General features: G+C 35.0%; 80 protein-coding genes, 9 long non-coding RNA genes and 3 other non-coding genes across 242 annotated transcripts; 45 read left to right on the plus strand and 47 right to left on the minus strand.

The window, feature by feature from the left end:
• Positions 1–493: 493 nt before the first annotated feature.
• LOC106163315 (uncharacterized) lies at positions 494–7,060 on the minus strand. Of its 11 annotated transcripts, none has more exons than XR_015333071.1 (7): positions 6,088–7,060; positions 4,064–4,150; positions 3,646–3,703; positions 2,940–2,970; positions 1,657–1,730; positions 1,225–1,304; positions 494–687 (listed from the first exon to the last, which is right to left on the minus strand). It is a non-coding gene; the product is annotated as an uncharacterized LOC106163315 (long non-coding RNA). The 11 variants fall into 11 exon arrangements; XR_015333073.1 differs by having other exon boundaries at positions 3,646–3,773; XR_001238428.2 differs by lacking the exon at positions 6,088–7,060 and adding an exon at positions 5,887–6,081.
• Positions 7,061–8,694: 1,634 nt separating this feature from the next.
• Positions 8,695–20,128, plus strand: LOC106163326 (photoreceptor outer segment membrane glycoprotein 2). 4 transcript variants are annotated; one of them, XM_087004463.1, is made up of 8 exons: positions 8,695–8,836; positions 9,767–9,986; positions 12,548–12,582; positions 13,773–14,523; positions 18,017–18,212; positions 18,495–18,720; positions 19,095–19,347; positions 19,817–20,128. In XM_087004463.1, the coding sequence occupies exons 4-8, from the start codon at positions 14,154–14,156 to the stop codon at positions 20,017–20,019; spliced, it is 1,248 nt and encodes a 415-aa protein (XP_086860589.1). In that variant the 5' UTR covers positions 8,695–8,836; positions 9,767–9,986; positions 12,548–12,582; positions 13,773–14,153; the 3' UTR covers positions 20,020–20,128. The 4 variants fall into 4 exon arrangements, with proteins under 4 accessions (XP_086860589.1, XP_086860588.1, XP_013396339.1 ...); XM_087004462.1 differs by having other exon boundaries at positions 12,548–14,523; XM_013540885.2 differs by lacking the exon at positions 13,773–14,523 and having other exon boundaries at positions 8,703–8,836; positions 12,548–12,616.
• A 4,641-nt stretch (positions 20,129–24,769) lies between these two features.
• On the minus strand, positions 24,770–27,384 carry LOC106163325 (uncharacterized). Its single transcript, XM_013540883.3, has 2 exons — positions 26,455–27,384; positions 24,770–25,906 (listed from the first exon to the last, which is right to left on the minus strand). The coding sequence occupies exons 1-2, from the start codon at positions 27,053–27,055 to the stop codon at positions 25,074–25,076; spliced, it is 1,434 nt and encodes a 477-aa protein (XP_013396337.2). The 5' UTR covers positions 27,056–27,384; the 3' UTR covers positions 24,770–25,073.
• A 1,584-nt stretch (positions 27,385–28,968) lies between these two features.
• Trnan-guu (transfer RNA asparagine (anticodon GUU)) lies at positions 28,969–29,042 on the minus strand. Its single transcript has one exon. It is a non-coding gene; the product is annotated as a tRNA-Asn (tRNA).
• Positions 29,043–29,248: 206 nt separating this feature from the next.
• On the plus strand, positions 29,249–38,203 carry LOC106157011 (U4/U6.U5 tri-snRNP-associated protein 1). The gene is made up of 20 exons (XM_087004460.1): positions 29,249–29,615; positions 30,250–30,304; positions 30,829–30,890; positions 31,061–31,190; positions 31,519–31,624; positions 31,898–31,984; positions 32,213–32,309; positions 32,549–32,694; positions 33,231–33,303; positions 33,523–33,596; positions 33,773–33,832; positions 33,971–34,083; positions 34,340–34,467; positions 34,817–34,953; positions 35,122–35,283; positions 35,705–35,897; positions 36,263–36,359; positions 36,591–36,822; positions 37,276–37,391; positions 37,673–38,203. The coding sequence occupies exons 1-20, from the start codon at positions 29,393–29,395 to the stop codon at positions 37,692–37,694; spliced, it is 2,313 nt and encodes a 770-aa protein (XP_086860586.1). The 5' UTR covers positions 29,249–29,392; the 3' UTR covers positions 37,695–38,203.
• On the minus strand, positions 37,511–43,489 carry LOC106157052 (protein amnionless). Of its 2 annotated transcripts, XM_013532542.3 has the most exons (11): positions 43,240–43,487; positions 42,821–42,987; positions 42,008–42,098; positions 40,899–41,128; positions 40,428–40,583; positions 40,130–40,226; positions 39,718–39,927; positions 39,419–39,526; positions 39,062–39,164; positions 38,660–38,813; positions 37,511–38,387 (listed from the first exon to the last, which is right to left on the minus strand). In XM_013532542.3, exons 1-11 carry the CDS (start codon positions 43,283–43,285, stop codon positions 38,289–38,291), a joined length of 1,461 nt encoding a protein of 486 aa, XP_013387996.2. In that variant the 5' UTR covers positions 43,286–43,487; the 3' UTR covers positions 37,511–38,288. The 2 variants fall into 2 exon arrangements, with proteins under 2 accessions (XP_013387996.2, XP_086860587.1); XM_087004461.1 differs by lacking the exon at positions 39,062–39,164 and having other exon boundaries at positions 43,240–43,489.
• LOC112041644 (U5 spliceosomal RNA) lies at positions 41,211–41,327 on the minus strand. The gene has a single exon (XR_002886308.1). It is a non-coding gene; the product is annotated as a U5 spliceosomal RNA (small nuclear RNA).
• Positions 43,490–44,307: 818 nt separating the features above from the next.
• Positions 44,308–57,110, plus strand: LOC106157009 (DNA polymerase epsilon subunit 2). The gene is made up of 14 exons (XM_087005579.1): positions 44,308–44,486; positions 44,734–44,834; positions 45,266–45,341; positions 45,594–45,671; positions 45,883–46,051; positions 46,318–46,401; positions 46,665–46,720; positions 46,889–47,011; positions 47,285–47,426; positions 47,845–47,962; positions 48,436–48,550; positions 48,884–49,067; positions 49,394–49,570; positions 56,178–57,110. Exons 1-14 carry the CDS (start codon positions 44,422–44,424, stop codon positions 56,262–56,264), a joined length of 1,575 nt encoding a protein of 524 aa, XP_086861705.1. The 5' UTR covers positions 44,308–44,421; the 3' UTR covers positions 56,265–57,110.
• A 1,963-nt stretch (positions 57,111–59,073) lies between these two features.
• On the minus strand, positions 59,074–63,389 carry LOC106157056 (uncharacterized protein F36G3.2). 6 transcript variants are annotated; one of them, XM_013532552.3, is made up of 6 exons: positions 63,207–63,389; positions 62,861–62,912; positions 60,988–61,122; positions 60,367–60,566; positions 60,040–60,126; positions 59,074–59,893 (listed from the first exon to the last, which is right to left on the minus strand). In XM_013532552.3, the coding sequence occupies exons 3-6, from the start codon at positions 61,110–61,112 to the stop codon at positions 59,262–59,264; spliced, it is 1,044 nt and encodes a 347-aa protein (XP_013388006.2). In that variant the 5' UTR covers positions 61,113–61,122; positions 62,861–62,912; positions 63,207–63,389; the 3' UTR covers positions 59,074–59,261. The 6 variants fall into 6 exon arrangements, with proteins under 6 accessions (XP_013388006.2, XP_013388004.2, XP_013388007.2 ...); XM_013532550.3 differs by having other exon boundaries at positions 62,751–62,912; XM_013532553.3 differs by lacking the exon at positions 62,861–62,912.
• A 1,529-nt stretch (positions 63,390–64,918) lies between these two features.
• Positions 64,919–74,965, plus strand: LOC106157049 (metastasis-associated protein MTA3). Of its 2 annotated transcripts, XM_013532538.2 has the most exons (20): positions 64,920–65,133; positions 65,598–65,665; positions 65,951–66,044; positions 66,259–66,449; positions 66,844–66,961; positions 67,352–67,454; positions 67,713–67,812; positions 68,071–68,259; positions 68,563–68,637; positions 68,816–68,874; positions 69,016–69,143; positions 69,470–69,586; positions 70,831–70,863; positions 71,766–71,827; positions 71,990–72,215; positions 72,505–72,702; positions 73,182–73,292; positions 73,598–73,656; positions 73,944–74,053; positions 74,412–74,965. In XM_013532538.2, exons 1-20 carry the CDS (start codon positions 65,106–65,108, stop codon positions 74,539–74,541), a joined length of 2,199 nt encoding a protein of 732 aa, XP_013387992.1. In that variant the 5' UTR covers positions 64,920–65,105; the 3' UTR covers positions 74,542–74,965. The 2 variants fall into 2 exon arrangements, with proteins under 2 accessions (XP_086861267.1, XP_013387992.1); XM_087005141.1 differs by lacking the exon at positions 73,944–74,053 and having other exon boundaries at positions 64,919–65,133.
• Positions 74,811–83,946, minus strand: LOC106157048 (integrator complex subunit 7). The gene is made up of 21 exons (XM_013532537.2): positions 83,770–83,946; positions 83,439–83,568; positions 83,031–83,177; positions 82,441–82,578; positions 82,008–82,137; positions 81,493–81,609; positions 80,864–80,986; positions 80,506–80,620; positions 80,046–80,153; positions 79,659–79,768; positions 79,334–79,430; positions 78,890–79,023; positions 78,332–78,517; positions 77,834–77,989; positions 77,297–77,491; positions 76,913–77,016; positions 76,648–76,710; positions 76,272–76,419; positions 76,022–76,120; positions 75,634–75,825; positions 74,811–75,488 (listed from the first exon to the last, which is right to left on the minus strand). Exons 1-21 carry the CDS (start codon positions 83,873–83,875, stop codon positions 75,189–75,191), a joined length of 2,898 nt encoding a protein of 965 aa, XP_013387991.2. The 5' UTR covers positions 83,876–83,946; the 3' UTR covers positions 74,811–75,188.
• A 192-nt stretch (positions 83,947–84,138) lies between these two features.
• Positions 84,139–85,886, plus strand: LOC106157041 (COMM domain-containing protein 1-like). Its single transcript, XM_013532522.2, has 3 exons — positions 84,139–84,324; positions 84,787–85,074; positions 85,376–85,886. Exons 1-3 carry the CDS (start codon positions 84,157–84,159, stop codon positions 85,484–85,486), a joined length of 567 nt encoding a protein of 188 aa, XP_013387976.2. The 5' UTR covers positions 84,139–84,156; the 3' UTR covers positions 85,487–85,886.
• Positions 85,887–86,240: 354 nt separating this feature from the next.
• Positions 86,241–94,959, plus strand: LOC106157038 (acetyl-coenzyme A synthetase 2-like, mitochondrial). The gene is made up of 14 exons (XM_013532517.2): positions 86,241–86,784; positions 88,007–88,103; positions 88,792–88,991; positions 89,557–89,732; positions 90,084–90,236; positions 90,489–90,636; positions 91,001–91,138; positions 91,452–91,544; positions 91,991–92,103; positions 92,385–92,511; positions 92,716–92,843; positions 93,031–93,094; positions 93,315–93,436; positions 93,998–94,959. The coding sequence occupies exons 1-14, from the start codon at positions 86,442–86,444 to the stop codon at positions 94,172–94,174; spliced, it is 2,079 nt and encodes a 692-aa protein (XP_013387971.2). The 5' UTR covers positions 86,241–86,441; the 3' UTR covers positions 94,175–94,959.
• Positions 94,955–106,928, minus strand: LOC106157040 (lysosomal cobalamin transporter ABCD4). Of its 2 annotated transcripts, none has more exons than XM_013532519.3 (18): positions 106,836–106,928; positions 106,319–106,373; positions 105,523–105,641; positions 104,977–105,104; positions 104,488–104,627; positions 103,937–104,053; positions 101,917–102,042; positions 101,144–101,289; positions 100,754–100,878; positions 100,411–100,502; positions 99,757–99,861; positions 99,231–99,347; positions 98,844–98,935; positions 98,394–98,596; positions 98,096–98,132; positions 97,731–97,827; positions 97,375–97,451; positions 94,955–97,104 (listed from the first exon to the last, which is right to left on the minus strand). In XM_013532519.3, the coding sequence occupies exons 2-18, from the start codon at positions 106,351–106,353 to the stop codon at positions 96,926–96,928; spliced, it is 1,935 nt and encodes a 644-aa protein (XP_013387973.2). In that variant the 5' UTR covers positions 106,354–106,373; positions 106,836–106,928; the 3' UTR covers positions 94,955–96,925. The 2 variants fall into 2 exon arrangements, with proteins under 2 accessions (XP_013387973.2, XP_013387975.2); XM_013532521.3 differs by having other exon boundaries at positions 106,898–106,915.
• A 1,165-nt stretch (positions 106,929–108,093) lies between these two features.
• On the plus strand, positions 108,094–121,067 carry LOC106157014 (bromodomain adjacent to zinc finger domain protein 1A-like). 2 transcript variants are annotated; one of them, XM_087003520.1, is made up of 26 exons: positions 108,094–108,434; positions 108,580–108,855; positions 109,648–109,716; positions 110,216–110,332; positions 110,600–110,687; positions 111,001–111,196; positions 111,379–111,554; positions 111,714–111,797; positions 111,974–112,112; positions 112,523–112,675; positions 112,991–113,098; positions 113,368–113,592; positions 113,840–114,005; positions 114,264–114,377; positions 114,674–114,878; positions 115,144–115,351; positions 115,575–116,332; positions 116,587–116,696; positions 116,819–116,931; positions 117,270–117,410; positions 117,725–117,978; positions 118,277–118,461; positions 118,610–118,686; positions 118,942–119,190; positions 119,568–119,710; positions 120,180–121,067. In XM_087003520.1, exons 1-26 carry the CDS (start codon positions 108,322–108,324, stop codon positions 120,456–120,458), a joined length of 4,746 nt encoding a protein of 1,581 aa, XP_086859646.1. In that variant the 5' UTR covers positions 108,094–108,321; the 3' UTR covers positions 120,459–121,067. The 2 variants fall into 2 exon arrangements, with proteins under 2 accessions (XP_086859646.1, XP_086859647.1); XM_087003521.1 differs by lacking the exon at positions 108,580–108,855.
• A 115-nt stretch (positions 121,068–121,182) lies between these two features.
• On the minus strand, positions 121,183–128,734 carry LOC106157036 (beclin 1-associated autophagy-related key regulator). 2 transcript variants are annotated; one of them, XM_013532513.2, is made up of 9 exons: positions 128,526–128,734; positions 128,273–128,335; positions 125,737–125,779; positions 125,128–125,209; positions 124,456–124,690; positions 124,046–124,215; positions 123,390–123,543; positions 122,893–123,063; positions 121,183–122,544 (listed from the first exon to the last, which is right to left on the minus strand). In XM_013532513.2, exons 1-9 carry the CDS (start codon positions 128,732–128,734, stop codon positions 122,184–122,186), a joined length of 1,488 nt encoding a protein of 495 aa, XP_013387967.2. In that variant the 3' UTR covers positions 121,183–122,183. The 2 variants fall into 2 exon arrangements, with proteins under 2 accessions (XP_013387967.2, XP_013387966.2); XM_013532512.2 differs by having other exon boundaries at positions 124,046–124,218.
• On the plus strand, positions 123,400–133,205 carry LOC106157037 (cell growth regulator with RING finger domain protein 1-like). Of its 3 annotated transcripts, none has more exons than XM_013532515.2 (6): positions 123,400–123,553; positions 129,941–130,077; positions 130,329–130,509; positions 130,709–130,883; positions 131,271–131,378; positions 132,590–133,205. In XM_013532515.2, exons 2-6 carry the CDS (start codon positions 130,014–130,016, stop codon positions 132,974–132,976), a joined length of 915 nt encoding a protein of 304 aa, XP_013387969.1. In that variant the 5' UTR covers positions 123,400–123,553; positions 129,941–130,013; the 3' UTR covers positions 132,977–133,205. The 3 variants fall into 3 exon arrangements, with proteins under 3 accessions (XP_013387969.1, XP_086859648.1, XP_013387968.1); XM_087003522.1 differs by lacking the exon at positions 123,400–123,553 and adding an exon at positions 128,747–128,879; XM_013532514.2 differs by lacking the exon at positions 123,400–123,553 and adding an exon at positions 128,959–129,195.
• Positions 133,206–133,208: 3 nt separating this feature from the next.
• LOC106157015 (TOG array regulator of axonemal microtubules protein 1-like) lies at positions 133,209–153,533 on the minus strand. Its single transcript, XM_087003519.1, has 22 exons — positions 151,298–153,533; positions 146,882–147,059; positions 146,274–146,360; positions 145,831–146,055; positions 145,028–145,123; positions 144,025–144,203; positions 143,567–143,799; positions 142,793–143,079; positions 141,611–141,712; positions 140,522–140,706; positions 139,881–140,223; positions 139,564–139,657; positions 139,130–139,318; positions 138,429–138,621; positions 137,717–137,865; positions 137,174–137,332; positions 136,862–136,988; positions 136,641–136,729; positions 136,200–136,422; positions 135,689–135,905; positions 135,347–135,433; positions 133,209–135,066 (listed from the first exon to the last, which is right to left on the minus strand). The coding sequence occupies exons 1-22, from the start codon at positions 153,305–153,307 to the stop codon at positions 134,807–134,809; spliced, it is 5,712 nt and encodes a 1,903-aa protein (XP_086859645.1). The 5' UTR covers positions 153,308–153,533; the 3' UTR covers positions 133,209–134,806.
• A 1,547-nt stretch (positions 153,534–155,080) lies between these two features.
• On the plus strand, positions 155,081–158,608 carry LOC106177750 (F-box only protein 28). Its single transcript, XM_013560614.2, has 4 exons — positions 155,081–155,248; positions 155,627–155,875; positions 156,103–156,325; positions 157,139–158,608. Exons 1-4 carry the CDS (start codon positions 155,138–155,140, stop codon positions 157,780–157,782), a joined length of 1,227 nt encoding a protein of 408 aa, XP_013416068.2. The 5' UTR covers positions 155,081–155,137; the 3' UTR covers positions 157,783–158,608.
• Positions 158,609–161,120: 2,512 nt separating this feature from the next.
• LOC106177757 (uncharacterized) lies at positions 161,121–163,310 on the minus strand. Its single transcript, XM_087003315.1, has 4 exons — positions 163,150–163,310; positions 162,682–162,883; positions 161,756–161,951; positions 161,121–161,367 (listed from the first exon to the last, which is right to left on the minus strand). The coding sequence occupies exons 1-4, from the start codon at positions 163,235–163,237 to the stop codon at positions 161,239–161,241; spliced, it is 615 nt and encodes a 204-aa protein (XP_086859441.1). The 5' UTR covers positions 163,238–163,310; the 3' UTR covers positions 161,121–161,238.
• Positions 163,311–168,528: 5,218 nt separating this feature from the next.
• Positions 168,529–171,690, plus strand: LOC106177755 (endothelin-converting enzyme homolog). Its single transcript, XM_013560620.2, has 9 exons — positions 168,529–168,632; positions 169,094–169,192; positions 169,446–169,526; positions 169,767–169,873; positions 170,212–170,270; positions 170,613–170,664; positions 170,807–170,874; positions 171,200–171,324; positions 171,601–171,690. The coding sequence occupies exons 1-9, from the start codon at positions 168,627–168,629 to the stop codon at positions 171,688–171,690; spliced, it is 687 nt and encodes a 228-aa protein (XP_013416074.2). The 5' UTR covers positions 168,529–168,626.
• A 100-nt stretch (positions 171,691–171,790) lies between these two features.
• LOC147763385 (uncharacterized) lies at positions 171,791–172,971 on the plus strand. Its single transcript, XR_015333287.1, has 3 exons — positions 171,791–171,919; positions 172,132–172,208; positions 172,457–172,971. It is a non-coding gene; the product is annotated as an uncharacterized LOC147763385 (long non-coding RNA).
• A 2,314-nt stretch (positions 172,972–175,285) lies between these two features.
• Positions 175,286–196,216, plus strand: LOC147763386 (uncharacterized). Of its 2 annotated transcripts, none has more exons than XR_015332732.1 (3): positions 175,286–178,125; positions 187,201–187,403; positions 191,113–196,216. It is a non-coding gene; the product is annotated as an uncharacterized LOC147763386 (long non-coding RNA). The 2 variants fall into 2 exon arrangements; XR_015332731.1 differs by lacking the exons at positions 175,286–178,125; positions 187,201–187,403 and adding an exon at positions 187,426–188,181 and having other exon boundaries at positions 191,113–191,251; positions 192,077–196,216.
• A 2,181-nt stretch (positions 196,217–198,397) lies between these two features.
• Positions 198,398–210,746, minus strand: LOC106157053 (obg-like ATPase 1). 2 transcript variants are annotated; one of them, XM_087003574.1, is made up of 12 exons: positions 210,578–210,746; positions 209,431–209,535; positions 208,487–208,569; positions 208,134–208,194; positions 207,884–208,011; positions 207,360–207,535; positions 207,101–207,181; positions 206,408–206,505; positions 205,859–205,999; positions 204,525–204,621; positions 200,987–201,109; positions 198,398–199,101 (listed from the first exon to the last, which is right to left on the minus strand). In XM_087003574.1, exons 2-12 carry the CDS (start codon positions 209,532–209,534, stop codon positions 198,994–198,996), a joined length of 1,200 nt encoding a protein of 399 aa, XP_086859700.1. In that variant the 5' UTR covers position 209,535; positions 210,578–210,746; the 3' UTR covers positions 198,398–198,993. The 2 variants fall into 2 exon arrangements, with proteins under 2 accessions (XP_086859700.1, XP_086859701.1); XM_087003575.1 differs by lacking the exon at positions 204,525–204,621 and adding an exon at positions 205,251–205,347.
• Positions 210,747–211,509: 763 nt separating this feature from the next.
• LOC106157050 (rab3 GTPase-activating protein non-catalytic subunit) lies at positions 211,510–226,867 on the minus strand. The gene is made up of 34 exons (XM_087003573.1): positions 226,714–226,867; positions 226,299–226,481; positions 225,609–225,687; positions 225,270–225,317; positions 224,941–225,016; positions 224,426–224,527; positions 224,081–224,180; positions 223,699–223,797; positions 223,235–223,383; positions 222,892–222,971; positions 222,345–222,431; positions 221,682–221,821; positions 221,248–221,360; positions 220,725–220,924; positions 220,285–220,367; positions 219,957–220,018; positions 219,601–219,691; positions 219,219–219,382; positions 218,598–218,853; positions 218,051–218,148; positions 217,717–217,813; positions 217,403–217,563; positions 216,954–217,164; positions 216,527–216,697; positions 216,015–216,121; positions 215,709–215,775; positions 215,437–215,507; positions 215,159–215,194; positions 214,907–214,981; positions 214,313–214,528; positions 214,026–214,115; positions 213,242–213,436; positions 212,749–212,907; positions 211,510–212,500 (listed from the first exon to the last, which is right to left on the minus strand). The coding sequence occupies exons 1-34, from the start codon at positions 226,820–226,822 to the stop codon at positions 212,357–212,359; spliced, it is 4,119 nt and encodes a 1,372-aa protein (XP_086859699.1). The 5' UTR covers positions 226,823–226,867; the 3' UTR covers positions 211,510–212,356.
• A 179-nt stretch (positions 226,868–227,046) lies between these two features.
• Positions 227,047–232,218, plus strand: LOC106157051 (DNA repair protein XRCC3). The gene is made up of 7 exons (XM_013532540.2): positions 227,047–227,221; positions 228,057–228,194; positions 228,520–228,609; positions 228,830–228,952; positions 230,976–231,118; positions 231,286–231,498; positions 231,797–232,218. The coding sequence occupies exons 1-7, from the start codon at positions 227,155–227,157 to the stop codon at positions 232,082–232,084; spliced, it is 1,062 nt and encodes a 353-aa protein (XP_013387994.2). The 5' UTR covers positions 227,047–227,154; the 3' UTR covers positions 232,085–232,218.
• A 287-nt stretch (positions 232,219–232,505) lies between these two features.
• Positions 232,506–236,552, plus strand: LOC106157017 (kelch-like protein 10). Its single transcript, XM_013532480.2, has 8 exons — positions 232,506–232,655; positions 232,923–233,894; positions 234,039–234,186; positions 234,789–234,958; positions 235,208–235,330; positions 235,584–235,732; positions 235,941–236,032; positions 236,360–236,552. The coding sequence occupies exons 1-8, from the start codon at positions 232,589–232,591 to the stop codon at positions 236,460–236,462; spliced, it is 1,824 nt and encodes a 607-aa protein (XP_013387934.2). The 5' UTR covers positions 232,506–232,588; the 3' UTR covers positions 236,463–236,552.
• A 604-nt stretch (positions 236,553–237,156) lies between these two features.
• On the plus strand, positions 237,157–242,283 carry LOC106157018 (kelch-like protein 10). Its single transcript, XM_013532481.2, has 8 exons — positions 237,157–237,314; positions 237,565–238,536; positions 238,691–238,838; positions 239,031–239,200; positions 239,765–239,887; positions 240,412–240,560; positions 240,910–241,001; positions 241,190–242,283. The coding sequence occupies exons 1-8, from the start codon at positions 237,251–237,253 to the stop codon at positions 241,290–241,292; spliced, it is 1,821 nt and encodes a 606-aa protein (XP_013387935.2). The 5' UTR covers positions 237,157–237,250; the 3' UTR covers positions 241,293–242,283.
• A 590-nt stretch (positions 242,284–242,873) lies between these two features.
• Positions 242,874–261,350, minus strand: LOC106157055 (protein PTHB1). The gene is made up of 23 exons (XM_087005083.1): positions 261,173–261,350; positions 258,593–258,705; positions 258,167–258,326; positions 257,689–257,753; positions 253,737–253,850; positions 253,344–253,518; positions 252,808–252,886; positions 252,484–252,571; positions 251,868–251,963; positions 251,472–251,601; positions 250,993–251,174; positions 249,962–250,038; positions 248,280–248,339; positions 247,912–248,014; positions 247,390–247,635; positions 246,951–247,046; positions 246,592–246,764; positions 245,989–246,141; positions 245,579–245,761; positions 244,872–245,067; positions 244,345–244,620; positions 243,952–244,102; positions 242,874–243,630 (listed from the first exon to the last, which is right to left on the minus strand). Exons 2-22 carry the CDS (start codon positions 258,702–258,704, stop codon positions 243,963–243,965), a joined length of 2,904 nt encoding a protein of 967 aa, XP_086861209.1. The 5' UTR covers position 258,705; positions 261,173–261,350; the 3' UTR covers positions 242,874–243,630; positions 243,952–243,962.
• Positions 261,351–261,508: 158 nt separating this feature from the next.
• LOC106157020 (endoplasmic reticulum resident protein 44-like) lies at positions 261,509–269,676 on the plus strand. Of its 2 annotated transcripts, none has more exons than XM_013532484.2 (13): positions 261,509–261,682; positions 262,802–262,874; positions 263,273–263,312; positions 263,677–263,746; positions 264,072–264,114; positions 264,466–264,650; positions 264,836–264,951; positions 265,345–265,402; positions 265,817–265,933; positions 266,295–266,406; positions 267,278–267,425; positions 267,785–267,893; positions 268,240–269,676. In XM_013532484.2, the coding sequence occupies exons 1-13, from the start codon at positions 261,626–261,628 to the stop codon at positions 268,417–268,419; spliced, it is 1,308 nt and encodes a 435-aa protein (XP_013387938.2). In that variant the 5' UTR covers positions 261,509–261,625; the 3' UTR covers positions 268,420–269,676. The 2 variants fall into 2 exon arrangements, with proteins under 2 accessions (XP_013387938.2, XP_086861775.1); XM_087005649.1 differs by lacking the exon at positions 266,295–266,406 and adding an exon at positions 266,548–266,659.
• On the minus strand, positions 269,542–276,611 carry LOC106157043 (syntaxin-17). 3 transcript variants are annotated; one of them, XR_015333031.1, is made up of 9 exons: positions 274,412–274,591; positions 273,527–273,713; positions 272,861–273,167; positions 272,515–272,627; positions 272,265–272,315; positions 272,032–272,118; positions 271,507–271,639; positions 270,948–271,168; positions 269,542–270,537 (listed from the first exon to the last, which is right to left on the minus strand). XR_015333031.1 is itself a non-coding variant. In XM_013532526.3 (8 exons), exons 2-8 carry the CDS (start codon positions 273,680–273,682, stop codon positions 271,050–271,052), a joined length of 966 nt encoding a protein of 321 aa, XP_013387980.1. In that variant the 5' UTR covers positions 273,683–273,713; positions 276,551–276,611; the 3' UTR covers positions 269,542–271,049. The 3 variants fall into 3 exon arrangements, 2 of the variants coding, with proteins under 2 accessions (XP_013387980.1, XP_013387978.1); XM_013532526.3 differs by lacking the exon at positions 274,412–274,591 and adding an exon at positions 276,551–276,611 and having other exon boundaries at positions 269,542–271,168; XM_013532524.3 differs by having other exon boundaries at positions 269,542–271,168.
• A 760-nt stretch (positions 276,612–277,371) lies between these two features.
• Positions 277,372–309,178, minus strand: LOC106157034 (band 3 anion transport protein). 7 transcript variants are annotated; one of them, XM_013532509.2, is made up of 26 exons: positions 308,995–309,178; positions 298,119–298,185; positions 296,356–296,548; positions 295,432–295,628; positions 294,216–294,395; positions 291,670–291,949; positions 291,286–291,328; positions 290,558–290,769; positions 289,920–290,044; positions 289,422–289,602; positions 288,976–289,111; positions 288,236–288,313; positions 287,538–287,661; positions 286,770–286,814; positions 285,545–285,853; positions 285,147–285,342; positions 284,737–284,946; positions 284,318–284,466; positions 283,281–283,475; positions 282,504–282,824; positions 282,179–282,268; positions 281,681–281,847; positions 281,276–281,529; positions 280,797–280,966; positions 280,257–280,430; positions 277,372–279,930 (listed from the first exon to the last, which is right to left on the minus strand). In XM_013532509.2, the coding sequence occupies exons 2-26, from the start codon at positions 298,164–298,166 to the stop codon at positions 279,826–279,828; spliced, it is 4,182 nt and encodes a 1,393-aa protein (XP_013387963.2). In that variant the 5' UTR covers positions 298,167–298,185; positions 308,995–309,178; the 3' UTR covers positions 277,372–279,825. The 7 variants fall into 7 exon arrangements, with proteins under 7 accessions (XP_013387963.2, XP_086861755.1, XP_086861753.1 ...); XM_087005629.1 differs by lacking the exon at positions 308,995–309,178 and adding an exon at positions 307,489–307,671; XM_087005627.1 differs by lacking the exon at positions 308,995–309,178 and adding an exon at positions 306,176–306,196.
• A 1,439-nt stretch (positions 309,179–310,617) lies between these two features.
• Positions 310,618–334,175, minus strand: LOC106163679 (uncharacterized). The gene is made up of 5 exons (XR_015333032.1): positions 333,719–334,175; positions 326,600–326,627; positions 312,884–312,998; positions 311,863–311,956; positions 310,618–311,499 (listed from the first exon to the last, which is right to left on the minus strand). It is a non-coding gene; the product is annotated as an uncharacterized LOC106163679 (long non-coding RNA).
• On the plus strand, positions 311,923–350,652 carry LOC106157021 (trafficking kinesin-binding protein 1). 13 transcript variants are annotated; one of them, XM_087005647.1, is made up of 18 exons: positions 314,179–314,398; positions 323,168–323,454; positions 328,447–328,650; positions 337,475–337,551; positions 338,453–338,569; positions 340,309–340,403; positions 341,225–341,324; positions 341,516–341,594; positions 341,940–342,070; positions 342,321–342,395; positions 342,942–343,162; positions 343,311–343,523; positions 344,286–344,426; positions 344,915–345,084; positions 345,480–345,626; positions 346,080–346,132; positions 347,685–347,805; positions 348,192–348,384. In XM_087005647.1, exons 1-18 carry the CDS (start codon positions 314,289–314,291, stop codon positions 348,206–348,208), a joined length of 2,358 nt encoding a protein of 785 aa, XP_086861773.1. In that variant the 5' UTR covers positions 314,179–314,288; the 3' UTR covers positions 348,209–348,384. The 13 variants fall into 13 exon arrangements, with proteins under 13 accessions (XP_086861764.1, XP_086861771.1, XP_086861773.1 ...); XM_087005638.1 differs by lacking the exons at positions 314,179–314,398; positions 346,080–346,132 and adding an exon at positions 311,923–312,066 and having other exon boundaries at positions 348,192–350,652; XM_087005634.1 differs by lacking the exon at positions 346,080–346,132 and having other exon boundaries at positions 314,187–314,398; positions 348,192–350,652.
• Positions 350,649–366,522, minus strand: LOC106157030 (uncharacterized). The gene is made up of 18 exons (XM_087005648.1): positions 366,266–366,522; positions 365,200–365,545; positions 364,957–364,990; positions 364,727–364,796; positions 364,315–364,369; positions 363,942–364,105; positions 363,644–363,720; positions 363,293–363,370; positions 357,334–357,418; positions 356,889–357,125; positions 356,466–356,567; positions 356,073–356,228; positions 355,426–355,572; positions 353,615–353,767; positions 353,114–353,224; positions 352,783–352,868; positions 352,479–352,593; positions 350,649–351,832 (listed from the first exon to the last, which is right to left on the minus strand). The coding sequence occupies exons 1-18, from the start codon at positions 366,449–366,451 to the stop codon at positions 351,662–351,664; spliced, it is 2,373 nt and encodes a 790-aa protein (XP_086861774.1). The 5' UTR covers positions 366,452–366,522; the 3' UTR covers positions 350,649–351,661.
• On the minus strand, positions 359,280–362,665 carry LOC147763387 (uncharacterized). Its single transcript, XR_015333033.1, has 3 exons — positions 362,148–362,665; positions 361,114–361,243; positions 359,280–360,410 (listed from the first exon to the last, which is right to left on the minus strand). It is a non-coding gene; the product is annotated as an uncharacterized LOC147763387 (long non-coding RNA).
• A 2,142-nt stretch (positions 366,523–368,664) lies between the features above and the next one.
• On the minus strand, positions 368,665–376,820 carry LOC106157025 (uncharacterized). The gene is made up of 6 exons (XM_013532488.2): positions 376,531–376,820; positions 375,135–375,449; positions 374,098–374,439; positions 373,510–373,594; positions 370,446–370,651; positions 368,665–370,220 (listed from the first exon to the last, which is right to left on the minus strand). The coding sequence occupies exons 1-6, from the start codon at positions 376,670–376,672 to the stop codon at positions 369,916–369,918; spliced, it is 1,395 nt and encodes a 464-aa protein (XP_013387942.2). The 5' UTR covers positions 376,673–376,820; the 3' UTR covers positions 368,665–369,915.
• A 339-nt stretch (positions 376,821–377,159) lies between these two features.
• Positions 377,160–382,324, minus strand: LOC106157026 (uncharacterized). Its single transcript, XM_013532490.2, has 12 exons — positions 382,162–382,324; positions 381,438–381,687; positions 380,992–381,122; positions 380,529–380,646; positions 379,805–379,984; positions 379,467–379,565; positions 378,995–379,105; positions 378,670–378,798; positions 378,426–378,508; positions 378,130–378,295; positions 377,725–377,825; positions 377,160–377,528 (listed from the first exon to the last, which is right to left on the minus strand). Exons 2-12 carry the CDS (start codon positions 381,657–381,659, stop codon positions 377,513–377,515), a joined length of 1,356 nt encoding a protein of 451 aa, XP_013387944.1. The 5' UTR covers positions 381,660–381,687; positions 382,162–382,324; the 3' UTR covers positions 377,160–377,512.
• Positions 382,325–382,390: 66 nt separating this feature from the next.
• Positions 382,391–385,269, plus strand: LOC106157028 (signal recognition particle 19 kDa protein). The gene is made up of 5 exons (XM_013532492.2): positions 382,391–382,542; positions 383,195–383,270; positions 383,924–383,995; positions 384,221–384,332; positions 384,602–385,269. The coding sequence occupies exons 1-5, from the start codon at positions 382,439–382,441 to the stop codon at positions 384,751–384,753; spliced, it is 516 nt and encodes a 171-aa protein (XP_013387946.2). The 5' UTR covers positions 382,391–382,438; the 3' UTR covers positions 384,754–385,269.
• On the minus strand, positions 385,085–440,295 carry LOC106157029 (adenomatous polyposis coli protein-like). 10 transcript variants are annotated; one of them, XM_087007091.1, is made up of 17 exons: positions 440,108–440,295; positions 436,211–436,306; positions 434,965–435,030; positions 426,166–426,467; positions 417,513–417,708; positions 410,428–410,536; positions 404,171–404,359; positions 402,101–402,202; positions 401,078–401,243; positions 400,217–400,347; positions 399,190–399,270; positions 398,062–398,179; positions 397,529–397,765; positions 397,121–397,222; positions 392,690–396,910; positions 387,731–391,933; positions 385,085–387,442 (listed from the first exon to the last, which is right to left on the minus strand). In XM_087007091.1, the coding sequence occupies exons 4-17, from the start codon at positions 426,452–426,454 to the stop codon at positions 386,406–386,408; spliced, it is 11,181 nt and encodes a 3,726-aa protein (XP_086863217.1). In that variant the 5' UTR covers positions 426,455–426,467; positions 434,965–435,030; positions 436,211–436,306; positions 440,108–440,295; the 3' UTR covers positions 385,085–386,405. The 10 variants fall into 10 exon arrangements, with proteins under 10 accessions (XP_086863217.1, XP_013387947.2, XP_086863213.1 ...); XM_013532493.2 differs by having other exon boundaries at positions 397,502–397,765; XM_087007087.1 differs by having other exon boundaries at positions 397,493–397,765.
• A 288-nt stretch (positions 440,296–440,583) lies between these two features.
• On the plus strand, positions 440,584–504,567 carry LOC106157046 (lysophosphatidic acid phosphatase type 6). The gene is made up of 13 exons (XM_087007097.1): positions 440,584–440,622; positions 442,911–443,131; positions 443,725–443,850; positions 444,282–444,412; positions 444,621–444,697; positions 444,855–445,013; positions 445,351–445,421; positions 488,223–488,323; positions 488,887–488,973; positions 490,910–491,078; positions 492,069–492,207; positions 492,507–492,582; positions 502,366–504,567. The coding sequence occupies exons 2-12, from the start codon at positions 442,916–442,918 to the stop codon at positions 492,566–492,568; spliced, it is 1,338 nt and encodes a 445-aa protein (XP_086863223.1). The 5' UTR covers positions 440,584–440,622; positions 442,911–442,915; the 3' UTR covers positions 492,569–492,582; positions 502,366–504,567.
• On the plus strand, positions 465,128–475,117 carry LOC106157047 (FMRFamide receptor). The gene is made up of 2 exons (XM_087007098.1): positions 465,128–466,666; positions 471,458–475,117. Exon 2 carries the CDS (start codon positions 471,721–471,723, stop codon positions 472,957–472,959), a length of 1,239 nt encoding a protein of 412 aa, XP_086863224.1. The 5' UTR covers positions 465,128–466,666; positions 471,458–471,720; the 3' UTR covers positions 472,960–475,117.
• Positions 504,568–507,447: 2,880 nt separating the features above from the next.
• Positions 507,448–549,153, plus strand: LOC106157033 (neogenin). 4 transcript variants are annotated; one of them, XM_013532498.2, is made up of 27 exons: positions 507,448–507,709; positions 530,014–530,188; positions 530,459–530,604; positions 531,329–531,637; positions 532,406–532,568; positions 534,072–534,217; positions 534,721–534,996; positions 537,669–537,888; positions 538,182–538,324; positions 538,554–538,847; positions 539,211–539,260; positions 539,527–539,674; positions 539,887–539,997; positions 540,160–540,354; positions 540,624–540,719; positions 540,979–541,296; positions 541,486–541,605; positions 541,814–542,008; positions 542,462–542,593; positions 542,882–543,038; positions 543,377–543,552; positions 543,697–543,804; positions 544,391–544,534; positions 545,040–545,144; positions 546,317–546,520; positions 547,456–547,589; positions 547,823–549,153. In XM_013532498.2, exons 1-27 carry the CDS (start codon positions 507,625–507,627, stop codon positions 547,919–547,921), a joined length of 4,449 nt encoding a protein of 1,482 aa, XP_013387952.2. In that variant the 5' UTR covers positions 507,448–507,624; the 3' UTR covers positions 547,922–549,153. The 4 variants fall into 4 exon arrangements, with proteins under 4 accessions (XP_013387952.2, XP_013387955.2, XP_013387956.2 ...); XM_087007099.1 differs by lacking the exon at positions 507,448–507,709 and adding an exon at positions 526,648–526,714; XM_013532501.2 differs by lacking the exon at positions 546,317–546,520 and having other exon boundaries at positions 507,449–507,709.
• Positions 549,154–550,821: 1,668 nt separating this feature from the next.
• Positions 550,822–554,442, plus strand: LOC106176951 (uncharacterized). Of its 3 annotated transcripts, none has more exons than XM_087007101.1 (5): positions 550,822–551,017; positions 551,716–551,829; positions 552,063–552,150; positions 552,433–552,546; positions 552,767–554,442. In XM_087007101.1, exons 1-4 carry the CDS (start codon positions 550,844–550,846, stop codon positions 552,519–552,521), a joined length of 465 nt encoding a protein of 154 aa, XP_086863227.1. In that variant the 5' UTR covers positions 550,822–550,843; the 3' UTR covers positions 552,522–552,546; positions 552,767–554,442. The 3 variants fall into 3 exon arrangements, with proteins under 3 accessions (XP_086863227.1, XP_013414996.2, XP_086863228.1); XM_013559542.2 differs by having other exon boundaries at positions 552,433–552,541; positions 552,776–554,442; XM_087007102.1 differs by having other exon boundaries at positions 552,433–552,537; positions 552,776–554,442.
• Positions 554,443–555,377: 935 nt separating this feature from the next.
• On the plus strand, positions 555,378–563,778 carry LOC147763388 (acyl carrier protein, mitochondrial-like). The gene is made up of 5 exons (XM_087007104.1): positions 555,378–555,574; positions 562,287–562,400; positions 562,593–562,680; positions 562,871–562,976; positions 563,387–563,778. The coding sequence occupies exons 1-4, from the start codon at positions 555,410–555,412 to the stop codon at positions 562,960–562,962; spliced, it is 459 nt and encodes a 152-aa protein (XP_086863230.1). The 5' UTR covers positions 555,378–555,409; the 3' UTR covers positions 562,963–562,976; positions 563,387–563,778.
• Positions 563,779–565,726: 1,948 nt separating this feature from the next.
• LOC106176956 (uncharacterized) lies at positions 565,727–569,308 on the minus strand. Its single transcript, XM_013559548.2, has 3 exons — positions 569,166–569,308; positions 568,706–568,865; positions 565,727–568,431 (listed from the first exon to the last, which is right to left on the minus strand). The coding sequence occupies exons 1-3, from the start codon at positions 569,194–569,196 to the stop codon at positions 568,104–568,106; spliced, it is 519 nt and encodes a 172-aa protein (XP_013415002.2). The 5' UTR covers positions 569,197–569,308; the 3' UTR covers positions 565,727–568,103.
• Positions 569,309–569,429: 121 nt separating this feature from the next.
• Positions 569,430–587,471, plus strand: LOC106176963 (thioredoxin-related transmembrane protein 1). Its single transcript, XM_013559564.2, has 8 exons — positions 569,430–569,622; positions 574,986–575,101; positions 575,776–575,821; positions 576,206–576,334; positions 576,754–576,799; positions 577,849–577,950; positions 578,993–579,112; positions 584,900–587,471. The coding sequence occupies exons 1-8, from the start codon at positions 569,471–569,473 to the stop codon at positions 584,984–584,986; spliced, it is 798 nt and encodes a 265-aa protein (XP_013415018.1). The 5' UTR covers positions 569,430–569,470; the 3' UTR covers positions 584,987–587,471.
• A 7,411-nt stretch (positions 587,472–594,882) lies between these two features.
• LOC147763389 (uncharacterized) lies at positions 594,883–596,782 on the minus strand. Its single transcript, XR_015333275.1, has 2 exons — positions 596,659–596,782; positions 594,883–595,614 (listed from the first exon to the last, which is right to left on the minus strand). It is a non-coding gene; the product is annotated as an uncharacterized LOC147763389 (long non-coding RNA).
• Positions 596,783–596,943: 161 nt separating this feature from the next.
• LOC106176953 (voltage-gated delayed rectifier potassium channel KCNH1) lies at positions 596,944–622,994 on the plus strand. The gene is made up of 10 exons (XM_013559545.2): positions 596,944–598,079; positions 608,930–609,160; positions 609,495–609,644; positions 610,234–610,373; positions 613,581–613,976; positions 614,203–614,614; positions 617,330–617,529; positions 618,611–618,863; positions 619,921–620,117; positions 620,437–622,994. Exons 1-10 carry the CDS (start codon positions 598,001–598,003, stop codon positions 621,646–621,648), a joined length of 3,270 nt encoding a protein of 1,089 aa, XP_013414999.2. The 5' UTR covers positions 596,944–598,000; the 3' UTR covers positions 621,649–622,994.
• A 2,990-nt stretch (positions 622,995–625,984) lies between these two features.
• On the minus strand, positions 625,985–677,144 carry LOC106176958 (signal-induced proliferation-associated 1-like protein 2). 10 transcript variants are annotated; one of them, XM_013559554.2, is made up of 27 exons: positions 676,981–677,138; positions 674,438–674,546; positions 663,276–665,175; positions 656,482–656,621; positions 655,355–655,543; positions 654,795–654,870; positions 654,377–654,475; positions 653,331–653,434; positions 651,370–651,527; positions 650,688–650,794; positions 649,667–649,801; positions 649,294–649,391; positions 648,892–649,037; positions 648,509–648,629; positions 646,637–646,890; positions 645,375–645,524; positions 644,772–644,908; positions 644,436–644,485; positions 642,182–642,324; positions 641,481–641,797; positions 638,770–638,881; positions 635,791–635,965; positions 635,211–635,422; positions 634,698–634,834; positions 630,238–630,397; positions 629,643–629,733; positions 625,985–628,083 (listed from the first exon to the last, which is right to left on the minus strand). In XM_013559554.2, the coding sequence occupies exons 3-27, from the start codon at positions 664,867–664,869 to the stop codon at positions 627,940–627,942; spliced, it is 5,049 nt and encodes a 1,682-aa protein (XP_013415008.2). In that variant the 5' UTR covers positions 664,870–665,175; positions 674,438–674,546; positions 676,981–677,138; the 3' UTR covers positions 625,985–627,939. The 10 variants fall into 10 exon arrangements, with proteins under 10 accessions (XP_013415008.2, XP_013415006.2, XP_013415004.2 ...); XM_013559552.2 differs by lacking the exon at positions 625,985–628,083 and adding an exon at positions 628,124–628,364 and having other exon boundaries at positions 674,446–674,546; XM_013559550.2 differs by lacking the exon at positions 625,985–628,083 and adding an exon at positions 628,124–628,364.
• Positions 677,145–677,181: 37 nt separating this feature from the next.
• On the plus strand, positions 677,182–705,967 carry LOC106176960 (uncharacterized). Of its 6 annotated transcripts, none has more exons than XM_087005002.1 (23): positions 683,791–683,904; positions 686,583–686,646; positions 687,680–689,927; positions 690,257–690,450; positions 690,804–690,937; positions 691,599–691,758; positions 691,971–692,103; positions 692,378–692,748; positions 692,993–693,160; positions 693,476–693,650; positions 695,174–695,339; positions 695,742–696,106; positions 696,461–696,610; positions 696,938–697,110; positions 697,320–697,475; positions 697,721–697,946; positions 698,144–698,328; positions 698,521–698,720; positions 699,042–699,307; positions 699,710–699,921; positions 700,055–700,161; positions 700,777–700,845; positions 702,124–705,967. In XM_087005002.1, exons 3-22 carry the CDS (start codon positions 687,680–687,682, stop codon positions 700,835–700,837), a joined length of 5,850 nt encoding a protein of 1,949 aa, XP_086861128.1. In that variant the 5' UTR covers positions 683,791–683,904; positions 686,583–686,646; the 3' UTR covers positions 700,838–700,845; positions 702,124–705,967. The 6 variants fall into 6 exon arrangements, with proteins under 6 accessions (XP_086861126.1, XP_086861128.1, XP_086861129.1 ...); XM_087005003.1 differs by having other exon boundaries at positions 699,710–699,916; positions 700,056–700,161; XM_087005000.1 differs by lacking the exons at positions 683,791–683,904; positions 700,777–700,845 and adding an exon at positions 677,182–677,279.
• On the minus strand, positions 677,809–683,763 carry LOC106176961 (kelch domain-containing protein 2). Of its 2 annotated transcripts, XM_013559560.2 has the most exons (10): positions 683,647–683,763; positions 683,144–683,211; positions 682,104–682,343; positions 681,575–681,656; positions 681,118–681,195; positions 680,320–680,459; positions 679,895–680,007; positions 679,267–679,427; positions 678,850–678,902; positions 677,809–678,682 (listed from the first exon to the last, which is right to left on the minus strand). In XM_013559560.2, exons 1-10 carry the CDS (start codon positions 683,743–683,745, stop codon positions 678,517–678,519), a joined length of 1,200 nt encoding a protein of 399 aa, XP_013415014.2. In that variant the 5' UTR covers positions 683,746–683,763; the 3' UTR covers positions 677,809–678,516. The 2 variants fall into 2 exon arrangements, with proteins under 2 accessions (XP_013415014.2, XP_086861136.1); XM_087005010.1 differs by lacking the exon at positions 678,850–678,902.
• Positions 705,968–708,122: 2,155 nt separating the features above from the next.
• Positions 708,123–724,680, plus strand: LOC106164222 (putative E3 ubiquitin-protein ligase HERC4). Of its 5 annotated transcripts, none has more exons than XM_087005008.1 (29): positions 708,124–708,321; positions 708,727–708,968; positions 709,127–709,456; positions 710,137–710,379; positions 710,717–710,909; positions 711,231–711,262; positions 711,431–711,522; positions 711,750–711,880; positions 712,162–712,554; positions 712,861–712,917; positions 713,164–713,275; positions 713,657–713,846; positions 714,033–714,082; positions 714,336–714,395; positions 714,629–714,688; positions 714,928–715,035; positions 715,413–715,511; positions 715,736–715,903; positions 716,808–716,855; positions 717,311–717,406; positions 721,143–721,261; positions 721,611–721,658; positions 721,864–721,927; positions 722,047–722,129; positions 722,284–722,392; positions 722,698–722,772; positions 722,974–723,076; positions 723,314–723,366; positions 723,543–724,680. In XM_087005008.1, the coding sequence occupies exons 3-29, from the start codon at positions 709,222–709,224 to the stop codon at positions 723,696–723,698; spliced, it is 3,177 nt and encodes a 1,058-aa protein (XP_086861134.1). In that variant the 5' UTR covers positions 708,124–708,321; positions 708,727–708,968; positions 709,127–709,221; the 3' UTR covers positions 723,699–724,680. The 5 variants fall into 5 exon arrangements, with proteins under 5 accessions (XP_013397515.2, XP_086861134.1, XP_086861135.1 ...); XM_087005009.1 differs by having other exon boundaries at positions 708,780–708,968; XM_013542061.3 differs by lacking the exons at positions 708,727–708,968; positions 716,808–716,855 and adding an exon at positions 716,926–716,973 and having other exon boundaries at positions 708,123–708,321.
• Positions 724,616–727,639, minus strand: LOC106164223 (uncharacterized). The gene is made up of 2 exons (XM_013542065.2): positions 727,093–727,639; positions 724,616–726,884 (listed from the first exon to the last, which is right to left on the minus strand). The coding sequence occupies exons 1-2, from the start codon at positions 727,565–727,567 to the stop codon at positions 725,305–725,307; spliced, it is 2,055 nt and encodes a 684-aa protein (XP_013397519.2). The 5' UTR covers positions 727,568–727,639; the 3' UTR covers positions 724,616–725,304.
• Positions 727,640–727,928: 289 nt separating this feature from the next.
• LOC106164235 (uncharacterized) lies at positions 727,929–733,770 on the plus strand. The gene is made up of 8 exons (XM_013542084.2): positions 727,929–728,167; positions 729,780–729,886; positions 730,109–730,220; positions 730,773–730,863; positions 731,064–731,255; positions 731,575–731,711; positions 732,109–732,226; positions 732,384–733,770. The coding sequence occupies exons 1-8, from the start codon at positions 728,042–728,044 to the stop codon at positions 732,620–732,622; spliced, it is 1,122 nt and encodes a 373-aa protein (XP_013397538.2). The 5' UTR covers positions 727,929–728,041; the 3' UTR covers positions 732,623–733,770.
• A 1,145-nt stretch (positions 733,771–734,915) lies between these two features.
• LOC147763390 (uncharacterized) lies at positions 734,916–740,261 on the plus strand. 2 transcript variants are annotated; one of them, XM_087005011.1, is made up of 8 exons: positions 734,917–735,271; positions 737,172–737,278; positions 737,502–737,622; positions 738,298–738,388; positions 738,588–738,779; positions 739,113–739,249; positions 739,628–739,701; positions 740,035–740,261. In XM_087005011.1, exons 1-8 carry the CDS (start codon positions 735,146–735,148, stop codon positions 740,105–740,107), a joined length of 921 nt encoding a protein of 306 aa, XP_086861137.1. In that variant the 5' UTR covers positions 734,917–735,145; the 3' UTR covers positions 740,108–740,261. The 2 variants fall into 2 exon arrangements, with proteins under 2 accessions (XP_086861138.1, XP_086861137.1); XM_087005012.1 differs by lacking the exon at positions 739,628–739,701 and having other exon boundaries at positions 734,916–735,271; positions 740,035–740,244.
• Positions 740,262–740,920: 659 nt separating this feature from the next.
• LOC106164190 (uncharacterized) lies at positions 740,921–745,431 on the plus strand. Of its 2 annotated transcripts, none has more exons than XM_013542002.2 (8): positions 740,921–741,195; positions 742,276–742,424; positions 742,716–742,854; positions 743,090–743,174; positions 743,446–743,622; positions 743,827–743,966; positions 744,216–744,330; positions 744,648–745,431. In XM_013542002.2, the coding sequence occupies exons 1-8, from the start codon at positions 741,022–741,024 to the stop codon at positions 744,974–744,976; spliced, it is 1,308 nt and encodes a 435-aa protein (XP_013397456.2). In that variant the 5' UTR covers positions 740,921–741,021; the 3' UTR covers positions 744,977–745,431. The 2 variants fall into 2 exon arrangements, with proteins under 2 accessions (XP_013397456.2, XP_013397457.2); XM_013542003.2 differs by lacking the exon at positions 740,921–741,195 and adding an exon at positions 742,089–742,124.
• Positions 745,432–747,769: 2,338 nt separating this feature from the next.
• Positions 747,770–754,322, plus strand: LOC106164227 (uncharacterized). Its single transcript, XM_013542069.2, has 3 exons — positions 747,770–747,959; positions 751,403–751,527; positions 753,124–754,322. The coding sequence occupies exons 1-3, from the start codon at positions 747,948–747,950 to the stop codon at positions 753,215–753,217; spliced, it is 231 nt and encodes a 76-aa protein (XP_013397523.1). The 5' UTR covers positions 747,770–747,947; the 3' UTR covers positions 753,218–754,322.
• A 452-nt stretch (positions 754,323–754,774) lies between these two features.
• Positions 754,775–759,416, minus strand: LOC106164225 (transmembrane emp24 domain-containing protein 10). The gene is made up of 5 exons (XM_013542067.2): positions 759,111–759,416; positions 757,587–757,707; positions 757,262–757,332; positions 756,492–756,618; positions 754,775–755,926 (listed from the first exon to the last, which is right to left on the minus strand). The coding sequence occupies exons 1-5, from the start codon at positions 759,288–759,290 to the stop codon at positions 755,805–755,807; spliced, it is 621 nt and encodes a 206-aa protein (XP_013397521.1). The 5' UTR covers positions 759,291–759,416; the 3' UTR covers positions 754,775–755,804.
• Positions 757,071–757,157, plus strand: Trnastop-uca (transfer RNA opal suppressor (anticodon UCA)). The gene has a single exon. It is a non-coding gene; the product is annotated as a tRNA-Sec (tRNA).
• Positions 759,417–759,522: 106 nt separating the features above from the next.
• On the plus strand, positions 759,523–761,487 carry LOC106164226 (uncharacterized). Its single transcript, XR_015333279.1, has 4 exons — positions 759,523–759,541; positions 760,362–760,423; positions 760,742–760,857; positions 761,176–761,487. It is a non-coding gene; the product is annotated as an uncharacterized LOC106164226 (long non-coding RNA).
• Positions 761,488–762,504: 1,017 nt separating this feature from the next.
• LOC106164214 (inactive ribosomal protein S6 kinase delta-1) lies at positions 762,505–773,069 on the plus strand. 3 transcript variants are annotated; one of them, XM_087007114.1, is made up of 13 exons: positions 762,505–762,826; positions 763,394–763,547; positions 763,744–763,859; positions 764,340–764,512; positions 764,703–765,496; positions 765,878–765,999; positions 767,745–767,771; positions 767,990–768,145; positions 768,336–769,855; positions 770,264–770,391; positions 770,724–770,806; positions 771,522–771,617; positions 771,907–773,069. In XM_087007114.1, the coding sequence occupies exons 1-13, from the start codon at positions 762,716–762,718 to the stop codon at positions 772,015–772,017; spliced, it is 3,591 nt and encodes a 1,196-aa protein (XP_086863240.1). In that variant the 5' UTR covers positions 762,505–762,715; the 3' UTR covers positions 772,018–773,069. The 3 variants fall into 3 exon arrangements, with proteins under 3 accessions (XP_086863240.1, XP_013397496.2, XP_086863241.1); XM_087007115.1 differs by lacking the exon at positions 762,505–762,826 and adding an exon at positions 762,886–763,026; XM_013542042.2 differs by lacking the exon at positions 767,745–767,771 and having other exon boundaries at positions 762,507–762,826.
• Positions 772,237–774,226, minus strand: LOC106164218 (uncharacterized). The gene is made up of 2 exons (XR_001238546.2): positions 773,861–774,226; positions 772,237–773,258 (listed from the first exon to the last, which is right to left on the minus strand). It is a non-coding gene; the product is annotated as an uncharacterized LOC106164218 (long non-coding RNA).
• Positions 774,227–774,315: 89 nt separating this feature from the next.
• Positions 774,316–777,658, plus strand: LOC106164216 (ribonuclease H2 subunit C). The gene is made up of 4 exons (XM_013542044.3): positions 774,316–774,515; positions 775,877–775,945; positions 776,498–776,661; positions 777,004–777,658. Exons 1-4 carry the CDS (start codon positions 774,368–774,370, stop codon positions 777,058–777,060), a joined length of 438 nt encoding a protein of 145 aa, XP_013397498.2. The 5' UTR covers positions 774,316–774,367; the 3' UTR covers positions 777,061–777,658.
• Positions 777,415–784,245, minus strand: LOC106164194 (UDP-galactose transporter senju). Its single transcript, XM_087007116.1, has 5 exons — positions 784,092–784,245; positions 783,538–783,655; positions 783,258–783,304; positions 782,871–783,010; positions 777,415–781,128 (listed from the first exon to the last, which is right to left on the minus strand). Exons 1-5 carry the CDS (start codon positions 784,243–784,245, stop codon positions 780,457–780,459), a joined length of 1,131 nt encoding a protein of 376 aa, XP_086863242.1. The 3' UTR covers positions 777,415–780,456.
• Positions 784,246–784,403: 158 nt separating this feature from the next.
• LOC106164217 (DNA-directed RNA polymerase II subunit RPB9) lies at positions 784,404–787,575 on the plus strand. Its single transcript, XM_013542047.2, has 5 exons — positions 784,404–784,572; positions 784,956–785,010; positions 785,295–785,368; positions 785,535–785,661; positions 786,957–787,575. The coding sequence occupies exons 1-5, from the start codon at positions 784,514–784,516 to the stop codon at positions 787,017–787,019; spliced, it is 378 nt and encodes a 125-aa protein (XP_013397501.1). The 5' UTR covers positions 784,404–784,513; the 3' UTR covers positions 787,020–787,575.
• An 87-nt stretch (positions 787,576–787,662) lies between these two features.
• LOC106164215 (uncharacterized) lies at positions 787,663–792,925 on the minus strand. The gene is made up of 6 exons (XM_087007117.1): positions 792,729–792,925; positions 791,391–791,505; positions 790,802–790,971; positions 790,330–790,368; positions 788,940–789,036; positions 787,663–788,098 (listed from the first exon to the last, which is right to left on the minus strand). Exons 1-6 carry the CDS (start codon positions 792,830–792,832, stop codon positions 788,033–788,035), a joined length of 591 nt encoding a protein of 196 aa, XP_086863243.1. The 5' UTR covers positions 792,833–792,925; the 3' UTR covers positions 787,663–788,032.
• Positions 792,926–796,184: 3,259 nt separating this feature from the next.
• LOC106164193 (sulfotransferase 1A2) lies at positions 796,185–800,816 on the minus strand. Of its 2 annotated transcripts, XM_087006178.1 has the most exons (7): positions 800,679–800,816; positions 799,816–799,863; positions 799,316–799,618; positions 798,661–798,978; positions 798,095–798,192; positions 797,585–797,750; positions 796,185–796,632 (listed from the first exon to the last, which is right to left on the minus strand). In XM_087006178.1, exons 3-7 carry the CDS (start codon positions 799,590–799,592, stop codon positions 796,520–796,522), a joined length of 972 nt encoding a protein of 323 aa, XP_086862304.1. In that variant the 5' UTR covers positions 799,593–799,618; positions 799,816–799,863; positions 800,679–800,816; the 3' UTR covers positions 796,185–796,519. The 2 variants fall into 2 exon arrangements, with proteins under 2 accessions (XP_086862304.1, XP_086862303.1); XM_087006177.1 differs by lacking the exon at positions 799,816–799,863.
• Positions 800,817–802,239: 1,423 nt separating this feature from the next.
• LOC106155897 (sulfotransferase 2A1) lies at positions 802,240–806,297 on the minus strand. Of its 2 annotated transcripts, none has more exons than XM_013530936.2 (6): positions 806,208–806,297; positions 804,762–805,064; positions 804,102–804,419; positions 803,621–803,718; positions 803,103–803,268; positions 802,240–802,755 (listed from the first exon to the last, which is right to left on the minus strand). In XM_013530936.2, exons 2-6 carry the CDS (start codon positions 805,036–805,038, stop codon positions 802,643–802,645), a joined length of 972 nt encoding a protein of 323 aa, XP_013386390.2. In that variant the 5' UTR covers positions 805,039–805,064; positions 806,208–806,297; the 3' UTR covers positions 802,240–802,642. The 2 variants fall into 2 exon arrangements, with proteins under 2 accessions (XP_013386390.2, XP_013386383.2); XM_013530929.2 differs by having other exon boundaries at positions 806,070–806,276.
• A 679-nt stretch (positions 806,298–806,976) lies between these two features.
• LOC106164208 (uncharacterized) lies at positions 806,977–830,106 on the minus strand. Of its 31 annotated transcripts, none has more exons than XM_087006129.1 (31): positions 829,918–830,106; positions 828,597–829,353; positions 826,117–826,244; positions 825,840–825,903; positions 825,349–825,593; positions 825,082–825,113; positions 824,626–824,800; positions 824,083–824,379; positions 823,555–823,710; positions 822,607–822,762; positions 822,266–822,421; positions 821,074–821,229; positions 820,534–820,683; positions 819,392–819,490; positions 818,206–818,352; positions 817,886–817,948; positions 817,044–817,193; positions 816,626–816,730; positions 815,501–815,593; positions 815,089–815,184; positions 814,694–814,786; positions 814,431–814,511; positions 814,130–814,207; positions 813,715–813,849; positions 813,317–813,397; positions 812,896–813,063; positions 812,548–812,577; positions 812,214–812,300; positions 811,524–811,562; positions 811,004–811,081; positions 806,977–808,597 (listed from the first exon to the last, which is right to left on the minus strand). In XM_087006129.1, the coding sequence occupies exons 2-31, from the start codon at positions 829,249–829,251 to the stop codon at positions 808,553–808,555; spliced, it is 4,038 nt and encodes a 1,345-aa protein (XP_086862255.1). In that variant the 5' UTR covers positions 829,252–829,353; positions 829,918–830,106; the 3' UTR covers positions 806,977–808,552. The 31 variants fall into 31 exon arrangements, with proteins under 31 accessions (XP_086862255.1, XP_086862254.1, XP_086862265.1 ...); XM_087006128.1 differs by having other exon boundaries at positions 812,548–812,580; XM_087006139.1 differs by lacking the exon at positions 823,555–823,710 and having other exon boundaries at positions 812,548–812,580.
• Positions 830,107–830,328: 222 nt separating this feature from the next.
• On the plus strand, positions 830,329–835,864 carry LOC106164209 (enolase-phosphatase E1). Its single transcript, XM_087006179.1, has 6 exons — positions 830,329–830,534; positions 831,544–831,645; positions 832,695–832,891; positions 833,132–833,264; positions 834,164–834,287; positions 834,608–835,864. The coding sequence occupies exons 1-6, from the start codon at positions 830,427–830,429 to the stop codon at positions 834,907–834,909; spliced, it is 966 nt and encodes a 321-aa protein (XP_086862305.1). The 5' UTR covers positions 830,329–830,426; the 3' UTR covers positions 834,910–835,864.
• On the minus strand, positions 835,855–863,163 carry LOC106164206 (kinesin light chain). Of its 17 annotated transcripts, none has more exons than XM_087006162.1 (19): positions 862,786–863,163; positions 861,221–861,292; positions 853,260–853,503; positions 851,420–851,650; positions 850,924–851,029; positions 850,410–850,638; positions 849,972–850,059; positions 847,538–847,639; positions 847,128–847,211; positions 846,788–846,877; positions 846,285–846,384; positions 845,948–845,997; positions 844,100–844,167; positions 843,719–843,827; positions 843,066–843,263; positions 840,141–840,265; positions 838,999–839,034; positions 838,530–838,590; positions 835,855–837,897 (listed from the first exon to the last, which is right to left on the minus strand). In XM_087006162.1, the coding sequence occupies exons 2-19, from the start codon at positions 861,259–861,261 to the stop codon at positions 837,817–837,819; spliced, it is 2,043 nt and encodes a 680-aa protein (XP_086862288.1). In that variant the 5' UTR covers positions 861,262–861,292; positions 862,786–863,163; the 3' UTR covers positions 835,855–837,816. The 17 variants fall into 17 exon arrangements, 15 of the variants coding, with proteins under 15 accessions (XP_086862288.1, XP_086862292.1, XP_086862287.1 ...); XM_087006166.1 differs by lacking the exon at positions 849,972–850,059 and adding an exon at positions 849,603–849,690 and having other exon boundaries at positions 843,099–843,263; positions 862,786–863,162; XM_087006161.1 differs by lacking the exon at positions 849,972–850,059 and adding an exon at positions 849,603–849,690 and having other exon boundaries at positions 862,786–863,162.
• A 1,566-nt stretch (positions 863,164–864,729) lies between these two features.
• On the plus strand, positions 864,730–873,114 carry LOC106164229 (eukaryotic translation initiation factor 5). The gene is made up of 12 exons (XM_013542074.2): positions 864,730–864,905; positions 865,027–865,167; positions 866,378–866,618; positions 867,355–867,436; positions 867,593–867,765; positions 868,060–868,176; positions 868,392–868,586; positions 868,723–868,884; positions 869,076–869,237; positions 869,543–869,710; positions 869,997–870,128; positions 872,718–873,114. The coding sequence occupies exons 3-12, from the start codon at positions 866,547–866,549 to the stop codon at positions 872,823–872,825; spliced, it is 1,371 nt and encodes a 456-aa protein (XP_013397528.2). The 5' UTR covers positions 864,730–864,905; positions 865,027–865,167; positions 866,378–866,546; the 3' UTR covers positions 872,826–873,114.
• A 787-nt stretch (positions 873,115–873,901) lies between these two features.
• Positions 873,902–902,990, minus strand: LOC106157787 (uncharacterized). 5 transcript variants are annotated; one of them, XM_087004158.1, is made up of 54 exons: positions 902,830–902,990; positions 902,019–902,083; positions 901,422–901,519; positions 900,976–901,065; positions 900,638–900,756; positions 900,204–900,314; positions 899,861–900,013; positions 899,517–899,588; positions 899,158–899,294; positions 895,296–895,422; positions 894,948–895,067; positions 894,491–894,649; positions 894,055–894,214; positions 893,831–893,904; positions 893,337–893,452; positions 892,936–893,086; positions 892,652–892,726; positions 891,795–891,917; positions 891,189–891,311; positions 890,538–890,660; positions 888,312–888,434; positions 887,928–888,050; positions 887,570–887,692; positions 887,191–887,313; positions 886,899–887,021; positions 886,097–886,219; positions 885,808–885,930; positions 885,419–885,688; positions 885,136–885,225; positions 884,728–884,911; positions 884,339–884,529; positions 884,070–884,162; positions 883,676–883,768; positions 883,098–883,307; positions 882,786–882,878; positions 882,360–882,569; positions 882,049–882,141; positions 881,607–881,816; positions 881,277–881,369; positions 880,848–881,057; positions 880,492–880,584; positions 880,066–880,275; positions 879,579–879,737; positions 879,183–879,275; positions 878,760–878,852; positions 878,486–878,569; positions 878,003–878,113; positions 877,651–877,767; positions 877,331–877,423; positions 876,525–876,785; positions 875,802–876,174; positions 875,301–875,481; positions 874,765–874,862; positions 873,902–874,483 (listed from the first exon to the last, which is right to left on the minus strand). In XM_087004158.1, exons 2-54 carry the CDS (start codon positions 902,066–902,068, stop codon positions 874,314–874,316), a joined length of 7,218 nt encoding a protein of 2,405 aa, XP_086860284.1. In that variant the 5' UTR covers positions 902,069–902,083; positions 902,830–902,990; the 3' UTR covers positions 873,902–874,313. The 5 variants fall into 5 exon arrangements, with proteins under 5 accessions (XP_086860284.1, XP_086860285.1, XP_086860286.1 ...); XM_087004159.1 differs by lacking the exon at positions 887,570–887,692; XM_087004160.1 differs by lacking the exons at positions 882,786–882,878; positions 883,098–883,307.
• A 1,803-nt stretch (positions 902,991–904,793) lies between these two features.
• LOC112042731 (uncharacterized) lies at positions 904,794–909,922 on the minus strand. 2 transcript variants are annotated; one of them, XM_087006585.1, is made up of 5 exons: positions 908,935–909,922; positions 908,432–908,578; positions 906,601–908,151; positions 906,036–906,182; positions 904,794–905,444 (listed from the first exon to the last, which is right to left on the minus strand). In XM_087006585.1, the coding sequence occupies exons 1-3, from the start codon at positions 909,173–909,175 to the stop codon at positions 908,006–908,008; spliced, it is 534 nt and encodes a 177-aa protein (XP_086862711.1). In that variant the 5' UTR covers positions 909,176–909,922; the 3' UTR covers positions 904,794–905,444; positions 906,036–906,182; positions 906,601–908,005. The 2 variants fall into 2 exon arrangements, with proteins under 2 accessions (XP_086862711.1, XP_013397472.2); XM_013542018.2 differs by lacking the exons at positions 908,432–908,578; positions 908,935–909,922 and having other exon boundaries at positions 906,601–906,980.
• Positions 909,923–910,252: 330 nt separating this feature from the next.
• LOC106157778 (uncharacterized) lies at positions 910,253–917,664 on the minus strand. Its single transcript, XM_013533524.2, has 4 exons — positions 917,242–917,664; positions 915,013–915,647; positions 914,035–914,440; positions 910,253–913,642 (listed from the first exon to the last, which is right to left on the minus strand). The coding sequence occupies exons 2-4, from the start codon at positions 915,480–915,482 to the stop codon at positions 910,580–910,582; spliced, it is 3,939 nt and encodes a 1,312-aa protein (XP_013388978.2). The 5' UTR covers positions 915,483–915,647; positions 917,242–917,664; the 3' UTR covers positions 910,253–910,579.
• A 1,580-nt stretch (positions 917,665–919,244) lies between these two features.
• LOC106164231 (coiled-coil domain-containing protein 97) lies at positions 919,245–922,109 on the minus strand. Of its 2 annotated transcripts, none has more exons than XM_013542078.2 (5): positions 921,948–922,109; positions 920,746–921,384; positions 920,419–920,488; positions 920,128–920,248; positions 919,245–919,703 (listed from the first exon to the last, which is right to left on the minus strand). In XM_013542078.2, the coding sequence occupies exons 2-5, from the start codon at positions 921,304–921,306 to the stop codon at positions 919,574–919,576; spliced, it is 882 nt and encodes a 293-aa protein (XP_013397532.1). In that variant the 5' UTR covers positions 921,307–921,384; positions 921,948–922,109; the 3' UTR covers positions 919,245–919,573. The 2 variants fall into 2 exon arrangements, with proteins under 2 accessions (XP_013397532.1, XP_013397533.1); XM_013542079.2 differs by having other exon boundaries at positions 921,893–922,029.
• On the plus strand, positions 922,055–924,705 carry LOC106164232 (uncharacterized). Its single transcript, XM_013542080.2, has 4 exons — positions 922,055–922,228; positions 922,745–922,826; positions 923,378–923,438; positions 923,597–924,705. The coding sequence occupies exons 1-4, from the start codon at positions 922,184–922,186 to the stop codon at positions 923,730–923,732; spliced, it is 324 nt and encodes a 107-aa protein (XP_013397534.1). The 5' UTR covers positions 922,055–922,183; the 3' UTR covers positions 923,733–924,705.
• LOC106157782 (G patch domain-containing protein 11) lies at positions 924,505–929,933 on the minus strand. The gene is made up of 8 exons (XM_087003781.1): positions 929,766–929,933; positions 929,146–929,220; positions 928,490–928,713; positions 927,949–928,081; positions 927,491–927,611; positions 926,759–926,911; positions 926,013–926,094; positions 924,505–925,813 (listed from the first exon to the last, which is right to left on the minus strand). Exons 2-8 carry the CDS (start codon positions 929,202–929,204, stop codon positions 925,749–925,751), a joined length of 837 nt encoding a protein of 278 aa, XP_086859907.1. The 5' UTR covers positions 929,205–929,220; positions 929,766–929,933; the 3' UTR covers positions 924,505–925,748.
• Positions 929,844–940,910, plus strand: LOC106177229 (protein YIF1B). Of its 2 annotated transcripts, none has more exons than XM_087003780.1 (9): positions 929,844–929,998; positions 931,518–931,643; positions 937,879–938,060; positions 938,263–938,367; positions 938,632–938,704; positions 938,895–938,952; positions 939,163–939,318; positions 939,653–939,746; positions 940,008–940,910. In XM_087003780.1, the coding sequence occupies exons 1-9, from the start codon at positions 929,971–929,973 to the stop codon at positions 940,191–940,193; spliced, it is 1,008 nt and encodes a 335-aa protein (XP_086859906.1). In that variant the 5' UTR covers positions 929,844–929,970; the 3' UTR covers positions 940,194–940,910. The 2 variants fall into 2 exon arrangements, with proteins under 2 accessions (XP_086859906.1, XP_086859905.1); XM_087003779.1 differs by having other exon boundaries at positions 929,862–930,004.
• Positions 935,507–937,231, minus strand: LOC147763392 (uncharacterized). Its single transcript, XR_015332757.1, has 3 exons — positions 936,957–937,231; positions 936,522–936,577; positions 935,507–936,016 (listed from the first exon to the last, which is right to left on the minus strand). It is a non-coding gene; the product is annotated as an uncharacterized LOC147763392 (long non-coding RNA).
• Positions 940,911–941,556: 646 nt separating the features above from the next.
• LOC147763393 (uncharacterized) lies at positions 941,557–945,150 on the minus strand. The gene is made up of 4 exons (XM_087007305.1): positions 945,128–945,150; positions 944,304–944,712; positions 943,810–944,111; positions 941,557–943,483 (listed from the first exon to the last, which is right to left on the minus strand). The coding sequence occupies exons 1-4, from the start codon at positions 945,148–945,150 to the stop codon at positions 941,557–941,559; spliced, it is 2,661 nt and encodes an 886-aa protein (XP_086863431.1).
• A 1,622-nt stretch (positions 945,151–946,772) lies between these two features.
• Positions 946,773–950,053, plus strand: LOC106177214 (uncharacterized). The gene is made up of 2 exons (XM_013559921.2): positions 946,773–947,238; positions 948,308–950,053. Exons 1-2 carry the CDS (start codon positions 946,788–946,790, stop codon positions 949,213–949,215), a joined length of 1,359 nt encoding a protein of 452 aa, XP_013415375.2. The 5' UTR covers positions 946,773–946,787; the 3' UTR covers positions 949,216–950,053.
• A 594-nt stretch (positions 950,054–950,647) lies between these two features.
• Positions 950,648–961,317, plus strand: LOC106156193 (uncharacterized). Its single transcript, XM_087004854.1, has 13 exons — positions 950,648–950,725; positions 952,202–952,335; positions 952,690–952,885; positions 953,079–953,302; positions 953,626–953,752; positions 953,949–954,126; positions 954,740–954,885; positions 955,384–955,525; positions 955,836–956,024; positions 956,713–956,845; positions 957,191–957,308; positions 957,518–958,119; positions 958,533–961,317. The coding sequence occupies exons 1-13, from the start codon at positions 950,656–950,658 to the stop codon at positions 959,610–959,612; spliced, it is 3,339 nt and encodes a 1,112-aa protein (XP_086860980.1). The 5' UTR covers positions 950,648–950,655; the 3' UTR covers positions 959,613–961,317.
• A 380-nt stretch (positions 961,318–961,697) lies between these two features.
• On the minus strand, positions 961,698–966,466 carry LOC106156249 (uncharacterized). The gene is made up of 4 exons (XM_013531432.2): positions 966,325–966,466; positions 964,712–965,330; positions 963,775–963,885; positions 961,698–963,239 (listed from the first exon to the last, which is right to left on the minus strand). Exons 2-4 carry the CDS (start codon positions 965,169–965,171, stop codon positions 963,052–963,054), a joined length of 759 nt encoding a protein of 252 aa, XP_013386886.1. The 5' UTR covers positions 965,172–965,330; positions 966,325–966,466; the 3' UTR covers positions 961,698–963,051.
• Positions 966,467–966,550: 84 nt separating this feature from the next.
• On the plus strand, positions 966,551–969,928 carry LOC106156247 (WW domain-binding protein 2). 2 transcript variants are annotated; one of them, XM_013531416.2, is made up of 7 exons: positions 966,551–966,714; positions 967,295–967,403; positions 967,681–967,819; positions 967,938–968,030; positions 968,358–968,501; positions 968,828–968,926; positions 969,096–969,928. In XM_013531416.2, exons 1-7 carry the CDS (start codon positions 966,611–966,613, stop codon positions 969,230–969,232), a joined length of 825 nt encoding a protein of 274 aa, XP_013386870.1. In that variant the 5' UTR covers positions 966,551–966,610; the 3' UTR covers positions 969,233–969,928. The 2 variants fall into 2 exon arrangements, with proteins under 2 accessions (XP_013386870.1, XP_086860981.1); XM_087004855.1 differs by lacking the exon at positions 967,295–967,403 and having other exon boundaries at positions 966,613–966,714.
• A 3,530-nt stretch (positions 969,929–973,458) lies between these two features.
• Positions 973,459–1,005,747, minus strand: LOC106156212 (protein sidekick-2). Of its 6 annotated transcripts, none has more exons than XM_013531357.3 (34): positions 1,005,130–1,005,747; positions 1,000,040–1,000,315; positions 998,767–999,063; positions 997,223–997,334; positions 996,582–996,805; positions 995,526–995,676; positions 995,096–995,223; positions 993,443–993,559; positions 990,033–990,200; positions 988,735–989,022; positions 988,361–988,501; positions 987,866–988,063; positions 987,003–987,647; positions 986,649–986,747; positions 986,324–986,515; positions 985,669–986,060; positions 985,137–985,368; positions 984,783–984,898; positions 984,174–984,363; positions 983,755–983,956; positions 983,515–983,600; positions 983,075–983,273; positions 982,765–982,868; positions 982,546–982,616; positions 981,953–982,181; positions 980,493–980,608; positions 980,041–980,227; positions 979,696–979,815; positions 979,327–979,518; positions 979,041–979,169; positions 978,559–978,858; positions 978,014–978,182; positions 976,824–976,950; positions 973,459–974,956 (listed from the first exon to the last, which is right to left on the minus strand). In XM_013531357.3, exons 1-34 carry the CDS (start codon positions 1,005,209–1,005,211, stop codon positions 974,684–974,686), a joined length of 6,552 nt encoding a protein of 2,183 aa, XP_013386811.2. In that variant the 5' UTR covers positions 1,005,212–1,005,747; the 3' UTR covers positions 973,459–974,683. The 6 variants fall into 6 exon arrangements, with proteins under 6 accessions (XP_013386811.2, XP_013386820.2, XP_013386795.2 ...); XM_013531366.3 differs by lacking the exon at positions 981,953–982,181 and adding an exon at positions 981,246–981,477 and having other exon boundaries at positions 979,357–979,518; positions 1,005,130–1,005,746; XM_013531341.3 differs by lacking the exon at positions 981,953–982,181 and adding an exon at positions 981,246–981,477 and having other exon boundaries at positions 1,005,130–1,005,746.
• A 296-nt stretch (positions 1,005,748–1,006,043) lies between these two features.
• Positions 1,006,044–1,009,458, minus strand: LOC106156201 (leucine-rich repeat-containing protein 14). The gene is made up of 4 exons (XM_087005719.1): positions 1,008,855–1,009,458; positions 1,008,226–1,008,390; positions 1,007,571–1,007,746; positions 1,006,044–1,007,324 (listed from the first exon to the last, which is right to left on the minus strand). Exons 1-4 carry the CDS (start codon positions 1,009,336–1,009,338, stop codon positions 1,006,557–1,006,559), a joined length of 1,593 nt encoding a protein of 530 aa, XP_086861845.1. The 5' UTR covers positions 1,009,339–1,009,458; the 3' UTR covers positions 1,006,044–1,006,556.
• Positions 1,009,459–1,009,515: 57 nt separating this feature from the next.
• Positions 1,009,516–1,015,581, plus strand: LOC106156236 (radical S-adenosyl methionine domain-containing protein 1, mitochondrial). Of its 2 annotated transcripts, none has more exons than XM_013531391.2 (15): positions 1,009,516–1,009,982; positions 1,010,244–1,010,296; positions 1,010,511–1,010,617; positions 1,011,067–1,011,199; positions 1,011,369–1,011,414; positions 1,011,705–1,011,766; positions 1,012,018–1,012,123; positions 1,012,285–1,012,377; positions 1,012,648–1,012,698; positions 1,012,879–1,012,932; positions 1,013,284–1,013,347; positions 1,013,614–1,013,761; positions 1,013,980–1,014,034; positions 1,014,423–1,014,526; positions 1,014,887–1,015,581. In XM_013531391.2, the coding sequence occupies exons 1-15, from the start codon at positions 1,009,728–1,009,730 to the stop codon at positions 1,014,990–1,014,992; spliced, it is 1,437 nt and encodes a 478-aa protein (XP_013386845.2). In that variant the 5' UTR covers positions 1,009,516–1,009,727; the 3' UTR covers positions 1,014,993–1,015,581. The 2 variants fall into 2 exon arrangements, with proteins under 2 accessions (XP_013386845.2, XP_086861846.1); XM_087005720.1 differs by having other exon boundaries at positions 1,009,518–1,009,982; positions 1,010,511–1,010,574.
• Positions 1,015,582–1,018,225: 2,644 nt separating this feature from the next.
• Positions 1,018,226–1,024,074, minus strand: LOC106156239 (leucine repeat adapter protein 25-like). Its single transcript, XM_013531404.3, has 2 exons — positions 1,023,508–1,024,074; positions 1,018,226–1,020,379 (listed from the first exon to the last, which is right to left on the minus strand). The coding sequence occupies exons 1-2, from the start codon at positions 1,023,808–1,023,810 to the stop codon at positions 1,020,062–1,020,064; spliced, it is 621 nt and encodes a 206-aa protein (XP_013386858.2). The 5' UTR covers positions 1,023,811–1,024,074; the 3' UTR covers positions 1,018,226–1,020,061.
• Positions 1,024,075–1,024,226: 152 nt separating this feature from the next.
• On the plus strand, positions 1,024,227–1,030,244 carry LOC106156274 (uncharacterized). 2 transcript variants are annotated; one of them, XM_013531470.3, is made up of 4 exons: positions 1,024,227–1,025,398; positions 1,028,828–1,029,025; positions 1,029,296–1,029,389; positions 1,029,687–1,030,244. In XM_013531470.3, the coding sequence occupies exons 1-4, from the start codon at positions 1,024,513–1,024,515 to the stop codon at positions 1,029,919–1,029,921; spliced, it is 1,413 nt and encodes a 470-aa protein (XP_013386924.2). In that variant the 5' UTR covers positions 1,024,227–1,024,512; the 3' UTR covers positions 1,029,922–1,030,244. The 2 variants fall into 2 exon arrangements, with proteins under 2 accessions (XP_013386924.2, XP_013386931.2); XM_013531477.3 differs by having other exon boundaries at positions 1,024,229–1,025,272.
• Positions 1,030,114–1,044,156, minus strand: LOC106156256 (uncharacterized). 3 transcript variants are annotated; one of them, XM_087005716.1, is made up of 17 exons: positions 1,043,325–1,044,156; positions 1,042,984–1,043,045; positions 1,042,436–1,042,586; positions 1,042,208–1,042,285; positions 1,041,858–1,041,986; positions 1,040,858–1,041,614; positions 1,040,170–1,040,369; positions 1,039,610–1,039,945; positions 1,038,184–1,038,198; positions 1,037,538–1,037,671; positions 1,037,000–1,037,157; positions 1,036,413–1,036,612; positions 1,035,927–1,036,177; positions 1,035,576–1,035,734; positions 1,035,196–1,035,328; positions 1,034,636–1,034,744; positions 1,030,114–1,034,401 (listed from the first exon to the last, which is right to left on the minus strand). In XM_087005716.1, the coding sequence occupies exons 3-17, from the start codon at positions 1,042,583–1,042,585 to the stop codon at positions 1,030,695–1,030,697; spliced, it is 6,516 nt and encodes a 2,171-aa protein (XP_086861842.1). In that variant the 5' UTR covers position 1,042,586; positions 1,042,984–1,043,045; positions 1,043,325–1,044,156; the 3' UTR covers positions 1,030,114–1,030,694. The 3 variants fall into 3 exon arrangements, with proteins under 3 accessions (XP_086861842.1, XP_086861841.1, XP_013386914.2); XM_087005715.1 differs by having other exon boundaries at positions 1,042,984–1,043,125; XM_013531460.3 differs by lacking the exon at positions 1,038,184–1,038,198 and having other exon boundaries at positions 1,042,984–1,043,125.
• Positions 1,044,157–1,050,725: the final 6,569 nt, after the last annotated feature.

Here is a 1,050,725-nt window from a genome sequence, read left to right on the forward strand (position 1 = left end):
TTTAATGTATGCTCTATCCAACCACGCCAATACATTTGGCTATGTATTTGCGCTAGAGTGGCATCAGTCAGTAGAATAACCATGTCTTCTTCTTTGGCCAAATCCAAGCAGAGATCTCCTTCGTTAGTGAGCAGTGTCACGTCGGCACCGAAAGCGATTAGCATGCTGCAAATGAGGTAGAAGCCACCGGCAGCAGCGGTGTGGAGCGGCGTAAAGCCGTTTTTATCTTGAGCATTGACATCAGCGCCGTTACAAAGTAATAGTTTCACGGCATCAGCATTGTTCTGTAGAACGCTATGGTGCAGCGGCGTAAGACCGATGTGGTTAGGCAAGTTTACGTCGACGTCAACCGCGTCGTGTTCGTCGTTGTGACATAGAAGCCTAACGAGCTCGGCCACATCGCCATCTTGCACTGCCGACTGAAGCATTGTGTTCACTGGGAAGGAAATACTGCGGCGACTCTCCCGACGAACCTCAGCGGGAAGATCTGTTGACATGATGATGATCACAGCCCGATATATAAGATATTGACAAGTTTCATCGTTTTAAATGCACTGGTATTTCCGTAAATCTTTTTTTGTGATCAAAAATCTCATATCACTCCATATCGAAATCCGTTGTTTCAAGTGATCATTCTCTCATAATGGCGTCTACGTACAGCTGCAATCTTCTCCAGGAAGCATCTGTCTGAAATGAGAAGACAAGAACCTGTACGTACTGCAGTTGACAGGACTTGGAATATTAAGATTTCTGCACGCAATGTAATTTACCTAGGTATCATTCTGCGTTTTAATTAACGTGATAAAACATTAAGGCTTGCCTGTCTACCTGAAAGATCACATTTCAAACAATCCAAATTCAGCTGAAAAGCTTGCCTTATTGAATGTGAGGACAGAATTGAATCGAACTGTAGTAAAATACGAAGCGTCGATTTTTGGCTGTATTAGATATATTTATTGGCAAAATAAATAAATAAAAATATCAAAGCCCTATGTACATGTAGCAATATATTAAAGGCACATGAAATGTGTTGATGAAATAAAAGTGCTAGTCTCTAATATACGGTTCAACCTTACCTGGTTAAGCGGAACAGACAGATAATTTTCGAACATCCTATTAAATTTACATATTATGAGATTAATGCAAATACTTGTACTGTATTTAGGTAGATGTATGGAATATACAATAACATAACATGGTGAAACCTGCGCAGTAACTACTCACTAAAAACCATACGTAGCTGTCTCCTCAAATGGGTCAGCTTTAAAGTTCTGCACTTAGCACGAATTCTTCTTGGTATAACACTGAAAAATGACCCAGACACTAAAATCACAACTTACAAGTGTCGACCCCCTTTAAATTCTTAACGGACCACTTATCGGATACCCATTAGGCGCTGAAAATATTCCCTGGTCTGAATAATTGACCAGTTTTGCGTGGTTTGTGAAAATAAAGATCGTTTTTAAAAGTGTCTTTCTATTGTGTATTGAAGTAGGTGCAAGGTCATTCACTCTATATTAATAACAAGCAATATAACTGGCGTCAGCTTTATTCTTATTTTAAGGTGTGCGTTTCACAAGAAAAAATGGTTTCATTAGTTTATATTCTGCCTTGAGAGAGAGAGAGAGAGAGAGAGAGAGAGAGAAGGGAGCCTACTTGTCTTTTAGTCAATTACTCCAAAGTTCGCTCTTCGTTTTCAATTTTCATCTAACATTCAGGTAAAGGGAACACTGAAAATAATCAAAACGGCAATTATTGAGATGGAATACCGTTTCCTGGAACTAGGAAATGGAAAGATTATTTGCCCTAAGATGCATGTTAAGCTAAGTGGTTGTTACCTCAGCACCCTGGGGATCAAAACTTGTAGTACTGATTACGATTGTTTTTCCCTCGCGCGTGATTTCAAACTAAAAAGAAACACTAAGAAAATTGCTCTTTCACAGCAAACAAATTGCAACAGTACCCAGGGGGACCCATGCACAACCCAGACAGAAAACATCATTAATGCACGCTATGGAAAATTGGATAATAAAAAAGCTGGTTCGCGTTGGCTCTTATACTGGTTTTTCTTTTTGAAATAAATTCATATTTCCCCAAAAGAGGAGAACATCTGCAGTCCAGTACACCTAACAACTGAGGCTATGTACTGTTTAATTATTTTACTATATATTTCATTGGTAGATTCATTTCGTTGGTAGATTTTTCGGTGCCACCTAACCACATAGACAGCTTAGTTTTATATTAGGGGTCACTGGAAACTCACCTATGTTCTGTTATTATGCCTCTGGAAACGACAGAGGCAGGCTGATGGTGAGGTGAGGTGAGCTTTCATTATCCTTTGAATTTCGGGGTTAACTAACCTCAACCAGACCAGATCTTTCTCTTTTTGCCAGACACAGAATTCCCCGAGATTGAAGGGCAGGGCAAAACAACATTCAAAAAAGGTTACCACACCCACTGCATGAAATATCCACTTGGGGCATTTAAACAAACGTTCCGAGGGCATATAATACACGTTATTCATTCCGCTACCCACAGGGAAATAAGATCACTTTTAAAAGGACTTTTTATATAAAAGATGGCAGGGAAACATAGCCCTTTAATGTCAAAAGGCAAAGCAGTTCTAAAGGGTACAGATATTTGATTAGGTTCTATAGACTTTCATTATTTCCCGAGACAAAATACTACGTTTTTATGGCATGCTATGGATTTTGCAATTTTGATTTGCCTGATTTGGTTATATCTATTTCCTGTATTTCAAAGAAGTAGGTTTTGTTATATAATATACTTTTTGCAAACCTTTTCAGTTCAGGGGCAAAAATGCGTTAAATGGGAAAAACATTCTTCGCGGACTGGGGGGGGGGGGGGGGGGGGGGCAGTTTGCAAATCCTCCAAAATGAACTCAAACTTTTAGCCTTAAACACTAACGTCATACCTACATTTAAGGCCCCATGTCGAGTCATCTTCTTGCTAAAATAAATATCACAAATGTAAGAGAGACACAGAAGTTGAAAGGGTATAAATAAACCTAAATATCAACGTGTGTGTGTGTGTGTGTGTGTGTGTGTGTGTGTGCGAGAGAGAGAGAGAGAGAGAGAGAGAGAGCGTGAGCGTGTTCAAAGGTTGTATCTTAGACTATTTCTTCCAATGTATGTCGATCATATATGTTTCTCGTGTAAAAATATCTCCTTTGATTGAAAACACGTTAACTTGCCTGCATCAACGATTTTATGTGGTATCATTTTTAACTCTTCCGAGGATTTATACCCGACAAGACCGATGCTTAGGTTAGGCCTAGCATGTGGCACTGGGCTTGAAAATGCATGTATTTGATCTTCTCTTCGTTTATATAGAGTGACATAGTAGATACATTCAAAATGGCCAAATGATCATTCAATGAACAAGAACTTTGAAAGCACACAAATTTCATACCGCTCCGCATGCTACTACATACATCCTACCCTCTACCAGGGCGACAGATTGATTTTCCACAGATATTCACAGATATGTCTCTAGATAAATAGACAGTCATTTTGGTCTGAGGTCATTTCAGCCAAAAATGTCCACAATAATAATGCGACCCTGGTAGAGGGTACATACATCCTATAAGAAATCCTGTCTGCGAGTAGATCGTCAATATCCTACCTAAACAGAGTCAACTGTGAACAGAACTCCCAGCCTCTGCCCAAGCCTTTTTCACTACCTGAAATATTCTGTGAGTCAAAACGCTTACTGTTGCTGGATTGTTGTCTCCGCCGTTTGCTGCTGCAGTGCTTGAACGGCAGACAAATCTCAATTTATAAGTAACTCAAACAGGTTTTTTGCCAGAAATAATAATTAAGATACCAGTTGCCACTTGCCAGAACAAGCTTGCTGCATCCCTGGTGAAGTTTAATACAAATAGTCTTTACTGTATCCAAAACCTTAGTTGATTAAATGTAACAAATATGTGAAACCATTACATAAAGTGCAGAGGTTTCTCATCAAAAGCAGCACCGTTGAATGCATTCACTAAATAATACAATTACTCGCTGGGATGAACCTCGGGGGAAGGAGCTCTCACCTGCACTGCATTGCCATTCCCCTATACCACATTCCCCCTCAACATTTATGATTTCAGTTCTTTGGGCGAATTTGCCATTTCTTGGATCTAGAAATAGAAGCAGTTTGGACATGAAATATTGTTGTTCTCGCACATTAGAGGAAGTGTAGGCCAACATGTAGCATCCTTGCTTCATTTAATTGTTCTCTTTTCACTTGAAACTGTGTTACATTTGATTGATTTATTATTCACCGGTTGCCCGCACAAGCCTATATATACATGCTTCTCTGATCCCGGTAATGTATTTACTCGGTTCAAAAGCTATTTTATGAGTCCGTTTAAATGTAGCATACCAAGAAACGGAGTTTATACTGTGCCCATGCTGATACAGATCTGTTTTTTCCTTTGTTCAAAAAAGAAAAAAAAAAGAGAAAGAAAAAAATCGGCCTTTTTTGTAGAAAAACGGCCCCTCCGTCTTATCTGTTGTAGATATCTCTTTGGTTCGGTAGACTGCCATATTTTCATTAAATATGAGTCGCGTTGATCAGTACTTGTTAACTAAATTTGATAATGATATTTACACGTGTCTAACGCTATGGCATTCACGTTAACCTTCGGAGACTTTCAGCGGCCTGGAACTGGTCATACACCTGGAGATAGCAAGCCAGGGGGGGTCAGCGGTTTCCAAAGACCACCCTTTTTTTTCGCCGGGAAAAGGTCCCCTCTGGATAAAATTTTATCTAGGCACATGAGTCATGGTAAAAAGTCCACTTCTTCAGAAAAAGAACCCGTTTAGAAATTGCTGGCTACAGGTCTGAATGTATTTGGATGTTCAAGAAGAGACTTCACAAGATCTTTGACATTGTTTTTTTTTTCACATATCACAGTTAAGTGTTCGCTTGCCGCTTAGCAGGCAGCATATTACTGATTTATATTTAATGATAAAAGACGTGCGCAAACAAGAATACCATCATGATTGAGGCCCGATAAGATCACTGGTCCGATATATCCAAGATTATCGCCTGTCAGTGGTCAGCTTAACAAGCACTTTTACGTCTAGCATTTCATAATTGCATGGTTTAACTTTTCAGTCACCTCTAGCCTAGCGGATGATTGATCTACATTTTATATTTAGGTTGAGACAGAGTGGTGTCAAGGGAATCATTGCATGACAAACGTTTTTAGGCTTCGTAAAGAATGTGCCTATAATGCATTTATGGGATATCTTTATTTTCCCGTGGCATTTAAAACATCATCTTTCAGTAATGATGACATGAATTTAATGTAAGAAGTGTACAACGTATTCAAGAACAATGCGTGCACCCTCAAAATACTCCAGTTCCTTTCTGTATATATATTTGATCGTCACTATAAAGTTAGAACGGTCTTTAAATTATTTTCAACATATCACCTTTCCAACAACAATTTTTCTGGGCGGCTTGACAATTACACGCAAATCACTTTCATTATGAATTAATTTGATCACGCGTTCATCATGTCATCCTGGTTGGGTGAATTAGAATCTCATTTGACGTTAAGTTGGCGTTTACAGTTAGTTTAACGAAGCAAGAAAACAAGACCCCCGGTGGGAAAATGTGAAAGCTACAGTAATCTAGCTTATAAAGCGCCGTTACATTGTGAAGATCAACATCCCTATCCACTTCACGGACGGACAGAGGCCATGGTAAGAACCCTTGCAACGAACAATGGTATTTCAAAGTAAATGTGTATTCTAATGCTTTTTAATAGATGTCACAAGCTCTATCCCAACGTTGTTATCACGCAAGATACATGTACCTGGGCAACGCGAAGAATGAACGTCAGATCGATCCAGCCAAACTCACCTTGTCTGCTACACCTGTGCTAGTACAACAATTACCTCCGGAGCAGCATCTTGTCGATCCAAGTACTCATTAGAAGTTCGTTAGAGCTCATTTCGATAAACAAGCTACCTGTGGAACTCTATTGAAACTACTGCTCCACAGACTGAATCTTACCTCTCGTTTCTCCTACTATTTAATTCATACACTGCACAAGAATCTTACCGCAGGCTTCGAGTACTCCACGCGCTAAATATAGCGTCTGTGCTATGAACTGCAAGCGTCGGAAACACTTGTGTTCATTTGGGAACACGGAATTAGCTCTGCTCGGCAAAATAACAATTTCAGGCGCACTTAAGTCTGCATTACATCAATTTGTGCTCCCACAGCTCGAACGAAGTACGTTGACTTTATTGCGCCTCGGCTAAATTTTGCATAGATTTAAAGAAAGCGCCGAGGCCATTGACGCTGTTGACGTGGGAGATGAGGAGGGCATGGGTAGCGAGGGAGTTCCCGCGTCATGATCTTTTATGATTCCTTTGTGTTAATTACAAGCTTGGGGTACTGTGTTGGAGGTTTATCGCTGTTTCCGCGCGTCATTCTCTCCAAAGACGTAAGATCAACATATACCAAATGTAAAGATATACACATGTACCAAGCGTCTCAATATCAGCGTCGTCTCTGTCGGAGTGTCCTGTATTGAATACTACATATTTATTTAGAACAGATTGGATTGGTTACACAAACGTTTATTTGCCGTTTTGAGGTTACTTGTCTTTTATTCAATAGTGGTTTGAAGCAGATAACATCACGCATTTGTGAAACTGATTTAGACAGCCTTATATAATCTGCGATCATTTTCGATCGATGCTGTGGTCCTGGCAGACAGCAAAACTCGTCGTTCCCATAGGATCTATACCCAGACTAGGCTCCCTAGAACATCCTCCCACGCACACCAGATATTATCTTTGTAGCGTGAAATGAACAGCATCCATTATTGACGATTATGGTTCTATATGTATATTGTTTGCTTATTATGCTGGAGAAATCAAATCTGAGATACAGGCGGTTTAATATATTATAATAATACACATTCCACAAAGACATGTAGTGGAGGGAGAAGCGATTGGTGCACAAGTAGTATAAATTATCCCCCCCCCCTCCTTATTGATCATACTAAGAATTCTTAGCACATAACACTGTAAATAGTTAGTTTTTCTTTTTTTTTTTTTTAAAGAACGCACTTGTATTTGGAATTTGGCACGGAAAAATCTAAATGAATAAATATAAATCATAACAGGGAATTATATGGGATATAATTCCCTGATCATAATGATACTCATAATGATAATTATAATAACAATAAAACTAAACAACTACACATAAACAATAAAAAAATAAATGAATAAATAAAAAAGTTTCGACAGTAAACACAAAGTGAGTCAAGTTATATACAAATCTGGTCTGTGCATGAATAATTCTTGAGCATGCTTGGTGCACCAAGTTATAGCTACGCTATCGGAAAGCACCACGTCACGCTCCTCTGATTATTGAAGATATAACATGGAATACCGGATATTTGATTCGTGAATAAAAAATCTCCACCGGCTACCAAAGACGAAGTCATGAAATGCATTCTATGTAAGATCTGAAGGTCCCACAGGCAATTTTAAAAAAACCATTCAGCTTGGAAAGTTCACGTGAAACTGTGTAGTCCTTTTTTATTCGTGTAACCTCATTTCTTCCAGAGGCATATCTGGTTTTTGTACATGTACTCCGTTTTAACGAGGACCGGACTAGCTTGATGAATCCTAGGTTTCAATCACTGAATCTTCTTGGCTGTAATTAGGAGCTGTTATCTCTAACGACACCACTGAGGACAGCCATTTCGTTTAATGTCCTATCATAAACCAGGTTCGCTGGGAATCGCTATATCAAGGTCATTAAGAGTGCATGTGTATTTGTATCTCCGGCGGATTTCTCTCTCTTTTTCTTTGTGTGTGTGTGTGTGTGTGTGTGTGTGTGTGTGTGTGTGTGAGAGAGAGAGAGACCATTAAGGGTACGTAAGATACCAATTTCCAGCATGTTCATTCAATGATAATGCCGTTCCCTCTTAATTAGAGTAGTACTTGTGCTTCACATATGTCATTCATACAGTAATACCCATAGATATGTCTCTGGCTATATTTCTGCACTTTTTTGTACTAGTTGTGGCTATTTCTTTGCACTTGTGTTAATAATAAATAATTAATTATGTCTAAAATCCATCTAAAAAGTTCAGTAGACAGTTTTCTGTAAAAAAAATTTGAATTAAAAAAAAAAAAACAAAAAAAAAAAACGTCGTCACCCAGCTGGACTCTGGTAGAGAGTAGGCATAATGGTGGACAGCTTTGTTGACTAAATAAGGCCGACCGATATTTGACCCTCGTACTAGTTAGTACACTGTTCTGAATGCGGCCTAATTAGACTCTAGTCCTCGGATCAACTTGTTCTGAATGCGACCTAAGAAAGCCCCCCCCCCTCCATATATCACACCAAGCCAGATGGCCATATTTTTCCGTGGATCTGTTAGCTCGCATTCAGAACAGTGGACTAACTAGTCCAAGGGTCAAATATGGCGACCCACTGAAAAGCTTGCCGTCTAATCCACTAATAGACACTGAATAGATTCCCTGCGGGGAAGTAGGCCTATTCAAATGGATCGGCCATATTTAACCCTCGAACTAGTTGGTACACTGTTCTGAATGCGGCCTAATTAAGAGAGACCCCCCCCCCATATATATCACAACAATCCATATAGACAGAGTAGGCCTAAATCCATGTAGGCATACAGATATCAACAGCTAAACCAGGAGTGATGAAAACATTGTTTCGATTACTCCACATATCCTAAGGACAAAGTAAAAACACAGCGCAAGTTGATTACACAGAGACACAATTGGATTTGATGAGACGACGTCAAAGTTACTCAAAGGTAATCACGTTCTGATACAGAATGCAAACCGTATTGTAACTAGTAGACTATAGGGTGGATTTTACTTAGAACACAATTGGTCCGTGAATTCGTCCGGTTTGCAATTTGTACTGGGGAGGAGGCTAAACTCGAGAGACAATTCTGGATTTGACATTACATGTACATCTCGGTTACCATAAATATTGTGATATTTCGCCTTCCCACGTGATGCACCCTGAGCTTGAGAGATAACTCCACATTTTAGCATACCCTCTGCCGTTTCATTTCGGTGACGTGGGATTGTAAAAGGTGAACAACTAAAACAAGTGCAGCGTGAAATATTTTGTTACTAGTCATTAATTTTCCCAGATTCTCAAGGGTTTGGAAAAATTTACTGCTCACACATGTTATAATGCAACAATAATGCAACTATGCTTAACAACTGAAGTTAATAATATAATGTCAGCAGATGTCAAATAACGACAACGCAACAATGTTATAATGCAGTTAAAATGATACTTAGGTAATGCGAAATCCAAGGGTACTGCAAGATAACTTTGAACAGAATGTTCTTAAAAGTTGGTTTGCCTATATATCTTTGCTCGGTCATCAAGTGTTGCTGCGCGAACAACTCAGGGTGACACCCGCTCTCGCCACGCTCGGTCATCAAGTGTTCTTGCTTGAGCAACTCAGGGTGACTCCTGGTCTCTCCACGCTCGGTCATCAAGTGTTCCTGCACGAGCAACTCAGGGTGACTCCCGGTCTCGCCACCAACATCACAGTTTAGTTATTGAACCGAGCAAGTAATTTCTTTCTGGCTTTGCAACTACAAATACAAACTTGTGGAATTTTATATTATAGTTTCATTTATAAAAATAATAATGATTATTATTATTTATTGGGCACGGAAATGTTTTTTACATTCAACCCCCCCCTCTCTCTCTCTCTCAGCACACAGGTGGTCACCAGACATACGGTCGCCACTCAGTGCGCCTAGCACACTTATTACGTTAGACAGGGTATTACTGGCCAATCACGGCTTAACTTCCTTAACACAACGTGACCACTGCACGCGACAAAGTCAGACCCTTTCAGGCAAGCGGATCGCAGGGACGCAGCTATTAGACTACAAGAATACTTTCGTATCAAAAGAATCGTAAGACCGCACAAGGTAAGAAACTTTATATTAACCTAAGATCTAATATCTGTTTATTAGATCTTAGTATTAACCTATCGCCTCCCTCCCCTCCGCGACAGCGTCGTTATTTACCACACCTTCAATAACTGCTTTCTTCGCTTGAGTATCCTATTTGGCGTCCCCATTGAAGCCTAGGTCCCAACCGAACGTACGGGCTGCTACGTGTGGTCTACGGCCAAAAGAAAATGGGGAAAACGTGGGAGTTCGTGTGTGAGGAGCACGTCCATCGTGCGACTTTAAGTAGGACGCAAACAGCACGTAAAAACTTTTCTACATGATCAACACCAATTACTTGATTCCTTCCCTGCGATCTAGTTACGTTCTAGCCGGAACCTATAACCCGTGCGTCCAAAACGTAGTTAGGACCTAAGCTTTAAGGGCGTCTTTTTCCTCCCCCCTCAATAATAGCTAACTTCGCTCAAGTATCTAACTTGGTATTTCTCAATCTATGGCGCCGCTCGGTCATTCGAGTGTACTTGCACTCAATGTGACTCCCGCTTTCGCCAAAGGACCGATTAGGCCTACAAGTAATCGAAAACAAAAAAGTGATTTGAGAGCTTATATTTAATTATTAATTAATCCATATGTTAATTTATTGTCATGGTATATAGGTCATGCACATCTATACAATTTAGGACAGAAGTTAGAGATATTTTGGGTCCTAAATAATAATAAAATGTAACGTATTCAATTATATCTATTAGTATTTATCGTTTTGCTTGGTAAAATCATGGAAGTATATCAAGATGTATTTCCATGGTAAAATGCATGGTAGATTTAGAACTGAAAAACAACAAATTCAAAACATACTGCACGAGAGTGACGGTAGGTACATGTACCTAATAACCTGTCCAATATTTCGAGACGCTTACAATTCCCCCCTTGTCTAATATAATTCTCAAGAGATGACTGTATCAAACCATGGAAATAAACCGTAGTCTACGATATATTTGTACCACCAGTGTAGGCGTTGGCGGTACACATGATTTTATTTCCGATTCTTCTCGTCCGCCGTATCGGCCGGCTCCGCCGCCATGTCACCGTTACCACTTCTCCTCCTAGACTACAAGAGCCTGTGCACCCATCTCTTGGATTTAGGTCACATGTAATCTCAACTCGTACCACGTAAATTATGGGCTTTGTTGGTGCACAGGTCTAGGTATGGCGCTCGTCGCAAAGCACCCTTGTCCAAAATTTGCCAAATTAAATGCTAAGTATCTCCCAAACCGAAGGAATTATGAGAAAAAATTCTATGGATGGCTGACCGAAAGTCATGTGGAGATTTCAAATGTACCATTGGATTTGGCCTTTGACCTTTAATTCAAAGTTAAACGGGCCAAAATATTTGTGAAAGTAGGGATTTTTTGCGAATAAAATTTTTATTTGAACCGATTTTCAGAAACTACACAGACCTTACTTATAACTATATAATTTATGGGCAAGTGTTACCCTTAGGGTCATCTTTCACCTCCTTGAGTTGGTAAATCGATGCATTTTCACAGCCATTAAAAGCCAAAACTGAATATTCTCTCTAATTCTGGAACCGTAAATGCTAGATACCTCTTGTTTTTTGCAATTTATAGAGCTTGTCAAGATCAACACAGAAGGTGGTGTCCATTTTTTTTTTTTTGTTTTCCATTGGATTTACGAGTTGCGCTATATAAAAAAATACGAGGTGGTGAAAATGAAATATGAAACACGGTAATGTACCATACATTTCGAACGTCAGAAAAAAACAACAAAAAACATAAGACTTACCGAGAGACAGACAACTTCCTGACAAAAATGACAGAAATTTATGAAAGTCGAACATTTAAAAATTCTGAGCACCTCCCATTTCGTGAATTTCGACCAAAACGATCTTTTTGCTATTTCAGTTTATTTTTTCTGTACGAAATTCATGGCACTTTACTGTAACTTCTAAACTAGCAAAGATACACGCATAGTTACTATTGTACTTGAATAGGAAGTCATATACTGGTTATTTAGCTGACCTTGAAATTGACCTTTGACCTACTTTTCACCATGAATTGAACTTGGCAACTTTCTATCCCTTGCATCTTCAAAACCGGCAGAGATAGGCCCATAGTTACTCTTGAACAGGAATGGGTAGTCATGTACTGGGAATCTAAGTATGATCTTGAAATTGATCTTTGGCTTTTTTTTCGCCATGAACTGCTCTTCACAAATTTGGATTTAAACTTATTTTTCGCCTAGATTTTTTTTTAAATGGTATTTTTCAACAAAAAATATTGAGAATTTTTGTTTACTGCATTTTATAGAGCTTTTCAAGCACAACAGGAGGTGCCCCCCTTTTTTGTTTTCCATACGAATAAGCTTACTCCAGCTGGTGGTACAATACCCGGAGGCGGTATATCCTCTCTGATCCTCCAGGTCCATGGTGCATCTGAGATATTTTTTCGGATTTTCGCCAAAGTGAGTGAGTACTCTTGCATGCAGTGAAATGGCACAACGATTGCATTTCAATCCCTGCACCACAGGCAACATATGTTATAGTCCTATATCCTTTTCAGATTTGGAATGCTGCTGTTCCTTTGAAAAAGTAGTGGTGAGTATGGATGAGCAAATATTTGAAGCAAACGGTATGTGGAACATCGACGTAACTGATGTGGACAATTCATTTACATAGGAAGTTAAACTGTGTCATACGTTTTTCATCTTTGTGTTGGTTTGTCTTGAATTTCTTTTGAGAAAATGCACAATCTTTTGTTAATTCACTTGACTTTCGTCTTTGTTTTCTCATTTTGTCCTGCACACCATTGCTCTGTTTTATGTCCAAATTCAGCAAAGTGTTGAATTGAAAAAAAAAGTTACGACCATTAAGAGGTAACAGCAACTTTCGAGTTTCAGTAGTCAACACTGGATGTTTTAAGTATTCTCCTACAAAGTTCTCTCGTTTAATTGCAAGTCTCTTTCATGTGTATTACAAACAATTAAGTTTTAACGCTTACCGAATTTAATGTTATTTATTAACTACAAATATTTTCTTTTAACATTGTACAACAAGCACCTTTGCGTTGCAATTTTGCTAAATAATTAAGTTCTTATTATTATTATTGACAGCGGATCAACTATCGGCAATATTACTTATCATCTAGGTCTTATATTTACTGTTATTTCAAATGTAGGCAAAGCATCGACGTTCCTTTTTGAGTAAAAACTACACATCTAAATCTTCAAGAATTTTTCACATGACGCTGAAAGTTCAAAATGGGGCCAACTGGCTCTGACCAGCGAATGCTCGATATGATTCCCAGCTCTGATCTCCCTATAATTGAAATTTGTCTAATAAACACTAATTCATTACTTGCTGTGTAAAGCGCTGTTGTAGTAGGCCTATGGTCTTTGTAATAGGCCTAATGACTTTACTGCAGTGTTTTAGTTTACATTTTGTCCCCTGCCACTGTCTGTTTGACAAAATGATGAGAATAAAAAATTACAAATAAAAATATTAAAAAAAAAGAAATATCCAAGTTTTTGGCATTTGCACATCCGTTCACTCTTGTAAATTTAATACTTTTTCTTTTTACTTGACTTGTTTACAAGAACGTTAGTGTTTACAGAATCAATGCTGTTACTTCCGGGAGGTAAAACTCCAATTTTCATTTTTGGTTTGTCGATATCTATCACCTTGTCACACGCTTTCCCTTTTTGAGATAATTCTTCGTTTTCAACGTCCAAGGTAGTTGATGATTGGATTGGCGAGTTTATAACTATTCGTGCTTTGTTCCTCTTCAGATTTGTTTTACTGTGCAATGCCCCCATTATGACACCTGTAGCATGTCGTTCCATAATATGTTGTCTGTGCTGGCGGTTTCTAAGATGATAATGCTATCTTATTCATAAAGACATACATGACGTCATAAAAATCGGACGTCTCAGCGTCAGCGCGAGGACGTCTGTGCGTAGTGACGAAACTGTCACCAAACGTTACCTAACAACAACAATACACAAACAGTTGTCATTGGAAGTGTATTTGGAGTCTTAATCTGATTCCTATACTTAACTGCTCTGCTGTTTAAACAGTATTTTTTCCGAAAAAGCGAAAGAATGGAGAATATCTCATCCATATGCATTAAGAAAATATTTCACTGGACTGTCTAATGGGAACTTCCTGACATGGCGGTCTTAGCTTTTCGCATATCGGAAGAAGGCCGTGTAAGACTAGGCACGATTCTTGCTGTTGTCAACGGGTTTATGGCATTTTTTGGAACTGTGATGATCGTTATGGGAATATACATCAAGGATCGCATTGAATCCCGCCTGGTTGTCCTTGAAGATTACAATCCAGGCACTTTGCCATACATGCTGATTTCAGTCGGGGCAATACTGATCGTCATAAACGGCATTGGTGCCAAAATTTGCTACGACTGCGGATCCTACGAGACTAGAGAGAGATTCCAGAGTGTTCTTCTTCTTTATATACTGTTAATATTCGTTATAAGTTGGGTTGTCATGTCAGCAGCGTGCCTCTGCTTTTCTCACAGGGGTAAGTATCTGATGTCACTATGATATGTCTCAGGATATGGCTATATTAGGAGTTATATACATGTAGACCGTGCTAGCAAGATCGTTATTGTTTTAAAAGTTTTCTTTGCATCTGGATTTATCTATATATATATTTTTTTTCATTTCTTTTCGATTGACATGCATTATTACTAGTCCGGTGGCTTAAGGAAAAAATCGTGACACGGCGGATAAAAGCACCAAATTTGGCATGTAGTAACCTTTTGACATTCTAAATCAAATTAGAGCCGTAGCCCTCTCAAACTATTTACCGTTTGGTCAAAAAATCCAAAATGGCCGCCAATTTATGGAATTCTTTAGAAATATGTACATACCCGTGTTTATTTTTATCAAATAAATTATTTCCTCAGAGTTTTCCACACCCTAATTACCCATTTTATTCATATGTCAGATAGCAAACTAGTTCCCTTGGACTTTTTGAAAAAATCCAAGATGGCTGTCATATGCCATAGAAACAGCCATAGGAATACTAGTGCACAACTAATACCAGCTATAAAGATACGTTGCCCACTATCAAATTAAGTCTGTTTCTCAGATTTTTGTTACCCATATAATATGTTTGTGGTGAGTAACTGCGAAGTGTTCTTGGGCATTTTGGAAAATCCAAGATGGCTGCCATGTGCCACAGGAATTCTAGTATACGGGGGATTCAACTAATGGCAACTGGAAAGATTAAGTTTCCACTATCAAATTAAGTTTGTTTCTGAGTGTTTTCCACATCCTTTCCACCCACACAATATGTATGTGGTGAGTTACTAACATGTATTCTTGGGCATTTTGAGAAAATCCAAGATGGCCGCCATATGTCATAGGAATTCTTCTAGTATTACAAAGGGTTAGAACTAATGCCCGCTATCAAATTAAGTTTATTTTTTCTGTGTTTTACACATTATTATTACACTGTGATACATATCTAGCAGGTAATAAATGTGCATATTTGATCATTTTGAGAAAATCCAAGATGGCCGTCATTGGTCATAGGAATACTACTGGAATTACAACTGCACACCCATGGCTTTTCATCTACTACCAGGGTGAAATTGTGTTTGCTTATCAAGTTTTGCCCATCCTTATTAGCCCTATGATATATATCTGGTGGGTAAATAGTGTGCATCCTTGGATATTCTGAGAAAATCCAAGATAGCTACAATTTGACATAGGATACTAATGGGTGGGTTTCATTATACAATTACATTCCCATGGGTTTGTTTTAAAAATAATTTACGTTTTTCTTTCCATTTATTATTACCCCTATGATGTATTCCTCGTCTGTAGCATGTGTGTATCTTTGGGTATTCTGAAAAAAAATCAAGATGTCTGCCTTTTGTCATTAGAATATTTGTACACATAATCAAATAATGCCAGAGATACACTGAGTACAATTTAAATGTAGTTAACTTTAGATTGTTTTTAAACTTTTTCCCTTTCATATCCTATTTATCCTTATGAAAGACTCTGTGTGTTTAGAAAGTGTATGTAACCTTGAGTACTATTCGGAGAAAACCCAAGATAGCTGCCAGTTGCGATAGGAATATATCATTCAAATGCATAGAGGTGTCAATTAATGGAACAGTTCAGACATTGATTCCAACATGAAATAAAGCCGTTTGATGTTCAAACACGTTGACATCCTTATTAACCTTACTCTATATAAATCTGGCGTGTAGCAAGTGTGCATCTAGCGTATTTGAGAAAATTCAAGATTGCTGCAATTCACAATAGGAATTAATAGTACAGTCAACTAGTGCCAGGGAGACATTGGGTTCAATATAAAATGAATTTTGTTTCTCGGTATTTCCAACATTCTTTTTGGACTTTGAGATATCTATCTGGTGGGTAACAAGTGTGTACCCTTAAGTATTTTAACAAAATATCATAATGACCCTGATTTGCCGTAGAAGTGCCTATAAAATCCAATGCACCAGTTTTCCTATGGGGAAAAGAAGGCCATCTTGGATTTCCCCAAAATGATCAAATATGGACATTAATTACCTAACAGATATGTATCATGAGATAATACTACTACTACTACTACTACTACTACTACTACTACTAATAATAATAATAATAAAAGAAAAACAACTGAATTTAGCTTCATTTTATATGGAAGCCTATCTCTCGCAGGTATTAACTTAACCCCACCTTCTGTGGCTAATGGCAGCCATTTTGTTTTGTTTCAAAAAGGATACACATAACATTCTCATTACATATTTATCATGTGGATTAAAAAAATGTGGAAAATACTCAGAAACAAACCTAATTTATATTATATCTCCATGGCAGAAGAAGCCCTATGTGTATACTATAGTGTTCCTTTGATATGGCGGCCATCTTGGATTTTTCTTGAAATGCCTGAGAATAAAGGTTAGTTACTCACTAAAAATATATTATTTCTGTAATAAGGCACTCAGAAACAAAATTAATTAGATAGTGGGCAATGCATCTTCCTAGTTGGCATTAGTTGAAAACCCTTGTACATGTTCTAGTATTCCTATGCTATATGGCGGCCATCTTGGATTTTCAAAAAGTCCAAGGACACTTGTTTGTCATCTGACATATATGCATAATATGGGTAATAAGGATGTGGAAAACATTGAGAAAATACTTTATTTGATAAAATCAACATAGGTATGTATATATTTCTACAGAATTTCACAAATTGGCGGCCATTTTGGGTTTTTTGGCCAAATGGTAATTTTTTTCCGTGGGCTACGGCTCTAATTTGATTTAGTATGTCAAAAGGTACCCACATGCAAAATTTGGTGCTTTTATCCGCCGTGTCACGATTTGGCTATTTTTTGCCCTAAGCAACCGGACTATACCTGCTATAGAGATGAGAGAAGGATTCTTCTAAAATTAATTAAGTTCCTAGTTTTACCTGGATCCTGAATTTATTGGTCTTTCAAACCAGTTGTTTATAATTTTTGAAGGGATCACAGTAGGTTTGAAGCATCATTATTAGAAATATAATCATGAAATTATATTTGATTTACAAGGATCGTAGATTTTTGTATCAAATAACTATTCTTGATACACACGAGGCCATTGACGATTTTGCTGATACAACACGAACCATGTCTTTAAACAAAAGAAAAATAAGAAATCTTAAATAGTCCTTTTCCATCATAAATGTGACTAAAACCTTAAACTAGAAAATTTCACTATAAATGCTTTGAAGTCTTTCTGGAAGAAGAGTTACAGAAAGATCAAATCAAGAAAACGTGAACTTAACATTCCATCCTATGAATCTGGAAACGGCGGCCTTGTGTTTTTTTTTGCCAAGAAATGCACCTTTCGTAAGTCATTACAAAGCCCATATCCCTATTTGTTAGGTAACACTAGAACCGATGCAGAGGTGATTGGTAATTGGTTATTTTTGCATTCTATTTTTATCTTATTTTTCCTTGGCTTTGAAATAAATAAATAATGATTTTCATAACGTTTGATTTACATAGGTTATCTAGAGGAAGCATTTAAAAAGGGTCTTTTGAAGTCTATGATGCGATATAAAGCAGTGCATTCTTTAAAAATGACCATCGATGAACTACAGATGGATTATCAATGTTGCGGAAGCAAAGGATATTGGGAATGGTTTACTGTCAGTTGGTTCGATAATAAATATGTGGATGTAAACCTCCCAAAAGTTGCCAGGTAGTACTTTTTTATTTGGTCTAATTTATTAAAGTAATTGTGTTAATTTCAAGTATCGTTTATGTTACACTGTTCAAAGTATTTATATTTAACCTCATTTGAACGAAAATTACTGTTGTATCACTGTTGCATCCGCCCATCTGTTTGCCTACAACAATGCGCTTGGAAAAAACATGAAAGTATTTATACATTGGCATTTTATAGATAATAATATGAAACATTCCTTGGTTTATTAGATTGAGCTTGTTCTGATACATTATAAATTTTTTTCGTGTCTTTTAGCAAACTTAAAGAAGGTCATTTTTATACAGACAGCGCGCCTTTCAGTTGTTGCAACCCAGCCTCATTTGGGCCATGCGTTCACCATAACGTGGCTCAACACCAGGAAACCACTGGAAGAAAAACAACATTGTACGAGAAAGGTTGCAGTCAAGCGCTTATAGAATATTTTGAAAATGTAGTGTTGACACCGTGCGGGATAACAGTATTCGTCGGATTTGCAATTGAGGTAACGGAACGCTGAAATGATAAGATATTTATGACGAGTATGCAGCGGTGCTTCTTTTTATTCACGCTCCACATTTTGTCATAGTGTTATCACAAATCTGATCGTCTTAGAAGGGGAGTATGCTTGTTTCAGGTTTATACTTACAGTAGACTCGAGCACTTTGAAAACAGTAACAAACGTTTTTGTATCCCCGAAATGCAATAGATAACGAGCTCAGCATCGTGAATATACTTTGATTGATCTTTGAAAAAATTCTCTCGATTATTGTACAGGAATTACCCTGTCAGTAGACCAGCGATTCGCTGTCATTACCCCAATTGTTGAAAACACTTTAATGCAAATTAATGACATTTTGGCTTCAACATTTTTTTCAGTGGGTCGTGCTGATTTTGACACGGTATCTTCAAACCTCCATAGACAACGCGTACAAGTGGGGGACCCCGATGGGCGAATCCCCCGGCTGGCTGATGGAGTACATGCCCTGTAGATGCTTCGACGAGAACCAGCCTGACATGATGCCAAGAAAACACGTGCAAGACCAAGATGTAGAAGCAGGCATGGGTGGTGACGGAGGCGGCGGTGGGTTTGAAGATTTCGCCGGTGGTTTTGGAGGAGGTGGGGGAGAAGGTAAATAACAACATTAAACTAGCGTCACAAACACTAAAACCTAGCAAGTTGATACTCTTCTCGTAAATATTTGAACAATAAAATGCACACTATAGGCCTAGTAGTTGATATATTTTAACGTACCGCGCATAAATGTTGCAACTCGTTATAAAGGCAAAGAAGGCGATTTCTATACAAAAAGATGGAAACCAGAATATGACTAATAGGTGTGCCATGTATACATCAATTTAACTACTACTATAACTTCTTAATTTATATGTTCAAAAAAATCTGACCAGAGACTCGTCATGTAGGGTTGGAAATGGATTTTTTTTGACCGAACGATAAGTAAAAAAAATCTTTCTATTGCTTTGAATGAGTCCAAAATAGAAAATTGACATTAGGCATCGACCAAGAAGTATCGCTATTAAGATCAAAATCGATATTAGTGTAGTATTGTTAAGTCTAATAGATATGTGTAATTTTACAGATGGAGATGGCAAGACAGACAAGCGTGATGAAAAGAAAGGAAAGGGTGATAACAAAAAAGACAAAAAGGGGAAAGAGAAAAAAGCAAAAGAGAAAAAGGAAAAAGGGAATAAATCAAAGAAAGCTGGCGGTGGAAAGCCGAAGATGAAGAAACCAAAGATGAAAAAACCTAAGATGAAAAAGCCCAAAATGAAGAAAAGATAGTGATAAACATATTTTAGCTGATACAACGATGTAGTATACAAACGTATTATGTGGATTTATTGATAGAAAAGAAGTATATTTTGTAAAATACATATTTATTTTACCTAAATACCTCAAATATTAAGTAGCAGTCTCTGTAAGGTTCAGAATAGGGTGGCACATGACCCTCTGAGATTTTGATGAAAATTGGTGTATTTGTTCATTATAGCCCCAAACCAACATAATGGATATTGGTTTGTTTGAATCACCCTCGGTTGCCATGGTAACAGCACTTAAAATTTTTCACCCAAGATGGCGGAATCCAGATTGCAAAATTTCAATTTCAGCTATATTTGAGCTAAAAAAAACATAAATGTGGATAAATAAACATTTTTCATTTTCAGACATTGTTAAATATCATATCCTATTTGAACTAAAAACATATAAATAAATGTTTTTGGTGGCCCTTAAAAATTAGAAAAATAACTTTGAAAATGGGGAATTTTCAAAAATTCCAATTTTTGCTAAAATGCCAAAATTTGCAAATTTCAAATACATTTTTCATAGACTGGCCAAAGCCATCTATTATCACCATACATTACATAAGAAAGTACATGTACTGTCCTTATATAATCAAAAATAAAATTTTTTTCAAACACATTTTTCAAAAAATTATTCAATTTTTAAAATTCTTAATCCAAGATGGCGGCAACCAAATTGCACATTTTACATATTTGTGTATATTAAAAATAACAAACATGGTTAAACACCTATTTTATATTTGTATGTTGCTAAATCCCAAATCTTGATTAAGTGAAAAACATTAAAAATATTATTTTTTGCTGGCCTTTTAAAATTAAAAAAATAACTTTGAAAATGGGGAATTTTCAAAAATTCAAAATTTTGCTAAAATGCCCAAATTTGCCATTTTCAAATACACTTTTAACAAACTGGCCAAAGCCACCTATTATCGACATACATAATATAAGGAAGTACATATACTGAACTGTTTTAATCAAAAATAAACTTTTTTTCAAACACATTTTTCAAAAAATTATTCAAATTTTAAAATTCTTAATCCAAGATGGCGGCAATCAAATGGCAAAATGTCCCTATTTCTGCTGTAAACTAAACAAGCATGGATAAAAACACACATTTCATTTTTGTATCCTGCTAAATATTATATCTTGATTTAGTCAAAAGCATATTACTCTATATTTTAAAAAGTCCTAAAAAATTAGAAAAACAACTCTAAAAATGGCAGATTTCCAAAATTTCAAATTTTAGCTAAAATGCCAAAATTTTGCCATTTTCAAATTTTTCATAGACTGGCCAAAGACACCTAATATTGTCATACATTAAAAGTGAATGTTTTGATTTAATATCTAAAAAAATCTTTTTTCAAACATTTAAAAAATATGCAAATTTTAAAATTCACAATCCAAGATGGCATCAACCAAATAGCAAATTTTCCATATTTCCCTATTTCTGCATTAAAAAATGGATTAAAATACGAATTTTGTACTTGTGTCCTGCTAAATAACTTGATTTAGTCAAAAGCACACAGGTAAATATTTTTGTGATCTTTAAAAAAACTGATGAATTTTCACAATGGGACAATGGGTGTTAATCATTCAGGGTCATACAATAACAGCAATATGGTGGTATTCTTTTGGTTGACATCCAATAGTTGAGAAATATCTCCTGCCAGTCTCAGCTTCAGTTTCAATCTCTTGTGGACTTTCTACCACTGTGCAGGAAAAAAAATTCCCTTAATCATAAACTACTATCTATAATGTGCGTGGATTTAGCAGTGCCCACCCCAGATTAATTAACATTTTTATTTGATTCTTTTAATTGTATATGAATATATTTTAAACAAGTCACAGTGAAATAAAACTTGTATTTAGTCTTTCTTATTTGAAAGAAAATGAGGCATCTTCTCTGCATAGTGGTAAATTATATGAATATTTATTATGGTGTTCAGCATTTTTGTCACAAACTTAAAATACCAATATATATTTTCTCTCATGCTCCTTGCCCTAAGATGTTCGTAATTTATTAATTTTGCTAATTTTCTTTTGGTATACAACTTATTTGTAAGAATATTTGGTGTAGGTAAAGTCCATTGGTAACCAGCTACACTGTTAGAAGTTGTGATATCAAAGCAAAGCAGTTATCAATGTTAAGGGTGCCTCAACATGATAGTATTTGATGCTTTTTGTCCCCAGAATCATGCATGATCATACATTTTGACGAGTCCAACATCTGCCTCAGCACTGAGGACTAATTTGGCATGTTACAATCAGGTAGAAAGTATCATTATGATAATTTCCCCTATTTAAGTTACTATTTACAATTTTTAATGTAAAGAGTAAAGTTAGGTCACCTGGTAGTTTTCAGTAAAGAAATATGAGAAAAAATTATGGATAACACAGACTTTATGATATCAAAACTGTGGGAGCATTATACTACGCAGGACTTGATTAGGTGAGTCTTTAATACAAATAGCATGATTATCAAGGCTTATAAAGCAAATCGTAAAGTAATGCTATCTTGTTTTCTCATTTAGTATTTTTTGTGACTGAAAATCTAATGTACTGCTATATTTTTCCGAGAAAAACTGAGCTACAAGACTGGTTTGTCAAATAAAGTGCAATAACTGCCAATAGTACACACCATATCACTCCCATTCTGAAAGGATAAAACTGGCTGCTTGAACTTTGTATTATTTTTAAGGCGATACATACACAAGGACCATTATATTTATGTGATCCTATCTGTTTTAACTCACCATGGCGGTCCACACATTTTAATACTGAGAATGACCTTATTTTAGAACACTCTATTTTAGAGAAGGGGTGCCTCAAATGTTATGGAGATCGGGCTTTTATAATCTATGCCCCCAAATTATGGAACGCCTTACCAAGTTTTATTAGAAAAGCAAACGACTTTGACAGTTTTAAATCCCTTCTTAAAACTCACATTTTAAAATCTGTCTATATCTCTTATATATATATATATATATATATATATATATATATATATAGGGCCTATATATATATATATATATATATATATATATATATTGTTTTTAGTAGTGTTAATTTTAAATGGTTTCCAAGTGTTTCAGATTTAAATATTTATATTATTGTAAGGCGCCTTGAGGTAGCACGTAAGGCACCATATAAGAATATTATTATAATTGACAGATATCTTTTACATGTCTATTTTATTTTACAAGGTTTTTTATTTAGAATCCTGGTTGTGAAGAACTAGAAATTTCTTCCACTTGTATGAGTACCAATTTCTACTATATATATTAAGTATTCAAGTAATCTGTTCTGTTATCGACTTCAAGTACCTGAGAGGGCACGACGGGCCTTACAGGGCGCTGTTTTAAATTGGAGGTAGACCATACTCAAGCAGTAAATAGCCGTAAAACACAAACGCACGTTGAACATCAAAACTTTATTAGAAAACCTGTATCATAGTTGACACTGACTGTAATTTAGAGTATAGTAACTGACAGTGCTTTACGTATTTGTCGATTATATCGGATATTAACGGCAACTGCACGTGAGGGAGAAGACGAGGTGGTACATGAATTCACAGTGGTACATGTACCTGGTAGTTTTCTTGATATCCATAGTTAGTAAGGCCGATTATTTACGACCATAAAGTTCTACCAGTCCTTTCTTGTGGGTAACTTATGAAAAATTGCATATCATGCCGTAAATAAATAACTGTGTGCATTCTCCTTCCACATACGAAACCGACGGCAACAGGGGTAATCCTAGAGAGGGGTGAGAAACGTCCATTGTTCTCGTCAGCGAGGCTGGCTTTTTTCAGGGTATGTACGCACAGACAGAAAACTAAGTATTGTGGGAACGTTACTAATGAAGCCACTGGTAGTACTAGTAGATATCAGCCTGTAGTCTTGAACAAGCGCCTCGATGACGAGTGAACAGTTGTCAAAAACAAAAGACCCAGGCGTGGTAGTTCAACTACTGTTCATGCGTGCTGCAACCACCGAGCCTAATTGCTCCTCAAGGTCACAAAACAATATCCGGTACTGACGGCCAGGCTCATCTTAATCATATAAGTAGCGCGTTTCCACCCCCTGACGGCAATCAGAGCTCCCGCCATCTTGGATAAAATTAGTTATGTTGTATATAAAAAAAACGATGTGCGGAAACAAATACTACACACCAGTCGGCATAAAAACAATCCAAGCAACAAATGATCCAGAAGACAAGTGCCATTTATCCAAAAAATATCCATTTCATGAGATAAATAACCTTAATTCAATTTATTTACATCTGAATGAGTTCGTAGTTTAGCAGTCACCGCTACTGCGCATGCGCAGATGGTCTTTTTCGCGTAGTTTTAGCGTTGATTGTTTTTAATGTAATTTAACCATTTTATGTTTTGAAAAAAATTTTATTTCATTTTTTGGTAGCTGAATATATGCTGTAAACATCTTGTATAGCCATCTTACATAACTACGTCGGCCATACGAGTTATTTGTCAGTGAATATGGGGTTACCTGAACATTTTATATAGAAAAGCATATGGGAGAAAAATTTCAGGCTTAAGTATAAAACGCTCTAAAAAATAAATTATTTTAAATATGCAACTTTTCGGGCTCAATTTATTAGTTTTTAACATAGTTCTTCACAATAAATTAAAAGAAAACAAAATCTGGGAGGGTCATGTTCCAATGCCCCTATGTTATTTTTCTGATTCTTACAGAGACTGGTACTTAATTATTTAACTTTTCTAATAAGGTAAATGTCAGTTGACAACGCGTTAATTAACATTTCCTCGGCACGTTGATCAAATTATATTTTCGTTGGAAAAATTTTCCTCATGGAAATTACAGCCAATATCCCTTTGCTAAATTAATCTTCTTGATTGAGTGTTCTAATATGTAAACAAAATTTCGGACATTTGATGAAAGTACATCGCTATTTTCGTGTGCCATTAGAAATAATCGAATGCAGCCAGCCACGGGTGATTTCGTTTACAAGTTCTGACAGCGGTTTTCGTGTCCTGAATGAAGCAGTCAATAATTAAGTACCACTGCTTCGTTTTAACCTGTATGCCACTTGTTTTGCCAGAGGCGCCCGGATGTGGTCTAGCATTGAATGAGCTTGGAACCCTTCAAAAGATGTCATGGAAAAATAACCACTTTTTAGGTGCTGAAAACTAACTTTCTCCGATAATGGAATGAAGTGGTTAGCAGAAAAGGCAAGAACCTTTCTCGGTCGCACGACAAAAGATTTTGATGTATGTTCTCTGCTTTCCATTTTAGTTGAATGAATTCTAAATCCAATGTTGTTATCCATATCTTCGTGGAAATCGGTTGATCTGACAACCTGTTTGATGTTAGCTATCCCATCACCCGGGATAAGCCAGTCTTCAACAGTCATCACAATAATGTTGTGAAAAAGCATCAGGTTTTTGTAGAGACAGTGGTTTATGCCGGCCTCTGAAGCAACCACATGGTCAAGGTTCCTGGTCACATTATTCCAGTCTGTAAATTCGATATCGCTTAACAGCTCATTTTTATACTGTTTCACCACTTTTTGATTTTTCTCACCAAGGTAAGCATGGTACATGAATATTTTATCGATTCCCATTAGTGTCAAGTATTCAACCCACATGATCAGAGCTTTAGGATCTTCGTACGCCGAGGGCAATAGGGACTGGTTGACGACATGCACACACACTGCTATGTCGCGTTGAGGTACTTGTACACCCAGAAGGTCTAGGTGGCTAAGTGACACCATGTTGTGACTGTATCCACAAGACCGTGTTACCATGGTAACAGCTTTGGGATTGTCCTCGTTGCGCAGGGGACAGGCAAACACGTTTACATTCATCATCGATTTTCGCTTCCATTCTGAAGTAAGATATACAAAATATAATGAAGATAATATATGTTACCGTTTGTAACTCTTGTTATATTTTCGTTAACACCAGCATTTTTTTGCTGGTACAGATCGGGAACTAATTAAACAGACAATCCACAGTCTATACGTTTTGAAGGAGGATGCTAAGGGTCTCAACAAATTAAAGGGATAACAACTCTTTGTATGAGATCTATATTTCACAATAAAAACAATGTAAACAACTCATAGAAATATAATGTATTTTATTTTACCACAAAAACGGCAGTTAAAGCAATTATTCTGAAATCTGTGCTTGCCTTCGGACCATGTGACCGTAGATGGCTATACTCTGTAATAATTTCTAAAGATATATATATATATATATATTTTTTTTTTTTTGGGGGGGGGGGGGTCTCCTAAATCCCCTCCCCCTTGCACCCTTAATCTGAAACTTTCGTCATCAACAACATGGCTATCGTTCTTATCTGTCTAGTCAAAATGCACATACTGAAGACAAGTCTAACTGATATTGGAAGGCAGAATACGGAACGATATTTACCGTATTTTGGATAGTCCGATTGATTTCCAGCTGCTAGCATGGCGTATTGAGCTTTCACACTGCAGCGTTCCACTGGCGGGGACGGACAATCATACATGCAGTACAACTCTTCACCAGGTCCTGGCATTAGTCCCACGGCAAGCAAACGGATGAATTTCACGTTTCGCAATCTGTCGTCAACAACCGCTTGAATAACATGAACATTTGTGTCTCCTAGGGTCTGAAAAATCTCGACGTGTCGAAGAGCAATTTTCGTTGAATCGTGCGTTTTGAAAGACTCTCCATCGCAAATAGCTACCCATTCAGAACGAGGTTCGTAAGCTAACCTGTACACCATAAGGCGAGAATACTGACCATATGAAAGTTTCGTGTCTAAAGCACCAAGAAAAATGCGTTCCCCGACATGAGCAAATTGTTGGCCGATTTCTATTTTTCCTGCTGAATCACTGTAGATAAGTAGAGCCTGAAGGAGAATTGACAAAATTACAAATGCTGCCAAGCGGTAACTGCAGAATCGCCGAACTCGAAGTATGGCTTCAAGTCTACAACGGTGTATATTTTTCTCTTGAGAGCGCATCACTTTTCTGAAATTTGGGATCATTTTAGAAGTATCACTGTTTTCTTGCTTGAATAAAAACTGTATGCTCTGTATCCCAAACGTGGAAATCGCTCTCGGCAAATGAAATGGAATATTAAAAGAGCTGCAGGCCTATCTGTCTCAGTGGTACCGTTTGCATTGTGAACAAGTACAAAAACATATAAAACATCAATTTACGACAGTAGGCATATAACGGCGCTGTTTGCTTTTCTCTCTTTCAAATTTTTAGGACAAAATTTTCGTTTAACATTCTAAATATGTGGATCCTATTAGATATATTTGTGAATATAGTAAAAGAAACCGGCTACTGACTATCAGGTGATTATATATATATATATATATATCTATCTGGTGCTATGGTCAATACGACTTATGATACCAGTTTCAGCGCCCGATTCCTCGCTGCGTCCCATATTTTTTTTGTGTGTGTTCATTCCTGTCTTTCTTTAGTTGACTTAGAGTGCATTCCCAGAGATTTAGATCGATCCAGAGATTAAGATTTAGATCGACCTAACTCCCTGTCGGTTCACGCTAAATTGCAGTCAGCCGAGCGCGCACGGTAGTTAATTACCCTCTTACAGCTTTTAGTAGGAGGGACAGATGCTTAAGCCGGCTAAGCTGACAGTAATCTAGTCAAACTCCCCACAGGGATAGATCGATCTAAAATCTGTGGGAGTGGGGTCTTTGTCTGCCTCTAGTTTTCTTCCCAGGAATCTTTCTAGCGAGGATGAAGTCTTCTAGTTGGCCTTTTCTGATATGAGAGGTGTAATATATCTGTCTTTCATTTATAACCGTAAGGAGTTGTTGGTCTTGCCCAACTCGCTTGTGAAGTTTAATGAGCATTATATGAGATGCGCATCAATCTACGGTAGAACCACATCTCTGCGGCCTATGTTTTTGGTTGTTGCATCTGATAGCCCACGCTTCACAACCGTATAAAAGAAAAGACCATACAAAACATCTGAAAAGTCTGATTTTTAGCATCATTGATATTCCCCAATCCTGTTTATATTTCAGATCATTTGATTGAAGGGAGAAGTTTGATGCTTAGCATCACAAATATTCCCCGATCCTTAAATATTGCAGACGTATGATTGAAGGTAGTTAAGCCATTCCTGAGCGTCTTCTGAATTTCTTCTTACACCTTCCTCCGCCGCCAATATTGACTAGAGGTTTTTGAAAGAATGGACTTAATCGGGATGCTAGGGCGCATATTGGAGGTTGACTTTCTTTGGAGATAACCATACCAAAGGTATTCTTGCACTTGATCTCCAGTCCTTTCAAAGAGGCATCCCAAACAAATTATCGGCGACGTTGGAGGCCTTTCTCGCTGCCTATCAGGTATTGTTGATGTGGGTTTCATCTTGGACATAATAACGTTATTAAGCCTATGTTCAAGGTTTCATTGATCAGAACACCGCCTTGTGTGTCCTCTGTGTATGTGCTCAGTATAAAGAATGAGAAAGTCGGGACTCATCACACACCCCCTGTCGCACACCACGATTGATTTCAGTCCATTTGGTAAGGCCATTTGGGAGTTTACGTCCTTTTTTTCAGATGACATATGACCCAGTAGTCCTTGTCATAGTCGATGCCTTTGAGCCTTTTGGAAGAGATGTTGTGTCTTACATGGTAAAACGCTTTCTTGTAATCGATGAGGCAGATGTATTCTGTTGTATACTTTATTCCCTGAGTATCTGCGATATGAAGGGGGCATTTCTTGTACCCCTGTAGGACTTAAATTCATATAGACACTGTTCTATCTCCTATCTCTGTGGTCCTAACCTGAAGGGACATCATTATATTGAACAACAATGGAGGTGATAATATATATAATCATTTTTAAAATGTGTGTGCTCAATAAGAGTTTATGTTAATTGATATGTTAAATAAATTGAGCAAATAGAAAAAGTAACCGTCCCTGGGTGGGCTCGAACCACCAACCTTTCGGTTAACAGCCGAACGCGCTAACCGATTGCGCCACAGAGACTTGATTGGATGTGAGGTCGTCTTTGTTAAGATTAATATTATGGAAAGGTACATGTTCTGGACAGAAATACCTTGTGTACACCTAGATTTTGTCTGTTTCTACAATCGAGGGATTAGGAATTACTGTCAATATTACTTTGATAATTAAAGGCAGAATATGAAGTATGATGAATTTATCGAATGGGAAAACGCACGTCCGAATCTGACGTATTAACTGCGGCACTACTATACGATATACGGTCACGCTGCACAGTAGGTACTCAAAATCATGTTTTTGTGGGCATTTGGATCACTATAACTTGAGATTTCATCGGTGCATGTTTGTGTTATAGCGTATAACCATTCATCAACATGGGATCTTCAAAGAAACACAAAGAAAGAGACCGTGAACGTGAACATAAGCGCAAACACAAGCACCGATCTCGCAGTAGGTCGCGCTCTCCAAGAGAAAAGAAACGGCGGCATCGGGACCGATCTCACTCCAGAGACAAGGAAATTGGGTATAGCAAGGATGTTGAGGGAAGATCTGAAATATATGAAGAAGAGTTAAAGATTAAAGAAGAGCCCTCTGATGGTAAGATACATAAGATGCTTCCTGAAGCACATCGATACGTACTTTAAGTGAATATTATGTCCGTTTAAGACCGGTTTAAGTCTACAGTGAGCACAGTATACAGCTCTCTTTTTCTTTCGTTTGTTCACTCTTTTGTCGATTTCGTAGAAAATAGTTGGATAAATAGAAATAAAACAAAAGTACATTGATGTTGGGATCAGGGAGTTTTGACGGGGGCGTCTCGATAGTGCAAAGGTTCATTGGTCCGAAGGTTCGTCAGTCCGAAAGATGGTTACATTTTCATTGTTTTTATTAATCAAGGGTTCAGTGGTCTGAAGGCTCTGAAGTAAACATCCAGGCCAATGAACATTGGGACTATACAGGCCCGTAGCCAGGGGGGTTTGAGGGGTTCGAAAGAACCACCATTTTTGCTGGGAAAAAGTCCACTCTGGGTAAAATTTGACCTATGTACTTGAGGATTTTATGGTAAAAAGTCCACTTTTTTTGAAAACGACCCACCCCCTCTGAAATTGCTGGCTATGGGCCTGCTATAGAACCTTTTGACTATTGCTACGGTTACAATTTGCCATTCCTCCCCAAGTATCTTAAATTTAGAGTTGTCTTTAATTTAATACATGACAATATACCTTTTTAGATATTAAGCCAAAATGCAGCGGAGGCGACATTTCTCTTAGTATAGAAGAAACAAAGTAAGTATTTTTTCAAAATCTTCACATCAATAAATTGATCATTGGAATATTTTTTTAAAATTTAAACTGTAGAAACAAATATGTGAAGTTTGTTAAAATGTTGTTTTGACTCTGAAAAATGTTTATGTATACTCAGTGAAACCATCTTTGTGAGAAGCAGCTTGTTTCTTCTTGAAGATCAGGGGCAGGTACAGAAATACTTTCTGACAGTCTTTCAAATGATCTTTGATGATCCATCCTCCATTTTTGACCATTTCCGACAGAAAAATTAAATGCCTGTCAATGTAAACTTGAAAAATTCTGACCCTCTTCCAAAAGACGGTCTCTGTGGGCCCTTAAAATGACAATTTGAAATAAGAGTTGAACATTTTTGAACAACTAAGATAATGGGATGAGATCTGTTTGTACATACTGGATTACTGTATTTGGTATTGAAGTTTGTATAGATGCAGGTTTGTAGTCTTGTACTGAATTAATTATAACAACTATTAAAGCCTAAGCAATCCATGTTGAAATATTTTCAGTAAATTAAGAGCTAAACTAGGCCTGAAGCCTTTGGAAATTCCAGATGAAAATGAACCCAAAGGTATGCGCTAGTATTCCTTTAAAATTTAGAAATACATGGAATTGGTGTTTCAAAGATATTTTAACTTAACTCAAGAGGTTCTGAAAATTCTTTACCCAAAGTCATTTTGTCCTAAAGTTGTTCGTGTCACTTGTTCATGTCAATGCTTGCTTGTTACTGTGCTATTTCAGAGGAAAAAGAATCCCTCAAGGATGATATACATAAACCTGCTGGAAATATTGCACAGGCCCAAATGACAGAAAAATTGAAGGAGAAATTGGCTGTCATTAAAGAAAAAAGGCGAATAAATATGCAGTTAGGGTAGGTTTTTGGTTGTTGTGTTAAAGATGCTAGATTTTTTAAGGAGCTATTTTAGATTGTCACATGATTGTATTTAAGAAATATATCTATGACGTGATTGTATTTAAGAAAAATGTAATGCTGTATGGGCATGAACAATTGTGTAAAATTGGTCTTTTTTATGTATATGCATTTAAAGGGAATATGTATCAAAGCAGGTATGGTGATTTGCATATCAATCAGAAGCTGTTAACTATGATTTCATTCCAGTGCTTTTCATTTTAATGTCTGTGTAATGCTATGTGTTAAATTATTATTAACATTATTGTTTGGCAAATCTTGATTGCAGAAAAGTCAAAACATTAGGGGAGAGTGACTCTGATGATGAATCTGCAGCCACTTGGGTTAAGAGAAACAGGAAAGATGCAGAGGAAAAAAAGATGGCTGAGAAAAGGGTAGCTACATAATAAGACAGGATTAATGATAAATTTTTGTCTTACATAACATTAAACATTTAACCAATTTGCACAATACAACATACAATGTGGGGTCATCCTTTGGCATTTTTCAAAACTGATTTTTTTCCCAACAAACGTATTGAGATTAAGTAAGAAAAATATCATTATTGTTAAAAAGTTACTTCTGATGATTATTATGTTGTATGTTATGGTTTGTGAAGAAAATTGTCCTCTTAAAAAATTAATGGACCATGCTATTTTGTTATTCAGGCTAAGATGCTAGAAGAAATGGATGCAGAGTTTGGTATTGGTAACCTTGTGGAAGAGGAGTTTGCACCTCTCATGAACAAGGGAAAGGTAATTTTCATGATTATGAAGTTTTCATAGATTAGTTTATTAAAAGTCAGAAAAAACCATAATTTGCAGAGCAATATTGCAGAATATTTTAGCACCTTCAGTAATGAATTCATTGCATGTTTCATCTTTACTGAAATGAAAATGCTCAAGTAAATAAAATGTCATATTAAATCACTGTTAACTTATATTTTGCATTATTGTCATTTAACATAATACCTTGTACCTCAGGAATACACATCCAGGGATCTCAAAGGTATCAAGGTTGAACATGGAATGGGTTCATTCAAAGAAGGAAAAGCTGTTATTTTAACATTAAAAGACAAAGGTAAGTCCATATTATTTGAGGTAGTGGACCAGGTTTCAAAAATATATTTATATTGCAGGTTTCATGATAAATTTTTAAATCTACACTGAAATCTGATCACAAGATGTTCACAGTACTTTTTTTGTATTTTTCTTAGCAGTTATAAATAGTTTAGAGGATTTTTTGTTCATGGACACTTAAACATAAGATCCATGTGTTTGGTAATTGTGAATAAAGTGATCTCTGTTCTTATTAAATAGGCATACTTGATGAAGATGACGAAGGTGATACTCTTGTGAACGTGAATATTGTTGATGATGAAAGGTCAAAAAAGAATGTAGAAAATAAGAAGAAGAAACCTGATTATAAGCCTTGGGATGAGCCAGAGTATGATGAATATGGCATGGTAAGAAAATATCACCAATAAGAAATTTATGCTTATAGAAAGAGTAAATAAGGAAAGGGAAAGGAAAAATAGAGACAAATAAACAGGAGAGACAAATAGATTGGTTCTTAACAGTTTCTGTACAGTAGGTGCATTTAAGTGTTGGAAGCTGATCATATAACTGTGTTAGAAGCTCATCATATAAGAAGATCATGTGCTCTCTCACACACCCTCACACAACGTACACTGATACTAAACGTGCTAAAAGTATTATTAAAATTTATCCAAAAGATATGAGCAAGAAAAAAGTTAACTTATCAACTATTATAGAGTACTTTCAGAATCATACATATATATAACATATAATACAGTACACAATATTACAAAAAAAATTGGGTGAAAGAGGAAAGAAAATTATCGAGTACTAATGTATTTGACAAAATGTCACAGTACAGTTATTGTTGCAGTAGGTGCATTTTGATTAACCCTTGTGTACACTATTATTTCAAAGTGGTCGTAGTTATTCTTTGACATTTCCTTTTTTTTTCAACTTCCAGTTGAAGACTACCAATATATTAGATAAATATGATGAAGAAATTGATGGAGAAAAGAGGGATGCTTTCACACTTGGTAAGTAAATAAAAATCAAGAAGAGACGCAAAGATTTATTTGAAAAGGGAAATATGCCCAAAATCTATTTAGGACCGTATGAAAATATATCATGTCAATAGTGATGAGTATTACCATTTCTTTTGATTTTGCCAAAATATTTCTCATCTATAAAGTTAAACAATAGTTTAAAATCCAAAATTTTAAAGTATGAATACTTATGATTACTTTTTCTTTGAGGCTCTGGTGGAAAATATGATGGAGAGCATGAGAAGAACATGGAAAAAATTAGAGCACAGCTTCGTCAGCAAGGGGTAGGTATAACTGCACAGGTGTAAATGTTTTCAAGTCAAGTTTATATTTCAAGCATAACAAGCATACAAAAAATTAAACAAACTCGTCAAATTTTGTTTGTGATATCAGTTTGACAATTGGATTGATTGTTTTGCTGCACAAAAGAGTAAATTGTTGTTATTGATGTTCTTTTCAGCAATCTCTTTCTCTAGCTGCTCCAAATATAGCAAGTGAATATTATACTCAGGAAGAAATGGTAAGTCTTCATTTGCATGTACATATACAATTTTGAGGATACATGGATGTCAGTTGTAAATTGATATTTATTTTTCAGTTTGTATTAGCTATTGTTCAAAAATAAGACTGGTTAATATCTTCCATTTTCCTTTTCAAGGATGCAAAGTTCAAAAAGGTAAAGAAAAAGGTCAGAAAGATTCGAAAGAAGATGGTTAAAGCTGATGACCTGTTGCCACTTGAAGACGAAATGCCACGATCGAGGAACAAAAGGTTTGGACAATTTTAACTTATAGTACTGATATTTTGTAAAGAGGCCTGCATGAAGAGAGAGAGAGAAATGAGAAAAGTTTACAGATAGATAGATAGATAGATAGATAGACTAGAAAATGATTGGATGCTATTAAGTATATTATAAGTATATTTACTCATATGGACACCGTTTGTTGCTTTTGTTAAAAAGGCTCTGTTACTCTATATACATTAAGTAACAATATGTTTAGTATATGTAATTGTTGCAATATTTCAGGGGTACAAATGAGGATAATCAAGAGATTATTCCCCAGGAGTCAGAGTGGGGTGCCGCATTCATGTCAGGGATGGGGCAGGTTCAAAGTACAGAAGACATGGAAGTGGACAAATCAGACTTTGAAGATGGTGAGAGTTTTGTTAATGTTCACTTGGAGCTGCCAGGTAGCACAAGACATTTGTAGTGAAATTATTTGAAAGATTGAAAAATTGAAAAGACCAAGGTAAATGTGTCACGTCAATCACAAAGTTAAGATGTGAGGTTGTTGGCTGTGGATGAATATAGATAGCAAGGGAGATAGAATTTTTAGACTACTAAAGCAAACTTGAAGTAAGGTTAAGTCCTACCAAGTCACCCCTTGTATCTTTTATCATATCCTAAAGACCTGTGTGTAAACTATGCTATTTTAATGATTTGTTAATATCAAGCAGGTATTTTGTTATCTACCTTATATGATAATAATGATTTACATTTTAGCTGCCATCCTTGGTCCTGATGATGACCTTAGCAGTGTGCCAGTAGAGGAGGATGCTGCAGATGTGGAACTTCAACTTGCTTTAGAGAGGACTAGAAAACTTAAGCAGAAGAAAAAGAAGATGGAAAATCCTGACAATGTATGGAATTTGAATACATAACAGTACATGTTTATATTTTCAGTATTGTTCATTTGTGTTTTTAGCTTTGCTAAATAATTCAAGTGAACTGGATGTAATTGTGCTTCTATTATCTATGTATAGAACAGCAAAGAGACATTTTTCTTGTTATTCTTCTCTGATTTTTAGATAGCAGAGAAGATTATTGCCCAGCGGGGAGCAGATACAAACAGTGCAGGAGTGGCAGGGTCAATCGTTCTCAACTCCACATCTGAATTCTGCCGCACCCTGGGAGACATCCCTACATATGGCCAGTCTGGCAATAGGGAAGAAGATAAGGATGAACTTGGGGTAAGTTGGGTTAGATTTTGTGCATATGAACTATTTTCCTAAATGAAATTTTAAAGTTGAGTCATTATTATGAATAATTGTGCTTGAATGTCTAGAACTCAAGACATTCAGATTAATATAGTAAATTGCTTCAGTCACTTGAACAGTTGAATTTATAAAGTTTATTTTGGTCAATTATAGTTATTCCTGCATATTGAGATGAACAATTGTGTATGGAATGTGTAATGTAGTTTCAAAAGAGATAATTGACAACAAACATAAAAAACAAAAATTTTCTCCATCTGTTTTTTTGAGATTGGAAGTCCATTCTATGTACAGGGACCATAGGTGTCTTTGTACATTGTATCTCATATTTAATGTCTGTACATATGGCAGCTTAGCTGTCCAGTTAGCCCATGACAATTTTGGATCTTCTTACCAGGAATTTGAGTCTGAATTGTTGGAGCAGAGAAAAAGGAGAGAAGAGGAAGAAGAGGAGAAGACCAACCGCTGGGAAGAAGTTGCCATTGACACACAGCCTGTTGAGATCAAGGAGGAAGAAAAAGTTGTTCTTGATGATGAGCCCACAGTAGACAAGGGTCTGGCTGCTGCCTTACAACTGTCTGTTAAAAAAGGTAAACACATGTGTAGGATGATTTGTTCTCTATTTGAACCTGATTATTTTTAAGACACATCAAAGTAAGATATAAAACAGATAAACACAAGTGTAGAATGTATATTTTTTGTAAATCTGATCATTTTGAAGATACAAGAATCTGAGTAATATTTATTTCATTCAAACATTAGCTTTCAAAGTTTTAGCTTTGAAAAAAGGTAACTTTTTTGTTTTAAAGGTGTTTGGTAAGAAAGTTAGTTGCTATAATGTCTGTTTTGTGATTGATTTTAATAATTGTATATAATTATGTTCAGAACATGCAGCAAAACTTACAAATATTTTATTTAATAATTGTTATATTTTGTATGTACGTATTATTTTTAGGCTTCCTTGTACATGAGGTAGCAAAGAAATTGCCCACAAGCAAACTTGTTACAGAAATGGAGGCCCAGAACTATTCCATTGAGGACAAGCGGTTTGAGTAAGTGCAACGCCACATAGGCAAGCTTTGTTTTCCCTTTGAGGCTGTTAAAAGCTTATCTTAGCCAGTGGTACAGATGCTTGATGTTTCTGTCTAAATGGAAAAATTCGCATAGATTTCTTATAGGATGTCCATTTTTGTATAATACCTTGAAACATTAGATAATTATGAGAAATGAATTTGCATCGCCATGTTGACTGACTGTGCTATTGAAGTAATGATCCCTTTTAGTGACATAGATGAGAAGTACAAAAAGCGTGACAGGTTCTACAACAGTGGGATAGTGACAGAGTTTAAAGAGAAGGAAAGTTACAAACCAGATGTTAAAATTGAATATGTTGACGACAAAGGTAGAAGTCTGGATTCCAAGGAGGCTTTTAGGCAACTTTCACACAGGTTCCATGGAAAGGGATCAGGAAAAAGAAAGCAAGAAAAAAGGTCGAAGAAGATGGAGGAGGATGAAGTAATTATGTGTATATTATATATATAGCTTTCTTGGTAGTGTAGTTAAATTGGAAAGTTATTTACCTCCCCCCCCCATCCCCCATTTCAGCAGTTTGTTACAAGGTTTTCTGAAATGATTATTTTTATATGCAAATGGATGTCATCCTTTTGTATCAAATCAAATTTATTGAGTTAGAAAAAGTGAATTTTATACATTTTTTACATGAAATAAGTAACTTTGTTAACCACATTATTAGCTACATTTCCATGAAAAATTAACAACTATAAGTCTTATTAACTAGCAAAATTATTTATGTATTTCTTCAATCAAGTTTAGAGTTGACCACTCATTTGACAATTTTTTTATAAATATATATTGTAGAATTCATGTGGGCTTCTGCAGGATCTCTGTCATGATTGTTTTTAATTCTCTGGTTTTGGAGATAACAATATAATGGTTTTTGTTTTTCAGTTAATGAAACAGATGAGTTCCACAGACACACCGCTGCACACATTGACAAGGCTGATTGAGAAACAGGAGAGGGAAAAGACACCTTACATATTGCTTAGTGGTAGCAAGCATGTGGCGTAAGTAACATTTACAGCTCGATGGCTTATCTTTTGTAAAATAATCATGTTTTTATATCAAATAATCACCAGATTCATGCCAGTATCCTTGCTCTTTCAAGAATGTCATACAAGGAATTGCAGATTTTTTCAAACTAATTTTATTAAATCTTTATCAGGTAAATTGTGTTGTATACATTATGATCTTTAACCCTATGAAACTTATTAGTAGGTTTGGATGTTGTCTCTTGTATCATGTTGTACACGTTTTGATGAGGTTAACTTTATTTTTTCTGTTTCAGATTAACTAAACCATCCCAGTGAGGTCAATGCTCATCTTCCTATGTTGCATATGCTCTTTCTTATTAATTCTGTTGAATTATCATAGAAAAGATACAATGCAGATAATTCAATCACGGTTTGAGTGTTTTATGACAATGGATCAAAATACAGTTTTTGTTGCTCACAGTGAGGAAAAATTGTGTCATAAGTTGAGAAAATGCTAATAGTCTACCAAGTCTGTAAATTGTGTTATAAAAATGTAAATAAGACATTTTACAAGCTGTAAAAATGTATTTGGTAAATCATGAGGTGTCAAAACGTAAACACAAGATGATTCCAACTTGAATAGTGTTGATTTTGTTCATTCCTTGTACAGTCGTGCCTCATTGTATATCAGCAACTTAAAACTTAAAGTCTTACTTGATAAATCAGTATATGTATTTGTGCAAATTCCTTGAAAATTATGCAGTGTATGTAAACTATTAATTATTATCACTCATTAATTTTGTAACACATTGCTGTATCTCTGTAAAGATAAATTAGAAGACATACATAGTGTATGTTATAAATCGAAAAGTATGTTTGATCAACTATCAATAGCAATTTTAACAATTGCTGTATGTGTGAGCTGCTCATTTAAATGGAGCTGTCTTCTTCAATTCCTTCTGGAGAGTATACTGGGTTAAACTTCACCTCTGGATCAATTTGGGCTGGGTTTGCAAAGAAATTGGCGTCCTGAAAATATACAAAAGAAAATGTGCAACATTTTTTTAAACTAGATATGATACACGTATCTTTCATACATGACTTCCTTCTGATAGGTATACTGTGGAAAATTTTATAGACTTACTTGTATCATTATCATGAAACTTTCACAGTGCTACAAGCACCAACATGGTGTATAGGATTTTTACACTTTTAACACTTAAATTATTACTTTCAAGGATTTGTGCTATTCTCTTGATAAAATAAGCTGGGAATAAGGGATCTCCTTATTGGAATAATACCTTAATGGGGCTGTCATACATGGGATTATCAAAGCCTCTTAATGTCCCATCCCCATTAATGTCAATGTCAGTGTAGCTGACTGAGGCTCCAAGCTCCATGTCACCATTTTTCTCCTTGTTGGAAAATATGCTAAAAGTTGCCCCTTGTCCATTCCTAAAAGAGAGAGAAAAGAAAGGTTGTTTTAGTGAAGTTTGCTTCAGACTTGATAATTTGCTTGATATGGAGAAGTATATTTGAGTGCTCAACTTCTATTGTGTTAGCCAGCTCATTTAAAGTAAAATAAATAGTTGATGTTTAAAATGTCCATTTTATTTGGCATAACATAGGAAAAATTACTTTGAATTGTTGAATGATGATCATAAAGAATATAGATAATATGGTAAACGTGAAATTTTCCTTACTTGCGTTTTCTCCAAAAGTATCCAACCACTAAGCACACACATACCACCAGAAGGATTAAAGCTAACACAATGCCGACCACACTACCTCCACTCAACCCATTCCCTGGAATAGTTTATTTTACAAGAAAATCTTGTTTTAACACAGATGATAAGTTGTTCTCAAAGGCCTGTGAAGATTTTGTTTACTTGAATTTTTCAGCAAATGTTCAGCAGTTGAAACAGTAGGACACACTTCTGAGCATAATACAAAGCCTTTTCAGCACTTGAAACCATTACAAATACAATACAAAACCTAGACTAGTTATTTGTGTTATCATCCAACGAGAAGAGATCACATGATATCAGAGTAGGTCTCACCTGACCCAGATTCTGACCCCTTTTGTGAAGCACTGGTGGGGGCTACTTCTCCACTCCTGGTCACATTGATATCAATAATACCATACTTCAGACTGCCAGTTTCTATATCTGGGATAAATGATAAATAGTTTTATTTGGCCTTGGTGTCCAAGATTGCATGGTGGATATGTTAATTTTTTTTCAATATGCAAATTATTCCCTGTCCATTTTGATAGTCATTAATTGAAAGTACATAAATATGCCATTTTACCCCTTCATTAATATGTAACTTATAGTTAATCATTTTAAAGAAGTCCTACCTTTGAGGATGTCCCTTTGGAATGTTGCTGCAATGTCTGCTGCTTTGGTCCCATCAACACTGTCCCTGAACACCACTTGGATTTTGTCGTCATAGCGCCTGGACACAGATACAGTCTGTGCAGTCTTTCCATTTAAGTATTTGTCTTGGATCATATTTTGAAGGATGGACATTTTAAACCGGGCCCCATAGTTCATAACTGCCATGGCACCTGTGAAATTGGAAAAACAAAATAAACTGTGGAAAATAACTGAATGACCTATAGAAATGCCAATACTAAAAATATAATATCAGAAGTTGAAAAATCTGTCACTTTATCATTACATATCTCCTTATATTTAACCTTCTTAGTATTTTCTCTATTGTTAATTGTTTAAAAATATGTTTTAAAGATATTGAGGAAAAGAACATACCACATATATGGCAACAACTTCCAACTGGTTTGAATGAATTTGTGCAATTCAGATATTGACACTGACGTCGTTTAATATCACAAATCTTCTCCAGTATCTAAAATGTAGATTAAAATTGAATTGAAATGTTTATGTGGGCTAAAGTGTCAAAAACAAGATCAAAATTAACCACACCAAAGATTTATCCTTATATCTCTAAAAAATTCAAGGAATTGCTGAAGGTAAGTCTATCATGTTTAGTTTAATTAAGTTGTTCTAGTAAGCCTCTCTTAGTATGCAGTGTAATAAGTTTTTTTACGTCTCCTTTGTCATTTCCACACATGCAGCCTGCAATATCGGAACATTGTTGGTTTTTTATAGTCAAATGGGACATGGTGCCTTCATCATCCGAAACAAACTGTTTTCTTCCAGAATCACTTGTCACAAAGGTGTTGAATTCTGCTGTGGAATAGGACTGTAAATATTTATTTATAATAATTATTATTAGTGTTTATTACAATAAAATATGTTTGTATTTGTCAAATGTTAATGAAAAGACAACTCTGGTGGTTGTAATGGTAAAAGTAAATAATTTTAAAGGGATAAAATTTGATGAAATTATTTTATTGTAAATTCATTTACTCATTAAAATGCCAACATGTGAAAGCTTCTTTTAATGGCTAAAATTTCTTTTATTTTGTTTTTACAACTTTTGTGGATTTTTAAGTATTCCTAGTGTTACTAGTAGTGTACGTTCCTAGTGTTGTTAAAAAATTCAAATTTTAATTACCTGACCGGCAATTGTCAAACTACCAACAAACAATTGTAATCCAGAATTCATATCCACTAAGAAGGTACTTTGTGTTGGGAAAATAGCATGGTCTGATTGACATGGAATTTTCTCTGAATCGAGAAGGGTCAATTGTGATTTTGCCTCTGTGCATTGACCAATTTCATCACTCACACACCAGTTGTCTCCATCTAACCATTGTTTGGCATCGGTGCGGGAAAAGGATATATCTGAAGAGTTAAAATTTCACCAACAATAAGAACAAGAAACAATATAGAGGGGATTTGGGATTCGTTCCTTATATTTCTTTGCTACCCTCTCTCGAGGGCTAGAAAAATTAGTCTATAGACTCATTGTATTGTTCCTCTCCACGGAAATCTTTAGTAAAAGGCGAAAGATTTATACGTGGATGAAGAGAAACCAGAGTACCGGTTAATGAGGAAACTTGGCAATATATACCACTGCCGGTTGGCTACCAACTAGCATACTCTCTTGCATAATCTACTACTAAATTATGCATTAAAATCAGTTCGAATTATATAAGTGTAATTTAAATGGTTATTCACGTCACATACATATTTTTTGTTATATTGATATTTTTTAAATTCATATTTCTTAAATAAATTTAAGTAAAATTCAATTTTAATTATTAATATTATGAGGCTACTGCAGTCAAATTGCGATAGATGTGACAACATCACCACTGACGCATTGTGTATGTTTTGCGTTTTTACTGTCTATCACCCCATTTCCATAGATTAGATCGACCTAATCTATGGGCATAGCGCGCATTCCCATAGATTTTAGATCGATCTATCCCCGTGGGGAGTCTCACTAGATTTCTGTCAGATAATCCGTCTTAGATGTCCGTCCCGCCCACTACAAGCTGTAAAGGGGTTATTAACTTTCGTGCCCACTCGGCTGACAGCTATTTAGCGTGAACCCCCAGGGAGTTAGGTCGATCTAGTTGGATCGATCTAATCTCTGGGAATGGGGTCTTAGAGCCTATGTTTAACTAACTGCACTCGCTTTCATGTGCCAGGGATACAAAAGGAATCATTTTCTTTTGTAAACCTGGAATATACTGAGTGTTTACATTAACTGTTTACCTTGGCCACAAGTAGCAGGTGCACCAGAGTCTTCTCCAAAAGCCAACACAATGCCATCAGCAAATACAATCTCTCCGTCAGTAGGTAAACGCTGTAATATAAGTGTAAAATGAAATGAAAACAGCCTTGAATCATGGTTAACATACTATCACTTTATTATTTATTACAATGGAAGTAAACGTGACATTCACAAAATAGACTGCCATTGTTACAAAATTTAATCATAACTGTTGTCTTTTTTTAAAAAAAATAAACTCGTTTTGTGTAAAACTAAATTGAAGATCATTATAACCTAGTGTACTCTAGCAGAAACAAACATCCACTATTTTGCTTTTTTTTATGAACTGCTTTATTTTGCCTGTTTTTTTTTTTTTAATTAATCCAAGGCTAAAAAAGCAATAGTCCGTTGGTAGTTGACCTACATGCAGTTAAGCGTGTTTGTACATTTTATAGGGCACATACATAAACTGAGCGTGTATTCTACAACAGGCATGATTGGATCATAAACTTTATTTCAAAACATAAACTGAGTCTTATTGCACTTAGAAGCAAATCACGACGATAACATAAAAAGATAGCTACACCGGTTGAAGTTGACATAAAAATAAGTTTATTAAACGCTCTACGTGTCGGGAAATCCAATCCACCAATTTGCTGTTGAGATACTGTCATGCTAAGTCATGTTCATCTACACCACGCTTCACTTACAGAATTGCAAATTCTATTTAATGACCCAGACTTATCCTAAACTGAAAGGGTATGTTGGCACACAATAGCCACTGTGAATTGAAATGGAAATGCGTCAATATTTACCAATTCCTTTATAGTTGTTGCGTTTGTTTGAACAAAGACCGAGGCAGAGTTTGCTGACTGTAGGCTTATGACATCGTTGGCGCATGGTAAACGCCCCAGGTTCCAGTTTTGGGGGTTTCCAAAATTCGTGTTGGGAAGCCATCTCTTGGTCAGTCCATCACATTGTTCTGAAAATTGGCTACGGGTGAACTATGTGGAACGTTTGTAAAACATGTCTTCTCATATTAATAAAATATTTAAATCTTCCGAGCGTAATATTTTACAAAATAATGAGCAAACATAAGCTATGTGGGCAAGGGTGTTTCAAACCTAAGTTACGCTTATACTATTAACTGCTCACATAACAAAAATCTTCATGCATAAATGTTGCAACAGTACGAGTAGAAAGCTCTTAAAAGTAATACCGCTGTATCACATACCAATGCCGACCAGAAACAGAAAGGCCAGCGAGTAAACTCTCGGCATCGTTTGGCACTTTCTCAGCTGTATTGCGCTCAATTTATTCCCTTCCTTTCAATTGTTTCGATCGCCGGTCCTGTTAACGCCAACTTTTTACAGCTATCGATAGTTAAATTACACTTAAAACAAGGAATAGTTGAAGTGTTCCTCCACCCCCAACTGGTGGTCCCAATGCATATGGATCTGTAGCTTTAAGTAGATCCGGGTTCTTGCCATCTGGTACCAAACAGTGCTTGCCCCATATGATGGATCAAATTACACTGCTTTGTTTTTGAAAGTTGGGTCATGACAAGTAAGCAACAAATGCGCTAGATAAGAAATAAAAAATAAACAAACACACATATTTGTATTATTTGCACTAAGCACATGTATTTGACTCGGTGAATGAAGCAGATTAAAGAAACACAATTAAGTGTCAGTAGTAGTAGTAGTAGTAAAAGAAAAAGACTGAAATTTGTCTTTAGTCTTTAGGGGGCGGGGGGGAGGGGGTCAGGACACTCTAAATCTGCCACTGAGGCCTCTATATGTTTATAATTAATAGTAAGATAAAAACAATTTAAAGGTTTAATTATTTAATGATTGTACGTATAAAAAAGGAGATTACAGCAATATCTGAAATTAAAAGAAGAAATTAAATACGACCGTGGCTTTAAAAACGTAAAAAGGAAGTTTGGTCATTTATTAATAATGTCGATCAATATCTGAAAAAAATCTTCTTGAAGATATTATCAATCTGACTTTGTGTTAAGCAGTCAAATGTCAAAAATGTGTGGAATGAAAGCGCTGTGCATCTGATCAGCAAAATAATCTTGAAAACATGTACATTGGATGATTGATTGATTTTTTACTTTTGTTTCTTGCCTTTTTTTCAGATTCTAGTTTCAATTTCTAGTTTAATGTTATAAAAAAGAGAAACAATTCATCTGACACTGCCTTTTCTTTAGCACGAAAAATGAAGTGCGTATATGTTATTTCCCCAGCAATCATTATGTTATGGACTGGGTCGGATAAAAAGGATCGCTCTTCACACTATTAGTGACTAAATCGAACCATAGAAGTAGAACTATGACGTGATCCTGGCGACCGGAAGCACATGCATTTGTTTACATCGTCAAAACGAGGCCAGCGCGGGAAGTTGCAACATGGCTGCTAAACTGAAGTCACAGATTTCTTCCGCGTTCAAGATGCATGGCTTGACGTTAAGAAGGTTTGCAGTTTTCACTTGTAGCATCAATTACATCGATTTTGTTTAGATGTTTATAATTTCTGAGTGCTATTGAGACATACATGTACACGTACACGTACTGGATGTTTACAGCAAGTTAGACTGAATTCTTAGATGAAATATGGAGATTGAAGGACGATTTACATCGGATCCCCCCCCCCTCTCGTTGTCAATATTTTTCTTCTTAAACTGTAATAATTATCTGTTGTCAACAACATTTTGTTTTCAGCGATGCTACAAAATATCTGATAGAAGTACTGACACCAATCAGTGAAGCAGAAAGGGAAAATGGACTAGACAAAATTTTAGAAATTTTGCAGAAGCAGCTGTGTAAGTGAAAATAGAAATTTAAGTAATATGTTGAACAATTGAAAACTCTTCAAACTGCTGGTTTAGTGAAATGAAGTGATCTCTTTATGTCTCCACATGGAAACTCCCCTGCTTTGTTGCTTGGCTCCCCTCAGCAAAATTATGATGTTACTGTTATCAGAGCCCTCCAGCATTGCTAATTACCCTTGAGAAAACCCCTAATCATAGTGACACATTGTAAGGTGCAGTATTTTAAGTAAGGAAAATTAATGCTTACTCCAGAAATTGGCAAGAACAAACAGAGAAAAAAGTCTTGATGAAATTTCCATTCATAATTAAATTCAGTTGATTAAAACAACACCTCTGAATAAAAAGTTTCCATGCCTTTGTTCAGAAAAGATTTTGTAAATGAAATATAAATATTAAGAGTCTACACACCATGGTGATTTCAGTGAGTTCCACAATGGTAAGCCGTGATGTTTGTGAGGCTGCTGTACAGGAATGTAACCAAGAACAGGAGGAGGATAGGTAGGACAGTGAAATTTAAAAATAAATGCAGAGACCTATAAAAACTAATTGAAAGCATATGGTTTATTGGTTTATACTACCATTTCCACAGTGACGACAATATTAAATGTATACATTGAATTCAGTCAAAATATATTTTGAAAACTATTTTTAGTCGTTGATAAAAAAAAATTTTATGACATTTTATGATAACATATATCATTTGTGCCAATAATATTGAAAGTATATAATTAGTGAATAATTTTGTTTCAGTGACAGGGTGTTTACTGTTATAGATGCTTTCTCAGTGCCTCAGTACTCATACAGCTATGAGAGGAAAAAGTTTCTGTTGTAAGTGTTTTCATGAAATTTCATTTCCAATATGTTACAGATATGATGTAATCCAAGTCATTCCATCTTTATGTGGAGTGCTAAAAATTACAATTAGATTATTGACATGTTTTAGATCCAGTAACATTCAATCAATTTTAAATTTGTGTTTTTGAATAATAATGAAAAACTTGGTAAAATCTATCTCAGAAACTGTTCATATTATTTCCAGAAACTCCAACCTAGGCCTGCCACCCCCGTGTCTTCACAGTGATGCTGAAGCCAAGTGCAGTCTGTACAGGGACAGGTATACCCTTCTTCATCAGAGAACATCCAGACATGATCTCTTTACTCCACCAGCACTGGGCGCACAACAAGAACAGCACTCCAAGAAGTTCAAGGTAATGTTTTCAGTTGTAGGCAGCATGTTTTACTGCATTTGAAAAATGTAAAGAAATTTCGACCTAGAGATGTGAAGCTCAGTTTTTTAGATTTGTTAGTGCGCTTGAGAGAAATAAAATTGGGAGGAAACAGCCTCAGTAGATGACAGGAGGTTCTGTCCTTATTACTTTCATGAAAATTTGCAGTAAATAATATGAACTTCTAGATGTTTGAGTTTAATGTGACAAAATGATCTGAACAGAGTTTTACGATTTTTTCATTATAGCTAAGACCGGTTGAGTTCTTGTTGGGGAGTACTGCCAAGTTAGGGGATATTATTGTGCTAGGAATGCTCACTCAGCTGAAAGAGGTAATTAGTTAATAGACGAACATTTGACTATGGAAGGACTTGACCAGTGAATTTAAATGTATATTTTAATAATATTATCTCTATTTGTAAATTTATGTTTGAATTATGTTACATTGAATATAACATATATATATATATATAAAATAATATATGTTGTGTTAAAAATATAATTTTCAATTATATATTTTTTAAAATGTACCAAAAGCAAGTAGTTGTAGCATGAAATATTGTCATTTATTTATGTGTTGATTTGTTTATTATAGGGAAAGTGGTTCTTAGAAGACACAACAGGGGCTGTACAGCTTGATTTGACAAAAGCCATATCCTTTAATTATGATAACTATCATTCAAACTCAAACTTAATTTTACAGAATGTATTAACCTTCGCTCTAAACTGCAGACATTTATAGCAATGGTCATAATAGCAATGGTCTTGAAATTAATGATTTTAAAGAAGTGCCATTGTTATTACTTTAACTTCTGAGAACAACTTTCATACTGGTCTATTCACAGAGAACTGCTTTGTATTAGCAGAGGGCTGGTACGATGACAGTATATTTCATGTTAATGCATTTGGTTTTCCACCACCAGAACCATCTAAAACTACAAGGTAAGGGCATGAATGCCTGTGTTTGAAAATTTACCCTGTTCATTTATATGATTTGTTGTGTGTTAGATATTTTATTGTATTGGTAACCAGGGATTAAAATGTAATGTGAAGTAATTTGCTTATAGCTTAACACCAAAAAAGGAAAAGAAAATTGGAAAAAGAGAGAGAGATAAGAAAATAATATGATGACATTTGATTATTTTCTTTTCATTTATGGTAGACAGTGCCATTTTAGTTAAATGGAGCTATCAGTCTTTCTTTCAATTATTTCAGAGCATATTTTGGTAACATAAATTTCTTTGGTGGTTCTTCTGCCACAAGCGTAAAGATGTCCCCCAAACTGCAGCAGATAGAGCAGGAAAACCAGGATGCCATGTTTGTAATAGTGTCAGATGTGTGGCTGGACAGTGTAAAGGTACTGTGATGGTTTCTTTTTTTTATAAATTGCAAAATGTCTGCTAAATCTGATCTGTCAGGCTTAGGGTGAGACAAGGAAATTCTGATTCCACTATTGTACATGGCTGATCAAATTTTAGTGACAAAATTCTGCAATTTTAAATTTTTAATTTTAATCAAGATTAAAAATACCCTTTAAATTGTGGGAGTAAAAAATGATAGTAACATTTATCCCCTGTATTTGATGTGTCAAATACGAAAATAAGCTCTGCAAAGCTGCCTTTCTCTGAAACAATATATAACATCAAGTACAATAAAAAAACGCCAAAAATGACAGGAGAAATATTTCCGGTCAGTGTATTATTTCTTCATGGATCAGTTCAATTTTATTTTCGATCATAATGTAATGAAAACATTTTCTTTCCTTTCCTTCTCAGGTGCTGGAAAGGTTGAGGCTTATGTTTGTTGGATATGCAGAGATGCCTCCAACTTGTTTTATATTTTGTGGCAATTTTACATCAACCACAGGAACTAAAAATATAAAAACATTACAAGGTTAGTTGTAAGAATGGCATTTGTACTGGCTTATGGTTTAATTTTCAGTTAAACCACAGGCAGGAATAGATAATAGGGAGATAAGAGAGTAAAAATGTCCATTTACATGTATCATCTGCAATTACCTAATAACTGGAGCATTTATTTTGAAGGCAATTTGTATGAGCGGTTTTTGAAAAATACTGCTCAATAACATAATTCCTGAAGAAGGAATAGCATATTACATTAATTCAAAAAAAAAAAAAAAAAAAAAAGGACGTGATTTATTTTGATGTTTGAAAATTTACCCTGTTAATTTCAGATGATTTATTGTATTTAGGATATTTTATTGTATTGGTAACCATGTACAATGTACTGTGATATAGCAAGACCTCTATAATATGTTTGTTTAAATTATTGCATTACTACAGCATGTAAAAATCTTGAATGTAACTGAATTTCAAATACTTTACTTGGATTGCTTTGTGTTTCAGAATCATTTAGGTCTTTAGCAGACATACTAAAAGAATTCCCGTCCCTGGTAGAAAACTCAAGGTTTTTGCTTGTCCCAGGACCTCAGGATCCAGGCCCAGCCAATATATTACCTAGGTAGAGCTTCCTATATCATTTTGATATAAATATATATCATATCTTGGGTCAGCATACATATTGAATTCAGCTGGAGTGGGAGAGTATATTTGCCTAAAGCAGAATTCACTAACTTTTAAGGAAGGCCATCACAGAATGCAATTTTTAACTTATAAATGACTAAAGTGATATTAATAAATATTAAACATATGTAATGTGTTACAGTAGTAGTCTGTTTCAATCTTTTTTTAATTCTAGCACCCTTTTAATGGATGTATTGGACCATCTAGCTCCATTATGGGTAGGGTGCACATACAGTACATACATGCAATTTTGAACAATTTATATTTCTAGGCCTGCTTTGCCAAATGTTGTGACAGAGGAGTTTAGACGGAGAGTTCCGTCTGCCATTTTTGCCAGTAACCCCTGCAGGCTACAGTACTGTACACAGGAGATAGTGGTCTTTAGGGAAGACGTTGTGACCAAGATGTGCAGAAATTGTGTCAAATTTCCAGCCGATGGTGACATTCCTACACATGTAAGTATCATCAAAGGGCTCTTTTACTCTGCATGAATTCAGATGTTGTGGATTCAGTTCAGCTGTAGCTTTGGCAAAACATCAACTGGCATAGTATGAAGTTTAACTACTTTGTAAGTCATGCTTATTTTTTCAAACAATTATGTGTTCTTTAAAGATGCAAGTGGTATAGTTTATTAAACCTGAGACCAGCTATCAAAAGGTTTGTTATACTAGAATATAATTATCATGTTTAAAATATTGTTGAACCATTGTTTTTTTTTCACTGAAGTAACATACTCTGACATCAGCTATGACTATAATGTTTTATATCATTTTTTCAATAGTTTGCAAAAACCATAATATCCCAGGGTCATCTGTGTCCATTACCCCTCCATGTGTGTCCAGTCTACTGGTCATATGACAGTGCCCTGAGGGTGTACCCCCTGCCCGATGTGGTCATCACAGCTGACAAATATGACCCTTTCATGGTCAGTCAAGTGGACTGTACAGTGATTAACCCAGTGAGTTAATGATTTCATTTATTTAATTACCAATTTTGGTACAAATAGTTTTAAAAATGGTTTTGGCATAAAAGTGTGATATATGTATAAAGATATTAATAATAAAAATATTTTAAATAATAGTAATTATATTGATAATAATAAATAGTGATGTTACATGTAAGTTGGTTATAGTGGCTGTGTAGTTACTGATTTACTGCAGAATATTGCTCTCATTATGTGGTATAGAAGATTATTAAGCCAGATGTAGTAATATTTTAGTAAAGAAGGTAGATCCTTGCATGGTTAACAAAATAGATATTATGGTCAGTTTAGAAATTTAAGATTGACAATATTTCTAAGGGATTAAACTCATCTGTAATATAAGGACATGCTGTTTAGATTATTTGCAACCTTTGTCAAGGAATGAAAGTCATTTTGCTATGATGGATATGAATATTTCTTCGGCATTGTGAAATTTTGATACTATGCCTTGATTTATAGTTATAATTGAATAACATAGTTTGAGAAGAATAAAAAAATCTGCCATAATAATGCAACACTTCCGCACTTGTAAGTTGTTTATGAATAATTCACTTCAATTTTATATGGAATTGAAAGCACCAGCATAAAATAAAATGAAGTAGATGAACTTTAAAATGTTAACATGCATTAAACAGAACTACATATAATCTTGTAAACAGGCAACATACATAAAAAAAAATGGTTTAGATAACTAGGGAAATTGATTGCATTAATTTTTGCAGATATTGTAGAGAATGTGTGTGTGTGTGTGTGTGTGTGTGTGTGTGTGTGTGTGTGGCCTTATTTAAAATCCATGTTGACAAAATAATACTAGGATAGTAAGGTCCATGTGTTTTGCTGCAGATACAAAATGGGTGAAGCATAGATTGACACTCTTTTGTTTCTCCCAAGTTATGTATGGTGTCTAGACTCCTTTATAAAAAAGAAATCCTGTAAGGTAGTTTCTGGTAAGATGGAATATATGGTCACTGAGGCTCACCTCATTTTATTGTATAAAATACCTTGAAGAGCACTGTTAAACAAAAAGGGAGGAGTTGGGCTGGATGCAGAAAGCACCTCTGATCAACCCTCATTGGCTGCAAGGCCAAGAAGAAAAAAAATCCAAAAAAGGTGGGAAAGTGGCTTTTTATATATATATACTAAGGTGATAGAGACTTTGCTAGGGGTTTCACTTGGTAGTGATATTTCATTGACAACAGAAGCGCCTTGCCTTTGTGATAGTTGAAGTTCTACAAAGGTGTCTTGCCTTTGTGAAAATCAACCTTTTTGGCATATGCAATAGTTAGACCTGTCAAGACCTGTCACTAGTATCTTTCTCATGATCTGAATGATTTTGTAATATAGTGTTGCTGACTGGGAAACTGTAGTGAAGGTTATGAGGACAGTTACCTAAGTGTACTGTAATGACATTTCTGAGAAAGAGAGCTTATGCAAGGAGTCTACAAAGGTCAAACCCTGGTGTTAATTATAGTTTTAATCTATAGTAGCATTGGGAATCCTTAATGTTTGTCATTTCTGTTCTTCTGATAACTTGCAGCCAAAAAAATAACAGATTTTTTTGTCCTTTTTCCTGATTGTCTCCAAACATCAGGATACCTGTAGGTCTTCTTTCTCTGGAACTCTTGAGGCTAAACCTCCATATTTTTACATTTCACGGCGTATTTGTTTCACAGTATTTATCATGTGCGCAGTGTGGCAAGAATAGAAACTGAGATGTTTTTGTTTTTCCTTCAAAGCTATGTCTGCTAAAATGAGTTGCAAATTGGTCGGTGCTCAAAGCAAAGAGTAGTATGTTAAAGCTTCATACGTAATTAAGGTATCTGATCACTATCCAGTTGGCATATTAACACACCTGTAGAACATTGAGGAGTACATGTAAGCACATAATGAAGTTAATTAAGTAGTAAAGACAGACGTGGGTGGTTTCATTTTGTTATGTGCACAAGGAAGCTTTCATGGTGATTTATTGTCTCCACTACACATTGGTATTCATTACCTTCCATTAGCAATATGAGCCTTAAACAGATTATAATTACACAATAACACTGAACATCTCTTGTCTAGCTGCATATGTTTTCAGATCATCCTGTTTATAACCACCTCTATGTTTCCATTTACATCTCAGATTTTAAAAGGGGTATTTTTTTCATTTTTAATGAAATTATTTCAATAATTAACCGTAGAATGTCGATCATGGGTTATTTTTGGCATAAATGTTTCAGGGATTTGTACTGAAGTCATGCAGGTCTATGGTGCTGCTAGAGAGCCTTGATCTTCAATCCAAAAGGTTAATGTATGCATATGCACTGATTCCCACATATAGTATAAATAAACATTTATTTGCATGTTGTTGGTAATACTGAATGTTATTTATTCCAAATGGTGCAATGAAGGGAATACTTCTAAAAACAGTCATTGGCTGCTATTAGTTATTGATTTTTTATCTTTTATTTGTGGTTCTGTTAAGGTCTTCTTTGTTTATTGATCATTTCGTAACATCTTGGAAAGGATGTACTCAGGTTTCAGCTGTAAATTGATCTGATTTTCCTTAAGAATATGAATTAAAATTGATACATGGGCAATGCATGACAAATTAAGAAAATTGTTTAAAACAATATCAATTAACTTTGTCCAAACTAATTACAGATAGTTCAATGATGGGATTAATTGTGTGGTACACATGGATTTTGTCCCAACCCATCTTGTCTGCCAGCTCTGCCTCTCCCCTTATACTACAAGGGCCTGTGTCCTCATCTCTTGGAATAACGTCACGTATAATCTCAACTTGAACCCCCTAGATTTTGGGCTTTGTGGGTGCATTGGCCTAAGTGATGAAACTGAAAATTCTCTCTTATTCTGAAACTTTAAAAGCTACAGACCTCTTGTTTGTTACTTTTTGTAGGGCTTGTCAAGTGCATCATTATCGGTGTTTGTATTCATGTTTTCCTTACAGTTTAGGGGTTGCGCTATTTCAAAAAGTACGACATCAGCATGCTCAAAGGTGAAATAAAATGTTAAATAATTCCAAAACTATCAGAGAAGCACCCATAGTTACTATTCAACGTGGATAGGAAGTCATATATTGGTAAGTTTACTGTGATCTTGAATTTCACCATGAGCTGTCCTTTGCAAATTTTGTGACTCTTATATCTCCATAACTGGCAGAGATACACCCATAGTTACTATTGAAGGTGAAAAGCAAATCCTATACTGGCAATCTCACTGTGGCCTTGAATTTCACATTTGATCTTCTTTTTACCATGAACTGTATTTTGTAAATTCCCAGCCCTAATATCTCCAAAACTGTCTGGTTTACATCCATATACTACCATTTCACTTAATTTAGGTTAATCTTGCTGGTGGTACAACACCTGGTAGCACTGTTGCCGCTCTGATCCTCTAGTTATAGAATAGTCATTGGCATTAGTTATATTTATTACGAGATTTTGTGACAAGAACTATTTCTTTCAAGGTCTTTGTAGTAAATTGATGATTTCATAAGGATGTATTCAGGTTTCAGCTGTAAATGCATTTGATGATTTCTTTTATAAAAAGATTAAATTTTGGAGGCAAGTCATGACAGATGGAGAAATAATTCATCACATAACATCCTTTCACTTTATTGAAAACAATGATTTTTGATTGGCATCACTTTATACTCTGGGGTTACATTTCACACAGGTGTGCATGCACAGACATGCACACAAACATGCGCACACCCACATCCGTGGGTGATAAAATATTAATAAATCTACTAAATCTATTTTCATAGATAGTAGATACAATACATATTTGTACACCGGCACACTGCATCAAGCTGAAATTTATTCATAAATTTTATGATAAAAAAAATTTTTGATCAAATGTCTTGTGATCTTCAATATTTCAAAAAAAAAAAAATAAATAAATAATAATAATAATAATAATAAACAACAGGGTGAATTATGCAATTATTTATCAGTAGTGGTGGACTTTGGTAATGTGATACAAAAAAGAGACATTTATATGGGGTTATGATTTTAAAATCATTACTTATGTTTTATATTTTCATTTATTATAGGCATCATAAAAACAACTGCAAGTGCACTCATATAATAGTAAACTGACTGACCTAGACACCTTGTTTATGTAAGCCACATAAGAAAAATACATTTGTCAGGGCATGTTTTGATCACGTTTCTTAAATAACAAAACACTCCTAGGTAAGTCAATACATTTCTCTGCTGTTTTCTCCAGTGCACATTTTACTTGTCAGTGCAAGTAAAGTGAAAGTCAAAGTCTAATTTATCTTAGCCTTTTCATTCACATTTGATTGGATTTCTGAAGGATAGCCTTCAAGTGGGAACGGATCATCTTTAATCACTCATTAAATGTGTTTTTTAGACTTAGAGATTATATCTGGTGAGGCACCAAGATATGAGTAATGGGTAGTAATAGTGCCTTTAGTCCAAGATGAATAACTTCACACATTTCATTTGAAGGATTTCTTTCAACTAACTGTTATCTAATAGATCCTCTGTCATTTGCTTGAATGCGGAGGTCACTTACACAAATGTCATTTCTCAGTATGAAGTCACTTTTGTTAAAAGACTTACTTTCATGCTATTGGTTGGCATTATTCCCTCTTTAATGTTGTGGGAATAGACACTGTTTTTGTATATACTTTTAGCTTTCAAAGTGAGTCATGCTGATGTGATAATTCATTATGAAACAGTTTTCAAAGCCTTGACCTCTAAATTAAGTATTCAGCATGAGGGTGAAGGCCAACATTACCTTTCGTAAATCACCCTGTTTTCTCACATAACTTCTTTATAAGCTGTTAGTCCCATAAATTGATCAGTGTCAGTGAGAGTGTAGGTAATAATAAGGACATACTGTGTGTGCACAGAGGGAAAAATACAGACTGTAAATATTTGGTCTAAGTGAAGATACTTACAAATGACCCATGTATGGAATTTTAAGGCAGGTCTATGAAAGAAGTTTTATATGACAGTTTTAATCCAGTGATAATTTGTGAAGGAGAAATGATTTTGACAGGGACTTCTGGTGAACATGTTGGACTCTCTTCTCAAACTTCGAATCTGTATGGCAGATTTCCAGTGGTCCAGCCAATTGGATGTCTAGTGTGTAGTTGCAATATTTCTAATAGAATCAAGGTTTTCTATGCAGTAGACTGTGCATGTGCAAAATATAGAAATATCAAGCCAGAAGACAGTCTTCTCTATCAGTTGCTCACTGCATCTCCTACAAAAGGTGAACTGAAAGTGGACAGCTCTTTGAAAGGAGGGTCCCAGGGGAAAGCTGATCTTCAAAGCCTCTAAGATTCTCCAGCCAGCAGTTCAACTAAATTGCTTCGTTGCCAAAAAGTGGTATTTTTTTAACTTACCAGGTAAAGCATTCGCTTGTGATGCAAATTGTGTAACAGTTTGGAGGCTGTTGTTAAATACCACCATTGTAGCAGCCATCTCATTATATATATATATATATACACACATACACACACACACACACACACACACACACATATATTGTGCCACTTTTTAAAAATGTATTTTTATTATTAGTCAACATAGGGTGGATTGTGTAACTTATTTACTTATATATGTTTACACCATGCTGAATTGCCAAAGGTAAAGTAAGGTTACATAAACAAGTACGAAAGTTGTTTTTCCTTATAGATCAAGTCACAAGATAATAACACGTATAAGCCTTTAGTTTAGTATTCTTGAACCCAACAGCAAGTCTTTGCAGGCCACCATCTAGGCTGCTTCTGTAGTATAATTATAACAGTACATGTCATTGGTTACAATATTGATGTTATCAGTTAATTGACTGGTGAAGTGAACTAATCTGGGTCTATATCAAAGAAATAAAACTGATCGGAACTGACTGAAGACTAAAACTTGTGAAAGCTTGCTGGGAGAGCTTCCAGCTATTACCCCTAGCCTTGATCACTCTGATGTATGATGTTAATGATGTCTTTGTGGTTTTTTTTAATTTGGTTTGCATTCATGGTGCTAGTTAATGATGTTTATCATGACTATTATTTGAGGGTATATTCTTGCCTCCTTTGACAGACTTAAAAGAGAGCTAGCTGTATTCCCTTTCAGTATCTAGTTCTGTTTATCAAAATTTCTGCTTGTTTTTGAAGTATAAAACAATTTATTTTGGACACAACCAAGTGCTTGCATGAGTTATCAAATTGTTCATCTTGACCTAGTTTTCTAGGTCTTTGAAGTTATTTTTATAAAAAAAAAAATGCCAATAACTTGGAAAGTAGTTGACTTACAGATTTCATATACTTAATCATTGTGAAATGCAAAATTGAAAAAAAAAAGTATGGGAAACAGTTGACCTAGGAATTTCATATACCCAATTATAGTGACATGCAGATTTGCAAAGAAAAAAAGTATGTTAAAATGTGTATGTGAACCTTGTCTCAACTTGGTTTTTTATTTTTCTCTCAGGAGTGAGCTTTTAGTTTTTCAACAGTGATATAAGAATAATATATACGTATAATTTCCACCTTTTTTTCTAAAGACATAAAGTATTTCTATTCTTAAATGCATGGTTTCTTTTTCAGGGTTCCTTTCCCCGAAGTGACTTCAGCTTCAAAGTCTACTTCCCAGCTTCAAGACAAGTGGAAGAGAGTAGGATAGATATAGACTAAACAAGTTTGAAAACAATAAAATTGCTCTCCTGTAGCTATGAGAAGTATGTAGATGTGAATTGAACTACATTACATAACAGGGACATTGTTTGCACATTTACTGCCAGGATGAACTGTACATTGAATCTGCAATGCATTGCATTGTTTTATTTATGTATCCCACATGTGAAAAAAAAATGATATGTGCTCAAACAGTGAATGGTAATTGGAGTAGAAGGGTCTTGATACTTCCTCACATAAGTCTAGATGAACTGTTTATCTTATGCATTAAGATTTGTGCATTTAAAGGTCCACTTAATGCCTTTGAAAAAAATTGTCTTAATATCCAGCAAAGCAACTTCACTTTCCAAATTCAGATAATCCCCTACAGATTAGAGTACGATATTTGCTTCTGACATGTCAGAAAAACTGACTGTCTGATTGGATTATGATTTGGTTATAGCAAAACTATTTCATTAGGAAAGGTACAAAACCTCAAATGCAAGTGCATGGAAGGGTTGAGCAATGATTTATGAGTAGGAGACCTATTTTTTAAGTGAGGAAAATTATATTTGGCCTGAAAATCCTGTTTTATGAACACGCCATGCATTAATGTCCACTGCATGTTATTTCATGTACCATACGTCAGTCTGTGGGGATCTAAGGAGTTGGACAGCACTGTTTGTTTTGTGTGAATTTATTGTATTTATATATTGTATAAATTTATATATTGTTTTTGTTTAGAGGACTCAATTTAACAATAAAACATGCCAGTTGATAATTTACTTGATGTAAAAATATTGTGTATTCCAGTTTGCATTAACTTTTATTGTAAACGACATGAATAAAACTTGTCTGAAAGTCAAAGGATTTTTCATTTTATGTTGAAGTAAAACGTTCTTTGCTTGCCTTGAATTTTTTTCTTTAAACAGGTTTATCTGTAGTGGTGCACAAGAACTTACCAAGAATGCACCCTCCCCCCCTCCATCATGCAAATTGCGCTCTAATCTAGGCAATATATTTTTGATAGCAGATGAATGACTAGGTACCAGTGCATTGCACGTTTGAGACCTTGACAGTTTATGTGTTATTGTATTGATTATCAAAAGTAACTCTAAACCTCCTGAAGTCAATTGTCACATATGTCTTTTAGTAATTCATAATATTCTGTGAATTATGCTTATGCTGGATGATTTGTTTTCAGTGTGATATGATACTGCCCATGTTACAGCCAGAGGTGACAAAATTTCGTCAATGTCAAGTGAGATTATTATTATTATTATTATTTTTTTTTTTTTGATATAAAAAAATTAAAGGAGACATTTTTCAGATAAAAGCGTACCAGTTTCATCAAGAAGCAGTGCACACCATGTAGCACATTTATCGGGGATTGCCAAGGGGTTGCACAGGCTGAAAAAAGTTCTTAATATGATGGGGTAACTGAAAATGTGTACATCTAAATAAAAAGAACAAAACTCAAAAGACTTGAAAATAAAAATTCAAGACATTGTCAGAAGGTGCCGTTCCACTAGACACAGTGAAGACCGTTTTCACGGGACTTTGAATATGCACCCACTCACCCGCTGTAAAGACGTAAATAAATTGGCAGATATCCTTGCTTGTGGATAGGAGATCGATTTTCTGCTGGTAAACAGCTTTTCAAGGTCATGTATATAAGTTCTACATGCCAAAAGGGGGTCTGCTGTTAACAAAATGCAATTATTAATTTCAAATTTTCAGTATTTGTGATTGAATAAGGGAAATGCATCGCACTAACTGTGAAATTACCTTGGCATTTATTATAAGTTTTGATAATATTGCGAAGCTTTAATAACGATTCGGAAGTCGCAAAAGATTTTGTGGTAATTAAGGGATTTGCTGCTTTTCTCGAGAAAAAAAGTGACGTGGGTGTCGTTTATCAACTCTCAGCCTAATGAAGTTATGATGTCGAAAGTACATTAACGTTATTTAAGAAAATGTTATTGGTAGATCGGTAATCATCACAATCACGTCATGACATTCAGGCAGTCTAGAGTGCGGCAATCTCTTCTTCTCTAGCACAATTCATTACCTTTTTCCGATTTTTTTTCAGTCTGTTTACATCGAAATATTGCGTCCTTTCAGGCACCATGTATTTTGTTATGTACTTTCGTCAACATAAAGTCTATGACGTAGCCTACATGTTATGAGGTACACGTAGTTTCTGTATAAAAAAGCAAGCTACCAATTTAAAGACACTGATTTATTATTTAAAATTATTTTCAAAATCTGTAATTTAAAATACTGTATTCATATTTGCAGTGCACAGTGCAACTGCGGTGTCAGGTACAGTGCCACAGTGAGCTGGTAGCTAAATTGTCGGCCCGTTTTGAGACATCATCTCGGCCCATAAATGGATATCTTACCGCAAGGCATATCTTAAGCATGTTTGATTTCGGTTTGCACTTTTTTGGATCTCTGGAGGTATAACTCCTTGGTATAACGGACCTCCCCCCTCCTCCGAAAAAGAGAAAAAAACACCGCCTACAGGCTAGAATTTACGCTTTAGAGCCGATTTATGATTAAAACGATGCCAAAGTACACTTCTTTGAAAAGATCAAACCTTCAGGAGTTAATAGGTACCAAAAATTAATGTTGAATTTAGGGCCCTTTTTTCGGGACCAATTTTTACCAGTTTGGTGGCAGATTAATACATTCTTGATAATGAAAAAAAAAATAGTTGCATATCATAGCAAAAACATCCTTAAAACCGAACAAAACGTTTCTAGGTATTATATAAATAAACTACTACTACTAATAATAATAATAACAAGATTTGCACACGCAAAAGAACTTTACACGAAATATATCTTTTTAATAGCTAAGTATTTACATACAAAGTAACATCCCCATTTTAAAGAATTCTTGACCAACGTATACAATACGTATCACGTTTTTGGCAGAACTGTTTAAGTAGTTCAGTATATTGTATTTATATTTATTTGCTTTTGTATTTATACCGAAAGTTTATCATACAAACTATACCAAGGCCAATTCGACTGAAGAATATGCAAGGATTTTGTGATGTTGAGGTAGATCGACGTCCCTCTTAGTAAACATCTTCCTCATCTCGAACGCTATCTTGAACGTGTCTTTGTTAGTAGCCATGATTTCTTTACCAACTTCATTTTCTGTATTCAAGTACATATCGACGTTTGCATCTTGTGGAACTGATTGAAGCAGACGCACCAGGAGAAGTCTTGAGACGAGAGAAGAGTCGGCGAACAGGGGGCAAATACGATAGGAGTGCGTCGCCGCTGAGCTCGCACCATAGCCTACAATGTTTCCACTTTTGTCCAGAGCTGTGAATGATTTAACCGAAGGTCTTGCCAGCCATTTCTCAACGAAAGTGCGCCGTGGAATGGTGTGGATTTCGGCATCATATTTGACCAGCGCTTCAAAGTCTACTTTAGATGTGGGGACGATGTCAACACTGCTATCACCCTGTACACTGATGGTCGATAGATCAATACGGCCACAAACTAGAGGACATTTGTAGGTGGATACGCTGTAGCCATGCTTTTTCAGGATTTCCTCTCTATGAAGGACAGATTTTACACCAAAATTTCTTTCTCCAATAAATTCAGACCGCTTTGCCCAAAGCTGTTTTGCTAAAAAAAGTAAAACAATAATATAAAATAATATAAAGATAGCGTTAAACTTTAAGGACTCATTCCCGCAAGCTATATATTTCGCACTTTATGATAGTCTTGACACCGCTGCCACTCTCTTGATTGTTTTTCAGTGAAACACTCACCTATACCCTTTCCTCTTAGTTCCGGAATAATGGCTGCAAGACCACCAAAGGCCTCCTGGTCATTAAGGAGATTAGCCATCATGGAACCTGTCCATAATATAAATCCATTTGAAAAAATTAAAAAACCTAAAATCAGTTCAGTTAAAACGTTCAAATTCTGAAAGGGTAGGTTTCACTTCAACTTAAAAAAAGAGATTGTGTGTAAAGCCCATTTCATCATCCGTTCTACATTTAAGTTTCGCATATTTCACTGAATACATACATTTTAATGCATTTATTCAATTTATTATGTCAAATGCAATGAAGTCATGAAAAGCTTGGACTCACCTACAACATTCCCGTCTAGTTCAGCAACAAGGAACGATTTTCCAGCAATATCTACGAAAGCCTCCACGGTCTCTTGGCTGTAATTCCAGTTCTCATGATCGTACATTTTGAACAGAATAGGGACATCTTTCTTCTCCACTTGTCGTATTTTGATTCTTGACAATATATCTCCCTCGGTACCTACTGAAAATGTCCGTGACCTTAGTTGAAAAAACGATAATCACCTTTTAGAAAATATACTTTGATTTCAGATAGCCACACATAAATATATATGAGACCAACTTACCTAACTACAAAGCTCAACTTTAATATTGAGTTTAAATTTAAATGAACAGAACCAAGATAGAAAGCAAGACGCCATCCGCTGAAAAGAGAACTGGGGATTCCCCGACTTCGGTTTGGGTCTCCTCCCTAGATCTCCATACACACATGTTGAAAATTTCTTCAAGTATATCTTAAATTTTGATAAGCCTGATTTTGACCTGAGATTTCAGAACGGATTATTCTATTTTCAAATGTTTATAATGTTTCGAAATTGGCTTTATCATATGTAAGGTTATGTGTGAGGTTAATTCATATCATTATGGTATGAATATATTTTTATCATGCTATCATACATACTGCTGGGATAATGTCCTCTTGTTTATTATGTCACTCGAGAACACGTATCTTGATCTACATCTTGTTGTTAGTGGAATGGACATACGAGCTGCCCTTACAAGAGGACTCCATATCATCGGTATCATCTTTATTGGCCTGTCAGGTAAGTAATAAAATAACATGAATTAAGATATATACGCAAAGACATTTCACTGAAAGTCAGAGAAAGTTGGTAAATGGAGATGGTTTTTAGAACAGAGATTGTGGTAGTCGTTCTTCATTTACCCTTCAACCCATCGCTCGTATTAAAACGTCCGTATGCATAATCATGAATAATGGCCAGCTAGTACGCTACTTGTCAAAGGTTCATAAATCATTTGTTTCTGTCTTTTCTTCTTTTACAATAGCAAGCGACATCCTGGAGATTAAACTGTCATGGAAAAGGGCTTATTTCCAACGAAACAATCATTCTACGTAGAGCGATCCAACTTGGCGGGGACTCTCGCTGAATGCAATCAGATTAAGAGGTAAACACGCCTCCTCTTGGCGTTGAGTAAAATACAGAAAAGCTGGGGATTCTACGAGTATGTTGGAAAAGAGGAGGCGTGTTAGTCTGTAAATCTACTTGCATTCAGGGAGAGTCCACGCCGATTTGGGTCAATCTATGTAGACCGATAGTTTCATTGGGAACAAAACCTTACGAAATAAATATAAATAAACCATTATATTGCTTTTATAGGTCTTGGCTTGATGTGCAAATTATCCGGCCTGTTAACGTGCACGCGCCTGGTTTAGGAAACTGCATATTTGTCAACCTTATTTTCTTTAATTTTCATAAAGCATTCTAAAACAAAGAATCTTCTACACTAAATCGAGATGGTATGCCCGAAACAATAAACAGACAGTGACTTATAATAGATGTAAGACAATATACTTATATTAGAACGATGTCCACGTAGGCCTACATCACCTGTACTTATTATAAACAGTTATCCATACTGAAACTGAATCTGGACAAGAAAAGTGTAACAGAGGCGTATGAGCTGGAGGGAAGAGGTCTTAATGCCCTCGCATTTTTTCAACCATTCATGAACGTAAAGAACGGTTGCCCCCTCCATCCCACTCTAAATTTTGCTCCAAAAATTATTTTATAAAACATTTTAAAGCAAACACTCCAGCCTAGCTGTCAAAACAAATGTATAAAATCTAACTGAATATTGTTAATAACATAAATGGAGACCATTGTTGTGCAATGTTGAATAAGGGAAAGCACTCCCCCTTCAAACATGGGTCCAATGTCATGTGCTTGAGCGGGATATCCCTTTCCTCTACCAAGAGCACAGATAGATTTGTCACTAGATATCCTCAGATCTCTCTGATTAAAATGACAGTACTCTCTGTACACGTGAGAGAAGATGTCCATACATAATAAAAACTGCGACCCTGGTATAGGGTAGGATATTCACAACACTGTTATCATATAACAAGCAAATATACATGCAGCACCACGATACTGGTATGAGGTAATAGTCTATAAGAAGTGGGGCGACAAGCTGTCTTCAATGACTCAAATGACGTATCCACACTTTACCTTCATCTCCCGGAAGGATTTCTCAACTTCCATATGTTACGCAAAACCCTCGGTAAAACCAGACTAAACTTAAAATTTATCCAACCTAAAAGGTAGTTAAAATCATCTCTAGGTAAAAATTAATCGATCATGGCGGTTTTAGGTGTAAATCATAGTGCAAGCACCCAGAACTTATTACTATAATTAGCCGTACATGGCCGTACAGTTGATTAGTCGCCAAACTCACGGATTTTTCAGCTGTCCTTTAGGCTGCTTATCTGGCTGTTGTTGGTATGTTGTTGCTTACAACAGTTGCACACTCACCGCTTACTGTCCACACATAGTTTGTTATGTCACTGCTCAAATGGCGGATGGCCTGGTCGAAATGAATGAAGCACACGTGGCACAGTCGTATATATATGTGAATCTGGATGTGGACCTGAGAAAAATGCTGGAAGGTGGAGGGGGTCTGTTGAAGGCCTATAATAATAATTAGGTAAATTGTACCCTGTAGTAATGAATCCTTTGACTGGTTAGGGGAAAGGAAACGTCTAACGATTTATGAAAAATATAGAAAAATATCAAAAATCCCTCTGCCCCATTCGTCACTGATCTCTTGATTGCATAGATTTGAACGTGACTTATACTCACCTGTCATTACAGCACTTACCTGGGAGTCTATGTCAAAGGTGTCGTGTAAATCACCCAGATAAGAAGAATTACGGGACAAGTGGGCCTATGATGCTAAAAGAAATTAGGTCTGATATGAATGCTAGACTGACTAAGCCTGTGGAACCTAAAGATACCTAAACCATGGACCTAACCATGCCTAAACCTAGGTAAAACGAACAGACCAACATACAGTACGTTAGTCAGGAAAACTACATAAACTAGAAGCGGAAGTAACCTAGATTAGGTATAAAGCATGCATACATTAAAGAATAACGCGATTAAAGATTTGATTATGAGTCTTTCAAATTTCATCTGGGGATCAATATAAAACATAGGTAACATACATAACATAGTAAGTAGCATAACGTGAGTAACCTAGATAAGGTATAAAGCATGCATACGTTAAAGAATAACGCGAAAAAAGATTTGAATTTGAGACTTTCAAATTTCATCTGGGGATCAATATAAAACATGCGTGTTGGGCTTACATTGTATTCACCAAAATATGCGAAAAATACTAGCAGCCGTACCATAGATATGCATAGACGATTTTCTTGTGTCTAGAATAATTTATATTGTCCAGCACTCACCGCGGATCTAAATTGCATTTTGTCAAGTTTCATATTCGTAAGTATTATACAGATGTAGATTTTTTTTTCAAAACCACTTTTTTTCTCTTGATTCTGAACAGTTACGTACGTTCCCTGCATTCTAACTTAGTGCGAATTCAAGGCAGGCATTTAAAGCATTGTCTGTAAAGGCGATGTAAAGTGACTCTGATATGTATGGACAAGCTAAAAATAAATTAAGACAACATAAAATCCTTGTAGCCTGCAAAGTTATGTCACGAGAAAAAAATGGTGAATTGTTGGCAAATTGATTCTGTTGACAATTACAAGAAAAAAAGAATAAAACTAGAAAGAAGCTAAATGATGCTAAATTTTGGCATTGCACATGCGTTTTTACGGAGGCAATGCCATGAATTAATTTCGTTATTTCTTTGAGCAGGAGGGGCAGAGAAAACCTTATGTCCTCCCTCTTTTTCCCCTGTTAATCACAACGTAATAACATAACCAATGCCATAAGAGCAATTGTCGAATGCGATGATAGGCCTATTGGTATTTCAGCCTGGATCAAGCCAGGAAATTATATCTGATATAATTTCCTGATCAAGCCTAGCAAGAGCATGACCCACGTCACAGTTGTCAACCATGTAGGCCTACGTGTCTGATAGTGATAGTTAATTTCACCGTGACATTTTTGTGTGGCATATAAACAAATTAAATTAACCGAAGAGAATAAAGATATCCTAGCTTTTGCAATTGTTGATTCACAAACTTGCATATCTATGTATAAACACTTCGTCTGCGACTGAAAATATTTCATTAAAAAGTGTTCATTCCAAGTGCAGAGAGTGTACAAGAATGGGGTGTCCTTATAATTAAAATACAAAATCTAAGTAAGATAGGCCTACATTTGCACGTACTAATAGTCAGTAGGCCTACTATACAGGCTCAGTAATTTTTTAAAAAAAATCTTATATTAGCAGTAACATTCTTCTCTAAGGGAATCAGTGAATAGACCTATATTTAAAACCTTTTTTAAAACACAAAAAGTTGCTCATGGTTGATGTAAAGCACACTCAGTACCGAGTGAAAGAGGGATCGTAGAAGGGAAGACACCGATTCTTCGCTGTAACAATCTGCAGGGATATTTAGTGACGTCACTGATTGAGTGAAAGAGCAAGGAAGACTGTCGCATTCGCAACCGGGGGTGCTCATCTCACCCATCGATCTCAAGGTTTGTCGAGCGTTCAGGAGAGTTCCATGTCTTAACAGGAAGAAGTGCGAGGCCTCTGGATCATCGTAGTTTAGAAAATATATTTTAATTCGTCAGAATGGCTGCGAATATGTACCGGGTTGGAGGTAAGTATCTCAACCCATGTGCATATGCTTGGCGGATGGATACGCGATTGTTCAGTTAAAATTCACTCCGAAAATGGTTGTGGTTTTTGTGAAAAACAGATTATTCTGTGTCTCAATTAAGGTATTGTGTACCAAATATCACACTGGGCACAACTTTTTGTTTTTTTGAATGGAAAAGGAGTTTAATTCTTTGTTTGTCGTTATCGCAATCGCGCGCGCTTGGTAGTGATACGGCTCGATTGTGCCGCATTAAAATCGCGATATTACTGGTTGAATACTATTTTTAGGGAAGCTCAGAAGCTTTAACTCGGATCCCGAGGTTAAGCAGATTTTTGTGTTCAAGGATTTATTCTGAAATTTAGTTTTCTTTGGCTGCAATTAGTACATTTGTCTCTCGGGGACTATTTTGTGCCAATGCATTTTGCCCACCCAAAGCAATCACCCTCCTTTGTTCTTTCCTTCAGACTATGTGTACTTTGAGACATCGTCTACGTCACCATATCAGATTAGACGAATAGAAGAACTAAACAAGGTATGATTGGATTGAGGCAGTATTTTAAGTATTTAGACACATAAGTGTATTTTATAATCATAGTCTAGATCTAATATTTTTAAAGCAAAGTCTCCCATGTTTTTTTTTTTTTACGAATAATTTTGCAAGGTAATTGTAATAAGTCAGTTTCCAATCAGTGTGTATGGTATTTAACTTTTTTCATTGAATATCTTTTTTTTTTTAAGAAAAATTGCTATGTTTAGCAGATTATTACTCATTTAGTTCAAAATACCTCTTGATGCAATGTGGTTTTTTCTCTTGCAGACACCAAATGGCAATGTGGAAGCCAAAGTCATGTGTTTCTACAGGCGCAGAGACATTTCAAACTCTCTTATCATGTTGGCAGATAAACACCAAAGTAAGAATCTTATAATTGTTGCTTCTTTTGTGCCTTGCTTGACAATGGTGCCTTGCATGCCCCATGTGTATTGAAATTAATTCAAGTTTCTGTAAAGAAAATTGTTACCTTTCTTTTGATTTCAAACGGAACTTAGTAGAAAAACGTTGTTTTTCTCTAAGATTATGCAACTGGAATATACAATATCCTAGGTTATACAATGCACCTACTTTAGGTACACTTGAAGATGACCAAGAAATGGAGGAAAATGATGATGTATCAGAGCAGCAAAGGCATCAGCTCAAGCACAGAGAACTTTTTTTATCAAGACAAGTGGAGACATTACCTGCCACGCATATACGAGGAAAGAGTACAGTAACTTTATTGAATGAAACAGAGCTGCTAGCATCTTACTTAAATAAAGAGGTAATTGTTAATATTAGGTTCGATGCAGAAGTGGTAGAATCTTATATGAACATTGCAGCGTGAAATGGCTTGCTTACCTGGAATTTTGGAAAACATTTTAAAAGTATTACCAGTTTTTATCATTTTTTGTGTTTACATTTTCATACAATATCCATAAGGCTGTGAACAGTATGCTTCAGTGAAGTGTGTGATGAGAAATACACAGACCTGTTCTGAGTAAATGTATGAAGTAATTTCCAATCCAGCTGTGACATTGAAATTTTAAGAGATTAAATAGGTGTGTATGGAATAATAAGAGGAAACAATACAGGGGTAAAGTTACAGACAAATTTATTTATGTCCCCATGTTAGCATTTTAACAATGGTAAAATGGCAAAATCTAATTATTTTACAGGACACATTTTTTTATTCACTGGTGTATGATCCCCAACAGAAAACCTTACTGGCAGACAAGGGGGAGATCCGTGTGGGTGGAAGATATCAAGCAGATGTACAACCACTACTTAAAGAAGGTAAGTTTATTGTGCAAGGAATTTAACAGACATGGGGGTTTTTGTAGACAAAGTCCAGACATAGATATTTAAATAGACACCCACATGTTTAAATTATAATGTTCTGTCATAGGTTCCCAAATTTTTTAAAAAAATTATTGTTTGCTTCAGCAGTTTTGAATGTGGACTGGCCTCTAAATCATGATCTAAGTGCTGTAATTATTGTTTGAAAATTTACCCATTACATTTGACATTTAGGTTGAAAGAAATTTTAAGTTTAATTTCACTGGATATATGCATTTGAAATACTAATATGCAGTTATGTGTATGCAGTTAAATCCAAGGAAAAAATACTTTTATGGTAAATTGAACAAGTATTTCCTTTCCTTGATTTTTATTTTCCCTTTGCAGGTGAAAGTGATGGAAGGAAGATGGAAGACCTTGAAGAACTAGTCTGGAATCCAGAAACACATTTATCTGACAGACAGATTGACCAGTTCATGGTTATAGCCAGGCAAGTATTAGCAGTTTCAAAACAGTGGGTCAGATTAGGATTTAAATGTATTTTACACCAGTATTTCTGAGAAACTAAAAATGTTTGAGATAATTGAGATTGTGATCAGTTAAAAGACTTCTGACAGAATTGATGAGAGAGATAAAATGAACAACATTGTCAAAAGAGAGAGGGAAAAAAGAATTCCTGTATATTTTCAAAAGGGTACCTACCATTATTTTGACCATTGATTCATTGTTTATGTAATATAACTTTCAGGGCTGTCGGGACCTTTGCTAGAGCACTTGATTGCACAAGTACAGTAAGACAACCAAGTTTACATATGAGTGCTGCTGCTGCTTCCAGGGATGTCACATTGGTATGTAACACCTCATGACATAAAAAGGGCTGGGTATTGGTTTCTTTATATCGGACAAAGAACCTGTTATATAAGGCAAGCCTTATGAGGACTGAAATTATAAAGAACTTTGCTCACAAAGGAAAATTTTCAATGTTTCATGCCATTTTATCCAGAAAAGTTACATGAAAGCTGATGCATTTTTTTGTGCTGCTACAATACAATGGCACTAAACCCATGTTTTTGCCCATACATCAGATTCGTACTTCTGTTTGTTAGTTCCATGCCATGGATACCCTCCACAAACACCAGTACAACACAGCCACTGCCATCTCCAGTCTGGTGCCTCCAGGGGGACCTGTGCTGTGTCGAGACGAGATGGAAGAATGGTCTGCCTCAGAGGCCAACTTGTTTGAGGAAGCCTTGGACAAATATGGGAAAGACTTCAATGACATTCGACAAGATTTTGTGAGTAAATCATTGTGCTGGAAACTGGACAGACTTAAATTTTTTTCTCTGGTTTGTTGTAGATATTGAAGTGAATGATGAGAACTTTCACAGACCTGTTCTGAAAGAACGAGGTGTAGATTTCTTCAATCCAACCCTGACACTTCAAATATTATTTGAAAGTTTTTCATTTTTCTCAATTATTGACAAAATAGATGTTTCATTTTTGAGTCAGTGTACTTAAATTGCATTATTGTCCGGATTTTAGGATTAATTATTTTTATAAAGCAAGTGCTTTAATGTTGATTTTATTTCATTATGCAGCTTCCCTGGAAGACTTTGAAGAGTATTGTGGAATATTATTACATGTGGAAGACCACAGATAGATATGTGCAACAGGTAAGATACAGTTCCCTTTGTTGACACCATTGCCTTGTATCAATGTTATCTGTGATTAAATATAGGTGACAAATGGTTTCAGTTTATTTTGTGTTTGGAGTTGACATTATTATTCTAAATTACTCTAAATTACTTGGCTCTAAAACTCCACATAAAATGAATTTAATTTTTATTGCAGAAAAGAATTAAGGCAGCAGAGGCTGAAAGCAAATTGAAGCAGGTCTACATTCCCAACTAGTAAGTTTTTATAATTGAAATTTATAAAATTGATAATGGGAAATGCTGTTTGTAACATAAAGATTACCCATATTGTTGATTGTACTCTCAAGTAGATAATGGTTTTGATACAACAGTAGTAACGTTGACTACTTTTCTCAGTAACAAGCCAAATCCGGCCCAGTTGCCCAACAATAAGAATGGTTCTGCTGCGTCTGCTGCTGCTGGTGCTGCTGCCCCTGGGGCAGGGGGAGAGGGTGTGCTCTCCAGAGCCTGTGAAAGCTGCTACAGTAAGTATGACTTTTTGTATAAGTAGGCATGGTTTAACTGTAATTTTGCAAGAACATGAAATGTCTGTTTCATTGATAATCTTCTGTTGAAGATAAGTGAGAATACATATTTAGGTTTCTTGGTTTTAGGCTGATAATGTATAACTCTTTTTGGAAGATTATGCAATCCAAGTTAAATACCACATTATCAAATAACGGTGACAATCTGTCTTGAGAAATTGGAATATCCTTTTCTCTTGTACATTATTAAGACATATAAAATTTTCAATATTTAACATGTGCATATTTATATGTTTGTTCATTTTGTAATTGCCACCTTTTCTCAGCTGCCCATTCTTCCCAGTGGTATGCCTGGGGTCCTGCCCACATGCAATGTCGGCTCTGCTCCAGTTGCTGGATATACTGGAAGAAGTATGGAGGGCTTAAAATGCCTACAAGACTTGGTAAGTAAACTGTTATAGGAGAACTTCTTTTAAAAATTTAAATAAAGACATTATGTGAAGATAGAACATAAAGGTGCTATGTTGAGTGATTGACTTTTAAACATGTTGGGTATGGATACAAGTATTTGGAATATCTCCCAGAAGGTAGAAATATCCATGATAAGCATTTTGAACAATTTTCATGAGTGTCTGTAGATATTGAGTGTACCAGGGGTTACATTTGATGTCATATGTAGCTGCTACCCTGATGTTTGTTTGGTATATTTTGTAATGCATGACTGTAGTCTCCCAAATTTTCTTCTATTTATTTTCCATCTTTCAGAAAGATGGGTCAGCTTTTTTTTTATTATAATAGTTGTTATACTGTACTCTACCCTGGTTCTGCCTTGTTTTAAGGATGTATTTCACTTAAATTTTGATTTTAAAAGAGTGACCATAGAGCAACCTTTATGTGCTTTGGATAATCTCATTTTGCATGTTCTAAATGAACTGTAGAGCAAATATCATGATATAATATTGAAAAAACTTTGCAAGTCTTGATGTTTTTTTAGAAAACTTTTAGTCTCAGGGTTTAGCTTTCAATTTAGTTTCCTTTATTTAAAAATGAGCATTTTTCAGTTGTGTAGTACATGGTTTGTGTTTATGTTATGTCATTGATCTACTTTGGGCCAAATATAGATGAATCTCTGCATTGCCAATACTGGTGTGTAGATGATTCAATGGCCAGTTTAATCCAGATTCTGAAGTTGATATTTTTTTATTTTGTTCAAATTGTGGATAAAATAGAAGGTTATTTGGATATAAAATTTTAACTAATCACAAAAAGGTCCAGTGGCTGATTGAAATGAAGTCAAAATTGAATGATAACATGATATGTCATTATGATCAATTTTTCTGTCATTAAGTGTAAGGGAAAAAAGAAGTATAGAAATACCTTACTTCAACCAAAAATGTGTCAACTTCACAATGTGGAACCTCATTGGGCTCAGTCTAGCATTTTAAAAGATTTTTACCATTAGCTTTGAGTGTTCAGGCAAGTTGATTATGTTTGGCCAAGTTAAAAACTGATTTACTAATAAGAGATATAAAAAAGATTATTTGGAACGAATAACAATTTCCTCCTGTTGCGAAAGGAAAAAAAAAAGAAAGAAAAAAAGATTGAAAAGAATGAAAGATTGAGCCCAGTTATTGCTTTGAGTAAAGATGTTTTCTTTTCACATATGTGTACTATTTGTCCTGTTTAGATGGAGAACGCCCAGCACCCAACCAGAGGCAAGGTTAGATGAACATGTTTATTGCATAAGACTAGAAGTATATATACCAGTACCAGTATCTATGACTTTCACAATTTCAGAGGAATACATAATATAATAATTCAATTATCAGATATTTAGAGCTTGTACTTTTTATTTGCATTTTAGTTCTTTAACTGTTTTCCATTCACTTGCTGTTATTTAGACCCCACCTCCAAGTACGTGCTGTAAATGTAAAGCTTTAGTTGTAGGCTTTTGAAGTGTTTGCAATGTTAACTGTTGTAAAATGGCTTATTTTGTTGATGCCTATAATGGATGTGATCTTTATAAGTATATTTAAATATATTTGGAATGAAATAATTATGCCTCATCTTCCTCTTGCCACAGCATTTTGCTTAGCCCTCCTTTTAATTTGCAAGTTGTGTGAACAGTGGATAACTGTAAAATACATTTGTGTCCAATTTTATAAGTTTTTAAAAGCTCACATTTAGGACTTTGGCGAATTTGGCTTTAAATAAAAAAAAAAACCAAAGACATTTTCCAAATTTTACTCAACATAAGTTGGATATACTTAGTCCTAGCCATTATTTGGATAATAGAACACCCATGCTTTAGTTTAGTTTTCAAAACATACATTTGTGCGCGGTGAAATTTAGTTTTTAATCAAGAGGCAGCATTTTTTATGTGATATGGCCCTTGAGAATGTGTCAGCCATAGTCTATTTTGCACAAAGAAGATACAACACAAGATGAGGCATAATGTTGCGTTTAAGAAATATAATATTTGTAAAGGAAACTTTAGGCAACTGTGGGACTAGTGTTTCTCTGGAACAATGGCTTTAGAATAGTGCTACAAAGTAAGCCAGATTGCAACCATATTGGAAGCAATGTTAGTGCAGTATGTAACATTTTGTTTTTTCCCCACAGAACGCCTGGCTCAGATGGCTGCTTTGAGGATGCACAAATGTACTATCAGTGGGTGTGGCAAGGTAAGAGTTGAATGGATGATGTTTATTGATGAATCTAAGGTGAATAATTTAGTATGGCTACAAAACACCATGGACAAGTAATTGTGTGTGATGTTTGAAGAGGCATCAACTGTTCTCTTCAAAGCAAATGATTATAATTTTCCCCTTTATTCTTTTATTTAGGAATTTAAACTTAAAGCCCATCTGGCCCGCCATCTTGCCACTGCACATGGCCTAGCAATAAGATCAGGAAGTCCACGACCAGTCATGAAAACACGTGCTGCATTTTGTCTGGTTACTACACCTCTTACTCGAATCTCACGCCGTGTGTGTAGGGACATACTGAAGCCTCGTAGGGCGGCACGCAGTCCATTCACCCCAATCAATATAGCAGCAATAAAGCAGGAGTGTAAGTTGTCACATATTTACTGACATGGCAGATGAAATTGTGGAATTTTATACAATAAGAGCTGAATCATTTAAAACGCGCCTTTTAGATCTGGTACAATATTTTGAGGGGATGAAAAATGTTCATAGTAGGCTTTAATATTTTTGATAAAACATTACCCACCCACCATCACCACCAATCACACACACAAAAGTTTCAAGAAGATGGGTTATATATAATTTTGAGCACCCTGTTACACATTAGAACAATTTGATGGAAAAAATGAAAGAAACCTCGTCTTTTTTTACAGGCCAAGTCAGATTGCCAGATGCAGCCAAGAACATCACCATCAAGCCCAAGCCACAGATCACCATGGAGAAGGTTGGCGCAGGCTTGAGTCTTGATGTTAGTGGAGAACATCCTCCGTGGCTGGCACACTCTGAGAAAAAGGCGGAACCAGCCAGGTATGCCTACCCACGCCCATCTGCTGAGGAGCTCAACCAATTCTGTAAGTAGCTTAATTTTGCTTTGTTTACAAAAGTTGCTAGCACGAACCCAGGGCTGAAAAATATGACACAGTCTACGCTTATTGTTTTTAGGGCTCTTCATTACATTTTATATGTAAAATTTTGACATCAGTACTGTGTGATACATTAAAAAGCTTTAGAAGTGTATGATGAGAAATTTCACAGACCTGTTCTGAATGAAATGTGTTGAATTTCACAATCCAACTCTGACACTTCACTGTTATTTATAAATTGCATTTTATTACTCCCTTTGATACAGATTTTGAACTGCTAACTGGGAAGTGATGGCATGCTGCATTTTAATAAATTGATTACTTTACACTACCTACATACATACTCAATATTTTTATCCCTGCAGCTAAATAAACAAAAATATGATAGAATTTGTTTCCTTGCTATCATGTAAGATGCCAAGTTTTGGATTTTTCTTAGCGATTTCTACCTTCCATTGCTTTCTCAGGGGAGCGCCAACATGTCCATGTGGAGGAAGAGGAAGACATGGAGGGGGAGTCGCCTTCTGCCAAACCATCTATCATGAAGAAAAGAGGTTATGATCAAGGTGGACTAGAAGGTACATGAAAATGCACAAATGATTAGCCAAAGGGGTACATAACACTATAAAATATCAAGGGACTTTGATTGGGATGATGAACATGATCTTTGATTCAATGAAATATTTTTTGTAGCCATTTTGACAGAAGTGCATGATGAGAACTTTCACAGACCTGTTCTGAAAGAATGAGGTGTAGATTCCTTCAATCCAACCCTGACACTTCAAATATTGTTTTAACAGTTCTCCAGAATGTTTTATTCTGCATTTATTCTCAGTGAAGTGGTATGATTTAATTTAAAAAAATGATTCTTCCCTTTGTTTAGGACCCCCAGCAAAACGTCCAACCATGGGAGTCATCAGACAGTCCAGCAGCATCAAACAGGTAATGTGTTTTTGTTGTAAATCATAAACGTGTGTGAAATGTGAGCATAAAATATGGCCAAGTGGTTTTCTGAAACATGCAGGTATTGATGCTGAAAATTTTTGATTGGAATTCCAGTCTGCAGTTTATGTGATGGGTTGGGAGGTGGAAGGTCAGGAGGGTTTTTCGTTTAAAATCTAGTAAGTCATCAACCATAGACAAAATTGACTTTCAATTTTGATACTTTCAATAATTTTTGACAGCAACACTCCTAGCTCATCAGTATCTTTTTGTGTTGCATGTTTCAGAGGGGCCCGTACATGAACGGACGTGGCAAACCAGGGACCAAGGCCACAAGGAAACTGAACTGGGTGGATGCACCTGATGATGTCTTCTTTTTAGCAACAGATAACACAAGGCATGTCTTGCAAATACTAACTCAGTTTATGTATATTTACTTACAATCATGAAGGGTGTGCACAGATGCTTACCCCCCCCCTTAATATTGAATTTACCAGGTTGTAGAAAGTTTTTTGAATAGGCATGATGAAAACTTGATGAGACACCTGAAGTTTGTGATGAGAATCTTCACAGACCTGTTCTTAGTGATCGGTGCTGAGTACACAATCCAACTCTGAAACTTCTGCAGTTTTTAAGTCATTACTGTTGAAAGCTCATCTCACTTGTGCATGAAATATGAACAATGCAGTTTTCTTAAATATAGAAAAAAATTATCCTTCAACAGCTTTGATTATTCTTCGTCTTATTAATTTCAGACGCCTTCGCAAGCAACTGAATGGGACCGAATTCCGCAAAGCAGCTCGCAAACCTTGGCGCGTTCTTGAAAATGTAAAATGGCCAAGCAGCACCAAAGAACAACAGGAACCTATAGTTATTCTTGACTAAAAGATTATTTGTGTAAAAAACTGATACGTTTCTCTGGTCTGCACTAAGTGTGGGCTATATAACTCATACAAGAACAAATGTAATTGTGCATTACTTTTTTTCACCAAAGTGCATGTAAACAGTACCTAGAATGCAGGATTTGTAGGAATACATCATTTTTTTGTGTGAAATAAGTAGTAGAAGCAGAGTAGACCTGAAAATGTACAAGTTTGTAGCTATTGAAAATTGCGCTCATATTTATTGGAAAGTATTGCAGGGAAGAAAAGTCATACAGTTTGTGGTCTTTATTAATCTGACATTCACTGTAAAAAATACAATCTTTGATAATGTCCATGTGGATTTTAAACAAGCTTGTAAATCTTAACATATTACATGATCAAAATAGCATGGATTTCTAGGAATAAAGGCTTCATTTTCAAAACTACTAGTTTGTAACTGAAAAAGTGAAATTTGCTGCTTGGTTGCCTTGATCACTTTCAACATAATTTATTTCAATTTGTTGGTCTTGTTAGGCTGATGTAACCCAAGTGCAATTTCTTGCAATGGATGTCCAAAACAGTCTGAAATTTATCCAAATGTCCTGTGCTCAGTATGACTACATACTCTCAAATTTAATCAAAAATTCTTAGTATCACATCGGATTCTTGTTAACTAGAAGTTTGGGAGAGCTGAGCCACAAAGCTACTGGTACTGCTACTATGGGCAATATTCCTCTGCTGTGCTCGCACATACTGCTGCTGTATCCTGTAAGCTTCATCATATGACTCGACAACCAAGTTGGACCTAGGTCCAGTTTTCCATGTGTTACCTTGCTCATCTATGACTGCTGCTTCTATACATATGGTATGTATACCAGGGACAGGGAAAGTGAGCAGGAAGTGGGCACTGAAGTAGTCGTTGTGTGGCTCTGTTACTTGGGTCATAGAATTGGAAGGATTTTCTGATAACTGGAAAGAGAACAAGAAATTCCTTATTACATTTCTTATTATACAGTAGTTTTAATATAGATAGGAGGATAGCCCAACCTCGGTAAGAATCCGAATCAACCCCCCCTTCCCCTGGAGTAGTTCAAACCCCAATGTTGACCAATACCTTCATGTCCCCCAGTGCTTGCCCCCTGGTCTGCATTACAGAGTGGACACCCAGCTGTATACTGTGAATCTTGCGGAACAAGCCAGGGTGCTTGCCATGCTGTATGACGCCCTCTATCTTCAGTGTGAGATGTGTGTCGTGGGTGATACTGACAGGCTCCGTGACACTCCTTGGCTGGGGTGAAATAGCCAGCTAAAATAATACAATATTTAAAAAAGTCTTACTGACAGTTTGGTTTTGATAAAGAACTTTTCTCTGAACTACTAAAAGTAAAACTAGTGAAATGCTGTTTGTTAAAAAAAAAAAACCTTAATCATAAAACGCATTAGTTCCAGTATTTGTCATTTTACTAACACCTGGATAAAGATTGTTACACTAAATTTCTTACCTTGATAGAAGTTGCCTGAAGACTTTGGTAAAAATATCTTGGAAAACACAATGGAACTTGAATCAAGGATAGCACTGTCCTCTCTAAGAAGTCCATATGCTGAAACATTGAGAACTAAATATGTCAACTAACACAAAATTGGCAGAAAAATGAAAATCAAGCTCTTCAATAATAATTTTGCCAATAACACATTTCTGAAATAATTATAGCCAAATCAGTTTGCTTAAATCTATATGACTCATGTACACACCTGATAGGCAATAGGCAGTTCAGATACTGTCCCTTCCAAAGTTTTCTGTAAGTCTTGTAAGATGTCCTGGCAGGCTTCATACAGTTGCCAACTATGTGTGGGAACTTTCTGGCTCAACCAGGACAGACTATCACTCAGATAGCCACGGCTTTAAAGACATTTTAAAGAGATTATTAAGAGAAAATATAATCCTAAAAAAATAAGCAATTTTAATTATAAGAAATGAATTATTTCCATTTGTTAGTATTTTAAAGTAGGAATTGACCCTAGGCATTCATTTCTATTTCAATTTCAATATCAAACCAAATACTTCTCTTTTTCAGTTAAATTTCAAAATTCTCAAATGCAGAAATAAATAAGCTGACGATTCACTTGCCTGTTTTTACTTTGAAGAATAACTCTCAATGCCTGTGAAACAATGAGACAGCAGTGCTGTAATCTAGACACATTATCAAGGAATTCCAATTGTACATTGCATTATCTGACTATATTTATGAGATATATCATGAAAATGCCAGCAGAAAATATGAAATATACATCCAAATATCAAGTGTCTGGTTTAAAAGATATGCTCTTATAATAAATAATGTGTTTTGGCTTCATTTCCTTTTATGCTATGATCATATGATGATAAAGGATACAGTTGCAAACTGCCAAGTGACACAGGATCTGCATCAAATGATGCCTGACTCAGGTGACCATAAGATGTATGGAGATTCTCAAATTCACTGGCACACTGCTGAAGCTGTATTACAAGAAGAAGTGAATCAATTAAAAATAAAGTGTCTCTAGTACATCATTAAATCATGATCGATAGGTCCTCACATGTCCTGTAAAGTGAATTTTAAAGTAAGCAGCAAAGCTTACAAATATACAGACTGCAACAGCGATGACCATGAAAGACAAAGTGACCTGCATACACTGTCTGTACATAGAAAGCCATCACTACTACAATACATACTATTATTGAGAGGAGACTTGATCATATAAATGTGAAACTAAAATACTGTCTCCAAGTCACAGACCTGTCCTACCACTCTGCCACATCTCTGTATCTCCTGTCCTGTTGTCATGGCAATGTTGACAGCAATGGCCGGGGGTGGGTTGGTGCGAAAGCTGCAGCAGGCTTTCAGCAAGTGAGCACAGGCCTCTAACTGCTGAACTCTCAGCTTTATGAAGTCACACTGGAAGTGTAAGGGATGGGTAGGGGTCCCTGCAGCCTGGAAATAATTTAAGCTGCACTTGGTATCATTGCAAAATAGTATATTTTACAAGCCAAAGAAATACTGCTTTATTTAGTTTTGTTTAGTAAATAAATGTCTTTAAGTTTCAAGAAAGGGATTTAGAAAATGCACCTTTATAATTTATATTTGAAATAATGGGGCAGGAACGAGGAGCAACAGAGCAAGCTTTTGGTGGAGACTTTTACAAGCAACAAGAGCAACATGAGCTTGTTTATAAAGAAATGTTCTAAATACTAAAATTCTCTGTAAGAAACTTGTCCAGCCACTAATGCAACAAATAAAAACCAGACCCAACACTACATGTTATCAAAAACTTACCCTGAGTGAGGAGAGACCCCTATGGTAGTATACTGCAGCCTGTGTTATACACTGCATCATTGTAGGGATGTCATCTTCTACTCTTCTCAGGCTGGTCTCTCCTATACAAAACTCATGGAGGCTGGTCAGCCAGAACAGGAACTGCTCAGAAGAGACCTTAAGAATAAATGATGACAACCAAATTCATTATATATATATATATATATATATATATATATATATATAACTGTTAGACAGAACACTAATCACAAGCCACTGGTGAATAAACACATTAAGACACTGTAGATAAACACATTTTTTTCTTTTTTTCTTTTACAAAAATTAATAAATAAATGGAAATAATTTTTTTTTCAAATTTTAAAATTGAAAAATAAAAGTAGACTTTAAAGTTGATGGGTTGTTTGGGTTAAAAAACCTTTACCTTTTATTAATTTAATGGTATGGATGAGGGTTTTATCATCTAAAGCAATGTATGGTGTGGGAATGTGTCAAAAATACCTTTACAAATAGACTTTTGAAGATTCCAGCTGCTACTTCATGGTGACCATATCTGGTGGCCTGCCTTGCCACTTTGTAAGCTTGCCAGTAATTGGTCACCTTTGTCAATGCCATGATTGTCTCTTGACAGTCACCAGGTAACTCATAGGCAGCAGTGGCTTGAAAGACTAAGGTGCAGAGTGTTACCTAATAATCAATACACAGATAAAAATTATACTGACAGGTAAGGTTTTGTACACTTACTGTGATTAAAATTCCTAATATTTTCTTTCCCACTTAAACTCACAAACATCAATATTGCCCTGTTACAACAACCTGATTTTCAATAAACCTTTAAGGTGAAATGTCTTTCAAAAATTTACGTTCTGAAATTTAACTATGAATCATTATTTATGTCGTTTTTGTTTTGGTACTGAACAAAGCAGCAAACAAACCAAGAAAACTTTTTAACCCAGTTGTGCAATCATTAAGTAATATTTTTTCAGTTAAAAGTGCCAAGAAAAATCATCCAAAATTTAACAAAAGAAATAAGTCTTTGGGACACATGTTCTGACTTACTGCAAAATCATGCTGCCCAGACTCTGTTGCCTGTTTCAGTGTGGTCTGTATTTCAGAAAAGATGCTCTGCAGGCTTTCATTGTTGTAACTGCTCACTGCTGCTAGACAGTCACACAACAGGAGGGCACTGGACACTAGAAAAGTGGTTATATAATACTTTAAAATATTGTACACTTTAATGTCATTAAGTTTGTACTAAAATTAATTGTTTGTCTGTAATACATCTGTTGCAAGAATAAATGGTATTATTAAAATATTAACACCTAATTAAACATTGACCCAAATAAATGCAAATAAGCCACTATTATTGATTAGATCTCAAACAGTATGTATATAATTTCTAACCAGAAAACAGATTTAAAATTATTTTACATTATCCTTTTCATAATCTTAACTTTTATAATACAAACATTTTTTCCTTGTTTTTATTACTAATTCAGTTACCTGGGGCAGAGTTCAGGAGTGACGAGAGAAGATTAAGAAACTTTTCAGCCACAGATGAAGATGCTTCACTCAACTTCACTACTGACAAGAGGCAGACCTAGAATAAGCATTGAGACTTCCTAATAACATACGATTCCCAATTACCTTTCTTAATAATTCAATTATGGTCTCTATGTGAAAATCTAACTTTTGGCAAAGCATTCCCACAAAACATCATTAAAAGTAAAACAGGAAGCATACAAAGAAATTGCATTTTTTATATAGCATTTATTTACTCTTTGGCATTTATTTTTTAATAACTAATTAAAAGAAAAAAATATGGTACCTTCAAAGCTTCCTTGTTTTTCTTGTCATCACTCATAGCTGAAACTAGCACCAAAGCTTCTAAGGCAGTGCACGCTTCTAGTATGATGGGGAGGGTGTCATCAGAAGTTTCTAAATTTAATATTTAATATTTTACATAAAGAGATAACAAATAAAAATGTTAAAGCAGCATATATGTCAATAAGAGAAACAAAACAACTAAGTCTGCAACAGCATTTTCCTAAATAGAAAGTGTTAAATATCTTCATCTGCATTGCTAAATGTGTGACTCTGTGTCTGAATACCAGGTATACATAAATTTACTGGGCATGTTATAAAGGTTACACAAAATTATCAGTCCAGTTTTTAACAAAAATATTGTGGAACATAAATTATTAGTGAACATTACCCTTCAATGTCCAAAGTGCCAAGTCAGTGAGGAGTTCTGTTGCTCTAGAGGCAATGCTTGGGTTGATATGGTAACAGAACTCGGAACAGATGTGATGAAGTGCTGAACCTATAGACAGACATAACATTTTACACTACATACATACATACATACATACAGGATATTAGGATAAGATGCTTTAAATCTTGTCCTGCATTGCAGTTTATTTCTAAATGATTCATTACGCTAGTTTAAGGACTGTGAAAATGTGATTTAATCCCTCCCTATAAATCAATATATGGGTTAACCATCTTTCCAAAGTTCACACAGTTTATCTTGACTGATATATTGGTGAAATATGATTTATGATCTGGACTTTTTTCAAATGAGTTTTTCTATGTTCTGATGCCTAAGATACAGATTTCAGAACTATATTTAAAGAGGACTTTTATATACTTTGTTATTTTTATCATATATATACCTTGAATTTGATTAAATGTGCTAAGAGCAATAGTTTTAGACAAAGACGTAAGCACTAGCAGAGCTCCCTTTCTGAGACCATCTAAGGGGGTGTTCATGGTAAAACTGCAAAGGCACTGCAAATAAATCATTACATATAGAATAATGCTGGATTACATCATAACCATAATTGCCTTGTAGATAATATACCAGATGATGCATTATCAACTTCCTGGAATATAAAATCAACAAAACACAAAAATTGCTTGTCAGGCGTAAGCTGATTAGTTGCTAACATATCAATTACAATTAATTTAAGTTTTTCTGAAAAATATTATAACAACAAAAAATATACTGTGTAGATAAAGAAAAAAAAACACCTGAATCTGTTGGACTGTCCACATGTGTGGGGCTCTCTTCACCAACAAGCGTAGATCTTGGAGTGCTGTGATCTTCACAAGGCGCCTGGGGTCCTTTTCCAGATAAACCAGCAACAGTTCCACCTGAAACAAATGTTTTCAATCTCATATTAAAAGCTTTGAAACACACTTTTTCTGTCTTGACTTAGCCTAGTCATTTTTCCTTTTTTTTAATGAATTATGGAAGCTGACTGTCCATAAAAAAAGTACTGGAAAATGTTCAATAGTTTGCTAGAACTGATGGATAATAATTCTACATTTATAACCCAAACTCAAGTTATCAACACATTTCAAGATCACTTGGATTCAGCATAGTGAACATTTTCAATTTTGGGGAAAATTCATTAGTTTATAACTAATTTAATCCAAGGATGTATAAACGTCCTTGTTTAACCTTAATATGCCTTTGAGACACAACTGAACACTACGAAAACAGAAAGATTTATGTCCATTTAAAAATTTTTGTCAATACATGCTCAGTTTAGCTTAGTCAAAATAAAAAAACACCTAAACAAATCATCTGCAGTGCCCCTTATGACTCTGTCATAAGTGAAGACATTAGGCATGCCTTGTATTACAGGAACATTTACCTGCTGTGGAATATCTATGAGTGACTTAGCTGCCAGCATTGAGAGAGTGTGCAGAGTGACAGTCACCATGTCTCTGGCTGGGTAGTTAGGTAGCATCTCTTTACACAACTCACGCACCTGATTAAATAAACACATTTAGTACACTGTTTAACAAGTGTGTATTTAAATTCTAGAATATCCTTTAATTCACTTCGTGAATCCTAGTTTTTAAAGTATGAAGATGAAAAACAGGAAATGATGTGAGAATCAAGCTGTTCATTTGCAAATAAAAAATAAAATAAATTGGGTTAAAAAATGAACTTCTCAATTAAGACATGATTTGTTAGTAAAAAAATTACCTGACATATGCTATATATATAAATACATTTAAACATTGGTGCATGACAACAATGCTCTGAGCATGTTTAAAGTCAAAATGTGCTTATCTATAATACTTAAAACCAAATTATATTCACTTTAAAATCTATACTTAAAAAGATAAGTGTGATGACACATCCCCCCTTCATACCACTCACCCTGGCAGAGGTAGTGGCATCATGGTGCATATGTTGGAATACAGGGATCAGCTTCAACTTCATATCAACAGGAGTGGCCAGCCCTTGGATCATCTCAGCCAGCTTCTGGCATACGCTGGTGGCAAATTGTCTAAAACAACATTTCTTTTAAGATAATTTCACATAAAAGACATTTTTTAATTCATAATTATCATAGAATGTCTGCCAAGTATTGAAGTATAGTTTTAGACAAAACACTAAAAAAGCAAGCATTTTATCATAAAGCAAGTTAAAATAAATAATCTTTCCAAAAGCTCCAATGCTGTTTGAAATTGGTAACGCCCCATTGCACATCTAAGGCAAACAACTCTGAGGTGAAAAAATTCAGAAAAGTACAAATTTTGTTGTAGTCTGGTGTCTTCATGACTGTTTTCAGCTTAGTCACAACACTCACTTTGAACGATCAGCAAAACATGATGCTACAAATATGGCTGCTTCAACTTCCACAGCATCATGGGAATCCAAGCTGTTGATGACACTGTGGTGAGCATTCTTCCTGTCTGAGATAATACTGGCAATGCTACCCATTGTTCTGAAACATAAAACAAATCATTATTATCAGACCTTTATGACCTGCTTGTTTCATAGTGACTCAGACTTAACAATCAAGCTGTTTAAATAATATTTCCATCAACATGATATTGTTTGATAAAACACTTCTCTGGTAATCTACCTCTATTAGTATCATCATGTTTAACTGGCTATATATTCATAACTCCAACAGATTATTATGGTGACAGGGATACCCTTTAAATGTACTGCACTCTTTTGATCTGGAAATCTAATTTTCTAGAAGCAATTCCAGGAATAGTAATTTCCAAATCTTTTCAATGTCAATATTATTCTGACAGAAGCATTGCGACTTCTTTTTCTTTCAATTTTTTTTTTTTTTTTTTTTTTTTTTTTTTTTTTTTTTTTTTGTGAAGGACTTTCTGCAGTATTGTGCTGTACACATTTCACCAATGCAAATCAATGGTAATTCACCTCAGCGTGATGGCTCTGGCCACTGGGTCATTGCTGTGAATGACAGAAAATATTCTCCTCACAAATTCGTCCACATTTAGGATCTTATCAAGATGCTTTTGGCTTTGCTGCATAACTTTTAAAATGGTCAGCCTTTGGAAATTTGTCCTGAAAAGAAAAATGTTCATGTATATGGTACTATAGAAATGAAAATACTAGTAATCAAATTTCAGATGATTTTATGCCTTCAGCCCTCCTCCCCTACAAAAAACAATTATAATAAATATATAAATAAGTTAATAAAAATAATAAAATGAACAAAATAACTACTAGATCTATAATAATGCAAAGCTAAACTTACTCAAACTATATGTGCAGAATATATAGCTTCTCTACTTGATTAAATACAACTCTGGAATATCTACTTACCCTGTTCTGAAAACGTCAGCAAGTTTTAGTGATGCAGAGTTGATCAAAATTGGAAATGGATACTTCTCAAATAGCTTGGGAAACCTTACTATAGCTTCACACTGCTCCCCCGGTTTCTGGGACCTTAATCCTGCCAGAAAAAGAATATATGAAAAAATTATTCATGCCCAATTTTCAACTTGGGCTCTTTTGTAAAACTGTATCACTGCGACAGATGGAAAGTACCATGTGTAAAAGAAAATTGTGCCAACCTTTTTAATGAACATTTCACCTCAGATAAATCGTACAATGTAATCCAGTAAGGTTGTGTTAATACTGGTTGGGGGGTCACCTTTATCAAGCTCCAAAAGAGCTGAATTTGCATCCTGCTCTTGTTCTCCATAGCTTGAATCACTAGTTATTCCTGAATTCTTATATGACAAACTCATGCCTGACATAATTGTTAATGTATTGGCACCGCATCAAACAAAGTTGGTGTCAGCGTCAACCAAAGCTGCACACATGCGCTGAAACCGGAAGTTATTATTTTAACTATGCAAAGAAATTTGTGGTGGAAATACAAGTGACGTTTTTGCTCCTAACGAACTCATTATGCAGAAAGATTTAAAAGAAAAAAATATTTCCCTATTTTTTCATATGACTTATATTAAGCATATCATATCATATCATTGTTAATTGTTATAAATATTTTTCTGCGGGATAGAAAAAGGCGGAAGTCATGGCAGACGAAGCAAAGAGTTTGTTGGCTCTTTTAAACGGCATTGCACGCAAAGATTACTACAATGACACAGATATTACACACGATTTGCTCAAGAGTGAACTATACGCGGATATGTCGGAGGAAGATTTTCAAAATCTGCTGAAGAAATCGACCAATTTAATCAAGGTAAATACTACCCAGATCAAACCTAAACTAATACAAGTTGATCATTCCATTTATGACATTATGTACAACATTAGTTATAGTACTTCTACTGGAATAATAAATAGAACATCGCCGAATATTAGGTGTTAATGCACTAAATATATTCTAGTTCATTTATGATATTTTGTAAAGAGATTTTTTTGTTCTAAACTTATGATTATAGTCAATATATATACCACAAAAGTTTTTAGAAATATTATTTACCAATTATATTCCCTGGCCATAAACCGACTCTTGCCTCAGTTTAAATTGAATCAACCCTCCCTCCTAGTTTTTTTTTTTTAATTTTGCTCAAAGTACCCATTATCAATAAACGTTTGACAAAATTTGCTTACTTTTTGCAATAATTACATTTATTTACACATACTGAGTAAAATGCTCAATTTCAATATACATGTTGTTATTAATTACATTACTTTGCAGAGCATGTCATCAGCTGACATGGATTTTAACCAACTGGAAGCCTTCTTGACATCACAGACAAGGAAGAAGGATGGTGGACTGACAGAGGAGCAGGCCAAAGTTTATGCCAAGTTCTGGAAAAACCATAAGACAAAAATCCACGATAGCCTAGTTGCCCAATCTACATGGGATAATACTCTTAAATCTGTTAACTGGAGGATAGATATTAAAACTCAGGCAAAACACATTGAACAAATCAACACCCCCACTGCTATTGTAGAGGTACAATTAGAAAGTGCTAAAGATGAGGTACTTTGTTTTTTTTTTAATGCACACTCTTCTTGAAAATGATGATATCTGCTTTTGTCATTCTAATTAACTTACTTATTTTTTTATGTATGAAAGGTTTTGTTTGTAAATAAGATGTTTTTTTTCAAAGGTGCCTTATTATTTCTTATGTTTAATTGTGGTCAAATACATATATTGATTATCATAGTACTGCAGTAGTTATATTTTTATACTCATAAAATTGCTTTTTTCTTTTATGAGGACCATGTGTAGAGTTTCATCATAAAGGGAATTCTAAAATCACTCTTGTATTCCTTTTTAGACCCAAGAGACTTTGACATTTGAGATGGATGAAGAAAAACTAAAAGATGTTTTAAGCAGTATACAGGACATTGAAAAACAGATTGTTCAGTATTGCCAAAATCAGGGATAACACAGGAAAGAAAATGACAGGAAATAAAATTTATATTACACATTGTTATAAGATGCAAGAGGGGCCTGCTGGCATAGAATGTTTAGGTGCATGTTAAGTTAAACATTTGATGAATGTCTGTGAGATTACCAAAAAAATAAAGACTGAAATTTCAAGAAGGGTGACTGATATAAGCATGATTAAGATGTGTTAGAGATGCCTTGTGAGGTGCATTTAAATTGCTCTTCTGAACATTTTATAAAATGGCAAAAGAAATGATGTACAATTCTTGTAATAGTAGTAGTTATTTATGTCAGTTGGGATTGGCTGTGTGAAAAGGCCTGATTTCATGAGCTGGTGATACAGGATTATGATTTAAATTCGCCTTATATTAAGACAATAAAACAGAAATTGCCAAGAAGTTGATTCTGGAAAAAATGATAAAAAGAAATAAATATGATTATTAATAGAGAGAACTTTAAAGAGATAAAGTTTTGCATATTAAAAAAAAAGAAAAGAAATACCATAAAAATAAGATGTATCATTTCAAGATCATATTTTGTTGCAATGACAATTTTTAAACTTGCAACACTGATATTATTGTGCAAAATAAAAATATAATGTACATTGCACATAATATTATGATTGAAAAATAAACTCAGTATTATTTCAATGATAAATTGTTCCCTTTAGCATTTTTAGCTGACAGATATATACTGTTAAACACCTGCAGTCATTTGTTTTTGTATAATCACAGCATTGGTAAATAATCAAGTCTACTAGCTGGTATTTGGACAGGAAAAGGACTAAGATTTTCATATTGCTCTATGTTTTAGAACAGCTATATATTGATAAACCAAACTTGTTTTACTTTTGTTGAAGTAAGCTCATTTTGGCACTTTTCCAACAGGTGCCTTCAGACACGCCCCCGTCAATGTGGCCGCCAGACGGCGACTCTCACACGTAAACAAGAAAGATGGCGCACAGGGGCGCAGGACTATGTCGGGGGTTCAGCCGATACATAAAAGAGAGCAAGCTCGCAGCTTGTTCTGTGAAAAAATGGCCTATAATATTAAGACGGACTATGGCATCAGCATCTTCACCAATATGCACAACGTATATTCCGGAGTTTGACGGGACAAGCGGGATAAAATCCTACCAAGACCTCCACGACCTGAGTCTTCGAGACCCAGATCTATTTTGGGGTCGACTGGCCAGAAGTCGCGTCAAGTGGATGACCGACTTCGACCAAGTTCAGAAATGCGATATGGAAAAGGGGGATTTTAAATGGTTTCTAGGAGGAAAGCTTAATGTTACAGGTTTGATAACTTGTGTCACTTTATTAACACAGAGCACAAAAGTTGGATTCGTCGAACGACCAAAGATAAAATGTTACCCTTCAATGGCCTCATTTTTACAGCACCCAAGCTGCTGCAGCTGCTTTCTTGCCGTTTTAACCCAACTAGTTTCAGTGTATCTTTACATTTATTTTAAATTCATGTGCATTTTAATTTAATTTTAACATGAAAATATTTTGCAAATTAAATCTCTTTCAATGTGGGTAGATAATAAATCAGAAGATTAACAGATATATAGATAAACAAGTGAATTAGTGAATCATAGTAAAACAAAATATATTGCAATTAGTATGTGGGAAATTAACAGATAAATTAATTGATAGATTAACAATCAAATGCAAATGAGTAGATAAATGAATGATAAAAAAGAATAACATGGGTCGACCCTTAAGCAGAATATGGAAAAAATATGAAAAAGTCTGAAACTTAAAAAATCTTTCTGATTTATATTTTTATAATCATGTGTGCTTGTCCACATCTATGTTTATGTAGAATTCCATTATTTTTTTAAATTTTATGGTTAAATACATGTTCATTAAAATAATTAACCAAACTTCTGACAAAGTTTTAAATGTGAACATTATCAGTGTTGAAACATTGATACTAGAGGTTTTGAGTTGACCAAGTTTATGGTTTAGTTGGAGCCTCTAGGGTGGCCTACAGGATACTGAGTTGGACCATAAATAACTTAAGTCATAAAATAATTTAATGTTCCCCGGCTCTTGAAAAGATAAACCCATGATTGCCTGGTAGAACAAACACTTAAAATTGAATTTAAACAAATATTATATGTATCAAAAGCTTATAGGGGTCAATTTGAAAAAAATAAAAGTGAATTTTGTTATATATTGTCATTATATGACTTGGATATGCCATGCTTGGAAATTTAAAATTTTATCATATGAGCTTCTGCTTACACTGCTTTTATTAACATGCATTTTTGTTTCTTATATTTATACTTATATTGATAGAAAACCTATATTTAGAAATTTGAGGTAAGCGCATTGTACATGGTGTAAAATGGAAGAATTTTCATTTTAAGTTGTATAGATAACTAAAGATGCATATCAAAAATATTTAAAGTTGTTTTGCAATGCACGTCTTTAGCATAATAAGTGCAAATATTTTTTCTGTAAATGATATGAAAATAAAATTGAGTGTGGATATATTTGGCATGTTTTAGAGAGCTGCATTGATAGACATGTCGAGAGCACTCCAAACAAAGTGGCATTAATTTGGGAAAAAGATGAACCTGGAACAGAAGAACATGTTACTTACAAGTAAGAATCTGTTGCACTGAAAGCTCTCTTATCTCCATTTCAACAGCTGATGTATTTCCCATGGAGCTTTCCCATCTAGTGTTAAACTAGCATCTCTGGTATAAAGGAAACATACTTCATATTTCTTGTTTCTTTATATTCTGAGCCTTATTACATATTATAAATATTAATATAATTAAAGCACAAAACTGGAAAAAGATAAATATATTTATTTCTAAGAAAGTGGAAATTTTCATTTGGATGAGCTTAGTACAGTCGACATATTTTGAAGAAATAGCAACAAAATGATATGATGCTGAAGTATAGTTTATAACACAAATCTCTGAATAAGATTTTGGCACAAAAGATGCTTTAATATTCTAATGGCCCTCAACATTAACTTTCAAATAAAAAACTATCACTTCAATGTATTTCTGAAATATTTGATATAAGTATAAATATAAATATAAATTTTGTAGACCAAATTTTTCTTTTTTCTTCTAAATAAGTATTGATTGTAAACAATAACATGCATCACTTGCATTTCCTTCACATAGACTTATGATTTTAGAGTATGGTGTTGTAATTTCAGTACTTAAAAAGAATGAAAGGTGCTACTGAACATTTATATTGAACTACCTGGGAAGATGACAGACAAAGACAGTTATGTCTAACATCTCTTAAAAAAACAAATTGATATATATTGCAGAGAACTCTACCATAAGATGAACCAGATTGCTAATATGTTGAAGGATCATGGTGTGAAGAGAGGAGATCCTGTCGCCATATACATGCCTGTGTCCCCACTTCTAGTGGCTAGCATGCTGGCATGTGCAAGAATAGGAGCTGTACACAGTGTGGTCTTTGCTGGGTTCAGTGCTGAGTCCCTGGCTGCGCGTATCAATGATGGTAAGTTTTTTCAAAAATACATAATTATAAAGTTATGTTGGATCTGCTGAATTCTGGTATTTCAATACTGATTTAACTAGTAAAAATAAGATTAAAAACTATATATTTGTATGATAGAAACTATGTATTTGTGAATCATACCTGTATGTAGGATCCTGAAATATAAAGGTAATAATACATTAGAGATTGGTCATACTCAGTTGAATAATGGATACTTTATTCTCTTTACAAGAGGCCAGCTGAGTGATGACATTAATTCCATGCAAAAATTCTTGCTTACAGTAGAAAAAGCTGTAAAGAATTAACCAGAGACGTGTCTGGGAATATCTAGTGATAAATCAATATGTGCCCCTGGCAGAGTGTGGGTATTATGATATTGTTTATTTACCTTGTTGTTTGCCAGTCACAATCATTAGATCATATGTATTCCACAGAATCCTGTTTGATTTTATCCTAAATTGCAAGACTTAGCACTATCTCAGAGATTCTCATTTCAGCAATATATTTCTTCAATTCTGTTTGTACATGGCACTTTTAGTATCTGATAATTTTGTTTAAAATTTAGCTGGAGCAGAAACTGTGATCACCAGTGATTTTGCAGTACGTGGAGGGAAGCTTGTAGAACTGAAGAACACTGTGGATGCTGCATTGGAGAAATGCCCTGGTGTCAAGAGAGTGTTCATGGCAACCAGAACTAATAAAGAAGTTTCAATGGGAGAGAAGGATTTTCTGCTAAAAGAGGTACTATTGAATGTGCAAGGGTTATAGTCATTGAAATATCAAAATTAGTGATTGTAACATATACGAGATATGTTTGATCTGCGGATTTACTTACTGTCATTAAGGGTATATATAAAACATACGGTGAAATAATGACTTGGACATTAGCTTTATTAAAATAGCTTTTGGCCTTGAAACCCCTGTTGAAATATAAAACTACATAAATTGCCATAAAAGAATTATCATATTGTTCTCTTACTCTTAAAAAACAAACACAATGCATAAATTTCTCATTGTTTAGTAATCAGTTATTTACTTTTTGCAAGCTATTTCATAACTGTTATTCACTACTAATTACATATTTTGGGCTAGGAAATGGCCCAGTATCCAGAAATGTGTATCCCAGAGAAGATGGACAGTGAAGACACACTATTTATGTTGTATACATCAGGGAGTACAGGCAAGCCCAAGGGATTGGTACACACACAGGCGGGATATATTGTGTATACCACTGTAACTCATCAGGTGAACTGTCATATGCCAAATACATGGTCTTTATGTAATAACATGAAAAACTATTTTTCTCAGTTAAAATTATTGCAGCAATTTTTTTTGTTTATCCCTTTTGAATAATTCATTCATTCTTCACTTTTACTTTTAGCAATGTGTGTTTGTGTGTGAATTCAAAAGTACATGTAGTAGGCAAAAAGATATTAGAACATTGTCTGTTTAATGTCAGTTTTAAATAATAAAAATACAAAATGTGTTCTTTTTTAGATGGTTTTTAATTACCAGCCAGAAGATATTTTTGCATGTGTAGCAGACATCGGATGGATCACTGGCCACAGTTATGGGGTGTATGGACCTCTCAGCAATGGTGCTACCTCAGTATTGTTTGAAAGCACACCCACATATCCTGACCCAGGTGAGAAAATGTTTTTTTTTTTCTGTCAGATAGCTGATTTATATAAATTTCCAAAGGTTTTAGGATACATATGTTGAGATCTGTTTATTAGACTTGTTTTGGTCAATAATCTAAATATATTAATCCAATTGAAAATTGTAGCCCAAGAATCCAAATGATATCTGAAATAAGTATTTTGAGTAACATTTTTTTCAAAAGTGAACAATTTGCCATTTGCAAAATGAAAAACAAAACAGAGAGAGAAAATGATTATTGAATCTTTTATTGAGAAAGACTGTTAGTAGATTGTAAAGTAAATGTTTCAGTTGGATCGAAAATATTCAACAAAATACATATTAGTTTCACAGAGAGTTCTGTGTTTCAGGACGTTACTGGGAAATGGTAGAAAGACTGAAGGTGAACATACTGTACCTTGCTCCCACTGCTCTGAGATTACTGCTGAAGTCTGGAGATTCCTTTGTCACCAAGTATGACAGGTCATCACTCAAAACACTGGGGTGTGGTAGGTTGACAGAGCTTTGATAGATACTCTTTTTTTTAAGCAGGCAGCAAAATGTTTATGTGCTTTCATAACATGTCAAACCATACAAAATATACTGGTATTTATGGTTTTAATATGCATGCCTCTTTATCCTCACTTATGTTAAAGTTTTGCTATTTTTACATGTCAGTGAAACTCCTGATTTGTATTGCTGATTACTTGTAATTCAGAAAAAAATATAAAAGTCATTGAAGGTTGCAGAGGACTTACTTTCCAAAGTAAATGTAATGTGTTACAACACATTCAGCGAGAATTAGTTTCCGGATATTTTCAGTTGGCGAACCTCTGAACCGTGAAGCCTTTGAGTGGTATCATGACATTGTTGGGGAGAAAAGATGTGATGTTGTAGACACCTGGTGGCAAACAGGTATACTACAGTCCTTATGTCTCACAAGTTACAATTTGAATGTTGAAGTATTTAAAGATCAAAAACCATCACTTGACACTGGCTGTGGATGTGTGTGTGTTGTTTTATAGTGAGATTATAGATAGGTAATGGCTGCATTCAGAACGGTGGACTAACTAGTCCGTGGGCCAATTATGGCAATCCACTTAAAAGCTTGCCATCTTATCTGATAATAGACACTGAATAGATTCCCTGTGGGGAAGTATTCAAGTGGGTCAGCCATGTTTGACTCTTGGACTAGTTAGTCCACTGCTCCGAATGCAGCCATAGATAGATACTAGCAGACAACCAAACTGAATGATGTTTCCATTATTTTACATGCGCAAGAAATCTTTCCAGCTGTAAAGATAGTGGTTTACTGATTATTCATAACATTTTATACAATTTAAGAATTTATGATATTTTAGAAACAGGAGGGATTTTGATAAGTCCCCGTCCATCAGCCCCAGGAGCAGAGATCAGGCCAGGCATGCCTATGAGGCCTTTCTTTGGTGTAGATCCAGTACTTCTGAATGAGAAGGTGAGGCAGAAGGGTGTGCTTCATTAAAAAAAATGAAAAAGTATTACTAGTTTTTTCAGCTGATCTATCTTGTTAGTAGACAAAACAGTAGAAATAAAGTATAAGTATACTTGTGGTTGGAAAATTTGTATTTGATATTTATGGCTTATAAAAATGGATAGTATTGCAAATACATATGGAATTTGAAAACTCCCACAGGGTTAGTGCCAGTAAAGTGGTAGCATGAATGGCAATAGTAGAAAGCATACATGTGACACTGTAGTAATATCACTTTCTTCTAGGGTGAAGAGTTGACTGATGAAAATGTCAGTGGTGCTTTGTGCCTCAGAAAACCTTGGCCAGGCATTGCCAGAACAATCCATGGCAGCCATGAAAGATTTTTAGATGTTTACTTCAAAATGTTTCCTGGTAAAGAAATATTTCTTTTATAAAAAATTTATTCTCGGAACTCTATTGTTAGCTCTGTTCTGAAATTTAATGTTATTTACAATATTTTCAAGGATTTGAAAAGAGAAAATGCCCATGTTGCTGGAAAGGTTTAAGGGAGTATGAGACCTGGGATTATTAACAATAAAAATCTTCAGGCTATTCACACTATTATATTCCCCAAAGGTGTATATTTTACTGGGGATGGCGCCCATCGTCACAAGGGTGGTCACTACCAGATCACTGGCAGAATGGATGATGTCATTAATGTTAGTGGACACAGACTTGGAACAGCTGAGATAGAAGATGCTATAGTATGTATTTATGTTAGTTTGTACTGCAGAGATTTCACTTGTGTCTTGCTCAGCTAGATGAACTTGTTAACATTTGGTTTTGTGTGCATGCGTATTTAATTGAATGCAAAAAACTAATATTTTACCTAAGGTGAAACTGTCATACTCTTGTTAAAATGTTTAAATATTAAATTGTTATACTGTCCAGGATGAACACCCATCAGTGGCAGAGTCAGCTGTGGTTGGATTCCCTCATGAGATTAAAGGAGAAGGTAAATTATGCTTTTCTTAGAAAACAGTTTATAAGGCCTTTGTTTATTTGTGCATTAGTTGTACAGGTAAATAGATTTTTGTAAAGCACAAAAGATTAATATAAGTTCATGGATTTCTTTTATTTTGCTAAGGGATATCATGAATCTCTTTATATCAATTTTTGATAAAAGATGATTGTATGCAGTACAGAATAGTATCACGTCGTATGCTGTTCTTCAGGTGTCTATGCCTATGTCACCCTTAAAGATGATGCAACACAAACGGCAGCAGATATCATCCCAGAATTAAGAAATCTGATCAAAACACAGATTGCCTCCTATGCTGTGCCAGACATCATACTGGTATGTTTTTATTTCAGAGGGTGTAAGGTAGTTATTGTATTTTGACCTAGCAAAATTTGTGCTCTGACTCCACATGGGGACTCTCATCATCACTGAATACCATCAGATTGACTAACATGCCTCTTCCTGGCATGGAGTAGAATACAGAGATGCTGGTGATTATACAAGAACATTCGAAACAAGAAGTTTGTTTGTATTCAGCGAGAATCCTGGTAGAGTTAGTGCACATTAGCTAGGTCACAATAACTCACTCTGAACAGTTCGTAAGATTCATTCAGACAGAGTATATTTTTCTTGTTGTTGACAGTTGGTAAATCTAGACTTGCAATTGACCCTAAAGACGTACTGAGAAATTTGGTTATACTTTGTATCAAGTGAAGTAATTAAGGAATTGGTATATTTGTTTAAATGATTGTAATTCACCTTTTGAACATTATATAGTGTACATTTGACGAGAAAATCTCACACCCTCAAATGCTCATTCCATCCTTTTCATCACAACAGCTTGAATGTTATTGAGGTGCAAGTGTTTGATGTGTTGTGTGTTTTCTCCATTCACAGATAGCCCCAGGTCTTCCAAAAACACGCTCAGGGAAAATAATGCGTCGGATCCTTCGAAAAATTGCTGCAAGTCAACATGATGACCTTGGAGATATCTCAACCTTGGCAGAACCAGGAGTGGTACAAGTAATTGTGGACCATCACAATGAAATTAGTAAAAAGAAGTCCTGGCTGTGATTGGCAGATATTTACACAATCTTGGTTTCCTTACACCATTATTTTGGTTTTGATTAATTAGATTTAATACTTGCCAAAACAGCAATAATTGACATGTAAAAATCAGGATCATTAAATAGATCAATAAGCTTTAGCTAAAATTGGCTAAAGTTGGCATGAACACAAGTGATTTAGCATTTCAGACTTCAACAAACTAATCGAAGGGATGGTTTGTAGTTCAATTTTTGCATGAAGGCAGTGTAGTTTAGTTTGGGATAGATTTGGTTACGTAATTTATGGTAATATGAGGAAAAAACATTTTATCTCTGTTGCTATTGCAGGGGCAATATTTATTATTATGGACACCATTAAGTAAAAGTTTCACCATTTTTGAGATTATATATTTAGATATTAACATACTATTTTAGCAGCATTATATTTGTAGTTTCTTCAGTCTACTTATTATACAATTTTACAACAGTTTTGCAGATTTTAGCTATGAATACCGGTGGACATATTTGTTGTAATGATGTTTACACTAGGAAAAATGTTTGTTCCTGGTTTTAAGTACAAATACTTGAGGATGATTTCCACTTGGCAGCTTGCTCTGAATTCTGTCAAAAATGTAACAAATAAAATTCTTTCAGATACACAGTTTTCCCCATTTTGCTCATTTTGTGTATGTTGCAATGGCTTCGTCATATATTTTGTGTAAGAAGGCTTAACATAGTTATCAAACAATTAACAACATCAATGCAGGTTTTTAATATAATGTAGGAAAAATTAACCTCAAATATGATATTCAAGTTTGCAAATTTTATTTGTAGCATTATATATACTGTTGATGATTTATGCATCAATAATTTATTTTTCTTTAAACATTACCATACTGGACATTATAAATAGTGCCTTGAAGTGATGCCTTATTTTATAATGTTACGGGTGGCATATCTGGCATTGCTGTGATTGCTTACAATTCATAAGGCAGAGCATTAGCTCAAGGGGCTTTAACTCTCAAGACAGAAGAACTTCAAGTTAATTGATAACCCAACATTTTGTCACTTTCACACTCAGTACACTGAAAATAATCTGTGAACTGAGTAACTACATATCTTGGCTTATTACGTCCCAAATTTGCCCCATGAAATATAGCACAGGTGCTTTGCTTACTTGTGGCCTGATATGGTGACCCTTTTGATGCACACTAAAATTGTCTGAATCTGGGCAAAAGTAAGCCCAGTACCTGTGCAATATGTCGTGGGCATGGGAGAGACAAAATATCAGGGCGATTAATGATTAAAAATACTTTTGTCTTGGGAGTTCAACCCCCTTGTAGCAGGTTTGAATAAGGTAGAATATATAGAATATATGCATCCATTTCAATATGCATTGTGAGAAACAATAAATGCAGTGTTTTCATAAAACACTGCTAAATACGCACATCATATAAGTAAGATATCTGGTGTGGAGCAGGATGATAACAATTATGGGCAGTTTTTGCATAATTATGGACAGTTTTAGTCTTGATTTTTTGCTCCATCGTTAATTATTAAGATTTTTATTTTAGCTCATAGATTAGATTTTCTATTAAAAATATAAATATGTATATGCAGAAAGATAATTGAAATAAATATATATACAACTCAAAAGAATTTCATATTTTTATTATTTAATATTTTGTTTTGCTTATATAAAGGAACCTATTGACAAAATAATAAAAATAAGTTTTTTTTAGTTGTGAATTAAATCTAAAAGGAACCATTTGGTTTAAACAAAAACACTCTACTTTGGCAAATGTAACTTAAAGTGTTTGCTGTGACACTGGCACATTGTAACAAATCAAATTCTTCTTTGAAGCAGGTAATGAGTAATGTAACATTAATACAATATCCATATGGCTGACACAGCCATCAGTTAACACATAATGTTTATGAACTTTGTAAAAAACAAAATTGTGCTGATTGTCAGCGCTGTTTAATAGTTTACAACATTACAAGCTATAGCAGTCAAATTTTGCTTAATGCAAAAGATGAATAAAATGTGATTACGTGCCTTAACTGATACAAATAACACAAAGTGGAAATTTCTTTTTCAAATTGACAATTATAAATACTGGAATGACATTCATAAATATAAAATACTTCCAACAATAAAAAGTTAAGAAAAGAAAGTTTTACATGTAATGAAAACTAAAAATTGAATATTTCTAAACAAGTATGTTTTGAGTCCTGTAGTATTAATACTCTAAGAAAAACCAATCAAATATCTATTCTTAAAATAAAACTTGGTAACAGTCCAGAACGGCTTTCAGCTTTTCAAGTAGTAAAATGTTTTACTTACAGCATGCACTGTTTTCGTTCTGGCTGAAGAATTTTTAATGTCTTAAAACCTTTCAAAGATTGATATAACAGTAGAATAAATAATTACAAATAAAACAATCATAGACTTCAGGGCACTGCTGGGCAGCTATTAAAATGTAGCATTGAATGAATATATTTATCTAAATCTTCAGTAAAGACTTAAAAGCAACATTCAGAAATAACTAGTTACGCACCACATTACTAATGCAATAGGCATTCAGCATTTTATTCACCATATCACCATCATTTTATCCATCATATACTGTATTACCATCATTCATCCACTGTTTTACCATCAGATTCAATATTACATCAAATATCACACCCATTAGTCAATCAGTTTCTGTCATATCAAAACAGTCATTATTCCAGGTAATAAATGTATAGTCTCATCTCAACTGCTATGTATTTGCTACCTCAGGTTAACTAGACTCCATCCACCTTTTCCATCAAGTCGGAGTTCTATATCATGAAACTCTCGAAGAGAATCCCTGTGGCCCACGCTGATCACTGTGATGTGCAACTCTTTGCACATTTTATATAGAAGCAGCTCTGCAGCATGGCTTACCTGACTTGTGGCCTCATCCAAGACTACAAAATTTTCAAAACTAATATAAAAACAAATCTCAATGAAAGTTGTCAGCAAATCGTTATTTTTGCAATACATAAAAGAAATACATTTGAAGAAAAATTAATAAGTCAAAATTTAATCATCATCCAGTCCAAAATATAAATATTATTAACTCACACTAAGTCCATGTGTAACTCTCACACCAAGTCCATGTGTGTAATATCAATACAAGTCAATTATTTTTTCTAAAAGTAACAGCATTAAAATCATACACTCAGACTGTGCCTTACTTGCAAAAGGTGGCTGGTGATAAAACAGACGGACAAAAGACAATCTCTGCATTTCTCCAGGAGACAGTACATCATACCTGTGTGGATGAATATGAACAAAAATAAGATACCCCAATTTAACTTACGACAGGTTTCATGGATGACATTCACAAAGTAAGATTTGCTTATTTGCCTCTGAATAGTTAACCACTTCCATAATAAAGCTTTTTCACCAATGAGAACTCAAATTTTTAAAGTCAATTGAAATGCATGACTTGGTTTTTTTGTGAGTCGTTTAAGGGTATCATTTCTATTTTCACTTATGAACTTTCCATATTGCCAGCAAAAAATAAACTTAAACCATTAATTCAATTTACCAATTCCATTCATTGTTTACATCCAACCCTCCAGCTCTATCAAGTATTTTTTGCAAGTCTACGGTGCAAATGAAATGCTGAATTATCTCATCACTTTCTGAAAGCAAAGGAATTATTATAATAGTACTATTAGTATTATACATGTAGTTTGTACATATATAGCCAGTTCCTGCCTCTGTCTGTATCACAGAAACTAAAGTGGTAGCTTGAGTCAAAGTTGTGCATTTTCCTTGTTTTGATTCAAACTGTCATTACATAGAATTTTACAAGAAACTCATTCAATTCAATCACATTACATATGTTTAAATACATTATTTTTAAAATTTGTTTTGAAAACAAAACTTAGCACTGATGATGATACTTACCAGTGCCTGATGAAAGTTTATGATGTGGAAAGATAATCTGAAATTAAGGATTTAGTTTCTTACATATCTAACATCAAAAAGATATGCATGTTTTAAAAATTTGAACTAAGCAGAATAATTAGAAGACATATTAACATCTAAATTATCCAAATATTTAGTAGTTTCATTTCTCTTGAAATAATTTCCCTTAACCTACTTGTATTCATGTTATTCATACTAACTGTATCTATAACATAACTGTGCCTGATTTAAGTAATCTTTGCAATAGAACTATCGATTCCACAAATGAGGAACCCACTTGTTCTCTTAATGTTCCATTTGTGAGATAAGGTTTCTGGGGCAAGTAAAGTATGCCTCTAGTTCCAAATGGCACCAATGTCTCAACAGATCCCTCCATCAGAGGCCACAACCCATTAAGCACCCTAAGAAGTGAACTCTTCCCACAGCCACTGTCACCTGTGATAAGTAGGTTCTTTCCTGCTACTATCTCCAGGGACAGATCTAAAAGGGAACAAGTGACAAATTATATCAACTACAATATTCTTCAAAAAGTGATAACTAGAAAAATTTGTAACCTCAGGAGGTTTGATCTGCAGAAAGAATTACATAAAGGATGCTAAACTCTGGAGAAATGAACATATTTCTAATAATGTGACAGCTATGGCATCTATAATCAGGTAAAAGAATCTTTAGCATACCCAGAAGACATGCACCTTGTTTAAAAATCAAACAACTTAAATTGTGGTACCTTTCATTAGCACCATGTCACTTTGTGGAAGATGGTAAGATAAAGCATTTAGCCTCATGGCTACCGTGCCATCTGGTATAGGGGTCGCTATGCTGCAAATATTATTGGAGTAATCAAATGCTTTTATTAAAAAAAATTCCAAATTATGGTAAAAAGTATTAACTAGTCATCTCAATTAATAATAAACAAGAAAAAAATATTTCTGAGATCAAAACTTTACTCTTGAAACTTTGGTTCATTATAGAGCCTATAGCTAAAGCAACCAGCCTCAAATTGCCTACGATACAGTTAAGGTTGTATCAACAGAAACAGTTCTAGCATGAGTAAACTGCTGACATTATTCCACCAAATTGATTGTAATTAACTTACCTAATCTACATCACTTACCTGGAGGAAACTATGGACTCTAATGCAGTGCTGTCTGACCTGCCACGGCCATCTTGTATTTCAACATTAACATTGTTTATATCTTCATCAGGCATACTTCCCAAAAGACCTGTTGCACTGGAATGACATATGCATGTCTGAATATCAATAAAGCTTGTCCTTTGTAGTTAGTTATATGTCCAGACTTTCTTTTTATTCTACTTTTTCTGAAAATATAGACAAGCATAGATTAACCTGGGTTAATTTGTGTTAAATAAACATATATTTGAGAGATGAAGTTTAAGTTTTAACTCTTGAGATTTTTTTTTTTGCATAGGATTTGCTGATAAAGTTGTCTATACTAGGTGTCTCCTACTGAAGTTGCTTCAAAACTACTTATATCTTACTGTGTTGTTAGCAATTTCTTAAAAGCATTACCAGATCCTTTAATTCTAAATTCTCCCTTAACAATTAACATCCCTTTTGACTAAAAAAAAACACACACACACACACACACACACACACACACACACACACACACACAAACCTAGATACTGTTCCTCTGCCTGGGGTATCATTATCATGGAATGGTGTTATTTTCTCACTCTCGTCTTTATCCAGACAATCTAGGTTTTCAAGTAACTCCCCAATACTACAAGATAAATAGCAAAATGCAGTCTGATTTTAATTACATATAACTCTTCATACCTCACCCATTCAAGTTATACAAATCAAATAAGACATTTACATCCATTAACAGTAATTTAATTTTCTAATTTATTTTCATTACGTAAGGACAAAATAAATGTCTCCACAAAATTTACCTCTTAAAAGCATTTATGTATAAAGTATTTTTTTTATAACCATAATATGACTAAAATAAACATAAAAGTTGAAATTAAAAAAATGAAAATCAAGATACACTTAAAGAGAGGGGTGCTAACATACACACAGGATCTGAAGGTAATGCCTTTGAAAGAGTAGTAAATAAGTACTAAATGAATGAATGAATGTGGTGAGGCTGACAATGAACACTAAGAGAAAATATCAAAATCACAATCAACTTCTTGGCAAGGAGAATCTGGTATCTTGCCCCTATCTTACAAGTGATCTTGGGTCCACAAAAAAATAAATAAATAAATAAAATAAACATGTATTCATTTATCACTGTTCCTACTAAACTCATAAATTAGCTTATTACCGTTGTGATGTTCCAGCCACATCTGTCATCTTCACAGAGAGATCAATCAGCTTTGTGAAGCAGTTGATTAAATAAATAATAAAAAATGCATTCTGAAAAAAAAATAACAAAGCTTGATTTAATAAGTGAAAAGTTATTTTAATTACTCAAACTATTAATATGAACATAATTTGAGTTGACCTTCATAACACAAAAGACGATATTTAATTGTTTTTCATCCATGAATGTCAATGGATAATGTTCACTGTCTTGCATTACCATTTATTTGTAATAAGGAGACACAGTTAATATCTATAAACAGTTATCTACATCATCTAATGCTTTATTTGGCTTACTAATATACCTTGCTTATAAGTGCACTGAGATCTGCAGGAGACAAGTTGTCATACATGTTCCACTCAAAGATGGGAATGGCTAATACCAGATAACTCAAGATACTGCCTAAATAGTCAAAAGTGTTAACAGAGCCTGCAGAAAAAATAATTTTAATTTGTGAAAATTTGAAGATTTACAATATAGTTAGAAATCAGAAGAATGAATACCATCAAAAAAAAAAGTTGCTGCTGTGTTCTCAATAATATATATGTAACATGCAAGAAAATAATTACAATATTGCATGCTTAAGATTTATGGAAATCAGTGGTATAAACTGTGTATTATTGATCTACAAAATTCACCCAATTTGATTGTCAATATTAAAGAATTTCTGAAAAGAACACAACAAAATACTTGCACTGCAGAGCATATTCTCGCATCATGAGTTGCTGCTGTGTTCTCAATAATCTGTCGAGCTTCTGTTCAGTTTTATGAAGTTCCAGAGTCCCACATCTATAGAATGCTGCAGCCTCTGCATTGACCCGCAGCTGCATGTGCTTGTATCTGGTGCAGTGATAACAGAATGGGTCAGACTATAAAGTAGTACTAAATTATCTATGCTTATAACTTCTTTTTTTTTTGTATTCTTTACTATCAGGGTAACACTAGAGACTTGGGTAAGACTGTCACCAAATCAAGCTGGTGAATGACTCTTAATGTGGGCAGAATTCTGAAACAGCTTACTGACCCATACCAGTTGACATTTCCCGGAAATTAATTTCTATATTTCTCCAAAATTGAAAAAAAAAATTATGTCTGCCACTTTAATAATAAATATGAGCAAATGGGCAGATGTGCATCAAAATGTATTCCTTTTTATTTGTATCTGGCCCCACCTCTTAGATGTAAGATAGCCAATGACATTATACAAGCATATCTATTTTTCAATACCCTGAATTTTTGCATTTTCCAAAAATGTTACAGAGTTATGGTGAGTGTCAGAAAAAGAAGATCAACAGTTGATATGTTGGGGGAAATGCCGTTTAGTTGGGAAAATTCACCTTTTGTAGGAAAATTCTGTATGGAAAACATTTAAGTTAATTCTAGAGAATAAAATATTTCAATTGAAAAATATGAAAAGTGTCAAATATATAAATTTTTCTAATATGTTCTGTGCATATGTCTTTATACCTGAAATCTCCTTCCTGTCTTTCTTGGAAGAAAACAAACTTAACTACTGGTGACATCAGCAAAATGTTGATAACTGTTGCCACAATGAAGAAACATACAACGCATACTGGACCCAAATATCCAGAACTGAAAAGAAAATGTTATAAATGTTTAATATAAATTCTTGCCTTTATTTGTGCAACAAGATAGGCTCCCTAAATAAAAAATCAATATATACACCAAGGCCCAATTTTACTTATCTAACCATATGATTTTGGCTAAAATTATACATAAAAAAATACTAATAAGATTATTTTTCATTACTTTTTTGCTACTTATTTGTAATTCACCTTTTAAACTAATCAATAACACAGTTATATCAAGGTGGATATTAGTTGGTGGATATATTGTTGGTGCCTTAGTGTAAAAGGAATTGAAGGAGAAGAATCCTTGTAAAGCCCAAATCTGTTTTTAATGGGTCTTCGCTGCATCTATTGCCATTGGGCTATACAGCTGTGGCACACTTGTAGTGATCCCTACAGATCTGAACTAAACAGAGAAAATATTGAATTCTCACACGCCATGCACAGCAGTATAGAAGCTTTTGATTTATTAATGAAATGCTTGATGATTGAGAAGCCTCTTTTAGCAGTTAAATTAATTATAACTCACTGCATTCAAGTCAGTAAAGTTCACTTCAGACTGGCTTTTAAATCAGTGAATATACTAGCAGTGAATATACTTGTACTAGAAAAAAGCAACAAGTTTACTGAGTACTAAATGTATTTATTACAATGACAATGACAGGCTCTCTAATTCACATATGCAATATACAGGCTTTCAACACATATCATATATCACATGATAATTTTGCATTTCTTTCAACAAAGGAAGGCATCCTAAAAGGTTTTCTAGAAGGGGGTGGGATGGGAGCAGAAATCCTACCTTTCTTCACTTCACTATAATATTGTGCAAAAAAAAAAAAAAGCTTCAGGTGGCAGGGAAGGGGGGGTTACAGCTGTGCACTTTTTAACCTACCTTTAAATCACTGGCAAATACACTTGGATTATAAAAGCAAAAATCCTCAATCCCAAATAAATCACTTCTCACTAAAATGCAATTACAGATTGTATTCTTTCACTTTAATGAAAATGAGAAATAAATTTAATCATTTCTAAGTGGTTTTGTCATTTGTCTAGCTTTCAAAGAGATCTACTAAGTGATTTTGCATTGCAGATACTGACATAAGCAAATGAGCTTTTAAAACATTGATTTTTGTCTTGACACCCTTTGATGTTAGGAACGCTTAATCCAATCCAAATGGCTTTGTGTGCGATGATCCAGGTTGGCCTAGTATGCTATCTAATTCTACGCTTTTCTTCTACACCATCACATAAAACTTCATGAGATTAAAAACAGCCACTGAATGACTATCTACACATAAAACTTCATGAGATTAAAAACAGCCACTGAATGACTATCTAAATAAAAAATCTGCCTAAAAGATTTAAAGTAGTTTTGATTAGTAGTTTTGATTAGTCTGACAAAGATGAAAAAAAGCAATTACCTTCAATGCAATATGAAAATCAACAGTGGAATAAGGTAGTGTATATGGTAAACCTTCCTTTAAAAAATTAATTTCTAACCCTAACATAAAATACAAAAATCAAACAACTGGTAACTGTTTAAGAAGTAATGTTATCCATTATTATGTGAAAGAATAATATGTCTATGAATAAAGATGGGTTTCTCATAAAGCCATATGCATCTTGGAGGTTCATCTTATGTTATAATAACAATTATCTATGCTGTGTACACGTATACCAAACAATACATAACAAGGACATAAGATTGGAATTACCAAATAAAAGAACTCAAATTGTTTTTAACAAAGTAAATCACATCATTGAAATCAATGACAATAAAGAGGCATAAACAATTCAACAATAATTTCAATTGCTTTGGAAAAAAAGGGGAAAAATACACTAGCAAAGATTTTACACTCCATACTGAATCAAACTATCATCACTGCAAATCATACCTGGTGTATGCCTGGTATAAGTAATAACCAATAGTAAATGGGGAAATAATGGCCGGAGCTACCACCTGGCTGAACTGGTCGCACATACGGTCAACATCCTGTGTGATTCGTTGGTCACTGAAAATGTAGTTATCAACATCATACATAAAATTGATCTGTTTTTCACAAAAAAATGTGGAATTAAAAACTGCTATCAAAATTGAAAATACTGCCAAACAAATAAAAAAAAGCTAGCATTCTGGGCCCAGTTTTATAAAAGGGCATTTAGCACTAACAGGCTTTTAGAGAATTTACTCACCAGTAAGGCTTATATACCATTTAGTGCTAAATGCCCTTTATAAAAATGGACCCTTTTAAGTACTGAAAACTACCTGCAGACCTAAGATTAGAATAAAATCTTAAATACCAATCTTAAATATCCCTATATGTGAGGTAAGTAAGGCCTAGTATAACTTGAACTTTATGATAAACTAAAACTTATCAATAGTCAAATTTACAAAAAAAGTAATAAATAAATAAAAAGGAAAATTAAATTATTAATCATAACTTACGGATTGTCCACTCTGTTTTGCAGTACATTTATCTTATAGTATAAAATATCCTTGAAGTACTTGGAGTGTATATGACGAGTGATTAGCCCCCTCCAGGTCACATAGAGCACTGATGCTACATAGGTGCTTGTGCTGATAACCTGAGAAAAAACTTCAAATTGTATTAATCAGAATCATTTTTCTATCCCAAAATGAATGCATGTGCTTGTTCTTGTCTGGACAACCCTATGTTATGTCTGAATGGATATTTGAGTTTATGGAGATATTTCACAAAATAAATATGTACAATAAGAAAATGTCAAACTGGTACATAAAGTTATACATTTGATAAAAATATGAACAACTCTCATTTTTTCTTATTATTTGTATACTTTAACTAAATTGAGGTCATTCAATGGCCTGAGAGACAGTTACATTAGTACAATTTGGATGTGTGAACATGTAGAATTACAGAAAATACTTGCTTGTACTTAAGAGAAACCTACTTACAAATGCATTGGCAACAATTAGGCCAAGGGCAGAAATAATCAGCACTCGGAAATTGTAGATGTCCTTGTCTCCAAACACCTTATAGAATCTGCTTGGAACTAGTCCCACAAAATAGATTACCACTTGACCTTAAAAAAATAACAAGTAACTAAATTAATTAATTAATAATTTAAACTTTAGTTTTCAAAGAATTTTCAACAAGTACTATGTTCAAGTTATAATACATTTCTGACTTTTAACCACTCGAGTCCATTCTTAAAAAGAAAGAGAGAAAAACATACCCTTTACCAGGGCCACAGATTGACTTTTCACTAGATATTCACATATGTGTCTCTGGCTAATTCATGGCACATTTCTACTTTGTTAGAGAAAAGTGCACATATAAATATTAATTTGTGGCTCTGGTAGAGGGTAAGAAAGACATAACTGTACTCTTCAACACTTTGCTGTCTAAAATATTGCAGATAGTTTTTTAAATGAATTATCAATTTTCTAACTTAGTTTTTTTTAATTTTTTCATATTTTTTAAAAGGGTTATGTATTTACCTAACAAACCTAACAGCAACAGGGTTATGGTCAATAATACTGTAACATTGGTCCATTTAGGATACATTATTCTCAACAGCTTCAACAATCGCTTGGCAAACAATGTGTTGAACTTGAGGCTGAAATTTTTTTAAACAAGCTCTGATCATATATGCTATGTAATATATATCAGACTTTTAAAAAATCACTAAAAATGAATTTTTCTTCAATTTGGTAAGTTTAACGAGACACTCCACAGGAATTTTCAACCAAAATAAATTTTCCTGGGGTAAGGAGCAATTTTCTCCTACTTGAGAACTATTGCTTGACCCATCCCTGCACTTGTTTTACTTCATTTTAATTCAATAATTTAGTTTTAAATGAATGTCCAATCAAATACACAACATCTGCCATCACTCACATTGCCTCCTTTTTACACAAGAAAAAGGCAGGGTGTTTTGCATCGTTGCCCTGCACCATAAATAAAACAGACGTTGTAAGCTGACAATGGGAAACCTAAGGAGGTTGAGAATATAATGACCACACAAGGTATGCTTCAGATAATCATTGGTATAAAGGGTTTTATTGTTTTCAGAGTCTGGATTGGAATATATAAGAACCTTTAAAAGGGCATGAATATGACTGTGGGAGATTTTGAAATGCATGGAGAGAACCTCTAAAGATTCATTTTGGCTGAAAAATCCCATGGATGGGTCCTTCATATTTTAAGGCAATGTATCTCACATGAAAACCAAACAATTGCAAGCAAAGCCTACACTGTATACATTATTTTTTTAAAAATACACAATATAGTTACCTCTGCTCATGCAAGCCCATTGATAATGGCTTCATTCTGATTTAGCCAACAGCAGCTTAAAGTAATTGCAAACTGAAATTGAAAATCCAGTCTGTCGGGTTTAATGTATTCTAGCAAACTGCCAATGCACTGGTAGTCTCACAATTGGTACTTCTGTATTACATGTACTAGTACTTCCACATGCATGGTGACATGCGTCTCCATTAGTTATGGCACTGACGGTACTAGTTGATGTTATCAACAGAATCACAGCAAATTTAGGCTATCATGTCGGTCTCCTGACTGGCAGTCCCCTGTTTGGCAGGTCTTCTTATCTATATCATTAATCGGTAATAATAATAAAATTTATATTAGTACTGGCAAGAATCACAGTCCACTCCCCCCCCCCCCCCCCCTCCGCCCCCAGCCCCAATCCACCAAACTCCTAGCTCACCATCCACCTCACTGCTACTAATGCATTTAATCATTATTTACGAACGTCTGGAAATACAGAGTGCAAACCATTAATGATACGCACCTTCTCTCCGCAGATGCGATCTTCTATCAAACCATTTGAGCAGTAGAGTACGAGAAACCTACATGTGTACAGGGGTGACCCCAAAGGTCATAGAGTCTAACGCACGTGTAAGCACACTCATTTAGATTGCATCAGTTGTGCAAAAAGTAGTGTGAACAAAGAAATGTGGTGCGGTTAAACATGGCACTGACTTTTTACACTCAGTTCACTTATAAAGTAGGACATTTCAGAGAAATTCAGCTGCATTTTTTGAAAATTTATGTAATTTTACCTGTCCAGTAAAAAAACACTTTAAAAAATGAATCTTTGACTTTGTAGATTTATTAATTTTGCATTTTGGCATCCCCCCCTTTGAGCAAAGAGCAATTTCACTTCCAAGCTATGGTCTTGAAAATATGGCCTTAAATTTTGGATTTACATATAATGTTTTGAAGGAATAAGTGAATTTAATTAACTTGACATTAGTCATTTGTCAATCAAAATCATCTTAGCAGGCTCATATGCAGTTTAAAAATTAGCATTGTCAGATTTATTTGAAGAAAGGTATTGAATTTATTCCAGGTTTTTATTTTAGTTCATGTCTAAAACTTATTGATCTTTCTATGCCATAAAAAGATATTTCATTTTCGTATTCACCAATACAAAATTACAAGTGTTGTTACCTAGTGGCTCTTTAACTAAGTAAATTTCTATCTTAAAAAAAAATGAATAAACGGATACATAAAATTTTAGAAGAGGACAGCATGCATGCATGCAATACAAAATAAAGTATGACCCAATTCCAGTCTTTTCATATTATCTATCCTGCCTATTGGTGCTACGGCTATACTTGAAACAATATTAAGTTTTCTTGGAAAATCATTTCCTTTTCGATTTGTCCTACTGAGCAACACAAAAGAAAAGGGAATGCATCAGTGGTGCCATCACAATCAACAATACTAATTTTTACTTGCGTTTGAGTATATATAAGTGTAGATTTGCATAAACATCTGTCAATCAATAAAAAGCAACCAATCACAAACGTACCCTCCATTGATTACCGCCTCTTTGAGTTAGATTTTCACCTGTTCAGAAATGACCGTGGGTTTTATTCCCAAACGCTTAGAAAAAAATCTTATGAAACTTATAACTCTCTGTATTAAGCAATCAATCATTGTTCTTTAGTTCTGTGCATTTTGAGTGTTATCTGAGCAATAAAACAAAAGTTAGCAGCATTTATTTTACCCCCTACTCCATACAGCAGCGTGTGCTCTATAACAAAACTTGTGTCTCGACCAAGTCTGACCTCTTTCTGAAGTGACGAGTCGCGACACAGAGAGCTCCCAGAACCGTGAGAATTCCCCATGGTTTCGGGTTTAGTGGCAGACGATTATATCGTAGAAGGACAGAGAAAGATATAAGGAATAATTTGACTACCATATTTAGGACATTTTGACACAATTTTGGCCATTCAGGAGGTAACTTTGTTTTCCCTCCAAAATTCAAGATGCCTTTACTGAAAAGGCAGCCATTCGAAAAGAACTCCGTTCCATCCGATATTAAGCCAGACGAAGAGGTTTTTTACTGCCCACTGACTAATGAAATATTCAGGGACTACGAGTAAGTAAAATATTTTATTTTGTATTGTTATGAAGCTGTCAATTATACTCGAATTAGGTCAAACCACACGTGGGTGAAAGACACTCGCAACCGGTGTTTGAGCAACTGCGCCATTTTGATCATAATTTCTTTGTTCGCTTCCCAGGGAATTTTTTGAACGAATCATCCTATGCAACAGCCTGGTATGGTCATGTTCGATTACGGGTCGATCAGGGTTGACGTACCAAGAGGCCTTAGAATCGGAAGAACGTGCCAGAAAGCACCTGTCATCCTTCCCCTTCTATCTTCATAAACCCATCTTGTTTTTGGCAACAAAGACACACAGGAGCAGGCTGAATGATATGAATGATGATGTATTCGTTTTCACCAAGGACAGATATTTTGTTGGGGAAGTGGTGGAAGTTATACATGAAGGCGAAAGGTAAATGCATTGTAAAAGGTTGTCACTATCAAGTCATCAGTTATGAAGAGTTGGTTTCAATCTCTGAAGTTTTGAACATTGTGGCATCATTTTGGGCATCTTGAATCATAACTGGTTGACCTACATAATGCATTGTTGACTTAACAGTTCTGTATGAGAATTTGAATTTTGTTCAGAGCCCATGGGCATTCAATCCTGCGCAATAGCGGTGCCATATATATTGCACTGTCAGCTCATTTTGGATTTGGCAACATTAAGGTAAATTAACAATGCCTTGTGGCCATTAGAATTGTTTTCCCCATAGCAAGTATTCAGCAGAAGTGTGAATTTTCAATATCAATAACATTTACTTTTTTTCAGTAGATTATCCTTTTAAGCACCTAGCTGTCAGGGTTCTAAACCCCACTGAAAATCGGAGAAAACCTAGAAAATAACTGCTTCTTTTTCTAGTCATGGAGAAGTCCATGTGGAAAGTTTCTCAAATTGGAAAAAAAACAGGGAAAATATCACAGAATTTTTCTTTGGTTAAACGTTTTAGACTTGTGCCCAAACCAAACAGTAATATTACAGAATTTTTCTTTGGTCAAACTATTTGATATTACATTGTGACCCATTTGATAGCACTGTTACATTTAAGTGTAGGAAAAAAGTGACAGAAGAAAGAAAAACTTTTTTTTCATCTAATTAAACCAATCATCATTTTCATGTAAACAAAAAATATTGCACTTTTGACAGGGTATTAGTATTCCAAAAGCATTTTGGTTAGTGGTGAATAGTGTATTTTATTTTTAGAAAATCCTGCAAGATACTTAAGGTCTTACCACCTACCCCTTTGCCTAATGGAGATGTCAATGGAACCAGGTAAATGAGTATTGTTCTTGATATTGCTTTCTTGACAGCTGCCTATAAAAAGAGCAGTAATTATCGAATGCAAAATGTATTATTTATTTTCATACGATTAAGCCATATGAAATTGTAACAGGGCAACATGATCTTCTTCTCCTTCTTCAGAGGTCTTTTAAAACAAAGTGTTCGTCAGTTATGGACAATATCTTTGAATAGCAATATATTGACATGGCCTGGACTGCTGTTACAGCATTTAGTATTCCCCTTTTGATTAACGATAAATTGAACTTATGAAAATCATTATTGTATGTATTCTCCAAATTATCAGGATTACTATACGGATTTAGGAAATTATCAGGATTCAGTTTACTGTTTATTATGTTTTCTTTGATTAAATTTAGCTATGAGAAGATATCAGCATAGGCTGAGCAGTCACACACAAGCATGCGTGCGCACACACACACACAGAAAGCCATATTTTAATATCCATGTAATTGTTCATTTCTCCATGTAGCCCATCAACAAGTGAAGCAGCTGACCAAGAGGATGTTGACAATTACAGATACGTTGTCCAGAAGATAGGCAAAGGAGAGAAGGGGGACCCATTTATAGCTGATGCACCAGATGTCAAGTAAGACAATGTCCTGTTTCACTTTCTTACGTTTTTAACTCTCAACATCATTGTTATATTTTCAGTTTTTTTTGTTAGACCGAATGAATTCTTGGTGAGTATGTCTCTAAATCACAATAATACAAGCACAGATATCATAGTGTGGGTATGGTTTGTCCTACAGGATTTTATGCATTTCCTTTGCTATTTTGGTGTAATTGTCAGTGTGTGAAAAGGGAGTGAGCTAAGTTATGTTTGAGTATTTTACATGTTTTTACCTTTTTCCAGTCGAAAGAAAGGCTTGTATACCAGAGACAAAAGCAAACTGTTTCTAAAAAGTCACTGTGAAGCAAGTGAAGGAATATGGAAAGTGAAGGTAGTTTGATTTTAAAAAGCAACAGTAAATCTAAATAAAATTTTTTGGCTTATATTTTTTAACATTTGAATGTCACTAGCTTAACTCATAGTAGTTTTTAGAACATTGTAATATAAAAGCATTATCCTCTCCTTGCCTTTACTGGGAAAGTGCTAATCTAAAGAAATCAGTGAATTAGTTTATATATAGTTGTTGCAAAACCAGTGTGAAAGCTTTTCAGTGCTAACTGTGCTAAAGTAAATGCTATATGCATCCATGTGGTAGGACACACTGCAGTGTGTGGTTAATTTTGCAATTTATCATGAACTTGTAGGAGAAATATATTAGGAAGCATCACTTGAATGAAGTGAACTTCAAAAGCATGTTTCCAAGTGCCATTCCCACATTTGAGACTTCTGAGGTGAAGAAAAAACCCAAACAGAATAAGTCTGATGTTGATCTGCTCCTGAAAAAAGCCAAGAAAGAACACAAAGAAAAGAAAGAGAAGAAGGAGAAAAAACAAAAAATAGGTACATTGCACCCCCTCCAATGCAGTTGTTTATAATTATATTCACATTATAAGTTTACTGGACATTTGATAATATAAGTATAAAGATGGAAATAATGATGAGCAAGCATACTTTTGTAACTTTTTAGAATATATGTATGGTAGAATTCATTTGACAGTTAATACACAATCTAAAACTTGTAGATGAAAAAGAACCGAAAAAATTAACAGAAGAAGAAAAAGAGGCCATGAAACAGAAGTTATTACTAGAAAAAGAGGCCATGAAGGCCCTCAAGTTGGCAGAGAAGCAGGAAAAGCAGGAAGAACTTCGAAAGAAACTAGAAGAGGAAAAGGAAAGGAGAAGGGAGGAAAGGGAAAAGGTTGAGTGTCTCCTTTTAGTTTGAACTATTTAAATTTACGATGTTTGATTCTTTTGCCATGAAAAGGATTTTTGAAAAATTTAAAACTTTGTTTTTAAAATTAGAATATAGAGCAACCTTCACATGCTTTTAAAAGTTTGATTGTGATTTCATCTCCAGTTAAAAGAAGAAAAGAAGCTGAAGGCTGAATATTTGAAGGAATGGAGCAAGCCCAGAGATGACATGGAGTGTGATGATCTCAAGGTGAAGGACATGACAGTGATTGACACAGAGATTTGATTTTTTCTATGAAAAAGCATATTTAATGATATTTCAATGGGTCAATTTTCTTAAAAATCTGGTTTCACTTTGTGTATATTGCCAGCACCCAACATAATATGCATTTCACTTGTATTTAATAAGTGCATATATGATATCAGGTCCTCCCTGACCCCACTCCTGTGAAAACTCGTATACCAGAGGAGCTGTTTGGTGATGTGATGATGGTGCTGGAAATGCTGCATGTCTTTGGACCTCTGCTGGAAATCAAGGATGAATTTCCTCATGGTGTCTCCATGGGTAAGTTGGCCATAATTTTTTCCTTCATAACTGGGAGGTGTATTTGCCAGCTGGTGAGTACTGATCCTATCCCAATAGCAAAATCTGCCATATGCTTGTTTACAGATTTTGTACTGTTTTCCCTGTTGTGAAAATTTATGACTCCTTTCACTCAGATTGTATATACGTTGTAGTATTTAAATAAAGATTATCCTATGTATTAACCAGTTATGAAAATTTAATGTATACCCCAAACTTAACTGTTACCCTCAAAGTTGCCTATACACTTGTATTTAATTAGCAGACACAAACAAAAGTCACGTGTAAGTTAAAATAGCCACAACGTCATGCATGTTGGATTTTAAACGTGTTTCACTTTACAGGACATGCTGTGTCCCTGTAAAGTAATGGTTACATATTTTCTTTCATAGATATGATGGAAAAAGCTCTATTGGAGAAGGATGTTGATGGCACACTAGCAGATCTACTTGGCTTTCTACTGGTCTCCATCTTTAACTTACAACAAGAAGAGGAAGAGGAGGAGGAAGAAATAGAGAAAGAGGAAAAGGATGGAAATTTAACTGGTATGGTTAAAATACCTGGTTTTTGGTTTACCAAGTTATCAATATTACATAGTTTGTACCTAAGGATATATTTTTTTAGGGTGAATGAAACAGATTGTTCACTCAGTGACCATTTTAAGTGTTGTTTCTGCTAAAAAGAAATATATTTACAAGTCCATTATTTGTTTAATGAAGTTACTTTTCAATCTGTAAATATTGTCAACTGACAATATAACTTACCCATCCTGTCATTTTGTTACCTTAAGACTGCTCAATTATATAAGCAAGCTGAATTGTAACATAATAGAAATCAGTAAGAATATGTTGTAATTTTAGCTGAAAGAGTGGAAACAATTGATGAGGATACAGATATTGCTGACTTGTCCACCAAAGACCTGATACAGGCTGCTACAGTGGCCTCTCAGTGGCCCCACCTATATCATGGTAATGTGACAGATAAATTTGTATCTTTGTGTGTTTGAAAGTAACACTTAAAGTAAAATGTAACATTCATGCACACATGTATGTGCTGTGCTCATTATTTCCTATTTATATACTACCTATATTTTATAGTAAAAATCTGACTTGTAATCTATATAATGGACTTTTTAAGGGTAATAATAATAATTTTGGAAACTTGAAACCAAATTAAAAATAATTTGTAGATTTTACATATGAAATTTGTAACACTGTATTTTAACTTGCTAATTTAGGGACTCCACTGAGGAATTTACAACTTGATTCTCTTACTCTCACGGAAATCTTGCGCCTCCATTTTCTATCATCTGGTGCCCATGCTAATGCCAGCAATGCCAAGTTCCGCTACCAGCAGAGAGGAGGATATACATCCCTGGATGATGCTGGCATGGAGTTCAAAATGCAGGAATCTGCCATTATAAAAGCACTCAGTACTTATAATGTATTTGATCTCTCACCTGGTAAGTGGTAATTGCTGTGAAATTGTTCTGTGCTGCCTTGTCTGTTAACAGAGTCAAGATTCTGAGGAATAACTTAGACAAATTAGAATTGTAATGACTTTTATCATAATAAATAAAGTAATAGTGTGATTTCAATTTCAAATCTTGATTTCCCAGTGGGATGAAAGAGATTTTAATTTATATGAACAATTTATGATATGAATATATACCAGCAATTTTATTCTCCATGGGTTTCATTTCTCTGTAGGGGAAAAGATGAAGATAATCATTGCTCTGGTGCACCAGTTGCTAACCTATGCTTCAAGCAGAGATTTCATAGAAGACAATTTTGAAAAACTACGACAGGCAAAAATGGACCTGAGGCATCATCAGTGGGCAGAGCAGAGAAGGGAAAAAGAGGAGGCAGCTGCTAGGTTAGAATTTTTTTTGACATGTTTATAGATGCATATTAGTTAAGTTGATTAGTAACACTTTATGAGGTTTTAGTTTCCATGTATCTCAGATTCTTTTATGTTTTAAAATCCATTGCATTTGATTTCCTTCTTGCTTTTGCCAAGGTTGGTAGTTAAGTATTGATTTAAGGTTGTGGAACCTACATTTGGATTTAATATTTGTAAATGGATGGCAAGACTTTAAATTGTAGTTTTTTAAGGCATCAAGATTTGTTATAGATATAAGAAAAGGGTCGAAGAAAGAGCCAAAGAGAGGGAATTGGAAGCACAGAAAAAAGAGCAGAGAAAGAAGGAAGCCGAGGAGAAATTAAAAGCTGATGAAACAAAAAATGGGTAATTGAATTTTTTCCATATTTCAAGAGATGTCATAGTGATGAATTTTCATGTTTATTGCTGCACACAAATTGAGAATCTTGTATTTCAAAGGTGTACCAACTGAGTGATTCTTTGTATTTAAAAGGTATTTATGAGGACTGTTCAGTAATGTCAAGTGGTCACATTCTAACTTTGGTTGATTAATATTTAAATTTCCGCATACTGTATATAGTACTTGTACAGTTGTATATATATTTCTAACTTATTTTTAAATTTATATCCTTACTTATTTCTAACTTTTTTTGTGAATTCAGTGAACAACCAGAGGCTGAAGATAATGCTTCAAAAAAGAATGAAGAAGAAAAAGAAGAGGAAGATAAGACCAAAAATGACAAGGACAAGAAGGAAGACGAGAGTCAAGAGAAAAAGGGCAAGAAAACCCCTGCCAAGGGCAAAAAAGGAAAATCATCCAAAGACAAAAATCAGACTGAAGAGGAAGAAGTCGAAGAGGATGAAGAGGTAATTTTTAAAATGGGGGATGGCACAAAGTTTGTTGATTCATACTATTGACTATTTTTCACATGCATGCACACTTACACACAGAGCTATATATATATTACAGAATAATCTACTTTAATGGATTACCATGAAATATTATGATCAAAGTTTATTATTTTTTATGTAAGGAATGTAAAATAAAAAGAAATACAATTTAATTTATTGCATGTTTCTGCAAAAGGTCTGCAATTCTTTTTGCTAAACATCCTTTATTTGTATAAACTAGGACATAGATGAGTCCAAACTTTCCCCAGAGGAGCGTGAAGCTTTGCGAAAAAAACGAGAAGAAAGAGAAGCAGAACTTAAAGAGTTGTTCATGAAGAGAGAGGCAGAATTGCACGAGTTAGTTCAGAAACTACAGCATGGCAATGCTGTGTATCCTCTGGGCAGGGACCGTGTTTACAGAAGGTTCTGGGTCTTCAGATCAGTGCCAGGTGAGAAGAAAGTACTGCTTTAATCATGGACTTGCCATTTGGAATGAAAAGGTGTATTTTAAAGCCTGAATTATTTTAAGTCACGAGAAATATGAATTTATCAAAGATGAGCATTTTATCCGCTTGTTCATTTATGCTTTACTCTACAACCATACTGGTTTCCACTTATTGTTGCTGTTTACTTTGAAAGTAAATTTATATGTTAAAAACACTGGTTTTCTAGGTCTGTTTGTAGAGGACGAAGAGCTTTACGTGCCAGATGATCTCCTGCTCCCAGTAACACAGACAGGTGACAAATCCAATCCTTTCTTTGGCCAAAACCTACCTCGTCAGGTGCCACTAGTGAAACCTGTTACTGAAGAAAAGAGCACTGCAAGTGACAAAGAGAATGATTCCTTCGATGCTAACAATATGGAGACTGGCGATGACTCAGTTGCAAAGATGGAAAACCCTCTGGGAACAAATACGGTCAATTCTGAAAACATTAAAAATGGCAGTGGCGATGGCACTGTTGAGGCAACTGGAGGTGCCCACTCATCTCAGGAAACACAAAATGCAGCAGAGAAAAACCTGGCATCAGTCGGGGTTGATTCTAAGCCTTATGAAGAAGGGTTCAACTCACAGATTATACCTCAGAGTAAATTTAGATGGGCATTCTACAGTTCTCCAGAAGACATTGAAAACTTGCTGGAATCCCTCAACCCCAGGGGCTACAGGGAAGGCTCTCTGAAGCAAACACTCATGGAACAAAAGTCACAAATTCTGAAATCTGTCCAGGAGACACCAGTGGATTTACTTATCAAGGATACAAACGAAGAATCTAGCAGTGATCAGAGGTATGTCAATATCAAGTCCAGGAATCGAACCACTCAGGGGGCTGTGAAGAATAATTCTGCTCAGGAATTCCTGGAGCTTCAACTCAGGGAGCTGCTGCTGGATACAGAGGAAAGGATTTATGCTGGAAGTCTAGGCACTTTGAAGGCAAGTCTTTAATGCAGAAAACAAAAGAAAAATAATAATAAAAAGTATTTTCATCTTTTGAAAATGTGAAATAAGAATATTTAAATTTCTAGGTCTGACTTTTTATATTTTCTGCAATATCCAGATCAAATTCAAAAGATGTGACACGCATGCATGCATGTGTGCGCGCGTGCAAACACATGATATTGGAGATTGTCTTAAAGGTGATCAAAAGTAAATGGTCAATATTTTAATACTGAAGTGTCTCCTCGCAGGTAAAAGATCGTCTAGCCTGGAGAGAAGCTCTAGAGCAGGGAACATTTGATGTCCAGTGTGACAATTTGACATGGGCAGGGAAGGTGGAAAACATTGGGGAGGCAGAGGAGTAAGTGTGACTTTGCTTATTACGAATTTTTTTCAATGTTTACATGACATCAACATTTTTAACTAAAACTCATAATTTAAAGCATATCATGCAAATAATTAGATAGTCAATCCTTTTTTTAGGTCAAAAATGGATACAGATGATGAAAGTCCAAGTCATGTGGTGAAAGACCTTGCCAAAGCTTTAATTCAAATAGAACAGTGTGTAGAACCCAAGTTTATTAATCCACCTCTTGGTAAGAATGTGTGAAATGACATGTTCATTTATTTTTGTATAGAGTTTTACTTGTGATATTAACATGTGGTTTAACCATGCTTTATGTTTGTTAAGGATTGAAGTGTCATTGCTTATCTTCTACAGTATTATTTCTGTAATTTTGGCCAATGTTATCCATGCATTACATCTGATTTTAATAGAATTATGTCTGAAGCTTTATTTGTGGAGCTTGATAATCAGAGTAATTTTTTAAAAAATCAAATTAAACAGAAGAAGCACTATTTGCATGCAGATTGCAAGATAGATATTAAATTTGTGTACTAAGTGCTATAATAATTTAGTAAATGCTACACACAGGGGAAGCTGAGGACTCTAAAAAAGCCAAACAGAAAGCTGCCCTGGAGGCTGTGGCTAAGAAATCTGCAGAGAGCAGACGCACTAGGAGCAGGGTGAAAGACGATCCAAAAGATAAAGAGGAGGAAAAAGAAGATGATAACGGTACAGTTAAAATGTTTTTCTTTCTGTTTTAGATATAAAATTAGATTAATGTTATTCTTTCTTGATAGTTATGTGTTATTTTTGATAAACATGATAAAATGGAATAAAAGATTTGGTTTCAATTTTGTTTTTAATAAACCACCCTTCAGAGTTTTATTGTAGCAGGTTAATGCACTGAGCTTCTGAGTTTTTTTTTTTTTTTTTTTTTTTTTTTTTAATGAACATGGGTATATAAACGTTCTTCCCAAAACATAAACAAGTACCTGAATAAATTTGAATGGCTGAAAAAAGATATTACACCTATTACTCTTCAGAGGAGGACAAGAGTGAAGTGGGCAAGCAGCAGAAGACCCCCCTGGAAAGGTGGGAAGAATCCCTGATGAGTTGCACCAGTCTACCCCAGGTCTGCCTATACCTGGCAACACTAGATCGCAGCATCACCTGGTCTAAATCTGCTCTCAATGCTCGCTGTCGCATATGCAGGCGTAAAGGAGACGGAGAGAAAATGTTGCTCTGTGATGGATGTGATAGGGGGCACCACATGTACTGCCTCAAGCCACCAATGAAGGTAAGTATTGTGCCAGCTTTTGTAGTAAAAGTATTTGAATGATTTCATTATTTTTTATGTTTTAATTTTGAAGAACAGTTCAGAAAAACTTCATTAGTTACAATAGCAATAAAAGTTTGTAAATATGTTAATTAATTGTGAAACGGAATAAAACCAGACGATACAGTTGGAAGTGTATAATTATTCAACAACCTTTTTCAAGGTAATATTTTTATTTGTTATATTAAAAGGGTGATAGATATGAATATGGATTTAAAATAGATTTGACCATACTTGCATTTTATCTCCTGTTTCGTAGGATGTTCCCAAAGGTGACTGGTATTGTCCAGACTGTAGGCCCAAGGTGAAGCTGCAGAGTCCTCGAAAGAGAAGGAAGACCTTCAGCCAGTCCAGTGATGAGGAGGAGGAAGAGGAATCTGAGGAAGAGGAGGATGAAGATGAGAGTGAAGATGAAGAAGATGAAGAGGAGGACCAAGAAGAAAGGTACAGAGATTACATTGATTTAGTTATAGTCTATATTCGTTATTGGATAAATATATTCATCCAATTTTGTTTTTGAATTGTGAAAATCTGCACATCAAATTAAGGAAATGCTAAATTATTTTCTATCAATATCTTGATTGGTGTTCAGTTCTGAAGAGGAAGAAGAGTCAGAGGAGGAAGAGCCAACGCCTGTTAAGCCAAAGAAATCGGCTATTAGAATAAAAGGTTGGTACTTAAATTGAATAGCATGTTAAACTAGTATTTTATCAATATTTTTAAATCTGTGGTGTGGAGTTTCTTCATTTTCTTTTGGCAATAGGTGTATGTTTGCATATATGAGTGCTTGATGTTGGTAGCTACAATTTCCACATTTGAACATAAATTGTCAAATGATCTTTTTTTTTTTTTTTTTTTTTTTTTTTTTTTTTTTTTTTTTTTTTTTTGCCAAATTGAAACATTTTAAATGAATACCCTCTCCAGGAACAGGTTCAGGTAGATCAACGCCCACCTCTGTGAAAAGTGAAAGTCGCAGAAACAGTTCCAGGAACAGCCCAGCTGACGCCAGACCTACAAGGTCCAAGAACAGAGAACAAGCCCAGGACCGACCAGCATCTAGGTCCAAACCGGGAAGGGACAGTCCTGCAACCACTGGTCATGATAGTCCCAGTACAAGCAGGACTAGGGGAGGTAGAACAACTACTAAGAGGGCATACTCAGATTCAGATGAGGGTAGGTTTTTAAATCTGTATTGGAATGGGTGTTTAACTAATATCAAATTCTGTGTGTGTGTGTGTGTGTGTGTGTGTGTGTGTGTGTGTGTGTGTGTGTGTGTGTGTGTGTGTGTGTGTGTGTGTGTGTGTGTTTTTGCCTGCCTCTCTCTGTCCCATGTCTATCTTTCAGTGTTCAGGTTTAGAACTGAAATGTACAATTCAGCCCTCATCTAAGTATATTTTATTATTTTATTCTTTGTCAGATACTGTTGTTAGAATCATTTGCCTTATCAATGTTTGTTGCAGCTGTACTTTAGACAACTTTTATCTTAGTTTGTTGTTGAAGTAATGCTTAAAAGTTATTTGGTTTAGATGGTGTGTTTTTATTTTTCACAGAAACCAGTGCCAATCGCATGTCCAACACAAAGAGTCGTGGCAGTGAAAAGGTCCAACAGATGAAGTTGTGTGAGGAGTTAGTATATGACCTGGTCAAACACTTGGATGCAACTGCATTTCTCAAACCTGTCAGCAAGAGAGAGGTTGGTCCTCTATTATCGTATCTGTTTTGAGTTATTACTGATCTCAGATAAATTAAAACCACTTAGTGTTTTATGTGCAAGTACATACAATGGAATAAATTGATTTTTCAACAGGGCAGTGAGAAAGACGTTTGACATATCCACAACCAGTTTTCATTGAAATAGAACCGAGCATTTACTGTCCATCTGATAATATTAGAAATATAGCTCTGTTGAAGAAAGATTGTAAACTGTGTTGCCATTGATTACAAATTAGAAATACGTTTGAGCTTTAAATAAACTTTTAAAAATGTCTAACCACCATAACCTTCATACATTTCCTTTATTCTGAACACTAGCTATGGCATTTGAGTAAACTAAATTAAGATCTTGGAAAAAGAAGTGGCAAGCACATGTATGTGGAAGGTGATTACAAGTGCTATTGCCAGATGCTACAGGTTTTTATAACATTCCCTTATATTTCTTTCAGGCACCAGATTATTATGACATAGTGAAGAAACCCATGGATCTGTCCACCATCAGAAGCAAAATCAATGGATTTAAATATACTGAACCTGCAGAGATGGTAGAGGACATGCGGTTGATGTTCAAAAACTGTGAGCAGTACAATTTACCAACTGCCCCAGAGTTTAAGGCGGGAGTTAGAATGGCAAAGTATTGTGAAAAAAGACTGAAAGAACTAAAACTGGATAAACTTAGTGTTAGTAAGAAATCTGCTTCGCCAGTGAAGAGACCAAGAAGAATGTAGAGATAGAAATTGTAGGTTTGTTATGCATCAGTAGTGGAGATTGATCGGTATGTTTGATGAAGATAGGGTAAGAGATCCTGTTAAGAGGTCAACTTGTGTTATTCAAGTATTGTGGAATAAGAGGTGGACTTCTTAGGCGGAATTGTGCCCCAAGGTTGAGAGAGAACTTGGCTATGTAAAATTGACAAAAAAGTGGTTTTTATGTGAGTAAAGGAAGTGATATAGTATTGTTCAGTAAGGACAAAGATTGAAATGACACATCTTTTCATATTTATTGGATATTTATTTTTTTCTTAGTATATCTGCTGATTTTTAAAAGTTTGGTTAGGAGGGATATTGTGACAAGGCCAAGTTGGTTGTTGCAGGTTCTCAACAGCTCAAGGTAAAAGTTTTTTTATACCTCTTGTTGTGTAAAGATTTATAACACCAGAGTTATGTAAATATACATTATTATATATAGAAAAATACTTAAATCCCTTTTGTTAAAATTTTGATTTGGTATTAAAGTGTGATTTGGTTACTCTGTGTATCCTTTGCACTCTTTGACTGTTAGTAGTCGGTACTTGTTAGTGAAAAGGTCTGATATTATGAATAAATAATTGCAGAATTTTTTGTTTGTTTTTATTGCAAAGAATACTTGCATGTGCTTTCATAGTCACCATGGAAGCCAATAAATAGTTGGTCCATATCTTATTTTAAAAATTAACAAAATCAAACTTCAAGATGTGATCAATTAGACAAGTTTTATTTTTTACTCTTTGAATAAAATGGGGGGGAGGTATTAGCGCCTGGAGACCAAATGACCTCCTTATGTCAGTCTTAAACCAAAGCTCATTGGAATATGCATATAACAAATTACTTATAAAAAGAATCAAGATACTTCACAATCATATGGGATAAACTGGGATAAAAAGACAATCACAATGAATAAAATATAAGTGTTAATTCAACTGGGATAAATGTGATCTTTTCAACTACTTTGTCATTACCATGTTTTAATGGGTACTAACATATGTATACATAATTCGATGTGATTTAAGTGAAAATACAATGCAAGGTCATTGTGTGGTGGTCATGTCATTTTCTTCTGCTTCAACTTAATCATTTTAACGAATGATAAAATGCAAATAATGTACAATATGTAACAAATAAATTAGTTTCATGATTTGATATCTGATGAATATGTTTAGATTGTATTTTTACTAAAATACAAACAAAATACTTAACCTCAGTCAATCTCTGACTTTTATGTTATTGACATATAATGTATGTTATTATTTTAAGACTACTTCAAATCGATCACTTGAACTGTCATTATTCATTAATTTGACACAATAAAAATTGGCAAATTACCGTTTTAAGATTTTAAAACCCACTGACTTGGAGCAGGCATTCTCTTTTATCACAAGTTTTAAACTGATAAAATAAACTGCCAGTATCTTAATGTTGCACATGTGTGAGTTAATTGCTTCAGTTTTCTAACTGAAATTTTTAAAAAACCTTACATAATGGAAATGGGTGCAACATTTTGCTTGCTGGCTTTAGTTTTGTCTCTCAGACATCAGTTGCTGAGACAGCGCATTTCTTGTACTGGAATTCAATGTATGAGCACTGTTTCTATTCCCATGTTTATTTTAATATTTATTCATACTTGCACTCTTCTATGACCAATAAAATGGCAAAAGCTACAGAAAAAAACTGCTAGCCTTTCTAGTAACAGGCTCTTCATTTTCCATCTTTACTTTCATATCTACTTGTATCTGCAGTCCTCCATGGCCAGAAAGATGAGAGAGAAGCAGCAGCAGACATTAGGCTGCCAGTCACTGCGCTGGTGGTCAATGTCGAGGCAGTCCCTGCTTCCCGAGTCCGACTCTGTGCCTGAGTCATCTTGGTGTCAGAATCTCGGAAAGGGACAGGAATTTCTGGAATACAAGTAGGTACGGCCTCCCAGTCTTCTGGGATGTCCTGGAGTGTAAATCCTGGGAGAATATTGGAGTTGTCTTCCTCTTCTTCTTCACTGTCCGACTGACTACATTCCTCTTCTATGGACTGCATGAGATCAGGGCTCACTTGAAACATGCCACTTCTGAAAGCAAATTATAATTAAGCTAATTTTAATATGTTTAAAGCTGAATTGTGTTCTTAGCATACAAGTTTGGCAAATGAATAAGGAATAAATAATTCAGTCCCCCAGCCTCCTCTTTCTAGCAAAATCAAATCAACAGAAAAAATACTTCTTACAACAGCAGTAACAGCATCCAGATTGCATACAAAGATAAAATTCATTCCTCTAAAAAAAATTTAAAATTTCACATCAAATTTTTGTATGTCAAGGGTACAAAGTCAATAACAATATTGCATGTGAAGAATCCACCGCTGAAAACGGAAAGAAAATTGATTCAGCAAGTGACTCATTTAACATCATGCAACTAACCTCCCTAAATGAGCAGATTTCAGTAGCAGCAGCATGTTGTGTATGGTTTGCCTAGGGTGCAGTTTCTCTGGAGAAACGTTCTGCGTGAAACAAAGATGGAGCACCTGGTGGTTCAGTCTGTTCACAGCACTATTGAACTGCTTCTCTGTTAAATCACAGCCAAAGAATTCACTGAAACATTAGAGCAGATATCTGTGAAACGTTGATCCTTCTATGATCCCTATATTTCATGCATTTAGGAAGGCTAGTTTGAATTGTTCACATGATTTTCTTCATTAAAATGGATCGACACAAAATCTGATTGCAAACAGATGTAATTTGCCTGTATAATGATCAGTGCAATGCTTTTTAAAACCAGTTTCTTCAAAAGGGTAGTATCCTTAGGCTACATTAAACAAAGAATTCAATAAAGTATATAATCTTCTATTCCTGTTGGCTTTAACTATATGAATTTTCAGCAAGGTGTTTAACAAATTTCATACTACATAATACTTTACCTATAACAGAGTCTTTTAGGCAGGTTCACATCCAGTATAAAGGCCAGCACCTGTGTAATCTGTGTGGTATAACCCAGGGCAGCGCACAGAGTATAGGCTGGGTTAAGATGACCTAGCTCTCCCTCAGCACTGTGCTTCTTATCAGCTTGAGAAACTGGAAAAAGGTAATTCTATATTATATCATTTTTATTTATTTTCATTATTTCTATCATTCCAATAGTTTTTGCTGAAAAGCAGTTTTGAAATTTTTGAAAGCAGTACTAATTTTCTTTACATCTGTATCAGACTCTATTTGGCAGAGTGTCAATACATCTTGAACTTAAATTTTCAATAATAATCTGAAAGCCCTCAAGGCTTGAGAAATTTTGTTTTAACACGTATAATAATATAAAGTGAGGAAAACCTCCCCCAAAAATAATAAAAATATTTTTGCGGCAAACAATTTATAACGCAAACTATGAATTTATCTTTGTGACACAATTTACAACATAAATCATGAAATAAAAATCACCAGTCAAAAGTACTAAGCTACGACTGTTATGCACATCTGACTTTTGGCTACTCATTTTCATAGTTGTAAATAGTTGTAAATATTTCATTTTAATAGGAATTAAAATTCCTAACCTATACCATATCACAGTAAAAGTAATACTCACTCCACGCACAGTATGCCGAGTAGTCTCCATGGCCAGGCAATTTAGGGTCCACCACCTGATACTGTAACTCCCCTCCATTGTCAGTGTATATCCACTTCCCTCGTACATAAGCCGTCCTCCTGGCCTCTGCTAGTGCACTCACTGTACTCAACTGCATACTGTCTACCTCACTGCTGGCATGAAATTGAGCATTACAAAGGAATTGCATTGATAATTTTATCTAAACTCTGGCACAACAAAAATGAGTGCCTGTGTAATCTATTTTTGTAATTCACAAGTTTAACTACTATTCAGTAACATTCTTGTAATCAATTATTTTACAAATTATTTTTACGTGTAATTCAAACCAGCTAAAATTGTACCGAAAAATAACATTGGCATGTAAAAATATTAGTAGTTTAGCTTCACACCTTTTTGGTTCTATCTCCTTGATGGAGAAGATGAAAGTTCCAAGTTCGTCAATCCTCTGTCTTCTTATTTTACTCAATTCATCTTCACTCTCTATTAAAAAACCCTCTCTTGTCTCCATTTTATTTTGGCCATCTTCCATGTATTTAAGTATTCTTTTGAGTTTTTCTTGTTGCTTCTTAACTTTAGAGTTTTTATAAGCATTGTTCTTTTTGATGGCTTTTAAGTTGTCTTGATCTGAAGAAAAAACATTTTAAAAAACTGCAAACTGTGATATTATGAAGACTTTTATGGTCTATTCTGACAATGGTAAGAAATACTGATGCTTCTAGGATATAAAATAAAAGGTGTCCTCTTGTGGTAGAAAAATCATTGTGGTATTGTGGTAAAATCATTTGTTATTAAAGGAAGAGCTTCTTTTATTTAATAACTTTGAATTTACCACTTTTTTTTCTTTTTATCCCCTTCTTTCTAAAGGCATCATATGGTAATGGCTCCATCATTTCAACCAGGAAAAATTATCAATTACATAATTTTGGAATCATCCAAAAAACATTTTTATGTAGATTTTAGTGCTTTTACAGTAAAGAATATAATTTTAAGGTAGTTTGCTTTTCAATTGTGTCGCTACCATTCAAGTTGAGGTAATGCAATGTGACAGAAAGCTTTTTCACCTCTTGCTTCTTTGCTTTTGACTTCTTCAATAGCTTTCTGCAGTAAATTCAGCTTTTTGGTGTAGAGTTGTATCTCAGTTTTCTTGGTGAATAAAAGATAAAAAGAAAGTAAAATGCATGGAGTAGGGATTATTTCAAAACAAACAAGTTTTTCTTTAGTAGTATTGATATTATATAACTTGAACATGCCATGTTTACAACATGGAAACTGTATTATTTGTTGTCCAAAAATAGTAATAATACATAAATAATAATAATAAATAATAAATTCAATGGGTTAAGATGGCAAAGACCTTAGATAGAAGAAACAAGATTCAACAACAAATCTTAGTTTTGCAGACAAGCTGGATAGCAAATGTGATCTTTACATAGGACACCCAGGAAAAACTATCAAAGACCAGGCAAAAATCTGTTTAACTGGAGTTAATTGCACTAATAATTCGCACTAAATGCCGCCGACAAATAAAAAAGTCAATATATATGTTGATAAATATGTTGTATATAATACAAACAAATTCTCATTAGAGAAATATTTAAGTAAGCAATAAGTACATAATTTTAAGTAAAACCCTTATGCAATACTAGAAAAATTACTTTTCTAGGACTCACCTTAGCATCGATGTCAAGATGCTTTTGCACAGCTGATTCTACCCTGAAAAAATTATTTAAATAAATCAATGCATATACAATTTTTGATTCCAAAAATTTTTGACAAGAAAATTATAAAATAGATTTGTACTACATATCAAATGCTTCTTAGGCAGAATGCCCTTCACACCTACTGTATCCCATTTACAAATCTAAAATTCTGTTTTTCTAAAATCAGTCATGTAGTGATGTTGATCAATGTTTTCATTTTCAAATATATCAATTTTGCAATTTACTTAATTCTAATTTTGTTTAATGTATTTACAAGAAACTTCAAGCCCGTTCAAATATAATGAGAGCTGAGCTCACTACAGTGCTTTACGGTAATGTGCCAAGCATTTCGACGGGCCCAGTCAATCCGACCACAAAAATTATTTTATAAAATTAATTTTTCTGGGCTCAAACAATTAGTCCATACGTCAAAATCATGGGACAGAATTTTTTTCTTGTTCCGATTGTTCGACCACATCGTCGACAAGACTCGGTAAATTTTCAAGCCAGTGAAATAGATGCTGCATGCCTCGGCCCTTTGTCAATTGTTGTCCTTTTAATAGCTCTCGTCAATGAGGGAGAAACAATTAACTGAAGATCTAATCTGGAAGCATGACGTACCTGTCTTTTCCTTTGTCCCCGATGACAATAATAGTGCTTATAGACATACAAATTTTGCTAATTAAGCAGACTTGCCCTCGCTGACTGATTCATCACGCCCGTAACTGGGGAGGGGGGGGGGGGGTAAAAAAAGGTCTATTCTGGATGAAACCAAATATCGACAGTGGGTAGAATACGTCGTAAACACCTTCATATAGACCATATATCCCGTTTGCTAGTAATAAAAAGTTTGGGAAGAATAAGCAATTTATTTTCAAGTTCGATTGAAATATATATGCAGATGGGGAAACGTTCTTGAAGTCAACACCGCAAGATCTTACATTTACTACAATCGACCGAAAGATCAGCGGGATCGACCGCCCAGACTTCTTGGCGCCAAATACCACGCGCTGTCAAAATCTGACGAACACGTGTCGCTGTTCACCTACATGGATAACTGATTTGTCAACAATAAAAATTACGTCTTCCTTAACTCCATGGGAGCTTCATAGAGAGTTCCACTGGGTATTTACGTTACCTGTGAGTCACTTTCTATTTCCCCAGATGCATGAAATGTTGATAATATTTAGCGTAATCCACGACGAACTCCATTCCTGTGACCCCCCTCCCCCAAAATGGGACCATCTTCATTAACATGTGGTTTGCGCTATGCTGGAGCAGGCCAGATAAAAGCAGTCTCTCATTTCTGCATGTGCTCAATTCTCACGTCAAATTATAAATGCACCTGTTTTGTGAAAATTATGGCAAGTAAATGCTTTTTTTACGTTCGGGTTGTATCAGTGGGGTTTTCAATATGCACCGTGGTTTGTGCACAGCGAGAGTATATAAGTAAGAAAATCGGAAGAGTGCAAGCAAGATACTGTATGTCTATCGGCACAGGTACGCTCCGTATTTTGCCTTTTCTCAATATGTTTTTATATGACATGCTTTTTAAATAAAATACTTAATAGTAATTTTAAGTTACACTGATTTCCGTTTGAGTACCAGTTGGTATTTTTTGATACGGGTGATTGAATTTTCTTCAGAAGTACGTACGTCTACGCCTCGACGCTGAGCAAGCCTTGCGGGTTGAAAACAACTGATCTCAGACTGGTAAAAAATTTCAATTCGGTTGATTTCAGTTGTCATATTAAAATTCAAATAGGGCGTACGTAAATCACATAACTGGTTTAAGTCCACTAAAGCTACTGGTTTCAAGTATAAGTGACCGGCCTTTGTTTACAACACCCATCTCCGGGCAAATACTCGTCCCACTTGTGAAGCGCATCATGAAAGTGATCGTAGGTGAGGGAAATATATAATTAAAAATTATAATTGTCGTCTTTTTTAATGTTAAGTAATGTTAGCACATATTGTACACAGCAAAATAAGATTTCAGGAGGTTAAAACATGCCTGAAACACGTGTTAGGCGAAAATTGCGGCTTATCTTGCGTAACACTTCCGGTAAAATGCAACACTTCCGGAAAGATGGACGTTTTGGCAGATGCCCCTAACAATCCGACGATATCAAAGGTTTCCATTTGCTGTATTTTAATCAATTCGACCAAACTGACATTTCCATGAAATTAATTAATTAATCTTGGTCGAATTGTTTGGCATATTACCGTAATTGCAAAACTAATCTAATTGAATACATAAATTGAATTATATGTATGTATAAGTTTGGGGCATTCTGCACAAGTAACCATCAAGTGACATCTATTGCAGCATATACTGTATATTAATTAAACATGTCTGTCAAAGGACATTTAGTTAAAATATTGGGGTAAAGTACAAAAACTGACATGCAGAAACACCACCGCATGTTCTGCAAAACGAAGCACGACAGAGGCTACATCGTAACTTATGACTCAGCAATAACATACAACATGTGTTAAGATGTACCTTGCAAGAACTTTTGATCGTTCCTTCTTCAGCGCATGCCATTTTCTTAACTTCACTGAAAACCTAAAACAGTTAAAATGAAACTTATTATTGCATTTTAGTATAAATAAAATGCCTCATGTGTTTGAAAAAATATATATGAAGGAGGTAATGGTAAAATCAAGTTTTTCATGGAGCATACTATATAATATATCATATATAATGGTAGCCAGCAGTAGCTTATCATATACTCATATACAAGTGTAATCCTTACTTATCACGATTATCTGGATTTTCGCATTTGGAATGTGCAAAGTTCCCGTCTCTCAGACAGCGTTGACAAGTAAATGGGCGTCTTGAATTTCTACATAGAGGACATCTTTCAACTGCAACACTGATCCCACCTTCTGTGTCTTCAAAAGAGGATGAAAGTTGAAAAATATTGGGTGCTATACTGCTTCCTGTGCTACTGCTGGCTGCCATTTGTTTGCGTGACGTCAGTTTTGTTTTGGGAAAATAGAACAGGTGCTTGGGGTTTTTCAGCAATTCATAGTGCTCATATGAATACGACACATTGAGTTTCATACTTGTAATGGACATACAGATATTTCATTATTTTTATTCAAAGGTAAATTGTATTTACTAAGTTATAAGAATAAATCCATCTTAATTATTCTCCGACTAATTTTGCTCCCTGTGCATTTGAGCTCTTTTATTAAGGAGTATGGAAAGTAAAGAAGTAAACATGAGTGATGGCGAAAAAAAAGAAACAGATGACAACTACTGCTAGTAGTTTTAGACATGGCCAGTTTGTATGATCCGAGCATTCTGCTTTTAAACATGGAAGAAGACACATTTTCGCAATCTATGAATGCCGATCTGACATATACCGCTGTGGTGACTGTGTTGGCCTGCACTGCTGTCATAGTCGTTTTGTTGTTTCGGTATGTCAATCTTTAGCACGGAAATTCATGCGTTAGCACACCTATAAACAATCTCTGATTTTTATAAGCTTTTACTTTCAACTTTTCTTAAAACGTGTCCAAAACAATGGTCAAGTGATTTCGACACAGGTGCAGTTCCCAAAGCAGTAGTTTGGCCAGTTCCGAAGCAGGATGCAATATGAAAATCTGATACGTACTGTGGGGACACAACTAGCTATTATCATCAGTACTCCCTTTTGTCAACATAACACGTCACGGGGGCGTCTCGATAGTCCGAAGGTTCATTGGTCCGAAGGTTCATTGGTCCGAAAAGTTGTAACATTTTCATCGATTTTTTAATCAAGGGTTCATTGCTCCGAAGGTTCTATAGTGAACATTCGGACCAGTGAACCTTCGGACTATCGCTACGGCCCCCACGTCACATGACTTTATGTACAATGTAGAATATAGTGCATTCACTTTTCAGTTTGACTTTATCAATATAGTAATATATCAAGTCTGCACAACGTTCCCGTGCGTTTGATACGTTTCTTTACTGTTTTATAAATTGTCAGTTGATCATTTATCACAAAGACATTTACAAACACATTCCATAAAACTTGGATGTTCAAATACGTAAATGTTATTTATTTATTTTTGAAATGACACATTCTATAAAAAACAAATTTTAGACATTCCTCTAATGAGGCAAAAGTTTGATTTATCTGAAAAAGAAAACATAAAACAAATGTAATGTTTCTTTCAGTCACCAGTTCCCAGACATTTTGGAAGCAGGATCATCTAGCATATCAGACATATTTGTTGCTCCTGAACAGTCAATGATTGGGAACCATAATCCATTTGTTGTAGAACTAGAACATGCAGGCCAGCAAAATCATGACTGTAAGTCTGTTAGCTCCACACCCTCACATTTCAGGCATTTGTATTTAAACTATGTAGTGAACATGACTGTATTACTATTGGAATATCTTGATTTATTAAATATTAGAATGTAATTAAGGGAAAAGTTTTCTTCAAAGTATTATTTTGTTAAAGAAAAATAGAATTTAACTTAAAAAGTAATAATGAGTAATTAAGATTTGATTATATTGGAAGATAAACAGAATATGATTTCTTTTTCTTTTTATTTCCAGATTTTGTGGAGTTGAAGTTTAACTGCACTCTGAATTGTTCAGTAAAGGGTTATTGGGGAATGAATATCAAACAATTATTTGATTTGCTGTACAAAATGGATGGGAGACAGTTTATTCAGAAGATGCATTCTCAGGATGCAGCTTTCACAAGCAGCTGTATAGAATCTTGTCATGTAAAGCAGTATCCTTTTAAATACTTCTGAAAATGTTAAATACCTGGTTGATTTTTAAATTATGCTTTTAAGCAAAAAGGCCTCAGAAGATAAAAATTAGATTTGAGCTTAAACAATGAGGGACCTAGTTCATGACACCTTCGTCATGGATCGAACAGTGTAGAGGAGTTTTTATAATGAAAATTATATTCCTTATTAACTGTGCAGTATCTCTCAAGATGAAAGGGGCAACAGGGACGAGACAATAACTTTTACATCTACATCAAGTGTGTTGGAAGAGAAGCTTGGAGAATCTCCAAGGTCACTTTATCCACTGGTCATCATCACTGTCATAGACCCAGACAACTTGCACATATTAGACAGTGAGGACCAGAATCAGATTGTAAGTGAGATTTTTTTCAATTTTTATGAATCCGTCATTATTCTGTTTTTACAGTTATGGCCTTACGGTATTGGTACTTGTGTTATTGAAGAAGGTATACATAGTCTAGTAATTCATAGGATTGAATAGTTACATGTGTAAGTGATTTTCTGGAGTTGCTCAAGTGTATTTTAAGCTGAACTTCCTTTGTTACGATTTATAAACGTAAAAAATGGAATAGTATCAGCGAAGATGGATATTGAATAGTTACATGTGTAAGTGATTTTCTGGAGTTGTTCAAGTGTATTTTAAGCTGAACTTCCTTTGTTTTACGATTTATAAACGTAAAAAATGGAATAGTATCAGCGAAGATGGATATATATAAATGTTAATTTGTTTATTTTCAAGATTGGATTGGTGACCATTGTTCACATCCAGGATAAATTTTGTGAAAATCCTTCACATATCATGGCACAGTACATCAAAGCTGCCTCTGGACATATTTTTCCCTTAAAGGTATGCTATGCTCCATGATAATCATTACTGAAACACAACCTAACCAAACATTTGTAGGTAGCCTATTCCAACCAAGGGCTTAAATGGTCAAAAATAGGAAATGCTTTTATTTTTCATTTTATTGATGACAAGCATGAGTTATTGACAGAATATTTTCATACGAGCATTTTTATATAATTAACTTTTAAAGATAATGGTTCTTTAAAAAGATGAACAAATATTAAAGTAAAACAATGAAAAATGATCAATTTTCTGAAAGGTAATAAATAACTGCTTTGCATCATATCTGTGCCAAGTTTACCAACTAATGGATGTTTAGTGTTTTTTTTTTAAATAAAGTTGATATTGTTTTTACACATTATGATGGCATATAGTATCTTGTGGATACCCATGCATCAAAGTTCACCTGTGTGGGAGGTTTGTACTGTAACAAAGAGGATGGCCTGGTTTGCCATAATTTTTTTTCTGACTAATACAGGTGAAGAATCACTGAATGATGGATAAGGCCTCTTGTGGCAGGATGTGGGTGGATGTTATGCCCAGTAAAATGCCAGCATATAGTTTCAAGTAGCATAACTAAGAGAATTACCAAAAGGCATTGTTTAATTTTACCCGAAAGTGATGTTTGAACAGATTTTTCTGCTAGCAATCTATGCTGTATGTCAATGGGGCAGAAAAGTAGGTCACGAAAGTAGGTTAAATTGACAACCAAAAATTTAAAGAAAGGAGCACTCTAAAGCTCTTTTATGGTTGATCGGGTGATCTATTCAGTTTATCCCTTGGCATGTCGAATTTATTAGAGTCGTAGAAGAAACTAAAAGAAGTGGTTTACATGTGTTACTGGGAATCCGCGCTCCACCGATGCTCGGTTCGTATGTACCTTTAATTTGAAAATCACATTTGGATATATGAACATGCTTACTTGCTAATGGACATTCTGTGTTGACATGTACATTAGCTGGTGACAATTAGTAAATATATAATTTGTCTGAAACTAAGGTGGTTGTCCTGAAATGAATTCAGTTATTTTGTTTTTCTAACTGAAAGGAGTTTTGCACATGTTATGAGTCAGCTAAGTATTAGCCAGTTTAAACAATATCTGCACATCATGACCTCAAATTGCCTTACATTGCCAGCCGTTTTGATCTGCCGAAGTATTAACTGTAGATAATTTATTGTATTGATTTTCTTTCCATTTGTCTTGTTTTCAGTCTCTCTTCATGGCAAAACAGAGTGAAAGGCAACATTCTCAATCAAACACAACAGATGCTCCACTCAGTGAGACTACATCTACTTCAGTGGAGGGTAGGGACTCAAATTATGACGATGAGGATGTGGATTCAAAAAATGACTGCACCGTGTGTCAGAATGCACCAATCAGTAGAGTTCTTTTGCCTTGTCGCCATGCTTGTTTGTGTGGCGAGTGCCTCAGACTAATAAGGAGATGTCCAATGTGTAGAGGCTACATAGACCGTTATTTTATAATTGACAGTGATGGTATTGGAAATGAACAAGATTTTCATGATGATTTCGAGGAGAACGGCACGTGGTGGGAAAGAATGAACAACAAATTGAACAGATGGCTAGGCTTTTCATAAACTGATTAAGGGACATTGATGCACAGAAGTTGTACAGCTTTTTTATCCTGGCTTATATGTGAATTTTTACTGTTGGAGATATTGTTTCATGAGGAAAGTTGTGGGAGTTGTTATATAGTCATTTACACAAGAGCTTCCTTGGGGTCAAAAAGCAAAATTGCCTGACATCTTTTGTCTTCACAGTTACTGAGTATTTTTATGTTAAAATAAAATCAAAACAAAAACAAATCAGTTGTTGTATATAATAGCATTTTAATGAACCTTTGTGAATAAAATTCATACAATACACACCATGAAATACAACTACTAAGAGGAGCATCAACATATCCTACATTACAAAGCTTCTCCAGGGGTAAATTTCTAATGAAAACATTATACCTGGCATTGTTTTTCTTTGCACTAATTTTAATATAGGATTGGATATATAAACTCCAAATGCAAATGAAGTTAATGGCATATGTATAATGGCTAGTGACTGTTGACTAAAGGTCAAATGTTGGGAACTAGGCAATTTGCTTTTGGCAATAAACTATAACACAAGGAATTGGGCATCATAACCTAAGTGTTATAACTTAAAGGTTTCCTGGTTCAAAGAACTCGATTGAAACAATAAAACATAATTATTAATGAACACTCCATTCCATTGTTCTTTAAAATAAAAAAGGCTTAGAATATTTTTGTAATTCAAATCAAAAGCATACACTAATACTTTTTTTTTTCAAAAATAAAATAGAAATGATAATTATATGTAGTTAATTAAACAAGGAATGCATGGGACAAGCTAAGACAAAGCTTGAGTAAGTAGTGCAAAAATAATAACTTGCAATGTATATCATATCCGTATATTCATTATTTGTACATACACATATACATATATTTATTTATATATAAACACAGTTCGCTCTACCACATTCACACATATAAAAATCTCCCATCAACAAATTGTTTTGTAATAACTGGACGGAATAACAAATAATTCTGACTTCAGTTCGTGCATGACATCTCTTTGGTTATCCCAAATAACAAAAGAGAAGCCAAATGTTCATTTCCAATACTGTGGCACGTAGTGTAGCAGACTTAAAAACTCAGTAAGGCATATCTAAGTAAAATGCAATAATAACGAATGTCCTTCTGAAAACTGGACATGCTACAACAGTGCAACAGGCAATGCATGCCACAATAATTATAGTAAAACTATAATAATGATAAAATTGAGCAATCAATATTTACTGTAAATAATTGTTCACACATTCACATGGACAAGCAGTTCTGTTATAAAGATATGTATGAATATCACAATGAAAGAATGTTGACATAACTATTAAAGCCCCCTTTACACTGGACGGCGTCCTTTCTGCATTCCTTAGTACGGCCCGATTTGAGAGTAAAAAAATAATACTTCACGTGTTGACAACTGGCCAATCACTGAGCTTTCATGCTGCAACCAAAGCAATGCTTGTGCCTCCTACGACCACAGCAATGCCAGTTTTATGGTCACACAAAGGACGCAGCAAGGTCGCTGTCCAGTGTAAAAGGGGTTTAAGACTTAGGCATGTTTGACAAAAGTCCTGAAAGCAAAGGTGTGGACGGCATCAGTTTTAAGTACAGTATTGCCCCTTCTTAAGGACAGGGAAAAGCCCTGAAACCAGTACATCCTTGTAGCCTTCTCCAGCAAACAGTATCAGAGACGAGACTAATTCAGTGAGATCTCTATGCATATTATGCAATCTTTTTCTCTGCAATTCAAGGTATTTGCTTCTGTTTCAAACAAAACGCCATATCACATCATGGAGCCAACACCACCTAAACAGGCTTCAGACTACAAATAAATCACTGTTGCTGATTCTGGATCATATCCTGTAGAGTCTGCATGTGCCTGGGTGCTAGATGACTGCTAGCCTGATCCAGTAAGCTTTGTCCCATCTGCTGGTACAGACTGGAGACCAGGCGTGCCGTGGCAGTTTGTGTATTGCCTGTCCCACCCTGTACAGAGCCACTGCTGGCCTGGGCACCAAGAAGGTGCCATAATAGTGGCAGAACATGGAGCATCACTGGTTTCTGCTTGCGTGGATATACTTTGGTGACCAAGTCTGCATATAAAAAAAATAGAAATTTAAACTTTTAAACATTTTTATACATTATTAATTATATGACTCACAAAAATTCCATAATAGAATGCAATAAGACACCAAATTGAAGATGATAGTCTAAGAAGCTTAACAGTACAACTTGGCATTAAAAATTCTTCATATGTCATTTCTTCTTTGTAAATACATTCTGTGGAAACACATTTGATTATACTGCTTGATTATGTTATATCAATATGTTAAAAAATATTTCACATAGACTTTCAAACTTTTCATCACTTACATGCCACTTTCTCTATCATGTCTGGCTTCACTCTCACATTGCCAGCTTGGGCTTGGTTTGCAAATGGCTGGAGAAGAATAGCTTCATCTAAAAGAAAAATGATGCCAATCAGCATTCGAGTCGTCTATTAATGATGTTCTACTACACAAAAAAATAATTAAATCAATAACAATACAGTCTTTTAATATGCAAATGAACTGCTTTTAAATATTAAGTGAAAATTGCAATATGATATGACAACATCATAAAATTCAATCATATGTGGTTTTATCTGCTCTGAATATTACCTTTTTTTAATTTCTACCAAGCACTTCTAAATTAGACCGAAAGAGACAAACATACCTAGATGTTCCATAAAGCAATCCAATATATCCATTGCAGTGCTATAGATATCTTTGTTCTTGGAAGATAGATTGTTGGACACTGTTTGGATTACCATATTGATACAGGAGCCCATATAATCCTTAAGGAGGGGTGTGATCTGAAGCAACACTTGTAATGCAAACAGGTTCACTTTACTGTTGGAGTCATTCAGTCTTGAAACAAATTTATCAAAAATCTGAAATGGAAATACGACAAAAAATTATGGTGGTTAAGTCTTTGGAAATAGAACAATGCATTATTTGGAGGCTTTCAGTCATCTGATCTAAATAAAAAATGTTTTGATTTCAAGTTATCTTTTGATTAAAGTTTTTTACTCATGAGAAAACTAGTAATGGATGCTGCTTTAACATTATAGTTGTATATCCTATTTTTTTAATAATATATAACACATCTCAATGTTACTATGATAGACACCAGAAGTTATTAATCCTACAGCATAATCTAAAACTTAACTAATATCCATGCTTACTTTTGTGATATTTGCCCCTACAACTTCTGGGTTTTGCTCACACATTTCTGTCAGCCTTGTCAGCCCTTCGTGCCTCTGCTTCCAGTCGCTAGCTCCCAGCATATTGTTCATCTCTTTAATCTCTTCCTGAGTCTGTTCATCCATGTGTACCCTGTGACCTCGCTTTTTGCTCGAGGAACTGGACGGTAGGGAGGGAGAACCTTGGGAGCCATCAACCATACTACTGTAACAAGAAAAGGCAAAATGAAGATTTAAAATTGGGAGTATCATATTAGAATGGACTGTACACTTTGTCAGTCTAACACCAATCAGATAGAGAGTAATGCTTACAAAGAGTGTGTTCACATGGAATTTGTTAACCCCTAAGAAGATGCACCCTTAAAATAACAATGACTTTAAACAGAATAAACTTTGTTTTTTTCCTCGACAAATCAACTTTACCTTCCAGCAGAATTTCCACGTGACCTTGACCCTTGACCTGACCTCCTGGATCGAGCTGTAGGGGTGTCACTTGGATCATCACCAGGGCCCTAAAATGTTGTTTAAAAAATATATATATATATAGCAACAGAGAAACATTGAGATATCAAATTAAAAACAATGATATAAATTTCATTAACCTACATTTTAAAACTCCCCGAAATTGATGTAATGACCTTTACCTTCTGTCTCACATTGTCAACAACCTCCTGTATATTTCTCAGCGTATTCTGTGGAAGATATTTGGTGAGACACTTGTCAAAGTCCTGGTGGGACATCAGCATGTAGAGGATCTTGCGGGCATTGTACCTAGAATTGTAAAGAAATAATTAGGCTTTGAACAGCTGGTAAACAATAGCAAGAGAAAAATGAAAAATATGTTAAAATGATGAAACTACTGTTCAGCCTGGATGATCATACCAATTCACTCTTAAGAAAAATGTTCTTAAAAGTCTCTGCATGTGCAAATTTGCAAGTCTTAAAATGATTTTTACCTCGTCTCTGGAGAGCCATCAGTGGCAAACTGGGCAAGCAATGGCAATACTCTGTCTGTGGTATCTTTAACCCCACTGAGAATTCTGCCAGGTCCCATACGCTCAACTAAACCCACTAAAAGCTGGGAGGTGATTCTTCTTACAGTTGCATTCTTGTGTCTGAAAGTTATTTTATTTCAATCATCACTATAATTAATAAACAAGTAGATATTCTTGCTCCATATTTACATGAACCATTAAATGATTCTAAGTTTAGTAACATTGCTTAACATTAACTGAGTGAAAAATTTATGAAACACAGCGCTTTACCCTACGCTGCAACCATTTCCAGATCAATGTTTATATTTCCCATCCCTTATTTCTAATTTTAAATTATTCAACATAACAACAGTGTTCATAAATACTAAATAAGGCAGAAGTTCATTTTGGGGCATTGGTATGATTAAATCGTCCATCATGAGTTATTTAGAACCAAAGCAGATCTTAAATAATCTAGATAACATGAAATTAAGATATGTAAACAATAAATATCTGTCTACTTACTGTCCACCTCCCTGAATGATAGCTACTAATGCCCTCTGTGGAGTCACCTCAGCAATCATGTTTGCCAGAGCTTTCTCACAATCCTCCCTGATAAAGCCATTGCTCTCACCATTCTTGTGAAGTAGAACTTTTGTTGTGTTTTCAAGATCCTGAAGAAGAAGGGAATATCATATCAACACCAATTTTATATTCTGCTAATGAAGGAATGTTTTACTTACACAATTAAATAATAAGAAAAAAAATTATCAAAAATTAAATCTAACCTTATACAAAGACATCTGGCAACCAAATGATGAAAATGCTTTTGCTTTGATAACATGAATTCTTTTAAAAATTGCATTTAATTTGGTTGCTTTAATCAAGTGTCGCAGGTTTATGTGTATTTCAAATAACCCAGTTCCCATTATGTCTCAGAACCCATAATCGGAAAATCTACATAATCCTATAGATTTTGCAACGGCAACGTTAAGCAGTTCAATAAACACAGAGCCAGCTGAATTAACTTCCTAATCCACTCTGTAAACACAAAAGTACAGGGTGCTTCAAATTGTGTATCATTTATCACATATTGTGTACCTGTTACCACATATATATATCATCAAAGCATTCACCTGAAAAAAACACTGAAATATACATTGAGCTCTTGAGATATGCATCCTTAAAACTGCTGAACATATTTATCAAGTAGAACTGAAGTGAAAAGACAACTTACAGCATCCATATTTTTCTTTAGATTGAGAAACATCTCCCCTAAAGTTGTGATGGCCAGGCGAGACACTTGTGATCGTAAATTTCGCACTTCAGCCATCACTGCCACATTGACGGGATGAAGGTTTGCAGCCAGGACAGCAGGATGGTGTTTGGCAAGTCGTCGAATCAGACTGAGACCATCACATTTCTCGTTCCTATAAAATAAAGTAGGGGGTAGGGGAGTTACAATTTGAAATCAATAAAATTACGCATTTTAATTTTGGATTTGTGCAGGATGCATTGTACTATTGTTCTTATCATTGTTACTGTAAATTTTGCAATTATTTGGGGCAAAACATGAAGAAAAAAAAAAAGAAACACACAAAAGCAAACATGATTTATACCATATGGAAAACTTTCATGGCTGAAGCAGATACTAAGCAGGTTACATGTTCATTCAAGTGCATTTCAATTACTATTGATTTCTCTCAATTCTCTTCTGGCATTTTTTCTATTTGGGTATGTTGTTCTGAAACATAAGCTCATTTCAGCTCACAGCAACCACATCATATACCAGAGCCCAGCTGGAGGGAATTTAATTTCCTGAGATATTAATCAAAAGGAAGCCAAAGCAAAACGAGTAGAATCATTGCACATCTTCATTTTAAAGAAAGAAGAACACATGATTAGTCCACACTGCAATCATTGTGTAGAGTGTCTTACCAGCCATCTTGAGCAAGTTTTGCTTGAGCATCTTTGACTGCTGCTTCTGGGTTACTACAGCGTTTGAGCTCTGCAGCTTCAGACATGGGGCGCATGGAGGAGGACAGGGTGCTGGGAGGACTGTGATCTGCAGCAGAACTGACCTTACGCTCCTTGCTCATAGGGAAAGTATTGGACAAAGTTGGAGGCCTTGAATATAAGAAAAAAATGATTATATTAAAATTATCTAAAATCAATGAATAAATATGAAATAGTCCTTTTTATCTGTGGATTTCAGATGGATGAAAAAGTGCCAATCACCTCTTCAGATTTGTAAAGAAAATAATTCCAACTGCAATTTTCTATAATGCCCATAAAGTACATAATTGAGGATATTAAGAGCAAACAGGTAGAAATTGCTGCCTTACATGTCAGACTAAGAAAGGTGTACTTACGATTTTGACTTCCTCCTAGGCGGAGTTGCTGCTGGGGGCTTAGTGGTTACTAATTTGTTTGGTGTGCCTGCATTATTACCCAAGATTGAGAGATCTAAAATGAAAGAAATGCATTAACTGAATTATCATCCCCTAGACAAACTAATCTAAATGTCTGAAATGTAGGAAACCCCACTGTGAAAATGATAATCCTCAATTTTTTTAACTGTTTCATTGAAGGCACAAAACTGTTCAACCCAGGGTCATTTCAATTCATATAATCTAACACCACCATAAATTAACACTAATACTCAAGAAATCAAACGCTTCATAAATACCTTCTAAATTGAGCTTTTCTTCTGTGGCCAATTTCTTTAACTTCTCCTGCTGTCGTTCCTTTTCCCTTTGTTTTTCTTCCTCCCTTCTTTTTTGTTTTTCTTCCATTATTCTTTGCTGCCTTTCTTCCTGTATTCTCTGCTGCTCTCTTTCCTGCTCTCGTTGCCTTTCTTCTCTCTCTTTCTGCTCTCGGAGTCTTTCTTCACGTTCCCTTCTTTCGTGTTCCTCCCGGACTCGCCTTTCATGTTCCTTTCTTGCCTTTTTCTCCTCTGCTTCTTTAATCCTCTCCTCTCGTTTTTGCTCCAGTCTTTCTTTGGTGGTTTTAGACATAGATATGACAGACTCCTGTAGAAGAGACAATAATGTTTTATTTAAAAATACAAAAAACATTTTTCAAAAAGTGTTTCTCAAAGAAAAAATATTTTAACAAACAAAACAAGTTACCAAACAGTTACTTACTATTTAAAAAAATTCAACAGATGATCAAAAAAGCCAAATCGATTAGATTTTAATCTATCAATACATCAAGACAAATGTCACCATTCCTAAAATACTTGTCAAGATTTCAACTGATTGACAAAAGTGTTATAAACTGTTCAAAATGTTAAACATAAACATTCTATTGAGAAAAAGCACCACTTACATCATCTGATTCCACAAGTCCTTCCTCATACTGCTTCTCATTGGAATTCTGTCGCATGCCCACACCATACACAGGGAGGTCCGGGCTGGCAGGTTCTTGCTTTGACTCCCTTCTCTTGTCTCTGTGTACAGAGGAGTTAAGTGACAAGTCACTGCCACTTTCTGCAGGGGAGTGATCAAACATACCTAAGAGGGTGGAGAAATTTTGACATGATAATGGCTGAACTGGGTATGAATAATTTGGGCCAAAATAGCAAATCATTGTCTCACTGCAACTACGATTCCAAGAATTAATTATCTAAAGCAACCATCATGGACACAGTTTGATAAACAGAAGCCTTAATAAAATTCTTACCAGTCCTTTATAATCAGCTACCTTGATGCTCTTTGCTTTCTTTTTCTTTAGATGGAATACCTTAATGCTTCACATAAAGCAGCATGACAACCAATGTCCATGCTTTATCAATAACAACTATCTGACCAATTTAATCATCTTCAGTTAATATTAACCCTGTCTCTGTGGTTATTACAGCTGCTATCAACAACAAATGTGTTTGCCAATTGATTTTTCAACTCAGTGGTAAACAGGTAGAAAGGGTCACTGGACCATAAGGTGACAGACTGGATAAAATCAAGATAGCAAGATAGATGCATCAGCCTAGACAAGTCTCTTCCAAATCACATTGGCTTTCATTAGTTCAGTGTTTGGGCTTCTTCACACTATCTAAAAATGACCAACACATTCTGACAAACTGATTCATAATGCCTTCGAAACTACTACCTTATTTTTGATAGTCAGCAGAAATGATCCCAAATTTCAAAACCAGATGAAACAAAATTCTGCCTTAGCAATCTTCAGATGTAAAGAGGTGATTCAGAGAACTCTAAATCATCCTCCAAATAAAATTTATTTTAATTGCTTAAGAAAATCATGTATATTGCCATCCTCTGTGATAATCAAGGGTTGTAACAAATCTCAAATTGCTTATGAATAATAATAATAATAATAATAATAATAATAATAATAATAAAACATATAAATAAAACATATACATAAAATCTTAAACTGCACAGTGTTATCTACACTTACCTTTTCCAACTACCCCTATTCCATTAGCAGCTTTTTCTTCCTCTGAATCAGCTGCACCATGGGAATACATGGATGCCATACCCAGGGGAGACAGCACAGGCCCTGGGGACACAGAAAAGGGGAAGGGGTTAACAGAGCTTTTTTCCCATTAACACAGAGCTTTGTAAAAACTCCCAAATGTCAGTGATGTACTTTTGTATATGATAGACTGAACTAATGGATATTTAAAATCAGCACTGTATAACATCAATATAAGATAAGAAAATGTAAGGATCCTTTTAGGTGGGGCAAACCTTCAAGTAATTAGGATGAAACTCTTTGCATTGTGAATGTTGTCTCAAAAAGCAATTTTCAGTAACATGAAAAGCATGGTGAATATGCACTGTTGTGCAAAAGACTGCAATTCTTCAGAACTTATGAGAAAACAACCAGAAAAATGTATCCAGGGATAAATTCTGTCATATTTTATTCCCTGCTGCATGACACTTGCTAGTCTGCCATTATTTCTAACTCCACTCTCCTCCAAATTTCACAAAAAATCTTGGTTGATTTTAATCTAGGTTGTAAGTCTTTGGGCTATCTCTGACGATTTTCATTACAAATCCATCCACCTCTGCTCTTATTACAGGTAAGTATTAAGAGAGATAATGAGAACAGCAGATTTAATTTCCTGCTTACTGAGGGACAAACCCATGCACCTTGCTGTGTTCTTGAGGTGCCTTGCAGGTATTAAGCAGCCTAATAATCAGCTACTTGCTAACCAAAGCTTAATTATACAAGGAAATGGCCACAGCAAAAAAGACTTCAACACATTAATAGACAACTCAGAAAAAATCGAACATCATATACAGACTGCTACGTAGATTAATTTGCCAGATTACAACATTACTGTAATAACTGCTCCTCGTGATTATTTCATTCTATTTAATAAAATGATATTTCTATGATGGTAGCACTCTCCATAAAACAACTACTCAACATTGGCGACAAAACCTGTCATACTGCAAAATATCAGTACAGCCTAAACAGTGCTGCATCTATTCTCAAGGTAGCAAGGTAGCATTTCCTTTGATAAATATGTCAGTAAGGTAAAAATCATGTTTGTCAGCTGAAATAATCCTCAGAGTTAAGACTTCTGACAAACAGCTTTTACAACTAAAACTGCATAAAAATACAGCTTACCTTTAGCCAATCTCCTTTTTTCCCTGGCCTTTGAGTGTATCTGACTTGCTCTAAGATCCCCAGGGGTGGCATCCTCAGCATATCCCCTTCCTATTACTTTTACATCAGAGTTGGGATTCTCTTTAAAGGTAACTCCACTGTTTGGGTTATAATCCAAATGGGGACTCTCTTTTTCCATCCTGTTGTTATTGTCCAAAAGGTTTTCTTGGCTCTTTTTCTTTTCTTTCATGGAGTTCATCCTGGCTATTCTGGGTTTTGTTTCAAAGGGTGAGTCAGACTTCTTATTGCTACAATTTGATAAAAATGGAGAAAAAATTATTATGGCCTTGATTCAAGATGTAATATCAGCTCACTATATATTTTAACTCTTGTGCATATCCATTTTCAAAGCTAAAATTCTGTAATTGTCAAGAAAATGTCTACATTTCTCCTCTAAAATTTTCTCCAAATTTATATATCAACATAGTTTTATATCACTGAAAAGGTAAAAATAAAAATAAAAAATCAACAATAGCATAAACAATCAATATTTACTCAAATATATACAGGCCTGTTGCCAGCGATTTTGAAGAGAGAGAGCAAGTGTCTTTTTCTGGAAAAGTGGAGCTTTTCAAAATAATGACAGAGCCTAGATTATATTTTGATTCACAGCTGACCTTTTTCCAGTCAAAAGGGAATTTTTTGGAATTCCTGACACCCCCCCCCTCCACCGCCTACAGGCCTGACATATACCATATGCACCATCAAAAGGCACATTGTAAAAATGTTCCTCACCTTGTTCTCCGACTTCCCTTGTCTGATACCTCACTTGCTTCATCTCGTGGACTTAAAGTGGACAAAGGACTAAACACTCCACTTTCCAACAAGTAATCGGGACTGGGAGAATTGGAGTTTTCTTGACCTGGGTCAGTCCCAAACTGGTTTTGTTCTTGTCTGTCAAGTTTCTCAAACAGCTTTTCCACCTTTCTTTTGGCACTTGTACGGATGCTGCGGAGTGACGTATTTAGCTGTGGATGATTTTTAAAAATAAATATAAATAATCATCATAACAGTGTCAAAAAATTCACTTTTAAAATAATCAATTTACTGATCATAATAATCTCTACTGGATGTGTTCAATGTCAATTAATGACATCATGCAACATATACAAAAAAATAAAATCAATTGCTGTACATGCATACAATGAAGGGAAGGAAAACATTATTTCAAATATAGTATGTCAAACATTTACTTCTTCAGAATTAGGTGCACCATCCAAGGTGTTTTCAAGGCTGTCCCTCCCACTGTCCTTCTCATCATCTTCTCTCCGCGCAGAGCCTCTATCTGAGAGTGGAGGGACTTTGTGTCGTTTTGACGCAGATCCGCGAGCTAAGGTGGGTTTCAATGGGATGGGAGATTCCAATGGATCAACTGAAGATGAATAATACGAATAATGTGACAATATTTCACCTTTCATAAATTCATAACCTTCGTGGGTGTGGTCTTTGTGATCATTTTATCCTTCAATTATTCTGCATGTGCTAATGGAGCACCACTTGATCTTTTTTTCAGCTCTTTGTGTCATTAATGGAATTGTCAAAAAAAATTATAAAAGACGGCCTGTTACACAATCCATTTCACGCATGCCAGTGTGCACACCTATTGATCAATTCGTTCAATTAGCTTATATCTAATGACTTCTACCTGAACTGTGTGTTTTGCTTCTTTCTGAGCTTCCACACCCATGGAAATCAATATCGTGTGACTCTTACACAATAGATTGGCCCAAAGAGTGATGAGTTTCCGGCCATGATTGCACACAACTTGTTTTTTCAATCCCATTTAGCTCACATGATAAATCGTCATGATGTCAAAGACATGACAAGATAATGAAACATGGGTAGGTTCTTGTCCTTTATTTAGTTTGCAAATATGTCACTGTCAGAATACAACAAATAATAATACCATTACTCATTATGAAGACTATCTTTTATCCCTTATTGCTGTATCTCTTACATGGAAAATATTAATGCACAAGGACTTATGCAGGGTTAAAGAAGAAAAATCAATTAACCAGGCATTGTTGAGGCCTAGGCTCCAGCAATAATAAACTGTTTACGGCATTAATAAGGCTTACTGCAAACGACAAGAGAGAATCAATGACAGATGATTCTTAGAATTTCCACGGTCAAAGTTTCCCAAAAGCCAATAACAATTTAGAAATGGGATTTAATCAACAAGTTCAAAGTACTCACCATCTCTCCTACTGTCTTGGGTGTAATGGTCTCTGGGGAGGCTTTCCAATGGATGGTTGTGTTCAGGCCAGTCTGGAAAGTTGGGTGTCTCTGGGGCTGAATAATAATAGCAATAATAACACAATGAGCAAGTTTGGAACAGTGAAATTAATGACAAAAATATATGGTTCTCATAATCTCATAATTCAAAGAAATGCGAAATTAATAGCTGCATTTGTAATGATAACACAGAAAGGAGTGCTCTGTTTACAATATCTGGTTGGATACAAATTTCCTCATTAGTTTGGGTACAGTCTCTAAGTGAATTCACATCTCGTTATCCAACTGATAGACATCCACGGACAAAATCATTACTAATACTTTATATATGGCAAATGGAGATGACCTTTCAATAATCAACTGGTAGACCCAAGCTTAATGAGACACATACCAAATAACAAGTCATTAGAATATGACAACTAACAATAAGCACTTCTACTTTCTCTATATATGTGCCATTGGTGTAGTAGATTTATGGAAAGTTATTTGTAAATGTAGGCTGAGAGGAGAGAGCACTCTTAACTAATGCTTAATATTTGCAGTATGACCTCAGCATACATCAAAATTAGAATTAAAATTAACAACATGCCATGCTGGGAAGGGTAAAGGCCAATATCACTAATATTTGCTGGTTGACGCAAACAAAATTTGTTTATGATACAGATTCATTGTACCCCTAAATAATTAAAGGCCATCAGAGACAGCCCACAGAGATAAATGATGATCTGGTTCATTAACTAAATAGCAAATGAATCACATTTTACCTGAAATTGGGTCCAATATCGGCTTGTTGGGTTTTGTTTCGAAGTCCAGTCTTTTCCCATCTGGCCAAGAGCTAGACAGATCCTTAACGTCTTTGCCTCCAAATGAATTGGACGGAAAGTAAGGTTTGTTGAACATGGCTGTGTCATCTGGATAGCTTTCTGCCACTGGCCCACTGCTCCCCCTACTACGTGCTGGTGATGATGTGGCCGAGGACATAGGACCACCTACATAATGGGAAACACCATCAAAATTTATTTTTCATAAAATTTTATATTTAAATTGGTGAAATATGCCACTCAACTTCTTAAAATATGCCACTGTACTTCTAAGTTCATTTGAAATATTAAGTTTCATGTCATTTCAAAATTTCCATCATATTAAGTGATAGTAATAGCCGACACAAAAGCCTCAATGCTGAAAAATTTCATGTGTACTTGTTTACCTTTTTCTGTGCCTGAATCATTGTCTCTGTTTGATTTTAACTTGTTTCTAAGATATATTTGTTTGTAACTACTGGCAGACTTTCCACCTAGAAGATAACAGCAAATAAGACCATAAGACTCATTACAGAATAAAATAACTTACAAATGCATCTCAAAATTTAACTGTCATCTTAATAATATTAATGAAAGTAAAATTATGAAACAAACCAAAATGGTCAGTATCTTTACATTGCTGTTTCTGGTTGTTCAGCAGATAAATAGAAGAGAAAACATCAACTCTTGTAGAAAAACAAATCCCTAGGTAAAAATAAATAAGAAATGTCACGGAAATGTGATCCAGCATGAATATACCAAAATATCAGTGACAATGTTTATAATCTGACAGGATTTTACCTATTTGACAAATCCTTTTAATATTTCGACAAAATAAAAATTTGGCAGCCTACTTGTAGGCCTGCAATCATTGAATCAGAAGCAAACAAAGAAACCTGTTAAAAAATGCACACCTGGTCACAATTTGTTTTTATCAAATACAAGCAGAAAATTATTACCACCATTAGTTCCATGCCTTATATCTATACTTGACAACAAACAATCAATGTGTTACCTGTGTCAGGAGACTGATCTCTGATGGGAACACCACTACCCCCAGAAGTCTGTCTTCTATATGGTTTACGTGGAGGAGGCTGGTTTTCTGTATGTGCTCCCAAGCTTTCTTCACCCCAAGTTGTCCTTGGTTTGAATGGAGGTGGGGTACTCTCTGTTAGAGGTTTTGGTGGACGGGCCTAGAAAATAAGTTAAATAACAATTTATGTATTACACTTGATCAAAAATCACACAGGTTCATGATGTGTTTGATGCCTTTGATTAGAAGTTATGCAGAACATAACACACTATAAAAGTGTATAAGTAAAATTATTATCATAATCATGTACAGTCTATACCCTCTATCCACCTTGTAATTTTTGGCCAGATAGAAGCAATTTTAAAAATCTGCATGCGCGCAGAGGGCATTGTACCCACTGTATAGGGAGCTACTACAGGAGATTCCTCAGTTAACTTCAATCTGTAGTAACAAGCTTTTCAGAAGGGGCTACTTTATCTGTCCAAGAAGTTATCATTATAACTTCTTGATCTGTCACAAAAGAGTAAGTGATTAAATTCAGAGCAATTAACTGTCTTGATTGCTGTCAAGGGAAAATGACTTGGGTCTCTTAAGTGGCAGTGCCTGAGCAGTTATGCAAACAATTACCAGCCATGTAATCAACCTAGATATCTCATCACAGGGTCACAGATAGTAAATTGACCATCTATTCATCTAAAGACATATCTGTGAATATCCTGTGAAAAGTCAATCTGTGGCCCTGGTAGAGGGTATACAGTCTGGATGGTTGGGGATTGTTATCTTACCAGCAAACAAACCACTACAGATAGGAAGAGGATATTATCTTAATCTGTTAGATGATTGCTTCTATTTTATACTAGTATATATATATATATATTTCAAACAGTTTATCTTCAATTCTGCTACAAAACAATGCACTTGTCAATAAAGAAAGAACATACTGGGGCAGTGGACCCCTTTTTGTTAATCTGAATTTTCACCTAAAGCCTATCCAGCAAACAAAATTCCATTAGTATTAGACATTCTCTCTTTACTACCAGTCTCAATCACTTATCTACAGCCCAGACTTGGTTTAGTTTGGTTGGTAAATCCATTTGGCAAATAGAGAAATAGCCACAAGTGATAAAATATCTCAATTCTACCCCTTGATAAGTGTGCCAAAATCTCAATACTTTTTTATGTGAAAAAGTGCAGACAAGTCCCACTTTCTACAAGTAGATGCATTACTAGTGTTTACGTGCATAATCAATCTGTTTAATCTGTCATTATGAAATTATACAAGTCCGTAACAAGTGACATGGCAATGTCTGGGTTGTATAACATGTCACACCACATGAGGAACAAATCAATGAAGAGTTCCACACTTCAAATTGAAGCACAGAAAATGGACAACTGTGTGCTAATGAATTCTTTATGATAGAAACAGGTTAATGTTTGACAGTGTTAACAGAGCTAGAAACAGTATTCCTATGCACACTTTCAATGTGTCTACAACAGCAAGTATACTTAGATTGATTCCATCCTCTTTAAATAATACTCTTAAATGATGTAAATTATTAGTTCAATATTCTAGCAAATTGATTGATTTTGGTGCTATTTAAGCTTAAGATATGTAATCATGCTGCAGTAAACTTTGAAAGTTAAAAAACAACAATCTTATTTAAGCAATAAGTTCAGTAACGGCTTTAATTTTTTTAACCTCTGTCATTGTCCCTAACACCCTTGACACACAATGCTCTTTCTTTTCACAGCAACATTTAAGTTTATGCAATTTTTTTTCTATATTTAGAAAAAGCAAATAAAAAAAAAACTTCCACAAAGACCTAATACCTTTGGCTTAACATGTTCTATGCATTGGGCTCCAAAACCCTTTAAAACGTAGCTTAACTATCAATGAAAACCTTTCACCCAACAACTGGCACTGAACAAACAATGAAGTGCTTACACAAATATCATAATAGAAACTAACACCATAACAGTGCTTTATACCATACATATCTTAATACTCGGCTCTCTTTATTTCTATATACTTATGCCTGGACTGTGATAGTCAAATCTGAATGCAAATGACATGGCAAAAAAAGAAAATATATATGTCTGAACCAACTGCCCCTTTTCATTATAGCCCTTCTTCAATGAAATTTAACCCTTATCTGTACTAGTAAGCAATGTAATATAATGAAAAATACTTGATCCACCCTTACTTTTCAAATCAGAACATAGACTGAGTACATATAGAAGCACTATTGCAAGGTCCAACAAGTGATCTTAACTCAAGTTTTACAGAAAGATTCTGTATTCAAAGTACATATAAAAATACATTCTATTTTATAGCATTTCTTTATTATGGCAACATACTTTTTATTCCACAAACTTTAAGTAATTCTATTTATAATTTTCTTCTATATTAATATTGTGCAAATGTTGATTTCAGATAGCTATTTTGACCCATAATTATGTGTATACAGTACACTTGCTCTGTGAATCTAGGCATGCCACTTAAGAGGAGTAATTAGCTGGAAAGGATGAGGGGCAAAGGGGATTTAGATATCAATTTTGAAATTTAAACTTTTTTACCTTTGGCAGTTTATGAACAAGAACCACTAGAGTCAAGTGTGTTCAGGCAACAAACTCAGCTACAAAACACAACCTTTGATGTTTGACCACATAGCACAAGCTATATAACAATTGCCAATTTCTTGGTTCATGAATTTATTATGGGAGTTCTAATGTGATTTAGGTATGCATTATGTTAAAGAAAAGAATAAAATCTGCTCATTGAAGCACAACTGGTGTTATTGATTAGCCATAAATTTGTGTGGGTGCCAGGATGTAACCGTGTTTCTTCAGTGAGGTCTTTATTGTGCCACTGCACTGGTGTGTGCCATTTCCCCAATGAATCGATTTTAGAATTGATTTTAACTCCCAACCAACCAATTACAATTCATATTCATAAATATCAGTATGTTACACCATGATTTACCTTTATTGTACCAGACAAAGTAAAATATCAACTTTCAAAACTCTCTGCAAAACCTATTTCATCTTTCTCGTATAACACATGCATGGCGAAGTTGGATAAAATAATCCTATTTCATATTCAAGTATAATTAATTTGCAAAATATATGCAAATGAGTTTGTAGGATGGAAAATAAAAAGAAATATATTTATGATAAAAAGGTGAAAATTTTATTGCTCTTGATAATAGATATAGCATAGAAGTTCTGTAAGCTTTCTAATGCAACTGCAGTGTTGTTCACAGCTGGAGTACTAGTGCTTTCAAAATTTTTATCCATATAGTATTTTAAGTTATAATTTTTTATTCATAAATCTACCTGGACTGATGAATTAACATTATTCTAACAATGTACTGACACATGAAAAAAACTGCAGCAATATACAGTACTTTACCAATTCCTGAACACCTCATAATCTACATTACTTGGCTTAATTCACCGAGTCACAATTTTAAAAATCATCAAAAGAAACCCTTATTTAATAGTGCCAATTGATAGCCCCTCAAAAATTACTCAACATCCTTCAGGTAGCAAGACCTAGTTCTGACAGTAACCAAACTGGGGACAAAGTGGACATCATTTAACCCTGCCCTGAGTGGACCATTACCCACCTGTGCTAGGGCTTACTGGTATGAATGGATGCAAGTAGATCAATGTTTTGGAAAATAACACTCTCTTGCAATAGGTCACAATGCTAAGAGAAACACTGCCCAGTGATTCGTGTTTACACATATAACTTCTAAAGGACTGTCAACATAAATCTGATATAATCTGGTTATGCAGTTTAATTATGGCCAACACGTCTGTATCGGACCAACAAGTGACCGACTCAATTTCTTTTCATCAGTTCATTATTCTGAACAATGAGAGACCATGATACCAATGATGTATCATTCCCATTTAACTTAACTAACATAGATTGCTCCAGACAAGGGTAAACATTGCCGAAGATAAAATATCGACCAATTTTCTGCCAAAGAATTATTATTTACAAGCTATCAGATTATTTTCTTTGAAATTTCAGGAGTTAATAAAGAAGTTATCTAAAACAAATGCTAAGTCCCAACTCAATTTGAAAACAGCTTTATATTCCAAATATAAAACTAATTTTGTAGCAAAACATAAACAATATGTCAAGTAAATTGTTTCACAAATTTAAACATTTCTCCAATCTGCATTTGTGCCTTTAGGATCAAATGTGCATTACACTTCGGGTTTTGTTTTCAATATATTCACTGCATAAAAGTTGTTGTTTGGGGTTTCAAGAAAGGGAAAATGCATATCAAATTATGAATTTTTAGTCATTACACGAGGAAAGATCAAAATGTGGATTGGTCAAAGAAAGATTTGATTAACAGAAAATATCATCTTGCTACTCACTTGTGAAGCAGGTGTATTTGATGAATGATAGCCTCCATTTTCTTCCCTACCAATGCTGTCATCGTCCTCAGCCCAAGGGAGTTTCTTCTTATCCCGACCAGCACTGAGAAATCTCCTTGGAGAGGGTCCGGTAGAGACAGGGCTCTCTAAAGCAGGGGCTGGTGTGGAGCGTGCAGATCCTGCAACTGATTCCAACTCCATGGTGTCTGATCGTGCTGATCTTGCAGAGCCTCCCCCACCCCCTGCAGCCTGCATAATCCAGTCTATATCAGCCCCTTGTGAGGCAGATATAGAGGCCGAACTTTTCTGTGAACTTGAAGAGAGAGTGGTGGCATATTCAACTAATCCCTCACTGTTGATTCTAGGAAGTTGTCGTCTGGCTAGCCGTGCCTGCACTGCAGCCATTACTCCATCCCCTTCATAGCTTAACTCTACACTATCTACAGCTTGGACTAGGGGCTGTAGCCTCCCAGCTCCCATAGCTTGGGCCAGCATGCCAAAACACTCCAAAGATGCTTGTCTTACATGCCTCTTGGAGTCAACTAGTGTAGGCCCTATAGTTTGACACAATGAGGGCAGATCAAAGTCATAACTGGGAAAAGTCAGAAGTGCTGCTATGATGATATTCAGTGCTTCTTGGCGGATCCTTGCACTTCGATTGCCTAGCTGCTCACAGATCACAGATAACACAAATTTGGGAGAAAGCGAGGTCATTAAGTGTCTGGCCACTTTGTGCACAGACTGACGTACAACTATTTTATTGTCATTTAAACATTTGCACACAGCATTCAGTATTGGTTTGGAAAAGGGCCTAACACTTGACCCAAGCTTGACCACAAGCATGTCTAATATGTCCATGGTAGTCACACTTATTCTGAAGTTCTTATCATCAAGCATATTGTTTAGAAGGCCAACTAAGGGCATCATATGTGGTATAATTAAATCCACATCCTGAAGCCCTCCAATGATAATTTTGAGCTCTTCAATGGCAGCCTGTCTTGCTCTGAAGTCCTCCTGATTGTTCAATCTCTCCATAAGGTGACTAGGTATAATGCCCATCTCCACAATGTGAGAACTCTGCTGCTGATATGTGGGAGTATGAACAATAGGGTTCTGTTCCTGGAGAGGAGTACTGGGCCCTGATGGTCTTGGAGATGCCACATTGCTTTGTGTACTGACTGTGAATCTCCTTGGGGTACCATTTAAACTGGAGTTCAAGTCTGTGCTAGATGTCCGACTATCAAAGCCATTTTCTTCTTTTCTGTTTGTTAACTTGCAGTAGTACCGTCGGACAGGAACTGGCAGTCGCTGAATATATGCATCAAACACATTGTCTCCTACAAGAGTTCTGATTTTTTCAAGTGACATTAATGACACTTGAGTGAGATTGTCTTCAACGCTTTGAGAAGTGGCTACTAGTTGTTTGGCCAAAGCCTGTGTAATTTCCAACAAATTCTCATTTTCAAACTCCTTTGTAAAGAGCATAGGTAGCGCAACAGTGGTCTCTCTCTTGACTTTGAAATCCTCATTTTCTAAACCAAACTGGACTAATGCATGAAAAACCTGCTGGATGTTACTGGTATATTTCATATAAACATGAACAGTTTGTATAACTGCTTTTCTTATTGTAATTTTGCTGTCTCCAAGATTAGGAATAAGCTTAGGAAGCACAACTGTCATGCACTTATCCAAGTTATCATCTAATTTTGGAATCAGTTCATTAATCAGGTTGATACATTGGTGGCGAACGTCCCAGTTGGTATCCGATACCGCCCTCGACAATCCTTGAAATATGGAGAGCTGGTCCTGGAATGGCAACCGGCCTCCATGTCTCCTGGCAGTCTGACGCAGCTGGTCTAGAATGTCTGCCCTTTTCTGGAAGCTCTGATCGTAGAGTTGATCGAGCACTACATCTTGTTCCATTATACTGATACCAGACGGATGTGTTATATAGTGATCATCGTTGACATTGTAAGCGGGACTTGGAAACTTTGCAACGGTACCTGCCATCAACAAATTTGTGCCGAAATTTAGTTGACGTAAACGGACAGGTTTCCCTGCAACGTTGTCTCAACTCACTGAGGTCCACAAAGTAAAAACATCCCGTTAATTTGACGACTGCTCCACAGAACCTACGGATGTCAGTCACCTTCCATCGCCAATAATCACTCACCGAGACCAAATATTGATCACATAAATTCCAAGATGGCTACTTCACTACAACAATCTAGTCACGTGACAAGTTCCCGGATGAATAATTTACATTGTGTCAGTTGCACTTCTGTCACATCTATAACAAGTAAGATGTAACGTAAACTTTGTAATACGGTAGACTACAAGTATATTTGATGAGAGGAAAGGTGGGATGACACTGCCATTGGAAAATTTTATTGTGATATTAATGTAGGACCTACCTTTTTTGGAATTTATCACTTTCTCATCAGCAACAAGATTTTGTTATTTCAAAATCTTTAGAACGTAAACATCTTTAAAAATTTATAGCCACGTTAATGTTAAACTGATGCTCAATAAATAGGTTTATTTAACATATTTTTATTTAGTTGAAAGAAAAGGAGTATTAGAATTGTCTGTCCAAGTAAAACTTAACTTACATGAGGCTAGCAACTGAAATCACTGAAAAAATAATTACTAGATTTCTGCCACAAAAATAACTGTTCGCTTTGGCCAAACGATTTTTCCACAATTACCAATAGTTAATGAATCCATACAGCATTTCAAGTTTGTCCAATTTTTTTTTCTAAAAAAGTTTTATATATAAAAATCTCTTAAGAGATTATAAGGGAGGTATCGTCGTCTGTGAAAGCCCATCTGTGATGGTCTGATCGCAAGCAGAGATTCCAGAATAATTGTGATAACCGCTGTTTTGGTGTTAAAATGAATTGTATTATATTTCTATGAGTTATTTACAGTGTATTTTTTGTGAAATACATCCATCTCAACAGTTGTTATCCCTTTGAATTACGCAATAAACAGCATGCGGCGACTTTCACGGTGTCGCCCGAAAAAATTGGGGCGTTTTTTGCCGCTGGTCATTATTTTTAGTAGGCTAATTTGGTGTTTTTCTGATACTTTTAAAATTATTTTTTTTAAATCAATTCAGTTATATCTAGACAATATGGTGATAGGTAACGGTCAAATGTTTTTCACAAAACATGAGAAAGCTGCATTTTCTTGGAAGGTAATTTGCAATACCTTTGTTACCAGGCATTGTGAAAAATATACTTGAAGTTGAGGGCAAAATGTGTCAGTCAAATAAACTTGCATCTTATAATACCCCTTTAGTGCAATCTAATTTTTGTTAGTATTTAAAAAAATGCAAGTATCATCCAAAAGAGTTGTTATTAAAAAAAAACTCGTCACTAAAACCCTCATTAGGCCTACTGAATACGAAAACTGCATATTAGCAAGGCATGAATCGAAAAATGTTAACATTATTGCACAAAAAAGGCAGATTGATCACTTTCTGTCATCAAAGGTTTAGAAAAAGTAGAATATGTGTTTAACTTTTTTCACTTTTCTGTTTTCTTCAACGTACGCCTACATGTAGGCCTATGTGGGGAGTCCTGCATGTAATATAACATCGATGTACATAGGCCTATATATTGAGAACCATTGTGAACTTAAACAATACTGTTTTGTTCTCGATCGTTAAAAAGTTTAACAGTAACCTAATATGTATTAAACAAGCTAATGGAAAACAATCCATTCTATTTTGAAACAGTAAGAACAATGTTTAAATAAAGCTGAAAATAAACCGTTCAAGTGCCACGTGGCGGAGCCACCTTTCCAGCTCTTCTTGAAATTAATGTGAAAACAAACATGGCGACGTCGGGCACGTCCGACACTATATCTCTTTTGGATATTCCACCAGAAATACTCGAAAGGATACTAAGTTGTCTCTCATACGAACAATTAAGCACATCAAGATTGGTAAGAATACTGTTTTGTTAATAAATAGAAAGTTTGATCTATTAAATTGGTGTTCTAGATTTTGACAATACTCGTTATGAAATGTTTGGGAAATTCCCAGTGACGCGTCGATTTAATGCGTTCTTTTATTGCAGAATATATTTCGAAAATCACAAATTCAAGGTTAAAAGTAACAACCGAATAACTTCAAAATGTTTTTCTTTACATATTTGGTATTATTTAAGGCCCAGTAGCTCTTAAATTTTCATTAATATTTCCGTCTGTGTCTCGGTATCAAATTAACTTGGTTGACATTTTACCATGAAAAATGTTTCACTTCACTGGCAAACATAATTAGACTTGGTTTTTTAATTATTTGAGTGTTTTACATTATTTCAGGTGTGTAGAACATTTGACCAACGTTGTCAGCAACTCCTAAACCAGGGATTTACCAAAGTGGACAAGTTCCATGCACAGTGCCAAAAAGAACTGAAAGTTCAACTCCCTCGAAGAGAGTCAGAGAGGCGCAATCATCCCCTTGCTCGCCATATTGACATCCTGGCTGCCATTGAAACTCGCCTGTCTCTCTTAGGAATGACGTATATGAAATATGTGGACCTGGGCCTGGCATGTTTTATTCCTGGCAAGGTGAGTTTTTTTTTTTTTCCAGACAAAAATAGAACAAAGGGGTTTACTGGATGATTTGTTTCAATTTAAGTTGTACCTGGGATCAAAATGTATTAAACTTTTAAAAGTTAAACTTTAAGGTGGGTAAAAAAAAATTGCATTGTGCCATGATTGTGGATATCCCCATGAATAATTAAAATTATTGCTTAATTTTGTAAGTAATTTCTTTACTTCCATTTCAAATGTAGGTCCTTGATGAACTCTTTAGAATTCTGCACTATGTAAAGAATGTGAACACTCCACCAAGGGCCCATGAACTTCTGCAAGAACTTAGAGACATATCCTCAATGGCTATGGAACACTTCGATGAAAAGATCCTCCCTCACGTTCGGCAAAAAATGACCCAGGCAGGAATTAGCCCAATTACTATGGCTTTTGCTAACAGAGCAGAAATAGCTGTCACACAACCAGGTGAATACTCATTTAATCTTTGGATTAGATTAATACCCCATTCACACTACAGTTGCCAAAATGCGCATTTCTATAATTCGGATTTTTCGTAAGGAATCCGATTCGGTATTGCGTTCACACTCGCTAAGTGAATCCGAATCCCATGTTGAAAATTTCAGGTTTAACTTCCTGTTTTGAACACTCGCGCATGCGCCGCACAGGAAATCTTCAAATACCAACAAAAATTTGTGACGACAAATGCAACTCAGCAGACATTCCAGCATTCTTGAGAAGTATAAGGTGGCAAAATAAGTTTGTTTCCTCGTGTTGTAGTGAGTGGTGACCTCCAAATACGTTTGGTGCAATCGCTAAAGTAATAAACAAGCGTTCATAGATATCCGCACTTATCAGCACACATGCGCAGTAAAATCTGTACAGGTGTCGATTCCGGTAAGTTATCCGGATCGCGCTTAGAAATCCACCTCGCTTGCAGGATTTTGAAAATGCGCATTACAAAAATCCTCTTGCGTTCACACTACTGCATTTATTCGAATTGTAACCTAATTCGCAATTTATCCGGATAACTGAGCATAGTGTGAACGGGGTATAAGTTTCTCATGGCTAAGTGAATCCTCATTTTATAATTGGAACCATATTTTAGTTTTTGAGCAGTGCTGGTTTATGCACCACATAATTTAGAACATGTAAATTCTGATTGTGCAATAAGATTTTCTATGGTATATTAATATAATTAATATACTAGTAAATAATAATTAGCTTGTATTAAAAAATGAAACTATAAGGAATACCTCAAAATAATATATTATATTTTAGGACCTGCATCAGCAAGGCCCATCTTCACCCAAGAATCAAAACCTGCACCTACCCTAAGGCATAAAGCTGCAACTCCCCCTGGGTCACAAAAGATATGCCAGTTTATCAGGACCATTGGAAACAACAACAAAAAAGACATATCTGAGTGTAAAAATACCGTGAAAGGGTTGAAACAAAGAGTAGCAGAGCAAGATCGAAGGATAAAGGAGCAAGAAGAAAAAGCAGAAATTCAAAACAGGAGGCTTGCCGAGCAAGAGCAGAAGATCATAGACATGAATCGCAAAATTCTGGAGTATGACCAAAAGTTTGTTGACCTTACTGCTGAGATCATGAAAGTGCGGGGTCAAGGCCTTGCAGCAAGCACGGGGAAATCGGCAGACAAGACAGGGACTGATATTTCAGTGTATCTTGCCCACGATGAGAAGCAGGATGAGAAGGAAAAAGATGGAATGGTATCCCAAGAGAGTGGGTACACATCAGATAATCAAAGCAGTGTGTTTGACAATGAAGAGGGATCTACAAGTTGTACTCAAGTGATGAACAGATGCAGCCCTATTCAGCGTGGCAAAGGGAAGAGCACTAAAAAGCGCAAGTGGGACCAAGAGAAGGGGGATACCGTGGGCGTTAAGATTTTAAAATATTGACTTACCAACGCTCTAGTTTTAGAACAACTATTGCATAAGGTTATAATCAACTTTCAATCACTTATCCTGCTGAATTCATTTTCTTTCACCTCATCATGTGCATATTCACCTCAACATATGTAGCAAGCCTAAACAAAATTGATGTGATTGATTTTTTGTGTTTGTATTGTATAAGTTTTTCTCCAAGATAGACCCCCCTTCAAAAAAAAAGAAAGAAAGAAAGAATCAATCATTGCTGCAATGATTTTGGAATTGGTTCTCATATTGCCATTTCTAATTAATGCAGGGTATCTAATAAGGAAGTAGACGGTTTGAACCCATGAGGAGTTGACGGAAAATGGCAACTCAAAATGGCTACTAGTACTATTGTATTAATCATGTAACATAATGGCGTGTCTGCATGTATTACCCAAGGGTGTTTCAGGCATGTTCTTTCAAGAATAAGGCCTTGGTTATTTAACCAGTAAGTATATATGCCCTTTCACCAAGGTGCATTTTCCATAAGAAATCAAATGTTAGAATGTATGAGGCTAATAATGAAAATTAAGCATTAAGCCAACATAAAGTGATAGATGGTGTTTCAAAGATGTTTGTTTTATATTATAAACATTTTACATGATTATACATTCATATGATAACAGCTTTTTGATGTATTGATGCTTAATTGTAATCTAAGACTGAAACACATAGAATTTTGAGTGTTCAAGCTAGGAAGATACCGCAAATTTTCTTTGCTACACGCCATTATACTAATAACTTAGTAACAGTCCATTGTTTTTTAAAAAGGTTGTTAATGTCTTAATAATAAACTGGTATGCACAACTTACAGTACACTATGATTTAGTTTTGGCGTCACTGCAATTTTGATTAAAGTGATTATCTTGAATTTCCTATTCAAACACTTTTCAACTTTGGATGATCTCACGGTTGGATATTTTTGACTCAAAAATACCTATAACTAAAAAACCAGTTTATAGGTTGGACTTACGTGAACGGTTTTGGATATGGTGCACTTCACTGATTAAAAGGAATGTGTTGAAATTTGCAGAAAATTTTTGCTATGAAAAAGGACCAATGTTCAGTGTGCTTAAAAAGGAAGAGAAATGGTCGCGGAAGGTTATGTAAACTGATTCATTTGTTGATTTTGTGCTGTGTTTGTATCCATGTAAGCAACTCGAGTGCATATACATGCTCTCTTGAAATATCTATTCCTTGACAACCGTGCGACTGTTTAAATTGTGGATATCTTATATATTGTCCCTTGGAGAGAATGGCATCTCGTTTTAGTTCAAAAACGAAAATTCTATAGATGTATATTTTCACTCAGATTCAGTATTAGATGTATACACTGATGCTCATAAGTTAAGCAACAATTTCTTATTTTTCGAATTTCTCAGCAACCAAGATTTTTATTGAGGCAAAATTTGTACAGTAGCTAGATATTTCTCTTGTTTTTACTTTGACTTACTGGACCGTGACATTTGAATACTATTTACTGTTGGACACGGTAGAATATGCAATGGGGGTGCCACTTGCGAAAAACACAGTTTGGCCATGCCATGAAGGGCTTCCAGTTTGGCTAGTTTCATGGGCACAATTTGTTATATTGCACCAACTAATGGTTAGAAGAGGACTCAACGAGGTAATCAGATGGCAAATAACAGGAAGCTGGGGTTCAAAAAAGACAGATTGCAAGGCAACAAAAAAGTAGCACCAAGTCAAGTGTCCAAGCTGGTAGCAAAATGGTGCCAAACTCGTCATGTATTGGACAAGGCTCTTTCTGGTAGACCGCACGCAAGAGATGAACATGTCTGGTTCGATTATGCCACCAGGACCAGTTCATGTCGGCCAAACAACTGAGGAACATCTGGCCTGGATTAGGAAGAGCTCTAATCAGAAGGCAATCAGTCAACAGGCCTTTTTTAGAAGATTAACTTCCATCTAAAAGACCTCGTCAAAAGCCACAGTCGACCAAAAGACACAAGCAAATAAGATTGGCATGAGCCAGATACCGAGAAAGATGGAATCTCAGGACTGGGCGAAAGGTCCTGTGGACTGAGGAGACCAGATTCACTTTGATGTATGCAGATGGTCGGCTAGGCGTCTGGAAAGGTCCAAACCAAGTGTTTCAGGATGATTGTGTTCTTCTGCGTGTTCAGGGTGGGGGAGTATTCGTCATAGTATGGTGCTGTTTCTCATATGATGAAAAATTGCCACTGTACGTCATTCAAGGGAGGTACCCTGGTCAACAATACAGAGACGAAATACATTTGGGGCGCATACAATCACACATTCCAGCAAATCCATGGAAGAAAAATCATTTTGGTGCAGGACAATGCGTCAAGCCAGAAAGCACGGTCCGTGCAAGACGCACTGCAACAGCACGGTATCCCAAATTTAGATTGGCCTGCAAAGTCGCCAATTCTCAATGGAATCGAACATGCTTAGGATATGATTGACAGGGCAGTAAATGAGACACAACCTCCAGTTAGAAACATTAGATAGGTCCAGCAGGCAGTACATGAAGAATGGGACCGGCTACAAAGCAAGATTGGCAGAATTTGGTGGCAAGTTGCAGGAGACAATGTGAAGCTGTTGTTCAAAACCAGGGAAGGCACACCCGATATTTATTGCATAATAGACGACTAATCATCTATTATCTACAGTCTTCTTTTATTAAAACTAATTCTTAGATGATTGAACTTTATTTTTTTATAATAAGCTGTTTTAGTCAGCCCGTACTTTTTGCTGTGTGAGCATACTTTTTTGACACATGGTTTGGCATATTTTAGTACCGTTTGGTTAATAAAGTTATTTTGATTATTACAGTAAGCTATGTCGTGTATTTCTTTAACCGAAATATTCAACTTGAATAAGTTATATATAAAACATGAAAAAAATATGCGTAATCCCACCAACAAATGAAATAATGATCATGATGGAAGAAACTGTTGAAAAAACCGGGGTGTTGCTTAACTTATGAGCATCAGTCAGTGAATCAGTGTATTTACCTCCGCCAAGGAGGTTATGTTTTCACCCCTGTTTGTTTGATTGTCCGTCTGTCTGTCTGGCATCAACATAATTCAAAAAGTTATGGACCGATTTTGATGAAGTTTTCAGGAACTCTCAGAAGTGGGCCAAGGAACATATTATTAGTTTTTGGTGGTGATCCAGATCAATAATCAATCAATAATCAATAATAAAAAATTAGGGGTGAAACGGTATTGGATGGAGACTTTGCTGCCTTGGCGGAGGTCTGAGTGCTTTTCTAGTTGTTAAATATTTAGACTAAGTCGTGATAGTGCCATTTACGCACAGCATTTTAGAACATTTTACAATGGGAAATAGAATATAATTATTTTTCCTCAAATTTCATTCTACTCCAGATATTTTGCTGTGTTCAATAATTATTACTGTCTAAACACTACATATTATTGAAATGAAAGTTGAAGTCCTCTATTCTGTGCCAAACCAATTTGAGGGGATCGGGTTCCCGGTTTTTATGGAAGCTTCCAGACGAAGGCAGCCGACTTCTTTATAACCATTTCCTTCATCTTTCAGGTTCAGCTCCGCAAAATAATCGCCCTAAATATAAAACGAAGAAAGACAATCACAGTTCTAGTCGTTATCATCTCAAAAAGTTTTCGGATAGTCATACATAGTAACCCCGATTTTCAGAGAAAAAAATCTTAACAGACGAAACGGTTAAGATTTGCCAGAAAGTTCTGATTATCTTAATAGATGATGTGTGAAACAAGCCAAACAAGTAGGGCATCTGCTCTATTCTACTTACTTATTTTTAATATCGTGATTTAATATTGATCATTATCATCATCATTATTGAACTAGATTAAAAAAGTAAACGTATTGTGAAAAATGAAAAACAAGTTTACAATACTACAATTAAAAACCCCCCGTTAACTCCACGCGAAGGTATGATTAACTTGAAAATAAGAAATATGTAAAAACTCACATCAGGGAAGTTGAGGAACACTCCTTGCCAAGGAACTGGAAGTGATTCTGAGGTTGGAGGCAATACATAACGGTCTACCTCAATGGGGCACATGCAGCTTAAGCCAGCATCCGTTAACACGGTGGGACATCCCCATCTCAGGTTGTGGAAAAGCAGATAAGTACATGGATACGTGTACCCGGTCTTGTAGGCCTCCCTGAATTGAGAAAAAATTGTACGTCAAATCTTGGAAGGACGGCGTGTGCGAGTGGAGTTGGAGGCGTGGGAAAGAATGTTACTGATTTTTAGCAGCATTTCTTATTTACGGGAATACACACACACTTATTTATTTATTTATTTATTTATTTACTTATTTATTTATTAAATGGTTATTCCTTAATAAAAATCAATAAAGAATTTTTATTGTAATATTGAAAATTTATTTAGGCCACCCGAGGAGAAAAAAAACGAAAATGGATTTGTACACGGCTTTGTAATTGGCTGTGAAATTGACTTCGAAACGCCACCAAACTTTGTTTTATTAGCGCCCTGGAGTATTTTTCGTCCACAGTTCACCTTTTTTGCCTCTGGCATTGTCACGCCTAACGTTTAGCACTAACGTGTGAGAAAAAAATTAGACGCAGGCAAACGTAGGTGTACGTTGTATATCCGGAGGGAGATAAAATGTTTTGAGCATGTTAAAAGCAATTTTATACGCTGCTTGTATCTTCATTTGGATGCACTGGAAATGGGCTGCTTCCCACGCTCAAAGTTGCCCGTATAATCGATGTCACAAATGATACTTCTATATATATATATATATATATATATATATATATATATATATATATATATATCTTTGCTAGGTGTGACCATAGAAGAGTTTTCTCTACTTCTATGGTGTGACAGAGCCTAAAAGTACACCAACGTATAAAATGAACTCTTACCACCACCGAACGAATTTCTTTGGTTCGAGGTCTTCCCATGGCCCGCGCACATTGGTTCTGAAGGTTATGTCGAGTTTTGTGCGAATGGGTACCTCATTTCTAACGGAGATATCGTAAGATAGCGTGCCCGGCTGAGTGATGTCCCATGGTACGGGGGAAAAACTATAGCGATTCACAAACAGAGAACGGTTTGGGTCTGTGCCTACAGAAACAAACAGAGAGGGCGTGAAGATTTGAACTTTTTTCCAAGACACTCAGTAATGTTAATGAAGGTTACTGTCCATTCCAAAGAAAAACGCTCTTTTTATTCGAATCTTTTATATGTAATGAACACCGTAAACACAAAAAAGAAAAGAAAGAAAATCGAACCCATATCAAATTTACTTGTGTCAATATGAAATGATAGTTTTTTCAAATCAAAAATACCATGTCATTAATTGAGAATTTTTGTCCCAATCTGTAACATACCGCAGTCCGTGACTCTCAATCTCTGTAGAACGTCTTTAGAGTAGACGAAAGACACACAAAGCGCCACGACTACTGTTAGGAGCTTCATCTTGACTGAGACTTAAGAGAAAATAACGGGCTGTCTTCGTAGTAGTACTTATCACTGAGAATACACGATAAGGAACCAAGACTGGCTCAGGTAAGGCACCCTGTGTATCAGAGATTACTAGTAACTAGCACCCATGCGATTCCCAGTTCAAACAATATAAGGCCTCGATCCCAATGAAACTATCGTTCTAACTATCTCCGCAAGTGCTCTAGCTGAGTGCAAGCAGCTTAACAGATAAACACGCGCACTCCTGGCGTTTTTAGTAAAAAAAAAAAAGAAAAGTTGGTAATTATACGAGAATGTTGAAAACAAGAGGAGGCGTGTCATTCAATAAAGCTGATTGCACTAAGCGAGAATCCCCGCAGAGTTGGGTCGATCCACGTAGACCAATAGTGTCTTTTGGGAATAGGCTTTCTTAAGGGCGTGTTCTACGTAGATCGATCCAACTCCGCCAGAACACTCGCTGAATGCAATCAGGTTAACAGATTAACACGCCCCTCTCTGGCGTTGAGTAAAATACAGAAAACCTGGTGATTATACAAGTAAGTTGGAAACAAGAGGAGACGTGTTAATCTGTTTATCTGTTTGCATTCAACGGGAGTCCCCACGGAGTTAGATCGATCTTCGTAGGATCATAGTTTCATTTGGAATGGACCCTAAGATTCTGAATTATATGACCCTCTTTATAATCAACAGATTAAATTTTGTACAATCAACTTGGACCCGTCTGGTATTAATAACCAAAGTTAATTTAACAAGTTGTAATATATCCTACTCACACCTGACGTTGCGAATATATCTTTTTATTTTAACTCTGTTTGTTGTGAGGTGGACATGTAACTGCATGCCTTTTGTTGGATCTTGGTTAATCCATCTGCAGTGGTTTAATGCACTAATTTGGCTACAGCCTAGTTTGAACATTGATAAATTAGGGTGAATAATGAGCTAAATAATATTCTGACAAAAATTTCAGGTGAGAAGAAATGACCTCAACAGTCACTCCCGACACGATGAAAACCTTATCAGTACAACAGGTGTTTTTGTTCTCACGTGACTCACAGGGAGAACGGTATTCTACAGTTATGGATCCAAAATATATGAAATTAAACCCCTTGATGAGCACATTTTACTAGGATGACACAAAATAAGACCAAATGTATTTCACAAGCAATGATTTTCAAAATATTAGTTTCAATTGTTTGACCGTAAAGCAATAACATATAGATTCACAGGCTACAGGACGCTATACCCATTTTCTTTTCAGAATTCAAGATTGTAAACATATACTGTTTATAGATATACATTTCAGATAGATATACAGTATATAAGGAGGAATTAGGTGATCTTTATAAGCTTTACTCACAAAATGAAACGAAATCTGAAAAATTAACTTTCTTTGCTTGTCTTAGCTTTTTATTTATTTATTTATTTATTTTATATGTGAAATTGTAAAACTTTACGAAATTCGTGTAGCAGTTCATATTTAAGACCAGCCTTGGTGTTTTTAGTTTTTTGACAGCTGAAAAAACACCGATCAAACGGGGTCAATTTAATAGTGGAGCAGAACCTGTAATGGTTAACTCTGGTCCCACACACATGCAGCAAAATACATGCATCGACACGATCTATAGTAGCGTCACTAATGCAACTCCATACTCCTTTCTAACCTTTAAGGTCAAGCATAATTTTAAAAGCATTTTGCTTCTGCAGAAAATTCATTTTCTGTCAAAGCAACTAACATAACAATAACAGAAAACTGCGATGGCGGTATCGCGTCCCTCTGGTAGCCAGGAAATAGAGCTAGATTTCACGAGTAGCAGCCACCTTACAACACCCGGTCGCAAGGACGAACGATGGACCCTGAGAGAAAAGCTTTGCTGTTTTTCTCTGGCGTTTTGTGTGTTTGTCATAGCTGTCTTGGTTGCTATAATCGTTCTTGGAACGCTTCGTGTAGTTGAACTTTTCCCGCCAACCCGACCGCGTTCTCAATCTACGGCACCGCCCATCGCACAGGTCCAATACTGCATGACATCTGATTGTATCAAAACCGCTGATACGGTTTTGTCAAACATAAACACCTCAGCTGATCCATGTCAAGATTTCTTCCGTTTTGCTTGTGATGGATGGATACAGAAAAACCCAATCCCTGCTGCACAGAGCAGGTAAGTGTTATTGTATGGCTAGTGCAGTGTGAAAGTTGACGAGGCCTTTCAAAGAGCCGGTCTGACTTGAAAGAAAAATCTTGTGATGGAGGAATTCACGTATTGCACGGTATTTGCGATATTGATACCCCCTTAAGGCAAATATATTGAGTGATTTTGGTAAAACTGATTTAAAGAAGATATGCCAGAAAAAAGTGAAAACTATAGTATGAAAATAATGTTTTTCTTCATCAGCTGGATCACTTTTGACGTATTGTACAAGAATATCAACACACGTATACAAGGAGTCCTGGAGGAGCAGCCGCAGAGGGGAGGGCCTTCCTCTTTTGAGAGAAAAGTGAAAGACTTCTATCAAAGCTGTATGGACACAGGTTCCATAGATAAACGAGGCGGCACACCAATTTTGGATGCTATAAACAAAACAGGGGGTTGGAAGACCATCGGTAAACACATGATTTTATTTTTGAATAAGTTGTCTGTCCCTAATATTTTCTAATTTGTCTACAGTGAACACCAAGGTAGGTGCTTTGTAAAAAGGGTGGTTTTTTAAAAAATTAAATTGGAAAAAGAGTTACAGATAGGTGTAGCACAATTCCACAAAAAAAAAAAGGTTGAGGTAGTTTGTCTTACATAAAACCCATAATACGTGCACTGGGTGTTGATAGTTTCTAGCACATCATTCATTCGCAGCGGCAATGCTTTGATTTTATGAATGATGATGAACTTGTCATGGGTGATACAAAATAACACGATCTAATGATATGCCAATTTTGGATTACATTAAAAAAAGCAATTTGTGATGCCAAACTGTTACAAACCAGTGAAAATTTGATGCCCAACAGCAAGGTGACATATTTCAGGTCAAAATATTTTAATAGATAACTATGTAAATTAAAGTTGGGATATTTACTCTAAGGAAGGGTTTGTACTTTTTGTTTGCGTTAGACCTTTTTTTTACAATTTCAGGCACCTGGGACAGAAACAGCTGGAATTTTCAAATGAATGTATTTTATCTTATCTATGATTACCAGACCAAACCGTTCTTTATGTTGTATTATTCCGCTGATGACAAAGCGCCAGACATAAATATCATAAACGTGAGTCAGTGTATAAAATAGATTATTAAAGTGGCGGGGAAAATATATACTTTGATTTTCAGTTATATACGGTTAACATAAAAAAAATTCCGATTTCAATGTACGTTTAATTTACCTACGCCAAACTTCGTCTGCATGCCAAAATTATTTCTGTTGTCCCCTTTATTTTGTAGTGTTTTCTTTCACGTTTTACAGATATATCAAAGTGGATTAGGAATGCCGAACAGGAAATATTATTTTGAAAATGAAACCGAAAGCAAGTTTATAAAAGGCTATAAGAACTACATGAAAAAAGTTTCTGAACTGCTTGGCGCCAGCAACGAAAACGCCACACAATTTTCAAACGAAGTTTTTGCGTTTGAAAAGGAAATTGCGAAAGTAAGCAAATTGTTTATCCATTTGCTCACAAATGTAAGTGTTTTATTATTTATGCAATATGAAGTGTGACAAAATTTTCTGTTGAAAACACCACTCCCTTACATTGTTAGATTCATTGCCTTATTAAAAAGGTGTGCACACAACTATCTTAATAAAAAGCTAATCTACACATATCCATTTACCTCATGAGAAAGAAAAACGAGCAAGAGAAAGATTCGTTTTGTCGCTTCTCCGTAATTTCTTTTTAAGTGATAATATTTTTACATTATAGATTACCTTTCCCTCCGATGCACCAGAGGTTCGAGACCCATATCTGTTTTATAACAAAATGACAGTTCAAGATCTCCTGAATCTATCACCACGGGTGAGTGTTGGTCAGAAAAGGTAGTGGCATAATTAGAATATGTACTGTATATACACTCAAGTTATATTTGTTGGTAATGAGATTAGGTGAAAAGAAGGCTACATCGCTTTATCAGTTTGTTTTGTTTAGAGGCAATACGGGACGAATCTACAGTTTCAGTGGTCTGTACTTTCACTGAATTTTCATGAATTTTATCACGTAAAATCTAACTTGAAAATTGCAATCCAGATAAATGAAATCAAGGCCGTTTCTATTCATTGAGATCAGGGTTTCCTGAAAATTCCATAGATGTCTTTTTATTATTTTATACGAAAGTAACAAGATAGTAGTAATAGGACAGATAACTTGTGACGTCATTCCTGCTCTCCAACATCATGAATAAAGCTACTGTTTTCGAACAACCGAAAGCCTACAACTAGGTGGTTAGGTGTTCTTAATAATGGGATTTGATATATTGAAGGTAAACTGGCCTCTGATGCTGACCAGTATTGACGAAGATATCAGTACCAGCTCTACCGTCATTGTCTTTAATATAGATTATGTGACTGGTGTGTCCGCGTTGATAGAGAGAACCGACCCAGGGTAAGAGGCTTGTTGGCATATCTATTATCTTTTATCTATTATCTTTAAAATATTCAATGAGTAACTGTGTATATTTAAGGTCAGTATCTTTCGATAAAATTTGACAAGAACCTCTTCAATCTTATTATCTATAAATTTGATATTGAGTTTGAATGCTGTTTCAACGTACCCTCAACACCGTTTTTTGGTTATTTTTCAAAGACATTTACCAGCTGTCCTGTAATTTCTACTCATATATATTATTTGTGCCGCAGCATTCTAAATAACTACCTTGCCTGGACTCTGATTCGCACTTACGCATCGTACTTGTCCATTGAATTTCGAAGGGCAATTGAGGAATATAGAAGAATTATTTCAGGTAACATATTACACTTGTTATAATTGGTGCAGTGTATGTTTTAAGGGCGATAAACAAAATCAAAGGGTATTAAATTTCAAAGGGCATTAATTTGCGTTGAATATCCTTAAAAAACATAAAAGGTGTGCGTATGTGTTTAGAGAGGGAAGATTTATGCTGAAATATTAATGAAAAAAATTACACATAGATTTCATACTTGGACAAAGTAAAAAGTTTTTTTATTCTTTATATACCTTTAACCGAGAAAAGAATGGCTGTAATAGAAAGTATTATTTAAAACTTATGGACTTCTCTGAAACGATGTTCGTCTGACAGTTTATTTTTTCGCTGTCACAAAGGAGCCTCACCGCTAGAACGCTGGGAGAAATGCGCCTCAAACACGGGAGCTTGGATCGGCGATGCTGTTTCTGCGCTGTACGTCAGAAAACATTTTTCCAAAGAATCCAAAATGGAGGTAATGTGAAAGTTGACAATAGATTGTTTTTAAATCTTAATGTCGAACGGTTAAATATTGAAATACAGGATTCGAGAAGTCAATAATCTAACATTTGTCCAGAAGAAAAAAAATCATTGATATGTAATATTACGCAAATACGTAGGCCATTTCATCGCAGATACAGCTGATAACTGTAACGATCAGCACAATTCTTAAGTCGGGTCGCTGTTTCCTGTCAAATATTTACTTCAGTAACCTGAGGCATTCAAAAGATCTAAATCAAAACTAAATGATCAAAGGAGGATTTTATAATAAATGAAACATTTCAAAACTGACTGGTAAACTTTTTTATGTATTTTAAGTTTTATGTTTTTTATCAGTATGTTGGTAATTCTACTATGATTATTCATATTCATTAATAATAATAATTATGTGCAATATATAAAAATGACGACTGCAAATAGTCCTTTCGCTTTAAGATTCAGAGTATGGTCAAGGATCTACTTGCAACATTTATAGAGCGAATTGACAACTTGAGTTACATGGACGAATTTACAAAGCAACATGCAATAGCAAAGGTAGGTAGTGTAAACCTATATTATGGCTGCTTAGACCTACATATACATGTATACTCCAACATATCCAAATTTTTTTTTCAAGTATCAAGTACAGAGGAGGCAAGTTTGGAACATTTGACTAATAAGAATGTTTTTTTTTCTTGTATAAAAGAGACTACATTGTTAGAATTCCTATGGTGTAGTGCCAACGTTTTTACGCTTTCTTAGATTTTGATGTAAATTTTTAACATGGATTATCGTAATTTTTCTTTAGGCTAGAAATCTGAAATACGAGAAAATTGGCTACCCGGACTATATGATGAATGATACACACATGGACCACAGATATCAACATGTTCGTTGGATCAACTGTTACGAATAATTCATCTGACTCGCTTTTCCTACCTCGATGACCCTTGATTTTTATTAAGTTATCCAAATTGTTCATATTCTACCTTTGTAATATTTAAAGTTGTTTTACATTTTTGGTAACTGTGAAATGGTGACAGGTCATTAATTTTTTTCACTTTAAGTCATTTTTTCTTTTCGTTTGATTTCTTTCCTTTTTAATATCAAACATTCTTTTGATTTTCAGTTAGAAATGAATTGCTCTGATTGCTACTTTGAAAACGTCCTGCAGGTGGTACGTCGTGATCGTATTTGGAGGCAAGAAGAATTCAAGAAACCCGTAGATAAAACCAAGTATATACACACGTTACAGATTTATAGGCCTGCCATGCTAATTATTGTTGATTCATTACTTCTCTTTTATAACCCTACTATTTATTTTTGATTCAGAAAATTAAAGTATTAATATTTGGATCCGTCATGTGAAATCGGTTAACTATTCATCACAATATAACGTGTGTCTAGTGTGTGTTTTCTTGAAATAAGGAACTGCAGGTTGATTCAGTGAACTTTTTGATATGCATTTTACACAAATGTGTATTTTGAAATCGTTAATTAAAAAATCAACTGGAAAAAGTTAACTGTAACGTTCGCATTGCGGTTGATTTTACTGGTCTTCTTTATAATTGCAGATGGGGAATGAACCCACACCAAGTGAATGCTTACTACAGCCATAGCCGAAATGAGATAGGTAGGCTATGATTGGGTGGAAACAGTGCAATTGCATTCATTTATAAACATGTCTGCGTCCCCTTTCAAAGTTTCCCTGTCTCAATTTGTGCAATTTTACATATTCATATCCAATTCTTTATATTTCATAACATTTGTAAATGCTGAATCCGTTGGCAGATCCTATCGTAAAATATATTCGACATTTGTCTTCTTCAGCTCAGTTGTTCCTCTTGCAAGATAGACAGGGTCGATATTTTCGTAATTTCTTTCAACTACATTTATATAAGTTCTTTTTTTTTGGATTTTAAAATGCAATTTTCCTTACCTTTAAGTCTTAGGTTACACTTTTAATTCCTTTCAGTTTTCTTGGCAGGACTTCTACAGCCTCCATTCTACGCTCCGCATTATACAAGGTAATAGTGGATAATCCTAATTCTTTTTAAATCTTAATTTTACTTTACCTGCTCTTTCCATGCGCTCAGTTTCATATTCAGTTTTGTTTTGGTTTTGAAATCTTCAAATTTATGCAAAACGTTTCATCATGTTGTTTTCCAGATCCATGAAGTTTGGAAGCATTGGAATGATAATTGGACACGAAATAACACATGGATTTGATGTCACAGGTAGATCTTTCAATGATACAGAACACTTTCATACATGGTGGATTTAAGATAATTAATGAGCGGAAAATAAAATACTGGACACTAACGCACAGCTGTTATGAGCTATGAGCATCTTGTCTGTCTCTTATAGACTTCTTTACCATGCTTTTTATAACTTCTAAAACTACAACTGGATGAATCCAAACATTCACCCTCATGGTGTATATGCTTGATAACAAATACAAATGCCGGTACTGAAACTAAGTAAAATAAGACCGTGCAAGAAAACAACATATCACACCAATCTCTAGTAAAACTTCACGTTGAAATATTTTCTCTAACGCAGGTTCTAAGTACGACAAAGATGGCATACTGGCAAATTGGTGGAGCAATCGCTCACGGGAAGCATTTGACAAATCGACAAGATGCATTTCTAAGTATTTTTCAAGCTATGAAGTCTCCGGGTTCAATGTGAGACATACTTTACAGACTGCACATGCATGATAAGTCAAAATGACCAATATCATTGGCTTAATTGGCAATTTTTTTCAAAAGGTGAAATAGGTTAAATAGCTTATGCTAAAAAAAAAAACTTTTATAATAATAATAATAATAATTTATCATATTTATACACATTGTCGACACTGCAACTTGTAGTGGATTAACATTTCATGAGTAAACTTAACTACATGGAACTAAGTCACCCCAAAATCTGGTAACTCAAAAGCATTTATTTGCACGATATAGGTGAATGGCAACTTGACCTTATCGGAAGATACATCGGACATCGGTGGACTGCGCATGGCGTTTTCGGTACGTTGTACCACTTTGGTGTAGTTGAGTGAGGAACAGTTTTAATTTACTTTTATAAGCTTTGGATACTTCTTAAGTACAGATACAAGGAACACCAAGATATCTTTATAATTGTTACCATTTCAACGTTATATAATTGCTTTGTCGTTTTAATAAGGCTTACAAGAAGTGGGTAGCAAGGAATGGTGTAGAGAAACGGCTTCCAGGAATAAACAGAAGTCCAGAGGAACTGTTATTCATTGCAAATGCAGCGGTAAGATACACTTAATACAATGTACAAAGAACTTTGAAAACAAAATTTCATAGCAAATTTTATTTTATTATTATGGTTTCTAATTGAATACCATACTGTACAGTATATGGCCATACTAGCCCGTTTTATCAATGTAAATACCTATTACAGCGCATGATCCTGAATCGTACCTGAATCTAAATATCGCACTATACGACCTGGAATCATTTCAGATTTGGTGTGGCCACTCCAGACCAGAGATGATAAAGCAAAGGATTCTCACAGACACCCATTCCCCTGTGTCCGTTAGGTATGACCTATTGTAACAGAAACCTAAAACGATCTTAATGGGTGAAGGGAGACGGAAAATCATATTTAAAAAACGTCTCAAGTAAAACTTTTGATGATCATAAAAAATCTTCTCAAGTTTGTGTCGTAGTTATATATGCTTTTTCGTAAAAGAATGATTCTCAGTTGTTTTTGCTTTAAAGCTAAAACTGTCTAGAAAATAAGCTACGGTGGACACGACAGTGGGTTGATATTGCTTTTTATTTTCAGAGTCAATGGTCCCGATTCTCAGTCACCTGAATTTGCAGCGACTTTTAAGTGCGTTCCTGGTTCACCCATGAATCCTGTCTCAAAGTGTGATGTTTTTTAAGTGAACAAATTTATCACATAGGCAAATTTTGTGAACAATTGAATTCGGACCGTAACTGCAAGTTTTTTTTTCTCAAGTTTCTCATTAATAATCTCAGTGACATATAACTAGGTAAGCCTACATTCTACTGTAATAGATGCCCTTATAGATGAAATATTCAAATGGTGTATTGATAATAATGTTTGTAGATACGGTAACGTCTTTCTCCTCGAGAGATCCGTTTTACCAGAAGGCATGAATTTAATTAAGAGAATATGCCTTTGTCAATTGGGATTTTTAAAAAATGTTCCCAAGACTTTAAATTAAACATTTTTATACCTGTATATTTAGAATAGGTGTTGTGACGGAGAGCCTGAAACGAATCAGATGTTGTAGAGAGAATTTGAAAGATTCACAATAAATAACTCGACGAACTAATGATTCTTTTAATGATAAATTAAAAATATTCCGTTGAAGCCCAATCTCCTGTTTTAGTGATTTTTGTGATTTTTTCAGCGTACAGTCTTGAAATCTTGAGGTTTATTTGAATTGCGCATGGGTGTTTTAAAACGGAGAAACTCCTAATAATATCGCGTTCACAAAGTTTTAAGTGAACACTTGGCTATAAAAAATGAACTTAAATCTTTGCGATATGAATAATGACTAATTATAAGGGTAGACGGTGAAAACAAAAGTCATTCAATTACTAGAGTCTAAGTATTCAAAAAATTCGAGCTGGCATCATTTAGCGGTCTTCTGAAACACTGTTCAGAGTTAAAACGACAGTCTCAAAATTCAATGCTAACACGTTGTGTCCGTGTACCACTAGCACACTGGTTGATGTACGCGTTGCAGTCCACAATAGAGAGGATTGGTTCAACACAGTACGTAACAATTTTAATATACTCAGTACAAGAAAAAAAAAGATACTTTTGCACCCACCCTCTATGTTATCTCTGATATGTGCTTTAGCTTTTAAAAGCCGTCGGCGTCGTGAGCTCTTGGGAGGCTAAGGTTGCTTTGCGATGTGACATAAGTTTCCCAAAAACGTTTCTTGAAATAAAAGTGTAAGTAATATTGTGACTTTTAACCTAAAAACAATATTAAAAAAATGGCGTCAGCTGCCGCTGGAAAGAGACAGAGAGAGCTTTATATTTAGAAGAAAGATGAAAAAGGTCGAATATAAACGCAAAAAAAAAACGCCAAAGGCAACCTTTGCAGGCATTTCCAAGAAATTGTGGTGGTGAACGAGCTGTTGATTTGTAGTGCACATCTAGTCTCGAATTAATGCATTAGAGACATAAATATTTGGAGGCTTTGTATTCTCACCTAACGCACCTCCTAAACAAATAATAGAATTCACAGTAATTAGCGACGAAATATCATCTGTGCGTTTCACTGCGTCTTCTTTGATTATGTCCGTTATTAAAGAACGCCCGCATTAATCACAAAACCACACGATTGTGAATGAAGACACAGATTTCGCTACCTCTTAATCTCAATACATACACAGTGAATCTAGATGTTTTAATTAATACATGACCGGTTCTCATTTCGAATGCCTGCCAGCATTTGCGCCGTTCAGTTAATCTCTATGACCATACAGAAATACATATAACCCCTATGCCTATATGCTCAGTGCGCGTGAATTAAACATGCACAGATGTGAACGAAGGAAATTGGTGGCAGAAAAGTCAGCGTTGTCTAGCTGCAGCCGTGAGAACGGACACGCTGATTACTAAATAAAGGAAATTCATTTCCTATGTACGAGCTGTATGTGATGTTCAAGCGCATTAAACATAAATGCTTCTGAACGGTATATTAGAATTATATTCGCACATGGAGAAAATGATCAGAATGTCTATGTTTCAGCAAGCAAATGGTCAAATTTGAATTTCATACATGAAAATTAGTTTTATCCCTAGAACAGTAATAAATGTGCCAGTATAAACTATAGCTGTAGCTGCTGATTTACCTGTGTATATGTATACTTGTAATAGATGTACGTATGGTTTAGTGGGAGGGGCATATCAATAAGTGACTACGGAAAAAAGGGGGAAATGGGGCTGAGACTCGACGAGATTTGTCGAGAATGCACCTCATGAAAGTAAACAATGTAAATAATATAGCATTTTCTCCTACGCGACATTTCATGCATTTGTCAAGATGCTGCATCAGATTATAGGGTCTTTTGTTTAGAAGGACATAAAAATCCAATGCGGAGACAAGCACGGAAGAGCAGGTTGAGTGGGGGTGCCATCGCCTACTAGACCTCATTGAAACTAAGCACTACTCAACATAACAGCTTCGTAATGTAATCTACAGATGCAGATATAACCTTTATTTACTGTCATTGATATGATAGCAGGGACAGTGAGCATGTGACCGAGTGAACAGCAGTTCTCCTGTGGCATGCGACACAGTATGATACAGAGAGGACACCAAGTGTGAGCTGCGCCTGGCCCAGCACACGGCGACACCTGCGTCTACCCCCCAGTTCATCTTCACTCCGCCTAACCCAAGACGCATAGGTAAGAATTCGTTGAGAATTGGCTTCTAGTAGGGTTGAATTTCTTAAATTGCTCTGATAGACCCTCCCCATTGCTTTGAACATGACCAAATTTTAGTTTATGAATAATGTAATGGTCTCAAAATCTGATAATTCAAGATGCTATTAGGTGGCAACGATCCGATATATTCTAATACATGCTATATATGTAAATGTGACAAAAAAAAAAAAAAAAAAAAAAAAAAAGCAAAATATATGATAATTATAGTAAAGAAATCTAAATAAAAAAAAGAAAGAGAAACTCAGTAGTATCCATGACCTAGTGTTCATTTGTGCAACCAGATCTAGTATTGACACTGCTTCAACATGTGATGGCTGAGTTAAAACAACGTCCCAAAGCGGAGTGTGGGCACAGTTGATAAGACTCGAGTGCCAGTATACTTTACTGTGGTCGACTCGAAAAAACAAATCGAAAAGGATGCCAGTTCCGTTAACTTTAGTTTATATTTTAAAGCAATAAATCAAAACACACATCCTGTCTTGGGATTCACGCTTTTGCATGATTTAACTAATAGTCCTGTGAAGCGGGTTCTCTGTTAGAAAGACCTATCCCTCAATTTCGACTGGAGACAAACATGCTTTCAAATATAATAGGGCTTAATTGATAGCAAGTAATGAAATATGGCGTTGGTTCGCGACACACACTTCTTCTCCGTCCTGTTTTATGGGGGTATCCCTTCAAAACTCTTACATGTATCCTATAGAAGATACCACTTTGCTTTACGTGTTTGAAACGTATAAAGTATGCTAAGTGTAGCTATTATTAGCTTTAATACCTTACCATCGGCATATTTCTGTCACCGAGAAATGTGTATGTCATATAAATATGTGTACGACACAGAATAACATGTATTTGCATGTAAAAAAAATATGTTGTTTATCCCGCCGTGGGAATGCTTTTTATTTCTTATCTCGGTTTTTGGTAACGTTGAACTAGACACTCCCCAGAGCCACACCCCCAAGATACGCATTCGCGCCACGCCTCTTGTAACAAACAATGTGCATCTCAGTTTAGACTCAGACTATCTGATCAAGAAAAATACGAGAAAACGTCAGTGGTTCTCCATTATTTGGATTTTTCAATCCACTTATCTCTTAAATGAGTCTGGCTAGTCAAAATGATGTGGTATTATTTCAGTTGAATAGCCAGTACAGAATTGGTAGTGCACTCTCTCTCTCTCTTTCTCTCTCTCTCATCCAATTACTCTTTTCAGCCACTACAGATATAGATCATACATAACGATGAAGAAAATCTAGATTGACTTGTAGATAGAATCCTCTAATTCAGCCACCCACTTCCTGCAGCAATTGTATAATATCCAGTGTAAATGATAGATGTTATAAATGACGTGAATATTATCAGCCTATTGTTCTACGGGATATCAATTTTAGGTATTTAATTTCATATGGAGAACAGTACAAGTGAGATAGTAGCCATACATATAAAAAATTAAAAGGGTTAAAATGCTAATTTACTATTGATATGATGAGCGGACTTTACAATGAAGAACGGGTGTCGCAATAGGTGACAGTTTACTAACCAATCCCCACCTTGACCTTATTTTGGATATCAGTTTGGTGACCTTTGGTGACCTTAAAACTTGGCTTGACTGGCTGTATCACGGGAAATGTTAAAAACAAATTTTAGTATTTTGGTAGTATTTTTGAAGCTCTGTTAGAAGTCTAGTTGCTACAGCCACTTGGGTGGTCCCGTGTTTCTTTTTCGTTCTGTTTGTGTACTTTAAATTTTAGCCTATTTTTTAGCTTAGTACATGCTTCATTTAAAATGAACAAAGTAAGTTTGCGTTATTATATCAATATCAATGTAAAAGATATCATTATAAATATAAAGTCCATGGAATAATATTTTGAGGTGTAATTATTTAAGTAATAAAGTAGCATCTTTTAAAATAGTTATCCAAATTTATCTTTATTTTTTTATTCAAACAGACAATTGAGTACGCCTCGATTAGTATCCCCTGAGCGCAGCGCGGACTTGCAGCGTGACCTATCGATCGCGCCAGCACGCAGATGCGATCTTGTAAATGGAAAACTCTAAATCAATGGATGCTCCTAGAAAAATTAGCTTTCAGAAGGAACAAAAATCAATACTCTAGCTTAGTATGTTCTTTTGCTCTTCGGCTAAGGCATATTTTCTTTTTGCCTTAAACATGCAATCGGCTTGTAGAAAAACGGATGTGCACCACTCTCATGACTACTTTACTTCATTCCGTTGACCCATTGTCCTTATCTAGATATCATATTACGATATCGAATATCAAGCAAATGCTTTCGATTCATTAACTTTATATGTGTGTTTGATAATAAGCCGGGGTCAGGTTCTGTACAAGATTATATGACAGTACCCTAGATTATCACTGCATCGCTATTGGTCAGGTGAATAAATAAACGGGATTGCGTAAAGGTACTGCATTTGAGGGGTCAGTTTTTTTAGGCCTTAGATACAACATAATACTATAGAAAATTGACCATCTTAAAAAAGTTTATAGGGCGAACATAGACAGGCATAAAAACTTAATAAATCTTGTGACCTCATGTACATTTCAGTATCAAGGGAATTCGATGTAGTTGCCATCAAATCATGTAGAGCACCGGTTGTGGTATAAAATTAGATGTTTGCTATGCACTAGTTTTGAGACAAAGAGAGAGAGAGAGAGAGAGAGAGAGAGATTCTAATATTTGGGCAAGTTATCATTTTCTTTTAGTCTCGACATTTTCATTATTTAATTTAAAAGAAAACACTAGTTCTACTTCTAACCTATTTTAACTCAATTGAATATTGTAAATTCAACAAATACTATTTTATCAAGGAGAAAGAAAGTATGATATCATAGTGTCAATCTTCGTTTTCCTCAAAGGGAAAAGAAAAAGGCTGATTCATGCTCACACTGGCGTGGTTTGAGTCGGAACTAGCGGCACGGATCTTTGAACAGGACGTGATCAATTACCATGGGACAGTCCGAGTCCTTGGACGGACGCTAGTTTTGGTCAGCAATTAAGGTGAGCTCAGAGTCATGACGTCTGTCCTTGGTTTGATCCATGCACGATATTAAACTATAAAACAATGGCATGGACTTCTGTCTCTTGTCAGGCCAGTGCATGTATTACAGCGGTCGTATATATAAGACACTAGCTTTTACTGTAAGCTGATTTGAAGAACAGGCAAATCACTGGTTTGAGTAATACATTCAGCATAATTATGTTTTATTTAATCTTCTTACCTGAAATAATCAATACCGAGACTTTTTGTTATATAACCTAAATGAATTGATCAATAAGGTTAAATAAATCTTTTAGTTATGTGAAATACTAGTACCAGTAGTTAAATGTATTATTACGTGTGAACTTCACTCATTTCTTTACCGCTTATCAAGGGAAGACGAAGTCCTCTTATATGAAAACACGCCCCGAAGAGGGCATCTCTTTGACGCGATATGTCCTCAATGTCCCCACTGACTTAAGCCGTATCGGTGATCCGTTTGATAATAAATTACTTTTTGAGAGATGTGAGTCTTAAAAATATCTAAGGACGTGACCTGCCCTTTAAACTGAAGACGAACTTCCCATTATACTTCTCTTGATCGGGTCAGTGCAAACTTTTTAAATCTAAACGCGGTGAACCAACCAGGTAAGGTAAACCGAGGAATTTAATACACTTCTTTGGACAAACCGTTTTTAAACGTATTTATATGTAGTATTGTCCAAGGTGTAGGATCATAACTCATCAAACTCTATCGCTGAGAGGATTCAATTGCCCTAGCCCGTCATTTAACCAACCCTAGTGTATTCCATAGTTTAGAGCATTTTTACTTTTAAATGTTTATTGATACTGTTGGGGTAACTTGTGTTTAAATGTTTATTGATGCTGTTAGGGTAACTTGTGTTTAAATGTTAATTGATACTGTTAGGGTAACTTGTGAATCTAAACCAACACAGGAACATCACCTTGTGCGTCAACAACATTTAGAAGTTACAGTGGAGGCCTCAAGCATATATGCGGAAATATCATAAATAGTTGAAAGAAAAAGCGGTAATCGGAGCCTATACATGACGCTGCACGTGGTTCCATTATCAGTATATGTTTTTTTAATCAATTGAAGTATAAAAACTAGCAGAAAAGAAATCGATGGTTTCTTATTCGTTTTACAGGTGTCTTTGGCGTAATTTTTAAAAACTTTTTTTCTGTGCAGATAAGTAAAATGTCTTGTTATTTATTATCCGCATTATTAATAGTTTGCTCTGATGCTAAGCATTTAATATTCTCACGATTTCTACTTCCCCTTTTTCTCACTTTTACATAAAACACAAAGATTCCAAAGAACAGAAAAAAAGAGGAACTAAATCTTAACAATGCCATCGCACAAACGCCGGATGTTCTGAGACAACTGATAAACCGTTTTCCGCGTGTAGTGTAACTGAACTACGTGTACTTTACTGTGACACTGCGGTACCTTTCTTTCTTTTTTTTTTTTTTTTATAGAACGAACCCATGCTCGCATTTTAATAGTGGGTGATTTAATCATTGTTCCTTAATCTCAGTTTACTTCTCTTTAAGTGTGTATGTCCGAGGCTTTTGTTATTCAATGCTAAGCAATATGAATATGTACACTGTAGTCTCTCTGCCTCTCTCTCTCTCTCTCTCTCTCTCTCTCTCTCTCTCTCTCTCTCTCATGAGCACGCGTAGGCACACACACACACACACACACACACACACATGACAAATGCGCTTGTACGTATACTATAAAACAACACAAACACAAAGCCCCTTTCTTATTCCGTGTCTATCCTTTATCTTATTGAATTGAATTGGAATGATCATTCTACTATAAATTTTTGTCTGAGTCATGGACCATGTGTTATTAGCTGACATGAATGTGACGGCAACTTTCTTTGTTTCTTAGCTTAAGACTACTGAGTTACGCGCTGGACCTGGGTTCTAAATAAATTATGATTATGCCTGCAGATTTATCACGCCAGCAGCGTTCTCTAACAATAAGTGGATCATATCACCCTCGCACACCATCTTGTAAAATGACAATAGCAGGGTAGCAGATGGCTCGGTAGCCAATGTTTTGATTCCATAGCAACCGTCTACCCAAATATAAACAATTGCTTGTCATTTTCGCGTCTGCTGCAGACAAAAGATAACCCGTCTGGATTCATGATTCGCTGATAAGTCGAGTGAAAAGGAGGGGCGCCTTTTTCTTTGTTGTGTGTAGACATCCATAACAAAGACATTTTCCTAGCGACAACCAACGTGGCAGGTATTGTCGTAATTTTTGTCGAATTGAAAGTTTTGGTGTTGCTTTTAATTGCGAACACTGGGAATGCATACAGTAGTTGTTGATAGGGATAGATGTCATCAAAAAAAGGTAGGTGTAACATTGTATCTATTTCAGGTGAAAATCACACAATGCCTCCTTTCTAGGTTTGTCACTTCTTGCGGATAGGTGATGGATCAGTTGCAATTTTTGTCCTGAAAAGAAGGAATTTTCGAACAAATAAGTGCGACACCTAACCATTTACCCCTAAGCCCTTGTGTATGTGATACAGTCATTGTTGATTCTATTTTGAGGACTAAGTGCACCTTTGGCAAGATGCTAAAATACCGGTCTCCAAGGTGGGTCTTGTAAACATATGTAACCCTTTACAGGATAAAATGAAGGACAAAGTAAAATATATCATAATGTCATCTGTCCCCATGCATCAGTAACGCCCAAATAGGATTTATTTTGAAAGCTCTCACTGAAGCTCGATAAAACTAGTAAAACGAAATACATATATTGATTTTAGTTGAAATGGACAACAGCAGACAATACAAAGGCACTCTCCCACCCACGCAAACCATGTATCTCAGAGCGACATTGAAATCAGATTGTAATTTCTGCTGATGTTTCTTTGTCTAATTTTTCCGACATTACAAATAAATATATTTAAATACAGTGGTACTCATCACATGATCCGCTGAAAACGTTTAATGCAAAATGTCCATGATCGTATACAATTTTATACTCATGTAGTGGTTGCTTCCTATCATTTTCCATTTAATTCTATTTAATAATAAAGGTCGTACGCTATACAGGATTATGGCAGTGAAAATGCAATTCATAATTATATAAATTTCCCTTCACTGGCGTAATCTGCAGTTTACTCATCAGCCACCATTCTGTAGAGTTCCAAGCCCAAACATAACTTATAAAAGTATGCCATTTTAAAGCAACCTTTCTCTTTATTTGGTTCAAGTTCAATGGATAGTTGCATGCACTCTGTGCATTTTCACTGCGTGTAAAAATGCAGTTTTCAGACGGGACATAAAGTCAATTATTCAAAAGTAACAGGCCTTTAGCGCTATTTAAAATGATAATAAATAATAAATTAACTATTTAAAATGATAATAAATAATAAATAAATAAATAAAATAAGAAGATGTAAAAGAATAGGAATCCCGTAAACGGCCCTTTAATTAATGTAGTGTATTTTTGATTTCTAAGGAAAGGCTAAGAGGAAAATAACTTGACCGGGCAAAAGAAAGGGCTGTTCTTGGGTTTTTACATACTGATATATAATTTTAGGCGGAGACGATTACTTATATGAATTATTTATATCACTTGTAAAAAAAAAATATTTGTCAAATAGTCAATACAATCGTAAAATTAGGGTTATGGGCATTACTTTTACTTCTACGTTCAGAGAAAATGCACATTTTGAGCAGAGATATGACTTTTAAAAAAAGTTGCGCTTTATTCATTAGCGCAGGCTATTCGATTGAACACAAGAAATGTTTCAGATAAAAAAAAATGGAAATGCGTCTTTTAGGGTGTTGTTTCAACCCATGCGTGAAAGGGTCCAATCCCTTAATCTTTATTTAATATTTCATAACATAATGAGTGTTTTACGAGTTAAAAGCACGGATATTGTGTTTAAAGCGACATTTGCATAATATCAATTGACTATTTTAAAACAATATGCATAAAACATACAACTAGTCGTTTATTGTGGACTCCATCAAGGGAATCAAATCAGAATATGCCCATCATGCAGTATATAATTGTTTTTCCGCATTTGATGGAGGAGGGGGGATAGGAAGTTAAAACATTATTCTCACATATTTGACACTGCCTCACGTACCAACGTCCATTTGTTAGGGAGAAAAAGCGGAATGGGAAGAAAAGAAAAGACAGGAAAACAGAGCTGGTTTTTGGTTTGTTACACATTAGGAATGAATCCTCATTGAAACCTGGCCATCTTTACACTTTACGTCCTTATCTAATAATCTTCTGATATGGTGAATTCTAGAAAGATTGCAATTTGACGAGCATAGAAAACTGTGGCGCTTTTTTAAAATCATTTTTCTCTATATTCATTGAATATGAACAACTGAGTGTAAAAGGCATCAAATATTGACAAGGTCATATGACATCACAGAAATTGTCGAAATCATGGAAGGTAGTAATTTGTCTGGGACTGATCAAGATCATGATCAAAACTACTAAATTGCAAACAAAAAGTAAAATCGGAAATTGAGGGAGACAGAAAATACGTTAATAACAACCTGTTAGGCTGGGGATCCTTCGCACATGTCACACAGGTGGGGATTTTCATTACGTCGTAGTGCGGCCTAAAGTGCATTGTTCATCAAAAACTGGCTGTAGGCCTACTCAACCCCCCCCCCCCCCCCACCGCTTTTAAATGTAGATATCATTTCTGCTTAATCAAGTTATTGCGAATTAATACCATGCCACCTGAATATGCCACATCATCCGTTTTATCTTTGGTCGGAACGTTGGCCACGGAAGACATAACATCTATAGGGGGCCTACTTCTAGAATACTTTGACATCCATTGACACGATTATGTTGTTGCCTAGGCAACGCTGGAAAAATGAAACATGTTGCAACAGGACATATAAGATTACAAATAACAGTCTGTGGAATCATTTGAAACAATGCCATAATATCTTGTTTCCTAGAAAATGTCATAGGGGGACTAGGTTCGCAGTATTGGCGCATGTACTGGGTATACATACTTCCAACTACAATAATGCCAAAAATTAAACGTGAAAGTAAGAAGAATATGCACAGCATCTTATCAAGCATTTTTGTCTTAAACCTCTGTAGATCTTTTCGTATAACATAGAGACCTGTGGTGTGGATCTCAAAGGTATTTTTCCTTTTCTTCAAATGAAAATATGCGTTTGGGTAGTTATTATTTTGATGCTGAATAGGACACCCGCGAAGAAAATAAGCCATCTCCAATGTCGGGTCTTTGATGGTGCTCAATCCTCTCTTGATTGAAGACGATGTTGGTAATCTGAAATCAGTATTAAGACTTTCCTTCAACCTTACACTGCAATCAAAGGGAGGGTTTAGCAACATAAAGCCTATAGAACTTTTGAATTACTCGAACTTCACCCAGAACCGCCTTTGGCAACATCAATTTGTAGTTAGGCGAAATCGCACAATGCAGTAATCTTGGGGGATTTCGAAATGTTCAATATATCCAGTCGCAGTGGCCAAACTAAGAAATCGAATAGCCGGCTGGCTGTCCGAAGGAAGATCGCCCAGAGAGAGAAAAAACTCAAGTTTGTTATCAGTTAATGAACCAGTCATGGGCGCTAGGTTTACTTTTATTGACTTTGATTTCAATAACAGATAAAGAAAACCCGATAAGAATTCATTTGAGAAGGAGATACGAATCGAACGGGCTCCCCTGGTATTGTCCGTATGATATTAATGGATGACTGTTTCGAAAGAAGCTATTCATGTTTAAGCACTTCACGAGTGCTCTTCTCTCTGCGCCAGCAGCGAAATGCTTGTATCCAACAGTTGCTTACAATCGGTCTTGATGTCTTCTAACATGAGCGATCGATTAACGAATCTTCCCAGCATCACCGTCATCATCAGACCAGCAACCCTTAATTTCTTTTGCAAAGATTCTTATGTGATGTCGCCCATCTTGATATGCCGCTGTTTGCCAATTTTTCCGATCATTTTGCCAGCTCAGGGGTGTATACATGCATAATAAGCTGTCGGTATTTTATTTTTAGTGCCATTGGGTGTCTTGGCGTTATTCTTTATAGATTTTACCTCAGGGTTTTAGGGATAAGGCCGACCGTTTCATCAACGTCTTTTTTAAGTATTCACACGTATCAAAGCAACTTCATCACGGTCACTGCCGGTTACTGCAGGTTAAAAAAATCCTATGTTGGATGCTTATGATAAAAAGAGGTACTAGTAGTAATGGATAATATATAAATGTACACCTTTTAAAGATATTATCCTAGTGTTTCTATCGTGTGCTTGAAGTTAATTATTATTTTTTTGTTTTTGTTTTTTGCTTTTTGAATTAATAATCAAAACGTTAGCTTCAAATTTACAGCATGGCTGTTGAATCATATAAAGTGGTCCTTTCCAACAAGCAGACATTATTCATTTAGCTTAGTCTATGACTTTTAGATTCTTGTTCAGTGTGTACATATTCAACTCAGATCAACAGGTTTTCTGCTGCAAAATACTATTTTCTAAATGCTTCTGTTCTAAAACATACTCGTCCCCGGTGTTTAAAAAAAGGTCAACCGATTGCTGTTCATACTGGAATTCACTGCCATTTATCTGTTCCCCACAGATATTAGCCAGATAAAGCTTAAAAGAATAACACAACCGATAATTCCATTAGTATAACAACTAAAAGCTTTTATAAATTTGTATGAATAAGCTTAGACTTGGCTATTTTTTTCGTAATTTCAGTTGGGCTGTATCGAACAGATGATACAATATAGAGCATATGGTCTGGCTTCTGTTCTTCCACTTATGTGCCTCGAATGTGTGACTAATCTTCTCGTCATTTGGAATTATGGCACTTATAATGGAAGCATCCCTGAACGTGCAAGATCTGCCCAAATTGGATCATAAGATGTGTTCTCTGGCCATATGCACGCCTTGCCCATTCGATAGATCATAAGGAAATTTCATTGACAGAAGTTCCTTTGGATCAATATCTCAATCAAATGTTCTCCGTACAAATGTAATAAAAACGACCCTTCAGTGCTTCGCCCCGTGCCGCAGACGTAGAATTTGGACAGCACAAGATTGGTTCTTATTGATAATAATTTCCTGGCATGACTGGGTCGGGTGGTAATTTATTACCGCTGTTCTATTGCAGTATCAAAGTAAACGGGTCGTTATTTTTTAGTTTGAGCACGCCCTCGCTGGAAATAAACGCTGCCGCCATTTTGACCTATATATATATATTACAGCAACGACTTGCAATTCCAGACATCCCAAAGCTCCAACTGTTTCATTTGTTCAAAATAGACAACACTGGCTGACTCTGTGAAACAATTATATAATGCAATGATTCTGTTTGATTAAATTATGGAAACCTATGGTACCTTCAAACTATTTACATTTGCCACTGTCGTCCATTATGTTTTTCAACCAATTTTCATACTAACGTTTCTAACGTTTTGTTTCAGCATATTTAATGTGAATAAGTTTATCAATATTTTTTCCGTGGCGCAATGTATATATATATATACATGTTTAACTCTGATAAATTGTTTTTACTGTAGTTTCAGACAATGAATCTCTTTTGTTCTTTATTTGAAATAATTTATTGTATTCTTAAAACGGTAGACCTGCATACATTGCAGTGTGTTGTCATTTCAATTCCAGGTTATTTCCCGTGCTCTATTCACGCACACACCCACATATACATATATCCAAAGATCAACAACCCTGACTCGATAGAACATAATGCAATATATCGTAAATTCATCTTTCGACTGTGTTTTATAAGCGTGGTTAGTGCAGTTGCTCTTGTTGATGTGAATCATCATTAATTTATTGAATACTTGGTCGGCTTTCTTGGAACAGAGGTTAGTCATTGGTCAGTGCATTTTACAATTTAGTTAATGTTAAAAACATTTTAGTGAATTCATACAACGTTGTCGATTACAATACTACTGATGGGTGACACGCAGATGACCCACGGCAAATAACTCGACTGGGAGATATTCTAATATCCGCTGGTTTAACGAACCAAAGATTAGCTCACTTTCACATGATAGTGGAGCTAGAAGCGATTGGACAGAGCATGGCCAGTGACGATGATGATGATGATGACTTGACGCTTACGTCAGAAAACACGAGGGATACGAATCAGATTGTTGGGAGTCTGGGCATCATCATGTTGCACGAAGTCAAAAATGCTAAAAGCCATATTTTGAGCATAAGAATTGAATTGATCAAAATCCAAGATGACAGGATGAATGTTTGAGCCAGGTTTGCAGTAATTAGACCCGTATTAAATTTATCAATTTCTTAAGAAAGGGGCATCTATATCTGGTTCGTCTTCTCCATCCGTCTAGGAAGACATAATCAGATTAGAGAAGCATACTAAAATGGTCTTTCAAATTACCCTGTAACCTCTAGGGTCTTATTTTAATGGTTCCTTAACACATGCAGGCGCATGCTAAGGCAAAAAATCTATAAAATCAACCTAGTATTCTTTGCTTCATGTTGAAAGCCCGGCTGTGGAGGAAAACGTCATTGTTTGCAAACGGTTTGCCAACGGAAATATGCAGAAGAGCTGTAAGTGTTGAAACGGAAATAGTTAAATGGGTGAAAAAACAGCCAGGAAGGGACTTAGGATTCGCTTGCCACCTTGACAAATACAGCATATTAGCCGAGTAATATTCCATTTCTCTCTTGGAAAATTGATGTCATTTACTTTAATTTGTGGGACAATGCATGATTAATCCGAACTCGGCCATGTTGTCTTTCCCAGGGGGAGATTAAGTGCTAATGATTTTTGGGCAAGGCTTACGCCGTAATCAAGATTAAGCCGATAAAACCAGAACCCCATTTCGTTTTGGGATCATTTCGCGTCGTGCAGTCCGGACAGTCGTATATACGCAGTTCATCTCTTACAACAGCCCTGCTCCATACAAAGTCAACCCTATGAAGATAAAGACGGACAGGCTGTCTTGCTTAATATAAAGTCTACTCAGTGGATGCGAACGACTCGTCGAATCACCGACAAACCAGCCTATATTGCATAATCATTTTATTCCAGTCAACGCTCAGTGAACACCACAATGACATGCGACCAAGCAGCTTGAAAAGAGCAGGATGGAGTGGAGATGGAGTAGTTGTAATTACACACGGGATACCGGCACTGTGGCTGCCAGCGACTAAATCTACTCTGACGCCAACCAAGCCCGACACTGTGGCCGCATTCGTGGGACAGTAATATGCGCTTTCATGATTTCAAACCAGGTAAGAATCTTCAATTCACGTACGTTAAAGAGAAAATGGTTTTGTATTTTGAAAAAAAAGCGCATCAATCGCATTTCAGACTTAAAGGTAGGGATTTTTTCATGTCAGGGAACAGCACCGTTTCTTCTTTCGATAAGTTGTGTGAAAATGTATAGCAAATCTCACAGAAGGGGAAAAAACCAGAAGTACATGTGGGCCAATATGGTAAAACGTTATTGCGTGCACTTCTTTTTCCGTGTGCATGTATTATTTAGTTGAATGTTGTATACAAGGTGGTACGTATACATATTGATTAAGTGTAGAAACTGATGACATTTCGGTCGGAGGGCGATTTATCTTTGCAACACGCCCATCGCGAAATGGTAAAGCAGACGACATGGAAGGTTATGAGGTTTGTGTCACCAGGGGGCGTAAAGTTGATGACGAAAGAGGTCAGTCGCGGTGATTGAGTGAATAAGGCGGACGAATACGGAGTTGAATCAGAAAAACCGGTTTGACGGGGAACCAGTAGGTGACAGAGACTAATTACTGAATGCAGCGCCTGGCCAGTTCTCCGTGCACCGCCAACCAGTGCGTGCCATGCGGTGCAAAACTATCCAGTCACACCAGTGAGCCTAAGCCTTGGCATGCGGTAATTTTGGCCTTAGATGTGTGAAACACTTCCGTAGGTGACAAGATAGGTTTATTCTTTCTCACCATTTCTTGTGAACTTGCCAGGCAGCAGTTCACGATTAAGACGAACGTACGCGTATTCCGTATAACATGGTTGGATGCATAGGTGAGTTTTCCGATTAGTTTTTCTTTTTTAATTGAGGATTTTCATTTACCCGTTTTATACTTATACAGAGATATATACTCTTGTTCCTGCTTGACATGTTGGCTAATCTTCGTTAGAAAAAAAGGCAAACATTATTCACGGCGCTTTTGCACATGGCCAATTTCTCTTGCGTTATGAATAGAATAATGAAATAGTCGGAAATGATCTTTGAGCATGTGAGAGTCAACGTGCCAGAGCTACATCCAAGTTTGAATTAAGATATATTGCCGTTTGGACCATTTTCAACAGATAATGATGGCGCTTATGACGTGGCACATTAGCTTGTGCATGTGGCAGGGTGAAAAGATTAAATCGATAATTTTATCACAACAATACAACATCACATCCCTGTAAAATGGGTAGACTTTGAGCCAATATTTATAATATGGTTATTATTTTCTTGAATGGGCCATTGTTATACCTTCGGCATTCGGTGTTGGACTGATAATGGGCACGACTGAGTGCTTTTTCATAAATTGGGTCATTGTCATCATGGTTTGATATTTGCTCTGTGGTTGGTCATATGAGACAGCTTGGGGTGTGCATGTAATTGTATTTCTATTCTTACAATGCGACGAGGTCGCTGTATTTGTGATACAGTTTGTCGGTCATGTAATCTTATTATCACCACGCTGGAAAAATTCGTACGCGTAATCAGTTCGAACAATGGTCATCGAAATAGGCGGCCACCCCAGCACGTGAAGAGGGCAAGCGAAATAGACGCGTCCACTGTGAATCGGTAGGTGGACTCGAATGTCTTTTGTTGATTACACAACGCAATGGAATTTATTTTTGTGAGATGGAACTTAATGTTAGTGTAAGAGTGTTGGAATAGGTCGTATAAGGGTCGGTTTGTTCTTAAATACGGAGTCGCCAGCATCCAGCCAAACGGGGACATCGTGAGGCATTTCAACAATAGCGGGTGTGTCCTCTTTGAATGGGACGGGCAGATAGGTGGCCGCATACCTGTGCATGGAAGCGTATCAACTCACACAGGAAATGGGCACAATGAATATTTTCACTTTAGATTGACAAAATGTGTATTATAAGTGCAGAGATATGGGGAGCATCTTTTGTGCTGATGGAATGCCGACGTGTTATTCATGCATGATAATAGTCGTATCTTTTATATGTATAAGAAAGTTGACATAGATCTGCGTGTAGCGAACCAGTTTTAATACTTATCAAAGTAAGACTAAGCTTCAACAAATCTAATGATATAAAAGGCTCAAATACTTGTGTTATTCGTTTTTCTTACAAACAGTATACACGGGGCTGGTTAGGGAGTATTTTTTCTATCACCGAGGACACGATTCTGAGAGGTAAGAAGGTACAGGTTATGTATGTCTTAATACCAGTGACAAAGGTAGCTCAATGTATAATAGCCACTTTATTTAGAGTCACCTGCAGCTAGATTGTCATTCACGTGGTGGTATTATTGCCAATCCCACTCGCTCTATATATGTAATAAACCCTCATATCTGTAAGTCGTGCCAATATATCCGCTTGAGAACATCCCATTTTCTTCATTTATATATAAACCTGCATATTAAATTGGTTTAATATATACGTGCTCAAAATCGTTGACATCGACAAATTGCACGCCTCCGGCCAACCATAAAGCAACTCAAAGACGCGTACGTTCTTATCAGCTCTTTCGGATTGATGAGTTTTATGACTGCTCACCATAACGATTGTACAAGGTAAGAAGACAAACTAGTTATTCGAGTTGGACAAGGTCATTCTTTCAATGTGTTCAGCTCTCGGTTGTAGAGGTAAGAATACCTATGCCAGGAGGTGGTCTCATTAATGTTCCTGTGTAATGACCGGGTAGGATGGGGAAACCTATAAATACGTCACGACCATTGTTTGTTTGAAGCCCAAAACGTGAAAGTGTCGTAGTCATGTGGTATTACAAGGTTTGAGATGAACGCGTTTTCCCCTTCAGCAAGGTAAGGTGTGTAGGTATTTTCTACAAAACGATTTACGTTTTGGGGTGTTCTCTTGTATAAATTCTTAACTTTTATCCATTTGAAAATACAAGTTATTTACTACACAAAGAATAAAAAGCACCGCTGCTGCTCATTGCGTTCCGTGGAGACACAAACCGTGTGAATTACCGCAGCGACTGATGCATATTCGCTTTCCCAAATATCCCAGAATTTGAACAGACTATTCCATTAGTACCCCCAGGTCCCGTTTAGTAGGTTGCACACTGCACTCTGTCGATATAAAAAGCTTCTGTTTCCATTCCCATAAGGCATTCCATACATATGATTAATGCGATTAAGGTACAGCCAGCAATTTACAAATGGCGAGGTATAACGATTTTCTACATTTTGGGTCGAAGCGAGGATGGGGCAGATGTTCCCGTTGCAAATTATCTGTACATGTTAAGGGCGAGTAGATTTTGTCGACACTCTTTTTACCGAGAGTGTTATTGATCGTTGTTGTGAATGTAATTCATGGACGAGACCCATGTTAAAATGATCAGATGACGTATGGTTAAGCCCAAGCAGATGCCCCCTTGACAGAGTATTATCTTGCACAGCTGCTAACCCGAGATAAATGCTTCCCTACAAATGGCGGCTTTATTGTTCATTAGTGTCCAGTCGGCGTAATTTATTCTATCTAATAACGTATGTAAATGCGGGTTACCGAATTTGGCATAATGCATTCACACAAATGACACTTCTGGATTTTGTAATCAGATATTACGTGGAGACGTGGTTTGAAAGAAAGGGAAGACGCTTTGGTCTGTTGAAGATGGGTCGGGATGAAACGGTAGCCTAATCGACGAAGCATATCCAGACACTGAGATATTGCGTTTGTGGTTTAATCAAAAGATTTCTTTCTACATGTCAACTACTCTTTATCGCTTTATCTTTTCAGGTTTTGGAACGCGGTGCGGTCGCAGCCCCTACCGATTCCTCAAGCGACACACTAGGACGACAGCGTCTTTCTTCGTGTTAGTGTTGCTTCACAAGGCACAGCAGTGGCTTATTGAGAGAGAAAGAAGCAAGGAATCCATGTTAAGCACAACTTATATACGTGTGGCTACCCATCTTTGTATGGAGTACCCTTATCATTCTTCGTCCACCATAATTTGCATGTCAAACTGCTGACGTGTGTCAGAACTGTGTGTGTGGAGCGCAAACGTGGCGGTGAATGTAATATGTACATAGTATGTGGGACGAGTTGAATGGTTAGGTATATATGCATGTGCTGTGTAGTGTGTGTGTGTGTGTGTGTGTGTGTGTGTGAGAGGGAGAGAGAGAGGGGTGCACGTGTGTGTGAGAGAGAGAGAGAGAGAGAGAGAGAGGACGCAATGGATAGAATTTATGTTTATGAAATTTGGGTAGATTGAGTGTCGTTTCTTTATTATTCGCAAGTTGCCAGTTACAAATGTATGTAGTACGACAAATAGTTTAAGTAGTTAGTACGGTAGACCATTAACAATGTCGCATTATTTGGCACCTTCGGTTTTTTTCTCACAGTGGAGATGAGGTACAAACGCGCGATTGATGCAGAAACGACGTTTGTATAAAGCGTCCGTTACGTTTATATATTTCAACAAACAAACTAGCTCTTTCAAGAGAAGACACGATAAGAGAAGCCATTTGACAAATTAGCTGCTGCCACGGCAACTCTCAGCTCTTCAGGTCTGTAGTAGTAGGCTTGTGGTATGACAAGATCACTTCAATAACGCTCCCGGTTCCCTGACTGAAACCCATCAAGTGAAGAGGAGTCATGCCAAGTTAACGTCTTTATGTGATTGTTTCCAGTGATATGAAATGACGTGACATCTCTTTTTCTCTTGTCACTAATGAGATGTTGATGGAACATTTTTTTTCAGACAGAAGTGAGGACCGGTGGTGAAGAGGCTGGACTGCGGGGTCATTACCTAGACGCTTCCGGCGCATTTCCCCTTTGTCAAGATGACAAGTTATAATTATTTGTCATGCTCATGTCGTCTTTATTTTTTTCTGATCTTTAGATTTCATAATATGAAGTGCAGGTCGCGTGTTAAGGACGTCGGGGGGGGGGGGGGGTAATTTATTCAACATTCAACATTGAAGATTGGTTTGCTACAGGTTGGTTTGCAGTCATTGGGTCTATTCGATGTTATTTTTTCTTACTTTGAGAACGTGATGACATGGCGTCGACCACCGCAAAATTTGATTTTTTTATGAGGACGAGGCAACGAAGGGTGTTGTGGAATAATATTAAGTTTCAAGGTGCAAAAATCTGTCACTCTTATATAGGTTGCCACCTTTTTGATGTTGGACTTCATTACTAATCGTGTTTTGGTTTTTAACAATCACGTTCGTTTGAAAGACAGTGCAATTGACAAAACGGTTTTGTAGTATATACAAATATGACTGGCCCTCAAGTATGATGAAGCAAAAACTTTTGGTCACTATTTGTTTGGAGGGGAGAACAACATTAAATTTCAACCCCGCACCAACAGTCTCGCTGTTTGTTTTTTGCTGTCTTCACGCGCGGTGCCTCTCGTCTCCAAGCAGTGTAAGGACCCAGTATACAGGGCGGCGTGTTTCTCGCCCGGCCTTGAGTCGTGTGCTTGGCACTATGTCAGTTAACTGACAGTTTAGATACCATCCGACTGCCTAACGAGCCGAGAAGAACATTCAATCAACCTTGCTCGGCAGTCACTGTCATAAGCGAGGCTTTCAAACATTGCATATATATCTTCTGAGTCACCGGCAAAAGTGTAGTTTGGCGGGAGAGTGGGGTGGTTCTGTATTATTAACTACTGGCTTGTTGGTAGCTGAAATGAGCAGTGATGCGTATGACATTGTCCTGTATATCTTGTTCTCTCTGTAGAAAGTGGGTGCACAGTGAATTTGTTGATTGATCATTGGGTCTTGATTTGGAAATGGACGAAAATGAACGTGAAATATCTTGGAAGCAATTGGCCAGTAATCTTTGTTGAGATTGGATGTTTTGTCCTAGCTTGTCCATTTGGAGGGACCGCGTCTGCACTGCCTTTGGATGGACTCCAATCATGTCACGTTTCAAGAAACTGATGGACCCTTAAGACTGTCCCTAACGGTAAGAAAAGCCTCCCCTTGCGACTTTGGGGCCTTTAATTTTTCTTCCATTCATCTATAAGTTTCAGACAGATTCTCAATAAGTTTACAGGGTAGCCCGTCCACAAGGACTTCAAAACCAACACATATCTTGATGAAGGCAAATGAATCACTTCCCTAGGAGAACATTAACAGCGGCAAAAATGGCCATAGATGATGGATCACTAAAGCTCGGAAAATGGCGTCCCAAGTGACCCTTTTTTTTCAACATTTTCCGTTGTGGCAGCTTTTGGTGAAATTGCCCCTTTTGTAAGGGAATAGCTGTGAAATATACTGGTGTTTTGGAAAGTGTTTTGCTAGTAGCTGGGTGGTAGTATGTGTGCGTGGGAGGGAGGGTCGGAAATGGTCATCATTGTCATTGCTATGCATGTGAATGCAGCAAGTCGTATTTTACTATCTTTATACATTTATCAGCAAAATGCATTAAGTGACGATAACAGAAAAAAAAACTGTCGTCGCTCAAATGTTTTGGTGCACGAATTTTGTTTTTCATTACGGTTAAGTGCTTTTCAGAAGAGACAACGGTTGCATATCAATCGCGTTCGACAATATAGTTAATGATATTTGAAAGTCATTACAAAAGAAAATAAAGCTGGCGTCGTGTATCAGTAATGACTATTGTTTGTGGATGGGAAAACACATTATGTGATAGAAAAAGAAAACTGTACCCTTCTTTACTAAATACCATTTGTTACATGATAAACCTATCTGTTGACTTGCCAGTAACAAGATATTCACGCAGGTCCTAATTTATGCAATCATGTTATCGGCGCTGCGTTGATAAAACAAATTGGTAACACGTTTAATGGCGCGTGGAAAATGAGTCGAAGCGATTGGTGTGGAGATTGTCAATGTTTGCGTGTGTTAGATGCAAAGTATTGGTAAATGTGAAAGTGTTCCAGTAATGATTTGCATAATAAGTGGCATCCATTGCGCCTGCCTTGCTCTGCACGCACGCGGCTCCATGTGAACGTTACGTCATGTCATAGTGTTAGAGAGTTGCCACGTTTCCTTATCACTTCTTCTCGCCCGGTCTGTACTTGAGGAACTGGACGGAGAACTGATAAGGGCTTGTGGCTAACAAATACGTCGTGCACTATGCGTAAGTTGGTTTCATGAAACAAAATTTATATTACTATTTCTACCCGCGCGAGTAACGATTCAAGAACAAGAGCTGTGTTGCGAAAATTAATAAGTATTTTATTGAAGATGACACAAATTGCAGCATAAGAAATTTGTGATGTGGGTTTCAGAAAACCAAACGTCGAAAAGGTTATAATGGCAAAAGTGAAATGATAAATGTTTTACAATAATTTTCATTGACAATTTTAACCATTGGAAATCAAAACAAGAAGATACATCTTCATAAATACTACGATGTGATCACGTTTTGTGGTGGTTGTTTGGACCAAAACGTCCTCCAGACAAATATTTGCAATGAATGGTTTTATTTGTAATATCCTGCATTGTTGAATCGAGCGGATGTTACCTGATTAACAGCCATGTCTAAAATACGCTCGAGTTTGCGATCAATTTAGTCTCTAAAACAATATGGGTTGAATATTGGTAAATTTTTTTACTTATTAAATAACAAGAAAACCCACTTCCAACAAACATTTGCATACTTCATAACATCGCCAAAGCGCCGGGTTAGTGTGGCCATATTTTTACATGGTTTATGACATTAAAAAAGTATTAAAGCCCCAGAATTTTGACATTTTATTCATATATTTTTAAAGTCTAGAACTGCAGACAGAAGTACAATTGCAGTTGTAGTTATTTGTTGGCATATTTTTCATTTCAAAACTATAGTCTTCAAATTGTTGAAGATAAAATTTTTCACTGACGCGCAAGCGAGCTTATTTGTAAAATATGTAAATGCATCTCCACCGTCTAATAGAAGATGCAATTAGTAAGAAATATATCAAGTTTTCAAGTGTTATAGTTTACAAGCATCGAGCGATATTGCACAAGAAGAAAACATTTTACTGGAAGTAACTTATTTCATTTTTATTCTTACTTTTTCAGATTGACTGTTTTGTGATTGGAATTTCTATGAAATTTTGGCTGTCACATGAGACAGCTTATTTTAAAATTTTTACTTGATAACCGCAAATTTTGTGTTGGAGCCCTACTTTTTCATTTGTCGCAACAACGGTCATTTCTGTTGTGGCCAGTGAGCTGCCCAAGCCCCATTTTCTAGTTTAACCAATGGTTCAATGAATTTTGTAAAAATTTGAATTTGAAACAAAACTATAAATCTCGATGTATCGGGCTTCATGTCAATAAAAAATAGACATTTTTTAATAATTGTCAACAGTTGTTCATGCTGTATATGCTAGTTAGGCCTACTTAATTAAAATCACGTGTAAAAATGTAATATATTTTGCAATATATTTCAAGAAATAAGAAAATAAATAATGTATATATATAAAATCAAAAATAATATAATAAGACAGTAAAAAGAAAAGAAAAAAAGAATAGAATAAATTATAGACTATAAAAGTCTCGTAAGCTTTGAATCTCACGTTAGCAACCGTTACTTTTATCGGAACGAATAAATAAATAGATATAAAAATTAGAGATTAAGTTATATGTAATTTGGATTCACAAACGAGGAGAGGTGACAAAGATTTACAATGTTATTTTAAATGAGTAAATTGACAGGCCCTTGAATAATAAAACAATGTTAAGTTGAACTTAAGAGGTTCGAAATCGACTAGAAAAATTAGTCTCATTGTTTACCGAGGCAATTTTTATGACTGGAATAACCCTTTTTTTAATCTAGGTTTGCCGTTTTATTTTGAACACAGAGCAAAGCTTAGATATAGAAATTCTTGCTTCGTCTGTGCCTCTTGCGGTAGTAATACTTTCACCCCCCCCCCCCCAAAAAAAAAAAAAAAAAAAAAAAAAAAAAAAAAAAAAAAAAAATCCCAAAACTTATTTGTATACTTTCATCGTTGATTGGCAGCCCTTTGTTTCTTTCGCAGTGATATCTTGGATGTCATAATGACGCCGCGGAAACAGCAATTTATTAATCAAAATTATTCTTGATCGGCAAGTGTCTGGATTTCAATCTTCTCAAAGTGTAAATTATTACCTGTAAATTAGTAGGTTAATGATGGAATGTTCTAGCATGACAGAAAATGCGCAAACAAATATCCATACACCTCTTCAACTGGCAGCGTGTGTATTTTGCAAATGGCAAATCCAATCTTTCTTAACTTAAAGCATGCTAGACCGTTAAAAAAGCATGCTCGCTTTCAAGTAGTTGCACATCAAATGCATTTTTACACTCTCCTTTTCTGTGTAGTGCATACATAAAGACGAAAAACGAAAACGGGTCAAAAGTCCACAAGAAAATAATGTCAAACTAGAGCTTGAAATAGTAGAGCTTTATTTCAGTGGGACTTCGTTCCTTTCACGGCTTTTTGTGACTAGACGTGTCAACTTGCTTTTAATGATGCTCATAGACGCGCGAAACTAGGTTAAAATAAAATGCAGAATACTCGCTATGCTCAAGTGCAAAAAAAAAAAAAAAAAAAAAAAAAAAAACATGGCCGGATCAAGTCGTTAATTTGCCTGTGTCACTGCATTGGTGCACGTTGTCTTTACGTTCTCAATTATTCCAACAGTAAGTGGTCTCATGACTCTTGGGATTCTAAAATTTGGATTTGTTTCCTTGCTCAAGATTTCTCTTCAATCAATATTCTAAATGAAATTACCCCTATAATGAGCAATATATGAATCAGTTTGTAAAATAGACGCAGTTACAAGCGTAAAATGCCCTTGTTTAAAACGATCTATATGTTGTATGTACCTCATCCTTTTTTTCCCATTTACGCCCTTTCGCAACTTTCACAACTTCAGGGTATGGTTTAAGTCAATCGAGTATCCTTTACCTTTATGGGAGACTAAGCGTGAACGCATATTTCTAAGTTTTTACAATTAAAATAATTTAGATGTTTTTTAACGTGGCATGTTAAGGTATGTAGTCAACGTAACGCTAACCAGGTCAAAACTCACTTAATTAAATAAATCGCCGACTTCCCGAATCGAATATGGAGAAAAATGACAATACCAAAGGCAATTTTTTAATTTGGTTTCGTGCCTGATCAAAAGTGCTTTAGCTTATTAAGCAAATTTCCGAAAAACCATAAACTGCTAAATGCCAGTAATCAATTTGACCAATGATGGAACTTTGGAAAGCGGACGATACCCAACGCCCTCATAAATTATTTTACTTCAAATCGTGGCATTTATTTAGATGGGGCCCTTGTAATAATACGTCGCAACGTAATGCATCCGTAGTTATGCCAGATCCAAGAAAAATAACCGCTTTTCAGACAGAAACAAAAGAAAAATAGTCGTTGTTAGCAGTGAAAATGCAGTTTTATATACTTCATCAAACGTGTTTCTGTAACCCTTACTCAACCGAGACAAATGAGAAGGCAACCAGACTGAGTTTGCAAATAACAAAACCCCGATTGTGTGTAGTGCCAAGCACAACTTGCCACCGCCTGAACTGAATTCATTTCTTATAAAATATTGCAGGCGAATATTATAATGCTCTGATTTTGGAAAGTTAGATACTTGCCATCTTGCACACGTTCAAATAAAATGAAAAATATTAAAAAAAGAACAAAGTGGTTTTTGAAGGTAGTATTAGTACTGGTTAGCAAGAAAGCACTCTAAACTGGTTCTGAACATTATTGATTGAAATTCAGTGTTCCTACAAATTAAGCCGAAAGAAAGTTACATGTACCGGGAAATTGGTCTTCATTACATTTTAAAATCTCGAATGATAATTTATAACACTTGATAATCTACTCCGTTCATTCTTCATATAACGCACTCAAATCACGTGTTCAAAGAAGTAGATTTACCAAGCAAAAATTTGAACAAATTATCTTCGGCTGGCTACTATCAAAAACATTCTCAAAGACAAATATCACCTTTTGACAACAATTAAATGACAATTCACCAATAACTATACAATAATGACGACAAGCTGGAGCTTACTTCGTGATTGATGAAATCCTTACCATTTAACAACACCTACAAACTTTTATTCTTTTCCGGAAACTTTATTCAAAATGTATCATCGCATAAAATTAACCAGGTGGGCTTTCAGCAAACTTTGTGTAACAATATAAATAAACTCCCTCATTTCAATGTTACAATATGCAACAAAATACGGAAACCCACAAAGATTTGGCATGACAATTATGTATTTAAACCGTCTTCTCATAAGTAGTATTTACAAATGGTACTGATCAAATCCACATTTAATGATTATTACAACTAGCAAAAGAAGTAAGACTAAGGCATTGGCATAACCTACCAAAGTAACTACTTCATTTTAAATGAAGTGTTCCATCGTATCATTTAACGGTTCCTTTCTTGGAATTATCCTTAATTTTGGTTATTATTCAAACATTCGTGCAGTCATGTCTTTCTTATAAAACACTAATTTTTCCAAATCAATTCTCATTGTTTCTCAAGTATGCTTCACCACATTTTAACATTCTTTAATTTCCTTGACATGATATTGCCAAATTTCACAAAACATACACGTTTCCAGATATGCACTTAATAGAACAGCTTTCTACGAAACCATGGTTTCAGCCACTCTAGTCCGATCCAAACCAAGGAGTAGCAGCTACTTCTTCTTGCCAGTAAGTCCAGCTCCGGCGTTGAATTTGAAGTGAATGATGTCCCCATCTAGCACAACGTAATCTCGGCCCTTCTGGAGGTACTTTCCTGCAGCCTGAAAATACACTTGTTTTTACGATTTCTTCATATGAAAAAAAAAAAAAAAAAAAAAAAAAAATCAGGCGGAAAATGATGCATTTTGATAACTTCCTAATCCACAAAACAGGTTGCTTAAAAATTAGACAGGCAGTACAGCAAAAGAGAAAAATGATAAAGTTCTCGTTGTGTGAGTTTTTTAAAATGTTTATTTTTTTATTGTTATCATTATTAATTTATTTACTTTTTTCATCTTTTCTTTTGCATCTCCTTTGTGAATTGATTCAGATAGCCTACCCATGAGAAAATTTAAATCGTAACAGCTTTAGCCCTTTAAGTCACTATAATACAGTGACAAGAAAAGCCAAGCTAATATCTCTGGTCTAGACAGAAACCCGTCCTAATTCTATTAATTTCCTATTTCAAATTATTTCTAGCTTTATTGTTGTAATGAAGCAGGGGCCTGTAACATGCCTTGCTGTATTTTTGAAAAAGACATAAAATGTGCCAATAATGCCAATAAATTGCCAATAGACAATTTTTTTCCAATTTTTCATTTCCTTAACCCAATTACTTACATTAAATAGTGTATCCAGACATTTTTTCTGTACACTAAATCCACTTCATCAGTACACTTTAAACCTTTTAATATCCTTTGTTTGACAAATATTTCACAATAATTTTTGTTGTCAATAATGAAAAAAGGGTTATATTATATTCCTCTCCTTAATACATGAATAATATGGTAAAATTGTCTAATAATTTCCTTTGCTGTATGTTCAAAGCACTATTTTTTACTTTTTTTGATAAATAGCATGCCATTTGTAGCTTGACAAGCAATTTGCAGTGGAGCAGTTAGTAAATGTGTTTGGTCTTGTAATACTTTCTCCTTTCAAACTATTTAGCCTCAGCACAATAGTTTTCAATTTTTAAAGAAATTTTTTTTTTTTTGAAACAACTGCAAAATATACAATACTTCACTCATTATTTGGGTAGATACAGTAAACATGTTTATTGGATGAAAGGAAATTATCTCACAACTGAAACCTCCAAAGCATCCATTCACATAAAAACTTAATTTTGATATTTATTTAATCATGCCATGCCTTCAGAGAAATATATGCATCCACAATTAGAAAATTCCACTTAAAGAGTTCAGAGGAGGCCAAATTTCAAAGAATTTTCTTTCCTGTTTTTATTTTTTGCCAAACCATGTCCTGACTACATGAGATTTTCCTTTGAGGTTGGCCCGTTTTAGAAGATGAGGTGTCAAGCAGGCACACCTGCTGTCGGAGTTACGTGATGTGACACCACTCGTTCATGCCAGGAAAAACAAACGACAGACATTGTGCCTTCCTTACTGTGCAAATTAAACAATTTCACATACATTGTAAAGCTAGCAAAAATGTTGAATTTTCAATTTAGTTACTCAAGGTGAAATACACCAGAACTTCAGTTACAGAAATGTATTATTTTTTTCTTTGATTATTCATCTAAAAACTGAAATAATTCATTATACTGTAACTAACAGAATAAATAGCAACAGACAGAACAAGACTAAAAGTACGGGGATATTTTGGGAACCTTTTGACATTAATCAAGTAACTTATTGTAACAGTATCACATAATTAAGCACACTAAACCTCAAATTCAAGTACCTCATCAGAGATAAATCCATCAGCATATTTAGTGAATCTCATACAAGTATATCATTACTGTTAAAATACATGAAGTTAACTTATCAAGAATATATAACAAGGATGTCCCTAAATAGTAAAAGAATAGTGCCCTGGCACGCAGCTTATTTTATATCTTGGGTTTACCCTTTCTTCAAGTCTGTGTTAAACAATATGCAATGTATTTCGTAAAATCATCAACTAGATTCAGAGCAAGCTGAACCCTACCTTGACTGCATTTTCACTGCCCAATTCCTTGAAATCATCAAATTTCATCACCTCAGCCATGATGAAGCCTTTTTCAAAGTCAGTGTGAATTTTTCCAGCCGCCTGAGGTGCCTTGGTGCCTTTCTGAAAGCATGAAAATTTCTTAAGATAAGTTTGTGTATTTAATACATCATCTCATCACAAATGGAATTTTCGAATATCAATTCATCAATTCAGCATTCTTGACATTTCAGTAACCAGTGATTTCATGTCAATCAAATTGGGAATACACAATAAACATTAAAAATTTTTAAGTAATAAGGATGTTAAAATTTAAATAATAATAATAATAATAAAGGTAAAATCAAACAATCATCAAAAAGAGTAACATTTTTACACAACTAATTCAACAAAAACAGTTTTAAATGAAAAAAAAAAAATTTGCATTACATAATGTGTGCATGCGTGTGTGTGTGTGTGTGTGAGCACACCTGCGTACACGTCTGCATTAAAAATTTTGCTAGAAAATGAGCTGAGGACTTTACTCAGTCTTCAACTTTTAGAGCTTATAATATTATTTTAATTTTTTTCCATTTTATTTTCACACTAAATACAAAAAGAAAATTAAAATAAGAAAAAACATGCCACTGGAATTTCCCAGCAGTTGGAACTGTGCATGTCCAGTAATCATTAACTTTAGATTTTTGAAGTGTTAGACAAATATCTGTCACCACAAGACAAGTGTTAACTATGCTATTGCATGCAAGGACCATAAAACTTCTCTTCATATTGACAGTGCCTGAAACGCATCTCTTACATAAATTTTAAGTTTTTATTACATGGTGTTTATCACTATTATATAATAACTTGCATGTAACTGACTAAATCTGTGCATTAATATTTGTCGTAAATCTGTGCATTAATTATGTTCGTATCCCTCGTTGATAAATGTAGTTTTCACCAAATGGTACCAATGCCCTTGCAAGAGAATTCTAGTATGGTAATGGCAAAATAAGGAGTTTCCCTGTAAATTCTGTGGGGGTCATAAATTTCCAATCTTCAAAGTGTTTTCATTTTCTAAAGTGTCTACACACAAACAATGCATGCACCCCCCCCAGCCCCCCCCCCCCCCAAAAAAAAAAAAAAAAAAAAAAAAAAAATCATCAATGAATAAATAAAATAAAATAAAATACACAGAACAATAACTGCTGTATTTTCCTTTCCAGAAAGTGTATTCACTGTATTTTCTAAAACCTAAACAGTATACAAATGCATCAAAGTATACTAACATAAACTTTTAAAGGCATGTTTAATAAGAAAAAAAAAAAACCACTGCACTGTACATAATCCACCTTTGCACAGCTACAGTACATTTGCTCGGATTGACTGCAGGCTTGTGGATGGCTGTGTGATTACAACAACTTCTCAACCCCATTTTAATTTTCAATATTTGTCTGTATGTGCACTTTTAGAGATGCCCAGCAACTGTAGAATAACTCCTCAGTGGAAAGGGAGAAATGAAACGTGACTGCTAGAAATTATGTTTTTTTAGGTTGACTGCATATTATCATCACAATGTCAGTTAGAATTTATCATGTCGTGGTTTAGCAGGGTTTTTTTTGTGTTTTCTTTTCTCTTTAGAAGAATTACAGAGCAACTGGTTGGAGGTTAGCGAACTGACATACAAGGTAGTACAACTGGCCGACCTTTGCTACCCACATAAGTATAATTTCAATAGCACTTGGGAAATGAAATGAGTTTTAAGAGATCAAATTTTTGTGACTTTTCTTTAAGGTTTTAGAATATTTTCTTCCTACTGTTCATGTTAACTATACCTACCAGTTGGTGAAATTAGGTACCATACACTAAACCTTTTATTTCCTAATAATTTTTACTGCCATGTTGAAATGATATGCATACATCTAAGACTCAACGATGATATCTAGCTGAAACATGTTAAACACTTATAATTTGTTTATTTTAATAATCAACATGCCTTTCCTGAATTTTTTACAGAAATGCATTCCTTATGGCTAAAGAATTAAAACTAGCTTGGTTGCTACTTTCAAGACGAAATTTTCAATATGGCTGCAAATTTGTGAGGGGAAAAAACAGCCAGAAGCAACATATATACTGTATTTTTTATTCTAGAGATGTATTCCTTGTTGAAAGAACACATTAGGATAACTGACTATACCCTATCAGGATCCAGTTATTAAAAAATCAAAATGGCTGCCAAAACATACAGCATAGGATAAAGAAGAGCTGCAAAATCAGTATATTTCCGGTATTGTCTAATTAAAATCATATATGAATTAAAATTTTTCTGTCCATTGTGGTATTTTGATCCTAAACTATCTCTATCAGCTTGTTTGACATTCAACTTATGTTTGGTGAAGTTGTAAGCCCCCTGAGTAGTCCAGTTGCCATTCCCAAGGGTCCCAGTGTTGAACTATGAAATGCTATTTTCTATGAGTAAAAGAATCATAATTTAGGGTTTAAAAAGTCAACTTAGCCTGGGTTTTCTTTTCAGATGCTACTTTCAGGACATTGAGCACTTTTCAAAATCACAGATGGCCACCAGGTCTTTTTTAGTTGAACAAACATAATTTACCAGCTTTTTGCCTGCCTTTTCCTTACCATTTTGGTGGCCATTTGTTTTGTTTTTTTTAAATACAATTTGTTGAGATGTAACAAACAACTGCAACATGCACCTCTTTACTCAAAAATGCACACGTAACAAACTGTTGGCCATCTTAGATTATGCAAAATGCTCAGTGTCCTGGAAGTAGCAACTATTTTCTTTTTTCCCATGGTGGCCATATTGAAAAATGCTCAATGCTTCAGAAGTAGCAACTAAGCTAATTTTACTTCTCTAGCTCCAAAGAAGGCATTTCTGTAAAAAAAGTTTACAGGACAAATCATTGCAGGGTGCAAAAATTAGGCCTATGAGATTGGCAACTAACTATAAGATTAGAAGATGCAAAAGATATTTAATTTTGATCATTAAGCAGAGAAAGGGGTTAGCATGCTTCCAAGGTCAAGATTACAAGTGCAAAATTTACATATCTAAACATAAATACTACTGTTTTGCGAATGTTTTTTCTGAAGGATCAACCTGACAGCTAAGCTCCTTTGAAGTTGAACTATTGGTCTCATCCTGTCACTTTTCAGCAGCATTTTACTCACCTCTGTTCAACTTGCCCTTGACCCTCTCTTCTTAATCATTCCAATCTTTCTTATCTCTTGACCCTTACCGTGGTCCCCATCACTCCAAGTCTTTGTCAACAACAAGAGTTGGGAATAACATGTTGTTGAACAATAAGTTACTTCAAAGTGAATGAAATGTTAGAAAAATTTTGAAATGCTCAAGCCTGGTTCAAAAGTTACCATTCTCAGGCCTCCTAGAAATCATCAGTGGACCCACTGCTCAGACGGTGAGTTCAGCAATTCAAATCCAGTACCAAGATAAATGTACATCTGGTGACATATTTCTGCACAGTTGTGTATACAACTAGCGTAACGTGACCCAAGTGATCGGCCAAAGAACAGAACTCACCTGAATGGTCCATGCTTTAACTTCATCCTCCCCAGCGGTGAAATAATACATCAACTGCAGTGCACTGTATCCAGTTAGAATTATCTTAGACAACATACTGCAAGCACACCATAATTTGAGAGTGAAAATAGTGAAAACGATTTCATAACAAAAGTTAAAAAGCTGAATGTTATAAATTGAAACACAAATTGCAATCAGCAGCTATTAGGAATCCAGGCAGAAATATCAGTTCCATTAATAATTATGTGACATTTTACACCTCAATGTAATTTTCAAATGTTTAAAAAAAAGTTAATGGACTACTTTGAGCAATTTTTTTTAAATACTGCCAAAGGTTTAATAGATACTGTTTTAAAATTTGTTGAAACATGGAAGAATTAAAAATGAAACTGACTTTTCAATGGAAACATCAGCTATGGACAAAAAAGGAAAAAGAAATGCAGAAAAGCATTGAAAGTAAATAATTAAAAGCAGGCACTGCAAAGGCAAGACAGAACAGTAGTGCTATGACTGCTGTTCTAAGATTTGCATGTTCTTTATTAAACGTACTTTCCAATTGCAAAAAAAAGCCAATAACATTTTCAGTACTGCCTTAAACAATGGTTTTTGTTTTATTATTCGAAATTAGAACATGTCAGCGATTGAGCCCAGCACTACCATTGTCAGCGTTAATCAAAGGGGCCAGTTGTAAAAAAAAACTGGACCCTCCTTGACCGCTGGTCTGACCTGTACTGTCCAGGCTTTCACTTCATCTTCACCAACTGTGAAAAAATAGTGCAGTTGTAGAGCCTTGTATCCAGTCACTATAATCTTGGACAGAGCACTGAAATGTTGCATAGCAAATGTAAACTGCGGTTCCCGGTTTCATTTGGATTTAAAATTGCTATAGAAAAACAAAAGTCAAGATTAGTATTGGTTCAATCAGTGATGGAAATAATCAAAATCTCAACAATAATCTTGACTGAGATAACCCATCCAGTTTCAGATACCTATGTGAAATTATATCAAATGCACACACATATTTTTAATGTTACAAAAGGCATACATACACAAAAAATATGTGCTTGTATCAGTTCAACAATACACATTTTCTTTTAACCATTAAGCTTAAATAATCCAATTCGTTATCCCAAATGTTTGTGGCACAATATAACATGCTATCAAAAAGCCAGACACATTAAAACAAGAACAATGTCCAGACTTGTAGAACCTGTCACAGGCTGCATTGGCCTAGGTATTCAAAATGTTAAAAGATTAAGTTTAAGAAGAAAAAGATTAATTACATTATCATAGAATTGCCTGACTGCAGGTAAAAATATATATTTATTATGCACCTGGTGATTTTGTTCTCCTTTTCATAAGTCTCTCTCTCTTCTGGTGACATGTCCATTAATTTCAGCTCCAGAGACCCACTGAATGGGATGACACTGGCACCAGGGTCATTGGCATCTACCCATTCCTTTATTTTCACCAGCCTAGAAAAAGAGGAGGTATTGTGGATGTCATGTGAACAAAAAAATTTCATAAATTCATGCTAAACTATGATAGTTATCTGTTAACAAGATGAAACATGATAAATCCTTGGTAAAATTGAAATAGATAGATTGTTTTAAAAATAAATAAATAAATAAATAAATAAGCAAACAAACAAACAAGCAAACAAACAAACAAAATAATTACATACTACAAAATATAACAAATATTACCTTTTAAAATATTCTATATAATGGATGCACTTCTCCAAAATAAATTTTGTCTCTGTATCAATGTTAAAAACTTTCTTACTTTATCATAATCAAAGGCATGAGCATTTTCCAAAACTAAGAATAAAAAGATATACTCACATAAAATTTCACTTACACCAGATTAGTGTGTTCACTTACCACTTGTTCTTTTTTCTGATAAAATCTTTTTCTGAGAGATTAATTAGATAAATCATTGGCTTCAGGGTTAAGAAGAAGTGCTGGTTTATATATTCAATCTGTAAAAAAAAAAATAAATGAAATAAAATAAAAATATTTTTAAAAAAGTTGACGTAGAATCTAGAAGTCACACAAAATAATGTAAATTGCTTAGTTTTATATTTTCCTTTACAAAATAGAAAAGTAATTTATACTAAATGCAAGTAAGATAGAAGTCAAAATTTTTGAAAATGTAATGCAATTTAATGTCAACTGCCAGTGGTGCCAGAAAAGTTTGTTTTGGGTTGAGTTGGAGGGGGTGGTTGGGAGTGGTTGGGTGGGTGGGTGGGGGTGTTGTGGGTTTGTGTTCCTGAATTCTTACACCCCATTTCCATAGATTTTTAGATCGATCTATCCCTGTGGGGAGTCTCACTAGATTACTGTCAGCTTGGCCAGCTTAAGCATCTGTCCCGCCTACTAAAAGCTGTAAGTGGGTAATTAACCATGGTGCCCGCTCGGCTGACTGCAATTTAGCGTGAACCCCCAGGGAGTTAGGTCGATCTAAAACTTAATCTTTAGATCGATCTAAATCTCTGGGAAAGCACCCTTAGAGGAGCCAAGTTGTTTTATCGAAATGCGCTTCTCCTAAACTAACTAAAAATCAATCACCCTTACCTCTTTTGCATCATACACAGCAGCTTTTCTCAAATGCTTCTTTTCTTCTACAAGAAGTCTTTTTAACTTGCAAAAGAAATCCTAGAATCATAATAATGAGTTGTTGTTCGATATGTGTAATCCAACGAATGTGATAACAAAAGTTTTCATTTATAATGGCTGCTAAATAATGATTTAATCGAGATATACCAAAGACTTTATATGTCATTGTTTATGTAAGTAGAATGGCACACCTATCCAAAGTTTTAGTACAACTTACATATTCAGGTTTCTTCTTCTTGTCATTTCCTCGAACTGCCAATTTTTCTAAAGATTCAAGCTGTTTCAAAATATAGTCTTCATCTTTGAGTCGCAATTCCTCCATGATGATGTCAAGGTCACGTACAGGGTCCACATCACCTTCCACATGGGTAACATCTTCATCTTCAAACACTCCTGAAAAAAAAGAGAAGTTTTTGACAAATCTCACAAACTATTTTTGACAATTTCATTTAGTAAGCATAGTAATGATGGAAATTACTTACCTTAAATAATAGTACAATTTGCACAGTATGTCCAATATATTTCCTCATAACACTCTAGCTCTGCTGTATATTCATTAATGATAATGTCTATTACAAAACACTCTGCACTAGGCACGTTTAAAATAAATAATGCATCAAAAAGGGACTTTTTGGACTCTGTTAATGAAACAATAATGGGATTACAAAAATGAATCATGCAAGGTGTGTCATTTGACAGCAAATTATGTAGGTACATAGTAGAACAGAACAGACAACTCACTGGCCATGTAGAACAGCGCATCGCAAGCACGGATGTGTGAAAGGAAGGCATTTCCAAGACCCTGACCTTCACTTGCACCCTTCACAAGACCAGCAATATCCACAACATTCAGAAATGCTGGGACCTTACTGAAAATAAATAATCAAACATCAGTGATATATCTGACAACCAGAAAAACCAATACTTTTTTAAAGTATTTTTTTGTCTCAAACAAAGAAGGAATTTGCTTTACTTGCTGTGATAAACTTACCTTGCTGGTTTAAAGAAATTGCACAAGAAATCATATCTTTCATCTGGTACAGGAACCCGACCTAAAATATTTTGCATGAATAAACATTTAACATTGCTTGGTGTCCAGAATCATCTCTTCATAAGACCAAATAAAGTTATTGTGAAAACTATAGTTGAAAAAAAAATTATCACCTTCCTCTACCCTTAAAATTATCACATACCAAAATGAATTTTCTCTCTATATATATGTACATTTACAAAATGCAAAATTAACAAAACAAATGACTGGATAATAGTTAATATCTTTATCCATAGACACCTAACTGACTGTTAGATGGAATTTCTGTAAATGGTCTGTTCATAATGACTTACTTTCATTTGGGTCAATGGTGCAGAATGGAAAATTTTCAGCTGATGCCTGGCTTTTTGTTAAGACATTGAAAAATGTTGATTTTCTAAAAGTAAAATAGGAGATTTATCTCATTTTCTGTGACTTAGGTAAACACCAATACATACTGACTCATTATTTCATGTCAGCATATTAACATATATACAAATACATTTACATCTAACAGCACTTGTAACATACAAATATATTAGAAAAGTTTTTCAGTCTTATCTAAATAAGATCAACGTGCTATATATAACCCCCAGTCTTTTATGTCAAACATCATTTGAATAATTATGCTACTCTGTGTGCAGCAGTAATGCATCATGAATTATGTCAAATTTACAGCTTTTACGAACTGAAGGCACAGTTAAGAAGGTCTAGTTTACTATCAGAAATATGAAGAAAGTGCACATTAATTTTTTTCTGACTGATTGCGTGATTAATTTATCCTTTGACATGTGAGTTTATTTGAGTTGTGTTAGAAACTGGTGGTAGTGATTTAAATGCCTTACAGGGAATCTATGTTTACTTCATATGTAACTTTAGGTGAATGGATAAATTAATGTCAATTTGAAGAATAGTATTGTCTAGACATATCAGGTTTTAACTGGTGGCAAATACCCTTCTAAAGACCCACATTTTTAAATCTGTCTATTGCTCTTAAAATTTTTATATATTTCTAATAAGATTGAGTTTTTAGTAGTGTTAATTTTAAATGGTTCGATGAGTGTTTTAGATCCAAATATTGTAGTAATTTTAATGATTGTAGTTATATTATCAAATGTAAGGCGCCTTGAGGTAGTATGTGAGGTACCATATAAGAAAGTTCAAACTTATTATTATTATATTAGTGTTACCCATTAGTCCTCAGCACATTGCAAAAAGTGAAAATGCTAGGTGAAGGAGAAATAAGATAATTTCTTACCCAACATTAGGCAATCCTACAATACCACATTTCAAGTTGGTTCCCACTCTGCCAATGAGGACTGGGGGCTTCTCCTCTGCCTCTCCCTTCTTCTTCGGAGGCATACTAAATACAAATGTTTATTACAAGATTTAATTATATCAATAATCGGAAAGTTGACTCTGATAGCATGAGTGTTCACAACGAGAGAGAGAGAGAGAGAGAGAGAGAGAGAGCATGAGTGTTCACAACGAGAGAGAGAGAGAGAGAGAGAGAGAGAGAGTAGGTAGATCACAATCCGCTAGGGGCGCTACAGTCGTAACTGTCCACGGGCAGTGAAGTGTTAAACTGAAGTCGGCCTGCTGATAGTTCGCCTATGGAACCCCTTTTTTAAATCTCTCTTTTAGCGCTGCGTAAAAAAACTAATACAAGCCATTAACTAAATAAGTTGTAAATCAAAGAGTAAAATCCGGTCACATGATTTTCCCATGTTGCAGTCTTTGACAAGTTTCGGTTCTGCTTGTTTTAAGTTTTGCCTCTACAAAATGCTAAAAAATTTCAGGTAAGTGCTGGTATCATCTTTTTGAAATTTATATCCAGCAAAGTTTATGAAATTTGCTATATTATGTAGAAAAATCATGAAATTTGAAGGTTGCGAAGTATAGTTAATTTAATCCGCAATATTACATGATGTGAAAATTACCACAGGGAAATAGCTCTGCCCTGATTAGTCACAGGCTATGTGAGCCAGACAATAGGCTGAGCACACAAAGACACACAGGGTGCTCTGCTGCGCCTGAGTGATCACTGCTGGTCAGTGGGCACAGGTTTTGAGCTGAGAAGTGTGGACACTTTTGGTGGATTTTTGCAGTTAAAAAACTTCAATATCTTTGTTGCTTGTAGGAATATTTAAAAAATTCCAAATGATTTCATCCGGTTTTTGCATTACCTTTCAGATGATATAAGTATTTTAATTTTCTGATCAGTTTGAAAATTTTTCTGATATACCTAGAGAGAGAGAGAGAGAGAGAGAGAGAGAGAGAGAGAGAGAGAGAGAGAGAGAGAGAGAGAGAGAGAGAGAGAGAGAGAGAGAGAGAGAGAGAGAGAGAGAGAGACAAAATTAGTCAATACTCATCTATCGTTTTTAACAACTGTCAAAAACTACTACCTGTCTAGGTTGATATAGGGGAACTATTTCAATCTTCTTTCATCACCCGGTGACGGCGTATGTTTCACAAAACGTGGAAATCGTGTGGCCTCGTTTTCAATATTTACAAGATAGTCTTTATACTTCCTGTCAACTGTACTGCATTTCTATGAAGAATCGATTCAAAATACATAGCAACTTTCATACCAATATTTTAATCAATTATATTTTATAAAACTGGATAAAAGGCAGGCACTGTCAACAGTAGTTGAATTTTCAGGCGTTATCCCACAGATGGCAGCACTATCACATTCAGAGGCTTATGTTTCTAATGGTGATCCTTATTTAGCCAAGACTAATCAATAGTTAACATGTACTGGAGATATGTAAACTACGATCTGAAAAAGGAATGGCAACTGGGGAGGGCCACACCCACTGTTATTGATAAGGCATCCTTACACTCCGAATGATTGTAGTATATTTTAATAAATAAAATTACTTTTATGAAAAGCAACATAGTAGTTTTTATGCCAAAATGTTTACTTTTTTATCTTATAATATCCAACAGTTTGAATATGTTTAAGGTGCATTCCACGAGATTTCACTCCAAAATGGATCTTCCAGGCAAATAAGCAATTTTCTCACTCTCAAATCATTTATCTATCCCTCTCTACTCTTGGATTCAACCTTAGATAAAATTTATATACGATTTTAGCTTAAAATGAGTAGCTAGTCATTATAACAAAAACAATTTTACTGTAAGCTCCAATGGAAATGTCAACATCAGGTACACTCCAGAAACAAAATATTTAAGGGGTAAAATAATTTTTAAGGGGTATGTAAGGTTTTATAAAATGGATGGAAAAAAATAAGCATTTGGAGGAAATGCAAACCCATGGAGTGTACTGTACCTTTAATATGGATCATAAAAGTAATAACACCAAATTCATTCATCTTACTGGAATTCAGCTCAGTTTTATCCTTAGATATAAACAGAACAACAATTCTGTAATTCTGCACAAATAAAATTATATTTAAAAAGGATTTTTACACACCTATAATTAGCATAACTCTTTGAAACTCTAGGTACAGACTGTACCCAACCAACATTTTACATCAAATGTGAGTAGATACAGTAGGCAGGTAACACAGTTTGTGTGTAAAACTGGGTTCTAGAATTGAACAGCAATATCCAAATTCCAGAGAAAAAATGTCATCTATTGTTGGGTATGTCATCATATATATAAAATGCAACAGATATGTAATGTATTATCCATTTTATGATCTTATTTACATTTTAATATTTTATTCATAATCCCAGAAAGTCAATGGCAGAAAACTGATAAATCAAATGCTTTCAATTAAATGTCATATTTAATAGTATTTTCTTGCAAGTTGAGAATTCATTTGTTTGAATTGAATAATAAGCATTCTACAATACAGTACTCCAAGAAGCATACGTTTCATGAAAACTGACTCAGTTATATATTTGTCTGCCAGTAATTTATAACAAAAAAGTCAACATTGTCAAGTGTTTGTTGGAAGAAGAAAAAAAACTTAATATCCAATTTTTTCACATTCCCATCACATTAACATAATCACACAATCAGCAGAGAAATCTTGAGCAGAATGTCCCAAAACTAACTGAGCCTACATACCCATAGTACAAAATGTACAAGAAGGCAAATGTGGCATATATCTTTACAAACAAAGCTGTTATTCATAGCACCATGACATTTTATGCACATACACATTATATGCAGATATGTAAAAAAAAAAAATAAATAAAAAATAAAAAAATCACTGAAGGGTTTGGATCAGTTCAACCAATTCTACAGCCAGTTCATATTCAGAGTGCCCTTCTGGAAGTTGATTTATAATGTGACCAATCAAAGAAGCTGTATCATGCAGAGGTATGTCAACCTGCCGTAGAGTACTCGAGTCCTGCAAGAAACAAAAATTCACACAGTGAAAGAATTAACCAACCAAAGTCATTTAGTCTAAATATCAGCTTCAATAGCAGAAAAAGTAGTATAAATGATACAAAACTCATATCACAGTTATGGCAAAAATGTTGACCAGTGTTGACAAAATACACTTTAATCTTATCTATACTAATAATACCAAGTAAACAAACAGTTTATTTACATATGTCTTGGATTCTATCAAGCTTAACATAACCTGTCTCTAACCTGTGTTTTTAACCAAGTGGATAATCTTGGTGAAAGTTTTGAAAGTCTCTCAGCACTTGTCTCAGGCTCTCCACCCAATACAAAGTGAGCCAAGCGCTGCCCTGCCACAAGTAACAGCTGACTACCCATGATCTCATGGTCTGTCACTGTCAATAAGGCCTAGTGAGGAGAATAAAAGAATTTTGCTATTGTTACCATTATCATTGCTAGGTGGTTATTTCAAAACACACACAGGGAATACAAGAATGATAAAAACTTAAGATGCCTACTATTTTAAAACTAGCAGCTGTTACCTCAGACTGAGAGTTTTGCTTCCTGTAATTGCATTCTATCAGTAAGTCTATTTCCAATAGATGCAATGGTCATCAAAAACAAGAAAGTGTTACACATTAAATTTTCATCTCTGCTTTACACAATACTAATGGATTTAAAAGATATCAAAGAGTGTGAAAGCAAAGTTCATTTGGACATCCAAATAGATTTCTAAAATCACCTCTTCTGCCAGCTTGTCATACCCACTGGAGTACAGTTCACAAGTGTACTGTCTCCTCAGGACATCAGCATCAATACAGAAGTCATCTGATATTGCACACAGCCGCAAGCACCATGTTTTGGCACAGGAACACCTCTCAGTGTCTGCAGGATCTGTGATCATCTGGATTGCCTGGCTGATCACACGCACGGCAAACTGACATAAAAAAATGGATGAAATCTATTAAACACACGACTAACACAACTTGATGAACAGAAAATTATTTGTACATCAATTTTGATGAACTATTAAAAACAATGCAAAAAGATGTGTGCACCTGAAGATAAAAGTATTTTGTCCATTTGAAACAATGCTCCCCTGACTCCTCTACTTCCTTGAAAACAGATTCAGACTCGGACTGATAATGATGATGACAAAGATGCAGTCCATTGAAGGGACAGAAACAGTTTATTTTGGCCAAAAAATGGATTTTCCTGGGGTAAATGATGATTTTCCCATACTTATCAGTGGTTAATGAATCCATTCCGACATTCAAAGTTAGTCAGTGTTCTTTTTCGAAAAAGTGTTTTGTAATAATCTTTTTAGGAGGTATAGCCATCTATGAAGGTCCACATGGTCTGATGGCAAGCACAGATTCCAAAATAATTGTGATAACCCCCGTTTTGCCAGTAAAATGGATTTTATTATATTTCATTGAGTTGTTAACTATGTTTTTATTGTGAATTATGAATCTCGTAAGGACAGTTGTTATCCCTTTAAGCACAATATTTAAAGCTATACTAACCTGTTCTCTGTTTCTCAATATTACCATGTCAACAGCATCCATTTTGATGTAGGGGTGAGAGGTCAAATCACAGAAGAATGCATTCTGTCCCTGTGGTATATAAAAAATACAGATTACACATGCAACCCAAGCTCTAAAAAGAAAGCACAAGCAAAGAAGCACAAGTGTTTAATAACATATTCTATTACTTGAATGTCGATCACAAAAATGCAACGGCAGTGGAAAAAAAAGTACAAAATCCAGATAATAAATCACTGGCAGCCAGTCAGATGTGTTATTTAAAATACCTTTGTATCAAACAAGGACAGAGGCTTCACAGACTTCATACTGAAGGTCATCACAGCCTGCATAACAATACAGAGATGTAGGTGGTGCTTTAGTAGCAGGTAGTTTGTGTTGCGCTGGTCAATAGCAAGCTCGGCCAGAGAGCTGCTACTTCTTCCCACTCCCTGCCACAAGTCCTCCAAATTTAATATTGGCATTTCGCCATAGTCACAGTTTGCCTGAATTGAAGAAAAAAAAAGTCTTAAAGATTTAGTATCAGTTAACCATTAACCTGGCACCACAATCAATGTAAGCAGTGATGGCCTGAAATAGAGACAGCAGGTCTCATATTTTAAATAATTAGTTATTTCACTATAATCACATTCTGAGACAAGGAAGCAACAGATCTATCAGGATTTTAGCAAGCACACAGATATGATAACAGACAAAATATATTTTAATTCCTATATAGGAAAAGCATAGACCCGCAAGTTGTGTGTTTTTGTCTTAACATATTTTATTAAGTTGACCATCAAATAATCATTAATTTGGGTCATTTTTCTCTTAATTTATTAATCAATAAATACATTCTTATAAATCCAAATCCAGTGTCTTACCTGCATCATAATTTCTATGAAGTCACGGATGTTTGCCAGAAATCCTGTAAGTGCCAAATCACTTATTCCAACCTCCTAAATAAAAGATAAAGAGAAAAAAAAACTGATGTATGCTTGGTAGACAATGAATCAAAAACCCAAAAAATGATTAATTACTTAAATCACATTATTGTGTTAATTTGAAATTTGAACAATTCACAAATTAATAAATTTGCTTGAATAGTATTTAAAATGTAGAAACTACAGACTTACTTTTCTACATAATCTCTCCTTTGGGACTTTTCCAACCTAATAAAAATAAATAAATAAATAAACACACACACACAAACACACATTACATATACCTATAGTGTTGTTATGAAAAGATTCTGCAGACAAAAATTTACCCTTTGTTAAGTTTTGTGATATAACATAATATTCTGCTGTTCAGCAAATGTCACAGATATAATCAACGTAAAAAAATTTATAAGAGAATCTCAGTTTTAAACTATAAATTGTTTCTTATAAATATTCAGCAACATTATTTTTACCTTTTCTATTAGTTTAGCAGCAGCTTGGAGCTTCTTCAAGAAAAACATCTGCCACATCAAACTGCAAATTCCTAGAAATGATTGCCAAGACAATACATGTCATTCCACATTTCTGTCTCTATGAAACAAAAGCCCAACCCTTAATACTACACATCAGAAAAAAATGCTTTTTATCTTGTTGCTTAAAGTATAATGGCCAAATGCACACAAACCCATGGTTTAAACATCAATTTTCTTTCCCAATTGACAAAACAACCTTTAAAATAACTTACCATGCTGCAACACTCCATTTTGAACAAGTTTTAAAAAGTCCAGGGAATGCCTTAATTTGGACACAACCTTCAAATAGAAGAGTAGCAATTCACAGTCTCTTAAAAGAGCTAATGTGATTTTTTTCAAGCAACAAAACTTATTTCTCTAGAGTGTAATGAAAATCAACAAAATTATCATACTCTGTGGCCAATGAAATGAAATGAATTACTCAGTTCCTGGTAATTATGTGCAAAAACATTTGTACAGTATCTATTACTGAGGGGTGTTATTTGCAATGAGATTTATCTGACTAGCAAAATTCCCACCTCCGGGTCTTTGTTCCACCTTACTCCATACTCCCAGGCACAGTTAGCATACAACACATCCTGCTCCAGGCTGTGGGGAAACCTGATATGTAATGAATGTAAGAGATCTGGAAATGAATGACAGAAGTGAAAATATTACTGACAAATATCGGCTACTCGCAAAGCACAGGCTAAAAGTATTACAGAAAACTGAGTGCCTGGTTCTTTCATTCTTACTATACTATCTGGTAATGTTCAAAGTTTTCCACTTCAATGTTCTTTATAAAAAAGATGGTTTAAGTTTTAGTTTTGAGCCAAGTATATGTAAATTGAATTAAATTGTAAATTGAATTTTATTTAAAGAAATCTGTGCCCACTTCAAAGCTGTATCATACATGCACTAAATCCATGCAAAAACTTTTTTTCACCTATATTTATAAATTTCTATTTCAGCTATTTAATTCATTGTAAAGATAATTGATACAAAATAGATAAGACAACTTTTTGTCCCCAATTCCAGACACCCATCTTACCCGTCATATCTTTAATATCAGTTTCTAGATGGCTGCTGGTTTCAGGAGACTTGGGGCATGTTATGGAAGAATCACTACCATCACTCGATGTTCTGATGACATATGGTAGGAAAGGTTTGGTTCCTATGTCCCTTGCAGAAGCCCATTTGGCAATGATTTCTGCTATAATTCCTTAAAATTTAGAAACTATGATAGTCAGTCAAAGAGATAAAAGAAAAGTCTTGCAAATTACTCCTCTGACTGTATGAAGATATTTTATACATGTAAATTATGGGATATCTGGTCTCCAATATAAGATTTGTTCTCGAAAATCCTGGCATAAATACACGATTTTACTTATTGGAAGAGGCTCTTTTCTTTTAAATAACAAATGGGTAGTTTCCTTTAAAACATCAACTAACTTTTCAACATAGCCATATTAACTCACCTCTGCCTCCCTCTAGCACCTTGTTCACAGACACCTCTATATCAGCTGACTTGGTCACATGACTTGTGTCGTCTGCTTCCTTCCACCTAAGCAAGCACTCCAGAAGAAGTAGATCTTCCAGCTGCTGGACAAGAATGTTCCATTTCTCATTTTCTAATGTAACTGCCTCCCATTCGGACATGTCAGTGTCTTCAGCTGCAGCTTTTTCATCCTGAGAAATGTTATTTTTGAATCTAACTTAAAGTTGCATATACAGCTTGATAAGTTTACCTAACAAGGGTAAACTTTCTCAAAGATTTTCTTTTCAAATTAATTGCTTGGAAAATTTTCTTACTGTTCTAGTAATATCTAATTTATTGACAAATGTTGTTGATTAAAAGTAAAGCTCTAAAATACACGTAAGATTTCAAATACATCTCAATATTCTAATATCTAAGAAGAACACAAACCTTGTTTTTTCTGTATAAATACATAACACTCAAACTGACACTTCTACAAGTTTGCGCCAACATAAGTGAAGGACCAATATGGCTGGATGAACTGCATGCCGCACGGATCTTCTCCCACCAGGGGGCAGTGCGATTAGTCTCTGCTACCACCTCTTCCAGGTCTGAAAAGAATTGAAATTTAAATAAACTGGCATCATATGCAAAAGGAAAGTCATATTTAATGCTTTTTTCTTTATACAATGAAGTTAAAAATCTTGAAAATTTTGAAAATCTAATATTTATTTATTTATTTTAATCTTTGCCTCTCTCTCTACCTTTTCTCTCTGTGAATGCTTTTACCAAGCCATAGAGCCTCTCCATACAAGCTGTGGGCTGGAAGGTTTCTGACAACCAGTGGTTCCATAATAGTGACTGATGAGAAAAAAGGGGTTACAAGGTAGTATGCTGGGATTTATTCAGACTCTTAAATGACATACTGTTATAAAAAGATAATTGTTGATCAATGAGTGGCAACTACAGATGTTTGCTCAGTTTGTCATTACACAAATTAGAAAATTCTAAGAAACATAACCTATTGGTATACTTGATACATAACAGAATATGGACATACTTTAGATTTGATTAAAAAAATCAAATTCTTTAGCTTACCATTACTTGTTCTGGTAAAATTTTGGACATCAATTTAATATCCATAACATCTTCAACTTCACAGTTTCCATTAAGACAGGTCTTAAACAAAAAGGAACCTAAAGAAAAAATACGGTACTATTCCTAATGTAATTTCCTGGAAATAGTTAATCTTGCTCACAGATCATATCCAAGTAAAATTTCAAAATCTCAAGCTAATGGATTTTCAATGAAATGTATCTATTACATATTTCATATCTTGAGAACATTGAAAAGTATAAAGAGAGTGTAGACCTCCACCAAGGCAGCTCAATTCTCATTACTATTAATTTATTAATGAATCAATACCAACATACAATAACTGATTTAAGACCTATCATGAAAAATTAATCAAAATCCGTCATTAACTTTTTGATCCAGGCTGTTAAATGACAAACTAGCAAAGGCAAAAACAACCCCCTTGACAGAGGTAATATGTGAAACGCATATTCAACGGGGAATGCAATTACATTATCGTTAATTCACTTTCTTTATCTAAAGTGTGATGAAATATATCATACATACATACCCAACTTTTGTAACATCTCTGAATTCAAATCATGCCTTATATTGAGAGAGTAGGTCATGTCAGCCAGTTGGTCTTCTTTAGTTCTGTGAATGTGGCAAGTGAAGCAATTTAGGAACTGTGTCACTGTCAATTCGGAATCAGCAGCAAATTTCACCTTATGCTCTCTGTTATCTGCCACAAGCTGCTTGTGTTTGTTAAGTAGGTCCAGCACTTCTTCTACCTCTGACTGAGTTAGGGAAAGCAAGGCCTGGAGCGACTAGAATGAAGGCAGGAAAATAAATAAGTGAATCAAAAGAGGATACAAGACAAAAAATGTTTATACTGAGAGAATAATGTAGGGAAGATCTCAGAGAAAAAATAAGACACTGTTCCTGATGTCCGAATTAGCAGACATACTTTTCGTTGCTTATACATCAGTTCCTTTCATAACACTATTGAATTAAAACTTTATATTACCTTTACTTCAATATTTATCTTCAAGTATCACATGTGTAAATTAAGCTATTTATTATTAACGTAGAATGTTGGGTCTATTCCTTTTAAGTATTTTCCCAAAAAAATTCAGCAACTGTTCAAACCATTTTACATACATTGTTAACAATTAGTAAGCAATTTTTTCACCTGTTGGGAATCCCTTTCTTTCTCAGTGCTTTCCTTTTCTGTCACTGTCTCCTCTTGTTTGCCAGCATTCAAACTATCCAGCATGCTATATGCATTCAGCAGTTCACTATATCCTTTACAAAACTGAAGCAGCATCTTACTGTCAACATCTATTGTAACTGCATCTGAAAAAACAAGGAAAATTCATATAGCAATTAATAATATTTACTTATACATCTTTCAATAACAACCACTGGACTAAGGCTATGACAAAATTAAATTTTAAAACTTGTATTCTAATAGTATTGCATAAAAACCCTGCATCTCAATGAACTTTTTGTGAGCATATACTTTCCACAGATTCATATTATCAGTAACTGATGGTCTGTAGTGTTCCACATGCCTTGTTGTTCTATCTGCTCTACAATGGCTGAGACCACACTGACCAAAACTTTCAATGGAATGTGTCTGGTGGTCAGAATCTTCTCCAAGCCCTGGGGACGGACATAATATGAGGTTTTGAGAATTAACAAATTTGTTCATCACTAAAGTTGTTTAGTATCCTTGTAATTCATCAACCACATTTTACTGTTTAAAATCAACACTGATCTGCACAAGGAAGATGTACTGAAAAAAGTTATTATATGTGCTTTATGTATGTATGACAGACATGCTATCTTATCACATATTTCAACAGAAAATGTGTAAGTTTTAAAGAAAAGAAAAGAGAAGAAAAGTAGTCAGTTAATCAATTATTACCTGTTGCCTTATGCTGGCTATCTTTATGTCATAAAGGAGACTTATAAGCTCTGTTTCTGTGGCTGAAATGTAATGATAATAATCAAGGTTAACTTCACCTACGCATAATAAAGGCAATGCCATAGGAACCATATTATATAACAGAATATGAAATATAGCAGTAACAGCAACACAAATGTCTTTTTTTAAATTATTTACATTGATAATTATGTGGCAAGGTTTTCTATATGTATCAGCTGGAAGATATTTAATAATGAAATGCATTCAATTATGAATGTTATGTCTTCAGTGCTGATGTGACTGTGAGTAATGTCTCTAACTTTCACACCTGTGCCATTCTGAACTTGTCTCAGTGCAGCCTTCAACTTTTTTAGCAAATGGACATCTCTTGCCCTTTTGCTATTTTTGTCACTAAAAGAAAAAAAACAAACATTAAAAATAGAACATATTTCAGTGAAGATCTCATCGTCAATGTCAAAGGCCATATGTTAAAAAATCTTCCATGACACTGTAGGCTTTAAATCTTACTACATGGAAAAAATGTTAACGTACAAAGCAAAGAAAGCACAAGGTATATATACATTATATACATATGCACGTTTGACACACTGATACAAAATTATTACTTCCATGAACCAAATCTCTGCATATTTGCCACCAGATAACTTGATGACTTAAATAGCACACTCACAGATCTTGAATAATGCATGCATGTCTACACACAGATGCATTATCAGCAGTGTAACCCTTACACACAACATAGCTTACCTCAATGCAAGGTGGAATGGGACATCAACTGTGCTTAAGTTTCCATGTGGATCAAGCAGGTAGCACATAAAATGGTTCTGTTTGACACCCCTGATAGTAACATTGTTCAACCCAAGCATGCCATGTGACTGGTATAAGAGCTGACACCATTTGCTGACACTAAAGGCAGCCACTCTAGGGCCTTGTTCTGCTGTCCATACCTAGAAACAATCATGCGTTTATTTAAAAACCATAAGGAAATCTTTCAAAAGGCGGGAAACTCCCATGGCATTCCTAACCTTGCTATAAAGTGTATTATTGTATCTGCAACTGTTAACTTTATGTACTAAAACAATTGTAGACAAACTGTAGACCAGATACTTTCATTTCATGATGTTTTTCTTTGATCAGGCAAACAACAAAAGAAGGCAACCCTTCCCCAACCCAAATAAGATTGTCTGTGTAAGTCACAAGAAGTTGCTTCACACTCTCCTGTATATATGCTGCATCTCCATCTGTTCCCCTTCATAAAAACACCATTTACCTCCAAGAGGCCCCTCCTGGGTGCATATATCACCAGGAATAACGCCAGTCTGGAGCTCTGCTCATGTGGATCCTCTTTCACCTGGACCCAGCCTACCTGAGCATCACGATAACCTGAAATATGACAGACATTCACAACCTTTAAAGAACATGTACCTATTATTTCTCTCCAAAGATCTAAATCTGACCAAATCTGACTCTATTCTGATTTCATTCAACATACCCCAGGCCAGTTAATAAAGTCGTAATGAGTTAATAATTTCTCATCACTTTTTGTTCACTTTATCCATTCTATATACCCAATTGCAGAAAGTGGCACACTATGACTGTCATTAGGTATTGCTATATTTGGGAAAACCGACCCTTCTGTTACCTAGAGCTGTTATTTCTTACATTCTAAATAAAAAAAAAATTAATAAATTTTAAAAAACTGACCTTTCCACATCCTGACAGCTCTTCCCTTCAAGATATCAACTAACAAAACTCTTCCATAACTGTCTGTGACAGCAGCCAGGTTGTTGTTTGGAGAGAGTACAATGCTCTCTCCCTGTCTGTGCTTGTCTGGCAGACCACTCCTACAAACATCAGGATATTGTTGTAAAGATGTTATAATAAGTCATCAATACAAAACTCTTTCAGTAATCTTACAAATACAAATTTCTGTGACAGCATAGAGGTATCACTGAAAATTTCCTAAAAATTAAACATAAAATATATAAATGTATAGTATATATTATCTTCTTTTATTTAAGAAAATGGAATATGTTAGGCTAAAATCCATGTCGCATTAATATTCAGTTTTTTCGTTGAGTCAAATGGAATTCCAACCATATAAATCCATATGTATATAAATATATATCAAAAATTAAACATTAAATACATAAATGTATAGTACATATTATTCTCTTTTATTTAAGAAAATGGAATATGTTAGGCTAAAATCCATGTCGCATTAATATTCAGTTTTTTCATTGAGTCAAATAGAATTCCAACCATATAGGTCCATATCTATCTATCTATCTATCTATCTATCTATCTATCTATCTATCAAATTTATAGATAACAGCTTTTGATAAATAAATTTCAATTCAACAGTGCCTTATAAACAAGGGCGTGGCTGGTTCTACTTTTGGCTTGTGTCTTTCTTTGTTTTCTTCAGTGTTATGCTTGATACCAAACCAACCACTGGAAAAAATAAAAATTGTTATTATTGTAACCCATAAAATGTTACTTTCAGGTAAATGAAAAGAAAGGAGTTTTACTCTGCTATGTCAAGGCAGTCTTTATGAGAAATACACAATATATGTAGCAGAATAATGGAACCAAATCCCATTGTCTTTTCAATACATATTATTTCTAAACACTTGTCATGTAATCGATTCAAACCAATGTCTATTAAGCAAACTATTTTGCCTGTTGATTTTCAAAAAAATTTCATGTTATCGATAAACAAGCACAATCACAGCTAACAAACTGTACTAAAAGAGACTTACTTTGGTACCTGAAATTAGCTTTACCAAAATCCCAAATGATTCCCTTACCATACATCATATAGTATAGCAAAAGCAATCTGGTGGTAATCCAAAATTATTTTCCCTTGTCTAATTTAGATCTGTTGCGATGAGGCCTGAAAGTTACACCTTACCTTGCAGCACTAAGGAAGGCAGACTTGAGTTTATGTGCTACTGCATATGCCACATCTGATAAAAGTGGCTGAGCTGAGCCCTAAAAAATTGACAAATCACTATTGGGTAACACAATTCCTGCAACAATTTGAGAACAGCAAATAAAACACATCCATTATAAGAAAAACAGCTGAACAAGAACTTCATATTGGACTTTGCTTTAGGTCTTATTTCCTCTCAGTGTGTAGTATTCTTCTGCCCAGGACTCTGCTTCATTAGTTTAATAAAGACAGAACTACCAATAAATGCAAGTCCAACATAGCAGACTTTACAGTTTACAAATTTACAGAAAGACATATTTACCTCCATAGCATGAAAGAAGCCCACAAAGGGCCCAGATCCTGTGGTGGTGTATATGGCAGCTGCAGGGGGAGTGGGTTTGATGGTGGCACTATACCCACCCCACAGAGAGGCTGTCTCCAACTGGTCAAAGGCACAGGGGGTCACAACACCTAAAACAAGGAGTCTTACTTGGACATACTGTTGAAATGCTGTATTCTAAAGTGTAACGTCAATGCAGATGTACCCACTTAATTTGAAATCTAAAGATTGATTATACAATCAAACAAGATAATGAATTCTTATGAAGGTAAGATTTTCTATTCATCTGAGAAAAATTGTCATTAAAGAAAATTGACATACCAAACTCCAAGCCCTTTTGCCTACACCCCCCCCCCCCCCCCCCACACACACACACAACAGCAAATATTGAGCATGAAATATATCTTTTCAAAATATAACATTTAACTTCATTTTAATGTACTAACCACAGCTCACATGTCCTGTGACAGCATCCTGCTCTTGCAGGCCCCACTTCTTGTAAGCCAGAGGAGGAGGAGTGATGGTGTCACTACCACTGGCTGCAGCTGATATTTAGAATGAGTTAAATTATGAGAAATATTTGGGAAAAAAAGAAAAATACTTATTAAAATTCACTTCAATAAATTGGAGCAACTCATTTGAGTTCCACTGGTTAAAATATGCCTAGCTGTAGAAATTTAACAATGTTCTTAATATGAGTAACCCATTAATACATAGGTGAATATGGAAAATCCTTATCTGTCATCTAAGGAAAGGGCCACCAAATAAAAATAATACCATAGAACTCTAAAATATCTCATATCTTAAAACACACCAAACATTTGATACCTCTAGCAACTTGGTTCCTGCATGCTCTCAAAGTCTGGAACAGACTGAAGCCATCTATTGTCACCAGAGACTTAGGATACAGAATGGTCAATTCTTCATGCTATAAAAGAGATCATTGTAGTTCTCCTTAATAGTGGTGTTCGAGAAGTATAAAGGTTAAAGAAAAAGCATTAGCAGTTTTAAAGTAAGTTGATACATAAAATCTAATCATACATAGAAATTAATTTGATAGAGTAGAAGGATAGGAAGGGTTTGCAAATCAATAGTTTTTTTTTTTTTTTTTTTGCTTAAGGTGCTAATATATTCTAAAACTGTTCTAAATATAAGTGTTTACATTATTTGTACCTGTTCTGATGCTGCAGCATGTCTTGGTGGTTCATATGTTTTACATTTAAATTCCTGCACCATCTTTTCATGAAGCAGTTGTGACAACAAAAGCACTCCAGTCTACAAAAAAGAGAACAATTGCATTACTCATTTAGGAACTTTTGTTATCACAGAATATTCTTCCACTCAAAGAAATCACAAAATGACTTCACATAAATAAATCAGTTAAAATATTCAAGAATTTAAGCAGCACCCATAAAATCTTTAATATTCACATTTAGTATATATATAGCTACTATATGAAACAATGTCTTGAAAATAAAACTTGCAAATAAACTCCCAAGCTATAACATATATATTTTATTAAATCACATCATCTTTAAAATGCATAGAGAAAGGTATAATTAGATAGCTTTTTTTTAAAAGATATTTTGTTTAGAAATTTCATCAATCTTTTAAACAAATCTTACTCAAAACAACATTGGTTGTTATTTGTGAGTGGTGTTGGGTTTGGTGTCCACTGTGTTTCATACCTCAGTATAAAACCTCACATAACCAGAGGTAAAGCCCACTATTACACATGTCCAGTCAGGTCCACCCTGGGTTGATCTGAATAAAGTATATAGCCAAATATCAGTGAAATTCTAACGTCATTCCTAGCAATTTTCAGACCATATCACACCACAGAAGAATCATAACTACCGACTATAGCAGTGAAATGAGTATGTTTTATCTCAGTAATGTATAACTGTTCAAAAGAACTGTAAGTGCTGGATAATCTTTTACCTGATAATTTTTGGTATAAAGACAAAGATAATACATGTATAGAATAACCATTATTCTAATATTTCTGAGCATTTACCTTTTTTGAGAAGCCAATGGCAGGCACAACAAGCTGGAAATCTTTTCTCTGTTAAAAACAAAATAAGGGTATTAAGGTTGCCATAAAATTGTCTCCATAAATTAGAATGTATTATCAAATATGATTTAGCAGAACACATGTTAATCATGTTACAAAAACATTTTAATTTCCTATCAGCGCATAATGCATTATGCTTCAAAAAAGTTTTAGACAAAAATGTCCAATTTAACAATCTACCCCATCTTCAGCTTTTCTCCTAAATGATTGTTGCATCCCTAGTAAAAAGAAACTAAAGAATAAATAGTATTAAGACACCAAGGAGAAAAAACAAATGTTTACCCTTCTTCTTGCTTCACCACTCCTTGCCATGATATACAAAATTTTGTCTCCATTTCCCCTTCATCTGGTGTATATTTCTCTGCAAATGGTAATAAAACAATATCAATTGAACATATCCCAATGTGTGTATGCCTGAGAACAATTAATTCATTAAAGGGATAATAACTCTTCGTATGCGACCAATATTTCACAATAAAAACCTTGTGAATAACTCATAGAAATATAATATATTCTGTTTTACCACAAAAACAGCAGTTATAGCTTTTATTCTGATATTTGAACTTGTCTTTAGACCACGTGACCTCCATTGATGTCTATACTCTGTTAAAATCTCTTAAGAGATTTTAACAAAAAACCAAACTTTTTAGAATTAAACCAGGGACTAACTTTGAATGTAAAAATGGATTCATTAACCATTGGTAAGTACGGGAAAATTGTTGTTTACTCCAGGAAAATTCATTTTTTGGCCGAAACGAAGAGTTATTATTGCTTTAATTAAATCAATAAATTACTGTAATAGATAAAGAAAATTGGGCTTAGAAAAAAATTGTTCATTTCTAAAGATGTAAAAATCTTTATTTGTACCAATAAAACTTGAAGTTAGGTTTAATGCAAAACTGCACATGTGGAATATTGTGCAGGTATAGCAAAAGATGGATAAACCACAAAATTGTGTTGCAAATTACTTACGACTCAGAATGACAAGTTTTTCATCATAGCCAATAGCTAGCAAGTCATTAGCTGGGGACAGTGATATCTTGCAGTCCTGCAGCCAAACATGTCCCTCCCCAGGTGAACCTGTGCTATCTTCTGAACCTTCCTCCTCTTCTTTCTCTTCGTCTTCAACCTTCCAGCCCCAGTCATTCCAGTCCCCTAAAATTTAGACAAGTTATATTATTGCAGGAACTTTCTATGGGGCTTTAATGCGTGTTTTTCAATAAGTCAGTGGAAAAAATTAAAATTGATAATTAACTGCATGATTTTCAGGGACTTGACTTGCCTCAGGTGTTGGGCTTTCTCCAGGGAGCACAAATCTTACAATAACCCGGTCTTATTTTGGCTATAATAACTGCCTTCTTCATTAAAATTTACTTTAAAAACTTACCTTCACTATCTTCTTGATTTTCATCCGTATCAACTGTCAGGGGGAACAAGAACTTTTTCACATTTCCGAGATCTTCAACACAGCAAGCAGTGCCAAGCTGGATGGACATTTTTGTTTTCTTTCTCTCAAGATACGCCCCGCATTTAGTTATAAAGTTTCCGGTTGATTTTAAATCAATAATTCATATAACGATTTCGATATTTTTATATTAATTTACGTGAGACATGTACATTTGTGTTTCTGAAAATGCTTCAAGAGCAAATACTGTCGATGTATCTTTAAAATATTATTATGTTAAAGCCTACCTTGAATGCACTTATGCTATCATCGGAGAACTTATTTATCCTTTTTCACTAGAGCGCATTTGTGAAAAGCCAGGCTAGTGAAAATCTATTTTTAAATGATGGTTATAACTGGAACCAGCTATGAACAGTAAATGAAATGCAGCAGACAGCGACATTAGATGATCTTGATATTAATCCGAGAATAATTAAAGCTCTGAAGAGAGGTATGACAGAACTGTATCTGCTTTATTAGTAAGCCCTACAATTTCTAAGCTTGGGGTCACCCATTTTATCATCTTTTTCTCAAGTCTACACTTTTTCAGACCCCTCCCCCTTTCAGAGGGCACAAAGTGAAAAGTTAAAAATGTTGACTTTTGACAGCAATTTGGATTTTCACTGAGCATTACCCCCCCCGCCCCCCCCTTGGCGCATGATTCGTAGACTTATTGAAATGATTATATTATAAATGGATGATCCCTTGCAGAGATTGTTCAATGTTTGATGAAAAAAAGCAGAGGTCACTTGTACTTTTATCTTACAAAGCGACAAACTTGAAATTTGGTGTACAGATAGCCATATCTGAGTGTGAATAAACCGTTTGAATTTTAAAGTTTTATCATTTACGTAGATAAAACAATACTCGTGTTTTTTTAGTGACACCATGTATGATGTCATATTCATAAGAGTTAAAAGTTGCCCAAACTGATTTTCATCCCCTACACATTTTTACAGACACTTCATTTTTGTCACACAATAATCACATATATATGTAGGACTGGTCATGAACACACAATTAAAATTTTGGTTCTAAGATTTTCCCAAACAGAAATATGCCTGTTAAATGGACAAAAAAAAAACCTAAAAACAACAAAAAGCGACTTTTGAATTTGCCAAAAAATATGAAAATCAGTTAAGCACCTTTTAACAAATTTGATAAAATTGCCATATAACACCATATAGATCATACAATAAGCTGCTCTGTGGTATATAGATGGGTGTGTAGATTATATGAAGAGTAGATAATGAACAAACATTCATGTTATTTACATTTTATTTAAGCAAAACTATTGGATTTTGGTCAAATTTTGAGTCTCTCTGCACCAGACTTGGAACGGAACACTACACTTTCAATGAGAGATGTCCATATGGTACACAGGGAAGTCGCCAAGGCTGTGAAAAAACCAGCTGTTATATCAGGTTTGTACAGATGTATCTAGTATACATGTATTTATCAAAACATTCTGAAAGCATATTTGTGTGTTTCTCATTATAAATTTAACTGAGCATTCAAAAATATGTCCGTAATCTGTCAAAATTTATACATGAGTCGATATATTTCTCCAAAAACCAAAGTTAAGGTAAAATGGACAGTATGTAAAAATGCAAATAGTGCTTTTTGTGTGAATGAATGGCTGTTAAGAATTACTGTGCATATAAAGGATTTAACAGTCCTAGATACTTATATGTTTTTGAAATTTAACCTTCATAGCTATACAAATTTTATTTCATTGTATAATTGCAGCTCTTGAATTGTCCTCTGAATCATGTCCAGACTGCCATAAAATATTTTACCTGAGCACAGGCGATGGTTTAATTGACAAACTTCTACGAGGTATATCTGTTTTGATCTTATTAATATTCATGTTCAAATTCATGATTAAATACCTATGCTGTAAAGAGTTTAAGCAAAAGTAGGAAAGACATTTGGTAAATTTTCATTAACAATTTTTAAAGCAATTCCTAGTGATCTACAAATATGATTGCCACCAAAGATTTACAACATTCTCTGTTTTTATAGAAATTAAGTTTCAGAATATTCTCTATTATATCAGGAGGCATTCTATCCAAAGGCATCACAGAGGTGGCTGGAGCTAGTGCAACTGGCAAAACACAGTTTTGTATTCAGTTGTGTTTAACAGTGCAGCTTCCTAGAGCACAGGGAGGATTGGGGGGAGGTGAGAAACCTAAACATAGTATTTTCATGTGATTTTCAAAGTTTTCCTTGGACATAAAAAAGAGTTTCATAATCATCGTCAGTTCATACACAAGTGGCAATAATATGATTGTACTTTTACGTTTTCTGAACTGCTATTCCAGTGAAATTTGACTTAAGCATAGGTGATTCTTATTGTAGTTTATGTGTATAGTGATTTGTTTGGTTAAATCCTTTAAAACATTTGCTTTCAGCCATATATATATATATATATATATATATATATATATATATATATATATATATATATATATATATATATATATATATATATAACAGTGTATGAAATGGCCGCCTGCCCGGCAGCCCGAGGCTGGTAACTTTCAGGCCGGGCGGGTAAGATTTGCAAATTACCCGCCCGACGGGCTGGCTACTTTTACAGCCTATTTTCACCTTTTATTTTATCTATGTTCACAAGCTATTTCGGCAAAATATCAAATAAACTCACTGTTTTCACCCACTTTCATAGAAGCAAAGAACTAACCATAGCTTGCAATCGAATGCTCGTATCGAAATGTAACCAACAGTCTCCCTCTCTGTGGCCTCGTTTTCGAAGTTCCGTCTTTGTGATATGAAGTTGAAAGACAATTTGAAACGAGGCACATTGTTCTTAACCAGCTTCAGTGCATAGCAGATAACGTTACGTCATTGTTTTGTGTAGAGGAGATACCACGAGTAGCAATTTGTAGGTTGAGAGTAATAAAAATGTGAAAGTATAAAAAGTTATGATACTGATTAAATAGACTTATAGGTACATGAAGTGCTTATAATCAACAGTAATAAGGGCAACGGAGGCAAATTAAAGGAGAATTTTACAAAATATTTGAATCCCAAAATTATGAGTGAACGTACGAGTTTACGCCGTGCGTCAGATGTAGTTCTTTTCCCACGTGCTTTCATCTTGGGCTGTCAAAAATGAAAAAATTCTATCAAGTCCGATAGAGAAGTTCACAAAAGAAAAAACAATTGTGGAAAGAAATAAAAATAACAAAGATTACGACAGAACCAAACGAAAGAGAACAAATTGGGACCCATGGAAAGGTGACTTCGATTTGCAATTAGTCGAGCAGCAACATTTTTTGTAAAACCGTAACTCGAAAGTATCACGCATTGCGACCGAGCGCAAGCATCTCGATCCAATAACTCGCCCATACTCGCCCCATATAATATATTGTAGCCTCTATGTGATATATATATATATAGCTATTCTCAATAAGCAATGCTTTCGAGATACGGGGCCCTGCAGGACTGTCTATGGGCCATTAGCGTGCAGGACCGTTCCCGACCGCTTTTTAAAGCTTGAAATCGATATTCAAAGGGACCCTACGTGCTAAATTCTTTCTTCTTTATTGTTAGCACAGAGATCGATTTATTTAACAACAATATATATATTTGGTCATACTTGTTGCTATAAAGAAAAGCAAAAATTATGATAAAATGATATCACGAAATCGGAATAAAAGTTATGAATAAATTATTGAAGAAGAAATGAAACAGCCGACAAGGTGAACATAAACTGAATTGACTACCCCCGCCCTCCCCCGCCCGCTAAAGGACCCTGAAAATTTTTGGTATTTGAAATGGTGAATGGTGCCATTTGGTATGGTTTAGAACTATGATTCAACTAGTGAAAGTATTATTTCAAGAGGTGAGGTTTTTTTTACAGAAATTAAAAGGGGGGCGTCAGGAGCCCCCTGACCCCCTCTAAATCCAACACTGACAAGGTATCATTCAGTAGAAACTCCAACCAATTTCTAAATTTCCATGCATAAGGCATGATATTGCCCTTTCATTTCCAAATTACTCTCCCAAGAATGCATTCTATACCCCCTCAGCATACCTCTCTTAACTCTAGGGGTTATCATAACTAGGGCAGGTAACTACATGGCCGGGCTGGTAACTTTTCAGAGTTACCTGCCCGGCGGTCTGGCTAGTAATTTCCTTGAATTTCATACACTGTATATAAACTACATTTTTTTTGTTAGGTGCAGTGTACATATGCACAGAAGATGTTTTCCCTACAAAAAGGTTGCAACAAATGATTGGTGCATTCTGTAAAACCATGGATAAAGAGTTCCAGAAAATACAATTTGGGGACCAAATATTCATTGAGCATATTGCAGAAAAGGTAATATCCCCCCTCACCATTTTATCAAGCAAGAACTTACAATCTAGTGACAACATATATGATGAGTGTTATTAACTTCACTCTAACACATAAATGATTAATTAATGTTTTAAAATATTTCAGATGATTATATATTTTCTTAGATAAATTATTTCTCTAAAATTTAGGAGGACCTCATTACCTGTTTGAAGTATCGTCTACCAAAGTTACTGCAGAAAAATATAGTCAAGTTAGTGGTTATTGATTCTGTAGCAGCCCTTTTTAGGAGTGAATACCATCTCAGCGAATCTACTAAAAGGAGCAAACAGCTTAGCTCCTTAGGTGCTATTTTACAGGAACTGAGCAGTAGCTCCAACTTCCCAGTTGTCTGTATAAATCAGGTAAGATTTTGATCAAAAGAAAATTATTTTATAGTTCTTCACCACACTTCTTATTAATGCACTTTAATTTTTTTCAGAGATAAGCTATGATTTATTTTAGACATTTAAACCGATGGCATTGGGATAAAATTGATTATGACATGTTGAAACAATACCTTCCAGTAGCCTTGGGCATATTTGACATGATGCTCAGAGCCTACCCACCACAACTATATATCAAATAATTTAATATTATTGTAAAATCTTTATCACAAATAAGTTTTAATAAATTTTTAAAATTAAACTTTAAATTTTGCAGGTCTCTGATGTGATTAACCCGAGTGCAAAAAACCATGGCAAGCAGGTGACACCTTCCCTTGGACTGTCCTGGGCAAATCTTGTCACCACTCGGCTCATGTTGACAAGGACAATATACAATGTTACAATTGAGCGGTCAGACACTGCTGGCAAAGTGTTGGATAAATATGAATCTGCTGTAAGAAAACTGGAAGTGGTGTTTGCACCACACTTGCCAAAGGACTGTTGCCACTTTGTTATTAGCTGTGATGGAGTTAAAGGCATTTTAATACAAGACACTCCTGATTGAAGAGACTGGGTCTCAGTTTTATCACTAAGAACTGGTTTTGATTAAATGTATTTGTTAAGTGTAATTGTGTCATATGAATTCTATAACTATGAACATTTTAAAATAAATGGAATATGTTTATATCCTACCAAATATCCCAAGAAGGTTCTATTCTCAGTTTCTTCGCTATTTAATATGCGATGAAAAAAAAACTACCAAACGTAATTTTTGCTTGAGATGCTTTGTTGAAAATGGTAACGTCATTTTTTGGCCTTGAGTGGTGGAAGATAGATATTTATTTATTTAGCACTACCAAAAAAAAAATATATATTGGAAAGAGAACGTAATGGCTCTTGCTGTAAGCGGTTAAGTAAGATTGAGTGTGCTCGACGTCGGAAACGAAGGCGTCCATGACGCTTACAACTTTGACGTCGTATGTTTATGACGTATTGGACACGGCACCGTGACATCGCTATGGGGCCTTTTTTGTAATAAAAACCAACAGATAAGAAAAAAACATCAAAAATGCAAGACGAAGAAAACTCCTTTGAGTTGCGCACGTATGAACGCATTTCCGAGTATGTGCCAGTTGGTAAGTCAATTTTCCTAAAACTTTAAAACTTTTCTGTTTGTGTTCCGTCAAAGGGACCGCCTTCCACGTTGTCAACGTTAGTGGGGTAATATAATGCAAACCCAAATATATATAACCAATGTTTAGTTCCTTGAATAACCCATTCAATCTATTTATTTTTTTTATTTGTTCATTTATCTATGAATCTAATGTAAAAATCATTGTATCAAAAATTTCTGCTGTTATCGATCGTATAGAAATCTCAAGATGACAATTTAAATGTTTCAGAGGATACTGTAATTCAGAGGAACTTTGAGGAAGATTGGAAGAACAGCTGTCAAATATACGATGCTTTGAGAAAAGACTCGAAACTATGCGATGCAGTACTCGTTGTTGATCAGCGAGAATTCCCAGTCCACAGAGTCATCATGGCTGCCTGCAGTCCATATTTCAAAAGATTATTCACTAACCAAATGAACCCATCTTTTGATGGTGATTTTCCGATAGAATACCACATCTGTGACAAAATAAGTGCTGGAGTTATGGAAATTATCATCAATAATGCCTACAACAGGAAGATTGATATTAACCCTGAAAATATTGAGTTATTACTATCAGTTGCCGACCAGTTCCACATATTTGGTTTATTAAAAGCATGTGTCAATTATTTGGAAGAAAATTTGTCCGTGGAAAATTGCATTGGAATATGGATGCTAGCAAAACACCATAACTGCCCCAACCTAGAAAGCACAGTCTTTCGATTTTTGTTAAGACATTTTACACCCGTGTCATTCTATAGCCAAGAATTCGTCCAGTGTTCCGTAGATGATTTGGTTGGTTTACTAAGTGCCGAGAACTTAAATGTGGCAAATGAAGAAATTGCGTTTGAGGCTGTCATCCGCTGGATTTCACAAGATCCAATTAATCGCAGAAAGTCCCTCCCCGTTCTGCTCCCAAATATCCGTCTTGGATTGCTCAGCAGTGACTTTTTCTGTACACAAGTCGTGAATGACGAGTACGTCAAAGCAGAGCCCCAGTGTGCCGCAATTTTAAATGAAGCACAAAAACTCATCGATGCACTGGACAGTGAGAAATATTCTGATGTAGATTTTACCCACCCCCTCACCTGCCCACGAGTCCCAGTTGACGTGTTGTTTGCTATCGGAGGGTGGAACACAAACAGCCCTACAAATCTGATTGAGACCTACGACACACGAGCAGATCGGTGGATCGAAGTCCTAGCACAGAGCCAAGGTCTTGGTACGTAGTTGGTATACCTAACAGTGAGAGCATTCCTGAGTAAGTCGGTTAGTACTAATCAATAACATCATAATCCACAGGTCCCTACACATAATTAATTTTCTCTTTTCGTTTGTCATTTAACTATTTAATTCATCTATTAAGGTCCGACAGCCTATCACGGCTGTGTAACTTTGGGAGGAAAAATCTTCATCATCGGCGGATTTGATGGAGTCGAATATTACAGTCAGGTGCGGTATTACGACCCAGCAAACAAAAAGTGGTCAAAGGCCGCTCCTATGCACCACAAAAGGTAGATTGCTATTTATTTTAGATGTGTAGTAAGAAAAACTACGATATTTTCACAATTACGTTTTTATTCCAACAGGAAACCAGTCATTTGCTTATCAAAGTGTATACGTAATCATTTGACCAAGTGACGTTATCTGTCGGATGACGTGCAAATATTTTAGTGTGACCCCAATGTTTTAGATCGTCTTGGTAATAATGATAAAAGACTAAATTTTACTCATTAACGTAAAAATTACCTTTCAACTTGACCCTATGTTTTTCTTTACGTGGACCTCTAAGAATCAATTGACCTATTTTAATCCCCTTAAATTCGTACAAGCGATAACTCTTTTTAAGAACACGTAGGACCTACGATGAATAACTTAACAAAGGAGTTTTTTATTTAATCACAAAAAGAGTAAATTTTCTGTATGAAATCTTCATCATTTTGATTTTAATTTTATACTTTTAAATTCAAGTATATGAAGAACGTATGCAATTTTAATTTATAATCATTTTAATTGATTCTCATGTCTTATTCTAATATTCTAATGATGTAAGACTGCAATCTTCAGGTTGCAATTTAAAATTTTTATATAAACCAATTATTATTATTATTATAAGGTGCTATGTCAATGTTACTATCCACGATGACAAAATCTACGCCATGGGAGGCTACAACGGGGACACACGTCTAAGTAGTGCCGAAAGATACACCCCCAGTACAAATCAGTGGACACCAATAGCGCACATGCACACCGCCAGAAGTGACGCAGGCGCTTGTGCATCAAAAGGTAAAAAAAAAATAAAATAAAATAATAATAATAATAATAATAATAATAATAAATCAGCAATTTTTTTAATTAAGAGTCTGTGACAAAATTAATTGCCAATTATATTTAGAAAACAAATGTGACATCTGATGTTTTAAACTAGTTTTAAGCCATTTTCTTGTTGAAAATGATACAGTTTAGATATACTAAGCATTTTGTCACAAGGATCATTACAACGTGATATACGCAAGGAGCCTCCATATTTTACAGATTTTGTCTTCTGCATCGGTGGTTTTAATGGCTTACACTGCTTGGACACAGGGGAGTATTATGATCCCCAAACTGAACAGTGGACCTACATAGCATTCATGTCATGCCCCAGAAGTGGAGTTGGTATGTACATGTATGCTGTATCTCTAAATATTTATGACTGACGCCTAACACTGGGTGCTGTTAAGAAAAAATGTGTATCAATGGAATCATCTGCAAAACTGGTGCCGAAAATTGATTCTTACCTTTGACAAGCGTTTCTAGTAGTTTAATTTTTTTATTTGAATTAAGCTTTACGTATTGCATTAAAGGAATTGATACATTTTTCTTAATTTAATAAGTTTAAAAGTAAGTTCATTTATTTAATTTTCCATAGGAATTATTATGTATCACGACTACATCTATGCTGTTGGTGGGTTCAATGGCTTGCAGCGACTTAGCACCGTGGAAAAATACGATCATATCAGAAACACATGGAAACCTGTTCCTGATTTACATGTCCAGAGAAGTAACTTCGCCATAGAGGTACGTTACCGTCAATCAGCTGCTTTGGTTATAATTTAGTGCCAATTATATTTACCAACTTCCCTGTTTGCTGTGATGGTTATAACATTTTAAATCTGCTATTGAAACCTGGCGTTTTTTAAAATTTGAGTGTTTTGTTTGTTGACTTTACTCAAATTATAAGTTTTATTTGAAACTAATATCACAAGATTGTTTCCTTGTAAATCAGGTTATAGACGACATGATTTACGTAATCGGCGGTTATAACGGAGGAGCAACAATAAAGAAGGTTGAGTGTTATGATGACAATTCTGAAGAATGGTACGTCTATAGCAAACGGTTTAATTGATATATATATATATTTCAATTATATATATATATATATATATATATATATATATATATATATATATATATATATATATATATAATTGAAATCTGTAAAAAAAAAAATTAGTTTTTAATCTTTAATCTCGTTTTATTTGTTAAAAAATACCGATTTCGCTAATAAGTTACCAGCTTCAAACACGGTTTACAAATGATCTTAAAAAAAAAGCGCCATATTGTTTCCCTTTCTTTTTGTATCTTATTTTCATCATCCTTATTGTAATATTAATGAGGCCAGTGACAGTTTTCGTATTATTGCAGGTACGAAGCTTATGACATGAAATACAACCGGAGCGCGCTCAGTGCGACCGTGGTGCAAGACTTGCCAAATATCAAGGATTATATCGTCAAAAGGAACAATTAGACCTAAACTTTCCTTGAAATAAATCAGGTTTTATATTAAAAATGATGTTTGACATTAAGTTTATGCAATAAATATCTAGCTAGACATTAACTAAGTGGATTTCTTTTTTATGTATCTTATATGCATTAATGATATCCCTTTGATTTTGAGTTGAAATCACATATCTTCCTGCGTTTTGAACTTTGTTTCCTGTCAATCAATTGGCCAATATTGTTAATTTGTTTTAGAGCCTATTTTACATACAAAGCTGTATGTTATATATAGCATTAATAGCAATTTAACCCTGTCCCCTATTTCACCCATATGTGACAATTATAAATAGAATAACAATGACAAAATAAGTCGGTTTTGACATGATTCGTTTCCCTAGTGATTAAAACCCTAAAAACAAAATTGAAAACATGCACGCGTTTAACGTCATTATGAAGGTAAATCAATGGAAACTTTTGGCACTGACTACATGAAACATGTTTCTGCAGGCATTCGTCTTTTGTTCCCTTGTATGGATTGATGAGGACGAGGCTCCTCAACCCCCCCCCCCCCCACTTTAAATCCGCGTAAGATCATTTAAATAAAAAATTTGTCTGTCAGTGTGTGATTCAAATATACAACAAAGATGACGTCGTGTTGCTGTCATGTACTTCAGTACTGTGACGTCAAATTTGATACACTATGACGTCACCTCTGCTCCGTGGAAACTAACTATCAAGGCTATTTCGTATAAAAAATGTTTCGTTAAAAAAAAGAAAATTGAAATTTGCCTGGCATAATTTACGGTTTACTGAGGCATGGGCGAAGATGACCATTTTGAACACCGCACCTATGCAAAATTATCTGAAAGTAGACCGGTTGGTAAGTAAAAGCATGGTGAATCAGTTTTCGTGTTACGCGATACAAATTTTAATACGTTTTCGTTGAGAGTTTAAAGATAATCTTATGTATAGTTTTCTATGCTCTCTTTACTAATGATAAAATAGAGGCATGTAATTTCAAGATGTTTAATGACAGAAAGGATAAGTTTGTATATATTACCCTGCATCATACATGAATTTCGAAAATTTCTACTAACTAACTAACTAATACGGCAATGCTTGGGTCTTAGGTGATATTTGGATCCAGCGTAATTATGCAGGCGACTGGAGCAATAGTTGCAAAATATATAACGAACTGAGAAAACATTCAAAATTATGTGACGCAATACTCATTGTGGATAAAAGAGAATTTCCAGTCCATCGGGTCATCATGGCTGCTTGCAGTACATATTTCAAAGCTTTGTTTACCAATCAGCTGAGTCCATATTTCAATAGCTCTGCTCAGATTGAGTATCACATAATCGAAGGAATAGAGCCGGATATCATGGAAATCATCATTAATTATGCCTACACTGAAGAAGCTGAAATTACCCCTGAAAACATTGAATTATTACTGCCAGTTGCCGACCAGTTCCATGTATTTGGTCTACTTCGTTTATGCGTCAACTTTTTGAGACAAAACTTATCAGTTGAGAATTGCATTGGTATTTGGATGCTAGCCAAACATCATTTCTGTACCAGTCTCGAACGCGCAGCATGTCGATTTCTGTTGAAGCATTTCACGGAGGTGGCCACTTACAGCCAAGAATTTGTTCAACTGTCCGTAGAGGAAGTACTCAGTGTACTCTGCTCAGAGCATCTTAATGCGACAAACGAAGAAACTACATTTGAGGCTGCTATCCGTTGGATTTCACACAACCCGGAAAGTCGCAAAAGGCACATACTTGACCTGCTTCGATGTGTCCGACTCGGATGGCTAAATTTCGAATATTTTGACACCCAAATAAAGGAAAATGAATTCGTCAAAGCAGAACCCAAATGTGCTCCTCTTTTGGCCGAAGCGCAAAAACTACTGGAGACTCTTGATATTGGGATGTATAGTAACGCCGACTTTACCCACCCCCTCACACGCCCCCGCATCCCAGTGGACGTATTGTTTGTTATCGGAGGATGGACCGAAGGGAATGCTTCCAGATTCATCGAAACTTACGACGCAAAAGCTGATCGCTGGATCCCATTATCCACTACATATGAAGACAAAGGTAAACTTGAAAACGCGTGAATACACATCCATTCATGTTTATAAATCGGTACATGAAGCATAGTAAAGAAAAACTTGTAGCTGGTGAGATATAGTAGCGTTGAAATTTGAAGAAATCCTCGGGTTTATTTTTTATTTTTACTTTTTTGTGTCAGTTGCGACAGCCTATCACGGTTGCGTATCACTGAGAGGTCAAATTTACGTCATTGGAGGATTTGATGGAGTTGAACATTACAATCAAGTGAGAAGTTTTGATCCAGCACGAAAGAAATGGTCCGTTATAGCTCCTATGCACCATAAAAGGTAATCTACTCCATACACCAGGCTACAGATACGATATGATAAATATGATAAGAAAGTGCATTACGTTTAAACTAACATCACTCTAGTTGTATTGGCATAGATGGCGATTGGCGTAGATCTTTAAAAAATTAAAATACATGTAGGCTTTTGGTCGCGTGTTGAATAACTGCCTTTTATGTCTATTTTATCTAGATGCTATGTCAACGTTACTGTGCATAATGACAAAATTTATGCCATGGGAGGCTATAATGGGCATGCTCGCCTACCAAGTGCCGAAAGATATAACCCCGACACTAACCAGTGGAGCCAGATTGCGGCAATGCATAATGCAAGAAGTGACGCAGCCGCCTGTGCGTTAAGAGGTAAAGTTTATCTTGCATTTCTTATCTCCGTCTTTCTCTCTCGCCTGGTACGCTTGAACATAAGAATCTTTCAAGAATAAAGATAGAAAGAGACTCTATAATGTCTAAACACAAGCAATCTAACTACATACTATGCAATAAGACCCACCATTACTTTTGACGTATTTGTTTCAGAGACTAATTTCCTCCTGAGATTGTATTCGTAAAATAGAATTGTGATTTCCCCCTACAGAACAATTTTGTTCACCATGTAGCTCAGAATGATGAATTCGCCAATACGACTGTGGATCGATCAATCACCTAGGGGATTCTTTCTAAATTGCAATCAACGAAAGCAGCTTAGATGTCTGTCACGCCTACTGAAACTGCTAGGGGGTAATTAACTATCGTTTAGCAGCTTCAGTAGGTGTGTCAGACATCTTAGCCGGTTAAGCTGAAAGCAATTTAGCGAGAAACCCCTCGGAGATAGGTCGATCCTGTTAGATCGATCTAGGTATGGGAACTCAACCCGGTCTTACTTCTTCTTCAACGGTTAGGATTTATCTGACTTTATTTACATTCCAGACTTTGTGTACTGTATTGGCGGCTTCAATGGCTATGATTGCCTGGACACTGGCGAGTATTACAACCCTCAAACTGACCAATGGACATATATAGCGCCAATGTCAAGTCCAAGAAGTGGCGTTGGTAAGCGGTTGTCTTACACCCCATTTCCATAGATTAGATCGACCTACTTTAGATCGACCTAACTCCCTGGGGGTTCACGCTAAATAGCTGTCAGCCGGGCGGACACGAAAGTTAATTACCCTCTTACAGTTTGTAGTAGGCGGGACGGACATTTAAGTCGGATTATCTGAAAGTAATCTAGTGAGACTCCCCGCGGGGATAGATCGATCTAAAATCTATGGGAATAGAGCCTAATTAAATGTTTGAGCTGTTTGCATGTTACTGGATGGGTCAATTGTCAAACTCTTCATTTGAATTAATTCAAGCATTCAATTTCTATACCACATAATATGTTTATGTATATTTCTGTTATTATTCTAAAATGTCAAAAAGGAAATGTGCTTAGGATTAAACTTAATTCAAAATGTATTTTGTAACTATTAAAGATTGAATCAGTTAATTTACTATTGTGAATTACATTTATCGGATATGATATTTATATACTCTTGAATATTTTTTCGATCTACACATTCGAATATTCTCAGGGGTTGTCATGTATCACGGCTACATCTATGCAGTTGGCGGGTACAATGGCACACAGCGATTGAACACCGTGGAAAAATACGACCAAGTCCGAAATATATGGAAACCTGTCCCCGAACTTCATAGCCAGAGAAGCAACTTTGCCATCGAGGTGGAGTATAACAGCCAAAACAACTTCTTTTTAGTATTTTCGTTAACAAGAGAGTTGTTGCATCTCATCCGGTGGTCAAACTCTTTTTAACATCCTTCTCTTAAATGGTTACAACTGTTTAAACTTACAATAAGAAATCTCACTCTATACTTTGTTGTGTAATCAACGCCAACAGTAGATTTTTCCATTTCTTTTTTTAGCTATATTAAGCTAAAACTGTTAAACACATAACATAGCCACGGTGTTATCAGTCTTTTTCACGATATTTTATTTCTATATAGAATTCCCACTTTAATGTATTTATCTTACCAAATTTGACTGTAATCAGCTTAATGATCTTCAACTATAGGTCACAGACGACAAGATTTTCGTCATTGGGGGTTTTAATGGCGTTACAACAATCAAGGATGTAGAATGTTTCGATGGAAAGAGGGAAGAATGGTAAGATTTTCTTATGAAACTGCTTGGAAATAACAGAACACATTTGTTTTTTTTTCACGAAGACCCGATCGGCTTTCCGTGCACGTTGAATTATTCTTAATTTCCATGTAACATAACATTTACAAACAATTTGGAACTTTGTCTCATGATGATTGATGTCTCATGATATCTGTCTAATTTTGTTTTAGGTACGATGTTTGCGACATGAACCTCAACCGAAGTGCGCTTGGCGCGGCCGTGGTTAAAGACTTGCCGAACGTCAAGGATTACATTATAAAAAGAACAAAATAATCTCATTTTGCCTGTCCGTTTGTATGAAACGGTTTTTTTTGTCTATCGACCGGTTGCACAAACAAGGGGAAATATAGTGCCACTATCAAACCTAAAACTTTGATTACAAAATTTTAACAGTTGGTTTGAGATACGTGCCAGAAATACAACTGGTGCCGATTGCCCTTAACAATTCTGTTTGCAAAACAAGGTATATTTATGGGAACATATTAAATCGTATAGTAGACACTGGGAGTTATAATTGTAAGATTACTTTCGACGCCCCTAAATTACAGACAGAGGACATTGATAGGATTTCGCAGAACACAATCCCACATTCGGGTGTGCTTTTTGACATCCTAATGGTGAAGTAGTCTAAAACTTTTTGAGGATATTTCGGCGTTTCAGTTGTGCAAAGGTTTGTTGGTTCAGAAGTACGAAGGTTCATTTATCTGAAAATTGTGAAGATCCCTCAGTTCAAAGGTTGTTATTTCATCATCCTATAGAAATTGCATCTTGACATTTTTTCACATACAAGTTACCATGAACTACGAATTATATTCAACTTAGCAAGTACCGAATACAATGGGCTTCAGTGAAATAATTGAAAGTACACGTAGACAACAACAGTGGAGTTAGGGGATTTTCGTAAGGGAAAAAATCCGTCTGCTCTTATAATTGTTTTATATCAGTTTACTAAAATTCAAATAGATTTGGACTAATTGAAACAACACTGGTTACATCATATTTAGTCTAAACTGATGTTATCTCCTACTTCAAATTGTATGTAACAGGTTTCGAGGATGATTAAAAAAATCTCCAAAACAGCATGTATTTAAACAAGATATCTTCTTTATTTTACACAAAATCTCAAACTTGCTGCGATATACCAATATTAAAATGTAAACTGTGATTGTATGGACGGCAACTAAACATGTATTTAGATTAATTTTCATGAGCAAGTACGTAGAAGAGAAGATTTACATAGATGAAGAAAAACACCTCCGGATAACTAGTATCGGGAAAATATAAGAAGCAACAAAAGTTGGAAACAAGCTGAAAATTTAAATAATGCACAACCAATATATATGTCATTGGCATCACTACACTAAAAACAGCAAAGCAATGAGAAATGTGATACAAGTACCATTTTACAAATTGGAATCGACTTACTGGTAATTGAAATAATGTTTTACCAGGCACTGAAAACGATAATTCATTAAAAAAAAAAAAACTATAAAGAACACATATCCAAATATTAAATGCCAAGTACTAGGATTTCATTAATTCTGCGATAAACACATCACGATCAACTAAAAAAAAAAAAAAAAAAAAAAAAAAAATATATATATATATATACTCACTTTTAATTATAAGTCGTCCGTTCATTACTTCTCAGGCATGAATTTTTTCTCTTCACACCAAACACTATCATTTAAGCTATTACACTTTCACTAAATTCATCAAGGGGTTAAGCATTATCTTAAAGTGAAAATAATTTCCACTTAGTTCACTAGCCATGGAAAAAACTACATTAAGTAGATTTTAGTTAAACCCTCACAGGTAAAATGAAAGCAATATTTAAGTGAAGTGACAATTCACTGCATCTTGACCACAAGGACGCGAGCACATTTATTTAATAATAAAACACAAAAGAAGCTTAGTATAGTTCTCAGCTTTCAACAAAAGAAATCCACACTCTTATCATGATTACAAATAGATTTAAAATGTGTGACATAGCTCCAGAAATGTACACTATATACAGGTAGATATAAATACTGTAATTACAATACTCCAGTTTCTTGATATGTCTATTAAACAGCCAGGAAATTACCTGTTCACAAACAAAACCAATGGGTTTTTTGTTTATTTGGGACCAAATCCATCAATATGTGACTTCTCACTCCCTATATTTCAATCATATAGTTTCAATCTCCTATTATTGCTTTCTTCCACATACATATTTGTATCACAGAGATATACGACCTACTTTGATTATCCCACATCAATATATGCTATATACAACTGCATGCAATAAATAAATGGGTCCTTATCTTGGATATCTTCACTTACAGATACACCAGGGTATCATACAGAACAAATGGTTTACCATTTAAGTCTTTACTTAGTCAAAGTGTTCTCTGACACACTTGACAGTTAGAGATAATGAGAGCACAATACAAAGACAGTGAATGTTGATGATAGAAAAAGCACTTCATATAAAATAAACATGAATACAAAAACAGTTACGGTACAGGCAATTGATGTCCTCTTAGATTTTATTAAAAAATTATGCACTACTGCTCCATCAGAAACTTGCAAATACCTGTCATGTGTCAGTGAGAAATACAGCATTAACCTGCAAAAAAAATGAACAGAGCACTTACAGACAAGTGAAAGAAAAAAAAATCCAAAAATGTACAAAAAATTTTTTCTAACATTTTCATTTGCCATTGACTAAAATTTAGAAACTGGATTGGTTGGTATATAAAAATAAATAAATTTATTTATAAATAAATAAATAAATAAATAAATAAATAAATAAATAAATAAATAAATAAATATTACATTTAAAAAGATTAATAAAATAACAGAGATTGTTCCAAAAGCTTTTTGCAATGCAAAGTTAAAAATATTCATTCTGGTATAATAAAAATTACAAATATCTACGGCATATTACCATGTGTTGGTCTATACTGCAACAACATCATTCTCATCATCAATTCCATTTCCATTCACTAGCAATGAACCATCACTGGGAGGGGAACCCATGTCATCTAAATCAGGGACCAGACTTTCAATGTTCTTCTTCTTAGAAAGATCATTCAATCCTGAAAAATAAAAAATTAAAAAAATTAAAAAATATGGCTCAATAATTACAAATCAAAAACCAGACTTTCAGTGTTTTTTAAAAGAAAGGTCATTTAATCCTGGAAAATCAAAAACAAATCTGGCACAATAGTTATGAACCTTAACAATAGTTATTGCACATTTAGCAAAAAGTTACAATGGTTAAATAAAATCAGCTTTAAAAAATCATCCACATTTTTTTGGCAGCACATAAAATTTTCACCTTTTCCAAGACCTGTCCCCTGACCTCCAAGTGGAGCCAGTTTGCCCTTTCTTAATGGAGGCAAACCATTCTCATTGGACAGAGCAGGGCCATTCAGGGGAGGAATATCAGACTCTTTCCTGGGACTCTTCTTCTCCCCAAACTTGCTCCCAACTGGGACCTCTGCCTCACCCAGGTCCCCAGGAGTCTCGTCTTTATTGGTGGTGTTGATCTCCTCTGCTGGCCTTGGTGACTTTTTCTTCTTGCTTTGGTCTTGTTTGTCTTCCACACCCAAAGCTGGCAAAAAAAATGGTTTGCAAGAGTTAAGTAGAGTGTCCAGGTCTAAAATCTAATTATGGTCTTTAGTTTCTCTCGAAGCAATAAGCACTTGTAAAATGGGTGTGGTAAATAGTAATACAACAAAAGCTCCTCCAATCTTTCTCAATCAATCAATTACAAAACCAACTGTATATTTTTGATACATATCTTTTTACATATATAAAATTTACATCGCCACCAAAATTACAACATCCTCAAACTTGACTTACCATCTTCAGGTATGTCGACTGCAAGTTTGGCACCCTTGCTGAGCCTATCACAGAGCATGCCGATGTGTTTCCTCAGTTTGCTGGTGTCCCTGGGCATAGTGAGGGGGGACGGGTTCACTGTCTGGTCCTTGGCATTCTTAGCCAGGCAGGTTCTTAGCAGGTGGGTTATTGCTGCATCTACACACTCCTCCCAGCCCTGGTACAGAAAATAATGCATAGATGAAATAATTACAAATCTAACATATACTGGTTGCAAAACAGTTCTCCTTTCAAACAGTATATTCAGTTACATTTATTCAAAATTCAAATCTCTCACTTATTATATTGAGCATATATTTTTCCCCTATATTTATTGATGTATCGCTTCAGTTGCTACATATTATCCTACTTTTGTACAATTATATAGCTTGCTTGACAAAATTTCTGTGCTCTTTTTCAATGTATTATCTGCAAAACTAATTTGGGAAATGTAACTGATCAATTTTGCTTGGTTTCAGTGAGCACCAATGATGTGATCTAAATTTCCAATTGACCAAGGCAAACATTCCAAAAATCCTCCAATGATAATGTTCCACCATTCTACATCAGAATTATTATTATTCAAAATAAACAGAAAACGGTGACATGGCCAGTTATCTAAAATCTTGCTTTTTTAATCCTCCCACATGCAGATCTGTCTAATTCTATTCTTCATATACATTACTCACCAGCTCCCCACTGTCCTCCACCTGGGGTGATATACTGGTCTCCAGCACTCTGAATTCCTTGTCCGTCATGTTCCCCATCAGACGGATCAGCAGATTGAGCAGACGTGTGGCACTGCTCAGGTGACTGGCTACTTTGGCTAACAGATGCTTGTTTTCCTCCACTGCCTCCCCTAATGCTAAGATCTAGAATATATATAAGACATGTCACAGAGAATGTTATGGAAACATCATGTGTGGTGTAGTTTGCATCATAACTGTCAATAAGGCTTTAGCGTGATTCTATTGTAAATTTAACTACTTGGTGGCAATTCTAGCAAAAAAAAAAAAAGACTTCTCTCAAAGTCCAAATGACCATATGTCATAGAAGATCAAACAGCTGCTGTATTGTAACAATCCCAAGGGTGGGTTACCTGTCTATATGTGCCATCCAACAGAGTGTCTAAGTTAGCAAGAGGGGATGGTGTCTTGTCCTTAAACTTGGTCAGAAGGCGTCTCTGAATTGCTCGAAACTGTGCTGCTCTCTGTCCCAATACTTCTTTCATTTGGAGATCTTTTAACCTTACCTGGAGTGGAATAATAATAATAATAATAATAATAATAATAATAATAATAATAATAATAATAAAGCAAGAGTAACATAATTTTGAAATAGAACTGAAATTCCATTCTTATGATCTCTCACTTTCTGTAATTCTTACATCTTAAAAGTGTCTCATTGTGTGCCACTAAAAATGACTTTTCTGACAAAAAAGATGTTCCATCAAGCATGAAAAATCTGTAATGGATTATGCCATAAAAGCAAATGAAGATACCGATATTATTCTAAGTTGATTGTTCTTCACATGATGTAGCTTAAATACATTATATCCTGTGAGTTAAAAAGACTTTAGGAATGACCACACCCAGTGGCCAGAGACACCATGACTAACTAGACAAAAATGTTCTAAGGTGCAGATTAGCAAAGTTTAAAGAAGACACCATAATTTACAGATGTACACTTTTTTTCTACTTACTTCAAAATGGTGATCAACCACATCAAAGTATTCTGCAAGAGGCATGGTTCCCGAGAAGGAGCACTGAAAGTCTGTAGCACGACGGGCCATGAAATACTTTTCTAGTCTCTTTACTAATTCATTTGTCATAATCCACATGGCTTGAAAGACATCACTTTGTAGTCGGTAGCGCTCTAAAACAAAAATTGAGGCAACTTGATACACAGATAGTGATGATAATTCATAAACAAAAAATCCCATAATAACAGTATTTCAATTTTTTCAGGTTATATACTATCATTTTTTAAATAAATTGTCAATACATTTTTGTGACTCCCAAATCAGTTATATATCACAAAAGATAGAATAAAATTCCTTACGTGATGTTTTGGATGCTAACATTGTGACCACTACACCACCATAAAACTGAAATCCCAGAGCATTGCCAGGGCCTCCTGCATTCTCTCCAAGGAGATCTATCAAAATGGTAAAAATCAAACATAATTACATGAAATATCATGAATCTAACATTTTACAAATTTCCCTAAGACATTAACTCTTTATTTTGTACAAAAAATCCCAGAAGTGATGTTCACAAAAACAACAAAACAGAGGTCTATAACGTTTTTTTTTGTATCATAAATAAATTGCTTTTTAAGTTTAACAGAATATTTTATTCTATACCTAGGGGAAAAAAAAGTAATAACTTTCAATTATATCTCATTTCATGAAAGGAATTTCACTTCAAGTTGAAACTCAATTGAATACAATTTCAAACTGAAAATAACCAAGTCTGTATGATTACACTTCACAACTTACCTGGGAAAATGTCATTGAGACTAACTGGTGGTTTATTTGTATCTATTGTGACTTTGTGTGTGGCCATCTTCACGGGAAGGCATGGGTGAATAACAAGTTTAATGGGTAGTGGGATCAGGGCTTGTGCTACTCTTGGAGCCCCTGCAGCATTCTGATAGGTGGCAGTAATTTCGGCACTAAGATCTGATGGCATAAAGTCATTCTTTAAAAAGAATGAAATTAGCACTTCCCCTGGTCTATTGGAATCTAAAAAAAAAATAAATAAATAAAAAATAAAAAAAAAATAATAAAAAATAAAGGACAAATTAATATCATTAGTTTACTTACTTAAGGGAGTAGCATGTATTAGTTATGCATTCTAAAGTCTTAAAGAAATTTTTGGTTTCAGATATCCCATCAACTATCAGATCAGTACTGTGCAATAACACAACTATGTTAAAGCTAATGTTCTCAGTATTAAATAAGAACTAATAATAACGCAATACATGGCAATGTGACAGGACAGAGTATCCTGTATCTTACCTAGTGTTGAGAACTGGTATTGTGTTTGACTTGCTGCCAGAGGAAGTGCAGTATGGACAGAAAACCGTACATTTTGAACTGCTGTCTTTGCCTTAATGCTGACCTGTGAATGCAGAAACATATTTAAATGCCTTGTTTTCTCTGCTCCTTTCTCCTTTTTATTTATTCATTTTTTTGGCAGGGTGTAGAGGGGATGAGAGTAGAGAGTGAAATAAAATGTTCCTACACATACTTATTTAAACTAATAAGTCTGTAAATATAATGTCTTTTTATTATCAATGCAACTATGTTGAGGAACAGAAAATTAGATAAATAAATACTTATTTTATGAAAACAAAGTCATAGGAAATTAAGCCAATCTAGCTTACCTTAACTGTAATAGATGGAATGGTTCCTTCACTATCTGAGATCTCTACACCTTGAGCTTGCTGAAAAATAAAATGAAAAGACAAATATAGGAATATCAAACTATCTACAAAAAGCAACCCAAACTGACTGTATTTATTACCTCCGCCAAGGAGGTTATGTTTTCACCCCTGTTTGTCTGTCTGTCTGTCATCAACATAACTCAAAAAGTTATGGACCGATTTTGATGAAATTTTCAGGAACTGTCAGAAGTGGGCCAAGGAAGAGATGATTAATTTTTGGTGGTGATCCAGATCAATAATCAATCAATAACCAAAAAACTAGGTTATGGACCGATTTTGATGAAATTTTCAAATACTGTCAGAAGTTGACCAAGAAACAGATGATTAGTTTTTGGTGGTGATCCGGATCAATAATCAATCAATCAATAATCAAAAATATCCTAAATTTAGGGGTGAAACGGCATTGGATGGAGACTTTGCTGCCTTGGCAGAGGTCTGCGCTCTCTGAGTGCTTTTTTTAGTTGTATTTACAATGTTCTGTAAATAGTTTCTTAGCCTATAACACTATTTCATGCAGACTCATTTCCAAAACAAATGGCAACAAACTCCAAGCACCTAATTAGACCATAACACACCTTTAAAACCAACATCACTTCAAATCACTATACACTTATGGACTATATTTTTATGCTGCTGAAGTGGGGACTTATTGGTTTAATCAGTAAGTGCACATTAAGCACATTAACAGTTGTCCAACGGTAATTATATTAATGAACAAATACTGAGAGAATTTTGCACAAAATCTTTGCTGTACAGCTGTAACATCTTTTCAACATAATAACCAAACTTGTATACATTTTAGTTTTATTTACACATTGTTGAAATGAGGTTAAATCGCAAATTAAGTGCTCCTATAATGATTTGTTGTGAAAGAAAAAGGTCACAAACATTTACACACACTTAGTATTTCCCCCTCAAAGTTTATGGGGGTAGATAAGAGAGACACATAAACTAGACAGATACACTTTGTGGTTTGACAAAATCTTGTCGATGTTACATCCCCAAACAACTACACATCCACGCCCAAGGAAAAGCAAACACCATGTGTAGCCGTGCCCATGACGTCAATTGGATAGATGACTATTCAACACGACAAAGAATGAGACCACACAACTTACATGTAACAACTTTACTGTTTCATTTTACTTCTTTAACAACCAACCAACAAACCAAACATCAAAATTCAGACCACTTGAGACACCATGCATCACTTACATAGTGGTCACTGAACCTTAGTATGGAATTAGTAGCAAAATCTACTTCCTCTCTAGATCTGACATGATATGTTTCATAGGTGGGAAATTCCAAACCCACTGCTTGCTATCAGGTGTACAATAACAAACAAGGGCTGTGTTACTGGTTACATGTTTTGCATGCATAAAATGATATTTTTACAGAAGTATTTGGTGTAATTTAAATTCAACATAAAATATTACATTTTTCTTCATGTAATTCTGATAGTCTGAGGAAAAATTCCGGTAAATTTTGATTCATTTTAAATCTTTTTTTTTTCTCAGCAAATTTAAGGGCAAGAACATTCGATTTTACATCCATGCATCTGCAGGTTAACATTGGTTATGAGGAGGCTTTCAGGGACCATTAATGTTTTTTCAAACACTTACAGAAATTGAATCCAACTGATCTGGAACGTGTACTTGTAGGGTAACATCATCATCTGAACTAAGGGCTGGCAACAAACCTAAAAACAGACAATACATGCAAGCTCAAATATCTGTGCATCAAAAGAAACATACCAGAAACCAATGACATAATTAAATTAATAATTTCTTTATTGTATTACATGTTAATTAATACGTGTGAGCATGTTGGTGTTATGTATATGCAAATTTGTACATTTTCTAATAAAAATTTGAATGGAATAAAAAATAGCACATGAATTTTTGGTCTACTAAGCATAAATAGACTGAAAAAACCATGACAAAATATGGTTATCCTATATTTTGAAGCAGTGTCTGTAAATCAATGCAAACTTAAAAACCAAATCAAGTCAACTGTCTGCACAAATAACTCTCACTGGTAACACAATTAAAATATTAAAAGAGAGAAAAATTCTTGAATAAAGAGAAGGCAGCAATACTGTCCAATGTACAGAACAATAATACCAGTAACAGAACTGCTTAAATGTTCCAAAGTATCAGATGAAATATTGACAAATATCCTGTGAATTTAAGAAAATTGTATGCATTGGACTGAATAGTGCATGGCAACAGTGTTGACAGAAGTAGGTGATGGCTAAATGTAAAGACACACTTTGCATGTACATAAGGAAATATCAATAACTCTCAGAAAAGGTATCAGAAAAAGATATACAAGAAATAGTTATACCAAATTTCTCCTCTGCAGAGCACAAGTAAAATTGAAGGACAAAAATGTCAAAATGGTACAGTATTGGAGCACATGTATAAATTGCAATGACTGTAAATATATGTAAACTGTCAAAATAATAATAGCATAAATAATTTCAGAAGTACCATTTTCATATACCACTGACAGTAAGCACAAAGTGCTGGATACACAAATTACATTTTTATAATTGCACAGTGGTATATACATTAATGGGAATTTATGTTCATCATTTTGCTTATCAATGAGTACATAAATTACTCTCAGAAAAAGGAATAAAACTAATTACTGGTTTTTGCAGACTGCTCCTTGATAATTTTCTGCAGCTGTTGCATTTCTTGGTCCTGGTCAGCATAATTGATTTCTCTGGCCTCTGACTGCTGGGTGACAAATAAAGCTGGGTCTGTACCTAGATAGCTACAGTCTATGTGGCCATACTCATCTAGGGTCACTATCACACCCTTCAAATCCCTAAAATGAAATTGTTATTTAATAAGTGACAAGAGAGAAAAATTAAGAAAAACAAAATTGCATTTTTAAAATTTTTAAAATGTTTTCAAATGAAAATTCACAATATCATAAGAGACTTGGGTTACTCACTTTATTAAAACACTTTTCCACATCTGATTCAATACTTACTGCAAACAGCAAAACCTGGCTTAATAATTTGAAATTCAAAATACCAAAATTAAAACAATAAAAATAGTAAAAAAGAAATAAATGCATAAGATATCAAATTATGGTTATTAAGTACAGAATAATACTCACTGAAAGTTTCCTCTTTTCAGCTGCACAGGTAAATGTTGAAGCTGTGCTGCCCACTTTAATGTCACGTCTTGGTACACAAGTAGCGTATTAGTGTGGGTAGCTACCATGTAGTTAATGGTGCCCTCTGACACTGGAAAGATTATACCATTTAATCTCTTAATATAATATTTAACTGGCATTTAATTTCTGCTGATATACATAAACAACTGAATAGTGAATCTTGTTGAATTGTCATAATTTTATATTTTTTAGTAATTGATATTATTTATGCATAAAATAACCAACAAATGTGGTTAATAATCTTAATTTTTTTCATATTTCTTATTAATGAACATTCACATGAAAATTAAAATCATTTTCAAAATATCTGGAAATAACAGTCCCAGATGGACTCACCAGAACTGTAAGGTAGAAAACAACTTGGACTGTAGTCAAATTTCTTCATAAACTTTAGTTTTCCACCTTCTGTCAGACAGAATAAGTTTCTTTCCCCTGCAATTGGAATAATCATAGCACTATAACATCCCATGTTAATAAGGCTACATATCTATAGTTACTACAACTTTTAACCTATGAAACGATGGCTGAACAGCCATATTCCCCTCATATGGTGCATCTTGTGATGCTAAGGCAACCAAATGTTTGAATATGGTTTGCAACAACCAATTGCATGCCCAAACAAATCACTTAAAATAAAGGTTAAGATAAAGGCAGAGACATAAATAGCTTTCCAATCAGAGTAATTTTTATCAGGAGCTATTATAAGAAGGTCTCAAGGCTCCATGGCAGAGGGTTACATTCAGAAGTATTTCCCTAGCATAAACAAGACATATAATGTCCATACAACTACTATATAACTCTCAAACTTGTCAGCTTAGAAAATCCTACATATTAATAGGATTTATTATATGATACAATACGTAAAACACAATATTTCGGCTTCTAATGGAAACACAACAAGAGCAAAACCATGGACATGTTTTTGTCTGAGAAAGATATGAGAAGCCCATACCTAAAATCATGATGGCTGTTGATATATTAGGAAATGCAGTCACATATATGTCAAGGGCTTGTTCTCCCATATTATATGTCCAGTCAACCTGAAGAGAAATGGACATTATAAAATACACTCATTACTTCTGAAGGTTTGAATTAGACCTTTAATCTATTAATGACACTACTAAGAGAAATAAAGGCAGGTAGTTTGATATTAAAAAGAGAAATGGAATATATATATATATATACAGAGCATGGGCAAAGAAAGCAAGCACATAATACTTGTACTTGTGTATTGAGATATAGCACTGTTAGAGAAAGAGAAAGAAAATAAGCTCACTGCAACTTTTTTCCCTGTTTTTATGCTTTGTGACTCTTCTTTTGTTGCGGAATCTGTGGCCACTGCTAGCACCTGGTATCTACAGAGATGAAAAATAAAATGAGAATATCTCATGCAGACTCATAACAATCATAAATGAAAACTATTATGACATATTAATGAAATTTTCACAAAATAAGTCTGCAACATTGAATACCAATTTCTATGGCCAAGCAAATTACGTAAAGAAAGGTAAAATTAAATGCAGACACAAATCAATAGCCTGACACACTCAACCCTTAACATGTTCCAGCAGCCTGACAGTTTACACATTGTCCTTATGCTCAAACAATCACACCTCCCTGGTGTGTAAACAAGTTATATTTGTGCATAGGAGACAATAATATTAACATCATTTAAATAGAATAGACAGCACTACCGTGACCTTGTTTTCAAATCTTGTTCTAACTGCCAAATGCTCAGTGCTTTGGCAAGGAGACATATGGTCCTTATTCATTAAGGTATACTACTGACACAAAAGTAATGAAAGCACTCACTTATAGCTTTCCACCTGCCTACTGGAGGACACAGTGACAAAGCTGTCTGTTACAGCAACATATTTCATTGGTCCTGGTAATAGAGCCCCAGGAAGAAAGCGACTGAATGCAAAACAATCCTGCTCAAATACAGAGAGTGTGCCATCCATAGACTGAACACACAGAAAGTCTCGGCCTGCAAGAGAAAAAGGAATGTCCTTTGAAAAAAATCTTTATAGTAATTTCATAATTATCTTTGATTGATGGTTGAAAAACATTATTATTTGAAAAAAAAAATCTTAACTGTATGATCGTAATCAATTTTCATTACATAATTCAATGACTTTTTATTTGAATAAGGGTACCATTTAATAACCATTATCATCTTGTCAGTAATTTATAGTCCTATCTTACCTTTGACTCCTCCAAATGGACCATAACACATGTTGTATGAGGTGCGCTGCAGACTGTGCTCATACATCAAGTTCAGCTGACAGTAATGGCCGTGTTCAACAGCCCCAGATACAGCTAATAATGACAAAAACCAGAATATCGATAATATTGCAAACTATCACAAACACTAATAGACAATTATGTTTAAATAACAGTATCCTTTACCTTATTCTGCACTTATGCACTGTGGCATACAACCATAAGTAAAATGAGAAGAGAAATAAGAAAAGATATACTATTTAGTACAACATGGATAAAGGGAGAGAAACAAGTTCAAGAAAAGAAAGAGTGGATTAGGAAAAAGGAAAGAAAATATAGATAAACAAGGCAGCAAAGCTGTCAAATGTACAGACAAAAAACAGAAAATAAAGATGCAAAAAAGGTCATTTTGTCAATTTTGATGCAATAATAAATAATGCTTATAATAGCACTGTCAGTCAACACTGAATTTTAATCATGCACAACAGGTAACATGGTCAATAACAGGAGCGGACCCTGAGATATTTTCTGACAGTATTCCAAAGTATCTATGTTGATCCACCCTCCATTTTGATGGTCTTCCAACAGAAAAAAAAGATACCAGTCAATATAAACTTAATAACCTGACTGTCTTCCAGAAGACCGAGAAAATGGTCTCAATCCACCCCTTCAATAAGATTACAATTTCAGGACCATGAAAGACCAAAGTCACATGATGAAAGTCTCAATATTTAAAAAATGATGACAGTGCATAAAATAATATCACATAATATTTAAAGACATAAAAAACAATACAACTGCTTATGTGGAAATACAAAAAATGTGCAGAGCCTCAGGCGGATGAGAGTTAAAAGTCACAAATGCAAGTGTTTGAGAAAAAATTATAAAGGAAAACATAACAAAACTAGAAAAGCACTCCGAGAGTGCAGACCTCTGCCAAGGCAGCAATTGTTAATTATTATTGATTATTGATTGATTGTTGAGCTAGACCACCACCAAAAACTAATCATTGTCCTCTTTGGCCCACTTCTGACAGTTCCTGAAAAGTTCAGCAAAATCGGCCCATAACTTTTGAGTTATGTTGATGACAGACAAACAGGGGTGAAAATATAACCTCCCTGGCAGAGCCCGAGATAAATATAATTCCAATGAAGCTGCTATTCAAACTTTTAATCTTCGAGTTTGATATATATATATATATATATATATATATATATATAATTACCTACATAATTTACCTGCATAATTATCACTGCTTCACTATTATTAATCTAGCAGAGAGCTTAACCTTTGGGAGTTTACAGGGAAATATCAACAAGTGTGCTTTATGTAATCTCATTTAATGGCCTATTAATTAGGCAAATGACTTAGCTAAGTGATACCCAAGCTAAGTGATACCCAAGGAAAATTTATAGACTGACCCTCTCAAAGGTCTTTCAGGCCCATAAGTCACATCTTAAGAAAAGCACAAAACAATAATGCACAAAATAGGAGACTACCAATTCTGATGCAATAATACATTATGTTAAACTGCACAGTCAAATCAAATTTTAATTATGCACAACAGGTAACACCGACAAAAGTAAAAACATAAGGCTTCAGGCCCATCAAAGTTCAAGTTTATACTTAGAAAGTGCCAGAATGAGAAAAACTGCATAAATTCAATAATAAATGATAACCCAATTGACCTGGCTTTCTAATTTGAACTGCATGCTAATCCTAAAAATCATACTTGTAAGTTAAAAATGATAATAAGTTACACAGTTTTCTTTTCATAATGTTTGCAGTAGCAGTGCAAAAAGATTGTTGTCAATTTTGATGTAACATTACATAATAAATTACAGAATAATTATCACCAATTTTTTATTATTGACTATAAATAGCATGGACATGTAGAAAATTTGATTACCATTCGGCTTCATGTCTATGGGAGCTACGAGTCCCACAATGAATATGCCAAAGAGATAATAAATATTTCACTCAAATGTATAACTTCCAGAAAAAGAAGCCAATAAGACTGCTTTTCCAACTCATGCTGCATTTTAGTCCAGTGTTTCTTTTTTAAAGGTTTGACAGTCATAAGTAACACAGTTTTCCCATAATGGTCATCATGGCAGCAGCACCAAAAATTGTGTTTTCTTCTATTTTGATGCAACATTACATAATGCTTAACAGCATAATGACGATCAATTTTTAATAATAGAATATTAGTAACATAGACATTCAGAAAACGTGACAAGCAAAGGTCTTCAGGATCATGGAACTTCAAAGTCACACCTTGAAAATGCCAATAAGTGAAAAATTAAATTTTCACAAAAAACATTTAATTGCCAGAAAAAATTACCAAACAGACTGCATTGCCTACTGAAGCTGTATTTTAGACCCATGTTTCTTTCCTGTAAGTTTGAGAACAGTAAGTGACATGATTTTCCTTGAATGGTCATCATGGGAGCAGTGCCCAAAATAGGGGTTTCTACAAATTTTGATGCACTATTACACAATGTTTAACAGCATAATGACCATCAATTTTTAATAATAGAATATTAGTTACATGGACATTTAGAAAACGTGACAAGCAAAGGTCTTCAGGATCATGGAACTTCAAAGTCACACCCTGAAATTGCCAATATGTGAAAAATTAAATTTTCACAAAAAACTGTTTACTGCCAGAAAAAATTACCAAACAGACTGCATTTCCTGCTGAAGCTGTATTTTAGCCCCATGTTTCTTTCCTGTAAGTTTGAGAACAGTAAGTGACATGATTTTCCTTAAATGGTCATCATGGGAGCAGTGCTCAAAATAGGGGTTTCTTGAAATTTTGATGCAATATTACATAATGTTTAACAGCATAATGACCATCAATTTTTAATTATGAAATATTAGTATCACGGATATTCAGAAAATGTGACTAGCAAAGGTCTTCAGGCCCATGGAACTTCAAAGTCACATCTTGAAAATGCCAAAATGTAAACAAAGCAGCACTGTTCTGAAATGGGTTTATTTCCATTTTTAACACTTTTTTAACATAAAACAAAATAAACAGTTTACTGCCATTTTTATATGATCAACTAAGAAAATTGATGAGATGGGAAAAATATCAATAGAACAGTGTTAAATGTCCAATTCCCTCCATTCTGAGATTCTGAACATAGTGGATGATTGAATCTAACAAACTGCAATGATATGAGTTTATTTCCATTTTTGACACTTTATTACACAATACATGATAACAAGTTTACCATCATTTTTACATAATCAACTAACAATGTTGTAAAGATGCAGGAAATATCAAGCAAACACTTTTACGTATCTTATTAATTAAATAATGAGACTGTTAACATGCCTAAGAATTGAATCAAGAGGAAATGTGAAAAAACAGCACAACTTCTAAAATAATGGCCCAATTATGCTGATTTTCGAACTCAACCTGCGTTTTAGTAAGATTGACCACTCCTGTGAGTATAATGACAATTGGCCAATCTGTTTTTCTTATATTGTGTTATCAGTGTTGCATATATGTTGAAAAAAGTGAAAAAACAGCATAACTCACCTAAAAATGGCCCGATCATGCTGATTTTCGAACTTGACCTGCGTATTATGAATATTCATCAGTTTTGTAAGTTTCAAGCCAAAAAGTAAAATGGTTTTTCACTTATCGTGTTATCGGTGCAGCATATATGCTGAAAAAAGTGAAAAAACAGCATAACTTCCCTATAAGTCACCCGATCATGCTGATTTTCGAACTCGACCTGCGTATTATGAATATTCATCAGTTCTGCAGGTTTCAAACCTAAAGATAAAACGGTCCTTCACTTATCGTGTTATCGGTGAAAGTGCACGACGGCGACGACGGCGACGACAGACGCAGATGATGGCTATATGTACAGACACATCTGTGTCTGTACATAAAAATGGGGTTCAAGATTTCACTGACCTGTAATACTGTAAACTACAATCTTCCTAGGATGGAGAACTGCTAAGTGCAATTTATCAGATGCTCTAAAAGATAAAATCAGTAATAAGTCTACCTTGAAATTAGACTGAAAAGCTTGCAAAATACAGGCATTTAACAGAAAAAAATTCCTATCGCTCCATTTTAACACAAAATAGGCACATTCCAGTGATCAATAACTTCTGTAAAAAAATACAACTGATCATGCCATTAGTATATAAGAAATATTTGATGATCATCTTAAGTCAATTCACAAGTTAAACCAGTTTTCAACACTTTAGAATAGTTTTATGAAAATTCTGACTGTCCTCTTGAAGACCCTAGAAACCACCAAGATCTACAAAACATGAATTTTATATATTTTTTCAATGTTTACATTAACAAGACTTCATTTATAACCATCCTAAATTGTAATGCTTGAAGGCTAAATAAAACAAACAATTTCTAATTAAATACTTACGAAACAAACTTCCCTGCTTCTACTTGTAATATGGGGTACTGCAAGTGGGTTTCCAGCATCACATCTTCTGACTTAAATCCACTCCAGCCTTTCTCTCCTTTCACCGGACGTGGATTAAATACCCGTAAAGATCCATGGTAACTTCCAACTATTATTTTTTCTAATGGGTAATAAAAGCAAATGAATATATTATTATATGTAATCAACTGGCTTTATCTATATATCCTTTGCTTGTTTATAAATGCTATTGTCAACTACTAAATATGATGAATTTTGGCACAGGAAAATGAAAATTATTTGTTAATTCTTTATCTACTGATTCGTGCTCTTTTAACTGTTCAAAAACTCCACACAGACAGCAAGTGACCTTTTGTTCTGCTAAACTGTGATCTAAATTTGTTTTCTTTAAATATCTGACTATCATACCTGTTCCTGTTGAGCTGTTATCTATATTAGCTACACACAGGCAGCCAAGATCATATTCCTCATCCTCTCCTGCTAGAGTGGCCCACCACTCCCGTGCCTTGAATAGGGACATGCTGGAGAAAAAATGAATGGTAAAGCAATACATATTTCACAAGTGTAAGTGGAAGTAAAATTTGAAAGAAAAATCTTGCTATAATCCCTTTTAGTTATATACTGACAAATTGTTTAAATTTTAGATTAATTATATTCACCCAGACAGATGAACTTTCCTAAGTTTTTATCAAAATGTTTTAATGCTAAATGGGGCACTAAGAATAAGATGTATTAATGCAGAACATTCTAATTTGTCTTATAGTCACAGTTAATGATCAGCTGGTATGTGTTTTAAAACTATACTGACATGTGTATTTAAGTTTATTGATATGTCAGCATTTTTAACTGTATGTTTAAAAGCTGACCAATAAATTGGCTTTCGAAAATAATGCAGGCAAGATTGAGGCCTTTAATCTAAACAAAAGTATTTGTAGTTTTTTCTCCGCTTGCCAAATTAGCAACAGCATGCTGAGCAAGTTGTATTTATCATTGTTAATGTGATGGCTGTGACTATGAAAATGGTAATGCAATCAACCACATGTCAGATGTAATATTATCAATATCACTTGTTTACTATTCTGAGAATTCATATCAGATCAGATCAGATCAGATCAGAAGTTTATTGACTATCGCCCTACATCCGGGCATGATCAAATACAAATACAAGAAGTAATCCGCAGAGTGATTACCATATACAGTTTGATATACATTATATAATGTCTAGACTAAAGCAGGGAAAGTACATGTACTACTCAATAAAGATCAATATAGGGATAATTAAAAAAAAAAAAAAAAAAAAAAAAAAAAAAAAAAAAACTGATTCAACTAGAATAGGCTACACTAAACCTTATATTAAACTAACTATTATTTGGGGGGATATGAAAACTGCATCATCAGTTAATCTAGGTTTTATTCAGCATGGATGCAATTTTCATATCCCTAGCTTTAAAACAATCATAAAGAAAATTAGTTGTGCATTTTGCAATATCAAAATCATTACATTGCAGTACAGTAATAAAAAGGTCACTGATGGACTCAGGGGCTGCACTGCCCAGTATATCTTTAACCTGGTTAAGGAATATGGCTCTTAGTGGAGCATAAGAGGGGCATATCATCATAAAATGGAACTCATCCTCAACTGACCCCATGTTGCACACCGTGCATAGCCTTTTCTCTATGGGTATTTTAGGATTCATGTGTCTCCCCTTTTCAATTGCCAAATTGTGGGCACTTATCCTGAATTTGCAAAGGAATGTAGATTTGGGTTTGTGGATTAACTGTGTGTATATTTCTCTTTTAAAATCTTTTTTGAAGGTACTGTAGGTACGTAATTTTTTACCCTCCGTGTTCAGGGATGCTAGGTGAGATTTAAAGGCCGAACTATAAGAGATTTGGATAAGCGGTTTTATTATGGAAGAGAGTGCGGTCATGGATATTTTAAAAGGGTCCTCCCAAATGTCAGGGCGTCCAATGAGCGCCAGTGTATTTTTAATGCCGGTTGACCAGGTTGAGGTGTTAAGTCTGTTTAAATTTTCATTTTCGTGGAGTGCATGAGTAACTAAGGAGGTGGTGTCATGGTGCTTTTTATATTGGAGGCTGTGCCAGTATTTGAGGGCCAGTGTGTAGGCAGTGGTCAGTATTGGGAAGCTGCCCAGTTCTCCGCGGACAGCATGTGAGGGAAATTTTCGGTTAACACCTAGGATAGTTTTGCAGGCCTTGAGATGTAAGGTTTCAATGGAAAGTTTGTCACAAATTAGGAAGTAGCTGTCTTTACTTGAGTTTTTGACAAAGTATGGTGCCCAAACTTCAGAGCCATAGGTAAGAATGGGAGCTATGAGTGAGTCAAAAAGTTTCATGGAAATGGGCACTGGGCTGGTGAATAATTTATTGCGGATTTTGAAAAATGCTTTCCCCCCTTTTGATTTGAGTATTTCAAGGAATTTGGTGAAACTTCCGGATGGAGTAAAGACAAGTCCTAAATAGCAGTATTCACTACAGATTTCTAGAGGTATATCGCCAAACTTGAAAATTTGTTTCTGGATTTTGTGGCCAGATTTATTGAATATCATGACTTTTGTTTTAGTGATGTTCACTAGTAGCTTCCATTTTTTGCAGTAGGCCTGAAGTTGATTTATTGCAGTTTGTAAACCTGCACTGCTTTCCGACATAATTACTAGATCGTCTGCATATAATAGGCAATTTAATTTTTGATTATTCAGAGACACTGGGTCACATGACATGACTACATAAATTTAAGCTTTGAGACTGGAACATGATTAGACCTACAAACTCATTATAATGATTGGAATCAAACAGGCAGATTTCGTGTTGAAAATTTAAGTACATTGAACAGGTATAAGCTGAAAAAACTATTTTACATTTTCAAATAATAGCTGTCTGTCAGAGTAGACCTGGAAGACAACACTGCGAAAAGTAAATTTGTTTGCATCTTTCTATGGCGACATATAAACAACATTATTTCCTTACCTTAAAAACAATGAAAAACTGGTGCAATAACTACATTGTGTGTTCTGGTATTACATACTGCCCTATCTCGACATTACGACAGCTTTTCACTGCAAACAAATGAAACACAAATGTATTATGATCTATTGAAATGTCATATTCTACACAAGTTTTATTCCCGCTGAACTATTTTGCAATACGCATGCGCAGCCGGAAATTGAAAACAAGAAAATTATTCTATGAAAATTAAATTTATCAACATTATCTAAATATAACTATCTCCAATACTTTTAAGTTGGCAAAAATGGTGTTAATTGTTGATTGTAATTTGAAAAACATGGTATTTATTTTAGTTGCATTTAGGATCCCTAATATACGAGATTACACGTATGTGCGGCCATATTTGTTGTGGAACATACATCTGCTTTTTTCCATCTTGTGCATTTTTGTGCACGAAAAATACTCCAGTTTAAAATGGAATTAGGCATTGTAAGGTTATCGGCAAAATGGACCTTTCTACTAATCGTAACTGTAAGTATACCATTTATTATGTCTTTACTTTTGAAAATTAAACACCGGTATGGTAATAGTCTGTATCGTTTGTAGTGAACCAGAGAGAGTAGAAACACTAGACTGATGTCGGATGAGCTGTGGCTGTCAGTGCAGCAGTTTACTTCCTTGTTGCAATCGGTCCAGAAAAGATATGGTTAAAGTGAATTTCGTGCAACATGATTGGAAAGAATTTTATTTTAGATCACCGGTTTAAAGTGGGCTTCCTTGTTGCAATGGAAAAAAAAACTGTTTAGTGAACTGAAATTGAAAAAAAAAAAAAAGATGAGATAATAGCGTGTAGCATACTGTACATGAGGGGCAGGGAGAAGGGTCAGAACTCAGCTCCTTTGAACATCACTTAGTGCCAATTCTAGATATATCTCATATTTGGACTTGGTGGAAAAATTCTAAAAACATCCCCCATTCACTTTTTAGTTTAATGTGAATTCAGCGGGAAATTCAGTCGAAGCATGTGCATAGAAACATCATCTGCTTCAAGCTTTGACAAGATGTCGTTATTTCACAACTAGGCAAATGAAGATTGGAAGTGACACTTATTGCTACACTTAGGGTCATTCAACTAAAAAAGTGAACATATGAGTCATGTCATTAACACACAATTTATTTTTGTTGTATTCATGAATGAGATTTTCCCAACTACCAGTGGATTTCTGACCCTTTGGGTGTCAAAATATCATTTTTGAGATCAATGCAAGGGCCCCGTAGACCCAAGGCCATATTTTCAGACTTCTTTACTAAATGGCGTTATCATCCCTAATTATTTGAAATATTAGAAATCAAAAGTAATTAATAACTGATATAAACAGATTTGCAAATATTGCACACAATGTGTTACCAACATGACTCAATTGTTACTTTCTTGTGGAACAATGCCTTGATGAAATATCATATTCTATGGTTTGTTCATTATCCTTATGTTATGTGGTCAACTTGTGATGTACATATTATTCAGATAAATGACCTTAGACTGTTCAGACTGTACTTCAGGTGTCTAACAAGCACTGCTAATTATAATGTGTAAGTGTTAAACCAAACCTCACATGGGGTCATGAATAAGCACTATTCTCTTTATTTCAGGTTTCTGTTTTCTACAGACCAACAGATAGTGGTGCTATTCAGATGCATGATGCCAATCTTGATGAAGTATTATGTAAGTGGTATAATTTGTATCTCATTTCATATGGAAACATTTTGTATGAAAGCAAAAAAGTCTAATATAAAATTCACATTGTATAATTGAGAAAAAAATACAGTTATTTAAAATATTATTGCTCTTGTGGTTTCTAGATGACCAGTAAACTACAGATCAAATGATATAATATAGATTTGACTTATGACAGAAAATTAGGCAATAGAAACAGTTTTAGTATCTTGTTGCCATAGATTGCAAAGCCATTGCCATACATAAGGTCACAGACTGTAAATGGCATGAATGCCTTTGTGTAATGGCACAGAGCTTGATCAAATGGAATTATTAATGCACTATAAAGATGTAGAACACATCAATAAAAAGAGCAAATGTATGAGAGTTTTTTCTTTTTGTTACAGCTAGCAATGAAGTAGTCTTTGTAAATTTTTATGCAGACTGGTAAGTTTTATTTTTGTGCCTCTCTTTTTTTGCAGTGTAGTACTTAACATTTTGAAAAGGGTTGTTTATATGTGAAAACCTGCATATGTATACATGGCAGGATGATAACATTCAGGGACTATCTGTCTGTAACGGTTAATGAATAATTCATTGTAATTAAGCATAAACTTGCTCAGTTTATGACAATTTAATATATTGAATCTTGATTTTTATAGTTGTTCGCCTTTGATCTTAATTTTAGTAGTAATGATTGTTTATTATTAATTAACAATTTCTGAATAAAAAAGTTTGTGACATCTGAAGAATTTAGTAAGATTTTGAATATGTTTTTTAATCAGAAGAAAACCTTGTGTTCCCTTTCTAGGTGTCGGTTCAGTCAGATGCTGCAGCCTATATTTGATGACACTGCCACAAAAGTTGCAAGTGAATTTTCTGTAAGTTGTTTTTTCCTTTCTTTCGGGGGGGAGGGTATGTATGAAACCTTTATTTCAAGGTCAGCTAAATAACAAGGGCTGAAAAATTATTTTAAATCTGCCTGGATTTAGATCTGGCCTGCGGCATATATATGATATTGTATGTATAAGGCTATTAATTCTTGATATGGCTAGTGATAGAATGTTAATGTTATGCAGTGCCAGTGTCTTAATTTTCAAAGATATTATGTGTGAATTTTTTTGTGTTAAACTGGAAATCATGGCCTTTAGATATTGGCAATTTCAATGTGCTTTGTTGACTAATTTTTGTTTTTTCAATTTTCAGCCTGGGAAGGTGGCCTTGGCAAAAGTAGACTGTGATAAAGAAAGTGAGTATAATTTATAGGAGTTAGATTTCAGTATGTACACATTTATTGTGTTTACAATCTTTGCATATTATATGAACCAACTTCCGTTTCAGTACATTATTAAAGTCACCTTAAACTAGATTGAAAAAACTAAATGGTCCCAATATCTTAATTTTTTTCTTCATTTTAAAGGAAAAGATGTGAAAAAAAAAAACAACTACAGTCTGTGAGATATATGTATGATTTATTTAGGCACTGGAGCATGTATGATTGATATATTACACACTAGAGCATTTAAGGTATTATTGGGTATTATTGTTAACATATATAAGAAGGTTGTCTGTACAAGTTAACTTTTCATCCATTACCCAGGTTCTTTAGCAGCCAGGTATCATGTCTCAAAGTATCCTACTCTCAAGCTCTTCCGTAACGGGCAACCAGTGAAGAGAGAATACAGGGGTCAGAGATCAATTGATGCCTTTACAAATTTCTTGAAAGAACAAACCAAGGATGTAATTATAGAGCATGCTAGTAGTGATGAATTTGACATTACAGAGGTGAGTGGTTTTTAAATTTTTTAAAACTTGCCAATTTAGAGTTGTTGAGAAAACAATATGTATATTTAATTATATAATCATGGTAGAATTTTTTCTTAGGTTGTCAGCATTCTCATAGAATTTTTCTTCATTACACTTACATTGTTCCTAATTTGGTAAAGTGCAAGGTTGATATCTATTTTCAGGGTAAAAAACGTAGAATCCTGGGAATGTTCGAGAGCAAGGATTCTGAAAACTATATGACATTTGCAAGAGTGGCAAATGGTTTGAGGGATGACTGTGAATTCCATATTTCAGTTGGGTAAGAAGACACAAGCAATTAATCTTTCACCTTTTAACCTCAACCTTGGCAAAATTTGATGATCAGTCTCTTGCAAGACTTGAAATGCTGAAAATTGTGAAGAATAATTTCAAGTATCTTCTCATACTCAGTTTCATTGGTTTTTAAATAGAAATGCTTAAATTTGTAAAGTGTAGTTTTAAGTGTCCTTCCATATGTTGCTTAGCAGTTATGTAAATATTAGAGGTCCTATTTATGGGGTTTTACTGTGGATGTCATTCTTTTTTTCATTTTATCACACACCATCATAAATGTACTTCCAGCTTAAAGACTATATTTTTTGTTGCATCTTGTTTTTGAATTACTCTTTCTTCTCTAATTATTTTATGTCATGCTGTTCTTTGTTCCTTTTAGGCCAGGGTCTGCTAAAGATAGGGTATCTGGGGATCTTGTCCTTTTCAGAGGACCACATGTAAGTGAAAGTAGACATTAAAATCCACCTATAAAATACACACTTGTACTTTTGACCTCTTTGTTAAGCTTAGATTTAGTTTATTTTATCATGGCCATTTTATAGCCAAAAGTTTAAAATGTTTTCTGGTTTGCCAAGTTTATGAATGACTTAGTTTAAATTTTCCAAACGAGAGCCCATGGTTGGGAATAAATAAATGGAGTAGAGCAAAAACACTTCGTTAGCTATAAATATATATTCAATATTCTGCCACTTTAACGAAAAGGGTGTCAAATACTTAAAGTAATATGAGATCATTTCTATTAAAAATGTAAATTATTTGGTTCAGTTTGTACATCAGTTGTGTGATGTAGATTAGGTACTGTCTTTATCTTGATTCACAGTGCATATTTTAATCACAAGCTCATGTTTCAGACTAAAAATGAAGATGTTGTGTACACAGGAATGTTGAATGATTATGAGATTTTGAAACAGTGGATAACTGATAAATGTATACCCTTGGTCAGAGAAATAACTTTTGAAAATGCTGAGGTAAGTGTTATTGTTATTAAAAATAATTTTAATATTAAAAAATATTATGTACACATAATGTTTGTATAAAAAATTTATAATGTTTTTTTCTTAATTTCAATTTTTTAAAAATAAGGCATTTTTAATGCATTTCTCACTTTTAGAAATATAGGTGCAACAGAGTTTTGTATTTAAGCTTTGTTTTGTTTTGTTTAAACTGCTATCTATTTCAGGTCTATTCATAATTATTATGATTTTAAAAAATAAAATTTCAATTCATTTATTATCAATAAATTTGAATATGTATGTGGCAAACTATTGATTTATATAAGTGTGCATGTTGGTGTATGGGTCTTTTGTATCACCCTGTTCCCTTTTATAGGAATTAACAGAAGAGGGGTTGCCATTCCTAATTTTATTTCATGATCTAGATGATAAAGAAACCCCTAGAATATACCAAGAGGAAGTAGCAAAACAAATAATAAATGAAAGAAGTAAGTATATTGGTAATCATATATTACTGGGGATTTTATTTTCAGGGCACCAATGTTCACCTAGCAGTTAGTTTTGACTGGCAGTTGATGCTACATTTTCATTTATTTATTGCCACCATCTTTCGTTGGTTGTATTTTCAGAGTATTGTAGAGGAGGGGCTTCCTCTTGTAGTTCTTTTTCATCATCAGGATGATACAGAAATTGCTAAAACATATGTGAATCAAATACATGCGCAGGTGTATGATCAGAGATGTAAGTTTTAAATGCATGTTAGACCAGGAGACATCTATAAACTGTGATGGTCATTCTTTTGAACCAAAAGTGAAAGGTACTACTAGTTTGAGGACAAAAAAAATTGTCATCTTTGCTTGCAGGAGAAGGGGTACTAACAAACGGTTGCTTTTACTCCAGGACTCTTAATTTTTGTGATGGGCCAAAATAAACATATGCTGGCTGGGTTTTTTTAAAAGAAACCCCCAGTTTGGTTTATATGCAAGTTTGTACATCGACGGTAGTGTTATGTAAAGGGCTCTTGTAGTGTTGGATATTACTGGACAAAAGACATATTTTCAATGAAGGTGTTGTTACTAAAGAAGCAGTTGACTTTTTGTTTGCATGATATTTGGTTTACAGGTTTTGAATGTGTTGAATCAACATTTATTAAATCCCAACTTAGTATTTTTAATAATCACTTGAAATTTAAATTGCTTCATGTGTGAAAATTGTAATAAAATATATCATTTTAAAAAAAGTAAACAGTTATTATTATTTGTTTAAATGGACAAAGTTCACTTAAAATCAATATCTTATTCATACTTGAACTGAGTGAATTTTTAATCATTTTGCTTTCATCTTTTTTGTTACTTCTAGATAATGTAAACTTTTTGACAGCTGATGGTAAAAAGTTTGCTCATCCACTGCATCATCTTGGAAAGAGTGACAAAGATTTGCCTGTACTTGCCATTGACAGTTTTAGGCATATGTATGTCTTTCCATATGATGTTAAAACAAGACTGACGTAAGTAGTGATACATGTGTTACAAATCATTTCCTCCTCATAGAAGCTACTGTTATTTTGTTATTTAGGTGTGGTTTTCAAATTAATTTTGCTGCAGACAAATCTTAAAAAATGGCTATGCAGTGTTTTTCAGTCAACACTAAGTTGGGATACACACACTTCAGATGGTAGCAACATCGGCAATGATGCTAACTTCAAGAAGATGACCACATGGCCATCAAAATTTGGAAATGCAAAGACTATTAGTTGTTGACCTAAAAAACTGCACAGGCCTTTTTCTGCAGTTGGTTAAATTCAAAATTGAAATTTAAGTAGAAATTTTAATTTCAATGCTAATACATACAACTTAATTCTTACAGTGAACCTGGTCTTTTAAAGACTTTCATAGCAGATTTACATTCTGGAAAACTCCACAGAGAATTTCACCATGGCCCAGATCCCACCCCACCGCCTCCAGTGCAAGAGCAGGTTGGTGCAACTTTGTGCACTTTGAACTTAAGATATTGTGAAAAATAGGCTAAATGTAAAGATAGCAATGCTTATGCTATTTAGGCTGTTTTATATTTAACTAATAGTTATGATGTTGAAGTTTTTTACTTTGATCTTGTAAGGATGTATCCATCTTTGTATGTTAAAATGTGATAGTCCTTTTTCTTTGTAAATTTTTGATGTCATGTTTGTTCCAAAACAATTGGTACCAAACTCTGCTTTCACCCCCCCCCCCCAATCTATCTTCACCTTTACAAAGAACACACCGCCTGTAAATTACCAAATTTTTCATGGGATTTGTTAATTTTTTTTAAATTTCCTTTAGCCATCCAGTGAAGACCAAGAAGAACAGCCAGCTAACCATGTGCCAAAAGAACCTCAACAACCAAACCAACCAGCACAGCATCAGTTTCAGCAAGAACAACCCACAGACCCACCAGAGTCCACATTCAGAAAACTTGCTCCATCTAGAAACAGATACACACTACTTAGGGATGAGCTGTAGATTTATTAAAGGAGTATCAAAAGATTAGTTGTATTTTTTTTAGTGTGCATGTTTGCAATGTTAATCTCCATCTTTGTCTTTGTCACAGTCAAGTCACTTGCTTCCGTGTAAAGTGAACTGTAAGATGTGTTAGATTGCCACCAACTGGGATAAAAACAAACAAAACAACTACCCTTCGTTGGTAGTTGGTCACTATAAGTAGCTTTGCTCAGCTATTCAGAACTGTTATTAGGGTCTATTTTATTGCATGTACTTTTTATGAGATTACAAATTTTCTTACCTTTTGTCCAGCAGTTGTATTGAAACCTGGTCTGTATTCAAAAAGGCAGGTTAAACCATGACATTGCCAGAAGTAATCTGGATGGCAACAAAAGGTAATAACGGCCTCTTATCAAAAGGTCCCACATAAATATTCTGTAGGTTCTTTTTTTTTTAATTTTCAAAAGTTCTATAAATGCTTGAAAATGATACAGTTGAGAAATGGCTCTAAGTGGTCTAAGTGTGACAATCCATACAACAGGCTCTTTTATGTATTGTTTATATGAAGGTTCCAATTGGTTTGTTTGTGCACAATTCCATTGGTGATGCATGAGTTATGTTTTCTGATAATTCTGCATTTGATATCAAAAGTTAACTGGTTACTAAGATAGTATGTTTTACTGACAAAAGGGAATGCTTTATATTTTATGAAATGCCATATTTATGTGGTGACAGAAATGGGGATATTTAATCAGACTGCTGAAATATTGAGATGCATTGGTTGAAGCTTGAGACCAGGTTTTTTAAGGGGGAAATATCCCAGGGTGGTTTATCAATACAAGTGTTCAACTTTTTGAAGTTGATATATATCTGTTGTATCCCTTTTCTGAATCTTGCAGGTATTCATTTTGTCATGTTATGATTTCATTGTTTTTACTTCCATTCATTTGTCATTACTGTAGCATTTGCATAAAGTGTCTAGTTTATTTACGTACAGTTATTTGATTCTTTTTCTTGGAGATGGGGCCTATTATGATGGATTTCATAGGTATTATGACATGAATAATATTTAAGCTTTGATGGGCACAATTGTGCTATTTAAAAACATCTTTTAAAAACATTTTGCTGTAAACAATGCAGATCTGCATTCAGATAGAAATATATTTCAGTATTGGGAGTTGGCAAAGACACACATCTTTGTATTTAGATACATATATTACAGAGCTGTTAAATGTAGATTTTTCATGCATTTATACAGATTAAATTACTTAAATTAAACAGCTGTTGACAGATTGTTTTTTATGTAGTTTTTCTGTACTAATAGCCATAGCCTACATCTGGTAGTGGCATTGTCATCGTTGTTGATAAAAGGAAACCTACATCATTTATTATTCTCAAACTTACTGATATGATTCATAGGCCTAAAGTGACTAAAAAAATTATATTAGCATCAAAATTTTCTGCTTTATGTCTGTATATTTAAAAGTCTTGCTGACTTTTCCTGCATTTTTAAGGCTGACTCTGACATTATAAATATGCAGACAAAACAGTTTTATGCAAGTCACCACATTTACTTCACAATGCACAAACATGCAAAATATTTCAAATACAGAACCACTTAATTTTCACCGTAATACATCCATGGATTCAAGGAAACACGAAACAGACCTAGCCATCAGTTTTTTGTTCAAACACAAAAAAAAATACCGTTGTGGCCCAGTGTAAACTATACAATTTTCAAAGCAGACAATACTCCACTAGAATTGGACTACATATGGTAAGCATGCATGTGACATAAACCTTAAAATGACTTGTAATGAATGCTAATTACAAATGAAAAAAAATGACAATTTAAAATAAATGAAGGAATATGGTACTGAATGTGTCCACACATAAATATTAACATAACATATGGCCAGTTGGTAACCCTTAATTGTAAACTAGAATAAAATTTGAGGATCCACCAAATCGTACCTGATTGTTCTCTTTACAGAAAGATAAAAGGGATTCCTTCTAAAAATTCTAGAACACTAGCTGTTTACCATTGTACTGTTTTTACGTTCACATCCTTTCTGTATGAGGCAAGTTTTTATACACATTTATATTGAATAAAACACCAGTTATAGTCTATTTTAAACCCATATTGTTCTGGGATCAACAAAATATAGTCAAAACTGTTCAGTGTAGGATGTAAAATGTGGTCACTCAGTCATGTGACACATGAAGACAAAAGACCACACCTACAGTACTGAGAGGACACACACACCACCGACTTTGATGGAGATAGACAGAAGTACATGACTCTCTAAAATATATACTCCACAATTTATGTAAGTGTACAATGTATTTGTTTTAATTCATAAGAATCATTATTTTATTATACTTTAGAACATATATATTATATTGTATTTTTATTTTTTATTTTTAGTGACCGGCTTTCGGCTTTCTGCTATCGGCTATCGGCTATTGACTATTTGCTATGAGCAATTTGAATAAAGCTAACCGTGTGCAATAAGGAGTTTTATGTTTTTTTTTTATAACCCAAAACACATATGTCTAAAAATCGAAGAGATTATAAGCACCAAAGACATTCCATGTTGTTTTATATATTCAATTCCATCAATATATATCTTTTCATTTAAACCATTATGCTATTTGCCAGACAAGTTTAAATTGGGCATTGAATTCGAGTCCTTTTTGCTGAGATTTTGCAGTTCAGCCTCATTTGCATGGTCCTGTTTCTTCTTGATGAACTTCCCACCTGCAAAACCTGTAAAACGGAATATATTATATTTCTGTGAGTTATTCACAGTGTTTTTATTGTGAAATATAGACCTCATACGAAGAGTTATTATCCCTTTAAACACTGGTTGTTATTTATCTCTGTGTCTATTTAGATAACATTAATTTTAAATATCTGTTCCCATTGAAAAGGTTTGATAATTTTTATCGGATAACAGTTGAGCTCAGAAATAATGAGATGTTACCGGAAGTAATTTTTAACAACAGGTTACTTTTACTCAGAATTCAGGATAAAATTATGAGCAAAAGTGACATAATTAAGATACCTCAGTACTGGGATTTTTTCCTGAGCATGTTATGACTCACCTACAATTCCACCAACACCAGCAGCTGCCAGCCCTCCTATTTTTGCTCCTACATACAGCCCCACTGGACCTGCCACAACTCCACCTATAACAGCACCTGCCACTGGGACAATAGCTGCCTTGTATTTGGCAGCCTACAAACAGGTGGGGGAGGTAAAAATAACGAAGATGATGAGACAAGTTTAAACCATGTTTAAGAAGATTAATAGTTAAAAACTGGATCCAGTTTTTTTTAAACATTATTTTGACATCCCTTAACGATGATAAAAAAATAATAAAAATAATATGATGATGATGACAAGACAAGTTTAAAACATGTTTAAGAAACTTAAATGCTTAAAACTGGATCCAATTTTCAAAACTTTATTTTGCCATGCTGTGGAAAGGTGTAGTATCTTGGCTATAATTTGTGTTGAAAGTTTTGTATCATATAAATCTGTTCACTGCGAGATTGAAAAGGTAATGAGATTTTAAAAGACAGATCTTGTATTTTTGAGTTTTAAAATGTTTTTTTAAAAGACTTCACCTTAGAGAGATTAATTGCTGCTCCTTGCACATTGCTATGAGCTTTTTCTACATTGTCTTCTATTCTGTCTACAACTTCTTGTTGACTCTATTTAAGAAAGAAAATCAGACATGGAAAAACTGTCATAAGTAAAGGAAATGTTATGGTGTACAATATTATATACAGCATTCTAAAAAGGATATTATCAGCAGACCAAAACAAATCCATTAAGATGATCAAATATTATAAAATACCTGAACTAGGTCAGCAAACTCATGGATCATAGTATTCAATTCTAATAGACTCTGAAAGAAAATAAACATCCAACATAAGTAAATTAAAGACAACTGAAATTTTTCACCATTAAAAATATTTTTATACATTCAAGTATGTATGATGTTGAGTCATAAAGGAAGTAACAAAAAGTGATCAACAGAAACATGTAAAAAAGGTACTGATAAGCTGTTAAAATTCAAAATAAATGCTTTAAATTATAGCAAGTACCTCTTTCAAGTTATCTAATGACTGAGCAGCATCTGTGTTATCTGGAACGGTTTGGGTTAACTGCTGTTGTAAGTAACTGTCTGTGGGAAGGCTGCAGGACACAGGATTCTGATCTAAATAAAAAGGGATTTTATTTTAAAAATTGTACGTAAGCAGAACATATGACATCCATCAATGTATGAATTGTATAGATCTGTCAAATTCTATATCAAAGACAAGGAGATAATATGAGAGGTAGAAATCATTTCAACTGTTGTGGGCTGAGTGAATATATACTAAACTGTGTGTGGATAGGAGGAGGCATGATAATGATGATGCAATTTTCCAAGCAGGCCAACATACTCACATGTTCCAGTATCATGATCGCAGGCCAGGGGATGAGGCAAAGCACCACTGTCTTTCGCAATACTTTCATCTTCAGCAGGGACTGGCACATGATATGAATGTCCATAAACCTCTAGGAATTCTTTTACCTGTGATAAAGCCTTTTCTTTAATTTCAGTTACTTTGGTGTTAAATTGAACAACTTCATCATCCTCTACTTGGTGTCGAGTTTTCTCAAGCTCTCGAATATTAGCTTTCAATTGCTGTATTGTCCTTGTAGCATTAATCTGTTCTTTGTTGAGGTTTTCCCATTCTCGTAGTCTTTGAAACTGGAAATAAACAATACCTTGTGTGTTCAATTAATTCCTTATTAACATTCAAAAATACTCAGCATATTTTACTATACTGCACATTCAGAAATAGCCTATATGTTTCACTAATTTACAAATGTAGTTTTGTCTTCACTCCACATGGAGTATGAGCGGAGGCACAGAACTCTCCACCTCTTGACTTAAACTGGTGTGAACTATTATCAAATTGTATAAATTTTGACTTAAGTAAAATGTAGTTTTAGGTTTTAGCTTAATCTTTAAGCTACAGGTGTGATGACAATAAAAACAGAAATATATGAAAACAATAATCCCACAAAATGAGTATAAGAACAGATTTTTTATACCAATAAAAATACCTTTAGAAGATTTCTCTGATGTCTGTCAAGTCTTTCTAGATCTATCTCTAAAACTTTGATAAACTTCTGGATGCTTGGCTCCAAGCGACGAATTGGATATTTCTGATAATTACATGGTTTACTGCCTTTATTCACTGCTTCTTCAAAACTTGCCATTCTTACTGTCACCTGGACTCAAACATGGTTCCTGCAATGTGAATGAAAATATGTATTATTAAAATGCTCAGGAGTTTCTCAGCATTTTCAATCCAAGATAAGAAGCATTCACTTTTGATGATTTTTGAGTTTGGGACTGTGCAGTATCCCCCCCCCCCCCTCCCCCATCACCACCTGTATTATCCGGTGGCAATGATCAATGTCTGCATGTACATCAGAAAATTTACTTAGTTTAATGAGTTTATACTAAGACATCAAATAATTAGTAAGTAAACTACAAAACTAATTTACCTCAATAGCAGGGGCGCTGATCAATGTGAACACATATTTCAATTTTGAAAATATTGTTTGCATGTGTGTGGGGGAGGGTGCAAAAGTACCAATATTTTATTACCCCCCCCCCCCCCCCCCGGATTCCTCACAACATATGATACATAGGTTGAAGAGCAGATAATGCAACATAAGAAGATTCCATCAACGCTGAGTTTAATTCACAGCTTGCTGGTTCATTTTTGCAGTATCAATTTAATTCCGACTCACAGATTAGATTTAAGTCTTACAAGAACTCAACTTCCTGTCGAGTCAGCGCCAATGAAAACAGAAGTACGCAGTCATTATAATAAAATAGGATTGCAACATTTAAAAAAGATAGCTTAATTCTACATGGGATATTGCCTACGATTTATAGATAATAATAAGCTAATGGCCGAGAATAATCCCTTTACTTACCAAGAGCGTCAACAAAACTACTCTTTTGAAAATGAAGAGCGGAAAAAAGAACCAGACCAACCACAATGCATATATATATATAATAATTAAAATTCTTTTAATAAACAATAATTTTTAAGTATTAACACGGTTACTTCTTTTTATTAAAAAAAAATGCCTTCATAAACAGGCGGACAAAGCTGCCGCGGTGCGCGCGTGCACTATGGTATATACCGGAAATACAGCAGAGGACACAACGTACTGTACAGTACATGTACAGGTGTGTCACCGTGTGTGACGGCAAATAATTAATACATTCGTTATACACATACAAACATTTATTGTATGTATAAATTTAAAATCAAATTTCATAAAATTCACGAAAAAGATGCTTTGAAATCGCCATTTGCCCTACTGTGGTACTGTGGCAAAACACATTCATTTTGTAAGATTTTACCGTGACATGATTTTAACGGTTTCCCAGTATCCGCTATATATAAGTAGTACGTGGTTCTAGGATAACCCCCCCCGGACAATTTCCCCCAAAACACCCCCCCCCCCCCCCGACAACGACCCCCTTCCCGGAGAATAAATGCCATATGGTTTATCTATTTGAGGCATTTATCGGTAATTTTTTTGAAAATTTTACTGAATACACAGCACATGTAGGCCTAGGTACAATGTACTAGGTATCAGTAAACAATATTTCATTTATTCTGAGCAGAAATGAAATATTTATCCTTTTCACAATACCAGTCAAGCAGTCAAAACAGAATCGGGGAGACACCGGTACTGGCAAGACGTTTAGATTTTCTGTATTGCTTGTAATTTGAACATAATTACCTCCACCCTTGGCGGAGGTCTGCGCTCTCGGAGTGCTTTTCTAGTTTTCAGCTCACGAACCGTGAACCACGAACACGCGTGCAAGAAGTGGCTCCGTTGTCCCATTTCATGTAGTAAAAACAATAAATCATAAAATGAACAAAAATTGGGTTAAGAAATAGGCCTACTCATCCTTGTCAATTGATAAATATTAGGCCTACTAGTTAATTTGTTTGCCATAAGTGCTGGACTTACCTGAAATAAATCCAAGTAAATAAAATTCTCTCTCAAGCCTGCTGTGAGCGGACAGCCGCACAGGACATGTTTTACAGTTTGTATTCTTCCTGTATACGTACAGATCACAAAATGAATCCCGAAGCTTGTAAATTGCATGTGCATTTACATTTACATTTATTTAAGGGGCCCATGACCTGCTATCTCTTTGCACCATAGGGGGTATGCCTACTTGGAGAAATTACTTCTTCATGTAAATAATCGTTCAAATCGGATGCCATGGCTATTTGCTTTTTATTGATTAAGAAAAAGGTATTTAAAAAAAGATTTAAGATCGTATTAACCCACAATGACAGGGCTATTTGCTTTTTGCGTAACTAATTACTGCAGATGCCAGGCCTGACAAATTTAAAAGGATCTTGCCCTCAAAGCCCAGGCAGTGTGTTAAAAGCCGGGTTACTTTCTTTGTAATTTAATTTTTTTAATTTAAAAGTCTTTTAAAATCCACTTTATCAAAACTCTGGGATTCGAGGTCAAGTACCTGAGAACAAATATGTCATGATGCCGTCTCTGACTGCAAGCACAAGATAGATAAATAAAGATCACTACCTAGGATTCTTGCCTGAATAAGATCCATCTACTGTAGTTAACTTTGTGACGAGGAATCCAGATGAAAAATGATTCTTGATAGGTAATGAATTCGATCCCAACTGAATCTTTTGGTACAGTACGTAGCTTCTCCCGAGTCGGTCATCCTTTTTTGTTTTGCTAACTGAGAAAAACACATGGGGCCTACTTGCCCATTGATAAGCCGTCGCTGCCATACCTGATATTATTCTGTGGGTGGTCCACATGAGGTGTTAAGTTAATGAAGCTGGGGTGCTTGCTTTGATCACCTTGATCATTACACCCCCGCTCTTAAGATGTCTACATGCACCAACAGGATTGCAGTCCCATTGTTTCCACTTTTTATTCACCAAACCGTGATTAACACAATGTTTTTCCTAATGTATTAATTTATCTCCGTATATGATAATGTAAATGAAAATGTATATTATTTTAACGAGTCTCCCTCAATCTTTATAGTAAGACCGTCTTACTTACCCACTTTACTATTGCAACTGTCAGATTTACACGTATATGTACTTTGCTCTTTGCAACAAATGGGTGATACAAAATCACTAAATAGGCCTACCTACATGGTGGTGATAAATATTTTAATTTTATCATCTATTACGCGATAAAGGATGCCTGGGCTCTTCACTGTTATATTTGAATCACATCACATATCTTTTCAGGCCAAAATAGATCTACTTGCTTTTTGATATAAACCCAAAGCAAACAATACGTACCTCTATGTACAGTGTGTTTGTATTTACTTTAGGATTATTCCATGAAAAAAAAATGTTTATTATTCTCAAGCTCACACGGCAGATTCTTTCCTGAAAGTCTACTTTATTAAAGATAAAATTCTCAAGTTACTGAACTGGTAGTTTACTTAAATCCAAAGGCGAAGTTTTACTAGATACAATTTTAAAAAATTGAAAATATTCTCCATTAAAGCCCCTCCAAGAAAAAGATTTTCTGTCAAAAGCCGAACTAAAAAAGCTGGACATCGGACATATATTTTTTAGAATTAGGGCTTTTGTGCTTTTTCAAAAGAGCATTTTCAGTAGTGCACAATTTCACATTTTAATTGAAAAATATATATTCTTATGTGAGCCATTTGGTTCTTCTTCCAACTTTTTACATTAAAACCTGAAATTAAGAAATGCAAGATTTTGGTGTATATCTGTTTGACACAAAAGCAAATATTTCACTGCAAGACATATGGGCCGTGCACATAAGTGTTTATCAATTGGGTTTAAGGTTGAGAAAAACCTGCTCTCCTTTGTAACAATTAAAAAAAAAAAAAAAAAAAAGCATTTATCAAGCAAATTTTGCAATTTATATTGAACACATGTCAATTGATCAACAATTCAACAATGTTTCTAAGTTGGTTAAAGTGATTGCTCACTTGAAGATGATAAGCATAGTGAAACTGAACCTATATATATAACGCTTTGGAATTACACATTTTACTTGTACACCTAAAGTTGAATAAACTATGAAACAGTCAACAATCTCTCATACAGCATAAGTGCACTTCCTTTTCATTATTTCTGCTGTCAATGAATGGAATAACAAACAGCCCACCCATCTTCCAGCTTTTAAATGCTTTTTCAAAGAGATACAGAACTGAACAGTAAAACTACATGGGACTCTTGATCAAAAATTGTTGGTCATCATACAGATTATAGCTGTAATCATATGCCTTATACAAAAATAACAATAGTGACCAACTTCATTGAAAGCAGGCAACTGTGACAGCAATTTAAGTGACATCAACTACTCCGCGACCAGATAGGGACATACCCCTTTTTGGAAAATAGTTATAAAACAGTAAACTTAGGTACAGAAAATATTTTATAACATAATATGAAAATAAACTATATATTTCAACCAAAGCTAAGCACTATTTAATTGTATATGGCCCCTTCTCATTTTTCTGAAACTGCATTTTACTGCCCTACTGTGTATATAATGGGCTTAACAAAAGGGAACTTCTACAAAATGACTCAAAATTAAGTAACTGATAATCTAAAATAACAGATCACCAGAACTTTAACTATTCACAAATACAGATGTGCGCTTTTTAAACAGCATGATAGAGTGTATTACATCTGGACCAAGAGTCCATAATTTCAAGACTAACAAAAGTTAACTAAGGAGTCCTGACTAAATAATTGTATTCATTTGGAACTATTTCATTCAGATATCAACACAGCTGAGTAGATATTTACTAATTCTTTTAATTTTCGGCTTTTATCTTTCTTTTGAAAAATTAGACCAGAAAATTAGGAGTTAACAAGTACATATACAAACATTACTTTTCAAAATAAAATGACAATTGTAGTGACACAATATTTGGTTGTACTGAAACTGTCATTTCTAAAAAAAATCTGATAATAAAAAATGCCACCCCTTGTAAAAATAAGGCAACTTTTAAATAGCTATAATTGACCAAAATTATATGAATATTTGGAATAAACATGACAGAAATAAACAGGTAAATGCAGGGATACAGAAGAAGTGTTCAACACTGAACAATCTGAATACAGTTTTCACTTAACTTTCAAATAAATGAAAATAATCTTCTTCAACAAGTTAAAGAGAAACGTTCTAACAGCCAATTTCTATCAAGGCACTTTACACAGGGAGAGTATACATATATATTTGCAATCCTACTTTCCACCCTTTCCCTTTGATATCTATCTACTGGTATATTTATTTTACATTTGGTTCTGCCAACACTGACTAGCAAATATAAAAAAAGCTATTTTTTGTCTAGTCAAAATCAATAATTTACACTTTGGCATTAACTTTTAGTCACATTCTGCAGCTTAAGTTAAAAACATGGCACTTTCCATTTTTCAGAATCTTTAAAACTATGAGACATAATCTAACAATAATCTAGTATGTTTCATTAAATGAATTAGGTTAATGAATGTATAAAGTAAGACAAAAATAATCAATTACAGGTAGTGAAAAACAAAATATAAACTTTAACCAAACAAAATGTTATGGTCATTTGTAAACTCTTCAAGAATGGCAAAATATGACTGCTGACTTTTAATTGCACTGCTTTGATTTGATTTTTAATTTATCAAAAAAGAATGAGATAATTGCATGTATGGCCTATAGCACCAAAAACCAGGGATAAGACTGCCATTAATGAAAAAGTAGGAAAATATGGTGTGGGGACCAGGGGGTGCCTAGGTCAATGACATTTTTGGCTCCCAAAAGTCCGAAATGTGGCAATGGTCATCCCTGAAAAACTTAAATTTTTGCATCAAGTGTGGTCTTTCACGGGAAAATTAATGCCCAGTAATATGACTGCCACACAAAACTTGATGGCCACAAAATTAATTTTCATAAAAAATTTATGCATTCAAAAAGACGTTTTTGATTGTTCTAAAGATACATATATATATCAGCATAACTTTAACAAACTAAATGAACTACTTCTAAGCAAATTGTATTAATTTTCACCAACTCAATTTGTGCACCTGTAACTTAAGTATTTAGATTATTTATTTGATATTATATCTTAAGTTTTATTCAAGGTGAACAGCCATTTCTCAGAAACAAGGCACAGCTGAAGCTTACAAAATTATGTTAAATATACACTTTGATCTAGCTGCAGGGCACACCTCTAAAAAGAGAGAAAAAAAGCTTTAAGTCAGGTTTGCCTATTAACTCAACCGCACTCTTGAATAATTCATTAATTTTTTTTTTGGTTATTCTTCGTACAAACATCGAACTTTTTTTTTCTCTTTTTACAATGGCATGTGAGCTTGAGTGTAAAAGTCTGGTTCTTCTTCTGGTTCTGTGTCGCTGTCTCCCTCCTCGACTGGAATGACACTTCCCTCGTCTCTGTCAAGCTAAAAGTAATAAAGTAAGAGTGAATTTTGGTGCAAAATGGTTTCAACTAACAAAGACAGTGAACCACAATATTTTGCCCTTAGCTCTGTAACACTATCATTTTTTCCTTCAACTGTGTTTGTATTACAAATCTACTGACATACAATTCAGAACTTTGATAATATTAGAAATTCTGAACCAAAGTGTAAATATTAAATATTATTAGATGACATACACGCATGCACACACAGACCCACACACCTTTCAATACATGTCCTTTTGCATTTTATAAGTACTTAGCTATTATATCAACTATTCTGAAAACTTTTATAATAGTTCTGCCTACCTCATGGAGCTCTTGCTCAGAGAAAATATACTTGAGCACAAAAATGCGCAGTGGCACCATAAGTATGAGCACAAAAGGCACTCCTAAAGCTGCGGGGGTGGACTTGACAACCCACAACACTGCCAGACAAAGGATTTGGATGACAGTGAAGATATGCATTTTCCATGTTCTTACCTTAAATACAAACATATATATTAGTCTATATTACTTAATCACCCATTTACTGGGAGTTAGATGCTATCACTTACTGGTTCGATTCACCATGTGCTAATTAAATCTTTTAAAAAATATTCCATTTATTTTATTTCATATAAATGAAATATGTTTAATGATTCAACATCAATTGCCATTTACTGAGGCAAAGATGAATTATGTATAACTTTTTATTAGTTTAGTTCTTTGATCATTGAAGCATAATAAGTAAAATAGTAGGAAGCTCTGAGCCTAAAGAAACCAGAAAAAATACTTCTTATTTGTTCCAATGTAAATGAGCATATATAGCATTATATTACTACTCCACTTTCAGTTTTCTCTATTTACTTTTCTGACAAAGCTGACGTCTGGGTGGTGTTTCACAGGCATAAATAGCAGCTGTATCCTCTCCACCATCTGTATACCACTGAGTGAGGCAACACCCATATACAAGAACACACCAAACAGCACAGAGAGGGGGATCAGACGCAAGATAGGGCCCATGGCTGCTGAAACACCTGGAAATTCAGAGCAGAGTCTCAGAACCAATATCATTCTATCTGTATTTAAGACTTGATTTGATGAATATATAATATCACTGCATAGAGTCCGCATTGCTGAAATGTTATTATTCAAGTCAAGATTGGAAGATTAGTTTTTCATAATAAATAGGCTTAACTCTCAAACTTCATGCATCTTACTGTTATTCACCAATTAAGTTTACATTACTTTAAGAAATCGAGTCTTAATGTTATTCACAATTGTCATATATTTATGTATTTCATCTTCTCTTTATAAGAGGACTGCTATTCACTCCTTACACTTACCAACCATAACATTGACAAAAAATCCCGTCATTCTTTGCTCTTTTACTTCCTCTATCTGTGGCCTCTCACCAGGGGCATGCGTGCGACTCATAACAGTTAACGATGACACATGTGCAACAGAGCGCACAGTGGCAGCACAGACAAATGGAAGGCCCAGGAAGGAGCATCCACAGTTCAACACTCCAATGATCAGCATGTCTAAATGGTAACCTGTCCCCTTCTTCAGCTTTCTTTCCTTTTTGTTCACAATCATTCTGAAAATGAATAAAGTTTTTTTTTAAATAAAATCATTTAAAACAGTGATAAGAAGTCCAAGATTAATGGAAACCCTTATACCAGGGCATAAGCTAAAAAGCCCTTACCACTGCCTGTAATAAGATTCCTCTAGTCCAGAGCAGGACTTACCCTGTGATCTGAGACTCCATGAAGACAAGAATGAAGACCAACAATGCTGGGATAAGTGCAGCAAAGATCTGCCACACCTGGATGAACTTGTGATGCCCCATAGGATTGACAAACCACCCCCTCTTTGTTGAGTTGGTTGGTGAAAGGCCATCAGGAACATTCAATTTCTGGAATTTTTATTTTTTCAATTTAAAAATGATATACTTAGATATGCGTGTAAACTATTGTCAGAATTTCGCTTTCTACTGAATAAATGTGGAATAAAAATTTCATTTCCATCTTTTGCTGTCAATCAGAATAGCATGACCAATTTTAACAATGATTTCAGCTCACTTCATGAGTTCAAGTGTACTATTTATTGTACAACAAAATGTTAAACATTTTGATTAATGGAAAATGCATACATATTATAAAATGTACCCCTTGTAAAATACAATAACTAGGTTTTAAAGCAATTCACGTTCTTAAAATTATATAATTATTAAAAAATGCTCTTACCGTTGTGTACACATCCTCAATGAGAAAATCTATCAGCACCATAGTAAAGATAGCAATTGGCACTCCAAAATCTCCTATTGCACGGCGTACCTGTTTAATGAGTAGATTATGGCATCAAACCTACTCAAAATTTATATTTCATTTTCCAACACTTCCCATACAAAACAAGTTTCTGGATAAAAAAAATTTCTTATCAAACAAAGGTAGAAAATAGGATGACCTTGTTCAATGTGAAATAATCATTAAGACCCAAATTATCTTTAATAATTTTATTTCTTGAATAATACACATGCATTTCAAGTGAACCAAAAAATCCAGTACTTACTCCCCTGCCTAAGAATTTGCTGTTCCTAAATCCCTTGAGAAAGAATGCGATACAGAAGGTCCCAAACATGAGTATGAAGGACATCAAGGCAGTGTTGGGCTGGTTGGCTGGCTCTTGCCCAGGTAGAGGAACTATCATCTCTTTTCCTCCACTGACCTCCACATAACTGGTATTTATCTCTCCATTGTTTTGCAGAAGAAATGGGATTGTTCCCTCAGCGGCAGTGCCATTGGCATTGTGTAAAAGATGTGCTGAGACATTTTTGTCTGGAAGATCATAGTGATCTGGGTACTTGGGCAGAAATGGATGACGCATGAATACCTGGAATTCAAAGAAATACATCATATGTGATCAACAGTCAATTACATAAAATGTAAACAATTTGGCCAGAAATATATGCCCTTGTTTTTTAAATGTATTTTCTTTCTTTCATAGAAATTATTAACAAATACTAAAATCTTGCTGCATTTTCTTTTACAAAAAATAAAGCGAAAACCACTGGTTAAAAGCTATTAAGGGTAACATGGTATCAAGATCTCAGTGTGAATGATACATTTTAAAATAGAGCAACAAACAAATACTTCACAATATTTAAGTGCTGGTGCTGGAGCAAACATTAGCAAGCAGTTCAAGAGGGGGAAATTAGCTGAACAACCTTGTCATATATATTATAAATATATAAAAAGACTGTTCAGGTTTATTAATGTACTATAATTTTTCGTTTTCAAGAGAGAGAAAATAAGTCTGGGGTATTATCCCAAGCCACAGCACACTTACTGAAACCAGCTTGTTGAAAACTTCATAGATGAAAATGAGGGAAATGAGTGATGCAAAGATTTCTTGGGTGAATCGTGTAACATAGCGAATCAAAAAGCTGCCATCAAGGGCCACCAGAATGATGGCTATCACAGCAAACCACATGCCAATCCAAACACGCATGGTCAGGTATTCCATACCATTGGCTTGGCAAAACTGAAAGACAACAGAAGTCACATGCCTCATAACAGCTTTCATAGTCTTGGCAAGTTTTTCAACCACTTTTTGTTGATAATGGTCCTGTCCTTCCATGCTGCCCACCCACCCACACATATCTAATAATTTTTCAATGACTTGTAGGTTCTATTGCCCAAAATTCTGCAATTGGGTCAACAAAATTTTTAACTTCCTTAAAGGTGATTTGAGAATCCTTTTTCAGCCACAGTGGCTGCAAACAACATAGCCTTAAGGGCCCATGATATAATTAAGCAAGAGTTTCTGGTTTCCACACCCATATATCAGAACGAGGTGTACAACTCTGAAGTGCAAGCTAAACAGAATAGTCTTCTGGAAAAAATCTCACTTCCAGGGCAAGGGTGAGGCCAGGAAGGTCCATAATACATTGGTTATAGTGCCAAGCTGATTTACAAAGCAAATACTTCAGATTGGGAAGTAGTGGTTCAAATAAACAATTCCATAATTTTCAGTTTTGGTATAGGAAGAGATGGAAGTTGGTGTCAAGTTTGATGCTGGGTGCTGATGCCACTCAAAACCTGCATTTGCGATTGATTTTTTTAAAAGCTAAACAAAAATACACCACATTTATTTTGATTGAACTAAGTCTATATAACATATTAATGTGGATTAATGTCTTCATACTATTTTCTAAAGATTAAATTATCTACCAAAGCTTTTACAGAAGAAAGTATTTTTAATTACAATCTAGAATCATTAATGAATCTCCTTGCAAGAAAGCCATTAATTAGATTCACACCAACTCTTCTTAATTTAGAAGAAAGAATGTTGTTGCGGTAAGAGTTAGCAATATTAGGGCTTACACTGAAGAAACTCTCCTCAAATACAGCAATAGGACCTGTAGCACCTATAATAAGTATGGGTTGCCCCGCAAACAGACAGAAGAGGGCACCACACATGGCTGAGCCTATCATGGTCTCACTGACACCTATGTACTGCTGTGTCTTCTCTCCTGAAAGAAGGCATCAGAATGAATGAATTATGGCATGAATGAAAGATTGCAAACCAATCTGGTGACAGAATTTTCAAATACCTTATTCAATGAGGTCTTTCAAATGCTAAACTTTCATCTTTTAAAAATCACTTTTATCCTGATAAATGCCAAAGTGGTGCAAAGCATTCCTTAGAAATATTTTTTTTCATACTCTATAACATTTTTCTACTGAACTTAAAAATACATTTAAAGAAAAGACAAGCTGTATTTACTTGCATGCACTCTTACCTAACAAACCTCCAAATGTAATGGCAGGAGAAAGAGCAGCGAAGTAGATGAAAAAGAAGGCTGCCAGGCACAGCGTGTTCAGGGCATCTTTCAAGTCAGACAAATAGAGAGGATAACGTTGCTTTATCTCAGAAATCATCCCTCCAAAACACCGCTTGGTCCTACGCAGGGGATCCATAGGAGGCTTCTGCTTCTCAATCTGTTCTTTATCTAAAAGTTATCAATTTAAAGGCAATGATACAGGAATGGTGATGGTGGTGGTAGGTGCATGAATAGTTCAATTCAGGTAGTTTTATACTGGTGGTGATATTATTACAAAGATCAACTTTCAATATTTCAATCACTTTTATAGTTATTTCACCTTTTTTGCATACAAATTATAATGGTAATTTGTTATACCAACTGTGTACCTTCTCTTTCTTTCCTCTCCCTTTCTTTTTGTTTCCGCCTGCGTCGGTTCCTCTTTCTGGCCATATTCATGATTGGCAGCAGTGTTTCTCTTTCCCAGTCCCCAGGGGGCAGCACAATAGATTCATCCAGAAACTCATTGATGGCACTGAGCAACTCCCTCTTGTCATCAGCTCTATAAGCCACTTCATGGAATCTCTGTAAATGACAAAATGTAAAGATCAATATCAACTTTGAAGTCTCACACCAAAACACGTTACAACTGTTGATCACTACTGAATTATCAGTTATTTTCTAGACAATTATAGCCAATACACATTTTTCCATCATACAATCAAGTTAACTTTTATTTTAACACAACTAAGCATACAAACCACTCACACCTAATTACTCAACTCACCACATTTGACATAAGTGTAGACATGGATCGTCCAATTTCATAGTAATCTGCACTGGTATCAGGAGTAATGTGTGGACCCAGCAAAATGAACAAGAACCTCACTGGCAACGGCACCTCAGTCAGACCACTCAGCATCTGCCCCTCGGCCAGCCGGACAAACGCTATGGCTGGTGAATCGAGGAAATCTACTTCTCCAACCAGGACAACTGTGGCCTCAGCATCTTTGGGTATCTTCTTCATGATGTCAAGTTCTGTTTTCATGTGTTCCTTAGCCTGGCTGCTGTTGCTTCTTTGGGATGCAACATCGTCCTGTTTATATATGTATAAAAAATAAAATAAATAAATAAATAAAAATATATACATAAGTAAATTTTTTCATTACTTTAAATCACATTCCGGTGAAAATTGACTGAAAATTTTTTGAAGCTTACAAATACATACTCAAAATACAGTTTGAGGAAATGAAATAGTTTTTGGGTGTATTCTTTCACACTAATCATGCAAACAAAATATAATGTGCTCAGCACATACAGCAGTGTATAGTAGTTTAAATTTGTTTATCAGTACGAGTGCCGTGATTTCAATGTACACACAATGTGCAACAAATGGTTCAGTCATGTTACATTTTTAATTCTAGATCTTCTAACAAGTCCCTTTCCAAATCAGCAAATCATCAAAAACCATCTACAACCATAAGAAACAACAGCCATGATAGATGATTCAAAATAAAGCTTCATGCCATGGCAAAATAAACCAAGCAAAAAGAAAAAAATCTATTAACAGAAAAATTCATACATTCTCTGTACAGAGACAAATATGAAATTTTTTAATCAATTGCATGACATTATGTGTAACACAGTGTAAGATAATGCCTACCACATAAAATTATTTCAACAGTTACATATTCAAAAGCGAAAAACTAAATATCTTTTTAACAAGATACCCAATTGATACCCAAATTTTTACCTAATAGATAAATAATAATAAAAAAAACAACTCATGCAAAATTGGTAATGAACCAAAGCACAAAAAATGTAAATACATGCAAATTTGCTTCAGCCTGGTGAATACAGTTATCATAAAAAAGAAAACAATTACGCATATGCAACCTGACATACCACATAGCAACAGAGTAACGAATTTATGGCAAATATAGCTTCAAATTAATATACATGTAATACTGATAAAAAACAGACAATGCAACAAGAGGCAGTGAACCACGTACCATGTTAATGAACCCTACCTCCTCCTCAATAGGGAGCTGTGTCATCTGATTGACAAAAATGATAATTTGAAAAAAATATTTATCTAAAATGACCTATGCAGCAATATTTCAAAGGCCCTGTAAAAATATCACTTGTGTATATATATAGATTTTATGTAATATAACTGACAGTTAAAGAGTTGTGGGTGTTAAGAGAAAGAACTGTAGATAGTTTTAATTCTACATATAATTTGGCAGTTTTATTTTCCTCATACCACTCTGAAGAAAGTCCAGAAGGTGAAATGAATTTCTCATGAATGACAAAGCATGTTACTTGAATCAGTTGAGAAAATTAATATCAAATGAGATTTTAGAGATCAACTTGGTAAAATAAGATGTGCATGTTTTCCCTGTCTTGATTACTTGCCATTTCTGAACTGCAAGTTATATTCATCCCGTGAACCCGGAGTGACTTAAAGTGTGGGGACAGTTGATAATTCTTTATTGTGAGCAAGAGAGGTTCAAAATGAGGACTCTATTTTTGTGGTATTTTTCTTTTTAATTTACCATTTGCCCAAAGGCCAATTTTGCTTAAGATCATATCCTCCATACATAATAACACATTTTGATATGCTTTATTTCTACACATTTTGGTAAGACCTGCTTTAAATAAATAAATAAATAAATAAATAGTTCCTCAACCATGAATACTATTTCAATTCAGCCTTTGATATTTAGGAAAGATTTCTAACCACAGCATAACATCTTCACATAATGGTGTATACAAACCTTATTTTTTGAGTCACCTTCTACATCCACTTTGACCTCCCCATCACAAGCTGTGTTATTTTCACCACTGTGGTGAGAGCCCATGCTTGCAAGTGAAAAGTTCTTTAGCAGGGAGGGTTTACTTCTGCAAAAGAAAAGAAAGAAAAATTTCTAACTTACTGAAATTGCGCTAGTACATTCTAATAAATCAAACTATTTCCGGTAAAATTCTACCTTCCAAATATTAAGGTAGACTTACATATGAAGAGTTTCAGTTCAAGGACAATTATTATTCATACAAAACTAACATGCTTTTTAACATTATCTCTTAAATATGAATTAAAAAAATCTGAGGTGAAATTAACACTAAACGCATTCAAAAAAGCTACAACGTAAAGTATAACATTCATGATCTATAGCAGGCTTTTTTCCCCTATACAATAAGTTATAATGTAGAATGTACCTTATCAAAAGAGGTACCAACAACCATTTCCCAAATACCAATCGAGCCCCATTTTCAGACATGTAGAACACAGTTTATCAACACGCACACAGATATATACAGGCATAACCACATGCACACGCACACATAACCACACGTTCACTGACAAGTTTACACATCCACACACAGAGAAAGAGAGACAGAGGGAGGGAGACAAGAAAAAGGTGCAAAATGATTGAAGTCGCGTCCCAAATAGAGCTGGAAACTGACCACGTACCCTCTTGAACTGTCCAAGCCTATCAAATTTTGGTAGGAAAAATTCCTGCGAATTAAAGCTTTTGTTTCGTTCACATGCCTGGAATCAAACAAGTCGACGTGAAGCAAGCACATCAAGAGCACAATAAAGATTCAACATTGCACACAGCAAACATGATATATAAAAGAATCAAATTTTGTTGAAACTTTTTTTTTGAAAAAATGTGTTTAGTGACACATCAAAGTGAAACATTTCAAATATGGTGCTTACCAATTGTAAGTCAAAACATGACCACGTGACAATCACTTTATTTCATCACCATAATAATACTCATATATACAAATGTAAAGATGACAACCACCTCTATGTGCAAGAACTAAAGCAATTATTGTGCTCACATGGTGCACCCTTAGAATAAATGTGTAAGACAATTTGTCATTTATTCTATCCTTAGAAGCACACACAGTTGTGCCGGTATCGGTAAAAAGCATGAATTTTCACTAGAGCTACTAACTAAAAATGCTTTAAATTAAAGGTTTAAAGGTAACTAAAATCAAATGAGTGCCAAATAAAACATTAGCATAAAAACATAAACAATTTCTATATGTTGTACATTTATATTATCACCATGCACAAAGAAGTCTAAAGTGCAATTAGTGGACGAAATGTTTCGGGGGAAGAATGGTCATAATTAGGCATAAATAACCATTCTGCCACTACATACATATATGTACTTGTGCTGTTAACGAGTATATACATACTTGTGCTTGTGCATCAGTGTTCTGAGGACATTGCCCCTGTCCTCCTCTTTGATCTGGTCTCCTATGATCATGATGTCCACTACTTTGTTTGCTATATCTGCCAGGGTAACTGCCTCCAAGTCCAGAATTATGGAGCCTGAATCACAAAGGTAACCACACTTTACATTTAAATGTTAAGCATGAACTCTTACACATCTGATCAAACAAATATCTAAAATCTCTTAAATATCTAAACCCAAAAGTCAGACGATTTAGTCTACATTAGTGCATTTAAAGCAAATATCAGTACTGACAAAACAACTTATGCAGAAAAACTTGTCTATTTGCTCTTTCAAGCTCTTGACTTGTGTGCTACTTCCTCAGGATATAAAATTGTACTAACTTGCCATATTTTTTTAAAATCCCATGTTATTTTGGGTGACTAAAAATTTGCGAGCAATTCTTACCAGATTCCAGTCCTTTCCTTAGCTCCAGCAAACTGTGAAAAGACAGAGATGCCACGTGAGGTTTCCCCCATCTTTCTGCTCCTTCCTCTACATCTTCCTCAAACTTAATCCACCTGGCTTTCTCTCTCCATTCAATCTCATTCTTACCACCAAGGTGAAGCTCATCCAACTCAACAAATATCTTATGAAAAAAAGGAAATGATTAAATTGATCAAATGGTAAAATGTCATCAGCTGAATTTCAATTATGGGTGGCCATTTTTTCAGATATTTTTCATCAATTTTATCATTGCAGGGTACAGAATTAGTCCCTTTCTTAACTTATTAAATCAGGAACTGAATGTAAAGGGCTTTGATTTGATTTAATCTGCCAGCATAAATTGTGTACCACTCAACAAATAAACCTAAACACATTAGTTATTTTCTTAAGGAAGATTTCAAAGAAATTGTAAAATTAAATTTAAATATTTAACCACATTTTGTAAACAGTGCCTCTTACCTCGTGTGGACTGTGATCGTATTTCTTGGAGATCTTGTTCTTTCCAATCTCTACAATGGAGGCCAGAGCCACTCTTGGTGTGATCTTGTGGCGCCGTATTCCACGGACATTTTCAAACCTGTGACCTGGAAATTGTTTAAGGGCAACACTTGTATGTGTGTAATCAACAATGACATCACTTGGATGTGTATAATCAACAATGGCATCACTTGGATGTGTATTATCCTCAAGGGTACCACTTGGGTGTGTATAATCAACAATGACATCACTTGGATGTGTATAATCAACAGTGGCATCACTTGGATGTGTATAGTTGACAATGGTACCACTTGGAGGTGTATAATCAACAATAGCAACACTTGCATGTGCATAATTAGTGAAAAACTAAATTCTTCTTTATTACATCCAGAATTAAAGTCGATGTCATTTCAAGAGAAGAATGCAGCAGCCCATTAAGAAAACAGGTGCAATTTTCCCTATTACTGAAATATCAGTTTTTATCAGGTCTAAGTAGACTATAACTTGAATCTTTCAGTTTAGACCAACTTCTGGTCTCAGGGTTCTTTTGTGGCACAGTTCTCATGCCTGCAACCAGACTGGCAATACCATCAAAAGTGTATCTTGAATGTGGCACTTACTAGACATATCATCCAGATCAGCATCCTGCAGATAAAGTGCCTCTTCTGGTTCAGTGGGAACTCTCTTCAGCATGGTGTCCATTTGGACCTCGCTGCCTTTCTGACGCCTCAGTTTCAAGTCCTCCTCTCCATGATGGTGATGTCTGCGGTGACGCTTATGGCCTTTGGAAGAGGTTGGCTTGCTGACTTCAGAGTGACTTGGAGGTGGTTGACTTTGAAATGAAACAGTATCATGAAACAAATGATAATGGATAAGTCATGTTTCAGATATTGGTTTGTCTGAAAATTATGTTCACTGTTTCAATGAAAATATTCAAGTCAAGAAGTTTTCACTTGTAATAAAGCAGTTTTTGGATTAAAGGACTGTCCATTTTCATAACATCTGGCAAGGTTTGTAAAACACCTCCAGTCTATAAATGGAAACAGAATGTTGACAAAATTGACAAAATAGGACACCATTCTTCTTCCCGAATTTTCACAGACCCAGTCTCCTCTCTAAAATTTTTTTTCATCAAAAATTCATTTTTTCAAATCTGCCCGTTGCCATTAAAAGAATTCTAGCATGAACTGGTTAAAACTCACTTTTTCATATCTTATAAAATAAATGTTAACTTCTTTAAATAAAAAGGAAAAAGGACAACTTCTAATTTATACTATTTTTCTCAGAAAGAAGGGTACAGAAACCAAAACAAATCAATAATTTTTTATATGAGTTCATGAAACCTCACCTATGTTTTTCTGCTTTATCTAAATCTTCATCACTATGGCCACCTAGAAAACAAAATTTGATGTCAGGCTGTTTTCAACAAGGTTTCCAACGACAAATAGTGGTTCAATACATTTAGCGTATTCTGTTAGATCTCACCGTTAAGATTGTACATAGATTTTCATTAGCCCATGCTGATGCTGAAGTTGCAAAATAAACCACATGATAGAAGAAACTATATATATTTAACATATCTAAAAAGTAAGATACCATCAGGAAAGATCAGTTAATGAAAATTAGATAACCCAAAATCTTCAATGCATTAAAACATTCAAAATGTCACACACAGAAAAGCAAATATAAATAAATAAATAAATAAATGATTTTACATGTATAAAAAACTTACCAATATTAAAAGTAACAGCTGGAGGTCCTGATTTGGTCTTTTCCGCACTGGGCACTGAGATCATGGGTCTGGCGGCATGCTGGGACACTTGGGGCTCATCAGCCACGTCTTCAAACATGGTCGAACGTTCAGGTACATCAGATGTTGCCAGACTAAACTGTTGGGCAGCCACAGAGTCTTTCGATTGTTTGGAAACCTTGGAATCTGATCTGGGTAACAAAGGCTGACGTGATGTATCAACAGTATCCTCTTGTTCTTCTTCACCGATGTAAAAGGCAGCCTGCAAAGAATAAGTTACAATCTTAGCTCCAGTTTAATTTTTTTCATAGATCCATACTGAGACTGGCTTGGAAGCTAAACTGACAAGCTTTGATAATCCCATACACCTGGGAGTAAATCCTTGTCTAATGGTTGACGTTTCTCACTCAGATGTTTTTGAAATCAATAATATCAGAATGAAAAAAATTTAAATGCTTCAGAAGTCTAATCAGAAGTACTGAAGATGTGGAAAGCTTTGCACTAAAATCTGGACTATGGCACAAAAATGAAACAAAAACTGTTTATTTTTACTGACACATTTCTTTCATTTCTTTTCTCATATAGTGTTAAAAAGGCGAGTGCAAACAACACTATAACAAAACTGACTGAACTGTTAATTTACTACTTTAGAACATAAAAGATCTTTTATTATCAAGGAATTATCTTCTTTAAAACTGACAAAACAGTATTTATATTTTATATGAAGCTATATATATGAATATATAACTGAATAGAAAGTTTATAATATGCACTTCAAACTACAGTAAGCTGGGTCTAAAACATGTTTAAAAGTTTATTTAGCAGGGTAAAAACTAGGATAAAAACCTTATAGAAGCATACAAAACACTAGTTTGGTAAAACAAAACAAAAGTAGAGTGAATCAGCTATTATTTGAGTGTCATATGATAATGGTGTGAAAACAAGGTCAGTGATGTTTGTCTTACATACATGCAAAATAAGGTCTGCCATAGAAATATGAATTTTATTACATTTTTTGTACAAAATAAAGATATTTTGAACAGTACTGAAGCAAAGAGGAACAAGAAGTGTTGTGGACCATTTTTTTTTTCATTTTTCCCAAAGTATTTGTATAATTTATAAATACATACAAAACAAACTCCACTTAAAACCTCAAAAGTCAGAAACCAGCCTTAACTGCTAAATATTTTTTCTCCCCCCCTTTCTTGCTGAAGGCACACTGGCAAAATTTCAATATATTCAATATATTCAAAATTACCTTTTACTTTTAGCCTTTCAAATCTTTCAACTTTTTGCCTGAAGCTTTACCTTGTCAGACTAAAATATATATATTTACTTGAATGAATTAATTAACTTCAATACAGGCCTCAACAGTTACTGCAGCCTCTCTATAGCAACATTCTAAATACATATCATGGGCACTAGGCTGATATTTAATACTATATTTAAAACAAAGCAGGCTATTTCTGATCTATCTATATAAAATGTGCAACATGTCATGCTAAAAGTGGGTAATGTATCATTGCTACTTGTTGGACAGTCCTTTCTTCCTCTGAAACTGTCATCTTTAAAAATATGTATATTTTAGTCTTTATATAATTACAGGATTCATATTCTATAGATGCATCCATCTTGGTTGCATCGAAATGATTTATGTGGTGTCTCTAAGAAGCTCCATAATAAAAAAAAACATCTTGATAACAGTCGGGCCAAATTCAGTGGAGGTAGAATTAAGATTCAGGAACAGTCTGAAATGCACCCCTGGGGCTAATTCTGACACATTTCAAGCCCCTCATCACCCCTATCTCTTATCTAACTTTGAAAACCAACAGCAGCATAAAAAAGATACAAGTTTGCAGCTAACAACCAATTCGCTACGAAAAACAGGTTTGTCAGTTACAACATAAACACATAACATAAATAATGTTTACAAGAAATGAGTGTTAACATAACATGCTCTAATGTAAAAAAGTGTAGTTATACAAAAGAGTGCCAATGCTGAAGAATAGTACACTACAGAAAATGATAGTTTCTAGTCAGAAAAGAAAAAGTAAATAAATGGACTGCTAGGAAGAGTTACCTTTTTTGCTTCCTTAAGGTGGTGTTAAGTGTCAAAATAAAAATAAAATGTATCAGATACAAAGCAATGTTTTGTCCCATTTATTGTTATAATAATGCAAGTTTTTAAAGAAGAAGCATAGCATTGAAAATGTATATTTTAAGAAATGATTGGCAAATATAAAACTACATTAATTTTCCCTCAATTTTATATTTTTTAATCTAAAAAAGCAATTAACTATGGATTAAGTGTCCTACCTGCACCAAGAACAATAGCTGACAGAAGACTGTAGATAGATAATTCTATAATGTGATTAAATGAGCAAGTTATTCTAATTACCCTTATAGTGTATGTACCATCCAGTTTTGAGTTGCAAAATAATAATAATAATAATAATATAATAATAATAATTATAATAAAAGCAACTCCCAGAATGAAATAATGAAATATGAATAACAAAATGGTTTACCGGCAGCAGATCTTTCTTTTTTGCTACGTTGTCACTTGTACTGGCACCATCTACTGTGTCATGTTTTATTTTTTTCTCTTCATCTTCGTTATCCTCATCTTTATCTTTCACATCAGCTAGATCGTCGCTATCCTCTTCAAAAACATGGTCACGTTTAGTTTCTTCCTCATAATCAGCTTCCTGAGAAAACAAAAAAGAAAATGATAAAACAGAGAGTGAATGAAAAAATGAATATATATCATCACAGGGCAGAAATCCATGCAATGCATATTTGTTTCCAATTTGCATCATTTAGCATACACTTTAACATCAAATGGTCATTATTTTTAATTATCCATCCCTTAAATTCAAAGCAGAAACACCTGCACCTATTTTCAGACACATTTATTCACAATCATAAAAACAATTAAAAACCCTAATTGAAAGAGCTTTCAAGGACATAAAGGGTGGCTTTCCTGTGGAGTTAATAATAACTTAAAGATGATTTAAATAAGTAAAAGTTCATTCAGTGGCAATTGTAAATGATAAAGAATTACATTTGCTGCAAGCAGAACTCTTTTGATAAAAAGAAAAATACTTTCACACAATCCCCAAAAATTAATTTACCATATCCCATTTTCATATTACAGTCCTTCCAGACAGCTCAATCCTGATTTTCTTTTTTTTTTTTAATCATCCATCAAGTTCCTTGGAATTTTATCAGAGACCAACAGATTTCTGATGAATAATATATAAAAAACAAGTTTCCAGGAAATCTGTTGTGGTAGTCAAGGAAACATACCATGACATCACAATGAAAATGAAAGAAAGGCTACCTGTTACACAACAATTAAATTTTACAACTTTCATTGTTATGGTCATGAGCTTAGAATATGTGCAACAATAGGTCCATTGTTGCAACAGAGATAACATTAAAGATGCCCAGTTTCCATTGTGTTGATAGTTTTTACCCTTATGTGTTCTAAAATGTGCACATGTACTTGTTTTTTTTTAATGGAAAAAAGAACGATCCTTAAATGCCATTTATTTGGCACTGGTAATAGTATGACAAAATTTTGCCTCTGGCTACAAATTTTTTTAACCGTGTCTTGATAAAATACAATGGAGTTGACTATAAAAATTAGTTCAGTTGAATGTTTTTTAAAACATACCTTAAAGACTTAATCAAGTTTTCCTGTTCAATCAAACAACAAACCTCCAAATTTATATCACTTACATTATTCAACTCCTCCACTCCCTTCAGACTGGGTGTAAATGTCAGGGACTTCCTGCCAGAGAAACTGCGACTACGTCCAGATGGATTTTTCTTCTTTCTCACTTTCTTCTTCGGCAATCGAAGAGAGTGAGCAGACTTGCTGCTGTACAGTCCTTTCAATGTCTGATGTATGTGTGGAAATGAAGAACTGCGGTGACCTAGGAACATACAATTCAGTTCATTAAGATAACTAATCACTTGCCACTGGAACAAAGCCGATTTGCACATATATGTTCTTCAACATTGATTGGGTGCAAACGTATTGCAAGGTGTCTGTAGGAAACAATATACAGTGTACGTGTAGCACTAACGGACAAGATGGCCGAGAGTAATTATCTGGATGTGATACATATTGATTGTATGAGTACTGTGATTCAATATCCATATTCAAGTCAATATATTCATTACAATTGCAACAGAATACAGGTTAATATGCTTAACTACATTTTTCATTAAGAACATTTTTTTCTGCATTTTCTTGCACTGTCCATCTGAAATTAAAAATGGACATATTTCCATGATCAACATATTACCACTTTAACCCCCCCCCCCTCCATACTGGCATTGGCGGCTTGACACCAGCTTTGAGTTAAGAATCTTTTTAGCGAAGATTAATAAGAGTTGTTGCAGAAAATAATTTCAATGCTAGGCACATGGATCTTGGAAAATAGTGCTCAAGGCAGTCATACTTTCAAAAATCACTTTCTTATTTGCACATGATCAGCGTATGTCTGATCAAACACCTAACCTCAATTTTGAAGCATATGAGATTACTTCAACAGCAATAAATTAAATATTGGGATAGACAGCCAATTCAAACCATATTACTTAATCGTATAAAATCAATAACATGACTTTTGCAGCAATGTCTTAAATAAGTCTTACTATTGTAGTCATTCTCATCAAAGTTCTGACTCTTCTCTCTGTAGTCATTGAATGGCTTTTGTTTCACCGGCTCCGAGTCGTTATAGTCTAAAACAAAAGGGAAACTCCTCTTGGGCTCAAACAGTTTCTCCATTGTGGCATCCAAGACATCTGATCTTGATGAACTGCCTACCAGATCCCCCACAGCATGCAGCTAAATGATAATAAAAATTATAAAACACATTATACTTTCATATTCACAACAAAAATAAAACTCTTTTACATGCCCTATGGCATTTAAAGAGAGATTGTGAAATTACTTGCATTAATTTTTTAGTTTTAGGTAAATAAATACAATAGTGTGGCAGTGAGCAGTGACAATAATTTTCAGGAAAATGAAAACTACATCATTGTTTTGTTTTTCAATTAATGGAACCAACTTAACTAAACAGTTAATATTTCATAAATACTGAGAAAACATTGAATAAGTAACAGTAACATTTTACAATGTGTCAAAAATACTCAATATAAATAAAAAAAACGAAGTGTCTGAGTAGGTAATTATTAAAAGGCATTTATGGACTTTCAAGAAAAATAAATTCCCCCAATTACTAGGAAAGTGAATCATACTAATTTATATAACATATAATTAGAAACACTTTTTGAGTTGGGATCCAAAATGATCCCAAAAATCCATATCTTCCGATTACTCTGAAAACAGCCTCATACTTGGTCTGTCACTTAAAAATGTTACCCATCTCAGACCTGAGTAAAGCTGGTAAATCAATGAACTGTTTTTAGAAAGAGGTTCATAGGTAAAAGAATGCACAGAATTTTTAGCTCTTCGCTGCAGCTTGGGCCACTGACATCTTCCAGGAAAAGGGTGCTATCTAAATCTAAAATTCTGAAGAGTGCAATGCAAAGAAATACTGGATTTTTCAAAAATTTATTTTACAGCCCCCTATGAATAATAATAATAATAATAATAATAATAATAATAATAATGTCTTACCTAATTCCCTATATTTTACAAAAATCAAAAATAGGTCCCTTAAGAACATCTCTTTTTAGATATCTTATTTTAAAATGCAGGACTTCATACCTGCCAGACAAGACCTCACGTCATCTGCTTTTTATCACAAGCATTTGCAGCTTTTATTTTGACTTTTGTGAAGTATTCATGCACTAAAAGAGGTTCCTTTCAAAATCAAAATTGTAATTCACCTTGAAATGGTGATGTTTGCATATAAACATAAATTTGTAACTGATGTATGAACACTATTTTAGGCAGAACATATGAAAACAGAAAGGCATAACACCAGTCCAAAATACAGCGTAACATTCTGTTTGGCTGATTTTAACCTTCACATTCTCTTATGCAAGGTCACAAATGGAAGCATTTGACGTAAGTACTTTGGAATTATGTATACTGTACACAGAAACTCCCCAAAATATTCCCTTGATTGCAATTTGTCAGAAGGTAAATATACTGTGATGCACAGATAGAAAAAGAGATTGGAAAATTAAATATGTGGAAAAAAGGTACTTCTCATTTACTAGTCCCGTTCACTAGTTGTTTTCATCAACTCGCATGTTTGGTATCATAATTCATTCAAATAAAGAATTAAAACCGTAATAAATGATTATTAGAGCACAGACAAACAAACAAACAAACAAACCGATAAACGGTATAACTATAAAAAAAAACATAACGTCCTTATTTGAGGTAATAAATAAATAAATAAATATGAAACAATAATAAAACACATACAATATACTCTCACCTCAATGTCTGCCTCAATACTACTCTTGCTTGGTTCTGATTCTGCCATCCTTAATGTCTAGGGTCACCTGAAAAGACAGATAAAGAAACAAGATCAGTCTTCTATCACTTTGCCCCAATAGACAATTTTTATAGGGATCAGTCTTGGACAAACTATTACCATTAAAAAATATTTCATCAAACTACAACAGATATTCTTTCAGCAAAGTTGCCAACATGACAGTACTCAAAACAAGAGGTTAATAATGTCAGTTCTCTATTTGCCCAGGCTTGAATCTTCAAGGATATATACAAAAAAGTTCTAATTCAATATCACACCTCTACTGCCACCTCTCAGAATGGCACCAACCTAATAAGCGATGACGACAAAAAATAGGTGAGGCACTTACAGTGAACCTCTAACAGGGCAAAAGAGGCTATTATAAGATGTACCTTAACTGGTCAAAGACAAGGATATAAGGTGTGTCAATACTGGGTACAGCATTTGGTAATGACCATCTAGTGGCAGTTACTTAATGACCATGCAAGAAGTTATAATGAGAAGGAGTAGAAACGGGACATCAATTATCTCTCTCGTCCAATCAAATCGCAGCATTCTTTTCAAAGCGGCGTCCTTTGAAATTCGATCCTCGTAACTGGTCTAATCCTCCGCTCGCCTCCGCGTGACTCAAGACGGAGAAGCTGAACCAGTGCGTATACGTCTTGATTTATTCATGTTTAATGCGAATATTTGGAAGTTATACTTAGAAAAACGCCAAGTCGAGCGATATAAAGGTGAGTGAGAGTTGATAATCTGCTTTGAGCATTGTTTTATGTTCATACGGTGGCTGTCAGTCAAATTTCTCTGTGCAGAAAGCAGCGTTAGCTCGAAGATCTGAGGCCGATTCAGCGGGGCCTCCATGTTTAGGACTTTTTTCTTCTTAAGTGCGTGATGTATGCACATAATTTATGTTTTTCTGGTTAGTTAAGCACGTGCATCATTACAATACATCACTTTGGTATTAAATGAATCAATCCTTTAGATGAAAAACATCGTTTCAAATAGACAACTTTTCATCCGACTTTTTCAAAATGGCGGGTCCCTAAATTGGTTAGAGACAGTTGGGTGACAGTTTGGGACAATTTTTGGTAATTTTAACGTAATATATGCACATAATTTATGTTTTTCTGGTTAGTTAAGCACGTGCACCATTACAATATAACATTGTGATATTAAATGAATCAATCCTTTAGATGAAAAACATCGTTTCAAATAAACAACTTTTCATGGGACTTTTTCAAAATGGTGGGTCCAAAATTTGATGACAGGGAACTCTCGGAATTTTTTTCAATTTTTTATTGCAATATGATGTTTGCAGAGTTTCGTTTAGGATATAGAGTTATATTTTGTAATGAATTCCACATTTACTCATTTCAGGTTGAAGAGAATGCAGGTGAAAGATCTTTAGTTTTGCTGGCAGATGTACAAGTAGCCATAATTGAACAGTCAAAATGATTGTTTCCAGCAGCAGCTTGATGAGGCACAAGGCTCTGTTTTCTTACCGCCACTAATATTAAACTATAGTGCACAAGAGGTGCAAGTTTTAAAAGGGAATTTAGTGGTCCAAGTTTTAAAAGGGAATTTAGTGTTCACTGGCTAATTGTCTAAAGTATAAAATAAAATAGTCACCACATCAAAATAAAAACTAACCATTTTTGTATTGCTTTAATCACTATTGGGTGTAACAATATTGACATATTTTCATTGCTGGTACTTTGTTTTAGATATTATACAAGTTGCTCGAATGTTCAAGTTGAAATAAAGCAATATCAACCAATAAAAATATTTCTTTGATTTTTTCTTTTAATGAATTTAAACTATCAGTCTACTATTAGTTGGCCTCCTGTAATAGACAATGATATAAACAAAAATATGTATTACTGAAATTTTATTTAGAATCGTACTAAGTGCAATAACTTATTTTCATTTCCCCAATTTTCCTGTTTAAGCTCTACCTGGTATATAAGCAATAATGTGCCAAAAAAGAAAGAAATGAGGCTGGCATACGGAAATTGCAAGTACTACTGTTTTGTGTACACGGCTGTGAATTGAATGTGTCATTCCTGGATGAAGATAAATTTCCTTTACACGACAAAAAGAATTTAAAATAAATATGAGACTTCTACAGGTGCAAATTTTAGCGTTGAAGGTGGGTTTGTGAAATTGTTCTCATACATTCTTGATGTGAAACTAATTTTAGTATAACTAATTGGCTCTAGATCAAATGAAGGTGTATCTCGCATGATTTGAGTTTTATTTCCCAAAATGGTTGCGTCCAGGCTTGAAATCTCTCTCTACACCTTTCTGTAATCCCACCATGTTTTCTCTGTGAGATTATTAGAGACTTCGCGAGGCTTTATCCCAATTGGCTGAAGCAACCCACGTGAACGGTTTTTGAATATGTATTAGGCACAAGCTCTCCCTAAGACCACCAGCTGGGTAATTATTAGGATTAAGCCCGTTACGAGGATAGGATGAAAGGAAACCCCTTGTTTCTACTCCTTCTCTTTATAACTTCTTGGACCATGCAACTTGCAGGAAGACCCAACTGAAACCACATTGGATCTTTGTCAATCTGCTGTCACTTTATATACAACAGTTTCATTATTCCCTTAAAAGATAGTGTTCACTGTAGAAGTTGTCTGCAGGTGTTATGTTTTTGTAAAGGATCTTGCTTTTATTCTCCAGGTAAATCTATGATTTCTTGACATTGGTTTTAAATTTCTAAAAAGGCAGCACAGGACCTATATGAACCATTGGTTCAATAACTAGAGGGTTCTGGAACAGTAAAAAAAATTGCACCCATGTTATAATATAGTGGGAATCCCTAGCAACCTAACAATACTCCCTCAGTCTTGGGGGACTGTGTATGATCTCACCTGACTCGTATTGAACTCCCAAATCTTCTACATGCTTGCAGATTAAAGCAAAACTCAGAACATCACTGCCAGCTTCTAAAACAAGTACTCATTCATTTCTCTTCTACATAAATTTTATAGGCAATTTTAATGAGGACATATGAAACTTATATGACTTGTGCACAACAATTTTTGCCTTTAAACATGAAACTACACTTTATGACTTCATCGTTTATCTTCTATCTACAATGATTGCATGCATTATTGCTTGTCTTTATGACTTGTCCATATACATATATTAAAGACCTACGTATCATTCATATTAATCTTATAGAATATTTACATGACCAACAAAGTCAGTTGTTAAATTATGCAGTTTATTTTATCACAATTTCATTTATCTCAATTGAACAATTTTATTGTAGGATCACCGATTCCAAAAATAACAATTTCACATACCTTAATCCCTCACAAAATCATTACATGTGGCAACCCATATCATAAACTACATATTTCATACAGGCCAAGTCTGGTAACAAGCAAAGGAAACTTCAGACCCATGTACACTGACAGCCCTTTAGATCAAATATTGCATAACATGGATTTGTTGAAAAAATTTGAACCTAGAATGGTGGTAACATCTTTCTTACATCTGTAGTACTCTAACAAGAAAGATGTCTAATTTTGGCATTAATGGTAAGTATACATACAATCAACACATGCCACAATACAAGTACTAGTACTAGGCTTACCCAACTACCAGACTCGGCAACGAATGATCCTAAATTCACGGGTAGATCGGACCACATTACCCGTTTTCAAGGTGTGCGTCAGTACATGCTTCGAGATATCAGACGCGACACCTCTCTTGCCTAGTACGCGATATGATTATGATGCTTCTCAGCAGGACTAGAAAGTAATGCATCTCATCTCTAAATTTGTTCTGGGGTATGATACTGTGAAATGCATACTGACGCACACCTATGGGTAGTGTGGTCCGATCTACTGGTGAATTCGTGATCATTCGGTGCCGTATCTGTTAGTTGGGTAGGCCTAAGTACACTGCAAGTACAATACCTGGTGTAAGAAAATTTTAACCTAGGGTAGGATAGAGAGGGGCACATGTACCACCCATTTTCTTTTTAAATATAACTGTTTTCATCATTTTAATTTTATCATACCACCCTCTATTCATACAAGCAGACACTTGGAAAGATGCAAGTCCATCTCCCGACCCCCCCCCCCCAACCCCCGCTCCGTCAATGTAAAACATATCTAACAATGACCATATATTTGAACACAAAATTTATAAACTTTTGAGAAAAAAATTGTTAAACAAAATAATAAAAATATAAAGACTATAATTATTGAAGTTTTCCTTCGATCTTTGTACAGGGCACTCACCATTGGTGAGAGTCTTCCATCCACATGATAAACTCCAGAAAGTCTGTTCACTATCTGCCTGGGATGGTCTGGACTGGGATGATTTTGACTAAATGTCCAGGTCGAGTGGGGACAAGTTATGAGGGAGAGATAGTGAATTTTGTTTACACTTCTCAGTTGTAGGCTGTCAAAAACTTGTATGAATACATAACACCTAATGAGTCAAAGGACACTATTGAGGTGCAAAAAATGTGTTGCTCTGATTAGAATTATGAAGCTAAACCAAAGCCTATGTATAAAATATAAATATCTCTATCAGATTTCTTATCAGGGATAAACAAAGTTGCAAATCAACACTTGTCTCCGCTTTGTTATCAAATTTCATGAGGTCATGCAAATAGTTACTTATGACAGCTTGTTGTGATCACTTCATATATATTTCTATAGAAATACATTTGAAATGATCCAGTCGTACTTACCTCTGAAGCTCATGAAAATTAATTTCATGGGGGCTACAAATTTAGACTGAGTATAAAAGTGCAGTGGTCTCCACATCTAATTATGACATGTAAAGTTTGAACTGAATTTAGTTGTCTTTTATCTCAAACTACTCTAAGCCATTTCCTTGGGGTAAAAAGTGATTATCATCAAAATCAGTCATGACACGTACAGTTTCTTATGAAATTAAATGGTCTCAACATCTTAAAACATACTATCTATCATGATTTACCAAACCTGGCCAAACGACAAATATACTTCGCGGGGACATTTGAAAATTGTACTTCAGTCAAGGCTTTTCCCAGTGAATCATCCAGCCATCATTTGGATGGCCGCTGGCACCACTGAACAGCCTATATTTTCAAAGACTGCAGGGCTCGGAATCTCGAAAGGTTCGCTATGTTGCGCACACGCTCTAGCATGGCTAGCGTGCGCTATCCCGTATCTCGAAAGAATCGCTATTTTGAGCGCCTGCGCTAGCATGGCTAGCGTGCGCTATCCCATATCTCGAAAGCTTCGCAAATCCCGGCCGTGCGCTAATGTCCAAATCGCCATTAGTTTCGAGGCTATTATTTGCGGCGATACAAACTAGTCGCAAAGGCCTCTGTGTATGCAAAATTCGTCATTTTAATGTGTCTTTCATGTAATTAAACATGGTGGCAAGTTTGGGTTGCTAGTCATAATAGCATATAATAAAACATATAACTAAAAAAACATGGAAGCTTTTAATTGATTGAATCACAGTTCACTGGTACCTCTGATAGAAAAACTTGCGGTAAATATTCACGTGAAGAATGCCAAAGTCATGTTTTATCATGCAGAAAAATTTCAAAATTAAACATTTCATACATCATTTTATATTTTCTGGTGAATTTCATTCATCTGTGTAGTCTATTGATAATAATAATAAATTTAAGTGTCATTTTCCACACAAAATGAAAAAGCAGAAACAAAGCATTCGGCCGCACCGTGACCTTCCTCAATGTCTATTATTGTGAGACTGAACACTACTCACCAATGTGTCAGTAATTGTGTCAGTCCAAGCTTCGCTTATTGAATTGTTTTTTGACATTTTATTGGTGTCAAATACTTCAAATATCAGTATTTGTAATTATGATATTCCTATAAAAAAAAACAACCTCTTGATTTGCATCATGGTGAAAAAAATTGCATTTTGTGTAATTGTGTTATGACGTCTTCACTTTACGCGGCAATCGAATATTAGTAGAGTTTGAGGTTATAATTGCGTTGCGTTTGCTAAGGCTTCGAGATAGCAGGTGGGTGCAATCGCACTAGCAAATAGCACACGCTAGCTATGCTATAGCGCGTGCGCAACATAGCGAACCTTTCGAGATTCCGAGCCCTGGACTGCTAATGGATTTTTTTGAAAAAGACAGCTTGGACTCACTGAAATTTTGTAGGAAATTACAGGTAGTAATTTTGGGCAGCCTGTTCCCCCCATCCTGGAAAAAGACTTGATTTCAGTCTTGATTTTTTTTTCTTTTTGAAAAAAAAACAAAAAAAAAAACGGAATCATTTTGAACTGCAATTCATCTGCAACTGTTTTTATTCCCTTTTTTTTCTAGAAGGTAGCTAGGAAAACAAATATCAAAGCAATTTGAAATTATATTGCATGGTAAATAAAATCAAAAATAAAGTTAAAGTGGAATGCGCTCAAGGTGAATAAATCTCACAAATATCCACATGAAACCATGCACACTTTGGAGTATGTATATCATATATAACAGTTAGTTTACCAGAAATTTAAAGATGTATGGGGAAATCGAAACAGAAATAAATATAAAACAAGCTGAAAATTGGTCTTGTTCCCAGTTTATTTTGTTCATTTTACTATAGCAGGCTTACTACATTTGCCAAGAGAATTACTTATTAATGCATCAACCCTCCTCTCTCTCTCTCTCCTTTTTTTTTCCACGACAAATGAAGTTAAAATGTTTAAAACTTGAATAACATTATGAATGTAAAGTTCAAGTAAATCCATGGAATCTATTTGCCAAAATGAATTTTCCTGAAGCAATGGGCAATTTTCTGTTACTGGCGAGTCATTGCTGACCAATCCCTGCACTTGGCCTCAATGTCTTATTCCATTTTAAATTTCATAATTAATTTGAAAGTGACTGGTCAGTCATTTAAAATGACACAGCCTTCCTGATCTTCACTTTTATGGCCTCGTTTTCACATAAGGAAATGGCCCGATGTTTTATATCGTATCCCCATACCAAGCACATAAAACAGGCATTGTAAGCCAGTATGGAGGCTGAGAAGACAACAACGAAATTTATGCTTTAGATATAAACTTTTATTTAAAGGGTTTAACATCTTGAAGGTCTGAATTGGGAAATATAAGAAGCTTTGCTTGATATAAATACAACTATGGGGGATTTTCAAACCTGTGAGGAGGCACTTTAATAAACACATGATTCATTATATTTCGTTTCTGTTATGCAATCAGTCAAAGATCACAGCAAGCTACTTACTTTTACTCAGTGGATGCAGCAAACAAAATCAATCGTATCATATGCCTGTATAAAACAGATTCTATAGATGGTCTGATTGGATGTGAAGAATCATTTTTTTCTAAAATGCTTATTTAATTGACTATTTAGCAAGAGGGTCAAAACTGAATCTAACTACTTAAGGATACAGGCGCAAAACGGACTCTCATACAACCAGTTTCCAGCTGAGACCTGGGCCCCGTAACTTGAAAGCATCCCGTATTGCAATTAGCGATATCACATATAGAGGCTACAGTGTATTATATGAGGCCAGTATGGGCGAATTATGGAATCGAGACCCTTGCGCTCAGTCACAATGCACGATGCTTTCGAGTTACGGGCCCTGGGTAACTTCTTTCGTTTCATTTTTGAAATAAGTATAATGCTAATGAATGTAACAGCCAAGACTTCTCAAGTCTTTTAAAGTTTGAATAATTTAGCATATAACTGGGTTAAAAACATACCTGAACATCTGGAATTTATTTGCTATTTACCTTAGTGTAATTTCAAGTATTCCTGCAGTACAAGTTATGTACCTTGAAAGCAGATAAGATAGCTACATGTTTGAAGCCAAATCTTACTTACCATCCACATAATTCTGCTAAAAATTCACCACTTATGAAAAAAAATTTTTTACCAGTGCACCTGACCCAGGCCAACTAAATTAAGGGAAACTTGGGAAATTCCATTCTGTCAATGTGTAATTACTGTAACCTTATATGTTCTACTATAATGTATACCAAGTAATATGACATTTACTTACTATGATGTCAGTGGTTTAAATATAACAACAATAGCACTAATCATAGGTTTTCCTTCTTTTCCTGAAACCAACAAAATAGACTTAACATGCAGGCATGAAACCATACTTGTCCATGTGATTTAGTTTTCATTCAAATAAAATAGCATTATTCCCCTAATAAATTATCTTAAAAAGGCGAAACATAACACATTTAATATATAACAAAACATATGAATAAGAAAAAATTTTAACTGCATATTTAGGTCTTAAAATGTATTAATTTTCATTCTAGAACTGACTGAAATCTACAGGGGAAGAACTGGACAAGACCATGTCCAAAGAGATGGACACACAACATGCATCAAATGTGTGAATAAAATATAACCTGGTCCATCTCCCTATCCAAAGTCAGAGGAAATGAAATACTTTTTATATGAAATACTCTTCCCATATCATTCTAGGTTTTTCTCTCTCTTTTTTTTTTTCGCTGATGTAATCAAATGTATCGAGATCAGCAAGTGGGTCATGTGACAAGCACGTTTTTAATGAATGCAACCCCTAAAGATAATACGAATATTTATAGTAAACAGAGTCTTCGCCATGCATCATCTTTGTCCATCAACTATCCAGTAAAATGCCTTGACCAGTATTCCATTCAAACAGCACTTCCTGAGAAGAATAAAATTAATTTCACTTCTTTAAATACACCTTTTATATTCAAGCTGCATGTTGCCTCTGAACCAAAATTCCAAAGGTAAGTGCCACAGGCACATCTGAGTTTACATAAACAATTAACCCATTTTGCTGGAAGAAATGATGCTCAGCACTAGGAACATATTTCTCTCTTTAAAGGTTACACTACTAGTAGTATCAACTTGGTACCCTCTGTATTTTTATTAGTCCAAATTTCCTCAGGCTGAAATCATGGCATACTATCTACTGTAATTAATAACGCATAAAAATTATTTTTAAACAAATGCCAGCATATACTGAAGAGCACTTATATTACCACAAGCTTTTAGATCTAGAAAATGACTCACCAAGTTATGTCAAAATAATATTATAAGCACTATCATTTTCATTTTGATAGCAACGGCTGAGTGTTTTCTTATGCAATTAGGACAACAAGTGTTTTTGTACTTGGAAACATTCACTTTGTCATGAGCACAAATGTTGAGAGAACTGCTTGTCTGGGAAAGCATTATACACATTAAACACCACTTAGTTAAATGCACTTCCACCTTTAACATTCAAAATATATGTAAGTTCACTAAACTCCATTTCATATATTGAAATTTGATCAAACATCTGAAAATACATCTGCTTCAACAAACCTGATACAACATTATACAATGAGTAGCTGCTGTTCACACACTTGAAGCACCACCTACATGTAACTTCAATTTGTTCTGGACATTATTCTCAATGGTCATTTGAACATTACATGGCTCTTGTTACCATTTCCTACAAGCTCTTACCCATGTCATTATGTCTGGGGACTGAAATCAATCTTTTCTCCAAACAGATTACATGTAACATGGGGGTTGGATCATTCTCAAATACTAAACACCTGATATTTTGTAATAATCCCAACACATTAGTCTACAGCTATGCGGGATCAATCAGAAGTTGGCAATAAGACGATAGACAAATTAATACATATACTGAAATCTATGTGGATTTACCAGACACGAACTATATGAACCTAGTATATATAGAATATTAAGTGTACATAATGTGCCAGTCACCTATAGAACATAAACATGTAGATCTATGCAATGTGTCATAATCTATTCTTGTAATATATAATACTTGAATTAGCAAAAATGTAGCACTCTGCCTGCCCAAATATCGGAAATATAGAATACTTAGTACTGGTTTCATTCATATCATAATTCTTCAAGGGCAAGTTAAGACCTGTCCAAAGATTTTGACTTGAAGGTGATGCCACTTTGTGTTGTGCTCTCCCTTTGCATTCACTGTTGCTTATTTAAACAGACCAACAAAAGCAACAATTCAATTTCAGAACTGAAAATACCCAAAAAAAGTCTAAAATTTACCTGGTTCTGCAAGAAAATAAAAGCATATAACAGCTTTGGTGGTGAATATTATTACAGACCCTTGGTTAAAAAAATACCTAAAGGAACAGAACAAAATTATTCTTTTTCACCATATTAAAAATAGATATTGCACTTTAACTCAAAGTGCATTATTTCCTGAAACCTGTGATGCCTAGATTTATCAATTATCCCAATCAAAGAAAAGGTGAAATGCCAGAACGATTGCAATTTCTAGCATGGATAACAATTAGAATATCTATTGTGCAATGGCATGTTTCAAAACATGAGTAGAGACAAAAGGGAGTCATGGAAAACCCTGGCGATAGTCAATGAACCAATATATAGGATCACTGATGCATGACTGCACATAAACGTGTCAGTAATATTCCCATCAGAATGAAAAAAATCATAATGGATCCATTATCATAAGGCCTGAACGAAGAAAACGCCATAATAAACCAAAACAAAGACAGCATATCACTCAGAAATCCATACAGTTGCATCAGCGTTTTTAACGCAACGTGGACAGAGAGGTCTGAATATCGTTATTAGTATTAGAGACGATACTTTTCCTATTGTATTTATATAGTTCAGACAACAGCCCTTCACCCAAATACTTATGTCAATATTGGTTTAAATTGTTTCTGTGCAAAAAAATGAGGGGTTGTATTCTACCCCGACATGTTTCCTCGAGTTTTCGACATCTAATGACTGTGTCAGTGTTCAATATTGATTTTACCAGGCGACCCCTAACTTAAGAAAGCACGCCTGTACACTTACCTTTTTCTGGAAATAAACATGAAATAATGCAGCCCGGGATAAGACTCAAGTCAAGGACATGCCATCCAGGCCATGTTGTGGATTATCAACTTGCACAGCGAATCACACAACCAATCACAATCACGGTAAAACCACAGAAAGCATGCGTAATCTTATGTGAGAAAAGTAGGCAACATCCGGTTGAGACAAAGGTACAACTACTGCAATTTCATTGTTTTACTGTCTGTAAATTAGGCTGCCCGCGGATCTTGTTCTCAAACGCATTTAAGCCACGTTGAAAGAAAGGGAAATAACAGTAGTAACATAGTAAAAGAAAAAGAATAAACTATACAATCCACACGTTGAGAATCTACCCTTCAATTAATTATGGTAAAATGTTTTTTGTAGTGATCTCTTAAAATATTATTTCGAAGGATAGCCATCTGTGAAGGTTCATCAGGCCCGTGACCAGCAATTTCAAAAGGTGGTTCTTTTTTTTTTTTTTTTGAAAAAGCGGACCTTTCACCATGAAACCTTCCTGTACCTAGACAAAATTTTAACCAGAGTGTACCCTTTTCCCGGCAAAAAGGTGGGTTCTTTTGAAACCCCCCTGGCTACGTGCCTGTTCACGGAGTTCGATGACAGGGACAGACTCCAGAGTAGTTGCGATATCCACCGTAAGATGGTTAAATGGAATTTCTTATATTTATATATTTGTTGTTAACAATGCATTTATTGTGGAATTTTATACCCTCTACCAGGGCCACAGATTGTCTTTTCACTAGATATCTTAACAGATATGTCTCTGGTTAAATAGATGGCTAATCTCTGCACTGTGACCCTGTTATGTTTGCATAACTACTCAGGCACAGTCACTTAGCAAGTCCCTGCCAAGTCCCCTTGACAGTAATCAAGATAGTTAATTGCTCACCTGTGACAATAAAACAGCCCTTTAGCAGACAGACAAGACAAGGCAGGTTGCGCAACAAGCGTTAATTACATTGGGACGAAGCACAGCTCTCACTGAGCTCCTGCAGAGCAGGTACAATGCCATCCGTGCGTGTGCAGATTTACTTGCTCCCATCTGGCCAAATGTCACAGGGTTGCCTCAGCAAATATGTCCACAATAATAACTGTGGCCCTGGTAGAATTTTTACATGTACTCTCATAGGGTAGAATTTTTACATTTCCTTTCAGAAGAGTTGTTTCCCTTTAACCAAGAGGCCAAAACAGACCAAAGAATGTCATTTTATTAAATACAGTTGAGCTCAGAAAGAACGCTCCAAATTTTTATGTTTGTTACCTCTTGTTGCCAAAAGAAACTACCTAGCTAACAGTGATAATTATAGGATATCAGAGCTGACACTTCTGTGGTCACAGTCTGTTTAGACAGGGGATAACACCCTGCAATAAATCACCAAACTATTGTCTGTTGATAATGCAGTGAGCAAACATGCACTGTGTTCAAGTAACACAATCCATTCATAAAAGAGGGGACAGCGTTATAAAAAGTAACCAATATTAATTAAGCTGTTAAAAAGTGTTACCAAAATTTCTGAGCTTAACTGTACATGTAACTCCAAAACATGATAGTTAATAAAAGAAGACAAAGTAAAAAGAAGAATAAATGTTATGAAGAGAAAAGACCTTGAATTCCATATTTCTGCCTGTTGCACTCCTGTATATATTTTTTATTTCATGTAATGTAGAAACAATGCAAACAGCTAGCACTATCGAGGAAAAATGTACATCTGTATGAGGAAAAAATTTCATCAAAGGAGAAATTCTGAATGGTTAAAACTATTCAACAAAAATTAAAATTAAGTAATTAAACATATAATTCATAATAATCAAAGTATCCAAGGTATGTAGGTGCTAAAAATGATAATTTGATCTAATTTCTCATTTCAAATTGAGAATCTCTTCAAGTTTAACTCTTCAAGTTAATGCACTTATGCTTATTGGTACATGAAGAAATATGTACTAGTAAATATATAACACTACCCTGTAATTCAAGGCTGATAAGGGAGGCAAGTTTCTAGTAATCTCTGCAACCCCAGGACCCCATTCCACAATAAAAAATAACATAATCACAGGTTTATTTTGCAATAAATGAAAATATTTACTAAGTACACAATTAAAATACTGGACAGAAATTATATATATATATATATATATATATATATATATATATGTTTCTTTCATAAGGTTACCCTTTTCATATTTTCTGCTGAACTGGTGGAATTTCACACGTAAAATGTACAAAAATATTACTCCATACTATTTTATTAAAACTAACATGACTTGAAGCGATTCTGCTATTCTCTTGTTCTCGTTTGTGTAAGCTGTAGGGGGTTGGGACCCTTTCCGATCTTACTTAACAAGTGTACAGAAAAAAAAATAATAATAAAACTTTTGTGTTCCACACTTTTCCCGTCTTATTTTGGAAAACTTGGATGAGAGATGAAGTTCAGAGCATTTCCTGTCCAAGACATGATGAAAGCACCAGCATCGAAAAAACATAATCTGAAACAGAAGTTCAAGCGTGAATAAACGTAAGAGGTTTATAAAAGAAAAAAGTTAATCATGGTAAAATAAAATATTTGAAAAAAATCAAACATTTGTGATTTAGTCATTATGTTCATATAAAAACTCATGTACACAGCCAAATAAACAGTACCCTTTTGTCCATATTATGCAACAAGAGACTCGTTTGTTGTCCACACATCTGTAATGCTGTTCTGAGCACGTGTATTTGTATACATGCTCCGCAGAGAATGGTACATAATATAATATCAGATAATCGTTATATAAATTGACAGTAGTTGTGCTCCTTAGTTTAACTGCATTCTTAAAAACTAAAAGGTTTCCTATGACATTATCAATTACCTTGTTCACAATTTAAATTTGTCATTGAATTCTTCTTGAGCTTCCTCACTGCGAGACTGCAGTGATTCCCGGCATGACCCAACGTTGACCTCACCTAGCAAGAATATTTTGAAGAGGTTACTCAATGATTCAAATGGGAAAATCCACTTTTTTGGATCACAAACAATACATAAAACTGTTAACATCGTTTTGAAAGATAAATAGGTGAGTTTATTTTCATTCTGAAGCTTCTGTGAGACAAAGTTAGCGGCATCAATTGTCGTCTGATCAGAGGAAGACAGTCAAACTGATTTTTTTATTTCGCAATCTTAAATCTTTGTGATAAACGTGGCGCAAATTTTTTAAATTGATTGTCTCAAAACAACATTAACGCGTAAGATTTATTGTCATATAAAGCAATTCTGTCATAACAATGTGGATCGTGCTTAAAATAAAATAAAATTAATAAGTGGGTCAAGCCCACTGTACAGGTAAGTCCTCAGCCTTAGCCTTGAGGACATTGTGTGTGTGTGTACTGGGGCAATAATACCTGTACTGTCCAATTGTTATCTGATTAATGGGTTTGCGTGTATGATGTCCAACTTGGATGTTCACGCGGTTACCCGTAGTCCACAGCTTTATAAATACTAACTTGAATTTATAAGCAGTGATTATCGCTATTTGACAGTGACACGTATAAAATAGGCACAGAAAAACGTACAGAAACAGGCATATTTTTAGCTAACAAGGTTTTGTGTAAAGATATTTTCAATCTCTAGACCTGATTAAAGAAATTGTAGAAACCAAGCATATAGAAGAAGACATGCATCACTCCCGTGATTTTAATGTTTTATTGATTGCAGACTAAAGTAATAACTGTATTGTAACTGACATCTATTCTGCCACTATGTAGAAGTGGTCTGCTGTCAGACTTTTTTCCCTAAAATTCATATTAACTTCAAAGAATGTATAAACATACTGGCTTATTAGTCTCAGCATGGGGATGGTAGTTCTGGTAATTCTATGTTATCTTGATACTTACCTATATGCCTCTGGGATTCACATTATGTCTTTTGCACTGTATATATTTTTTACCAGGACACTTGTGAACAACATCTGGGTTATATACAAATAATATATTGAACCATGGTGAATTCCTGGAAAGAGAGAATATAAATAAATTTACCCACATGTGTTGTAGAGTAAATTGTGTTTCAAATGTGCGAAAGTCATTCAATCTGAAAAGCAGTGAAGAAATAAAAGTCAAATTTTATTAAATGAACTGTGTCTACTCCATATATTTATACAGCACTGTAAAACATTCCAGGTGTTTACCTTGTCTATTTGATAAATGTTATGATAATAGTTTTAAGCCTTGGGAAACAAAACAATATTGAGAATATTCTCAAAAATGCAACACTAAATGCTCAGCTGATCATTCTGAAAGGATGAATCATTTAGAGATGTTCACTTTTGCTATGAATATAAAAATTACAATGTACAAAAAGCTCACTCTCAGCACACACCCATTTAAAACCAGTTTATTATGTAATTAGGAGGTTCTTGTGATTTATTCTTAAATTGCAGTATTTTAGATGTTGTTTTGAACTTTTCTTTCACTTTATGAACATTTGTAGCATTCTTAATATAACTTTATGTGATGAATCAAAACTGCTTGTGAAAATGCTGCACTTTCTGATTACTTATGACGAATGTACTGATAATCAGTATCAACTTCAGCAAATTTCCTGCTGTGTTTTTTTTTAAGATGCACACCAAACATTCATATTAAGTGGGAAGAAAAAGTTTGAGATTAAATCAAGTCCATATATCATTCTGTTGTTTGCACTTTATCAGGAGTATTCTTTTGGGACGATCAATATGTGGGAGAAAATGCCAGTTGATGCTCATACCAGACAAATATAGACAGAAGCCTGCCTAAAGTGCATCTACTGAATTCCTGCAGTCTGTTTATCATGTTTATCCACATTAGCTCATTATAATATCATTATGAATGTTGTGGAGGTTGCTGTAGAATACCATACATGCAGCAATAACATACCCGAATACATACTAATTCAAGTACATTTGGTTTCTGTCTTTATTGTTTTGATGAAAGTCTATGATATGAATTAAACGAGGATTTCTTTTTCTCAGGAGCATATTTCTTCTTAGGAAATGATCTATGCAGTAGAGTGTTAATAAATAAGGATACTGGGAATTGCTTTAGCTGTGTATGTTCCAAGGCTGTGGGCACAGTTGTGTTGAATGCAGGTACTGGGAGTCAAATTATCCAGCCGGCTGTTCCAGGAAAAGGGCACACATAAGATTCTATATATATCCTACATATTACACAGTCGGGATGTTCACCCCACTTTGCATACAGGCGTATTGGAAGATATTGACCAAAATGCATGTACTAGTATGTTAGATATTAACAGAGTATAATGTTTACTGTGTGGTCAGTATTGGTCATCTATCAGGCAGATTATTTTGTGGATGCTGAGGCAGATACAGCTGAGAGTGCCTGCACATCTGCTAAGGAGGAGAAGCTGAGGTAAGGGATTACTGGCAGTGGCAGTGGTAGCTGACTCTTTTTGGATGTTTTGTTTACAAATAGAAACCCATCTATATTACCAGGTAATGCAGTTTGCTGTATGTAAACTCTCAGGTTAACTCTATTAGTTTACCATAATGATTGTTATTATGTAAAAGTTGACAGGTAAGGCATTTATAGATTTATCTAAACAAATGGATGTCTGCTTCAGTGCTTTTTATTTAAGCAGATACATGGTTTTGCAAACTTAATTAGATAATTTCCTGTGTGTTTAATTTTCAGTAAAGCTATTGAACCTCTGTTTCATTCTTTGTGCTATGAAAATGTTTTTAATGACAGTGTTTTTATTCAAGTTGCTTGGTTATCAAATGGATGTGTGCTTTTGACTGGAAGAGGAAGCCATGTCATTTATTGATTTCATGTTAAAAGGATAACAACTCTTCGTATGAGATCCATCTTTCACAATAAATACCTTGTAAACAATTCATAGAAATATAATAAATTCTATTTTACAACCAAAATGGTGATAATTGCAATTATTCCGGAACTTGTGCTTGCCATCGGACCATGTGACCTCCATAGATGGTTGCCCTCTGTAATAATCTCTTAAAAATTAATGAATAATAAAAAAAACAACAAAAAAAAAAATTTAGAAAAAAAAAAACAAAAAAACAAAAAAAAAACAGACTTACTTCAAATGAAAGGGATTCATTAATCATTGGGAAGTATGGGAAAATTGTCGTTTAACCCCAGGAAAATCAGTTTTTTTTTTGCCAAAATGAACAGTTGTTATCCCTATGAAATATGTTAATGTTGTATTGTTCTGGTGGATCAGTGCAGATGCACCTACAGAACTATCTTTGAAAAAAGAAGACAATAAAATAGCAAGATGTTTCTGGCTGCAGCCAAAGCTACCAGTGTTTCCTATTAAGCAATAACATATTTTGCATATATGAGCCAGGATGATTGATATCTCTGCAGTCAGTCAATAGGTTGGTGTACCTGGATATGATTTTTTCCCAAAGGAATGTGTAAACAAGGAATCAGCGCATTGTAGTGTATTAGTTTATGCTAATTAGACTGTCTTCAAGGATTTTTTCCTTTTAAGGTCTGCTGACAACAACATGTCTGGAATGTTACTAGAATTCATTCTTAGGAGATAGAAGTTTATGGCATAGGTTTTCATTCTCTCTCAGAATTATTTCCAATACTCAGAACACTTTTTTTGATATAATGTTTTGCATCTATTGTAATTTGTAGCAGTGCCATTTCTTGGTCTCAATAAAATTAATAATAACAAAAAGTGACAGTGTTTCAATGTTTTCTGATCTGATCGTAGCTATTTGTTAAGAGAAATAGTTTTTATCAGTTTGATTAATATTGTTTAAAATTATAAATTTAGAGAAAGTACATTGAAAAAAAAACTGCTGAAATTAGTATTAAAGTAATATGATACATCAATTTCATTATATCATTCAAGTAAAAAACAAATTGGTGGGCAATGCAAAAAAAAAAAAAAAAAAAACCTGTTCGAAAAGATGGCCTTATCTGCATGTATGTATTTTATAACATGATTAAAGGGCATTGTAATACTTTTGTAATATTGTTGTTATTTAACTTAAAGGGATAATAACTCTTCGTTATGGCCAAAAAATGAATTTTCCTAGAGTAAACAACAATTTTCCCATACTTACCAATGGTTAATGAATCCATTTCTACATTCAAAGTTAGTCCCTGTTTTTTTTTCTAAAAAGTTTGGTTTTTTGTTAAAATCTCTTAAGAGATTATAACAGAGTATAGCCATCAATCGAGGTCATGGGTCTGAAGACAAGCTCAGATATCAGAATAATAGCTATAACTCCTGTTTTTGTCGTAAAACAGAATATGTTATATTTCTATGAGTTATTCACACTGTTTTTATTGTGAAATATAGACCTCATACGAAGAGTTATTATCCCTTTAACTAACATTTTCAATATTGCAAAATGCATTTACATCAACTAAAGCCTCTGGAAAACTTTTAATGGCCGTCAGCAAATGTTCTTGAAGTAAAAAGGATATCATTCCAGGCACTTGATTCCAAGTCTTAATAAACAAAATACTTATACTTGATAAATTGGCATACGTATAGCCCATGCAGTGAGTTAATTGGATGTAAAGAACCCTTTGTTATGAGATGAAAGGAAATTTTACGATGGCAACAAATTTATTGGAATGACGTCATTGTACTTTACTCATTTCAATGTATTGTTGTTTTTTTTTTTTTGAGATAAATATAAGGGTGGATCTATGGCAAAAAACAGTGAGTGGTCATACTTTAATGTCTACATTGATGAAATCTGAAAGACTGTAGGCTATATTCTATATCCACTGACACAGTGACACAATGGACCTTGGAAAAAATCATGATTGTTTTCTGTACCAAAGAAAATGGCTTCAGCTGTATAATGCATTCTTTTGTATGGTTAAGTGCTGGCATTTTGCAATCAATTCACATGCCAAATAAAGTGCTTTAGAGTAGACCTGAAAACTAGGATTATTGAGCTTCGATTATTCGCAGTGTCATGATAAGTAGGCATAGGCACTCTATATATAAACACCTATGTATTAAATGAAATTGAAAATGTATAATGACATCAGTGTCAGCTTTGGTATGTTTATATATATATATTCCATTTTTTTTTAAAATACATATTTTTATTTATTTTCACTAGATTTAAGACTCTTTTCACATTTATAAAGGTTGATCTTTCTCAGGCTTTGTAAACTTGAGTATTAGCCAACTCCATAGAAAGGCTTTCCTATCACTTATAAATAAAAACATTAACATTTAAAGCACCTTGAAACTTTTAGTGGTTTTGGTTTGACTTGGAGTTTGATTGATTAAGGTATGAAAACAATAGGTAGTGCATTATACATTTGAATATCTTTGGTGTGTTCGTTGTATCCTTGATGAGGACCTTTTAAATATAAGTACAAACTCAATACTGTTAAAAAGCATCCTGAAGTAATGGCTTTTTTATGCTTTTAAACTTTGGGTACAGGTAAAGGTGTGTGCCTGTCTTACCTGCCAGGTATTTCATCATGCAGTGTACATCACTGAAGACTCCAGTTCAGTCTACGTTCCCAGTCACACGTAGACCTGTGCACAGTTTACATAATATCACAACAATTCGTTTTAAGCTTACACAGTGAGGTTGTTTAACTGATAAGGTTTAGATCAGCCAATCAAAAGCCAATTTACTTTTCAGCATAGGTAACATTACTGATTAAAAATTGTGGAGAATTTTTTTGACACCCAATTTTTAGTGAATAGCATGTTGTACAAATACCCCACACGGTTAAGCTTATCTTTTGCTATAATTTACATATTTCATTACTAATTTTTTTCAATATTTTGTTATTCATACCAAAGCTTTTATAGTAATAAAATGGTGAAATGTTCATTTTTTGGAATAATGTATCTCCAAACAAATGCTCTTTTTATGTATTTTGTGCCACATGTAGAAAACAATTATGAATAAATATTTAAAGCTGTGGCACCTGGATATTATACAAGATTTGAATAACCTACAGAAATAAAGGTGACTTTGTCAACCCTGAACTCTTCCAATCTGTTATCGGGGACTGCTCCTGACCAGTTTGTGTCATACAGCTGTGTATAAAAGGGGATTGTACAATTTTAGAAAAATCATGATGATTTTAGCCACAAAATGTGCAGGCATTCAACTTGTACTGCTGGGGGAAAATGTACTTTACTGGGGTAAATATCTGTAAATTTTATAGATTATGTGTTTTGCTCTACATATAGATTTTTTCCAGTATATTATGATTTATTGCAGTCTGCAACATTAAGCAGTGGTCCTATGCCTGCGGCCAGTAAAATTTTGTGCAGACCAGCATATTTCTTAGCATGTGTGAATTGTACAAGTTTGCATTAAGTGTCTTTTTAAGTTTTCATAAGAGTTTTCAATTTGATTTTTTCTGAAATGTAATCATTACATGATGATTGTAAAAAAAATGAAAAAATCAGTCTTGTCAACACTAGTTTTAATGCTTGCATCTACATTTCGGACCAGGAGATTTTAGGAAACCGGTGGTCAAGTGGCCAGTAAGCTGAAACTTATATACACCATATTTTTTGGGGGGAAATTGATAAGAGATAGGTTACTCTTAAAATTTCCTTTTAAATTGAAATAGGTAAGGACGTAAGGAGCAGCTTGCTTGCTTGCAATTATTTATTAATAATCTTGTATTAGTTATCACAATCATGTATTTTATGACGTGATGATACCAGTAGAACATTTTTGTTATTCAACTTAAGTCAGAATGTATGTATGCATGGTGATTGAATTATTCATATTTATTACGGCATAATGTTGTCTTATCTATACATCAATCCTCAGCCTGTGACAGCATATGCGTAGGCCAAGGATGACCATCTGTCTGGGCCCAGTGATGTCATATTGTCTGTACATCAATATATGACATTCCATTCTAGGACTGTTTGATTTTCACACTAATCACAGCTATTGAGTTCCTATTGAATTTTTTTCAACTCGAAGGCATGCAAGGGATTGGTGGCTTATTGACTAACACAGACGGCTTAAATTCGCTGGAATGGTTGTGTTAAGTCAGAATTTCCTCGAGAAATGTCAGTTTTATAGCAGTATTGAGTTTTTCTCCTGTTTTACCTCGTTTCACCAGGTATTGATTTGCTGTACTAGAAGTGAACTGTCGGACCTTAGCTGGCATACCCAGCTAGGAGACTTATTACAGACATGATAGTAGAAACATCATTTATTATTTCTGGATGAATCAGCTGTTCGCCTAATTATAGGAATACATTATGCTCAGTGAGCCACCATAACAAATTGATTTTTAGTTTTATAACCAAGAACTTGGTTGTCAGAGCTGATATTGTACACATGTGGGACATAGGACTGCACATATTGGATATTTTGGAATCTTTGAATTTCTGAAATAGGTATTTCCTGGCATAATCAAAGTAAAGGTCGACTCATCAGAGCCAAAGGATGTTCTTTTCCTAAGGTAGGAATGTTTGGTCTGACTATTCTTTATAGGTCTACAAATCTAAGAACATAAAATAATATTTTCATAGTTAGCAGAAATATTATATGACCTTCAAAATTGTGCAATCATGTATAGGTTTGGTTTAAACAAATGTGCATCTTTTTATTCACATGCATATGCAGAATGCGTGCAAAATGAGTAAAAATAGTTATGATATTATATTGTTTAAAGAAAGTACTAAGCAAATTTAGCGTACTTGCGAATCATCTATCCCTCATCTATCCCTCTCTGCACTTGGATTCTACTTTTAATAGAGTTTATAAAGGATAATTTTGTCTAAAATGACAGGCCAGTCATTATATCCAGACGATCATCATCCTAGACTCTGATGGTAATATCAACATCCGGTATGCTTCAGAAAGAAAAACTTATTTAAGGGTTTTAACCATTTTGAGGTGTATGTTAGGTTTTATAAGAAGCTGCAGATGACAAACATCAGAATTTGGGGGATTTTCAACCTACCAAGTGCACCTTTGACAACAGAAATTAAATTGGCTGCCAGTATCACCACACATTATCTGTTATATTTGCCTAGACTGCTAGGCTGAACATAATGGTTAAATATCTGATATTATGGAATACAGAATTTATACATTATTTATCAGTGTGAAGAGTATTTGGAAATATTGACATAATGCTAATAAGACAAAAGGGATTATATCACTTGTAAGGTCCTGATAAGATTAAACCATTTGCACACTTAGTCATAATTACCACGTCTGCACTCAAATAATAAAATTACAGAAATTATTAATTTATTTTAGTACAAATGTTTCACAGCAAATGGAAATATTATATTTTACATCTATATATAAAAGATATTCTTATACACATAGCTTTATGGCTTATATATTAATTAGGGTTATGATTGTGATTCTTTGACCGCAGATCAAATATGACTGTCCCACCTGAAAGCATACTGCGTAATCCCCTAGGGTATCTATTCAGTGTCTAACAGGGTTATTATGTGGCAAGCTTTATAGTTGGCCAGCCATATTTGATCTGTGGTTCAGTTAGCCCTGGGATCAACTTGTTCTGAATGTGCCCATACAGTTTTTTAAAAAATCATTTGTTGACAGTTAAGATGCATCTATTGTAACTTTTCTCTTTCTAATTATCGTCCTAATCTTGATAATCTGCAGCTACATCTATCAGGCCTTTTCTCCTGTAACCTTTCCTTGTGACATTTTGACATTAGAATAGATAATAGCAGCAACTGGAAATATCATCAGCCCTTAATTACCCCATTAATTATAAAATATCTAAAAGTGCTGCATATAAAGCAATCTATTGGTCGTCAAGACTTGTGACATCAGTGAGATTTTATCTTTGACTCTTCTTTTGATGAGATGAAAGTCATCCTAACTGACTGAGATTTCATATAAAGTAGATTTATGTTGAAAAAGGTGAAAATTACATTCAAGGTGTTTGAAAAAGCAAAACTAAAACTTTTATCAAGTAGTAAATAGATAACTGTTCTATTTTAATTTCCTGATGCCCAAGCGCTGACACCAAATATATTGTTATCTGATTTTATCTTTGTGATGCTTTGCTTTTCATCACAACCTCATAGAGCACAGTAGATAAAATTTATGAAATGTAAAAAAACTGATAAAAATACAACAAACTAAATTTTTTCAGTGCCCGAGGTGATTATTAAAAGCTTAAAAGTGATGTACAAACAGGTCCATCCAATAGAATTACTGGTTTATATTTACCTTTTATTAATGATTGTGATGCAGCTTAATGCACTTAAAGTTTCCTAAAGTGTGTTTTGGTACATGAAGTAATGCACGTTCACAGACCAATTTATCTTTAACTGTTGAACACCTTTGATATGGTAATAAGATGTAAATTATAGTCTCGCCTGCCACCTGTAATCTTATAATACAAGTATGGTGGTGGATATCCACGATAAGTAAGAGTGCCATTATTATATTTGTAAATTTCTTTCTTTTTATTTTTTTAAAAATTTTTGTCCAATTTAGTGATAGTTTTGTCATTTGTTCTTCTAAGCTAGTATGTGTGCCATTGTTTGTCAGGTAGGTGTACAAAGACACTGTGTGCACAATAGAAGGTAGGAACTTTTAACAGCTGGCCAAATAATTGTCAACATCAGGGCAGCACAAAATTAAATCAAGTTCAGAGAGCAATGAAAAATTATTGGCATTTTAGAAAACAACGTATAATCACTTTTGTGCTTGGCAAATATAAAAATAGATGAACAATATTATATATTTATGTTGCTATCACTCTTAACACGATAAGATAAAGTTTCATTTAGTTAATTGTTATGGCAAGCATGTCATTGTGCAATTTTAGTTCCAAAAATGAAAAAATATTAATAGCCATTTTGAACTTGTTCCAAAATGCTCCAAGATATCTGTACAGATCAATAGGCATTATTTCCATGTTTGTATTACCTAGTGATAGCGGATCAAAATCTCAAAGTTTTTAACTGCAAATATACAATTAGCCCTCTTTAAAACAAATATTTATTCTCTTCACTTATTTTTGCGTATGTTTAGAGTAGACCTAGACACTCACAAGGCAGACAGTCAAATGTTTGTATGACATTTCTATGGTTTCTTAACTGATATTTCTGTTACTTATATGCCATTATCCAACATTTCTTTTTGATAATTTATACCTATACAACTGTTTGCATATTAGTATACAGGTACCCCTTTTTCCAACAACCTATAAATTATACAGAATAAATTCAATAATCAACAAAGAAACAACAAGGACACACAAAGGTGGGGGAAAGCCCATGCACTCTACAGTAATCCTATTTGTTGATTTTTCTTTTGTTGGGTTTTGGAATGAATGAACAAACTTAAATGTGAAATTTGAATGAAAATTCTAATGGTTGTTTTGACATGGACTTTGAGTCGACCTTACCCTCTGAGAATTCATAGACACGTTCATCTAGACAAAATGACATCACGTTTTGTTATGGGTACATGAAGGACTAAATAAGCTGGAGGTCCTGCACAGATACATAGATTATGTAGGTATTTAGTTCAGAGATCATGCTTTTCCAACTGGCCTTTGTTTAAGTCAGACGACATTGACACTTTTGTTTCAAGGTGATTGTAGCCATGCTCCAATATGATTGTGGAGTGCACGTGTATGGTGCCATTAACCACAAGCACGGTTTCACTTGATACCTCATTTTCTCTTTCTGCCACATATGAATTACCAGGACTTTCATTATGATTTGATCTGATTTTATCAGATACATGAAGTCAAAATATAATTTTTGTTGAGAAATTCATTGATTAATAGATGAAACGTAAGGTTGCTATGCGAAGGAGCTCATTATTTTCTTTTTTTTTTTTATTCCACAGAACCCAGGGCATTGTCAAATTAGGCAATTTTATTTCCTTTCCTAGCAAATTAACTGTTCTAGGCCAGTGCTTAATGTTTGAAGGACAAAAATAATTTGGTTTGACTCAAAAAAGGGCTGATTAGTCATATTCCTATATATATAAACAAGCACATTCAACCACTTATGACACTATTGTGTATTTATTTATTTATTTATTTAATTATGATTACAACAACACTGTTCTATCTGATCTATGCCCCACATCTTCAGTACCTGGTCTTCCATTGCAAGTTATGGGGTATGATTGAAAAGAAATTATAAGACAAAACATTTCATTTTAGGGGCACCAGCAGCACTGTACCATACCTTGCCACCCCTACAGATTCCAGCCTTGGTGCCAGTGCCAGTGCCACTACTACTCCTACAACTACTCCACCGACTACTACAAGTCATATTGACTGTGGCACCTGCCCTGCAGGTGTCAACTTGTGCTGCCCCGACACTGGCAAACTGGAGCTGAATGACAGTAACGACAAATCAGAAAAGTTCTGTGAAGATGATCATTGTCGAGAGACAGAAGCAGAAGATGGTTTAATGAATCATCATAAAGAGGCTGGCACGTTAACAGGTAAGGAATTTTTGTTTGTTTATGAATGACAGCATATGGCACAGGCAAGTATCCCTTTAAAAAAGGCGGTGGGGGCATGGACATAATGAGAGACTTTTTCTCATTATGTCCATGGTGGGGGTTAAATACCTTAGTGATGTCCTGGTATCATTTAAGATGGTGTACTGAGATGTCATCAAGGTAAATTGAAGTTTAGTAGTGTGTTTGGTACTCTGGATAATTAATTAAGAAATTCTTGTGTTTAGCCTATAATTGATTCTTCAACCTACAATACATGAAAAACATGCCTATGTAAATAAATTTTTGAAGACGAATAATCTTAAAAGTGATAGAGCACTCTACATATATTTGTAAAATGTGACACCCTAGATCGATGTAAAATGTGACTCCCTAGATCGATGTAAAATGTGACTCCCTAGATCACTCTATATAGAGAGAGAAGCTTTCATAATGAAACTGGTCTCGTTACCGTATTCTCTTTCTTATCAAAATATAACTGATAGCTATGAAAAAACAATTTTCCTAAAATGAAGTAATTTTTCTTCAGTCAACGGCTAATTATTGAAATAGTTTTTACCTCCAATATTTTGATTTATATTATATTTATATTATGATCTTCATCAGGGAATGAGGCTATCCAGGTGAATGTGTTCTGTTAGACATCAAAATATTGGAGGTAAAAGCTATTTCAGTATTATGCTGTTGACTGAAGGAAAATTACTTCATTCTTATACCATAGCGCAGCTGATGAAATTCTTTTCTGAGAGTTTATGGTCTTTTTGATACCTTTTTGATAAGGGACTGACGTAAAAATCTGTTGAAGTTCAGATTTTGTCTAGGCAGTCATTGTATTAGAGGTGACACAGCCATTGCAGTATCATCTCAACCAAGTGATGAAAATCACAAAGAGGGTGTGATGAGGCTTCTTACACAAATGATTTAAATTTAATCATTGATCCCCCAGATATGTGTGCATAATAATAGAATATAAATGAAACATAATTTTTGAAATTATTTCAGAACTATGAAATTGCAATTATCTCTCTTATGTTTTTCTCAGAAGTTGAAGACTTTTTACCATATGTATGTATACTTATATAATACTCCAGTACTACCAGTGTCGCCCTGTTGTTAATAAATGTACTGTCCAAACTTTCACACTGAGTAACCAAGCAGTCAAAAGACTAGCCCCTGGCCAGTGGGCTGCTTATTCCTAAAACTAACATGTTATTATATATCCTTTCTTTTATATACAGTACTGTACCATGGCACAGTGGAAATAAATCATGCTATATTGATATAAAGCACAGGCAGCTTAGCTCATTTCATATAATTAGAAAGGAGTGAGAGAAAAAAAGAGAGAGAGATAGCAGAGTATTCTTATATATCAAAGTTCAAAGCATTACAAATCTTATCACTGCTGCAGCATGGAATTCCATATGCAGACCAGAGTGTTATTGGTTTGAACATATTGACCTTTAAGTACTGATATGTATTATGTAAAGCAGCACGGTGTCTATGTGTAAGTGAGCTGGGGTTTTGATTTCCCTATCACCATGTGAACATTTTCTCCCAAGTTGCAGGAATATCTCATTACTTTTGGCACATAGATGTGATTTGTAAGTAAACTGCATTCCTTGATTACTTTTTATTGATTGGGTAGCTGGCTTCCAGCCAAACCTTATTAGGGGTTATTTCCATTCTTACTGTATAAATGTGAATATCTAATAGTATAACCATTCAAGTGGGAAAAAGGATTTCATTTATGATGCTATTATGCTGTAAAAATTTTATGAAATTCACATATAGAATCTGGTTCAAGAACAGTGCTGATACCTTATGCAAACATCAAGGAAAAACCCTCTCCGGTGTTTTTTGTAATATGTGATGAGTACGTGCTGCCATCTTTTGAGAAAGCTGAAACTAAACTGGTTGTATATACCAAGCTTGTGCAATAAATAATGCCTCGAAAAAGTGAATCAATCGAATGACACATAAAAGGAAGTGTTATTGAAATGAATCGTCAATAGCTTCTACAATCTTTTGAAGGTCACAAATGAAATTTATCACACTTAAAGAATTAGGGTAAATACAGGTGGGTTGGATGTGATAATGTGCTTTGAGAGTTGATGTTTGTTAGTGCTGATGCAGGGACGCTGCCACAGGTATGAACTGATTCATAGCACAGTCAGTAAAATTGATATATGTATATTGAACAGTGATTTTTTTGTGTGTCATGTTCTTTGAAAATTTGTTGGAAATAAAAACACATCTTGTATCTAACTTCAGTTGGAAACAGCTCCTCTCGCCTTGACCAACTAATGATTATAAAACAAATAGTTTGTATCCAGGTTCCTTTGTTCCAAAATCTGATTTTTGAGTCACAATAGTAATATATTGGCAAAAATTTTGAAACATTTTTTCCACAGCCACACTTAAGTAAATTATCTTAAGCGTATGTCATAATGTCATATGCTAACACAACCTTTAGTTTTTAAACTATTTATGATAAAAGAACGGCATCCAAACTGTGATGACATATATACAGGGCAGAAAAAACGAACCAAAGCTGAAACTTGCCCAGGCTACCAACTTTGGTATACTGTACAGCAGGGGTTTACTCTCATCCCTGAGATATTACTGGGGACTGTTAGTAGATTAGTTTATAGTTAACACAGAGGAATGATTCAGGTTATGCTTAGGTGAGACAATCCAACATTAACACACGTAATGTTGGAAAAGAATGTATAAAGAGGGGTTTAGAATCCTGGCAGTTCTGATGGTTCGCTAACTTCTGTATACTCAGTCACAGAAAACTGGGATTGATTTTCTGATGAAACCTCTCATTGGCCCTGGGGATTATGGTTTAGTTCTATGCTGTGGAGTGGGTTTTTGTGTTTGTAGAAGGTCTGGGTTGTGCAGGAAATTCACTGTTTTACGTTGGTTTATACAATAAGATAAAAATATAACACATTAATATTGCAGATGTAATTTTGTACTTAACTGATAGGAGAGTAAAAATGATACTTGAATCAAAGTAAATGGCATTTTTCATTGTTAACCTCTTGACTGCCAGTTCAGTTCGTTAATTTTTTTTAGGTAAGATGAAATAATATGAATAAATGTAGATAATTTCAAAACTCACCAGATCCATTGTCAGTGTTTACTGCAATCTGAAATGCCAAATAAATAAGTTATTTACTTAGGTTTGAAAGTTAGGTATTGAACATTGAACCACTGTAACACAAAAATTACATAAATAACCAGAAAATGAGAATGATTATTTATCTCAGTCAGGATATTTAAAGCAATTTGCTACCATCTGAAAAAAGCATCCATGCAAAGAAATTTTTATCTGTAAGAATACATTGAAAAAATGACTGTGTAGGACAGTAGTGATGTTGTGACACTTCATATTTTGTATCTAAAAAAACCCTAAGATTGCGTCTTGTCACGCATATTGATTTTCCTCTCTGTGTACATACATGATTATAAAACTTATTAATGTACAGGTGGTGTATCATAGACATGTTGTTGCATAATGAATAGTTTCTCAAAGATTGCCATTGATATGGATGTCTATCAGGTGAATAATAGGAATGAGTGCAATAATTGATGGATAACCCTAGTTATTGCAAAGGTTTTCTGATAAATTCTGCACAGAATTGCATTTTCATCGTTGAAGAGATAGCATGTTTTAAGTGAGTTGAATTTTATTGAATGGCCATGTCATATTTACAGTGGTGCTTAGACTAAGAGGGAATTAATAGATGTCACATTACATATTGAAATTAGACAATAAGAATTGATTGCTCTGCTCATGTAAGGGATCAAATGAAACAAAAAGTAAGGGGAAGTTTCAGACTAGACCATAAATCAATGCCATTCCCATTCAAGCTAAGTCATTGTTCTAAACATTGTTATACATAGGTGAAGGTAAGCCATGGCATCATTTCTTCTGTCCCTTGATCTTTAGCACAAATTGTCGTCACAAAGACAGCAATACTAAGTATTCTCATTATGTCTCTGCAAAGGCCAGTACGAATTGCTTTTCGTAGAAAATTGGGTCCAGGGAATGTTTTTAAATGAATAAGCCTAAGCTGCTAGAGATCAATATACATGTATTGCCGCAGTCTGCAGACAAGTGCTTGCAGGAGGCACGTGGTCACATTCCATGAAATTGGGCCAGCTGCTGTACTTGGACGCAAGTTCATAGATACATTTCATCAGATGGTTGGACGTACATGAAGCAAATTCAAGGAATTGTTAACATTGTGGACATCTGATTTCATTGAAATTGTGTATCTAGTCTACAGTGAAGTCCTTGGCTTATCTGGATGTTATTGGTACCGATAAGAATACAACAGATAGGTTCTATAGCTGCTAAATAGGTACACCATATGTAAGTTTGAATTAGTTAAGGTCACTGTTTGGAGTTTCTTGACTTTCAGAGGAGGTAACGCTGATGCAATTTATAAAATGGCTTCTTTAAGAGAAAAAAATCTGATAAGTATCAGATAAATTGGATAGATAACATAAAAACATTTGTGGTGCAATTCTTTTTTTTTGCTCTAGAATAAATGTTTCAGTTTTTTAAAATTGGGTATGTAGTATTTTTGTGCCAGAATAGATATTTTGACAGAACTGATTATGGGATATATATGGCACTCAGTGAGTCATTGTATTGATTTCTGAGAAACTTCCATTGTTGTTCATACAGCACATCCCGTCGGTCATTATCAGTTTCATGCATAAGAAATGAATAATAGAACTGTACTCAGCTGCCAGAGTATAGATTAAAACTTTTCACATTTGAAAATGAAGTGCAAACTAGGAGAGACAGATAAAAACTTATTTTCAGTCCTGTATTATTTAAATGTGAAGCATAATTTTATTAAATCTTTCAGATAGTGCTCATCTACATGACTATTTGCCCTTTTTATGCTGTTGTTATGGTAACACATTTGTTCTAAATGGTCGGTCTCATTTCAGACGTGTGTAATGTTGGAAACCTCCCAGAAGTAGAGATATTGAGTTTGATTGAGGAGAAAATACCCAAGTATAGGCTGCGAGCGGACACCATTACATCATTTGCTGGCTACGAGAACGAGGATTGGATCCAAACCCCCATTATACCTCATGACATAGAGCTAGATCTCACTGAGGAACAGATAGAGGAGACATTGAAGTATTTCGGTAAGAAGACTGATTTGGCAATTGATGTGTTTCACACTGGCATTAGTTTTTCTTAACAGCTGAAGTTTCAAGAACTCTGGCCAGACTGGGTACATTATCCCTATTTTAGACTCAGTGAAAATGTATGCTATTTTAATTTTTTGTATCAGTAAATTCTACAGCTTACTTAATTAATATTTATATATTTTGTTATGAATACATTTTGTTATATAATGATCCTTTATAGTTTGTAAAGGTGAGTCTGGTGTAACTTCTCACTGAGTGCAGTAGATGTTACGGGTGGCACCATCTTTGAGTAAGCTGTCACAAGCGTGCAGGAAGCCATAGCAGTAAACTGGTTTGATTAGAATCTCAGTCTTTTTGAAAGATGAGACAACTATTAAACTCAAATGCTTTTGCTGTAGGTAAATTGGCACACACTCGTTTAGACCCTTCACACATCATGCCTTATACATATAAGTATTGAAACACTTAGACTGGTCCTAATTTTATGTTACAGGGATTTTACTCCCTTTCACAAGTTCATTCCATGTAACATCTTACAGCTTGGAAGCCCCAGTGTAAGAATAAAAAATAACCTGGTTAACTGGCTGTGTTGAGCTCTGTTCAGAAAGCTCTGTGCAGGTGACACTCTTGCATAATACCAGGCTATTTAGTTACATTAATCTCCCTTAGTATTTCGATACCGATACTTGAAATGCACAACGTGAAAAGGGCCTTACCCTCCTGTGACATTGCTGGTCATTAGAACACATACACAGTATTGATCCAGGTCAGAATGTTGCACCCTGCTGGTTTTTATGGAGTCATGCATACACAAATGCCCTATGAGTCTATATATCAGCATATATGTTACATATCTCATTTCAAATGACCTGTATCCTAGCAAGAAAAAATTGACACATATTTGTCAGTGGATGATACCCAATATGTACTATGTGAAAAATAAGATATATATATAAAATCAGGTTTACGTAAGGACAAACTTAAACTAGCTTTGGTATAAATGCCATCATCAGAGGACCAGATCCCCAGGTAGGGGACATGGAGTTTGCATGTATAGGAATATAATATGGCAGGCCGCAGATAGTCTTGTGTGTATGGTGATGTCAGGTGTTCTGTTTGTGTCAAAATTAGTCCTGTCGAAACACATGGAAGAACTGACCTTTTTCCTGATTGTGACATGCATTTATTAAATGGACGGATGACCTCGCTGTCCCTTAAGGCATGCAGTGTTCATGACTTGACCAATAGAAATCCCACTTTAGATGCTATCTACATGTATATTTACCATGGAACGTGGTTATAAGTGTTGTAGTCTGTTAGATGATGTGTCTGTTGGAGTATTGTATTATGAGACACATCGTGTAAACCACTTCTGTGATAATGTGAAAACTGTGACAACGCATGTGAGGAATTAGGGATATATTGTAAGTAAACAATCAATGATGTTAGTCATTCCTGTACTATATGCACTTCTTGGTGATATGTTTTGAATGCCATATGACTAAGAAGTTGGCTTAATCTGAAGTTTCTTTTCTTTTTTGCTAAAACTTGGTGCCTTTATGTGTATGGCACTGGGCAGGAGTCTTTATTATTATTATTTTTTTTTTTTGTATTTCATGATTTGGTACATTGGTTATGTAAGCAGCTAAACTTTAAAATATCCATATAGCACGCAATTATTACCTTCTTACCTGAGAAGAATGTTAACTGTCTTACAGGTGTTAAGGTGGTCTTGCCCCAATGGAAAGGAGGTTCCTCTCAGACCAGGTTCCATAAAAATTATCCACCCGAATTTAACATCTTATTCTCCGTTTTCCTTGATGTAGTTTTCTTTAAAGAAGTAACTTCAGTTGGCGATTTAAGCTAGAGCAGATATAGCTCATTTGCCTCCTGCTAGCGTTTCTTTCTTTGCATGGATTGTCAGCAATCAATTGACAAAACATTTGCTTATGCAAGGCCAGCTTGACCACAATGCCTTCAACAAGGCACTAGGGCTGGGCACTGCCTGTGACGTAGCTGGGTAGTTTAAATAAGGGAATAGTGGTATTTATGTTTGGGGAGATATTGTACATTTTACGCACAAAATATGACTGCTCAGTATGGAGAAGAAAATAAAAAAAGGTGAGCAATGTGAGTTATTGGAAGTGTTAAAGGGCAGTCTTGAAGCCAGTGATTTAAAAGGGGAGATTCTTTTTCTGAAAAGGTGGGCCCTTTTTGTCCATAATTGCATAGCATCTAGATCAGATTTTGATTTAGAGGAGATATCTGGGCCAAAAGGGCGATTCTTTCAGTAAATCTCCCCCCTCCCCCCTTTCCAGACAGATGTATAAAGAGTAACTTAATATATAATACAGGCACTTTTTGTTGCTGTCTTTGAAGGATTTAGAGACCATTCCCAGATCCTATCGTACTAACTTTGGACAGAGCTATCTCCAAGGGGATTCTCACTTAATTGCAATTAACTTATGTGTCTTAGACATCTGTCATGTCTACTGAAGCTGATCATCATTCCTCTTCATCCCGTGTGGGACATAAGGCCACACTGCAGCTGATAGGGGGTAATTAACTATGGTTTAGCAGCTTTAGTAGGCATTCCAGACATCTCAGCCACTTAAGCTGAAAGCAATTTAGTGAAAAACCCTGTGGACATGGACCGATCCTGTTAGATCAATCTAAGGATGGGAACCAAGTCCTAGATACAACAGGATGCTCTTGCCATTCACATTGGGAAGTGGAGCGGATGAGCACATCTAACACAATGGAGGCATCTGGCAAAAGTTGGTTTGGAAAACAACATTGATTTATTCTTATAATAATGACTGAGAATGTCATTAGGCCTCTCACTGAAGTTTCCATGCATTGTACTCAAGAAGAGAATGAAATAATTTTTCTGCATACTTATGGAAGTGAACTTTGTGACAATTAGCAGTAGAAATGACTCTGCAGTAGGTGGTTATATATTTTAAATATAAGTGCAATTAAAGAAAAGCTTTTATATGCTTAGAGTTGGATTTTATGGCATTATTTGTATGAACGGCCCCTTTTCAGTGCAGGATTACACTTACATGAATGTATTCTTTGATTATTTTGTTTCTTTTGGCATAATGCCCAACTCAGAAAAATACAATTGATCTGCAAACCTGGAAGGTATTATTTGATTGTTACGAAGAGTCATACATTTGTAACCTAAGAAAATTGCATAATTTATCCATGCTGTTATTCTTAAAATCTTGCAAATACTTGGGCTTTTGAACTTGTGAAAGCAATTTTGTTTATTCTTGATAACTGCTGAAAAATTGCCACCAAAGCTATCTAGATATCAGCTATAGGGAGTTTTCTGCTGCACTGTCGAGGCATGCACAATACCTGTTATTGATTGGTACATTTCATTCAACAAACAATAGAGACGACAAAATCGCTTGCAAAACAAGGTAAAGCTGGAGGCCTTGTAGAGGTTTACCTCTACTGGCCAGTTCTGCAGTTAGCATTTATACCAGTAGATGATGCTGCGTTAGTTATTTTTAACTCCCATTTATCTGTAGCTGGGGAAGCTATATCTGATAATTTCAGCATACTTGCGCAGAAGAGCATCGGATGAGGTGTAGAAAAAATAAGTGCAACAGCAGTAGTAAAACTTGATAAATAAGATAACCCCATGGAAGATGATGTAGAGCTATGGCAAATGGAAATTACTATGAATTAGACGAGTACCTGTATGAGAGGTATGGATTGTATGACCCATACTGCAGTATAGGGAATCTGAATGACCATAGGGAAGCAAACCTTCTGTGTAGTTTATATAGTGAAGGTAGGTGAACATTTACATAATATGCTGCCTGAAATATCTCTGAATAACTGAGTAGCATGGCATGAGCATGGTATATCAAGTGTGAGTTTAACATGTTTTTTTTTCTTATGAATATAAATTGAACTGCATTCCATTTTTAAAAGCCTAGGGATGAAAATATGCCTTGTGTATTTTGCATTAAAAAATTCAATTTTTTTGTCAAGTCATTATTTTGGAATATTACATGTTATAATTGGATCTGTAGCATTTTAACACTACAGTTCTAGGTAGACGATTTTCTAGATGTTCCTAAAACATTGTACAGGGTTAACTAGAAGCTTTTTGTTGTTGCGAACTATATACTTTTGAAATCCAATCTTGTTAGATTAAGAAATGTAGTTAACAGTATTGAACATAGTTAACACTGAAAATGAATTGTTATGGCCTAGAAATCTTCTGGTTTTGTCACATATAACTAATATTAACATGTTTGATAGACTTGTTAGTGCTCTTCATATATGTATCTATAGTTCCATTAGCTGAAACAGTAATTTTGACCTTTTCTTATATTCTCGTGCTGCCTGTGATGGCTTGCAGCAGGAACTCCATTAAATATTGATTCCCAATGGCCACATCTCTTGTATCATGGTTATGAAAGCCTACCTATTAGCTTTGATTAGTACAGTGTGAAATGAGATCAATTAGGTATGTTTCTCCAATAAACAATACCTGTCTGTTGAATTGTGTAATCTCTGTCTCAATCATATTGACCACTGCATGGAATCCTTATGTAGTTGATTTTGAAAAATGAAATATTGGTTATGTACATGCCGTTTATCGCTAAGATTTTATCCATTTCATTCTTTTGTTTGCGTCAGTGTAATAGTTTAAGTATCTAAAGTTTTAATGATTATTTGATACATGTGAGCCGTCTGGTTAGTTTGAAAGTAAGAAATTATGGATCACTCTCCAGATATTTGGAAGGGTGAATACTAGTAGCTTCTATTTAAAATAGTTATCCCCCATCACGTTTCCTGGCATGATCTGCTTCAAGTAGTGCTAATAATAAGTAAAAACAGTCACGTTTTACTGCTGCAGCCATATTTCCCTAAAATTAAAAAGTTATGCTGTGGTTGGCAAAATAATAAATAAATAAATAAATAAATAAATAAATAAATAAATAAATAAATAAATAAATGAACAAATAAAAGAGTTAAAATTCAGTTTTAAAAAATTCTCCTCTTAAATCTATGAAAAATCATGAAATTCTCTTACCTGGTCCTCATATCTGTCTACAGTAGGTCTCCACAGTTTCTTCATTGAGGCAGCATGTCCTATTACAACATCTATGAAGACTGGGAAAGTTTAGTTTCCAGACTGTTTTTTTTTTGCACCTGTTACATATACTCAAGACGTCTTGCTTTTAGATATATAATGTGCCATTTGCTTAGTGCATTAAAGCAAATCCTGTCGTCCCAATACTTCTTGATGGCAATTCTATGTATGTCCTTGAATCTTACATCATTTAAAAGAAATAATGGATGTTGTTAACATTCTACACTGGAATAAGATGTGCCTGCCCTCATGTATGTTTAAAAAACCAGTCCATCTTTGGATGCTGACAGGTTAGTGCTATAAATTAAAATCAAATTCAACTCGGAGGTGGAAGTTCCCATTGATTGGCTGAAGAAGCTTACCTATAAGCGTGGTGCATACTGATATCTTGTTTTTGACAATTTAGGGCCATATCAACATAGTTAAGGTCATTGGTGTTTATAAAAAGACATTTTAAAGCAGTTTATTGCACAGCAGGTAGTTTCCCACCTTGGAGTATCAACGTGTTTTCAAAATGGAATGGGGACATTAGCATGATTATAGATAAGGCTGGGTATGAAAGGTGTTGCAGCGGTGTTATTGAGACAGTTGACATGTTTTTTTAAATTGGAAGAAGTCAGAAGGAGCAGCTCAATCAATGTTGTTGTGTAACCGGTTACTCCACATGGGTAACTGAATAAGCTCTGTGGGGGATTACTGCGGTTCCACAGAATGTTTATTGGTAAAAGGGGACACCTATTTAGTTTTCACAATGACAATTTAAGGGATATGTGAATTTCAGGACAATCCCTGTGGGTATGGTTGAACGCATGTTGTTTTTCCAAAATACGTGCAGTTTTGCATGTGCTGCAAAAAGAGCTCACATTTGAGCACAAATGTGTAAAGCAAGGCTATAGAATTTAAAGTGTGCACAATATGCATGACTGCAGTAACAGGGGATAGATTAATTTGTGGCTGTGACACCATCCTAAAACAAAAAATTAAATTGAGTGTATGGAAACTACTGTTTCTTGACTACTATTTTGCCATGGACATTTGTGTTTGGGAAATAAGATTTGAATAATGGAGGTGAACAACAACACACCACCTACTCTAGACATCATTTGCAGTGATGATATGGACAAACAAAAGTACCTTTCCAGTTTGTCAGAAAATGTCTGTCTTTTCATGGAAAATAACAATGTCATAGCAGAGAGTGAGAACAGTGTCAGCGGTAAGTCATTAAAGTTGAATTGATATAATGTTATATAAGAGAATTCAGAAAAATGTTTAAGCAGCCAGTGTAGTATGTAAACAGTGATACATACAATACCTGTTCGAATTTGACATGTTAATTTCCCAAAAAATTTCAATTATTATTTGGAGTAGGAAGTTATGATATTTACATGATTAGTCTAAGCTGTAAGTATGATCAGGATATATTTTCAATAAATAATTGGTTGCACAAAACTGTATCATAAGAGGTACAGAGGCGCGTGTGTAATTTGAGGTTTAATATCTACAGACATGAAACCTATAATATATCCTCTGTAGATGCACCATAGATGTGCTAGCATGTGTAAAGCTGTGGTTGTTCAGCTGAATACTCATCTATCAGATTAATAGACATAAAGGTATGTAGGCCAGAACATTCCATACACTAGCACATGGTGTTGACTGGTTTATCAGGATTGGTGAGTAAAATGTACAGTTTCATATATAAAGGATGACATAGTGATAACAATGCTGTTGGAGGTGTTCATGGTTTGTGACTGATATTTATTTGTTTGACCTTATTATCAGAGGTAATTGAAAATTAACAGTTATTAACTAAACCTGTATACAGATACTACTGTGTGGTATGTATGTACATGTATATACCACTATGTGTGCTATTCGTTTGTCTCAATAAGTAGCAGTGTAAATAGGTCTAAATAGGTTTTTGCACATGGTTATAAGTTTGAGTTAATGGTAGTAAGTTAGTAACTGTATTTAGGTATTGGTAGTATATGTTATGATATCTGTATCTGTAGGATGTCTACAGTATGTTTGTAGACATACTGTAGATGCTGTGCAGGGCTGGTTAATATTTAATATGTCCAAGATATCTTTTCTTTTATTTGTGGACTTGGTAAAAAAAACATTGTCCCATATTATCACCCTTATTCTTGGCAGTGTGTATTGAAGCATAGGAATGTAGTTTGTGCATCATAACATGTCCATGTAGTTTTGCCCATGAAAAACTGCATGTACAAGGTAACAGACATCCCGGGGTCACATTTCAGGTGACATGTCTCCCGTTCCCCCATTTTTCAGGTAGGCAGTGCTTTCTTGATGATAATGGTTTATTGAGCACTAAGTGAGGTTCAGTTATATTAACATTGCTATAACTTGAAAAGATGTAGATTTCTAGTAAGTGTTTTAATCAATCTGCTTTTTTTCCAGTCAGGAATCATGTGTTTGACTGGAAAAAATAAGACATGTTTGTTACCATGTACATAGCACATTAAAAAACATGGTGGAAAGTGGAAGTTTGCTGAGTCATATCAAGAAATAAATCAAAGCTATTATATATTAAATATTTCTAATTGTTATGCCAGAAGTAGTAATATATTGACCAAAAAGCATTCAGAGATGTCACGTGTATAACATGTTTTATGTTAATTTTCTTTTCACCAAGAAGAAGTTAAATATATAAATCTATCAATCAGTAAATAAATTAAGGTTCAGCTAAATAGTTATAAATAGCAAAATAGGATCAGGAACTAACTGAGGCTGTGTCTCCTGAAATGAAAACAGTTCAGGACAGTTCCATGTATACAGGTATTAGGAAGATAAGAAAAAGTTGTTGACAATATCAACAACTGGCTTACCTGGTGTAAGTGGTCCGTGTTGATATCTAGATCAATGATCTAGCTGTAATCTACAAAAGGGACATTGATTAAGAAGACTATTGATTTAAGTGGAAAAATAGAAAAATTGATATTAAAAAAAATTTGCACAAGGTTACTATGTTGCATTAGCCCCAGTAAGTCTAAAAAATGCAGTGTGAAAGTACTTAAGCTTAAAAAAGTTACTTAGTTGCACCAGAAGAATTGTTTAGGTCATTTTTGGAAATTGTAAATGGTTTAATACAAGTCATTTCCCCAAATAATTATTTTATAGCACTGCAGGTTCTTTGATGATAATATAAATGCCTTTTGACAAAAACACAGATACTTATTTTGACAAAAGTAAGAACAGTTGCATTTTGATTAAAAAAAATCAATGCACAGTAGTAAGTGTTAGTTGGAAGGAAAAAGCCCAGGGTCTGTTGATACTGGGGAAAGTTTGTATCCATGGAGATGTCTGGAGCAAGATGCAATATAAATCAGCATATTTTTTTTAATGTGAATGTTATTTTCTTACAGTTAGCACTGTGATATAGTACATAATTGGTGTGTGATACTGCTGTTGTTTTATGCAGATTGCACCTTTATATATGCAGAATAGAAGTAATAATTTTCATAGCTTTTTATTGGGATAATTGAAATAACACCAGAGGTGTTGCACATTGAATTTCAGGCAACAGATTTCCTACAATTTAATTGAAGGAGTATTTAGACGGAAACGAGATGAAGTTGTCTAAAGATGTCACTTACCAAACCTGTGTTATGTTTTGCAGATATTTATCTTAATACTTGAATAACACTTGAATTTGGCATCTTGTCTTTCCAGTCCTATGTTCGGAGCGTTTGACCCAGATGACAAGAACATACAATGATATTGAGGCTGTGACAAGACTACTTGAAGAGGTATACTTCTTACTGTGAACTTCGTTTTCCAAAAGTGACGTGATATCAAGTTGAAGCAATTCTAAGCATACAATGCATGGTGAATGTTTACCACCATCTGACAGTAAAAAGTTTTTTTCTTCCAAAACCTATGCATTTAATATACTTACAAAAGTTTACTGGATACCTGGAACCAAATTAGTAATAAGATATCTTACAGTGTTCTGAATGAACTGTATGCAATTCTTATTTTTCCGCTTTTCGATCCCCCTCACTTACAAAGAAGATGTGATATATGACACAAACTGAAGTTTAGATTTTTTCTGTAAATGCTATCTCTGTATCTGTACTAAGTCTGACTAAGTGAGACTGCTTTGATTTCATGAGTACAACCACCCTTAATTTTGGCAAATATCCAATGCCAAGAAGAAATAAAGCTTTTTTCCCCAATAAAATAGCTAAAAATCTTTGTAATTTTTCTTTGACATTTAGAATATACTCTTATTTGTCATGCTACACCTTTTTTTCTTTTCTTGACATTTGCTTGACAATTAATTTTAGAGAATCCCCATTAGTATGATTGAAGGCACTGCTGTTTTAATTAGATTTGTGACATAACAAATGGAGAAAATAAAGAACCTATTAAATTTATTTTCTTGTTTTTATAGATAATATGTAAATCTGTTTATTTATAGACAGTTTTACATATATTGCTTATGTTATCATAAAAGTCTGCATTTACTTCTAGTTATGAACATTCTTGATTTAAATTGTATCTTTAAAAATGATAGTGGAATTGTTTACAGTTTGTCAATAAAGTAAATTTTAATAATTTCACTTAAACCCCCAAATGCATTGATTTGAAAAAAATTAATTTTAAAGAATTTATCTTAAAGTTTCAATCATTTGTTTTATATTACAGAAAGAGAGAGATTTGGAGTTAGCAGCTCGTTTAGGTCAGATCCTATTAGATGAAAAGAAAGAACTTGCAGCAAAAAATGAGCACTTAGAAGAACAATTGGCTGCTACTATTGAAAAAGTAAGTATACTGTAGATTTGTTATGTTGGTTCTTGATACTTGCATATAAACAGATTGATAGCTGTTGCTTTAGTTCTCATTTTCCATGTTTTAGTTTTCATTTACCATGATTTGTATCCTAAAATGTATTTTTTTTTTAAATTGAATTTAATTTTGAAAGTTACACGATAATTGATGAAAAAGATCATTGTAGGTCCTGTATTGCAGATGTTTTTTTTTTTGTTAGCTTTTCATATTAGAAAAAAAAACGTGAAATCATTATCTAAAGGCAGTCAAATGTTTAAGTAGTTAGTAAAACAAGCAAAATGTACCTTAGCAAACAGATCTGTCTCGTTTCATGTCACGTGTATCACCAACGTGCTGTGCGTAGGCAATTCTAATCACGCGTAAGTCCTTGAACCCATTGATTTGTTGGGCGGTTTCTCCAGGCAAGAAAAACACTCTAAAGTAGATGATAAAAAGATGCAAACTCATGGAAGATTATGGGACTAGTGTTCCCATAGAAAACACTAAAAAAAAAACAAAAAACAAATTCAGACAGAAATTTGTCATAGCATTTGACCAACTTGTACATTGAAATAAAATAATGCAGCATGAGATGGCTCCATGTTGACAGTGGGAGGTTGCGAAGGAGGGGGGGGGGTTCATTGACGATGTTGTCATGAACACATACAAATATACCAAACAACTATGAGGGTATGGTTCTTTTCATCCCCTTGCCCCACCCCTCTTCCATGTCCTCCCTTTATTTAAGTGCTGATTATGCCAATGATATACATCGTCCAGGTCTAAATAATTGAGATGACACCAAATATGTGGCGTACCTGACAGCAGTCACGTAGTCCTACGGCTATTAACATATTGATAAGATATAAGATTTCAACTGCCAAACTGACCCAGAAAAAAAGAATTTGTCTCGTACTGAGGGCACTGAGTATTCAGGGCTTGTGCATTTGTGAAACCTGTTTCTAGATAATTGGACATGTGTCATAAGAAAGGAAATTATACGTCTTTTTGAAAGAGAACAAAAAAAATTTAAGACCAAAAAGTATAGGTATCATATATGTAATGAATTATAAATAATTCAGAAGTTATACAAAAGTTTTGATGAGAACCTTTTTGAGAATTTGTTGTTTTTTAAGGGAATTTTTTTTTTTAATTCATACTTCTAATGCATGTGCCCCTAATAGATAGATGAGAGCCGATATTGATTATGTCCAATGTTTGGTTCTGATTTGGAGTTTACAAAAAGCAAAAGGGATGAGGAAAAAATGCTAAATCATACAATTCCAAGATAATTGAATAGCTGGGTGGTTCTTTATACAATTAGTATATTTAACAAATATTGGCCAATAATTACCAAGATAGATGATAGGTTAACCTCATTAAACTTTTTAAAAGGGATGAGGAAAAAATGCTAAATCATACAATTCCAAGATAATTGAATAGCTGGGTGGTTCTTTATACAATTAGTATATTTAACAAATATTGGCCAATAATTACCAAGATAGATGATAGGTTAACCTCATTAAACTTTTTAGAGAAAGGATTACCCCACAAAAATGATAACAATAATGCAGTCCTGTTGGTATATCAGGACACTAATGTCAGATTGTGATTTTTTTAGCCACAATAGCATTAAATTAAGATGGAATTTCCTTTTAATTTAACTGTGCTAAAGGATGACAATAATTATTTTATCCCCCCTCCTCTTATTATTACTAATATTATTTTTTCAGAATAAACAGTTGAGTCATGACATTTCTATGAAAGATGACCTCCTGAAGATTTACACTCAAGATGGTGACACAGATTCTAATGGGTGTTCCCCTACGTAAGTTTACTTAAAAAGTGTTTGTCATCATCTTAATTTGCAAGAGATTGTTGTCTTTTTGTGATGTTTGTAAATGGAAATGTCCCACTTAGCATCAGCAGTATAAAAAACTACATTGAAGGATCTCTTTTGCACGATAATGCTACACATCCAGCAGTTAAAACAGGCTTTTCTTTTATTTGCAAATTTTATTCATGGCACCCCAGCTTTTGCATTCAGAGCAAACTTAAGTGTATGCAATTTATATTTTATTAGAAGTTACTTGTCATATTTGTCAAGATTCATTCCACCGGTGTATGTTTACTGAAACTATCTTTAGAAGACATAAATATTAGCACTGATAAGGTGTTGTGAACCTAGTAAAAGATATTCTAGACAAAGATGTATTTTTCTGGTCATCATCACATCCTACTGCTATCATTACATCAAACAAATCTTTGTTTGTTGAGTACTTAGTCAAGATGTCGGCATTTTTTTTCTTACATCATGATCTGACTGTCCCTAGATATAGGCTCAATGTTAGGTATTGTCTTAGGCAAGAGGTGTTTGAGTTTAAACCTGTTAAAAGGTTGAGATAAGAGGTTTAATGTCCTAAAGCTACATTTAAGGTTTATAGAATTACAGAAACCTACTTTTTGGACATTTCCAGGAATTTCGTGATAGAATTTTCACCTTAGTTTGAAAATCATCATCGTCATCTTGTAAAATTATGAAAACGTAGATAATCATTGACCATTTACAGCCTTCAGTTAACATATTATTTTTCATAAAAATTGCTGACTCACTATATTATGTACCCCTCCACTCTTTCTCCCCTCCAGCAAAGACAGGCAGGGGTTAAGTGCACACCTGCACAACTTTGACACCTTACAGAAGAAACTGAGGTCAGTGGAGGAGGAGAACTTTCGACTCAGAACAGAGGTAATTATTATTTATTTTTTGTTTGGTTGTTTCTTAAACAGAGATGAATCACTCAGAATATTCAATTGATTAATTTGTCTAGATGCACAACAATTTATATAGGCTTTTCATATGCATGTAGTTGTCAGAATACTTTACAAGCTCACTACTTTCTTTAAGTATTAATATAAACATTTTGTTCCACTTTTTAGGCTGTACATTTAGAGACAGAAACCATCAATTATGAAGAAAAAGAACAGCAACTGGTCAAAGACCTGCTCAGGGAAATGGGTGCGTTTTCATATTAAAACAATTTATAAAAAGAACTGAACTATTGATATTTTAACTGATATTGCAGTGGAATATAGCAGTTTCAATTAGACATAATTGCTATTACAGGAGACAGAATATATTAACAGTGTTGCAACCAATGCAAAACTTTATTACATGTCAAAAAAAGATTAGATTAAGAAAATGAAGACAAGAAATTAATTTTACAGACAGATCATTAAAATATGCTGATGAATCAGCAGATAAAACCGTTAATCAACAGGCAAAGTTATAAGGTATATATAGTATACAAAAACCACAAACTACATCAACTTCTTGAAGATATATTTATGTTTTGATGTCCAGGCACCAAGGAGAAGGAGTTTGGTGCCTTGGAGGAACTCCTTGCCAGGAAGACGGAGGAGGCCATGCGGCAACAAGAAGAGATCACCAACCTGCTGGCTCAGGTGGTGGACATGCAGAAGAAAAATAAAGAGGTATTCACCTGAACATTCCTAGGAAGATCATTATGTATATGTGTTAATTGTTCATAAGAAAGTTGATGTTATTGTACAAAGTTTTATTGCAGAGAAAGGCATTGACTTAATAATTTAGATGATATGTTGAAGTAACATTTTGACAAATCTTGTTTCATTCTTATGATCAACAAAAGAAGAAACACATAGGTTAGTTTTATTTTTGTGTAGAAAATATGCAATTATTTGGAAAAATGTTGATATATTTCAGCTTGTGATAGAGAATGCAGAGCTGCAGAAACACCTTTTGGCTGCACAGGATGCACAAAAGGACCTCACAGAAGAGGTGAGCTTTTTTTAATGAAAATTTATTTTTAATGAAAATTTATAGTTATATGGCATGGTGTGTTGATTTATTCATTGGCCTAATTTGAATAAATCATATAAATGAATCCTATAAAATATTTTATTGATATGTTTTTTAACAGTAAGATTACGTCATGTTATAAACATGGTTTATAAATTGATAACATAATTTTGGGTCCCCTTTTGACCTTTGTGATCAACTGTATCCTGTGTAAAGTAGGATATAACAGGGATGTTTAGACAAGATGTTGGAAACAAATTACACACTTTACCCATTTATTGCTCTCCAGTCTTCAGTAGTTGAAAGAAATCGGTCAAGTGTTGCTTGTGACATCATGATTTATTTTTAATGCTTGTTTTGATCAAACAGAAAAAAAGGTAATATTTTAATCAGATATGTAAACTATTCATTTCTTTGCCTCATAAAAAAGCACAATTTCAATCACATCATCATAACTTCATATTTAGGAATTAATAGCAAGAAAAGTTTCATATATAGCCTGTTAATTCTGGACATTATTTACAGATTCAAGAGCTTGATGATAAATATCAAGAAACACTAGACATGCTTCATGCTGCCCAGGAAGATATTCGGCTGCTGCGCAGTAAGTCTCGTCCACGGGCCATGCGGCAGCACTACAGTGCATTCTCACCATACTTCCCTCGAGATTCCTTAGCCTCAGAGCTGGAGAGCAGCCTGAAGAATGAGTACCAGTATCCAGATGGGAACTCCCCATCAGATAGAAAGTGAGTGGCTGGTCACAGTATATTTGTGGTTATAACAAGACTATTCTATGCCAATACCTCAACCAGTATGTCAGTTTTTAATAGAACCTTTCCCTTTATTATTTTTTTAAAGATGACTTTTTATGTCAATGTTCTGTAATAATTGCAGTGATCACAACTGGCGTGTAATGCAGACATACAGGTATGCCAGGAGGGCTACCAGTCGCGGCCTGAGCAGTAGAAGTATGAGTCGAACCCCAGGATCTGGCAGCGAGTCCTGCGACTCCCCTGTCCCCACTTCCAGTCGGAGCTCCATGTATCTCTCTGAGGGAGAGTCCATACCTAATGATGGCTATGCAGCTGATTCGGACAGTACTTACGGGTAAGTGGGGTGTGTTCTTAAATGGATATTGTAACAAATGTCTTCCTTTTGATAATTTTTCCACAGATGTCTTTGCATCAGCAGAAAAATGTGGGTGTCATATTTTTTGAAAATATTTTTCCTTTTGAAAGATATGGTTTTTGAGCACACGAATTTTAGACTGTGTGCAGTTAGTCTTGGGAACAATTCAACAGTATTTTTTCACACTATCTACATTAAGTTTATGAAATTTAGTAAATAGGAAAATATTTTCATATTGCTGCAGGCAAAAGTTAAATGTCTTGCACATGTCAATATATCTATCCTTTTTATGTATTTAAAGATAAGAATTAGCTATTAAACTTTGTCTTAATTTTTTGCACATGTGTCTTTTAGCTATCAATGGATGCTTTTTTATGAGTCACTTGTCATGATTTGACAATTAATTATTGAAGCCTTAATTGGTATTGTGTTCTGTTAATCTTCATTCCGAAATTAATTAACATAAAGCTTATACTGTGCATTTTTGTGTCACTTAAACCATAATGGTGTGTAAAACATTCAAATTAATAGGATTTTTGTTCTGTTCTTCATATCTGCTTTTACTTAGCCTCACTTATGATACCTACTGTGCTATCTTAAAGCCATGTGGTCTGCTATTATAAAGATATTTGCCCTATACATATACACAACATATACCTATATACATATGCACAAGCTTCTTCACTAAACCACATATTCAGTGCAGTGTGTTGTTCCATGTGTTAACCCCTTCCCTTGCAGTACATCAAGCAGTAGGACACAGTTAGGAAGGCCTGGGATTCCAGGTTCCAATGATCTGGAGACAGCTTTGAGAAGGCTGACACTACGCAGTCAGACGGAACAAGCTTATCTGGAGGGAGAGAAAGAGAGGAGGGAAAGGAGGTACATGCTGGATTCTCTCTATTGGTGTTCACATTATGTTTATTTGAAAATATTGGACTTGCGCTTGTTTTTTTTTTTTTGTTTTTTTTTTTGCCCTTAATATTACTTTTGATGTTGGTCTTGCTTCTGCTTCATCTCTGTTTGCAGACATTTATTGGTACTCTTCATCTTGCTATCTGATATCATATTCGAAGCATTGTGTATATTACATGTCAGGTGTATGGAAATATTAATTGGTTTGCATTGCCTGCTTTACATTGAATGCTGCAGGGAAGTAGGATTATGCGCTGCTATCAAATATATTAAACACTATTTTTAGTGCAAGTCAGGTTTTCCTAAGTCTTACATACAGACATTCTTTGTTTCTTATAAACCTTTTAAGACTTCACCTTTTCTTACAACTTCACTGCTAATCCCTGAAGGTCAGTTGTTAGTCTTTTCACTGCCACTTATCCATATAAATGAAAAATTCTTTGTTATTTCCCCAGGACCAGTGGCGGCTCCTCCACCCCAACACAGTCTCACACTCCAGACAGCCTGATGTCTGGGGGCAGTTTCTCTGGGATGTCTTCATGGTCTGGGTATGCACTACATGGCGGAGGCTATGCGCCTGGCTTCAGGATTCCAGAAAAACTACAGATAGTCAAACCCATAGAAGGTAAGCATAAGTCATCTTATTTTTTCCTGTACTCTAACTCTAAGCTTGAATAATGTAGTCATTATCAAGGTGGCATTTATGAAAGAGAGTTTTTTCTGCTGTTGACATTTTATATTTTTTACTGTGCTAATTAAGTTGCTATAACGGAAGCAAACAAACACAGAAATGCTTCACTCAGATCTTACTTTGTTGCTGTCAGCTTGTTTCACGAAGTATTGCATATCTTTCTGCGTGGTTTAAGATGTAATATTTATATTTAAGCTTGCTCCCCACCTCCCACATTCCAGAGGCAGCCACACCTGTGTGTGTGTGATTTTTGAAGTGTGTCCTGAAGTTCAAAACTTTGGTGGTTTCTAGAAATGAGGAAGTTTAAGTGTTTTGCCTGTATATTGTAGGTTCAGCCACCTTGCACCAGTGGCAAAGGTTAGCCACCCCCCACTTGGGTGGGATATTTGAGGAGCGCCCAGGAGTGCAGACAAAAGGGGAGAGGAAGCTGGATATGGAAGAAGAGGTCTACAGTCTCAGTGACTTTGAGGAAGATGGTATGTATCACAAAGAAGAAAGTGCATTCCAGTTGAAGGAACATAAGCTCTGCCCTAAAATTAAAAAGGCTGCAGAAATTTAATGATTTTGACTGATTGAAACCATGATTGTCACATCAAAAACAGTTTATCATTATCTGGTTATTGGTTTTGTATAAAGCATGTTCTTCAGCATGTTCATTTCCTCAATCTTTTTATTCTGAATTTGATAGTTTTGTTAACATCTTTGTGTTCTGTTTACTTTGAAAGATACTGCACCTTATTTTACTGTTATGCTTTTTAGTTTGGAGCACATCAGAGAGCTGAATTTCGATAGTTATCACTAAACTCAAGAAAAGCTTCCTAATATTATAACTGTGAATATTTTATATTTTCAATCTGACATCTTTTTGCACCTTTTCATATCATGCACATGTCACAAAGTGACACCTTTTTTTCGTCTTATTCATACAGATAGACATTTTATAACATCGAGTAGACTGTCAGACAGATCAGACAGGACTGTGGTAATTTTTCATGCTGTGTTGGTTTGGCTTTGCCTCGTAGAGTTCAATGCACATGAATATATACTGTTATCAACTTTGGCTGAGGTAGCTATGTTGTTTTACTGATCTTAGAAAATTGATATCGACTGAAGCACAGTGGAAGTTTATATCACTTTTCTGAGGTCTTCAAAATGACATATTGTCCAAAAGCAAAAGGCATTCATTGTTTTGTTATATAATTTAATACTTGAAAGATATTGCCAACAGTTGCAACATTGCTGTCATCTGTTTGCAAAAATGTTTTGTTTTCCCTGATTGTCAAAAAATGGTAACAACATAAGCATTCAATATAGTTTGGTGATGGCGTCATCAGTAAATATTGAATAATATCAGACCTCAAATTTGTGGATATAAGACAATAATTATGTATTACTACCTGTGAATGAGGTGAAGGAAACCAGCTTTTTTATAGCTGCAGTACACAGCCAACTTATTTTGCTTAACAGGGTTTTTGGTACAACTGTTGTCCACATCTACCTTGTAAAAAGTATTATTTTCATATACTCATAGCTAGTAGTTAACCCTTTAAAAAATGCAATACTGAAATTTAATGCATGCACTCATAAAAACTAGTTTGCTGCATTTTGGGTGATCATATGTAGATAAACATCCTGCTTCTGAGCCTTTTAACTGTGATATGGTATTTAGGATATTCCAAGAAAGACAAAATTAAGTATTGAGTAGCATTAAAAAAGTGAACAATATACAAAATATATTCCAAATATACCAAATAGAGCAATATTTATTTAAAATAATTTTTTTTATGTCTTAATATACCCGGTATATTATCTCAAGCTATGAAATAAAGTTTGTAAAATGTAAGGGTTCTTCTTTGAGATCTTGCAGCTTCTTGTTTGCTCTTGAAATAGAGTATGTATATAGACATTTCCTTGCAGTATCTAATCATCAATGCTCATATTTTACTATCTTTTAGCTAACTTTTTACTAATCTTGCATTCTATTCATACTAGTCATTTTGCCTTTTTTGTGATTATGTTGCATTTCAAGTTAACATTTTTAGTAGCAGAATTTCCACACATGAATAAAGGAATCTGCTCTTCTGGGGTGTTAAAAAACCTAAATAATTGTGTACCTCTAAGTTGACAATTATTTACAGATATTTACTTTCTTTCTTGTGTGAGAAAATGATAAGAGATTTGGAGGGGCCTGTGCAAAGGGTAGCAGTCCTACTTGCAAACCCAGTGTTGCTTATAAAATGGCTTTTGGGTGGCTATTCAAAATTTGCTTTAACACCAGTCATGGGGCATAAGAGTTGAAGCCAGTACACTTTACATGGAGAAACATTTTGGTTCACAAATAGTTACTGTTCAGATACATATAGAAGTTATTCTGACATAGTCAGATTTATAGATTTGTTTTGCGTGGATATTCAATTCATGTTTGACAGTTTTATCATTTCCCTTTACTTCATATATTTTTCATGCCAATCAAAAACTTAATATTACTATAATATTCACCTATGATATACTTGTTATGTTATTTGTTATTGCAGAGGTCTGCAACCCCGGAAAGTGCTGTGAGCTTGCCAGCTTCACCTTCACACTCACAGACTCGAAAATCATCCATCCTGACCAGAATTATGCCCCTGTGGCAGAAACTGTGGTCACCTCTAGGTAAAATATGTTAATAATCTTTGTATGCCACAATTAAGGAAACATGATAGGAAATATGATCAGAAAATATGGAAATTTTCTATTTAGAATCCCTTTTCTGGAAGAAAAGAGGCCAACTGTAGGTAAAATAGCCATACCTTTAGATAAAATAAAAATACCTTATATATATATATATATATATATATATATATATATATATATATATATATATAAAACTGGTATGTTTGACATTAGTCAGAGAAAAGTGGAATCAAAATTGAATAATTTAAAAAATGTCCTTAAATTTTGGTTTTTAATTTTTTCTTCTCATCATACTTTACACAGTGCATATTGAATCTTGATAAATATTTTTGTAAGATGTTTATGTTGATTTGTAATCTTTTCAGCGCCAAAGGCTCAATAAGCTCTGTGTCTTCAGTGCCAAACCTACTCAGTCCACAGGGGAACAAAGGTACTTCTACCTTCAGCATGTCACTGGGCCTTGCAGCCACACTGCAGGAGCGGGGCATAACAGCAGCAAAGACTTGGGAAGAAACACTTTTGAACCAACAAGGGAAACAGACACTTGGTGACAAGGATGGTTTGGACAAACCAACAGAAGGCAGCCCTATAAGATATAATTACTCTCTCAGCAACTTGCCAGGAAGATTCCCAAGTATTGTGACTGAGACAATTTATGATGCTACCAAGATGGCGTCTCGCTCCAGCGCCATCTATACTAGTGCAACAACGAATTGTACCTACAGCACCACAGCATCTGGACTGTCTTCCTTTCCTAGTCTTGGATCGATGATGTCTTCATCCGCCAGCACTGGCTCTTTAGCCAGCAGTTCTGTCACAAAACCAGCCTCAGCATTAGACCTTACTCATGTCAGTATCATGGATAAAATATTGAACATTGGTATCAGTAGAATAATGACATCAGACAGTAATGATGACATCAAAAAGGACTCCACAGGATCACACCATGATCCTCACAATTCCAAGCCCCCACTAGCACCTCTCAGTATTCAGATCGATTCCCCAACTGAGACCCAAGGGAGCAAAGAACCATCTACTCCGCCAAACTCCCCAACATTCATGATCTCCAATCCGTTATTACAGCTGAATAAGCTTCAGTTTGCCAGAGGCCCCGAGCTTGGGATTTACGGAAGCATGCCTGGAGTTAATCCCAGGAAAATATCCAAATCCAAAACCCATGAAGAATTGGGAGCAACCGGTGGGCACTAGTACATTACTGTTTATGAGTTAAAAAACAAAGAAATAAAATACACTAACTAATAGTTGATTGCACTATGTTAAGCAATAGGAAACCTTTGCCTATGGGGAAAAATATTGATATAGGATATTGTAAACATAGGAGACCCTGCAGTCTTACTTTCTTGCACATCAGTGTATTCTTTGCTATATATATATCCTGCACATGACTTTTTGTAAGCATATAATAAGGCAGTGAAAACTACTATTAAAGCAGATTTATCAAAAGACTGTAAAATAAGCAATTTTAATTCATGTGCACTGTTGTATTGTTTTACATGAGAGGTTAATGTGAGGTAATGATTGTGGATTTTAGACAACAAGAATGTCTCTAGTCATTTTATGTTTAACTTATCTATGCTTATGTTTTTGGTATCAGCAGGGTATGTCCTAATTTTTTTATGCATCTGCTTGAATTTTTATTATGCAAGATCATGCTACAATAGCTTTATACTTATTTGTATATTGCAAATTTTGTTGCAAGTGTAAATAGCTGTAAGTTTAAGCTTATCATTGTGGTGACATTTATCCCAGTTGTACAATTGTACATATTTCTGGAAGATTTTTATTTGTAAATGGTCTTACGTAGTTTTCTTATTGTTAAATTTTGTTATCAGGGATAGGACCTCGAAGGCATTCCTGTCTCAAACTGAATGTGATACTTGCTAAAATGGATATTTCAGGCTCAGTTAGAAACCTTGATTCAATTAAAAAAATATATTCCCTTTTCTTTTTTGGAAACGTAAATTCATTGGCACATTACTGTCAGAAAAATGACTAACAACTTATTTTCAAGGTCATGGAAATTTTCAAACTGCTCATCTGTGCTGTGCTTCTATCTTCAGTAGCAAAACGTGACTGCTGTATACTAGTAGAGTATAGCCTGAGATATCTTTCACTGGCCGTAAGTTGGTTAATGATTTTTAAAACATTAAGGGGCGTACTTGTAATCATGATATTCTTCATAATGAAGATTGATATATTTATATATTGTGATTGTTTTCATCTTTTTGTCCTTTAGCTTTTCATATAGATTTTAAAATCCGGTGAGTTTTTCTGTTAAATCTTTGAACAGGGCAAGTATTGCTAAATACTTCATATATCCTTCAAAAGTTTTTGTGCAGAAATTTAGTTGAAATTGTTGTATTTAAGGCCAGTCCCAAAAGACCGTGGCATTGAATTTATAACCTGAATATGTGCACTTTATTAATTGATTTGTGCAAAAAAGGTGGTTACTAATTTATTTTTTAATTTATTAAAATATGCACACAAAGATTTATTCTAGTTGAAACACCCTCAGCTTCCATCTATTTTAATACAGGATTTGTCAAGGTACCTTACTTAGTAAGTGCTTCTGTAGGTAGGGATATGTTTGGTGCTTCTTGGTGCTGTAAAAGTTACTGCTTCTCCTCTAACCAGCATGTTATGTTCAAAGTGTCTGTTGTTTGCAGAACTGGTAAGTTAATCATCATGTGTGACTGGCATATTGTTAATTGGTATATATAAATATAAATCTGTTGACCCAGTTCACAGAATCATTGCTGTAAACCTGCTAGAAATGAAGATTAAATAAACGATAGTAATAATTGCTGTTTTACTGTCCTGCTTTTATTTAGTCAGTAGATGAGCAGAAAGGCAATTAATTGTGAGAGGCCCATTGTGGCAGAGATGACTGCATAACACTTCATAATATAATGAGTACAAAGTTTTGTCTGAAAACCTTGGTGTATATGGTGAAAGTTTGTTTTAGGTCTGATAGATATGTAAATGGCTTCTGTAACTCAATTTCTACCTTGGCAAAACAGTGTCTTTCTTTTTTGTCAAATAATCCACTTTTTATATACAGATGCTATCTGTGTCTGTACCTGTACAGACATGCTGTCTGTATTAAGAACAAGGCCTATAATATATAATAATCAGATGAGATCAAAATTCATCTTTAACTAAATGAAAAAGCTCTTCCCTTCTTTTCAATGCAATGCAACTTTTGTGTTGACAGATAAAATGTTATTTCTGATGAAATCTAGCAAACCAAAGCTCTTTCCACAGAAACACGGAATTCCACATTTTTTAATTCAATTATGATGGTTCCTGAGATTTGTCAAGATCTGCAATAAAATCTGGGGGGTGGGTCCCATGATAAACATTCAGAGGGTTTTTTTTTTAACCTAGGCTAATGTCTGATCTAGGCATTAAAATACTTGTTAAGTCATGAATAACAAATACAAGAATAATTTCTTTTAGACACGACCAGTTTTGAATGAAAGCTAAAATGTACATATCAACCTGCACTTCAACCAATGTTTAAAACTTAACAGCACACAGTACTGTTTCTTTACTGACAGAGCATTTCCCAAGTTGTACCTTCGTGTAGTACATGTACACATATATAACCTAAAATTAACCTACGAGCCAGCTTACAAACCATTCCATTTTAAATACATATATAAAAATAAATTTGCAGCCAGCTTACAAACCAATCCATTTCAGATACACACAAAAATAGAAATTGTAAAAATAATATCACATTTAGGAAAATCACAATATGTTAATCTTATATCATTATTGCTGTAAACCCACAGACATGCTGGATGACGATTCATTCATAAATCTTCATAACATTGGTCAAATGTCTATTACACACTGGACACACCCTAGTAGTGGTCAGTATGTGGTCAGCACAAGCTGCACAGGCCTGGTAATGTCCACAAGGCTGGAATGCACAGTCCTTTTTCTTGATTTTACAAATGGAGCACACAAACCTCTGGACCTAAAAAAAGTATAAAGACAAAAGATAAATTACTTTATTGATGTTTATCATATAAAGGGATGAATCCCCTTAAAGCAATCTGCACATGTCTGAAAGTTACCAATAGTCACATTTTTATTCTGTAAAGCCTAATTTTTATATTTTCCACTTCAGACCTTAAAGACGATAAAACCTTTGTGATAAAAGTTGACCTGACACGTATCTAATGAGGTTATCACCTTCTCAGCCAAGGTGTAGCCATGCCATCTGGCAATTTCAAAAAATGTTTGTTGGATACATGATATAAGGTCAGGCTACAAAACATGTGATGTGAATTGAAAATAATGCCATGCCTGGTATTGTGAATGTCAGGAAGGCAGAAGCCATTAAACATTAAGAACTAAATCATTGAATTAAAAAATGGAATAAAACATCGAATCCAAGTGCAGAGACCAATCAAGCAATGAATAGTGACTAGAAGAAATCAATAAGAAAGGGGTTATAAGTGCTTAAATAATATATATTTCAATAAAGTAAGGGGCATTTATTTTTGATCGAGTTTAAAATAACATTTTTCTTAATCAATATGAATTATTCACTTAAATATGAAGTTTTTTCTTGCTATCCAGTGCCCCTATGTTAAAGCCTGCTACTGCACATGCTCTACCTGCAAGTCCTCCATAAGAGTATCACACAGCTGACATAATGTCTCAAACTTCACCTTCTCATGGCTGTTTGCACCTTCAAGGTTTTCTTTAAATATCTCTTGTAGTGACCTAGTTCTGAAAAGTATTCATTATTTAAATGCAAAAAGTTTATGTTATCACTTTAAAATTATCCCTTTACTACAAAAATTAGATATCTAGCTCCTTGTTCTTTTAAGAATATAATTAAAATAACACATTAATAAGTTGAGAAAACCAAAACCATGTTGCTACAGTTTCATTGAGTTTGACTGGATCTGATTATACCTGTTATTGTGTTCTTCTATCCAGTGTAACACTTCTTCAAACAGTGTTTGCTCCTTTATGTCCATAGCTTGGTGAAGTTCTTGTAACTGCAGCAAAATTATAATAATATTATAAATTCATTCCATGTTAACCTAAAACCATGAATATATACAAAAAAGAAAAAAAAACACTAGGTTTCTCAAACAGATATTTATGATGGATAATCTTTAAATTAAAGAGTGTAGTTTTGTTAACGAAAAGAAAGTATAGTTCCTATACTGCATATTTTTCACCCTTAAAAATACTGAAAGATCTGTAGAAAATAATTCAGATGGGACTTTAAATAAATTACCTTTTTATCAGATTTTTCTCTCTGTTGTTTTTCAAAATTCATGTTTCTTGCCATTTCCAGGTTATGATCTTCAGCTCTCTTTATCTGTTCCTCTAGCTGCTGGATCTTTCCCTGTTAGATAATTAATTTGGGTACAAGAAAATTAGAGCAAAATGATTAACTTAATGCATATGATTGGTCTCCTGTGTCATTCATGCTATCAATTAACACAACAATTTTTTGAACTTTTCAAAGGTAAGGGACAATGTCAAGGCAGCAGAGCAGTTAAATGTACAGATATAATTAAAAGCAGAAACTAGAAAAGCACTCAGAGAGCAAAGACCTCTGCCAAGGTAACTCAACAAACAAACAAACAATCAAACCAAAAACATAATTAATCTCCTTGGCAAAGGAAATAAATAATTTCTCTGTTCTACCCACAAAATCATAAAAATTTTCATTATGTTGGGAGAAATAATCTTACAGAATCTTGAAAAATAAACAGTAACAGTTTTACTTTACCTTGAGCTTCTTTTCGTAGTCTGCCTTAAGTTGCTGCTCAATATTGACTCTCTGTATCTCATCTGACATCTGGTGTTGCTGGAATGTTTGCAGTTCTTGCTGGAGCTTGGTATATTCTACACGATGCTGATCTGAGATCTCTGCAATTTGTTGCTAGAAAAAAAAAAAACTCTTACAAATCTCAATTTGTCAATAAGTTCATTCCAAGATGGACATAAAACTATCATAACAAAAAGAAAGGTATAAAATGTCAAAATAAAATAATTATTTGGAGAACCTGGGCATTGATCCCAGTACCTCTCACATGCTAAGCAAGCGCTCTACCATTTGAGCTAGATCCCCAGGTGAGATCCCCTACCAAGACTGGAGTGTTTTCCCATCTTTTTTTTTTTTCCCTATATTAATCTTTATTGAGTAGTACTTGCACTTTCCCTGCTTTAGTCTAGACATTATATAATGTATATCAAACTGTATATGGTAATCACTCTGCGGATTACTTCTTGTATTTGTATTTGATCATGCCCAGATGTAGGGCGATTGTCAATAAACTTCTGAATCTGTTGAGTTAATGTATTAGCTGATAATAATGTTTTTGTGTAACTCGATGATTTTGCCAAATAACAAATGCATGATATGTGAATCTTAAAATATATCACAAATAATATACAAATAAATGACAAAACATATTGGAGAACCTGGGCATTGATCCCAGTACCTCTCACATGCTAAGCGAGCGCTCTACCATTTGAGCTAGATCCCCTGATGTATTACCTGCTACTTCACAGGTGTTTCGTTCTCATATCTCGCCTGACTATTACTGATAACAACATAATGAGCTTGTTATCTTAACAAGATATGCCATTTGTTTTCCTGAGGGACTCTTATAGCTTCCATCATGCCATATACTCTTAAACAAGTAAACAACCCAAGACTTCATTGTTTTGGAATCTGTAATTTTTTTTCAACACACACATTCAAAGTGAATAAAGATAATGTATTTTGAGAATGCATTATGGGGTTTTAAGCATGAAAGAAGTGAACAAGCCCATGTCCTGTTAAAAATGTACATTGCCCAAACATGTGTATTCTAATGATAACAGCCAAATAGAGTGAAACTGCACTCAAAATTATTATTTGAAGTTCAAAACACAATTACAGTGTATGAGAAATATATGTACGGTGACTTACTTTAAACTTTTGTGGCAATTTTTTTTCAGTGCTATTTCCACAAACAATGAGTGTAATATCTAAATTATTCTCACATCACATGTGGTAATGACTCTATCTTTACAATGGGGTAAATTTTGAATTTTACAGATTCTGTATTTTTTAAGTCATAAATTCTTAAAATAAAAACATTCCTATTCAGTGGTGGCAGCAATATTGCAAAGGAGGCTACCATATACTATGGTATATGTTCTATTCTATACAGTAAAAGTACTAAAAACTGCTTCACGGAAATATATTTTTAATGATTCCATAACTATGTATCTAAAAGACTGATAATGTTTCCCCATTGGAAAGATTGAGTCATTGAAATACCCCTTTTTTTTACTACTCCAGTTACACATGTATGATAAATCAAGATTCCTTTACATGACCAAAAGATGTTTTGAAATAAATTACTCCAGAACAAACTTAAAATTTGTTGCTTTTCATTCTTGCTTATCACCAAGACATACAAGTACCTATTTTGGCATGACACACACCATTCATTCATTCATTCATTCATTCATTCATTCATTCATTCATAATTAGAATATGGTCCAAGTGTTGCAACAATACTTTTTTCTTTAAATCACATAAGTCACCTCTAATTTTGAAATCTCCTGTTGCAAAAAAGATTCCCTCTCTTCACAGATTTTATGGCTTTGTTGTGCAGTCTGATCAGAGGGCATTGCACTGGTATTATGTATCTCTTGGCAAAACTTGGAACTTGACTTTGCTTGTTCACAAACCTGAAAAAAAAAACAACTAGATGTGTACACACTTCTGTCAAATACAGAATATATAAAAAAGGCAGGCATACATACAGAAAAACCTACAAACAACAAGTCCCAATTAATGACAAGGAAGCAGTCAAAAGTACATACACATATAATAGACATAATTCTAAGCAGGAATCAACGTTGACAGTGCACAGAATAATATCAAATGATAATTTACAGCAAAATCTAGCTTTTAATTGTATGCTACTGTTAATGTGGTCATTAAGAAAATTTAATTGTTAAAGACCTTAAGGACCATGGGAATTTAAAGTCACAACTTGACAATAAGCAAAAAATTCACAAAAAAACTGCATAGCTTCAAGAAAACGGTATAAAAAGATGCTATTTGATCTCAGTCTGTATTTTGGTGGTATGAATTACCCAAGATTGAGAAAAATAAATCACATGGTTATCTAATGCTGTGGCTGGACATGATAATAGAAAAAGCATTGTCAAGAAGACCTTCCTACCTCCTGAGACACCTGTGTGAGGACAAACATCAGAGGGTGGTCCATTCTGTATGGCAGATAGCTCTGGAATGCCTGTATATTTTGCACTGGTTTAGAAATCATGTCTCTCCTGAGTTGAAGAAAATTGTGACAAAGATGGACTTCTCTACACATGCACTGAAAGGAAAAAAGATGGGGATGTAATCCTTTGGTTACCTGACTCATGCATATGTATCAATTTGATGGATATAATTAATATAAAATGTCGTCAGGAAAGAAATATAAATAAGACTAAATTCATTTCTGCATATATGTATTAATTTTTGGGATTATCTATATCTACTTCACAAAAGAAACTATTAATTCTTTTCTTTCAATATCAAGTCACATAATATATATTTCTACACATATTACCTTAGTGACCTGTGAAGAACATAGTCTACAGACATGGTGTGTTGTCTCAAGATCAAGAAACCATCTTGGCACATCTATAAAGCTCCCATGGCTTTTACATGGCTGAAAAAAATTAATAAAAAACAGAACCAACAACAACGGAATAAAAACTAAATCAGCTGTTCCAGAACATTTTCATGATATTGATATTTTTCACCTCATCAATTTTTATTGAATGATTTAATCAACTACTCTTCATTACAGCCAGTTTTACTTTCCTTAAATTTTCATATCATATATACATGTAGCTTTAAATTTGATATACCCTCCCAAAAATTAAATGAAACAACTATAATAATATCTTGTTCTCCACAATCTTTTGATAAAAATATCTTTATTTTAAAACGTAAATGTTAATACATGTACAAGGTATATATTTATCACCTCCAGTACATTCTCAGGATGGTCAACCACAGAGATGCAGGCCAGGCTTAGTGTTGGCTCTGCCATCTGGGCAAGGCAAACGGCATGTTGCAAGACCTGCCTGTGTTCAGTAGAAAGAGTAGAGAAAGGAATGATAGTTCTGGATGCAGCCCTGTGGACAGCCAAAGCATCAACCACACTCATGTGCTGTCCTGACTTGTATAAGATGTCCAACAAAGTCTGGTTGCACAGTACCACCTGTAGAGCAAAGATGTTTCATTTAGTTCTGGTCAGTCTCAAAATTGAACACGTTTAACGCGGATTACTGAGTTTTTTGAAAAAGAGTCAAAATGCTACAGAAATATACATGTATCTTCCATACTTATGTTAAAGTGATAGAAACCATGGCAACAGACTGCATATTATTGTATTATATGTACATATTCTAAAAATATCAAAGTCATACCTTTCTCTGCAATTCTTTTTTAATCATATCAAGCTCTTCCTCAGTTGCTTGATTACTGACTGGAAAAGCTTCTTCTCCATATTCTCTGGCAATATATTTTTATAGATTTATTATATAAAATGATTAATTTACATGCCTTAAAAGTTTAAATCTGAACTTTGTGGGCAAGAAATATTTTTGTTTTGCTAATCAATTCAGATTTAAAGGGACAAAAAATAGGATTAAAAACGCCTTTTTAGTGCATGGATTGCTTCTTTTTTAACTTATCTGAGAACAATTGCTATGGGGAAAGCATAAAATGGCAGGTAAATGGCCTTAATCAATATCGAAAAAAAGAATCATATTCACCGTCCACTTTCGAACCCCGGGCGTCAGCCATCTTGACACAGTTTGAAATAACGCGGCTTCTCGACTCAGATACGAGATGTAAACAATGCAGACAGCATGTCGTTTCGAAGGTGAGCGTGGACGTGAAGGAGAAGAGGAATTGCTCACCGAATCTTTGCAGGTAAGCGAGTTATATTTACCAAAAGTACTTTAAAATGGGAAGATGGCAGTGGAAATCAAAATGTCTGGCAGAGGAAGTTAAAAAGCGTAGATAACTGCTAATAATTAACGTTTCCTCGGGTAACGCACTCGCAGCCAAATCACTCGCACTGGATACGTACTACTAGTTATATGAAGCGAGATAGTGCACTTTACCCCTGAGGTGTATAGTTCTGTAAAGCAGGAGGAATACCCTTTTCTGCTCAATGTGGTCATCTACCAGTACTTACAGACTAACCTCACACCATATTCTCGCAGGGGAATCCCATGAGATATACAATGTAACTCGAGTACTAGTGGGGTTAGAGGGTGTTCTTTGTACGGCACGTAACTACGTTAGCTTATTTGTAAATTTAATAATATTGTCAATGAATATGATTATAAGGAATGATTTTTTAGCCTTTCAGAGGAGGAATTGGGTGATACACCCCTTCAAGCACGAGTGAAGAGATCAAGTATGTTTATAATTTTAGCAGTATAACATGGGCGGATCCAGGATTATTTGAAAGGGGGGGGGGGGTCCGCGGATGCAAAGCCGACCCCCCCTAGTTGGCGTGGGGTCCTGGGCCTGCTTAAAACTTTGGTATTTTAGAGGGTGAACAGTGCCATTTGGTATGGTTTAGCACTTTACTGTAGTAAATTAGCTAGTCAAAATTCTAATTCCAAGTGGGGAATATTAGTGTGATTTTTTTACATCAGTTCTTTGAAACCATGTGTGATTATGTTATTTCTTCTTGTGGCCTTTATGATTTAATGCAGCTGCAGATATTTAAATTTAATTTTTTTTTTGCCATAATCAGACTTGCTTCTTTATAATAAGCTGGTTATCATGTAGTGATCATGCCCTCTAATTTGTTGATTTTTGTTAAAGAATAGTGCTGTTATGATAATATCAATACATTTTTTTCTTTATAACCATTTTATGTAATTTTACTATTACAGTGCCTCAAGTTATGTCTGGAAAACTCATACCAGGAAGCACTCCAATCTTACAATACTGCATCACTTCAATGTCGGTGTGACAAGTTGTGTAAAAGACTGCTACAAAAAATTTGCAGCGATGACCACATGATCCACCACCTTTTACCAAAACCGAGTGAACAGTTTTATATTATAATGCCCATGTACATGTATTTAAAGTGACAAGACTGAGATCAGCGAGAGCCTCAAGGCCTTTATTTTCTGTGCATTGTCAACTCTTCAATAATTTTATAATTTTGTCAAATACATCTAAAGATTCAATTCTAATGCAATACTTGAAAACTTTTTTAGAATATATTTTAATGTCGAACATGTTTTTCTAAGAACTAGCCCTTTAGTAAATTAACATGTACTATCCAACTGTTATTATTAATTAACATATTGTTATGTAGAGATTATGAATGAAATAAAAGTTTAAATATTGAAACATCTTTTATTTATATTTGGCAAAAATACAAGAATAAACAAAGTTTGCTACATAAGTTTGGAATTTGGCCAAATCATCTTTATTATTACCTGTCACATGTAATGAATAAGACATACACAGATTCTGTAAGCTAGAATGCATAATTATTTTCATACTCATTAATGCCATCTTCATAAATAAGCCTTCTATTCAAGCATTCACAAACTTTCACATTGTGCAGTACACATTATAGTATGATAACATTTTTGAGAGAGACTTATTAATAGCCAGGCTATCATGTTAAGAGTCTGATGTACATGCAGACCCATGAGGACTGCAGATCAACAAATTATCCCCCTCTCTGTCAGTGTATTGACTCATGTGAGCTGTCTCCATGCAAAGGGATGTGTCATAAGAAAGGACCAACCCAACTTACACAAACAAATTGTTTCATCAGTAAGATATTCACACATACTTTTCCAAGATGTGCAGGGAATAAATAGAAAGGTATAAATATTTCTTTAAAAAATACAGGCATAGCTTCCCTGCATGAATTCTAAATAATGGCTGAGTGGAGAATTGAATACAGGCACAAGTGTTCACTCAAACCATTTTTGTAGGTCTTAAAAGAAATGACATGCAGTCATTTGCCAAATACAGAATTTTATGCTGTAACAAAGTCACAAAACTGCAACTGGTGATCTTACAAAATCTAACAACACACTGGTTTAAAATCAAGTTGAAATCACCAGTACCATATTCCATAATACATTTGATGTCATTTAGATTTAAGAAGTAAATGCTGGACCAAAATGGTTTATTCTCAATATCAGGCATGTGACTTAGGTTTGGGAGGAAAGACCACCTTGATTTCCAATCTGTCTGCATTATAGCATACATGTAAGTGCTAGATGGTTTGAAGTCAGCAGATTATGCTTTGTCACATTGGCAAGATGAGTTCACTGAATATATCCTGTAAGCAGCACTCGAAAGTCAGGAAAAGTCTCTCACTATCCAACTCGTCCCCGCTTTGGACCCTCAAGAAAAGTTCATCTTTTTTTGGTGGAGAGCCATGGAGTTCCTCTTCCATGTAAAAAACTCTTCTTCAGGACATCATACTGGCAGTTGCTCATAACCTTTAGGTCTAAAAAAGCAAATCAAAATAATAATAATAATAATTTATTAAGATTGCAACCCAGTGGGTTGAAGTTGTACATAGTGTTAAGAAAATTACAATGAAAATAAAGTGAATATTTGCTTGAATAAAACTGAGTTAAAAGACTGCTAATTGAACTTTAAAATTATTGTACTTAGGATAAAAGACAACATAATACTATTGGAAATTTAAAGTGCATACGGAATAAAAGAGCATCAGAATCTGTCGGTCTTAAATTGTGGCACTTTGTTACTATTGTTTGATCTTAAAAGACGATTGGATTGATCAATAAAGATGTGATTCAGTTTGTCAGAGGATTCAGTTATTTTGTAAAAGAAAGTTTTGCACAGATCTCTTCGTTTATCTAAAGTACACATATGCCAGGTTCAGGGTTTCATCATAGTATAGGTCAGGGAAAATAATCTTCAAAGCACGAGTTTGGTCAGTCTCTTAGAGTTTGCATTGCTCTATAGTTAGTCCAGGATGCCACACAGGGCAGGCATATTCTAGAATTGAGTGCACAATACTTTGGTAAATCTTAGCTCGTTTCAGTTGACGGAGGAAATAGAGTCTTGCATTATGTTTACATTATGTGTTGCCAATTTGGAAAAAAAATTGATAAAAGATAAATCATGCACCTATATGCCTAATATATGAGGAGTGAATATCAGTTTATTAAAATTCTGCTTACTCTAAAGACATGTTTAAGTCCCATGTTGGATCATCAGGATCCTTTAATTCCCTCTTCTTCAGCATCTTCCTCCTCTTCCATCTGCACTTCTTCCAGTTCAGGCATACCATAGGAAAAAGTTACCTTGATACTGCAACCAAAAAAAAAAAAAAAAAGCAACAGTACATAAAATAAGATAATCGAGTTTGAGAAAAATTATGTAAAAACATAACTGAAATAAGTATAAAACTCAACTGAAATAAGTATAAATGCCATTTTTCTCAATATGATCACCTTAAATTATCTAGACTGTCATCTTCAACTGCACTAGTATTAACTACAGTACAACTTAATTTTGAAGTTTCTTGATCACTTCATATTGGTTTAATCTCCGAAATACTGGTTGGAAGTTAAAATTGTATGATCTAAATTATTACTCTGGACTATTTAATACATGAGAGATATGTACCAAACATAAACATGCAATATCCCCTTTTTGATTTATTTATTTTTAATGTAAAAAGGAGACAAATTGTCTTTAAAATATAATATCAAAATACTACTATTTATTTTCACTTATAGTTGACATGCCATTTAACATTGGGTTAAACTTAGATACAATAACAGCTTCTGCACATTCATTTTGGGATTTAGATGCCTAAAGAAATAGCATCTTTGTCATATGTCTTAATTACTGTGGTATGCCTAGATGTTAGAGGCACAAGAAATGTGCCCTCGGTAAGTCAAAAATTCGCCCTGGTCATTGTAATGTATATGTAATGAGACTAGTATCTCCCACCATGTCCGTTTTTATTTAAACTTTCTTTGCTCTATAAACTAACCCAAACCCTGTCAGAGTCGACATATGAGCAACACTTGCAATTTCTGTCATCGATACCACTCATATTAGTTACAATTTCATGGCATATTTTGACAGACGAGCCTGACAATCGTTAAGATACACAACGAACACACGTAAATAAACATAAATCTCTGTGCTTAATAAATATTTTCACTGGTGTCTTATCTCAAAGATAATTGTAAATGGTACTCACAAATCCAGTAAATACTTCGCGGCCAGGCCATTCTTCGTATCCATGGCCACCCAAGCAGGTTTTCATCTGCCTTCTTCCTCGCCGGTGTTTATTGTTTGCCTGTCGTACATTTGCTGATACACTGTTTTACGCATGTTTTTTGTAAAGGCTGTTTCTTTTTTCTTTTTGTTATCTGTCTTCGCTTCTTCGAAGGACTCCCAGCATAACTGAGCCTCCTGTTTCACGTTGTCCTTTCCCGGCAGCTTGAACTGGTTTTAACTAGGTCGCAATACGAGAATCTCGCGAGATCCGGAAGTCTAGAGAGCTCAATTATGAAAATGGAGGTGGTTGTTGGTAAACCTCCGCTTAAGCGGAGGTTTTCTTTTTATTGTATTTTCCAAAAATGTTACAGAGCGATGGCGAGTGCCGGGAATGATAGATTAAAGGTTGGTAAATCGCGGAAAAGTAGTGTTAACCTCGGGATAAATCAGGATAAATCAATTTTGGCGCGAAAATCCTCTTTTGTGTCCTTTTAAGCGATACAAGAACAACAATATTTAGTTAAAACAACAACATGGTAATTTTGTGTCTTTGCTTGGGAAAAATTTTGGAGAACCTGGGCATTGATCCCAGTACCTCTCACATGCTAAGCGAGCGCTCTACCATTTGAGCTAGATCCCCTCATAGAGTAACCAGGAATATAACAGCTTTAGGTTCCTAGTTTGCATGACTTAAAATAATTACATAGTCAAAGGGCTAAGATGAACTATCCAGTAAATGTTATTACTTTTAACATGGCATTTTCCTTTTCATGTTTGGTTGAACACTAAATTCAATTTATCTTTATCATATCTTTCGGGACAAATGACTTTAAGACTACATGTAAGTCATTAAACAGTTTGATTCCACTCATCTGTTACATGTGTTAATGTGTCAATATTCAATCATGTATACAATGTACACATAAGTTCATATCTCAAGCAATGAGAGGGGAGGGCAGGTTAACTGAGGAACAATATGGTTATATGTACCTCAGCATGACCAATTCTAGTACATTTAAATGTACCAGTATACATAATAGATTTATAAATTGTCTTCTACAAATAGTTGGTCTAAAGCAATTTCAATTAAAACAGTGCTGGATGTGGCCTTTTACAGGTACTTACAGAGAAAATAGATTAGCCATCAACAGGGCCACATTGGAACTGGTATACTGACAAGCATGACGGACATCTCGATGTTTGCTACACACAATACAAATAACAGTGATAACCGAATATTATTATTATTATTATTATTATTATTATTATTATTATTATTATTATTATAGTGTACATGTATATAATTAGCATAGAATACAACCTTACATACCAAAATCTTAGATCTGATAAAACTTAATACTAACTGCTGATACCAACAATTTATCAATTTCAGGTCTGCAAAACAAAGACTGAAAGCAATGGTATTACATCAAAGGTAGATTGACTTATGTAATACTTCTACCAGGTTTAACTTACTCATCCTTCAACAGGTGATAGTATTGCTGTGCTTTAGATGGATCCTTTTCAAGTACTTTGATCCACATGCAGCTTACCTGAAAACAATGCAGAAAAAAGATCAACTAAGCAGGCACACTATAACAGTGGTTCCTACAGAGTTATAGTAAATACTGTTCAGGAATATTGGTCAAAAACTTTTTCACTCGTTTCTATTAAGTTGTGCTAATTCTCAGTTCTGTCTATATATTTAATTTGCCTCCATTGCTTCAATATCACGCAAAGTAATATATCATTATTATCATATAAAAAACTGTACCAGATGATCTATTTCACTGGGCTTTGGTACTGCATTCCTGTCTCTGTCTATCTGTAGAGATATGAAGTCCACCCCAGATGACAGGTCCTCTTCTGTGAGGTCAGACACCCACACTCCTTTCACATACAACTGGCCAGAATTCACAGGGTCTAGTAACAATGTGCCTGGAACAAATTGGTAAAAATAATGAATAAGCATGGAGAAAGTTAAATTGTATCTTAATGTCACTTTTCGGGCAGCTGACGTGATTTCCAGGAAGTAATTAAAAGTTATATTTTGTCAAATGACAAAGCAGTAACAGTTATTATTGTGAACATACAATCAGTTATTATGAAAAAAAATGTGAATGATAATTGAAGAGTTAAAAACTCACCTAATTCTGTTTTCACACAATTCACTGGGGGCTTCAGGAACAGAAATTTATCAACCTGAAGAATATAAGATAAATCTTTATGACAATTGTTCACTTGCAATCACTGTAGCCTAAGAGTTTCTAATCATTCGAACAGTCCAACTTCAGGGCCCCGTATCTCGAAAGCATCGCGCATTGCGACCATGCGCAAGCGTCTCGATTCCATAACTCGCCCATACTCATCCCATATAATACATTGTAGCCTATTTAATATAGCTATTTGCAATATGCGATGTTTTCGAGATACAGTAAAGTGAACTATTTGAAAAGACATGTCTGCCACTGATGGTTTGTTTATACATTTTTTAGTAATTAAAAGATCAATGCTATTTGGACATTATACAATAAAACTCTGAAAAAAATTAACACTTACACATTGTTTCCACTCCTCTTCCTTCAGATGAACAGTTGTGCATGTATCTGCTGCATCCAATTCAAAATTACTGCAGTAAATAATTTAGCGAAATAAGAATTTCAAACTTTTCAACTTTAAAATAAAAAATCTAGACAGATAGCATGGTGAATATTTAAGATTAAAACTAAAATAATGCCAACTTTTATCTTTCATTGTGTTATATTCTATTTCTACATTGTTAAAAATACCTCAAAGGATGGTTTTGGTTGGGTCCTGTCCTTCCTGGAAAAATAGGGAGAACAAAGAATTATAACTCTTTTGAAAGCACTCTGTTTAAGTACTGTACCTGGAGAACATTTCAGAAAATTAGGCAGTCTCAATTTCCTTTCTGGTTGTCTATTCTAACAGAATATATTCATTAGTAAAATCAGACATCAGATATACATGTACCTATGGGTAAATCACTTTTTCAAATACAGTACATACCGTACCTGTAACATATACTGCTAAAACCTTTTCTTGAAAGTTAGGATCTTCTTGAAGATCAAATCTCCATCTATCCTTATTTGTTTCCATAGTGACTAAGCGACCTTCACGAACTAAAGCTAGAGCACCAACTTTTAAACCCTCGCCAAACTGTCCTATAGTTTCTTTTTTATTGGCTTTATTGCTGTATCCCATCAAAAGAATCCTTTTATGCAGTGCAATGTGTCTGTTCACCATCTGCAGACGGCTGTTCACTCTGTCATAGCATAGCAATCCCAGCTGGTGCCTCTTGCCATCCTTAGGATGTTCTGCATAGGCTTCATAGATATCACAAAAATTTGCTTGTTTTGGCTGAAGGAAAAGAAGGAAAATTTTTAAGTGGAAACTGAGATAATACAGAACATCAAGGTCCATTGTCAAACAAAAACTCTGAATGTGAGTATGAGGTGTGAAGGTAAGGTGAATTACCTTTAATAACATTGAATCTTAATTGCCTGTAACTCAAGTACAGTGAAAGACATATCATACACAATCCCTCTTGGTGTTACATGTGCATATGTAGCATCAATGTGTAATTCTGGGGCCGTAGCGATAGTCCGAAGGTTCAATAGTCCGAAGGTTCATTGGTCCGAATGTTCACTATACTAGTAGAACCTTCGGACCAATGAACCCTTGATTAAAAAATCGATGAAAATGTTACCACTTTTCGGACCAATGAACCTTCGGACCAATGAACCCTTGATTAAAAAATCGATGAAAATGTTACCACTTTTCGGACCAATGAACCTTCGGACCAATGAACCTTCGGACTATCGAGACGCCCCCGTAATTCTAAGGGAAGGAGGTTGGAAATCTTACTTTATGAACGGAATAAGGTTTTATATTTCAGTGAGAAAGGTGGAAGATGGAGGGGAGGGGGGTACAGGTGGGGTCAGATTACAAAGCAGACCAGGGAGCGAGCGGGCTGAACTTTTGGGTGGGTTAATTGTTTGCTTTACAGCAAGTCCTACATGTAAGTACTAAAATCTTATAGATTTGATGTGACCTTTTTCAACATTATCAGGGCTCTACCTCTGAAAATTGTACGACTGGGTCCGATGAAACAGGGAAGTCCAGCTTGTCTGCAGTTTGGTAGACACCATCATGCCAGTTCTGGACAAGTTCTCGTACCCCTTCCCACATTTTCCACGTACTTGCATAGTTGGCTGTCAAAGTTAGAGAAATTGACTTAAAAGTCACGTCTATTGGATATGCCATAGCTTCAATATGTCACTTAAACTAATTTTGAATGGAAGACGAACAGGTTCCATTTGGCCTCATTGATTTGACGGAAGACATCAAATATTTGTCTGCTATCAAGAAAAGCTACACTTTAACATGATTTATGTGCCACTAAAACGAGTAACTCATTATTCCATTAACTGAAAACAATGAAAAAAATTATGACAAAACGGACATATTTACACAAATTTAGATTGTTTTCCAATATATTTAGTTAAATTTTGGGGACCTAGTGGGGCTTATCTTGAAACGTTGACAGCAGATTTGGTGCATATTTCTCCGCCTATCACATCCGAGGTTAGTATGGAGCTTGCGGAATAAGCCGAGGATTGCCGATTGCAGTAGGTGTAGGTATATCACAATCCGCTAGGGGCGCAACAGTCGTAACTGTCCAGTGGCAGTGAAGTGTAAAACTGAAGTCGGCCTGCTGACAGCTCGCCTATGGCACCCCTTTTTTAAATCTCTCTTTTAGCGCCGCGTAAAAAAACTAATACAAGCCATTAACTAAATAAGCTGTAAATCAAAGAGTAAAATCCGGTCACGTGATTTTCCCGTGTTGCAGTCTTTGAGAAGTTTCAGTTCAGGGTGTTTGAAGTTTTGCCTCGACAAAATGCTCAAAAATGTCAGGGAAGTACTGGTTTCAGTTTTTTAAAATTTATATCGAATAAAGTTTATGAAATTTGCAATATTATGTAAAAAAAATCATGAAAATTAAACCATGCGAAGTATAGTTTATTTGATGCGCAATATTTATAGTGCTTGATCTGCACGGAAGCCATCCCAGCCATGTGCTTGTGCGGTCGCCAATTTGGGTTTGTTTCCGGGTCATTAGATTAACATACAGCCATAATTGCCCTAATTGGTCACAAGCAATTTTAGCTGCAGCTACCGCTGAGTGATCACCGCTGGTCAGTAGTGACAGGTTTTAAGCTGAAAAGTGTGGACACTTTTGGTGCATTTTTGCAGTTAAAAAACTTCAATATCTTTGTTGCTTGTAGGAATATTAAAAAAATTCCAAGTGATTTCATCCGGTTTTTGCATTACCTTTCAGATGATATAAGTATTATAATTTTCTGATCAGTTTGAAAATTTTTCTGATATACCTAGTAGGTGGATAGTAGATGGATGTTAGCCAAAAAGTAGCAGAGAATTATCAACGTAGGTCCTGAAGTATAGTGCAATAAACAGGGCCGTAGCCTCCGGGGGGCAGGGGGGGCAGTTGAGGTGCAAAAAAAAAAAAAAATTATAATAATAATCGCAAAGGTAAAAGAAAAATAATTGCAAAGTTGGTATCTGTGAGAAAATGCACTCATTGCCACAAGACAATCATTCAACAATCTGTTTACAAAGGTGTACTGTTTTTAGCCAACTCAGTTCATGCCAAAAAGCTCACCCTCCCTTAGGGAGCTTTCCCCCAGGCTGTTATCAGGCTATTGTTTACCCTGACTGTTTGCCCAACAAAGCTGGGAGGGCTGTTTTGAAAAAAAATGACTGTACTTATGGCAAAATGAACCCACAATTTCTGACTTCTGATTGAGCAAAAAATAACAGTTAAAATGCACCAGATGCCACATTATACATACAGTTTTTAAAAATTTTCCACACCCCCTCGTGTCCACTTACTGCCCCTCCTGGCATTTTGCTCAGGCTGCGGCCCTGATAAATATAAGATGCTGTGTTTGCTAAATGATACGTTATTCTAGCAATTTTTCCTAGTGGTCATTTTTCTGTAATAGTGTTCTTGGATATTGTGTTGATGGCAACATTATCATTGCTGTATTGACATCAAGCTGCCTGTTTACATCACGTGCCTTCAACACTGACATGATCGGTTACTTGTTGATACATCCCCGCACCGATACTCCCCCACAATTACAGATATACTGAGGGGGATTATCGGTGTGGGGATCTATTGGTGTGGGGGAGTAACAGCGTGGGGGAGTATCGGTGCAGGGGAGTAACACTGCGGGGAAGAGTATCGGTGCGGGGAAGTATCGACATGACCCCACATCATCAGCATATGATGGGATGTAATGCCAACCCCTAAATACATGAAATATGTGGTTTCTTTTCTTGTACAAACTGCAATAAATATATCATTGCCCCCCCCCCCCCTCCTCAGAACATCAAGGATGCAAACTTCAAAACTAAAAACTGTATAAATATTTTGTATTGTGCAAAAGTCGACATTTTTCAAAATAAATTTATTTTCTGATAAAGTAACAATAAAATCCTTTTCTCCTTGGCACTTTCCCAATGTTGTAAACCATCGTTATTGCCAATATTTATATACAGTTTTACTCAACCAGAACAGATTGGATCCAGACATTACTTCACAAGTAAAATTGTTGCATTAAAATGAAATCTAAATAAAAGAAAAGATGTCTCTACCAGCTATGTTCCAGTTCATGTATCACAGTCAGCATGTTACCTATCACCACTTTGATACTGTCGAAATGTTTGGAAGTCCAACCCTAATAAAAATGCACTCTTCAACTAATATATGCTTTTGTTTTTACATAGAAAGTAAAACATATCTACTGGTAAGTTTGTCATTTCTATAACACATCACAATTGCACTAGGAACAAAATTAAAAATTCCATAGAATAAAAGTTGTGCTAGAGAATCAAAAATAATTTCAGAAAATACTAGGCGAAAAAAAAAAAAACTGTCAGAAAAAAAATAGACAAATAAAACGCTGTGTGTTTAACTTTAAACACTGATATCAATAATGATAAAATATTCATAAGTGGTTCTTTCTCCATTCTCTTGGGATAAATAGTATTAAGAAGTAAAAAATACACCAAATTCAGGAAACAAAAATAATTTTGTTGAACTCATTACTCTACAATTAAATATTATCACTGACTCTAAACTTCTTGGAAAAGTTAAATTCTTAAAAATTTCCTTATAAAAGCATAATTTTTGACTAATAAAGATATAATATAAAACTGACAAATCTTTTGATCTGAAAAATTTGTAATGGGAGATGGAGTGTCCCATCATATCCTAATTAAAATATGTCATACAGCTGATTGTAATTTACTGACATTTCTGTAGAACTGAGATCTAGAATATAGTGGATAAAAGTTATACAATGTGCAAAACATATACACATTTTGAAGTAAAAAGCAACTGTTTTTTTAATACATCATTCTACAAAACTGGGCTGATATTCAACTCTGCAGTCTCAATTGTCGAGTTAAACAAATTCAGTTTAACTTAATCCTCTGGTGTGAACTGGTTTATTCTTTGTATGTCTGTCAAACAAAACCAGAGAGGCAAACAATCTGACATACAAAAATAAGCATCGGTTGGTCTTCATTCTCGTGATCAAAGGTCTGTTATTTGAGTATTTTATGCAGGTAACAATCTATTCGGATTTCATTTGGAAACAAAAATTTCAAAAGGCAATCCCCCCTCCCAAAGGAAAAAAAAATTAGGCATATTCATCTTTCAATGAACCATAACGTAAAGTAAAAGAAGCATAATTTGCCTGGCCCAGTTTTTCTCCTGCTCTGTAACTACCAAATAAAAACTTTCCAAAATCTGTACTTTTGAACCTCTGAAAAAGAGATGGCTTGTCTTCCTCAACACTTTGAAACTCAAAGCTGGCCACCTCAGGATCAATGGGCACCATCAGTTTTCGCCTAGAATACACTGTGTATCCTATGGCTGCTGCGATGATGAAAATCACCATTAGTGCAAATAATATAGGAACAAACTGGTTGACGGGCTTATAGTCTGGAAGGAAAATATCACAAATATCAATTCAGGCTGTCATCTGGTGAGAATATCTCAAAATGAAATGATTATAAAAATAATTCTCATCCAAATGAACTGCGCAAGACTACCTAAATATGTGATTAAATACACTGTAATTTTATAGTCCTGTGAAAAATGGTGCATGAAAGGCACAAATAACATATTTCATCATTCTACATTTAATCAAGTAAAATGTATACATACCAGGGGCATCCACTTGAAGTGTATAATTACCACTCGTCACACTAACTTCATTTGATACAGTGAAATTCATCATATATTTGCCTCCTTGGTGAAAAACAATATTCAGCAGAGAAACATCAAGTGTACACGTCTCCAAATTAGATGCTTGGTAGCAAGTGTTATTATCATCTCCTTTGTGTGCACAGATAGTTATATTCAGTGGAACACTGAAAATATAGGGAAAAGACAAAATATTGTCACATTCATGTTTTACTATGGTGATATTAAGCATCAAAAATTGACAAGGAAGCACATATTTTTAAAAGTAATTAAAACTAGAGGATCAGAGAGGCGATACCGCCTCCGGATATTGTACCACCAGCTGGAGTAAGCGCATTTGTATGCCCCCCCCCCCTCCTAAAAGGGACACCATCACCAGTCTTGTGTTTGACAAGCTCTATAAGATGCAATCAACAAGAGTTCTCAAAATATGCAAAAAAATATAACTAAAAATGGTACAATCAAGCAGATTTTCGAATTGACTTGCATTTTCCTACCCTTGATCACTACTGTATTCTCTAGACAAAAGGCCTATTGGTTTTCCTTGAAATGTGTTGTCAATGGTGCATATATGCTGACAAAAGAGAAAACCTAGGGGAAACATGGGCACATCTCTGCTAGTTTTAAAGATATGAGAGGCAAGAAAATATGCAAAGCTAAGTTCATGGTGAAAAAGTAGGTCAAAGGTCAATTTCAATATCATAGTATATGAATTTCTATTCAAGTTCCATAGCAACCATGGGCATTTCTTTGCCAATTTTGCAGATTTAAAGGCCAGAAAACATGCAAAAGTAGGTCAAAGGTCAATTTCAAGGTCACAGATTGCTAGTGTATTACTTCCTATTCAAGTTCAATAGTAACTATGGACCTATCTCTGTCAGTTTTGAAGATAAAGGTGAGCAAAAATTTGCTAAGTTCAGTTCATAGTAAAAGGAAGGTCAAAGGTCAATTTCAAGGTCACATTTAGATTGCCAGTATATGACTTTCTATTCAAGTTCAATAGTAACTACGGACCTATCTCAGCCAGTTTTGGAGATAAAAGGAATGCAAAATTTGCAAAGTTCAATTCATGGTGAAAAGTAGGTCAAAGGTCAATTTCAAGGTCACATTTGGATTGCCAGTATATGACTTCCTATTCAAGTTCAATAGTGACTATGGACCTATCTCTGCCAGTTTTGGAGATAAAAGGGAAAGAAAATCTGCAAAGTTCAATTCATGATGAAAAGTAGGTCAAAGGTCAATTTCAAGGTCACACTTAGATTGCCAGTATATGACTTCCTATTCAAGTTCAATAGTAACTATGGACCTATCTCTGCCAGTTTTGGAGATATAAGGGAACAAAATTTTGTAAACTTCAATTCATGGTGAAAAGTAGGTCAAAGGTCAATTTTAAGGTCACAATAAATTGCCTCTAATGACTTTCTATTCAAATTCAATAGTAACTATGGGTGTATCTTTGCCAGTTTTGCAGATAAAAGGGAACAAAAATTTGCAAAGTTCAGTTCATGGTAAAAAGTAGGTCAAAGGTCAAATTTAAGGTCACAGTAAATTGTCAGTATATGACTTCCTATTCAAATTCAATAGTGACTATAGACCTATCTCTGCCAGTTTTGGAGATAAAAGGGAAAGAAAATTGTCAAAGTTCAATTCATGGTGAAAAGTAGGTCAAAGGTCAATTTTAAGGTCACTGTTAAATTGCCAGTATGCGACTTCCTATTCAACTTTAACAGAAACTATGGACCTATCTCTGCCAGTTTTGGAATTATAAGGGAACGAAAATTGGTAAACTTCAATTCATGATGAAAAGTAGGTCAAATGTCAATTTCAAGATCAGAGTAAATTGCCTCTAATGACTTCCTATTCAAGCTCAATTGTAACTATGGACCTATCTCTGCCAGTTTTGGAGATTAAACGGAACCAAAATTTGCAGTGTTAAGTTCATGGTAAAAAGTAGGTCAAAGGTCAATTTCAAGGTCACACTTAGATAGCCAGTATATGACTTCCTATTCAACTTTAATAGTAACTATTGACCTATCTCTGCCAGTTTTGGAGATAAAAGGGAACAAAAATTTGCAAAGTTCAGTTCATGGTGAAAAGTAGGTCAAAGGTCAATTTCAAGGTCACATCTAGATTGCAAGTAAATGACTTCCTATTCAACTTAAATAATAACTATTGACCTATCTCTGCCAGTTTTGGAGATATAAGGGACTAAATGTTACAATTCTGAGTTACATATTTTATGGCCGCTACTCCCGTGAAAATGCACTGATTGACCCCAAATTCATGGAGATGAAAGATGACCCAAAGGGTAACACTTTCCAATATAATTATTGGTTAAGTCTGTGTAGTGTCTGAATAACAGTGCAAATAATATTTTTTTTCGTAAAAAATTTCATTTTTTTTGAAAATTTTGGCCCATTTGACCTTGAAATAAAGGTCAAAGATCTAATCCAAGGGCATATTTGAAATCTACACATATGACTTTTGGAAAGCCGTCTGTAGAAAATTTTCCCATAATTCCTTCCGTAGGGTAGATAATTGGCATTGAATTTTTAAAAATTTTGACAAGGGTGCATTTCAACTAGCGTCACGCCCAGGTCAATGCACCGACTGAGACAAAAAAACCTGGGGGTTCAAGTTGAGGTTATATGTGACCTAAATCCAAGAGATGGGGACAGGGGTCATTGCGGTCTAGGAGGAGAAGCGGTAACGGTGACTTGTATCCGGCGCCAGTACGCGGAGCCGGCGGAGCTTACGGAGCCGGCGGAGCCAACGGAGCCGGCGGAGCCGGACGAGACGGGTCGGGACTAAAACCATGAGTATCGCCAGCGTACACGCTGGTGGTACTAACAACACAAATAAACAGCTAGTTACTACTAAATAAGTAGTAAGAATGTGTCTTTTAATAAGTCTTAAAACAGAGCTAATGAAGGTGTCTAGTGTTTTAAGTGTACCACATACTTGTTGAGGGTGAAAGGAACAGGTCTTTCTATAGAGGCAAATGTTAAAACAACACTAGTCTCACCTTCCAGTACACGTTATCTTTCCAGAAAGCTTCTGTTCTGTCAAGAGAATAGTGTCTAACTTCAAATCCAGGTTTCCAACAGCATCTGCAAATATAGGTGGTTATTTTATCAAATTCTTCTCATTTATTCTATATTTTGTCTGAAAATTGAATCAACAGGCAGGATACAGAATAATCTTCCTTTGCATTCTTCTTAAAAATGCTACACACTAAGAGCAAAGTATGTCAAAATTCAGCTTTATTCCAATAGTAATCTTTAAGCACATTTGGCCATTTTTTACTCAAACTGATATATATTAACATATTGTCAAAAAGAAATAACCCTAGAAAGATGATATTGCAGTTTTCTCATCAAACCGTCCAGCGGTCATTTGGACAACTGCCAGCACCACAGGATGGTCTATATTTTCAAAGACGGCTGGACGGCTTAAGGATTTTTTAAAAATATGATGGCTTTGGGCATATTTTTGTAGGAAATAACAGGTGGTAATTTTGGATGACCTGTACCCCCAATCCTGGGAAAAGCCCTGTACTGCATTAAAAATAAACTTCAGCTATCTAAAATTTGTAAGCAGCAGGAAAAATTACCTTTTAATACAAGGGACTTATTTGTCAACTTTGTCTTCACCATTTGTGTACTGTTTGTGTCATTCAACATCATCACAACAGTTGTATTCAGAGTCATGAGCTGCTTTCCTGAACTTGTAAATATGTATGTGAAATTATTGTTTTTTTCATTGTCTTCATCTTTGTATATGCTAACCTCAGGATTCCAGTGGTAGAAATAAGACATGTTCAGTATTTCCGGATTAGTAAAATTGTCCAATGCCTTGGCATAAAATGTTACGTTTGTCCCTGTGGCAAAAGTTGTTCCATTATTCAGTTTAGATTTAACCTTCTGAGAAATTAATACATTGACATTGAGGAATTCTGAAATTAAAAAAGAATTTACATATATGAATGTAAACATCAACAAAGGATTGTAATGGAATGCGATATCAATCAAAAATAAAATAAGTGAGTTGCATCTGTAAAATCATAATGACTAATAACCTAAATAACTAAGGGCAACATCTGGATTACTATATGTGTGGGTTAATTCCAATCAGGTTATCTAGAACTATGCACTGATAAAATCTAAAGTACAGGGCAACCTATTATTTTAATGTTATCTAGGCTACACACAATGCTGAACACAGTGTAAGAGTTTTGCATTGTTGTGGCTCTGTTTCTAATTTCAACAACCAGGGCTATGCAAGAAGTGGTAATAGTTCGAGATAAGCTCTTGGAATTTGTACAGCTTTGATGTCTTATATTAATTAAATGACAATGAACTTGTTTTCAGTGGCAGACATACTAAAATCAACCCTTTACATTATATATGAATGGAATCATATATAACACAAACATATAACGGTTCTTGATGATCTTGATGATTATAAAAATTCTTCTTAAATACTATTGTAATTTTGCAAAGGACCATTTATTAAATGACAACAGACAAATCAAACTAAAACGATGTCAATAGATTGCTTTACAAATAATAATAACTACTATCTGTTTGAAAAAAAAAAACAAAAACAGGCAAATTTATAAACTTACATTTCATCCTGTAAAGAACTTACCTGTAATAGTAAATGATGTATAGTTTTGAGCAATAAGGGTATCATTAGTACCAACTTTCCGAGGCTTGTAAACCTGTACAGTCATATTATATGTTCCCGGTATAACATCAGGATTCCCAAAATAATCTCTATAAAAAGAAAATCTTTTTCTTCTCTGTATTGGGTGGACAGTTTTGTCTGCTCCATCAGTCCATATATATTGAAAATAGGTTGGTTCTTTATCTGGGCTGTGATGAAGATTCACCAGATCAACATAAAATATTAGGGTTGAATCAAGAACTCCTATCTGGGTGCAACTGAGATGGAGTTCATAATCTGAAAAGAAAATAATATTCAGTGCTACTGGTTCTTCATTATGTATGTTTCTGATATTCATAATGCACACTTGATTAACTACATTTTAAAATATGTGTGTGAGGGGGAATGGTATATGTGTACTGTATATTCATTAATTTTTTAGTCTGAGAAAAAATGTTTTTCCTATTTCAAAAGAGACTGTCACTTGCAACTTAGACCCAAAATCCAATACAAATACATTTGAAGTCCTACTGTGTCTGTCTGATTAAGTATGGTGCTACATGTATCTATGCCATCTATGATAAAAAAAATTGTCCATTACAACCCCGGTGTGCAATCACTAGGGCTTTTAACTTTATATATATGGCAGTGGTTGTTACAACAGTGGTTTGCTTTTTAATCATAACTACTACATGGTCTTCTGTGAAATATTATAAGGTTAATGTGTCACAAATGGGCAGGGAATATAACTCCAGACATCACAGTAAGAGACGTGATATGTTATCTTCATGTTAACTGATGAAATATTGTCAATTGCACAGTCACAGTAGCACTCCTTCAACTGATTACCAAATACACTGGTCATGTTCTGATCACCTACCGGGTATTTATCATGCACTGCACCATTATCACGGATCACTCTTAACGCACACCATTTATTATTAAAAATTATCAGGCAAAGTTTCTCATTTATTAATACTATGCAAATAATTTTGAATATCCTGGCTTTTGCACTACTACCGGCCGGGGCACATGTATTTGTGATAAGTATCTATTTGTATTACAATCATCCTGATACCAATACTAGTAATTTTATAACCCCATGCAGCTAATATAAATGTAGATCTATGCTAATTTTAATTGGAGAACACTGAACAATGAAACATTTGTCTGCTTCAAAAAATGAAAGGACACATTAAAGACTACGTGTCTGAATTATTTATTAACATTAAAAAAAGGGTGACAAATGACAACGAGAGAAATTCGCTGTAGACTAGTATTATCACCTAAGTCAACCTATCATTCTTCTCAATGATGATTTAACAGCAGGTCAGATAGCATTTTTGATACTTCAATCATCGCTTTTATATGTACTCACCTACTGAACTGGTACGGCTATGGTTCTCTTGCATAAGTTGCGAAGAGGTCATGGTTCCCCCTAGGCTTAGTACTAGTACAGCCAGCATGTACGAGTGCATTTGAACAAGAGTAGAAAATGATAATAATCCCTCGATTTTCATCTTCAGTTTACATCCTTGTAAATTACTCTGTTAACATTTTCTCTTGCTATATCTCTATTCAAATTGTCAAGACACAGTTACCTTCCACAGCATTCTGCTTTCACGCATTCAAGCACCACTACTGCAGCCCGTTTTAAGACTTCAGAAGCTGAAGAGTTACATCAAAACAAAAGTGACTGTTTCACTCTTCAAACACGAAAGCGCCGAGGATTTGACGACAGGTGTTTGTTTTGCTACGTTACGCTACGTTTTGCTACGCGTTTCTCTGAAATTCTTTTAGAACCAAATGGCAGCTGTGCTCTTCTAATAAACTCCAAACGACAAGGAGTTCTTCATGCAGGCACTGCAATATGTTGTTTTTTTAATGGCTGAGACTTCAAGTGTTAGCATTATGAATTGAATACATGCCTCACAGTGGATGTCATTTGCTGCACACCCAAGTTTGAGTGAGGTAATACTGAGAAAAAATATAACAATAAACATAACAGACGTTGTCATTACATATTGGTATATTACACTAATCATCATACATGTAACATATTTGGCAAGAGTGATATCTTTCAAATTGCATTGAGGTAAACTGTTTTAGCACTATTGTAAGAAGTCTTTTTCTTAGCTTCTGTATTGCTTACTACACTGTATAAATGCCAGTCATTATGCAGTCTTTATGAAATATTTGACATATTGCACTAAATCGTTTTTTGTTGAGAGAAATGATGTACATGTAGGTCAATAAACTGATGATAGTTAAAGTAATAGAGATTTTGATATGTATTTTTGTTTATCAATTGAAGAATCTTGATTCCCATAGTCTGGTTCTACATTTGCTGCAAATTATTTTCAGAAGCCTTCACCCCTAGAAATAAAAATGAAAAATATTAATTATAATAATTATTGATATTAATGAATAAATAGATTCTGGAGCAAGAAAAGGAAAGTCAAAATAGTGTATATCAAGCTAACATTTTAACATTTAAAGACAACCAACCCTATTATTACAGTTGAATAATATATGTATTTATAACAATAAATAAAACAGAATGGAAACTTACAAAGTTACATTAGACCTCCTCCGTGCACTTAATCTCAATTTTCTCTTCTTGCGATCTTCATTTGAAGTTTCAAACACCATTTCTTGGTATATGGGTGTCACCTATATTGGTAAGACCAATAAAATGGTACAAAACTATTATCTTCTCTAATTCCAATGAAATGTGTGACTTATTCACATTAATATTCTAAAAAATGCTTTCTTTCAGGTAACATGAACACCAGTCATTCTGTTCAACCATGGAATATTACAATATGAAGCAGCTAAGTTGGTTAACTAAAAGATCTGATATCAATACATTAACTGTAACATGGGAATAACATGCAAAATTGTTTTACAGTACGTGAAACAATCCTTAAATTACTAAAGGTTGATGAGGTATTGCAATGGAGGTCTCTACTCTAACCTTGTATCCATGAAATTTGTCCACAACCAGCTGTATTTGTACATTGGCCATGGTCTCTTTGAGTATTTCCTTGGCCGGGTCTGGATGTTCTGCTTCCTCCTCAAGTTCTTGAATCCTTCGCTTACGCTCCTCAGCACATTCTTTGTCAACAAACTTGATGGCAGCTCTGAAATGAAATTAATCTTGTGATTTTCATTTTGATTAATTATTAATACAATAAAAGAAGAGAAAAAGATTCAATAGCTGTAACAATCATTAAATTTCCTGAACACACAATAAACATAAGTTCATGTTACCTTCTGCTAAGCTGTTCCAGAAACAGTCTCTTTCTGACCTCAGATAAATCCACAGAAATGTATTCAGCCTCTGTGACTTGTTGCTAAAAAAATTGAATACAAAATAAATAAACAAATAAGTACTGTAACATAATGTAGGTGGGCATATTTTATAATGAACATCAATTATTTTTTAATTATTTTTCTATTTTCTTCATGCAAATAATATTTCTCATGCTAAAGAGTGCTTAACTGGTAAACTTACCAATACCAATGCAAAATGTCTGTTCATTTCTGACTGCAGTTCATCCCAAGCCTTCATGCATTTCTGTGTAAGGGATTCCTTTGCCAGAACTTTAAATTCATTAGCCCGGCGAAACTGTTCTACTCTTGTCTGAAGTAATAGTAATTTTACATTAAAATTTTTTAACAAATTCTGTTTGTGTTTTCTTATCATTTCACATACAACAAATACTGTAGTTGCTGTTCCTGGTGCAATATAATAAAAATGAATAATTTCATAAATGCAATAGTTTTTAAATTTACATTATAATCAGGCAACTTACATTTTTCTTTATCATAAATCTTACCAGAACATCAAACTGAATCCTGTATAACCCGTTCTTCATTTCTCGCAAAGCCCTGTCCTTCATCTCCTCAGCATAGTGTATCAACTCTCCATCCAGGTCCTCCTCATCCTCCTATATAATAAAGAACTTCACTTGTAACAGATAGCTCATAACCACTGGTGTCATCCTCATCACAATATTTTACCAGCACAATATATTTTCTTTTATTCAATTGGCTCAAACATTCTTTTGTTTAAGAGAACCAAGGAGTTATATACAGTGCATATATATATAAATACTAGTATATATATATATAGAGAGAGAGGGCTGAAATAAAGTGGTTCTCCTTAATGCATTTTGCTATCCAGGTTGATATTAAGTTGGCAAAAAAGAAATGAAATCTAATGCATTGCCCCTTTCACATCCTGTAACACACCATTCTAATTTCAGTATTTATCAAATATGCGAGTGTGAAGGTAAAGTGTACATGTACCTCCATCAATTCCATGGCATCTAACAGGTCTTCTTGCATAATATGCTTCCTCTGGTTGGTGACAGATATGTACTTCAGTAGGTTCTCTGTGCTTGGGGACTAATAGATAAACATACTCATTTATCAAATAACTCCATAAAACAATAAGTAACAATATAATGAAGAGCAATTAGGAAAATTAAATGACCTCAAATCATCATGGTGATTTTATTTTAAAAATATGGTATGTTAAGGAATCTAAATAGAGATATTTTGTGGAAACATGAAAATAGAATAAAAATGCTTTTCATTCAATAGACATGAACTTAGATGGTTCACTGGCCAAAATTTCCCTTTACCTGCTCTAGATCATAACCCCCGCTTAAATTTTCCATTATTTTTATTTGCCGCTGTCTTTCCTCTTCCATCTCACGATCTAAATCTCTCTTGTGGATCTTTTGGATGAGAATACCCTGCATGTGGTCTTTCACCACCTGGGCATTCTTAAATGTTGTTCTTTTTCTCTTCAGGGTATTTGACTGGAATTAATATAAATCCATATAAAAACTGCTGATGCTCTTTCAACCCCACTAGGGTTATTCATATTATATCTTATTCCTGCAAAGCTCAGTTATATACTTAATTCTCAAAACAATAGTTGTGAGCTTTTTCTGAATTCATTTTTGTCATTTATATATTTAGCGGCTTCAACTGCTAATAGCAATCCTTGTTCTTCACTAATTACTCCAGTCACAGACAGAAGGACAATAAAAATTTAACAGCTTATGGAAAAGCTTCTCAGAAAGACCAATATGAAATATTTGCTTAAGTTGAAAAAATGAAAAAGCATTTACTACTGTACACACTACTTAAAAATAAAAGAGGTTTCCAAATTTAGCTACATACGTATTTTTATGTTTCATGGAGCATGTGTCTATTGCTTCAACACTGCACTTACAGTACTCCACTTTTTTTAGTTCCACAAAACATTCCAAGTGACCAATGAAAAATATCCAAAATCTCTCAGAGAATAAGATTTCACAAAATTTGAAGTGTAATTCAATACAATAATTAGAACCATACCTTGGCTGAGTCAATGGCATCAAAGAATTCTTGGTTAATGTAAAAGAAGGAATTCTGACATAATCTGTATGTTTGTTCTTCCTCATAAATTCTACGCTGCTGTTCCTTTTCTATTTCCCTAAAATGGTGCGATGGAACAATAATAGATGTTTTTTCACATTTAGAAAATAAGATAAAATTAAATGATTGGGGAAGAAACTCAGAGTTAGATCATTTTATGTAGACAAAAGGACCATAATTTTAAACAGGAAGAAAAATTAACTTTACCTTGCACTTCTTAAAGATGTGAATCAAAATATGCCTCTTGATATTTTAATGAGAAAATTATGACCACAAAAGCTTCTCATCGAATTTGACTTTCAGAATTGTAGTAGGTGTATCTACAAACTTATCAGTGGGTGTATATGGTATGTATTGAAAAAATACTAACAAAATCTTAACTGAATTATACCTTATAACTTACCTCTGGATAGCCATTGCAGTTGCCTTAATGTTTGTCTTGCTAAGGTCATTTCCTATTGGAACATCCCAATGTTTTCCTTTGTAGTAATGGGAAGGAACATCATCAATTTTGGCATGGCAGTGATCATCCAACTATATAAAACAAAACAATCGAATCCTGATACTTACTGGTACATTGTTAATGTCTAACATATCTTAGCATAATGAAGTACTAGTATTATAATAATTTGGCCTCTTTTGCTCTACAGATTATTCACTATGCAATTCTTAAGTGTTAAGTCAGTTACGCCCCTCTTCCTCTCCCATCACCTACAGTTTTGAAAAACCCAAACAGATAAACTTTAGCTCACAACTTGGGGGTAAAAAATAATACTAAATATTTACAAAGTTGAAAAAAATACTTCATTGCTTCTTCTTTCAAAAATTGGCAACAATATGATATAATACCTGATAATGTCCATAATGTCTTTTGATGCCCTTCTTAGATTTCTTCAAGGCAATGTACTGGATCAGGTCAAGCCTTATATCTCCAAACAAATACTGCTTTACTTGAACTTCCTCTAAATCTGAGTCGGTGTCAGAATTACTGGTGTAACCTGATGTGAAACTGTAGCTGGGGCTGGCACTGCCAAACAGGTAACCATTCGATGATGAGGATGATGTGGACATATTGAATATCTGCTGTGTTTATCTGGAACTACAGTAAATATTCACTAAATGGATATGGAGTTGTTATAAAACATGAATTGTTGATGTCGCAAATGAAGGTCCAAGTTATTTTCACATGTCAGAATTATACCAACAGCATTTTACTTTCTTTCTCATAAAATGGCAGAAATAAATCAATGTCAACGATAAAGCTCAACAATTTTCAAATAATATTTCTTTTCATTGCACATGTACATCTTGAATACTTTCCAGAAATCTGACTGTTTTTGTTTTTTTCCAAGTCAACCCAATGATGATTTTAATCTTATGATCATTTACATAGTTACAAACAAAAAGGCAGGCAGTAAAATATTCTCAAATAATTAGATGTACAGTGCATTGTATCAACCGCACAATACCTTATTTATTAGCTTATTTACAACCACACGCACGCACGCACGCACGCACACACACACACACATATATCAGATCATAAATAATTTAAGAAAATAACATGACTTACCTCACAAATGATTATTATCAGTCGTATTTTGAGCTTCAATCAACAATCCGCTGCCATCCTTGATGCTGCCAGCCACGTGTGTTTGTTTACAAGTGACGTCACAGTTGGCTACAAAAATGGAACACAAGATAATACATATTTGACTTTTCTTTTCTATATAGTTATACTACTTATGTAGCAAACTATTAATTAGCCTAATAATAAGAATAACAAAGATGAAATGAAAAATGAGCAACAATCGCAATCCTCTGAAAGTGTTCTCTAAAATAGTAATTGGATGGGGAACGTGTTGATTCTTAAAAGAGGCCACCTAGTGTTCAGAAATAAAAGCAAAATGGCCAGACCGTGGAATCCAGATTTTCAACACACAGATCGAGAACGGTATATACAACGTTACTGTTAAAAATTATTACAATATTTAAACTATGAAAGCTTTGTACATATTTCATGCATTATCTTTACTAGTTTTATTCAGACAATATTTTCAGGTATTGAAGTTATTTGGGTAAATATGGTGCCGACGTGTAACTGTAATTGCTTTCCCCCGGATATTATCGGGCATTTCGTTCTTTATACCCCAAAACTGCTCAGTCTTTGATCAATGTCTCTACAAAATATTAGTTTGGCAATTGTTTAGTAACGATTTTAAGATGATTTTACAAAAAATATCCAATACATTTAAATATAAGGAGAGAGACGTATAAGTAGATAGCCATATTAGTTAATTTGAATAGCAGAGAATGCCAGACCTTGATCTAATTTACCACATAAATGCGTTTAGATAAGCACTGAAAATCAAAGACTCTTTTTAAGATCTTCTGTGGTACTCATCTAAGATTGGTTGCCTTGGGAATCTGTCTTTGTTATATTTTTTGTCGTGGCATACCGGTACTTTGCAGAGTTTTATGGATTTTAAGTCATGTTGTTTCAAGTTCCTTTAAAACACATGCACATGTTACATCCTTCCTCACAGTCTCAAACCATAGTTCTATTGAATGATTTTAGACTTGATGAATCAATACTCTCATTTCAGTTGGATATGTGTGTACCCTGCCTATATCAACAGTCGTAAAAGTGTGTTAGAAGGAAGGAAAATTCCAAAGGATAAAGTAAGTCTTTTCCCCAATACTTAAAGAGAAACATTTAAGTATAAATATGTCAAAACCATTTTGCATTGCCCCTGGAAAAATTATGAAAAAAATAGGAATAGATCACACCAATAAAAACATCAGAGATAGCTTAAAACGAGGCTTTCAGCTCTGTATGACACCTTATGAGACTGAAAAATGTGTCAGAATCCATGTGAGTTATGGGTTAACTTTTCAGTGACAGGTTGAAACACTGGGCATGTTATCTTTGAAAGCAATACAGAAGAGACATTCAAAGTGAATTCAAAGTTCTTAGTGAATTTGATCCGTTGTACAAAAGACTGACTGTAATGCAACAGCTCTTAGGAAAAAATGAACAGAAAATATCTGTGGATAACTTCTGTCAGCTTTTATTTGTTATAGCACTGCGGTTGCTAGACAGTCTGCCTTTACTTCCAACCATCCTCCAAATCTTGACCATCCCCTTTAAGTTTCAAAAGTTTTAGGTGTCTTTGATGATTCCCACCAGACTGCCAATACGATATTCTAAAAGCTTTAAGAATTCTACATTTTTTCATTTTAATTGCAGACTTGATTTATAATATGTGTTTTTCAGTGCAACACTGTTTTCCTATTCACTCCTCTCATTAGTTCTGTTTCATTTCTTTTTTTAGGCTGTGGATAACCCAACATATTCTGAAATCCGTGATATATGTGCATCTGCAGGAATGACAGTAGGAGTAGAGGTAGGAGTGCTTCACGATCACAACTACATCTATCTTAGTTATACACAAAGTTAGCCAATAATTACATTTCATAAAACCTAGAATGCATCAGAAATGGCCTACTCTCAGCAAGTTTATTTTAACAGTATTGTGAAACACTTTTGCAAATTTATTAGTAGAAAAGAAAAGTCAATGAAAATTGAGTTTGTTTGTAATATTTATAATATGTTGTACTTATATTTCAAGAATAAAGTATATCCCCGAGAAAGGGATCCTAGGGATATGAGATTCAGAGGAAGAATCAGAATACAATTGAAAAAAGAAGATGGTACTCCAATGTTAGATAAATTTCCAACTAGTAAGTATTCAAAATTTGTCTGGTAGTCTGGTAGAAAAGTATCATTCAATGATGTTAGACAGCATATTTAAGGGTTGAGGAAATCATTTGAACATCATTTGCATTAAAATAATGACCATTGAAATTTATTTTCTGACAAATATTTGGATTTTCATTTAAGTCTAAAATAAAAATTTAGCATATTAATAATTTTTGCAGGTCAAGGGCAAAACCTTTTTTTTTTTTTAACAGATAACATATCATTAAAACAATAACTTTTATTCTTTTAGGAAAATCGGTTTTCTTGTATCTTGGAGAAATGATTCCAAAATTAAAAGGACGTGCACAAAGTCATGGTAATAAAGAACAGCAGACCAGTCAACAACAAGGAAACACTGGCGCACAGAAAGGAAAGAAGGGAAAAGGAAAAGGCAAGAGATAACATTCTGCTCAGTAATAGAGGAAGAACTTTTTCAGGAGAGATGCATGTCAGAAACAGACTTGACATAACCACTTTCTCTCGATTCACTTTGGGATCTTACGTTTTGTATTTAGAACACAGTGCCACCTCTAACGAAAAGATATCTGTGAATGAACCCAGTGTTAAGAGAGGACAATAAAACAAACTTTAACAAAAGAGTAGACCTTTCTTTAATGCTCCAAGCAACATGTGAATTATATCTGCAAATTATGTCTGCAAATAAGTGGCAGTCTTTCATGTGCAAATAATAACCAAAACAAATGGGCCGTTTGGTAAAAACAAGGACACCAGATTTAAGTTTGCCTTCTTGTTTTTTATTATTGAATACTAAACATGAACACAGAAAGGCGGACATCACAATTGCCACTGAAAACTGAAGTATGTCTTAGCACTTTTCAGTGCTCGTACTTATTTATATACACACACACACATGGTAATAGATCTTACAAAAATAATAAATAAATAATTGTTTTACAATATGTGCAGTTCCGTTTTTATCGATGTGTTTGCTATGCTCTGTCCTGCAGCTACACAAGTTTAATCAACTCGTTAACAAAAGAAATACAAATATAACAGTTGTGTGAATTCAAAGGGGGGAAAAAGCAGGAATTAAATATACATTGCATGGCATCATTCTTTTGTGTATTTTTAATATTTCCACAATATTACAGCTACCTATTGGTTTCTAATTAATTGGTCATAATTACACTCACAAATGAGGGTTGCTAAGCTGGTATTTTCTGGTGGTACTTTATTTTTGTAAAATTACTTTAAAATCATCTGAAAACATGATGGAAGCACTTCTTTCATTTTCATGTAAACAAGAACTTCTTTAAATATCTCTGGATACATTTACTAGAATAGGAAGAACAACAAAGATGCCATCACTGAATTTTTTACAAGAGAAAGGCAAAAAACTTATCAGATTATAAAATAATATCATTCAATCCTGAAGCCCTCTCAAAATTGATTTCTGGTAAATCACTAGTTGCTGGTTCACAAATAATCTAAATGGAACCATTTAAGTCCACTGTATGTTAGACCCAGAGCATTCACAGCATTGCACGTCCCTCACTTTGGTACATCTATAGGCTACAAATCAAGTTCACAGAGTATTGTTTTCAAAATTACATTACATTAATTGTCAACACAAAAATTGTGACCATGTAAATACGTATTTCTTTACTGCAATATCCATAGACATTACCTAAACATTTCTTTTAAAACTGTAGTTGACTTTCTGTAGAAATCAAGTTGTCAACAATTTTCATTATCCAATCATAATTTTCATGCAAATATCTCACAATTTGAATAACTGTACATGATCAGATGCTGAACACATTATCAAGGCACAATATTCTTTATCTGCACAGAATACATTTTGGAGCAGTAGAGAACATACCAAATATTTGACTACATCTTTCAACTGAATTACAGAAACATACCAAACATCATTTAACATGCACAACTGACCAGTCAGCTGTTATAAGATCAGAATTATACATAAGCTAAGTAGGCCACCAATAAAGACACTAAATTCATCAGTTTCAGGCAAAAGCAAGAACTTGATATCATTGTGACCTTTTTCTCACTTATTTAATGTCCCTTTTTTTTCACACAGTTGTGACCTTACACCCCCCTCTGTTGTCTTCCTCGCCGCTGGAAGACTTGACTGTACCATTTAAATTCCTTCTTCTGGCTAATAACATCTCAGTCTTTGTCATGTGTCGAGTAATGCTCGGTGAGTTTGAGCTACTTTGGGATTGGTTAATTCCATTTTTGACAACCACCTCTGAGGTCTTTACATCTGATGTAATTGTGTTGGAAGAACTGACATCAGTTTTTTGTCCTTTGGGCTTGTAATTAAAAGGCGGTACTATGGCAGATTGCACGCCTGGGTTGGCCTGCTTGCTTGGGCTAAGTGGAGTGACCATTCTTGATGGACTTTGTGGACAAGAAGACGTTTGGGTTGCCTCTCGCTGAGAGATTTCACTCTTAACTTTGTCCAGTTTTGGTCCAGTTTGTTGGTGGGTGTTACCAGTGGAAGAGGTGGTCTGGCTGAGACTGGTAGTGCTACTAGAACCAGACGATGCATTGGTCAAACTGTTACTAGAAGACTTCTGGCTGAGACTAGTGCTGCTGGATGAGTTTTTATTTAATCCCTCACTTGATGGGGAACTTTTTGAGGCCAGCTTCAAGGACTGTGTGCTCTTCAATGACTGCGTACTTCCTGTCAACTTGGAGCTTACAGCTGTGGTTTGCTTTTTATTTGTAGTAGTTGTTTCACTTGTCTTTTGTACATCTTGGCTGTCACTTTTGATAACATCGTCTCTCATAATCCAAATGTCATCTGCAGCAGCTTCAGTTGTGTTGTCATTGCTGGTTGCAGTTTGAACTGGTTTTGGTGCAGCTGCTGCAGAACTTTCCTCTGACCTTACTGGTTCCCTTCTCCAGCCTCCACCAGAAGGTTTGGGGTTCGCAGGAGCTTGTGGCTCCACCTTTTGTTCAGAAGAAGCAATGTCTGACAGTTTATCATAGGTTGAACTCTTGCTAAGACCCTCTCTGGGACTGCTGTTCTGACTTCCACTAGGAGAGTTCTTCCTGCCAGTTGGTGGTTTGCCTGATGGCTTCTGTCCACTACCACTTTTACCTATAATACAGAGGTTATCATATATTTCCGGTAACATGCTATGAAAAAATTAATATCATTTATTTACTATCCGGTGAGATAACATCCTACACTTAATTTCATTTTATCAACAACACTACTTTTTAAAAAAAAATTCAGAGCAAGGGCAGGCAATAATCACTGCAAATTCTTAACTACTGCAAAACCAAATAAAGAACAGTCATAGTTATGATGTAAGTGCACATTTATAAGTGCACCAAATAAGTGATACATATGGAATAAAATTGGAGTCAACAAAAGAATAGCTACCTGGCAAAGATGACTTTCTATCCTGACCAAGTTTTTGTGGAGTGTTAACATTGGCATCTCCTTGTGCATTGGACTTTACATCGTTGCTGCTGCTGCCATCTTTGTCCTTTTTCCAAAGACTGGAAATCTTACTTGTGGCTTGCTTTTTCCCAGGCGTGCCCTTACTGGTCTGTGTGGAACCCAAAGCCCCTTTACCAGATTGTGTGGAAGTGCCTTTTCCTGGGGTGCCTGGTGTGGTCTTCCCAGGGGTACCTTTATTTGGTGTGCTTGGCCCAGGGTTCTGTGGGGTACGGCGCCCAGTGGGGGTGACACGTCCTGTGGGTGTGGTCCTCCCAGTTGGGGTAGAAGACCTGGCAGCAGTGCCACCTTTCTTTAAACTTGCGCTGCTATCTGATTTCTTTAAATTGCTGTTTGCTTTTGTCAAATTACTAGAGCTGGGTCGACTTATTTGAGATCCACTGTTGGTACGGTGAATAGAGCCATTGCTTTTATTCAAAGATGCACCACTCCCTGTTTTAACCAGGCTACCACTGCTGCCTTTATTGAGGCTGGAGTTGCTGTTGTTTCTGTTAGACCCACTGCTTCCCCTCCTTGCAGCTGCTGCTGCTGTTGTTGTTGTTGTTGACTGGCTGCCAGTTTTCTGCACTGGGGTCTGTTTGTAAGGAGAGTCAACTTTAGGGTCAATGGAGTGGTCTACAACAAAATTAAATGATCCAAGTGCTTTCGACCAAGGTTCAGGTGGACTGTTTCTCTGTGGTGGGCTCCCATTGGTAGTCTTCTTATTATTTCCTTTGGGTGTGGCACCTGCTGTTTTCGCCTGCTTATCTACTGGTGGAGTTGCTCGTCCTCTTGCTTTACTATCACCAATATTGGGAGCATTGGGTATCTTTGTGTTTTCCTTGGTAAATGTGCCTTGTTTGATTAGTACAGGTTTTGGTTCTAAAAGGAGACTTCTGGATCTGGTTTCTAGTTTGTGTGGTGTTCCTGAAGCTTGGGAGGTGTTGTTCTGGGTAGAGGAAATAGAAGGACTGGGTATAGATCTTGGCATCCTCAAATTGCTCCTATTTTCAGAGACTGGTGCTGCTGCAACTTCAGCTGCACCCTGAGAAGGGGAAACATAGGATTTTGCTGTAGCTTTCTTGTTTTCAATAGCATCTGCTGCTTTACCTGTTGTTGCCGTTCTACCAGCAGTGATAACCCTTGGTGGTGGAGGTGGAGCAACCTTCTTTCCTGCTTGTCCAGTACCAGTAGTACTTGATACCCTCGAAGATGCAACTACACCCTTACTATACAAGGGCTTTCTTTTCCCTCTTATGCCTTTCATTTCTTCTTCCTTTTCTTTCTCTCTCTGTGCTAGAACAGATTCCTTACTACCAGGTTTAACTATTCTAGGTTTTCTTTGCATGGCTGCAGCACCCTGTTGAGAGGAAGATTGGGAGTTTGTGGTGGTGCGGTCACTCATGTGTTCAGAGCCCGAGAGGCTGGCTGAGACTTCTGAGGCTGTATCAGAGGCCACATCATTGGAGACCAAAGATATGGTTTCATTTTCAATAAACATATCTTCATCCACTGTGCTGCTGGTCATCATGCTACTGGTAGTGTCCCTGACAAAAGAGAGTTCTGATAAAATTATGTTGGCATTTTCTTCAAGAATTTTCTCCTCTTCTGGAGATATTTCGCTGGCAGGTAGAGTTTGTTCAGCTTCTTTAACAGTTTCTCCAGATAAGTTGCTGTCTGTAAAATCTCCACTGATTCTATTGTAGTTTTCATTTCCATTGATGACATTCTCAGCTTCTTCAATCAGATCATTACTGAAAGTATCCTCAGCCTGTCCCTCTCTGTGGTAACTAGTAGGGTACGTGCCTGGCTCATCATATTTGTCAATATCATAAGGACTGGCATCAATGTCAATAATTTCAATATCATCCATTGTTTCCAAGGTGGCTTCAAAGGCATCTTCTTCTGTGCAAATCTCTGATCTGCTCTCACTTGTGGTGTCCAAGTTGATTTCTTCGGAGTCTACTTCTGTGATCTCTATTTCATAAGTGTCTGGATCTATCTCCTCTGTGTCCAGTCCCATGTGTCCAGATTTTGTACTGTCCAGTTTCTCTTCACTTTCACACGATGCTTGGCTACTGGTGCTTTCAAGTCTCACATAACATGGCGGTTGCAACCTTGAGGCCTTGCTCATCCTTTCTTCCATCTCCCTATTATCCACAGGCCTGTTGTCCAGGCATACAGTCTCACCTGTTGCCTCGAAAACAGTCCCACATTCGTCCTCTACAAATTTATATTTGTTTTCCCTCTCTTCTAAATCAGTCTGACTTTTACTCATATTTTCCTCAAGGTCGCGATTGTCTAAAAAATCGTTCTGACGGTTTTCATTCAGGGCTACTGTTTCTCCAGACACGGTCGAGCTGCTAAGAGATGACTCATTGAGACTCAAATCCCTAGATTTCATCGTAAGTTCATCTACAGATGTCAGCGACTGCACCATATTGGAGTACTCCTTTTCTTTCTTTTGGCTACTAAATCCATCACTGTCCTGAGAGCGGGTTCTCCTCCAACCAAATCTTGATGGTGGTGGAGGTTGTATGTCATTTTGGGAGCTGGACTTTTTTGGCTTCATCTCATCGCTGGATTTGTGAGGTGCTTTGCGCCATGTGTTAGCTCTACTGGCATTATTGTTATTATTGTTGTTGCTGTTTTCTCCCAAGTCACTGGGTGCTCCACCAACAGCTCCAACCCCTTCCAGAACTGGGAAATGGGACGGTTCCTGTTCAACCCGATTGTCAGTATGTCTAATTGTATTCATTACCTCCTTTTTAGGGCCTTTATCACTTTCCTTTTTTTCTTCCTTTCTTTCAATTTTCTTTGCTTTCCCATCAGTAGGTGATGCTTTCTTACTACTAGGGGCACTGGACCCACTGGGACTGGCCCTTTGTGGCTTGGCAGCACTGGACTTATTATCACTGGACTTAGAGCTGGATTTCTTTGTGGGCATGGCTGAGCTGATACACTGGTCTAACAGAGCCTGGTCAGTGAGGGACTCCACACTGAGAGAGCTAAGGGAGCTGTTACGAGAAAAACACATTGGGGTATCCTCCACCTTGAATGAGGACTCCATATCTTTGGCATTTTCCTCTAAATCCTCAACTTTTTTTTCAGCACCATGTTCCTTATTAGACTTATCATTGAGGTCATCCACCTTACTTTCCTGGTCATCACTATACAGGGAACTGAGAGAAGAATTCCTGGAGAAACACATTGGAGTTCCCTCCACGGCGAAGGTCATGACCTGGTCGCCTTGAGAAGATCTTCTGCTGCTGTTTCTGCTCCAATCTTTGTTAATATTGGGACCAGCACTTTGACCTGGAATCTTTGACTGAATGGGAGGTTTGTTATAGTACGATCTAGGTGACTGGGTGTTCACAGAGGTTGGGGCATTTCCAATGGGTCCCCTCCTAGGACTGTGCGATGCAGACCTGGGTTGTGGTATCCCCCTGCCTCTTGGAGTAGGAATCCCCCTACTGGATCTGTAGTGATTCTGTAGATGGGAAACTCTTTCATTCCTCAACTGTGACTTATCATGTGCTAAATCCACATCTTCATCACAACTCAAAGAACTCAGGGAGTCATTCCTCGAAAACGAAAGTGGAGTGCCTTCCACTCCAAAAGGCCTGGGTGAGTCATACGAGGCACTCTGGGCAAACACTGCATCATCCTCGTGTCCTGTTGCCATCAAAGTGGGTATATTTCTGTTATTTACCATTGGGTCTGTCACATCCTCTCTCCTATATGAATCACTATTCAAGGGTTTCCTGGATTCATCCATCATATCATCATATGTCAGGTCACTCAGAGAAGTGGCCGTGGAGAAATTCAATGGCGTCCCTTCAGTCATGAACATCTTTGTTTGATCAGCACTAAAATGGTGAGCTGAGTTTTCTGAAGATGTCCTCATTGGTTGAAATGGAAGTATATTTCCTGTATTTAGGTTGGGTACACTTGTTGGGTACTGAGCTACATTACTGGATCTGTCATTTCTTGTTGGAAGTTTGGAAGTAGTGTGCTTTTGGTCATTACCACTTTTGCTGTCAGAACCATCTACACCCCTCTCCTCCTTACTATTTTTGCTTTTCTTTGATGGCTTATTGCTCTTTGGCATAGCAGCCTGGATCATGCTAGAAAGAAGCTCTTCACCTGGAAGAATAAAAGGTGAAAATATCATGAAATCATCCCGAAATGCAAAAACCATACTTTCATGTGCATCAATGTGAGTCCCTTTAAAAGCCCTTTTAGCATAACAGATCCCACATGGCTTATTATAAACAGAAAACAGACTACAAAATACTAGTACTGCAGAGGATTATACTTAGACAGCAGGGGCATGCAGCAAAGTGAATGTAAATCTCTGTGACCCAAGCACAAACAGCATTACTATATAAATGCTACTCTGCCTTTTTTCAGACGTTATTTCCCATTTCAATGAACCACAACCAGAGCCTATTAACCCAACTTGTGCCGCACAAGTCTGTCAAAAGTGTTATGTGCTGTTTAAGCTTATTTCAGGATGGGGTTTTCTAAAAGAGCACTTGTGCACCAGGTCTGATTTATGAGCATAGAAGTATAGGAAACAAAGTTAATGAACTGTGCAGCAGGGGGCAAGAATAAATCGGCATGGTTTGGTTTCAAGTAAGCAAGCAAACTAACATTGTATGGAAAAGGCTCATTATAAGCAGGAAAACCCTCTTTTTAAACTACCCCTTTATTTCGATGGTTAGTGTTACTTTTTTCCTCTAGTGTGACATCAGCCAATATTTTATAAAACCTGTTACAAACTGGGCAAGAAAAGTGAAACATTTGTAGTGTTTTAAAGTCATATTAAATAGTTCCCAGTCAATAAACATTTTACTACATAGAGAGAACCCAGCTTGGGCATATCTTTGTGATATTTACCATCTTCGCATAATGAGCTTGTGTCAGACTGGGCCTCTTGTTCTTGTCCATCTGGGTTTTGGGGAGGTGGAAGAGGTTCATCATTTGATACACGCTCTATATTCTTCTGTGTCTGAGCCCCTGGTTTCTGCTGTACTTTGATTTTCTTCTTTTCCTTCGTAATCATCTCAGACATCACACTGAGGTCGCTCAAGGAGCCTGCATTAGAGAAGTTGAGTGGAGTTCCTTCTGTGGCATAGCACTGGACCGTGTCCTGACTGTAGTCTGAGGACATGTGACCCATCATTGGCACGGTGCCAGAACGTGGAACATTCACTGCTGAAGCAGGTGGAATACCCTCTGCACTAACTGACATAGGGTTGTTAGACTTGGGAGGAGCAGTGGTGTTTTTGCTCTTCACTGGCAACTGAATATTGTTGCGTTTGGTGAGCACTGCCTTATTGTGCTTGATTGCATTATCAGAGCTGCTTTTCTTCATCTTTTTCTTGGAATTGTTAGGCATAGCAGACGTAATACATTGCAAAAGTAAATCTTCCTCTCCTTCTGATACAGAAGAGTTCCCATCATCCTCTTTCCCATCTGGCACATTGTCTGCCAAAAGTTTTGCAGGATTCTCTGGGACTTTGTCACTTTTTTCTTCCTCATTTTGAGACTGTTGTCTCTGCAAACTCTCTTGTTCTTTTGCAGTTTGCTGCTGCTGATACTGTTGCTGCTGAAGTTGTCTTTGGTGATTTTGCTGCGTTTGCAGTTGCTGTACCTGACGCTGCTGTGGCTGAACATTCATTGGTTGTCTTGGAGCTACTTCAATATCAAACCTTTTATTTCTTAAATCGGGATCTTTCCTGATCTTTGGCTCATCCTCAAATGTCAATGCACTCAAGCTACTAGTAGTGGAGAAGTTGTTTGGTGACCCCTCAGTAGCATAGGATATTGGAGCATCAGTGAAAACCTTTGGAGTACTAACAGTGGAGGAAGAATCGTCTTTCTCTTCTGGAAGATTAGGAAGAGTGGCCTTGGGGGGTCTGGCGTGACCATTTCTGCCCTTTAAATCCTTGGTGTCATTGTTATTGAATTTTGCAGGTGACTCGCTCCTTCTTGGTGTTGGTGGCATGGTTTCACTGGGAGAGTCTGGCAGATCACTGGGAGAGACCACTTCACTGGCACGCCTACTGTAATCACTCATTACTGAACTGTGTACTGAGTGGACATCAAAACTGTCTAAAGAACCAAGAGAACTGCACCTTGAAAACATCAGAGGAGTCTCCTGTACTTGGTTGTTATCATCAAAGGTAACACTTTTTGCTCTCTCCGAAGCCAAGGACGTGTTTGCACTCTCTGCACCACCTCCCACTTCTCTAGACTGATGATGTTGTTGCTGTTGTTGTTGAAGTTGTAAATGATGTTGTTGCTGATGGTGCTGTTGTTGAACTCTATAATTCTGCTGTGGGAATTTCCCTTGCTCATCAAGTGTGGGTGGCTGCACTTCGTGAATTGTGTTAAGTGGTGCCCCCTGCTGTTCATGCAGCTGGTGAACATCTCGGTGATCTTTTTCAGCGTCGTTGCTATTCAAACTGCTCAGAGAACTGACCCTGGAGAAGCAGGTAGGCGTGTCTTCCACACAAAATTGTCTCGTCTTCTCCAGAGGACTATGTGGATTATGTGCATCGTCATTATAGAAGGACTCATACTGGTGCTCTTTTACTTCATCCTCTGGACTTTTCTGCTTTGGAGCAGTATCCTGCATTGCACTTACTACTGTGGACCCAGTCCTGTGTTCACTGCTGGCTGTGCCAGAGCCGCTCAGATGCTCAGATTCTGAGTACTTAGCAGCAAAGTTTTTAGCTTCATCAGAGGCATGTTCTGACAGAGACTCTTGTGGGGCACTCTGGTTGTTTAGGTCCAAGTGGGCCACCCTCCCAGTCAAGTCATTCATAGAAGTGGCCGTCGAGAGGAAATTCAGTGGTGTGCCTTCAGTGTAAAAGGTAGTGACTTCGTCATCGTGCATTCCAGGTAAGTTATCCTCCATGTAAGCATTTCCCCCTGACCCCCCACGAATAGGCCTGTGACCTCCAGCAAGCTGGATTTCCCCTTCAGCATACTGTCCCTGTGCAGCATAGTTGGTGGGCTGCTCCTCCTGTGCCTCTGGGAAACGAAGACTGAAATTTGTTGGCTGGTCATTATCCAGATCTGTTTCAGCGTAACCTGTGTAATTACCAGGAGGATAGGGTGCGCCACTGTCTGGCTTGTTGTTATCATACCGCTGCCTGGCAGCTGTGGGTGGGCGTATGGCATTGTAAATAATGTTAGGTTTTCTTTGAGCATATGGTGAGGAAACTGCCACATAGTTCCCAACTTTTGGCACAGGGGGCCTCCCATACATTACTGGAGCCTGTGGATGATGATGAGGATGTTGATGATGGTGTGGCAATTGTGGCCTGGGATGACTGTTCATTAAACTAGCCTCAGAGTATTTCAAGCTATAGTTGATGGCCTGGTCATGACTAGGACCTCCATCATACAGGTTGACACTGTTGGCAAGCTGATTGTGTTTGTCAGGGTGCAGCTTCTTGCCATCAACAGGTCCATTAGTCACTACATGGGGATTGGTTGAAGAACCATCTGGTCTGTGGCGATGGGCACTGCCTTGTGTGTAAACAGGCAACCGACTGACATGACCCCCTGTAGAGGATGCTGCTGCAGAGTTTGGCCAGCTGTTTTGAGTGGGTTGAGATGGCTGCTGATGCTGCTGGTTCGGGGGGTCCTTCCCTCCAGGTAGTCCAGCAGCCTGGGCAACCTCTTGCATTACCTGCATGATGCGACTGTTGGGTGGGATCCCACCAGGTGCACCCCCATCCCTGCTGTCTGCATGGGGCTGTTGTTGCACTTGCTGTAAATTATGCATATTGTGAAGCAACCCAGGATCTCTCTTTGGTGACATTGCATTCAAAATCTGGTGTTGCTGATGCTGATGTTGTTGTCTCTCATTTACCAGTTTTGTGCTTTTAGTCAACATATTCTGAACACGAGACTGTTCATGGGGAGGCAGCGGATCATTTTGTCCACCACCTACACTGTCATTGCTCCCAGAATGAGTCACTTCTCTGTGTGATGTCACGTGATATTTGCCCTCCATGAGAGTAGAGGCGTCAGTGCTGCCCCTGGGTTGCACATAGTTCTTAAGCCTGCCGCGGCTGTCCGAGTCATTAGTTTGTTGCAAGCCACAGCCATCTCCTGTGTAGAGATATTTGGGCCCGTTCTGTTCTCGTTGTTTTCTAGTTTCCGTAGGGCTTCGTTGCGGGCTGTCAAGATTGTCACAAGTTTCAGCTAATGCCTGATCCAGTTCCGCCTCCAAGGCCCGTTGCTTTCGAATCTGCAAAGTAGGCATGTTGGTTTTTTGTTTACTGTCATCATCCATGTTAGACACAGAGGGTTTTGCAGAAAGCAAGTTTTTCAAGGCGGCAGCACTTCCCATTGAAATCATTTTGTGTTTGGAGTGCACCAAGTTCCTCAGCATGTTCACAGCACCCATGTCCCACAGACCTTGCTGGTCCTTGGTGTTCCGTGCAGAGATATTCCATAGCGTGCCACAGGCGTTACTGACGATTGTCAAACTAGGAGATCGTAAGTGTTTTAACAATATCTGAAGACAGTTGTGATCACGCAGCACCTGTCTGTAGTCCTCTCTCACAGCTATGTGACTTGAGACATTTCGTAAAATGCCACCTCCGTTTTCAATAATTGAAAGTGTCTTAGAGGGACTTTTGTAAGTTAGAGTACTGACTAAAAAAGCCAATGCATTTTCCACTTGGCAAATATCAGCCTTGTTTTCACTGCAGTGTGCTGATAAATTCCATAATGCACTCAGAATGCTTTTTAAAGTAGATTCTTTTTTCACCCTCAAGGCAGCTTTTGTGAGGACAGTCACACTCCCAACCTCACGGAGGTGTTTTTTACTTTGTAAGTCTGCTCTCCAGGACAGATTCCTCAGAACACTAGCAGCAACCTGTGCCAAGTCTTCATTTTGAGATTCCAGTTGATAGACCAAGGCTTGGAGACATGATTTCATGGAACACAACAATGCCTTGTTTGTTCCGTCACCAAAGGTGAGATTTGTGAGAGCCATGCATGCGTAACGGCGCATGGTAATACTGTACTGGTCTGTCGTGTTGCCATGCGTTTCATGATCCACTTGTAAGAGTTCTGCGATGGCTTGAAGGCCACCTGAAAACATAGTAAAAAGCACACATTACTGAACAGCAAAACTACTGTAACATAATCACTGGTAATCTATAAAGCCATTGTGTGTTTAGCTCCTTTACCAGCATTTATACTTCTGCAAATAAAATACACACAAAAAATCTCTATTACTGTACACATAAAATGAATTTGAAACTCATAAAAACATATTAGTTCTTCATTATCTGTACTTACCTAGTGTACATATGGCATGTCTGTGTTCTTCATCAAAAGAGAGCTTCATCAAAGCTGCTATGGCAGGGCCAGGATGGTGGTCGAAGTCTGAGGGACGAGCACCTGTGGACAATGTAAGATCTTGTAAGTTACAGTGACATTTACATATTGCAAAACTGTATATAACTTAATCTGTGTATGCACACAATACTGTGTAATGCTGACTTGGCCAATCATAATCAGAAATGCACATATCTAACTTGCTTTACTGTTGTCTATTAACAATGACACTTCAATACACTTACATGAAAAAATCTCAATAATCAGTATTAACTAATAACCAAATGTCGAATTCTTTTATTCATCAGGATATCAAACTGTCACCAGGGTCACCTTTCTCACCTCCACCATTCACTTTAGTCTTCTGACCTTTTTCTTCCTCTTCCGAATCTCCCCGCAGCTGATCACAGTGAGCTCGGATCTGTTCCAGCAACCGTAGCACCCTGGCCTCCCGGCGCCCTCTTTTATCATCTGGATGCGAGTGAACAATGTTGTGCAGGGCTGCAGCAGCTCTTGCCCTGGCCGCCTTGCTGCCCCTGGTGTTGCCTAGCAACCCGGCATCCTTATCACTGCCATGGAGTAGGGAGACTAACAGTGGAAGGCAACCTGGAAACACAGCCAAATAATGGGCATTAAGACAAAAACTATGTCATTAGACAATTAATTCAATTAAGTTATTTTCTTCTCCCTTTACAACATCTACACAAAGAAACGAAGACTTATTCAGGTGGTCTTTTGGGGTTTCATTTTTTGTTTGATTAGATCACTGTATTGATTTAAGAAGACTCGCAATGAATTGAAAACTGATAGAGGACTGTCAAGCAGAATCAGTCTGTATTATATACATATGTAAAAATAGATACCACTATACTCCTGAAGATATATTTTTACTTTGCCCTTACCTGACTGCCTCATGGCTATACAGCTGTCTGGAGAACTGGACATAGCCAGCAATGTCCTGCTCATGTCATCTTTGTCATGTGTCCCCAGCATAGACAGCAGAGAATAGACCATCTCCACCTGTAACGAAAACGGCACACAAATTAATCTGAATCCTTTCCCAAAAAGACATGATGGTCATTACAGACATTCTTCTGTTGATTTTCATGCAACTGTTTTGTAGGATGTGACTAGTATTCCACCTTTTTAAGGCAACCATCAGACTTAATTCACTCGGGTTAATTAGTAATGTGGGTGCTGTTAATTTTAAAATATTGGATTAAAGAAATAACAAACGGATTTGTTCAGATCACTTGTTTTCAGTGTAAATACTTCTTGACTATGTTACCCAGCTTTCATAAATGATAAAAGCATGTCAAATCTTAATATAATGAACAGCCACTTTTTAGATTCACAGACAAGACTATGCTAAGACTATGAAGTAATTCAATCAGAATCAGTGTGTAACCAACAACAGAGTGATTAATGATGCATACAAATCAAGGAGAGGAAGCCATTTGAGAAGAAAAAGCTTGTGCAAATTCAAACATGGAAAAAATATCACCAACTTCTGCCCACCAACTGAAACTGAACAGCAAAAATCAATATTTTTCATCAGACAACCAAGTCAACCGCACTGATCATATCACAAACTGTGCATGTCTGGGATGAAAGACAGCTCTTAGAAGTGAGATAACTGAAGCCGGTGCACAGCTTCTACTAAGTATGTTTTAGTGTTGAAGAATACTCCTTCATTTATACAAAGATGAAGCATAGTTTCACTGTATTGATCTTGCTTTCCAGAATTCTTTAATAGCATATACCTTTTTGTGTACCATATACATTTTCAAATGCCATCTTGAGTTTCTACGTGACAGAAATAGAGAACTTATTCAAGTCTAGGACAAATACTAAATTTTGAGTGATAAAAACCAATTTAAGACACAATCTTTGTTCATTTTAAACTAGATCTAAGGACTACAATTACACAAGAGTATTGGTTTAACTGCTACCCACACAGCACAGTTTGATGATACGGTCTGCTAATACAACATCAAGCTATTCCCACTTCAAACCTGTACAAGATATACCTGTAAGTTACTAGGTTTATCTACTTCACGGAAAAAAGTAGGCGAGGGTGGGATATTCAGATTTTGTAGCCACCGTTTCCTCTACAATAATGGGAAACATATCATTGAGAAATGTAGGCAGCTAAGAATTAACTCCTTCTAATGATAATGTCTAATTCCTTAAACATATTTTTTAAAGAAAAGTATTTTTGAGACAAACATATTAGAAACATTGTATCATTGTATTGTTTATCAGACTATACTTCTTATGCATGTTTGGTGAACAAATATTGAGTGTAAATATCTGCAGTGGCTTGGCTCCCTCTAACAAATAATTTGCTTTAGCAAAATTGTCGAATAGTTTTACTCAAAAAAAAAATTGTGGAGTCAAAACATTAATAATTAAGTTAAAGAAATATATAAACTATGTTTTCACATTTAAGTAAAAGGAACTTTACAATTTGGTGAAGTTTGATACCTTACTGGTAAACAACTTATAAACTTCATCAGTTGGAAGATGTATGCAGGTGTTGTAATTTCCTGCTAACTACATAAAGCAGGATAATGGTGCTTTCAAGTGTACTAAATCAGACTACAAGCCATTACTGCAAAGTTCATAACATTTCTCGTGAAAGTAAAAATATTTCACTCATCAATTCAGGATGAAAATACACAGACAGCCTATTTTTGATCCACTAAAAGTGGTCCCAGTTAATATGGTGATCTATTCCCTCGACTTTTTTTATGTACATATGAAAGAAAAAATTTCAATTTTTTAAAGTATTTCAAACAATTTTAACATCAGGGTCCACCACCACAAAAAAGCGCTTTTAAATGCCTATAAAAGTGTTTTCCACTATTCTTCAACCCAAAAATAAGATTCTTTTCCATTCCTCTATGTTGTAACATACTATTTCTTCCCTTATAAAAAAAATCCACCAGATAAGCACAGATCACCCCAACACAAAAAGCCCAGGTACTACTGACCATGTTACTACTGTGAGAAATGTGACCAACTTTTACACCTGTCCCACGTGTCGCAGCTTACCTTTGTCCCTAATTGTTGATTGGTCACAGCAACAGCAGGCCCCCTACGAGACCCAGAAGATGCATTGCTGGAGTTGAAACTCATCACGCTGGCAGTTTCCTGGTTCCCAAAAGGTCCCAAACCCGAAGCACCTGAAAAATTCATCAGTGGTTTAATTATAGGTACATTATAAATGGAATTTAATGGTTCACTAGTAAGGAATGGAATCAAAATAACAAGAAATACCCTGATATTAAAAATTGTTCCTTTAACCTTAACTAAATAATTATTCATACATTTAATGTTCTTATCAAAAGGGCAAAAACTGTTAAATTTTTTCACCTGATGGTAATCTTGCTTGAGTCAACAAAGAGAGAAAATACTGCTAAAAGCAATTTCTGCTTGTGAATCACAACTAATATTGTATAATTTCATTTAAGTGTCTAGCTGTAACTCTATAGCATCTATTTCCAAAAATCAATAAATTTCTCACTCCTAAAAATGATTAAGCTTTTCCATTAATCTTGCGCTACAATGCAGCTGACATATACTTAAAAGAAACTGAGAATTAGTGTCACTGAGTCAGAGGTTTACTGGTGTATTTCACTTTTTTCCATTACAACACATTATTTCAAACCATCATTCACCTCAAATGACACTCCACAATTTCTGTATGTTAAAGTAGACCAATAGAATCAAAAGCTGCAAGTGGTTTCAGTTAAATCACAACAGTCAATCACATCAAAAACCAAGTCATCTACAGAAAGTAACATATTACGAGTTGCACTTTAAATGACATATGTAACTTTTCTACTTTCTCTCAGCACATCAATACTTCACATACAAACACACAAATTTCCCCTATTCTCCTCCTCCTCCTACCTTGACTTATAGGCCAGGACCCATGGTACATCATAGACAAGTTATGGTTATTGGCCAGGTCATTCAAATGGGCATCAAATCCATTAGTGGCACCAAAACCAACAGCCAGAGAGGCATCAAAGTATGGCTGGGCTCTGCGATCTGGAACTGTCCGAGGTGCTAAACCCTGAAATTGCCAAACAGATGTCTTAGTAGTACTTGGGTGTGAAAGTGTGCTTTGCTTTCCATGCCAATGGTACAGCAAAGAAGGGAATGACTGTTGGGGAAAGGTGCATCACAAATACCAACTTCAAAATCATTTACGTTGATGTTAATATAAACAGTAACTTTTCTTAACAGTTGCATTATCATCTTGGTAAAATTTTAAACAAAAAGTGTAGAACAGTTTCATTAGCTATGTTATTATAATAGACTTGTGAAGATTCTTTTGTCTATAGCTATTTATATTAGTTTGATCTTACCATCCAATATTTCATCTGCTTGCAGTCAGATTTCATCAGGGAATGAGGTTGTGACAGGTATGACAACCTGTCACCCCCTCTGGTGTGCTATTTGGTCAGATCCCCCCCCCTTGCCTGCCCCTCCCTTAGGAGTGGTAGGTAGAGGTTGGGTAGCTCAGTCTCAGACTGAGCTACCCAACCTCTACCTACCACTCCTAAGGGAGGGGCAGGCAAGGGGGGGGGATCTGACCAAATAGCACACCAGAGGGGGTGACAGGTTGTCATACCTGTCACAACCTCATTCCCTGATGAAATCTGACTGCAAGCAGATGAAATATTGGATGGTAAGATCAAACTAATATAAATAGCTATAGACAAAAGAATCTTCACAAGTTTAAACAAAAAGGAATTTACCAAATGTAAGCACACCATTAATTTTTTCTATTTCAAGTCCAAGGCTGACATGATCAAAGATATCTACAGTTGCCCAAATGCACTGTGATACAGTGGTATTCATTACAGTCTTGCCCCACCCACACAAATGGCGTCTTTCATCTCTACACACACACGCACACCATCTTACCTGTGCATTAAAAGTGTTTGTGGCCGCGTCCATAACCACAATCCCATCCTGCTCACGTTCGTTGTGGTCACAGCTTCCAGAGTCGCGTTTCTCCTTCTCATGCTAAAACACACAGATACACAGCTGATATATAGAGATGTCTTCACAGAACTGATCTCAACAGGGAACAGATAAGATACAGATAACATGAATTAGGATGCACAGATGTTGTGTTTCAAATGAAATAATGGTTGTTTTCCTGAACACAAGACACTCAATCCATTGCAATAAAACCAACTTTTTTCTCTTTTCAATGTTCTCAATGGTCTGGGTGCAATTGAACACATAAATCTTCTCCACAATGGTCAACTGACTTTCCCATGGTTTGACACAATTACCTGTATATCCCAGTTATCCAATCCATAAAATGAGAAAAAGAATCTCTGAAAATTCAGAATTTCACCGTAAGTAAAGGCCGCCAATCCCTACAAATGCAGTAACTAATAGCTAAAAAGATCTGGATATTCCACATTTTGTATCAGCCTCCTATAACCAAAGCAAAGTCAGCAGCAGCATCTGTTCTGATCATCCATGGGAAAGTGTATGGTTCATTTATTGATGCCTACATGAAAGCAGGAGTCCCCCCAAATCAATTTCCTCCTCATGGGATTGGGCACTTCACAGAGTCGGTGGAAATTACATAGGTCACTATGTTCTTCCAGCAATCAACAGCCAATAAACTAGAACTTCCCACATTTGATTACTACAGGCAGCGCGCCTAAGAGAAAGCGCTTGTGTGTGATCTCAAAGCCCTCATTTCCTTCCAACAGACCCAAATCCATTTGCTCTGAGACATTATACAATTTGTGCTTATTTAATGCAGCCGCTGCAGACATATTTTTATGTATGGATCTCATTACGCATCATTAACAGTCAAACACAAAAGCATATTGCATTGGAAATCTTTTTGAAACATATCCCATTTCAAAAGTCAGCCAGGTGTATCTTGTAGAGAAAAGATTTTTTAACAAGACGGGTTTTTTTATGCATTTACTTTAGAAAATGACCACAGGGCTTCAATGGAGAAAAAGCTCAGAGAAGATCTTTCTTGTTTTTCTTAGAGTGCACAGATACCTGTTCTCAGCATGGTGGGGCAACTTCTTACACTTACAAGGATAAATGTACCCAAGCTGGGATATCTACTCAGTCTCTCTTTACTGAATGTCAAAGTTGATAAAGTATCAGATGCTGTGCAATGTCGGCACAACTCCTTACATATGACATACTGTTGGGCTCTCTCACCCTGTGGTCTGAACTTTTTTTTCTTTCTTCTAAATGTTATCCAGATTCTAAAATTTATAAATGTCTCAACTCCTGGGGCATGAAGCTGATAACAACATGCCCTGCACAGAGCAATTTTTTCTAGAGTATTTCTAAACAATTGCCAGAACAGTATACATCATCAGCAAGCAGTTGCCAGCGGTCCTATTCCATGCGACATCGCTTCTCCTCTCTTGGAGACTGTTCATTTTACTCAATTTTCTCAACAAAAAGGGAAGTTGTTTTCAAATGTGTCTTTTTTTACTTAATATGAAAATGGAATTACTCAAAAGCACTTAGGGTAATTCCCCAGCAAATGTTGCCCCTGTCACTGTCAAAGGTTCTGTTCCAAGTTGACAGAAGGTTAATTAGTTTTATAAGGACAACAACACTGCACTTGGGGGAAGGGGTCCTGTGAAGCAGCTGCCCTGCTATAACTTGCAGTATAAAGTGTCATCAGAATTTTGCATGCACTAGTGTGTGTGTTGTGAAAACATGTACAGAATATAAGGGATAAGATTTTTTAATTACATTAATCATCATATGATTATAACAAATTGGAAAAGTTCTGACTAAATTAAAATAGACAAATAATCTATGAATACAATAAAGATACATGGGAACAACAGCAAACTTTTATAACTAGCATAAAGGTGGGAAATTTACCAGATCAGACATTACCTGTCAGCAGTACCTGTCGGACTTGTTCAAATTAAAATCATTACACATAACAATACATGAAAGCATAATTTCCTAAAGCTCAGGACCCACCTGTATCTGTGCCCTGTGTTTCTTCTGAAGTCGTAGCATTTCTGCCTCAATCATACGGATTCTCTGAAGGCGAGCTTCATGGCGAGTGGAGGCCTGATCTGTGGGCCCAAGATGGCGTTCCATGGCCAGCTGAAGCCGCTTCAGCTCGTACTCCAGCTGTCTGCGGGTCATATCAGCCTGCAGATTATACTGGAATCATATCAAGAAAAACTCAATATATACTAGTACCACATGAGTAATCTCCAGACAAAAACAGACACACTTCAGGGAGATGACACCCAATACTGAATCAAACCAAATTCGATCAGATAAATTATGTGAAACAGCAAGCTCTCCTTGCTTATCTGCCATTCTAATCTATGGAAACACATACATACAAACACACTCTCAGATAGAACAGAACATGCAAACCTGCTTAAATTCAGGCGTGATCGATCTAGACTACATTTATAACAAGATGCCATTTTTCTAATTTTGTTCTCTCCGAGTGATCAATACTCCCAGCAAAGGACAGCATCCAGGATATAATTTGCATCTGCAGGGCAGAGAAAGCAATACTTCTGATTACATAGGATGATTACATATATCTTTTTATTTGAAAACAGAAATATGTGTGAGAATCTGGCACCTGTGATAATTACATTCTATATCGTTTGTATTGTATGGATCCAAAAACATATCCTTACTCCAACAAATATCAGGTAATATCCAAACATACACTTAATGAAAAAAGCACTTAATCCCTTTGCCACTGTCTATGGTACTTTCATTATACAAACAATTAAAAGACAGCACAAAAACTCTAATTATACTAATGGCAATTTAGTTACGATAGAAATACTGTATGCTTCATTATCATAAAAGAGGAAGTTTTACTGCATGATGGGTTGGCTACAGTGTTCTAACGATGAGACTCATCCACAATATCCATATTGCCAATGTGGTGCAAAATCATGTGAGATTAGTAACTGCAGCACAGGAACAAATAAAAACTAACAATTTATCTACAGATATTTTTCTGGTTGCTTTCTCGTAAGTTCTGTCAAATTCATAGCATGTTTTGATTGTCACTTTTGTATTGTTTTCTAAGATGACATTCCTAGCACATAAAGTTTTGCCCTTACCACTTAAAAGTTAACTATTATCATACATTTTGTAGGCTCTTATGACATCACAGTGTACTAGCAGCCTCGTTTTAAGCTATATCAGTTGATTTCCATTCTGAAAAAGCATGTCTTCATTTCCAGATAATAGTTCAGTTCAAGTTTACTGGTCATGTAGTAAAGTACCTTGTTTACTATGAGTAACCCTTATTTGAAATTCAAATTGCTTCCAAGGCGACAGTGAACAACCTTGCCTACCTAATACAGACACATTTGAAGAAACAGTAACCAATAAAAGCAATACCCCCTTTGCATTAGGTTTTGCTCTAGGCTTTTCTTACATCTAAAATTAAAATAATCAAAATAAATAAATAAATAAAATATAAGCATCTAGATTACAAAATGTGGCCTAACAATTATTTATCAACATAAAAACCTAAGCGTAAAGATACCCAAATAAATGAGCACATGATGATAAAATAAAAATTTAAACCAAATGCATAGAGTTGAACTACAATTATGATCAACATAACCCCTTTGTACCTGCATGTTTGTCCAGATGATCCCTGGTCAATAAAAAAAGAAGTCTAGTCCAAAAACTCCCTTCCCAGTGCACTACTTGGTGAAACCCCCATTACCAAACAGACAGTAGAATACTACGTTCATTTAAAAGATTTATGTCCATTTAGCTACTTCATGACTTGTGATTTCAAAGCAGACTTCAAATGGAACTAAATCTGGGTTAAATGGGATCCACTTGAAACAGCTCATCTTTTCCCAATAGTAACCAATCTAGATGAGGACGGATAGATGAAATGGCTTTGATACATGTGAGAAAAAGCTTAAGGAAAAATAGATGGGAGAGCAAAAAAATAATTGATCGGCTGATATTCCTATGACCCCTGGGGATTTTTAAAGTATTCTTTTTGTTTGATCTTTCAAATGTTCAAAGCAATCAGGTGAGAACTTCCCAGGTGGAAAGATAACTGACACAAATTTTCTTTTTAAAAATGTTATGCATTATCTTATACATGTTCAAATCACAAACATTAAAACCATACACCCCAAAACCCAGTCTAGGATATGCTGAATGCTGCTGTACCTTTTGAAATAGTGAAAATTTTTCTTCTGCACGAACAATTCCTCCTGTAGATTTTGTGTAATTCTCCTTTGCTTGTAATGTTATCATTTTTACATCTAAGTATTCTCTCCTCCAGATCCTTTACAATACTAATCACATAAAGTGGTTGTCATCAAAATCTATCACAAAGTTATGGGCAGAAGTCTCTCAAATCACACTTGCTTGCTTGGAAACCTTCAAAATTTTCATCACAAAACCACCTGCAAAGTGTATCTTGCACTCGAGCACCTCCTAGACTCTCTTTAACTAAAAGTACTAAAAGAACTGTTGCTTAATTTCTCTTTTCAGTTGCCTAATTTCTCTATTGGCTCATCCCTCTAGGAGGACCCCGAGCACTGCAATCATGTCACAGGCGTGACACTGACTGATGACGCTAGGAATCCATTTCAACAGCTTACATTGGTAAACGTCAGACTTAACAAATTAGCATGATGAGTGTAGGTTTCATCTTAATGGGTATTTCATACAGTTAGGTTTGAAATTTCTACATTACTTTTAATGGAGAGGGGGGGGGAGCCATTAAAATGTATAATTCTGCTACCCTACATGTGAATAAAAATCCATAATGCATAATTTAACATAATCCAACATTTGTGGATGGTGAACCCAACATCAAAATAAAAAGGTTTAATTTTTTTTCTCAGCAATATCGCCCAAAGCACTATCCCAACATTACGATGGGATTGGAAAGGCAAAAGGGAATTGGAAAAGAACATTACAGTTAGTTACCTAGATGGCATTTCACTGTGACTGTCTAGATATTGCATGTTGTTTTTTAATCAACTGAGCTGAGGAGGACAGACCGGAGCCTGGATGCTATTCAAGTGTCTTCTTCATAATGACAACATTATTCTGTAAATTTCTAATTAATCTCCTAAATCACCACAAGTTTGTTGTATTCAGCTTACCTTAACAGTAAATGTTTCACTAGAACATCAAATCGAGATGTAATCTTCTAGATGAACATCTATTTCTCTTATACACGAATGGCAAAGCCGGAAAATGCTTTTACATTGCATATTGTCAGCCAAATGGACCCCATTACACACACTGCACTGTAAAAATCCAATCAATATTTCGCCCAATCTTCCTGCTTATTTTTATTGATTATTTCTTCTTAAAGTTGTGATTCATGGAGATCTCCTACGTTGATGGTAAGTCTCTAAACTCCCAAGCTTATTACAAAACCTCGAACACTGGCTGAGTTGCTGACATAGTCATAAATTATGTTGGAAATACTTGCACAATATTAAGGAATAATAACAATCATTACAAAGTAAAAGAACAGTTTACATGACTTCTGTAGTCTGAAATCTATTTTAAAGTCATTAAATTGCTTTTCCTGCTTTTTGAAAATAAACAATGACAACATTTTGTGGTTAAAATTTTGAGATGGCAGGTGCTTTAAATTGTTGACATGGCATGAAAATTCATGGAATCATTAGTGTTCGTTAGCAGCCTTGAATCCCAAATGTGGTCTCTTTCTGCAACTGTGGACTTGAAAAAGTCTATTGAGATTCACTGAATTACATCACACCTCTTCCACATAGGAATTTAACCCACATCAATCAACTTCACATGTAACAGTCATGTAAGGCAGCTAGTCTTAGTGTTAAAATACCTGTCTTTTGACCGTTTATAAGGCAAGAACACACAGGCTTTAGGGAATCAATCAGCACTTATTAACAGATTATATAAGGATCGTGTCAAATGGTATGCCTGTTAACATACCTGTATTGGGAATTAATAATGATCTCCATTAATTCTAAACTTAGTACATAATTATCATCAGCAATGCTTCCTGCTATGGATTTTAATGGATAATATCCAATGTGTATGTAAACATAGCTCTGACATAATATAGCTAATTATTATAAAACAGCAGATAGCTAACTTCTGTGCTATTAATATAGTCACTAGGAGAAAACTGCATGCAAATCAACTCTTGAATAAAAATAATTTAAAAAAAAAACAATATACTCGCTGCTTGAATAGCTCTCAGTGCAGATCAGAGAACAAAGAAAAGCACTGGAGAGTAAATCACATTGATTTGATTACAATCTGTACAACATATTGAATTCTCTCACTGAAGACAAAGCTTTGAATATCTGCTCTGAAGGAATCAAGCCACTCATTTCACCTGATGTGTCACAGGAAAGTCATCATGCCGGCGTTCTGTCATCATAATTACAGTCATCAATTATACTTTGTTATCTCTACTCTTCAGAGGAGATAATTAAGCAGTGATAAAAATTATGAGGTTATTATTTTTTTTCTTCTGACAAAGATGCATTTGCCATGGCACCTTTCCAAAGAAATTTTCACTAAGATATTGATATTTGTTTTTCAGTAAGAATGGTTTATAAACAATATACAAGGACTGCTTGGCAGAGAGGGCAAAGAGTTGCAGATGCCATTTGAAAAACAATGAAATCAATAAAATAGAAGAATTTTTTTTGTACTAGGACATAACCTTCTTCAAAAAAAGTTGTCCATTGGAATTTCTTATAAGTGGCAATATAATAGTGCCAATTAAGTAACATGAGGGGGCAAAAATAATTATTTTCGATCTGTCCTCAATGTTTTGTTTTTTAGGCATCAAACTAACAATAGACGTAATGCACCTTAAAAATAAATGCAAAAGGACAAAACTGTATTTGAATACATATGACATGAAAAAAGCTCATATCTTATACAAGTAGCTTGTATTGTCCCAATTTATTTAAGTCAGACAAAGAATCTATCGTGGCATGAAAACTTGTATATTAACCTAATCTGAACCTTTCTCAATGCATGTGTCATCAAATCATACTTAACCTGAGGCAGGGGTCATCCTCCCTTTTTCATCTAGTTAACATTAATTTCAAATTATTTGTCTTGCTATTTATAATAATACAATCTCATATGATATCATGAAATTCCGCACTTTTTGTGTTTTCTCTAAAACTGGTAAAGTAGATATCGATATCCTTTTGCAGCATAAAGATAATGGCAGCGCAGTAAAAATTGGAGCCATGATCAAAGGAAATAAAATTAGAATCAAATAAGCAATAAACATGCAAGACTGGGTTGAAAGGCATACATACAATGAGATAGCTTTAAAACCATATGGAGTGAGAGATATAACTTCAACTTTTAGAATGATCACACTTTTTATTCAACAGATTTTATCTCTCTCTCTCTCTCTCTCTCTCTCTCTCTCTCTCTCTCTCTCTCTCTCTCTCTCTCTCTCATATCCACCACCTTTACTATGACAAAAATAGCACAAGACAAGAACACCATGCTGATTTACACATAAGTACAAGGCTTTTTTTGAGGAAATATCATTAGGAGGCACCCATGTAAAAACTAAACTGCCTTATGGCAAAACTTTAAAAACAGTATCAATCAAGCAGATACAAAGAATAAGTAAACATGTAAGGCAGAAACAAAATTATAAACACCTGCCTTCAGTATACAGCAAGGTAAAAAGGTGGTTGAAAGGGATTAATTTCTCATAAATCACACCACCAATAACCAAGAGACACTAATGACAGAGGCTTAGCCAAAAAGGTGAAATACTCCAGATAAAAGCAAAGAATAGTTACAGGTGTTCTCCACATTCCCCCCTCCCTTCATCACAAAACTGGTGAAATTTAGAACGTGATGCAACAGACATCAAGTCCATAATTCAATTTTGAAGACTCATGTTCAGGTACTGGATCACTGGGTCTATGGCTCAGGAAATAAAAGGTTGCATGTATCTGTCTAGACTGTTGTACTTTGTAGGAAAATACAAGAAAGCAGTATGGAGACAAGTCTAGAGTTTTAGTCTCTGGGATTGCATTAAACTTGTCCTCAACTCCACTGTCAGTTTTACTATCAGTTTTCTCGAATATTTTTTATATTTTTCTATTTTTGCACTATTTGCAATACCTAAAATAACTATATCCAAAAATATCACAATTCTGCATTATCCAAAAAAGAGAAAACTATAAAATAAAAAAGAAAAGAAAAAAGTAATTCAGTCTTACCTCTTCTGTAAAGGGGAGGTTTTTCAGTTTATTGTTGAGATCCTCAAGTTGTTCATAGTACCACTGCCTGTGTTTCTCCTCAGATTCAATATCCTTTAAAATGTTGTTTCTGTAAGTAAAAGAATATTTGTGGTTGATAAATTTTTAATCAAGCTAAGGGCTTAAATAAAGAATGTGGTTCAGTTCAGCTCCATCATCTAATATCAACTTTGAAGATCAAAGATACAAACAATCAAATATGCTGCTTTATAAACCACAGAAGTGAAATTGCTATTGCAGCAAATGAGCCCTACTACTAATAATATCCAAGGAAATCTGACTTTGTCCAACAAATTCTCTGCTCACTGAAGATGTTGCCATAGCATATAGCTGTCTATCTGTCAATATTTTGGCCACATGCCCCTGCAAACCTCCTCTCCCAGTAGAAGTTGGGAAGAGGGGGGGGGGGGGGGGGGCAGAAACAGAGACATTTGGACCGCCATTAAAATCAATAAAACTAGAACTTAATTTCCTAATCAAGATTTGTAACATAATTATAAGCATGGAACTGTTAGCACGCTGACATTTTAACACAAATAAATAAATAAGTGCTTCAAATATATACTTACCTATTTTAATGAATATAATTATTGGCAGTTTAAACTGTCATCCATGATATCAAGAAGTATATGCTTACCATAACGTAAGAAGCAATAATCTAATTATATATCAATTAAGGAATTCATCATCTCATCAGGAAGCATAACCACTCTGTCCAGAATCACACAAATGCCTCAAAAGCAAGCGCCTCAATGTAGCTATTCAATCACATTTCAAAACTGTTTTCAAACTCAAAAGAATACTTACTCTACTGCCTCTGGATACGAACCAAGTGTTCTTTTGTGGATCAAACCAAAGATTTGGCATTCTTTCTATGTAAGAGTGATATTGACTATTTCAATACCTCCAATCTGTGGTCAGGATATTCTGCATACCTGTTTGCAAAATGACCATTCAATTTGTCCATGCGCTTAGTTTGAGTCACATGGGTGCATTTGGAGCTTTTTATCTCCACTACTTTATCCTATCCAGCTGATCACATCATTTCTATGTTTCCATCAAAATTCTTTTCATCTTGCCATTCAGTCATATCAAAAGATGAAACAACACTGAATGACTGTACAAAGTAAACAAGCTAGCCAGAAAATTATATCTTAATGTGTCATCTATTGAAGACATACCTTTCCTCCGGAGGTTTTCTTTTCAGAAAAGGTTAAACCCAACTCTTCTACAATAATGACTAGAAAACATTCCGTCCAAGTCTGTACAAAGTAACCAGTCAGTTAGGATCCTACAAGATTAAGATCAGCTACGTTTACTTTTTGTCCAAAATTCCACAACAATGTTCTTTTTGTGGCCACTTGCGATCAATCTAAAGCACAGAGAGATAGCATCAATCTTCCTCCTTCTTCTACTATCCTATATAGTCACATGCAACATTATGTGATGATACCGATGACCTGTGTCAGTTTTACCTCAACCCAGTGTCTCCCACCACTTAACATTACTCCCCATTCCTTGTAACCAAAATTAGAAGTGCACTTAATCTGCCCCTGTTCCTGGGCTGTTCCACCAAGGCTCCTGTCACAGGGAAACAGTTCTTCTACTATGAAGGAATTCTGATACGAAAAAAAAAATTGGAAAAGCCTCATCAGGTATGGCCAGTGCCAGTCAGTGCACACGAGGACTTGTCACCAGAGTAAGAAACCAGACAACTCATCCATAAATTTCTATTTCCATCAAATGACAACTATGCCAGCCCAGAAGTTCATAATTCAGTCAACAACACGATATCGGGCTAGTTCACTGATGCATTTTCTATTGGATCGTATTGATTCTCCCTTCCCCCCTGACAATCCATTATCTTGTCTGCTGTTAAAGCCAAAAGCCAATCAATATGTTCCTGCTTTAATGGTGAAATACACTGGAGACAGATGAGTCATTCAATGCGGAGGATATATTTCTCCAGTCAGAGGAAGATCCTCTTGGTAATGGCTCTAAGACATCAACATAGGTAGATAGATGAGCCAACCTCTGGGTGACTAGGGTAGATTGCTCACACAGGTATTGCAACATAAGCATAAACACATTAGGTATTACTTATTACCCCATGTTATATACTTAATCATCCCACATTTCTCAACCCGCCTACCTTGTGTATATTGGTATGAAAAACTGTTGCACAAATTGAACATGCATAATTATCAAGTGTCTGGGTAATTGATTGCTTTTTTCTACAGTAAATGCCAACTGCTGCCAGAAAATAAATGCACAATGCCTTGGGAGCAAAACAGGCAGTTATCTCTCCCAAGAATTCAATAAATAGAGATAAGGTGAAAACTTCAATTTACCTTTCCTTCTCTTCTGTTACCTCATTAAAGGAAAATTTTTTACACTGATCTACTTGAATATATAAAATAAGTCTTAAAGCTGTGTAAAATTGCTGCATCTGTTTCATCAGGGTAATTTCAAATTCAACCATTGCTGTGTGATTAATAATAGGAGCAATAGCAGTCTCCTAACCTAATGAGATGCTGGCTGCAAATTCTCAAACCTTTTCTAATGCTTTGCTCTGATTGATTTACTTCCGTGATGTCTGATAAAAATCATTTGTACTTTGACTAGACAAATTGAAAAGCTTAAATGGGAAAATATAATAGGAGTGATCTGCTGAAAAAAATAATGACTGAGATTCATCTTATAAACTGAAATTTTGGTTTGAAGCCATTTCATATACGTCCATGATGCAACAATTTCACCAAAGCTGCAGTTCATCACCTTCAAGACACCAAAAAATAAAACAAAACTCATCTGAAATGACCACTCAGAAGTATTTTAAGACCCTAAAACAGATGAAAATCACTGGTACACTAATGTAAAATAAATTAACAATTATATTGATTTGGCATTGACCTGTGACCAAACCAAGTCATGGTGATTTAATATATATTTTTGTCACTAATATTTACCAGTGGGGTGTGCAATGCCAGCCATAAACCATATCTAAATAGTTTGTATGCAACTCTGATCTGGGACTGTATAAAGGAGAAAAAAACATGAAAACCAATCTTTGGGGTCAAGACTTGAATTAGTTCCAGTCTGCATATTTTCAATCTAACTTGTTTCCTCTGTCCCCTGAGTTACTGATCCAGTAGACAGGCCACTAGTTGTTTAAACTTCTTTTTTTGTAAATTGAAAACCCTACTCTGGCTGATATCTATTCTGGTATATTTAATACCCCCCCCCCCCCCCCACCACCACCACCAAAAAAAAAATATATATATAATAGTATTAAACAAATAAATAATTACCATAAAATGCTGAAATGTTTATAACTTGACTTTTGCTTTCAAAGTATCATCAGAATGTAAAATACAGATACCCCAAGTACAATAATGATGATGTTTTCTTATGTTTTTCTTCATTATAAAACCTACCAAATAATCAAGCATTTTACAGACTAAGACAAAAATTCTGACAAAAATATGGGACTTAGTTCCACAAACATATTCAACACTCTAGTAGTTATCCTAGTATATGCCGTGCTTCTAAACTAATTAACATCACACTTTTGTTCTTTGCAAGCCAATCTAGTTAGCAATTCTAACAGGTAATGAGATTTTCTCTCTCTCTGTGGTACTGTCCTGTCCAAATTGCTCATGTCACAGTCAAAAGAAACAAGTCTCTAAAGACTTCTGTTGATCATAATGGCAATGGGAAACAGGCTGGTGAATTCATGATGGACTGGCTGTGAAGAGCAGGAATGGTCAATTTCACACAGGAAATCCATATTTTTGCAGTTCAATCAACTGCTGCATATCCGTGATCTGGGTCAATAAAAGTTCAGAAGTTGATTATATGGAAAAAAAATTGTTAGATAGGTATATTTTATATAATGTTTTTTGAAAACCCGCATAAATAAATAAATAAATAAATAAATAAATAAATAAATAAATAAATAAATAAATACTTAAGAGAGGCAGGAGAAGGGGTGCAGCATTGAGTGTTTTCACCTTTCCTTGCTCTAACATGGCACAACATGTGTTTTCACACCTGGTTTTTAGGCACAGGTCAAAAATTCAGCATTCATCAATCTACTGCTGAAATATAGTAAAGTGTTGTGGAATATCTTGATAAATGAATGGTTAAAGGGATTCTGAAGAGTCAGGATATTATTTTTCTATATATATATATACTTGACTACAAAGGTAATAAAAAACATATCCCAACTGAGGCATTTTTAACATCAAATCATTTTGCATCACCAGTGTTGTCATATCAAATTTTGTACTTCATCCAAACTATACAGTGCCATTAGATGCTTGCCTTAGACATAAAATTGTTCAGATCTAATACAGTGTAGGTCTTCATGCCAAACTCTATCATAGGACACATATCCCATCAATAAAAACTGTTCAGTTCCACAACAGTGACAATAACACTAGTACCTACACCAGTCTATTGAAAAAAAAAAAAAAAACTCAAACATCAAAAGAACCAAACTGTTTAAAAACTACTACAAGAACTGATAAAAGACATGGCTTGCTTTACTTACAATAAAATCTGTACAAATGCAATGTGACTGCTGTGAGGTTGCCCAGTTCAAAAGAATACCTGGGCACTGTTCCATATTGTTCACCTCTGTCAGTTCCAATATAGCAACTGGAATCACTGAGCACATCAGGAGACATGAAGATATTTTGCCTCAATACTCACTGTGTGTATGCAATCTTGACTTGCACTCAAACTTCGATTTATCAAATGATGATCATTGTATACTCATGGCAAAAATGCCAATTCTATATTAAACTCTGGGAAAAAGCATTTACTTATCTATTACAATGATACTCACTGATAAATGTTCTTTCTAACTTTGTAAATTTGGATTAGAAAAAAACTGAAGTGCTGATTGCTTTACCATCCAGACTTGCTCCTGTCAGTGTTCTGAGAGCAAGACCCACACTTCTCTGTCAGTTGCACTTGGTCTACTAACACCAGGACAGAGTTTATACAGGCCAAACTTCCTGTACAAAACATTTGTATTCAAACCTGGTAGGAAAGGACCTCTGAGAATACTTTAAAAGAAACCCAGAACAGAGGAAGTGAATACAGTGAGGCTGTCTAGCATCATTGCCACAAACATCAGAAATCCATTAGCTGAGAGTGTGCTGAACAAAATGGCCACCAGTCAAATGGTCATCTTGATGACATAATTCAGTCTTTATTTCTCTAATTGATCTGAAGAAAAATGATGCAGGGGCACGGCCAATGGCTTTAGCAATATGGCAGATGCATCATCTTTAAGTTGCTGAAGATCAATAGCATTAAATAGAGATTTCTTTCTCTTTTGTAGCTTTCAGCAGCTCTGTTATTCTTTTAAATATTACACTCTAATGGCTATTAAGCAATGACAACACCCACAAAATGATGTTCTAAAATGAAAAATGCATCTTATGACCACTTGCCAGAAAATATTTTACAAAGAATCATCAAAGCCTTGGCTACTTCAACCACAGTATATCTAAACATCTACACATGCTGCAACAAAACAGGCATTTATCTCCACCCAACCTTGTATTGATTTCCTTAGCTGTCTACGTGAACTTTCACATAAATACTACACTTTTCCTGCCCTTCATTATTTTGTTTTTGACATCAACCTAGTATGATCTGTTTTGCAGGTTCAGACAGCAAAGTGCACTGCCAGATTTCAAGCTACTGATGTATGCAAACTTTGCTGCAGTTGATATTATCATTAGGTTTGGGAAGAAAAAATGTTAGGAGGGCAAGCTACAGTAACAATTTCGGACAGAGATACTCTCTAAAACATTCAAAAATAGGCAACTTCCTTTACTTTAGCACATGTGGGAAACAGTTCTACAAAATACTATCCATCTAAAAATAAGACAGACACAAAAAGCAAAGCAGACAATTTATATCACCCAACTATTATATTGTTAGTATAGTGATAAAAATATAATAAAATATCACAAAAGACTGAGACACTGCCATAATTTTGTTACTGACATACCAGCTACATACTTGTGTCTATTCACTAATAGACAAAACTAAAAATATGCTGTAAATCATTACATCCCCAATCTTTTATTGGATACAACCAATTTGACAGTACAATTTCTCCACAGACTATTTTCCTTTCTCAGACCAAAGTTGCAAGATAGAAACTCCACAAAGGCAAGGTCTACACCTTTTATCTGTAAAATAATTGATTTTAGAGTATCATCTTACAATTCCTCTAAGGGAACACAGCATTGATTATCTTTCTTTTTACTGCTTGTTTGCTGACTTCTTCCATGTAAACTGACACTGAATGCGAAGTAGACATATTCCCTTACGCACCTTCCAAGTGAAACTGTATCAGCTGCCTTGAAGTGTCCTCCAGTAATCGAGGGAAATGTTTGCCTGCTGTGTCTGACAATGTAGATTGGGAAACATGCACCAACAACATAATAGAACAGATCATGAGGTATCAAGCTACTTTCCCAAGCAAACATACCAGATGCTGTCTATTCATGTAACAATGATGTAAGATCTGTATGTTATTTGTCTGGCAAACTGACATCAGTCATAATATATATCTTCATTGTCTCAGACCAAACAAGATGAGGATGATATTTTCCAAATTCCAAGTTTTCTTATTCTTAAAATAAGGTTGTCAATCCTTTTCATCACATAAGAAATATCATCGTCATGCCTTATGGACTACTTAAAGTACAAAGTGAATGCACATGCTGAAATAAGAGGAATCACTGCTGAAAACTCCTGGATAAACTAATTGACTGATCTTTCATTCCGAACGGTCCCAAATTGCTTACCTTTTGCTAGGGTTATGTTGTAGCTCCTTCCTCACATTTTATGTTTACAAAACTAACTTTCCCTTGCCACTGTTGGTGATGAAAGCAATATAAGCCACCTCTTACTGTTTATTGCCTGCGCTTTATAAATGTGCTCCTCTTAACATCAATATCCTTTTTTTCCCCATTCTACATTTCTTTAAACATAGCCTCAAAAAAATCCATTTTTACCTCTCTCTGTCTAAATCTTGGATGTAGTTGTAGTTTTCCCTATCAAGGCTGCCACTGTGTCTCTTAGAGGGGCTACCACTGGGGGAGCTGTTCTGCAACTTGTGCCCTCCACTACCAGTAGAGTGTGAGCTCAAGCTGACATCATCTTGGGGTAGGAAAGGGGCTGCAGCGTTGTTCTCCTCTGAGCTGTTATCATCTGAAAGGGAGAGAGTTTGAATAACCTAGTTAGTTCTTTCAGTACAAGACAAAGATACATTGTTATCAGGTACCCAGAAACTGTTGTCCATCAGGTTATGTTCTCAACTGGTCTAACTTAGATCAGATGTCACCAGACATTGAGATAATTACTCCCCCCCTTCATAATTAGATTTTGAAATCCAATGAGCAACCTGAACATCTAACATATATTGGACTTAATGTTCCATTAAGTTACAGTTTCAGGCTGATTTCTCCATCCCCTAGCAATCTTATCATCTGCAGGGGATAATGCGGTAAGCTTTCAAGTGGGTTAGCCATATTCTATCTAAGGATCCTTAGTACGCAGATCAACAATGTAAGTATGGCAAAAATTCCTCAATTTTATGCAAAGTCACGAGACTATGGGCTGTCAAAAGTATCTCATTAGTTCAGCAATGGTTCATGTTGTACTTATGGGCCCTTGCATTCTTTGCTACTCCTAACATTTTTTTTCATAACTAAATACATCCTGATCTACAAATTCTACTTACAAGAGCCACATGTATTTCATATTATTTAGGAAGACTTAATTAAATACAGTGCACAGGTTAAATGAGGGTCTACTCTGCTATTATTTCCACTAATAAGGCATGCCTTAGGTTTGTTTACTTTGTGTGACTGCAACCTTTTGCTAGTGAAATAGTGACCCAGTGAGGTAAAATTAAAGTTGATAACTTTTGTAAGAAAATGTATCAAGTGATACTGGCCACAGGGTATTTATATCTGGGGGCATTATAAATATCACTCAGACAATACTGTTATTATAACCAAGACTTTTTAAAAAAATTATTTGCTAGATTTTACAATTACGTGTGTATGTTGGCAGAAACTGGAGTCATCCTATCAAAAGTAGGTTGGGAATTGATAGTTAACAATAAATAAACTTAGCCATAGTGATGTAACACATAATTGTTAGAGGTGGGGTGTATAATATTCCAAATATAATATAAAACTAATTAATAAAAATTTGTTGTAATTTCTGAATTCAAACAATGTCTATTAAAAAAGCATTTGCATTCTATGTTCAAAGAATAACGACACCAGGGCAGTTAATATATATTCATTATCATACCAATGTCTCTCTTCTTCATCATTATCATTTATCTGCAATGAAATTAATTTCAAAATGATCAAACAAAAACAAGTATTTTACATAGATTAAAGACATGACTGATGCAGCTCTCTATACTGTAAGTATTTCAGCCAGACAGTAAAACACATATTTCTATTTCACCATCACATTCCCCTTCTACACTATTTCCTAAGGCAAGTGACCATTGAAGTGCCCCATCTGTGCTTTGTTTTGTACAACATTTACATTAGCAGCTCCTGCCAAATCAAAACAGCACCAGCAATGTGGTGATCTCTTACCATGTGCTTCTCCCAGCCCTTGGCATAGCATACTTTGTAAAATCAACTCCCGATGAATCCACCTTTGTTTTCCTTTTATAAACAATTCAATACCTCCCCGGCTGTGTTATCCTTAAAAAGTATGCAACACACACTTGCCCTAACCAGAAACAGCTAAAGAACAGGACTTATTTTCTTATAAAAATTCCACAAAGCCAACACAAAATATATCTACCTGAATCCATGTTCTCCCCACCTGCTTTAGGTGTGTTTCACAGTAATGAACATCAGCACAGTTTTACACCCAATATATACACAGGCATAGCAGCGCACTGCACATTCAACATCCATACATTACTAGGAATACTTCTCTTCTATTTCTGTCCAATCTGAGTCACACGTACAGTGTGAAACAGCACAAGTGCAAACTCACAATCCATGCATATCATTTCAATACATTCATCTCCATCAAGTAAAAAAATCAATACATAGATAGTCTGTTTACAGCGCTGTCATTAATAAAATGAATTGTTTGAATGAAAGGTGTGAAAATCCCAAACACTCTCATATCAATTCTCTTGAATCAATACATAGCTAACTATTTTCATCACATGGGTGATTTTTTTATTCACCTGTATCAAAATGAATGAGATTTCTGAATATTCAGAGATTTGCACCTGGGTATGATGATCAATACAGACAAAGACTTCTTAGTTCACAATTCTCAGCTTGTCTGCATAATGAATCTTAATAACACTTCGTTTTGTGACGCGAAATGTAATACTTTTATCGTTTTGTTGACAAAAATGGTAAAATCCAATTGGAGAATCAAAAAGACAAAGCATGGAATCTTTAGAATAAATAATATTGCATTACATCATTACCTCAAAGTCAATGTTAAAGAGAGTGACCTCATTTCCATATGAATTCTTTGTATTTACTCGGTTCTATTAGAGTGCCATTTGTTTCAGATATTCATTAATGGATTTCATTGTCCAGTGAACTCTGCAATGGAGATTAGTAGACAAGAGTTGAGTCTAGTCGATAAATCACCTGCTTTTCCTTGCCATATGGTCTGCTTCTGTGTTTGTGCTTCAGTCTTTAAAGACCTAATGTTCTCTCAGCAATTATATTTGCAATTAGTGTGGAAACAAATATTGGGAAATTTATCAAAATAGTAATGCATTCACTTTGCCCAATTCCAAAGGAAGAAAATGCAAGGATAATTTCCATAAAAATTTTTCATATAATGAGATAAAAGTACTCTTGAGAAATCTAAGTGGTATGGTGGCTCCCAGATGCATCTCTTGTCTGGGAAATGGTTACCATGACAACTAGTCTAACAGGGGTGACTGCATGTGAAAGAGGAATTACCAATCTATTTTTCAGGTGAACCAGTGGGGTTTCTTTCTTAACAAATGAAGAAATTAAAGGTCACATTCAATTGTTCAAACAAAAAACACATAACTGAAACCATACAATTGAAATGGATGGGATGAAATTACAGAAATTCCAACAAAACCTTCACTAAAGACTAAGAAAATATGCCCTTCTCTCTGAAATCAGTAGCCACTTAAGGGACTGTGTTACTCTTACATGAGGAACTATTGATTCTTTCATGTATAATTTAAAACATTATTCCATGGAAACAAGAGCCAGCTATCCATCAGGGTCCTTGGAGTCTGTCCTAAGGCTACTGACTTTCATTACTTCGACAGCAAGCAAATATCAAACAATATATTTTTATTAATTCAACACACACCTATTCTGTAAAAATCATTATAGGAAACTAAACCAATCTACACATTATTTTCTCTATTGAAGGAAAGAAATGAATTGAAGAGTTTCTCCCTTTCAGTTTTCAATCCCATATATTAGATAAATACCAGCATGTTTATGGCCACTTTTTCTAAAAATCAAAATAATAACAACCTGGCGATACTTAACCCAACGAGGAACTTAAGTTATTATCTTGTTCCAAGGCAAGTAAGACCCTTCCTCTTTCCTTATGCCTTGATTCCACTGTAAGTTGGCTTCCCTACTCTCACAAGACTTGTCTGTTAAAGCACTTGGCAGGGACCCAAGGGTCCCAATAACCTTACTTGTTATCAACAGCCCACCACTATATATCAGAGGAACTAAGGCTGGTTGGGTAGTTCAATTCAATCCAATTCAATTCAAATATTACAGTATCATTTATTTCAAATTTCCAGCATGAGTTTGTCAGTCATTCCACACTCGTCATTAGTTGGGGTCCCCACAACACACAGCAGGTCACGCTAAAAGAGGGATCAGGTTTTCATTTGATCTACCTGATAGCGCTTGGAGGTCTAAACAACATAGGCGACAAAGTGCTACTCTGTGCAAGCAAATCTATTACATGCATCAAAGAACTTGCTGAATAACTCTGACCAAATTGGAATATTGTCAGCCAATAAAAAGAAAAAAATGTTCTTTTCCATATTTCATAAGCATCGTAGATCAAAACAGACATGTTTTTTGTATGGAATATTTTTTATCATATCTATCATCAAATTATAAAATTAACTTTTTAGTGTCTCAATCAGACTTTTTCAAAGTATCTAGATTTAATCTTCTCATGTAGTTTTGGAAAATCTCTGTCAATGTTATCAATACAGACAAAATCAAGGTGTAAATTCTTGGTAATGGTCAGAAATTTTAAAGCAAACTAAATCCCTGATAAACCTCATTCTAGCTCTTATCTGAGAAGATGGAGCTATAGAATTGGGATCATATACAAAAAAGAAACTGAAGAATACAGCAAACAAACTCATCTTACCTTCACCTCTAAAATAAAATTAAAAGCAACATAACAAAAACTCACCTCATTGCACTATAAACCATACAGTACTGTCTGGTCTTGTTTTCACAAACATCAGCACTCAGAAAGTTCTTAAAACTCCCTTATACATCACCACCATATTGGAGACTTGAAGCATCACTTTGTAACTATTATCCAGAATCACAATTATCCCATTGTTAACTATCAGTTATGATTCCATAATTAGAGGCTAGTATCACTTCCCTGAGGGCAATAAAAGATCACCAATGTCAGGTATAAGAGGTGCCACGATGTCAAAGGGTATTGTTTACTTTGATAAATGACTGCTTTGAAGTCCACCCTCAACCTGCGATAATAAGCCAAGAAGGTGAAACGGAGATGATAGTGCAGGCATGAACTTTGTTCCTGGGGGTTTTGATCAAATACTCCTGTTTGATCGCTGATTTTAAGGGCAGGAAATACCTCTACTTATATCTTCAAAGGGAAAAAGCTAACAAGGTAAAAGTATATTGAAGTCATGTGCACTTCAAATCTAACAATGCTGTCCTTAAAAGGGGGGAACATGTCTGTATTCACCACAGTTAAGTGAATGGTAATGTTTTAAATATTGGATATTACCAATAGATCTGTTATCACACCTCTACAGATTCAGTAATATAAACATACCAATACAATGTCCATTCCACACATTACATACAAAAGCAAACAAACAATAAAGTGTATAAATAAATAAACCCATTGGTTCTTTCAATAAGGGAAACCCAGTACCAATCATATTTAGGGCTTCAGAACCCAGTAATACAACTGCCATTCATTCAACATAATGTTTACAGTAACCTTTCAAATGCTTTTACATAACAACTTGTCAGTTAGTGAGAAAATTTTGAACTTCCTGTCTGTGCTTTTAGCTTTTCCAGAAATTATTTCAGAAACTGTAAAGAGGATGCCAGCCCTGTTCAATGATATTTTACACTGGGTGGCAATAGTTGATTAGGACAGCAATAAACTATAAACACTCTAGAGATATTATAAATCACACCTATATGTAGACAATATTAAGCAGAACTGGTAGTTAATCATGGGTGTCTCCTACATAAAAGATGAATCAACATCTTCAAAAACTTACCTGCAGGCTCAATAAACCTACACCCCTAAAAACACAATTTCAAATGAGTTTTTCTTCTATTTGTGAACAAGAAAGAAGGAATTTCCGTTCCTATAACATAAGAGAGTTTCAAAAAGACATGACTTGCCAGTGAAGACAATCAAGCAGAAAACAACAGAGCAAGGTGAAAATCATTCCAGTTCCTTTACGAAGCCATTCTGTAATAACATAACATACCTTATATACCTGCTGCCCAGCCACTAACAAGGTTATTACCCAAGACTGACCACTGACCACTTGGTCAGCTAACAAGATCTGTCAACTACAATATACTCTGGTCTTTCTAACATGCAAGTCCACCAGGCTGTTGTTATCTGATGAAACTGATACCGACACCCCCTGCCAGAGGAAAAACAACCTCAAAGATGTCTAGGATGTATCAACATAGAGACAAAGTTCTATGGATCCAGCTTGGTTCAGGAATTTTTTTTCAAATTAAAACGCAGCAGTTCAGCGATAAGAATGACTTGCCCTGCCAAGTCAAGGATCAGTGCTAAATGTTGATTGCAATAGAAGTATGAAGAAGTAAAGAAGCTTTTGTGTTTCTCCCTCGGCCTGTAAAGCAGGACCTGGCTTTATTACACGTGAACATGGCTCTTCAAAAATAACAATATTAGGCAATCCCACAATACTTGTCTTTCTGTCCCAGTCTTTACACTTGGCTCCTTCCATCGAGAGATTTATAAAGACTATCAGCTTGTTTAATCTAACACCCCAACCCTCGTGGCCTACCTTTTCAGTGCTGCAGCAAAAGAAGGTTGCGCCCAGGTGAGCCGGGATAATACTACCCCCATTTGTAACCTTCTCTAATGAACAAATTTATTCTGTTACATCCAAATTGAAGTATACAATAATGCAAGGTTTCTAATTTAGTGTTTAAACAGATCAGGATTGGAATAATGCCCTCTCTGTTGCTTAACATGGAGCAGATAAATTTGAGCAAATACTCAAGACTTTGGTATCTGGTGAGAGATAAAAGGGGGACTGGGTCCAGATGCCTTACCTTATAGATCATTTGGTGGCATTTGCCACACCACTGACTTACAACATTTTCTCCTTTTATACCAAAAATTCCTGTTTCAAAATCAAAGAATACAACAAAGTAATACAATGCAAACAAGTTGCTAACAGGTTTGTGTGACTTTCATGATACTTGCTGACTTTGTTCCAAGTCGCTCTTTCTAGTCATTCACACTTTGTACTGGACTGCTCTTTTGTTTGCTTTGCTTAAAAAATGATTAAGCAAAATGGGGAAAACTTCAAAGATAAAAGAGAATACAAATCAGATCAAACACAGCGCAGCTAAAGTAATTTCAAGCCTGCCAAAAACCACCTTTGTATAAAACCAGCAGCCTGACTGTGCTTTATAAAGAAACAATCAGCAATTTCAGCACATACATATATATTTGATGAAAACTGTTATTTCATTGCAACAATACTTTAAAAACAAAATGTCAAACAAATGTTGGTGGATGGATCACAAATCAAACAGTTTTGACACAAGGATAACTACTGCATACGCAAAAAATAATTTTCCACAAATCATCTTTTAACCAGTAAAAAACTCAAGCCAAACATGACAAGAAATTCAGTGTGGTCAATTCATGTTGCACTGACCAGTAAATACATACCCTGAGACCAGACATTCCACAAACAGACTCACCTTATTTTTGCACATCAGCCTACAGGAATGGAAGCAGTTGTGAACTAACTTGTGATCAATATCCCTTACTGAATAGATTACCATACACAAAATGTCTACCAGGTGGCAGCACATGATGGGGCAAATTTTTCTAACTGAATAAAACCTAGTTCACAACCTGTGACTGACAGATAGCCATCGGTTAACTTTCACTGTGCTTGGTCCTCCAGGTAATATATTTCACTACTTTCTTCTACCTTCAAACGTTTCACTCTGTGTTCATCTGTAGAACTACCAGCAAGCAGAGGGTACAGTGAGTTCATAGACTGACACTCTCACACCCGGTCACTAGATAGTCAACACACTAATCCTATGTCAACTTACTGCAATGATATGATATCATTCCAGCCATTATTAGTCAATGAGATATTACCTGGGTAATCCTCTTAGCCATTTCTTTATTGCCTTCCTAATCTGCCACAAGTAGCAATTATTAGGCTTAAGTTCCTACATATATTATGCATGAAACAAATTGTGGAAAACTCTTGATATTTGATTGCATTTCGAGGCAGGGAATTACACACCATAACTTAGATCAGCTTCTTGAACTTCAATGATATAAGTGGCAGTTTCCCGGCTACCACCTCATTTACTTTACTATACATCATCTTAGGCTACCATTTCAGTTATATTCTCCTCAAAACAAATCACAGGAAATTCATATAAGTAAACGGAAACATTTTTTGATAGCTACAGGTCTTGTTCACAGCAGCACTTACTTTGAACGAAAGCAGTCTGCTTCAGACTCTTAGACTCCAGGACCGCCATCATGCCTTAGAATTATAATCCCATATTGACCAATCTGGTAGTGATATCATTAAGTCCACTTCCAATTTAATTCAGACTTGTTGTGAATGCAACTTTACATAGAACCAAATGATACTATAGGATATATCAAAAACTTGGACTTTTCTTTGGTCCCACAAACGAGGATGATATACATGCAAATGGTGTTTGTGTATGGGAGAAGAAGAAGAGTTTTATTGCATATTATATTTGATGATTAAATGGCTGATTGAGTTCTGACAAAATCCATGCATTGATTAGGTCTCCAGGGACATCTGTTAATTAAACAGTAATTAGAAAGCTATCTTGGATGGTATGACAAATGACAAAGCTTCCCACTGAACAGATGGGTAGCTTAATTCAATGATTTTTCATGATAAATTAAGCAAAATTATACTGAGTGACATTTTCATAGATCAACCATATTTATTTTGAGAATATTCCAAAGCTTATGAGTCTACCTTCATAATTAATGACTAATGTGTACCAACATGCCACACCATCATTGACCAGTATTGCATCCCTTTTGCCATGGTCTTACTCTTCTATTCTATTCCTTCTATCTATTCTTCTATTTTTCAAAAAGGCAAAATGAATTTAAACACCTTACCATGGTTGGAATTCTGATCCACGGTCCCCAAGAAAGGTGACAAGCCTATATTGAGTAGTGCCTCCCCCTTGTGTCCTGCAGGCTGTTCTTCCTCCCCTTCCTCTCCCTCCTCATCAGTCATAACTGTACTGAGATGAGACAGGACATCTTTCATGCTGCAGGCCTCGCTCTCCAGCTGGGTGAGATGACTGGAGTTGTCCTCTAGTTCTCGCTTCAGGTTGGTGTTCTCGATCTTCAGGGACTCCACCTGCCTGATCAGGTCATCGTAGGAGTGGAACTGCTGAGCCATGGCTTCAGCTTACCTGAGGATGATAAGGATATTTTTGAGTTTTAAAAAGTTGTAATTCGAATGCTAGCTTAATTTATCGAGAAGTAAGTATAAATGTAACTTTATTGCTGAAATAAAAATAATAATTTTTTTTTGTCTTTTTTTCAGACCATTTAAAAGAAAATATCTGAAACATAATTATGTTTTATATAGGTTAATTTCACACACACACACAAACAAACGCACACACAAGTACTAATTTCCAGTTGCCTTTTTGAGAAAACTTGAACTACTGTAATGCTACAAATAATGCTCCTATTGAGCATGTATCTCACTGAAATGTGTTAATTTCCTGCTAATGTCAGCAATTTCCTTAAACCTTTCACTCCTTTACTGTTAGTCATGTAATTTTCTGACACTAAAAAAAGTATCACATCTTAGATCCATTTAAAACAAAATATATCTGTAACATCAAATGTAATATAGGGTAACAATTGTACTTCACCAGTCATATATCACAAATTCTGTATAAATAAAAAAACACAATCTATCATTGCATTAGATGTGATCATAAAACCTTATACTATCACAATCCTATCTGTGTTTTTTTTTTTTTTTTCAAAACAACCAACACCTGGAGTATACCAAGTATGCCAGGGAGAACCAATTAATTATGCAACACAGGTTGTGAACACGCAATAAGCAACTTTGTTAATTGAATTTCTACCGGTGCCAGACTGTATTGGGACAATAACTGCCATGTTAATTTGATTGTGAGAGCTTGTAACACTCTCCAGACAAGTGGGAGAACAAAGCATGATCTATTTTTCATCCTCACATCTAGATATGTCCTTTAGTATGTATTTCTTGTGTGTTAATGTTCAGTCACCATGGATATCTATGATCATCACATATCTTTCAATACCTAACTGATACGATTTAACATTTCCCAGGCCTTGTATTAGAAAATTGACATGTTTCATAATTTCAAATTATCCACGTCAAATTTTCTCAACAGATCAATAAAGAAAAGAAGAGATCCAAACTTGGGCAGCTCCCTGTGTTTGTACTGTCCTTCAAAGTTAATTGCTTGGAAGAGGAAAAACAACTGGTGTGAGTGTTATGAATCTTTCATGAACTTTTGACACCAGCAAAAACAGCTCTCGTCCACTTCATAGGTACAAAAACACTCCAGAAAACATTTGACAGTGGCCTACCACAACATACTGTTATAAAAGACCAAAAGGTGTTAGGCCTTCACATGGCCTAATGCAGGTTCTGGTTATGTTTTCCTTAAAGAAATAAATATAATTTCATCATTATCACAGCTTTCTCGCTTCTTAATCAATTTTGGCTAAAATGTTAGCTATTTGGCTAAAACAGTTGAACCAGCTTAGAGAAAGCTAAGCTTGCACTAAAACAAAGAGCAAAGGTGTTAGACCTCAATAATATTATAGATAATCAATGTTATTCAAGGCAAGCTGTTGTTCCTGATTTTAACTTAAGAATACCCATGATTACAATGGGATCATTATCTAATATCACACCACTACAGCAGGTGTTAGTTGAACACACACAATATCTCATCTCAATTAATACTTTGTAAAATTTCCCAACTTAGTTCACACAGCTTTTTAGTCGTATCTTTTACTCAAAGATGGAAGACACAATCCTCCATAACAGGGGCAGATTTAGGCCGTCTTCTGGGTCTTCCGGAAGACGGTCAGATTTTCAAGTTTACATTGACGGGTATCTAATTTTTTCTGTCGGAAGACGGTCAAAAAATGGAGGATGGATCAACAAATATAAAATGGAAGACTGTCAAAAAATATCTCTGGATCCGCCCCTGCATAACCTGTGTCTTAAACTTTATACCAAAAGAAAGACAATCTGTCTTAACATTCCTTTTTTAAAAAATAAATTTCACTTTCATTGTTGCCAAAAAATATAAAAATAAGCCTCTAAATCTCTTAGGCTGAATATCACACCTCAAACTTCAACACAAATACCTACATGAATGATTCACAGAGTATAAGCCATCAAACAGGTGCAAACAATTTACTGTAAAACACCCTTCAATATCAGCCACACGTATCAACAGTATATATATCAAGCCATACAGGTACAACATACTCACAGCCCCTGCCATATCTGACATACACTGACAGCTTAATGCAAACACTCAAAATTGACCTGACGCTGCCAGGTAGGGGGCTATTCTGATGGAAATCTATGTGCTGTCTGGGAGCAAGAGAAGGCAGGCCTTGGTGACATCCCTATTATTAGTTTGACTGAACTGTGACAGAGCTGTCACACACATACATAAACTTGAATTGCTGGTTCTCTTGCTAACAAAATGTCCCAAGAAATGATCCAGAGCAGCCAGGTATATGGTTTCTCTAATAGGAATCTGTACCACCTTGGAGGGAATTGTTATCTGGGTAACATCATTCTCATAATAATAACAGCAATACATAAAGAGCTATCACAGCCATATAGTAAGTTGACAGCTCACTAATACACAAAATAAGAAAAATTCCTATAAAAATCAAAAGCAGTCAATTCAAAGTGGCTAAGAATCTTGAAGAACTCGGATCTGGTTTGCAGGATCTATGTTTCTGATCAAGGTGACAAAAGGTGGGAGAAGTCTCAAGTATACCAGTCATGTATTACACATCTTGCTTATGGAAATCAAATATGACATCTAGAGCCAGAGTAAGACAGATCTATGTAAAAAAAAAAAAAAACTATTACGTAGTTGCCACTTAGCCAACGGTGATGTTACACCTGGACAAAAAAACAAGCAAGGTTTTTTCTATTACATTAATTTCCCTACAAGGGAGACAATGTGATTGTCATGTTTTCTGTTTAACATGTTCTATTAGGTAATAACAAAAACTAATATGTGGCTGTTACATTCCCCAGGAAACAACTTCTAGGTGTTATTAATAACTCCTTAAAAAAGACCAAAGTTGCATTTCAAAAATGACTCGTTTTTATTTCGTAAGCTCAATTACCCTAAGTTATGCTAGTCTGCAGTTATTAAAAACATGACAGAATGACATACAATGATGAATGGTGTGAATTTAACATTTCATAGCCAGAAACTTCATATACCCATATTCTGTAAGTACATCTGCAATTCAACATACAGAATTGAGATGGCTAGAATGATGTCACTTTAACAAACAAAAAAGACCCTACCAAACATATCACAAAACTGTCTATATAGACATTCATAAACATAAATGACAAAGCCAAGAATGCAGGCATCTAAGTACAAACCTTCTGAACCAGACATTTTCATGTTCCAAGTAATCTGCAATAACAGTGACTGACAACCTCTGACTTATCTTCATCATTACCGTAACTTCAGCCTATGATTCATCAACGGAGTGGTCAATAGACAATCCCTGGTCAATAATCCTGTTATGATACACTCTCAAACTACATTAGAGGTTGATAGACTGCTAAGCCTATTGACTTTCAAGTGCTTGGGCAAATAATTTGATTTGGGCACTGGTAATAGTGCTCCAATTTCATTTTTGCTTTGGGTTTTAATTTCAGTGGTAAAGATGTGAATTAAAAGCAAAATTCTGATAAGAAAGATTACACGCCCATACAATTCTTGTGCAATATTCTATGCATAAATTATCTTTTTGCTGAAACATTGTGTTCAGGGTTAAAAAATGTCTGGCAAATAAAACCAAAATCACATTGCCATTTTCCTCTCTCACGTACAGAGTTTTACAAGCAGTCTAATCTTCAGCCCACAGGTGCACAAAATCTCATACCTAACTGCTGTGCCCCAGCATCACTTCACACAAAGACATGTCACAATTTTTCTCTTTTCTGAACCCACATAAAAAGCACAATTCCTATTCCCAGGTTCACAAATAATACAAAACCAATATGATCTATAAAAGAAAAATCTTCCATTATGAGCTCACCTTCAGGCAATTATTGCCCAGATTGTGGAAACAATTGATTTTTTTACACTTCATTACCTGAAATACAACTTACCGATAAAATTACTATTAAATGGCAACCTGCCAGGCAGCAATCATCTTTAGAACAATGTTGAGATTGTAAGGCAAACAGTTCTGTATTTTCAGCATGTTTGTTTTAGGCACAACAAGGGATTAAGGTCTGAAACAAGTAGCTTGAACAGGCATTTTTTGCATTAATTCAATGCTAGTTCAATGACTAAATATCAATTTTAATTTGCAGCACATGGCCTTAGAATACCCAGCTTTGGTTATTGCTCTAAGTTTACTAAATATTAAGGTTCAAAATCAGAATACTCATCTTCACTTGATTCACGGAATGAGTAAAAACCAAATATTGAAAAAATATTTCTGTTTACTAGAAAATCAGAGCACACTTCATATTATTCATGCATTTCATACACGTTAATATTTTGTCTTTCTTTCAAAAATACTTTGCCCAGGGAGGTTTGTCTTGGCACTCAGCATTACCTTTTTTTAAATTTGTCACATTTGTCATTAATGAGAATTTGTTAACAATAAATCTACACCTAATCAAAGGCATTCACTATACACTGTCCTCAAGGTTAATTTCATACACAATGATTGCCAATTTTACGGGACCATGAGAATCTGTACTTAAACTGATAGTTTTATCAGCGACGATCAAAGAATGCCTACTATTTAATCACAATAACTCTTGATACCTGCAAATGATATTTTTGATTGCAACACAACCCTCAGAAGTAAAGGTATTTGTTAGCATTCAATGAGATTTTTTTGACTCTTACTAACATATTACCAAAACCAACCACATCATCACATGCTTGGCAAACACTTACAACTTTGGGTTCACCATATATGTATATAATTCCCAGCACATTTCTTCCACATTCAAACTCCCAAGTCATCAATGATTCCCACGATTTCCCATAATTTCTGTACAGAGAGATTTCTGTTCTCAAGGTAATCTCTGCAAGGAAACATGGCTCATCACCAGCACATGGTCTCAGAGGCAATGAATCCAAAGATTTCCAGGAAACCTTACCCTACTTCTATGATAGATGAGCACCTGGGCCTGCTAGCGGGATTTACCATTAATACATACTGGGCTATGAACTCTGTTGAATAAATAGTGTGCTATTAGTTGTTTTTTTATAACATATAAGAAAGGCAGACAGAGAGGGTCTTGTTGAAGATTTCTCTCTCTCTCTCTCTCTCTCTGTGTGTGTGTGTGTGTGTGTGTGTGTGTGTGTGTGTGTGTGTGTGTGTGTGTGTGTAAATATATACAATTAGGTTTTGTTGAACACTACATATGCCACGTGTCTAACATTCATTGGTTTTAACATATATACAAGATGAGGTGAAATAGCAAAAACAACATACAAACCAGTCAGATACCCATTTAAGAAAACCAAGGTACCCACTGACAAAGGTGAAGTTAAACAATTATAGTTTAACATTTAGATATAATCATGCAACACTGTCTGAGCACAACTTACAGTCATCTCAAGTTGTTAAAAGGAATATCACAATGCCATCAGCTAGACTTGAAAACTTTTGCAAGGGTTAATGAGCATGGCTTTTAAATCCTCATTTTCTGAGGGTGCAAAAATGGATCTATCTCAAAGACATGCTTTCTCACTTCACATTGTAACTAACACACAGACTGGCAAAAACATCCGGACAGCTGATCTTACATAAGATAAATAAGGTTCTACAGGAACATCAACATCCTCTTATAACTCATAGACTCATCATTATCTGTTAGGCTGAAAATAGCTGTTCTGCATCCTACCTATCCTTGGTAAACCAATGCGTTTTTGCATCTGGTTTCATGATGTTCAGGAGACAAGACTTGCATACTGAAAATCCCAATCCAGTCAAATATTGAATCTATCATTTGCCTTTTTCTCTGCCTACGAATGCCAAAGATTCAGCATCATATATAATTTAAGAAATATTATCAATTTTGACAATTCATATACTTACTTTACTTTTATCAAACTGTACATTAACACTGAATACAATCATAGACTTTGAAGTCCAACTATTTTTGTCATTGACTAAACAGCTACTCTATCTCTTCCCTGAATGGCCGCAGCTGCTCCGGCTGATCAGTGAAGTAGAACCATAAAATTGATTATCTCCCAAAACTATTCGAGAATCAATGGCCTGAGCCACAGAGAGATTTTCCACATGAAATGGTATCTGAATGACCTCTAACTAAACAGCACAATGACTTCAAATGAAAGAAAGACACCTTAATTAGAAGACTGGTGAAAAAAAAACTCCCCAGCAAAGACAGATTTTCCACATGGTTTGACACCTGATAGGATTGTTAACTGACCAATACAATTAAATATTATCAAATGATTTGTACCAGCAGGTCATTCTGTAGGGAACTTTCACTGGTGGAATAAAATAATAGGAAACATCTCAACATGATGCCAACTACTGTTTGTACATAGCAATAATTAGAATTAAAACTGTGACCATAATGCAGGATTCTTCTTTTTTTCAATTCATTTCTGAAAAATGTACAAGAGGTGAGAGTCAAAAACCACAATGTTTTCCCTAAAAAGGAGTGACTGCACTTCCTTTTCTTTAGAAAGAACCCTATTTAACCTACATTTTTCTAGCCTATGACACTGACAAAGACTTTCTTTACAATATCACAAAAAGTAACCATCTTTATCCAGTATAAAATCCTACAGCACACGCTTAACCAATAACAACCCATCAAATAAATCACATAAAAGCCTTAACACACGAAAAACAGCTATTTTCACACAATTCCATGATTAATATCCCTCAATAACATTAAATTGCAGCTATGATGAAGCGCATTACCTTTCTTGGATCTGAATGCACTTCCTTTCTAATGGATGACCAGCTGTAAAGTGTTCAGATGTAAGTTTTGATCATAACACTGGAGGCCAGCAATAAAGACAAAATCAATGTTTTCACTCCCATCTCTCCAGCTCTCATTGACCAAATCTCCATGGCACACTGGTGCCTCCTTCCTCACCCTATTTGTACACTAGTCTCTCTTATTCCTTGTAGATCCCTATATTGAACAACGCTTTAAAAAGGGACTTTTAATCAATTATTCATATTTTCTCACCAAATATGTATTTGGCATGAGAGGCAAAGGCACAATTATGATGATATTCTGATTTGACTCGACCTGAGACCTAGGTCTCCTGAAAGACCTACTAGTATGTTACAAGAAAGACTTAAGGTATATACCTCAGCTATCACCTGGACTATGAGGATATAAACATGGAGAAATGTCCCAGGAATTAGTTATGAGCCGTTACGCCTTTAAGTCAGACAAGGACCAACAATGTGCTATCTTCTCCGGATCAATACCCTAACTGTGTATATATTGATTTTCAATAATGTGCTCTAGCAGTTTACAGTAAATAGTTCTCTGTCAGGAAATGTAAAAGCCACAGCTATCTTCCTGTCTCAAGTGTTTTATTTGTACTGAACTCTGATAAAGGAGAGCGAAAATGCCAGGTCATTTAGTTATTCATATTAAAAAAAGAGCATGGAAAAGGCAAAACAGGAAATTTGGAAAATCAAGTTTTATGCAGGTTTAATCAAAATTACAATAGCGAACAATGCAAAGTGTCACCTTACATGAAAACGAGTGCGGCTGTTGTGATGACTGATTTCAAAAAATGGTAAATGTTTCAAACAAATTAACATCTGAATTACAAAATAAACAAATCAACATAAAAACATTTTTCTAAGTTTACCCGAACATTAAAAAGGATCATTTCAGTGTTTCAACGAAGCTTCAACTCTTGTCTGAAATTGTACTTTTTTCTAATCTTTTATCTTCATCCTCTTGTGACCTAATTGCAGTCCCTTCTGGCACAGTGCACATGACAACCAATGCATCAAAATTACAGCTAAACCTCCGCTGAGACTCCTACAAAACTAGGGAACAGATGGTCAACACAAACTTGGTCACCAAAATTAAGGCCTGATTCAGTTATCTTTCTCCTTTTTGGACTCCAAAGGAATTAGTCCACATAGTAAATTATGAGATTTTCATTGAAAAGAAAATTAACAGATCCATTTATCAGTTTAAAAATGACAATTTGGAAAGAAGACTTACTTGTCAAGATAAATACCCCAACACACATTTTATCTTTAATGAAAGGTAATTAGGGAATATTACATATCATAATACAATTTATGAATTTTTACATGTTCTTTACAAAATTGTTAACATAAAACCTGCTTTTAAACAAAAAAATGCATAGATTATCATTTTGATAAGTAGCACACAAAAGTCTATATTCCTGCCACTAGTTTAATGCCAGCTGGCTTATTCAATCCAGAACTCCATGAAATATTTGGCACTTATAAAACTAGTAAGCATCTGAACACCAGCATTAGGTACTAGTAACTGCATATTATATTTTGTAATTACTAGTAAGATTACTGCACACAATATATCCATATATCCATGAAACCACATAGTTCTGGAAATCATATTAAAAATCTTACCATCAAGAATGTACAAACCTGTTTTGGCAATAGAAACACAATGTTTTCCTACATTTTATCTTCCTTCACATTAACTCCCAGGACCTGAAATTGAAGAATAAATACCAATGTGATATCGAGAAAACAATTTCGCTTACCAAATTTAGTTCAGGCTCTCTCAACTGCAAATGGGTATACTCAACAGTTGTGTGCGAGACACTTGTATTAAAAAAATTGGAATCCAAAAGGCAATGGCAACATTATCCAAATGAGTAACCATTACTCACAAAGCTCCAAATCAATATTGGTGATAGCCATGTCTCTTAACTCTGTTGGAAAGCTTATGATTCAGCCCATCATTTATGACCTAAGCTAATTGGTGGCATCTTTTTTTTTAAAGAAAAAAAGATCAATATGAAAAATATTGCCACTGAGTTTGTTTGATTCACAGAAAGTACCCTCAAGTCAAATTTAATCTCCATTTTTAAGTTATTTACACTCAACTCTTCACTTTCTATCAAATGTTTATCTCCAGCTCCTGTCAAAATACATGTTATAGAATAGATTCAAAACGAATTCCCCAATTCTAAATAATCTTCACTTTTATTCCATTATGTAAAAGTAAATGCCATTCTGGCTGAGATATGGATTAATCTTTCCTCTTCAGCCACATGTCTACAGATCAATGAAATAAAAATTATCAGTATTCTTGGCACAGTTGGATTCAGCTCCTAAATGGTTCTGTCAATATTTGCCATAAACACTAGGCTTACACTCATTGGGAGCACCAACCTACTCAGACATGACTTATACTACATAAAAAACAAAACCCCATCATTTCCCTTTTACTGCTGCTAACTATCAGGTTAAAATTGCAAATTTAACATCACATCTTGCACATTTCCCTCACCAGTAATACATGCACAGGATAAACTGTAAGCTGCCAGGAGAAATAAAAAACATCCCAGGGCAATCAGACTTAACATGATAATTTGACTTAAGGCTAGAATTATCTATTACACTCTTCACAGACTTGCATTTCCGTTTGCATGTCCCTCTGGTAGGTTAAAATTTCACTGTTCAAATGTCATGTCTATAAACTTTCTTCGAAGTAATGGCATTAAATTCAGGAAAAAATGCTGGAATATGCTTCTGTACGTTATGGGAATAGCTATCTATTCTGAGACCTTACATAAAGAATTTGAAGAATGCTTCACACTTAACAGCTTGTTAAGCTTTACAATGTTACTAGTATATTTTAAGGTGTCTTTTTTTGTATACTCACCCTTTCTCTCCATCTCATCTATTTACTATGCAGGGAGATGATATATAAAAGCAGAACTGTTCACTCCAGGGGGAACTTCTACCAGTCCAATAACACCTAAAAAATTACACCAAAGTATAAGAATCCAGTGGTTTGTTATGTTTACATTTATATCTCTTCATCCATCAAGGTGTAATAATGCCATACCTGTGGACCCATTAACCTGTCTGATTAATAGGAGGAAAAGATGCAACATTTAGAAATAATGGGAATCTCAACCACATATATTCCTACATGTTATTGCCAATACAGGCGTTTTGCACAGTTTGTCAATCATCTAACTGTCACTTCTCATAAGAATTAAAATTCTGGCATTTTGAAGTGCCACTCATATACTTTTTTATCTTTGAGGTGGAGAGATTTTTCTATTTCAGATTTGACTGATTCAGAAATACTTAAATACTTGTGGATGTGCAGTTTTCTACTTGAACATCAATAGCACACTGGGGTAGCGCTAGCAATTTTTTTCCCTTAGCCAAATCACCGTTTTTTGTCAATTTGTTATCCAAATGGTTTTAATTTGACTGAAATGAGTCAAATCAAGCCCTATTTGTTTAGCCAAGTTAAGCCATTTTTAGCATTTGGCTAAATTGGCGAGTGTTAGTGCTACCACAAGCACAATAAATGAAAGGTTCGGAAAATACTTTTCTACCTGACAGAGACAGAAAAAACACAAAAATATTAAGTTAAACTACAGCACATTAGTATAAAAGATGTGTTAGCAAGTGCTTTTTAGTAAGATATATGAACATGTGTGATTGCTTTAGGACATGCATCAATGGTACACCTGACACAGAGCCATCAAGAAAATTGGATTGTTCAGCAACTGTTCATGCCACCTTTATCATCTCACTCATTAGACTTACAGAAAAAATCCAATTTGGGAATTAAGAATTAAGCTTAATTTACTAATCAAGGTAAATGCATGCACACTAAATACATCTGTTATGAGGTCTAGTGTAAAAAAATGTTTACTAGTACTTTTCTCCAGCAGGTGTGTTACAGTTTGATGAAAAACAATGACTGTAAACAACCAAATAAACCATAACTTCTTTATATACAAATAATATGCTGCTCAATGTTGCATACATTTTAAAAGAACATTAACATCCCTCCTGCATTGCAGATTTTGTAACAAGTTTGAGCCCATTCAAAATACACATTCAAATATCAGAAAAAGAAATTACTATAACAATTTCAATATCTTGTAATCTGATACAACATTGACCTTTAAATTTAATTTTATTCTTTTCCTGCTATTGTATACATAAATGGGTCACTTTTCTCAGTCTGAAAAAATATAATATGTGTACCTAGGTGGGGTATTGCCTTTGAATCAATTGTAATGCTGGCCATTTGAGAACAAAATAACTGTGCTTTGTATTTATAGTTTTTCAGTTTCCTTTACGTTTTTCCAACTAAATGATAAAATCTTTTGAAATTGAATTCTGACATCTTCACATTTCTTATTTTCTTTTCTGGAATCATAATTATGTCCAAATTTAAAGGCATGCTGAATCTCTTTGTAACTATGAAACAACTGCCCTGCACAAATACATTTTTTTTTTCAAATAAAGGGACAATGCTAAAAAAGCATCTACTACAACCACCCACACAGCTTAAACTGTATGGAAAAATAGGTGGTATTTACAATGTACTTTGAATGATAATCTAGAGTTTAAAACACCATAAAAAGATGGTCAGTAAACATAAAAATCTGAAGAAGATAGAAAATGTCAGAAGGCATTTTAACACCAAAATCCTGTATGCTGCCCTTTTGTGTATATCCCTTACTAAAGTTAAATGACATTTTCTCCGACTTAACAGTGCTTATCTATACATGCCAACTTTTCTTACTTTGATGGACATAAACTAACCTTTTGCCATTCTTTTTTATTATTTTAAGAGTTATGACTGTCAGAGCACTAGCCCCCCCCCCCCCCCCTTCTTTAAAAAGACATTAAGAATTATTGTATATCAAAAGTAAGACAGATACATTTACATTGCACATAAGCCTCTTAACAACTTGTTACCTGGCAAAAATGTTCCCTTATTAAGCAAACACCCATTACATGGTCACTCAGTCATTTGCCTAGCATAATACCCAGATACAACACCTGATATTAGGGACCAACAACAAAAGGTCCTTTAGGAATGTCTTATGAATGAATCTCAAACCTTTAATTTGGCCTATGACATTTGAACATAATGAAGGGGCGGAAGTCCCTTATTTCTTTATTTAGAAACACAACCCTTCATAACAATAAAGAGGTGACGTGACAATGTATCCTGAAATTAGGGTAAATCAACAATAAATGGAATGCAATCATCATACAAGTTATTTACCAGTCTGAACCTGTGTGCAAGCTTTTTAAATCTACTGCTTAGTTTCTAGTCTTGCTTTTTGGGATATTCCTAGTAAACGTCAGTGTTTATATTGACTTTTTTCTACCTTCTTAATCCATAATTTGATCTCCAGGCCTTGGCATAAACTCTTTTTAGAAAAATAAGCCTGGGAGTTAAATTTACTCCAAAAGTAAAAAGAAGGGAGCAGGTTTATTTTCTTTTAGGGTGTCTGTCCAGTAGGTCTCCATGCATTTAGTTGTCCAACAGCAAAGAGGTCACTTACACTGGGAAGACAGAGAAAAAGGTACCTTGAGCCCTAAATACCTATTCTTCAACTCTACATTACAAAGGTACAAACAATCTCATTCTCAACCACTGAACGTTTGATTACAAGGTTTTCAACTCAATTTGTGTTTCTCTTTACCATGCTCTTTACCTGTATCATGGTCTATTTAAATACAAGTCTACTTGCTCGTCTGAAACCCACCTGGTTAAGAGTTCTGTACAGCATCTACCTCACATTTAACAGTCTACATACTATTATAATACCTACTGCAATGACTTAGATGCAAAAAAAGAAAATGTCTGTTTAACTTCACGCAGACTATTTCAAACCATCACCCAAATGTAAAAGAAAATATAATATTGCATAAAAGCCCACTTGGAAACATAAACATAATACACTAATATGTTAAATCAAAGCATTATCATTCAAAAACTTATGTGGGCAAGTACTGAAGTAGGATTGCAAGCAATATCATAATTTTGCTATGGGGGAGTAATTATGCAGAGACATAATGAGATGACTTCACAATATCACCCGACAAAAGAACTCCAAACAATTACTGCTGCCATCAATCCAACCAACAGTTTCAAGTATGCATAGCGTTTATATTTATCCCAACGGCCAACACTGTGACTCTTGCATGGTCAGTATAAATAAGAATAACAGTGCTTGTTCAAAGACCTATATATTACTTCAACTTGCATGGGAGACTGCCTTCTTCAAGTACAGGGCTGCCTAATTAACAAGAAGGGATAGATAAGGGCTACTCTTAGTACAAGTAACAGTAACCTTAAATTACCTAAACAGTGACAAAATATTCCATGAGTTCTTCTTAAAGCTTACCATGTACTTCTACCACTGTATGCAACATTCCAATACAAAAGGTGGGATGATTCATACGTAAGGAAATTAATGAACAAAACAATCCCATTGTCTGTTACCACTTGGGTCAATGTAATGGACCGTACAAGAACATGCATACTTTGGTTTACCTTTTCTCTTAATACTCTATTCAATACATCAACAAAACAGGTAAGTTTTATTCCAAAGGATAGCTGAAATAAGTGTGGAATGTTCTCATGCCGATAATCGCAATCATTAGTGACAAAACACGTCGCGCACTTACCTTTCTTATACTGATTCAACTCAAGTTACATTCTTATGAATAAAATTTAAGTGATAAAAACACTTACTGCAGTTATTACACTAAAACCTATTTTACTCACCATCAACAAATTCGCATCACACTTATATTACACGATGGCTTTTGTCAGATTTTCAAAAGTGCACTTCTTCGCCCCAGTGCACTTGATGTCAGCAGTGAAGAAAAGCGACGGCAGTGGTTCGTCAATTAAATAATCAAAACAAAGAGTTGTGTCAATCTTTAAATTACATGACCATAAGAGATAGCATAAATCTCTCTCTTTAGTTTTTTTATAACAAACTTATTTCTTTAAATTGTTGGTTATGCTATTTTGAGGGCTTATTCTAAACGGAAGTGACGGCACATTCAATGCGGATATCGAAGTACATGTGCATCCGGTTTGTAACCACCAAAACACCCCAAGTACAACTTACGAAGATTTTTTAAAGAAAAGGTGAGAAAACTGCTTTTTTTAAAGTTTATTTTCATTTTGAAGTATGATACATGACACTTTTTCCGAAACACTATATACGTTGCGTTTTAAATGAAATATGAAACTGTATATAGATTTTGTACGTCATGGAAATTTCCTTAAAGGTTAGTTCATTATTTATTATTACATCTCTCAGTACAACTCTATGTCAAATGTGAACAGCAGCATAAAGATGCTCATCATAAAAATATCCGCAAGAGTCGAGTAAAAACAGCTTTGCATGGGGACTATACTTATTGGCTATTAAAAAACCCCTTTCCTTTGCTATGTATTACGTACACCGCATTATCAATTCTACGACCAGCATTGCAGCAAATGTGTCCAGATGTAGCAGAGGTCATGGTGACTCTGAATCTGTCAATCCCTGTCTGCATACTAGAGAATGACTTTAAAAAATGATGTTCATATTTAGCTGCAGTCAGAGGAAAATACCATGCAACATTTTAATTAGTTTGTATTTAGAATACTATTAATGTAAATAAATCACTGTGTTAATTATATGAGTTTAGGATTTGTTACTCTGCAAAGGCAACTTACAGAGTTAAGAAGTCACTGACCTGGATCAGACTAGTTTTGAATACTAGGCACTATTAATAGGAAATATCTTTTGTTCTTCACAAATCGAAACAAGAGAGGAAAAGCTAACAGGGTCTTGTCTTGAATGTTGCTCTTTTAATTACAGGCAAATGATTTAGGGATGCCATTATAGCTATTCTCTGTTTTAATCTGCAAAAAATATGTTTCAGGGCTTATTAGTTATTAAAGAATTATCAATGTAGGATCTTTGTTTATTATTGATGTTTTAAGATGCTTATTAAAATGGTGCCATGACTTAGTACATATGATCAGGTTGAATGATCTTATCAAAGTATTATATACAGGTACATTATAAATAAAGCCATGGCAGCCAACTTAAATGATATAGGGCTAGTTCTGTGCACTTTCAAGATTCAAAAGCAGAGCAAGTTACTTGCAACTATTGGGATCAGTTAGTAATGGTAATGACTCGATCTGTTTAATGGGGAAATTGTGAACTTCATAAATACTGTATTTTTTAGTCATATATTCTTGAAAACAGAACTTCTTTTTTGATTGGTTGCAATAAAACTCAAAGTCAGGCTACCTAAAGATTCTATTCTTTACAGTAAAAGCACTACAAATACTTCGCAGAATTTTTTTTTATCATTCCAAAACTGTGGCACTGAAAAATTGATAATTTTTCTCCATTGAAAAGATTGAGCCATTACCGTAAATCAAGGACAGCATCCTGCTTATTAAGACAGGGCACGTGTCATGCCAATATAAGTGTCTGCCAAAATAGGTATGTATGATGATTAATAAGGATTTGAGTGAAGTTTCATTTTATTTGGCAGTTATTCAGCAAAGTACACCTCTGAGACATTCCCATTTTGGAAGGACACATTGTCATTAACCCACCAGTTCTTTAAAATAGTTTAAGGCAATGAAGTTTATAGATTAAAAATTTGTGAGAGCTGAGAGCTTAAAAGTCTTTGCAGATCTATCAGTTCAGCATTTAAATTCTGAGTGTACCTGACGTGTCCCTTTACTTATTGCAGTAAGTGATTCAGTTTTTGTCTTTCCATACAGGTACTGGTAGTATATACTTTTTAAGATTTTGTGACACTGTGCTTGTTTATGAGAGATTTCCGGATAAAGTATCTTCAGAAAGCTTTTCTGTATGAATTTTTTTTTTTTGGTTTGGCATTTTTTCAGCCCAGAGTGGCACGCTTGCACAGCATATTTTAACATGTATATTTTCAGTAACTACAGAGACGGAAAATCCAATCTCTTAAGAATTCTGATAAAATGTATTCTCTGGCTAACCTTGGTTTAAATGCAATTGCTAGTATCATGAAGGTATGTGATTTGAACTCAAGATTGTTTTTCCATTTTGCAAGCCTCGCATGTCTCATTTTGTAATCCTAGGCTTTTTAGCTATCATTTAGTTCTGGTTGGGTAGGCATCATTGTCACTGGTCACTCTGTTGGACCTTTGGGTCAACTATAGTCACTATTGTTAAATGTCAGCCCATTTTAATCTATCGTCCTACTGTTATGGACTCAGTGGAAAGTTACCAGTTTGGACAGGGCAAGTGGCTGAAAAAGTTATTGTAAAGTATTTTCCTGGCACAACTGGTTGATGTTTTAAATACAGTATTTCAAGGTGACCTTAAAGACAGCAAAGCTTGAAAACAACTATTTTGAGGTAGTGTGGTTAATTGAAATGCCTTGATTTAAGATTTCATTCATATGAAAAAAAAAACAGAAAACATAAAAATAAACCAGTACTGTATAAGAAATACAATCTGCTTTTCTTACTGACTGAGTTATATCATGACATATATCTATTTTAAGATTCTTTTCTTTTTCAGGGACAATGCAAAGGCCAAGTATATACAAGAAGACCCTATTTTATTTAGGTTCTGCAGTATGTGGAGCCTATGGAATGAAACTGATAGCTCAAAACTTTACCCTCACTGTTCAGGCTCAAGAAGTTGGACCAAACCATAATGATATGAAGCTGAAAAATGTTCATATTTTATTTCGCCATGGAGCCAGAACTCCTATCAAACTGACCCCTAACGTTCCTGAGGTAAGATGGCTGATATTTGAATACAATGTAAAGAAAGAACAGACGGAACTTTGAAATTTATTTACATATCTTTTAGTGAGTCAAAATCTTGTTACCATTCCTGGTGAAAAAATATTTTCTATTGTTAGGTACATGGGTGCTTTTGGGTGTATATCATGTTCAATTGTACAAATGATATTCTTCTAGTTTGACAAACCCAGCATTTTTTGTTTGATGGTATCATATTCAAATTAAGCAAACAAAATGAGAAATGAAACTCAGAATTATACTTTTTTGTAGACTTCATTGTAGAATGAATCATACACAATCTGGCTATGAATCTGATAGCAAAACAGAAAAACTTAAGAATCAGATAATTGAATTAGTTATGGCAATCTAAGTGTTAAACACACATAAAATTTTATCAGAAGAAATTCTAGTTGGTTTCTCTACTAAATCATATTATTTTATTACTGTTAGAAACCTTGATTCTACCTTATCAGTTTCTGTTCTGAGATGTTGATTTACCATGGTTTAAAAATGACATATTGAAAACACTATTTAAGTGTCCAGTTTTAGTTAGTGTTTTGTAAGTTAGTGTTTTATTTATTCAGGCAACATATGACAAATCTCTAACCCCAGAGTGCCCATATGTTAAAAACTATAAGATCACTTACTTGGATGGAGGACCTAGACCAGATACTACTATAGAAGATACTTACAGAAAGAAACAACTTCAGGTAATTCATTGTGGCACAAATGTTGTTCTCATAACCTTTCATTTACAAGTTGATTTTATCTAGAGAATTTATTTCATTGGATTTCAAGTTTTGCAAGCAAAAAAAAATTCCCAGTTCTTTCTAACAATCTACATTATTTTATTTTATTAACATTTATTTATTTATTTATTTTTTATTTATTTATTTATTTTTTATTTATTTATTTATTTTTTATTTATTTATTTATTTATTTTTTTTTTTTTGATAGACCAAATGACACCTTAGGTTCATAATATTATTGTTTAATGTCTGCAGTTGCCAAAGATCTTAAAATCTACAGCAATATATCTGAATGTTTGGTTTTGGTCCTTTCTGTTTGATACAAAGCAGAAGATACACCATTTAGTAAGTTAGTATATGAGAATGTTATCAAAATCTTTGACATATTTCAGGGTGGGGCCTATCCAGGACAACTGTCCACACTTGGCTTTGATCAGATGGTGGCCCTAGGAATGACCCTGCGCAAAAGATACTTAGAAAAGCATGGACTGGTGGAATCTGAGTACAGACCAGATCAAGTTTTGTGAGTCCAATTAGATTCAAGATAAATGATTATAGGATTGTCAGGTGGTTGAAGATGAAGTATCTTTTTATATTGAATTATTTTCATTTTGTAATAAATGATTTATGTTGAACTTTTTCTTAAAGCAGTAAGCTATATGTACGTATTTCTCTTACTTGAAAAGATTTACTGTGGAAAAGATAGTCACAGACTGCTCTCTTGATTGCAGTATACGCTCAAGCAACATAGCAAGAACAATTGATTCATTGAGATGTGTGATGGCTGGGGTCTTTGGAGAAATTAAAGGTTAGTTTTTAATGGTTTTTCAATATTAATATTGATTTTTTTAACAAAATGCAATTTTTGATTTAGTCTCTCTCTCTCTCTCTCTCTCTCTCTCTCTCTCTCTCTCTCTCTCTCTCTCTCTTTTGAGCTCTCAAAAAAAAATACCATTTACTTTCAGATGAGGTAACAATTCCTGTTGCCAATTTGGATGATGAAATCCTTTTTCCCAACCACCATTTCTGTATTGCAATTCGCCTGGTCCATCGCAGGGGCTGGAAGCATGCAGATGAGATTGAGGGATACAGGGACACCAGATTCAAAATAGAAAAGATATTAGGTAACTGTTTTTTCTTTTTTCTTTTTTTTTTTCATGTACATCTGTGATGTATACTTAAATTTCTTCAAAATTTAAAATATTCATAAACTTCTTTAGTTTTGAGATGTGATAGTGCAGCTTGATAATTATGAAGACAATATGTCAGTTGTGGGCGTATTTTAGATAAATGCATTGAAACAATCTGTTAATTAAGATTTTGTTTAAAAAAGGTGTAAAAAGATACAGATCTTGCCAAGAATAGATCAGAGAAGTTAATAGGATAAAATAAGAGCATAGAATATCATGTGTCATCATCTTCAGTCAGTAAAAATTTGTCAAATGTGTCTTTGTCAAACAGATTATGTGGAAGGTGAAGGAAAAGGTCCAGTTAAAATGAATGAAGTTAGAGATGATCTAGTGGCAAGAATAGTAAGTACCACCTTCTCTTTCAGCCTTGACTCAATGTATACAGATATATGTTGTTTTGCTGTGCCTTTCCATTTTTACCTCCACCAAGGAGGTTATGTTTTCACCCGTTTGTCTGTCTATCTTTCTGTCTGATTGTCATCAACATAACTCAAAAAGTTATGGACCGATTTTGATGAAATTTTCAGGAACTGTCAGAAGTGGGCCAAGGAACAGATGATTAGTTTTTGGTGGTGATCCAGATCAACAATCAATCAATAATCAATAATAATAAAAAATTACTGTCTGCGCTCTCGGAGTGCTTTTCTAGTTTTTATTGGTTATTAATTTACAATGTGCTCAATCAAACCTTTTATTATCATTACTTCCTTTTTTTAATTGACTTAGTCGATTTATGTTACCTCTATTTTTTTCAGGAACAATTATACGAACGAACCATGAATGTAGTAAAATATAATGTAGTAAAACTAAAGCTGTAAATTCCAGGTTTTCTCTTGTGCTCAGTATACATAACTAGGAATGCAAACAGTTTCATGACAATGTAGTATGAATAAAATAAACGTCAGTAATATAATTGTGTGGACTGTTACAAAAAGTTGATGAAGAAATGCATTCTTCATGACTGTCCCAACTACAGCATTATAGACTTCAGTCTCAGACACATTCCATCATTCATCTCAATAGTAGCAATGGGGTAACATTTCAATGTGTAGTTTTGCCTTTGACGATATGTACTGTCAACTGCACAATAGAACAAATTAACTCCTCTACATTACTGTGTCCAACCCTTTCTGGGCTGGTTCATTACCACATTAGTCAAAACTAGAAATAGTCTAGTTGACATCATTTGATGCTCAGATTACACAAATTAAGGGCCCGCTTTTTTAACTAAGGGTTTTTGTAGTTCGCTGGCAGGATGTATATAGTCGGTGCTTCATCTCAAACTGTTTTGGTATTTTATATCCAGATGTTTCAGTTATCTGGTCACGTTAAAGTGAAAGAGTCTCTGCCTCATGTATGCAGTCTCACCCCTATTTCTGGACCACTATATCAGAAAGTGGATTTATAGGAAAATTACATAGTTTTTGCTTTTGAATATTTCTGAGGTTGATAAAATTCTTAATTAACCAGCTTTTGATTATTCATTTAAACTTTGTGTTTTTTGGTCTCACAGGAAGACGGATCAGTTTTCTGTTTAGATCACTTCCATATCTAACACGTTTATGTACAAGTAGCCACCCTCTTCTCCATCAGACTGCACTTCTGCCACTCACTTAGTTGAAGATTCCATATTTGTAAACATGGTGGTAGAGATGGCAGCATCTACATCTGGAAATTAACTGGCTAACTGACCACCTGACAGAATCCGAAGAAAGTACATATGTTTTAGGTTTCTGGATCAGTTTGGTTTCTTCGACCTCATCAGATGCTTATTTTTGTCTACTTATGCCTTTTAAGTAAACATGAAGCAGCACTGTTTCTATGTATGCATAAGTCAAACAGCCGAACTGTCACTTACTTGTGTGGTGTTTGGAGGTAGAAATACACTTAAGTGAAGAAATCCTGTCTGTGATATGATAAATGGCTCTGGTAGCATCTGGATATTTGTTTATGTTTGTGTCTCACATGTAGAGGGAGGGTGGGTGGGCAGACATACATGTTATTTGGTGACTTGTCAATAGAGTTGTCTGGTATATGTGTAAATGTGCATGTACCAGCTCTAATATATTGTATGATGATTAGCAGCTCCTCTTACTCCATTAAAATTTCTTGCATGTGCAGGTTCCAAGAAAGCAAGATCAGCTGTTCAGATTGCCTTTCTTGAAGTATTGAATGAAGATTTATAATGATACTATGTCCTTGAAACTATCATATTTAGCTATAGTGAATGTACTGAAATAGATCCTTAAAAACTGCATATAGAATTGAGCTGTATTTAAGTATAAAAATAAAGTGTATTAGTAATATCTTGATACTTTTTTTCTGATATTTTGATAGCACCCCCTTTTTTTTCATGAGCATGCTTTTAGTTCAACCAAGATTTGAAGAATCACAATGTTGCATTTCAGTACTAATTTTAGGGACAATTTTGTCTAAGTGATGAGAAATTGATCTTTAAAGAAGACTTTGCTGATTGTTCCTACAGTTAAGTGCTATTATGCTCTGCTATAGGCAGCTGCTTTCATGGAAAGCTGCTAAAGGAGGAATATGACATTGTTAATATTTTTTGTTCCTTACTTTTTCTTAACAGAGTACTATAGTAGAAGCAGGTGCACATATCCTGATCTCCTGCAACTTTCAGGATGAACTTCCTTCAGATAATTGGACTTCTAAGGAATCTCGGGCAGTTAAAATACTAGTGTTATACTTTGTTCATTTTTCATTGTAAACACAATGTAAGAGACACCTACGGCAAAACCGAGTCACTGATTGATTGTGAAGCCTCGATTCTTCAGTCATTACTTTTTAGCCTCTTGACACTGGATTTTCAACATTATACCATGTCTTATTACATATCTATCATAGATTTTATCTTGTTGAGCACCTTTTTTTCATTTTGTTTATGTAATTTTTTAGGTGCAGCTTTTATTACATAAAATTTGAAAAAGGCTGAGAGCAACTGCTTTATAAAATGAGGTCAAACTTATTTTGAAAAAAGTGTTTGACAAAGTTTTAAGCAGATGCAAGTATTAATAAATAGGTAAAATTAATATACTGACTATACTGTTTCCTGCACTGAAAGGATGATTACATCTCTAGATGCATGAAACAGTACTGGAGGATAATGAAGAGTTGAGTTTTTATTGTACCACCAGCGTAGGCGACCGTTTTAGGGACCATTCCCACAGATATTTGGATCAATCTATCTCCCTGGGGAGTCTCACTAAATTGCTGTCAACTTAAACGGCTTAAATCTCTGTCACGCTTAGTAAATCTGTTAGGGGGTAATTATCTTTACCCTAGCTGATTCGGTAGGCGTGACAGACAATTAAGCCAGTTAAGTTGACAGCAACTTAGTGAGACTCTCCAGGGAGATAGATCGATCCAGATGGATAGATGGTTTACGAGTTGCGCTATATCAAAGAGTACAGTGTTGCAATATTCAGTGATGAAAATAAAATGTGAAATAACTCTAAAATTAGCAGAGGTATGCCCATAGTTACTATTGAACTTGAATAGGAAGTCAGACACTGGCAATCTAACTGTGACCTTGAAATTGACCTTTGGCCTACTTTTCACTATGAACTGAAGTTTGCAACTTTTTTGTCCCTCATATCTCCAAAACTGGCAATGATACGACCATATTTATTATTGAACTTGCATAGAAAGTCATACACTGGCAATCTAACTGTGACCTTGAAGTTGACCTTTGGTCTACTTTTCACCGTGAATTAACTTGCAAATTTTCTGTCCCTTTTATCTCCAAAACTGGCAGAGATATGCCAGGAATAGGAAGTTATATCCTGGCAATCTAATTGTGACCTTTGATCTACCTTTTGCAATGAACTGCACTTCACAAATTTGGATTTGACCTTTTACTTTTTCCCATGATTTTGTTATAAAGTGTAATTTTAAACAAATGGTGGTGTCCCTTTTTTTTGTACCATACGTACCGAATGTGTTAACTCTAGCTGGTGGTACAATACCTGGAGACAGTATCGCATCTCTGATCCTCTAGTTTATTTATACTCTTTTTTAATTTGCAACATTTTTATTCCCAAGAAAATGTCATTTTGGTCACACCACTTCCTGTGGTAGACCACACAGTCAGTATTTCACATATAATGAATAATCACATTCTAGTTCTCAAACAATGGTAATTTACTTCCTAATTAGAAGTCTGTATGCCTCTGATATATCACGCAACATTAAAACTACCAACAAGCAAGATTATTAATAATTAGTAAACAATTAGTGAAAGATTTAGTTTTATTTAGGCTATTAGTGAACCTTTTGGTTGTTTGCAAATTATTAATTACCTTTATTCACACCATGATCTAATAGAACAAATCTTTCATCCAAGATGTGATACAAGTAAATTTTCCTGATTATTTTTCAGACAAATTTAAAAAAGTTCTTCATGAATTGTCTGGGTTTTTGTATAGGACATTAAATGGCTGTAAGGTTAGCTGTCTGCTTGAGGGGCTTTGTGGTACAGCTAAATTAAAGCAAAGTTGGTCATTTTACAATACACCAAGACATCCACATATTGGCATTGCTTTGAGCTTTATGGTACCATGATTGAAGCCAGTTGCTGAAAAACAATCCCTCTTGTTTTTAAAGATATCATATTTCAAATGATTGTGTTACATATTGAAATGTTAGTATCCAGATGCTAACAATCTTTCTATCATGTTACCCTATTTCTTGATTTATTTTATGTATGACAGGCAAAAGCAGCTTCCATTCCTCTAATGCCAATTAAGTAGGTTAAATCCATCTTTGCATTTAATGGGATTGGAGTGACCAAGGCACACCCTAGCCATCCTTTTCAAAACATAAGGTTTGTAGGTTATATCTGAAGATAGGTTGACATTTGAAGATCAATAAGATTATAACTATGGTCTGGTAAATAAACCAATGAAAACTATACAGCATGCTGTCAAATAAAGATCTTATCATCCAAAGTGTAAATTTGTCTGTTTGTTAATAGAACACCTTAATTGAATTAACCTTTTGATTATAATCATCAGGCTTGCTAGGGAACTTGACTGGCTTCCCATTTCTGTGTTTCTTTCTTCAATTTCCTGGATATTTACTATGTTGTTGGACTTAATAAATTTTTGCTTTGCCACAAGTAGTATTCTTGTGATCTTAGGAAATTAATCTATACATTTCTTAAGCAAATTATTTTCTGTGATGTATAAGGCAGGCAGCATGATCTGAAAAAATACTTGACCATCTAAAAGAAATTTCTTATAATTAATACCGCCTGCAATGCCAGAGGAAGCAATAAAGCCTGGGGATTGGTTTTAAGAATGTGCATTTACGTGACTGTTATTTCCCGCATAAGAATTTATTGTTGGTCTCTTACTTTCCATTTAATGTCACCCGAATTTTTTGTTTGATCGATACAGTGTAATTTGATTCATGGCATGTTTCAAGACAAGCAAGAGAAATTTGTAATTTCCCTGGTGCTCTCTGTCTAAGTGATTGATGTAGTTTCTCACCTGTTGTAGGCTTAAGTTTGATGGAAGTGTGAATGGACTTTGGGGATGGGGGGTGGAGATAGGACAGAAAATATCCCTCGATCCCATTTTCAATGATGTCTTACAATTAGGAACAATTAGGAAAAAATGGATACAATTATTAAAAGTATACTTTTTGTTATTTTCTTTCAAGTTATATTTCATATTAGGGAATATAAAACTTAATTTGGAATTTTTTTACCTTTGGGAGAGAGGTTAAAGGATTTAAAGTAAAAACAATCACTACTTTGAAAATCATTTTCTCAAAACACATAAAGCTTACACCTTTTATATTTCTAATGTGTGCAATCTTTTTAAGGTGATTTATTCTATTGGCCAAGTTTTGAGTTATATAATTTTTATTTTTGCTTCCAGTTAAATGCAATGATTGCAGAGGGGTGGTAATTACATTACTGGGAAAGCATTAAACATGCCTGTTAGGCCGAAGTGAAAGATATTGTAAGAGCAAAAATCAATGACCAGGGTGACAGAAAAGATTGTACAAATATTTGTTTTAAATTAAATTTTAAAATTCATTTTTATGTTAAAACAAGTTTGCAAACATCATCACTGATTTGAATTTATGTTGATAATCTCTGAACAATTTTGATACTAAGTTAATGGTTTAAGATAGGTATCAGTGGACAAAAAGCAATCCTGTTAGTTGTATTTAATGTTCCAACATAAAGAACATTAAGAAAACCCCTACGGGAATGGTGCTCATTTCGACATCAACTTCATCATTTTACCTCTTAATTTCATTGAAATAAAGTATTATATTTGTAATTGAACTGGCTTGTAAATGGCATTTTTGGAAATTGTGCATGCCACGTATTTCAGAACATTTCAAGTATTAATTAATTGTTGTTTTTTGCTATGGGAGCACGGAGGTGTTATTTAACATAACCAGACCCATATTAATGCATTGAGATTACATTTTTTATTGGTAGCCATGTGAACAATTTGAACACAAATTATACAGACAGATTTTTTCCTTTTTATTTGTCATGTGTCTGTATGTAATCTGATCACTGTGTCTGTCCATACAGTCACCAAAACTTTTGCTGTCCAATTGTTGTTTATCCTATAACTGCTAAACAATATAATTGTTTTAGTTCAAGTTTACTGAGTGGATTTGTGTGGAAAAAAAGACTTGCCCAGAAAAGTCAGCATACTTAACTTATCCTGTTTGAGCTATGATCAGCCTATAAGGCTTGTCAGCATCCTCTCCTCCCCCCTACCAAAAAAAAAAGCATGGTCAGATGATTTTTTTGCAAAAGTTACTTTTTTTTCATTATTTTGGCATCATTTGCTTCATAAGCATCCCAATTTTTCTTTAAATTAGCTGATTGATTGTATAGTAAATGAAAATCAGTACTGGATTTTTTTTTTTTGCTTGTTTGTTGGTATTTAATTGTTGCCGCTGTTAGGTGTCTGTGTATTTGCCAACTTTACTGTCTTATTTTATAACTTGACCAAGGTCATTGACTGCCTTTGGGATATCTTACTGACATCTATTATTTGGAAAGTAATTAGATGGATAAGTTTGCTGACGTTCACCCACAGTTCACGTCTGAATAGAACGACTGTAATGACTCTCATTCACAGTATAGTTCATTCTCATAAGATGTGCTTAACACCTGGAACAAAATGTACTTACCTAAAATGTGAAAATGTCTGGTAATTTCCATTCAGCATACTGAAAAATATAAACATGCTTTCTCATTTTCTTGTATTTTCCCTGCAACGTTAACACATTAAGATTCAGATAACATAATGTAAATGAATTTTGTAAAACTTTTGCATATTTTAACAATTATATAGAACCTTTTGGAATCCTGTCTCTTACCTTGCAGATACCAAACCAAATTTAAAAGGACTATCTTTTTTCTTTTTGTACTTTTTTTTATATTTATTTATTTATTTATTTATTTATTTATTTATTTATTTATTTATTTATTTATTTATTTATTTATTTATTTATTTATGAGATAGAGTAGGATGGAAGACCACAGACCAATAATAACTAGTAAGTAGGAGTTGATCAGATATTGTGGTCAAATTATAATTCAAATTATAACTAATAACAAGCAGATACCATGAATTATTTGAATAAATATTAAGGGCTGTATATGAATATGAATAAATAGTAAGGGTTTTCAGAAGTTATACAATAGTCTTAAGTGCATATAACATGCTGTTCAGCTCTGTTTGAGCTCACATATTTTTTATCCCTTAGGCTGTCTTGTTGATAATTGAAAATTTTTGGATTAGTACCAGGATATTAAGTTGTTTACTTTGCTTCAAAGAGAGTTTGTGTTGAATAAAAGGATTAGATGTTACGATTTTGATATTCTCTTTACTTTAAATTTTATTGCTCAATCAGTGTATGGACTTGTGGTATTTACATGGCTGAGAATCAATTTGTTTGCTTCACCTATAAAACAATTAACTCTTTTGCTTCTTCATAAGGCAGGGTTTCACAGAAAATAATCATTACTGCTTACAGGCCTCACAAGGCAATTTTATTTGTAAGGCATGAGGCTCTATGATGAACATACAAAGTGAACATTCAGATATTGAATACAGGCGTGATGTAGGGAAAATGTCACGCAAAAAAGGCTTAAGTACCTCACTAATGACCAGCCAGTTAGAGCTGTGGAGGCTACAAGTAAATGAGCTTTAAAAATTACTCTTAATTCTTTTTGTTGTTAAAAGAACAAATGAGTCAAAGTTTATCTGACAGAATTTTTAAAAATAGTAAATTGTATCAAATAAAAAGTGTATGTATCTTAGCTATTGAAAAAAGTAAGATTGACAGTTTTAACTTTAAGAGAAAACTGACTCTAGGTCATTTCAACAGATTTTACAGTGTTGTCCCTTTTTTTAGACAGAGCTTCATCTACTTAACCAATGAGCAAGCCCGGTGGTAATTAAAAAGAAACCCTTAAACTCATGTGGGTGTTCTTCCAACATGCAGATTCCCAGCAAGATTTTTTTACAGAGAATGGTTAACCCAAACAGTGGGTATTTTTGAGAGAGAAAAAATCCTGACATTTTAACAGTTCAGTGACGTTAACCTTTTCCTGTTTTGCTTCTCTGTCCTGGCTCTAGGTTTAAGGTGACTGACAGTATATTATTTCCAACAAAAATGTTCAAATACCCTCTGTTTTTCAATACTAGCAAAATGTGGATGTCTTTTGTAATGGATAAAGATGATATCATGTACCAGAAGATGATCGGATATTACAGATCATAATTTTATTTGGCTGTCTCATTGTCTGTATTCTGTCTGATGCTAATTTTCTTGGAAAGTATGTCAAGGATGATAAACTTGAAGATATTGTAATAAACACTGATGGTAAATCCATGTAGCTACTTAGCCCTTTACTATGTGAATGAGTAAGAAAATTGAAAATACCAGGTAATTTCAGCAAGATTAAGGAAACTATCAAGGAGGAGCCCTCTATTTAGCAAAAAGGCATATTTAAGTAATAGTAATTTGTTTTCAATTAAGTAAGAGCAAGGTTCACTGAGAAGAGAGTATAATTAGCATCATCCTACAAGTCTGATACTTCTAAGTTACTTTCTTTTCAAATAAATCAAGAGTAGCATGCACATTTAGCATCAGCTAAAAGAAAGTGTTGAAAATAAAAGATATATCATGCACCATGTAACTCATAAGATTTTGATGTTAAAATGTACTTAAATGGACAAGTTCTTTTCCCATGAGAAGATTAAAATATCAACTTGTAGTGTTAAATTACTATTGATTCAGGCCAATAATTGCATTGCTACATACGCACACACACACATAAGAAAACAACAACAACAGATCAAATTTTAGGAAATTGCAAACTTCAAATAAGAGTAGGTAATTCACCAGGGTACCATTAATAAGTAACAACTTCAGAAGGTAATCTGTTCATTCATCCTGTAGCATTAGCCTTCTGGGCAGACATAAAATTTAATTAGAAGCAGTTTTGTGATATGAATTGATTTTAGCAGAGATAACAAGGTGTTTGGGCATAAACTCTTAACACAATAATATGATTAAAATAAATCTCACAGCTTCTAAATTGTGGATAATGAGTATAGGTGATTGCTGCTATAAATACCATCTATCTACCTGCAGCCTTTTAAAAATGCCATACAGTGGTATATAGTTTGTAGCTTACACCCATGAAATAATGTTAATTTGTGGTTTTTCTATTTTTTTCATTGTCAAATACATCAAATGACTATGTAGTTGACTTTTCAAATTGTAGTGAAAAATGGGCATATTCATCATACAAAGGATTACATGACATAAGCCCTTATCAAGAAAGTGAAAGGAAAATTAAGTTAACTTTTGAAAAAAATGTTATGTGCATCTCCTAAGAAAAAGAATTCTGAAAATTATATTTATTATTTAAGCGTAAACCCTAATAATCCAAGTTGTTGAGTTGGTTATGCCTTTAAAAGTGCTACTGACCATTATCAGCTGGATTGAATAAGAATCCATTAATAACATAAAATGTTTGAGCATTATGTCCAAAACCAGCTGGTAAAAAGCCCTTTAAGTGGTAATGGTAACTGGTTAATATCCTAATAAACACTTCATGCTCAGAACTTTCTTAACCCAAGTGTACTCAAGGGTACCAACACATGCTATGTGCCAATGCAAGAAGTAGCCTTCGATGGACATGCATGCCTATAGACATGCCTATCCGGCAGTGTTGAAAACTCAATCAAACCCCTAGTGAGTTGTTCCACTGAAGATATCAGACTTTACTGTTTTATTTGTTTCCCTTGATTGAATATTGATTGAGAAAACCACCGTTTGTGTATGGTACTTACCACACTGAATTATGTCATGTACATACTGCAGGGGAAAGATTTTACATAACATGAGAAATAACGGAAGTTTCATTTTTTTTTTTTTTTTTTTTTTTTTTTTTTTTTTTTTTTTTTTTGGGGGGGGGGGGGGTTGAGTAGTAATCATGGTTAACCATTTTGCATAGTTATGTAAGATCGCCTAATTAGAGCAAACAGTGAACTATTCAGGTCTTCTTACTACCAGACAATTTTATTGCTATTTCCATGTGGTTTTACAGTTTTTTTTTCTATTTCTGCACAATTGACAGATTTCTGCATATCCTAATGATACTCCACACAGTTCTACCAATATTCCGTTTTCACACATACTTACAGGTTTCCCATCTCTGTTATGGTGTATATTCCTCTAGAAGTGGTCCTTCACCTGAGATACATTGTGTATTACTGCATGCAATTTTTCCGTGGGCGTATCTTACATATAACTATGAATGTAACAGTTACAGATTTATAATCATATGTGGTAGATAGCTATAGCCATGGCTGCTGTTGCAGGCACTGATACATTAGTATTTAATGTACTCTTCCTTAATTGTCTTTCTTCTGCCTAGTAAACTCTACTAGTTCCTGTAACTGACTCCAAATTATGTTTCCTTAATGATCAAACGAGCTGTTTTTTCATTTATTCCCATTAATTTTGTAATACAAAATTGAGTATTACCATTGCAATTCAGATGTATATTGCCACAATTTGGTGTGTTCTTGTTTTACTAGACTCAGAAGAAAAATCAGAAAACACAAAATAAAAAAAAAACATACACAAAACATTCATTTCCTGAATAAAATTTGCCTTACACCCCATTTCCATAGATTTTTAGATCGATCTATCCCTGTGGGGAGTCTTACTAGATTACTGGCAGCTTGGCCGGCTTAAGCGTCTGTCCCGCCTACTAAAAAGCTGTAAGGGGGTAATTAACTATAGTGTCCGCACGGCTGACTGCAATTTAGCCTGAACCCCCAAGGAGTTAGGTCGATCTAAAACTTAATCTTTAGATCGATCTAAATCTCTGGGAAAGCACCCTTAAACCACCAAACAAAGTCATATCCTCAGTCCCCACCATTTTATTCAGTTGAAAAGTGAGTGATCCTCAATCCAAAACCCCCAATCAACAATGCTCTTAAAAATTAAATGGTACCATTGTTACCATTTGATTCTTTGATTCCACAAGTTTAATGGAGTCATCTGGCTGTTGTTTTCAATAATTAATGGAACCTTTAGATAGAATGGCTTTCTATGACATCTCGTCTACGTCAGCACAAAAATCCAATGGCAACAACTTGGTTTGCTCCAGTAGACCATATTACCATGAACTGGTTCTAAACACATTCAGAATTGATTTTAATGAAGTCTTTTGTAAGGAAAGCTTAATGTTCCCCAGTAGATTTGGCATAGCGCCCCCAACTCAGTCTGGTGTATATTAGCTTTTAGCAGAGTGATGATAAAATGGGTCTCTAAAAGATGTGCTTTTAGAAAGTTACATGAGTTCACAATTAGATAGATATATAGATATATATATTGTTAAGGACAGATGTTTCATTTCTAACAAGCTAAATATAGATGCAAGTAATACAAGGCATTCTGGCTGTGATTTTATTCTTGTTGTTGTTTTTCCCCACATCTATAATTCCTTTCCTTGGCAGTTGATATTTTGTTTTCATTATCTCTGACGAGAGAGTAATGTTTTTGTTGCTGTAAGTTAGTTAGTTCTTTGTAAATTTATTTGTCTATTTAAAAAACATTATACAACCATTATAAAACTATGGACAGATTTTGATGAAATTTTCAGGATAGGTCACACGAATAGACCAATGAAAAAAATTATTAAATTTTGATATGGCTTACCATTCAGACACAAGCAGTGATTTGATTCTTTGACACCTCACAAAATTATTTGCAAGCCTCTCAAACCTTTTCCACTTACAGTAATATGAGAAAGACATTGATGACCTGGTCAATGCTTAAAAAGAAAACTGATAAAATTTATAAATTGACCTGACTTCTTACACTTGTCAGAGGTGTCTGCACTCTCTGAGTGCTTTTCTAGTTCTAAAAATGTTAATTTCTTATAAAATGCATTATTTGATAAAAATATATCAGATAACCTCTGAGACTTAAACGTTCCATGTATTTGAAATTGGCAAACATTATTTTCCTCAAGAAAAATCAGGAAGTAAAGGGATAATATTTTGTATCATATATATATATATATAAGTCAGAGTGAGTAATTTCTTTTTTAAGGGCAAATATGAACAAGATTGATGAAACCAAAGTGGTTCAGGTTAAAGTTAGATAACCCTGTCAACACAGCATTAACTTGTGTAATTTAATTACCTTGTAGAATTAAAACAAGTAACTCATCATAGGGCTCATTTCCAATGAAACTATCATTCTAGATACATGAATCGGACTCCGCAGGGACTCTCGCTGAATGCAATCATATTCACAGATAAACAAGCCTCCTCTAGGTGTTGAATAGAATACAGAAAATCTGGTTTATGTAAGTTGGGAAGAAGAGGAGATGTGTTTATCTGATTTATTTAGTAAGAATGTTAGGGCGCATTCCCATAGATTTTAGATCGCTCTATCCCCGTGGGGAGTCTCACTAGATTACTGTCAGATAATCCGGCTTAAATGTCCGTCCCGCCTACTATACAAGCTGTAAGGGGGTAATTAACTTTCGTGCCAACTCGGATGATAGCTATTTAGTGTGAACCCCCAGGGAGTTAAGTCGATCTAGTTGGATCAATCTAATCTCTGGGAATGGGGTCTTAGATGGATGTATGTAGAACGATAGTTTCATAGGGAATGAACCCATAAACTAAACATATTTGAAGCCTCGGTCACAACTGGATGCATGAATTTTAGGATCGTAAGTCCCCTATGAATTGTGGGTGCAGTAGAATCCATGGAGTTTGTAGAGGTAGAGGACAGTTTGCAATGGAAAGGTGCAAGTCTGCCTCGTGAGCCGCAGGGCCAGGTGAGATGTCCTTTTAAGCAGGGACACTAATTGCAGTATAATCTAGGGGCTCTAATCCTACGCTGGAAAATTCTATGTACGGTACGTGATTCCCGACTTGGGTTATGCCCGGAGAGAAGAGTAACGCAACACCACCGTTTAGTTACCAAAATCAAAACTCATTTATTTCCCGGTCGTAGCCTGATATTATACCTAACTTGTCGTGACAGACTTATATCTTTATTGTGACTTCACTATAATTAAAGAAGATAAGATAAGAAAAAGATTAACGTTAGAAAAGAGATATAAACTTCAATTGAAACTTATTACGAGTCTCGCACCCAAGCCCGTGTCTCTGATCAAATAAATTTTCATTTTTATTAATGTTACATTTTACTGGTCTGAACAGCACGGCAAAAGTAGGTCCTTTTTGCTTCACACTTGCCTCACATGCTTGTGATGACGTACTGACTGCGTACGTCAGTTTTGCCTCCTGTTCTCCCGTTCTTTTTTCTTCCTCCCCTTTCTTCTCTGCTCTATAAGCTTCTTGCCCTTGCCTTTTGGAGGTATGTCAGAATCTGAATTGAGCAAAATTCCAAAGTTTTGAAAATTGTTGTACATATTGCACAATTGACATTAATTGTCGAGACACAAGCGTGTGTCATGAGCCCACCTTTTATATTCCTGGCCTGGGGGTGACGCATGTGCCATGCATTCCTGCTGTGCTTTTGTCTTTGTTCATTAGCTGTGAGGGCGTGTGCCTTACTCACCATGCAAAGGGCACGTGCTTCTTCATTGTTTGCGACATGCATCTTGGACCACGCATGTCTAACATGTGAACTCCTTGCTAACTCCTGGCGAGGGGAGCAAGTTATACTTGTGGCCTTGCTGTTCACATAAAATTTTTTGGACATGTCCAATATCCTCTTTATGTGCCTATGGGCTGTCTGCAAACTCCAAATTTTGCAAGAAGGATTTGAGTGCCACGTGAGATTCTTTGCAAAATTTGGATGCAAACAGGCCGTTAGAGCCCGTACGGCCGGTTGTGACTGAGGCTTAAGACATTATAATGATGCAAATCCCAGCAGCATTGTAGAGAAAATTATTTACTTGTAGATAGGACAGAAGTCACTGATTTCTGATTAATAATTTAGCTTTTTGTGAACATTTTGTGAAAAGTTTGTGAATCCAAGTGAATGGATAATGAATCCAAATATCTGACTAAATGAGCCCTGTGAGTATTTCAAACCGATAGTGTATGATTGCAATTCATTGATTTTTTTATAATCTACTGATTTTTGACATCTACTAAAGTTTATCCAAGATTCTTACCTTTAGTGAAATGGAAGAATGCCCTTTGGTCATAACCCTGTACAGAGTACTCTGTTTTTGATGTGGATTTTTGCAGGAAGATTTAACTTCAAATTAAAACAGTTTTGAAGTTAAGTAATTTTTTTAAGATGCTCAGATTACATGGCAATGTTTCGATAGGATTTCTGCATTTTAGCTCCACTGCATTTTATAAGAAGCCTTTCCATATACTTAAGATTCATGGGAACAAGCTTGTGTCATCATCTGTCATCAGAAGGGTTTCATTTAGTTTATTGCCTTGTGAGCTCCCAGAATATGACTGATTCTTTTTTCTCCAAGGAGAAAAAACACTTAAATAATTATTTATGGTGGCTGCACCGAGATGTATCTCATGCTTGTCTGGAAACGTGGCGAGATCATGTACATCTCCATGGGACTATTTTCCCTCTTTCAGCATTATTGTCTTTGTTCATTGAATAAAAAACATTATTCTAGCAAATGGATGATATTCATTCAGAAAAAAAAAAAACTTTTGAGTAAAACAATGACTGGTTGACAAAAACAATTTATTTTAGTTGTGGCTCTTATCTATAATTCTTTTGCAGTATTTCTGAAAATTATTTGTCTTAGCCTTATTTGTTGTGAATGATGTAGTGGTGATGCCCATATTTGTAATTGCATGTATGAGCATAACTTCAGAGGCATAACTTTTTATATTTATTTCTTTGGATTCTTTAGCAGTAGTCGTCAGATCAATGACAGTTCATTGATAGCAGCAATATTTGGATTTGGTGCATTTTCATAAGCAACATAACAAATCTGATAGAAATGAGATGTGACTGCACTAAGATGTGATCAGATGAGCCCATGGTAGAGACTCAATGCATGAAATGTGAAGTGACAACATTCATGATCTGCTCCTGTATTTCTTAAGCCCCAGACACAAGATTAATCGCTTTAATTATTTTTCTGTGACTTGGCGTAGCATTCATGAGCTCAACACTGGATGTATTAATCCTAATGAAGAGTAGACTTCATTCTCTCGAGTACAATGTTTCCAGGCACCAGGAAGTATATTGATATCTACTAAAATGCCCACATCAAAGCTGCTGTAATGTCCTGCCACCTTAGTACACTGGACCGTCAACTCAGGTTATTGAAAACTAAGAAATATCAACCTCTTTATAATGTTTCTCTCTAGCATTAATGATGATTATTTGGGTAGCAAATTAAAAAGGGTATCCAGTATTATTCTGTGGTTCCTGTAATAAAGATCTTTTTTGGTGTGTGTAAATGTGTCCTTATTTTCTGCTCCTAGTGACATCAGCATGCGTTCAGTTTTCATGTTCAATAGGTAAGATATGGAAGACTACAAGGTACAAATCTGTATGTTCAATGTCTTATGAGCAATCGATATAATCCGACTACTGAGACTAGAATACAGGATAAACCCATTTTGATTTGCATATCTACTTTGACAGGTCATGTTTAGTTATAAAGTTTTTTTACCTGTACCACAGAAAGAGGTAAATCACAATTCAGGGTGCTTGCCCACTTTTTCGTTGTTAGTACACATTTTAAGTCTAAACAAAATGAAGTTTGACATTATTGTGAAACTTTACATTATCAAATTAAAGTGCGGGAGACTTTTACCTAGAATGATGGATAAATTTGATAATGGTTTCATGCTATGTAAACCATGTGCAGATACTACTTCGTGCACCACCAGTTCATTGGGGTTACGTTGCTCTTCTGTAAGGCTGTTGCTCTCTGCGATCTTCCATTAAATCTGTGCTCTCTATTGAATTCATGGAACTTGACTTGAATGGGGCAGTTAATTGTCATGAATTGTAGCTAGCAGCTTGGAAATGGTTAAGTGCATGCAAACATTATCTTATTTTGATGTGAAAAATCTGATGTGAGATTATTTTGTAAGTGCTCCTTGGAGTTAAATCTCAGGTTCTTCTTGTTAAGTCCTTTCCAGTTTATTATACCTTCAAGGTGGATTTACCCATTACAGAATGGCTATGAAGCTAATTCTTTGGAACATGTGGGCTAAGATAATTATAATAGGTTTTTTGGTCAAAGTAATACCTCAAATTTAGTGAGAATTGTTCAGGGAGAACAGATTTTATGAGTTTTGCACAGGAGGGAAAAAGAAAAGGAATAATTATTTTAGATGACAGATGACAGAATTTTATTTTCTGTTTGTGATCTATTGTAATAGTATGATTGCTTGAAAAAAGTAAACAATAAGTGCGTCCAAAATTATGTAAAACTTATTTTGATTGTTGTGAATTTATTGAGTTCACCATTTTGACAAATACATTTACAAGCTCTTTATTCTTCATAGACTTGAAAATATTTACAACTCAACTCACTGATTTACAAGAGAGCTACTACAAAGACCAATAGACTTAAATGAGCACATGTTTTACATCATTTTGGCACATTAAATATTAGTTTTGGATTGTCTCTTGTTCAAAATGTGAAAAGCTTGATTATAAAGCATATTCACCACATCTCTGAGGATGGAAGTTGTAAGCACATGTAATAATAAAATAAAGCACATAAAATAATCTCAATAACCATAAGACAGTGCTATTTTCATTATTGCCAGATTATATACCATATGTAAGTTTTTTATTAAATATTAGTTGTCTGATTTGTGTGTTTCTTTGTTTGTTCTATATGTATGGCATTCTTTTAAATTAGAAAAAGGATTCATTGACAAGATTAACTATTGGTTTCTGGGTATACACTTATATATGCGAAAGGTGGCTGAAGACTTGAAGAGTCAGTCAGATTATTTCAATATTTTTCAATGATTACACCTACAAAGGTAAAACTTTGGTAGTCTGTTTCTCCCAGAGACACTGGGCAATCAGATCTCAAAGCACCTGTATCCTGCTGCAAGTTGCATAGAGAGGACATCAACATTCTGGATGTCAGCATAGTAATTCTGTAGAATAGATTCTGCAACTTATGACAGCTGACAATATTGTGGCATTTATCAACAATTTAGTGTATACACTTCAACATTCATTGCTGCTCAAACCATCTCACTGGTTGCTTAAACAATTGCCTCTGCACCTGATACATTGAAAGTTGCTCAGGCCATGCTGTCATTGACTTAAGAAACAACTTGTGTCAACTCTGAGTCGGCTAGAGATTAATCTGTTCATGATTTTCCAATTTTCTTATTACAGAGGCGTAGTCCCATGGGGCAGATTATCATCCTTATGGTTCACTACTGATTACATACTGTTAGTAGGTTCGTAAACTCACATCCGCCTCTATGTACAAGACAATGTATCTCCCTAGAGAGTGGGCAGAGTCATTAATGTCAATTTAAACATTTTTGAGGAGGTTTAGTATAACATCATTGATGAGCATTTTTTTCTTTTTTCCACATTCTTTCAAATGGCACTTCTCATTATTGCCAATGCCTTGATTCACTGAGTGGCCCTTGATTAAGATTAAGAAAGAAAATTCCCATCAGTGATGGCTACTTTCAAGAAAACTGTAGTTCCTTCACATAACATTTATTTTTTAGTATCCAGGATGTTTTGATATGAATACAAAGTAGACATAGTACCCCAATTGATATTCACCAAAAAAAGGCAGTACCTGTTAAATACTTAAAACAAAGGTTTGAAGTGTTTCAAAGCTAGTTATTTTTGGGAATTTGTTCACAGAAATCAAGAGGAGTTCCATATGAAAATCTAGATCCTCCAAATAGCAATGAAGAGACAACTTTATCCAAAGTTACTTCAACACTAAATGGTGCTTAAAGAGTTGCTGTAATTTTCCACTTGCACATTTAAGCTGGAGATTTATTAGGTGGTGGTATAGACTAGATGCCATAAATGCAGGATATGGGTAGTGCCAGATGGACATTCACCATACAGGGTGTGCTTGCATTGGTGCCAAATGGATACTCAATATAATGACCAAACTTGCATAAAGTCTTTTGGTTATACTGTACTCATCACACAAATATCATATATACATATGTAGAGTCTCCTGGATGCAAGCCCTTGAACACTAGAAGAAAACATTTGCATGGTACCAATAATACATTTTTGATGGTACCAAATGAGTACAATAAGGGCAATTTGCTCGTTATTACTTCACCTAGCTTATACATGTAGGTACCATAGATATATATGCATGGTACCAACAGAATAATAACCTCTCAAAGATAAAGTATTCAGGGATACATTATAAAGGCTATCTATTTTGCCTATTGGATGCACTAAGAGCTACAATTTATGCAAAGGTTGGGCAGAATGTGAAAGTTAAGATTCATTGCACCTACTGTAAGTGTACCTTCCCTGACTTATTTCCTTTCACTCCTTCATTTCCCTATGCACCTAACTTGCCATTGTTACTTAACATCCAAGAGATACTCACTGTCAGTAGGTGACCATCATATTAATGGTATTAATGTAAGCAAAGAACAATAGAAATGGATTTACCTTATTAAGTCTAACAGGCATTTTCCAGAATCAAAGTTCATCTTATCCCATTCAGCTTTGGTATTTAAGTGTATCAATTGCCTGTTTGCTAGGCATTTTATAGGCTGTAATTATGGATTCTGAAAATTTTGTATTGATTCTTATGTTTAGTTCAATAGAAGAATATTTGGTCCACTTCTGTAAATATATTTTAAAGAAGACACTTGATTAATAATGTATGGGCAATACATACTAGTGTATTCAACCACATCAAGTCCTCTTGCCAGCAGTTTCAGAGAGGGTTTCTTTTTTCTGAAAAATTGGACCCTTTTGCCCTCTTAGTTGACCCAACTTGAGAAATGGCATAGAACCTAGATCAAAATTTGATTGCAAGCAAAATTTTTCCGACCAAAAGGGCAATTCTTTCTTTTCCCTCCTCCCCACCTGTGGGGGCATAACAGTAAAAGGGTAGTCTGATGTAGATATGATTTGTTATTTGATTTACATCTGGCAGCAGGCTTTGACAAACATATATGTTTAATATGCTACAAAACATCCAGTTGCTCTCCACTTGTGGAAGATTGTATTATTTCAATCCCAGAAATTCCTTGTATAACACGCACTTTGTATACAATCACATTTTTCTTTCAATTTCCGAAACTTTTCCCTTAATTTGTAAATTTGTCTGTAGAATCAATAAGAACCATAAGATATGTGAACTTTCTCATAGTACTTGAGATAGAGTAGAGGAAAAAATGTCTAAATTTTTCCTCAACGATAAACATTTATGAAAGATATTGGATTGAAGATCTGGAATCAATTGGGAAGAGAAAGCTGCCTTGGGAGAAAGAAGTTAATGCTAATGGAAAAAGTAAATGCAAAGGTGCCCCCCTCGCTGGCTCCCCCTCCCCCCCTTCCACGCATACACACACACACACACACACACACACACACACACATGCCCACCAAATCAAAGTGAAAAAAATAAAGAGATATGTTTAAAGTGGATGTCTAGAGTAAGCAAATATTTTCAGTTTCACTTAAACAAGTAATTGCATCACATCGTTATTAAACAGACAGAAAAACTGTCAGTTTGCCTTGAATTTGAGAAGAAACATTTTTTCCTTCACATATCATCTGAAGGTTCATCTGTAAGGACAAGGTGTCAGCCACTGTGAAACGGGATGATGTTTGTAAATGTTTGGTTTTTTACCTGCAAATCACAAAGGTCAATACCTTAGTTAATATCTGAAAGGAGCTTGGAAATACCTTCGCTCTTGTGTGATAGCCAGTTTTGAATTCAAACATTTACACTGTTGAACACACAGGTTGAAGAACTGTGAGAGGAAATGGAGATTTGCCAATTTTTTTCTGTATCACTGATTAAGGATTTCTAAAATATTTCTTACAATTTGATTTTATCATGATAGAATAAAAGGAGGTGCACTTATGATAATACGGCAGAATTAAGAAAGACAAAATCTTTTTGATGTGCAGTTGATTTTTTAAAGATTGTCATGAGAAATTGTGTGGATTTCTCTGATGATGTTACTTTATCATGTAAGGCAAGACAGTTAACTTTATTTTGATTAATTTTTATTAATATATATATATATGTATTATTTTATGCTACTTGATGAAATACTGTATCTGTCACTATAGTACCTTCCACTGATAGATAGATGAGTACCATAAGACTTGCTTCAAGCACAAAATTCAGATTTTGATTTGTCTTTTTAAAAAAACGGATGAAGTTACTAGTAGTATGGATATTGATTTTAGTTATTACTGATCATCTTTGTAATAGTGAAAATAAAAGTGATGCAAACCTGACAGTATGTTTACTACGTTGTTATGCCTCATTATATCGGAATGCCTCTTTCTTTTCATAAATGGCCAATTAACCAGAAAATGATATCAGGTGTTCTTGGTTGAATCTGTTTTCTGCCCTTGCTTCCTAAATGAAATATGTATGCTCTGATTTGCACAGCAGCATCTCCCTCGACAGCAGTTTGTTTATATATACAGTAGCGGTGGAGAGGCCTATTGGAAAGCAGAATGGACTCTTCCAATTCCTGCTGGGTTTATAATGACTCTGACTACTGCCTCGCATCTAGAGCCAGATCTACCAGGTGATTGAGACAATAATGAACTGCCACTGCATGGTTAGATGACACAATCAATCACAGGAGCCAGTAACTCTAGTGACTTTCCCTTCATAGAAAAACTGTTAACAAGTCTGAAGATTCTCTGCATCGCCGTTTGATTTTTTATGCGTGCTCAATTGTCGAAACATTGAAAGTTCCAGCAAAAATACAGTTTTGCTTAATTTTTTGGTTATCAATCAGGCTCACCTTTCAAAGGAAGGAAATTGAATTTCTAGGGCCTAATGTTACAGATAGTCTCTGAAGCTACTGAGACACCATCCTGACTGCATCAGGTGCTTTAAGTACAAGGTAAGTGTGGAACCTTCACATTCTTAGATTTATTGGTAATTATTTTCATGGAATCCTTTTCACTTTTTGATTTAAGGTTGTGCTGAAAAGTTTTGCCGTATTTTCATCATAGTGAATTTTTTTTTTTAATTTGCATTTGTAAAGTGACCAGGATGTATTATTGCATGTTAGTAAAGTTAAATTTAATGCTGTTGACTTCCTTGTAGATGTATTTTCTAATTTTCTATGGATTGGTTTACTGGTTAAAAACTTTTCTGCATTTTTTCTTTTTGTTAAGCAAAACAGATAATTTGGAAGTATATAAACTGAATTTTAATATTCAATAAACTTTTTGCTGATGATTAAAGAATTTTGGAAGTTATCTTAAGATAAGATTCATATTTTTCTTATTCATCATTTGTAGTTTCATGTAACTAGAGGTCAGTTTAATCACAGCTGAAGTGCAAATGGCACATCCACCTTGCTGTTGAGTGGTGTATCTGATTGGCTTATGCTGAAGTGGATGTCAAGAATAAAAAACTCTGGCATAGTGTGACTAGTATAGTAACGTGACTTGTGAGATGCACTGTGTCCAAGTCTTTTGTTCTGGACTTCAGCTGTGGTATAAGAGATAATAGACCATAAGGGAGAAATGGCTTCAATTACTGCTCTCCAAAAGTACAACAAGCAAGTTAATTACCCACATGACTATATCAGACAACACTTTTCAGTGAAAGGAAACTTCTTTTGTTTTTCATGTATCAGAGTAGTTCATGTACTTTATTGTAACAACCATCAAGTTTATGATGTGCTGTTCTTTACATACTGCAAATGAGGTAATTTTGAGTTTTTATCAATCAAAAAATAAATAAATACATACTTTGTGGCTTATAAATCATTTCTGAAAATTATTTATTTAAAACTTTTAATATCTTCATATAAATAAGGTCATAAATTGCCTTGATTATTATATTTTTGCCATCTTAGATATTCATTGATAAAACATTAAATTGTAACAATGCACCAAAATCCTCAATGTACCAGTGAACATGGTGTTTGGATTTTTCTCAAAAATTCCTTGATGCAATCATGGTGACTGATGTTAACAAGGAAAGGAAGTTATGTTACAAATAAAAAAACATTCTACTAAATGCTTTTTATATTTAAAAAAGGCCACCTCAATTCATGCCCTACCGTATAGATTCTGCTAATGCAAAACGTGTCATGCTCAGTCATCAATGGGAGTGCTTAGTAAAACTTCAATCATGATTTGAAATTCACAGTAGAACGAGACAATAAAGATTTTAATCCTGGAATATCAGAGATAGACAGAGGTCACACAGATTAGTCTGAATCCATCCAGACAGTCTCATTTTGAATAGGTTTCTGAAAACAATCATAATTATGTGAATGGGATGGTTGATGCAAATGTACATTAAAAGTCTTTCCATCAAAATGGTTCCATTCAGCCCTTGCCATTATTTTACCATAAGAAGTGATAGTTGTTATGTTTTTTCTCCATTTTCTGCTTGAATAACCATTTTACAGGTCTGTAAAGTTAAAGTCTTAAACTACCTTAGGATAAAAAGTTCTGAACTCAAACATTTTTTGTCTTTTTTCTTTAATCTTGACAGATTGCAATCTTTTGCACAACAGTGCCAATTAACTTTTACTTGTCACTTCAGTACAACTATTTTTCTCAGACAAAATTACTGTTATATAAAGATTCTCCTAAATTACTTAAAAGTTAGCCCCACTTGTGGATTTTAGTATTGCATTATGTCACGGAAAACTGTCAGCTTTGTCTTTTGCTTAATTATAAATATAATAAATTTATGATTCCTAATAAATGGGGCTAGTGTCCAGTTGTGGACATCAAGGCTTATTTGGACACCAGTCAAGGGTCCATCGCTTACTTAAAAAACATTGTTTTTCCTCATGGCCATCAACTCAAAAGTCTCACGTCAGTCTTTCCACTGCGTGGGGTTACCAAATGATGTTTTACTGTGCCTGTAACGCAATTGTGCTCATATTATGGGATCACTTTCCGTGAACGAGCTTCATTATCCCATTGATGAAGCTCAGGTCATATCTGTTCTTAGAAAATTAAGCAATATGTCAAAACATTGATGTGAGATAATGGGCACAGTAATTACTATACTTTGATGATTTCTTATTAGTGAGGTCAATATACTAGGGATTTTTTTAAGTAACTAAAGAATCTTTTAAGTCGATGATTTCTTTGAACTTCATTACCACTTACTGACAATTAGTCTGTAATTGTATTTCAGGTGAAGTGGCCTGCAAATATTACCCTCATTTCCACCAATACAAATTCATTAATTTAAGTTTTTATTTCACATTTTGTTAGACTGGGTCCCCATACCTAAATCAATCTTACAGGAACGATCCATCTCCAAGGTTTTTTTTGCTAAATTGCTTTCAGCCTTAGCGGCTTTGATGTCTGACATGCCTATTGAAGCTGCTAAACAATAATTAATTAATTACCCCCCTAGCAGCTTCAGTAGGCATGACAAACATCTAAGTCGCTTAACTTGATAACAATTTAGTGAGAATTCCCTTGGAGATAGATCGATCCACAGTTAGTACGATAGGGTCTGGGAATGGTCCCTTCGTCTTGTAAAAGAGACATACAACCCAGAACTAGTTAAGGTACACTTGTGTGTGGCTGGTGATCAGATATAAAAAAAAATATTGTAGTTATCTCTTTGATATTTTACCATTTTTCTTAGTAGATTAATCATTTGTGATAAAAATAAGATAAATCACTTCCACATTTTCATGCATGTGGCAGGAAGAATCTATGTGCATTCTGATCAATAGTCCAGAAATGAGACCATGCCTTATTGGATCATGCATCATCCCTTAATTTGTTTTTGTTTATCTCTTCTCAGTTTCATGCTGATTAGTGTGAACACTATCATCTGACATGGTACACTGGATTATGTTAAGGTGATTTCTCAAGTTTCTGATGGAATAGATGCTTAACTATGCTGTCATAGATTTAGATTAAACCCTATGCCCCAACCCCACAGACCTCATCCAACTTAAAACACCAGCTTAGATAACCAGTGAAATGTTATAAGGCATATTGCTTAAATTATTTATCATTCCTCGTTGCTCCTAAACAATTTTTAATTTCTATTACCTTTTTTGTTTGGAAACATATCACCAATAAAATAAATATAACTGTTAATTATTCCGTGTTCATATTTCTGTAACTATTTCACCTGCATTCATTATACTAGAGTAACGGACAAATCTCACTCCGTCCATCTGTCCTGGTATTTATACCTTTATGCTTTCTGACCACAGGCAGGCCATTGCATCACATTGATTGACAGACTACATGTTTTTTCCTTAGATAAAGCAAGATTAAGCTTCTATCAACATAAAAATGTTTGGACATATTCTTATTATTCAGAAATTTTTTAAGCCCAGAATGGTTTCCCTCCTTTCCTACGTACCTCACTTCCTCCCTCCCACTTTCCCTGTACATGTGCATGCACACATGCACGCACACACTTTTACTTTTTCACTGCCCTTTTCCATCTTCATTCTGGTTCCAGAGATTTCTATGATGGTCATGGGTAATTATTGTTTTCCAATTAATTTTTGATTTCAACCAGACAATTTTAAAGAAAACAAAACTTATTCAAAGCCATTCTTGTATCACTCACTGTTATTAGTATATAGTCTGTTTAATTAGTTTGCATGCTTACTTGCCCGTAAAGAATGAAACAGGCTTAACAACATTTTTTCTGTAGAGAGTGATATGTGGGGAATAGGGCATTTGTAAGCAAACATGATAAAATTTACATATATCAATAAGAACATTCCTATATGTGTACGTTTTCTACATATAATTGTCATATATCTTTTTTATTTAAGTTTATGCCATATGAATGGGCAATAAATTTGTTTTGTTTTCTGATCATCTATTGCTATAAAAATGAAATAATTTGGCCTTTACCTCGGACATTATCTGTCATATTTTCAGCAAGTTACATCCTATGAATGTTATCCTTGAAGAAAAAGAGCACACAATATGTGGTCTTTGGACATTTACTTTTCTCATTAAATGGTTTCGGAGGCAGGAAATTATAATCTTTGATTGTCAGTTAGACAAAGTCTGAGAAGCTTATTGTCTGCAGTTAATGGACATTGTTAGGGGACTTTTGCAGTTTAAAGCTGAGAGTTTTGATGTAATGCCACAATATCCCTTTCAAGTTAAATAGCCTTATAATACTTTATTGAATGACTACTTAATTTTTTTCACATTTTCAAAATTTGCATAAGGAGAGGATTTTTTGCTCTAATGTCAAAACTTTAGAATTATAAATGTTTATATTATTATATTTAAATCATTGTCAGGATTTAAAAAATGTAAAAAAAATCTATTATTGCTTCATTTTCATACAATAAACTAATATTATGATAATGGTTAAATAAGAAGTCCACAAAAACTGATGCATAGTGATGCATTTGGAAGCAATATAGATTAATTATGTGGTATTAAACCTTGTAAAGGACTTAGGCTCAGAAGAATGTGAGTGTTTTTCAGTTCTATCTCCCATATACACAATCTAGGGAGTAACTGGGCATAGGGTCGTATTATATGATCTGTATGTTATCAATCTGCATATTCAACAAATTCTGTCTGGAATAAAACGGACAGCTTGGCTAATCATTAATGCATGCCTGAGCTGGTAAGTAAATTTGAAGAAAAGCTTTCTGACAGATTGTATGCATTTATCTCCAGTAATAAGATAAACAATTTCTTGATTGTAGGGATCCTGGTTGGGACATCAGAGCAAGTTTGGAGGAATGAGAGGTCTTAATTAGCCTATCAGTTGTCCAGGGTTATGTGTACTTATGAACTCCGCTGTGACCAAAAAAAGGAGAAATAAAACACAAAGAGAAAACTGATATTTAAAAAAACTGTAGGTAGAATTGACCTCTGGAAGTGAAAAAACCAGCACCAATATAAACTTTTGTACCTGGACTACCTTATCTGAAGTACTGCTCTGAGGAAAAAGAGTCACCTGTCAAGAATGGACCACTCGGCATTGATATTGGGAACCTTGATTCCAACGGCTGCTGCTGAGCCACAGGGAAATCTCACTGCTGAACTTTACATGGCAGGAGGTGGCGAAAACCAGTTTCCATCCCATGACTTGAGCTACCAGGACAAGCAGCAATGCTTTAATTATGCCAATGGCTCTTTTAAGGATGATGAGCGACTTGAGCAGATACAGTTTGTGATGTTTGGAATAATCTTGCACATCATTTGCATATTTGGAGTTGTTGGCAACCTTGTTTCGTTCTTTGTCCTCAGCAGAAAAGAAATGCGCTCCTCTTCCTCCTGCTATCTTATGGCTTTAATGATATTCAATACAGTTGTCCTACTGACTGCATATTCCAATGATGTTATGACAGGTATTGGAGTGGGAAGCATGTATGGCGCCGTTTCCAACTATATCCTGACATTTGGTTCAGCTGTTGGTCAGTGGTGTTCCGACTGCAGCACTTGGTTGACCATTGCCCTCACTGTAGAACGCTACATATTTGTCTGTCACACTTTTCAAGCTTCAACAATGTGTACCATGCGCCGAGCCATCATAGTTATTGTGTTTTTGTCTATTGGGATGTTTCTTTATGATATCCCATGGTTTCTGCGGCAAGAAGTGAGAAGTGTCACTTGTCCATTTAACGATGAGCCTATCACATACATTGTGATGCGTTCTGAAAAGCATCGCCCTTCAGATATGTACTATAATATACAGCTTTTGTATATTATGCCTGCCTTATTTCTCATTGTGCCCATATTTGTTTTGACAGCATTCACAGTAATCTTGTTACTTGAGGTGCGAAAGTCAAATAAGCTACGCCAACAGATGTCTACCACACAGACTGCTGAGATCAATGTCACAGTTGTTCTCATCAGTGTTGTTGTGGTTTTTCTTATTTGCACCCTACCAAATTGTATTTTTGCCATTACTCGCACTGTTAAAAAAATTGAAAAAGCAGACGACCCATATTTCGACATTTACTTCACTTTCACTGGAAGAGTCTGTTTTATTGTAGCAAATGTGTTCTTTTATTCAAATTCAGCTCTAAATTTCTTGATTTTTTGTACAGTTGGTCAAAAATTTAGAAAAACATTCAAGCGTATATTTCTTCGACGCTGCAAGTTCTTGACAACGGAAGTGGTTCGTTACAGCAGTGTGAGTGTTGGCTCGAGAACTGGTTCAACCAGGGCAAGCTTTTATCAGACTGAGACAAACATATAGTCAGGTGACAAGTTCTATAGTTATTGGAAATGCAAGAAAGACTGATTTTTTAAATGAAAGTACTATCATTTCAATATTTATAAACATGATTTATAAGTTGCATTGATACTATCATTTTGATTTTGACAACATATATGACCTGATTCTTTTAGAGTTAAAAAGGGTCATTTGCCCATGAATTGATGTGTTTTAATCAGTTTATAAAAGTACAATTAATGAGATTTGATCTATATTCAGGTAGCAGAATATCTGTGGATTTTTTGTTTCAAGGCAACAGTTTCTGAACATGAAAAGGTTAAATTAACCAAAGCAGAGCAGGAAATGTAACTTTTGATGCTATTGATTTTGCAGCTCATGCAAAAATGGACAAAAAATTCAAATTTCTTTAAAACTAACATCAGTTGTGGTAAATCGATTTCCCAGGACGTCACAGTTGGTAGAATGATCCAACAAAAACGTCATATTACAGGAAAGACAAGGTACTAGAAACTAGATTACAGAATGGAGTTCAGGTTCTATTAAGATCTATATTTGTTACTGAATATAGCAGAATTCTAAATTTAAAGGTGCTTCAGAATTTTTTGTAACATGTTGATGGTGTTATCACCCATTTACTACGTTGTGGGTAATTTTTACGGTAAGCGTTATTTCGATTAGAGCAAAATGCTTAATGTACTTTGTATACATGTAACATAATTTATACCACTGCTCAAGCAAGAAACAATGGGTCACACCATGACCTGTTCCAAGCAGAGTCGTGGCACACATGGTTGAGTATTGATTCCATTTCTAATTGGTTTTAAATCTGATAAAGCTCTCGTGCTGAAGCTTAGATTTATGTAAAATGGAGGAGTATCCAATTATTTCCACTATTTTACTTAAAACTTTGCGATCTTTATCTTTCATGTTATTGTCACTGCAGAAGTGGTCAAAATATCACAGCTGTTCATTAATGACATGTTTCAAATATGTATCACGAGGCACTGGTGCTTTTTTTTAATGTGCAAGTGACGTGAAATTGAATTTTAATTTATATATTTATTAGGTAGGTCTGTATTTTACATGATTTGCCAGTGTAACGGTTGTATTTTAAGCTACTTTGGCTGAATGTACTTTTTATGTAAGACTATAGTAAAATAATTAAGTCTGATATTGTTTGATAAGTTGGTGTGGCAGTAGATTGTAATTTTTGTCGATCTATTTAGTTTCTATGTTTGCTTGTTTGAACTTTTCACCTAAAAAATAAATAGTTATGTTTATCATGATCCTACCTGTTTATTGTGATTCTCACAGTAAGTAAATATATAAGACCATGGGGCATTTTATGAAAAATTGTCCTATTTGAAGAAGTTTAAAACTGTTTATAGTCTGTTTATATAGTTATGTTGAAAAGGATAAAATAACTTTTTAAAAAGTTGCTTTAAAAAAGTTTAAATTGTTTTAGCTCCCTTTATAAACTGTGATGTATGCTTTCAGAGTTGTCAGTGTCATTTTGAGATGGGAGATATTTATCACTTTCATTAATAGTTCCTGTTTCAGAAATATTTAATTTATTTTTAAAATGCAGTAGGTAACTTTACAACAAGTAGAGATTAAAATAAGAAGCAGTTATATAAATCACCCGTCATATTTTTTAAAAATTATAACATAAGACTGACAGGTAATGGTATTTATGTACATTTTGATCGTTTACTGTTTGTTATTCTTCTTCCATGTAAATGAAACATGCTGCTGTATGTATATTTTTTCTGCCTCACAATGACTTAGGATCATTGTGAAATTAGTTGTGATTTGTATCAATGTATGAGTTCTCAGAATCAGAGACAATGCAAGAAAATATGAAAATGCTATTGCATTGTTGATTGCATAGCTTTTTTTTTCTTTCTTTTTTTTTTTTTTTTTTTGGGGGGGGGCAGGTGCTTGAGCAAGTTAATTGATATTTTTCTTTTTAAGCAAGGTCTTCATAATTTCTTGTTTAAAATTGGTATATATATATATATATATATATATATATATATATATGGTGCTGCAATCTCCATGTTTACAAATATGATATTTTTGGCCTTGTATACTTATCTTTAGAAAGGATTTTTGTGTTATCTGTAACTGTTCAATGTATATTTTGTTTGATATTGAAAGAACAGTTGTATTCAAAACACTTGTTATTGTTGTCATTTATTTCACATCAACTTATAATGCATAAAAGAAACCCTGAAGAAAGCAAAAAAAGTAGTGCTGATAACTATCAAAGAACAAAAAAAGTGGTGAGTATTTTGATTTCCTGAAGTGAGCACTGAATTGATTGGTCATATCAACTTTCCAGACTTTGATGAATTGCCACTCCCATTATTTTCAACAAGTTGAGGCCACCAGAAAATGAACACTTTGTTTACCAACATATTAATTGATTTTTTTAATGCCGAACTTGACCGTCGGTATTGACTTCAACTATTAGCTTGCATGATCTTGGGTATAATTACCTATGGGGCTTTGAGTCATAAAACAAAAACTCTATCGTTTTTTGTAAGCTTTAAAATTCCATATCATTATATCAATCTGGAAAAGCTACTTAAAGAAAAGGAATTTTGCTCCAACAGTTTTCGACCCTAAGTTTGATAATGGTGTAAAGTTAGATGTAGTTCTGTGTTGTGTTTAAAAATAAAGAAATGTCTATTTCTTATTTGGTTTAACTTTTGGTGTAGCTGCCAAGTACAGAGATGACCCACCATGTTGATTTGAATTCTTCACTGTGTTCATAACTTCATGGCCTCATTTAGTTATTGTTTCACCCTCTTATTTCTTAAATAACACAAAGCTAACAATTCAAGCATAGTTGGATTTTATAAAAAAAAAAAAAAAGAATTATGTGGACAACACTTTTACCCTATGTATTGTTCCTGGCATGTGGACAGTTTAAGAAGTTCCTTCATTTTATGCACTTTATTGATCTTTTTCTTCAGGTCACTAACTAGAGGGAACACATGCCTCTTCCCATTATTCAAATATTATTATCATTATGATATTTTCTGTCAAGCATATATGCTACGTGCTACTGTTTTTCTGCTCATTACTTTAGAATGGTGTGGTGAAGCATATCAGATATGGTGGAAAATGAGAAATTAATGTGTGTAGTGCATGCTTGTTTTTCAATGCGTTGATGGGATTTTATGAAAGCAAGTTGCCGTGATATGTGGGTAGCTTAAAATTGTATGTTGCATGAAATGGTTTGTCATTATTGATTGAAAATCTATAAAAAGATAAGTTAGAAAAGGTTAACCTTTTTTATGTACAGTTACGGGGGGGGGGGGGGCACATGACTTTTCTAGAACTGTGGTTAAATTTGATGTAGAACACAATTTCTCAGAAGTGTAAACCTACAATGAGGTCTTGGATTATTAAAATTCAGAAAGGACACAAAAATCTTTTTATTTACAGACACTGTATTTCTCTGTATTCATTTTGATAACTGTTTCTGTCCATGATAAATGGAGCACGCAAGGAATGACTTTTGTCCATTGTCTGTATATTTGCAAGCTTTGCTGTCTAGTTTATGTTGAAATAGTCATTAACATACAGTCAAATATATATTTTCCTTGGTTTTAAGGATCAAGAATTGCACATTTGAGAAAAGCAACCTGGTAGTAACTGCTGGACCTTGTAAGATTGTTCAGCATTTTACAACTGAATAATATTAGAATGCTCACATGTAATGTCAAGGCTCAAAATTGTGGAACTGAGAAAGTTGCACATAAACCACTAACTAATGTATGGTAAACCACATGTAATCTATGTTGTAAATTAAAATTTGTGAAACAGCCAAAGGTTATTCAATCCATTTACTGACAGTTGTTCTATTTATGAGTCCCTATTTCGCCACACAGAAAAATTATTGAACAAAGCAATCAATTTTTTATCTACAATTACTTTCCCTCATTTTCACATTGTGTGAAATTTATAAATGACACTTCCTTCTGGGTAGAGACTGATTATATAACAATAACACTTACTGATTGGTCATTCCCTTGGTCATAAAGCCTTATGCCAACAGCTTTTTCTTAATCAAGTCAACTAATGTTTTAAGAATGAAAATGAAATAAAATGTATCTGTGAGGAACTAATTTCCTTCTAGAAGAAGAAAAATGAAGTCTGCTCTTAGGCTGATTATCACCGTCTTGATCAATAGATTTAACTCGTGTACAGACAAATGTTTCAAAAGATGTGGAAACAGATAAAATATAAATCAAAATGTTACATTAATGTGGAGTCTGTATAGCCTCTACCAGGGTTGCAGATTATATAGGGAAAAATGGAAAAAACCATTTATCTAAAGACATATCTGTGAATATCTTGTGAAAAATCAATCTGTGGCCCTGGTTAAGGGTGGAGTCTGTACAGATTTAGGGATAACAAAGAGACAACACTACACCTCAGACATTTTAAATACTTTTTGCATTCAATTGGTTGCCAGGTTACACATTTGGTCTAAACATTAGGATGAAAAATTTGGTCTTCTTCAGTTAAAGATGAAATCATAGTTGTGCAGCACATGTAATTTTTGATCTGAGCCATTATCTTTTGAAAAAAAAAAAAAGAATGAGTGCAATATTCCATTTAATTGGACTATTTCTGATATATGTCAAGTCAAAGTAGACTGAAAATTTGGCATAAGCTTTTATAAATACTTTTGCACTAGAATTCTTTTGTGTAACCCTGAAACCCCTGCCCAACCTCTCTTCAAGCAAAGTTTTTTGGGTTTTTTTTTTTCTAAAATTTAAGCTTAGTAAGACTCAGTCATGTATCAGTCTATTTACTTATCTGAAAGTGACTAACTGTTCCACCTAAACTTGACAACTTTTGCTTAATCCACACTGTTGTAGTGATAGGTGTCTACACATTATTATACTCTGGCAGTTTTTATTTTGAAAAAGCAAATAAAAAATACAATCTGTAATACTTTATACAATCTGTAATACTATATACTATTTAAATGCTTGGTCTAGAATATTGTTGTGTTAAGAAACTCTTGACCTTTTGTTGTGTCATTTACAGCTTTGAACCAAATTGCGCTCTATCTGTGTATTATGCTTGATTGAATGTCGCAATTGTCAGTCAAGGCAACCCTTTCTCTGCAACATGTTTCAAGACCTAGATATTTACACTGAGAAGCTAATGGTTATTTTATTGTATGCTAATGTCTCTGCATTACTCTTTTTAGACTGTTTTAATTATTCTGTAATAGTGTAGTTTAATTCCCAAGACTTTTCAAGTTCACAGATTTTCTCAAAGATAAATTAGATTATCACCTTTGTTGGTGCATTCGGTTAGTCATGCAAGGCAGGCTGTGATTCTCGTATGTTAATATAGCGAACTATATCCTAAAGAAAGAGTGTAGTCCTAGGCCGTATTCAGAATAGGGACTAACAAGTCTGAGGGTCAAATATGGTGACAAACTACAAAGCTTGCTGTCTAATCCGCTAATAGACACTGAATAGATATCTCTTGGGAAAGTATTCAAGTGGGTTGGCCATATTTGACCCTCGGACAAGTTAGTCCCCTATTCTTAATGGGGTGTTAAATTTGGGCTAGTGAACAGTTCTCAAATCTATGCTGCATGCATATGCCTTTTGTCAAAAGAATAATTAATGCACTAATACCCAAATACAAGAATTTGTATTTTTTTTTTTTACCTTAGCATGTATTCAGATAAAGTAAAGTTCACCAAATTCTGAAAAATGTTAAATTAACGTCAATGTACATGTGGATGGTAATGGGCAGAGCTCAGCATTGCTCCTTCCCAATCTCTCTCTCTCTCTCTCTCTCTCTCTCTCTCTCTCTGTTGTTGGACTTACATGTCATCTGTTGTATCGCGGGTTCTAATCATGTCACTCAGGTGGGCTCATTGGGTAACTTAATTCCACGATGTCTGACCAGTTCATTACCCCATTTCTTTTATCGATTTTTTAATCACAAGCTTATCATTCATAGCTGAAAAGGCAACTTTTGACTGAGGTCTTAGAGATCTGTGCCATTTCTCTTGTTCTCAGTTCAGGGTAATGGGATTGGAAGGAAGTAATGTGTTTTCATCCATTCATTCTTATCATAGGATTACAGAAGGTTATTGCAATTTTATGGTGGAAGTCTTTTCTAAAGATATCATGATTACTGACAGATGATAATTACTTAGGTTGAAAAAGCAGTGTATTAATTCTTCATGCCCTTTGGCTAATGATGCTTTCTCTTATGAGTAATGGGTGCATAAGTGCTGGTTTGGTTTGCTGCCTTATGTAATGTGTTTTATTTCCCCAAATGTTGTTCTTCACTTTTACCAGAAATTCCACTATTACTGGCAAAAGAGAACCCAAACCTACCTCTTGGCATCATAAATATTTATCTATTATGACATATGCTCCATCAAACAACTCACTTTTCACAACAAATTATGGAATGAATGGGCTGTGTTAAGTTTGTGAGAAAGTCAGGCGGCATGAGCAGTGTTTGAAGATATGATTTTTATTTAAATTCAGTTTGGTTTTTTGCCAAAGCTTTTAAAAGTTCTGCAGAGGAATTGGAGAATATATTATTATTATTATTATTATTATTATTATTATTATTATTATTATTATTATTATTGTCTGAGGTTGGGGTGGGGTGGGGGGTTATCTCCTTGTTTTCACTGAGGATCAAAGATGCTTGAATTGCAGAAAAATCCAAGTAATTTTCCTGCTATGACATAAAATGAAAACAATGGATGTAAGATTGCCCAGAAATAACCCTTTTATGCAATTTTTGTGTTTTATTTTAATGCATCTTTACTCTACATGCTTTTCCTTTGTCTGCTATTCCATTTTCCTTACTATTTCACAAAAATGTTAACTCTTTTATATCTTCCTTCACTTAATTTCCACCTTATGGTTGACGTGTCCAATTCTAAGACTAATTTCAGATTATCAGATTTAACTTAGTGAATCTCTAGTATATTAATTGATAGTACAATGTTTGCAAAGGCACATGCCAGATAATTTGAAGGGAAAAAGTGCATGTTCATATTTAAGTCTAGGGGTTTATCAAGGTAATGCAGGCTTAAAATGTTTTTGATGTTGGCAACCAAATTGCATAAACATCTTAATTTAACTATAATGAAGTAGAAACCTTCAGAAATTAATCTACATAAACAGTTAAATCTGTGACTTTCAGTCTTCAGACTGCCCTTCTGTTGTGAACTTAAAGGTCTTCTGAAACTAATGCACCTTTATTTTTAAGTGTCAATGTATTGTTGGTTTTTATAAAAAAATATTTTTAAAAAAATGCCTAGTTTTGTAAGTTGCAAATCAAAGGGCAGATTTGATTATATTTAGAACTTTTCAAATTAAATTGAAAACTGCTCCAATAATCTTCATTTCATTTCATTTCAAAGTAAGGCTTTTTTACTAAAACATTGCAGATAGGTGTTTAAGTAATATTTGCATATTATGAAACTGCCTTTTTATTTAAAATCCCTTACAGCATATAACATATGGATGTTAGTTAACTTTATACTGCCGTGTTATTAGAAATCAATTATGATGAGGTTTTAACATAAGGATCAGTCATGGTGTGATATGAAATCAATAGGTATTTAGTCAAGAGGGGATTGCTTGGCACTGTAGACTATTCAGAAGGCTAGACAACCCAGTAGGATAATCCACCCCACGGTTATGATAAATGTTAATCTGGAAATTTAACCTTCAGATGGCATATGATACTTTGTAAGGTTATGCCCTAACAGCACAATTGAACTACACTTGAGAAGCAAAAACAGGGAGGCTGTTGTAATAACACAAATGATTTGACATCAGTCCGTGTTTTGCTAGGTGTATGTCTAAACGTCTAATTTGGGGCCCAATTAGCAAGAGAGTTTCGTGGACAACCTGGCAATGAATTGGAATATATATATAAATATATTGTTTCTTATAAACATTAGAAAATAGTCATTTTCTTATACCACCTTCTTTTTCCCTTAATTCATTTGCCACTGGGTGTTTGTATACATTTGTCATTAGGTGGATCATTAAACATCCTCTTCACCAGTGCCTTGCTGATGTTACACTGCTAGGCAGGTAATGTTACTCGACACATTTTTCTTGTCTACTACTTAACAGAACTTCCTTGGGAAATGAAGGATGAATGATGAACGGACCAGCAGGCCTGAGTGGAGTACTGTTATCTTGAATAACTTTAATTAAAGTGACATGATATGATTGTACATTTTTCTTTTTATTTTTTTGCTGGTGTTTTAGTTGTTATGTCAAAATATTCTTTTTAGCAATATGCAATATATGTCTCATTCATGCACAGATAATTGCATGCACACACTTTCATATGCATACAAATGTATGCATGTTTATGCAAATATAAAAGAACAATGCCTGACAATCAAAAGTGTAATTCTTGCACATTCTATGTTTAAATGAACTTATATATAGAAGTGAAGAGATAAATTTGGTCAAAAAAGGTCAGAGCGAAATTATTGCACATAAAAAATATATCATATGTTTTGCTGTAACAGCTGATGATTGAATATTTATCCCCTTTATTATTTAGCCTTATTTTACAACTTCTGTAGAATGATTTAGAATTCAGCTGTTGTGAATATGGACTCATTATCCTACGTTTACTCTCACTTGCTAAGACAACTGCTTCTGCTGAAGTCTTTGAGACCGATATACACGCATATATTTCCAATTATCCACCAACATTTTTCCTCATTAAACAGATGTCTTGACAAATTGCATCATTGTATTTTCTCTTAGACTAAGTTTGTGAACCATAAACCTTAACTTAAACTGCTGAATATGTTGTCTTAGTGTATTTTTTAATTAGTTATAATTTAAAAGCAAGTAATGCTACTGTCATGAACAAAATTTTGTCTGTTTCCTAGACTCTGAATGCCCAGTCAAGTTGCATGTGATAATAAATGCTATAAATGCTGACTTTTTAACGGCTACGCCTATCTTCATACCTATTGGTAAAATTACGAGTATTTCTTATCATATTTTTTATCATATTTTTAGTTTTTTTTAATACAGGCCATGATATATGGCTTAATATAAAGTATCAGGTTGTTCTTACATGATCAACTAATAAAACTGACATGATTGACAGACAAGCAGGCAGATTGGATGATAGAGTAATTAAAGTTCAACAGGTAGGTAATATTGAGATGTAAAATATTTAAAACCATTAGCTTTGCCTTATCATTAGTTGACTCTTAGACTCCAAGGTTGAATAGAGAGAGTAAGGGTTAAATTAAAACATTCATATTTGCCACAAACAAACTTATCATCAAGTATGTACATTCAGAATTGCAAGAATTAATTGATTCAAGTACCTGAAAGCTTTGACTTGAAATGATTGAAAAATCTATACAGCAAATGAAGTGCAGGTTAAATTGGCAGTGAAGCAGACGATTGAGTGACAACAGGTTGATTATCAAGTAAATCTTTGTCATAAACACAATTTTCCTCTTATTCTCATATAACCATTATGCTCAAGTTTGGTTCACCAGCTAACATGCCAACAGTCATTCATCATTTTGTCAAATGCAACTGTGCAACTAGTAACAAGGTTCTTACATTGTTGTTGTTGTTTTTTTTTTTTTTTTTTTTACAGAAACTATGCTCGGCAGTTTGTTATATTAAATTAGTAAACCATTGTCAATAATCTGATTTTGTGGACCAATACTTGGTGTACACCTGCATTTATCTGCTGTATTGGAATGATTTTGTCACAATACAGTATTCATGTAAACTACAACCTGTGTTATTTCTTCCATTTTTTTCATATTTTTGTCTCTAATTGAACTAATATGTAGTAGTAAGGAGATAAATTTGATCAAAAAAGCAAATCATTGTACATAAAATATATCATATGATTTGCTGTAGCAGCTGATGATTGAATATTTATCTCCTTTATTATTTAGCTTTATTTTACAACTTCTGTAGATTTAGAATTCAGCTGTGAATATGAACTAATTATCGTAAGTTTAATGTCATTTGCTAAGACAACTGCTTTTGCTGAAGTTTTTGAGACTGATATGTGCACAGGATATATATGTAATTCCAGTTACCCATCACCATCTTTCCTCATTAAACAGATGTCTTGTCATGTTGCATCAGTGTTTTTTCTCTTAGACTGAGTTTGTAAACCATAAACATTAACTTAAACTGCTGAATATGTTGTCTAAATGATTACATTAGTGATCTGATTTTTGTGGACCAATACTTGGTGTGCACCTGTATTTAGCTACTATATTGGAATGGTTTTGTCACAGTACAGAATCGCTAAAACCACAACCTGTGTTATTTGCTCCATTTTTTTCATATTTTAAAGTTGCATTTGCAGTACATTCCTAAAGAGAAGTTTTATTAAATTCTAAATCATATGTTTGTAATATAGCATGTTATCTATAATATAGATGAAGAGTTTTTGAACAATGTCAAACTCATAATAAGGCAGCCTCATATTTTAATATCTAGGTATTTGAGTCTGTAAGTTTCCAATTGGTATCTTGTCTTGGCAGATTGCCAATCTGTCTGGATTTGAATCTTGACATGCACATTAGTGTTTGTCAGTCATAAAGTGAACTTCCAGAGCACACTTTAAACTTTTCAGCCCACCTTACTAGTAGGATGCAAAAACTAACGATCTGAATCAGACTTGGCTTGCCAGAAGATGAAATCTATAGATAATGGAAAATACAATAAAACAGCTGGTAAAAGACAAATCTGGTGTAAGATTTACTTGTCTGCTGCCTCAGACTGCCAGCAAATGTCACACTGCACTTTTTAAAGATGATACACTATGTACTTCACACAAAATTTAAAAAAATGGAACATTTTTTGTGTCTCCTAAAGATCAAAGTTGGTTTCCTATTGAAGGCTTATAATTTTTTACAACATTTAGATTTAGTAATTGAACATGGATGCTTAATGTTTGTCTTCAAAAACTAAAGAACAGTCCACATTTTTTTTTATTTCGTAAGCGAGTGTCACCATGCAGGCAGATCCTCCTGCTTTCCATCATCTTGTTCTGAGTCTTTTAACTACATGAAAGGCCCTACAATTCATTTGTATTTCAGAATAGAAGTCCTTAAAAGAAACTCATATGATAAACTTAATAAAACTAAACAGTTGAACAGATTATGATCAAAGAGAATTAGTGAATCAAAATTGGGTAATCTTGTAAATAAAGTACATATTATTTTTTTCCAATCTGTATCCGCTGGTGTCTGACCTCTGTATAAAGTTTGAAATCTCCCCAATATCTTAGAGACCATTCTCAAACTATCGTACTAACTGGATAAATCTAACTCAGAGGGGAATCTTGCTAAATTGCAATCAACTTAAGCAGCTTAGATGTCTGTTAGGCCTACAGAAGCTGCTAGGGGGTAATTAATTATCGTTTAGCAGCTTCAGTAGGTGTGCTAGACATCGAAGCGGCTTAAGCTGAAAGCAATTTAGCGAGACACCTTTTAGAGAGGGATCGATCCTGTTAGATCAGTCTAGGTATGGGAACCCAGTCTTAGTTTGAGCCAAGCCAAGCTAGGTAATTTCACAGAATAGATTAATTATGTCAGTTATTTTGTAGTCTATTTCAGGCATTCTTTGCTGAATATTTTCTTGTCTTTATATATTGCTTACTTTTGTCTGTCCATATGTCACCATAGCTTTCATTATAGCTGGCACTATTCAGCACAGTTGTTAACAGCATAACTGCCAAATAGTATTTCTTGTTATTATGGAATTTTATTTGATAAAAAAAGCCAGGCTGAGTTTGAAAATCAAAATGATCAGATTATTTTAATGAGTGTTATTAGATTTTTTGTGTGTTTTGTGTGTAGTTTTGAGGTAATGAAGTTTGGATGGAAATGCTGTTAGACTAAGGAGATCTTTCAAGAATCTTTGCACTGTTAGCGTGTGGTTTTACAAACTTGTTATAATGTCACATGTATTCGTTGTTGAGCAGTGGTTATTGTATGATTCCATTACCATACTAAAAAGAGAAAGCATCCTTAAAATAAATCATATTCTATGCAGTTTTGTCATGATAAAGATTTTTTTCTGTTCAAGTGACATATTACACCTGTAAGAATATCCAGTACTACATAAGGCTCTTATATAAAACAAGCTAGCTATGCTTTTACTGTCATTGTGCTGTCTTTTAGGCCTCTCATGTTAAAAACCTGAAACTGCTAATGCTATATTGGATGAAGGCCCTTTTCACATCAAACAGTACACTTGCCAAGACTGTCCACTTTGAGATTGGCAACTACATTTATAGCCTGGTTTTTATGTAAGAGAATCCACCTTAACTAAGTTTTTCATTAATTTTTCAATTTTCATTCATTGACATTTAAATGTGTGATTTTGAACTCCTATGACTATGAAGCCCTGTGTTTGGTACTTTTTTATTTATGTCCACAGTAACAGTATTGCATACTCTAAAATTGGTGGTGATTATATTGCATCGAAAATGACCAAAATAAATTTGCCCACTGTCACCATTAAAAGGAAAAGCATTTTTAACTCATTTTTCTCAAACTTACAGGAATGATTAATAGGACTATACACAATTTTAAAAAGTTCAAAAACTAGCCTGATTGGATCATTTTTATGTACAAACACTGTAAGTGTCTGTATATATTCTGATTAGTCTGTCCACGTGGTCACTGTCACTGTCGATGTTGCTGTGGCTGTCCAATAACTATATAACTTGCAAACTATTTTTGTTTTACTTTAAATTTACTGAGTGGCTTTGTTTGGTAAAGAGGCAGGTTGCTTTTTTAAAATCAGCATGATTGGTTTACATTTACAGTAATTATTCTGTTTTTTGCACAATTTGATGACCTTCCCCCATAACTGCCAAACCATATTTTGGTTTACTCTACATTTATTGAGTGGCTTTGTTTGGTAAAGAGGCAAGTTGCTTTCAAAAATCAGCATTATTAGTTTACATGTACAGTAATTATTCTTTTTTTTTTGTTTCTTTGTTTGTTTGTTTGTTTGTTTGTTTGTTTGTGTGTGTGTGTGTGTGTGTGTGTGTGTGTGTGTGTGTGTGTGTGTGTGAAATTTTCATTTTTTACACATTAGCATTCTCATTGGCTTTTATATCATATGGAATTAAATCACTTTCTGGTTTTTCAATATCCATGTTACCTGTAGTTCATAATGTAAGAAGGTAAGAGTGATTATGCTATGTTAAAGCATTATGTAACAGTGCATCAAAATTGTCCAAAACATTATTTTGTGCACATTTTTTCTGTGTAATGTCTGGACATTTGAGAGCTTTGCTGCCTTGTTTCCTGTATGGTGTCAGTATATTTGTCAGCTTTGCTGTCTAGTTATGAGTTTTTTGTGATTTGTGAGTTTTTTATTTTTCAATGATCTGAAACACATGTTGATCTCTTTTTCATACTCATGATTTGGTAAGGTTAATATTTTATGCATATAACAAACAGCTGTTCTTAACTCAGTGAAAAAATAAATAGCTTTGAAATGCTGAATCACTTAACAAGTAAAGTAAAACAGTGTTTCTTTTCCTTGATTATATATTAATTTTAATTAAAATTAAAATTTGTTTATTTATTTTTTATGATTGAAGTATAGAGATATTCTCCTCCAGTTAAATGACACAGGTGGATCCTGGCACTACCAACTACAGTAGTATATAACCCTGAGAATCATGTTCCAATAGCATTATGTGTGCATATCTACACCAGGGTGAAGTTACAAAGATTGCTTCTGCAGTTTCATATTTTATTTCTGCATATTTTTCAGTTTTGGTGTCTAGATGTGTCTGAATAATATGCTATTTTTGAAATATTTGGATAAAATTAATTAAGATTTCTTTATCTATTTAAGTTGCTTAAAAAAGAGGATAATTTAAGATAAAGCAAAGATTTTGATGATAGGTAGTAAAAGCAATGAATTTGATTTTGGCTGGTTGAAATCCAAAAAGTGATTTAGAAAAAGGAAATCAATTTTATGTATTGTTTGATTTTAGGTTCAAGTTGACATTTGGCATCAAGAGAAAAGTGTCAAATACGCCATCAGAATTTTTATTCTGTAAATTTCACACCTGCACCTTTTTGTTCAACTAACAAATTAATTGCTAAGTTTCAAAATTTTGACACTTAAAGTGGGTCTATTCTCTCATATAATTTTGATTTCTTTTGGAAGATCAATTTGACTGCAATCTAAGGTCTACTAGTATGTTAATGTCTATCATAGTTATACTTCCTTTTATCTCTTCCATTTAATTTTTTTAGTTGACTACTTGCATTGCCTTTATTCTCAGGTTCAGTAGGATTGCAGTCTTTGAAAAGAGTATTGAAAGTATCTAACAAGCCTTTGAGACATTAGCATAGCCTATTTGAAAAGGAAATACCAAGGTTTGAAAAAAACACAGTGAGCTGTCACTTTCAGCATTAGGTAGTAACATACCTGTGAATAGTGTAGCCTGTGGAACTCTGGAGTGACTGTTGCTACAAATAGGTAGTTTCTAGCAAATGTTTGTTTTAACTTGATGGCATTTCTCAAGTGAAACTGCAGTTCAAGTTTACTAAACAAAACACAGATAATGGAAAACAGACATCTGACCAGGAGTAAAGGTACCTTTTATTATGGAGAATGTATCAAGAAGACTGTACTTGGCAGATAAAACTCTCTATTAAAATAGGTTTTTTATAATGATCTGTGATCTGTGGTGTCGTCCTCTTCCCAGATATCTTTTAAATGCATTACATACTGATACCTTCTCTATCGTTTGAACATGTTTTTCATTTTTACCTACAGATCATTTAATTAAAATCAATGAAGTAGCATTTTATGTTGCCCAGTTCTAAGTAGGAAAAGGCATACAATGTCAGTAAAAAGAGCCTAGTAGCTGTTTGTGCTTTGTGATGCCACAGGAGTATGTTTGTTTATCATGCTAGTTGCCTGAGGATAGTGACACCAGATTTGGGTCCATTAAGGTGCCAATTGGTGGATCCTTTAAATCACAATCTTTAGTATTATTGGAATGGAGCATTTCTTTCAGGCATCTCTGGTCTGGTTTCATTGCTTTAGATGGGATTTTTTTCTTTCATATTTACAGCACATGAACTGTACATATGGAATAGATTTGCACACAGAAGAATTAGGGTAATCAGCTTTCTAATAATCAAAATAGAATAAAATATGTGTTCAAAAATGGTAATATTTCTGTCATTTTTTTTTTCTTTTTAGGCACATGGCCTACAGGTACCAGAGAAATTGCTCCCATACCTTGACGAAATTGATAAAATGGCCACACTATCAGCCAAGCAAGCCCTCTGTGGAACACCTCAGTAAGAAATACATATAATTCCCATATTATAGGTTGTCTTGTTCTCTCATATCTTAGTTTCATTCGTGAGACTTGATGTCAAATAATTGAATGCAATTTAAAGATATAATTACACAAAAAGTTCTGCTCCATTACTTTGATTTACGCAAGTCAGTATGAGGAAAAGGTTAAAGTTATCTTCCTCAAGTATAGATTAATCATTTCAATCTTGGTTCATTAAGTATACTATCTTAGCCACCTGGCAAGTGGTTTTGTCGCGTTCCGTGACTTTGGTCCAGTAACCTGATAGCTCAGCAAGCCTACCTAAATGATTCTTAAGGTAAAATCTTATGACAGATGATGATGCTTTCTACTTGCCATATTGTACTTTAAAGTCCGCATGGCTTTACTTTCAGAACCTTCCCATTTTAAAGGAAATCCTTGGGAAATAAGTGTCTCAGATAATAATGGAACCTTTTTGTTTCCATGCGCCTGTCACATTAAGTACATTCTAGTACAAACTTAGGTAATTAATTATCTGATTGGCCCTTGAAATCTGACACTTCATTTCGTTATTTTTTCCAGGGAGCGTGATCTTGGATTGAAATTAGCTGCTGGTCCTATCCTCCACATGCTGGAAGAAAGAATTGATAATGTTCTTGATGGCAAAAGGTAACTAATCTGTGGAGGGTAAAGGGGAGATAACCTGGAAAGATGTTGATGTTTTTGATAACATGTCAAACTGTCAATCTTGTTACATTCTAGGTTAAAGCTACTGTTTTACCTGGATTTGAGAAGGTCCTCTTACATTTGTGAAAGGGCACTGTCTAAAGTACATGTAAGTGCTGAACTGTAGGTCCTTTTGGCATCCTACTACTAGGTAGCCCCCCCCCCCTTTTTTTTGAGGGGGGTCATCATATCCCATGCCATATATCTTTTTCTTTAGACGAAGCCATCCAAAAATCACAACTGAAACTATTTTGAAGTGAGTAGTTTTTCAAGCTTCCATTTCAAAACAGATTAATAGATATTTGGTCTTTATTGTCTGTCTCAAAGAATGTTTGTCCTTACTGACCTGAGTCACCTTTCCCACACATTCCACTTAATTTTGATTACTTAGGAAGAAGGTAAGATTCTGAAATCATTTTTCATTTTCTTAATGTCCATGTTGCATGCTTTGTGTACGGTATTGGTATGGTATCCCATGCAGGAAATGGAAAGTGTGCCACTCAGAATGAGGGTTTAATTTTGATCAATTTCTCCCTGAATAGTCATCTATTTCTGTTTCCAATGTCAGTCAGAGTAAGTTAACTTAGGGCTCGTAAACAGATTAGGCATTTTCTAACTCTAGCCTCAGATTTGTGAGCACAAATGCCAAAATGAACAACTCCAACAATGAATTAACTACCATGACATAAAATTTCATGCCACAAGCACATGTACAGCATTTCATTACACAAACTGTTATCCGCTTATCTACTTGTTCTGCACTTTCCATATGAGCTGAAGAGTGTCAAGAACACATTGATGCCACATAAAGAGTCCATTGGGGGGGGGGGGGGGGGGGGGGTTATGTGTACAGCCATAGACTTGGATATTGTTTGTGTAAAGAAACACTAAGCTTGTGGCAAGTAATTCTACATTGGGGTAGTTAACTTGTGGCTGGAGTCATTAATTTGTGCATTTGTGTTCCCAAATGTTAGGCTTGTTTTAGAAAATGGCAATTACCTTGAGGCCTGTGACTGTCAGCAGTACTAGTCCCCTTCGAGCTTTGAAAACTTACTAGGTAATGAAAAAATAATGGTAAAGGGTAGAAAATATCATATTTTTACAATTTTTAATCTCAATTAGAGTGGATTATCAGCTTCATGTGGTGAAGACCATTTTTTCACAAAGGGCCAAATGTATAATATTTAAATCCTTATGCTATTTTGTAGTAGTTTTAAATTTGCAGAGGATCAAATCCAAAGATCAGAAATCTATTATTACTATTCAAAAATGAATGAAAAGAATAATGGCTCAGGTAGCTGAGTTTTACGTAAAAAAAAAAGCTTCCTGATTTATATTACTCTACCCACCAACATTATTCCCTACTGCCTAATTGGAGGACATACGTGACTGCTGTGATTTTATTCCTTTTAAATCTGCATTTAAGCCTAGTTTGGCACTGCAACTTTATCCTCATAATCACACTAATGATTTGACAACATTGGTGATACCCACCTATCATGATATCATTCAGTACACCCACTGAGACAGGAAATCTGCTTAAAGCTATTAATGTAATTAGAGGTAAATTTGTAACAGTTGCGTCATAAGGATTATTTAGTAACATGTTTTGTTGTTTTGTTGTTTTTTTATCTGCTGACTAGAAAAATACTTTGTTTAGATTAAAGGAAATGGTGTCATTCTGGTTTGATTTAGGGCTTATCACGTTTGTGGATAAGACATAATTGGAAGATATTTGACTTTTTTAACGATGTAGTAAAAATAAGTAATAAGTTTTGTCGCAAATTCATTTGGGCAAAGAGGCAAACTCGCACTGGATTCTTTGTTAAAGCTTTGGATTCTTCTTGTGGGTCTTTCAACTATATGTATTGATTTCCAGCTCTCAGAGACTGTGTTTGTACTCTGTCCATGACTCCTCGCTGGTTCCCGTCCTGGTAGCCCTGGGGATCTATGATGACAAATGGCCGCCATATGCTGCTGACCTGTGTATAGAAGTGTATGAGGACCAACAAGGGACACACTGGATCAGAGTGACTTATTGTGGAAATGTTAGTATTTATTTGAATACAAGCTCAAACTTAGATCTGGGCTTGTGTAAGTCTAAATGGCATTGCCAGGTGGCCACATTACACATTAATCAGTAATGTATAATTGTCTGGTGATCACTGTGAAATCTCTAGAGGCTTTTGAAAAAACTATTTAGTGGGTCAGAGAGAAGATTATTGAGAGAGTGGTCTACAGAAATGCCCCTCTGCACATCAGAGTGTGAAATCACTGGTTGAAGTAATTTAGTTAGGAGATAATATTATTTAAAACGTAGCAGGAGGTGAATTCCTATTATTATCTTTTTTTGAACTTTTATGGAAGAAAATTCAACAGAATTCAGCTGTTTGGTGAGCGGTTTACAGTAAACTCCCACTGGAAGCAAACTACTAAATCACTGGTAAATTGAATTAGGTATTTGGTGATAGATAATCTATCTATTCATTATATGGGGGAAACTATAACCTGGTTCAGTATTAGAAAGGATATTCATCATTAGTTTGATGGATGAGAGCCTTTCGTAGATGGTATTTTATCATTCTGCCATTTTGACTGAAATCTTACTAGTTGAATTCTTACTATGGGCATTATAAGGTTTATGATTGATTATCTACATTGATTTAAAATCCTTCTTATATCTGAATGGTGCAGTTGTATAGCAAGGACACTGGATGTGATGCTAGATGTTCAGGTCTTCTTCTCTAACACAATTGCTATATCCTTCTCTAATACAATGGTTTTGTGAATAAGCCAGCAATGAAAAACACAATCACAAGTTGAGTGAAAAGAAAAGCAAAATGCTTTCCTCTTGTGCAACATCATCTTCTATAACACAATAGGGTATTTTATCTTACCAGTAGCTGTGATGTGAATGGCCATTTATCGGTCACTGGTAAAACATGAGACATTGTAATTTATTCAATAATACTTAATTAAACAATTGTATAGCTCACACACATGAGTAACACATTCTTTGTGCGGTTTCATGTTTTCAGGAACAAACCCTCCCAGGTTGTAGTGGCCCAGTGATCACTTTGGAAGAATACAAGAAAGCAACATCCAATTATTCTATACCCATGCAGACATATTGGCACTTGTGTGACAATGAGGGCCAGGAGAAACCATCACTACTAGGTATCTAGGTTACAATAGACATGACATCTCCTTAAAATAAGATACCATCAATATAAGCAAATATATTTGTGTTAGAATCATGAAAAATGGATTTGTATAATGTTATTTATGTTATGGTATTTATATAATACATGTTTCTCTTACCTAAATATTTAATATTAACTAGTATTTACATATTTGCTGGAAATATAAATAAAGCAGGATTGGGTTTTAATTTGATTACAGTCAGTGTTATGTTTCACTTTTTATCCATAAGATTTTGAAAAAAATGATTACAGATACAAAATTTGATCTTTCAGATCGACTGCTAGGACGTAAAAAGCAAGTAGAAGAAAGGAGACTAGTGCCAGAAGGAATGTAATAGGAAAGTCAAAGGTGTGGTGCTCTATAGATTTGTTGCTTTTTAGTACAGTGCTGCAAAAAAGTATCCCATGCCCTTGTTTCAGTGGCAGATAACATCTAAGTAAGAAGTCATGCATGTCTGTTATATAGTACCAGTAAACTGGTCATACCGTATCAATAATTCATGTAATACATGGATCTGACTCAGATATCAAATATCAATCTTTTTATCCAATTTTTATTAGAGATTTATCTAAACAACCTATTTTATTTAGTAACCCTTATACTCATCTTCCACATTAAATGGTGGCTTTTCTCCATCCAGTCCATGACAGTTATTTGGTGTACTGATCATATTTTCTTCTGTATTTTTTATATGTTTTATAACACAATTTTTTTCACAAATAGATCATGTTTTATCGTGTTTTATCATTTGTAGAGTAAAAGCAGAAGGTTGTATATGGAAAGTGAAAAAATTAGTATATATGTTTAAGGATAGTGTAACCTTTTATTATCATCCAGAAACTGAAAATGAGTTTTTTTCTGCATCTAATTATTCAATTATGCATCTATCTTTTTGCTGATTTAAATCAATGAAAAAATCCTCGAAAATATAAAATATATATATTTTTTTGTTGTTGCAATGTATAAACATAGGCAACTCAAGGCTTTAATTGTCAATTTAACAACAATTAAACAAAGGCATTATTTTGCTTTATCAATGATAAAATCTGAACTAAGACTTTTAAGAAAAATTGCTGGCAGGGTTTTGGAGCACTAAATGTTGTCATTAGATCGGCGTTGAAATGGTGATCGTGGGTGCTCAGGTAAAAGAGAAATTTAAGAAACCCATTTTACAGTTTTTACCCCCAAAATCGCAATTATGACATCACCCATAAGATGACATATGTGTAAATGTTAATTAATTTGGTCATTGAATACTGAATATTTATTTATTACCCAGAAGGATGTATGAAAGGCAATAAATAAAGAGTTTTGGGCGAAGAGTGACAATATCCTAATATGCTAGTCCCTAAGAGTAAACTACCATTGAGAAAGTGGTTTTGAAAGTTTCTATTCTATTTCTTTTATTTATTTTTTTTCCACTGGATCAGTTCTTTTCAGAACTTGGTCACTGAAACAGTAGAAAAATTGGCCATAAATTATCAGAATATTTATCCCAGAAAGGTTCCATTTTAGCACTGAAATGATACATCTGTACAAGTTCACATCTTGGTGAATGTTCAGTAAAATACAGATTAAGTACTTTAATCACCCATTAAGAGCAGCTTAGAAATATCTTAAAGGAGTGATGTCATTCAACATGTGAGCTAATGTCTGATGAGATGGCTTGAGGCAATTTCCAGGGAAGTGTTATGCTAAGACCCTAGATTGTTTATGGCTTGGCTTTTTGGATATTGTAAGTAAAATGTCTACAAGCAATTTTGAAATATTTCCTGTATGCCCATCCAACAAGGAAATAAAAGTAATATCATGACCTAACTGTAATGATTGCAAATGACCATCCACATATATTTTGTTAGTCTAAGAACCATACCAGATCCTTGAATTTTTTTCTTTCTTGTTGTACGAGGATTCCTTGAGACTTTGCTCAATTTCTTGGAAATTTTTTTCTAAGATTTAATAAAAAAAATGATAAATAGATAATTTTTTATGCTGTGCTTGGGCATTTTCAGAGTACTTTAAGATATCTGAATGTGGCACATTAAAAACATCAGGTAATACAGGTATAATCATGACTGTCTGTAAGTAAATGTGTACTATAATTTTTTCTTAGAAAGACATTTGTATATGGTTGACATAATATCCAATATCTTTTGAAACATATAGGAAGATTAATTAGAAATGTGATGCTAATGAACAATATTGAAGCTATTGTGGATTCAATAACATGAAACATGGTGCACAAGGATATCAGTTTTGAATTTATTCTGTAAAGTTAATCATTTAAGGATCACAATTACTCCAGAAGGACATTTTTTTGTTAAAATTATCTAAGCCAGTAGTGGTGATGGCTGGATATTTATTGAACTCTATGGCTGGCATGGGAAGCTTACCAAAGACAAAAGATTTGATACAACAAAGGACTTGTTTTTCACATTTTCTGCAGAAGGTTCAGTGAGACCCAAATCCTCTGGGACCAGTATGATAATCATAATTCATATGCCATTGTCATGAGAGAATTAATCTATAGTCGATATCAGAATGAATTAATGCTGATTGCATGGTTGGGAATGACATAATGTAGTACTTAGTGTCAGGGATAGTACTGCCATGATAAAGATTCAATTATAATCCACAAGCATGACTGCGCAGGGATACCCACTGTAAGAAGTGGCACCTTACCAGTCATTACTGCCTGCTGAACTTTGATTCACCGAATGACAATTTTCATTACATCCACAGTTGGTATTCTAGCTTTTGATCACCTTTGGAACACTATAGCATGAAGAACAATAAAGGCGCCATGATTTCCCACTCATTATTTAACATCTGGCCAATGATATTTATGATGAGGATAAATGAGAGACTGAATAAGGAAATCGACTGATTGTGAGAATAATATATCAATGTATAATGACCTGAATTAATCATTTAAAAAAAGTCAGTGCAATGTGAATTTGGTCTGTGAAATTGGATGTAATAGAAATGTCTTGGACGACAGTTGTTTATTTATTGAAAAAATGTAAATTGGTTTTCAAGTTGTATTATATGCATATGTAGGTTTGAAAGAACATCAATACATAATGCAGATAGTGTTATTGTCTCTATCAGTATATTCCTGTCACTTTTGATGTGATTTGTCATTTATAATAGACTCCAGATGTTTCTAATGTAAATCAAAATATTAGGCATTATCTACTAAATAGTCCAAATATAGATTCAGAGGTAACATTGTTATAAGCAGAGTTATCTCACTAAATGTGATGCCAAGTAAATGAAATAGAGAACATGTCATTTTACTAATGATCTATCATTTATAATACCCCAAATGTTGTTTATGAAAGCCGATACATCAGACATGTTATGTAACAGTCTAGATAGAGATAACTTGGCATTGTTATTGTCAACACAGTTGTCTTCATAACGAGATGCCAGGTAAACAATGCTGAGAATTTGTGGTTTTTGTAATTGTTTGTCATTTAAAATACTCCAGATGTTGCTCATATCAACCACAACAACTGACACACATGCATAATGATCCAAATATAGATAAACAAATAACATTGTTGTTATTAAAGTGACACCATACCAATAGATCTCCATCATGCAACAGTCGAATCATGCTACGCGAACAATACAAGAAATTGTATTAAGTGATTATTTTTATAACTGGATAAGCCATTGAGCTTTATGGATTACTTGTCAGTCATGCAATGTCCAGATTGCTTATGATTCCTCAAGAAGAAAATTTAGTGGACTTTTTCATAATGTAAGAAATATACAAAGTCCAGATGTGTTATTTAGATGTACTCCTCTTTTAAATTTATGTTATATACAGAATTTTTAAAGTGGATTTTCATTGCATGGTAGAATGTTCATAATCATCATAAGATTTGCAATGTCCAAAAATACCTATCATACCTGAAGAGAAAACTTATTGGATGCCAAGAATAGAATTTTGATACTTATTTGGACACGCGGGATGTAATGAATGATGATGAAAGGTTTAAAAGTGTTATTAGTCATGCAATGTCCAGAAATGCTAAGTATTTGATTTGTTACAGATGTAGCAAATAAAATGATTAATATTTTTGTACATTGCAGAACTCTGCATAAAATATGTACACAATTCTTTAAGATAGTGAAATGTGAAGTATAATAATTGATATCATGAATCAAGGAGAAAAAAGGGTGTTTGTATTAAATTTAAAATAAAAAAATTCCATAGCTTTTCAGCAGTCATTGGTATGAATGATCATGTTATACTGCAAATAATATGGCTAAAAATTAAATTAAAAAAATGAATGAAAAATGCTTTCACAGTGGAAAATATTCTAAGATTTGAATGCCCACTCTATAAAGTTATTATTAGCATGTGTTACGCTTTTAAACAGTAATAAGGGCGAAATTTGCCATTACTCTTTTTAAGCATAAACAAACATCCTCTTAACACCTGAACAGAAACAACAATAACAGCATGGTATATAAATTTATCATTACATGCCATAGTGTTGGCTAAAAATGCTTCAGTGGAAATGATCAGATGTGCTGCTGATACAGGTGGTTGTATTAATAATTGGGAGAGAAGGATGGTTCTGAGCAGTTTCATAATCAGGACTTTAATATATATATATATAAACCTGAAATTGCTCTTAGAAAAATAAGATTAAAGGGATAACAACTCTTCGTGTGAGATCTATATTTCACAGTAAAAACATTGTAAACAACTCATAGAAATATAATATATTCTATTTTACTACAAAAATGCAGTTAAAGTAATTATTCTGAAATCTGTGCTTGTCTTCATTCCATGTGACCTCCATAGATGGTTATACTCTGTAATAATCTCTTAATAGATTATTACAAAAAACAAAACAAACTTTCTAGAAAAAAAAAACAGAGAGTAACTTTGAATGTAGAAATGGATTCATTAACCATTGGTAAATTGTTGTTTACCCCAGGAAATTCATTTTTTGGCCAAAATATACAGTTGTTATCCCTTTAAGGATATTAAATGACAACAAAAAGAATCAAACAATAATGTTCAAACTAGATTATGGATGAATTAATCAGGCATTATCGTTTCAAAATAATTTCATTTTTAAAGAACAAATCAGGAAGAATTGATTATTTTCAATTTACAGAATGCTAAACTCAGAACGCATATTTATTGTGATGTAGCTAGGAAAATATGTCACATCATTATTCATATTTATTGCCAACAACACATTGTTAATTCAGGTAACAGCTCTACAAACCCATAAAACAGTAATATACTGGGGGCAGTTAGTGGTTTTTAAAAAGGCTGTGATACAACCACAGCTTGCATTAAACCAAATCAGGACAACCTGCTGTCGAGTAACAGCTGCCATTTTATGCACTATTTGTTGCTCTAGGTGTACTTTTTTAATACATCCCATTTTGTTGCAGTTATGTAGTATTTAGTCCAAGCTGGGGTTTTGAAATGTAAAATATAAGCATTTTCTCCAATTTTTGTTTAATTAACACCCATGCTAATTTTACTCCTTTAAAATGCAATGACTTTCAAATGAGAAATCTTTAACATGCCATTATGCCATAAACTATGAAACAAAATTTAAAATGTTATCTGAAACAGTGTAATTAATTTAGAAATTTAAGCCAATTATTTTATCAAAATCCCATCACGTCGGCATAAAATCACCATTTTCTCCTGATTACTCCCTTCTCAATCATCTGTGGTCCTATTGTATTTTAATTCATATTTTCTCACAGAATAATTCCAGTTTTATTAACAAGGACTCTTGATGAGCATTTAGTGGTCAGCTTGGAGGATACTTGATAGCCTCCAGAAAGAATCCAGATGGACAAGTAGTAATAAGTGATATTAGCTTTCCATCTGATTTGTTTGCTACATGTATATTCTGATCAGCCAACTGTAAGTCTGAGTGGTTTCCTGAAGTAGCCAATGTGTAGAAAAATGGATTTTACTTTTTATCAACCACACAACTTGTAGACAAGTTAAGTTGTCCCTATATAGTGGAATAAACCTTATAGAGTTTTAATTTTTTTCGGATTTAAGCTTTTTTATCTTGGTAGTATACACACAATAGCATAGAAGGTCTGTAAATGTTATTTAACATAGATTTAGCATCCAGTGAACACATTATTATTATTATTATATGTTGTCTTATGCTTTATGGATAAAACAATGGCAGTTATGCTCAGGGGCACAGTTGTTGAATCTTTTGCTTCATCCCTCATTTCCCCACCTTGGTATCTGCCCATATGTTAATAAAAACTACGGCACCAATTAAAAAAAGCACTTTGGTTTTTTTTCTTGTTCATATTTTCCTCTCCACCTTTCAGTTCATTCTACTTCTTTCTATACATTTTACTCTCCCCCTCTTTCATTTTCATCATACTAAGTGAAAACTAGTGTTTCTGATCAGCTGCATGTAAACCTAAGGAAGTATCATTTAAACTTTCAAAAGGCCACCAAGCCCTATACCTGTTTGGGTTACGGGTATTGACCTATTCGCTACAGAAAAGCTTCGAAGAAATGTACAGTGAAGAGCTTTTACTCTTGGAAATTACTTGCAAAAATATCCTTCTTTAAGTGCTCCCACCTGTGAGTACCTGAGGGTTCTACTTCATTATTCTCAAGTATGTGCCCAGGAAGCAAATTACATGCTTGCTTAAGAAAACAAATACCCCAGTACAGATTTATGTCAAAATTATGTTGTGTCACCTGTTTAGGGCTGATATTTAAGACATTAAAAGGTTTTGAGCATCTTTCTGAGAAATGTTCTGGGGCTGTGTTTGTTGATTCCTGGAGTTGGTCAACAGCCAAAATTTTGGATTGAGTTGCAGAACCAGTTTCTTCACTCTTATGTTTTCTATTTATGGGAAAAACACTCTAAAGTTGCTATAAAGCCCTTTTTCTAAGTTAAAACTTTTTTAAGCAGAAATAACCTGATACCAGATCATCCCAGTGTTGCAAGGCGCTATTTGTGTCGAATGAACATCGAGGGAACAGATGTATTCCCATTTGCGTGCAAGGCAGAATTAAGCGTAGTGACATGCTAGATATCGCCAGCGGGCAAATGAACACAACATGTGTTGATGTGTTTGAAAGTGTGTAGCTGATAGAGGATTGGGCCAGGGGACAAATATGCTAAGTAACCAGCTACACACCTTAAAGGCAGTCACCATACTTTTTTTATTTCATGTTCCATGTGCACAGAATTCAGTACACATATCAGATAGCTATTAATCTGCTATACATGTACCTGGTGTGGCACCTGACCCTACTGTAAGAGTTTGCCTTTTATTTTCCCCCCAACTTCCAAATAACTATCATTTTTGGGAAATTCGTAAACTTTTACGGGCACCTAGAGGGTCAAATGTTAAGCCATCCCAAAGAGATAGTGACCTTTTACTTTATAATCAGATATTTCTCTTCCTTTAACTTGGAGAAAACCAAAAAACTGCTTCCCCAAAATACTGCATTAACTTCCTGTGCTGTGTGTTAATTAAAATCAACCGACATTTTCCAATTAACTGTTTGCATAGAGGAAATCTTTGATTTTAATTAAAGAGGAGAGTGATATGGCAGAGTCATCATTTATTAGTACACAGATCACAAACTCTTGGGAATTTTCTGTACAATTTTTTTTTTTTTCATCAAAATGCTTTGATTAAAAATTCACTGTCCTGTTTCTGAACATGTTCACTAAACATTGTGTTGTTGAGTGGAATGGATCTTCCCCAGAGTGTGTTAAGTATTGCACTTTATTTGGGCTTTTTCTCATTTTTTTTGACTGGGTGTATATACTGTATGTGTGCAAAATATATGATACCCTGGGACCTAATATCTGATGAATAAACTAGAGTTAGGCGACAACGGTTAGAGGTGTTGTGTACTGTAGGATAAGATTAGCAGGTGTATGAAGTACAGGGTAATCTTAAACTTTCTGCACTCATTTACATTAAGTTTCCATACTCTGTCATGCAGATTTTCAAATGCGTTCCTTTTCTCACTATATCAGTGTTCATTAAATTAATTAAACCATTTTAGTTTAAAAGCAGAACCTCTTAGAATGACATGCTGTAAAATTATTTTTATAAAGTCTCACCAAATGTGAAAAAAAGTTTGCATTTGTGGGTTTTATCATTGCTTTTAATCTAAAGGGCATGCTTATGTAATCATCAACATAAAGGTAGATTAGATACAAATTTAGGTAGGTATGTTGTTTGTGGTTGCCCTGTTTTATGACACCAAGACATGACTAATCTGGAATCAAAGATGTGTTTGAAATTTAATCAGAATCTCTAATCAAATATTCAAAATGTGCAATTATCAAGTTTTATCACACTTTTTGCACTTGGTGCGTTGATTGTATTTAACATGTAAATGTATGGCTGCATAGCCCATGCCTGTAAGTTAACATTAGGATAAAAGTTGGGTTTTATGCCTGATTAGGCCTTGAGTCATTTTCTTCAATTTGTTTCTGTGGAAAGAATAAAAAAACAACTGCACTCTAATTAGTCTCCAGCTAAAGTTTTAGGTTTTGATCAATTGGAAGCTTGATGAATCATTATGCTGATCAATATGCTAGCTTTTGTTTGAGAGAAACGGAAGGACCATGTATTTGCATATAGGATTTTATTAGCATCCACTGCTATTGTCTCCATCAAGTGAAAGAGAGAGTTAATTGATACTCCGTGACAGTTTGTAAAGTGAATTTGTAAGCCGTAGTTAAACATTTTACTCTTTGAAATTCTATTCCTTTAATTATGAGCTCCATTGTGTGTAGTTACTTAAATATTTAACATCAAAGAAAAATTTGTCATTGTCCTGGGCTAATGTTAGCATCCTAAGAATCTCAGCAACTCTTGTCTTTCTTTGAGACCTACAAACTTTGTCTGAATTTCGTTTGCCTCTTGGGCCTTTTTTTTTTGTTTTCAAATGTACGACTTGTGGCCGTTTACAAGAACGTGCTTGAACTGGTGATACTTGCATAATGGATGTACTAGCCAATTGGAAGTTCACTTGTATCAACTGTATGTGTCAAAAAAAAGACAACAAAAAAAAGACATCCCTCTTTTTTTGTTGGGTAACATTATTTGCCTTCAGGGAGAATTCTTACTATGGTTTCTTCTATTCTGTAATGATGTTTAGAAACCAGTAAACAGGAACCTTTCCATTGCTTTTCCTTCCTGATATCAAATAGAGGGGTGAGGTTAAAAAAATAGCGAAACATTCTGTTCAAACAGCTGGGCAGATTGGAGGCTGGTATGATTTCACTGTTCTGCAAGTTAGCCTGCAAACACGCTCAGGTTTAATTATCTCGGCTTATTTATTCTATATTCTTTCAGCAGCAGGGAAGTAAAACTGGTATAAAATTAGCAGAAAGAAGTCATCACAGCTGGCTGTAGGCTAGAAGCTGTTGATGTTAATGTAGTTGATGGATTTTGTTCAGAGTACTAGAACTCTGTCAACCAGCATTAATTATAAGTGATCAGTCATTAGAGAATGTTTTTGAGATAGCAACTTTGCTTCAATTAATCTTTAGGGAAAATCTTTTTATACAGTGCAAAAGAATTATGAGGCAAGGTGATGCAATTGTGTTTTATCGGCTTTGATAATTACCATAATTAAAGGCCTTTGGAAAGTGTTACTCAAATTATTTCCATTATATTACATTAAAATTAACATCTATAATCTGTTTTATCATGCAATCTATGAAAAGCCTTTTAATAATTTAGCCGATTAGTCATCTCTTTCCTCTACCAATATAAAATTAACAGGAAAAAATCCTGAATCCAAAATTTTACTGCGCCCTCCAGTTTTCTTTCAGTGTCTGTTTATCTAAAGATCAGAACAAATGTGAGGCATTATACCTGTGAATGATTTTAAAGTGGAATGAAATATATAACATTTTAAAGATTTTTATAATTTATTATCATTTAATGTACATAACATTTGGATGAGCGTAAATGCTAACAAAAGCACATTTATTGCCTCTCTTTCATATTTTGGTATTTGGTACTAATAGAAAACCAGTATGCCTTACCAAAAAATTATTCTTGAAAATATGAGTGTACATTTTTTATTGGTTTTTAAATATCGTATTATTTTATTTCCAGTCACCAGAACCATACTCGCACTAAGCCTAAGCAAAAGAACAGCTGATAAGGAACAGAGGATATTTTGTTTTACATTCAACTAAAATGATAATAAATTGTGTCTGTTTACACATTTTACTTGTTGGTTGTCTTAGTATGTATATGTTAACTGAACTTGGGAGTCATTTAACTATGAACACTTCCTTAGATATGAGAAATGTTTTAATTAAGTGTAATTTAAGTAATTTAATTGTTGTTATTATTATCATTATTATTCAAAGGCACAAAGGGCTTTTTTTTTTCAAAATGTAGTCCTTTTTTATTATTGATTAACATTATATGATAAACAGAAGCTGAGATATATGAAAACATTTAAGTTTTAAGATCATGACTACTCTTACACTTCTGAGAGGTGGTATTGATTATTAGACAGGATGTTCAAAATTTAAATACTGACATGGACAACATGTTTAGTTACAGTTTTTCTGTTAATTAATGAATGTTATAGGTAAAATTGATATTCAGCAGTAAGGAAAAATATGTAATGTGCAACCAAAATATCTTTTGGAGTATTAAGCACCAATAATTTTAGCTTTATGCCTTTTACTTAGATTATATTGTAAGGAATTCATAAGTAATGCACATTATTTGTACATCTGTTTCTTATGCTTTTACTTTATGACTTTATTAGATTATATACCAGCATTTATTATTTAAAAGGTAATTACAGTGCTTTCATGATACTGTGATGCCTTTTCATTTTTATGTGGAATTAAATTCCCCTTAATATTAGATATTTCATTTAAAATGTCAAAATTGTCTTGTCAAAATTTACTTCATGCTTAATTTTGAATTGCTTTATAGTGGATTGATGGTATTCAATTAATTGATATTAATGACGTTATGTGAAAAACTAGGCTTGAATTAACTTAATTACCTGTTGCAATATTTAGTGAGAAAGAACTTATGCAAGTCAATCAGGTGTGAATGCACAGTGTCAGCCTCAGTAAAGGTATTGTAATTGAAGAAATCCTACTGCTTTAACAATAATCTCTGCTGACTATGTCAGACATGAGCCTAGGACTGGGTTCCCATGCCTAGATCGATCCATCTGGATCAGTCTAACTTCCTGGGGAATCTCACTAAATTGCTATCAACTAACCAGCTTAAATGTCTGTCACGCCTACCGAATCAGCTGGGGGGTAAAGATAATTACCCCCTAACAGCTTTACTAGGCGTGACAGACATTTAAGCTGGTTAAGTTGATAGCAATTTAGTGAGACTTAACAGGGAGATAGATCAATCCAAATATCTGTGGGAATGGTCCCTATGTTTAAAAAAAAACTGAACATTTATCATGTGACCCAACACCTACCCTTGATGAATCTCAGGAACCATCAGAATTGAATTTAAAAACGCAAAATTCCGCTTTTCCACAGAAAAAGCTCATGTCTACACTATATACTGAACATTCAAGTGCACCAAACCAGTAAAGTGGTATGTTAGATTAATAAACATGTGAATTTGTGAAATGGATAGAGATCAATTAAAAAATTATTTTTCTAAATCCAGTGGTTTAGCATGAGTAGCCATGGTATCCATCCTTTTCTTTAACACAAAATTGATTATTTTTACTACTAATTGGCAAGAGGTACTGTTTGTTAATATACAAAGAAGCTAAGGGTATTCTTGTTGCACTGATAAGTTAGATTACAATATACACATACTTTCATTCATTTGTTTTCAAAGGGATCATTTTTTTTTAAAATTATTCATGTTTGTATTGAGGCATTGTAGCATGTTGCGAGGCAGTAAGTGTTTATTGTTTTAACGTACTATTTATTAATTTCTTATAGATGGATGTTGCTGAGGTAGAGGTTAGGGTAGTAACAGAAACATACCAAAAATATCATCAAAATACATTTTAAAAGGCACTTTGAGGCAATAAATTAACATCTCTAGTTATATTTTAAATCATGATAAAACACTTTTTAGTGGCTACTGTTTATTTACCAGGTAGCTGTGTGAGTAAAAAAAAACCAGTAGATTTTTTATCAAATATTTTGTGTTTTTGCCCTCTAGTTATTCTTAACTTTGGTTTGACATGCTATAATTTTATCTGGATAAATGCACAAGTAGGTTATAAGAATGGTTTTAATGATATTTATCATGATATTTTAGACTTAATTTTAACGTTATTACAATAAAAGCAAAAAAAAAACATTTTCTTGTTATCTTTGCCTTGTTCTATGAAAGAAAGTAAAGATTATAAGTACATATATAATTGGCACATTGGTGCTATGAAAATGCATCCTTTACATACAGAATAAACATATATATGGTTGTTTTCTGTATAACCTACCAAAAACCCAATTTTCATCTGCAGTTTTGATTTTAGGGAATTTTAACAATCTTGATTAAGAACAAGTGATTTAATGGCATGGGCTTTTTGATTCAAAACAAACAACCTGTTTGGGAGGGGAGCATATTAGATAACTACATCAGATCACATTATCAACCAATGCATAGAGACATGTTGACTGTGTTGCCTCTTTTGTACACCTCTGATCATTCAAATTTGCCATACAATCTGCTCAAGAAAGTGTCTTTTAACTTAAGTTTAGACGGAGCCACTTTAATCAGCTGATTGCATCCTGAGCAGTTGAGACAGACAGGTAGAAGTGAAAAATTGCTCACTGATTGCAATCAGCTGATTGCATCCTGAGCAGTTGAGACAGACAGGTAGATGTGAAAAATTGCTCACTGATTGCAATCAGCCAATTTCATCCCGAGCAGTTGAGACAGGCAGGTAGAAATGAAAAATTGCTCACTGATTGCAATCAGCTGGTATTGACAAAAAAACTGTACACCTTCCACTTTGCATGGAATTTAACGGAGCTTATTCATGTTCTACATTGATTTTGACATGGGTCAAAACTTGTTTCTTTACCAATGAAATCAGAGAAATTCCTCTTGGTCACGTACTATGTCTATGGGGGCAGACTTCTCTGAATAGGCAGCTTTATAATGAATTATCATCAAAGGAGTATTTAGAGGGGTCGGCAACCCAGGTACATAATGATTCCATCTGGTCAAGCCAAATTCAAGTGCAAAATGTGAAAACTTCCTTTAAAAGATTGTAATTTGAGCTTCGCACATCATTACTCTGTGGTGTTTCTGTTCACCATGTGTGTTTGATGTCACTCAAGAGGTTTGATGGGAAACTAAGGTTCTGGGAAATGTTGACTTTGCTGTAGAGAGTTCTTATTGTGTCTTGATTATTGAAGTGTTTGTGAAGAAGTGTTATACAAAACACAGCAGCTTCATGTCTGCAGACCATCTGTACATATCCAAATAGAAAATGTTCTCAGATTATTATGTGAGAGAAAATTTATGGTTGTAATACTCTAGTATATTATAACTCCACAAGTCATCAATAGATGCAACCTGGAAAATACCTAAAAATGATAGTATACTTCCAACAAATGTTTTGCCCCAATTATAAACAAATATTAAACTTGATTAACAAAGGAAGAATCTATAGACCAAGTCGTTAATTGATTAATTTCTGCAGAACTGAGTCCTCTACAGAAACCAGACTTATTCATCAGTTGTCACAATATTGCTTCATCCAATGAATCAAAAATGAATCATGTTTTTAACATTATGTCAGGAAACATAATTTTTCCTCCAGCAGCATGAAATTGTATTATCTTGTCATCTGCCTGCCATCCATACAGATGGCTGTGGCATCCAGTGCCCATTGAACTCTAATTGGTAGCCATTGTCTTGGGGCAAAGAAGGCACCGGCAGACGCTCTGCAATAAAAGGGAATGAGTGATTGCCTTGAAATATGAGGCATATCTGCCCTGAAGGCAAAATGATTATTTTTTAAATTTATTTATTTGCATAATATATTTTTAATTTCACATTATGACTATATTGATTTGCTTTCAAAGATGTTTTTAAGTAAATTAAAAAAATTCTTTAGAATGAGAATCTTCTGCATCTAAGAAATGTCATATCATTCTGAATAGATGTTCTGACTAGTCATCTGTAGACAACTTATTCTTTAGAGAATAAAGCAGTAGACATACTATTACAATTAGACCCTAAGTGTCCCATTAACTGTAGTGCTTTATTGATCATTTCATGTTTAAGTGTTTTAACATCGTTGGACAAAGAGTCAGGAAACTGATACCCTATTATCCCTTTCTTTTCATACCAAAAATCATTTCAAAAAAATAAAAATTATAAATAGTACTTTTGCATGATGTCTGCTTGAAACAACTGGCATCCATGTGATAACAGATTTGGTCAATTTAATTCATTAAAAGCCATGACATTGTAATCTTACTGATTTATTAATATGTGTTAATTGGTGAACAAAGAACTTTTTAAGAACAAAGAACAAAAAAAAACTTGAAAATGCACTGTTCAGTTTAATGCAAATAAATCATGTTAGACCAACATTTGTTCATCACGTTTTTTTTTTAATCATTATTATCATTATTCATTATCATACATCTTGTCAATTTTGTAAATTCATCTGTCCAAGTACAAGAACATTATGAAAAAAATTTAGCTTCAAAAATATTAACCATATAACAATTTCTTTAAATGTTATATGGACGATTTTATCTCCCAAGTGCCCGAGCTTTTGTGCTATACAATAGAACGGGAGGAGGCTTTTTTTTTTTTTTTTTTTTAGTAATAAAAATAAACTACACAGCAATAGCACCAATAAATTGACAAATCAAACAATTGTTGTAGAGTCTCGTACAAAGCTCACGAAACTTGTTCAAATCATTTCCATTCAGCGTTTTCCAAAATTTCTCTTCTTTTTTATTGACAGCCATTTAGTTGTACAAACAGCCAGCTCCTTAACCAAGATTTCCAAAACATCCACATTTGTTTAGTCCGTATGTCTTCAAGCTTGGTTTTGGTTTAATTATAACTGTGATAAAAATTCTGTTCCTAAACCCCACTTTCTTTTCCATTTGCCATGTATGATGTTTATTTTCTTCACCAACGTGCTCTACACAGAAGATTGACATTTATGCAAATAAGATAGCTAAATAAGGCGCTTGACCCCCAGCCTCGATTTGGGATACACACTAAACAAGAAACATGATGGCGAGCGGCTGAACGGAGTTTACGTGCATTTGGCGTGGAATTCAAGCATTTTCTAGGATTTCTACTTGGACTTAATTTTACAGATGAACTTATGAAAGATATAATAATCTTAAAGTGCCAAATCTTGGACAATTAGGACTTACTATGGCTAGAAATCGGCCTCGGAAACGATGGGGTTTACCGTCCCTTGCGTCAGTGCTTTTACTCGGCCTACTGCAGTCAGCATTGGGTAAGTTTTCAATTTCCATCGTTCTTTGATTTTTGCCATATCTTTAAGGAATGCAATGCGTTTAAAACTTCAGGCACTCAAGATTCAAATGGTACATTTCCAGCACAGGTGGAACACTTTGGGAAATGAATCTTAGATTTATCATGCACTTTTGGCCTAGGATTCGGAACATTTGAAAAGAATGCTCTATTGTTCGAAAGGTGATTGCAGAGGGCAAGCCTGTAAGTGCATACACCTGGCTTTTAGATCAGTCTCCAAGTGGGGGAATGCTCTATCGCTATCCAAAATTTTCTTTTCATTTACACAGATGCATTGGTGTTAAATATTGTGTGATCCATATATCAAAGCGCATGTTGATGTTTAAGAAATGCAGCCTTTAAATACGTGAATAAATACAGGAGCTATTACGTTCTGATCTGGCTCAACCAAACAATGTGAAAAAAGTTCCCTTCATTAAATTATGTGGCAAGCATACTTAATAATTGAATAGCTATTTCCAAATCATGGTATTAAAGTAATTACAATTAAGAATGGAAATGAATTTTAATGACCACAATAGTAGCTCATATTGACCTGATATTTTAATAAAATAATAACCTTACCAGCAGTGTTCATTAAAAACCAATTATACCTTATGAAGTTTGAAGTAGTATCATCATGCATTTTTTTTTTAGTTGCTTTTGCTTTTTTTGTTTCCTTTTATATTCCCAATTTTATAGAAATGTTTGGTAAAATAAAAGACCACAACTGTCCTTATTAATTCTTTTTGATGAATATTTTCCTAGTCCTTTGATTTATTAATCAAGATCAAAGATGTTGCTTTAAAATTTCATGTAACTATTCAATCATTCAGCTACCTCATGCTGTGCAAATGCAGACTCACTTCTTTGAAGGCTGGGATAATATATTACTTCTACCCATTCTTCTGGGAATACCCAATCGGTTTAATTTCTAGATACTTGTAACATCACTCACTTTGCTTGAATCTCAATAATTGGAAATGTCTCAAAGGTTCTTCGTCCATATTGTTAGGACTAACTCAGAAACAAAGACGAATACCTCAAAGATAAAGCTATAGATCTTTTATAGTATATCTACTTTGGCATTGTGCTATTAGATTTATGAAAAGTATTCCACCCCAAAGCTTAAGATCTTTAAATATCTTCTCCAGTATGGTCTCTTGTGTGCCACATCCTTCATTCACTCTTATTAATTTCCATAATGGCCTGCCATAAAGATGGGCATTGTTGCACATTACACAAGTAATTACAAATGCCTTTAATTTCACAAGGCTCCACACAGTATAAGAACTAGTTTTCTTATGCCATGAATGCAATTAACCATTTTGTACTGTGCACATGAATATTCAGTGTCATGTCTGGTACAATTAGAACTGTCCTGCCACATGCTGAGCCATGAGGATAGTAATTCAGTGACAAAGTTGTCTTGTTGGTAGTGTAATTGGGTTGATGTACTGGTCTCAAGCCCGGCTGTATCATCCTGACTGTCCCCTTGGGGGAGTAATCAAATTATTTGCCAGTACATTGAGGAATTCTAATTTTAAGTTTCCTCTTTAGTGTCAACATTACTTAAAGAATCTAATTGAAGGTGAAGGTGCAAGAAGCTAGTTTAAGTCAGTTTTGACCATTTGGGCAGGGAGAGTGGGGTCACCTGTGGTAGTTTTCATTCAGCAAATTTAGCCTTCTCACCTAACTTCTTATCTTCAAAGTCCAAATTTTTTCTTTGATCCAATCTGATGACCCTTTATGACTATACTGGACTATAATTTAATGATTACACATCTGAGTAACTTAGTCTGCATAATATATGTTTGCTGGGACCCTAGAAATGACCATACTGTATTCATTTTATGCGGCCACAAATTTGATGCTCCTGGTCAGAGATTTATGTGCACTTAAAATGGTTGCTAGAGCACAGAAGTTGAACCACTTATAAAGGTGTTGAATGATTACTAGATGGCAAAAACATTATACAGTCCATAAATTTGGCCGAAAATCATTCAAGCCAGAAGTCCTGGGTCAAGCAATATGCTGACCCTTTGGTTTGTCTCAGTGACCTTTTATAACAATTACATATAGAGTTGTCTTGAGTGCCTGGTAATTTAAGAAGTGAAACTTAGCAAATGATGGGGAAGAGGTTTGTCAAAGCCCCAACAAATAGAGGCAAGACTGGGTAAACAAGATGTTGCTGGAGGTGTGCTGTAGCCATTCGGTCCCTCTGTTAGCATCAGCAATTCCTAATCTTCTTCTCAATGCAGCAGTGTTTGTCCATGGCTCTACATTCCATACAACTTGGCTGATCTGATGCTTATCTGGGGGTCTGGAGAGCTGTCCAAAATGCTACAAGGCAACATTTTCAAAAAGCTAGCAGACAGAGGAGAACTCCAATTGATTGTTAGTACTTAGTCAAAGCAATAGTGCAGACTAAACTAATTTTCCTCCTCATAGTTATTTGATTTCACGTGTTAGGCCACAGTCTGCTAACGTTAACAAGAGAACAGTAAATGTAAACTTGTTTAATCAAATTGCTTGCTAGAGGTGGTTTTTCTTGAATTATGTTCATTATTTTTAACAGAGTTCCAGTTACTTGTGAATAGCATTACATCACAGACAAAGACAGATTAATAAAAGTCATCAAACTGCTAATGACTTTAATTGTGTGACTTCAACATATTTGGCAATACATGTTTGCTTATATTTCCCCATAGATACACACAAGCTATAGAGTAGAGTCTGACCCTGTCTTGCGGCTCGTATAGTGTAATACTTTGTCCCAAATGTACGTATTGAAAATCATTGATCTGTGCCTCTGTGGAGTCCCATTCACTGGGGTTGTACAATGGTCATCCTACTGGGATTTATCCATATGAAAAATGAGACATAGGCACCAAGAGTATGGAGATACTAGCAGCACAATATCAGTGGGATTATTTCTTTGTGTTAAATTGATATGGATTCATTAATTATTTGTTATTATTTGTTACTTTTAAAAGAGTTGCTCTTTATATGGATGTGTTACAACTGTCAGGCTTGTATTGGCAAAAATCATTTCTGAATGCTGCATTTATTCAGGGTTCTGCAGAAACATCTTGAGTAATAACACCCAAGGCAGCCAGAAGATGTTATTCATGATTCAGTAAACAAAAAATCTGTGGATACATGGAAGGCAAATGCACCTTCATTCCACTTGAACTAACATACTAGTGAGTCTTATTTTTGCACCTTGAGGTGGGGACTTTTCTTGTTACAAGGAATGTTTTAGTTGGAGCTTAGGTAAACCTAACTTTCAGTGACCTATCCCAATAGGCATTTTGATCTCTTTTAACTCATCACGGGGAGTAAATCTAATCTTTCTGTTGTCATTGCAGTTCAGGTAATTCTCTTTGCTGCAGATAGACTCCCTGGTAAAGTAATTGAAAACAGGCAGCTAGCTGAAATGAGTTGAGCTAAGTTAGGTCAACCTATCCCCACTGAAAACAGGCCTCCGGAGCATCTTACATTGCCTGGTTCAGAGCCGATTGATCTTTCTTCAGAATAAAACAGATTTCTGACTTGGCACCTAACCTTAGAATCTGCATCGATTTAAAATGTGGCTGCATGAGGAGGGATGGCTTTGAATTGGATAATCATAACTAAAAAAAAGAAAAGTCAATAAATGTATTTGTGTTAAGTAACTGGTAACTGACTGATATAGATACACAGCAAAACTTCATAACAATCTTTCTGTGGATGTGGCGTTCATGTGACTCATATATGTCCTGAACCAAAAAAAAACTAGAACCTTGTTGTGAAGTAATAATGGCCAAGAATTTATGGCAACCTTTTCCGTGCATATAGCTGTGATAACTCATCCTCAGGTTTTTTATGATATGACAGTACGTCATTACAGGTCACCTCATTGTGTAAAATTCACCCACTTTTCCCCAGATACATCATTCATGACAGTGCAACTGTCAAGGACTGGTTATGTTTTTAATTGTTTTGATAGACTTTCACCTCCTGCTATAAATCTGTGGGAATATTTATATGTTTCCCTCATGGGAGGGTCTCTAAAGAAAGGCCAGTCTCATTTTTGAGCTTCACATTTGAACCTCCTTGCCATTTCTCATTACGTTCAGTGGTTAGCTTTCGGTTGTGTTTTTACCAGACTGTGTCATTAATTCCACCTTTTTCTCCCTCTTTGTAGATGTTTTTCTACATCTATGGGGTGTCTGCTACTTAACCCTCAGTAGATGTATTACTACAGTTGGATGTGAAAGCCATTCTCTTTTCCAGTTGACAAACTATCGGTAATGATTGTATTTTCTGGCCACTCAGGCTCACTCCCAGCATGTGGGTTGGGCCCTGAGCCTCCGCCCTATTGATGCCAAGGATTACTCTGACATTTACCACAGTTCATAGTACCTGACAGTTAGGCTCATTATGACCAGACTACCTGGGGGGACAGCTAAGCCATTAGTGGTGGCTTTCTCACCTTCTTGGAGCAAAAGAGACATTGCTCTGACCAGTGGTAAAAATGGACAGATGTTTACATTCTTGGTCAGGTAGTCCCAAGTGACCGATCCTGGTCTTTGGAATGCTGTTTAAGAGTCCTTTTTTATTCAGTATTGGGGTTATGGGTTCAGGTGATGTACAGTACTCCTGTTGTTTAATGAAAGAGTAATGGGTTCGGGCGCCCACCGTTGTTTAAATTTGTGAAATTAGAGAATATAAGAAGTACATGTCAGCTTTTAAAACATACAAAGAATATAGGATATGTTGAAATCTGTTGACATGGCCCTAATGCAAAATTGACCTGAAGTATTTGTCAGTCGGGATATGTTGAATTGGGAGATGTAACAGGATTTAGAGTGGAGTGCAGGCTCAGGGGCAGTTGGTTTAAATGCTTTTTATCGCAATAAAAATGGGCTTTGTTTTACAGGGGAAGTCGTGCTGGCGACTTGGCAGCACTCACTTTCTGTATAATTTCCTTGGCTGTGCAAATGGGCAAACAAAAGGGGTTAATGCGTGAACAAAGCACCTCATTCACCCTGTGGCCTGCAAATGTAGAACATGTCAGCATTTCCTTGTAATTGCTCCTTCAATTTAACTGATCCAGGTTTTCAAATATTTAGCCTTACCCCACACTTTGCTACCTGGACAAACACAGGTAATGCCATCAAAGTTTCCTATTCAAGCAGAAAAGCACAGTAAACAATTGTCACAGGTGGGCTGAATGGAGGGCAAACAAACACTAATATTGACAGTCATTTGTTGGCCTTTTTGAAATTTGATTATAATAATTTCATTAAATTGTATTTTGGGTCTAGTGGGTAGCAGGTTGTCGCCATGCTCTATTGTGGTTTAGCATTACAGGTCCCAAAGTAAAGGCTACTCTGCCTGCAAAGTGTCTGCAAAGTGCATTGAAAACTCTGTTGTTGTTGTATCAGGCATGTCTATAGCTCCTACCAAATTGATTCGTGCTTTCTAAAAAAGAGACCGGTAGAGTTAAAAGATAAATTTCATTGTCAATTTATTTTCAATTACAAGAGACTTTGTGGCAACCTGTTCAGATTAAGAAAAAAATTTACCAAGATACCAAAGATTTCTTTCCCACATGAGTATTGATGGGCATGGGTTCATTAAAGGCCCACTTGTCTTGTGGGTAATATTCAATTAGTCTTCTAAAGAAGCAATAAAGGCTGTATCCATCATAATATTCAAGCCATCCTGTTTAAGAACCAACCAATGTCATCAATTTAGGTTTCAAAAGGCATTCAGTAGTCTCTGAAATAATGGAGGCAGGCTCTTGTCTTATATAAATGATACATCTGTCTTTGGTTTATAATGAATCAGCTAAGATGTTCTAATTTCTAGGTGATTTTTGGAATAGGTTAAATGGTCTGCCAAGATCAATACAGTATTGGACCATCTGTAAGGTAATTGTGTAACCCCTGGACAAAATGAACTCCTTGCAGTGAAAATGGAGATGGCTTTGATATGGCAAATACCTTCCAATATCAGAGATAGCTGAGCCTGTATCTGATTTTACCAGGCAAGAAATCCTGACTCACTTTAGTACTGAAACCCCAGTAGCTGTGAGAAGACAGACGTCTGTGCTTCCAGGAGTGTAATGTTTGAGGAAAGCTGTCGAGTTTACGTGTTGTATATAAAGTAATTGTGTAGTGAGTGGCAGTGAGTGGATGTTTCAAAGTCATTCATGTGTCACTATTGTTTGCTATTGTTTGACACTTGGCAGGTTGAGTTTGGCCTTGTACTGGCTGATTAGCACATTTCCAAGCCCCCTTGTTCATGGGTGAAAGAAATTATTGACTTTTGATCTATTTAGCAGGGGAATGCCTTCTCAATTAGCAAATAAGGCATTAATTGGGTATAGTAATTACCTTACTCTAAACAAAATAAAAGTAATGCTGAGTGTTGATGGGATTTGCAGCATGCAAATTGAATGAGTATATGACCCATGCTCCTCAGTAAGGGTAATAGCTGATATTTTTTTCCAAATGATTTTTTGTGGTGCAGGTGTTTTTGCATACTTTGTTACAGTCATTTGTAATTTTACTAGTAGAAAACTTCATCTTTTTGCAAATCCCAATTTCTATTCCCCATTCTTTTTTCTTTCTTTTTAAAAGTTCCTCCATGAAAGCTGTTCAATATTTGTCTACATTTGTAATGTTTGTATTTATTTGTTATTGAATGTATTTTATTTCAAGTAAAGAGGACATGAGTATTGACGAGGATTCATGTTAACAGATTTATGTTACATGTATGTTAGTTACTCGCATCAATTCCTCTAATGTGCTGAATGTATTTGCAATCCACGAGGTTAACTTGTCGATAATGCTTTATTACCATTCATGAAGACTGCGGCAATTGCAGGGCAGACTATTAATTTTGTGCCAAATAAAGGAAATTTGCGATTTGCACTAAGAGCTTCCTATTCATATGCTAGTACACGCCAGACTGGCCTGGTGTTTTTTCCCCAACAGCCCAGTGCAGCCTTAATTTAATTTCCAAAGTTGCTATCTATTACCTCAGCTTAATTGAGGAAGTGCTGTTCTGCTTTTACATTAGATGTAACCAGTAGCACCATTGGGTTTTATTGTCTATTCATTTAGCAGGTGGCACAGAGGAATAAATCAAAACAGTGAAAATCCAAACAACATATTCCAGGTATATGGTACACATACAGTGGCCTATTGATCACCAACAGCAGTTAGTAGTATGTCTGGGAAAATCCATAGCAAATATAATGGGGTAATGAGAGTACTACGTGGCTGATAGGGTCTTGAGGCGCCTCTTCTGGGATTGTTTAGCGAAAAATCTGAGTTGCGTTGTAAAGCTTTATCTGGGATGCTTTTCATTGGACGATATTGACTGGAGGGAGGGTTAGTGCTATTCAGCATCTAAAATATTGCATTGTTAGGGCATGAAGACAGATGGAGGATTGAAATGAGAAATTATCCTTTGTTTCAATCATTTGTCACAAAAGTATTTTTGGAAGACCCATTAGAGTATTAAAATTAAATGATGTACTTAGTATCTGCATGTAGAACTTTGTAAGATAAATTTACTGTGTTTCTTTATCATTACTCACCAGTTCTCTTAAATACAGCATGAATGTGAAAAAAATCCTATGTTAATAAAGTAACACTGTTCATATAAAACAAACATGACTTCACCAACAAATGTATCCTTTGACATTAAGATGTTTGATCTGAGAAGTTAAACAAAGGGAATGGATATATTATTCGTAATGAATTAAGAAAATAGGTCTTCATTTGTCATTCGCGACACTGACACAAATAATAGCATTCGAAATACATGAATTATAGATGCAAACTGCTATGATCTCATTTCTCACCTTAGTCACAGAAACATAGAACTGCCAGCCCTCAAATTCATGAATTATAAATGTTCTGCTTGGAAGTCCTTCCACTGATAACTGTCAGCAGTCACTTTTTACTGCTGCTTATGAATCCACAGTAATTTCTCAGAAATTTCAAATAGCTCACTAATCCAAAAATATTATTTTTGGTCTGCATTCATCAGTTTTAGTAACCCAAAAAGAACTTGCTGTTTAAAACTTTTAAATGATATTTTCTGATATTAACTATAAAACGTTGTTTGAAATAATATTACTGGTACTAATTTTTTGTTCGCATTTGGTGAATAATTCTCATATTTACAGTAAATTGTTGGAAATGCAATGGAGTATAAGATAAATAGTAATACTTGACAGTTATAGGCAAATTATCATCAATTACCACAGCTTTTCAACTGTTTTGCCCCAGTCTTTTGTGGATGTTTTTTAAGGGTGGTTCCAAAGGAATATTTTGCATAGTTGTCCTGACTGGCTGACTCCATTGTTCACATAACTGGTACTATTTTTGGACTGTGGCACAATGTAAATATACTAGTGACTTGTCATATATGCATTCATATTCTGAACATATTTTTTTCATAAGGCATTATTGGTTTTCTGTTCTACATCCTGGTTATCCCTGAAATGTTGAATAACATAAGGGGAAGGTATCAAACAATTTTCTATTTGGAAAACAAGTTCAAATGATGCATTTGCCTTCCACACATAGAATTTCGAGGAGAAACATGGACCCCCCAGTTTAGTCATGATAAAACTATGTACAGCATGTAACAACCATGGGTCTACGCAACACTTGCGATATTTTCAGTTGCAATACCAGTGTGGGGGCATAACACATTAGATGTTGCTTCTGTGGTGGCCGTAGAGTAAAGCATTACATGATATTCCTGATATTTATGGAAACTACTTCTTTAGAAGATTTCTTTTATCTTGTAGCTGCTGATGTCCTCATCTCTTTGGTGGTTAGTAGAACATGTCTTGACCTGGCATTTCCTTGCAACTAGACACAACTGGATTTACAATTAATTGCCCGTCAGTTTTTCAAGGCACAAAGAGAGACATGGGCCATTGCATTTTAAATGGAAATGTTTCCTCCCTCAGTCTGAAGCTACAGCAAGTCAGGCTCTATATTGATGCTGTAAAGTGAGAATCTTGGTAGCTAAATTCATCCCAAAAGTTTGGACAGAGTGAGATGTTTTGGCTACCTTTCTTCTTGGCACATCAAAAGAATGAAACTGATGGTAGAAGGGCTATCAAAGGTCCCTCCAAACTTCACAACACCTGACCAGGTGTTTAACCTTCTGTACCATTTGGTCTATGAAAAAGGAATTTAATGCATGCCTTATTATCAGGGTTATTATTTATAACAGTTCTCTACTAATCTTCTTAGCAGCTCCTAATCCTGATTAGAAGAGGTTGTTGTTGCTTTTGCTCACTCTTGATTACATTCTTACACATTCTCTGTGAAGCGAGGCATTGGTGTTAGCTTCAAATGTCAGTTCATATATTGTGTGTTGATCTGCTCCTGGCTTCCTAGTTTTTATTGAATTAACACAGATTTGTCATTTGGATCAGAGTACACTACAGTTTTAAAAGGAGTTCCCTGTGATGATTTTCATGAATTCATCTGTTAAATGAAGCTGTAAAATCTGGATTGCAAAGAAGCCTGTTATTGAATGCTGCGCCCAAATGCATCTCTCCTCGACATAACCATTAAAATTAAATTCTAATTTACAATAGAATTAGCTTATGGGAAGATTGCAGACATTCATACAGTAGTGCTGTATGTACTGGCAGTGAGTCGTATTTTCAGGTGATTTGTAGTCGTGGAGCAGGTGTGTGCACCTGTCAACCACATCTGTATGTCATGTGTCACAGCAAAGGCTGCAGTAGTTCCCCAGTTTCTTGTCATATGAATTCTGGCAAAAGTACAATGTCACTTGGACTATTAAGAAATGTTACACAGTAGTTCTTCAGGACTGGGTTTATTGATTTGTGTGTGCCGTACAGTATAGTCCATTAACCAGATGGAGATTTAACAGAAGTGTGGACAAGCTGTCACTTTGGTCACTCAGTTCTTTGATACAGTATTGGGCCTGTGCTCAGTGAACTACTTAGTTTAAAACAAATGAGAGGATTATAACACAAATTATTGGCAAATCATTACACAATTGATTGAGTAAAATTTTTCGATAAGCCAAGGGAAGGGAAAGAAAATGTCCCCAAGCCCTGGTGGTGCCAAGGAGACTGGCTTAGAAGCCACATTATTGATAAAGTATGGATAATGTTCCACGGGCATTGACAGCATCACACACATGACTCTATTGCTGGTATTGACAAGTAACTTGTGTGTGCTTCGGGCTATTCCGTTAGCTGTATATGAGGGAGGCCAAGGAAGGGATCAAGGACAATATAAGGCCTTCAGAGATGGACATTGTTTTATTACTCTTGATACATTCTTTAGAAGAATAAAGTAAATGCTTAGGTGTGTCATCCAACATGTTGACCAAAGGATTTTTTCCTAGTCAACTTGCTTAGGTTGTGGTTCCAGTCTAGTTGTCAAGTCTTATCTTAATGAGTCCCATCTCACAGGCTATGATTTCTAACCATCAGATTCCATGCTAATCCCTCTGTTGTTCCATCCACATTATCTGTACTATATAGGATGGTCAGAAATCACTTTTTTCTTTTAGACAGTGTTACACTGTCTTCTAAATCTGGACTGGAAATCGGCCTTTTTAAGAGGTGACCAGTTGGAAGAAAGATAAATGTTCCCTTCAGTCTCATAGCACCCTCAGACATGCTAAAGCATCACACAAAGCATTTATCGGACAGTTTTGGTGGTGATTAGGAAAAAAGATCATGTCTGGACTGGAAATTAAATTGCTTTGTGTTCAGTTTCTTCACTCACAACACACATCTCCGGATATATATTCTGCCGAGAAAGATACACATCTGACATTTGAACATGCTAAAGAATGAGCCCATAACATCCCTCATATTAAAAAAGAACATTGTTTTGCTTTCAGAACATTATTTCAGTGCCATTTGAAAGTGATTAGTCGCTAGGCTGCAAAAAAAAGGTGAATAAAGGAAACAAAGAGTGCAGTGCTATATGAAATGAAGGAAGCAACACCATGTGTGGCCAGATATTACTTTTCCACATTTTCATATGTCAGTTTGCTTGAGTGAATCCCATGTTAATTTTTTTTCACAGAAAAAAAGTTTTATATATGTTGGGCTTTTTGAAAATTTAGCATGTTTTTGCACTTCTTGTGGATTTTAAATTGTATTTGTGTAATGTTTGGGTGAAGCAAATCGAAATTTCAAGCCTCTGTGTTCTTCATAGTTCTATATCTAAAGTGTAAAATGGTGAGACAATATTGTTTTGTAAAATATTAAACTAGTCAACTTGGTAGCCACCCAAGATAAGCAGCAAATAAGGTGCCCCTAAGGTAGGAACAATAAGTCTTTGTTATTGGCAGGCTCGGAAATGCCAGTGTTGTTGAGTTCAGGAAAGGCCTGGTTAAAGATGCCATTTTAATTTCCTAAGAGTGTATTCCTTTTTATAAGACTGGATATGACACCCTGGAATACAGTGATAGAGTAGTGAAGTCTACAGTAAGTGGAAATGAATGTGCCCACAAATTCAGAATTAGGAATACAAGTTCCCCTTTTAAAAAAGAAAAGTGAACAAATAGATGTCTTTCTTTTTCCCAACAATCAGAGTTGAAATCCAACCTCTGCCTAATGAGGAACCCCAGCATCAACTGATAGATGGTTATCAGAATTAGTTATGAAAATCCATAATGTGAGTATTATCGCATAAGAGTTGGAAGATTGAAGGTGCATTTGTGATTTTTAGACACAGTGCCTCTTGTGAAAAGTATCCAGTAAAAAAGGAGAACATTTTTAATTAAAATTCCACATTTTTTATTAAGAAATTTTCTGAATATTTTGTACACATAATTTGTGGAATCATGGCAAGTGTGGAAAATTTCTACACCATAATAATTATGGTGATTTTTCCATTTTATAAGTTGTATAATTTTCAGTTAAACACAAAAACAATGTTTCTGACTCCAGTCTTACTCAAGTTTCTGAACTTTTGTTCCATTTCTTTTTCTGCATAATAAAACATTTGGGCAATAAAACAAATGAGTTTTGTTCAGATTTAGTCAGTGATTACCATAATAAATCTTCTGTCTGCAATACATCATTTTTGCCAAAAATAGAAATCCTCTTCATGATCAACTCGTGAAATGTGTAACTCGATTCTTTGACAGTAAACCCTCTGCTTCTGTTACTGAATATTGTCTCTAATTTCAATGTCATAACAGGGCTGGTATCCAATTCTTACTTTGCCAAGGAAACCTACCTTGTCTTTGTTTTAGATTTCAAGAACTAGTTGACTGATAGCTTGTTTGGGTGACGGATGGGAAGCATATACTATGATTGATGTATGGTTTGCATGCCAGGGAAGGAATATGGGACAGAAATATCATTTATCATCAAGGATGTCATGGAAATCAATTAACAGGTTCAGGGAAGAAAGCCACTTCTTCATCTTTATGCCATGATGGGGTGAGGTTTGACTGAGACCATGTAGTGGGAAAAAATAGAGGGTACTCAATATTTAAGTCAAAGTAAAACTTCTTGAATATAAACTCTTATAGATTATCTTTATATTAGAAAATAACACTAACAAATAACATGGGCCAGTCAAAGATTGTGATTGTCTGGCCTGGTCGTGTGTAGTCTGGATTGTAATTAATATCTAGACACAGTGACCAAGGTGTATAACCTGGAAAATATCCAGCCTGAGCACATCTTAGTGGACAGGGAGTGTTCTAAATCACAGCTGATAACACCCTCTAGTAATAACACTTACACAGAAACCATCTTCAGCAAATGTTGGCAAATCAAAATAAGTAGACATTGATGAGAAAAGATAGGCCAGCAATGGGTCATCTGGTGGTCAAGACTGACCAGGTTGCTGAGATGATCAGTGGTTGTTGATGAGCTGTGTTTTTGTTATCAGTGAAAAGACACTATGGAGAGATTTGACGGCTTGCTTTCTGCCTGTATAATGTTTCAACCAATTTCCTATAAAATCAATTTGATTGGCCTCGCCTAATAAATAGGACTCTCCAAAAACAATAGCAGCTTTGAAGTGAAAGTTAAATGCAGATTTGTATTGAAAATGGAGAAAAGAGAAGAGATTCAAAACATGTTGTCTCATAGATGAATCTCATAGATCAAGTCACTCTGAGAATTAACTTGCTGAAAGATGGTATAGAGAAGCTGTTTGCAAAAGAAAAGTGCATGGTTTTGATTGCAAGGTTTCAATTTCAGCTTTTGAGTTGGTAGCTTGAGCTCTTTAGTTAAATAATTTATTGTGATAGAAAATCTTATCTGTAAACCTTGTCAGACATTGGGGGACAGCGCGCTGTGCCGAGGGTTCGCTGTGCCGACAAAACCGGAAAATTGGTCTAAAATCGGCTAAGTTTTTCCGGAGTCCCAAAATCAAAGGTTCGCTATGCTGAAGGTTCGCTGTGCCGAAAGGATCTGGTTCGCTGTGCCGAGGGTTCGCTGCGCCGAAAAAGTCGGCTACCCATCACCCATTGTGCTTGTTATATAACGTGACGAGCAGTGGCCTTTTTTTTTAAATAAACGAGTTTAAAAAGTTCTCCGTACCATTTAAATTTGTTAAAACTGCGCATTGAAAGTTTATCCTTATGGACATAAACATCTTAAATCGCTTTAAATGATCAGTTCTGTAAGTTTAATTTATTTATTAACTTGTATGTTTACGTAATTGTATATACAAATACGCAATTATATATGCAGAAAATATAGTGTGTAATTCATGTTCTTTGTAGTATTAAAGGCTAGTAATGCTATTATATATTATTTTAATAAAAAAAGGTATTTTTTTCAAAATATTTTCCTCAAAGTATGGGCTATGCTTCGGCATAGCGAACCTTCGGCTCAGCGAACCTTCGGCATAGCGAACCCTCGGCACAGCGAACCTTCGGCATAGCGAACCCTCGGCACAGCGAACCTTCGGCATAGCGAAGCGCACCCAGACATTGGACTGCATTATTTTAGAAAAAAACTCCAGTGATCCCAATTTAAGTCAGATAGAACTACTGGTACTAAGAGAAAAAACACCAGTAATCTTTGCTTTACAAATTGTCAAGTTTGTAGCAAAAGAAGTATTTTAAGCCGTGACATTTGAGAGTTAATTCTGTGCAGGAAGTTGCACGTTTCCAGAAATATCAAGTTAAACCTGGAGGAGGAATCGAGTCCACTTTGGCATCTTATATATTTTATTTGATATTTGCTTTCAGAAGCAATCATAGTATATTTGCCTTGATGTCAAAGTATATCAGCATGCAGGGTATTTTCACTCCTCTAGGGGTCTGAGATGTTCAGGCAATGTTTCTGGATCAATTACTCAGTTTCTTCTGATGTTAAGCCTCGGTGTCATTAGTAGAGCCAACAGGCAGCTCATAGAGGATACTAAATTCCATTGATTTTTGTATATCTAAATGTCCCTGCACCCAAAGGCAGTTATAGGAATTATTAAATATACTTTCAAACGGAATAAAAATTCTGAAGCCATTAACCTGTGCACCAATGGTCAAATATCAGGGCATGGAAGTTGCTATGGGGTTCCTATTTAAACTTTAGCATATTTCTAGTGGTCAGAATGGTCAGCATTAACCGGTTCTGGACTATAAGGTTAGATTAAGAGGTACTCGGCACGCAAATTTTACTTCCAAGTGCAACATTTACCCCATTCACACTACAGTTGCCAAAATGCGCATTTCTATAATTCGGATTTTTCGTAAGGAATCCGATTCGGCATTGCGTTCACACTCGCGAAGCGAATCCGAATCCCATGTTGAAAATTTCAGGTTTAACTTCCTGTTTTGAACACTTGCGCATGCGCCGCACAGGAAATCTTAAAATACCAACAAAAATTTGTGACGACAAATGCAACTCAGAAGACATTCCAGCATTCTTGAGAAGTATAAGGTGGCAAAATAAGTTTGTTTCCTCATGTTGTAGTGAGTGGTGACCTCCAAATACGTTTGGTGCAATCGCTAAAGTAATAAACAAGCGTTCATAGATATCCGCACTTATCAGCACACATGCGCAGTAAGATCTGTACAGGTGTCGATTCCGGTAAGTTATCCGGATCGCGCTTAGAAATCCACCTCGCTTGCAGGATTTTGAAAATGCGCATTACAAAAATCCTCTTGCGTTCACACTACTGCATTTATTCGAATTGTGACCTAATTCGCAATTTATCCGGATAACTGAGCATAGTGTGAACGGGGTAATTAATGCACCACGTGTATTTTGGAATAGGAAGGAGTTATCTTGTAACCCCCTAGCTTGAGATCATTAAAACTAATGAGAAAGGAGGTGGGAGACATGGAGTGGTTGGAATTTATTGATCCCCTTCAAAAACTTTGGAATTGTATGCATATTGTATGAATTGGGAATAAAAAATGACTTTCCAAAAAAAAAAAAGAGCAGTTGTGTAATTCATCTTTTTGACAACATTAGAGATTTCCTTAGCTGTCATTTCCTAACTGATTGGCAATCCTGTTCTCAAATGTCCAAAATTGTTTCTTCAGCCAAACTAACAATGAAAAAAAAAGTTTTTTAATTGTCCTGACAAAATTTTATCACATGAAGACAAATAGTAGGATTAAAATGCATTATTTTTCTAAAATGACAAAGAAAAAACTTTTTAAACATTCTGGCATCTGAATGGGCATGATTACAATCAAGAGTGGCTGTCAAAGTAGATTGTAACTGAAACAGTAAGACTTGCTAACCTTTCTTGGTATCCTACACCCTTATACTAGTTAACAGATTTAATTATGATGTTACTGGGTCTAAATAATATTTTAAGGATTATTTGTATAAAAAATATATCAACTGAATCATGACCAAAGGATTGCTTCTGTTTAAACATCTGTCATAACTGATTATCATGTTTTCTGCTTGTGGTAAAATTAATCAATGGTTTTTTCCTCGTGGTAATGACAGTGGGTAAGACCTTAGTTTACTGCAACTCTATGAGCACATCTCAGCTGTTCTGTAGAGGAAGAGAAATGAGTTTGCCCTGAAAGACTCAAGGCCGTAGAGATATCTGAACAAATGTAAGTTTTATTGCCAAGAGCTTGGCGTCAAATGTCTGTTCTGCAGGCACCTCTACACATGCTAGATGACAAAGATTTCTCATTTCATCAGTGTTCTGTAAATTGGATCTCTGCTCTTACCCAGGTACAAGATAATATCATCCATCATAAGAGTTGTACTTTGGGTGTATTGTGCATTTAAGTTTTTTAAGGTTGTTGGTCTAATACTTTGTGTAGGCTGTCTTAAAATCACGAGTTATACAGACTTTGACAGAGGCCAAGGAAGATTTATGTAAGTTCAAAATTCCAAATTCCCTCCTTACTTGAACTGTGATTTTAAGAAAATTGCTCATTTACAGAATATTCTTCTGGCATCTCTGAGGATTTGAAAGAAAACATTCTACAAATGTCAGAACTCCTTCTTTCATGTTTTACTGATTTGATCTTCTTGCCGCCCTGGTGTATCCGTCCATTGCATTTGTTCTGGAAAAATATTATTCCTCCATTAGGAGTGGATCAAGGGGGCTGACGAGCTCCTGGGATGTGCAGGATGGAGATCTTCATTGCTGAACATTCTTCCTCCTGTTTGTACAAGAAATCTCAGAGAGCTTGCAAAAACATGTACTTAGAATCCTGCATGCTGAACAGATAGGTTGTCTGTCAGTTTATCAAGATGATCACTCATTTTCATTCCCAACAGCAAGCCCATGTTCAGTTTGGATCTATAAAATTTGCTTCACAAATTTCTCATTTTGTTTAACAGTGGCTTAATCCATGCTGTAAGCCTACACATGTATACAAATAATGGGATCACTTTCCTTTTCCTTCAGAAAATTGACACATTTCTTCAGTGAAAAGTTTTGCTTTAAGCACTTTGCAGTTGTTATTTTTTTCACTGTACGACATGTTTATTTTGGTCTGGATGGCGGAAAATGATGTAGCCGTTGGTGCAGACAGTATGCTCACAGATCAATCAAGTGTCTCCTTGGTTGAAAAGAGAATACCTGAAGGTGTTGTCAGAAGAGAAAGTTCCCAAAAGAAAAAAAATGTTTCCACAAGTTTTTAATTAAGACTGGGCTTTATTTGGTTAACTAGCGCCTGTTTGCTTATAGATTTACACAGTGACATGTGACATAATGAAGCGCAGATATCATCTACATGATTTCATCTCCCTTTACCACTCTCCAACATGTGTGCGTACACATACACATACCTGTCTTTCTTATAAATATGAATTGTGCACTGTGGACAAAAAAAAGGAAGTTGAGTTCTACTCTTCAAATAACAACTCTTATGACATGTATATTTTCAAACATAGAAATGAAAAGGGTGTTGTTTATATCTCTTCTTTATTGTAAAAATATTATCTACACAAGAAGCATCCCATAATGTTTTCTTAGTAGTTACCTCCAATCACTCTGTCTACTTAATCTGTGTTATCTCAGGTAGGGAGGCCCCCATTCAATCTTTGCCCTATCTGGCTAGTGTTTAGAAGAAAGGCAAATGGCATACGAAAACCAATTTGACATTAATGCCCCTTTCCTACAGTATAGGTGCAATTCCTTTAGCAGTGCTGGTAGTTTATTGCTAACTTTACTCCACTTTATTGCCTCTTTGGAAGTACGGATTTAATTCATTCCTTTGATTAGTGTCGCCCTCCTGACCTTATTGGTGCCTTTGGATGGAAACCTGCTTTTGATAGAAAAAATAAGAAAAGGAAGGGAGCGACAATGCCGACTTTAACAGAGGATGTTTTGTCAAAGAGTGATTTACTTGCTCACGTAATTCTTTTCTTTAGGTGAAAAATGTGACAAAATACTTCGATGGCTCTCAGAAGGTATTCAGTGAGGAGAGCATGTATGAAAAAGAGGGAACAGCAGTCATTAACTCAGCATTCACTTTAGAAAATTTCGATCTAGAGCTTTGCTCTGATCTATTGATAATTGTGGGGGATTATTGAAACTTCATGGTTTAGAGCATGTCTATGCTTATGTGTTGAATATGATAAGTATTTTCACATTGACAACTTGATCCAGAGATAATTGAGTTGGGTATGGCATTTTTGCAATTATATCGGTGGCTTTGAAGCTCTCAGGCAATTTTGAAATCAGTTCACTGATAGAAGGGGCACATGAATCCATGCTTGTTTCTTCTTGTCTACTTTTTCTTCATGGGAAAGTGATTCATTTCCAGTTGCTCATCATTTTACTTTTATAACAGTAGCAGTCTTTTTCTGTGGTAAATATTTACTGTATTCTAGTGCTGAATAAGGAGAAGACGCTTTTAAATTGGAAGTGAAGTGGAGTGGCCTGTCATACCCTCTTAAGCCTTATAAAGATGTTAGAAAGAAGATAAAGGATACTTCAGAAATTTATCTAAATAGAAAAATTCTTTGAATTTAAGTTGAAGGGTCCTGCCATAGGCATCTCAAGTGTTAGTTACTTCTAAAATATGAAAAATGAAAAGGTTTGGCAAAAGTAGTATCATAAGGCCATCAGTGTAAGAAGTAATATAGTTGGCCTGTCTATTTCGATTTGCTGGTGTATTTGAATCCTGTTACATATTCTAAATTTACCCCACTGGGCATCATTAAAGTTATTCAAATCTCATGGCTCAAGTCTTTATGTAAATGCAAAACTCCAGAATTTCCTCATTTATTTCAGATTTTTTTGATAAATGTATGGTGGATGCATATCTTGTCAGTTATCAGTCAGGTCTTATGATAAGATTCTTTTCCTGTTAAAGTCAGGAGGCATATAATGGTAAAATGAGCACAGGGTCAGACCTTGTATCTACAAAATCATGACTTAATACAGTGTCCGATGTGTGTATAAAAATCTTGCACTGAATCATGAGTAAAAGACATCTCGGTTAAAATAATTTTTTTTTATGCCAAAAGGCATTGTTGATCCAGACAAAGGCAAGCTACATGAACAGACATGTACGTATTACACCCTCTCATATATTTTATACATTCACTATGCGTGGTATGCCTTAATTTGCTTGTTTTCTGACATGTCGGAATTCTAGTTAGTACTCTACTTTTTGGTTAATTGTCTGGTCCAGTGAGTTTAAAACAACACCCAAGGTCACAAGTACAGAATTAGTACTTACACTATAACCGTTTATCACATTTGGGTAATAACAGAAATCTTGGGTAGCTATAAAAAGTATAAAACTAGGGTATTAAGGACAGTTTGCGCATAAAGCACATGTCTTATTAGGATCGTTAAAACCACTCATAAAAGAAGTAGGGGAACCCAGAGGCTTGTTATTTTGACTAGTTGATTTCTAAGTGCAAAAGCAAGCTGACAAAGATTTTTTTCCCATTCTGTTATTGATGTTATTCATCTTGGGAGTTGGTTTCATATAGAACCAGGTTAATCCTTCTCTTGTTACAATAGTATACTTGTCATGGTGTGGGACCTGCTTACAAGCTCACAGTTCGATATTCGTTGTCCATGATTCTTCTTATTGAATTAGTAAAGGAAAACCTCAGAGCAGATGTGCCTCATTATCGGAGATGAATTTGATTACGGCTTTTATGTGCAATTTTAGACTTAAAGACCCTCTTTTATTTGAAGCTAAATCATTATTGTGGAAAACTTGGAAGTGTTTTGATTCCCTTTTCACTGGTGCTTCTGGCATGGCTCAGTGAAATGTGTGTGGGACCATGCTGTACATAGAGCTGACAACACTGATATTGTCCAACATTTTTGCCCCGAGAAAAATGGATTAAACCTCCTATGATTTTGTACCTGTATGTGCGCTCTTAACTAGTGGGCAGGGTGAATACAATTATATAACTTAACAAGTGAAATTCTTTGCTCTCGAGAAACGGTATTTGTTTTGTTTATTAATTACTCTTACGTAAGTCCCCAAGTAAAGAGTAATAGTCACAGGCTGGCATTTGTGTAATTTTGCCTTGAGTGCCCTTTTTTTCTTTTCCGTGAGGCAAATTTTCTGGATGCACTTATCTCGTATTAAAGCTTCATTGCTTGAAGTGCTTGCTTGGTGTGTGTGAAGCATGGCCAGACAGATATTATTGCAAGTTTCCCATGTGAGTTGACTTGTATGTTACAGAGTAGTACTGTGCCTATAGTAATACCACCTTCAGGTCTCATAAACATCATTAGTCACTCTCTTGAACTTATTGAGGAACGTCTTTGTAATAGGGAAGAAATTTTGGGGCAGCATTGTGGTGTATGAGAAAAAAGTGTTCTAGGCTAGGCTGGTACCCAGCTGTGGGTTAAGATGAGGTGCACTGGAGGGCCAGGTTAACACTGCTGTTTAGGTGACACCAGACACTGCTAATTATGGTAGACCAGGCTTTCCTAATCTAGAACTAACCTGGCATAATATGCGGTAAAGTTATTTGCGCAGACGTCTTCTCCATCTTCCCCACCTGCTCCTGAAGTTCTCTGTTATTACAAACAAAGAACACTTGAATAGATTGCAGTACTTCTAGGGTTTTGGTCCTTTCAGTATTTGAACCTCATGCAGGGATATAGCCTAATTTAAAGTCAGCATCATCTGTCTTCTGCTGGGCTTAATTGAAACGGAGAAAAAAACAGGTCCTTGTTTTGTGGTGAGGTTGTTTGAAAATCCATTTCTTTGAAATGGTTGAATGAAAGGTGATTTTGGCCCATTTAATGTGACGTACTTGCATGTCATTTTGTTTCACCTTGTATTGATGGATTGTTTTACCAATCCTCAATCATGTACTGTCTCCTCTCATGGACTCCTTTTTTTTCTATTTTCAGTATGCCAATTTTGTTCTTATCTTTGAAGCTTGAGACAGACTGGGCCTTTTTTATGGAGAGTGACGTATTACTATATACAACACTGTTCCCATAGATTGTATTTCCCTCTTCAACTTCATGGTCTGCTAAGAGTAAATTATGTGAGGCTGTCCATTGTTTGCAGGCATGAGAGGTCAGAACAGGGTCAAGTGGGTTTGATTGTCACCAAGTATTATTTTCAGTTATAACCTCAGTACTCCCATTCTAATGTAGAAAATATATGTGCTGTACGTCCCTCATCCTCACAACAGGGACAGTTGCGTTATTGCACATTCTCGGCTGGGTTTCTGCAAAGACATTGAAAGAAAATACAAATATCTTTTCAGGTGGTTTTTAATGAAATATAAAGTGTGCCTGCTGGATGCTTCTTTATATTGTCTTGTTTAAGGATTGGTCTTCATTGTTAAACATCTGCTTACCCTTGCTTTAGTATCTTCAATACTGTTGTACTTGGCGTAGGAGATCTATGGCACTAGTTTTCTCTGGGGGCATTCTTGAGGGACTTAATATAAGGATGATTTTGACAGCCTGCCATATTCCATAGTGGATGGATAATTATGGCTGACATGCAGTTATCATTTAGAACACAGAGTTATTTCACTGTTCAGAGATATTTACTGAAATCTTGGGTTTTCAGAAGTGGAGTTAAATAATAATTAAATATGGGTCAAATTGGAATGGTAGAAGAACAATAATCACAATAGCACTGACTGAGTAGCACCTTGTTTATTTTCTGTTCATGTAAATAATGTGCTTTATTCCTACTTACCTGTATGCATCCATGTGCAACCTAGAAATTGAACATCTAAGGTGTAAACATGGCCTATGTAGCCGACTGTCTTTTATAAAAAATCTTGAAAGAGATTGATGAACTGCCTTTTTGTAAGATGATAATAAGGAATATGATATGTAAACCTTGCCTGGTTATCGCATTTTGCAATAGAGGAAGGAAGAGCTAACTTGCTTTATGCTACTCTGATCTCCATCTCGCTGTCTTTCAATTTGAAAAAAATGTAGCGTGCGATGAGGTGCTAATGGAAAATGTCATTTTCAATGTTGTATTAAGAAATAATGAATGAAAATCCTGTTCAGAAATGCCAGATACATGCAACAGAATGTACTATGACAGGAAAACTATGTGCTGGGATGTAGCCATATTTTTATGACAGATATGAAAATGTAGTAAAAGTGATAGCTGATAAGTGTTGTTATATTTCATTCATATGAGAAAATAAAAGCAATTGCATGCCAAAAACAAGAAAACATAGATGAGCTAGAGGAAGTATAATGATAAACTTGGGTTGAAGCACAACCAGTAATAAATATATTCCTTTTGATTGTTATATCTATATATTGTGTTTCACATGTTGCATTTTAGGTTACATATGTGATAGTATAATTTTTTTGATTCAACAATGGTGAATCCTTAACATTTCAGGCCAAGAAACCCACACATTTAGTAGCTTCCACTTCACAGTAGAACCCTCCAATATCATAGCATACAAGGGTTACCCAGCACTTTTAAACTGTTCAGCAGAAAACAGTGGGAATACACCGCGCACTCAGTGGATCAGGGATGGTGTATATATGTCCTTAAATGGAGACTCAAGGAGGTAAAATAATTCCTTTTACAAAACCCAATAGTTTTTGTGAAAAACTAAAAAATTGAAAAATTTTCCCCGAAGTATATCATATATTATGAAAAAAAGAAAAAATCTTCAGTTGTGTGACTTGATGCTGTATTGATTCTTTGTACATAGGTGAAAGCCCCTTTGTGTCCTTTCTCTTTATTGTTCCAGTTTGAATAATAGATACACATATTGTCAAAAATATCAGTTAGATAATGCAATTAGATAGTAATTTCTCATTTTGTTTCATTTCAGATATAAATTAAATAACGGGTCATTATATTTCTCGTCCATTGAGCACACGCGTTCATCACGACCAGATGAGGGTGTATATAAGTGTGTGGCCACAGTCATGGGCCTTGGAACACTAGTCAGTAGGGCAGCCAAGCTACAAGTAGGATGTAAGTATACTGGTGGAGTGCACAAACACACATACGGTTCGTAGATACAGAAATGCATGCATGCGCCCGTGTGTGAGTAAGCACACACGCACGCATGCACAGAGAAAGAGAGAGAGATGTATAGGTTACAAAGGCCATTAAATTTGTCCTCCCACAGCAGATGTTAGGGAGCATTAAGACCACTTCACCTTAATGTCAGGTATGACTACAGGCAGTGATAATAATCCACTTGGGATATAATGTCAGTTATTAATGGGCTTGATTATCATATTCCACTTGCGTTAGATGAGATTGTTATCAAGGCAGTCATGAAATGGCTTGGGCATGAATTTAGCTTTGTAAGATCCATATCTTTATTTATAACATGCTGTAATTGGATGTAATGAGAGGAATAGAAAATTTGCTCTACTTGGAATTATGAGTCATTTGTTATAAATGGGAATTAATCTTTTGCAATTTTTTTTTAAATTTCAATGTATTAGTATAAGCAGCATGAACAGAACACCATTTACAAAACGCTAGGATAGATTATTATATATTATTGGATACAGATATCTGACTGAAGATATTTTCAACTTCCCCACTCACTCTCTGTATTTGACACTATAATATTAAATATGCTATAATATTAAATATGCTTGAAAGATTTAAGAGATATTTTCTTATTCTTAAAGGTTTTTTTTTCTTTACAATTGACTGAAATTTGCTTTTTTATGTTTTTCAGATTTTAACAGAGACTTTAAAGAGGAACCAAAAAATGTAAATGTGCATTTAGGAGACAATGCAGTGTTCACTTGTGCTGTAGACTCTATACCTAGAGCCAGTATTGTGTGGTTTAAAGGGAGTACAGAACTTTCAGATTCCCCTGGTGGGACATTAAGAATTTATCCAGATGGAATACTGGAAATTCAGGATGTCAAATTCTCAGACTTGGGACAATATCATTGTAAATCTGAGTACAGCGAGCCTGGGAGATCACGGCCGCAAGTGTCAACCAGTGCTGTTGCCAGCTTGACCCAGAATGCCGATACATGTAAGTTAGTTCTACCTCACTGCATCTTGTTCTATATGGCACAGAGTAATCATCCATGTAAAAGCTAGAATTCCAAAGAAGTGGTTTTTTTCTGTGTGACTGCATGCCGTGGGGGGTGGTGTCTTGTAACAATTTTTATTTCATCTCGTATCATAAAATTTTGAGCTTACTCGCTGTTGGACATTGTGTTACTGCTTTAAATAATGAGTGTGGGATGACCCAGGACTTGTATGGTTTTCAGTTTTTATTGTTTCATTGTCATGCTGGGAGGATAACCCGTGAGAGGTGTGCCTATAGGAAATGAAATTGGTTACATGGCGTGAGCTGAATCTCAGGCCACTAATAAATCCTCACCGTTGCTGTCACCTTTGATAATTTTCGATATGTTTTACTAGCTCTTGTCAGCTTTGGATACTAACACTATTTATTAATGTAAGAATGGTGTGGCGAAACAACTAACAGAAGTTGCCGTGGAAGATTACTATGCAAGTAGTAATGGAAGTCTGCTGTCTTTATCTTAAAGCCATTGCAATTTGTTGGTAATTAGAAAAGACAGTAGTAGTAGTAGTAGTAGTAGTAGTAGTAGTAGTAGTAGTACCAATGTTGTCCTTCCAAACAAAATTTGAAACATTCTATAACTCCTTTAAGCAAAAAAAAGTTAAAATGTTGATCAGAATTGTTTAAATTGCAAACAGCATTATTTTCACTGTAACAACTTATACTACAAGAAGAGATTGTGCATGAAACATTCCCACGTTGTCTTTTCAGCAACATACAAAGGTGTTTCTCCCAGGTTTATCATCACCCCAACAGACACCACTGTCCTAGAAGGCAGCACAGTGCACTTATACTGTGGAGCCAATGGCAGAGATTCTCAAGAAAACACACCACAAATTATGTGGCTCAAGTCTGGGACTACCATTGATACAACGTAAATATATATTTGTATATATATATTTTTGTATATATATGTCCTTTTTTCACATTTGCTGCTTTAATTGTTGTATTTTTAAAATTATGATATATGCATTGCTAATTTTATTTTCTGACATTTCCACAGAAAATTGATAGCACACATGTGTATAAGTAAAGGCAAAGTTTGTAAATGTTAAATAATGAGCTTGTTGATGTCTAAAACGCTGATAAGTTTGGTAAGCTTAGTTGTTATAAACTATTCAAGAAACCTTTCTAGGTGCTGAAGAAATGTTGATCCCTAGTTGGTGGCATATATTTCCCCCATATTGTATGACAGTGTCAGTTGCAAAACAATGAGTTACTTGTCCCGTATATCCTGTTTTGTTGGGAAATATCCCCATGAAACTTGCTTTATCGGGGCAGGCTATTAATACATTTACTGTGACAGAGATGCCATCCTGCACTTGCATACTTTGATCTTTATCAGTCCATGAAAAAGTGCTAGGAGGACCATGTATGGGTTCTTTCTTTAGTTTTACTGATTTATTTGTTTTTAAATTTTTGGAGCAGAAGAAAAGGGAGCCACCATAAATTAGAAAGGTTTGAAAGAAACTCTGTAGACAATGTGAGCCATTCACAAGTGGCAAGGGTCTTCCCCTTATGTGGGGACACATTCCCACAATGGATGGTGCTGAGGAAAGTCTGAACTGTTCCTCTTCTCTCCAGTCTGTCTTGTTAATTCAAGAGACCCTCTTGAGAATCTGTTGTGCGCCATTATGTCTGATGTACATTAAGTTGTAAAGCCATCTTTGATGTTAAAAGGTTTCAGGTGTTGTACTTTCAGTGTCCCTGGGAGATGTGAGTGCAGGCCACGTGCAGTATGGGATTTGGATTTAAAAAATGCTTTTACATATAAAATAAACTTTACAGCCCAAGTCATGTTACATAAACGTAGTAGAGGTTTGTTTAGTGTTAACAGATGTTGGCACTTACAGGAGATACAAATTTTTTGGCCTCATGTCAGAATTAGTTGAAGGATACACTTTTGGCAAGCAGGGTCCATGGGAGTATGTTGTAACTCTGGTCTCATGCCTTCCAGAAAGAAGATTTTGTATGCAGTTCATTTCCTCAGTGTGGTTTATCCTTTTTTTTTTTTTTTTTTTTTTTTTTTTTTTTTTTTTTTTTTTTTTTTTTTTGACAGCTTGACCCAGGAAAGGATAAAGGAAATTCTGGTGGTTGTTAGTCAGTTTTTTTTTTTTTTTTTTTTTTTTTTCCTGTCACTGTATTATATTCCCCCTCTCATTGTTTGAACTTGCTTTGATTTATGATACTTGTTGACGATGATTTATGGGAATTGTATCTTATAACCATTCCATTTTGCTTTCCTATTACTACATATCTTGTGATTATGATGTCATAAAATGGCGTACACTTTTTCAGTTCTCCCTTGTGCATGAAAATGATATAGGTTTATAATGAAAAGGCTCATTTAATAAAAAATAACAATAACATTTTTCAGGAAACCAGAAAATGCCCGGTTCTCAGTTGTTGGGCTAGGTTCCCTTAGAATCGAAAGTGTTACAGAGGCTGATGCGGGGTTATATACTTGTCGTGCTGAAAACAACGAAGATTCCATCGATGCTACCGCAACCCTTGTTGTCCAAGGTATTGCATGTGCCAATTGGAATAATTCTTAAAATTCAGTTCACCTTTTGCTGACATACTATAAATGTTTGAAACGTGGTTTAGGTATTAAAATTTTTATGTAATATATACATAAAAAAAAACATAAATATAAATATCAAAAATTTAGTGAAAAAGTAAGTTCACCATTGCCAACACTGTTCAATGCTAAGTGAAGAGGAGGTAATGACATTTTAGATTGCATGTGAATTACAGCTTAAAGTGTTGCCTTTTACACAGAACAAATTGGTTGAATGCTTCTGCTCTCAGCTGTACTGAAGCAGATAAAAACATTTTCGGTCCACTGACTGCTCTTAAACTTCATGCAGTCATTGTTGCTAACGATGGTCCTTGTTCATTAGCTCAATATAAATATCTACTCTGCAGGTCACTGAGCACCTGAGTGCAATCAACACAGACTTGGATTGAGAAAAACAAATGCAGACAAGGCTAAGGAGATTCATTAATTTCTTGTCATGTTTCAGTGGCACCAAGATTTGTCAAAGAGCCGGAGAGTTTCTATGCACACGTGAATGCAGATGTACAGTTCGACTGCGAAATCTATGGTAACCCCACCCCCAAGATTACATGGATGAAAAACGGAGACATTGTCATCCCGAGTGATTACTTCCAAATTATAGATGGAAAGCACCTACGGATCCTCGGTCTGGTGATTTCAGACGATGGACTTTACCAGTGCTTTGGGGAAAACGCTGTAGGCAATGTGCAAGCCAGTGCCCAGTTGGTGGTTCTCCAGCCAGGTTAGTATAATAACTTAATAGCATCACTGAAGTGTGGAGTTCCTAGAGAATTCATCATCAATATATGTGGTGATGGTTAGGTGCTGGGGGAGTGGTAGATTTAGGTGAGCTTATTGGTTTGTAATTGGATTTCATATAGAGGTTCCTAATTAATCCTAGTTGAGATCATCCATCCTCCTGTAGAGATGAAGATATTGGTTTAGCACTCAATATCTCAGTGAAGATATTTCTGAGTTGTTACAATTCGCTTTTAGTAGTGCAAGAGAAGAAATGTCTTGGGATTTTTCTAGACCAGTTTCTCACCATGCTTTGTTAAGTTATCGATCTGTAAGTGAGTTGAATTACGTTTCAGGTTTGTTGGTTTTTGCTTTTATTTCTTCATGTCTTGGCTGAAGGCTTTGCCGATGTTAATGTTTTATTAATGACTGTTGAATGAGGTCTGTTTTGAATTGACTTTAATTGACTGAGCGTTCTACCCTGGTGGGTGCCTATGTGTCTGTAAATTTGCACTCTGTTAAACCTTGTTTTTACAAGTGTTTTATTTATATACCTTTCAGTTCAAAATTTGAACCTGTGTCTTAGCCACACCTCGTGTAAACAGATGAATGCTGCATTGCTAACTAGACCTAGCTAATAGAACTCAAATTCTTTTAGGAAGCTACGTTCACTAATATAGTGTGTCAGCAACACCATATGGTTAACAGTGCTGCCGATCTATAATGGCACTGCTGCCTGTGGAGAAAAACTAGTTTGTCTTTCTTGTAATTTAGTTCTGATTAGTTGCTGCCATCTCATACATAAGACTTGGCTTTAGGAGTACAGCAGCAAAAAATCTTGCTAGTATATATATTCGGAATATACATATACACACATTCCGAATCTAACTACAGACACATTATTTTACCATTTAATGAGTTTTTATTTATATTCCTTTTTTTATTCATCAACTTAGGAATCTTCTTCCATACAGAATTGTTATATTTATTTCAAGAAAATGTTCTCACTTGTTCAAATAATTTGGTGGTAATGAGGGGTTGGAATACATCTGAGTGACTAAAGAGTACAGGGGTGTCTTGATGGATGGTGACACCTAGAGTCTAGATTAATTATGAGCAGCAAAAAAATGGGCATCAATTGCTGCATTATTTTGACCAAAAATAAAAGAACTCTAGGTTTTGTTTTTCATTGCCAATCCATCTAGAGACCAAAACTCTACCTACCCACTTACCTATCTATCTACCTACCTACGAACCTACCTTCTTTGCTATACCAACCAATCTTTATTTATGTGTCTTACCCACCTACTAGATATCCCCTACATCCAGCACATTTTGCAGCATTTCCTGGTGATACAGTGGGGCTGATGTGCATGGTGGTTATTGTTACTTTGCATGTGTAGTTTGCATGTTGTATAGTATAACACATAGAGTAGATCTGACAAATTGGAATTGATCATCTGAATAATATGTGTGGAAAAGTGAAGATATATGGCGGTGTTTGGTATACTGAATCATGATGAAAACCTATCCATTAAAAGAAAGGGTTAATTGGGTGTTGTGCTGTTAAGGAATGCTCATGCTAATAGGTACTTAATTCTTGAATTATAGACAAGAAATATCTATGACATTTTTTAAACCTCTCTAGAATGAAACTACGATGCCTTATCCTAAATTCAACAATAAAGTATATCATGCTATGAAATTGAAGCTTACAAATTGTATTATTTTTATGAGATACAGGGACAATTGTTTAGTTAGAACAAATAGACCACAAAATCTATGGGGTGTGTATTTTGCATTACCAGAATTCCCAGTGCAGTTCATTATCCATTTATGTAATGATGATTATTGGAAAATGCTATATATTTATAACACATTTGTGAGTGTTTTTATAAAACTCAAACATTTTTCTTGAAAGTGATTCATTGAGAGATATTCTGATGAAGTTGGTGCACAGATTTCTGCTAAGAAAAAGGGGGCAATAGGGGTGAGGGAGGGAGGCCATACTAATTCCCTTTTATGTTTCACAATATTACCTTTTGATTTGGTTCAGTGCATGTTTGTGATGGTAATTATTTTTTCATGCATAACTGATTTTGTGATTCAAGAAAATATGTGCCAATTGTGAAAAAAATTATTGTAGGGAGTGTGACTCCCAAAATGTCTCCTTTTCTTATTTTTTTAAATATATATAAAAAAATGTACAAGTACAAAACTTTCAGTGAAAAAATATGTTAAGCTCCTGTGAAAAATTCATAGAAAGCTACATTCTGTGTAATTTAGACAAAATTGATCATGATGCTTAGCAAAATGCTACTCTTCAAATTTGATTCACAATTGGTACTAAATGGTGGAGGTGCTGACATTTTACTATGATCACCATTTATTTTTCACATGAAGGTTATCTGTCTGTGCAAGCCTGCATGTTAGCACTTATTTTTTGTTTTGATTTATTCCAGTATACCTTGTAGAATTGTTGTTGTAATAACTGAATGTGATATACATATCATCATATCCTGCATCCTTTCTATCTTTAGTTTCAGCATATATATATTTATTCACGCAAATAGTATCAGTGCCTGGCATGTGATATGTGTTTTTGTCATGCTGTTGTACCGTGGCTTTCCGTATATTTAGTTTTGGTGACATTCTTCTTTTTCTGCCCGACTCCAGATGTCCCCATCCCTACTCCATCCCCCCACACCACACAACCCACGCCTCCTGCAGGTAGCGACCAGCCAGTCGCGCAGGGGCAGCCCCCCTCAGCCCCCAGGGAGCTCAAGGCCGTCATGGTGGGCATTCGCTTCATTACATTGAAGTGGAAAGAACCTCAGGAGACTGGAGAGGGACCAATATATTATGCCGTCTATTGGAAAGCCCAAGGATCTGATAGGTAAGATCATTGTTGCTTTTAAAGTATAAAGTGTAAGGTTTCAATTTATATGAGAAAATAACAGTTTCAAAAGTAAGTATTACAGTACTTTTGAAACTGCTCCAGGATAATATGTATGGTATAATGGTAAGTTCATTGACCCTATGTACACAAACGTTAAAAATTATCATCAGGGATGTTACAAGATTTGAGAACTAAGCTGACATACATGGATATGAGTAATGTTTGGTAAGTCGGTGTTTGCTGGGTCTAAAAAACAACTTCTTAATATTGAATGTATTTGTATGTTGCAGAGAGAGAGTCATGAATACTACCTCCACTGATGCTAACGTCCAGCTTCTGAAGCCTGCCACCAGGTACACCTTCCGTGTGTTAGCAGCCAACAGCCATGGCTCGGGAGATGCACAAACATTACAGCTCACCACCCAGCCTGAAGGTCAGTACTGGGATATGGCTGAGATATGAATTTTGGTGTCATATATAGTGAAAGATACAGAAAAAATAATAATTTCTATCTGTTAGTGGACTGGTAGATTACCAGTCACCTGAGAAATGCTGTACTTAGCTTCCAGAAAACTGTTGAGTAGATACTTTCAATTTTGATTTTGTAGAATTCACCATTGGAATTCATTCAATAAATCACCCTGCACTTTTCTCTTCTCCAGTGCATGTTCCAACTCAAGTACGAGACCTCACAGCAATGGCGCTCTCTACAAGAGAACTCCAGATCACATGGTCACCGCCCAATAAGACCAATGGGAACATCCGAGAGTACAAGATCCACTACTATAAGGCAATGGATACCCACGAGATGGCTGTGGTAGTTCCTGGTAGTACCACCTCATACACTCTCGCTAACCTGCGTCCCTACACAGAGTGTTTCTTCAGGGTTGTGGCATTTAACCAGAATGGTCCTGGGATGAGCACTGATGAGGTGTCAGCAAGGACTTTCTCTGCAGGTACACTGGAATAGTTGTATCAGATATAATATACTGCCTGGAATGGAAAAATATTGTCCACTTGTTATGTATTTATGTTTGTGTGGATATGACCACCAGTTTTTACAATTTGTGGATTGTATAGAGAATTGACATCTTACTAAATGTTGTTTCTGTACATGTGTAAAAGTTTATCAGTATGGTTCTGCTTTATCTTATTTACAAATTGATTCTTCTCTAATATAATCATTTAATGATAATATAATATATTATTAATATAATATATAATCATTTTCCATATTTAAAAGTATGCTGTTAAATTTTGTTGTTTGAAACTACATAAGGTTGTTGAGGATGCATTAACATATTATTCTTTGGCTACAGCACCATCAGGCCCACCACAAAATGTTACAGTGGAACCAAGCACATCAAATGTAAGTACGCAGTTAAAAGAAAAAAGTATATCTAAGATTTCAGCATTCTTCATTTGTGTATTAATTTCATATTTTACATTAGGTCTACCAGTAGTATAAGTTAATGAGTTTTGGTTAAAGGTATTTCCAGTCTAAGTTCAACTAAGAGATGCAAAGTAAAGTTTGATTTTCTGAGTGTATTATAAATTCACCATTACAGAAATACCATGGCATACCTTGATGCAGAAGTACATTACATTAATAACATAAATGTCTTATTGTTCCAGAGCATCCTGATACAGTGGGAGCCCCCTTACAGTGATGAACGCAATGGGCTGATCACAGGCTACAAGATTAAGTATCGCCAACGAGGCCAGTCTGGCAAGGCACACACCATTATGACAGATGGTGACAGACGGCTTTATTCTGTAACAGGTAATTTTTTTTTTAAATAAAATTTGATGTTTTGAATTAAACCCTGTTGCAGATCAAAGGTTCTTTACTTAATCCAACTAGCTGATGCATCTAGCCCATAAACATTCATACTGTGTTGAAACCAGCATTACATATATATAGTTGATACAAGTTCTGGTAAAATATAAATTGGGTAACTGTGTAGCTCAATTATGTTTTTCCTGTCATTTCAGGTTTGGCCCGTGATACCACATACAGCATCAGAGTGGCAGCTGTAAACACCAATGGAACAGGTCCACACACACCATGGACTTCAGTTAAAACCTATGAATCTGACTTAGACGGTGAGTAAACCACAAAGAATAAGAAGAATTATTATTACGCAAGACTTGGGTAAATGCAGATGATTGATTTGAATTCAATTTATTAAAGAAAACAAAATTATTTGACACACCAAAGCACAAAGGCTGGTGTAAAGTTCATTATTTTACATGTTTTGTCCTCAGAATCTCGTGAACCTGGTATACCCAGTTCCCTGACCGTGCGGCCCTTCACAGACAGAATGGTCGTCCACTGGACCCCTCCTGTGCAGGACAATGTGATGATCCGAGGTTATAGGATTGGCTATGGCGTCGGAGTACCCGATGTCTACCAGGTCGATGTGTCTGCTAATGAAAGACTGTACACCATCAAAAATCTCAGTAAGTTTGTGCCATGAATGTAAAGAAGGCAGGTATACTATTGTTAGACAATTCTAGGCTGCATTTGTGTTAGCTTGAGGATTTTCAAGATGTTTTTATTCTGGTACTAATGACTTAGCATTATAAAATTATATCTGACAGCAGAGTCAAAATAAAATGAACTGAACAACATGTTTTGTTTCAGTCAGTCAAAACATTTCCTTGGTGGTTGTTTGTTTTAAAGCTGAAGTCAAATGAAAAAAAAGTCATCTTTTTGTATTTTCTTTCAGGACCATCATCTGAGTATGTTGTAAGTTTGAGGGCCTTCAACCACAAAGGAGTAGGAAGAGAAAGACTGCAGACTGGAACTACAAGAGATGAGTCAAGTGAGTAGACAATCAACAAATTAGCTCTCAATAGTTTCATCTAAATGCTTAAGTCAATGAAAACAAGTTCCATCCAAATTCTTAAGGAAATATAAAGAGTTTTTTTTTTTTTTTATTCAAAATTGGTTAAAAAGGGGAATTGTAAAAATCCGAAATGAGACTTTGACACATTGGATTTATGAACAAATTCAGGGCACTCCTTGACAAGGTTTCATCTCTTTTAACAATTATCAAATGACAAAATAACTTGTATCTCCAGGTGCAGAAAACACCACACCAATGATCCCTCCAGTTGGTGTGAAGGTCACCATCATCTCATCATCCTCTGTCATGGTAACATGGACAGACACCACCTTGGGTGGGAACCAGAGAACTAGTGACCATCGCTATTACACCATCAAATACATACCAGCCACTGGTAGTAACAGGAGGGAAAAGTATGTCAACTCCACGGAGCTGAACAAGAAGATTGAAGATCTGAAGCCGGCCACAATGTACGAGTTTGCCGTGAAGGTGATCAATGCAAGAAGACAGAGTCACTGGAGTTTGACTGTGGTGAACACTACAAAGGAAGCAGGTAAGGATAATTGTCTCTTGGCTTCACCTAAGTCACTGGTATATGATAAAGATTTATAAGGAAAATGAGTCTTCTTCAAATATTCTCAGGTTTCTCAGTGAAAGCTTTTAATTAGTTTGACTGTAAATAGTTGTTTATCAAATGGGGAAAGTGTTGTTTATTACCTGGAAATTCTCTTCTCCTTGCCAGCTCCAGCCACTGCCCCACGTGACCTCACTCCAGTGCCACTTCCAGTCAGTAAGAAAGGACCCACATGTAATATTATGTTGAACTGGCAGCCTCCCAAGATACCCAATGGGAAGATCACAGGTACTGGGGTCAACAAAGACAATTCTAGGCTGCTGTTATCATTATAATGGCTTGTTTACATAAATAATTTGTTTGAAATAAGATAACATTTTCATTATAAGATAATGATACGTCTTAAACATAGATAAACTGTAGAATTATTTTTAAACAATCCTATATTATTATTATTATTATTATTATTATTATTATTATTATTATTATCTTCCAGGATACTTAGTGTTCTATACTACGGATGCCACTCAGAAGGACAGGGACTGGGTGGTAGAAGGTGTTCTGGGGGAGAAACTGTCCATTACCATCAAAGGCCTGACACCACACACAACATACTACTTCAAGGTGCAGGCCAGAAACAGCAAAGGTTATGGCCCTATGTCATCCACAGTTATCTACAGGACACCCAGAGGTATGGAATACCTTTATATCATATATAGTATGTCTCTTAACTGTAAAAAGGGTTATTCTGTTCAGAGTCAATTTTGCTCGTCAGCAACAGATTTTGTCTTTGGGTTTATGCATGCCATTGGCATTCAAAAATTGTCTTGTATATGATCATGGATTGCACTCATTGCCTAGTGTACACATGTATATAAAATTGGTTGATATGTTGTGGTAAAAAGAAACACAGGCTGTACTGGAATGTATGCATCTCTGTGGAAGGAGTTGCTTGATGTGTGAAATACTTCAAAAGGATTTTACAGACATGATAGTAGAAGTACTGTACCCATCTAATATTAGCATGAAATAGAAGCCCTTCTCATCTTGTGAATTACAATGCAATGTCAGCAGTAAATGGAACTGCCTTTGCTGTATTAAAACTGAAAACTGTTACACAAACATTCCTGTGGCTCTCTTTCAGCTGATGGTACAGGTGGTGGCCCCATTGATACCCCAGAGTATGACCCTAACACCCCAGGAGGAAAGTTGGGTCACCCAGGTATTGATGGACATGATATGGTCAATGTAATAATAGATGGCGCCAAAGAGATAGGTATGATAAAACTTCCCTCTTTACTCTGAGTTTTCAGATAGTATTGGTGAAAAAGTAAAACGCCATTTGTTTAAGAAGCATATTCCACTACTTCAAGACCAGTCATATTTTTCAGCCTAGTAGGTTGCCCTTAGAGCGTCCTAAACATTTAAAACTTTGGAAAATAAATAGTAAGCAATTTTAAAACATTGTCTGATTGATCATCTCTGGAGGCTTAAAGACCTTCAGCTCATTTCAGTTAGATATGTTTTTTTTTTCTGTTAACTTATAATGGAAATGTTTTTTCAGCAAATAATGAAGAGGAGGCTGAGAAGAACAAAGGTGGTATAAGCCAAAATGCCATGTGGATCATCATTGCCTCCTGTGTCTGTGGTGTCATCATTGTCACTGTCATCGCTATTGTTGTCATTGTGTGCAGGAGGAAGAGCCCTGGAGAAAGAAGAAGGTCTGTGACATTTTAAAAGATTTTTAGCTAAACAAGATATTTGGAATTAGATAAGATTATTTCTTCAATTATGCTTAAAAAAGGTAAAACTCTCAGAATAGCAATGATTAAAAGTACATAGGTTTATTTCTGTGATGCTACTAAAAGCATAGAACTATTTGGCCTGCTACAGTAAAAAACATATAGGTATAAGGGATGAGCATGTCTTTTCATCCAGTAAGAAAACTTATTAAAATTTTAGGGCGACTCGCTCTTTAGATATAAGTTTATAATAAACAGGAAAGAAACCTTCTGAATTTATGATATATTATTCATATCAAAATATTTTCTATTCCAAGGTCTGGCTACCATCCATCCAGCAAGAGTAAAGGTCCAGGACCAAAGGACCTCAAGCCACCAGATTTGTGGATTCACCATGATTTGGAATTGAAGAGTATGGACAAAAACAGTGACCATGAGACATCCATGACTATGACTCCTATACCCAGGAGCTCTCAGGAAAAACTGGATGATGGTAACAATTTGTTATTGGTTCAATAATTTTTTTTTTTTTTTTTTTTTTTATGTATATATGTAACAGTCAATCGTCTTTTAATAAAAATGACATCTCCCCAAAAGATTCTAAGAGGTTTTTAGCAAATTTCAATTTGCTTTTTAGATCAAAATCAATTCGAGACCACTGTTAATGACGAAAGGTACAGGAGAATGCCCAGACACAGGCCTATAATGATCCCAGTTGATTCACAGCCTGCTCCTCCCAGAGAACGTAAGTAGCCCCACGTATATCTATTTGTCTATTAGTAAACCATCGTCTCTAGAATAGTGGAATGCTTGTGCTGTATATTGATACAATGTTGTATTAGTATATATCCTCACATTGTCTACTTTCTCAAAACACACTTACGTACATTGTATAGTGGAGTGTTCTCTATAGTGCTTTCACGTAAAGCTACAGATTATTTGTTTATTCATCATTTTGTGACTTTTTGGTTGTCGTATGTATGACTATTGTAATATGCTAAAGATTAAATAAATACTATGATTTTTCATATCGCATGGATAAGAGTACTGTGAAGTGTTCAGTGTTGCCTGTGCCACTAAACCATTTACCTGAGCACTGTTAAGAATGAAATATCAAATCTCACAGCCGAGATTGTGCGTGCAGTATCCTGGTTGAATAAACCCCCAAAACCTGGGCTCAGTATATCACAAAGCTTTGGTTGGGTGTGTGTATATACAGGTTGATATATATATATATATATATATATATATATATATATATATATATATATATATATCAACCTGTATCACCCTTCCCAGTGCACAGGATTGATTGTGTTGTTATGTTTTAGCCATAGCCACTGCCACTGCCCTTCCCAATGGCCATGTGCATACTCCATCTGACCGCGACGTCCCCACAAGACCTGTCTACCCCAGAACTCAATATAACATGACACCCAGGGTATATGCAGGGGACGTGTCACAACCTGGTTCAGGTAAATGGAAGTGACTTAATTGTCAGTATGCACAGGAAATGTTAAGTGGATTTTATGCCAAATTATGATGTATTGGTGTTGAACTTAAAACATGTTTCACTCTATGATCTTTATTTTCTAAAGTTTAGATGTTGATATGCATGTCATGGCATGAGTGTGCATGGAAAGTGTTGTCACATGCATTTCATTCTACTAATGTATTTCAGAGAAAATATTGAAATGCATCTACCTGTTTTAGTACCAAGTTCAGCATATTGATGAGAACAAATTAACTGTGACTGCATATGTCCATTTAGATAGACCAAAGTTTGCATTTGTGTTGCATGATTTTTTATCCAGCATAGTGCTTTTGCCATTTAGTATTAACTGAATCTTGCAACATTAAGAATAATAAGAAAATAATACCACATTTTCATAAGACCTTCCCAAGATTTTTGCATTCACAGTGTGTTTTCAAACATTGGATAACATCAGCTTTCTCTTGTTATTGCATGCAATTGTGTAGACATTGAAGAGATGCAGCCATTGATGGGAGGTACGTTAGATCGCAGAAAAATGTCATCAATGCAGAGCTTACAGCGCGACCAGCAAGGAGGCAGTGCATATACTCGTAAGATAGCACTCTTGTCTGAAAATTCCATCTGGAGTCTCTTTCCTGTTGGCCTGACATACTTATCCTTCAAGACAATGGATCTTGAAACCTACACAGCTCTCATATGAAAACTTATATCTATTGATTTTCATATTTAATGTATTGTGTCTTACATTTGTGATTTTCCAAAGAAAGAGACTACCATCACTGAGATTATGCCCCTGTGATTTTTCATGGTTGCGGAATCTTTGGTGTTTGAATACTAACACTTAATCTTTGTGCTAGTTGGTGTTTTCCCCTGACATAATAGAAATGTTACAAACCCTAGAAATGTAGTTATGATTTTGGTTATAGATATTTGTTTGAAGACATGTCCTGATTGCTGCATTTCTGCTGCACATGTAATATTCAAAACTACCCATGTCAAAATAATATTTTTGCATAATGCAGTATTAAAGAGGAAAGTTATGCGTTGTTTTTTTCCCCTTCACAAAACCAATACCATTTGAGTCTGCAGATAATGCCATTTACCTCAACTAGTAAATACCTGGTTGACATGGAATTTGACATTTTCTACAAAATTTTCTACACATTCTGTGATATAAAGTATTAGCCGTTTTCATTAATTCAAAACTAATATTAGTGCCAAAACTGTGAGAGAGGGGGCTCTGATTAATTTATTCTTCCCTCTGAAATAGTAGTTAGGTTAAGGTTTAACCTGAAATTTTCCTCGCAAATTAACATTGACTGTATTGTTTAACTTAATTACTAACTAAATTCAGTCTCCTATTATTTCAAGGAGTTACATACCTTTGTAGTTTGTTGATTGATAGTCCAGAGTTTTTGTGGTTGAAACAGCTCAAGAGTTTCCCTTTATTGTTGTCGTATGGTATAAAAATGCTAAAAAAGACTGAACTTTTTTTCTAATACCTTTCTAATTCAATCCATAAAGATGGCAAATGATTATGCATAATATTAAGCAAAATTATTTTTGAGACAGATATATCAGTACTGTAGCTACCTGTAAGAAAACTCTGGACTGCACAGAAATAGCTGTTGAAGTTAGTCTTTTCTGCATACTTTGAAATAACTGTTTAACATAACAGGTCAAGTAGAGAAGGGAGAGTGTTTCTTGCTGTTTTTATTGTTGATCTTACTAACTCTTTCACATTGCTCTTTGATTGTTGCAGGGCCACAATCTCCAGATTCATCTTATAACCAACCGCCTGTACCATATGATCAACTGCATCTACACAGCACCACTACACCTACTGCTGCTGAAAGCAGTAACAGCCTTCCACAACGCACCCCTAATCCTCTTAAAAGTTTCTCTGTCCCAGGCCCCCCTCGGCACCAGGGGGCCCCAGGCTCACCTCCAGCACCTAAGCAACTAGGTATGCTGTCCCCCCTGTCTCAGTATTGTCATCCCCATAGAATTGTGAATATATCTCAGTAAAAAGTTCACCCTGTAATACGTTGTGGTTACTAGTGCCAAATAATGAGAAAATTATACACTGGATTTGGTTGATGTTGTACAATATGTAAACTGCTGTAGCTGCACCCCATAGCACATGATTAGATGCGCATGCTATAAAAAACATTCACACTTGGTCACACCCCCTCCACCCTATTATCTTCATTTACAAAGTCATATCATTGTCATTGAATATTATGTATTTTTTCTTATGCATGATTATTGTCTTGTATTAAACTTCTCCAAAAAAATTAGTCATGTCATTTGCCCAGTGTGCTGTTTTCATTGGATTCCTGTCGTCTTTTAACACAATAAAGTGCATTTTGATTTATTTGGGATAACTTTAATGCACCATTTGAAATAATCTGAATCATTGAGAAAGAAGATTGCCAAAAGCGTTTGCCCTGTATGTTTTTATTATCTCACAGCATCCTCAATGTGTGCTTTTAGTACATTGTTCAAATGTATGTTGCTTGTTTAGTGTCATGTAATTAATCTTCGTAGTTATAGATAGCATCAGTAGTTGTGTGTACCTACCCCTGTCTGCTGTTCCTTGACAACCCATGCCTCATTATATCTTTAACCTTCTTAATATCTTTGCTCTTGTTTTTTATTTTCATGAATACTGTTTTGTATACATGTACATTCTAATAATTATATAAATAGAATTTGATACCCTGTGCTTATTACCTCATAGAAGGCAGAGTGATTATTTAATGACTGGCAATATTTAGTTTAATACAAAATATAAGAATCATGGACTTTTTAGCAATCTAGATCACAAGATAGTGACACAGTAGCCATTTAAGATTCCACTTTGCTGTGTTAACCTTATACTGCTTCCTTCATCTGCAGTAGTCAAACCACAGCAACCCACAAGTCCGTACAAGAAGCAGCCAACAGTAACAGTGAGTGCGATGAAGTCGAGAACACCAATGCCTGTGGTCACACCTAAAGCTCCAGATTTACTCAAAACTTCTGGGGATCAGGTAGGCAAAGCCGTGCATATCATGCAATTTTCTTGAAAATTGGTTAAAAGAAAAAAAAAATAAATAGTAATAAATAAATAGTAATAAATAAACAAGTAATGATAATTGCAATGGAATTGTCAAAACTATTAGGGAATCTTTTTTTTGTGACAACAAGAGCTTTTGGTCATTAATCTTCATTCAACTTTCAATTTTCTAATATAATTGCTAAAATGTTCTCATCTGCTTTTCAGAAAATATGCAGCACAGAAGAACTTTCACAAGAGATGGCAAACTTAGAAGGACTCATGAAGGACTTAAATGCAATCACACAGCAAGAGTTTGAATGCTGAAAAGGAACAAAAGTGTACTTTCTGTATATATATATACCACATGACCTGGGATGTGTCACATTTACTGAACATGTAGATAAAATACAAACATCTCACTACTTAGTTTTGGCAATCGGCATGAGGGAATAAGGAACAAAGTAGAACTTGAGTTTCGAAGAGAAGTGGACATGTATGTTTAGGGACAAAGACAAATGTCCATATCAGATGGGTCACCAATGAGAGCATAAAATGGAATCTTCAGTGTGAGAAAAAAAAAGTGGTCTGGGACAAGTGCAAAAAAAGGGGAAATAGAAAGGAAAGGAAAGTCACTGCCTTCTGAATATAATGCTGTATATAATGCTTGATGCCTTAGGTCATGATCTTTGTACATTAATTCTGAACTACTGTAAATAACATGTATGCATCAGTGGGCTGTTTCAAAGCCATCTTATAGAAGGAAGACTGAAGTCACATATCACCCATCGATTATATCACAGCTTTTATATTTGTATAGTAATGATACCAATATTGGACTCTTTTTTTCAGTCACACAGCTAAATGTATATGTTTAATGTAGAGACCTTAAGATGGGTTTCTTAAGGTTTATGTCATTTTTTGCTACTCTTGTTCCATATCAGTTGTGCTGTCTAAATAAACTGCTGTAGACTCTTTTCTATTCTGATATTTACAACACATTTTAAGTATCATGATTGTAAATAAATTGTGTACACAGCAGTGCTTATCAGCATATAGTGTGTTGCTATTCTATATCGATTTTTTGTACAAAATTTATTACCCTATGTCACTATGTTGATGTAATTTATGATTAAGAAAATTTCATTTACCAGAAACTTCATTTTATTTGAACAAAAACAAGCATGCAAATTATTTAATGTCAGAGGGATAAATATTATCTACCATTCGGAACTGTATCTGATTATATGAGATGTATATGTACAGTTTCAACATTTTATAAAAGCTGTAATTATGTAGTTGCATTTTGCAGTCATTTACAAGCAATATGATTGTATTTTAGCAATTAGAACAGTCAGATATGGAAGCTATAAGAATGACTTGGAAATTGTTTATTTTCTTTCATCAATTTCCTTTGCAAACATGAAATTTGGAATCTTTTTACTGTTTGTTGATTCATAAACATGAGGTTCTTCTTCAGGTTCCCATACAGTGAAGGGTCATACTTCAAGTCATTTTTTTCTCCAAATTATGACATAGAAATAAAAGATTTACTAAAATCATTGTGTCAGTTTTCTTTTTCACCAAAACAGATTTTTAACAAAAACTTTTGAAATGCCAGCCAGCATTAGCAGACTGTTTGTTTTGATATATAAATGGGGTGTGGGCACAATGGTATGGAAGAGTAGTTTTTCGTACAACCAGGTGACTTGCCTGAAATAAAGGGAAGGCTTGGAAATATATTTCTTATTTAAATTAATTGTATATAAAATTTCTAAATGAGTCAGATGTGTTATAATATTAACTCATTCCATTATGATCAGTTTGGGGTCATGTTGGTACTCTCCTGCACAGATACGATGTGCGGGGACGTATAGGGATGTAACCATCAGTTTCATAATGGGCTGTGTTTTTTATGAGAAAGAATTTTAGAGTTCACCAACAAATATTCAGACATTCTGAATTTTTGCTAAGTATATTATTCAGACCTTAAATTACAACTATGGAACCAGATTTCTACTAGACAACAATAGCTATACCACGTGTCTCTCAAGGGAATTTCAAGCACGTCAAAAGTTAATTATACCCAGCAATTCAGGATCAGGATTTATAATTTTTTTTTTTTTAATGAAAGATTGATAGCCAAAATTATTACGTATATGCTTTATTCATACTTTTTGCACCAGACTGAGCTGGTGAAAATGTACAGAGATATAATAGAAACAATAATAATGATGATAATAATAATAAAACACATAGATGAATAGCACCAAAATTACATATATAGAAATGTACCATTATTATACATACATATCCAGTATTTCATTATCATAAGCTAGGTGTGGTCTAAATGCCGAGTCAACTGCTCACAGCACTGATCATACACTAGCATATCACACTACAAGTATTGTACACATGACTAAGATTTAGATATTAATTATGCACGAGCCTGTTTTGTACTATGTGAAACAAACCTTCATATTTATGGTAATTATTTATACACCACTAAGTGGAAGATATAGCACAGTTTCTTTTGTCAAAAGCGAGGTTAAGGAATTTGGCCAAAGATATAATCACTGTCTCATTTTGGTTGTTCATTATGAAGGAGAATTTGTCTTTGTTGTTTAAATGTGTAAAGCATGTATGGGCGCTTTGTACTGTTTGAAAGAGTTCTTTTCTATATTCTGCATACAGGGGGCAGGTAATTAAAAAGTGCTCTTCATCCTCTATAACTCCAGAGTGGCAGTTTTGGCATTTTCTTTCTTCAGCTGGTATTGGTTTACCCTTGACATGGCGACCTGTTTCAATGTGAAAGTTGTGGCTGCTGATTCTAAATTTGGTTAGGGTTTTACATTTTTCTTTATCTTGAATTATATCATGATATATTTCTTTCTCAAAATGGAGCTTGAAAGTTTTATACGTTCTCAACTTGAGATTTTCTTGTGATATCCTGCTATGCCAAAGTTACACACTACTGTCTCTAACTCTAACACTTAAAATTTTCATGAAGTTTTTGTCTACTTTCTGTTTAAGCCGTACATCTCCAAACCCATTTTCTACAAGAATTATTGCATAAAGATGAAACGGTGCAGAAGTAAGCAGTATGCAACATCGATTTCATTGACCAAAAAACGAGGCAACGGTTTGGAGACTGTCCACTCGGAACTACTCGGATGTCTCCGCACTGGAGCTTGCGGAGTCAGCCGAGGATTGGCGATTGTTATATTACCGGCAGAATTGCATTCTGGGATGCCACTAAGCAAAATGGCTGCTCTCGCGAGGAATCTCCGCGGTGTTGTCTCGACAACTTTGGTTTTTAACAGACACCTGGCATTTAGAGCTGCTGCATTAACTTGTCAACTTCACTGCAAGTGCCCAGGTTCTCATGAGCGACATTTTTCGGCTCTGACACAACACACACAGGTAGGCATGCACCATTGACCTCAGCACAGGCAAACAGAGTTACTACATGTACTATACATCTTCGTCGTATGATCTGACCAGCGACTCATTACGTTAACTGCACACAGTTGCGGTCATCACAATTGGATTAGTTGGTTATTAGTATGCATGTATGGATGGTAGGAAGGAGAATGGTGTTATAAATGTTATTGGAAAGATTTAGAAATAAATTATTAAATTCAAAATCCAAGTGCAAAATGGTTCGAATTTTATTTCATGAATAGGAGTAGCACGAAAATCCATGCGTTAGTACTGTCTGTGCTACATATCAGAATTGTCAATAGGAGTGCTAACGCATGAATTTTCGTGCTAGAATAGGAGGAAATTATTTTTTTCTCCAGGAAAATAATTTGGCGGAAAAATCTTGGATGTCTTTAAAAGGACACCTCTAAAAGTTCTTATAGACAATGATTGATGAGCACAATTTATTTTATTTTATTGAAAGATCGTATTAATTTTCATTTTATACTTTTATGTATAAATATAACAATAAACTATTATTATTGTTATTAGAAGTTGGTGGTATTTCATCATTTTACATACATTCCATGAAAAGGTTAGCAGAAGGGAAAACGGAGAAAGAAATAAGGAAAGTTGAAATCTTTTAAGTTTCTCTTAATTATTGAAGCAGCACTTTTTTTTTTTTTCGTATATTGTAGGCCACAACACAAAGTAAACGCAAATACAGTACTGAACTGGAGGATCCACAACGTAATATAGAAGAAAGAGTAACTGCAGTGTTGGCCACTTTTGATTTCATAGATGCAAAAAAGGTATAGAGACATGAAGCAAATTGAGTTTTTTCATGGTTATCTGCCTCTTTAACTGTTTTTAGTTTAAAAAAATTGTGATATGGAAGTAGTTTAAGTTAATAAAAACAGATTGATGGGAATATTCTTTTATAATGCGTGAATTGTTACATTACAATGGAGTGTCACAATATTTGTCTTGCTTAATTGTATGTTCACATATTTTTAAAGAGTGTATGCATCTCTTTATTCTTCAGCTTACATTAGAGTCAAATTTTGCAAGTGATCTGGGTTTGGACAGCTTAGATCATATTGAGATATTGATGGCAATGTCGGAGGAATTTGGTAAGGAAAATTGAAAATCACAGTCTGCTACCTCACATTTGTCACACCAGTTTTTTTAAATTCACAATATTAATGATATTAAAATGTTTAAAAGTTTGGAAGTAACAATTTTTGGGGCTTGTAATCATTTTTTTTTCATCGGTGACGCATAACTTTATGAGAACTGAAGGGATATTATACACTATATCTAGATGAAACAACTTGTAGCCGACATGATAGTCAAAGTAAAAGTAGATTTTGTAGACTTCAGGGTCTAAATAAAATTTTGTATGTCATTTTCAGGTATAGATATCCCAGACCAGGATGCTGAGAGATTATTACGCCCTAGAGATGTTGTATTGTACATACTAGATCAAATGTCCAAAGCCTAGTGTTGCAGGAAAATCAGTAGGTAAAGACTAAGGCCTTTGAAAAATTGGGTAATTGAGAATTACAAAGTAATTTAGATTGTAGGATTCTCCAGAAAAATTTATTTTCTTGTCATTCTGGCTTTTACAGTATTTGTCACCAGTATAGCGCCATATTGATGTGATATTGCTATTGGGAAAAGAGCATTGGAAAATTCAAAATAAAACAAATGTCCAGATCTTTTATTTCCTCATGGAGTTCTTTTTTTTTATCACAGGTAAATTATCACAAACCAACAAAAGACAGGAATGTGCCTGTAAACAGGAGTCTGCGTGCAGTAAATGACATGAACAGAATGAACATTTTAAACTACTGTTAAGATTAAACTGCACTTCTGCGAATTGGAGAGGGTATTATTCCAGGCAGCATTATCAACTAACTTCTGATGCACACTACTATACTACCAGAACATTCAATAGCTAAGCACCTGGGACATTTTTGATGGGAACATTTTAGATAAAGAAAGCTGAGGTATTTAGTTACTCTGTGCACACAGTAGTTATGAGTACACTTTTTGTTGTTTAGGCCACACTTTTTTATTTTTATGGATGACATCCTCTGGGGACCCCGCAATCGGTGCGAGAGGGCGAAAAAAAAAAAAAAAACAGTCCAAAAAAAAAAACAAAAATGTTGCTTAAGTAAAGGAATGCTGTCAGTACACAGCTGGAAACACAAATTTACCACAGAAACATGTATCAAACTAACAATATGTCTTTATCCATGCTCTCAAAATATTAAAGCATTGTGAATACTTCGTAGAAAGGTAAAAAAAAAGTCATGAATAGACGGGCCCGTAGCCAGGGGGTTCGAAAGAACCACCCCTTTTGCTGCGAAAAGGTCCACTCTGGGTAAAATTTGATCTATATACATTAAGTTTTTATGGAAAATGGTCCACATTTTTTCAAAAAAAAGAACCCCCCCTTTTGAAATTGCTGGCTACGGGCCTGATAGACATGCTGCATATTACCCAATCTATTTAAGGTTATTTCATGTTGGTATAACAATCAATAAAACAAATATCAAACAAACAGCATGTCTTTATTTGTACTCTCAGAATATGAAAGCATTATGAACACTACACAGAAATGTTAAAAAATGATATGCTTAATACTACCAATTCTATAAAAGGTCATTTCGGTCGATGCCATTTTGTCTACTTCGTCTCACATGAAGCAGCCAAACTGTCCGGGCCTGACCGACCTACAGCCCACCGAATACCTCGACACCCTGTCGACCCTTTTTTTCGCTACAAAAAAAACCTGGTATGTGTTGCTTTGGACAGAATATCACTGAAATTTTCCGGGCGATAATTGCTGGCGGCCGCCAGCCTTTCGCATAATAGTAAAAAAGTGGATATCTCCATGACCAATATCAATGGCATAACAATCCAAAACGATGGCCCCGTTCTCTTTATGACTTTATATAATTAATTGTCCTGTAATTTGAAAGTAATCCTAGAGATGAATTTGATGGCAAAGCGGCCATATTTCCACGTGGCAGTAATACGCATGCGCAAAAAGCACATCTTCCGGCAAATTCAATTTTGACGTTTGCGACAACCGACTTCGATGGGGGGGGGGGGGTTTTTTTTTTTTTTGTTTTTTTTGAGAACGGACGAAAATCGGTGCGCGCGCAGGATGTCATCCATAAAAATAAAAAAGTGTGGCCTTACGTGCAAAAAAAAAGCAGATCTCAAGACTTATCTATCTACTCAATAGACTTTCAACTTGGGAATTCAGCCCCCTTTGTGATGTTGGTTAACAATTGGAACTACAAAATGTCGCTGCCATCTTATTGCTGAAGATGTCAACTTCAAATTGCTTCTGTTGTAAATAACTATATACTTGTTGAAAATAAAATAAGCATGAAGCTGTGTTATTATAAGTTTAGTCTATGTTTTTTCTGTGTGTATGAAAATTACAGAATAAAATTAAGACATTGAAATCAATAGTTTTCAAAAGTCAAAGTGATGAGAAACATTGCAGTAAGGTCCATTGCTTATGCTTATTATTTTAATCTTCATATTACAATGGCATATTATCAGAGATATAGATCATAAGTAAAAAGCAGGCCATTTTGAAAATACATGATACATGTATCCTATCAATAATAGCCTTCTACCACTGCAGAAGTAAATGAGGATGTATTTTGGAAAGTTGAAATTTTATATTTTGCACAGCCTTTAATGCATTACACTTCGATTTTCTTTGGAAATCTGCACAGACACGGTAACATTTTATTTCAAAAGGCAGTTACTTAAAAACTGGTTAGAAATAATGCCTCTGCATGGCTATCGCCCTGAATGTTTATTACTCAGGATATGCTAAATTAAAATTTACCTTGATTTACACATACAGCCACCTATAAGTGATGAGAATTAAGTATTTTTCCAATTTCCTTCAAAGTTTTACAGGTCACTGTGACAAACGGGAAAAGTTTTTCTTTTTTTTTTCACTGAAACTACGGCATTTTAAATTTGTTCTGTATATATTTGGATAATGTGGGTGGCATACGTCCCATACCATATACCTACTATCTATTCCAGTTGGAATTTGCCACGGTTTTATGTCATTTTAAGTGGTAAAATTAAGATCAAGTTTTCAAATACCAGCACTTTTTACAGGGGATGATTAATACTTATCCAAACTACAGAAATCGTTTTCCCTTTGATATTACTTCAAATTGGAAAACATTAATAGGCGACTGCAATATTTCGAAGAAATGGCATATCAGAAAAACAATTCCAAGAGGAGAAATGGCGATTTCATGTGTACGTATGCCTCATGCTACTTGTTGACCGCGTTTCTTTTGCTGATTATCAAAACGGCATTCTGGGATACAAACAGACAAGATGGCGGCTCTCTTTCGGCGACTTCGCGTGGTCACTCCAACAACATTAACTTTGGCCAGACCATTGGCCCCAAGGGTTGCTGCAGTGACATGCCATATTCATTGTAGACTACCGTTAACAAAGTCTCACGAAAGACATTTTTCTGCACTGACGAGACAAAGAAAGGTATGTAAATATTGCATACATTGTTCAAAAGCTCACATTTCCACAATTTTGTTTGTACCTGATCATTTAGGTTATCCTGTTTCAGTCTATGTGCAAGGTTTTTAGTCAAGTGCTGTTTTTATGTACAGACCCAGGTGTGTCTGTACATATTGCCATCACCTGCGTCTGTCGTCGCCGATGCCGATGCCGGCGCTGTGCACTTTCCTTGTTAACACGATAAGTGGAGGGCAGTTTTACTTTTTGACTTTATATTTACAGAGCTGACGAATATTCATAAAACGCAGCTCAAGTTCGAAAATCAGCATGATCGGGCCATTATTGTAGAATTTATGCTGTTTTTCACTTTTCAGCATATATGCAATACTGTTAACACATTTCAAGGAAAACCGATAGGCCTGTTGTCATGAAACTCACAGGAGTAATCAATCTTACTAAAACGCAGATCAATTTCGAAAATCGGCATGATCGGGCCACTATTTTAGTAGTTATGCTGTTTTTTCACTTTTCAGCATATATGCAACATTGTTAACACATTTCAAGGAAAACCGATAGGCCTGTTGTCATGAAACTCACAAGAGTAATCAATCTTACTAAAACGCAGGTCAAGTTCAAAAATCAGCATAATCGGGCCATTATTTTATAAGTTATGCTGTTTTTTCACATTTCCTCAGATTCAATTCTTAGGCATGTTAACAGTCTCATTATTTAACTAATAAGATATGTAAAAGTGTTTGTTTGACATTTCCTGCAACTTTACAACATTGTTAGTTGATTATGTAAAAATTATAGTAAACTTGTTATCATGTATTGTATAATAGAGCTTCAAAAATGGAAAAAAACTCATATCATTGCAGTTTGTCAGATTAATTCATTCACTATGTTCAGAAACTCAGAATGGAGGAATTTGGACATTAAACACTGTTCTATTGATATTTTTCCCATGTCATCAATTTTCTTAGTTGATCATATAAAAATGGCAGTAAACTGTTAATTTTGTTATATGTTAAACAATTGTTAACAAGGCAGCAAAGCTGTCAAATGTACAGACAAAAAGCAGGAAATAACTATGCACAAATAACTATGCTACTGTCAATTCTGATGCAAAAGTACATGTTTAACTGCCAGAAAGAATTACCAAACAGACTGCATTGCCTAATTAAACTGTATCTTAGTCCAAATAGACTGCATTGCTCACTGAAGCTTTATGTAAGTCCCATATTTCTTTCCTGTAAGTCTGAGAACAGTAAGTGATATGGTTTTCCTTAAATGGTCATCATTGGAGCAGTGCCCAAAATAGGGGTTTCTTCAAATTTTGATGCAACATTACATAATGTTTTACAGCATAATGACCATAAATGTTTAATAATAAAATATTAGTATCATGGATATTCAGAAAATGTGACTAGCAAAGGTCTTCAGGACCACAGAACTTCAAAGTCACACCTAGAAAATGCCAATATGTGAAAAATTTAATTTTCACAAAAAAACTGTTTAACTAGCAGAAAGAATTAACAAACAGACTGCATTGCCTACTGAAGCTGTATTTTAGTCCCATGTTTCTTTCCTGTAAGTTTGAGAACAGTAAGTGACATGATTTTTCTTAAATGGTCATCATGGGAGCAGTGCCCAAAATATTTTTTTCCAAATTTTGATGCAATATTACATAATGTTTAACAGCATAATGACCATTAATTTTTAATAATAACATATTAGTATTACGGATATTCAGAAAATGTGACTAGCAAAGGTCTTCAGGCCCATGGAACTTCAAAGTCACAACTTGAAAATGCCAAAATGTAAACAAGGCAGCACTGTTCTGAAATGTTTTTTTTTTCCATTTTTAACACTTTTTTAACATAAAACAAAATTAACAGTTTACTGCCATTTTTATATGATCAACTAAGAAAATTGATGAGATGTGAAAAATATCAATAAAACGGTGTCAAATGTCCAATTTCCTCCATTCTGAGTTTCTGAACATAGTGAATAATTGAATCTTACAAACTGCAATGATATGAGTTTATTTCCATTTTTGAAACTTTATTACACAATACACGATAACAAGTTTAACATCATTTTTACAAAATCAACTAACAATGTTGTAAAGATGCAGGAAATGTCAAACAAACACTTTTACTTATCTTATTAATTAAATAATGAAACTGTTAACATGCCTAAAAATTGAATCTGAGGAAATGTGAAACAAGACAGCACTATTCTGAAATGGGTTTATTTTCATTTTTAACACTTTTTTAACATAAAACATAATTAACAGTTTACTGCCATTTTTATATGATCAACTAAGAAAATTGATGAGATGTGAAAAATATCAATAGAACAGTGTCAAATGTCCAATTTCCTCCATTCTGAGTTTCTGAACATAGTGAATGATTGAATCTTACAAACTGCAATGATATGAGTTTATTTCCATTTTTGACACCTTATTACACAATACACGATTACAAGTTTACCATCATTTTTACATTATCAACTAACAATGTTGTAAAGATGCAGGAAATGTCAAACAAACACTTTTGCGTATCTTATTAATTAAAAAATGAGACTGTTAACATGCCTAAGAATTGAATCTGAGGAAATGTGAAAAAACAGCATAACTTATAAAATAATGGTCTGATTATGCTGATTTTCGAACTTGACCTGCATTTTAGTAAGATTGATTACTTCTGTGAGTTTCATGACAACAGGCCTATGGGTTTTCCTTGAAATGTGTTAACAGTGTTGCATGTATGCTGAAAAGTGAAAAAACAGCATAACTACTAAAATAGTGGCCCGATCGTGCCGATTTTCGAACTTGATCTGCGTTCCAGTAAGATTGATTACTTCTGTGAGTTTCATGACAACAGTCCTATCAGTTCTCCTTGAAATGTGTTAACAGTGTTGCATATATGCTGAAAAGTGAAAAAACAGCATAAATTCTACAATAATGGCCCGATCATGCTGATTTTCGAACTTGACCTGTGTTTTATGAATATTCATCAGCTCTGTAAATATAAAGCCAAAAAGTAAAACTGTCTTCCACTTATGGTGTTAACGCTGAAAGTGCACGGCGACGGCGACGGCGACATGATCGGCGACGACAGACGCAGGTGATGGCAATATGTACAGACACATCTGTGTCTGTACATAAAAATGGAAAAAAAAACACATTTCAGGACAGTGCTGTCTTGTTTACATTTTGGCATTTTCAAGGTGTGACTTTGAAGTTCCATGGGCCTGAAGACCTTTACTTGACACATTTTCTGAATATCCATGATACTAATATTTTATTATTGTCAATTGATGGTTATTATCCTGTTAAACATTATGTAATATTGCATTAAAATTTGAAGAAACCCCTATTTTGGACACTGCTCCCATGATGACCATTTAAGGAAAACCATGTCACTTACTGTTCTCAAACTTACAGGAAAGAAACATGGGACTAAGATACAGTTTAATTAGGCAATGCAGTCTGTTTGGTAATTCTTTCTGGCAGTTAAACAGTTTTTTTGTGAAAATTAAATTTTTCACATTTTGGCATTTTCAAGGTGTGACTTTGAAGTTCCATGGGCCTGAAGACCTTTGCTTGTCACATTTTCTGAATATCCATGATACTAATTTTTTATTATTAAACATTAATGGTCATTATGCTGTTAAACATTATGTAATATTGCATCGAAATTTGAAGAAACCCCTATTTTGGACACTGCTCCCATGATGACCATTTAAGGAAAACCATGTCACTTACTGTTTTCAAACTTACAGGAAAGAAACATGGGACTAAGATACAGTTTAATTAGGCAATGCAGTCTGTTTGGTAAATTTTTCTGGCAGTTAAACAGTTTTTTTGTGAAAATTAAATTTTTCACATATTGGCATTTTCTAGGTGTGACTTTGAAGTTCTGTGGTCCTGAAGACCTTTGCTAGTCACATTTTCTGAATATCCATGATACTAATATTTTATTATTAAACATTTATGGTCATTATGCTGTAAAACATTATGTAATGTTGCATCAAAATTTGAAGAAACCCCTATTTTGGGCACTGCTCCAATGATGACCATTTAAGGAAAACCATATCACTTACTGTTCTCAGACTTACAGGAAAGAAATATGGGACTTACATAAAGCTTCAGTGAGCAATGCAGTCTATTTGGACTAAGATACAGTTTAATTAGGCAATGCAGTCTGTTTGGTAATTCTTTCTGGCAGTTAAACAGTTTTTTGTGAAAATTAAATTTTTCACATATTGGCATTTTCAAGGTGTGACTTAGAACCTCCACGGGCTTGAAGACCCATGCTAGTCACATTTTCTGAAAATCCATGATACGCATATTTTATTATTAAAAACTGATGGTCTTCATGCTTTTAAGCATTATGTAATATTGCATCAAAATAGAAGAAAACACAATTTTCGGTGCTGCTGCCATTATGACCATCATGGGAAAACCATGTTACTTATGATTGTCAAACTTTCAAAAAAGAAACACAGGACTGAAATGCAGCTCGAGTTGGAAAAGCAGTCTAATTGGCTTCTTTTTCTGGAAGTTATACATTTTAGTGAAATATTCATTTTTATCATGTTGGCATATTCATTGTGGGACTCCAAGCTCCCATGGACATGAAGCCAAATGGTAATCAAATTGTCTACATGTCCATGCTATTTATAGTCAATAATCAAAATTTTGTGATAATTATTCTGTAATTTATTATGTAATGTTACATCATAATTGACAAAAATCTTTTTGCACTGCTACTACAAACATTATGAAAAGAAAACTATTACTTATTATTATTTTCAACTTACAAGTATGATTTTTATGATTGGCATGCAGTTCAAAATTAGAAAGCCAGCTCAATTGGGTTATCATTTATTATTGAATTGATGCAGTTTTGTGTGAAATTTTCATTTTTCTCATTCTGGCATTTTCAAAGTGTGAACTTGAACTCCCATGGGCCTGAATCCTTATGCTTGTTACACATTTTACTTACATTGATATTACCTGTTGAGCATAATTATAATTTGATGTTGAATTTGCAGTTAAAGACAGTCTCAGCGCGTTAAACCCTTAAAATAGCACGAAAATTAATTTTCCTGGAAAACTCACCAATTTCCCCATAATGACCAAGGTATATCCTATCCAAAACCGTTCAGAAAATGAAGCTACCTAATACCGTTTTTAAGTTCCATTAAATAATAAAAGACGACTCGTCTTAAATACTCAGCTACCACCTCACAGTACGGCTTCAGAACGCGCAATTTCTCGCTAAGTCTCGCGGTTTACTATGAATGAAGTACTACGGCTGAGACCCGGATGTTACTATTTGGCGCCAAAACAGCAAACATGGCTCAGACGCGCGTCAAGTCTGAACAGGAGAGCGACAAAAGGGGGCGAAAGAAAATAGCCACTCCAGTTCGAAAGATACGAAAGAAAATTAGAGACAGACGAAGAAGCACTCAGACTGTGTATGTTGGGAGGGAGGTGGGGCGGTGGAGGACACTTAAAGCTGAGTTAGGACTCACATACGAGGCAATGGCGAAACTACTCCTCGACACGTGAGTAGGCGCTTCACAGGTCTCAAGTGTGTCTGATTATCATATTATCCTGTTCACAATAAATGACAATATTTGTGCTCATACAAAGTTGGTTACGTGTATAAGAGCGTTTTGGGCTTTACGTTTTCTGTTTTTGATCGGTACATGTACCGAAAAGATGGACAGGCGGCACTTACATGTCTGACAAGTTTCGCTGTGTAGTCGTGACGTCTATCTCATTCTGACTGAAGCCTGCTGTGATTGGTCGTAAGCGTGGGAAAATCGAGGTCGTGACCTTGAGCCGGAAGTACTTCTGGCTGTGCTCCGAAATCATGATAAATAGTTTTCGTTTTCTAATTCTTTATTCTAGTTGTCTTAACAGGACTTTTGTGACCCAGACTTATTCATATAATAATAAACAATCTCCCAAAACACAAATCTGATCAAAGTTTTACATAGAACCTGCTTCTATACATTAATCTAACCCACTGAGTTGTCCTTTAAGCATAATGTATTTTTGCATCAGAATTGACAGTAGCCTATTTTGTGCATTGTTATTGTCTGCTTTTTCAAATATTGGGATTTTCATTATGTGAATTTGAACTCTCATGGTCCAGAAACTGTAATCTTATTGCAGGGGTGAATTGAGGCCGTCTTCTGGGTCTTTCAGATGACGGTCAGATTTTAAAGTTTACATTGACTGGTATCAATTTTTTTCTGTTGGAAGACCATCAAAAGTGGAGGATGGATCAACAAAGATACTTTGGAATACTGTCAGAAAATATCTCTGGATCTGCTCCTGTTATTGACCATGTTACCTGTTGTGCATGATTAAAAATCAGTGTTAACTGACTGTGTTATTATAAGCATTATTTATTATTGCATCAAAATTGACAAAATGACCTGTTTTGCATCTTTATTTTCTGTTTTTTGTCTGTACATTTGACAGCTTTGCTGCCTTGTTCTATTCTACAACTCAACTTGAAGATTGAATGTAAAGGTGAAATGTAATATATTTTTCGTTGTTAGACAAAATATGACTGACTATACCGTATACGAAAAAAAATCATCTGAATCAAAAGATTAGACAACATCATAAAATTATTTGTCAAACATATATATATATATATACAAACACCGCCTTGTAGTTAAATGGCGATTGTTCTATTTCCTCCAGCCCCATGCTCCTTCTCAAGTACGTTGTTATGGTCATGAACCAATGTCACTGAAATACATAGAAGACAGAGTCATGCTGGTTTTAAAACTATATGACAAAATTAATGTCGAAAACGTAAGTACATTCAAAGGAGTATAAATTGATCAGTGTTGAAAATTAGCATAGCATTTTTACTCTATGTTCAACAAATTTGCACTGTCTTAATATTTAACAATATATAGTTGTGGTTTTAGATGAAAGTACAAAGGCTGATGATGATTGCTTGTTGAGATTTCCATATCTGAATGAAAATTTTGTGCCTTGCAGCTTACTATTGAATCTGACTTTGTGAAGGATCTTGGCCTTGACAGCTTAGACCATGTGGAAGTAATGATGGCAATGGAGGAAGAATTTTGTAAGTGAACTTTTGGAAGTTTCATTCCATTCTCTCACTACTGTTTTTATTCTGTCTAGATTTATTCCTTTAAAGTAAATACTGTTATCTGCCTCTATGCACAAGATGAAAAAAATTTAATGCTAAGTGATAAAATAAATGAGGTTATATATGCATGTAATGTTTAAAGAAAAAATCATTTCTTCTACAGTTATAGAAATTCCGGATGATGATGCAGATAGACTTTTACGACCAATAGATGTAGTAACATATGTAGGAGATAAATTTGATGTATATGAATGACGTAAATTATAAGGGTGAGTGAACATTTAAATAAAATTTGTTTTACCGTCATTTTGAAAGAATCTTTCTTTGTGTGGGTGGGTGTTTGTTTTACTTAAAACAATCAAATATTCAATCAGTACACCAGAAGTATCAATATATATTATTTTAAGATTTTTTAAAACTGCATCAGATATATATACTCTACCTCTATAAAGATCAGATATTCTAATTTTTAAATAACAATAAGTCACAATTGCACTTGATTTCTTTTTGAAGATAGATTATTAAAATTTTATGGAAGTGTTTTATTTGAAGCAATTAGATATTCAAGGAATGGATTTGTGAATTTTAAATTGAGATGAAAGAGAGAAGGACATTCTTGGACAACACTTGTCTCCATTATTAATATGAGAAATGTTTATTGTTGCTTTATTTTTTACAGGTGAATGGACTGCTTAAAGTGGAGGTGTCCCTTTCATCTGGATTGTGCATGCAGTTGAAGCATGAAAACATTGGAAGCTCAGTTTAAGCGATTGCAAGTCTTTGCTGAGAGTAGCAAAACATGTCAGCCATTTTGGTATATTTGTTGATCAATTACAACATTGGAGTGAAATTGTTAGCACATTTCTGGGTGTCACAAAAGTAGGAGATTTTTCTAACGCTGATATCTACACTTGGTTCTAATAAACTGAGATCAGTAACTAATAGACATTAAGCCATGAGGTGTCTGCTTCTCAGGCATTTGTTGCACAGATTTTTTTCTTTAATTTCCTTTGGTTCCATTTCATATATATATAAAAACATGCAAAATAAACATTATTTCAAAAAAGATAACTAGTTTTGCTCTTGGCTAGTATATGAGTGATTTACCACTCTAATTTTTGCCCTACATTCTAAATTACAGTACTTAATTATCACAAATTTCATTTAAGTTCATAGTCCTGTTCTTGAGTTCGATTATCACACATTTCACTTCAAGAGATAACAACTGTTCATTTTGGTCAAAAAATGGATTTTCCTGGGGAAAAGGACAATTTTCCATACTAACCAATGGTAAATGAATTCATTCCCACATTCAAAGTTAGTCCCTGTTTTTTTTTTTTTTTTTTTTTTTTTTTTTGTTTTTTTGTTTTTTGTTTCTAACAAATTTGATTTTTTGGTAATATTCTCTTAAGAGATTATTACAGAGTGTAGCCAACTATGGAGGTCATGGGGTGTGATGGCAAGCACAAATTCCAAAATAATTGCAGTAACTGTTGGTGGTAAAATAGAATTTATTATATTTCTATCAGTTTTTTACAGTGTATTTATTGTGAAATATGGATATCTTATGAAGTTGTTATCCCTTCAAGGTCATAGTCCTGTTCTTGAGTTCAAAAATCTTCTTGATTGAGTCATTTTTTTATGTTTTCTTTTTTAATCAAATATTCATTTTTCACATATTGCCATTTTCAAGGTGTAACTTTCATGGGCCTAAGCACCTTTGGTAGTCACATTTTCTAAATATCAGTGCATAATTTAAAATTGGTGGTGATTATGCTGTAACACATTATGTAATATTACATCAAAGTTGAAGAAATTGTTATTTAAGGCACTGTCACCATAATGGCCTTTTAAGGAAAATCATGTCACTCATGATTCTCAAACTTACTGAAAAGATTCATAGGACTGAAATGCAGCTTGAGTGGAAAACCAGGATGATTGCATTCTATTTTTCTGAAGCTGTGTAGTTCTTTGTTAAATTTTCATTTTCAACATATTGGTATTTTTAATGAGGGACTTAGATCTCCCTTGGGAATGAAGCCAAATAAATGTAATTACATTTTCTGAATATCCATGTTACGTATAGTAGATGATTAAAAATTGGTGGTGATAATGCTGTTTTTCATTATTTTGTAACTTGCAAGAACAATTCTTAGCATTGAAATACAACTCTAATTGGAAAGCCAGTCTGATTGGATTATTATTTTTTCTTGAATTATATTTTTATTCTCATCCTGGCATTTTCAAGACTATGCTGGTTACATATTCCTAATATCTGTGTTACCTGTTGTGCATTTTCAAAATTTGGCGTTGATTTTTTTGTAAATTATTTTGTAAAACTGAATCGAAATTGGCAAAATAACCTATTTTGTGCATCATTTTCTTTTTGTCTGTACATTTGACAGCTTTGCTGCCTTGTTTTATTATCAACAGTTGTATTTTATATGACATACAGCAATTACCTTATCTATTCTGTTCAGAACAGTATTACAAATTCTGATCATGTCTTGGTTCCTCTACATATATTGGATAGTTACTTTACGTAATTTCAAAAAGTGGATGTTGTAGATATGATGGACTGAATCACAATTATATTATGGCAGCTCCATTGCTCTAGAATCACGAGTCTTCTCTACCATAAATCACTAATATCATTCATGTGACATGTTTGTTGCAAAAGGGATTATTTATTTTCTGTCAAAGGTATGACAACACCAAACCTTTATGTGCCAAACTTGAGTTTCAAAAGATGTCAAAATGCTTCCCCAGGTTTTACATTTAGCATTGCATCTTTATTTATTTATTATAATTTTTTTTAATTTATTTATTTTATTATTTTATTTATTTATTTTTGTGTGTGTATGTTTGTGTCAACATAGGTTTAAAATGTAGATGAGAAAAAAATGGGAAGTGTAAGTCTATGATTACTGTAGGGACAATCTTAAAACTTCAAAGGGTCTCCACAAATTTAAGTTCACTAAAACAGCCTCACCACATGAACCGTATATAAACTGATGAAAGTGTGAAATCAACAACTAAAACCTGAGTTGTCTCCTTTGATTTAAAAATTTCAGAGTTTTATTTTCAGTTATATATGGTTGTCACCTTAATCTGCTGAGGAATATAAAAAACAATTTAAACTAGACTGCAACTGGCTGAAGCCAGTGGCGGAGGATTCCCCTGCAAAATAGGTGTGGAAATGCTCTTACAAGGTCATGTGAAGGTCATGGGTTAAATTTAGCCCCATATTCTGAAAGAGCATGTGCGAATTGGGGGGGGGGGGCAACAAAACATCACTTTTAGCCCACTTCAATATTTCTCCATGAAATAGCCAAATGACCTTGAAAATGAGGGTCAAGGTCAAATTTGACATTTGATTTGGGGGTTTTGGGTATATGTTTGGGGTAGTTTATTATAGCATGCTATGACCAAAAACCAGTCTTTCATGGAGAAATTGCCAAAGTCACGATTTCTGCGATGTCATAAATATTTAAAAATCGATATTAAAAAAAGTAATTAGGCAATCGCTACCAAAGTACGGCTAACCTTAGATAAATATATAGGGCATCATTTGCCACTATGATTAGGGCTCTCGGCCTTCCAGTTTTTGAGATCTCGGAAACAAACCTTTTTTGAGCCCGTTTGGCCATTAGCGACCTTGACCTTGACCTACTTGCATAAAAGTAGGTCATTATCTGTGGATTTGTCTCAGTATCATTGACCATAAGGCCCTTAGCCATATGGCTTATACTTTAGGCCTAATGGCAATTTCAAATTTCATAAAATTTGCCTTTTAAAGCCCCTGTGACCTTGAAAAGTAGGTCAAGGTCACTGAAACTGGGTCTGTGGCATATTCTTGCCATGGGCTACCTATGATAATTATTTCAGATTTTTTGCGAAAATAAACGCGCGGAAAGAATAATAATAATAAAAACTAGACTGCAACTGGCTAAAGCCAGTGGCGGAGGATTCCCCTGCAAAATAGGTGTGGAAATGCTCTTACAAGGTTATGTGAAGGTCATGGGTTTAATTTGACCCCATATTCTGAAAGAGCATGTGCGAATTGGGGGGGGGGGGGGGGTCAACAAAACATCACTTTTAGCCCACTTCAATATTTCTCCATGAAATAGCCGAATGACCTTGAAAATGAGGGTCAAGGTCAAATTTGACATTTGATTTAGGGGTTTTGGGTATATGTTTGGGGTAGTTTATTATAGCATGCTATGACCAAAAACCAGTGTTTCATGGAGAAATTGCCAAACTCAAGATTTCTGCGATGTCATAAATATTTAAAAATCTATATTAAAAAATGTAATTAGGCAGTCGCTACCAAAGTATGGCTAACCTTAGATAAATATATAGGGCATCATTTGCCACTATGTTCGGGGCTCTGGGCCTTCCAGTTTTTGAGATCTCGGAAACAAACCTTTTTTGAGCCCGTTTGGCCATTAGGGACCTTGACCTTGACCTACTTGCATAAAAGTAGGTCATTATCTGTGGATTTGGCTCAGTATCATTGGCCATAAGGCCTTTGGCCATATGGCTTATACTTTAGGCCTAATGGCAATTTCAAATTTTACAAAATATGCCTTTAAAAGCTCCTGTGACCTTGAAAAGTAGGTCAAGGTCACTAAAACTGGGTCTATAGCATATTCTTACCATAGGCTACCTATGTTAATTATTTCAGATTTTTTGCGAAAAAAAACGCGCGGAAAGAATAATAATAACTATAATACTACCAAAAACAATAGTATTCCCCTATGGGGAATCCTAACTATAATACTACCAAAAACAATAGTATTCCCCTATGGGGAATCCTAATAATAATAATACCAAAAACAATAGTATTCCCCTATGGGAAATCCTAATAACTATAATACTACCAAAAACAATAGTATTCCCCTATGGGGAATCCTAATAATATTTACAGAGCACACTTGAAAGACAAGTTTCAAAAATGAAATAAGGTAAGTACTTTTATATGAAATATGATAAAACCTATGAAATACAGTAAACAGATCCACGTGTACTTGTATAATATGTAGCTTTCTCTTGTGTGAAAGAAACCATATAAGTAATGCTGATGTAGAGTCAGCGCAAAGAACAACAGAAAATTTTTGAGGCCCAATGGCGTGCAACCTTCAGACTTCCATGGAGCTATCAAAATTGGGTCTGAAACAAATACTGTTAAATGAACACCGAGATGTTTTAACGGAAGACAATGTCACCAATCCTTTCTCATTTTAGTCATTAAAGCCTTTCTGCAAGGAATGTGGTGGGCAAAAATATAGTCCTGAATTCTTAACACAAAGTTAATTCAACTAAAGATTAAACACTTCATAATAAGTAAAAATGATCCATTGATGGTTGTTTTTGGTTGATTTGTGTTTGTAGCTTCATTTCATTTTTTCTCCCTTGGATACAAACTTTCCTGTGACAGCATCTCTCTGCACTGCCTTCCATGAGTAAACACAGCCATTCATTGCAATGTATACCCCTTGTCCATTTAAACACTGTAGAGCACCTATGGCAACTCCAACATTGAACTCTGCGTCTGAGTCTTTGAAAGTATCTGGCTTGAAAGAACCTGTGATGACGATGACTTTATGGCTTAAGTCTTCCTTCCTAGCCAAATATTCTGCAGTCTCTATCATGGTATCAGTGCCATGGGTGATAAGGATCTTGCTTTGTGGTGCTTCTCTGCAGGCAAGAAATATGTTGCTCCTTAAAGAAAGAAAAGAAATGAAATTACAGTTTATCTGTTAATGAAAACATCATTGACCTCATATGCATAGCAATCACTGGGATTTTGTTATTGTTTTAGACTTATTTTAACTGCCCTCCATCTCATTATGAACAGACCTTTTGTTACCATTAAATATCTTAGTCATAAATGCACACCTGTTTTGACTATCATTAAAATGCAAACAGTTTCAAGTTGTGCATTGATTACAAAATTGAAACTTTTAACAAAATCAAGGATCTGTTGTGTATGAACCTGTCCTCATCTGTTATGTCTTGGCTATCTTTGCGACAGACAGTTTGATATGTAATTTGGAAGTTTGTCTGTATTTTGTTGAACATTCTTTCCACTGCTGGCTCACATATCTCAAATGCATATCCCCTTAAAGTCCTAGGGTAGTCCTTGTCTATTGTGCCTGAGAATAAAAAATCAAGTGTTGGTTCTATTCAAAAGATGGTAATTTTGGTCATAAAAATAAACACTTAAACATATATTAAAAAGAGTTATTTATTTATTTAGTTATTTTCATTTTTCTCGGTTTCAATATGAATTTTAAAAAACTTTATATGTTTGGCTCTGTGACGTAGCAAAATATATATAAAAGGGCCCCCTTGTAATACAACTCTAGATAGCTCGCTCTTTCTCTCTCTCTCTCTCTCTCTCTCTCTCGTGAACGTGCACACATAGTTGCTGCAAATCTGTTTATGTACTGCACCTCCAGTTTGAATAGCTAGTATAGTTGACATTTTTTTGTTTTTTTATTATTTCTTCTGATTACAACCGTACATGTATGCGAGAGCAGCCGCTGCACTACTTGACACGCCCACTTTTGTGGCTGGCGCCGCAGAATACAGTATTGGGGAATTTACTCACGAGTATAGCGCTTTGGCGTGATGTGAACATTATATATAAATTTTAAAAATCCATATTATTTTATATTTGGTTGATTCAACGAGAAAGTCTCATCCAACCTTGCCATTATTTTCAGATTTCATTTTTATTTCTGCGGGCTGAAACAAAATGGCGACCTCCATTCGTCGGCGAGAAACCGAGATGTTCCTTGTCGTTTTAATCATTTTAGGAATTATCCCAGTCCACAGTGGGACGAAGACCATTGAGCTTCAAGAAGATAATTGGAGCGACATGTTAGCGGGAGAGTGGATGGTTGAATTGTATGTAAAAGAAACCTACATCTAACAATTTATGTACCAATATGATTCCACTGACAGTACTTCGTAAATGAAACTGATGGTTGTATATAGGTAACTGGTTAGACATTGATACATATATTGGGGTTAGTACTTTTACATAAATTATAGTACAGCACAGTCACAGGTAATATTTTACACGGACACCAGAAATAACTTAGTCTATCAGACCATTCACATTAGAAAGTTAACCGCAGTCTAGTTAACTCCGATTGAATCGCGGTCAACTAAACTGAGATTATTTGCATTCACACTGATACCGGTGTCACGTGAAGAAACCGTCGTCGTGAATAAACCGTTCTGGCGGATTATTCACGCGGGGGTAGCAGTCAATTGACTTACAGTACGTAGCTGCACATGCATTTCCAACATTTCCCCGTAGAGAAAGTTGTAGTATTATCAAATACATGATTTCTTTTTAATGAAAATGACTGAACTCTGAATTGAAAGAACATTGTAGAATGAAAAGATTTATACTACGAGTCTTAGATCTGCCATGTTTTTTACACAGAGCAAAACAGTTCAGTCACGATCAAAAGCTCACTTCCAACATTCCCCCGTATACTGTAGTAATAAGATTATCAAATATATACTCTCTCATGACGAAAACCACTGAATTATGAATTGGAAAATCATAGTTCAGTGCAAACATAGCGCCTACTTAGGACGACATCGTCATACCGGAAGTTACTTCTTTCAATCTACCCTCAATGCGCATGTGCAGAACGGTTTCGTCACGGCACGGGTCTATCACGCCACACCGGCAGGGATCAGTAGTGATAGAATTTCAGCAATTGTACTTCCTGTTCAGCATGCGCTCTATTGTTCGAATAAGTAAAAATCCGACCCTTTGTATTTACTAGTATATTATTCTATTTCAGATATATGAGTTTACCGCATAATGGTGACAAAAGATAAGATACTAATTCTACATGTAGGCACGGCAATACCAATAACCTAAAGCCTATTTTGCAACAGACCATTTTATTCTTGGCACTTCCTGCTAATTTACGTTGTACCTCACTCTCTGACCATATGGCGAGGAGGCCCTTGACGGCATCCTCAGACCATGATACTCTTTTGCTGCTACTCATACTCAGAGTACTCAAATAGTTACGAGGATTTCGAAATCAGTTGAATAATTGCCCACTTGTGCACATGCGTTCAATTTTTAAACATCCGGTCTTGACTGCGATTCGGAGTCAACTCCGATTTAACCCAGCTCCCAGTCTGGGTTTATTTCGACCACGGTCAGGGGTACGTTGTCCGTTCACATTAGAAAAATTAACCGCGATAGGACCAAGGTCAGGCCTTGACCGTGGTAGAAAGTGCTAGTGTGAATGGCATAAATATGATATTGATAAATATATCTAAGCTAATACAAATGGTTTATTAGCCTTTATCAACTGAGCATGGCGTCGTTATGTCCCTGTTTTAGAACTCTTAGACCCCATACAGATGCCATCCGTCTGCTTGATTGGACCAACTCTTCAGGGACTCTCGCTAAGTGCAATCAGCTGTAAGACAAGTTGCCTTTTGGTTCCCATGTACTGGTGTAATACCAGATAACATGCTACCAGTGGGCCACCGGTGGCTATAAACGGCAAACAGCTATCGATGGCCCACTGGCGTACCGCTGGTGGTTAGCTGGTGGTAGATTGCGGTTTATAGCTGCCGGTGCTGCCCACTGGTTGGCCACTGGTAATGTTGCTGGTGGTCCACTGGTGGCCCATCCGCAATTTTCTGATCGTAATTGTTAAAGGTAGATTTTTTCAAATACATGTACGCGTATTATAATTACGTTGCCTTTCCATTACGGCGGATGTGTTTTTCAACCTTTGTTCACTTGTTTCAGAGTGCGCAATATCCTAGCATTTTATTGGCCTATAAAAGTCACGTGACATACTGCATGCGATAACTGCTTTTCTGTATTCTGCTTATTCTTCCAAGAGGAAGCATATCATTCAATTTAGCTGTTTGCAATCAGTGAGAGTCTCAACAGAATTGGATCCATCCACGTGGACCAATGGTGTCTCTGGGAATGGGTCTTACATGTTACGTATATAATTGTATAATCCAATCATACTTGACCAAGACAAACTTTTCCCTGAGACAAGATGTAGGGTTTAGACGAAAGCATTTGTTGTTATGGGTATCATGTTACTGTGTTGCTTCAGTCTCAACTCCACTTTAAAGATGCATACAAAGTCAATCTTTTGTCACAAAAACCAACCAAATGCCAGCATATAGTTTCAAGTAGTATAACTAAGAGAATTACCAAAAGGCATTGTTTAATTTTACCCGAAAGTGATGTTTGAACAGATTTTTCTGCTAGCATTCTATGCTGTATGTCAATGGGGCAGGAAAGTATGTCACGAAAGTAGGTTAAATTTACAACCAAAAATTTAAAGAAAGGAGCAGTCTAAAGGTATTTTATGGCTGATCGAGTGATCTTTTCAGTTTATCCCTTGGCATGTTGAATTTATTTGAGTCATATAAGAATCTAGTAGAAGTGGTTTACATGTGTTACTGGGAACCCACGTTCCACCGATGCTCGGTTCGTATGTACCTTTAAGTTTTTTCCAGTAGAAAGTTCAGAGCAAAGTGACACAGAAGAGAAATATTTTAAGCCACATCACTCTTGCCTCTACTTGAACTATTTAAATGCTTTAAATTGATCTGAGTAGCATGTAGGATTTTATGGGCCATCGTAGCTTTTGATATAATAGCTAGTGAATTCAAGAATTTTTGCAAATCTATGGCCTACTAGTAACCACACCAATCCATGTTAAATAAGTGTGCTAGACTAGAAATTGGGCTACATCATCCATTGTTAATCTGAATTCCTTGTCTGTTTATACCAAAGTGTTTTTAAATATGAATCACTTTCTCATACACTGGTACAGTGTGGTGATGATACCAACTGCATACAAATTTACGGTATCTTAAGTATTCGTTACATGTATGTGTCAAACAATTCCTCACTTGAAATTGGATTTGTTAAAGTGAATAAGATACTTCAAAATGTTCTTAAATTAAACAAATTATCATTTTTAGAATGTAGGGTTTAAACTGCAGTAAATATTATGATTGGTTATATTGCTTGATGAATTTAAACATAGTTCATGTACCAGAGTATAAGGGACCATTCCCAGACCCTATCATACTAACTGTAGATAGATCTACCTCCAAGGGAATTCTCGCTAAATTGCAATCAACTTAAGCAGCGTAGATGTCTGTCACGCCTAATGAAGCTGCTAGGGGGTAATTAATTATCGTTTAGCAGCTTCAGTAGGCATGTCAAACATGTAAGCTGCTTAAGCTGATCGCAATTTAGCGAGAAACTCCTTGGAGATGGATCAATCCTGTGAGATCGATCTAGGTATGGAAACCCAGTCTAAAAGACAAATTTGTATGTTTTTATACCCCAAAACGATATCATGATCCTTTTGTCAGTTGTAGATTTTATATTACAAATAATTTTTTGACAAAATTAATAAAGTTTTCTCTCTGTGTTTTGTATATTTTCACTCACAGGCAAAGTTCATAAGAGAATCTCAATTTTAACAAGCTTACAATTTTTGTAGAAAGTCTCTGGTCTTTTTTTTTCTTTTCTTTCTTTTTTTATTTTAAGCATTATGTAGGCAATTTTGACTTGACTTGAATTCGCTTTGATTTGTAAATTACAGTCATTCATCTCATATAATGTGCTTATAGGCATATACATTATATTCTTTAGAAATTGAAATAATGGCATAAAGAATGGCTACATGGTATCAGACTCAGTTTGTAGTAGTTAGTTGTTAAATAAGTAAAAAAAGAATTGTTACAGTACAGTGAGTAGAATAATACTTCTATTTTTGATAGTCACTCACTATTGAAACTAATGTCATTGCACCTAAGGTTAGGTGACAGATAAGATCTGTTGGCTAACAACCAGGCCAATTATTGTGCACAAACTGGGTGGGTGGCTGGGTGGATGGTACAGGCATACATGACTAAGTAGCTTATGTCTTGCAAAATTTCCACATTTTAGGTTTTTAGCTTGTTAGCTTGTCTATAGGATTTTTTAACAATAAAAATGCAACTATATTAGAGTGAAGCCAACATTTAGACTTTCACCACATTTTCATTTAGGGGGATAACAACTGTTCAGTTTGGCAAAAAATGGATTTCCCTGGGGTAAAGGGCAATTTTCCCATTCTTACCAATGGTTAATGAATCCATTTGACATCCAAAGTTAGTCCCTTTTTTTTTTTTTTTTTTAAGTCTGGCTTTTTGCAATATTCTCTTATTAAGAGATTATTACATAGTGTGTCCATCTATGGAGATCACATGATGTAATGGCAAGTACGCGATGTTGGTGGTAAAATAGAATATATTATATTTCTGTGAGTTGTTTACAATGTATTTATTGTGAAATATGGAAACCATACGAACAGTTGTTATTCCATTCAAGATTATGTATGTTTTATAATTTTGGATTTGCAATGTATGAGGAAATATTTTTTGCTGTTTAGCAATCTAACACTGATAGCTTGTGAAGCAAGCTGCTGCTTTCTTACGCATATGCCAACGCAATATGCCAACGAGACAGTAACTTTGCTAGTCAATAAATCCTGTAGACTATTGGTGATTATCACTTACTTTTGCCAGATGTGGGCAACACTCAGTTAGCTAAAAGCTTCTTTTTTTCTGTGTGTTTGTGTGTGATTTAGTTGATTCCCTTGGTCTGTGTGTGTCTTTTAGATAGTGTATTTAAGTGCCTTTACACCACTATCAGAAGAAGGAACTCCTATGATTGTGTCCATGTTTGACAAGAAACCAAATTACTATGTTTCTTGACTGAAAATGTCATGGGTCAGAATTGAAATGATTAGTTATAATATTGTGCTTTGTTATATGTGCAGATTGGTAAGACTGTTATCTTGTACAAGGACTTTTTTCCAGAATTTTTATGTCAAACTTGATTGATTTTTTTAAGCTACACAGAAATGTGAAAATTGGGAATTTTGTCAATCCTCTTCTTCAGTCCATGCTAAATGTACCTTTACAATACCCATATTTAAAGTTAAAGATTCACACATGCTGCTCCCTCCCCTCACACACACACACACACACACACACACACACACACACACACACACACACACACACACACACCACCTCTAACCTAATTTTACATAACAGTGACTATTAATAAATTCCATATTACGTCATATGAATATTTTATTTATTTACATTTATTTATTTATATTTTTAATATATGTGTATTTTTTTTTCAGAATTGATTATTTTATTTGAGTTAGTATTAATGATCGTTACAGCTATGCACCATGGTGTCCAGCTTGCCAGGCATTAGAACCAACCTGGGACCAGTTTGCAGGCTGGGGAAAGGATCTAGATATCAATGTCGCTAAAGTGGATGTCACACAAAATCCAGGTATTTCATGCACATTTGAAGCTAATGCTTCAAGATTGCTTTTTACCAAAATTTGAACTAAAGGGAAAGGTTCTTAAAAATTACAAATGGAGGCAGGAATGAATTGAAATCTGTAACATAGGTTCAAAAGTTTGATTCTGTTTGGCAAAAAAGATACAATGTTTTTATATATACATATATTATGTATGTATGTGTGTTTGTAAAGTATCAAAAATAATAGAAGTCAGAGTTTTTCAAACCAGCAATTAGCCTTATTTACAATTAAAAAGTTGAGTTTATAATTCATACAAGGACTGGTATTATTGAGAGTCCATATGTTATCTAGTCCCATTGATTGATTGAAAAAAATGATTTTTCTCAAAGGCAAATTTTTATCTAAGATTTGCCTGGAGATAAGAAAAATGGAATCTGATTTCAGAATTTGAAGGATTTCAGAGTCACTTTGTCTTAAATCAATGTCAAAGAGAAATTTGATCAGTGCATTGGTTTACCTTGTTAATGAAATTACCTTTTGTGTGGAGGACTGACCTTTTGTGACAGCAGATCATGCATGACAGTTTATACTATTAAAGGTAATTTTCCCTCTTAGCTGAGACTGATACTAGATTTTCCACTCTTTTTAACGATTCCAAATCTAAATTTACTTGACATTTTCTTTTCTTATCTCTTTATAGGACTGAGTGGAAGGTTTCTTGTCACTGCCTTGCCAACAATTTACCAGTAAGTTCAATAAGAACTATCGTTTGTCTAGAGGTAGAAAGTACTTTTTTGACAGTGGTTCCTGAACCATCTGCTTGGAATACCTTATTTAGATATATTGGCATTTTATGTTACTATCTATGGTATATGCCTTGATATATATTTTAATACTTGTTTGCTCTAGATATCTGTCTGTGATGGTTAATATATACTTCTTATATTTCACAATCCAAAAAACTGCCTGTCCCAGTCAGCTTTTGTTACCTACATATACTAGTAAAATGTAAAAAAGTAGAGATATTTGACAAGCACATATATTTCCTTATCCATAAAGCTTTAGGAGCAGATGGGAAGTTTATAGCTTCTTTTAAGATCGTCTTTTAACATTTCTATACTTAATTTCAGTGTTAAAGATGGAGTGTTTCGTGTTTACCTTGGCTCCAGGAATGAGAAGGACTTAATAGGTTTTGTAGATGACAAACAGTGGAAAGATCTGGATCCAGTACCTTGGTACATGTCCCCGGGAGCGCTACAGTAAGGATTAAAAACAACATAATCACACCCAGACCAGGACTAACTTAAAGCAAAAGAAGACTTATTGATGTCACCACATCAGATTGCTTTTTTTTTTTTTTTTTTTTTAAGAGTAAAAAGACTCTGTGCATATTGTTTTTGTCTGGTAACATCTGTGATCTGTGAGACAATTTTCCAGCCTAAGTTAGTTCAGTTGTTGAGAAGCCTTTGTTGTAAATTTGGTCAAAATACAGGTGTAACTTTACGAAAATATGTTACAACAAAAATTGTAACAGGTCATGAAATGGCAAAAACTACACCATCAGTAAGGTCATGTTAAAATTGTAAGTCTTTACTATGTATGTTTTATATGGTATATTAATTGTCTTGTGCACAGTTAAACCAATCACATGTATTGATTGTATTGTTTTTTTTTTCAGCATGTCTGTCTTGAGCATGTTTTTTAGGCTATCCATGTTAGTTAGGGTGAGTATCGCACAGACAATTCTTTCCTGTTTGGTAAGAATGAGTAAACCAGTGTCTAAATGAAGCAATTCAAGGGAACAATAAATATATTTTCACTTTCCAGCATTACATTTTAAAGACGTTATTCGATTATTGTTAATTTCACAAATGAGAGGTCTGTACACTTCTTCGGAACTGTTAGGCCTGTAGCCAGAGATTTCAAAAAGAAGATTGTTTTGTTTTTTTTTACCTATTTACCCCCTTACTTGGCCTAATTTGAGAAATGTCATAGAACCTAGGGCAATATTGATTTAGTACAGACCTTTTCTGGACAAAAGGGAAGTTAATTGAACATCTCCCCCCACCCCCCACCCCCCACCCCACCCCCACCAAAAAAATCACTACAGGCCTGACTGTAGTGTGAACAACCTTGTAGACATGGCTTATGGCATAACCTATGTATAATTTAATTAGGACAAGTGAAAGTGCATTTGTAATCATTTTAGAACATGGAGATTGGTGCATTCTCTTGTGAATTCTCTAACATTTGACATTTCAGGATTGCCCTTTTACATGGCTTACATTTTACATGAACTCAGATTAAAAATAGATAAAAGAAAAAAATGATAATTGAGATTTTTATTTCATTTACTAGAAAAAACAAAAGTCATTTAAATGGTTTACAGCACTTTCAAGCTTTTAGAAAGATCAGAGAGCATCTGATGATACAGATGTGTTTGAAGTCACCACATGCCCTGTAGAAAAAAAATGCCCCGGGGTTTTCTGTAGTTATACTACATACCGACCAGATGTGACATTAGAAAACTATTGCTACACCAGTATATTGATCTTTTCATAGAAAATTTCTAAAAACAAAGTTGAAACTGTCTGATTTCAACACTTTTATCTGAACCCTAGCTCCAAGCTTTCGATGACTAAGGACTGAGATGAGGTAGGCTTCAGAAAAAATGCGTATAAATCAGTTTTAACTTAAAATGTTTCAATAACTGCACACTACTATACAGATTAATTTCCATCAGAAGACTTGAGACTTTCCTCAATATTTCCAGACTATCCATAATAATATGACAGAGCTGTACAATGTGCCCACCTGGGGCTCCTACCTCCTGTTTGCAGTAGTCACCATCATGGCAGGATTGATACTGGGACTGGTGAGTGAGATGTGCTGGACCTGGACCTCTGTTTCTGTTAAAGAAATGCCTCTCAGTCTGTCCATCCAACTGTCCACTTGTCTGTCTGTCTGTCTGTCTGTCCTTCCACTTTGACCAATTTAAGATAAATCAGTAGTAGGCCAGAAGTTGAATGTTGTAATTGTTTTATAACAAGACCTCTTCTTACACAATTTGTCAACTATCAATTAATCTGTAACTTAAGTGGATCAAGTATTTGGTTTAAATGTTCAGACCAATTTCTTTTGGTCAACTCCCACACTCTGCATGAGGTGAAAATCCCTACATAGCTATAAAAACACTCCTCTACTGCAATTGATAATGACATGTATGCCGTTATGCCAATGACACTGCTGATACTGATACATTATATATGAAGTAATTAGTTGATGGAACCCACACACCAAGGGCATAAATGTAGTCTATAATGTACATAGTATATGAAGTATTAGTGTTACATCAATGATTATGTCTGTGGGGAATTATGTGATGCATATTATATTGGATAGGTCAGTTGATGTAAAGTAGGCTTTCAGATACAAGTTGTCTACTGGCAAAGGATTGTTGTACTCTGTTGCTACTTTAGCAACGTTTTTGTTTTAGCTACATTGCTGAGTGTGAGAGTGGGACCTTTAGTCAAAACATTAATGATATGAAACATGAAATGTTTATCCTTTTTCATTAGATAAAATAATCTATTTTGAAATTGATGTGCAAATTTGTTAGTGATGTTATAAATCTAGTAATTAATTGTGTGTGTGTGTGTGTGTGTTCTAGTTAATGTTTAAGCCAAGATCCTTATGATTTAAATCTGTCCTCCAAGACTTGTGAATATGGAATTATATTACGTGGACCAAAGCACAATTTGATCTTAGATCAGTTAAGTGTTCTGAGAACCTTGCAACTACCTTTTCCATTCCAAAACTAATGGTTCAGAACAGATTATATTAAATGTCAAAAATTGTATGCAACAAAAACAGTAGTAAAAAAAAAAAAAAACTCTTTCTCCCTCATCTATTTCAAGGGCCTGGTATTATGTTGTGACTGTCTTTTCCCACCAAGACCAGCAGTATACTTGAAAAAAAAAGATGATGACTATTTACCAGAGGACAGCAGTGGCAGAAACACCAGTGCTAATTCTAGGGTGGGTATATTTTATATTGCAAATTTTTCTTATAGACTAAGCTAACCTTTTATCTGCCTTCTCACATTGTGTTGTATGTTAGCATAATATTGGAACTTAAGCATTATGTTTTGAAAGGTTCTTCCTTGAAATTACAGGGGGCTTATCGCACTTTCACAAATTAAATTCACTTCTTACTATTTGGACAGAAGTTAAACCTGAAGCGAGGGCTCTTTAACAAAGTAAATAGTAAAAATATGACAGGCAATGAGGAAAGATTCTCTAGTTTTTGTTTATCAATTGGCAATGCCATGCGTGAGAATTCTGTTTGGGTGATTTTCTTGCATAACAGCCAGACTGTGAAACTGTCAGTTTCTCATAACAGAACATTGAGTGGAATGCTAAGATATATAACGCTCAATAATGTAAAAATGTTGAACAGTTTCATTAGCTATTGTTTTAAATAGACCAGTTAAGATTCATTTGTCAATAGCTATAGCAAAAAATTAAAGGAGGGGCAAGGAGATGAGGGGGCACCTGACTGAACCAGCACACGTGAGGGGTGATAGGTGGTAATACCTATCACAGCCCCCATTTCCCTGGTGAAGTCTGACTGTCAGCAGACAAAATATTGGCTGGTAAATATCAGTCAGTTTTTTTTTTTTTTTTGTAACTATTGACAAAAAACTTAATGGCCGATTCCGATTGTGTGTTTAAAGGCATTAATGATTTTTAACCTATATTAAGCTATCTCGTCTTAAAGGGACAGGTGTTAAGGATTGATAAGGCAGCTTCATAGATTTGATGTCACTCTAGGTCACTTTCTCTCATTTTACCCAGCTTTACCCCATCTTTTTTCAGTTCAATACTGCAACCTTGTTAATTTATCTGCCTTGTAATTATCTGCCTTGAGACTATTTACTTTATTCTGTACCAAATTATTGATTTGATAGATGATGAGTTCAGAACAAATATAAAAATACATTACTTATGAAATGTCAACCTTGTAACACATTGCACATCACTAATTGACTGCAATGACTTGCAAAATACAGTCCTGTGTGCTTGAGAGCATGCAGGATCATTAAATATGTAAGTTAACATTTCAACATCCCCTGCTATCATATCTCTGAGGCAGGTTGAACAAAATGCATGTTGACTTTTTTCAACAAAGTAATTAATCTACTTGGAGTATGAGGGACAAGTATTTTGTTTCTTAATAAAATATGGTTTGTCTTTGCTGAAAATAACTCATACATGCTTTGTATAAATATTTAAACTTCATTAGTTTGATAAAATTGAATGAAATTGGAGATTAAACACTCAGGACATAAATTGTAATGAATAGCTGCCAAAACCATAAAGAGCTTTCTGGAAAATGTGTTTAGACACCACTAGAATGCTGAGTGAATGACTAGGTTGAAGTTGACCAAGGATCCAACATAATACGCTATGTCAGATCCTATAGTTGTCATAGAACATTCAGGGAAATTTAATGTAAACGCTATTGGGAATCAGTTTCCATTACATAGTGTTTCCTTCTGATAATTTCCCCCTTTATCTGTATCAAAAAATATCTGAACTTTTTAATGTAAAAAAAAATTAAATATATATAGCAAGTGGTAAAGAAAAAATAGCTGGATAAAGGTTAGTACTAATATTGAATTTAGAGCTGTTTTAACTTATACCTGTAAGTCTAAATATGTCAACAGTCAGGACATTTGCCTTTATATGACAATTACACTAAATTTACTTTTTTAAGTGAACCTGACACAGGACACCAGCATGGGACATTTTGAATGTTGGGGATGAGATATGTGTTAAGTAATTCCTGATAATATTTTACTCTGTATTTGTAATTCTCAAAAGCACACCTGCAATAAAATAGCAATAATTCATAAGGGAATGCATTTTCAACTTGATAATAAATGCTTTGTGACATACATTTACGGTAAAGTCTTGAAAATTTCGTCGCTTAAAAATTAATTAATATTTTTAATTGTGTAAATCCGACTAATTTTTCAAAATTACCTCTCCCCGACTCCTGGGTATGACGAAATTTTCAAAAATCCGGCCTTTGTGCTTTTATCCTTAGCGGCTGTTATCTTTGACCCTCCTATATTGTGGGATATTTATTACTACTTCCTAAGTCATTTTCTGGTGGTAAATAATAATCTATTTATTTGTGCATCTCTTTTAAGTTATATTTAACTTACTGTACCCGAAAATATGTTGAGAATTATCTTCTCGGTAAGAAACATACCTCCTGATAGAGGAGAAGGATCAAGATAAGCCTAATTGCAACCTTGCATCATAACCTGGATGCGACATAATAAAAAAATTACGCACTTGGCAACGTTTGTTGCATGCAGGGCTTTTCCCAGGATTAAGTGTCAGGCCTTCCAAAATTACCATCTGTAACTTCCTAAAAATTTACAGGGAGTTAAAATAATTGCTCCCGCTGACGATCATCTGCAATTTAAGTTCCTTGAACTAATATAAAAACTGCATTTTATTATTGCTTACATCGCGAACGATCTCCCGATGATGATATGAAAATTGCCTTTTCGTCTCACTCGGATCGCGAACGATCTCCCTCTGACGTTCTTACGCGAACAAAGTCCTGACGATATTACGCAAACGATTCTTCGCCGAAGATATGCCGTGAGCGGGGAAGGGGGGGGGGGTAGTTTAAAGATAAGATGAAAAATATATATTATTTATAAAATTCAAAGGGGGAGGGGGGTTAAAATAATGATCTCCTGCTGACGATCTTCCACGAACGAAGTTCCCTTGAACTAATATGAAAAGTGCATTTTATTCTCGCTTACATCGCGAACGATCTCCCAATGATGATATGAAAATTGCCTTTTCGTCTCGCTCGGATCGCGAACGAACTCCCTCTGACGATCTTACATCGCAAACAAAGTCCTGAGGATATTACGCGAACAATTCTCCGATGAAGATATGCCGTGAGCGGGGGAAGGGGGGGGGTTAAAGATAAAATGAAAAATATATGTTGTTTATAAAATTCAAAGGGGGAGGGGGGTTAAAATAATGATCTCCCGCTGACGATCGTTGGCAAACTAAGTTCCTTGAACTAATATGAAAACTGCATTTTATTATTGCTTACATCGCGAACAATCTCCCGATGAAGATATGAAAATTGCCTTTACGTCTAGCTAGGATCGCGAACGATCTCCCTCTGATATGATCTTACGCGAACAAAGTCCTGATGATCTTACGCAAACGATTCTCCGCCGAAGATATGCCGTGAGCGGGGAAGGGGGGGGGAGTTAAAGATAAAATGAAAAATATATATTATTTATAAAATTCAAAGGGGGAGGGGGGTTAAAATAATGATCTCCTGCTGACAATCTTCCACGAACGAAGTTCCCTTGAACTAATATGAAAAGTGCATTTTATTCTCGCTTACATCGCGAACGATCTCCCGCTGAAGATATGAAGATTGCCTTTTCTTCTCTCTCGAATCGCAAACGATCTCCCGCTGATAATCTTACGCGAACAAATATGAATATTTTCTTCTCGTCTCGTTTGGATCGCGAACGATCTGTTGACGATATCTCTGCTGAAGATATGAAAATTGCCATCTCGTCCCATTCGCATTGCGAACAATCTCCATGTACGAGTCAGGTAGTCATTAAATGGTCCTAAACTGAACATGGCCATGAATAGAAGTGACGGGTACATTTCCCTTCGAGATAATATCTTGATTTTTTCATTGTGTATTCCTCATTTAGGACAGCCGCCGATAACTATAACGGCGTTACAAATGACAGAGCCGCGGCCTGTGACTTCTATTTGCCGCCTTGAGCCAGGTAATAGTAATAAAACAAAAGACAAAAAGCCGACGTTCCCGCAATTGAGAACGGGAATTCACATCTAAACCATCTATATTGTGAATGACCGCTCGCAGGGGCACACTATTGTTCCTATCTCCCATTGAAAGTGTTATCGGCAATGATATCCTGATCGTATCATTGTCTTGAATCAACTGACGCATTACCTTTATGTTTGAGCTGGACAACGCGGCCATATTTGGCGACGAACTTTTCAAAAATTATCGAGTACCTCATTTTCAAGGTTGACGAAGTTTTCAAAGGGAAAAAAATTACGTCTGCGGAAAATCGTCGGCCGACGAAATTTTCAAGAACGACGAAATTTTCAAGACTTTACCGTATCTGACTCAATCACTCCATGTTATACATCCTCCATTAATAAAGCAAGAAGTGTTTTGCTGTTGCCATGGTGAATTGATTTTTTTAGAATGAGGAACATTTATTACACTTTAATTCAAGGAAGACTTATGACAAGAGGTTGTCAAAGTAAATTATCGACCAAAATTTAATCAAAATTTAATCAGAAATCTAAATTATACAATATTTTGTATTGAGTTCATACAAACTTGATAGCTTTTCATTTTCAATATTTAAAAGAGAAAAGAAATTTTGAGTTTGAATAAGGTATATGAATAGCTTGAGAATGTGATGTGGACACTTGTTCAAAAACACATGGTTTCACCCCTTCACCACACACTCTAACTCAAGGAAGAATGATGATAGATTTTTTTAGGGTGCATTCCATAAAGAATCTCCATGTGCCTTACAGAATATCTAGAATTATAAAAAGCACTGACAATAATGCAATAAAATGGCACTGACAATAAAAAGAATGCAAAAACTATCATATTCACTATTTTATACTTCTCACTGCATGGCTTCAAAGTTCAGACGTGTGTTTAAAAAATAAAAATTGACAAATTTTCATTGCAAAATTATTGTATCATCAACAATACTTCACTTTCCAGTAATGGATAATATTGACATTTTCGCAATACTTTGAATGTAAACAGTAGACCCTGTTACAAAATTATTTTTCACTCCACACCATTTACAATATTAATTGTGGTTTTAAAAAAATCAGCAGAGTTAATTATAGTAATTTGTATCATAGTTTGGACAAAAATCAACTGTAAGTGAAAAGTAAATGTTTTTACATAGTTTTTATGTTTCTTCATCATTGCCATGAGTAGCTTTTGGAATATTTTGTCTTATCGTTATTTATTTAGACAAATTTTAATTCATGTTTTTATTCATATTTTTATTAAATTAATGTACTACATGTTTATACATACATTCAAAAAGTAGTTAAATAAATCAGTGTAAAGACTGTATAAAACTGATTATTATCTTTAAAAATGTCCTCTAAAAATATGCTTTAAAAATATTTAACTGACTTCTGATATTTATATGACCTTTATTTCCATTTCCTAGAATGTAAAGCACACTACATTTGTTATGTATGAATGATTTTGAACTTGTTAAGTCAGAACATTATGCATGATACAATATATGGCATATACTGTTGCTGTTAATGGATTGCACAAAAAAAATAATAATGATGCACTTAAAAGTTGCTGATGGGCCTTCCATTACTCGGGTAGTCCCTGGGAGCATGTCATTTGCGCCAATGCATTATTGACAATCTTTCAGAAAAGTGAGAAATCATATCTCAGACAGCAGTAAACACTGAGTTTGATAGCTGTGACATTTAAGAGAGATTTTCTTTGTATTACTGCTTAATACATTTATTTTTACCTTTCAAGGGAATCAAAGCACTTAACAGTGAACGTTATCTTTTATACTCCAACTTCAGTGATGGACACTAGCTTAATTTATGGACATATTTGCTTGGTCTTGATTATAAATCCAGTTAAAGTTATAGAAGTATGCGTTAATTCTTCCATAAAAAAAAACTTTCAAAATGTGTAAACAAATTTTTTTTTAGGATGATGAGTCTGACATTCCAGATGACACGTCAACAGGACAACCAGAAGAAAATTCTGTGAGACAAAGACATACAGAATCATCCTAGGAAAAAGAGTCCTTTTTTTTTCATGATATGCACAGCTGCTCTTGGGACAATAGTACACTGTCAGATACATTTAGTTGAAAAATAAACGTTAAAAAAAATAGGAATTTGTATCTCTGTATGGTGTATTGTTAGTGTGTTAGTTTTTATGCCTGCAATGGTTTAAAGGATTTACTGAATGCATAGTGATAATTAAACAAGCATTATTACAGAGAGGGGGATAATTTTTACATGGGTTTGAAACAGGATTGGGATTTTAATTTTTTTTTCCGGATGCTTGCCAAATTACAGGTTTCTTGAAGCAATATTCTGTATTAGATATAAGGTAAAAAATTGAAATATATTTTTATGGCAGTAGATAGTTGTGAAGATATGTTACATACGAATCACTTTTTCCTCACAGAGAGCAATTACAATGAACATATGTTTATAAACTCATAAACAGATTAGTTGTTTAATAACATGCAGATCTTTCAGCACCAAGCCCATATTAACCTGTAACCCATAAATTAACCAACACCGTAAAAGTATTTACCACTACCAGAGCAATTACTAGCACTAACATTCATCTGCTACGGTAGTGGTAAATACTTTTACAGTGTGTAGGTTAATCTGTGGGTTATGTGGTTAGTATGGGTTTTAGTGCTGAAAGATCTGCAGGTAGTGTTAGTAAAAGCTAATCCATTTATAAGGCCTGAAATTAAGGTGCTACATGCCCCCCCCCCCCCCCCATTCTAGAGTTAGAAAGTTAGTCCCAGGGTAACATGCTGGCTCAATTGCAATCAGTACTATTAAGCTGCATTTTCAAAATAAGTCTGTCCAAACTTAGTACAAATGCACCCAGACATGATATATTGAACAAGTGCTAAATGAAGAGGGTTAATCAGAAACTCATTTTTAGCCGTTTTGAAACTAGCATATTATTTTTTAGTTATGAAATAGATACATCACCAGTCAGTGGGGTGTTTTTTATATATATATGTATGTGTGCAAAGCACACGCCGATGTCACATACATTTTACTGATGAGTGGTATATCTGACTAACATGTATACCATTGTGAATGTCAGGGAGATAAGACCTAGGTTTGACAGAGTCATATCCATGTATGAATTGCATGTATGGATAGTTTGCTCTCAATATCCATACAAATAAATTAATGAGGTATCATGTCCACGTATATAATTGTGTGTATATATATATGTAACAAGTGGTGGTATCCATGGAGTTGAACGAGGGGGTATTGATCAGAAAAAGCTTGCTTTTATTAGTTTTTTATGAGTAAGTGGAATTGATCGAAACTAACCTTCATTTTATAAAAAATAATGTCATTTTATGCCTTCTTCAGTTCTAATGCGCAGGTAAATTGGGCTCAGTTGGCCATATGATGATAATTTTGAACATACTGTCTGCTTAACATGCTATCTCAATTCTTTTTTGTCAAATGGTTTTATGCATCAAATGCTGACAATGTTAAGCTACTTGAAAGTGTTTGTTGTTTGTAAATGATTTAAACGTAATTTCTGTAGTTATCAATATAGCATTATATTCTGTGGCATAATTGGCTCCAATCAAAATGGCATATTCCTGTTCTTTTTTGGAACAAAACTTTATAAGTCTTGATAATATTAATAGCAAAAATTTCAGTTGTAAATTGATATTTTGATGTTGTTGTTAAATCAAATTTATTAATTTAATTTAAGATCCATTTGAACTCAATTTCTTGCTACCAAAGTCAACCAAATGACACCACAGTTTCAAATAGTCTAACTTGGAGAAATACTGAAAGACATTGTTATGTATTACCTGATATAGGGATATTTGAACAGATTTTCTGCTTGCTTGCTGTGCTGTATAAATAGATAAATAGGTCAGATAACTAAGGCAAATTTATGACCACCAATTTAAAGTTCTTTTATGGCTGATTGAATGATTAATTTAATTTATTTGAGTTATATAAGAAACTAGTAGAAGTGGTTTATGTGAGTTAATCCCTGCCCCATTGATGCTTGGTTCATATGTACCTTAAATTTCATTTTATCAGTGATTATAGCTTGTACCTACAGCAGAAGTAACAGAAATGAAGCTCTGACTTATATAAGTTTTTTTAAAGCTTGAGAGCACAATGTTTTCCAACCTAATCAAAATGTTGACCTGAATGGATGATAACATCAGAAGAAAAAATGATCACATATTTCAGGCTTTTTAGCTAAAAGAAGTTCCAATTACTATTAGCCAATGGCAAACTTTGCCACTATTAATTTGAGATAGGAAGTTGTTTTACTATACATGCCAGTGACCAATTTTTGGTTGGACTGTAGTTTCCATGATATTTGCCAGGTACTTTTTCCAGAGTTACTTGTCACAGGTTTAAAGAAACTTTATTCCGTGTAAACGTTTGTGATGATGGGCAGTTGGCCTGGTGGCATCAGTAAATCATCGGTAGCCTGAATAAAAGAATCCTTAATAAAAAAATAATTTTCTTTTAATTGTTAGTTTAATTACTGGAAACAAGAAAACGGATCAGTCCCACTCCAAGGTTTTACATATTGCAATCTGTTGATCACATTACCTTAACATCTGGTATGTTCTAGATATGGGGATGTGTTCTTAATGGGGTCACTGAAAGTGGGAATGTACTCTGATTGGCCAATTGACCTACGTAACATTGTTATTTTTCAGAAAAACATTCTTAGTTCACTGTAAGTATTAAATGGCATCTAAGCTAGAAAAGCAGTTCCGTGAATAATGTTGTTTGGTTCTATCAGAGCAGTAGAACTGTTAGATTTCTGTCATCTTAGTAATGGGGACATCCTTATATTCGGAGGGTTTATTGTATTTTCTGAAGACTGTAGGAACCAAGTTAAAAAATTGGCTGCTGTTCCGAGGGCCCAATATGACAAAGGGAAGAGGGTCCGATATTCCAAATGCTTCTTAGTCCAAGGGTCCACTTTTCCAAAAGAGGTTATTAACTGCCATGATATTGTTCTTGAAATTAATGGAGGTGGCACCAAGTCTCAAACTGTAGGAGATTTAGTTGCTTATGATGTCAAATTATTTTTTTCACCCTGTTACATGGATGTTAATACAACGAAAAAAAATTAATTCGCCCGACGTTATTCATGCAGGATTGTAAATGAATTCTACTCGTGCTTACCTATATTCGTAGGTATGTTTTTTTTATTTATTCTTCACCACATTTGCTGCTTTCTCTACTGCGCCATTTTGTTGTCATCACTCATATACTTTGGCTCATATACTTTGGCTCATATATATATATATATATATATATATATGCTTTTGGAATATAGCCATGCATCCTTAATAGTCTGCGGCTTAAGAAACTGCACTCAGACAATGTATACTGTGTTTAAGAGTGAAGGGATTTCTATTTAATTTTAAAAAAAAAACCCTACCAGAGGTTTTTTTCACAAAAAGGATACTGAATATAGTTCATCTAGCCTCCCTCAGGGAAAACCAGATAATAAATGTTTTCAAGATTTCTTGCCAAAGGAAAAACTAATTATTTTTTACCCATTGGCAAGCATTGAACATGCCTTTTAATGATTGAAAGTGATAAGCAAATGAAGCTTCTAAATAAACTCATTGTAGTGCATCTGCTTGTAGGTTTCTGAAGTTGCAACTTTAATATAGTCTTTGTTGTTGCAATTTCAGTTCAATGGCCTAGTGCATTAGACTAATTTGATTTTCATAGTTACATACTCGAGGAGGCAGTGATGATGAGCCTGTTTGAGGCACCGTTGTATCTATCAAAGGCTCATCAAATATGTTCAATATATTAATCTTCAAAAAAGTGGATTTTAAAATGGAAAATTGTATTAATCTTATCACTGCATAAAAACAGGTTGAAAATGTTTTCTCTGTACATTGTTGTATGTAAACAGACGCTGTTTCTAAACGTTCTGATCACAATGTCTGTCCGTGTTAGTGCCATGCTCCTTGCTGTCGCATTTTTGTTTTACTTCACATTTTAGGCTTTGTTTGGTAAAAATGCAGGTTCCTGAAAATCGGTATGATCAGTTTTTTTTATGAAAGTTTTTTCGACGTTCGCCCCATACGTTGTGTTTTGCAATACAATTATCCAGTGTTAGTAACCTTATGCTTTTAGCTACAAGATATGTAAGGAAAACTCGGATGTATCACTTTTTGCTTGGATGAAAGATTCCCAAGTCTGAAATAGCTCGTGGTTTACCAGAAACGATAAAAATCAGTTCCACTCAAAGCAATTTGATGTGCTCTGCAGCTTTCATGATATTTATAAGATACCTTTTTTTTTAATTAACTGGCTTTTAGGAATCAAATTCTACATAAATTGCACGTTCTGATTGTAGTAGGTTTCTTGGCATCGATTTATCACATCTTGTTTGAAAAAAAAAAGATCTTAAATCTGAAGTAGCTTTCCTTTAACTCGTGATTTTCCCAGAAACGAGGAATAGGGATCAGTCCCACTCGAAGTGCTCAGAGCTTATCATGCCAAACCGCCTTCATACGCACTGTGCTCGCACCTATATCGGTGTGATGTCAATCCAAGTGGTATGGATAAATCTCTGTATTTTCCAGGAACATTGTTACCCGCAATACATTGCAAAGGTACTTTTTGTTATATAGCCCATGGTACCTTAGAATGCACTTTCAAGTTACACCCAAGTGATATTCTTTTGGGTAGGGGTGGGAGATTGTTGTTGGAATAAAAAAATAGGTGCCAGAGGTTGACTTTCTTCTAATTTTGGCAACAGTGAGAAACGATGTCCCCAGGGTCTTAGATATATTAACTCCACTGAGAATTAATGTAGCAGGGGCTGCTCCGGTAATTGGTTATAACAGCTTCACTACGAGAGCCAAACACTTGCAGTGCAGCAAACCTACATGGAGAATGTTTTTTTTTTTTTCGTATTTCAGTATAGGTGACAGCGTGATATCTGAACAATGTTATTCCTATTATCAGAATTTTGCCCTACTGTCACTTACGTGCACTCCAAGATTAATACGTTGGCTTGTTTCTTAGAGATCCTGTCAATAATAATGACGGGGGAAGCGTTTAATATCCACATTTTTATCATTTTGCCATTAAACAGCTCTCCGTAATAAGCAAGTTATAGCATTGGAGATGAAAGAAAAGAGGAACTGCTTTTGAAACATAGTAATCTACATTTATTTACTGATGTGCCTAGCTCTACGTGTGGTACTTATCGTGCTTTTACTTACGTTTGATTTAGTAATGAGTTGATTTGTTTGTGTTGGTTAGGAAGATCCGATTGAATGAGCGTAAGATTGATTTTCAGATTGTACAAAATCGTCCAAGTGTTAGGACTTCTAACTCGGCAGGTGGCTTAGTTAACACACGTTATTTATTTAGGAATGAATGCCAGACAAGTGTCCTTTCATTTACTTATTATCAGTTTCAGTTAGTGATTGGTACTTTCATGCATTACCAAAGACGTCTTCAGTCCACAGGAATTTTAATCAAATTTTAAAGGCATAGATAAGCAGATGGTATGATAACGTGTCTTGTTCAATAAGAATTGGTGTGAAAATGGGAAAATATGAAAAGTGAAGCCAATTCCGTTCCTGTTGATTAAGCAAAATGCTCCAGAGGATGATTAGCGTCTTGGTTTAATGCCCTGGTGTAATTACCATTAGACAAGAAAGAAGGATTATTCATGAAATACTCACTGTTGGGAAACTGAACAGCCCTAGTGTTTTATGGCAACGGCTTCCATTTAAGCACCCGCCAATTTACGAAGAGATTATTATGTCTATTCAATCATTTCGTCAATCTTGCCTCTTTGATGAAAAGCCACGGAGTTCTTATATACCCCGGTGGTCCACATTCCCAGCAGACAGGTTAATCTGCAGTTAATCTACGCTTCTTACTGTAATGTCGCCAATAATTATAGCTGCACTCAGATAGTTTCAGTTGCATTTATCATATTGCCGCGACACTGTACGTTAGCAAGTGGGGTATAATAGTAGCGATACATGGTGTTCTGTAACGCAAACGAGCAAAGAATATTTTGAAGCCAAGCTCCGTTTAGTGGTCATTATTGTGCACGCAATTGCCATTTTCCAATGAAATTCAAATGTAAAAATTATAATTATCATTATTTCCCAGTTAGGATGCAAAGATGGATGTACTGGCTAATTTCTTTTATTTTCAATATTTTGATGCATTGTAGTGGTTCCTGTCGCCTGGCATATCAAAACGGAATGGTTCCTTACCACACTTTACTTACCAGATAAAATGGGGTGTCACCATTTGAGGGACATCTATTTTAAAAATACTATAAGAATAATTTTCATTTTAATCATAAGTATTATAATAAAAAGGCATAACACATATGGTATAACTATTAAAATGTTTAGTCGGCTATGTTGTCCATTCCAATTTCATTCCGGTCACACCGTGTTTCGGAGCTGAGGGGCATCTATCTTTCCAAATGTTCAGTCGGCATTGTTTTCAATGTGGGCACAGTACTTGCATAATTACCAAATACAGGTAAGTACCATGTGATATTTGCTCCTTTCTCACATATCGACGGGAAGAGGAACAAAACCTGTGAAGTAATTATGCTGAAAATCATGATAGTTGTGTCTAGGTCACTTACATATTTTATATAAGACGAAATTGCTAACTAATGATCATGCAAGTACAATTGGTTTGAGGTGTTAATCTGCATTATGCAAGGACGCTACATGTAGGCCAAGTGGCATTATTGATAAAGTTACGTTCCTGTAAAAATGAATCTTCGTTAGCAAGGTAACCAAGATACCGGTGGATGGCCGATGTGGTCGAAATGGCATATGGCCGAAAATGTGGACCGAGCGTTTACGCCCCCTCGGTGCAGTGCAAGGGGTCAAAGTGTACTCACTATTGCCGGTCACCAGCTGCTAGGCAGTGCAGCGTTCACGTGGGACGTGTTTGTATAACAAGGGACAATTTCTATGAGTGTCAGAAAGAGATGGATGTGTTTCATCGAGCATAGCATGTAAACATGTTCATTGTATGTCTTCGACGATAGAAACGGGCTTGGTTTTATATCTATGCACACAGTTCAGCGACAGAATAGAAAGCAGAGAATGCCTATTACCTGACCACAAGACGTACTCGTTTCTGTTACTTTTTGTAACAATTGTCTATTTTGTGTTTTTACATTGACTCGTTTGCACTGTATTTAATTAGATACGACGAAGATGGAAAAACGTAGTTATTTTAAATCTTAAAATGAATCAGTCGCTGAAAGACTGAAAAACTGAAACTGTAATTTATGTATTCAATCAGAAGAAACAAAACCAAAAGGAAATTAAAATGTCATCCTATTCTTGCAAACGAAATTCATATACAAATCCTGTAGTTTAATATATCTCATTATGATATACTCCATTCATTATTTCTCCTCAAGTAAACTCACTTGTGTCTATAAACGGGTTTAACCCCAAGAACGCCAACCTTATCCTTGATCGAACTGCGGTCTGTGTTAGACCTACCACAAGTCAACAACCTTCCAGTATAGAAAGGTAACGACAAAACAGTAATTGCCAAGGACATCATTTCGACAAATACATCGTATGTATACACCGTGTACATACAGTCTATTTAAATCGAAATGGAATTGAGAGTCTACTGGGTGTGTGGTGATATGTGGCGTTTTTATGTGGTTGTAATCTTTTCTAATCAACCCATGTATGAGGTTAATATCTGATGATTGATGGCATATTCTTAAGTGGAAAACATTTTATCACGTGCTTAGCGAGCACGTTTCGGTTGGTGATTTGTTACCAACTGATCTATTGATTTCAGTGTCTAATAACTTGTATAAGTTATGACAGGTTATGAGCTGGGATAAGGATGAAGTTCACGGCGGCAACGCAAGGGTTCTCGTGTGCGTTTCGCTATCTTTTGAACGAATTACCCACGATTCCAAAATAATTCAAATGAAAGATATATCACAGTTTCAGGTTTTCCGTAACACACACACACACACACACACTGTAAACCAGCTGCACGTTCGTTTCGGTACCTGCATCACAGGTTGTCCACCTCACATTTCGTATCTTCTAGTATTACTTCAGATTCAGTTCCGATTGTCCATTCTCTACTAAGTCTGTGAGATTTTATTGGCATTATATAATTTCTATTTTCCTTTTTTATCGGATTCTAATGACTCAACAGAATGTAATTGGAACTGGGCATTAAATTCCCTTTATATCTAGTTACTTAAACATTCTTGATGCACCTGAACAAAAATACAGAATTAGCTACTTCATTTGCTCTTCGATTATAGTTCGATTAATCAACGTTTCATGACCTTTTGACAGTCTAATGTAATCTCCATCTGTTCAAATATAGATGATGTTAAAAGCAAAACTCCTACGTAAAACATTCTATTCAAACACATTGCAGACAACAATGTTCATTGTAAAACCCAAAACTATATTTTACCATTCATTGAAAATTTGTCTTCATCTGGCGATTTTACCAATCTAGATTTCGTCCAATACATCAGAATTAAGACAAAGTATTCGCCTTTTGCGTAACACAAAATAAGGCATTTAAAACACCTTTTTTTTTGTCAAATGACAATGTCAACTGAAAACACATCCTAGCATATCATCGATGTAAAATGAGTTAAGGTTGGGATTTCTCACCTCATCCCTAAATGGCTTTCTATCATTTAACCTGTACCCTATCGATTAAACACTGTATAGACATGTCTACAATATTGTGGAATTCAATAAAGAGACCCATTTGTCATTCCTTTACAAGCGTCTCTTGATTCTCGCCATGCTATGACCGAGTCAGTCTTTTGCTTTTTTGCGATAATAGCAGTTGTTAAATATTTCTAAACTTATCCCCACCCTCCGATTACTATTTAACAATATCGCATCGGTGAAGACATTTAGAAGATTATACATGCATGCATTTGGACTTTGTGAGTGTTTCAAAGTCCTTAATCGCTGCTGGGGGGTATGTTCTCAAAATGCCAAAATGATTATACTCTTGATACCCACCAAGTGTATATCGTAGGGGTAATGAGGATGTTGAGAAAGCACATCTATAAATGAAGAAACAGAAGAGCCAGCGACTTACTGAACGAAAAAAAAATTACTGTTATACGTGCTTTTGTATAAAAGTCAACAGATATTTTAACAAGTCAAAATTTTTAAAATATTTGCTGCGATGTGCAAGGGGAATTGACAAATGAAATGTCCTCATGTATTTCAAGACGCATATCTCTGCACCACGTGATTGGACTTCCAAAAGTTCTTCCGAAAAGATCTAGATCTGTTTTGTGGCAATGTGACCGAGAGCAGATGTGTGAATATGAGTCAATAATATTTTCACAGAATACAAAGTTACTTAAGTGCATGGAGCCATTACCATGTCACGAAAAGATCTAGAGCAATGTTTTGTGCCAATGTGAGCGGGAACAGGCGTGTTAATGTACATGTTTTTGAAAATAAATAAAAAAAAGCGAGTCAGTTCAATTTGCAAAGAAAATTACATATATATATGTGCGTGTGTGTGTGTAAACTTACGTAAGTATATGGAATGATGGTTATGTCATTCTTTGAAGAGATACATATATTCTGTCTTAAATAAGAGATTCATAAAGAGCAGAGAACGGATCTGTTCCATCTGTTCTTCAGCGCGGGTAATGTATTTCCAATTCATAAGCATTGAAAAAAGACTTTCTTACGATAGACCTCACAATAATGAAATGATATGATGTTATCTTGCTGGAAAAGGTATATTGCTAACTCGTCTTCTCTATATATATTGACTGTATTGTGTTTTTAATAATATGAAACGTTGACAATGGGCTTATTGAAGACTGGTGCATATATTCTGACACTCGAATTATGTATTAATGATATGACTCTAATTAAATATTTTATTCAACGAGTTGATGGAACACACATAAACACTACTGCTAAAATGACGAATAAATATCGAGTTTAGTTGTCACAACACTTTTAATACAGCTGAGTGTAGCAATGACAGGTATTCAACCTTCATGTTATGGACATGAAACAAAATTTCTACAGTAATTTATTATAGATGGTTAAACTTGTGTATCCTGTGTAACAAATCTTGGTGAAATCTGAACAGTATCAAAGGTCACATATGCATTTATTGCCCACTCACTGGTGCTTGAGGTTTTTTAGATGTGGCGTGCTGGACGCAAACAGAAGGGATGTGATGGTCGTTTTGGATTCACTCAAAAACTGTCTGTGTGGTCACTCAGCAGCATCACAAGAAGCAACATGTGCTACAAGATATCAGTACTGGTCGTCCCGAAAGACTATAAAGCCCGGGAGGCAAAAGAACTTAGCAAAACCCAAGTGTCTAGAGAATCAGCCAACAGCAGATTCCTGGGTTGGGTTCAAGAAGTTCTCCTAAAATCATTTAACCAACACTAAAATGGACCGGCCAACTTCATTACAGTCAAATGCGTCACTGGAGACTCCTTCTTCAACGTGTTGATAGCGGACTCCATGATTCATGTCAACTTTATGAGAGGATTGGTTATGGCTGTTTGTTGGGCAGTGTTTCTGTCAACCTTGGCTACCATACATTACGAATGTTGAACTGGTGTTCCTCAGAGAAACCTGAAATACCGACGTCTATATGCAAGCTCTGTCAACAGAAATGGTACCGTATGCTAGAACCCTTTATTCTTAACTTTCTGTTCCAACATGGCAATGCTCTACCAAATCGTGCTCGCAGAACACAACAATTCAAGGAAATGGGCAACTAGACTGGTCTGGTTATTTTCCATAATTGAATCACACAGAGCACTGTGATGTAGGAAGAGATACCCAGGGTATCAAACTGGCTGAGCTGAGACAGATTCATGTCAAGGAGTGAGCTGTTTTCAGCCAGAAATACATCACCAAAAAGGTTGGGTCATTACCTCGAATAAATGGCGTCATTTGGGAACGGCAGCTACACAAGATATTAACTGTGTGATGGAATACCTCGTGGCATTACATCACCTTTTTGATGACTGGCGTTGTTCTCCAATCTGTGCTTCCGTGAATGTGACATTGCTTTTCAGTATAAACTGCCGATAATTTGTCAAATATTTAATTGATCACCAGAAGGAAACCAAATGAAAAAAGTCCCAAAAGTAATTTGGAGTTAGAACATAAAATTGTAATATACACACCTGTAAGCTAGTAAGTTGGATGAAGCAATTTAAAGTTTCAAAATTAAGTAATCTGCACATCTAAATACCTCAATAATATAAAAAAAAATTGATTTTCACCAACATGTTTCACTTAGCTCATCATTCTCATCAGGGGGACACACACACACACACACACACACACACACACACACACTTTGTAATTAGAGATGAAAGTTGGAATACAAGAGTTTTGTCCGACATATTTTGGCCAACATATTTCTGCTTATTGCATATTTCTGCAATAAGCAGATACGTCATGAGTCATTTATGTCCTTGAAGTAAATCGGGTAAAAAGAGGTGTCGATTTCAATTATCAGGATCATTATGTATTGTCACCTTTCATATTTACGCCAATGTTTCTATCATAGAATTTTCCATATGAAAACATCACCTGACCATAATTCCTCCCATAACTAGAGAGCAGAAATGTTACCACCTTGTAATAAAATAATGTCTATCATACTCTTAAAAGGAATCGAAGTATCGGTATAACCGGACATCAAAAGCGAAAAATGATATTCCAGGTACAAATACCGCGTGTGGATAATATGAAAATAACTCAATCATCGACCCATTCTTTCGAGTCAGCGTATGGAGACGGTATCGTTTGTTGTTGCCTTGACAACGAGAGACGTCACTATTTGGATTCGTTCTTCGAACACATTGTCAAACACTATTGGTCTGTGTTATTCTTACCCACAATGGCAACCAATACATTCGGTAAACTCTTGTGTTTAATTAACATAACTTCGAGTGAAATTATTGATAAATCGCACGTAGTTGGGTTTGGACGATTTGATGCTTTTGTTGCAAAAGGATGCTACCTTGTTTCGTTATTATAAGCGAACATCCCCATTGTTCGACGGTATTCCCTTGTGAGTTCTGAGCTCTTGGTGCATGGAGTCAATAAGAACATTACGGGGGCTATGTGTTTATTGTGTACGTGTATATATGTGCGTGTGTCTGTGTATAGCAACATATAGCAACTATAGGTTATGTAAACGGCAACCAATTTGATAAAATGCCCGTGCGTAAAGCAACTTTTAGCATGGAGATGTTACAATGAACTGTTCCCGTCGGAAACTCTTAGTACATACACAACATCTATCTAAGCTTTGTTTGTGCATTCAGATCCCCTTTGCACGACTTGTTTTGTGTTATTGTCAAAACTTAATCCTTCTGTCTGTTTGGTAAAAATAGATACCAAACCTTCTTTCTCACGTCTTATATTGAACTTCAGGTAAACATCAATTGACTGGATTAAGACGGTGCCGAATTATATTCTTCATGCATGGCATTGTGCCTCTTTCTTTGACGCCCCTAGGCATAATCGATACAAAACACATCACCGCCTAATTAACTATATTGGACACCTCTCCATTACAGATGAGGCCTACCTGTCACACGACATGTATAGTGCGCATGCGTTGGCAATAGATGACTGCAAAAATTACTTGCGAATTGATCCAGAGACGCAGTGGCTTTAGTGCCGACCAAACCTGTTATCACAACCAGAAACAACCTCGCGGAGTCAGTACTTAACCACTGAGCCGCCATATGGATTAAACAATCATGGAGAACCTTCTTATTTCACGGTGTCAGGGACTCATCAGCGGCAGGAAAATTGAAAATTTTGGGAATAGCGTATTTGACACGGACTACCCTTATACCACAGAATATGCCACCAATTACCCATAACCATCCGCCTCACACTTCGAGTTTATAAAAGAGAATGTCTCATTACTATGATTACTGGGAAAGCTTTGTGATCACCAAAGGAGTAAAATAGTTATATATCACCCAAAATGCATGGAACCAAACGAGGATTAGTTGCACCACAGAACACGTTTTTAGAAAATATAATTCGTAGATCTAACGGACAACGTAAGTACAACTGTCAGGCACATTAATTATATATATTTACGATATGTATCTTTTGCTTTTGTTTTCGTGGTTGGTGAAATGTTGCGCATTCAGTTTTAGGCGTAGGCGGCGCTAGCTTCCATTTGTTTACATTCCATATTTGTTTTTTTTTTTCTTTAGGTTTCCATCGGTCATAAAGCCGGTACACTTTTTTAAAACAAGTCTTTTTTCTTCTTTGTTGGGGGGGGGGGGGGTCAGCAAACGGAGGTGATAAGCTCTTCTGTTTCAGACGAAAGAAATCTTAATTTTTGTCTTGGCTAAGCACAGTCATCCTTATTTTCAATTACAAATGTTATGGCGTAGATTTGGATGCAATGAAAATGAAACGGAGACCAGGGACGACTCGTATCAGTTTAAAAGTCGTTGTTCGAATGTCCTGACATATAAATAATTATTGATATCTTTCGAAAAAAAGGTTTTCTAAAAGCACCATGGATTGGACAAACTTCAGTTACAAACGTGGCGGTGCCTCAAAGGGATCTTTCATACGGTGTATATGATCTCAACTCTTCTTCGCGTAAGACACACTAACTTGCAAATCTTTGAACTGAATTTAACTCTAAACTTATAACATTGAAAATATAAGTTACTGGTTCAGTTAATTTGCCAATATCCACAATACCCACCACACTTGATTTTTAGACAAAAGAGGAAAAATAGCTGTTTTTATATCTTTCGTGTTTTGTATTCATTACTCAAACGAGTAAGCGTCATGCCACAAAACAAAACAAAAAAGAACTGATATATCAATATTCCACCTACCTCTGATCAAGTGTCTGTTTGTGTCATTTCGTGTTATCAAAAAAACCCACCTTAGCTACGCCAAGTGTTCACTGTCATTATACCATTGATAGAAAACCGCGACCAATTGATTATTTCACAGGCGTTAGTCTATTGCACACAACGCAATATTGAAAAAAGTTCTGTTTTCTGTTTTAGCAAAAGGGTGTTTTGTCACTCAAACCCTTTTTAACAACACAGTGAAAAATAATAAAGGATCTGCTTTTAAAAGGGCATTTTGTTCAGCCATATAATATTGAACTTTCCGAAAACAAAACTTCTCCGCGTAGGTACTGCTTATTCACGTTTTTTTTTTTTTTCAGTAGTGGTATAATACAGCACTGATGTTTCTTTTTTAGCTATCATATAAAGTCTCATTTAGATAAAAAAAAAAAAAAAAAAAAGATTCTTGGTTTTATTTATACAATGGGCGATTTATCTCTTTTCGTAAAAGGGATTTCGTCACTCAAACCCAGTAGAGTAATATTGGTATAATCCGGGTTCAATGTTTTCAATTGGAATTCCTTCTCATTGATGAATCGCGAGTCTACCTTATATTGCTGTATGGGGAAGTCGCCTGTCAGACTGCAACGTGAATAATTTGACTTTAGCAAACGAATCTAATTAAGACTTTTATATGTTCCTCTATCAAGAAGAGCTTTTTCCACTTTTGCTGACTCGTGTCCGAGCAATATAAAATACTATAATAAAATGAAATGAAGCACAATATTTGACAAAACCTCGAGAAAATGAAGTCTGATTTCATCAGATACAGTTATTTCTATGTCCCTTAAACTGTATGAACAAAAGTGTACAAAATCGAGAGTGACGCAGTTTTGAAACTACGCAGTGCACCATAAAACGGTATCTAGAATGTTCTATCGTAGGTCAAAGCCAAAGTTGGCTGTGCATCGGTGTAGTTATGTACGAGTTGCTTTTACAGAAAATTATTAACTAGCAAACACCAGAAAAGAATTATAATAAAAATATTTTTCATATGTCAATCGAGAATGTTAGTGGTTATAAAACCAATAAGCCTTTAAAGCAAATGTAAAACGAAGATATGCTAGCTGAAAATCACCACAAATGTGTTTTTTTTTTTTTACTGTTTGAAATTGGTTCTTCAAATGCAGTACTTCAAGGTAAAACTAATATCTCTTTCTTATTATATTCAAACAATCATTATCTTACGAATGCAAAATCAGTTTCTCTAGAAAATTAGTACATGTCCTATCGTAGCGGAACGATGCAGTTCCTTTATATGTATGAAAGTGTGGACTTGGAGGAAACCCGGTAAAGAAGGCGTGACGTAGTCATTGGAAACCAGTTCCTGGATTTTTGATTCCATTAGATTCATATGCAGCATTAATATCGAGATATTCAAAATACTCTATCACATACATTTGATTAAAACGGTCTTATTATTCAGTTCTTATTATTATTGTTGTTGTTGTTTTCTTCTTCGAGTCGCCACCCTGTTTTCGTTGCTGTTCTTGTTGTTGCTCTTTTTCTTGTATTTGTATTCAATACAATTTGGTCAACTTTGTTTGGATGTTGAAAACGTTCTTGTTAAGGTTACAGACAAGGTTAGACAAAAACCGTAAAAAACTTTACATGCAGTTTTTGAATAAAAGATAAATCTTCAGTGTTCACTGACTAAATCCCTTTGCATTTACACAAATATCATTTTACCGAGGACGTTAAAATTGCGACATTGGGGAAAAATGCAAATCGGCTTTGCAAATTTCTCTTTTCCAATGACGTGTTAATTATGGTTAGAATTTCTTGAATTTGAACATTAATTAGTGGCCAGGCGGTTTACTTGGTATTCCAATGTGTCAACACTCCTAGGGTCATAGTACTGATAGATAAACAATCCACCGCTTCGAATGATAAACAGTTCTCTTTCAATAAAGGTTTTATCAGGTATAGAGGGAATGCTTTCGATACGAAAATTACAGGGTAGATTTAATCTCTTTTTGTTGTTTACAGACCTTGTTCGTGTTTTGGTATTTTACCTTAAATCTAAAGAACAATGATTGCCAATTCAAAATGGACGGCAATGTCCAAACGTGTTAGTTCCTAAATATTTGCATGTGACAAATAAGATTGTGCTATGACATTAGATAATAATGAAATATATTCATCTTAAAACAATGACAGGGCTTTTGATACTGTTACACAAGTTTATGCATGTGTGGTTAAAGCAGAAAGAAATCAACCGGATATTTCTTCGAGGTATTTATGCAGTAACGATAAAAACACCTTTAGGCGCCAATATTTATTAATTACAGTCACGCAAGGTTCTAATCTATTTTTAATAAATATTTCACGCTGAATTATCCTGCTAATAAGTTCAATGTCATCTATATTAGCATGTTTTTGATAGTGGTCAAACAATAAAGATAGGTGCGTAAAGCGACGTCAAAACTTTCACAAGATAGCATATAACTTATTCTGTTGAATGGTAAATTCTTTTAATAAAAATATTCTACGGCCGACATGGTACATCATATTAAAAAAACTAACCTCATCATCCCGCCTCTTCGCTCGATTTTTCCTTACTACATTACTTACATTGCTTTTTGGTTTCTGAAACCGTTCTAAGTATGTCACTTTGATAAATTGTTCGTCAATGAAAACTTTGGAACGACACGAAAAAGCAATTTGACAATTGTTAAGCTTGAAACTAATGATTGTGAAGCTTTAGAACCTAAAACTGTTTATTTGCCCATTTTAGCCTTTTCCATTGCGCGTAGATTATGACAAAGCTTAATTGAATTACAATGTTCGATTATAACTTTTTCATACGCTTTGGAAATGATTAATTGCCTTGGTTAACTCGTATTTGAAATATCTGTGCACGAGTCACGCTCGGGAATACAATAAAAAAGCTACACTTATTATGTGTTTGGTCACTTGTTTTAAGAAATGAAATTAGATCAGCAAAGGCTGATAAAATAAGGTACGTGGTGCCCTTTTATTCGATTTGCCACCCAATATTTATAACGTGCACCATGCTGTGACTTATTGTTCATTTTGGCTTTGGTTTCTAGAATTAAAAAAAAAAACAGCAGCAAATAAGTTGTCATTACAATAGTCGACGTGTCGTGTCTTTTGCTTCCAAATAATGCTTAGATTTGGTTTTACGACTGTCGCTAATTTATATGAAAATAGATTTTCCGACGTCACACGCCCAATTTCTTCGCTACTCTTGTTACCCTATTAGGTTATCCAATACGCCACAGAGTATCTTGGTAGACCTATGTTGAGACTCCAATATAAGACACTTTCTGAGGAGTGTATGGTATTTTCTCTTTGTCAATCTTTGCTATTTTCTCATCAGGAAAGTGTAATGGTTTGTGGGAGTAAAGTACATAGTGACACTGGGCAATCAAATACAAAGTTGATAACAACGACCCCAAATACATATCAAGAACAAACTTAAAATGCTTGAGGAGTTTGTTTTTCTCTTCTCAGCCAGTTCCAATCTAATTCGATACTTAAATTATGGACGGCTCATGTAATTGCGTGAAAATCGATAACTAATCGAAAAATGTTGGTTTACTGAAGATTATCACCGTAATATATCACCTCTTATGGTCTGTTAATTAGCTTACAGAAACGAAAACGCAATAAAACAAGGGCGGAATTAGAATTTTCAGTTCTTCAAGTTAATTTCTAGTTAAGCGATCCACAACCTGGGTCAGCATCCTTTATTCCGTCGGAAACCTGGACTGATGAACGGAAACTTTGCTATGAGACCTGTCCTCTCTGAATTCAATTTGCTCCAATACGTGTATGCATTCCCATTCATCTTTTATTAGGATTTGTATTACTGGCTGTGAGTACACTTAAGTTGATTTAAAAGAGTAGTTTTCAAGGGACTTTTTTTTGTCTGTCTGAGGGTTACTGTTAGTTTTTAAAAACACTTACAGGACATCAAAGAATCCCGCGAGATATGGTATTTTTATCCCAAGCTGCCAATGCAAATGGCCGAGATAGTGTCTTCTTACAGTCGGTGTAATGTATCTTTCTCAGTATTTCCCATTACAACATTAATTTGATTTCCCATAATAGCAGAATGACATATTTCTGCAAGCTTTTCACAAGCAAATTATTTGTATTGTTATTTGGCACCTTTTACGTGCATTCTCCTTGCCACAGGCCAACGAGTGAAATCATTGTATGGATTTATTAAAACAGCTATCAATGTATACAGAAGCAATTGTTAGTGTATGGTTATTCAAAAATGAGTACGCTAAAACGACTTTTAGCCCTTATGAATGCTTGTATATTAGTGCAATTGCAAACACTCTTATGGCAGAATACCCACTCGAGGTTCTTGTGCCTAGTCCCACTACTGGTAACTAGACATACAAAGCATGGGTAGCTGCCAGGTAGCTATTTATGATTAAGATAGATCGATCCACTCAGTTTTTTATGATGCTTCCGGGGGCCATTGTCGAAACTCAATGATATCTTCCGGAAATGTTACAGAAAAACACGGCCTCAATGGCCCATTGATTTCTTTGTACATGAGAGCGTCGCCCGTACACGGCAACGCTAATACACTGGTAATCTACTACAGATAAATACTATATGTTGATAGATTGGTGATAAGACAGACAAACAGGCAGTCCTTAAATGTACATATAATAGCTTGAAGAAACATTTGTAGAGTCTGAAGCAGAGCAGTTCCGTTCGTGCATGCTTGGCTTCTGTGAACATTTGTATAATTGGAACAGACGTAACCGGGTCAGAAAGAGAAACAACTCAATTTTGGCAAAGATTTTGGAATATTTAATGTGCTTGATTCTAATTTTGGGGCCTCAAGGTGCTTGTTGAAGTAATGCCAGCACTATAACTACTTTCATTTATCTTATGTAACCCCATTTTAAAGTCCCTCCGCTGCAGAGATTTCTAATTACATTAAGAGATATAATACTATTTATTCTTGCAACTAAAATTTGGATTGCATATATACTATGTAAGAGCGACAGAAGTAAACAAAAATCCTTTATAAAATTATCCACTAAAACATAAAAGATTGATTCAGTGATCAAAATATATCAACTTCCCTAAAATAATTTAATCAACTTAGATTATACATTAAAGTTTGTAAGGGATAAATTTTTGCAGATCTAGCAGTTCGGAGTATAGATCAAAAATTGTGTCTTTGGGTATACTAATGTTCTTTTCACTTTTGATAATAAATGGCTTAGCCTGTCCTTCTATACACACACTTTCAAGCATTTTACGACTGAGTTCATTATGACTGCTTTGTACAGATACTTGATTTTCTAATTGTATAGTCTCAAGATAAGAGATTTTAAAAACATTTTCTGGTAGGATAAAATTTTGGACTTTCCATTTAGTAAATCCAAATCAGGGTGCCACGCTTTCACGCCGTATTCTGGGCAGGTCTTAAAACAAACAGTAGATTTTCCCGAGGAGAAAAACACTCTCTTAGAATTCTCATAAAGTGTATTTGAGCTTTGGGACGTCGCTGTTCAACCGTGGCGTCTTTTTAAATTATGGTTTCCCAGTACCCCAAAACAAAACAGCAGATGTGCTTGTGTTATACAAAGATATGAAGAATCCATCGATTTTGTTAGGTTTAGCTTTTGGGGAATTTCAAAAAAGCTATTGAGATTTCCTGGAATTCTCAGCGACCCATACTTGAAATCACTGGATTTCGTGATGCAATAGTCAACATGAAAACTGTACAAGCGAGATTTGCAAAAAAAGTTTCTCAATTGTTTTACCGTCCAAGGAGTAGAATGGTACATAATAGAGTTATTGTTCCATGCTATCACTAGGATTAAAGATTAATCTAGGCAATTGAACAGAAATGATGCCAATACTTAAAAAACACACCATCCGCCAATCAACTAAACGGAATTACTTCTTCACACAGCATGCGTCATATAACATTTATAAGGGAGCTAGCGCACATTTACCTTTTTCTTAGGGCAAGCCCTTCCATTTTATCACTATCTATATATCGTAGGAAAGGACAACTGGACTTAATGTTGCGGATCTCAGTGAACTCCTACGGTAGAATTATGTTAATGACAGTCATATGTTTCAAACGGTCCGTTTAATGCAGACACCCCCCTTCCCAAGAGATTCACAGCTCTCTTGAGCAATCGATTCCAATGTGTAGATTAACAGCAGTTATTTCTTTTTTCATTTGATTAAAATCTTGCTCACGTCACCGACACACCAGTTGCCTGGTGTAACATTACAGTAAATATTGAATCTTCCTTTGGATCGTCTTGTTGTCATAGAAAAAGAGTAAATGAAGGACACTCACTCGGTTATTCTAATGAAATTGTTGATAATGTAATTACTTTAAAACATGTGCCTTTGTTTCTCGTTGGTCTTTGTCTACCAGAAGAAAAATAATTGCTTTCTACAGTTATTACATAATGCGTCTTTCATGTAAAGTCATTTTTCTCCCAAGCACTTTTCAATCATACCAAAAGCATGGCATGCGATTTGCAATTTGTACACATTACTTCTCTCCCTAAATTTAAATGCAATCGACCACACATGTTTGTAGAAAGACATAACCAAGAACATCCCCATAACAAGAAACAACATGTGTTAGAAAAACATAAACAGCATTTAAAAATCATGATACGGGAAATACAATTCCCTCAGAAATATAGGTCTGTGCAATGACAATTACCTAACCAGAATGAACATTTGAACAAGACTTTACGTGAATTTATAAATGTCAAGGGAGAATGCTTCCGCATCACTGACTTCGGTTTTTGTATCAATTAAAACCATCCAGTGTACGAACCAAACAAAGTCCGATTGTTGCTTTAAATTTGCCTTCAGATCAGATCCCTTTGGAGTTAAGGGTTTGGTAAAATCACGTTTGCCAATAAATCAAGCATTCTGTCATCAGGTTGTACAAACCATAAATCTGTAAGTCCCCGGAGGTTTGTAGATGATTCCTTCTTGCAGCAGATGTCGAAGGAAGACATCGGTGTACAATACTTTCTGGACGATATCAATGGATCTAAAAAAAACCTGGGTACTAGCAAATAATCTTTTTAAAAAATCTCTAAAGCAAAGCATGTCTCAAGAATATGATATCTGGCAAAAACCGTGACAACGGGCAAAGACCTTAAAAACAGAATACAACTGCCATAACGCCGAATGTACTTAAACGAGATTCATGCCACAGTAATAAATACATAAAAAGCGTTCGCCATTAATGCCACTCATCATGTCAAGGTAGCATGTTTATGACGTTTAACGTTTACGTGCTCATTCACTGACATGATAAAACCGTTGACATATGCATCATCCTTTGGATAATCAATACCTTTAGTGTAAGGGCACTGGTTCGTACGAGAGAAACAAGTCGCTGATATTCATTTCACCATTTATTACCAGAATAAAAAAAGTGATATATGGGGCAAAGTTGACCCAGAGGGTCATGTGTAGCGCACAGAACCACACCAACCACATTTACTCATGTTCACTCACTCAAATGCAGTTTAAACCAACACGCAAGGGCGCGCACGCACGCACGCGCAGATACAACGGTTACCAGGTTCTAATGGAATTAGTTATCTTTGAAATTAAGTTGTTGTAGAACTGCTATCAATTGTTTGCAAGTAATAAATTTGTGGATCTCTGTGGGTATAATACTTGTATACCTTGTCACATGGTAGTTATAAATATGAGTGCTTGGATCAATATAATCGCAAAGTGATCCATATAATCGCCTGGCAGATCAGACAGATATACACACTTATTGTACAGTTGATGATATATGATTTCTCGGAAATGCTAGTCTTGTATATTTCTATTTTTGTGACAATCCGGAATAATGTCAACAAGAATACATTCGACTTAACTGGTTTGTGACTTTAATGGAGGTGACCAAATATATTTAAAATATTATTTGCCTTTGTCGTTAGAAAACAATTTTTGTTTCTGCCTTGAGATTATTTATAAGTTGTTATTGAAAGAACAAGTAAAGTAATCCCCATATTACAAATCCTATAGTGCTGACGGCAAAATATAACAAAAGGTTCGTCAAACGATATCATTCTATCAAAACTCCTTTCACATTGTCATTTCTTTTGTGTTTTTCAGTCTCATTGTGTTCGATGCCTGCATCTGTGCTTAGATATTAAAAAAACACGTTGTCAGGGATTTTGATATTGTTGTTTTCTTAATTATCCAATTTTCAAACAGAATATCAAAATAAGATGGAGTATCAATCTCAACAACAACAAACTAATTCATCAAAAATCATTTCTGAGGCACAGTGGAAATCTCTGGTATCCTGTCCTGTGCACAGACATTTAAACCACTTAAGAATCAATTTGCTTGCCTGCTGAGCATTTTAGGCCTAAACCGATTTCATTTTATCTACCGATTCTGAACGCAGATATTCCTCTGTTTCTGTATAACAAAGAACCAGGTGCGAGCGTATATATGGCATTACGTGACTGTTGCTGAAATAAGAGCTCTATTTGCGGTTAAAAGACATGAACGGTAAGAGGCTTCATTGAATCATATTAATATCTATAATATACAGAATATAAAGTATTGACGTGCCTGACAACTTATTAACAGTTGATTAGCGGAGGTGTAGAAAAAACATTCAGCACGAGGCAACTGAAAGTAAAACAACGTTGATTGCATCTGCTTGGTGTGAGATTGGATGATAAATCACAATGAGATTTAAACGCACAGATCATTTGTGAATTCACTGTGTTTTAAGTCATGGTTTATCTCAGAATATTCTGTCAGGAATAATGAAATAACTTACTGCTTCACATGTTAAAAACATATAAAGCACGGGTTGAATCTAACTTATTTGTACACACGACCGTACTGTATGAGCGTGATTTTGTTTCATATACTGCCAATAACACTGCTGTCACGTTCCCCATCTTCATCTTTCCTATTATCTCTCATCCATTCATCGGTCCATCAAACTAGGGCCGATTCGTATATCGATACATATGCTATATTCATTTGTACGTCATCCGACGTCTGTCCGTCCATCCTTCCACCCATCTCACTCTTTTTCTCTCTATTTCTTGTCCTGTGTGTGTGTGTGTGTGTGTGTGTGTGTGTGTGTGTGATCAAGCTTTGTAAACTCACACAAATATACAGCCTCAGTCAAGTACGGAGCTTTGTTAGTATCATATTAACTTTTTTCTATTTTCATTTAAGTTTTATTTTATGGAATTTTCACCGCGGTGAAAATAATTTTCACCACGGTGAAAATAATTTACACCGCGGTGAAAATAATTTACACCGCGGTGGGAATTAATTTTCACCGCGGTGGAAAATAATTTTCACCGCGGTGGTAATTCCTGGCCATCTCGGCCCGGGTGATGAATAGGTAATGAGAACCTTACATTTGCCAGATTCCGTCACGGTGCATGCTATTGTTACATACACACAAGGTTGGTGGATCTGTTCGTGGTGCCACTGCCGTTAAATATATTTGTGATGTGTTTCTTAGATCTTATCTTAATAGATGTAATATCGGTTTCTTCGGAAAGGTTTCTTTCTACCAATATTCCCAATAATACACAAGTTATTATAAAGGGAAAAGCCACGTACAACATTGCAGCATTTCGGTGATTTTTAATCTATTCGAATACTGCCCGCTTCCTCCAGATTACTGGGATGATTGGCACATAGACGGTTAAACCGCGTGCATGTGCATGTGCTTGTCTTTATCAACGTCCTTTCCAGACATCTGGTAAATGTTGGATTCGTATAACCTACATGTATGCATTACCCGGGCCAAGATGGCCAGGAATTACCACCGCGGTGAAAATTATTTTCCACCCCGGTGTAAATTATTTTCCACCGCGGTGTAGATTATTTTTCACCACGGTGAAAATAATTTTCACCGCGGTAGAAATAATTTTCACCTCGGTGAAAATTCCTTAACATAAAACTTAAATGAAAATAAAAAAAGTTAATACGATACTAACAAAGCTCCGTAGTCAAGCTTTTTTTTTTCTTTATTACAGACAGCAGTTTTCTCCTAGCCAACGCTCAGATTGTTGATTACCCCATTGTCTACTGCAATGAAGGTTTCTGTAAACTGTCGGGCTACACCCGGGCGGAGGTTATGCAGAAGAGCTGTAACTGTGCTTTCATGCACGGTGAGCGGACAGACCCGGACACCGTTACCCAAATCCAGACGGCTCTGGAAGAATGGGAACAGATCCAAGTGGAAATACTGCTTTATAAAAAGAACAGTAAGGTTCTTCTTGATGCCGATGAAAATATGTGGGAAACTATCGAACCAATTTTTTCGAACTTTGGTCTACTAAGTTTAAAATTGCAAATCTAATTACGTCTTTCTGGTATCTCTGTAATGTTCAGACAATAATTCCCTTTTCCTATTGAACTAATTCAATATTTGCCAATCTATGACGTGTTTTGAATTTGATAGTCAATTTGTAACATTATTTCTGTGACCTCTAAACGTTTTTCTTTAGATCGTCACTCTCAGATACAACTATATTGCGAAAGGACAAAAATGATCAATCATGTTTTATTACGTCTTGACCATCTCCCTTATTCTTTAAGGGGGGCATGCACTGCTATCAGGGACACCACTTTGGCTCATGGAACACGTGGCACCTATCAAAAATGAAAAGGACCAAGTTGTATTGTTTCTTTTGACATTCAAGGACATCACTGCTTTGAAACGACCCATATGCGAAGACGACGGAAAGGGTAAGTGCAGTGGAGATAGAAACTGTGGTGACATTTCTACGACAGCACAGTTAAAAGTATGGAAGGAAAGCAATCTTTCACGAGCTGTTTTCACCAGTTCACGCCTCATTGCCTTTGTGTAAGGATAGAAATGAATGTGAAACTTAGCAATGAAATTAGTTCTTTTCTGTACAAAAGTAAATTGAAAAAATACTGATTGAACATGAGGTGTTTACGTCACCATCCTTCACGATGACATCTATGGGTGTCAAGGGACATATAAAACGCAAGTTATTTCATTTTGAGTGGTTATCGTAATTTATCCGAGACAAGTAGTTTCTTTACATTAATCGCTGACTAAATTACACAGCTTGGATACTGAATTCAATTTAATTTGAACGCCAAACGATAACAACATGCGCTGGTTGTGTTCTTTAAGAAAACTGGAAATGTTCGAACCCATGGATCATTTTAAAGCGATATCCTGTGGCAAAACGTAATCAAGTTTTTTTTAATTGATTTTAATGAAACACATGTTGCATCTATTTTAGAGGAATCATAGGTTTAACACAGTTTGTCAATTATCAAAACGTACTGTCATATTTTTCAGGGTTGAGTAAGTTTGCCAGACTTGCTCGGTCAGTTACAAGAAATAAATCTGTTGTACTGCAGTATTCGAACCAGCTGCAAGCCCCTGCTACCACCTCGAAAATTCCTCAAGACAACAACAGACCCTTTTCTTTGGCGCACGTAAGTACTATCTTTCTTATTGTTTAAAATGATTCTTATGTTACAATCGTGGTTTCCGCAACAGGGGGTTGATGAAATGATCTGGCAGGGGTAAACATGTAGCTGCTCTATTTGATTGCAGTTTAGTTAGATCTACTTGTGCTATACTTGTGCAGATAACATTTTTCAAATTTTGTAACACACACACACACACACACACACTCAGAGAGAGAGAGAGAGAGAGAGTGTATAGTGATTTGTGTATAAATTCCAATTGTAGAGTTAACTATGACGCTTTTGTCCTTTAAACCCCGCGTTTGAAATAAAAAATCTAGTAAATATACATGAAGCAACAAGTAAAAGAGGTAAATACTTGTTGCAATAGTCGTGCGAAGACTGGTGATGTGAGGTTTAAAACAAGGTTCCAAACGACAGCAGTCTATTATTATTTTATTATTGATAAATCAAATGTAACATCGTCAAAAACAAAGTCCCCGTCCAATTCCAAAAACGCAAAAGCTTAAATGCCTCCCGAGACGCGTGTCTGATTCAAGGTACCGAAAAGCCGATTCATCATGTGGAATAATGAAATTATTGATGCGGTGTGCCAAGGTGTATAAGCTTAAGACACGTAACATTGGTTTGTCTGCTGTAAGTCAATACACACGGAAAAATCTTAGTTATCACTGTACACTTGTCAGTTACCATGACAACTGCATGCAACGTCAGGCAAGGGATCAAACTGACAATGGTTGTTTAACCCACCATTTAAAGGCAATATGCCATTAAGTCATTGGTCTGGAAATCTGTTCAAGTTTAAGGTCGCCTTATTAACGCTGGCAAACGTTGCGCCTCCCAGTCAACAAGAGATGGTTCAATAGTTAGTCTAGTTCAAGCCTCTGCCACATGTTTTGAACAATTGTTTAACATGAGAGCTGTAAGATTTTTCAGGGTTTTTTTATTAATCTTTCTTGTGCTAATATGATGAAAAGTATCCAACAGGACTCATTTTCATGGAAAATTGCCTGAGAAGCCCAAACGGATGAAAAATGATTTTTGGGGAGGGGGGATATTAGGAAAATGATTCTTTGAATTGGTTTGAATTGGCTTGTTATCCTACTCATTTTGGAATGTATTGTTATAAATGTTAAATTATAAAATTTAAATAAAATTGGGAATATGAACATTGTAAATAACCCATATTCAACAAATTTAAGATTATTTCAATAAACAGTTGCTTTTCTAGAACTAGAATTTTCTACAATCGACTCGTAGTTTAAAATGGTTGCTGGACTGACCTGGTTTACAAGTCACCCATGAAAAATTCTCAGAATATGAGGCTGGGATCCTAATAACTGTGTAATTTCACTTATAAATTTTCTACAAAGAGCTCTTATTTAAACCTCAAATCGTATATTTGTCAAAACAAACAAATTATTCCGATATCGATATTCCATAATAATCTGGAAACATTTAACTGTAGTTGACTAAAGTATGGAAGAAGGGGAGGATGAGGTCATTTATCAGAAATGAAACTGAGGCTATAATAGAAACGGCAGATAACTGGATGAAAAAATACCCCTTAATCCATATTTTGGATCTGTTTTTCCTAACAAGGGAAAATAACGTTACGTATTTCTTAAAAAGGAACAAAACACATACAACCAACAACGCAGTAAGTTTTATTTTGGATCTGTTGGATTCAGTCAGTCGAAATATTCAGTTTCAGACATAATGACTTAGCTGACTGTGTAATTTAGACTTGAGCACGACGTTCTGCAGAGCTTAATGCATCACTTGAATTACTACAAAGGTGTGGATCAAAGTAATATTCAATTAAGTTTTGACTTATACTGGAAACAAATACACAAGTGATACGAGAACTTCATTTAATGGGAAGACTAGGTGTCACCTAAGCGCTTGATAATTTCGTCAACACAATAGATATTGCTGATGTTAATTTTGAAAATCAATATCTCTAATGGAAAGGCGTGCTACCGTTAATTCCTGGTAACTAAAACGTGGTTACTCTTGGTTTTCTTCCATTCAGTTTGAAAGTCGATTCCATACACCTCCAGCGAGTATGAAGGTAAATGGTTGCCAGAAACGCAGGGTGTTCATATACACACCAAAAGGCATACATCGCTGCTGGGTTTACTGAGCCCATTATCTACCCATGTCACCGGAAGTTTCTTTACAGAGATGGAGAATTCCATTAGGCATCAAAAGAATGGAGATCGTTTTTAAAAAGTCTTTTGCATGACAGATTTCAATGCTTGACTTCAAAGAAAGCATTGCCTAATGAACTCCGGAATACCTGCATTCTTTACTCTCCAGTGTCAACTTTCCGGTTTTTATCTGCTTTTGCTGGAACTTAAATATGACAGATAAATGGAGAAAATTATTGACTGTTCCCTTTAAACAATTTTGGTTAAATAGTGATTTATAATTCCTTTGTGTATGTGCTCCTTAGTCACACATAAGCTGTGTGTGTTTAGGCTCAGACGACATCCCCTAGGAAATTACTGGGCAAATGTGTCAGTCTGCGTAACGTTCTGTGTTGATAAACGGGATATACTAATGGTGGATAAGTGAGTAATAACACACTTCCCGTCATTTATAAATCATACCGCTTCTTGTTGTATTCCCTTGTTGTTTAGAAATAATTTTAATGTAGGGATATCCTTTCTCATTACTGCAAGGAAACTTCAAGCTCCCAAAAATATATCGTTCATTTGTAAACCCCATATTTCCTTGTTACTTTCCGTTAATGATTTTTAATGAAAACATTCTTAACCGACATCGGTAAGAAGCCTCTTAGATGCATCTCGGGTTTCAGTCTTGGAGTCACCGCTAAATAAGCAATATCCCTTTTGTGGTGCAGTTATTGGAAACCGCACTGGAGAAGTGGTTGTGTTACAAAAACAAAAAAAAAAAAAAAAAACAAAAAAAAAACAAAAGCCGACACTCGAGATTGCGAAAAACGTAACAACAAATGTCTTCATAGTTACATTTATAAATCTCACATGATTTGTATTTTCCACGAGGCTTACTGCCTCGTGACCACGCAAATGTTCTGTTTCTTACTATTCATGCTGTGCTGGTATTACTCTGCTTTCCACCATTATAATCATCCGTTTAATTAAAACAATACGTATCATTATGTTGACACGGTTAACCTATGCCCTATCATGTACAAACCGCACTTTTCTTTTTTTTAACTTTCAGATAATGAACTTTAATGCTGACATCCTACCTCAATACCGCCAAGAAGCCCCCAAGACCCCACCACACATCATACTTCACTACTGTGCATTCAAAGCCACTTGGGATTGGATTATTTTAATATTGACGTTCTACACGGCCGTAATGGTTCCTTATAACGTGGCATTTAGGAGTAAAACTATGGACGGCGTGGGATTGCTCGTGGTGGACAGTATAGTGGATGTGGTGTTTTTCGTTGATATCATACTCAATTTCCATACAACATTTGTTGGCCCTGGGGGAGAAATAGTGTCCGATCCAAAAATAATACGAATGAACTATTTGAAAAGCTGGTTTGTTATAGATCTCCTCTCCTGTCTCCCGTATGATGTCTTTAATGCATTCCAACACGTAGATGAAGTAAGTTGCCAGTTGGAAGTTTGGTTTGAAATAAGTGTAATGTAACAGAATATTTTTAATCGTTGATATTTCAATAATGAAAAACATTTCGCTTTTTTTTTAGATAATTGTAAAATCCATAGATTAATATCATAAACACGATGATTTGCAAACTTTAAATGTATTACAAAATACAAAACCCATTCTAATATGTCCAGAAGTCGATTATATCAAACTTCACTTCCAGAGCATCAGCAGTATATTCAGTGCCTTAAAAGTGGTTCGCCTCCTTCGGTTGGGGCGGGTAGTTCGTAAATTGGACCACTACTTAGAATATGGAGCAGCAGTCCTGGTAATCTTGGTATTCTGCTTTGTCCTGGTGGCCCACTGGTTCGCCTGTCTCTGGTACAGTATAGGCATGACGGAGGTCCAGAGTGGCCTGGCTTTCGGATGGCTTCAGTTGTTGGCCAACAGAACCCAGCAGCCGTTCTATCAGACTAACTCTACCGGTGAGTTTGAGGGAGGACCGAGCAAAGATATGAGCTACGTCACTGCCCTGTATTTCACGCTGTCGTGCATGACCAGTGTTGGATTTGGCAATGTAGCAGCAAACACTATGCTGGAGAAAGGGTTTACCATCCTCATGATGATCGCTGGATGTAAGTATACGACCATAACTTGATATCAGAATAATTTAAGAGACTCTTTTTTTCTCTTTTTAGAGAAAAAGTTATATCAACCAGTTCATATATCCCTATATATGTGTGTGTGTGTGTGTGTGTGTGTGTGTGTTACATTATTGACGACAGGAGTCAGAGATGTTTCTTAAGGAAGCATCCAAATATTTTGGACGTTATATATATTTTATTCCTTGATTTTATGTTACAAAGTGGCGCATGAGACCTAAATCTTCGTATATTAATTGTTTTCTAAATGAAAGGGGGAGGGGGCTAAGCAAAAAGCATTGTATAACACCTGTTGCATAAGTCTGAGATCATAGCCTACCACTTCCGGTACATGTTCCACTCACAATCAATAGTTCACGTCTTCCAATAGGTTTCGCTTTCAGTTAGTGATTGTTTTTATTCTTAGAAAAGAAAGATATATCATTTTAACATATTGCAAATGGCAGAGTACACAATGGACCTACAAAAGACATGCAAAGGTCAGAAAGCCGGTGGAAGATCATTAGTGAAAGTCTTAGTCTACATGCTGCTGACACATGGTCGTCTATGTGAAAAACGTCTACGTATTGCACTCTAATAAGGGTCAATGAAGGGCGAAAACGTTTACAATGCAAATCCAGTACATAAAGAAATCTATTTATCCTTTCTAACAGGTTAATTCTAGTTCAAGGACTGATAATCTTAAAAACAAGATAAAACTGGTAGTGGTAATGCCTTTTAGAATAAAAAAGATCGGTCTTTGGGTAGAAATTCTAACTTTTAAGGTGTATTCTTATTCCCGCATTCTCTATTGCGGTTCTTACGCAACATGGGATATAACGAAAATGCTTTGAGGATGGTTGACGTCTGTGTTCCATATTAAACATCTACAATTACATTACAGTAGCATATTTTAGCTTATAAAATATCCCAACGCATATAAAACATATAGGCCTACGCGTTTCAAAATGAGCTTATCTTAAGTTTACAACTTCCTTCTCTTAAAAATATATATAATTGGCTTCCGCCATCTTCTATATTTGATTACAATTCTCAGTTTCGCAATCCCTGCATAGAATAAAACCATAGACACACGTTGCCAACGGTATTAATTGTTTGCTGTATATAAGCCTGACGTTATTTCGATTGCAATATACACTAATTGCGCGGATACCAACAGTAACAAGGGTTTCATTCCGGCTTGTCTATGTAGCAATTCCCTCCACTGCTGCCTTTCACCGGCACGACACTGGGGACCTGTCAACACGATTGCCAACACTTGTTCTCTGACCATCGGTTCCCTCTTATGCGGCACTTAAAATTGATTAAGTTACTTCCCACAGGAATTCTCTATCATAGACTTTTCTGTGAGCACTACGGAAGTTCAAACATGGGCCTGAAACCGTCACCAGGCAATGATGGTAATAAGGCAGATTTATGGTCGGAAGATACTCACGCTACACTTATGATTTGGTTGATTTCTACAATGATATTTTTTTGCAATGCGACCCAGAAATAAGTTCATTTTGAATTCTCTGACATCCTACCAGTAATATACACTTTGCATGAAAAGAGTTCAGCGTGGAAACAAGCAAACAAACAAACAAACAAACAAACAAACAAATAAATAAGTATTAAAATAAGACACCCAAGCTCGAATTATGCCCTTGTGTTTCATTTAAGCAATAACAAGCTTTGTATGTGTCTCGTCAAAGAGACAATTGTTTACATTTCTGTTGCCCCGAAGGAAACTCATTTTCGCCTTCTCCAGTTACGTGTAATATGGAATGTCAATCTTATTTTATTTTGTCAAGAATGACATTAGATAACGGGTAAACTCGGGTAATCTCAACGTGCTTCCAAACACCAAGATTCAGCACATTGAAGTGAATAATCAACACTCTTACGCGGCCCAGCGTTGGCCTCATTTATTTCAAGAAAATACTGTTGGATACCTACCGCGATTAAGTAGAGGAAATACCACCTAGCTTCTTAAAAGGTGACACGATTTTCCCATTATGTTACAAATCAAAGAAAATTTCTGAATAAGACAAGACCTGTGACTTTTTCTTAAATTTTCCTGTAATTGAAGTGGTATTCATGAGTAGAATCATTGTCCTTTTAGCGGAATGTAAGTTGAGATGCACTTATTAGTGGTCTATTTTAAGTGCTAGATAAAAGGGTTTGGAACCTGTTTATTGATGAAGTACATTGACATTCTATTGTTTTCAAATATCAATTCTATTGTATCAAAAATCTACCAATTTTAAGGGTAACTTGTATTTTTTAATTTAGTCACGCATAGCGAACATAAATCACTAGTTCCAGTGAGGTATAATTATGGCATGCAGTACGGGTTGACAGGGCACATTAGGACATCAACGTCGTTTAAAAAACTGGATTTTACATTTGAAATCTTCGAATAGTATAAATGATTTTATTAATTTTCGAAGATAAAGACATTTACATAACATTTTAAAACGTTGTGACTATCACATTTTTTCGATTTAGCATGGATTATTTAGTGTGTTCTCTGAGTATCACGTTCTCTTCGTTTGCTCTCATTGTTTATAATCGGTTGCTATGAAACATTACCCGCAAACAGTCGCCTTGTAAATCTCACTACGCACAAAGAAGATACAATTACTCATTTAATAATAAAAAACTTATCGTATATCATTCCCATGCGTATATTTTCCTTTTTTTCAGCATTACTCTATGCAACCATTTTTGGAAATGTCACCACCATCTTTCAACAAATCACTTCATCTACAGCGCGCTATCACGAGATGCTGAATAGCGTTCGAGAATTTATGAAACTCCATGATGTTCCTAAGGCTCTCGGAGAACGCGTAATGGATTACGTCGTATCCACCTGGGCTGTAACAAAGGGCATTGATACAGCAAAGGTAATTAAGGGCTGACATCATATAAGAACATTTGGTAAAAATAACATTAACATTTCCTTCTTTAGCAAATGCTTTACATTGTGATGAGTGCAAGTTATACTTTGTTTCAAACGCTAATGAGGGGCGGAGGGGGGGGGGGGCAATAATTACCTTACATAGATGCAAGGTTAACTTTAATGTTTCGAACCTTATAACTATCAAAATAGTCGGTATTAACAGTTCATGAATAAAGAGAAAGCAGAAAATGGACAGCGAACGACACTTTCGATGTTGTAATTCGATGATCTGTTTTTGTATTCATGTCCTATTTCAAAAAGCAAAAGGAGGTTCGCTTCACTTTTGCAATGTAAAATGGCAGACCTATTGAAACTGGCGGATTTACAGTTCAGTTCACAAAACTCCTGCTATTTCAAAAGATATGATATTTCCTTCAGGCAACTTCCTATTGTTAATTCAATGAATATTCAATGGATTTCTTTGAATTTTTGCTTATTGATAGCATACCTTTGCGTCAGGTTATTCAACCACAATTCAGAGTCAATAACAGTTGATATTTGATGCAACCTTTACGGATATTTTTTAAGTGAGAATATTTTCTTGTAACGGATTTCTTCTGTATGAGATATTAGTAAGTATCATGCTGCTTCCCAAAGGATATGAGACCCAACGTATCCTGTAACTTTAGCACAAAATAATTCATTTAAAATTCGAAATCATTCAAATGTTCATTGTTTCGTCGATTGTCTTTCTTTCTAGACTGGAAACTCTTGCCAAAGGGATGCAAACTTTAACTTTTACCTCTCATCATATTAATAGAAGTTAAAATAAAGGGTATTTTCAGACCGATTTCACCTAAATGGTTTCTAACAAAAACGGCAGGTTTATAATTGACGTGCTTTAAAAAATTTCCATCGCAAGGCATTTATTTTCAGTTTTCTTTTTACTATTTTCATATGTCAAAATAGCTAATAAATCGTTTGAAAGCCTACAGTCGTGTTAGCTTTACAGTTATATACATATAAAAATCGACGTAGGCTTTATATTCTTCTTTAATTGTATCTCCTCCATTTATTTATATTAGGTTTTAAACTACTGTCCGAAGGACATGAAAGCTGATATCTGCGTCCATCTCAACAGAAATGTCTTCAACGAGCATTCCGCTTTCCGTCTGGCAAGTGACGGCTGTCTACGTGCATTGGCCGTACATTTTAGTATGCAGCACAGCGCCCCGGGGGATACAATCTACCACCAGGGGGAGTCTTTGGACCAACTCTGCTTTATTGTCAGTGGTTCCTTAGAGGTTATTCAGGACGATGAAGTGGTTGCTATTTTGAGTATGTATTTTTTGACAATACATTTTTCTTTTAATGCTGACACTGAGGGTTGACCTTGGATGTTTCAAAACGGTTTACAAGGTTTTTGATAAATTGATCAGATTAGCTAGACAGTGATTTATAATTTTAATACAATTTATGTTTTATTCAGTCTATTACTATTGTTTATTTGTACATATACCTTTCCCATCGGTTTCTCAGCCAGTGCATAACGTAAGTGCGATGTATTGCGTGTATATTTTATTTCTTTGGACTTTCATCACAGTCATTCCATTCCATTTATCTTAAAAGAAACGGTGATACAAGTCTGCTTGCTTTCCGAATGCCGTTACACGATAAAAAGTCATTCACTCATAGGGTTCTGGTGCTTTATTTCAAGACCGAAACACAATTGGCTTCTGTATAGGTTCCAGAAAAGCGGGCTCGCTAACCCCCTATTCCGTTATGTAAACCTACCTCCATCCACAGTTATATATTAAATTATTCTCAGAGACGATCTCTGATTTATAGCTTAAATTATGAAGGTACAACATAGGCTGCCAAAGTCATATTTAAAGCATTGATTTCTGAGTCTAGTCAATATTTTGTTGAGAATTAAATATGGTTGGTTGGAGCAGGTGTTGTGATTGCGTGTTATTTCGATGCAAACAGCGAGCACCGCATGGTGTATTTCCTTGGCTGTATTCCATTAAGCAACCTCAGTGCAATGACACGACATTTTGTCATAGCATCTTGGCTGAATTTCAAACAAAAGGGTAGTAGACAAGAAATGCCTTAATGTGGTTTGTCCTTGAAGACGTATACATACTATACACTATATCTATACATGATCGGAAGGATAGGTGTGTGATTACTGACTACTGGTTCGAACTATATAATAAATTGCATAGAGGGAAACATACAATTTGTACATGTGCTGCCCTAAGCGTTCTTTCTTGGGCAGCAGACCTTGCCTCAAAATAAAAACTATTAAAAAAATTCAGGGCACAAAAATGTTCTCTTAAAGGAATGATACTAATGTACCTTTTCGTACATATCGACTGTTCCTTGTTTTTAGGTAAAGGTGATGTTTTTGGAGATTTCTTTTGGAGAGAACATACAGTTGGGCAGTCTGCTGCTAACGTTAGAAGCCTGACGTATTGTGACATTCATATCATAAAGAGAGAGCCATTGTTGGAGGTTCTCGACTTCTACCAAAACTTTGCCTCTTCGTTTGCAAGAAACCTGACGCTGACGTACAACCTGAGACACAGAGTAAGTATGATTATATATAACGGAAATCTTTCATTCGCCAATTCTAAAATGATTAATTTTTTTTTTCTTAATGCATCTAATAACATATAAGCTGAACAATCATTGCACTAAAACGAAAATATGGATAGTTACTGATAGTGAGGTCTCAGAGTATGGTCATGTTAAGGACTCGGTGATTGAAATAAGTTTGGTGTTAAGATGCAGGCAGATGCAGGCGTGTGTGTGTGTGTGTGTATGTGTGTGTGCATGTTCCTTCTTGATATAGCGATAGTGGCTCTTCCATTGCTAAATAATTCACGTGCGCCGTTTGTTATTTCAGCTTATATTTCGCAAAGTAGTCGACGTCAAACGAGAAAAAGAACTAGAACAAATGAGAAAAAACGACCCCTCCTTTGACATATCGTCCAATCATCCAGTTCGAAAATTAATCTCGAAGTTCCGAAAAATCGGGGACAAACACCCCCATGGCGACGGAGAACAAGGGAATAACAGCCCCAGAGGGCAGTCTAGTCGGCCTGGGAGCGAAGCAAAAATGATCACGGTCACAGAAAGCCCAGTCCCTCCTGTGCCTAAGGTATCAAAATGGCAACGAATGTTGAACGGTGACGCAGGTAAAACGTCCACTCCACCTGTCCATGACGACCCCCCTCCGCCACCCCCACCTAAACCTTCAATCCCGAAAAAGGCACCGCGATTTGCCATGTTTAATTCCAATAAACATCACGAGGGTGGAGACGAGGGAAAATCGCTAGTGAGTCTTAAAAAATCGGATTCAAGAGATAGTGGGATCCTACAAAGCACAAGTGACCAAAAACTGAATAAGTTTGAAAACGATGAGTCCACCCCCCACAGCTCTGGGAGAAGCAGTCGGGAGGGCCACGGGCCGCCGTTACACGGCTTATCTCCGTCTGAACAGCAGCTTATTGGATCACTTTATGACATAAAATTAGAGATCAAAGACGAAATATCGGCTTTAAATAGACGGATGACTAGGATCGATGAACAAATAGGAGATATTTTAAGAATGTTTTCGAGGGACGTGACCCCTTCATCAAACAGGACGAGTGTATTAAGTTCGTGTGGCAGTTCGAATAAAATAAGCGAAGAACCGTTATCCGAGGTGGAGTCTCCAAATCACGCGCTGGTTTCTTCAAAATCATCATCAGACTACACGCCACCTACAGCCAACACGTCGTCAGAACAGCCAATGCCATCCACTGCCTTGGGGCCGCCCAAGGGAGTTAAACCTAAAACACAAGGTCAAAAAGGACCTGTCCCGTTAAGGAAACCTGCCACGGGGGCCATAAAGTCCTCCCGAAATTACACGAATGCAGGTTATAGTAGTTCGTCAGGTGACCAGGAGAACCATTCAGCTGTTAGTGATTCTAGTGAGCCGGGCCATGCAGACGGCGGTAGACACGCCCACAAACAGCGAAAGACATCTGGGAAGAAGAACGAAGTTCACCCACAGGTCTTCCCAGACGACGAAGATCAGAAACCGATAAAAGATCGAGATTTAGACATTCTTTGACCATGATAGAATCAGTAGTGTTGGGCATGATCTGATGGGTTTTTTTTTTCGTAGAAGGGGTCGATATTTAAAGACTTGGCAAGGGATGCCCGTTTTGTTTTGAATTCGCTAGTCATTGGTCAAAAGGCCGTATGAATGGTGCAAGCAAGATAAACTGTGATTTGGACTTCTAACGAGGGGTGGGGAAAGAACGCTATCTTTTCTGTACGTATGCAAACGATTCTGTGATATATGACTCGGACGGAGGAAAAAAATCACAGCACATTCAAGAAAATGAGGTATGCATACGGTGGACAGATGCTTGGCCCACCTCGATTATTTCATTCACTACATATGAGACTATGTGTATATGGATACACAGGAACAGCTGCGTATGTCCCTGTGTGAACGCAGACTGAAGATGGCGTTATATAGCAAAATTCTACCATTTTTTGAAAGAGCCCATTGTTTTGTCGATTTTCTGTCTCTATTTTAATCTAACATTATACAAACATCATTTTAACATTTAAACATTCTTGTGTCTTGTCTTTGAAGCTCACGTTATTTACATCTATATAGGTTTATTAAATTAGCATCGGAGGTTGCATATTTTATTCCTAGAAATTCTTTTAGTTTGATATTTTATCGTCGCCTGCGAAATTTACCCTTTTGGCCGAAGGCGAATCTATGTGATAAATGTTTCAAATTGGATCTGAAGGTAAGTGGTGACGTTCGTTTTTTTTTTTTTTTTCAATGAAAATTAGCATTGTAATAAGTGCGCATTTTATTCCTTTTTTTTTTGATCACTAACACACAAATTTTTTTATTGAATCCGTTTAATTCATTTTCGTGATGATGCATTTCATTACTATTTTATTAGAAAATCATTATTCTCAGTCTGATCTTTGAATTTTTTCATTGTGTTTATCTTCGATTTCATGTGAAGTGTCAAACATCGATTTCTAGTAACACCTACCCATAGAGCAAACACATTTATCTTTTTGTGGGTTTAGAGGACGCTGTTTTGTAATTACCATGCAACGGCCTACTCTCGGCATGCAAAGTGCTGAATTGTTATTATTCTAGGAAGTAGCTATATTTTTGCTTACAACAAGCAACATAGTTCTTAAAGGTACTATTGCCTGTTATCTTCAATTCTGCGATGTAACAAAGATTGATATACAGTTCAATACTCAGAGCTTACGTTTATTGAAAGTTGATCGTTTCTAGAGTTTAAAAGAGTATAGCTTCAAAGAGTACCTATAAAATGTTCTTACATTTCTTTTATATACACACGTTTAGTGTTTTGAAATATAATTTTTGTTTACAATAAACAACTGTATTCTTATGCAAATAAAACTGTAATATAAGTATTTCCACGTGCTTTAAGTCTTTCAAATTTCATCTTTTGTTATCAGACAATTTTGTAAGTAGGCTACGCCTTGGCAGAATGGGTGGATTTTACTTCAAAAGATAGAACACCGTTAGACTACCCGTATTACCTCGCAGAAAATCACGTCTGATTATGAACATGTTATCATTGTGTAGCACATGATTGATTCGATTTATTCTTTGTGCTTGAGTAAAAGACCTATCTCTATGTTTTTCTTGCATAGTTGTTTGGGGGTGGCCGGCTCATGTCTTAGTTAAACTATTAAACTTAGTTAAACTCTTATTAAACTTAGTTAAACTCTTATCCAAATTACACGATCCAGAACTGGCCCCCTGGGGACGTGAGTTTTGACAGCGCCCCTGGTTAAAAGCTTTGAGATTGCTTTTGGGACGTTAGAGTTTAGATTGAAGTATAAAAGTTCCTTTGATGCGTTATCACGTGTTTGCGAAGAGATGAAAATGGTGATAGAACGTGTCCGTCTTATAATTCTGATTCGAATTATATTAGATAACTATTTATTGCCGTATTCAATATTATCGGCTGTTGTTTCAGTTCAGTATGATGTGAGAGAGGTGTCTCGCCTCTGTATGTGTTTGACCTGAAGGGCCGATTGTCCGAGATCCGCACAGTGTGGCGGGGGAAACGAAAGGGGGGTTGGACTGGTTGCAGGTTTGCAAAGTATAGATAACCTCTATACACGACTTGCCTTTAAACGCCCTTAAAGGACGAGTTGTGTAATTGATTGTCACCACGTGACCTGAATAAAGAAAGATTAAGATAAATTAAAATTGAGACTCTAAATGTAAAAGGCCTTAAAGGCGTTATACGAACGTCTCCCTTGCCAGAAGTCTTAGTTGTGAGATATCGTTGTGACCAATACAAGACCAGTACAGGTGGTTGACTGGGAGGCCACAGCCTGCATTGTGGTAGTTGCGACGGTTGTGCTCCACAAACTAATAGATGATCTTATCAGTTTTTAAATCAATTATTTAACTGCTTTAAACATATTTTTATTTGGAATTGGTGCCTTTAAATAACAAGGCTTAACGCCATTTCACCAATAAATCACATTTTATAGCCTTGCGGGTATGTTAATCATGAAAACTAGCAAAAACCCAGATATGAACTGAAATGGCACTTATTTGCATGATTGTGTTTGCCGGCTTTCCGACTTGGCTATATTTGATCCAAATTTTCATCAACTATGCACCCGATCAAGCAATAAACGGTTTATATTAAGAAACAAATAATCAAAACTCATACAGAATCAATACTGATGGATTTATCTTGTGATATGCACTCTAAGTAATAAAAAACTGCACAGAAATCAAATTACAATTTATAAAATACTACCACAAATACCAAATTGAAAACTGGGAGGAGCGAAGCACATTGCATATGTTGTAAAAGATCTTTGGCTAGAAAGGCGTAACATGCGTCACTTTAAATAGCATGTCTTTCGGTACTTATAATAGTTTTTATAAATAGGAATTCGCCTTCTTAGCATATATTTTGTTATTAAAAAAATATCAGATAAGATATATGCAATGGTCTTGCTTTATTATAACCCCTGACGATATTCTACTGAACAAAAGCTGTAAATTGTCTTACTGGATGCGTAGTTAATGAAAATTTTGATCAAATATATCCAAGTCAGACAGGCGGCAAACACAATCATGCAAATAAGAGCCATCTCAGCTCATATCTGTAGTTTTGCTAGTTTGCGTAATTAAAATATCTGTAAGACTATAAAATGTGATTCATTTGTGAAATTGTGTTAAGCTTTGACAATTAAAGGTGTCAATTTTAAGTAAAAAGATGTTAAGATCAACGAAATAATTTATTGAAAAACTGATATGATCTCCACCAGGTTATGAGGATCACAACCGTCGCAACTAGCACAATGCAGGCTGTGGTGTAAATGCACAGGCATCATGATCTGATAGACTGGGGGGGGGGGGGGGGGGGGGGGGGGGGGGGGGGGAGCACGAATGCAGAGAATGATGGACCAGTCCTTATTTATTGAATATTTGCGTCATTAAATATTGCACTGTTACTTAATAGCAGAGATGCCAATTATATGTCATAGACCAACGTGTCAGACAAAACGCCCGTCATCCTGTCTCTAAATACAAAATGCAAGATTTCCAGAAAAGACGTTTCATGCTTGGGAAAAAAAAAAGGCTCCTTCAGAAATATTTTCGTTATCTACTGCTGCAAATAAACTACAGTGACCCATATTGTTTAATATGCAAGATCAGCATGGTTACATTGAAAAGTATGCTAACCGATCTATTGAGGCTATTTTAAATTGTAGAGAGCGCAACACAGCTTTTCTGTATTCTACTCAACACAAGGAGGCGAGTTAATCTGTCAATCTGATTTCATTCAGAGAGAGTTCCCGCAGAGTTTAATCTACCTTAGAAGAATAGTTTCATTGGGAATGGAGCCCTTAGTCTGAACTAAATGTACATACCAAGTATGGAGGCCCCTACTAATACATATATTGGTTTTGTTTTGATGTTTTTACTGTATCTTACTGTGAAGAGCAAACATTAAGTTGTGATTAATGTGTAAGGGTCCAGTTAATAAATAACTAAGGGTGAAAAAAGTCAAATTAATGCCCTTTTCTCAACTGAACCTGGTCTGTTGGAGACCCAGCAAAGGCCAGATAATTTCCCAGCGGAATCCATTTATGAAAGTTTCTTTTTGGGCCAAATTCCAAAAAGGCTGACAATGCTTTTCAATATTTTGGCATACCATCGGAACACGATGAAGGGAGAGTGGGAATGAATAAGAAAGGCTATAAACAGATGCTTGAAACAAAAAGACATCATTCCGTGGACACCATCACTCTCTTTCTATCCACTTTTACCATTCTTCTTCATACAAATCTTGCATCCAACACTGTAACAATTTTACATGTCATTTTTTAAATAAACAACTCTTACAAAACATGCATAATCAAGATATAATAACAAATTTATTCAATGATATGAAGCTTCAGGAGATTGATGTCATATTTACAACGTCCATGACCAATGAGTGTTGCCTAAATAATACAAATGACTGTACACAAATACAAATACAAACAAACCCTCCTGGTCTAATGTACTATGGAGGAGGATAACACAAATCCTGACCCAGTCTGACACAATTAATTAATTTACAAATGATATGATACACTGTGACTGATGTCCATTCATAAGATAAAACATATTCTAAGAACCGAAGACAAATATCTAAAAGGCATAGGAGTGAAATATTAGCATGAAATACTCAATAAAAATGGATTTTGCTAGAGTTTTCTATATTTAATAACTTATCTTAACTTTAATAAATGTATGATATCAAATTTCAAACCTTTTTCTAGAAATAAGAAAAAACTGGTTCAAACATGGCATATGCAAACCATTTTATGCTTATCAGTCAAACAACTTCCTTATTTGATACAAAAAAGGAACTCCATCCTAATGCCATTAAGATACATGCATTCACATACAACTGTTATTTCTGCCTCTGCCTTACATTAAATGACTCTACTGCCATTAGAGGTATCTAGCGTCACATATCAGTTTTAATTTCAATTTTTTTACTTGTTAAATATGCAATCCAAACTCCTATCATATTTACCCTGAAAGTTGGGATATGACAGTATAATACAAAGGTGGTAAACACACCAACTATCACATCTGAAATCAGTCAGTCATGCAGCACAGGTCTCATGGCCCTCTAGGTACACATGTTAAGAAAATCAATTCTAAACCACTGAAACAAGAGAGTTTCTTAAACAATTTGGTACAGATTTGGTGGCAAATGAGGATGGTGAAGATTCATTTGAATGCTTGTTGAATGCAATATTTCACAAATATATAATGCACCCCTATACGAAATACATGTAGCACTTTCAGAATCTACATGGATGAATAAATATAATATTCTTCATGTTTCAAAGTTTTCAAAAAAGTTGCAGTGTCAGTTTTTTGAATGAATAGACCATGTTATATAACGCTTTGAAATATGAAATGCCATCAACTGTAATTTATTTTGGTACACAGTATATATTCAAGTAAGATGCTTAAACCACTGACTGACATTAAAAAAGAAAAAATCTGTTTATACCCCATTCCCTATGTCAAAAAAAATTAAAAATAAAAACACAACATTACCCTTTGATATCTACCAAGATTCCACTGACTTCCTAAAGATTTCAGATTTCTTAAATATTGTGAATAAAGATTGACAGAATACCTCACAGACAATGACTGATATGAAAAAAATATATATACACAATGAAAAAGATGATATGATGCTGAGTACCACTTGAGATTCTGGGTGTACTATACGTGATTCTTCAATAAATCTACAACATGATATCCTCAGTTCTAGCAAGTGTACAGTGTCTAAAAATTATGTACTGATGTCTTAAAATGAGACATTTTAAAATGATAACAATAAGCTTGCACAAAACCAATGAAACTCAAAACATTTATCAAACATTTAATTAATAAGCAATAAACTCCTGTAATGAAACTCATCATTTCACACAAAAATAGTCATAATCTTGATGTCTCAACAAAAATGCACAAATTGAGTTCATTGTCATGTATGTTGCAATGACAATGTCTGGCACCTTCTTGTATACTGGCAACTACCATTTTAATTGATGGCTAAGCAAAGTTAGTCAAATCAGTCATAGTTTTTTTTTTTTTTTTTTTTGGATAAAAGTTCATTTTGATTGTTTTTTGAGTCAGAAATATGCTGTCCTCTAAACTACTCCATCACTTGCGGCTTTGCTGGATTCTTTATAAATATTCATACCATCTATATCTATTTAATTAAAAAAAAAAAATTGAAGTCACACATGTTGTCATAATAGGTAGTGGTAGAAAACTGTGATATGGCGCTCTCTCTCTCCGTTACTGTCTGTCAATGGTATTAAAGAACCATTCTGTGAATTTCCGTAGCTGTGCAGCTGCAGTTTGAGATTCTTCCTGAAGGCGTAAATTGTCTTGCCGTAGCTGCTGGACCTCCATCTGCAGAGCGTCTTTATCTTGTCTCTCCTGCGTAAGAGATGAGAAAAGTCAAATATACAGAGTAAAAGATAACCCAGGGGGGAAGAGAAGAATACTTGTAGTAACCCCCCCTGAGTTTCCTACTGAAGAAATGTTAGTGAGTGTCAGTGAGCTGTCTCTCAAAAGTGGTGGTTTGAACCTCTGAGTCCAAAGCGACAGAGTTGCATTTGGCCACGCCTGTCGTTGTTATACAGGGCTCTCAGGAGGAGTAGATTTTCTTGTTTCAGGTGTTCAATTTCACTTTCCAACCCCCGTTTTGCTCTTCTTTCCTGTTATAAGCAAGAAATGGTATAATCAAGGTCAGCTCATACTGGTGAAGCAATTTGTACATTCTTGTCTTGTTTTTTTTTTTTTAATTCCTCTTTTCATATTACCTAGGCGTCACTCAAGATGTTTTGTAGAAAAAAAATGACCCTCTAACTATATAAAGGATCATCAAAGTTTCCAAAAGAACTTAAATCTCATGCATTTTAATTTCTGTTACTGAGTAAACTTTAAAAAAATGCAAAATGGATGAAGAACAGAAAGCAACACAAAATGATGATGCCAAATGTCTAAGAATCTACAATTGTCACAAAATGCACCCAATGATAGAGCATAGACCTTGATTGCACACAGTTTGCTCAAGTTGCTGACAAAAGAGAAGACAGTTTCACACTTAAAGAAAGCAGGACATACCAGCTCATCTTAGGGCTGAAACAGAAGTTAGGACATCACAGTACATACTCTGTATAGATTAGACTAAATGAGCAAGAGTAAGAGAAGTGGGGGGTGGGGTACTGGGGGTGGTAGATGGAAGGGGGACAGAGAGGAGGGAGGCATTGCAGGCTAGTTGGATCACTCCAGAAACACAATACAGTAAATGCTAACTACTATGCCAGTATGCTTTATATGTTCCATCAACCACATTTGAGGATGATTGCATTTTCATTTCTATTAACACTAATCAAATAATCAAAACAAAATTAACCATAAATGAATACTGCAATGAATAAACAAACACTTATTAGAGTGGCTAGGTAGTTACTTTACAATAGCATACTGGGTTTATACAAGTAGCCTTTTACTTTCTATATTAATTCTATTTTCAAAGTTAATGCCAACTTTACACTCTATATGTTAAAAATGTTTTCAAATTAACAAAGCTGCCTGAAACCCATGCTTTATATATTGTAAACTTGGGAGAGATACTAGTTAGAACAGCCACACAGTAGCTTTACAGGGGTCACACATTTATCAAAACTGAAACATGCTCTTTATGTAATAAAAGAAAAATAAGTTTGTAAGCTGGGAAGAGGTATTTCATTTTATTTTCAAAGGATTGGATTCAGGCATGCTCTTCTAGTTTTTTTTAGCCCATTTCTAAATATTAACAAATTTTCAGTATCTTGGACAAAAGATTTTGTTGTCGAAGATCATAACCTTTCTTTGCAGCAGTTCTTTTACATATAAATATTATACAGTTTCCCTAAGAGGCAGTGCTGAAAGTAGAAAATTTCAGGCAGTTTTAACAAACATGCTTCTTACTTTCATTTCATATTGCTTACCTTGTCTAACTCTTGCTGCAACTGCACACATCTGGCCTCCAGCTCCTGTACCCTCTGTGCCGAGGCAGGTGGGACTGGGCGCCAAGGAGTGCTGTAATAACAATCAGAAATACCTGTCACAAATATATGTGTTCTCCTTGATAATGAAGCCATTTAGTTATCTGTAGTTCCCTTAAAGGTAAGCTTTTGGTCAAATGAAAATATTTTATATTTTTAGTGGCAAAGAGAGCCTTTGAAGTGTGTGTGTGTGTGTGTGCATGTGTGCATGCATGCATATATCTTATCTCTATCATTCTGTGCTCATAACTTCAACAATTTCAAACCATATTTCATTGATCTTAAATCATTTTAGATAAGTCAATAAATTCAATAAGTGTTTTTCTTATGGCAGTCCAAAGTATTGGTCATACTACAAGTAAATTTTTTTAAACTCCAAAGAGTCTTTAATAAATGTATGACTAACGTTCTATCAAAAGCATAGCTTTATGTACCACAATTATAATATTCTGCTGCAAAAGGCAAAATGACATATTGATCAGGTAGAAATTTAGAAACCAGAGCTCTAATCTCCACATAATCATTCCCTCCTTGTTACCTTGGGTTAGCTTGTCTTGGCAGGTGCCGGTCATGAGATGTATAGCGCCCTCTGTCTCCCAATCTCCCTGCATCTCCTCCTCCTCCATGGTCATCAGGCATCTCTGCTGAATCACTGAGTGCTACACCACTGTCTGACTTGTCATTATTGACATCCAGTGCTGCAAATAAAAAATAGAAATCAAATTTAGGAGTAATTAACCCAGACTTGGACTGTACATATGATATATCATTGTAATTATAATGCCCCAAAACTTATACCTATGTTCAAATACATATTGCCAATGTTCAGCTTCAGGTAAACAAAACAAATTACTTTTCTCACTGCTTCAGTTCAACTGAAGTAGATTGACATTTACATGAAGACAAAAAAAATAAGGATGTCCAATTAAAATCCAACAGCAACTTCAATGAGACAACATTCCCTATTTGTTAACTGGTCAACAATGAAAATGGCTGCTGGAGCACCATATGTTCTGAGCTCAACTCATCTGCTGGAAGCTAGCTGGCACAAGCAGGAAGACATCCAAGGACAACATATTCTATATCAACACTCCATGTACAAATATACAGTTCTCAAATGATTGCCCAGGAAACTGTTTCAACCAAATGTAGAATAACATTTCATACCTGAGAGAACAGCTAGTCTTTTTCTACATGCCAGTTCAGCTGAGCATGTGACAGCTGCTGGTCCCAAGGTATTCAACACACACACACATCAAAGCAATGGAAATCTATAACTGGATGTCGAATACCTCAGTATATTACTGAGGGTTTTAAATGCCGAAGTGGTGAACGCTTACAAATGCTGAATATATTTTACACGTATGGGAATATGTTGGCTGTGTCTTAATGTGCCACTGTTTTTAGTCACTTTCCTTGAGAAAAGGTTGCACTTTGTAAACAGCAAAGTATAGCAGCATTCAAATAAAATAATTAATTAAATGAATTAATGATACCAGAAAGAATTAATCTAAAAGTGTGGTGATGTTGCTCGCTTGCCTCCACTTGAATGCATATTTTGATCAATACAGGTTTATAATCTAAATTTGTCACAAAGACAATGAAAGAGACATCCTTTTCATGCTTTTAAAGGTACCTTCTTGCATCCAATTTTATACCAAATATCCATTCACATACACAAGAATGTTTTCTCAAAACTTCTACATAAAAACATCTACTCACTTAATGTGACAAAATCAAATGTCTGCACTACGTAAGTATGCTGAAATTCTTGCTGCTATTCCTTTTTCTGTCTTTAAGTAACTACAGACATAACGTCGAGTGCTGTTTCATTAATGTGATTTATATCTTTACATGCTTCACAGCATGGCACACAGATACAGTAATGCCACCTTGAGGGTAGAACAACACAAAGTACACTAATGGCAGCTAGGGTTATCCGTAATTGCCCAATAACGAAGCCTGCATTGTCATACATGTTCTAACTAATAAGATGCCACATGCATCATTTTTGTCCTAGAACAACACCTTGAACAATATTTATTCCCCACAGACATCTAGGAAAAAAGTCCCTAAGAACAGAGAAACTACATGTCTATAAATGGTGCCCACAGCTGGCAATGAACACCATCATTTGTATTGGCAGCTTGAGCTATTATTAGATCAATGTCTCATCTGACACAGAATGTCGCCTTGACCTTAGCGCATGTTATGCAAATAAATCATACGCAATTATGATGAGAAAAAATGAACAGCTGCAACTTAATAAGTGTGTGGTAAAGGAAACGGAGATGAAATACTAATAAAAATATAATGAAGTATATATGTATTGGAAAAATCGATTTAAAAATAACTGTCAGTGAGAAATGGAGCCCCATTTGTTCTTTCCCTTTACCTCTAATTGAAAGGACATCAATACATTCTGTAATGATGAACTACCCGTAAACTGCATGTCTAGGCAACTTCTTACTATGTAACTTAACACACACACACACATACACACACACACACACACACACTCATGCCCTTTGTTTGGCAAGTACTCATGCTACTATTTAAGTGCATAGCTACTTGAGAGCCTCGTCTTTAAACTTGTTCCACCCACACAGACTTAACAGAACAGGAGCTGTGTATATAGTCTACCAGGTAAACCACCTGTTTTTCACCTGTTCATTGTTACATATGATGACCTTATCTGCTCCATTCTGTGGACCTGGATTGTGCTACATGAACAACTTTCACATTTTCCATGGTGCATGTCATGTATGTGCATGTGGATACGCCTGCATGCTTGTATCTGTGTTAACATATGAACGGGTGCATGCCTACATGTGTGTGTGTGTGTGTGTGTGTGTGTGTGTGTGTGTGTGTGTGTGTGTGTGTGAGAGAGAGAGAGAGAGAGAGAGAGAGAGTCAGTCAGTCCATAGGCAAGTCCCTGTGTGTATAAATAATGTAACCCATGTAATTTACCTTCACTCTTAAAATTCAGACCTCATATATGGAGTTGTCCTGTTAACTGTCAACGTGAAGATTGCCATTTCAATATTTATATCCTAAAATACTACCTGTTTTAAGTCCTCGCTACTTTGCCCTACATAATAAACGCCTAGTTACACAAGGTCCACAAATCAACTTCTGAGTTTAAGTAAATAATTTGGTTTCAAAATCTTTACCTGAACTAAATGTAAGAAGCTTACAGTAAATGCTTATAGCTTGCTGCTGAGGCTTTGACAAGTCTCTAAGCCTACTCCAGCCCACCTGAACAAGCAGGTCTTCTAACCAGCCTACCCTCTTAATGATGGCGGCCTTGGTGACATAAAAGCTGTGTTGGATTTGTACAAGGCCATTCCTGGGGCAGCTTATACTTCTTGTCAATTCAACTTCAAAGCAGCCTATTAAGCTATCTTATTACAGGTGTCTGGTCGGAAGGGAAATTTAAAGCAACCATGCTTATTAAAACATGACTTGTGTCCCTGTGCTATATTTTTTTTCTTGATTTTTTAATTTCTTTAATGTGGGTCATGAAGTATGACAAAGGTGGACAGACTTTGAGCCAAATTTGCTTAATTTTATGGTACTTTTAAATGAATATGTTTCCATATGTCAAAAAACCCACTGATTTTCTCTTTAATATGAATAGTCATTTATATGTCAAAGCAAAAAGCAAGAAAGTTGAAAGGGACAAACCATACTGCAGATACTTCACTCTAAAAGTTCTTATTTTAATTGTAAAAATTCCTGCAACTGAATCATACATCTACCACAACTTATTATCAATGACATGTATATTATGATATTCTTAACCAAACACTTTCATGACTTGCTTAAAAGGGTAGGATACAATATGCATGGCCATGCCAGCAATTGCAGCAACAATAGTCTAACTCAAAAACTGAAGGACACTCTAGTGCAACCTTGAGATTTCAAATTCATTGTTTAGCAAATAATAATCTACTTCAGGATACAAGTCTGATTGTTTCAAGTCAATATAAGACCCGATGGTGACATGGCTTGAAGACAATGACAGTAATGAAATATGTGAAAGCTGCCTCCGCATGTTTCTTTAAAAAATTTGTGGTATGCCATGCCTGCATAGTTGGCAGCATTTATGAACTGCTGCATCATAAAGCCCTCCTTTACTTGATGTCCCATCATGCATGTATGTCTTTTCTAGGAATCAATCAAATAGTGGTTTGGGAGTTGGACACAAAAGCAGCATCTTAGGAGCATGGTTGCATAAAATGACTGTTAACTATATTGTCACCAAGATCATTTTATTCTTAATCCTATGTGGGTTTAAAAACAATGACTGATCCTTTAAACATACACACACTTGGATAGACACAAATACCATATGACCTACTCATATTTTAAAGAATTTCATGGAATTTTATAGGTCTAAAATCGTACTGATAGAAAAAATGAGAATATTTTCTAAATATTACAACAACAACAACTAATAATAATAATAATAATAATAATAATAATAATAATAATAATAATAATAATAATAAAATCGTACTGATAGAAAAAATGAGAACATTTTCTAACTATTACAACAACAACAACAACTAATAATAATAATAATAATAATAATAATAATAATAATAACTGATCATGAGAGGCATGCTTCTTCACTTGTACATAATGTAATACTATGTAATACTACTATTCTTGCTCAAAAATTGACACAAAATACTCAAGGAATGTAACTATTCATTTGCCATAAGCAATGTGAAGAAAAATTTGCAATAAACACTTATATGGTAATTCTGACTTGAAATTTGATAAATATAATGAAGTGCTCACCAGTAATTGACAGAACATTGCAAATTATCACAGGCCAATTTTGTGAACTTATTTTTTTATTTCACCCAAAAACTCTCCTATGGCCCCCTTAATTTGGAGTTGTCACACCTCTAAACATTTGGTGACTGACATTTCAACTTATAAAGTTGTGTATCTTTAGTAAATATACATGCAACTGGCAACACTTACTTTCAAATGCCTTATTGGCTGCATCTACTAGGTTGTTCCAGTCCAATCCTGACGCAGCATCTGGCAGAGGGAGGATGGGGCTGTTACTGGAATGGCCATCTCGTTTGTGAAAGCTGGTGGTCGCACGTGGAGACAACCTACAATGTTACACAAATTACTATAAATACTGAACTTTTTGCTTTAAATAACCTACAAAGGTTTGCACATTAATAAAGGCATTGGAACTTTCATTTTTCAGTGGGAACCTTCGTATCATGTCAGTTCAGAAGTCATTTCATTCATTAAGAATTTATTTTTCCTGCTTCTATAACAATCAATCAAGACAGTATGTGATTGTGTGCAGGAACATTGTTCTTTCCATCAATCTAAGTTAGTTCCCATCCTTATTATTATTATTATTTTCCATTACCTTCTATTTTTCTACCTTTCTTCTGATTTGAGTGTCTCTCTCTAGTGATACGTCTGTCTGAATCAACATCCCCATATAACCTAATATAACACCTGGAGTCTCACCTTTGTTCCTTGGAGAGTTCCTCCCTCCTGGTGGATATCACCTGAGCTGGTACAGCAGTGGTGAAGATCACATCACTGCCGAGCTGCATGTCCATTGGAAGTAGAGACTTGCCACGCACTGGAGGTCCCCCACCTGCCAAACTCTCATCCGACAGTGTGCGCTGTAACCTGGCTCCGCGCTTGGCTGAAAACTGAGCCTGAGGATTTGTGCCCTTGAATGTGAGTAAATAATAGTTGGTGTGGGTTTTTAGTCTCTCCATTCATTATAGCAGAAAAGCAACAGGAATGTCATGCTTTATTTTTGCATCTAGTGACAGATGGATTCTCAAGGCTCTTTGTTGAACATAAGGTCACATATAAGAGACAAACCAAAAGCAATCATATGTACACCACAATGTTATTCAGAAACTTTGTCTAACAATGTAGGAAAGAAATCAAGAAAAAGATCCTATCTTCCTTCTTCTATTTATTAATATGAATCCCCCATAACACAGTTCAAGAGAGATGATTAAAGATATCATATATCTTGTTATAATTTTTATGCCAAATTGGTCACATTATCAATTTTTTTATAACCCACCTTATTTTGACGAATCTCTGCATCTGATACATCAGGGTCTATGAGCCTCATAAGTTCCTCTTGGAATGACATTGTTGATTGGCTGGTTGGCTTTGGAGGCAGTCCCTTAGGTGGCAGTGCAGACACTCCTGGTCTTAAACGTGCTGAGAAGGAATCATCTGGCACTTGAGCATTTCTAGAAAAACAAAACAAAACAAACAAACACACAAAGATTATCATTTGTTAAGAGAATAATAGATACAAAATCCCCTTTCAGGAAAAAAAAAAAAAAAATACACCTGAGACTATATCTATAGGCTTTTTTTTATCTAGCTTCTTGCCTTGGTGAGGTGTGTGTCAAGAAATAATGTAGAGCAAGGAAAGAAAAAACATACACCCCCCTAATGAATTTCTATTTATATAACTACATTTATATAACTGCACTTGTAAACAAAACAACCTTGGATCTGGTTGTCTAGACACTTAAGACAGCATTTCTCTTTGAAATAGTAAATATCCACATAAAAACAAGACATACAATGTGCATGTTAATGACAAATTTCTATTTGCACACAAGTCAATGCATACTAAAATTCTAAATAAATAAATAAATAAAAAATAAAAAAATTAATAAAGTAATAATAATAATCTGATTTATATAGAATGACCTGACATCTCTTTTATTAGATCTCCACCCCTTAAAGAAGAGAAGAATTTCATCAGCTGTGTTAAGTTACAAGAATGATGTGATTTTTTCTTCATTGGAAATATTGGAACCTATCTCAATATTAGCTGTTGACTGAAGAAAAAATAACATCATTCCACCCCTTAAAGCTTTTATAATCTAACAGAAATTGTGCGAGCTTCATGGGAAGTATTTTAATGATTATGTGCTGCCTGGTTCTTGAATGTTTCAATGATGCTAAAAAAATAAATGAATAAATACCAAATTACAACTGCTACTAACACCAGAAACAAATTTCCATATTCACCTGCATCACTGGCCTAGCTATGCACACACAATAAATAACTAGGAAAATAAATTATAAAAATAGTGGAATATTTATGTCAGCATGTACAAAGGGAGGGGCTGGGAGTGGGAATGGCAAGTAGAATTTTATCCCTTCTCTGATGCCATATTACCCACTCACTGTTTCGTATGATAAATCTTTTTTAATCAGACAGAAAAATCATCTTTATCAGTAAAAGTTGATTTGCTGTCAACAACCCAGTACATTTATTCATTAGATCTATAAAACCAATAGACAGCTCCACTGTCCATTACTACATATATCCTAAAGACTTCATTGGCATCATGCCAACCCCTATACACGTGAAACATTATCAGGCAATTAATAGATGACAATTACTATAATGCTTTAGTCTCTTGCCATTTTTATCTCTCTTCCCCGTGAAATTCTCACATCTAAAACGCAGTTTAACAACCAATTTCATATTGAACAACCTATCAACAATTATGTGAACTAACAATATGTATGTCAATATTTGTCTATTTTTAGAATGGTTGGTTTCAAGTCATAGTTTGAAATGGGATAAAATTGTTCCTTGTGACAATGTACAAAACTAGATAAAGAGACACATGTTAAATAATGTATCAGAAATCTGAGGTCATGTTGTGTATGAATCACCAGGGGAAATTTACAAAGTGTCCACAAAATAGGCTTCATTAAAACAACTAATGAGGTCCCCTCAAACTCTTACTTTTAAATGATTTATGTAATGAAAATAATACTATATAAATTAGGGAAATTTTTAGCACTGTCAATTGTTCACTTATTATGAAGCAAGAGTAGTTCTCTTAATATACTACACTAGTTGTCATTAAGGCACTTTCTGTGTTCACATTTTCAAAGGATTGTTTAAATATTTCTTTGCTGGGTTGGACATTTTTACCTAGCTGAACTCTTGGATCAATCTTTTTAATGTATTCCTTCTATTACATGTACATGGCAACCTTTGCCATCCAGGCACCCATGCTTTTAGAATAAATTTAAAACTGTCAACTGCACAAGACCCCTGGGAACTAGTGATACCTAATAAACCTGTCTAGGTACAGATGAGATGAGATCAATAATCTACAGTTGAATTATATACTTGCTATTTGACTAGACCTTCTTGTGATTAATCAGAGAAAAAAAACTGGTTTAAGCAATAACCAACAAATTATATATATTTTTTTTAAATTTCTGACATCCAATATCCTGTGGCAGCAGTTCAGCTATATATATGGCAAATGACAACCACTAATTCCTAAAAATTTTTTTTTTTTTAGTCAATCGCTTTTTTTAAATGATGCCTGGGCCATGCAAAATTATATATTTGTCTGAACCCACATATTTTTTGTGAATACAATGGATACTTGAAATTGGCAACATTTGGAAACCAGACTAGTGCTAATACAATAGTTTCAATCAATAGTTTCATTTCACTCCGACAAAAAAAGAAAAAAAAAATTTTTTTCGCATCGCTCTTGAGGCAATGTCCTCTTCCAATTTAACAGATCCAAACAGTGAAGGTAAAAGGTAAAGGTTAAATCTTATAGACTGATATCCTTGATGACTGAGTTTACTGAAGGTCATTATCATGGCTGACTGAAAACTATTTCTGGATCTGCTTTAAATCAGTCTACCTGGAGACACCTTCACATCTAACTTCAAAATACTCTGAAGTCTGTCATAAGGTTGATCTAGGCTGTGTGTCAGCAAGACTCATGATCAGCTCAGCTTTTCCAGTCCAATGCTCTTTATATTGGACATAAAATACAGTTCCAGCTGATTGTTAAAATATTTTGATTTTTCTTTCTTTCCCTTTTCCAGGACACAATGATTTTCACTCAACTGGCTCTCTTGATTTTAGATGCAAACTGAATATATTTTTCCTTCTCTGAAAACAATAAATAGCATGTCTATGCAAATTTGACATCTATTAGCTAATTGCATCCCCATTTAAATGCATTAAATTTTGGTATATTAGGCATACCTGTTAGACTTGGGACTACTGCTGTTGCTGCTCATGGGAGACATGTCTAGATATGGGCGACGGAATGCTGACTTAGCGCCACCTATCACTGGGGTAGTTTGACGACGATCATCTGAAAATAAGAAAACAAACATATACAAGGCAGCAAAGCTGTCAAATGTACAGACAAAAAGCAGGAAATAACAAAATAGGCTACTGTCAATTCTGATGCAAAAGTACATTATGTTAAACTGCAAATTCAACATCAAATTTTAATTATGCTCAACAGGTAATACCAATGTAAGTAAAATGTGCAACAAGCATAAGGCTTTCAGAAAAAGAAGTCAATTAGACTGCTTTTCCAAATCAGGATGCATTTTAGTCCTGTATTTCTTTTTTGAAAGTTTGGCAACCATAAGTAACATGGTTTTCCCATAATGGTCATCATGGCAGCAGCACCCAAAGTTGTGTTTTCTTCTATTCTGATGCAATATTACATAATGGTTAACAGCATAATGACAATCAATTTTTAATAATAAAATATACATATCATGGATTTTCAGAAAATGTGACTAGCATGAGTCTTCAAGCCTGTAGAACTTCAAAGTCACACCTTGAAAATGCCAATATGTGAAAAACTAAATTTTCACAAAAAAAAAAAAAAAAACAAGGCAGCAAAGCTGTCAAATGTACAGACAAAAAGCAGGAAATAACAAAATAGGCTACTGTCAATTCTGATGCAAAAGTACATTATGTTAAACTGCAAATTCAACATCAAATTTTAATTATGCTCAACAGGTAATACCAATGTAAGTAAAATGTGAAACAAGCATAAAGCTTCAGGCCCATGGGAGTTCAAGTTCACACTTTGAAAATGTAAAACTTCCAGAAAAAGAAGTCAATTAGACTGCTTTTCCAACTCAGGCTGCATTTCAGTCCTGTATTTCTTTTTTGAAAGTTTGGCAATCATAAGTAACATGGTTTTCCCATAATGGTCATCATGGCAGCAGCACCCAAAATTGTGTTTTCTTCTATTCTGATGCAATATTACATAATGGTTAACAGCATAATGACAATCAATTTTTAATAACAAAATATATGTATCATGGATTTTCAGAAAATGTGACTAGCCTGGGTCTTCAAGCCTGTGGAACTTCAAAGTCACACCTTGAAAATGCCAATATGTGAAAAATTAAATTTTCACAAAAAAAAACTGTTTATCTGGCAGATTACATTGCCTACTGAAGCTGTATTTTAGTCCCATGTTTCTTTCCTGTAAGTTTGAGAACAGTAAGTGACATGGTTTTTCTTAAAAGGTAATCATGGGAGCAGTGCCCAAAATAGGTTTTTTTCAAATTTTGATGCAATGTTACATAATGTTTAACAGCATAATGACCATCAATTTTTACTAATAAAATATTAGTATCATGGATATTCAGAAAATGTGACTAGCAAAGGTCTTCAGGCCCATGGAACTTCAAAGTCACAACTTGAAAATGCCAAAATGTAAACAAGACAGCACTGTTCTGAAATGTTTTTTTCCCCATTTTTAACAATTTTTAACATAAAACAAAATTAACAGTTTACTGCCATTTTTATATGATCAACTAAGAAAATTGATGACATGAGAAAAGTATCAATAGAGCAGTGTTAAATGTCCAATTTCTTCCATTCTGAGATTCTGAACATAGTGAATGATTGAATCTGACAAATTGCAATGATATGAGTTTATTTCCATTTTTGAAACTCTATTATACAATACATGATAACAAGTTTACCATCATTTTTACATAATCAACTAACAATGTTGTAAAGGTGCAGGAAATGTCAAACAAACACTTTCACGTATCTTATTAGTTTAATAATGAGACTGTTAACATGCCTAAAGAAATGTGAAAAAACAGCATACCTTCTAAAATAATGGCACGATTATGCTGATTTACGAACTCAACCTGCATTTTAGTAAAATTGACCACTCCTGTGACTTTCATGACAATTGGCCCATCTGTTTTTCTTATATTGTGTTTACAGTGTTGCATATAGGCTGAAAAGTGTAAAAAACAGCATAACTAGTAAAATAGTGGCCCGATCATGCCGATTTTCGAACTTGACCTGCGTTTTAGTAAGATTGATTACTCCTGTGAGTTTCATGACAACAGGTCTATCGGTTTTCCTTGAAATGTGTTAACAGTGTTGCATATATGCTGAAAAGTGAAAAAACAGCATAACTACTAAAATAGTGGCCCGATCATGCCGATTTTCGAACTTGATCTGCGTTTTAGTAAGACTGATTACTCCTGTGAGTTTCATGACAACAGGCCAATCGGTTTTCTTTGAAATGTGTTAACAGTGTTGCATATATGCTAAAAAGTGAAAAAAACAGCATAAATTCTACAATAATGGCCCGATCATGCTGATTTTCGAACTTGACCTGCGTTTTATGAATATTAGTCAGCTCTGTAAATATAAAGCCAAAAAGTAAAACTGTCTTCCACTTATGGTGTTAACGCTGAAAGTGCACGGCGACGGCGACAGCGACGGCGACATGATCGGCGACGGCGACGGCGACGACAGACGCAGGTGATGGCAATATGTACAGACACATCTGTGTCTGTACATAATAAAATACACAGATACTTTTTTCATTGGAAAATGAATAATTATAACAATCTAAAAATACAATGATTTACAAATAAGCCAACATCAAAACACAAGCAACAAATAACATCTACCTTTCCCATGATCCCTCGGGGCTAGTTCCATAGTTGAGCCGTGCTGTGGGCGTGACCGACTGCCTGCGTGGGATGAGTTGCTGGACAAAGAAGACACATCACTGATCTGACTGAGATTAGAACTGCTGATGGAGGGATTAGAGCCACTGATCGCTGCCAGCATGCGGCGGTGGTCACTCCCAGATTGGCCTGGGGAGCGGTTTTGGTTAGAGCCAGTGCCAGGACTGGGCTTGCCACTGCTGCTGCCACCATGGCCATCTTGTGAGGGAACAGGAGTGGTGGTGGAGCTACTCTGATGCATGTGGTCGGAGGTAAACCTGGCAATACAAACAATGGAATATATAATAAAGATTCTAGGGCCTGAGGTATCCCTGATAAAATATTTCATTATCTCTAAAGATAATCTGTTATAAAAATATAATAATGATTATTAGAGCAGAGGTATATGTAAAACAAAAATATCATAATAAGGATTATATCTTCCATTATCAGCATTGCAGTAGCTCTAGTCAATTAATTACCTAGACTATAGATTTTCAATCAAATGAAACTTTGAAGTTGTACCTATAACTAAATGATGGCATGTGATTTAAAAGTTGCTTTCCTATAAACAATGCCTATATATATATATATAATAAAATTTAAAATAAATCAAACATTCTAACATGACCTGAGAAAAACCAATAGTGTCAGTGACATACCCAGTCCCTGGGGTTGAGGCAGTCAGGACCTTGTAGCCCTGCTCAGCTGAACTCAGGTAATTATTATTGTGATGGCCCTGTAGACCTGTGGAACCAGTCTCCCTATACCAGTCTTCATGGTCTCCTGTCTTCTGTGATAAACCCTGGAATAATAAGATATAACATAGTGGTTCCGATTACGTAAATGCCACAGAATAGCACACAAACATGAAATGAGATCAATGACCTGTGTAGTTTCACTTCTTAGCATCTAACAATCCAAGCTTAGTGTTAGTCTAAGAAGCAAACACGTGTATCATGCACATATAAACACCCACACGTATTCGCACCAACACACACACAAATGCACACCCTTACACAAATTCTAGTTGAAGTTACACATTAAGGATTTAACTTTACTTTGACACTATTTCAAACCAAAATAACCCCTAAAAATAAAAATAGCAAAAAACAAAAAAAAATTCTAATGACAAAGCTGCTCTGTTCATGTGGTCTGGATGCTAAGGTTGGAACTAACCCTCATCTCTCCAAGCACTTGCTTCAATTTGTACTAATAAAACTCTTCACACTCTTTAAATGGTTTCTGCCTATTTCAGACTTCATCCATGAGATGACTATTTGTCCAAGGTATAATTTAGCCTGTCAGAAAAGATTACCCTCGAACATAGAAATTGCATCAAAACCTTACTAATGACGTCCAAGCTTGAGGTTTCTCATCACTCGGATTTCTCTTTCCTTTTATAAGTGACGCAAGCAGGAAAGTAGCCTACGTGCCACAATCTAGGTAGGCTCTTAGTGATAGATTGGTCAAGGTCATTTCTAGCTGTGTAGCCCCTGGTGTGCTATGTAATCCCTGACCTTTACATGCACAAATATAATAGATGGTTTACCCAATAGCTGTCCTCCATATGCAGCTGTCATTAAAAGCAAGGACAGATCTGAAGTGACTGAACACTATAATACCCAGTGGGCTGGCTTAAATGGAAATGCATTATGATGAGGTTTTTGGTATTAGAGATTAACTGGTACTAATTTGTTTCATGTTTTTTTTTCTTTGTTTTACTTCTTTGCAAATTTTTACATTGATCTATTTATTTTTCACATGGTTAACTTATGTTATTTACCTGATTTTGACACTTAAGTCCTCCCTCCCAACATCTAAATTGAACATTGTACTTAGTATCTTTATAGTGAGATGTTATAAATTCAGTAAGCTTTATATTATCCCCAAATCAAAAGAATTTCATCACTGGCCACAAAGCTTTAACTTGTGCCAGAGGCAACAAATCTCACAGTCTAAATATTGTTAGCAAGTTCCAGTTTTCATCTCCCTTTACATGACACTAGTTTTACAGCCATTTTAACTGGGTTGTCAGTTGGCACTTCACACAGTAGATTACTTATTATTTATTTTTAATTCTGACCTCTCCCCCCCCCCCCCCTCTCCCTCTCTGACATACACACACCTACACACACACAAAGACACACACACACTTAATAACCAAATAAATTCCACACAGATCACATAGTCCATGTTTATCAATGCACCTACTAAGATCAGATAGTTTAGGCCAGGTTCCCAGTGAAATTAAAATGGCTTTACCAAGTTCTATCTAAATGGGCCGGGGAGGCAAACACAAGGCTAACTTTAATTACAATGGCTGTGTAAAAGACACCAGAGCAATTTGATTGGACTCAAGTCAACATGTCATATCTTAAATGGAAATTCAATTTTACTCACATCACTAGACAACTAGATTGTTTAACAATGAATTCAAAGATTCTCAGTTTTTTTTTTTGCTCACAACATAGATTATCTCCTATATATGATCTAAGTTAATCCATTTGTGAACACAATACCTCAGCTATGTTAGCAGTAACTATTATGAGTGTGATTTACTTCCCACATGAATTCCCAGTGAATATCAAGAGTAATCAGTATGCCTAGTCCACCGCTTACCTAATGGCTATGACAAAGCTATGCAACATCCATTGTAAGTACTCAATGTCTGTTATGTTTATGCCCACACAAAACACTTGTTTAATATAACTGTTATTGTAGTTGACTTTAAAAATATGTGACCTAGATGAGTTGACAATACTGAGTACAGTTTTATTTCCCCCAATTTTTGTTTATTGCACTAAGCTTTTATAATAAATCAGCTTAAAAAATGATAATAATAATAACAATAATAAATAAAAAAAAACAGAGCTTGGAAATGTTTTGACTTGGAGTTCACACAAAAATTCTTACTTGGTCTCTCCCAGAGTGCTGAGATGAGCTCTTGCTGGACCAATTCTTCACTAAAATTAAAGAAAAAAGTCCTTTAACTACTTTATATTTAGCAAAATAGCACTATTAAGATGAGGAAACTTTCAACTACCTTTTTTACTATATAATGTGATTTTCTTACATTTTGACAAAAAGAACCATACTTGAAAAGAAAAAGAAGCAACACAAACATAATATCCAAGATGGACACACTTCAAATTGTCTATGCTATAAAATTTTGACATCAAGCATTTATAACTTAGTAATACAATATTTTGTTCAATATTATACTGTAAAATTTAAAGGAGCTCTCCTCACCCTGTGGTTCAGGCATCTGGTGAAGGGTAGTGTCCACACTAGATCCTCTGCCTTTAGATCCGTAACTAGCTGTGGAAGACAGGGTGTTTGTGTTGCTCCCACTGTGGCTGGTAGAGTTGGAAAGTTTGGATTCAGACCTAGAGAGATAATATGAATTCCGGAAATCAACTCATTATTGACTACTAGTTAATTAGTTTCTTTATTTTCAGGTGTGTTAATATGCTTAATAATTCATAGTTTCAATTCTCTTTTCTTATAACAGAACTTTGCACCTAAAAGGGCTTAAAGTCAAATACTTTGGAACTTCATTTCCCATCAAACACATTCTTCACACAATCTTCACTGCAGACTCTATGCAATCACAAACCTCACCCAACTTCCTCCACATTTCCAAAGTATATTTCTCTGTACACGCCACACATTTTAATACTCCCTTATAACCAGCTACAACTCTTAACATGTTGTCCAATTTCCAAAATGCACAGAACTGTACACAAAGAAAGAGTCATCCATAAAACACAATGCTCATAGCACTATTGCAGATTAAAAAAAAAAAAAAAACTTCGACCACAACGCTCTGAGCATCAAGGTGTCCCCTCTCACCTTGGATTGTAAACCCCGCTGCCAGGCAGACTACGCATAGAGCTGCGCACAGAAGGCGGCAGGGAGTCATCTACATAAGCATGCTCAACAGAGTAGACAGTGTGCTGGGAGCTCAGAGAGGACTGACTGGAGTAAGGGTCCTCAGGTATTCTAGAAACAGCAGAAGAATCAGGGTGCAAAGAAAGGGTTACATAGATAACTGCTAGGTCAATATGCACATGTAAATTTGGCTTTTTTTATTTCAGTTTCCAAAGTTTAAACTTGGTTAACAGGCTTTTTTTTTTTTTTTTTTTTTGTGGCACAAGCACAAATTACGTAAGACAGAACTGTATGGTAGAATCATAGGTAATCAAATGATAGATTTTTTTTTACTTCATAGGATAGAAAATTTTATATGAGAAATATACTAGCTTTGAATATTTTTTCAGTTGAACAGTTAATGTAAATCCAGGTTTAACCAGAATAAGTTCAAAACCCAAGTTATTTAGTGCACGTGGACCCAGAAGTAACATGGAAGCATTACAGGAATATATTAATGCTGTTTTCCTCTTGAAAATGTTAAATTATATGTACATAAGTATTTCTATGAGCAATTTAAAGATTACCAGTGAACTTTGAAATATATAAAAGAAAAGTAGATCATGACTTCAGCAGACAGCCAAAGTCTTATTGCGACAGTGGTCAACACTAATAAATGAGTTAAAAGAAACATTAGTTTTACAAATTAAGAAGTGCTACAGAAATTGTATGACAATTGTTAATCTTGTATAATTCAGTTACATATAATCTAAATTGCATTATAATGAGTGCTAATTCACTTGACATTTATTTCTCATGCATTACCAGTCAGTACATAAAGCATTAATTTGTGCTAAACATAACATCTATTAACTATGTTCATAAAGCACTTGTTGAGAAGTATAATCCAGAAAGATGTTCCAGAAATTACACTGTGTGGATAAAAGAAGCACCCAAAAAAAATTTTGTTTTAAAAATACTGATTCTAATTCAACAAATTTTACTATATACACTGAGGTATAATGATGCTATATCCTCAGAAGCTCTAGGTGTAAGAGGCAATGTTGTGAAGCAGCATGAAGGGCAATTTCACTTTATTATAATCATGAATGATTGAAAGTTACTAAAATCTTAAGGGTGGTATGCCTTTTTTTTCCTTTCCTTACCCACATTTTAAAAGCTAGAGGGATGAAGAAAGCAAAGCTTCTGATAAATCAACCTTCTTTGAGTAAATTGACCCATACCTTCTTGGAGTTCCATCCTCAAATGGTGGGATAACAACCACTTTGACAGTCACCGAGGTACGTAACAGGTCTACCATATGTTCATGCGATAGTGTTGCTGTGGCAACTTTGCAGATCTCAACCAATCGGCTGCCTTGTCTCAAACCAGCTTGCCAGGCAAATCCGTATGGTTCTACATCAGATACTATCCCTTCATAATGGACATGAAAGCCTAGCTGGCCCAAGCCATTACGCCGTAATGTCATTTCCACTGTCTGAAGTCATAAAAAGATTTTCATTTAAATTCTGTTTAAAAAAATCTAATGAGATATTCTTCTCTAAAATAGACAGAAAAATTCAACAAATAAAGAATTAAACATTAAGATAGTATATTCATAACAATTTGATTAATAATAATAAATTGATTTAATATTTAGGCTTTTGCAGAGTGAAATTTAAATTAAAATTCTTTCAAGTTGCACATTCCACTAAGCTATTAACTGTGCACTTATTTCAAATGATCACTCACCAATGCTTTTTCAGGTATAATATCCTATCTTATTATTTTCTTTTTTTTTTTGAAAACTGCATTTTTGAGGCCTTGATATGAGTCCCAAGATGGCCATTTAAGATATGCACACAAATGCGAAATGCCAAGCTCTAATGTGGATTGCTTTTATAAATGAACTCTTTGATGTGTGCCCCACAGTGTTACAAAATGCACAATTTGATAATGTAATATAACACAGTGTAAATTCAGTATGGCACAACCTAAGGGGGCTGTTCATCATGCAATATAAAATCCAAGAGCAACCATAACCCATGAATGCCAAAAAGCAATCAAATTAATTTTATATTAAATTTTGTACCTTCCGACCACTTCAGCTCTAAAGTACCCAATCTTATCAATGATTAGGTAATTTGATGCACAATCACCTTGTGAATTTGTGGAAGATAATTCTTTGAGCTGCCTTTAAGGGCACTGTAAAACAACACTCATCTGATAGGTGATAAATCTTTTCTATATCAGGCTAGTGCCGTTTTGGTTACTTCATTATTCTTTTAAGATGCTTCTTTGTCGTGATACAATATAAATCAAAAGACAGGGTCTATATCATCAAATTACCTTCTTATATCCTGACTTCCAAGAAACCGTGAAACTGTCTTTGCTTTAAAATAATTGTTTTTTTTTCTCTTCACATTATAAGAAACCAGGGCTCATCAATCCAGTCATGGCCACAAGATTGATATGCTGATAGCCAATAAAGATCACAGTCCAAAGAACCCATTATAAAGAAAGTGTCTAATGAGGCCCAGCAAGTATGTCTTATTGTCTGGCTTATCTCTAATTACATTTAGGGCAATAAAATCCATCCATATTGGACTTCTGTTTAAGTATAGTATGTGTCAAATTTAATTTCTTTCAAAGTTTAAGTCATATACATTTGCCGTTTTAATTTGATTGAATCACATGTGGATCATATAAGTAATGGTTTTCTGTATGAATGTTCTACTGTTGAAAGGTATTTTTGTTTTAGGGCATCAGTTTCCACATGAGACAATCAATGTTAATCTAAATATCCAATTTCTTGGTTCTTTTCATGATGGATGATGCATCAATTTGTTGTTCATGTGACTAATCTTAGAGATTAGGACAGATTAGGAGGTAACTGAAAACTTTTTCATCCTTATATCTTTTGTCTATTTGTTAATCAATTAAAATTTATATTCCTAAGTCAAGCAAGCTACCAATTAATGCAGTGGTGCAGGCTTCAAAACATTTTGTTTAGAAATCAGATACATATTTATCATTCATGAATTATTATTAATTTCTTTTGTAAAAAGTAAAAAATTAGAAGAAAAAGAAAAAGTTTATTCCATATGCTATGGTACCTCAATTCCCTGAGTGACCACTTGCAGTCTGCTGATGATTTCCTGGAGTTCCTCTGTGATGTCACAGCCAGCGTGGGGCTTGACAAGGACACATTCCCCATGGTCATAGTAGATTCTTATACTGAAACGGGTTTATTACATAAATAATGGAATGCTATGGAAAACACTCTATGAGCATAGTAAATTATTAAACCACTGTTAAATCATGTACAGAAAGACATTGGTACATTAAGTATATTAAGTGATATAAGTAGTTTCTTACTGAAACAATGGACTGTTTATACATAGATTACAATCCTAGTTTCAAAATCCACTGTTCAATTATTTTTTCAATAGTTAATCACTTTCTAAAAAAAAACCCTTGTTAAAAAAAAAATTCTTACCTGTCAGTCCCTGTGGTCCAGCCAATGACTGACTTACTAGGGATGGTGAACACGACATCCTTGCTCTCTTCCTCTATAACCACCACACTATCTGGAGCTATGGCCAGGAAACAGTTGATGTTGGAGTTCTGGCTGAAGTCTTCAACCTGGAATTGAAGATCAGAAGCACTGTAATTACACCATTTCTGCTGGTGCTTGAAGATACTACTTGTTTTTATGAGCAAAATTAAAAAAAGAAATTATTAACAATTATTAATTTTTTTTTCATTTTTTCTTCTTTCTAGTGAAACTGCATGATATACTCATGCAGGATAGCAAATTTTTTATCATCACCAGATGTCTATAATTCCACTGACAGTTACAAACTGAAAACAGATGTAGATGACTTCTTTATTTCTCTACCTGTACGCTCCATACCACTCCTCCCTTAGCATAAATATCTGGCACCACTTTCTGCTTGGCACGTTCTTTCTTCCTTCCACTGCCCAAACCAAACTTGCCTAACAAGAGAAATAGTTTTTTTAATGAATATGACAAACTACATTTAATGATGACATTTAAAGTGTATCCCTTATGAGTTTACAACATATAAGCAATGCTTCTTTTATATATCCCTGATAAAAACTAAGGTAAGTTTGAAGTCACTCTTTTTTGTCAAATAAGACAAATTATTATTTTTGAGATCTAGAGCCCTATAAATACCAACCAAATAAATGATAAATTCTCATTGCTTTTCATGTGTCACAAGTATGCGTAATTATTCCCAATAACTTACTTAGCTTAGAACTGGACTCTAAGGCTGTTGTACTGATGTAATTGGTTGCTAAGTCTTTTAGATACTCTTGTCGTGTCCGAGTTGCCATGGCAACAAATTTTTCTGATTTGTGTGCAGCATTTTCTGCATTTATTACTGGAAAGAAAATGTGAATTGTATTAAAAAATACGTCCAATAAAAAGCAAAAAATACCTCAGATAAAGATGGAGACCCATCCTTGTCAATAACAAAACCCATCTATTTTTTAATAAAGAATTGTCCACAGGGGGCTTTGATTCCCATTTCCGTATTAAGGAAATAGATAATTGCATTACCATGTCAGCACGTTCCAATCAACATTTTTATTATCATTAACTTGACTCATGAACCGTATTCGTAATGAAGTGCAAACTGTCCCTCTTAGACATCACCAGCATGAAACAAGATTAGGGGCAAAAAAGTATAGCAAAATGAATTCCATGCTCTGCATCACATCCTAGTGAACTTCACGTTATGGATGTTTAATTCATTACTACAGACTTAATCACTATGGGGCAATTTCCTTTGTGCCTTTTTCCTGCACTTATCCATTGGTATAATTGAAAAGACAATTATTGCCTTAAAGATAATTGCTATATTCATGTTTTCTCAAGTAAGCACAGAGATGGGGAAAACTGCAAAAAGTTGGCCATTCCACAAAAGATGATGTTTTATGCATAAAAATAGCATTTTACTATAAATGTGCTTATGTAGAGAGATAATAAGGTTCAGTTTATTCTGTGCTGCGAATATTTGTTTGTTTGTTTTATGGAATGAATAGATGCCTATTTGCAAACATCATATTAGCATCGTCACCATGGCTAGAGATATGAAATGTCAACCTGAGATTGGTTTCACAAACGATCATAGTTAACACTTTCTGTAAATAGCTCCTTGTTAAATGTGCAGTTCTTTTGAAATAAAAATCCATCAAACACATCCATACAACATGAGGCTTTTGTTAAACCTTTTATTTAGATGGTGAAACTAATAAAATTCTCACCTTTGGCAAGCAGGAAGTCAGCAAACTCCTGTGATTTAGAAAAGATAGCACCCTCTGGAATGGCTGGCCCAAATGGAGGCACATCTTTGGACCTTGACACAGCCACACTGGAAAAACCAACAATAGCTATACTTACATATCATTATACAGAAAGAAATGATGTCTCTGAAATGAAATATCCTGATGTACCTGGCTCAAATGAATGCAGTAAAATATTCAGGCACATTCTGATATAATTCTGTACTGGGCTGGGTCTAAATCACACCAACATGCAGACAGCCCATTAAACTATAACCAGTAATGCAATGTAACTGTTGCAGGTGCAATGGGACATTACTGTAGTTGGCGATCTGCATAAAATTCCCAAGATAAAATCTATGTAATATTACACGTGGAATGCCACTTCTACATTTCAGGAAAGTTGGCATAAAAATATGTCTCGCAGGCCCATAATTATTATAATAATTGCCTCTTTACATTGACTTTGTTGGCTTAAGATTTCTTGGCTTAGCTTATACTTCTTTACCTTATACTTCTTAAGCTTATACAACCATAGCCAACTGAGCTGTGGACTAAATCTCAATTTTTTCAACTTAACATACCAGAAAAAGTCTTGACACCACTTATAATAATTGACACTAACATATGACACCTATGAAGCCATCCCCCAGTATTCTCCTACCTGTATCTGACATGATCAGTGTTAGGATTGTACACCTGCACCAGTATGAAGACGTGTTGGAAGTGGGAGCGGACTGTCTTGGGAGTAAAGGGGAGGGCACCTGGTTCCTGAAACACTATGGTGACTATGTCGTTGCCAATGTGGCGCTTCCTCAGCAACTGAAATAATGATAATAAATAAAAGATAATTATTGTTAATGGTATAAAGTGCCATTTACATAAATGTTTATCAGCATCATTATTTTTATCATTACAACAAGAAAGATTGTTATTTTTTTAAGAGGAATTGCTATCTAAGAGACAACATCAGTCAGCTTAGCTATATGGTTCACCTTCCTACCATTTCTATGGAACAGATAGAAAAAATAGGTTTTCGGGCATTGAATAATAAATAAATAAATAAACAATCATGGACAGCAGCTGAAAAAACTGTTATACTCTTCCTTATTGATAATAACTGATCTTGTATGTCTCATTCTACTGACTAACAATTTTTCCATTGGAAACATTTATTCGAACAAAATCAAACAAGCACCACAAATAATATCTGACTTCTCTTTGTTCAACTAAAGGACAAAAATGAAATCCACATGCATCATGGGTATATCTGCACCAAAGTAAGTGTGTATATAAAGCAGATCCCCCATGTTGTGTCTACTTGCAAAGGTTTAAATGACAGCATTTCCTTTCAGAGAGTGTGGAATGTCTAGGTATATATACATCATTATAAACATCCCCAGTCAAGAATATGATAACCAACAAGCATCTGTGCACAAAGTTCAAGTAGTTAAGGCATTCCAAAAGCTCATAACTTAAGAGCCTGGATTTGCTTACATCTCGAACTTCAGTGAAAATAATGAATGTAATGAGGGCTTTGCAAACTGTGCTGCCACATGGCACCATGTGCAGCCTGGGAAATCAATACAACCCTTCATCTCAAGGACTGTAAAAACTTGCTCTTTAAAGCTAGAATCATCTCATAAAATGACTGAAGCAATTACTTAAATGATCTTTTCTGACAATCATTATTACCCTATGGGATTGGAAGATACAGTAAATATCAACTTTTTTCACATTTTGTTTTTTTTCTGTCAATTTTTCATGAGGTTGCAGGTATAGTTTAGTTGTTTTATACTTGTATTATTTTTACATTTTAAGCCATAATGAAAACATACAGGTGTACATTATCATAGTGTTTTCCAGAGTCATGTCATTATTTTTGTTACTTTCTGAAACAACCATGTTTGCCATTGTTTCATCTGCCATTTAATGTGTCTCTATTACTAAAAAAACGTTTACACCTTTTTTTCAGAGCTATATTAGACTTCTCATTCCAACATGTCATGGACCTCACAGTTTAAAGTGGTTGACAAACAGAGAAGAAACCAATATCATAAATGTGCACTACATGAACCCAAAATCAATATGATAAGCCACTTAATCTCTCTCAGTCTCCTCTCTCTCTCTATGTGTGCGTGTGTGTGTGTGTGGCTGTGTATGTGTGTGTGTATGAAAATCAATTATTCTTATGTGAAATAATGAAAATCTCTTTGTTTAACATTTTGTCAGGGATTCTGATTCACGGAAATGTTTCCACTGAAAAAATTGTCTTTTTTAAGTCTGTATACCAATCAAGCTAAACCAACTGATGGATTGAAATATAGGAAAACTTTCTACAAAACAAGCCAGAGAGAAATTAAACTCAAGTAAAATTCATCAAGCAGTATTGTAAGAAACAAACCTCTAATTGATAAATTCAATTAAAAGCACAAGTCATACAACATAAAGAAACATCTTTACCTTGTCAATGAATCGCTTAAGCCCCCATGCATTGTTCTTACAAGCCACTAAAAGTTATACAAACTTCTTTATGCTCAACATTCATCATTAATATCCTCTACAGTCATTAATGCCCTTCACTGATTCATATATACCCTACCAAGACTCCGCATATATACTAACCTGCTGTCTGTTATTTGGTGTGTATGGCAGAAAGGTGGACACATGAAACATCACTTCATTGTTGGCATAGGTGGCATACAAAGAATGGGTGCCAGTGGAATCAGCTAGAATAAACAACAGAGAATACTAAATATACACACAAATCATCACGAATGCTTAAAACATAATTTGATGGGACTTCTGTTAAATATGTCGCTGCTTGCTTCCAAAATCCATATTCAGAATAAAAAGATGCTAAACTGATAAGAGAAATCAATGAGAATGCTCATTTTATGTACATCTCTGACTGTCATCAGGGTATTTATTATAAGAAACCTTACACATATGAGACCAACAAAAAAGATGATTACGTAAATTCCTTGTAAGTGATCTTTTCTGGCAACAACAGTGACTTAATTAACATTTGAAACTTCTAAACCACTAGGAAAGCTAGGATAATTTACACTTGGATCTGTGAACACCGTCCTCTAAGAATATCACATCAATCTGTGGCTAGGCAAATTTTATGGTGGTGTGTTATAAGACAGGTTCTCAATAAGATGTTCATAATGACATGCATATAATGACTACTCTGGACTTCAAAGTAATGATGTAGCCTTAATGATACCTGCCAACTGTAATGTTAACTGAAAAACATCCAAAATCAATATCCAACAGGATTATTTTTAAATGGAACATCTCTTCCATCAGTAATTATCTATAAATTCAGCGTCCTGTTATGTGAAAGGGAATGAGATGTCTAGCAATGACGGTAATGCAATTACTTTAGGTCCATTGATAGAGTTCAGTGCCAGAGAATACCTCCTTGGGGGAAAAAGAAAAATGCTAACGGCCCTCATTTGCCTGAAAACAACATTATAAATCAATCTACAGTTAGGATAGAGAGTGGAGAGAAAGAGAGAAAGAAATGACTTTGACTCTTCAACAATATATGCAAACATGTCGATATACCTGCTCATAATCAGAGAAGGATTGAGGATAGATGTATGTTTTTAGACCTGGCACTCCATACTTTTGTTCACCATAACTTTAGAACTGGTACTTACTTTTGTTATCCAAACCAGCCCTGTATTTCTCAAATCCTTTTAAGCGCACTCTCTGTCCAATGCAGTCTAAGAATTCATCAAAAGCTGGTCCTGCGTATTCTGTAAAACATGTTACAAATGGTAAATCAAAAATTGCTGTAAGCACATATAGCTTTTTGAGTAAATAGTTAGAACTATAGAAGTCTTAATTTTGATCCTACTGTTGTTAAGTAGTAAATTCTTTTCAACTATGGGGTTATAATAACAATTATTTTTTTTTTTATGCATATGACAAAGCAAGTGATGCTTTCATGAGATGCATAAATGTGTAACTCAACAGATTAGAAACTTTTTTCCTTTCTTTTATCCAGAACAGCATACATAACTAGGATGTTCTAGGAGCACACAGCACTATTGCTGACCTTGCCTAATTACTTACCATTATTGTAGAGCTCTTCTTCTGTAGACTGACCTGCTTTGCAATACATAACACCAATTTTGTACGTTTTTGTGATCTGAAATATAGCAAATACATGATTATTCCTTTTGAGGAATGCATATTCAAAGAATACACTTATTTTCATTATTATTTCCATGGACTTTAAAAGATGGTTTTTCAAATTTAATTAAAAGAAATGCCCCCCAAAACAGCATTTTACTATCTTTAGCTACACATATCATAGTTAAATAACTAACAGTATAACTGTTTCTCTCTCTCTCTTACAAATACAGCATAAAATATTGTCTAATGAAAATACATCAGCAGCTTAAGTACATACAAAGTTTCCCCACAGTGTAGTATTCATTATCAGATTGATTGTGGGTTTGAAGTCTTCTCACAGCCAGTCTTTATAAAACCCAACCCACCCCTACCCCCACCCCTGACCACAGGCCTGAACAGAATCCTATACTAATGGTTGAAAACTAAGTTTTTGGATGCTCTAGAAACCAGGGACAAGTGGGCAGTCCCCTTTATAATTTCAGTAATATATCACTCACCCCCTGTTCATCCAGCTTCATGAGCTGCTCAGCAGCCTTGTTCCCTGGCACAGCCTGGCGTAGACAAGACAGCTGAATCTCGGGGCACACATATTCCAGCACCTCCTTGATGGGCAGACCACGAGAACTGCTAAGACGTGAGGATGACGGAATGGCATCCTCCAAGATTGTTATCCTTAGTGTAGTTAACTGAATAAGTAACAAAAGATGCGAGGATGAAGAGTTTTGTCCTTAGAGTAGTTAACTAAAAATGTAACAAAATAAGAAAGGACATTGTGACAATTTTCTATTTGCATCCTTAATATTTACTCAGAATATCAAAACACTCAGTATTCTAAAGTATTCAGTTTTGTAAGTTTCATAGCTATGAATTGTAATTCTTAGTGTAGTTGACTGAAAAAAAAATGAGAAGGGATTTTTGTGTTTTCTATTTGCATCTTAAAACATTTACTCTGAACACAAAAATACTCAGTTTTGCACTAGGAAGTTTCATAGCTATTTATCCATTAAGGGTTTCTTCTTGATTTCAAATTAATGAGCATTTTTTCATGGTCTCCCATATAAGCAGAACTGCTGTGCTGCCAAGAAAAATAGTTGGGAGTTGCCAGGGAGGCATTTCAGATTCCACACTATAATGACTAAATTAGTTGATGTTCTCCTAAATAAACCTACCTCACAGAGTCAAGATAATAAACATAAGCTAACTTTAAGCCAGGGAATTCCATGCTGGGTCTATATTAAGAAAAATTCTTTCAACCTGGATTTAATTTTCTAATTTAGATAAAGACAGCCAATCCTTGTTAAAGGAACAGCAAGGCTGGGGTCAAAAAAGGATGTTTAAGAAACTCAACACATATGTTGTAAACACACAAAGGTTCTAGTTTATATAAACAGAGCTGTACCTTATTAACTTACCTTTTGTACAGCAACACCTTGCTGGTCCCATTTTCAGAAAAAGTTTTGGTAAAATTTTCAATGTTTTATACATCAATACCCTATTTTTTATTACAAGAAGGGTTGTCAAACCTACATGTTTTGCCCTGGATGTAGCAGTCTCCTTCAGTTTCAGGATTGGTAAAGTTTAATTTAATCATGGCACCAAGGACTAATAAACATAGGTAACTCACCTCACTAGTTCTTGCTATAACCCTGTACTGGTAGGGCTGTCCTCCCTCACCCTTGCTCTCTCTATGATCAGCTCGCTCACGTTTAATACTGAGGGCCACAGGACCTAGATTCTCATCCACCCCAAAGTAGTTCTGATGTTCTGAAAAACAGAACAATACAATTTGACAACTGGAAGTTGATAAATTTTGTATAATATCTATTTGACATCAATGTGTATTCCATGAATGCTGATATTTGTGTATTTTGTTTTATAAATGTGAAAAGTATAATACAGTGTTTCTGACCCAAAAATGTCCCCCCTCTTTTTATAATTCTATTGAACATGATGAGATATACTATTGATTTACACATCTTAAGAGTTGTAATTAAGTATTTAAGCAACAAGTTGTTGAACAATGACTCAATCTCCACTTTATAAATAAGTAATTGAGGGAATGATGCCATCTATGCACTGATGCAATTCATTTCTACTTACAAGCTTTTTTTCAACTAACCTGTGTACTTTGCAGGCTAATGACATATTTAATGCATGGTGCAGGTTTATGCAATATCTGGCATATGATATCAGAACTTATGATACTTTATGGGCTGTGTGGCAATTCAAACCTTTGTTCAGCAAATATGTGAAAAGTCCAGCACACAAGGGCATACAGGCTACATGGTGCATGAATTCAGTTATACATATCTAGGTAAACCCAATACATGGCCTAGCTGGCACCAAAGGATGTAAAGAGTGCGTGGTAGATACATTGTTTGTATATTACTGAGATGTACAGCAAATATGTGAAATATCTGGTGTATGATTTTGCACAGTATATAAAATGCATGTGGAGTAAATGTATAAAGTATCAAGCACATAAGAGCTAATAAAGGAGACATGGTATCAGATGTAGATGAAAAAAACATCACACTGGTCCTATAGGAGGTGGGGCTGTCAATAGCAAACTGGCAAAATATCAGTTACCATGTATGGGACAGAAACAGACATCATTAAATGTCCATAAATGCCTGACCTTTGACATGAAACAAACCACTACACACTTAAACACCTTATTATAAAACTAACCTGTCTCTCTCCCTGTACACTTTTGTTATCTTCATCTCTTATGTAGGTGCCTTTAGTTTCAGGTGCCTTTTTTTTTTAAGGCAAACATACATATATTAATTAATAAAAGTATAATTATTTTCAGATTTAGGGTATTAACAGTTTTATTCCTCTATCCATAAAACTGGGAATAGCATAAGATTCTGTACTCCGAAACTAAGGTGACCCATAGCCTTGATCATTTGTCTGTATACTGAATGAGTACATTGTCAGATCTAAGTTTCTACATACTAGGTCAGAGATATGTAGGAGATTACAAAGCCTTTTTCTACTTCTATGGATACATACATATACAGAGCTCTGAAACATATAAGTAAATTCTATAAAGCATGTAAGCTACCCTCTTTTTAACTAGATATACAGGGTTAAATACTTGGCAGACTATGAACAAGGAGCTTCCTCTTTAAGCATTTTTTTAAATACAGGGCCAGATGGCTGATATCTGTATAGAAGCAAACAATGCCTCGTGTCATACTCCACCCACAGTTCCTGGGTTAACCTACAACAACTATCTTTCTGCCACAAGGAACAATGCAATTATTGTTGTACAGAGTATTTACATTGACGTGTTTCCCCTCCCAGCCCTGGTTTTACAGCAGGAGACGAAGCATATCATTGCAACCCTGACAGCCCATAATTTCAAGGCATGACTTTGAAAAAAGGGAGAGAATAAAATCTGACATTTTTAGCTATAAAAACTCAAAAAGGGTAAAAAAATTGAGTTATCAATGTGATGTTATATTACAAGAAAATCAAATGCAATATTGCACTGTAGTTGAGCAAATACACACTTATCTTCACAATGCTAATGCTGACTCAATCACTATTAAATAAATAAACCATTTTAAAACTGAAAAATGCAGACCCGCAGTCTGATTCCTAAGGTCTTTGTCCTGAAAATTGCTTTTGACTTGCAAATGAAATTGGTTTTCATGTTGGCCCCTTGCTTCAGCCTCAAAATGAGCTCACTTCTAGGGTAATGCTGTGCAGCATGGCATGGGGATATCATGTTGTTTTCATATATCAGTTTCAGACAAAAATCAATAAAGTGGTCACCCAGCCATGATATAACACATAATCAGATCAAAAGTGGCAAATGGCAGCCATTTGTCCCCAATTATCTTATCTCGGCAGAATTGGATCTGGGCGGACAAAAATACTGGACTGATTGACAGCTGGCTGGAGATAATTATCGCTAATGCAATTAACTGCAATTATAATCTTATTGCAAATGGTTGATGGATAGAACAAATCTTGTACAGGTTGTGATTAATTACATCAGTGCCATGAATAATTAATTGATTACTGCATAGAGACCAGAATGGCATTCTTCAGCCACTAAGTTGAGGAGATGGCTACTATGGATATTGATATAAATTTAGAAATAATGTAAAAAAAAAAAAGAAAAAATTAGGTAGAATGCACAGCAAAGCTGAATGCTAAGTGATGCCTTGGTAGGCAAAAGAGGTTACGACCAAAAGGCTAAATATAAAAACAGATATAAATACAAAGTTCTCTGTAATACTGCAGTTTAATGTAAACTTGAGTTTAAGTGCTGTACATAAGTGCTGTAAAACCTAAAACCCGGTTTCACAGTAAACAAACAACTCCTACTTCTTAATGAATATCTTTTACATATTTCTAAGTTGTTCTTATACAGCAGGTAACTCTTTATTATGAAAACTGATGCTGTAATACATGTGGGAAAGCTTGACTTTTATGTGGCCACTTATCCTGCACTAACATTGATACATGTTCTGCAGTTGTTCAAACATTGATATTACAGGTAGCTAGCCCACCAGAAAAAATAACTCATGTAGAGAGAGATTACAGGAATGTTTCCCTTCTGAGTGGCATCTCTTTAAATAATAATAATAATTAGAAGAAGGCACTTATCCTATTTCTAATGTAAGCTGGACAGAGTAAAATGTTTGAAAGGAGAAAACAGAAGACAATGAATGTTACTTCTTTACTGAAATTTTAGTTTTCAGTGGATGGGTCATTTAGCCAAATAGGTAAATCCAACCATCCAAAATATCTATATGTTTAACACAGTCCCAATGCCAGATTTAACTAAAAACTCTAAACATTCAGATTCTAAATTCATTCACACATGTTATCAGTATAACAGGATAAGGATCCTATAATTATTACACTTGTATTACAGTATTTACAAAACAAAATACACTGCCTAGCATGTGTAAATTGTAGACAAGGAATTTAACGATTTCTCTAAGTCATTAAGCCCAGACCCTTCACATGCAAAGCCCCAATCCATCACCTTACCTTGATTGACATATTATCACCTAACAGGTAACTTCCCAACATTCTGACAAAAATGACAGTTCCAGTACAATGCACCCTGCATATCTGAGTCCTTATATGAGACCATATGCATATACTGTGACTGAGGGCAGTATCTATTTGGACTAAGGAGTCTCAGGGTAGCTGAACAGGGGCGTGTGTTCAGTTTGACCTTGTTTTTAGTAGCATTCATTCCTCTGGGAGTATAGGGCACCTTCATGTGGGCAATCAGTGGAAAGTGAATAAGGAAAACATTACTGTTTTAAGAACTGTTTATAAAAAATTGGTGTGTTTAGATTTCATTTTTATTAAGAGTATGATTTTTAACACAAAGACAAAGGAAAAGGCTGTGTTTTCACTTCACTCTCCCAATTTTAACCAGATCATGTATGTATCCCACCATGTGTCAGAAAAAGAATGGTAAGTTTATGGACAATTTGGCCCCTCTAAATAAACTTGATATGCCATATATACATTAAGAGCTGAACACATCTAACATTAAATCAATCTAAAGGATGGTGTATGGTGTAGACTATGCTCTAGAGACCTCTGATAGTAATTTTACCAGTGAGTGCAATTTCAAGGTGTAATCAGGCAGGTGGGTCAGTGAATACTTCACCACAAAGGTGTGAAATCTGTTTTTTATTATTTCAATACTATCATAACAATCTCATCCATGAATCTCTCACAACAAAAGAAATGCTGACAACGTGCAATCTTTACGCCATCACATCCAAATAACTCATAGAATTCTGAACAAGTATATCTATAACCCTTGCATGTAGGAAGAAATAGACTCCCCAGTTGTCAGTCATTAAAGAGAGCTTGAGAACTTTCTCTATCTCAAGCACTTGTGGTTTTACTGGACTTAATATCTCACCTGTACAATGGCCAGGCACAATAAGTGGTTAGGGGTGAATGAGTGTGTGTGTGTGTGGATGTTTACCATGTCAGATAGGTGTTCCATACTGATTGCCCACTGTTCTCGTACTTTCCAAGACACACAAATCACCACCCACTGAGGCAGTTTAAAACAGCAAACCCCAGGTAAACCAGCCCTGCAGTGCACAAGGGCATGACATAACTTAGCAAAGGTATGCCTTTGTGGGGATCAATGTTATGGCACTGCTCATGGCATCTTCTTCTAATACAGGTTAATCAATAACACCTGACCAGCGGAAGAAATTTATTTACCTAAGTTTTGATTGCCCTTCCTAAAATGCAATGCATATGTTAGTATTCAAAACCAACAAGTCTTAGTGCAGGTCATACCAGAATGACTTTCGTACAGTCTTTATAATAAGAGTTTTTTATCACTAGCTAAGACTTTATATTCATATAACAAATTTTTGTTCATTTTATGATCTAAGGTTTGATTATGGATAAGGTAATGGGGCAACAGAGTCACTTCCCACGTAATGGATCGCAGTTCGTGAGCTGCCAATTACTATATACTATCTGCCTCTTCTTTTCATTTTTTTCATTTATCCTTCCTCTTTGGCATTATCAAATTATTATTGTGAGTATAGGAACTGTACTTGGTTACCTAGCATGTAAATATATCCTTTGCAATATTTCACTGTACCTGGTTGTGGCCTTACATTAACTGAGAGTTACCTGACATAATTTGCCCGCATTTTAATATGTAGCACAGAAATAATACCAAATAAGTCATCAGTATTTTTTTAATATCCCAAAAGATGAAGACTCATTTCAGTTGATTTAGATCTATACTAATAATGAAATCATTTTGTTTTCTCATTAAGATCTCATTTGTATCAAAGCAGACTTACTGCTTTAGAATTTAACATGCTCTGTCAGTGTGTATACCACCTGTGTAAGGTTTTTTAGATCCTTTGTCAGGCTCAGTAATCTCCAATAGGTTCTTTTTTATATCCCATCACATTAAAAAAAGATCATGTCTATTGGGTTAGCTTCCCAGCTTGTAAACAGGCTCAGTTATGCCTTAATACAAGTTACTTCCCAGGATCTTTAATTCAAGTCTTATCTTTACCACCTGAACACTGGGTCGACATCTTGACATATGACTGCAAATGTATTCTTTTCTGTCTGACACTAAAGGACATTTACTAGTTAAGATGGTCATTTCATATAAACAACTGATATATACTGTATTGCTCTGGGTATAACATTACAATATCTGTTTTTGTTATTGACAATGCATTGGGGGGAGGGGGGGGGGGCTTATGTTGAATGTCAGGCAGTTAAAACTTATCTTTTTGCCTATCTTTCCTGCAGCTTCAGACATACATTCTGTACGTACATGTATTTCTCATTTAGTTTCCATATATCCTAAGCACCTCTATAATGTCTTATATCACTTAATATACTTCCATTTATGGACTTTCATGTAAGGAAAAAAAATCTTGGAAAACCTAAAACCAGCATGATATTTATCAATGAAGCAACAGTGTATTCATATCATAACTCTTGGAAATGCTTCAAAATTGAAATACTTGAGAGAACATTTCACACTGTGCGGTGCCTCTTAAATTTTCTTCCTGTTAAGAGAGATCTTGATGAAATGCTAAGCAGCAAACCCTTGTGCATCATTAAGTCTGATAAAAATACTGACATGAAACCTTGACTGTAAGCACAGATCATATTTGGCATCAGCATATTAAAAGCTTGCAGGAATAAACATGTCAGGAAGGGATCTTTGATGTACTCACTTTAGAATAATTTTGCTGAAGCAAAATCAATTTTTGACTAACCATCTAGAATTCAAGGAAGAAACATTAAATGTCTTTTATTTTTAGTCCCTACTAAGATTTGGCAAGCTAGTTAATGTGAAATCTCCAAGGTGTCTGGATGCAAATTATCAGACACATGTTAGAAAATTCTATAGCCAGAAAAGCATCCAAAGTGCACACCTCCACCTATTCTCATTTTTATTAATTAATTAAATGATCCCCACCAAAATCTAACCAATTATATGTTAGCTTATTTCTGACCTCTACTGAAAATTTTATCAAAATCCATCCATAATTTTTTAAACCTAGGTTGTTTGCCAACAAGGGCAAAAACGTAACCACCTTTGTTGAGGTTATATGGCAAGATGGTCATATTTTGTGAATAGCATTATCATGAATTACTAGAACTTAGCATCACTCAGTCTTGTGACAGTATAGAATCAAGCAGATGCAAAGGATTGCTCAAACCCATGCTATAAGTATATATGTACAAAAGTTTCTCAATGTACATCTCTACACAGTTTAGTCTAACTTAATGCAATGTCATGGCATCTTATCTACGCGGATGTAAAAACAACAACAACAACAAAACAATAAAAGCAAGGAAGAAAAAATGACACAAAGACCACATTAAGGAACTGAGAGGTTTAGTTTCTAATAATACACTTACCTTGGTTATAGAAGAAGTTTCTATAATAGAAAGCACCATGGTCTAAATGTTCGATTATATATCCTCGGTGTGCCATGATTGATGGTTCAGTTTCACCATCAGGTAACTTAGAAACATCCAAAATGGCCATCCCACTACAGGCTGGGGGACGCATCATCATATGGGAGTTAACATTGCGATTGCCTAGCAGCTGCTGGACGCGTCTTTGTGCCGTGCTCTGCGTCAAGCTTATCATGCGCTCTTCCTCCCCACCTAATTCATTGCGAAAGAAGGAGCAGCTAAGCACCAGTTCATTGCTCCGTCCATCCCCATCATCAGAATCATCATTGTCTGATTCTTCAGATTTATCGCCACCATTTTCTTTCTCCTTGTTCTGGCGCTGAGCAGAGGCAGCAGATGCCCCAGTTGTCGTATTGCGTCTTTTGCGTATTGAATTCCTCCTCCTTACCACTTCAACGAAATTAACTCCAACGCTCTGACAGTCATAATGCGTCAAGGCTTTGCGTCGTAAGTATTCCTCTGTACTATACTCAAGCTCTGATGAAGAGTCTGAAGTCTTGCTTACAGTTTCGGCGACATCAGTTTTTGTACCTCTTAACTTTCTAAATAGTCCCGCTCCGTCTCCTGACACAGACTTTGCCCTTGGCTTTCTCTCTTTGGTGACACTTCTGGCTGCAGGGAGTTTCCCTGTAGGACTCTGTGCCCTCTCTGGGGATTTCTGATCCACTGGGACTGAACCATTAGCCACCTTAGAGGAAGATGCTCCCCCAGGGTGCTGTTGCTGTTGTTGCTGTTGAGACAATTGTTTAGTGGGAGTAGTCAAATCCAACTTACCCCTTAGCACCTCATGAATCTGTGGAGGTGCAGGTGCCCTCTGATCAAAATTTTCAGGCCTAAAAGAACTCAACATTTCAAAGAAGCTCTCATTCCCTGCATCAACAATGTCTAGAGAATTTGCACTCCCATAATTCCTTCTCAGTGCACTCTGATGGTGCCCTCCTGTGCGATGGTGGTCTGAATAATCTACCTGGTCTATATCCAGGCTGCTGTTACTTCTATATAAAGTACCACTGAGAGAGGAATTCCCAGACCCACTATGATAGCTAATACGGTGAGGACTGCTGTGTTCCTGGTGATGCTGCTGAAGGAGAGGCTTCTGCCTGGTTATCCCTACATTCACCTGGCCAGGAAACGACAATCCTTGGCCATGATAACTAGCCAGGATTTTTTCATTGTATGAATTTCTATGGTCCAACACCCCAGGTCTTATTGCCTTAGCTCTCTGGAATGTGTCTGGGCCAGTGTTATAAGAGTCTTGGATGTGATGCCTATCATCGTGAGCTGTACCATTCATCCTGTTATATGAATGTATGGGGTTCTCACCTGTGGAGCTGGCACTGCTTTCGCCAGAGGTGTTGTGGGATCCCACTGAGCGAGGGTAGAAGTCTACCCCTCCCACAATACCACCCCCTCCCCCCTGGTAAGCTCTCTGTCTTATCGAATCCAACACTGGGTCTGGGCGTTTGTTAGAGCCCAGGATATGCTGACTACTTCGTTCAGAAGTATTTCGTGAAAATTGGCTTTCAGTGGCCATGGTTAAAATCAAGTAACACGATTGTACAAGAGTTGTTTTTTTTTTTTCCTTTTTTAATATTCACTAAAAGGGCTTCTCAGCTGTTGCTACCTTCTTGAATTAAAATCTGTATAACAACAAATGGCAGAATAAAAATCCATCCTTTCCAACCTTCACTTTTTCTACATTTTTCCCTTTTTTCTGTCTGAACCAGAGGTATCCTTCTAAACTCATGTACTAGTAGTCCATGTATGTAGCATGTTCTCCAATTAGAGCATAACCAAGAAAGCAGGCAAGCCAATCCTCTTCTTCATTTTAGGAAACAGTCTGAAAATATAGAAAGTTACATAATATAGAACAAGACACATGCAGAAGATCTCAGGTATATTACTAAGATTAGTATTTACAATTCTTTAAGCTCTTTTCTCTCATTAGTGGAATTTTGAATACAGATACTTGTAAGATCACAGTCACATGTGCAATATCCCAGATTATAGAACCAGATTTATAGCAGGCAGACTCCACCTATCTGTTCTACTGTAGAGAAACTGGAACGAGAATAGAAGCAACTAAACTACAAAATGCATCATCTGTTCACATAGAATCTTGGTATTACAACTGGGAAAATAACGAACAAAGCCCATAATTAACCTTCCGTGCAAATATCATAGGAAGTATGACAGCCAACCAACAGAAGCTATTGAATATTAACTACATTAATAGTATCATTTATGGATGAATTATGAATACACAGCTGCTGAAGATCAAGTTCAAAGATAAAGGCAAGTAAATGATATTGAGGAAAAAAAGGCCAGACTGCTGTATTTTTTAAAATTAGCATTAGACAAAAGCCGCATGCATTGGCAAGAGGGCTTTCCAGCAATGAAAATGAGACTATCAAACCTTAAAGGATCAGTGATGCATTTTCCCCTAAGGATGCATAAAAACAGACTAAGCAATCTCAGTGAACATGCAATGCTGTTTTATGAATATTCCCGACTTTTAAGTGTAATATGAGCCTAAGGTTACAGATGGAGGTCAAAGATGAAACTGGGATGTGCAGACACATAAATGTAATCTTAGCACACAAATGTCTGTTCTTTTTTACACTTCCTTTTTTTTGGGGGGGGGCAAAAAAAGTAATATCTATTTAAAGGAAATGGAAGTGAAAATAAATGGAGGTGATGATTAAAGCACCAAAGAAAATGAGACAAGACATTAGTTTGGGATTTTGAGAACTTTTCTCTCCAAAGGGCAACAACAAACAGGGGCAACAACAAACAAAGACATGCACATATTTGAATAATAAAAAGCCTGCACATACACATGCGTGCAATGGCATGTTTACACACTTGCACGTGCACACACACACAATCCAATTTCTTTCAGAAGGTAAAGTAGCCACATTGAAGTAAATTCAAGTAATAATAAAAATTTTACATAAACATTTGTTTACAAGTCCAATCAATTTTATCATATATGTATTTATATATAACGTCTCTTATCCTCATAATTTATCCAATCATAACCAGGCCATCTGGCATTTGAAAGTAGAAGGTAAACAAGATAAGCGTGGAGCTCCCCCACCCTTAGTAACATCCCCATCCCATGGCCACCTGGGGTAAGAGACTAGGCTGTATGTCAGACAGATACTTATTATAAGACAGTATAAGCTAACACACTGAAGTCTTGGCAGTTTGTATACAAACACACATAGGGAACAGATGCTCCTGATTATACTCCTGACATTTGGGGAACACCTTGTTCCTTTAATCTAGTTATATTAAGTATGGTTTAGACACCATACTAAAGACTGCTTGTGATCCAGGTTGTTTCTCTAACAAGACTCTTAACAGGTAACGCTTTGCACATGCCTCATCTATTTACCTTTTGATATCATATCATTTTTGAATAACCACATGACATTTCATGATAATCATAAAGAGCAATAACTATGCAGTCTTTTTTTATGCTGCTTAACAGTATTTCATTTTGATATATTCCAATCACTGTGAGTAAATGGACCTCCAGTCTGTCTGCTCAGCATGCCCATCTCAGTCAGCATGTACTTACTGCCAGGAAACTAATACTTTCAGTGGACATACCTGAACTTTCAGAATGTTTCCTTTTCAGACCAATAAAACATTTTAAGATCTTTTTTACACAGAAGTATGAGAGTGTTCAGGATCTCTCTCTCTCTCTCAAGGTCTACATTTGAGAATCATAGTTTAGATACACCACTGCATAAAATGCACCTTATTTTAAATCAATCTCAAATCCACAAATGTTTCAACTCTCCATGGTATTTTCTTTTAACAACCTCCAATACCATCAAGACTCTTCCATTCCCAGAACATCAAAGCAATTCATTTTTCTCCTTCACTCATTTGCAACACTGCACTTGGTTATTTATATCATCAGAAACTTGCTGACTTTTTAAACTCTTTGTATCATTATTTCCCGTCAAACAATCCTGGAAGCAATCTTTTAAACCACTTAATAGCACTGATACAGACATTATAGTTTTATACTGACAGAAGAATGCAGCATTCATGATAAATGGGAGTTTGAGGTAAACCACTGGAAATACATATAACTGTATTGTCAACTGCCTCTTTTTCACTCTGTTTATCTCAAGGGTTTAGAGTAATCTAAAGATACAATTAATTCATACAACCCTTCAGACAGGTCTTGCCGTACTTGAAAATGATTAAGAAGAAAAAGGATAAAAACGCCACGCACCTTTTTTTATACAATCTCATCAGAATTCTTTTAAATGGCTTATATACTGTATTGCTTCACACTGATCTACTTCTCTGTTGCATGTTTTAAAGCTGACCATCTGGTACTGGTGTTAAAAACATGGGTGTGTTCCTCTCTTCACATCACTCTTGTGGCAACACAACAGACTCCTTATACTAAATCCCCTTGCAAGCAGCCTGGATCATCCAATATGTGCCTACTGTATTGCACATCACGACCAGCCACAGATGTGAGTAACACTGACAGCTTTCATTTTTTAACTTGATTTCCCACAATTGATTATCTTTTAGTATATCTACAATGTATGCGTCTCCTGAGAGGAAGCATTTTCTCCGTGGGAAGGCAGTGGCACACTGCAACAACACACATATTCCGAGCTATATATCATAAATAATGTGACAGCAAAGAAAAAAAAATAATAATAATCCAGGACAAGCAAGGAGGAAAAGACAAAAGAAAATGTAATAAGTTAGCTTCTTATTATGGTTGTTCATTCAGATTTAAAGTTTGTTTGTTGTTCAAATCCATTCAACAACTAAGTGGATTTTTTATAGTATGTCTACAATTCAAACACAAGTAAGAAGAAAACAAAAATATATTTTTGATCTTAGCATGCCTGGCTGTCAATTTGCCCACAAAAAAAAAAAAAAAATGCAAACCTCATAATTCAATCCTGCCTCAGATTTGTAGCCTAATTCAACTAGAGATGGCCGACCTCTCCGAACTACACCACCTTCCACCTTATCAAATTGTCAGGTTCAATATCCCTGGCAGAAAAGATGATCCTTCTGAAAAGTATAGGACACATCTCATATTTCTTCTACCACCTATTCCCTGGAATTTCTTCTGACACAGACAAACAACAATAACATGCAGCTGAGTTACCAGAGCTGGTTCGTTTCAGCAACTCTTCTCTGGTTCCTAAGCAAATTATCAGAAAAGGTAAAATCAATGTTATTCTAAATAGGCATCAACCTGGTCTTAAGTGGCCATGCCCCATTAAAGACACATCATGGACTGAGTCACTTATCTTCTCTAGCTGGGAAAGCTCCATTTCTCAATGGCTCACACTTATATTTATGGACATACATTCACAAATGCTTTAGCTTGCTTATTCAATGACCAATGATGTCCGAAACAGTTTAAAATATCTGCATATGTGCATGCACTTTTATCTACACTTGTGCAACCATTTTTATTAATTACTATGTTTCTTACCTGGCACCACCTTGTATATACCAGGTAAGAAACATGGCCTAGCCATGGAAATGGATAGAAAAACCACATGTTTAATAAATTGACAATAATATAATGCTTATTACACAGCTGGGTATTATACAAAGATTGATCTCTTTTTACTTGTATAAATGTGGAGAAGACTCCACATAGAAAATTACCTGCTCTATCATCATAATGATGTTCACCTATGAAATGTCCACCTGGACCACAGATTTTAAATTGTACAGAGGCTAGGCCATGTTACCAACTTAATACCCAAGTTAAAAGCTCAAAATACATTCCAAGCTCTGTAGTCACCTTTAATCAATGTCTTTGTTTCATTCAAATGTGATTAATTAAAATCCACCCATCCACATTGTCCCTGAATCGGTGAACACTTCATCTTTGATAGGGGAAACTCTTCTTCTGAGCTGTCTCTAGATTTTATCTAACACAGTGGAAATGAAAAACTTCCAGTCAGGAGGAAATCTTTCCTCTCACACATAATACTACAGCAATGTAAGAATATGGAGGTCCATAATTTATAGAGTTCATATGCTGACATACACAGGTTAGCTATTGAACTGGAGAACGGTCTATTATGTATAGATCTAGGCTGAACATTTTTCTTTGTAAAACCTAAATTACTGTTCTGATCATTAAATATATATTGCTTTCCAATCTAAAAACTACAGCAGATGTCATGATTAATGCAGATGAAATGACAATTTAGAAGGTTGTAACAAATGATGTCTTAAAAACAGTCAATATTGACCAGTAAACACTACAGCCACAGGTGGACATAGTGGTCTAGCCATAAAACAAGTCAAGTGGGAATGTAATCATATAGTTTTCTCAATTTTTCGCACCGTTTTTCCCCCAGTATTTAGTGCATATATATGCCCAGGTGTAAATTATTCTTCTTTAACACTGGCACCTAGCCTGGGCTTGTCTAGCTCTGGGAGCTAATGGGAAAACTTTCACACACTGCGCTATGCTATCTCACACTGTGCACCAACAAGAGCTCAGCTGATCTATAGTGTGGGTTGACAATACAACACTATATCATGCAATTTTACAACAATAGATACTCCTACCACACATCTAGATGTAATGCGGTAAAAGTCAATTGACCTAAATAGTAAGCCACATTTATATATCAATCCCCCCTCACCTAACAATCTTGCAGGTAACCTACCTCGGTGACTTTAACCCCTCTCTATCCCTTCACAATCACAAGCCATCTTTAACCATCAGAGTTTTACCCATATGGTCAAATTATAGGTTGTGAATTTCTGCATGAGGGAAGCTGAAGGGATCTGGATAATAATGCACCCATGAACTTCCAACCAGCAAGCCTAGTCTAACCTACCTGGTGCAGTATTTGCATTGGTGTCACCTCTGCTCTGTGCCGTGTGACTGAGGAGACAGTGATCCTCCAGACGCACACAAGTTAACAGTCCCGCATTTGAATGGAACGTCTTTGTTGTGTTATTGTACTGGAGGGGGGAGAGCACACAGGACTGTTGCTGGCCTAGCTCCCCTTTTGCTCCTCTGCTGTGTACTCAACTCTCACCTTATTGAAGCCTTGCCCAGTCTACTGAGGAGCTCTCGCCACAGAAATCGAGCACGCACAAAAGGCGAATATAACGTTGAGTCCAAATCAGCCTCCGTGCAATGCAGACCGTTCACAGCAGGCACAAAAGCCACACAAAACACCAGCGCTGTTGTTTTGAAATACAACACAGACTCTATGAGTGAACTGCTTTGTGTTCCAGTGTTGTTATTTGGAGTGAGAGTGAAAAGAAGCTAATGTTATTGCCTGCCATATAGATTGGACTTCCTTCCCTATAAACACAGGGGCTGCTGAAAGACTTGTAAACTGCCATTCTAAAACATTATAATGTGTAAAATGAATCCCTCCTATTGCCTTATACAGCAAAAGTTAAAAAACCACAACATATATCAACAGTCAACAAGCCTTTAAATGCACTGATTGGCCAAATGACTTATTTTCTTATGAAAATAATGAACCAAATGAAAAAATATACATAAAAAAAATTACTGCTGTGCTTGCTAAAATGTCTCCCTCAATATTTGTTCCCTTGATACAATTGCAATATTTTTCTGTTCTACTGATAAACTAATTGCATGTCTTCAAGATAATTATGATCTTATATGGTATCTTGGTCTGGACTCTGGGCTAATTAAAAAAAAAAAACATTATCATTCTTGGTTGCCAATCCTACATGTCAGCTATAAATTTTCAAAAAAGGTTCCCCTTCTTAGAAATAATCTATTCACACAAAGCTCTCAAAGTCATTTCCACAATTATTCCATGATACAAAAGCTTTAGCTTAACAATATCAGAAATAAAAGAAAAAAATGAAAAAATTCTTGATCAAAGACCATTAGTCTACTAATGCTGTATATTCCCATGCTGCTATTTTAAACCACAATACCCCAGGGCCATGCAGTGGAACAAACACATGCACCAATTACAGCCTTCCATCAATAACTTCAAACTATCTCCAGGCAAAAACAGGCCAGTCGAAGATTTTGATCAATGACACTGCTGCAGAAACGTGCTTCTAGCTGTGAAGAAAATACAGACACAGGAGAAGGAAAGAGACGCCAGTGATTGATTTGGAATTATTTTGCAAGTGCCTGGTGGGAAGTAATAGGTCTTCCATGACATCGGTTACAAAGTTAATATTCTTCATAAGGTTGGGCTGCCCTTAACTAATATCATCTTTGTTGACAACTCGTCTCAAATTTTAAAGTAGGATGATTTGTATAATTTCTAAGTAAAAATCACCTTCCTCAGTACCTGCAGAGATGCTGAGCATTTAATTCAAAAGGATTTGGTCTCAGTCAATACAAAAAAAAAAAACATTTCCAACTGCACTGGATTCTGGAACATCAATGAAAACTTACCTTTAAAAACCAAGTGTAATTCAAAATTAACTTCTGTTCTTGAGAAATGCCGGATAGGATATGTCATGGTAAAAACACAACACCTATGATTAAGACTCAGGAAGTGAAAAGACCTATTAACCATTATAACCCACAGTGTCCATCCTCCTATCACATATGGTCAGCAAACTGACCATATCTAATGGACCTGGTATGTAGATTATGGATAACTCAGGTAGATGATAACCCCCTGTGAACATTCTGACCTCAACACAAGTCCTTTAGTCACAAGGTCACAACAAAATGGCTTATGTCACCTCTCCTGGCTTATGGCCCAGCAGTTCAAATACAAGATCCGTTACCAATATCAATGGTTTGCTAAGTTTAAAGCCAAATACCAACTATTGACAAATAAATCAAGGATATTTGAAAACCAAATCAATACATACCACAGGTGCTAAGAAAACTATGGACCTTAATTTGGCTGTTGTCAATATGCTACATAAATATATCACTTTAATATGGAGTATCTGTCTTTTTCAGTTAAGGGTTCTTACCCTTAAAGACACAAACATTTTTGTCTGGCAAATATTTACCATGTACGAAACACCAGGCTTAAACAGTGAATTGGGGTTAGCCAAAAAAGGTCATCCAATATATATTGATTGGTCATCACAATAGTTACAGTCTGGTCTCTAGTTTGTGGTCTGGTAATTTGCCAGATTTTTAATCATCAGGCTGCTCATTTTATAGGACAATGAACCTATACCTAACCATAAACTGATAATACTCTTAATACAGTCTATTGCACTAATAGAAGCTGTGACCAAGGTAAAGGATGGCATATCCAAAAAGGGTTTAACCTTTCTAGCTATGTGTACAAAAATAGTTTAAACAAATAAGTTTGATGTTATTGTTTTTTAATAACATGGGTGTTAAATTTCAAGAGTAACACAAAGAATAAAGGATAAAGTATGAGTCATGCGAACAACCAGCAAAGGTGGCTAATAATACCTTATACAGTATTTAACAGATCACTGAGCACTGAAAACTTCTGATTCTTTTCATGTATGCTTTTCCTTTTTTTTCCTTTTTTTTTTTTGAGGTTTTAAACCTGGATTCAAAAAATGTTGTAGTTTTAGCTCCCTCAGCAATATTATCCAAAGGAGATAAAATCAAATTGTATCATTTAGTGATAAAAAATGATATGAGAACTTGGATCATTGCCTCTAATTCTTGTTAGACTGAGGAACATGGAATGCTAAAGGAATATGAACCTACTTGAAAACAAACTTATAGATACACTTCACAAGACTGTATGAGATGAAGTGTGTAGCATCTGACTTATTTTCTACAGTTACACCACAGAAATATACAAGTACGTACAAAGACTTCAGAATCATTACATATATAAACACAAATCAAATAAGAACCGTGCCGTTTTTGGTATAATTCTTAACTCAAGATGACACACATAAATGCGGGTTATCTAGAATACTATTCAACAGTATACAGGCTAGTGCATAAATCACAATGCAAAAAAACACTGATAAAACATACATGTACCTGCTGCAAGCCTGTCCTATCAACCTTATAATTAACTCTTATTCTTGTCTTGATGAACTGACCAGCCTACAGGAAACTCCACCCATTATGAACGACTTGGCTTGGTCACCAAGATAAAACCAATGGATATATATACAAGAAATGGATATACAAGAAACTCAAATATCACAGTTATCCATAGGACTTTAAGAAAGTGGTCCCAACACTCTAAAACTCTCAGGGTCAGGGTCAGACAGAAATTGAAAGGGTATTAAGATCAAAACCAATTCACTGTGACTTAAATATTTAGTGTCACACAAATGCTCTAATATCAAGTTATGAAATTCAGGGTGAAACACATACATTTTCACCTGGATAATGCTGCACAACACCTCTGTACTACATGTGGAATATTCAGTACAAAAGTATATGACTGTGGATGTGCAATTGTAAATCTACGTATTTAACTTGAAGGACATCAAAATATAGCCATGCTTTCAGGTTGTATATAAGTGAACAATCAATTAATATGATTCCGGTTGTATTTCCTTCGACTGCTGGCTTTTATTTCCTTTTAGTGACATATTACAGGATCAGTCCCTTTTTATATCAGCACTAAATGCTGTAGCAATGTTCTGACCTAAACCCTTTGACAATTTACTCTATTTTGAAGGGCTTTATCTTCAAATGGTCATAAATATCCTTCTTAGTATTTGACCTACACTGAGATGTTACTACAAAACTGAACCCAACAGACATTAACTTCCCATGGCCAAGCTCAGCATCGCTCTCTCTCTCTCTCTCTCTCTCTCTCTCTCTCTCATGCTTCAAGTATATCCAAGGAACATGTATCTTCTCTATCTTTTGCACTCTCTAAATACATACACCAAAGTCCAGTTTTGCACAATGTCTCCATATCTATATGTCCTGTCAGTAATGGTCTAAGTAATATGTGTGAAGTGGCAGAAAAGTGGAGGATACAAATGGTATGGGACTGAGGTGCTTTGAATGTTGTTGCTCCAAATAATGACCCCCCCCCCCCACTAGAAATTTCAACCAATACATAATGCTTTTGTACTTACCCATCTAGGTTATGCAACAGCTAAGGAACCAAGATATAATGCACCTTAAGGACTGACAAACATACCTATTTACCTCTTCACGTGTCTTTTTTTGTGATGGAATTCCCCTCTATTCTTAAGATACAAATGTACATCTGTTTTCTTTCTCATCAGCCAGAACACAGCAAGATTACACTGAAACGACATGAGAGAAACACGACATGAGAGAAACACGTGTGCAAAGAGGGTATGGTATCAAGAATTCCACCAGGAATCGTACAAATACCTCAAGGATATAATCTTTGGGCATCTCATTCTTAATAAATTAATAAATATCAACTGCAAAATAGTACACAATGACTGATCATGTTTTTACCTGAAATTTCCTGAACAAATTACTCAGATAAATAAGGGACAGTCAACTTATTGTCAGTTTAAAATATCACCAATTTCAAAACTCAAACTGCCAAACTTCTTGTGGTGGTATAAGTTTCACAAAGAAAATTGAAGATTACGGTGTTTGCTAAATATGTGTGCTGCAGTAAGCGATAAACAGGAATTCTAAAATTACAAATCTGCTAACTGTGCAATTCACCAAGATATCTCAAACAAAAAAGTCAAACCATACAATAATATTATTTTTCATTCAACTTAAAAAAGTGTAATGGAGGTAGTATTTATAATCATTGGAGATTTCATTCTAAAAGCTTCTTTGGTTGGTTACTCCTATGTTAGACATTTTCCCACTGAAATTCTAAATAGATAAATAAATCCCATTAAACTCTCAAGATTTTCATCAGAAAATATCCATCTTGTTTAAATCCAAAATAAGTTGTGACATCAAGGTTAGAGGGTCAGGGAAAAAAACTATCTGGTCTGATAAAGTCAGAGACGTCTTAATATATGTCCCTAGCTTTAGGGGAGACAAAGAAGAGCCAGAATTATCCAGGGGCAATCACAAAGATACATATCAAAATAACCACATACCACACCAGTTCCCATGTATAAGCATTCATCATACTGTCCTTTGGGAGTAAATTTCTATTTTATCATTTTTAAGCTGCACATGCGAAGACAGTAAAAATCATACAAGATGCATTCATATAAGCATGTGCATTACAACATCTGAAAACCCATACATCACATTTTCTATTTATAATTCTGTATTTTTTTTTTACCAGAAAGGGATGTTTTTCTTGTGTTATGCCACTTCTGTACTAAAACTTGATATCAAATAAATTGAATGATGTTAAAACATTAAGAAGAGGTCTATAAAACTTTTCACATCTCTCAACAGTAACTATTCTAACATGTATGAATGGCTATGCTAAGTACCGTCTTACACAGATGATGAGTTAGCAATGTCCATAAGTAACTGAAACGTCCATATGAATCACACACGTTTGCAAACTTTATTTGACAAGTTGTACAGCACACCCCTATAGAAAATAAATTCAACACCCCATACAGCACGCTCACTGCTGTACAGAAAATATCTCTTCAAATAACATATGAGTGTTGAACAGGCTAAGGCTGACACTTTCCTTCAACAATGTCACATTCTTTTTCTTTTATAGGCCAAGAAGCATATTGGAAGGTTTTTGTTTCATGAACATTGGAGATCACTTTCAAAATATAAACTCATAAAGCAATAAGTTTTTGGAAGTTTTAAGTTGCAGAGCATTAACAAATCAACAAAAACCTAGCTTCCAATTTAGTAAAAGGGAAATGAAAGATGTGACAGGACTATAAAACAATCAACAGAATGTATAAGTTTCCAAAAGGGTTCTGATAAAAATGAAGAGACTGAAGACTTTATAATCATTTGGTGCTTTTGGGCTCAGCTTGTTGGGCTGAACTAGGCATTATCACATACATCACCAACAACCACAAAATATATCTGCAATCCCTAAAAGTGACACTTCTTAATTTCCTGTTTTTAATATGTGCACTTCCTATTATGTAGAAATCTTGTTATTAAGTAACATCCCAATATCAATAAAACAGGAAAGGATATTGAAATTTGGTACTAAAATAACAATTACACATCCCACTGTCACAGAATCTTCTTATTTAAAACTTTCAATATTCTGACAGTGTATGAGTCGGACATTAAAATATGATTATAAATTAATTCAAATAGCACTGACACTTAACAGACTTGAAGACAGTTCCAAGTTAAACTGATATTACACTCACTAGCTTTGGATATGGCGATATGTTTAAATACTTCAAACTTGAAAACAATTTTTTTCTGGATCTCCACTATCGAAAACTAACTAAACACACATCTGAACTTGCAGTTGCACTTGCAACAGTACAGTAAAAAAACAAATGTAATTTGTCATTTTATTTTACAATGTCCTTATTCAATGACTTAAAAAAATGAGTATAAGACAAGAAATCGTCCCCATGGTATAATGCAGTTTTAATATACTAACTAACACACAGTAGTCAGCTGTCATTGCTAAATTGTCATTTGGTTTGGGAACTCGAGATATGATTAGATTTGAAGCAACAACGGCAAGTATTAAAGCAGTTGACGTTTGGAACAAACCAAGTTGTTTAAAGTCGAATTCAAATTAAGGACCTTTCCCATGATAAAACTGAGTTATAATTATCTACTTACCTTTCCTGATTTCTTGTTTGATGACCAGTAAACACGCTTTAGAATGTCGGGTACCGCTTCCAGTTACTCCACAACAAGTTGAAGACAGTCGAAAATAAGTACTGTATGGTCACGTGATATTGTACGTCATACACTTGGAATGTTTATCGTGATTGTGCTAGCGGAGACAAAGAGCAGCTGTGGCATTCCATTCCATCTTTAAAAGTTGGTAAATTATACGCATATCTCGTTCTTAGCTTTAGGAATTAAATCACACCGCAAGAAGGTGGATTTTTTCAAGTATATGATAAATACATTGAGTAAGTATCAAAAGATTTATATTTTTGAAAGACGTTTATCGGGGCAAATGAGCAACCCAGCTCAACTACCAGTATTTGACAACACCCCAAGAATTTATTTCAAATACCTAAAGTAAAATTAGATTATTCAAACTCACCAAGTTTTTCATAGGGTCCGGGAGCACCCCTATCTCATGTTTTAGAAATAAACTATTGTAAGTTTTAAATTGCGTACTATGTCTTCTTGGGTCAGATAGTAATTAAATTTCCTTCCCTTATAGTCAGAACTGATGGAGACATTTATTGCAGTTTTGAAATGTATTCCACCCCAAAAAGTAGGTTTGGATGTTGGAAATAAAACTCCCTTTTGTTATACAAGTAGTTACAAAGAATCAAAAGACATTTACTTCAAAATTTGTAGAGAACAGCGTTTTTATCATGTGACCAAAAAAAAAAAAAAAAAAAAAAAAAAACAGGGCTTCATAACTTTTTTCTATCATCAATCCAAACAATATGCTAAACTCATAAGTAGGACTTGAAACAAATAACAAAAGAATGTAAACCCATTTATTGATTTACATGACTACATGTACAGTAGAAAGTAGATGACTAAAACATTGTTCTTGACTTTGACTAGTTTAGACTGACATCTTAATGTGAATCCACAAATATGGTTGACTTTTCAGCAGTTATTGTGATTACTCAGTACGTCTTTCATAGTTTCTTACCAACTATTTAGTTCACAATTTTGTTCTGATAATTACATTTTATTTAATACCAGTGTTGTACAGATATTTCAACACTAGTGTATATTATACAAGATTTACATGTACATCATGCCAAGCATTTAACAAATGTAAATGTTTCATTTTTTACATAGTATTACGTATTGTTCATGTACATTATATGTTGTATGAAGTTACAACAGCGACTCTAAAAGGGTGCTTTTCTATTTCACTGGTTACATATTCCCACAAACAAGTCTCTCACTACTGAAGTATACTGCACTTCTATTTTTTCTTCTTGCTTTAATCACAGTCTTAAATAATGGTTAGTAATAATAGTATTAACAAACAAACATGTATGCAAATTGTTTCAATCCATCATCTTAATACACAATAAATCTTATTTTTGTGATCCAGATAGAAAACTCTCTCATCAAAATGGTTTAACTCAAATATCAACAACTTTCACACACTTTCAGAAGGACTTTCAAAGATTTATTTCTCCAGTAGAGGCTGCTGCAAGTACCAGGTGGTCAAGATAAGACACAGACACCATGTCCCTGCTGTCTGTCATATTTTTGTGTAGAGTCATCTTTGGCACTTGCTTTAGCCTCAAGCAGTTCAAATATTGGTTTTGGCAAAGAGGTCCATTCACAATACAACTGTGCCCTGTATTTGAATGTGGCATCAAGTGAAAGTCTGAATAAAACAAATAATATGCCAAATTAATGGTAACTGTTACACGTTATGTAAACTGAAGTTTTAAGATTAATACTTGCTATGCAATATGTGACGGCAAGATTTTTTATTTGAAAACGGGGAGTGTACATACATCCTTATTGCAAGTGAACCTAAGAAATTCTTACCTAAAAAGGGACTTAGGTGTGAGCCTGAATACCAGCAAGCTATTTGTTAACAACTGAAAAATGTGTATCTTCAATTAAAAATGTAATGTACATATGTTGTAGAGAAATGTAAGAACAAAATACACACATTAACAATACAGTAGACTCAGTAGAGGCTATTCTTTAAATAATTTTGTAAAAGTGGTATATTTCCTTGAGAATTTGCAAGGGAATGGTTATGATGCAGATTTTCTTTACTGTCTCAATATCTCTCTCTCTGTGACAAACTATTTGCAAATGTTTTCACGTTTCCAGTTATCAACTGTCTATGCATTTCTTTAATTAACAATTTAAAAGAAAATAAGACAAAATCACTAGCAATGCCCTACTTCTAAATTATCTGACTTGTGAACATATAAAAAATCCAAGCATACTTACACTAGGTTCATCATCACTCAGAATATTGTTACAGCATCCTCCAAAAATCAGGACATCGTTCTGATTTGTAACACATGTTGAATGCCATAAACGTCTTTCTTTTTTTGTAAAATTTAGCTGCTGCCACATTAGTTTGTCCACATTTAGTACCCATCCATCACCTAGAAATAATGATTTTGAGAGAGAAAATCATAGTTTAGTTTTGCTATATTTGGTTTATAAATATGTTTCTATAATTGTTTCAAAGAGGGAAATTTTGCTTTAGGAAGCACCAAGTCTGGAAATTTTTCCTGCATTACAGAGATGGATAGAGAATGGTATGTTTCCAAATGCCCCCCCCCCACCCCCACCCCCCAAAAAAAAAAAAAAAATGGAGACAAAATACAATCAAATTTCAAGGTTTCCCGGTGGTCATTCTGAGGATGCATAGGAATGATTTTGGTTAAAACAATAAAATACTTCATTTCCACTATCAAATTCCTCTAGGATCATTTGGTTTTGCATCTTAACAAATAACTTAGCCAATTAACATTTTTGATAAAGTGAACTAAATCTGCATTATCAAGTAAGGTAAGTCACTGTGGCCACACCCATATTAAATGGAAAATAAAAATAAAACAATACTTACATAAGGTATCATTATCCTGGGTGAATCCACCATACAGGAATATTTCAGTACTGGAAACAGCACTAAAAGTGTGCCAGGATCTCCCAACTGGAATACTACCACCAGTATGGAGGCTGAAATTAGAGAGGATACAAACTTATAAGTCTATCAAAAGATGCTGATCATGTCTTAATTGAAATCCACGAATCAGATGCTAGACAGAAATTCATTGACTTTTTAATGTTATGAAAAAGTACAGTGACGGGTGACAAATAGTAATTAAACTTGTATATATAAGATATTGTTTCAATAAATTGTTCAAGTTAGGCAAAGTAGCTATTGATTTAAGTATGTTTTTTTATAATAGTACTACTTTATTCTAATTAAGCATGGCCTTCCCATAAAAAAGCTAGGCAAAAACACAGTTTGAGATCACAACTCTGTACCTTCCTGACCAAGTCATTGTGTCTAAATTAAGGCAATGCAAATCATTCAGTCTCTGACTACAGTGCCTTCCTCCAAACAAATACACTTTGTTCCCCACTCTTGTAGCAGCGTGAGCTGCTCTTGGTGATGGCACTGGACCCTGTGTTAATAAGAAAACATCTGATACAAAATTATCTCTGAATCAAAAATAAGAAATAAGAGAGACTTTCAAGCCATACCAAATGTGATGTTTAATACAAAGTGGCACACACTATTCACAAAACACAAAAACATCACAATATCTCTTAATTACCTGATGTTTATTTTAAATTAGCATTAGTCAGACAAGAAAGTATAAGCCTGAACAAAGAAGGCGAGGTATAAGTAGTCATGTTCTAACTAGAAAAGCACTCCGAGAGCGCAGACCTCTGCCAAGGCAGCGATTCGTGATTATTATTGATTATTGATCAATTATTGAACCGGATCACCACCAAAAATTAATCATCTCTTCCTTGGCCCACTTCTGACAGTTCATGAAAATTTCATCAAAATCGGTCCATAACTTTTTGAGTTATGCTGATGACAAACAAACAGACAGGCAAACAGGGGTGAAAACATAACCTCCTTGGTGGAGGTAATAATAAGACCATTTTTAAGTTATGGTTTGAAATGTATATATTTTTTAATGTTAGATATTATATGTAATATTGTATATAACATTTGTAAAAAAAAAAAAAAAAAAAAAAACAGAGATATGAATGGAATTTTGATCTAATAAGTACTTTCCTACCATGAAAACAAAGTGGCTTGATACTTACACTACATTTAGGATTTGACCACATTCGTATTTTCAGGTCAAAAACCAGTAGTTGGTTGTTCCAACCTCTGTAGGAAGACTGAAAGGGTTAAGTTTCTGTTATTGACTTGAATCATAACATAACATAAGAAAGTCATATCCAAACAATAAAATTAGATGTTAGAAATTTTTATCAATCTATTTGATTTCCTCACTTTGACATCTTGAAGGAAAACACCCAACCAGAGGACACTAAATGAATGAAATAAGAATGCTGATGGAGATGTGGCAAAAATTTGATAAGTCAAAGCTGGTGCTTGATGGAAGTACAGGTACAAAATACTAGGAGGTACACTAACTACAGTGTATATTCCATAACTTAAGTTGCATATAAATCTACTTGATTTAACTCCCATATTCTATAATTCTATATTCAACTTGCATAAAAAGCTTTTATACGAGTATTCCAATGTATTTACTGAGGATTCATCTGGAATCCAGATTCCATGTTCCTTTAGATAACCTTCTAGAGGAGGACCAAAGCCACCAAACACATACAAGCTGAAAAGTTGAGGGTAAACAATTTGTTTAACCAACTGTAAAATAGAGGTATTGTCAGGGTTTAAAAATAGTAAAAATATATAATCATATAAAAATGATGAACAGCAAAAGGATCATACCGACAATTAAAAGATATTTATAATCAAAAAGTTAAAATTTAGCTTTAAATACCAAATTAATAAAACATACAATAATAAGTGGATTACTATGTTGCATGTGTATTCACATTTTTCAAATGTCTGTACAAGACTAAATTCTTATTTTTTCCTAAAAAAATAATTCTATGTCACACATGGCTAAAATATTTCAAGATAAACATGGACAAACATCCATTAAAAAAATTAATAATAATAATAATAGTCTATCAAAATCCTGCTGTCAACATTATTTGTTGTCAGTGACCCAATGGCAATGAATGATGATGGTGGTGATGATGAATAAAAATACCTGTTTCCATACTCCCACATAGATAATTTATCTCTTGGGCTTGGCTTTAAACTGTTTGAATGGACATACTCCCAGCAAAATTCCTGAAGATTAAGTCTATACAGTTCATTTGTGTTTCCAGCATAACAGTGGCCACCAAACAAGTATACTGCATCTCCTTTTAACACAGCTGATGCTCCAGATGTACCTGGCGGGCAGTTGATTGAAGTGTCTTCTTCTGGTTCTAGGATTCTCAATTGCCTAAATGAAATAAATCTTTTAAATCGAGTTTCTATTTCCATAAGATAAATACAGTATAAATTAAACTATGGAGAAAGCATCACCAAATGCTACATGTAATTGACTTGCAGGACTGAGTCGTCAACTCTGATGGGTACTTCTTACCCTTTGGCAGGGCCACAGATTGATTTTTCACTAGATATTCACAAATAATGTCTCTGTCTAAATACCGTCAATCTTCTAACTGTGACCCTGTGCTGAAATCTCTAGGTTGATAACATGGCTGGTATTTTTTTTGCATAACTACTCAGGAATTGCTTCCATCTGCCCAAAAGTTACAGTGTGGAAAATGTGCCTGTAATATCTGCCAACCCGGTAGAGGGTAGGTACTTCTAAACTGTGATAATTTTGTCACATCATTTACAATTTCAAGGCCATATTACATCATGTTAAGGGTCTACATTCATATAAAACATGTTGTCATACACTGGGAACAATATACATGAAAATTCATGCGTTAGCACAGCAAGTACATATCACAATCGTCAATAGGAGTGCTAATGCATGAATTTTCATGCTAGGAACTATATTACACAGTCACACATGTCGTTTTGGTTTTAGCCAAGTTCTTTTCAAATTAACATTACTGTAACATATGTATCTATTGGTGAAAAACAATTCTTTTCAAGACAAAAAAAAATATCTTAACAGCATGTAAAGAAAATTACCATAAGCCTAGCAATCAACAAATAAAATACTGGCTATAAGGAATAAGCATAAAATTCTTTTTATTTATAACCTCAATCACCACTCTGACTCACCAGCTATCCAAGTAAGAATCATATATCCACAGTTCATCTGGTGATAAGTATCTTTCTGTGAGTTCATTCTGAAATAAGACATGAGACAAGGAAAACATGTGACATGAGAAGAGGTTATGGGTTTGCATATGTGGGATGTTATGCTCAAAATAGTGGACATTTTACTGGTAGGTTTATCACTTCACTAAATTTGTGTCTAATTTTAAACCAATGAATTGAATATCATATATTATATGAACTGAAAGTCTACTTCAGGGCAAGTCGTAAATAATAATTTCTTATTTACTTAAATAAGACCAAAATTTGATATATTTGGGGATAAACAAAGAAGGTTTTGAGAACGTTTTAAAAGTTTTATAAACTCTTCAATTTCAAGTCAAGGTGACAGTGACAGCAGCACTGGCATGTGTTAAAGTAAAGTTAACAGTGTGTTCAAATTTAATGTGTTTGCACTATTCTTGTATCGTCTAGTTCATATAATAAATATATATGATATAACCTACTTGGTAGCCACCCCAAACGAACATGTAGTGATCATATGCAATTGCTACATGGCCTGTTCTTGGCGTTGGTGCTCTTGACGAAACGATTCCTCCGGACATCTTGCTAAACCACGTAGTTCTGCCCCCTAGCGTGCAAAATCATGAGCCAACGACCTTGACATCGTTGAAAGGAAAACAGGTGCGCTTGTACTGCCTTAAGAAACAGTCTCGAAAGTAACTGTAATACTCCTTCATTTTTGTTTGTATTGATGAGATCAGGTAAGTAGATCGAACTCAGGTGTACAAGGAAAGTTTTGAAGTTGATGATTGCGTGAACCTTATACTCAAATGATTGAGAAATTTTGAGCAGCCTGATGCAGGATCCCGTCTTTCTCGACTCAGTCACGGATCTGAACAAGTTTTGGCCATATTGATTAGTTGTAGCTTATATTATATGAAACTTTGTTAGATTAAAAATCTGCATGTTTATGAAGGCTATTAGACATCTAGAAGAGATTGTTTATGTACAATTTTTAAAATCCATTTCTGAAAATTTGGAATAACAATTACAAAACATTTGGGGACAATGTTTGCTAATTTATGACAAACATCTCAAAAACATCGGCTAGCTGTTCACAGATACTTGGGTGAACCATCAATGTTTGGGCATACGGAACCCGCTGAAATCTTCATGGGCTTGGCACAGTAGTCGTAGCACAATGTCTTTTGGCTGACATTGTAAGTCTAAGGCATATTGGTAGTGTTTCAGCATAAATGAATGATGAGGTGTTTAGGGCTGTAAAATTTGTCCTGTGTTGACTATCCTTACTTTTATCATTAAGGCAGAATATCCTGCAGGTGTAAGACCTTTCAGGGGCGGATCCAGAGATATTTTCTGACAGTCTTCCAAATTATCTTTGTTGATCCATCCTCCATTTTTGACCGTCTTCCGAAAGAAAAAAATAGATACCCGTCAATGTAAACTTGAAAATCTGACCGTCTTCCGGAAGACCCAGAAGACGGCCTAAATCCGCCCCTGCCTTTCCATATGTATAATAACACATTTTGGTATTGGTGAGATGAGCAGAATTATGATTAAGATTTTATTCTTTTAACAGCAACATGTATGGAAGACTAGTTAAGCAATGAAAATTGGGTCAATTAGTTACCCTTGAGGCATGATATTGATGCCAAAAGTTACTGATAAAGCATCTTCAGTTACCATTTTAATGACAAATGAAACTTTGTTCAATATATTATTGAAAGAGACATCAAATTATTATTTGAAGTTTAATACAAATTTTAAGAAAATGCAATGGGTTTATATTGGTGAACCCTTTTGTTGTCAACTGTTTGCTTAATTTCTACATTGAAATGTTGGTGATTATGAGCAAAGTATAGAATACAAAATATTTACAAAGGAAAATACCCATCTTTGTTTGAAATTTATATATCTGCTTTGAAGACAATTAACTCTAAATTTTGCACTTTGATATTTTGTTTTTGATAGATTTTGATTAAAAAAATCTTCAATAATATGTTAGATTTACTGGATTGGATATTATTAACATTGTGTTTTAGGAGAAAGTAATTGTTAAAAAGGTATTTAATGACATTGTTTAAGCAGGCAGTTGGGTGTTTAAAATTAATTACTGTAACAGTCATTGAGTAGCACTTCTTTTATTTGTGTTTATAACTTTTTCAATCAGATGTGCAAGTGGCTATTTACTGAAGTTTAAACAGGAAAGGTGATTATTAGTTTAACGCATACACGTATGTATGATGATGCAACGTAGTGTAACGTTTTGAAGTGGTGGCGTAAAAGTAGGTAAATACAATAATAAATACAATACACCACCTAGGAAAATGATAAATTAATACTATATCAAAATATACCTGTGTAAATAACTAATAAACTTACTTTAAGTTAAAGTTTAAGATACAATAATCTGCATTGCACATACAGAATTTCTTTATGACTATGTAAATACTCACACAATATTAGCCCAACCCATGCTTTCTGGCTAGTGCTGAACTGACAGACACTGCTGTAAACTAAAATAATGAGGCAATACATAATAAGTAAAAAAATACAAAGAGTGGCTTCTAAAGTGATAAATTCTAATTTAAAGGGTAATAACTCAAACTTACAAATTCTTTTATTGCACAATAATGAAATTATAACTAATTGCCTCTTGCCCCCATCCTTGAGATACCAGCTGTCTCTGACGTCTACAGTGGACTTACGAAACTTGCAACATATATGGGAAATTATCATGAATAGTGTTCAAAACATTGGCCAACGTGAAGCTTAGACCCCTTTCCCATACCTAGATCAATCTAGCAGGAACGACCCATCTCCGAAGGGTTTCTCGCTAAATTACATTCAGCTTAAGCGTCTTGGATGTCTGTCATTCCTACTGAAGCTGTTAGGGGTAATTAACTATCGTTTAGCAGATTCAGTAGGCATGCCAGACATTTAAGCTGCTGAATCTGAATGCAATTTAGCGAGAATCCCCTTGGAGATGGGTTGATCCTGCTAGATTGATCTAGGTATGGGAATGGGGTCTTAGCTTGCTTCATACTCATCACATGAAATAAGAAACTAATCATGTAGAGATACAAGAATGACATCACGTGCAATACACAAAATGAAAATTAATCATAAATGCAATTATAAATGCATCACGTGCAATACACAAAATGAAAATTAATCATAAATGCATTGCCCTTAAGGCAATAAAAATTTACAAAGAAATGTAATTTTACTTAAAGTGATATTTTCTCATTTCTTATCTGAAATCAAACTGTAAAAGAAAAAAAAAATGCACCCTAGATTATTTGCCTTTTAATCTTGTCTTAACTTCCATTTTAGAGTAATTTTTGTTGCTATACTATTTCTTATTTTTATGATAAACAAAGAAACGTGTTTAACTGCTTTTACTGCATCTTTTCAGAAAACAAAACTAGCGTGAATGAGCTTTGCTGATTGGTAGATCTTTTCCACTAGGTGAAACAAAAGTAAGTATGGCAAGGAATAATAATGTGAAGTCAGTATAAGGTAAATTAATGGTGCAATAAAGTGGCATCATTGTATGAAATATTTTGAAATACATATTGTCCTTCCTAGACAGCGTGAATATCATAGTAGTAAATGCTTTGCCCTGTGGGAATGTTTGTTTGCTTTGTTTTTCCATTCGGTGTTTAACAGTGAATACATGTGACTATTGATCAAGGAAGTTGAATGTCATCTTTGTGAAAAAAAGGGTTATGAAAACAAGGAAATTCAAGAAAATCTATTTCTTTTTGAGAAAGGAAATTAGTCAGCATCATGAGATTTTTTTTTTATTGCTATACCACAGGGTACATACTAGCTGGATTTTTCCAATTCTGCAGGGGATTCCTGCTAAAGTGCAATCGGTGGAATCAGTTTAATCAGCACACATTATTTAATTACCCCCTAGCCGCTGGAGGAGCTTTTTGAGAAAAGAAATTAGTCAGAATCATGAGACCCTTTCTTTTTTTTTGCTATATCATGGGCACATTCATATTCACACATCTTACAAGCTGGATTGGTCCAACTCTGCAGGGGATTCTTGCTAAAGTGCAGTCAAATATAAATCAGCACACAATATTTAATTACCTCCAAGCTGCTGGAGGAGGCAATGCATGTTAGACAATTAAGCTGATTCCACTGATTGCACTTTGATGAGAATCCCAGGCCAATTTGGGCAGACACTGCACTAAAATGTGTGAATCTGAATGTGGTCAAAGATACAAGAGATGTTAGTCATGCTAAAATCACTGACATTTTGCCAGGATGTGTTAATATTGAAGGTTGCTGTCTGTGTCACTTTGTAAATAATTAATAGAATATCTAACTGTTGAACCAAGTTAGGGGTACTTAATGTACAAATAGTTTATTGTTATTATTAACTGCATTTTACATATTTTGATTATATCGATTTCTTTGGTTTCTCTGTAAAAAAAGTATTCTTCTCAGTTATCTTAGATTCTGTGGATTCACTGCACATTTTGGAAAATTTCATTTCAGATGATGATTTCTCCCAGTCATCGTAAGAAAGCAATTTTAAGGCAAGAAGTGTGTCTGTGGTTACTGCTAACTGCAGCTTTTGTAGCAGATGTAATAACGGCAACCATCATTATCAATGAAGTCAATATCGACAACCCAGGCACTGACATAAATGAATTTGTAGAACTTTACAACACCAATTTAACGAGTTCTGTGATGCTGACCAACTATGTGCTTGTTTTTTATGATGGGTCTAGTGGTGCAGCATATCAGGTCATTCCACTTGGAGGTCATCTGATACTATCTGGTGGATATTTTGTGGTTGGTTCAAGCTCATTGAAACCAGGTTTGAATTTGTCCAAGACTGAGCATAACATTCAGAATGGTATTGATGGTATTGCCTTGTATCTTACATTGGATGGTGACACTTCTTACCAACCAGGCATGAAGGTGACTGACAGAGGGCTTGTGGATGCTATCGTTTATGACACCAGTGAAGCAAATGTGACCACCCCATTGACTGCCCTAGCCCCAGGTCAAAGTGTAGTGCAAGAAACCTGGTATGCATACCCTGGGGATGAATCCTTGAGCAAATGCGGAGAACAACGTAACCAGCCTCTGTTTTGGCAAGCTTTTAAGCTAACCACCCCGACCCCAGGGAGAGAGAATGACTGTGTTGGTCCAACCTCACCCCCGTCCACTGTGGCTGCTCCCCCTGAAGTACTCAAGGGAGATGTTGTGATCAGCGAATTTAATGCCGACAATCCCATGACAGACAATGCAGAGTTCATCGAACTTTATCACAAAAATGGAACCATGGAAAATTTGACCGGATATGTTATTGCTTTGTACAGCCACGATCTTACTGCCTATTTTGTACTTGATTTGTCAAATTATTCTACTAATGCCCAAGGGTATTTTGTCATGGGGAGAGGTGTGCCCAATCTGGACTTTGAACTACCAACTGGTGTTGTTATACAGAACGGTCAAGATGCCATTGCCCTGTATAAAGGAAATCCAAGTGACTACACCCAACGAATGCAAGTCAGCATAGTGGGTCTCATACAGGCAGTAGTGTATGAAAATGAAAAATCCACTGATGTGGGGTTGGCCGCTGCCCTTGGAGTGCAGACCATTCATTTTGAAGATGAAAACTTTATGGCCCAGGATGAGTCTGTGAGTCTTTGCAATTTAAGCCATTTCAAATTAACCGTTCCGACTCCAGGGAAGAAGAACAACTGCAGTTATGTCCCTCCAACAGAGTTGCCTACTAGTACCCTAGCACCTACCAGTTCTGTCTCTCCAGTGGCACCCTCTTTGATCGTGATTAATGAGCTCAATGCAGATAACCCTAGCACAGAGAACCAAGAATACTTAGAGCTGTTTGATGGAGGCATAGGAGAAACTCCACTTTCAGGTTACCAAGTAGTTCTCTATGATAGTAGTGGCTTGTCATATAAAGTATGGAACTTGACTGGAAACATGACTAACGAGGCTGGCTACTTTGTGATCGGTGGTACAGGTGTGAGTCCAAGGCCTGATATTGTCTTTGGTGGAACACATGTTATAAGAAACAGTGGTGGTGCTGTTGCATTATATGGCCCAGGGACGGCCAAGATTGATTTAAGAATGAACATAACTAGCCTAGGGCTCGTTGATGTTTTGGTATACACCATCAGGAACCCAACTGATGTAACACCTACACTGCAGCTTCTGAGAGAGGGCCAAAAAGCATTTGTTGAAAATGCCACTCACATGTCTGGTGAGGAGACGGTCAGTCGTTGTTACGGCATGATGACCCGCATGACCACCCCATACCGGTTGACCACAGCAACGCCTGGGCAAGAAAACAAATGTCCTCTGCCAACATCTGTTGTGATTAATGAAATTAATGCTGATCAACCTGGGGTAGACACCAGTGATTTTGTGGAATTATTCGATGGGGGTAAAGGAAACACTCGTTTGGATGGACTCTCCCTTGTGCTCTTCAATGGACGTTCTGATACAGCTTACAAGGCCATTGATTTGTCAGGGTACACAACCGACACAGATGGGTATTTTGTGATAGGGAACCAAACAACTAATGCTGCGTTGGTACAGCCAAGTGATTTTTTACAGAATGGTCCAGATGCTGTAGCACTTTACCTGTCCCCAGCATCTAGATATGGTTCTGGTGCAGCTGCCACTGCAAATAATCTTGTGGATGCCATTGTGTATGGCACTTCAGCAAATAATGTAGATCCAGAACTTATCAGGATTTTAGTTAAAGGTAAATTAAAGAATAATGTCTGAGTTCTCTCTCTCTCTCTCTCTCTCTCTCTCTCTCTCTCTCTCTCTCTCATGAATTAAAATTTCATACTAAGGTTTTTACAATGGTGAAACTGATAAGTAAAGGAAGTTAATTCCATTTAAATGAATTATTTAAACATAAAATTTGAAGTTTTTAGACATACTTGTTTCTAGATAGCTGTTAGCAATTCTGCTTGGATCCAGAGCATGCAATATTGCTCTCTTTGTATGCGTTCCTTTCCTCAAATATTATTTAATATTATCTCACCAGAGCCAAAACATTGTGATTGTTTCCAATTCTTATTCCAGGAGATGGTCAGGTGCTAGATAGAGTTCCCAAGTCACTGAGTCTTACTGATGTGTCTGTGTCTCGATGCAGTTGTTGTAGTCAGCGTAATGTCTCAGTGTGGGGAGTAGCAAAACCCACACCAGGCCGTAGCAATGATGCTTGCATCAGAACCAATGAAACGGTGGTGGACACACTTGTACATCTGCAGAATGGAGTAAGTGTTGTCCTTCTGTTTGATTTTGGATGAACTCGACACGCTGAAGTACTTTAAATTTATTGAAAGAAAGATATTTTTTATAAATGAGGACAAAAAAACTGAATTAATGGAAAATACACTGGTGGTTTTGATTTTTCTTTACTTAAGATTTGTGTTCTTAAGATCTGTATTCTTATATTTTCAAGTTACTGTTTGCATTTATTTTGAGATGACTGGTTCTTAGACTGTATTATCTTACACCTTTTCTTGCACATATCAGTTTGTGAATAATTTGTGAATAAACACATGATATTGTTTAACAGATTGAATAAAGCAAATATGATGCTGATTATTCTGGATCTGCATTTTAGATTAGAATCAATGAGCTGAAGGCAGGTCAGTCCAATGATGATGGTAATATGTTGTTTATAGAGCTGTATGATGGTGGCATTGGCAACATCCAATTGAAGGGATTGCTGTTAATCTTGTACACTGCTGACAATATGTAAGACCATATAGTATTTATGTATAATTTTTACCTTGTATTATACATCTCTATTTGTCTAAATCTGCTTTATTTAAAAAAACTAACTATTTCATTCTGCAACTTTTAGCTCCCTGTTCTTTTGGCCTTAACAGACTTTTAAAATAGAAGTCTGAGGCCTCAGATAAAGGCACTGTTCACATGAAAAATCCAAACTCTAAAAATCCAAAAAATCCATTGGCGGTATCTAGTGATCACGGTCTGTGCCCTGAATACCCCGCAGTGCGAGCGAGTCGTTTCCAAAGCTGTAATTAATTCTTGGCTGCATTCGGAGGAGATTCTGATGCCTGGATGCACGTGCAGTTTTATCTCTAAACTGTGGATTTCATCAGTTCACACTCATATCTGTCGTGTGCATATGGACCTCATCTTCTTCGTCTTGTTGTTGCACAAAAGGGCACAGACCGTGATCACTAGATACCGCCAATGGATTTTTGGATTTTTAGAATTTTTAGATTTTTCATGTGAACGCTGCCAAATACTAGTACTAGGCCCAACCAAAATTAAATAGTTCCAGTATGAAATCTGTATATAAGAACATTTAATTTTAAATGTTTTTACATTTTAATACTTTATCATTATGAATATTTTGATAAGGTAGTTTCATAATAATTTACTTCAGATCCTACAGTGTGTTTGATTTGGGCACTTATTCTACTAACAGAGATGGATATTTTGTAATTGGCTGCAATGCTGATTTTACAAATGTCACTGGCAGTTGGCTGCAAAGAGGTCCTAATGCAGTGGCCCTAAGTCGTGGAAGTAAAGAACAATTCACTCAGGTACAGTGCAGTAATATGCATTATCCATCTACAACCAGTTTTTAATAATTCATCAGTCACTGACAAAGGTTATAACTCTATGCAATCATGTTTTACCCCTTATTCTCTCTCTCTCTCTTTCTCTCTCAACAAAATTTTGAAAATGACTTTTTTGGAGAGCTTGAAATGATACACTGATACATGCCTATGTATTTGTTGACTTCTTTTTAAAGGTGTCTAGGTCTGGGCTAATTGATGCTGTAGTTTACACCAAGAACAGTGAGGAAGTTACACAGGCTGTTTCTCTAATTGATGTTCTCACTCCTGGACAGCAGGCTATCGTTGTTGACTGGGGAACTTCTTCAGGTATCCTGACTTCTACATTTATTTTTATGTAAAGACAGAAAAAATGTTTGAAATATGTAATAATATGATCAGAATATCAGTAGGTGAGAGGAATGCATGCAAGAGTAAGCAAGATTTGTGTTGAGGGAGTGAATTTTAGTATGTAATGAAAGATTTTAGAATGCGTAGATGTTGGTCAGCTCCCTTTTAATCTTTTAATTAGTTCTAGATAATTGTTGTTTTAGTTTCCTTTTTAGTATAATGTAAGGTGTGATTTTAATTTTTCATAAAATAGATAATAAAAGTCTAGTCAGATGCTACACCAATGAAGCAAGAATGTTGACTGCATTCAGCACCTCCACTGCTGCTTCTCCTGGTAAACCTAACATATGTCCATCTCCAACAGTGGTCATAAATGAAGTGGACATTGACCAAAATGGATATGACAAAAGAGAGTTCATTGAACTCAGTACAATGGGAAGGCCCAATTTCCCCCTCAGTAACATTGTGCTGGTATTGTACAGTGCGACCACCATGAGGGCATATAGAGCGTTTAAATTGGATCAGGTTTATAGTGATGGCAATGGTCTTTTTCTGATTGGTTCATCAAACATAATGCCACCCCCTGATATTACTGTTAATGGTGGAGGAACAGGATTCTTAAGGGTAAGATATAATTTGTGATTTCAGATTGTTCTCTCCTCTGTGAGTCATGTACAACTTTGTTGTTGAATTTTAGATTTTGCTTGGTACAAACAATTAATAGGAATCTGTCACACTGTGCACCTACGCAACAGATGCAATTAAAATGTAATTAAACTTTTTAAAAATCAATCACAACAGTATGTATATGTTCATTTCCAAAGATCAATCCATTTCAATTACCCATTAAATAAATATAAAATTTCAGAATGTGCAAGGAGCAGTGGCTTTGTACTATAAAAGAGATCTGTATGATTTTGTAAATGGAACACAAGTGAGCAGTGAAGGTTTGATGGATGCTATTGTGTATGGCAGAGGAGCTTTAAATGCCAACATACAACAACTGCTAAATACACTGACTCCTGGGAGAAGCATGGTGAGAAATCTTTTTTTTAATGGGGCTAGAGCTTGTTAACATAACTGTATTCTGTTCATGTACTCTCTTGAGACTTATTGGTAAACAAAAGCAATTTGTAAGATTTTTTCAAAAAAAAATTCTTACTTAATTTGCTGAAATCAACATTTTAAAAATGAAGATAATTTAATTCCTTTGCCCTAATATATTTTTAAAATGAAATTAACTTTGTTTATGTTGACTTTGTGGATTGTTCTGTAATCTTTCTGTTTGACATGTATAATATTAACTGTACTTTGTATTTGTAAAGGGAAAAAAAACATTTATGTTTCACAGGTAGTGGAGAATGTTACCTCAGCAGGGGAGATGTCTATTAGTAGGTGTGACCACAAGGCATCCCCTGGGGCAGTCAGTTATGTCCTGTCACAGCCAACACCCAAAGCCATCAACAACTGTAGCTTGGCGCCCAGGGTACCTCCAGCTTCAGGACCTGTCCCTGCTGGGGTCCCAAGTATGCTCATATTTTGTTGCTTTTCTTTAAGTCATATTTTATTAAATTAAAGTAGTCATCCTCAGTTTTTTAAATAACTCCTCAAAGGATTTCACTTATGTCCACTCAAATGTAACACAGTTCAGAAATGTTTTTGTCAGTTGTTCTTTAAAGACAAACAGTATACTTTTGAATACTTCTTAGGCCACACTTTTTTATTTTTATGGATGACATCCTGCGCGCGCACCAATTTTCGTCCGTTCTCAAAAAAAATAAAAAATCCCCCCCCCCCCCCCCCAAGGAAGTCGGTTGTCGCAAACGTCGTTATTGAATTTGCCGGAAAATGCAATCGGCAATCTTCGGCTAATTCCGCAAGCTCCATACTGTCATTATCGACTGCGGAGACATCCGAGTAGTTCCGAGTGCGGAAAATGAGCTTTCTGCGCATGCGTATTATCACCACGTGGAATTATGGCCGCTTTGCCGTCAAATTCATCTCTAGCATTAATTAAAAAAAACACGACAATTAAAGTCATAAAGAGAACGGGGGCCGTCGTTTTGGATTTGTTTGCCATTGATATTGGACATGGTGATATCACCTTTTTACAATTATACGAAAGGCTGGCCGCGGCCAGCGATCATCGCCCGGAAAATTTCAGTGACATTCTGTCCAAAGCAGCACATACCAGGTTTTTTTTTTGTAGCGAAAAAAGGGTCGACAAGAGCGTCATCGTATTTGATGGACTGAAGGTCCGACAGGCCACCCGATAGTTGGCTGCTACATGTGAGTCGAAGTAGACAAAATGGCATCGACCGAAATTACCTTTTTTAGATTTGGTAGTAGGAAGCATAGGCCTATCTTTGCTTAATTTTTTTAACAATTCTGTGAAGTGTTCACAATGCTTTAATTTTCTGAGAGTACAAATAAATTAAGACACGCTGTTTATTTGATATTTGTTTTATTGATTGCTATACCAATAGAATGCATGAAATAACCTTAAATAGATTTGATAATATGCAGCATATATATTCATGACTTTTTACCTTTCTACGAAGTAGGCCCTATTCACAATGCTTTAATATTTTGAGAGCATGGATAAAGACATGTTGTTAGTTTGACACGTGTTTCTGTGGTTAATTAGTGTTTCCAGCTGTGTACTGAAAACATAACTTTTCTTAAGCAGTTTTTTTTTTTGGACTGTTTTTTTTTTCTCCCGCTCGCACCGATTTTGGGGTCCCCAGAGGATGTCATCCATAAAAATAAAAAATCGTGGCCTTACTTTAAACTTGCTGTCTGGTTTTTTAACCCAATGTCAAGAATCATGTGTAAATGCTGGAGGGACCATATTTGACAAACAATAAGTCGATACAAGCTCTTGACTTAAGCTTTGTGCATGATGATGACTGTGTAAAGTCGCTTTTCCTTTTCCACACGCCCATGTTGCCGAAATTCTCAGGATATAATTCTTATGATATTAAAAAAATGCATACTTCTCAGGCTTTCGCTGTGAAATGGACTAAGCTTTGTTAATGTTTTATTTCAGATGTGAGGATAAATGAACTGAATACAGATTCTCCAGATGCCAATAAGATGGTTTACATAGAACTGATTGGAAACTCCAGCACCTCCCTGGATGGACTGACTCTAGTAGCATACAGTGGCCAGAATGCAAACAAGGCTTCATACGTCCTGGACTTGACAGGACAGAAGTATGTAGCAAAAAGATGATTTAATTTTTGAAATTTAAGATATTCCACATTCCTAACCATTTCAAAATCTTCCATAACTTATTTTTGTGCCTTTTAGTTTACCACATTTGTTCAAGACAGTTGAGATGGGATGGCAGTTAATATTTGCACATTATTGTTATCATATTTGAAAACGTACTGTATTTTTTTATTGTTTATTATATTTAAAAGATACATTTGATGTAAAGAGATTAAAATTGTAATTGTAGATTTGATATGACCGAAAGGAAATTACGGTGGAATTACCATTTAGGTGGTATACATTTGAACTGAACATACTTTTAGAAAGAAAAGTATTATTCATTTCATTTTTACTTGGAGTGATATTTTTAGTCAGGTACATTTATATCTTTGAATTTTCAGGGTCAATGCAAAAGGTTTCTTCTTAATAGGAAATTCAAACGTCCAAGGAGCTGACCTATCTCAACCAGACAATATCTTAAGAAGTGATGGCCTAAATGCTTTGGTGTTGTACAAATTAAATGCCTCAGGTTTTGTGAAGGACCAAACACAGGCTTTCAGTAATGGGAGTGTGGTAGATTTTATTGTATACGGCAATATCTCTACCTCTGTGAATAGTTCAATAAGTCTCTTGGACATTTTTGCCACTGGGCAGAAGCAAATATATGAGAATGATCAAAACCTTCACCATGATGAGTCCATCTCTCGCTGCTCTCCCCATAGCATTGGTGACATGATGGCTTTTAGCGTGACCATTCCAACACCAGGTAAGGTAAAAAAGGATCTATTAGGCCAGACTTTATCTGTCATGAATAATGTTTGGTCACTGTAAAATTTAAGTTAATAGTTTAAATGTAGGTCTGGAATTTTCAAGGGAGGCACAAAATCTTTTTTAAAGGGTAGAGCTAGGTAACAAAATATTTTTGACAGATTTGCTGCCTTTAATTTTTGGCTAAAATAGTAGTAGGTAGGTATGTCATCTCTGCTCTAAGTGCATTTAAATCAAGAAGAAAGCTTAGGCAGTCATTTCCTCAGATATTAATGATGAAAGATATGAAATAATGAATTTGATATTAGAAGATAATATGTAAATATGAAGACTTTTTTATGTTTTCCCTTAGGGGCTCCAAACAACTGCGACATGCCCACAGTTTTGATCAATGAAATCAACGCAGACTCCCCTGGCTCAGATGACAAGGAATTCATAGAACTGTGGGATGGAGGGTCTGGCAATACTGCTCTTAACTGGATTGTATTGGTATTATATAATGGTAAGGAGAGGAGTGTGGTTTTAAGTATTTGGTGTACCTGTAGTGAATATTTTAATATTGGAACTAATATTGGTATACCACAACTAAAACCATGATTAATGATTTTGAACATTTTATCCTTACATTATTAGCCACAAGCCATTAGTACTGGGTCTCAATAACCATTACCACTATCTTTGCTTCATAAATTCTTTTTCAGTGAAAAGGGTGTGTTAGGTTGGGAGGGCCTATGCTGTATAGAGCTAAAATAAGTACAATGTTTAATATTACAAATTTTTATGGTTTCTTTTTCTTAATATTTTTCTAGTATCTTTCATTTCTCTTTAGGTGCAAATGGACAAGCTTACTATACCCTTGACCTCACCAATAAGCGCACAGATGCTAATGGCTTCTATATTGTTGGTGGAGCTAATGTTGCCAATGTGGACCATGTCTTGAGCCTAGCAGGACGATCTGTTAGCATTATTCAGAATGGGCCAGATGCTATAGCTCTCTACAGGGTGAGACAGGGCTGCTTGTGTCTAGCTTTTCTTTAAATATATCATTTAAACAAAAGAATCTTTTTTCTTTATTCCTTAAATATTGTTTAATATGATAACAGGTGATATGCATTTGAAATTAGTGTAATTTATTTAAGTAGAAAGCAATATTTATGTCACGTGTAAAATTTGTTATTGAGAATCAACAATCATTTCATTCTTTATCTCAGGGCCATTCCTCAAACTTCACAACTGGTATGTCTCCCACCAAGAAAGGCTTGATAGATGCTGTTGTGTATGGAACAAATGACGCACAGAATAGAGTTCTTCTGGACTCTTTACTACGAAGTGGACAAATGCAGATAAATGAAGACCCAGAGTTCTTGGTAGGTTGACTGTGTAAGGCTTTTGAACCTGATTTCGTGTGTGAAAGTTTTCAGGATAATGCCTGATTTCAGGATTTTCAATCTTCATTTTGTTAATTTTCTTCTTATATGGTACAAATGCAAGGAGAAACTGCAAACTAAATTTATTTAGCTGTAAGTAATGTTGACTGACATATCTGTTGCTTCATTCACATTTATGATATAGATTTGTTATTCTTATTAAGTAAACTTATTTTTTCTTTTAGAATGGAGATGAAAGTATTAGCAGATGCAGTTGCAGTACCCCCATGGACTACCAGTGCTTTACTCTGACCACACCATCACCTAAAACTGGGAACAACTGCACCAACCCAACACCAAGACCCTCCACTACAGTGGCAGTGCCAACTGGAGATCTGCCTAAAGTTGTCATAAATGAAGTTAATGTGGACCAGCCAGGGTTGGATATAACAGAGTTCATTGAGTTAGCAGGTTTGTATGTTTTAGGTGAACATAAAGGGTACATGCATTTGTTACAGTGCAGAAATCTAAACGTCAGATCTTCAAAATTTGGTTATAACATATGAACAATTTTATAATGGAAGTGAAGAATATGGCATACGGTATAATTGGTATATATTATTAGTTTGTGTATCCACACCAGTTATATGTTTTTTGGTAATTTACAGGCCCTCCTGGAGCCAGTCTAGCTGGTTACTCCTTAGTTCTGTTCTCCTACAGTGTACCATTAAAGAGGGCTTCAGTGTCGGCACAGTTTAACCTGAATAATTACAGAATTAGTAATACTGGACTGTTCTTAATTAGTAACCACACAAGGTTTTCTGTGAAAACAGATTATGTGTTACCTATACCGGTAAGTTTGAGCAGGAAAAAATAATATCTGATTCATTTACATCACCATTTCAATTTAATTTCACTGTAAAGATTAATGAAAAATGTATATAATTTCAATTTCATCCTCATGCTTTGTGCAATTTCATTATTCCCAAGAAGAAAGAAGAAATATTAGTTGGTTATTAGTTAATTAATTTTCTTTTATTCACAGGGTATCATAGAGAATGGCATAGAGGCCATTGTTCTCTATGACAACAGACAGTTGACTATTTCTGATGCAATGCAGCCAACCCAGCAGGGAGTTATGGATGCTATTGTCCACTGTACGTCAGTCTGGGACAGAGACTTGGGAAAACAACTCATCACGACACTGGGACTTAAAGGCTCTGCAGCCATTGTTGAGGATGCAACGTAAGCTTTACTCTGGTGTACCCTGTGAATTGTCTTTTGATGTTGAAATTTTGCCAATGGCAGTTGTTACTTATCTTGACTTACAGAAGTAAAAGATATGAAAACAAGTATTAAATAGAATATTAAATAGTCTTACAGGTGTGCATTTCTTTCAGTATTATGAAGCTGTAAGTTCAGGTTTGCATCAGCTTGTATCTGTCCATCTGGTTGAGTGCTTACCATGCTTTATAATACAGGATTTTTTTCATATAAGCTCTTCTAGATTTAACCAGAGTGTAAAAAATGAAAATCTTGGAAATAAATATTGTTGTTGGCTCTTAGTTTTCACAGAGATGATGAGTCAATCAACAGATGTGATGGCAATGACACCATGGACTTAAACAGCTTCAAACTGAGCCTTGTTACCCCTGGCAAGCCAAACACCTGCCCTAAAATCAAGTTTGCCCGCCCAGTGCAACTGAAGCTGATCAATGCTGACTGCAGAGAATGGAGAAATAATGTCTCACTTTTGTTCGTCTTCAAGGAAAATGTTGCCTATTCCATTAATGAGCAGTGTAACTGCGGGTTCTCAGCAGATTACATAGCAGGTGTGTATTGTGCATGTCCAGGGATAAGATTTTTATTTCAAGCAGCTCACGTGTTGCACTGCTTCATGTATCTGGCTTAAATTTTATCTCAAATGATGATGGTGACACCATGGCCTCTGCTTGATAGTTGTGTATTTTCCATTTAATGATAAATTGGCAATCAGTTATGTTTTTTACCCTTTCTTTTAACAACTGGTAAACAATTCATTATCTTGATGTCACAGTTAATGAAAATTATTAAAGCATTGATAACCGCAGTGAAGCACTATAGAAATGTGCATTATTGTCTATTTTAAGTTGCCAAAGACAATTAGATATTTACTCAAAGAGAGAAAAAAAAGCGGGCAGATGTCTATGGGCCAAAATGATGTTATAAACAGTAGTTTTGTCTTTCTCCGACAGATTTGAAGGTACATTGTGGTGGCAGTGTGGTCCTGGTGTTCAGTATCATAGGGACTTCTGAAGAACATATCAAGAATGTCTACTCATCATTTATTGAGTATGTGAACAGTAGTAAGAGCATCAAAGTAGCCGGCCATCAGTATAACCTTGAATCCTGCATAGACAACAAGTGTTATATACAGCCCAGTGGACAGACAGGGAAACCAGGTAATGTTGAGAATTTATTTATTTATTTATTTATTCTCTCCCTCTCTCTCTCTCATGCATGCGTAAAATGAGTTGGTATATGGTAGTATTGTTGTGATGATGATATCATTTTGCTGTCATATTACATTTTTTATTGCAGGTCAGCTGGGAGTGAGCGTTGGTGTAGGGCTTGGTTGTGCTGCAGCCCTCATTGTAGTCATTATTGTCACTGTGATCTGTATAAAGAAGAGAAGAAGTGGAACCCTGTAAGTATTTGACTGAGCTTATTTCATAATCTTAACTTCCTACATGAGTTTAGAATGATTTACTTTTTTCTTTTGAGAAGAGAGACAATTTCTCTTATAGATCTATAGAAAAAAAAGGTAGGCAGACAGAGGGATGCAGGGACAGGCAGGCAAATGAGCTATATTTCACATTCATTTTGCCACTGTTGTTAGAGTAAAATTTACCGTAGGCATTTAGAAAAAAATCAAGTTGTTGTTTTGTGTGTGCATAGGCATACGTGTAGTTTTCAGCTGCTCTTTCTTTTACTTATTTATTTATTTATTTATTGTAAAAATAAAATTATTTTCATTACTAAAATTATTTTCGTTACACTGCAGTTTTCAAACATAAGTTTAACAAATAACTATCTGATTTCCTGCTATATGATTCTTCTTTGTATAAATGTTTTGTAAATTTTGAGCAGTCTTTCTAATGCTTAGTACTCTCACTAAAAACTTCTATTTAACAACACTGTTATCTGTTATTAACTTGTAACTGTCACATTTTTAGTGCTTCTTTCACCTGTTAAAAGCCATGTGTATCTTGTATGCCATGCACTATTTGACACTGACAGCATTACTTGGTTTCTTGTGTAGGATATATCAGATGAGCCGTCTAGACAAGCATGAGGATGAGGATGGATTGATTGATGATTAATTTCTTTGGTATGGTGTTAACGCATGTGCACGGAAGTGGCAGACCTACATTTTTTGGAAATTTGAGACAAAGATGGGGGATTGGGGGTAGAGGGGCAGTGTTTTTTAATGACTTGTTGAACATTATATTCTTTGTTAATGTTGATGGAGGAAAGGTGTGGCCACTTGGTCTGCTAATGTGTATGTGACAAGATGTCTTCCTCATCCCATTGTGCTGCAAGAAATTCCCTTTTAAGTGCTTTTTGTGTATACCTCACCTGGTGATTCATGTTTGATTTTTCCCTATTCATGTCTTAAGAATACAAGTGGCAATATTGAGAAGATGTTATCTAAATTGGTTCCTCATTGATAATACACTGGATTAATTCTCTTATGATTATGTATGATACATTGGTTTATATGCATGCATTTTCAAATGTTCTGTAGATAAGATATTCTATTTTATTTAAAATTATGCTTTACATATGGCCAACTTCTATAAATTGCCATCTGCACATTTTAGAATAATTTCCCTGCTTCTTTTGTTGTTTCTGAAGATTGAAGAAAACATTTGATTATCCCTTTTATGTCCCTAATGATCAAAATGGTGGTTTTTCTCTTTTTTATTTTTGGAAGGGAGATATCTTCTTTTAAATGTATTACAATAGCGTCAAAATGGAACAAAAACAGTTCCTTGCAAATTTAGCAGCATATTTTGATGATGCAGTTAGCTTTAAAATTGTTTAAAATTTATTTTAGATATGTTTTTGCTGCCATTTTGTGATTCCATACTCATCTGTTTCTGTAATTAATATTAAATTTACATATGTACAGTGTGTGGAACTCCAATGTCATTCGAACCTCTTTTCTTGTCACAACAGATTTTACATTTTCTGGTGGATTCTTAATATTTGTGGCTATGAAATGTTTTATTTTCATTTCATTTCTGATATTGTTTCTTTTTCTTATTTATGGTCCAGAATCTGTCAATTGCATTTATTTAAACACATCTGAAAAGCTTTTTCCAGCTTAAAGAGAAATTTAGGCCTTTTGAAAGGCTTGCACATCACCTGTATTCAATTATTAAAAATGTGGAAAAATCTGTTAATTATCCAAATATATTTTGTGCCAATTTTGGACATTGAAATATTTTATGATGGAGTATATTTAGATTTTTTATATTGTTAGGGGCATGATTTGGTAGGTATTAACTGTCAACAAACTGCTTTGTGAATTTTTTTTAAATAAATCCCCTTCTGCTCTTTGTTATATAATTTCATTCATTCTATTTATTTTCTCTCATTTTAGGCACTTCCAAATGGCACGTTTTGATGACACGGATGATGACCTAGAAGATGAATGGGTGGGAGGTGCACCAGCCAGTTTTAACAATCCTCTCTATAGTAAAATACTCTCCTGATTATCATTTATCATCATCCTGTTATTATTTGTTTAGCAGGACATCAATATTTTTTGGATTTTTAAAAAAATTATTGAAAGGAAGAAGATTATATTTAGATTAATTTATTCAACAAAAATATGAAAAAGGAGACTCATTGATATGCCTTTTTAAGTATCTGTCTGTTGCCCAAGAAGATCATGCACTGATTTAAAGTAATTAAAATAGGGAGTGATTTTGATGTATAACCACATGTATGATCTTAAAGCAATGCTCATAAATGTGTGTAGAAAAGGAAATGAATCTGAATGTGCCAATTTTAACCCGTTTAAAGTGATAAAAGGATGATATTCAGAGGATTAACACTATTGAAGTGAGATCATTCTTGGTATCTTCATTATCAAAGTATCATTTATTTTTTAGTGCTAGAACCCAATCTCACTCTGAGAAGAACCTCTTAAAATTAGATCTGATTTTTAGATTATGATTCTCACTTGATTGCCTAAAGTGATATCTTTTGAAGGCCATGAACTCCAAATGAAAGCACAATGTTTGTTGAGATAGTGGTATTGACACATGCTTTTATGTTTTTGTTTCTTTTTACTGAATTTGTACATGCCATAAAGCAGTGCAATTGATTATCAAATACATTTCAGTTACAACGTCTGTGGTTGAAAGGTATCTTTTAGATACTATTAAAAAAAGAGATTTTACTTGGATTAGTCATTTACTCAAATTCTCTCTGACCCAATATTTCATGTTCTGTTTTTGAATGTAAATGTACCTCTTTGTCTTTTGGTTAAGTTAAGTGATAAAGTATGTTTAGCCTTGATTGCAGAGAGTGAGGGGAATTAAAAAAAGAAAATGTATATTGATCCAAGCAACATGGAAACAGAATGAATTTAATTAAGTTATTAATAATAAGTAAGTATAGTATGAAGTCCATTAACAGTTTTTCAAAATGAATGCTGTCTAAATGCTCTCATGAATGCTTCATATTTTCTTGGTTGTTGATATTTTGAATATATTAATATGATATTTATAAATATATTGTGTGAGTTTTTATATCATATCAAACTGGATGCTTTATTTTGTTTGTTGGTAGGTGGTAGTAATCTGCAATGTTAAAATACAAAAACTGATTATCTCCTGAAGCATAGATTACATTTGCCACATGATGTCTGTAAAGTGCTCTTATACAGCCCATAAATCCATTTTCAAGTGGCATCTGTGCAGAGGCAGATGACCATGCGAAATCATTGGAAATTGTACAGATTCATGATAATGATAATGGTTGAACCTGTTTTTAGTCTCTTCCCTACCCTTGTTGGTAGTTTTGTAGCAGGCATAACAATGGTATAGATGTTTAAAACTAAGTGTAATTCAATAGCATAAATTTGAAATTGATCTTCCAAAATTTGACCACAAGGGTAAAAATGATAGGGGGCCACACAGAAGGTGTACTGCAACTGCACTGAGACTGAAATGGATTCGTACGATATCAACCAAAAATAAAAACAAAAAAAATATTCCCCACTTGACCGCCGTAGCTCACAGCTACTTATAATGTCAAAAAATTGTACAGAAAATTGTGTACAATTTCAACGTACGGCACCAGTGGCAAATGTAATCCAGGCCTTAGCAACACGAAAGGCTGCAATTTGTTTTGAATTAGCACAGCTTCATTGCATTGGCAGTGGCATGTTTTAGTAGAGAAATGTTACAAAGTATTAACTTAGCACAAGTTGAGTTGCCAAAAAGATGGCAAACATTTACTGTAACAGAGAAGTATACATGGGACCCTCTAAGTAACATAGGTCTCTGCTTGTACCAACTAATAGTCATGGACTATACAAACTTATTGTCCCTCTCTTCAACCCAATGCCATTAAAGTATTATTGAGTTCAGTTGCATAATATATAATGATAAATGTAGATTTTAGCCCTTATACTTCAATATTCAAGCATATCTTTTTCATACTAGATTTATAACCTACTAATAATAAATATGATAAGAAAAGTAATCTTTCACTTTGCAAGTTAAGTTTATTTAAGAATTGGTCAGGACTGACCGTCCTAAAAATGAAATTTAATTCTAAAAATTTCCACTGAATACAAATTTATTTGTGTCATACTAATTGTTTCCCATATTTTTTGTACTATAACTTTTTTACTTTACCACTGAGCATTGACTCTCCAATTTTTTGTCAAATTTGTGTTTGTAAATATTTAGTATTTAGTTACCAAAGGACATTTTAAGAAATATTTGTGAGTAAAATGATTTTGTATTGTATCTAAGAGTATTGATGATTTAGGTATATTATATTTTACCATAAAATCGAGTTGGAAAAATCTGCTTCCGCCATGTTTGCAAGAACTGACACTGCCCAAAAAGCAAATTTGAGTGCTCATTTGTAATACTTTACCCCTAAATTATCTGGTCACATTTCTTTACAAGGTTATCTTTTTTTTTTTTTTTTTTTTGTTTCCAATTGGAGTTTTAAGGTGCAAATTAACGTTTACTTCATATTAATTCTGAAACACTGAATATGCTTAGATCTGATAATGTGTGAAGTGATTTTAGTATCAGGAAGGAAGGAAGGAAGCAGCTATTAGGATCTGAAAGTCATTAATTGTGCCAAATTAAATTATAAAATATTTATGAGCAACATATGGCAGGTATAACATTTTTCTGCGCACAACATGTAGCATGACTTATGTTAAAGATTTTGACAATATTCCCATTCACTTGAAAAATGTGGGCAAAACAACATGGTTATTAAGCTAAAGTTTAGATGTACATCACAATTATTGTAATTGATATTATGTCAACAGTGTAAAATACTCTGCAAAGTTAACAACTAAAATTCTTTAATGTTCTCACGTCCAAAGTTTATTTCTCTTCAGTGATTGAGATATTGGTAGTATGTTACTGTAATGTCTTATAAAGTAATGCTCCTTCAAGTTGTTAATTTCTCATTTACTCAAATTTATCATCAGTTTCAAGTCATTCCTTTGCACTAATTTTGCTTGGCATGCAACTATATTTTAATACTGATCATTTATATTCGGTACATAAAGATAAATATCTCATATATTTCACTTATTGGTAGCTTGGAAAATGTGTTATTCTATGATACTGTTTATAACCATTGCTCTTAAGTCTTAAGATGATACTTATAGTTGAAAGTAATGATACCTAATCATTATTGTTACAGTGTATCATTATTTCTTATCATACATCATATATTATCCCAGTGTGTTAATGTTATTCAGAATTGTATTAGTTCATTTTAAAGAGTGTCTCTGAATGTAAATTGATGTTTGCTTAATTTCTTATGAGGTTTAAGAAATCAACTGAATTTTCTCTTAAATACGTATGTAAGATTATAAGAAAAGAGCTTTTATGAAATGAGATGTGTATGTTCAAAATTTCTTTGAGATATTACGAGTTAACTGTAAATTCTAGTCGATTCTAAGATCGTCTACATGAACAGTTCAGGAAATCAACTGAATTTTCTCTTAAATATGTAAGATTACAAGGAAAGTACTTTTATGAAATAAGATGTGTATGTTCAAAATTCCTTAGTTCATGACACAAGAGTCCTCAAATAGGAATCTGCATATTGTATGTTTGCATTTGTTATGTATACTAATTTAAATAACATTCCATATTTGTGTTGGTGCATGTATTGTATTATTGAAAGTATGTAATCAAAAAGGTGGTTGATAAATAAATACATTCATAATTACAGCTATAGTTGAAAGGTTTAAAGATTTTACCCAAACTCTTTGCCCATGCTCTAAAACAATATTTGTACGCCAAAGACCTTGATATTTGATAATGCCTTATCTTTTTGGCAAGCAGGAAATCGGCCGCATTTCAAAATGGTATCATTTAGGAGTGGTATGGTCTTGGCAAATTGAGAAACACTAGTAACTACCTAATGGAAAATTGGAATAAAAAGTGGACGAAAAAGGAAAGAAATGGGCAAGCACCTTGATAGTATTTTTCCTGGGTTTTTGTGAGTTTTCATGTAAATAAAGGGGTCAAAATCTGGATGTGGGTGCTTTCAATGATGTCAACTTGTTTAGCCATCTAAATTCCATGGTTTAAAAAAGTTTGATTACTCTAAGTTATAACACACACATACACGCACACACACACTAAAAAAAAAAAACAGTCAAAAAGATGTGAAATGTGCACTTTTGTGTCAAATTTAAGGCCCTTTAAGTCCTACACCTGACCTTCCAACCCCCACCCCATCCTTTTCTCCCAATTTTTTTTTTTGGGGGGGGCATACAGTTCAATTTAACAATATGCAGAATTCTGAAAATTTTAAAAGAGGAATTTTTCAAGATGATGTGGTTAACTATAAATAAACTATTATGTGAATGACGTCTATTCAACAACATCAACATAATGTTTCCATGTGAAGTATTTTGTTTACGGCTGATGCCTGATAGGGCATCTGTTGTCTGGCAGAAACCACCAGCTAATTTCCCATTGACAGCCATACTAAGAAATGCCTGCAATACTGCATGAACAAAATAATTGGGTGAAACATTTCCTATCCCCATGGACAGCAGAGACATTGACATAACTCTCAATGGCACAAAAATATTCTGTCATTAAGCAAACTTTCTTAGGAGCATTACTTGAACATGTGCACCCCTCTGTTTGTAAACAAACCACTGCACCGCTCACAGTCAGTAGCTCTCTGCCAGAGGTCTCATGACTGCATAACACCTGTGCCTGGTCCTGAAAAAAAAAACTGGCTGTACATGTAGTTTACACCCTAACCTGATAGTTGACACCAAAATAAACACTAGCAACACACAAGAAAAGTCAGGAAAAAAAATGTGAAAAAGCACTAATTTTCTTTCAATGAACTAAATTTGTCTATAACAGTCAGTGATTGGTCCCTTCACAGAATCCCCCCCCCCCCCCGCCCCCCTTATTACCTTCTGACATCAAAAATTAAAACCTTGATACACTGCCAACTGCTCTGCACAATATGACTGGGAATGGTCTCTTGGTGACTCAGTACGGTCAAGTTGAAAATGCAGTTGCTGTATGTATGGGCTACTAAGCCAATATTGCACCTGGTGAGAAAGACACAATTTCATGAGTGATAAAAAGTTAAATGCAAATTTCTGTGCCTGAATTTGCTTCAATTTGTGTTGAAATTTGGACACATGATGCTGGACATGTGTGAAAATCTGAGATAAACATCTTGACTGGTTGTGACTAGTTTTTAAGTGCACTTTGCTGACGAATAAAGTGAGAAAAGTGGAAAATTACTGATAAAAAGATTTAAAAACATTTAAAAATTACTGAAACTCAAGTGCAAGGCTAATTGTCACGACTGTTGTTTGTTTGTGTGAGGACAGTAGTCACTTGCTTACCACATGTACATGTACAATTAATGCCGTGACGGTAAAGGTAGCTGGAAAAAACGAAGAAAAAGTGTATTTGTGAAGGGACACATGCTAGCCTTTAGAAGACAGGAGTCTGAAAGGCCTCCAGAGTCCGTTGTGAGAAGATACATCAGACCCAGCCAAGAGTTGTACCAGGGAGCCTCCTCTCCACCCCCTGTCGGGCCACCAACAACCCTTAGCAGCAATCCTGATGCACCCGTCACACTTAGACCTAGGAGGACCCAGCCAGAGAGTTAATTTGTCCAGTAGCCAGTCACAACCCCAAGATAATGAATACAAGTTGGTTTCAGCAGAAAAAAATGTCAATCTGGTCAACAAAGTCTTGTCAGAGCATACAGCCGAGTGCACTGGCTCGATCAGTGGTTTGGGAAAAGTGGCAGAGAGCATATGTGGGGACTAAAATGTGACACATGTCAGTACAGGACAGGGAAGCAGAAACTATATACAATGAAGTCCAAAGCAAGTAGCGTGGTCGGAGAGCAGTAACAGTGAATGCAAGCTTTCAAACAACAGTCGGTGGTTGGTCCATTTAGTGGTTTCTGCCCTGAACGGGCACGGCTCTCAGAATAAGTCGGAGCTTCTCTTTCTGTTCACGCGAGAAATTACGTGAGTTAACAGTAAAGTCTAGTCGATTCTAAGGCCGCCTGCGTGAACTGCATGAACTAGGTAAATATACTGTAATAACGGATTAAAGTTTCTAAAGGTTTCCAGATTCAGTCTTTAAAGGACAGAAAAGAACTAACTTCAATTTATGCCAATTAGGCTCTATAAACCAAATAACAATGGTCAGTGACCTTCCAACTCGGACAGTCTCTCATGCACTCAGCTTGTTTGTTTTTCAACTTTGACAACTGATCAAGTCGATATTTGTGACATATTTTACCTCGGAGAACGCTCTCCCTTTGTTATCACTTTAAGTCAACCTCAAACGCATTCTTCGTTATCACAGGTTAGTTTTTTATTATACCATCGATGAGGTGGAATAAAAACCTACAATAGTAATTGTAGTCATAACACATATGTTGTCTATATTTTTTATGTTTTTAGTAAACACAGGCGACATTCCGTTAGTTTTTTTAGGTTCAGGGATCATTTTGTACTGATTCTTATTGTCTGCTGTAAAGTTTCATATAACTACTGGATCAGCCCACCAGGATTAGTGTTTTGATCACTTTTGATGACAGCTGTATGAAAGTTATAGAAGTCAATAAATTGCTTTCAAAAGCAGAAAGGGATCTTACTGGAACATGTTATAGGATTATGTGCTCTGCATATGTGTTGGGATCATTATGAAAAATTGAATTGACTGAAAGGTAAACAATATACCTAATATATAATAATTATGTATTGTCAGAATGTAGCAATGAATATATAGTTATGTGATTTTTAAAGTAGGTTTATTTATATTTATATTGATAATAACTCTGCAGTTCTTAGTCCATCTACTTTAACTTATGAATTTATATTTCAGGAATTGTGTCACAGTAAAAACAAACAGTGTAACCTAAAACCAAATATGGAGATGTAAGCAACAAGAAACCAGTCACCTCAAGATCTTTATTGATCATGACTGCTGTGTTTTGCTGGGGTGGAGCCTCCCAAGGTCAGCTTGGACTAGGGGGCTCTGAAGAACAAAAAGCAGTACAACCTCAGCAACTGGAGGTTTTTCAAGGCAGAGAAATCCAACAGATCAGCTGTGGTCTGGAGCACACACTGATTGCATTGAAAGATGGTAGCTTATACAGCTGTGGAAGTAATACTTATGGGCAGTTAGGGAAGGAGAAAAGCAGTGGTAAACCAGGTATTGTCTTTTCTGATGTTGTTGTTAAGTTCATTTTCACCTTGTGTATCTACTATACAGATTGGTTGAATATCAAGATGTAATTCTGTAGTTTGTAATTGTAGCTTGGCATCAGTGCCATGTTGCTTTAAAATTTTCTCAAAAACATATTTTTATTCCTGCACTTTTGAGACAAATGTTGGGAATCATGTTGTCCTGCCCATCCATGGGTCTATGGGTCCATATGTCTTTGCGTTAGGAGGAGAAAGCAGAAATTACTGACGCAAAGACATATGGGTCCATATGTCTTTGCGTTAGTAATTTCTGCTTTCTCCTCCTAGACCACCAGAGTTCGGAAGCTGGAACTTTGGGGATTGATAGATCTAACATCAGGGATATCCTTGGGCATTTCAGAATTTTGGTGCATCTTGGGGTTGAGCTGTCACTGGGGGGTCGGTTAGTTCTAAATTCTTTTCACTTTGTATTTTCTGTGTACTCCTAGATCAATACAGTTGGGATGTTGAAAATTTGGTGATTGGTAGACCCGTCATCAGGGATGTGCATAGGCACTTTTTAATTTTAGTGTGCCTTGGGGTTGGGCTGTTTCTAGTGGGGAGGGGGGGATTGATTCTAAATTCTTTTTACTTTGCTAGGTTTACTTTGATGTCATGGACAACTCTATGTCTATTACTCTGTTTCAGAACTAGTTGGTGCATTTGAGACGGGAATGGTGCGTTTGATAGCATGTGGAGCATATCACAACATAGCAGTCACTGACAGCAAGCAAGTGTACAGCTGGGGACAGAATTCTCATGGACAGTTGGGCAGAGGAGAAGCAGATAAAAACTTTAACAGAGTGCCAAGGTTGTTGAAAGGATTCAGTGCCAGTAGCTGTGTTATACAGGTTGCCTGTGGAGATAAGCATACTGTTATATTGACAAGAGGTGAGGCAAATTGTTATAGACAAGTTGGCAAGGTAACCGTACAAGTCTGTGCTTTTTGGCTATTTAGCATAGTTACAGTGCATTATGATGTAAGTGAATTTATGATTTGAAAGCAACATCTTGTATCATCTGTGATGTGCTTAAAGCTAATATGATGATTTATTGCTGCTTTCATAGAATTTACAAGTCATGCCTTGAATCTTAAGTATCAAATCACAATTTCTCTTTACACATCACTGGATATTTATATGTAAACCATTATAATTGAAATATATCAGTATTAACCTGATGGTAAATAAATTATTTTAGATTTTCTTCTCAATTTCTTTATTTTCAGATGGCAGTATATTTGTGTGCGGTGACCATAGTCATGGTCAGCTTGGTATGGGCAATCTTCCTCAGGGCAGACTGGACTGTCCAGTGAGGCTAAAATGCATGCTAGGATTACCTATTGGTCAAATAGCCGCTGGTGGTCACCATAGTTTTGCATTGACCTTGTCAGGGACCCTGTTTGGCTGGGGAAAAAATAAGTAAGACCTCAGCCTGTTAAGTTGGATATAAAATAGTGATACATTTTTTGTTTAAAATAAGAGTAGTGCTGGGTATGGTCTAATAGAATTTTATCAACCAATGTGGTCTGTTATTTTGTGATGTCATATTGAATTTATGTGATTTTTTTGTAATAATTGAAAATCCATATTAACTTATTTGAAATAAAGCATAATAATAGACGCAAAGAAGAATGTAATAAACACATTTTAATGTCTTTTAAGTTTCCATATATTTTTGATGCGTTTCATGTGAGGACTTCCTCATTAGTTTTCATGACATTTTTATCTTTTTCATTTTAGTTTTGGTCAGCTAGGCCTTGGTGATGAAAAAGGTACTTGAGATTTTTTAAAAACTTATTTAATGGTTTGATTATTTTTTTTTAATGATTACACAATATTGTTAGCACTTATACAATGTGTTTCAGAGCACTATCACTCTTGTTTTAACAGTTGATTAGTCATTATTTACCATATTTTACCCAGTATTTGTTTTATTTTAGATCGACTTTTTCCAACACTGGCAAAATCCGTCAGAAATCAGAAAATCAAGTATGTATGTTGTGGAGAGGATCACTCAGTGTTGCTGACACAGGTACATTTTAAACATTGTTGACATCTGCTTCCCTCTTTATATCAATGACAAAATTTTGAAAGTGTGACTCTTGGGTTTAAAAATTCAGTTATTTGTTTAAGTTGATATTACTTCGGTTAGAGCTGATATAGTTAATAACAAGACTAGTTTCCTATACAATGGCATTTTGCCTGATGAAAATTGCAATGAGACAAAGGTATTTAATGAATACATTTATTTTCTTTTAGGAGGGTGGAGTGTTTACTTTTGGTGCTGGGTCCCATGGCCAACTGGGACACAACAGTTTAAACAACGAACTGCTGCCTAGGAAAGTGTTTGAACTGATGGGTAGCGAGGTCACTCAGATAGCAAGTGGGAGGTAACATTCAGGAGATATTTTCTTTTGAGAAAATCACAAATATTGTTTTGCATGTTATCACTTTTCCTCCTTAATTATGAAGTAGCTAATATATATTAATATAATATCATGTATACTAGATCATTTTCATGAGAAGCATTACTGATCACACAAAACTTTGCAGATATGTTAAATTGTTCAGTCACTAGACTACATAGTCATGACAATGACTTGATCACCAGAATTTAGCAGAGAACTATCTGTGTATTAGTAAGTATTTAAATATGAAGTCCTTGTTTCAGGAGACATACCCTAGCACTGGTACCATTAAGAGGAAGGGTTTATTCATTTGGACTTGGTGCCAGTGGTCAGTTGGGCACAGGGAATACCAGTAACTGCAATAGTCCATCCACAGTGAAAGGTCCTTGGGTACCTGCAGTGGTCACCAATGGACCGTCCAGTTCTGATAGCAGCATGGAAGTGGATGACACCAAATCAGAAGCATATGTGATAAGGACTATTTACAGTGGAGGGGATCAGTGCTTTATGTACACTGCCAAACCTGATCTCCACATGCGTGCTGAAGATTTCCGGACTCAGAAGCCACATTATACTTTACTCACATTGAATGAAGATGTTGTAGAGAGATGTGTGGCTGTTCAGAAAGACGCCAGACTTCCACTGGAGGTGACGGCGTGAGTACTGCTATGTGTCATTTTGATTACACATGAAAGTTTTCGAAACGTTGGGCTCTAGTAAAGTGCCTCTGAAGTGATTTTGTGAGTGTATTATCATGATTTTTGTGTTGTGCAGTTAATAAAGATAATGAGATTATTGTGCTTTGAGATATACAAAACTTTTCCCTGTATATTGGAATGTTGAACTGTTCAACTATTGACCATGTTTTCCATCAGTTTTATTTGTAACCGAATCTTATGCATTTTTATGATTTAAACAGTTTCACACATTAGTTTCTGAAATATTTTATTCCTTTATTTCAGTGACCTGGAGATGGTTTTCTCTTCAGCGTCTTGCTTAAATGGCTCTTTCTTACTCCGGTAGGTTCATTCAGTATTTATATAGTTTTAAAAGATACTTTATAGCATATAAACATTTTGAAAGAATTCTTTTTGTGTAATGTCAACTGAGAAAGAAATCTCTCATTTAGAATAAAAGTATAAGGTGAAATATAATCTAGTTGTCTTACAGTGAGTAGCAGTTTAATTTCATGTTGATACCCCTGAACTTTTTTGAAATGCATTTTATGAAAAAATATCCTTTTATGTATAAATATAAATTTTCAGTGATAACAGACATTTAGGAAGTAGCAGGCTTAACCATGGCATAGACTTTGATGCTGCTCAAGAAATTTTTCAGATGCTCAAAAATGCTCCAAATACTTTAATATCCCACCAAGTAAGTCGATTTAAACTCCTTTCCTTCCGTCAACTGGAGTAGAGAAAGTATGTATATCATGAGCAGGATGCCTTGCAATATCTGTCATCTCCTTTGACTTTTTAGACACTAATGAAGCAGATGCTGACATCTGCAACATGAAGCGCAGTGCATGGAAACTTGGAATGATTGTAATAAAGATGGAAAACACACTTACAATAAATTAGAATCACTGGCAGAATGTATGAAGAAGGATGATTAAACAAAATATTATAGCAGTCTCTTACATTATATCTACAGAATATCATAGCTATAATTTACAACTGGGTGAATCACCCTTGGATCGGGGAAATAAGAATGCAATTTTTTATTCAGGGATTTTTCTCTGATATTCATTTTCAGATATGTGCAACATTGGAACAAAAACTACTGCCCAGTTTACCTAGTTCTCCACCAGATATTGAAGCTATAAGACTGTATTTAGTGCTTCCCTTTTGCCACATATTTGAAAACCCTAATTTTTACAGTACCATCATCTGTCCATTTGGGCAGTCCATTATCAGCTTAGACAAGGTAGCAACAAAAGTGATTGGTAAGTCTGCCTCTTTATTTATTTATTTATTTTTTTTTTTTGTTTATTTATTTTATTTTATTTTTCTAAGTCAAATTGTGAAGCATCATATTTGTTTAATTACAAGTCATTCTCAAAATAAACTATGCCTTTGTGCAGATGTTCAGAAATGTAAGACATGTCTGATTATTGTTTCTTTTCTTTTAGATCAATGGTGGTCAAAGCTCAGATCGAGAGATTTCAAAAAACTTGTCACTGTAAGTGTTTTGATGTGTTTCACCACTATGAATTACTTGAACAAAAATCTTTATAAAACCCACATATTGCATTATGATTCTTTAACTTAAAGTCCTCTTTTTCTCCCAGTTCTACTGTGCATGTATTCCTAGCTTGGCATTGCTTTAGAATAGTTTATCAATGAATTATGGTTTAGATAAATGAAAAGTTCTGTATTGAATTTGAATGTTTGATTCATTTATAATACATTTCTGGTATTTTATATTATTTCAGATTTACAAACAATGTGTAGTGTTCATTTTACAAGAACCTCATGCCAAGAATGAGTTTGAGGTAGGCAGTCTGTATGCTTACTTGTTTCAGTTTGTATTTTGTAAAGCTTACAAAGGATTCAGTTACATAATAGTTAAACTTCAAGTTGTTTTGGACAAATCATTACGTGAGCTTTAATTTACCTCTGAAAGCAAGTCAACACTGGTGAAATAAAGTTATCCTTCAGATATAATATGAGGATAAGGTATTTGCCATAAGGAATAAAATTTCTTAATGATATTTTTACTCCCTAGGTACTGGTTAGGCAGAAAGGATTGCATGTTTCAATGGAGATTCTGAGGAAACTTTATACAGTATGTGTCTTTCTTTGATTTGAATTCAAATTTTTATATTAAAAAGGCTCTTGTTGCAATGTTCTAATTACACATTTTTGTATTGTTCCGTTAGATTTTGAGGATGAACAGAGGATTCTCTTATCATCGTCAGATATATCTGCCTTTAAGATAACGATCAATAGTTGCCACTTTAATTAAGACGAGCATATTACTGTGAAAAGAAAATAGAACTGAAGTATTTTATTTGTTTGATCTAGGTAAATGATGGTGGTGGACAGATCATCCCATATGACAGTTTCTACATCTGGGAATTAAAGGACAAAGTGGACATCAGAGCCGACTATGTCAACTGGATTCAATCAAAGGTTAGATGATTTTGAAAAGTCCATTTTGCAGTTTTGCAACCATCCCTTAGCGTATTTTTTTAAAATGAAATTTACTTACTTCCATCCCCCATAAAAATCAAGTATATCGTCAACTCATCCCCCACATTGAGAACTATGCTAATTGTGCTGTTGTTAATGTAGCAGTAATCTGGTGTAACAAATTGCTGTCCAGAAGTACCTCTTTTGAGAGTATTTGACCTTTCATTTTTTTCTGAGCAAAATGTTAATAGCATTTCATAACCAATCAAATAACTGATTTTTCCCTAAATGATTACACATACAAGGTTTATTGTTAATTCAATATCCACTTCATATATAGATTATTTTAGGATTTCTTTATTTAAAATTTTACCCAGGGCTCTGGTGGTATGCTGTCATTCTGTAATTTTCCCTTCGTGTTTGATGCTCAAGCCAAAACACTTTTATTACACACTGATGCAGTCATGCAGATGCAGGTAAGTCACATCATCAGAAAGGTACTTAAAATGAACAGAAAGGATGAAATATTACAGTGTATTAGGTTTCAGTCTCTTATTTATATTTTTAATATATATTAATGATTTTATTTTAGAAATTGATAAAGTGGGTGCCAATAATATATCACGTTTCTATGTCGGACTTTTTGGAAGACAGACATTGGCTAAATTTGAACTATTATTGCTTTAACGTGGACACTTAGCTGGCTGTTGATGAAGTCCATCGGAGGAACTTTAGCAGTTTGTTCATTCCAACCATTGATCCTGTCAACCCGTGTTTGGTGCTATACATTGATCGCAGGAGTGTGGTTCAAGACACAATAAACCAGCTTGCAAAGCAAGGCAGCACAGATTTCAAGAAACCTCTCAAAGTAAGCACCCATGCAGCTGTCAGCAGTTTATTTATATAGTTACATAACTGCTTGCTTTTTCATTCCAGTGTCATTGTATACTGTATGTATTAATGAAATATAATGATGATAGCAATGAAACTGTATATTCATAGATAAATTGATTTATATTTACTTTAAATTTGATCACTGTTGAAAAGTTACCTTTATATACAGTTCACTTCTTAGTATGGTCTGTATATTATTAAATGTTTTCATCTGGCATTAATCTTTTCCTATCTTTTCCTAAGCTTGCTGTATAGAAATATACACCATGGAATGATGATTGCTCTGCTTGATCATATGATAATGTGCATTTCTTGCATCTTGTATTTTGTGTCTTGACAGTCAGTTTCTTCTTGTGTAACTAGATTTATACTATATTTATGAAGTTTTTTAAACTGCATGTGTGTAGAGTTTTTTGCTTCGTTTCATTTTTACTGTTTTCTGCTCAGGGAATCTGGTGTGTGTGTGTGTGTGTGTGTGTGTGTGTGTGTGTGTGTGTGTGTGTGTTCATTCGTATGTGTGAGAGAGAGAGAAAGAGGGGATGCCAAATATGTTGATTTATTTTCCCAGTGTGGCTTTTTATAAAAAATATTTGCCCCTGTTCCTCTTACTGACAGCACTCTTACTGCTTATTTCACTATGAAATATTGTTGGTGAACAGTAATGATTGAAAACAATACCATTATCTCATTTCTTTAAATAATGAGCTAAAGAAAATTTCTTTGGGATGCCGTGGCCTGCTGTGGCTTGAAAAATAGATTTTGCTTTGGCTTGCACTTGTGCTTATGCATAAAAATTTTGACCCAGTTCTACTACAAATATGCATGTTGAGAAGGTTTTTAAGTTATCTGCATGGTGAGAGTATGCTTACTTTTTCTAGGTGATAATGAAGGGAGAAGAAGCTGTGGATGCTGGGGGAGTGAGAAAGGTATGTTTGGTGTGTTGTGATGGCTTATTCATGATTTTACTTCAGGGTATTTCTGGCTTTCTCGTTCTAGGTGGTGTTTTTGGGTGAGGAAGCTCAGGATGAAGGTGGAGTGAGAAAGGTGTCTGCAAATTGAAAATTATTTCATATTTTGACCATGTTTTTTATTATTTGACTTTGTTTATATGATTATTATTTTTTATGGAGTATGTTCTTATAGTTTCCAAGTTTGTATGTTAATGCTTGTTTTAGATTGTTACACATCAGGTTATATTAAGGTGTTCCAGTGTTATATTAATGAAATGCTTATTTTAATTAGAATTGTAATATGATCACCAGTTGATTTTATCAAGTTTCTTGATTTTAAGTGAAGCACTTGCCAAAAGACAACAATTTCACATTATCTTACATCATATGTGTTTTGTCATTTTTGTTTACTGTATCTTGGGGTTTTGTAGGAGTTTTTCTTGCTGCTGTTGAGAGAAATCTTAGACCCCAAATATGGCATGTTTAGGTACTATGAAGAGTCTCGAATGATTTGGTTCAATAACAAGGTATGGCTCAACAACATTTATTTAGCAGTTTTATTTTGTATGCTGAAAAAGCTTCAGTGACTATAAGGTAATATTTTGGAAATTATTCTATACCATCCTTTTCCCCCCAGAATAGTAGGGGAGCATTATGTCAACTTTTGGTGGTTCATTTAACACCATTCTTTTGTTTAATATTCTACCAGTTTAAATCTGCTATAAATTCATAATTGTACCACCAGCGTTAGCGCTGGCGGTACACATGGTTTCGGTCCCGTCCGGATCGTTCCGCCGGCTCCGCCGGCTCCGCCGGACGGCTACCGTTACCGCTTCTCCTCCTAGACGGTAAGGGCCCCCGTACCCATCTCTTGGATTTAGGTCACCTATAATCTCAACTCGTTCCACGTAAAATTTGGGCTTTGTCGGTATTGGGGTCTAGGTGTGGCACTCATTGCAATGCACCCTTGTCTAAAAATGGCAAAATTAAATGCTAATTATCTACCCTACGGAAGGAATTATGGGAAAAATTTCTACAGACGGCTTTCCAAAAGTCATATGTGTAGATTTCAAATATGCCCTTGGATTTGACCTTTGACCTTTATTTCAAGGTCAAACGGGCCAAAATTTTCAAAAAAATTAATTTTTTTACGAAAAAAAAATTATTTGCCCTGTTATTCAGACACCACACAGACTTAACCAAAAATATTATTGGAAGTTGTTACCCTTCAGGTCATCTTTCATCTCCGTGAATTTGGGGTCAATCGGTGCATTTTCACGGGAGTAGCGGCCATAAGATACTGAAACTGAAAACTGTCTCTAATTCGGGAACCGTTAATGCTAGAGACCCATTCTTTTTTGCATTTTGTAGAGCATGTAAAGCCCAACACTGGAGGTGGTCTCCGTTTTTTTGTATTCCATACGGTTTTCGAGTTACGCTGTATCAAAAAGTACATATTGGTGGTGAAAGCAAAATGTGCAGTACGGTAATGGATAATAAATTTTGAACTCCAGAAAAAAATATATATAAGGCTTGGCAAAGCAGACAACTCATGGTCAAAAATAACATTATTTCATCAAATTTGAACTTCTGGAACTTCAGAGCACCTCCCATTTCAAGAATTTTGACCAAAATTACCTTTTCTTTATTTTAATTAATTTTTTTCTGTAGGAAATTTATGGCACATTATGGTAACTCCAAAATTATAACATTTAGTCCCTTATATCTCCAAAACTGACAGAGATAGGTCCATAGTTACTATTGAAGTTGAATAGGAAGTCATATACTGGCAATCTTACTGTGACCTTGAAATTGACCTTTGACCTACTTTTCACCATGAACTGAACTTTGCAAATTTTGCTTCCCTTTTATCTACAAAACTGGCAGAGATATGTCCATAGTTACTATTGAACTTGAATAGGAAGTCATATACTGGCAATCTAAATGTGTCCTTAAAATTGACCTTTGACCTACTTTTCACCATGAACTGAACTTTGCAAATTTTGCTTCCCTTTTATCTCCAAAACTGGCAGAGATAGGTCCATAGTTACTATTGAACTTGAAAAGGAAGTCATATACTGGCAATCTAAATGTGACCTTGAAATTGACCTTTGACCTACTATTCACCATGAACTGAACTTTGCAAATTTTGCTTCCCTTTTATCTCCAAAACTGGCAGAGATAGGTCCATAGTTACTATTGAACTTGAATAGGAAGTCATATACTGGCAATCTTACTGTGACCTTGAAATTGACCTTTGACCTACTTTTCACCATGAACTGAACTTTGTAAATTTTGCTTCCCTTTTATCTCCGAACCTGGCAGAGATATGTCCATGGTTACTATTGAACTTGAATAGGAAGTCATATACTGGCAATCTTACTGTGACCTTGAAATTGACCTTTGACCTACTTTTCACCATGAACTGAACTTTGCAAATTTTGATTCCCTTTTATCTCCAAAACTGGCAGAGATATGTTGATAGTTACCATTGAAGTTGAATAGGAAGTCATATACTGGCAATCTTACTGTGACCTTGAAATTGACCTTTGACCTACTTTTCACCATGAACTGAACTTTGCAAATTTTGCTTCCCTTTTTTCTCCAGCACTGGCTGAGATAGGTCCATAATTACTATAGAACTTGAATAGGAAGTCATATACTGGCAATCTAAATGTGACCTTAAAATTGACCTTTTACCTACTTTTCACCATGAACTGAACTTTGCAAATTTTGCTTCCCTTTTATCTCCAAAGTTACGCTGTATCAAAAAGTACATATTGGTGGTGAAAGCAAAATGTGCAGTACGGTAATGGATAATAAATTTTGAACTCCAGAAAAATAAAACATAAGGCTTGGCGAAGCAGACAACTTGTGGTCAAAAAAAAAAAACATTATTTCATCAAATTTGAACATCTCGAACTTCAGAGCACCTCCCATTTCAAGAATTTTGACCAAAATGACCTTTTCTTTATTTCAATTATTTTTTTCTGTAGGAAATTTATGGCACATTATGGTAACTCCAAAATTATAACATTTAGTCCCTTATATCTCCAAAACTGGCAGAGATAGGTCCATAGTTACTATTGAAGTTGAATAGGAAGTCATATACTGGCAATCTTACTGTGATCTTTAAATTGATCTTTGACCTACTTTTCACTGTGAACTGAACTTTGCAAATTTTGCTTCCCTTTTATCTCCAAAACTGGCAGAGATATGTCCATAGTTACTATTGAAGTTGAATAGGAAGTCATATACTGGCAATCTTACTGTGTCCTTAAAATTGACCTTTGACCTACTTTTCACCATAAACTGAACTTTGTAAATTTTGCTTCCCTTTTATCTCCAAAACTGGCAGAGATAGGTCCATAGTTACTATTGAAGTTGAATAGGAAGTCATATACTGGCAATCTAAATGTGACCTTAAAATTGACCTTTGACCTACTTTCCACCATGAACTGAACTTGCAAATTTTGCTTCCCTTCTATCTCCAAAGTTACGCTGTATCAAAAAGTATATATTGGTGGTGAAAGCAAAATGCGCAGTACGGTAATGGATAATAAATTTTGAACTCCAGAAAAATAAAACATAAGGCTTGGCAAAGCAGACAACTCATGGTCAAAAATGACATTATATCATCAAATTTTAACATCTCGAACTTCAAGACACTTCCCATTTCAAGAATTTTGACCAAAATTACCTTTTCTTTATTTTAATTAATTTTTTCTGTAGGAAATTTATGGCACATTATGGTAACTCCAAAATTATAACATTTAGTCCCTTATATCTCCAAAACTGGCAGAGATAGGTCCATAGTTACTATTGAAGTTGAATAGGAAGTCATATACTGGCAATCTTACTGTGACCTTGAAATTGACCTTTGACCTACTTTTCACCATGAACTGAACTTTGCAAATTTTGATTCCCTTTTATCTCCAAAACTGGCAGAGATAGGTCCATAGTTACTATTAAACTTGAAAAGGAAGTCATATACTGGCAATTTACTGTGACCTTGAAATTGACCTTTGACCTACCTTACGATGAATTAACTTTGATTGTACCATTTTAAAATAAAAAAAATTTTTTGCATATTTTGAAAATTCTTGTTGATTGCATTTTTACAGCTTGTCAAGCACAAGACTGGTGGCTGTGTCCCTTACTTTGTGTATGTGGGGGTCTATACGAATGCGCTTGCTCCAGCTGGTGGTACAATATTCGGAGGCGGTATCGCCTCTCTGATCCTCTAGTTGAATATCTTTGCAGACATTTGAAGATCCGGTCATGTTCTTTCTTATTGGGGTTCTCTGTGGTCTTGCCATTTACAACAATACAATCATTGATCTGCCTTTTCCTCAAGCACTCTACAAAAAACTGCTGAAGAGGTATGGGATACATAATGATCATTTTTTCAATTTTTTTTTTACAGATTAAAATCTGATTTGTAATCCAAGCAGTAAATGTTTCAGTTTTAACCAGAAATGATCAAGATAGTTTCAACTAAAATTTAGTTTTTGTGTTCAAAAGCTGAAACTTTATTGCAATCCCCCCTCCCCCCGTATCTTTTGCATTTTAAAACTGTGTTGACCAAGTAGAGGGAGATGATATTAAAGAGATTTTGTTGAGTGAAGTGGGGTTGCTTCATAAACATCTGCCTATGAAAGTTAAGCCTAAACCATGATTCTGTATTTTGTGTGTTATTGAAGCATAATAACTTAATTTTATCATTCCTAGACCTGTTGTGATGGATGACCTCAGGGAACTCATGCCAGATGTTGCCAAGTAAGATTAACCTTCAGTTCACCCCAGAGAGAGAGAGAGAGACTATTTTAGAACTTTTAGCCTTGGCTTTAAAAGACAATATTCATGTGACCTGAAGATAATGTGCAGTTGCACCTGCTCTAGAAAGTATTTGCCTGGTAGTATCCATTTAATGGCAATTCTCTAAAAATGCATATGATTCCAAGGGAATTTTTTTCTTTTTAAGAAACATGCAAGAACTCCTGGATTATGAAGATGATGTTCAAGAAGCATTCTGCCTCAATTTTGTGGTAAGCTTATTTCTTATCTTTTGACAATGAATGACCAAAATAAAATGCTTTATAAAAGGAAACATTTTAAGGAGGGTTATTGCTATCTGTTTTGAAGGTTTTGACTGTATTTTTTACAGATTGTTCAAGACAACTTTGGAGAGCCAGAGCATATTGAACTGATACCAGACGGAGCCAACATTGATGTCACTGCCGAAAACAGGTGAAATTTTTTATCTTTAAATAGTTAATAATTGCCTTTATTTAAACATTTAACACAAATTGTAGATGATAGAATGACATAATAGAATAACAATTACACTTAGTCTAGTTTCTAGGTGTGAACCTTTGGCTGTACCAGTACTTTCTATTTACAGACATCAATATATAGATGCCTACATTGATCACATCTTTAACAAATCTGTGCAAACACAATTTGAAGCTTTCCATACTGGCTTTCTAAAAGTTTGTGGAGGACGAGTGATGGTAAGTTATCACCATTTGCTCTTAATTATGGAGCTGTTTTCTCTGTATTACCTGAGATCATTTTAAAGTAATCAGAAAACGGAAGAAAATTAGCTTGAGTACAGCAGCTAATTTTTGATAATTCCCCTTTATATGAATGATGACATGAATTGCAACAGCTTTGTGTATGTAATTGTAATGTTGTTCAACCTAAGGTATTCTTGTCTTATATCAACTTTTATGTTATACAGTTATTTCAAAGAAAATGTTTAATCTGGATACTAAGAAAATATTATCCAAATACCAACCTCCCTCCTGTTATATAGGACCTATTTCACCCAGCAGAGCTTCAGGCCATGGTGGTTGGAAATGAAAACTATGACTGGGAAGAATTGGAAAAGGTGATCACATTTTTCTTTCACTTAGATTTACTTCTCATGTTATTTTTATATGTGGTAAATCAAGTTTAGACCAATTCATCTTAGTCAATTTATTTCTACTCGAGTTTGTATATAGACATCCTAAAAAAGTAATCAGAAGCATGCTTTGTCAGATTTAACTATGTTGTGCAAATGTGCTAAATGGAGAACTTTACTTTTTAGACTGCAGAATACAAAGGGGAATACTGGAGAAATCATCATACCATCAAAATTTTCTGGGAAGTCTTTAGAGAGATGACAGTTTCACAGAAGAAGAAATTTCTATGTAAGCACTGTACTTTAAAATGTTAAAATCAAGTACTTCTTTCAATCAATTTTTCAATCTATTCAATCCCATATAGAGTACCTTTAATGTTTTATTTCTGGTGCCTTTAAATTGAACTTTAAATATATGTAAGGTGACACTACGAACAGAAATTACTTTTTTCCTTGGTTTGGAGAAGATATGGAAACTGTTCACCAAGCTGTTAACTAAAAATTTGCGTTCTTTTTACTGTTTCAGTATTTCTCACAGGCTCTGACAGAATTCCAATTCTTGGTATGAAGGCAGTCAAGGTAAATATGCATTGGACTCAGTTTATCCTCAGTCAACACTATATTATATATCTTAGAAGTAGTGATTTAGCTTTACATCTTTTTTTTTTTTTTTTTTTTTTTTTTGTTGGTTTGGGTAATTTTCATTATTTTATTTGTAATTATTTCCTAATGAAAAACTTTTATTTTTTTTAAAGATCTTTATCCAGCCTACAGGAGGTGGAGAGGACTATTTACCAGTTGCTCACACATGCTTCAATCTCTTGGACTTGCCAAAGTTTACCAATAAAGACAAATTAAGGCAGAAACTTCTCCAGGCCGTAGAACAGAGTGAAGGATTTGGGTTGGTTTGAAACAGCTATATGTGATGAAGGCCATGATTTAAGTGGTCCATAATCATGATTGTAGCAAGGTTTCCTGGATTCGGTGTTTAATTCTGAAAACTGGGTTGGATACTAGTACTTGTAAGATATGATGTATATTTTAGCTCACACAAGTGTCAACCTTATACCAGCTGTGATAAAAGGATTATCCAACTTTTGCATTGCATCGTCTTTGTTATGTTAACCGAAATATTTTCAATATTTTTGTATGGGTCATTTCAACCAGTGAAAGTTTCAGATATTTTTGATTTTTGCAGTAATTTGCAATTTTTAATACAATCTACTGGACAATTAGGGTGTGATTTTACTGGACTTGAGTTAAGACTGGTTTAAGGGCTGACTTTCACAAATTTTGAGTCCATGGATTTCAGATCCCTTGAAATCTTAATCTTAGCGATGGGTTATAGAATTTGCTGAAGCCCCCCCCCCCCCCCCCCCCCCCCTTCATGACTTCCATCTTTTTTCAGCTGTTTTATACGAAAATTACCACTTTGGTAACTCCTTACAATGGAATGAAATAAAATGAATCCCCTGAAAAGAAGAAAATGCCTAACCTTGTGGACATTTTCCAAATGAATTAAGTGAAAAGGCATACAGAATATTAAATTTAGTTAACCACTTATTCAAGTTCAATTTTAAGAGGCCCATCTTAACACATATCTTAACAATATGAGGTATGTGGGGATGTTTTATTCTGCATGCAAATTCAGTTGTTTTAAATGCAAGTCTTAAAATGATACAGTTATTACCAAGGTCGAATTTGCTTGGTTTTTACAGACTGAATGTCTGTTAATACTCTACATTGTGTATGTGAGGAAAACCCCTTGATTTATTTATTCATCAATGATAATAAATGTGATGGAAAATATAATTATAAACAAACAATATTTTGTCATTACACATACCTTTTTTATTTGTTTGTACAAAATAAAGTTTTAATGCTAAGAAAAAATCTTCAAGCATTTTCCCTTTACAGCAGACATGAGGCTGAAATAAAAGCCTCAAAATGGATAATTGACTGATTAAGAGCATAAAACTCTTAATATTCCATCATGTAAAAATGTAACTTAAAGCATAAATTTCCTGTAACACATAAATCCTTACTACCAGTTTCCTACACAAATTGATTCCAAGTGCCAAACGATAAACCAAATTAATCACTTGGTAAGCCAAAAAAGGACTTTAAAACTGCACCTTCAACCTTTTTTGTCATAAATTTGACCTACCCTCCAGTCCTTCCAGTTCTTAAAAGCCTGCCATATGATGTAGTCCTGTTTGATGTCTAACCGCTGCATGTGAAATAGCATAAATCAAATGAGAGGTGACAAAAATGACCAGGTATCATGTATGGTATAGAAAGTAAACAAAAAAAAATCTATTTAAATATTTTTCGGGAATAATAAAACTGAGGTATAGCTATTAATTGCTTAACTGAAATATATGGTGGCGTATGTCAGATTTAAGGGCAATAATTTGACATGCCTTCTTGCTTTGTATGCATCCTTTTAAAATTCATATATCTGTCAAACATTACACGCATAATACTGATTTATTTTAAAAAAAAAAAAAAGAAAAACTAATACTCCAGATTTTGCACTTTGGCATTATCAGCAGGTATGAATATGAACTTAATTTCCTGGCCCTGCCCTGTCCCTTCACCAATTGTGATGGTCTGCTGTTTAGGTGATGCCCCTGAGTGAGTTTGCTGGACGGCCAAAGTCTCAGACTGCGAGGTGACCACTGACATCTGACCAGAGTGACCTGATAATAGACTGCCACCTGTGTGTATTGGCTGTGTATGATCAGCACTGCTCTCAAGCTGCAATAACTCTTGTTGAATGTTATCCTCACTGGTTGAGTAGTCCGTGGGGTGGGGGTGGTCATTCCCCTCCCCACCATGAAGACTTGATATGGCCATCTCTACACCATCCATGTTTGAGGAAGGCAACAGAAAAGTACTGTCCATAACATGAGATGTTGGAACTTTTGTCAACTGACCAGAAGGCTGGACAACATAAAACGGTTCATGGGATTTCATATGCTCTTCCAGTTTGTTCCGTCGATAGAATCCGCGATGACACAGGCTACATTTGTAAGTAAACTGATGATTATGCACTGCATCCATGTGCTGCTTAAGATTGGATTTCAGAGTAAACGTTTTATCGCACTCTGGGCACTGTACTCTCTCTACGCTGTTAGTCTCGTGAATCAGTCTTACATGTCTCCGCATGTTGGGACCTTCAAAAAAGCCTTTACCACAATAAGCACAAGTGTGTGACTTCTTCCCAGTATGTGTCTTCTTATGTTTGTAGAGAGTTTTAGCTGTTGTGACTACCTTGTGACATTCATCACATTCATAATGTTTGTTACGTATGTGTGCATCTTGAATGTGATCCTGCAGATAGCGTGCATGTTTGAACGACCTGGGGCACAGGTGACACAGGTGCCTTTCTTTTAACTGGTGCACTCTGTACTTGTGCTCTTTTAATAACTGTTCACTGTTGTAGGCTTTGAAGCATTCGTCACAGTGATAGGATCCAAGTTTTTCACTGTGACATCTTTCTGTATGAGTATGTAGATTCACCACCGAAGCACCACATAGCATACAGATCACCTTGGAATTCCCTTTCACAGCATTTAGATATGCAGACTCTTTTGGATGTTTTATACTTATATGAACAGATAGATTTTTCTTGGATGTAAACCACCTCTTGCACAAGTTACACTGATCATTTCTTATGATCGTTTTCCTTTTTGTTTCTGCTTTAAGACGAGATATATAGTTTTCAAAATTATTATCTTTCTGATGTGCTCTCTGGACATGTACAGCAAGTCTATTTCTTGCTAAAGTTTTCCCACAAATTTCACATTCTGCAATTTCCACATTTAATTTTTGCTTGTTATTCTCTAGATCAAAATTCCCCACCTCGACTGGTCCTAATCCCTCTAAAACTTCAGTTGATACTAAACTGCTCTCACAGACCTGTGAACTATCATAATCTAAGAATTCCCCTTTTATTTCCTTAAGCAGTGTAGAAGGTTTCTTCTGTCTGGAACTCCTCCGTCTGGCAAATGTCTGAACATCATCCACAGATCGACTTTTCTCTTTGTCTACATCCTTACTTTCTATAGGCACTGCTTCTGTTTCAATGACACCTAGAATATAACATATAATTTACTCATACTTCCAATACAAATTTGAGTGTAGCTATATGAAGGCTTTAACAGCCAAGGAAATAGTGAACTACAAAGCACGACAAATCCCATCAATTTACACAACAGTAAGCACAGATGGAAAGAGAACAACTTTGGACTTTTAACATTTTTACTGATAAAATGATAATGAACTTTAGTTCTTACTCACCATCATTATATGATGAAGGTTCGGCTGAATAACTTTCAAGATGACTGACAGTCTGTAAATGATGTAGTTTGCGCTTTTTGCTTTTAGTCTTCTTTGTTAGTCTTGTGACTTTGTCCGTTTTATGACTTAAATTGTTTGGAGCAGCATTTTCCTCTCGTTCTCCATCTTTAAATAGTTTCCTTTCCTCGTTTGTTCTGACAATTTCACTAATACGAAGTATTTTGCAACAGTACCTTTTCTCGAAATCACTGGCTATATTGCCAGAAAACATTAATTTTAAGCTTGGTGACTTCTCGGGAAAAGACTCGGTGATCTTTTGAATTTCTATTCGTCCATTCTCATGATTTTGCTCGTCAAGTGACGTGTAGGATATAATACTTTGCGTGCTTTGGCTGTCTAACTGAGAAATGCACTGAAAGAATGTCTCTGGCAACCACAGCTCTAAACCAGACACGCGATTTTCGGGGTTTTCCATGGACAAAGAAAAGTTGGAAGTTAACTCACTGTCTCAATGTTTTCTGTCGTAGTGGTTAACGAAAGAAGTGCCCGGATGAACAAGATAAGCCGGTACCTAAACTTGCCCTGAGACGAAAGGGGGAAACTGTGACGTCATGCCAGCTCACGTTCGAAACAAAGTCTACTTAATTTTTGTGTTAACGTTACTAATTTAAATTTGTTATTTATTTATTTGTTTATTAATTTATGAAAAGATGTACTTATTTGTCAATGTCCACAACTGCACCTTACTTGTAGAGGTGCATATCAGTAAAGCAGCCAGAATCTGAATCATAAATAGGCCCCTGCACATAACGAAACCGAAAAAAAGGCCGGAAAAATTTATACCACCTGATCAACATAGGCCTATGACTTCACTGGAAATACCACAAATGATAGGGATATAAGTGCGCTCTACCGCTCATATGAACATCCGATTGCATAACATTTCAAGATGCAAGAGTCACATATGGTAGAAATTACACCAGAAGAAGGTGAAGTTATTTCCACAAGACGCCGAGATGAACGGCGGCATATCTTGCTATCGTCGACCGGGGCATCAGTAGTCGAGGCTGACAAGGTAAATTAAACACTAAGATTTCCCTTAATTTCAGCTGTGGCATTCGAAAGTGTTATTATTTCTCTTACGATTCTCTGACCGATTTCAGACACTAATAGCGTGTTGTTTCATGCGATATGTAGACCTACTAGTTAACAGTAGGCCTAATAACCCAAGCTTATATATTCCCTCATATAGGCCTACCTTGGGTCTACCCTCTGATATATCAATGACCCACTAAAATACAGTACAGCACCAGACTGTGCGTCGGAGAGAGAACTATAACATCCTACAGTGCTTTGTGACCGGAGTGACCTACATTCTCTACACGAAGTCTGAGCAAACCCGCGGCCGTTAAATTATGAAAGCGGGCACCTTCCAGACCTTCAAACGGCACCTGGCAGGACTCGGTTAATGGTTGCGTCTTGCAACCACTTTCTCGTTGAGGCAACTAGCAACCAAACCTCACCAGGCAGCAGTAGTCCGACAACGCAACTGTTTGTCTGGCACGTAGCTGTCGAAAAATTGTACATTTGTCGTATGAACCATATTCAAAGAAACATGAGCAATGAGTAATCTAGACGAAACTGAAAGCAATTTTCGTTCGTTAGCGATCCAAGTTAGACCACAGGGCAGTTTCTTTATTATTCGTTCAAGGGACCGTCAGCGGGAGATCGTTACCGATCAGAGCGAGACGAGAAGGGAATTTTTCTATTTGTTCAAGGGACTTTATTAGCGGAAGATCGTCAGGGAAAAACCCGAAGGTTTGACTGCGTTCATTAGCAACTGAGCGAATGCTAATGTGGAGCCCCGCAAGAGCAAAATTTATTTAGGACCTACATATCAGGCTGAGATAGTAACCCCTAACTACTGAATGATAATTTGGCATAAAAATCTACGTGCTCTAACAATGCCGACTGCAACCAAAATACAAACTGCACGAGATAAATCCGCAATTGAATTTTATTAATTTTTTTTAAAATTTTTATTTTTTAATCCCCCTTTTGGATGTTTTATTTTTTAAATATGTTTTTCATTTTATTTATTATTAATATTATTATTATTATTATTATTATTATTATTATTATTATTTTACCCCCCCACCTCAAAAATATTAAACCATGGGTAAAAAAAAAAAAAAAAAAAAAGCCGATAGGTGCGTTGAATACGAAACTGAATAGCAATATTGCGTTGACAAAGTGATGCTCTTGTTTACCCGAATTTCGTTATTGCACAAAATTGAACAAAACGAAAGAAAAGTTGTTGTTTGGACATTTTTCCGAAGACGTCAAACCAAGGACGTAGATCTATATACAGTTCAATATAAGTCCTTGGTCAAACACACTATTACGTTGGCCTCTCACCTAGGCTGCATTCACAACCAAAACAAAATATGGCCGATCCACTTGAAAGCTTTCCGCGTAAACCCCGGGGGAATCGATTCAGCGCCTATTATGGGATTATGATCTGTTAGTTCGCAGAGCAACTTTCTCTGAATGCACCTTGCACATTTTTTATGACTCTCTATTTTAAAAATTAAATTAAATTTTTAAATTATTTTCAAAGGAATCAATTCTGATAAAAATAAGCCATTAAATTGATTATGTTGATGAACTAAAACATTTTTTTTCAGATCTTTTCTATTCCAACTTTAGGCATTGATATCAGCGAGGTGTACAGAAATGGAACTTATTATTGTATGGTACACGCTGTCAATGAAGACAAAGGTTTGGGATTACAGTGAGTACATCTTATTGGTGATGGCTGTCTGCATTAGTGGTGGATCCAGGATTTCAATTTCAAGAGGGTTATGTATTCAAGCGCCCGGGTTAATACTAAATGGCGCTATTCACCTATCATTTAAAAGTCTACAGTTAAGCATATTTCAACTATATCCTATTTTTTATTTTCTATATTTTCCTGATTTATTAACTGTTATATTTGTATTTCATTTAAATTTAGGAAAAATGACGAAATACTCGCCATACGGCTCGAAAAGGAGTTTGTATCTCTTTCTAAAGATATCGCGGAACTTTTCAACAAAGACGTCGTTGAGATGGATACTTTTGTGTTGGTAAGTTATTCAAGCTCGTTTAAGATTTCTTATGGACCCCAGACCATGGGCGTCCGCAGAAAACTTTCTAGGTGGGGTCAAAGTCATTGAAGGGGGAGAGATAATGATTGGCTGGGTATCCACAATAAAAATGCAGTTCCCATTGAGATCCCCCCCCCCCCCCCGGGACGCCTATGCCCCAGACCTCAATTGTTGAGACTCACAGCGCATATTCTAGGCCTGTTAGTTTCCGCAATTTTACAAGACAAAATAACAGTAAAGGTATAATGAATCGTACAGATTTTAGGTCGCTTAAAAGATGAATTGACCCGATTTCTCTTCTTTAGTTTTTGTACACAGTTAAAAAAACACAGAGAAATATAGCAGACAGGATTAAGCATTTAAAGATTATTTACAAGTGTTTTTTTTCAGTCTCATTCTTGCAGCCAAATCATAAGAAACAATCAAAACTATTTATTCTAAAATAAATAAATTAAACAAAAGACATTTGTTTTCCTGATTCCTTTGTTTGAAGAACGTGCTGCATTATTTTGCTTTTGTTGCGTTTCATAGATAACTCGCAGACTCAATAAAAAATCGGAAGATGAAGTAGAATTCCTTTACTACAAAATCGAAGTGAAAGTTGACATTTTGAGGGGCAGAGGTACGTTTTCACTTTCTCTTTCCAGAAAAGTCTTTATTCTCTAAACTAACCAATAAAAGCAATTAAATCAAAGAAATAATTTGTAATCGGAATATTGTTTTATTGCAAAGTGTAAGAATATAAAACATTGGATTTTTAACTTGTTAGCTAACTAAATTCACTAAAGTAAATGATTTAATTCTGTTGCTTGTGTTTTGCAGGAGGAGAGGATATTATAAATTTCGTTGTGTCGAGATCGCTGCTTGCAGTGATTGACATCGTCATTCCCGGTCACGGAGAGATATCTGATGTCAAATCCGGCACTGTTACAACTTGCAATATCAAAAGCCTGCAGTCCGGAGATTTCATAGCACCAAACGCCAGTGGTCAACCTGTTGACACCCCTCATCAGCGTAAGATTTCGGATCGACATTTTATGTTCGTTTTTTATTAATTAAAAAGCCCTTTGCTACGTAGGGAGAACGATGGTGATGGTTATCAATGTAATACTTGCTGCTTTTCAACTTTTCTATTTCTTTTATTTCTTTTTTCTGATAAGAGAAGCGTTTTTTTCCCGTTTACTTATTGGACGTGAACTTAGCTTGATTCCACACCAAAAACTAGCATATTCTTTTCAATCATGGTGTATAAAGCATTTTAGTTCGAAATTAAACAATATCCGTAGCAGTGGTAGTAACAACGATAACAATTCAGAAAAGTCTTCTCTTTTAGACAAACTGCAAGTTTTGTCTTATTCGGGAACCGACAACAGACGAGATCAAGATGGAAATGTTGTTTATGTGTTTATCATAAAAGACTCCTCGAACGGCCACGTGCTGTGTGTTGACGGTGATGGAGTAAAGTTTGAGGTAATCTGAACAATCAATTTAATGACTTCTCTTGACTCTTGAATCTGATAGATTTCTTTTGACGTCACTTTATTATACAGCGCACGTTAAAATACATTTTATTGTATTGTTTTAAATGCTGACAACTTCAAATTCAAATATCTTAGTCCGCACTCGTACTCAATAAACATTCAGTTGTTTATTATTAGAGAACAAGTTTATTCTAGGCAATATTCACGCAGAGTCAAACAGTTAGACGAAAATGGTCAAATTTCCAAAGTAATTAAGACTTTGAGACCAAGCAGAATATGTAACAGATTCGATGAAGGATAAGTGGGTGGGTTTAACAATATAAAACGCCCGTGAAAATGCAAATATTATTTAAAGCATTATCATTAGTGACTCATATTTTCTCCAGGGAACAAATGTGCCAAACAGTGCGGAGATTCGGTCAAAGACAACTGTGCATAATTCGTATTTCCTCGGTGGCCGTTACAATGAGAATATCTGGTACTTCGAATCCCTGATTAAACCAGGTATTATCTCTCTCTCTCTCTCTCTCTCTCACACACACGCGCGCACACACACGAAGGATCGAACTAATTTTTTACCCTGAAGACTTACGATTCGCTATAAATATTTTAACACAAAGATCATGCTCTATCCGATGTACATTGCGTATGGGATTTTCAGGTTACTTTCTCAACAGCACAGACACCGAGGTCACACTCAAAAAGTTACACATCAATACGCGCCAACCGCTTGAGCAAGATGTGTTGTTCCAGTTGTTTCGTCGAAACGAAAGAGGGCACCACAAGCTTTTGACCATGACTGGCAACGAATTTGTTGAGGCTGAAGAAGACCACGACCGTGTCAACAAGCCCATGTGGAAGGAATGTTTTGGTTTTTTATGTTGTTGTCGTCGTTATTAACGCTCAAGCTTGCGTTGTTTGCTGTGTTATGTGGACCACAGTCACCCCTGCAGACCCTAACTTTCAGTGGACACTGAAAGTTCACCTACCGTACTAGATGCACGTGGGTCTGATTAATTATTAGCCAGTTCTTGAACATTAGATGTTACATAGACAATGCATTGAAGCGATTTCAAGAATATCTTTATTTACAAATGAGTTTTGAAATCGCCTTTTTCAGTTGAATTTCGACGTGTGAAGTTGTTGCATGGTATAATTTCTTTTTTATGCAGTTAGGGTAGGCCTAAAGATTGTCAAAAAAAAAAAAAAAAAAAAAAAAAGAAAAAAAAGAAAAAAAAAGTTGAGATCTGGTAATAAAAGGTCTACATAATGGTTGTTTGAACGAATCTTAAAATTATTAAGTATATATTTCACGACAATGACTAAGTAAGCAAGTGCTCATTTCATGGATATCAATCAAAAATGTATTTCTGGCATTTATTAATTTATATTATATATATTAGAACATCGATTATATTACCATAGCATTTATTATTTTCGTATTGACTCAGACGCCTTTTAGGTGTCTCTTTAAGATGACTAATTTTTTTACATAATGGCAGCAAATGACAGTGGGACCGGTATTGATTTTTTCAGTTATGCGTTGTTTAGTTGACGTCAGAATGGAAAAAAACTGATTGATCTGCCAGAATTAAGTGGTTTATCAAAAGAAATGGTAGGAATACGAGACTGCAATGGAAAGTAAATTTTTTTCTTTGGTATTAGCTGAATCTTAAAAACATTGCCAAACTCGAATCAAAAGTTACCGGTGCTAAGAAACCGAGCGTCTGTGTAACCTGGGGCCCACCAAGGTGTAGGGCCTAACAGAGTGTCCGCCCTCCATTAGATTCATACAGGTTAGCATTAGCGTGACTAAATGAGTCAAAATCTTAGACGGTTATTTCCTGCGTACGGATGGATGTGAACCCTATATCACAGATTACTGTCTCACATGACACTGATCCATTCCGAGTTATGAGTCTACTGCCTTTATATTTGTATTAATCGTAGTATTAGGTTGTAAAATGTGTTCCATTTATCTTTTTTATACAATAGCAGCGATAAAATTTGTATTTTTACTGTTTGTGATAAAAGTGCATGATAAGAGATGAATGATGCATATGTTATACATGTGCACGTGTTTAGAACGTGTCCCAAAGCACTCATAGTACCTATCTTGGATGTCTCTGACCAGTGTTAAAACGTCCTAGAACAAATAGGCTTAACAAGTGCCAAATAATATGGGGTGTGGTAGCATGACCAAATATCATCTTCCAGGTCACTGAATGTTGGAAAACAAAAGTCTTTCTAAAATCAAACTCCTTCAATACGAAATAACATGTATAAGTTGCTACGTTTGGTGTCATTGGGGATCGGTTGGCAGACGCCCGAGCCCACCCGTTTCCTACACATTATACTGCTAAGTACCCCCTTTGCATCACTTCTGTCCTCTCAGTGGTGTTTTTGCAGCATCTTATGTTTTTTTAATTATATTCAACGTGTGTGTGTATATGCTTTTGACAGACTTTGAAATATGTCCTTTTTCATTATTTTTGTATTTTCTAAAATTGATGCCAGTCTTTTTTTTAGTTTGTTTCCCCGGCTATGAATGTGGGGGGTCTAATGATTTTATGCCTGGCGTTATTGTAATAAAGTTCATTCTATTACAATAACGCCAAGCATTATTGTAATAAAGTTCATTTTGCTTTTTTTTTTCAGAAAATAGCAGCGGCCGAGCTGCCGTTTCATTTGCTGGTCAGAATGTTATACTATTTTATAGTCATTTTTTGTGCGATTAGTGTCAATAAAATAATAACCACCAGCTGCACGGAAGATTGTATGTTTTTTTCATCATTTCAATATATATATATATATATATATATATATATATATATATATATATATATTTGTGTTGACCTTATCCGTCCATAGTCGGCGAGGATTTTACCAAAAACTAGGTCCTCACTCAGCTGGCCCCTTAACTTCAGAGTATTAACAGAGTAACTCAAGCAAACCCACTGACACTGGGACAGCACGCGAGGTACGGGATCTAACTCTGGAAAAGACTGATCCTTTGAATTTCTATTATTCCATTCTCATGATTTTGCTCGTCAAGTGATGTCAGTAAGATATAATACACGTCACTTAAGCAAAATTATGAGAATGGACTAATATATAATACTTTGCGTGCTTTAGGTGTCTAACTGAGGTATACACTGAGAGAATGTCTCTGGCAACCACAACTCTAAGCCAGACACGCAATTTTCAATGTTTTCCATAGACAAATAAAAGTCTTTGATTGCACCTTATTTGAAACTGAATCATACATGCACATAACGAAACCGGAAAAAATAGCCGGAAAAATACCACGTGATCAACATATCACATATGACTTCACTGGAAATTCCACAATCGGTCAGTACAACGGATGTAAGTAGGTCCTATCGCTCATATGAACATCAGATCATTGCATAACATTTAAAGATGCAAAATACACATACGATAGAAATGACACCAGAAGAAGGTGGAGTTATTTCCACAAGACGCCGTGATGAACAGTGTCATGTCTTGCTTTCGTCGACCAGGGAATCGGTAGTCGAGGATGGCAAGGTAAATTAAACGATGAGAGTTTTCCTACATTCCAGTTGTGGCATTTGAAAGTTATTGGCTTAATTCTTATTTCTCTTACGATTCTCTGTCCGATTTCAGACTCTGATATCAATAAGATAGCGCGATGTTTCATTACACGCGACATGCAGACCTATAGGCCTACATGGCCCTAATAGTACTAGTGCTAACTCAAGCTTATATATTCCCACATAGACTTTGGGCCCACCCTCTGATATCATGGACCCACTAAAATAGTGTACAAAATCACACTGTACGTCGTGGAGAACACTAAAATATCAAATACATAATGCACGCCGAAAAAAAAGTGCTCAGTGACCGGAGTGACCTACATTCGGCACAAAAAAGTGTAGGCCCTAAACGAAGTCTATGCAATGTTACCGTTAAATTATGAAAACGGACACCTTCCAGACCTTCAAACGGCACCCGACGGGGCTCGGCATTATATTAATGTTGTGTTTTCAACAGACAACCAAACCTCACCAGAAGTTGTCCGACAACACAACTGATTTCCTGGCACGTAGTTGTGCCGAGGCACACTGTCTGAAATTTGTGCATTTTATCATTTAAACCATCTGCAAACAAACGTGATCGATGAATAATATAAACGAAACTGAAAGAGCGATTATCTTATTTGGTAGCGATCCAAGCGAGACGACAAGGTAATTTTCATATTTGTTCAAGGGACTTTATTAGCGGAAGATCATCAGCGGGAGACCCGAAGGTTTGGTTGCGTTCATTAGCAACTGAGTGAAAGATGCTTATGATTTGCACGAGCAAAAATTATTTACATATTAAGCAGGCTGAGATAGTACCACCTAACTACTGAGTGATAGGGCCTAATTTGGCATAAAAATTCACGTGCTCTAACAATTCCGACTGCAACCAAAATACAAACTACACAATCTGCAATTGAATTTTATTTGAGAAAATATTAATCATCATTTTTACTTTTAATCCCCCTTTTGCACCCTGAGCTTCAGAGCTAACTTGACACTAACCTTTTCACTGTAGCCTATCTCCATCGTGTCAAGTAACCTCTGACCAGATTCGATTGCCTCCGCCGCCCGCCAATCAAATTTAAAAGCCCGCACTCAATGACTCATTAAACGATCTAGCCAATGAACGCGAACGAGTCAAAGCGCGCTTTGTTCAAATCCGGACCAATCAAAGATAAGGCTGAATATCAGGGTCTTGCCGTAACCTGTGGGCAGCACGCAAATAACATCGTCTCTCAGTAGATAATGATGCAGGGCATCATACTGCTCTGGTTTCAATTCCGATATACTCCATGCTTTCTTTGTGTACGGTTATGCACTCGGAACCACTCGGAACTACTCGGATGTCTCCGCACTCGACAATAACTATGTTGTTAGTATGGAGCTTGCGGAATCAGCCGAGGATTGCCGATTGACGATCAACCAATCAGCGTTTTCACCAAACTTTGGTGAAAAATTTTGAAACATGGATTCGATTGGCTTATATAAAATAGGTCAAACTATTTTCGTCAGAGGTTACTTGACACGATGGAGATAGGCTACAGTGAAAAGGTTAGTGTCAAGTTAGCTCTGAAGCTCAGGGTGCCCTTTTGGGATTTTTAAAATTATTTTATCTATTTTTTTTTATCTATTTCGTTATTGAACAAAATGAAAAAAATTACTGCTCGAATAATTTTCCGATCACGTCACACACACCATTACGTTGGTCTGGGATTATGATCTGTTAGTCCGCGGATTATGCTCTGAATGCGCCCTAACACATTTGTTACTTGTCTTAATTTTTAAAAATCAAATTTAATTTTTGAATTATTTCCAACGCAACCATTTCTGATAAAAATGTGCTATTGAATAGATTGTGTTGATGAAATGAGACTTTTTTTCAGATTTTTTCTGTTCCAAACTTAGGCATTGATATCAGCGAGATGTATAGAAATGGAACTCATTACTATATGGTACACGCTGTCAATGAAGACAAAGGTTTGAAGTTACAGTGAGTAAATCTTATTGATGATAGTTATCTGCATTAGTGGTGAATCTAGGGTTTCGATTTCAAGAGGGTTATGCGGTCAAACGCCCGGGGTAAGACCCTGATGACGTTATTCACCTGTGAGATAACAGTCTACAGTTAAGCACATGCAAATTAGGCCCTATTCAATTATTTTCCAAATTTCCTCATTTATTTACTGTTGTATTTCTATTTTACTTTTATTCAGGAAAAATGACGAAATCCTCGGTATACGACTCAAAGAGGGATATGTATCTCTTTTTAAAGGCTATCCAGATATCACAAAACTTTTCAATAAAGACGTTATTCAGCAAGATACTTTTGTGTTGGTAAGTGTTTCAAGCTCATTTTTAATTTCTTATGGACCCCAGACCTCAAATGAAGAGATTCACACCGCATATTCTAGGCCTGTTGGTTTTACAATACAAAATAACAGTAAAGGTATAATAAGTCCTACAGATTTTAGGTCCCCTAAAAGATGAATTGATCCAATTTCTTTTTTTTTTTTTTTTTTTTTTCATTCTCCCACCTACAACCAAATCACAAGAAAAAAAATCAAATCTGTACATACACACACTGGACAATAGAAGTGTCACCCCCTGAATCAGAGTATAAATCAAAGTTACATGTATTAACTTGAAGAGGCGGAATATAAGCAATTAATGTCAGAATATCAATACAGTTGAATTGTTCAGTCAGAACCGCTTCTTTTGTGAAATTTGATGTTAATAAAATGATACCAGGAGCATGTCATTCCACAGTCATTTATCTCCCCCAATTGATTCAGTAGGGGTGACACTTCTATTGTCCAGTGTGTGTACTAAAAATAAAAACAGAATGACAGATCATGTTTTGCTGATGACACCATCGATGTCATTTGTCTTTATTTTTCACGAACAGCGCAATACATATCGCTTCCTTGCTCAGTTTTTCTTTTGATTGAAGAACGTAATATAAAATACAACTTTCTCACTGCATTATTTTGCTTTTGTTACGTTTCGTAGATAACTCGCAGACTCAATAAAAAATCGGAAGAGGAAGTAGAATTCCTTTACTACAAAATCGAAGTGAAAGTTAGAATTTTAAGGGGTAGAGGTACGTTTTCACCTTCTCTTTTCATAAAAGTCCTTATTTTCCACACAGTAACAAATAAAAGCAATAAAATTAAAGAATAATATGTAATCGGAATATTTTTTATTGCATAGTGTTAGACAATATAGCATCTGATTTTTAACTTATTAGCTATCTAAATTAACTAAACGAAATAATTAATTCTGTTGTTTGTGTTTTGCAGGAGGGGATGATATTATAAAATTCGATGTGTCGAGATCGCTGCTTGCAGTGATTGACATCGTCATTCCTGGTCACGGAGAGATTTCTGATGTCAAATCCGGCACTGTTACAACTTGCAATATCAAAAGCCTGCAGTCCGGAGATTTCATAGCACCAAACGCCAGTGGTCAACCTGTCGACACCCCTCATCAGCGTAAGATTTCGGATTGACATTTTTATGTACTTTTTGTATGAATTATAAAACCGCTTGGACATTTCTGTTCACAGTTACGTAGGGATGACGACGATGATGGTTCTATATTTGTTGCTTTTCACCCTATCTATTTCTTTTATTTCTTTTTTCTTATAAGAGAAACCTTTTTTTTTTTTTTCGTTTAACTTATTGGACGTGAACTGAGCTTGATACCAAATCAAAACTAGCATATTTTGTATAAAGCATTTTTATTTCGAAATAAACCAATATCCGAGGTTCGTAGCAGTGGCACATGTAGCAACAATAACAATTCAGAAAAGTCTTCTCTTTCAGACAAACTGCAAGTTTTGTCTTATTTGGGAACCGACAACAGACGAGATCAAGATGGAAATGTTGTTTATGTGTTTATCATAAAAGACTCATCGAACGGCCACGTGCTGTGTGTAAACGGTGATGGAGTTAAGTTTGAGGTAATTTGAACAATCAATTTAATGACTTCTCTTAAGTTATTGAATCTGATAGATTCCTTTTGATCGGACGTCTCTTTATTATACAGTGCACGTTAAAATTAATTTTATTGCATTGTTTTAAATGCTGATAATTTCAAATTCAAAGATCTTAGTCAATAAACATTCGGTTATTTATTGTTTAGAGAACAAGTTTGTTCTAGGAGATATTCATGCAGTATCAAAGAGTTAGATAAAAATGATTTTAAAGAAATTCCCGAAGTAATTAAGACTTTGGGAGCAAGCAGAATAAGGAACAGACTCGATAAAGTATAACTTGGCGAGTTAAAAAAAATCGCTCGTGAAAATGCAAATATTAAACCATTTTCATTATTGACTCAGGGGACAAATGTGCCAAACAGTGCGGTAATTCAGTCAAGGACAACTGTGCAGAGTTCATATTTCCTCGGTCGACGGTACGATAAGAATATCTGGTTCTTCGAATCCCTGATTAAACCAGGTATTCTCTCTCTCTGTCTCACTCACGCACACACAACACACAAACACACGAAGGATCGAACTAATTTTTTTACCCTGAAGACTTGCGATTCGCTATAATTCTTTTAACACAAAGATCATGCTCTATTCGATGTACATTGCGTGTGGGATTTAAGGTTACTCTCTCTCTCTCTCTCCCTCTGTGTGTGTGTGTGTGAAAGAGACACACACACACACACACACGATCAAACTAATCAAACTAACACAAAGATCATGCTCTATCCGATGTACAATGCCTTTGGGATTTTCAGGTTACTTTCTCAACAGCACAGACACCGAGGTAACACTCAAAAAGTTACACATCAATACGCGCCAACCGCTTGAGCAAGATGTGCTGTTCCAGTTGTTTCGTCGAAACGAAAGGGGGCGCCACAAGCTTTTGACTATGACTGGCAACGAATTTGTTGAGGCTGAGGAAGATCACGACTGTCAACCAGCCCATGTGGACGGATGTGGACTACAGTCACCCCTTCAGTCACCGTTTCTGTTTAATTCGGTGCCCACTGAAAGTTCACCTACCGTACTAGTCGCACGTGGGTCTGATTAATTATTGGCCAGTTCTTGAACATCAGATGTTACAGAGACAATGCACTGAAACGATTTCAAGAGTATCTTTATTTAGAAATGAGATTTGAAATCGCCTTATTCAGTTGATTTAAAACGTCTGTAGTTGTTGTAAGCAACGGCTGTAACGGAACTTTTTTAAAGATTTATAGTTTAAAAGAAAACGTGTGGAGCCGTATATCGCTTTGTCTATCAATCTTCATAATGTAATAAATGGAATGAATAGCTGTAGAAATAAGGTTTCTTTTGATATGTCACATGATGGGATAATTGGTATGTTACGCAGATATAGACGGTTCTTGGCACCCTACACCCTGTCTCCCTTTAAGACTGCGTCTGAATTTTCCTTTTTGAAGGAGCGTGAAGCCTAAAACGATTCTTCTTTTAGTGCTCTTAGACTGTTTATTCCTGTTTATTTAGAATAAAACACGACGTTTTTGTCAATCACATTTTCGATTTGCATTTTCCCTTTTTACTTGTAGTCACTCTGCGAATCAATATAATACGTTTTGAGGATATTCCAGTCACGTGGCCACAATGAACCTATAATGCATATCAACGAAATTATCTATGACTCACCTCGTGGGAAATCCCGGTCAAGCCTTTTTCATTTGCTGCATTCATACGACACCACAGAAAAGCTGGATACCATCGATGGTTAAAGTCTTAAATCTATGAGCTGTTGCCAAACACGGAACAAAATGAAGGATAAAACAAAGCCGAAAATTTCGCGTGATTTTAGTGTTATCAGCACTACCAGTACGCTCATGGAGCGACCCAAGCTGTCTGAGATAATACAACAGGTCCGGTGCGAAGAGGAGCAGAGGTTGTGCTATCTAGAAGATGAGGTAAATGACTTTGAATTCGGTGCAAACTATTCGGAAAGTGGTTTGAATATTTAAAACAAATAACCTCTCTTGTTGTTTGACAGCTTGCTTGGATAAAGTTTATACATACATAGTATGCGAGTTAATACGTTCTCCCTTTCTTCAAAGAGCCATTCAAGTCTCAATCGTAGAAAGTTTCGTTCTCGCATACAGTCGTATAAGCTTAGATCTAAAGGTTAAAGGATGGAAATTTTTCTACGGTTGCAGAAATGTACATGTATAATAAATGAAGCGCACAGGACACTAGTTCCGGAATTTTTGTGGTTATAGTTATACCATAGCTGTTTTGTTTTCCTTACATATCCGGGTTTGTTTAGTGTGGGTGCATATTTGCTCAGCGCCAGTCCTCTATTCTTTGAAAGTGTCTTACGCAAAGGCAAGGATCAGGTGTATATTTGACATTTGGTTGTCATATATTTAATTTGATTTTTAATACTGATATCTACACATATTAAGTCGATGCGTGATGGGATATGCGACTTTTTTTGGCGGGGGGGGGGGGGGGGGGATGATCTAGATCTGTTAGGAAAAAGAGGCATTTGACTTTAACTTCCCTAAACCTAGGACCCCAACACAATGTTAATCGGTTAGAATGTTTTTCTTTCAATTGCAGTGATTTCTAAAGATATAAATAGGGAGTGTTTTTTAAATAAATCATGAGCATAGATATAGTTGTTATCATTTTTCGGAAGGTGTGTTTCATGAAATAGTGAATTTTTCTCGTCAGTGTTTTTATTGCACTAATTTATTTGACTAATATCGGTATTTTTAGCAACTGACGTGAGGGTTTTACCTGTATTGCGTTTTTGAAAATGTTATTGATTGGAATAAAAATAGACATCGGGTAATCAAAGCTTTAGATGGACAAAATGGCGTATCCAAGAACTCTAGTATCTAATGATCATTTGTTTTATTTATTTACTTATTTAATTTTGTGGAGAGCATCTAATGCTTTTAGCGCTTTGCCTCCATTTCTTTCGAATAAACGTTATTAAAAAAAGTATCTAGATAATGACAGTAATCAGTGCTTTAACATTTCAGAATGGTGACCATACCCTCAGGTGCCACGATTTTCTGAATGTCAAATTCCAAGAGGTCAAACTGCCTGACTGTCGACCGTTTCTGGAAGTCCACGGCACGAACCATCACGACGAGGAAGATGGAGCACGGAGTTTAGGATCCCAATTAAGGTAGAATTCCATCAATCATTTGGACGATTTCCAAAACTGTAGGGCCTACTTTTAAAAACGCGTATTTTACCTTTTATCATGTTCATGAAAATATAAAGACACTTAAGGTCGGAAATTAATGAGGGGAAATACTATCAAATGAGTAGAATCGACAACATGATCGGCGGTTGAGGGCGGCGTTTAGATGACTCTCTCCTCTAAATCCTTAATGTCAATCTCTCAAAAGTGGACCGGTCCAGTTTAGTGTGCCGCTTGATGCGAAAAGGACTTGTAATTTGTTTACTATTGCAGAGCAAATGATGAGCTCTTAGGAATCATTGAGGGGCCAGATAAAATGAACGATGAAGTTACAGCTGTCCTCGACATGGGACCATCCGAATTTATTGAATATGTTCAAGAATCCGTCAAAGAACTGGAGGAATTCATAATGGTATGTCGCTCTGTCGCTTTTTTACATCAACTACCCAACCGCGCAGCTTGGATTTTTCATTGCTTGAATTTCTCGTAGTTATCATTTTTTTTAACCTTATCGTTAAAGAGTTGTTATTTGTATAATATAATCGAGTTCATTTCCTCCTGTCGATTTATTTTGGTCGCTTATCATCTGAAAATTGATTTTACGCCCACTTCACTTATATACTCTTATTTATTGGTAACATTTTCAGATCTTTCGACGGAGAGAAAAAAATCCCACCAATGAAGCAAGACAATTCATCTACTTCAAACTTACCATCCAGATAAATCACACTGGTAAGCTGCTTTTATAAGCATTAGAATTAGATTAACTTTGAGGTGTTATGAAATTAATTGCATACCAAAATACTTGTTGCACAATAGGAGAAATGGCCATAAATTGTGCCATAAATTGTGACTATGTCTAGTGAAAAATCAATCTGTATTCGTGTTGCATTTCTTTGGCAATCATGTTGTCACCACGTCTTTGTAAAATCCTAGTATTTTCATCAGTTGATTAAAAGAAATGGGTCAAAGATTTTGCTCAAACTCTTACTGTTGCTTTCAGCTTCCGGGTACCACGAAATAACCCGAATTAGCTGGGAGAGGCTGGAAGCAAGTATTGTCATTGATGATGGTGATAAAATATGGGACATCGAACCTGAGCCAACGTCTTCCACTTACTATGTCCAGTGTGCAGCTAACGGACAGTATTTGACACCATACGGATTAACGGAAAAAGAACGTATGTAAAGTTACATTCTTTTCTTAAACTGAATTGAGTTTCATGAATTAATGTGCACGATTCTCTCTCTCTCTCTCTCTCTCTCTCTCTCTCTCTCTCTCTCTCTCTCTGTGTGTGTGTGTGTGTGTGTGTGTGTAAGTTATGGTGATGATGTTTTTGTTTTTATTTTCATTTTATTTATTTCAACGTCCATATTATTTGTAGATCAGTTATTTATATCAAGTTACCATGGGCACCATGGAAGGACTGGAGAAATAGAAAATGTCGTAGTCATCGAAGACTATGAACGGGGATATATACTAGAAGCTTTTCCCAGAAGTAAAACGGTGATTTTCAACCCTCAGGTATTACAAAGATATCAAGTGTCAGTGTTTAACCTGTAAATGTTACTGATATTCTTGTCACTTGCATTTGGAGTTTTTCAGAATCGATTTAAGTTGATTTAAAGATCGAATGAGTGTCGCTTGCATTAATATTTCATTCACAATGTGTTCTAAGGATTGTCAAAGACGTTTATTAAATTAAGCCAATTTGCAATGGATTTTTACGAGTTTTTCGACTTATTAATAATAACTATTTTCTTTCATTCACAGACTAGCTCCGATGGTGCGGTTAGCTTAAGCAATGACACTCCTGCTGAGGAATGGATGTTTAAATGCATGCGCATACGGAAAAATGTCTTCTGTTTAGAATCTTTAAAGTTAAAAGGTATTCAACGAATTATTTCAATTTCGCAATAGAACACACACAAACGCACGCGCGTTACTGGGCAAGATGGTATTAAAACAAAAATTTTCTGAAAGTTAACGTATTGGACGGCGATGAAACATCAATATAAGGTATTTAAGCGAAAGTAAGTAACAAGTTCGAGGTTGTAGTAGTAAATTGGAAAGTCTACGTCAGTCACAGACAGATCATTTTAAGTATTTAATAATAAATAAGAAAAATGTGTCACCCTTATTCATGTGTTTCAGATGTTAGTGAATGATGTAAAAGCTTTATGTTTTTTATGTATATATTTTCAGGGTATTTCGTCAAGGTTAATGGCAACAAATTAATTTTGCGAAAGGACGTGGATTTTCAAGATCCCGAGTTTCAATTTGAATTTTATGAAGTGAAAAAAGTGATGCCTCATTACAGAGAGTGGCCATCTTCTTCCTATCCAAATGAAACGGTCGACAAAGATATAGAAGAAGATATAGACGGTTTTGAGGTTATGATTAAACCAGAGGAAACAAAGCCCGTGGAAAACGGTACCACTGGGACTAATAACGATTCTGGACCAGTAGAAACTAACCACACAAAGCCTGATATTGTGCCTGGGCCAATAGAAACCCGAGGACACAAAAAGTGATATTGTGCTTGGACCAGAAGAAACTGACGATAGAACAAGTGGTGTCAAGCCTAGGCCAGTGAATACAGATGAAATGGTATTAAGTCCATTGAAACCAGAAGACAATTTGAGAATCCCAAAGAGAAGTCGATTGAAAGCGTGTTTCAGCTGTTGTTGGACTTTTTTGAAGAAAAGAAATCGCTAAGTAACATCATTGAAGACTGACACTGTTTATCGAAACTATGTCTACGGCGAAATAATGTAATTGATTACTGACTTTTGCTTCAGTGTTCAATCTAATATTTTTACAATTGTGTACAGAACTTGTAGATGCAGGGTCCCTTAATGAAAAAGTAGTGCGTCCTTACACGCTTGTTTATGTTAACAGTGACTTGTAAATATTTGTTTTTTCTTTCTTCTTTTTTTTAGATTTATTTATGTCAATAAATTCGGGCACAGACTCGTAATGCACTTTTTATCCCGCTGTTGTTATTTTTTGTGTAATATTCAACGCCTTTCAGTTTGATAAAGATAAAACATTTACGTAGTCGAAGAATATATCCGTAGTTCGTGAAACCAACGTGGACTAAACCATTATATCCGGGAGTATAAGACACCTTTCAATAAGCAACCGGAAAAGTAAGTGCAGCTCTTGAATTCCTCTTCTGCGAAATGAATTAATGTAAGTAGGGCTTCTTCCTTGTTCCGTCATCATAATACAAAAGAAAAGTCTTGAGAGGAGAGTGTTACCTCCGACCAGGATTATTTTCATTCCTGTCCGTTATTTCCTTGTGTCACAGGCCATGATGATCTCTTTATCTCCTCTCTATTTCTGTGCGTCATCCCCTCAAATGCCCCAATTTAATGTTATTATATGTTTTTACCTAAACAAATATTAGATCTTGGTTAAAAAAGAAAAAAGAAAAAAAAAACGGAAAAACTTCAAACTGTGTGGGTCATCTTGGGCCACGATTTTTTTCACTTTTTTCACTCTCTTGTGCAATAAAGAACACAGTTGCTGTATGGGATTTTATTAGTACAAATTTTAGATAAAAATATAGCTGGATTCAGATCAATTGTATTTCATGATAGATGGGACGTTCTGAACATGCTCCTGTCTAATTTTGCCTTTGTACGCCTACACAGTCACAGTTGGCCTACAATCTAGTCACGCGGAACGTTCGAGTTAAACAACATCGCGACAAACAAATGTGTTGGGATGTGCTGTTAAGCTATATCATGATTGTGCTTTTCTCTCTTTCTCGTCGCTATCATGAGTGATCAACAGGCTCATAGTCCCGCCGACACTGTTACAATCATTTACTTTAATTTTCATTGATAAAGGGTTGGAGGATGTTTCTCTTTTCTCTTGTTCACTGACTGTGCTGTCTTGTAAAATATATCATTGCTTATTTAGACCAATATAAATGCATGGCCTATGGGTTCCTAACGCTAGTTATGATGTTATACAGTTTTCGTGTAAACAACCACATTTTATCCTTTCTATGTGGATAATTCTATAACTATTAGGTAAATATGTTTCATACATTTAATTTTTAGAAATCCTAGTTGTTTTTCTTTTAATATTTAGATAAACATTGAAACTCGCATATTAAACAAAGCCAGAAGCGTGATTGGTAATAATAAATTTTGTGTTAAGAACACAGTAACTTCAACACATGTAAAAAAAATCGCGCACAAAAGCTTATTATGGCGGGAGAAGAAAAGGATCCTCAGAATATGTAGTAATATTTTCATGTATTACATGCATTATGCGTAATAGAAGACACTGGGTATTAACTTATGGGAAAAGTATCGAAAACGTGATAAATATATCAGTTAAATTGAACGGAACTACTCGTCGTTCGGTCCTTAGCGGCACTGCCCTCATAATCATTACTACTTTTTTTGTCAAAAGTAAGGAACGAAATTGTTAATATCAAGTCAAATTAGTGAATCGGAGGCATCAGTTTATCTGTACTGACGAATGTAGGTGAAAACAACAAAAAGGGATTATGCAGCTATGATAAACTTGAGTATAAAAAATATGTCTAATAATATTCGTCATAAAGTATTAAAATTTCTAAAATTCTGTGATATAGTGGGAAACTTTTGTAACAAAGTAAAACGATTAATCTTGTAATTGATTGACTTATAGATATTACTTGATAACACGACGTAGGACCACATTAGCGTCATTAGTTTGTTGTATAAAACATTGACACATGATACCACACGCAGCAGCTCACAATGACAAGAGCTGACAATGAACTTAAAATAAATTTTGTCCGAGGCCAAAAAATCCTTTTAAGAATTTGCCTGACATAGAACATTTTAGAAAATGCATCTTGAATGCGATCAAGATCAATTCTAATGGATTTCTTCTGCAACAATCTCCCTGTCCATAAACAGATCTAAAAATGTTCTTTTCGAACATTTTCGAAATGCAATCATAATTTTCTTTGTAACTTTATTTTATATTTATCGAAAAATAAAACGCAATATTTTAAAACGGTATAAGGTCTCAGCCCATTTAGTATAACCGTGATTAGATTGAACGTGTAGAAATAAAACAAGCGGTTTTTAATTTGGTAGGAGTTCACATTTACACATTAAGATCATTGGTCGTTTACACATTGTTTCTTCCTTTCCGTTTATGCACTTAGAATTATGAAATATAGCACCACCGCCTGCTGATTGCAAAACAAACCTCGTCACTTTAGAGACATTATGTGTGCAGGATGATCTATCTATCCACATCCACATGCGTAAGCATAAGATATGAGCTGCGCAGTGCGCATGCTGGTGTTATGACCTTAAACACACTAACATTTACAGAGGTAGGGTTATTTGCACGTCATTCCTCCTAACTACATCGCTCATACAGTAGGCGGGAATACTCCTAGCTGACTCACATATTTCTACGCCCAGCTAACGGGACAGATCGACAGACAGCAAAGAGAACGCTCACTTCACCTGATCCCCAGAGAATATGCCGTGGCAGGTGAGAAAAATTATTCCTAGCGTGACGTTATTATAATACGGTTGCCGCCTTGTTCAGATAGCGATAAGTTGCATTATTCAGGCAAGTAATATGCTAGCTCACGGCATACCAAACTTAAGATTTCTACGTTTAAATATGCGCCTTGAACTTAATATCCGTGTAATGTTATTTACAGACGGAACCGACACAATTTCATTGCGGGTCGTCACATGAATGTCACGATGTTGACAATGACATTATCTCAGATCACTTAAAAGGAGTCCGTCAAAGAAGTCTACTAAGAGTTTATAAAAGAACTTTTGGTTATTCAAGAATATGTTTAACATACATATCCATCTCATTATGTCCCACTGACTGAGACCAATTGTACTATAAAGTGATAAATCAGAAAAAGCACGTTGCATAGGCCTACATTGAAACTCATCAAGGCATGGTATCTTTTTTCATACACGCCGACGTTGTATCTACCTAGAGGTTATATGAGATAGGTGGGAAAAGCGAAAGGTCACCTACTTAATTCCGATCATTTATTATTCTCCACGGCGAAATGAAATTGGTTTTTAACTGCTTTTAGCCATGCTGTCCGGGGGCTAAATACAATGTAGGAAACACCTTTGGGGTGTATATTCAGCCTTTTCGCCTATATACTACCACGCACCATAGTCTCTTTCCATGTAAACGTAGATCCAACTTCTGCCTCGCATTCCTGTCCATATAACATGACAGGAAAAACCCTAATTACATAGCCTCTACCGAAAGAAATTAGATAATAGGCATGTCATCATCTAGGGTTCGACTCTGATGAAAAGTAAGCGTATCTGAATAACGGGTACCGGAGAAGATCAGCATTGGTCAGAATTGTGCCGGAAGTGACGTGCAGTGGTGTTAGAAGCGAAGCTGAGTGGTCATTTTAACATAGAGGTGAACGGCAGTGAAGACGGGTTGTCGGAGGAAAAAGAAGTTTTCTAAACAACATGGTAAGATAACTCTCCTTTTTTACGCATTTTGGGCAGAGAATGCTTGTAGAAATAATAGACGCATGATATGAAAACGTGACACGTAACTTGAAGGTGCAAAATCGTGCTTAATTTGCGGTCAACTTGTTTAGAAATAAATGCTGCGTCGACCGCCAGCGCGACAAAAAGCGTAAAGGGGAAATAATTCCCGGGAGTCTATAAATCGTTGTCATGTGGAAATTTGGCATTAATATAATCCGATATGTCCATATCTAAGTATTTTTGGGTGTTTTATGGTATGGGCTGCAATTACAACGATGTTTTAGAGGTCTTGAAGGACCTTGTGAAAACCAGGAAGTAGTTCGTAACTAACAAGTGGAATGTACCGATCTCCGACTGCTGTGCACAGCTGTATCTTTTTTTTCAATATATTGACGAATTTTTAGATCTTTATATGTCCATCTGGCATGAAATTCCACACACATGATCACACTGATACACCTTTTACACTGGGGAAGGCGCTCATCGGTACAAATATACAATAAAGTGCAATGCATTCACAGGACAAATAAAACATTTCACTGACAAGATCTTCCCAAAAAGACGGAAAGAGAATTCAGGTGAGCTGACAGGTAATTAAGACTAGCTCAAAGTACTAATAATTGACATTATTATGCAATACTCAGTTGGTAAAACGATTCTCACAGGTAGATAAGATGTAACATGACCAATTTCTATAGGCTAATGATTGCCAGCCTGAGGAAAGTGATTGCCAGTCTCTTTTGTCAGTGATTTTTAACTCAGATAAGAGGCTGTCAGAATGTCACCTTTGTCTTGGCATTTGTCACTGATTAGCGCCTTCCCCAGTGTAAAAGGTGTATCAGTGTGATCATGTGTGTGGAATTTCATGCAAGATGGACATATAAAGATCTAAAAATTCTGAGTTAAAAATCACTGACAAAAGAGACTGGCAATCACTTTCCTCAGGCTGGCAATCATTAGCCTATAGAAATTGGTCATGTTACATCTTATCTACCTGTGAGAATCGTTTTACCAACTGAGTATTGCATAATAATGTCAATTATTAGTACTTTGAGCTAGTCTTAATTACCTGTCAGCTCACCTGAATTCTCTTTCCGTCTTTTTGGGAAGATCTTGTCAGTGAAATGTTTTATTTGTCCTGTGAATGCATTGCACTTTATTGTATATTTGTACCGATGAGCGCCTTCCCCAGTGTAAAAGGTGTATCAGTGTGATCATGTGTGTGGAATTTCATGCCAGATGGACATATAAAGATCTAAAAATTCGTCAATATATTGAAAAAAAAGATACAGCTGTGCACAGCAGTCGGAGATCGGTACATTCCACTTGTTAGTTACGAACTACTTCCTGGTTTTCACAAGGTCCTTCAAGACCTCTAAAACATCGTTGTAATTGCAGCCCATACCATAAAACACCCAAAAATACTTAGATATGGACATATCGGATTATATTAATGCCAAATTTCCACATGACAACGATTTAAAGACTCCCGGGAATTATTTCCCCTTTACGCTTTTTGTCGCGCTGGCGGTCGACGCAGCATTTATTTCTAAACAAGTTGACCGCAAATTAAGCACGATTTTGCACCTTCAAGTTCCGTGTCACGTTTTCATATCATGCGTCTATTATTTCTACAAGTATTCTCTGCCCAAAATGCGTAAAAAAGGAGAGTTATCTTACCATGTTGTTTAGAAAACTTCTTTTTCCTCCGACAACCCGTCTTCACTGCCGTTCACCTCTATGTTAAAATGACCACTCAGCTTCGCTTCTAACACCACTGCACGTCACTTCCGGCACAATTCTGACCAATGCTGATCTTCTCCGGTACCCGTTATTTCAACCCCTGAAACTAATTTTGCTTACACTGTAGATCATACAGCTGCTTGACGTCTTTAAAAAGTACGTTCAAAATCAAGTAATTCATGTACAGCTGCTTAAACTGATATGTGCAGTCAGCTAAATTCTGAGCAACGTGTACAGTCTTAGCTCATTTTTGTTCTTGAGTAACAGTTGAAATCTAATAACTTTTGCCAATTTGTGAAAAAGGGAAGGGGCCTGGTCAATTCGCTGTTTGAGAATTGAATTTGCCGTCAATAAGGGGGGGGGGGGGGGGGGGGGGGCGAAGTTTATATTTTCTTCTATGAATATTTCTATGATAACTGTTTTGAAAAACAGCAAAAATGACAGAAGCTTTTGAATCAAAATAATTCCCGTTGGTGGTAAAACAATCTGGTTTGGGAAAGTTTATCTAACCTCGTCTGACTTTAGCTGCTAGATTCCCTACGTCTTGTGAAGTCGCCTAATCTGAACAGATATGCTATTCCGATTTTCATTAAAATATTTAGTTACAGTTCTAATTTTGTCACAATGCGTTTGAATCTCCATATAAAAATTATTATCAGTATTTTGTAATCCTGACCAAAGTATATTTTGATTTCTTTTTAGCCACCGCCAACCGAGAAGTGCACCGTATGTGCGAAGTCGGTGTACGCAGCCGAGAGGCTGGAAGCTGGCAAAAAAATATTTCACAAACTTTGCTTCAAGTGTGCTGTTTGCAGAATGACATTAACGTGAGTAAATTCACTGTTGGTCAACACGATCGTTTGCTTGGGCAGTCAGCATGATATGTTTACAAACAACTCCTTTGCGCATATATTACCACACCTGTGTTCAGAATTAACCCTTGTGCGTTAGAAGTAGACTTCCATATATAGACCACTTAAAATAGCGACGGGCATATTTTTCTTTTTGTGGTTTGGCAGTGAAATATTCCAGAACTCCATGTCTGCTTTGATAAAAGTACCAGAAAACACATGCATGTTGACGCATCCCGCATGCCAAGCAAGAAATCTAAGCGATGTTTTCATTGATCTCAAGAATTAATGGTATCGAGCACACCTGCAGTCAAGAAACACGTAGTTTCGATAAGATATTGCATAAAGTGCACTTTTCTTGAACTTTTGGTGCATTTTTTTTTACTGAGGATCTGTTATATGTGATAGGCACAAAGTTCTTGCTTGGTCTGTGAACGTTTAATTGGAAATCAATACGTCTTGAGAAAATTGGTCTAGTTATTGGGATTTATTGTAAGCTTTCGTGACATTATTTTTGTTAACGGGACTTAATTACAATCTCACGACCTTAACAGCACAAAACAACAGGTAAAGAATACAGCATGGTCGTTGCCTGTTGATTTCACGTGTCGCAATTATTATAATCTTCGTGAGCGATGTGCACAAAGGTACAGTCAGCGATTTGCTGACGTAAAAAAACTGCATTAAAACAGTTCTGATCAGCTTTTCAGTGGCATATTTGTGTCACTTGTGTTAACCTCCTCCTTTGGTTCCATTCATTCTAAGTTCGAACTCCACTTGATCAGTTTTTGAATTTCGATTGGCCAAAATGACACTTTCGCCATCTGCCGCCATCAGAAGCCTTGTTTTAGTTTTATTTTGCCTTTTTTATTTCCTTCTTTTTCACATTTGAAAACACTTTGTCAAATCGGGATGAATAGGCACTGCTTTGAAAGCGCTGTAAATCCATTACCTACAAGTACAAGAACCAGTAAAAAATTAAGCGCCAACTGAGCGTCTTGCGTCTTCGAAAACAAGCCTTCCTGTCGGTTATTCAAAGGTCGGATAGGTAAATGGTATATATAGTTTGGTGAAACCGAAGGTATTAGTGTTTCTGAAGAAGTAGAACTTCGATCTTGTAGCAAAATATTAACGTGGCTTGTTTATTCTATTATTTACATTTAATGCTTACCGTCTACTTCATACACAAGTACCGCATGTTGCAAGGTCTCAGCTTATACCCCCCCTATTAGACGTGCCAGTAATCTACATAACCATATAGTCCCTTCTTGTAAATGTTTACATTTAGGCCTATTACATCTTGCAAAGTATACACATACACTTCAACTACCCTCTACCAGGGCGACAGTTTAATTTTTCACAGATATTCACAGATATGTCTCTAGATAAATAGAAAGTCCTTTGGCTATTTTCCATTTTTCCCTATATAATCTGCCCATCTTGGTAGAGGGTACACTTCAACTGAGTAATAAGCCGTGCGTATCTCATCGTCCGATTTCCGCTGCTTTTAAAAGAAGAAATAGGCTCTCGGTAATATTCAGTTTTATATGTATCTACTTTTTTTATTTTTAGAGTTCAAAATTACCATCAGTCGGACGGCGTCCTTTTCTGCAAGAAACATTTCCAGGAAAATGTGGTGCATCCAAACACTCAGGTGGTCAGCTAGTCTGAGAACGGCGCACGTTGTGATTACAAAAGAACGAGGAACTGTAGCATAATCTGATATGCACTTCAACTGAGTAATTGATATTAGCAAGAACCCAGTATATTGGAGCAATATTGCTGATAGAAGCAGAGACCAATTTCCTGGTGCTTTAGATTAGTGCATTTATACATTATATAATCAAAACAAAGTCTGAGATTATGCATGATATGCAATTATGTTGTTTACCTGAGTTGAGAAATTACATACTGTTTTAAAACTCTTAACGATCCAAACGTGCCCTTTACAGCTTGAACTAGGAGTGACGAGGTCGGTCTGAGGATGGCATAAATCGGCAAAACATGTCAAAACTGCATAAGGCGCAGCTGGCAGCGTGCACATTTCATGGCTTGGCATTTTAAATCGTATTCGAAAGGCATGTATGTATCGAAAATAAGTCACCGTCTTCTTTGACGGATGATCATATACCGACCTCCAATTTCTTCGAAATATGAAAAGATAAATGATACGTAGACTACGTAGATATTACTGACGGACTCAGGATAATGTTGGCGCGATTTTGTACGCCCACCACACTACCCACCTAGGAAACATTCGAAAACTGTTGCGATTTGAAGCAATTAAATATTTTACATTACAGCACAGTGCACTAAAGTATTGTACAGTAGACCTCACATAGCACCGACAGAGGGCCTAAACCAGACGTACCTGTATCATGTGGTACTTATGAGATACATGTAGCCCTATATCCCATCGATTTGTAAAGGGTGCCTCTCACACGCCTCCCCATGCGTCGTCCCTGCGGGGGTACAGTCGTTAAATCTCGGCTCCATTGGGACGACACATGGGGAGGCGTGTGAGAAGCGGAGAGACTATTAAAAGATTAGGCGGTTTTCCTTTCATGTATGTCCGCCATATTTAGTTCGTGACTTTGTACAGCCATGGATCAACTCGTTGTGAATGCGGTCACAGACTATATAAAAACGGGCAAGAAGGTAGTAAATGCGAGATTTATTGTACGTACATTTTGTGGTTCTTTTCTCCCACGGCTTAAAAAGAGGGAGCTAGATGCAAACAGGAATTGTCTTGATATAAATAATACAGTAAATGTAAGAATTGTTTGTTGTTGTATTTTGTAATCCGTCACCTTCTGTGTCAGAAAAAAAATTTATAACAAAGCCACCATTAAAAGATAAAAGGTATATATACATTTCAAATCTCCCAGTCATATTTCTAAATATTCTGTAAAGCTACTAATCTTTACCCAATTTAAATCATAAAATCGACAACACCCCTCAAATAGAAGTACCCATTGTCAATATTTCATTCTCAAATGTCAGGAAGGCATGGCGACCTAAACGAACCGTGTTATTTATTCATAATTGGTACACATTATCGAATCCAAGTGTATTTTTTCTCTGGGAAATTTAGATTTGTAGAAAAAATCGAGCATAGAATGCCTTTTACAAAAATTATTTTTTTTGCAATGGAAAGGAGTCCGTTAGTTGAGATAAACCGTAATTTTAACTTTTCAGAAAATATCGCATAAAGTACAGAAAATACCATGTAAAAAATCTTTTTTATTTTCTAGCCTTTCGTCTGTGTTAAATTTAGAGATAAAGCAAGTGAAAGAGACGCAAATGGAATTGTTATTATTTACAAATCACGAACAAAATGGGACAAGAAAACATTCTACAGCGTTCTGACCGATAGGATTTTTTTACTGACACCTGACGATGATAAACTATATGTACTGGACATAAAAAATATTTAGTATCTTCTATTAAAAAAAAAAAAAACATTAAAAACACTTTATTTAATTAATTAAAAACCAAATAAATAAATGAAAATACCAATTAAATTATTTTTGGGATAACATGAAAAATAGAAATGAAACATCGAACTCATTCTATATCTATTGACTAACACAAGTCATTTAACTGTCCATTTTTTTTTCTTTTTTCTCTAGCTGAACTAATTATTAGAACATTAAGAATCATTCCAAACTAAAGATGTAAAATCTATCTACAGGTAATATACACTAGCATTTATAAAAAAACTAGGTACATTTTGTTGTAAATGAACAAAATCATATCAATAATTGTACAGAAACCAAGTATATAACAATGCACGTTTATAAATGTCTGAACTGTTATCAAAATTTTGAGCACAAATATTTACAACTGTGCAATGCCTTTTAACAATAACCTTCATCACAAAAATCTGTTATCTGCATTTTCGCATTATATACCTGCAAATACCAACTATGTTGATGTGGCATTTTACAATCCAAACTCAGTGTTCCAATTTAGATTTCTAAACAATATTTTTGATATTCACCCAAATACATCTTGGCATACAAATATGGCTGGATATGTGGCAGTCATCACTTAGAAACAATTTCAAACAATCTATTGTACTAATTCTTCAACATCTAGTAAAAACCAAACCCCACCTTGTATATATATTTTTTTAATTCTGAAAAGAGAATAATAAATACATGGCCAACTCTCTTGGTCGAAAAAATAAACTTATTTGATCAGCTGCCACAAATCCAGGTTTAATTTTTAAAACTAGTCTTGCATAGCCTCTATTCAATGAGCTTCTTGGCCTTGAAATATCTTCTAAGGTATAAAACTTGCCATGAAGCAAGGCCTAGGAGACAGCACATGGAGAAAATACTGAAGTACAAAACTCTTGAATGGGTGGATTCTGAAAAATGAAGAAAAAATGAGCATTAGAGCCAACACAGATGAATTCAACCTTAACAACAACGACATCGCTAGGGATGAGCCATTTAGTGCACAAGTCTGAAAATATGGCATGTGATCTGGAGGGCCCTCTGCTTCAATCTCAAAAATGATATTTTTGACTCCCAAAAAGTAGGAAATCCAGCGATAGTCGTAAACAATTATTACTGCATCTTACAATCATGTTTTGCAATAAGTAAGTGCATCTTAATCCACAGTATCTTTGTAAAAGACAAAGAAACTACTTTAACTTAGAACAAGGCACAGAACTTTCTTATCAAATGTATCAGTTAGTAAATAAAATCTTATCTTATATGCATCTTGCATTCAGGGGGACTAACTAGTCCAAGGGTCAAATACAAAGCTTGGCGTCTAATCCACTAATAGACACTGAATAGACATCCCATGGGGAAGTATTCAAGTGGGACGGCCATATTTAACCCTCAGGCTAGTCAGTCCCCTGTTGTGAACGGGGCTAATAATTCACCTCTTATGCCCTTGAAATTTCTTTGTTAAAGTAATATTACCATTAGTATCTCTCATTTCCTCTTCTCTAGCTCTCATGTAGGCAAAGTCATTAACAATGGCTTCTGAAAGATCTTCTAATTTTCTCAGTTCCACTTCCAATGGTTTGAGTTTCTCTGCTTTAGCAAGCTGTAAAATTAGCATATGAAGCAGTGGTTTAAGGGAATATAGACTTATTTTTAAAAAAATCAATCATATCAATACACATTTATCTAAACACTAATATCAATTCAACCCAATTAACACAAGGTTCTGATGACTCACAATAAATCGCAAGTAATGAAAAGTTTATCACAAGTAATGAAATCTTAAATCACCTTTAAACACTTATAGAAAGATATAATGGTGATTAAAAAAAGAAGTGAAAAGATCTAAAATGTAAAGACAAATATACTGTAAATAAAAACCAAAATTCTCCTCAAAACAGGAGAAAGCAAAACACACCACAATTTTTTTGTTATCTGTTATGGATAAATATATGAAGCTGTGTTTATTTACATGTATGCTTATTTCATAAGCCTTATGACAAGCTTATATTTATAATGATAGTATATATACCATCTTCCTAACACATGCCTACTGCCCGGATGAACCTCAGTGGACTGGGGTGCAGGCTTCAAACCTGTAGCCGATTAGCGTCGGAGTGGTTCAATTCCACCTTTCGGGCGTCATAATAGTATTTATCAGCTAGAACTGTGGGAGCTTTTTATGATACAATATGTCAAGCCTTGCAGTTGTGAACAAACATTCCAGACAATACATGAATACTTACTGCTTCATAATTCTTGGCTTCTACACCAGTTTTGACATCAATAGTAACTTCTCTGTCAGGGGCATGTGTACCTGAAATATCCACATACATTTAAAAATTATTGCTTACTGTATTAATAACTATGGCAAACAATAACAATCTTATTATAACATGCCTCATAACTAAGCGGAAGAATAGGTATCAACATCATGCTTTTGTCAAGTGTGTTAAATCACTGGCATATACTAAAGTAGTCATACTACAACTTCAGATGATATGTATATATGTATGCAAAATAATTCTGTACACCATAAATTACAAAAATTTATTTACACAGATCACTTACCCATTGGTAGTTTAGTTTCAAAACATACTTCAAACATGTCATAGTCTTCAGTGGTGAAGGCAAATTTACCCTTAGATGCATCATCTTTCTGATACAATATGTGACCTCTGGAATCTACAACCTGAAGCAGCAATGTTTTATAATGTGAGTATAAAGCAAACCTTGTTTGTGCTCAGTGAGGTAAGAATAAATTAACTTGTATGCTGCACATGAAAGGAAAGGAAATGGCTCTTAAAACTCTTACCGGTCTTTTGGACCGACCAAGTCCAATTTTTTACCGGTCCAGACAAATTTTGCCAACCATGACTGATCAGACCGACAGTTTCAGCATGTCTGATGAAGTGGAGGGCCAGATAAATAGGTCAATTTACAACCAAACATTTGAAGGTGCTTCTTTTTGGCCAAACAAAATATTAATTTGGTTTATGATTTGGCATGTTAAAATTACTTAGTCACAAAAGAAACTAGTAGTGGTATATATGCATTACTGGAAATCCATGCTCACTTTCTGTGTATCTTTCATATTCCACAGGAATTACATTGTCAACATAATGTGGGATAAAACTAAGAAAAGTAGGTGTCTTCTCAAACCCAAGCATGTTATATATATATATATATATATATATTAAATCTTCTATCAGAGCAAGCAACCACTAAAAAAAAAACACTTTCACCTTCCCAGTTCTATGTCTGACAGATTGTATGGTAAATAAACCAATTTCTTACTAAAGATGAGTTGATTTACAAATCTACTGAGAAGAACTAAAATTTATAAGTCTTATTTCCTTGGCAACAAACAGTTAAGTTTCACATACCATATGGCATACTCTTTATGCAAATAGCAAAAACTGAAAGCATATGTTCCCATATGGAATTTAAATCAATATATATATGTGTACAACCTGTGCACAAATAAATAGTGTTAAACATTAAAAGAGACTAAGGCTTCGTTCACAAGCAATGTCTATTTTCTAAATTCTATTCGCGCTATCTTATGGCCACGGTCTGTGCCCTGAATATCCCGCCGCGTAATTACTGGCAGCGCGAGCCAGTTACTTATAGTAACTTATAGTAACTGGCTCGCGCTGCCAGTAATTACGCCGCGGGATATTCAGGGCACATACCGTGATCATAAGACATACCGCAAATAGAAAATAGAATTTAGAAAATAGACATTGCATGTGAGTGAAGCCTAAGCGAGTGTTCATCATATATGTGGTTAGACATCATGAACAGAAAACCAAATAGCAAGAGCCTTGGATTAAATTAAATAGGATATTATAACTTCTACAGTGGACAAGGACTGAACACTTCCACTTCCACCAGGTTTCAGTCAAAATTTACCAAATAACATTATTATAAATGAAATCATGAGAAGTTTCAGGTAGGCTAGTGCGTGTAACATACGTATTCTGCGATTATGATACTAGAAGTCAGCGTGTTGCAATAACATAGATGAAACAATTTGGATATATTAAAATAATGCATTTAGCTGGTTGAAAAATCGGTGTATTTGTTCCTTACAACTAACTTGGTCCTCTGTCCCGGTGCTTCTGTGAGATCGTAAATTCCTGTCACCAGCACATTTTTGTGTATCTCTTCTTTCAGGCACTTCTTCTGGTTAATAGGCAGGTGAAAACTAAGAGCATCGATGGAAACTAGAAATATGCTGCTAATAAGGAGTAAATATTGCCAAAACTCCATGCTGAGTTATTGTCCTTAATCCTCCCCCAACGCGACAGAATTCAAAAATAGACGTACGCCTGTTTCAGTCACCACGCAAACGTGGCAAGTACACACACGTAGTCGGCAGTTATCGTGTTCAGTGTCAAATATACTGACAGGTGGCGCTACACTTGGGTGAATGATAATGATGCAATGAAACTTTACTGCCATCTTTCGACAAATCGTCCGGCAAACTCCGACCGGTCACAGAAGAGGAGGAGAGAATAGAAGTAATGATTTTGTATGATTTAATCATATTCATTTCCATTTTAAAAAAGCCTGAAAAGTACCATTTAATTAAATTTTTTTCTACCGATATTTCCCATTTACATTTTGTAGACATTATTGCTCAGGAACAATTTACAAGTGTGAGCCTAATATTGAGGAAACTCTCCGCGCCATGACCTCGCTTTGGTTACTATTGTGATTGGTGATAGTGCTTCCCATATTGAAGCAATGCCCGAAGCAACACATGCTTCCCACATCGAGGTGAAGCAGAGCAAGAAGTTATAATGAGATATAACTTTATAACTTCTTGAGCAGAGTAAAAGCAAAACACTACCTTGCCGTTGGTCGTTGTAGGCCTAGCCAGTGAGTACCGAGTCGTACTTTTCCCCTGAGGAAACAGTAAATACCTCTTGTTTAATGCATAGTAGCATTTCTTGTCCAATATTTTTATCACTCTTATCATCTGTAAGATTGTAAAAAGTTTGGCCAAGGTTTCTTCTTCCAAGACTTTCAGTAGTCATCTAATTCATCCCTCCATCGTTTGACCGGCCTTCCTCTTTTTCTTTGTCCATACCTTGGGGTCCATTCTGTAAGCATTTTAGTTTATCACAGTGAAAAAACTTGTGTTTTGAACGAATTCAAAATTGCAATAGCATTAGCAGAATGAAACTAGCTCTGTATGCTTAACACAAAATCCTCTGTTGAAAAATTATTAACGTACATAATCTGGATTAAGTATTGCATTACCCTTAACATAAACATTGCTCAGTCATTTCATTGAAATGATCAAACTGTTATGTTAACTTTAGTTTTGATTTGCAGATTCTTCCTTACCAATATATTGTGTGGGAGAAAATGGCAGGAAGGAAGCTAAAAGCTGGCAGGTTGTTTTGGTGACCTTTTTATTTATTTTCAGTTGTCTAGTCCATTTTTTGTGTGTAAAAATAGACAAAACAAAATAAGAAGAAAGGAAACCTTGAAGAGAGTACTTGAAAAAAGGCCATCATGAATTTTAAACCCCATATTTTATTCACAGCTCTAGGGAACTTGTTTTGTAAGGTTAAATTGGTTAAAATTTTTGTTAAAGAGTTACAGTTACTGTTTTGAATTTTTATGAAAAGACAGACTTCAAAATTGTGCATTTATCCACTTCATTTGCAAAGGACAATACTAACGAAATTGTTTACATGTTATTCTTGTAGACAAGTTGTTTTGCTGATGGAAAGCATGGCTAAAACAGGACATAGGAAGGTTATTCCCAGGCCAAAACGTTACTATGAAAGCAAGAATTTTCAGACAGTTTTATTTGACCCAAGAGGTAAGCAAATGATAGCCTTATTTCAATTGTTGCCTTATATTGAAGTATATAATATTAACAACCATATAATAGAGAGAAAAAAAATGTGTATTTAAGTTTGAAGTCCGTCACATTTCTCATCTCATTTTGCATGAATCATGAAAGTAATTTTTTGTAAACATAATACAGGTATTTTTTCACTACTGGAAAAGTGCAAGTTTATTTACAGTACATGCAAGTTTAGTGTATCAGATATGATGTCCATATCTTCAAATGATTTGAAAGTCAGTAGACAATGTCTTTGGTGATTCAGTGCTATTTGATTATTTTCAATTTTAGTTCAGAGGATGGTCTTTTACCAGCAAATAAGTAAATGGGTTGTTGCCAGAAAATGACATGGAAAAATGGATTAAAAAACTGGAAACATTGCCAACGTGATGCAGTGAGGTTATAGGATTATTTCTTGGGGAAGCAAAGAAGAACAGGAGCTTTTTACGACGGACGTATTGTCATGGGTTAAAGAATAAATCCCATTTAAAGGCAGAGTCAGTTATGCTTAATGGTTGAAAAAGTAGCCTGAAGGTTATGTTATATATATGCATGTACAGCCAAATGATATATTAATAAAGATGTTATTAAAACAATTAAAAATTTGTGAAGCATTTTTATTGGCAATTGTTTTGTTAATTTGAAAAAAATTGATAGTGGTCATCTCCACCTTTCCTCTCCATTTTTTTTCAAGAATAAAATTTTCTGCAAAAGTATGATTAAAAACATGCACACAGAAGCACACAGACATGTCCAAACAGTAACAATGATTAAAAGTGGTAACACTTGGGATGATTTTTTTCCAAGCACCTAAACTCACTTCCATGAAAAGATTGTGTAGCATGAATACATCGCAAAGGCATTTGGGGGCAGTATTACATTTTCTCTTGGGAAAGTGCCATGTTTAGGGGCTATATACAGAGGTACTTGAGATGGGTTATGGTTTGTTTAGAACTAAACCTGGATATAAGTGTAGATTGTTTGTCAAAGGGGGTAAAAACTTGGGTTTCAGATTTTGGGGTTAAATTATTATTATTATTATATTTTTTTTGTGATAAGTCTGTACGGTCAGAGATGTTTAATAATTTACAAGCAATTTCAACAACTTGACGTAATGTCTTTGTTATTCACTTGCCACATAATCCCCTTTTCTAATACATAGTTTGTCTTGTTTGAAAAGATAATTATTCGTTCATGGGGAAACGACGATTTTCCCGTACTTACCAATCCATTCTGACATTCAAAGCCAGTTCATTTTTTTTTTTTATGATCTGTTATTAGATTATTACAAAGGTTAAGCCATGCGTGAAGGTCACATGGTCTGATGGCAAGTACAGATTCCAGAATAATTGCGATAAACGCTTTTTTGTGATAAAATGTAATTTGTTAATTTTTTTAGGAGCTAATTAACAGAGTATTTATCGTGAAATATTAATCGCATACGAACAGTTCGTTGTTATCCCTTAAAGATTAAAAGATTTGGATTCCCCACAGCTAGTCAGAACTAGCCTGAGCAAGCACCGAGTTAACATTTAAATATTGAAACTGACTATTTTTGTCTGCGTTGGTAAATTTTGCAAAATTTGACAATATTGAAAAATGTGCCCATAGAAAGCAGATCGTTCTCACACGTCGAATTTGTTGTGAAAATAAGACGTGGTTGATGACAATATTTACAGGTTTTAAAGAATAAGGCAACGAACAAATGCGATATGTTTACATATTCAACAACTTGATCCCTTTCTATACTGTAGAAATCAACTTTCTATAATAACCCAAGTGTGTCGTACAATCTTCCAAAGTACCCACTTACGTCAGCACAGATAGCAAGATGTCCAGCAAGAAAAAAAAGAAAGATCCCAAAAATTGGGTACGAAGCTTTACAGTGACCGATCCACAACTTCATGAAAAGGGACATACAATATACTGTGTGACCTCTAAGGTAATGTGTTACATCTTAATTTGCTGCTCAGTTTTGTGTGTAATCCGCCAATTTTCTTGACGACCGTGCCTGTCGGTGTCGCTGTCCTCGACTCAAGCCGATAGACGATACATTCAACGTACTCAACAAGTGCTACATATATCGCAGCTGTGATTAATACGTCGTGTAACAGATTACCATTTTAACGCCAACCAACTGGCGTAAGTTGACAAATAATTGTGTGATGTCCCAAGTGAAAGTAAATATACAGTATGTCAAATGATAGAAAGAAGGGGAACCCAAAGAAGGGGCGGTAATGTTTTAACTTACGTGCAGGTATGTGTCTGCACAGCGTTTGCAAAAATACAAGAGCCTTTTCCAGGTTAAGGCAATGGAGGCTGAATTTTTTGTAGATTGTAACAACAGGGAAGCTCCCCCTCCCCCCCCCCCCCCCCCCCCCCCTTGTAGGGGCAGGTTTGCTACACACACTTCACTTTTGGAGCTCGGTTATAGATTGTCTGGTAGAAGTTTTCTCTCTGACATTCATATTCTATAATACTCTATAATAATATGTACCCATTTCTTTAGGTTTTTCCAATTGATCGCCCAGAAGTGATAACAGAAGTGGTGGTGTGGAGAAGATACAATGATTTCAAAAAACTGTATCAGTCTTTGTTAAAATTACACAAGGCATTACACAGACGGGCAGAATTTCCACCATTTGCAAAAGCTAAATTATTTGGTAGGTTTAAAATATGCTTTTGGAATAATTTGGAAGTTTAAATAGTGCTTTAATCAATTCCAAAGTGATATTTTCTATAAATAGTCTCTTTTATTCAGACTTTTTTGTGCACGAGATTTAAAATAATGCTTAGTTACAATGTATGCCAGCAGTTGGCATTATAAATACAAATGAATATGTTTCTTTGGTTTTAAAGGTAGATTTGAAGAAAATGTTGTTGAAGAAAGAAGACAGTGTGCTGAAAACCTTCTTAATTTTGCTGGAAGCCAAGACCACTTATTTATGTCTAATCTTTTCCAAAGTTTCTTTGAGGTAATATCAAAACACAGATGCACACTACTGAATGGAGAAACACTCAATGGAAATTATTGTGTAAAAAATACAATCAACTGGAATCCTGAAATTCATAAGAGTGTCTCAATCAACCATTTAAAAAATTGCCTCCAAGACTACATTTTGTTTCACTTGGCTAAGATAGAATGAACTGATGCAAATTATGAACGTGTATGATAAATTTCATCATTCTTTAGGCTGTTTTATCCCTTTAGGGTACATGTATAAGCAATATGAATATTCAAGACAAATATTCTATGTACATCTACATCCATTTGGATATGAATGTATTTAACATCACATGCACATGCACATGCATGACCCAATCTACTATTAATAGAATATACAGAATAGTAGGTTTGATAAGATGATAAATCATATTTTATCTTTCACTAAAAACAGAATATTTACTTTTGTTGTCAAATAAAACCTGACTTTTACTGTTGCATACATTTTAAGGGTGGCGAAAAAAGCAAGTTAAATAGAGAAGTGACTGCTCTGCCAGACTCCCCATTGAAACCTACAAAAACCCACCCAGATGAGGACAACACTTTGGTGCAACAGCAGGAGGATATAGATGAGCTGTCTGCTAGTACTGCATCCAGTATATCCTCCAGTTTAATTAGTAGCAGGTAATTTTGTTGTCGAGTGGCTGAATTTGGAATGCATATACCAGCTACTTCATAAGAAAAGATTCAATATACCTTTATAAGGCTGGCAAAACTTATTTTTACATGTGAAGAATTTAGAGATCAGATTAGTGTTATATTCTGTTCAGATTGAAGAATTATTTTATGATAACATTTTTTGCTATTTTGACAGAGAGCTACTAGGAACTCTTGGGGGTGTTTGGAAATTTCCAGCAGTTGATGAAGACCTCAATTTTAACTCAGATGACAATGAAGATACTGATTTTACTGATGACTCAGCACTTAATACTCCTCTTCCTGACACAGATATTTCATTTTTTGATCCCTTGATGAATGTTCCAAACTCAGAAGACCAACAGGATCACCAGGGTCATAGTAATGCTTGGTTACTGTCAGCCATGACAGCATGTGCAGAGTTGGATAGCAGCCAAGAACATACACAAACTACAGAATCACCTGCTAGTAATGACGTTTTTGATGCTGAGATACCAGATAACTTTGGTGTTGTGTCTTCAGATACTTCAGGGACAGAAGTCCCTGAATTGGTTGGTGCTGAGGCAGATAGTGTTGATGGTGCTGATTTGGTGCTCAATAGAGATAGTGATTCTACCTTGGGTCAGTTTGATCCACTAGGCTCACAGTCAGAATCAAGAGTTGAGTGTGGTAAAGGCGACTTGGAATTGAGCTTTGCACAACACCCAGATGTACCTGATGCCCAACAAATCAGGGCTAGACAAGATAAGACCAGTAAAAGTTTAAGTTCAGAAATTACAAGTATTGCTAACAGAATACGATCTCACACAGCAGAGAGTGTGACCACAATGGATCTAGGTGGGCAGCAGGATTACATTTACCAGGCAGCAAATCAGATCAGCCTTGCACAGCAATGTGAAGCCAATGGGAACTTTGAGGTAGCTTTTGGTTACTACAAGAATGGTGTTAGTGTACTACTTAAAGGAGTGCAGGGTAAGGTATAAACATTCTGTATTGTGTGTCATTGCCATTTTACTTTTGAAGTTTTTGCAGTACTGCAGAACCAAGTGTTAATGTGCATTTATTGTTACAGAAATAATGTTTTGAAAAATAAAACGAAATGAAAAAAAGTTCCTTGGATATTTAAAATGGTTTCCTGCAAATCGTGGATATGATTATTCATAGGTTTTTATGGAATTACAAGTATATTGTGTAGTTAGTTTCTGTGCTTTAACTAGCATGAAACATTTTCACCAAATGCTGAATATTGATTGCCTTTAGCTTAAGAAAATGAAAATATATTAAAATACATTGTAAAGTTATCACTTTGGACTTAGTTTTTGTAATATAACATGTATATTTTAAATTTATAAGGGGATAGTAATAAGTCAAGACGTGAAGCAGTAAGAAGAAAAACGGCCCAGTATTTACTGAAAGCAGAGGATTTGTACAACAGACAACTGGCTGACAAAAAAGAAGATCAAAAAAGATGGGGGGTACGTATATAATGTAGTGTGCTCTTTTTGTGCTCTAGTATGGTAAGTAGATGGAGAATATGTGTACAGTTGTGGGCAGGTTATGTTTAGAGAGGGTGATAGTAGGGCACATTCAGATTCACACATTGTACTAGCTGAATCAGCCAAACTCGCTAAAGTGCGATCAGTGGAATCAGCTAAATTAGCACACAATAGTTAATATCCTCATAGCTGCTCGGTGTGTTAGGGTGTATTTCCAGAGATTTAGATTGATCCAGAGATTCACGTTAAATTGCAGTCAGTCGAGCGAGCACCATAGTTAATTACCCCCTTACAGCTTTCAGTAGTATGGACAGACGCTTAAGCCGGCTAAGCTGACAGTAATCTAGTGAGACTCCCCACAGGGATAGATCGATCTGAAATCTATGGAAATGGGGTGTTAGACAATTAAGCTTGTTCTACTGATTGCACTTAGGCAATAATGCCATTTTGTGAATCTAAATGTGGTCTTTATATCATTTGTTTGTAAGTCTAAGACTTAAAGTGTAGGATTTTAAACACACATTGCACACATAAACCAATTCTTGTTGAACTTGTCTGAGGACAACGAATACCTTTCAATCAAATGTTAACAGATAATTGTCACCAAAAATAATTAAATCCACCACCTGACGAACCTGCAACCATCTTAACACAATTTTGAATCTTGCACAAGCCAGAGGTCTGTGTGAAAATTCAGCTCAAGTGATGGTGGAATTTGAAGGAAGCTTTTTCACAGATTGTTACAGAGCTATGCTGAGTGTCAAGTAAGGAGGATCAGAGGTTGGTTAGTTGGAGAAAATAATTTTTCTCCAGGAAAATTTATTAAGTATGAAATTTTAAAACTCATACTTAATTATAAAATTATATATCTAAAAGTTTGATCATTTTTGCCCATTGAAAAGATCGAGTAATTACTGTAATTCATGGCAAATATCTGTTAAAATCTTCAAAAAGTGTTACTTGTCTTCTGATAAGTTCAACAAAAAGGAGAATTGTTTTATGGCCTTGCATGTTTAAAATCTTACACTTTGTCACTTTCATAATATTGGGGCTTATTACAAAGGGCATAAACCTGTTAGGATATAATGGCTCTGTTGTTAAAGGCATAATACATTAGTTTCATAGACCATAAGGATTAAATGCATGTATTATTATAAGAAATGGTTGTAGATTTTGTAAGGGAAGAATAGCATAGATGCTAGATAATCATTTATCTTATTGATGTAGACTGCATGCCATGCTATTGCCTCATGTCTGCTTTATATATATATATAATATGTTGGTGGCTTAAGTTAAACTATTGCACATTCATAGAAATAAATGGATGGCATGTCTAATAAATGGATGGCATGTCTTTCGGTTTATGTTTATTTTTATTTAAATTACTTTTTGCATGATTTTAGTCTTCCTAGCTAAAAATATTTTTATCTCAATTTTTTTTATGTTTTGTACCTTCATTTTTCAAACAACAGATATTTCACGCAAAATAGGGAAAATTGTGTGTGTCAGTGCAGAATTTGACTTTTTAAGATCTTTTGTGTAGTAATCAGTTTGTTTCATTAAAGAATTTTATGTCCATTTTTGTCATTTTTATGGTATTTTGAAAATTACTATTTTTTTTCAAGTATACTAGGGAAGTAGTTTTTATGTATAAATACATTATATGTAAAGGGAATGTACTATTAATATTACATTATACAAATGCATTTACCCTTTCCATGCAGTCACTTTTGAGATTATTCTCTAGGAAGGTATGTAGCATTTTTAGAAAGCTTTCAGTCATAATTACATTTGAAATATTGCCCTGCATCCAAATATTGGAAGAACATAATACACATTTTGAATGTTTTAGGAACACTATGGTAATGCTGGAGGTTTCTTGGACTGATAAATGAGGATTGGGATGGGTATTTTACATCACATTTTGTCATGCATATATTTACATGAACATGTTTTGAAAAAATTTCAGAGTGACAGCAAAATATCCCCAACTGTTGAAGTAGATCCCAGTATAGCATACCTGCAATGTCCTATCTCGGAACTTCAGAACTATAGTGTGCTAGGGGTCATTGATAAAACCATGCTGGTAATGGATAAACAAACTGATCAAACATATGTAATTAAGGTGAGTATTAACACTCAGATGCAGTTTTTGGTATATAATTTTGCACACAACATCCACATTTATGACTACATGTTAACTTGATAAATAAAAATAGAATTTGATTTCATAATTGCATATGTATAAGGTTACAAGAAAAGTGGTTGTGCATTTTACATATTTTTTGTTAAGGGTAATTTTTGTTTGGCTTCAGGTGCTGTACAAGAACACTTTCCCACAACTTGGTGTTCCAAACATTATACCCACCCATTGTCCATATATGGTGCAGTTTTACAAGTTTTATGAGACTAGTTCAGCTATTTACTTACTACTACAGTACGCCAGTGGTGGAAAACTCTGGTCATATATCAGTGGATATTTGCACAGCCATAACAGACAAGGGGCAGATGTGGATAAAACTGGTGAAAATACTCCTACCTTGAGACAATCTAATGCATACACAGGCCAGAAGCTTGTGGAAACTGAGGGATATGATATAGTGCAGAGACAAGAACAGAACTTGTCTGGAGTGATAGGAGAACCTGAATGTTCCAGTAGCTATATTGAACTTTTTTCAGAATATGCTAAAAGTATGAAGCAAGATATAGATCCCAGTGTAAAATTTTCTAAGGACAGTCCCAACAGGGTGACGTATCACAAACCACATGATCCAGATGACAGGGAAGAGAAAAAGAAACCAAATTATCTCAGTCTGTCATCTCTAGATGACCAGAGTGAAAAAGAGGACTCCCCAGCAAGGGATGATGTGTTTGAACAGACACCGAAAGAACCACATGCATTTCAAGATGTTTTGGAACAAGCTCAACCCTCGTTAGAAGTTTTCAGCATCAACAGCATTGATAGCAGCGATCGCATCAGGCTTGGCAGCAGTATGTCAGACCACATCCAAGGCATTATGGAAGTTACTGAAAATTCACCCACACATTCGTCTACATATAGCATTGATGATTCCGACTTAGAAAACTTGAAAAGGGAATTCGAGACTGACCATGAGGATATGTTCAGCAGTGGTAGCACCATGAAATTTGAGGATAGCTATTCTGGTAGTAATGCATCTTTGCTAGCTAATCTTGGCACTCCAGAGGCTGGATCTTCCCCTAAAATTGGAAGACAGAAAAATGAGACTGGAGAAATGGATAGTTCACAAGAACACAAGGATCTAGTTAATAGTGCCAAACAGTTACTGGAATCTGTTGAAATAACTTTAAGTGAAACTGACAAAGAAGTAGCTTATCTGATGACACAGGATCAAAATCCTAGAAATCAGCACCAGACCAGAGAACAAATCCCAAAGGTTTCCACTATGGCAAATGATCCCGAATTAATAGCTGGTCTTACAGTTGATGAAAATGGGTGTGGCCCTGATACTGAGGACAAATTACAACTAACAGAAAATGGCAAAAATGCAAATGTTGCAAGTAACTCAAACATGCCCGATGCTTGCCAACTGGGTGCAGTAAGGAGAACATCTGTCCCATCGTCAAAAGATACTGTCTTAAGTATTCAAACCAACAGACAGACATCTATAGAAAGGAGTCTTGAGACACCTTCTAAACCAAGGCAAAGGATGCTGTCTGCTGTGTTCAGCCAGCTGGACCTGGCTGCTGAGGAGAGGGCCAGTAAGTGCCGTCTACCAGAGACCTGTGTAAGACGTTGGGCTGCTGAGATTATAGTGGCCTTGGATAAACTTCATGGCATGGGGATAATCTGCAAGTAAGTGAATAGCAAATATATATTCTCAGGCTTCCTAGTTTTTTTGCTTGGAAACTTAACATTATTATACTGTTAACGATGCTGTTTTGTAATAAAGTTTTAGATATAAGAAATACATACACCAATTTGTTGCTGTACATGTAAGATGTTAAAATTGATAAGTTGAAGTTAAACAGATATTTCTGAAAGTAAAAGATTAGTTATAAATTTCATTTTTGATAAAATTAAATTTCATGCACTATTGATGCTGGTAAGAAAAATATACTCACACTTGATGACTCAGACTGGAGAGCAAATGTAATGTTGATTATTGAACTTTTCTCTATGATCAGTAGTCACTCTAAATATCTAAATATATTACAATGAAATCTCAGGAAGTAAAATCAATTAATGCATTTATAATTCCAGAGATCTCAACCCAGCCAATATTCTGCTTGGTGAAAGAGGCCATATTATGCTGTCCTACTTCAGCCAGTGGAACACAGTAGAAAAGGCACCCAACTTTGATGCAATAGATCAGCTGTATTCAGCACCAGGTTAGTCTTCAGATGTTTTTTTATTGATACCTTTACTTTAGCCCAACTTGCCCTTGTTAACTCTAGAAATAACATACACAGTTTGTGATTTGACCAGGAAATAATTGACACTTAACATAAATTCATACAAGCAACTTGCATTCTTTGACAAGATCAGTGAAAGTCATATAAGTATTGTATGCAAAAAGGTTTATATGTAGAATTGTAAGACATTCATGGTTTTCTTTGTACTTTTTCATCTCCTTGTTCTTTTACATCAATTTTCTGATTGTTCATTTAAATACTGATTAAATGGATGTCATACAAATGAGCAAATTCTTTTGTAATTTTAGAAATAAGGCAGGTGATGGATCCAACAAAATCTGCAGATTGGTGGAGCGTTGGTGCATTGCTGTTTGAGATGCTTACTGGTCAGGTAAACCAAACCGGTGCCAATTATCACATTTTAATGCTTTATCATTTGCTGCAGTTTTCCAGTAATAATTGTGCCACGGCGCGTCCACCAGCCTTTCCTCTCAAAGTACCTCAGTTTTGCTTGAGGAATCGCCATGTCTGTCATATTTTGCCAAACACAGAACCTTAATTCTGTTACTCCTCATTGGCCATTAAGATCCATCTCTAACCACTATGCCCTCATATTTGGGTGTTTGTTTTTTATTTGAACCTGCTCAATTTTGAGGTCAAGTGGTGCACTTTCATTGGACAGGTGTTTCCATTGTCACGGGTTAATATATATGGTCAAAGTCTTTCAACATTAGATGTGCTATGTCTCTTATGCCATGGTGGATATGAAGAACAAAAGATTCAGATGTGGCAGACCTGCCACACATGCACATCACACATAAATGCAAGCTACACCACACCTGGGACTTTAGTTTTTAGCATCTGATGAATATTTATATGATAAAGGTTTTCTGTACATATATTAGCTTTAACTAGCTTTACTACAGTAATAGAGATTGGAAATGCATATGACATAAATTTGTAATATCTTTGGGACTTACTGTGCATAATCTGTATTTTATTTAATTAAAGCTAGGACTTACCATGTGTATTGTGAAATATGTATACATGGTCGTAAATAATAGCAGGTTTATGGTCATATATTCATTGTATTACTTTTGTTTCAGTCTTTGCTGTCTTGTCATCCTAGTGGAATTAATACCCACACAGCTCTGCATTTTCCATGCCCTTTGTCAAATGAGGCACAGTCACTGTTAAATGAGGTGAGATTTCAAATTCTCTTCAGTTAACTGTTTTATGTCAGCCTTACGCTGATATCTGGCAATATTTGTCAATTGCAATTTCAGCTTAATTTGGCTAAAGTAAATGAAGAGCATTTAAATATTTTCTTCAGTTAGGCCTAGAAAGGAACTCTTGTCCTGCATTCAATATTTGTTGTAAGATTTAAACTATGAACCCTGGAGTTATGGATATTTGAGCTGCAATCCCATTTCATAATTTTATTTTATAGATATGCATAATTTAGTGTGTTCCTTTTTTTTTTCTTTTCAGCTTCTTAGGTATAATCCCAGTGAAAGACTAGGCTCGGGTATTAATGGCATTGAAGAAGTAAAAGAACATCCTTTCTTTTCAACTGTAAATTGGAATGAACTGTATTATTAAGTACTTGTCACCACTTTTAAAATTATGGAACAAAAAAAGTCCTATAGTGCTTATAGAGGCTTGTAATAAATGTTCATTGCCTCTTTAATAATTTAATATAAGAAACATAACTATTCATGTTTATGATACATTAATTTAAAGTATCATCAAATGGAATTGTGTTATATGAGTTATGTCATTTGTAATATGTAACATCATAGACAACAAAAATCTGTAAGATATGACAGAACATATTTAATCACAACTTTATCAGTGGGTGCTTGAGATTGAAATAAATATTCACTCTCAAAAAACATGCTTTGATCATATAATTCTAAAAACATTGGACACGAGCCAGATATCATGTCTGATATAATATGACTCTCTTTCAGGCATTTTAAGATTATGTCAGACATTTTTTGCATTCATTAAATTGGGAAATTGGATAATTGCACACTTTGAAGAGAGTAACTTTAAACCAACATTAAAGTCAAGTATATTCTAATGCTAGATATTAGTTGCTCTCTCGATCAAATGGCAACAAATTCACAACATTCCGACATTCTTTGCCTGAATTAGAAAAGTACTATACCTGAGACATTAATATTATTGTGACTGACATGCAGACACAACATATTAGACATTTTCAGTTCACTCCAGTTAAGTCCCCTTTTTTTGACAGCTTTCCAGGAATGCTAACCTCTTGTTTACTGTGTGCATATCCTTGATCATGCACTCCTAGCCAAATTTGCCTGCTGATGACCTTGACCTTTGAAAAGTCTTCAGTTATACTGTTAAAATGTGTTAGAGATCAAAACTTCTCTTCACACCCAATTTAAGTAGGTTCTTGAGCTAACAGCCAAGTCTGCTTTGAATGGTTTAGGACTAAAGACAGGATACAGTATATGTTTGCATTGTCTTAACTTTCCATTTTCCTTTTACGAAGCCTGCACTTATTAAAGGAAATACCATCCCACTATCCCCATCCCCCAACAAACTGCATTTTATGTTAGGTGAAATAGCAGAAAATACACATAACCACTCATTCACTTAAAGTCAGGTGAAGAAAAATGGTTGAAAAATGCAATTTTTGGGGGATTATATCTGAGTTTGTGTAAAACGGCTTGTAAATTGTTCTCATGACAAAACCCTACAAAGTTATTTTAACAGTTTCCTTAAGTTAACATAATCTCAGCTTTTTGGGGCCTGGGTTGTTTTTCCTTCTCCTACTGTATTGTTTGTTGCTGTATCTGTCTTTCCAGCTGTAAATAAAATGTTTCCATGCAATAACATCAGTAGGAAAATGTCTGCCACAAGTGAGAATGCATTGTACAATCTCAAACTGGCTGGTGTTTGAAAAGTTAAAGGGATGACAACTCTTCAATTTGGCAGGAAATGTGCCATGTATATCAAATATTCCTTTTATGTATAGGGCAATTTCCCCATTCTTACCAATGGTTTATGAATTTATTCCAACATTCAAAGTTAATAGATTTGGATTTTTTTAAAGAGTATGTTTTTAATTATAATCTTTTAAGAGATTACTTTAGAGGGCAGCAATCAATAACCGTATGTCCTGGCAATATCCGGATTTTACTATTATAGTAACTGCTGATTTGGTGGTAAAATGCAATTTCTCATATTTTTATGTTTTTGTTTACAATTTATTTATTGAGAAATTTTGAATCTCATAAAAAAGTTGCAATCCCTTTTAAAAATCATTTGTACAAAATTTAGACAAAAATCAACATGAAAACATGACTCAACAGTATAATTAATTTAATATTTAAGTGTGACTGTAATTAATTTCATAAACGAATTTTAAAAATACTAAGTTACAATTTCAGATAATCATGATTCTTACCTTTTGCTTGATTTTTTTTATTTTCATTCTGCTGTTGTAAATGCAGTAAATACACAAGTAAAATCAATACATTCCATTTAAACATGAAGCTTAAAAGATCTTGCCATCTGAAAAAGCGATCTTGATTAACAGGCTCTTTTTTCTTGTATCTTTTAATTTGGGCATAATTTATAGTTTGTGTGTGGAAACGGCTGCAGTCCTGTTTTCTGCATGTTTCATGTAACCGCACGTACGTACTTCTATGTAACTTAATGCCGCTGTGCAAAACGTATCTTCTAGCACTTGAGATAATCGCCACGCGAACCATGTTTCACCACAGACCAGGGATGTATCTCCTGCCCACAGTCGAGGGTCCGACTCTTTAATCTCGGAAGATCCATTTCGTTTATGTATATACCTAAGTTCGTAGCTCACACTTGATTGGGTGCCGAAGTCCTTTCCCTGCGTTAATAGTCCAATAATAACTCTTTTTACATACATGTAAATGGCGGGCAGTTGCTAATCGCAATGTCGCTGATTCATGTGGACAAAAACTCTGCGTCCCAAGCACGAACGACAAAAGCATGTCATTTGATGCCATGTGAAATAGATTACAACGGCCCTGCAAAAGTTGCTGACTATTTTGATACATCTATACGACATGACCAAGGAACTGGTGAGTTATACTGTAGGCTCGTCAGCATACTACAGTTTGTACAATGTACGTAGTTTTACTACAACTACTACGTACTACTACTGCCACTACGATGGCATAAATTTCACATACAGGTGCATGTAGGTAGAGGGTTAGGAGGAAGACGGGTCTTTGCTTTTTGACTTCAAAATGTTTTGCATAATCGTCAACCCACCCGATTCTTTTTCCATCTTAGGCCACACTTTTTTATTTTTATGGATGACATCCTCTGAGTACCCCAAAATCGGTGCGAGAGGGCGAAAAAAAAAAAAAAAAAAAACAGTCCAAAAAAAAAAAAAAAAACTGCTTAAGTAAAGGAATGCTGTCAGTACACAGCTGGAAACACAAATTTAACCACAGAAACACGTATCAAACTAACAATATGTCTTTATCCATGCTCTCAAAATATTAAAGCATTGTGAATACGTCGTAGAAATGTAAAAAAAGTCATGAATTGATATACTTCATATTACCAAATCTATTTAAGGTTATTTCATGCATTCATTTGGTATAGCAATCAATAAAACAAATATCAATCAAACAGTGTGTCTTTATTTGTATTCTCAGAATATTAAAACATTTTGAACACTTCACAGAAATGTTTAAAAAATGATGCAAAGATATGCTTAATACTACCAAATCTATTAAAGGTCATTTCAGACGATGCCATTTTGTCAACTTCAACTCACACGAAGCAGCTAAACTGTCAGGTGGCCTGTCCGACCTTCAGCCCACCAAATACCTTGACGCCCTTGTTGACCCTTTTTTCGCTACAGAAAACCTGGTATTAATGTGCTGCTTTATACAGAATGTCACAGAAATGTTTCGGCCGCCGCCAGCCTTTCGCACAATTGTAAAAAGGTGATATCTCCATGCCCAATATCAATGGCATACCAATCCAAAACGATGGCGCCCGTTCTCTTTATGACTTTTATTGTTGTGTAATTTGAAAGTAATCCTAGACATGAATTTGACAGCAAAGTAGCCGCATTTCCACGTGGCGAAAATACGCATGCGCAGAAAGCTCATTTCCTTGCAAATTCAATAACAACGTTTGCGACAACCGACTTCGTTGGGGGCTGGGGGGGGGGGCTTTTTTTTTTTTTTTTTTTGGAGAACGGGCGAAAATCCGTGCGCGCGCAGGATGTCATCCATAAAATTAAAAAAGTGTGGCCTTATGTCAAAACTAAGTGATGTGCATGATGACTTTGCGCAGTGTCGCTTCTTCTCAAATGAATACAGTGATATTTATACAGTTAATGTAACTTTTTTATTTTCTACTGCTTCTCTTTTTAAAGAGCAGCTGGTTAGCTAGTCCTAATGATCATCTTTTTATGTTTAAGTGCTGTCTGCAACATTCAGGGGAAGACCTCTGAGTGGAAAAGAAATGCAACTACCAGATGGATACACAGGTAACTAAATAGTAAATGTAAGGCTATTAAGTTCAGACGGGAATTATATTCTGTTAACCTAACAAAGTGAATTTCAAACTGCTTATTTTTGTACCTTAAAATTTTTTCTGGGTCAGAGAAGTTTTTCTAGTACGTCTCCTTATTTAATTTTGTAACTGTGAATTGTCGCTGTGAAAGTGACAGCTGGGGGGTAAAACCATTTGTACCCCCAGCATTTACCCTTGTGGTACGATAAACAGAAAATTTTTGACTCCTACAGGTCACAAGTGTATTGCCATTGGTAACTCTCTTTGAGCTGGCATAAAACTTCAAGCTTAAGCAATTTTATTTACGTTTTATGTACTTTTTATGAAAATGTAAATGAGTTCTAAGCATGATTATTTGTGCTTTCTTTGTGCATGATAAGTGCAACAAAAATTATTTATCATTAATAGTTATCTGACACTGATTAACACATTCGAAGAAAGTTGTCAAATACTTGTGTAAACAAATGCCATTCACGAATTAGATTAAACAAGTTATTTGAATACACTATCTTTTATTGTTGCCTAGGGTTACTCTTAAAGGAACTGCACCGACCTTACAGTGAAGAAGAAGAGCGGCACCTGAAGGTGTCCCATAAATTTGAGCAGTTTACGTATTGGAACCTTGATGCAGAACCAAGTATTAATGATAAGATTCACAAAGCACTGGAATGGACACATATTGCTAAAACAGTATGTATTTGTTACTACGCGTAATATGCCTATATAGACTCAAATAACCTTTTATTATAAATTGTTTTGTCATTAGCTTAGGTAATTCACTTTGATCTTAGGTGAGGTAAGAGAATTGACAATATTTCTTTTACTAATAAGCACTTGGTATGAACAGAAAGATTTAGGCAAGACAACCCCATTTTTTGTTCCAAATTTTTACCAAGGATTTTTGGAGAGATTTCACATAGTTACTAGGTGTCTAGTAAGATTTCAAATAGTATGTATTGATATTGTCTTGAAAAACTTAATAGAATGTTGCAGCATATGTTTATTTAATTCTTTTATTACTATTTTTTACAGCTTCATTCTCCTATAGAAAGTCAAGAGAACAGTAATGGTAGTGAGCCTGATAAATGATATTTAATTGAGACTTTACCAAAATTCTGTACCCGTTAAATGGAAATCTCTCAATGCCAACATTGGATAGAGGCACTATAGGAAGGGCAGGGAGAATGTATTTACAAGCTTCAAAGTTTCCTGGCTGTAAGTGCTGGAGAAGACTTATCCAGGAATTGAAAAAAAAAAAAATGGGCAGTGTGTTCGCTATCAAGAAAATATTCTGACCCCTTGATAAGGCAGCAGTTTTCTTTTAAGCTGCAGGATTTGGATGGGCCTGAACTTACAGGGAGTAGATGTCCATTACACAGAGTGAAATGTGTGACTACTTTTCCATTAAAGAAGACTATCGCAAATATGTATAACAAAGAATAATTACAGGTTTAATCTTTATTTTTCATATCAGTATTAACTAAGGGTTCTAAACAGGCATATTTTTTAAAAATACTTCTGTAGATGGGCAAAAGAATTCTTCAGTGTTGAACTTAACATGTAGACTTCACTTTGTTTTGATTGTAGCTCATTTACGTTTAGTACGTGTCTGCATGTTACAAGAATCAGACACCTCTAATAAGCACCATTCAATAAAGCAGGATTTAAAAAATCCATGTCCTTGTGACCACATAAGATCTACATTGCATTATGTAATAAATGCCAATACATATACATGATGTATTGCCTAAACTTGATATGATCAATAATAGGGAGAAAAGACTAGAGATGCCACATGTAATTTTTTTTTTTGAGAAAATAAATGTTTATGCCTTTCAAAAGAATGTTTCTGTTGCAGGTGCTGTATACCAGCAGCCTCAGCTGTACTTTGATATCATATAAAATGTATATTCCATTCTATTATTACAAAATGAAGTTCTATCCAGTTTCATCACTTATGGTTGGAAGACCAACTGCATGTCATAATAGTAACAATATATATAAATGCCAGATAAATGTGTCAATATGTAACAGAGCACCATTATATGTCAGAAATCTATGTACACTACAATATTTCTATTTCTCAAAAGAATCGACATGCCACAGATATGCTAAACACTAACAAAGAGCACCATGTATGATTTTGCATTCAAACAAAATATAATGCAAACTATACACTAAGATTACACATTATACAAACATTAAACAAATCAATTTGATGACACATCGACAAGATAGATGGTGAAAGATGGTTTAAAAATTATTTTAAAAAATTTGCTCAAGAACAGGTATGGTTTGTCTGTTCCCAATTTCTTGATTTTCTGGTCAACCACCTGTAGATGGTCTCTGCACAGATAATTTTAGCATGGCAGTATTTTGTATGAGTAAACCACGAGCCAACTTACGTAAAACTTAGATAACATATACAGTGGGAGAAAGATAATCTACCTCAACTATTAAACATGGAATTCTGGTCTTTCATCATGAAACCTAATGGTGAAGTGTCACATAAAAGGTGATGCCCTTGGCTTTCAGAGACCAACATGCTTCACTTTACATTGGATTAAGGCGCATCACTATCAAAGAGCATTTTGCATTCAAACAAAATATTATGCAAACTTTAGATCTTAGATTGCACGTTATGCAAACATTAAACATAACAATTCAATGACACCTAGGCAAGATAGATGGTGGAAGACGGTTTTTAAGTTCTAAAAAAAAAAAAAAAAAATCAGGCTCAATTTCTTGGTTTTCTGGTCAACCATCTGTACACACAGTTTGCACACAGTTCATTGAACTATGACAGTATTCTGTATGAGCAAACTTACATAAAATTATTAAACAGCGAGAAAAAGATAATCTACCTCAAAGTTTAGATATAACAAACATAATGACTAAATTACTAAGAAAACTAAAAATGACCTGGTTAGGAATCAGATTGTGAATTATAAACCAATGTTAAAGTAAGTCACATAACAATAAAAACTTGGATACTTAAAAATTTTTATACAGCGGTAACATGTTACAAACCTCTGCATAACCCAGTAATGAACACTGAACAACACCACAAACTGTACCATAGCTTCTGTGAATTTAAACCAATCATGATTTTCAAACTCAACCTCACTTTTAATCAAACAAAGCATCCCATTAAATTCAAATAAAACTGAAATATAGTTTGGCACTTAAAGGGAGAGTTTCAAAAACTACATGCAAATAAAAGTAAAATAGTTTTTTTAGAAAGTTTAGAAAAAATTATCCAGTCATGAAGATTTTAAGGTACTTGCCTTTCTATTAAAGAAAACTATACTGGTCAGAACTTAAGAAAAACAAAATTATATACTTTGAAACTAAGAGAGTGAATGTCACCAAGATACATAGAAAAATCAACAACTATTGTGAAAATAATCTTATTATGCTGATTTTTTAAACAAAGCCACCCAGAAATTCAAAGTAAAAAAAAGATTGTTTTGTATACATGGTTAACAGATGTGTTGCACAGATTTATGTATAATTTGTAACAACGAGGGCAGACAGAATAAGAATATATTCAAACACATATAATGTATGTCTTTAAAAATAATTAGGACATTGTTAAGCACCTACTCTCTGTCAAGAAAATAAGAAAAAAAAAATACCATAGATTTTGTGATTAGATAGATTAAAAGGATACCAACTGTTCATTTTGTCCAAAAAATTGTCATGTTGTCTGATGACAAGCACAGATTTCAGAATAAATGCTTAACACTGTCGTTTTTGTGATAGAATAGAATATTTTATATTTCTACGAGTTGTTTACAATTTATTTATTGTGAAATATAGATCTCATACGCATGGTTGTTATCCCTTTAATCTTACAGTGCACTTTCAAAATTTACATCGTGTTACCTATACCCACAGAAATTTCTCAATCAAAACTTGTTTCATCGTGTGTATATATATCAGATCAAATGTTTCAATACATTCATTACATATACATACAAATACTTGTAAGTATGTTTTTAAAATATTAGCAGTACTCCAATTTGCCCCTGATAAGATCAACTTGGCACTGCTAAGTGATCAAATAAATTATTTGATTATCATACTGCATCCATGTTAACCCAGATTGGGTTATAGGTTGTAAAACCTTCCAAACTAGGTTGAAATATCTGAAGGGAGGTAAATTTTATAATGTTGTAGAATGAACTTTCACTGGACCATGATAATGCTCTTCAACTGCTATATTTACCCTAGGAGTTACATATATAATTCAAAAAGAGAAAACATGATTTTAATATATATGTTAGATAAATATGGAAGACATAAAAATATAACTTAATTTCCCAAAAGTTTCAGATTGTTGGCATATTTACTTAATTAATTTTTTGCAGTTTTAGTGCTACAGAATTGTGATACACTTGTACTACTAACAAATCAAAATTCAAAAATGGTAAGTTAATTGTATGTTATATCAAAAAATTATATCATACTGTTGCAAAAAATTTAAACCTCTGATTGTTTATTATTTGTTTCAGATACTTCTACAGATTCTTCAGTATTGTCTGGATCATTTTTAGCTCTATTGACAACTGGATTTCTTGAATACAACAATAGAGATGCTGATACAATCAAAATGGCAACAACAGTATAGGCATTAATGGCAATACCAAATATAATCCAACAAAGCACAGCAGTAAACATTAATTCTAATGCACTTGCAAAAGTCTTCAATATGGAGTTCAAAGACTTTAGAAACAGACTTGTTACAATGCCGATCCCAGCCCCATTTAGTATTATTGCCAGAACTTTCCAGTGGAAGACACTTGCAAGGCTGTCTGGCTTAAAAGCAGTAAGAAGATTTCCAGTACAGGCAAGTATGATGATGTTGCAGATGATAGAATCAATGTACATAAAAACATTTTGCAGCATTAAATGTATATTGCACCCTTTATCTTTCAATAAATACTCATTGTACACCCCTGCAAAACAGGAACAAAATACTTGCAGCAGTATGAGAACGATGCTTGCATTGATCTGCAGCCAAGAAGACTGGCCCCCATGCTGCACTGTATTGCGTGAAGATACATCATGTTCCACTTCTTTGACTACACATCCAACAGTCAGCATAAGCATGGACATCCATTGAATCACACTCAACTTTTTCTTGAAAAGGACCTGAAGGAAAAGATTAAAAAATCTTTAGTTATGAGGCTGCATGGTGTTCTACATTTTTAAATCTAAAACACCAATGTTAAAAGCAACCGATTATTACTTTACTTATTTATTTATTATTAACCTATAATAACTGAATAATTGATACAAAAGATTTCAGCGGAATGATGAAAACCACCATTAAAGACCAGCATTAAGACTTCAGCATTATTCTTTATAAAAAATGTATGTATTAGAAAAAAATTTCACCCTTATCTCCAGTTAGTAAGCACGATTCTAAAAAGCTGCTTTTCCATCTATGAGTTATAACTTTAAAGTAAATGTCTGGGGGTCATTTATTATTCATAGTCCAAACAGGTCATGGTAATCACACTCAAATTTCAAACATCATGCTCTTATGGATAATAATATCTTGCAATTAAAAAAATTAGGATTGTATAATATAATATAAATTAGCATAATGCATTAATTAATATTAGATCACAATTTAAATGTGGTTAAAGGGAAGTTTGGCGGCTGAGTCAAACGTTGTTTTATGGCGACGGTCTATAACAACGTCTGCACTATGTTGTTTGGGAATTATTTATAAAATAAAGTCTTTTCAGGCGTAAAAGTTACGTAATTTGGCACTGTCACAATTATTCAATTTTAGCTTGTAAAATTACTTCATTTCATTTTTTTAGAGGGATTCACAATAAAAGCAGCCGGCATCGGCCAAATTTCGAACATCATACTTGTGTTAGTCACTTTAATGCTTTTTCTACTCTTCTGACACCCTATTGAACTTGTTTCGATCAATGAGACATAAATGAGCATAATGATATTTGGTACATTGAGGATACTTAAAATACATAATTAACAAGAGCCCAATGCAAAAATCATACTTAAACTCCATCAACTCTTTTAAGTTTTCAGTGTCACTGGTATGAACATCTTTTAAGATATGATTATTCCTGATATTCTATAATTTTAAGCCTAATTTTAATGGGTTTTAAGTTACTCTAAAAACCCATTAAAATTATTTAAATCCAAACCACATTTTTCTTATCAAAATTAAATCAGCAATATTTCTGGAAATTTAATAAACCACTTATGTTCAAATAATGCAACAAATTAACCAATATAAAACCAGCTCCAACTATCTAGGGTAATATATATTCTTGATTTTCATCTCCTAACTTTCTTAAATCTAGGACACATTAAACTAGTTTGATGTGCACTAGCTTTAATACATTTAATATACTTAGTTCCATTCATGTATGCATAATACATGTGAAAAAGCTGCAAGCATTTGTTTCTAAATACCCGTTTTTATTTGATTTTTATGTAGATTTCTTTTTATTCTCATAAGATACTGTACATATGTGAATAACTTTTGGTTGCAATGATTTTCAGAGTCTTTTTACAAACTTATTTAAAAATAATAATATGAATCAAATTACATTTTTGTCACAAAATGTTATAATGTAACTTGTAATTGACCTGTTAGTTTTGGCACTGCAGTGCATTTATTTAGTATTCATTACTTGTGCCTTTGTATGTCCTGTATCAGTTCTTCATTTTGGGTTCATCCAAGCATGAATTTATAAATGGCAAAGTAGTCCAAAATTCTCAACAATTCTAATCACTTTGATCCAAAAGGGGTGGCAAATTGACAAAAAAAAGAGCTATTACAATTCAAACCTCTACTGAATAATTTACAAGCTAGCACAAGACTGTCTCAATCTATTGTATGGACCACTCACCTGGAAGACCACCCCAGTGACTACCACTCTGAACTGGAGTAAGAGGAAATAGGTGGTTGGATCATAAGTGGCCAAGTTGACAAAAGCCAGGTTATTATACAGGCAGTAGAGAGCCGAGGGCACAAAGTACAGAAGGAACACTAAATAAATAAAAAAAGCATTTGTGATAAAAACCTGTATATATCTCTGAGATATGACAGTGACATGCTCAACTCTGCAAACAGTATCATCTGTTTCTTCAAAAGCTTCATGTAACTGAACTCAAACTGTATCAGTGTAATACATGAGAGTAGATATTCACATTTGTTGTACAAGTAAATATTACAATATTTCAGTGAATTTTAACAAGATGTAGTGGTTAAGTAATTATTGGAACGGGAATTTTACCTTGGTAATTTTTTGCCACTTCAAGAAACATGCCCTTGAGAGGTTTACTGGTAATAGAAAATATAATTTTTCTATGAAAACACAAATGTAGCAATGTAATTTTATGCAGTAAGTTTTTTTAACCCTTCTTTGGAATGGAAATAACCATATTACATGTATTTTCCACAGCTCTATTCTTAAAATACTTTATGAGCTTTATTAAGCAATAAAACAATCATGTTAAATACTGAAAAAATAAGTACATATACAAAAAAGTGTTTGTTATGAGAAGATTACTTACTCTTTCAAATACAGAATTAGTGCAAGAACTAACTTGCAGCACTCGGTCAACAGAACTACTGTGACTGTATTATACATGTACTTATTATCTGACGTCTTTGATGCTGTAACCAGGATGCCTACAATAAATATATGTATATCTCAGGTTTGCAATTTATACACTGCACTTTTTAATGTTCATTTGTTTTGTTTTCGTTGTTATCTTATTTTACTTTATTTTTAATAACACTTTGCATAACATTCATCAAGTTTCACTTTGGAATTGACGTTTACAGTCTTCCTGGCCGTCTTGGACTGAGATCCCAGATAGTTTTGTCTTTAAATAAATACGCAACTTAGTAATGTAAATACCTAGTTCTAATAAAGTGTCTCAGTTCAACACATAACGTTAAGGATCTCTAACAATTTGACGTTCACATGTTGATGGAAGTGATGGAAGTTGAAGTTGATCATGTGTATCCTGTAGCAATGCAGGGGAACTTGCGCATTTACTTTACTTAAATTTGGGGAGCGTATCTCATATATTTTGCCATATAGAACATCATGTCTACTTACCCTGATTTATAAATAACGCCATGTATGTTATAAAAACAAAAAAACTTAATTTAGTGGGAAATAAATCCCCAGAGCACCATTCTCCTGTTCCTCCCATTATCCTGCCTGCGAAATAAGCTTTTCTTGGTAAACATCGCACTCTAATGCTGTACATCTTACCAAAATGTTACCGCTTAAATTTACTCTTTGAGCTACATGCATAGCTTATACAGAGATGTAAACTGTGGCAATTCTGCAACGTGTATCTGTAGTGTCCCATTTTCTTATCTTTCTTATCGTGTGGGATTATTAGTTCAATTTGTTTCCATTGACCATGAACGCGCATTTCATACTACTTCCGGTTTCAAGCGACGGCGTCTTCCTATGATATCACTGTTATTATATTAAAATCCTATCGAAGTTCATAACAAAATACATAGAATATGTACGAACATCATGATGATGGCCCGGGTTTTGTCGGGATAAAATTCTGCCAAGAATGGTAAGTAAATTAGATCTATGCCTCAAAATAAGCATTGTTCTACGACGTTAATAATATCACATTAACAGCAGTGATACGACTCGAGTGAGTACAATGGTGGTTTGCCTCTGCCGGCCGGCCAATATTTTCAAAGACGGCTGGACAGCTTGTGAATGCATCCAGTTTTATTTGATGATTAAAAAAGTTTGCTTCATCTTACACCAAGGGACATTTCCTATTGATTATAACAATTTTAAGGTTTAGAATAATGTATGGGTCATTCTAGCATGTAAATAATCAGATGATAAGTGTTTTGTAAGTCTTTTTGTGGAGTCATGTGTAGAACAATTAAACATGTCATTTGTACTCTTAATTTTTTAATAATTGTATTTCATGTTTTGTAGCAATAACATGTTGTACCCCAAAGAAGACAAAGAGAATAAAATCCTAGCATATGCAGTAAGTATTTTTTTAAATTAGCAGGTGGTTTATGGTCAAACACTAATTTACTGGTTTCACGATTTGGCAAGTCTTTTTGATGTCATTAGCACATACCATGTTTTAAGTATTCCCATTTCCTTTTACACTTCCATACAAGATATGCGAGATTCCTTACACATCAAATTTTCTTGTGAACAAAATACATTCAACCACATGGGTTTCAGGATATATACATATATTTTTCAGTAACACCAACACATTTTTCTCTCACAATATTTCATTAATGTTCATTTTTATTTTAGTGTCGAAATTGCGACTATCAGCAAGAGGCAGACAATCCATGTATATATGTGAACAAAATTACACATGAAGTAGAGTAAGTTAGTGACGTCTTAGAATTTTGTGTATATTTTGTATACCATAATAATGTGACAATATCTCAATTAAATTAGTTCCATGAGAGAATAGAATAGACAAAAATAGCAAATAAACCATTGTTTGTAGTGTTACTTGTATGACATAAAAAATTCCCTTATTTTCAGTGAACTTACTCAAATCATAGCTGATGTTATAGCAGATCCAACACTTCCTAGAACAGATGACCACCCTTGTCCTAAATGTGGTCATAAAGAAGCGGTTTTCTTCCAGTCACAGACAACTAAAACAGAGGTTTGTCTTTAATTTTGTAATTTTGCTACACCTCGCCAATTATCTGCCCTATTTCTCGTAAAAGCTCAGCGCCTCGTACTTTATCTATACCTTGAAGTAAATTGAATATTTGAAGCAGTCCCTAGTTCTCAAAACTCGAGAAGTGTTTAACAGTTCAGTTATATATTTTTTATTTTTCATAAATCCCATTTTACTTAAATCAACCCTTGTATGGATCAGTTTTATTCTTTTTAAAATTAATACATGGATTGATTAGGTTACCATTGTGCCTACACCATTAAATTTCTTGATGCTGCTTATTTAAATAAGTTTTGGATATAAAAATAATAATAAAAGCAGGCCTTTCTTCAAAAACATGCAGCAATAAAGTAAAGCTGAAACAGTAATAACTGGACTAGTTATGAAATTATAAAAAATGCCAACTCCAAGTGCAGGGATCAGGGGCCGGTTTCACAAAGCAGTAGTTAGTTAGAACAACTAACTACTGAACTACCTCGCTAACGAGCAAACTTAGCGATTTTCGAGGGGTGTTTCACAAAGCAGTAGTTAACTTATCGCTAAGTTCAGTCGTAAAGTTCGGTCGCTAGTTCTCTCGTTACTCACCGTAGTCTCGAAACCGTCTGCCGGAAGTGGAACTCTTGCGTAAAAGTGTCACGAAAGCACTAACTCTCCAATTTTTGGTGGCTGGAAATGCATAAGAACGTCTGCCTTGAGGTCGTCGTAAAGGATCTCCACCACCTTTTTGCAGCTCTTTTTGTCACAGCTAGGCGCAACCTCTCTTAAATTGCATCATCGTGTGTATATTCTAATAGATTCTGCCTTTCATGAAAACGTCGTAGTCTACGTTGCCGTCTGGCGGTACGGTTAGCAAGAAAGGTAGCCGCCATATTGGATACAAAGACAAACGACAGACAACGGTAACTAAGCAACCTTTTTATTTCACTCATTACGCATGCGTACGATGAAACTCTAGAGTAAGCGACTGGTCTGACCAGTCGTTAAATATCCAAGGCAACAACGAGACAATAACGAGCGAGAGAACTAGTGACTGCTTCGTGAAACGGCACTCTAACTAGCGAGAGGCTAACTACCGATCGCTAACTAACTACTGCTTTGTGAAACCGGCCCCAGGTGTATATATATATATAGCAATCTAAACAGTAAAACAATCATTCTTAATGTAAAGGTGTTCAATAAAAATTTAAGACGATAGTATGTTTGTTCTTGTGTGACATTATAGTTGTAAACAAGTATATATTGAATTCATTGTCCTTACTTTTTTTTTGTTCTTATAGCAAGGGATGCGGCTATACTATGTTTGCACAAATAACAACTGCACTCATAGGTGGACAGAGTAAAGAACAGAGAAAGAAGACGTACATATACAGTTGAGACAAATGCTGGGGTAACACTTGTGAAGTCCTCTAGAGCAAGTTGTGTCCACTGATTGCTGTTGGTTTTGTACAGATGGGATATTTTCAGAGGCAGCACATACAGGAAACATTTTGTTTTGTTTTGAATTTTAATTATGAAAGTATTGATACCTTTAACTAATAATACTAATTGATTAAACAGACAACTCGTGAGACATTCTTATATCATTACCGTAATGTAAATAATGGAATAATTCGAGAGACTTTTATGCTGGACTGTGCTCTTGTGAAGATCACTCAAACTTATTGAAAAGAGGGCCATAGTAAAGCCCTTAAACTCATGGTTTATAAAAGGTTTATTTTCTTATGGATTTTTTAAACTAAAAAGGTATTGATGCCGAAACACTATATCAGAATAAGTGTAGCCTAATGAACTAAACGGTGATGAATTTTAGAACTGTATTTTTGAAGATGAAGCACAATACAATGTTGCGATAACTTATTGTTCATTTCATTAATAAAATAGTGAGGCAAAAAAATACATATTAGTTCAAAGAACTTTTACCAACATTTTACATTCATTTCCTTCCTTTCCCAAGATATGTGATATACGAAGACAGAAAATTGCTTCTTTTCATATTTGATTTTATTAAATGCACCCCAGATGAAAAAATGCTTTAACTTTATAAAATATAACTGATAGCAGGGATAGAATTTGGCAACACTAGTATTTACTGTATAAACACATTTTGTATTGACACGGTGCACTTGCACTAAAAGGCAAGTAAAATATACTTTTCTGTCATAACAAACACTGCTGTTACATACTATTAATGTACATATATGTCATTAAAATTGGCAAAATAGCTCATCATTTGTCAACATGTAAAATACATAAATTTATCTTTTTTGACAGATGGCCACATTTTCAATGTTAGTGAACACAACATTACAGTTTATGTGCCATCTCTAATCCAAAGTGTGCCAACTTTATTGTCCTATTCATCTACCATATAACGTAATGGATCGCGTGCCCTTGCCACTTCTTCTTTAACTGATGGAGACTATAAAATGAAAAATACAGAATTTGGTGCAATGCAATAGCAATATAAAAATTGCAGCAATCTCATTCTAATGCATAATGATTTTTGTTGCTTAATTAGTTTGTCTGACACAAATGTTGTGACCAATTTCTAATAACAGTACCGAGACAAATTCAAGGAAAATATTTAGATAACTACAAAAAAAAAAAAAAAATTACTAGAGAACTTCATTATCAAAGAAAGCCATAAGTAACAGTGTACATATTTTAAGTTGCACTTCCAGAAACTGGCTAGTGTGATTTCTCACATCTACTGATAGACAGCAAAACTGGCAAAAAACGGATGCTGAACAGGGAAAAAAAAACTCCAATTGCACTACTTTAATATAAACTGGTAAATTCCAGTAATCTCAAAAAAAAAAAAAAAAAAGTTATTTTAAAATGTAAACATTGACTGACGTCATAAACAGCGTGGAACAGCCTTCCAAAACTGCTTCTTTTCCACTGAGATTGCTATTTTAAATTGGTTCTCATTTTGTACCATGTATCAATTTATCACCATTTAAATAAACTGGACCCTTTAGTAAATCTGAATTAAAATTGAAATTCATTCTGGCATAATTATTTAATTTTTGTAAAAATAATCCAGTTAATGAGTCTAATTTCAGAAGACCCGAAGTCTCGCATTTTTGCCAAACAAAACTAAGAAAATTTAAAGTAAAACAAAACTTATTGTTTGGCAGTTATAAGGTGAATAACGTGCAATTGACAGCATGAAATGGACAAACGAGATGATCAGAATATATACAGACACATGCAGTGTCCGTCTATATAAATGCATAAAGAAAAGCTGCAATACTTACAAATTTATAATGAAGGATTGTTACAAAAACCATGGCTAAAAAAATCCTTACTGTGTCTTGAACCAGAAAATAGACTACATCATTTTTATGTCGTCCCCTACACAAAAAGAAAATAAGCATAACTAAAGGATAACAGAGATAATGGTGCCTCTGGTATGTACCACCAACAGAAAATTAAATGTAGGAGTAGTCAGTAGTGAGTCAGTGAGTTAGCTAACTACCTGCTGGCTAGTGATGCTGTTACTGTATGCTGAGCTCTAGAAAGCAAAACCTGATGTTATTTTTAAATTAAATTAAATTAAATTAATTAAAATTATGTAGATCAAAACACTTATATGTTTATTCCAATTTTTTTCAGACCTGAAAGTAAACCAAATCATATATAACAATTGAGTTCAACACTATTGCTCCTGCATCAATGCTGTAGTGTACAACTATTTTTCAAAATAAATCCCATATTCAGTTACTCTTTGCAGCCTTTCTGATTGTAAGCCTAAGAATGCAAGTTAATGTATATTTAAAGTCCTTTTATTCTCACATTTTAATTATTCTTACTGTAAATCCAAGAAGACTAAAAATATGTTTCAAAATAAATAAGGCCACACCGATTTAACTTCATGGATAACATCTACATGTGTATTAATTTTCGCTTATTCTCAAAAAAATTAAATAAAAATAAATAATAAAAAACCCTCCTCGAACTTCTAAACTGACTACTTGTACAGTCTGTGCAAACTCAAAATGCTGCAAACGCATTTATCTTCTACCACAAAATCTTCTGAATTTGTCGTAAAATGAGAAATGGCCACTGCTCGTCATCGTCAACAAAATACACAAACATAAAAGTTTACAAAAAAGACGGGGCTTGCTTGAAGATTGGTATGCAATTGATGTTGGTGAGGGGGATATCATGTTTGTTCAACTATACAAGAGTCTGGCAACAGCAAGCACTAATGTCCAGACAACTTAAAAAAATGTCTTATCCAGAGCATCTCAAACAGTTTCTTTTTTCAACAACAAGAAAAATGAGAAGGGAGTTGAGGTATATGGTGGCCTCAAAGTAGATCTTTAGTGTTCTCAGTTGTTTGTATGATACTGAGATGAAGCAGATGAGAGCTGACTGTTTAAAATCTTAGCACAAAGAAAGACTTTATGTTTGATACACTGAGATAAAGAAGATGACTGCTGACACTTTAAGTGCAAATAAACATGTGTTGTTTGCTTGATACACTTTGTTCTGTGGTTTTAATTGTGTTTCCAGCTATGTATTTCTTAAATTTAGCAGCATTTTTTTGTTCTTTTATTTTTTTTATTTTTTATTTTTTTGCCCTCTCACATAGTTTTGGGGGTCTCCAGAGGAGTTAAATCAGTGTAACCTAATCACACTTACCATGAATAATTGCGACTTGCGTGATGAATGCGTTCATATCTACAAAACAGTACAATAGCTGTTTAAAATATTTAATTATTGCAAATCTCATCAAAGTTTTAACTTCCTTGAACTAATGGTCTATGAGGAGTTAGCAAGAATTTCAATGTAAAAAGGCTTTCCAGAAAGCCCAGGGATAGCCCAACCCCTAGTTGCACTAAAATTCTGAAGTGTCCATGATGATAGGTCTATTTTTCCCCAAACTTTTATGATCTAGGAGGAGATAGTAGAAATTGCTAATGCACAGATGCATGGACAGGCGGGATAACATGATCTCCGACTTTTGTCACAAAAGTGCAGAGATAAAAATTTGTAACAGTAATTCTAACTGGCAATCAAAATTTTCAAGATCAATAATAAATGTTTGACACATTGATATTATTGCAATTAAAATACTCTCTGCTTTCTTTAAGCAACTTCAGGAATGTCTTACACTTTGTCATCTAATGGTCCCTGTCTGTACAAATGCTCTTGTGGAATTTTAAACTGGGCATCATATTCTGCTCTTCTTCCTGTATCACTTAAAACCTTATAAGCTTCATTAACTTCAACAAATTTTAAATGAGCTTCATCTTGTTTTTCTAGATTGCTGTCAGGATGCCACTGAAAAAATTTCAAATATATGAAAACTATATTTCACTTCTACAGAATTTCTAATTCCAAGGGCCTTAAAATATGAGGTGTATTAAATACACTAAAAAGAAAAGAAAACTGAAATGTATAAAAATAATAAAAGTTACAAAAAATTAATCAACAGTGTCTTCATTTTAAAAAGATCAAAATAACAATCTTAACATTGCATCAAGGTTGTTTTTAATTTTTTATAAACAAAACAAAATAATAAAAATAATAATATAAATTTTACATTTTTATCTTGAACATTCTTTGGATTCAATTTTAGTAGTTGGAACTGAAAAGGGTATGTCGTCTCCAAAGGTTATAAACACTCAGAGACAGGACCAGAAAGGCAAGGATGGCACTTTTTTTTTACCCTCCCTCTCTCTCAGTGACACTTTACAAACCTCTTTAGACTTCTTCATATATGCCTCCCTAATCTCCTCTTCAGTAGCTGTGGGATTTAGGCCAAGGGCATTGTAATGATTGGTTTTATTGGTTTGAGTGCTGAGGTCTTGATGTCTGGAAATTGGAACACATTTGATTAATACACATGAATGCAGTTTTTTTTTAACTACAGCATACCCTTTAAACAACGAGGAAACATTTTAACATACTGTACTGTTATGTGTTACCTCCCTCCCCCCCCCCAACCTAATAAAAACATAACTCACTGTACCATAATACAATACTTATACTGAATTAGGAAGATTTCAAGCTGGATCTCATTTTATATAACTTCTTGTGTCCTGCCAAAATAAGCAATTTATATATGATAATGCCAATTCATATATGATAACTGCCTAATAAAATGAAACTTCATTCATTCAAAATTATTTTCCAGAGACAGAAAAATAATTATTTGAAAATGAATGATTCATTCACAAATCTGAGAGATTTGATAACACAGAAGATATAATATTTGATGAAGCAGGTCAGTTCATGACAGAGAATATGTTCCAGCCAGAAAACGAACTACTGCGCATAATCATGTTACTTACAGTTGGCACTAAAATGGTCTAGAAAACGTTTTGCAATTTTCTTTTCAGGTGGAAAATTATCCCTGACATAATTCATCATCTTCATGCATTTAAAACTTGATTAATTGCTGTATTCAACAGTAGTACAAATCATGGGAGCATAACTGGTTGAAGAGCAAAGGAATTTTACCTTATTCATGCACAACAATATTGATGGCAAACTTATATTCCAGCAGTGTGCAAATTTAAGACAGTCAGGGTGCATTACATCATTGTATAAGGTTAGGTATGAAGCATGTTAATTATATTTGTGTCAAGTTTCCAGAAAATTATAAGGACGAGTTTCTTAAAATCTTCAAGTTAAAGATGCATACTAAGTCAATTTTTTGTCACAAAAACCAACCAAATGCCAGCATATAGTTTCAAGTAGTATAACTAAGAGAATTACCAAAAGGCATTGTTTAATTTTACCCGAAAATGATGTTGAACGGATTTTTCTGCTAGCATTCTATGCTGTATGTCAATGGGGCATTAAAGTAGGTCACGAAAGTAGGTTAAATTTCTGACCAAAAATTTAAAGAAAGGAGCAATCTAAAGCTTTTTTTATGGCTGATTGAGTGATCTATTCAGTTTATCCCTTGGCATGTTGAATTTATTTGAGTCGTATAAGAAACTTGTAGAAGTGGTTTACATGTCTTACTGGGAATCCACGCTCCACCAATGCTCGGTTCGTATGTACCTTTAAGAGGTGAAGATATTACTTACCGTACGAAAGACAACGGGGTTGCTTTCATCCAAAGTCGTTTGGACAGGTCTATCTTTGGTCCTGTGCTCCACAAAAAGGACCATACTCTCAAGGACAGGGGCATAATTTAAGTTTCTTTTATGTTTACATTCTCATATCTCATTCCCTCCGTCCTTCGTCAGCTGGACAAGTTAGCACCGTAATTAGGTACTCTCAGATGTCGTTAAATTATGACTGCACCGACTGAAGGCTAGGCTCATGTTAAAATAAGCTCAAAAGGCCTATTAAATTAAAGCTTATTAAAGTGTACAAATATAATATTTTTTTCAGTAACGAAAAGACCATTGAAATGAAAGAAACCAATAAAGATTAAATAAACGTGGACACCTTTACTTTTTAAAAAAGATGATTGAGATATTCTTTACCTGTTCCTGGCCAATTGCGATTTATTTTACAAATATTTTTTTAACCATTTCTTTTATCATTAGAATTCACTATTTGCCTATTTTCCAGCTCTCTTTTTATTATTGTATTTGTATGACCACACAGTAAAGAAAATCTTTGGACAGTTACAAAAGAGTTCGTTTAAAAAGGTAGTATTGAAAAAAAATCACGTACTGTAATTAAGCAGTAAATCTTTTCACGTTTTGAATCATCTTTAATGAGAACATTACGTAATTTGCTATCGCACCAGGATTATAGAGTTCTGAGTTTCTGTTAACAATTCTGATGGGCTGTCGAGTGGACCCGAGTCACCCTGAGCTTCAGAGCTAACTTGACACTAACCTTTTCACTGTAGCCTATCTCCATCGTGTCAAGTTACTTGACACGATGGAGATAGCCTGTAGCCTATCTCCATCGTGTCAAGTTACTTGACACGATGGAGATAGGCTACAGTGAAAAGGTTAGTGTCAAGTTAGCTCTGAAGCTCAGGGTGACCCGCATGTGCTAACTTCCAAATTGCTGCATTTGAAGATGCTATGCATTCAAAATTGATATCACAGCAATTATCAGTTTTCTCCTAAGAATACGAGTCAGTTCGTTTATACAGTACTTGATTTAGGGGTTTCACAGAGCAGACACCGGAAAAAGAGAGACAGCTACGTTAACGTTACACACACACACACACACACACACACACACACAAACAAACACACACACATAGGACCGTCCTATATAATCATTTTCAGGAAGTCAAAATGGAAGAGTGCGTGTGAGTGTGTACTCGGCAGTAAGCTTTGCCTCTATTGTTAGTATAGGAAACACTTGCAGTTCCATCACTTTATCACCTTTTTTATCACAAACATAAAATCAAATATTTTATCAAGTGCACAAGCATTTGTTTGGTCCATTTTCGTCATATATGGTATCAATACAAAAAAAGCATATAATAAGTCCCTGCCTCCTATACTGTATAAATAAGGCATTATTATGTACATATTGCCATCACCTGCGTCTGTCGTCGCCGTCGCCGTCGCCGGCGCCGTGCACTTTCCTTGTAAACACGATAAGTGGAGGGCAGTTTTACTTTTTGGCTTAATATTTACAGAGCTGATGAATATTCATAAAACGCAGGTCAAGTTCGAAAACCAGCATGATCGGGCCATTATTGTAGAAGTTATGCTGTTTTTTCACTTTTCAGCATATATGCAACCCTGTAAACACATTTTAAGGAAAACCGTTAGGCCTGTTGTCATGAAACTCACAGGAGTAATCAATCTTACTAAAACGCAGGTCAAGATCGAAAATCGGCATGATCGGGCCACTATTTTAGTAGTTATGCTGTTTTTTCATTTTTCAGCATATATGCAACACTGTAAACACAATATAAGAAAAACAGATAGGCCAATTGTCATTTAACTCACAGGAGTGGTCAATCTTACTAAAACACAGGTTGAGTTCGAAAATCAGCATAATCGGGCCATTATTTTAGAAGTTATGCTGTTTTTTCAAATTTCCTCAGATTCAACTCTTAGGCATGTTATCAGTCTCATTATTGAACTAATAAGATACGTAAAAGTGTTTGTTTGACATTTCCTGCATCTTTACAACATTGTTAGTTGATTATGTAAAAATGATGGTAAACTTTTTATCGTGTATTGTGTAATAAAGTTTCAAAAATGGAAATAAACTCATATCATTGCAGTTTGTCAGATTTAATCATTCACTATGTTCAGAATCTCAGAATGGAGGAAATTGGACATTTAACACTGTTGTATTGATATTTTTCCCATCTCATCAATTTTCTTAGTTGATCGTATAAAAATGGCAGTAACCTGTTAATTTTGTTTTATGTTAAAAAAAGTGTTAAAAATGGAAAAAAAAAACATTTCAGAACAGTGCTGTCTTGTTTACATTCTGGCATTTTCAAGTTGTGACTTGGAAGTTCCATGGGCCTGAAGACCTTTGCTAGTCACATTTTCTGAATATCCATGATACTAATATTTTATTATTAAAAATTGATGGTCATTATGCTGTTAAACATTATGTAATATTGCATCAAAATTTGGAAAAAAAACTATTTTGGGCACTGCTCCCATGATGACCATTTAAGAAAAACCATGTCACTTACTGTTCTCAAACAGATGTGTCTGTACATATTGCCATCACCTGCGTCTGTCGTCGCCGTTGTCGCCGGTGCCGATGCCGTGCACTTTCATTGTAAACATGATAAGTGGATGGCAGTTTTACTTTTTGGCTGTATATTTACAGAGCTGATGAATATTCATAAAACGCAGGTCAAGTTAAAAAATCAGCATGATCGGGCCATTATTGTAGAAGTTATGCTGTTTTTTCACTTTTCAGCATGTATGCAACACTGTAAACACATTTTAAGGAAAACCGATAGGCCTGTTGTCATGAAAATCACAGGAGTAATTGATCTTACTATAACACAGGTCAAGTTCGAAAATTGGCATGTTCCACGGGCTTGAAGACCCATGCTAGTCACATTTTCGGAAAATCAATGATATGTGTATTTTATTATTAAAAATTAACGGTCATTTTGCTGTTAACCATTATGTAATATTGCATCAGAATAGAAGAAAACACAATTTTGGGTGCTGCTGCCAAGATGACCATTATGGGAAAACCATGTTACTTATGATTGTCAAACTTTCAAAAAAGAAATACAGGACTAATATGCAGAGTAATTGATCTTACTAAAACGCAGGTCAAGTTAAAAAATCGGCATGATCGGACCACTATTTTAGTAGTTATGCTTTTTTTTTTCACTTTTCAGCATATATGCAACACTGTAAACACAATATAAGAAAAACAGATAGGCCAATTGTCATTAAACTCACAGGAGTGGTCATTCCTGCTAAATCGCAGGAGTTCAAAAATCAGCATAATCGGGCCATTATTTTAAAGAAATGCCGTTTTTATGTACAGACACAGATGTATTTTACCTGTTGAGCATAATTAAAATTTGATGTTGAATTTGCAGTTTAACATAATGTACTTTTGCATCAGAATTGACAGTAGCCTTTTTTTGTTATCTCCTGCTTTTTGTCTGTACATTTGACAGCTTTGCTGCCTTGTTGTAGTTTGAGTTCAGTCATGGATTATCACGTAGATAGTTGAGACATCAGGTTTATGGACTTCTTCATAACAGAAATGGCAGTCCTAGGAATGGAAGTTGGGGGTTAATGTGATTAGTACAGGTTAGGGTTAGTCAGAGTATCGGGGTTAGTAGGCTATATGGGACGAATGTCACCTGTACAAATTAATAGGGAACAGACTACCATCCCTGTCACACCTGATCTTCTCGATAAATTTTTAAATACTTCTCACAAATGACGGCATTCGTTTAATCTGTGTACCCCAAATCAATTTTAAAGTTTTTAGCACGCTTTTCATACTCGGAGTTGAAAGTTTCATTTTGGTGCACGGTAAATACTCCTCTCCAGCCACCTACTTTTCCTGAAAAAAAAAAAAAAAAAAAAAAAAAACCAAGTGAAAATGATTCAATTCTATGAAAAGGCACGCAAAAAGTCACTGTGGTAGTTTTGTTAATCTTGTGACTATCTTTAAATTGTTTTTATAATGAACAAAATTACTGTCAACGTTATAAATGCTTGAGAGTTGTTCTGGCACACTTTTTCCTCAAGATGTCTCCACAGATAAAAAGGCTCTCCTGAAATCACTACAGCACCCTTTACACTGGACGGCGTCCTTTCTGCGTCCTGTGGCAAGGCCCCGTTTGAGAGTAAAAAAAAAACTATATTTTTTTGTGCCGACAACTGGCTGATCATTGAGCATTCATTCTGCAACCAAAGCGATGCTTGTGCCTCCTTACTACGACCACAGCGATGCCACTTTCTTGGTCGCACAAAGGACGTCAGGACGTCGTCCAGTGTAAAGGGGGCTTAAGTGGCAGTGCTAAAAACGTTTTGGACATAACTGAGATGACGCAGAAGGATAGTTCTAGATGGACAGTGGTTCTAACAAGACATTGTGGCCTCCCCCATAGCCTGGCTGTGAGAGAGATTTCAGATGAGACTGATCAGCAGGAGGTGACTTGGGGTGGGCAGGAAAATCCCAAAGGAAGAATGTGTTGGAGCAGTTGACAATTTTGTGCTTCGTGTGCAAGTGTGCATCCCATGCCACGGAGGCCATTTGGAGCATATTTTTTTTTAAATGAACATTACTTTTATGCAAAGGGACCAAGATAACTGAAACTTTGAAGAATGATCATGCTCATACTGGACTAGGATTCAATAATTTTTTTATTTGTTATGCTGTTTTTTAGAGGGGAATGTCAACCTGTATGAAAAAATTACTCTCTTTTCGAGGAAAAATTCTATTTGCTGTGTAAATCCCGGACAGGATACCTTTAAGTAACATAATTAGATCAAAAGTTAAATCGACGCACCTTTCCTATACATTCCATCGCTTTCAGGTCGCCATCCTGACAACAACTCGGTTTTGTGCTTTTTCATATTCTCAAAGGAGCATTGCTTCGCAACCTCGGCGTAAAACTCATCTGACTTTGGATACCCGATAAATTCTGCTACACGTTTTATCTCCCCGGTCAAATCCTAAAACATTAATAAAGTGGGGTTATAAGCTTTAAAAGCGTGTTTTGGTATCAGGCAAGTCCGTAAGATAAAAGAATTGTATTCTATGCAGCGAAATCGACCTATATTTTTCAAACAACCGATTAATATAAAAAACGTCATTACTGATACTGAATCAAAATACAACTAAGGTAAAAATACCCGAACCCGAGTGAAACTCTGTTCTTTGACTGTTAAGATAATGTTAAGGATCAGTGGTAATTAAATTCTCGTTAGAATATCACGGTGATCCATGCCTTCGATAAAAACCTGGGCGAAGATAACGGTTAACAGATTTAAAAAAAGGAATTGAGTAACCTGTTTACCTCTTTCAAATCCTCAAACTTGACAATTTGCACATTGGAGTGGTTTTCAACAACTTCCAACCATTTCTCGACGTGATCAAACCAACTTCCACAATCAACTACAAAAATCAAACATTTTGCGCTTCCCATTATTCTAAAAAAAGATCTTAATTTCCATACACAGTATTTTTTATCTACTAAAAAACAAACATGCCAAATTAAAATGCAAACATCACGTAGTCAAAAATAAAAAATAATAATAATAATTATAAATAAATAAAATAATAATAATAAATAATAATAATAATAAAAGTCCGGTTAAACGCGGACCTCTAATTTAAACTAATTTTATTTTTCACATGTGTGTGTACCACCCGACCACAAAATGTAAAAAAGTTGTATTTGATCGTCTTTTGATAACATCAAATTTAATTGCGTCGCTTTAAACGTTAGTTATGCTATGATTTTATATAAAAAAACTTATTTTTCCAGTCGGAGTGCTCCTCAGCAGATTTTATCCGACGCAGATGTCAATCGTCGTGTTGGGATAATAAATATTGCTATATACACCATACAATATGACCTACCTTTGTTTTCCATAAACAACGAGAAAAATCCGTTCCAAGTTCCTAAATACGAATAATCTTCTATGTTCCGCGTGTGATAATACATAGATATGGCAGCATCTTTGGGATGTCGGACGCTGTACAGCACTTTAGATTTAGCCAAGGCTTGTTTGGGAAAAAACTGATGTGGCACATGGGTGTTGAGAACGCGCGGCGAGGGCATGGTTTCAAGGGCGTGGCCGGGTCGCAATTCAAACATGCATTCTTCCTTAACGCGAGAAGAGAGTTGAGGTTTGTCACTTGTCAGCATCATGATAATCTCCCACAACCAGTGAGTTCCTAAAAATATCAAATACATTGGTCTGAAATGCATTAGATTTGAAATATTTCATGTAAGGTAAGGTCAACAATGCATGGTTTTAATCATTCATTTGCATTCATCTTAAATGAGTAAGGACTAAACTATTCGTGCATCCAACTTATTACTTCAGTAAACCTGATTTTACAGGAATGTTTGGCATATTGTTGATAGAACTGCACACACCGATAACGTCCACTAGATCTTGCAATTCACTGACAAATGAAAGCATGTAATAAAATAGCTTCTTTATTGTTATCTAATGCTCCCATTTAAAAATAAGATAATCACAACAAAACTTGGAGAAGAAAGAATTACCCGATTTGGGCCAGTTAACCACCCATATGTCATCCTCTCTTGCTTCAAAGTGATCAGGATTTTCTACAGTTTCCTGCAGACCTGCAAATAATCTGTTAAAGGGCACTCCATTCAACTCTGTCAAAGATACCGTGTTTCCCTCGCAGTCTGTGTACTTGTATGACTTGGGAAGTTTTCCTTGCCAATAGCGATAAAACATATTCTTAAGATCTGTGATAATCCATGGAAACCAATAGATGTCTGCAAACACTGTACACAACATGCGAAGTAAGCCCATTTTCGCTTCTGAGGTTGTGAATCCACCTATAATCATAAGGTATTAGTAATTTTTTTCAATCCTCCTGTCTTGTGGGGGTGGGTGCAATCTTGGACATAATAATTGTCCATGGTGCAATGCAGCACTAATCTTTGCTTGGCTTTAGAAATCATTCTGATTCACATGTAAATGATAGTTTTCACAACAGTTTAAGCTTTTACATAGAGTAAAAATGCGTACAAACCTTAGACCGAGTACATGTTACTGGACATCTATGTTTTTCGAAACCTGTCTGTGACATGGGTTTATGAGATTGCCATAGAACAGACAAGAGAAAGTTTGAGACAGAAGAAGTTGAAATATAATTTCAAAATGACCCCCAAAATCTGAGGTTCTTTGATTTGGGTGCTTTAGTCAGTGCATGCTTGACACTGTGATAACGAGACAAAAAGTGGAAAAATCCATATAATACATTGGTAACACATAGTGAAGGAACACATTCTAATTTGGCTACTTATGTCCCTGGACCCGTTAACGTTTACACCTCGCTGCGACATTTCTACGACGATCACAACATTTTGGTAGGCCTAACTTTCATTATCTGTTTTGGTCGTCTCTTCGCCTTTACAGGGAACACATAGCTCTTTAATTTTTTTCTTACATTCGCCAGTGAAACATTCTTTATAAGTTAAGCAAATTTAGACAGTACCCTATCATAGCGGCACGTGGGAATTTGAGAGTTTAACACGACCGGTGGGTGGCATTGGGGTGTGATTGAAGACCTGTGAGACCTAGTTAATATCGATAATACTCTCTAGCGATGGCCACTGATTGCAAGGCATTTGCAATTCTTTTTAACAGTTTCTGACGCATGCAAACCTCTAGGCGACCGATTTAGAGTGATGGAGGCCATGAGAGGCGACTTGGGAGACTGTCCAGAGCACGATGTCACTGCCCTGGCAACCCAAAAGTCTGTGTATACCACCGATGGCGACAATACGTCAAAATCGTTCTTCGAGAGGGCGCAAGCCCGGTGTAAACGTCATTTTATAAAGTGAACTTGACTTCACTAGTGAACGACTCTATAGGGGGTGCAAAAATACAAACCACGCTTTAAGACTGGAAGTGAAGACCTGAAACGTTCGATTCCCACAGGACTTAGTTCAGTTTGGTCGAGTGCCCGGCTTGAACCAAAATCATGCCAAATAAATAAAGTAGTCTGAGAGGTGTGCGCCCTATAATTGGGTCATGCTATCAGTGGCATCCAGTTTACCTTTGAGATTATGTCTATAAAAATTAAACAATGACTTCAGATGACTTGTTTGCTAGTCAGCAAGTAGCTTATTTTATTTTAATGTATTTAGCCTTTTGTCCGCTTTTGTGTTTGTACAGCAGTAAAAGAGACACACACACACACACACACACACACACAAAAAAAAAAAAAAAAAAAAAAAAAAAAATCAGAGATTTCTCATTCCAGTTTTGATGAAGTTGCATATTCAGTTGGATCCCCTGTGTTATGGAACCCTTGACCACTGCCAGCTTTCCTACGCAATACTAGCCAATACACCCCATGCATGACTTGGGTGGGGTGCGTCCCGTCGACCAGAGACAGAAAATTGGGAAATTACTTCTTACCAGCCGTTCTCCAAACCCTTACGCGTCAATAAATTCTGAAAACGCTAAATTTGCTTTCATCTAAGAACAGTATCGATTCCCAGTTTTTGGCCGGTGTCCATGCCAGAGTTTCAGTTTACCATCTGGCTCAACGTAGACGGTTCCTGGCAGTGATCACTGGTCTCCTAACAAAAACCCTGCTGAAATAACTTCTGACGGTGAACTCAGGGTGTGTGCTGTTCTTGTAAAATGTTGCAGTCAAGTTCCTAAATGCTATGAAACGTTTTTTAAGAGGAAAGCGTATTAACATTCTCTCGTCTCTGGGCGTGGTTTCCTTCGGACTGCCTTACCCAGGCAATTTTTCCTATGTGCCTGTTTTGTTATGATGTTGTCTAATCCTCTGAATGATTCTCATGGAACAACTCAAGCTTTTGGCATTTCGGCGAGTCAAAAATCCCTCCTATGTCAACCGCTTGGTAAAAATGCGTCCCTCTCAATTAGGAGCCGCATGTTAAAAATTATTGGGATTGGGGTATTTCAATGATTAAGCTAGGTAGGTCAAAATTCTACTACTTACATCTCCATTTTACACGATAGTCGTTGTTAGGTAAATTTAAAATTAATTCTCTGGTTACCCTTGTCGCAATGTGCATGATTGCGTAGGGGCGACAGACGAGTATACATGTAACAGACACAGGTAAAATTTCACACCCTGTAATCAAGAGTAAAGATTCTAGGATAAAAACGGCACTTATAAACTTATGATTACAGTTACCAATAGCTCACAAAGTTCTCTGATTACTGCTACTTGAAGGAATTACAACTCTTCGTATGAGATTCAAAATTTCACAATAAATATAATAAATTCCATTTTACCATATTAACGGGGGTTATCGCAATTATTTTGAAATCTGTTCTTGTGATCAGACCACGTGGATCTTCATATATGGCTATCCTCCGTAATTATCTCTTAAGAGAAAAAAATTACAATCGACAATTTTGAATGTTGGAACGGATGCATTCACCATTAGTTAGTATAGGAACACAGTCATTTACCCCAAAAATCCGTTTTATTGCGCTTTACCCGCCAAAAATGAATAGTTTTTATCCCTTTAACAAATACCTCTTTGTAAGAGATATACGTTTGACACTTAAGACTTAGGGGGCGTCATTGATAGACAAGACCAAACTAATGCAAATATACACATAGCTACATACATTCTGTATCACATACAAATAAAATCAAATCTTTGTGCGAGTACGCAAGCATTTGTATGATTCTGTAAACTTATGAATTAATATGTCAAAATATTGGTTTTGACACCTCCATATAGGTACATAAAATATTTATTGTGAGTTTGTTTTGAGTTATGAATTATCACATAGTTTGCCGTGACATCAGGCTTTGAAACCCGGGTCTTTTTCAAACACTTCTCACAAATGACGGCATTCGTTCAAACTCTGTATCCTAAATCAATTTTAAAGTTTTTGGCCCGCTTTTCATACTCGGAGTTGAAAATTTCATTCTGTTGTACGGTAAATACACCTTTCCAGCCGCCCACTTTTCCTGAAAAAATATAATATACGAATCATATATAAATGTTAACTATCCAATTCTATGAAAAAGTACACAAGGAAATCATTGTGGTCTCTTTATAAATCTTGCAATATTTTTTGTTTTGTTCTTTTTAATCGAAAAATTAGATGCTGTCAACGTTACAGTGCCATGCAAATCGCTAATATGGCAGCAGTCAAAGGATTTCGGAGTGGAAAATCAAGAAAATGGGGATATCCAAAAAAGTTTTAAAAATGATGGCCTATGCTTTAAATTTTTTTCTTTTTTTTTTTATTACGTAAATTGGCAGGAAGGACAGGAGTTAGCAACATAATGAGGTTAAATCTTTATGAGCTCACCTTTCCTATACATTCCATCGCTTTTAGGTCGCCATCCACTCAACATATCGGCTTTGTTCTTTTTCATATTCTCAAAGGAGCACTGCTTCGCAACCTCGGCGTAAAACTCATCTGACTTTGGATACCCGATAAACTCTGCAACACGTTTTATCTCCCTAGTCAAATCCTGAAAATTGAATAGTTTTCAAACATCTTATGAATAATTAGTGTAAACATCAGTGTATACATGTACTTAACTCTCTAGTTTCTATGCAGAATGAAAGTTTTGGTCTGACCATCACTTGTAAGATTTGTGAACTTGGGGAGGTATAACGCTAGGATGAAAAATTAAGGTTGCTGCCGTATACTTGACACCGACCTGAAACCCATCGAGACTTAGTTAAGTGACTGTGAGGATAAAGTACGGATTTTAGTTGGAAATTCTTGTTGAAATATCATGTGTAACTACCTTTATATTTAAAACTTGATCGAGGACAACGGATAAAATAATTTTTAACGGAATTGAGTACCATACGTACCTCTTTCAAATCCTCGAACTTGACCAGTTGAACATTGGAGTGGTTTTCAATAATTTCCAACCATCCCTCGACGTGATCAAACCAACTGCCACATTCAACTGAAATACATTTGTTAAAACTTAATGTTACCCTAAAGAATATCGACTTTATAAATAAATAAATAAATAAATAGAAACATAAAATCAAACATTTTGCGCTCCCTACCTTTTCTGAAAATAATTACTTTACTACAAACCAGGTCAACAGTAAAAATGGACTTACAAATCAAAATACAAACATCCCACTTGAATTATACTGAATTAAATTTAATATTATCAGACCACAAAAACTGTACGTGTTTATGTTTGATCGTCCTTTGTTAATATCTGCTTTTAATGGTTTCTTTTTAAAAGTAAGTTTGGTTAATATTTAATACGTAAAATCTAATTTTTCACCAAGCTGCTCCTTAGAAGATTTTGCTAGACACAGATGACTATATTACCTTTGTTTTCCATAAACAACGAGAAAAATCCGTTCCAAGTTCCTAAATACGAATAATCTTCTATGTTCCGCATGTGATAATACAGAGATACGGCAGCATCTTTGGGATGTCGGACGCTGTACAGCACTTTAGATTTAGACAAGGCTTGTTTAGGGAAAAACTGATAAGGCACATGGGTGTCGAGAACGCGCGGTGAGGGCATGGCATCAAGGGCGTTGCCGGGTCGCAATTCAAACATGCATTCTTCCTTGACGCGAGAAGAGAGTTGAGGTTTGTCACTCGTTAGCATCATGATGATCTCCCACAGCCAGTGAGTTCCTAAAATATCAAATACATTAGTAATAGGTATTTATCTTTAAGACCTGAAATGCTTAATGTTACTAATTCATGGCTACAATAATTTATTGCTTTAATTGCTTTTTAAATGAATAAGGACTAAAAATCCATGCATCCCACTGATTTTTTCCTGTAACTTGTGACTTGTACGAACATTTCGCATATTGTTGATATAATTGTCTAAACCGATAACATCCATAAGTGCGTTCGATTAACTTAAAAAAAAATGAAATCACCTAATGAAGTAGACCTTTTCGTCCCCCGTACCCTATACAAATTTTAACATTTCAACGCAACTTGATAAAGGAAAGAAGAAAGAATTACCCGATTTGGGCCAGTTAACCACCCATATATCATCCTCTCTTGCTTGAAAGTGATTAGGATTTTCTACAGCGTCCTGTAGCCCTAGAAATGACCTATCAAAGGTAACTCCATTGAACTCTGTCAAAGATACCGTGTTTCCTTCGCAGTCTGTAAACTCATATGACTTGGGAAGTTTTCCTTGCCAATAGCGATAAAGCATATTCTTAAAATCTGTCATAACCCAAGGAAACCAATAGATGTCCGCAAAAATTGTATACAACATGCGAAGTAAGCCCATTTTCCTTGTCGATGTTGTGAATCCACCTATAATCATAAAGAAAACTGCTGATTGTCAAAAATTGCGTTTTGAGGGTATGATTAAGAAGGTGTTTATATGGGGTGGTGGTGGTGGTGGTGGTGAGGGGGGTTGGTAATGGCAAATATAACTGTTTCGGTCGTGTTTGATTTCTTGTAGATAAAAACTTTTTACAGGTGTGTTTGTACTTAATGGTGAATGTTGAAATAATTATCTTTCTATTTTAAATAACAGCTTCAGAATATTTTTTCAAAATGACAAGTCAATGAGGAATCTGCTTCTATATATGTTTGATTTTTGCTAAAGCCATCACTGCGCTGGTGTGGCGAAACTGGGTCCAAGTTACAGTCCTCTGTTAAGAAGTAGAAGTAGTTTAGAATAGTTTAGAATGTGTTGTTTGTGGTTTTGTCAATACGGGAATCTTTTTCCCGTCGCGCGAGATAGGTATCAAACCACCCTTGCTGGCTTGTATGGCCCCATTCAGAATAGGGAACTAACTAGTCCGAAGGTCAAATATGGCCGACCCACTTGAATACTACCTCACAGGATATCTATTCAGAGTCTATTAACGGCAAGCTTTGTAGTAGGTCGCCATATTTGACCCTCGGACTAGTTAGTCCCCTATTCTGAATGGGGCCTATTATTGCTTTAACCGCTCATGACGTGGCAGGTGGGGTTGGAGCTTTGTAAACAGTACATGTAAAGAAGGTCAAGTCTGCTGACCGAAATTGACTGCATTGCCCGAGAAGGTTTGTGCGCTGATTTTATAAACAGCTTAGCTGAGGCTGATGGACGTTCGAAAAACTAGACGAAAACGTACATCAAATTAAATAACCTTCTACATCCTACGGCGCAGAAATAGCTACAATTTCTGTCTGTATGTTGGAAACAAGTACAAACGTGCTCTTTAATTATTACTGATACACAGGGAACTACTGCAAGAGAAAGTTAGTTTGACTTCACTTGTGAACGACTTGACATACGGCTGTACACAGGGTACAGTATATACTAACCACACTTTTTGGCTGGCACCAGTGATGACCTGGGAAGTTCGCTCCTTTCAGTATCTTAGGCCAAGTGCTAAAACTAGAACAAGTAAGCATCAGTGACGGTGAAACATGCTGAGCACGAAACCCGCATCATATACCTACGTGGAAATGAATAGACGCCGTCGTCTGAAACGTGTTGAGTGCTCTTTAACTAGGTCATGCCGTTGGCAAAGTCGAGTAAGTGTGTGCTAAATAAACAAAAATTTATACGCGAGTCAGGAGCAAGAGCGAAGCATCTTTTTTTTTTTTTTTTTTTTTGCAATTCAACTTAATAGAGCACTGTTGTTTAAATTTTGGATACCACAATTTTTCTTATTTCCCCCCTTTTCCTTGATAGAACAAATCGTCAATCATTTACATTGTGCACTACTTCACAAAGGCGTTCTGAAACAGGCTTGGCCTATACATTTATAAAACACCAGAAGAAAATTCACATTAAATCAAACCGCGACAAGTTAAACTGCAAAGAATTTTTATTATATTATATTATATTATATTTTTTCATTAAAACGATTCGATATTATGTGTCGTGATAATAGGAAGATTAGATAATGGATAAATAACTGAAAAACTGCGAGTAATTTTTTTCTAAATCTATTTCATTTTTACCGAAATAAAGAGTGAAGTAATTGAGTACAGAATAAAACACAAAACTTGTTGAATAAACTGCGTAAAATGCCCTTATTGGCGTCCTCTTTCGACTCCAGATCCTCTCACTGTCGCGTAGTGGCTCGCTTTTGTTCTCAGTCAAATGCCTCTGAAACTACCTTAGGGCATTTTCTTAGTGTTTTCTACTAGACGTTCTTTTATCGCAAACGAAAGTCAATTTCTACTTTTTGAAATTCTGAAATAAATAACAATAAGACAGAAGTTCAACTGGCAGCTCTTTATTGAAAACCGATCACGCTGCCCCATGACAAGTGGCTTTCCAGGTGGGCCTTTTTCTGAACTAAATGTTAAAATCACAGCTAAATGAATACACACGTTGCATAAACTGATGGCCTTCTATAGGGATACGACTCCAAAATTAACGTGGCGTTAAACACGTGCTGTCGTAACGTAATCCCTCGTTTTCTTCTTCATTAGTTCAGCTAAGAAAGCTTATATATATACTAAAAAATAATGGACAGGAAATACCTATAGTAACATTATAAATCAATTTTTTTATAATCAGTATACCATGCTTCACTGTACATACGTTTTGTATATGAGACTAAGTGATCAGACAAACGTCAAAGACAAAATACTTCACATCCGTTCCTTTACATTTTGGAGTTACGGCAGTGGTGTAATCTTTAAGCTTTCACATTTCCCTATTTTCAACAATTATTACCGTCATAGCACCTTCAAAGTTGCCTGGCTTATTTGGGAGTATATTGCACAATTAATACAGTCATACGTGTAAGCAATTATCTACTACAGTATTTTTATAACGTAATGGTAAGCAAACGATGCACCGTACACCTGTTGGTTTGTCCCCACGACAGCAGCAGCACAAGGAATTTCACAGTATACGTATTGGTCCGGTATAAACTAACTAAAACAACAGGGATCATATAAAGCAACAGGGATCATAGCAATAATCTTTAATGTTTCAAGTATGGTCACAGCAGAGTGGAAAGCCATTTCTAATTCCTCTTTATCATTCCAATACTAATATAACTACAGCAATAAAAGTACACTTTTTTCAAAACTAAATGATAAGTACCTGAAAATAACCCTTTGCAAAATTTTGAATAAATAAATAAATAATTCATGAAATGAAATAAAATGTCAAAAATACTAGACTGTACTCCTTTCCAGATCAAGCCAGATACAATATTTCAATGTATATTCAAATTAAGTAATTTGCAAAATAAATACAACTTCCAATCCCATCATCAAGTGATGCTGATTGGTAACACAACATGAATAAATAATTTGTTTACCATTTTCTCCAAAAAATGGAACCACTTCAACATAATAGCAGCACAAGCTGACATCCTTTTACAATGTGAATCTTTTGCATTTTTCTACAGCGTGAAAAGCAGCCATTTACTTTTGGTGTCCTCTATGTCTCCACATCTACAATTTCATCAAGTCAAAGCTACATAAACAGTTACATTGAACATAAAAACTAGACTACTGGACTACGTGTAGACTTGTTTCTGTGGATACAGTCTCTCACATTATATAATAAATTCTAATGCAATTTATAACATTGCAGTGATAGACATGCTACATGGACAAGATTATCTCTGATATGGATATCTTTTAAGCCGTGTTCATAGCTTGACTTGATATAATAATATATCTATATATATTTTACACTGGTGTTTGTTTTATGTCCTAGCTTGATCAGTCTACTGAGTTTTTGGCAACTGGGTTCTTGGAAAATACACCATTCTAAATAATCCACATACTTATTTTTTCTTGGAGTGTAAGAGTTTATGGCAAAATGTTTTGTCCTATACTGAAGTTCCAGTGTCTCCACTCTTGGCCACTGTGACAGCCTGTAAGATACAAAATATCAATAAAAGGTATAGTACAACATGAAAGGATTCCTTTTTTACATTTCATCCCTGACACACAATAATATTTGTAGTGATAAAATCCTCAAACCAGTAAGCATTTCATCCCTAACAAAAAACAATTGATTTACCACAGATAGAGAAATCTAATATAAATATATAGATTGCAAAAATTTCATTCCAAAATTTTCAGAGTTGTTTTGAATAATAGTTGATAAATGTTATTTTATGCATACGTAGCTGTGTGGTGAAATATATCTAATATCTAAGTAGAACCCACAAGCAATATGTATTCAAACTGTATATCATATACTTTTGGGAGATATTGTTTCATTTGCATCAGAGGTAATTATCAATTGACTATCAGCCTATCATCAGCATAACAATACTGAACTATTAAAGGTATAATTATAACCAGATTGCAAAACACCACCACTGATTCTCTGACATTACCTCACTTTGACTTGTTGAAAAATAAGAAAATCCCCTTTTAAACACTAATGAAGTTACAAATAATTACAAAGCACTACAAAGCAATATACTTTATTCTATGCCACAGACAAAAGTTAACTAGTTACCAGCAGAAGTTGTACAAAAAAAAAAAAAAAAAAGAGAAGAAAAGAAATGTACCAAAAGATACTCTCCAAAAATTGCCAATGCTATAATATCGTGAGTCATATATATAATATCGTGAGTCATATATATATATATATATATATGAAGGATTATCAAATGTACTGGCATCTGTAAGCTGTTTTTGATTACTTAAAAGTCTGTGTTGAAGACTAACTAGGTTGCTGAATTCCTCCAATCTTTAACAGAATCCACACAAACATTTATGTAATTTAAACAATTTATAGATGCATTGCACTTATGATCCTACAAACCCAAATCATAAAATTATTATGTAGTTGTCTATTAATTTAGGTGTGAAAAATTAAAATGTTTGAAAAAAGTCTGGCTGCTGTAATCTTCAACAGTGGTGTGAAATAGTTTTGAGGCAAATTCATTTATATATTCTTAGGTTGACATCACACTGAAAAGATTGTCCTAAATAATTAAAAGTTAATTTTTGACACCTTGACTTGACTGATTTACAAAATCAGTATTTTGGAATAAAATAAATAAATAAATAAATAAATAAATAAATAAATAAAAATAAAAAAACTCCAATACCAAACTAAAAACAATCTTTTCACAATGATGTAAACAAAAAACGGGTTTTACAAAACCTGTATCAGCCCAGACGAATAATTTCTACATTTAAGTCTACTAACATTGGGAACGTTTATGGGTAACAATCAAAAAATGAAAAGGAATGTTTTCATAAAAAAAGCACCTATCTCACAGATTTAAATAGCCGTTTGTATATTCAAATTATTTCTCATTTTCATGTCAAAAAAGCCCCCGTCATCAATATTGATTTATCCCTATTAATATCTGACCCTACTCCTTGATGTCCCCATGATGTTAATACTTACCACCCTTTGCTGCAAGCAGAGAGAGGAAAGGAACAATGAACTATGAGTGGACAACAGTCAGGATATCGAATAGGGGGAACATGTCACTGAATATAATATTCACATGCCTTTCGCAAAATTACATTAATAGTGGCTAACCATTAAACATGCCTTTTAATTACAATTTCATTTCAATATTTGGTTTTTCAGTAAGTATAAAGTGGCACAAACTTTGCAGAGTAAAATAAGCATCACTATAAACTTTTTCAGTCCTTAAAAGTCTGGAACGTAACTAGTCATACCAGCTCTTGCTCTAACCACATTAAAAGCAACTTTGCTAAAAACTGTGAAAAAAATTTCAAAATGAAAAACAAGCTAAGGAATGCAATGAATGCGAATTTCATTTTTATTCCCATGTCATTCAAAAAGGGATGCTTTAAGCGCAACACTTTATTAAGCAAGGAAGGGCTTGATGTATCTAGGGGGAAAAAAGCACTGATCCCAAATTTGTAGTTGGTTAAAAGTCAAAATCTTTATATCTAACACACAAAAAAGTGTTCAGCCTAAATGTATGCCTGGAATTCATTTAAGCGAGGTGTTTTTTCATTTCACTATAGCAAGGGTATATTTTTTACTGTATCAAACCTTGTCTGAAAGTCTAGGACCCTGTGGGGAGACAGAAATGTTGCTCTGGAAGTAGCCATTTCACCATTCAACAAAGGGAACAAATACCATGCAGTTAGGTAAATAAACAGATGTAAGATGCAATGAATTACACTATGAAGCTAAATAAAAAGTTCTGGGATGTTTTCTTGCAGATAAAAATAAAACTTAAAAAAACTTCAAAACAAAAATTTTCTGCAGAAAAATGAAAATAAACCCCACCTAAACCATTAAATGGACATGATTTTACGTGATTTTTACATACCAATCTTGCTGCTAACTGCTTGTTCTTCATGATTTCGCTCTCTAACTGTTTTTCTCTATCTGCCAGTTTGTGTTTAAGCTGAAATAACAACAATAACAATCATATATCAGAAATACTAAATGTTCACATTTTCATAAACTCAAATTATTCAAACATATCCTTAATTGTCTTATAGCACTTTATCAATCTTAATCTTAGCAATATTATGAAGTTGCATCACTGAAGAGCATTTTTAGACCAAATAAACTGGCTTTGGAACGCCAAAAAAGCTTTTTATGAAACAAGTAAGATGCACATATAAGGCTTATTTTCACTTACACTAGAGCAGATGAGGAAAACATGTCATGCATAAATGCAATGTTATATACAATGCCTTGGTCTTTTGTTTTTTGACATCAGCAATAGTACACATCAGATAACCCACTCATAAACAAAGTATATGTGATGCCCACTTGTGCTTTGCACCCGTGTACATAACATCCATCTCGTTGAATTGTGGTGGATCTTTTACTTAACTCACCTGCTCCACCTCCCCAGCTGATACTCCTGCAGTCCCATTCTGAAACAATTTTAATGTAACCAATATTACAAGAACTTTCCTGGACCATGTTCACATCAGGAGTTATTTAGACTGGAAATGGATTTGATTACCCCCTTTGACAGATGTAGTGTACTATATGTCCCTGATGACATCAATTAGTCTTTTTTCAGTCAAAGTTAGACCTTATATGAACATGACCATGTATATTTTAATAGCAAGCATGTGTTAACTTTTGTTATAAGACATCAACTCATTATTTAACATAAAATATTAAAAATATATGCTTTTTATCTAATGAACACAACTATAAGCCCAGGTTACAGTGGGGTTACATGAAGGAAGTGGCACTACTGGAACAAGACTTAAAGCAATGGTTACAGTAAGCTGGGCACATGCTCACCATATCTAAATTTTGACCAAAAAAGCAATAAATAAGTAAATAAAATAATGAGAATAATCAGCCAAATAAAAATTCTAAGGCAGAGGAAATTGAAAAAAAAAAAAATTACAAATAAATCAACAAATCAAATAAATTCAAAATTATTATCTTTATAGATAATCACAACAAATCACTCTTTGTCACTGGCAAAACATCCATGTGCCAAAATAAGCCCAGTTAAGGCCATACACATAAAAGAGTTATTACTACTGTGAAGTCAAGACACTAACCATATTAGATGGGTTTTGTGGGATATCTTTGGGAGGGTCAACTATTTCCCATTCAGACTGAGTCACCGCAAGCACAGTGGAAGTGTCCTAAGAAGCAGAAACTATTACAAGCAACACACAAGCACTTCATTCTAGTTTTTGACCTCATTCAACTCAATTGGATTAATAAATCAGCATTAATAAATATAATTCTGGATTTTCTTGGTCTAATAATTCCCATACACCAATTTCCTACGACCCAAATTCATGTCTTTTCTTGCCCCATCCCTCACACCCATATGCAAGACTACACCATCAATTTCTACAGCCCAAATGTTTTCCAGGTTATACATACTCTCAGTAGAGGTTTATTAGTGGATGGACTCTGCTAAAACACAAGTAAGAGGCATGCTGATAATGCACACAGACAGAAGCATAAATGATGAGAAAAAAAGCTCTAGCACTATCTCTAGTCATGCACTACGCACTAAATTGAAGAAAATCATTACAGAGAAGAACTATTAAACTCATATGCTTAATTAATTGTATATAAGTGACAAATAAAATATCAAATCTTATAAAATAAAAACTGTTTCTTTAATAAAGTTCAAAGTTAACCTCTTTCAAATATCTTTCATTATACATCACATGATACCACTTTAAGCATTTGTATGCTGGCTAATTAACTGCAAAGCTATCTTACCTGGGTTTTTTCATTGACTTGCTGTTGTAATTTTTGCACTAATTCTGTCTCCTGTTTCAGAGCATCTTGACCTATTTTCAATTGCCCATTAAGCCTAGCATTGGCAGTGGCTAATTCCTTCTGCTTCTTTTCATTTTCTTGAAGTTTCACTTTAAGCTCTTCTAATTGCTATTAAGCCAAGCATAAGAAGAAAAGATGATAATTCTGTAGATAATGAATGTAACTTGAAGTTGAAGATAAATTTCCCTAAAAAGTAAGCTTGCAGCAAGTTTAAAGCAATGAAAGGAAGTCAGGTAAAAAAATTTATTAGAACAGTGTACATAGGTAGTAGCACATAACTTGAACATAACACAGATTTAACAAAGAATTGATGAATATAACACATGAAAACTATGGTATCACAAGTAGAAAGCAAACTAACCTGCTGTGCTTCTTCAGAAATTGGAATACACTTTTTAACATCACTCAGTTCTTGTTCCAAAGAAGAGACCTTATCCCTGGCCTAAAAAATTGCACACACACACACACAAAAAAAAAAAAAAAAAAAAAAAAAAAAAAAAAAAATATATATATATATATATATATATATATAAACTTTACATACCAAATACTACTCAGATTTGACTGATTGCACTTATTAGTGATATAGTAATTTCTAACCCTCAAAAAAAGAAAGACTAATCTAATGAATTCAACGTACATGAAGAGGTAAATTAAGTATAGACACTTGCAATTACTGCCCATCATGTACTGTCCAGAATACCCAAGAATACTCCAGAATACCCAAGCTAAAAAATTCACATAATATGCACTCTGTACCTGGTCCAGCTCCTGCTGTAACTTTTGCTTTTCACCGTTTGCACCAGAGAGTTGTGATTCAATCCCAGCCACTTTCTGCTTCCACTTCCCTTCCTCGGACTCCACACTGCCCTGAAGCTTATTCAACATGGCTTCCTGAAAGAGTCATGCACATTATCTTATATATTTTTTCACTGAGAAAACAGCCCAATTATGAGTTACAAAGAAAGGTTTAATTTAGCCTGTAACCTACTAATTATCTGTCTGATCAAAAGAAGAGAGGTGAAATGTCTGAAAGTGAAACTTGGCTTGAAGAGATGGTTATGGCAATGGCAATAATGTCATCTCAAGATGGGAATTCACGGCTACATCTAAGGTACTAAATAAACCACATCTTTTAAAAAAGCTTAGAATGAACTCCAAAAATACTACTTACTGTTTCGTCTAGCACAGACTTATAATGCTGGACTTGGGACTGCAACTGGTCTTCCCTTTCTTGTGCTTCCTTTAAATCCTGGAATTTTGACCAAATCCTAACATTTTCCATCATGTAACACAAATTACAAGTTAATTTTTAAAATTCAAGTTACCAATATTTCAATTTTCATTTTACATGAATATTCTTCTTTGTGAATGTTGCACTTAAAAGTTTTTTTTTGAAAAATCAACACTTTGTAAGTCACAACCTAACAAGGCCATCAAATTCCAAATTGTTAAACCAATGACTTCATCTTTACCTTGTTATCACTTGATGAGGATAAGGTACTGAGATACTTTTTTACTTCTGTCTCAAAACTTGACATCCAATCTGAATGTGCCTGAAATAATAAATCAATCCATTTTATTGTCCCTTTTTACATATTTGGCAGCTTTATTTCAAAGTTACAAGAGAGGATAATTGTTTAAAAAATACATCAAAAACCTAAATGGAAAAAAAAACAGGTTTTGATACCTGTAATGACCAAGGAATTTTATCTACACCACGCTTTGTTTTCCTTACCAGTGACTGGTCAACTTTGACATCGGAGAAAATCCTCTGTAAAAGCTGCCTTAGTTTGGACTGCTCTCCTGAGACCTGAGCAGACAGTTTTTCCTGAAACCAGACAAGAAAAACATAAACCATATAGAAATACTCGAGACCCGAATACAATACAATACAGTACATCCAAATGCTCACTGACATGCTTCTATTAGAAATAGGGATAAAAATCATCTGCACCTGATCAAAAAACAAGGGTCACATAGGGGGGTTAACAGCACTGGCAGGTCATTGGTGGTTTATCAATAATCACACCCTAGCTGTAATAAAGGTTAACACTTTTCTATTATAAAACATTAATGCATAATGGCTGATACGTGAAAAAAAAATGGTGAAAATCGGACAAAATTGCTTACAGATTCTTTTTTAGCTTGAGCTGCTAGTTTTTCTTGTACACTTTTTTCAGCACTATTCAGTGCCTCCATTGCCTTCCAATTCTTTTCTCTAAGTTCCTGGAAATCCAAGAGGTCTTTTAATAAAACTATGACCACTTTTAAACTAGTGGTTTAAAACACTGAGAATGAAACAATATGTAAAAATCTATCTCCCAAAAATGCATTTCTAGTAAAAAAAAGTTTTAAAATGACAATACTCAAAAATTAGACAAAAAAAAAAGTACCAAATTCCTTCAAAGTCTTCTGTGGTCTACAAAATCATATGCCACATCAAATTCTCAAGTGACCGTTCAATGTTTCTCCAAAAATAAATCAATGCCATAAATGAGGGGCATCACAACACTTAAAAATATGCCATTTTAACTGCCCTTACATTATTTTTCTTCCGCTGAGTTTCTAACTCATCTTTAACTTTCTTAAGTTCAGAGTTGCTACCAACAGTCTCTTCTTGTTTGTTTTGTAGAGCCTGAAAACAATTAATTAGAGGCATTGAATATATCTTATGCTTTGTTTCCCTATATCTTAGATTTCACATATCTTTATAACAGAAATAGTTTGTGACACTGCATGTCAAAAGGTCAAAAATACTCTTTATCAAACATTGGCACCTTGCCAATCTATATTTTTTCAAAGAATATATACAGCATATTGCAATTCACCATTAATATAAACAAAGAATGCAAGCAGCTACAATACTGAAATTCAAAAGCTGAAAAAGGAAAGCAGAGATCTATACAATGGATTACAAAAAAGGTAGGTAAAGTAAGCTGAACAGAAGTACATATAAATAATGAAATTTCCATGCAATAGAGGTATACACATGGTAAAAAGCTAGACATTTAGCAAAGTATTACATGTGGAGCATTTGGATGACTGAAAAATATTCAACTTAAAACATGTGACATTACATATGCATTACAATTAATTTAAGAAACAAATGCAAGGGATGGAAATAGTACAAAAAAGGCATTACCTGGGTCAACAAAACTGTTAATGAAACAATAACAAATCATATACATATTGAGAAAATATTCGCATTTCTAATTTTCAGTTTTTTTTTTTTTGATCATTTCTCAACCACTCGTGATAAAGAGTAAGCTAAAATTTCAAATTACAAATTAAGTAAAAGCAGACTATCTGAAAATATCAATAACATGTTCATATTACATGCATTTTTAGAACCATGCATTCGGGTACATTGATCTCTAGACTATAGCATGAAGCATAAGAATCCTTCCCTGTTATTTTCTTCATCTTAAAGCAGAAATAATACAGAGGCAGGCAGAATGATATTAGCCCAATTATCTTCACAAATAAATAATAATAAAATAATAATAAATAATAAAATAATAAATAATTATAAACCAGTCAGCCTGTCAAATGAATAATGAAATCAAGTAAATACAGGACAACAACAACATGTAATCTTGTCAAGACAACATAAAGACATTTGCCCAGGTAAAAGCAGGGGCTCATACTTCAACGTGAGTGAGCTTACTAAAATGGTGACCAGTTGTGATCCCAAAGTGCTGGTTAGTTCATTGATTTGAGCTGCCTTTCTATCTAACTCCGACTGAAGTAGGAAGATTTGCTCAGAAAGCTCCTAGAGGCAATCAGAAAGAGAGAGAAAAAGAGAAAATGTGATATGCTAGAAGCAGAGTGCAGCCATTATTATCCAAGTTATCCAAATGGTGAGTGGTGTTATAATCTCTTTGAGAACATCAATGATGTTTTTTAATATTGTTTCATCGAATAATTTTTAAGACGAAAACAAATACTGGACTGATACTGAAACACCGACGTTAAGGAAAATAGCAATTCAACAGAATTCCACATGCAAAGCTCCGAAAGAACCCATTTGTTACCAAAAGCTGTTTGTGTATATATATTTTAGAACTAACTCCGTGTGTGCTTACACTGTTGACCTGTCTTTGCTTTTCCATTTCAACCTTGACTTGACCAACTTCCACTATATTGACATGTAACTCTGATGTGACTTTATGCACATCAACCGGGATACTTTCATAGTAATACCCAGTAAGTTTTGGTTGTTGCAAACGAAGCTCCTGCAGGGAAAAAAGGGAGGGTTAGTTAGCAGTGTTCTGGCTTGTCAAGCAGCATGTGGTAGTCTGGTTAGGTCACCCCATGTCCCATTACCTAATATATATATTAATTATCATATGTCTAACACATCCATCAAAGCTAATAGCAAAGCACACATGGCCATATGTACCCTTACATTATCTTGTGCTTTTTTATATAAAAAAGTCTTTTGTGTAATAGGGAATGTGACACTTTTTGTTTGTGTAAAAGACAGTAAAGGAAATTCCCTCAAACTATGGTCTTGAAGGGATGAGAACGGCTATCAGCATTTTGCCACAACCAACATATAGTCAATATGTGTATAGGAAACATAGGTAATAGGTAAACCCTGATGTTATTGCCACGTAAGAAATTGGATAGCTGAAGCCAATGATACTTGATACCTGATAAAGTATCAGTGTAACACCAGACATTACTTGACCACCAATCAGAGAAAAGGTAACAAAATAATAACCAATCTTTAGCCACCTTGTAGATAGATAACTGATATTCAATACATGTTTACTCATGGGTTGAAAAGTAACAAGGTTTTCATGACTTGAATATGATATGATATGAAGGGCGTGGGAGTGGAAAGCGTCCAGGCACCAACTAAATTTTCACTAAGAGCCTTGCAACCTACAGTGTAAATAAATGCTACTAAGTGATTTCTTACATCATTCTGTTGTTTAAGCTCTGCTACAACTGATCTGAGGTCTTTGCATTCTGCCTCAAGCTCCTGTGAATATTAAAGTTATTCATTCAACTTTTTTGTAAAAGATGTGAATGTCACTAATAAAAGAATCAATTACATCATAACCATCTGTATTATTTTTTACATGTCATTGATTCATAAGAAGAAATTATTCCGTTCATAAAAAATATTGAAGAGATGTAAGCAATACATCAAGACCTTGAAATATTTAATACTATAGATGTGTACTTATGCATATTTAAAATGCATATTAAAAAAAACCTTCCCTAAAGTTATCTTACATTGAACTCTTTATCAGCATCTGCCAATTGTTTGCGCAGCGTAGTCACTGCATAAGTAGCATTATCCAGTTTTGCCTCAAGTACGAAGACTTCCTGATTGGTTGCAGACTCCCCAGATAACATCTTCCTGGCTTTCACAATAACTTCCTATATCACAGTACAGATATCGTAAATATACTCTTCAAACAGATCATCCATCTGACTCTACAAGCTGCCTCTAGTCTACTAAGCTGCGTTTCTTATTTTCACTTCCTTATTTTCATATTGAAAATAAGAAAATAACAGAAAACACTTATTAAGAAAACAAAGTTCCAAGCCTTTTCCCAATTCACCCAAAGCTGCATACAAGCATTATATAGTAATATGCATATATAGATATGATTAAAACAGGGGCATGACTAGTTATGCACTTTCTTTGATCTAAAAGGAAACCCAAACTATAAACCAGCATATTTCTTACAGAAAGAAATGCCAAATTGGTAAAAGAGATACCTCAAGCAAAAGTAGGAGATTGAAATTATGTCACATCAGTCACTTTTCTATATTATTACTTGTTCAGTTCACTTCATCTCCATCAACCCAGCATGCAGTACAATTTTGATGTGGAATCAGTTAACTTAAAAACTGACTAACTCTAGCATCCACACCCAAATCAACATGCACTGATTTGTCCTTTTTTTTTTTTTTGACATATCACATATCCATTATATTTAAGTGTAGTAAGGGTAAAAAGAAATCACTCAATCTCAAACATTTTTCATCATTAAGGCAAAGTTACATTGAGAATTCACAATTTCAAAATTCATAAAAAAAACAATGTCAATGCTGTATATGTTCTGTTAACAACATGGAACGTGTTGGGCATCAGGGATGGTATAATTGGAATTTACACAGAAACCAGCAGAAAAGCTAACACAGCAGATTCTGCATTACTACTGATTTTTCATAAACATCAAATGTTTCTACACCCTTTTTGGTGGATTGAGAATATAAAGGGTAAGGGGGTCAATTTTTTAATATACAGACCAAAATAGTAAATTACATTCTAATCAGTGATCTGAGGATGATATAAGACTGATCCCCATGTAACACTTAAGTATCCTACTCAAAATATGAACAGGCCCTGTGATATAAAAACACAGACATTCCCAAGCATAAATTAATAAACATGCCGAGCTGAGCTTACTTCATTTGCTTTTTTCAAGGCTTCTACTTCTTCTGTCAGTCTTGAGATTTCAGCATCCTTGCTGGTGGTGTCAGGGGGAGACTGAGCCTGCTGTAAAGCCTAAGGCATATCACAGAAACATGGGTGTAAAGAAAAATTACAAAAGGAAAATCATCAATCTCAAATGTAATCAGTAAGTTTGGCCAATGCCTTTACGAATCGTATTTAGATTTTAGCTTACTCAAAGCCAGTATCAATAAAAATAACTAAACTTATCAAAATTCAATACATAATTTTGAAATGCATCTATTACGTCTTTGTCACTGTAGAAATGTTTGACAGAGTAATTGGAAATGACAGATAGACATCCATCTTTGTAACACTTCAGACAGAATGAGACATATGAAGCTGGTATGATACATTTTTAATGCAGTGTATCCAGCATCAACTCAATCAAGCATACAATTTCATATATACAGATTTGCTCCCCATGACCAGGTACTGGAAAGAACAATAAGAAAAGATACCAAAGGCCACCATGCAGGAAGTTTAACTTTGGGGACAATATTTACCTATTCTAGAAGAAATTAATCCCACAACCACATTGTTACACAGGATTTCTACAGCACCAGAGTGTGTTATTATCCCAGTCCTTCCATTAAGCAAGTAAAGTCAGTGTCTTAATATTCAAGTTTCCATGCTCGTGTCTAAACATCATGCAAAAGCAGTTTGTAAACAGAGATGAATTTTTTTCAAGGCAGTGTGACTTTTCTCCACCCTCTCGTATTACAACAGTTAGTCATGCTATCAATAAACAACTTAACAACTGATCTTCCATTTAGCCCCAGTATCATGCTATTTTCCTTGTATTGTTTTATCATAAAACATGCAACGAAGCCCACAATTAACTTGCCCTAAATATCCACAATCAATATCTTTAACCATGCAGTTGGTGCTTATTTCTGACAGAGATACTGATGATTGAGAAAAAGCCCATTCCTAATATAGTCACCCATGCTTTGGTGTTAAGTAAACCTACATGCAGTTAATACATATGCATAACCACCAGGCCCTGGAATCATGCAACCATGTTAGTTTGTTGAAGACATATAAAGTGAATATAGTTGTCCTGTAACATGCTTATTAAAAGAAACCCTTCTTACATCATTGGCTTGTTTCTGTTTTTCTAATTCTTCAGTCAGCCTGTTCAGTTCTGCTTGTATCACCATGGAGCGGAGATCTGCCTTCTCTTCCACAGACTGTTCTGCTTTGGTAAGGCTTTCACTTAACTGAGCATTCTCTGCTACTAATTCCTGCCAAATGAGTTTAATATTGGAAATAAGATTTCAGCAAATACAAAAAAAAAAAAAAAAAAAAAAAAAAATAATAATAATAATAATAATAATATAAAAAAGAATGAAAAAACAGCTAACAATCTTACATCAGCATCTTCAAAACTAAAAGAAATATTTTTGAATGCATCATGACTACACTATACATAACTCCTGCTGAAAAAATCATGCTATTCCATACATGTTGCATATCTGAAAAAAGTAAGATGCTTAACCAGTTGAAAAAAGGTAACTCTGACAAAAATGTTTTTTCATAAAATTATTGCAACACCCCCCTCCTCTTCCAACAGCTGCCTCCCCAGACAACTGCTTTTCTAGAGAATTATCTACTGAATGATATGTTCAGCTTACGTCCTGGTCTTTCTTCAGTGTGACTATCTCTTGTTTTAACCTCTCCATTTCTTCCACTTTGCTGGTGAGATTGTTCTCATTCACCTTTGCCTCTTGCAGAGAACTTTCTGCTTTACTTAGGGCATCTTCTGCTCTCGTCTTCTCATTTTGAAGATCCTTAAGCAATATAGATTTCCCATAAAAAGTTTATCCAGTTGAATGATTTTAGTTTTATCCATTTGTCTAAATTCTTTTAAATATGTAAGCTCACAATGGTAAAAGCATTTTTTTTTTCATAACTGCATTACTGGAATTCTAATTTTCTTTTGACAAATGACTAGCTTGCTCATTTTTTAGCCTTCAAAGCACTTAGCACTGAGGACAAAAGTAAGTTCCCAATTGCAGGTATAACACTATGTTGCATGACACAGGGTAGGCTTCCTCTATCTATTTATAAGCATAATTGAATTTTCACTCTTCTCAAGATGTGACTGCTATCCAAGCTGATAAAAACAGAAAACACAAGATGCATTATGAACAGCATTCCTGCAGAAAAACCAGACTAAGAAAAAAATAGCATGAAGTGTTGCACCGCGGAAGCCTTAACTGGCTGTCCTGAGAGTTTACATAAGCTTCCTAATAATCATATATGATATGCAGTTAAATCCTTCATGTGGGTACTGAACTGTTTCATGCACTGACATTGATTAAATGTAAATAGATTAAATATACAAAACATCAAATGCAGACTCAACAGTTTTCTTGAAATGTCATTACATTTATAAGTGCATCCCAAAAGACATGTTAAAACATAAGCAAGCCAGACAAGTTGATGTTTATCAAAGTCTGTATTTCCATCACCAAGCATACTGTTACAAAAGACAGAGGGTTCAGAGAAACTGGCAGCCGGGATCTGGAATAATTTTAAAATGTGCAGCAGTTCACACAGGACACTGAAAGTCTGGAGAAAGCAATAGTTGAATGACATCTAAAAAGGCACTCTATGCTGGTAAAAGTGATACATTCAAGATAGCTTATTAAGCCTGATAAGACAGCAATGAATGGTTAGGCGTAAGGCTGAAAGTTACAATGCTTCAAAACCTGGAAGAACAAATTAGCATTATGAGCAGAATAATGACTAGTGCACAACAGGCAGATAGCAGTGTGATTAAATACAGCAGCCTGAAGCCCTGGAAGTACGGCTCAGACTCACTTCATTAGACTTCCTTAAGGTTTCAACCTCTTGCTTTAACTGGACCATTTCGTTGTCCTTGCCCTCCAGTTCTGCCAGGAGAACCTGGAGCTTTTCAAGAGCTTGCTGCACATTCAGTAGGTCTTCTGCTGCCTTCTGCTTTTCTATCAAAAGTTCCTGTCCATGAAGATAAAAAATCTTTACCTAATTTCTGGGCAATTTCCTCATTATTAGGCATATATAACCCAACTATGCCATTTTCTAAGCTAGGCTACATTTTCAAAAAGACCTGCAGTCACAGAACTAAAATATTCTTCAGAGGGAAATGACATATACTTTAAAAAATCTAGATGTCTGCTTACATCATATGCTTTCTTCTGCTTGTCCAATTCTTCTTGCAGAGTTTTGACCTGTGCACTATTGGCATTTGTCTCGCCATGTGAGGACTGCAGTGTCGCCACCTGTTGTTCTGCATTGGTCAACAAGGCAGCGAGTTTCTGACGCTCACTCTCCAAATTCTATCCAGATGAAATTTAGCAATCAATAACAACAGTAAAAGACTTTGCATTTATTCTTACTTCTGAATTATTACATAATTTAATATATAATATATGAGTAAAATACTCTTCATTGAGTTAATTTAAAAGAAAATGCACCGGCATGCTTATTCCTTTTAAGAACAAACTCAATATAATCTTCACTGTTAGCAAGCTATTGCTTCAGAAAGGGGTAAGGCCTAAACATTTATTGGGTTAAATGAGGATCTGGGTAACATCAAGAAATAAGCAGAATAAGCTTTGGCCAAGAATATCACAAACAATATGCTTATTAATGTTTTCTCTTTCATAATTTAAGACACATTTTCACTGACAGCTGCATCAAAAGCATATACACTAACACAATTATGCATAGCACAGCTCAAAATTGACGGCTCACAGACATCAGGTGAGTCTGGAAAGAACATGCATGTCTCTGGAGTGTGATACAGGTAATTGGGTCTGGAACTTATGACTATATGGAGCAGTTTGCATGCCAGGGTTTGACTATGCTTACAAGCAGTTAAGGGCATGTAATCTCAACTTACAATACTCAACTCAACTCAACAATTGAGAGGGTAATCAGGGAAGGAGGAAGGAATGAGAAAATTACACAGTATGCATAAACGGTTTAATGGCATATGCAATTATGCATTTTGTCATGCTATAAACCATCTTTCTAAAGACAGCAGCACCTGAAACAAAGAAAGCAGAATAACATGCGTGTTAGTATCTTAGCAGCAAAAGCTTATCTGCAACAAAAAGCTGACATACATTATAAGCAGTTTTCTGTTGTTCGAGTTCTGACGAAACTTGCTGCAGTTCTACTAGCTTGGCATTCAGTTCACCCTGAAACCCGCTCATCTCGGACACCGACTGCTGTGTCTTAGACAGTCTCTCGGCCAGATCCTGCTTTTCAGCTTCAACTTCCTGTAAATGACAGTCAAACCGCCACCATCAGATTTTTCAAAACAATAATTAAGTTCCTGGTATGGAATGAAATACACACAAAATAAGATCATCAAATAATTACTCAAAACAAATCACTCTAAATAAGTAATAATTGCACTCCAAACTGGTAATAATTGCCCAAATCACCCCTCCCCCATAAAAAAAAAGGTAGAATAAGAAACTTTAATTATGAATCAATAAAAAAAATTCAATTAAACATCGATATCTATTTTCACCTAATTAATTATAGACATATACTTTCCACTCTGTACAACTAAGGCACTTAACTGGCATAATCACTGCCATATGAAGTTTATATTCTAATCAATTTTACAGCTGCAATATACTCACATTATTTTTTGCCTTCTGCTTCTCCAGTTCTGCTGTTAAGTTCTTCAATTCTGAAGCTTGTTTTTCTATCTGTGATGTCAGATTGCTAACTTCTTCATTCTTCTTGGTTAAAAGACTTTCGCTTCCAGTTTTAGTCTGCAGCTGACTTTGCAACTTTGCTGCTTCGCTTTCTGCCCCTTGGGTCCTAGCTTTGGCAGCATCCAATTCTTGCATGGCACTCTTGCAACGTGACTCAGATTTCTGAAGTTCTTCAGCCATCTCTGTTAGTCTTTTGTTAAAGGCAGCATCACCTTCAGCCTATAAAAAAAAAAAAAAACACACACATTTTAAAAGGAAGAAATGATTTATCATGGCAGCAAGCGGGATAACTTCAAGCAATTTTTAACCATTTCTGCCTCAATTGGATTTTGGTCTTCGTAGCCAAGAAAAATATAATGCTCATCTCAATAAAAAAAATCATGCCACTGAGAAAAAAAAAATTAAAAAGCTATATACACTAAATGAATTTCAATACCTTATACCATTCATGAAAAACTCACTCACTTTCTTAGATTCCATAAACTTAATACGATCTTCATACTGTTTCAGTTTAGATTCTGCATTTAGTTTTCCATTTTCTGCTGCTGTCAATTTGCGGACATTGTTTGCCATTTCGTTCTGGATGATCTGCAGCTGGGACTGCAAATTGTGAACCTCGGGGGCCGCTGCAATCCTGCCCCTGGAAGAAACAAATATCAAAATATCTGTCCTTACATGGGTTTTTATAGCTCAAAATCAATTTGTGATATTAACACCTTAAAGATGACATCTATTCCAAGTGGGCATTTTTACAATAAAAGTGATCAATTAATTCTCCATGCCTTCCTCTAACTTAACTGAATATTTTTGTAAATCTGCACTTAATTGAACAAAAAAGGAGGCATATTGCATGAATGGTCTTAAATAAAAAATAAAATATTCTAAAAATTTCAGCTTCTTCAAGAATTAGGAAGTACATACTGTGCCAATGCTTCTTTTAGTTGACGGTTTTCCTAAAATAATAATAAGAAATATATATTCATACCATATACTAGTACCTACATTTTCGAGCATCAAAAAATGTAAAACCTTTTAGAGTATTATAATACAGAAATCTGGAGTTAAATTGTTATCTATGCTTCATTTAAGTTCTATGACATTACAAGAGAATGCATCTTTCTCTTTCCTTTCATTCTATTAAAAAAAAAAGAGTTTTAAAAAGAAATAAACTTTTTATAATAAATGTACCTGCAGTAAAACCTGGTGATCTTGAGGGTCTTTTCTCTGCAACTGGTTCTTGAGTGCTGCCACTTCCATCATGTGTTGCTCATGCGACTGCTGCATGCGCGCGTGCAATGCATCCATCTCCTGCTGCTTCAAGGTCAAACTCTCGGACATCCTTTTCTCGTACTTGGTAAAATTCTGCTTCTCCTGAGACAGCTCTTGGCGCAGTTCCTTCACCTTCTTGTTAGCAGCCATAGCCAGCTGTTGTTCTAGAAAATTTCATATGGTGTTGAAGTTTCAATAAATAGATTTTAATTCTTAATAACTTAGCTTAAATAATCAAGAAATGAAATCTATCAAACATCATCATATCAGAAATCTCAATAGGTTTGGTAATTTTCTGGCAGCTGAAAGTTTATGTTTTTAATATTCTTATTGCATTCTCCATTTATAAATTAAAGCATACAGACAAAAATTAAAATGAATTAATTCAAGGGCTAAAGAAATGCTGGTACCTTCTTGCAGGGTCTTTTCTTTCTCTTCAAGCTGTTTCTTCAAAAGTGAGACAGGATCTCCCTTCTGTAAAAAAACCATCAACACATTTCTGAAAAGATTCACTTTGTTTTATCAACATTAAACCTGCAACCATCTTTTAACTTGATAAAGAAATTCTTCAGCCAACATTAATAACCAATTGGCCTTGATATCAAACAAAGTACAGAACATTACTATTACTATGCACATATCAGACACTGATCAAAATCCACAGAATTACACAATAAGTCTCTGTACCTTGGTCCACTGTTCATTGCCCTGCTGTCTGTTAAGAAGGACATCAATCAGAGCCTGGATCTCAACATCAGTCAGCAAAGCCTTCTTCACTGCAGCTAATAACTTCTCCCCACTGAGCATCAAACCATCTAAAACGACATCAACAGAGATGATTCTCTTGTGATATTAAAGACCACTATTTATGCCCTGAGATAAAAATTTCGCAAATGGCTAGAGATACTTACTAAAAAAAAAAATCAATCCAAAATTGATATTGTAATGCCTGTGGCCAGTATGAGATTAAATAGAAACAATGAGTGCAGGAACAGATCTCATACTAAAAAAAAAAAAATATATATTCATTTTTTTGAGGGGGGGGAGGGGGGCAGAGGATGTAGAGACTTATTGAACCTGTGTGATCTATTACGTTTTAGAGCTCTTAATGGAGTAAATGCTTAATACAGCCATCCAAGTTCATACAGATATTGCATTGTATATTTTATAATCTTATCAGTACGTATCATGCTTCTTGCTACTTAAAACACCTATTAAGGAAATTATATTTATCATGTAATTATCATCTCATGTAAAAGACAGGATGAGAAAAAATACTTATATGTTAAATTGGAACAATATAAATTCATAACTTCTCCCCAAAAATGTTTTGTTCATAATGCTTAAAAATGTTGATTCTCAAGTTTTGAATAAGCAGTTTGCTTCATGTCAGAAAGTTAAATCTTTTGGGCTTCTAAAATTATAAATCTTGAAAAAGTGAGGTGTTTGAAAATTTTTAGTAATTACCGTAACAGCTTATGACAGTGCTGCAATTATCATTGGAGTCAAGGACCAATATAAGTCTTAAGACAAGGTGATCCTTGTTATCAGACAGCTTAGCAAGACCATGGTCTTATCAGTTCTACCAGAAATAATTTTAGACCAGTTAAATGCTTCATGAAAACCCCAACATTGCATAGCAAGGATCACCATCCATCAATCTTTCTACAATTTTTAAGTTTCTAATAATCTTTTTCAACTGTCTTAACTTTAGATGTCAATGTTAGGAAATTGTACACAACACATTCCACGAATGTTTTTGAATCTATTTACTTAAGACATTACTGATAGTCTAGTTCCAATTATCAAAAGTAAACTCAAAGAAGATATTTGGGTTGTACCGAGGTGGTTGGTATCACTTGTTTTCATTTAATAATTTTTATTGTTATTTTAGTTTATAGATGTATTCATCAGGAAATGTATATAAAGCACCTTGAGAGGACACCTAATTTGAAGAGCTGGCAAGTTGTTAAGTATGCTGTGAGTAAGCCATTAGCAAATAATTCAATACTGTTTATTATGGGAACGGCTTAATGATCAAAACTGGGTACTTGTGTGATGTACAATTCTTACTGTGTATTCATAGCACATCATACTGATTTTGACATATCATATGGACCATAATGAAAAAATCTTCACATCTGTTTATATCCATTACTTATACTGCACATTCAACCTCACATGAATATTTATTACTTCCTTTCTTCTCAATGCTGATTGATATCACTGTAATGAATGCTGATAACACTTATGATTAACATGCCTTTATATATTGTTCTTGTATGATATCATTCTCTGCATACTTAGCTGATTAACATAAATTTTCTTTTTAACATTAAGGCCTTGCTACAAGTGACTTGTCTGAAAGACGAGACTGTTATTTCCTAATGAATAACATATGGTTTCTTTTTCCCACCAATTTATGAGTCAGAATAATCAATAAGTGATTGTGTTCAGTTGGGCTATGCATGTGGAAAGTCATGATTTCTGTATGCAAACACTTAATTTAGATTAGCGCTAAGCCATCCTTAAGTAATTCCCCCAATCTATTTCACCATCTACTTTCATTTTCGCATAGCTAATCAAAAGAGAAATGTAACTGTAACTTTATATCATCATAACGCTTCTGAACTGTGTTGGTACAAATACAAGAGACAAAAAGTAATATAGAGGGCAAAAGACCATAAAGAGGAAAATATTGTAGAATGGCCCCAGATGTAGCATATCACAAGCAACCACTAATAGGTTGTTGAAGTCCTAAAATAGCTTCTCAACTGTTAGGAATCTCACAGCATTCCATAACAATCCCCCCCCCCCCCCCCCACCACCACCATTTTTAATCTGATTTAAGTTATAACTAAACAAAATCAAAGGATGCTTTTGACTTTTGACCTTTTTTTGATTTCAAGAAAAAATTCTCATACCCTAGATTAGTTATTCATACATCATTACTTGCACATATAAGTAGGACAGAAATTTCATAATATTTCACTGGCTTATGGTAATTACATTGAAATTAATTACAATGGATAAAGCACAAGGATAAACTGGTGTTTAGATTGTCTTATGATTAGAAAAAATTAAAGAGTTCATGTGTATAGAGAAACGCCTGAACCTTGGATGCTTCTAAAGACAATGATTTCACTGCAGAATGAAATTGCTCTCACCTCCATCTCCTTTGCTCTTCTTATTCTTCTTCCCTTCAGTTACAGGTGGTTCTGCTGCAGTTGTTAAGGCAACCTCTTGTACCATCACCTCACTCACTTCTTTCTTAACTTCTCTCTTTTCTTTGGTTTTGGTCTCAAATTGAGCATGCTCATGCATCAGCTCTACCTCATCCTTGGGTAGCTTATCTGGATGGAACAATTCAGGTGCACCCTCCTCACTTATGCTACGGCGAGGCTTCTCATTCTTGTTGACCAAAATGGACTTGGGTTTTTTCCCTTTGCGTGGCGTTGGTGGTTTGGGGTGCTCCTCTGAGGGGTCAATTATCTCAGGCTCCAGTTCATACTCAACCATTTTAGCATGATTTTCACTACTAGCTGTGGCTGTGACAGCTTCAACAACTGGAGACTCCTTTTCTTTTTCTCCACCTTTTCCCTTTCCTTTCTTATACTTCCCCTTCTTTTCTTTCTTCTCCAACTTTTGTTTCTGCTGCACCTCTTCATTTAAACGCCTCTGCTCAGCAATCACCTCTTCATAGGACTTTTCACGAATGGCAACACAAGAAATGAAATAGGCAACAATGAAGGTGATGATGAACAGGGCAGCCCCTATCAGCATAGTCTGCGAGTCCATTTGAATTAGGTTTTCTCCAGCCATAATTCAGGTGGTGAGAGACAAATTGGACAGCAATGAACACAAAATAACTCTTGGGTAGCGATTTACCCCCTTAAAGCTTGAACTAGCCTTGGCGTATTTGATCTGAAAGACAAATTACAAAGCAACTGATCTTGTGTTGAAATTCAAAACAAATATATTGTCACTCAATTCTAAAAAAATAACCCGATACAACTCAGTATCACTTTATATATTCCTTAAAACTTACTAAAAGGCCAAGGTAATATCTCCTGACTGGTCACATTCTGACTTTACGTGTGCTGTATTTCACTCTGAGCACTTTACATTAAAACCCTACACCTTAGCCATAAATTTCAGAACTGAAACCGCATGATATTATTAGTTGATACGAAACGTCTGATAATGATGCATACGAGTATTGCAAAATAACACTCAATTTTGCAATATTCGTATAAAAATCGAAGAAACTCGATTATTAAAGCACAAGTACATATCCTGTGTATAGATGAAAGTTTTGCGAACGCTGGCTTGTCCCCAAATGACACTTTCTGCTCTACATGATACCAAGGATATATAAATTTGTCCACGTTGACACGTACAGTGGGTGGTAAACAATTTTCTCTGTGCGTTCATTTGTGCAATGACGCCAACAAACAATTAGTTCTGCATACTTCAATTTTAACAAACCTTCAATTGGCCCTTTCTTTATAAATATCCCAAAGCTCTTCACATTAAAACTTTGATGATATTTCTATTTCGGGACGTTCACTGCCACCTTGCTTCCGATTATATCCAATGGCCGGCTCACGCCTTCCTCTAAATGTTACATTGAGTTTGATTGGTTATTCGTAATTACTGCTGTTGAATCATTTGCTATTTACCCCTGCCACGTAGACTAATCAATATTTACTTTTACACGATAAAATATACGGAATATTCACTACATAGGGAATAAAAATATCTACATAGCTTTCTGTATTTTTGTACAATTAATAAAAAACAGTGACGGTGGTTCGATATTTGATTTTGAATGACTTAATTGGAGACGAGGCGACTAGAATAGGGATGAAAGACAGAGGGTCTACCATTTAAAGCGAGGCTTCCCGGAAGCCACACGTGCGTACTCGGAACAAAGAGTCAAAAACAACCGGCGTGAGTTTCACCTGTCAACTTGCAGACCACTGTAATTCTCCGAAATGGCACAAACGAAAAGACCGATCTCTGATGCCAGTGATATCCTGGAAAATGTGAAAGTATTGCTACTCGACGTAGAAGGCACTACATCTCCAATTTCGTTCATGAAGGTAAGTTTTCTGCGTTTTTCAGTTTTCTCAGCATGCCAAAAGCCCGCAAAATTTGAATTCCAGACAAAGGGCTTTGTCCACCGGTATCATATCAGTGTCGGTATAACTGACATATTCTGTTTTAAATGTTAGAATTAAGAATTGTTATGTTTTGCGCTAATGAAGTAACGGTTCTGATTACTTAATCTGTCGATTATTAAATATTTGATTCACCGTGCAGCTGGGCTTCCATGACATTATTGTCATGTGATATGCACATAAAATTAATAGTTCCAGGAAGAATTCTCTCTAGGTTTCGAAATAAAACGTGCAAAAAGTAAATGTTTTCAGCAATTTACTTGACGGCTAATGGGATTTCTCATTTTAGTTAATTAGATAATTAAATTGGTGATATTTCTGCATATTTAATTTAATATGGCAAATCAGATATCAGAGTAAATCAATTAAATTAAAATAATTTAGAACTGCAGAATTTTAATTTTGAAAATATTTTCTAGAAACATAATTGATATGGCAGTTAAGTGTTTGATTGTTGTAATAGGTGAAGTCACAGGACAGTCAAAAGTGAGGGCCTAAGATGATGTTTATTGGATATGAATTAGAACTATAGCGTTTATGATATTTTTGTTAATATGAATACAAGAGAAATCCCATCTTAGAAATAAAACTTAAATGTGTATAGAAATTGCCAAACTTACCAGTCTAATCCTTCATTGTTAGGGGAGTTGATTTAGGTATGTTTTATTTGCGGCAAATGTTTAAAAAGGTTCTTTTTTGTATGTTTCTATAGTACTTACATCATTTTTATGTACAGTGATATAAAAGAGAACCGCATTATTGTTGCCATAATTTGCTGGCAACAATATAATCACTGAAGAGTTGTAAAATATGACAAGACTGACATTAATTACTTGGGACCATGTTTTTTACTTGCACAGTTAAAAACAAATTGTTACAAAATGTCTGTAAATCAACAGTTACTTTAAACATGAATGATTTTTAATTTCAGAATGAAGTCAATCAATATGTAACTGAAAATATACAAGAATATTTGACTAAGAATTGGGAATCTGAGGAGCTTCAGAATGTCATTACTTCACTAAGAGAACAGGTAAGGTGAATTTTGAGGTTGTTTTACATATAGAGACAAGAAATTGAGGGAGGGGGGCTTGCACTTAAAGTTCAATTTTTTCTAGAATATTATGCTTATTAATTATTTTGACAGGCATAGCAGGTGTTTGTAACTCTTTCAGAAAGAAAGGAAGATGGGTGTCTTTTTAATAGGGTGAAATAAACTTGGTTTTGATGTTATGGCCAAAAAGGTGGTATCATATTTCATTTAAGTGCCCTTATTTGTCAAAGAAAATAAAAAAGGTAGTAAAAAATGCATCTCAGTGTGCCTTTCAATTAACTGAAGCTTTTATTATGATACCCTGAAAGGTATCCAAGGTTTCTGTGCATATTATTTATATTAAAAAGTAAAATGAATTTTTTGTAGTCTTTAGCAACATTTTAGTTATCGACTATCACCCTTTTGACCTGCAAAGGCCATAATAGTGGCTTTTGTTTCTAAACATTTATTTTGCCTCTGAGATCTAAGTTTGCTAAATTAAATCCGTCTGTTATTTTCTTTAGCCATTGTAAATAGCCTGTAGCCTTTCTTGAAAAACCTCATATGCGAGTATGAGCATACTTTGAAAATATCTTAATTCATTCAACAGGTAATTGCAGTAAAAAAGGCCATTGGAATATTTTTGATAGGAGACCCTCTTCCTTGTAAAGGTCATGTGATTAGTGCTTTATGTTTCCATGACTAGACAACTATGATACATCATTATCATCATCATTCAAAGCCCTAAAGTGTTCCTCTGTTGGACAAAGGCCTCAGCATGCTTCTTCCAGTGTATTCTGTCTTGGCCTCACTCTTGTCTTTCAGTTCAGTTCAGATACATAGCTTAGATATATGAAGAGATGAAATGTTCTAGATTTATACAGTAATTGTTGTTTATATGCCCTCTGGTCTTGCCATAAAGAGCTGCTCTTTTTTTTTTTTTTTTTCATTTTGCAGTTTTTTTAAAGGTCAACATTCTTTTCTGGATATGTGAAAATCAAGTAGAATAATTATGCTTCATTTTATCATGGTTGTTTTGAAATATTCAGGCGCAACAAGATAAAGAAGCTGGCACTGAAGGGGTGGTTGAAGTCAAGGCTGCTGATGATCCCCAGGAGGAGGTGATTGCTAGCATTACAGAGAACCTGAAATGGCAGATGAGCCAGGAGAAGGCAACAACAGCAGCCTGTCAGCTTCAGTCCCAGATTTTGAGGGAGGCATTTAAAATGGAGAAGATGAAAGGAAAGTAAGTATTTAAAGGACAGTCCCAGTTGCTTTCAGAAGTGATAAAGCTTTTCAGATTGCAGAATGAAGTCTATTTACATGGTGATTATTTCAGGTACAAATTTTTCTACGCATAAAATCTGGTTGTTTCTTGAACCAAATGTTTTTCCAGTTGAATTTTATATCAATAGTGATGCAGAATGTTGTGAAGATATTTTTCATAGAGTCCCATGTATTCAGTCCTCTGTTTTGTTTCATTTAGATTGTTTGATGATGTGGTGCCTGCCCTAAAAGAGGTTGCCACTGACAGCAGACAGGTGTATCTGTTCTCCACTACCAGCATGGATGTACAGAAATTACTCTTCACATACTCTGCACAAGGAGATAACTCAAAGGTAGACATATAATTGCTCTATTAAGCCACAGCCCTCCGTGCATCTGGTATATTATCATGGTTATTCTAGCATATTATTTATCTAACCAAATAATTGTTTTATCACCACATCAGTGATCAACTTGAATAAAAACTGTCTCACATTTCTCATTTCATTTAGCCAAAGTTGAACATCTGGTGAACTTAGACCTTAAAAACCCTCTTTTATACACAAAACATTGTTTAATATTTTGGGGAAGATTTGTGCTACCATTAAAACATGGCAGTGTTTTGAAATTGAATAATATGTTGGGGACTATGAAGTCCTGTATTTTAATTGATACGAGAAAGCAGATAGGCAATAAAGTGAGTTGATATCTAGCTTAGAAATAGAAATTTCATTTGACTCCACTCAAGATGACGCTGTTCCTATGCCAATATACTTATTCACAGTGTAGTTGCTATGGCAACTAATAAGATGATATTTAGGAATATATTGATATTAGAACAGAGGCAGTTTTTATCCTTCTTTCTACTGTCTGTAATTACTCTCTGTTATAATTAAACTAACACACAGCAAAAAGATTATTGGGAAAATGCTAAAAGGTGTTCCACTTGGCCATAGATGATTAAAATGTTGTCTCTGGTGTACATTATATTATTTCATAAAAGTAACTACTAGTCTTATTGTTAAATATCAACAAAGGGTTGGAGTGGCTTTAGTATTAGAAAGATGTTCATATAACATCTAGGTCTTTCTCTAAGCTCCATTGTACATTTTCAATCAATTTTTGTCATTGTTAAATAAATAATAGGGAAGAAAAGTATAATAGAAACCCTTTTTATATGTATTTCAGTATATAAAGTAAAAAATACACCAATTATCTGTCATATATCATAGATGAACATTTTTTGTTTCAGTGTCTGTCTGGTTTTTTTGACTCCAAAGTCGGGGCAAAGACTGAAATGGAAAGCTATAAGAACATTATCAATGACATTGGGGTTAAGCCGGAGGAGACGCTCTATGTGACAGACACGCCAGCAGGTAGGCGCAACTATCCATTAGTGAAAATTGATGTTGCTAGGTTTATCTTACTTTCAGATTGAAAACCTTGATTATGCATTTAGAAGCTTTGTGTGCATGATTACAGAATTGCAGCACATTACTAGTTACAAGCAGGTGCAATTTCTACAGTTATTTTAGTCCATTTTCTATTCTATGCATACATGTTTTGAATTTGATTTATATCAGGGTCATTTGTAATTCGAGTTTGATTCAAAATGCATGACTGAACAAGTTTTTTTTTCTATTGCCCATCTACTAATGTCTAACATTTAGTCTACCCTTTTTGTTGTATTTTTCAGAGGCTCAAGCTGCTGGTAAAGCTGGTATTGGTGTGTTTCTGTTGAACAGACCAGAGAACCCTGCTTTATCTCAGGACGACCTCAAGGATTACAATGTTATCTCCTCACTGACTGAACTCTACGCCAGCAATGAGGCACCTTGTAAGAAAGCAACCAATGGGGCCGATGTGGCCCAGGTCGAGGGTGAGGAGGCGGAGGCTGAAGATGAGGAAGGCGAAGAGGATGTAGTTGATGATGAAGAGGAGGAGGATCTGGATGGAGAGGACGAAGGAGAAGAGGAGGAGGAGGAAGAAGAAAACTGAAGACTCCGAAACAATTGACTTTGAAGGATGACTATACCTCATCATATTCTGAGATAAATAGACTTTGTTCTAGAGTATTTATATCTTAATATAGAATGCAGCATATTTTTAGACTGTCCTACCACAAAGTCTGAGTTGTTCAGAGTGTTTGTACTTAAGATTGTTTAGTGGAAATTCATTTATATATATTTTTGTAGGCAAGTTATAGGTATATTGTCAGTTACATGATCTCGCTACTATTCTCCAGAACACTAAGATGATTTGGTGTAACTGAGAGCTTTACATATTATCTATTACTACAGCACTGTAGTTTTTTCCTGTACTAATATTATATTTTATACATGTTGTGCACATAAATGTTTTAGATGGCAGCTGTTTTTTTGCTGTATTTTGTACTGTACTTTTTAAGTTTACTATTCTCTAGAAATGATATTAGGGCTTTCTTTAGTATTTTTTTTAAAGTCTGGTTTATCACAACAAAACCAGTTTGTGAATTTTCAGTAACATTGTATACAATTTGTATTGCATTGATGAACCTTTGGATGTTTCTAAGTCATTTTTTTTTGTTGTTTACACTCCTATACCATTTCTGGTGCAGATCCATTATTAGAGATGGTTGTGAAATTGACTCATTAATGGTCCAGAACTTAATCAATTTTTCCTTTTTTGCAATATTTTGATCAAATTTTATGTAACTTGCATTAATGGACGTGGTGCTTGGTTAAGAGAGTAATCAAATTTTCTTTTTTACAAATTAGCAAGAAATGGTGCAAGCATATCAAGCAGGTTTTCATTTTGTTTCAGGACGATGTATTGCATCTGTACTAGAAGTTTTTTTACTTCCAGGCATTGGACCAAACTTGTGGAATTTGAATCATTCACAATATCTGAATCTGTTGTACTTAATTTTGTTCTTTGAATAAGTAAAAAAAAAATAAAGAAATGTTGTAAGCCATTACATACTATATTTATTTCATAGGAAATTGACAAATACGGAAACCAAGACCAACTCCAACATAAAGGTCGTCAGTTCAGAGAAAGCAATTTGTGTTGAATTGTCAAATCTACAAAAAGGCCTTCATAAACTAGATTACTTAATAGTCCCACCATCTTTACATTAAAAAGAAAGAACATAATTATTAAAATCTGTACTGAAAAGATTTGTTTCTTGAATTAGAATTGATATATAAATTGTACAGATCTGTACTGGAAAAGGGATAACATTATCAGTTTTGGCTAGACCCCGATTTATGAAGGCCCCATGTACTACAAATGTTTGCATTCACTGCAAATTAACTGCAAATTTTCTTGAATGAAACCATCAGAACACTGTTGTAGATTAAATACTCTTCACCTGTTACCAAACCAAAAACATCTTTCGCCCAAGTATAAGTAAACAAAAATAAGAGGTAACGTAACAAAATGCATCTTTTTCAAGCTGACCAAAGACTAAGGTTCCTCAATAAATCAAATGTAAGAATGTGCCTTTTCAAAGTGAATGACCTGCTTCAGTTTTACTAGACAACTAGTCTCAAGACCTCTCCCAATCTTATAACAATGGTACATCAGCAAGTTATAAGTACTCTTGCCCTTATGGAATGTAAAAATTACTGACAATTCCATTTACCACATTGCCCCAGTGAAGTCCAGACACCTGACAGAACACACCATGGTATGGTACCATCATCTGATAATAGCAAACATGGTTGTCATTGCATTAAGATGTCTGCTTCTCGTAAATCTAAAATGAAGCTGCCCTTACTTTCTTAGCTAGATTTTCTAACAAGGGAAAGTTGGCAGCTTCCTCGAAATACAACATCCTTTGTTGTCGAAACCATACAATGAAGACAGTACTTAATAATGAACATGCTGAAGCTATAACTAACTTCTACCCAAGCTTCCAATTTTGGATTCAAGGGGCCCAAGATTCCAGGGTCCCAACTAGAATGTAAATTTACCCTATTAGCACCATTTTGAAAATTTAATAGTCATCTAGTACTGTCTTTCTGGATCATAATGTGTTTGTCTTGCCATTCACTTCCACCCACATCTTCTAAATATAATAACCCAATCAAATAACCCAATTAATTTAAGTGCAGTGCTTGAGCATTGTACAACATAATAAATTACATGAACATCCTTTGAATTTGTATAATTATTCAGCTTAAATTCACATTTGTACCAACTTGTTTTTACAATGAAGTAGGTTACTAGCACATATTGACAGAAAAGCTGGATATTGGTACTTTAATTATATTGGGGACAGCACTACAAATTCCTACAATTATGAACTAAACATTTATACTTTCATAAAGAGACAAGTTCCTTTCATACTGTCCATTGCTCTTGGCTATATATCAAGCAGTACCTTTTTGCATCGTGACAAGAAAAGGGAAAAACATTGAACTCTGTGGTGCTGTCCCAAACCACCAAGATAAACTATTTGTATTGAGAACTTTTAGCCATTACACACTCCAGCAATGATAAATCTACATTTAATAATGTCCAAGGTCCAAATTTGGCATTTCAGTAGCCAGCTGATCAAGATACTCGATATAAGGATACCCTACAGCAAGAACAACAATCATTTGGTGTTTGTATTATTAAAGAGATTAAGTTTTCAATTCCATTTTCAATGGTTTGCAAGCAGTGCTTATTCCTTTAACACAGCACATTCAAGAGAAGCTGTCAAAATGATGTATACAAGAGAAATAAATGCATTTACAACTTCAAGGCCATGTAAAGCAGACAGGCAAAAATATATACAGCTCTCAATGTCCAAGGTGAATGAATATCTTGATCAGCTGGCTGCTATGTTGATTTCATTTGGTTTATGTCCACATTCATACATTCTGTATAGCAGTACACTCAGTCTACTTTACATTAAATATACAACAAAAGGAAGCATTAGAAAGGTCCTTGTGATATACGATCAGTACTTGCTGTTCTGTTATGACGACTTAGGTCAGTACTCGAGCGGCGATTATCCTGTAACAAAAAACCAAACAAAATATATATGTATATATACATACACACTGTTCAATACCATTATTAAAAATGTCAGCATGCTGTAGGTAAAGTTGACTCAAGTCCAACTGCATTTTATTTTACATTTCTTACCAAATGACAACGATTTGATGATCAAAACTCATATTGAGGGGTCTGGATGTTTTGATCATAATGCACTAACCCTTACTGATATGAAAACTCTATTAGTGTTACTTGACCAATGACACAGATGGTTACATTTATAAATCTTAGCGTGTCACTTAAGATCATGTACATCGTGTATGTAACACTACAGGACAAACATTTGGTAATGTCAGGTTAACAACATGTGCATGGAGAAGGATACCCATGTTCTATGAGATTAATTTTTTTTTTGATGTTTGCAAGATGTAAAATAAAACCCTTGGCCTTTTCATGAATAACCAAGATACCAACCTGACAAAATTTATATGTACAAAGTTGCATGTGAAAAGTCTTCAAACACATGCATGTAATTTAAGACTTGAAAAATGAACCAAAATCTGTGAGATTCCTGCATTCATGTGACAACATTTGTGCTTTCATATCTGTAAAGGTCTATATTTTCCAATTTTTTTTAAACAGGAACTCACATTAAATTTTTCTTCTTTACTGTTTGCGTTCAGCACTGACATTGAGCTTGCTCTTTTCATGCTGCAACATAAAACAAGAAAAAAAATCAAAATAAAGAAAAAATATAAAACCCCACAGCAATGCAGACTTTCACCTGAAATAAACATGGCCTCCAACTTATGATACATTGCAGGTTGCTGCATGCACAGCAGTTGTATTTAACTAAAGTAACATATTTAATGAGCAGAAACTTTATTTTCCACCAAATTCAACTTTTTCTCCCCCCCCCCCCCCCCCTCAACCAAAACTTAGTTAGTAAGCAGTACATCAAATTGAAAAAATATTGCTTCCCCTGTATTTGTCAGGAAATCCTCTTTGTCAGCTCACTCCACTATACCTACCAGTCTAAGCAATTATTTTGTTAAGTCAACCTAGGTAGACTACAGTGACATAACTAAGCTAAATATATATAACTCTGGGACTACCTACTTGAAGTTTGGATTGAAAGGCTTAAGTGTATTTGAACTGCAAGAGAACACAAGAGAATAAACGATACAATTAAAAACTGGAATTTCTTGAAATAAGACTGAAGCCAGATGGAATACTATAAAGCTGTGCAGGCTCAGATTCAAATAGTCATGTGGGGTTAGTGCAAAAAAAGCAATAGTGATATGAATATTTATGGCACACAGCTTTATTTTTAATCTGCTGCAGTACTGGATATTTCATCTAACCTAAACGGCTAGTCTTAACAGCTTAGCAAAGCAGAATTATATAATTTTTAATAGTGACAAACAACTCTGGTAAATGCAAGTCATTTTATTAAACGCAAAGCAAAATCTAAAACGGAGATTTTTTTTAAATCAGGTTATTCGATTCTTTGAAAATTTCGATTTGTTTCCATGTTTAGCCTTATCTCTGCACACAGCCACAAATCAACTAGTATATTACTTATCATTAATTAGGTCTTGCCAGACATATCAGGGTTCTAATTGTCAGGCTGTAACTATGGTTAATTTTTAAGTTTCCATTTGGGTTAATCAAAATGTGAATGCATACCAATCGTAGTGTTTTTTTTTCCTTCAAAATGTTGACCATTAAACAATATAACTTTTAAGCTTCCATTATGTGCTTAAAACTTTGACAATTTGAAAATGTTCACCTCCTTCCAGGAAGTATTGGTGCAAGTTAAGTTTAATTTGGTTATTAAATCCTATATTTTACTTTGAAAATAATTGAAATGGCTAATCAAAATCAAGCAAACTGAAGCACAACATAAAATAAATACAATAACTAAATACACGTTAAACTAAACTTAAAAGAAAAAAAAAAAATAATCATTTACTTTAAAACAGTCAAATATCAAGCACAAGGACTGCAAGCAAACAATCAAAATCCAACAAAACTAAACATGGTAACTTTCAAATTAAACAAAAAAACAATAACCGATGCAAGCCGACCCTATTTCCACAAATAAAAAGAGTAATTGGTAGCTAGTTTGTTAGATATCTCTGCACAATGCACTGCATGTCATTAAACACTGGCACCTTCTAACACTAGTATCACCAAGCCATGCATGCTAAAGTAAGTCTGTTATATTGTAAGTCAGGGGGAGAAGGGGTCTATCTTACCTTCCCAAATTAGAGTCAGAGTCGGAGGACCCTTTTCCTTTCAGTTTCTGTACCAGTTTAGCGCTGCTACGTCTAATGGATGCTCGTAGTTTGGAAAACGAACCACTGCGTTTTAGTTTCCCAGTCTAGTAGAAGGGCAAGTTAGAACAGAATATTAACTTTATCCCTCTAAATTAACCAATTATATGGTGGTTAAAAGATGACCTGATTTTTTTTGGCCTTATGGGGGTAATTTAGTGGCATGTAGATCCATCACCAAAGTTACAGTGCAAACTTTAATACCCACGTACACTAGAAGAGATCCGACATCCAAGTTGTGACAACTAAAAGATGTACAACACAGCTGAAAGCATGCAAAGTTCATCAGACACACAACATAGATGCACAAGAAAAGCAAAGAATGAATTTCTTGACAGAAGATAAAAAGAAATGATCGAATAAAAAATGCTACTAAAGAAAATCTGTGCATACCACCCATTATCACAATGTTGGATACGTTAAATGACTGAATATTTTTCTCCCAACCCAGCTGAAGTGCTTCTTGATCTATTACAGTTCCGTATAGAATGGCCACATAGTTATATGAAGAGGATTTTACATCCCTGGAAGGAAGGCTGATTTCATTTACATGGCTGTGAAACCTTCACAGTTCATCTTAATAAGTTTCTCATCTTTTGTTGTCACAGAAAAGAGAAATATTCCACGATATTTTTGAAGTAAATAGTAATCACAAATGACAGAAAGTCTGCCACTAGAGTTACCCCCACTATGGACCAACTGAGGATCTGTGCCTGCCACACAGGAGAGAAGACTTGCTGAAAGGAAGGCACACGTCAACTTCACAAGACAACAAAGCATCAGCATTGCATTATGTTGGAGCAAGATAATGTAAGTGGCGGACACTACACTCTCAGTGGATGCTGACCTATTCTAAATGATATCTATCCCAGTTAAAATACTATTACAAGACAAATCAGTTCTAAGTCACAATATCCATTACCATATTTTTTTTTAGAATTTGAATTAAAATATATTTGAGAATAGGCACTATTCCTAACTCCAAGGTTTAAGTGTACTGTCCACAGCTATTTAGAGTAGGTCTGATTTGATATATAGCCATATACATACAGCTCAAAATGCTGTGCTCTGTGCAGAAGCTTAGTCAACACAAAAATAAAGAGAAGACTGACTGTGCTTAAACTGCACCAACATATTCTGATACAATGCAGAGGATCCTTGTTTAAACAATATAAGCTTTAAAAAGGAGTAGCAGAAGATATTTGGCAACTGATTTAAATTTATAAAATAGATAAGACTGAAGTGTAATCAGGCTTTGATGTAGGTCAAAAGAAAACAAAAGGGAGCAAGTAATGAGAAATGCAACAAATTTTGTGTATAAAAGATTGCAGTTCAGTTCTAGTTGCCTTTCAAGTCCCCAAATAAGTTGATAACATGGAAGCTTCACAATTTCCACACTTATGTTGAAAACATACATATTTTCATTCATCTACATATGCATGTATATATTTTGAATGGTCCAATAAACAGTTGCTGAAAACTAACAAAAGTTCCAAAGGTTGTTTATGTGGAGTAAAAAGTACTATACAGTGCTATAATCGTATTTATATAAGTATAATTATATCTTAATATCTTAATAAAGACAATGAAAAATACAATTATTTCACATAAGTAATGAGCACTGTAAGTATGAGTACAGAAAATAGTGTGTTCTAATCAAATACTGGTCAACTGGCATGTCACTAAATTATAGAGGTATTGGAAGATGGGTTAAAAAAAGATTAAGACATTTCTCATGCGCGAGTCTATATTGCAAACAAATCATTTGTGCAAGATTGTGAAATTGGAGGTGAATGTGTTAGAGTTGATATAATAATAACTACAAATACCGATTCATTCTTGAAGAGAAAATTATGGAAAACTTGAAAACAAATTTATGCACAATACCATTCCATGCAGTAATACTACGAAAGTATTTCTGTTTCCAGTTGAAGGTAAAAACATGTTAAATCATGCATATAAAAGATTATCAAGTAAATTCCTAAAAGCCAACTCCATTTGTGAATAGAATGATCTTATATAGATTTAAAAGAAATGACCATTCCTTATGCCAAGCCAGTGACTATAAATAATTACAAAATTAAAACTGAATCTGAAATCTTAAGCCACAGCAAACAAGTCAGGTAGAAGATAATTTGTTAACATGCACCAAATCAAGTCAATTGTTGCAACAACCACAAAGCAAATGTCTTCTAAATTCAAAAATAAACTATGAGGATAGCTAACAGATTGAGCAAGCCAGGCGATAGGCAAAAATCCAGAAAACTATTAATTCAGAAAGAAAATAAACAAACAAAAGAAAAAGAAATAAACAAACCTAAGAAACTACATTTTCTTCACTAAAATAAAGACAAATTTGGCAAAATAGCATAACAGAGACTTAAAGGAGCACTGATAAAGGGGTGGTTTTGTTAGTAAGAAAAGAACAAATACAATAAGCAGTATAACATGCCACTCTTCACAGGCTAAGAACACACTATTGATACTGAGAAACATTCCAACACAACCATCTATACTATGACTAATGTTTCAGAAATGTCAGAGTAGATATATATATATATATATATCAATTTAGTCGAGCAGTGAGGACATGCAGAGTACAGTTGTCTCATCACTTGGCCGGTATTTAAAAAAATATAAACAATGGCTTTATCTTTTTTTCATGCTTTTGTTTTCAAAATATCTGAATGACCATTAGATAACAAAGACATTTTTAAAATAATAACAAATTGAATAACTCTACACAAACTAGAAATTTTTAAATAAAAAGTATACAGAAACTACAACGAGACATCAACCACTATCCAGTGCATGTTGGAATGTTTCTTGTGCTGTACTCATACGTACCCCGTCGCCCTGCCAATCGATGCTGATACTCACATCATCAGCATTACCACCACTCTTGTCGTAAGAGACACTATCTGCAGAGTCTCGGCGCATGCGATCTTTACTGCTGGAGCGCTTCTTCTCTTTTGGGGTATTTTGATCTTTGCCTTCGCTTCCGAGCACTTCAGCAATCTTGGTTTGCCGCACAACATCGAGCGCCTGAACCAAAACATTAAAGTTGATACCCCTCATGCACATTTATTTCACAGTCAAGGGAAAACTTAATAAATGACAGCATCAAATGGAGACACAGCCAAAGTATTAAGGCCAAACTTACAAAAATAGGTGATAATGCTACATATTGAAGCTGCATTATTTACATATCATATATTTAAGCATCTTAATGAGAGCAACATATCTAAAATAGAAAAAAAAAAAATGCAGCTGATATCAATACACATTTGCCAAATGATTATTTATCAAACATGCAGGCTGTCCACAAAGACAATATATGCTATCTTTAACATTAATGGGAAACAAGCCACTTAAATTCCATAGAACATGAACAGATAACATGAGGCTTGGATGTAATAAAAACCACTTTAACAAGCTTCGGTGAAAATATAACCAATAGCATAAAAATTGACCTGCAATAATCATCTGCACAAACTTACATTCTTTCTAGACCTTATGGCACATTCTTCAAGCGTCTCTGCAGCTTCATATTTGCCCTGCCTTCTGTAGAGGGCTCCCAAGTTTTTCAATGTGGTGGTAACAGTAGGGCTAGAATAAGAAGCATAACAGATGAGTAAAATATCATGAGTGACCTTTAGTAACAGAAGCCCATCAACTGTGTCATCAATTTGTCATCATTTCCTTCAATCTCTTGACTAATGTTGTAAATTGAAGAAAATATCCATTAAATACCAATATCATTTTGTGGCATTTCTTTAACAGATTGGTTTCTAAGATAAAGTCAAAATGAACTTTTATTACATACTATCATTACATCATATCTGTACATACGTTATGTGAAAAACAGTTTTTCTCCTCACCTGTCTACCTTGGCAGCCTTGTGCCAGCCTCCATACTCTCCATATGGGGCATTATCCTTGAACTTGCCCTAAAATGGCATTAAATAAACAGTTCCATTCATTATATCATACACCATTATGTTATGCCATATTATAAAACCAAAATTGGTAGGGTATTATTATGTGGTAATATTTTACTATCTTTACTCACTAATTTAATAATAGAGGGAGCTGTATTTTTTAAAATATATCATCCTAAAATGTCAAGCAATCAGAGGATAAAGAGAAGAGAAAATGTAAATATTCATTTCTGCATCAAGGCAAGGCTCTTTTTTTTATAAGCAACTTTTGCAGATATGCTGTAACCAGAGATGTTGAAATTTAAAGTCCAAAATGCAATGGTTTTCATCACAACATAATTGAAAAACACCATTACCCTCCCCCCTCCACCCTTTCCTGCTCTAGTATGGCATCAATTCCAGATAAAAAACCCAAGATGTGTGGAATGGGATATTTAAAACCAAACAAAAAGCAAGTCTGTAGTTGACAATGAAGAAACCAGCCAGAATCTCACTGACCAACAGCAAAAATACTGAGAACCAACCCACAAACGCGTTTAAGTAAGGTTTACATGGAAAAAGTAGTTATTGATTAAGAAATTGCTTAACAGAAAGGACTGATCTTTTTCATTTATATCTTAGTTATAAATAAATGTATCAAAACAATACACAGCAAGCCTATTAATTGTCAGACAAAGTTAATAAATATTATCTTAAACAAACAAAAAAAAAATCCATTATGCATCACTGCTGTTACAAGTTTTCTTCACTTCAAATGTTGAGCTTAAAATTTTGGTATAAAAAAAAATTCATGTGAATTCATAGTGCAGTTAGCAACTCTGAGTACATCTTAATGCTTAGAAATGCAAATAAGCCGAGAAAAAAATTGATGCAAATAAAGCTGGAAGATGTAGTCTGGGTAAAAGAAACAACATCAACACAGTGCCACAGCATGCAATGTATACTTACAACATACAAATGCTAATAAAATGCAACAGAACAGAAATGGGCTTAGTTGAATGGAAAAATAACAACATAAAAATGAAACATGAATATATGATGACAAATTGCAAGGAAGGAAAACAAAAAAACAGTGCAGTTAGTAATTATAACAAAATTTATTACAAACTGATCAATGTAATAACTTCCAATTATCAAACTTAATAAAACAATCTCTTTTGATTAATCTTTCAATTTCCCAAATGACTCTATTCTACAATCTCACTTCCACAGAAAAAGAAAATTGAAATCAAAAATATACATAAATAATTCTGTAAGTTTTGAGTATTTCTAGACAGCTTTGTTTTATAAGCTCAAGCCTTAATTCAAAAGACTTTTTGCATATAAAACAAAATGTGCTACACGGCAAGCATCTCACTACATACATCTCCTTGATAAAGCAAAACATATTCATTCTCAAAGAAAAAGTCAACCAAAACTGAAGCAGACAAAAAAAATACTATAATATATATATGCAATAGACAAAACAAACACAAACCAACAAATTAATACAAACATGTGCGTAATTAGTCAGAGTCAGCTTCTAAAGTTCCACATTCTATGCTCCAGGCGGTTCAGATCATGTGGAATTTTAGTACATCTGTCACGTGCAAGGGACAGGGAGAGTTTAGAATATAATATCTTTTATATAATGTGCATCTTAGCAAGAGTATGTGTTAGTAGCATATCAAAAAGTCATCTTGTTAACTGTGTAATAGTTCCCGTTTCCATCATGCACGGTGTATGACAGTAAGATGTCAAGGTGGCCACACTCAGCATGTGAAGTAGTCACACAGCGAAAAACCCTCACCTTGTTCTCCTCTCTCTCCTCCGCCTGCATCCAGATGGGCTTATTGTCACCTGGAAGGAAAACGCTTCAAAGTTAGTGTTGAATGTGTAAAGTGTTAGGAGTATTTCTAGCCTTATCAAAATCATTGCCCCTGGGACAGTAACACCTTCTTCAGAGGAAAACCTCTCAATAAAACTAAAGTTGTGAGATACAAAATCCTCTCATAACTTACTCTAAATTTAACTAAATTTTCACTTTTACGCCAAAGAGATTTATGTTTTACTGTATGAAGAGCTTGAAACTAAATTGCTTTCTTCAAATCAAAAGATGAGGAATATTAAATTAAGTTTAAACCCACCATCCACTTTCCCAAATTCCTTTTCATGTGCCCTAGTGAGAACCTCTTTGTAAAGGATTTCAGCTTGCTTGTATTTCCCTTGCTTCAAGTAGGCAGAGGCCTGAATTAGCATATAAATAGTTGAATATCACCCAATAAAAACAAGGTTGTCAACACGGAATATATCATCATGTTATTAACATTTCAATATCAGCCCAACACAAATGAGTCTGTGGTAAAAGAAATGCAGAATGCAATTGCTAACAGGTGGAGCTGGCAACCCTGTATATCTATAGAACAGAATATTCAGTAATAAACCATCAATAGCTTGAACAGGTTATTCCTTGGTGATTTACAGAAAAAACATAATGCTAGCTTTATAAAGTTCTAATGTGCAATGTGTGTCTTTAACTACTACAATAAAATGAATCTGTTAAGTTAGAACTTTTGACGTAGAATAACACATAGTTCCATTTTTAAGCTGTGATAGTCTTTTTGCCGAGCACACTAGAGTCTGCACTTACTAGATTATTCTTTGTCTTGGCAACATTAGGATCATCAGGTCCTAATTTGGTCTCATAGATCTCCAGTGCTCTCTGGTAGTACTGTTCCACCTAGAAGTAAATGATTAATGTACATGAAAACTGATATAGTAAAGAGAAGAATGGCCAAAATGCTGCCAAATTGACACAGAATTGAATAAAAAACTAATAAATGATCTTTGAATATCTTGTGGATTCACAACCAAGAGCCGTCCCTGCAAAGACCCTTCTTGCATTTTATCAAAAAACACAACTCTATTCTGACCATTTATATTAACCATCTCCATATGAAACTTAAAATAATTCAAAACAATGTATCTACCTCTTCATATTTCCCTTGGTTCTGACATAGCAAGGCCAAGTTATTCAACTGTTTGGCAACATCTGGGTGATCCTTGCCCAAGACCTGTAATTACACAAAACGTTCCATGAAAACACAACTCTGAAACATCTACAGCCTATAAATCTCTGGGGGAGCAAGCAGCTGTGATGTAACATAAGGTTAAGTAACTCATTTTCTAAATGTGACTCAAAAACACAATCAATCTCTGGCTTTAGCTAAAAAAAAAGAAAAATTGGGGTTGAGTAACAAAAGCTTTAAGTGAACTTCATAAATGCTTGTCTGGGCCAAAGGCAAAAATTATATACATCTCCTGTCAAGAGAGACTCCTAACCTTCCACACTGAAACATTAGAAAAAGGTTGCACACAATCTATATACATACATACATACCTTTTCTCTAATTTCAAGAGCTCTTTTACAGAGAGGTTCGGCTTCCTTGTACTTCCCCCTCTTTCCATACAAAACTGCAAGATTATTCAATGTGGCCGCAACCTAAAGACATAATAGTATTACACTTTTTTTAGTAACAATACCCCTTTGCAATACAACTCCACATAAAACACCACTTACAACAGTATAATAACAGCACAATTCATAGGAGTTAAGTTACATTTATATTATTTATGCAACATTTGAATATTTTCTATATATAGTGAAAAGCTGTTGACAATATCAGGCCTTATAAACGGATTAGGCATTTACTGACACTACCAGCAATCTTTTAGCACTAACGCCCATATTAACCACATAACACACAAATTATCTAACACACTGTAAAAGTATGAACCACTTCCATAGCAATACCTAGCACTACCAATGGTAGTGGTAAATACTTTTACAGTGTGTTGGTTAATCCATGGGTTATGTGGTTAATATGGGCATCAGTGTTAAAAGATCTGCAGGTAGTGTTAGTAAATACCTAATCCATTTATAATTCTTAATTTTAAGCATCATGATAAAAAACAAATAAGGCATACATAATGAAGACTACTGCATGCTGTTTTGTGTTATAATTCCAGTTTCCTGGGTAAAAAATAAGTATATTAAAGCTCAAACATTGTACACAAATGATTCAATGATTGAATTGGGAACATGCAACTTCACGTTCAGAAGACTTTGGCATCATTCACACGAAAAATCCAAATTCCAAAAATCCAAAAATCTATTGGCAGTATTTAGTGATCACAGTCTGCGCCCTGAATACCCCGCGGCGTAATTAACTAGCAGAGCGAGCAAGTTACTTCCAAAGCTGTAATTAACTCTCGGTTGCACTCGGAGGAGAATCTGACACCAGGAAGCATGCGCAGTAATAAGTTAGAGAGAAAGAAAATGGCATTTAGAGATACTACTGCACATGCATCCAGGTGTCAGAATCTCCTCCGAGTGCAGCCGAGAATTAATTGCAGCTTTTGAAACGACTCGCTCGCGCTGCTAGTTAATTACGCTGTGGGGTATTCAGGGCACAGACTGTGATCACTAGATACCGCCAATGGATTTTTGGAATTTGGATTTTTCATGTGAACAATGCCTTTCTATTATTCTAATTCCATTAAAATTCAACTTCAGTGGTCACAACAAGCATGCAGTTATCTTCAAAGCTGCAGCAAAATAATATAACGCACAAGGCAATAATAAAACAGGCTGCCATGCTAATCAAACAGATTCTTTTGTGCAAGGTAAATCGGATATAAAAGGTGAACAAAATTTGAAAATAAAAACAAAATTTTCACAATGGTACAGTTAAACAAATGGGAAAATTTTGGGTGACACATTTTACCCTTGGCATGGTAATGCAAATCATGCATCTCATGCTTGTAACATATCCTTTTAACCCTAAACATCCCTTGAAGAGCCAAAACCAAATATACATAAATATATAAAATCTTCCAAAAATAAACAAAAAGTACTCAACTCTAAGACTACTCCTTAATCTGCCTCATGCAATAATAATAATAATAATAATAATAGGAACATGACCATATCCATATGACTAAAATAAATAAATAAATAAATAAATAAATAAATAAATAAATAAATAAATAAATAAATAAATAAATAAATAAATAAATAAGAAACTCCATTAACAGTCTATGTTAGAACAATTAATGCCAATAGTATGATGCATATAACATGCAAATGCATTCAGTGCCCATATAAGGCAATAAATATATATAAGCATCAGCACTTAACAAAAAAAAGTTCCCAGAAATTAGGATTATGTTAAAAGTAAATTAATAAACTACACAACTAAAATAACATACAAACACTTTGGGTTAAAACTACTAACAGTTGACCATCATACTAGAAAGCTACCTGGACAATTTGACCACAACCATTACAACCACAAGCTAGTAGTTTGCATGACATGAGAGCACATGCCAAGGGTAATGAGATAAATAACATCAACCACATTAAAAAGGATTTTAAAGGCCATGCTGGGATCACAGTCACTCACTGCAGGGTGATCAGGTCCAAGAGTTTTCTCTCTGATGCCTAGGGCATCATTTAACAGGTTGGCAGCCTCTTTGTATTTGCCTTGGTCTCTGAAATTACACAGTCATAAACATGTTAGCTTTATATTCACTGCTGTGTGTTCTCCACTAGTTGGGCCTGTATCTAGGCACATGCTAATGCTCTCTGCTTTTTGGCATGACCTTCAACTTGGTAAAAGTGCAAGGTCATATGAAGTCTGAAAGGTCAAAGTTCAGCCAGGTTTAGCCTGAAATGACAGTCAATACTGTTCACACCAGCCACAGTGACTGCACTGATTTCAACCCAATGTGTGGGGAACACATCCATTTAAGTTTTCCCTTTTCTCACTTACTGCTGGGTGGTCATATCCTAGAGTTTTCTCCCTGATCACTAAGGCATCGTGCAATAAACTGCCTGCCTCTTTATATTTACTCTGGTCTCTGAAACACAAGCATTGTTATACAAGTCCAGTTCTTTTGCCTTGCCTGCCACCCTTAATATCTACCAAATTTTATCGTTTTTCAATTATAGTAACAATATTTATGTATACACTTTTAATTATCTGATATTCTTCTTGGCTAAGCTTCATAAAAACCTTGCACTGAATTGTATAAGTGAAAACAGTCATAATTCTGATAAGAGTGAAGGAGAAGTCCAATAATAAGAAATTTCACATGCAAACAGAATCTGCTTATAACCTTAGAAGAAAAACAATTATCAAAACATGTTCTAGCTTAGTCTCAATAATGTTCCACATACACAAAAAAAACAATTTACAGTTACCCCCTACCTGTATACTAAGGCTAAAATGTTCAACATTGTAGCTACATCTGGATGGTCATGGCCACTTGTCTTCTCCAGATCTTCCAGTGCCTGTTTACACAGAGGCACTGCCACCTCATAGCGCCCTTGTGAAGCATACTGAATGACTAAGTTATGGAGTGTTCGTAGCCTTGCGGGAATTTCATATCCGCCAGCAGCTGCTTGAGACATCACCATGGGTTGAGATGGAGACATCACTGAAATATCAACATTTTGTATATAGTCTGCACCAGAGCAACAGAGACATCACTGAAATATCAGATTTTACATATAGTTTGCACCAGCAAGACTAAGACATAAATGAAATATTAAAATTCTGTACTTATAATTTATAGCATCACTCACAAAGAGATTTAAACATATAGTAAGTTTTGCATGCTCAACTAATATCAAGCAGATGTGTTAAAGAAAACTGCTGAAGGCAACCCTATTCAACTAATGGAGAAAATGCTGCTGCACACGAGCTCTCACGCCATACTTACTGCTGTCCTGCTGCTGATTATCTTCATCATCATCTGGGAAGCCAAGGTCTAGTGGGAGATTTTTGGAATCCTTCTCAGAACTGATTGGTTCTTGGTCAGGAGTTGTCTGGAACAATTATATAGTATCATACATATATATATTAATCAGTTAGTGTGGATGAACCTGTTATTATCCCTTACAACATGAGCTATCTGTTGAAATTAATAAGAATTACCTTTTTTCATATGTATCATTACTTCTTAAATGATGCTTGTGATGATGAACTGAGCAAGAAAATAAATCTATACATTTTAACATTTTACGGATGGTTATTTTTATGTGACTACAGTATTAACTTATTATGAATAAACATGACTGACAAATTCCCTTCTAGAAAGTTGGTGGACTATAAACAGCTGTCTACAGAAAACTAACTCAAAAAGATATAAACCGATTTGCCCATTCAAATTTCAAGAAAGAGCTTGCAATCTTTTAGTTACAGGAAAAATAACTTACTTGTGTGGTATCTTCCTCGTCATATTTCCTCATTTCTTTCATAAATTCTAAATGTTTATTTTGTTCTTCAATTTCTGCAACTTTTTGTTCACTAAGTTGTAGCTTTTGTTGTGTGTTTGCAAGCTCATCACGTAGCCATGCATTTTCTTGACAAAGACGTCGAACTTGTGCTCTCAATTTTTGTTTTTCTGCTTCTACATGCTGCAGATGATTTGTAAGTGCCATCATAACCTGAAGATAAAAACAAGAATTATGTTAGAATGGATCCCTGTCAATATAATTAGCATTTTTCTTTGACATCATATTCATAGCAATCTAAACCCACTAATCCTTCTGTTAAGTGGGGATGTTTTTATTGTTGTTCTAAAATAATTACTATTTCTTTTCTTTTTTTATTTTGCATGTGTGACTTTGACTTTTAATCATCATCTCAAAGCTGAGTCTTAACCATCTTAGAAAAAACTATTGATTTTTGTTTATTCATAACGTTCAGACCCAGCAGACAAAACTGTTCTGGTAAAATGAAATTAGTGTCACATTGATAGAACTGAAAGCCTATTCATTTGCATTTTATTACAGATAAACAGTACAATTTCTGCAATTCAGACAGCACCTGTTCACAGACAAAAATCAAGATAGTTCCTAAACTATAAGATCAAAGAACAATCTTTCCAATTAAGAGGTGAAGTATGGTAAATGGATTATGTAAAGCTGTTTTTCATAGGTGATAGTAATTTATAGATCTACCAATTATTGCAATACTGAACATGTACAGCAAGTTTTCCTTTAACCATTTCAACCAAACATTTTAGGGAATCCACATTTGTTCAATGGATTGATAAACTTTAATACTGCCATGTTTGCAAAATGAGACACAGATCCACTAGTACTGCTCAAAGGTAAATATCAACACAAGATGAGATCTAGGATAACAGACAGACTGGCAATTCTTACAATGTGACCGCCATGTGTAATGGCAGATAGCTGTTTGCACATGCCCTCGTTGCACGTAAACTGCCTTTGCTATCGGTTTACAAATATCAACTCTGTTTTAATCTCCAGTAAGGAAGACATTATTGATTATCAGACAAATACATTATTTCCTTAGTTGTCCATATACATGACTAAGTTTAAAGATGAGATTAACTTAGTTTTAAACAGTTAAATACTATTTGCAATTTACTTGGATGGCATTAAGTTATCATGATAAAATGTCAAGTTTTCCTTTTACATTTAACTTTTTTTTTTTTTTTGGGGGGGGGGGGGGGGGCATTATTTTTTAATAGAAGAGAGTATTTCATGTTTTGAATCATTGCTTTTGGCATGCCAGCAATCTATGGTAAATGGGTATTGATTTTCTTTACTGTTTCCCATCCTAACATCAATAGCTGCAGCTGAAGCAGCAGTGAAATATAGCAGATATATGGCCAGCAATAGGTCAGACTGCAGCGAGTTGCCAGCACGCCAGCCCATAATGAATTTACACTTTCAATAATCTAGCGTTATCTCGGGCTTTTCAAGAGGTGTTTAACTCAATCTGAGTCTGTTCAGGCTAAAGAAAGCTTGTGTACAAGTTTCAGAAACATCCAAAATTAGATATTTTACAATAACAAAATCTTTTCCATCATAAATTTGGTTAAAATATCTAAAGTACATATATGTAAAATCCAAAACAAAACTTCAGCTTAAGCTAGGCAGTCTGTATCAATTGCTCTTTAATACATCTCCACACTTGTTCCTGACATCATAATATCATTCAAATACAGCAGAAAGGCATAATTAAAATAATGATGATAATATATACCTCTCAAATACCAAATCAAACAAACAAACCACTCACCTGTGCTTCATTGAGACCAAGATCAATCATTTCCAGAGACTTTTTAAGAATCCCAGTTTTCTCCTCCACCAAGTTTGTGTCTCCATGTTCTGCTTTAATGGCCTCCAGTGAGGAGAGGAGACTGTTTAGAATCTGGTGGTGCTCATTCTTCAGGGTGTCCAGCCCCTGCACCACGGTCTTGGTGTTACTGATGATCTCCTCCTGGGTCAAGGCAGTCATCTTGCCTATTTCTTCAATCTTCCTTCTGAAATTATAAAAAAAAAATTACTCTTGATGTATACTTATTCAAAACTATCTTATTTACCACTTCAATCCCTTCTCTGAAACAAGAGAAAGAAAAACAAATTGACTACTTTCACATTGCTTCAATTTGTTCACAAAAAACACAAATAAAGAACCCTTCCTTAAGTTTAATGCAGTTACAAAATGTCACATAATTTAAATCTTAAAACTTACTTTTAAAACTACTTTTAAAAAAAAACAAGTACTTCTTATCTATCATTTTAATTGTAACTCTATCATTGTAGAAAAAGAGTCCCAATTTGTAATGTGACACATACCAGTTTCCATATCATGTAGTCACTTCCCTTTTTTCATTAATCACACAGTAACACTATCATACCTACAGTGACATTATGACACTTATTTATGTGAACCAGTTCCTCAGGTCAATACTCCCTTTCCTCAAGTTAACATTCATGAGGAAAAGGTCCTAGAGGAAATTACCTGTAAGTCTTACATTTCAGAACATACTCTATCAACACATCTACCTGTTAGAAAACAAAAGGTCAAATTGTAATAGTTCTTACCAGTCTCAGATCCACAGGCTAGATAAAACACTTCCTCTCCCAGTCAAAGTATGAATTTCAAATATAAAAACACTGGTTTTCAACAAATATACTGTCACCTGACCCACAAGTTCAAGTTACATGGTGAAAAGAAGGATTTCATCACCAGGCATGCACCTACTATTGTCTATAGCTTCACCTTTCCTTTTATTTCTAATTAAATATAATGTAACAACATGTATTAACGGTGCCATGTATAGCAAGTATGTTGGTTTACATACCTAGAGACCTTCCTAACAAAGCAAAGTTCAATACCAATCCAGGTATCATATAATAAATCCACACATGAGAGTGTCCAGTAAGGTAAACAGCTTGATGACGAAGAGTGCTTAAGAAGCTTAATTTTGGAAAATGTTACACCAGACTTGTAATTCACACCATGTATCCTTGAAAACTCTTGTCTGTGCTGAGAGAACTGAACAATTGTATATAATGCAATTGGTTGTTAACAAGTAATATTGGATTGGACACAAAGCTTTCACTGAAACTGCTCACTCTAGTTCATAAAAACAATAAAATGTTTCCATGACATCAAGGTGGGGATCGGTCTCATGTGTTGTCTATATATTTGAAACATTAAGTCTTTGAAAGAAATACCATCATCACATTTTATCTGAATATGGGTATAAAACCATAAAGGTGATGTTGTCAACATCACACCTACATTACCATTACATTTTTCTGATACAACTGAATAAAAAGCATAAAATTTAAAAAAGCCATTATTTACTGTCAAAGTTCTTTAAAAAATAATTTCTTAAACCTTTCAGCAAATATATCAACACCAATCACAATGCATGCTTGACTGAAAATTTTCTAGTAATATCTATGGAATGTGCAGTTGCAAAACACATTTCCCGTTACTTTTTTTATGTGATATTCTCTGGCAGACATTATTGATTCACACAGACGTTATGGAAATTGAATCTGCATTGTAACACACTTGCCATCTTGGGTTTCATCAATAAGTTATTCTGTAAATTGTGGGGTAAAAAATGAAGGAAAATACTGACTGAACACCTACACGCCTTTAACTAGCCTAAAATATTCTTATACAGACAATTACATCATAAATTATAAAGACCCTACAGTAGCTTGTGAGGAAGAATGGGAAAGCAGGATGTCCAGTTATCTTTCCCATGACTAAAGCACAGCTCAGTAATATTTCAAAGTATTAATCACATGTGCAATCACATAAATCAAATAAGCATTTTGTCAGTGTCACCTTCATTCTCTGTAATATCTATGATCATATTAATTCCATCTCAGACAATGCTGTCCCTAATTAGTAAGCCTGTATTAGCATAGCCATAAGATATGTAACTCTAAAACCCATCTGTTCTCAAAGACTACTATGTTTACAGATATATCTTTAGCAATTTAATTCATTTGAACTAAACAATGCCATTATGGACAGAAACTGGGTAACATACGTATGTATATTATGCACTTTTCTACTTACAAAAGTATCTGACACAAATCAAACAGAAAATAGCCCCAAATTAAATAAACAGTGCCAAATGGCAATTCTCTCAATCTACCTACCTGCCCATACTTTGCTATATGTGTAACAAAAAGCCCATGACTCACTATACCTGCCCTTTGATTTATCATACAACACTTAATTGATCTGATGCCTTAATATCATGTATTAATGCTATGAAGCACTCATCCTTCACTATTCCATAAAAATAACAAGTGACATGAAATGATGTGATATCAAACAATGCCTACTTACATAATGTAGCTCCTCATGAATGACATGGCAAGGAGAAATCCAAATGAAATGTTTCAAAAGTCATTAACTGACAAGAGAAAGGTGGGACAGAAAAACCCAAAACTTGGGAGGCGTTGAATAAGTTTACATCTCACTGGAAGACATGACGTGACTCCAAATCCAAACGTTCCTCCTCACCCCACTGCTGCCCACAAACACAGCAGCCACTCTATTGAACCAATATTTAGAATAATTTATGTCACTGCAAATGCGTATTCCGTCTATACTGTTTCTCCGAGGGACAGAAATTATCATAAAATGGCTCCAAGTCTGGCAATCTGCAGCCTACATACAAAGCAAGCCTATTACAGCAGAAAGTAGCAGTATTGATTTTCTCCCATCTCTGACTGAGTGACACATCTATTGATCTGACGCTTTTAACCCAATCTGCTATTCCATCCACATATTCTGGACAAACATCATGATCAATATATTCACACAAAAGAGCTTGTATATTCAAGTAGGTGTAACATGCTGCTCTTATCTTTAATGGATATTTCAAATAACTCTACATATTTATTTATATGGAGCCTAATAATACAAGTACACCATCATACCAGAAACTTGGATATTAAATAGCAGAAATGAAGATAATACCTATTTTTATTTATATTAGGCATTGAATATCTAATAGGCACAAGTGAAAGCATGTAAAAACAATTACAATCGATTTTATCCTGAACTACATGTACTTATGTATGCAACCTAAAATATCTCCCACCAGGTGTCAGCATCATACAGTCTGACTAATGTCAATATCTTATAAAATATTGACAAGAAAAACACTCATATATTACATGTAACTTGTACCTAGAATATTTACTAATAAAGTTCTGATCATTCAACATTTAAATCAACCAAACCTTATAAAATCATAAATGTCACCCTTGGGGGGAAAACTGTTTTTCGGTTCACCACCAACTTAAATTAAATTTTCATTGGTAAGTGCCACTTAACCCTTTCAAAGAAGGATTTTAATGCATAAAATTAATACCACAATACAACAAATCTCTCATTCCGTCCTTCGGCATGCAGTAAGCCTTCAAAATTTTCTTTGAGAAAACAATAATGGAAATTCTGACACTCCCTATAGCTGATATCAAACATCAAACCACATAGCCTACATCATCGTGAACTGGTATATCTATGTCTGGTACTGTCTTGAGGAGTACGTACATCAGATAGACTGCCTTGCTGCCCCTGGTCTCCATCAGCAGCCTCTAAGCCTCTACACTTTGCTGGTTCACTCTTTCTCTCTGCCTTACCTCATTATATACTATATTCTTCTGGTAGCTGACAGAGAACTCTCCAAGTGCACTGCTATGGAGGATGAATCATCTATAGAACCAACAAGTATGCAATTTTCCTGAGAAACTTATGAAAATGTATTCTCCCACAATGGCTGCGTTGCTAGGCTGCGGCGAGGAGTTTCAGTGCAAGTGTTTTCATCACTTCACAAACACAATGTCTGGGCACACATTGTTAATCAAAGGATGACTTCCACCATGATACCATCTTCTCTTGACATTTTGTTAGCTAATATGTTAATTTGAGTAAGATCCCTGCAGCGCTATTTCTTTGATTGATAAGAGGAAGAGATAGTCACAGAATACACATACAGCGATTCTGCTACAATTGCCAATAATTTTTTTACTCATAGACAGCTTTATATCAGATCATCATTTATGCTATATTTAGAATTTACAACATAACAGCTTGTCATAAAGAATATGAAACAAGATCTATCTTCTGCCTTATAATTTTACACTACTTAAACAGCACTTTGAAATATATTGCACATACCCATTGGTAATTTCATAAGTACAAAAAAGTAGCTGATCTTTCCTTATCAATCATATTTTTGGTGCAAATAGCAGAATTGTCAGGTATACTTCTAACAGTAATAAATAAGTCTGATATATGACCCTGTGTTGTTGGGAGTCCCACAGACACACCTGCTCCTTGCAAACAGTTTTGGATCGGTGGAGAGTGATACATTTTTGCTTTCTAATCTCAACCCAGAGATATTTAACAGAGCACTGCCCAGTGAAAAAGGCCAACTTATTCATAAACTGGTCTTGTTCTTGAAATCGATGATTTAAGTTAAATCAGAAATGAAGGCATACACACTGAATGGGCAGATTTTATAGACTTTCATCAAATGATTCGGTTCTTTTCATTTGCAGACCAGGTTCCATGTAATTGAATAAATACAAGTGTCAGTGTAAGATAAGTCCTTGGCACATGCCACTGCTCAATGAGATTAATTCTCTGTGGTATTCTTGTTGTAAAGTCTACTAACATTAGGATCTCCTTCAGTCAGCTGAAATTGTTTTTGGCTTGATAGCAAGATAACCACACCCTCTACAGGTACCTCCAACCTGTCTGTTCCAAAAGGTATTTTCTTTTCAATGTGCATTACCTACATGCCTCTAAAACTACAAAACTATAAAAATCCTGGTTGTAATAGTACATGTGATAAAGAAATAGCATTAAATAAATATTATCAATATTTCAATAAAATTGTGTATAACAGCGCATATCAAACAGCACTAGACTTACACTAAATATGTTTGATAATTTAATTTTAAGCTATGGAGATTTGTCAGTATTATGTTAACAGTGTCACATTACAGTGTTTTCTATTAAACTAAAGGTAAAAGTTTGAACTCTTTTCTCTGAGCAAGGCAAATGCACTTATAAATCACTCAAGTCACCAGAATCCTCAAGTATCCAGCATCTTTCAAATAACTGAAACAGAATTTTGAGGCCAATGGCAATATGTGTTGTTATAGATTTTAGAAATCATAACAATGAAAATGTTATGACACTACAAAAGATCAATCTTGAAAATAAACATAAATCTCTGTTTACCTTTGAATCCCATTACTATTCTGATTTCCCATCTGGTCACTCAAATTTCCATACTTATTGTTCCGTGGTTCTAACTTCTAATAACTTCAACAAGCAGCAGCAGCAGTGTTCCTTTGCATTTAACACATTTGCTTCAAAATTCAGAACGGAAGGCAGGAGTTTGAACCATGCATTTCAGAAATGCCATCTCAGTTTGCACTGCTATAAATGCAGTTCCAGCACCACTTTCAGGCTGCACATTCTACTAGGTCAAATTTGAAACAGGCCTATTCAATAACATGGTAATGTGAATATTTGTCTTATATCCTTTGGGAATTAAAGCTATACCTGAGCCTCCAATCCTTGAAACAGCCAGAGATTCACTGAACACATGGACATTCAAACATAAACTATCCTATAAGACTGCAACTCTCCAATCAGATTTCAACCTATTTATATTTCAGGTGGCAACTTCAGTTAAAATGAACCCCATTGCCATAAGTTCATCACCACTGCAGCCACCAAGAAATGCTTGTCATCTGAGCAATAACACACAACTTATTATAATCTTGAAACCTCACAGAACACAATGTGTCCATAACTTTGTCCTCTAGGGTAAAAACAAGGGCTTGTGCAAAAAGTAAAACATGTACAAAAGAAATATCATAACATCCAGTTACTGGATGTTATAAGGTTCAACAGTGAAAAATCTATAACAGTAACATAATGGAAAGTGCAGCTGCTTTCTACAAGTTCTCTCCCAATGACTCACATTTTTTATTTGTTTTTCAGCAATGCATAATTGAAAGTTGTAAAAACTGAAAATTTTGAAAATGAAGCTTGCAGTTTCTCAACCCATTTAGACCACATGAAAAAAATCTAAATGAAAACTGAAAATCCAGAAATCAGGCATAATCCTAAAAACTGTCACCCATGTGCATAATTTATTCAATGTCTGAGAGGAAACTAGTCACCATTCTTTATCAAAAACATATTTGTTGCTTTAAGTGAAGGACCATATTCCTATGAAGGACCATTTTCCTATTAATTAATTCCAGTTTGACAGTGGGGAAAAGTTGCCTGATTCTGTGTTTACAAACTGACCTGTTATAGAGTGAGTTAAATACCAGTATAAAAACTAAAAAAAAAAAAAAAAAAAAAACACTTATAGACATTAACAACTTGGCTGAACTGATGGTAGATCTGCAAGTGTTGTGATAAGTAATTTCTCAGAATGATTAACATACTGTTGGCAATACAAACTGATGAAGCTGCAGATGATTGATTTAAAGATAGAGATATTTCTTAATATAACTGAGTGAAAATAAGATGAAACAAAAATCACAAATTCTACTGCTTTAATTATCAACTTTATTACTGGAGTTTAGCATAAACCACCTGGTTACATCCACTGATCAAAGCTCTCTGCCACACAGGTACACACCTGTTGTAACATTTTGTAAGCCAGGAACTGCTTCTATTTCACATCCCCTCTAAGGGCCGTTCAGTTTGTCTACATTAGTTAGTGCATATCAACTCTACAGGGACTCTCACTTGATGACTGAATACAATCAGATTATCAGACTAAGAGTGCATTCAGGACAAGTTGATCCACAAATAACAGACCGTGGACCAAATATGGCCAAACACCTAAAAAGCAATGCCGACTAACCTTCTGATGGTCTCCATGCCTCCACATGCCCTGTTTCGCAGAGGCCTAAAAATTAAATCTCGGAGCTGAGATTTAATCCGTTTAATGATGTATGTGGGAGACCATCAGGAGATTAGGTGACTTGCTTTTAAGTGGGAACAGCCATATTTAGTCTGCTGCTCAGTTAGCCCACAGATCACCTGTTCTGAATATGACAGTACATATCATCTTTGTGCCGAGGTGATTTCAGAGAAGCTGGTGATTCAAACAGTAACGTTAGAAACAAGAGCAGCCGTGTTAGTCTGTTTATCTGATTGCATTCAGTGAGAGTTCCTGTAGAGTTAGTGTGCAGGGAGTCTCACTGAATGCAATCCGATTAACAGACTAGCTAATCGGCATTAACTCTTTCTGAACAGCAGTAGGTATGACAGTGGATAGGACGAGTTATAACACAAAGACACAAGTGCTTGTTTGATGCAGCTCACTGCCTAAAATCTCTGAGACAAGAAATCAGCATTAAACTGTCCAATATTGGTAAATTGCTATGGCATATAAATGTCAAAAAGCACCTGTTAATTAAGCACACACACTGAATGACATTTGATATTGCAAGCACTTCATCCATAATGACCCAATGGCTAGCGTTCAAGTCAAATTAGAGGTATGATTTGAAGAGAAAGGGATTTCTTTTGAAAGGGTACATTTCATCCATAAGATACACTTATTGTTTCCTAAAGCATAGCAGAAACACAAATAATACTGTATATATTCATGCAAAGAGTGATTTCCTCACACGCTAGGCTGAATGTTTTACAACTTATATATACATTACCTCTGCCCGCTGTCTCCTTCTCCAGTTGACATGACTGTCATTAGATCATGCACTTAATGTTCAAAACATGTCCTGAAATACACAGAAAGCACATGCAATAGGCAACATAAAACAAGCAATACATGAAATAAGACAATTACTCCACATTCAAGAAAAAAAATTTAAACATGCACCATCAAAGCACCAAGTGATGGACTACCAAACAATAAACATACATTTAAAACAGTACTAGTACATTATGTGACAAGACTATTGCAATATGTTCTAAAATCCACAGAATATACTTTCATCAGATGCAATTTCTACAAAAAATATTAATTAATCATATATCACATAATTAAATAAAACAAAACTAACTTTCTACCTAGCTTCATTATTACTACAAATTAAAACATGCAATTTGGTGTCTTTAAGTAGGATGCTTTAAAATAAAACATTCTCAAACACCCCTCTTGACACAAAATTTCATATTTCTGAAACAATAATAATAAACACAAGTAACATAATTTATCATCATGAATTAAGTAATCTGGCATTTACATTGGAAACATGAACAATGAACACAGGCACGTCCACTTTTTCACACACCAAGATGTTATCCATCTTGTGACCTGCGTTAAGCAGAAATGTATACAAATTCTCTTATCAGTTAGTAACCTAGTACCAAAAAGCAATTTATCAGTTTTGGTTTAAACATCTAAACCACATTAGTAATTTCTTTAATGCTTGCAGATTAAATAAACTAGCGCAGATCAAAACTCCTTCATTGTTTTTTTTTTCCTTAGAACTTTTCTAGCGGTAGAGGCAGTTTACAATATGATAAGAGCTCAAAAATCTGGAAGCTGAAAAACTGGACCGACAAAATAAGTTGAAATTCAACAACAGTCCCCAAACTACTTTTCATGAAGAGTAGCTTGATTTGAAACAACACTATTGTACGCCTCTCTGGCAAGGCTTTCCCCAGAGAGCTCTCAGCAGTCATATAGAGGGCCATTAGGCCTCGTAGGATGGCCTGTATTTCCAAAGACGGCTGGACGCCTAAAATTTTTGCTTGGGTTGGACTCCCTGTAAATTGATGACCAAATTATAGATTCACATTTTGAACTACCAGATCCTGTACCCAGAGCCTGAGGAAACCCCTGTTCTCTGGCAACTAGATTTTCATTCCAGAATACCCAAATAGAGCTCATGATTTCTAAGTATCAATGATTATGAGTGTTATTCAAAGTATGAAGAGATTTATTTCTCTAAATTTTAATAAGAGTGGTAATTTACAATAAAACAATGAGAAAGGCTATGCCTATGCTTCACCTAGTACCATTCTAACGAATAAAGTATTCCAACTAAATTAAGATAATAATACTACTAATATTTGAATGCATTTGGGAAGCCTATGGCATCCTATCATGAATATAATTGTGTCCACATTGAAAAAGAAACCACATTTTGCATGCAAAGTAATTTTTGAGACATTTATGGGTTGGTACAATCCAATGACAACGTCAAGTCAGTAAAAATGGATTTATAGTGCTTTGTAACTCTACTGTCAAGATCTTATTACTTACGCTGTTTAATAAATGTGAGGTTAGTTAGTGAGGCTTGGGGTCCTAGATCCTTGGCAGTGACCGACAAAAAATGTTTTGGTGGGTGAACTCAATAAAGTATGGAACTATAAATGTACAGACTGTATGTTGTCGTTGACAACTTAGGTGGATCGGTAACGTGAATTTTACTTCCGCATCAAGTTCAACATTCCTGTGACACAACTAAATATCTCGCAAGTTCATCAGCTCCTTCCTATATCTCTACGTCATTGTTATACACTACCATAAGGCAAATAAGTACATTAGAAAAGCGTTGGTCTTGATCAAATGCCCAGCCCAACCGTCCTTCTTTCCTTCTAGTCCCAAGATGGCGGCCTGCAGGTGATGTAGACATCACGCGAGATTGTACGAGATTATTCTCGTAAAGTTTTCCCCTCTCTTTCTACTGTTTCAATAAATTTTCACATTTGCTTAAAGATATTTTGCCAATTTTCATTTATTTTCCTTTTCTCCTAGTTTCTTTATTTGATCTCTTTTCCCCTATTTTCTGCCAGTTTAAAAATCAATCCCAATATATTAGAGCGTTGACTTAGTTTGATGACGAGCACTCAGTATAGCCTCACTCAGTGGCGGATTTAGGGGGATGATAGGGGGGTCCTGACCCCCCTTCGCAATTTCAGTGAAAAAATCACACCAATGGTCCCCTCTTGAAATTAGATTTTTGACTAGCTGAATCATAGTTTTAAACGGGGGGTCTCGATAGTCCGAATTAAGGTCATAATTGGTCCGAAAAATGGTAACATTTTTCATTGTTTTTTTTTAATCAAGGGTTCATTGGTCCGAAGGTTCTTTAGTGAACATTCGGACCAATGAACCGTTGGACTATTGAAGCCCTCTTTTTATCCTCCAGCCTCCTGACTATATATATCTACGGTCCCCCCCCCCCCCCCCCCCCCCAAATGGCCCTCTAAAATACCAATTTTTTTCGGGGAATGCTGTTCGTCTAAGTTACTCATTATTTGGAAACGTATAACTTTTCACGCGCCTACTTTTTACTAGCTGTAATAATATTTGATAAATATGAGTAATTTTACATTAAATGGGACCGAAATGGGGTGCGTTTGCATGGACTGCGGATCCCCCCCCCCCCCTTTATATGCCTCCTCCACCCTGATATCCTTGATCTGGCAGTTCTGTACAAAAATAATACACCATTCAAATAATCATATAATGCAACTCATAAAACTGTCGCAGGTACCGTCAAAGAAAAAAGTTCAAATCGTTTCAGAACACATGCATGAGCTTATAAATACGAGTAGGCCTACTGAGTAGGCTATATATGCCGAGCGCTTTTTGTTTTATTGAAGAGCTATATATGTGTCAGTTCACTAGAGAGTTGGATAATTTTAATCATTTAAATAACTGTCTATTAACTTATAGTTTGAGTATAAGCCTATTATTATTATTATTATTATTATTTTTTTTTTTTTTTTTTTTTTTTTTTTTGTGTGTTGTTGTTGACAAATTTCCCAATCTTGCAATTGACAACGCAACAGAAAGTCAAGATATACTATATAGCCGAATACTAGTAGTCTAGAAATGAAGAACGCGTTTGGTACATTTAGAGTAGGCGTACGTGCACGTTTTTACTTATAAACTTTGTGCTGGGTAGCTTTTTTTTTTTTTCCAGAAAATGTTACGCGCTTCCTTGTGCATGGTAAATCTTCATTTTTTTTTCCAGTGGTTAGTAGCTGAATTGTTCGAAATGTGACGGGGATGCCATAATTATAATGAGTATCCACACCACGTCTCTGGGTTTTAATCCTACACTGTACATGTAGGGCCCTACGGGGTCCTATAGGGGCCTACTTTTTAAAAAACGTGGGGGAATTTACACACGGCGCCCTATTCGTCTTATTCGGACCCCATCACCTTCAAACTTCGACCATAGTCATGATTTTTTTTACTATAAGAAAGCCTTCAGTAAACTGTTGATTGTAGTTATTTAAAAGCAATATAACGTAATTTTTTTTCAATTTTTATTGAACACCCAGTGCCACCTTTTGGTGAACCATCGACCTGTGTCGTCATGATTAGCGACGTCACCATCCGGGTATTTCCTCATCGCCAAGAATCATAAGGTATGATAATGTGTTCATCGATATCGTGATTTAACATCTATCCCAGTAGCTTTATTAAGCAATTTACCATACTTATTAAAGGACGATGTTCGAAGTTCTAAACTTGATCTTTATTTTTTAGATTCTGGTGTCTGTCCGTCGGAGAAAATCGACAGAGTGCGAGCAATCTTCGGGACCTTGTCCCAGCGCCATATTTTCACCACGCCACGTTTTTTCTTTTCCAAATATTCCAGCGTTTTTATGACTTTTTCGCGACAAAAAGGTAAGAGAAAATCTGTAATTCCATGAACACTTTCTTAATTGTCTTTGGTAGCTTATGACAATGCTAATTTATATTTGGACAGGTAGCTGTCATTACGCCGTATGGTTAGTGTGACGACAATGTCAAATGACGACGGCTGTTTTTACTGCGTCTCAACATTTATTCTCGACACAGGAGGCAATGTTTTTGTATAAAGCAGTATTTAAATTGCATGTTGGAAAATTATAATGTCAATCTTTAGTGTTATGTACACATTTCAAAACATTCATTGTCAGAATTACATTATCATGTCTACATCACCTTTTTTGCAGCCCCTTTTCTGACTTGCATTATTATTATGACACCGAATACTATGCTGCCCGTCCTTTCCATATAAAAAAGGAAAGGAAATATAATATGATAAAGATTAAGGATGATTGATCTGTGAGAAATTCTGTGGTCTTACACCTTCAGTGTGCAGAATAACCTAGGCCTATGTGACAAAGGAAACAAAATGAAATGAAAACCTGCAATATGAAAGTAATATGAAAGAATAGTGATCAGTTTATCAGTAGAAGTTTTTGACCTGTTTATATATTTAATTGGATATATATTACAAAAGTTTAATGGTGATAGCTGAGAACATAAATTATTTAGCAGTTAGCCAGATCTGTTTCATTTCTGCTCCAAAAAAGGGCACCCTGAAGTTGTTATACAATATCAGTAAAATTATCAGCATGACAAACACTTATCAATAAGGTCACAATATCACATCAACCTGCAATTTGAATGAATTGATGTTTTCCAACTAGCTAAAAGTCCTCATTATTTCTATGCACCCTATCAATATCTGTATATCTAACTAAATATACTGATGCTGATATAGTGAGGTTGTCCAACTAGAATGTCATCCATGGGAAAATTCACTAGTGATATTAAAGGACATAGTTGTAGCTGTAATATTTACCACAGACACCTTGAGGTATCAAAATTGAAACCTCTGGTATTTTCAGTGCTTGCTACTAATTCCCAGGCAACTGTCATAGGCTGACACAATACTAAAGAAATTAAAGAATGATAAAACAGTTGATAAAATTCATAATATGATTGAATGCTCTCATGCAAGTTTAAATCGGGGATTTTTACACAATACAAAGAGCACATGCCTTTTCAAACTGAAATGTGTAATATCGGATTACATCTTTTTATTGCTTTTTCTTTTTCTTTTCAGTTCTACCTCCGTGCCGTTTGCTCGACACAGGTCATAAAATAAAAGAGACTATAAAAATCCCAACAACAAATTTTTATATGAAATTCAGCAAGAATTGCCGTCCTCGTGATTATCGTGGTAATTTAGGAAGTATTTGTAGTAGACATAAACTATATAGAAGTACGGCATCATGGCTCTCAATGTCAACAGAAATGTCTCCGATCAGTTCTACCGCTACAAGATGCCACGGCTCATAGCCAAGGTGAGTTTAAAAGTAATAATCTATAAATTTGTTTGTAATCGTAAGTAGGTAAAATGTAGTGTATCAAATCCAATCATTAAATGTATCCAGCTTAACCTAGCATGGCACACCTTAGTTTGTGATTCAGCCTGTTGAATTACAATTGTTGGACAAATGAAATGTATGAGCAAATGCTTTGACAGAGTGTTAACATATATTGAAATGCAAGTGCTCTTGCATGAGTTTTTATGTTATACTGAATTGCCCATTTGGATGTTTAAAGTTTGTGTAGATCAGTTTCTAACATTGAGCTTTGGGCAAAACCTAATTTTTTATTTATCTGAAAATTCAGCATTGTAGTCAATCACTTAATTTCACAGAAATTTTCTTTTATGTAAGAACATGTTAGTAGAGCAACCTTGATAAGCTTCTGAGATGCAATGTATGTTATTTATAGCACATAATGACATTTCCTGTATCTGCCCATAAAACAGATTGTTGGGTTAATGGATGAGATATTATTCACATAGAATAATAGGTTCAACATTATATTGGGGAAAGTACATTTTCTGTGGAATAGTATTTAAAAAAATACCAATGGTTGAGCACATCTGTTTATGCCATGCAAATGTCATTCTATTTCTTATGCTGATTACAGGTCTGCAAGGAGCCCTGATTCACAAACCAACTTGCATACTAATGTATTACTAAATGCACTGAATTTCTCTCTTAATGCTTCAGTCATTATTTTTGTCAGGTTGAGGGAAAGGGAAATGGTATCAAAACTGTCATTGCAAACATGCCTGAAGTTGCAAAGGCACTGGGAAGACCTCCCACTTGTAAGTGAACAACTTATTTTATTTACACTGCAATGTAAAGATTTCTTTTGATGGTAACTAACAGAGCCAATACTGACATAATATATTTTAAATCATCTAATTTGAAAAAATATATATTATAGAATACTATCCTTATTTTTATACATGGCATTACAGACCCTACTAAGTTTTTTGGTTGTGAGTTGGGTGCCCAAACACAATTTGACTTAAAAAATGAGCGCTTCATTGTGAATGGTGCCCATGACTCTGCCAAACTACAGGATTTGCTGGATGGCTTTATCAAGAAGTTTGTGCTCTGCCCAGAGTGTGAAAATCCAGAAACCTTACTGGTGAGTTGTGTAAATTTGGTAATTGGATTTTTTTCTCGTTTGGTGTCCCTGATGCAATTGTTATCAGCTGTTGTAATCCTCATGTGTTACTTTGTTGCAGACTATTTCTTGCTATCCATTGAAGTACTTCCCTCTCTTACGTGACATTTTAATCTTTCTGACCCAGTTTTTATGAATTTGTTACAAAGCCTGTTACATTCTATTAAATTGGCAATTGCTTATATATACTGGAATATAAGAGTGGCCAGTTCAAGTATCTTGACCTATCAATTTTGTTCCCTTTTTGCTTTTCAGAGCATCAGCCAAAAACGTCAGCAGATTGGTCAACGTTGCAGTGCCTGTGGTTACACTGGCATGGTGGATATGACACACAAGCTTACCACATACATACTGAAGAACCCACCTGAGCCCGTAAGTGACTGTTCATTTCCTGACTGTATTGCAGACCATGAACTGTTTTCACACACACTGACCTCAGACTGAAAGTTCAATTTGATGCATTTTATTTATTTTATTTTTTTTACAGATTTAACTTTGATTATATTTAGATTATATATATATATTAGACTGTACCTGGTGAAATGATTTTAAAAGTAATGTTCTGTAATTGATTTTTTTCTTTCAAGGAACCAAGCACTGGACTGACACCAATTAAGAAAGAGAAGCGTAGCAAGAAGGGTAGGTCCAAGGATGAGAAGGAGATGAACGGAGGTGATGGAGAGAACGCCCCCTCCAGTCCTGAGATCAAAGAACTCAATGCCCAGGAGCAGAGTGCTGCAATCCGGTCTGGGGAAGCCAACTTTGATCAATCCCAACCAGAGGTAAGGGAATTGTCATTGTATGCTGGTACTTGCAAATTAGTTACAAGACATCTTGTTTCAATTCAGAATTTTGACAAACTTTACCTTTTTTGTTGCCTTTCTTGAAAAGTGATTGAAATTTTGTACTCATTTGTAGACTGATGGCGGGGATGATGCTGATTGGGGTGAAGATGTCAGTGAAGAGGCTGTGAAGAAGAGGATGGAAGAACTGTCTACTGCTGCACAAACCCTGGCACTTACTGAGGACTTGGAGAAAACGCCAAAGGAGAGAGCAGACCTGTTCTATTCCTTTGTGAAGGTACAAAGCAGATGAGTGCACTTACATGAGTGATTTCTAACTGATATGAAAATATTTTATTATCAGAATGTTTAGATATTTTTTTCTAATAATTTTCATATTGTACACCAGTTTGCTAAAAATTGATTGATTGTTATTGTTTACAATATTGTAGAATTATTATTATTATTAACAATTTGTATTTATTTTAGAACAAAAAGGAGTCTGGCAATCTTATTGGCTCTGACAAGGAAATATTAGCAGAAGCAGAGAAACTAGAAGTCAAAGACAAGGCACCACTCATTTTGTGTGAGGTCCTGCTGTCGGAAAATATTGTTAAAGAGTTGAAAGATTACCGTCTAATTTTCCTGAGGGTAAGGATTTTTCTTAAGATAATTGAACTTCTGATAATTATGTTAAGGTCTCACAGATAATCTTTTTTGTTATGAGTTTGTAAAATTTTGAATTAATGGGTAATTAAAAAGAAAGGGTTAAATGAAAATAATAATTTAACTTGGTTAGATGAAATAAAAATATGAAAAGTAGAATCTTCTTTTTTCAGTGTTGCACAGAAAACATTCCTACATGACTGAATAGACTTATACAACAGGAGCAGCCAGCTAGTTCCTTGAAATAATGTTCAACTCAATTTACGTTAATGGACAATTCTACCTTTCAGATCACTAACCAGAACCCCAAGGCCCAGAGGTACATGCTAGGTGGCGTGGAGCAGTTGATTGGTAATGTGTACAGAGATCAGTTGATGCCCAAAGTTTGTGGTATTCTGAAGGCACTCTATGATCTAGACATTGTGGATGAAGAGGTCATTCAGGAATGGGGAAACAAGGTAGAGATTTATTTCATGGAAGAAAAAGGTTTTATAAGATATGTGATAATAGACGGAAATGTTTTGTAGTTTTATGAAATCACAATGTTGAATTAATTTGATTGCTCAGAAACAACAAATGTGCAAATATTTTTGATGTTGTTAATCTGAGTTGATTAGGTTTCATTAAATCATTCAAGTAAATGTGTGTATGGTTGTGCATGATTTGCAACTTTTCTTTGTTTGTTACTTAAGGCTTATGGTGACTTTTATTAAGGTTCTCGAATTTTTTTACTTATCTTTATAGGTGTCTAAGAAATATGTTTCTAAGGCAGTAGCCCAGGATATCCACAATGCTGCAACCCCATTCCTAAAGTGGCTGAAGGAAGCTGAGGAGGAGGAGAGTGATGAGGAGGAAGAGGAGGAAGAAGACCTAGAAGTAAATACATGTTCTTTATGTAGTAATTGTACCACCAGCGTAGGTGCTGGCGGTACACATGGTTTTAGTCCCGACCCGTATGTTCCGCCGGCTCCTGCGGCTCCGCCGGCTCCTGCAGCTCCGCCGGCTCCTGCGGCTCCGCCGCCAAGTCACCGTTACCGCTTCTCCTCCTAGACGGTAAGGGCCTCCATACCCATCTCTTGGATTTAGGTCACCTATAATCTCAACTCGTTCCACGTAAAATTTGGGCTTTGTCGGTATTGGGGTCTAGGTGTGGCACTCATTGCAATGCACCCTTGTCCAAAAATGGCAAAATTAAATGCTAATTATCTCCCCTACGGAAGGAATTATGGGAAAAATTTCTACAGACAGCTTTCCAAAAGTCATATGTGTAGATTTCATATATGCCCTTGGATTTGACCTTTGACCTTTATTTCAAGGTCAAACAGGCCAAAATTTTCAAAAAAACAAAATTTTTGCCGAAAAAAAAATTATTTGCGGCCTTATTCAGATACCACACAGACTTAACTAATAATATTAATGGAAAGTGTTACCCTTCGGGTCATCTTTCATCTCCGTGAATTTGGGGTCAATCGGTGCATTTTCACGGGAGTAGCGGCCATAAGATATCGAAACTTAAAACTGTCTCTAATTTGGGAACCGTTAATGCTAGACACCCATTCTTTTTTGCATTTTGTAGAGCATGTAAAGCCCAACACTGGAGGTGGTCTCCGTTTTTTTGTATTCCATACCGTTTTCGAGTTACGCTGTATCAAAAAGTACATATTGGTGGTGAAAGCAAAATGTGCAGTACGGTAATGGATAATAAATTTTGAACTCCGAAAAAATAAAACATAAGCCTTGGCAAAGCAGACAACTTGTGGTCAAAAATGACATTATTTCATCAAATTTGAACATCTGGAACTTCAGAGCACCTCCCATTTCAAGAATTTTGACCAAAATGACCTTTTCTTTATTTTAATTAATTTTTTCTGTAGGAAATTTATGGCACATTATTGTAACTCCAAAATTATAACATTTAGTCCCTGATATCTCCAAAACTGGCAGAGATAGGTCCATAGTTACTATTGAAGTTGAATAGGAAGTCATATACTGGCAATCTAAATGTGACCTTAAAATTGACCTTTGACCTACTTTTCACCATGAGCTGAACTTTGCAAATTTTGCTTCCCTTTTATCTCCAAAACTGGCAGAGATAGGTCCATAGTTTCTATTGAACTTGAATAGGAAGTCATATACTGGCAATCTAAATGTGACCTTAAAATTGACCTTTGACCTACTTTTCACCATGAACTGAAGTTTGCAAATTTTGCTTCCCTTTTATCTCCAAAACTGGCAGAGATAGGTCCATAGTTACTATTGAAGTTGAATAGGAAGTCATATACTGGCAATCTAAATGTGACCTTAAAATTGACCTTTGACCTACTTTTCACCATGAACTGAACTTTGCAAATTTTGCTTCCCTTTTATCTCCAAAACTGGCAGAGATAGGTCCATAGTCTCTATTGAACTTGAATAGGAAGTCATATACTGGCAATCTACATGTGACCTTAAAATTGACCTTTGACCTACTTTTCACCATGAATTGAACTTTGCAAATTTTGCTTCCCTTTTATCTCCAAAACTGGCAGAGATAGGTCCATAGTTACTATTGAAGTTGAACAGGAAGTCATATACTGGCAATCTAAATGTGACCTTAAAATTGACCTTTGACCTACATTTCCCCATGAACTGAACTTTGCAAATTTTGCTTCCCTTTTATCTCCAAAACTGGCAGAGATAGGTCCATAGTCTCTATTGAAGTTGAATAGGAAGTCATATACTGGCAATCTAAAAGTTACCTTAAAATTGACCTTTGACCTACTTTTCACCATGAACTGAACTTTGCATATTTTGCTTCTCCTTTATCTCCAAAACTGGCAGAGATAGGTCCATAGGTCCATAGTTACTATTGAACGTGAATAGGAAGTCATATACTGGCAATCTAAGTGTGACTTTGAAATTGACCTTTGACCTACTTATTATCATGAACTGAACTCTGCTAATTTCTTTTTCTTTTAACTCCAAACCTGGCAGAGATAGGCCCATAGTTACTATTGAAGTTGAATAGGAAGTCATATACTGGCAATTTACTGTGACCTTGGAATTGACCTTTGACCTACCTTACAATGAACTTAACTTTGATTGTACCATTTGTAGTTATATATATATTTTTTGCATATTTTGAAAATTCTTGTTGATTGCATTTTTACAGCTTGGCAAGCACAAGACTGGTGGCTGTGTTCCTTATTTTGTATATGTGGGGGTCTATATGAATGCGCTTGCTCCAGCTGGTGGTACAATATTCGGAGGCGGTATCGCCTCTCTGATCCTCTAGTTTTTGGGGTGTTTGAAAAAAATTACTTGTTTTTCAGTGTACAACATACAGGGTTTTTGTAACATACAAGTTCTGTAAAAATGGAGATATCTCTTTTATGGAGATATTTTTGAAATCAGTGCCGGTAACATCTTGCTTTATTCAAATTATACCATTTTGGTTTCTAACATGTTAATATGCATGTTTTTTAGATCGAGTATTCCAACAAGGCCCCGGCTGGTCAACTGAAGACTGAGACCCAAGTTTCGAAGGAGGAAGAAGAAGAGGAGGATGATGATCTGGATATTGATGCCATTTAGAGATTTGGCTTATGACTCATAATTTGGTGAATTAGCCTCCAGAACTTTTCCTAGTGCCTATGTATTATGTTACATAAACATGCCTTTCAGATTAGTATGTATTTTAAGGAAAAGCTGGGTTGTACTGATCATTTCAGTAATGACAGATTTAACTTTCTTTAATTTTAAGTGCAAATGCATTATTACATAGCTTGAATGACTAAATCTTGCTTCATATACATGAATTTAGATGGTGATTATATTTGACATTTCCTATGATGGGTGTATTAATAAAGTATTCAATAACATGTCTTAGTGGTGCAGTTTTTTTTTTGGGGGGGGGGGGGATAAAAACAGTTAGCACTTATAGAGAGGTTTTCAGTCTGCAAAGGCATTTCAACATCAATTTTGATAAGATGAGAACTTGTATCAGCAACCAGACTGAAATGATGGCAAGTGTTTAAATGAAAAGTACTAAAACCACCCCATCCACATATACCAGACATGGAAAAGAAAACCATACTTGAGAAGAGTGAAAATTCTTTTAGACACCACATACATGCTGCTGATTTTTCTTTTTTATAAGAATTTGGAAAACCTGCCATATATCTTGCACAGATGCTATTGAATCTGTTTCTTTGATTTTTTAAATTCATTATTTTTGATTTTGGTAAATATTGTTACAAACTTTTTTGGAGCTGGATATTCACCAGCTTTACTGTCTAGTTGATATGTTTTAGGTAACAGCTTCATGTTGTGCTCTCTACTGAGCTCTTTCTCCGTTTACTCCATGCATGTCACCACACTCCTCTATAGTTCAATGCTTCTTTCATACCACCTGGGTACAGCTAAATAGGCATCAAATTTAACATTGGCACATGTTCGAGTTTGACTTTTGTCTTGTCTTTGATGATGAGAACTTTGAAAAGCCGCCCAGTTGTAAAATAGACTTCCCTGCTCAAACAGGCTTGCTGGCTTGACACTAAATCGGAACTAAATTGAAAAATTCCAGAATTCCACAATTCTTTGGAAAAACTTGTGCCTGATATGTTAAAGAAAAGTTATTTGGTCAACATAAATAGTACTGAAACTGTCCCTCTTAAACACAGTTGTTTTAATTTCATACATTAATGACACATGCACTTATCACACTTGTACAAAATTACTTCTCACTCTTATTCACAAGTTAACATAATCATTTTTATAAATTATAGTAAAATTAAGGTTCATTACAAAAACAAAACCCATTTTCAAATTTCAATATTTAAAAGAAATTCACTGGCTTATTAAACAATTAACCCAATGGTTCTTAGAATGCAGAACATACATTTTTGTCACAATATTTCAGTAGGTGGCATGGAATGTTACTATGCACACATTGCCCTCTCCAGTTTGATTAACATGTTATAAAAATGACTTTCTGACATGAAAGACTGGCATCAAAGTGTCATTTCAATGTTATCACATTTCCACTTATTCATAACTTTGGCAATAACTGTTCAAAGTTTTTCATTGCGTGGTGCATTCTGAGGGTTGTTCATCAGCTTTAACGTCATTTTTATCCCAGTCTACTCCACCTGCCAGCCAGTTATAGTTCTCACTGCTTTTCTGATCTGGAAAAGATCCTGTTGTCACCGGAGCAGGTCTTGCTGGGCTGGCACGAGGACTGTTGGTGACACCTGAAATGGTATGAAATACAATGCACTGATCATCAAAATGGATATAGTGATTAGCCACTTGTGATCCAATTTGGTTGATGATTACATGGTAGTAAATATCAAATAAATGATTTCTCAATTCACTATAGTAATATGTATTATACACAGGCCGTTGCAAATGTGTAAAAAAAAAAACAACTTACCATCATATATGTCATTTGTTTTCATAAAATGTTTCATTATAAGCAGCTTTCATTTATTTATCCCTTACATAAGACTCTAGCAGTAACAATGTCTCTTACCTTTAAGAGGTGCCTTCGGAGCTTCGTCTAATGCTGGTGCTATCCCCGTCTTTCCCTTGTAATAGGATAGTTCTCTTTTCAGCAATTCTATCTTTTTCCTGTAAGGATCGAGGAATATGTTTTTAAAATAAAATTCAAGATCTGCATGTGTTTAGTTCAATGTCTCAGAAAAAAAGGGGATTAAAGCTAATTTACACCGGTTTGAAAACAAAAATGGTAAAAGGCAACTAGAACTATCTTAGACAAATGTATGTAGCAATTATTGCTTTCTTTTCGTCTAGTACATGCAATATTTCAAGTCTATAAAAAATCAAAGAATATGTTAAATAAATGATACAAAAGAAAATGTCAGTTTAAGATGAAAGAAAAAAACCTTAAAAACAATAACAGATGCAGCTACACAGCTAAAACAAAATGGATACTTACTGCAACAATAAAAACTACATTGTTTACATGCAAATAGAAATAATTTACAACTTACACATCTGTCAGACACCTCCCGACATTTTCAAAAAACAAACTGACATGCCACTCACTTAAATTCAGACTTGTACAGGGTCAACTCCTTGACTTGACCCTCCAGTCCTGTCACTTGCTCCTTGAGCCTCTTGTTTTCAGTTTCAACAGTGAAGTACGCCACTCGACTGATGATGCCACTGCTGCTGCCAGACGAGCGCTGTGCACAGGTCTTGCAAGGCTGGCTACCAAACTGGCTGACTGGAAATAAGATGAGAGCAGTGCTTGGTAAAATGTGGCTACTCTGAGAGGCATTGAAAAATGAAAATACGATAAATGTATGTTGCAGTAGATAAGATGCAACAGGGCTGCACCCGAGATATTTCAGTAATGTTACATTTGCTAAATAGAATCATTTGTGACAAATGTGATTTGTTAAGAAGTGTCATATTAACATGCCAACTCATTGTGATCATAAGGAATCCAAATTTCAAACCTTTATTTTTAATTATGGACATTAATGCATTTAAATAAAATGACAGGGATTAACAGATTTTCTTGGAGAGGTAAGTCCGCCATACCCGTCACTTCAGCTTGTTCCTCACGTGCCTTACGCAGTTCATTTCTATATTCTGAGACTTTGTTTTGAAGATAATCATTATCATCCTTCAAAGATTTCAGTTTTTTCTTTAGAGGGTCAATCTCCATCAATAGGTCCCTCTTCAGCTGAACAATTTCCATATTTTTGGCACCTAATTCTTGCTTCAGCTCTTCCAAACTCTTTTCCTCTGGTTTTTTCATTTTAATATTTTCTTCTAATTGGAGGAGTTTTTGTTTTGTCTTTTCATGCTCTTCTTTCTCTTGCTCCAGTTCAGCGTCTGCCTCCATGCAGCACTGCTGAAGGTGGCGAATCTCCTCCTGCTGACTGGTGTGATCTCGCGCTTCTTGTAACAACTGAGAAAAATAATGAGAATTACTTTCATGTAATCACAGAACTTCACAAAAAAATTAATGACCTTCCAATCAAAGAAAACAATATCATATAAATCTTTGAAATTGTAATCAGAATGATGAACCCTTTTCACTTTTTAAAATTCTATCATAAATAAATATAATATGCTCTCATTAGAGGAAAAAAAATAGAAAAAGAGAGCAGGAATATTATTTTCATTATCTCTGTGGACATAAAATATCCTTAAGATAAAAAGAAAGATTTTAAAAGAAAGAAATTTTGCATAAAATCAATTCTTGACCAAATGTATACTGCCCCTAAAGTTTCAAACTCTGCTTCAATAAAAACCAACCTTTATGTGCTCCAGACCTTCCTGCAGGGCTTTTTCTAGACTTTGAATCTTTTTCTTGGCTGCAGCAAGTGCTTTGTCTCTTCCCTTGGGCTTGTCCCCATCTTCAGATGCATCTCCTTCCTCATTCTGCCCAGCCTGTATTACTTCCAATTTTCTTTTGGTTTCTTCATGTTCTATCTTTTCTTGCTTAAGTTCATTGTCAGCCTCATCACAGCACTTCTCCATGTGGCGGATCTGCTCCAGGAAGTTATTTGTGGTGTCCTAAAATATACACAACAGGGGAGTAAGTGGCATTCACAGAGGACCTCCTCTATTTGCAGGGGGACTGAAGACAATCTATTCAGTTGCAACGATTCTTTCAAACTCCTTAACGTCTAATTCCATATAAATGTCTGAGACTGTAAGATCCAGATTAATTTCTTTATACAACACAATCTTACAATTTTATGACACAAACACCCTTTCTTTACTGTAGAATCTGTACCGAGTACTTCAAAGCTGACAATTTATCTGGTGTAGTTTCTATTATGGTCACAGTCTGTACTGCTGGAGCATGTGGGATTTTTACATAATTAATATTTAGTAGTTAAGTCGTGCTACAATATAGTTTTCTAAAACTGGGACACATCATACAGTCTAGTTACATCAAATTACTTCCTAGGCCATTCACAGGCTGTCCCTATGAACCACCCATCATTTCCCCCCAAAAAAAATTGCAAGCCATCCAGCCGTCTTCTAAGGCCGCAGAGTGTTCAAATTATGGCTGGACAGCTCGCTTTGTCTTAACATAAATTAGTGCATCTCACCTGCATTTTCTGATTTAGTTTCTCGATTTCAGTGTTTAGGTCAGCTACCTGCTTTTCATACCCGGATCTCTCTTCCTCTTGCTTTGTAGAATTCTGCAATGCAAGAAGTGCTTGTTTTATACCTGCTGAAGTTTGTGTCTCCAAAGATGCTGCATAGAGTGTGGAGGATATTATTTCTAATACCAATCAACTGCAGAAAGACACATAAAAGTACATGACTGTTATATAGTAATATAACATTTCTACAGAATGGGGGTAGGATAAACTTTTTACTGCTGGTGAGCATTGTTAGTTTTCAAAAACATGCTGTATGATTTTACTTGTTTCTCTTCCAACAAAGCTTTTGTCGCATCTAGTTCCTCACTAAGCTTTTCCAGTCGTGTTCTAGCTTCAGTAAGCTCAGAGTTCAGGGCATCAATATGCTGCATTCCTTTCTCCTAATACCAAAAAAAAAAAAAAAAAAAAAAAAAAAAAAAAAAAAAAAAAACCCTTCATTAATCAAAACACTGTTTGAAAATAAAACAAAGCATTGTCTGGTTTACACTAACAAAATTCCAATGCTAAGTTTGTAAATTGCTAACTTCACATTGAAAAAGCTGTATTAACCGAGGTTTATAAAAACATGCAATATTGATCCATGTCAAACTGTAGATTTTTTCCATTTAGACTCACCTTAGTATCCAAAAACTCATCTTCTTTATTTTGCATCTCCTCTTGAAGTTCAGCAAACACTTCTTTAATTTCTCGTAGCTCCTCAGATAGCAGTTCTCTTTCTGAACACATCTGTTAAAAATATTGTCAACAATACACACAAAATAGGAACTTACTCAAAACAAAAGAAGAGGTCCTAAAGAGATTAGATACACCTTGATAACTAAATAACTTCATTTTCACCACTTCTCTTAGCGCTAAAGGCAAACAGTTAAAATAACTGATACTAAAAGGTTTTATTTTGTATAGATCTGCAGTTTACTAGACTGCTTTTGGTTCAAAATGCCATACAAAATAACACTTTCCTTGAGTGTTGTTATGTGAAATCCAGTGAACTTATATGGTCATATAATCTATATGAAAGTCCAAAACAATCAAACCTCTTTGTGGAACTATAAAATATATCTTTTCAACCAACTCATCAACAGAATAAATTGTACAAACTTGATCAATCTGTTTCTCTTTGTCACACAGCTGAGATCTAAGCTCGTCTACTAGACTGGTAGTTTGTCCTTCCAGATTAAGTACCTGAAAGAAAATGCTATTTTAGGATACCTGAACAGCATAAAAAACACAGAGACTTGTGAAACTATGAGGTAAACATTAAAGCAAACAAGTGGTTTTTAAAAGGGTCCATAACCTGAAATATTTTCATAAAACAAACATTTTTACAAAAATACACGCACAAATATACAGATAGAAACCAAAAAGTACAAACCTCATCCATCTCTTTTTGTTTCTCAGCTAGCTTAGCTTCAAGTTCTTCAACTGTACTCTGGAGGTTAGCAGTTTGTTCCTCTAAGACAAATACCTTTTTACAAAAATAATAATAATAATAATAATAATAATAATAATAATAAAAAGTAATTACAATAATAATCTGATCATGCTGATTTTGGAAAGGAGCTACTCTTTTTGCTCAACATGAACGTTTTTTTTTTTCAGACCCAGAAATATGCACACAATAGAAAGAAATTAAAAAAAAAATGCTTACTGTGCAAGTGTCATTGCAGCACCTCCCATGATTGATTTTCTAACCTTAATGACTTATTTATAAGAGAGGGAGAGACTAGTTGGCACTAGTATTCCCTAAACTAAACGCAAAAAATTCAAAATGCACACCTAATGCACTATGTATTACCTCATCTGCCCTTTTTTCTTTCTCTGTAAGTTTAGCCTCCAGCTCATCAATGGTGTCTTGGAGGGCAGTGGTATGTTCTTCAAGCCCATGAATCTGAGAAACAAAATATCCACATATTATCAACAAGAAGTATTCATTGGTAAGTCACAGATAGGCTGATGGAATGACCTAGATGTCTAAAGCAACATACCCCCACTTCTTTGAAAGGAACCCCAACACACAATGAAGCTGATAAAGATTTTTCTGAATGACATATAAGAAGGATTGTCATTCGGATGTTTGCTTAATACAGGATATATTTTGAAATCATGGCACACTGATGCCCGATACTATAAGGCGCCTTTAACCTATCCCCTTACACTTCAAATACTAGCATTTAGGTATAACAAGATTTACCTGACTAGTTTTCTCCTCAAGTTGTATTTTTAGTGATTCCAAGGTAGTCTCTAGATTTTCTGCTCTGTTAGCTGCTGCAGCTTTTTCTTTCTCCATTGCCTGTAGCTGCTGTTGGGCATCTGACTGTTGCTGCATGACTCCTACTTGACCTTCTTTAGCCTGATATATATATAAAATGATAGATTCATACCGATTTCCAGTAAGAACCCAAATATTTAACAAACAAAGCCACTCAGCAAATTAAGTAAGTAAGTAAAACAAAAAACATAGTTTGGCACTTAAGGGTAAACTTAGCTAAATAAAATGCAAAATAAAACATGCACACAAACAAAATCAAAACTTTTGCAAAAATAATCTAATCATGCTTATTTTTGAAGGGAATATTTTTTTAGTCCAAATAAAGTTGCTTGACAACATGAACAGGCACAGAGATCAGAATAAATACAGACTGAAAAATATAATGTCTGCATATAAAAATAAAATTTACCTCATCTAATTCTTGTTGTTTCTCACACATCTGTGACTCAAGCAGATCCACTGTTTCCTGTTTCTCTGACAGCTGGTTTCTTAACTTATCCACAACAGATTGGAAGTTGGCCTCTTTGTCCATGGCAGAATTTACAGTTTTCTGCAATTCTTCAAGCTTTGCAGTCAAATCTGAATTCTCGTCTACTTTTGAAATGAGGTCTTCTTTGAGCTGAAAGTAAATCATTCTATTCAAAGCATCTCCAACTTAGTTTCCATATAGCATGTCATGTTAAAATTGTTAATACCAATCATGATCAGAAACTACAAATTTGTATGAACAGAAGTCTTGTTAATTTTGAACTGCTAACCAAACTTCCATAAACTGCTCCACATATTATCATATTTTGTGAAATGATGTAATAGAAAATATATAGATCATATATACCTTTGTTATTTCTTCTTGCAGTTCTGCATCAGTCAACTTTGATTTCTCCAGACTGTCCAAAAGATTCGTTTTCTGCTCCTCAAGATGATTTACCTAGAAAGAATAAGAAGTAGTTAAACTGGGTTTTAGGAAAACAGGCACAATTTGGAATTTTCACTAATTTTAATTAAACAAAACAATTGTTTGACACAAGCCATATAAGTCGATGCTTTCTCACAATGACAGAAAAACAAATTTCAGTTAAGTAAAGAAATGTTTCTATTTAGTCAGAAGTTTTTTGTAACAACACATACAGTCTGTGTATAATTATACAATTATTTACAAATGTAGTGTATGCACATTAAAATATAATTTACCTCATCTAATTCTTGTTCTTTCTCACACATCTGTGACTCAAGCACATCCACTGTCTCCTGTTTCTCTGACAACTGGTTTCTTAACTTATCCACAACAGATTGGAAGTTGACCTCCTTGTCCTTGGCAGAATTTACAGTTCTCTGCAATTCTTCAAGCTGTGCAGTCAAATCTGAATTCTCATCTACCTTTGAAATGAGGTCTTCTTTGAGCTGAAAGTAAACACATGATTCAAAGCTCCTCAAACTTAGTTTCCACATAGCATGTAATGTTAAAATTCTTACTACCATTCATGATTAGAAACTACAAATTTGTATGAACAAAAGTCTTGTGTTAATTTTGACAAACTGCTCAACATATTATCATATTTTGTGAAATGTTATTATAGAAAATACAGTAACCTAGATCATAAAATGAAAAAAAATATATACTTTTATTATTTCTTCTTGCAGTTCTGCTACAGTCAACTTTGATTTCTCCAGACTGTCCAAAAGATTTGTTTTCTGCTCCTCAAGTTGATTTACCTGGAAAGAATAAAATAAGAAGAAGTTTAACTGGGTTTGGGTTAACAGGCACAATTTGGAGTTTTCACCTAATTTAAATTTAAGATAAACAAAACAATTGGTTTACACTAGCCATATACGCTATTGCTTTCTAACAATGACATTAAAGCAAATTTCAGAAAAGTAAAGAAATCTTTCTACTGAATTGGAATTTTTTTCTATCAACACATACAGTCTGTATATAAATATATAGTTTACCTCATCTAATTCTTGTTGTTTCTCACACATCTGTGACTCAAGCAGATCCACTGTCTCCTGTTTCTCTGACAACTGGTTTTTTAACTTATCCACAACAGATTGGAAGTTGACCTCTCTGTCCTTGGCAGAATTTATGGTTTTCTGTAATTCTTCAAGCTGTGCGGCCAAATCTGAATTCTCATCTACCTTTGAAGTGAGGTCTTCTTTGAGCTGCAAGTAAAACATTCTATTCAAAGCTTCTCCAACTTAGTTTCCATATAGCATGTCATGTTAAAATTGTAATGAATATTCATGATCAGAAACTAAAAATTTATATGAACAAAAGTCTTGAGTTAATTTTGAACTATAACCAATTCCATAAACTGCTCCACATATTATCATATTTTGTGAAATGTTATAACAGAAAATACATAGATCATAAAATGAAAAAAAATATATATACCTTTGTTATTTCTTCTTGCAGTTCTGCTACTGTCAACTTTAATTTCTCCAGACTGTCCAATAGATTTGTTTTCTGTTCCTCATGCTGATTTACCTAAAAAAAGAAGTAGTTAAACTTGGGTTTAGGTAACAGGCACAATTTGGAATTTTCACCTATTTAAATTAAAACAATTGTTTGACACTAGCCATATATGCTGTTGCTTTCTCACAATGACATACATGCAAATTTAAATAAAGTTATGTTTCTATTGAGTTTGAGGTTGAAGTTTTTTCTATCAACAAATACAGTCTGTACATAAATATATAATTTACCTGATCTAATTCTTGTTGTTTCTCACACATCTGTGACTCTAGCAGATCCACTGTCTCCTGTTTCTCTGACAGCTGGTTTCTTAACTTATCCACAACAGATTGGAAGTTGACCTCTCTGTCCTTGGCAGAATTTATGGTTTTCTGTAATTCTTCAAGCTGTGCAGTCAAATCTGAATTCTCATCTACCTTTGAAGTGAGGTCTTCTTTGAGCTGAAAGTCAAAACTCAGTATTCAGTATTTTTCCAACTAGGTTTCCATATATTACATGTTAAAACTGTAACCATCATTTAGAAACTACAAATTTGTATGGTCAAAAGTCTGTGTTAATTATGAAATAACCTAACTTCCTCAAATAGCTAAACATACAAATATTCTGTGTAGTGTTATCAAGGAATATGTAAATTATGAAATGAGATATATATATACCTTTGTAATGTTTTCTTGCAATTCTGCTACAGTCAACTTTGATTTTTCCAGACTGGCCAACAGACTTGTGTTCTGCTCCTCACGATGATTTACCTTGATGGAATAAGAAGTAGTTGAACTGGGTTTTAGGTTAACAGGCATACTTTGCAGTTTTTACCCAATTTAAATAAAACAATTGTATTATACTAGACATATATGCTATTGCTTTCTCACAATGACATGCAGGCAAATTTCATAAGAGTAAAGAAATGTTTCTATTGAGTCATGTTTTGATATCAACACATGCAGTGTACACATAAAAATATAATTTACCTCGTCTAATTCTTGTTGTTTCTCACACATCTGTGACTCAAGCAGATCCACTGTCTCCTGTTTCTCTGACAACTGGTTTCTTAACTTATCCACAACTGATTGGAAATTGATCTCTCTGTCCTTGGCAGAATTTATGGTTTTCTGCAATTCTTCAAGCTGTGCAGCCAAATCTGAATTCTCATCTACCTTTGAATTGAAATCTTCATTGAGCTGAAATTTAAAACCTAGTATTCAGTGCTTCTCCAAAAGTTTCCAGATAGTATGTTATGTTAGATTATTACTGTCATTATGTACATGGTGCTGCAATGGTCCCCAGAGTTCAGGTGGAAACTAGTTGTAAAGGCAAGGTGATACTGGAATGGAAACCAAATAAAGATGGTGGCCATGGCAGCCACCTTGGATGTGTCACAAGTCCAATTTTCAATTAGGCATGCAAACATGCAGGCATGCATGGACAAGCGCAAAACATGATATCACTGTGAAATGCTAATCAAACTTTAAAAAACTGCAACACATAAGCATATTCTGTGAAACACTATTATAAAAAAAATACATGAATCATAAAATGAGATGTATACCTTTCTGATGTCTTCTTGCAATTCTGCTACAGTCAACTTTGATTTTTCCAGACTGGCCAACAGACTTGCTTTTTGCTCCTCAAGATGAATAACCTTAAAGGAATAATATAATAAGCAGTTAAAAGTTTTTGGATAAGAGGCACAAGTTTTATTGAATTAAAATAAAGCAATTCCAAGATGCTTAGCATATTTTCTATTGCTTTTCGCAATTGGCGGTAAAGCAGATTTCAATGCCAATTGCTCAAAAATGATATGTTTATTGTGTGACAAAACATTTTTAATATCAACATCATGTAACCATTAAATAAACACTATAATCAACTCAACTTTTTAAGTCCTATCAGCATTGATTAAGTTTATAAGTCAAATATTTTTTAATCTTCTGGGTACCCACCCCGGTTGATTCTTTTCCTTTCTCTAACAAATCTCTCTGCAAATTTTCAACTTTAGCTTTCAGATTTGCCACATCTTCTTCAAGTTTTGGGACCTGTTGATTGAAAAAAAACACTGTGTAGTTAAACAATGCCGTGTGTAGTTAAACAATGCCATAACTGATTCTCTTTCTTTCTAGCATGCTAATATTAAATTGCTCAATTGGCAAAGACTCTTCACATATTCATTTTTAAGTTCAGTGGCAAAAATGGTTGGGAGCTTGAGAGATACCTGTTTAACCTTTTCCCGTAGCTCTGCATTATTCCACCTCAAGTCAGAGAGTTCTGCGGCAGTAGCATTGAACTTTCTAAGGAGAAGACTGCTCTGCTCTTTCTCCTGGCCCAATAGATGCTGGAACTCCCTGGCCTGCCTCATGTAGTCCCTATACTTCAATTCAAGATCTTCAGACTTTTTGAGGGCATCTGGAAAGTTTTTTTTTTAATTAACTCTCAACTTCAAAACACACAGAAATTTGGTGTGTTGTTAATCCAGTTCATACTTTTAAGACAATGATTTGACAAATATAGTAGAACATACACTAATAATTGTATTCTTTATAAAAAAAAAACTATAAAAAACATATCTACATATCTATTCTCTAATAAGCTTTAACTGTTTACCTTTCAAAGTCTTATTTTCTGTGTCAAATTTCTGTGACCTTTGATTGGTGAGGTCAAGGTTGAATTCTAGCTGTTTGATTCTTTGCTGAAGCTTTGCAGGGTCTAGCTCCTGCCTTCTATTGAACTGTGCTGCATTGTGCTGTGCATGAAGTTCTTCCAGATCTCTCACTTGGATTTTAAGGCTCTGGAGTAGGAAAATGGCATAATGAAGTTCTACTACTTTGATAAATTACAAGCAAATAAATAGATAGCTAAATGATTAAGAATGTATAATGTAAGCAAAATAACCAAGAAATTATGTAATAAACACTCTTTCCATTATGTAAATAACCAATGGAATACACCTTCCTGTCAAACTTTTTTTATCTTTGATTATTATAAATATCAATTACTAGAGTTAATTTATACCTGTGTTTCTTCTAAAGATTTCTTAAGCTTATGGTTGACCACTTCACTCTCAGTGGTGCTTTTTTGTAGACTGCACTCGAGTTCATAGACCTACAAAAGGAGAACAAAACAGCACCATACAGTAAGATATCTCTTATGTCTAGGGAAATGTCTTGTACGGATGCAAGGAAGCAGGTACTGATGGAGTAATATTGAATTTTTTTTAAATAAAATATTACATAATTTACAGCATTGTTGATATCAGTTTATCAGTGTGTCCACCCTTAAGGTGATAATTTGATACCTTTTGGTTTAACTTGGTTATAAGCTCTTCATTTTCCTTCCTTGTCTGAGCTAGCACAGCAAGAGATTCTTTTCTAGCTTTGTCCATTTCTTCAATTCTACGCTGCTGAGCAAGGTTCCAATTCTCCTCTGAGAGCAGGCGCTCTTTGTTGACTGCTGGACTTCTGTCCTCTGCTCCTGCCTGCAATGCTTCACATTGCTCTTGCACTTTTTTAAGTTCAGAAGTCTTGACATCTACTTGATTTTTTAATTCTTCCATTTCTTTCTGGAACTATGTAAGATTGTCACCATATAAATCTCAGATTCGCAGATTACGTTATCAGCTTTAAGTGAATGTTCCTACATGCACACTATAATAATGATTGATAAACAATAGAGAAGTGCACATACCATGTCTTCAGTGTCCTGGGATTTGGCCTTCAGAACATCATATTGCTCTTGCAGGGTTTGCAGTTCTGAATTATTGTGCTCTAAACTTGTCTCCAACTCCACAATTTTAATCTGTAACTTGTTCTGAAAAAAACATGACATAGAAAACAGATAACTTAAAAACCAAATTTACAACAAGAGAGTAATCAATCCAGGGCTAAACAAGAAACTGCAAAAGAAAAATCACCCCATAACCCCTGTAAATGGAGAGTCTAAATTCTGAGAAAAGATATATTCTTAAGTTACATACCATATCATCACTACTGCTGGTCTTCAAAGTCTCGTGTTGTTTATAAGCTTGCTGCAGTTCATTTTCTTTGGCTACCAACACCTGTTTAAGCTCCTCCATTTCATTTTGATAATTGCCAATGTCCTGTGAAAACAAATATAAATGTCATTCAAAATGAAATATAAATGTCATTCGAAATAAAGGTCATGAAGCTATTTAAAACTAATATATGATAGGGGCAATATAAAAAACACTGCTTAGATGAGGAGTCTTACTGTGACCAAGAAAACTGAGCTTCAGGAGTATTAGAAAAATACCAAAAAACTGATGTCACAGTTGGCAGAGAGTGTAGGCAGTGATGGTTTATTTCTTGAGGATCATTGTGATCATGCCAAGAGAGGTCTTTTAGCAGCAACTCAGGTAGGCAAAATTGAAAACTGATTTAATCCATTACTTGTGTGAGAAGACCTGGAAGTCTACAATATTTTTTTCTGTCAAATTTGCAAAATGTTCATCTGTTGTAACATTTTATGGAAATGGACATGGTGGGAGTCAATACATGCTGTCAGTTGAATATCAATCTATTTTAATGACTGCATACAATTATATGACCCCTTTTTTTCTTGTCTTTTGCAAAAGGATGCAAAAACATATTGAAGGAACGTTGGTTTTTGAGCTAATAATATATTTCAGTCCCTTTAAAATCCACAAAGGTGCTTTCCACATAATGTCTCCTAATTAATCTAAAATCCATGCATTATGTAAGAAATCTGATGTTTCTACTAATCTTAATGATTTATCAATAATGAAGAAGTGCCCATACCGTGTCTTCAACATCCTGGGATTTGGCCTTCAGAACATCATATTGCTCTTGCAGGGTTTGCAGTTCCGAATTATTGCTCTCTAAACATGCTTCCAACTCCTCAATTTTAATCTGCAACTTGTTCTGAAAAAACATGACAGAGTGGAAAACAGATAACTTTAAAACCAAATCTACAACAAGAAAGTAATCAATCCATAGCAGAACTAAAGAGTAAAAGAAAAATTTACAAATATATCCTGTTCCCCCAGATTGATAAACTAAATTTTCAGAAAACATTTTTTAAGTTTCATACCACATCATCATTGCTGCTGATCTTCAAAGTCTCATGTTGTTCATAAGCTTGCTGCAATTCTTTTTCTTTGGCTTCCAACTCACACTTAAACTCCTCTATTTTATTTTGATATTTACCAATATCCTGTGAAAACAAAAAATATATGTCACTCCAAATGAAGTTAATGAAGCTACTTAAAACTATTCTAATAGGGAGAATATAAAGAAGATATTGAGAAGATAAAGAGCCTTTGAGCTTAAACAGCACAAGAAAAAAGATACCAAACTGATGTCACAATCAAGAAATAATGTTGGCAGTGATGACTTATTTCTTCAGGACCGTTATGGTGATATTATAAGTGATCTTTCAAAAATCTAGGTAGGCAAAAGAGTGCCCATACCACATTGTCAGTGTCCTGTGATTTGGCCTTCAGAACATCATATTGCTCTTGCAGGGTTTGCAGTTCTGAATTATTGCTCTCTAAACATGCTTCCAACTCTTCAATTTTAATCTGCAGTCTGTCCTATTATAAGTTAAGAACAGACAAAGATTTATACAGCCAATAAATGTATAAAACGTTCAGTAGCAAGAATTTATTACCTTGTTAAATACTTTCCACAACATATATGTAAAACTTTATTAAAATGGACATGTTTGTGGTAAAAGGTTTCAAATTCCTTAAAATTAAATGGTATATTATCCCACTCCCCCAGATCGTCAGACTAAATTTTCAGAAAACATCTTTTTAAGTTTCATACCACATCATCACTACTGCTGATCTTCAAAGTCTCATGCTGTTCATAAGTTTTCTGTAGTTCATTTTCTTTGGCAACCAACAGCTGCTTTAGCTCTTCTATCTCATTTTCATATAATCCAATGTCCTGCAAAAACCAAATATGAATGTCATCCCAAATGAAGTACAGTAATGAAGCAACCTAAAACTATTCTTTAGGGACAATATTAAGAATACATTGAGAAGATGAACAGCCTAAATGTGACCAAGGTATCTGTTTTTAAAATGTATAAGAAAAAATATACAAAACTGCTGTCACAGTCAAGAGAGAACGTTGGCAGTGGGGACCATTGTGGTGATGTTATAAGTGATCTTGCAGAAATCCAGGTAGGCAAAAAAGTGCCATTACCACATCATCAGTATCCTGGGATTTGGCCTTCAGAACATCATGTTGCTCTTGCAGAGTTTGCAGTTCTGCATTATTGCGCTCTAAACATGCTTCCAACTCCCCAATTTTAATCTGCAACTTGTCCTGTAATTAGTTAAGATTAGAGCAAAAAGTATATAAAAGTTCAGTAGCAAGTATTTATTACCTTGTTAAATACTTTCTACAACATATATGTAAAACTTTAAAATGGTCATGTTTGTGGTAAAAGTTTTCAAATTCCTTAAATGGTACATCTGCTTCCTTGACTTTATCAGTATTTTCATAGTGTTATCACTCTTGCTGTTCAATTTAAACCCCAATAGTTTAAAACTAGTTTTTAAAGGGACTCACAAGAAAATTCCACAGGATCTTTACAGTTTGGATTCCTCTTGTAGTCTATTGGATCTTTTGTTTTGCTTACCTTAATGAGGTTATTTGTTTATTATCTACCTTTTTATATAATTCTTTATAATTCTTATTCTTTTTCCATTTTGTACCAAATTTTTGACTGAATAACGTAGCAGTCTTAAATTAAAATTTCAGTAACATTCAGAATAAAACTTGACACAGGGGAAAAACAGAGAACTTTAAAACTTAATTTACAGGGGTTATCAATCCAAAGCTGAACAAAAGTGTAAAACAAAAAATTGCAAATTTCACCCCTAACCTCGTAAATGGAGAGACTTACGGTAATTCTCCAATCTATACGAACGCCGCAATAATTACGAACGAAACGTTTTTTCTCTGAATCTGAATTTTTTGTCTCCGTTCTGTACGAACGATCGCTAAACTCACCTTGGGCACAATATAAATTTTCCGAACACAAGAAAGTGTGCCCGATTGAAACTCGCCCCATGATTCGTCAAAGCGAGTTTTCAGACCACCGTTCCAAACAAAGGAACTGCCACTTGACAGGAGAGATTGTTATTATGTATTTGTGCTGTTTTTGAATGAGACGATAGGAGGACTCAACCTGCCCGCCGGCAGCTACAGGCCAGTAGTTTTAAAACCCTATTGTTATTGAGAAATTATTGACAGCATCAGTACGCATAAATTACTTACTGTTTATTATCATTTCTTAACTTCTGCCGGCCGACTGGATCATAACATCCACCATCAGTGTTTCACCGATAAGTGGTTTCTAGTAAAATTTATAAACTTGAAACCCACGCACAACAGAAGAGTATGAGAAATCCATTGTCAATGATCGAGTTTTTCATTTGTTTTTGGTAGTCATCAGGAAATTAATTTTTTAAGAGGAGTTCTGTCTTGTATTGTATTTATTTTTCTAATTTGAGTTGTGATAAAGTTAATGTACTTTTTTTGTTTGTTTATTTGTTTGTTTGTTTTTCCTTGTTAAAGACCTTGTCTCATGAACAACTATTAGGTAAACCTTACTGATATTAGTGATTGTGAAAAATAAAGGTGCCGTATGACCTTATACAAATTTGCCTGCAGTTTTCTGTATTTTTTCTAATTAAGTTTACATTGATTGGGTGCAAATTAATATGCTGTAAAAGACTTTCATAAATAGACTTGAATTGAGCTGATGTTATTTTTTATATCAAGTATAATCTCTATTAACGTCAGTAATATCTACTGTGAGGAGTTTCAAGTATTTTGTTTTGGCGGGAGAAATTTATGTAGGCCTAATGGGGGTGTGTGACATTATTAATATTGCAAATTTTCTATATGTGAAATCATATTAAAAGTAAACACGCAATAAATAAAATATGCAACTGGATACGAAAATATTCTTGTCTGTTTTTGACAGAAGTTGGGAAAAACGATGTTGTCCTGTCTTGGTAAAACATAACAGGGAAAAACGATGTTGTCTTGTCTTGGGAGAAATGTACCTCTTTAGTATGAAGAAATTGTTTTTTAACTTGAATTCCCGACTTTTGTTTAGTTTGTTTTAATTCATTGCAATATCGCAAGAATAATTTGTTTGTGCTTTTAGCTGATCACAGTGATTTAATCTGAAAGTAATGCTTACACTTAGCAATGTAGGTAAGTGGAGATAACTTCAGGTACAGCCGTATTCCATCCGTATTTCAATGGATACGAACGCGTGGCAATTTTTAGCAGACTGAATTTCAAGCCTTACGAACAAAATGATTATCTTCCAAAAATAATTAATTTAAATCGTTCGTATAGATTGGAGAATTACCGTATTTTGAGAAAACAATGTACTCTTAAGTTGCATACCGCATCATCACTGCTGCTGGTCTTCAAAGTCTCGTGCTGTTCATAAGCTTGCTGCAGTTCATTTTCTTTGGCAACCAACAGCTGTTTAAGCTCCTCTATTTCATTTTGATATTTGCCATCATCCTGTGAAAACCAAATACATCATTCCAAATGCAGTAAGGTAGTGAAGCAACTTAAATCTATTCTAATAGGGACAATATAAAGAAGACATTGACAAGATGAAGAACATAATTGCAACCAAGGACACTGAGCTTAAAGAGTATTTTAAAAATACACTAATATGATGTCACAGTCAATTCTTGGTAGTGATGACCCATTTCCTGAGGACTATTTTGAAGATGCTAAGAGTGATCTTCTAGCAGAAAATCAGGAAGGCAAAATAGAAAACATTGATTTAACACTTAGGTTGTGTGACAGGACTCGGAAATCTTTAATTTTTTTCTCTAAATATAGTGGAGAATTGTTCTTTGGCCAAAATTCATCTGTGTGAACAATGGTTTATGGAATTGAACATCAATTTAATGAGGGAAAGTATGACTTATTTGACTTGTGCCAAAGGTAGCAAAAGCACATTGATGTAATGATGTGTTTTGGGCTGATCATGTATTTCTGTCCTTTTAAAATCAATCAACAATAAAGAAGTGCCCATACCATATTGTCAGTGTCCTGGGATTTGGCCTTCAGAACATCATATTGCTCTTGCAGGGTTTGCAGTTCTGAATTATTGTGCTCTAAACTTGCCTCCAACTCCACAATTTTAATCTGTAACTTGTCCTGTAATAAGTTTAAAAGGTTTATATTTAGCCAATAATTATATCAAATATTCAGTAGCTGGAATCAATTACCCTTTAAAATACTTTCTATAACAAGGTATAAGTTTGTTAAACTGGAAAACTTTCTGGTAAAACATTTCAATTTTCCTTAAATGGTATATCTGCTGCCTTGCCTTTTTCAATACTTTCATAGTGTTATTTTACAATTTCTGACCAATTTTGATAGCATCTATATTGTTTTGATTCCTACTGTAGTCTACAATCATATCATTTGTTTTACTCACATTGATGAGATTATTTGTATATTACCCATCTATAAATGATCTAACTTTTTATTTACTTCTTCGCAATTCATTTATTTACTTTCATTTCATACCAGCTTTTTTTACTGAATAACAACCAGACAATCAGTATTAAATCAGAATTTCAAAAAGCATAAATGCAGACACTAAAATTTGAGAAAAAAAATTCCTAAGTTTCATACCATATCATCACTGCTACTAATCTTTAAAGTCTCATGCTGTTCATAAGCTTGCTGTAGTTCATTTTCTTTGGCTACCAACTTCTGTTTAAGCTCCTCTATTTCACTTTTATACTTGCCATTGTCCTGTGAAAAGCAAATTTAAATGTCATTCCAAATGAAGTATGGTAATGAAGCAACACTAGCTGTCCCAATAATAATAATAATAATAATAATAATAATAATAAAAGAATTTCTAGTGATAATCAGAGAGCTTGATGCAAAATCCCAAAAGCTGATACAAACTAGGGAAGACCTTGAAAAACTAATAATTGATCTCTAGAGCAGTGTGATATTTGAAAGGGTCAGAGTACAAGCCATGGCTGACAGCAGTCTTCAACCAAGTCTTCAACCAAGTGAACTCTGATATATTCAGATTAACTCTTCGTCCAATAACCTATCATTTTCTGTTTTTTGTTTTTTTTTGTAAAGTCTGATAAGTGTTTTGAAAATTCTTCAAAAATAAAATGTTTTAATATTGAGATACATCTTTAGTTAAATGAAAGAATATTATAAAGAGGCTATTTTTTGTACTGGGTCATGTTAGTTTTTATAAATTTTAAAGGTTGGTGTAATACAAAGCTATAATTTCTGTTCAATCGTATTTGATCACAATATATATTTATCAGAAGCACCAGTACAAATTTTGTGAATTAAGGGTCCTCTTACAAACAAAAGAAGTTGACCTTGAAAGACTGAGGGAGGAAAACAGTGTTAAACCTGAATATTGAAAAGGGTGATGCAGAAACATGAGAAATATTAGTCATATAAAGTAATCACGAATTAAGGCTAATACAATAATTTCTATCCAAATATCCTACCTCCAGTTCTTGACTGTTCAATTCGGTAACTTTCACCAACTGTTCGAGCTGCCTAATCTTGTGTTTTAACTGATCCTGTGAAAACAAAAATAGAGATCAGTGACATTTCAATTACTGCTTATTCTGCCATCATTATACAAACAAACTGAATGGACAGAGTGAGTCTGATCACAAATGTCTAGATGTATAATATAATTCTTTGAGTAAATAAAATAAAGCTGGATGTAATAGCTGCCTAACAGGAATTTTATAAATTACACCATATGACGCCATATTTATCTTACCACTTGCTCATGTTTAGGACTGGTAGAATTTTCTCTAATCTCTGCTTCCATCTTGGTAAACTCTTGCAATTCCCTCAACTCACTATCTTTGTCTCTCAAATCACCTCTCAGCTGTTTAATGGTATCTTCAAGCTCCATGTTGTGAGCTTCTCTACATAAAAAGAAAAAGAAATAAAATTCATGCCACACAAAACTTAAACAACTACAAAAAAGTCTAGAACATAGGAATGCATACGATGATTGTTTATTTAAGATTTTTTTCAAAAGAAGAAGTAAAACTAAATACCTTATTTTGAAATAGTGGTGACAATTAAAATTTGCAACTACTGAAAAGTAGATTATGTCATTTTTAAAAATCTATAACCATACTGTGCAAAACAATGAGGGTGCAGCAAACCTACAATGTGCACACAGCCTGGCTGATAGAGTCTAGCTGTTCATCTTTACGTGCTTTTTCTGTCTGCAGCTGTTCACAAAGAGTCATCACTTCCTCCAACTGGTCACGGAGAAAATCAGTCTATTTCCAATTAAAAGGCAACTCATTAGTTTCACTTCAAAGCCATATGATGATAGCAACAATAATGATCAATAACAGACGATCCACTAGGTACACAACTGAATGTATAGACCATTATTATTTTTTTTTTCAAATAAATCCAAGTCCTCTTACACAATAAGAACATAATTCAGCCTATAGCCACGGATGGAATTTTTAAAAAATCAAAACAAAAGTTCTGATAGCAATTTGATAATAATACAAGAAAAAAGGCAAGAGCAGTTTCTTTCTCAACATAAATATTGCAATTTTATATAATCAAATCAAATCAAATCAAATCAAAGCCCATATCAAAGAAATGAAAAACATTTGTATCAAATTGGGTTTAAGAACACATACCTGACAATCACAAGTTTTCCTTATTACTTCCTTTTCCTCGGTCATTTGCCTGTCATTTGGAAAGTCAACAAATGCTGAAATATAAGAGTACACTTCTCCCACTCAGCTTCAACACATTAAGTAATTACAGAATTATAAAAACCATACACTTAATATATTCCCACTATACTTTCAAGAGTGCTTAATTACAGAACATTATACACACATCTTTCAACTGTGCTTACAATTTTCCAATTCCTGTTTTTTCTTTTGCTCTGGTATCTCCATCAAAGGGGAGAAGGACGATAATGACATATTCCTCAGCGGGGACAAGCCTGAAAAGCTGCCAACTGATTTCCTGGAGGTCATCTTCCCAGGGCACCAGGTTTCTCTCCTCAACTTTCTCTAAACATGGTCATAAATAAATATGTGAGCACGCATTTCTTATATATACTAGTCAATAAAAGAAAATTAAGTTTTATTATGTCTTTGGTTTTATGAGTCTTCCTTCTCCATTCTTCCATCAGCACAGCTCTTAACTCTATGATGGTGGTAGGCTGTGACTGGTGGTTATAAAGTCATATGCCCTGGTTATTACCAATGTAAGTGCAATAAAATTCCTAGCACTACAATACTGATGTGAAAAGTTTAAGACTAATAAAATGCATGTTGCTTGAATACCTTTTTTGGTGCGGTATCACCATCTGTTGTTCTGCTGGAAACGCACACCATCTTCTGCAGTATATCTATCTTGTCCTGCTGTTCTTTTTGTAACTGTTCTTTCTCTTCCAGACGTCTCTGGAGCTCCTCATTCTCAAGCTGGACCTCCGTGTTCCCCATCTCGAAAATAACAACCGCATTAAGCTAAAGATAAATACCTGCTTTCATTCAAGCATCACGGACTCGCACACATTTGGTAGGTGCTTTTTTATTTTAATGTGCAAACAAAAAAAACTAAAGATGGGCAGCAAAAACACATTTCATAGTAAGTTAGCAGCCTAAAATAGTTAAATGAACCAAAATTTACCTTATGAGACTTAATTTTGGACAAAAGATATATATTCAAAAATGGATAAGTTGACAATATAATCACTTTCAATTTTTATGTCAATGAACATTCAAACTATTTTTTTCTTACCATTTCAATTTTCTTTTTTAGATTATCCAGTTCTGTCTTGTATCTTTTTAGCAGAGCTGCCTCAGACACAACTTCATTAACCTGTGGCTTGTTCTTTATATTCTTAGCTCTGGAAGCAAACTGAAAAAGGAAGCAGCTTGAATTAACCAGTTATAAACTGAAATTAACCAATTTTTTCTTTTTAAAACAGACCCTTTAGCAAGATATTTTCCAGGTTTAACTGACTTACCCTTAAAAACCTTAACAACATATCAAACAGTATACGTTAAATACTAAAGATTACTTATACCATTACTGATAATGTTAAGTTTATATTAGTCAACCCTGTAAGTCAGTATGGTGCCTTACCTTCAATGTGGAATGGGTCTCCTCCACAGAGGCTGGGGTAACAGTACAAATGATTGCAGTTTTGGAATTTCCACCCAGTGAATTTTGAAGAATTCTTGTCAGCTTAGAATCTCTAAAGCCAATAAAACTGGAAAAAAATCATTATCAGCAAGTTATAGCCATGTTGTTAGTGTGGAATACAGTTCAATCTTTATCTAGGGTATTTTCATTTACTGTACTAAGCTGACAAAGTATTTTATTTTTGTGGCAAAATAAAAGGTTGCAACTCCTTTAGGAGTTAAAGCACATAAATGCTCTTCCACTCCACACTTCATATAACAAGTAAATGTTAAAAGGTTATAACAAGGCAGCAAAGCTGTCAAATGTACAGACAAAAAACAGAAAATAAAGATGCAAAAAAGGTCATTTTGTCAATTTTGATGCAATAATAAATAATGCTTATAATAGCACTGTCAGTCAACACTGAATTTTAATCTTGCACAACAAGTAACATGGTCAATAACAGGAGCAGACCCAGAGATATTTTCTGACAGTATTCCAAAGTATCTATGTTGATCCATCCTCCATTTTGAAGGTCTTCCAACAGAAAAAAATAGATACCAGTCAATATAAACTTAATAACCTGACTGTCTTCCGGAAGACCCAGAAGATGGTCTCAATCCACCCCTTCAATAATATTACAGTTTCAGGAACATGAGAGTTCAAATTCACATTATGAAAGTCTCAATATTTGAAAAATGATGACAGTGGCAGTGCATAAAATAATATTACATAATGTTTAAAGACATAAAAAACAACACAACTGCTTATGTAGAAATACAGAAAATGTGCAGAGCCCCAGGCAGATGAGAGTTAAAAGTCACAAATGCAAGTGTTTGAGAAAAAATTATAAAGGAAAACAACAAAACTAGAAAAGCACTTTGAGAGTGCAGACCTCTGCCAAGGCAGCAATTGTTGATTATTATTGATAATTGTTTGAATATTGATCCGGTCCACCACCAAAAATTAATCATTGTCCTCTTTGGCCAACTTCCGACAGTTCCTGAAAATTCCTGCAAAATCGGTCCATAACTTTTTGTGTTATGTGGATGACAGACAAACAGGGGTGAAAATGTAACCTCCTTGGCAGAGCTTGAGGTAAATATTATTCCAATGAAGATGCTATTCAAACTTTTAATCTTCCAGTTTGATATATATATATATATATATATATATATATATATATATATATATATATATATATATATATATATATATATATATATATATATATATATATATATGCCTGTGTATATATATATTTAAAACTTATTTGCAATATTAAACAAAATTTACATGCATAATTATCACTGCTTCCTTATTATTAATCTAGCAGAGAGCTTTGCCTTTGGGAGTTTACAGGGAAATATCAACAAGTGTGCTTTACGTAATCTCATTTAATGGCCTATTAAGGCAAATGACTTTATAACTCTGAAATTAATCTAGTGATACCCAAGGGTAATTTACAGACTGACCCACTCAAAGGTCTTCAGGCCCATAAGTCACACCTTAAGAAAAGCACAAAACCATAATGCCCAAAATAGGAGACTACCAATCCTGATGCAATAATACATTATGTTTAACTGCACAGTCAACATCAACTAACAGGTAACACAGACGAAAGTAAAAGCATAAGGCTTCAGGCCCATCAGAGTTCAAGTTTATACTTAGAAAGTGCCAGAATGAGAAAAATGAAAATTTCACAAGAAATGCATAAATACAATAAAAATGATAATCCAATAGAGGTGGTTTTCTCATATGAGCTGAAGGCCAATCCTAAAAATCGTACTTGTAAGTTTAAATTATAATAATGAGGACAGTTTTCTTTTCATAATGTTTGCAGTAGCAGTTGTTGTCAATTTTGATGTAACATTACATAATAAATTAGAGAATAATTATCACCAATTTTTGTTTATTGACTATAAATAGGATGGACATGTAGAAAATATGATTACCATTTGGCTTCATGTCCATGGGAGCTCCGAGTCCCACAATGAATATGCTAAAAAGAAATGAATATTACACTAAAATGTATAACTTCCAGAAAAAGAAGCCAATTAGACTGCTTTTCTAACTCAGGCTGCATTTTAGTCCTGTGTTTCTTTTTTTAAAGTTTGACAGTCATAAGTAACACGGTTTTCCCATAATGGTCATCAAGGCAGCAGCACCAAAAATTGTGTTTTCTTCTATTTTGATGCAACATTACATAATGCTTAACAGCATAATGACCATCAATTTTTAATAATAAAATATAAGTGTCATGGATTTTCAGAAAATGCGACTAGCTTGGGCCTTCAAGCCCGTGGAGGTTCTAAGTCACACCTTGGAAATGCCAATATGTGAAAAATTAAATTTTCACAAAAAACTGTTTAATTGCCAGAAAAATTTACCAAACACACTGCATTGCCTACTAAAGCTGTATTTTAGACCCATGTTTCTTTCCTGTAAGTTTGAGAACAGCAATTGACATGATTTTCCTTAAATGGTCATCATGGGAGTAGTGCCCAAAATAGGGGTTTCTTCAAATTTTGATGCAACATTACATAATGTTTAACAGCATAATGACCATCAATTTTCAATTATAAAATATTAGTATCATGGTTATTCAGAAAATGTGACTAGCAAAAGTCTTCAGGCCCATGGAACTTCAAAGTCACATATTGAAAATGCCAAAATGTAAACAAGACAGCACTGTTCTGAAATGGGTTTATTTCCATTTTTAACACTTTTTAACATAAAACAAAATAAACAGTTTACTGCCATTTTTATATGACCAATGAAGAAAATTGATGAGATGGGAAAAGTGTCAATAGAACAATGTTAAATGTCCAACTTCCTCCATTCTGAGATTCTGAACATAGTGGATGAATGCATCTGACAAACTGCAATGATATGAGTTTATTTCCATTTTTGACACTTTATTACACAATACATGATAACAAGTTTACCATCATTTTTACAAAATCAACTAACAATGTTGTAAAGATGCAGGAAATGCCAAACAAACACATTTACGTATCTTATTAGTTCAATAATGAAACTGTTAACATGCCTAAGAATTGAATGTGAGGAAATGTGAAAAAACAGCATAACTTCTAAAATAATGGACTGATTATGCTGATTTTCAAACTCAACCTGCGTTTTAGTAAGATTGGCCCCTCCTGTGAGTATAATGACAATTGGCCAATCTGTTTTTCTTATATTGTGTTATCAGTGTTGCATATATACTGAAAAAAGTGAAAAAAACAGCATAATTACCCTATGAGTGACCCGATCGTGCTGATTTTCGAACTTGACCTGCGTATTATGAATATTCATCAGTTCTGTAAGTTTCAAGCCAAAGGGTAAAACGATATTTCACTTATCGTGTTATCAGTGTTACAAAAATGCTGAAAAAAGTGAAAAAACAGTGTAACTTCCCTAAAAATGACCCGATCATGCTGATTTTCGAACTTGACCTGCGTATTATGAATATTCATCAGTTCCATAAGTTTCAAGCCAAAAGGTAAAACGGTTTTCCACTTATCGTGTTATCGGTGTTGCATATATGCTGAAAAAAGGGAAAAAACAGCGTAACTTCCCTAAAAATGACCCGATCATGCTGATTTTCGAACTTGACCTGCATATTATGAATATTCATCAGTTCTGTAAGTTTCAAGCCAAAAGCAAAAACAGTTTTCCACTTATCGTGTTATCGGTAAAAGTGCACGACGGCGACGACGGCACCGACGGCGACGACGACAGACGCAGATGATGGCTATATGTACAGACACATCTGTGTCTGTACATAAAAATGAAATAATCTAATATGAATGACACATACGATTTTCCTTCACTGAGATTATAGATAACTTGACTCAGTTGGAAAAGGCTTGAATTGATGGCACAGCCCTCCTGGAAGCGTACTCCAGTAGCCCCAGTCTGGCTGACCCTTTCTGATCCAGCCAAATCAACCAGATTCTGGAAAAAGCAGTGTGAAAAATGTCAACTCCCTTCATTATTAGAGTAAATTTGAGAAAATATTAAAAGTAATTTTTGCCAGACTAATATGCAATGTGTCTACCTTAAAAAGAGATCTTTCTTGTGTACTTCCTACATCGTTTAGTGTAAAAAATTGGCTTTCTTCTTTAAAAAAATCCTATTTCACTTTTATTTACAGAAAATGAAATAATGGATATTCACCAAATGAGAAACCATTACAGCCCCATCAACAGATTTTCTTGAATCATCTTGTCTTTCACGACTCTCAATGATCTAAAAATAATCATCATAAAAAATTAATGTACTAATTTTTATTGATATTCTTAAAGATTAGTCCCTAAAATTTAATGTTTACTTTTACCAAACCACATGGTTTTAATCTAAATCTGTACACATATTTTTCATATTAATATCATGAATGGTGATGACTCAGCTAACACAATTTGCTTAACTAAAAAATTTTGTTTGAAAATATTAATAATAATCATTTTTCAATCCTCAAGCTCTATAGTCTATTTTCTTATACTGATTGCCACTGATCTCACCATTCTGAAAATAGTGTGACTGCGTGAACTTCTTTCATTCATGTTGGTTTCTCCAATCTTTCTTCTGTCCGCTCCTTTCTTCATAAGCTGAAGTATCTGGTCTGCATTAGTGACCATCTCCTCTGTCAAGTTAGCTACATAAACCTGATTCTCCTATAAAAACAGCAAGAACTACATTACACTCCAAGACTGCAGACTTCTGCTTAGGAAAAAGGCACTAAAATACTATTAAAAATATTAGGGGACTCATATTTAATAGCAATTGTCATCACTTGGCACAGCCATCCAGGACAGCAATAAGTTGGCAATACAATTAACATAGTTAAGTATCTAAAGTACTTACAGTATCCTGATGGATCTTAAGTTTTTTCTTTTCATCACTCAAAAGGTCACAAAGCTGTTCATTGTAAATTTCCAAATAAGACACTCGGAGAAGATACTCTCTTTCTGGAGTCTGAAACATATTATCATGCCTCTGGTTACTGATTGTATGTGCATCACCCTTATTTGCTCTGCCTAAAACACACTTTAAATACTAACACATTGGTTAAAGTTGTAAAAACTGAAAATCCTGAAAATGTAGCTTGTAGTTTCTCACTGCATTTAGAGAATATGAACAAAAAATGATCAAAATGAAGACTGAAAATCCAAAATTTATGTATATTCCTGGTACTGTTCACCAATGCTGTTATCTCCAAGGGTTTACCCAAAACAATGAAATTTTGAAAAGATTGAAAAATTTTAGAAAACAGCTAATTTAAAAGTCAAAATACTTACACCCTCTATGCCCTCAAATATGGCATTCATTGCCAATGGAATAATTCCTTGATTGAGCTTGTCTCCCATCATTGTATGAGTTTTCCCAGATGATGTCTGACCATATGCAAAAATTGTCCCTGTAAAAAATGAGGATAGAAAAATCATCAAAGCAGCAACGTTTTCTACATTTTTATTGCCTCCAGATCTATTTTATTTTAAAAATGGGTTAAAATGAACAATGCATTTGCCATTAAGTTAACAATGATACTTAAAGCTATTTTATAGCAACCCAATAATGATATTGTAATTTTGTGACCAGTTCATAGCTGGAGAGAATAACTCACACATAAGCTTACCATTGAATCCCTTCATAGATTCTTCAACAATTCCCATAGCAACTTGGTCATAAATATCCATGTTTGTTTCATGCTGGTCAAATACATGATCTGCAAAACAATGTATGGTTCTACTAATTATAACAAATTTCCTTAGTGTAGTGAACATCTATTAAAATCAAATGCATATCCCTACTTCATAATAATTCATAAGTGTGTTACCTAAATGAAACATACCTGAGGCTGAGCCATATTATTTTAATTTTTTAATACAATACAGCAAAGTCAGTTTTTTTCATAAAACCTTACTTTTCTGAAAACTAATATCTATATCTGCCAAGTGCGCATTGTTACTTCCATAAAAACAATCTTATGACTACCTTTTACAAATTCCAATATTAAATTACTATTCTTTTCTGAATATTCTTTCATTTTTAGCTTATATATTAAAATCGTGGTGTACCTACCAAACACATAACTTGTTCCGACTTGTTTGTCATTCTCAAGCTGAGTCACAGTATTGTCTCTCACCAACCAGCTAATCTTCTGGCCACTAGTCTGCTCTCTAGTACAGAAAAAGAAATAAATATCTATAAAGGTTAAAATCAATCAAATGAATAATGAGGTGCTGTAACAAGAATAACATGTAATCAAGAAGTATATAACTTGCCTGTCAAATAACTGGAGTTTTGACAAGAGTGAAAACAGTCATTTGCCAAATGATGCAAGAGATTTTATCCATATAAAATAGCCCACATTGCAAATAGTTTGTAAATGCACCAGACATGGGAGAAACTGGAGATACTGAAGTCCAGAGGACATGCACTACAAGAAATCTGCAGGTCCTTACCATCTGTGCTGATCCGAACTAAGTATAGTATTTTATTTACGTTAGTCAATATTTGCATATGATTTATTTATTTTTTTTTACACAAGCGTTGCCAGTCCAGAGGACCTGGATTAACAAAAATCTTCCAGTCCTTTGGCTTTTTTGAGTCATGACTGGTTAGAACTGGCAGTTTCCCCATGACTGATATACTATACATCAAGTCACACAGACTAACCTTTGAATCAGTGGCCTGACTCTCACAGCAACATTAATGTTGTCCGACATGTCTGATTATGGTACCTGAAAGAATTTTCTTTTCAAATATAACAGTTCTAAGCTTTAAAAAAATCTGTCCCAGAGTGTCAAAGCTGAGTCTCTAATATCAGCTTAAATTAGCAAATGATGGGTAGCATGTACTATAAATAAAGTATGAAGTTAGTATTATAAAGTGCCAGAAGAATTCTAATACCAGTAAATAAGCCAAGCTTGCTCAAGGAGCACTGTGATCATGAAAGAACATTGCACAATTATTATTACAGATCACTAAATTAGCTTTTATATTAACAGCACCAATTAAGTGACAGCATCTTTCGTTTCACCACAAGGAATCTACTGTAAATGCATGTGTCTACTTGTGTGTATGTCTGTTTAGTCAACATGCCAATTACTAAATTACTAAGGCAAGTTTCTTAAATTCAGCTCTACTCTGTGTGTGTGTGTGTGTGTGTGTGTGTGTGTGTGTGTGTGTGTGTGATCAGGTAGATTATTACTTTATAGATTTTATAGTGTGTGTGAGGTTGGGGTCCCTCTCGTCTTCAAGTGCATCATTCTGCTCGCGTTTACACTTTTGAATGCCTGGACGATAAACACCCACATTTCCCCTTTACTAAAAATGCAATCGACCTAATACAAAAATATAAGACATGATAAATTTACAAAGCAAAACGAAGTAAAATAACTACAACCAGCCACAGATTTTATCCCCCAAATACAACAGTAAAATTAACGAGCATCTGTCAGGGAGGTTTTACGAACAAGCACCTTACCTTCTGCAACAGGTACCACCACCAAACTTCTGAACTTTCACCAACCGGGTGACGATTTACAGGCAAAACTTTTCCCGATATGAGATATGTTTAAAATTCGCGAGTTTTAACAAACTGTCCAATGACACATGACGTTACATATCGTCTGCAAAACGTTATATCTATTTTGATTGGTTGCTTAGAACTTCCGGTTTCATGCGAACAGGTACAACAACACACACTGAACAATACAGGTAGATCATTCTTTAGTGAGTACTACGTAGTAACGACACAAGGTGCAGACGAGACATAATTATTACGGTATTGTACATGTATGTCACAAAAATGGTGGTAGCGTAGTGCAACTACACAATGTAGGTTGTTACTGTCTTATCCCATGGCTGGTAAATTAACGTAGTACACGAGAGCAAATACCAGTGTTACCTGTCCAATCGAATATTGTTCGAAGCGTCATTATTGGGATACTTGAGTTTTCACTGTGTTTTCACTGTGGTTTTATGGTAGTAACTATTCCTTTACAGACAGGTTTAATAAATAAAATACAAGTGGATTATATTAAATTTTATTTATTATTATTACATGTATATACGTGTAACCGCGCTAGTGCTACAACTTATAGTGCTTCGAGTGGTTAACAATTTTAAGAACAAAAATCCGAAAAACTGCTGTAATATTTACACGGTTTCGCTGAGTCAATTTTTGAGACCACTTTAACGAAGAAGTCGATACTGATCATCATTTGTATGTACCTAAGAGAAATAAAAGGATATCCATATCGATTGGTAAATTTGTTTCTGGGATATGCTATCATGCGTCCTTTTTTTTCATCCAAGTAAATAAGAGATGGGCTTACAATGGCGCACTCCCCCGCCTTCCCTCTCCAAATCAATAACATCATGTACTAGTAGGCCTATGGTTGCATTGTCTTTTTGCCTTACGTTGCCTTTTATGTAGGCCTACTAACTTTGCGAAATTACAAGTGTACTTTTTTGTGCTCAGTATAGGCCTACCAGGGCGGATCCAGGATTATTTGAAGGTGGATCCACTAATGCGAAGCCGACCCTCCCCTCCCGGCACGGGGTTTGGGGCCTGCTTAAGGGCCTTGAAAATTTTTGGCATTTTAGAAGGCGAACGGTGCCATTTGGTTCGGCTTAGAATTATGATTCAGCTATTCAAAATTCTAATTTCAAGAAGGGACCATTGGTGTGATTATTTTAAGAAATCAAAGAGGGGGGGAGGGTCAGCACAACCGAAATCTGCCACTGGTATACAATATATAGTACCTGTGTAGGCCTACTCTATGCTCAGTATGCAGGCACTTTAAGAAGGCCAACCCAGTTCTGGAGTGTTCGGAACTTGCTGAATTTTTGAAGATATGTGAAAATCTGTGTTCATGGTCTATCTATAGATTCCTCTATATAAGCTTGAACACTTCATACGTTTTATGCCTGCCTGTATATATATTTTGTACCAGGGCCTACTGAATTCTAGCGTATCGTAACGGGAAAGGGCATCACAATAGCTCAGTATTAAGTCCTATCGTTTACTTCTTAGCTATGAAGGATTGCTTTTCAACGGTGTTTACAAGAAACTGAAAATACAAAAAATGCAAAAATGTTGTAAAAGATGTTATTGATGGCTAATTAGTGTAGGCGATATTGCAGTGTGTTTCGATATTGTTCTATAAGATCTTTTATCTGATTCGTTTATTAAATCTATTAGATCTATGATTTAAAAAAATTGAAAAAATAACTTTCGACTCCACCATCCGACTAACTAGGGTGAGAAAAAATTAAGCATTTCCCCCAGTTTGTTCAGGCACTAACCGCACTATCTGGGAGGGTATCGGGAGTTCCGATGAGGCAGAGCCATTGCATGGCGGTTTTTATTTTATTTATTTATTTATTTATTTATTTATTTATTTATTTATTTTTCAGAGAAAACCTGCTACAAAACTCTCAATATTACATCTTTGTGGTTTATTGAAAAAGAATAAGTTTCAATGTACAAATTGTGACATTTATTGTGTCGCGTGTTTCGACCAGCTGTATATAACACTGAGTTTACGTTTGGTCTCTACACTTTATTAGAACATATGTATATACACAAATTTATTGCAAAAAATGTTATTTAGCGAAGCATACTAGTATACATGTAACCGCTCTAGCTTTATTCTTCTATAATTATTTTTCACATGGTTCTCGGGTACGACTATGACATATTTGACACGCAAACGATCTTGTGGTAAGCCTTCAGGAATCCATTTCAAATAAAAAGCTTATGTAATACTCGACTTCAAACATGTGATATACGGGTATAACAACACTTTAATAACAGCACTATATGGACTTCACTTGACTCGACTCCAACACATATAGAATATCTGAAGTTACATAATCTATAATATTTGAGCAATGCAGGTAGCGGTGGAATTGCAAATTATGGGAGGCTTGGTAGTCCGCTGTCACTTTTACGGGCATGAAGAATGACAAGAATGCCACTGACTATCTCTAGAACAATCATTAGCATTGTTAAGATGATGGACCACGATATCATAATATCTTTGTCCACTGCGTGCACGGCAAATACGATGTCCCCGATCAGGACGAAGAGTGCTGAAATTTAAAAAAAAAGACGGATTCAATAAAAATAGGCGAAAGAAAATCGATGATTTACATGATGTAGGGCATCATGAGTGTCAATTTTTGTAGCTTTTGCTAGCAGTTTACAGAGTTTACAACTGACTAAATCGTAAAACTGGACAGCTATAATTTAAAAATGCACCAGTATTGTAGATGCCTGCGATAAGTACAGGAGCCGCGTTGTTCCACAGTACGTGTATAGATCTGTTATGACGAAAAGACGGGTTGTTAAGTTCACTCTTAAAACGTACTTATTCAACCAAGTGCAGAAAATCTCAGAGATGAAATTAGAGGGAAAGGATACATGTAGACAAATGTGTTTATATACATGTGGTTTTGGAATGTATAAGGTCTTGCTGAAACCATAATTTACATTTGACTAAAAAAAACTTACTAAACCTTGAACAGTGAAATGTTACGTTCGACACCAAGTATCACGATGTATTTGATTTTGAAAAATAAACAATTTCCATGGCATTTTAATTTCGATTTGTTAAGTTAATTCCAACTTTAAACGTAAACTGTGATCCAACGCATTGACCCATAAGATAAATCATATTTTACCCGCAGCCAAATGGAGAGCGCCTTGTGCGAATGGGACGGCTGGTTTATCAAATCGTGATATACACACATAGAGAGCTGCAAGGACCACAGTGATTATGGCACATAATAACCCTAAACATGCCATGGCACGAGATGCATCAAGCCAATCTAAAACAAACAGTTTCGATTTAAATCAATTATCAATGGGAATATCAACAGATACAAGGAGACATAATGTTACGTTCCTGTGATCATAAGCCACAGATAATTGTCTCAAATTTTCACTCGTAAATATGGAGGATTTTATTAATTAAAGTGACATATTAGAAATGAACAAATCACCTGGCCTCATGGGCATGCGAGTCATCATATTTTGTCCAGTTCTCAAAACCGTAAAATTAAAACAATAACTTATGAATACAACTACTCAATAAGATACATACTAAATATAAATGCATGTATGTTCTTCGTGGAAAGGAGTAGTGGCACTGTCTTTATCTACAAAGCATTAACGTTTTGCAGTCAGAAATCTAATACTGATAATAAAATTCATCATTCATAAAGCTCTCACACTCTCAATACCAACCTTCGTTGGAAGGGGCGAAGCAATTCCCCGCCAGACATTTTTCCCAGAGACCAGAATTAACCTCAATGTCGACAACCACCTTGTAACTCCCTGCCACCCAGTATGGCGTGGCAAAACCGATCACAAATAAAAGCAGCGCGATCGGAGACGTTATCAGGGATGCCTTGTACTCCTTGGATAGCCTCAAAAAATGAATTAACAGACGTGCTTTGAAACCAACGCCAGGCATTTTGAGAAAGTGTGAAAGTGTGTCACCGCCCTGGTCTATCCGACAATTACACCACTGGCGTTCCTTTCTATATATATATATATATATCAGTTAGATGGACCTGATTACAGAACCGTGGGCAGGTCTTCCTCAGGGCAGGCTGTGTGTGAGATCAAATGTTGATATGAAGTCGGCTAATTATGCATTCCTATATCGTCACGCATGGGATAGGGCCTTGACAGTTCGGACGCGTCAGTTGACCATTTTAGTTAGTGTGACCAATGAGTTTGACAACCATGGTGTGTCATTATACCAAATCTTTCTTGCCAAAAACTGTAAGTTTGATTTTGGTATGGCCCAAAGGACAGGTTGATTTCTGTTAAAGTTGATATACGCTCGGCTTATCGAGAACAGACTGGTGAGTCATGTTACCTTTAATGATTAGTCGCATTTTTGCGTTGTGTTTGTTAAACATACGTGTTTTAAAACTTTACGATGACGGTCGGATTTGATCTCAAATTTTTCAGTGTCTTCTTCCTTTCCTCCCCCCCCCCCCTTTTTTTTTTTTTTTTTTTTTTTTTTTTTTTTTTTGAAAATATAACAGCTCCTTTAACTTATGTTGTTTGTTGCACATCCCTTTCCCTTTTTCAAAAATACCAAAAAATAGAAACCTTTTCTTCGTACTGTACATTTGATTCGCTAGCGTGCCCAACATATCAAGAAAGTGGGGGAGCACTTTGTTTCTTACATAAATATTCATTTATTTTTTCTATACAAAAAGTAAAATCATGTAACATTACACTGACATTGCCCTTTTGCCCACATGGGTCTAAATTGTTGACCAAAATAAAAACGGATCTCTGGGCTCAAAGTGGAAGGGGAGAGCGGCCTCGGCAGGTCACAATTTCGCTGGTTACAATTTAAATGTCCACAGAATTAGCCAGAGAAATGTCTGTGAAAATCTAGTGAAAAATTCTCTCTGTGGTCCCGGTAGAAGGTAAGGTACATTGGCGATACCGTCACATCTGATAGCCGTATTAAAACAAAGTCGAATTGAATAAGCGAGCTGTGCAATTCTCTTTCAAATTTGCTTGTCCTTTGAAAATGGTTCTCAATTTTTCGGTAATTTTACCTTATCGATCTGGTTCGCTAGATCAAGATGTCCTTGCATTGTTTGAATGAAACTGCTATAATTTGTCAGCGGCTATGTAGGACCACTAGTATTCCACTCGTTATTTCAAGAATTATCATTAGAATGGTCAAAACCAGGGACCACGATATCACGTAACCATCCTGCGCTACGTATACTCCGAAAATGATGTCACCAACTAGGACAAGCAGCGCTGAAATTAATGAAAAAAATCTGCCGAACAAAAAGAAAGTTGTTTGGTCTTCAAACACATAATTTCTTAAACATTGCTAATACACGCAAAGATTCAGAATACCATCATTTTACACTCGAGAAACTTTTTTAACGAACAAGAATAGAACTTTTCACTTATTCTAGGGAATAATGGCAATTACCCCGTTTCATTCGCACTGTAATTTTTTTCTGCCATAATCCTTAACTTAACCAGTTTACTTAAAGCACAAAAATATAAGACTACAACATTTTTTACGTACCTGCCACAAAGTGAAGTCCGGCTTGTGTGTACAAAATGCCAGGCGTATCGAACCGTGGCACACAAACATACACCAGAGACACTATCAGAGCTTTTAGGATAAATATGAATCCTATACACTCCAATGTTCGTGTTACAGCAAGCCAGCCTGAAATTATAAAATTATAAATGCTTAAGATCATAAATAAAAGTGTATATATATATATATATATATATATATATATATATATATATATTAGATGCTCATAGAATATATGCCTTTATAGGCCTACATGACATATAAATTAGCACGTGCTATTTGAAGAGCAAATAGAAAGGAGGGTTTGGTGGATAAAAAGAGATAAGATTATATCAGTATATTTAATATTTAATAACATATTTAATATTTAATAATATAATTCATATTAACCAGCCTATGAACTGCTGTGATTAAAATAATTGAATACTACCATGATCAGCCATGCATCATCCATTTGCCGGCCACTGTCAATGTATGGGACTCACCTCCGACAATTCCTATATAGTCGCAGTATCCATCATATCCATCATAGCAAGCTTCCCACAGCCCGACACTAACTTTTATTTGTGTCCCATCAAGAAATGCCCAATGCGGTGTAGCAAACCCTATGATGAAGACAAGCAGCCCGAGGAAAGACGTCACCAGTGATACTTTGTATTTTTTCGATAACCTCCAAATATTGATGAGAAGACGCTCTCGGAACCCGATTTCCAATATGTCAGCCATGATTGCGAAAATGACACGATTTCGAAGTTGAATTTAAACTGTACTTGTCTATAATCATGGTTTGTAGATTAAACTGAACAATGTTAATCTACCCACTTTTACAAATGTACATGAATGTTAATTAAATGTGAAGTTAAAAAAACACTTTATTTTGTTTTACAATGCTAGGATTGCGTTTAGAGGAAGAGTGAAAAAATCATGTGTAATATTATTGGAAAAGTTACAAAGATTGCATAAGCTTAATTCGCTTTAACGTTCAAAATCATTAAATATCTGAATTAAACGAGTGTTCGAGGGTAAGCCTATCTATCCTGTGTGTTAGATAGTCTGATATGAGTCGCCATGGAGACAGTGCGGTTCAATATTGCTCATCCCTCTGCTGAGATTAATATCTGATGATCAATGGACCCGATATAAATGATATATGTATTTTTCAAAATAGTTTAGCATAATTAAATATGTTTATATCAGATATTTCTTTTTTAAAAGATTACAAAAACCATATATGAATTAAGAATTAAGTAGATCCCAGCTATTCTCCAAACTGTTTTTGAACAACTCTGACGAGACACCAACTAAGTATTTCGGTTTTTACCTTCCTCCATTGTATCTCCTCTTACATGACTGCTATAGGTACCCAATTTGAAAGTGCATGTTCAAGGTCTGGAATATTCATATTCTTTTTCATATACGTGACTCAATGCCCCAAGCTCTCATGCTTTTAAAGTAGTGCACATTCTACGTGCACTGTTCTAAAATGCATTTTACACGTTAGATAAATAAAAGCAGTACATGCGACTGTTATATTTTTCATTTTTTTTTTTTTTTTTTGAGATTTATACATAGTGATTAGGAATTGAAGCAGATTGATGGTTGGAAAGCAATAGAAAATTCCTGTTTCCTTTCCTTGCTTGGTCTTGTGGACAGTTTTTCGATGTACGTTAAAACATTCAGGTTAAATAGTGGGAATGCTGTGAACGAACATTCAGATGCTTTTAAGCAGCACTGAGCTACTGAACAGTACCAAATTATGAACACTATATGCCCTTCCTTTATATATGTAAAAAAAACTGGAAATACAAAATATCAATTATTATTTATATGCACGTAAGACCACATCAAAAAGCATTAATATCGTAGGTAAGAATGGTTTATATAAATATTAAGGGACCCTATCAAGTCAACATTACCAAGAATGGTGCCCCCCAGCTGATTGTAAACAGGTTACCAAAATGGACCGATACATACGAGAATAGTAGTTCAACAGTATACTGAGACTGCTTTTCAGATCAACGACAATGTGAAACGTTCTTTTTACACTTTCAAATGATGACGAAGTTTATGCAAAACACCAAGATTACACTGTTAAATTAATTCACATAATATGCCCAATGTAGAACTTCTTCAAACTTCCGTTGGTTTTGTATATAAACCGATCTGTGTGTCCAGAAAAGGTTTTGCGTGAGGCACTGGCTTATTCACCACCGGCTTTCTAACAAAAGCGTTCCTTGTGCTACACAATTCATTCTGGTTGGTTGCCAAGTTCTGCAACCTGGCAGCAGCTTCTTGCAATACTGGAGTAACCTTCCGTCGGTTGACCCTCTGGATGTCACCACTTCCCGAGTGAGTTGAGAGAACAGGATTAATATCAAATGGGTCGTCAAACCTTTTTGAAAAAGCTGGGTCTGGTAATATTCCGCAAGACTTACTACTTGTAAGATAGGGCACATCTGTATCGATATCTAATGTCCTTGACGATCGTCGGATTGGGTTCTTTGCGGAAGGTGTTGATCTTTGTGTCGCCAATGGCGGTTGCCGACCACTAGACATACTGACAGGGGCAAAAGCACCTTGATGCAACTGTTTTGGAAACCCTATCTTATGAATACTATCACTTGACCTGCTCCTCCTTTTTGGAGTTGGTGGTAATTGCCAATCAAACATTTGAGATTCTATAGTTGCAGCCGTATGAGTAACGTCTGCAACTGCATCAACAGACTTCACGTCATCATTTCCATTATAAAGTAGGTTATCAGAGGCAAAAAGATCCTCAAGCAATTTAGATGCACTAACACTGATGCGCTGTGAAGACAAAAGGCTCCTTTGCTCTGTTTCGAAATTTCCAATTCCATGAGGGGCGCTGGGTAGAATAACATTTATTGTTATATTTGGTCGATCCTCTTTATGTCGTGATACTTGTTTTTTGATATTGGGATCAACATTTGCGTCACAGGCTCCATCATCCAGCTCTTCAGTATATTCATTATAATATTCCCCGAGATTGTGGGCAGATCTGGACCGTAAACTATTTGTCAAACTCCCTGTTTGACACTGAGCGCGTGGCAGGTCTTCCTCGCTGCTACAAAATGAAGGGTTGCTTTGGCCGGTACAAAGAAACTGTGACTGCTTTAACCCTGGGGTTGCCAAGGGCGAGGAAATGGCTATATCGGATTGGCGTTTTTCGCTCTTTTGGAGCAAAAGGTTTTCGATGCAAGGTAATTCTCTTTTCTTATCCGCAGCAAACTTTGTTCGACTGTGCCTTGACATTTGGCTACAACTGTTGTTCCGATGTCGTTTGCGAACGTGCTTGGCAGAAAGTCCGTAAGTGGTAGAGAATGCAACATCACGATTAACAGTTATGTAAATTGGTTTTCCATTGGCGTCGACTCTTGTGTAGCCCTTGTACCTTAAAGGAATTTTGACTTGTTTGGAGACAGATGTATCTACACTCCTTGGGACCGGCGGGTTTTGTTCTAAAATGTCAGAACTGTAATTTGATGGTGAATGATTAGCGTGCAAATTATCGTTTGTTGGAGAATCTGAGGGATTCTGCGCCTGATACTCTGACATTGAGACTTGAGCTGGTCCCGTTGATAATTCTTCAGTTTCCGGACTGTGGACTAATATCTGAGGGATAAAAGAGTGTTGCATTTTTTGCTCCTTAAAATCTTCTCGGCAATTTGTTTGCGCACAATTCCCCCTATCTGTTGGTATCTCAACACAGTCAGGTCCCAGATGACGAGAATATTGTGAACCGAAGCTGTTTGTTATGCCTGCTCCGATTTCTTTGAACTCATCAGCAGAATGCAATGATGACTGACTGTTAGTTTCGGTGGTGGGTTTATCTATGTCTGTCTTCTCGTGTACTTCATCCGTCTTTTGTGGCACCGTCTGGTTATCTAGACCGCCTCTAGGCTGATCTCTCGTAAATTCCGGTAAAAGTCTCGGAGTACTTTTTCCAGATTCGCTTGGGGTAGCAGAAAATATTCCAGAATCGCGGGGGCCAATGATTTCATGTTTGCCAATTTTCCCCTTGGCTACATTTACACTTGATGACAAATTTCCTTCTTTTTGGCTTGATTTGTGGTTTTTCTCATCTTCGTCATCGTTCGATGAGCTGTTAGAAACTCCCTGTTGGCCAGGTGTATTTGAAATACTGACAGAAAGGTCCTTCGGTTCATCGGCATTCAAAATGTTTGTAGAAGTGCCATTTGGTTCTCTGGTACTTGGAAAATAAGTGGTTTCTGTGTCTGGGGTGATGGTAGAGAGGCTTTCTTGCTTTTCGAAATTAGGTATGCCGCTGAGTTCAGACTCAGTATCATTCTGACTGTCGCTATTTTTAAGCTTTTCTTCCTCGGCTTTGGCATTTTCCAAATCAACCGAATTGTCCCAGTCTAAGTGTAAAGGATCACCAGAGATATCATCTTTGACTTTCTTTTCATCTGCTAGTCGAATGTCCAAAAGGCAGTTAAGGCTTCCACGCCAATTTTCAAGGTCCACCTGACTCAACTTCGGAGTTCCCGGAGGGAGCGAAACAGTCGATATTTTCTTTTTTCTTCCAAGTTTACCAAGTATTAATTTGTCATTAAGGTCTGTCAACGAATTTACTGAACCAGCTGCAGAGGTTTTGGATAATTTTCTCAGGTACTTTTTGTATTCTTTCAAGTCTGATGGCCCTGAATAAGAGAGCGTAGGCTTGGCGAAACGTTTCGGATAAAAATTTGCACTTGCAGACGTGGAGCTGGACGGCTCGGTTATGGACACTTCAGAGGAGCAGTGCTCCGAAACCGCTTCTTTGTTTTGTGTTTCAAAGGTTTTCAAATTGACGATCACCTGATCTCCTTTGAGCGAGCTCTCGCCAGTTTGCATGTGTACGCCTGTGTCAACAGTCCTTGAGAGTTTGGACGTACTTCTTGCCTTTTTCAGCATCGAATAATAGCGACAGCAAAAGAATATATTAGAAATTATATTAAAACACTTTCTTCTGAAGTTACTGCTCATAGCCGTGAATATAACAGGAGTGACGACGGAGTTCACGAAAGCCATTAAATGCACAAAAAGCATTGTGAAATAAAATTGGCCGCCTTGAAAGTCCACAGCTTTTGTAATACTTAATATGTTGACCAAGTAGAACGGGAACCAGGAGATAATGAATGCAGCTGTTATCACAACGACCATTTTGGCAACCTAAAAAAAATAACAAAACTGTTCCACTAAACACTAAAAAGAACACTGAACGTGAAACATCGCTTTTTCCTTCGTTTTGTTTGCATCTTAACATTTATTCAATCACGCACACACGCACAATCACACGCGCGCTTACACATACAAAAACCATGCATTCTGTTTACATCGTACAACAGTTTAGCGTGATTTTCGATTTATAGCAGGGAACATTAATTTATTTTCGCAACGATTATTAATTTGTTTTGTCATCACAAGTACACTTGGATATGTCGAGAGTGAATATACCACGCGTTATAATTGATGAAAATCAATAATCCAAGACTAATTTCTTTCTAAATGTAAAAAAAAATGCATATAAAAGTAAATCTTTTTGTCTGTGTCAACAAATTTACCTTGCGCTTTCCAACTTCTCGTCTTTGTAGAGTGTTATGTCGCCGTATAACAACATGGTCCGATTTTCTTGTTTTCAGAAGCACCACCGTGATGCGTACAGAAGTGTACACCAGGATGACCGTTGGGATGACAAAATTGATTAAACAAAGAACACTGTAGAATCCGGTTCGGAAGCTTTCCTTGGGGGCACCGAGTTGGGCGTCAATTTCTTCAAAATCATTATCACACCTAACCCTTGACACCAAGCCGTGTTGGCTACTGTGAACGACTGGATATCTTTTACTGTTGATCAGAAAAGGGACTGGTATGACAAAGGCAGTCAACCATATTCCTGCCATAAGTTTGATTGTTCGTGAAACTGTATTTATCTTCAAAGAGCGAAACGGATGGACAATGGCGTAATACCTGAAAGTAAATCATAGTCAAACCTTACAGAAGCCACACGTGATATTGACTGGTGCATTAGTGTAAGTCGATAAAGTAATATTTTTGTTTTGGTATTAAATGCTGTTCATTTGGGAGAGAGAGGTCTTCATCCGTTCCCACGAAGATACATTTTCATATAATTCTTTTATGAAAGAAGCATTTCTTTTATGCAAGATTTTGATGATATGATATCATATTATAGATTCTATTAAGTTTGTAAAACGAAACCGTATATTTTTATAACATAAAGACGTGTTTTCATTTTTTGCGTGTGAAATATAGAAAGCTCAATCTTTAATCCTATATCACGCGTGACTAGCGCCCAAAAGAAAGTTTTAGACAATTATTTTGCCTGTAGGTGCTGATGCAATTTACTCGATTATAAGTGATGTTATTTAATTTTTGAAATTACGTTCAGAATGGAAACATACAAGGAAAGGTTTTTTTTAAATATGACAATATATAAATGAAATATCCAAACCTAAATTAAATCCAGTCTTCACGTTTATCAACCTATAGCAAGTGTTATTAGAAAACAAACAAGACATTACCTTTCAATAGATAAGGTGACAAGGGTATAAACACCAGCAAAGACGAAAATTGGCAGTGTATATGTCATGGCAGAACACACTCCGTCCACAAAGACGTTGACATCTCTAGCGGCTCCATATTCTATGAGTTTTAGCGGCATCACAAACATTGCTACCAAGAGGTCGGTAATGGCTAGATTGACTAAATGCACATTTGGCACCGTGTGCATTCCTTTGTTCCTGTATACAGTTAAGATAACTAGTACATTTCCTATGACCGCGAAGATGATGATGATGATATACAATATATCAAAAAGTATTGTCATTCCTGGCAAAAAAGTTAAATCTTCATAAGTGCAAGGGTTTTTTGCCGTGCAAGCGGCATAAACACTTTCGTTTCTGGTTACACTGATGTTGCTGCCCGATGTCGAATTCATCTTCGGTTGGGAAAACAGACGTGTGTTCACTGAGAGATTCAAATTGGAAGTCATCACATCGTAGTTCTCGACGTCGATTTGTTCTGCAGTAAACAGTTGTTTTCAGCATTACCGCAGGAAGAGCAGGATAGACATTTTGCGCTGTTGCATTGATTTGTTCTAAGAGGAAACTCTCTTTTGATTGCAAACCTGGGATTCACACACCCGGTTCCCGGTTTCCTGAGAAAAGTGGAAAAATTGCGTTATCAATTAAAAAGCAAATTTGAAGTGCCAGATTTGTGTCTATATAACTTCTAGGGAAATACTTTGGCACGTATTTGGAAATCGAATCTTATCAAATGTTTTACGGACAATTTCTTCATCAACGAAAACGATTAGAACAATAAAGTCTCGTCTACCTTAAAAGCTCTATGTTTGTTAATTTTTGTCATCTACGGGTTTGTAATTTTACGTAAATTTACTTGCCGTTATCAGTTAACGTTTGTTATAATGGCAAGCATTCAGCCGGATACCATAATCCAAAAATACAGCTTTAAACATCTGTGGTGTGTTTCATGGATATGCTATGTTAAAGGAAGTAGATCTGAATGTACACAGTCCTTCTCCTATTGAATATCAAATAATTAACTGAGCTAGGCATGTTTTTATTTAAAGAGAACAACGTGGGATTTAATTTCTTTTTTTCCAAGAATTAAAAATGTCTGTAAGCACTTGTATACTTAGATATTATATATATCGTCGTCTATTTACTAACAAATGTCAAATTAGTTGCACATGAAATCATCTTAATAGATAATTGTCTTCTAATTCGTTGTTTTCAAACTCACTGTCTCGGCTTTGATATCTATTAGTTAACACCGTATTGAATTAAATGAAAACGCTTGCAGTATATGTTACCATAGTGAGTTTTCTCTTCTTTTCACTAAAAAAATTAATTCACTTTCTGGTAAGAGATTTAGAATAAATCAAGGTTGCCTTTCTTACATGTATATGATTTAAACATATAAAGGTCTTATCATTTTAACTGTACGTATAGTTCTCATGTCTTTCAATGTTCGATTGTTCATCAGAGATGTAATGTTAAACTTGTTATGGTTATTACAATACATTGCGTTATTCCGCTGAACGTGCTACGTCTGCGTAGGAGGGGGAAGAACGGCATCTAGCTTGAGGCGTTATTTGACAGTGCTGTGTAATCAATCTATATTGTGAAAGACGAAGCAAGTCGATAAACAACTGTATGATTTCAGTTTTACATTTCTTAATCAATTTCGGTTGTAAGAAGGTTCCTATCAATTTTTGGTTAGGATCTATTTTTTCCAGCAAAAAGGATCTTAGCCTTATCAATTTCATGTAACTGTACGTGTCACGTAGTAGAGTATAGATCTAATCGCGTAAGTAAACTAACATTTTTGTAATGTATATGTTTTACTGACACAAATCCTTGCCAGTGTTTGCTCACGTCGAAGATGAATAGTCTTGTGATATCAAAGTCATTGGTTACCGGTTCCATCCCCTCAAAGATCAAATAGCTGAGAACCTTTATTTAATTATTTTACAGCAATTGACTTTGACTTACAATGTTATGCTAAACTATAGTTTTATTATTATATACCTGTTGTTACTAAAATACGAATGTTAATACCAAATGTCAACAGTGTTATTTCAAGTTAGCGATTTTTCCTACTAACGTTTCTCCATTTACCGAAGAATCGTACTTCAAGTGTAGAAATAGTAAAAGTGTTGATAGAAGTAGCAGTAGTAGTAGTGGTATCAGGAGAGAGAGAGAGAGAGAGACGCAAAACGAACGTACCTTTGCTTGACAAGCTCTGTCTGTCTAGTAGCCCCTCCATACGTCCACTGTGAAAGAAAACGTTACTCATTAGTCTTGAACGGCGATAACCGTACACAAACCGCATCAATCGCTCTTTTATCTCCGCTTTAACTGTATACAACCACCAAACAGGCTTATCAGCATAGCGCGATTCAGGTGTAATGACTCCCTTTTCGATTTCCATTTATTTATGCGATAACATTACAATTTATCCCTAATTTAAACTAACACCTAACTAGATTTATTTTGTATGAACTCCTGACCATTGAGGGTGACTTCGTGGGGTGAACGTGCCGACTAGCACTTTCCAGACAATTATATGATTTCACACCCAGATTTAGAACTAAATATCCATATCGAATCGATCAGTCCTTCCATTAACTTGTTGAAATACAACTTAAGGCTTACATGATTTTCCTCAAATTGAGATTTTTTTACCTTACATTTGAAGTATTTTTGGAAATATATCTAAACTTAGAAGTCTCCCTTTGAAATATAGTCTAATAAGCATTATTATAAAACACCACTGATATCTATCTTTGGCGTGAACAAGGCAAATCGTCTCTCAACTTTGATATCATAACACTTAAACGAGCTCAGACAGATCGTTAAAAGCAGCGTTATTAAGAAAAAAAGTGCAGCAAAATTATCTTATCTGGTATTTTTTTCATCTTCTCGTGCCCTAGTAATAAGCTCACCGTGTAAGTACCTGACAATGATGTATTGAAAAGAGCGTGCCATTAACTTCACAAAATACACATCCGTTGTTGAGATAAACTACCAGATGAAAAGCAACATTTGTTTATCTTGTAATGCGGTATGAACAAGTTTACGGAACAGTTCTTTTTACTGATTTGGGAACAATTTACCATGGGAATCCAAGCATATACTGATCCAGGCCACCATACTGCCGTCTGCTCTAGTGTCCTCCAAAAGAGAATTAAGTTTGCCTCGTATAGAGAAAGTCCTTAAGGGGTTTAACTCGAGTGGATGACATCAGAGAAGACCGAAAACGTGGCATTTAAACGGTTATCCAGGGTTGTCTATGCAGTAGTACTCGAAATGAGCACATCCTTCGTTCATCATTTTAACAACAGGTTATTACACGTACACGCATAACAATGATTATCGACGGTTTAAAACGAAGAGATTGATCGTGAAATGAGAAAAATTAGTAACAGTGTTCATGCATGCGTTTTCAATGGAATAAAGTTTACTAAGCCTCCCACGATTTTACGATTACAGATTTAAGCCAGATAATCGAACTACAAACCTTATATTCGTACATCTCAAATTCGTAAAAATTCGCTTAGAATAAGGATTTGTGTCTATACAAGTCTGGAACTTTGGAGGATAAAGATGATTTGGCATACATGTAGTAATCAAATTTCAGAGTGTACACATGTACATGTAGCTTTAAGGTAACTCAGAAAGATGGGATAGAAAAGTATATGGACAGTCATACAAAAGATCACATCAGACGTGAACAGCAGCATGAAGGCTACTTATTTTTTAAGTTCGGCTCAGAAAGTACAGCAACAGGTAGCAGTATCTAGGATACAAAAATGATCTTTTTTGAGATCGCTTCATGGTAAAATGTGATTCACGAGAAGCTTTAAGTGCTACGTTTCTGCTTACGTTTTAAAGGGCTGTTACGGCACTAGGCAGAAATTCTGAAAAAAGTACTATGTGGTCTGAAGAGCCTTGTGAATAAACTTTCAGCAAATCTAAATCACAGGGTGTTTTCCTGCAAGGCACGTAAGACAGACTAAGTAAATGTGAGGTTTAAAACAAAAACTTCTACATAAATATCATCAGTAAACAGAACTTTTTCATCAAAATTAAAATATGTGAATTATTTAATTGCAGTGACTATACCGACATACACTCTTGTAAATCCCAGTAAAGGGTATTTTTCCAAGGCCACAAGACATCACATTTGGATTCACTCAAGAAACAAGAAAGGGTAAAGAGGCTAGTCATATTATCTGTAAAACATTTTATTTTCTTTACAAGTTTTACTAGAAGCATTGTATGATTATTATGGTAACATTTGTCAATCTGCTACATCAGTTCTGATCCTTTGGGTAATACACCACTGCTGCAATCCTCTTACAACACAGATGCAATAAAAAAAGATGGGCAGTGCTGTTAAACTGCATTTCTTTCCAGCAAAAAGCATTAACCAGGCAAAAAATTCCCATCATTGCATGTAAGTCAAAGCAGTACTTATTTAAACATCCAGAATAAGTAAATGGATATCAACAACTCCAAGGATTTGTAAAAAAAAAACTTGTTTTCATGCAGGGAATCATACAGTTTCCATGTCATCATGGCTTTCAATAAGTAAATCATCTGGTTCTTCCTCATCAAAGTATTTTTCCTCTTCATCGTGTTCCCGGATGTCTAGAGAGTCATATTCTGCATTTGTGTCCACTTTACTGAAAATGAATAAACAGAGATTTCTGATACATAAACAAACTCTACTATTTCAAAGTAAATTGTTATTTGATGTAATTTAAACAATGGCTTTAATAACAGGGATATATTAATTAGGTCATAATACCATAAGTTACATTAAATTTTCATATGTTGTTGTAAAGTTCAGGTAGATTTAGTAATCTGATTTGCCCACTCAATGAATTTTGTTATAATTCATTAACATCAAAGATATGATAGATGAAATTTGATCATAAATCAATAGAGAATGTCAAAAATTTACTTTTACAATAAAAAAATTTACAATTAAATTGAGTCAGGTAATTTTGTATGTATTTGTCTTTGTCTTGCATTATGTAATCTAAATGTATATGGGCTTTAGTTTTCAAGTCATGTCAATCATTCAAATACTTTGGTTTCATTTACCTATAATCAAAATCTTCATCTTCTCCATTCATAAATCTCTCTTTCATTATGTTCAAAAATTCTTCCTTTAACAAGTTGCGTTCAGCTTCTGGAAGATTTTCCCTGCCATCTTTACTCTGACCTGGAGTAAGGGAAAATAGAAAAATTAAATTGCTTTCTAACAAAATAAAATAAAATAAAGAAGAATTTGTGTCTGAGCAAGATATTCTTTTTTTTCTGATGGTGAGAAGAAATACTGAATTTTGATATTAAATCAATGATATCTATACAAGGCATGTTAACTAGTCTTACCATTATCCATTTCAAGTTCTTCCTCACATTCGTCCTCCTCCTCCTCTTCACTTTCCTCACATTGGTCATTCTACAAACATGCCATAAGAAATGTATTTTCAATAAAATGTCAACAAAATGGAATTTCTTAGAAATACCAATGGTTTTTACATTTGTGCATAACTGAATAACAGCAACTTTACCTTCAAGTATGCAACAAAATATCATTTAGTATTTCAAGATATTTAGTATTTCAAGATATGAATTTAACCTTAAAAGGAAAAATTACTTTTCTCTTCAGTTCCATGCAGTAGCTGTGTATAGATAGCAGTATCACATAATACATACCTCTATTTCTTTTTGTTTGTAGTACAATTCATTCTGAAGCACTATTCCTACATGGTCCATTAAAATGTGTGAAAACCTACAGTCTGCTCTATCAAATGTCCCTGCCTTTTCTTGAATTTCTTCTTCAGTCAAATATTGGCCAATCATCTGTTCATACAATAATGGATTCCTAGATTTCATTTCCTCCTCTGAGAAGTATTCCCCATCCTCTATAAGTTTTTTCATTGCTTCATACCTCCTGTTTTTGATTATGGTTTTACTCTCTTTTTTACTGAACTGTTTTCTTAACTCTTTCAAATGAAAATCTACTTCATAGTTTCCTTTAAAATTTTCAAAATGAGACACATCTTCTTCTAGCATATATTTACCAAACCTAGAGAGGAATGTTGCAGGGTTTTTTGCATAAATTTCTCTAGCTATATCTGCTTTCTGTGACACTGTGAGGTCTGGTTCTCCTCTTTGCTGATGTTTAAAGTGTGCGTTGGTGGTGCCAAGTCTGTTGCACATATCATCAACAGTTGTGTTGTTGGTTTCCATAAGTGAACATATACTTTTTGCCATATTCCAGTGTTAAAAAGGAACTAGATGCAATTTAAATTTTTTGACTGATGTCCACGAGATTCACTCCTTTGTCCAGTTCTGGAATGAATTAAAATACTGCATTTAATCAAAATTGAAACATGCATTGAAAACAGTTGCCCATGTAGAGAATGACTATGTTATGGCTATATGCTAGTAGTATATGTGGAATATTCTGATAAAGAACCAGTTTTTGTTTAAACTTTCCTACTTTCAGATGTTAAGGGAACTTTATACATGTTTTTAGGGTTACAGCAGAATTACATGTGCAGGTAGACTGATATTGAAGGAGTCATGGTCTTTAAGCAGTGTTCATAACTAAACAAGCTCTGTCCTAAAGTAAACCCCCCGTTTTTGAGGTCAATTTAGCAGAAGTATTAAAAGTGATACTATAGTAAATACTTATACATCTATATTTAAATATTTGTAATTTTATTATGGATTGCACTTTAATACTTGGAAGCAATGCAAGTTTGCTAACAACTGTGGTATATATATCTCGATCAAAAATTAAGATATAAAAAGCTTTTTAGAATTGCCTTCTTTGACTACAGTTTCGGCAACGTACATTTTTTGGCAGAGCACATGTCGCGCTACATTCAAACGGGTGGATCTTTACGTACATGTACGTCTGGATTCATCAGTGTTTCCTACTGCAGCATTTCCCATATAACATGTTGTTCTTCTGCTCGTGGAGGCAAAAATATTGCATCCAATCAAATCTGGCGTTTCAACGCATTTCGTAAACGACAGCCATCCAAAATTGTGATTGTAAGTGATTTCGGTTTCAAAGGTGAAGGTCAGAAATGAACACATGTTATGACATTTACAGGATTTACGCTAGGAGAGGTGATTTATAATGGGTTTCTATAGTGATGCAAAAGAAAGGTGGAAGAAGTTCTATGTAAGTATATAATAACGTCTTAAATACTGCTATTAAAGAGTGTGCTTGCATAAATCTGAAATCATCAGATCTGATAATGCAGTATGCAAAGATAAGTGTACACGCACATTAATTGCCTATCGGCACCTACTGTAGGCTGTAGCCTGTAGTCTACCAGTATATTTTTATTTCATTATAAATGTATTGTGTCGATTACTGAAGCAAGCCCAAGGGCTTATGTAATTCCAACTTTTTGGTAATTCCGTACTGAAGATTTGCTGGTGGTTATGTAAGTAACACTAGTACTAGTTATTTATGTTACATGGAAACACAGCGTTATTAATATTAATAAATAATATTAATTATTGACATTATTGATATAAAGTTAATTACTCCCTTTCGTAGATTTCTAGATACTAGTATACTGTTGGTGTATTTTCTGCGGTTGGTTTCCATCTAGATTTATGAAAAGTTCCAGAAACATAAAATACATTGTTTCATATACGAGGTTTATCAAAGCCATATTTTCATTGTCAGCAATCACCTTGTGGGAAAGGCTGTCTGAAACATGGAGTTACGGGTGCAGCTGTTGTAGGGCTTGTTGCATTTCTTGTACGTGGTAAGTGGATCCAATTATATCTTACTGGGTAGCAAAGACAGTTCTGGTGTTTAATGAAATTGATAATTTAAAAATAGAATTGAAACAAAGAAGCAGATTTTTCCTACAGGTCAAAAGACAAACATTTCAGAGGGTTTTGTTATTCCTGTGACCTCTCCCCTTTAAAAGATACCTGTTAAATATACCTGTCCATTCTTAAAAAATGTTTTAACAATATTTGTTTAATAATTTTTTCTTATAACATTAACTTGAGGGTAGGGAATACCTTTTGTGTTCTGCGTGATTGGCGTGATGCGTTATTTCAGCCCAATATTCTGCGTGAAATGTGATTCAGGAATTCTTGGTGATTGGCCTGAATATATCTTGGTGATTGGTGAATGAGCGGTTTGATCTTGGTGATTTTTTTTTGGGGGGGGGGGAGTATTCCCTACCCTCCAACTTGTACACAGGAGTAATACATTCTTCCTTACAATTTTATCAAACCATGTACTAGTGGTTTTGTGATGAGAAATTGGGTCTGATTTCATGTGAAGTACTTCTTTTCATTTCAGGAACAACAAAAAGTGTTTTGTACACCATTCCTGCATTTGCTGTTGTTACAAATACCTCACTGTAAGTTTGCCTTTTTTCTGCTTCATTGAAAATTTCTAAATTGGATGTTTCTTAGATAAAAAGTAGTGAAATACAGTTCTTTTTTAAGAAACAAAGTTAATAAAAATGATGAAATGTGCAAGCTTGGTTTTAGCTCCTGAATTTTCTTATACTTTCAGTATTTATTGTGAATATCAAACACGGAAGGCTAACCAAAAACTGTTATCTCAAGGGCGTTTCATAGAAAGCTTGCCAAAATATGTAAGAAAAACAAAAAAGCAAAATGCAGAGGGAAATGAAAGTAAGGAAACGTGAAACATGAACAACACATAAAAGATAAAAAGTGGACAAAAATTCTAAACTGAAGGATGTTTTTGATTCCTTACAAGGGATAATAACGGTGTGTAAGAACAGACATAAACATGACTTTTTAGAAAAGTACCTGGGGTAGCGCTAACACTCGCCAATTTAGCCGAATGCTAAAACTGACTTACATTGGCTAAAGAAAAATGGCTTGATTTGGCTTATTTTAGTCAAATTATAACCATTTGGATAACAAATTGACAAAAAAAGTGGTGATTTGGCTAAGCGAAAAAAATTGCTAGTGCTACCCCAGAGTACAATGTGCTGGACAGGATTTCATAGAAAGTGTGCTGCGTTATTCCAAAGTTGTCTTTTGTTATGGTCATTAAAGTAAATTTGCTAGGCTCAAATACCACATATATATACTGTTAATATATGATTTTAGTTATATTTAGGGGTTTAATATAGCAAAAAAGGTTGTTACAATTTGACAGCTTATGAAGACTTGGGAATGTTTTCAAATCTTTTTAAATACATTTTAATATTTTTAATAAAATTCCTGCCTATTATTGAATACTTTGTTAAAATATCAAAGCTTATGAATACTTGAGAATGCTTTCAATTTTTTTTTTTTTTTTGTTAGATTTGGATGAGAAAAACAGTACAACAATGTTGTTTAGTAGACATACCTATGCTGAACGTCAAAAAAAAAAAGAAAATTAAGGTTCATTTGCATATAAAATACAATACAATGGACAACAACATGTAAGAAAAAATATTAAAATTTTGGCTGTAATAATTTATTTTTATTTAATAATATTACTTATCACATAATGTATAAAAGTAAAGTAATTTGGAAAAGTAGTGGGGTTTATAATCCTAGCACTCTATTTATACTGTATGCTGTCAGCCACAAAGGCTCTTGAAAAAAAGAGAAGCCTTCATGACATGAATGTTCAGTTCAAATAAAGCAATAAAATTCCAAGGAGGATATGATTTTCCTTTATGGTAAATCTCCAACATGACAAATGTCATTTTCTAGATGTATGATGATGAGCACTTGAATGAAAAATTTGTGATAAGTCCAGACAAAATTGATAAGTTGGTTAATGTGCTGCAACTCTGTAAAGCGGGTTAGCAGATAAAATTGTTTTTGTATTTTATACATGCAAAGTTTAATGCCAGCTAAATGCCAGGCTTGGTCATTTATTTTAAGAGGGCTGAAATCAATGTCAAAACCACAGTGTTCCATTTTACTGTGCAAAAACTATAGCATTAAGGTTTTCCCCGTGATCTATGTTTAAATTTTCCACTTACTAAGCACCTATCCAATGCATTTTTCTCATTTGAAAAAAGATAGGTGCAAAACATTTGATTTCCCCAAAAGTAGTATGGGTGGGTCTCATTGGCCAACTTACCAATTTTGTCTGGCTTAAAGACAAATGGTTAAAGGGATAACAACTGCTCATTTTGGCCAAAAAATGAATTTTCCTGGGGTAAAGGACAATTTTCCCATACTTACCAATGGTTAATGAATCCAGTTCCACATTCAATGTTAGTCCCTGTTTTTTTTTTTTTTTTTTCAAAAAAGTTTGCTTTTTTGTAATTATCTCTTAAGAGATTATTACAGAGTGTAGCCATCTATGGAGGTTACGTGATGTGATGGCAAGCAGAAATTCCAAAATAATTGTGTTAACCGCCGTTTTGGTTGTAAAATAGAACTTATTATATTTCTATGAGTTGTTTACAATGTATTTATTGTGAAATAAGGATATCTTACGAACAGTTGTTATCCCTTTAATAAAACAGGCTCTCACAAATATGTCCTTGATCCAAAAGATACCTACACAACAAATGTCCTCATTTTTGTCCATTTGTTTTCAGATTCACCTCCCTGCTTCTGTGTTTTATAACAATGAGTCTGTCATTTTCTTAACACATTAAGCATGTTATTAAGCTGCCTCATTGCACTCTGCTTTCGTTCAATTGTAAAACATGGCAAAATGGTTCAAATAATTTTCCAGACAGTCATATGAAATCTTTATGTGCTTCAGAAGATGGGCCTGGACAGTTTGTTCTCATGTCATCTGAATCTGAAAACATAACAGGCATGTTACTATACTTGTAAGTAAAATTATTACTTATACAGAGAATCAGTAAAAGCATAATTCAATATTATTTAAAGACAACTTGAAAACATATTTTAAGCTTTCCCTTCAATAAAAAATGCATTTGTACACTTCACTGAATTATTTCTGACAGAACTTTTTGATTTTGTGTTATCTTGTTTACCTTCAAATGCAGTTCCACACCAAACACAATACATGTGTGTATTTCTCAAATACAGAGTAAGAATCTCCAGTTTTGCTGTAGGCTGGAAGGATGTAATACAAACAGATGAAAGATGTAAATAAATAAATAAATTAAAAAACTAATGGGTTATTCTACAGTGTTTTCAATTATATTACATCCTGTTTCTTTTAAACCACTCTCTGTCCCTATTACAAATTAACTTTAACATAGAATGGAGACCTATATTTTTTTGTTCTATAAATTAATTTGGAGACCAATATTTTTTTGTTCTATAAATTAATTTAAAGGCTTTTTGGAGAGGGAAAGATTTCAAAGATAGGAAAATATGTACCAATAAATCTTAAGGCGATAATAATTGCAACTAGACATCCAACCTTGGCAAGTTCTTTGTAAATCAACTTTATGAAACGCAAATGACTGCTAATTAAATATTATGTCTGAGTGAGCAATAGCAGACTTGTCCAGTGCAGAATACATTAAGCAGATATCCCCAGAATCCAAACCTACAATAACAGTGCTTTTTTATACACTACTTTATCTTTTAAGTTACTGATACAAAATGTAGGAAAGTCACTTCTCATTTCATCACCCGAATTCGACTTTCACTCATTCACGCATTTATTTTCAAACCAATAATAACAATGCAAATTATGGTGCACTGGAAAAGATCAGGTAAGTTAATTATATCAAATATATATACAGTCTACCATGAAAAAGAAACTTACCTCCAACTCATCTTCTTCATCCTCTTCCTGTTCTTCTCCATCTTGATCCTGAACCTCAAAACTATAACCTTCTCCCTCCTCTAGGTCATATGTTTTTTTCTTAGGTAAACTTGCTACAGGCCAGAAAAACTGTTCGGCTGGTTTTTCTAAACCCTATGAAAATAAAAGTAAAAATTTAATATTATGACAATATTGCATTTGAGGAAAAACTTTGAATCTAAGTGGCCACAATCATTTTAATACACCAAACAGGTTAACCTCTGTTTGGAACAAACATAACTGACTAGATTCTATCTGTCCTGTGGAGGAAACTCCGAGAATAAATGAAGCATGAAATGTCAGCAAAACTCTTCATGAACAAAATCACTGGCCTCAGCAAACTGAGGTTCCAACAAACAGGAGTACAAACTGTGTCACTAACCAATCCTTAATCCTCCCACAGGCGTCCACAGTGATGAAAACAGATGAGAGATGATGAGTACATCTTTTTTCTAAATAGGTCACCCCTGGTGCTGAAGCTCATTATGTCTAAAATTTTATCAACATATCCATGTAGGTGAGATTCCACTGATACTGTATATCTTTTTTTTTGTTAGTTCTACATCTACATATGTATATGGCAACTAATGACAACCTAATGACAAGTCTAATATTTCAAAGGTCAATACATTTTAAAGACATTATGTAAATTTCTTCCCCAAAATGATATTTCTTTCATTTCACTTTGCTCACCTTCTCAGAGTCTAATTGCTCACAGACTTTTTGACTCTTATGCAAATCACTTTCAATATGTCTATCTGCAACCTTGCTGCTCATTCTGGTCCTGAAATTGCCTTGTATTTCCTTCTCCTGCCTACATACCATATTATTGAAATAAAAAAGTTTAATAAAGGAATGCAAACAGTACCTGTCTTTTAATTCAGTGTTTATATATGATGCTCCAACATGCTTTGAAAATCATCATATAAGATGAATGCATCTTTAACTTAACTAATTCAAAGGAACTGTTTTGAAGTAAACCTTGTCTAGTAAATGTAAATCTTGTGTCTACTTATAATAACAAAGAAAATATTACAATTCATTATAATCTAGCATTAGCAAAAGCAACTATAATAGGCAAAGCAAAATGGAACTACTGAGAACAAGAATATGGGACCTTATAATTTGTGTCATATTAAAACACTGTGTACCGCATTCTTTTTTGCAACATAAAGGCTTGCAATGCCTGGGATTCGGCTTGTTTTCTCTTCATTTCTGAACTCCTGCCAAGTCCACTTCTGTCAGCTTTGACCTCAATGGGAATAGGGTTTGCACGGCCATCACCTGACAAAAGAAAAAAACTTAACATGCTATCAAACAACATAAAATAAGTTGAATCATTTGGAGTGTATATGTGTTAGAATAACAGACCCCACATCCAATGTATAACATCTTCTTATACACATTAAATATTTATAAAAGTAACTAAAAAAGCAATAAAAATATTTGTAAATTAGCATATATATAATGGCACTACAGTAACTGCATAAGTTAATTTGAAGTAAAGCATGTATCACAACTAGTACTGATATACACAACTAGTACTGTAGTTATTTTCTGCAAACATAAGATTTGATATATTTTGAAATGAGGAATATATTGCGTCCCAAGTCCAATTTCACTAAATCTTCAGTGCCTCCAGCTCTGTAGTAGCTGGGAATACAAATGTACAATAATTATCAATCCATTTACCTTTTTTCCCAATACCTGCTCCTGGTTTATAACCCATTTTCTTTAACAATGCAAAACCTTTGTTTTCACTGCTGATTGCATTTTGCAGACCTTCCTCCCTTTTTTCTGCTTCTATGACCTTTTTTGGTTTAATTTTATTTTTTTCATTCAGTATCTTCTCTTTTTTCTCCTGCTGCAATTTTCTTGCTACATTTTTTGGCACAAGACCAGGTCTGGTGTCATTTCTGAAAATATTTTAAGACATTTTAATACTTCATCTTTAATACTGCATAAATCAACAGTGTTAAAAAACCCTCATATAATTTCATCCACTACGCACACTGTCTTCAAGATAAGGTTTATTTGTTGATGCTCACTAGCTACATGATCTGTGTGAAGTCTCCAACTTCTGAACCCGCTCCCAAAACTAGCCTCTGTCCCAAGCATTGGGATATAAGCCTTCGGAATCAATATCAAGGGAGCAGATTTAGGGAGACCTAAATAGGTTATTATTGGTGTGGACCTTCATAAGCATTAGTGGTCCTATTAATGGTGTTTGATATGAACGACCTGTGTTAGCTAATACCTAATAATACCTATCAGATATTTAGCTAAAACATACTGCATGAATTAAATGAAAGTCAACTTTAAGGGGAGAGAGAGAGAGAGAGACTCACAACCCTGCCAGAAATGCATCAGACATATAATCCTCTTCATCATCATCTGCAGATGCCATCAGTTGAACGTTTCATCTGAAGTGTGACAAATTTCCAAAGTACAACATGCTGCTTCCGGCTGAGTCACTGGAGACCTCGTTTTCAGGTGTAAACAATTCCACGTGACTATAGCGCCCCCCCCCCCCCAAAAAAAAAAGAAGAAAAAAACAACAAAAAAAAAAAAAAAAAAAATGTATATCAAGCACGCTCCGTAAATAAAAATAATATTGTAATGAAGATGAAATCCAGTTTGGAAGGGGGGGAGAGGTAGGGTTATATATTTGGTAGCAAACGGTAAATGGCAGTTGCCACACCCCTCCCCTCTCCCAGAGGAATTTTAAGAAAATCATTAGTTAAGTGTTGGTGTTTTCCTTTCTCCCAAACTATTATTCATGGAGTTACAATATATTGGTAACGTGTGTAAATTAATATTATAATTATAATTTCTATCGATTAATTTCCCTAAGCTTACAGCAAATTAAGTCTTCGTTTCAGTGAATTAACCTGCTAAAGTGTAATTTGAAGGCCTTCTGAAGCACCCTAATGCCTTTTTATAGCTTTTGGTCATGAAAATCACCTACAAGCGAATAAATCTGTGAAACATCAGTGTTGAATGCGAACCAGTGAGCAGACACAACGTTAATTTTTTCACTTCCGTTTCTAGTTTGGCATCGAGGCTCTCTGTCTGTAGGAACTTCCTGTTACAACTCCGCAAGCTGTCGTCAATCAGTGTAGTGTGTGAATTTTTTAATGGAAAACTGAGCGTTTGTCGTATTTTATCCCCAAATGGATGCTCCGTCCGGTTTCAGGCATCGTAAGTGTACGTCAGGTTTGTGGGTTTTGTTCTAAGTGGTGAAATATTTGCAAAAATCCCCGTTGAGTGTGGACACGTCACGCATCTTCGCTTTCGTCTGGTCGTCGCGGCACTAACGTCAGTAACAGTAACATTGCAACTTGTGCTAAAATGCGGCGCATGATGAATTCTGATATTGCTTGAATACACATAAGAAAATTTTGTTCGGTTTTAACCTCTCACGAGCTTCCAAAGCTGGTATTGTTAGAAAACTGTATTCTGTGTAGGGCAGACAAACTTTTCTAGGGAGGAGTGTCTTAAATGGAATAGATCTCCCTGTGTATCTTTGGATATCAATTGGTATGAGTGCTTTTAAATGATTTTGCAATACACAGGGCACTCCTTGAATGTGGTCTGCATTTTCTGTGCACGGTCGCATCTTACGTAATAATTTTTATATCAAAATGAAACGTATTAAAATATTAACAGAAATCATGCTTTGTGCATCAGTGATACAATACTCTAAAAAGCATATTTCCAAAACTGTATTGAAAAAAGCAGGAAAAAAGTTAAAAGACAAAAGAGATTTAATTGAATTTTGTATAAATACTGTAATGTTTTTGTCAAGCATTCTTGAATATAATTAATCTTAGAAACAGCCATACATTGTTTTAGAGGTGGTAATGTGATTCTCTCATGAGATACTGAAGTTAAGACATTTCCATGCAATGCAGGGAAGGCACATAATGTTAGCCAAATATTAAGCTGTATCTATACTTGCATATTAGATGTAGGACTTTTGGTGTGGACCTTTCCTAAATGTGTTGATGTTACTGAAGTGCTTTGTGAAAGCATTAGCTTAGAACATAAATTATTTGCTCACTCATGCAATCCATATTGGAATGTGACCAGTGCTTAGGCTTGTGCATGTACAACCTTTATATATGAAAGATTAATGTAAATATCTTATTTGTCTGCTCATTTTCAGATCTAGATATTCTTAGGGGATGTATTAGTAGTGATATCTTTTTAAGTTGAGCATTCTTTGCTAGCAGAAACGCCTCGCCTTTGAGAATCATTGATTGTATTTTGAAAAGAATAAAAAATTGTTCTTATGTTGTGAAGCATGCTGCAAAGTTGATTTCACCACTTGCATACCCTCTTACCTGGTTTTTACTACCTTATCTATCGTTTTTAATTTCTTTTTATCTTTTATCTTAATTAATAATGTTTTACTAATATTGGAATTCATTGATTTTAACTTGGAGTGTATCAAATTGTTTTAAGAAAGTATTATACAACATTACAAACTGATGTTAAAACTTCAAAAGCAGTGTTCATTTCCTTTTTTCATCAGATACTTTATTTACCAAATGTAAAATATTTAAAAACAGGCACTAGTATCTATCCTTGATTAGAACTATGTACTTTTTTATGTTTTAAAATATGTTTTAAAATGAAAATTGCCATAGTATTTGGTCCTCAGTGTATATAAATATAGGGGTACAAAGAAATGATCTTGTGTATTTTCATCTTCTAGCTGGTGGTGGCCCTAGACGTGGTCGAGGCAGACAGGCACGTGGTCCACAGAATCCACAGTTATTTCAAGATACCAGCACAGTACCACAACATCCCCAGGGAGGCTATGAGCAGCCACCAGGACCAGGTAATAGCTTGTCTTATTACTTGGGGAAAGAAAAAAAAACTTTGTGAAATTGTTTGATTTAATTTCGAAATTTTGAAAGAGTGGTCTGATTTAAAATGATGAATTGAACATTCCAAAATTCAAGCTCCAGTTCACAATACAACAATTGTACACTTTTTTTCCCAATTACAATATTTTGAATTTTTCAGTTTGACCTGAAGTAATTTTTAGAGATTTGAGTGATTGACACTGAGGACTCGTGACAAGTTAATCTTTTTGTTTATTACTTGGAAACTTTTTCTTGAGTTAACCTAGTCTGACCTTGCCATAATGGTGATATTTTGATTGTTGAAGGAAGTGGCATCTGGTTTGAATGAATAATATATTTGCTTTATAGATACCACATTGTCATCTGTCAATTCGGAAAATGAAGGTAGTTTCATAACATTGCATTGTCCAAACTGATAACATTAAAAGGACACAAAAGAGGATTTTCGCGCCAAAATTGATTTATCCCGATTTATCCCGAGGTTAACAGTACTTTTCTGCGATTTACCAACCTTTAATCTATCATTCCCGGCACTCGCCATCGCTCTGTAACATTTTTGGAAAATACAATAAAAAGAAAACCTCCGCTTAAGCGGAGGTTTACCAACAACCACCTCCATTTTCATTATTGAGCTCTCTAGACTTCCGGATATCGCGAGATTCTCGTATTGCGACCTAGTTAAAACTAGTTCAAGCTGCCGGGAAAGCACATGGAACAGGAGGCTGAATTAGTTGAGACTCCATCGAAGAAGGGAAGAAAGATAACAAAAAGAAAAAGGAAACACCCTTTACAAAAGTCAACACCAGAAAAATAAAATGCGCGTAAAACAGTGTATCAGCAAATGTACGACAGGCAAACAATAAACACCGGCGAGGAAGAAGGCAGATGAAAACCTGCTTGCATGGATGGCCATGGATACGAAGGATCGTCTGGCCGCGAAGTATTTACTGGATTTGTGAGTACCATTTACAATTATGTTTGAGATAAGACACCAGTAAAAATATTTATTAAGCACAGAGATTAATGTTTATTTACGTGTGTTCGTTGTATTTCTTTACGATTGTCAGGCTCGTCTGTCAAAATATGCCATGAAATTGTAACTAATATGAGTGGTATCGATGACAGAAATTGCAAGTGTGCTCATATGTCGACTCTGACAGGGTTTGAGTTAGTTTATAGAGCAAAGAAAGTTTAAATAAAAACGGACTTGGTGGGAGATACTAGTCTCGTTACATGTACATTACAATGACCAGGGCGAATTTTTTACTTACCGAGGGCACATTTCTTGTGCCTCTAACATCTAGGCATACCACAGTAATTAAGACATATGACCAAGATGCTATTTCTTTAGGCATCTAAATCCCAAAATGAATGTGCAGAAGCTGTTATTGTATCTAAGTTTAACTCAATGTTAAATGGAATGTCAACTATAATTGAAAATATCTTTGAGTAGTATTTTGATTTTATATTTTAAAGACAATTTGTCTCCTTTTTACATTAAAAATAAATAAATCAGAAAGGGGATATTGCATGTTTATGTTTGGTACATCTCTCTAATGTATTAAATAGTCCAGAGTAATAATTTAGATCATACAGTTTTAACTTTAGAGTCCAACCAGTATTTCGGAGATTAAACCAATATGAAGTGATCAAGAAACTTCAAAATTAAGTTGTAGTTAATACTAGTGCAGTTGAAGATGACAGTCTAGATAATTTAAGGTGATCATATTGAGAAAAATGGCATTTATACTTATTTCAGTTGAGTTTTATACTTATTTCAGTTATGTTTTTACATGATTTTTCTCAAACTTGATTATCTTATTTTATGTACTGTTGCTTTTTTTGGTTGCAGTATCAAGGTAACTTTTTCCTATGGGATGCCTGAGCTGGAAGAAGTGCAGATGGAAGAGGAGGAAGATGCTGAAGAAGAGGGAATTAAAGGATCCTGATGATCCAACATGGGACTAAAACATGTCTTTAGAGTAAGCAGAATTTTAATAAGCTGATATTCACTCCTCATATATTAGGCATTATAGGTGCATGATTTCTCTTTTATCAATTTTTTTTCCAAATTGGCGACACATAATGTAAACATAATACATGACTCTATTTCCTCCGTCAACTGAAACGAGCTAAGCTTTACCAAAGTATTGTGCGCTCAATTCTAGAATATGCCTGCCCTGTGTGGCATCCAGGACTAACTATAGAGCAATGCAAACTCTAAGAGACTGACCAAACACGTGCTTTGAAGATTATTTTCCCTGACCTACACTATGATGAAACCCTGAACCTGGCAAATATGTGTACTTTAGATAAACGAAGAGATCTGTGCAAAACTTTCTTTTACAAAAAAAACTGAATCCTCTGACAAACTGAATCACATCTTTATTGATCAATCCAATCGTCTTTTAAGATCAAACAATAGTAACAAAGTGCCACAATTTAAGACCGACATATTCTGATGCTCTTTTATTCTGTATGCACTTTTAAATTTCCAATAGTATTATGTTGTCTTTTATCCTAAGTACAATAATTTTAAAGTTCAATTAGCAGTCTTTTAACTCAGTTTTATTCAAGCAAATATTCACTTTATTTTCATTATAATTTTCTTAACACTATGTACAACTTCAACCCACTGGGTTGCAATCTTAATAAATTATTATTATTATTATTATTTTGATTTGCTTTTTTAGACCTTAAGGTTATGAGCAACTGCCAGTATGATGTCCTGAAGAAGAGTTTTTTACATGGAAGAGGAACTCCATGGCTCTCCACCAAAAAAAGAGGAACTTTTCTTGAGGGTCCAAAGCGGGGACGAGTTGGATAGTGAGAGACTTTTCCTGACTTTCGAGTGCTGCTTACAGGATATATTCAGTGAACTCATCTTGCCAATGTGACAAAGCATAATCTGCTGACTTCAAACCATCTAGCACTGACATGTATGCTATAATGCAGACAGATTGGAAATCAAGGCGGTCTTTCCTCCCAAACCTAAGTCATATGCCTGATATTGAGAATAAACCATTTTGGTCCAGCATTTACTTCTTAAATCTAAATGACATCAAATGTATTATGGAATATGGTACTGGTGGCATATTGTGATTTCAACTTGATTTTAAACCAGTGTGTTGTTAGATTTTGTAAGATCACCAGTTGCAGTTTTGTGACTTTGTTACAGCATAAAATTCTGTATTTGGCAAATGACTGCATGTCATTTCTTTTAAGACCTACAAAAATGGTTTGAGTGAACACTTGTGCCTGTATTCAATTCTCCACTCAGCCATTATTTAGAATTCATGCAGGGAAGCCATGCCTGTATTTTTTAAAGAAATATTTATACCTTTCTATTTATTCCCTGCACATCTTGGAAAAGTATGTGTGAATATCTTACCGATGAAACAATTTATGTTTGTGTAAGTTGGGTTGGTCCTTTCTTATGACACATCCCTTTGCATGGAGACTTTTGTGTCAGCTCACATGAGTCAATACACTGACAGAGAGGGGGATAATTTGTTGATCTGCAATCCTCATGGGTCTGCATGTACATCAGACTCTTAACATGATAGCCTGGCTATTAATAAGTCTCTCAAAAATGTTATCATACTATAATGTGTACTGCACAATGTGAAAGTTTGTGAATGCTTGAATAGAAGGCTTATTTATGAAGATGGCATTAATAAGTATGAAAATAATTATGCATTCTAGCTTACAAAATCTGTGTATGTCTTATTCATTACATGTGACAGGTAATAATAAAGATGATTTGGCCAAATTCCAAACTTATGTAGCAAACTTTGTTTATTCTTGTATTTTTGCCAAATATAAATAAAAGATGTTTCAATATTTAAACTTTTATTTCATTCATAATCTCTACCCAGTTAATGCTACATTGATACTGCAGCTTATGCTTTGTACATAAAAATATGTTAATTAATAATAACAGTTGGATAGTACATGTTGTTAATTTACTAAAGGGCTAGTTCTTAGAAAAACATGTTCGACATTAAAATATATTCTAAAAAAGTTTTCAAGAATTGCATTAGAATTGAATCTTTGGATGTATTTGACAAGATTATAAAATTATTGAAGAGTTGACAATGCCCAGAAAATAAAGGCCTTGAGGCTCTCGCTGATCTCAGTCTTGTCACTTTAAATACATGTACATGGGCATTATAATATAAAACTGTTCACTTGGTTTTGGTAAAAGGTGGTGAATCATGTGGTCATTGCTGCAAGTTTTTTGTAGCAGTCTTTTACACAACTTGTCACACCGACATTGAAGTGATGCAGTATTGTAAGATTGGAGTGCTTCCTGGTATTAGTTTTCCAGATATAACTTGAGACACTGTAATAGAAAAATTACATAAAATGGTTATAAAGAAAAATATGTACTGATATTATCATAACAGCACTATTCTTTAACAAAAATCAACAAATTAGAGGGCATGATCACTACATGATAACCAGCTTATAATAAAGAAGCAAGTCTGATTATGGCAAAAAAAAAAAAAAGAAAAAAATTAAATTTAAATATCTGTAGCTGCATTAAATCATAAAGGCCACAAGAAGAAATAACATAATCACACATGGTTTCAAAGAACTGATGTAAAAAAATTACACTAATATTCCCCACTTGGAATTAGAATTTTGACTAGCTAATTTCCTATAGTATAGTGCTTAACCGTACCAAATGGCACTGTTCACCCTCTAAAATACCAAAGTTTTAAGCAGGCCCAGGACCCCACGCCAACTAGGGGGGGTCGGCTTTGCATCTGCGGACCGCCCCCCCCCCCCCCCTTTCAAATAATCCTGGATCCGCCCATGTTATACTGCTAAAATTATTAACATACCTGATCTCTTCACTCGTGCTTGAAGGGGTGTATCACCCAATTCCTCCTCTGAAAGGCTAAAAAAATCATTCCTTATAATCATATTCATTGACAATATTATTAAATTTACAAATAAGCTAACGTAGTTACGTGTTGTACAAAGAACACCCTCTATCCCCACTATAGTACTCGAGTTACATCGCACATGTATATATCATGGGATTCCCCTGCGAGAATATGGTGTGAGGTTAGTCTGTAAGTACTGGTAGATGACCACATTGAGCAGAAAAGGGTATTCCTCCTGCTTTACAGACCTATATACCTCAGTGTGCGTTACCCGAGGAAACGTTAATTATTAGCAGTTATCTACGCTTTTTAACTTCCTCTGCCAGACATTTTGATTCCCACTTCCATCTTCCCATTTTAAAGTACTTTTGGTAAATATAACTCGCTTACCTGCAAAGATTCGGTGAGCAATTCCTCTTCTCCTTCACGTCCACGCTCACCTTCGAAACGACATGCTGTCTGCATTGTTTACATCTCGTATCTGAGTCGAGAAGCCGCGTTATTTCAAACTGTGTCAAGATGGCTGACGCCCGGGGTTCGAAAGTGGACGGTGAATATGATTCTTTTTTTCGATATTGATTAAGGCCATTTACCTGCCATTTTATGCTTTACCCATAGCAATTGTTCTCAGAAAAGTTAAAAAAGAAGCAATCCATGCACTAAAAAGGCGTTTTTAATCCTATTTTTTGTCCCTTTAAGCATGGTGCCTGTTTGCTTGAAGTTTGGAACTTAAATGCTAGAACTTAAGAGTATTTTATATATTACCGTGTAAAAAAATTAGTGCTTTTAGGCAGGATTCCTGCTGGGTGTTCTGTGCAGATATTGAAGGCCAAGGTTGTGTGGTATTTACCACTGAGCTTTATCTAGATGCTGGATAATTTGAGGGAAAATGAATATTTTTAAATATGATTTTACTTCTTAAACTAACCAAAATATTTACAGAAGGTTTCATTCTCTGTGAAAAAAAAATGTTATGTGACTTAAAGGGCTTTTTTAACAGAGGGTTAAAAATTGAAAAGCAGGGACAGAAATTAAATGGAGTTTAAAAGTTATTGGATTATTACTTAGATTTCATTTGGGTCATACTTGCAATGTACTGTGAAGATTTTAACATATTTAATTGGATATCACAAGAACAACATTTTAGATAAAGTAGAATATAAAAGTTTCATTGTTATGACTAAAATTTAAAGTAGCATAGATTTAAGGCTTATGTTTGGAGTTGTAGCATATCCAGTAAATTAAGTCAATTTATTTCCTTTTAACTCAAAACTTGTACTGTAGTATAATCATTTGAAAATCTATTTATAAGGCTATGGCCCACCTCCCCAACAGTATGCAGGAGGCTATGGTTCTCCCCCAGCACCAGGTTACTCTGGCAGTCCAGAACAACATTATATGGGACAACAGCTGTTCCAGGATCCTATGGCAGGCATGGCCATGCAGTATGGAACATCCTTAGCTGGACAAGGCAAAGATTTGGTGCAAAAAAATGTAAGTATTTTTATCCTATGTATATATCACAGGGCAGATCACTCCTACCAGCTAATGAACACTATTGGAAAAGATATCTGTTTGTTGAGGCAAGCGCTTCACCTTAGTTTAATGTTTGCAAACTAGAAAAGCACCCAGAGAGATTGGCAGCCTCTGCCAAGTCAGCTCAATTCTCATTACATATATCTTTTTTGTCTTACAGATTGAAAAGTATGTTTCAACTTCAAAAGTGAAGGATTACTTTGATGTGGACACTGTTTATGTATGCAAGAAATTAGGACTTCTTGTTTTTCCATTTACTCATACAGTAAGTTACCAAATACTTTTCAAGTTAGATATTAAGACTAGATTAGTTTTTAGTGACATTTTACATTATTTTTGACCCAATGGCCAAATTTGAATGAAAAGAAGACAAGTGTATCCGTGGACTGGATTTTCTTTGTTGAAACTAATCGGAGTAGCTGTGTATTTGAGTATTTGCAGAGCAGTTGTGATGAATGTAGTAATTTGCAGTTTTTGAAATGAAATGCAAATGTTATTTAAATGTTATCTTTATTTTAATTTAAACCAGGAATGGTCTGTACGGTACCAAGAACCTGTTACCCCAAGAATGGATATCAATGTGCCAGATTTATACATACCAGGTGAGATGAATGTATATTATTAAAGCTTTCTAAATATATTTTAAGTTTGTGTAAGAGGTATGATTCGTTTTAATAACAAATACAATTATTTAGGAGAAAAAGGGAGAGACAGAAAATGAGAGTTTATGTTAAATTTTAACATGCTTGCATCTTGTAAATTCAGATAATGTATATTATGTTTCATTTTCAGTTATGGCTTTTGTAACATATATTTTAACAGCCGGGGTGGCATTGGGAATTCAAAATAGGTAAGACAAATTTCAAGTTATTAAAGGCATACTGTTCCTGTAAATGAGAGAAAATTTTTGTGATTATATTTTACCTATTATTTAATAATAATAATAATAATAAATGGTTTCTTAAAAACCTTGCTTCTAATTAATCTGAGTGCTGTGTATATTTATTTTTGCAAAAGTCTTTTTGATACTTAGCTATATAATTACTGTCGTTATTTTCAGATTTACACCAGAACAACTTGGCATCCAGTCCAGTTCAGCACTTGTGTGGTTGATAATTGAGATGCTGGTCATATGGTTAAGCCTGTATATAACCAATGTACAGTCAGATATTAAATACTTGGATTTGGTGGCTTTTTGTGGATACAAATATGTGGGGTAATGTATAACTTTAATATCAGTTTCTGTCAGATATTAAAAATGGAATAGTACTCTGTAATAGGTCCAAAGAAATATTTATCGCAATTTAATGAAATTTAATGCCTATCAATAACTACAAAAGTGTTCACTGCATTTCTTCATTTGGAAACTTGAGCACAGGATGCTATATTTTGTTCCACATGCCACATTCTGCATTCACTGGCAGAAATAGAATTTTACTGAAGGGGGAGTGCAGTATGCTCAGGGATTGAAAGTGAAACTTCCCTGTTAGTTTTTGTGCATGATAACTTTTTTTATGTGACATCTAATGATCACAATATCAAATTTTCAGCATGATTCTAAGCCTAGTGGCAGGCTTGATATTCCACTCAGGGGGATATTATTTTGCTTTACTATGGAGCAGCCTCACACTTGCTTTCTTCTTGGTAAGTCAAATTTTTATATGATTGTTTTAAGAGGTTGTATTAAAATCATTCATCCCTCATATTTTCCAGTGTATTGCACATTTCATGTTACAAAAGAGTTTTCTTGTTTTTTAATTCCATTAGTGAAAACCCCCCCAATGCAAGATTCAAAAAAGAGCAAAAAAGTCTGATGCATATTTTCTTCAGTTTGTAATGTTCTAGCTTCAAAAGATTTTTTCAGACATGGGTTTTTAAACATATGTTTTTAACTTGTATATTTAGGTGCGGACATTAAAAATGAAAATTCTTGCACAGCCAGATGGTTATTCCCAAGGATCAGGATCAAAATCTGCATTATATATGCTGGTCTTCATAGCCCTGGTTCAGCCACTGTTTATGTGGTGGCTGACTAGTCATATTATGTTTGTCAAAGCTCCCATTGTCAATTTGTCTGGTGGACCTTACTGAAGTGGTGGAATCAATTGGAGACCTTATGATGTTTTATTGAAGTTAAACAGACTGTCTTTCTGTTTTGGGAAATAATTTTCCTCAAATATGCTTTGATACCAACTATGCTGGTTAGCATCATTATTAGAATTATGCAATGCTGTTATTCATATATCAAAGTATTGTAAAAAGTGTTCAAGTATTATGACATCTTCAAACGTTTAAGAGAATAGTTAGATATTTATTAGGGCTGTCAATACATTTAGGTCACAGTAGCATTCCTTGGTATAAAAGACAACCATGCTGCTGACAAATGAAGTTGAATTGGAATTGGAAACTCATCTTAATGAAAAAATGCACTATTGGCGTGTGAAATGAAAACCAATGGGAAAATGGATTTATTATGACGAAAACTTGCTAAAATATGAGTCGAAACAAGAACTACCAGTGAAGGGCTATTTGTTCACAGAAATGTAGACTTTTAAACTTACAATGGATATTACAAACCTTGAAATTTGATCTGCAGCTTCTCTTTTTATTTGATGTTTGGTATCTACTTTTCTGATGTCAGCAAAATTTGACTTGCTGTAGATAAATTATTTTATGAAAATTATTTTCCTTTTTGTCAACATGTATGGTTTAAATTGCCAAATGAGTTTATACATTTTAGTTCTCCCTGTATTTATCACAAAGCGCATGTTCAAAAACGTATCTAAATTAAATATAATTTAATGAAACGTCTTTATTTGTTTATATATTAACGTGATCACGAGTACATGCTACGATGCGCGGGGGGAGTGCTTTAACACTGAAAGAAACATTCAGGGTCAATCTCAACGTTTTTCAAGACTGAGATTGGCACTGAAATTTAGTGCAGATAATACCCGATTTCAGTACTGCACCGAGTCTTCAATTCACAATACGATCTATGTGTAAGTTGAAGGTGACTTCGTAACGCTTGTTGGCTTGTTGGTATTCATTTATCTGCTTTATGCTCCTGGGCACTTGGGTGTTGCATGCTGTCTTCCCTTAGATCGTAACATAAACGCCGCGTTTCTATTCGTTTCACTAGTTTTATTTTTCCAAGACAAAAGACAGTTGTTGTATTTTTTCAGCTGTTTGTTTGTCAAAAAAAAAAAAAAAAAAAAAAAAAACGGTTAAATAAATATTTACTGACAAATTTTCTTATTGAAATATTTTTAAGTGAATTAAATTCTTTTCTAAAAAGTCAGAATGATGCTAGAAATATATAAATGATGGATCGACAATTGTATTCGTTTTCTTTTAAAAATTTTAAAGTAATTTACGCTAAAAAAAGTCCATTTTGTCGATGACTAAAAAACTAATTGCGGTCAAGCTTCCAGCTTAATATCTATGATGCACCTTACACTCTCCACAGGGGATTGATAAGTGTCGGTTTCTTCTGCGGTGGTGTTCGCCGATCGTTCCTTTCTGGTTGTACACAGCAGTGTTTCCCACCCTTTGAGTGTGAATGTGACGCACTAACGTTCTGTTGGGCCTTCCTGAGGTGTATTCTGGCTTTCCTTTGACGGAACGTCGCTGGAGACGACCCTGCTCCTGCTTCTTCGCCACGTGCACGCGCTGCAGTCACCGACGAGGAGGCTTCTAGTGATGTCAAGGATGTTGAATGTCGTGATTTAGACCTATAACCTGACAAATCTACCGCGGAATCACGTCTCAAGTAAATGTGCGCATTGGCATTTGTCGAATCGTAAAGAACGGTTCCAGCCTTGTTAAGTCTACCTATAGATGGCAAAGGCGTATCCATCCTTGGCCGACTGCGCTGATTAGGCACCAAGTCTTCCAGAGCCTGGGGAGGTGGAGGTCTGTTTTGCAGGGGTGGTATGGCATTGGACCGTCCACTGTGCTTCATTATGGTCGGCTGTCCCATCGATGGTATGTGTCTCACAGTATTTGCAGTTTCATTAGATTCTTTATACCGTATTTTGTCCTTGGTACTCCTCTGCTTGCTGGACTTGAGCGAGGAGTTGAGCTGACCTTCCTTTTCTTGCTCAACAAGATTGTCTTTGTGCACCCTGTGTAGAATTTGGACGTTGTTTGTATTCTGTTGTGGATGTTCAGCACTCAGTCTGTCTACCAAGGAATGGGGAATACTGGGCAGGGCCATTCCTGGCAGACGTTGGGGTATTTTTGAACAATATTTGAAATTACGAGATGTTTTCGGTTGCTTTGTTGTTCTGGTGTTTGGTATGGTTTGTTTGTCGGTACTACCGACAGTGAAAGACTGGTCAGATTTTGTCTTCAAAGAACTGAAAGATCCAGCTACATTGGTTATTTCCTGATTAACCCTATTAACTGCCTCTGTCTGTATACATGGTGTTGAGGGTGATATTGGTTTTGTCTCTATGTCTAGACTGCTTCCTGCGGAAGAAACTGCCAACCTTTGCCTTAGATAGAGAGAAGCTTCTTCATCTATGATTGGTTTATATTTTGTGTCTTCCAGGGGAATTGGATCTGTATTAACTGAAACGTCTATTGAAATCTTGACATCAGTTTCATCCCTTTGCTCTTCGTCACTTTCTGAAGATGCAGATAAAGATTCTACCGTTTGAGGTAGCTTGTCTACCGTCGGAGCTGCATATGGTGCACCGGTTTGAAGTATGTCTGAAGTAGAAGTAGCGTCTCTGGGCGGATTATTGCCTGACGGGACGTGAGATCCTGTTGCTAACAATTCTGTTGGTTCCATAGATTGGACTGGGTTGCTTGTGAGACTCAAACGATCTTCTGACTTGGTTTCATTATCCCTTGTTTCTGCACGGTCTGTCTTCAGGGATCCACTCACTGGAATACGTGTTTCTTCTTTTGCGGGAACGGTTCCTTTGTCATTTCTTCGTCCAATAGAATTATCATTTTTCTCCTCGTTGACATGGCTCTTGTTGAAATCTTCGTTGCTGCATTGCATGAAGAGGTGTTCCGCCACGGCTTTTGAGAAAACATCTTGGGCTTGTTGATTTTGAAAAACAAAACTGCCCTTTTCTGAAAGCTCTTCCGCAGAAGATTGAGACAAAAGAGAGCTTGAATTATCTGCCATCATAACTGCTGAAATGGATCCAGTCATGTCCGAAGTGGAGTTTCTGTTTTGCACTCTTTTGGTCGAAAATTCCTCACTTTGACGTTCTTTGTTCGGGTTGTCAACAATGTCAGTTGCAGTCTGGGGCATCGGCCACTGCGAAAGTTCGTCATTCATCAAATGTGAAAGGAAACGGACAACATTGACTGCTGGTCGGTACTTAGTCTCCAGGTCATGCTCCGTATTTTCTTTTTTCAAACTGCAAAAATGAACAAAGAAATTAAATCTTCTTGCGCACACCCATAAGAGGACATATATATATATATAAATAAGCTCAGGAGCAAATACACATAAACAAGCGGACGTATTAATATGGTTTAAGTTATTAGTGTCCATTTGCTTTTGCCTTTTATAATTAGTAGGCTACATCGGTAAAATAGCACGTCTAAACAATTTTGACACCTTATTTTATTTAAAAATAAGTGAAATTTAGCACTAGCAAATTGTCACTTTTTAAGGGAACAAAGATAAAAAAAAAAATGAAAAGATAAAAACGCTTTATTTCCAAAAATTTTTAATAAGTACCTTATATAGCTAGCAAATGTTTCCTGTAACTGTAGTATGATTCTTTGTGTCTCAGTGAACCAACGATCTCCATCTTTGTCCGTCACTCGCTTTAAGGCACAGTCGATAAGTGACGGCCTCGAAGGGGTCTCAGGCCAAGGTTGAGCTTTTCGGACTAAGGTATGGTTGGTGTCGTTTGCAGTCTCATCGTCACCAAGAACTTTTTCACTGTCTAACATGTTTGCCTCTTTCAACTGCCGGTACCATGCTCGGCAAACTTCGATTTGTTTCGTGTCGTTAGAAGTGTGATTATCCAACAATTTCTGTAAAAAGTACAAAAGTTGACCTGAAAGTGGAGCTACGCAGAGTGATCATGTGCGAAAATGAGTACAAATACGGTAATTGGGTTCGAGTTGTACCAGGGACGGTAAGCCACTGAGGCTTAATTTGTGTTAAAAACTAGTAATTTCTTTGAATGAAGTAGAAAAGAAGTTAATTTTGCAATGTCTTCTCACCTTCGTATCCTCCTTGCAAATGATGCACATGGAGTTGTCCAGCAAGTAGTTGAAATCATATCTGACTTTTCCGTTAAGCAAATACAATAATCTTTGGACCAAGGCTTTTAAATGTTCTTTGTCTGCCCTCTCCATTGTGAAGCTCAGCAGATAGTTGCCTGCCTGTTCTGCTCGTACATTTCGAATGTCTATTACCCTTTTTGTGCTTTTTAATTCTTTTTCCAATTCTTTTAACTTTGTGAAACATGTGGGCTCGGGCTTTGGGAGTGTCTGCGTGGTTTTATCTGACCTTTCTTTGTTAAAAACCGTTCGCTTTTCATTTTCCTCCTGTAGATGCCAAATTTCCTTCTTTAGCTGGCATATTTCATCTACACGTTTGTAATATTCAGATATTACATTATCGGTAAGCCTGCAATTTAGTTTTAAGAAAATTTAATAAAGAAATATAACGTTTAAATTTAAGGGATAAAATGCGAGTTATCGATTTTGGGTAGATCCTGAAACTCTGCATCCCTGGACCTGAAATACTAATCTCATTTGTTGAAGTTGCTTTAAAGTGTGGTAAATTTTGCCTTATTTTCTGTCAATTCAACACAACTCTCCAACTTCCAAATGAACAATGATTCTTGATTTATACGATTCATGAGATGCAGATTCTTTTATTATTGTTGTTGAAATGTTTAAATACATTTATATGTTAACAATTTATTTATTCTTTTTTGTAAAGAAATCGCCTTTATATGAAAAATAATGACCAGTAAATCAAACAAAAAACATAATATTTCAAAACTGTACGATATTTTGAGGAAAAATAGAATACTTACTCTTTATTAGCCCCTTCGTCCATTTTGTTTATAATTTTTGTCACCTGAGAGACAGTAGTGCTATATGACGTCACAATACTGGTTGCGTGTGACGCATGCCCTAAACAACGTTCCGTTATTGTGTCGCAATAAAGCAATTTAGATTCGGTGTCTGTTGCTATGTTTGTTTGTATAAATGTTTAACGCGCTAAATTGCTGTCAGTAGTTACGGTAATTATTGTTGACATTGTTTGATTGTTTAGCTCATAATGCAAATGACGCCACGTCTGTTAAAACACAGTTAATTCATTTTTTTTTAAATTTAGAATATCTAGATGAAATATTCAAAAATAATTTAAAACTTACATTTTCCGTTTTAAACCTACACTAGCCGGACTTCTTATCTGTGGAGTGTCGCATCTTAAGTAATAAATCATTAAATATATGTTAAAATAACGAATTTCTAAAGACACGACTCAAGCGCCTATAACATAACCCTAAATGATATCTTAAGTTGATGAGAAATACAAGCGAGGACTTCAATCTAATTTCATATTGACTTTCAAATGTTTGTTTCTTTGATTTTACTAGTGCTCAGAAATTAAGACATTGCTTCGATTGCATAGATTTGTAGAAAAAGGAGATTACATGCACATGTAGAATGCATAATAAAATGAAGTGAAATAATTAATTTCATTTTACTTGTACAATTTTTATATTATATTTGGCGTCTTATATTTTTTCTGTTTCTTTTTTTCTTCCTTTCTTATTATTATATTACGAAAGCAAATTTTGCAATTCCATTTTTTTGCAAGTGAAATAAATACATGTAGTCCCATCACCTTTCCATTACATCTTTAGTGGTTTTTCTTTAACCTTTATAAAAAATGCTTTTCAGATACACATTTTTGCAATTATGAATATTCATAATATTAAAAAAGAGATATTGTAGACATCATGTATTGCAATATTACATGTTAAGATGTACTTCCATTTAAAAAGTTTGTGAAATTTCTATAACTTTTTATTGCACCTAATATAAATGTTAAGATTAAGACCATTACTTATACAACTCTTTTTTATTTATATAGTGCTATATTAGCCAGACGCTATTTTGGCCATCTCGCTGGCAGTAATTGATTCTGTCGATTCAGTAAAGGTTTTTTTCCTGCTTGATTTTCGCTGTATGCTGCTCTGTCTGTCTGTCTTTCTGCCACCATTTTCTTTTGCATGTTGCCCATCTTTTTTGTGTAATTTGAGACAAGTATATCAAATGCCTACAGGACACCACCTCGAAAAAGAAAGACAGGAAGGCCCAAGAGCACCTGGCGCCGAACAGTGATGGCAGAGCTGAGAGAGGGGGACCTTACATGGGGACAGGCCCAGCACGTAGCCAGAGACAGGGCCAAATGGAAAGAAGTGACTGTGGCCTTATGTCCCACACGGGACGAAGAGCATTGATGATGATGATATCAAATGCCACATGGTCTGATTTTCATTTTTCAAACCAATTCCGCTCTCTGAATATTCTGCTCGCTAACGGTAAAAAAATAAAGATTTATCTATCCGTCTCAGCGTTCTGGTTGAATAATATCAACACAAATACCTTTTACAGTATTTTTTACTATATCCAAACTTGTTTTCGTACCCGGTGCAGCTTAGCACTGAATCGGACAAGAGCATGGCAGAAGTAATTGCTTTTTGGCCAGCATTATCAGACCACCAACTGCTACGTACGCAGTCATCTCCACAAATAGAATCTGCGCTCACAGTATGTACACAGTTCGAGCTGGAACAGCAAGAGGATACGATGGAACTCCCAAATCTTTCCTTCATTTTGGCGACTGCGATCTTGCTTGTTCCAGTCTGGAGTCAAGAACAGATGTGTCCATCAGGCTGTCACTGTACATTTAATGACACGAGGGTGAAGGTTGTTTGCAAGTCTATGGAGGAAGATCATTTGCCTAGCTTTTCCAGTTTGGCTAACAAGCGCGTCGACAGTTTGATATTTGAAACGAGTCATTTCGATATGTTACAGGCTGGTGCATTCAGGGATTTAGATATCGGTATCATTGCTTTTGTGCGTTGCCGATTAAAAGAAGTCACTAAATATCTCTTTTCAGGCGTTAAAGGTAAGTCTTTTGCATTTTTTTACTAGAAAAACTATGAGGTCTGTCTGAAGGAAAAATAACATTAAGGTTTTCTTTCGCATTCAGGGGATAACAAAACGATAGTATAGTAACGATAGTATAGTATACAATCTTTTGAAAATAATTTCGGGGCGTGCTTAGTACATAAATTCGCCATTGTTGCTAGGAGTCGAATTCCGCACGTTTACCCGCAGGTGTCTTAAACATTCAAGTAAAGTACTGCCAATACCCCACAATGAATTGCACATTCCGCTGGCTGTGCAAACAGCGTTGGGAAAACAAGTAAAAAGAGCACAGCCAATTTTTGATGGATGTGAAACTTTCCCGTGAACCTGTTTAACCCAAGACATGCGTTCACTGTAAGGGAAGAGCTCCTAGGGAATTTTCATAGGATTTAATTTTGGGCATTTTATCTAGACAAGTGATCAATAAATCTACAGATGGCACCGTTATCGTTACATTTATCTTCGCAAATGGTTAATGAAGTGACAGATAGCGTTGTTTTATTATAATTTCTTGTAAGTTGACATTATTCCATTTCAACATTTTATCCCTCGGGGGGTGGGGGGTGCGTAAGGTGAAAAAAGGGGTTAACGCACAGAAAATAATGTTCCACAAAAAAAAAAAAAAAAAAAAAAAAAAAAAAAAAAAAAAAAAAAAAAAACCGCAAGGATTTATCTTCAAAACTGTCGGAGAGATGTAATAATAACCAATTTTTAAAAAAGTACAGATTTACGAAAATCTCTTGTGACTTTAAATTTATTTTACCTACTCCTTTTAGCATTTTATAATAAATATGATAAATCATGCCAGAGTAGGTTTTTTACAGTTTGCTTTCTGGTCAAAGTTCCTTCATCCATTTAGAACGGAAGCACGCTTAATTGTTTGATGTTTGATAAAAAATGTTGATTGGTGCATTGCTATTTAACATGATAAATTATAACACTTATATTTTACCAATATTTTGAATTAATGTTTAGCGTCTTTTTCCAATTTAACATATTGATTAAATTTTAATATATTTGCTCATGAATGTGCATCTATTCTATAGGAGTAACCCAAGTCGTATTCAGTGGGTGTGGCTTGAGCGTGGTTCCTGGAGAAGCCCTGAAGGTGCTAGAGCCAGGTTTGGTTCACTTGGATTTAAGAGGAAACAACATTCGAAATATATCTTCTTCAGACCTTCCCTCCGGTTTAAAATCGCTGCGACTTGATGGAAACAGTTTTCTTCGACTATCTCAGAGCAGTTTCTCAGCTGTTGGAGACTCGCTGGAAACCCTTTATTTGGATGCGATGGGGCTGGACGAAATACCAACCGATGCACTCCAACCTCTTGGAAAATTGCGCAAATTGAACATAGAGAGAAACCAGTTGACTGAAATCACTGCAGAATCTCTACGAGGTATCCGTACCTCCAGTAAAACATTGACTCTGAAGTTAGGCTTCAATCAGATCGGAAAAATCAGCGAAAGTGCTTTTGATGGACTTTTAAGTGGTAATAGTAGACTATGGATAAATGTGGGACTCATTGGTAATCGAATCAGCGATCTTAATTTTGTCGAAGGACTTGGTTGCAAACTGCGTCGTGTAAGGTTTTATCTTCCAAACAACACTCTGGAATGTGATTGTCACGTCTACAACATCACAAAAGCCATTCCTAGTTTGATATCTAGCAATACAATGTGCGCCAGACCACCTATGTTCAAGGACATGCGACTGGGACCTTGGATGCCCAAAGATACCGATGGCGTTCATTTCATCGATGGAGGTCGATCACAATGTGGAACAGGCAATGAGACAGAGTCAAAAATGTATGACTGTGATTGCGACCTTTGGATCGACTCCTCACAGTTTGATCGCATGGCAGGAAAGTGTAAAACAAGTTTTGCTCTGCCTCATTTTAGTCAATCTGTATTGGTGTTGTTCTTGCTGTCTGTTATGGCATATGTCATAGCATAGATTTATGAAACCAAGAGGCTGTATATGAAGGATTTAGGGGGGAAGTATGCGGTTCTTTAAAGGTTACCATAGGTTTTGGAGTTTACTCACACTGTCCTCTATTCCAGGAGCCTGCATCTATGTTGGCCTACACTATATTTCTGAAAACCGCATTCCATAACCCTTCATTTACCATTCTTTTGTATTATTCAGCTTATTTTATAAGATTTTTGTTCCGATTTTCATGGACTATTGCTGAATTTAACAAAAACACCATTCTGTGATTTCTCTGACAGTTTCTGCAACACTTTTCCAGTGGACAGGGACAGTGGTTTATTATGGTAACATAGAATCATATGGTAACATATTATGGAACTCCGTCCAATCACTTTTGCCGCTTAAATCACACTTGATTTTGCATGCTCCATTTTACTCAAAATATCGTGGTTTTCTGTAACTTCTGATCTAATTTCTGTTTTAACTTTTGTTTAGATCTAAACTTACATAATGTCTTATTGTTGAAGACCAATTAATCATTTAAAACATTTAACTTTCAACTTTTGTATATATAAATATCTATACCAATACCTATATTTATGTGTATACGAAACGAGTTAAGGATGACAGAGTCTGCACTTATAAAGTGAGGGGTGGAACTAAGCTGGACGTCACGAACATTTTAAAGGACAAAAATGGGTCAACATGTGTAGAAACCGTTTAGGAGTCAAATAATCTTAATATGCTATCTTTAAGTTTGCAAGTCGGATTTCCCAATGTCCCCTATACTTAAAACAAGATCAAACTGAAGGCTTGTCACGAATCTTGTATGTTACAAATAAAATATTTGATTTCTAAAATATCAAGACTTTTTTATTTCTGCCATGCCATATAGTGGTGTGTTATAGTTAAGAAACATTGGCTTTGTTTTAACAATGGTCTATAGCACTGTTGCGCTCAAAGGATTGTGGTCGATGTGTGGGTCCAACTTGCCCCGAGTCAAGAGGCCAAGCGTTATCATTCAATGAAAACTTGCTTCGCGCTTTTTTTCCCTTTTTTGTCAAATTGTGATACATCTGGCATTACATGTATATTTGCTAAATAATGACATTGCATAAGCAGCTATAGGTTCATGGAGCTTGCATTTAACCTGGTTTTGTTGCTCTAACTCATTCCCAATTCCCAATCTTACGGAATGATGTGATCACATTTTTTCCACTTGTTGCTTTGAATATCATACTCCAGTAAGTTGACGAGAGGCCAACTTCCAACTATCCCAAGTCTCCCCTAAGTGAGAATCTCCACTTACTTTTGTATGTAAGCCTTAAACTTTATAATATGCACATTTTACATGAATATAAATCGAGTTCAAGTAAAGTTTATTTAGTTATGATGATAGAATACTGAATAGTTCTGCAGTAGAGCACGTGTTTCGGATGCGCTGTGCAGAGCGCAACGCCTACAATGACCTTGACATTGATTGAAGCTTGCATGATGGCGGCGCCTTCGAAGAGGCGCGAAGTGGAATGCTGTGGTGCGTTTATAATAATTGCTTTGATAACATTTAAGAATGAAACATAGTTGATTCCGAAGGGGTTGTGATAGCTACCGTTAGTTGTTTCTTTATTTTGTTTTTTCGTAGATGATTGTTTGGTAATAATAATTGGCATGTCAATTAAGGTTGAACAGGGACTGAAAGGAAATTTTTAATGGAAAATCTTTGATATTTATATGGATTTCTTAATATTTCTCAGTATTAAGCAGATTGGTCGTTTTTGGCATTGTTAGGCCATTTCTATGCCACCTACAACAGAAATCTCGGGGGTGTATCGATAGTCTGAAGGTTCATTGGTCTGAAGTTTCATCGGTCCAAAAAATCGTAACATTTTCATCAGTTTTTTTGGTCCGAAGATTCTATAGTGAGCTTTTGGACCAATGAACCCTCAGACTATTGAACCTTCGGACTATTCGATCCTAAGGCCCCGAAATCGGGGTCATGTCGATACTACCCCGCACCAATAATCCCCTTTAATAAATTTTTGTATTATGCGCATTGATACAACCCCACACCAATAGATCCCCGCATCGATACATCCCCTGTAAAATTCCCAAAGTAGGCGCACCGTTACTCCCCCACACTGATACTTCCCCACATCATTGCTTCCCCGCATTGTTACTGTGGGTGAGTATTTGTGCGGGGATGTATCAGTGCGGGGGGGGGGGGGGGGGTATCGGTGCAGGGAAATATAGGGATGTAACCCCGAAATCTCGGCAGTCACCTTGATTGGTTAGAAAACGATTGTCATAAAATCCCACATGATTTAAAAATCGTATGCATAAACTTTAAAACACATAAAGTGAACTTAGACTGCTATACTAGTCTACCACAAAAAGAAAAAAACTATCGGTTTAAGTATTCAAAACAAATGTCATGAAATCTGCATAGGGTTCCATGGAGTCAATAAAATAGAGTTTGCGAAACAAGAAAACTCCCCACATGCATTAAATATTCAAAATGAAATATAGACAGAATCAAATCACATTCAAACTAATTCCACTTTCACAAAATGCCCTACACAAAATTGTCCCATTCATCGTTTGTAAAACAGGGACATTGGTAGAAATCCACGATAAGCGCTTACAAAGTCCTTGACGTTGAGAGAACAGAGTGGCTTTTTTTTTGTAGTTTTCAAGCAAAATTAAGAGGCATTTGGCATTTCTTTTGGTTATTTGAAAGTTTATGATGGAATTTGGTTGAGTTACGTGGTAATTTTTTTTGACTTAATATATAATTTAAGAGATTTGCCATTCCAAGTAGAATTTTGTGAATTTTAAAATGGTGTTCGAGTTATATGTATATTTTGTAAGTTTCTGTGAATTTCTGCTGATTCTCAATGTTCATGTTTGTTCGATATATAATTCTTGGAATTCATGTGCTGCATAAGATTTTTTCTGTTTTTTTTTCACTTGATAAGATTTTAAAGATAATTTGAAATGCTATACTTTTCAGAATCTTCAGAAGCAGTTCCACTGAGTTCGCCTAAAACCTTGTTGACTCTGACTACAAAAATTGTTGCCAAAAATTATACTTGCAAGGAATTGCTGGCTGATGGACTGGTGTTAGATGAGATATTGTTGAAAAATGTAATTTTTTGTGATTGTGACATCTTCCTCTGGAATTACCACTCATACTAGATTTACCTAGAATTGTGATGTGAATTTTAGATTCAAATTAGTTGGAATTGGCTCTATCTGACAAGTGACAATTGCTCCTAAATCTTGGCTTGAAAAGTATCTTGTTTAGGATATTGAATCTTTTAGCAAGGATTTTGAACATAATTAATTTTATGTAATATATATTGTATCAGTAACTTGAAATTAAACACAAAGAGTGACAGAAAGGTAGTCCATTTAGCAAGTGAAAAAATTAAATGAAACTTGCTGAGTTTCTTATTGCTTATTGGTTCTGAACTCTATTTATTTTCTCTTTGTAAAAAGATTGCCAAAGAAGCATTTCCATGTGATGAGAAGGTATTTGAATTGTATGCAAAGCTGGCCACAGATGAAAATACAGTTGCTAAAGACAGAGGTATTGGAGAATTGGAGTTCCCTGATTTAACAGACAATACCTGGAGTGGTGCCCAAAGGATATTGAGTAAAAAGGAAACTTTTATAAGAGAAGCAATTCAAGTGGGTAAGTAAAGTAGAAGACTGGTATTTCATATGTGCAAATTGTTCATTAAAATCCAACAAATTGAAATAGGCCGTTATGATTTTCTTTATTGAATTTGATTTGGATTTTGCTAGAGTTTTGCAGTTGGCATGGTGTTAATGAACTGGGTGTGTTAGGCAACAATGATAAAGCTTTTGATGCATGCTATTTGCAGGGTTCTTGTATACAGCTGTGGTCATATCCGTGGATTCAATGCAAGTGCCAGAGGTTTCCTTTCCATTTTTGCCCGTCAGAACAGAAAGCTGTGTGAAAAGAAGCCGAGTGTCCATCAACTTTGAAAAGCAGACTGTTGTTTCTGTAAATTGTAGTGCTTGTCGCTTGGTATGGTGTCGTCACGTTATAGCAGCCATATTGTTTCGCATTCGCTTTCCTGAGAAGGTAATTTCTGAAAATGAGGATGATTAAGCCTTTTTTCATTAAATCATATTCAATTTTGATCATCATTGGTATCCAGAGACTAAAGTGTTCCACTATTGGACAAAGGCCATGGTATGCTTCTTCTAGTGTATTCTGTCTTGGGCTTTGGATTTCCAATTTTTTTTTTTTTTTTGCCAGTACTTGTGTAACTCTTTCCTCCATCTTTTACTAGGTTTCCTTGCCATCAATCATCAGCATGCAAATTGATTTACTGTCTGTTGAAATATCATGCAATGAATTCTTAAAGTTATTGTAAATATAATCAGGATTTTTTATGTTTTAAGGTACAGTGTCATGCACCTCTGACTGAGACCTTACTGAATCTGAACAGAGAACAGCTTCAGAAAGTGATACAGTACACAGTACAGTCAGATCCAGCGTCTACACTTTTTAAAGTGTTTCAGCATATGGGTAAATAATATACCACTTATAAGAATATGTGACGGCTCTTTTTTTCTCATTCTAGTAAATTATGTTGCCATATTTTGGACAAGTTGTCAAAGAAATACCAATTTTGTGTCTTTAAAACACCTTGTCTAGTCAAAGCTTTAAGGTACACAGTATACATTTCAATAACATTGAATAAAGGGTTGTATGTAAATTTCAGATGAGATGTATGAATCCACATCTGAGATCAACCAAACATGCGGGGCTCCTGATCCCACCTTTGTACCCCAATTAGAGGGTGACATATTGACTCTGCAGACGCTAGAAAAACTGAAAAGAAATGTTATTTCCAAGCTGAAGGTGTCCGCTGGGCTTTGGAAATACAGATTGCTTCCCGAGTAAGTTTCACTGTGTAACATAACTGGCTGTCTTGTTGATTATATATATATATTTATATTTATATATATTGCTTTAATGACAAATTTTATTTAATTTGGTATTTTACCCAGAGTTTCCATATTGCACTTTTGTATTGCACCTGACTTAACAGACATCTGTTTGGTTGATTTGGATTACCATTTTCCAAGTTCACAGTTCACACATGGGCTTGAAATAAGTTATTAAAAATATGATAGCTTATATCATGGCATTGTTATTGTACCACCAGCGCGACACTACAGTATCATAAGAGAAGCAGCCATTAGATACCGAAACTGAAAACTCTAATTCTGGAACCAAAAGTGCTAGAGACCTATTGTTTGTTGCATTTTGTAGAGCTTTTCAAGAGCAATACTGGGAATGTTGTCTGTTTTTATATAGACTTTTTTCTGCGTAATGTCTGAACATTTGAGTTTTGCCACCTTGTTTCCTGTATGATGTCTGTATATTTGTCAGCTTTGCTGTCTAGTTGTGTTTTCCATGCAGATGCGCTTACTCCAGCTGGTGGTACAATATCTGGAGGCTGTATCGCCTTTGATTCTTTAGTTTTGAAATATGCTTATTTGTTGGAAGGAGCATGGCTGCTAGATACGATCCAGAATGCCTCCTGCTGAGTGACTTGAAGGAACATATTCACCAAGTAGAAGACCTATTGAAAACTGGAGCAACATTATTAGCAACTAAACTGCTCATTCTCCTCACAGAGGCGGTGTTTGAAGGTATGTTTGAATAGTTAATTTTGGTATTTTAGAGTATATTTAAAAAACATCTTTTTGTGATGTTTTAAATTTTTTTGAAATTGAAGATACTGTAAAGTATTGTGATTTAGTGATAAAACCAAAATGTATTTAAAGGGATAATAACTCTTCGTTTTGGCCAAAAAATGAATTTTCCTGGAGTAAACAACAATTTTCCCATGCTTACCAGTGGTTAATGAATCCATTTTTAAATTCAAAGTTAGTCCCTGGTTTTTTTCTAAAAAGTTTGGTTTTTTGTTAAAATCTCTTAAGAGATTATAACAGAGTATAGCCATCAATGGAGGTCACGTGATCTGAAGACAAGCTCAGATATCAGAATAATAGCTATAACTGCTGTTTTCGTCGTAAAGCAGAATATATTATATTTCTATGAGTTATTCACAATGTTTTTATTGTGAAATATAGATTTCATACGAAGAGTTATTATCCCTTTAACTAATGATTATATGATATTTACAGTGGCTGAAGACCCTTCAGTTACAGAGAACAAACTGCTAGTACATTTATGCTACAAGATGGAAGAGCTGTTTTCTGTAGCAGTTATGCTCCCAAACAATGAGCAAAAGCATGATCTTGTAATTGCTGCAAAAGAATTTAGGAGGTACATACATCAGCACAACCTTTTTTCTCCTAATATTTATACTTTTATATTATACTTACCCTTTTGATACCTTTTTTAAGTGCATTATAATATTCAATTTTGCGTGCTACATTCTCCTTTTCAGTAGGTAAGTTATCATAAAGAATTGATATATATATATAAACATGCAAGTTGTGGAAAAGTTTTATTGCTTCATCAGAAAAAAATTTAACTAATTGAGTTTATACTCTTTGAGTTGGTTAATTTTTTTAAACCAGTGAGCCTAAAAAAATTTTAAGGTAGTACCATGAAATAATATCTTTCTTTAAAGGCGTGGGAAGAATGCTCCAATCTTAAAGATAAGAAGAATGGACTGGAATCAGGTTCCTGGTTTGGACATTCCTGTGGCATTGGCACAAGAAGAGCCATCATTACTGTTTACTGATACTCTACAGGCTGCAACGCTGAACTGGGATGTCAAAGGTCTCCAAGATGTTTTGGATGGAAAGGCTAGTTACAGGTACTTCCTTTTTGAGTATGAACAGAATCGGCCTGATTGGTGTACATTTATGGTAATGATTCTCTTTTTTTTTTTTTTTTTGCACAATTTTGGTGATCCTTGCCTCATATTTAAGTGACAAACTGTATTTTTGTTTTCCTTTTTTTGCTGAGTGGCTTTGTTTGGTAAAAAGGTTTGTTGCTTCTGAAAATCTGCAGGATCGGATAACAATTACAGTAATTTTTTTTTATTTTTGCACAATTTTGGCAATTGATGGTTGCCTCCATAAGTACCAAACAATATTTTTGTTTTAGATTAAATTTATTGAATGGCTTTGTTTATAAAGTGACCTGTTGCTATCTACATTGGCTATGTGCTAGCAATCCATTTATTTGAATTATTTGTTTAATGATGTGAAATAAAGAAAATCTTTCTAAAGTTTTTTTTCCAAAGAAGTAAATGTCTTTTTCTACCTAAGACGCATGGCCTTGTTTAAATGTTGCAATGAAGTTTTTTTTTATGTTTAGTGTCTGTATATTGGTCAGCTTTGCTGTCTAGTTTTGTAACATCAGAGTAACACCTTAGTGAAAGAAAGGACTGTCACTTGAACATTTTACATGTGTTATTGTTTGAAAGGTGCTGATTAAGGAATGATGATTAGCATTTGTAATTTTCTACTAATTAAGTGACCTATTTATTATCCATTTAGAGACACGGTCTATGAAGAACCTATCCCTGTTGTGATGTTAAGGATAAAGACTTTGTTTCTGATTGGTTCTACTGACCAGGCAGAGAGGCTATCTCAAATGGGGATACAAATGCTTTTGGAGATCTCGAACAAGGTACATGTGGGTTGTAAGCTAGAGTACAATGGCCTGAATATCCCATAACCTATGCTTTATTGAGCACCTGATATTCAATTGTTTTTATGCTTTATGTTGTTATCTTTTAATTTTGTTTTTTTTTACCAATAATTGCAGTATTCAACATAATGCAAAGCAATGCAAAGACAATTTTGTTATGATACACACATAAGTTTTATAGATAATTTTTCACCTTTTGCTTAAGGAACAAAATATTATAGCAGTAATTATGTGTAAACTAGAATATTGTCTGCAAAGGTTTTTGCAGCTATAGCTAGGTGACTTGGGTATCTTATCAGTACTATGCAATTTTATATTTGTTAGTATTCCATTATCCCAACGGACTCTCAGCAAAATTTCATACAGCCCCAAAACACTGATGTGAAACGAGTGACAAGATCTATGATGAAGAATGCTGCCTCAGGGAAAAGGACTAAAGCAAGTAAGCTAGGTTATCTTTCTATATGATGGTGACTAAATAATTATGGTAGTTTAAGAATTTAAATAGGAGGTGGAGTTGCTTTATTGTTTTAGTTGTAACGGAAAAGAAACTAGGACAGAGTGCTTTGGGTACATTTTTGGTAAACATTTCATTTTTTTTTTTTTTTTTTGTAATTGATGAATGAATAGTTTTCTCTCTTTCATTTTCAGGATTGACTGTCACCAAAAATAACAGAAAATCTTACAAACAGGGGAGTATGCTCTCATCTTCTCTGGGTCCAATGCAGATTGTACCTTGCCTTCTTAATCTCTGTGAGGGTATTAAAGAACTTGCCCTTGAACATGAGACAGAGCAGAGCAGTTGGTTTCTCATTTGCCATGCCTTTTTGAGAGTATTAGATCTTGCACGCTACATGACCAGAATAATTAGCAGCTTTAGCTATGGCAGAAGCATACATATGCAGAAGTTGGATAACTTCCTTCTCTGGAACTGCCCTGTGATGGCAGAAATTGCAGCAAAGGCCACTGACAGCATTCTGTCTTGTGACATGAGGTGCTGGACCCCTGTTTGTCCACTGTATCTGGTACAGTTCCTGGTGGAAGTTGCAAAGGAAAATCCTCAAAATTATCTCACAGATGTAGAAGAAAGGAGATTGAAGGTGGTCCAACTATGCCAACAGGTGTTGTGCTATGACAACCTCCTAGAAAAGCAAGGGAGCAGGGATGAAGAAAGCATTTTGGACATGATTGCCCATGCATTTAGAGATGGATTGAGAGTACATCAGAAAAGAGAGCAAGAGTGGCTTAAAGAAGTGAGTTTGTGGTAAACGCAACCCATATAAAGTAACACAACATGTTTTTGATTTTTAAATCATGGCCTTTTTGATATGCATAAAGAGAAGTAAGGATTTATTTATACACATGATATTTTGATATGTCCATTTTTTATTAAAACCTGGGGTTTACCTTTGCTTAAAATGCTGGTCAAATTAAGAAAAGGGCACAGTCAGATTATCCCCATTCTAATTTGGTCTTTTAGACCGAGTAATATTTAAATGATAACTTCTTTTGAGTTAAACCTTAAGGGGATTGCTTATGACCATGAAGTGCATGTCGGTGTTTTTATTATTATTATTATTATTATTATTATTATTATCATTATTATTATTATTATTATTATTATAAGGAGCAGATTTTCTAAGCTCATAGTAATTTTTTCTTGTAGGTACTTCATCAGTGCAGTAGCTACACAAACATAAGGGCATTGCACACTGTTCTTGAGGCACTGGGAGATGCAGAGCATAGAGGTTCCCTGCTTCAGGCAGACCTTGTGATGGATTACCTGATGGCAGCCAAAATATACTTGAAGATGGCAGGGGAGAAAAAGAACACCATACTCAACTCTTCCTTCATAATTGGCAATATTTATGATCTTGTTTTCCGTATGGGTATCCCTTCTCTGTCTATATTTGTAGAGGGGTGGCAGAAGTATACTTCCTCCAATTTCATCATCAGATTGCTCCTTGCTGTGTACAGTGAAGTAGTGATCCTACAATATGTCCCACAGGAAGCGTTTCAACTACTGCTAGATGCCTTGAAACATAAAGGCGAGGTCATCAAAGACTTTGTCAAGTTATTGAAAGGTTGGCTTTTCACTCCTGCACAGACCAAGAGATTGATGGATGCCATTATGAAGAATGCTGAGTACATCCATCCTGGGGCCATGTTTCAGCTTCTTAGAGAGCAGCAAAGCACAATGGGTGAGGACAGAACTGGCAAGCCAAAGAATTCCACATTCAAACTTGCTGTAGCTGTCCTTAGATCAGTCGGGGCACATCCAATGATCTATGAGATGGTGGATCCAAATCTGACTGACATGGACTGGCTGATTTCTGTTTGTCTGGCAGGAAAAGTTGAAGACTTAGACAAGAGAAATTACTATGGTCAGTTCATTGCTGCAGTGGAGAAGAACTGTTCAGCTTTACCGCAAGTTATTTTGAAACTTCTGTCACACCTTCTGAAGTTCCCAAGACTTATCAAACACTGCGATTCTCTTTCTGATGCTCTTATTCCAGGTTGTAAAGCATACCTTGAAAAGCACCTCAGGTCAAGTGGTAAATCACAATCTTCATATGAGGAAGTTGTAGAGAAGATGAAACAGATGCGGGATGCTTGTGGGGAATTTGTTACAAATGGCAGCCAGCAGTTTGATGCCGAAGTCATCCCTTTTGTTCTAAATGCATTCCGGAACAAGAAAAAGTTATGCCAAATGATCTCCATGCAGTTTTATGGAGAGTCATTGTAATAATGCTTTCAAATGTAAAGCATACAAAAAACTGATGAACCTAAAGTTTCATGTAGGATATTATAATTTTTTTTATTGTTTCATTACTTTCTGTTTTCTTGGTAAGAACAACAGAGCACAATGAGAACCTTATCTACTGCAATTCTTGTCATTGGAAGTGACTTTTCCAAATGCATATCTTTAAAGTAGATTGCAAAAGTAAAACTGACTTAAGTAAGTTGATATACTTAGCAAGGTAGCTAACAATTTAATTGAAAGTGCCATAAGATATTGATATTTTGTCAGCTTCAGTAAGAAACTGAAGTCTGTATTTTGTAGCTTCTTTTTTATTTTTTTGACAAAAATATAAAATATATAGAGTAGTCCAAAAAGATGTTTCTGTTTCTGATAAAGAGGGAAAACTTAACATTCTTTCAAAAACCTGTCTCATTGGTAGTTCTGTGTGGTGTAAGGTTTTTCCCATCATTTTGTGAGCATTACTCAATAGTTTATATACTGTGCTCTATCCAAGTTCCTTTGTGATAAATCACTGTGGCTATTCTTACACTGAAGTTTGTAATGACATTGTTCAACATTTAATGGGGAATTCGCCTGATATCCATTAGAATATCATTTTGAGAGCATTAATAGTTAGGGGATTGTTTGCATAGACACTGTCTTTTAGGTATCCCTACAGAAAACGATCCAAAGTTGATATGCCTGGAGAATGTGCAGGCCTAGGGTGGTCTGTATGATGGGAGACCTATCCCCTTTAGATTGTTCTCTGTGGGGATACCTAAAAGACCATGGCTATGGCCTTATTCTGATATACATCAGAGATCTACGTGGATTGATCCAATGCTGCAGGGACTCTTGCTGACTGCAATCAGCTTAACTGAATGATGTCTCCTCTTGGAGTAAAGTATAATACAGAAATGCCAGAGATTATACAAGTGCTTTGGAAACAAAAGGAGGCATGTCATTCAGTTAACCTGATTGCAGTCACTGAGAGTCCTTGCAGAGTAAGATATTCCACATAGACCAATGATTTCTATGGGAATGGGGCCTTTGCCATCAATCCCCAGACTATTGATGCTCTTAAAAATAATCGAACGGAGATCGGAATTCACCAAGACCTGTTGAACAGTCATAAACTTCAGTGTGCAAGTAGCCACAGTGATTCAGTGCCAAGGAGCTTGGATTGAGCTGATTCAAAACTATTGAGCTGTGCTCACAAAATTATGCGATATGAAGAAAAAACTTACACCACACAAAATTAACTTGTTTGTATGCCAGGTCAATGACAAAAAATTTGAAGTTTTTTTTTCAGTATAAAATGCTACTTTATCAAAAAAGGAAGCACTTTATGGACCACCCTTACCAGAACAAACCTGAAGTTTTTTTTTCAGAGATCTTATGAATGAATTGTTATAGAAGTTGTTTTAAGTTGATAATCATACTTAATGATACTAAATTCAAAATTAGAGAGTTCCTCAGAAATGGCAATCTCTAACAGATACACATTCCATTGTATTTTATGTAACAGTAATTATGTGAAAGTTAAGTTGTGAAAGATAAATGTAAAAAAAAAAAGTAATTTATATTTTAGAAAAATTTGACTTAGTTTGCAACATTGATTGAAATCAGCATAATCTGTTTGTATTGAAAATTATTTAAACATGTTCTGGTTGAAGAAGTATTTTCAAATAAAATGTTAAAAACTTCATATGTTATTTTGAACACACACTGAAGCACACTACTGCAATTCAGAGCAGTGTTCAGCAGGTTGGTGAACTAAAAGAAATGCAAGTCACAAATTGACCCAAACAGACAGCTAATATCCGAGTTATTAAATATCTGTAACAATTAAATGCATCCATAACAATTAAATACAGCTCAAACGTCAATGTTCCTCCCTTCGGTCTAGTGGAAGACTTTGGTCCCAAACTGGCCTTCTGACCTCTCAGAAATCCCCAACCTTCTGTTAGGCAAAGGAGAAAATATTTTATTCAAGTATATGTATGTGTTAAGTTCTACCAGTCGTATGGAAAAAGCCAAAAAATGTCACATTACTTTTGTGAAAGCAGAGAATGAAGAAAACTGAGATTATTATGTCCATAAACTTTATTTACACTTGTTACTTGCTAATAAGTTTTCCAAATAACATTTTATCTGGCTAAGTAACTTTAATTTCAACATCTTTTCTCATTCTCCTAAAAGCATATATAGAAGCTTAATAATGAAAATATGTTTTCTAACATTTATTTTATTAATAATCAATATCTACTTTATTTATGAAAAAGACTCAAAAACTTATTTGGCTGAATAATGACAATGACGATGTTAATAGAGAAATAGCTGTGCTCATGAATTGACTTGCTAATGCATGGGAAAAAAAACATTCACACCATGATAAAAAAAATTGTACAAAACAAAATATTATTTCTATTAAAAGGAATATATCTTTTGTATATCATTCAGCCCATATTAGTTCACACATTTGCATATCACTTCTGAAGCTAGTTTTATGTAACTTAATCCACTGTTTTTTAAGTACATGTGCATTCAATATCACAAATTTTTACCTAAAAATACACTCCATTTTAAACTTCTGCAAGTCTTATAATACATACTTAATTCATACTGTATATGCATCTGTTTTAAATACATTCTTTGTGTTTGGTAAACTCGAATGGTACATAATGGCTTTATTCTCTAATATGCTTCATTTCACAAGATCATTTCAATGTCAATCGCTGGCAGTATCATGCCACTGAGCAATGGGAAATTCTTCGAAAAGCACTGAAACTGAAGGCAGTTGAGGAAGCATGAATGATGCTTGAACTAAGGGAAAATGACAGGTCTGCCAAGCATTAGTTTTATAAATAACCTTTCTGCAAAATTGTTTTTTCAATGAAGATATTACATAAACAATGTCTAAATCTCCTGAGAACTTGATCTGTCCATGTTTTCTGCTAAATTGATTAGACGAGGGCCAGCTTTAATATACATCAGGCGCCCCTTCATATAGATATGATCAGTCATAAATCAAAACCCACAGAATGCTGAAAAAGTTGGGTCAATACTCACATTTCAAGAAATAGATTTTTTTAATAATGGCTTTTGCAAGTATCGGTAATAATATATGACCTCCTGAACTAACATTAAAATCACCACATTTTTAATGACTTCATGCATTAAACCACACTACCCTCGCTTAAAAGATACTTTGACATTCATCAAACATTTAAGGACAAAAAAATTGAATCGAAAGAGTTTCAATCATAATAATTATGATTTCTTAGATGCCTTTCTTTTTGTATATCAATATGATTTGATTGATAAGTTTTTCATAAATTTTGAACATTGCCTCGTCCTTTTAACTGTAGTATTTCAGTTTCCTAAAGGATCTGTGCAATTTAAGCAAAAAAGTAACACTCTTCATGACTGCTTAGAACATTTAATTGTTTGCCTGGTTATATTCAACAGTGTACATAGGTAATTCTGCCACAGCTTCTGTGTATGTTGGTGGTGATATGACTCCAGTCTGGGGGTCCACATGGGTGAAGACTTGGACAGCATATTCTCCCTGTACAACTGATACTGCAGCCTCATATGATGGGGGCAAGTCACTTGTGTCTCTGCCACCTGGGATCAAACCAGAGTTGCAAATATGAAACTGCATGATGAACACACAATTAAGCCATCCGAGAATTGTCTTTCTATCACAGATATTCATGCACATATACAATCTGACATATAATTGTGGTATATGATGGAAGATTGAAAAACAAATTATACTGATGTGTTGATAAAACCAATTAAGGGTGACGTGTTGACACCCGTCAGCACCCACTTCCTCATCAGAGCAGAAATATTAAATAAGTACCAAAAGAGTAAATGGTCTGTAATAGTCAATAAAGCAAAGCATGTATTTTTTATATAGCATAATATGTCAAATTCTAAATCCCTCAGTTTAAACATGCTGCTGCCAATAGTGCACAATAATATACAACAAGCAGCTACAGCGTAGCCACTTGATTCGTCTTATCTAATTTGGAAGGAAATCAATACAACTCAAGTTGGAAACCATTCAGAATGCTCTTCAAGTATTTTATTGAAGCAGTCTTGTGATAAAATCAAAGGAAAACTGTAGTGCAAAGAGCTCTGGTTTCAGGTTTACCTGTGGCTCTCCTGCGTGAAGCACTTCTCCTCCCAGAGTTCTGACGCCACTTCTGAGAAATCATCAACCTTCCCAGGATAGCACCAATGAGCACAATGATCACCCCACAAACTGAAAATAAAAATACATGTACCTGATCAGAAACAACCTCTGAAAATACAAGAGGAATGCTCTTTTTATGCATGTGTGGCAACATGCAGAGATAGCAAGGCATATTAGAGGGATTGGGGGGGGGGGAGAATTTGTAACCACTTTTGTTGTAGACATAATTACTATATTCACTTTTTTCTGTTACAGCCTTTCATTCAAATTCTGTTTCAGTATGTTTTATATGTAATCTGATCACATTCTTGAAAGTGCATAATTTAGCAGGATACATCTGACATGAGGTACAGCCCCACGGAATACAAAAAAGGTCTTGTATTGAATCCTATGGTCCCCTGCATATAACTGTTTAATTTTCCTGTCAAAAGTGATAAAAAACAATTGATGTTTCCTTTCTAAGGTGTCAAATTATATTTGACATGATAGCCAAGAGGTGAAGGGCCAGCAATTTACAAAATGTATATCAATTACCTTAAATCAGCAACATTTTTTCAAGTTAGCTGATTTAAAAAATGCACATGCTGTAGTTAATACAACTTGCTATAAAACGTCTTTTTTTTTTGACAAAATGATTAAATCACTCAAAATTACACTTTAAATATGCACATTTTTGACAGAAAGGAAAAAAATAAAATAATGTGTCAATCTTTAGATGTTTGGGTCAAAATAAGAAAATGGTTCTGCAAACTGATTGTATTTCTCCAGTTTTGTGTAAAGAACTGCATATTGTGCTTAGATCAAGCTCCATTTAAATCTTATCCTATTGGTGTTACTCATTAGCTCTATAACCCTTCATAACATTTCTTAACAGTTATCAGAAATCTGTACTTACCAATTCCTATTACACAAAACACAAAAGGTAATGGTGAACCATCATAATCCCTCCAGTTGACCGTATAAACTGTTCCCACACTTCCAAGAATAACAAATATTACTCCCAGGAATCCAAAAAATACAAAAGCCAACACCAGCTTTAACCAGAACTTTTTATCAGCATCTATGTCTGACTTAGGTGTCCTTGCTCTGGTTGGTTGATAGGAGGTGGTGGCCCCTCTCTGTGGTCTAACAGAAATACCATCATTCCGCCTTTGCTGCCTTAAGGGACTTGATATTACAACTGGGTCTGGTGTTACTGTAGTGTTGTCTCGCTGTTGTTGCTGATGATCTTGTCGTTGTTGGTGTTCATTGTCACTGACCTGTGAAGTCTGCTGTTGCTGTTGTTGTTGCTGCTGCTGGCAAGGAGTTTCCATTTGAAGTTTCACTTGCTGCAGCTGGATTTCCTGGCTTGCCATTTGATTACATATATGCAAAGATTGCTGAGGCAGATTTACTTAACAGTGGCTCCACTTAGAAAATACTTCAGCAAATTGACAGGAAGACCTTATCTTTTTGATCCAATCAGACGCATAGCAGCTTTAACCCTATAGCTGAGTACTGGCTAACATCCAGGCCTAAAATAGAACAAGTAAAATCCTCTCATGTATCACAAAATAATTCATCCCTTAAAACGGAACTTTACAATAACTTAAACTGTAATTCCATCTGTAAAAGCTTAACTATTACTGATTTGTAGTAGCACCTCTGATACTGTTAATGTATGGTTTATAAAAACATTATCACAATGGTTTACTGTTTCATCCACTTCCTCACATTTCTAGCTTATCGTATTCTTAACAAAACACCACATGCAGCTAAGAGCAATAAAATCACATGTCAATCTGGAGTTAGACTAATTAGCCAACCAACTTTAAAATAACAACAAAGGCTGTATTGTTTTGAAGATTGTTTTGTTCCATCTTTGAATATCAACTTAAATGTTCAGACTTAAAAATAAATTGAATCTGATCACTGAAAATATTTAAAAAATATTCTATACTGATATTTCCTTTTTTTCGTTTTTTTCAATTTGTATTTTGTACAAACACACAAAGTTCAACACAAATATGCACAGCAACCAATGTGGTCCATGCATATAATATGACAAATAATTTATCACATTTTGAAAGAAACATTTCAAGATCCAGAATATATATACCCGTTTAAAATAGGGTGTAACCACCATTATGTTATCAGGCCCCAATGACATAATTGTGGCAACATTGATGATCATGCAATCAAAACAATCCAATGCTATCTAAAACATTTTATTAGCAATAACGTGTCATTTGCTTCCTTTTTTTAAGAAAAGGAATAGTATATAACCTTAGCAATGTGAAATTAGAAGGTTCATTAAGACACGTGCCTCGTCAATGACTTGCAGTACTAAATACTATTTGTCATTATGCACTTGACTTTGTCGCTGTCAACGCTCATATGTCATGACACTGCAAAAATGACACTTGCAAATACACAGTTAAACTAAATTAAAATACATAGTAGGTAGACACAATCTATTTTGGAAGAATTATTTACGAAACCTAAAAGGCTAGAAGAGTTTAATTTTACCGTAACCACTTGCAAACATCCTCTGTTTACATTATGAATACTCAGTTTCCGACGCCGACACAGCACGGATTGGCTCCGCACACAGGATAAATGTGTTTACATAAATTATGCTAGGACATTTCCCGTCAGGGTCACCTTTTACTCTCAAATACATCTAGGTTAATTCTCTTGAAAATAGCAGTAGTATGGTACAATTAGAAACCATAGTTTATTATTATAATCTCTATCTAAGAATTTTAATGTTCATTTTGGGCGGTGACTTTGTTTTTGTGAGTTAGCATAAAATATGTTTAGAGAGTATAAAGTTGACGTCATATGTTTTGGGGAATCCATCATGTCGCTAAATACTGCACATGCAAACGGCGGAGTACTCATTTACTGTGGTGAACGGTGAGACATATATTGATATTCGTTATATAAGCTGTGTATGATTTAATTAACTGGGTTTTAAAATTTACATGTCGATTACATGTTATCACGAGGTATTCGAAATGCTTGAGACAAACTTTGTAGACGCGGAAATGACGACGTCATACTGAACATGTAGTCATACTCACAGACTTGTAAAAAGTAGTAAAAACCCATATTGACATCAAATGATCAGCTTTTCAGATTGTTCATAATTATTACATGTTACGGTCGAGATTCCCGTAGCATACAAGCCCTTCTAATCATGTGCAGAAAGCTATCCTTGGCATTGGAATAAGGAAGCTAGAGTAGGAATGACAATGTCAATGATAATTAGGAGAGAACATCCTGTTTTTAGCATTAAAGAAAAGACATAGATAAACATGCAGTTATCAATGCGAAATATGTTCAAAATCGCACTTATTATTTTATTGTACCCAAATCTTATACTAGTACACAGCCTCGTTAATGTAAGTAGAGGTGATTTTTTAGTATCTCTTTTACTTCATATTGGAATTACTTACACAGTAGTTTTAAAAATACAATATTTCTGATATGCCAGGATCCTGATCTACTATGATAATGTTGAAGTCTCACTAGAATCCGAGGGAGGTCCAGTTCCACAGTTCAAAGGCAATAAGAAGGGGCGCCTATATTTGACAACTCACCGGGTAAACTTGGATGTTGTCATAAAAAAAAGTCTTGGATTATCATCCTTTACCATAGTTTTAACTTTTGATCAGAGCTTAAACTTGTCCCTTTTTCACATCTTAGTAACATCCACCTAAGCACAGTCACTGGCAAATGATATCAGCTTTTTGATCTTATATTCTTTCACAGATATGTCAAATATAGCCTTCACTAGAATAATTTGAAACTATATTATGAGCTTCCTCTCGTTACAGTAGTAATATTAATAAGTATTAATGATTATTCTTATTATTTTAGGTGATATTTAACAACCGCAACAACAAAGATGTTCTTCAATCATTCAGTATGCCATTTTTCTGCATGAAACAGCTTGAGCTGGAACAGCCTGTGTTTGGAGCAAATTATATCAAAGGCAAAGTAGTGGCAGAGCAAAATGGTAAGCTGCAGCATACCTTGTTATTATTTACTAGTTTGTAACTGCGATTTCTGACTAGGTTAACTTGCATTATGTTTATATTGTATATATTTAATGAAGAATGTCTTTGTTTTATTAGGAAACTGGCAGGGAATTGCTAAATTTAAGATGTGGTTCAACAGTGGAGGTGCCATTGAGTTTGGTCAGGCAATGTTGGAAGCAGGGAGGCTTGGTAAGTTATTGAGATGTATTTCTATTGGGAGATAACAAGGTTGATAAAAAATCTAATGTAGATTGAAAGTTATATAAATTATATATCTGAATGCATATGATGCTTTGCAGATCCGTCAATTTTTAAGACCCTTGATGATATTTTTGTAGGTTAATTATGCATGATAGATTGAATTGCAATAATCCAAGGGTAGTTGATAATAAGTAATTTGTTACACATAGAACAAATGACAAATAATTTTGTTTATTAAAATTATAAGTGAAAGCCAATCATGTCAGTGTCTTGTGAGCAGAGTGGTAAAAACAAAGGTATGTTCAAATTTTGCAGCAAACAGAAACAGGCCCCCTCAACCACCCCCATACTTCCCACCAGCTGGGCCATTTTACCAGGCACCACCCCCTGCGTATGCACCCCCAGGGGAACCACTTTATGGATTTGTACCTTATCAGACATTCCCAACAGCCCCACCAGGTAAATATAATTTTTTTTTTCAATTTCAGTTTAATACTAGATCTATATTTATCATGTGGCTGGTATTTTTCCAATGTTATGGGTAAATTAACTTAGGTATATAGACTTCAGTACAGCAAAGCAGTTACATCTTGATAAAAATGGAAAAGCATTAATGCAGAATAAACTGTGTAATTGTAAGTATTACCGTAGTAAAATGTTGTAATTCAACTTCATAATGACATATTAGAGTCAATTTCTAAACAGATACATTTTGTGTAAACTTTTGCCTACTTTTCACTTTAAGACCTAGCTGCTCTGTTCAACATGTTTGTATTGTGTTTCAGCTGATGGTGTCTATATGACAGAGGCACCACCCCCATATCCAGGTATTGACCCCAACCTGAGACCACCACCATATCCTCCCCAGCAAAACAACTCTGCAGGTAAGTACATGAATTCTACGAATGTCCTGACCAGTATAGTGGATCCTAGTTTAACATTATGAACAGCTGTGTTTGTGCCCAGCACATACCCTGCATATAATAGCAACCGGTCCTCTATATCCTCAGCTGGGGAAAGTTCAAGTCTGATATGTGTTCTTTGTAATTTTAGATGCCAAGGCAGCTGAAGCAGCAGCAAGTGCTTACAATGGTGCCTACTATGATCCAGGCAACCCACATAATGTTTACATGCCTCCTCCACAGGGGGCACCACCAGCATACTCAGAGGCGGCAAAGAAATACGACTAATTAATGATTTGGATGGATGAAGATGAAGCAGGCCTTAAAATAACTAAACTAAATGTTCAGTGAAAAAAAAAAAAAAGACTGAAAGAGCATTGTCGTGTATTTCAGTTGGAATTTTGAAACCATTTATCAATTTGTCATTTTTTCTCAAACTGGTTTGGGTTTTAGTTAGATATTAATGTCATAGATATTAATGTCACTTAGATTGGAATGGGTAGTTTGTTGTTGTGGAAGTGAATTTTTACCTAATGCATCAAAAAAGTTGATTCTTATAAGGTAAATTGTAATTTTATTTTTATTCATAAGAACTGTAAATATTCATTAACTTCATCTGATCATTTATTATTTCGTTGTTGTAATATAGACAAGTGCAATTTTGTAAAGGAAGGTGTAGCATGTTTCAAAATTCTTGCAAAAGATCAAGACAGTTGATAGATCCAAGAAGTATAAAAGCAGATCAATACTAACATGCTTATATGATTTTACAACTTGGTAGCAGTGAAACCAATAATAATACATATGTTGAAGTTATTTAATTGTGAAAAGATCTAAAAGTAGGAGTGAATTTAAGCACAAATTTATTTCAAAACCAGTGTACAGTGATAGCATTTGCCAGTGGATGAGGCACATTTTGACCTTTCATATATGTACATATACCCAAGATATCTAATAAACCTATTTATTATGCATGTGTTAAAATATGATGTTTATTTAAATCTTATGGTAGGCAGAAGGGCTTGTAAATATGTTCTCAGCTTGTTTGGAAAAACTGAAGATGTAAAGTAATTTGCTTGATTTTTGGCTGGACTTCTTTAAAATACAAATTCTAACAAGGCGACAAAGTTCTCTGCTGTACAAATAAATGACAAGACTGATGGAAACCGTAACATTAAAACTTTTACAGTAAAAATTATGAACAACTAATTTAATGGTGAAATTACGATTTTGACACGTTTAATAGCATAATCTACACCGATTTTAAATGATGTACTACTGTTCCTGCTGACATTCAAAAAATGTTGCTAGCACAAGGACAGGTACCCTCTAAATGACTGGCCACTAACATCTTTACATAAGCCAACACTTTGTTCCATTTGTTTTAAATATTTTAAATGTTATGTTTTAAATCAATGATTAAGTTTCTGTTTCCCATGAGCTTCAAAGGAAAAATTATGGACCATCAAATGTGGAGAGCACTGCCTAGGCCTACCCTTTTGCTTAAACTAATTGTAAAAGATGTAAAATTTTGGTTTGGTACTAGGGTTCACGGATCTATCAGCTGGTGGGTTTATAGGCCCTACTGAGATTTATTATGGGAATGGCATCTTTTGGTACATATAGATGCATTGAAGTATTGGGAAACGTTTCTATCACTAATCTTTTGGTATGGGTGTCTATCAAGATGTTTTCATGATCTCTTCTAACACAATGGGTGGACTTCATCCATCGTCACTTGATGCATTCCTGTGTTAACCTCATTGAGATTGTCACCGATTTCAAAATGTGTACAGCTCATTTCTCTATGGCCCAGAATATTCATTACTTGGAAATATTGGTCTTTTGTTCCTTTTAGAACAATGATTCATGAGAAAAAGACTGATGTACAGTGAGATATGTCTGTTGGCTTTCATTTTAGCTATTTAAGGAAACGTTTAAATGTAAGAAGAGCGAAAAAAAATAAGTTTTCATGGATGCATGTTTCAAATACTAGAGACAAAAAGATTGCTTCCTACCACTTCAAATAGCATGACAAATTCCAGGCAACTTGAACATTAAAACAAGGCAGCAAAGCTGTCATATGTACAGACAAAAAGCAGGAAATAACAAAACAGGCTACTGTCAATTCTGATGCAAAAGTACATTATGCTTAACTTCACATTCAACATCAAATTTTAATTATGCTCAACAGGTAATATCAATGTAAGTGAAATGTGTAACAAGCATAATGCTTCAGGCCCATGGGAGTTTAAGTTCACACTTTGAAAATGCCAGAATGAGAAAAATGAACATTTCACATAAAACTGCTTAAATTCAATAATAAATGATAACCCATTTGAGCTGGCTTTCTTATTTGAACTGCATGCCAATCCTACAAATCATACTTGTAAGTTGAAAATAATAATAAGTAACAGTTTTCTTTTCATAATGTTTGTTGTAGCAGTGCAAAAAGATTTTTGTCAATTTTGATGTAACATTACATAATAAATTACAGAATAATTATCACCAATTTTTGATTATTGACTATAAATAGCATGGACATGTAGAAAATTTGATTACCATTTGGCTTCATGTCCATGGGAGCTTCGAGTCCCACAATGAATATGCCAACATGATAAAAATTAATATTTCACTAAAATGTATAACTTCCAGAAAAAGAAGCCAATTAGACTGCTTTTCTAACTCAGCCTGCATTTTAGTCCTTTGTTTCTTTTTTTAAAGATTGACAATCATAAGTAACATGGTTTTCCCATAATGGTCATCATGGCAGCAGCACCCAAAATTTTGTTTTCTTCTATTTTAATGCAATATTACATAATGCTTAACAGCATAATGACCATCAGTTTTTAATAATAAAAGATCTGTATCATGGATTTTCAGAAAATGTGACTAGCATGGGTCTTCAAGCCGGTGGAGATTCTTAAGTCACACCTTGAAAATGCCAATATGTGAAAAATTAAATTTTCACAAAAAACTGATTAACTGCCAAAAAAATTTACCAAATAGACTGCATTGCCCACTGAAGCTTTATTTAAGTCCCATGTTTCTTCCTGTAAGTTTGAGAACAGTAAGTGACATGGTTTTCCTTAAATGGTCATCATGGGAGCAGTGTCCAAAATAGGGGTGTCTTCAAATTTTGATGCAATATTACATAATGTTTAACAGGATAATTACCATCAATTTTTAATAATAAAATATTACTATCATGGATATTCAGAAAATGTTCCTAGCAAAGGTCTTCAGGCCCAAGGAACTTCAAAGTCACACCTTGAAAATGCCAAAATGAAGACAAGACAGCACTGTCCTGAAATGTGTTTTTTTCCATTTTTAACAATTTTTTAACTTATAACAAAATTAACAATTTACTGCCATTTATATATGATCAACTAAGAAAATTGATGAAATGGGAAAAATATCAATAGAACAGTGTTTAATGTCCAATTTCCTCCATTATGAGTTTCTGAACATAGTGAATGAATGAATGAATGAATGAATCTGAGTTTATTTCCATTTTTGAAACTCTATTATACAATACATGATAACAAGTTTACCATCATTTTTACATAATCAACTAACAATGTTGTAAAGATGCAGGAAATGTCAAACAAACACTTTTACTAATCTTATTAGTTAAATAATGAGACTGTTAACATGCCTAAGAATTGAATCTGAGGAAATGTGAAAAAACAGCATAACTTATAAAATAATGGCCCGATTATGCTGATTTTCGAACTTGACCTGCGTTTTAGTAAGATTGATTACTCCTGTGAGTTTCATGACAACAGGTCTATCGGTTTTCCTTGAAATGTGTTAACAGTGTTGCACATATGCTGAAAAGTGAAAAAAACAGCATAACTACTAAAATAGTGGCCCGATCATGCCGATTTTCGAACTTGATCTGCATTTTAGTAAGATTGATAACTCCCGTGAGTTTCATGACAACAGGCCTATCGGTTTTCTTTGAAATGTGTTAACAGTGTTGCATATATGCTAAAAAGTGAAAAAACAGCATAAATTCTACAATAATGGCACGATCATGCTGATTTTCGAACTTGACCTGCGTTTTATGAATATTAGTCAGCTCTGTAAATATAAAGCCAAAAAGTAAAACTGTCTTCCACTTATGGTGTTAACGCTGAAAGTGCACGGCGACGGCGACGGCGACGGCGACATGATCGGCGACGGCGACGGCGACGACAGACGCAGGTGATGGCAATATGTACAGACACATCTGTGTCTGTACATAAAAAAGATCAAGGTGAATTTTTCCCAGCACATCATCATCATGAAGGATTTTCAAGCAGAACTATCAAGGAATTAAAAATACTTGTGCATTTGTACCATGCAGTTTCTGATTTTCCTCTCCAGCTGTCAAATAAAATTCGATTTTCAAGCTTTTACCTTTATGGTGTTAAAATAGAAAGAGCAAGTTCTCTAAAATAAACCAGTAATCTTATCTTCCCAAAAACGAAGATCTAGGATTACAGAGTGAAGTAAGACGAGGCAAGAACTTCAATGTGTAAATAATGATGTTTATTTCACAATGCAATGATGAAATGTATATATATTATGTACATTTATGAGATGTACCTTATATAGATGAATAGGTAAAAGAAATCTGGGTTTATAAAGCATTGCCAGGTTAACTTACTGATAAAGCTGTCCTTAAAAGAGGTACATAAAATGTGTCTGTAGAGAAAAAGCTTAAGCACCTGTACACATACAAATATTGTGTACTTCTCTAAAATGCAACTTAAATATTTTCAAATCATGATATAATGTTGAATGAAAGAAACACATTCAATGTGCATATACACACTGCTCAATAATTCTAATAGCATGTACATCTTTCATTTACTCAATTTGTGTACTAAAAGTTAAATTCAATAATGAATATAAAAAGTTGATACAGTGGTACATGTTAGGAAATTCTTCTACAGCATGAAAAGGAAAATCATTTAGAGTAGAAAACAATTCCAGCCACGCATGCATTTAAATAAGCTTATTCAACCACAGCATAACCAACTTGTATAAAAAAATATTCAAATACTCAGTAGTCCATGGATATGTACAACAAGTGTTGATATGCATGTGTAACTGGTCTCGACAATGATACCTCTCATGATGTATCACCTCTTTGCATAGATCTCTAGTTATTTTGATGTGTGCTTTTTAAAACAATCACAGTTCTTTTCAATTCTAATAGAACAGTTACTTTAATGGCAATGCTATGTAGCCTCTCCCCTCCATTTCTTACATTTCAGTTAAGCTATATTGTCTAAGTTTACTTGCTGAGTTGTCTTCTTTTATCACATAAGTAGTGTACAGTCAGACTCAAAATACTACCTCTATACTACATATGTTGATTTTAAAATAAGATATGTAATGTTCGTGTCTGTACAGTTTGAATGAAAAACATGACTCTGTCAACTTTGTATTTACCACCTCTGTGCTACTGCATGTAGTTTGCAGTATGAACATGAAATGGAAAATAAAACATCTTACATCAATTTATATAAATATATGCCTTTTTCAAAATACATTGATATTACTGCTTGATGTAGACATGAATCCAGCTTCATCTGTGACAGATCCTTCATGACTACAAGTCCTTGAGATCATTGTGCAAAGTTTTGTTAATTAGTTCATTAAAAAATTTGTTCAGAAACCCATGGCACTTTAGGAATACTTTATCAAAATAGGACCAGCCTTTTTTGTGCCAGAATGCAGCCAATACTATACAAATGATGAAAAGCCAGGTAATGGTGCCCGAGAACCTGCCATATTGTTCATAATTATATGACCTCCATTTAGACTCATTGCATAATGGCTACTTTCTTGTTCACTGTCTGTGTAACTGTAGGCTTTACTGTTGGATTTCTGTCTCTTCCATGACTGTCTAACAGGATCATTGACATAAGGATTAGCTGTCATGAAACTGGAGGACTGGTGTGGCTGAGGGGCCGCCGCCTGGCTTCCCTTCTCACTAGGTGGCTCACTGTCACTCTCCTGGAGAGGAAAATTAACATTATGTAATTTTTCGGTTTTTATTTTGCAAAAATGACAAAGATAAAAAACACTGGTTTATGAACCTGATATTCTTGAAATCATTGGTCTTTTATGTTTTATTTAAACCTGGATGAGAGGTAGGAAAGCTCAGAACTACTGAAGACACGCATAATATCTAGATGAAATTTGTCTGTCTAATAAGGATTAATTATTTAAGTATTAGGTTAATATTATTATAAAAAGTTGTATAATAGAATAATTAAATAATATATTATTTTTACTTTATTGAACTAATCACAAATAACCTCTGGTCATAAAATGAAAATAAAAACAACCCTTTGTAATCATTACCACCAAAATAACAACATACATAATATATAAACCAAATAAAACTTTGTCATTCCAAAATTTCCTGAAAATGTACAAAAATGAAAAATATATACTTGTAAATGTCTTTTGTTTTAATAAAAGTATGCTATATCTTGTTCTATATTCAAAAAAGTCCTGTTCCAATATAAACCAATGAAGAAAAATCCAAAAGTTCCCATAAAAATTGTACTCTCTCCATTATGATTGTTTCCTAGCCATATGTCCCAAACTATAAAGGCACATATTCTTTGAATAACTGTCATGCATTCACTCACTCTGGTCACTCAGACCAAATGTATTTTGGATGTACTGGGTCCAGGGCGACTGTGCCAATATTCCCTCTGGTCACTTGACTCACTGCTACTACTTGACATTTGTAGCTCTAACTGTATACATATTATATATAATTATTTCTATAAACCATGAACCCACTTCCATTCATAAGGCATCTTCTGATTTACTTAGCATTTTCAAAGCATGCAGCTTAAAACAATAGTTCTTCAAAGTTACATCCATGCGTGCCCATTTCGCCTCGCTTTGTTCATCTGTCTCTTTTAAACAAAGACTTGAAATATAATCTGAAACAGCATGTTCAATAACAGATTCCCATGCAGAAAGAAATTCTTTTAAACACCAAGCTGCTTTCATAATTCACTGCAGCTGTAATCTGTCTCATTTCCAGTGGAACATGTGTCAAACAATCTGATGCCTCAGGTGTCCCCCAATACTACAAAGTAAATGCTACACAACAGAAATGAATGCAAGAATATTCATTATCCACACCACTTGGCATGAAAAGAAAAAGATAAAAAGCTAACAAACAAATGCTTAAATGATCTTAATTATTTCCTTTTTTTTCATGCACTACTGAAAACCAACTTACAATGAGACTAAAACTTATGTAAACCCCTGCTGCCATCATGTGTCTCTCCACTAAACTCTATTCAAAAAGAAATTGTTAGTGATTTTTAAAAGCAGGTTAGAGGGGAGAATAACTAAGGGGTGGAGCCCCAGATATTTCCTGACAGCCTTCCAAATTTGATCCACCCTCCATTTTAGACCGTCTTTTGACAAAAAATTAGATGACTGTCAATGTAAACTTAAAATTTTCTAACCATTTTCCAGAAGACCCAGAAAATAGCTTCCATCTGGCCTTGTAACTAGATCAGAATCTCCACACATCTGCTAATAACAACCCATATAAATAAACCTGCTATCTTACTGCCACAACCAAAAACTTCAAAACCTGTGAACCCTTGCACCTCTCTGTCAGTGCTATGCTTAAAATCTCACAAAATATTTATTTGAATTGGACATTTCAAATTGACAGGTTGAGCTGGTACAATAATAGAGGACAAATAAGTAAGAACAGAAAAGAGACAACTACTCATTCCTTTATTTAAAAAAAATCAATTTTATAATGTTACATCTACATACAAATACATTCATGTTTATTTCATTCATTCATGTTATTAACAACTATATGTGAATACCATACCTGTGAGTCAGAGTCAAGATCAGATGGTTTTCCAGAGGTAGTGCTGCTGCCATCTTCATCATAGCCAGGAGGTTTAGACTCCTCGTCTGAATAGGTGACACTGGCTGGACTGGGACGAGGTGGAGATCTAAAAATAAAAAAGAAAACAATATAATGTTGGCAATGATTGTATGCAAAGATAACCATTCTTCATCATTTACCAGATTTGATGCTAGATGTTTGAACCCTTTCTGCATGCTCTTGGTTAACATTTAATGCCAAAGTAATGCATTAATATTTATTTGCTTATAATCATTGTATTACTTTCAAAAGCTATTGAATCAAGTTAATCATGTTGTCACCATGCTGAAACTGAAAGTAAGATCATACTGGAGAAGTTGGAGCCAAACATAAAAACTCAACATAAAAACTGAGAGAGCCCTTGAAATAAAATAATAGATATCAATAAATAAACTAGTGGTCCCCATAACACACATACATAAACAGTAGAAGGATATATATATATTAAAGAATGAAGGAATTCTCATTATCAAATTAATGGGAGAAATATTTCCATCAAATTATTTATAAATGATCATTCTCTAAAACAGTATCTGTGGGAAAAATCATTTATCATATTTAAAGGAAAAAATACATCCATGCATATATATATATATATATTGGGAGATGCTTTTAGTCACTAACAGTTGCTCTGCAATTGATTCTGCAACATCCCTTATGGCAGCAGTAGAGCTGAAATACAGATATCAACTTCTAAGACAAAAAAAATCTGCACACAAATGTTCTCCAAAACTAATTATTGATTTATACTTGACTTTTACTCAGAGCTGAGAATTCGGTGCACCTATGCATTTTCTATATATTTTGTACTAACAATTTCCCATATTTCAAATGTTGCTCATAACATGCTAAACAACAGGTCTCATTTTATGAATAATAACTTATCATTATGTTCAATATTATATTTACACAGATGATCAATTAAAAAAAAACTGAATTATGTCAATCTAGCCAGACTTGTTTTCCAATACAACTTGTATTTTAGTCCTAAAATTCATTCATGAAGTTTAAGGATTACTAACACAGAAACCCTCAAACGGTTAAACACAAGACACAACCTGAAATACTATTGAAATTTCACACAAATAAGAAGAGTATCCTCAACCTGATTCCATCTTTTGAATTTTTACCTGATATAATTATTTTTCTTTCCATTAGCCACACTCCTCTTGCTTCTCCTGATTGATTCCCGCATTTCAAATGAAGTGAATCCTCCATCATCATCCACTACACTGTGTGCCTCTTCTGATGGAGGCATAGTCACTGGGGTCATGACCTTCATATTCGCTGGGAGAGGTTCTAGAAACAAAAATACATGCACGACTGAAAAAACAACTTACGATGAGATTAAAACTTCCATAAACCCCTGCTGCCATTAAGTGTCTCTACACTAAATGCTATTTGGTACTTTCTCAGCAAATGACTTATTGTAAGTCAATTATTTAGGCTTCACACATAAATTTTTTCACTAACAACAAATGCTATATTTCTGATAATAGATACAATTCTTTAACAATAGTGTTCATCTGGGCATCTCTGATTTTCTAGACAACTGTAACTTTTAAGTTTTTTTCACCACAAAGCTATTATCAAGGCCGCTATCATTACAATAAAACAAGGGAAACTATTACTTTGTCCCATTTCTTTTCTTTCAAACTCTCACAGATACACGTACCCTTATTTCTCTTAGCAGTACAGCAGAGTAAAGAGACCACAATGATGATAAGAATTAGTCCACAAAGGGCAACAATCACCAAGAACCACCACTGCTCATAGATCTTTTCCACGGCTGCAGAGGCAGGGCTGAGAGCAGGGGTCTGAAGAGGCTGGGACGGCAAACTGGGGTCACTGATACCATGGTCGTTCACAGCAATCACACGGAACTGGTAGATGTTGTTAGGGCTGAGGTTGTCAAATGGAATTACAGCCACAGAGCCTGCAGAGTTCTTCCTCAAAATAGTTCTCCATGACCATTCTAAAAGCAAACAGATATCACTGATGTTTTCTTTATGCAGAAATACTCACACACACATCCCTTCTATTCTCCAGCATGAAGGGACCAAAATAAAGACTTTGATATAAATATAATTTCAAAGTCTGGCCATCTAATATCATCCGTGCAATGCTCTTCATATATAAGCAACTCCACTATCTCACCTGTAGGAGCCTTGGACTGGATAATATAGCCTTTAATGGCTGATGCCCCTTCAGCCCCATTTGTCCATTTTAAAGTCACAGATGTAGATGCATAGTCCAATTCCAAGTCTATAGGTGCAGCAGGAGAACCTGTAGTCAATTCAACAAAATAAAATATAACTATTGACTATATCTTTCATTTATTCTGTAGAGAAAAGACATTTTTCTTATCACTATTAAGCATCCAATCTTGACAGCCAAGAGAGAAATTCCAACTCATAAGATATAATCAACTGCATGTATGTACCAAAATGTTGAACTTGATTATCTAATTCACCTTGCTGACTGCCTGTGGTGATAGCCTTGGTACTAGATGGGCCATAACCCAAATCAGTCTTGGCTTTTACACTGAAGTTATATGTGACACCCTCCTCCAAGTCTCTGGCAAAGTAATATGTTGTTCTGCTATTTGTCTCTACTTGGACAGTTTTACTTGCACCTGAATACATAATTGGAAAAGCATTCTATGAATCAAACTTTACAATTTATTCAATCTTTGTAATGAAAGAAAATCTTCAGTTTTCACCCTTGTCATATCAGAGTAAAAAGGGACAAAATGGTTTTATTGTGCATGAAATTTCTCTTTTTATTTTCTAACATGTCAGTTGTCACATACCTATGTAAACAACCTCATAGTTAACAATCACTCCATTGGGTTCTTCTGGTGGAGTCCAGGTCACATTGAGGGAATCCAGGGAAATGTTATGAAATGACAGCTCTCCAGGTTTCCCAGGAACTGTAACAAACATAAGTAAACACAATATAAATGACAGCAAATCTATTTCCCAAAAATGTGTAATAAAGTTCACTCCTGAAGTTCATTAGATCATCTATAATTAGTTTATGGAACTGCAAATGCTTAATATCACTTACTCTAGATTTCAGTTAGGGAAAGAAAAACTTGTAAAGGAACATTCCCAATGCCAATACCTAGATGGACCTTTTGACTAGTACTACTTACTGCCTGCATTAGTTCTAGCTGAGGCAATGGTGCTGTTGGGTCCATCTCCAGCAGGGTTATAAGCTAATACACGGATATTGTACACAGTGTACATCTTTAAATCTTGCAGAGAGATTTCATTGGCTGTTGCCTCTACCAGAGCTTTCTTTTCTGTCTCAGCCTGCTTTCCATCTTCCCAATAGAATATCTGAATTAAATTGGAACTCGTTGTCAAGCACAGACCAATATAATTTACAACATCAGGGGTTGATGAAAATTCAGTGGATATCAAACTTAACATCAAACTAAAATATATCATTTATAAAAAATCTCAAGGAGTTTACCTCTGTAATTTTTTATCTTTTAATCTTTTCTTAATGGCACATGACAATATCACTAAAATCAATATAATTTAAAACAATTTAAGCATAAGACATAAAACATAGCAATAAATGCAGATTAAATAAGTTCACCTTGTATCCCTGTAGAGCTCCATTCTGCGAATCAACTGGTGGTGGTCTCCAACGCACCTGGATCGCAGTGGAACTTTTAGCCTCCAACAGTAGACTCTCTGGACTGGCTGTTGGAACTAATAGGCACAAGAAATTTAATCTTTAAGTCACATATTCTTCTAGAATTGTTATATGCAAAATCTAAACAGAAGTTATAAGTTAAATTTTGACAAAACAAAGCATTACATTCATAATGAGACATGCTGTTAGTTGACTATGTTGGACAGACAAGTGTAAATAAAATGTGCTTGCCAAAGCATGTGCTCTTTAATATGCAATAAAAGACAAGACAGTCATTTACAGGGTTTAAACAATAACAGTAATGAATACAAAAAGAGTTAGACACTAACAAAGATAGAAAGATACCTCATGCATGAAGAGTCACAATCAGGGATACCATATTTAAAGCAAAAATGAAGGCCGAAGGGGAATGATGAAAACGGAAATTGAAAGTGCACATTCAAAAGTCTTGCATGGAATTGACAGAACAATCTCCTGTTTTGCAATTTTCTGTTTTATGCCTCTGTATTGAATATGGGGGAACATTTCAGTGCAGTGGGTTCACTGGTAGACAGGAAATTGTGTATCATTGGAAGAGCCATGAATTGTATGCACAGTGAAGCCAAACCAGAATCACTCCATAAGTATAATAAAAAAAACCCACGGGTATCAAACAACATGCATATGGTACCCCTGTGTGGCATGAATTCTTACCAGCCTCCCCAACAAAGCGAGTTTCAGGTTTGCTTAGAACCCCATCTCCTATGCTGTTATAAGCCAGAATCCTGAACTCATATGTCACTCCTTTGGTAAGATTGTACAGATAAGTAGTGACAGCAGGAAATTCTATTATCAGCTCTTGATATGATGGGTTATCAATTTGGCGATATTTTATCTTATATCCCACCAAGTCGCCATTCGTATTCCAAAGTTCTCTGGGAGGTGGCTACAAAAAGAATGGTGGGTTAGATGATGAGTAATTAAAGGTATTAAAAACGAACATAAATGTTTAGCCATGCATGTGGCTTCACAGCAACTACACCCCCGTGACAGAAGACTGCAGCCCCAGGTGTGGCTTCAAACAGAGCTGGAAACCAAAGTTAGTTAATATACAGACATGCTATGTTGATGGGCATGCACAAAGTCATATCATGGGACAATTCACTTTGGGATGCCTCACTGTTACATTTTATTTCAAAAACATGCTCTTTTTGTGTACTTGGAAGTTTTTTGTTCAGTAATCTAATATGGTTGACATTGACTTTGTTACAAGGTCCAACTTGCAGAATATCACTTACAAAAAATGAAATATCAAATAAATTTCATTTTTCTATGTGTAAAGAAGAAAAGAAGAATGTGGAAGATCCCATTATGAATTGTCCATTTAACATGACCTTGTCATGAGTCTTTCCATAGCCTACCAATTTCCATGTAGACAATCTGTGATGGACTCCATGGACCCTGGCCCAGGGCATTGGTAGCTGCTAATCTAAATTCATAGGTTTTAAACAACTCAAAGCCCTCCAAGGAGATTGAGTTCAAGTCTTTACTGAAGAGATTTTCAGACTGCCAGTTGTCCCACACGCCATATTTACGGTATTGTATGACATATCCTTGGAGAATGCCATTCCAAAGATCAAAGCGTGGAGGCTAAAAATGCAACAACTTTAAAATTGAAATAGCAGTAAAATTACAGTAAAATTGTCAGTACAATGTCCAGAATAATATAATACTCCTTCACCAGGACAGTCCTGGAAAGATAATTCAATGGCTTTTCAAAATTGCCAATTGCAGAGTAAAATACACACTATATTTTGTAAAAAGCTTAAACAATATACAGGCTAATACAAACAGATAAAACACCCCTTTTTCAGTCAAGTAAAAATCTGAAAGAAAAACAAGTTCTACATGGTCATATCAATATACCAATTAAATATAAAATTTCTGAGTAATGAACTTTACTTATAAAAGCTATTTAGAGCAATACAAATTATGTTTTTTCTTTGTGACTTACCTCCCACTGGACTTTGACAGAGGTGGTGGTATAGGGGGTGACTTTCAGATTCAGTGGGGCACCGTCAGGGGCTAAAATAAAAACAGATGTGGCACTAAAATTTACTCAACTGATTTAGAGCTTTACTTTCATTTTCAAAAAAAAAAAAATTCAAAACTTCCTATTCTGTATATCTTAAAATTCATTTTTTTTTCAAATAACAAAATAAATACTACCAACCTGCTTCCAGGGTTAGAATTGAGGCGGATGGACTGCTGAATTCACTGGTTCCTATGTCATTTGTGGCAGCAACACGGAAAATGTACCTTGAGCTTGGGCTAAGCCTAAAATTGAAGATTTTCTTCAGATGTCACATGCCTGTTATCCATCAATGTAAAAAGTTACTTTTGTTCTCATTTGATTTCAGTAATTAGATCTCTAACCTACATCATATGCTCATCCCCAGGACTCTTTGATAAAGGTATAAATTCCTGATATGAAAAAAATTACTGTTATTTCTTGAAATGAAATAAAAGAATAAATATCTTACCCTCCTATAGTATGTGATGTATTAGTGTGGGGTACAAGTCCTGGAACAGTGACCCAAGTTTGGCCTTCTTTCTGGTACTGGATGGTAAAGTTTCTAATTGGTCCATACCAGTCAAAGCCTGGCTGCCAGCTGATGGTTACCTCACGTGCTTTGATCTGGGAATTACTGACCTGGACTGTAGAGGGGGCATCTGGTTTTTCTAGAAACCGAATTCAAACACAGGCGATAAGCTTCTATCATTATCATTATTACACATATTAAAATCAAATCAGACTCTGCACTTAGGGTTGGGCTCCCAATGTAGGATTTAAAATGGCATGAATTTTCATATTCTTACAAATAATCTGACAAGAACATTATTGAAAAGCAATTATCTGAATAAGATAAAACACTTAATCATAAGAGACCTGAAAATTTAGAAATATACAGTGTATACTGACTTCTGTCTTTGATTGTCCTGACTTCAACAGTTTCAGAGTCACCCCAGCCCAGTCTTGTTTTTGCTGTCAAAGTGAACATGTAAGTCCTGCAAAAAAATGAAATTATTTAATTTGTGTCCAAAGCTATACAAAAAAAACTGTTTAAAAAAACTTTAGCACTTAAAAAAACTATAAAGAATGAAAACAATTTCTTTCTCAAAAGATTTTTTACTTCACTTTAAAAAGTTATAAAACACTTACTTTTCCCTTTCTAACTGATAGACAGTAAATTCATTGACACCAGCTGTTGTATAGTTTGTCTGGGATGGACCTCCTTCTTTCTTTTGGTATATCAGCCTATAGCCAGTGATGATTCCATTTGGTTCTAATGGTGGTGCCCAGACAACCTTGGCCGTGGAGAAGGTCACATCGGGGAAGTAGATGATGGTAGGCTTGCCAGGTACTGAAACAAAGATGTAGGGAATAAAACAACTGTCCTCGACTTTTAAGTTGAATTTTTCCCGCAATTTCCTTTATAGAAATCTAAATACTTTTAATTGTCATATATTATCTCCAAATCTACTCATGTTGTCATTTTCAACTTCAAAAAAGACAAAAATTGACCTAAATCTATACATTCCATATCTTTAGAAGACTTAAGTTCTGGTATCTTTACATACCATCTTCATCCGTCCGTGTAGACTTGGGGGGTTTACTGAGAACACCATCTCCAATTCTAGTGTATGCCAGCACTTGAATCTTGTACATGACATACTTCCTGAGGCCAGTGAGGACACACTGCTTGGTCATGTTCCCTTCCACTGTCAACATCTCTGGACTCAGACCTTCTTCTTGTGAACTATACTGGACCTGTTTGAAACAACAATTTTTTACATTTTCTTTTTATGTAATTTTTTTCTAATTTCATTTTTAGAATACTGCACTCATTAACTGTTCCTTCACCTTTAATTTCCATAGCCAAGTGTTAGACAGTTTTTTTTCTTCTATTAGTATAATTCAATTCTGATGAAGGAGATCAAATCAAAAAATGGTCCAAAATTCAATCATACTATACCAGGCTGACACAAACTTATTTCATTATTTAGCAAAACCAGAAGAAAATAATTTGCCCAGTGAAAACAAAATGTTTTGTCCAAAAATGTGTCAAATATTTTGCCAATTCACCACTATTTGACTCAATAATTTGATTTTACTGCAATGTTTCAGCTGTTTGACTGAAACAAATTTTGTGCAAGAACAAGCCTAGCTATATGTATAAAAATAGTCACCTTATAACCCAGGATGAGTCCATTTTGGCTCCTCATTGGCACATCCCCCCAGACAACTCTTATGGAGACTGAATCCACTGCAGTTGCATTGACGTTTTGAGGACCAGCAGATGGCACTGAAATGTGAATCACATGTAAATAATGAGGTTTAAATACAAACAGTGAAACTACATTACCATTTGCATTTATTGAATACTGAAAGATCACTTGAACCAAACTTGCCTGCCAGTTATTTTAATAATGATAAATAAACAATATTTGTGATTTACTGCTTTTTAAATTCTGCCCCTTATTTATCAATATAACTAACCAAAAACCGTTTTCTCTACATCCCCATTTGAAACAAGAACTTACCTGACTCCCATGTTTTGTCTTTGGCCAAAGGGTCACTGTAGGGTCCAAGATCTATTTCATTCCTGGCCTGCATACGCCCCTGGTATTCTGTGTACTCTTCCAACCCGACAATGGTGTAACTGTTCATGTTAATGTCATTGATATCTATCATTGAAAATGTTTGAGCGTTCTTGGCTTTGTACTCAATCCTGTATCCTTCTGGTGCCCCATTCCATTCACTGCTTGGCAGAGGCTACAAATAAAAAAAAAAAATAATAATAATAAATAAATAAACACTTTGCAGGTATTTATGTAAAAATGGATAAAATGGGGCAAGATGATGATACACACATATAGAAATATTCATACATTTTCATTTCTTATCTTTGTATTTTTACAGAATGAATTTCTTAATAACCCAAATATTCCTTACTATAAACTGTTATTGTCAAATCAAGCTCACCTCTACCCACGTTTTCAAATAAATGACCACTTATGAATGTCACAGCTTTTAATACAATGTTCAACATAAATCTATTTTAAAAAAACTCACCATCCAGCTGACTCTGATAGCAGTTTCATTGACTGCCCTAACTGTGACATTCTTAGGTGCAGACTCTGGCCTGTCTTGCGTGGTTTGAAATGCTCGGGTTGGATCACTTGGGGCACTTATACCAGCAACATTCTGAGCAATTATCCTTAGTCTGTAATATGTGTATGGTCGTAAGTTATGGACAACAAATGATTTGGCATCTGGTGCACTGGTATTAAAGACATTCTTCCATGGGGTTTCAGGGTTAACAGAGGCCACAGCAGACCTTATCTGGGCTTCTATGATCCACTTAGTTATGGAGGTTTTGCCATCATATCCAGGTTCAAACTGGATTACAGCAGATCGGGAGAGTATGTTGGAAACCCCCACATTGGTTGGTGCATTAGGAGGCTCTGGAAAAAAAATCAACAGGTTTAACATTATATCACAAATCATAGAAAGCTACTTCTGAAATGAAACCTGGATCCAAAACACTCCTACTTGAGCATTTCAACGTAAGCAAATAAAATCCACACAACTTTTATGCACAGGATTTAAATATTTTCTAAAGACAATGTCTTATTTCACCACACTCTATATCAACCCTCAGTAAGTGCACTTTCTTATATTGTTAATAGGTAAAAATACCACACATTCCTCTCCCCTTGGCACTCACCTGGTGGCACCCCAGACTTGATATCTGCTGACCGTGCTGGACCAGGTCCCACTCTACTCCTGGCCATAACTTCAATAGTGTACACTGTCTCTGGGGTCAGACTGCCAATTTCATACTCCAGAATATCTGGGCCAAGATTCAACACCACTTGGGTTTCGGTTTGGTTCTTTACCATGTGGGTAAGCACATAACCTGAATAATATAAACAAAATATCTTTGTTATATATCCACTATGCATCATCTACATCTGTGAAATCTGTATCATTAAAGGTTTCAGGAGACTCACAATGCTTTTTCTACTGATATTGATCTGTACAACACCAACCTTGTAAAATCCCATTAATATTGGCTGGTCTTGTCCACTGGCCTTTAATGGATGTATGCTGTACAACTGGAAATATCAGGCTTCCAACTTCGTCAGGAACTAAAAAGAGAGCAGACACACATTTTAAAACATATTACTCAGAATTCACGAATCCAATTGCTTGTTTATTCAGTCACGTCAGAAAGTGCATGTGGACAGAAAAGACAAAGTTCATCAAGTAAATTCATAAATCTCATTTTCTTTTCCCTTTAATGCCTGATTTGCACAAAATAATGTGCATGTGTCAATGAATTATTTTGACTCAACTTAATATAGTGGAAGTCATTAAAAAATTTATATTTCAAAAATTCTCACCATCTTCTGCTGTTGTAACATTCAATGTTGAGCTGCGTGGACCATCCCCTTTGCTGGTATAGCAAAGCACTGACACTTTATACTCTGTGAATTTCTCAAGGTTTACAATATAGCCAGTCTGGGTACCATAGTAATTTGTTGGGTCAATGGGTACATTAGTAATTTGTTCTCTAACATCATTCACTTTGCGATAGATCAACTTGAATCCCAAACTGATGCCATTCATAAATTGTGATCCCACAGGATCCCACTGTGCCCTGATACTGGTTGAATTGACGGCCTGGACTGAGAATGCTGATGGTGGTTGCCTAGGCACTCCTTCCTCTGTCCATACCTGAATGCTAGCACTATACTCCCCAACACCCTTATCGTTGAAAGCTGCCACACCGACATCATACTGCTGAAACACAAACACCCCCGGTCCAGTGACATCGTAGTAGAATGTGGTGGTTTCTGTGATAGGCCTATCAATGGTGTAGTTTCTGTAGTTCCAGGGGTTGGTATCGTAGCCAGCAAGCCTGAAACGGATGGTGAATCCTCGCAGCGGTCCGTTCCAGAAGTCCTCCTGTGGTGGCTGCCATTGTAAGAAGAAGGTATCGTTGGATTTGCTCCTGCCAAGGACACCTCTGGCTGGAGAACTGGGAGCTGTGAAGAGTGAAAGGTATGCTGTTTAACATTTGAAGTACAGTTTAGTGTACAAAAACCACTGAAATACATCACTTTTCCAAAGATCAGTCCTTTTTTGACAACAACAACAATTGCAGCAAAACCAACTAAAAGTTACTTCGTGTTTTTTCCCCCTTTTTTAACCTGTTCTAAAGTTTTTAACATTTACAACTGTAACTGATTTGTTGCTAACATACGCTGCTGAGGTATGGTGACAGTTTCACTGGGATCGCTGTAGGGCCCTTCTCCAACTCTGTTGATGGCACTGACACGGAACTGGTAAACTTTGGCAGGCTGCAGGCCACTGACTGTGTAATAGATAGGGGAGGGTGCGGCAGGCACAGGGACATTGTCATCTGCTGTCGTCCAACCTTCACTGGGTGGAAGTGTGCTTCCTGGAAAAAGCAAAGAACATTTGTCAACAAAACTGGATAAAAAAAATCAGCCATATAATGTGCAAATGTCTTAGTACGTACGTACGTACGTACGCACGCACACACACACACAAACACACACACACACACACACACACACACACACACACACACAGTATCCAGTTGTTGTCCACTCAGTTCTCATTTTCAGCAAGCATAAACAGTCTTAAAATACACATTTCTCTTCAATTATACACAGAATTTTAATTATTTTTTAATTTTAAAAAATATAACTAAATGGAAAGGAAATATACTCACCTTCAGGCAATATTCTGAACTGCACAATGTATTTGGTGATTGGACTGTTACCATCAAATGGTTTTACCCACTGAATGTCAACACTCTTCTGATTGGTTGGGTTAATAGCCACTCTAATGATGGCAGGCTTGGTTGGTTTTTCTGTGGTAAGGAAAAAAATTGTCTGAATTTGCATTAATGATATTAAAAAAAATTATTCACTATCACCGACGTTAACATCAAGGTATCAAGTTTGATGCATCTTCTAACAGATAAACAACATTTCCATATGTGCAAATAATTAAATATAACCACAACAGTGAGCAGGCTCTCATCTGTAACATTCAGCTTGCCTACAAAACTTCATACTATTACAAAGATGACCAGGCTCTTACCTATAACAGTCAGCTGAGCTGTTCTGCTGTCATTTCCACCTTTTGATGTCACTACACATTCATAAGTGCCGATATCCACCTGGTTCACCGCCATGATGATCAGGCTCCCATCATTCGCTACCTGAAACCTTGGATCAGAGCCAATGAGACTCCTCTGATTGTTGATGTGCATGTACCAGGTGACAGAGATAGCTACCAGTGGATCGTGTACGACTCCACACTGAAATGTGGCGGTGGTTCCGAGAACTGCAGCCGCGTCTTGAGGGGGCTGGGTGATTTGGGTGCGAACTGGAAATAAACAAATATGAGAATAATTGATTGTTTTAAACTAACTGATTAAAGGAAAACATGCTAAAAACATTATTATTAGAAAACATAGAAATAACAAAAAATGTCAATGATTAATAGGAATTGCATTGGAAGATAATTTGCAAGAAAAAACCATAGAAAATGGAAATTCAGGAGATTGGACTTGTGTTGCCTTCAGTGCCCAATTCAATTAATTTCCTGAAGAGCTAGATTACTTAATTTAGTTTTGTGCCATTCAAATGAAATTACATGGAAATTATCTATTTGTATGCATTTAATAAGAGCCACTGTGTTAATCTTGAAGTGAGTTATGTGTCACATCTAATCAACAGCTTGAATTATTACTGAAGTAAGTACTTTTTACTGAATTCTTCTGACAAAAGTTTGAATCTTCCCACAGAATACCCTGTAATATTCCATTCTATGTTCTCAATCTTATCCGATATAATAACAACTCAGTTTTAATACAGCTCAACATGACATCTTTTTTTTCATATAAAATGGAACATTTACAACTGTCAGGCAGCATGTCTGTCTTTCACTTTCTCATGTCCATTAAACCATTACAACACGTGCTGCCTGTCTACACAGAGCAATTGAAATGCATTTGAACAGATGATGACAGCAGCAGCTTGGCAGGCTGATATCTGTTGAGAATGAAAACAGACATGTGCACACTGCAGGACTGGCAGGGACTCACTTTGTTTTCACACTCAACATCCATCCTTAGCTCTACTTATGCATCACTTTTCAAAGAAAGCATAACCTTATCATTACCATGAATAGATAGAGCATTTAGATCAAGATCTTTGGAAAATTCTGACAAATCATTTAAGTGATTGACTTTTTGATTAATTTAGGAATAACAGAAGGCAGAAAGTATGGATATTTTACCTTTTCTCCCCATGCTTATTAATCAGTTATTTCTCAAATTAATGTAGAGATGTAAAGAGATCCCATTAACAAAGCTTCAAAAGCATCTTACTTACTTGTAACAGTAAGGTATGCAGACGCACTAGCTGACCCTACAGAATTATAGGCCCAGCATACATAGGTCCCCGTATCACTACTTTCAGAGGAAGCAATAAGCAATTCTCTCTCCAAGACTTGGTACCTTCCAGAGGTGGTGAGATTTTGTTCTGTGCCATCATCCAGTACTGAAAAGACATGAAGACAGATATAACAATTACCTACTATGGAAGAGATATTTGGATTAACGATGTTTGAATGAACAAAATTTGTATTTTTTACATTGTTTTTATTTACAAAGAGTTTAAACCTTAGTGGGTAAAAAACATGAGGTAAAAATAAACCAAAACTCAGTATGTAATTGCTGTTAACTTATAAAACATCATGCTGTTTTCTTAAAAACTCAAAATGATATTATGTAAATAAAAAAGATTATGAATAACAAGTCCTAATGTCATGTATTGTTTTCCAAATAGAATATATGGAGAATCGCTTAAACATTAGACAAATATTTGGCATTTCAAGTGCTGATAAAAAGTACCACAATGTCAGATAGGTTGAGATTGTAGATAAAGACAGACTATGACCTTATGCACTCAGCAGACAACAAATAAAAAGACAACATGAGAAGCTCCCCATTTCATATCTGATATATATGAGGAGTTTTATTTTTTTAATTATCATAAAAATAACCAGTTTTCATATCTTGTGACTTAATATAATTAGAAATCTGCATGATAAAAGTCCATTTTATTACTCAAAACAATAAGCTTAAGAGAAAACTAGGTCTGAAAGATAGTTTAAGTGTTTTTTATATTTAATGAATGAAGTCCAGATAAAAAATCCCTAGAAATTTAAAGCATTTTCTTATGATTATCATTTAAACCTCATGTTGACTTTGATAAATGCTCTTATGAGCAGGAGGGACTTTAAGTATTGCATTAAGTAGGTCAATATTGAAGCGGGTACAGGCTTTCAGTGCTATATAAATGCAGATTAATTTTTTCTACTTTTTTGAATGCCAGTTTTTAACCAAATGTATAGTTTTGCAGCAAGATTTGCAATTTTCAGCATGATTAGCCAAGACAGCAGACAATTAGCTCTTATAATTTGCCTTCTGTGAACCCTTTTAACTTGTCAATGGCCAACAGTTCATGACAAATCTAAGACAGTCTCCCAGGATATCATATTCCAATAATTTGTATCCAAATAAATTCTTCTCTGTGCTTATTAAGCATGTATACTTTCAATCAAGTTCAACAAAATGCTGGGACCAACTTCTTCTGAATATTCAATTCTCTTTGGAAAAACTAAAACATCTCTACCCAACATTGAATCAAATCTGATTCACTGCCCAGTTAGGAAGAACAAGCACAAAGAGACTCAGTCTGTTTATTTTCCACTATAGCAAGTAACAAAGTATGAGTATTCCAAGTTTGGATTCTATTCATGCTGCTAACACCTGATCTGCCACTCAAATGCATGGTGAAACTGGACTTAATTGAATCACACTAAAGACCACATCAGTGATGACAGACACTAAAGAAATTGTTGAGACAGAAGCAAAAACATGGTAAAAAGATATATGACCAATGAAGTTTGACTGATACTTAGAAGAAAAAGCTATGTTTCATTGTCAGCCATTCCTCAGCTTCCAAATTATCTTTTGAATATAACATTTCTTTTTTGGCCCGAGTAAATTATCCATATACTTTTAAAATGTTTTCTTTGGTTAAAATGGCATGCTTAGCAATTTCAATGAATAACTTGAAATCTTAAAGTTTGAAGGATAAAAAAGATATTTTAATTTGTGGTTAGACCCAAAAATTGAACAAAAAGATCAGGAAATATTCCTCCTCTCATGAATAAAAACAAAAAACTCTGTGAAATAATATATTGCCTATGTGCATTTTTTCTGAGTCACACATTCTAGCACGAAACTTTATGATTTGACCTTTTCATGTCAAACATTACAACCTTTGCTCTTCATCAAAAAAGTATCAGAGGCTTCAGAACACATACACACACTGGGCTTAGTTTTTGGCTGGATTAACACACATAACTAGCTTCTTTGCCAATCAGTAATGTGTAAATATAAGAGGGCTGAGAGAGACCTTTAGCAATATTCTTTAAAACTGTTGGGAAGTGCACTTCAAAGCTGGCCACATATGGAGAACAAAAAGTAGGATCTGTGGGAGAGCTAAGTTTCCAGCAAATTGGGCAATCTCTTCTATAGATTGAAGAAGTAGCAACAAGGGATATACCTCTGAACATTTCCAAAATAACCCACTATGCAAAATCTTTGTTCGTCAGTAAGATAACAGGGAAACTATCTGCTGAGCTCCATTTTAGCAAAAGCATCAAAAGTGAACCCGAGTCTGACAGACACATGACATTTACTGCCCCCATGTATCAGATATTACACCTGCTAATGTTCCCTTGGGCATGTTCTCCAGGCCAACATGTTGTTCTCAATTAACAAGAATAACTTCACATAAGAACAATGAGCTCTGCACTCAGAACATTGTAGGCACACCTGGCTACCACTGCTAACATGTGAGCTAAACACAATATATCACACTGTCAGTACCTTTCATATTGAGAAAAGTAAGATGTTTTCAACCTACAAAGCCAATAAAGAAATTGCTAATTGCAATACAGAAGAGAATCGACCATGATCACACAGAGAAGAAAAGAACAGTCAAATTAGAAATTATGGCATATTTAATATCTTTTTAGACTACACTGATAACACATCACCAGCATCTTATTCTTGTGAAAAGAATTGCTAGAACTATGTATTGTGTAACTCCATGATCTTACAAGTCTGACACGCTATGATAAATGAATACCTTTCAAGAGGCACTGAACTCATCAATCCAGCTGCCTTGAAACAGGATGTATTCAAGCAAGATAAATTCTTTTTACTGCATCAATCTTTAATCATACTATTTTCTGGGTGGTGGGGGGGTGGTGGTGGAGAGGTGGAGAAGAGGCATTAAGGACAATAAAAAAAATTCAACATACAATTTCAGGTCTCAACACAATGAGTTAAATAATAATATTTAATATTTGCAGAATATGTAATAATAAAGACATAAATACTCAAAAATAATGATAAAAAAATAAAAACAAAAAAGCAAAAATAAAAAACCTGAACTAAGCTTACTTAAGCATACTTCCCCAAAAAACTAGGAAACTTTTTTAAAAAATTCAATATTTGCTTACCATAAAAATTACAACTAAAACCAAAAATTAGAAATATTTGTGCTTCAATAGTAAAAGATATCACTTCTGCAGATATAACAGTGAAAAAAAATTCACACCTAGTCTAGGAAACAGAAGATGGAAATTTCATTTAAAATGAACAGATGTATCTTTCAGCTAAAAAAAAAAAAAACCTTCCCCTAAAAGAAAACAATTACTTTACCTTTTGTCCAGTGAACAGATGGTTTGGGGGCTCCATTGGCTTCACATGGGAACCGTGCATCTTGGCCCTCCACAATGGAGATATTCCTTGGACTCCTCACAAAAACTGGCGCAGAACCTAGGCACGGGATCATTAGCATGGAATTAATGGCTAATACAAGTAACAAAAGTCTGCTCATACCTTATTCTTTGCTGTATTAGAACAATTATGTATAATAATGTGTGCTGTTGGTTCTAATCTCCCTTGCTTCTGAAATATCATTCAAAGTGTATGATAGTTTACACCCATACTTAGGGGTTAAACCACAACTATCAGCTATGTTTCCAATGATCAAATTGAATTCCTCTGCAATGAACTAGTCTTTGAGCAGAGCCCCTGCATTAGATTTCCTAATCAATCTACACAATAAAGCCGAGAGATGAACTTCTATATGACTGTGCACGCATAAATATGATAACCAATTTGTTCAGCATGAATTCCAACTGGCAAGATGTCTTTCTAAATTAGCCACATCAATTCAATTGATTTTCATCTGAAAACTCAAGGGATTACTTTTTTTTGTCAAATTACAGGTGTATTGATGGTGCATAAACACAGCTTATCTCAAAACTTAATGCAAAGCACTGTGCAGGTGAATATGATCCTGTCAGCATTTCTGTAGATTTTTTTTTTTACCTGAACAGGTGATTGTAGCAAAGAGATGTAATTCCTCCACTTAACACTTATCCTTTTGAATTGCCCCTAACCATGGTAAAGAGTTATAACAGCTGTTCTGTAACCAATCTACAGAAGTATTCAGCAGAATTGTATACACTTACTGTACTGTGGCTTATGATGTAAAAAACATTTCTTCCCCATTTAGTATCTTTGTTGAAGCAAGACTATATATTTTTACATCCTTTGTACAATTGCCTCATTGCATAATAGTTTGACTTCAAATATTTTCAATGGTGTGCAGTTTGAAGAAATTAACGAAGCATTAAAATAATACTGTGCCTAAAAAACACCTACAAGTAAATGGCAATGATAAATACATAACATGGCTAACGTTAATATTGCTATTACACAAAGATGGCAACAGTTTAATCATAGATTGTACTCTATACAGTGCCAATTTCCCTTTCAATAAATTACACGTCAACCTAAAATGGTCCTTATCTAGAGCTCCTCTGCAAACAACGTGGATGCCAAAGTTGCCAAAAGATAACAGACGCTTTTCAAACAATGCCAAAACTTCCAATGCTGTATATACTGTAATATCTTTGACATCTAAATACACCAAACATTTGCAATAAAAACATGAAACTTTGGCACTAAAAGAGGATTAAGATATCAGAAGTGGGGTTTGAGTAATACGCTGAATCAACCTAACCCAGTTTAACCCACCTCAGACAGCAAATATTTAAGCACTAAACTTACCTGGATTACAATAGAAATAGATAAGACATAAAAGGGACTGTATTTTCTGTCTTTTGCATTTTATCAAAATGAGTTATCTGTTCAGTTGGGTCATTCAAGATAGGGGGACCCAATTTGTCTGGAATCGTGACTTAAATCCTTCCTAAACTTCATGACGTAAGTGCTACACAAACATTCACAAATTTTCTTTTAATTTCTCTTCCTACATAACAATCTATATTCAAACAAACTTACTTTGAACCTGCAGCCAAACTGCAAAGTTGATGGAATTGGCCATGTTAGATGCAAAACACTGAAACATCCCTGCATCATCTGGATCCAAGCCATTGATCTTCAGTGATCCAGATGCCTGAGGCTCAAACCTAAAATCAAGAAAAGATAAGTGACACACTGTCTTGACAGAAAGTTGAAACTTTTTCACAAAAAGTAAATGTGTTAATACTACGACTTCAAACACAAACAGACTAGGTGATCTTTTCTATTTAGCAAAGTTTCTAATAAAAGAAAAACATTTAGAAAAAATTAAAAATTAAGAGAATATATCTTTTTTGTAAATATGCATCAGCATTGGCAGACGTTTTTAAGACAGAATGTTCATTGACAAACAACTTGCTCATATGTAAACATCAAGTGAGATAAGTGACCTATTTGTGAGATGATGTACCTTGGATTATTCAGAGTCTGTATGTCAACTCCATTCTTGTACCAAGACAGAGTTGCCCCTGAATTACCAGTGTAGTTGCACAGAATGTAAACAGTCTCACCAAAATCTTTAGATAGGACTGAGGGAGAAAGGTTACCAAATCTCAGCAAGCCTGAAAAAAAAATGCATATGACACCTGCTCATTATGTACTGTTATAAATAAATAAATAAATAATCATGCATAGTTCAGTACAATGCAGACAATATTTACATGATGCACCACAACTTTTTACCCCTCAAATCAATTGATAATAAAGACTGTTGAACTTTTCTGTGGTAGATAAACAGTTATATTGCTTATCCAACAGACAGCATGCTCAGTCTGCTGTTGTCTTGGATCAAAATCACAATACCAACAAGTAGCAGTGTTTCTTGGAAATGCCACAGAGTGCACAAGCCCCTGATGCTAAAAGCCATCATTTGCAGCAATTTTAACAACCTTTTGACCTTATCTAAGTAGCCATCACTTGACTGCTTTTTTATATAATCTCTCTGATGTCCAACCCACCACTCAAGGTGTATAACACAACTCTTGCATTATTGAGAGATGACATGGGTGTGACATGGTGTGTGGGGGTGGGGGTGGGGTGCCACCTGAAGATTGGACTAAAAAGATTTTGTAACAACTAGTCACAGTTCATCATTAACCACAAGATACATCTCACGTGATAAAACTTCACAGTGGATACTGTGTATCTAAGTTAACACAAACAGTTCTACTTATGACCACAATATTTTAGATTTAGGTAAAAGGAAAGTTAATACTTATCTCCAAAAAAATCAGTAGAATAAAAGCTTTTCGACAATACTAAATATTAATGAACAAAAGAAAACCATGCCTTCAGTTCAGTAGGCCAGAATAGCTAACCAAATCCAGAACCCCAGACAGCTTAAAATGAGATGTAAAATCATAGCAAAATAAAGGTCCCTTTGTAGTCTGGTGATGCAAGTTGCACTTTTCCACTGAAGATAGTCCACTTCCGGGTGTGGTAATAATGTCTAACCCAGGATACATACCAAGTACAGTAACTGTGGCCTCAGCCTGAGCTGTAGGGTGGGTCTGTCCTGGCTCACTAAGCACTGCCTCACACTGGTACACCCCCGCATCCTGAGTGGTCGGATTGAAGATGGTCAGAGTCCTGTTGTTGTACTGCAGAATGTTCCTATTATTGTCATGATTGATTGCTGTCCTCTGATTACCATTCTTTCTGAACCACAGGGTAGTCAAATAATTTCTGGGTCTGAAGACAAAAGGGAAATTAAGAGAAAAAAGCAAACCTATGTAATGTTTACATAATACTAAACTACAAGGTGCCACAAAATACTCACTTGGAAGTATCTTTAACCCCAGCTGAAAAGTGGTGGCAATTTTTATTCTCGGCAAATTAATGTAAAAGAAAATTGAGGTTCCTTATTATCAAAAAAGTGCACCAAGGACCTCCAACATTTGCATATAATAATTATATCTTAAACTGTTAAATATTCAAGTAAACATACTATCCACTTTTGATGAGAAAAGTGTGCCACAATTAAATTATGCTCATGAACAGGGGTTGATAAAGGGTAATTAAAAGCTTCTAGATGACATTCGTAATATTTACTGGTCTTATATAGACTGTTAAGTAAACATTTATGGAATTTTACATATTGATATTTACTTTGCATTGGCCACACACTCCAATTTTATGGGGAGACTTGTTCCTTCAGCTACTGTTACATCTTCTGGGGGTACAACAATCTCTGGTGAAATAGAGGATCGGTCATTGGTGCCTTGAAGAAAAAATATTGTTTTAGAACCATGAATTTAACAAGGTAATATACAAAATACTATTTGCAATATGCAACTTATGAGTTCTTGCACACATTCAGAAACATACACAGATTCATACATGCACAAAAACACTTGCTGAGCATTTGGGAATAAACACTTGCATTTCTGGAAAACAATATTTCTTTCACTTTGCCTTCTGGAGAATACCTATCAGCTGTGTGCATTTATCAAGCCCTCACAAACCTGCAGGGTATAATAACAAACAGCACATGGCACCTCTTAAACCAAATTTGATCCAGTTAAAGAAACTCCCTCTTGGCTAATATGAACAAGTACTGGATTAAGTTATTAAGGCAACAAGCTAGCTTATAGAGAGAGCAAAAAGTACATGTTCACACACCTGATCAGCCAGAATGCTTTCTACTATTTTTTTTTCTATCTGAAGATTTATCAGACACCTAGCTCTTTCTTGTTTTAATAGCTTATCAACTGAAAAAATACTAACAATTGTAAATGTTATTCGGTTATTCTATGTAAATGTTCAAATACTGCTAACAGTACAATATTAACAAAGGCTACATAATCACAGTCATCTAAGTGGTGATATACAATTTATACAAAATTTCTACTTTTGCTATTGCCAGGAGGCATCTCCCATTCTTTATTCAAATAACACATTTCTCTTGCTTTTAAAAGTTTGAACTCTTACCAATTTTAAAAACACTTAATAGCCATAGTCCAACCTTTTTATATTCAATACAACTCTTTATATCTGTCAGAAGTAGGCTTTAAAAAATGACCTCTATGCCAAAGCAATTTTGGCCCCAGGTATGAACTCTAACAATAAAAGCATGAATTTTAATTTCCTTGTCTGCCTTAGGAAATGAAAAAATACATAATCTCCCCACCAAAAATACTGCAATTATGTTGCTGCTCCCATAAATTGATTACCAACCAATGTATTCCTGGCACTGCAGCATAGAAAACTATTTTCTAACATTTTTGTTAAATAAACCATTTTTTTTCAACAGCCTTAACCCATATCCAAAAGGCATGTTATGTCTCTTTTTAAATGCATGCACCCATTCACCTGGCCAAGTGGAAGGGAAATGATCAATAAAAAATATTTTTTTCCTTTAGAATTTGACAGACATGTGGGTGGCAATTACTAGAATACTATTGATGATGCCAGAAACATTCTTATTTCCAAATTCCCATAAATAGTTCCTTACTTTGAGTTTTCAAAATTGCTTCATCTTACAATTCATCCCTGTTCTACAAATTTCCACTGGAATATTCTTTATAGTTTAAGATGCCCACTTTAAGGCCTTAAACTGTTTTCTCTCCTCTCTATTTCAAAAATATACAAAATAAAAGAAAAGTCTCATTGTGAGTTATTTATTTTAGTGAATAATGTACACGAGCACCCACCTTGCACCCTGAGGATAAAGTTGTGAGTCTGTCTCTCCTCTTGAGGTAAATAAGTATTTTTTGCTACTGCATGGAAACTTTTGGCATCTTGTTGGGAAGTTTCTGTGACAACTAGGTTATTTTTCAATGTTACATAATGCCTTGTCCAAGATGCTGGGTTGATTAAAATTCCCGCTTCAAACCACTGGACAGAGGCAGCAGGGTAGCTATTTATTGTTGGTAAGTTTATAATGGCTGCACTGCCTTCGCTGACTGTGACATCTTCACTTGTGGAACGGGTGGGGAAAGTTCCTAAATCTAAAATAAAAATACTTCATCAAACCTACAAGTTTAAAGGCAAATGTGAAACATGACCAAACAAAGAAAATATTACACTGAAAACTTACTGATTACAAAACAGACTTGGCAATCTAATTCCAATAGTTGTTCATGCAATTTCGAGTAAACAAATAGTATTATCAAATAACAAAACCAAAATCCTAGATAAAAGAGAAAATACAGCACAAAATACCACGTCTGGATATGAAAACAAAACATCATTCTTTGAATTGTTACATGTTTCTGATGTATAATGACTACAGTTTAAAATGCATTGAAAAACACAAATGAGGCATAATGGTGCAATACAAAACACTGTAAACCCTGAAATCATGAAAATACATCCAGGACCATAGGTTTCTTGATTTTAACACCCATGTCTACAGTAGTGTGTGTGTGTGATAAAAATTTATCAAATGTAAGTAAGTGGAGTGACAACTATGAATCATTAATCAGCATCTTTCATGCCTCCATGAATAAGTGCCATTGATATTAGTCCTCCTTTATGCCGACATTAGGAAATTGTTACAGGCAATAGATCACCTTTCAGGGAGGCAGCAAGTTCAGAGGGTCACTAACTGGAGCTGATAACATTTAAAACAATTTTATCCAAGGTTTTTTCATGATTCAATAAAATACTTAGCAGCTAAATCAAGTCTTTTTTTTTCTCATTTAGATTCAAATTTTACTTTACAAGACGAGGCTTAGCACTTGCTTGATTAATGTGACAATTCCTTACATCGAACCAGATTCTATTGGAGATTTCTTAGATAATTTTATGTGGGTAGAAACTGTACAGACCCCCCCGTAACTAAAAAAAGTTCAAAACAAGCTTAACAGTCCCCCCCCCCACCTAGGAAAGTTCTTTTTACCTTTGAGTGCTTAACCCAACAAGTATCTTCAAAGATGTTCAAAGAAAGAAACAACTGGTGAGAAATTCAGGTTTCATACTTACATGCTACATGTATTTGCACCTTACTACTGAGTATTGCACCATGGGGGTTAGAAGCAAGGCACTGGTATTCTCCAGCATCCGCTACTTGAATATTTGTCAGTCTTATCGAAGTCCGACTGATATTTCTGTATATAAACTGTCCATTTTTTAACCAGCTGTATAATGGCGGGGGATCTCCAGTAGCTTGGCACATTAAAAGTTTGTTGTTTCCCACCCATTCTGTACTTTCTTGTTGATTTGAACTTAAAAACCTCGTTGGAGGGGATTGAGCGTAACCTGTTAAAGAAAGAATAATATAATCTTATCAAGAATATAGTATGATCCACATTGTATCATATTTCCTTGAAATAAGTGGTAATATACAAAGAGATGCTTATAGTGTTCAAGACCATGGATATTCACCTCAACAGGTGAGTCAATGTGTTACATCTTTTGAGACCAATAATCATTATCTATACATGTATACCTACAAAAAATGTCCTTATAGCTGTTAAGTGTTGGTTATTGCATTAATCAAGTCCTTGAAATGTTTAACCATATGAAACAGAATCACAGATTTTATGTGTTTTAGATATCACAAGTAAGTGAAACTGTGCAGAGTGCTTTACAACAAGGCTAGATAAGATTCACTTGACCCTATTTCTGGATCTAGATTTCTTATCAGCAGTCTGTATAGCAACTAAACTACATTCCTGCCATACCTAACAATCAATACCAAAGGTATTCTTTTTGTTTTCAATATTCTTAAATCAGTAGCCCCTTAAACAAACAATTCAATATTTCCAATGGTATATAAGCAATTGAACTACCATCTGTATATACACACAAAGACATCCATGGCAGTCGTGACAAAGCCCTGACTCATCGCCTTATTACAAATAGGGCACAGGTAGGCAGTCTATCAAGACTAGCAGTGAAGTAGACCAGACAGCAGGTGAAAATACCATATCAATGCCTTCAGAGCCAGATGTGCTACATTCTACATCTGCAGTCCTACACAGGGGGTTCTCATTTAATCATGCTAATCGCCTTAATTAATCCATTGGTAAATGGAGATATCTCCCAAGATTTTCTAGGGCTTTTAATGATGTAATGCGACTTAATCAAGTCTCACTGGAATAAGTAAATTTGCACTCAGAAGCACTGAGATTAAGACATAACCAATACAACTATAATTAATATAATAATTACATTAGCAATGTACTCAATAGTACATTAACTTGGGTCAGATCTGACATCCTGCTTAGTGAACAAAATATTTCTTTATCTGCTATTCTCTCAGATCTAAAATTATACCTATTGTAACTTCACCTTCTAGTCTTATCAGAGAGGCATATGTGCCATGTTAGCAGTGATTGTGATCTAATTGTTCAATGATTGTAGTACAGAGAGAAGCATGAATCATATAATTGCTGTAGTATTATCTACAGACAGGGGGTGTATGTGGGGTTCTGACTAGATATGATTATAGGAGGAATGCAGAAAAATGTCAGTTTTCAAAAAATATATTTTACATGTACATCTTAAGTATATCTTGCAGTAAATCTGCCAGTTTGGGTCGAAGAAACCCAACTAGATTACTTGAACAGCTATGAAACAAACATGTTTGCCAGAGACAAATTACCACATTGTAAACTTTAAGCAAACAAAAGCACAGGTATTGAAAGCTAGCACTTTTCACAGTATTCCACAGTATGTAAAAGCAGGAGACTTATTAAAGTCAAGGAGGCAAATTATCAACACCATCTCAACCTGAATCATCAAATGCCTTCTTAATATGGGCATTTTTACAATCCTGGGCTCCTTTTTTTCCCACCAAGGGTCAAAAATAGAAGTCATTATTGTGTTGAAATTTGTACTTTTCTTGAAAGTATAGACCTGAAGGGTATAAGAAATGACAATCCCGAGATAAAACCTTGTGTATGAATAAAGATATGATTATTTGAATTTTGAAAATCATTTTTTTAATTTTCATAAGCTAAACCTTGAAGTGTGTGACTTTTAGGATAATTTAAGGTATTGATCTCCAAAAAAACACTTAGTTTTACTCAGAGAGTATTGTTCTTTTATGTATTGGCAAAAAAAATGGATGAAAATATCCAAAATTTGACGAATCAATGATATTTTGTAATTTTCCTGTTTCAGTATTAAATGTGACTCCATGAAGTTTTTGATTCTGAGATATTCTGAGGACTTCTGTACTTCACTTTACCTTGCATTAGTTCTTTATGTTATGCTTCATGATTGTGTAAAATATTATTTTGCACAGACATGTGTGCTAATTGCAGTGTCATGTTAAAATAAATGTCCTTTCCGAAACATCCCTGTTTCGGAAAGGACATTTTTTTAAACATTTATGATATTGTTTTAATATATTGTAGTATTTGAGTTTATAAGTTTTAGGTAAAGTCTATGAATAACTGGGCAAAATAGGTAGAAGCTGAACTAAAATTGAAGTCTTTTTATTACATTTTGTGCTTGTTTTGTCTATTCTGTACTAGTAATTCATTAGTGGAATTTTATTTTATTTAATATTGATTCTGAGATATATTCCAGGTATTCTTTACGCCATTATACCTTATTCCAGTTTCTTTTGTTACAGTTCATAGCTGCATAAAATTTTATTTGACAATGTCAGATTTACCAACAGTAAAGACATGTTTAAAAATATGTCCTTTTAGACATGTCCTTGTTTCGGAATGGACATTTATTTAACATTTATGAAATTGCCTTAAGATCTTATAGTATGTTGGTTTCCAAGGTACAGGTGAAGCAATCTTTGGACAAAATATGAGTAAACTAGATTAAAACTGAACTGTTTTTATTACATTAATTGGTCATTTTGGATAGTTTTTTATTCTTTTTTGAAATGGTACTCCATTAGTATTTGATCATGACATAAAATAGACTCTTCTACACTCCATTATACCCTATTCTACTGCCTTTTGATACAGCTCATAGCTGTATAAAATATTATTTGACAAGGTCAGGTTTAAATTAATAAATTACATTTTTAAATATGCCCTTTTAGGCATGTCCTGTGTTTCGGAATAGACATTTATTTAACATTTACGAAATTGCTTAAATGATATATATAGATATAGATATAGATATATATATATATAGAGAGAGATGTATCATGATGTATGTATATATTATAAATAATCACAGGAAGTTAATTATAACCTGTGTCTGCCTGCAAGTGCCTCTGTAAACCATGCCAGTGAACTGACTCTTGCAACTTTAACACGTGTAGCCTCATAACTATTTTCGAATACTTTTATGTACATCATAAGTAAGCAATATTTAAAGTAAGGTAAGCTATATTATTCAAAATTACATTCTACATAAATTTGATGTGCTTCCCATCATCCTCTTCCTCATGAATAATAAATAGATGAGCAGACCAAAGAGTGAACAAGTGTTTTAGACAATGTGTTAAAAAATGTCCTTTCCGATACAAAGCATCCAAATTGCCTTTATTTCTATTTATACTGATATAATCTCTTCAATCAGTTGTTAATTTAACTTTGAAATATATGAACTTTGGGAAAATATGCAATGGAAGTTCTAGTAGATCCAAAGAAAAGATGCCGACTTGCAAAAATGATTTTTTTTTTGTTGAGGATATATATAGAAATTTAAAAAGATGCCACTGAAGAAATGTTTTTCTATTATTTTTATGTCATATGCATGATGCTCTAACAGTAATTTGCTCATGTCAAGTGAAACATACAGCATTAAAGACAGAATTCTCTCTATTTATAACATTGGCAATGTAAAGGTACTTTGTTTCGGAATGGACAATTTTTAACAAGCATCTCAAAAAAGGCCACAGTTAAATGGGTTTCTGTGCACTGGGGTTTTCTTATATAAAAATAAATATCACATGTCCTGGGCTTTAGAGAAATATATATTGTTACAGGCTAGGTGTCAACATGTTCTTTTTATGTAAGAGAAACCTAATGTTTCGGAATGGACAAATTTAACGGAAATACACGGTAGGGTTATTTTGCACTCCATGTCAAGCTCCAGAATCATCGCGCAGATTTCATTATTTGATACAAACAATACCAATACATCCAAATAATGATTAGGATGGTTAATTATACTGTATGTTTTATGATATATTTTCTGAAAGTAATTTATTTTTGTTTCGGAATGGACATTTCGTTTAACGGAAATACCAGCATGCCATTAAAAGACTTTTTTTTCTAGGATAGACCTCTCTCCTGTTAATATTTAAACTTTTTTGCTTCCACCATACTACTGAGTGTTTTATAATCCAAAAAAATGCAATGTCAAACACTGTTTTAATTTATTTCAGATTGCTTTTTATTTCATATGACTAAAACGGGAAAAATTTTTGGTCATTTTTCGGGCTTTGCTTTAGCATAACTTTGGACTCGGTGGTGATATTTGGTTTCTATTTTCAGTGTTTATTTTCACTTACACCATTCTCTAACATAGTGATAAAAGAATTCTTTGATCATATGTATGTAATTTGTTAATTAGCAATATGTGGGAAAATCTGAAAAGTGCCCAGGATTGTAAAAATGCCCATATATCCTGTATTCTTCCACCTGTTGGGGGTGATATATTTAAAATGTAAATTTATAATAAGAGCCATTTAACATTATTATTTCTACACAATTTTTTTTCTTGTCATGTTGTCTTTTATTCACAGCATTCTAATTTAAAGGAATTTAGATGATGTCCATTTATTTTTTTTTTTAACGACCCATACTGTGGTTTCAAGTTTACCTGTATATCTATTTATTTATGATATGCTAGTAATGCTATTTTACTGATCCACTTATCAACCTAAATGGGCAATCATTTTACAATACTGACATATGAGGGTTTAGAAACTAATGCCATGAAGTCCTAATTATCTGCAAATTTCCTGGATTCAATCATAAATATCAATTCATTTGTAATGTTTTGCCTATAACCTACAGGCACATAAAATAGGAAATTACTTTCAATGACAGCATTAACATGGTTTGTTTGTCTTATGCATTTCTAATTATAATGTTACAATTACGATTATATAAATCATCATACTGCCTAATCAGATGTATACAAACCTGGATAGATTGTATGTCCTGCAATCACAGATAGCACCATTAACCATCTTGAAAATTTATGGAAATAAGTCCTGGTAAACATGATCAACTTCTTTTTTCTAGAAAAATACAGGGTACCACTTCTGATAAATTATTGTGTCTGGGCACTTGACACAGAAATCAGAGGCTTAGTTTAGGTTCCTTAGTTTACGTCAGTTTCTTTGGCGTGTACTCAAAACGCATAAAATTTTCTAGAACATTTCAACACTCGAACTTATTCTTAAAAGTATCACATCCCTTCTCCTGTGGTAACCGCTGTCATCGTTATTTCAAAACTTCAGCTTTTCTAATATCCAAGGTGTAAACAAAGTGGTACTCCCATACGCGTGCTGTAGTCGGCCATGTTGAAATACACGGGCACTCGTTTCTTTCAATTTTGTTGAAAAAAACTTTTCCAACAGGTGTACATATCGTTATCTTTGTGTGGTAGATCTTCTAATAACTTTCCCAACACTTCAAGGTAGTTTGATCGGCTCGGTAGAATCCAGAACAGTAAAATTCCTATTGTTGTTGAGCATTCGAGGGTGAATGCCACTACTATGGTTTAAAATACCCTACCGGTCACATGACCTACGCACCAACAGGTGATTGGTCGCAAGTGCTTCCCACAAGAATGTGTCATTTGTCTCATATTAGTGTGTCACATTTCCGGAGCACAGTGATTGCACTCGTTCCTTTTGTGACGAAGGAATGTCACTTTAGTTTATTGTAAATGTTTAAGGCATAAAAAGTGTTGCGCACTGCTCCAAGAAATGTAAAACTACTGTAACAAGACATTCATTACAAGGAAATTTTATGGATATTGTGTTAGTTGCGACAGGTAAAAAAACCAGGTCAACACGCGCATTCGTAGTGCAATACTTTGACATCAAATATTATTTTCATCATTTTCTTTTCTCCTGATAATTCTTACAAATGTACAGTAGTTGCGTCTTATCACTTTTCACACGCATGCATAAACATACTGATAATTAAGTATAAAAAACTTATCAAGAAAACTTTTCTTCTCTTTCTTTCTTGTATGACAAATGTGCATAAACGTACTGATAATGAGAAAATAAAAATAAAACAAAAACTGTTATCAGGAAAACTTTACATCTCATGCTTTCTATATGACAAAAATATATAAAATGTTATAAAAACAGACATGATCATTTCCAATTTTATAAAAGTATCATTTTCACTTTGCCTGTCCAAAGGATCAAAAAGTTTTTTCCTCCAGGTGTACCATATTGATACTTTTAAATGGTATAAATAAACATGCATAAAGAAAATTGTTTTTTAAGCTGACCCAATTTCTCTCCACTAAAAATAGTAAACAATCATTCATTCATACAGTTAATTCATAATTCAACCATGGAAACTCTCTCCATAATTAACATTGCAATTTAAATAAAATGACTGCGATCTAGCACATCAAATTCTACCCCAAATATCCCCTCTTTTGTTGATTGCTTTGCCAATGCTGCAAGTGATCTAAGGAATTCTTTTTCAAATTCGTAACCTGCTTCATCACAGTTCTCCTCACTGACATCAGTGGGAAAGGATAATCTTAGGTGTTCTAAGCAGAGTGGAAATGGTTGCATCATTTGAATGCTTTCAAGTAGTTCAAATCGATCAAAAGCATTCTGACAAATATTGATGTATTTCAGCTTTCTTAATAAACATATACCTTTCAAAAGGTCCATGAGATGGGAGGTCTTGAATGAACAGGATTCCAATTCTAGAACAATCAGATTTGAAAAATTTGAAAACAGTTCACCAAGTGAAGTGAAAGACAATGTCCCCAGCACATTTTCACTTAAATCTAACTCTGTTATTACTGCAGAATGATGAGACCTCACAAGAAAGCTGACATCCGTTTCATTCAAGCAACATCCAGCAACACGCAAGTACTGTAAAGGCTGCACTATATACCCTATTACCCACAGTTTGTGTTTTAATCTATTGTTACTCAAATCTAACCTCTTCAAACATTTCAATTCTTTAAACATAGACATCAGTGCTTCACATGCTTCATGATGTTTTTGCCAATTGATGTTGTTGCAAGATAAGTCCAGGGCTGTGATTTTGTAAAATCGAGAAATAAGTGGAGCAAGGCGCACAATCCCATCTTCGGAAAGGGCATTATACTTGAGTCTCAGTCCTAATAGGTGCTGAAATAAAGAATGGTAAATTTTTGTAGAAGTGACTTAAAAGATATGCATTTTATTGATTAAAAGAGACAGCCTCAATAAAAAGTAGAAATAAAACAATCAACATAAAATAAATTTAAGAATGACTACACAAGTAAAATTTCAACCTATAAAAAAGACATCCACGTATAAAATAAAGACATTTTTCATTTATACAACACATCAGAAAAAGATAAATTATATCAAAGTAGATTTGTGATGTACTACCTCGGGTATCAAATATTGCAGCAGGATGGTAAGTCTGGCCTCACCAATGCAGGTGGCATCCATTTTGGTCACTTGTACACCAAAGTGGACATTCTGGAACTGAGAGACCTTTAATGCCTTACATAGCTCCATGTGGTTCTCTCCATTGGTAACACAGGCATCAAGTTGAATTCTATCTGTAATGCAAGGAAACGTCATTATCTAATTGACCAACAAATACACATCAATAATAATAAATGAAGTACCTTGGAGGTTGCATAAAAATATATTGGGCCACATTTCATGACTGTAGATTTAGGAAGGTTAGATCACTTCATATCAAGACAAAGTGTGTTCTTTAGAAAACTGATGACACTAATGATACTTTTTAGAGTTTTCAGATGAAAAGTAATGTTGACAAATAAGATTAATTTTTTTTCTACAAAATAAACTTTTGCTTGTTTGTTTCTTCACTAATATTCATACATGCTGAGTTGAAAAGAGATGAAAGAGGACCTTTTGCAGAAATCCTGAAAATGCTAGCACTGAAGGCCCACAGCTCAATTTGGGGACATAAATACAGCATAAATATCCGGATAAATGCAAAAGAATTTAATCTCAACACATTTCTGGTCTGAAATGGTTTCAATTACAGATTACTTTTGGTTTTACTTACAACTGTCATCAGGTGGCAATGTTTCATCTACAGTATACACTGTTCTTTCTGAATCATCCGTAGATTCTTTCATTATATTGTTGTAAGCAGCAATAACTTCCTTTTGCTTTCCTTCATTGTACACAAGTAAACAGTGGGATGCTAGGTACTGCACAATGATTTCCGCTGAAATGCATATCATATCCATTTTGATTATAATCTAATTAATAAAATTATTATTATTTTTATTTTTAGTATTATTATTATTATTATTAATACCCCTGCTCGAGTATTGCATATCTAAGTGAAGTGCAAATGGAAGGAATACATGCTCTCACTTATATCAAGGCAAAATTTTTAAAATGCCTTATAAATGTAAATTAATTCATAGGTTATAGTGATGGTCAATAAGCACTTAAAATGGTTAAAGAAAACAGAAAGTTATGCTATACATTTTCTTTTTCATGTTGAATAATCATGGTGACTATAACATCTTTATGATATTGAAAAAAAAAAAGAACATGTGAAGAGAAAAAAAGAAAGAAATTAAGTCCCTTAAAGTCTCCCATTAACTTCTTTTGCTGAGAAGAAGATAAGAAATAAATCTAAGCCTTATGCAAAAAAAAAATACAAAAAGAAAATATGTTAACCTGCTGGAAATCCAGACATGTCCAAGTACTTTAATTTTGTGGGTGTCCTTTTCTTTAAACACTCTACAAAGGTATGGGCCAAAGTTGTAGTGTACTTGACTGCCATTCGCATATGATCTTTTGCATTCTCTACATTGTAAACCTGGGATACTCCTTGAAACAAATCAGGTGCCAGGTCTCGAACCGATAAGACCGCATAAGGCCAATGAGCAAGCAAGACCTCCATGGCGCGATCTCTATTTCTTCCAAGTGCAGCTCTCATTAAAGTTATGCACAATTCAGCCGGGATCGAACGAATTGATTTCAATGTTAAACTTGAATCCATGACAATTTTCTGTGCAGTTATATCAGCCAAAGAGGCTGCTGAATAATCTTTGAGAAATTGCGGTAGCATACAGGAACAAGTCGAGTGGGTTGAGCCCGCGACTTCAAGTTCAACTGGGTATAGAGCTCCTGTTAAATTCGATAAAAATTCTGTCCCCATGATGACTTCTTTAAATCAGCATAATGCCAAGAATACCTAATTGACTTTTCAGGAAATTTAACACAGTCGCATCCTGAGGTAACTGTGACAGTGAAAGCTTCAGACGTTGAGCTTGCCAACAGACCGGAAATGTGGCGATAAACAGGAAGTTGCGCGAGGGAGGGAATGTATGAATGGTTTCATTTTTGGAACACTCGGAACTCTTCAGATGTCTCGCGCATTGCCGATTGTTTTTGGAAGAGACACTGTTTTGTCTTAAAACATTTAGACCTGGAACGTAAAGTTTTATGTCGGAGAACATATATATATGAAAGTCTTTTGTATAAACAGATGTGCATATTACTTCAGGTGCTACTTATATTAGTTTCACTGTCATAAGTCATATAAACATGAAATGCTCTCGTTACATGTGTATGCGTTTGAGTAACGTTACCTGTCGGCTGACTTACACTGGTGTAGGTTTTAAACGATGGATTGGCGTGCCACGGACGGGGACAGTGTGTAACATCGGCAACAGGATTCTTAGTGGCACTTACTTCACTACCCATGTTTCCAGAATGGTATCACAGGTTGCAAACTCTTCAAAGAATGACAAGAATCTTACCTTAAACGTGTGGGAAGACACTGCAACTCTGTATGTTCATGTAAGAAGGATTCATTGTCTTATTGACAAAAAAAAATATTTTTTTTAATCACAATCTTTGGGAGATAGATCTACGCTTTTGTGCATCACAATCGTAAGAAACTTAATGGTAGGCTGCTTTTATAGATGAGTAATAAAAATATGAAAGAAAAAATTATTCAATTAAATTTAAGCAAAATGAGTGGTGATAACAAAGTGTGTAAATTCAAAATTAAAGCAAATGCTATGAAAATAAGTGTGACAACCTATTTTTACATTGCAGTGGCCATATTGCTCAAAAAGGTGTACATATTGTAACTTCAATAAATATATCAAGTAAGTATTATAAATGAAAAAATGAATTCATGATTGGAGTTTTCGTGTTTATACACATTGCTTTCTTTTAAAAATGCAATCTGCATTAAATTCTGAGTCATGCAGAATGCCCTTTGAATATCAATTATTTTCTAAATTCTTAGTCATAGATATTTCAATTAACTTTGTTTCCCAAAGGATTTTTATAAAATAGATGTTGATTTTATTTTCTTAGCAATAATGTTGATCACAGAAGAATGGAAAGATGTTTAGAAAAGGAGATTCAAAGTTTGACCAAAGTGAGTGGTGTTAAGAAAATAGGTTCTATTTTCTTTGGCGGAGGTAAGTCATGATCAATATATATATATATATATATTGGTCTTCTTTTTTATTTTGATCTGTTTGCGCCCCTGACAAGGCCTCCGGGCCGAAACATCTGTAGGGACTTATATTAATTAAAATGGAGAGAACAGATTAACTTTGTTCGTTTTCTTGTCTTTCTATATAATTATATATATATATATATATATATATATATATATATAGCTTTAAAGTGAAAAAGTTGTTGAATTTATATATGGTGCTTAATTTGATGAACATTTACAGGGGTGGATCCAGAGAGATTTTTTAAGTCTTTCAAACCTTCTTTGTTGATCCGTCCTAGATTTTTGACCATCTTCCAACAAAAAAAAATTAGAGGCATGTCAATGTAAACTTGACAATTTCTGACCATCTTTCAGAAGACGGCTTTCATCTGCCCCTAATTTACACATATCATTTGACTTTATCAGGAACTCCCAGTCTTGCACAGCCACAGACCCTGCAGAGGGTGGTAGAAACTGCTGCTGCTTGTGCTCTGTTACCAGGAGATGCTGAAGTATCTCTTGAAGCCAACCCAACTCTTTTAGAGACTAAAAAAATTAGGTGAGAAAATAATTTTTATATACAGTAGATGAGTGACTTTTCACCAGAAAAAGTTATCTTATTGATACATATATCAAAATGAAATATCAACAGGAAACCTTGGTTTATTTCATGATTTGCATCAAATTTGGTTTACATGAAGCTACTTTTGATAGTTATTCTTTTTCAGAGAGATGAAACAAGCTGGAGTCAACAGACTCTCAGTAGGAACACAGGTAGCAATAATTAAACTCTTCTTTAATTTTCAAAGTGGTAGTCAATTAATGTACAGCGATGTTGTGAACATTTTCTAACAATAAAAAGATAAGAGAAGAAATTAGAACAATTTTTTAGCATGTGCGTTTTTTTTTGATTGATAAGTTATCTATTTAATTATTACTGTGCTGTACCTAAAAGTAGTTTAAATATCTGAAATTAGAAGTATTGACAATGCAAATTTATTATTTGATTTTATTCAAATTTTGGAAATCTTCATACATCTAGTACATATTCCTTCTTAATTTAGTCCTTTAGTCATAAATTTCTGAAACTGCTGGGAAGAGAACACTCTGGAGAAGATGCTGTCAGGTAAAGCCTCATACCTGAATTTATGTTGGCTGCACTGATAATTTGAATTTGTTGGAAACAATATATAGCATTATATCAAGAGGATTACAAATTAATAGTAATAAGGATATGAAAATGTTTTTCATATTTATTTGAATATTTGTGTGGTACCTAAAGTGAACCATAGTTTATAATGGAGTGTATATTTGTGTTGTTTGATTTCTTTTTGGCTCATAGTGAACCAAAGAGAAATTAAATTGATATGCTTCCAGGTGTATTGAAGAGGCAAAGTCGGTGTTTCCTGGGAAAACTTCTTTAGATCTAATATTTGGCCTTCCTGAACAATCCATCAGTGAATGGGAATCAGACTTGAAACAGGTATAAGAATTTTTTCTTTAACATGAAACACAGTTATGAAAGGTTTTCATTAATTAATGTCTTCTTTTCTTCATCAATTTTCATTTTACTTTCAAATGGTTTATCATTGTAAATTCTCATAAACATAACTTGATGATCATTGCTCTATGATCTATTTTTAGGCCATAAATGTAGCAGATAACCACATCTCCTTATACCAGTTAACACTTGAGAGAGGCACTGCTTTATTTAAAGATATCATGATGGGACATTATGTAAGTAAAATTTGTACTGTTCTGAAAGCTTTTCTTAATTTCATCTCTGTTTATAAGTATTTATTATGGTGATTTTTCTAAATTGGCTATTTTATTTTCATTTCCATCATATTCTTACATTAATTTAAGCCCTGGGCTTATGTAATTTTATTTATTATGGAGATTAAATTAAGTTGTTTTTTTTTGGAAGACTTAGGTCCAGTTTATGACACAGTCAGTATTGTTGTCAAGCACATTGGTCTTATTTAGATATTTTAATGAATTTTTTAGGTAATGCCAGATGATGATGTCGTTGCAGAAATGTATGAAATGGCTGTTCAGGTAAAAATTCACTTATTTCTCCAACTCCACTCTTTACACCCTTGTAGTTAAACCTTTTGTTTGAGACCATTAAATGTTGCCTCTTTGTATTTGCATCTTGAAATGCTATAATTATTTATATTTTAATATCTATATCTATGATATTTTAAAAACTTTCTATAGTTTGAAAACATTTTTAAGGTACTTGAAGATGCTGGGTTTGAACGATATGAAGTTTCAAATTTTGCAAGGAAGGTAAATAGTTGACACAGTAACTGATTTAAAATCTCCTGTAAAATTTATGTTGAACAAAAGCCAGGAGAAATTGCAGAAAAATGATGTAATCAAATTAACCCTTGTCTTATATGTTGTAATATAAATTCAATTGAAATATTCATTTAATCTTTAATGATTTGTTGGGAAGAAAAAAACTGCATTTTTATTCTATGTGGCATCTGACTATAATTTGTAAATGAAATATGATACACTAAGTAATCACAGATTATCATGCACCTGTTTCATTTTCATAAATAATTATAAGTAATTTTCCATACTTTCACCACTTATTTTTGTCTGTACTGTTGCTTCTTACCCATAATGTTTCAGAATGCAAGAAGTTCCCATAACCAAGCCTATTGGAGAGGAGACAATTATATTGGTGTTGGGCCTGGTAATTTTTAGCACTCAGTCCTTAAAATTTATTTTATTTTTAGACAATGAGAGAGGTATTTGAACCAGTTTTGCTTAATGCATAGTGCAACTTTTTAGCTCATTTTCAATGTACATGATAGTACATGTATCAGTCTGATGAAAGAAGATTATGTGTTACATGCTTGCATTGAGGCCTGTAGACCTATTATAAATTAAAGATCAAGGAGAAGGCCCTGCCCATGGTAATGTGATAAAATACTCATAATTTGCTGTGCTGTGTTTCAGGGGCACATGGCCGATTTCTTGTCCATACCAAAGAGGGAAGACAGCGTGAGGCAAGAATTCAAACCCTTGAACCTCAGCCATGGATGACTGAAGTGGAAAAGTATGGAGATGGGACCAGAAAGAGAGTTATCCAAGAGACAAATGATATGTATGTCAGCGCACCTTCTTCTCCCTTTCACCTGACACTTGCTTTACATAGCAACAGCGACTTAAGATACTAACTAGCACTTGTAAGTGCCAGAACCTACCATGTTTATAGAGGGATAAATGAAAATAATTTTCAGAAATGTAGCAGATTTGTTTTGGTGTACAATGTACTGTACGAATGATTTTTTCATTAACCTATTTTTTACACTTTCATTATAGACTGGAAGAAATCTTAATGCTGGGATTGAGAACTAAAGAGGGAATATCGAATGTGGTAAGTTACTCTCGTCTTTTAGACTCGTATACAGTTTAAGGTATTCCTTACATGTTGAAATTCATGAAATCAGTTTTAGAGAAGGGGCTAACCATGAAAAGTACCAGGGTGGACAGAACCAATCTTCTGGGTCTTCCAGAAGATGGTCAGATCTTTTAAGTTTACATTGATGGGCATCTCATTTTTTTTTTCTGAAGAAAGTCAGAAATGGAGGATTTATCAACAAAGATAATTTGGAAGGCTGTCAGATCTGCCCCTTAGTACATCTTAAAAGAGACCTTTTACATGTATCCTAATAGAACAATAGAATAATTATATATATAAATATATATATTATATATAAATAACAATATATAAATAACAATATATTATTTTTTTCTGTCTGCAGCATTGGCAGAAATTTAGCAACTCATCCATTCAAGATATATTTGCTTGTAATGAAGATGTTCAAGATTTTGTGGACTTAGGATTACTCAGGCTTGATGAGGAGAGGTAGCTTAATTATCACATTTGTGCACATGCAAGCAGTTGTTGACTTTTTCCAATTGAAATTTGATAAAGCTAAATAACTTTAAGAAGTATAATTGGTAGAACTAGAGGAAAAGTGTTAGTATTAAGAAAATTAATTTATAAAAGGCACAAATTATAATCTAATGTATAATTTTTTAAGTGGCAACAAATGTGTGCATGTTTAAATATCATTGACTTGTATTGATAATTCTGTTTTGGAACCTCATTCTGTGAAATTTATATTGCTGTAGTTATAAATGATGTATGTGAAATAATTTATTCTCAAAATGATTTGGGCAGCCATTTAAGACAGGTAAAATTATTCATCTCATTTATTTTCAGCTTGTGCGCCACAAGTAAGGGACTAAATGTCATTGACAGTGTTCTTCGTGTACTGCTTAATTCTCTGCACCATAACCTACAAGATCAGGACTTGAAACACACGTGACAACCAAACCTGACATTATAACCAACATTATATATATATATATATATATATAATATTGATATCAAGAAAAATGTATCAATCATTTAATAGCAAACCAATGTTGAGGTGTCATCCCGACTGTCAGTCAATGAATGTAAGTTCCTGCAGCATGAAGAAAATTTAGAATTCAGAATTTGACTGATACATATTCCTGCATCTTATTTTACTGGATGGCTACAAACATTCAGTCAAAGTGCTCATATATTGTGGCGAAAGCTCTCAGAAAATATGAAGCAACATTTCCCATATGATGAACAATTAGAGATTTTCCCCATGCTTCTGGTTTAACAAATGTAACAACCACAATCAAGCATTTTTTATAAAACTATGTTAAATTTAAATATTATAACCCATATAAGCCAAAGCATGGATATACATGTGTTTAGTTATAATGCAGCAGAGGTTCAACTTCATCAAATCCATAGTAGCATTCTAACTCCGTTGTTCTGAGTCTTATGTCCTCTTGACTTTTCCTATTCTGGTATATGGTATGAAATATTATGATTAAGAAGATATAAGACAGTTTATTAATAAACATATTTTTATTGTGCTATTTTGTCAGTACATAAATAAAAATGAAATTTAAAATAAACTTAAAACATTTTATTTCTAAAACTATCAACAATAATAATAATATAAATTAATTAGTCTAATATATAATGAACCATTTTGGATTGGATCTTTGGAATTGTAGAAAGCAAAGCAATCAAAATCTTAACATATCATTCTGTCATTTCACTTTGTTAAATTCCTACTATCTACATTTTTAAAAGGTGTCAGTTGTTGGGCTATTTAGTGTGGGATTAAAATTTTTAATATGTTTACATTTGCATCTTAAATAGCTGGAACTGTTATCCTTAACAAGGCAGCAAAGCTGTCAAATGTACAGACAAAAAACAGGAAATAACTATGCACAAAATAGGCTACTGTCAATTCTGATGCAAAAATACATTATGTTAAACTGCAAATTCAACATCAAATTTTAATTATCCTCAACAATTAATACCAATGTAATTAAAATATGTGACAAGTTTACATTTTGAAAATGTATAACTTCCAGAAAAAGAAGTTCCTTAGACTGCTTTTCCAACTCAGACTGCATTTTAGTCCTGTATTTCTTTTTTGAAAGTTTGGCAATCATAAGTAACATGGTTTTCCCATAATGGTCATCATGGCAGCAGCACCCAAAATTGTGTTTTCTTCTATTTTGATGCCATATTACATAATGGTTAACAGAATAATGACCGTCAATTTTTAATAATAAAATATACGTATCATGGATTTTCAGAAAATGTGACTAGCATGGGTCTTCAAGCCCGTGGAACTTCAAAGTCACACCTTGAAAATGCCAATATGTGAAAAATTAAATTTTCACAAAATAACTGTTTAACTGGCAGCAAGAATTACCAAACAGACTGTATTTCCTACTGAAGCTGTATTTTAGTCCCATGTTACTTTCCTGTAAGTTTGAGAACAGTAAATGACATGGTTTTTCTTAAATGGTCATCATGGGAGCAGTGCCCAAAATAGTTTTTTTTTTTCAAATTTTGATGCAATATTACATAATGTTTAACAGCATAATGACCATCAACTTTAATAATAAAATATTAATATTATGGATATTCAGAAAATGTGACTAGCAAAGGTCTTCAGGCCCATGGAACTTCAAAGTCACACCTTAAAAATGCCAAAATGTAAACAAGACTGCACTGTTCTGAAATGGGTTTATTTCCATTTTTAACCATTTTTAACATAAAACAAAATTAACAGTTTTCTGCCGTTTTTATATGATAAACTAAGAAAATTGATGAGATGGGAAAAATATCAACAGAGCAGTGTTAAATGTCCAATCTCTTCCATTCTGAGATTCTGAACATAGTGAATGATTGAATCTGACAAACTGCAATGATATGAGTTTATTTCCATTTTTGAAACTTTATTACACAATACACGATAACAAGTTTACCATCATTTTTACATAATCAACTAATAATGTTGTAAAATTGCAGGAAATGCCAAACAAACACTTTTACGTATCTTATTAGTTCAATAATGAAACTGTTTACAAACCTAAGAATTAAATCTGAGGAAATGTGAGAAAACTGCATTTCTTTAAAATAATGGCCCGATTATGCTGATTTTTGAACTCAACCTGCGTTTTAGCAGGAATGACCACTCCTGTGAGTTTAATGACAATTGGCCTATCTGTTTTTTCTTATATTGTGTTTACAGTGTTGCATTTATGCTGAAAAGTGAAAAAAAAAAGCATAACTACTAAAATAGTGGCCCGATCATGCCGATTTTCGAACTCAACCTGCGTTTTAGTAAACACGATAAGTGGAGGGCAGTTTTACTTTTTGGCATAATATTTACAGAGCTGATGAATATTCATAAAACGCAGGTCAAGTTCGAAAATCAGCATGATCGGGCCATTATTGTATAAGTTATGCTGTTTTTTCACTTTTCAGCAAATATGCAACCCTGTAAACATTTTGTGCATAGTTATTTCCTGTTTTTTGTCTGTACATTTGACAGCTTTGCTGCCTTGTCTTATATTGTGTTTACAGTGTTGCATATATGCTGAACAATGAAAAAAACACATAACTACTAAAATAGTGGCCCGATCATGCTGATTTTCGAACTTGACCTGCGTTTTAGTAAGATTGATTACTCCTGTGAGTTTCATGACAACAGGCCTAACGGTTTTCCTTAAAATGTGTTTACAAGGTTGCATATATGCTGAAAAGTGAAAAAACAGCATAACTTCTACAATAATGGCCCGATCATGCTGATTTTCGAACTTGACCTGCGTTTTATGAATATTCATCAGCTCTGTAAATATAAAGCCAAAAAGTAAAACTGCCTTCCACTTATCGTGTTTACAAGGAAAGTGCACGGCGACGGCATCGGCATCGGCATCGCCATCGGCGACGGCGACGACAGACGCAGGTGATGGCAATATGTACAGACACATCTGTGTCTGTACATAAAAAGTGATGAAATTTTTATTTCTGCTTAAAAATAATTTGTGTGTGAGAACAAAAGGAGGATTTTGGGTTTGGATTTCAAAGTGGTAGCCTGAGTGCACTAGAATGCTGTCAATAATACCGCTTTTGTTTTTCCCAATGGAAAAATCAGTAAAATCCCATTTTTAGTTTTTTTTTCCCTTTGGAAAGAAATACATAAGATGGGTATTCAAAGTTTGCACTTATAATTTATGAAACAAACAGGTACATTTCTACCATAAAATTAAACATAGGACTGCCCCAATATGAAAATTAATGCTGAGATAATGGCATCACTGTGGACCTTTGTATTTGCAATCATCTTCGTCATGGTTACTGATTTTTTCTCTAATACATACTGATATAAAAATGCTCTTTTTTTTCAACAAAATATCAAAGTGCTTATTGCACAACTAACATGTATACATAATTGAGGACAAAAATGTAAAATAAAAATGCAATGGATTAATAATACACTATGATAAGAAATGAAAACCAGGCAGGTGCATGTTCATAAATTCTGAAATTGAAACAAAATTAAATGCTGCTGTATAATACTGATTAAAAAATAAAAAAAAATAAAAAGCAATAAATTACACTTGCATCAATAGTACTGTTTTCAAATTGAATCTTTCAATATGCTATCATATACCTATTGCAGGTCTTAAAGGTAATTTATTTAACTGCAAACAATTTACTAATATTACAACATGCTAAAAAAATCTCCTCCCATCTATTTCCACTTTGGTATGCAGAACTGATAAAAGCACCTGACCAAAGCCGTTTTTGCTATAGCAAATAAAATTTGATACACACCAAAACACAAGCTAGGCTTTCCCCCCTTTGTTTTGGCCTTAGATGGTACAAGGTGGTGCTATGCCCTCTTTAGGCCAGTGGCTCAGCTCATAGTATTCAATATCTACTGCACTTAGCAATAAAATCTTGGTCAAGAGAGGATTATATTTATCCTTGCATGAGGGGCAATTTTGGGAAGTTTGGATGTTATATATATCCACATTTTAATTCATTTTGGTATTCTAGTTGAAATAACTGTACCTCAAATGGGTTTTCTTCCAATAGTGCTTCCTTTATAGTTACTACACATACCTTTATAACTTTTTAAGAGAATGCATATTCAACCTTACCAAGATTGTCCCTTGACTGTCCTCATTTATTGTCTACTCTCATTTCAACCCAAATTGGGCTTCTTTGGGAAATTCTTTTTAGAAATCTGCAGGGGTAACATTTTTCTATCATTTCTATACAATGAGATAAGCTGTTCTTTATATAGTTAATTGAGAAATAAATAAACTTTATTAATATACAAATGCAACGTAACATTCATTGTGTGATGGTTAGCAATGTTAAAATCACTCCAACTATAACTATCTATGATCAGGAAATCATTTAATTATAATTCAAAAACGTATTATGGTAATCAATTTTTTGTTACCTTGGGAACACATACTAGTAAGTCATCTCAATATACTTCACGAGTCTTTTATAAATTCAGAAATCAATTGTTAAAAATCATAAACATGATACAAATATGAGTTAAATAACATGGCAGTCTGACTGAAATGTCCCACACATTTTTAAATAAAGTCTTACATCCTAATGAATGAGTTTTATTTAGAAGGAAAAGAACATGCCATCCAAGTTATTATTACTTGACTGTATAACTTTTTTCAAAGTTGTTTTAATGCAGTCAAATTGTGTCGCATTTTACAAAATGACTTGAGTGGCACCTCTGGAAAGTTAAATTTATTTGAGGGAGCTAATCATTCATGAGGTCTAAAAAAGGTATTTGCTTGTGATATGTGCAGTCATATTAAAAAACACAGAACACCATGCCAACTTTGTTAATATTTTTTTGTGAAATAGGGCTCTAGATTTGCAATGTTCTTCTTCATATCAGTACCAATTCAGAGGTAATGTGAACACCATGTATATTGCACTATATTAGCTGATTTGTTTATCCTACTCCATATTACCACAATGTTAACACTCCACCATGATTCATGATCAGCACTTTGTTTGTTTCCATTTATGCCCACTACTAGATTGACTGATAACATTGCCATAGGACCCTGTATTACTTGATATGCCAGATATCCCGGAGTCATCCCTGGCAATACCATCCTCATCACAACTCCTCATATATTCAACATCAGATTCATCATGGTCACTTATTGTGTCTAGTCCTGCCTCATGGCTGTATGAACATTCAGAATTGGTCTCAGAAAACATCCTTTCTTGTGCCATTTGTTTATAGTCCTGGATTGATTCATTTAGTGCCCACAGCTGGCACAGAAGAGACATGTCCAACTGCCTTAAGGTAACCTGGAATTGAAAAAAAGAAATATTCATAAATAATGGTTGACCAATATAAATGTAAAAAATATAAGTATACACTTGCATTACAAGCAAATGAACATAATGTCTAAAATTCCTTCTGCAAGTAATGTGTCAGAGAGGATGTCATTATCATGGGTGTCGAGAGTTCCTAATTTTCATTAATAAATGATGAATCTGGTTCAAACCAAATGAAAATTTGTCAATATAAAAAAACAAGTCAGCAAAGCTGTCAAATGTACAGACAAAAAAACAGGCAATAACTATGCAGAAAATAGGCTACTGTCAATTCTGATGCAAAAGTAAATTATGTTAAACTGCAAATTCAACATCAAATTTAAATTATGCTCAACAGGTAATACCAATGTAAGTAAAATGTGTAACAAGTTAACATTTTGAAAATGTTTAACCTCCAGAAAAAGAAGCCAATTAGACTGCTTTTCAAACTCAGGCTGCATTTTAGTCCTGTATTTCTTTTTAGAAAGTTAGGCAATCATAAGTAACATGGTTTTCCCATAATGGTCCTCATGGCAGCAGCACGTTTTTTTCAAATTTTGATGCAATATTACATAATGTTTAACAGCATAATGACCATCAATTTTAATAATAAAATATTAGTATTATGGATATTCAGAAAATGTGACTAGCAAAGGTCTTCAGGCCCATGGAACTTCAAAGTCATAACAACAAAAAAAGCATAACTACTACAATAGTTGCCCCGATCATGCTGATTTTCGAACATGACCTGCGTTTTATGAATATTCATCAGCTTTGTAAATATATAGCCAAAAAGTAAAACTGCCTTCCACTTATCGTGTTTACAATGAAAGTGCATGGCGTCGGCGACAGACAGTGACGGCGACGACAGACGCAGGTGATGGCAATATGTACAGACACATCTGTGCATATTTACTGTATTGTTTGAGACCAGTAAGTGACATGGTTTTTCTTAAATGGTCATTATGGGAGCAGTGCCCAAAATAGGTTTTTTTCAAATTTTGATGCAATATTACATAATGTTTAACAGCATAATGACCATCAATTTTTAATAATAAAATATTAGTATCATGGATATTCAGAAAATGTGACTAGCAAAGGTCTTCAGGCCCATGGAACTTCAAAGTCACAACTTGAAAATGCCAAAATGTAAACAAGACAGCACTGTTCTGAAATGGTTTTTTTTTATTTTTAACAATTTTTTTAACATAAAACAAAATTAACAGGTTACTGCCATTTTTATACGATCAACTAAGAAAATTGATGACATGGGAAAAATATCAATACAACAGTGCTGAATGTCCAATTTCCTCCATTCTGAGATTCTGAACATAGTGAATGATTGAATCTGACAAACTGCAATGATATGAGTTTATTTCCATTTTTGAAACTTTATTACACAATACACGATAACAAGCTTACCATCATTTTTACAAAATCAACTAATAATGTTGTAAAGATGCAGGAAATGTCAACCAAACACTTTTACATATCTTATTAGTTCAATAATGAGACTGTTAACATGCCTAAGAGTTGAATCTGAGGAAATGTGAAAAAACAGCATAACTTCTAAAATAATGCCCCGATTATGCTGATTTTCGAACTCAACCTACATTTTAGTAAGACTGACCACTCCTGTGAGTTTAATGACAATTGGCCTATCTGTTTTTCTTATATTGTGTTTACAGTGTTGCATATATGCTGAAAAATGAACAAGACAGCACTGTTCTGAAATGGGTTTATTTCCATTTTTAACACTATTTAAACATAAAACAAAATAAACAGTTTACTGCAATTTTTTTATGATCAACTAAGAAAATTGATGAGATGGGGAAAATATCAAAAGAACAGTGTTAAATGTCCATTTTCCTCCATTCTGAGATTCTGAACAAAGTGAATGATTGAATCTGACAAACTGCAATGATATGAGTTTATTTCCATTTTTGACACTTTATTACACAATACATGATAACAAGTTTACCATCATTTTTACATAATCAACTAACAATGTTGTAAACATGCAGGAAATGTCAAACAAACACTTTTATGTATCTTATTAGTTCAATAATGAGACTGTTAATATGCCTAAGAGTTGAATTTGAGGAAATGTGAAAAAACAGCATAACTTCTAAAATAATGGCCCAATTATGCTGATTTTCGAACTCAACCTGTGTTTTAGTAAGATTGCCCACTCCTGTGAGTTTAATGACAATTGGCCTATCTGTTTTTCTTATATTGTGTTTACAGTGTTGCATATATGCTGAAAAATGAAAAAACAGCATAACTACTAAAATAGTGGCCCGATCATGCCGATTTATGAACTTGACCTGCGTTTTAGTAAGATTGATTACTCCTGTGAGTTTCATGACAACAGGCCTAACGGATTTCCTTAAAATGTGTTTACAGGGTTGCATATATGCTGAAAAAAGAAAAAACAGCATAACTTCTACAATAATGGCCCGATCATGCTGATTTTCGAACTTGACCTGCGTTTTATGAATATTCATCAGCTCTGTAAATATAAAGCCAAAAAGTAAAACTGTCCTCCACTTATCGTGTTTACAAGGAAAGTGCACGGCATCGGCGACGGCATCGGCATCGGCGACGGCATCGGCGACGACAGACGCAGGTGATGGCAATATGTACAGACACATCTGTGTCTGTACATAAAAATGTCTTAGAACTGAAAATAGACATGCTGATTTTGGCACATTTACATGCAAAAAGATCCTACAATAAAAATCAAATATATATAATCTTATCAATTCATTATCTAGAATGGCAGCAATTGCAAATCCAACTCTCAGTTTAATATAAAGTTTTTTGCAAAGTTTGCACACTAGTATGCCATACCACAAAAATTTTAACAGAATTGAGGCACCTGCAAAATATCTATGTCCATTTGAATAGTGAACATGTTAGCTAATGTTAATTGTACTGTTCATAAGCACTGCAATAGTTTTTGAAGAATGTAACTATAAAGAGTTAAATGCTCCAAGATTTGGAGCAGTTATGATTACTCAAACTGGGTTAATTTGGACAAGAGGAAACTTTAAAGGCCAAACGAAGATCCTTACTATTAGTACACATGTACATGTGTACTGGATTAAAAATATTACCATTTCTTTCCTTAGTTGAGTTATTGCAGCATCTAAACTTAATCTACTTCGCTTCACTGAATTCAATCCATTCCAAGCATCTGCTGGGGGGAAATTCACCATAATTTCACCATCCTCATTGTGGTAAGTATTTCTTTGTAAACTTTTCAAATTTTGCATCTGTTGCTGGCTTTCGCTGAGGTCAGCTTGTAGTTGTGCCCTCATAGAATGAAGCCTTTCTTCTTCTTTCCACTGCGAACTCGTGGCATTTGCAAGTCCACTCAAGCATTTCGGTAAATCGGGCAGGCCATGAACAGATGCCATTTCAGAGAATAGTTCAATAGATTTATTCAACTTCACCTTTGTAACGACGAACGGCCTTCTGCAAGTAAAATCCCTCTTACGTTCAGCTTTTCTCAAAGTTCTGTATAATATTCAAAACATTCGGCACGAAATAGTAGTTTAAAAGTCGATATGCCCCAGAAAATGTGACTTCACATACTTCTCATAGTCAGGTGCAGCACTGCTCCCTAATGAATTTAAACGGATGCCACACGATCACAAATGAATAGAGCATCATCGCAAGGTGAAGGTCAACTTACTACTAAGATGCACAATTAATATGTCGAGATAAACAGAATATTATATATACAGAGGCTCACAATTGTTATTTTTGAATAAATATGTGAAGAAATAGCAATAAGTATTCATCTGATAAATTTACGAAATTTCCAAAGCAACGACCTTGCTCTCTAGTGAAAAGAGACGGAACCGGAAAAAAAAGGAAAGTGCAAGTTAGTATAGTAGCATAATTGGGTTACTAATCGTTACCATTCACCCGGCATCAGGTCTGAAATTTAAATTGGAGGTGACATATTCCTTTCACGGCTTTAGGACAGCCGCAACGGGTGAACTAAAACCGTATGAAAACTTACTCCAGGCAGTGCCATGTTGAGATAAGTTGCAAAACTGTACAACTACTGGTACAGCTAGTACGTAAAGCCGCAGCTATTCCCAAACGGTAAAATGGAAAGCTCTGGCACCATAAACCTCGGAAAATATGCAAGGCTTTGTTTTCTTGTCATTGAACTTGGGACAGAGGCAATGAGGCAGTATTTCAAGAAGATACTGCTTCCATCTGGTACATCTCTACAGCAGTTTCTCTCTAGTAACAGAGTCATTTTAGAAGGCATGTTAAGCAAAAGGAAACTTAATAAGACCCAATTTGATTTGTTATTTCCTCCGGGAGGCACAATGCCTGTAACAAGTTTGAACAATTTTGATATCACACTTTTGTTTAGTTTAATTAGAGACCTGCACCCTAAGACGTCTGATGTTCCTGAGCCCAAATCTGATGTTTGGAACAACCTTCAGGCAGCCAGATCTTCTCCCAATCTACCAAGACAAATATTGGATCTGATTGAGATTAAATTTTATCGAAACAGTCTTGCACACTCGAAGTCAGTGAATATTACAGACTCTGATTATGAAGTTATGTGGCAGTCAATCACAATCAGTGTACTCAACTTGGGTGTAACAACAGAACAACTGGATTCTGTTAAAAACATAACCATTGATCCAGAGAAGGAACAAGAATACATCACACGATTGAAAAACCAAGAACAGGAAGAGCAAAATTTAAAAGAAGGCTTGCATACCAGAATAAGACGAGTGGAACATGCCGTGACAGTCATTGTTGTCTTAGTGGTAGCAGCTAGCATGGGGATGGTTTTAAGAGACAAATTACCCAAATCTATTTTGGGTCTGATTGACATGTTACAGTTTGGTATGGCTAATTTAGGATCTTTTTCTTTGCTTCTATTAACCTTTATGATAACAGTAGTGGGAGTAACATTGGTGAAGGAAATGTTACAGCACCAGGCATCAAGGCTGCATGAAACAATAAAATGTGGTATGAAGCACAGAAAACAATTCACACATATAACACTGTTGGTAAAATTTTGTCTTGTAAAACTTACCGTACTAACAAATTGAGTACAAGTATATTGGCTTCAAGGGTCATTCCATATCAACTCATCCAGCGAGGGTACCCTCCGTCAAGAAAGTTGCTGATTTTCACATATTTTGTAGATATTATAGGGACTAGAAAAAAACCTAAAATTTTAGATTGAGATCTCAACTGGTTTCAGAGTTATGACACTCCAAAGTTGGACCCAGCTGAGGGCTTGCTGTGCCTCACATGAATGTAGGTCATGGTGACCTAGTTAAGAAAAACACTATAACAATAGTTCTGCATATCCCATTGCTTTGTAGCTTTCATGACTTTATATTTTAACATTTCAGGAATCCAACTATCACACTGAAAATGGTCTGGCATATTTAAAATGCACTTCATTTTCACTTTGAAAAATCCTTGTCATTTTTTCAAAATGACAGACACCCCACCCTTTTAATCTAATTTTTCTCAATGTCTCCAAAGGGACAGGTGTTTTTGCTTTATCTCATATTAAAGAGGAGGCTTTGAACTTAAAAGTGAAAGTGTTAAATCAATTTGTATATTTTGGAGACAAAAGTAATAAAACATTATAAGAAAATATGTGATATGGGCTATTGCATGGTCACTGATCCAGAACAATGTGCTATCAAACACCCAAATTTAGAAATATCTACATTAGTTTACCTGTTATCTTTCAGAATAAATTGCCTATGATGTTGTTATACTATACAAATTTTTTTTTTGATGTGAATGAAATTGTTTTATGCAGATATTCTTTTAATTAAATTGACATCCCAGCAATAGACCAGTTTCCATGTCTCCATCCATACCAACTTGTTGTCTCATGCCTTTTAAAAGATATTTAAAACCTAAATAAATAACCATATCATACATATGCCCATAAACTTATTGTTTTATTATAATGTACATGTTTATCTATTTATTTAAATGTCAAAATAGTTACATGTATATACATGTACAGAATGCTACAACTTTGTACAACTGTAACATGTAGTTTCAAGTTAACATTTTATCTTACATAACCTAAAAAAATATGATTTTTCCATAATAACTATTTTTATTTTAGTTAAAGATGATTAAAAAAAATTTAACCTATGATACATAATATTAAAGGGACTTCTCACAAATTTTCCTTTGGCCACCCTGCATAATATTATATAATCTGCCAGTGACAGGAACAGGGATGATAATTTTGCAAAGTATATCATTTAATGGCACCCAGCAAATGCTTGCTGACCAAAGAAAATTCTGGGTGAGTAGATTATGTAAGATAAAATGTTATCCTTAGAATACATTTAATGTAAATAGTTATACAAAGCATTCTGCATATTACCCCAACCTAATAGAGGTGAATTTCACATGCTGTAGTATTAAAAATATTACCAATTGAATTTTGAAATTGTAATCAATTTTTATAACCTGTGTGTAGTCTGTAGAACAAAAATGCATTGCTGTCTCAAATTTACTTATACATGCAATATTTATCATGTGTGTACCATTATGTAAGAAGCCTAAATGGTACTGCGCACTCAACATGTACTGGTAATGGATGTTCCAGGTGATATAATATTTGTAATGATCCAGTCATGGGACATTGTGATGTAAAGCTGATGTAAAGCTGACATAAGGATGTCTTTCAAAATATTTTAACTGTAACTCAAGGGGGTTTGCCATATGGTTAAAACATAGGTAACTTATGTTTCCCAGAAAAATGTTCGAAAAAAAAGATTATTTTTGACCAAGTCCTTAGTGCAGTGGGTAAAAGGGTGTTTTGCTATCAACTGAAACATATACATAAAATGCACAGTGTTTGGCATTTCTGACATAATTTTTGCACCATATATAGAAAATAGTTCATTTTATGTTTCTTTTACTGTTAGCATGCTGCATTTGTATTTATAAAATTCAGTGACAAACAAACTAAAATTGCAGCAAAAATTATTGTTCTGTAGAGAAGATTGCTATGTTTTTAACAACTTTATACAAATTGTAAAAATTAGATGATGAAATAATAAAAGAAATCAGCACTTATTGAGCTTGCAAAGTGAGCACAACACTTTCACAGTTGAAAATTTTCCATTTGTGACAGTAACATTTGGGGTCAGACTATGAATTAACTTTTATGACAAGTGGTTCCAGGACAAACTTTGATACACACTTTTTCATGTGGGACCATAAGAATTACCAAACTTTGTTTCTAATCCATACATTGAATATTTTTGAGAGCAATGCCTCTAACATTATTTGCAGCTTTAGATTGGGTTTGGATGATAAACATGTAACTTTTCTGACCTACAAAAAAGAAGAAAACATGTACATTAAAATAAAACAATAAATTTTTGGGCACATGTATAATATGGTTATTTATTTAGGTTTCAAATATCTTTTAAAAGGCATGAGACAACAAGTACAATGTAGGTTGGATGGAGACATGGAAACTGGTCTATTGCTGGGATGTCAATTTAATTAAAAGAATATCTGCATAAAACAATTTCATTCACATCAAAAGAAAATATTTTATAGTATAACAACATCATAGGCAATTTATTCTGAAAGATAACAGGTAAACTAATGTAGATATTTCTAAATTTGGGTGTTTGATAGCACATTGTTCTGGATCAGTGACCATGCAATAGCCCATATCACATATTTTCTTAAAATGTTTTATTACTTTTGTCTCCAAAATATACAAATTGATTTAACACTTTCATTTTTAAGTTCAAAGCCTCCTCTTTAATATGAGATAAAGCAAAAACACCTGTCCCTTTGGAGACATTGAGAAAAATTAGATTAAAAGGGTGGGGTGTCTGTCATTTTGAAAAAATGACAAGGATTTTTCAAAGTGAAAATGAAGTGCATTTTAAATATGCCAGACCATTTTCAGTGTGATAGTTGGATTCCTGAAATGTTAAAATCTAAAGTCATGAAAGCAACAAAGCAATGGGATATGCAGAACTATTGTTATAGTGTTTTTCCTAACTAGGTCACCATGACCTACATTCATGTGAGGCACAGCAAGCCCTCAGCTGGGTCCCACTTTGGAGTGTCATAACTCTGAAACCAGTTGAGATCTCAATCTAAAATTTTAGGTTTTTTCTAGTCCCTATAATATCTACAAAATATGTGAAAATCAGCAACTTTCTTGACGGAGGGTACCCTCGCTGGATGAGTTGATATGGAATGACCCTTCACTTTGTACATATACTGTACTTAAAATATTGAAGATGTAATATTCACTAATTATAGAGGATTATTTTAACAATATATTATATACAATATATTTTCTATGGTCAACAGCTAATGAAATGCTTGTATTTGAAATAAAAGAAAAATGCATAGTTATCTTGAAAAGATCTTTTACAGGTTTTTCTGACCCTAGTACAGTGCAAATTGTCTCCAGGAGAGAATGGGGTGCCAGAGAAGCCTCCGGACCCATGAGCCCCTTGCTCATCCCAGTCAAGTATGTTATTATAGCGCACACAGTGTCTGGATTATGCGAGTCCGTGGAAGCATGCTCAGGTATTTTACGAGGCATACAGCAAAGGCACATGGCTGATAGAGGTGAGATTCACTTTAAAGAAATGGGCCTATTGTAATATTATGATTTTTATATGATTTCAATTAAAGTGTCAAAATAATTTTAAACTGATGACATAGTCCAGTAGTGAAAAGAAGTATATGTACAATTTTATATTTATTTTGATTTTTGTAAATATCCTGTAATGAGGTATGTTAACCTGCTCCGTGTACTCTGCTGTTACCATTCGAGCTGCCTGAAGCAAAATAATGTTTAAGTGTATACGTAAGTTAAAATAAAAGTTTTTTTTTCAGGTTGGTCAGATATTGCATACAATTACCACATAGCAGATGATGGCAGAGTATATGAAGGTCGGGGACCATCAATTGCTGGGTCACACACCAAAGGGTAATATATACAAAAAAAATGTCATGAATCAGATATTCTGTGCCTTTATCATCCAGAGTTATTTATATCACTGGAAATGCCATTACTGTTTATGGTAATCTCTGCAACTCTTTGGCAACTTCGGTAGTCTGTGACCAACATTTTTCTATTCCCGTTTGACATGAAAAATTCCTTTTTGTGGCTGTTATTATTTCAATTTTTTATTTCCCTTCATTCAGAAGCTTTTTTTTTTTTTTTTTTTTTTTGCTTAAAATATTACTAAGGTTTTAAGAAAAATTATATATCCTCACATTTCAGGTGGAATTTGAACTCTTGGGGCATTGCCTTCATGGGAGACTTCAGTTACCGCCTACCTAGTCCAAGGGCCTTATGGGCTTTAAAGGCTTTTCTGAAAAACTCGGTAGAAAATGGTTTCTTAGATGAAAATTATGTACTGTTAGGGCACTGCCAGGTTGCTCCCTTTGCAAGTCCAGGAGACACACTGTACAGAGAACTTAAAACTTGGGATCATTGGCAAGACATCCATGCGTGAGCTACCAGTGTTACAAGAACCACTCGTAAGATTTGGTATTACAAACATAACTTATTTAAACGTGAGGTTTATCACAATATGCTCATTAAAATTATAATATCACTATTTGTGATAGATATGAACAGTTCCATTCTGTGTTTAAGTGAATCTCTAAAATTAAATAAATTCAAATAAATATGAAAGAACACAAGGTTTGTGTTTTAATATGTCCATCTTTTTATTCATGAAAATCTCTATAACTGAAGTTAATATATAAGTGTCACAGGATTTATGTTTGAGTATGTACACGTAACAACATTATGAAATATATTTCCAAACTGTTACATCTCTTCGTGGACCAAAAAAGCAAAGTGGTGGGTGCATCATTCTTTTTCAATTTTATCTTTCCATGGAATACTAGCACAGTCTTGAATCTGATGCTGTAAATGTAGAAATTAAACAAGATATTGCTTTTTTTTGTTGAAAAAAAGTCTAATGAATGATTAATTTTAGGGTCTCTGCTGTTTGTTGAATCTCTGGTGTCTGAAATCATTACTTCTCCCTACAAAGTTATACTGAGTCTAAAATATCATGTCACTTTTCAACAGTGAAATTACTATACTGGCTCAACGATTTTACTTTTACAAAAAGGGAGTAATGCACATTACTGATCACCTGGTTCAAAGCAAGAGGCTTTTTAAAAAATGTTTTCCAGGTTGTAGAACTGAGAAGCAATAGTTGATTCAATAAAACACCTGACATTTAACAAAAAGAGGGCACTGGTTATCATTGATTTAGTCACTATCCTCACTGTCGCTGTGAGTTTCTCCAAACAACTCCTGTCCGTTAGTAGCCTCAGCAAGTGATGAACCCTGTGTGTTATCAGCTGAATATTTTAAGGTAACAACTGTGGGAGAATTTGGAAGCCCAAATGCTATAGCAGTTCTATTCAATACAACTTTTGAGCACTGTATCTTGACATCTGGAGTGAAGACTGAGAGAATTCCTTTTTTGAAATCCCAGAGAGATATGTCCTTGGCTAGCACCATTGCCTTACTGGAGTTATGCAGGATGTAGATTGTGGAGTAAATGTCTAGCTGGAAGCCTGTGTATGTTGGAAGCTTGTGCATGGCTTGGTTTTCTAAATCCCACCAAACCATTTCATTGCAAATATTTCCAAAGACAACTTGTGTGGCACTGTCATTGATGGCAACTGCACATACCCCTTCTTCTTCTTCAAGTTTGGCATGAACTTTTCCCGTCATGCAGTCCCATACAACAACACAGCTGAATTTTTCAACATCATCATAGTAGGTGTGCACCAGGTGGCCACCAGTTGATGTCAAGGCAGATGTATCTAAGGTCAGAATTGCTTTGTCATCAACCAGCGTTTGAATGTGGCGCCCCCGTGTTATATCAAACACACACAGGTAGCATGAAAAGTATGAGGCCACTATCATTTTTTCATCATCACTGACAAGAAACTGAGTAATCAAGTTCTCTTTCCCCTTTTTGAGTCCTTCTATGCGGTCATTTTCATCTTGAATTTCTCTCTGGTGCCTTCTTTGTCGACCAGTTTTGGTTTCTGATCTCCTTTGCCATGGTAACATTTTGGCAGTTGTACCCCTCTTTCTATGAGATGCGACTGATGACTTGATTACATCAGAGAGTTTGGATCTGTCTTTATATATATTGAGGACTGTTTGGCCAGATTCTAAACTCCATATGACAAAGTGAGTCCTATCAGGAGATGGACTCATAACTCTCTCACCATTTAGCATGAAATATTCATTTGAAAGGCCAACATCTATGTGGGCCCCATGCAAGATACGATCATACTGTCTGGTTTCCAGATTAAACACAAGAATGGAGGTGAAATATTCTTCGTACTTGTTGATCATGCAATCTGTGAGGATAACAACATTCATGTTCTTCACCAGGAGAAGGTCCATGTCTTCTACTAAACCTCTCTCTGAACAGACAGCACTGATTTTACACTGAGTCTTGAACAAGTTCCACACTGTCACTGGCCCATTACAGTCCATTGGCTTAGCCACCACATAGCGAGGATTATCATCCAGAATTGTAATTTCTTCAATGCCAACAACTCCCTGAACTGGCACTTTCTTGCTGAGACCGAGAGTGATGTCCCATACCATAAGGTTGTTGGAAGCTGATGATGCAGTCACACAGTAGCTCAAATTCAGACATGCTGCCAGGTTTGTTATTCCAGAGTGATAGCCCAAATGTCTGTGTTCCTCAGTCTCCAAGTTCCAGACAGCTAGATAGGTAGCACCAGTTTTTTGAGAGCTTACCAAACCAATGGCATGAGATCCAGACTTGTTGAATTCAACATCTTGAATACTGGCATCCATAGCACAACCTTTGATGGTTCGGATGTACAGACCAGTGCTGTTGTCAAAAATTTCAAAAATAAAGTGGTCATCACAGTGACAAGCTAGCACAAAGTACATGGGAGTTGTTCCAACAGCTCGTAGCCTTGCAGCAATGTCATTGATGTTGATAGTGTATGCTAACTGGCCAGTGTGAACATTGTGTGCATATGCTTTAGTGTCACCACGGAAACCATGCAAAATCTGGTCTCCATAGGTACAAGAGGATACTGTTGTTGATCTTCCTCTGTGGGCTGAAAGGGTTACTTCTTCTTCATCAGGAATTTCTTCAACAGGTGGACTTTTATCATCTTGGCTACCTTCAACCAAATCCTCTTCATCTTCTTCTTCCTCTTCCAGCATCTGCCATATCTGAACCTTGTTCTTTTGTTCTTGTTCCATCTTCTGTTTTCTAGCTTTTTCTTCCTCTTCATTCTTTTCATCTTTTTCCTCTAAGTGAAAGGAGTTGACATGTGTCACTTCACCATCCAGATTCCACACATGCATGGTTTCTCCACCATCAACAAAGAGTAACAACATTGTTCCATTAGAAGCTGTTGTTGGGATCACGTAATCCTCAAGTTGTTCTATTACTCTGACAAGATGACCTTTTTCCAAACTCCAAATTTGCACAGAATAAGTCTCACATACAATGGCATACCTGTCCTGCATGGCCATTTTAATGTGATATGCTTCTTTCCCAACTCCTTTGATTGTCTTGGTAACTCTTCCAGTTTGAAGATCCCAAAGTTTCAGGGTGTTGTCAAGGGATGCTGATACAGCTTGTTTGCCAGAATTGGTGACTGTCACAGCAGTGATGGCCCCATGATGTCCACCTAACTCTAATCCAGTCAAGGAACCAGGAGGTAGAAGGCATGTGGCAGAGGGAACAATAACTGGGATAGAACTTTTTGCAGCAGCATCCAACAGAGCAGGAAAGTGTGGGTACTTTCTTGGATCCTCAGAAGTGGCTGGGACATCTTTTGCCATTATGTCAAAAAGTCTTCCAATCAGTTGTGAAGCAAGCTGATGGGGATCCTTTGTCAAAACATGACAACCTCGTTTGAGAGACTCTATGACTAAATAAAGTTCCATGTCAGAACCTTCATCACTATTACTGGATTCAGCTTGGTGGTAATCATCCAGCAGCTCCCACAGGGAAGTGGAACACAGTTTAGCCAGTAACCACTCATAGTTGAGAAGACATTCAGTCTTCAGCAGCAGGGTCTCTTGTGCCATTATCAAATGGTGTGGAAGCTCATTCAGGAGTCTCAGGTTGTACGATCTTTTGATTTCCAATCCATATGTGCCTTCTTCTACATGCTCATAACACCCTGACTGTTTTCTGTACTTCTCAGTATCAGATGACTCTTCCAGAGGCCTGCCTAAGAAATATGCTGCCATTGCCTTGTGGTATGACACTAATTCTTTGCCCTTCAGGTACATTTCTGCGTATGCTTCTTGGAAAGACCAGTGTGCCCATTTGTACAACAGTTGCCCTCCATCACCAAGGATCTTGGTAACATATCCTGCATCTGTTAAGTTGTTGAGGAGACGCACCAGAATAAAACTTGGAAGCCTTGGAAAGGAAGATTTGTTCAAGGTTGACACAAACTCCATAACTCTGGAATCCTGGGTGAGTAGTTCATGTAATTCACTCTGGGTTAAGCCATTTTTGGCTGTGCAAAGAAAACCAAAGGTGCGTCTCACCAAAAGTTCCCCATGTACTTTAGCTAGATGACCAGCAAAATTGAATGCCATGGTTCGTACAGTCTTGCCAAGCTTCATTTTGTTGTGTGTGAAGGAAGTCCACTTGCAGGCTTCTCTGAACACCATATACACAAGAAGGGGGGTAGTTTCTGGCTGGAATGCCTCTAATACTACATCAAGTTGGGCATCTGTAACACATCTGCCTTCCTCATGCAAGTAGTGGTAGAGCATATTGGAAGCAGCTTCTTCGGACAATGGAAGGATTTCAAGGAACTTTTCTGCAGGAATCTTTTGTTGGAGAAAATTCATTATTTCACTTCCTGTATTCATCGACAGCACGATGTGAACATTGTCTGGTAGTTTGGAAGGGATCCAAGACTGAAGGTCATTTGCAGAATCTGTAAATCACACAGTTTATACATAAAAATTACCCTAAGCATTGAATCATTTATTCCACGATCTGTTAGAAATTTAGATTCTGTCCCCAATACAAAAAAAAAAAAAAATTATGAGAAAACCTCCATGATTACAGGTGGAATACAATGCTACAGCTTAAATCTTTTCAATACTTCAGATATGCTGGCTATTATTTTTCTATGTTTACTATGGTATGTAATATTTCAAACACTTACCCTGTTCTAATATCAACCTGTCCAACCCATCTAGAATAATGAGAAGTGGTTTATCTGTATTTGCATGGGACAGCAAGTCGTCAAATTCATTCATCAGCCATTTCAAATTCTGGAAAAAAATTATCAATTTTCAACATTTTGTTCATACTACACACTGCATATTGGAAACAATTGTTGCCCATTGCTGTAGGATTCCAGAAAGTATTCATGGCATGAAATTTTAATTTCAGCCCACATATCAAATATATTTAACCTAAAAGCTCTGTATCATTCCATTCAAAATATTAAACAATCTAAACTTTCCTTTTTTTATGTTTTTTTGCCTTATCTAAAACTCTATCACCAAGACCTTAAATTTCTCAACATTATTAACCTACAGTCAATTTTCTCACCATTTATAATGCAATCAGTATGTTTTATACATAGCATACTTAAGCAATTAAGGCAACCAATCACAACTGATTTCTTTTAAGTTTTTCAAATTTGCTCTCAAACTAGTAAAATAAAATGCCTTATGAGAGTTAAAGAGAATACCATTCATGTATGGAAGCATAACTTACCATGCTTTTCAAATCGCTTGTATTCAAGTTGAATATCTGCCTTAGTTGGAAGCACAGCCCCTGAAGCAAAGTATGGAAGCTGGTGGACATGGAAGTATGACCAATACTCCGGAACAGCACCCTGAGGTCCTCCCTATGTATTAAAATTATAACAATTTGTCAACCAAAATGCTTGATTCTGCTACACAAAGGAACCTGAGAGAAGCAAGCTGCAGTGCATTTATTTAACCTTAACTAATGTGCATCAAATATCAAGATGTCAATTGGCATGGCACACTGGCCAGTGTATCAAATATATAGCTGACTATACAGAGTTAAAGGTGAAGCATCTTTTCAGTTGCCTGTTGTTGTCTAAACAATAACTGCAATGTTTTTTCTACCTTTTCATCCACTCTGTTGCTGAACAAGCAATGGTGGATAGCAAAGAAGATGTGCCCATCCCTGGCTTGCCATGTACAACAATTGGTGAGCTTCTGGTAGACCACAATAAATTTCTTGTCGAATGAAGTTGATCACTTCTTCCATAGAATCTCTTTGCCCTAAATATAAAATAATTAGCACTATGTCTGACACTGTGAACCTTTTTCTGCTTTGTTTGTTTGATAATTATAATTATTTAAGGTAATAATTCGATTCAACAGAAGTAAGTGTCATAATATATAATTGTCATACATGATAATTACAAATCAGATAAAAATGAATAACGGAATAAAAAAATACCCTAGGCTTACCTTTCAATGCAAAAATTAGCATGCTGGACAATGTCAGTCACATGCTTCTCATATACACCACTCAAGCTATTAATTGAACTTGCAGTGGCATATGGAAGGCTTTCTATATAGTGCTCTACCACATCTTGGAAGCTGCGACACATCTTCTTTGCATATATATTGTGCTCCCTATTTTTCGGACGATTGCCTTCAGGGTTGAATCCATCAAATGCCCAGGGAATCAAGAAGCGATGGTAGTGGTTCTTGGGAAGCTGCATAAAAATGTCATCAATGTATAAGTCTATATAACTTGCAGCTTACCATTTGTATTTGAGGCTGAAAACTGTTCCAGTTAAAATAATCACTTTAAATAATTTAACACACACACACACAGCTGCCATATCACCCTTGCAATTGACCACTCTCCCTCACACAAACACATAAAAATCTCCCCATTTCTCCCCCATACTGATCTTTACATCATCTTTTCATCCAATATTTCCCTACCTCAACCATGCACATCTTGTCCACCAGTTCCTGTAATGCAACATCTTTATCTGGATCCTTGGTCCCAGGCTGAATCAGGTCCACATAGTCTCCAGCTTTGCTGTCTTGGAGTTGAATGTCACTGAAACATCTGTAAAACCAGGCACAATTCTGGTGGTTCTCATTCTCAAAGAATCCTCGACTGTTTTCCTCTTCTTGTACTGTAAATGTGGACAGTTACAGAAAAATCAGCCATTCAATATCAAAATACCACAGAATAGTAGGCTATGCTATAATACCATATGGGATACACTGATGATTATAATTAAACTGTAGATAAAAGCCAACCTAAACTTACTTAGGTTAAATATGTTACTTCTAACAGCGTCTAAAATGGTCATTTATTAGAAGGGTAAAATACATCATACATTCACCGACCATAAACTGTAATGCTGACTCATTTGGAATTTCAATTTAAACCAAATATTTCAGTTTTATCAAAAAATGTTTCAGTAAAAATTAAATCAGAATTTTAAAAATCTTCCTCATTTTATACTTTTAAAACCAGTTACCATCTTCAGCTATATTACCAATGTCTATATACGTACATGAGATGCATAGTTTTCTTATTGTTCTCTGGTCGACCTTGGCCATCTTGCTGTACTTATGCAGGACACCCAACAGTCTCCTTGCAGCATGCTGCCACTGGTCCAGGGCAAGTTTGACTCTACTGGCATCCTTCTCAGTGAAGTCTGGGAAGTGAGCACTAAAAATAAATAGCAAAAGATTAAACTATAATTGCAATGTGGAGTGGAGGTTAGCCATAGGCATTTTTCAATTATTTTTACCCATCATGAATTGTGTGTAAGGGAGACAATTAATCTGATAAAAATCATTTAATTGTGATTATAATATAAATATAAAATAATTTATTGTGATAAAATTATTACAACTTATTTTTAATGATAAATAAAAATAATAATAATTGCAATACTTAAAATGTTTAACTTGATATAATGCAATTACAGTTCATATGATTGAAATTTATTCTGAAATTTGTACCTAATCATTTTCATTATTTTCATATATTTTACAACAATATTTCAAGAAGCATTAAGGAAGAAATAACTTAAAAGTGTTTCTCACCTGATATTTTGTAATCTGTATACATGTGGTGAGGTGTTGGTGTCAAGAGCGTAGCACTCCTGCAGGAGTTCCAGGTCCTCCAAGCCTTGGAAAGGGTTTTCTTGTATACCTTCATTTTCTTGAGTTCTAATAGCCTGAAGTCACAAGGACAAATATGACATGCTTGTAAAGACACAAAAATGAGCTATTATGCAAGAGATTAAGTACTTATTTTACTTTTTGATTAGATAAATGTTTCACATGCTAGCAATCAAACATGTCTTTACACATCTGCATGAAGTAGAAGTTCTATAAATTTTGAGGTTTATCTATATTATTAAATTCTTCATTGTAATGTTACAGCAATGCAATGAAAAAATAGAGATATGAAATTGAATATTTCAAATGAGTAACATTGATTCATGTGAGTTAGATAAAACATGGATACTGGGAAGGATGGTAAAACTCAAATCATTACACTTGATAGCAACTCAGAGAAGAATAGAGATAAATAAAAATTTTCAACCCCTCACATATACACTAACACAAATATTTAATGACTGCTTGTTAACTATATAAAGAGATGCACAATCTATAGAGGTCAAAATGACAAATATATGCCCAGTTACAAATTAGATCACAAAAGTATTGCTAGACAAAATCATACCTTCACTGCTTTAGCCTTTTGAGGTTTTAAATTGAACGTAAGACAAAATTAATTTTAATCAAAGAAAAACAAAATGTCATTCCAATTTGTACATTTACTACCATGTATCATAGATAAAAGGCAATTAGTCATAGCTTGCTGTATAAATCTATCCATAAGTGAAAAAGAATAAAACATAAGTTCCAGAGTTCAAATAATTATTTTTTAAAAAATACCAGAAAAAACCTTGATATTTCATCCTAAGATTACCGAATGCTTCATATAAAACTAGAAATAGTTACTAACAAAACCTACATGTAAAGCTTTTTAAACAACTGTAAACATGCATCTTTTTGTGTACTATTAGCATAAATTTTCATGAGAATGTTGTGCAATTTGAGATGGTTATTGGTAACTTTATTCAAGTCCTGTTTTATAATCTAATGCAATTTCTAACTGCTAATCAAGCACAATATTCACAGTAACATGCAGCAATCCAAAACTCAAAGACTGACAGCCAATATATCATGATATTAAAATTGCTGATATCTATAGATGTGTAGATAGACTGTCATGCTGTGTCTTATCTTAAAGGGATAACAATTGTTCATTTGGAAAAAAGGGATTTTCCTGGGGTAAATGACAATATTTCCATACTTACCAATGGTTAATGAATTTGTTCTGAACTTCTGACATATTCCATAGTTTTTTTTTTTTTTTTTTTTTTTTTTTTTTTTTTTTTTTTGTAAAAAGTTTGCTCTTAAGAGATTATTATCTGTATAACAGAGGGTAGCCATCTATGGTGGTAAAACAGAATTAATTTTATTATATTACTATGAGTTGTTTGGAATGAATTTATTGGGAAATATGGATCTCATACGATGAGAACGTAGGTATCCCTTTAAGAAAGTTTACTTTTAATGTGAAATGTGACTGCAACATATCTTCATATCATATAAATTCCTATCTACAACAAAGATGTTGAAAACCAAATTGTAGAGAGAGAGAGAAAAGACACAGATTCCATTAGCAAGTCGAACAACATTTTTTAGATACAGATATCTATTTATATCTCTAAACAGGCTTTTAAAACTATTACATCAAGCTCAAACAGTTTACCTTGAAAACCATGGTCTTGTTATTAACAATAAAAAGCTTGTAAATGACCATCTTAATTCTTTGAGAAAGTAGAGTTATTCTATTAACTATTTTCCTTTACATCAAGAATATAATGAAAACAGCACAAAAAACAAGTGCAGCTTTTGCTTTCTTTGTGGTGACTTATAAAATACATAAATGTAACTGTAACTACCCAATCTCATAGTGTCTCCTTTCACTTTAAATTCATAGTTGAAATGAAGTGAAGAATGCATTAAAGAAAGAAGCAAAACATGTACAAAAAGTTTTTTAAAAAATTTAAATATAAAATTCTCTAGAAAAAACTTACCACTTTAGCAATGGCTGCTAACCCTCCCATTCCAGATGAAAATGGATTCTGCAAACTACGTCTAGGGGAGGGCGCATATGAGGGAACACTTGGATTAGATGCACTTTTCTTCATTTTAACCACTATATCTTGACTGCTTTCCCTGTTTTTCTGATTGGTCAACTGCATAATCATCTCTTTGGGATTAGCAATGGACAAGTGCCGTGTTTGCTCAGTAACAAAATTTGCAATTTCTGCATCACGCTCTTTTTCAACTGCACTGAGAATGGCTTCAAATTCCTCCTTACTAAATACAGTTGGCAGGTTGGGATGGCCATACTTCTCTGATAGAAAAGACTGTAACGATAAAATTTTTGAAATATTAAAAATTTAAATAAAAAAATATATCTCAAAACTGCCATAATATAAAATAGTATCTAAGTTAAACTTCATTTTGATTTATTAATCACACAAGAAATAAGTAATTTAAAAAAAAAACTCAATCCAAAACAACTTTTTAGATCAATCAGATAAAAGTCTTAATTAAACAAATGGGAAAATAACAATTTGATAAAACATACAATAAAATTGAGTCCATGTTTCTCCAGGCAACACTCCAAAGCCCTCCTACAAGTTTCTGCATAGCTGTGATCATCAAGAAACAGCCCATTAATTCCCCAGTGGAGATCCAGCAACTGAAGCTCATAGCCTTTTTTCTGTGCCAAATTTTGTAGATAAGGGTAGACTGAGTTTGTAAGGAGTTTTCCTTCTCCAATTGTATCTAAAAATGTCAGAATTTTAACAAATTATAGTACTTAGGCTGATACATGTACTGACATCATTTAAAAAGCAAAAAATAACAAGTATCCTAAATATATTAAGATAAAAATTACTTTGAAATTTTTCATATATAAAAAATTTACAACTTTCAACAGAATTAAAATCCTTCTCTCTTTCTAAATAATGTTCCTCTCTAGGGTTGTCCATTTGTCAGACAATGCTTACAACTGGAACTTTTAATTGTAACCTTTTAACCTTATTATAATCTGAAGCAATTTTCTGACATAATAACATTAAAACTACATTATTCCAAGCACTCCTTTAGGCAAGCTGATGTTTGTTTAAGCCAGTTAGTTAGCAAACAATGTAGACCCGAATATATGCTTTGTGCAATTTACTATTTGTTCAGCTCACTACTAACAATTGCCCAGACGTGTTGTTATGGGCAGAATGCATTGGAAATATTTTGCACGATACACTGTCAGATACCTGTTGACGTGCTGCTGATATAAATCCTTAAAATGTTTTCTTCTGTGCAGTAAGGGGTGTGCAGTCTTCCTTTCAACATCTCCTCCCTTATTTCCGTCCGTGACATTTCAGCAGGAAATTTCAACCTGCTGTTCACATTAGTGTCCTTTGGTTGGAAATCAGTGACAGTGGTTTCATTAGAACTGTTGAAACTTTGAAAAGAGCAACTTGTAGCACCTGACATCATCTGCTGGGTAACAAATGCTTTTCTTTTTTTAGAAGCAGATAATTGCTTTAGTTGTCCAGTGGGGTCTCTACCATCAGCAGAGTAGTCATTTTCTGCATGAAGCTCAATTCCAGAATCTCTCTTAGGAACAATATCTGGTAAAGGTGCTTTTTCTTTATTGAAAATGACATTTCCATTTTTATCCCCACTTACACTGCCACTTGGTAGTGACTGAATACTGTCTAATGAGGAAATACTCTGAGACTCAAAACTATTGCCCAAAGACGGCAGGGAAGCTGATATTTTATCTCCTTGTAGTCTGTAAATTATGTCAACATGCAAAGATTCATGAGAAATTGACTTCCTGCGATCATTGGGTTGTAGTCTTGTGAGCGGTGACAAATAATAATTATCTTTTGGCAGGAGACTGTCTGATGGGCTGTTGGTCTCAGATCGTGCCCGTCTGTGAGACTGCTTGTGTACCGAAGGCTGTATTTTCATCCCAAACTCATCATACTGATCAAGGATAGGTTTGAATTTTCTTAAAACTTTCTGAAATATAGGATTAAAAATGAACATGTTGACATAAATGTAAATTAATGATTTTACAATGTCAGTAAATCAAATGAGTGGCATAATTCAATAACATTTTTAATTAGCAACTTTTGATAATTACTCATAATTTACACATGTATGCAGACATTAGGTTGAATTCATAACCAAAATCCCCTTTTATAAATATCGTATCTTCAGTTTTCCAACCCAGCATTTAATCAAGATAATAATAATATTTACCTGTTGTGTTTCAAATCTCTCTCTTTCTTCTTCCATTTTTTCTTGTTTTTTCTGCGATTTTTTTCTCAATTCTTCCTCTCTAGCTGCAGCCCCAGTGATCCTCCTTTCCACATCCTCACTTATCATCCTCTGTTAATAACATCAAAGAATCAAATTAACCATAAAAACAAATATTAAAATAAAACAAATAAAGATAATAATCATACAATAATAACAATAACAGTAACTTAAAAGATGAAAATATTTTTTTAAATTTATATTAAAAAATATACATAATGAAAAGTTTGTGATTATAAGGACCATAAATACAGATAGACGTAACATTCAATAATGCCCTGTATGCCTCTCACCTTGAATGCTGAAAGAACTCTGTGCCGTTCATGTATAGGTAAATGCTTTAACCGTACTTTGCCATTCTTCCCATTAACCTAAAAATGAGCATAACAGTGAAAGTAATGTTACATGTAACTGAAGTGTGGTTTATTGTGATATTTGATGCAAAGAGAAAATTCATTTTAAAATCTGTAAATGGTTTCAATTATAAAATTAAGCCTATTTAAAGAAAATGGCCAGCTCACCTTCTCGATTCTAGTCATTTGATCATGGTTATCACTGGAACCTCTAATAGCCTTTAAAATCCCTGCTGCACTGGCATCTTTTACACTCTCAGACATCACAGGCATATGGGGCTCCATTTTAGATTGGTTATCTTCTGCAGGATGCTGCATCCTAAATATTTTAATTTTCATTTTTTTAAATGTATGTATTCATGACTCTCAGTTATTGTAGTGTGTAATAAATCTGAAAGGACTTAGGACTTCAAAGCACTCTTTGAGCTCTAATAACACATGGCTTTGGCAGATTTTCTAAATATTTGGCTGGTCACAAAATACACTTTCTGTTCTTTGAATCAGATTCGAAATAAGATAAATTTAGATCTTACTAAAATGGTAAATACTAAGTGGGAAATTGTGTGAAGATGGCAATAAGAGCTATTGCTTTGTCCTTAAACTATCAGCCATTTAAAAAAAAAAACTTTATCCTTATTTCAGTTATCAAAGATTAAAATCTAAAAAAAAAAAATTTAAACAAATATATTGCCACACGTGCTTAACATAAAACTTACCTTAGAGTATTCTACAATTACTCTCGGATTTTCTCAATCGTACAGCAACTCAAGGACACGAACTGTGTAAGATCAAAATAGTTCTCAGTTGTTACCATCTCCATGCTGATTTTTTGTCTACAGAATTCACTTTCTCATCATTCTAACAAGAATAAAATCACTGCAATTTAATTTTTTTTTTCCTGGACACTATTAAGCAAAGTCAAAAACACAAACAGTTGGAAGGCGAGCAGTAATTTACAGTAGTTGACTGCCCAGCACTGTGCAGTAATTGAAACACGCAAATTCAAATAAAAGTAACCAACACAAATCAATACTCCTGTCCTGTGCTACTTCCTTACTTCATTATCCAGAAATTTGATGTATCATTCACAGAAGTCTTCCATGTCTCAAATTTCCAAGGTTCGGAAGGAAACTGCATAAAATATTCCCTGTAACTTTCAAGGGTGAACTTTGTGTATGGCGTTGTCAAGTAGCAGACGTGTGACAGCAATTAGCTCTCTGCCTCTATGTACATGTACCTTCCCCCATCATAAGCTAATATACACTCCTTTTCTCTCTATGTTTGGGGATAACGACCTAGATATCCTTAGTGATAATACAAATCAAGGGCTTATTATGGAATATGATTGAATCAGAACATGGATTTTCAAGTGAACCAATTATAGAATGTTAATTATCCGTGACCAATACAAACTTTTAGATAACTGTGGGTCCTTACAAAAATGAAAATTTACATTTCCATTCACCTTAGAGCTATTAACCAGTCGATGTACTAACAATTTGTTAAGTGCCAAGGGACAATGCAATTCAGCCGAGAAGAAAGGCACAGTAAATTTTAAATGGGTAAATATTGACGCTATATTTCATGATTGAGAGCACTTCAATTGAAGGATTGATCCTACAAGTCATAATACCCTATGCCTCAAATCATTATATATTTGCAGGGTTTTTAATTTGATAAGATTGTTTTCCCCAAGTATTAACTGTCCCCAAGTTGAAAGTATTTGGCTTGGTAAAAATTGTACCATCAACATAATCAAGGAATACCAAACATATTATCTAGAATAAGCAAAAGTCTTGATAAAATGTTAGACTGGAGCAAGATGTTTGTTTTATAGTAAGCCATGGGACAGTGTTTATCTTATAGATCTACCCCTCAGCAAGTCCTGTGAGACCTCCATGGTGATCTACTGGTGTAACAATAGGAGTTGGGACACTATTAGACCCAAGCAAAAAAAATCAATGACTCAATATCAAAACTGCTTGAGATTTTCTGTGATTTAATCAATAAATCATAATAAAATTTATAAAATATTTTTTCCCAAACAAATGACTTTCCTAAAAGTTGCCACCTGTTGTCAACTTTGGTTGTGAACGTGGCTTCATACTCTTCCCTCCAGTTACACAGCTTGACATTTTTAAGTCATTTTAATTACAATAAGTAAATCCACTTGCATGGAGGTAGTGGACTTACCACAGTCTCAATTTTCATTTGAGCGAATTGTACATGCCATTTTTAAACTTCCATTTTCAATTTTTCTTTTTCTCGTCTGCTAAATGTGCCTGCTAAACTTAGTTTACATAGTTGAACTTTATCTTTCTTATTTTTGAAAGTATCATAGCTATTATTATCTATAATTCTTTGTGAATGAGGCACAAATTCTTAGTATTTACCAATCCTTTAACTGTTTTTAAAAGATATAAGTTATAACATTTTAATACTACTTCAGTTTTTACAATCAAACTACATTGTGGTAGGAGAACATATGGAAGAATTTTATACCAACAAATTAATAATTTATACACAAAATGTGAACTATTAATTTTTGTCTGTCTGCACTTCTTGCACAAAATAATACTGGTATATTATGTCAAAAGTTCAATTTATTGTCAAAACAAAGAACAATAAATACATTAATGCTTCATAATCTGTAAATGAGGGAAGATTTCTAAGACAAAAGAATCAACAGTGTTACCGACTCATGATACAATTCAATGCATCAATTACTTTGGACATCAGTGAAAAAACTTAAGTATAAAGTTCAATGCAAAATACACTGTTCTATCATTTCATCACATAATAAAAAAGATAAGTTTTATTATCTCTAATGCTTCATCACTAAACAAGATAGACCAGTCTTTAACATATAACTTGTACAATGATTTCAAGGACCAATCACACTGCACTCATTGTATTAACTAATTCAAACATCAAATTGTTTAAGTTGTTCATTCTGTCTGTTATAACTGGTCCATGGCTAAATATCCCTGATATATCAGTTCCTATTCTAAATGCACGGTCATCTCAGAATTCTACAACAGCTCCAAGGCAGCAGGTGAAGTACAGTTTTGTGCAGAGAAGGTGACATTACGGATATGGATAAACTTACGTATCGCAAATTGCACATAATTACAGGGTAAACACAATAGAACACAATGCTTAGAGTAAGTCAGCTGGGGTAAGGGAAGTTAGTTGAGTTGGCCTCGTTTAAGGTGATGAGTGACAGCCTTAATTGCCACCTCTCCCTCTACCGATGCTGCTGAGTGACAGCTTTAATTGTCATCTCCCAAGTCCCAACCGCTTATCTGATTATCTGCCCGACTGCACACAATCATTGTTTATCTATATGTGGCACGCTTTCATCGTATTCGTCCTTCAGTTAGTATTTAAAGCCTAGGTCCCAAATACGTTTTCCACGCACGGTATTTTAGGTTCCTTGCGTCCGGCTAGGACGTAGCAAGATCGCACGTAGCGGCTGTTGATCATGTCGAAAAGTTAAGCTTAGGTCCCAATTACGTTTTCCACGCACGGCTTTTAGGTTCCTTGCGTCCGGCTAGGACGTAGCAAGATCGCACGAAGCGGCTGTTGATCATGTCGAAAAGTTTCTACGTGCTGTTTGCGTCCTCCAAAAGTCGCACGATGGACGTGCTCCTCACGCACGAACTCCCACGTTTTCCCCCATTTTTTGGCCGTAGACCACGCATAGCAGCCCATACTTTCGGTTGGGATCTAGGCTTTATTTGATTCCCTCCCTGCGATTTAGCTACGCCCTAGACGGACGCAAGGAGCCTAAAAACCGTGCGTCCAAAACGTAGTTGGGACCTAGGTTTAAGATAGCATTTTCTCTCTTCACGATGTCTTGGTTCTCAAGGCTCGGTTACAAATTAATGTCACTCCTAAAATTGTTTCAACAGGCGTTTTTGCTGCGCACATAGTTACAGTTTTTTTTTTTTTTTTTTTTTGCTGTAAATTGTGTTGTAGATTTTGAAATTCCCATGTGTTGTTGATTCTGAATATTGAAAATAAAGGAACAATAACCCAAATAAGACGGTGTATTTTACGTTTTTCCTTGAGGTATCAGTTTCAGCTCAAATTATTACATTGAAATGCTCACACTATTATAAATTTTGAGAATATAATTGATTGCAGTTTAACCTGGCTTTGCCCCAACCTTTTCGATCACGAAAAACAACAGGGACCGGGTAATCTATCCAAACGCGTTTTTTTTTCTTTACTTTTAATTATGAAGCGGCGCGGAGTATTCAATCGGAGATTAAGACGACGATGATAATATCCAGTGACTCGTACGTCAAATTATGGCTGTACCCACGCACCATTTTTCCATTATTTATACCCACCATCCCTAATCAACGATCTCACCTGGTTTCTGACGAATATCGACGCTCGCTTACCGTCATTACAATTTTGTTACAAGAAATATCCTAACGGCAACTGGATATAACACTTCTACATATTAGTTTGAAGACCTTCATTTGAATTAAGCTGTTTTCTTTGGTACCAACGTCTTACTAATGAACCACAACTTTAAAACAGGTCGAAAGCGAGCATATAAAAAATGCTCTTGTATTAAGCCATTAAAATTCACCATAGATAAGGGTTTTTCTTAACTGAAGGAACTTGCAGGCAACATAATTGTACATCACAACAATTTATATGTGTCCACACAATGATCAAAGACTACAGCATGGTTATATAATGTTTTCATGAAATCTGACCGGCTATCATTACCAATAAATGTTACAATTTTTTTGGTTGAACTTTGCTTGGTTTGGTGCATGCAAGCTCGTTCTGTCACATTATACGTTACCGATACGGACTGTCACCAGCACCTATTACTGGCGACGGATGTTTCTTTTGTGTTTTTTTTTTCGAATTTATATCAGAATATTTTATTTAACGCAATAAAGGAAATGTCTGGCATATATTTATATAGCAAATATTCTTATATGACATTATCCATACAACTTATTCGATCCAGACTTAGTTCACGTGTATCTTGATGGAATGATTTAAGCAAGCAGTTTTTTAATAACTTTATTTTAAATTGCAATTTTCAAAGAACTTTATTTTAAATTAATAGTTTTATATTCCCGTTCTTCTGCTGAAACGAGCAGATTTCTTATTGTTTCATGAATAAAATAATAAATAAAAATCCCTTCTTCATACAATGTTCTTCGTTTGATAATTATCCTTGTTGAACAGTGAACGAAAATAAAGGCAGTCTCAAGAAATATGTTGATGGAGAGATGGGAAGATGGCGATCTTATCGGAGCTCTCAATTTACCTGTACGTTGCAGTAATTAAACAGTTAGCTTACGTGGCAGCTCTGATTCAAAGTGTCACCTGAAAATCTTTTGTCCGACTTAAACTTTCAAGATGTGCCAAGTTTGATTTCAATCACGCTCCCTGCGGCAACTGCCGATACGAAACCAGCACCTGACAACAGTGAAATTATTATCCCAAGAGGAAATCTAAAGCACGGAGCTGTCTGCAAGCCAGCTGTCCAAAGTTGGTAAGTTAATAGTGCAGTTTCAAAATATACGAAACCCTACACCCTGGAATTGATCACAGTATTAAGCAATGTGCTTTTGTGCGACTACATGTAGCCCTATTTCTACAATTATTATAATCATTGAATAATAAGACTTTTCCCACCATCAATTAACTCAAACATTACAGAAGGAGATTCCGTTAAGATGTTATGTTGTTGGTGTGATCTGTAAGTTTGATGTTCATTACATAGGATTGGACGTTGCTTTTACGGGTAAAAAAAAAAACCCACAATACTCTTAAAATTAGACTGCGCTAAATAGGGTATCGACTAGTTAGCAAACTAAAATCAAGGATGGAGGGATGTGCTACAGAAACTCCCCCCTCACCCCACCGATAATGACTGGCCTGTAATTGTGCGTTTAACAAAGGTAGTGTTACAGTGATATTCACACCTTAAGCCTCTGGCGATAGTCAAGCAAGCAGAAGAAGATATAAAACCTCCTTCACTATAAACTGAGCCACACAACAGTGGTCAAATTCCTGCTTAAATCAAGACGGCTATTCAAGCCCACTTTCCCGCCATTTTGCATTAATTTGACACATGTAGTCGTAGGTGTAGTGTAAAATGTCAACGAAGTACTGATTGGCTTAAAAACCGGAAGCTAGAGGAAATGAACCAAGCGTTTACCTTGGCACAAATGACCTTCGTTAAATTTGTACGCAGTCATGTGACGTGAAAGTGCCGTGAAACTTATTACGAGTTTTCGCATTTATGTTACTCCGATTGAACAGTATGATTAGTCTGACGTCGGTGAAAAAAAGGGAAATTATTTTGGGTTTAAATGTTATTTATTTATTTATTTTTTTGGACATTTTAAAGTCGGCTCACTGACTCACTTAGTCAAAGTTATGCCTGGGTTGCATCACAGTTAGCGGGAAACTGGACCTGCAGTATTATAGACCACAACACAGTGACGTATCATCGACTCGTTGACAAAGGTATCATTTACAAGAAATCAGTAAATCAATGTGAATAACTCTTAAACATCCCATTCTAACCAGAGCAAAGGGTCGCGTCGCAGCGTAACACAGGACGATTTAATAACCCACAATTAAGCGAGATCATATATCACGCCTGTTTTCACACATGATTGTGTGTTGCCGAAAGGCGAGAAACACCCCGCCGTCACCCTATTTGCGTAAGCCCACCCCTTCTTACTCATCGCTGCATGTGTGTAAGATGTACGTACGATGTGAGTAAGATGTACGTAAGTCGGCATTGTCCTTTAGCCTACGGATTTTCACACAATTCTTTTGTCCTCTTAAGGGGCGTACGTAAGACAAGTTAATCGTTTTTGAAGTAAGCGTATCCGTAATGGCATCTTCTCTGCACAAAACTGTATACATGAATCCTAAAAGAATGCAATAAGAATATGAATTACGACTCTCCAATGAGAAGCAAGGTATCGATCAAACCCACTGAATATTATAATTATAGTTGTCCACTGGAATAAGATTGGGCAGTTAATCTTAAGTTATCGGGTAGGTAGTTTGAATAAATTTATTTATTGATGTTTTTTTTTTTATATTTTGCACTTACTACAGACCTTAGCCTAGAGCACACTAAATAGGATAACAACTGTTTATTTTGGCCAAAAAAGGGATTTTCATGGTGTTAAGGTCCAATTTTCCCCATGCTAACCAATGGTTAATGTATCCATTCTGATATTCAAAGTTAGTCCACATTTTTTTTCTCTCAAAAAAAGTTTTTTTTTTTGTAATAATCTCTTAAGAGATTATCATGGAAGTATAGCCATCTTTGAAGGTTCACATGGTCTGATGGCAAGCACAGATTCCAGAATTCTTAGTGGCAAAATGGGATTTATTATTTTTCAATGAGTTGTTTTACAATGTTTTAATTTTGAAATATGAATCTCATACAAACACTTTTTATCCCTTTAACTTTCATCACAAGTCACAAACTGCTTGATGAATCCAAATACCACATAAAATATAACTTTTCTAACAGCACGGTAGTCTGTCATAAATACATGGGCTAAAGACAAAGAACTTATTCCCAATGACACTATCAGTCTTTGTATATCAAGCCAACTTCTTGGGGACTCCAGCTGAATGCGCTAATTTTGTCAGTTTAAATGTACACAAAAGAGGATTTGGCACCAAAATTCATATTTAACTAATTATCCCGGGGTAAACAGAATTTTTCCTGGATTAACCAACCTTTTATCTTCCTTTCCTGACACTTGCTATTAACTCTGTAACAATTTTGGAAAAAGCCAAAGATCAAAACCTGCACATAAGCAAAGGTTTTTCTTTCATTTCCACTGACTCATCTTCCAGATATTGCCAGACTCTTGCACCGTTAATCGTGCTCTTTTCAAACTGTGTCAAGATGGGTCACTTCCGAGGTTAGACAGGGGACTGTGAACACGTTTTTTTGCAGTATTGATTAAGGCCACTTATCTGTCATTTTATGTTTCATTGTTTTAATTGTCCTCAGATAAGTTCAACAAGAAGCAATCCATGCACTTAGAATGTTTTAATCCCACTAGCCTTGTGTGGCTTTAACAGATGAACACGCCTCCTTTGTTTCCAACTCACTCGTATAATCTCCAGCTTTTCTGTATTCTACCCAACACCAAGAGGGGGGTGTAAATCTTTTAAACTGATTACATTCAGCGAGAGTCCCCGCGGAGTTGGATCGATCTACGTAGACCGATACTTTTATTGGGAGTGAGCCCTAGCTCTGTCTATTTATGCACCTACTGCAGCGGGTATCTGACGCGCAGCTCTTGTTAGGATCGGAATAATTCAAAATGCATTTGACTACAGCAACAGAAAACAATTAAATTTTACAGCTGTCAAGTATGTGTTGACTTGTAATTCCTTCTTAAGGAACAGCTTTAAATTAATAACTGTGAAT

This window comes from Lingula anatina, chromosome 2 (genome assembly GCF_051362555.1).
Source record: "Lingula anatina isolate TDL-2025a chromosome 2, LinAna3.0, whole genome shotgun sequence".
Lineage (NCBI taxonomy): Eukaryota > Metazoa > Brachiopoda > Lingulata > Lingulida > Lingulidae > Lingula > Lingula anatina.

Coding starts and splice junctions, on each gene's coding strand:
- LOC106156193 (XM_087004854.1), top strand. CDS start 950,656: ATGACCTTGACATTGATTGAAGCTTGCATGATGGCGGCGCCTTCGAAG. Junction 956,025..956,712: donor GATGGAAAGGCTAGTTACAG/GTACTTCCTTTT, acceptor TTATCCATTTAG/AGACACGGTCTATGAAGAAC. Junction 956,846..957,190: donor TTTTGGAGATCTCGAACAAG/GTACATGTGGGT, acceptor TATATTTGTTAG/TATTCCATTATCCCAACGGA.
- LOC106164222 (XM_013542061.3), top strand. CDS start 709,222: ATGACTGCTGTGTTTTGCTGGGGTGGAGCCTCCCAAGGTCAGCTTGGA. Junction 709,457..710,136: donor GAAAAGCAGTGGTAAACCAG/GTATTGTCTTTT, acceptor ACTCTGTTTCAG/AACTAGTTGGTGCATTTGAG. Junction 717,407..721,142: donor TGATTTGGTTCAATAACAAG/GTATGGCTCAAC, acceptor ATATCTTTGCAG/ACATTTGAAGATCCGGTCAT.
- LOC106164229 (XM_013542074.2), top strand. CDS start 866,547: ATGGCTCTCAATGTCAACAGAAATGTCTCCGATCAGTTCTACCGCTAC. Junction 867,437..867,592: donor ACTGGGAAGACCTCCCACTT/GTAAGTGAACAA, acceptor ATGGCATTACAG/ACCCTACTAAGTTTTTTGGT. Junction 868,177..868,391: donor TGAAGAACCCACCTGAGCCC/GTAAGTGACTGT, acceptor TTTTCTTTCAAG/GAACCAAGCACTGGACTGAC.
- LOC106156249 (XM_013531432.2), bottom strand. CDS start 965,171: ATGGCAAGCCAGGAAATCCAGCTGCAGCAAGTGAAACTTCAAATGGAA. Junction 963,886..964,711: donor GTTTTGTGTAATAGGAATTG/GTAAGTACAGAT, acceptor TTTTATTTTCAG/TTTGTGGGGTGATCATTGTG. Junction 963,240..963,774: donor TTCACGCAGGAGAGCCACAG/GTAAACCTGAAA, acceptor GTTTGATCCCAG/GTGGCAGAGACACAAGTGAC.
- LOC106164215 (XM_087007117.1), bottom strand. CDS start 792,832: ATGCCCCTGTCCTTGAGAGTATGGTCCTTTTTGTGGAGCACAGGACCA. Junction 791,506..792,728: donor ACCCCGTTGTCTTTCGTACG/GTAAGTAATATC, acceptor TCCAATTTCCAG/ACATCAAGACCTCAGCACTC. Junction 790,369..790,801: donor GGACCATTAGATGACAAAGT/GTAAGACATTCC, acceptor ACTGTTTTGTAG/ATATGAACGCATTCATCACG.
- LOC106164232 (XM_013542080.2), top strand. CDS start 922,184: ATGGGTTTCTATAGTGATGCAAAAGAAAGGTGGAAGAAGTTCTAT. Junction 922,827..923,377: donor TGTTGCATTTCTTGTACGTG/GTAAGTGGATCC, acceptor TTTTCATTTCAG/GAACAACAAAAAGTGTTTTG. Junction 923,439..923,596: donor GTTGTTACAAATACCTCACT/GTAAGTTTGCCT, acceptor TTATACTTTCAG/TATTTATTGTGAATATCAAA.
- LOC106177229 (XM_087003779.1), top strand. CDS start 929,971: ATGGATGCTCCGTCCGGTTTCAGGCATCGTAAGT. Junction 931,644..937,878: donor TGAGCAGCCACCAGGACCAG/GTAATAGCTTGT, acceptor TCTATTTATAAG/GCTATGGCCCACCTCCCCAA. Junction 938,705..938,894: donor GCCAGATTTATACATACCAG/GTGAGATGAATG, acceptor TTTCATTTTCAG/TTATGGCTTTTGTAACATAT.
- LOC147763388 (XM_087007104.1), top strand. CDS start 555,410: ATGGCGGCTCTCTTTCGGCGACTTCGCGTGGTCACTCCAACAACATTA. Junction 555,575..562,286: donor CACTGACGAGACAAAGAAAG/GTATGTAAATAT, acceptor TATTTCCTCCAG/CCCCATGCTCCTTCTCAAGT. Junction 562,681..562,870: donor GGCAATGGAGGAAGAATTTT/GTAAGTGAACTT, acceptor TTTCTTCTACAG/TTATAGAAATTCCGGATGAT.
- LOC106157014 (XM_087003520.1), top strand. CDS start 108,322: ATGCCTTTACTGAAAAGGCAGCCATTCGAAAAGAACTCCGTTCCATCC. Junction 118,462..118,609: donor GAGGAGGACCAAGAAGAAAG/GTACAGAGATTA, acceptor ATTGGTGTTCAG/TTCTGAAGAGGAAGAAGAGT. Junction 119,191..119,567: donor ATACTCAGATTCAGATGAGG/GTAGGTTTTTAA, acceptor TATTTTTCACAG/AAACCAGTGCCAATCGCATG.
- LOC106156201 (XM_087005719.1), bottom strand. CDS start 1,009,338: ATGGGGACAGAATTTTTATCGAATTTAACAGGAGCTCTATACCCAGTT. Junction 1,007,747..1,008,225: donor ATTGCCACCTGATGACAGTT/GTAAGTAAAACC, acceptor CTTGCATTACAG/ATAGAATTCAACTTGATGCC. Junction 1,007,325..1,007,570: donor TGCAATATTTGATACCCGAG/GTAGTACATCAC, acceptor TCTTTATTTCAG/CACCTATTAGGACTGAGACT.
- LOC106157046 (XM_087007097.1), top strand. CDS start 442,916: ATGCAAAGGCCAAGTATATACAAGAAGACCCTATTTTATTTAGGTTCT. Junction 488,324..488,886: donor GCCCTCTGTGGAACACCTCA/GTAAGAAATACA, acceptor TATTTTTTCCAG/GGAGCGTGATCTTGGATTGA. Junction 491,079..492,068: donor GAGTGACTTATTGTGGAAAT/GTTAGTATTTAT, acceptor TCATGTTTTCAG/GAACAAACCCTCCCAGGTTG.
- LOC106156236 (XM_013531391.2), top strand. CDS start 1,009,728: ATGAAATGCTCTCGTTACATGTGTATGCGTTTGAGTAACGTTACCTGT. Junction 1,011,415..1,011,704: donor GACTCTCAGTAGGAACACAG/GTAGCAATAATT, acceptor TTCTTAATTTAG/TCCTTTAGTCATAAATTTCT. Junction 1,012,378..1,012,647: donor ATATCATGATGGGACATTAT/GTAAGTAAAATT, acceptor TGAATTTTTTAG/GTAATGCCAGATGATGATGT.
- LOC106164206 (XM_087006162.1), bottom strand. CDS start 861,261: ATGACAGTCATGTCAACTGGAGAAGGAGACAGCGGGCAGAG. Junction 845,998..846,284: donor GGAATTTGGGAAAGTGGATG/GTGGGTTTAAAC, acceptor TTTTCCTTCCAG/GTGACAATAAGCCCATCTGG. Junction 839,035..840,140: donor TCTGACTCTAATTTGGGAAG/GTAAGATAGACC, acceptor GTTCTCTTGCAG/TTCAAATACACTTAAGCCTT.
- LOC106164190 (XM_013542002.2), top strand. CDS start 741,022: ATGAGCTGTTGCCAAACACGGAACAAAATGAAGGATAAAACAAAGCCG. Junction 742,425..742,715: donor AGTTTAGGATCCCAATTAAG/GTAGAATTCCAT, acceptor TTACTATTGCAG/AGCAAATGATGAGCTCTTAG. Junction 742,855..743,089: donor AACTGGAGGAATTCATAATG/GTATGTCGCTCT, acceptor TAACATTTTCAG/ATCTTTCGACGGAGAGAAAA.
- LOC106177214 (XM_013559921.2), top strand. CDS start 946,788: ATGGCAGAAGTAATTGCTTTTTGGCCAGCATTATCAGACCACCAACTG. Junction 947,239..948,307: donor TCTCTTTTCAGGCGTTAAAG/GTAAGTCTTTTG, acceptor TCTATTCTATAG/GAGTAACCCAAGTCGTATTC.
- LOC106157043 (XM_013532526.3), bottom strand. CDS start 273,682: ATGGCAAGTTTTGAAGAAGCAGTGAATAAAGGCAGTAAACCATGTAAT. Junction 272,119..272,264: donor AGTTTGCTGACCTAGTTCAG/GTATTTTATAAT, acceptor TTTCTTAAATAG/AGTCAACAAGAAGTTGTAGA. Junction 271,169..271,506: donor TGGTGTTGGTGGAATTGTAG/GTGAGTCATAAC, acceptor TCCGTTTTACAG/GTTTTGCAGGTGGGAAGTTC.
- LOC106157025 (XM_013532488.2), bottom strand. CDS start 376,672: ATGAAAATCGAGGGATTATTATCATTTTCTACTCTTGTTCAAATGCAC. Junction 374,440..375,134: donor TACATCATTTACTATTACAG/GTAAGTTCTTTA, acceptor TTTTAATTTCAG/AATTCCTCAATGTCAATGTA. Junction 373,595..374,097: donor TAAGTCCCTTGTATTAAAAG/GTAATTTTTCCT, acceptor CTATATTTGCAG/ATGCTGTTGGAAACCTGGAT.
- LOC106164227 (XM_013542069.2), top strand. Junction 751,528..753,123: donor GTTTGCAGAATGACATTAAC/GTGAGTAAATTC, acceptor TTTTATTTTTAG/AGTTCAAAATTACCATCAGT.
- LOC106157041 (XM_013532522.2), top strand. CDS start 84,157: ATGGCAGACGAAGCAAAGAGTTTGTTGGCTCTTTTAAACGGCATTGCA. Junction 84,325..84,786: donor AATCGACCAATTTAATCAAG/GTAAATACTACC, acceptor ATTACTTTGCAG/AGCATGTCATCAGCTGACAT. Junction 85,075..85,375: donor TAGAAAGTGCTAAAGATGAG/GTACTTTGTTTT, acceptor ATTCCTTTTTAG/ACCCAAGAGACTTTGACATT.
- LOC106176953 (XM_013559545.2), top strand. CDS start 598,001: ATGCATGGAACCAAACGAGGATTAGTTGCACCACAGAACACGTTTTTA. Junction 598,080..608,929: donor TCGTAGATCTAACGGACAAC/GTAAGTACAACT, acceptor TCTTTATTACAG/ACAGCAGTTTTCTCCTAGCC. Junction 613,977..614,202: donor CATTCCAACACGTAGATGAA/GTAAGTTGCCAG, acceptor CTTCACTTCCAG/AGCATCAGCAGTATATTCAG.
- LOC106177750 (XM_013560614.2), top strand. CDS start 155,138: ATGGCGACGTCGGGCACGTCCGACACTATATCTCTTTTGGATATTCCA. Junction 155,876..156,102: donor CATGTTTTATTCCTGGCAAG/GTGAGTTTTTTT, acceptor TTTCAAATGTAG/GTCCTTGATGAACTCTTTAG. Junction 156,326..157,138: donor AATAGCTGTCACACAACCAG/GTGAATACTCAT, acceptor ATTATATTTTAG/GACCTGCATCAGCAAGGCCC.
- LOC106164216 (XM_013542044.3), top strand. CDS start 774,368: ATGTCGCTGATTCATGTGGACAAAAACTCTGCGTCCCAAGCACGAACG. Junction 774,516..775,876: donor ACGACATGACCAAGGAACTG/GTGAGTTATACT, acceptor TTTATGTTTAAG/TGCTGTCTGCAACATTCAGG. Junction 776,662..777,003: donor GGACACATATTGCTAAAACA/GTATGTATTTGT, acceptor TATTTTTTACAG/CTTCATTCTCCTATAGAAAG.
- LOC106157050 (XM_087003573.1), bottom strand. CDS start 226,822: ATGTCCATCCAGCTTGGCACTGCTTGCTGTGTTGAAGATCTCGGAAAT. Junction 218,854..219,218: donor AAGAAAGGGATTCCCAACAG/GTGAAAAAATTG, acceptor CCTTCATTCTAG/TCGCTCCAGGCCTTGCTTTC. Junction 215,195..215,436: donor CTGCTAAACTAATAGAAAAG/GTAAAAATAATG, acceptor TATTTTTATTAG/GTTGGAAAAGTCCCAAAGGA.
- LOC106156256 (XM_087005716.1), bottom strand. CDS start 1,042,585: ATGCAGCATCCTGCAGAAGATAACCAATCTAAAATGGAGCCCCATATG. Junction 1,041,987..1,042,207: donor GAGTTCTTTCAGCATTCAAG/GTGAGAGGCATA, acceptor TGTTATTAACAG/AGGATGATAAGTGAGGATGT. Junction 1,039,946..1,040,169: donor AACATGGACTCAATTTTATT/GTATGTTTTATC, acceptor TTATCGTTACAG/TCTTTTCTATCAGAGAAGTA.
- LOC106157787 (XM_087004158.1), bottom strand. CDS start 902,068: ATGTCGGACAACATTAATGTTGCTGTGAGAGTCAGGCCACTGATTCAA. Junction 890,661..891,188: donor CCCAGGACACTGACAATATG/GTATGGGCACTT, acceptor TGGTTTTCACAG/GATGATGGCAAATATCAAAA. Junction 878,114..878,485: donor AAGAGAAACAGATTGATCAA/GTTTGTACAATT, acceptor TATTTTTAACAG/ATGTGTTCAGAAAGAGAACT.
- LOC106176960 (XM_087005000.1), top strand. CDS start 687,680: ATGATGATTTCTCCCAGTCATCGTAAGAAAGCAATTTTAAGGCAAGAA. Junction 692,749..692,992: donor GAGGAACAGGATTCTTAAGG/GTAAGATATAAT, acceptor ATAAAATTTCAG/AATGTGCAAGGAGCAGTGGC. Junction 697,947..698,143: donor AGAGTTCATTGAGTTAGCAG/GTTTGTATGTTT, acceptor GGTAATTTACAG/GCCCTCCTGGAGCCAGTCTA.
- LOC106156274 (XM_013531470.3), top strand. CDS start 1,024,513: ATGGAAAGCTCTGGCACCATAAACCTCGGAAAATATGCAAGGCTTTGT. Junction 1,025,399..1,028,827: donor GCATGAAACAATAAAATGTG/GTATGAAGCACA, acceptor GATCTTTTACAG/GTTTTTCTGACCCTAGTACA. Junction 1,029,390..1,029,686: donor GCTGGGTCACACACCAAAGG/GTAATATATACA, acceptor CTCACATTTCAG/GTGGAATTTGAACTCTTGGG.
- LOC106157017 (XM_013532480.2), top strand. CDS start 232,589: ATGCAAGACGAAGAAAACTCCTTTGAGTTGCGCACGTATGAACGCATT. Junction 233,895..234,038: donor AGCACAGAGCCAAGGTCTTG/GTACGTAGTTGG, acceptor TCATCTATTAAG/GTCCGACAGCCTATCACGGC. Junction 234,187..234,788: donor GCTCCTATGCACCACAAAAG/GTAGATTGCTAT, acceptor TATTATTATAAG/GTGCTATGTCAATGTTACTA.
- LOC106176958 (XM_013559551.2), bottom strand. CDS start 664,869: ATGGCCACTGAAAGCCAATTTTCACGAAATACTTCTGAACGAAGTAGT. Junction 654,476..654,794: donor AGAAGAGCTCTACAATAATG/GTAAGTAATTAG, acceptor CATGTTTTACAG/AATACGCAGGACCAGCTTTT. Junction 634,835..635,210: donor GAACTCTCCAAGGAACAAAG/GTGAGACTCCAG, acceptor GTAACATTGTAG/GTTGTCTCCACGTGCGACCA.
- LOC106157011 (XM_087004460.1), top strand. CDS start 29,393: ATGGGATCTTCAAAGAAACACAAAGAAAGAGACCGTGAACGTGAACAT. Junction 31,191..31,518: donor CGAATAAATATGCAGTTAGG/GTAGGTTTTTGG, acceptor TCTTGATTGCAG/AAAAGTCAAAACATTAGGGG. Junction 34,954..35,121: donor AGATGGAAAATCCTGACAAT/GTATGGAATTTG, acceptor TCTGATTTTTAG/ATAGCAGAGAAGATTATTGC.
- LOC106157029 (XM_087007087.1), bottom strand. CDS start 426,454: ATGGCTCAGCAGTTCCACTCCTACGATGACCTGATCAGGCAGGTGGAG. Junction 402,203..404,170: donor AACACAGGGCACAGATACAG/GTGGGTCCTGAG, acceptor TGTGTGTTTTAG/CATGAGAAGGAGAAACGCGA. Junction 398,180..399,189: donor ATAAACCTAGTAACTTACAG/GTATATCTTGTA, acceptor TTTTCGTTACAG/GTGGAGATGGTCTATTCTCT.
- LOC106164223 (XM_013542065.2), bottom strand. CDS start 727,567: ATGGAAAACCCCGAAAATCGCGTGTCTGGTTTAGAGCTGTGGTTGCCA. Junction 726,885..727,092: donor ACCTTCATCATATAATGATG/GTGAGTAAGAAC, acceptor GTTATATTCTAG/GTGTCATTGAAACAGAAGCA.
- LOC106164193 (XM_087006177.1), bottom strand. CDS start 799,592: ATGGGCTTACTTCGCATGTTGTGTACAGTGTTTGCAGACATCTATTGG. Junction 798,193..798,660: donor GTTGTTTATGGAAAACAAAG/GTAGGTCATATT, acceptor TGATTTTTGTAG/TTGATTGTGGAAGTTGGTTT. Junction 796,633..797,584: donor CGATGGAATGTATAGGAAAG/GTGCGTCGATTT, acceptor TTTTTTTTTCAG/GAAAAGTAGGTGGCTGGAGA.
- LOC106164194 (XM_087007116.1), bottom strand. CDS start 784,245: ATGTACAGCATTAGAGTGCGATGTTTACCAAGAAAAGCTTATTTCGCA. Junction 783,305..783,537: donor CTAATTCTGTATTTGAAAGA/GTAAGTAATCTT, acceptor TTCTATTACCAG/TAAACCTCTCAAGGGCATGT. Junction 781,129..782,870: donor TCACTGGGGTGGTCTTCCAG/GTGAGTGGTCCA, acceptor CTTTTCCTTCAG/GTCCTTTTCAAGAAAAAGTT.
- LOC106157033 (XM_013532498.2), top strand. CDS start 507,625: ATGGCTAGAAATCGGCCTCGGAAACGATGGGGTTTACCGTCCCTTGCG. Junction 507,710..530,013: donor CCTACTGCAGTCAGCATTGG/GTAAGTTTTCAA, acceptor TTAACATTTCAG/GCCAAGAAACCCACACATTT. Junction 540,720..540,978: donor AACTACAAGAGATGAGTCAA/GTGAGTAGACAA, acceptor TTGTATCTCCAG/GTGCAGAAAACACCACACCA.
- LOC106156239 (XM_013531404.3), bottom strand. CDS start 1,023,810: ATGGCATCTGTTCATGGCCTGCCCGATTTACCGAAATGCTTGAGTGGA. Junction 1,020,380..1,023,507: donor CTCAACTAAGGAAAGAAATG/GTAATATTTTTA, acceptor TTTCAATTCCAG/GTTACCTTAAGGCAGTTGGA.
- LOC106155897 (XM_013530936.2), bottom strand. CDS start 805,038: ATGGGCTTACTTCGCATGTTGTATACAATTTTTGCGGACATCTATTGG. Junction 803,719..804,101: donor GTTGTTTATGGAAAACAAAG/GTAATATAGTCA, acceptor AATGTATTTCAG/TTGAATGTGGCAGTTGGTTT. Junction 802,756..803,102: donor CGATGGAATGTATAGGAAAG/GTGAGCTCATAA, acceptor ATATTTTTTCAG/GAAAAGTGGGCGGCTGGAAA.
- LOC106157049 (XM_013532538.2), top strand. CDS start 65,106: ATGGCTGCGAATATGTACCGGGTTGGAG. Junction 68,638..68,815: donor CAGATAGATATGTGCAACAG/GTAAGATACAGT, acceptor TTTTTATTGCAG/AAAAGAATTAAGGCAGCAGA. Junction 69,587..70,830: donor TAAAATGCCTACAAGACTTG/GTAAGTAAACTG, acceptor TGTCCTGTTTAG/ATGGAGAACGCCCAGCACCC.
- LOC106157034 (XM_013532509.2), bottom strand. CDS start 298,166: ATGGCAGAATCAGAACCAAGCAAGAGTAGTATTGAGGCAGACATTGAG. Junction 285,854..286,769: donor AGGTAGGGTTCATTAACATG/GTACGTGGTTCA, acceptor ATATATAAACAG/GACGATGTTGCATCCCAAAG. Junction 281,530..281,680: donor ATGGAGTCTCAGATCACAGG/GTAAGTCCTGCT, acceptor ATTCATTTTCAG/AATGATTGTGAACAAAAAGG.
- LOC106157026 (XM_013532490.2), bottom strand. CDS start 381,659: ATGTCCACATCATCCTCATCATCGAATGGTTACCTGTTTGGCAGTGCC. Junction 378,509..378,669: donor GACATTTTGCATTGGTATTG/GTAAGTTTACCA, acceptor CAATTTTTTTAG/CAACAAGTCACAGAGGCTGA. Junction 377,826..378,129: donor ACAAATTTCATGGATACAAG/GTTAGAGTAGAG, acceptor TTACCAATATAG/GTGACACCCATATACCAAGA.
- LOC147763393 (XM_087007305.1), bottom strand. CDS start 945,150: ATGGACGAAGGGGCTAATAAAGA. Junction 944,713..945,127: donor GACGAAGGGGCTAATAAAGA/GTAAGTATTCTA, acceptor ACTAAATTGCAG/GCTTACCGATAATGTAATAT. Junction 943,484..943,809: donor ACATTTGCTAGCTATATAAG/GTACTTATTAAA, acceptor TCATTTTTGCAG/TTTGAAAAAAGAAAATACGG.
- LOC106164235 (XM_013542084.2), top strand. CDS start 728,042: ATGCAAGAGTCACATATGGTAGAAATTACACCAGAAGAAGGTGAAGTT. Junction 728,168..729,779: donor CAGTAGTCGAGGCTGACAAG/GTAAATTAAACA, acceptor ATTTTTTTTCAG/ATCTTTTCTATTCCAACTTT. Junction 730,864..731,063: donor TGACATTTTGAGGGGCAGAG/GTACGTTTTCAC, acceptor TGTGTTTTGCAG/GAGGAGAGGATATTATAAAT.
- LOC106157021 (XM_087005634.1), top strand. CDS start 314,289: ATGTTTACTGTGTGGTCAGTATTGGTCATCTATCAGGCAGATTATTTT. Junction 343,163..343,310: donor AACTCCCCATCAGATAGAAA/GTGAGTGGCTGG, acceptor TAATAATTGCAG/TGATCACAACTGGCGTGTAA. Junction 345,085..345,479: donor GATAGTCAAACCCATAGAAG/GTAAGCATAAGT, acceptor TGTATATTGTAG/GTTCAGCCACCTTGCACCAG.
- LOC106164214 (XM_087007114.1), top strand. CDS start 762,716: ATGTCCAGCAAGAAAAAAAAGAAAGATCCCAAAAATTGGGTACGAAGC. Junction 764,513..764,702: donor TCCAGTTTAATTAGTAGCAG/GTAATTTTGTTG, acceptor CTATTTTGACAG/AGAGCTACTAGGAACTCTTG. Junction 769,856..770,263: donor GGCATGGGGATAATCTGCAA/GTAAGTGAATAG, acceptor TTATAATTCCAG/AGATCTCAACCCAGCCAATA.
- LOC106164225 (XM_013542067.2), bottom strand. CDS start 759,290: ATGGAGTTTTGGCAATATTTACTCCTTATTAGCAGCATATTTCTAGTT. Junction 757,708..759,110: donor GACAGAGGACCAAGTTAGTT/GTAAGGAACAAA, acceptor TTGCTGCTTCAG/GTTGTAGATTCCAGAGGTCA. Junction 757,333..757,586: donor TGAAACTAAACTACCAATGG/GTAAGTGATCTG, acceptor TGGATATTTCAG/GTACACATGCCCCTGACAGA.
- LOC106157020 (XM_013532484.2), top strand. CDS start 261,626: ATGGAATTAGGCATTGTAAGGTTATCGGCAAAATGGACCTTTCTACTA. Junction 264,115..264,465: donor AGTAGACTGTGATAAAGAAA/GTGAGTATAATT, acceptor TCCATTACCCAG/GTTCTTTAGCAGCCAGGTAT. Junction 267,894..268,239: donor CGCCTCCAGTGCAAGAGCAG/GTTGGTGCAACT, acceptor AATTTCCTTTAG/CCATCCAGTGAAGACCAAGA.
- LOC112042731 (XM_013542018.2), bottom strand. CDS start 906,829: ATGCCTGGCGTTGGTTTCAAAGCACGTCTGTTAATTCATTTTTTGAGG. Junction 906,183..906,600: donor CTTCGCCCCTTCCAACGAAG/GTTGGTATTGAG, acceptor TGTTTGTTTTAG/ATTGGCTTGATGCATCTCGT. Junction 905,445..906,035: donor CGCTCTCCATTTGGCTGCGG/GTAAAATATGAT, acceptor TTTAAATTTCAG/CACTCTTCGTCCTGATCGGG.
- LOC106177757 (XM_087003315.1), bottom strand. CDS start 163,237: ATGAAGCTCCTAACAGTAGTCGTGGCGCTTTGTGTGTCTTTCGTCTAC. Junction 162,884..163,149: donor ATTGAGAGTCACGGACTGCG/GTATGTTACAGA, acceptor TTGTTTCTGTAG/GCACAGACCCAAACCGTTCT. Junction 161,952..162,681: donor AAGAAATTCGTTCGGTGGTG/GTAAGAGTTCAT, acceptor TTCTCAATTCAG/GGAGGCCTACAAGACCGGGT.
- LOC106156212 (XM_013531341.3), bottom strand. CDS start 1,005,211: ATGTTTACCAGGACTTATTTCCATAAATTTTCAAGATGGTTAATGGTG. Junction 1,000,316..1,005,129: donor AGGACATACAATCTATCCAG/GTTTGTATACAT, acceptor TTTCTTTAACAG/GTTACGCTCAATCCCCTCCA. Junction 983,601..983,754: donor TATCAGTTAGAAAGGGAAAA/GTAAGTGTTTTA, acceptor ATTTTTTTGCAG/GACTTACATGTTCACTTTGA.
- LOC106176951 (XM_087007101.1), top strand. CDS start 550,844: ATGCCACTAAGCAAAATGGCTGCTCTCGCGAGGAATCTCCGCGGTGTT. Junction 551,018..551,715: donor CTCTGACACAACACACACAG/GTAGGCATGCAC, acceptor CGTATATTGTAG/GCCACAACACAAAGTAAACG. Junction 551,830..552,062: donor ATTTCATAGATGCAAAAAAG/GTATAGAGACAT, acceptor TTTATTCTTCAG/CTTACATTAGAGTCAAATTT.
- LOC106157047 (XM_087007098.1), top strand. CDS start 471,721: ATGGACCACTCGGCATTGATATTGGGAACCTTGATTCCAACGGCTGCT.
- LOC106157051 (XM_013532540.2), top strand. CDS start 227,155: ATGCAGCAGACAGCGACATTAGATGATCTTGATATTAATCCGAGAATA. Junction 228,195..228,519: donor AAAACCAGCTGTTATATCAG/GTTTGTACAGAT, acceptor GTATAATTGCAG/CTCTTGAATTGTCCTCTGAA. Junction 228,610..228,829: donor AATTGACAAACTTCTACGAG/GTATATCTGTTT, acceptor CTATTATATCAG/GAGGCATTCTATCCAAAGGC.
- LOC106157018 (XM_013532481.2), top strand. CDS start 237,251: ATGGGCGAAGATGACCATTTTGAACACCGCACCTATGCAAAATTATCT. Junction 237,315..237,564: donor ATCTGAAAGTAGACCGGTTG/GTAAGTAAAAGC, acceptor CTTGGGTCTTAG/GTGATATTTGGATCCAGCGT. Junction 238,537..238,690: donor CACTACATATGAAGACAAAG/GTAAACTTGAAA, acceptor TTTTTGTGTCAG/TTGCGACAGCCTATCACGGT.
- LOC106157028 (XM_013532492.2), top strand. CDS start 382,439: ATGGGGAACGTGTTGATTCTTAAAAGAGGCCACCTAGTGTTCAGAAAT. Junction 383,996..384,220: donor GAATGACAGTAGGAGTAGAG/GTAGGAGTGCTT, acceptor TTATATTTCAAG/AATAAAGTATATCCCCGAGA. Junction 384,333..384,601: donor GTTAGATAAATTTCCAACTA/GTAAGTATTCAA, acceptor TTATTCTTTTAG/GAAAATCGGTTTTCTTGTAT.
- LOC106157055 (XM_087005083.1), bottom strand. CDS start 258,704: ATGTCCCTATTCAAGGCACGGGAGTGGTGGGCCACTCTAGCAGGAGAG. Junction 257,754..258,166: donor GAAGCAGGGAAGTTTGTTTC/GTAAGTATTTAA, acceptor TTTATCTTTTAG/AGCATCTGATAAATTGCACT. Junction 248,340..249,961: donor ATCAGTTGGATTCAATTTCT/GTAAGTGTTTGA, acceptor TTTATTTTTCAG/CAAGCTCAAGGTGTAGAGAT.
- LOC106157056 (XM_013532550.3), bottom strand. Junction 60,127..60,366: donor ACTAGACGGGAATGTTGTAG/GTGAGTCCAAGC, acceptor TATTATGGACAG/GTTCCATGATGGCTAATCTC. Junction 59,894..60,039: donor ACTAAGAGGAAAGGGTATAG/GTGAGTGTTTCA, acceptor TACTTTTTTTAG/CAAAACAGCTTTGGGCAAAG.
- LOC106157053 (XM_087003574.1), bottom strand. CDS start 209,534: ATGCCTCCGAAGAAGAAGGGAGAGGCAGAGGAGAAGCCCCCAGTCCTC. Junction 206,000..206,407: donor ATCAGAAAAAAGAACAAGTG/GTAAGTGAACAC, acceptor CTCTTTTTCTAG/GCTGGTGAAAATAAAGGAAT. Junction 199,102..200,986: donor GCAGTGAAAATGCAGTCAAG/GTAGGGTTCAGC, acceptor GTGTATTTTCAG/GCTGCAGGAAAGTACCTCCA.
- LOC106164208 (XM_087006128.1), bottom strand. CDS start 829,251: ATGGCTGGAGAAAACCTAATTCAAATGGACTCGCAGACTATGCTGATA. Junction 818,353..819,391: donor CCTTGAAAAAAGCAAATGAA/GTAAGCTCAGCT, acceptor ACTGTGATATAG/GAAGTTATTGTGAAAGCCAG. Junction 814,208..814,430: donor CCTCATCAAGTGATAACAAG/GTAAAGATGAAG, acceptor TCAAAATTCCAG/GATTTAAAGGAAGCACAAGA.
- LOC147763390 (XM_087005011.1), top strand. CDS start 735,146: ATGCAAAATACACATACGATAGAAATGACACCAGAAGAAGGTGGAGTT. Junction 738,389..738,587: donor TAGAATTTTAAGGGGTAGAG/GTACGTTTTCAC, acceptor TGTGTTTTGCAG/GAGGGGATGATATTATAAAA. Junction 738,780..739,112: donor TGTCGACACCCCTCATCAGC/GTAAGATTTCGG, acceptor CTTCTCTTTCAG/ACAAACTGCAAGTTTTGTCT.
- LOC106176963 (XM_013559564.2), top strand. CDS start 569,471: ATGGCGACCTCCATTCGTCGGCGAGAAACCGAGATGTTCCTTGTCGTT. Junction 575,102..575,775: donor GGATGTCACACAAAATCCAG/GTATTTCATGCA, acceptor ATCTCTTTATAG/GACTGAGTGGAAGGTTTCTT. Junction 579,113..584,899: donor ACACCAGTGCTAATTCTAGG/GTGGGTATATTT, acceptor ATTTTTTTTTAG/GATGATGAGTCTGACATTCC.
- LOC106157052 (XM_013532542.3), bottom strand. CDS start 43,285: ATGCCGAGAGTTTACTCGCTGGCCTTTCTGTTTCTGGTCGGCATTG. Junction 41,129..42,007: donor ACCTGCTACTTGTGGCCAAG/GTAAACAGTTAA, acceptor TTAACTCTTCAG/ATATATCCTTTTCCCGCACC. Junction 38,814..39,061: donor TACTTTTGGAGAAAACGCAA/GTAAGGAAAATT, acceptor TCTCTCTTTTAG/GAATGGACAAGGGGCAACTT.
- LOC106157009 (XM_087005579.1), top strand. CDS start 44,422: ATGGCTGCTAAACTGAAGTCACAGATTTCTTCCGCGTTCAAGATGCAT. Junction 44,835..45,265: donor AATTTTGCAGAAGCAGCTGT/GTAAGTGAAAAT, acceptor TGGTGATTTCAG/TGAGTTCCACAATGGTAAGC. Junction 47,963..48,435: donor AAATATAAAAACATTACAAG/GTTAGTTGTAAG, acceptor TTTGTGTTTCAG/AATCATTTAGGTCTTTAGCA.
- LOC106157778 (XM_013533524.2), bottom strand. CDS start 915,482: ATGACTTCCAATTTGAATCTCTCAGTGAACACACGTCTGTTTTCCCAA. Junction 914,441..915,012: donor GTCACCTTATCTATTGAAAG/GTAATGTCTTGT, acceptor ATTTACTTTCAG/GTATTACGCCATTGTCCATC. Junction 913,643..914,034: donor GAGAAGTTGGAAAGCGCAAG/GTAAATTTGTTG, acceptor TATTTTTTTTAG/GTTGCCAAAATGGTCGTTGT.
- LOC106163325 (XM_013540883.3), bottom strand. CDS start 27,055: ATGATCCCAAATTTCAGAAAAGTGATGCGCTCTCAAGAGAAAAATATA. Junction 25,907..26,454: donor ATCGGACTATCCAAAATACG/GTAAATATCGTT, acceptor ATCTTACTTCAG/AATGGAAGCGAAAATCGATG.
- LOC106157782 (XM_087003781.1), bottom strand. CDS start 929,204: ATGGCATCTGCAGATGATGATGAAGAGGATTATATGTCTGATGCATTT. Junction 928,082..928,489: donor AGCAGGTATTGGGAAAAAAG/GTAAATGGATTG, acceptor TTCTTTTGTCAG/GTGATGGCCGTGCAAACCCT. Junction 926,095..926,758: donor ATGAAGAAGATGAGTTGGAG/GTAAGTTTCTTT, acceptor ACATCCTTCCAG/CCTACAGCAAAACTGGAGAT.
- LOC106164209 (XM_087006179.1), top strand. CDS start 830,427: ATGGCACAAACGAAAAGACCGATCTCTGATGCCAGTGATATCCTGGAA. Junction 832,892..833,131: donor ATGGAGAAGATGAAAGGAAA/GTAAGTATTTAA, acceptor TGTTTCATTTAG/ATTGTTTGATGATGTGGTGC. Junction 834,288..834,607: donor TGTGACAGACACGCCAGCAG/GTAGGCGCAACT, acceptor TGTATTTTTCAG/AGGCTCAAGCTGCTGGTAAA.
- LOC106164231 (XM_013542078.2), bottom strand. CDS start 921,306: ATGGCAAAAAGTATATGTTCACTTATGGAAACCAACAACACAACTGTT. Junction 920,489..920,745: donor ACAAACAAAAAGAAATAGAG/GTATGTATTATG, acceptor GCATGTTTGTAG/AATGACCAATGTGAGGAAAG. Junction 920,249..920,418: donor AGAACTTGAAATGGATAATG/GTAAGACTAGTT, acceptor CCCTTACTCCAG/GTCAGAGTAAAGATGGCAGG.
- LOC106157040 (XM_013532519.3), bottom strand. CDS start 106,353: ATGAAGCCATTATCAATGGGCTTGCATGAGCAGAG. Junction 104,054..104,487: donor CAAAACAGAGTGGACAATCC/GTAAGTTATGAT, acceptor CTACATTTTCAG/TGACCAACGAATCACACAGG. Junction 101,290..101,916: donor AGACAGGAAGGAGATTTCAG/GTATAAAGACAT, acceptor TCACTGCACCAG/ATACAAGCACATGCAGCTGC.
- LOC106157036 (XM_013532512.2), bottom strand. CDS start 128,734: ATGGCAGCCAGCAGTAGCACAGGAAGCAGTATAGCACCCAATATTTTT. Junction 125,210..125,736: donor ATCTTGACATCGATGCTAAG/GTGAGTCCTAGA, acceptor TTATTCACCAAG/AAAACTGAGATACAACTCTA. Junction 124,691..125,127: donor CAAAAGCAAAGAAGCAAGAG/GTGAAAAAGCTT, acceptor TTTTTTCTTCAG/ATCAAGACAACTTAAAAGCC.
- LOC106157037 (XM_013532514.2), top strand. CDS start 129,053: ATGGCCAGTTTGTATGATCCGAGCATTCTGCTTTTAAACATGGAAGAA. Junction 129,196..129,940: donor ATAGTCGTTTTGTTGTTTCG/GTATGTCAATCT, acceptor TGTTTCTTTCAG/TCACCAGTTCCCAGACATTT. Junction 131,379..132,589: donor GACATATTTTTCCCTTAAAG/GTATGCTATGCT, acceptor TCTTGTTTTCAG/TCTCTCTTCATGGCAAAACA.
- LOC106157030 (XM_087005648.1), bottom strand. CDS start 366,451: ATGGCATATCCAATAGACGTGACTTTTAAGTCAATTTCTCTAACTTTG. Junction 365,546..366,265: donor CAGTCGTACAATTTTCAGAG/GTAGAGCCCTGA, acceptor CTTTTCCTTCAG/CCAAAACAAGCAAATTTTTG. Junction 356,568..356,888: donor ATCCTGAGAATGTACTGGAG/GTGATAAATATA, acceptor AATTTTTTTCAG/CCATGTAAAAGCCATGGGAG.
- LOC106157048 (XM_013532537.2), bottom strand. CDS start 83,875: ATGTCAGGCATGAGTTTGTCATATAAGAATTCAGGAATAACTAGTGAT. Junction 80,621..80,863: donor GGACAGTCCAACAGATTCAG/GTGTTTTTTTTT, acceptor ATTTATTTGCAG/TGCCTTTGCAGTTTTACCAT. Junction 76,711..76,912: donor TCACTTGGCAGTTTGCAACT/GTATCCTTTATC, acceptor TAATGTGTCTAG/ATTACAGCACTGCTGTCTCA.
- LOC106176956 (XM_013559548.2), bottom strand. CDS start 569,196: ATGTCAACTATACTAGCTATTCAAACTGGAG. Junction 568,866..569,165: donor ACTAGCTATTCAAACTGGAG/GTGCAGTACATA, acceptor TTTTATTCTCAG/GCACAATAGACAAGGACTAC. Junction 568,432..568,705: donor GACATAACAGATGAGGACAG/GTTCATACACAA, acceptor TCTTTCTTTAAG/GAGCAACATATTTCTTGCCT.
- LOC106163326 (XM_087004462.1), top strand. CDS start 14,154: ATGGCGGTCTTAGCTTTTCGCATATCGGAAGAAGGCCGTGTAAGACTA. Junction 14,524..18,016: donor CCTCTGCTTTTCTCACAGGG/GTAAGTATCTGA, acceptor TGATTTACATAG/GTTATCTAGAGGAAGCATTT. Junction 19,348..19,816: donor TGGAGGAGGTGGGGGAGAAG/GTAAATAACAAC, acceptor GTAATTTTACAG/ATGGAGATGGCAAGACAGAC.
- LOC106176961 (XM_013559560.2), bottom strand. CDS start 683,745: ATGTCCGGAGGAATCGTTTCGTCAAGAGCACCAACGCCAAGAACAGGC. Junction 682,344..683,143: donor GATTCTTACTTGGATAGCTG/GTGAGTCAGAGT, acceptor TATTTCATTTAG/GCAATTGAGAATCCTAGAAC. Junction 681,196..681,574: donor GGATTCCAGATGAATCCTCA/GTAAATACATTG, acceptor TAACCCTTTCAG/TCTTCCTACAGAGGTTGGAA.
- LOC106177755 (XM_013560620.2), top strand. Junction 170,665..170,806: donor TACGCTCCGCATTATACAAG/GTAATAGTGGAT, acceptor GTTGTTTTCCAG/ATCCATGAAGTTTGGAAGCA. Junction 170,875..171,199: donor ACATGGATTTGATGTCACAG/GTAGATCTTTCA, acceptor TCTCTAACGCAG/GTTCTAAGTACGACAAAGAT.
- LOC106157038 (XM_013532517.2), top strand. CDS start 86,442: ATGGCGCACAGGGGCGCAGGACTATGTCGGGGGTTCAGCCGATACATA. Junction 91,139..91,451: donor ACTCAAAACACTGGGGTGTG/GTAGGTTGACAG, acceptor GGATATTTTCAG/TTGGCGAACCTCTGAACCGT. Junction 92,844..93,030: donor CTGAGATAGAAGATGCTATA/GTATGTATTTAT, acceptor TATACTGTCCAG/GATGAACACCCATCAGTGGC.
- LOC106164217 (XM_013542047.2), top strand. CDS start 784,514: ATGTACGAACATCATGATGATGGCCCGGGTTTTGTCGGGATAAAATTC. Junction 784,573..784,955: donor ATAAAATTCTGCCAAGAATG/GTAAGTAAATTA, acceptor CATGTTTTGTAG/CAATAACATGTTGTACCCCA. Junction 785,369..785,534: donor AAAATTACACATGAAGTAGA/GTAAGTTAGTGA, acceptor CCTTATTTTCAG/TGAACTTACTCAAATCATAG.
- LOC106156247 (XM_013531416.2), top strand. CDS start 966,611: ATGTTTAGAGAGTATAAAGTTGACGTCATATGTTTTGGGGAATCCATC. Junction 966,715..967,294: donor CTCATTTACTGTGGTGAACG/GTGAGACATATA, acceptor CTGATATGCCAG/GATCCTGATCTACTATGATA. Junction 967,820..967,937: donor AGTAGTGGCAGAGCAAAATG/GTAAGCTGCAGC, acceptor TTGTTTTATTAG/GAAACTGGCAGGGAATTGCT.
- LOC106157015 (XM_087003519.1), bottom strand. CDS start 153,307: ATGGCAGGTACCGTTGCAAAGTTTCCAAGTCCCGCTTACAATGTCAAC. Junction 143,800..144,024: donor GTGCACCTAATTCTGAAGAA/GTAAATGTTTGA, acceptor AATCATCCACAG/CTAAATACGTCACTCCGCAG. Junction 135,067..135,346: donor CATGATAGAGAAAGTGGCAT/GTAAGTGATGAA, acceptor TTTTATATGCAG/ACTTGGTCACCAAAGTATAT.